At 46.1% G+C, this 1153433-nt stretch overlaps 4 protein-coding genes, 2 non-coding genes and 2 pseudogenes across 11 annotated transcripts; 4 read left to right on the top strand and 4 right to left on the bottom strand.

Moving 5' to 3' along the window:
• Positions 1–226095: 226095 nt before the first annotated feature.
• PPP1R13B (protein phosphatase 1 regulatory subunit 13B) lies at positions 226096–653280 on the top strand. 4 transcript variants are annotated; one of them, XM_086937879.1, is made up of 17 exons: positions 226096–226398; positions 370958–371105; positions 374325–374444; positions 398034–398104; positions 474789–474890; positions 480576–480750; positions 486288–486484; positions 489166–489330; positions 507525–507705; positions 543763–543914; positions 547450–547942; positions 560571–561325; positions 573536–573673; positions 573762–573895; positions 596305–596471; positions 624615–624814; positions 651158–653280. In XM_086937879.1, the coding sequence occupies exons 1-17, from the start codon at positions 226390–226392 to the stop codon at positions 651197–651199; spliced, it is 3249 nt and encodes a 1082-aa protein (XP_086794005.1). In that variant the 5' UTR covers positions 226096–226389; the 3' UTR covers positions 651200–653280. The 4 variants fall into 4 exon arrangements, with proteins under 4 accessions (XP_086794005.1, XP_086794004.1, XP_086794006.1 ...); XM_086937878.1 differs by lacking the exon at positions 226096–226398 and adding an exon at positions 315125–315307; XM_086937880.1 differs by lacking the exons at positions 226096–226398; positions 370958–371105; positions 374325–374444; positions 398034–398104 and adding an exon at positions 418379–418492.
• On the bottom strand, positions 247030–293118 carry LOC147690246 (uncharacterized). Its single transcript, XM_086937293.1, has 6 exons — positions 293096–293118; positions 267015–267106; positions 259963–260421; positions 259528–259821; positions 249044–249154; positions 247030–247133 (listed from the first exon to the last, which is right to left on the bottom strand). The coding sequence occupies exons 1-6, from the start codon at positions 293116–293118 to the stop codon at positions 247030–247032; spliced, it is 1083 nt and encodes a 360-aa protein (XP_086793419.1).
• LOC147690245 (small nucleolar RNA SNORD2) lies at positions 566324–566394 on the top strand. The gene has a single exon (XR_015300284.1). It is a non-coding gene; the product is annotated as a small nucleolar RNA SNORD2 (small nucleolar RNA).
• LOC147690244 (small nucleolar RNA SNORD2) lies at positions 566645–566716 on the top strand. The gene has a single exon (XR_015300283.1). It is a non-coding gene; the product is annotated as a small nucleolar RNA SNORD2 (small nucleolar RNA).
• Positions 653281–653344: 64 nt separating the features above from the next.
• Positions 653345–947177, bottom strand: ZFYVE21 (zinc finger FYVE-type containing 21). 2 transcript variants are annotated; one of them, XM_086937882.1, is made up of 8 exons: positions 946970–947150; positions 860241–860291; positions 850688–850856; positions 845366–845441; positions 845172–845263; positions 844615–844668; positions 762859–763001; positions 653345–654258 (listed from the first exon to the last, which is right to left on the bottom strand). In XM_086937882.1, exons 1-8 carry the CDS (start codon positions 947087–947089, stop codon positions 654223–654225), a joined length of 741 nt encoding a protein of 246 aa, XP_086794008.1. In that variant the 5' UTR covers positions 947090–947150; the 3' UTR covers positions 653345–654222. The 2 variants fall into 2 exon arrangements, with proteins under 2 accessions (XP_086794008.1, XP_086794009.1); XM_086937883.1 differs by lacking the exon at positions 844615–844668 and having other exon boundaries at positions 946970–947177.
• On the bottom strand, positions 813937–818857 carry LOC147690242 (cytochrome b-c1 complex subunit 10 pseudogene; annotated as a pseudogene).
• Positions 947178–947810: 633 nt separating the features above from the next.
• Positions 947811–1123073, top strand: XRCC3 (X-ray repair cross complementing 3). Of its 2 annotated transcripts, XM_086936656.1 has the most exons (9): positions 947811–947892; positions 973491–973617; positions 1002858–1002967; positions 1057068–1057205; positions 1057380–1057592; positions 1059268–1059422; positions 1094334–1094546; positions 1115487–1115533; positions 1122653–1123073. In XM_086936656.1, the coding sequence occupies exons 3-9, from the start codon at positions 1002913–1002915 to the stop codon at positions 1122885–1122887; spliced, it is 1056 nt and encodes a 351-aa protein (XP_086792782.1). In that variant the 5' UTR covers positions 947811–947892; positions 973491–973617; positions 1002858–1002912; the 3' UTR covers positions 1122888–1123073. The 2 variants fall into 2 exon arrangements, with proteins under 2 accessions (XP_086792782.1, XP_086792783.1); XM_086936657.1 differs by lacking the exon at positions 1002858–1002967.
• A 17174-nt stretch (positions 1123074–1140247) lies between these two features.
• LOC147690239 (18S ribosomal RNA) lies at positions 1140248–1141514 on the bottom strand (annotated as a pseudogene).
• Between the last annotated feature and the right edge of the window lie 11919 nt (positions 1141515–1153433).

Raw genomic sequence — 1153433 nt, 5'->3', positions numbered from 1 at the left:
GAGGACCGGACCGGTTTCGAGGTAACACCTCTCATCAGCCCGGCTAGCTTGACTCCAGTGGTGTGGAGGCTCTGGGACCCACGTCTGAGCTACCCCAGTACACTCAGGGAGAAAATTACAAAAAACAATTTGATGGACAGAATGTAGATCAATGTCTTACATTCACCCCAGTACAAGGATCTGGGCCTAAATCCATTGTTTTTAGCACTCCACACCACCCTGGGTCCGATAATGGCTTTATGCAAATCAGCTCTGACCCTGTGCCCCATGGGAACAGTCCAGTCCGAACTACAACAGCCATATCTTTCCCAGACCGGAATCAAGCATCCGAGGACCGGACCGGTTTCGAGGTAACACCTCTTATCAGCCCGGCTAGCTTGACTCCAGTGGTGTGGAGGCTCTGGGACCCACGTCTGAGCTACCCCAGTACACTCCGGGAGAAAATTACAAAAAACAATTTGATGGACAGAATGTAGATCAATGTCTTACATTCACCCCAGTACAAGGATCTGGGCCTAAATCCATCGTTTTTTGCACTCCACACCACCCTGGGTCCGATAATGGCTTTATGCAAATCAGCTCTGACCCTGTGCCCCATGGGAACAGTCCAATCCGAACTACAACAGCCATATCTTTCCCAGACCGGAATCAAGCATCCGAGGACCGGACCGGTTTCGAGGTAACACCTCTCATCAGCCCGGCTAGCTTGACTCCAGTGGTGTGGAGGCTCTGGGACCCACGTCTGAGCTACCCCAGTACACTCAGGGAGAAAATTACAAAAAACAATTTGATGGACAGAATGTAGATCAATGTCTTACATTCACCCCAGTACAAGGATCTGGGCCTAAATCCATCGTTTTTTGCACTCCACACCACCCTGGGTCCGATAATGGCTTTATGCAAATCAGCTCTGACCCTGTGCCCCATGGGAACAGTCCAGTCCGAACTACAACAGCCATATCTTTCCCAGACCGGAATCAAGCATCCGAGGACCGGACCGGTTTCGAGGTAACACCTCTCATCAGCCCGGCTAGCTTGACTCCAGTGGTGTGGAGGCTCTGGGACCCACGTCTGAGCTACCCCAGTACACTCAGGGAGAAAATTACAAAAAACAATTTGATGGACAGAATGTAGATCAATGTCTTACATTCACCCCAGTACAAGGATCTGGGCCTAAATCCATCGTTTTTTGCACTCCACACCACCCGGGGTCCGATAATGGCTTTATGCAAATCAGCTCTGACCCTGTGCCCCATGGGAACAGTCCAGTCCGAACTACAACAGCCATATCTTTCCCAGACCGGAATCAAGCATCCGAGGACCGGACCGGTTTCGAGGTAACACCTCTCATCAGCCCGGCTAGCTTGACTCCAGTGGTGTGGAGGCTCTGGGACCCACGTCTGAGCTACCCCAGTACACTCAGGGAGAAAATTACAAAAAACAATTTGATGGACAGAATGTAGATCAATGTCTTACATTCACCCCAGTACAAGGATCTGGGCCTAAATCCATCGTTTTTGCACTCCACACCACCCTGGGTCCGATAATGGCTTTATGCAAATCAGCTCTGACCCTGTGCCCCATGGGAACAGTCCAGTCCGAACTACAACAGCCATATCTTTCCCAGACCGGAATCAAGCATCCGAGGACCGGACCGGTTTCGAGGTACCACCTCTCATCAGCCCGGCTAGCTTGACTCCAGTGGTGTGGAGGCTCTGGGACCCACGTCTGAGCTACCCCAGTACACTCAGGGAGAAAATTACAAAAAACAATTTGATGGACAGAATGTAGATCAATGTCTTACATTCACCCCAGTACAAGGATCTGGGCCTAAATCCATCGTTTTTTGCACTCCACACCACCCGGGGTCCGATAATGGCTTTATGCAAATCAGCTCTGACCCTGTGCCCCATGGGAACAGTCCAGTCCGAACTACAACAGCCATATCTTTCCCAGACCGGAATCAAGCATCCGAGGACCGGACCGGTTTCGAGGTAACACCTCTCATCAGCCCGGCTAGCTTGACTCCAGTGGTGTGGAGGCTCTAGGACCCACGTCTGAGCTACCCCAGTACACTCAGGGAGAAAATTACAAAAAACAATTTGATGGACAGAATGTAGATCAATGTCTTACATTCACCCCAGTACAAGGATCTGGGCCTAAATCCATCGTTTTTGCACTCCACACCACCCTGGGTCCGATAATGGCTTCATGCAAATCAGCTCTGACCCTGTGCCCCATGGGAACAGTCCAGTCCGAACTACAACAGCCATATCTTTCCCAGACCGGAATCAAGCATCCGAGGACCGGACCGGTTTCGAGGTAACACCTCTCATCAGCCCGGCTAGCTTGACTCCAGTGGTGTGGAGGCTCTGGGACCCACGTCTGAGCTACCCCAGTACACTCAGGGAGAAAATTACAAAAAACTATTTGATGGACAGAATGTAGATCATTGTCTTACATTCACCCCAGTACAAGGATCTGGGCCTAAATCCATCGTTTTTTGCACTCCACACAACCCTGGGTCCGATAATGGCTTTATGCAAATCAGCTCTGACCCTGTGCCCCATGGGAACAGTCCAGTCCGAACTACAACAGCCATATCTTTCCTAGACCGGAATCAAGCATCAGAGGACCGGACCGGTTTCGAGGTAACACCTCTCATCAGCCCGGCTAGCTTGACTCCAGTGGTGTGGAGGCTCTGGGACCCACGTCTGAGCTACCCCAGTACACTCAGGGAGAAAATTACAAAAAACAATTTGATGGAGATAAGGGAAGATCAATGTCTTACATTCACCCCAGTACAAGGATCTGGGCCTAAATCCATTGTTTTTTGCACTCCACACCACCCTGGGTCCGATAATGGCTTTATGCAAATCAGCTCTGACCCTGTGCCCCATGGGAACAGTCCAGTCCGAACTACAACAGCAATATCTTTCCCAGACCGGAATCAAGCATCCGAGGACCGGACCGGTTTCGAGGTAACACCTCTCATCAGCCCAGCTAGCTTGACTCCAGTGGTGTGGAGGCTCTGGGACCCATGTCTGAGCTACCCCAGTACACTCAGGGAGAAAATTACCAAAAACAATTTGATGGACAGAATGTAGATCAATGTCTTACATTCACCCCAGTACAAGGATCTGGGCCTAAATCCATCGTTTTTTGCACTCCACACCACCCTGGGTCCGATAATGGCTTTATGCAAATCAGCTCTGACCCTGTGCACCATGGGAACAGTCCAGTCCGAACTACAACAGCCATATCTTTCCCAGACCGGAATCAAGCATCCGAGGACTGGACCGGTTTCGAGGTAACACCTCTCATCAGCCCGGCTAGCTTGACTCCAGTGGTGTGGAGGCTCTGGGACCCACGTCTGAGCTACCCCAGTACACTCAGGGAGAAAATTACAAAAAAACAATTTGATGGACAGAATGTAGATCAATGTCTTACATTCACCCCAGTACAAGGATCTGGGCCTAAATCCATCGTTTTTTGCACTCCACACCACCCTGGGTCCGATAATGGCTTCATGCAAATCAGCTCTGACCCTGTGCCCCATGGGAACAGTCCAGTCCGAACTACAACAGCCATATCTTTCCCAGACCGGAATCAAGCATCCGAGGACCGGACCGGTTTCGAGGTAACACCTCGCATCAGCCCGGCTAGCTTGACTCCAGTGGTGTGGAGGCTCTGGGACCCACGTCTGAGCTACCCCAGTACACTCAGGGAGAAAATTACAAAAAACAATTTGATGGACAGAATGTAGATCATTGTCTTACATTCACCCCAGTACAAGGATCTGGATCCATTGTTTTTTGCACTCCACACCACCCTGGGTCCGATAATGGCTTTATGCAAATCAGCTCTGACCCTGTGCCCCATGGGAACAGTCCAGTCCGAACTACAACAGCCATATCTTTCCCAGACCGGAATCAAGCATCCGAGGACCGGACCGGTTTCGAGGTAACACCTCTCATCAGCCCGGCTAGCTTGACTCCAGTGGTGTGGAGGCTCTGGGACCCACGTCTGAGCTACCCCAGTACACTCAGGGAGAAAATTACAAAAAACAATTTGATGGACAGAATGTAGATCAATGTCTTACATTCACCCCAGTACAAGGATCTGGGCCTAAATCCATCGTTTTTTGCACTCCACACCACCCTGGGTCCGATAATGGCTTTATGCAAATCAGCTCTGACCCTGTGCCCCATGGGAACAGTCCAGTCCGAACTACAACAGCCATATCTTTCCCAGACCGGAATCAAGCATCCGAGGACCGGACCGGTTTCGAGGTAACACCTCTCATCAGCCCGGCTAGCTTGACTCCAGTGGTGTGGAGGCTCTGGGACCCACATCTGAGCTACCCCAGTACACTCAGGGAGAAAATTACAAAAAACAATTTGATGGACAGAATGTAGATCATTGTCTTACATTCACCCCAGTACAAGGATCTGGGCCTAAATCCATCGTTTTTTGCACTCCACACCACCCTGGGTCCGATAATGGCTTTATGCAAATCAGCTCTGACCCTGTGCCCCATGGGAACAGTCCAGTCCGAACTACAACAGCCATATCTTTCCCAGACCGGAATCAAGCATCCGAGGACCGGACCGGTTTCGAGGTACCACCTCTCATCAGCCCGGCTAGCTTGACTCCAGTGGTGTGGAGGCTCTGGGACCCACGTCTGAGCTACCCCAGTACACTCAGGGAGAAAATTACAAAAAACAATTTGATGGACAGAATGTAGATCAATGTCTTACATTCACCCCAGTACAAGGATCTGGGCCTAAATCCATTGTTTTTTGCACTCCACACCACCCTGGGTCCGATAATGGCTTTATGCAAATCAGCTCTGACCCTGTGCCCCATGGGAACAGTCCAGTCCGACCTACAACAGCCATATCTTTCCCAGACCGGAATCAAGCATCCGAGGACTGGACCGGTTTCGAGGTAACACCTCTCATCAGCCCAGCTAGCTTGACTCCAGTGGTGTGGAGGCTCTGGGACCCACGTCTGAGCTACCCCAGTACACTCAGGGAGAAAATTACAAAAAACAATTTGATGGACAGAATGTAGATCAATGTCTTACATTCACCCCAGTACAAGGATCTGGGCCTAAATCCATCGTTTTTTGCACTCCACACCACCCTGGGTCCGATAATGGCTTTATGCAAATCAGCTCTGACCCTGTGCCCCATGGGAACAGTCCAGTCCGAACTACAACAGCCATATCTTTCCCAGACCGGAATCAAGCATCCGAGGACCGGACCGGTTTCGAGGTAACACCTCTCATCAGCCCGGCTAGCTTGACTCCAGTGGTGTGGAGGCTCTGGGACCCACGTCTGAGCTACCCCAGTACACTCAGGGAGAAAATTACAAAAAACAATTTGATGGACAGAATGTAGATCATTGTCTTACATTCACCCCAGTACAAGGATCTGGGCCTAAATCCATCGTTTTTTGCACTCCACACCACCCTGGGTCCGATAATGGCTTTATGCAAATCAGCTCTGACCCTGTGCCCCATGGGAACAGTCCAGTCCGAACTACAACAGCCATATCTTTCCCAGACCGGAATCAAGCATCAGAGGACCGGACCGGTTTCGAGGTAACACCTCTCATCAGCCCGGCTAGCTTGACTCCAGTGGTGTGGAGGTTCTGGGACCCACGTCTGAGCTACCCCAGTACACTCAGGGAGAAAATTACAAAAAACAATTTGATGGACAGAATGTAGATCAATGTCTTACATTCACCCCAGTACAAGGATCTGGGCCTAAATCCATCGTTTTTTGCACTCCACACCACCCTGGGTCCGATAATGGCTTTATGCAAATCAGCTCTGACCCTGTGCCCCATGGGAACAGTCCAGTCCGAACTACAACAGCCATATCTTTCCCAGACCGGAATCAAGCATCCGAGGACCGGACCGGTTTCGAGGTAACACCTCTCATCAGCCCGGCTAGCTTGACTCCAGTGGTGTGGAGGCTCTAGGACCCACGTCTGAGCTACCCCAGTACACTCAGGGAGAAAATTACAAAAAACAATTTGATGGACAGAATGTAGATCAATGTCTTACATTCACCCCAGTACAAGGATCTGGGCCTAAATCCATCGTTTTTTGCACTCCACACCACCCTGGGTCCCATAATGGCTTTATGCAAATCAGCTCTGACCCTGTGCCCCATGGGAACAGTCCAGTCCGAACTACAACAGCCATATCTTTCCCAGACCGGAATCAAGCATCCGAGGACCGGACCGGTTTCAAGGTAACACCTCTCATCAGCCCGGCTAGCTTGACTCCAGTGGTGTGGAGGCTCTGGGACCCACGTCTGAGCTACCCCAGTACACTCAGGGAGAAAATTACAAAAAACAATTTGATGGACAGAATGTAGATCATTGTCTTACATTCACCCCAGTACAAGGATCTGGGCCTAAATCCATCGTTTTTTGCACTCCACACCACCCTGGGTCCGATAATGGCTTTATGCAAATCAGCTCTGACCCTGTGCCCCATGGGAACAGTCCAGTCCGAACTACAACAGCCATATCTTTCCCAGACCGGAATCAAGCATCAGAGGACCGGACCGGTTTCGAGGTAACACCTCTCATCAGCCCGGCTAGCTTGACTCCAGTGGTGTGGAGGTTCTGGGACCCACGTCTGAGCTACCCCAGTACACTCAGGGAGAAAATTACAAAAAACAATTTGATGGACAGAATGTAGATCAATGTCTTACATTCACCCCAGTACAAGGATCTGGGCCTGAATCCATCGTTTTTTGCACTCCACACCACCCTGGGTCCGATAATGGCTTTATGCAAATCAGCTCTGACCCTGTGCCCCATGGGAACAGTCCAGTCCGAACTACAACAGCCATATCGTTCCCAGACCGGAATCAAGCATCCGAGGACCGGACCGGTTTCGAGGTAACACCTCTCATCAGCCCGGCTAGCTTGACTCCAGTGGTGTGGAGGTTCTGGGACCCACGTCTGAGCTACCCCAGTACACTCAGGGAGAAAATTACAAAAAACAATTTGATGGACAGAATGTAGATCAATGTCTTACATTCACCCCAGTACAAGGATCTGGGCCTAAATCCATCGTTTTTTGCACTCCACACCACCCTGGGTCCCATAATGGCTTTATGCAAATCAGCTCTGACCCTGTGCCCCATGGGAACAGTCCAGTCCGAACTACAACAGCCATATCTTTCCCAGACCGGAATCAAGCATCCGAGGACCGGACCGGTTTCAAGGTAACACCTCTCATCAGCCCGGCTAGCTTGACTCCAGTGGTGTGGAGGCTCTGGGACCCACGTCTGAGCTACCCCAGTACACTCAGGGAGAAAATTACAAAAAACAATTTGATGGACAGAATGTAGATCAATGTCTTACATTCACCCCAGTACAAGGATCTGGGCCTAAATCCATTGTTTTTTGCACTCCACACCACCCTGGGTCCGATAATGGCTTTATGCAAATCAGCTCTGACCCTGTGCCCCATGGGAACAGTCCAGTCCGAACTACAACAGCCATATCTTTCCCAGACCGGAATCAAGCATCCGAGGACCGGACCGGTTTCGAGGTAACACCTCTCATCAGCCCGGCTAGCTTGACTCCAGTGGGGTGGAGGCTCTGGGACCCACGTCTGAGCTACCCCAGTACACTCAGGGAGAAAATTACAAAAAACAATTTGATGGACAGAATGTAGATCAATGTCTTACATTCACCCCAGTACAAGGATCTGGGCCTAAATCCATCGTTTTTTGCACTCCACACCACCCTGGGTCCCATAATGGCTTTATGCAAATCAGCTCTGACCCTGTGCCCCATGGGAACAGTCCAGTCCGAACTACAACAGCCATATCTTTCCCAGACCGGAATCAAGCATCCGAGGACCGGACCGGTTTCAAGGTAACACCTCTCATCAGCCCGGCTAGCTTGACTCCAGTGGTGTGGAGGCTCTGGGACCCACGTCTGAGCTACCCCAGTACACTCAGGGAGAAAATTACAAAAAACAATTTGATGGACAGAATGTAGATCAATGTCTTACATTCACCCCAGTACAAGGATCTGGGCCTAAATCCATCGTTTTTTGCACTCCACACCACCCTGGGTCCGATAATGGCTTTATGCAAATCAGCTCTGACCCTGTGCCCCATGGGAACAGTCCAGTCCGAACTACAACAGCCATATCTATCCCAGACCGGAATCAAGCATCCGAGGACCGGACCGGTTTCGAGGTAACACCTCTCATCAGCCTGGCTAGCTTGACTCCAGTGGTGTGGAGGCTCTGGGACCCACGTCTGAGCTACCCCAGTACACTCAGGGAGAAAATTACAAAAAACAATTTGATGGACAGAATGTAGATCAATGTCTTACATTCACCCCAGTACAAGGATCTGGGCCTAAATCCATCGTTTTTTGCACTCCACACCACCCTGGGTCCGATAATGGCTTTATGCAAATCAGCTCTGAGCCTGTGCCCCATGGGAACAGTCCAGTCCGAACTACAACAGCCATATCTTTCCCAGACCGGAATCAAGCATCCGAGGACCGGACCGGTTTCGAGGTAACACCTCTCATCAGCCCGGCTAGCTTGACTCCAGTGGTGTGGAGGCTCTAGGACCCACGTCTGAGCTACCCCAGTACACTCAGGGAGAAAATTACAAAAAACTTTTTGATGGACAGAATGTAGATCAATGTCTTACATTCACCCCAGTACAAGGATCTGGGCCTAAATCGATCGTTTTTTGCACTCCACACCACCCTGGGTCCGATAATGGCTTTATGCAAATCAGCTCTGACCCTGTGCCCCATGGGAACAGTCCAGTCCGAACTACAACAGCCATATCTTTCCCAGACCGGAATCAAGCATCCGAGGACCGGACCGGTTTCGAGGTAACACCTCTCATCAGCCCGGCTAGCTTGACTCCAGTGGTGTGGAGGCTCTGGGACCCACGTCTGAGCTACCCCAGTACACTCAGGGAGATAATAAAAAAAAACAATTTGATGGACAGAATGTAGATCAATGTCTTACATTCACCCCAGTACAAGGATCTGGGCCTAAATCCATCGTTTCTTGCACTCCACACCACCCTGGGTCCGATAATGGCTTTATGCAAATCAGCTCTGACCCTGTGCCCCATGGGAACAGTCCAGTCCGAACTACAACAGCCATATCTTTCCCAGACCGGAATCAAGCATCCGAGGACCGGACCGGTTTCGAGGTAACACCTCTCATCAGCCCGGCTAGCTTGACTCCAGTGGTGTGGAGGCTCTGGGACCCACGTCTGAGCTACCCCAGTACACTCAGGGAGAAAATTACAAAAAACAATTTGATGGACAGAATGCAGATCAATGTCTTACATTCACCCCAGTACAAGGATCTGGGCCTAAATCCATCGTTTTTTGCACTCCACACCACCCTGGGTCCGATAATGGCTTTATGCAAATCAGCTCTGACCCTCTGCCCCATGGGAACAGTCCAGTCCGAACTACAACAGCCATATCTTTCCCAGACCGGAATCAAGCATCCGAGGACCGGACTGGTTTCGAGGTAACACCTCTCATCAGCCCGGCTAGCTTGACTCCAGTGGTGTGGAGGCTCTGGGACCCACGTCTGAGCTACCCCAGTACACTCAGGGAGAAAATTACAAAAAACTATTTGATGGACAGAATGTAGATCAATGTCTTACATTCACCCCAGTACAAGGATCTGGGCCTAAATCGATCGTTTTTTGCACTCCACACCACCCTGGGTCCGATAATGGCTTTATGCAAATCAGCTCTGACCCTGTGCCCCATGGGAACAGTCCAGTCCGAACTACAACAGCCATATCTTTCCCAGACCGGAATCAAGCATCCGAGGACCGGACCGGTTTCGAGGTAACACCTCTCATCAGCCCGGCTAGCTTGACTCCAGTGGTGTGGAGGCTCTGGGACCCACGTCTGAGCTACCCCAGTACACTCAGGGAGAAAATTAAAAAAAACAATTTGATGGACAGAATGTAGATCAATGTCTTACATTCACCCCAGTACAAGGATCTGGGCCTAAATCCATCGTTTTTTGCACTCCACACCACCCTGGGTCCGATAATGGCTTTATGCAAATCAGCTCTGACCCTGTGCCCCATGGGAACAGTCCAGTCCGAACTACAACAGCCATATCTTTCCCAGACCGGAATCAAGCATCCGAGGACCGGACCGGTTTCGAGGTAACACCTCTCATCAGCCCGGCTAGCTTGACTCCAGTGGTGTGGAGGCTCTGGGACCCACGTCTGAGCTACCCCAGTACACTCAGGGAGAAAATTACAAAAAACAATTTGATGGACAGAATGCAGATCAATGTCTTACATTCACCCCAGTACAAGGATCTGGGCCTAAATCCATCGTTTTTTGCACTCCACACCACCCTGGGTCCGATAATGGCTTTATGCAAATCAGCTCTGACCCTGTGCCCCATGGGAACAGTCCAGTCCGAACTACAACAGCCATATCTTTCCCAGACCGGAATCAAGCATCCAAGGACCGGACTGGTTTCGAGGTAACACCTCTCATCAGCCCGGCTAGCTTGACTCCAGTGGTGTGGAGGCTCTGGGACCCACATCTGAGCTACCCCAGTACACTCAGGGAGAAAATTACAAAAAACCATTTGATGGACAGAATGTAGATCAATGTCTTACATTCACCCCAGTACAAGGATCTGGGCCTAAATCGATCGTTTTTTGCACTCCACACCACCCTGGGTCCGATAATGGCTTTATGCAAATCAGCTCTGACCCTGTGCCCCATGGGAACAGTCCAGTCCGAACTACAACAGCCATATCTTTCCCAGACCGGAATCAAGCATCCGAGGACCGGACCGGTTTCGAGGTAACACCTCTCATCAGCCCGGCTAGCTTGACTCCAGTGGTGTGGAGGCTCTGGGACCCACGTCTGAGCTACCCCAGTACACTCAGGGAGAAAATTACAAAAAACAATTTGATGGACAGAATGTAGATCAATGTCTTACATTCACCCCAGTACAAGGATCTGGGCCTAAATCCATTTTTTTTAGCACTCCACACCACCCTGGGTCCGATAATGGCTTTATGCAAATCAGCTCTGACCCTGTGCCCCATGGGAACAGTCCAGTCCGAACTACAACAGCCATATCTTTCCCAGACCGGAATCAAGCATCCGAGGACCGGACCGGTTTCGAGGTAACACCTCTTATCAGCCCGGCTAGCTTGACTCCAGTGGTGTGGAGGCTCTGGGACCCACGTCTGAGCTACCCCAGTACACTCCGGGAGAAAATTACAAAAAACAATTTGATGGACAGAATGTAGATCAATGTCTTACATTCACCCCAGTACAAGGATCTGGGCCTAAATCCATCGTTTTTTGCACTCCACACCACCCTGGGTCCGATAATGGCTTTATGCAAATCAGCTCTGACCCTGTGCCCCATGGGAACAGTCCAATCCGAACTACAACAGCCATATCTTTCCCAGACCGGAATCAAGCATCCGAGGACCGGACCGGTTTCGAGGTAACACCTCTCATCAGCCCGGCTAGCTTGACTCCAGTGGTGTGGAGGCTCTGGGACCCACGTCTGAGCTACCCCAGTACACTCAGGGAGAAAATTACAAAAAACAATTTGATGGACAGAATGTAGATCAATGTCTTACATTCACCCCAGTACAAGGATCTGGGCCTAAATCCATCGTTTTTTGCACTCCACACCACCCTGGGTCCGATAATGGCTTTATGCAAATCAGCTCTGACCCTGTGCCCCATGGGAACAGTCCAGTCCGAACTACAACAGCCATATCTTTCCCAGACCGGAATCAAGCATCCGAGGACCGGACCGGTTTCGAGGTAACACCTCTCATCAGCCCGGCTAGCTTGACTCCAGTGGTGTGGAGGCTCTGGGACCCACGTCTGAGCTACCCCAGTACACTCAGGGAGAAAATTACAAAAAACAATTTGATGGACAGAATGTAGATCAATGTCTTACATTCACCCCAGTACAAGGATCTGGGCCTAAATCCATCGTTTTTTGCACTCCACACCACCCTGGGTCCGATAATGGCTTTATGCAAATCAGCTCTGACCCTGTGCCCCATGGTAACAGTCCAGTCCGAACTACAACAGCCATATCTTTCCCAGACCGGAATCAAGCATCCGAGGACCGGACCGGTTTCGAGGTAACACCTCTCATCAGCCCGGCTAGCTTGACTCCAGTGGTGTGGAGGCTCTGGGACCCACGTCTGAGCTACCCCAGTACACTCAGGGAGAAAATTACAAAAAACAATTTGATGGACAGAATGTAGATCAATGTCTTACATTCACCCCAGTACAAGGATCCGGGCCTAAATCGATCGTTTTTTGCACTCCACACCACCCTGGGTCCGATAATGGCTTTATGCAAATCAGCTCTGACCCTGTGCCCCATGGGAACAGTCCAGTCCGAACTACAACAGCCATATCTTTCCCAGACCGGAATCAAGCATCCGAGGACCGGACCGGTTTCGAGGTAACACCTCTCATCAGTTCGGACTGGACTGTTCCCATGGGGCACAGGGTCAGAGCTGATTTGCATATCGCCATTGTCTAACCCGGGGTGGAGTGGAGTGCAAAAAAACAATGGATTTGGGCCCATATCTTTGGACTGGGGTGAGTGTGTGACATTGATCCACATTCGGTCCATCACCTGTTGTATTTGCATATTCCGCCCTAAGTGCGCTGGGGATGCCCAGACGTGGGTCCCAGGCACTCCACACCACTGGAGTCAGGCTAGCCGGGCTGATGAGAGGTGTTACCTCGAAACCGGTCCGGTCCTCGGATGCTTGATTCCGTTCTGGGAAGGACATGGCTTTTGTAGTTCGGACTGGACTGTTCCCATGGGGCACAGGGTCAGAGCTGATTTGCATATCGCCATTGTCTAACCCGGAGTGGAGTGGAGTGGAGTGCAAAAAAACGATGGATTTGGGCCCAGATCTTTGGACTGGGGTGAGTGTGTGACATTGATCCACATTCGGTCCATCACCTGTTGTATTTGAACTTTCAATGACAAGCCTTTAATAGGCTGAGCTCAGTGGTATACACCCCTGTCTGTTGTGCTATAGCCGTTCTGGATTTGCGGATCTCTTGGAGGATCGTGTCCAATTTGTCCGTGGAGGGGACTAGAGATTGAGCGTCCCTAGTCATGGAGTGAGCAGAAGAGATCTACAAAGGCGAGTAAGGAGAGCAGATCCTTGCCATGGGTGTTCCTGTCCTGGGTTTTGTGCTTCCCATGGTGCGAGTAGACTAAGTGTACTGCGTGTACCCCACGAAGGATAGGTATAGGTGAAGCAATAAGAAAAGTGGCCCTACAAAGGACGTGCCTATGAGGAGCCACCAGTAAATCTGCACTAGGGTGTCGTGGATTGGCAGCAGCGCAAGCACACAATCGCCACTAACCTTTGCTCAGGGTGTCCGGCAGAAACGACTTCAGATGCTAAGCTCCCCTCTCCCTGCCAGCTACGGAACACACAGCGGAAAGGAAGCTCACCGTGAGAACACGTACCTAGCCGGGAAAGGGTAAGTGGATAAAATAAAAAATGGGTAGTGATGATTCCTGAGGATCCCCTGGAGTCTGGTCACAAGGAGGCGTAGAATAGATATAGACAGCCCACCTGATTGGGGAAGAGTAAGGAACACAGTTAACACTACACTCAACGTGTCTCTGAATTATACTATCCCAATTCCTAGGCACAACACTCACCAGAATCATACACAACCCAAGCCGGGAAGGAACATGCAACAGCAATCCTGCAGGACCAAAGTTCCTTTCGTTCTGAAGTTCAGGACTGTTGCAGGTAGTAGACAAAAAGAATATAACTGGTAACGGCTGTTCAATGCACAAGCCGTACACTACATTCGTCCATGGAAGAGATACAACAAATAAACAAAGGATAGGACTTAGAACAGAGTCTCTGTCTCTTATGACAAGGTAATTCCGTAAGGACAAATGAATCCGGAACGTCTCCCAGAATCCCTCTCTGGAGAGACGTGCACGGAAGAACGGCAATGCGCGTCTTTCTGGCAGAACGCTCTCGCCCACTGAGTCCTCTTTAAGAAATAAAAAGATCAGGCCAAGAGTACGGAACCAAAATCTCCCTAACTATCTAAGGTACGCACAACACTGGTGTAGCAACGAAAGCAAGCCCGCTTCCGTATCGCAGTACTTATCGGAATGTCGGCGTGCGGCGCAGGACACTGGATGATTGACAGCTTCACAATCCTCGGTAACTTCTGGCTTCTCGCTGAAATCCGGCGGGGAACACCATCCGCCACTCCTACAGCCTCCGGAATCGATTGACAAGCACCTTCTTGGAGGAAGGGAGGTGCTTATATGACCTAGGTCCCATGACTCCGCTGACTTGCCCCTGGGAATGCTGGTCAGTGTAGTTTGATCGTCCTGTCCTGCACACTTCCCCACACGCATACCACCTACGGGATTTATACAGCAGAACCGTATCTCGCCCCCTGGACCCCGCAATCGCTACAGAACCCCCTCTCGAGGACTGCCGACTCAGCGGTCGACCCGGTTTACTCGGATGTAGGGCATGGAAACGGTCAACCAACTCAGGACAGTGCAGATTCCCCATAGGCTCCCAGGACCGTTCTTCAGGGCCATAACCTTTCCACTCCACCAAATATTGAATTCTGCCCCTTACCATCCGGGAATCAAGAATGGACTGCACTTCATACTCCTCCTGTCCATCCACATCAATAGGAAGAGGCGCCACAGGGAGTTTCATACTAGGAGGGCAAGGAACAAGGAGGGAGACATGGAACACTGGATGTATCTTCCAACCCACCGGGAGCAGGAGTTTGACAGCAACAGGGTTAATCACTTCCACTATACTGTAGGGGCCCACGTATTTGGGTGTCAATTTGGTATTCCCCTTGATGTGGAGATTCTTGGTGGAGAGCCACACTTTGTCTCCCACCCCATAGGTTGGTTCGACCCCCCTCTTCCTGTCAGTGAAGCGTTTCTGCGCGGACTGGGCATCGGCCAGACTATTTCTTGCATCCAACAACACCGCCCTGAGATGTGCGTGGTGTTCGTGGATGCTAGGAACAGGGGAACGAACAGGCCATTCAAAGGGAAGGATGTTTGGATGATGCCCATGGAGACAAAAAAAAGGAGAACAACCCAGTGTTGAGTGCACAGCGTTATTGTAAGCAAATTCGGCCATCCATAGTAACACGGTCCAGTCCATATCATTCCGCAGAGAGAAACATCGAAGATATTGTTCCAGTGTCTGGTTCAGGCGTTCGGTCTTTCCATCCGTCTGAGGATGGTAACTGGAGGAAAGACGGGCATCAATGTTCAGAGTGGTACATAACGCCTTCCAGAACCGAGATGTGAACTGAGTACCCCTGTCGGTGATCAATACACAAGGAAGACCGTGGGCCCTGACTATATGTTGGAGAAACACTTTTGCTAATTCCGCAGACGTGGGTAGCTCTGCCAGGGGTATGAAATGGCCCATCTTGGTCAAGTGGTCCACAACAACCAGAATCACTGTCATCCCGTTACACGGGGGCATCTCAACAATGAAATCCATGGAGAGAGTGTGCCATGGTTGGGGAGGTATGGGCAAAGGTCTAAGCAGTCCCACAGGTCGAGCATGGACAGCTTTTCCTTGTGCACAGATGGCGCAATTCCTAACGTAAGACCGAACTTCATCTCGTAGCCGGGGCCACCAGAAGGAACGTTCCACTATAGCAATGATTTGTACATTCCCATATGTCCTCCCAGAACTGAATCGTGAGACCAAGCCAACACTTATTGCCGCAGGGCTTCCGTGGGAATAAACAAAGCTGTATCCTGGTGGGCGAGATCATCCTTTTCTGTGCGATGTTCCGGGTCTTCTTGTATCCATTCAGGTATGTTCATTTCTGTAAGGGCTACCTTCACGTCCTCAAGAAAGTTGTTTGATGACAGAAGGGCTACGGATCCTAAGTTTGTCTTTGCTTCCTGGAGAATCAAAGGTGTTTCCGATTCTTCGGTCTTTCTCTGTTCTCCCTCCTCCAAACGCGACAGTGCGTCTGCCTTTCCGTTTTGGGGTCCAGGTTTATATTTGATGATGAAATCGTAGTCTGAAAAGAACAGAGACCACCGTAACTGTCTAGGAGTAAGGGCCTTGGCTGTCTTCAAGAATAGCAGATTCCTGTGATCCGTATAGATCTCTACAGTATGTACCGCCCCTAGTAGATAATGACGCCATTCCTCACACGCCCTTTTGATGGCTAAGAGTTCCTTATCCGTAATGGCATAGTTAACCTTGCAGGGCGTGAGTTTCTTAGAGAAGAAAGCAACAGGATGTACTTGGCCGGTAATTGGGTGTCTTTGAGAAAGCACTCCTCCCACCGCATATTGTGAGGCATCGGTCTCCAGAATATATGGCAATTGCGGGTCAGGGTGACGTAGGATAGGAGCCTGGGTGAACTGCTTCTTCAGATATTGAAAGGATGTATCAGCTTCCTTACTCCACACAAAGGGCATATTTTTTCTCAACAAACAGGAAATCGGATGTATGATTTTGGAGAAGTCCTTTATAAACCTACGATAATAGTTTGCAAAACCGAGAAAGCTTTGTACAGCTTTCACGGTCTTTGGAGTGTTCCAATTGAGTATTGCTTCCACTTTACTTGAATCCATTTGAAAGCCCTGTGCATTGATTACATACCCCAGAAAAGACACCTCCTGTACGTGGAATAAACATTTCTCCAATTTTGCGTACAACGAGTTTTGTTGTAATCTGTCTAGCACGGACTTCACATGCAAGACATGTTCAGAGAGAGTGGTGGAATACACCAGGATGTCATCGATGTAAACGATGCAATATGTTTCCAGACATCCGCGTAGAACTTCATCCATGAAAAACTGAAATGCGGCGGGGGCATTACATAGCCCAAAAGGCATCACCCTGTATTCGAACAGACCCAGCTTTGTTCGAAACGCTGTTTTCCACTCGTCCCCTTTTTTAACGCACACCAGATGATAGGCTCCACGGAGATCGAGTTTGGTGAAATATCTGGCTCCTTTGAGTTGGTCCATTAGCACTGGTATCAAGGGGAGAGGGTATCGGTTTTTTATGGTCACACGGTTAATAGCTCTGTAGTCTATACAGGGTCTTAATTCAGCGCAATCTTTCTTAGGAATGAAAAACATAGGGGATGAGGCAGGAGAAGTTGAGTGTCTTATAAATCCCGATGCTAGGTTCTCTTCGATGTACGTCTTCAGATACTCTGTTTCTTTTTCGGTCATGGCATAGACCCGACTGCATGGAATGTCGGCTCCTGGTATGAGGTCGATTCTACAGTCGTAAACCCTGTGCGGTGGCAAGTGGGTAGCCTGTTGTTTGTCAAACACAGGGAGGAACGACTGATACTCCACGGGGAGTATGGTAGCACGACAATATCGCTCCTGAGAACATGCAGTTGCCAGACAGATAGAAGATGATATTTCAGGAATGCAGGTGATTGAAGAAACCTGAGTACAATGTTCCTGACAATAATCGGATGACAGAGTGATGGTGCGTGCAGCCCAACTGACCTTTGGATCATGGAGAGTTAACCAGGGCATTCCCAAGATGAGTCGGAATTGGGGTGCATCAATGAGATCGAACTGGATGTATTCCTGATGATTGTGGCCGGTTTGCATCAGCATAGGACAAGTGTGGTAAGCCACTGGACCAGATGACAAAACTGTTCCATCCACGGCTTTCACCAACTCAGGCTTTTCTTTTTTCTCACAGGCGATCCCAATCTTCAAGGCGAATTCCTGATCGATGTAGTTTCCGGTTGCTCCTGAATCTACTAGAGCGTCTATATTCAATGATTTCTGAGGGGTGACCCATAGGGTGATTTGGAGATTCATGTGCGCCACAGCAGGATGCAATGTGTTAGCAAGAGATGGGGAGATCATTAGCGGCAAACAACCCAAGGCAGAGACCTCCTCCTGGTTTGGGTTCTTCAGTTTTCCATCGGTTTATCAGACTGTACTAGAGCTTGTGCCCTTGGAACGAGGTTTCTTGCGGGGACTGCATTCCTTGCTCTACAGTCCTTAATAAAGTGACCTCCTTTCCCGCAATACAGACATTGTTTCAGACGACGTCTTTTGTCTTTCTCCTCCTGTGTCAGAGGTCCACGAATACCACCTATTTGCATGGGTTCAGGGCCTTCGGAGGGTTTGGCACGTTCTTCCATAGGTCCCCTAAAGCGAGGGTAGAATGGACGGTTGTCCCCTCTTGATCTATCCCCTCTTCTCTCAAGGAGCCTGTGATCCAACTGGACTGTTAGATCTATGAAGTCTTCACAAGTGTCAGGTAACTGTACCACTTGTGCCAGGACGTCCTTTAATTCTCCGCGAAGGCCTTGATAAAATAATGAAATGCATTTTGCAAGGGGCCAGTCGGTCTCGACCACCAGCCTATTGAATGAGGTGATGTATGATAACAAGTCCTGAGACCCTTGACGTATGGTAAGTAGTTCCCTATCCAGGGTCAGCATGTGGGATTTCCGATCAAACAGCTTACGCAACTCAACACAAAAAGCAGAAAAATCGTGCAACACTGGGTCGTTCTTCTCCAACAATGGGATGGTCCAACTGGCAGCATTACCCCCCATATAGGACATCATAAACGCTGTCTTAGCGGGGTCGTCCTGAAAAACCCCAGGTTTACATAAAAAATGTAGTCTACACTGATTTAGGAATGTTTCGAACTTTCGGGGGTCCCCGTAAAAGCGTTCGGGTGATGCTAAGGGAACGCCTACTGTCTGTACAACATGAACGGTATGAGCTGAATCAGTCGAGGGGGCTGTAGAGGTGGCAACTTGAGGGGGAACAAAGAACCCACCCCCTTCAGCTCCCAAAGGTGTTTTAGGGCTTGGAGGAGGTAATGTAGCGGGTTTAAGATAAGGACTCCCTCCTGTCCCTTTCCGGGAAAGTCCTGCGACTTCTCTCCTTAAAGTACCCACTTCCTTATATAATGTCTGGTTTTCAGCTCTGGAAGTAGCTACTTCCTGTTGTAGGGAAGCAAGGCCTTCCAACACGGAGGCCAGTACTGTTTCGACATTCATCGTTCGGGCCGGCGTGTTAACTTGGGCTTGTCAGTCTGTCGTGGATTGGCAGCAGCGCAAGCACACAATCGCCACTAACCTTTGCTCAGGGTGTCCGGCAGAAACGACTTCAGATGCTAAGCTCCCCTCTCCCTGCCAGCTACGGAACACACAGCGGAAAGGAAGCTCACCGTGAGAACACGTACCTAGCCGGGAAAGGGTAAGTGGATAAAATAAAAAATGGGTAGTGATGATTCCTGGGGATCCCCTGGAGTCTGGTCACAAGGAGGCGTAGAATAGATAGAGACAGCCCACCTGATTGGGGAAGAGTATGGAACACAGTTAACACTACACTCAACGTGTCTCTGAATTATACTATCCCAATTCCTAGGCACAACACTCACCAGAATCATACACAACCCAAGCCGGGAAGGAACATGCAACATCAATCCTGCAGGACCAAAGTTCCTTTCGTTCTGAAGTTCAGGACTGTTGCAGGTAGTAGACAAAAAGAATATAACTGGTAACGGCTGTTCAATGCACAAGCCGTACACTACATTCGTCCATGGAAGAGATACAACAAATAAACAAAGGATAGGACTTAGAACAGAGTCTCTGTCTCTTATGACAAGGTAATTCCGTAAGGACAAATGAATCCGGAACTACGTCTCCCAGAATCCCTCTTTGGAGAGACGTGCACGGAAGAACGGCAATGCGCGTCTTTCTGGCAGAACGCTCTCGCCCACTGAGTCCTCTTTAAGAAATAAAAAGATCAGGCCAAGAGTACGGAACCAAAATCTCCCTAACTATCTAAGGTACGCACAACACTGGTGTAGCAACGAAATCAAGCCCGCTTCCGTATCGCAGTACTTATCGGAATGTCGGCGTGCGGCGCAGGACACTGGATGATTGACAGCTTCACAATCCTCGGTAACTTCTGGCTTCTCACTGAAATCCGGCGGGGAACACCATCCGCCACTCCTACAGCCTCCGGAATCGATTGACAAGCACCTTCTTGGAGGAAGGGAGGTGCTTATATGACCTAGGTCCCATGACTCCTCTGACTTGCCCCTGGGAATGCTGGTCAGTGTAGTTTGATCGTCCTGTCCTGCACACTTCCCCACACGCATACCACCTACGGGATTTACACAGCAGAACCGTATCTCGCCCCCTGGACCCCGCAATCGCTACATAGGGCTATGGTTGAGGGTTATGGTCACACACCGGTACAGACCGGCATGAGGCAGGGGTGCAGTGACGGAGCAAGTGGATGAAAGGCGGCCCTAACCTCCAAGGGATACTGGCAGGCTGTACCTAGTGGGGAAGTTAAGACAAAAGACTATCTTTGTAGTCGGAACTGTAATCTAAGGGCCCAATTCCAAATCGCCTCTATGGTATGGCGCTGTACAGCCAGCCACAGTACCTAGCTCGGGACCAAAAGACAGTAGGCCTGACCAGTAGATTTAGAGCTGCAATAGGTATCACTGGTGACACGCAGCGTAATCAGAGGCAGGCCTCTGGCATGCAGTTCTTGCTAGTGTACCAGTGCAGCATAGTGCTACCATCCGCTCCCAGCCATTCCTTGCTCTGGGCCCACGAGCGCCGCTCACCAAGGTTTGCCGCAGTCTGGTGCCGTAACACAGAGCAGTCCAGACCCAGGCTTCAGCGCTCCAACCAGGTTGTCATCACCGCCCCTGCTCGGCCGTGGGCTGTACCCACCACTGGTGAGTGTGCAAGCGTTAAATGGTATAGGATAGTCAGGAATACTGTCCCGGGTATGGGAGAGAGTCGCCTATGTGACCGCCATCTTGGGCTGCTTGCCACACCGCCTCGGATGTTGTTACACTTATATCTCTGTTGGCCTGTACTTGTCGAACTGACAGAAGAGTATTACATCGACGGAGTTGGCGCAAGCTCAATCGCTGACATACTTAAGGTCCACCCACTTGTAAATCAAGTGGGTGGAGAGGGTGCTTCCTCTCAGTTGCAGCAGAGTACCTTCTGTACCAAACTTTAAATCAGGCCCTGTGTAATTTGTACCAAATGTATATTGCATTTATGATTCCAAAACTGTCTTTAGGTATGTACGTTATTTTATTTCTTTGTGAAGGAAGGGACGTATGTTTATAGTTATGCAAGTTGGTATTTATGCACATGTTGTGTGGGATCATGTATGTGTAGAAAATATATTTGAACGTTCAGCTGGAGTTTTGCAGTGAGATGCTGGAGAACGACAGCTGGTCAGCTGTGGCATACTTTGCTGATGGACATAGTTTCTATTATCATTTAAACATCTTGTTTCATAGTTAATGAGAAATCTGCCAATGTCACTCTACTCAGAGCTAAGTGGCTAGGCAAGAATTTATGTTTTTAAAACTTGCTCCCAAGTGCAGTATCGCTTCACACACCCCTGCTTGATCTACTCTGACGTGGGCAATTGCGCAAGAAGCCCAGAGGGAGGAATGATGCTGGCCCTCCACAACCGAGTGGCTTGAATGGAGCCTGTAAACGTTGTCAGCCTTTAACAATTTTAACAAAAAGGGAACACAATGGACGTTATGTAGGGGCTCGCCAGGTGTTTCAGCTGTGACCCCTGGCTTGGCTCTTGCAATCCCAGCCTCTGCTTTTGCGACCCCTGACCTCAGAGGTGGCAACATCTGTGCCAAAAACCCCGAGGACCTGCACACTCCCCGTTTTCTGTTTATTTTTCATTTTACTAATGGTGAATAATATTCTATTATTCAATATTAGTCTATTAACAAATGGGGCATAACTATCTGGAACAGGACTTTTTGTGCCACCTAAGGTAAGTAAAAAAACTGATTTTAGATTAATGTGGACATGTCCGGGTGAGTGTGTTTATGTGATCGGGATGTGTGTTTCTGAGCATGTGTTTCTATGTATGAGTAAGTTAAAGTGAGTGAGAGTCGGCACCAGGTAGTGAGTGAGAATGTGTGCGAAAGAATAAGAATAATTGTAAGAAAGGGTTAGAAAGCTTGAGTGAACACGAGTGAGTGCGAATGTGGTGTCATGCTTGTGAGTCTGTCATTGTCCCTGGCAACCTGAAAGTAATTCTTGTCTTTCAGAAACACCCATGGCAAACTGATGGCACTGGCATGCTTGAGGCATTTTTTAACATCACAGACACAAAATATTGGCAGTGGCAGTAATTCTTTTTTTTTGGGATAATTCTTTTGATAATCAACTTTATTAAATTTCCAAAATAACCAAACAAACAGCACCGTTCAGAAGTACACCGGATAGAGTCAGACCAAGACAGCCACAATCCACATCAATACATTGAATGACATAAGTGCAGAGCAGAGACCAACAAATCCAGAGGCAACCCGTAGGCCCACCCTACATCTCCATCACTTGCACCCACTTCCCCCACATTCATCGAAATTTCTCAGGGCAGCCTCTGGCCACATAAAGAGGCTGTTTCTGTGCGGCACACCAGTCCACACCTCTGCGCCAACGAACCAATGTTGGCGCGGTGTCAGTCAGCCATTGGGCAGCGATATCTCTTTTAGCTACCACCAAGGCAGTGTTGCGAAAGAGCTTCTCTGATCTATTGCCGTCCAGGCCATCAGTGACGCCCAAGAGAACCCGCGTGGGATTCAAAGGTACCTCCCAACCCAGGACCTCCATCAACTCCCTAATCAAAGACTCCCAGTATCGCTGTATTGCAGGGCAAAGCCACGCCATGTGGTAGAAGTCTGCGCAGGGGTGGGGGCAGTGAGGGCAACAGGCCTCCGGTCGGAGCCCAGCGGTATGAAGACGCAGCGGTGTAAGGTAGGCAGTGTGTAAGAAGTAGACTTGAACCATTCGGAGTTGTGCTGAGACCGTGATCGTTCTAGGGCCCATTAAGACGTTAGTCCAGTCGGCGTCATCCAGAACTCTGAGCCAACCCTTCCACCGACCTCGGAGCTGAGAAAGGGAGTCGGCGGTGTTGTTGGTAAGTGATCGATATATCCTAGAAATCCCCCCTTTCCCCAAATCCCCAGTCATGATCGGGGCTTCGGTCGGATGGCAGTAATTCTTAACATAATGGGTATCAATGGAAAAATACTGGTACTGACCTACTACAGGTAATATTGCATATGGTGCGCCCATGGAATAATGCTGGCATACTTGAGAAAAGTATTGTCCTGGGGCACTCATGACAAAAACTGGTACTATCACATTGGAGGTAATTCCAGGCAAACTGACATATGGGAGGGTGGCAACCATGGCAACATTCTGAGCCTAGCATACAGAGGTAATTGTTTTTTCTTAATAAGAGTCACCCATGAGATATGAATAGCATAAAGGGCAAACATTCTGGCACTGGAATATTGGGCGGGGGCATGGCATATGGGGTACCCATGACAAAATGCAGGCCTGGCACAATGGAGTTAATTTTCTAACATGTGGGTGCTCCTTTAGCACATTTTGAAAAAATGGGGACATGCTTCGGAGAGCAGCAGTTTTTATTGGCTTGGCACACCATGAAAGGAGTTGAATACTTAATTCATGTTCTTTCAAAGCCTATGACATTTTAAACAAGCATTTACAATGCAATGGTCTCGGCATCATTAAAGGTAGAGCTATTGGCATTGCTCATGACATTTCTTTTTTTATCTTTCAATCATAAATAAATGGCATTGTCATTTACATTGCCAATACACAGCACTTTGCACTCAACAGCACACAGCACTCTGCAATCAACAGCACACAGCACTCTGCACTCAACAGCACACAGCACTCTGCACTCAAAAGCACACAGCACTCTGCACTCAAAAGCACTCACTACTCTGCACTCACTACTCTGCACTCTGCACTCACTACTCTGCACTCTGCACTCACTACTCTGCACTCTGCACTCACTACTCGGCACTCACTACTCGGCACTCACTACTCGGCACTCACTACTCTGCACTCTGCACTCACTGTGATGGAATTGTTGGATGAGTAAAAGGGTGGCTGGATGGACTGAATGAAAGGGTGGGAGAAAGAACGTAAGAATGGATGTGTTGAAGGATTGATGGATGAGTGAAGCGGCAGATGGACAGATAGATGGATTGATGGATAGAATGAATGGGTGGATGGACTGAGTGAAAGGGTGGATGATTGAAAGTATCGATGGATGGATGATTAAAAGGATTAGTGTAAAGATAGATGAGTGAAAGAATGGCTGTAAGAATGGATGAGTGAGAGAGTCGATGGATGAATGAAAGGGAGTATGTATGGATGAAAGGCGGGATTTATTGACAAGTGAAAGAATGGATGGGTGAATGAAAGGATGAGTGAAAGGGTGTTCGGAGGAATGGAAGAGTGAAAGGATGGAAGGCTGGATAAAGGGTGGATGGATGAATGAGTGAAAGAACCAGGCAGCCCACACACACCCTCCATAGGCCACCTGAAGCAATCTAGAACCAGGCCCCCGCCACCTGAAGCGATCTAGAACCAGGCAGCACACAGGCTCCCACCCACCTGAAGCGATCCAGAACCAAGCTGACCCCCGCCCCCAAAGGCCAGCTGAAGCACACACACCCTCCATAGGCCAACTGAAGCGATCTAGAAATAGGCAGGCCACAGGCCCCCGCCCACCTGAAGCGATCTAGAACCAGGCTGTCACAGACCCCCACTTCCACCCTTGCCTATCCTTACTTATCCTCTTCTCCTTGTCTTGGCGCCACGAAGGTACCTGCTCATGGTTTTTGGTGCTTAATAATCCACTCACATAAATAAGTCCACATTTTCGATCTCGCCATTTTTATGTTTAGAAAAAACACTAATTCACAGCAACAACGTCATCCTCGTTAAGAAAGTGTCTCAACCCCCTTGTTTTGTGCGGTAACAGCTGTCTGCCGAGCCATATTACAGCCAACAAACCTTCCAGGAATTATCAGGTAACTGGGTACAAGCTAGACCGCCCTGTGTACTCTGGGTACTGATGGGGTCAGAGGTCATCTGAAGAGCGTTGGGGGTTCGTTGTTGGCACAGAAGGGCAGAGCAGGCATCCACAGAAGCTGAGAGAGCTGCCCTATTCCAAAATATCAGCCCCCCTCCCCCCACACACACTTTTCTGCAACAAAAGCAGTAAAATGAAGATATTGCCATCAGTCCGCATGCCAGGCTGTACCCGAGGGCATCGTCTGTGAGCTTGTACCGTCCTAGTATCCCCTGCACGGCCTCTGGGGGTGTGCAGGGCATCTGGGAGGCAGTGAAAGCGGCGTGTAAACAGAGGCCCCGCCGTCTGACCCTGAACCCCAGACCCTGGAGGGGCTTCAGCGGCAGAGTTTGAGGCCGATAAACCCGCTCTGAAATCCCAGCGCCCAGACTAGGCTGCATCTTGTGATAGTGGGCGTACGACTTTGTCACTACTGCATATCAGATCTAGCTCGGCTCGTGCGCCAAGAAGTGGACAGAATCCTTGAGGCGAGGACTCCAGGGCCGGACAGACGAGGTGGTACGAAGGAGGCCCGTTCCAAGCAGGGGCAATGCCAGTGTGTCCGGCGCCCCAGAGCAAGGAAGCGCCCCGGCCGCTGGTTGTATCGTGAAATGCAACAATAACCAGGGTTTGCCTCTGGGTCCCAGTGCCACTGCACCTGCCGCACCTATGGGAGCCGGGCCTGGTGGCTCAGAGAGACTAATGCGTCCACTGGAGGGGCGTTGGTTCAATCCCGGCGGGTCCACTCAGCCTTTCATCCTTCGGAGGCCGATGAAATGAGTACCATCGAGTTGGGTAACAATAAAACATCTGTTAATCAGCGTCAAGATACCCTTCTGAATGAGCATGCGATTTACAAAATACACATGTTACGTTAAAGGAAGCCGTGTCCATCCTCCCATGACGTACACGGTGCCAGCACATCCTGCTGCTTGAACCTCGCCCCGTGCACAGCTGGCCTCAGAACAGGAGGAAACAGACATGAACATATCTGGGTTTCACAACACGACTGACGCAAATAAAAGTGCTGCTTTCGATGACCTCACGGTGATGAAAGCCGGAGCCAATCTTTGACGAGATTCCACCCTACAGGTCTGGTGGTTTAGAATGTCTCAGCTCCCACCCTTTCCAGCTGTGCGGTCTCACTTCTAAGGCGTTTACCTGCCTGCCGTATTACACGGTGAACAACAAACCCCAGGGTGCACTGCGTCAAGTACGTCAGGCAGGGTTGGGCCGGTCTTAAGTCTTCAAATGTTGATCCCTTTTATTGGAATAATTGAAATAAAAGGCTTTGGAAACAGGAGGGGCTAAGTCTTTCATTCAGAGACATCTGCCACTATGTAATTACGTCACATTTAGAGTGATGGTCTTTAAATGTATGCCAGGTCACACAATCTTTATAGCCTGGTTTTCAGTCTGTCCTTCTAGTCACCTCTTGTATCACCCTTAACCCCAGTGCTCCCAGACTGGAATGTTTTGAAACGGGAACTTCTGACAGACCGGACATCTTTGTTCGCGTTGCATGCTGGTACTTGTAGTGTCACTCGACCCATTATTTCCCTATGCATAAAGGACTGCAGCTACCAGCATATGGGGACCTGAGCAGGTTTAGTAACTGTCACACCTGACAGGGGACATCTGGAGGTACCTGGGGCCACACAGACCCTCAACATGACAAAGTAAAATACAGCAGATACGACATGAAAAAAGCGAGTGTGAGGCTGGGGGTAAAGCCAGGGACAGCGGCACATCGTCACCCAACGACCCCTCTCCGAGACAGAGGAGAGCTGCGGGCGGAGGGAGGGAGGGGAGCCGGACAGAGGAGAGCTGCGGGCGGAGGGAGGGGGACGGAGGAGAGCTGCAGGCGGAGGGAGGGGAGGGAGCCAGACAGAGGAGAGCTGCCGAGGGAGGGTGGGGGAGCGGGACAGAGGAGAGCTGCGGAGGGAGGGGGGATGAGCAGAACAGCTCTGGCATTGGCAGACCTTGCTGGAATAGTAAGGGCCCCTTCCAGCTTGAGCTGCGTTGGTTGAGCTGTCTCTCGATCTCATTACTGGAAAGGCCTGGGTGTGGTAAGGAAGAGTTGGAGTGCATCGGAAGAATTGTGTGTTGGGCTTAGCTAGCACTGGGATAGTTGCAGCACAAATGGTCGGAATTTGCGGTGCATCTGATTAGTGCGCTCATCCCATTGCTGGAATACAAGGTGTGCTCGATGCCAGGGTCTAGTCTCATTGAGTGAGACGTGTGTTGGTGCCTCCAGATCACTGTAGCAGCAGGACAGTTGAGAGCTGCGGGGGTGGGGGAGCGGAACGGAACGGAGAAGAGCTGCGGAGGGAGAGGGGGTGGGAAACAGACAGGGGGAAGAAGGCACAAACAGACACGGACAGCGAAAATACACAGAGAGCGGGAGGGGGGCGGGAAACAGACAGGGGGAAGAAGGCACAAACAGACACGGACAGCGAAAATACACGGAGAGCGGGAGGGGGGACAGCGGGAGACACGAACAGCGAGACCATCCTCATAGGAAGAGAAACCAAATAATGGCCGACGGAAGGTTCCACATTTTTCGGATTTGGGGGCGTGTTCGGTGGGCGTGGCTAAAAAGTGGAAAGAAGAACACCGAACACACCTCCAAATCCGAAAAGGACGGAGCCTATTTGGAGTGATGGCTCTCTCCTCCAGTGGCTGGCCTCCATTTAGGAAGCCAGCCAATGGGAGAGAGCCAAAATTAGAGGCGGGATGAAGAGTCCCTCTAAGAAACATAAGATCTCGCTACTTACGGTTCTGACGAACTGGATAGTACCTCGACCTAAAAATTGATGTGCTTTAAAGTGCACTATTCTATCACTTTCTTTTCAAAAATTTCTAGTGGAGTGGCACTCATGGGAAACATTCCTTTTAGTGCCAAGACCCTGTAATGAAAAAATTAATTGACGAGGGTAAGCAAATTATTGTTTAGTAATAGGGTTTCCTTTCAGATTAAATTTGGAGGGCATATATCTTAAGTAGATCCATTAAGGGTGTGGGGCAGCAGTGCTAACGTTCTTCATTATGTCCTGGAACTCTGGACCAGATAGCTAATGAAAAGTAGAAAAGCCTGTTTTGTTAGTAGTAGTCGCTGGAGATCATTGCAATTTTGTATTTGTACAAGAAGACTGTACTGTAGAGGTGTCAGTACTGGTTTTAGTTATTTTAATAAATACCACCAGAGCTGCCAGTTTTGGAACTGCGGAACAAGGTTAGAGTCTCGCCATCTGCTCAACGCCCTGTAACTCTAGTCAAAAAAATTAATGTGTCCTTGTGTAATGTAACTTGTGCTCATGTAAAGCACTCCAATACCTTTATGTTGGGTTTGCGGGGTGTGTGTGTGTGTGTGTGTGTCTATATATATATATATATATATATATATATATATATATATATATATATATATATATATAAATATTTATTAATATTTAAAAAAAGGCAGGGGCGTTGTCACTTGGGCGGATGATACCGTCTTTGACGTCAAACCTGCTGAGATGTATGTAGTTCTTTAATGAATCCTTAAACACATTGCCACAGTTGGTGATTAAAAAATAATTGTGAGGTAGAACATCTTATTATCTGATTGATTTTCCAGTGCATTCTTGATTATATTTAAGGGTCTTCTTTTCTCAGTGGAATTTCTAGGCCATTTAGATAATGTGGGAAGGGTATGCCCAGACGTGGGTCCCATGCTCACTGCACCACTGGAGTCAAGCTATCCTTGCTGAAGACGTCTGATAGCCAGAAACCGGTCCTTGGATGCTTGATTCCAGTCCAGGGAAGACATGGCTTGGCAGTTCAGTCTGGACTGTTCCCATGAGGCACAGGGTCAAGACTGATTTGCATATGGCCATGTCTGAACTGGGGTGGCGTGGTGAGCAAAATAACGATGGATTAAACCCAGATCTGTGACTGGGGGTGAATGTTTTGCCAATGTGCAACATTCTGTCCATCATCTTGCGTGTTTTTCTGTTCACCCTATGTGGGAAGGGTATGCCCAGACGTGGGTCTCGTGCTCACTACGCCACTGGAGTCAAGTGCTCACTGCGCCACTGGAGTCAAGCTATCCTGGCTGAAGATGGCTGATAAATGTAAACAACAAGGACCCCCTGTTCAAATACTGAATTTGTAATGCAGGGAAATAGACAATATGCGAAAAAGGAAAACACAATGGATGGTATAATTAGGGAACAGGACAGTATGTAAAGCACAACAACCAATTAAAAATTACAAGTTCGATTTATTTATAAAAAAATACATCATCATCTTAAAAAACAAACAATATAATGTTTATACAAAAATTCACAAAATTATGTATGAGGGGAATATTTGTAACACAGTTATACACAAAAACATAAAAACATTGGTGGCGAACAATAAAAAGCATCGACGCGCGTTTCGGCGTTAACAGAACGCCTTCATCAGGAGCCACATTCAATCTAATGAACACAAGATGGATGTTCTCTATTAGTTCTCAGATAAATCCAACATCTGTTTTCCTGGCGGAACTGTGTCTCACCTGGCTAGGAGTGTTAGTCCATTAATGATGAATAACCGACCAATATGTCAAGTTACGTAGGAAGACTAGCAAGGTTCAGATGGAGCAATCTTGTTAAAAAATATATGGTATTGTCAGCATATAAGTGTTCACAACCGAGGAATCCTATTTAGTCCTGGTGCAGTACAATCGTGCGGAAATATAAGGAAGGCGGGCCGTGGCTTCAACCTGTCAAAAGCTAAGAATGCCACAGTCTGTAGTCTTTCGCAGCCGTTGGAATACGCGTGCTTTTTCCGGGAAAGATGCAATCCGGGCGGTGACTTCAACCTGCGGGCGCCGCGTTTCAAGCTTCAATTGGCGTCCCGCAGCCGTTGGGAAATGTTAACAAGATTGCTCCATCTGAACCTTGCTAGTCTTCCTACGTAACTTGACATATTGGTCGGTTATTCATCATTAATGGACTAACACTCCTAGCCAGGTGAGACACAGTTCCGCCAGGAAAACAGATGTTGGATTTATCCGAGAACTAATAGAGAACATCCATCTTGTGTTCATTAGATTGAATGTGGCTCCTGATGAAGGCGTTCTGTTAACGCCGAAACGCGCGTCGATGCTTTTTATTGTTCGCCACCAATGTTTTTATATGTTTTTGTGTATAACTGTGTTACAAATATTCCCCTCATACATAATTTTGTGAATTTTTGTATAAACATTATATTGTTTGTTTTTTAAGATGATGATGTATTTTTTTATAAATAAATCGAACTTGTAATTTTTAATTGGTTGTTGTGCTTTACATACTGTCCTGTTCCCTAATTATACCATCCATTGTGTTTTCCTTTTTCGCATATTGAAGATGGCTGATATCCAGAAACCGGTCCTAAGATGCTTTATTCCGGTTCAGGGAAGACATGGCTTGGCAGTTCGGTCTGGACTGTTCCCGTGAGGCTCAGGGTCAAGACTGATTTTCATATGACCATGTCTGACTGGGGTGGTGTGGTGTGCAAAATAACAATGGATTAAACCCAGATCTGTGACTGGGTTTTAAAACATTCCGTCCATCAATTGTTGTTTTTGCATTTGGCACAGGAGATTCCTCATATTCCCTCTCTAACTGTGTCAAATCTGCTGTGTCTCTCCCTCCAATGTATCCTGATGAGTGTGTAACGCCCTTCTCCTGTACATATGTGGTCCAAGTGGGCAAACGGTCTGAGGTCACTCCAGTACTGTGGTGTTTCAAAGAACTACAAACTACTCGAACAACTAACCCCCAACCAACCCTACTGTGTCTTGGTTTTAAAACTAACCAACCCCCCAACTCCTGGTATGTCTGGTCCCAAAACCATAACAGCTGATAACATTTTTGTGCTTTTTCTGCTGTGGTGCAACCTGAGGCTGCTGGAGCCCGGCAGTCCAGGTGTCCACATATTATCCTAGACATTCTCTATCAGGAAGTGGGCCCCCTTGCCCACTAGAACTCCTCTGCCGGAGAGTAAGTCTCTCTCGCACCAGAACGCCCATCTGACCAGGCCGCTGCTATCCTAAGTTATCCGACTTCATGGGTGTCACATTAGGCAGCAGGTCATCTTCTGTGCTCTGTTTCCATACGTTCGGGGCTGTTGCCCTCCCCCTCAGAGACAAGGGATCTCTATCTGTCGTTACTGAGGACTTCATTACTTTGTTTGATCTCCAATACTGTTTTCTCCTGTGCTGCTTTCATCTGTTCTTTGTTTGGGACAGTGGTATTTTTTCTCATTCATCCTTTTGCCTGCCGGGGGCAGCCCGGACCAAAGGCCCTGGGTCTCAAGCCAGGACCAGGCCTCTTGGGGGGTCATCATAAAGTGGGTCTACCCTCCTCGCACTACCCGTAGCTTTGCAGGGTAAAGTAGCGCATACTTAATGTCCAGCTGCTGCATCACCCTCTTTACTGGCAAGAACGCCCGTCTTTGTCTTTGAACTAAATTAGTATAGTCCAGGTAGAGATTGACTTCTTAGACATCGATTGTCCAGGGACCATGATTCTGCGTCGCCTGGAGAAGGACATCCCTGTCTCTAAAGTTCATCAAGCATGCTATAAACAGGTGGGGATTCGCACCAGGAGGTGGTGGGATTAACAGCATTCTGTGTGCCCTTTCTATGAAGAAAATATGGGAAGGTTTAACCTGTAGAACTGTCCCTTCTAGCCGTTCTTCTACAAACAATCCAATGGATGGTCCCTCCGCCCTTATCGGCACCCCTAGCAACTGGACATTGTGCTGACAGGACCTGATCTCCGCATCCTCCAATTTGTTTGCCAGCAGCCACACTTCTTTCTCCATAGCAGAGAATTTTTGAGTAAGGTGTTTTACCGGCGGGAGGGCAGTATCCAGGGATCCTCCGTCTCTTTGACAGAATCTACAAGTTTCTTATGGTCATCCCGCAGCACTTTTTTTGCCACCGCAGCAATCTGTGTTTCCAGTTCTTGTATCTTTTGAGGCTTCCAGGATGGCTGCCGTAAGTGCAGACAAGGAGGCGTTGCCATCCTTTTATCTTTACAGGCCATACCCAGCTGCAGCTTCTGTGGGGCTCCCCTTTGCGGTGCATGGCTTGACCATCATGAGCTCCTTACTTTCCCAGGCACCCTCCCACTGCATATAGAAACAGGCTCGACCTGCGAGGACCCTACAGAGATCTTGCCCATCTGAGTTTCACTGCTCCAATCCTAACGCAGGAAGAATATCTGGGCCCATCCCTAGCTCTGTCAGTTGGGGTGGCTCACAAGCTCTGCTGAAACCCTGTTGACCCCTGGGGCTGGATCTCCCCGTCCGTCATCAATTATTGCCCCCGGCATCGCAGGCTGGTGTGGCTCCCTCCCCTCTTCAAGGGGGGGGAATGGTGAGAAGTGCTCGCAGATACTTGGGTGCATCCACCTTCATCCTTTATTCTCAGCACGATTATCAAGGTACAGCCTGGTTCCCCCTGCCCAGGCCATTGCCTCTCAGAGTGAGTTCACCTGTGTAATATGGTGGCGAGCCCTGCCATCCTCTGGTTGTATTTGGAGTGAGCCCCCGTGTCATGCACTGGCCTCGGTTGTCGTCTTGGGCCAAGTGTTTATGTCCTGTGCACCACCTGATCCATTAATGGGCGGCCTGGCGACCCTCTTCGCAGCAGCCCAACACTTTAATACAGTAATGCTGGAAATGCTACCCCATCATCCCCCCTGACCCCGTCCGCTACCAGTCTTCTGTTGGGCTGATTCAGTTGAGGACGGGCCTCTGCCAGCACCAGGGACGATGAGCAGTTCCGCTCTCCCGTCGGTTTTCGCTGGCATACGCGGCCCGCGAATCTGCCGCCGGGCCGTGCTCACCTTCATGCCGCTGGATCCCTTTCCTGTGCCATTGTTGGGATTCCCGATAGTTCGTGAACTGAGGCCCATGTGAGGCATTTCCTCTGCAGTCTCAGCCTCAGGCCGGAGCTGCTTTTTGTCCCGCGCCGCTCCACCCCTTGATACAGCACGACCAGGGTCGGATTGGTAACTCAGGCACTGACAAAGGGGCCGGTGTCCAGTTCCAGCTCTGGGCTGCTTTTATTTGAGTGGTGTCTGTGTTGTTCGGATGCCGCCAGTCGCCCAGTGGGTGCCTGAGTGGCCTTTCTGGAGGCAGATGGGCCTCTATTACCTCCCTTTTATCAACGGGCTGTCACGTTTCACCCACGGTTAATATGCACAAGAGGAATGTCTGGGAATGATAGTTGAACTACATCGCCAAGAATGCTCAGGGGTGATGTCCTTTCTCTCTGTCCACTCTATTCCTTTCATATGCTCCTCTTAGCCTTAAGTCCAGTGCTTGTCACCTGAACCGAGGAGTAAGCTGTGTGGTTACAGTTTGTCCTCAGAAGACCAGCGCTATCGTGCCCGTTTGTAACCAACCCGTTTTTCGAATTACCAAGCCGTGGGGAGCCTTATTGTTGCTTTGTATTTACTCTCTTTGCTTCGTGCTGCTCCTGCCTTGATCGCGCAGTGAACGCGCTGGGATCAGAAGGAGCACGGCACGGCTTTCATCTTCAAGCCGAGACAATGATGAATTCATTAATTAGATCTCCCTGCGACACTTGAAGTAGAAAGAAGTGCAAGCCCTAGAATGAGTGGGAACAAAGTGCCTTGCCTATTATACGCAGATGACTTAGTGATCCTAGATCAAACAGAAATAGGACTTCAAAGGAAACTAAATGCTTTTAAAGGTTATTGTGATAGGAAAATTTTGACTGTAAATATGGAAAAACCAAGGTCTTATGTTTTGGAAAGAGCAAGAAGAACTTTAATTGGTTTTTGGGTAATAACAAATTAGAGGCAGTTAAGGAGTATAGATATCTAGGCCTCTGGTTTTATAGTGCGCTAAATTGGCGCACCCATTTGGAGGCGCAAAGAACCAAAGCTTTTTCATCCACATGTGGGTTGAAAAAGTTTAATAAAGAATATGGCGACATGACTCATAAACCAATGATAAAGGCATTTGGTGCAATGATCCCCCCCCCCCCCAAGTATTGTATGGCGCAGAGGTGTTATACCTGAGCGGTAAACATGAGTGGGACCAGGAAGAGGGAAGAATCTTTAAAATGTTATTGTCCTTACCAAACTGTACTATGGTTCAAGCAATAAGAATGGATCTTGGGCTAATTTCATGGACCGTACAATCTCAAATGGCCCTGGTAAGATTCTGGAAGCGCCAAGACCCAGGAGTGACACTAAAGGTCTCACAGTGGTGTAGGGATGAGATCCAAATAAGAAATCTTGCCTGGGCCAAGGATGTGAGCAAAACCCTCCAGAAAGTAACTGGGCGCCTTAATGTGAAATTCTCTCAGAACGCCTTGATAGCCGAGTTTACTAAGAAAACCCTTAGAGAACAAGGCCAGTCGCTCTCCAGGGCGCAGGACCAAGATTATATGTCAGAGAAAAAATCGGTCCAGTGGCTAAAAAAGTCATGGGTTAATGATGGCTGGTTCCCGTTTTTAGACATTCTGCCCAATCGAGTGCTGAGATATGAAATTCTTAGGACTCGGGTTGGGGTTAACCCATGGAAGATAGATGGAAAATTAAAATCTGCACTGATCGGCCCAGAAGGTAATTGTAACTGTGGGCGTGGACTAAGACATGATATGCCACATATTTTACTTGATTGCTTATTTGTACATGAGATAAGGAAACTGTTTTTACGTCTGATATTTCTATCACATAAGATAACTTCACGTGCCCAGGCGATATGTTTACTTACCGATATGCCCACGTTAGAAATTGCAATTGGATTAGGTACATTTTTGAAGAGTTTAAAAGAATTTGGAAGGGTGATTTCGAAAGAGGGGCACTGATTTAAAATTGTTTTAAAGTTTTATAAAATGAAAATTTTCTTCTTATCCTTTTAGTGATTTTAAGATTTCTGTAAAATAGGGCGTATTGTATGTAGTGTTTCTGAGGGCGTCACCCTCTTTTAATTTTCTTTTAACAAGTACTGAATTTTACCTATTTAAGATGTAGTAGAATTTTGTCTGTCCGTACTTTTTGAGCCTAATTGCGTGTGTTCTGTACTGTTTAAAAGACCAAGGTCTAAATAAACAAGTTTCTCTCTCTCTCAATGATTAATGATTAACTCCCGTACGAGGTAAGGCGCCCGTGGCGCAACCCAGTATCATTGAACTTTGCAAGAGAGCAAATGCTCAGCTTTACATCGAATCAGGAAACAAAATTTCTTTCACGTATTTTTATTCGGGTTTTTTAAGGTATCGAAGTAATTCAGTCACTGTGATGGAAGTGCCTTAGAATTCTTTTTTGTTCTTTCTACGTTTCGGCTATATGATTCAAATACAGCTGAGAAACAGAGGAAGTACTGTGCATGTACTTTGCATTTTTTTTCCTTTTGAGACACTAGCATTGGATAACAGTAATGGGCTTTCATTACATGAAACACTGTGAACAATGGTTCTAGAACTCTCGGATGCTATACCGGTGAAGGCATGTAACATTCTGCGCACTATGGAGCATTGAAAGGCAGACACACTTCCTGAGTCCGCGACTTGCCGCTACTTGATGAAATAGTGCTATTTACTTTTATGGTTTATTTTTCTCTTTTTACTGTTTTTGATGGAGCATATGTGGCAGCTTAATTGTGTAAGTTACATCACCCACATAGCATATTGATCTATGCACATTGAATACCTGTATGTGTGAATGTCTCCTTATCTCTCCTACTGCAGGGTCCCCAGCTAGATACCATTCGAATGCACCTACCAGATTATTTGAGCTGCTGCAACCTTATTGTTTCCTTTGTCCCTTTTTTCCCCTTCCCTAGTGGTGTTACATTCTGTGGAGTTCCTACATGCCCGCAGGTTGTGGCATTGCTAGAGGATATGGAGAATTAGCTTCTTTCCTCGCTCCTGCTGTACCCGGCTGAACAGGTTAGTCGTAACCTGCATGAAATCACGACACGGGCAAAGGTGTCACTCCCTTTCTCCCGCTGGGCTGGCCCATTAATATATGCATAGCATGGGGCCTGAGAAGAAGTGGCCTTTCTTGTTTTCAGGTGTGTTTCACCAGTGTAAACTAATCCATCCATTTTTTTTTCACCCCCCCCCATTTTTTTTTTTTTAATAAAATGTAACCAAAGCAGTGTTTAGCGGGAAGGCAATATGCAAATGTGGGCCACTTTTTTTTTTAGCATGCCCGGGTCGATTTTATGGCAAAGGTCCGGAGGCCAATATTATGCAATATTCCTTTATTGCTTTCTCACACAGCAGCAACAAGCAGCTAAGAATTAGAACAATAGGAACAGTCTAGAACACTGACCATGCATAAGATCCAAACTCAGTCATCCATCTTCGTTCTTTTGTTGCTGCTCACATAAGAGATAAGTACAGTATGAACTTGTGCTTATTAAAGTTTGATTGAGATAGAATAATTTTATGGATGTTTAAGTTTAAAGAGTTTGGTTGAATGAGGCTATTTTTGTGGTCATATCTCTGTAATTTGTAGTATGGTGAAAAATAGTTATTTTAAAGTTTATGTAGAATATGCGAACATTTGAATTTGATTTTAAAGGTTAATTTTGATGGAGAGAGAGCGATGGCTTTAAGGGTAAACACAAGGAGTGGAGCTATGTGTATTTAAGTTTAAAGCGGTATTTGTTTTTAAATTAAGGGATCTTACCGTTAGGCGTGAGCAATTAGATTCTGGAGTAGCGTGAGGAAGCATTGGTTTTAGCATTGTTGAAGTCACGAGCTGTGCGTGTGCATGGGCGTGCGTAGGACTCGTGAGGAGGAGTCGTTGTACGCGAGCCGGGAGAGTGTTCTGAGGAACGTGCACGGCTTGTGAGGAATGCATTTTTTATTTAGGAACAGCTGAGGGTTATTTTTTTCAGGCTGATGCCGGCCGCCGTGCGCATGACGTTGTGTGAGGCGGCCATTTTGATAAATTGGGATTGTTAGTTAGTTTATCAGAGTATAAATTGTGTGATTGTTTTTGAAAACAATTTAACTGAGGAAAGTGAGTTTTTAGTGAGAGATTTTGAGGAATTTAGAGTAAATAATTCAAATGGATCAGAATGAGGGATCAGGCTTGGATGAAAAATGCAGGCAGTACATGGACAAAATGTTTGGGAATTGGCTATGTCAATAGATAAGAAGATAGAGAGTACAGTGGAGTAAACTCTTAAAAGGAATGATCCTCGTGAGGAGGATGTTTTCTGGTCCACGGAGGAAGTGGAGGTAATGGAAAGTGGTTAAAAAAAAGGAGGCGTAAAATAGACGCAAAAGCGGAAAAATATTGAACCAAAACTTAATGAAAAAGGAAATGAACGTAAGGTTCAAGTGGAAAGTAAGGCTATAAAGGCCAAAGGAGTCCTTATAAAGGCGAGGAAAATGAGCCACAGTGTGTTGGTATGTGACTCATCATCCACTAGTGGGGATGTGGAAATCACATGTTCATCAAGTTTTGATGACACAGATGAGGAAGAAAATGTGAGAAAGAAAAAGAAATTTGAGGAAAGGAAGTGAAAATGGAATCAAAAGAATTTTTAGAACCCCTGGGGGGAGAAATGTTTGACCCTACTTTGATTCAGCATCCGTTATCGCCCAGGGGATGCCTGCTGATCATGCTGCTAAATACATCTCTTATTGGATTCGCAGAGAAATCCCAAAGGATGTAAGAATGGTCCGAGTGTCCTAAGCCTAGTTTGGATAACAAGGTCGCTTATACTCCCGAGCTAGATCAGAAAATGATGACTTTTTTAAATAAATCTGACCGCGACCCATGGAGAGGTCTCGATAAGGGCCTCAAGTTATGTCAGGACAGGCTGTTGGACATTCTCGGGGCTCTCACTAAAGTGTTTGATATGTGCGAAGAGGCACATTCGAGCAACACAAATGTGGATGTTATAGAAATGCGCCAATGGGTGCAAAGAGCAATCTGTCTTTTGGGCAATACTAATGCGGCTTTGTGCATGGATAGGAGGAAAAGTATACTGATGAAAATAGATCCAAAATTAGCGGATATGGCTTCAAAAGAGTTTGGTGAATGGAGCGCAGGAATGCTCTTTGGAGATGAGTTTGTGAGAGATTTAGGGAAATATGTTGGAACTTTTCATTCCCTTCAAAAGGCGCAAAAGGAAATAAGGAAGGTTTTTGGGACGGCCGGGAGAATACGGGGTCATTTCCCCAGCCGAGGTCATGAAATTACCCGAGGTTCTTTTACCAAAGGTTTCAGGCCCTACAACTATGGATACGGATTTAATTCAAGATCAGACCAGGAACGTTTTTTCCCTCAGAGATCGAGGTCAACAGGAATGCGATCTAATAGAAGAGGAAAGAAGAACCCAAGACCCTTTTTCTATCCATGTAAAATTGGCGGCAGACTAGCCCATTTTGTTTTGAGGTGGAAAGAGATAACTCAGGCTCCATGGGTCTTGCAAACAGTAACAGGTTATCAGATAGATTTCAAGTAATTTCCAATTCAAGAAAGGTGTCCGAACATGTTAAGGTTTGCAAGAAAGCAACGCCCATGCAAGCAGCAACGCCGGTCCCTCGCTAGATGCTGGAGCCAGGAACCGGAGCTTCGAGGCAAGTTTTTTTGGCTGAATTTCGAAGCGATTTTGAGCAGGATCTGAACGGGGTGTGTCGGAGTGTTTCTGCCGTCTTCTGGGGCTCAATGCCTGTGTTCCTGCTCGGCGCCCTGCTGATGTGCTGAAGTGACTACAACGCCGGTACCGGCGCTTACAGCGGTGAATTGCTGGGAAACCGGGGGCGCTGGACGTTGGGCGCTGGTCTCCTTTGCGAGGTAAGGCGCGCTGGGCAGGGTGCTACCCAGCTCGCGCTCGCATTTTGCTCACACTGCTCCCTCCTCTATGCCTCCTCACCTACTGCCATTACTAGCGCGCTGAACTTTGAAGCTCTGAAGCTCTGAAGGGGTAAAGCTGACTTTTACTCTCATCTCTGACCTTCTTGAAGCTGGAGCCTTGCTATCCAGTACCACCCCCTGCATTGGGAAAATTGGACGCTAGTAGGTACAGTTTGGTGAAAGAAGCTCCTCTTGTACAACTCCAGCATTTGCCCAATTGTCTCCTGTTGCCAGCGCTGACCCCCTTGACCTGCGGCCGGGTTTTGCTCCGCCATACCTCTGTCTGCAGCGACCGGCCGGGCTTGGCTCCGCCGGTCTGCCTACATCCTCCAGGATCCCACGGGAAGTGATGACACCCTGAAGCAGCGCGCCAGGCGGCGCAAAAAGCATTGCTAGGTCCCTCGTCCCTCGAGGACGCGCGCGGGACGCGCCGGATTAAGCCCGGACAAGGGGCGGACAGTCCAAGACTGGTCACGACTGGACTGGACCAGGACTCTTGCAAATTTGTGCCGTGAGGTAATTGGCCTTTTGAGTCTTTGTTACTGACTGTCTAAGGGACAAAGGGTTAATACATTGACATTTGCAAATTGCCCTAGTTTGCAATATTTCATCTGGGTTTTTCTAGCTTTGTACATGTCGAAACAAAAAACCCCCATTGTCCCCACCAACACCATGGACAACTATTTAGTTCAGGTGGTGGCAAAAATAAATAATGAACGGAGGTCCTCCTTGGGACTTAGTACCTCACCAATATGATCCCAAAGAGAGAAATCGGGTTTGACTGTAATGGATTCTGATACAACAAATGCCATAGAACTATCTACACATCACAATAATGATAGACCATTGTTAAATGTCTCCATAGTATCCACGGTTTCAAATCTAGACACAAATGTTGACACAAATGTTGACATAATAGCGGGGGATGACTTAAATATCTCCCAACATGACCAAGAGATAGTGGAGGAATGCATCTCTCCACCAACGCCTGTCCCTGTGCCAAGAGCAGTCGGAGGAGCCACTAAGATTCCCCCTAAAAGAGAAGGACTGCGGTCTAGTAGGAAAAGACCAGGAACCCCCCCAAAAAAAAGTGGCTCAGAAGGAAAAGGGGAGGAAGAGAATGGCAGTATAGGATGGGATGATGCCATTATGAATAAGCTCATGGGTATGCTGGATACTAAGTTAACTCGGATAATTAAACCTCTTCTATCTAAAATTGATCACCTTACTGATAAAATCAACAAACTGGAGACCCTCTTAAAAACAACTAATGATAGTGTGGGGGAAATACCGAATCTGGTAATAGGTAAATTCGACGAAAAACAATTGATGGGAAATATACCAGGGGGAACAGAAGACATACTAGCTCCTATTCAGCCAACTAGATTAAATCTTAGCTTGCAACCAAACAACCCTATAGTTGTGGGCCCCCCAATAATTCCAGGGAATACTATAGTTTCTGACTTTAATCTAGAAACAAGCCCTGTGGAGCTAATTGTAGAAGCCTCACCCCTGATTCTTGTTCTTGCCAACGTGCCACCACTGAATACAGTTCAAAACATAAGGTGCTACAAGGGACTTATTTCAAAAACATTGACTCTTAATCGGCGAGTGGTATCTCTATTTCACACTCTTAAGTATCCAGAGGATATCCAATTTATTTAAAACACAGCATAAATGAATGGAAGGTGTAGATAAAAATAGAGCTAGAGAAGGAAGGTTTGTTCAGAAATAAATCTTTACTCTATAAAAGTGACAAGGGATGTAAACATAAATCAATTCAAGCAAAAAAGGTTATGAACAAAGAAAGACAAAGAATTTTTTCTATAGTTCAAAACCAAATATATCAACTCCAAATAGTTCAAGCAAACAACCCAAATTAAACATTAAAGCGTGGTTGTAAGTTGGCGTTTAACGACAGCGATGCAGGAGATGATAACAAGATGTCATCTTGTTATCATCTCCTGCATCGCTGTCGTTAAACGCCAACTTACAACCACGCTTTAATGTTTAATTTGGGTTGTTTGCTTGAACTATTTGGAGTTGATATATTTGGTTTTGAACTATAGAAAAAATTCTTTGTCTTTCTTTGTTCATAACCTTTTTTGCTTGAATTGATTTATGTTTACATCCCTTGTCACTTTTATAAAGTAAAGATTTATTTCTGAACAAACCTTCCTTCTCTAGCTCTATTTTTATCTACACCTTCCATTCATTTATGCTGTGTTTTAAATAAATTGGATATCCTCTGGATACTTAAGAGTGTGAAATAGAGATACCACTCGCCGATTAAGAGTCAATGTTTTTGAAATAAGTCCCTTGTAGCACCTTATGTTTTGAACCATAAACTGCCCAAGCCTACAAGGGTTTATTGGGTTTCCCCTGTTAAAAACTTCACCACTGAATACAGGCCAGATCGAGTCACCAGATTCCCTACTAAACAAAGCACTGCAATGGTTGAGCAATAATATGCACATATCTCCCTGGGGCAAGCAAAAGCTGTCAGAAGACTTATTAACAGCAAGACGGGTGAAGTGGATAGGGAATACACCTAAGAAATTTGCAGGGGACTGTGTTGTACTAAACTTTAAGGGCCCTGAAGTACTACCGGACATCCTGCTCAACATATCCCCCCCCCAACGCAGAACGGCAGAAATAATACCACTCACGTTGGACTTCTTCTATAGTAGAAGAGGACTCGTGGCGAAGCCAAGTATATTAAGGACTAAGTGGTCAGTTGTGGGAAATAGAAGGGCTAGGGATGGTCCTATCTGTGATTGGGGGCTGAATCTGTAAAATCGTTTTTCGGCTTTATCCAATCTGAACGAATGCGATTGACTCACAAGGTGTAAATCTTTGTCTCCCAAAACACAGAGAATGCAAACTAATAGATTGGCAGATAACATGGCATGCGCACAATCTAATAAGCAGAAAATAGGATACAGGGAATTTCGAACCTCAATTTCTGGAGAGCTAGACAAAGAACCAGAGGGTATAAATAGAAATAGGGAAGCGGCAGGGAGCGAGGCAGCATTGACGGGCGGAGAAATAATAATTGCTGACCCTGATGTAAATGTAAATAATGTGGAGAAGGGCCAGACAATGCCATATCAAGAAACATTATCTCTGTCCCTTGTCTCATGGAATATAGCAGGCGTAGCAAATAAGATAGCTACACCAGAATGGGTTGATTTCATTGACCAACAGGACATTATTATGTTACAAGAAACTTGGTCACTGAACCCAGTTTTTTGCCAGGGGTATCTAAATTTCCACATACCAGCAACTAGAAATAAAATAGGACGCCCCTCTGGAGGCCTATTAATTTGGATCCGCCAGTCGTTGAATTGCTCAATAACGCAAATATCTGTACCATCTAATGACATTTTAGCACTTAACGTTAGATGGGAAAATGGCCAAGAACTTGCCCTGTTTAATGTTTATGCCAGGGGGGTGGGTGGCGGTAAATCCTCAGAGGTTGTAACTATTCTATAACAGAATATTGAAATGTTAACACTCCAATCTCACATTATTGTGGGCGGGGATTTTAACGCCACCTTTGAACCCTTGGGTGAAGAGGATAGGATTCTGTCCGAGGAGGAGGACACCAAGTGGGGAATACCCCAGCTGGAGGTGCCTGCTATTAAAAAATGGAGTGCTGTGGCAATTCAGCTAAAGAGTCTCTGCCTAGCAAGAGGACTGAGAGCGGTAAATGGGCGCTCGCCCTCTGATATAAAAGGGAGCAATACGTTTGACAACGGAAGAGCAGCTAGTAGAATTGACTACTTGTTATTAGATGTAAGGGCCTGGAACAAATTGATAGACATGGTTGTGGAAGAAAGATTGGAAAGCGATCACAATCCCCTACGCATGACCCTTTATTCCTATTATGAGACCATAGCGCATACCAATAAAAATGAACGGGTGACGCAAGATGTTGTATGTTCAAACAATCAACGCCACCTGAAATGGAGAATGCTGATAGAAGATGTAGCAAAACTAGAGGTCCTTAAAAAAATAGTGATGGATGAAGTAAACAACATCAAGTCCCATTATGGGAAGCTTAACTTCCAGGACTATATGATGGAGGCTCATAAAAACCTCTTCTGCAAACTCCAAAGCGTCTTCATTAAAACAGTAGATTCAAATAAAGTTAAAAGAGAACAACCAAGGCAAGGATGGTACGACAAGAGTTGTAGGTTGGCACGACTTAACTTAAGCACTGAATTGAAAATGGGTAATGCCATAGCAGTTAGGAAGGCGAGAGATAGCTATAGACAGACCCAAAAACAAGCCAGGAAACGTTGGGACGAGGAACGCTGGCACGAACTGAAACAGGCTTGCGCAGCTAAGGATTCTAAGCTATTCTGGGCCATAGTAAAATGGGACAGGGGAGGGACAGCCGCGCAACCACAAAACTATGTTGCTAAAAATAAATGGACTGAGTTTTTCCAACCGCAGTAAGCCCGAAATCCAGCCCATACTTCCGACCCCCCCCTCCACCTGTCTTTTTCAAACACCAAATATTTAATGAAAAAGATGTCAGCATGGCCTTGGATTGCGTAGCGGGGGGAAAAGCTCCGGGTATGGACGGAATCCCGGCAGATGTATTCCTATCTGACCGGAACTCATGGTGTACTTATTTTAAATGGTTGGCTAATGCAGTGGCTATGGGAGGGGAAGTGCCCGCTTCATGGCAGGGAGCGGAAATCATCCCTATATTTAAAAAAGGTGACAAAACCCTGGCTAAAAACTATAGACCCATCAGTCTTATTGATACAGCACAAAAACTTATGGGGCGCTTAGTCCAGAACAAACTGCAACAATGGATTGATGAAAAAAATATACTGTCACCCTATCAAGCAGGGTTTCGTCCCTTGACTAGTAGTGTTGACCAAGTCTTTTACTTCATAGCCATCTATTGGAGAAATGTTACACTAAAAAAGGGGACATTGTATGCTGTTTTTGTGGACTTAAAAGCTGCTTTCGACCTGGTCCCAAGAGAAAAACTGTGGCAGACCTTGGCTGATGTAGGCTTAAGCCAGGAACTCCTCACCCTGCTAGTGCGCCTCCATGAAAACAATTTTGCCAAAATTAGGTGGGGCAAGCAGGGAGAAGTAACTGAGCCCTTCCCGGTGGAGCGAGGGGTAAGACAAGGGTGTGTCCTGGCCCCAACACTATTTTCAATCTACATAAATGGGATTGTTGATCATTTAAAGAAATCTCCAAGCGACGCCCCAATTATAGCAGGTTCTCACGTCCCCGTCCTAATGTTTGCGGACGAAACGCTTTTACTTTCACGTACACCGAGCGGTCTCCAAAAAGTGGTTGATGCCTTTGGTGAATTTTGCGATAGCAGGGGCCTTGAATTGAATACGACCAAAACTAAATTCATGTGCCTAAATCATCAGTCCACTTTCAAAGGTGTAATAAAATACAAAGGCACTCCGCTAGAGAAAGTAGATGCTTTTTCCTATCTAGGCATTATTTTGCAGGGCAACATGAAATGGAAATCGCACATTAACACGGCAGCATTGAAGTTTAGCCAGCTTGCAGGCGTAGTTGCCCTAAAACATAGAGCCTCGCTGACAAAACCAATAAATTGTGCCCTTGAAATTTATAATATGAAAGTATTGAGCGCCTGTTTATATGGTTCTGAACTTTGGGGGTTTTCAAATCTAGGAGAGTTGGGGCGGGCAGAAAATAGATTCTTGCGAGGGCTTGTAATGGCCCCTCAAAGCACACCCATAATCCCACTAAAACTGGATCTTGGCAGAAAAAATATTGAGGACATAGCTAGGCTACGGCCACTTCTATATTGGAGACGTTTGATGGTGACCCCAGAGTTAAGCCACTTTGCTACAGCTTTGTCAGATGTTGTCAAGTGTGATCGTTTCCATTGTATTGTATGGCTAAAAGAATTACGGGGCCTACTTGAAAAGTTAAAATTGGAACACCTATGGGGTAACAAGGATGTGACTAGTTTTCCTTCGAAAACAAAATTAAAAGAATTGTATTGGGAGATGGTGTATTTAACAATGTATTGCAAAGGATCTGCACCAAATTTGTCATCCCGCTTTTTGGACATAAAAATGTTTCCGTCATGTGAACCATACTGGGATATAATTGAACACCCACATGACAGGAAACTATATTTCCAATTTCGTGTTGGAACACTACCAGTGAATGCTTTTAAGAAGCATTGGTCTCCATCGTGGGATGAACATTGTTATCATTGTAAGGATCAAATAGAGCACATCTCCCATCTGCTGTTTTGCTGCCCATTATATACCAGCCCTAGGCGCAAATGGCTAAAACCAGTTTGCCTAAACATTGGCACCCGCAGCCAATCGACAGCACTTAGAATATTAGAATCTTACTGTTCCACAACCTTTGTAGTTGCTGTAGCAAAATTTCTTGCTTGGGCCTGGGTAATCCGCACTCGCACTTTATTGTTAAATGTAACAAAATGAAATATGGTTGCCATGTCCTAATTGCTTTGCCATTTGAAATGTTTTCATAAAAATGTTTATGAATTTAGGTCAAATTTTTATTATGTATAGTATTCGACTGTCATTGTTTAATACGTGTTTTAAAAAAATAATTTTTAGCTATAGTATTTATTGTTATAGGGTTAGGATGGATGCTTTTATGACAAATGTCGAATAAAGCTTTGAAACACAAACACGCAAGGGAGCAAGGGGAGTTGGTGACTCAAGAGTTAAAATAACTGGAAGAGAAGGGTGCAATAGAGGTTGCAGGAAATGTCAAAGGTTGTTTCCTGAGCAATATTTTTCTGGTGGAGAAAAAAGACAAGAAGATGAGGCCAGTTATAAATTCGAGAGAGTTCAACGATTGGGTATGTTACAATCATTTCAAGATGGAAGGAATTCATCTGTTAAGGGATGTGTTAAGGAGATTGGATGACAGAGTTGGATCTGAAAGATCCATATCTTTCAATACCAGTATGCGTAGTACAAAGGGATTTACTCCAATTCAGGTGAAGGGGCAGGCAATGGAGATTCAGGAGTCTTCCTTTCGGCCTGACTTCAGCCCCATGGTGTTTTACAAAGGTGATGAGACCAATTGCAGCTTGGTTGAGGTGTAGGGGTATTCGGTTAATGGTATATCTGGACGACATTCTGATTATGGCAGAGGAGAAATTCTTGGCACAGGATTGACAGAGTTTGCTATAAAAGTGTTAGAGGATCTGGCTTTGTGGTGTACAGGGAGAAATCAAGTGTCATTCTTGCTCAGTAGATTCAATTTTTAGATTTTCAGATATTGACCTTGGAATGTGTGTTGAGGTTGCCTTTGGACAAGGTGAGGAAGATTCGCAAGGAAGTGAAGAGAGTGAAGGAGGCGAATTGGATAACTTTGAGGCAGCTTGCAAGCTTCAATACAGGCAATTTTATTTTATCGGCTCCCCTCCATTACAGAGCGTTTCAGAGGTTGAAAGCGTATCGTTTGAGGATGGGAGCAAGGAATTCTCAAAAGGTGAGAATGAACAAAGAGACTCAGGAGAAGTTGCAATGGTGGTTGATGAATTTGTAGGCTTGGAATGGGAGCGACATTTTTGGGGAGAGTCCGTAAATGATGATAGAGTCGGATGCAAACCAAGTAGGTTGGGGAGCGAGATGCGGCGCTGTGACAACAGGGGGTCTTTGGTCTCTGAGGAGAAGAGAATGCATATACATTGTCTAGAGCTTTTAGCGGGTTCTTTTGCAATCAGGAGTTTCGTGAAAGATCAGGCAAAATGTTGTGTTTTATTGAAAATGAACAACATATCTGCGGTCCGTTGTGTCAAAAAATTGGGAGGTCTTCGTTCGAGAAGTCTAGCAGACTTGGCAAAGGAGTTCTGGAGGTTTTGCATGGACAGACAGATTATGGGGCAAGCACAGTATATTCAGAGGAAGAGCAATGTGGAGGCAGACTGGAGTTTGATGTATCTGGTGGATGTGAGCAAGTGGAGGTTGACCAGGGATGTGTTTCTGAGGTTACAAGAGAAATTGTGTCCGCTTCAAGTGGATTTGTTTGCGGACAGGTTGAATACACAGTTGAAAGAGTTTTTCAGTTGGAAGCCAGATCCGGTGGCGAAGGGTATAGATGCATTCTTGCAGGAATGGGATTTAGGTAAGATGTATGCCTTTCCACCATTCTCTATGATTCAGAGGGTGTTGTTGAAGGTGAGAAAAGAGAGGTCAGAACTAGTATTAATAGTGCCTTTTTGGAAAACTCAGGTTTGGTTCCCAGATTTGATGAGCATGTTAAAAGAGGATCCTCTGTTGATCCCGGATTTACCGGAGGTGTTATTGGATGGTCAGGGGAATGTTCACAATCTTGTGAGGTCGGAGCAACTGAGACTTTTGGCATGCATGATTTCAGGAGAATTTGGCAGGTGTCTGGCCTATCAGCGGAGGCTTCAGAACTTATCAATAGTTCATGGGCACCAGGAACAACAAATATCTAAAGATCAGCATGGCAAACGTGGTGTGATTGGTGTATTGAAAGGGATTTGGATCCCATATCAGCCAATGTTGTGGAGGTAGTGAATTATCTATTGTTTTTATTTTCAAAAGGGCGGGTTCATAATTCTGTAAATTTAAATAGGTCAGCCATTTCAGCAGGACATGCGTTGGTGGAAGGAGTGCCAATTGGTCAGCATGGTTTGGTTAAAAGGGCACTTAAGAGTATTTGTTTCGAATTGCCCCCCAAGGCGAAATATGCTTTTCTATGGGATGTTCCGGTGGTTTTGAGAGAGTTAAATGGTTGGGTAGCTAATTGTGGTTTGAGTTTGAAGAAATTGTCATGGAAGTTAGCGGTACTGTTGTGTTTAGTATCTTTTAGAAGAATATCAGATATTAGGGCGGATGGTCACAGCTCGTCATTTCCTGTAGGAAGCCTTTTTAGGGAGGTTTCAGCGCCTACATTAGCTAGATGGATTAAGGAAGTGATGAATAAGTCAGGAATTGACATTAAGCTTTTTGGTGCTCACTCAGTTAGGGGAGCAATGGCGAGCAAAGCTTTTATGAGGGGATCTAGTTTAAGTGCAATTTTAAAGGCGGCTGACTGGTCTACTGATTCTACTTTTAAGAAATTCTACTTTAAACCTGTGGAAAATGCTGTGCAGAATGTTTTAGATGGGCTTTGAAAATGCATAATATTAGCCTCTGGGTCGTTGCCATGAAATGCAGATTTTCCACAGTTTTAGTGGATAGAACATCATGATTTTATTAAAGGCACGGAGGCTAATGTTATCTCTCCGTGTCTTTTTGCCCTACCCTTTTAATGTTCTTTGTTTTTATATTTGGTTCAGGACAGAACTGATTTGTGCACTGAAGAAAGGAGAAATAAGGATGGAGTTATGTGGATCTTCAGTTTGACATTCAAGTTCATAGGAATAAGGCTTTTTTTCTTAAATTCGCAGCTGCCAAAAGAAGGAAGATGGCTGACTGAGTTTGGATATTATGCATGTTCAGTGTTCTAGACTGTTGCTATTGTTCTAATTCTTAGCTTGTTGTTGCTGCTGTGTGAGAATGCAATAACGGAATATTGCATAATATTAGCCTCCGTCCTTTAATAAAATCATTATTTTCTACCCACTAAAACTGTGGAAAATCTGCATTTTTAATCCCAATCCAACCCTGAGCACAGCCTAGTTTCAAGCGGGTCCCGTCTTCTTGGAGGCTCGCTCACCACTTCCTGGGGGATGTAATCGTCCTTTGCGCTGTTTCGGCAGACGTCACCAGACAGCAAGGAGGGCCCCCAGCATCTCCAGAATGGGGTTGCCTCTGTTCAGGTGCTGCAGGATGTAATTAAAACATGAGAAATTGCTCCAGGGCAGCCAATGAGTGCAGGAGCTCCAGCACTTATGTCCTCTGCCATGGCCGCCCCGGCCCCCACCTCACTTACGCATAAATATTGATATGCAGCTGAAGAAGCAAGGATTCGCACGTTAAGCGACTTGCTTGTACTCATGAACCTCGAATAACGTTAATAAAATAACCAACATGTTTTACTAATTTTGCACATTTTTCATTATACGAGGCAACCAAGTGAAGCTTGCTTATGTGTTTATCAACCTTAATACGCTTGCATATTAAAAATGGCCGCTGCTACGCGGGAATTTAGACTGCGCATGCGTCGTCATAACCATGTGACGTGACGTATTCAATGTCTTGGTGGGAAAACAGTTGCACATGCGCAATGAAACTAAGATGGCTGCTCTGTGTTCTCACATGCTCAAAGCTTGCATTGCCGCTTTCGCAAATTGCAAACAAAACAGGTGATGGACCGAATGTGGATCAATGTCACACATTCAACCCAGTCCAAAGATCTGGGCCCAAATCCACTGGAGTCAAGCTAGCCGGCCTGATGAGAGGTGTTACCTCGAAACCGGTCCGGTCCTCGGATGCTTGATTCCGTTCTGGGAAGGACATGGCTTTTGTAGTTCGGACTGGACTGTTCCCATGGGGCACAGGGTCAGAACTGATTTGCATATCGCCATTGTCTAACCCAGGGTGGTGTGGAGTGCAAAAAAACGATGGATTTGGGCCCAGATCTTTGGACTGGGTTGAATGTGTGACATTGATCCACATTCGGTCCATCACCTGTTTTGTTTGCAATTGCCGCCCTAATTGCGCTGGGGATGCACAGACGTGGGTCCCAGGCACTCCACACCACTGGAGTCAAGCTAGCCGGGCTGATGAGAGGTGTTACCTCGAAACCGGTCTGGTCCTCGGATGCTTGATTCCGATCTGGGAAGGACATGGCTTTTGTAGTTCGGACTGGACTGTTCCCATGGGGCACAGGGTCAGAGCTGATTTGCATATCGCCATTGTCTAACCCAGGGTGGTGTGGAGTGCAAAAAAACGATGGATTTGGGCCCAGATCTTTGGACTGGGTTGAATGTGTGACATTGATCCACATTCGGTCCATCACCTGTTTTGTTTGCAATTGCCGCCCTAAGTGCGCTGGGGATGCCCAGACGTGGGTCCCAGGCACTCCACACCACTGGAGTCAAGCTAGCCGGGCTGATGAGAGGTGTTACCTCGAAACCGGTCCGGTCCTCGGATGCTTGATTCCGTTCTGGGAAGGACATGGCTTTTGTAGTTCGGACTGGACTGTTCCCATGGGGCACAGGGTCAGAGCTGATTTGCATATCGCCATTGTCTAACCCAGGGTGGTGTGGAGTGCAAAAAAACGACGGATTTGGGCCCAGATCTTTGGACTGGGTTGAATGTGTGACATTGATCCACATTCGGTCCATCACCTGTTTTGTTTACAATTGCCGCCCTAAGTGCGCTGGGGATGCCCAGACGTGGGTCCCAGGCACTCCACACCACTGGAGTCAAGCTAGCTGGGCTGATGAGAGGTGTTACCTCGAAACCGGTCCGGTCCTCGGATGCTTGATTCCGTTCTGGGAAGGACATGGCTTTTGTAGTTCGGACTGGACTGTTCCCATGGGGCACAGGGTCAGAGCTGATTTGCATATCGCCATTGTCTAACCCAGGGTGGTGTGGAGTGCAAAAAAACGATGGATTTGGGCCCAGATCTTTGGACTGGGTTGAATGTGTGACATTGATCCACATTCGGTCCATCACCTGTTTTGTTTGCAAAAGTTAATATAAAGTAATGGGTGAAGTATAGAAATTCATGGTATACAGTGAAATCATTTATTCTATGTTTTAAAACTGTTTCTTTTCCATTTCATTTTCATGTACACTTCGAAAACTTGGCCTTTTCTGTAACGCTGTGCTCCATTTTGAGTGAAACTGCGTCTGCGCGAAATCTGCGAGTCTCCAGAGCAGATGACCTTTGAATAGCTGCCAAGGAGCTGATTGACTGAAGAGATGCTCCTGGGAACCTGAACTGTGACCCAATTGAACGTAGTTGAACTGTACTAAAGTTGCAACAAATGTATGCAAATGTTGTATTCACCATTGTTAGCTGAACGGCATATGTCACTGGAATTTAAGGGGCGGGTACAGAAATTTAATATTAAGCCTGAGAAAGACTAAAATTTAGGTTGTTTGATGACCTGTCCTCCTCCTTTGTTGAATCAAAATTGGGGATCCTTACACTTGCAACATTGGGGGGTGGTACACTGACCCGAAAAACAGTATAACTAGCGTAGGTTTAGCTAGAGAAATTGTCCGACTTGTCCGAATAGCTGACCTGTCACTGACCCAACGCACTCAATAGGTGACTAAACAGAGAGCTGCGGAGCACTCTGTTGGCAGGTTCAAGAAACCCATTTCGGGGTTTTGATAATTGAAAGTGCTGGTGAAGCACTTTGCTGGGTGGTTCGAGAACCCAATCGGGGTTTTGGTAGATTCCTTGCAGAGAGGGAGTAGTGCAGGCGTTGCAACCGAAGCTGCGTGTGTTGGTCGTACCCTTTGGTGAACCTGGTCCTGATCCAAATTCTGGGGTTATCCTCTCCTGACTGTATATGAGCTGTACCTGCTCGTCTACTGGCACCTAAGTCCTTGAGGGTTCTTCTCGTCATTTCCAACTGACCCGTGGCCAGGGTTGGTCTTCACTCTATCCTAGGTAAATATAAAGTCTGTGAGGTGATTTGCTTATCTATATTTGCATTCCAAAATTCTCGAATATTGTAAAGCTTAATTGCACATGCTTCTTTTTCTTCTCTATCCCTTGATAAATGAGATATTTCATGTATTTCTGACCTTTGCATATTCCATTTTTTCCCTTACCTTTAGTCAATGCTAAATTGTTTCTATTTTTAGTATATGTTCCTTTTTCTTACCCTCCCTTTTAGAGATAAGCTGACTTTAATAGTATGTTCCAAAACTTACCTTCCCTATAGTATTTGAGTTAAAGATTAATATCGAATTGCAATAAATTCTTCTTTAAACTGCTGCTTTTAATTGCGAAAGTCTTTGAGATTAGCATGTTCCCTTTCTTTACCCCCCTTTAATCAAAAGTTACGAAAGATTGTTATCTGAATATAGCATGTTCCTTGTTCTTACCTTCCCTTACAGTTTAAGTTCTTAAATGCTTAGCATACTCTATCTCTTGCATAGTTTTACGTTGCTTATGATTTTAATTATAGATAGTTTAATCTGCTTCAACTTGATGCTCATGAAATATGATGATGATGATTAGATAAAGTTTTGAACTTACCCAGAGTCTGTATTTCAGATTTTACAAATGTTATAAATGTTCTTGACTACCTGATTTAAAAACTCAACTCCCTGATCCTAGGTGATTAGGTTCCTAGTATCTACATTGCTAGGTTATAGATATAGGAATCAGAAGTATAGATATCTCAAGGTATATTGATAGTAGAGCGTGAATTACCCAAGTGATGTTAAGAGGTATGAAAATTATGGGCCCAGGTGAGTATTAGTAAAAATTTCCTAGCTGGGTGACCTGCGCGCTCTAGCACAGCATTTGCCCATTAATCCATAATATGCTGCATAATTTGCAGCCATAATATGCTGCATAATTTTCAGCTTTCAACAAAAAAATGTATCTTGCTGAAATGGATCAAAGATTACTAAAAATGCTGAAATACATGTTGCCGCACTGGCCATTCGCGAAAGCAAAAGAGTTGGCTTGTCACTTTTCAGTTGATTATCTATGTTTTTAGGTGTTAACCCCTTCAGTGCTCATGACAAGGTCAACTCGTCATGGGTTTTACCTGCTCTGTGCTTATGACGAGTTGACCTTGACATGAACAATGTGTATCAAGGATCTTCAGCACCCAGCGGGAAAACCCCATAGCAGCCAAGGTGTTAAACTGGAACAAATTAGGTGAAATATTTGACCATACAGGTTAACGTGAAGAATTGACAAAATAACGAAACGAAGTAGTTCTATCACAAAATGTTTTGCATTATGCTGCACAATTTGATCTTCCCCTGCTGCTGCTTCAGTGTCTATGGCTATCATACAAGTTAAAGGGAAGAGTAAGGGCAAAGCCCTGGGGTACCCTGCACGATGGAGGCATTAGAAATTCATATTCCCACATGGAAAAAATGGTAGGTGGTGCCCTATTTGAGAATGATGGGTGCCTTAAATGACATCACCCACCAGCAAACCAAGAGAAAAAGCATACACTTCCTGCAGCCCATCCCATCACAATTTATAGAGTTCAGCAATTCGTAGGTATTAATTTGTTACTTTGCATACAATGCCCGAGTATACAGCATCAAGAAAACAGATTGTGAACAAATATATAATATATAAATATAGTAAAAGTAAAACTTAAAATACTTTAAAATACACCATTATATTAACTTAAATAACACCAACTACAACACAACAGTTAAAATAATCAGTTGGAAAACTACATTATAGATCATCTGGTGAGCTGAAAATGTGCTTTATGAATTAACTTTAAAACTCTTCAAATTTCATTACATGTCATACATACATCAAAACAAAGTTGTTTCCAATGCTGTGCGCCAGTTACATTGAACAATTTGCTTCCCACACTGTCAAGGCAACGATGATTGGCTCTTTCATGATAAAGATAACAATAGGGTCGGACAGGGACCAAAAACAGGCTCGGGCACCAGAATAAGAGTGTCCCTCATTAGTGAATCAAATAGATAAAAAAAAAGTGGCAGTTGTGGACTTGTAGAGATGCTTTATAAGTGTTTTGCAATGTATAAAGGACTGCATGCATGTGTGCTTGCTGCAGCTAATGTCTGTGGTAATATCAGGGAAATCAACAGTAAATCATTCCCACCAGACCATAAAACAGCCAAATAACCGACTCACACACTGACTTGTCAGACCAGCCCTTCTGGCACTGCCAGATTGCTCTACAGGTCAATCCACTCTGAATAATGCTCCTTCCTTTTGAAAACCCATGCTTCTGTCCACGGTTTACTAAAGTAATAATAATGGAATAATGGAATAACTTATGCCAACCCCACCTTAACTTACGGAATGGGTTCATTCATTAGTTGGACGAGATGCGGTCTGGTGGTTAGAGCTGCCAACGTTAAAACATGGGGAACCAGTTTTTAATCTGGTTTTCAGTTCAACATCCTAATCTTCTGTGCAAATCAATTAATCTATCTTTTTACCTGAACAGAAGAAAAAAGTATACCTAGGACAGTTATGTTGTAAAACGCTTTAATGCACATGTTAGCAATATAAAAAGCTACAATTCAGCAAGTAGAGGTGGATAAAAGTCTGGAATAAGATCTCTGGCTCTCCTCAAGCTTTCTTTGGACGTTTAAGCCCAAAACGATACAAGCTTTCATGTGGTTTCTGCCTGCCACCCACACTATAACCTCATGCACCAAGAATCAAAGGCAAAGTATTAAGCTTTGATGTAAAGAGAGAGATACCCATCTAGAGACTGAATTGTTCAATGTGAAACCAGAAAACCTGAAATTAATGTTGGCTTCCCTGCTTGACCCAATTGTGTCATCCTAGGCAAATATTTTATTTCACCTAGCCTCCTTTTGTTCATCGTTGTATATGAGAACATCAAATACAAGAGTTTAGGATGGCCTCTGTACAAAAACCGGTTGAGTTTAATTTAATCAATTAATAGGTTGCACCACCTAGAATAAGAATATAGGCCACATATAGGTTGCATACAGTGCTTGACTTGTAAAAGAAAAGTGATGCGCCCAAAAGCCTGTGAGCAGCGCTTTAAAAAACCTGAATGCTGAATAACAAGGTGGAAACCTCATGCCTCTTTAATGCACTACCAGAAACACTCCCTGCCCTTTAACTCACTCTTTTGGGTTCTTTTGCTTGCCTGCTTTCTTTATTTGTTAGTGTTTGCTGATGCCCCTCCGCCCCCCTTCCCCCTTTTGTGTTTTTCTCTCTTTTGGGCTGAGTCGAAGTCTGATGAAGAAAAAGTAAGTGTTGTGTCCCAAAAAGGAGTGATGGTTAGGTTCGTCCTGCAACCACCGGCTCAAATTAAATACTAGTTACACATGACAACTGACTTGCCCTTATCTTCACTAAAGGCATCGTCATCAGAGCGGGGGTCAGGAATGTCTATTTTATGTTTAAAAATTAGTACTTAGTACTTGCTCAATAAAATGATATAATCTAATGTAAGAAGGTGAAACGCTTCTGCAAGTTAAAGACAGGCGTTTTTTTATTTTGAAAACACTATATCATATTTTTACATGATGTTTGTCGCACGATTTGCAATCCTTATATTTTCATATTTTAGCTCGGGCACGGCTCGTAGAGCCAAGCCAGACACGACGCTCGACTCTGGCTGGCATTCTATTTTAATATTTTTGCTTGCCAATATTTATTAAAAAGTGAGCTTGAAAAAAGTGAGCTATGGTATGAATGACCTCAGAGGGGGTTTGTTGTCTTCTGTATTTTCATGCCTCCCCGTCATGTATTAATGTTTTTGATGCCATAGGATTTGAATGGTCTCAAAATGGTAATATATTTGTGCCGATGCATGGACATTGAAAATACTGAAAACATTAATCGAGTTGTTTCGGATATCAAAGTGATTCTTAATCGCATTCTGTATGTGGTTCTTCCAAAGCAGCTGTGCCTAACAGCTGAATACATGAAAGGAACCGGTGCAGCAAATAATCCACGGAGTTCTATTTTTTTCTTCATTGAATATGTATTTTTCCCAAAATACAAGAGTGATCTGTACAAAGCAGCTGTGCTTGCTATCAACAATGTTATTTCTACATGACCAGCAGGTGTCGCTGTAAGCATAAGATACGACTTTGCTCAACAGTACGGCATAAAAGCAGCAGTGGGCTGATCAAAGTATTCAGTGGGTAAGTCTTCAGTGTCGCCAAGAACACTGTCGCGAGGTGGCCACATATTACAGAGTATTTTTATCGTTTCTAAAATGATTTGCCTGTTCTGATTCTGCTACCTCGGAAGGCTGTCACTTCAAAGAACAGAATTTAAGAACAGGATGGCTAATTTGGATATGTGCGTTAATGCTCACGTTGCAGTTACGAGTTTTGTGCTAAATATCCATAGGTAAAACATGACGCTATTGAACCGGGGGGGGGGGGGGGGGGGGGGTGTTAATGTTTGGTAATTACCGATTCATGGTTACTATGGTCGGTTGGTTACTATGGTCGGTTGGCACCAAAATCTGAATGTTAGTGCCCCCAAAAATGTAATTGGGTGGTATTTATCACACCCGCGAAATTCAATGAGTCGGAATACATCAGGTCCTACAATTAATATCACACTTACCTCGGTCACTTGTACTGAAGGCGGCTAGCTAGGCTTTCAGCACCATCTAGGAGCGATCTAGACAGCATTACAATTCTTCTGACATGTTTTCAACTTGTATTTGTGCTTTTAGCTTATATTTCAGTGGAAAAACATACCACGTCGTGATAATTTTCCTGATTTTTTGTTTTTGTATGTCTTGGGTTGAAAATAGCAGTCAAGACTATAAAGGGTGCGTCCTATGGCCTGTGATTCAATTTTCGCTACACAAAACTTGATAAATAAATAAATACATTCTTGGCAAATAACGAATTCTCTCCGTGTCTACATAAAATGAATGTGTCCTTGTGTAATGTAACTGGTGCTCGTATAAAGCACTGCAATACCTTCGGGTCGCGTTCGCACTATTTAACAAGCATTGACATAGCCAATAGGTCTCGCCTTTGGGACCTTATAAGTGTTTAGCCATGCAACGGTTGATGTTGTTGCACCAAGGATATTGTACTGCATAACTAAATACTTATAAGGTCCCAAAAGCGAGACCTATTGGCTATGCCAATGCTTGTTTTGCAGTAGCAAACAGCCTAATTCTGCGAACTGAGCTGTTTGCTATCTCCAAAAAGCTTAGTACATCTGGCTCTAAATGTGGTGTGTTAAATGTAAAGAGGGAGCGTTGGTAGAAAGGATAATATGTAAATGCTACCGGTAAGTGTGAGGAATGACGAGAAAGAAATCGTCAGAAATAAGGAGAATGATTGTGATAGGGAAACAGGAGAATATGTCTCTTGTTTTTTACTGTAGCACTAATAGCCCTCGAGAAAGCCTGGCGCAGAGACCCGACACCAGACAACATGACCACCCTCAAGCTCGCCACTCGAAAACACCACCACCTGATCCACAACACCAAGAAAACAGCATTCAAGGAATGACTGGACAACAACGCCCACAACAGTAAGGAACTCTTCAACATCGTCAAAGAGCTCTCCAACCCCAGCGCCGGGAACAACGACATCACCCCATCGCAAGACCTCTGCAACTCACTCGCCTCGTACTTCTACAACAAGATCGCAGACATACACAACAGCTTCAGCACACAGCCGACGCACCCTACGACCGCACCAGCGCCCCCCACCACCACCCTCCGCGCCTGGACCCCGATCAACACCGAAGAGACCATATGCACGATGAACTCCATCCACTCCGGATCCCCCACCAACCCCTGCCCTCATCACGTCTTCAACAAGGCCGACTCCGTCATCGCACCCCATCTCCGAGACATCATCAACGCCTCCTTCGACACCGCAACCTTCCCGGAGAGCTGGAAGCATGCCGAACTCAGCGCCCTCCTAAAGAAACCATCAGCCGACCCCACCGACCTCAAGAACTACCGCCCCATCTCGCTGCTCCCGTTTCCTGCCAAAGTCATCGAGAAGACCATCAACAGACAGCTGGCCGCCTTCCTCGAGACGAATGGATCCCTCGACCCCTCGCAGTCCGGCTTCCGGGCGAACCACAGTACCGAGACCGCCCTCATCGCAGCCACTGACGACATCCGAGCCCTGCTCGAGAACGGCAAACCAGCGGCCCTCATCCTACTGGACCTCTCCGCGGCGTTCGACACTGTCTGCCACCGCACCCTATTGCAACGCCTGAGCAACGTTGGAATCCAAGAGAAGGCACTGGAATGGATCGTCTCCTTCCTCACCGGAAGGACACAGAGAGTCCGCCTCCCCCCATTCAGATCAGAAGCCACCGAAGTCATCTGCGGCGTACCACAAGGATCTTCACTCAGCCCCACGCTGTTCAACATCTACATGAGCCCCCTTGCAGCCATCGCACGCCAACACAACCTCAACATCATCTCCTACGCCGACGACACCCAGCTGATCCTCTCCCTCACCAACGACCCCGCCACAGCCAGAACCAACCTTCACGAAGGGATGCAAGACATAGCCGAGTGGATGAGGAACAGCCGCCTGAAACTGAATTCGGATGAATTTGGATGCGACGGAAGTCCTCATCCTGGGATCGTCGCCATCCGCCTGGGACGACTCCTGGTGGCCCCCTGCCCTGGGCAGCGCACCCAAACCAACGGACCACGCACGCAACCTGGGCTTCATCCTGGACTCCTCCCTCTCCATGACCAGACAAGTCAACGCCATCTCCTCGTCATGCTTCACCATCCCACGCATGCTACGGAAGATCTTCCGGTGGATCCCCACTGAAACCAGGAAGACGGTCACCCAGGCCCTCGTCACCAGCCAACTGGACTATGGCAACTCCCTCTACGCCGGAACCACTGCCAAACTCCAGAAAAGACTTCAGCGACTCATCCTGGACATCCCCCGACGCAGCCACATCTCCGCACACCTAAGAAACCTCCACTGGCTCCCCGTCAACAAAAGAATCACGTTCCGGCTCCTCACCCACGCACACAAAGCTCTCCACAACCAAGGACCAAGATACCTCAACGACCGCCTCAACTTCTACACTCCCACCCGCCAGCTTCGATCGACCAACCGCGCCCTAGCCGCCGTCCCCCGCTTCCGAAGAGCCACAACGGGAGGAAGATCCTTCTCCTACCTGGCCGCCAAGACGTGGAACTCCCTCCCCACCCACCTCTGCCTGACCCAAGACCACCTCGCCTTCAGGAAGCAACTCAAGACCTGGCTGTTCGAGCAGTAGCAGGCCCTCCCTCCACAAGCGCCTTGAGACCCTCCGGGTGAGTAGCGCGCTATACAAATGCTTGATTGATTGATTGTTTTTTACTATAGCAATAATACCCTTTATTTGGGCTGTTCTTGTGCATCCCTTACAAATGTTGTGAGGTACTATTGATTGCTGACACAGACTATTTGGTGGCTTCATGGGCTGGGATTCCATAGCTGGACACCTTTACTCTCTGGCCTCCAGTTTTTAAACAGGTGCATTTAAGGAACTGTTGAAGAGGCGCCTAATGACACAAGGCATATATTCTCAGGGGCTACACTCTGTCCTGTTCCTCAGCTCTACTTCCTGCCTCTTTGGTTTTACTGTAAATCCTTAAGATGCAACTCGTCGGAATTTGTGTCTGTTCTTTATCATTTTTGCTGGCACAGCTGTTAACTTCCTATAGTTATAGCTGATAATGGACCACCTTTGCTACCACCAAAAAATCAATACCTGGCTCACTCTCATGTTCATTTCAATTTTTGAGGTCCTAGTGCACAAAATCCTTTTTTGGGCAGTTTAGGATTTGTGGGCCGATCACGCTCCAACCACAGCAGACACGTACATGCATACGTGCAAAAAAAGAAAATAAGGCAACACTCTTTGCACTATGCACTAGTGGCGTAACAAAAGCGTACCACACCTCCTAGCCCCCCAGAACCCGTGCCCCTCCTTATATGGCAGGAACTTACCTCTATTATCCCCCGAGATATCAGCAGGAGTCCCACCCATTCAGTTAGGGTCCAAGGAAAAACAGATAACCATTTGTAATGGACACGTTCTGTAGTCAGGACGACAGTCTTTCACAATAAAAACGATTTCAGTTTAACTGATTTCGAAAATAGGGATTCAGAGTCTCACTTTAAAATGTTCTACTTTCACAGAAGCCAAAAAAACGTAGCTATTAAGAAAGGGATCTCTGGGAGAACCCCCAATCCAAGAATATTTGGAGAAACATCGATCCAAGTGTTTGTTTTTGTAACACACTTTTCCAAAGAAACGAAATGAAATGAAATGAAATTTGATTTGTAGAGCGCATGGCTGCCCGAAAGCGTCCCAGCGCTTGCTTAGGGAACCCATCCTGGTATTCCCCTGCGAGATAACCCATTACTGGGCATCCCCAAGGTGAAAGCCAGGCATCCCGCTGCGAGGGGCCGTTGTGGAGATTAAGCAAGCTATTGCCCAGAGTTACAGAGTGGGACTCCATGATTGGAATAGGCACCAAGGCGAGAATTGTCAGGTCCGGGGAAATTTGAGCCCAAGACCCGCCAAGGCGGGGAATTGAACCCTGGTCCGGGCCAGACCTCTGCATCAGGGTCTGCCCTTCCAACCACTTGAGCCACACTTCTCCAAACAAGCTAGTAATCGCAAGATTTTACAGGCCGTTCTGGAAGGAAGCTCAGAGAGTAGTCCAGTATGACTCAGGGTTCAAAAGCAGTAGTTCATGCAGCAGCAAATCATGCAAGTTACAATCAGGGGCACTGGATGCACAAAACAGAAGTGTCTGTGCCACAAATAGAAGAAATGCCGTAAACTGTTAGTCCACTATTGCTCGTATACCAGTAATTAGCCCATCAAAATGTTTGTCTGATAATAATATACAAAAAGATTGCCGGTATTAAAGTATAGTAGCAGCAAATTAGTTTAAAAAAAAATCTAGCAGAAAAAAATGACAGGTGAAGTTGATATCAGCATATGTCAGAGTACCTCCAATATACTTGTAAGTTGCTTTTAATATCTTAGAGCACTGGTGAGACGTTCAGGTGGGATAGTATTAACATAGTGTGCGATATGACGGATGCTGCTTGAATATTCCTGAGTGCTGGTGAGACGTTCAGGTGTGATAGTATTAACATAGTGTGCAATATGACGGATGCTGCTTGAATATTTCAGAGTGCTGGTGAGACGTTCAGGTGTGTTATTATTAACAAAGTGTGCGATATGCTGGATGCTGCTTGAATATTCCAGAGTGCTGGTGAGATGTTCAGGTGTGTTAGTCTTATAATAGTGTGCAATATGCTGGATGTCAAGCTCCACGCTGCAGGATCCGGTCGTTGTACATATAACTCCACCTCCCGACCCCACCAACACACTGGTACTGAAAACACAGTGTGTTCGAGGGATAGGGCGAGGGAAAACAAAGGAACATAACAAGGAGGGGACGGAAGGGGACAGCAGGGAAGGGATGGCTGAAAGACAAGAAAACAAGTATACTGGTTACCACTGATCACATGGAAAACCTACTCTCATTTCATTCTCACTAAGTAGACTAAAAGGTTCACCTTTTCTGAATGCAATGTACTCCACCTCCTCCCTGTGTATTGAATAGGAATAACCGAACAGCTAGTCCCTATGGAACAATAACAACAGTTACACTCATATTCCACATATAACAAGTTGCCAATTCTCTCTGCTATGGTTGTACGTACCCCGCCTTGTGATAGTTCAGTGCCCAAAATATAAACGTGTTAAACTGAGTTAACTCCACCCTTGAATCCAAAACAAAAGTCAGTTATTTGAAAGAGAAACGTTCCACGATAAAAGAACCAGTATAATCCTTATTAGACACGGCAAGACGTAGCTTCCTACTACTGTCTTCCGCTCTAAGCCTGCACATTCACCGAGTTCTCAATAAAGATAACTCCAAACACGGCAAGGTGTAGAAGACCCACGACCTTCCGCTTTGGCACTTGACTCGCTAGACACTAGTGCCTTTCTTCGTAGCGGTAGTGCGCAGAACGGCTAGCCCCACCACACTCCGCTCTCTCTGTACACCAAAAATAGAACTCTGTTACAGGTCGCAGCCGCGCCTGAATTGATCACCGAGTTGTTTATCTGGCAGGCAAAAAATGTACAATGCTTCTCAACATAAGCTACGCGTTGATTGTCACGCGGCGCGTTATATAACTCACAGTACTTGCCACGATTCTTCTTCCTTGTTCGCACTCCTTTCCTTCCAGCCTCAATATTACTTGGCTGAAAATAACCCTCGGAGCTCGAGAACAGAATGCGCCTCACACGCGCTACTCGGCAACCCCGAGTCAAATACCAAGGCGCGTTTCCGTTTTTCCACTCGCCGACTTAACGGAGTTCAATGGCATAACCGGCCTCTCTCTGCTGGGATCCAAGAGCAGACGAGCAGCCGCTCTCAGCAACTGGAAACCAAACAAACACTGTGAGAACAAAATCACGAACAACGTTGAATGGACCCACCCATCCTTTATAGGACCACGCCCCCCCATCAGGACTTCTGGGACTTGTAGTTCCTATATTTAGGCAGGCGCCTTGGCAGATCCTGACTGTATGTCCCCGTCCCTAGTGCCTCCTAGGGCCAGGCTTAGCAGGGAACCTCCTGTGGAAAGAACGCACCGCAGCAGGAGCATGCACATCCGAACTGAGCTCCCAAGAATCGTCCTCCGCGGTATACCCCTTCCATGACACCAGGTATTTAAGAACACCCCTGCACCACTTAGAGTCCCTAATGCTCTTCACCTCATATTCCATACCCCCATCACATAACACCGGAGGAGGGGTCGCTCTGCGGGATGTAAGCGCAGGCTTCAGCAACTGTACATGAAACACTGGGTGTATTCGCAAGGATCCTGGCAGTCTCAGTTTGTATGTTACAGGGTTCACCTGTTTCACAATGGGATAAGTGCCTATGTATCTTGGGTGGAACACACTGCGCAACTTAAACTTGAGGTTCTTTGTGGACAGCCATACCTTATCGCCCACCACATACTGACGGCTCTCTATCCTGCGGCGATCTTTCCACTTCTTGTACACCTCCTTTGCTTTGTTCAAATGCACCTGCACCCCCTTGTGTACCTTCCTCAACATCAGGACCCATTTCTTTAACAGAAGGCTGGTCGTGGAGATCATCGGGTATGTCAACCGGCAAGGTCTTTGCATCGAATCCAAAATTAGCCTTGAAGGGTGACATACCCGTAGAACTGTGCCAAGCGTTATTATAAGCCAGTTCCGCCATCCACAAAAGATCTACCCAGGACTCATGAGCTTCTTTCGAGAAACACCTCAAGTATTTCTTTAAAGTCTGGTTCAGTCGTTCTGTCTGCCCGTCTGTTTGAGGGTGAAAGCTGGTAGACAAATTGGACTTAATATTCAGGGCACGACACCACATGCGCCAAAATCGGGCAATAAATTGAGGGCCCCGATCTGACACTATCACCCTAGGTATTCCATGCAAATGAACCATGTTGCTGGCTAACAATTGAGCTGTCTGACTGCCGTTGGGAAGATTTTTACAAGGGATGAAGTGTCCCATTTTGGTAAGGCTATCTACGACTACCAAAACAGCCGAAAACCCTTATCCAACGGAAGACCAGACACAAAATCCAGACTAATATGCTGCCAAGGTTGACTGGGTGTAGGCATGGGGATAAGTTTTCCCGCTTTCTTAGTTGTTACTCCCTTAGCTCTAGCACAGATATCACAACGATTCACCCACATGGTGACATCCTTAATCAGGGTAGCCCACCAGAAATGCCTTTGGATGGTATCGACGGTTTTACGTATACCAGGATGTCCCACCAACTCACTCTCATGACACCAGCTAAAAGCCTTTTTCTGCAAAGGTATTGAGGGCAAGAACAACTTATCCTGAAAGAAAGGCAACCTGTCTCTCACCTTTCTATCTACTGTGCCATGAGCCCATGACATCCATCCTCCAGGATATTGATAACTTCTCACTTCATCCAAAAAAGTCTCTGCTCTCACTACACATAAGACTTTCCCTGTAGGAATGATGGCCTGTTTCTCTTCCACACTTTCTGCTGGCATATTTTGTCTAGATAAGGCATCAGTCTTTCGATTTTCGGACCCAGGGCGGAAAGTGACCACGAAGTTGTACTCCGCAAAAAAGAGCATCGATCTCATCTGCCTTTAGGTTAAATGCCTAGCAGATGACATAAATTGCAAATTTCTATGGTCAGTGTATACTGTGATGGTATGAAGGGCCCCCCATAGATATTGCCTCCACTCTTGAAAAGCTCGCTTGATGGACAACAACTCTTTTTCCGCTATCGTATAATTGAGTTCAGCCGAACTCAATTTCTTTGACAGAAAGGCCACCGGGTGTAACTGCCCTGTATCTGCATCCCTTTGGGACAACACTGCCCCTACAGCCTCATCCGAAGCATCAGCCTCGACCACAAAGGGATGTTCTAGATTGGGATGGGATAGTACCGGGGCAGTAGTGAAGGAAGTCGTAAGTGTTTGAAAAGCCTCACCTGCTTCTGTGGTCCACTCAAATGGCTTACCTTTCCTCAGAAGTCTAGTAATAGGCACTGCCAGCAGCGAGAAATGTGATATAAAGCGACAATAGTAATTCGCGAAGCCCAGAAAACTCTGGACCTCCCTCACATTTCCCGGAACTGGCCAGTCCCGAACTGCCTTCACCTTGCGCTCTGACATTCGCAACCCTGAAGGACTGATCATCACCCCTAGAAATTCTACACTGTATACTCCAAACTCACATTTACTGAGTTTCACGAATAGACTATGTTCTCTCAACTTAGCCAGTACCTTGCATACCTGTTCCACATGACTGCTTTCATCCATAGAGTACACCAGGATATCATCGGTGTACACAACTACGAACAAGTCGATATATTCTTTCAGAACGTCATTGATCAGGAACTGAAAAGCCGCAGGGGCATTACATAACCCAAACGGCATGACCAGATATTCGTATAATCCATACCGCGTCCTAAATGCCGTCTTCCACTCATCCCCCTCCCGGACCCTGACCAAGTGATAGGCTCCTCGCAAGTCCAAGCGAGTATAGATTACCGCCTCCCTCACTTGATCGATCAAAACAGTTATGAGGGGGAGAGGGTATCGGTTGCGAATGGTGTTCTTATTTAAGACGCGGTAGTCAACACAGCCCCTTAAATCGCCATTGGCTTTTGCAATGAAAAAGAGGGGAGAGGCTGCAGGTGAACGTGAAGGCCTTATAAACCCTATACTCTCATAATGATCGATGTATTCCCTCAGATGGGCTGTTTCAGGGACAGACAAGGCATATACTCGACATGTAGGAATCACTGCCCCATCTACCAAGTCAATCCTACAGTCGTATGGCCTATGAGGCGGTAACTTCTCAGCTCTGCTTTCACTAAACACATCCTGAAAGGATTCGTATTGTTCTGGTAGAACCACCTCCTTCTCGGCGGCTGTAGCCACCTTAAACTGTAAGGCTAGTACTGCTACTGGGGAAGATACATAAGGAACCAGATGTTCCTTGCAAAACCCTGATGTAAAATGCACTGTGCGTGATTTCCAGTCGATGGAAGGGTTATGGAAGGTGAACCAGGGCATCCCCAAAATAATCTCATATTGTGGAGCATCAATTATATTTAACTCCACCTTTTCCACGTGTCTCCCTTCGGACACCTCGATAGACAATTCAATCTCTGCAGTCTTTTCAGTTATGAGACCTGATTTAATAGGCTGCCCATCGACTGCCAAAACCTCCTCGGGATTGCCTCTGGGTACCCTAGGTATCAACAACCGAGACACCAATCCATTGTCTATAAAGTTACCGGTGGCCCCCGAATCCAACATTACCATTACTTGATGGGTTTTTTGCTCACACTCTAAGGTCATAGCCAACACCAGATGGGACTCTGTTTCCCCTATCCCAGAGGAAGACAATGATGTGAGTTTCCAGTCGGGAGCCTCTTCCTCTCTATGCAAAGATTCCAGCACTTCATTAGCCTCTCTGGCCGTATTGGACACCGCCACCTTTTGGTTTTTATTCCAAGTATTGGGAGTCTTTGGCTTGGAGGGGCACTCACGGACATAGTGCCCTTTCTTTCCACAATACATACAAAGTCCTTGGACTCTTCTACTTTCCCTTTCAGATTTAGACAAAGGGGGTCTAATAGCTCCTATTTCCATTGGTTCAACTCCAGCTTCCGCTGTACCTATAGCTCTCGTAGGGAAGTTCACATTACGGGCATAACCCCTGTCCCATTTCCTCCTATCCCCACTACGTTCAGTCAGCCGACCATCCAACCTGAGTACCAAATTTACCATGTCTACATACGTGGTGGGCTGGGGATCTATGTGTGCCACCGCATCCTTCAATTCGTCTCTCAAACCCTGATAAAACAAGGACATTCTTTTACCCTCTGGCCATTCCGTTTCAGCTATCAACTGATTGAATGTGGTTAGATAAGTAATCAGATCACTCCTTCCCTGACGCAGTGACAACAGCTCTTTGTCAGCACTAAAGTTGGTGGCCCTTCTGTCAAAGACTTTCTCAAATTCGTCCCTGAACGCAGTCCAGTTAGACAACATGGCATCATCTCTCTTCACCAGCGGTACCGCCCAATTGGCTGCATCCCCCACCAAATATGATATAGCAAACGCAACCCGGGAGTGGTTCGTAGGGAAAGAGGCTGGTTTACATGAGAAATGGAGCATGATTTGTGTCATAAATGCTTGCGTCTTGCGCGGATCCCCCCCATAACGTTCAGGTGTGGCCAAGGGAATAGGGGGAGGAACCGTAACTTGAATCTGAGAAGGGCCAGTTGAGAAAGGATTCTTAGATAACTGCTCAACCCTATCTTTAAGAGCAACTGCCTCAGCTTTGGATGATGCCAATTCCTGTTGGACCAAAACCAAAGCCCTCAACACATCATCCAAGGTGGCCATATGTACCCCGACCGAACCAGGCAGAATGCAATTCATGGGTTCGTGATTCTGTCAAGCTCCACGCTGCAGGATCCGGTCGTTGTACATATAACTCCACCTCCCGACCCCACCAACACACTGGTACTGAAAACACAGTGTGTTCGAGGGATAGGGCGAGGGAAAACAAAGGAACAGAACAAGGAGGGGACGGAAGGGGACAGCAGGGAAGGGATGGCTGAAAGACAAGAAAACAAGTATACTGGTTACCACTGATCACATGGAAAACCTACTCTCATTTCATTCTCACTAAGTAGACTAAAAGGTTCACCTTTTCTGAATGCAATGTACTCCACCTCCTCCCTGTGTATTGAATAGGAATAACCGAACAGCTAGTCCCTATGGAACAATAACAACAGTTACACTCATATTCCACATATAACAAGTTGCCAATTCTCTCTGCTATGGTTGTACGTACCCCGCCTTGTGATAGTTCAGTGCCCAAAATATAAACGTGTTAAACTGAGTTAACTCCACCCTTGAATCCAAAACAAAAGTCAGTTATTTGAAAGAGAAACGTTCCACGATAAAAGAACCAGTATAATCCTTATTAGACACGGCAAGACGTAGCTTCCTACTACTGTCTTCCGCTCTAAGCCTGCACATTCACCGAGTTCTCAATAATGATAACTCCAAACACGGCAAGGTGTAGAAGACCCACGACCTTCCGCTTTGGCACTTGACTCGCTAGACACTAGTGCCTTTCTTCGTAGCGGTAGTGCGCAGAACGGCTAGCCCCACCACACTCCGCTCTCTCTTTACACCAAAAATAGAAGTCTGTTACAGGTCGCAGCCACGCCTGAATTGATCACCGAGTTATTTATCTGGCAGGCAAAAAATGTACAATGCTTCTCAACATAAGCTACGCGTTGATTGTCACGCGGCGCGTTATATAACTCACAGTACTTGCCACGATTCTTCTTCCTTGTTCGCACTCCTTTCCTTCCAGCCTCGATATTACTTGGCTGAAAATAACCCTCGGAGCTCGAGAACAGAATGCGCCTCACACGCGCTACTCGGCAACCCCGAGTCAAATACCAAGGCGCGTTTCCGTTTTTCCACTCGCCGACTTAACGGAGTTCAATGGCATAACCGGCCTCTCTCTGCTGGGATCCAAGAGCAGACGAGCAGCCGCTCTCAGCAACTTGAAACCAAACAAACACTGTGAGAACAAAATCACGAACAACGTTGAATGGACCCACCCATCCTTTATAGGACCACGCCCCCCCATCAGGACTTCTGGGACTTGTAGTTCCTATATTTAGGCAGGCGCCTTGGCAGATCCTGACACTGGATGCTGCTTGAATATTCCAGAGCGCTGGTGAGATGTTCAGGTGTGTTACTATTAACAAAGTGTGCGATATGCTGGATGGTGCTTGAATATTCCAGAGCGCTGGTGAGACGTTCAGGTGTGTTACTATTAACAAAGTGTGCGATATGCTGGATGCTGCTTGAATATTCCAGAGCGCTGGTTAGATGTCCAGGTGTGTTACTATTAACAAAGTGTGCGATATGCTGCATGGTGCTTGAATGTTCCAGAGCGCTGGTGAGACGTTCAAGTGTGTTACTATTAACAAAGTGTGCGATATGCTGGATGCTGCTTGAATATTCCAGAGCGCTGGTGAGACGTTCAAGTGTGTTACTATTAACAAAGTGTGCGATATACTGGATGCTGCTTGAATATTCCAGAGTGCTGGTGAGATGTCCAGGTGTGTTAGTCTTAACATAGTGTGCGATATGCCGGATGCTGCTTGAATATTTCAGAGCGCTGGTGAGACGTACAGGTGTGTTAATGTTAATGTAGTATGCGATTTGCTGAATGCTGCTTGAATATTCCAGAGTGCTGGTGAGAGACATTCAGGTGTGTTAATGTTAACGTAGTATGCGATTTGCTGGATGCTGCTCGAATATTCCAGAGTGCTGGTGAGACGTTGAGGTGTGTTAGTCTTAACATAGTGTGCGATATGCCGGATGCTGCTTGAATATTCCAGAGTGCTGGTGAGATGTTCAGGTGTGTTAGTCTTAACATAGTGTGCAATATGCTGGATGCTGCTTGAATATTCCAGGGCGCTGGTGAGATGTTCAGTGTGTTAGTCTTAACATAGTGTGTGATATGCAGATGCTGCTTGAATATTGCATAGTGCTGATCATGCATTCAGGTGTGTTAGTATTAACATAGTGTGCAATAAGACGGATGCTGCTTGAATATTCCAGAGCCCTAGGGAGACATTCAGGTGTGTTTGTATTAACATAGTATGCGATATGCCGGATGCCGTTTGAATATTCCAGAGCGCTGGTGAGACGTTCCGGTGTCTTAGTATTAACAAAGTGTGCAATATGCTGGATGCTGCTTGAATATTCCAGAGCGCTGGTGAGACGTTCAGGTGTGTTGGTATTAACGTAGTGTGCGATATGCTGGATGCTGCTTGAATATTCCAGAGTGCTGGTGAGATGTTCAGGTGTGTTAGTCTTATAATAGTGGGCAACATGCTGGATGCTGCTTGAATATTCTAGAGTGCTGGTGAGATGTTCAGGTGTGTTAGTCTTAACATAGTGTGCGATATGCCGGATGCTGCTTGAATATTCCAGAGTGCTGGTGAGATGTTCAGGTGTGTTAGTCTTAACATAGTGTGTGATATGCTGGATGCTGCTTGAATATTCCAGAGTGCTGGTGAGATGTTCAGGTGTGTTGCTATTAACAAAGTGTGCAATATGCTGGATTCTGCTTGAATACTCCAGAGTGCTGGTGAGATGTTCAGGTGTGTTAGTCTTAACATAGTGTGCAATATGACGGATGCTGCTTGAATATTCCAGAGTGCTGGTGAGATGTTCAGGTGTGTTAGTCTTAACATAGTGTGCGATATGCTGGATGCTGCTTGAATATTCCAGAGTGCTGGTGAGATGTTGAGGTGTGTTACTATTAACAAAGTGTGCGATATGCTGGATGCTGCTTGAATATTCCAGAGTGCTGCTGAGATGTTCACGTGTGTTAGTCTTAACATAGTGTGGGATATGCTGGATGCTGCTTGAATATTCCAGAGTGCTGGTGAGATGTTCAGGTGTGTTAGTCTTAACGTAGTGTGCGATATGCTGGATGCTGCTTGAATATTCCAGAGCGCTGGTGAGACGTTCAGGTGTGTAACTATTAACAAAGTGTGCGATATGCTGGATGCTGCTTGAATATTCCAGAGCGCTGGTGAGACGTTCAGATGTGTAACTATTAACAAAGTGTGCGATATGCTGGATGCTGCTTAAATATTCCAGAGTGCTGGTGAGATGTTCAGGTGTGTTAGTCTTAACATACTGTACGATATACTGGATGCTGCTTGAATATTCCAGAGCGCTGGTGAGACGTTCAGGTGTGTTACTATTAACAAAGTGTGCAATATGCTGGAAGCTGCTTGAATATTCCAGAGCGCTGGTGAGATGTTCAGGTGTGTTACTATTAACAAAGTGTGCGATATGCTGGATGCTTCTTGAATATTCCAGAGCGCTGGTGAGATGTTCAGGTGTGTTACTATTAACAAAGTGTGTGATATGCTGGATGCTGCTTGAATATTCCAGAGCGCTGGTGAGATGTTTAGTGTGTTAGTCTTAACATAGTGTGTGATATGCAGATGCTGCTTGAATATTGCAGAGCCCTAGTGAGACATTCAGGTTTGTTTGTATTAACATAGTATGCAATATGCCGGATGCCGTTTGAATATTCCAAAGCGCTGGTGAGACGTTCAGGTGTCTTAGTATTAACAAAGTGTGCAATATGCTGGATGCTGCTTGAATATTCCAAAGCGCTGGTGAGACGTTCAGGTGTGTTGGTATTAACATAGTGTGCGATATGCTGGATGCTGCTTGAATATTCCAGAGTGCTGGTGAGATGTTCAGGTGTGTTAGTCTTAACATAGTGTGGGATATGCTGGATGCTGCTTGAATATTCCAGAGTGCTGGTGAGATGTTCAGGTGTGTTAGTCTTAACATAGTGTGGGATATGCTGGATGCTGCTTGAATATTCCAGAGCGCTGGTGAGACGTTCAGGAGTGTAACTATTAACAAAGTGTGCGATATGCTGGATGCTGCTTGAATATTCCAGAGTGCTGGTGAGATGTTCACGTGTGTTAGTCTTAACATAGTGTGGGATATACTGGATGCTGCTTGAATATTCCAGAGTGCTGGTGAGATGTTCAGGTGTGTTAGTTTTACCATATTGTGCAATATGTCGGATGCTGCTTGAATATTCCAGAGTGCTGGTGAGATGTTCAGGTGTGTTACTATTAACAAAGTGTGCAATATGCTGGAAGCTGCTTGAATATTCCAGAGTGCTGGTGAGATGTTCAGGTGTGTTAGTTTTACCATATTGTGCAATATGTCGGATGCTGCTTGAATATTCCAGAGTGCTGGTGAGATGTTCAGGTGTGTTACTATTAACAAAGTGTGCAATATGCTGGATGCTGCTTGAATATTCCAAAGCGCTGGTGAGACGTTCAGGTGTGTTGGTATTAACATAGTGTGCGATATGCTGGATGCTGCTTGAATATTCCAGAGTGCTGGTGAGATGTTCAGGTGTGTTAGTCTTATAATAGTGTGCAATATGCTGGATGCTGCTTGAATATTCCAGAGTGCTAGTGAGATGTTCAGGTGTGTTAGTCTTAACATAGTGTGCGATATGCCGGATGCTGCTTGAATATTTCAGAGCGCTGGTGAGACGTTCAAGTGTGTTAATGTTAACGTAGTATGCGATTTGCTGGATGCTGCTTGAATATTCCAGAGTGCTGGTGAGATGTTCAGGTGTGTTAGTCTTAACATAGTGTGCGATATGCCGGATGCTGCTTGAATATTTCAGAGCGCTGGTGAGACGTTCAAGTGTGTTAATGTTAACGTAGTATGCGATTTGCTGGATGCTGCTTGAATATTCCAGAGTGCTGGTGAGATGTTCAGGTGTGTTACTATTAACAAAGTGTGCGATATGCCGGATGCTGCTTGAATATTTCAGAGCGCTGGTGAGACGTTCAGGTGTGTTACTATTAACAAAGTGTACAATATGCCGGATGCTGCTTGAATATTCCATGGCTAAGGAACAACAAGGGCACCCAACGAGTCAGCACAGGACCTCGGGGAACATAGTCTATATTTAACAACAGTGGTCCTATACATACATTAATAAAACGTAATGAATATAGACACAATGGAACTATATTAGTTGACGTGATTTGTCCAGCCGGACAGTGATCACAAAAAGTTTTTACTATATAGAAATTAACAGAAAGGTTATTTTACATAAACAAAGAGTGAGACACAAGCCTGTGCCTTCACGCTTACAGATTGGCAAAGTAGAGGGATAGAGAAAGGCAAAGAAAGGGATTAATTAGGCAGAAAGTGAGCGATTTCTGAGAAAGGGAAGATAGCAGAAATTCAGTTACACCATTAGTCACACTTCTCATTTAGTATACATTTGCATATATGGCGTAACAAGAGGTCGACGACGTTTCGATTCCATAACCATAATACAAGGAATCATCATCAGGACAAAAGTTTTGTGCCTAAAAATGGTTTTACACAATAGCCTAAAGAAGAAGGGAAAATGGAATATATCAATAAAGGAAAAACATAACAGCCTGCATTTGTGACATTTTGTGAAATAGGTGAATAAAATTCCTTAAGGGAACAACTAATGGTGGCACGCGTGATGGATCTATTAAAAAATTCCGCGAGTGTTCAGATAAGTGAACTACAGTGTAAGTGAGAAGAATCGCCATGGATATGAAGGGCCTAGTACCAGTCTTGGCCAAATCAATAAGAGCTGTAGATGAGTCTTGAAAAATGGAGAGTGCCCCTAGGAATACGGTCGTAAGTGGAATCACACGTGAACAATGCGTGCATTAGTGCGAGTGGTGACACTTCAGGGGCGAGTGCATGAAGGCTTGAGAGTTAGCCGCGAACATAGGGAAAAGTTATCCCTGAAAGCCTTGTATAGGGATGGCGTATGCTAAGGAGCTGTGGAAGTACGGTTTAAAACCAAGACACGGGTCACATTAAATAATCTTAAGAACAGACTCACCAGCGGGGGATGCTGGGGGACGGAACTAACTGGGTGAGTAGTCCATCCGTTACGTAGAGTAGTAGAAGTAACCGCGGTGCTTGAAGGCCTCCTTAATAATGAAGCCTGATAGGGAGGAGAGTGGGAATAAGATTTGCAAGGGAGTAACGCTCGTGACCGCAAACGGCTTCAATGGAGCCGAACTTACCGGAAGCCAGGAATGGTAGTCACCGGTAATAGTGATGCCTGCATAGAAGGGAGGGGTCATCCAGCGTCAAGAATAAAGGCGCAAATTGATGAGCCTGTGGGCACGTAAACAGCGAGTTAGGCGTGAGTCAAGGTAAATAGGTCGTGCGCGAGGGTCTACGGAGGTCTACACTTACCCACGCGGTTTGATTTCTGGTAGCCCTTTAAAAATTGGTGATCGAGGCAATAGCCCGCAATGGGGGATTACAACTCCAAAAAATAAGGCGTGGAAGGACGAGCCTGTAAGAAGGTTGAGGAACAAATCAGTCATGGGTTACAGGGCCAGGTCGTGCAAGTAAAGCCTGTGGGAGCCTTCACTTACCTAGGGCTTCGCATCACTGGTGCTTCACGATATGGCAGTCCAGCGATGTTTCAGTATGAACAGAAGCCGGAAGGTAAAGCCGTGTTGGCTGGTTGCTGATTGGACGGGAAGGGGGCCATGAAAATAGACAAGGGACTGGCAACGGCGGCCATCTTAAGTGGGGTATAGAATCCAGTGAAAATAGAGGAAGGGGTGGGTGAAGAATACGTGGCGGCCATCTTAAGTGAGTGAATGGAAACATGCATAGTGCAGTAAGTGCAATGAAATAGCAGTACAACGTTTATCATTGACACAGTTAAGCAAACATCTGAAATGTCTCTAGATTAGGACCCATTTATAGTAAACTGGTCCAATCCTCCTGTAAATTAAGGCCTGAGTTGAGGTGGTAATATTCAATTCAATATTGCATTGAATATTGAATTGAATATTACCACCTAACTTGAAGTAGGTGGAAACTGCAAGTGTTTTACGACCGCAAATGCGCCCGTAAAATATTAGAACATAGCATGGTGACTCTCTATTAGGAAGGTATGCCCCTTGCTAATAGCGAGAGACGCAAATGCTATTTTGCAAGTGACTCGCAAAATAGAATTTGTACATGCCATTACCTTTTTTTGCGGCCGCAAACATGAGAATTTCCTGTTTGCAGCCGCAAAAACAGGTCGTACATCTGACCCAAAGTGTTCACATTTTGTCTCTCTGTCCCTCATTATTTCACCACCATTTTACCTCTCCAGTGTTTCATCTCTTATTCTTTCAGAATCTGTACTGCTCACATTCTCATCTACATCTCTGCCTCAGACCCTCTCTGACCTTCACTGTTGACTCCTAATCACCTTCCTTTCACCTCACCTTATCTTATATCTTATAACTTATTCCATCATCCAGTCCTGCTATCCAGGGTGTCCCTCTTTACTCCTTATCTGTCCTCTTCTACACGTATTTCTTCCAGTTTTCTGTTCATCTTCAAGTACTTCTCATTCTCTCACCTCTGATGCTGCCAGTGTTTCTCTCTCCTGAGTCTCTCCTCCTTGGCTTTGTACCTCCACCTTTTCATTTGTTTTCTTCACCTCTCAAAATTTTCCTCTTACCACCTTACTATTTTTATTTTTTCACAATTATCTCTGTCGTTCACTTATTTCTACCTCTGCTTCCCAATACCTCGACTTCTCTTATTCTGTATCCAGTTTTCCTCTAACCTGCACATTTTGAATTCTCTCGGCTCTCCCCCATGACGTCTGTCACTCTCATTTGCATCTTTGACCATTAAGGATCTCTCTTGTTGGTTGCCTTCCCACCTCCAGCTCCAATCTTTTCATTCATTCAGCGTCAAGGTTCAGTGTCATTAAACCACCATTACAACCGCTCTAATCTTCCCACCTTTATATCTTTCACTGTTTCCTACCTACTACATTGTGCAATATCCCGCCTTCATGATTATGTCCGTTTTTCCCTGTAAATAGAGTAACCCCCTGAACCTTTTATTCCTAGGTATTGGGTCGCTTTGCCCACAAGTGTAATTACTCACTCCAGACTGGCCACCAACCAGCACCACACCCCCATCCCTCACGTGCGCTTTACTCCACGTGCCCACGCCCTCCCTCTGCGCATAGGAGCCAGCACGTGTAAGACAACACATGCGCTAATCACCAGCGCATGCACACTCTGCCGATAGGACCCTACAGGCAGCACTCCCAATATGCGCACGCGCGGCAGACCTAATCCACCGCGCATGCGCCCGACGAGTCAGCCGCACCGCGCTTGTGCGGACCTTGCCCACTACTCCGCGCACCAGCGCGAAGCAACCGGCACACACCTGAGCGCGATCATGACTCGACAATTCGAGTCTTTCCACCATTCCTTCCATCCTCCAGGTGCCCTCGCTCAACCAATCAACCTCAGTATATAAACCTGCAGCACAGGCCATTACTTACCGGTTCTGTGAAGGAGGCACAACAGGTCCAAAGCCGGCGCTGGCCAGAAATCCTGTGAGTATGCTGAACTACCATCTCTACCATGGGTAAGCGCCACCACTCTTTTCTCCCTACAGGTCTCCTAACCCCAGTGGTCCTACCTTTGTCTTCCATATAAGGCCAACCCCTTGCCACTTCAATAACCTTGAAGAGAAAACAACTTAAAACTAGCGTAAGAAATAGACCTTACGCCTCATTTTTTCACCTCTCTCACCATTGTTGTAAATATCGTTTTTTTAACCACTTCACTTACGAAGTTCTAGTGCGATCTTTCACCATAATGGTACCACTAGTACCATTACACTTGAGCCGCTCATAGCCTGCACCCCAACGCTATTAAGCCGGCTGTCATAACCTATGATAAATATCTCCAAGTGACTCTTTTTCCTCTGTATGTTTTGTCTTTGTCTTTTTATGTTATATGTACAGGTGATCTTGAGAAGGGAATCCCCCCTTTCACACATAGATACACTTTAGGGCGTGTAGACACATAGCCTGCTCCACACACCCACAAGTTTTAATTGCACACACCTTTTTATCAGTCCTGAAGAAAGCCAGCATATTGATAAGGCACTGGCTGAAACATGTTGACACTCTAAAGGACGTGGGAGGTCGTAACTCGCCTCTAACGTCCCACAGCCTTATTTTTAACCGCTGACGGAGGCCCAGGTAATAAAGTGTCTTTACCCTCTGGGTACTGGGACCCCCGCCAAGCCATTTTAAACTCACAAACTTATCACCCTTCACCGCACACACAGTGACATACCTGCTCCGCTGTAACCAGGCGTCATAGCACACCCGGGACACGCTAGGTGTCACTGGGTGGGCCCGATGATGAAGCATGCCACCAACTAGGTTGGTGGGTGAGGGCTTTTAAAGGACACCCAGCAGGTGCCACCACCCCTTGACAAAACTGAGTCACTATGATCTTTAAAATATAAAAATCATGTCAACCCCATTCTTAGCTAGTCTCTTTTTGATTAATTGACAGTTGTATTCTTTTGACATTTCAAAATGAAAGCCTTTTCAAAGTTTTTAACATAAACAAATCATGTTATACAAATGATGTACAATGAATCATTACATCATGAAATTAAAACAGTACAACGCCCAATGCATTTCGGGACTAATGGTCCCTTCGTCAGGGGTAAAACCTGCAAATGTAAAGGGAAACAAATCAATTGATGTGGAACTCATAATGGATATTACTCATGATAAATTTTTAAACAGTCATGGTCATCAACCTGACACCCAGTGGTGGTCTTAGTCACATGGTGCCCCAGAGTGGAAACCCCTTTGTGTGTGACATGCTTGGCGAAGTGCGCTAACTGCTTGCACAGTGGCGAAACCGTAATTCCTGGACTCTCTTCCAGGTGACCTGACAATGAGAACAGAAGCATAAATACTGCTAGTGTTTTTGCTGGGAGAATTACACTCATTGATCTTTGTAGAAGAGCTAACCACATACCTTCCAAAGGCGAGAAGAAAGCCAAAGTCATCTATTCTTGCTGCAACGTAGTATGATGAATCAATTAAAAATGATGAAATCTAACGATAGAGATATGACGGAATTACTGACTATGTTATACTCCGCTATTCCAGTACAAACTCATCTGTACGAGTGAACACATACCTCAATCACAGTGAACGTCCTTGCTCGGATAATTGTGTGAAAAGTCCATTAGTGAATCTTGAACCTGAAGGAAATGTATAAAACTCCCCATCAATATTACTCAACATTCCAATGTCACAAGAGTGTATTTTCAATCTACTGGTGCTCACTGTAGGGAGAGGGAGAGAGGGAGAGAGAACTCTGTTTATTTAGACCAGTCTTTAAACTCCAAGGATCACATAAATACATAAAACCATACGCAAAATCTCATAAGCAAATAAAACCACACAATTCCTTAAGATCAGCTTAGCTTAATACATATGTAATGAGTCAGTATCCACCTTCTCCCCTAGCAGCCGCTACGTTTTCATTTTTATAAACACAGTTAAATAATTTAAAATAGCATAAAAACATGATTAAACAGTGGTACCATTAGACCCTAATTTAAAAAAGGGTACTTTATCCACGTCATTCCTCAATAGCAGCAGTAGTTTAAAACCATTGGATCTATAGCTATTCTTTGGGCTTAGATGTTTATATGCACGGAGTAGGGTGATTATAAGGGTAACTAAAATTACTAACCTTGCTTAAGTTTTTCCCTTGCAAACTGGTTTATGCCTTTCATATAGTTTCCTAGTGCAATAGCAATATCAAGGCTTGTCATTTCTATCAATAACACAATAGCTTTGGCTTGTGACCTTATTCCATAATTTAAGAAAACTGGGCGTAAAAACAGTTTCTCAAGTTTAAAACCATAAGGCAATCTAACAATATGTGCAGGGGTTCAGTCTTAGTCCCAAGCTCACATTTGCATTTTCCATCTGGATATAACATTTCTGCCTTTATTTTTCCCTCCATTAGCCATGGGTTAGTGCCAATTCGTATCTTCAGGATTTTGCACCTACGTCCATGATTTGGCAGAGTTTCTAAATATGGATACCATGCTACATTTCCCCAAGATTTTATCATACATTGGACAGATTTTTTCTTACTCAGGCATTCTAGGGCTTGATTCCTTGACTGCTCCATGCCTTGGAATCTGAGCGAGCTCTTGGTAAAATCTACATCCAGGGGGTTCTGTTTTGAACTCACATTTAAGCTCCCGGTTATAGCCTGAATTTTCCTTCTAGATTCCTTTGCCCATTTTAGGCTGCTGTGCCGGATTTCCTCACTACACCAATGTGAGACTTTCTGCCCTCCCCCTGGATTTTTACGTTTCCAGAATCTTACCAAGGCCATTTGGACTTGGCTATTCCATGCTATTGTTCCTGTCTCCATTCTAATTGCCTGTATCATTGCGGAGCTTCGTAGGGACAATGGCATTTTTAGGGCCATGCCTTCCTCCCGATCCGACCTTCCTTTACCACTTAGATGGAGGACTTCTGCCCCATACAGTACTTGGGGCGGGATCATAACTTCATACGCTTTTAACATTGGTGTATGCGACATGTCTCCATAGTCCTTATTAAATTTTTTCAGTCCACAGATGGAAGAAAAAGCTTTTGCTTTTTGGGCTTCTAGGTGGGTACACCATTTTAGGGAGCTGTCAAACCATAGGCCCAGATATTTATATTCTTTTACAATTTCTAATTTTGTTTGACCTAAATACCAGCTAAAATGTTTGTCTCTCTTACCAAAACATAAAATCTTCATTTTTTCCATATTTACAACTAAAAGTTTTGCCTCACAGTAATCTCTAAAAGCATTTAATTTCGTTTGGAGCCCAAGTTCTGTTTGATCAATTATCACTAGGTCATCAGCATATAAAAGACTTGCTACTTTCCTGCCGCTCATTCTGGGGCTTGCGCTTCTTTCTACTTCCAGTGCTGCTGGTAGATCTGCTAGAAAAATTGAAAAGAGGAGAGGGGCCAGGACGCAACCCTGTCTTAGCCCATTTCCGACGGCTATTTTCTGTGTCAATGTCCCTTGTGTGTCCTTGATTACTTGGGCCCTGTTCCCTCTATGTAGTTCCTTTAGAATGGCCAGTAGGCCTTCCGGTATATCATACTTCATCAAGCACTCCCATAAGCTCTTACGGTCCACTAAATCAAAGGCTGCCCGGAAGTCAACGTAGTAACAATACATCTTCCCCTTTTGTTCTAATGATTTCCGGGCGAGTGCCCAGAGGGCGAAACAATGGTCTACAGTGGAATGACCTTCTTTGAATCCCCCCTGTTCTACCGGTACAACTGAATTTTGGTCTGCCCAATTTTTTAGTTTATCTAAAACTATTTTTGCAAAGATCTTCTCCCCAACATCTATCAAATTAATTAATCTGTAGTTTTTTGGGGTTTGCAAATCGCCTTTCTTGTGTATGGGCCTTCATATTGCGCCCTTCCAGTTGTTAGGGAACCTCCCAGTATCTAGAATAACTCGGAATATCTTAGCAAAGAATTCGGCCCACAAGTCCATCTGAGTTTTGATTATCAGGACAGGGATGTTGTCTGGACCAGCTGCTCTTGTTAAATTCAGACATTTCATCGTGTTTTTCACTTCTGAGACCGAGAAGTCGGGTTTTAAATCTGCTACCAGACCGCTCCAATCCGGTAGCAAACCCTCTTCTGGATCTCTCCCTGGGCTAAGTCCTGCAAATATTCCTCCCAAGCTGCTTCTTCTACCACACAGTTCATTGCGGCCGCCGGGCGATCCGCTGCTAAATGAACTAGTTTCCAGAACTGGCGTATGTTCTTTGTTTCTATTGCCTCGAGCAGCTTTAACCAACAGTCTTCTTTGTATTCTCTTTTGCCCTCCTAATTAGCATATTATATTCTCTTTTTAGTTTCGTGAGAACATTACCCTTACCCTGATCATACTTTATGCCTAGGCTACGTGCTATTCTCCTCAATTCTCTCTTATTTTCCAAACATTCCTTGGTGAACCACCTTCTCTGTCTCTCCGGCTTTCTTTGGTTCATTTTATCATTTATTTTATCTTTCCTCAGTCCATCGCTGAGGGTTTGGACCACTTCTTCAATTTTATACACGTACCAATCTAAGCACTGATCACTTACTGTGCCCAGTTCTAAATTCTGTTGCAATTTTACTAGCCGGGCTACACATTCTTCTGTTGACCTAGTTGTGATCCGCCTGGGGTATCCCACCTGTTGTTCAATAACTTTGGTATGGGGTCCAGTTCTAAAAGGTTGTGATCACTCCCTTCTCTGTTAGAAATCCTAAAACCTTTAATTATTTGGAAGCTCCAGGGTGTCGAAAAAACATAATCAATTGGACAATTTTGTGAACCTAATTTAAACATTTTCTTTGCTGGGCAGTCTAGGGTTGATCTTCCGTTTAGGCAAAAGAGTCATGTAGTCCCCAAATAGTTGCCCAGCTGAATGTCCTTAAAAGTGGCTACACAGTCTGGGAAGGTTGCTTGTGTTATATCATAAGCCTCCAGCAATTCTTGGAACCAGCATTCTACTTTCTTAGGTTGTAATTTATGATTGAAATCGCCCATTAACATATTCGGATCCATACCATACTTTTCACAAAATATATCTATATCTTCTTTAAAAATCCCCATTTCGACAGCGTATTCCTCTGTAGTACCCCACTGCATATACACGTTTAAAAGCATTATCATATTCTTTTTGTCAATGTCAGATAACGTTACCCTACATGAAAGCTGCCATTTACATTTTACAGTTATTTCGGTCACCTTTTTCACTATTTTAGTTGACAGCAGTGTCATTATTCCCCCCGCTGGGTGGCCAAATCTTTGCTTCTTTGCTAAGCGATTGAACTGGTGGAAACCATCAAATGTTGGGGTCTTGCCGCATAGCCAAGTTTCCTGGATACAGATGATCCCGGTATTTTTCCTAATTCTCTTACATTTTCTTGCTTAGATTCATCTACGAGGCCATTTATGTTCCAGGAAGCTATTCTTATGCCATGCGGCGTACCCTTTACCTAATTGTCGTTGTCTAAGCAGCCTTCCTCTCCACGCCCCTCAGTATATCTGTTCTATGGACCTTCGTGGCATGTATCCTTACTCCAGTTTCCCACCAATTTTCCACGTCTGAATTATTTGCTACTATTTTAGAATTTCCCAAGGGAGCTCCGTCATCTTCTTCCAGGTCACTTTTCCTTGCCTGCCTCTTTCTTAATCCTGCATGGCACCTTAGGAAGTTTTTTCCTTGCCACTCTTTCCCTTCTACTTCTATTTGCACTTCCTCTTCGGATATTATCCGTATCCCCTCTTTCTGTATCTCACTTACTGCTTTCTCGATCATAATCTTTACCAGATCCGAGTACATCAATATTCTGGTCACATCCTTTCCTTCTTTATTTTGTCTAAATCCCACTTGTCTTAAGTCGTTTGATCCTATACCTTTCAAATTTGGGCACTACTCAAACACTTGCAGTAGATGTGACCTATTTAGTGGCAACCTCTTCCTTAACTTCTTACCCCCTTTACCTAATGTGATTTGTTCAAAATGTTGCCACTTATTCTCTTTACCCTCCTTCCTTACCCCCTTTAATGCCAGATGTTGAATCATTTGAGCCTTATTTATCTGATTGCTTGGCCTACTAAATCCTACCTACCAAGTAATCCAGGGTTATAATCTTCCTCCATAGACACAACCTGGCTGACTACCGGGCTCTTTAGGGTGTGTTGGAGTTTTTTTCCTAACTTGTTTCCCCTGCGTACAGGAGCTGCTATCTAAATGCGCACTTATGTCTTGCTTCTTTGGGGTTTTCTTCCTTGTTATACACTTAATGGGGTTGAGTGACTTTGATTTTTGTACCCTTTCCCCACCACTCACCTTATCCACCTTTGGACTTTTCACTATCTTGTCGCTCCCCTTTTTTTGTGGGTTCCTTCCTACTCGTCTCACTCTATTTATTTGCCCAAATCTGGTCGCCTCTCCTCTTATTATTACTCTCATTGGCCATTTTGAAGTATATACCTCATGTATTTCTTTAGGTAGGTCAGCTGTTTCAACCTGTTTCTCTACCAAAGGCTGTAGGTCGGGGTCTGGGACTGGTTTTACCATAGAGGGCATTTGGCATCTGATCCCCTGTAGCTCGCCCTCTATCTTAGCTAAGTACATTTTTTGAGCTTTTAAAATATCATTGTTTGTCAGTGTAACTTCTAAAAGTCCTTGTAGGGTTCTTTGTAGTATTAGCATTAGGTCCAGCATCGGCGAAGCGGGCGTTGCCTAAAGTTTCAGGTTCGACTCAGGGGTTAATTTCTGCTCCACGCTTTGTTCTTTCACAGCTTTCTGGGTCTCAAGCGGACTTTGCCTTTCACTTCTTCTCAGTCTTTTTTGTTGTTGTTTTTTTTGTAAATCTTTTTATTAGTTTCAAAACAAAGAACGTAATAGACATATTAGGTGCCATACATTCAGACATAATAAAACGGCGAACAGATGTAGATACAGAATGGATACTAGGCAGTGAGGAAACGGCTGAGACGCCTACGCCAATGTATGAGAAACAGGATGTGCCACAGTACAATATACGATTCACATTAAGCGCAAGCTCCCAGAGTCTGCCCACCCATAAAATCAGGATAATGGAGAAGCATGAGCACCAGATATTGGAATACCAACAAAGTCAGGATGTTCCACCAACTATACTTATAAAAGGAAAGTGAAAGAGAGTGCGAAGAAACAGAAACCATAAAAACAAAAAAGAAGACAAAACAATAAACCCATCCCCCTACCCTGCACCCCTGCATATGGCTATCGCCTAACCCCAACTAGCAGTGTGCCTGTCGCCCCAACTAACTAAATACTAAAAGTAGAAAATGGAGGAGGGCATCTTCATACATGCCCCCGGTCTCCGCTCCCCCCCCAAAGCCAAGAATCCCCAGACTAAGGTCTCGAAATCTATTAGGCTGCAATTACGTAGCGCAACAGGGGAAACTCCAAACACCGCCCAACCTCCCGAAAGCATCGGGGTTGCAAACCCCGTGTCCAGTAATACCCAATGGCAAACTCAATCACACAGTCTCATCCTTGACCCTTCCGATCAAACATGTGCGCCCCTTCCGGACAAACTGTCGCTTCCGCAGGATAGTCAATGCACAAAAAAGCTGCAGCAAAGTTAAAACCGAGACAAAGCAGAGAGATGAAGGTGTTGAGAACTCCGCTAAGTCCAAAGACTCCCCACACTGTCATGGATTCCCAAAGTTGTTTTGTCCGCCATCTTAGCGGTGCCGATGTATAGGGGAGTGACGCAGTTTCAAACCAACAACAGTTCCCATCAAAAGTCTCCGGAAAGGGAGCATCAGGTAGTCCTTCCATAGTCGGCAACGATCGTAGGCCTGACAATCCAATTGCGGCATCAAGCTTGCTCTCAGCACCCAACACACTGGTCAAAGGCTCCAACGTCTCCCATAGTACGGGGTCTGCTTCCTTCATCGAAGTGGCCATCTTGGGAATCTTGAGTCGTTTCGTTTCTTGTAGTGGACCAGGGTCTGGTCCCATCCGCCCAGTTCCAGACATAAACACTATCATTTTATGGATGCGGGCTTCAAAGCAAACATGAAGTGACCTTATGGCTGCCAACACCGTTTGAATTGATGGGGCACTCTCAGTCCGCTCCACAACGTCACGCTCAGTTACGGTCATATTCGCATCCCCAGAGAGCCCGGTCTCCCCGGGGGGGAATAGGTGGATGTGGAACGGACGGCTTCAGAGGGGGACTTATCGTTGGGGACAATAACAATCTGAACTCAGCCACCGCCGGCGGAGATCTCAACCCAGCGAACACCGGCGGGGCCCTAACCGGGTCACCGGGCCAGGGACCCCCGTCCGCCGCTCCAATTGTACGTCGTCAACCCTCCTTTGATATTCACCAATTCAGCCAGCCATCGTCAACTTCGATCCAAGAAAAAAGAATTCCCTCAGTAGACCAGGCCCTGTCACACAACTATAACCGATGTTGTTCAACTGAAACCCGACAGGGCCAGTATTCGAGACCCCGGCTTCCAGGCTGGTCTAGGCCGCAAACTGCCACACGACGTATCTTTGTCTACCAAACTGGTAGAAGTCTCGGGATTGCACCGTTAAGCTCCAGTCCGGTTCATACACACAGAGGCAGGGCGCAAAAACAGGATAAATAACAGGATCTTCTGGCACGAGTCGGAGGTCGGCGGAGCCGGGAGCTTACGCGGCCATCTTGTTTGCTGGCGTAGCTCCTCCCCCCACTTCTTCTCAGTCTTGACTCACTACTCTGTGTACCTTCTTCTTCTATCCTTGTGTCCTCCTTTGAGATCGGACTATCCCGGGGTCCTGTCTCTGGATCATAAGAAAAAAGACCTTGTGGTGAAGAGGACAACCATAGTGACGATAGTCCCCTGTGGTCCATTAACAGCTGTAGAGACTGATTGGCCAGGAATAGTGATTCAGTTGTATGCTCTTCAAAAGGTAGGGAGATACTCCCATTCCCATCCCTACTATCACTCTCATTCAGTGGCGCTGTCTCTATTATGTCTATGTCAAGGGCTTTTGCAGGTGAGAAGACTTTTTAAAAAAATGTCCCCACAAATTATTCTATTGACTTTGAGGCAGTGCTACCCTGTTTTTTACTAGCAGCCATGTTTCTCTTTGTTCTTTTCTTTCTTCCCTTCTCTGGGTTCAGCTCAGGACTTCCCCCGCTTTCTTCAGAAACACCCAGCTTTACTGGGATTGTTCTTGACCTCAGATTGTGTTCCGAAATATTTTAGGCTTTCTTAGGGGCCATCCCTGATGCTTGGCTCTGGGGTTACAGACACAGCGATCTCCGAGTTGGGTTTTTGCTCTTTTGAAAGCTCAGGGAGAGCACCTACCATCCAAGCAGAATCCGTCAAGCGGTCAATATCCCAGGCTCTCTCAGGGTCTCCCTTTCTTGCGGATTACTGGGTGAGGGGAGATCCAGAAATCAGAGCTACAGCTTGTACCTTTGGCTGTGCTTTTGTGACACTCCCAGCCGCTGTGAAAAGAGTCGCGGCTTGTCGCCGGAGAGACTCTGGCTGGTCCTTCCCTTCTAGTCACAGTCACTCCCTCTCAGCCTTCTCTCAGGCCACTACAGCGTTCTCCACCGCTTCCAGCTGGGTCCAAAAGGTCCAAAAACCAGCAACCACTGTGGTGACGGCAAGCGGCAAGGACCGCGAGCACCACCACCACCGCAACTGTGGGAGAGCAGGAAACTCCTCAGTAGCCCAGTGGCCCCACTGCCTCCACACCCTCCACCGCCACCTAGCAACTCCTGCTGCAGGCGGGGGACCGTAGAGGTCACACAGTTGGTCCGGGTGCAGACGTCGGCACGGGCACGGGCACAGGCGTAGGGACACGGGCTCCGGCCATGTTAGGCAAAAGTTTTGCGGCTCCTGCAGCATTCAACAAATATTATGCGGCTTCAAAAGACAAAGGCACAAAATGTTAGGCAAAAAAAAATAATTGCGCCTGCTGGTAGTTGACTCGTGCCTCCTACAAATGTTATGCGGCTCCTGCCAAGTTTGACTCGTGCCTCCTACAAATGTTATGCGGCTCCTGCCACGTTAGTAAATAGCCCGCAGCAAAGACAAAGAATGTTAGGCCCCTGCCGCGTTTGTAATTGGTAATTGACTTCCCAGTGTTGGCCAAAAAGTTTGCCGCGCTGGTAGTGGACTCCCTGCTCCTGCCTGTCGTGACTCAGTAGATATTTTGCGGCTCCAGCCACCGACGGCGAAGGCACACAGGTAACCTGACAGGCACCCGACCGGGAGGCAACTGCACGGGCAGCACACCGCGAGTCATGGCGTCTCTGCTGGACCACACTCACGGTTCACGGCTCGGAGACCTAGAGGCTGCCCCGACCACTCGGCGGCGGTGCAATGAGGTGCCGCGGCGGCTCTGTCTCTTGCCCTGCCGTACACCGCACACTGTACACCGCACTGCTCTCAGCTGCTGCTCACCGCTGCTTTCTTCGGCTTGCCTGCCTTCCTTCCAGGGAGGGACAAGGAGGAGTGGTTGTAAAATGTAAATACTTGCTCCTTCAAAATTTGCCGTTGTTTGAAGCCTCGAACATTCTTTCTCCTTCAGCTGCACCCAACTGACATAATTTGCTGAAAGATGTGACTAAGAAGGGCCTCAGTAAGCAGCTGTAAAAATAAAAGTCTCTTCCGGTAAGGTGGAATGTAGTATCAGAGTTTCTTTGCTGCGTGAAAGTAGAAAAGTCTTTGGTTAAATACCTCCAGAGGCATACGCCTCCTTTGTCATCATAAATAGTTCTGAAATACTAAAACAAAAACCATTGACTGAATGGAGGTAGAAAAAGCGTGACTCCAAAAAGATGCAACATTTGTCTAGACTCTGAGGTCTTTAGGAAAAGAAAAAGAAAAGGAGCAGCAAGCAGCTACGTTCTTCAGCTCCCTTCAGTTCCCTGCTGCAATGAAAAAATGAACATCTGCTCACTGTAGGAGAGTAGGGTCTGCTTCCTATGGTTACCCCCACTTTTTGCTGTGTTTCACTGGTTTTTCGACTTTAGTTTGGCTGTGGCCCTGCTAATCAGGACTACAGCCTAGCTGTTCTCTCTCTAAATTGATATCATGCACTTTAGGTACATACTAGATTGGTTACTGAGTTACCTTGTGAGCCCCTAGTATATGGTACCTTAGGTACCAAGGGTATAGGTACCCCAGAGGCCTACCAAGGGCTGGAGCATGTATTATGCCAACCCTGGGAAGCCTTCCAAATGGCACCACAGGTCTGCACTTGCAGCCTGAGTAAGGTGGTGTAAGCACCCCTTACTGAAATATAGTATACCTACATCTACCTATACATATAGACACATAATAACCTATAAGTCAATCCTATGGCAGGCCTTGGCAATCCTGAAGGCAGAGTGCTTAGTTTTGTGTGAGAGGGTGCCCTAGCATGAGCTGAGCCCCTCTGCAGCTTTCAGAAATCCTTCCTTATAGCTGTTCTATGATACAGCCATACCATATACTTATAAGTGCATTATAATCTCGTGGTAAATGCTAACTTTGGTTTGGCTGCATCAAAACATGTTGTGTTTGGTGTCAGACACTTTGGAATCCGACCCCCCCTCCCCCCAAGTCAGTTCCGGCGGCGGGGGTAGAATTCCACCCGTCTAGAGGGAGAAGACATGTACCCACTGGTACACCCGGTAAATGTTTTAAAGAGCCCCAGCATCACAAAATGGATGCTGCTGCCACAGACACGAGTCTGACCTCCTGTTGCTGGACGAAACTCCAGCAAAGGAGGCCTGGACAATAGGTTTCCTGTCCAGGGAGGTGCCAGCACCTCCCCAGATAGGCGGCAGTGTATTGGGGCAGGGTGGGTTGCATTCAGTAAATGCTTTACAGACACTGCCTGGGGCACACAAGGTGCTCCATGCATTTCCCAGTTCAAACCGGTTGCTGGGGCACTCAGCCCCAGCTCTGGCACGAAACTGGACAAAGGGGAAGGGGTGTAACCACCCCCTCCCCAGGTCCTCCCATAGGTGGGGCCATAGAGTTAGTCCAACCCCTAAACTTAGTACAAGTATAGGAACCCAGTCACTGAGACTTTGGATTACCCTGGGCGAAACTCTGAAGAAGAAATCTTGGACCTTCGACATTCCATATCGACTGGAAGATGGAAGGAATTTCCCTTGGGATCAAGGAGTTACCTCCCCGTTCAAACAGGCACCGAAGAAGAATCTTGCCGGTCTGCATTTTTGAAGCTCCCACCGGATCCCGAAGAATCTGCGACACAGGACATGGACTTTCAGAAATCTCCGAGGCTGACACGAGTCCCCAGCAGAGCTGAGACCTGTAGCTATCACGAGAGACTTGGGACTGGAACTCCTGGACATCCTGCAAGTTTGCGAGTGCACCTACTTCCTGAAGTTTCCCGAAGTTGTGCATTGGGGTATTTGAAGCCCTTGCCCCGAGCACCTTTTGCACCAAAGTATAGAGGCCTACACTCCACGAGTGTTCCGTGGGACCGTTTTCTTCACCGCAGCTTGAGGCTCCTTCGCAATTCCTAGTCCATTGGCTAGTGGGTCCCCACGAAGGACAATCCTTTGTTTCCTGAGCGTTCCTGGTTGCTCCAGATGTGCTCTGACTCCCTTCCAAAGGGTGAGTCCCTCAGACCTTGCTGGTCTGCACCAAAGCCAATCTTGTTATCTTACGTGGGATGCTGTTGCCAAGGCTTGTTGGGTCCAATCCGGATTCCGACACTGCAGCACTCAACATCCTTCATGGGAAAGCTCGAATCCAGCTCCTGGTTGTCTTCAACACCTCCTGGTCCTTGTGGCTGAAGAGTCAAGCTTCACCTACTTCACCTTAAAGCACCCGACATCGTCTGGCATCTTCTTGTCGCCATCCTGGTCACTGGCTAGTGACCCAGACTCTGTCCCCTCTGCTTTCAGGTTCTTCAGATCGCCGATCCACCCTTGGATCCACCCGGGCACTTTTCCTCTGGTCGCCTGCAGCACTTCTTCGCAGCTCTCCATTGGAATCTACGACGAAACCCAACACCAAAAGACACCTATGTACCCGGCTTCCCTGGGTGAGGTAACACGAGTACTCCGGTGCTCCCGTGGGTCTTGACTCTCGAAGTGTCTAAGTCTAAATGGGTTCCTTTTCCTCCATAGAAGTCAATGGTGATTCACGGCTGTGTTTAGACACTGCACGCGTCCCCCGTGGGACTCCTGCGTCCCTACCTTGGGTGGTTCCTGGTTGCCCCATCGGTTCTACAGGCCCTAGGCCTCACTTCTATCCCTCACTTGGTTCTTATACCACTTTTTTAGTATATAGTTTGTGAGGCCCCCTAGGGCAAAACAATACTGTGCTAGTTTACTGGGTGCTATTTAAGTCCTTGTATTGTACTTTTGCCTCTAGCCTCATAAAGAGACTACTGGGGTTGTGTTTAGAATAAATACATATATATTTGATATATACCTTGTGTTGTTTACTTTCATTTGATCATTGAAGAGATTATAGACTTGTAAAACAAGCTGCTTTACATTCCTTCAAGACTTAGCCTGAAGGCTGCTCTCCACAGGTACCACTAGGATAGCTTTCTATAAAGGTTGTCTTAAACCTACCATCAATACGGGTCATTTGGACTGGTGCAAGGTGCCCACTAGAAGAGTGGACATCATATGCCAGGCCAACTTCTCACACTCACCTTCCTGCGTGTTCAATTCATAACATACGCTGTGACACCGTAGTTAGAAACAGGCAGATAGACTCACTGAAAAGGATAAACAACTCACGTTACTCATTGTACATTGTCCTTAAAATGTTGTTGATCCTGCAAATCCTCTCGATAAACCACGCTTACCTCGAAGTGACAACCGGAGTCGTTTCAAATTTCAGCTGTTCAAATACGTCTCATCGCCGTGATAACATGAGAGTATAATCACATGAAAACACGCTCCATGTTGGAACAGTACTAATGTTTTATTAACTGAGGTTAGACTAATTGTGTTGACCTGAAATATCATCGCTAACAAAACCCACCAGATTAATAACGGGTTGTATGTGCAGATGATATAAATAATAAAATAATGCGTCTCCATACTCAAATAATAGTATTTCAAATGAAAGTGTCACCTTAGTCGAACTAAGAACAAACATGATCGTTGTTCGATGCAAACTAGTATAGCAGATGAGGGACCTTGTTCTCTAGAATGCTCTATTATGGTCGCCATCTTGAAGTGGTGGAGTATAAATGAAGTCTATGATTTACTTCTTGTGGGCGCACGTCTGGGACTGCTTTTAATTAAAGAAGTTTTTTTAATGCAGCCCGTTTTCCTTAAAGGAAAACGGGAGGTATTTAAAAAAAAAAAGTTTTTGTTACATTTTTTAAGGGCAGGTAGTGGTCCCTGGGACCACTGCCGCCCCTAAAAAATATTTTCCCCTGCATTTGCAAAGGGTAAGGGGTCCCCTGGAGACCCCTTCCCATTTCAAACTGCATTACCACCCTCTTAAATAGGGCGGTAAATTGTGAGTGTTTTGTGACCGCAATTGCGGTCGCAAAACATTCGTACATGGCTTGTGAGTCGATATTAGGAAAGGAACGCCCCTTCCTAATTGCGAGTAGCAAAACACTATTTTGCAAATCGCAAATTATTTGCGACTCGCAAAATAGTGTTTGTACATGGCCCTATCAGATTTAGCATGCACAAACGGGTCGCAAACCCCTATCATCCATCAAAGTATCATCTATTGATGTGACTTTTTTCTATGCTCCTAGTGGTTTGTAGTTTGATGGCAAAATAAGAACTATTAGGCTTTGTATTTAGGCTTGATTTAAGCCATCACATGTAGCATGAGGGCACTAGCAGCTAAAATAACTCAAATCTGCCATTCGCATATTCATAAATGTGACAAACTGCAAAAGTAGGTACAGTGAATCTCTCAATAGCATCAAGTGCTTTCATTTTGAGAGTGCACGTTTTAAGCCCAGCAACAGACAACATATTTACAAGTCTCTCAGTGATCTGCAGGATTGAATAATGTGTTTAGACATTATTAAGTCTGGCATTAGCCAACTTTTTGATTTTACTAACCGTGTATATTATCTAGTTACTTATAGGGGATTACAGCCAGCCATAGTCACCTATTGGTCTTTTGTTGTGTCATTCACATTTTTGCCACCAACCACAGCATACAGCATGGAGCACTTAGTCAGCCCATTTCAGTCTGTTGCTAATTTTATTGTGAGTGATGGCATTCTCCTCTTTCACAAGGAGCACATTCTCAAACAAGGTAGTTCCTTTTATGCTTTAGGCTACAATGACAGTGTGTGCTTTTTGTATCAAAAATGTTTTTCTTTTAGGCATTTTGTAGGTCAAAGCCTAGGTTTGCAAAGACTTCTTGGGGACATTCTGATATTTTCTTGGGAATGCATTGCTCCCATTGCTTACCATTGACTTTGTGTTTTGTTACTCACAGTTGCAAACTTTTTATTTGTTTTAAGCTATCCAGCTTGATTCCTAGATTCTTATTGTCATACCTGATCTACAAACCACTAGGAGCATAGAAAAAGTCACATCAATAGATGATACCCTGCTTGCAATGGACAAGCTCATTAATGGGTGCCATCTTCTCTACAAAGAGTGTTGGTGAAGCTCATGAAATAAGAGGCAACATGGAATAAAGAGGGGCATAACCCACATCTCACAATGTATGTATAGGCATTTATATAGCGCACTACTTACCCGGAGGGTCCCAAGGCGCTTCGACCGCTGCGAAACCCTTCCTGGCTTCCCTGAGAGATGGTCCCTTAATGGGTATCTCCAGGGTGAGACCAGGCATCCCCGGCGGTCTGGTGGGGCCGTTAGTGAAGATGAGGCAAGCTAATGCCCAGAGTTGCCGAGTGTGATCGCTGATCAGAGTGGGCACCGAGGCGAGAGAATTATCGAGTCCGCTGACCCTGGTCCAGAAACCTGCCGCGCCGGGAATCGAACCCTGGATTTAAAATGTTGTAGAGGATCTATGATTCACAGAGAATTCTAAATTGAGATCTTAGAAGATATGGCAAGAGCAACAAACCAGAGGTTGTTGGAGTCGATGACGCTTCAAGGCACTATGCAGATATCTTTTTGATACAGAGGTACTTCCACCTGACAGTCCCTCACACATCACAGTATGCAGAGCTCATAGACTACCCACAAAGAATCCGAGAAAAGAAGAAGAATCTATGAGGATGATGGTTTTCACAAGATAGTCATTTCTGAAACCCATTTCTGAGACGAGAGAAACAATTCTGGTGGGTCAGAAAGTTCTATTTTCCTGTGTAGCAGGTGAATGCAAAGGGGGCAGACATAATAGATCAAGCGAGAATTAAAGGCGTTGAAAGGTGGGACAATATTTTCTCATCCTGCCAAGTTAAAGGTCAAGTAAGAGGGTAGGTCACACATGTTCACTCAAGGTACAGGGGCATTCCTGTATGAAGTGAGGTTGCCTCTATGAGTGGTTGCCTTTCATCAAGTTCTGTTGCTTTTCTGCAATGATATTTCATGCTCCATATTTGTCCCAGACCAAGACTAAGGATGTAAAAGTCTTATTTACTGTTCAGAATGGGAGATTCAGTGGTTTAGACATATCTGAGTGTTATGGTGCACTTCCCTCCACATTCACTCTCCTGCTTTTCTCACAAGAGCAGAGGTGATGTTCACAATGTGATTGAGGGTAAAAACACAAATATGAGTAGTTTGTTGTTTAGTTGCTTCAACAATGCCAAAATCCAAAATAAAATCATTGAAAGCTAAGAATATAGGTGAAGGAGCAACGGAGATTGCAGCACCATCAATACCACTAAGCGCTGCCACATGAAAAGCAAACCATGCCAAATCACAAAATACCAGGGGTACCACAAGTAACATCACACACCCTTTAAATTTGTCCTGATGATATCACTGGAAGTTATTTCATATGATCCTTGATCCTAACGGCATCATAAATAGTGATTTTTGGGAGGCAAAGGAGAGCATTTTCATCCTTTCAATATAATACACTGACTTGGCCTTTATGAAGGTTGCGAAGCTATTTGCTGACTTGTATAATGTTTAAGATTATGTAATGGATTTACAGTTTTTCCTTGGTTGTGAAATATGAGGTGTTCCAATTTATATATTTACAGTTCTTACCCCTGAAATATATTTTTTATTGAAATGCAAAATAATCTAGTTAAAGTCACATGTGCAAAGTTAGCGTGCAATTTGTATTAAACTGACACAACATTAACATTTGAAAAACAAAGTATGTAGTTATACCTATTAGTGCTATTCCTCAAAATCACTAAGCAAGCTTCATTTTTCAAGCAACTGAAACAAATGTACTGAGACGTGCACATGCTTAAAAGTTGACCTTACCCTGACATGCGTTTCATAAAAGTTTTGCATCACAATGCAGAATGTTCCTGTTCAATAATAATGTTTTGAAATGTTTGCTAGAAACACTATGTAGTTAAATAAAATGAATCCTTATTTTACACACTAAATACAATGCATAAATGAAAATTTTTGATTTTTTAACATATTTTTCTCATTTTATAATGAAGCCTATTGTTTAGCTAACATGCAATTTATTTCATTATAAGGTTAAGAATATGGTCATGCCCTTGGAAAAGGAAGTCTAAGAATCGAAAGACCTCACACATAGACATACACCCACATGCATCAAGCAGAATTGCATTTGCAAACGGTGCGAATCGCAAAATTCGGCTGTTTGCGAATGCAATTTCCTTTTTTGAGATGCATCATGTAAAAATGTATTTTTCGCAATTTTAGAAATCGCAAATTGAATTGCGATTCCTTAAAAAATTGCTATTTCAAGGAATCGCAAAAGATTTCAAAAAAAGTGTATGTATTAAAATTCGCAAATAGCGATTTTCTAAGGAATCGCATTTAAGAATTCTTAAATTTAGAAGTACTGGGAGCAGGTGGTAAATTTTTTTTCTGGGAAAACACGTGAAACCAATTTGTAGGGTACTTAAGGGGTTCCACAGTTGAGCCAGACCTCTTTGAGGGTGGCAGCAGTCATTGTCCTGGCACGTAGGTGGAGGTTGAGAGCAGCAGGAAGGAGAAGGAGGATGCTTAGTGAAAGGATATTTAGATTGCGCATCACTTTGTTTGGCCAGACACAGGCTGAAATATATGATAAGTATAGGCTTAATGCTGACTCCATTTTAGATCTCATTGCTGAATTAGACCCTATTTTGGGTAGAGAAACTCGTAGGACCCTAGCCATACCCACCCATGTACAGGTGTTATGTTCTCTACACCTTCTAGCCTCTGGGTTCTTCCAGGGAGTCATAGCTGTTGCTGGTGAGGTCTCACAGAGTGCACTTTCTAGATTTTTTAATGATTTCCTAAATGCAATGTTGCAAAGGATACATCATCACATTTCTTTCCCAAAAACTCAGCAGGAATTGATGGAAACAAAGTTAGACTTCTATAACATGGCTAATTTTCCTCATGTCATAGGCTGCGTAGATGGCACACATGTTCCCATTTGTCCCCCATCTGTGAATGAGTATATTTTTCGCAACAGAAAGAATTATCACTCTTTAAACATCCAAGTCATTTGTAATTCAAAATCACTCATCACAGATTTAGTTTCAAGTTACCCTGGGAGTGCCCATGACTCTTACATTTTCAAACATAGTGCCATCCATGGTCGACTGTTGTCAGGTGAATTTGGAGATGGATATTTGCTTGGTAAATACTGTTCTTTTTCCTAATCTTCATTTACTTCACATGCAGTCACATGTGATATGTTAACTGCATTTCTACCATTTTACACCCCCATAGGTGATAGTGCATATGGTATGAGATCATATATACTTACACCATACCTTAATCCAGCAACCCGTAAAGAACAGCACTACAAACATGCCCATACATCCACCCGAAATGTCGTAGAGAGGACCTTTGGGGTCATGAAGTCTAGGTTTCGGATACTGCACAAAACTGGTGGAGCACTGCAATATCGTCCTGAGGTGTGCTGCAAAATAGTCGCAGCATGTGCCATGCTGCACAACATAGCCACAAGGAGAGGCTTGGAACTGGATTTAGATGACATGCTACCAAACATTGACAACCAGCCACAACAACCACATGCAAGACTTCATGGACCAGATGCAGCAGAAGGAAGGCGAAGGAGAGCAGAAATCACTGAACATTATTTTTAAAAGAGGTAAGAAACATGTGAACTTTCAGTTAATCTGAGTCAAATTTATTTCAAATCATAAAGGAAGTAATGATAAACAAAGGTCACATTAATGCATGAAAATTGTAAATGATATAAACATGTAGCTATGACTTTCATCAGTCTCTGGCCAGTATTTTCATGATGTCAATCCTTCAGAAGGCAGTCCATTCATGACTTTATTTTCTTCCTCTCACACCTAATGCTTTGCTTTTGCATTTCTCTGAGCTGAGGATGAGTAACATTTTGGTTCAAGATGTCTTGAACTGCGGCGTTCAACAACTGTATCAGATTTGGATTCACAACTGGGTTTAGCACTCTCATCATTTTTGCCCCCTTGTACTGATAGAGGCACACTCATGTCTTCCTGCATGACATCCTTTGAAATTTTGTTTGACACCATCCCTTCTGAAAGCTTACTACAACATTTCATTAATTCCTTTTGCATGTACAGTGTATTAGTTATCATTTTAGCATTGGTATTGCACAAGCGATGTATTGCTCTTGTGTAAGTGTGCATGCTAGACATTAATCTCAAGTGCCTATTGCAATTGGCAATGTTCTGTGCTTGTATTGCTTCACACATGGTTTCCATGGCTGTTGCCATGCGATCCAGTTTATTACTTGATGCCATATGTGCACTTTCAATCACATTTGTCAACTTCATAAGACTGTTACTCATGCTACTGATGTCTTGACTGATATAATTGAGTTTGCCCTTCATTACCCTGATATCTTTGCCTTGCAGCCTTTGGACTTTCAGGAGCTTTTTTTCAACTACACTGGCCTGGCACTCATCTTGTGAGGATGACCTCTGGTTTGCTGAACGTGCCCTTCTTCTGTAAAATTGTAACAGTCTACTACACCGACTCATCTTTTTCTGTTGAATGGCATTCATTTCAACTGCTTGCTGCATGTGTGCATGTGCATTGGGCTCTTCTTCAGTGTCTGAGTCTTGCATTTGCTGCATTCTTTTCCTTGTTTTTTTCCTGGAAACTGTGGGTGAGGATGTCATTTCATTTTGTGCTGGTGTGTTCTCCCAATCAGTATTGATAGTGTTGCCCAGATCAATTGTTTCACCCTCATTTTCTTTATCTATGAAAGAAAAATGTATGCATTCTTTATTTTTAATATATCTGTAAATTTTAATGTATTGTGAAACTATTCATTTTTGTTTCAAAAATAAACATCTACTTTGCTTACAAAGGTGTACTGACAGATGTGATGATTAACTTTGCTTTGGGAAATCATATTCATCAGAATGTTTTTTTACATATGGTGAAAAAAAGTACATCTCCCATGATGCATTGCTTCAATGTTATATTATGATTATTTCTCCAAACCTCTTTCTATGCTCTTAAAGATACATGAAGGTGATTACTTAAATCAATTACAGAAGAATTAAAAGGCAGCTACACTCTGATACATATTTAAAATAAAAAATAAAACACACTTACCTTGCGATGTGCCAGCATGCTCAGAGGTGTCTATGTCAATCACTCCAATCACTGCTTCAGTGACCAGGGTCCCCTCAACCATGTCCTCCAGTGGCGTATTTGGTTTGTCCTTTGGGGGACCACCACCAGTTCTCTTCGCACTTTTAATCCTGCAGGCAATTTTCTCCTTTGCACGGCTGCGTAAATCATTCCACCGTTTTTGGAGATTGGTAATGTCTCTGTGGGCAACCCCTACAGCATTGACTTTTGATTGAATAGCCAGCCACAGTCTTCTCTTCACTCCTTCAGGGACCTTAAGGGATTCTTTGCCAAAAAGCTGATCATGCCTCAAAGTGACCTCTTCTATTAAAATCTCAAGCTCCTGGTCACTAAACTTTCTTTTTCTTTTTCTGGCATGCAGGTCTTCCACAGCACTTTCAGTAGCCATTTCTCCTTCAAGAGCACACCAAAAGCAGTCCTCCTCTTTCAGCAAGCAGTGCTCCAACTGCCAAAAGCCACTCCTGCAGTTTGAACTAGGCTTCAGGTGTGTGTAATCAGTGTACTGGCTTCCTGGGTGTGTCCTCATTGATATGCATCAAATTGCAAATTCGCAAATTGCGAATTCGCAACATGCGAATTCGCACTTAAAAAATCGCAATTTTTCTTTGTGATTCGGTAAAAAGTGCGATTTTTACCGAATCGCGAAGAAAATGCGAAAAAATTGATGCATAGCATTTTGCGATTCTTTATTTGCGATTCGGTAATTTTCGCAAATTAAGACTCGCAAAAACTATGAATGATGCATGTGGGTGATAGTTTTAATAATGCTGCATACTTTGTGATGATTCTTTGTAAGTTCATTGTGCAGAATCGTAAGAAAGGAATTGGAGAGTCTGTTATAAGCGGAACACCGAAAGCTGATTGGAAGAGAGAAGATACATGTTGGACGGCAACATTTCTTTTTGGCTGTTCATATTTGTGTGTGTCCATAGAGTATGTGAATGCCTTGTTCCCGGACACTTGCTCCATATGCTTCCCATTTCCTATGCGCTGGATGCTAACGGCTTAAAGCTGAAGGCCGAATGCTGATTTGCTACTCCTTTCCGAAGTTGCTGCTGAAAGCAGTTTGCTACTGCATGATTATTTTGTTTCATTTGTTTGAGACTTTTCTGAGTTTCATGAACCTCACTTTATGGGAAGTTCTGCAAATAACTATTGATTGAATTTGAGATTCATGCTCTATCTCACTCTTGCCTCTCGAAATCTTCCCACTAACATTGTTTTTGCCCCATTGTTAGAGTAAGGATTCTTTCATTTATTGAACTCGCTTGATTCTTTGTTGATTATGATTTGCTCTAACCATATTTTTATTCTCAATTCTGTTAATTGACTAATATTTGAACTAACTGAGTAATGAATAATTTACTAAACATTTAAAGAAAAGAAAACCTTTAAAACTTACACCTAACTCTAATTTTTGACTGAAGTTAGAAATGGTATTGTGATTTTTGCAATGCTTAACTCCTGATCTTCTCATACACAATGGCAAGGGCCTGTTGCAGAGAAGTTAGAGACAAAAACCTGAGCAGGGATCAACCCTGTTATTGCGAGCTAGCGATGCTAAACCGTTTATATTTAAATTGAGTCCTACTCCAGCACCCTTGCTTCTGGTTCCTTTCTTTTGCTCTTCAAATCAATGCCTGAAAGATCACTGGCATTCAAATTGTGTTAAATAAAAGCAATGGGAAATAAGTAGAACAATGGTGTTCTGAGACAATGGGGCTAATTTACAAAGGTAAACTTACACTTTTCTATAAGTTTTCTATTTTGTTGGTATTCACAAACTACGAGTTTAATTTCACTAATAGACATTTTACGACTGCAAAGGCTCCACAGTCTTGGCGCAGAACTCTGCACAAGAAAGGGCCTTTTTTATACTTATAGTTAGTTGTACCAAAAAATAGCAAACTTACACAAAGGTGTAAGTTTATCTTTGCCAATCAGGCCTTCACAGTGTCTTACTGATTGCTTGATGCATCTCTTAAGCAATTTCCCTTTTATATAATGTAGATTTTTTGTACACTTTATGAACAATTAAGTGGAAGAATTTAAGAAAAAAAATATAGAGTCCTATTGATATGACAACATTACTTCTTAAGTGTACTGTCATGTTGAAGTGCTATTTGTACAGCGCTGTGTAAAACCCCATCAGCAAACAAATAAGTAATGAATCAATGAGTATGTGACTTCTTGAGTGTAAAAAAGTGTGTTTTCTGTTCAGTCGCACTAAGGTTACACTCAAATTTTCAGTGTATTTCAACACACTCTTGATTGTAGCGTATTCCTATCAAACGAGGAACTATTCAAATGATTGGCAGTAATCCAGGGGTCACAAAGAGGAAGTTAGGTGTTCCAAGCAGCAGTAAGGGGTAGTAGTTGATATCCGCAGTGACTTCAAATTGAAGAATCAATAAGGAAAGAGGTGAAATATTGTGCGCTGCTGGTTTCTGACAGCGGCCTAATCATGTATAACTGAGTAATCTGCAAAGAAAGTGAATTGATGCTATGGTTAAGGCAACAAACATTAAGAGCCTTCTCACCCACTTGGCTTACAAAAGCAGCTAGAGATATTTGGTCAATGGTGTAAGACTAAGGGTTGAACTGTGATGCTCTGTCCAAGGTATGTATGGATTGTTAATGACCTAAGTTTGATCCTGCCCAGTCGATTATCAGTAAATAGATTACACGATAGGGCCCTGTTTTGAAGAGATTACGTTATTGGAAGGATGGTGAGGGTTCAGGAGAGGCTCTTTTTTTCAAATACATCAATATTAATCAACTTCGTTAGAAAATCTTTTTTTTAAATGGTATTTCAAAAAATATACAGTCTTAGATCCGGTCATTTGGCCTCATAGGCCCTCATTAGGAGTGGCCTGGAAAATAAGTCAGATTTCCCCCCCCACCAAGTAACCAATAATGAGGGTATCAGTAACTCTGGGGGTGGGGATAATCCAGCCCATTATGAGTTGGACCCTGGGGTATCAATAAGAAATATGAATTACCGGCGGAAACAGTCATTCCTGGTTCTGATTGTCCCAGCAATTCCTCATTTGTTTCAGACTTTCACACAGACGTTATGGCAGGATTCATCTTTTGAAATCTCTGCATGGGAGTACAAAATTTACAATTCCGTGGGGTTGGGGAATTGCTGTTATTGGCTCATTCTGAAGTAGGAGGCCACTTATAATGAGAGCTGTATTGGGCACAAAAAAAAGTCATGAGATGCTATGTGTACCACCTTATCCTAACTTCTCAGTCAGGCCGGTATTCGTTATAATGAGAAAAACTAAACTACAAGTCCCAGTGGGCAGGCCTCTGTTGCTTCCACAGCATGGCATGCTGAGGGTGTTGCACATGAAGTGGGCGACTTGGCTTCTTTGACCAAAAATGCCTGGAGATGCCTCCAAGAGTGATAAGTCAGAATCACATTTGCTCTGCTTCCCTTTGAGCTGAAAGCGGTGCTTAATTTGAGCCGGTGGAGGCCACCTGCACTTAATATTGGGGACTAGCAATTATTTTGTCTCATCAGACTTTTCTCCAGACCAAGAGCAAGTAAAACAAACTGAGAAAACAGGAAGCTGCAAGAGTGAAATAAATGGGCAAGGAGCGCCTGGCAGTGGATTAAAGAGGCCTTATATGGACTCAGAACTACGCAGCCTTGGTATTCGGCGCCCTGACAATTAATGGGCACCAGCACTCATTTTTAAAAAGTAAGCATTACCTGGAAGAATACAATGAAATCATCTAATTTGTAAATAGATTTATTATTTTTTGACACAAAACTCTTTTTTGCCATTGGCTCAAACTATACAGGAATGTCAAAGGTTTGTTCATTTAATTTTAATCATTAACGGCAGGCTGGAATGAAGGCCTCCTTGTGACGGAAAGAACGTTCCTTCGACATTCCACAACGTAAGTATTAATTTTACCCGGTAATTACCATTGACCTATTACTCTCCTGTCAGCTTCGACAGACGAGCTCCGATGACTGCCTGTGGCTGAGGCTTTTTGCGAGCATTCATTCAACTCACCGCCCTGGCGTTTGCCTCGAGAATGCAGAGCGCGAGCCAGAGATGGTAATGAGCCGTGTCCTACAAGACTTTCCCGGGAGAGGCCACACGTGCGCTCTGTAATTGTCACACAGAGGCTACGCCCTTCACATGCGGATACATTTAGTCACAGGGTGACAGGGAGAAAAGTTCAGCATCCGCTCGGGTGAAGAACGTGTAACTAAATTTAGTACAAGGCTCTGCATGTGCGAACTCTGAGCGGTGATTCCTCAAGAGGGAGTCATCAAAGGTATCTTGCCGCAAACAAGTTATGTAAAGTGTGTAACACACTCTCGAGGTGCCATAATGCCCTACATTTCTTCTTGTAAATACCTCTGAACGTGCCGTGATGCCACCAACGCCCTACACCATATGGAAAACATTTATGAAAGCAGACCGACACTAATTAACGAAGTGGCCTTCAAAGAACTGGGTGAACCATCCATACAGACAGATGGGAATAGAATGGGGGACATGATGGGCTTCCTTCTGCTCCAGCAAGGGCTGCTCTCAAAACATAGGTGATTGCAGAATAGGATTTGAGTTGGACGGAGATGGTACCTGGGAGAAACCCTGCTATGCTTCCTGATAGAGGTTTGATACTCTGGAGATTAAGAGATTGGGACATGTTAGGTGGATCTAGAGACTGAGAGATAGTTGGGGAAGGAAGAGATGATGTCATTTACCCAACTATATGTAGAGTTTGATATTTCCAGGACACAATTTGTGGGTGCACAGAGCCCAGACAGGAAGGGGGGAATATGGTGCACAAGGAACTATTGCTATGGGCTACACCCAGTTGGAGAATCGTCTACTAACGGAGAAAATGGATTTCAAAGCAGCGTTCTTTATGTATAATGTATTACTAAATAATACCCAATGCTCGCTAGAAAATCTAAGGACCAAATGAAGAGGAATGTGGTACAGTTGGAGGATGGAGACTGGTAAAAGGCTCTACTGTAGCTTAGGGAGATGGCTATTAGGACACATTTTAGACTTGTCCAGCTGAAGATCTTGCAGAAGGTTTATTATTCTGGAATGTAGCTGAAGGCCTTTAGTTAAGCTGCCTTTTATACACAACTGAGGGTGATAGAGCGCGCAGTCCACCCGGGTCACCGAGATTACTAATTTCTTACACGCACTGGGCCCTGGCGTGCAAATTTAGATATAACAATGACATTTGGGTGAACCGGGTGAAGATTACCCTTTTCTCCTTCTCCTCCTGCACGCTGCTATGAGCAATTAAAGGTTGGTTTCACCTCTGCTTACCATGTACCCGACTTACCACAGGCACATTACTTATGACAGATCTGGAGCTATCAGGGAAATAGTAGACAGGGGCTTAGGAAAATACTTTTTATAAATCAGTACATACTTATCCACAATTTCTGTAAAATGACCACAGACACCTGATGATGTTAAGAGTTTTATATAGAAGTTCAAAGAAAATATGACAAGGCAATAAGTGATATGCAAAATAATACGTCAATCATCAGTATCAAAACCACTAGGTAACTATGAATTTAAACTAGAACCATTTGAGTATATGGGAACACTAAAGGTAGGAATTTAGAACAGAGCTAGTCACTGCAACTTTATACTAGGACATAGGACATGGATGGGACCTAGAACATGTACTTAACCTACGTTCTTTAGACTATTCTTGCTAAGTTCACCGCAATCATACTAAAGGAAAGGGAAAAATTGGAACATACTAATAAAATCGATAATTCAGCAAAGTTCTAAAGGAAGGGAGAGATGTGGAACAATTCTAATAAGCAAAACGTATATAATTTGGCATTTCAGAAATCAATCTCAAAGTCAAGATTATTCCCTTAAGAAAGAGAAAAAGATATGAGTCTAAGTGAGAGAAAGACTATGGAAAAGACGCAAACCCACAGTTCATATTGACCTAATTCAGAGTGAGAACTAACCCTGGCCACGGGTCAGTTTGGAAAAGACGGGGACAAGGACCCTCAAGGATTTGGACTCCCAGAATGCGAGTAGACACAGCCCAAGGACAGTCAGGACAGGATACCCCTCAGGTTTGGGTCAAGACTGGGCCTCCCAGGGTACGACCAACACCCACAGCTTTGGACAGCAACGCCTGCGTTACCCCTCTCCTGCAAGTAATCCGCCAGCAACCCCGATTGGGTTTTCGAATTTCCCAGCAAAGTGCTTCGCCAGCACTTAGGATTATTTCCACCCCTTAGGAGTTTGTGGAAAGTATGGACAGAGTGCTCCGCAGCACTTTAGATTGAGCACCTATAGAGTTCGTAGGGTCAGTGACAGGTCTGCTACTCGGACAAGTCGGACAATTTTCCTAAGCTAAACTAGGGCAGTTATACTGTTTTGGGGTCCCTCAGACCACCCACTAATGTTGCAAGTGACAGTTTCCCACATTATGATTGGTCAGGAGAGGTGGTGCGGTCATTACCACCTCCTAGAATTCGACTTTCCCATCCTAAATATTAAAATTTTCCTACCCGCCCCTTGGGTTCACGTTCCCATGCATAGGCATACAGCAGTACAGTAAAGTTCACAATAGGTAGCAACAGTATTGCTTCTTCCAAGGTGAGATTTGTTCTTCCCAGAGAGTTTCTCAGGCGCATTGTGCTTCAGGAGCCAGCTGGCTTGTTTCAGCTTCTGCGCAGTAGAGTTTTTCCCTGGTCACATGTTGGAGCCCAGCAGAGCCTCAAATATGGCTCCACTCCCGAATTTCCCAGCCCCAGAGACGCGGTACATGAAAAGTAAGCGAGAACAAATTAAAATCACATATAAAATGATCACACTGTATACCATGATGAAATTCTAAACATCCCTTACTTTATAATAACTATAGCATTACTGTTTAGTGCGAAAAGACAGATAGGCTGAAGCAGCGGTAGCAAGCAGAGAGCGTGGTGAGAGACAAGCGGCCATTTTTGCATCAGTGTGCATGTGCAATAGACTCCCTCCAGAATGCGAGTGCGTCACATCACATGGGTATGACCGACGCATGCGCAGACTGAATTTCAGCGAAGCAGCCGTTTCTTTAGTGCAAGCTTCGTTAGTATGGGAAAGACATACAAGCAAGCATCCTGGGGACACCCGCGTGTTTGGAAAAACGCTTAATAAATGACGAACAACTGAATTAATATGATTATACATTTAGGCAAGGTTCTTGTATGTGAGCAAGGCGCTTTACGTGCGAATCCTTGCTCCATCAATCCCCTCTTTGATGATATTTACTATCATCACCACATAAAGGAAACAGATGCCAACTTTTTCTCATTCATCCACATCACTCATTTGGATTTCAACAAACTTATTGTTGAGTTTTCTTTCAGCTTCTCTATGAGAGTGGTGATTTTTCACCTTTTTGTAGATTTCATTCTTTAATTCTTCTAATTCTAGTTCATCAATATTTCACTTCACTCCCCTTTTATTTACTGTATATTTCTTCTTGCATTTCTGGCATTTGCAGCAAATGAAAATGATCAATACAACTACGCCTATTACAACTATTGGCATCAGTATTTTCCACAAAAGATTTCTACCTAGGTTAGTAAACCAACTACCTATAGAGGAGAGACCTCCAGTCAGTCTCGTCCAGGCACTGTCAACCTCCAATGGTTTGAGTTCTTTTTCCAAATTAGTTATGTTCTTCACATATTGTTTTAATTCGATACTTTTATCAGGAATGTAAGTGCAACAATGTTGCGCTTTCAGCATTCTACAGACTCCGCCCTCTTTTGCTAATAGGGTGTCAAGAGCAAGACGGTTTTGCAAAACCATTGATCTGATCGCAACCATTTCAGTATTGACCATCAGGAATCCAGCAGCAGTGTCCGTTGATAGCCGGTCCACTACTGTAGACAATTTGCAGTGTTCAGGACTACCCCCATTCCAGGTATCAGTGCACTAAAAATATCACCTATAATTTCACCTACACTTTCACGTTTACTACGCACTAAGCCATTAGTCTCTTCATCGCTTCCAGCTGCATTATTCACATGGTATATTTTCGGGAAAACAATGCCAAAGTAGCAGCTTCCATACCAGTGATCCGGCAATTTGAAATAAGCCTTGTTCCCACATATATAATATATTCCGGGAAACACAGGTTCTGACCCATTTTTGAAACCCCAACCTCCAATTACCTTGTAATTATGTTCACACTCGCTGGAACCGATGAATACATTGTTATAGTACTCTGTCTTTTCCCTATGGATACAAAGTTTCCCCTTTCGTTCAAAATCCAACAACAAGGCAGGATTAGCTTCGCCTTGCGAGGTGTTGTCCATGTGCTCAGCCCACCTAGGGACTCTTTCCTTTTCGTCATTTGCTTTCTTCTGAAACTTTTCTCTCCTTCTGTCTGCCATCTTTATGAACATCTTTTCCTGCTCTTGCAGAGAACAGGTCAGATTAGCTTGTCTCGCTTCGTCTAAATCTATGTTGCCTATAGTCAGAAAATATTCTCCCATATAACGGGTCACGTCACTTTTAATATGTACAAGGTTCAGGTGTCCTCTAATAGGAAGCTCAGAAAATACTACGTCAGCATTTGAATAATAGTACTGCAAAGTGCACCTATAAAACAAGCTAGCTAATATACTACAAGAAATTCCATAGGTTAAAGGTAGATGGTGATATGTCACGCCTTCAGCCACTGAGGTGGGTAGCTTCATGCAGACATAACAGTCCTCTATTTCCATAGCTTCTACGTAATGCACTAACAAGTTAGCAAAAACATTTAAATGTGTCCTGTTTCTCATTTTGTGAAAGTGTAGTCCATCCTCATCTGATGCTTCTAAATTAGGTCGTGTGTGTGTCAGACTTACTTGTTTGTCACGTCTTTCTAAGCTTCGTGGTGTCTCTGCAGTCTGTACAGCCCCTACGTCTACTGCTTCTGGTTCAGTAGGGGACAAGTTAGGATTTTTACTTATCATAAAAGGTAGGAAAACTGTTAGTCCTATCCACATTACTATTAGCATTGCTATACTACACAAGCATATCTTACAGCAAGTTTTAAGACACCCACATCTGGATCTTCCAGAGACATTCGGATCAGACATTTTTAGCTTACAGGTGGCTTTTGCTACCCCTCTTCGTTTCTTTGTACCAGAGGCTCACTTCGGGGCTTTCTCAAGGAGGGTCTTCGTCAGAACTCCGATCAGCGATGGACTCTTCGTCACTGTTGCCACTGTGGTGGGGCTCGTCAATTTCCTCCAACACAAAGTAAGTCCATTCAGGGCTCCGATACAGTCGGTTCTGTTTCTTTACTCTGTCGCTCTTTCTTAGCGACTTCACTTGGGCTGCCTTTCTTTCACTTTCAGCCCTTTTTCGGTCTTTCAGTTTTTCTTCGACTGTCTTTAGTCTGAGCCTCAGTCTCTTGACGTATCGGGGTGCACTTCTGCCTCCGTGCCTCCCAGTAGTTGAGGAAACTTGGCCTTCTTCGTGCACTCTCTTTACTTTTTGTTGTGGCACCTCAGTTTCCCTGCCTGTCTGACTAGTTCCAGGTCTTTCATCTATTTCTTCTGCCTGGCCCCTAATCTGACCCTGCTCAGATTCAAATCGTACTTGCTTTTTATTTTTAGTTGCTTTTATTTCGGTTGTCTGAGCACGTTGTTCTATTTCTATCTGTTCCTGTTCATGCTCTTCGATCTCTTCGTTTTCTTCTGCATGAACGTCAGCTCTAATTATTATCTGTCCCTCTCCAGTCTCCGGAGTTTCAGGAGGAGTTTCGATGTCTTGATCTGACCCTACTTGGCCTACTTCCTGATCAGGTGTGATGTGATTCTTGTTGACCTGACCTTCTTCCTCTATTTCTAGCTCACCTGGACTATCCCACTCACTGTCTAAGTAGGAATATTTCCTGGTTCGTATTGGGTCATGAACCTGGTCGTCGGCGGGGAACCATTTAACGTCTCGACTTGTGCTCGGCAGTTCGATGTCAGCTAGCTCCGGACTTTCCTCCTCGGAAGCCTCTTCAGCTGTGCTGCCTTCAGCTCCAGTCGCGTTTTCTCCAGTTACCCGCTTTGTGTGGCTGGCGTGGATCCACTTCGGTACACCAGCACACTTTACAGCAGTTGTAGTGACGAGGATCACTTGTCGTGGCTTTCCCCACCTTGGTTTCAGGCAACTGCTCCGGGTGTGTTTCTTTAACGCCACCCAATCTCCTGGTTGCAGTTTATGTGCTGGAGTCTTTGGCCACTCGTCTTCTGTCTCTCCAATCTGCTGAGAGAGAGAACGCACTTGGTCACCCAGCTGCTTGCAGTATTCTAATACCATATCATCAGAAATGCTTAGCAGTTTGTGTCCGGGTACCCATGCCTGTCGCATCACTCTTCCCATCAACACTTCATGGGGACTTAGGCCAGTTTTTCTGTTCGGGATACTTCTCAAACTCATCAGCACAAGGGGTAAAGCCTCTATCCAGTTCATCTTTGTGGAATCACACATTTTGGCCAATCTGGATTTCAGGGTGCCATTTATTTGCTCCACTACCCCAGAAGCCTCTGGACGGTAGGCACAATGCAGTCTTTGCTTCATTTTGAATGCTTTACAGAGTTCTTCTAGGACATCGTTGGCAAAATGCCCACCTTGGTCCGTTTCGATTGTCTCGGGAATTCCGTACCTAGGTATCAACTCCCTGAGCAATAACTTGGCTGTAGTTAGGGCATCATTTTTCTTTGCGGGATATGCTTCCACCCACCGGGAGAATAGGCAAACTATGACTAAGATATATCTATACCCTTGACACCTAGGCATTGTTATAAAGTCTGCCTGCATTCTGACGAAGGGACCTACTGCCTTTCCGATATTACTCTGTTCTACCACAGTCCTTTTTCCTGCATTGAATTGCTGACACACTAGGCACCTCTGGCAAAGCCTTTCCGCCTGGTTCCTGAATTTTGAATTACAGAACACCTTGTCAAACACCCGACACATTGCGTCCCTTCCCATATGTGTTGGTTCATGTATCATTCTGACCATGGGGTCTATCAGGCTGTCAGGCAATACAGGCACCTCAGTCGAGTTTACCACCACACCATCATCTCTCAATTTGCATCCCTCTGCTGCCCACCTGCCTTTTTCTTGCCTGTCTGTTGCCTGTTGCAAATCCTTTAATTCTTCCCATGTTGACACATTCTCAAACAACATAAGTTGGCAGCTGGTTCCACCCCACAACGCAATTTGGAGGGACATTTGGTATCGGGCACAAAACTGGGCAATTTGGTCAGCGTACCTATTACCGGCGGTCACATCATCATTCCCAGATTTGTGAGCCGCGCACTTGACCACAGCCAATTCTTTGGGCAATTGGATAGCTTCCAGTAAGTTATGCACCACCTTTCCATTTCTGATAGGGGTGCCCGAGGAAGTCATGAATTCTCTTTGCAACCACAATTGGCCGAAGTCATGAACAACCCCGTAACAGTACTGGCTGTCGGTGTAAACAGTTATTCTCTTGTTCTTACCCCTCTTACATGCTCTGGTTAACGCGATGAGCTCTGCCACTTGTGCAGATTTCACTTCGCATAAGTAAGATGCTTCTATGGTTTCCGTCAATGTGACCACAGCATAGGCAGCACACAGACCTTTGCTCTCATGTCTCAAACATGAGCCGTCCACGAACATTGTCTTATCCCCATCAAGTAATGCTATTTCACGGATGTCCGGACGGGGCTTAGTACTGAACTCAGTTAAATCGATGCAATTATGTTCCCCTCCCTCTTCAATTTCTACATCCAGAGGAACAGGTAACAGTGTCGCAGGGTTTAAGACATTGCACCGGGAAATGGTTACATTTTCAGCACCAATCAAAATTCTCTCATACTTAGTCAGCCGACTAGGTGTGAGGTACTGGGTCTTAGTTCTAGTCAGTAGGATTACAACAGAATGAGGAACATATACAGTGACGTGATGTCCCATGACAATGTTCTCACTCTGTTCCAGACTGACGTAAGTAGCAGCCACTGCTTTCAGGCATCCAGGTAATCCAGCAGCCACCGGATCTAGGGTGGCCAAAAAATAGGCCACTGGTCGTCTAATTAATCCGTGCTCCTGGGTCAGGACTGAAAGTGCACAATTCTCTCTCGTGTCACAGAATAGCTCAAAGGGCTTACTGTAATCAGGCATACCCAATGCAGGAGCGGTACATAGACAGTTTCTCAGAGTTACCCAAGCGTTCATGCTTTCACTGTCCCAACTGACGGGGTCTTCTACTCCTTTCTTGGTCATTTTTATCAGGGGTTTTGCTAGAGCTGCAAACCCTACAATCCATTGTCTGCAGTAACCCACAACCCCTAGGAACATTCTCACCTCTTTCTGAGTTCTGGGCAGTTCCATTGCTTTAATTATTTTGATTCTTTCTGTAGTAACTTTCCTGATTCCTTTTTCTATCTGGTGCCCCAGATACTTCACTGAGTTTTTACAAAATTGTAACTTGTCAGGTGACACTTTATGTCCTCCTTTTCCTAGGTGATTCAGCAAGGCAATTGTGTCAGTGACACAGTCCGTCTGGGTTTTAGATGCCACTAACAGGTCATCTATGTACTGCACCAAAACAGACTCTCTTGGCAGCACTAGGGTTTCAAGGCACTTTTTTAGTATCTGGTTGAAAATCGATGGACTTTCGGTGTACCCCTGGGGGACACGATTCCAGACATAGATATGACTGTCAAATTCAAAACTAAAAAGGAACTTGCTTTCTGGATGCAATGGGATGGAAAAGAATGCATGGCACAGGTCGATGACAGTGAACCATTCTGCATTCCAGGGAATCTGATATAGTATCACTGCAGGGTTAGGCACCACAGGACAGCAAGGCACAACAATCTGGTTTACCTTGCGCAAACTTGCACCACCCGGTATTTCCCACTAGGCTTTTTGATCCCAATGATAGGTGAATTACAGGGACTGTTCATCACTTCCTCTATTATTTCTGCTTCGAGCAGCCGGGTAATCTCAGTCGCTACTCCTGATTTTACTTCCGCACTCATTTTGTACTGTCTCGTTTTGGGGTATACAGCATTGGTTTTTATTGCTATTTTAACTGGGTCCACATTTGCCATTAAGCCTACATCTTTTCCTGTGAAATCCCACACTTCTGGAACTACTCTTAACTGGAGCTCTTCAGGTAAATCCTCAACTGTTAAAGGTTTGATATCAGAATCTTGTCTGACCAGCATCAGCTTGTACAAACCATCTTCATCGGGGGTCTGAATTTCGACGCCCTTTGGTGTGCAATAGATGGTACAATGCATCTTGCACAACAAATCACGTCCTAGCAGGTTCACAGGACTGGAATCACAGACCACAAATCTGTGCATTTCTTTGAAATTTCCTATAGAAACTTCCATTGGTTCAGTTACTGGAGTACTTATTATTTGATTGGAGACACCCACTACTTGGATCGCTTCTCCCGAGAGGGGTAGGTTAGGAACATCCACTGTTCTTACAGTAGATCTAGTAGCACCAGTGTCCAACAGAAAGGTGACGTCTTTTCCTTCAACCTTTCCTTCAATGTATGGTCCAGTCTGGTCTACCGGTAAGGAGGCGCCAAGCACGCACTCCTCGTCCTCCCCTCTCAGGCCCCGTCAATCTTTTTATTTTTTTTTTATTTTTGAAAACCTTTATTGTGCATAAAAAGGAGGTACACATACGGGCCTACAACCATCCGGCCGGCCACAAAGAATCATTGAGCACAACAGCTTACGATGTGGCGACATAGTACTGTAGCAAAAGCATAGACATATGAAGGAGGATGACTGAAGGATATCGCAGCACCTTGTCACAAAATAAGTACAGGTTTAAATTTTAAGTTTTTCGTATGCGACTATTAAGATCAGGCCATAGTGTTCCGTACAATAAATGAAATTATAGAGCAAAAGTCCATGCAGGTGGGACGTGATGGTAGCTACTATATCAAGCAAGTCGAAGTTTGATAGTGTGGTCCCCACCAGGGGCCCCGTCAATCTTGATCTTCACGGAGGAAGGTATCATTTAACAAATACTGTGGAATGATGGCATCTCTTTCATTCTCGATTTCCCATACTTCCGCCCTCTCATTCTGCTGACCCTGATTCTTGTAATTTTGTCTAGGAGGGCGAGGTACTGGAGGTAATTTTACCTGTTGCTGGTTCTTTCTTGTCCCTTCTTTCGGCACCTGTGGATTTAAACCATTTACAGGGGCATTACCGGCCTGCAGGTGTGGACACTCGTCTCTCCAATGCCCTATCTGGCCGCACCCATGGCAAGGAAACTTCTTCATGGCCTCTTCCCGACTCATTTTAGCTCTGGGCTTTCCTCCTCCCCCAGCAGTGGCATTTTGAGCATTATTACTAGAAGTCAATTTACTTAACTGTTTTTCCTGTTGTTCAGCTAATTTCACCTGTGCCCACATTACCTTTTCTTTGAGAGCCTTCTTTTTATTTTCGATTTCATCTTCGCAGTATTTTGCATACTTCAGGACATCATCTATGGGTTTTCCCTGCCAACTGATTTTATTATCTCAAATCCATTGTGATATTTCAGGTCTTAATCCTAGCACAAATCTGTAACTGAAATGGGTCATGTCTTTCATGTCTACATTATCGATTCCACTGTAAGTCTTGAATACTTGCAGTAACCTTTCATAAAAGGAATGTACAGTTTCATCACGTTCTTGGGTGGTTCTGTCTATTCTGGTCCAATCTGTCTCCTTTGCGGGCACCTTTTTCTTCAGGTACTGTATGACCTGATCGTACTTCCTCATTACCTCAGGTGAGGGAGCTCCGGTTTTCTCATCTCTGGGATATTCATCATTGGGCCAATTAATTTCTATTTTACATTCGGTCCATAGATCTACAGGGACCACAATGTCGAAAAACCCATCCAGGTCTTTCAAGAGGCATTTCTGAACTTTTATGAAGCGTTCTACCTGCCTGTACCAATCAACTGGTTTCTCCCGTAATTTCGGGAAGTCATTAGTAAATGACACAATATCCTGTCGGGACCAGGGGACGTGTACATATTTTACTCCTGGGACCTCTCTCATGGGGTACAATTTTTCTGTCGGCTTTACTTCTTTCAACACGAATTCTGAAGCCTGAGACTTAGCCCTGCTGTCTTCCTTTTTCTTTGCCCACCTGGTTCTCCATTTCCCCACCTCTCCCCACTTCTGCAAGAGTTTCAACAATTCCTTTATCTGGATCTGTTTTCCCACCACATTCAAACTTTCTAAATCTTTGTCGGAAAAGTCTACTCGGTATGGTTTCTGAAGGATTTTGGAGCGGCTAACATCAATTCCCATTTCTGTGGCTGTATCCATTATCCTTTCATGGAGCAACCTAGCATTTCGGGTAAGATTTTTGCTGATAAACAGTAACTCTTCTTCACTGTACGAGCTTAGGCGCTCAACTCCTACATTTCCAGCCATCATTTCTTCTATTTCTATTCTCAATTTATATATCTCTAGTGCTTTCGGTTGGGGAGTGGCCTCCTTCTCCAGCTCCTTGGTCCATCTGTCTAATTCTTCTGGGGATACTACGGTGGCACTCCTAACCCCAGATGCACCTTCAATCAACACCTCTTTTGGTCTAGTCTGACTTCTTGCCCCCGACATACTAGTCCTAGGCTCTCTAATGGGCAAGTCCATCAGGACCACAGATTCACATTCACTCTCTTGATCATCATCTACGAATACTTCCTTCCTCGGGGGAGGGATGCTAGGAGTAGGCAGAATTGGGGAGATGACAGGAGGACGAGGACTAGCCAGGTCATCTCTATACAATGGAATAGCTGGACCAATAGTTACTGGAATAGTCAGGGAATCAGGATGGGGATGTATCTGGGCAATGGTTCGAACTAAATCATCTCGCTGTCTAGCCAGGGCTTCTTTCTCCTTCTCTCGTAAAGCCTTTTCTGCAGAGTGGTCATGCAATACCTGAGGTACTAAGGGAGGATAAATACTTGGAGCAGTCGGAGTGACCAGTCGGGGTGGTCCTTCTCCAAACGGCTGATAATTCGGGACCGTGGATTTAGGTCTGCAAAACCCATCCCCATTACTGGTTTTACTGTCTGTACCCGTTCCATCTGTATCACTATCCCTCCGACATCTGGGATACTTCGAAAAATGGTTTGGAGAATGCACAGGTTCTGATTCTGCAACATAGGGAGGTGGATTTTTCATTAACAGATCTTCTAGGTGCTCATCCTCTGAGTCCCCCACGGGCATTAAATGATGGGTCTTTTCTTTACTTTTTCCTTTCCCCTCTTCCAACACCCCCATCATTGGGAACAGTCCTTCAGTCATCATGGTTTGCCTCCACTGTTTCATTTTCTGCTCTTTGGTCTGTGAACCCTCGGATACCATTTACTTACTCCCTTGTCCATCCGGGGTCTATCCCGCTCTAGAGCCTCAATCTCCCATTCTTCCAGGGCTTCGTACTGGGTCAACCTAGGTCTAGGATGTAATTCATTCATGCGGGTCCTTAAGTTGAACAGAATCCGACCATTAAATGTACCTTCAACAGGGAAGGCTAGGACTCCGTCATCTGCAGTATACTTTGCCCAGTTTTCTAACCAGACACAGGTATGGTACCCTTTATCAAACATCATGAAAGAGGCAGGAGTATTCGGCAGGGGAATGAGCACGCCTTCCCTCGTTCTAATGGGCTTGTCAGTTTTGAAAAAATTCTTTATTTTATCAGTAAAAGACATTTTCCTTTTTACTCCATACATCATGTGCGGTCTACCTCGTGTAAGCTGATCCTTATGAAATCCTAGGTACTTTGGATTTGGTATGAAATCTGGATACCACATGCAACTTTCCAGACTCGCTTCTAACTCGGCCTGATTAATTTTGTTTACCTTTGTGCTTCCAATGCTAGCGCGACTTTTATTTCGTAACACCCAATCAAACTCAGAGAACACAAAAGATCCTTAACCAATGGGGGCGCGGCCTTTCCGCAAGACAGAGTCTCACGCTTCGGCACTCACCCCTCCTTCACAAATTCAGCTCCACTACACACCCGCTGTTTTGACCAGTACCAGCGCGGCACGGAGTGACGTCAGAGCAGCTTTCCGCCCGACTCCCTCCTTCACAAGGTAACGGAAACTTTTTACTCTCCCTAAAGTGCGAATGCAAATCTTAGTCAACAACACGCAACGTTTGCCACTATGTCTGAGTGTTCTAAAGAGATAAAACAATTTTCTTTCACTGCTAGTAAACCACTTCTGTCTACTTTTCATTCACTCCGGATAGACTTCTTTGCCTAACCTTTTACATACGTAAAATAGAACCTGTTATTCCCCTGACTTATCCACTTCTTCCTGGGATATATACCAAGTCAGGCTTTCACCAGCGGACTAATTTACTTACCATTTAAGCCTCGGAGACCCTACTACTTCTTCCGTATGCGACCCTTACTAGGTGATATCGCAATGGAAGTTTTATAAAGGACTCGTAGCTGTCATTTACTTCAGATGCAAACAAAGGTCCTAATTAGTGCTTCCAGTTATTCCTAACCCTGCACTAATGACTCAAAACCAGTGACTTCAACAGCTAACCGGATTCTGCTCACCGTTAGCTAAATACTTCCCCGGGGATTCGGACTACACTGAACATTTACAAACAATTTTTCTGTTAATATTACACACACACTAACAGCAGCAATGCAATATTCATGTGCATAGACATATATATCCTAAAAAATTCAAAATCTTTAAATCAGTGTAATAATAAAAATATCAGCAGCATAGAAATTTCAGCAGCACATTTTATTTTCACGGTTTGTTTAACAGTTATCCTGTCTACCTAATCTAACTAGTCCAAACCATCCTCTGGTTACCAGAAAATTACTGATAGAGCGCGCAGTCCACCCGGGTCACCGAGATTACTAATTTCTTACACGCACTGGGCCCTGGCGTGCAAATTTAGATATAACAATGACATTTGGGTGAACCGGGTGAAGATTACCCTTTTCTCCTTCTCCTCCTGCACGCTGCTATGAGCAATTAAAGTTTGGTTTCACCTCTGCTTACCATGTACCCGACTTACCACAGGCACATTACTTATGACAGATCTGGAGCTATCAGGGAAATAGTAGACAGGGGCTTAGGAAAATACTTTTTATAAATCAGTACATACTTATCCACAATTTCTGTAAAATGACCACAGACACCTGATGATGTTAAGAGTTTTATATAGAAGTTCAAAGAAAATATGACAAGGCAATAAGTGATATGCAAAATAATACGTCAATCATCAGTATCAAAACCACTAGGTAACTATGAATTAAAACTAGGACCAGTTGAGTATATGGGAACACTAAAGGTAGGAATTTAGAACAGAGCTAGTCACTGCAACTTTATACTAGGACATAGGACATGGATGGGACCTAGAACATGTACTTAACCTACGTTCTTTAGACTATTCTTGCTAAGTTCACCGCAATCATACTAAAGGAAAGGGAAAAATTGGAACATACTAATAAAATCGATAATTCAGCAAAGTTCTAAAGGAAGGGAGAGATGTGGAACAATTCTAATAAGCAAAACGTATATAATTTGGCATTTCAGAAATCAATCTCAAAGTCAAGATTATTCCCTTAAGAAAGAGAAAAAGATATGAGTCTAAGTGAGAGAAAGACTATGGAAAAGACGCAAACCCACAGTTCATATTGACCTAATTCAGAGTGAGAACTAACCCTGGCCACGGGTCAGTTTGGAAAAGACGGGGACAAGGACCCTCAAGGATTTGGACTCCCAGAATGCGAGTAGACACAGCCCAAGGACAGTCAGGACAGGATACCCCTCAGGTTTGGGTCAAGACTGGGCCTCCCAGGGTACGACCAACACCCACAGCTTCGGACAGCAACGCCTGCGTTACCCCTCTCCTGCAAGTAATCCGCCAGCAACCCCGATTGGGTTTTCGAATTTCCCAGCAAAGTGCTTCGCCAGCACTTAGGATTATTTCCACCCCTTAGGAGTTTGTGGAAAGTATGGACAGAGTGCTCCGCAGCACTTTAGATTGAGCACCTATAGAGTTCGTAGGGTCAGTGACAGGTCTGCTACTCGGACAAGTCGGACAATTTTCCTAAGCTAAACTAGGGCAGTTATACTGTTTTGGGGTCCCTCAGACCACCCACTAATGTTGCAAGTGACAGTTTCCCACATTATGATTGGTCAGGAGAGGTGGTGCGGTCATTACCACCTCCTAGAATTCGACTTTCCCATCCTAAATATTAAAATTTTCCTACCCGCCCCTTGGGTTCACGTTCCCATGCATAGGCATACAGCAGTACAGTAAAGTTCACAATAGGTAGCAACAGTATTGCTTCTTCCAAGGTGAGATTTGTTCTTCCCAGAGAGTTTCTCAGGCGCATTGTGCTTCAGGAGCCAGCTGGCTTGTTTCAGCTTCTGCGCAGTAGAGTTTTTCCCTGGTCACATGTTGGAGCCCAGCAGAGCCTCAAATATGGCTCCACTCCCGAATTTCCCAGCCCCAGAGACGTGGTACATGAAAAGTAAGCGAGAACAAATTAAAATCACATATAAAATGATCACACTGTATACCATGATGAAATTCTAAACATCCCTTACTTTATAAGAACTATAGCATTACTGTTTAGTGCGAAAAGACAGATAGGCTGAAGCAGCGGTAGCAAGCAGAGAGCGTGGTGAGAGACAAGCGGCCATTTTTGCATCAGTGCGCATGTGCAATAGACTCCCTCCAGAATGCGAGTGCGTCACATCACATGGGTATGACCGACGCATGCGCAGACTGAATTTCAGCGAAGCAGCCGTTTCTTTAGTGCAAGCTTCGTTAGTATGGGAAAGACATACAAGCAAGCATCCTGGGGACATCCGCGTGTTTGGAAAAACGCTTAATAAATGACGAACAACTGAATTAATATGATTATACATTTAGGCAAGGTTCTTGTATGTGAGCAAGGCGCTTTACGTGCGAATCCTTGCTCCATCAAGGGGAGGTGGTTGGGAGGGTTGTATGTTTCAACAACGAGTTCCGCAACCACGACTTCCCTATCAACGAGGTCACAACCACGACCTCGTCTAAACCACGATTTCTTTTACCACGCATTCCTTTACCACGATTTTTCGTGGTAATGGAATGCGTGGTAAAAAAATGCTTTACAACTAGTACCCCGATCTTCCACCCCTTAAAAACGAACCCCGTACCTAAAATACGATCTCAACTCCCTTAAATCTAATTCCCCTTTCCCTTTTATTAATCACGAACCCCCACCTCCTAATTATGTACTCAACCCCCTTAATTCTAATTCCCCTCTCCCTTTTAATAATCACGAAACCCCCACCTCCTGAATTTGATCTCAACCCCCATATATCTAATCCCCCTCTCCAATTTAATATTCACGAACCCTCCCACCTCCCAAATATGACCTCAAACCCCATAAATCTAATTCCCCTCTCCCTTTAAATAATCACGAACGCCCCCACCTCCTAAATACCAGCGACGGCTCGTGGAGGGAGTTACGGTGGGGCAGGAGGGTGGGGAGGGGGAGGAGCAGGGTGGAGGTTGCTAAAAACCGGCATATGGATAATTGCAGGTAAGTAAACAATTTAATTAATAAAACGAATTTCGTAGTGCGCCTTGCTCAGTGCGAGCTACGAAATTCGTTTTATTAATTAAATTGTTTACTTACCTGCAATTATCCATATGCCGGTTTTTAGCAACCTCCACCCTGCCCCTCCCCCTCCCCACCCTCCTGCCCCACCGTAACTCCCTCCACGAGCCGTCGCTGCTAAATACGTTCTCAACCCCTATAAAACGAACTCCCCTCTTCCTGTAAATAATCACGAAAAACCCCACTACCATAAATACATATTAAATACTCATCCCAAACCCCTTTAAACTAACCCCTAACCCCTTCCCCATAAAAATTAACCCCTCTTACCTGTTTCTCCGCGACTGCGACGCTCCTCCTAACTCCACCCTGTCCGAACACTAGACTGACTCTGCCGACAGAGTCGTTGTTCGGGCAAGTCGTTGTTCCGCTTTCGTCGTTGTTCAGGATGTTTCCCGGTTGGGAGGGTAGTCTATATCACACTATTTGGCGGTGCTGGGGTGGTGTTATAGTATAAAATCAGAGACGCGGCCAACTCCAATAAAGAACTTTTTAGAGTGGTCAATTTTCTGGCCAAACCTCAGCAGAAAAATGCTTTTAAGGCTGACCAGAAGATGTGTAACAATTTGGACCTGTTCTTTCAAAACAAGGTGCAAATGATATATGAGGACCTTTTAAATGCACAGGGATCCCAGGATGTCAACAGACATAATGAAGAGGATGATCGGCCGCTGACTCAGTGCAAGTTATCCTGTTTCCTAGAATTGGCAAAGGAGGAGGTGCAAAAGCTGCTCCTCTCTATAAAATCAGGCTCTCCCAGAGACCCTTGCCCTCCTGCCATTATGCATCTAGCCCCTGAGAAGACTTGTGAACAGCTGACTCCCCTCATTAATCAAGTACTGACAACAGGATTATACCTGGCTCAGTGGAAACAAGTGGCCATTAGGCCCTTGCTTAAAAAACCAAACCTGAATCCGGAGGTACAAAAGAACTACAGTCCGATTGCAGGACTACCCATGGTGGCGAAGGTCATTGAGAAATCACTGAACAAAGTGCTGAGTAATTATTTAAATACTTTCAAGCTGCTAGACTCAACCCAACATGGCTTTCGCACCTGTCACTCCACCGAATCGGCCTTGGTTGTTGCAAATGAGGAAATTCGGAGGGTGGTTGGTCGAAGGGGGCAGGGCGGTCCTCATACTCCTAGACCTATCGGCAGCATTTGACACCGTGAATCACACGGTGTTAGTGCAGCAGCTGAAGGATCTGGGGGTTGAGGACACCGCCCTTGCCTTGCTCGCCTCCTTTTTGGAAGACAGGGAACAAAATTTGGTTTGGGATGGACTGGAGTCTAAGAGTTTTCATCTTCCATGCGGGGTCCCACAGGGATCATCTTTATCTCCCACACTGTTCAACATATATGTCACCCCGTTAGCGAGGCTCATCAGAAGACATGGTTTCGCGTTGGTATCTTATGCTGATGACTCACAGCTTGTTATCTCCATCTGCAAGCAGCCTGAGGTCACAGCTGCTAAATTCCACGCCTGCCTATCCGAGATATTTGTCTGGATGAACCACAATTTTCTGAAGATTAATACAGACAAAACGGAGGTGATAGAATTTGGAGGGGGATCCCCCGTATGGAAATGACTCATGGTGGCCAGTCGAGACTGGGAAATGTCCGGTTCCTGTCTCTAAGGCTAGGAACCTGAGGGTCATCTTCGATGAGAAGTTACATTTCTCAGCCCAGGTTAATAGTTTGACATCGTCCTGTTTCTTTCTCCTAAAAACCTTAAGAAAAATGTTCCCATTCATCTCACGTGACCTCCAGAAGACGGTGATTGTGAGTCTGTTTCTCTCCAAATTAGATTACTGCAACGCCCTGTTCATGGGCATAGATACAACGCAGATGGGAAAGCTCCAGTCCCTTCAGAATGCAGCAGCAAGGCTGCTTTTGAACATTCCAAGGGGTTGCCCAACCTCAGCTGGCATTAAATCATTGCATTGGCTTCCAGTACAGCAGCGTGTTGATTTTAAGGTCTTGTGCCTGGTTCATAAGGCACTCTATGGAGGGGGTGCAGAGGAAGTCTCTAAATTATTCACGCCCTATGCTCCCTCACATCATCTGAGATCTACTAATCTAGGGCTTCTTAAGACTTTCAGGATTAAAAGGGCCAGATGGGGAGGTAGGACACTATCCAAAGGGGCAGCACACCTGTGGAATAGACTAACTCTGGATATGAGATTCCAACCAGATATGAGGCTGTTTAGGAAGAACCTGAAGACGCTGCTTTTTGTACCTTAGGCTGGCATAACTACGGTTTTTGGATCTGTATTCACACACACACTAGCGCCAAGACGCCATGGCAATCGAGCGCTTTACAAACCTTTTATCCTATCCTATCCTAAATATATTTAATAGTAGGAACCCTACCATTGCTTTCGCCCAAGGTGGCTCAACCGGTAAAATGGGGACGGAAAATGTGAAAACAATTAAGGAAAAGAATTTAAAAAGGAAGGAGACATAAAACCCTTTCATCAACGAGCATTGTGAGAAATTTAAACTAAAGACAACAGGCTGGCTACCTACGGCACTGTACACTGCAATAACAGATCAGCAGCCATATATTTAGACATAATCACAAAGGAAATCTTCAGCCAGCTTCCACATTTTCCTTGTCTAAATTCCATTACATTAGAATCTTCTTGTCAGGTTGGATCTGATCACCATTCATAAGAAACGTCGATCCATTCTTTTTTTTTTTTTATAACGTTTTTATTTGGAAAACCTCAGTTGTACCATTACAGGAAATTGCAAGCACAGACCAAACAACAACATAAAAGGATTTAAAGCCTCGCACGGCGAGGGGAGACAATACTGTAAAGGTTGACGTAGGCCTGTAGTCAGGATCAATGAATTAGTGTGTCCACAATGTTCCAGGAGATGAGAGGATTCCATTTTATAATAAAGGTATGAGGATCTTATAACTTGCAATATTACAAAATCAAAAACTGAACAAACCTCAGAACAGGAGAATAGTCTTTAATAGTGGAGCACAGATTGGGAAGCATACTGAACAGCAATCACGTATCGAACAACAATCTTCCACTCACGGGAAGCAAAGAGCCACAGCTAAGTCACATGAATACACATTACAAAAGACTTCCCAATAATACTGGACTCCGATCCCCAATTAAGTAAAGAAGTATATAGAAACCGGAAAGAAACGAATGAAGAAGAAGAGAAAGAAAAAGGGAGGCCATAGAAACAAAGAATTAACATAAAACACGTCCCATCCCCCAACCCCCCACCATGCATACCAGCGGAAGGCCACGCCCCCCCCCCCCCATAGGCATGACTGTCGCCCCAGTAAGAACCCCGAAAGTGGGAAAAAACGGCGGAGGGCCCTAGCTCCAGCCCCAAGCACACCCCCCTCCCCTCCACCCCCAAAAAGCATAAGCCCGCTAAGATGGAATGTGAGCATTAATTTACGTTCATCCCAGCCCCCCAAGGTCTCCATCTCAAGCAATGTTCCGTTTCGGCACCGAAGTCACATAAGAAGTGTCGTGAACAGGCAGCGTTCAGCCCTGGCCAGTCCGAGCAGAAGTCAGCAATCCTCCCAAAGCGTGTGTAAATAATCGCAATAGACCGACAGTACCAGAAGGGGCCACCCAGGCCCGTGGCGAATACCGCAGCAATGACTCAGAAGCATTCCTCCGGGATATACTGATCGTCTGCGGTAAGACATGGCGCTGATGGTCAGGAAACAAATCAGCCGGTAGGATGGCAGTTAGGGTAACAAATGTACAGTCCCAGTCATTGCGCTCACTAGTCCCACCATCCAGCACCACACACTCCTGGGAGTCCTCAGCTTCAACAACCAGAGATAGGTCGGGCATATATTCCTCTTTGCATCCGTCTGCTTCCAAATGTTCCATGGCAGGAGAGATGGCCGACTGGGAGGCATGCAAATCCATCCACCGACCTTTCAGGGCTATGTGCAAGTCATTGATAGCCAGCCAAACATCTTTCACTGTAAGCGCCACCCCCCCTCTGCCAGTATATTCGGAACCTCAGGTCTCAAGGAACAAAGGGAGATCCGTCTCAACAGCGGTCTGGCTCCGATAAACAACGTGCAGTTTGCGAAGGGGTTACGAAGAGACACACTCAAGCCCACACATAAGCACAGTGTGACGCGCCTCTTAGCGCAATGCGGCCAAAGTCCGGTCCGGGCAATTAACTCTGCCTCGCGGCTTATTGTTCTCAAAGTCACAGGTACCAGCCGGAAACCTGTGCCAGGGAGCTCGAAGGTCCGGTGCCGCGACTCGCTTGTTGGCAGCGGCAATATGCGGTTTCAGTTTCCAGCACGGGGCACCGGACCATCATGGCCGAGCGGGCCGTTGTTTATCACTTGCGAGGCGGCTGCAACGCAACCCGAGGTCCCGGCTCACCCGGAGGGAAGGCCAGAAACTTCAGGGCGACGATTCTCGGTCGTCCGGGGCGGTGCGTGGACCGGAATCACACGGTCGGGCTCCACCTCCGCTCATCTGCACGGGGCCACGGCCGGGATGCAGGATCGTGAGCAGGATGTTGCGGGAGGTGAGGGCGAGCGGCGGAGCTGGGCGTCTATGCGGCCATGTTGGCCGCCGTCTTGGCTCCTCCTCCCCGTCCATCCATTCTTACCTCGATTGGTTACTCCATAGTAATTTCATTCAACAATGTCTGCAGTGCACGCAATCAGTCTGTCATCTTCTTTGAGTATTTTTGTGGCTAGTGAGTGATAAGAAGACGAAGTATGCCTGGGACAAAGAAGCATTTGCAAAACCGGATGTACCATGTTACAACGCATACCATTACAACTACCTACTGTTACAACGCGACCATTACAACGCATACCATTACAACGCATAGCGCTTTGAGGTGCTGGATAGTGGTAAGTATAATTTACTATTCTAACTCCAGTCCCCGTGGACCCTAGGGAAGGTGTTGGATAGTAAATTATACTTATTCCCTATCCTAGAGCGCCCCCCAGCGCAATGCGTTGTAATGGTATGCGTTGTAAAAGTAGCGTTGTAACAGTATTGCGTTGTAAGAAATGCGTTGTAACAGGTGTATACCGCAAAACGGATGTACCATGTTACAACGCATACCATTACAACTACCTACTGTTACAACGCGACCATTACAACGCATACCATTACAACGCATAGCGCTTTGAGGTGCTGGATAGTGGTAAGTATAATTTACTATTCTAAATCCAGTCCCCGTGGACCCTAGGGAAGGTGTTGGATAGTAAATTATACTTATTCCCTATCCTAGAGCGCCCCCCAGCGCAATGCGTTGTAATGGTATGCGTTGTAAAAGTAGCGTTGTAACAGTATTGCGTTGTAAGAAATGCGTTGTAACAGGTGTATACCGCAAAACGGATGTACCATGTTACAACGCATACCATTACAACTACCTACTGTTACAACGCGACCATTACAACGCATACCATTACAATGCATAGCGCTTTGAGGTGCTGGATAGTGGTAAGTATAATTTACTATTCTAACTCCAGTCCCCGTGGACCCTAGGGAAGGTGTTGGATAGTAAATTATACTTATTCCCTATCCTAGAGCGCCCCCCAGCGCAATGCGTTGTAATGGTATGCGTTGTAAAAGTAGCGTTGTAACAGTATTGCGTTGTGAGAAATGCGTTGTAACAGGTGTATACCGCAAAACCAATAGGTCTCTCCTATGTGAGAGCTATTGGCTTTGCCAATGTCTCAGAGTCGTGTTGCACAGCAACATGGTTGCTGTTCAGCATGGCTAAAAGTAAGTGATGCGATGTAGAGGAGATTAGAATTGAGTATTTTGGAGTGCAGTAGTGTAGAGTGGACCGGGGTGGGGAATGGCGTACACTAAAGTGGAGTAAAGTGGGGTGGGGTAGAGTGGAGGTGCATAAGGAAGAGTGGCATAGAGTGCAGTGGAGTGGCGTAGAGTGGAGTGGCGTAGAGTAGAGTGGTGTAGAGTATAGTGGCATAGAGTGGAGTGTCGTAGAGGAGTAGAGTGGCGTACGGTGAAGTAGAACAGAATGGAGGAGCGTAGAGTAGAGTGACATAGGGTGGCGTAGAGTAGAGTGCCACAGAGTGGCATTGTGTGGAGTGGAGTGGCATAGAGTGACATAGACTGTATTGGCACAGAGTGGCATAGAGTAGAGTGGCATGGGTTAGATTGGTATAGGGTGGAGCGGCATAGAGTAGAATGCCACAGAGTGACATAGAGTGGAGTGGAGCGAAGTGCAGTAGACTAGACTAGAGTTGAGTGGAGTGGAGAGGTATAGAGTAGAGTGGTATAGAGTACAGTGGCATATAGTAGAGTGGCATAGAGAGGAGTGAAGTGGTGTAGAGTGGCATAGAGCAGAGTAAAGTAGAGTGGCATTGTGTGAAGGGGTTCAGAATAGAATGACATAGAGTAGAGTGGAATAGAGCAGAGAGACATAGAGTGCACTAGATAGGCATAGAGTGGGATGGAGTTGCGTATTGGCATAGAATAGAGTCGCGTAGAGTAGACGGGCATAAAGTGGGGGGGGGCATTATTAGTGTAGAGCCGGTAGAGTGGTGTAGAATGGTGTGTAGTGTCATTGAGTGGTGTTGCGTAGAGTAGAGTGGCATAGAGTGGAGAGATGTAGAGTAACATGGCATAGAGTAGAGTGGCGTGTATTTTTGGGGCCCTCTTCTTAATGAAGGATTCCATCAGCAAGTTAGTAGCCTTATTGATGTTCTTTCCACAGTTTTGGCTTCCAGTAATTTCGAATGGCATGTTAAAAGTACCATAGCCTATTGCAAGTGGGTAGGCAATCCCTTGAATGGACTAGCAATGTCAAATGTGAGCTTTTGCTAAGCATCTGTTGGTCACTGTACAGATGTCATACGTGACAGGGAAGCTTTAACGCTTCTATGTTTGAGGCGAAGAGTTTACGCGATTCTTGGCCGGCCACCAAAAGTAAGACCTCAGTAAAGGCTGAAGGGCAGGTATATTCATGTGGCCTTGAAGAATATTTTTGTTGATGGCTTCATATATGCCTTTGGCGGTATTCTTCAAAATTAAACCATCACCCACACTCAAATCATACAACACTTAGGAAAACACATACAGTGGCTACAATAAGCTCTTAATTGAAGGGCATCTCGCCTTACAGGCTAGAGGCATCAGGATTACAAGAAATGATGTACACCCTCCTCTGGCGTCTCAGCGCTCCTGGAGAAACACAGTTATCACCAGAGTCTTCATGGGAGAAGAGAGAGAGAGAAATCCTGGTGTGGGCTTCCACTCTCTTAGATTGGAGACCAAGGCTCTTTGTCTAAAGGGTGGGCAAAATAGAGAGTATGTGATAAGCCTGGAACAATTAAATATGTGCATACAAATGAAGGTGAAGTCCACAAGGGTGGCTGCCAGGGCATTTACCCACAGGACCAGGGCAGATCCTCAGAGACCAGAAACTGTTTTGACTAATGAGAAGGATGTTGAACAGGTTGTACAGATTACACTATGGCAGAAAATCCTAACCTGCAGTAACAAACAAAATACGAAATGTGAGGGACACTCAAAGCCAGTTATAAATTGGATAGTGACAGTGTGGAAACCTAAGCAAGTTCAACCGTTACCAGACCTAGGTGTCTGACTCATGGATACATATAGCTGCCATTACCAATATCCCAGAAGTGAAGTAGCTTACCCTGGATTGAAGCATCATAGCTCATCCAAATGCTAGACTGCTCCTAGGTATTTTCCAATGTTCCATGACCATGTCCCAGTTCTCCATAAGATTCATTTATGGCATCTGGAAAACTGTAGAGCCCTGTCCTGACCTCTCTGCCCCACGCCATACATGTTGCTTTGCCTGTTAGTGAGATGAGCAAACGACTTCTGTTCTAACATCTTTAATCCTCACAAGACGTATCTGTCTTCATCATCTGCTTTTAGTCACAGCAATACGTCATGCTCTTTTATGCTATATCTTCTCTCAGTTTTTTTGGTAATCAAGATAATTGGGTTTTTAAAACAAATCACAAAATACATTGGCAGGGAAATGTCGATTCTCCAATTAACATGAAGAGAGAATCTTGATTTCATTAAAGACATACGGAGGCTAACATTATGCAAATACTTTTATTTGCTGCCCAACATGCAGCCCTTTAAAGAATATTACTACATCACAATAAAATAGAACGTTAACACATGACAACCAGGATGAACAGGCTCCTATCTTCCTCGTGGGCTGCGATGACACAGGAGTACAGTGAAGATTTCATCGAAACAATTATTCCTTAAGATTGTTATCTGAGAAGGAACAAAAAAATATCATATAGTGAAAGAGGTAAAAAATCATGTTTTCAGATATAACAAGAAAAACATTTGACATTAATCAACCCAAACCTCTCAGGGAGAGGAGGGTGGGATAATGTTAGCCTCCGTATGTCTTTAATGAAATCAAGATTCTCTCTTCATGTTAATTGGAGAATCGACATTTCATTACAAGACCGGAGGCTACCATTATGCATGTTTAAAGCCATGCAAAGCTGCACCGCTAACATGTTCTATTGGTCTCAAGTAGAACTTCGAGAAGGTACTTGCATTAGACCAATCTGCAGCTTTAAGTATTTCGGGCAGAGAACCTCCAGCCCAAAAGACTTTGCTAGCCATTGCACCTCTAGAAGAGTGAGCACCAAACCTAGATAGATCTACACCTGCTTCATGCATAATCAGGCGTATCCACCTTGCTAAGGTTGCTGATGACACTGGCCTAAAAGGTCTAACAAAAGATAAAAGAAGTTGATTACATCCAGGAGGTCTAGAAACTGAAATCTTATTTTCATAACACTTCATGCAATTAACAACACATAATTTTTCACATTCATGAAAGAAGGGATAGAAGATAGATTCTGACATCGTTTTTGTTCTTTTCCAAATATCGAAATGAACACCTTCAGAAGAATAAAATCTGTAGGAAAGATCAAGAGCTTTAATATCAGACACCCTCCTGAAGGATATTAAACACAATAGGGTTGCTAATTTCATTGAAATTCTCTTAAGAGAAAGTAACTGATTAACAGGCCAGGACATGAAAAGGTTAAAAATCAGATTAACATCCCAAAGAGATTCATAGCGAGCTCTAGGAGGTCTCCTAAGTCTAATGCCCTTCATGACCCTTTTGATTAGTGGATTACTACCCATAGCAAGGTTATTAATCAAACAATGACCTGAAGAGATAGCTGACCTGTAACAATTGATGGTTCTAAAAGAAAGACCTGACTCAAAAAGATGAGCGAGGTAATTAGCTACATATTGTAAAGGACATTGAACGGGATCCAGATCCCTTTCAAGGCACCAACCAGACCATTTGTTCCATATTCCTCTGTATCTCTTTCTGGTCCCAGGGGCCCATGATTCTTCCAGTAAGCTTTTAGCTTCTCCCGAAAGTTCAGAATATCTCCCTGAATCCCTGATAACCTCCAAACAAGAAGGTTCATTTTCCCCTCCAAGACTAAAGGATGTTCTTCTCCGTCTGGGCCTTGTAGAAGACCCGGACAACAAGGGATTAACCATGGGAAGTCTATCGCCAGTTCCATTACACTGGGGAACCATACTTGGGATTTCCAAAAAGGAGTCACCAGAATTATATTGCATGATTCGAGTCTCACTTTCCACAACAATCTCTGAATCATTGAGAAGGGAGGGAAGGCGTAACAGCCCTTCGTCCCTTCCCAAGGTTGGAGAAAGGCATCTACTCCTGACGCGTTCGGGTCTGGCCTCCAGCTGAAGTATTTCTGAACTTGGTTCGTCAACCGGCTGGCAAATAAATCTAACAGGATTGGGCCCCAAACTTCTTGAATTAGATGAAAGAATCTGGGATTCAGCATCCAATCGCTGGAATCGTGAAGGAAACGTGAATTCCAGTCTGCTCTCAGATTCAAGGAACCGGGAATGAAATCTGCTCTGAGGGTGATTTTGTGCTCCCAACAGAAATACCAAATTTTCTTTGCGATATCCGAGAGATTTTTGGATTTCGCGCCACCCAAACGATTTATGTAAGAGACGGCTGAGAAATTGTCTAAACGGATTAAAGTATTGGAGTTCTTCAGAAGTTCTTTGAAACTCATAAGGGCATTTAAAGCTGCCAACATTTCTAAAGAGTTTATGTGGAGGGATTGTTCTGAAAAAGACCATCTCCCACCGGTTTCTAAGTTGTTCAGACGAGCACCCCAACCACGGTTGCTCGCGTCTGATTCTAGGGTAAAATCTGGTACATTTCCAAATATAGCTTTCCCATTCCAAGCTTGGAGGTTGTTTAACCACCAACGCAGGTCTTCCCGAGCATCCTCCGAAAGGGGAAGGGAATCTTCGTACCAGAGACCCTTCCTCAAGCCCTGAGCTTTCAATCTCTGCAAGCCCCTGTAATGAAGTGGGCCCGGAGAAATTGCTTGTATAGAAGACGAAAGGAGACCCAAAACCCTCGCTAGGTCTTTCAGGCGGATAATATCTTTTGAAAGAACATAGGAGACGTGTTTCCTGATCTTGGTAACCTTCTGATGGGGAAGGATCAGGTTGGATAGAATAGTATTGACTTTGAAACCCAAGAATTCTATTTCTTGAGTTGGGGTTAAAATAGATTTGTCCAGATTTATGATAAAACCCAAGTCTCGAAGTAGGGTCATAGTGATATCTAAATGTTTTAAAATTTCTGTCTTGTCCTGAGACATGATGAGGATATCGTCTAAATAGATTATAAGACGAATCCCCCTTTCTCTTAGGTAACTGACCACCGGACGAAGAACCTTGGTGAAGCACCAAGGGGCAGAAGATAGACCGAAGGGGAGGCATTCGAACTGATAGAGAGTTCCTTTCCAAGTAAATCGGAGATATTTGCGACACTCCTCGTGCATGGGAATGGTGAAATAGGCAACTTTTAGATCCAATTTCACTAGCCAGTCTTTGGTCTGAAGAATGTCCCTCAAAAGATGGATACCTTCCATCTTGAAATGTCTGTAGATTAGAAAATTGTTTAAATTTTTTAAATTTATAACAGGTCGCCAACCCTTGTCTTTCTTTTTGACTAGAAAGATAGAACTTAGAAAGCTTTTCGTTAACTCTGAAAGTGGAATTTTTATAATAGCCCCTTTCTCTAACATTTGGGAGATCTCTGTCTCTATTAACTTCGAATTTTCCTCGTCTAAAACGAGTTCTCTGGGAGCTCTTTCCTGAAAGGGTCTTTCCCAAAATTCTATTTTGAATCCCACAACAGTTTCTAAAACCCATGGATCTTGAGTGACTCGAAGCCAATTCTTTTCGAAGTGTCTCAATCTTCCTGCCACCTTTAAGGGGATGGAAGGGGTTGTGCTTACCGTAGTTTCCTTGATTGGATGATCGAGGTCTGCCACCACGGGATCTTGAGCCCCTTCCTCTTTGCGGATAGAAATTTGAGTTTCCACGGGAGCTTCTATAGGGGCGATAGCCTCTGTTGTCTTGATAAAATTGGGACCGAAATGAGGTCCGGCTGGCAGATTGTCCCCTTCTGTCAGCCCTTCCAAAAAGTGATCGAGTGCCGAAGACTCTACGCATATTTGACTGTGCCCTACTAAAGGCATTGAAAGTGGAGACATACTTCCCAAGTGTCTTAACGAAGTTATCTCCGAATAGGAGGCCTTTGGTGTTGGACATATCCTCACTAGCCGAGAGGTCAGCCAGTTTTGGGTTCATTCTAAGGAGGACAGCCTTTCTACGTTCGGAGATTAGGTTTGCGTTAGCATTGCCAATGAGGCAAATAGCACGTTGTGACCATCCTCGAAGTACTTCAAGGTCTACAGGTGAGTCATTAGCTTTGGCTTCCTCGGTGATATTCAGAATTTTTGAGAGTGGACCCATTACATCAAGAAGCTTATCTTGTGCTTGTTTGAGACACCTTTCGATTCCTTTTCTGGGATCCCTTCCTGATTTAAACAGAAAGGTGATTAGGTCAGGATCAAGGTTAGGGGTATTACAAATCTTGTCCTCGGAAGAGGGGCGAGGGCATTCATTCCTCAAAAGATTCCGAGTATTGATATCAAGGGGTTTTCTAACCCACTGTGATAGATATTTGCCAACATGGTCCATGGGCCACCATTCAGTGCTACGGGGGTGACGGATTGTAGTGGGATTAAACATTTCCTCACCAAATGGGTCTTTGACTGAGGTGGAAGTAGAAGGAGTTTGTAGATCTTCGTCAATATCTTCAAATGAATCTTGAGGGTCAAAAATAAATTCGTCAGAACCACCATAGTCTGCTTCAAAGTAATCATCAAAATCATTTGTCCCGTAGAGGGTACCGTCTTCTATTGTGCCGCTAGGGACACCTCTTCTCCCTGCCTCAAGTAATCGAGGTCTGTCTATTGTGCCGCAGGGGGCACCAATCAGTTTTGTGGCGCAAGGGCCACCAGTCTCGTGTGTAATGTTGGTTTCAATACAGTAATTTGTCTTTAGGAGTTTTTTTCCCTTTTTCTGCCCTGCAGAAGTCGAAGGAGATTCCCCATCTGAGAGTGAGAAGTAATTCTCCTCCGTGGGCGAAACTCTCTTCCTTTTGGCAAGGGCAGCGTCAACAGCTTCCTTGATGGAAGCTCTAAATTCCTCTCTAAAGAGGTCTTTAATATTGTCAGATAAAGGAGCATTCGTACCATTGATGTTATTATCCATAATAATAGTACTAGAGGGAATTCACTTATCTCAAATAAGGTTTTTTGCCGATTTTGTTGGAGGCCAGTAGGTGGCGATCTTTGCTAGGTTTTGGCCTTCTAGCGATGTTAGTATCAGCGTATTTTTTCTAAATCAATTGCCTTTGTGAGGTTCGTCTCTCCGTCTCCGTTACACTGTTAACAGGGTAACTATGGAGTTTGGGAGAGTCACTAACGAGTTTCATTCGCGCACAGAGGCGCGAGGCTGCGTGTATTAAGGCGTCACCCGCGTCCCCGGCTATGTTGCTAGGGGACGCGTGAGGTCGGAGCGGAGCGTAGGAGTGTTCTCGTCATTCGTCATTGCGTCTCCGCGTCTCCCAGCCAGTTGCTAGGGGACGCGTGAGGCTCTGAAGAAAACGAGTGGTATGCGTAGGCTTTCCTCGCGTCTCTATGTTGCTAAGAGACGCGGGAGGTCAAAAGAATATATATCGACATTAGTGTTTGTTTACTCAAATTCTCTACTTCCCCCTTTTTTTTTTTTTTTTTTAAACAAAGAAGACGTATTAAAAGATCAGGGTGTTAAAATTAAAACAAACATATTTATTGGCAAAAAAATAACCCGATACTTACCAGAAACAAAGAAATAGTTACCAGATTAAACATTTAAACCGATCGATTAAGAAGAGGAAAGTAGAGGTGGAGAAGGCTAATCCCGACCATAAATTGGACTGGGAAATATAGCAAGAAGGAAAATGTTTAAAACAATATTAATACAGATTCCTTATACAATTGAAGAAATAAATAAAGTAGTTAATCAGTAGTAGTAGGTACCATATAATTCTTCATGTAAAATACATATAAAATACATTAAAGCATCTATAATCAAGTGAAAATGGTAAGCTAGAAGAAGTTGTACTTATCTGTGTCAGAGCAGCGAACAAAAGAGGAAGATAGGAGCCTGTTCATCCTGGTTGTCATGTGTTAACGTTCTATTTTATTGTGATGTAGTAATATTCTTTAAAGGGCTGCATGTTGGGCAGCAAATAAAAGTATTTGCATAATGGTAGCCTCCGGTCTTGTAATGAAATCAAGCACATTATTTGGATAAGGTACATTTAAAAGGAGGACGACTGAGACTTGTAAGGCACTCTTGTGAATGAATAAAAACACTTGCATATGGTTACTCTTGTAACAGACGCACATGCGACACTTAGGGCTGTAGACTGAACCATTTGCCCCATATCTTGCCAAAAAGCTCGGGTGGCCCGGGCTTTAAAGAGGGGCTCCTCTTGAGTTCCACACCAATCCACTCCCCATCTCCATTTCCGTATATTAGGGAGTTTGGCCTGAGACCAGAGTACTGCTATATCGTGCTTCGCCACCGCCACCGCAGTTCCAAGGAAGCGCTTATCGTCCCGAGAGCCAGCAAGGCCATCAAACACACCCAGGATCAGGTGCAGTGGGTCGGGAGGAACCGTCCACCCTAGGGTCTGTGTGAGTTCCAGTTCCACCCTCGCCCAAAATGGCACAAGGACAGGGCATTGCCAGATCATGTGATAGAAGTCCGCAGGGGCGTGGTTGCATCGCATGCAGTTTGGGGAGAGCCACATACGAACGCTGTATAGACGTGCAGGAGTGAGGTAGGCCGTATGGAGGTAGTAGAGTTGAACTATGCACAACTTGGAGGAGGCCGTAAGGGTCTTGGGGGTCATGAGAGCGTCTCTCCAGTCTGCGTCCTCCAGGGGACCCAACCAACCCTCCCAGTGGGCACGTAACAAATCTAGGGATGCGGGGCTGTTGTACACTAGGGAGCGGTAAATCCATGACACCCCCCTCTACCCAGATTCCCTATCATCACTTGGGCATCAAGGGGGCTGAATTCCGGGAAGGAGGTGGGAGACGGAATATGTACTTGGAAGGCATGCCTAAGCTGTAGATATTTGTAAAATTGGGAGGAGTGGAGGGAGTAGCGCTGCTGCAAATCTGCAAAGGATCTGATGTGGTCCCCTACCCAGATGTCTCCTAGTAGCAAGATCCCGATATTGTCCCATCGACAGAAGTCTCGGAGAGACGAGATCTCTTTCGGCCAAACCCCACTCCACAAAGGAGTCTGCCTAGTGAGTTTCCCGTCCCATTTTGTGTGGCGGAAGGCTGAGCGCCAGGCCATGAGCACTGTCCGGGTGACTGGGGAGGGCCTACGTTATGGGGGCCCCATATAGGTAGGCCTGTAGTTGTGAGAAGTCCAATGATCGGAGTTTCACCCGGTACGCCAGGTTGGACCAGCCACTCACGAACCAGTTGTGGATCACAATGAGTCTTGTGGCCAGGTAGTATAGGTGGAGGTTGGTCACCCCCATGCCCCCATCGTAGGTAGGTATGCAGCAGTGTGCCAGGGACAGTCGTGGTCTTCTGCCTCCCCATGAAAAACGGTGAGGGTACTGTCAATTTCACGAAACCAGCTCCGTGGAAGGTGAAGGGTAATATTTCGTAAGATGGATAAAAAAAGGGGGAGAACCATCATTTTAAAAAGGGCACTTCTGCCAAGGGGGTTGAGAGGGAGGGATTGCCACTTCATGAGGTCCGCCTTAGCCTTGGTAACCAGGGGCGTAATGTTCAGGGCTCATTCGAGTTCTGGGAGGAGGGAGACCCTTACCCCCAAGTACTTGAATGGCTGCCTGCGCAGGGGAATGGTCGTTTGCCAGTCGAAGCAAGCCCGGGGCGAGTGGAGAGGAACCAGTGTGGATTTTGTCGGGTTGAGCCGGAGGCCGGAGACCCGTTCAAAGGCAGAGAGGGCATCTAAGAAACTGGGGCCGGAGCTCTCTGGGTCCGCCAGACAGAGGAGGACGTCGTCGGCATATAGGCCATCTGGTCGACCTGAATAGGGTCCCAAGCCCAACCTCGGATCAGGGTGTCCTGGCGTATGAGAGAGGCCAGGGGCTCCATCGCTAACGCGAATAAGAGAGGCCAGAGCGGACAGCCCTGGTGAGTGCCCCTTTGAATGGGGAACATCTCCGAAAGCACGCCATTAATTAGGACCCTTGCCTTAGGACTGGCATATAGGACCTGGATGAGGTGCCAAAACAGGGGGCCGAAACCCATCACCTCTAACATGTCTCCCGGTTAGCTCCAATCCACTGTATCAAATGCTTTTTCAAAGTCAATGAAGAGCAGGGCCAGATATGGGGTAAGATGGTGGCAGTGTGCAAGGGTGAGGTGGAGGCGGCGAGCCGAGTGGTCGCTCCCAGCTTCCCCTGCTGGTATTGGTATCGTAGCGCTGCTTTGCCTTTGAATCTGCCAATTATTATTGCCTGCTGCCTGGTTGACTGCCGCTTTGCTTGACTTGCATTTTGATATTTATTTACTGCTGTTTTGTCCTTGGTCGCGCGTCTGCCTGTAGCGCTACGCTGTGCTCCCCCCTCCGCCTCCATTTTGATTGTTGTTGTGGTCCTCGTGTGCCCGCCCCGCCTCCCAGCTGAGACGCCCTCCCACTGACCTGAAATAGCGCTTCCCTACCTTAGAGCGCCGTGACTCACTCCTCTCTTCGAGCCGAGTGGTCGCTCCCAGCTTCCCCTGCTGGTATTGGTATCGTAGCGCTGCTTTGCCTTTGAATCTGCCAATTATTATTGCCTGCTGCCTGGTTGACTGCCGCTTTGCTTGACTTGCATTTTGATATTTATTTACTGCTGTTTTGTCCTTGGTCGCGCGTCTGCCTGTAGCGCTACGCTGTGCTCCCCCCTCCGCCTCCATTTTGATTGTTGTTGTGGTCCTCGTGTGCCCGCCCCGCCTCCCAGCTGAGACGCCCTCCCACTGACCTGAAATAGGGCTTCCCTACCTTAGAGCGCCGTGACTCACTCCTCTCTTCGAGTCGAGTGGTCGCTCCCAGCTTCCCCTGCTGGTATTGGTATTGTAGCGCTGCTTTGCCTTTGAATCTGCCAATTATTATTGCCTGCTGCCTGGTTGACTGCCGCTTTGCTTGACTTGCATTTTGATATTTATTTACTGCTGTTTTGTCCTTGGTCGCGCGTCTGCCAGTAGCGCTACGCTGTGCTCCCCCCTCAGCCTCCATTTTGATTGTTGTTGTGGTCCTCGTGTGCCCGCCCCGCCTCCCAGCTGAGACGCCCTCGCCCCTCCCCCTCCACTATCCATATATGACAGTTCTTCCCGCGCGCAGCGTTCACGCGCAGCGACCGCACCCAATCCGCGCCGAAGGTGCGCCAAAGGTAAGCCCGTCTACGCCCGTCCGCGCCTGGACCGCGCCCAGTGCCAGTCCCCCTGCCCCTCGCGCTGCGCTGTCCTCCCGCATCACCTACGATGCCGCCACCCTCCTAGCCCTTAACCCCGGTCGCGCCCCCAACTGCATCCAAGCCGCTCCCAGACACACCCATGGACCTTTCCCTTGCTACTCCTGCAAATTCAGCGGCACCGACAACATCTCCGCTACGACCACACATCAGACTCCCGACCCCAATCACCTACAATGCATCTTGCTCAACACCCGATCGGTCCACAGGCACGCCATTGACCTATGGAATCTACTAGACACCATCTCTCCAGACGTCGCCTTCCTAACAGAAACATGGATGAACGCTTCCTCCGCCCCAGACATTACCATTGCCATCCCTGAAGATTATAAGATCACTCGCAAGGACCGTACCGGCCACACAGGAGGAGGAATCGCTATCGTCCATAAAAAATCAATCCGCATCTCAACCAGCTCTGACGCCAACCTCGCCAACTCCGAACACCTTCACTTCCAGATCCACATCGACCCCAAGACCACACTCAGAGGCACCCTCCTCTACAGACCACCAGTACCCCGCGCAAAATTCAGTGAAGACATCACGGACTTCATCACTCCACACGCGCTCCCCTCCAAAGACTACATCCTTCTGGGAGACCTCAACTTTCACCTTGAAAAGATCAACGACCGCAACACCACCACCCTCTTGGACAACCTCGCCAACCTCGGACTTAAACAACTGGTCACTTCCCCCACCCACATCGCAGGTCACACACTCGACCCCATCTTCACCTGCAGCAATCATGTCTCCTTCAGCCACACTACGGATCTCCTCTGGACTGACCACAGCTGCCTTCACTTCACCTACAACAAGCCAAAACCCATCAACCACCTCCAACCAACTCTGCAAAGAAACTGGAACAAAATCACCATCGACCAGATCTCCTCATCGCTCCTTCTAAACACCCCAGCCCACTCTTCTAACCCAGACCAAGCCGCCGCCAACCTCACCCTATGGTTATCCAACACCGCCGACACCTTAGCACCACTGAAAAAACGTCAAAGCAAACCTGGCAGCAAGAAGGCCTCATGGTTCAACGTTGATCTTAAGAAGTCCAAGAAACTCTGCCGCTCCCTTGAAAAGGCCTGGAAAAAAGACCCAACCACCAGCACCAAGGACGCCTTCAAAAATGCCACCCGCACACACCACCAACTAATCCGAAAAGCCAAGAAAACAGCATTCAAGGATCGACTTGACAACAACGCCCACAACAGCAAGGAACTTTTCAACATCGTCAAGGAATTTACCAATCCCTCGGCCAACTCCAATGACATCACCCCCTCTCAAGCCCTCTGCGACTCCCTAGCCTCATTCTTCCACAACAAAATTGCTGACATCCACAACAGCTTCGACAACCAACCCGGAGACCAACCCACCCAACCATATGATGAACATTCTCCCCCCTTGAACACCCTTAACAACCTGAACCCAATCTCCACTGAGGACACCATCCGCCTGATGAACTCCATCCACTCAGGAACTCCCACAGACCCATGTCCTCACCACATCTTCAACAAAGCAGACTCCGTCATAGCACCGCACCTCCGAGACGTCATCAACTGCTCCTTCAACTCCGCCACCTTCCCGGAAAGCTGGAAACACGCTGAACTCACCGCCCTTCTGAAAAAACCCACAGCGGACCCCACCGAACTCAAAAATTACCGCCCCATTTCGCTCCTTCCATTCCCGGGCAAAGTAATCGAGAAAGCTGTCAACAACCAGCTCGCCGCTTTCCTCGAAGCCAACAAATCCCTCGACTCCTCTCACTGGATTCCGAGCAAAACACAGCACTGAGACCGCCCTCATCGCAGCAACAGACGACATTCGAACTCTACTGGACAATGGAGACACAGTCGCCCTCATCCTCCTCGACCTCTCCGCAGCCTTTGACACAGTCTGTCATAGCACCCTTCTACAGCGCCTCAGAAACATCGGAATACAAGGAAAAGCACTTGAATGGATCACCTCGTTCCTCACCGGAAGAACACAGAGAGTCCGCCTTCCACCATTCAAGTCCGAGGCCACTGAAGTCATCTGTGGCGTACCACAAGGATCTTCACTCAGTCCCACCCTCTTCAACGTATACATGAGCCCCCTCGCGGCCATCGCCCGCCAACACAACCTCAACATCATCTCTTACGCGGATGACACTCAACTGATCCTTTCTCTCACCAATGACCCCAGCACCGCCAAAACTAACCTACACGAAGGAATGAAAGAAGTTGCCGAATGGATGAAACACAGCCGTCTGAAACTGAACTCAGATAAAACAGAAGTCCTCATCTTAGGTACATCCCCCTCTGCATGGGACGACTCTTGGTGGCCGGAAGCCCTTGGAAAAGCACCCATCCCGACAGACCACGCACGGAACCTAGGCGTTATCCTGGATTCTTCACTCTCAATGAACAGACAAGTCAGCGCCGTATCCTCATCCCGCTTCAACATTCTCCGCATGCTCAAAAAAACATTTCGCTGGATCCCCACCGAAACCAGAAAAACAGTCACCCATGCTCTGGTCACGAGCCGACTGGACTACGGAAACACCCTCTACGCAGGTACTACCGCTAAACTCCAGAAGAAACTACAACGAATCCAAAACGCCTCAGCCAGGATCATATTAGACATCCCGCGCAACGAACACATCTCTGGCCACCTGAAAGACCTCCACTGGCTACGCGTCAATAAGAGGATCACTTTCCGACTGCTAACCCACGCACACAAATCACTCTACGACATCGGACCAGAATCCCTCAACTCACGACTGTCCTTCTACACCCCCTCCCGCCAACTACGTTCTTCCAGCCAAGCCCTCGCCACTGTACCTCGCATCAACAAGACCACCATGGGAGGCAGATCCTTCTCATACCTGGCTGCTAAAACATGGAACTCACTCCTCACTTACCTTCGCCTTACCCAGAACCACCTAGCATTCAGAAAGCAACTTAAAACGTGGATATTTGACAAGTAATCCTCCTCCCCTCCCCAAGCGCCTTGAGACCCTCTGGGTATGTAGTGCGCTATATAAATTCTTTGACTTGACTTGACTTGACATGCAGTGTCGGGTCCCCCGGGCAGGCATAAAACCGCATTCGTCCGGATGAACCAAATTTTGTAAGTGGGGGTGGAATCGTTGAGCCACTGCAGTGGCAAAAATGTTTACCTCGGTATTTATGAGGGAAATGGGGCAATAATCCGCACATGCAAGGGAGGGTGGCTGTGACTTTTGGGGGGGCCACACGTCTGTCTTTGGGGGAAAGGGTGGGACCAGTGTGTCACAATAGGTCGCATAGTATTCTTGGGGGTAGCCGTCGGGCCCTGGCATCTTACCGGAGTGCAGGAGTGAAATGGATCCATGTATCTCCTCCGGTGTGAAGGGAAGATCAAGAGTCTCTGAGACCGTCTGGGAGACGAGGAGCAGCTGGGTCCCGGTCTCGGACAGCAAATCAGCCAGGAAGGTTCTGGGAGGTCGGGCTGCGTACAGGGCAGCATATTAGCCCGCAAAGGTTTTGGCAATAGCCCGAGAGGTGACGTGATGAACGCCGGTCTCATCACAGATCTCGGGAATAATGTGGTTGGTTTTGGGGTATGAAACTAGGTTGTGAAGTAATTTGCCATTTTTATCGCCCCAACCGTACATGCACACCATGGAGGAGCGCCATAGCGTTTTAGCGGACTCCAGCGAGATCTGACAGATCTATTCGCGGAGCAATGTAAGCTGCTGAGCGGAGTCGTTGCTTTCATTGTAAGCCTGGGCCCTCTCCAACTGTGCAGCGTGGGGCTCCAGCTGCACAAGGCGGGAAACATCCTTTACGACGCAACTTTTACAACGCAGTGCCTTTACAACACGGTATTTACAACAAAAGCCATTACAACGCATTGAGCTGGGGGGCGCTCTAGGATAGGGAATAAGTTTAATTTACTATCCAACACCTTCCCTAGTGTCCACGGGGACTGGAGTTGGAATAGTAAATTAAACTATTCACTATCCAGCACCCCAAATCACTATGCGTTGTAAAGGTATTCGTTGTAAATACCGTGTTGTAAAGGCATGCGTGGTAAAAGTATGCGTTGTAACGTCATACATCCGCACAAAGCGGTTGGTCTGTTCTGTGCGCTTCGCGTAGACCAAACCTCTAGCCGCCCCCCATATAGTGGCCTTGCCGGCCTCCCATAATGTTCCAGGCGAGGAGACCGAACCCGTATTAGTCAAAAAACATTGCCTCAGTTCCTGCCCGAGGGATTTAACGAATTCTGCATCCTGCAGGAACCAGGCATTCATTCGCCAAGCCATACGAGTGCCATCAGGAGAGTTCACGAGACGGAGAGAAATGGAGTGGTCTGAATTGCCTCGGGACAGGATAGCAGCCCCAGACTTCAACTGACAGTCTGGGGCTGGCAGCAGGAGCAGGTCGATACGAGAGTGAGTATGGTGAGCCGCCAAAGTGTGAGTATATTGTTCCTGGCTGAGATTCCACATCCTCCATGCATCGCAGAAACCCAGGGCAGAGGACCAATCAGATAGGCGCTTAGCAGAGGCAAGGCGGAATGCTGAGAGAGTACCTGTCCTGTCGCGGGAGGGGTGCATAACAGCCTTAAAGCCTTTGGGTGAGGGTCATGCGGTCTGGTAAGTCTCAGGTCATCGTCGATGGCATACGTGCATAGATAGCTACCAAGAGAAACAAAGAACGGCGGCCCGTAGGTGGCTAAAACAACAAACAATTGGGAGACAACGGTTGACCCACCCTCCCACACCCCCCAACACCCCCCACCCTACACTTCTGAAGAAGAAGCATCTATCGCCCTGAAAGGAAAACAACTTAAAATAACAACACACCAATAAGTCTGAGTGCTAAGCTAAAACGTGGCAGAGATGGACCTCCCTCCATGGAGTCGGATAAGAGATTCGTTAACAGCTGCAATTACATTTAGAACAAATAATCAATGAAGAAGTACAGATAAGTCTAGGAGCTGAAATAAGAAACATTTCGCAAAACGTGGTTGCAATGAAGATGGACCGCTCCTGCTGTATGGATATGGGAACGATCTTGGCTGCAGGATCAATTTGGGAAACAGATTAAGGGACCCCTGCCTAGGCCAGAGTTCAGGTTCCCTCGTCTTCTCCGGCTCCTTGAAACACGGTGCTCCTTGACAGGTCAGATATGGCAGGGCGTAATGTCTCGGAGGGATCCGGGATATGGCTCAAGTTAATCAGAGAGTTAGTCGGGCTGGGAGTGGCGGACCTCTGAGTTGAAGCATGAGAGGGAGGTCACTGGGAAGTTGCACCCGGTGAGCGGAAAGCTTCACCACAACGGTCGCCTTTCTTGCGGGACCTATCCCGGCGTCTCTGGGGTTTAGGCAGCATTGGGTGAGGCTGCGTGGGGTCTCGTCTGGTAGGGAAGGAAACTGGCTGGTGCTGGAGGGGTCGTTCTTCCGTGAGCTTGGTCCACACCACCTGGGGACTGTCGGAGAAGAGTGTCTTGTCTTGAAAAACATCTCTGAGCCGGGCCAGAAAAAGGAGACCGTAGCAAAGTTACGGAGCCCCTGCTTGACATTGTCGTAAGTTCAACGCTATGGCCTGCACCTCCCTGATGTAATCCGGGACGACCATGATCGTGTTGTTTTGGTACATCAGTGGACATTAGTGGAACCTGCGCCCTAGCTGCCCTGAGGATGGCATCCCTGTCATGGAAGTTGAGGGCCCTCAGAATAATGGGTTGGGCAGAAGCCCCAGGTGGAGGTCGATGGGCATGCTCGACAGCTAACCAGGGCGAGAGGGACTCCTTGGGCATCACGGACCACACCCAAGTCGCCACAAACGTGTCCGCATGGCCCTGTTCAACCCCTTCGGGAAATCCTATGAAATTGTTTCTCCTGGACCTGTTTTCGGCGTCATCGACCCATCGGTGGAGCTCCGAGGTCTGGGTCTGAAGGCGAGCCACCTGGGTCTTGAGTTGGCCAATGCCATCTTCGGCCAAGGAGATACGGGATTCCGCCTCCATAATTTGCACTGTGGCATTACGCAGGTCTTGGCGAATGAGGGCCTTTTCTACCCTCACCTCGCCAATCTTGTTTTCAACTGAGGCCTGTGATGCGCCTATCACCTGAAGGATGGTGGAGAGATCACCCCCGGCAGGGACATGAGTACTAGATGCCCCTCCTCCAGGATCTCAGTCTGACTTGGTGTATTGATCCATTTTGGTTTTGGTTGGAGGGTTAGGGTTCTGCAGGTTGCGAGTCCTGCTCATCGCCACCAAGGGGGGGGGGGCGGCCACCGCACAAGCAAGGGGGTGATCAGCAATCCCAGAGAGGGGGGCCCCGGACACCCAGACAATCGATACTCAGGCCCGGGCACTCAGGTCCGCCCCCTCAGGTCCACTGTGAAGAACCAGTACAGATCCACTGCCCCCGGGACGTTGGCGGGGCTTGTAGGGAGCCCTCTAGTGGGAAGCGGCCAGGCTGGGCCAGACGGGCAGCAACAGCGACGGGTCAACAGCACGTTCCCTCCGTCTGAAGGAACCAGTCCTACCTCTAAGAGTGTAGCTTGGGTCAGACGTGGGCAAGGAGGAGCCGAGTTGCATGATGGACTCCGCCGCTGACACGAACCTGCCAGAGCAGGTGAGGCCCGACTGATCCCACTCGTCCCTCAGGCCAGCATTCACAGGAAGGTACCCCCTGAGGAGAAGCGAGGCGTATGGAGGAGGGGGATAAAGACAACGAAGGAGGAAGGAGGGCGGGGATACCAATGCTACCCCTCTGCACCGCCACCCGACATGATGGCCGATCCCCAACCCCAGACCCCACTCACCGGTATGCTGATGGTAGAGGCCACAGGAGAGTCCCGGATGCCTCCAAGGCCAAACATCCTGGTGGCAGTGGCAAGGCCGCTTCACCCACGCTGGTTAAAGATGGTGGATGGGATCAGGCCTAGGGTGGCCCAGGCATCTGCACCGGAGGAAAGGTCACACCAGAGGTCGCACCGATGAGGGGGTCGCAGCTCCCCGGGCGACATCTGGAAGGCCCAGAAGCAGCGCCACCCACCAGGCCCGCCGGGTGACATCGATGGGGGCCTTAGGGAATAGGCCCAGGAATGCTCCTTCTCACAGACCCATCAGAAGAAGCAACCGGGCACCAGTCCGGGAGGGAGACATGTGGGGAGCCCGAAGAGTGCCCCGCTCCCTGCGCCGCCGCCCGACAGTGACGGCCGAGGTCAGGTGGTGGTTTCCAGGAGGTGCTCTGGGTTAGTCCTCGGGGGACAGCAGGCCGGTCTAGGAGGCCGATTGAAGACCCCGGTCCGACCGGGACGCGACAGCCGCCTCACCTTTGGCTCCGTCTGTTTGTGGCCTTTCACGGCATCTGGTACCGGTACAGCCGGGAGGGATTCTGGCACTGAGTGCCAGCCACTAAGCAGTTTTCGGTGGCGGGGGTGAGCCGAAGGGCCCCAGGCACCGCCGCCACCTCGATGCGGCCGGGGGAGCCGGGCCGTCCGGGGAAGATCAGGCCCAGGGGGCTGCGATCTTGAGGTTCCGAGGCCGCTGGCGGAAGGGAAGCACCTCTCGGCGACTGGAGCTCTGATCCACTTGTAGAAGGGATCAGAGCAGAGCTGAAGATGCAGGCAATGGAGGTAAGCGGCAGCTGCTAACGGGCGGATGCAAGGCGGATGACGGAGGGTTCCGGAGCACTCTTAGAGTGTGACCGCCATCTTGATGCCTCAGGCCACACCTCCCATCTTCTCTCAGTTTAATGATAGTACTGGAGGCGAAGGAAGACCCGTAATTGATCAATTGACTTTTCGGAGAGAATGACACCCAAACTACATGCACATTTGTCAGCACTATCAATATACACCTTATCCACACAGAAATGCTTTGAACTTAAATGCTCGCTGCTGTTCTAGTCCCAACACAAATTCCTATCCTCTATGTAAACGTTTACTCAGCCTTCAGTAAAGTTTTGATGAATTTAGTACAGTACTCTCACAGTGAAATACAACTTGTCTCTAAAGTCTAGTGCAAGACCATTTCTAGTGATTCCTTATGTACAATTGTTTTCACAGAAATACAATGACAAAGATAATTCACTTTAGATTGGAACATGGCACAATTCGCTGCACTCAAACCTAACTCTTTCAGAACTACTCAACCATACACATAATTTTGTTTATTTTACAAAAGGCATGATTGTCAATGGCGATGCTTTTAATTTTACAACTCTGGTTTGCACATTAATGCTTTACTTATTAGGCATTCAGGGGCTTATTTACAAGCCCCTTGGCCTCCAGGACGTCACGTTGTGTCACACACTGGCGGCGCAACCTGCTGCCCGATATTTACAAGGACACGTAAAGCCACCCTGCGTGGCTTTACGTGTGTTTGTAAATATCGCCCCATCTCACGCAACACTTTGCGTGTAAGGAGAAATTGTAAACCTGGAAATGCGCCAGAATGCTACGCCACCCCAGGGGTGGCGTAGGGAGGCGCAGCGAGGAGAAATGTTTACATTTTTCCTAGTTTGTTTCCTCTTTCAATGCGTGCTGCATTCTACAGCATGCATGGAAAGAGGATATCACCTCAATTGATTGTTATTGTGCAGGAAGGTGTCCTTTCCTACACAAAACAATCTCACCCACGACGCGGGCAACCTTGCACTAGGGTGCAAGGGTGCCGGCGCATGGCAGCTAATTGTGCACCAGCGCAGGGGAAAACACAGGGATGCAACACATTGCTGTAAATATGTTGCATCCATGTGCTTTGATAATGACTCAGTGCCGCGCAGCCAAATGGCTTGCAACACTCACTTAGTCACTTTCATTGTAAATATGGCCCTTAGTGATTTAGACATTTACTTATAAAACATAAAGACTCATTAAACTATTAAAAGACTGAAATAGGCTAGTGAGTAAAGAATTATGACTAAAAAGGTCTATGGTGAGTTGAAGGTCAGGAGGAAAGTGGGTTTGCCTAAAGAGGCCATGAGAGCACAGTAGGTATCTTGTTAGAGAGGAGAGAAGGTGCGACTAAAAATGATATGAGAGCACCACCAAGAAATCAAAGCATGCTAAGAGTCCTGTTTGCATTCATGTCTCAGTGCCCATTGTCCTAGGGACTGTCCAGTCTTTTCAGTTCATGGGCATTTCGTTGTGACATTGCATTGTGGTACGTTGTTGATGGAGTGGACTGTAAATGGGGGTTTAGACTATAGTCGTAAGCGAGGATGATCAATCAAACAATCAAGGATATGTAAAGCGTGGTAAATCACCCGTGAGATGACTACAGAGTAATAAGAAAAACAGAGTAGGGAAATGAGAGCAGCAGTAACCACAGCCCTGGTTAAAGGCTGTTCTTAGGCTAATTTCAGTGGCTAATCTAAAGGTGATTCGTTTAGTCCAAAAGCAAGTAAGGAAACCACCATAGTGGCTTCAGCTTGAGTCTTTTAGAGTTGCTATCAGAGCAATTAAATTTGGGCTTCTGGTTCTCCAGGCTGACTTTAGAAAAGTTGCAACTTTCTTGTGTGAATTCTGGAAAATAACCTCCTACAAGTAGTGGCTTGCAGAGATCTTTAGATTGGATTTTCCTACTCTTATAATAAGGCCCACTTATTAAAAAGTGAGGCCACGCCTGAAGAGTTCTCAGTTTTGCTAGATTAATATGCCTCGCCCTTGAGGCACATCGAGTGCAAGACATTGCGACAGTGACCTATGAGGAAGAGCTGTGGGGCTACAAACAGCCCAAGTGTTTGGTAAGGATAGACAATCGTTTTTTAAGACAACCCCTCCTGCTTGACCCCGGGACTCCAATGGATGCACACAGGTTTGAGCAGGGCCTTTATTCCCTCGAGTAGCGTGTAGCACTACGCCCCCTCCGATACTGGATAAGAATTTGGACAAAACCAGAGTTGCAGAGTTTTATGGGTAATATGCGGGAAGTCCAGTTAAGAGCCAAGCTAGTAAAGCTACCCTGGTACAATCATTTGTCCGTCACACTGAAATCCATCAGCTGCTCAGAATGCTGGTTCAAACTAGAAAGCATGGCAGCAGAAAGTGCACAGCTGGTAAAGGATCCGTTTCAGATTTACTGTCTCAACCACTTGAAAGGGAAAATGGTAGCTCAGCTCCAGATCCTCAAACCCATACCTAAATTTGTACCATAGCTGGAAATACTTTATCCAGACCTGAGAAGGTCCTTATACATTAGATTTTGATTAGGCATTCTGCCTGTGAAACACTTTACTACTACTTGGAAAAAGTAGACAGTGGCCCATCAACCTGGAGCAGAAGACACTACTTCGTCTGCAATTTATTAGTCACGGCGCAAGACAATGTAAGGACGCTTTGATCTTATGCATGCGTACACATTCCAAACTAATTTTCAGTCAGGTTGCTTAATATCTACATGAAGCGTGGAGGGCCACTACGCCATCAGTCACTGACAACTGTGAGATTTAGGATTTAGGATAAAAACCCTGCTCTGACTGATCATGCTACGGCACTGTCTAAAGGTTTTATCATGTAGTGGCTAGTATTTTATTGTTTGCATCCAGCCAGCCAGATGGTAATTCCAATGGGGCTGCTTATGATAGGCATCAGCACTTATTATAGGGCTGCATTGATAAGCATTAGCACTTTACTAACTGGCTGCATCTTTTTAAATACAAGTGTTTTTTTCACAGAGAATGGGACTGTTTTAAACTTTTGTGCATTAAGTTATTGTGATATGTTGTCTAAAGCTTAATTTTTATTTGATCATTGTATTGTATGGCCTGTTTTCCCCAAACTGAAACAATAAAGTTACAGCTACTAAATACAACGACTAACTACTACTACTACTCCTACTACTACTCTTAGAATACCATTCTCACTCCTGGATAATATGGGAGATATTTCCAACTGATTTCATATTGCAAAGGCAGTGTAGCTGAGAGATCTTGTTCCATCTATGATTCAGTCCGTGGGAGTCCAGCTATTTGAATCTTGCCGCAGCAAAGTTCTTGTAATCATCAGTACTTTGGAGAGCCAAGAGGTATAGTTGCTGAGGGAGATGCAGTTCAAAGATCTCAATCCATGGAATAAATTAACCATTTCCACTGCTCCTGCCATTCTTGCGCTTTTAGTAGTGTATATCCCTTCTGAAGTGCAGTTTTCAGTATTCTGCGGCTTGAGGGGACTCTACACAAGAGGAACATCTGTAAATTTTCTTGGTTCTTGTTCTACCTAGTCTTTCTTGGAAGCTTTATTATTTCAGTCAATTAATTATTTCCAACATAGGTAAATCAGCTTGAATGAACAAGATATGTTATTTTTGACAGCGTATCTCTTCCCTTTTATAGAACAGCTTTATTCAATCGCGATGTAAGCCGGGACAGCAGGTGTTGGTGTTGACTGTAAAATCTGCAGCAAAGATGTATATAATTTCTTCTGAATTAATACCAAACCTGAGCTTCTCACCATATCTGACTATACCACTACTCCATAGGTGGTGAAAGAGTCCAATTCTGCTTTGGATATAGGTGGTGTATAGTAAAGGATTTCAACTATGATGTGTCGTAAAAATGAAGCATTACCTTTGCAAAGGCGCCTGGCGTCTTCAACAGCTTCCAGGAGGTTGATGCAGGGAAAGTTATACCAAATAGATGAATGCCCCAACTCCTTCCAGCACATCACCTTCCAGATAAAACTGTTTCGATCTTGATTTCATTGTTTTTTGGGTCCCACGCCATGATCTTGCCTTTACCTTTATTGACTGTAATACTGTTTCCTTGCAGTAGTTTTCTACTTGAAGGAGCCGACGCAGGAGGGTATTCGGAGTGCACGCTTGGATCATGGAAAGATTGGCATAAATTAGGACAGCGACTGAGATGTTTTGGATTTTTAGTGTATCAAAGACTATTTCTATAATTTCCTCTGGGTCGTCATTAATATAGATGTTAAAGATGAAGGGGATAATCATCCTTTACCCCTGCTTTTTTAAGGAATTTTGTGATCCATACCTCATGTATCCAGTCGTGTCAATGTGAAGGTCCTGGATCAGTGAGATCAGGTAGGAGTTTAGGAATGTTTCTCTCAGCTTTGCCCAAAGTTTTCCTATGTCAGTGTGGTAAAAAGCGAACGAGGAGGCCAATGAAGTTGTGTATAAACTTTCTTATTTTGTTTCCTGTATTTTGACAGCAGGTGTTTGAAGATGAAAACCTGATCAATGGTGAAGAGACCAGGTCTGAATTTATGTAGGCACTTGGCAAAGATGCCATCTTCTTATTATCATTTGTGGGTGTGTCTGTGATTTATGCTGCTAAAACCTTTCGCTTCTATGTCTATGAAACTGATAGACCTGTATGATTCTAGTCTGTCATTTAGCCCTTCTAGTATATCGGCACTATGATACTATTTAGCCCTGATGCTGGAAGGTGCAATCTCAAGGAAAGCAGTGGAGGAGGTCCTGCAATATTTTTACCTGCCTGTCTGGGTAACATTTGAACAGTTCATTTGGAAGGAGATTTGGCTAAGGTGCTACTTCATTTTCAGCCTCTTCAATATGTTTTACCTATAGCCAGTTATTTACATTCCCATTGAGTTCTTCATGTCCAGTGGATTTTGTCAGTTCAAATGTTTTTGACACCATATCCTCATGTCTTTTAGTCAAATATTCTCTCATGACTTCGTTCTGGATAGTATTCTGGAAATGATCAACCCAGGTGGCTTGAAAGAATTTCAAATCAAGAGATGCCATTCTTCCTGAAAATCCACAGACAACCATCATTCAGAAGCATATTGTATATTTATTTATTTATTTTGTTCCCCGGATTAGGCCCCATACACAGGTCCACACTTACTCCATTCAACTATCTTGCTATTTAGTTTGAAATCTTTTTATTGAATTATCAACAAACAGATGCAATAGATAAGGAGGCCTATGACTTAGGCCGATAATTGTCATATCGCTGCACATAGCATCAAAAGAAAACAAGATGAACAAGAAGAACTCACAAACCCCCTCCCTGGACCAAAACTCTCCTCCCCCTCCCGTCTCCTCTCCCGTTGAGTGTGCAGGAAAGCGAAAAGAAGGCCCAGCCCGTGTCAGATTGAATAGTAACCTTATTCTGCACTGTGCAGACAGGCGGAGGACCTTTAAGTATCTCGGGCAAGATAGTTCCTGGAACTCAGTGCACAGCAGGGATACAAAGGGTCGCCAAATATCAGCACAAAAAGCCCTATCACTCTGCAACGAAAAGGAAATGCGCTCCATGCCAAGGATGTACCAAATATTGAAATCACAGAAAGGTGTCAGGAGAGGTTTATTTTAAATATTCACGATAAACCTAAGACCACTAATTCTGAGGTTTTTGAGCATTTATTCTGCTTAGTTTTGATACTTCAAAAAGACATTCATAAATCAATTGAACATGTCTTTTAAAAGGAAACACCAGATTAGTAAATCACACAATTGCAACACATTTGTATGCAGGATTTAGAACCATTTCTTTTGTGAGACAATATATACAACACATACATAATACAAAAACGTTATTTGTGACAAAAATATATACAGCAAACCAATGGTCACAAGACAAACATCAATAAATTATGTGTGCCAGCCTGAAATTAAACCAGTCCTGCTTGAGAAATTGTCTGCCTTGTGTTTTCAGTGCAAATGCAGGACTGGTTTAATATCAGGCTGGCAAATGGTTCTCAAAAACTAAGCAGAACTATTAAATGTACATATTATCTGGTCTGACACATTTAGGCTTTTTAAGCTACTGTCTTTTGTTTTCTCTCAGAGTGTTTATCATTCTTGATCTTGAACTCGGGTATACCTTTACTAGTAGGAAATGACTCTTTAAATACATCTACTTAACATGTTCAACTGAAAGAAAGATGATTCTCAGTTGTAAATCCTGGGCTGGTAAATGGATTTTCTTTGCAGATGCAATTATGAGCGAGCTCCTGCCTATTCCCACAGCTTTTTCTTTTGAGATATGTTAAGTCATTATGCATAACTGTCTCTGCACACAGTTTCTGTGGCAGTCAGCATATCTCCTTGTTTCTCAGAGTAGCAAATGTTTCTGGGTTAGATACTAGTGCTGCATTTTTGATGAGGAAGTTTATGCTGTTGGTTAATTTCTTCAGTCCTTATATCTGCGGAGTCCTCTTCATTTATGAGTGAAGGCTGGCTACATTGCAAAACTTTGTTTGTTTCCTTTCACCCAATCCCAGTTCAACTCTTCAAATGAGTCTAAGGTTAATATTCCTTCTCCTTCTTTGAATTATACATCAATTGGAGTTGTCAGTTTCTTGCGTTTTGCCAACTAGGATTATTTGGCAACTGATTGTAGGTGGTCTCTTGAGGGTTAGTAATCTTCTATCCCTGTTTCTCTGTAAGTGCATTATACTATAATGCCTTTCTCCTGCTGTGGATGGGGAAATTGAAGTTCTTGTTAGAATTATCTGTGGGTGTTGTTTCTTCTGTGCTATGGCCAAGGATAACCCTTTACTAGATGTGTTTAAACGTTCCTGGATCTATTTAGCCTTTTTGTTGCTTCCTGCAACGTTCATTGTTGCGATTTCATATTTTAGTTGAAGGACCTTCTTGTGGCAGGGTGAACTTGCCTGTTCTCAGCTCCAATCGAGATTGCACTTTGCTGCAATAGGCTCTGGAACGGCCTGCAGGGAAACATATAAACCAAATTTAAGAGAGAACAGAAATGGATGAAGGTGTCAATACAGGACAACTTCAGGACCGCTTGCAATTCACACAGGAAGTGGTCAATCTTGGAGAGGGGGCGGAGGAAGATGGCGGCCGTGACCAGCGGCTGAGCGGCAGCAGTGGTCACAGTGCAGGGATGAAGGGATGCTTCGAGACATGACCCCGGCATACAGGCTCCTTGTGAGACAGTGGATACGATATGAACGGTGGAGAGACTGAGAGCAGAAGGCGAGTTGGAAGCTAAGTGGAGGGCTGCAAGAATTGCGGTGCTCTATCTGACAACGGAGCACAACAGAGCAAAACGGGGTCAGCGGGACAAAACGGCGATGTCGGAATGCCGATTCCGTGTTCCCTTTGCGGGACCAGCGTGGTGCTGTTAACACTAACAAAAAGGGGCTAATAATCGAGGAAGAGACTAAGAGACTAGCAACAAGGAGCTAACCGGCTGGCTGGGAGGATAAACGTGCAAACCTCCGGTGCACTGGATTATCGGAGACAAGAAGCTCCGAAGCGCAATTCTTTTTGGAAGTACAGTAGCGCTTAAGGCTAAAGGCGCTCGAGCGGTCGGGGAAGAAATACCTCGATGTTGACAGGCAATTTCGTTGGAGGGCTGCCCCGTTTGGATCCGGCGAGGCTCCGGGTCATAGCAGTAGCTTGTCGGTAATCAGCCCAGCTGGCCCTGGCAGAGCTCACGCAGCTCGCGTAGCTTGGAGGCGGAGCCACCCAGGACCGGCGGGATCGGTGAGCCGAGGCGGAAACGGCCGCAGCTTCAGCAGGCTCAGCAAACTCGGCAGATTCAGTAGGCCTGGTACTCTGAGCAGGTTCAACGGCCCGTCACAGAGCAGTGGAGTGGCTCCGTGGTGCACTACGTTAACCGAGGTGAGGCAGGGGATCTCCCTGTTAATAGTGGCTGCACCCATGTCCCCTAAAGTTAATACTGGGGGGAAAACAAAGAAAAAGGGCATGGTGGAAGGCGCATCTGTGCCTGGCAATCTAGCTAGTAGCTCAAATATGGACAATGGGCTAGAAGGGGCAGCCTCAGAAACTGGAGCAGTACGGGCAAAGATGCAGACAGCTGTGGGTCAGAACTCACCCAAGGTCAGAACCCGTCTAGCTACAGCCACAGCAACGGTCAGCGTGGTTGAAATGCTGAATCGGAATGAAAAAAAAAGGAAACTGAAGGATATCGAGCCAGCTCTAGAAGCGGCGGACTCCGGGCTTTTGGTACAAACTGTAATACCTCCACAATCCAACCTGTCTGCAACATGTGAGTCCCTTAATCAACCGTTACTATTGCCAGCTAGCACTCTTGAGAAAAACCCAGTCATAGACCCACAGATTCTTCGATCGGATCAGTCGGAGGCTGCCAGGGACAACATTATAGTTGGTGATAATCTGATAACAACGCATCCAGAGTCTCTAGATGTCGGATTGGGGTCTGGGGACTTCGTTGTATCCAGCAATAATGAGACTACCACCGCACTACCCTCGCCAGTGCCCTCACAGGATATACTGCTCTCCTCAACACAAGGCTCAGCAGCTTTATCAACTAAAGAGGGCATACCCATAGCTGATTCATTTAAAGAAGGTACCAGTTTTGCAACAGGCTCGGAAAAAAACAAGGGACTACCTGGCAACCCTAAAACTAAAACCATCTATTCTGGGGTTATTCATGGCGAGAAGGAAATGGAAAAGGAAAAGACCCCTAGTGAATGTTTTTTCTCGGTTACAGAGGAGGCCAACTGGTCAGAAGAGGACGACGAGACACATAGTTCAGATATTGATGGCAGCAATCCGGAAACAGAGAGTGACAGTGAAGCTGGGTTACCTTCATCTATCATAAAAAATGCACCGCCACAAAGAGATCATAACGCATTGGCTTGGGACCATTCCCCTACGACATCTCTTCAAGGGAACTTTAACTCGGAATCATGCAACCTAAAGCCCAACGAGCCCACACAGCTATCATTGATGACGATGATGGAGTCAATCCATCAAGGAATAACGGCTCACAGAGAGGAAACCCGAGCAGACAGTATCAAATCCCAGGCAGCAATGAGAAAGATGAAAGCAGTGGTTAGAAAGCTCTCTAAAGCCTGGGTAAACGTCGGCGACAGGGTCTCAAATTTAGAGGAGAGGGTGGTCGCCACTGAAGCTGAGGCGGCCGCAGCCACGACCAAAGTAGAAAATCTTGGAGCCCAAGCAATTGACATCCAGTGGAAGCTTGAGGACCTTGAAAATAGGCAAAGAAGGAACAACCTCAGAGTCCTGGGTATTCCGGAAGGGGCAGAGGGGCAGGATGCCAAGTTGTTCATAGTCAAAATATTTGAGAAAGCTTTTCCTGACATCGCCGGTTGGAACTGGACAACTGAAATACAGAGAGCACATAGGACACCCTTTAGAATGAAAAAAAATACCAGAGAAGGGGACAAGCCTAGAGCAATCTTAATTTACATAGGCAATTTTCTTCTCCGTCAGTCCATCTCAGAGAAAGCCCGGCCAGATGCTAAAAGGACATTTGAAGGAGGGTCCTTCTTTGTCAGACCGGACTTTTGTCATTCCACTGTGGAACGTAGATGGAGATTAAGGCAATTGATCAAGCCTTTTCAGGACAAAAAGGTCCAGGTCTACCTTATCAATCCTGCTCAGTTGAAGATTATTCATCTTGGTAAGACCTTGTATTTCTCCTCGGAAATCAAGGCCCAGGAGTTTTTGGACTCTATTTAGCATACAGTGTCACTGAATGAAGGCTCAGGCTTAGATTAACTTAAGGTTCAGTTAGAATATCACTTAGTAAATTTTGTTATTGCAGGGAGATCCGTGGTGTGATTTGGGGGAGCTTCGTAGGTTAACTGTGGTTGTATATAAGCCGAGGTCGACTTTGGGTCTATTAAGTGCACTGTGTTCATTGCCGCACCCATCACTTGCACAGACTTCGTCTGCGCGCCTCACCAGGGGGTGAGTTATGTTCAGGGGGGGGGGGGCTGGGAGGGCTCTTTGTGGGAGGGGGGGGTAGGGGGAAGAAAAAGAAGCAAAAAGAAAGTTCATGCATTAATGTTTGTTGATACACTGGAGAAAATGAAAGTGGTTATACATGTTATTGTTAGGCATAAGTTAAAAAGTGATTGGTTAGCTTGTTGGTTGGTTTCCCTCCAGGGCTATGTCAAAGATTAAGATAATTAGTCTTAATATAGGTGGACTGAATGACTGGAAAAAAAGGGAAAAATTTGCGGAGTATATTAAAGTAGTGAACCCCGATATTGTTTGTCTACAAGAGACTCATCTGCCATGGAAAAAGAAACATTGGTTAAATATAAGGGGGTATGAAATATTCTCGTGTTCCTCGCAGACCTCAACTGTAAAGGGGGTAGCTATCATTGGTCGGGTTGGATTGGGGGGGGTTAAAAAATCAAAAGCTGACCCACTGGGAAGATGGGCTATATGTGAATTGGGATTAGGTATTACTCTCTGCTCAGTGTATGGGTCTAATTTGGATGATGCTGGGGTGATGAATCACATTGAAAGGGAGCTTACCAACTGGCCATCACCTGTGGTACTATGTGGTGACCTTAATATTTCGGCAGATTTTACAGGCAATACCCAATATAAAGGAAGAAAACCCCGGGTATTCAGGGCAATTTCTTCTATAATTCATTCTTATGGCCTGAAGGATGTCTGGGGCAATTTAAAGAAAGATGATCCTGGGTTCACATACTTTTCACACCCATTTAATAAATATACAAAATTGGATTATTTCTTGGTAACAGCAACTCTCCTCAGCACCGTAGAAATTTCTATGCTCCCAAAGCTAATCTCGGATCATAACCCTCTCGTCTTGGATCTGTCTTTCACTAATCCAAGAGGAAGAATGAGACCATGGTCCTTCGATAGGAAACTCCTATTAGATAGTAATTACATCGCACATATAAAGAGTTGGTCTCAAGCATTTTTTGATGCCAACAGATATAGTGCTTCTCGTGGTATGGTTTGGGATAGCTTCAAGGCGGGTTTAAGAGGTGAGACTATCAGCTTTTCTGCACGATTGTGGAAAAACATAAAGGAAGAAAGGAAGGGATTCTTGGATAGGTTGGCAAAGGCCGAGGAACATCATAGGAGAGATGTATATAACGGGATTCAGGGTTCCCAGAGTCTAGATAGTTTAAACATAATAAAAGCAGATATTCACCGGCAACTAGCAAGGAAAGCAGCAGCGGAATATCATACCCGCAGATTGGGAATGTATGAAACAGGTGAGAATGCTGGAAGGGCTCTAGCATTAAAAATAAGACAGGCTACCTCAAAAAATATTATTACTGAAATTAAAGAGGGGGAACATATCTATAAAAAACCAACAGAAATCCTAGAGGTCTTTAGGCGTTACTATCAGGCTCTCTATAAAGAGGATGCAGATACAACCTATCCAAGCAAGAATTGGCAGGATACGGGTAAATATTTGTTGCCCAATGAGAGGGAAATCTTAGAACAGGATATTACTATGGAGGAGCTCAGACAAGCACTAAAAGAATTATCAGCAGGAAAAGCAGCAGGACCGGATCTTATACCCCTGGAAGTTTATAAACATCTGAGTGAAGAGACGGCTCCTCTCCTATTAGATCTATTTAATGGGGTTATTAATACAGGCATTATACCAGAGTCCTGGACCAAAACTAATATAGTGGTCTTTCATAAAAAAGGCAAACCCAAGGAGAGCCCAGGTTCGTACCGGCCTATCTCATTAATTAACAGCGATAATAAACTTTACGCAAAAATATTGGCCACCCGAATGGGAAGGATTATTGCGGGCCTCGTCTCCTCCTGGCAACATGGTTTTATCCCCGGAAGGGGTACTACCGACCATATAAAAAGAGCTATAACCTTGTTTGATATGCACGCCAGGGAGGGGGAGGGGATCGCAATGATCCTCCTCGACGCCGAGAAGGCGTTTGATCGGGTTAAGTGGAGCTTTTTATGGAAAGTGTTGGAGAGCAGAGGTTTTGGCCCCCGATTCCTTCAGGCAATTAAGGCCATGTATCATACCCCAACAGCTAACATCCACCTAATGGGTGAGGGCTCTAATCCGATCCATATCTCAAGAGGGACAAGACAAGGGTGCCCATGTTCACCTATCCTATTTGCACTGTATATTGACCCCCTGATTTGCCACATTATGGGTAATATAAACATTAAACCAATTATCACGAACGGATATGTAACCAAAATTCTCGCTTACGCAGATGACCTAGCCATCACTACTGTGGATCCTGCTAGCGCTATGAGGGAACTAATTAATGTTACCTCTGATTTCGGTAGTGCATCCGGATACAGATTAAATGTGGCAAAAACACAGGTCCTATGCTCTAGCAAGACAGTCAAGTTGGATAATAGATATGTGGACTCCGCTGTCTATTTGGGAATCACAATTAATGCCCAGACACAGGAAATTATTAAGGATAATTTCTCACCATTATTGTCGAAAATGAAACAGGATCTAAAGCGGATCGATACTTTGCATTTATCAATTATAGGCAGGGCGAATGTCATTAAAATGACAATGTTCCCAAGAATTTTATATAAATTCAGATCGATCCCTTTTAAAATTGATGATACTTTGATCAGGGAAATGGAGGCAATTTTTATGAGTTTTATATGGCAATATGGCAAGGTGAGGAGATCAATCAAATATATGTCTCTTCCTCAGGAAAAGGGTGGCCTGGGTATACCAAACTTAAAATTTTATCATTGGTCTTGTCTGCTTATAGATATGGCTATACTTTTCTTCCCTGTTAACACGGTAAATTCTCAAAGTGGTATTCCCTCTTTCTATAAGCTATTATTAGGGAACAAGACCGATGGAGTACTTCTAAGACATTTTGACAAACGTTTCTTTAAGTCTCAAGGGCACAAAATGCTGGAAGATATTTATACAATTTGGGTGGGGATACAGAAGAATCAGAATATTCCGAAGTACAATAAACACACTCCACTTTGGAACTCTGGGTTATTCCCCCACTTGAGCACAGACGGGCCCTGGAGACACTGGGAAAGACAAGGAATCACCTCATTGGGTCAAGTGATGGTAAAGGATCTACTGAGGCCCCTAGATCTCCTGGTGTCTCGGTATGCACTTCAAGGCTCTCAAGAGCTCAAATACATACAACTGACTAACACAATTAAATCCAAGAGACCGACCATAGATGTATCTAAAGAATGTGCACTTTTAGACTATTTAAAGGGAGGTGGCCGTCGCATAAGGAAATTGTATGTATTATTTTTGGATACACTGTTGGATGATTTGCTCAAGACAGAAACCACTTGGGCAGGGAAACTAAATGATCCTGATATCGATTTAGACAGAGCCATTCTTATGGATAAAAGGTTTTTAAGATCTTCAAATCTAAGAGCGCAGCATTTTAAAACTTTATTCAATCTCTATTATACGCCGGCAAAATTATTTGACTGGGGCAAGAGAGTAGACCATAATTGCCCCAGATGTGGCAAGGGTCCGGCAGATCTGCTTCACATGTTTGGTGGCTGCGAGAAATTAGGACCTATTAAAACTGAAATAGGAAAGTTTTTAGAGGGGCTGCTAGATACTAGGATTGATCTATCCCCAACTGTATTAATTCTTGGGGTGGATACCAAAATGGGGTTGAGTGTAGAGATGGAGGCACTGATTTTTATAGCTACAGCAGTCTTCAGAATATTAATTGCTGCTGCTTGGAAAGACACTGAGGCCCCTACCTTTCAGATGTGGATATGTAGGTTATTAGGGATTCACAACATTGAATCAGAGCTATACGCACTGAAGGGGGTGAAATCCAGAGATATGGGACTCAGGATCTGGTCACCTGTGGCAGCATGGAGGCGGTCAAAAACCCATGGCTTTTAATCTGTCAAATAACCATAGTACTACCTCCTGCATAATCTTAATATAGTGTAAGCATATGTATCTTCCGCTATATTAATGGCTTTAATTAGCTCAAGTACTTTTTCAGAAGGCGAAAATTTGTCAGTTTTATTTATGCCTTGATATTTATAACTACTTGGTAACGTCATGCCAATTTGTATTCTCTGTTTTGTATTTGTTTTGATATCGACATGAACTTTCAATAAAAATAAATTAAAAAAAAAAAAAGAGAACAGAAATGGAAGTAAGACTAGAAGGAGAGCCAGGAAGAGAGAAAAAAGACTAACAAAGAGAGAGAAGACTACCAAGATATAAAAAGGGAAGCAAGAATAGAGACAGACAGGATGGGAGAAGAAAGAATAACAAAGAGAGAGGAGATAGAGTAACTGACTATCAGGATATAAAAAAGGAGGACTAACTATTTAGTTTTTGCAGATAGAGGAGCGAGATAGGAACTGTAGGATGCCAACTGCAATTACAGCACTGACGAAGACGTCAGCCTTACTAGCAACCCTAAGGAATTTGCAAATTCTGACTCAGTCCCAGAAATAGAAGAGAACTCCCGAAAAGAGAAAACGTAGTGAGGAATGATGGAGCGCCTTCCCCATTGGCGAGACCTGTTGAAGAGCACGGTGGCTAGGCCAGAAGGGTGTTTGGGCTTAGAGACCACCAATACTTTATAAGAGGAAAAAGGGTTGGACAGTCAAGGGTAGGACAACCTCAGGCTGCCTTTACAAATAAGAGAGTATTCTCACATCCAAATCCCCCTTCCCACCACTTACCCACCCCACACTCTAGGTAAACCCGGGAACGGAAGAATTACAGATTGAAGTTAGGAAGAGAAATATAAGAAAAGGAAAGCAGCATAGAAACAGAGAGGTGTTGAGTAGAATTTTCTTTTGTTTTTGTTAAATTAAGACTTACCTAGTGTCTTTTCCCCAAAGGTCATTGCTTGTGGGGAAAGATCCTTCATGAAGAAACAAATAAGAGTTACCTGGTCAGATCACTTGCCTACGTGTTGTGTCATGCCCAAAAGACCACTACACCAGCATGTCCTCACAGTGATAATACTGGGTTAGAAAAATTCCCATCAGCCCACCATTATTGGCGGAATATCGTCATGTGGGATGTGAACCATGAACCACAATTTCTCCCAATGCACCTAGTAATGATGCGGAGATAGGTTCTGGAAGATGTTATTCTGAACCACAGTATTTCAGAGGTAGGACCGATGGAGTGCAGTGCTCGTGCAAAAAGGAAGCAAAAAGTGAATAAAATTGGCTCCTAGGACAAAAAATATGTTTATTCAATATTGTCCAGGGTCAAGAATAAAACCAGCGCCTCATAGTCTTAACAAATAACTATGTCATGGCGTAGTGCATATAGGTCGACATGTTTCAGCTAAGAGGACAACTAGTCCAAGCTTTCTTCAGGACCACTAGATATTAAGCATCTGCACTAAGTGAAAAAATGATAATGTGTGTTAACATATTGGATTAATCCTACCAGATCTTTGAGCCCAAAGTATTCCCTGGTGTTTATCCAACTGATCGTGATTTTCCCAACAATCTGTGGGAGAACACCTCACCTCACCTCACCACTCGGACGCCGGCCATTGAGGTACCGACGGACAGAGCGGGGCCTCCTTCTTCCCGAGTGGGTGCCGGGTGAGGTGAGGTGTTCTCCCACAGATTGTTGGGAAAATCACGATCAGTTGGATAAACACCAGGGAATACTTTGGGCTCAAAGATCTGGTAGGATTAATCCAATATGTTAACACACATTATCATTTTTTCACTTAGTGCAGATGCGTAATATCTAGTGGTCCTGAAGAAAGCTTGGACTAGTTGTCCTCTTAGCTGAAACATGTCGACCTATACGCACTACGCCATGACATAGTTATTTGTTAAGACTATGAGGCGCTGGTTTTATTCTTGACCCTGGACAATATTGAATAAACATATTTTTTGTCCTAGGAGCCAATTTTATGCACTTTTTGCTTCCTTTTTGCACGAGCACTGCACTCCATCGGTCCTACCTCTGAAATACTGTGGTTCAGAATAAGAATAACATCTTCCAGAACCTATCTCCGCATCATTACTAGGTGCATTGGGAGAAATTGTGGTTCATGGTTCACATCCCACATGACGATATTCCGCCAATAATGGTGGGCTGATGGGAATTTTTCTAACCCAGTATTATCACTGTGAGGACATGCTGGTGTAGTGGTCTTTTGGGCATGACACAACACGTAGGCAAGTGATCTGACCAGGTAACTCTTTTTTTTTTTTTTAACATCATTTTTATTGCATCACCAATATAAATGTACAGACAATACAATTATCAGTTATCATACAGCATGTACAGACTCAGTACGACCCAATCGATCTCCAACCGGGGGGTCACCTCAGCCGTGTTGCGGGTGACCTCATCCCTGCTCATTTCTCGCAGCTCCTTACAGTGTCTGATCGCTTTCTTAGGCAAATAACCCTGGGTTGCTTTTGTGGTTTTCACCCCTCCCCCTCCCCAAATTTCGGTACCCCAACATCCCTCCAAAACAGCCTCCTACCCACCCCCCCCGTGGTCGCTCTGCGCTGGACTAACAGTGTAAAAGTGTCCGGTGTGATGCAGGAGGAAGTAATCTTTCACTAAGGTGTGTTCTCCTGTGTAGTGACGGGGTCCGCCCCGCCCAGTTCACTCTCGCCATCCTGCCCTTCATCGTCCACATCACGGAGCGCCTGCACCATCACTTCCCATGCAGTCGCCCTTTCCAGAGCTTTCTCGTCATTCAACCTCCAGGCCATCTGGTACCGTAAGGTACTTTCACACGCGGCCCATCTCAGGCATTCCCCATACCATCTTTTATACGTGGGCCCCACTTTGGACTTCCAGTTCCTTGTGATCTCCCGCTTGGCCAGAATGAGCCCCAAGTCTATAAATGTACTAGTCATCTTGTTCCTAGGCGTGTGCGGGAACCAATGAAGAACACCAACCGCTTTGGTAAACTGGATATCCCTATCCGTCGCGACGTTAAGGGCCCGCCCAACTTCCTGCCAATAGTCTCCCAGAGAGGGGCAATCCCACAGCATATGGCACAAATCCGCCCCAATTGCATTACATCTGGGGCAAGCAGCGTCGGTCGCCCCAAAATACTGTTGTATTTTCCCGGGGGTGAGGTATGCCCTGTGGACGATATAGAAATGAATCAATTGGAACCTGGCGTTTCTCGAGCTCTTCCGTGCCCGCCTTAGCAACTGGCCCCAGGTCGTGTCTGGAATCTCCACCTGAAGGTCCTTCTCCCACTTGGCCTTCAGGGCCGCCAGAGGCTGCAAGGCCTCCCGCTGCATCCTAGCGTACAGGCACGTGACCGCCTTAAAGGTTCCCGCCGCCATCATGGTGTACTGGCAGGCCATCGAGGTGCCCGGTTCCTGCAGCCCTTCCCCCCAGTGAGCTTGCATGGCGCCTGTGACTGCTGCGTGCAGCAAGTAGTCGCCCCTCGGAAGGTCAAATCGCTCCTGCAGGCCCTGGAACGGCAGCAACACCCCATCTTCGTAAAGGTCACCCAGCATTTGTATTCCCGCCTCCTCCCATCCTATTAAGCGCGACCAGTCGCCTCCATGTGGAAGGGCGGTGACCATCCCCAGCGGAATTTCGGGGGCATACATAAAGCGGACCCCCGCCCGCTTACGGGCCCGGTCCCAGCAAAGACGGAACGTCTGCTCCTCGACCGTCAGGTCTCCCACCCGGAGCCTCTGGTGCAGCGTAATATACGCCAGAACATGTCGCGGGGTACCTTCCATTCTCGCGTCTTCGGGGCCTCTATATACCCTCGCCACCTCCTGAGTAAAGGTTTGCAGTTGCGCGGCTAAGTAGTATCCTTCAAAATCCGGCACCGCCATCCCTCCATCATCTTTGGGGTGCAACAGGGTGTCGAGCGCTATGCGCCTCCTTCCCGTGCCCCACAAAAAGGCTATGACCAATGACCTCAGGCGTCTGAAAACAGAGCTCGGGACCCATACCGGGAGCGTCCTAAAATAGTACAAAAGCCTGGGCAGGGCTATCATCTTAAGCAGGGAGATTCTACCCGCCAGGGACAACGGCAGAGTTTCCCAGAAGTCCATGGACCCCCGCAGAGCGTTGATGCAGCGAGTAATATTGCCATCCAGTAGGTCGGACGGGGTGTGATATACATAGACCCCCAAATAATGCAGGCAGCGCGGTTCCCACCGGAGTTCCTGAGCAGTGAGTGGGCACGGTTCACCCGGCCTCAGGGGGAACAGACAGGACTTAGGCCAGTTGACCCTCAGGCCCGACAACCGGCCGAACTGCCCCAGTAGCTGCCGCGCTCCCTGAAGTTCGGGCCCGCATCGGCCAAAAACATCAGCAGGTCATCCGCGTACAGTGATATGAATTGCGGTCTCCCCCTAAAAGATAAGCCTGCGTAGTGGCGGCCCAGTCTGGCTTCCGCCGCGAAGGGTTCCATCGCCAACGCGAATAGGAGCGGGGATAGGGAACAACCCTGTCTAGTGCCACGTTTAATCGGGTATTGTCCCGAGATCAGTGTGCCCACCCGAACCCTCGCTACCGCCTCGGTGTACAGGACCCTGGTCCATTTTATATATCCGTCCCCCAGGCCGAAGCGACGCATCACCTCAAACAAGTATCCCCATTCAAGGCTGTCAAATGCCTTCTCAATATCAATGGAGAGGACAAATGGGGAGACGGCGTCAGGCCAGTCCGCTCCCATCAGTCTCGTGAGCCTACGAATGTTATGAGTGGTGTTGCGTGTCGGTATGAAACCACACTGGTCACCGTGAACCAGGCTTGTCATGTGTACCAGCAGTCTGTTGGCCAGAATTTTACTGAGGATCTTGTAGTCCGTCGTCAACATAGACAACGGACGATACGAGGACAGAGCCGCACTCTCTCTGCCTGGTTTCAGGAGCGGGATCATGAGGGCCTCGCACATGGAGCCCGGGAGTCGGCCCTTCGCCTGTGCCTCGTTGTACACCTCGCGCAGCCGTGGGGCAAGGTGCTCTAGGTATTTACCATAAAATTCAATAGGCAGTCCGTCGAGTCCCGGGGTCTTATTTCTAGCCATCTGCTTTACAGCACAACCTATTTCCCCAAGAGAGATGGGCCGACCTAGCTCCTCCGCCTCCGAGTCCTCCACTCGCGGCAACTGTAACCCGTCCAGGAACTCTTCAAGCTCGTCCGCCCCTCCCGTTCCACCACTCTCATAGAGCCCCTCATAATAAGCACGAAACTTATTCAGGATCCCGGGTTGAGTGTGGCAGGGCTCCTCCCCTGGCTCCTGGATCCCCATGATCGGCACACCCCTCCGGATGGGGTTAGCAAGCCAAGCCAGCATCGACCCCGCCTTATCACCTTCCGCATGCGCCCTCGCCATGTACTCCTTATGATCAAAGCTGCGCAGCCGCTCTAGTTCTACCGCCAGCCCCTCCCGTGCCCCGCTAAGCCCCTCCTGCAGCTCCGGGTGATTTGGGCGCCTCTTCTCCAAGTCCCTCAGCCTCGTCTCAGCCTTATCTAAGTCATCCAGCAGTGTTTTCCGAGCCCCTGCCGTGTGGCCAATGCAGTGTCCCCGCACTACCACCTTAAACGCATCCCATTCGACCGCCCTAGTGGAGGCCGAGCCACTGTTCTCCTCAAAATATCTCTCAATGCGCTCACCCAGGGCCTCCCTGAACAACAAGTCATCCAGGGTGTCAGGTTGCAGGCGCCATGTTGGCACGCAGTTAACAGTCACCATCCATTCCAGAGACATCAACAAAGGGTTGTGGTCAGATAGCGTCCTGGCCAAGTATTCCGCCCCTCCCACCGCGGGGAGCACACACGCCGAACAAAGAAACGCATCCAACCTCACATGCAGGTCATGTAGGTGCGAGTGAAAGGAATAGTCCCTAGTGGTGGGGTGCAACGCCCTCCATGCATCCGTGAGGGCCCAGCTTTCCTGCCATTCCAACCTACGCTTAGCGACCCTATGCACTGGGGACGCGCGCAGCGGGGGATGGGACCTATCTAGTAACACATCCTCAACCGAGTTGAAGTCCCCCCCCCAAGAGGACCGGCCCTGCCAAATAACCCGCCAATTTGCCCGAGATAGTAGACAAGAAGGCGGGGAGGTCTACATTAGGAGCATACACATTACAGAGAGATATCACCCTGCCTCTCAGCCTCCCCTCCACCGCCACATATCTGCCCTCCGGGTCCACCACTGACTTCGAGACCTGGAAGGGGACCCCCGCCCGTATCCAAATCAGTGCCCCCCTTGCAAAAGCTGAAAATGTTGTGTAGAATAACTGCCCCCTCCAGCGCCTCTGCAGAGCAGCCCCCTCCTGCTTGTTAAGATGCGTCTCCTGCAGGAATGCTATATGAACCCCCCTACGCTTGAGGTACGCCTGGACCTTATGTCTGCGCGTCATGGACTGCATACCCCGCACATTCCAGGTCACACATTTCAGCGCCCCGGTACTAGCCATCCCCCCCTACACAACCGGACCAAAGAGCAAAGAACATTGTCCGCAAAAGTCCCGCGACCACGGGTCCGCCCACCCACCCACTCCAAACAGGAAGCCGAACCCCTCCAACAACAACTACCCCCCGAGCAACCCCAACTGCTCGCTTCTCCCACCCCCCCAGGACAGGACCCCCCGCAACTGGAAGTACTCCCATCCAAACCAACACTCCCGACCACCCCTCAAGGAAAGGCGGTAACAATCGCAGTCCCCACTGCGGTGACCTTAGGGGCCAGTAAGGCGTGGCTCAATGCAATGTAAACCCCAAAACAAGTCAGCCCCGTGCACTCCATCCCACAATCCCCACCTTACAGCCCCCCAAAACCTCAATCAATAACGGTCCATTGCTGCGGGTCCAGTGCCCCGGTGTCCAAACAACGAGTTCACTCCACCAGTTCAGTTCAACACGCCTCCAGTATCTCCCCCGAAGTCTGCGGCGTCACGATAGGGCCCCGGGCTCCACCAAATTCCGACTGTCCCGTCTCTGAGCCCGTGCCCGGGTCTTCCGATTCCGTGCCCTTCCCGGACCGACTCCTGGCGGTCCTAGATAAGTCCACTACCGCCTGCAGTGCCGCCTGCCTCTCCGCCTCCGTCTGCGACACCGATGGTTTTCCAGTCCTTTTGCGGTTCCTCCTGATCCGTTGGGATTGCCTGACCGGTTGCGCCACCTTAGCCTCCTCCTCCCTGGCCTTAGCACCATCCGTGCCCGCTTTATAAGTGTCCCACCAGTCCCAAGCGTCTGCGGAGGTCGTGAAGAATAATGTTTTCTCATCCACCACCACTCTTAGCTTGGCAGGGAACAACAGGGAGTACTTGATGCCTTCCTGGCGGAGCTCCCGTTTGAGGGACAGAAAGTTTGCCCGGAGTCGCTGCGTCTCAAATGTATAGTCCGGGAACATGGTGACTCTATTGTTATCCACTTGAAATGGCCCCGCTTCTCTCGCCCTCTGTAGGAGCCAGTCTCTGTCCCGGTAGTGGAGCAACTTAAACACCACTGGGCGAGGAGGAAGGCCCAAGGCTGGTGGGCGCGCTGGAACTCTATGTGCCCGCTCCAGGGAGAAGAAGGGGGACAATCCTTCCGGTGCCACCTCCGTCCGCAACCAATTATCAAGGTAGCCCACCATGTCGTCGCCTTCGATTTTTTCCGGCAGGCCCACTAGGCGAACGTTGTTGCGCCTGTTTCGGTTTTCCGCATCTTCGGCCCTCCTTTCTAACACCTTCAGACGGTCCATCACGTCCGCCATCTGGGCCTTCATTGTGGCTTGGCCCGGGGCTAATTCTTTAACCGTGGTCGCCACGGACTTCACCCTGTCCTTAAGCTTGTCATGGTCGGCCTTCAGGAGGCCCAAACCCGTCGCCACCTGAGCTATATCCTGCTGCAGGGCGTCCTTTGTGGTGGCGATGGCCTCCAGGATACGATCCTGCATCCGCTGCAATGCCGCTTGGTCTCGCTCTGCTCCCTCCGCGGCCTCAGTATCGGTCGCGCCATCTCCCTTCCCTTTCGTCTTCCCCATCTGGGCCGTCTCGTTCGGTGGCCTCCGGGTACTTTCCTGGCCGTCCTCCGTGTGCCGTTGGGTATCGCCCTCCGGCAGGGCTCCCGGGCCCGAAGTTATCTCAAAAAAGCAGGAAACACTGAATGACCGCAGCCCGGCCGGCGCCAGTCGTGCCAGGGGCCCAGGGTTCTTGTTGCTGGGTCACTATCGCACTGTCGTCGCCCCTACCAGGGGGGGTCCCCAGTCTCCGCCCGAGGGCGCGTCCAAGGTCCACTCGGCACCTGGGGGGAGAGGCGCGATGCAGCCGTCAACACCCCTGAGTCGCCAGGGAGCAGTCCTTTGCAGGTCTCCAGGCAGATGTCTCCGTCGCTTCAGAGTCTCATGCCCTCGCCGCCATTTTGGGGTCCGCGACTTCTCGCCTGGGTCCAACTTTCAAAGCCGAAATATCGCTGCGGAATGGCTCGGTGTCGTCTTCCGTGGGTCCCGGGCCCTCCGCAGTGCCTTCCAGTACCGGATGATACTGGTTACACCGGGGTCCGATCAGATATTCAGGATATTTTCCGGGATCGGGCACGGAGCTCCGGGCTCACGCTGCCTACCTCCTCGGCATCCAAGCCACGCCCCTCCTGACCAGGTAACTCTTATTTGTTTCTTCAGTTGACTAAGGGGGTTCGAGCTACCGTGGTCGTTAAACTCTCCCCCTCTGACCCTCCCCATTTCTTTTTTCTAGAAAGATCCTTCATCCCAGAAGACCCAAACATTTATGAGGAAGAAAGAAGAGCTAGGATTATATGGGAGAAAATGTATAGACTTTTTCTTTTGGATTAAGACTTTGAGTCTTAGGTGTTGTATTTAAACCCACTTCTACACTGTTCCCATAGGGAGTTAGCTGTTGTCCCCCAGCCTCATGGCTTGATGTTTCTCCGAAGACGATGACATTGAACTAGGTCTATCTAAGTTCAATAAAGCACTCCTGGAAGCAATTGACCTACTTGCACCGCTGGAACTACATAAGCAATGCTCTAAAACTAAGCAGGAAATATGGTACACGGAAGATCTAAGGGCAGAGAAACAACAATGTAGGAGATTGGAGAAAATGTGGAGGAAAATACATACACCCATTAGTAAAAAACACTATCTGGAGGCACAATCTATCTATTATAAACACATAAAACAAGCCAGGAGAAATAGACTCAAGTTACAGATAACAGAGGCAGGGAATTCTACTAGAGAACTTTATAAAATTCTGCAATCTTTTGTCAAGCCTATAGCCTGCGAAAGTCCGGATGATTTAAGCCAAACTCTATGCGATGATGTCTCAGCATTTATCGAGGATAAGATTGAACTAATTTATGAAAAAATTACCAAAGCATCAAATATTACGGATACCGCTGACTCTCCCTGCCCTCAGCCAGCCAAAAATGAAAGCAGCAGGCTTACTGTGATTCCAGAAATCAGCCTGACAGAAGTCATTACTCTAGATAACCTAATCAAATCAGGCTCACCCACAGACTTATTACCTGCTAAGATGATAGTTCCATTAGGCAGCCTGTTAGCCCCGAGCTTTAAATCACTGATTAATCTATCCCTTAAGGAAGGAAAGATTCCCAGTGTCTGGAAAAAGGCAGTCGTGAACCCCATTCGCAAAAATACCGCGTTACCTTGGTCTGACCTCAACAACCTCCGTCCAATATGCCTCCTACAACACCTGAGTAAGATGACTGAGAGGCATGTCAACATTCACCTGTCTAAATACATCGAGGCAGCGGACGGTCTGGACCCTTCTCAATCTGGGTTCAGACCAAATCACAGCACAGAATCAGCTCTCCTCTCCGTGACCAATACCATCCGGATGGCACAGGATAGAGGAGGCTCTATGATTCTGGTGCTGTTAGATTTGTCCGCTGCCTTCGACACGGTGTCTCATGACACCCTCGTCAGTCGTCTGGAGGGAATAGGGGTTGACGGGATGGCCCTATCATGGCTAAAAAGCTTCATATCAGGTCGCTCACAAAGTGTTCGCTTGGGCTCCCATTCGTCCATCTTTAGGGAGCTCACAACGGGGGTTCCACAGGGCTCATGCCTAAGTCCCACATTGTTTAATGTGTATGTGGCCCCCCTGGCGAAAATCGTGAGAGAACATGGGTTCACAACTATATCTTATGCTGACGACACCCAGGTACTATTCCCTTTCCAGAATATGACACCAACAGTAAAAAGATCCTTTGCTGCAGGAATGAGAGCGATAGCCAGATGGATGACCTCCAATTGCCTTTGCCTGCAGTGTAATGTAGGCAAAACGGAGGTCATGCTCTTTGAAGATGCCCCACTCCTCTGGTCACCTGAGTGGTGGCCTCCTGAATAAGGTATGGCCCCATGCCCAAAAGAAACTGTAAAAAACCTAGGTGTTAAGCTAGATCAATCCTTGGTACTTAAAGATCATGCCACACAGGTTACAGGAACATGCCTGAGGGTGATTGGCTTATTGAGGAGAGTCTTCCCCTACCTAGCAGATCATTACAGAAAAACACTAGTGCAGACCCTAGTAATCAGCAGGTTAGACTACTGCAATGGGCTGCTCATATCTGCTAATGAGGAACAGCTAGACAGGTTACAAGTAGCCCAGAACACGGCTGCTAGACTGATTTTAAATGCCCCAGCCAGATCCCCTTCCCGTCCTCTGTTAAATAAGCTACACTGGCTACCCATTCGTCAGAGAGTGAAATTTAAGATCTGCTGCATCATTCACAAATGTTTGTTTGGATCTGGCCCCAGGTACCTAACGGAAATCTTTAAACCTTATGAGCCAGGTCGAACCCTACGCTCCAAAAATAAAGCTTTGCTCCAGATCCCTAGGATTAAAAGAGAGAGACAGGGAGGTCGAGCCCCATCATATAAAGGTCCCACCCTCTGGAACTCTCTGCCTCTCACCCTTAGGCTAAACTCTAATCTGCCTGCATTCAGGAAATGCCTGAATACGCATCTATTCTCCATCCAGTAGCCTCCCACCAATGTTATACAGATGCGCTATAAAAGAGCTTAAATAAAAATAAATAAATAAATAACTTGCAGAGCAATATGTCAGATACTAAGTTTCTACTATGCCAGTATATCTCTGTTGTTTCCATCCATGTAATGGATATAGATGTGGTTATCCTCATTCAACTTTTTATCTGGTTTGCTTGGCTTAGTTAGGTTTGGTTTCTGTTACATTGGGTCTTTCATACCCAGAAACAGGGGCTGTTCCAATAAAGGCATTGACACTTAATATATATATATATATATATATATATATATATATATATATATATATATATATATATATATATATATATATATATATATCTCTGCATTGTTCTTCAAGAGGAAGAAGGTGAGTCGCACTCCTGGAGGTATTTAAACGAAAGTCTTTTATTCTGTAGCAGTATACTGGCCAAATTGTATCCCAATGCATTTCAGTCTTATCCAAGACCTTTCTCAAGGGGGCCAGTGGCATCGGAGAAGGGAGGAGCGGTGTCATGGCCTCATGGTTCTCATATTCGTCTCTCAGGTTGGATGACTTGATTGCCCCCTGGTGGGCGCCGCAATCGGCTGGTCCGATGAGGTTGTTGGTATTTGTAGTCCGCTCCTGCTGCCTCCTTAAACCCCGTCGGGGAGCGATGCCCGCCATTGCTGCGTTATACCTTCGCCTCATATACCTATGTTAGAGGCAATGAGGGCCACATTCCACGGTCTGGTCCCTGGCGGCGTCCCCTGCCAAAAGTTGCTTGCCCAGTCGGAAGGTGTGTGGGTCCAAGGCAGGCAGTATGGGAGCTCCTTCGTGTGGCGGTGCGTTCTCTGCGGCAGGACCCAGCCGCTTTTTATGTCTGCATTGTTCTTCAAGAGGAAGAAGGTGAGTCGCACTCCTGGAGGTATTTAAACGAAAGTATTTTATTCCGTAGCAGTATACTGGCCAAATTGTATCCCAATGCATTTCGGTCTTATCCAAGACCTTTCTCAAGGGGGCCAGTGGCATCGGAGAAGGGAGGAGCGGTGTCATGGCCTCATGGTTCTCATGTTCGTCTCTCAGGTTGGATGACTTGATTGCCCCCTGGTGGGCGCCGCAATCGGCTGGTCCAATGAAGTTGTTTGTATTTGTAGTCCGCTCCTGCTGCCTCCTTAAACCCCGTCGGGGAGCGATGCCCGCCATTGCTGCGTTATACCTTCGCCTCATATACCTATGTTAGAGGCAATGAGGGCCACATTCCACGATCTGGTCCCTGGCGGCGTCCCCTGCCAAAAGTTGCTTGCGCAGTCGGAAGGTGTGTGGGTCCAAGGCAGGCAGTATGGGAGCTCCTTCGTGTGGCGGTGCGTTCTCTGCGGCAGGACCCAGACGCTTTTTATGTCTGCATTGTTCTTCAAGAGGAAGAAGGTGAGTCGCACTCCTGGAGGTATTTAAACGAAAGTCTTTTATTCCGTAGCAGTATACTGGCTAAATTGTATCCCAATACATTTCGGTCTTATCCAAGACCTTTCTCAAGGGGGCCAGTGGCATCGGAGAAGGGAGGAGCGGTGTCATGGCCTCATGGTTCTCATGTTCGTATATATATACATTTCTTTATTCCGGTGGATTGTATCCATAAAAGATACAATCAAACATTCATACAAAAACAAGTATATAAACCCACATGCTAAGAGGTCTTAACCAAGGCAGGCGGCATAGATTCAGTCAATTCTAGATAACCTAGATCTGTAGGCGGCCCGCAAAAAACGTATAATTGCGCGAGAAGGGATTAGGTAACAACTGTAAGTGCAAAAGTGCGACTTTAGCATGCCTAAACTTCAAACTTTTTAAGAATGGATGAAGGAATCTTTGCTAGGCAATGAGAAAAATTTGCACAATAATGTAAAATTTAAGGTGTCCTTAGGAGATCAAAGATCACATCCACAGGGACCACGTTGGTCTAGCTGGAGAAATAAGCCAGCGGGGGATGCTAAAAGATGGTGGAGCTGACTGAATCGGAAGCGTATGATTAAACATCTATCATGAACACTGGATAGGGCCAAAAGGTAAGGTTAAATGCCCTGAACCGATTTTAACATTTCATAGGCCCTTACTGAGGGTTTACTAAGCTCAGTATTTTCACGGTTCACAGTTGAAATTTTGTGATGTAAATCTTTTATAGTTTTAACATTCCCCAAGGTTAAAGTGTCATGTGCAAAGAAAATGTCTGGCCTGCCTAAAGCATGGAAAGACTCCTTTACGTATCGTATCCAAGGAATTTTGTTGCCATGTTCCAATGCCAGGCAATTGAATACGATCCACCGATTTAAGTTCTTATGTTCAGAAGTCCATATTTTTATCCAGCGCACTAGAGGTTTGATTGCCACTTGGTCCGTCAGGTAACCAATCCCTAGCTCTTCATGCACAGACCAGACTGGCGTGCCTTGAAGAACTCGTAGGATCCGGTGCAAGAAATTATTCTCCACCACCTGTAACCTATGCGGGGACACGTACCCCCAGACTTCACTACAGTATACAACTCTAGAGATACCTTTGCATTTATACAGTTTTAAGAAGACCTCCGGGGCCCATGAGCTCAGTCTACTTGCAAAACTGGTGATGGCTCTAAAAGAATTGTTCAGCTCACTAAGCTTCCCTTCTAAAAGAGCTTCCCGCTGTAGCTTGTCATCAAATAACACCCCCAAATAGGGAAAGGCCGGGACCTTACCAAGGGTATAGTTGCAAGCTTTAAAGCTTTTTGTCCAGAGCCCCAGGGGACCCACCACTAAGACTTAGGACTTGGTATAATTCACGGACAGGTCCAGAATGTCCATCAATGCCACAAAGCCATCTATTAAAACCTGGAGGCCCGACCCGTAAGGACCATGAGCATTGCGTCGTCGGCATAGAGTAAACCTGGCAAAGCTCTTCTACCTACTCTAGGGGACTCTGACTGGAGGGCAAGAAGGGCTGCCTCGAGGCCATTAATATAAACCAAGAATAAAAAAGGAGCTAAGATGCAGCCTTGACGCACTCCCGTATACAGTTAAAATGGTTGGACAGGTCTCCCTCATGGGAAAATCCCACTGTTGCCGTTGTGTGGGAATGGAGTGTTATCAATACATGAACAATGCAAGGTTCCACTCCTAGAGAAGTTAATATGTCCCAGAGCTTAGACCGGTTGGTTAACCTGGTCGAAAGCGGACATAAGGTCCATGAAAGCTAAATACATGGTGCCTTTTTGGGCCACTGTGTATTTAGAAATCAGAAGGTGAAGATTGAGACATTGGTCCGTGGTTGACAGACCTTCCCGGAAGCCATATTGAACCTTTGATAAAATATGGTGATCTGTAGCCCACAAATACAATCTATATATGAGTACCCGACCCAGGACCTTAACTACAGTGTCAATGAGGGAGATTGGGCGGTAAGATTGCCGGTTATCCTTGTCTCCTTTTTTCAAAATGGGGACCATGATGGTGGTGGACCAGTAGGGAAATTCCCTTCGATGCCGCCGCGTTTAGGACTTGAGTCAATAGGGGAGCCCAGACCTCGATAATATCGTGGAAAAAGTCTGGAGGTATACCTACAGGGCCTGGGGTCTTATTTGATGCCAAGAGCTCAATGCTTGAGGCTACCTCCTCCAAAGAAAAACGAATGGGAGGAGCTACCACACAGGGAGGGATATCTACACTGCCTTTGCCGTGTGACAGGTTACATCATAAACTTTTTCAAAATAATACACCCACTGATCTGGCGTAATGTGGTGGCAAACTGACGGGTTAACTGATTCTGCGAAGCAAGGGCTGTTGATAATTTTCCAGAATGAAGTTGAATCCCTCAGTTCGCCCGCTTTAATTAAATCCTCACAGGCCTGCTTTTGGAGTTGGAACCTGCTCTCTCTCAGTGACTCTTTGTAAAGGCGTCGGCACAAGGACACTCTATCTTTCTCCCATGGCACATGTTTCAAGGCTGCTTTTAGCCTCCTTAAGGTCTGTGAACCATGAGGGGGAAACCTGCACCCGCCCCGCTGCCTGTGTGGTTAAAAAACCAGTGGCTCTCTGAGCGATATAGGAGAACATACTTAGAATTTCCTCGCTCGGTGTATTAAAACTCAGACATACGTCTATCTCTTTTTGGCATAAGAGGCTGTGGTTAAAGGGATCACTGACATAATATCGAGGGACATAATATCGACTATCAAGAATATCGTTGACAAAATATCTACAGACAGAATATCGAGCTTGTATCTACAAACAGGTAAGTACAAAAATATTGAGTTAAAAATATCGTTTACTAAACTATAGTTTATAAAAATATCGACTTTATTAAAAACAATGTTAAATTAAATTATTCTTAAAAATGAATTACTAAAATATACTTAAAAATACTTAAATTAACTTATAATAATTAAATAATTAATGAAAGTTATGAAAAAAAATTACATCATATTTGTCAAAACATATATATATAGTAACATAATATAATTAAATAATATCCAATATTATTACCGTTACAATAGCGTAAGTGTAAAAAGTACTATTCTCACTCCAGAGAGTGCAACAGTAGGGAAAGCGTTGGATAGCGTAGGGATAAAAATTACTATTCCCACTCCAAAGAGTACAACAGTAGGGAAAGCGTTGGATAGCGTAGGGGTTAAAATTACTATTCCCACTCCAGTGGGTGCAACAGTAGGGAAAGCGTTGGATAGCGTTGGGGTAAAAATTACTATTCCCACTCCAGTGGGTGCAACAGTAGGGAAAGCGTTGGATAGCGTAGGGGTAAAAATTACTATTCCAACTCCAAAGAGTGCAACAGTAGGGAAAGCGTTGGATAGCGTAGGGGTAAAAATTACTATTCCCACTCCAAATAGTGCAACAGTAGGGAAAGCGTTGGATAGCGTAGGGGTTAAAATTACTATTCCCACTCCAAAGAGTGCAACAGTAGGGAAAGTGTTGGACAGCGTAGGGCTAAAAATTACTATTCCCACTCCAGTGGGTGCAACAGTAGGGAAAGCATTGGATAGCGTAGGTGTAAAAATTACTATTCCAACTCCAGTGAGTGCAACAGTAGGGAAAGCGTTGGATAGCGTAGAGGTAAAAATTACTATTCCCACTCCAGTGGGTGCAACAGTAGAGAAAGCATTGGATAGCGTAGGGGTAAAAATTACTATTCCCACTCCAGTGAGTGCAACAGTAGGGAAAGCGTTGGATAGCGTTGGGGTAAAAATTACTATTTCCACTCCAGTGAGTGAAACAGTAGGGAAAGCGTTGGATAGCGTAGGGGTAAAAATTACTATTCCCACTCCAAAGAGTGCAACAGTAAGGAAAGCATTGGATAGCGTAGGGGTTAAAATTACTATTCCCACTCCCGAGAGTGCAACAGTATGGAAAGTAAATACTTCATATATTATTTAAAAAAATATAAATTAATATCTATAAAAAATTAATTAACAGATATTACCAATTTAATGTAATATAATAATTAACCTATTAAAATGACTAATTAACATTAATTATTACAATTAGTTACCTATTAATACAAATTAATTACAAATTAACAAATAATTATTTAACAATTAAAAATCAATTAACAATTAATTCAAATTAAATACAATTAAATAAATTATTTAATTAATAAATTACTTCCCACCCTATTCCCCTACAAACCCACAACCCGCTACAGAACATAAATTAGTAAAATTAACATAATTAGCAATTATTCAATTAAATTAAATTAATTAGCAATTAAAATGTTATTAATTACACATAAAAACTTAATTAACAATTAATTCTAAATAAATACCAATAATTAATTTTACATATTTAATTAATTATAATTAAATTACTTCCCACCCAATTCCCCTATAAACCCACAACCCGCTACAGAAAATAAATTAGTACAATTAACATAATTAGCAATTATTCAATTAATTAAAATTAATTGCCAATTAAAATTTATTTAATTACCAAATATAAATTAAATAACAATTAATTAAAAATTAATACCAATAAATAAATTTACATATTTAATTAATTATAATTAAATTACTTCCCACCCTATTCCCCTATAAACCCACAACCCGCTACAGAATTAATTTACGCAAAAATTAAAAAACACAAAATTCATTATTTTAAAATTAATTATAACATAAATACACACTTTTCACACATATATTAACATAAAAAACACTATAAAAAATTCGATATTATTAAAAATTCGATAATTTTATTAATCTATATTATATACTTCGATATTTTAACTTTCTATATTTTTAACATTCGATATTACATTACTTACCTTAAAAACAATATTTTTGATGTCTATATTCTGTCCATTCGATATTTTGTCCTATCTATATTTAAAACTCGATATTATGTCCAATCGATATTTTGGACTCGATATTTTGACTGTTTACCGGTTAAAGGCCTTTATGTCTATACTTGCCCTTTGAAGGCGCCTACCCTGGTCAGTGGAAGTTAAGGAAGCCAGAGGCTTACGGGGCCTATGGTAGAATAACCCAGCTCTGTCACTATCAGCGTCAGTGGGTTATGGTCTCTAAAGGCGCTATACTCTATATTAAATGAGCCGGGGGCCACTCCCAAAAGTGCTGTCACAAATATGAAATCTATAATGGTTGCTGAGCCCCTTCCTTTATAGGTCAGGGCAATGGAGAAATAGGCCCAGGGTGCCAAAGATCTAAGGAGTTTACCAGATTATGAGTAAGCAACACATTGTTTTATGCCTTCCCTTCCGTTGTGTGTTCCATGTGGAGGTCATCTGAAAGCTAGCAGGGCTGGGCTGTCAACTGATTCTTCACAAAAGATGGACACAGATGACGGTTAAAATCACCCACTAAAAAACTATTATTATTATTATTAAAAAAATGTTTTAATGCCCACGACCCTCCTCCTTTAACGAGTTAAGGGCACCATTTAAAGCCTTAAGATAAGGAGACCCACCCTCTCCCCTCTTGGAGTTGTAAAAATTAATTATGACAAGAGTGAGTGCTCTCCCCATGTGCATTTCTATGCCCTGAAAAGCCTGGGAATCCCACTTTAAAATCTTTAGGTCTTTATATAGATCTAAGGCCACAAAGATGATAAGACCTCCACTAGCTCTACCCATGATTGAGTTTAACTCTGGACAAAAAATAGTCTTATACCAATCCGGAAACCAAATTATTCTTAGTCTTCCAGGTTTGCTGTAAACATATAATTTTATTTGATGTAACAAACAATAGCCATCTATCGTCAGTAAACTTGGGAGACAGACCTGCCACATTCCTGGATATAAGGCTAAATTCATGACCAGGAATAAGATTGATGTTACCCGGGGGGAGTGGAGCGAGAGGCTCCTGGGACCTCTCCTAGGGTATATGATTAGTCACGGGGAGCACAGAAAGGGGTGGTGCTGAAACAGTTACATTGGGGCTCAATATTAATGGGAGACAGTCTTCCTCTAAATTCTCAGGGGATCAATTTGTTGGCGGGCGAGACATCTGTCTCCTCCCCCTTCTGCAGTCAATCCAGCTCATTAAAATCTGCGAGGGGGCAATAAGAGTTTGAAAGTGGCAACGGCTGCCCCAAACCTCCTTCATCCAACCTACCCCTTGTGGGCAGTGCCTCCCGTAGAGCACACAGCGGGGGTCTATAAAAAAAAACAGCGCAAGTAGTTTGATGCATGAGGTTGGGGAGAATGATTTAGATGCCCCAGAAAGAATTTTACGTGCTAGCTCCGGGTAGCGTACCAAGATGATGATGCAGTATCCCTCAAGGATTTCCTTGATGGACCTATCCATGCCAAGCTCCACGCCATCAAAATATCCTTATGGTCCCTGACAGAAAACCCAAAGTGCAAGGCCAACCAATGGGAGACTTTATTGATTAGTTGGGCCGTATTTTCCTCTTTACGAGCAAGTATGCCAGGCACCCTTGACAAGACTACAGAATAGGGAGCACATGCTTGGGGAAGGTCAATCACGGGGAGCTGGTGCACCTTAGAAGATTGCACCCATATATGAGGGGCATCATTGCAGCCTAGTGCCTGATGGCCCGCACACCGCTGGGAGCACCGTCTCTCACCATCCCAGGAACACCCACTCCTATCGCTATATGTTGGGCCATAGCTCCCTTGGGTTTAAGAAAGATCTTAACGGGCGGGTGCCACTGTTACTCAGGGGAATAATAGAAGGGCTAGCATCAGCTAATAGGGGGCGCGTTGGCAGTTGGGAAAGTGGATGTTTTTCCACTGAAGTCCAAAAAGTATCCATCTTGCTTGCCAAGCCCTTTGCACTAATTCCAGTTTATCCAATCTTATCAGGAGCGGAGATAAACGAGCGGTTAGAGTCACTGTGATGTTGTGTAAAGCTGGCGCCAAGTGGGTAGCAGTTCCTCCACAAGCAGCACATTTGCAGCAATCGCCTGTCCCTGACGTATGATCACAGGGGCTTCCATGATCTTCTTCGCCTTCCGTTTCCGTTTGGGGACGGGGGGGCTCGCTGGGTCAGGGCATAGAGTAGAGGGGGGGAGACTCAAGCCTCGGGGCTAAGGGCTCGGTTGGGGATAAATCCCTGGGTGCCACAGTTGAAGCTGGGGGAGGGGCAGGCAAAACCTAGGCTTTGGGAGAAATTGGCAAGGTAGATGGCAAGCTTAGTCCAGCGCACCCTAAATCTAATGAGAGCCGCCTCTCCGCCCATACTATCTCTTTCTTAATGGCGCCCACTGCCTTTGCCAAGAATGTATCAATGGTACGGCACTGCTGACCCATAGGAGTCGCTAACTGAGTCTTCCTTTTTCCCATTATGGTTGATCAAGCAAAGCCTGAGGACAAATAATCCAATGTCCCAAAAGCCCATAGGAGGGGGGTGCACCAAAATGGATGACAAAGGTTAGTTGGAATTTTCTCAGAGTCCGCATAAGATTCCACAAGATGCCCAAACAAGTAAATAGAGTACGCACAGAGTACCTTTGTCCTGGATTCCTAGGGCGTCCCCCTCCGGTTGGCAGATGTTAGAGACAATGGTAAAGGCTGTCACTCCAACCCAGCCATATCTCCGGTTAAACAACCAAGAGAGCAGGCCCAGCCCAGCCTCGACCGGCCACGGACAGGCGCAGAAAGGCCTGCCCTTGGCCCGGGCACGCCCGCGCGCGTTACGCGCTGCGGTATGCCCCATCCACCTTTAAGCGCCTCCAGGCACGAAGAGCTGTCACATGCGCATCCTGGCACAAAGGAAACTGGGGAATTGAGTCCCACAAAGAAGCAAGATGAGTAGCAGGCTCCCACACTGCGGGAAGCCCCGTCCGCCTTTAAGCAACTCTGGGCGCGAAGAGCTGTCACAGGCGCCTCCTGGCGCAAAGGAACCTGGGGAATTGAGTCCTCCAACAAAGCAACGTGAGTTGTGGGAAGCCCCGTCCGCCTTTAAGCGCCTTCGGGCACGAAGACCTGTCACAGACGCCTCCTGGCGCAAAGGAACCTGCGACATTGAGTCTCCCTGCGAAGCAAGGTGATTAGCAGGAATTATTTGTTATCCTGTTTGTCCACTTGTTTCACTGTGTTGTGCTAGTCTACGGATGGATGAGTTCGATTTTCCAGCGCACATTACCCCTTCACTATGGTAGATTTCTTTTAGTAGCTGCAGGCAGCCCGAGATCTCCTTTAGCAGGGTAGTTATATCCGATTTCTATCAGAGGGATGTCCTGTGTTTGTATATGATTCCTATTAATATTTTCTATGGTGGTAGCTTCTTGTTCCTACTCCTTTTGCAGATCAAGTGCTGTCTAAGATTTCTGTTATTTTACCTGTTTCTCAGTGGACTTTTTGTTTTGGTCTTTTCTTTCAACACCAATTAAAATGGAGGGGTTGACAGTCCAGGTCCATGTAGTCCAGATAGCACTGTGGTACGAGAGAGCTTCTCCTTCCCTTCTTTATATTAGAAGATGTAGCCTCACGTGGTGGGAAGAGCAAGATCCCAGTATCCAATCAGTGGTCATCCATAGTAGGTGCTTCTGCTTTACGTATTGCCAAGTGGTCTTACCTCCTTCCCAGCTTGCCCCTTTAGGGTACCTGCCATGTGCAATCTCTAAGTCTATGAAAAGCATTTCTTGACTTGATGTGCCCTGAGTTGGGTTCCATCTGCTGTTTTAACTGTGCCTTTTGCTGCTGTTGCCCTTGGAGCTATTGCTGTTATCAGCTGGACATGTGGCTGAGTTTGTAAATGAGTCGTTTGAGTAGGAACCTGGATGAGAGAGAAAGATTTGTCTCTTCTTCTATTTCACTAGGTACTTCCAACCTTAAAACCGTCCTTACTGGTATTTGGTTGCAATGGTTGTGTAAACATTTTCATGCATTACAACCTTCCTTGTCTGAAGTAGGCTGATCCCACAGCCGTATCTAACTTTATCATTCACTGCACGAACAAAACTAAGCTTCTTAAAATTGAGAATGGGAGTCATCAACTTGTCGTGTCACTTGCCAAAATGGAAAAGAGATCATGGCCACGAACACTGTCGACTTTGTGGGAATCATAAAAAAGACATTATACACATCCTATGCCTCTGCCCAAACCTGCTGCATGAAAGACGGTCCCTCTTAAGGAAACTTTGGAATATAAACATGGTTAGATCGTGCAGAGCAGCAGTTCTGGCATGCTTTGATTCTCGGAACACCAAATGAAACTGTGCCCTAGTAAGGTTTTTGGATCAAGCAGAAAAAAAACTTTGTGATGGGATCCAAAAATGTGAACTTCCATTAGCATAACATCTCGGCAAGGTCCATCTGCTACTTTTATCTATACTGGACTGGAATTCGCATTCTCTTTTATATGTATACTTTTAAATATCTTTTATCTTTTGTAACTTGCAAAGGTTTTTTTAAATCACGCAATAAAGTCTTATTATTAAGTAGGCTGAGGCAAAATGAGATTACAGGAGAAGGGTGTGGCCTCCTGGCTGATGACTGACCTCTCTAGCCACCGAAACAGGCACTGCTCTTCTTCAGGAACCTCTGACAGGATTTGGTGTGGGTTTTGATGAAGAACTTGTGGCAGGATTCCCTCGGGCTATTGATCTGCGGTTTGTAGAATGCAGTTATGGAACACTGCCATGGGAGAAGGGCCATGTTCATGGATTTAATGTCTCTGGGGGCAAAACAGCAGATACTAGATGCATGTTTCGCCCTTTCCTTCAATGAGGTCTGCCGTTGGTCTGTTGGTGACATTTCTTCCAGCTGATCCTCCCACTGTTCGCAATGCTCACCTGAGGTAATGATTTTGGATCATGTATGATGCCCTGTCTGACAATCTGTACAGGCTCTATGGTCAGTGAGGTTATGAGGGCTGAAAAGACAGACCATGTACAGTGCTCCACTGCCTTTTGGCAAGGTTCGCACTATGGAAATGCTTCATACATACATATAGACAGAGGTAATGTGGTGTGTACCCGATGTGTTTTACTGCACATCAGACCCAGACACTCTTGGCCATTTTAGGATTCTTCTTTTATATAATTATTTTTATTGGTATTTTTCATTGTAACCATAACAACAGACATTGTGACATGGTTATTACATTTTTCAACATCTATGAGTGCTAAAGCAAGATAACAACCCAACTAAAAGTTCAGTGGTAGATATTTGACATTTGTTAATTTACCTTTACCGATTACACAGGCAGATGCATCACAGAAAATACCGGGAGCAAACGGGCAGATTCTCAGAATCTGGCCGTTTGCTCCCGGTATTTTTGCATTTGGGATGCATCATCCCAAATGCAGATATCGCAATTTAAGAAATCTCTAAATAGCGATTCCTTAAATTGCTCTTGCATTTAAGGAATCCCAAAATGAGATTCCTTAAATACAATGCATGAAACCCAAAAAAATAGCGATTTCGCTAATAGGGGGTGCAAATTAGCATGAAGTTGAACTTCGTGGTAATTTGCTAAAACTTTGTAAAATGCACTTTTGTGCATTTTTCAAAGTTACATGTTGCGCACACACATGCCCTTAGGGCATGTGTGTGTGTAACATTTGTGCGCAGGTCCATTCCAGGGGTGCAACAGGGTGTCCTTTGGACACCCTGGCACCCTTGAAATAGCGGAACATTAGCGATTCGGTAATAGCTAATCGCTAATAAGGAATGGCTGTCCCATTCATTCCTATGGGCCTTTAGGCCCATAGGAATGAATGGGACAGCCATTCCTTATTAGCGATTAGCTATCACCGAATCGCTAATAAGGAATCTGTAGGAATCACTAATAACATTGCGATTCCTACATGCATCCCGTTTTGCGAGTCTTTAATAGCGATTCCTTAAAATTCGCTATTAAGGACTTGCAAAACATAACTTTGATGCATCTGCCAGACAGTCTCTTACTCATGTAGGTCTCTAATTATGGCTCTGTGGCAGTATCTCCATTAGCCTTTGCATTGTTCGCTTCTTCTGTGTACTCCTTATTTTTGGGTGTTTTTGGGGACAATCACTGGCTTCACAGAAATCTCATTTTCCAGGACCAGACCAAGTCTGATGACTATTTCCTAAGCTTTTGTGAATTTCTCTAGTCTAATATGTTTAGTAAAGTCATTTGGGGATTCAAGTCAATTGAGTGGCCAAGGTTTAGTTGTAAAGTGTTAGCTACTGCCTCTCAGAAGGGACAGACAACACAAAATGTCCAGCTCATGCGAAGAAAGTTGCTCCCTTCAGTATGGCGTCTAAGGCATGTCAGGTCGGAGCTACATTGGATCTGCCATAGGCATTGTGGGCTATAGACTACAAGTAGCTCCGTTGGGTAGAATCAAAACAATTTCTTTTGAAACCAAAATGGTTTCAAAATATATTTAAATAGAAAACGACATATACTAACCAAATTAAACATTGTCTGGCACACCAAATATGAACAGACCTCTTTATCTATAATGTCAGAGTTGACTATCTTCATATTTATTTTATACGTTAAATTATTACGTTTTTCGAAAGGCTGACGGGCAAACAAAAATATATACAAATATAAATAGTGACTGATGTCACGATTAGTGAACTAAACCACAGTGATATCAAATTCATAAAACAACACAAACATAAATACACATGAACTCTGTCCTCTGTCTGAATTTCAACAATACCCAGCAGAGTCAATGAATATATGGTTACAGAGATTCAGGACATGAGAGAACATTACATCGAAGTTTCGACCCCGATGTCAGTGTGATTTAAGAATCATCAAGTGGGGTCTTCCTAAGGACAAGATAAAAGCTGGTGTCAGCCTCCAGTTTAGACCATGAACGGACTCCTTCAATAGTGGTAGGAGCAAACGGTCATCAGGGTACCAGAATTACACATGAATCAAAGGGCAGGTCCTTGCCTGAACGGTCCTTTGTTTCAGACCTGTGTATGTGAAGTCATGATCACGGAGGGTTTCCAACCCTGGCAGTCATGAACGATATGCAAATCTCGGTATATATATATATATATATATATATATATATATATATACAGTACGTTGTCGTCAAAACAGCGATTTGAGCCGTGAAGAAAGACGAGGCAAACCCAGATGATGGTGCGTGTATTTTTATTCAACCCAACACCACTCCGCCATGACACATTTCGTCCTGACGAGGCCTTGATCACATGACAACGTCGTGGGGGCGGACTACCCATTTTAAAGTGCAGAGTGCCATTGCAAGCATAGACATAAAGAAAATACTTTATACATGCCACCAATTATGTAGAGATCACGCACTTGGGGATTTATACAATACCACAATTTCATCGTAGGAATTGACCCCAAATCAAACTGCATGGTAAATTTGCACAATAAATAGCCTCCGCAATTTAGATTAATAATAAAACATAAATATCTTAAATGTTTTAAAATATAAATATTCTTTGTCATTGCTAAAGGCAAAAAGTAAGCTTCCTTAAAATTTATAGTAAAACTGTATAAAACAAAACAGGCTATATGCAACTTTCAGCATCACAAGCTTATTTAATTGTTTATATACACATTTACAAGGAAGCTAATAAACATTCCTGTCGCCCTACTATGATTGACAAGAAATGAATAACGTCCAAGTGGGCTAGCAATATATATTGTGCAAAATATCGCATGTGCAAGTAAATTCATATATATGTTCTGCAATGGTAAATTTTTTCAAAAATTAACTGAATCATAGTGCTCCCAGTGAAGTTTAAAATATAAGTGATCTAAAATATCAAACGTGCTCAATAAATGGTTGTGGATGACATTCATTACATTCTGTAAAAACAGTACTCTCATTATAAATTTACAAGGTTGCTGGCTAGTTCCCATTTCATAAATAAGTATGACAGTCCACTAGTTTTAAGACTGTTAGGTATTTTCGTATCGAGCAGAATAATGTGTCTTGTTTCAAGTTTGCACAATTGAGCTTCACGGTCCCCACCCCTTCTCTGGGGCGGTACAGTGTCTATAACAAAATATCTGAGCCCAGTGGCATTCTTTGCATGACTTTCCTCAAAGTGGCACGCCACAGGGTACGCTGTATCGGCATTAGATATGGCCCTTAGGTGTTGCAGGATCCGTTTGTGCACCTGTGGCCTGGTACTCCCGACATATCTCAGGCCGCAGGGGCATTCCAAGACATATACAGCGTACTCTGTCCTACAGGTCAGTTTCTATCTGATCTTAATGGGGATTGCGCTAAAAGGAGTCATGTATTCTTTTCTGCTCATCCCATTCGTGCAAGCCTTGCAGGTGGAACATTTCAAGAAGCCCCTACTGCTGTTAAGCCAAGACGTATTAGTTCTGGTTTCAGGGCTACTGGAAACAAGGCTGTCCTGCATTGATCTGGCTTTCCTGTATGTTATGCTTGGCATACCTGTGACCAAATGGCCAACAACCGGATCACTAGTTACGAGTGACCAGTTGTTTTTCACAATCCTGTGACTTGCCTGATGTTGGTTACTAAAGCCAAAAATGATACGTGCCTCGCTAGTAGCTGTTGGGTTGGGAACATGGTCAGCTGCAGGAAACAGCAATTGCTGTCTATTTTTAGAGTTAGCTCTACTGATCGCCCTAGTCAGGCTCTGCTGGCGTTGGATGCTGTGTGATTCTTGCCCAATATTGAACGTGCTGATCAGGAGTGTGCCCCGCTCTTTTGGGTAACTGTGAACGGCTGACCCGGTCGGAGGGGCTGCACCGCCGCAGACTTTAGCGGTTCCGCTGCTGGTATGCCTATCGGCGTGCGGACTAATCTGGCACTATTTGGAACGGGTGAGAACTAAGCAGACACACCCGCGATGTTTGGAATATTTTACAGGATGCCTGCCACCAGCCCACTGGGGCATTATGGATTAAGACTACCAGTTCCAGGATGCAATTGGCTTACATTGACTCACCTGAGTGTGATTGTATGCAATAATGAAATGGGAGAAGCACTGAATTCTTGTGGTTGGAGGCCGCTCAGTATGCAGAGTAGCCTCAGAAGAAGGGAGGAGTCCCGAAACTCGTCAGGCTCTGCTGGCGTTGGATGCTGTGTGCTTCTTGCCCAATATTGAACGTGCTGATCAGGAGTGTGCCCCGCTCTTTTGGGTAACTGTGAACCTTTATATATGTATATATATATATATATATATATATATATATATAGATATATATATACACGGGCATCCACACCCGCTCACAGCGGTGCCTGTAGTTCAAGTTGCTGGTGATGCACTTCGAGTCCTGGATATGTGCAACTCCTGCATCTTGATACTCCTATCCTCCTAGACTTATCTGCAGCATTCAATACCATACATCACTGCATGCTTCTTAATCTTCTTAAAACCCAGATGGTCATTGATGGAGTGGTGCTCAGATGTTTAAAGTCATATCTCACAGACAGATTGCACATGCTATGAATTGATCCATGCTTCTCAAACTGGTTGCCTGAACACAAGAGGTCCCTCAGAGATTGAGCATTAGCCCCACCTTATTTAACCTGTACATCGAACCTCTGTGAGTTACACTTAAGAACTCAGGCATCCTCTATAATCAATATGCGGATGATACTCAACTGTCCAAATGACATCTTTCATGTTGCTATTACTCTGAACGCTGCTTAAGATGAATGACTGATACCATTTAAAACGTAAGTCTCCCCAAACAAAATGTCTTCATTTCCTTTTCCCAGTCTCTTTTACCCATTCAGTCCTATATGAATTCGATCAACAAATTCAACTGAAAACCCCCTGTAGTGTTTTACTATATGCTGCCAGTTGGCATCATCCGGATCCTGTTGTGAAATGCCTGATGATGTCAAGTGGAATGTAATCACTCAGATAACAGTTACGTGCAGCTGATGGCTGAGGTGGAATAAAGTACCTGCTTGCCTGCACACAGAGAAGTCTCCTTGCTATTGATTGCCTGGACTTTACACTGGTGATAAGTTGCAGCTTGCGACCACCTCAGCATAGAGATGTAAAAGGATATGGTTAGATGAACGCTCCTGGATATGTTCTGGAGTAGCAGTGGACATCACTGGAGTCTCTGCAGGAACTACCAGAGCCTTTTGAGGTGGACGGCGCTTTGGAGAACGGGCAACGCAAGATGATAGCTGGCAAGGGGATTGATGGTTTTGTCTTGGGAATTTGTGTTAAGCGGTATCCATCACTATCTTTAGTGGTAGCCAGAGCACTGGGGGCAGTGGCATACATCGGTGCCTTCAGAGGTAGGAGACCAAGGCCTTTCTGATGGGTACATTTCTCCCATAACTAATTCTAGGCTACAATAAGTCTATTCTGAACAATATACCTCGACCAATATATATCTGTTTTATAGTAGCAATAGTATAACCATCGTAGACAGTATCTAGGATATCAGGAATTGACTTATTTTTGTTCAGAAGAATGTGTATAACATGTTTTACTTTTACCGAATGATTTCCTTATTCCTCAATACGTTAACATCTGACATACGATTGAACACGTTTTCACGCTTATATGTAAAGAAATTAATATCCTCTGATTGTAAAGGGGTGTTGATGTAAAGCGCTCTGACACTCCATTTTTTGGGTCTTGTTCGCGCTATAGAAAACACTGAATTAATAAATAAATAACATAAATAAATAGCCAGAGCCTTGGGGACAGACAGTGAAGTGGAGCATGCTCAGTCTTTGTACCCAATTTCCCATTAAAAACATGCGTTGTGGGGGGCGTGGCTAGCAGCCGAACATGGCGGTCGCATAGCCGTGAAGCTCCAAGAGTGAGGCGGCTTCCCCACTGAAATCCGTACACTTAGACGTCAATTTAAAGCCTCTACCCGGAGGAACCTGGGTCCAGGACCGAGCGAAGTCCACTCGGCGAAACCGTGGTTAAAATCGGATGCCGGGAAGTGGCGCTGTGGAACTCCGTCAGCGGAGGGCCTTCGACGGGCTGACGCACCGAGAGCCAGTACCAGCTGTGGCCGGGCGGAAGTGCGGGTAAAGCGGCAGAAGCAGACCGGAAGGCCGCGCGGGCCAAAGACTCCGGAGACACCCCGGCAAAAAAGGAAATCAGACTCCCCACTCGCTCCTCCCGAGTGCCTTCTGAAACTCAACAGCACCGAAACGGGAAACACCGAAGGGAGCGAGCAACGGAGCAGGGCCGGAAAACAGGCCTCGCGGAATGCACGATCATGTGCGCCCCCAACACACCGCAACAGAGACGGAGGGATCAAGTCATTCACCCGACCTGGTGAAAGAAAGCCGGCACCTCACTGCTCTAAAATCAGGAGAAAGAGCACAAAATAGACGGCGTTGAGTATTGACCGCCCTCCTACAGAGCAACTGGGGGTGAATGGCGATCCGTACCGCTCCAATACAGAAGTGCCGAGTGGAATTCCTGGATGACTGAGCCTCGCCCTGGCCCGCGCCTGAGGAGTTAAGAGACAAAGCAGCAATTGTAAGGGCTCGAGACAGCGTTAAACTAGACAAAGACCCCGGTGAAATGAGATACCAAAATTAGGATACCTAAAACGACAAGGCGTCAACAGCCCGCTTCTCCGCCGGCAGCCAAAGCTTCCGTGCACTGAGAGGGCAAGTAGACATTGAAACTGTGATACGGCCAGAAACTGAACTGGCAAAGGAGCCCCTGGATAACGCACCGTAGAGACAGTGGCCAGCTGGCACACCAGGAGAAGCCATGGCAGGCAGAGGCCCGAGAAGCAACATATTGCAGTCCAAGTTAGAAAAGTTCGCCTTTGACAAGCAGGCCCCCTCTCAATCAGAGCCGCGCACGTCCACGGGGAAGACACAAGAGGGTGAGGGAGCCAATAAAGTAACACTTGAGGACGTGATGAAGGCCTTAGCACAGGTACAAGCAACGGTGGGGTCCACGGCCACTGAAGTCTCCCTGCTGCGTGCTGACTTTCAAAAAATGGGCGAGAATATGAAGCAGGTCGAGGTGGTCACGAAATCCTTAGTGGAGGATGTATCAGAACTACAGATAGAGATGGAACGGGTGGCGATGGAGAATAAGGCGCTAAAAGAGAAACTGGACGACCAGGAACGACGCTCCAGAAGAAACAACGTAAGAATTCATGGGGTGTCGGAATCGGAAGGTACCCGCGCCATGGACCTGTATGTAGAGGATCTGATCAAAACGCAGCTCAAACCAAAGGGACTATCGCAATTCTTCTCAGTAGAACGAGCGCATAGAGTCCCCGGGGAAAGTCTAAACCTGGAGCCCACCCAAGACCAATACTGGCGAGACTCTTTAACTTTCGATCCTGCAAGCGGCGAGAGTAGCCACACCAATACAGATCCAAAATTCCACACTCGCCTTCTTTCCAGACTATACAGCAGAAGTATCACATCAGAGAAGGACCTTCCTTGAAATTAAGAAGGAGCTGAGAGCTAAGGAACTGCCGTACTCTATGCTATTTCCAGCATGGCTGAAAGTGGTGGCAGACAGTAAGGTTTGGTTCTTCAACACCCCGGAGTCAGCCCGGGACTGGCTGGAGGGTTGGAGACAAGTAGGATTGCCCCGCCGCTCTCATAGGAATGACCAGAACCAACGAGGAGACAGCCAACCGAGATCACAGGCATCGGGCGGAGCGGGCTCGGCACGGTCGCCAGCACAGGAACACTTTGATGCACAGGATGGAGTGGAATAATGAACTCCCGGCACATCATTAGACGACATTTTAAAAGAGATTTTACCGGTGAGACTGGGCTGGGACACTGACCCGGGTGAGACCGGAGAGGGCAGGGGCACCGTCTGCTCCGGAGCATACTTCACCCCATAAGCAAGTAACAGTTCATGGGATGGGTAAAGCACTCTGCTGAGTTGGGGGGGGCGGGCAGTTACAGGTCCATTAAGCAGGGAAGCAGGGAGGGGGGAGGTATGGGGGGGTTGTTTAGTTATCAAGTACAAACTGCAAGTTGAAACTGCACACACAGTTGGTCATAGAAGGAAGGGGCTGGTGGGGGGATTTTGGTTTTATTGGTTTTGGCTTAAACCTTGCACTCTATGATACACCGTGTCGCTCTCGGTCCAGGCGGAACCACAGACGACAGCAGGCACACGACACCACAGCTAATGCGATGATCAGACATGATCCTAAGACCACAGGATGACTCGCAGGACCCACATCATGGCCACTGCTGATATAACACACGCCAGGGCAGTGCCCCCCCCCCCTCCGAATACTCACATGGAATGTTAGAGGGTTAGGAGACAAAATAAAGAGAGGACTGGTCCTGCAGGCGATTAAGCACCAAGGCCCCGCGATATTACTACAGGAAACACACCTCACCGGGACAGCATGCCATGCACTCGACAGGCGAGGCTACAAAATGGCGCATGCCGAGTTTACAGCGGGGTCACGAGGGACTGGTATTCTGGCGAAAAACTCTTCCCCCTTCATAGTGATACAACACAAGATTGATGACCAGGACCGCTTTGCGGCGGTGCATGGGCAATGGGAGGGTAAGCTCTGGAATGTGGGCTCCGTATATATTCCTCCAGCACTCCATTCCATAACACTGCCAGCACTAGGGGAATTCCTCTTGAATCTCCCACCTGGAGATACGATTATAGGAGGGGATTTCAACGCCATCATAGACCCAGTACTAGACACGCTTCCCATCAGAACACGCACATCGGGCTCCGCTGCACTCCCGGGCTTCATGGAGGCATTGGGGCTGCAGGATGCCTGGAGTCATATCCACCTCACGGAGAAGCAATACACATATCACTCTCAGGTACATAACAGCCTGTCCCGTATAGATCATTTTTTGCTTCTTGGTGATGGGATGAGGGACGTGGACGACATAACCATATTGCCTAGAGGAATCTCAGACCACTCTCCTGTATTACTATCCCTCGCCACTAAAGAGAAAAAATGCGCGAGAATATATCCCATATATCCCAACTATCTCATGATCCCTCAGATTAAAAAAGAACTTAAAATAGCGACCAAAAACTACTTTGCAGAGAACACAACATCAGTATCCTCCCCCTCGATTCTATGAGAAGCGTATAAGACGGTTCTGCGGGGGTGCACGATCGCATCAGTGACGGGACATAAAAAAGCATACCAGCAGGAGCTCTCAGAGCTGGAGCTGGCGCTACAAGAGGCCAACACGGCACACATGACTAATCCCACAACGGAGACTGCGCACATACTGAAATTGCGCCAACAACAACACCGAACCCACCTCGAATCGAAAGTCAGGAATAGCATCAATAGCACAGCACATAGGATATATGACATCGGGGACAAGGCAGGGAAAATGCTGGCATGGCTAGACAAAAGGCGAAGTGGTAGCAGAAACATACAACACCTGCACAATCAAGAGAGGCAGCTACAAACGCACCCAGAGGATATAGTGCTTACTCTGGCGGAGCATTTTCAGAAAGTATACACCCCAGAACAGGAGCTCACGACACAGGCGGCAATGGACTCCCTTAATAATGTAGAGATTCCCACACTTCCGCCAGAGGCAGTACAAGAACTTGAGGCGGATCTGACGGGAGAGGAAGTACAAAGAGCAATTCAGGCGATCCAATCGGGGAAGGCATTGGGCCCCAACGGGATACCCGTAGAGTTGTACAAAAGTATGTCAGAAACTCTTAGTGTGCCCCTCTTGGCAATGTACAGAGACAGCCTGGAAAGGGCAGAACTTTCATTAGACCAACGCACCGCGACGATTGTAGCCATACCAAAGCCCGGAAAACCACCGGCGGAATGCTCCACATATCACCCTATATCCCTACTCAACGTAGAAGCAAAAATACTAGCAAAGCTACTGGCTAGCAGACTGTTGACCCACTTGCAATGGTTGATCCATCCGGACCAATCGGGCTTCATGCCACACCGGTGCACGGCCCTTAATCTTAGACGGGTACATGGAGTAATGGTCCGAGCCCAATCCCTGTCGGAGGCGGCAGTGATCCTATCTCTAGATGCCAAGATGGCGTTTGATCTGGTAGAATGGGAGTACCTGTTCGCTGTCTTGGCCCGTATGGGCTTTGGCCCCAAATACATTTCCTAGGTCAGGCTACACTATACCAAACCAGTTGCGCAGGTGATCGCCAATGGTCATATCTCGCAAACTTTCCCGCTGGCACGGGGAACTCGACAGGGTTGCCCCCTGTCCCCCTTGCTTTTTGCCCTAGTACTAGAACCGCTGGCGATACTTATTAGAACGACACCGTTGCTGAAGGGGATAGGATGGGCGGAAGGCTGGGAGGACCGAGTGTCCCTCTATGCCGATGACATGTTCATTTATTTAACGAAGCCCGAAAGCAGCCTCCCGGAACTTTTAGCACTATGCGACGCGCACGGAAAGACATCAGGCTATACACTGAACTGGGCAAAATCGGTGATTTACGTGCTGAAGGGACCGAGACCGGTACTGACGCCAGACTGCCCCCTTACACTGACATCGGACTCCTTTAAATACTTAGGCATCCATATCACGGATAGCACCTCAAACTTCTTCGACAAAAACCTGAAACCCCCTTGGAACGTCTACGTACAGACGTCAGGCACTGGGCGACCCTGCCATTGACCCTACTTGGACGCGCGGCTTTATATAAAATGATGGCACTACCAAGACTCCTATACGCCTTGGAGAATACACCATACCTGGTCCCGCTGCGCTACTTTCAGCAAATAAGAAGGTTGGTGTCCAACTTGCTGTGGAGTAATTGCCCAGCACGCATAGCACATGATAAATTGACTAGGAGCTGGTACGATGGGGGTATCGCCTTACCAAATATACATTTATACTACTGGGCGGCACAACTCAAAATCGTGAACCAGTGGGTACACATGCCGAGAACTGACCCTGCGTACAGAGCCGATTGGGCGCAGCTAGGAACGGACTGTAATCTATCACCGCTATATAATAAACAACAAGTCTCGCGACTGATAGGGCCCACACAACACACAATTACCTTATGGCATGCAGCGCAGGCGAAGCTGGGATGGAAGGGGAAAATTACCAAATTGACCCCTCTCTGGGACACAAAGGCCCTTGGGCAATTGAGACACAGTAAGGGATTTTTGCAGTGGGATAATATTGGTATTTCCACAGTGGGAGACTTATGGGAAAAAGACAATGTAATAACATTTGCACAGCTTCAACAGCAATATGGGCTAGGCCCAAACGAAACCTATAGGTACATTCAGATTAGGCATGCACTACTACAAGTGATACCATTGGGCACTGAAATACCAGACTCATCACCACTGGAAGATAGGTTGCTTACCGACTACATGCAGCAGAGAGCCACCTCATTTACCTATAAGAAACTGATTAACAATCTGAAGGACCCCACAGTAGCGTTACGAGAAAAATGGGTGGGAGACGTAGGAGATATGGATGACTCAGAATGGAATGAAGCGCTAGCCTCCCCAAAAGAAGTGGGCATATCGGCAAAATTCAGACTAGTGCAGCTCAAAATCCTACACCGCATGTACTACACACGATGCATGCTACACAAGATACATAGAGCTCCGCACCCATTCTTTCTGCGTGGCTGTGGGGAAGAGGGCACACTGTACCACACACTTTGGGAATGTCACCGCATAGTAGAGTTTTGGCAGCAGGTGATGCGCACCGTCTCACAGACGCGACAAATCTCCCTCGTCCCGGAACCACACAAATGCCTGCTAAACGTTTGGGAGCCAAACGATCTGAACACACATGAACTCATATGGGCCACATTGCAATCACGGTGGCAAAAAGAGACATTGCACAGAAATGGGGAGCTCCAGAAATACCCACGATAACCATATGGAGTAGAAACATGGACTTATTGATGTTCACGGAGAGAGCGGTGTATACGATTAGAGCCTGCCCCCGTAAATGGAACAAAATATGGTCCGCCTGGAACAAGTACAGAGGAGAGTTGTGTGAACCTTTGCCTGAGGGAGACGATATGAGCTCGGATGAGGATGAAGAGGATGTATGAAGGGTGTGGATGAGTGGCACAACACATGGAGGAATTGGGAGAACGGACGTGAGTGTGACCTGCTTGGTGAATGCGTCAAGATACGCGAAAGTATCAAGCACTGGAGGGAGGGAGACATGGAAATGACTGTTGAGTGCAGACAACAATTTGAGCCACAGTTCTTAGTTTTGTTCAATGAAAAAAGACAACATATGAATATAAAATTATGAGACCTACTAACTGTTGAATATGATCTAAAGGATGGCAGGGAGGAAATGACCCTTTGATACGCCGCCAGACCCCAGGGTTGTCGGCCTTACGGCTGTGTAATAGTGAACGATTGAGAGGTTAAACATGTCTGAGGCGGACAGCCCAACGGGTTGTAGGCCCTGGTAAGTAAATATTTCCTCTGTCAATACCTTAAATAAAGGTCTTTTAAAAAAAAAAACACGCGTTGTGTTTATCCAGAAGCCATTTTAGAAAGTTGGTAAGCTTCACACCCAATAAACGATAGAAAGACCCACTGTGGTTGGCAGGCGGCCATCTTGGCTCAATGGGAACCCTCACTATTTACATGCCAAATCGGCCCTCGAAAGAACGTTGCATAGTTTGTTGGTACCCATCTTGAGTTGGGCTCAATGTCACTGATTGACATTTCAGCTATGTGTCAGTTTGATTCCAACATTTAGTACAGCCTTTTTTATAAGGTAACAGGCACCCCACCTTTGAATGAGTTTTGGTTTGAACAGGGACAAGCACATCAGGATGATAATATCATTGCCTGGGCTGTGTTCTGTTCAACCGTGACAAGAACACCTGACTTGACTATCTAGACAAATACTGCTTCACTTCAAATCAAGGTACTGTATTATGGTAATCTTCAGCCTGTCCCATTTGTCTGAAACAGAACTGTCACAGTAATAGGCACATTTCCTATTTTCAGAAAATGAAAACTAAAATTATCAGCGTGACTAGGATTGCTAACTACATTCAGGATGTTTACATAGGTGTCAATAGTTCCATTGTAAACTCTTGTGTTGGTTTGGAGTTGTTCGAATTCAGAGACCGCTTAAACATCTTTACAGGTAAACAGCTAAATAGTTGCTATAAAAAAAAGTAAAACATAACTCCTCCATCATTTTTTTAAAGCAGCCATGGAGTTCCACCCATAAGATGGAGTAGAGTGGAAGAAAATGTTTGGGCATTATGCCAGGGTTTGTGGCCCAAACCATAATTTATAACAAAAATAGTCTTTGCTGATGCATTGCCTACATGGGTCAGGAAGTTCTAGAGACCCTGCCTGAGTTGAGGGCAGAAGAACAAAGGAACCTTGTGGGAGGGCAGGTCGGATATACAGACGCGGAGGCTGAATATATTTTCCAAAGGATCGGGTTTTATTAACAAGGGGTACGGTCTTAGGTTGTACTACAGTTGTTCGGTCTTCCTTCTCTTCCGGCGCTGTCTTCTCTGGTTCTTGAAAGTGGCTGGATAGTGCTTGATCCATTTCGTCCCCCTCAGGGCTGGAGCTGGGTGGTGTTCGCGTTGGGTCGTCCTTCGTGCTGGCTTCCTCATGGAGGCTCATATAAGGATATACATAAGGATACCATCAGTGACACTGTTAATAGGGAGGGCAATGAGCAAACTACCTCTCATGTGCACAAAAATCTGGTGATGTTTAGAGGTTGCCAGCTGCTCACCGTGTTCGCTGGTGGGCGATAGGCAACCTGAGCTGAAAACAATGTGAGTATTTCTTGTGTAAACAATGGCGTCTTGCTACACAAGCAAAGGACGATAGGAATCAGGGTGGGGATTTCTGAGGAAATGATGTTAGGGATGTGCGGCTCTTAGAAAAAGAAAGGATTCCGTGCCTGAATTGCTAGCAGGAGTCCTGCTCTCCCTACCCGTGCCCGTCGTCTACCCTCCTCCCGCCTCCCTCGTATCCACCCCCACCTCCCCTGGAACTACCATCACTCACCGGCCCTAGTTCCGCTCCCTAGGAAACAACTTACTGATAATTTACGAAATGGGTTTCTCTTCTCCTTGCTTTGTTACTTGAGACAGTATGGCCCCAAGTCCCTGCTCTGACGCATCGGTCTGGAGAATGAATGAAAGGGAGTAATCCGGACTGGCCGACACGGTATCAGAAGTAAGGGATATTTTTAGGATCTCAAAGGCCTGTAGTATATCAGGAGAAAGGTTTCTTAACCTAGCCCCGGTGTTTATGGTTTTCTGCAGCAGGTTTGTGAGGGGGGCCGCTAATTGAGAAAAATTGGGGATGAATCGTCGGTAGTAACCAAGCAACCCCAAAAAAGCACGGAGATCTCTCTTCGTTTGAGGTAGCAGGACTTTGGAGATTGCGGACAGTTTGGTGTCTTGTGGTTTAATGACCCCTTCCCCTAAAAGGTAGCCTAGGTACCGTACTGTTTGAGCTGCAAGATGACTTTTGGTGGGATTTATCTTGAGATCATGGTGTCCTAAGGCCTGTATCACCTGAGACAAATGTGACCTGTGTTGTTCCCAAGAGTTGCTACAGATAACTATGTCATCAATGTAGGCTCTGGCATAATTCTCGTGAGGCCGTATCTTGTTTGTGCAAGGGGATTTGCCAGTACCCTTTACAGAGGTCAAGGGTACTGATGTATTTGGCTCTGTCTATCCTTTCAACCATCTTGTCCACTCTTGGGAGGTGATATGTATCAAATTCAGAAATCGTATTCACTTCCCTGAAATCGATACAGAATCGTACTGAGCCATCCGACTTCAGTACGAGAACAATAGGCAAATTCTATTCGCTTATGGACGGTTCGATGTTGTCCAACTGTAACATCTTTTGTACTTCCTCTCAGATAGTGAGCCGGTGGGCCTCGGGTACCCGGTAAGGCCTGAGCCCTACCCTGTTTCCCGAGGGGTGTCTTGATGGAGTGTTCCAACAAGGACGTTCTCCCCGGGGACAAGGAGAAGATGTCCTGGAGGGGGAGAAGGACGTCTGAAAATCCCTGCCTCAAATCAGGAGGGAGCGCAGGGTCCATACACTGATCGAACAAGGGAATCGGTGCCTCCGCACTGTTAACGAGTGCTGGCAAGGGCCCCTCCCATTTTTTCAACAAATTAATGTGGAAGATCTGCAAGGTGCCCTGGGCCGAGTTCGTTTCGATGCGGTAAGTCATGGGCGTCACTTTTTCTATCACTGTGTATGGTCCCTGCCATTGTCCCAACAGTTTGTGGTCAGAGGAAGCCATCATGAGCAGTACGGGATCGCCTACGTTGGAATATCTCTCTTTGTTTTTTTTATTGCACTGTCCCTTTTGGGCCATTTGGGCTCCTTCCAGGTTTGTACGGACAATGGCTCGTATTTGTTCTAAGTGGGTTTTCAAGTTGGACACATAATCCACCAATGGTTTGGTGTTATTCGGTTCTGCTTCCCATTTCTCTTGTGCCATTTCCAGCAATGTCCATGGCTGATGGCCGTATAATAGCTCGAACAGGGAATAACCAGTGCTTTTCTGTACTTTACACAGCACAGCGAACAAGGCCAGGGGCAGCATATCCTCCCATTTTCTCGTTTCTAGGGCCAAGAGTTTCTTGAGAATGGTTTTAAGGGTGGCATTGTAACGCTTGACCACTCCGTCCGTTTGAGGATGGTATGCTGCGGTCTATATCTGGTTGATCCCCAACATACCTGTCTCATAACCTTGGACACAAATGGGGTCCCTTGATCCGTTAAGATCTCCCTCAGGAACCCCACTCATGAGAATACAGTTACCATGGCTTTAGCAATATTGGTAGCATCCAGACGGCGTAAGGCCATCGCTTCTGGGAACTGGGTGGCATAGTCAACAATGACAAGAACATATTGACACCCGCTCCGGTAAGGTAGCAGAGGTCCTATAATGTCCATCCCTACTCTACAGAAGGGTTCGCCTATAATGGAGAGAGGGCAAAGTGGTGCACGGGGAGGCCGGTACCTGCTGTTTTTCCGGCATATGGGACATTCCCTACAGTACCTTTTCACCTGTTGATAAATGCCAGGCAAGTAGAAGCGTTCTATAATCTGTTTTTCGGTTTTCTCATTCCCAAAATGTCCCCCTAACAGGTGTCTATGGGCCGAGAACAATACCTTTTCTCAGAAGGGTCACGGGATCAATAACTGGGGATTTTGTGTGGGGCTTCCCTTTCAGTATACCAAACTGTTTTTAATGAAGAAATAGGGACCTACATGTAGGGTTCTCTGTTCTTTAAGGCAGTGTTCCAGGCCTCCTGCAGAACTGGATCTTCCCGTTGAGTGGCATGAGAGTTACTATCTGTTTCCCAGGGATTGCCCTCCCACAAGACAGGCAACACCGTTGGGAATTTCCTTTTTTCCGCTCTTCTTTGTTTTCTGCTTTTCAGGGTGGCCACTCCTGGTCCTCCTCTCTGGAAAAGGGGGCTGTGACCCACCATTCTTCATCCTTCGTTGGGGCATTTTTTATCATTTGGGATAAGTTTGGTTAATCATTCCCAAGAATGACTTGTTCAGGCAAACTAGGGATGTGTCCCACCTTCAGAGAGGTACCTGAGTCGTTCTGGTGTTGTATCTGTACTCGGGCAGTGGGGTACTGCTTGGTATCTCCATGAACACATTGAATAGCCACACTCCCATCAATGGGTCCAATCCAGGGTTCCAGGTCCTGGGGTCTTACGACACTTTGGCGGCAACCAAGGCCATGGCTGGCTGTCCATTCACAGTCACTTTACAGTGGTACAGGGGAGGTCTCTTTTCAGAGGGGGAACAATAATAATTGCGGGCCATCCCTATCTCCATAGGTTCTTCTTTTTGTTGGCAGAACCTGGCAACGTGCTCCATCCCTCCACAGGTAAAACATTGAGGGCCCCCATGAGGTGGTCGGAACACCGGGGTCCCGGGAATAATGGTGACAGGTTTGGGTTTCTTTATAACAGGTGGACGGGGTGGTCGGTGGGTTCCAGACCCGCCAGGTTTCCACAAGAGGTCATCTCTCCCCTTCTGGATTTCTTGGGCACGGCTGTAGGCGCTGGCTATTTCTACTGCTGTTTCCAAAGTGAGGTGGCCTTCTGCTGCACCCACCGCTGGATAGGCGGATGGAGGGAGGACAGATATTGTTCCAAGTATATCTTAGCCATGATACAGTCTTAGCGGTTAGTCATATCTTTTACCCGGAAATACAGTTCTCTAGGTGTTTCTTGGGGTCCTTCTTTTATTTAATGCAGCTTTATCCGATACGACTCATCCTCCACTCCTAATCATTATATGATGCATTGTTTGATGTCGGCGTATGGGACTACTCCTTGAACGGTTGCGGCTTGATATGCCGCTTGTAGGTCACCAGAAAGGAGGGGCCCCAGATATTGCCCCCACCTATCCGCGGACCAGGCCGCCGCTATTCATTCGAAGTTGTTAAAGAAAAAATGTGGGTCTTCCTCACTTACATATCATGTAGAACCAAGGACGGAAAAGTGGTGGGTCACCTCTGATGTCCAAGGGCCTCAGTGATTATGTCCATGGCGGCCCGTGTGACTGACTCTGCCCAGTCAGTACCTGCGGTAACTTGCCTCAGCCCTCTTCCACCACTGTGAGGAATCGTTCCATCCCCTTCCCCAAGTGTTCCTGGTACTGGGCCATCTTAGCGAGAGCAGCCTCCATGTCTCTGCCGGATCCACTTCAGACACCCCCTGTGGGAGGGCAGGCCAGATATACAAAGGGCAATGAGTAAACTACTCGTCACCGGCACCAAAACCAAGTGATGTTTAGAGGTTGCCAGCTGCTCACTAGCTGGTGGGCGATAGGCAAACTGAGCTAAAAACATTGTGAGTATTTCTTGTGTAGACAATGGCGTCTTGCTCAACAAGCGAAGGCCTATAGGTGATCAGGGTGGGGATTTGTGAGGAAACTATGTCAGGGATGTGCGTTTCTTAGAAAAAGAAAGGATTACATGCCCGAAGTGCTAGCAGGAGTCCTGTTCTCCCAACCCGTGCCCGTCGTCTACTCTCCTCCTGCCTCCCTCTTATCCACCCCCATCTCCCCTGGAACTACCGTCACTGACCGGCTCCGCCGCAACTCTCCTGAGTTGCGGCCGCTCTCCAGCCTCCTCCGTTGGACACCACCACTCTTCACTCCAACGGTCATCAGTCTCCTCCTCTTCGACGCCGCTTTGGTCTCCGTCTCCTCTTCCCGCACTCAGCTCTGCATACACCTTGTCTCCTCCACTGGTCGACGACCCTCCCTCCTGGTCTTGGTCCTTTTTTAGTGGTTGCGGACCACTGCTTCCGGGGTCAGCTCCCACCCTTCCGCCGCCTCGCAGTAGGAAAACACGACAGGTGGGTGCGGCTATCCTTCTGGATGTGGTTTCCCTCATTCTGCCCCTCGTAGTTCAATCCCTGTTCAGGGATGAGGTTGATTGATGTTGTTCCCTAATAGTAGGTGAGAATGGCACCCCGGTGTCCACCCCTTCACAAACCTATATGAATACGAAATTTACTTGCTCCAACATGTTCGTCATTATACTCTGAGAGTCAGTACTGTCATGGAAAGAAACCATTTCGGCTTCAGAGAAAAAAGACAGGAGTTAGTTTGTTACAAGTCTAAGGAGTTCCTGTCAGTGTTCAAGATATAGTTGACAATGATTTACAGAAATTGATAGATCATGGGGTGATTGAACCTGTTGAGGCTATTGAATGGTTAGCTCATATAGTTGCTGCCAAAAAGAGCAATGGGAACATTTCTTTATGTGTAGACCTCAGGTCTCTCAATAAAGAGGTTATTGTAGATAGGTTACCCTCCCCACCGCTAATGAGATGCTATTCAGTTTGGCTTCAGCAAGTATTTGACCATGTTTGATCCAACTGCAGCATATTATCAGATATAATTGAATGTATGCTCACAGAATCTCACTTCTTTCATTACACCCAAGGGAGAATACAAGTTTAAGAGTATGCTTTTTGGTCTTGTTTCTGTGGCCTCTGTTCAGCAAAGAGTGATGTCCAATGTGTTGAAGGGAGTTTGTAGTGTGAGATGTTTTCAGCATGCTATTCTTTGGCAACACCAGGGAAGAGCATGATGGCCAAGTCTGTGTAATTCTGAGTGGTAACTAGTCAAAATATCGAGTTTTTAATTTCGACTGGACATAATATCGAGTTAAAAATATAGAATAGACATAATATCGACTAGACATAATATAGACTACAAAAATATTGACTAGAAAAAATGAATATCGACTAGAATAGCAATAATATCGAATCAAAAATATAGAATGGACATAATATCGACTAGACAGAATATAGACAACAAAAATATTGAATTTAAGGTAAGTTAATATTAATGTTTAATTTGTGTGTAATATAATTCTGTAGCGGGTTGTGGGTTTATAGGGGAATAGGGTGGGAAGTAATTTAATTATAAATATTTAAATATGTTATTTTATTTATTGGTATTTAGTTAGAATTAATTGTTAAATTATTTTTAATTGGTAATTAATTAAAATATAATTGCTAATTAATTTTAATTGATTAATATTTTTTTTTGTAATTTATTTTCTGTAGCGGGTTGTGGGTTTATAGGGGAATAGGGTGGGAAGTAATTTAATTATAATAAATTAAATATGTTATTTTAGTTATTGGTATTTATTTAGAATTATTTGTTAATTAATTGAAAATTGGCAATTAATTAAAAAATAATTGGTAATTAATTTTAATTGATTAATTGATAAATATGTTAATCTTATTAATTTTTTTATGTAGCGGGTTGTGGGTTTATAGGGGAATAGGGTGGGAAGTAATTTTATTATAATTAACTAAATATGTAATTTAATTTTTGGGTATTTATTTAGAATTAATTGTTAATTAATTATTAATTGTCAATTAATTAAAATATAATTGGTAATTAATTTTAATTGATTAATTGATAAATATGTTAATGTTATTAATTTTTTATGTAGCGGGTTGTGGGTTTATAGGGGAATAGGGTGGGAAGTAATTTTATTATAATTAATTAAATATGTAATTTAATTTTGGGGTATTTCTTTAGAATTAATTGGAAATTTATTATTAATTGTCAATTAATTAAAATATAATTGGTAATTAAATTTATTTGATTATTTGATAAATATGTTAATTTTAGTAATTTATTTTCTGTAGCAGGTTGTGGGTTTATAGGGGAATAGGGTGGGAAGTAATTTAATTATGATTATTTAAATATGTTATTTTAATTATTGGTATTTATTTAGAATTAATCGTAAATTAATTATTAATTTGTAATTAATTAAAATATGTTTTGTAATTTATTGTAATTGATTAATTGATAATTATGTTACTTTTATTAAATTAATTTCTGTAGTGGGTTGTGTGTTTTTAGGGGAATAGCTTGTGAAGTAATTTAATTGTAAGTAATTACATTTTTGAATAAAAAATGTATTGAGTTAATTTTTAAAAATACTTTTAAATTGTTAATTCTTTTATTTTTAATAGGTAAATAATTACTATTAGTAGGTAATTTTTATTATTAAATAATTTTCATTTGTATTTTAAATTGATTATTTAATATATTTTACACAATTGTAAAATATTTTAATTAATTTGTAATTGGTGTTACTATTTATATTATTTATATTTAAATAAGAAGTATTTACTTGCCCTACTATTGCACTCACTGTAGTTGGAATAGTAATTTTACCCCTACGCTATCCAACGCTTTCCCTACTGTTGCACTCACTGGAGTTGGGATAGTAATTTTTACCCCTATGCTATCCAACGCTTTCCCTACTGTTGCACTCACTGGAGTTGGGATAGTAATTTTTACCCCTACGCTATCCAACGGTTTCCCTACTGTTGCACTTACTGGAGAGGGAATAGTAATTTTTACCCCTACGCTATCCAACGCTTTCCCTACTGTTGCACTCACTGGAGCGGGAATAGTAATTTTTACCCCTACGCTATCCAACACTTTCCCTACTGTTGCACTCACTGGAGTGGGAATAGTAATTTTTACCCCTACGCTATCCAACGCTTTCCCTACTGTTGCACTCACTTTAGTGGGAATAGTAAATTTTACCCCTACGCTATCCAACGCTTTCCCTACTGTTGCACTCACTGGATTGGGAATAGTAATTTTTACCCCTACGCCATCCAACGCTTTCCCTACTGTTGCACTCTCTGGAGTGTTAATAGTAATTTTTACCCCTACTCTATCCAACGCTTTCCCTACTGTTGCACTCACTGGAGTGGGAATAGTAATTTTTACCTCTACGCTATCCAACGCTTTCCCTACTGTTGCACTCTCTGGAGTGGGAATAGTAATATTTACCTCTATGCTATCCAACGCTTTCCCTACTGTTGCACTCTCTGGAGTGAGAATAGTAATTTTTACCCCTACGCTATCCAACGCTTTCCCTATTGTTGCACTCTCTGGAGCTGGAATAGTAATTTTTACCCCTACGCTATCCAACGCTTTCCCTACTGTTGCACTCACTGGAGTTGGAATAGTAACTTTAACCGCTACGCTGTCCAACGCTTTCCCTACTGTTGCACTCTCTGGAGTGGGAATAGTATTTTTTACCCCTACGCTATCCAACGCTTTCCCTACTGTTGCACTCTCCTGAGTGGGAATAGTAATTTTTACCCCAACGCTATCCAATGCGTTCCCTACTGTTGCACTCACTGGAGGCATTACAGTAAATGTAACCCTTTCGCTATCCTACGGTAAAAATATTGTATATGTTTTGTACATAATATGTATATATATATATATATATATATATGTATTAAAAATATATATTTTTTTAAAGTTACATTAATTATTTCTCAATTTTACGTTTATTTAAGTATTTTAAATATGTTTAAATTAATTTAATTTATTATTATATTACTTTTAATTTACTTTTAAAATTCGATATTTTGACAGTCTATATTTTTTACACTCGATATTTTGGAGTCGATATTTTTGTACTTACCTGTTTGAAGATAGGAAATCGATATTTTTGCAGTCGATATTTTGACCTCGATATTTTGTCCTCTCGATATTTTGACTGTCGATGTTCTGTCAGTGATCCATTCTGAGTAAACAGGTGGAAGCTGATTTAACTCTCATAAGAGATAAAAGTAAGTTTGGAGTATGTGAGGTAAACTATTTGGGTCACAATATCTCAGGAAAAAAGGTTGTACCTAAGGCTGAGTTGGTGAATACTATTGTTGACTTGAAACAGCCCTTTCCAAGGAAGAGTTCATCTCTTTCTACTTAATGGTTGAATATTAAGGTAAGTTCATTGAGAATTATGCAGGCAAATCAGTGCAGTTGATAACTCTTCTTGGAAACAATGTAGAATTTAAGTGGAACCAGGCATGACAGGAGTATGAAGGGCTAAACATTGAATTAAAGGATGCACCATGATTACAGGGTTTTGTACCTGGTGAAGAGACTATTATTGTCCCTGATGCCAGCTCTAAAGGACCAGGTGTGGTCTTATTACAGAAAAGACATGGTGTTGTATGTTTGATTGCATAGGCCTCCAGATGCTTACCTGATTCCGATATGAACTACTCAATTAGTGAAAAAGAAGAATTGGACATCGGTTGGGCTTTAATGAAATTTAAAAAATAGTCTATGGAGCTAATTGTAAAATCTGCAATGATCATAAGCAGTTGATTCAATTTCATTGAGAATAAGGAGCTAGGTGATTGCCTTACAGGAGTGAATCTTAAAATTAGAATACATTCCAGGTGTCAGGAATTTTTCTACAGACTGTCTTTCTCATTTAGTTAATAGTTCTAGCAATGATGAGACTAGGAGGATTTGTTGGATGAAGAAGTTGACTTATGTGGTGGGAATTGTCACTGAGGAATCGTGGAAAGCTGAATTGGCTAAAGATCCAGGTCTCATGGCTGTGATGAGAGCTTATCAGTCGGGTAAGGTTAGTAAGTTGAACAAACTGTGGTATATGATTAAAGATGAGTTGTCTTTGGAAAAAGGTATGCTGTTCAGCGTTACAAGGTTAATTCCTCTTGAAGGTTTCAGAAGTAAATTGGTGACACAGGCACATCAAGGTCCCTTAGGTACTGTTAAGACTGTTAACTCTAAAAGAAGGCAACTAAGAGCTACAGAAAGACTCTGGCGGAACAACCCGTTCACAGTCCACCTTGATCAACTTAAATCTAAACAAACGAACTATATAAAAAACACATTAAGAATGAAAAAACTTCCTTCTTCTGTAATGCACTAAACAATGCCAAAAATTGGCCCAAATAAATCTCATTAGACAACAAACATCCAAGCTCCCCTCTTCCTCTGTGAAAGCTTCCAAAGATCTATGAGATAACTTTGCCAATTTCTTTAATGTTAAAATCAACATGATTGAGCTCTCCCTCGACGTCAACTGCCGACCAACCAACGAAAGCCCGCCCCCTTACAAAGAAGACAACAACCCACCCATGCACCCCCCTAAAAACTGGAAATCTTTTATTTCCATCTCCGAAGCAGAGATCATTAAAATGATGACTAGTGCCACACCCTTGTCACACTTCTCAGACCCCATCCCTGCCCAACTGGTTAAGAAGCTCAAACTCTCCCTAGCCCCGCTCTGGACCAAGATTATAAATAGCTCCCTGAGAACAGGGGTCATGCCAGACTGTCTCAAAATTGGCCAAGTCACGCCATTACTGAAAAAAACGTACTCTGACCCAAACGATCTCAATAACTTCAGGCCTGTCTCCAATCGACCATTCTTAGCCAAAATCCTGGAAAGATCTGTTCTCCTGCAACCTAACCAACACATTGACAGTAACAACCTTCTAGACCCTCACCAATCGGGCTTCAGAAAAGGTTGCAGCACAAAGTCAGCGATCCTGAACGTCATAGATGATATCCACAAATCACTAGACACGGACCGATGCTGTTTACTCATACTGCTAGATCTATCGGCAGCCTTCGACACGGTAGACCATCAATGTACTTCGAGAAAGGGTTGGAGCAGAAGAGGTGGTCCAGCAGTGGTTTACCTCCATTTTTCAAAACCGCACCCCAAAGAATAAAAATTCAAAACTGCACGTCTGACCTACTCCCGATAAGCAGGGGTGTCCCGCAAGGATCAGTTCTCTCTCCATCACTATTCAACATCTACATGGAGATCCTCACCACCATACTCAAAAAAGCCAACATCCCCTTCCACCTATATGCAGACGATACCGAGATCTACCTAGAAACTTCCTCCATTGGTAACTTTCAGAGACTAAACGTCACTATAAGAGAAATCCAACATTGGCTTTCCTTCAACCACCTGAAAATCAACCAAGATAACACGGAATTCCTTCTCATACCCAACGAAGAGCAGACCCCACAAATCACAGAATGGCTAAAAACCATTGATGCTCTCAACTGCAGTCTCACCCCGGCCAACTCCGTAAAATCACTGGGAATCACTCTGGACACGAACTTAGACATGGTCAAACCTATCAAGAACACCACAAAGAGCGCCTTCTTCAACCTAAAACTTCTCAACAAAATAAAACCCTTCATCCCACCCAATGACCACAGACAGGCCACTCAATCCCTGGTGTTGTCCAGATTGGATTACGGGAACGCAACCCTCATAGGTGCATCAAAATCCCACTTAGCTCCCCACAGTTCAACTGTAACTGCAGCAGCAAGGATGGTCACAGGAGTAAAGAAATACAAACACATCTCTCCCATTCTCAGAGAGCTAAAATGGCACCCAATCGAAATGTATGCCAACTTCAGAATTGCCTGTCTCACACACAAAGCTCTGCACACTGGTAAACCTGCCTACCTGGACTCCAAACTCAATAAGGCCGGTCAGACAAGGAACCTCAGGAGCACTTACGCTCTACTTCTAATTCCTCCAAAAACTCACAAACAAAAAACCTTATCACGCTCCTTCTCTGGAAATGCAGGACTAACCCCTCCATTATAAAGTTCAAAAGACAGCTCAAAGACCTCTTCCTCAACCAAACTTTTTAGAATAGATAGCTGCCGCTTTTCGTAGAACCTTGCCCAGTGCAGTATATAGTCCCTTTGATAAGAAGGGGTCTACATCACCTACCTCATGTCTCGCTCCCTTGTCCCCATCCCTGAACTCGATTCCTCATGAATCAATTTGTTAAGATTGTTATTTTTGGTGGTCCATTGACTCATGATAATTGTTGTAAAGCGCTCTGATACCTTCGGGTCTGGCTAGCGCTATATAAACTCTTAAATAAAATAATTAAGACCAAGGAGAGGTTCATGGCTTTTTAATTGCCTAAATGGGCATCTAAGTAGTGAGACCTATCAGAAGGAGTCTTATGAGTAATAATAGTGACAATATTTTAACTCCTACGCAGGTTCCGATGGTATGCAGAGTACTTTCTGAACATCCTTGGGATGAGTTTGCCATAGATGTACTTAGTCTATTTAGGAGTGAACATAAGACGCCGTATCTCATAGTATTGTGTGACCTGTATTTGAGATAAGTTGAGAAGATGTTTCTTCCTCAGAGATCATTATGTTTCTGGAATGTGTTTTTAAAGGGATAATTTTCCCAGGAGTATTCTCTCGGACAATGATCCACAATGCTTTTCGGGGGCGATGGAATAATACTTTCCTGATTGTGGCATTCTTCACAAAAATAGCTACATTTATCACCCAGAAACTAATGGGGCTATTAAGAGAGTCAATAAGACACTAAAAGAAAGTAAACAGCTGGCAAGATCTAAAAACTGTGATTGGAGAAAAGAACTACTACAAAGGATTACAACTTATTAGATGACTGCTCACTCTGCCACTAATAAAACTCCTTTTGAACTTTTCAAAGGGAGGACAACCAATAGAGTGTTATGTCCAGGGTGGAGGAATCGGGAAAAAGGGGTAAGATACAATGGTGTAGTAGCTTTGAGGAATCCTGAAGAAGGTTGCGATGTAAGAGGAAACAGTATTTGATTCTAAGAGATGTGATCCGAAGCTGAGTTGAACGTGCTGATTGGGTGAAAATAAGAGTGTAAGTTGGGTGTGTCCAATGCTCCAAGTTCACCAATGCACAAAGGGTTGTGAATATATATTTAAAAAATGCCATTTAGACAGATGATGGTACAATCTGGAACAAGAGCTGAGTACTAGTGCTCAATTCTCTTTCCCCTAAAATGAAGGTGAGTGAACATTTCCATTAATCAATCAGAGTTTTGTATAGCACGGCTACTCACCCGTGAGGGTCTCAAGGCACTCAGGGAGGGCGCTGCTGGTCAGTCTGTGTGAAGGATCATTCGAAGAGCCAGGTCTTGAGAGGATTCCTGAATTGGGTCAGCGACGTGTATTGCCTGAGGTGGAGGGGAAGGGTGTTCCAGGTCTTTGCAGTGATGTAGGAAAATGACCTTCCTCCAGTTCTGGTGTGGTGACCGTCTTTCTGGATTCTGTGGGGATTCATCTGAATGTCTTTCAAAGCAAGCAGAGCTTGTAGAAGTAAGCTGAGGAAACTGTGTAGATTTGGCGGTTCATGGTAAGCGATGAGTCCAGTAAGATGCTGACGTTGCGTGCGTGTGTGATTCGTCTGGGTCGGGGGAGGTCCCAGAGTTGCGGGCCACCAAGAGTCGTCCCAAGCTGAAGGGGTGGGTCTCAGGATGAGTTCTTTGGGCTTGTCCGAGTCAAGCTTGTGGCGGCCGTCTTGGAGGTTAGACGCTGCAAATCATTTCTGCATTTGGGCTCAGTTACTTTGAAGGCTAGCTACATATTTTAGAAGATTATTTTAACACAGCACTTTTAACTTTTTAGTACTCACATTCTCCTGCTGCTCTCTGAATTTTGGTGATTGCTGGCCCCTGTTCTCTGCCTTGCCCTCACTCCCTGTTCCACCGGGGATTTACCGTTTGCGTGGAGGGAGCCAGAGAGAGTGGGCGGAGAGACTTCCGGGCTGTGGAGGTCACGGGAGGGAGCACTCCCTTGTTTTCTATTTAATCTGCATGGAAGCGCGGAAGCGCAGAGTATGCCAGGTTAGACACTATAAATCATTTTTAGGCTCAGTTACTTTGGAGGCAAGCTTTATGTTTTAGACGCCAATTATTGGTCCAGGGAAGGCATGGCTTGGCAGTTCGAGCTGGACTGTTCCCATGAGGCACAGGGTCAGACTGATTTGCATATGACCATGTCTGAACTGGGGTGGCAGAGTGGGCTAAAGAACGGTGATGGATTAAACCCAGATCTGTTGACTGGGTGTGAGTGTTTGATTGGTTCAGATGCTCCGTCCATCACCACCCCCTTTTGTACCGCTTTGTTCGACATAAATTGGCAGGGTATGCTCAGACATGAGTCCCTTGCTCACTTTGCCACTGGATTCAAGCAAGCCTGGCTGAAGACGGCTGTAATGCCAGAAACCGGTCCTAGGAAGCTTGTTTCCATCCAGGGAAGGATTGACTTGGCAGTTTGGGCTGGACTGTTCCCATGAGGCACAGGGTCAGACTGATTTGCATATGGCCATGTCTGAACTGGGGTGGCAGAGTGGGCTAAAGAACGGTGATGTATTAAACCCAGATCTGTTGACTGGGTGTGAGTGTTTGATTGGTTCAGATGCTCCTTCCATCACCACCCCCATTTGTACTGAATTATTTTAACACATCACGTTTAACTTTTTAGTACTCAAAGTCTCCTGCTGCTCTCTGAATTTTGGTGACTGCTAGCTCCTGTGGCAGTTCTCTGCCTCATGCTTGCTCCCTGTTCCACCGCGGATTTTCCATTTGTGTGGAGGGAGCCGACAAAGTGGGGGGAGCAACTTGCAGGCTGTGGAGGTCATGGGATGGAGCACTCCCTTATTTACTATTTAATCCGCATGGCAGCGCGGATGCGCTGCTGGCGCACCAAAAGCAAGCCTGTCTGCGCCCGTCGGCGCCTGGACGTCGCCAGGACCCCTGCTCTTCTGGCCACAACTACTTTGAACAAACTAAGATATGCCTAAGATATCGGGGGGAGGAACTAATCAGTCTTGTCATAGTAAGGAATTCCGGCGCTGATTGTAGGTGCCAGATATTGTCCTTTTTAGAGGGCCCTTTCTCCTGTTCCTATTGTCACTACCAGAGCCTCGCTCAGGACCTGGAGGTGAGTTTAGCTACAACTCCCTATAAGAGTGAGTCTATCTCTGCTTTAGATACACCTTCACAGTTAGCTTCTACCTTAAGCCCGGCACTCACCCCAGAATAGAAGGGCTTCCTCTGCAATGTTAGATCCCTGCCTACACATGATATGGCAATATGGGATATATTGTTCCTAGAATTGCCTGATTTTGGCTTCCTCGTGGAGACATGGTTAAAACCCACCTCCACACATGCCATTACCTTTGCCCTCCCAGAGCAATATCAAATTCAAACTGTGGATAGGAACTGTAGGGTGGGTGGAAGTCTTGCTATATTTTACAAAGAGTCATTGAAAGGATCTTCTATTGAAGCTGGTACGGAGAACAAAATAAAGATCTGTATCTTCAAAATTGAATTATCACCACAGGAATGTTGGAAGGGTGCGTTAGTATACCGTCCTCCAGGACCATTTCAAGATTTTACCCTTAAACTGCTGGACTCAATTGCTATCCATGTGATTTCCTCGAAACACTTTATTCTACTAGGAGATTTTAACATACACAGTGCAACGGAGGAAGTGGCCCAGTTTTTGTTAATCTAGCCTCCTTAGGTCTAGAAACAATTAATGTGGGCCCTACGCAATCGGCTGGTCATACACTAGATGTAATCCTAAAAAATTCTGCTAAGTTATAGTCTATGGCTCCTCACCAGGTAGTGTGGTCTGATCACGCCATAATTGATTTCCAGATTTCTAGAATCGAGTTGGACTCTCCCAAAAATACTACCCCTTACAGCTTTAAGAGACAATGGAATAAAATTACACCAGAGGCCTTCAAGGAAAGGTTTCAGGCACCTTTGAAGGTGAGCAAGGGGACATTAACTCAAGTCTGGAGCATTATCACAGAGCTCTAAAAACTGCTTTTAATGAAATTACCCCTTTTGAAAAGTATAACACCATTCAGAAACAAATGAGACCCTGGTACTTCCTTAAGTTATGCAAAGAGAAATCGGCTTGTAAACTGCTGAAAAGATGCTGGTGCTTATTGCAGACTCAAAGGGAGAGAGGAATCTATAAAGAAGCCCTCTAACTCTATCATAAAAATCTAAAACAAAAGCGTGCAAAGCACATATTGCTTCCCAACTCAATCAAGCCAGAAATTCCTCCAAAGAGTTGTACAAAATTCTCAAATCCTTCACAAATCCGATGATAGCCAAGGACACTACCTTCCCTTCTCAAAGATTGTGCAACAACATTGCTTACCACTTGTAAGATCAAATAAATTCAATGTATGCCTCATTCTCTACTAGTACTGATAGCCCTATGGAATCCCTCTTTTGCCCTCTCATAACAACTAATACGATGTCCCTTTTAGATAGCTTTACTCCCTTACAAGTTCACGCGGTGGAGAAAATGTTAAAATCAGCCAAGTCTGGCTCCCCTAAGGACATTATACCAGCAAGGGTTGCTGCCCTTCTATCTGCACAGCTTGCTCCAGCCGTGTGCACATTACTTATTCTTTCAATGAGTGAAGATTTACTTCTCCAGGAATGGAAGGCAGTGCAGATGATCCCAATTCGCAAAAAGGCGAACATATCAGCATCGCTTCTATCGAACTATCGCCCCATCTCCCTTCTTCCACTGCTGAATAACTTATTGGAAGGACACATTAATAAAATACTCACTGAACACACAGATTCCATTGGTTGTCTAGACCCTTCGCAATCATGTTTTAGACCCATGCATAGCACAGAGTCTGCCCTGATTGCAGTATCTCATTACATCAGATGCGCCCTAGACAACAATCAAGCGGTGTTATTAGTGCTGTTGGATTTATCCGGAGCTTTTGACACTGTGTCTCACCACATCTTATTGTGAAGACTAGAAGAGATTGGAATCTGTGGCATTGCTCTCCAATGGTTTACAAGCTTTTTGATGGACCGTATGAAGGTAATCAATGTAGGCTCCTTCCGGTCCCGTGTGATGGACATTTATAAGGGAGTACCTCAAGGCTCCACGTTGATTAATATATACATGGATCCGCCTGCTGAGATACTCTGGGATTTTGGTTTCATCCCCATTTCTTATGCGGATGATACCCAACTACTGTTATCCTTCAATAATAATTCTCCAACCACGATATCCCTGTTCTCAGAGGTCATGAAAGCTATCTCATCGTGGATGATGGAAAACTACCTTCAGCTAAATGCTGATAAGATGGAGATTATGTTGTTCGGTAATGCCAAGAGATTTTGGTCTACGGATTGGTGGCCAGCGAACTTGGGAACTGCCCCCATCCCTAAGCTGGTGGCAAAAAGTTTGGGTGTTTACTTAGATCAGACACTGTCAATGCAGGACCAAGTGGGGTTGACCTTCGGGACTTGCTTCTATATGTTACGCTTGCTACACAGAGTCTTCTCCCTCCTTCCGTTGGAGGTATGCAAAACCTTAGTCCAGGCACTGGTTATTAGTCACCTGGACTACTGAAATGCGCTTTTGGACGCAGCCAACTACTCTTTTTTAAATAGACTACAGGTTGTACAAAACACTGGGGCGCGTGTAGTTACTAATATGCCTCCTAGAACTGCCTCTCTTCCCCTCCTACACCAACTCCACTGGCTGCCCAACCACCAGAGAATTATATTCAAAGTATGCTGTACGGTCCACAAAGCCTTAATCAGCAAAGGACCTAGCTATTTAGCTCAGAAACATATTCCTTCCCAGCCCAGCAGAGTATTACGCTTGGGTATGAAAAATGTGCTCACTATTGCCCACATAAAGAAATTGGGCTCTGGTGGCAAAGCCTTCTCTAATAGGGCTCCTTGGCTGTGGAACTCCTTACCCCTTACTTTGGGCAACTGCGAGGACCCCTTGTGCTTCAGGAAACTCCTGAAAACTGTACTCTTTGTGGCTTAATTGTCTGTAGCCCTAGCGCTGCCTGTCCGCAGAGTGGAGATACCCACTCGGGGGTGAGTCCTGCACTTTATAAGCTTCGAAATAAATACATCCAGGTAGCAATGGCATTCATTCCACTGTGGAAGTTGGTTCTGGTGGTTGTGGGTTCATTGATGAGGGAGAGGATCAGCTGGGTGTCTTCGGCGTATGAGACGATGTTGAGTCTGTGGCTTCTGACAATGGCTGCAAAGGCGGCCATGTAGATGTTGAAGGGGGTGAGGTGCAGGGACAAGCCCTAGGGCAATCCACAACTGATCTCTGTGGGTTCTGAGAGGAACAGCGGTAGTCTGACTCGCTAGGTCCGGTGGATCCAGTCCAGAGCCTTGTCGCAGATGCCTGCGTCGTGGAGTCTCCTGATTAGCATGCAGTGGTTGATGGTGTCGAAAGTGGCCGAGGTCTAGTAGGATGAGGGTTGCGGTCTCGCCCCAGTCGAGGAGGGAGTGGGTGTTGTCTGTGGTGGCAAGGAGTGCAGTCTCCGTGCTGTGGTTGCTTTTGACAGCAAAACACACAAGAAGATGGATGGAATGTTGCACAATGGCAAAACATTCACCCCCAGTCACAGATCTGGGTTTAATCCATTGTTATTTTGCTCACCAAACCACCCCAGTTCAGACATGGCCATATGCAAATCAGTCTTGGCCCTGTGCCTCATGGGAACAGTCAAGCCCGAACTGCCAAGCCATATCTTCCCTGGACCGGAATCAAGCATCCTAGGACCGGTTTCTGGCTATCAGCCGTCTTCAGCCAGGATAGCTTGACTCCAGTGGCGTAGTGAGCACGGGACCCACGTCTGGGCATACCCTTCCCACATAGGGTGAACAGCAAAACACACAAGATGATGGAGGAATGTTGCACAATGGCAAAACATTCACCCCCAGTCACAGATCTGGGTTTAATCCATTGTTATTTTGCGCACCAAGCCACCCCAGTTCAGACATGGCCATATGCAAATCAGTCTTGGCCCTGTGCCTCATTTATTTTTATTTTTTTAAATTGCAGAACCAAATGCACAGTACATTAATCAATATGGGATCTGTTTGTGCAGATTCATCACCCTCTTATCTCCGCACACATGCATTATACACAGCCATTCAGCCCACATCCCGAAGGCCGGGCGGCGTCATTTGTTTTCATGGTGCATCTTTACATTGTCTATCAGTTATGGTCACTGTATGAGGCAATCCGCTGTCTGCTTTTCAAGTTTTTCTCCCCATCCCCCTCTACCACTAAGCAATATTTGTCCAGTTTCGTCAATTTAGATCCGGTAAACCTTCCCTCCCCCCTCCCCCCAAGTGTCGTCGCCTACGCCTAGTGCTGAGAAACACGTTCATGTGGTGGTGGGCAGAAGCATCTTACTATTTATTGGGTGTGTGTGTCTGGCGAGGGTACCAGCACCGTGGCAATCCCAGTTAAGTCCTCTGGTTCCTCTGGCTCCTCCTCCCCTTCCTCCTTCACTGAGCTATCACGCAGTGCCCGCACTAACATCTCCCAAGCCATCGCTGCCTCCTGGGCTCGCTCATCCGATCTACGACGGGCCAGTTGGTACCTGACCGTACTCTCGCCCGCCGCCCATTTTAGAAATTCGTTCAACCATCTCCGGTGTGTCGGCCCCGTTTTTGACTTCCATCCCTTGGTCAGCTCCCTCTTAGCTAAGAGTAGGCCCATGTCAATGAATTTGCTCGATATTTTATTTTTGGGCGTGTGTGGGAACCAATGTAGTATACTGACCGCCTCATCGTACTGCAAGTCCCTATCCGCCACTTCATTTAATGTGTTGCCTATCTCTCTCCAATAATCCTGTAGGTGAGGGCAGTCCCTCAGCATATGCACTAGATCCGCTCCTATCTTATTACATCTGGGGCACGCCGCGTCCTCAACTCCAAAATATTTCGCGATTTTGCTCGGGGTGAGGTAGGCCCTGTGAATAACATAGAAGTGAATCAGTTGGAAACGCGCATTTCTAGTGCTCTTTCTAGCCCTCCGCACCAGTTGGGACCACGTGGTGTCTGGGATTTCCATCTGCAGGTCTGTTTCCCACTTGGCCTTTAGTGCCGCCAGAGGCTGTAGGGTCTCACTCAACATTCTTGAGTAGAGGCACGCCACTGCCTTAAAGGTACCCGCCGACATCATAGTATACTGGCAAGCCAGTGTTGTCGTTGGTTCGATCAGTCCTTCCCCCCAATGTGCTTGAATGGCTCTCACCACCGCCGCGTGCAGTAAGTAATCTCCCCTCAGGAGATCGTAGCGCTCCTGCAGAGTCTGATACGGGGTCAGTACACCGTCATCATATAAGTCCCCCACCATCTGCAACCCTGCTTCCTCCCGTAACTGTAGTCTCGACCAATCTCCGCCGTGTGGGAGTGCTGTCGCCATGCCCAGTGGGATTTCGGGCGCGTACGGGTGCCTGACTCCCGCTCGTTTTTGCGAGCGGTTCCAGCATAATCGGAACGTCCGTTCCTCTTGGGACAGATCTCTGAGCACTAATCTTTGCTGCAGGGCAATGTAAGCCACCACCTGACGAGGGGTGCCGTTGTCCCTCCCCTGTTCCGGCCCGCAGTAAACTCTCGCAATTTCTTGCGTAAATGTCTGCAGTTGGGCAGCTAGATAGTAGAGCTCGAAATCTGGGACCGCTAGGCCTCCCCCGTCTTTTGGGCGGATCAGCGTTGCTAATGCAATTCTGCGTCTGCCCTTTCCCCATAAAAAGGATATAATCATCGATCGCAACTGCCGAAAAATCGCCCCAGGCACCCAAATGGGAAGAGTCCTGAAGTAGTATAGCAATCGCGGCAAGGCTACCATTTTCAGAAGAGATATACGGCCCGCCACAGACAGAGGCAGGGTAGCCCAAAAGGACATACTGCTCTGCAGAGCGCGGATACAACGTCCTATATTACCGTCCAGCATGTCCGCAGTCTCGTGGTATATATGCACTCCCAGGTAGTTCAGGCAGCCAGGTTCCCATCTAAGTAGTGGACGGGTTGGGGGCTGCTCCTCTTCTTTCCGTAGGGGGAAGAGACAGGTTTTAGACCAATTAACTCGTAGGCCTGACAGGCCGCCGAAGCGCGCCAGCAGTCTCTCTGCACCTTCCACGGCTCCCTCGGCATCCTCCAAAAATAGGAGAATGTCATCTGCATATAGTGAGATATAGTGCTGGGCCCCTCTGAATTCCAATCCTTTATAATAGTCACCTTGCCTAGCCATTATTGCAAGAGGTTCCACCGCCAGCGCAAACAGCAGGGGAGAGAGTGCACATCCCTGTCTGGTACCCCGCTTCACTTCGTATTGGTGTGACACCAGAGTTCCGACCCTCACCCTTGCCCTCGCGGATGAGTATAATACTTTCGTCCAGCTTATGTATCCCTCACCTTGACCAAAACTCTGCATCACTCTATATAGGTACTCCCATTCTAAGCTGTCAAAGGCCTTCTCTATGTCAATAGCCAACACGAGGGGAGCCCCTGCTTCCGGAGGCGGGTCACCTACCAGTCTGAGCAGCCTTCGGATGTTGTGCGTCGTGTTACGGGTGGGTATAAATCCGGATTGGTCCTTATGGACCAGTTCTTGCCTGTGGGTCAATAACCTGGAAGCCAGCACTGTGCTCAGAATCTTGTAGTCTGTCGTTAACATGGACAACGGTCGATAGGATGTCGGGTCGGTACTCTCCCTTTGTGGTTTTAGTAGAGGGATCATTATGGCTTCACACATAGATTGGGGGAGTCGGCCCTTATCCTTGGCTTCATTGTACATTATTTGGAGCTTTGGGGCCAATTGTTCCAAGTATCGCCCGTAGAACTCAATAAATAGGCAGTCCATCTATACCTGGGATTTTGTTACGCGCCATCCGCTTTACCGCTCCCCTCATTTCCGCCAGCTCTATTTGGCCACCTAGGGCGTCTGCCTGTTCCTGTTCCAGCCGTGGTAACTGCAACTCACTTAAAAAAGCGTCTATCGCCTCCCCCTGGTCCCCTAACGCACTCTTATATAATTCCTCATAATACGACCTGAAGCTGTCTAAAATATCCGGTTGCGTGCTGCAGATGCGGCCCCCTTTCCCCGCTAAGGCTAAGATCGGTTGACTGTTCCTAGCGGGGTTCGCTAACCAAGCTAGGAGTGTTCCAGTTTTATCCCCCTCAGCATGTGACTTCGTTAGGTACGTCCTATAATCAAAACTACGAAGGCGCTCCACCTCCACTGCCACAGCCTCCCGTGCCTCGCAGACCCTTACCTGAAGCTCGGGCCGGTTAGGGCACGCTAGTTCTGCCGCCCTCAGCTTGCACTCAGCTTTTTCTAAGTCATCCAGCAGAGTCCTGCGTACCCCCGCATATTTCCCTATGCAGTGCCCTCTTACTACAGTTTTGAAGGCGTCCCACTCCACTGCTCTGGTAGAAGCGGAACCCTCATTCTCTGCAAAGTATTGTGATATCCTCTCTTCTAACGCCTCTCAAAAAGGTGGATCATCCAGCGTGTCCGGCCATAGCCGCCACGTCGGAATCCGCGATTTTTCAGTCATCCAGTCTAATGTCAGGAGTAGAGGATTGTGGTTGGATATTGTGCACACTAGATACTCAGTCCGGGTCACCGCAGGAAGCACCGACTGGGAGCTCAGGAAGGTGTCAAGGCGGACATGGAGATCGTGTAGGCTGGAGTAGAATGAGTAATCTCGCTCCGCTGGGTGTTGTGTGCGCCAAACGTCTACCAGTTCCCACTTTCCCTGCCATTCCGATCTGCATCTCGCTAGCCTGTGTATTGGGGATGTATGCAGTGGTGGATGCGATCTATCTAGTACAGTATCAGCTATAGAATTGAAGTCCCCCCCATCAAAACAGGACCTGTAAGATAACTAGCCAGTTCCCCGGAGAGCTTTACAAAGTAGGTTGCTTGGTCTACATTAGGTGCGTAGATACTACTGAGTACGATGTGCCGGCCTCTGAGTTTGCCCTCAACTGCCACAAATCTTCCTTCAGGGTCTACTATGTGCCTGGTTACTTGAAAAGGAGTCCCCGCCCTTATCGAGATTAGCACCCCTCTAGCAAAGGCGGAATACGTAGTGTTGAATAGGTGCCCCCTCCACCTACGCTGTAGCGCTATCCCCTCTTTCTTTGTCAGCTGGGTTTCCTGCAGAAACGCTATATGTACCCTCTTCGAACCAGATAAGCATGAATCTTGTGCCTCCTTGCCATAGTATGCAGTCCCCTCACATTCCAAGACACACATTTTATCGATCCTGCATTAGCCATTGACCCACAGTGTTCGGTTCAGTTCAATGATGCATTGTCTCCAGGCATCAGGCATGACACTGTACCCGCCCCCCCTCAAAACGTTCCCTTCCCCCCCTCCTTTTACTGCGCCTTGAGTCACCCCAACTTCTCTAGGCCCCCCCAGAACAGGACCTAACTTCAAAAGAGTTGCTCCCATCCAAACTGTGTGCAAGCAAACGTGCTCTCAAGTCTTCCTATTCCGCAGTCTGCACTGCGGAGGCCTTATTGGCCCTAAGGAGCGTGAACTAGACTCAAGAACTTCAACCACAGTCCCCATTCCCCCCGCCCCGCAATACGCAGTTTAACTCACGATAATCCAGTCTAACAGCTGCCTGCTCTGGTGTCCAAGGTGGCAGCCCCAATAGCCGCCATTCCAGTGAGAGTACCACGTCCAGCTCTCAGCTCCCGATTATTTCCTCTGATGTCTGTGGCGTGATCTCCGGCCCCCTCGTACTACCAAATTCTGATAGCTCCGTCTCCGAGCCCGTTCCCTGTTCCTCTGAGCCCGAGGCTCTCCCCGATTGGGCAAGCGCCGAGCCCGAGACGTCCATTACTGCCTGCAGCGCCGCTCTCCTCTCGTCCTCTGTCTGGGACTCCATTGGCTTCCCTGCCCTCCGTCTGCACCCTTGGAGCCTCTGCGATTTCCTCACCGGCTGCCTCCGCCGTTCCTCCTCCTCCCTGAATCAAGCCCCGACCGTGCCCGCCTTATAGGTGTCCCACCAGGCCCATGCCTCCGCCGCTGTAGGGAAGAACAGTGACTTCTCATCTACCACTATTCGGAGTCTGGCCGGGAAGAGTAGTGAGTACTGTATGCCTTCAGTTTGCAGTTCTTTTTTGATGGAAAGGAAAGAGGCACGCAACCTTTGAGTCTCGAACGTATAATCCGGGAATAGCGTGACTTTACTATTGTCCACCTGAAAGGGGCCCACTTCCCTGGCTCGCTGGAGTAGCCAGTCTCTGTCCTTGTAGTGTAGCAGTTTGATGGTTTGATGACCACTGGGCGAGGTGGTTGGCCCGGTCTTGGGGGTTTGGCCGGCTCTCGGTGCGCCCGCTCCAGAGTGAAAAAGGGCGAAAGGCCCTCCGGGGCCACCGCAGTCCTCAGCCAATCGCTCAGGTAACCCACCATGTCTGATCCCTCTTTTTTCTCCGGAAGGCCCACCAGGCGCTCGTTGTTCCGCCGACTGCGGTTTTCAGCATCCTCCGCCCGCCTCTCCAGGGTTTGTATGCGGTCCAGCACCTCTGTGAGCCGTCCCTCCATGGACTTGTGTGCTGGCACCATGTCCTTCAAGGTATCCTCCGCAGATTTGACCCTGTCCGCCAGCTTCCCGTGATCTGCCCGCAGGAGCCCCAACCCCGTCGACACCTGCACAATGTCTTGGTGTAGTGCGTCTTTCGTGGCTGCAATAGCCTCCAGGATGCGGTCTTGCATCTGTTGCAGTTCCGTTGAGGTCTGCGGAACGTCCTCGGGCGTCTCCGTGGCGGGGCTTCCATCCCCCTCGCACCCTTGGGCTTCCCCATCTTGTTCCGAGGTGGTTGGTCTGGATCCTCAATGAGGCACGCAGGCGTCAGGCACTCCCCTCAGTGGGCAATCAGATGGTGGTAGTTAGGCAGGTTCTAGTCCGAGTCTCAACTTGGGGCACTTCGCCTCTCTGGACCTATCCGCGCTCCTGCTTCCTTGCACATACAGGGCCTGGTCTGGTGTCACCGTTAAGTGCAGGCCCGCCTCAATCGGACGGACGATGCCCGCGTCCTCACTAGTGGCCCTGCTCAGTTTCCCCCCGCTGACGCAGTCCAGATAAGCCCCCAGGGTCCGGTGCCGGTGGCGGGGCCCGTGGGTGGCGGCGCGGTGTGTACTAAGTGGATATACCGCTTCCAGGGGTCCACCGCTGTCGTAATGCAATCCCGGTCCCACTGGAAGACAGCAAGTGCCGGTGCGGAGGGGGCCCGAGGCCCGTGCAGGCTGAGGGGATACGTGGTAGTCTAGGCCCGCAATGCTCAGCTAGTGCCTGAATCCAGACGGTGGGTGAGTCCCGCCTTGTGCAGTAATCCCTCCAGGCACCAAATACGCCCCAAGCCGCTGCTTCACTCCAACCCCAGGCTTTCCTCAGTGTGTGTGGGAGGGTGGCAGGTCCGCCACTTCGTGGTCCCTCTAGCGCCTGGGAGCAACAACGGTGATTAAAGGCCAATGGGCAGTCGGGCATCGAGGCGAGGTCCCGGATGTGGTCAGGAGCACCACTGGTGCCTCTCCGGTCACTGCGGGAGGTACAGCCGAGCCCGTCGGAGCCCCGTCAGCCTGCAGGGCCCGGTTCCGTCGCAGGCCCTAAGCCGGGGAGTCGCGTAGGCGGGCGTCTCAGCAGGCGGGCTCGCAGTCAGGGCAGGCCGTCACCTTCTAGCCGGCCGGTCCTCTATGATGCCTGCAGGGCGGGCTCTGCTTGCGGTAGGGCGCAGCGCGCCGAGATCCCGCTGGAGGTGCAGGGGGGGGCGGTCGCCCCTTGGAGACAGCTATCCTCACAGGCCCAGAAGCCGGGGAGTCCCGTAGATGTTTCCCCGCTGGGGAGAGGCCGCTGCAGACTCACCCGGAGCAGGGAGCCGGTCCCGTAGTTCTTGGGTCGGGGAATATGCTCTCGCAGAGTCGAGCCTCCTCAGTCAGGGGAAGGTTCCGCCGCAGCACCGCCGTTGTAGTCCCAGGCAGCGGGCACATTCGGTCGGACAGTCAGGACATCGGAGCAGTCGCCATCTTGCCCACATCCGGATCCTCGCCACTTCGTCGATTTTCTGCCGTTTCACGGCGGCCACCGGGGCTATGCTGGCCACAGAGCAAGCAATGGGGTCTTCGGCAGGGGCTCCCCCCGAGTTCCAGGGGTTATCCCCGCGTCTGAGACGGATAATTTCAGGATTAGCAGGCGGGGGTCAGGAGCCGCTTTAGGCAGCGACCATCTCCGTCGGCTGCTAGCCACGCCCCCGCCTTGGCCCTGTGCCTCATGGGAACAGTCCAGCCCGAACTGCCAAGCCATGTCTTCCCTGGACCGGAATCAAGCATCCTAGGACCGGTTTCTGGCTATCAGCCGTCTTCAGCCAGGATAGCTTGACTCCAGTGGCTGCTTTTGAAGCCAGATTGAGAGGTGTCCAGGACGTGGTTCACTTCGATTAACTCGGACAGCTGGGCGTTGATGACCTTCTCAATGACCTTGCCTGGGAAGGGGAGGAGGGAGATGGGTTTGACATTTTTGAGGTCTGACGGGTCTAGGATGGTTTCTTCAGCAGGGACTTGATCTTGGCGTGTTTCCAGTTGTTTGGGAAGGTGGCAGTTTCGATGGAGCAGTTGATGGCGGTGGCTGCTCTGTGGAAGATGTGGTACCGGCAAGGATCCGTCGGGGTTCCTGATTGGATGCTCTTCATGGTCTTCAGCGTGTCCGCTTTTGTGAGTGGGGTTCAGCAGAGTACGGTCTGTTGGGGTGTGGCTTGGTTGTGTGCGATGGTGGTGGGCGTAGTGGCTGGGTCTAGGGTGTTGAAGCTGTTGTAGATCTTGCTTATCTTGTGGTGGAAATAGGTGCTGAGTTTGTTGCAGAGATCTTTAGAGGGGGGAACGTCTTTGGTCTTGCTGTTGGGCCTGGTGAACTCTTTGACGATGGTGAAGAGTTCCTTTCTGCTGCGTGTGTTGGCATTGAGTCTGTGTTGGAGGGCTGTTTTCTTTGTGGTTTTCAGGAAGAGGTGGTGTGAGTTGATGGCGGATGTGAAGGTTGTGTGAGTTTCTGGGGTTTTGTTGTTCCCCATCTCTTCTGGAGTTGTCTGCAGGAGCGTCTGGACTCGTGAAGGGTGGGAGTGAACGAGCTGGCCTTCTTAGAGTGTAGCTGGCCTGGTCTTTTCTTGAGCAGTGCAAGGCAGTTGGTGCAGTTGGAGATCCATTAGTGGAGGTTGCGTGCTGCGTTGTTGGCATCCGTTGGTGTTTGGCAAAGTAGTTGTGCTAAGGGAGTTGATGAGAAGATCTTTGGTGGCCTTGATCCAGCTGTGACGGGGGCGATGATGATGGTGGTGTACGGTGGGCATGGCGAAGGCGAGACGCATGCAGTAATGGCCAGTCCAGGATAGTTTGGTGGTATGTCTGTAGCTGATGTTCTCACAAGAGGAGAAGACGTGGTTGAGTGTGTGTCCAGCTGTGTGGGCCGGTCTGGTGATTAGCTGCTTGAGTCCGATGTTGTCGATGTCCTCCAGGAGGAAGGCGGTGTTCTGGTCACTGGGGTTGTCCATGTGGTAATTGAGGTCTTTGAGTAGGATGTTGATGGTGGATGCGAGAGCCTGGGGTGCGATTAGGCCTATGATGGCATTGGTGAAGGGGATTCAGGGGGCCTGTAGATGAGGGTGCAGTGGGGGGTGGTGTTGGGGTTGGTCCGGATCTAAAAGTGGAGGTGTTCCATGGTCATTGTGGGAGTGCGTGGTCAGTGGGAGTGTGCTTTTGTGGAAGATGGAGATGCCTCTTCCTGGACAGTCGGCGTTCCTTGTGGGTGATTTTGTAGCCGTCGGGGATGGAGGGGGTTGGTCTAGGTTTCCATGAAGAAAGCGATGTCAGGAGAGTTGGCATCGAGAAGGTCCCAGATTTCTGTGGCATGTTTGTGGAGGGACCGCCAGTGCGTGAGGATGCTGTTGAGCTGGACAGGTGCGATGTTGGTTGGCTGGGCAGTTAGAGGAGCTGGCGCGTTGGTGTGGCTAAAGGTGCGTTGCAGTTCCAAGCGGGCGAAGGGTCCAATGGACTTCTTCAGTGATGCTAAATGGCAGGCGGCTTGGCGGCCCGGGTGGAGGGTGCTAGCGTTGTAGCGGTGGAAGGTCCGAGTAACAGGATCCCTGCCGCTAGGCGCGACCAGGAGTGGACGGGCGCAGACAGGCTTGCCTTTGGCACGCCTTTTGGAATGCCAGAAGCCGCCATTAAGAGCACTGCAGGGGAGGCTGGAAACACAGGAAGAGACACTGCAGGGGGACGCTGGGGATCACAGGGGAGAGGAAGAAGGAAGAAAAAGGCAGCGGCAGAAAAACAAAGAGAGAAGAGAAAAGCAGAAAGAGGGACAGAAACAGCAGCAAAAGAGATAGAAGGGTAGTCAAGCAGCAGAGCATGATGCTCTACCACTGGACCACCAGGGATGAGGAGCAGGCAGGAGCCTGCGGGTGGAGGAGGGCCTCAAACTTGGGTCAGCAGCAGCAGCAGACGGGGACAGCAGCAGCAGCTACCAAAAGGCACTGCGCTATGGAAAGAGCAAGTCCACTAAAGGATAGTGGATAGTTAGGATTAAGCTTAGAAGCGTCTAATACCATCATGAAAGATGGTGTCTCGTAATTAGACCAGAGAAACAGATAAAAGGAGCTGCAGCGTATGCAAACGACCTGCATACCTTAGTGAATATGTTAGTAATTATTTTACTTTTTTTGTTCACTATTTCTTCAAGATGATCATTGTTTGATACGATCACAGTGTTAATGTTAAATATTATGGGGTGTTTTGTAAAGGGAAAAGAAGGTTGTGTTTTACTATATGGTGCCTGTTGGCATCATCTAGATTCCTTTGTGAAAACCCTGATGATGTCAAGTGGAATGTTATCACTGGAATGAAAGTTACTGGCAGCTGATGGCTGAGGTGGAATAAAGTACCTACTTGTAAATGGTGAAGTTTCCTCGTTATTGATTACATGGACTCTACACCCACTATCGTTGAAAGTGCTAAATCTTATTGAAAAAAGAGCTATACATAATTTGTCCCGTATAAATAACAATGCACTTCATACCTCTGACCTTCCAAGGGTGGGTGCAGGACTTAACAAATCTGGCGGGAGTAGACCTTCATGGAATGCTCAAGCACTGCTTCTCTAACTTTAACAAGCATTTGCAATGCAATAGGTCTCGCATTCATTAAGTTTGAGCTATTGGCATTGCGAAATATTGCAACATCAATTGCAACAAAAGTCTATAAATTGTAGGCCAAAAAAAATTGTATTTATTTTTGTAGCAATGGTGGCATGCTGCGCTTTAGATGAATATGTTTAAAAGTGAAGTGCGCCATACTGCGATTGCTACAATAGTTAATTGTGGATGCGTTAACAATTGATGTGTGCACTGATGGATGGTGGTGTGTGTACCTGTAGGAATTGTGTCCTGATGGCTAGTGGTGTGTGTGCCTGGTGGAAGTGTGCACTGCAGGCTGGTGGAGTGTGTGCCTGGTGGAAGCATGCACTGACGGCTGGTGGTGTGTGTGTCTGGTGAAAGCGTGCACTATTGGCTGGTGGTGTGTGCCTGGTGAAAGCGTGCACTGACGTCTGGTATTGTGTGTGTGCCTGGTGAAAGAGTGCACTGACGTCTGGTGGAAGCGTTAACTGACGGCTGGTGGTGTTTGTGCCCGGTGAAAGCGTGCACTGACGGATGGTGGTATTTGTGCCTGGTGAAAGCGTGCACTGATGACTGATGGTGTCTGTGCCTGGTGAAAGTGTGCACTGACCGCCGGTGTTGTGTATGCCTGGTGAAAGTGTGCACTGATGGCTGGTGGTGTGGGTGTGTGCCTGTTGAAATCGTGCACTGACGGCTGGTGGTGTGTCTGCATGGTGGCAAAGAGTGCACTGACGGCTGGTGGTGTGTGTGTCTGAAAGCGTGCACTGAAGGCTGATGGTGTGTGTGCCTGGTGGAAATGTGCACTGACGGCTGGTGGTGTGTGTGCCTGGTGAAAGCGTGCACTGACGGCTGGTGGTGTGTGTCTGGAAGCGTGCACTGAAGGTTGATGGTGTATGTGCCTGGTGGAAGCGTGCACGGACGGCTGGTGGTGTGTGTGCCTGGTGAAAGCGTGCACTGACGGCTGGTCTTGTGTGTGTGCATGTTGAAAGCGTGCACTGATGGCTGGTGGTGTGTGTGCCTGGTGGTAAAGCGTGCACCGACGGCTGGTGGTATTTGTGCCCCGGTGAAAGCGTGCACTGACGGCTCGTGGTGTTTGTGCCTGGTGAAAGCGTGCACTGATGACTGATGGTGTCTGTGCCTGGTGAAAGTGTGCACTGATGGCCAGTGGTGTGTATGCCTGGTGAAAGTGTGCGCTGATGGCTGGTGGTGTGTGTGTGTGCCTGTTGAAAGTGTGCACTGACGGCTGGTGGTGTGTCTGCATGGTGGCAAAGAGTGCACTGACGGCTGGTGGTGTGTGTGTCTGGAAGCGCGCACTGATGGCTGATGGTGTGTTTGCCTGGTTGAAGTGTGCACTGACATGGTTAAAAGTAAAGTGCGCCATACTGTGATTGCTACAATAGTTAATTGTGGATGCGTTAACAATTGATGCGTGCACCTATGGCTTGTGGTGTGTGTGCCTGTTGTAATTGTGCACTGATGGCTGGTGGTGTATGTGCCTGGTGGAAGTGTGCACTGCAGGCTCGTGGTGTGTGCCTGGTGAAAGCGTGCACTGACAGCTGGTGGTGTGTGTGTATGCCTGGTGAAAGCGTGCACTGACGTCTGGTGGTGTGTGTGTGGTGGAAGCGTGCCCTGACTGCTGGTGGTGTGTGTGCCTGGTGGAAGTGTGCACTGACGGCTGGTGGTGTGTGTGCCTGGTGAAAGCATGCACTGACGGCTAGTGGTGTGTGCCTGGTGAAAGCGTGCACTGACGGCTGGTGGTGTATGTGTGTGCCTGTAGAAATTGTGCACTGATGGCTGGTGGTGTGTGTGCCTGGTGAGTGTGCACTGACGGCCGGTGGTAGGTATGCCTGGTGCCTGGTGAAAGCGTGCACTGATGGCTGGTGGTGTGTGCCTGGTGAAAGCGTGCACTGACGGCTGGTGGTATGTGTGTGTGTGCCTGTAGAAATTGTGCACTGATGGCTGGTGGTGGTGTGTGTGCCTGGTGAGTGTGCACTGACGGCCGGTGGTGTGTATGCCTGGTGAAAGCGTGCACTGACGGCTGGTGTTGTTTGTGTTCCTGTTGAAAGTGTGCACTGACGGCTGGTAGTGTGTGTGTCTGGAAGCGTGCACAGAAGGCTGGTGGTATGTTTGCCTGGTGGAAAAGTGTGCACTGACATTTGTTGGTAGGTGGATATCTAGACACAAACGATGTCCAATTGAGTCTCGAGGTAGCCGTATTTTATGAAGGAAACCGAGCTGAGGCTCCAATTAACGTCCGTTGCGATGGTGCTCTCAGTGATGTGAACTCTGGTGTGCTGGTAACTGAGCTGAGACCAGTAGCTTATTCAGCACAGGACAGTGCACAGAGGTCTGCTTGGGAATGGCTTTGGTTTATGAACAATCAGAGTTTGGCTCCTTTTTCTTTAGGAACCTTTATAAAACGTTGTAACTAAGCCATGATTTGGAACACTCTGCCTCAGAGGTCATGTGCCAAAATTCACACATGCAAAACTTCTTGTGATGTGAAGTAAAAAGAGCACCAGTTGCATAGAAATATTTTGCTGACGAAAATAAAAAACAGCATTTCCTTTGATCACAGAATGTTTTACTTAACGCCAATAGGTCTCGCTTTTGGGACTTTCTAAGTATTTAGTTATGCAGCACAATATCCTTGGTGCAACGACATCAACTGTTGCGTGGCTAAGCACTTATAACGTCTCAAAGGCGAGACCTATTGGCTATGCCAATTATGGGCGTGGTTGTTTGTGTGTGGTTGTGTGGGTGAGGTTGTGTGGGTGTGGTTGTGTGGGTGTGGTTGTGTGTGTGGTTGTGCGTGTGGTTGTGTGGGTGGGTGGTTGTGTGTGTGTGTGTGTTTGTGCATGTGTGTGGTTGTGCGTGTGGTTGTGGTTGTAAGTGTGGTTGTATATGTGGTTGTGTGTGTGTGTGGTTGTGTGTGTGTGTGTGGTTGTGGGTGTGTGTGTGGATGTGTGTTTGGGTGTGATTGTGTGTGTGGATGTGTGTGTTTTTTGGAGTGGTTGTGTGTGGTTCTGTGTGTGGTTGTGTGTGGGATTGTGTGTATGGTTGTGTGTGTGTGACAGTTTTTGTTCTCTCATAAAAAAAAAAAAATCTTTGTATTGGTGTTTCATGCTTATCAGGAATAGGCCCATAACAAACATAACAATGTAAAGAATAAACAAGAAAAAGTAGACGTCGGTTCAGAGAACTCTAAGTTGGTCCTGGTTGTTTATGGCTACTGTTTGCATATATTCCGTTTTTTTTCTTACCTATCACCGTAAATACTAGACCTTGGAAGGATGAAGGGCCAAGTTGACCTTTCATCCAGGAACGTGTGCTGTCTGCAACTAATTAGATTAGCAAACCGGAAATCAATGATTTGTAGGAAGACAGTGTCTGCGGTGTTCTGGAGTGAGGTTGTCACCTTACAGGCACCACATTTACATTGTCATTCGGAGTCAGGCAAAAGCAGTGCCCGAGCTCACAAATAAGCGAAACTACAGCACTTTCAAACTTGCTTTTGATATTGTTTTTGAGATGTGCCATTGCTGCATCGTAATCTCTGCAGTGACGTTGTCACAGTCCAGGAATGCAGAGCAAATGGTCTGCCACTGGCTGTCTGTAAACAGTAAGAGACGTATGCAGCTGATCCATAAAGTAACCAGGACTGCAGTCTCTCCCCAGTGAAACTGTTGTGCTCCTTGGCAAATTAGACAGTCAAGTGTTCCTCTTTCGCAGGGCAATCTAGGTGCCCTAGGACTAAATCTGTGAAGTGCTTCATTTGTGTAAACTAGCTTTGGGGAGGAGGGAACATAGAAAGGTGGGCGATGCAAGGAGGAGAGGGTGTAAATATTATGGCGGAAACAGCAAGGTTATGAAACTATGCCTCAGTAAACAAAGTATTTGCGCAAACAGGGCTCAGGATTACTTCAGATGATACAATTAAAGTTAATTACAGCAGCAATCAGGCGAGGCAGGGTCACCGGTCTCTGCCGCCAGCTCTTCATTCAGCTTTATTCGGAGGGCATCATAAACTTCCAGCACTGCCCTCCATCTCCGCCCTCCTGGCTTCACTGGAGCCCTCGACTAATTGGAAGGGAGGAGGAAGCAGAGAGAGTGAGGTGGAGGACCGACAGGACAGTGAAAGCAAGAACGCTGTGCGGATAGAAAGAGCTCCTAGGAAGAGCCGTGCCTGCAGTTCTTCTCGAGGCCAAATCCACAATCGGGGCAGCTGCATGGAGCAGGCACAGACAGCAGTTTGTGTGTGCATCTCTCCCCCAAACCCTGAGGCAGGCTGCATCACATCCCTCTCTCTCTCGTTGCCCTGGCTCTGTGCTGCTCTGCTGCGAGGCAGCCAGGCCAGGCTGGAGCCCATTACTAATAGGAAGGGAGGGGAGGAAGACCCGAGAGAAGGGCATGGGGGAGCTGGGAAAAGACAGGAAAATGAAAGTGAAACCTGCGCAGCATTTGTGAAACGGGCGCAGCGCTACTAAAGTATGTCCATAATTATTGAAAATCAAGGGTGGTGGAATCGAGAGGGAAGTGCACAGAACATAAAAGTCACCCTCCAAACGCCTCCGATGAGGAGCAGGAAACAAATGTTGTGTGTTAGCTGGGAAACGTAAAGTGTGCCTGCAACAGCGAGCAGAGAAACTCATTAAAATAACAAGCTCTTGGCATTGCTGTGGGGAGGAGAAATGCGAGACACGGCCTGGCGGCCGTGAAAAGTGTGAGGCAGGGGGCGGGGGAGCGGATGCCTTTGAAGTGAAGCTCTCAGAGGCAGGCTGCTCGGGGAACAAATGGTAAGCTTGTGCACGAGCACATGCACTCGTCGTAATCCGCCTGGTGGTTTCAGAGCTTGGTTTGCCCTCAATACTCTCGTCCTATTATCGCTTGCGTGATTAATAGGACGAGACCTAAAAAGTAACGATTTGCGACACAATCCTCTTCAGGGAAAGCTACTAGACTGTACCTCTTCACAAAATGCACTGTATATTTAAGATTGGTGTAACTTGTGATGGTTTAGTAATATTCTAAATCTATTTAAAGAACTCTAACATTTCTAGGTAATTTCTACGTTACATAATGCCTGAATTAATAAAACGTTTAATGTTTTTTCATTATTAAAGATAGCCTTAAAAATTTCAGAAAGTAAGCTGAAAGCCAGCGAGGACGCAATGTGACACTCGCTATGCTACTAACTCTTAGGAGCTTGGGCCTGCTTTTAGCAGTTTTACAGCTCTAACTCAACCCAAAGTTATTGGAGCACTTTACACGCGAACCAGTTGCATTTTTTATCTAATGCAGATTGATATTGCGCGAACTCAACCGGAAGGTATTGGAGCGCTTTACATGAGCACCGGTTACGTTACACAAGGACACATTCAGGCACGGTGAGATTAAGTGATTTGCCCAAAATCACAAGATGTAGACCCGACCCCGAGGAGGCTTGAAACTTGGTTTCCAGAGTCACGGGATATTGAGCCGACCACAAGACTCGAACCTGATTCTGAAATTCCAAAGTCGGCAGCTCTGGCCATAGCGCCACATCCTCTCCCCGTTCCGCTCTACAAAACTGCCAGAACAGAATGTCTGGCAGGAGCACAATAAAACTATTGTCTTCTCTGCACTCTACTGTTTGTTTACTGGCTTTGGGGTGGCACATGGCTTTTCCTGAACCAAGTTTCCTGTCATTTGTAGGAGGCAGGAAGGCAGGAAATGGAAGAGCACTCACAGGGAAAGTGGGCGTGTCCGCTCGAGCTGTATCCGCATTCCATGAGTTCCGAAACACACGCCTTGACGACGTAGCCAAGGGCACGTGCTGTGAGTGTCCCTGAAACGTCACAAGCTGGAGGCGGCAGTTAAATAGAACAAGATGGCGGTGTGTTTGACAGGGAGTGTAGGCACAGTGGCTGAAATGCCGAAAAAAGTGACGACTATAGCAGTCTTTGAAAACGGTGGATGGGTGTGTTTACAAGCATTGCCTTGTCAAATGACTCCAACTTTATGTGCATTGTTGTCATGTTCGTCGGCAGTGCCATGTGAGCACACATCCCTGCACTGACTGCCCCAATGTTCTGTGATTAAAAGGAAGGTCGGCCAAACCAATAGGGTGCCCGGTGACACGCAAAAGAGAACACATTTTTACAAGTAGCACAACAAAAAGGATGTTAACCCTTCAAGAAGAATACATCGGGACAAACTGCCCCCCGCATAAATAGAAAGCGCTTTTTTTAGGTGAAACGTGTATTATGCAGCAAGGTCTTCCACCCACTCACTTGTTAAAAGGTTGTTACACCCAAGCATCGCACAAACATACATCTTTCTCTCGAGTGTTAGTGTATTTTTATAATTAGGTAAAACGCCCCCAAAACATTCTTACTTCTTTAGCACTGCGTGTGTATTAAAAGAAGCTACAAACACGGGAGCTCGGTTTCTCCGACTGCAGAGGAGCTTTAAAGTCCGGGTTGGCTGTCTGCTCACCAGCATCACCCTCCGGTGAACCCGGTCAGTGCAGGGGGCGGTCTCTGCGGCTCCACACCTACAGTAGGGGGAGGAGCTTGTCACCGTTCGTCCTTCGGAGCTGTGGCCGGGGCCGCCTCAGCGGGGCTGCGCTGATCTTGGGATGAGATTAGGCTGAGCCGGGCTGGCGGAGGGGGAGAGCGCCTCTTTCTCGTATGTTCTTGACGCCTTCCTGCTCTTACCGCTTCGCCTGCGTCCAGGCCGCTGCTACTGAGGAAGGACAGGCGGAGCAGCAGCACGCCTCCAGTGACCGGAGAGGCCTGTGGGGGCTCACAGGTTCAGATCTCTGAGCGGCCCCAAAATGATGCCGGTAAGAGCCTGACCCTGGGTCATGATGGGGGAGGGGCTGGCGGTCAGGATTTGATTCCTCACAGTGAGGCAGTGCACATACGGTATTCGCAGTTTGTACACAACCTTGATGTTTTATTTGGAACATTGTTCGTAGAGATAGAGGGATGCTGTTAAACAGACTGTTACAGATCAGTGCTCTGTGATTTTTGTTGGTGTATTTGATGCATGTAAAGCGTACGTATTTTAATGAGGTGGTACCAACCTTTTTGTGAGTATTTCTTTCATGTTCCGACTGTGTTTAAAACGGAATTACCATGTTATGTAGCTGTCTCTCACTAGCGGCATATCACACATTCCTAATATTCCGTACATGCAGTAGCATTTTTCCATCTGGCTACAGCGCCAGAGACCTTCGATCTGAACTACATTTTCCTGGATTGCTATGACAAACATATTTTTATGTAAAGCGAGATGGTTTAAGCCACGAATACCAATTCTCATGACCTACAGCGCCGGAAATGTGTGTACTTACTAGCCAAGCAGATGTAGATCTTTTGAAGTGCCATTACTGTACAATTATAGATGTTATTTTTGAGAAATCGCCGTACTGGTCCATTAAAGACCTAATCGCCATGCCAATGTATCTGTTCTTTTAAAGGACGATTGTTAAAAGGTCGTCAAATTGGTGCATTAATGACTGACGTTATTGGTAATAAGTGCCAGCGCTGCACCATTGAGATGAATGACCTTACATTGTGCCAATGCAGGTTCATTTAAGAGTGACTCTGCTATTGAGATACGACTGCTGGTTTGCTAAATTATTGCTCAGAATAGTCTGACTTGTTGACATTTGCCAGTACACCCTTTGGAAAAGCGGGCATGCACATAATCACATCGAGTCATTTGATGTCCATTGGATACTACTCTGCGGTACAGTTACCCTCTTCTGGGACAGGGTCATGTAAATTTTTTTTAACTGGTATGCTGTCACTACGGCACGTGCGTTCATTATTGGAAGTAGATGCATGTACTTGATATCTCGTGATTCACGTTTGTCATTTGCTGAAGTGTTTACACATTACGTTTCTTTATCCTGCTACCTTTGCGGTGTCGTCATTGACGCACGTGTTATGTCTGTCCATTTGTATGTGTGAATTAGAAGAATTATGAGGATAGTTTGACAGCTGTCTTATTAGACCATTATCCGTTGTTTCTACAATTGCTATTTTGCCTCTCAGTTGCAGAGCCGAATATGAATCCAAGTTGAAAGAATAACTATATGGTTTTTGGGCTGTTTTTTGCTGCAAGTGGGTGTTTATCACCTTTGTGTCGATTTAGTGTACAAGCTGTAAGCATCGTATCAATGTGTCTCCAGTAAAATATGCTTTTTGAGCATGATTGTTTAGTCATTTGTAAATATGTTAAATATAAAATTTGCTGCAGTTCATAGGTCAAAGCTTTTACCCAGTTGCTCTGTGAATTAGTTTAAGAAAATCTAACTGTATAGAAGCATAATAGAGAAGCCAATTTAGGATTGAGAAGGGCAAGGGGCACTGGCCACATAGCTAACAGACGATTACAATTTAAAACCTGTAGAGAAAGGAAGCATGTACTCCTTTTTGAACTCACGGTTCTCCCCTTTCACATTGTTCTATTGGAGACTAAACCTTATGTAATTGCATAGTGATGTTTATCCTGTGGTATCAAGTACAACAAGATGATGGATGGAGGGCTGAAACTTTTCAAATACTCACCCCCAGTCACAGATTTGGGTTTAATCTATCTTTCTTTTGCTCACTATGCCACCCCAGTTTGGTAGCAGCCATATGCAAATCAGTCTTGACCCTGTTCCCATGGGAACAGTCCAGCCCGAACTGCCAGGCCAGGTCCTACCTGGACCAGAAACAAGCATCCTGGAACTGATTTTGGGGTTTCACCCCCGATCAGACAGGCTAGCTTGAATCAAGTTGCACAGCGAGCAAGGGACCCACATTTGGGCTTACCCTTGGGCACTTTGGGTGACCCCGAAACCTGTCCCTGGATGCTTGCTTCCGGTCCAGGGAGGGCCTGGCAGTTCGAACTGGACTTTTCCCATGGGCAAAAGGGTCAAGACTGATTTGCATATGGCTGGTTCCAAACTGGTGTGGCATATTGAGAAAAAGAACAATTGATGAAACCCAGATCTGTGACTGGGGGTGAGTGGTTGAAAAGTTTCAGCACCCCGTTCATCATCTTGTTGTGTTTGCTATATCCTGTGGTATCCTCAACTGAAGTACTATGTGTTGTTGAAACGCGTTTCCACTCACCTGCACATTTTAAATCTTTGCAACTACCAAAACAGATAAAACTTCCCTCACACATGTACATCTAACATTGGCAATAAGTCCATTAAAGTTTTCTTGTCTGCTTTTGTTATTTTTGTTTTATGTACTGTATCCTGTCATAGTTTGTTTTGTTTAGCTCATTGTTAGTTCTTGTTGGTTTTCCCTCATGTATATTTTCAAATAGGTACCCTACAATATTATTGTGCTGGGCTTTTGTCTTGTTTCATTGAATATTTGTGATGTCTCATGAATTGCATATGAAAATGAAGAAACATGCATAGAAAATCACGAAGAAAGATATATTTTGATAAAGAAATTAACTAAAAATCCTTCTATAAAAATAATTTTGGTCTGTGGGTTTCTCAAATTAATGGACTTATTGCCAGTGTTACATGTACATGTGTGGGGGAAGGTTTGTGTGTTTTGGTAGTTGCTATTTCCCTGGTTACTTCCCCCACCCATTTAACTTTTTCAGGGTCCCTTTTTCATTTATTGTTTATTTTAAATCCTTTTGTATGTTTTACCATTTCCTTCTCTTGATTTCTATATGTTGTATACCTTGTGTATGAAAAATGTACATTATTAAAGAAAAAGTAGTTGATGGGTAGGGAGAAATAGTTGATACTAATTGTATTCCACTGGAACAATTAAATGTTTCTGAAACTTTCCCGTTGAACAGTATGGATCACTGTTGTTCCCAAAACCAGTGTGGAATGAGGAGGTTAGCTGAGGACTCTCTAGTTCTTGAGCTGTGTTACATATTTCGAACCTTGGCTGTTGGTATCATGTTGGCCATCAGTAAGCATTGAATGTTAGTAGAAAAAGTTGGTGCTTTCAACTTGCATCCAAGCCTTGCATGTGGGGTATACTGTTGAAGTAGTTGGGGGTTAATGTACATTAATTAGGGGGTACTCCATGCAGTGAGTGTTAAAGCCTCTTTCAGCTGTTATTGTCATCCACTTCTCGTCAGATAGACCCCCCCCCCCCACCATTCACCCAATCAGTAATAATTACACTGTCCTTTTAGTGTCTTAAGAGGGTTTTTTGGGGGGGACTGTGTGGTGTAGTATCCTTGGTGTCACATTCCCTGTATGTCTGAGCTGGTGTCTGGAAAGCTGAGAAGGAATTATGTAATAGAATGTTGGTGTGTTTTCCCCAGTGGAAGCTAGGGGATGTGGACAGTTGGAGGTTGAGTGGAGCCCTGACTTTCCTGCTATCGCTCTAACCCAAGGGTCTAACATACACAAATAGAGCTTACCTCCTGTCTGAGTAGCTCCAGACGTGTACATGAAGACCCTGCCATCTAACTACAATATTTTGGCAGTGAGTTGTTAAGGACCTGAATGAAATGCAGCACGTCTCTGGTGCCAGTTGGGGGCCATTTCTGGCAGGGTAGGAGGCCTGTCCTGAGAAGAAAGGTGGCCTTCTGACCATGGAGGAATAGTGTTGGGTCGTCCACCCTCAAATCCACTGTCATTCTTCAAGCGGTGTGTCAGCACTTGCTGTTAGACAGGAGGTGCCCAATGAGGAGGGTGAGCCAAGCCAGGCAAGGAGAATGAGCCAGCTGAGGCAATTATAGAGTGAGGTGATTTGTCTGAGTAATTAATAGGATTTAGGACCCTACTATAGAGACAGTGTTATACCCACAGGTCTGTGGAGAGAGTGCTGTGGATTCAGTGGGAAGAGGCAGGAAATCCATTTTACAGTAACTCAGAAGTGACCTATAGAGCTTCAGGCAGTGATACATTTAATGCTGACATAAGGATCAGTGTTGGTAAGTGCGCAGTATGAGCTCTTAATTAAGTTGACTGTGTCACAGGCTAGTCCTTTCCTTTGGCGAGTCCTATGTGCATTAATATTGCAGTGACCAGATGATATGACGTAACTTCTATTAGTGCTGTGGTTAAGGCATTGGTCAAAGGTCTTGTGACCATTCGTAGCACCAGGTAAATGGGGACTTTTCTCTCCAACACGAGCCAGCCAACACTGGAAGAAGTGGGCATGGGGTTTGAGGGTATAGCAGCTCAACTTGCTCATGAGAGTGTCACAAATGTCTTGGATTCCAAACCTGGGTGTCGGAGAGGAGTCACTGGCTTTTTAGACTTCTAACATCCTTAAGGAGGGCAACAAGTTGAAGTTTGATTGAGACAAGTCTGTGTACTCTGAAGGAAGACAACCTATGCCATCCTAGTTGATTTAGAAGGAAAAGAAGGACTGTCTCCATGGACATAGGAGCTTGAAATGAGATGGGTTTTTTCAAAATTAAACTGTGCCCTTAATTCATGGGAAGTTGAAACATTGCCTGCCTGGCTTTTGTCTAACTTCAATGTCAAGATATGACATTCATTTAATTACTCAGCTGGCTTGTTCGCTATTCATGGAGTTAGTAGCATTCTGTGGGTTTCGGTAAGAAATGTATCCAGATTCACACCAACTGAGGTTAAATTTGGGTAATAGTTTAGTTGGTAATTGCTTATTGACCTGTACTGTATGAATCTTATTGGTAATGTATTTGTCGGGTTAGTACATTTCCATGTAAATTGGCCTCAATTGTTTGGGTATTGCAGTTTAAGAATTGTGGTGTGCTGAATGCTTAGTACTGCAAGACATGTTGGGGGTGGGGAGGGGAGGTTATATTATCAACCAGTTTATTATTTTGGGAGTGGATTGTGAGCATTTAGGTTGGACCCCATATTAAGTTTAGTTAGCAGTTTGGGGGAAGCATGAAGTACCTATTTGAATTTCGTTGTAAAGATACGTGGTGTTTGTGTATGTTTAAGTGTCTCTTATGTGGGGAAGAGTTGAATCCTGTTGCAAGATATAAAAGTCTAGTACTCTGTGTGTGTGTGTGTGTGTGTGTGTGTGTGTAAATGGGAACTGTGGAAGAAGCAGTACTCTGTAGATAGACTTAGTGTAGTGCTGATTGCTGCCTGGTTGTGCCGGTACCACTGCCACTTGCACCTCGTTGTTCCTGTTTGCGCCCCAATCCTGTTTGGCTTCTGGCCTGCTACCATTTTGTTTTCATTGTTGTTGTTGTGGCTCCCTACCCGGGTCTCCACCCCGCTCCCGCCTCCCAGCTGACCCTCCCCCCTCCACTCTCCACTTATGACAGACACCTTTGCGCGCAGCGTTCACGCACAGCGGTCGCACCCCATGCGCGCGAAGGTGCACCAAAGGTAAGCCCGTCTACGCCCGTCCGCGCCTGGACCGCGCCCAGCGCCAGACCCCCTGGCCCCCGCAAACCGCACTCCTCCCGCATAACTTATGACGCCGCCACCCTCTTAGCACTTAACCCCGGACGCACACCACAATGCTACGAAGCTGCCCCAGGACTTACCCACGGTCCCTTCGCCTGCCACTCCTGCAAGTTCGCCTGCATCAAGACCCACACCAAATCCACTAACTCCAAACACAGCTCCGACTCTAACCACCTGAAGTGCATCCTGCTGAACACCCGCTCGGTCCACAGACACGCCACTGAACTCTGGGACTTACTCGACACTGCCTCACCGGACATCGCCTTCCTTACAGAAACCTGGATGAACGCAGCATCAGCACCCGACATCGCCATAGCCATCCCGGACGCTTACAAGATCATCCGAAAAGACCGCACCAACCAAACAGGAGCAGGCATCTCCATCGTCCATAAGAACACCATCAGAATCACGACCAGCTTCGACGATAACCTTGCAACCGCCGAACACCTCCACTTCCAGATCCACACCGACCCCAGGACCACACTTAGAGGCACCCTCATCTACAGACCACCAGGAACCCGTAAACAATTCAACGAAGACATCACTGACTTCATCAGCCCACATGCCCTCCCCTCCGAGAACTACATTCTACTGGGAGACCTCAACTTCCACCTGGAAAAGAAAAACGACAGCAACACCACCACCCTTCTGGACAACCTGGCCAATCTCGGACTCAAACAACTTGTTGACACCCCCACCCATGTAGCCGGACATACGCTCAACTCTATCTTCACCTCCTTCAAACACATCTCCTTCGATCACACCACAGCTCTCCATTGGACGGACCACAGCTGTGTTCACTTCAGCTACAAAACTACCACGACCCACAACCTATTCCTCGAAGAAACTGGAACAAAATCACCACCGACCAACTCGTCACATCGCTCAACCAAAACCCTCCCGCCCTCTCATCGGACCCAAACCAAGCTGCCACTAAACTCAAACAATGGATCACGCACAGCGTTGACGAATTAGCACCCTTGAAAAACCACCAAACCAAACAGGGTAGCAAAAAGGCCCCCTGGTTCAACAATGACCTTAAGAAATCCAAGAAACTATGCCGTACTCTCGAGAACACATGGAGAAAAAACCCAACCACTGACAACCTGACCACCTTCAAGGCAGCCACCCGCAAACACCACAAATTGATCCGATCCACCAAGAAATCAGCATTCAAGGATCGACTCAACAACAACGCCCATAACAGCAAGGAACTATTCAACATCGTCAAAGAATTTACCAACCCCACCGCAGCCTCAAACGACATTACCCCCTTCCAAGACCTCTGCGATTCGTTATCCTCTTTCTTCTACAGCAAAATCGCCGACATACATAACAGCTTTAAGAACATTTCCAAAGAACAGTCCACTCCACCCACCTCCGAACCTAAACCGCTCTCTAACAACCTTAGCGCCTGGAACCCAATCACCACTGAAGACACCATCCGCCTAATGAACTCCATCCATTCAGGTTCACCAACCGACCCCTGTCCACACCACATCTTCAACAAAGCAGACTCCATCATCGCACCCCATCTCCGTGATGTCATCAACTGCTCCTTCAACTCCGCTACCTTCCCAGAAAGCTGGAAACACGCCGAACTCAGCGCCCTCCTGAAGAAACCCACAGCAGACCCCTCTGAACTTAAGAACTACCGCCCCATTTCCCTCCTCCCATTCCCTGCCAAAGTCATTGCGAAAGCCGTCAATAGCCAGCTCGCCGCCTTCCTTGAATCCAACAACTCCCTCGACACCACACAGTCCGGCTTTCGAGCCAAACACAGCACCGAAACCGCCCTAATTGCAGCGACAGACGACATCCGAACGCTACTGGACAACGGAGAAACAGTTGCCCTCATCCTACTCGACCTCTCCGCCGCCTTCGACACAGTCTGTCATAGCACCCTCATACAACGCCTCAGCAACATCGGCATACAAGGAAAAGCCTTGGACTGGATCATATCGTTCCTCGCCGGGAGAACCCAGAGAGTGCGACTCCCCTCATTCAAATCAGAGGCCACCGAAGTCATCTGCGGAGTACCACAAGGATCATCACTCAGTCCCACCCTCTTCAACGTTTACATGAGTCCCCTCGCATCCATCGCGCGACAACACAACCTCAACATCATCTCCTACGCTGACGACACCCAGCTGATCCTTTCCCTAACCAAAGACCCTAATACCGCCAAAACCAATCTTCACGAAGGCATGAAAGAAGTAGCCAAATGGATGAAAAACAGCCGCCTAAAACTTAACTCAGACAAAACGGAAGTCCTCATCCTAGGATCATCCCCCTCTGCCTGGGACGACTCATGGTGGCCATCGGCCCTATGCACAGCACCCATACCCACAGACCACGCACGTAACCTAGGCTTCATCCTAGACTCCTCCCTCTCGATGACCAGACAAGTCAACGCCATCTCATCTTCTTGCTTCAACGTACTTCGTATGCTCAAAAAAATCTTCTGTTGGATCCCCACCGAAACAAGAGACTGTCACCCACACACTGGTCACTAGCCGACTGGACTATGGAAACACCCTCTACGCCGGAACCACAGCCAAATTACAGAAAAAACTCCAACGCATCCAAAATGCATCAGCCAGACTCATATTGGACATCCCTCGCCAAGCTCACATTACCGGTCACCTGAAAGACCTCCACTGGCTTCCCGTCAACAAGAGAATAACGTTCCGTCTCCTCACCCACGCACACAAGGCCCTCTACAAACTAGGACCCGAATGCCTCAACACAAGACTGTCCTTCTACACACCCACCCGCCAACTAAGATCCTCCAATCAAGCCCTCGCCGCAGTTCCGCGCATCCACAGATCCACCATGGGAGGAAGATCCTTCTCCTACTTGGCGGCCAAGACCTGGAATTCCCTCCCCACTCACCTCCGCCTTACACAGAACCACATTTCCTTCAGAAAGGAACTTAAAACCTGGCTATTCGATAAATAATGCACCCCCTCCCACAAGCGCCTTGAGTCCCTCTGGGTGAGTAGTGCGCTATACAAATTCTTGAACTTGAACTTATTAGTTCCTTGTGAGATTTTGCACGGAGGAGTACCCTGTGATATGCTAAGTTGGGGAAAGTAGTAACATGAGAATTTGCGTCAGGGATCTCCAGTGGGTTACCAAGTTGGGGAAATGTAGTGTATTGTCATGAGAAGTTGTTCGGTCAAGTACTGCTTGGGTGCAATGTGGGAGAAGAGAAGTACCATATTGCAAGAGGGCGCAAGGGTAAGTACCTGTGGAGTGAAAATGTTGGAACTATAGTACATGTGATGATGTGGGTCATAGCCACAAGTTTTGTTTGAATGTTGTGAGTGAGACCTACAAGTTTTGCCAGAGTTGTCATTCGGAATGGAAGATTTGACAGTTGCGTAGTACTAGTGACATAGTAAGTTTGTGATTGTTTTTTTTCAGTTTGCATATAGTGGAGTTAGTCAATGTTTTGTTTAAAGTGTAGTGTTTTAATGTAGCTCTGTAGGGTTGTACTTGTTTAACTGTTGACGTGGCCTGGTGTTAGTGGTATTGCTGGACTGTCCTAGTATTTCATTGTTGTCAATAATTTTCCAATATGCATCTACTGGAGGGTGTCATAATTGCATAGGAAAGGTGCCAACACGCCTTTTTGTGCAGGTCCCAGAGGGAATGGTACTGGGTGCAGATTACGTGTTTTTTTTTCTGTCCTGGCACTTGGTCATGTTGGTTTGACGAACTAGTGTAGCTGGGTGTGGAGTTTGTTGGAGTGCTAGGTTGCGCACTTATGTGGTGAAGTGTTGTTCTGTGGTTGTGTGTGTTGCTTGTGGAAGATGGAAAAGTGTGATAATTGTGTCTGTTACCTGTGTAGTTTAGTAATGTGAGATGAACATCTGGGATCATTGTGTATGGAGGTCATTGTGATTGGTTCTGTATTGGAGTCTGGGCAAGGTAGTTTTAATTTAAGGGAATATACGATTACACTTTCTGTTTTGTTTCTGCTGTGATTCTATAGACTTAAGGATGACAGGGAAATCCTTTGTCAAAGGCAGCCAGCTCTGTCCTGTGTGCATAAATATTGTATGATGCCTTTGTGAGTGTGCAGACGTGGTGGTAGGGCCTCATGTCCGAGGACTTCACAATACATTCATTTCTTTGACCATAATGTAGTGGTAGTCACCATCTGTTTCTTTGTTGGACATGAGATGTGGGGAACCTCATGTTTTTACCTGTTGCAGATTTTCTGTGACTGCTGATTCTTTGTGTGTCTACATGGGTATTGGAGAGTTTACCATGTTGCTGTTGGCTGAACGTGTAAGCTAAGCATGTTGGAGACTGAGTCATTGTGAATGATTGTTCCCCCACTTTATATGCAAGTTAATGGTTGTTCTTTGTTTTGGTGTTCTTAAAGATGTTGGTTTGTGGTCCGTAGTGGAAGCTAGGAGATTGGGACTGTTGGAGGGAGGATGAGGCCCTGGACACCTGTTTTTCCTGTAGCCTAAAGGATTAACATGCAAATAAAGAACTTCACTTCTATTTGAGTATCTCCAGACTATTGTAAGAAGACCCTACCCTCCAACTTCAACAGATTGGCATGCCATCTTAAAACCCACAGAGTCTGTGGAATTTGCGTGGCTTCCAATTTCCATAAATTCTCCTAGTAGTGTAATTCCTCTGGTGCTCCAGAGCAATACTTGCTAAAACCACACCTCTGGGTGGTAGAGTGAGGCAGTGAGTCTGTTTACTGTCTGGACATTTGGTGAATAATTTGCAAAGCTCCTTTACCCATGTTTATCATCCAGGCTGAAACTTTACCACAAACCTGTTGTGCTGTAAACCCTTTGTAATAAGATCTGGTGAAGCTTGCCCTCGGGCCAGACTTCTGGCCTGCAGGTAACTTCAGTTCATGAACAGTGGTCCTTGGTCATGCTATCCATACACTGCACACATGGATTCTGCTCTTAGGATTGCCTTTGTCTCTGGGCAGGCCCTGTGAACCCTCTGCATACCTTTGGCCATGTCCTGTGCCTATTATGCCTGCCTGAATTATCAACTGGGTGTGACATGTGAACATGGTTTTTAGCTGTGACCTTGCTCTGTACCCATGGCCAGTGTACATGTAAAACGTGGTCTGTCAGTGTTCTTTGTGCACTGTCCACAGTGCATGGACTTTTGCTGTGCCCTGTAACGAGTACCACTGCTTCTTCTGTACATGTATTTTTCTGAGGAGGGGGGAGTGGAAAGAAACTATTGTGGTAGTCTTAGCAATGTGTTATTCGAAGAAATATGTATCGAAGGCGAACCCAAGAGATTTCAACCAGTTTTCTCCACAGTATATATTGTGCCTGTTTGTCAAACTGACCCAATATTTTTGGTGAACGAAAAGTTAAATTGTGATTTTCCTATGGTCTGAATCATTCAACCATAACTAAATAGTCCATCTCCGATAATAACGTTTCTTTATTACCTTTGTTAATCTGCTAAAAGTCATACACAACATAGTTTGGTATTCGGGAAATTAATAATGCTATTAGTGAATAATGATCTATAATGATGAAGGGGCAACATCCCTTGGTTTATTTATTTATCTATCTTAGACGTTTTATTTAGCTCTGGCTTGACCGGAGGAATTAGAGCGCTTTACATAAGGATCAGAGCGTTACAGGTTACAAAATTACATCTATTACAGGTTTCAAAGACATAAAAGAAAAACAAAACATGAGATGCGGGGGAGGGAAGAAAACTCAACGGGTGGTGAGTAAAACAGTATCAGATGTCCGGCTGGGTAGGTGAAGGCCTAGGGGGTGAGCCAAAGCCTGACTCCTCTATAGCTGCTTAGGACAGCTCCACCGGGTACCGGCTCCGCCTAGTATTTTGGCTGCCATTTTAAAGTCAGGCGCGGATCTCTGACCTGTAGTGTCTTAATCCGTATTATCCCTGGATTCCTGCAGCAGGGGCGATGGGGACATGGTGCAGCCCCAGAAGCTCTCGGGACCTCAGCGCCTCCGCAGTCCCCCCAGTACAGCAGTCCCGAACCAGGCCGGCAGCGCGGCCGCGTCTCACCATAGTCACACAGCTGTGAGCCGTGTGACTATGCGACTCACGCCTCCCCCGCAGCTCTGAAACTCCTGGCATAAGTTTCCACTAGGAGCCCAAGAGTCCGAGCCGCTCTCGCCTCTCTAGCGAGAAGACCGCAGATGACAGTGAGTAATTACGGGATCGCTCGTCTGCAATTCCACGGTCAGCCGCCACTCCATCCTGGCCGCCTCTTCTACAAAGTTGCCCCCCGGTTCTTCCCCTGCACTGCCTGGTTTCTCCCACTGCACCGGCGTTCTTCCTCGTGGCTACAAATCTCGCATATACCACTCGGCTGCAATCAATGGTTATTTTGCTGTTCACATTTTGATTAAGATTTCCATTCATCCGGTTTATTATTCATTGAATCAATTTATTGGTTGTAACCATAATTTCATTATAATTATGGTTACAACCAATAAATTGATTCAATGAATAATAAACCGGATGAATGGAAATCTTTTTCTCTGTCAGAAAGATAAATAAGTGAGTGTGCCCATCAAGGGATGTCCCTAGAGATCCTCTAGGTCCACAACTTTGCATGTAAATTCGACGCCATCGGACCCCTGGCGCCACCTTGTGGAGCACCTTCAAAAATCCATTAAAACTTTTCAAACCATTAAGGAACTATACATAATACACAACCTAGCTGTGCATCTATCCACCGCCAAAGCACATTTTGATTAACCCAGATTCATCAGACCTTCAGTCATTGGTTGATTCCAACTATCAATCATATTGTATGGAGTGTTTCCTCTTTACCGACATAGGCATTACATTGGGGGAGCAGTTCTATGAGCTTAAATTGGATGGGGCAAGTACTGCATAGCTAAGGATTCGTCCTCTGGAGACACTATCTCATCTCCACCCCCTCTTTTGAAGCACCTATGCATCAAGGCACATGTGGTGAAGCCAGCAACACGCCCACTGTCCCCTTCATGTGTTTTGTCCGTGGAGAGCTTACCGGATTGTGGCTACATAGTACCCTCTGTGGCATCTTTTGGTGCTAAATGCCACCGACCTCTTTTGGTGCTAAATACCACCCGACCTGGCACCCGTGCTACAAACATCTTCAACTAGTCCCTGCTTTCTTAGTTCATTTTCTGCCTGTTGACTATTGAAGAGTACTTCTAGCCTTGTTTTATTGATGATAATTCTTGGCATATTGTGGGCATCCTTAGCTTGTTTGTTCCAACGCCTTGCATTATTTTTGCCCTGGTATCCTCAACCCAGGGATCTCTAACCTTTCCTGTAATAAGAGCTACTTTTGTTCTGATCCAGCGGGTCCAAAGAAATTTAGTGTCATATATGATGTCTACACAAGGATACTCACCATTATTCACAAATCTATCACTAGGCCCATATTTAGCAGATAACTGTATTTTGACCTACTGAATCATATGACCTAATTATTTTAATTTAACACATTCATTAATTAAGTCACATATAAAAGCAATGTATTAACTAATGGTAACACCAAGAAACGATCAAGACCAGCTTGTCATTTCAAAATCTATTTTATTAATTTTATTTCATAAAGAAAGCTCAAACTTTTTTATTAGCAATTTTTATTTTCAAACATTAATTAAAGGCACGAAAAGGTCATGAATATTCAATGAACCAACATTCAGCATGAGAAAAACTCAAACAGTTATTTATTTATTTCTTCATAGTCTATTTCCCTAACTTAGCTAAAGATGAGACCTGTAAGTAAGCAAAAATAATAAAGATCTTACGTGAAAGGGAAAACTGGCAGCGTCTCTGGAGCACAGGATCGATCGAACAGTGCTCTTAGCAAGGGGGCAATTTTTATAGTATTTTCCTATCTAAAACTAACTAAAAGAATACAAATATATGTGCAGGACTGAATCCCATTGGTTGCCGGGTGTCATACGATGCGGTCATCATCCGTTGCTCACATAGCCAAAGTCACTTTTCAAGAGTACTATTGTTCAAGAGTATGACACCCGAAGAAAGCAACATTTAACGAAAGTATGAGCTTCCTTAGTCCGCTCATAGTTTTTGCCTTTCCGCTGCCGAACGACAAGAACGGCCTTGACCAAGGAACAAATTGAACCAAATGCCCTAAGCTTCCACACAGCCTTTGTTTGCAAATCACTCTCCAAGAATAAATGTAGAAATATATATTTTTTATTTTCTGCGAAGCTGTGCGAGGCTCACTCTGGTCAGGCTTCAGATATCCCTTTTAGAAGTAGGCTTCAAGCCATTTCGCATAGAATGCAATGCAATGAGGGTGTCTAGTATGCAAAGAAACACAAGACCATAATTAATTTAAGAAATGACAATTATTCTGTTACCCACCCTTTTCCCACTAAGATTAACCCATTAGCTAAGTTACCTAATGTTGCATTACAAACAAATAAACAAACACATACACGTGGGACGACAATACATAAACAAAAGCACATTTAAAGAATGCACATGCTATTATTTAAAAAACAGCTGCAAATAATAAATGACAAACAAAAGACAAAGTGAGTATATTATTAAAAGCAAAACGACAAACATAACAAGAGCACAAATGGTTATTCCCGCGTGTTCGTGGAGGTGCATATTACTCTAGGTTGAATAAGTAAACATATATATATCATGCAACACACATTAGTAAAAATAAAAATCACGAGTTTCATTTGCCACGAACTTTTTACAAATAAATCGGAAAGTCCGCTCCATCAGTTCAATGAAAATCACCCTGAGCTACTATGAAGTGTTGTACTAGGGACAACATCAGAAAAGATTGCCTTATTGGGTTCTCTATGTAAGATTACTAGCAGTGATCACCTTCGTGCAAAAGGAGTGTTGCCAGAAGTAATGTAAATAAGGCTTTGTCAAATTGGAATTCCTTGCCATGGATAATACATAACAACCAAAGCTGCACTGCCCCTCCATCAAGGTAATACTATTAGTAATGCGTCTGCCAATGCCACATAATTTATCAATCAAATATAAAATTACATTTTAACATTTCAACAATTTTTCTCCAAACACCAGCTTATGAGTACTGAAAATACACACAATTGCGTCTCAAATACACACATTTTATTTTCGGTGTACATATGTTAATTCAACCTAGCAGACGTTTCAAATGTAGTATTCTGGGATCCATACAGGAGAACTACTTGCATATAGCTGGAGAGCTACCCGTTGCTCACTAGTATCTCGTTGGAGAAACCTGCCTTAGCCTGATGGTTTTCAGTTTTGCATCACGGTAGCAATTTTTGACTAGGTGTTGGCCTCCATTCTCATGTGCTGACAGTTGTATGCAAGTAAAAGTTTATATGATGGTTTGTAATAATACTTCACAATGGAAGGAGAGAGACCGCTTGCACCTTACTATTTTGATAGCAAACCACACTCCCAGGCTACAAAGACATTTCAAACAAGTCCCATTCATCAGTCCTCTCATTTATCCATACACGCACTCACCCACCCATTCTTCCAACCGTTGATTAATTCACTCACCCAACTGCTGAACCACACGCACAAACTTTCCAGATGTTAAGGAAGCATTTTCACTTACTAAAATTCCAGTTCTCTTGACTTTGTAAATGCTTGTTAAGTGAACATTGAAGGCAACTACTTCTGCTCCTCCCCTTCTTACTTTTTAACATTCACGCCAATGAGCCATGTTTGTTTTCCAACTCAGGCCAGCTTGTGTATTGCACCCTATCTCTCTGCTGTGGCACTTTACTGATAATGGATCTGGGATATGTTTACTTGACATTTGCCGTGTTTTGTCTCTTGGTCGAGATGCGGTATTTTCCATATACTAGCTTTTAAGATGGTCGAAATCCGTATAAGGGGGTATTTAAATTTGTCACGTTTGTTTCAAATAAAATCTTTTTAAAAAACGATGTACTTGTAATATGTTATACAAAAAATAAATGCATACACGAGCAGTGTAGGCAGGCCCCCGCGTTGCCCGTGCATTCTCTGACCCCTGCAGATGCTGTAGACACGTACCCGTCTGATAAGACTACATGAAAGGGTAGCTCTCGCAGACTTTTAAAGTGCCTTATTAACATACTCGAAAACGAATGAAGGCTCTTTCAGGTGGGCTTGGCATTTTCTCCTAGGTAGCCTAGCGGTGCCAGGTTATTATTTTGGAATTCAACGTTGCCAGATGTTGTTGCATTTCAGCATGCATTGCAGTCTTTACACAAACACCAAATACAATGTCTGTGAAGAGGTTTCAGGTTTCACTACTTTTATAGCACATACCACATTGCAAAACACAATGCATAGAAACCGTCTTAAATTCGCCAGCCAGGAATGTAGACAATTATCCAATTCTTTGTGCTACAAAAACATAAATAAGTAAAACACTAATACCCAACCATAAACGAGGTTCGAACCTAGGTACTAAAAGAGCAGTGGAGTATATTATGTGGGACAGAGAGGCATGATCCTGATCTCTAGGACAATAAATTCACCATGAAGTTCAGAAACATGTTTCTGCAGTCTCAACGTCACAAATCGCATGATCACAAATAGGATCAGGCTGTATGCCTCCGGTAGGGGACGACAGATAGCGTTCAGTCAGAAACAAATCCCATTCACCTCGTAGGAAGGTCCCTATTCAACCCTGTAGGAAACTTCTTGTAACCTCAGCAAAGGAGAACACCTTCGACTCAGCAAGGAACACTTAGTAGTACTTGCACACTCTTTATAAATGCAGTCAGAACGACAGGGAAAAACTAAGGGGGTAAGGATCTTTACTTAACGATTACTCATGATGGCAAGTAGTCCGATATTCTGATGCTACTGTAATTGATTTGGTATCTACTTGTACATATTGGCTTTAATGGGTTTGCAAATATGTACAGTGCACTGACTGGCATGATTTGCACTGTATAAACCTCAGTTTAACTAAATTTCCCTTTTGGCTGCGTCCCGCCCACAGTCCACTCTGCCTGCCAGGTGGCACCTAGGATGCTTCTGTATGCCTGTACCGGTGAATCCAGCACCTACCAGAGATTATCAGAGGGGAATCAGTGCACCACTTTCTCTGTGCCTACACGTCAGGTTTTCAAAGCACTGGGTGTGCTGCAGTCACCATATGCTTACCAGGTTCAAGGCTTACTCGAACTGCACCCGCCGTGTTTATTTCAGTCTCAATGACCTAATTGATCAGGAGAACGGAAGAAACAAAATATTAACAGAGTTTGAATGTGCAGCAAGTAGGACGCGAAGGAGAGAGGAGTTCAAACATGATCAGCCACTTTGGACAACTTGATGCTCAGCACTGTACTAACGGTCAAGATTCGCTTTAGATAGGTCTCAGTGTGCGGCCCCTTTCATTTATTTAAGTCTTGCTGCTTACGGACCCTTCAGGAAGTTATGCTACTTTCTGAACTCTTATTTCAATTTTAAATAATTTACCAGGAGGTATAATATATCAGAACTGTACTGTTTAGATAACAATCTGCTGATGTATTAATGTGGTGCCCATACACTTATTGTTCGTGATATATGAAAAACTATTTTTAAAAAGGGCATCAGGTAACAGAAGTTGTAGTTTACTGTATCTTCACGTAACTTAATCAGGCTTTAGTTCAATCCCTTTCTCTTCTTTTTATGCAAGACAAATGTATTTGTTATACTAGGGACCACTGGAATTATGCAGCAGGGGAGGGTCAATTTATGCGACAAGAAAAGGTCAATCATGCAGCACATTTCTTTTTATAGTATGCGTTATTTTGTCATTTGTATGCTTGTGAAAAGTGTCTGGGCATTAGTTGTACCTCATAAGTACCAGTTTAGCACCCAAATGTAGCAATAAGATACATAAAGGTGGCCAGTCAACCTTTACAATGGGTCTTCCAGAGCGTGGAAACAGGTTGCATCATTTTTACTGACATTGAACCATTTGAGCTAGAAAGATTTTTGTTGTTCATATCTGCAGGCTACGCACCACATGATGGATTGTGTGGCAAATCTATAGTTATGCGAAAATAGCTGCACAATCGCATAATTCCAGTGGTCCCGGTTTATACTCTATCTAAAAGGTTGTCCTGGTGGTATCAGACCTGGTACCCATATTTGTTGGGGACTATGGTTGCTGTCCACTCCATGTTGAGCACCTCAGGCATGTTTGATATGTGACCTTGCGATCCCAATTGTGCAACGTGTGTTTCTGTATATAGTATGTTTTATACTGTGTTTTGCTACAGAGTTTAGGGTGGTATTACAGACGTCTTACTGTGAATGATGTACAGCGGTAACAGTATTGCAGTTGTTTCAAGGATTATCAACATCCCAGTAGACACTCCTCATGCATATCAGTGGCTACATAGTTTAAGTGAGGCAAGGACCTGAGAATTTTCGACCCAGGTGTCCCCCTTATCAACGATAGCAGGGCTGTAGGTCTACACTTAAGACAGTTGTGCTAAATACTCAGGGTTTGAATATACCCAATAAGAGACTGGGTGTTCTGTGCTTGCTTCATGCTAAAGAAATAATTATTTTTCCCCTTAAGGAATCTCATCTCCTGAGAAAAGATGCGCTAAGATTTCTTTCCTATTTGGTGCCCTTGTCGGTTCGGCTTACACGCTCCCACAATAAAGAAGGAGTTATCCATATTACTGAGAAGAGGCCTTCCGTTTGTGTTAGACCTAGTATATACAGACCTACAGTTGGAAGGGGGGTTGAGATTTTAGGAGCGATGTATGGAACACTTTTCTCGATCTTGTCTCTGTACGTGCTCAACAAGGATAAAAACTGAACTGTTACACACCACTTTTTAAAATTGTTTAACTTACAGTATGTCATCCGATGATTGGATTGCAACAAGGTGCTTGATGGACTCTTTGATAGGCCATCCGGATAGCACTTCTATGCAACTTCACCTGAGGCTGTAAAAATGGGGTTGGAATAACTGGGATTCTTCCATATATGACTTTCCCAGCATGCACGAAGTGGATTATACATTCTGTTGTCAAGTCAGAGGACAGTCTCAAGGATGGATTTGATTTTGCTAACTAGATTGCCCTTTGACATGGTACAGGACTCCTTCATTAATACTGTGGCACTCCCAAACCACTTTCCTGTAGTTCTGATATGGGAAATTCTTTCTTGCATACCTCCGCAACCTGGAGGTGTGATACTTAAATAAAATGGCTTTAAGCGATGTGGCTCTTGGAGATGCTGCATAAGATGCTATTTACCACTGTTTTTGAGGTAAACTAAACTGGAGAGGTGAACCACAAAGTCTTATTGAACACAGCAAAAGCAGGGACTGGCAGAACTGATCTCAAATACTTCACTCCTCTTGAGGAAGGCTAGGGATAAAAGCGTAGAGTTAAAGGGGCGGAGTAACAGCTTTAGAATCACTATGTTAAGCAGGCTGTTTGTCTGAAACATACGCTTTTTACACAGAGGAAGAGTCCGAACACTTGATAAATGGACAAAATGGCCCGGGCGATGTCATGTGTGGGCAACCTTTATCATGAGAAAGGGGAAAAGTTTGCATTTCATACCCTGCAAATTAAGAGTGATGCATCTTGCTTGCAAAATACTGAATGAGAGAGGCGATCCACACGTAATTACACCCGGAATACTTCAAACATTCAGAAGATTGTTTTTTTAAAATTATTTTAGGGACACTTGCTGGATTGAGCAGAACAAGATGCCTACATAGCATCCTACGAACTCTGAGCGATCCCGATGTGGTGATGGAGGTGTATGTTCCTATATCTCTCATAGAGGTTAAAATAGCAATTCAAGGATGCCTCATAATGAATCCCTAAGGCCTGATGTCTTTTCCCCTAGGTGAAGTGTTTTAATTGCTTTGGTAACTCGTGGAATGTTGAAGAAACCAAGAAGAGGTTGTCCGCTACCTTGTTGTTAAATTTGAATTAATGACCCCAGTCTATGGGGCTCTTATTGTCCAATATCACTTTTCAGTTTTGACATGGAAATATTTGGTTTCAAGATTACGCACAGGCTTGCCCTCATTGGTGTATCCATATTAGTCAGAGTTTGTAAAAGATTGGCAAGTAGACCAGAACACTACACTGATGGTATACAAGCAGATTCTTAGAATTGCTGACATGTACTTTCGAGCTGTAGCGCTAATCTTGAAGTCAGGGCTCCTTCTTCATTGGAGAATTAGAATCAAACAAATAAGCATGGAATCTGGCTAGTTTCCCCTGTCTACCTCCTCCAAGGTGTATTTGATCTGTTCAAGGATATGCCCACCTTAATTCAAAACGTTGGGCACTTATTGTCCTTGCATTTATGAAACCTAGATATTCTTAAGATATCTTCCTTATCTGACCTCACGCTGAGAACCGCCTTAGTTCGCTTTCCTCCCTTTTGGTTGGTTTTTATACTACATTTTGCCCTGAAGAAGGTGTGACAGATATCTGGGTCTTCACCGAAACGTGTGTTTGCGCATACCTAGGACGGAAGAACAAGGACCAGTACATTTAAATTCATTAATGTTTTGGACTGCATAGATTGACGGTGAAGTATAGACTATATGATAGATACTCATGACTTATGAATAGATTGGATAAGACACTGTTATCTTCGTCCTTTTAATCCTTTATGATGATTTAGTCTTGTTTTTATAGGTGTTTATTGTATAAATACATTTAGTGGTATGATAGTGAGGTGGGTAAAACGTGAGTGTGCAGGAGTGTTTCGTTGGTGGGCAATGTGTAATTTCTCCCTGAGCGAGTTTCTATATTCTCTGTATTTGTTCTTTGTGTGTTATGTATTTAACCTACACGTGTACTTAAAAAATTATATATTGAGTTTGGAATAAAAGCAATGCATTATATTTTATGAAAGAGATATTGAATTGGATTTTTTTATCATTTGATCTGTTGAATCACTTTGCTTCATTGTGACGATTCAGCGCTTTATACCGAGGTGAGATATTCCACCCTTTATACAAGTAGGCAGGTTGTTTTTGTCTGCTATGTTGGTAGTTAGGGTAACCAGAGTCCACAGATGCTCAGGGACTTGTTTGAGGGTTGGCTGTTAAGATTTATGGAACTCTACAAGACAAAGTATCACTTGAGGCCCTAGGACTAGTTTAGATTGATACAAGTGCTCAACTGGATAGAGTCGAACCATGTCTGGACCTGGAAGAGAGGGATTTAATTCAATTTAGGTAAAATTCTTCTCTCTCAGGCTCCTACTATAAAAGGATTTCACAATTGTATATAATGTGTTAGATGCCTCCACTCAGCAGAGATGCATGTTTCTGTTGGACAAGAATTTAGAGTTGGAAATTTTGGTAGACAATGGAGCGCAATTTGGTTCAGAGCATCCGAGTTCTCGATATGTACACATAAATTGTTGACCCACTGTTACCTTACCCCAGTGACCCTGAGTGTCGTGTGGTAGAGCTGGTCTTTGTTGGAGGCGCTGTCAGTCATGGGGCACGATGGTACATATTTGTGGGGGTGTTCCGCCGTGCACTCTTCGTATGTCTTATTGATGTGTCTTATTAAAAATGTAACAGCTGTGGTGTTGCCTGTGGACCCATTGGTTGTGTTGCTGGAAACCATGTACGTGGATAGTATTTATCCCTGCACATTGTATTATGGACCCGTTTCTTCACATTTATATTCGCAGGTAGGCTGATGGTAGCACAGTGGTGGAAGCAAAAACCCTCTTCTTGCACCCCCTTTGAGGTTTCGGGGCCAAAAATGTGTCAGATTTTTGCAATGGAGAAAGTAACGTCTCTGATATCCAGTATGATCCCCGTTATGAGAAAATGTGGCACATTTAACATGAGCGACAAACACGGGAGGTTGTGGAAGATGGCACATGTCCCAGAGCCAGAAAGAAGAGCTGGTTTACCTGGAATTACCCCATAGTCAGTGGGCAGCGATGACTGAGGTAATGGGGTTATGGATTGATTTGGCAATGTGTATTTTTTTCTTATATGGTCCATTAACTCAAGGATAGGGATACTTTTGAGTATTAAATGTGATTTGTAAAAACATTAAACTTATTTTCTAAGCACCTGCTTCCATCAGTTGCAACCGAGTGCTGCGTATATAGCTGTTATTCTCTCAGGCCTACACAATTGTTTGTTATGCCAGTTTGAAACTGAAATTTGCAAAACTAAAGTTGTAAAAAAAAGCACCTACCGCTCCGACTCTTTCTTACTGTCAGTTAAATAAAGAAATCAACAAGGCTTGTAATTGCAAGGCGTTTCTGATTAAAGTTGATCTCGTTGCATGGATTTAACCCGTTCTGCCCCTGTTGCACTGAAAATCTGTTTCTTAGGTCCTACTTTAAAAAAAATAAAGTATTTCGTAAACTGTAACCGTGATGTCGCAGATTCCAGCATATATTAGCAGTGAATGCTTAACTCTCTGAACCAACTTGCTGTCATTTCTTATTCCTAACAATTCACTTACTGTGTTTGCTTGTGTCATAGAGCATTAACGTTGGAAGCCCTAGTTACCAAAACATATATTTTTGCCAAGTCTCTTGTTAGTAACTGGGTGCACATGCAGTCCTTACCCTTAGCATTATCTCTAGTTGTTGATGCACATCCTGGGTTGGTAAATGTTCTAGTCTCTGGCTCACATAACTTGGTAACGGTACTCGATCACACCCTAGCGAGAGGCTCTAGGTGGTCCAGCACACACCTCTGAGGTTACCAAGTCACGGGAAATACCAATCTTGATATCACTCTAGCTAAAGCTTAGGGGTCTCCCAAGGAATTGGCAAAGGTCTTTACTGCTTTCTAGCTAAATTTGCACAATACAAATACCACATAAATACTTGCATTCATACTTAAAAGTGTGTTCCTTCAAAGACAAAATTTCGTGGCAGAGGGTCTCAAAGCACCTGCCAATCTTGAACTTATAAAGGTTAGATAGTTCCAGCCTGAAGATAGTATGACTAAGTGCGCTGCAGATGATGACGTGCCCCTTTCAGTGTTTTTTCTGAAGTTCTAACCCACACTCACTCTGGCTGGTTCTTGATTTTCCTTTCTCCGATTCCCCTTCCTTCATCTTTCATGGCTATTTACCTGGCTTACTGTCTGGGTGCAGATGTTCTAAAGCGGCCATGTGGATCATGTAGCTTACAAACATCTCTCGCTGACTTGGATACAATGTGTAGCTGTACAGGTGCATTTCACCTGCAAGTATCAAAATGCACTTTTAAAATAATTCCATGAATACTTAGTACTCTTGCAAGTTGTGCAGCTCAAGATTTTGCTAGGCTTCACTGTAATTGGTCCTAGACCCCTAGCCTCTAATGTTCATAGGAGATGTGGAACTAACTCTTAAATATGTTTTTTTTTAATGACACTCAATGATGAAGAGTTAGTTTTTTATAAACCATTTTTATTGTTTTAATTGAAATCCCAGTGCAGGTACATTCATCAACATATTCAGCACACTTTGTACACAAAATAAAATACCTTTGTCCCAGCAGGTGGCATCAAAATCAGTTACATTGCATAGGTAGACCACCATCAAAGGTACAATTAACGTGCAGAGGAGAACGCCAGCCCACACAAAATTCACGAGTTTGGAGGTCAAGGAGTGGAACCATCAATGTGGGGAAGGGTAGGGAAACTTCCAAAGGACATACAAGTAATGGGGGAGGCCTATCATTTTGAAGAGCATGATGTGCCGCCTGGGATTGAGGAGTAAGACAACCCAGTGGTGTAAGTCCCGATCAAAAGCCTGGGTCAGGCCCTGAAAATTAGGAGCCCATACCAAGTTAGGAAGATGGACAACATGAAACCCCAAATATTTAGAGGAGTTCCGCTGAATAGAGACGTCGGTGCACCAATCGTGTCCCCCAGCATTCCCCCTCACCTCCACCAAGTTAGATTTTCTAGCCTTAATTTGTAGTCCTGATGCTTCTGCATATAGACAAACAATCTCAAGACATTGCGGTGCCGTAATCTGGGGTTCTCTGAGAAATAAAAGAATGTCAGCATATAACGATATGCGGTCCCCAGTCCCACCCCCACACTGCCATCCTGGCACTCAAGCATCGCACCAAATAAGACTAGCAAAAGGCTCTCTCGCAAAGGGCAAACAGAAGGGGGGCAAGTGAGCAGCCCTGGCACGCACCCTGCCGGATGGGAAAGGATGCAGGTATTGCACCATTCACTCAAACCTGGGCGGCGGAAATGTAGCCCCCAGACCCATCTGCAGAAGTACTGCATCGAGAAAGTGCCAGGAGACCGTGTCAAAGGCCTTGGAGAAATCCACCAGGAGGGCTAATGCTGAAGATTTCAAGACTGTACAAGTCAGATTGCTCTGAATTCACATTCTTTACAAATCATTTTAAAAACCAGGTCACTCCTCTCTTTGTTTGTGGTGGACAATTCCCACCTCAGGATGGTGAGATTTTGCTCCAAGAAAAATGTCAGCAGGTCACTCTACCACAGCGATACTCAAAGTACGGCCCGGCAGACCTCTTCTTGTGGCCCACAGACTTCCTCTGGGAAAGAGCAGCAAAGAAATAAAAGCTGCCCTAGTTTCGTTTTTGTCTGTCATTTTTAATAACCAAGCAACTTTGTTTTCTGGTTCTGGGTGTTTTTTCAATAGACCCAATTCAGACATGTGAGTTCCGATTTTGGAAGCCAGATATGGCTTTATATTAGATTAGGCCCACCTAAAATTGCCTTAGTTTCAACATGAGACAATCGGGACAATAGATTTATCCGTTTTTTTTCTAAATACCCCATTTCCCAGTTTTGAAGGTGTTATTTTTAAACTGTCCCGATAATCTCCCATCCCTCCCTGGATGACCCAACATCGATGCAGCCTTTAAAAACATTCCAGACTATACTATGTTGCCCCTGAGAAGATATTTGAGTACCCATGCTCTACAGGAATTTTGCCTGGAAGGTCCACCCTAAGTGAGGTGGCTGCAGGCTAGACACCAGGCGGCCTCTCGTTGCTGGCGACCTGGAGGTTTGATTTCCTTTGATTTGAACCAGATGAAATTTGATAGTACCAGCTTTTGATCCCCTTTAGCTCTTTAAGCATGCAGTTGGTGAAATTATTTACTTAGTACCTAGTGGGACGATGCTTTAATTATTACGAATGACAGCACAAGGCAAATTGTGGCAATATGCCCTGGGCTTGCTTGAAATACCACATTTTTGTTATCATATAGGCCTTCATTAAGGGTATGATATACCTCCTTTACTAGAGTAAACAAGCTCTGTTGTGATTGGTATATCCAGGAGAGTGCAGTAAACACTAAAGTACTACATATTCAATAATGATGTATATAAGATGCTTTAAGACATTTGTTTACTGAGAGTGTGGTTCTGGTCTAACGTTCCCAATAATAGAACGAAATGGCTTTGGATTGTATATATTTTTTAAAACTTGCTTGAAGAGGATGCTTTTTTGGTATACAGCAATGCTGGACTTGAGGGTTATTGTTTGCATTTAGAGTGCCCAGATAAAGACTGAGCTATATGAAGGCTTAGCTTGGTCAAAAATGGTGTTACGAGTACGTTAAAACACCTTTTTATCAGTTGCATACTGCTCAACATGTAAAGAGACAAATGAAGATCTTTATAGTGGATGGTAAGTTTCACAATGGGGGAAAATGTGTTTACTTTTTAAGCAAGATATCTAGGATTATAGATGTCTAACTGTGAATATATGGGATAAAGTACCCCCTGTCGTATAATGTAAGGATATTGCAAAGAACTGAGGAGTGCCATGACCATATAGAGCAATGAGGCTGAGGGCAGAGTTCTTTCAAAAGGTTATGGAACTGCGAGGTGACTTACAATATCCATGTCATGTACATTATTTCTTATAATACATGTTCACACCATCACCTTTACCTCAAAGCCTTAAATCCTTGGTGCGTAGTTCTTTCATATAAAAGAGAGCACTTGTTTGAATATATAAAGAATGAAAATACAATATTCAGTACAAAATTAAACACATCAAAAAAACTGTTGCTAAAAGATGTAAAGAGCAGAGTAATCCAAGATTTCCTTTTAACCCTTTCGATGCTGATGACGAGCTCAGCTCGTCATCACCCACGGGTGTCGTGTGCTGATGACGAGCTGAGCTCGTCATGGTGCCACTAAAATGGCAATTTCCAGCAGGGGGGGGGGGAAACGCCCAGCAGCCATGGGGCAGTAGAAACTTGCAGAAAGATTCAGGTGTTTCTATAACTACGCAAAGAGAGCAAACATATGCATATTGGCTTTAATATCTCCTTTCTTATTGTTAATGTACAGCTAGAAGAACAGAGCAACGTCTTGTTTTCCATTATTTAAACAGCTCCTTTAATTTTTCTCTGTAATCCGACCTGCCTTTCTCCTTCTGCTGATGGCACCAGGCATTACTCCGTCAGACCTAAACTGAAATAAGTTATTGTAACTGAGTTCTCGCTACATTTCTTTATAATCGACGACTCTGTGTGTCTCATGTCGCAACTATAAAGAAACTAGAGACCGTTTTTTAATACAGGAAAAGAAGTTCCATGTATTATAAACGGTTATTTTTCACCTAGGGGTACTGAGTGACAAAAAGTATACAACGATAGCAAAGCACAGGTTGTCTTTAAGTTTTTATTGGTGGGTTCCTTACCATCCTGTAGAATACATTGATGCAGTGACTGAAAATACATTTCCCAACTGTTACATCAGAGCAGTGCAAAACAGATTTTGTTTTTCATTGCTGTGGTATAGTTGCTGTAGATAACATCATATAGAAAAGTCTGTTTACGAAAGTTGATGGGACCCCATGTGTAACACGAGTGCTGGGATATTACCTATGGCAGGTAATTTCCCACATTACTCTGAGGAATTGAATCTATTGAAAACCTCCGAGTACCTGTCTCAAAGAAACAAACTAGATTGTTAGGACTTGTAAATGGTGTTAAATGCCACCAGTTGTCTGTAGAGCAAATGTGGATTGCTCACTGCGATGGTGAGAACAATGTGGTGTTTGACCATACTTATTTCTGGATGAGTTCGCCTGTTACCATTATACAAGAAAATGCAGTGACTGCCCATATACATGTAAATATGCTTTCATGCATTAACGCACACTGACTGTTCATAGTCTTCCTCAAAGTTTTATCTTAACCTAATATTTTTGTGTTGAAATTGAATTTTTCCTTCCCCCCTTCTTGTGCTAGCTCTTGGCCAACCAAGGAATGTGTTGCTTTCCAGAGGCATCGTTGGGATGAATGCCGAACATAATATTTCTTTGTAGCATAATCCTCCAACGAAAAGAAATGTTTGTACTTCCTGTTGCTCTACATTCTTAGTTCAAAAAGATGACTAAGCTCTAAACTGCACTCCCCTGCTCCAGTGTCTTTCCGCCCTCGTTTAACAGAACAGTAAATGCTGCTTTAATCTGGCAGTGTGCGGGGTCCTGACCTTGGCAGGCTGCTGAAGTCATTGGATAGATTCCCGATTTCCGTTCGTAGCACGCGCGGCCGGAATACACTGACTGGATGTTTTAGTTGAAAACATCGGCTCTTGTTGTGCTTGCTCTGCACAATTGAACGTTTTTCTATGTATTGTCCTGCAGCTCCACTAACCTGGGACACACACCCGTGTTTATGAATGGTTCATTGAAGTTAACCCCAGTGACGTAACGGAACCGGAGGCCCCCCCCCCCGTGCAAAGTGCACTGAGGGACCGGACCCTTCCGGACTTACTCGTGAGCTCCCAGGCCAGGCAGCAGTCTGGTGGGGAGGTATGGGGCGGGGGGGGGGGGGGGGGGGGGGGGGGGGGGGGACTGGAGCTCGGGGTTCCCCCGGGGAACCGCCTCCATACAGGGCCAGTTAGACCCGTGTTGTTTTAGTGGGGACAAAACCCCAGGACAAAAAACAGTTCTGTCACCAGGGCCGATTTCAACTTAAATGCTGACAAGCATTGGCAATGCCAGTACGTCTGGCTCATGGATGAAAGTGCCTTTTGTGCCCCTGAAGGGTGTAGGCCCTGATAAATTATCATATTTGCGCTCTGTCACTAATCTTTACACTCAAACGTCTATTCATCTATCCACGGACTCATTGGCACAACTTCAATAAAACACACACAAACTAAACAATATATGGAAGATAAAAGAATTGAAGTGCAAAAAAGAAAACATGCTGCGTACACGTGGGCATATGCTTGGAACAAAAACAAGCCATGATATTGGGTGTATATCTTGCAGAGGTATTGTAGTCTATCATTGTTTTGAAGTTCCTGCATGGCCTCCGCATTTAGAACCAACGCGTTGTCCATATTAGAATGGTAAAACAATGATGCACTGTGGACAAAAGCATTCCATAACGGTCTCCTGCTTTAGAGAAAGTGGGCACGTGGGATACGATGTACTGCATCTGAATGAGCAGCAAGCAAACCAATCTGTTTTCGATGCCCAGAGAGCTGTAGTATCCTCTTAAAAAACATTCAAATAAAAAGAGAAGCAAAGTAGTGAAAGGTGAACTATAACAGGAGAAAATTGGTTTAACGACAGTCTTCAACTGTATGATATCTATATGGTCCTGGACCCGGTTTGCCAAAACTTAAATAAAAAGAGTTTGACAAAAAAAGAAAAATTTGAAAACTAAAGACTTGTCAACCAGCCCTGACGCTGAAGTGTGCTAATCTTCAAGTGGATGTACACATATAATGCTGTCATTCACAGGGCAAAAGACGAGAGCCAATGAGAGCCAATGACTGATTGGACTGAACCATTACCCCATGCAGTTCTCTCATGGATGGAAGCAGCATGTAAATGATGCCCAGACAGACCAATGTCAGAACAAGGGCGACCCAGAGGTCCTTTATGTAGCTATATAAATGTATATTTGAATGTGTTTTTTAAATATTTTTTTCATTGCAAGATATTGGCATATATCTAAGAAGAGATTCTAGCAACAATTATTGCTGTCCAGATTTTCTCCCTCTAGGGTTTGTCAGAGGTGATAACCAAAACCAATATTATTCCCTTCAAAAGTAATCCAACATTTCGTTCACCAAAATTCGTAGCTGTAGACTACAATACAAAGAAATAACAATCTACCCTTAAATGCCTGTTGATTTTAACCCCTTCGCTGCGGCGGCTATTCCGCCGCAGCGCTAAGGGGGAGGCAGGGCCGTGCGGCGCTCCCGTGCTCGTGACGGAACCGCTCCGTCACGGCCCGCGGGTGAGCTGTGCTTGTGACGGAATGGTTCCGTCACGGCCCGCCCGCTCTTTAAAACGTCAGCGCAGGTGCGGAATTCGCGCCGCGCAGGCGCAGCGAGCGGGACGTGACGGAACCGTTCCGTCACCAGCACAGCCCACCCGAGGCTCGCGATGGAACGGTTCCGTCTCGAGCATGGGAGGGGTTAACATATGCTTTTCACAATCAGTATGCAGGGCCTACTGTGTTTATTTTAACTTACCACAATAAACAGATCAGACCTATGGCCTTTATCATTCACTTGTCACCATAACCAACTCAAGCCTTCTATACAGAGTGTGAGCTTGCCACAAGCCACTGATCCCAATATTTGAAAAGTATTGTATTTGCCTTCGATCTGAGCTCACGGAAGCTGATGAGTATCTAGATTTAAGTGTTGCCACTTATCTGCCATCATTTTGCGTTGAAGTTCCTTTGCCCATTTTGGTCGGTGTAGATAGGACAAGATTCTCTAGATTCAAGTGACAAAGCTCTTGTGTAAAACTATATTAAAGATCTTGTATATAACCGGCTTTTACCCTCACTCATTAGAGGTACTTGGAGAAAAGTGTTCTGTTTATTCTGTATTTATCTACCATCGTTGAGGAAAAGGGAAAGCTATTTTTGTCTAACCGATGAACTAATTCCCATAATCATGTCTCCTTTCACTTATGTGTTAGCCAGGTAGCCTCCTCTGCCTTATAACAGTCCTATCTTTACGAGAAAGCAATAGACTCGGGTCTTTTGTGGTCAGGGTACTGGATGATCTAGCATTTAGGCCACATATTCTTGCTTGGTAAGGGTGCTACTCTATGCAGTATCATTAGCCAGAGTCAGTATAAATGGAGTCTTAACCTGCGTTTTCATTACAAAATGGGCTTGAAGCTTTTATCTGTACTACATATCTTTTTAGCTCTCATGAGTTCCCCTTAAGGGATACTTTCTTTAAGCGTAAGTGTGTGGAGGCTGTTGGCATGTAAGATGCCGTTGCCAGCACTGGGTTTTCTAAATAGGGTGGTAACTAGTATGTGATTGTTAAGCTCAAATGTTCATATCTACTTATATTGCTAGGGAATTTTAAGTTCAAAACGTTTTCTTACATTTATTGTTAAGATTTTTGTTCTTTTTCATTGGCAGGCTTCATTTCTTGACCAAGCCACATCGATTCTGATTTATTGTTCTGCTATATTTAATAAATCATGTCAGAGGTCTTTTCTACATCAGGATTTTTTTTTTGTCAAACCTAGTTATTGACCCTTCGGTATAGCAAGTTTCCAGCCACTACCACCTTTCACGAATTTAAAAACTTGCGTTCTTCTAGTTACTAAGAACATTACCCACAATTGAAAATCTGAAAGCCTAATTGTGGTGGCTTCCTGCACATCCCATCTCATTATTGACTTGTATACATTTGAGAATTCTTAGCCAATTAGGACTATTACTGTTTGGCTTCAGGCTCACAGCACTTAGGACCAACCCTTGGATTCCTTGCCCATTGTTACTCTACACCTGTAAGAGCACCTCGGCATCGCTCAAGAACACCACAGCATCGCTCAAGAACACCACAGCATCGCTCAAGAACACCACAGCATCGCTCAAGAACACCACAGCATCGCTCAAGAACACCACAGCATCGCTCAAGAACACCACAGCATCGCTCAAGAACACCACAGCATCGCTCAAGAACACCACAGCATCGCTCAAGAACACCACAGCATCGCTCAAGAACACCACAGCATCGCTCAGGAACACCACAGCATCGCTCAAGAATACCACAGAATCGCTCAAGAACATGCACCACAGCATCGATCAAGAGTACCACAGCATCGATCAAGAGTACCGCAGCATCACTCACCTTCACAACAGCATCACTCAGTACAACCACAGCATCACTCAGCGCCACCTCAGCATCGCTCAAGAACATCTCAGCATCGCTCAAGAACACCACAGCATCGCTCAAGAACACCACAGCATCGCTCAAGAACACCACAGCATCGCTCAAGAACACCACAGCATCGCTCAAGAACACCACAGCATCGCTCAAGAACACCACAGCATCGCTCAAGAACACCACCACAGCATCGCTCAAGAACACCACCACAGCATCGCTCAAGAACACCACCACAGCATCGCTCAAGAACACCACCACAGCATCGCTCAAGAACACCACCACAGCATCGCTCAAGAACACCACCACAGCATCGCTCAAGAACACCACCTCAGCATCGCTCAAGAACTTCACCACAGCATCACTCACCACAACCACAGCATCACTCACCACAACCACAGCATCACTCACCACAACCACAGCATCACTCACCACAACCACAGCATCACTCACCACAACCACAGGATCACTCACCACAACCACAGCATCACTGGGCACCACCACAACATCACTGGGCACCACCACATCATCACTGGGCACCACCACATCATCACTGGGCACCACCACAAGATCACAATAAAGCGCCACAGCATCATTCGGCATCACCACAATATCACTCTGGGCCACCACAGCATCCCTTGGGGCCACCACGGCATCACTCGGGGCCACCACGGCATCACTCGGGGCCACCACGGCATCACGGCATCACTCGGGGCCACCGCGGCATCACTCGGGGCCACCGCGGCATCACTCGGGGCCACCGCGGCATCACTCGGGGCCACCGCGGCATCACTCGGGGCCACCGCGGCATCACTCGGGGCCACCGCGGCATCACTCGGGGCCACCATGGCATCACTCGGGGCCACCATGGCATCACTCGGGGCCACCATGGCATCACTCGGGGCCACCAAAGCATCGCTCAAGAACACCAAAGCATCGCTCAAGAACACCAAAGCATCGCTCAAGAACACCACAGCATCGCTCAAGAGTACCACAGCATCGCTCAAGAGTACCACAGCATCGCTCACCAGCACCACAACATCACTGGGCACCACCACAAGATCACAATAAAGCGCCACAGCATCAATCGGCATCAACACAGCATCAGTCAGCACCACCACAGCATCACTCTGGGCCACCGCAGCATCACTCTGGGCCACCGCAGCATCACTCTGGGCCACAGCGGCATTACTCGGGGCCACAGCGGCATTACTCGGGGCCACAGCGGCATTACTCGGGGCCACAGCGGCATTACTCGGGGCCACAGCGGCATTACTCGGGGCCACCATGGCATCACTCGGGGCCACCATGGCATCACTCGGGGCCACCATGGCATCACTCGGGGCCACCATGGCATCACTCGGGGCCACCATGGCATCACTCGGGGCCACCATGGCATCACTCGGGGCCACCATGGCATCACTCGGGGCCACCATGGCATCACTCGGGCCACCATGGCATCGCTCAAGAGCACCTCGGCATCGCTCAAGAGCACCTCGGCATCGCTCAAGAGCACCTCGGCATCGCTCAAGAACACCACAGCATCGCTCAAGAACACCACAGCATCGCTCAAGAACACCACAGCATCGCTCAAGAACACCACAGCATCGCTCAAGAACACCACAGCATCGCTCAAGAACACCACAGCATCGCTCAAGAACACCACAGCATCGCTCAAGAACACCACAGCATCGCTCAAGAACACCACAGCATCGCTCAAGAACACCACAGCATCGCTCAAGAACACCACAGCATCGCTCAAGAACATGCACCACAGCATCGCTCAAGAGTACCGCAGCATCGCTCAAGAGTACCGCAGCATCGCTCAAGAGTACCGCAGCATCGCTCAAGAGTACCGCAGCATCGCTCAAGAGTACCGCAGCATCGCTCAAGAGTACCGCAGCATCGCTCAAGAGCACCGCAGCATTGCTCAAGAGCACCGCAGCATTGCTCAAGAGCACCACAGCATCGCTCAAGAACTCCACCACAGCATCACTCACCACAACCACAGCATCACTCACCACAACCACAGCATCACTCACCACAACCACAGCATCACTCACCACAACCACAGCATCACTGGGCACCACCACAACATCACTGGGCACCACCACAAGATCACAATAAAGCACCACAGCATCAATCGGCATCACCACAATATCACTGGGCCACCACAGCATCCCTCGGGGCCACCGCGGCATCCCTCGGGGCCACCGCGGCATCCCTCGGGGCCACCGCGGCATCCCTCGGGGCCACCGCGGCATCCCTCGGGGCCACCGCGGCATCACTCGGGGCCACCGCGGCATCACTCTGGGCCACCGCGGCATCACTATATGCTACCACAGCATCACTATATGTTACCACAGCATCACTATATGCTACCACAGCATCACCCACAGCATCACTATATGCTACCACAGCATCACCCACAGCATCACTATATGCTACCACAGCATCACCCACAGCATCACTATATGCTACCACAGCATCAGTCGGCACCGCCACCGCATCACTCGGCACCGCCACAGCATCACTCGGCACCGCCACAGCATCACTCGGCACCGCCACAGCATCACTCGGCACCGCCACAGCATCACTCGGCACCGCCACAGCATCACTCGGCACCGCCACAGCATCACTCGGCACCGCCACAGCATCACTCGGCACCGCCACAGCATCACTCGGCACAACCACAACATCACTGGGCACCACCAGAAGATCACAAAAAAGCGCCACCGCATCAATCGGCATCAACACAGCATTAGTCAGCACCACCACAATATCACTCGGGAACACCACAGCATCCCTATATGTTAACACAGCATCACTATATGTTACCACAGCATCACTATATTTTATCACAGCATCAATCCACACCAAAGCATCAATCTGCACCACAGCATCAGTCAGCACCGCCACAGCATCAGTCAGCACCGCCACAGCATCAGTCAGCACCGTCACTGCATCAGTCAGCACCGTCACTGCATCAGTCAGCACCGTCACTGCATCAGTCAGCACCGCCACTGCATCAGTCAGCACCGCCACTGCATCAGTCAGCACCGCTACAGCATCAGTCAGCACTGCCACAGCATCACTCAAGGCCAGTACAGCATCACTCAACGACACCACAGCATCACTCAAGGCCAGTACAGCAACACTCAACGAAACCACAGCATCACTCAAGGCCAGTACAGCATCACTCAAGGCCAGTACAGCATCACTCAAGGCCAGTACAGCATCACTCAAGGCCAGTACAGCATCACTCAAGGCCAGTACAACATCACTCAACGACACCACAGCATCACTCAACGACAACACAGCATCACTCAACGACACCACAGCATCACTCAGTGCTTATTACACTTTTTAATTACAACTTCTCTACTGCACAGCTTAAAAACATTGGCAAAGTCAATAGCTCTACGTAAACCCTTATAAGGCCCCCGAATGCATTGCCAATAGGTCTCGTCCTCTAGGACATTATACGTGTTTAGTTATCCAGCACAATATCCTTGATTAAACAACATCAAGTGTTGCATGGCTAAACACGTATAAGGTCCCAAAAGCGAGACCAATACTTGTTCAGAGTTGCAGCTGAACTCGGCGGGAGTGCACTGTATGAGAGTCGCCCAGGACGATAGGCCCACTAGAGCAGTACAGAATACAAAACCTGTTTGCACTAGTGAAGAAGCTCATAACACAATAGAGCCCACTCATGCCTCTTGAGGTTAAAAATGTGGAACTGAATAGCTGTTTGGAAGATGACAAGGTGTTTAGATAACAACAGTAAAATACAAGCTGTGAAGTAGCAGTAGAATGTTAGTTAATATGAAATAACTACCTTCGATTGTAAAGTAGTCCATACAAATTAGTGAATCCTGTTTGCAGCTTAGTTTCCTTTGAACCAACTTGTGTACATGACCCCTTGGTATTTGCTGTACAGGTGGAAGCAACAATCTACTACTTGGAAGCACATGGACCAATGTTGTCTGACGGAACGTTATTTTATAGCAGTAAACATTGAAAGAATTATTGCTGCAAAGACTAGTGACATTCTATTTACATCACTGTGCCAGATTTCTTCTCGTTAAGCATTTTGTAACTTCATTGCATAGCTTACTCAACTACAAATAGAATGGCGCCTCCAGGCACCCTGTAACAACATCCATTCTGTTTGTTCAGGTTGACACAAAGAGCTTTAAAAATGCATCATGTTTCAGCTTCTACAGTTCATGTAACCTGGGGGTAGAAAAGATGAAATATTGTAAATTTTAACCCCACAAAAATCTGTTCATGGGCAGCTAGCCATGGTTGTAATTTCATTGCATGAGGTGGTGCACATTATTCGAAGTTAAGGTTTGTTTATTTGTTAAAAGTATTTAATTACATGAACAGCAACATAGAGTTTACGAATATTAAAAGTTAACAATCCATGCGGAATCGAAAAAAGGACGTAGAAACGATGTAGACAAGCCAAGCAGTTTAGTGTTTAAGGTGGGCATTGGCAAAGCAAGTCTTTAAATATTTTCAAAGGGAGGTCGTGTTGGTTTAAGTCTAGTATATGTTGGCTACGTTATTCAAAGAACGTCTAGCCACATGTAGGGTGAAAGCTTGGTTAATTTTTAGGTCAAAGCCTACCAGACAGCACAGGTGTTTGTTTGCGAAAATACTCCTGGGCATTCTGAAAGCTTCCCTGGGAATGCATTCCGCCCAATGCGTAACATTCGCTTTGTGGTTTATAACTCACATTTTCTAGCTTTCTGTTTTCTGTTTTTATTTGTTTTAGGCTGTCCAGCTTGTCTTTGTCCCTCCCGTGGAGCAATTTTTATTCACCTTTGCTCCCTGTATACTGCGAGTCCTCCTTTCTGTTAACAGCCGTTTTCATTTTGTTCTTTTCTTGTCGCATTTGCTGTGCGTTCAAAGGCAGTGGTCAAATGTCGGCTCGGGCTTGCAGGGAGCTTGGTGTTTACTTTTCTTTCCCTCTGACTTCAAAGTGAGAGGATTTATGTGACAATGTTGCTAGGTGCTAGGACAGAAACGTTTTTTTTCTCGCACACAACAAAATCTAAATGCCTGTAAATGAACTTTGAAAATATTTCAGAATACATCAGAGTTAGGAAAGCACAAATAAACCATTTTTTTTTTGTAATTCGTAAATGTGGTGGTAACAAATATTTTAATACGATCCAAACAAATCAGTATACTTGGTGATGCCATTTTCACGCATTATCATTTGTGTGATGTATAGTTTTATCAGTAAAACTGTATGTGCAAAAGTAATGGTCATTTTGATTGAACATGTATTTTCTGTAATGGCAGTATGCTACCACACCATGCATACCCCACCCCACTCTACTCCCCTCCATTCGGTACCACTCCACTCTACGACACTATACCGTTTCACTCAGGACACTATACCTTATCCACTCTACAATAGTCTTTGTAGGCCACTTGACGATATTCTGCTCTATGGCACGCTATACCACTTCACTCTAGGTTACCCTACTCTATGGCACTCTATACCAATTCATTTTAGGCCACTTTACGATGGTATACTCTAGGATACGCTATACCACTACATTCTAGACCACTCTACATCACTGCTCTGATTCTCCCTGCCCCTTTACTCCGCTTTACTTCACTCTACACTACTCCACTCCCCTCTGCCACTTTACGCCACTGCACTCCAATCCAATCTGCTCCATTCCACTCTACTATGACAGTTAACTCAACTCTACGCCCTCCACTCTATGACACTCTACTACACTACACGTCATGCGTGATCATACGCAATCCACTCTGCACCACTTCCATCTCCGCGGAGTGGCGTATTGTGGGGTGGCATAGGGTCATAGAATGTAGTAAGTGTTGTAGAGTGGAGGAGCATGGAGTGTTGTAGAGTGACATGGAGTAACGTTGAGCGGTCTCGATTGAAGGGGTGTGTTGTGTGAAGCAAAGTGGCATGGAGTTTCATATAGTATAGTATAGTAGAGTGGAGTGACGTGGCCTAGAGAGTAGAGGCATGGAATAGTGTTGTAAAGTGGAGTGGCATAGAGTGGAGTAGTGACGTAGAAATCATCTCTAAGAAAATTAAGATAGCCTAACAGCTCTTCCACTAAAGAAAGTGAAATAATTTCTTGCATAAAATGACGTCTGAACTTCTGGTCAAGCATTAATACTCTCTACTCTGATGGTGGCAATTTTCTGCTATACAGCTTCTGAGACTACAAGCTGGTCTCACTTAGGAGTATCTTACTTCTTGCAGCATGCCTTAGTAAGGGCCTGAATAAATATGACCACATCACCCCCTCCCTGATGGTACTATTCTGGCTCTCCTAGCCCTTTCCACAGTCACCGTCTTAAAAAAAAATCTATCTACTACAAATCCGTCTCAACAGGTGTCCCTATGTGGCTCACAAGCTCACTATCTCTGGTGGCTATTGGCACACCACCATTCAGGCATCTGTCATGAGATGAAGAAGTGCAACAAAAAAGAGACAACAGACCTTCTCCATCTATCCACCCAAGTTTTGAAATTGCATCCTAAATCATGGGGATCCGTGATAATAGTCCCCATTTTCAAAAAAGTTGAAAGGTCAGACCGAAAATGTTATCGGCCCATCTCATTACTTGACTATACTTGTAAATTGATGGGTAGGGTCATATTAGAACGGTTGGAGGCCTGGGTAGCCGAAAGCAGGAAGTTTTCGGACGTAAAATATGGCTTCAGGATGGGCCTGGGAACCATCTAACAATGTCTTAACCTGCACCTGGTCATAAGCAAGTAAACAATAGCTAAGCCCGGATTTCTTTATCTCGGGTTAATGGATCTTACATCAGCTTTTGACTGAGTTCAGAGAGGGAGATTATGGGAAAATACTGGATATGGGCATTAAATCATCCTTAGTCCATTTTTTAGCACAAAATGCATCAAGATGTGACTGGAGGGTCCGGTACTGAGTGGGGGGTCCCATCAAAATTAATCACTGGGTTTGTCAAGGCTGTGTCCTTGCCCCCTTTTTATTATGCCTGTATATTAATGATTTAGAAAGTTACCTTAATCATGGGAATGTGGATGCCCCAAGATAGGTACCAGAAATCTCCCGGCATTACTCTATACCAATGACTGTGTCCTAATGTCTAGAAGCAGTGTGGGCCTACAGAAGTTAGTGACCAGGTTTAATAATTTTATGAACAAACTGGGTTTAAGGACTAACATAGCGAAATCTTATACCATGGTGGTGGGTAAATCCCTCACCATTTTAAAATCATATTGTATTAACAAAGAAAAGCTATCCTATGTCCCAACTCTTTCGTACCTGGGAATCCCGTTCGATCAGAAAAGCACCTGGCTCCATCTAATCGAAGCAAGGGTCAGTAGTTTTCATCAAAACCTGGAGGCGGTATTTAGGTTCACAAAGAAGTTAGGTTCAAGACTGATGAATACAATAATTGATATTTATAAGGCTTGTTCGTGCTCTGTTATTTTGTATGGGGTTGGAGTATGGGGCACTTGTAATCCGGCGCGTCTCTAAATAGCTGAGAACTTCTTTGAGACTTCTGTTGACAGTTCCCAAATAGTCCTCCCGCCACTGTTTGTCATAGTGAACTTGGTTTGACCCCTTTGTCTTTTCGCATACAAATTGCACCAAATTTACTTTGGCACTCAATTTGGGCTAAGGAAGAGCCAGCCCTTAATCGTGCAATTATTTGAGATTGTTTTAAACTTGATTATATGCTGAAGATGCCTTGGCTCAGCTACATAAAAAAACAGTTGGAGTCATTGGGGCTGGCGGATTGTTTTTATAATCCAGCTAGATCCCAAAAAATAAATTGAAAACGGATCTCTTGACCTGTCTCAAGTCCTCTAGTGAGCACTTAGAGATGGTAAAAAAGAGAGTCTCGGAACACTCGCTTCTAGTACGTTCTCCAGGTGCTTAGTATTATCTCTCCTTTTACTTCAGTCATACTAAATTGTTTTATCTGATCAGATTCAGGTTTGGCATCTCACACTTTTTGGTCTCTTATCCCCGCAAAGCCTATTGTGATGCTAAACTGAATCTGTGCCCCTGTGATTCTAAGTCTACACAGAGTACGCTTCATTTTTTCTTCTTTTGTCAACTCTATATCAAGCCATGGCATGATTTTATTATTCCTCTTTTAAAGTTTTTAAACATTAGGAAGTGCCGGATAGATTTATATTGTCTCCAGCTTTTAAATGATTAATTCACTTGTTTAATGATTTACAGATACATTTTTGCAGCCATTTGTTTGTATAATATTGTTGGGAAATGATCTTCTTTGTGCTGTTTAAATGATTCATCTTTGGATTTTATGGCCCACGGGGGGTTCCTCATGAAGTTTATCATATATTGTTTCCAGTTTATGCTGCTATTTTTTAGCAATACCAATCTATTGAATCACTCCTATTACATCTTGACTTGAATTACTACTGTTTTAAAGTATACTATCTATTGTCTGTATCATATTTTCAAGTCATGACTTTAAAAAATATTTTATGATACATTCTTTTATGGCTGCAAGTCAGCCTAGTAAAGATATTTGACTGACTGACTGAAATCACATCCACGTATTCAATAGAACTGCCTCAGACATCCTTCAGTTTAGGAAAGGATTGAAGACCCCGCTTCACAAAAACACTACATTGTGAGACAGTAGAAGTCCACCTTTGGGCATGTTAAAAACCAGCTACCGCTCCTGTTTATTACAGGCTGACTGTGTCTGCCTTTGAATGTGTACAATATTGTGCTGCGTTTTGGCTAGGTTCCCTCTAGATAGATACCAATAGCATGCATGCATGGATACAGTTCATGAGTTTAGATCCCTGTCTGTGCTGATTCGTGGGCTGAATGTCTTTTGCTTAAATCATAAATTGGCCACGGTACCAAGTAAAAGGTTTATTTGTTGTCCTACTAGTTTACATGCAGTTTTTCTTAACTGAATCAAATTTAGCAAAAAACAATATCCAGGTACCCTTGTATATTGTGTGAAAATACTTGGATTGCTCTCTTAATTTGGAAGAATTTATGTCTCAGAAAATGCCTCTGAGGCAGAGACCTCGCTGCCGTATTGTTTTCCGTGTTGGTAGAATTTGCCTTTGAACTTGTTATTACCAAATTATCCAGGTGACACAGTGAGGAAACAAAACGAATTGTACAATTCTTCAGTTTGTGCATTCCACGAGAGCTTTAGATCGAGGAAGTTTGCTGCATCATCAATCAACTGCCGCAAACCATGGGAAAGGCTATTTTACAATAATACTGTGACTCCAAGCAAAACCTTGAATATTTGCATAGTCTATTGGTGTTAAACAATCAATAGTGAGTTTTTGCATTCGTTAATCTTGTATGACCAGCGTGTTTTGCATTAACTGGAATAGATAGTCGAATCTGGATTTGTTCGACTTTTATTTCAGTTATGTGTGCTCATAAAAGAATATCTGGGCCGCCTTTCTCTTTCTCTCTCCATGTTATGAAGGACAGCGTGAAGGGTATAGAGCGTCAATTCTAGCATGACCGATCACGTTTTCAGACGAACTTTGAACCATGTCGTGATCTTGCTTAGATGCGTCTTTTATCTGCATGAGCATTACATTTGTTTTTGTGAAGATGCTTTCATGTCCAGTATTGTCAGTATTAATACACAAAACAATAGAATGGGATTATCCCGTCCCTGATTTGATTAGATTGATTAGGACCAATAGCTCTCCTGTAGAATTGAGTAATACACCCAAGAGCGGTCAGAAACAGCAGCTGCTAGAAAGGTGGGTGCAGATGGACGTACGGTGATGGGTGTGTCTTCTGGATGCGGTGCTACATCCCGAACCCTAATTCATTGCTTCCTCTGAAGATGACTGATGCGCTTGTGCACCTATAACCAAAACCGAGAGGGAGGGATTGTGCCTACAGTTACGGGATCACCTTACCTGAGGCTAGATGATGCTTCTGCATTGTAGCATCTCCTTGTGGTACGTAAACTGTGACTCCGGGAACCACCGTGCATGAGGTGACTAGCGTCCTGCAGGGAAATTGAAAGTTACACTGCTCCAAACATCATGTACCTACAGAAAGCACCTGTCAGCATAGGAGAACACTAATCAAACTAGAGGCTAGAGGCTAGACCTTCACCCCCACCCAAACCGATTTGAGTCAAACCAGTATACCCCACATGTGCATTCACAGAAGCTGAATTGGTATTGACTGAGGCAAGCCAGGAGTTCCCATAACAGAGTAATCATGTAAATGCTGTCTTGCCTCAAAGAGCATGTTGTTGAGTGAGATCCTAATGAAAACGACTCTATAAATCTAGCTATTTTGTGCACCATACTGCATATGGAAGTATGCTATTTTTGTAAGCATGCGTTGAAGAAAATATTAGCAAAAAGATTTCCAATCAAGAAGCAAACTGCCTACTCGAATCACAGCTTTATTTAATAAAGAGTAAACCCATTTGTATTCAGTACATCAAAGTGTTTTCTGCACTGCTTGCCATTGTCTCCCTAAGGTGATATTGCATTACCATTCGAAACAGGATAGGGTTTTGCATCTTCATTTGCTCGGGCTACATAAAAGGCTCTGTGAAAGGGATCCCCGTAGACCTGATGCGACAACACCTTTGAAATATTGTGATGGATTGAGAGTAGAAGCTAGTCTCTGAAACCCTTACTACTTAGTCAAGATAAGTCACTCTGAATCCTCCTTTACAGTAGTAGGCATTGTGCCATGAGTTGCAGGAAAATCAATCCGTAGAGGAAAATCAATACTCAGAGGAGAAATCGAACACCTGGGAGCATGTCCAATCTTCACACATTGTTTACAAATTATAATGTTAACTCAAGTTCTAGGACTGCGTAAAGCAAAAATCCCAAGTGATCAGGTTTTTTTTGCTTTCATATGCTTCAAGTTGTGCTTTAGTCCGAAATTTACAATGGCACAAGTACTAGAGTACAAAGAAACAACCCGGACTGGATGAGTAACTTACAGCTGGAATGACAGGAGGCCATTGGTCGGGCTGTATCGAAGCAGAATCTTGTGTGTGTGTCTGTCTGTCTCAGGCCTTATTAATGACCTTTTAGATGAAAAGAAGTTGTAACTTAGCTGGAAATGTTCATCCACTCCCAGTACCCTGAAAAGGTGTAGAGCATTAGTAGTCGGTACACGGCTCCTATTAGAAAGGCCATGCAACTGTGGTGTTGCGGATAACAGTGGCTTGAGGTGGGTGCATGAAGCTAAAGATGCGGATATACCTTGCACTATTACATGGTCTTTCAAATGTATACTTGGAGGAAATACTTAATATGTGGATCCGGAGAAGGAGCAGGCATCGAAGTGACATGCTTTTTTAGTCTTTCAGTTTATCACATTGCCTCTCTAAACTCATTTCGAAGTTATCCCACTGAGACAGGTAAGCCCGTTGCAATCAACTTACAGGAAAGGCAGATCTTTTTCCCCCCCCTAGTTATCAACAACATATGTATCCGTTTGGAGCTGTTGGAGAGTCAATTGATGGCCCAGGAGTTCAAGAGTGGGGTTTTGCGTGCTTGGTCGTTGTTCAGGTGAAGTGACTGTGGACAATTGTTTTTCTACTTGTATGAATTGAGTAGGTATTCCATATCTTTACAAATCTATGATCCCAAACAAACAATTTATTGTGGTTCCAAATTCATAATGACAAAAAGCTTACATCTGCTTTGTACAAAGGTGAGCAGATGAAGGAACTGAGCACTGGAAAAAAGCCAGGATAGCTAGCTGTCTGGAACAGGTCTGCCAGAGGGATTGAGACTGAGGCATCAAGAAATCCAGGTAGGGTAATCCTGGCTTCTTAGGTCTTCAAGATTTTAAGGAAGAATGGTCAAATGCAAAGGTTAAATGCGTAATCCACTTCTTGTGAACCTCCAAACGAGTAATGTTAGACAAACCTCAAGACGAAAATTTTCACTGTTCACCCTGCGGATCTACCCCTTTTCTGTTAAAAATAATCTATTACTACAATGTGATTTTTTTAATTTAATATAACTTTGTATTTTTTCCTCTGATTGATACGTTTTGCTACTGGTTGGGGCAGTTCTACTTTTTAGACAAAGGGTCTATTAATACATATTTTTAGGTTCACCTGGACATCATAAATATTCATTCACCCTTGTTACTGGTCTCCCCTTTTGCCTACTTTTTTTTACCCCTTTTAATACCTGTTCTTAATTTTCACTTTAGTGCATGGGTTGGGGTGGCTGTGCGTTGTCATTTACTTTGAAAGAAGGCTGTAATCTGGACACACTACCACCCCGGAGCGTAAAATACTATTTGCAGCTCCAAGGCTACCTTCTTTTCTGAAACACAGGTCCTTAGCGTTACTAGCCAGTGTCACTCTATTCACTAAAGTGGCTGCATTCTTACCTGGTCAACGGGATGCGTTGATCAGGTGAGACTGTGGCTAAATTAAACAGCAAAACGTGCAATTTCTTGCGGTCTCTGGCCTGCTTGTAAACAGATCTTATGAATTACATTGCTGTTAACAAAGGTAGAAGTAAAACAAAATTCAGGTACATTGGGAGCAAATGCAAGTGAACAGTAGAAAATTGCTCCATCGCCTAAGATTGGAACACGATTCGTGAGACCTTAGCCTAAAGCTGATCGTTCTAAGACATTGCTGTCGACCTTACTGTGCCTCGCCACTTCTAACTGCCATCAAAGGAAGCGTCAGTTCTTGCTGAGACCAAGTGCGTCACCTAGTGACGCACTGGATAGTCCTAAAAATCATATTTTTGAGTGATGCATTTTTCAGTTTCCCTGTTCTATCACCGTAGGGACAGCGATGACTAATTTTGTTTTTCAGGCTCTGCATGGGTTTTTGTGATTAGGATGGCTCCTCCACAATCCCTGTGTGTCTATTACGTTACTTAATTTGTGCTTCTTTATTTTTATCGTTCTCGCTCTTAACCCCTTTACTGCGGCGGCTATTCCGCCGCAGTGCTAAGGGGGCGAGGCGGCCGCATGCTGGTGACGGAACCGCTCCGTCATCAGCTGCGATGGCGCTGTGCTGATGACGGAGCGGTTCCGTCATGGCCCCGCCCGCTCAATAGAACGCCCAGCGCAGGCGCGGAATCCGCGCCGCGCAGGCGCGGTATCCACGCTGCGCAGGCGCGGCGGCAGGGCCATGACGGAACCGCTCCGTCATCAGCACAGCGCCATTGCAGCTGATGACGGAGCGGTTCCGTCAGCATACAAAGGGTTAAACAAATTATGTTGCTCGTGTGTGCTTGTGGATGGGATCTGTTGTTCTTTCATTTTTAGGTCTCGCACCTGCGACACAGAGAGACCCTATTGTCGTCGCCTCTTCTTACAAGGAGGCAACAGGAGACAACAGCTGTGCACGCGCAGCATGCCGGAATCGGATCAGGTCGCGCGTGTGAACACGCGCTCCGATTCCGGCATGCTGTTCCCCGTCACAATGGAGCGCGCACGCAGACAGACACACACGCGCACATACAAACACACAGGCACAACACACACGCCGCCGACCGCCCCCGACAAGCAAGTTCTGAACGCGTAGACACACACACGCATTACCTGGTATACGCGGGTCTTCCCTCACTCATGGGAGCCCGCACTTGCATTGACGGCCTCATCCGATGCCATTTCTGACCCAGGGCTTCTTCTGCAGCCACAGCGGGGCTCTCTCCTTAGGCATGGGAGCCCCGCAGTGGTATCCGCTGGTCTTCACACGGGTCCCCTCCTGTGACCCGTGACTTCCGCTTTGGCGGCGGGGCGCGCTCCTCACAATGAAAGTGGAATGGCGCGCATGCGTGGGCAGCCCCCACCCTCCCAGGTTTCCTCACAACTGTCCCGGCGCGTGTCGGTTCCTTGAAGAGCACAGTGGTGAGTAGCGTGCAACAGGCGCGATCACTTGCGATTTCTTTGTACAAATTTGTTTTGCTTTATGGCGCAGCATCATGGTCTCTCGCGCTGCTCGGGCACATCACAGTACGAAACTCTAGGAACCAAACATATCACTGGCGTTCACTAATTTCCAAGCCCACAGACGGCATGGCGAGCCTGTGCCAGCCAGCTCACGGAGCCCTGTGTTCTTTCCATTTACAGCTCCATGTGTGTAGCAGTATTTCATTACATTCAGGTCTCCATTCAACAAACCTGATATGTTTGTGTGCAATAGCACAAACAAATGCACACTGTGTTCTTAGTACAACTTCTTTAACTGTGGCATGACATCAATATCTTATTTTCGAAAACCGCTTGCAATAACAGGTTTATTGGTGGTCAGTTTTAGCACAAACCTAATATACTGATTAAACGTCATATTCAAACTGACCTGAATTTTACCTTAATCCAACGAAAGTGCCACATTTTTACTTGTTCAAAGTCACCTTTCTTAACTAAATTTTGTCTACGAGGCTGCGTGTTACCTTGAGCAGTCAAAAGCGACTATTCACCCCATTCATAAACTGTATAGAGCACACAAGGTAGCAGGGTGTGCAGATTAAAAATTCAAAAGCTTAAAAGCAAAATGTACAGTCAGAGAAAAGGAAATAAAACTGCAAATAGAATAAAATACAATTTCAAAATATTTACAAACAAAGCAAAAGGCAAGCATGCCCCACAAATGGGGTTGAAAAATATGCTGGTGGGCAGGGTTGGACTCCAAGTGATTGGTGTGCATGACCGGAAGTAGTCACGGTGGATGTTAGACTCACAGGTGGTAGGGGGGTCACTGTTCCTTGCACAGGATGAGAAAGAAGTGTGTGTAGGAGCAGGGCACAGAAGGCGTGTAGTAGAGATGATTTCCTGTGGAGCGAGAGGGTCCCTCAGGTGAGGGGGAGCGGTGAATAAGAGATTCTGTTGGAAGTGGGAAAATCCACTGAATGTGAGGTAGCTGCAGGGAGTGTGACAGAGACCAGTGAATGGGACTGGACAGGATGACTTTGAGAGGGAGTCTCTGAGAAGGATGAAGGAAACTACACTCTTGTGGGGCAAAGGATGTAGAATACCAGAAGTAGATACTGGGGCATTGGTTGGACAGAGGGCACTTCTTGGATATGGATACTGCACTAGATGAGAGAAGGAGGGTAGAGAATCTCTCTACAGATGGAACCAGGAAGAACAAGCATTGGCATAGCCAATAGGTCTCGCCTTTGGGAGCTTATAAGTGTTTAGGTATAGCTAATGACTTTGCATATGTTTTTAAGCTGTGATGTGCATAAGTTTGTAGCATGCTGAAATGGTATAATAAATTAGACATTGCAGCAATTCCTCTGCCAGCCGGCGTTTGCGATATAACAAAAAGCAGGAGCACAGACCGCAATTAAGTGCACAAAATCAGTTTATTAGATTGTGCTCAGTCAGCCATGTGCGCATGCCGGCTTTTGAAGAACCTGCCGGAGCGGAATAAGGGGGGTGATTGCTGAGCTCTGTGCCTATTCAGTCACTGGCCCCTCTGCTGAGACAGTTAAAATTTAGTCTGTTTTCCAATGGAGCTTTTTGTGAAGCGCACCTCGAGTCCACAGAGCTCCCAACTCTTTGATTTTCACGCAGACCACCAACTATGATTAAAAGGAAAATAATAACATTTCTAAAAAGTAACAACCACATTACAAGAGGCGGCATGTTTCCTATGAGGAGCAGGCCTGCTTCTGGAGATCTCAACATGAGAGCAAAGGTGGGTGAAGGAAGACTCCGTAGTGACGTTTGAAGACGTGTTGAACCGAAGGAGTTAAGAACGCAAAAAACAATGGCACAACTGAAGTTATGGATTCGAAAACCACAAGTGTATTAAAAAAAACAGAGACCGAAACATGGAGGAAAAGAAGTGAGAAAGCGTTAGTAAAGCTGGAGACATGAGAATAGAAATGCGTAGGGTGAAGGGGCATTCCTTGTAGGGTGGGCAGTGGCATAAACTGAACAACAGCTGCTTGTCGAGCCCCCCCCTGATGTAGAGAACCTGAGATCAACTGTTTGATTGTCACCTCAGTCAAAGCAAGGACGGCCACAGAACATAGGAAACAAGATTACTTTTTTCACCTGCTGGGTTTGTCTTGATAAAGCTTTCTGTTGGATTAAAAGCAGTTGAATCTAAAAGTGTTGTATGAAAGAGAAGAACGAGTTTAAGCAATTGGCATTGTTACTGACAATGCCTTTTATTTATGTTTTAAAAGCGAAAACAAAACTAAAAGGCATTGTCATTTGCAATGTCAATAGCTCAAACTCTGGTAAATGCGAGACCTTTTGCATTGCAAATGCTTTAAAAAAAAATTTTTTAGGTCGAGCAGCGTCTGCTCGAGACCTATTGTTGCCCGTATCTGGGAATGTAGACACGAGTGTGCTGCGCGCTTTTCCCTTCTCTGTTTTCACCGTGGGAGTGCGCCTCTGAGACGCGCTTGCGCAGACGCGCACACAGCCCCTGCTTTCGCTTGGCTTGCATGCAAACACGGCGGACACACACACACACAGCCAGCCCCCACCCCCTGCACACACACACACAGGCGCGCGCACACATACACACGCTGCCGCCCCCCCCGACCCCCGCTGCACACACACACATACAGACACGCACGCATACACCCGCTGCAGCCCCCAACCCCCCCTGCACACAGACACATACCCCCGCCCCCCTTACAACTAAGCCCTACTCACCGCCGCCTCTCCTGACTTCGGCAGCCACCGCGGGGCTCTCCCTCAGGCATGGGAGCCCCACCCGCGTCACCAATGCTGCTCTCTGGCACTCCGTGGATGCGGGCTTCACGTAGAAGGCGGATGTCCCACCCCACGACCGGCTTCACGCTGCCGAACTTCCAGTTGGCGTTCTGCTGTTGTGAGCGCGCTCGCTTCACAAGGGCGCACCCTCTTAAGCTTCGGCTGAAAGGCTTGTGTTTAATACCCTTTGCCTCCCATCCGCACAAACAGACCGATGCGCCAAAGGCCAATAAACTAGATGTATTAAGATGTACTTGCATTTTCTTTAATTCGACAGAATCTAGCCTATGAGCTCCTCATTTACATGAAGTACGAGTGCCGGATTTTATTCGACTGGAAAACTGTTATGGCTGCGGGTTTCAGTGGACATAAATCAAATGCAATAATGTTGTTGCAGGTTTATTCTGCTTGAGCGGACTTTGAAGCAGAGTTAAAAGTATTATGCCTCACAAACTGCACTGCCTGGCAGTAGCTGCGCCTCCTACATTTGAGTGACAGGTTTGCGAAATTACGTGATATTCCCCTTGATAAGGAGGAGTCAGGTTGGGCAAAGCACTGTGGATGAAGGAAATCAACTCATGAGTGAGGCTTTGTTATTGTTTATTGCTGAACCATAAACTTTTGAAAAAATTTCCAAAACATATCATTCTGTGACGAACTCTGGACCGGTATTAGCTACTATAGAATTTAACACAAGTTAGTGCACCCGGAACCAATCCAGTGTGACACGCCGGTTACCAGGACGTGCTGGAGGTCTTATGAACCTTGTAGATGGATCTGGAAATCTCTCTCTCTCTTTCTCTCTCTCTCTTTCTCTCTTTCTCTCTTTCTCTCTCTCTTTCTCTCTCTCTTTCTCTCTCTCTCTCTCTCTCTCTTTCTCTCTCTCTCTTTCTCTCTCTCTCTTTCTCTTTCTCTCTCTTTCTCTTTCTCTTTCTCTCTCTCTCTTTCTCTCTCTCTCTCTCTCTCTCTCTCTCTCTCTCTCTCTCTCTCTCCTTTCTCTCTCTCTCTCTCTCTCTCTCCTTTCTCTCTCTCTCTCTCTCTCTCTCTCTCTCTCTCTCTCTCTCTCTCTCTCTCCTTTCTCTCTCTCCTTTCTCTCTCTCTCTCTCTCTCTCTTTTTCTCTCTCTCTCTCTCCTTTCTCTCTCTCTCTCCCCTCTCTCTCCTTTCTCTCTCTCTCTCTCCTCTCTCTCTCCTTTCTCTCTCTCTCTCTCTCTCTCTCTCTCTCTCTCCTTTCTCTCTCCTTTCTCTCTCTCTCTCTCTCTCTCTCTCTCTCTCTCTCTCTCTCTCTCTCTCTCTCTTTCTCTCTCTCCTTCTTCTTTCTCTCTCTCTCTCTCTCTCCTTTCTCTCTCTCTCTCTCTCTCTCTCTCTCTCTCTCTCTCTCTCTCTCTCTCTCTCTCTCTCCTTCTCTCTCTCTCTCTCCTTCTCTCTCTCCTTCTCTCTCTCTCTCTCCTCTCTCTCTCTCTCCTCTCTCTCTCTCTCTCTCTCCTTTCTCTCTCTCTCTCTCTCCTTTCTCTCTCTCCTTTCTCTCTCTCCTTTCTCTCTCTCCTTTCTCTCTCTCCTTTCTCTCTCTCTCCTTTCTCTCTCTCTCTCTCTCTCTCTCTCTCTCTCTCTCTCTCTTTCTCTCTCTCTCTTTCTCTCTCTCCTTCTTCTTTCTCTCTCTCCTTCTCCCTTTCTCTCTCTCTCTCTCTCTCTCCTTTCTCTCTCTCTCTCTCTCTCCTTTCTCCTCTCTCTCTCTCTCTCTCTCTCTCTCTCTCTCTCTCTCTCTCTCCTTCTCTCTCTCCTTCTCTCTCTCCTTCTCCTTTCTCTCTCTCTCTCCTTTCTCTCTCTCTCTCTCCTCTCTCTCTCTCTCTCTCTCTCCTTTCTTCTCTCTCTCTCTCCTTTCTCTCTCTCTCTCTCTCTCTCCTTTCTCTCTCTCTCCTTCTCTCTCTCTCCTTTCTTCTCTCTCTCCTTTCTCTCTCTCTCTCCTTTCTCTCTCTCTCTCCTTTCTCTCTCTCCTTTCTCTCCCCTCCCCCCAGCACGGAATACAGTACCACTGGGATCACAAAATTCTTAAGCACCCTGCAACACTAAGGATTTACAGGAATCCAAACACCAGCGTAAAGTACTCAAACAACGATCACGTCTGTCTTATAAATGTCACAAAAAGATGTTAATATTTCACTTCCGTTCTTGGATTTTCGTGAAAATACAACACATATTGCATTACAAAAGCTATAGGGGTCACATTTGTGAAAGTTAAAACTATTGGCTTTGTAAATGACAAAGCTATTAATTTCGCTATTTTCAAAACCAACACATAAATAAAAAAAATGTCATTTACAATACCAATAGCACAAACTTTCCTAATGCGAGACCTATTGCATTGCAAATGCTTGTTAGCTTTGTTGGCTTTTAACTTAAATGCACTAATCCTAGAAACAGGAGGCTGAATAAAGGAATCTGGCCACCGGATGTTGATGGTGCTAGGGTGGTTTCCGCAGACCTACACTGGCTAATTATGATGGCTAGCCAGTAGATGCCAGATGGTCCTACCAGATGGCTGACATGCCTGTCCAGAGTATCCACCAGAAGCGACCATTCAGTGCTAGAGTTAGTCACCAAATAAATGATCAAGACATGTCAGTGCACACTTTTTCACCAGGCACCCCACCACCCGTCAGTGCACGCTTTGCCACCAGGCGCACACACCACCAGCCGTCAGCGCACACTTCCACCAGGCACACACACCACCAGCCATCCGTGCACAATTTCGACAGGCACACACACCACCACCCATCAGTGCACGCATCAATTGTTAACGCATCCACAATTAACTATTGTAGCAATCGCAGTATGGCGCACTTTACTTTTAAACCTGTCAGTGCACGCTTTTCCACCAGGCACACACACCACCAGCCTTCAGTGCACGCTTCCAGACACACACACCACCAGCCGTCGGTACACGCTTTGCCACAAGGCACACACACCACCAGCCGTCAGTGCACGCTTTCACCAGGCACACACACCACCAGCCGTCAGTGCACGCTTTGCTACAAGGCACACACACCACCAGCCGTCAGTGCACGCTTTCAACAGGCACACACACACCACCAGTGCACACTTTCAACAGGCAGCCACACAACACCAGCCGTCAGTGCACGCTTTCACCAGGCACACACACCACCTGCCGTCAGTGCACTCGTTTCCACCAGGCACACACACCACCAGCCGTCAGGGCACGCTTTCACCAGGCACACACGCCACCAGCCGTCAGTGCACGCTTTGCCTCAAGGCACACACACCACCAGCAGTCAGTGCACGCTTTCAACAGGTACACACACACCACCTGTGCACACTTTCAACAGGCACACCCACACCACCAGTGCACACTTTCAACAGGCACCCACACAACACCAGCCGTCAATGCACGCTTTCACCAGGCACACACACCACCTGCCGTCAGTGCACTCGTTTCCACCATGCACACACACCATCAGACGTCCGTGCACACTTTTACCAGGCACACACACACCACCAGCTGTCAGTGCACACTTTCACCAGGCATACACACATCACCAGCCGTCAGTGCACACTTTCACCAGGCACACAGCACCAGCCGTTTGTGCACGCTTTCACCAGGCACACACACCACCAGCTGTCAGTGCACGCTTCCACCAGGCACACACAGCAGCCTGCAGTGCACACTAACACCAGGCACACACACCACCAGCCATCAATGCACAATACCTACAGGTACACACACCACCAGCCATCAGTGCACACATCAATTGTTAACGCATCCATAATTAACTATTGTAGCAATTGCAGTATGGCACACTTTACTTTTAAACATTCATCTAAAGCACAGCATGCCACCATTGATACAAATATAAATACACTTTTTTTTGGTCTACAATTTATAGACTTTTGTTGCAATTGGTGTTGCAATATTTCACAATGCCAATAGCTAAAACTTAATTAATGCGAGCCCTATTGCATTGCAAATGCTTGTTGTGAACAGTGATAGTGGTGTGAGAAGCTCATCTGGAGCTTGGGTTCAGCATTACATGACGGGGTGATTATGAAACTAGGTTTCAAATTCACAGGGCTCGCACAATGAGACCATTTTTAAGATGTACATGCTTGTGCTTGCAGTTTGGCAACATATCGTCCCATTGGAGTGGTTTGTCGGAAGTTGTTGTAACCACGCCTTTTTTTTAACCTTCAACTTAACTTTTCGACCTGCCCAAAGAACAGAATACCCATTGTTAGTTAAGTGACTGAAGTCCCGGAGAAAATCACTCCATCTCTCAGCAGCACTTAGTGAAAATGCATTCTTTCCGTCCCTCCTTTTGTACGAGATGAATAGACTGGTTTAGGAGATTTTTTTTGCCTTTGCTTTGCGTCTTCTTCTAAATAATCCGATTGAGGTAATTCGCACCTTTTTCTACCAAGGTGATATTTTATCGGGGAGCTAGCAGTACATTCCCTTTGTCCATCACCTTAATCTTACGTTCGCTGTCGGTATTTTATCTCTGGGCCTGTAAACTGGCTTCAACAAGATTGCGGCCAAGCCCAAGTGTTTATGCTGTTGTTGATGTTAAACCCACAGCGAGAGTAAAGTTCTTGGAAGTTCCTTTTCATTTCATGTCCTAGTAAGGCCACATCACCTGAGTGTGCAGGTGGCCTCGTATGAAATGAACTGTAGTGTAGTTCCTATATTCCCAATAGGCTCTGCGCATTGGAATAATATATCCTGTAGCTTTGACGTAGGACTGAGGTCTACTAGGTCTCTACCGGCGATATTAGACTTAATTGTGAGTGCCAGCTAGCTCAGAGGTCACTAGAACCTTTCTCGAATAAACAAGAAGGGATTAGTTTCTGACAACCGCATAAAACATGACAACTTTGTTTCCCAAGAATAAGAAATCAAATCTCTAGAGTTGCGGAAACAATAGATAACTATTTCACTCAGTCAATCGTGCATGCTTAGTTTCACCAGAGGTGCAAGAGAAATAGAGAGACAGGCGTTTTCAATAAAAATTTATTTATTGAACAGTCTTCTTTCTCAAGCATTGAAAATGAACTGCTACAATAGTAAAGCTTACTATGAAGTACAATGCATATAATACGAACAGTATTATAAAGTAGTACTGTACAAGCATGATATGGTTTCTAAGCCATAAAGTGCATAAAATGTATAAAATACATAAAATACATACAGTGATAAAAAGATGACTAAAATACTCAACTGGTGCTTCTAAATACGCCTACCCCGGTGTACCTAACCTAAGTTTGGTAAAAGGGAGGGAGTATAAGAGGAGTAGCTTAAGTTTTTGGAGTTCTCTGTCAGGAATCTGATTCCAATAATTCTCTTAAGAGGTCTAATCAGCTGCGTACCTTTGCTCTAGAATGATATGTATATTCTTTATGCCAGACAGCTGCTCCCGCATTTACCAAATAGGTGTTGGTGAGGAGCAAAGGTCATATAATTTGTGTATTGTCCAGACATTTTGGACAGATGTTTGAAAGGAACATCTTACTTCATCTCGAAACAGAAATTCTACTTTTGACTGTTGACTCATTCCACGATGGCTACCCAGAGTCTGCCTCTGTGGTAACAACATAAATGATGGCTGCTGGGATGTCTTGGTTTGCAAATGTAAGCCCATTTTACGATCTGTGTGAAATGAATGGGATGTGCTAACCAAACACTTTACCAGATAAATTGCTCTACAGCCCTAGAAACGAGAGTTTTGTATGATTATATGATCATTACTCAGTCGTTGTGCTTTCTTATTTGACATTGAAGGAGTCCTATATAACCTGTCACTGGGCGGGAGAGAGTCTCAGAAAGAAAACTAGCACAGTACTGTAACACATGGTGGAGGCCAAGCAGTATAGTAGAATAAGAGATGGGAGAGCAAAACAAACCCATGGCCTCATACGGGAAACATCATTTTCAACGAAGGCTTTTCCACGCGTGACGTTTACTACGAGGCACTTACCTCGCAAACGTCTTTTCCACGCGTATGCCTTCAACGACAGTCTTTACCACGAATATAAGTTCTGGCTAGGGGGGAGGCGTGGAATTCTTTCCAGTCGTTCAGCGTGGGATTGGGTGGGGGGGGTTGGCGGGGGTTGGCTGGGAAGGGGATGGGGGGGCCTGGGGGGGTCTCCCCCCCAAAAATAAACAAAGGAGCGGGTTAATTACATTTTTAAAAAAAACGCACTTCAGTAGCACTGAGGTAAAAGGAAAGTGCCTCCCCCAAAGACGTGCCGTTACGGCAGTCCTTTTTTAATTTTGGCAGACGTGTTTTCACGCTTGTTTCGATGGTGGATGGAAGGTACGGGCTGCTGGTGAAAGACAGGAAGGTGTCAGGTAAGAAAATAATCTTTAGCATTTGTGTTTGTGTTTAGGACGTAAAAATGCGTGGTATGATCCTTCGTTGCAAATTCCAGCGTGGTAAAGCCACTTGCGAACTAAAATTCGCGTGGTATTGCCATGCGTGGAACTTGTATTCGAGGTAAAATCATATATTCGCCTCATACACGCCATAGAAAGTATAGCACTATTACAATCTGTTCAAAAGCGCAGACGCAGCAGGAAGATCTATGGAGAAGAGTGGGCACCTAGGATCGAAAAGTACAACACCACTCTGGCGTGGACGTCTGAGGTCAGAAGAGTACATTAAGACACTGAGAAATGTGGGAGCACAGCACAGTGTGAGAAGAGAAGGGAATGCAAAGGTGAGGAGAGGAAAGCTTACTAGGACGTGCAGTGGGGGAGTACTGAAGAAATGAACACCGAAGTGGTCTGAGAGGATCGTGAAAAAGGCAGAGATTACATGAGTAGAAGAAACTGCGTGGTGGGACACATGTCGTGCACCATGGGAAAGGGGCAGTGATTGACAGGCTGGGAAAATAGCTAACTGAAAGCAGTTCCCCATATATGATAGTCCCCTTAGATGGCGATTATTCTTTCTCTCCGTATGGGTTATGTTTTTTTTTTTTAATGGCATAGGACTGGTATGTCTGAGTAAAACTATGCATTTCTTCAAAGTAGTCTCTAGACACGAAAGAATCAACTATATCAGATCCGTCACTGTCCCTTAATATTTGAGGTAGGGCAGAAGGGTTCATTACTAGAAAATACTTATAATATATTTACACTATCTAGTGTAGGAAGGGTGGTTCTAGTAAGGCAGCTGTCATTTTCCAGTGAATTTCTCTTGCTTTTTTTTTTAAAGCTTATAATTTTCATAAGCCAGTCATACAAACATCCCCACCCCTCTACCGGCATCCTCAGCATGGTAAACAGGCAATACATCAACGGTTTCATATTCTGAGCGAACCTCATGAGTACATCATGCAAAGGGTACACAAAGAGTTTGGATATTTGTCCCTAGCTGAGGACGCCCAGCTGACCACAGCAAAAATTGAAGCCATGATTTAGTCAAAGGCTCAGTTGATAACGGCTGCCATCATGCTTTCCACTTAGCTTTTCCGGGACCGCAGAGACTGAATACCATCCATCTAGAGAATCACATACTTTACCTGCCTACATAACTAAATTCTGCCTTGAAAAAGCCTGCGGCAAATAGACCACTAGGTCGAAACACGTGTCTGCTGCCTTTTTCGTGTATGGAATAACAAATAAAGACCACGCACGTAAAACCATTTAGGAACGTTTGATAATCATTTTGTACTAACGTTGACAAATCGAGAGGGCACAATCCTCCATCTCTCTCTATGCTTTCCACTTAGCTTTTAGTTGAGAGTACTAGGTCGCTGAATTTTCTGAGTGGCTTATGTCTCTTATATGTCTCTCATGAGGATGATTTAGAGCCCTTCGAAGAGGTCCTCCATTGCTTTGATTTCTGCCCCCCATTAGCCTAGTGGCCACTTTACATCATTCCTGGACAGTAGGAGAATAAAGTACAGCAGCACAAAGGAGTAGCTTTAATATATGGATTAAGAGTTTAAGAGTTAGAAAAACGCTGCATCATCTCCTTCCACACTTGTAGGCAACATCAACAGTGGTAGTGTCAATAACTCAGATTTACTCCACTTGGTATGAAGGCCTGGTATTGCACAGAGTTATTCAACCAGAATATAGGTTCTTTGCACAAACACTGTGCCCCCTAGGTAGGTCACATACCACAGCCACTTTTTATATAAAAAGAGATCCGGGATTCCACGCCATGTAGTCACTCCAGACCCTACATCTGTTGCCTATTAAGCAGCTCAAAGGTCCATAGCTACTGCAAATCGGCATGGTGGCAATGCACAACATTGCCTGGTTCCATGATAAAGCAAGAGTTGTTCCCTGCTGAACTGAACTATGGCCACTGGTTCACTATACAACAACAATACCATCCCAGTAAATAATAAGCTAAAACCATCAAATTGCTGCAATAGCTGAAAGAGAGAAACCCATGATGCAGAATCAGAGGCCTTTCGGCTGCTACATTTTGCGACCACTGGATTGCCAACCCTTTCCACCCACAACCACTGATCGCAATTTATGGTCTGTGTATGTTGCATGGCACTGACCTGCCTGCAAGAAAGCCATACTGTCTTAGATGGACTATTGAGGTTGCTACTTTTCCAAGTGTTTGCTAGGCTTATTGCCAGGATTTTGGGGTCTGGTTTGAAAAGAGATAAAGGCCTATTTGAGGTTCTCCGTGTATTGGATCAGGACTGAACTTTGCAAATCGAGCCGCTGTGACAATCACTAGATTCCCCCTACTTTCTCCTAATGACTTCATAATGGCCTTCTGGATCATTAGTACATTTTCATCCAAAAGGCACAGCTGTGGCGTACAAGGGTGACCACTCTCTCTAAGTATAAAGGTAATTTGCCTGCTTTCTGCACCTATAACATCCTCTCCCCACCTGCGCTAAATCCCTAATGCTCTTGGTCAACGAGATTAGGCTATTGAAGTATCACAATACAACCTCCAAGCCTGACAGCTGCCCGGTCCCTTACATTACTTAATACTGTTGTTTAACACCCACACGTTCCAAGCCATGCTTTCCACTGTTCCAAAACTTAGAGATTACGTATAATACAACGGACTGGCAGCAAAAACATGTCCTTGTAGGATTTCTGAACCGCCCTTCTCCACCCCCCATCCTCATTAGGCACGCTCATGTGTTGAGAAGGATTACAATCCGGAGGCAAAGCCATGCTTGACTGCTACCTCCCTATCGGATTGTGGACAAATCCTGAATCCTATAATAACCAAGCTCATGTGTACACACTAGATCCTATCACATTTGAAGAACACAATGTAATACACATGTTAAAAAAGGGTTCCAAAGACAACCGGTAACCAAAGACCCTTTTATGTTGCCCGGCGGTATCGCCTCTATGACCCGCCAATATTAACCAATGAAGAAGCAGGCGCTGGAGACTGGAAGGCAGGAAACGAGGATTTTATTCTCTCCGGAGGAGAACACATCAATTCAGACAGCAAGTATCGTCACGAGGTGCTCTAACCACATCTCTGAGGCCTGGCCTCTTATACTAGGGTTTATGACCTTTATTGCACATAACACATTCTCGCAACACTTTAGTATTAGAAAGAACATCCTCGGAATCTCCCCTTCAGGCCCGTTCCCACATATATTTACAGTTGGATTCCCCACCCCGGTCACAACAGGTGATGGTTGTCGCACAGCAGGGCATTCCGCCGATTCACGGAATGCATGGGGTTGATCGGATCTCATAGAGTGGGGGCTTTGATCGGCTCGAGGGTCTTTTGATGGGGAGGGGAAGCTTCCTACTGTACGGGGTAATAAACAGTATCCGCAGGGCCAGGTGGCGGCCTGGGAACAAGGAAGACAAACGGGGACACAGGAAAAGGGGGTTTGCATCAAAAGGATCTGAGGCCATGAAAGGAATGAGGGGAGGTGTCGCGCTGGGAACGGGATGGGATTCAGTGGTGAAGCTGCGCTGAAGAGGGGTTTATGACCCAAGGCATGAGAGAGCGGGGGTTGTCAGTGTGCGGGGGGGGATGCTTGCGAGGTTAAGGGAGAGAGAGAGACGCGCTGGCTATCAGCGAGGGGCAGGGAGGCCATGGTGTTCGAAATGGCTGCCGCTTACGCGCACGAATGGGCTTGAAAAGGGGCAAGATGACGCCGATAATGTTCACCAAGTTTGAGTTAATTTTCCACAGTCCTCCCTTTAACATTTCCAAGACATCTTGCTGGCCTATTTCCTATCTATACCTATATGCAGTGATCATAAGTAAGGGAGAGGGGACTTAGGCAAAAGAGCTGTACATAAACATCACATTATAAACATCATATTGAAAAATCTCATCATCTAGTAGGCGGGTTCATCGTTAAGTTGGTTGCAGAAAAAAGTCATCGTAATGCAATATCAGACTAGAATTACGTAGCGAGGGCGTTGGATATAGATCATAGATGCTTATAGTCATTCGAAATAGGAGCTGGTAAGTTATTATATAAGTCCTCTTTGCATTCGGCGGGTGCATAGTTAGTCCAATGGTGATTGGGAGAGAAAGGAAATATCAGAGTTCTCGTTGTCTTTTGTCGTCTTCTGTTGGCACTGTTAAGCACCTGGATTACAATTCGGTCTGTCAACAGGAATGTTCATGTGGATTGAGTCGTTGGAGGTCTGCGGGCAGGGGTACATTTTGTCTTGTTTCGCCAGACCTCATAGGAGCAATGCGTTACGGTTTTGGAGCAGGTGCACTTTCTTTTGTAACGCAGAGCATAGATTTGCAATAAAAAATGCGATTGTTCCTGAATTGTGAGATCTGTTTGTTTCTTGGGTCTGTGTGGTGAGCATTTCCAGTCGTTTCCATCATCTTCGAGGCGTTCAGCAGCGGGTAGAACCACATACTTCGTTCATCTTTTCTTTAGAGGCGACCCTTGGTGGAGTTCTAGGTCACCGTTCTAAGATTAACATAGTTCGTGGTCTACTTAGTCGGAGCTCCCTCCCTTCTGACGCAGGGAGTACTCTTCTCTGGGTAGCTCAGTAGGATTTGGAGGAACTTGGGAGTTCGGGTGGAAAGGTGCGGGTGTGAACAGTCCTTATGGTAGGTCGGAGGAGGAGGGGATGGAGCAAGGCCAAGTCGGGAACAGATCAGGGGGAGGCGGAGAGTTTTCGACAGGCGAGTCCGTAACCATGTTCAGAGAGCGGGGGCTTTTGGCACACGTTGATCATATAGCAGGGGCTTCAGGTCAGCCCTTTCCTTAGCTTTGTCTGAAACAATGCCCCGTCCGGCGTCTCCTTACTGCTGTGGTCTCGCCTCGGCCTCCGTCGCTGATGTTCCACAATCCGCAGTCAGGCCGCGTGCTCCCACATCCGGTCTCTTTCTCCTCCGACAGTGATACCCTTAAATGAGTTTTGAAAAGACAGTCTTTAGAGATATTGCAGAAGAAGGTAATTACATAAATCTATTTCTCTCCCAACACCAAGCAACTGGGGTAAGCACTCGCTACATTGGAGATTCTTGCGGCTAACGTATAAACAATTGATGATGGGTTTGCTGGATTCCTTACAACTTCCTTCCGCTGGCTAGTTCTTTGGCGCTTTGATGGTTATTACGTTTATTCGTAATAGGTACGAGGTCTGGTACTCATTTATTGCATACGTCTATTATAGTAGATGTCAGTTCTTCTGGTAGAGACCTATTTCCCTAGTACGAGTCTTGCAAGGCTAGGCTGGTCTTTCAGGACCTTGTATTTTACGAAAAAGTGCAACGTGCTATTCACCATAGTCTGATAGGCATCCTTCTGAGGGGTGAACATAGGCTAAACAAGTCTGCATTACATAAAAACATCTTATTTTCGACAAGGCTTACTGCAACAAATTCTTTCGATTTTCGATCTAATTTTCAACTTTGCACACATCTTTCTAACTTTCTATATAAGTCCTCGCAACCTGGTTGCTATAAAAACTCGGGGTGGTTTGCGATAATTATTAAACTTATCCTCGGGGAAGGTGGGATCTTATGGAAAACGATTAGGAACATAGTGAATTAGAGCAGGGGGCGTTTTTCAAGCTCTCGTTCAGGGCAGCTGACACCAAACTGGGGGCATTTTGGGAAGACGGGGGTGTCTTGATCATATCTTACTGTTTGGGGTATGGGGACAATTTGGAATGGGGATGGTCGCATTACCACAGACATATTTTATCATAGAAGCCACTGACAAATAGTTCCCTGGCTGTGGGTCAAATTTAGGGAACCTCAGTCGTCTTACCTGTCCCTTTCCTAATGGCCAATTTAAATTTCATCCATATTTAGCAGAAAAGGAGAGGTAGTAACGTGGTACCGATACAACTTTATTTAGGACAAATTTGTGCAAATACTTGTGGTATTTGGGGCCAATCAGGAGGCGCACCAGGTTCGTCAATTAGGTGCCAGTCGCTAGGAAGAGGGAAAGTGTGGAGGGGTGAAAGAGTGAGAGAGAGAGAGAGAGAGAGAGAGAGAGAGAGAGAGAGATAGACAATAGGCCAAACAGTACACGTGGGACATGGAGAATGACCGTGTATTGTTTGGGCTATTCAGTGCGTTACCCAACGTTAGACGTTTCGGGTCTGTGTTAGGATGTAGAAAGCATGCAGTTTTGGGACAGAAGAGCATTAGATCTGGTACGAAAAGGTCGTGCATTGGATAGGGCGTCCTTTTTGTGTCGTCTTGCAGCGGTAGTCTGTTTTCATGCATCGGGCGTGACGTGGTTCCAGATCCCTTACGATACTCTAATCGGGATTCTAATGTAACCTGCAGAGGGAAAAAGGAGGGAAGGGGGAAGGTGGGGGGACAACATTCGAACACATCAAATGTACGGGCACGAAAGTCCTTTACTTACCGCATACTCGTACTCATCTCTTCGGGATATAATCCCTTAAGGTTTTGGTTTCTGAAAGTCAAGGGGGCGGGCAATGTGATAGGTGGTTCATGGGGAGGTTCGAGGATGGCGTTAAGGATCGTGTGTAGAAAAACGCTTAGAAAGGAATCAGAGGTGCCTAGCGTGAGGTACCCGGTTTTGTAGATGTATCCGGCCTTCGGGGTCCTTAAATCATTCCCAAAGCTGTGAGGTTCTAAGGCATATCAGTTCTTCGTCTAACCCGGTACCTTAGTACCTTCGACCACCATATCTTAATAACATTTTATCAATCACCCCGCTTTACTTTACCCATTCTTCAGAAGTCGAGGTCCTTCTTCATATGTTAGTTCCTGAGCTTAGTCGCATATTTTGGAGGCAACGTATCATACCTGGGATCCGATCATCAATCCGGGGCCGAACAACCATTTCTCGGATAACCTTAAAAAAGAGCAGAACGGTTGCGCACAGAAAAACCCTCCCACCGATACCCGCATTTACAAAAGTATGCGATGCTTATTCATAGTTGTTAAGACCTTTATTGGTATAATCCTTCAGTACGTAAAATGTGAGAGCACAATCATAATTTGGCCTGACATGTCGTCGATGGAAGCACATACAGTGGGGGGTTATTTTGTAACACAAGAACATGTAAAAAGGCCTAATCTATTATTTGCAAGTAACTGAAAACATTTCATTGCGTGACAAGGGAATCAGGGGCATTTCAGTTCATAAATGGAAACACAGTCAAGCTCATCGTAATCACATTTCCTAGATGTAAACCGCGGGTGTGCATCATAAGCGACGTTATGTATCAGTTACAACAAATATCAGAAATAAATTGTTCATTGAAATCAACATTTTACGGAACCCTTCTCAAATGTTCGCCAAGTGAGCCCTCCTCCCTTTAACATCGAGTGCGCAATGGTTCATATATATATATATATATCTTAGTACATCAAGTTTCATTAGCTAAGGAACACCACGAGGCATCCGTTAGTTCCTATTGGTACCGGCGCCATTTTTGGGCGAGGCCGGTTTAGTCCGGAAGTAGCATCAGAGGGAAAAAATGTCCCCGACGATTGGCGGTTGGACCAGAGTCCCTTTCGGCAGTTCAAAAGAAAACTGTGCTAACAGAGGGGCTGGTGGTGTGGACCGTCAATCAAGAGAGGGAGGGGGATAGAGTCTTTCTTACCGGGTCATGTTGATGCTCAGCCGGAACTTACTCAAGTTCGTTAGCCCATAATGTTCCTGGGTGGTTCAGACGGAAGCTGATGCAGACACGAGAGCACCGCCATCTTGTTGCTGTGCCGTGGTTATTTCAGTTGAGATCAATGCAGCTGTTCCTCACCGGAAGCCTGAAGGGGCCGAGGGCTCTTGGGACTCTGGTAGAATCTTCAAAGTCGAGGGGATGTTTGTCGATGGTGGGGGCTTGCGCCCAGGTGGGCAAGTGCCCGAGTTGCAATTTCGGACAAAGTTACTCCAGCGGCCTAGACCCGCCTTTCGAGGGCCCAGACGCCATTTTGAGGCCCTGTGGCAGCCACCTTTGTCGTATCCATCAGGAGTGGAAGAAACTTCTTGTGATGGCGAAGGACAGAGCATCATGCTGCTGGAGCAGGACATTTTGGTTCGGGGCGCCAGGGTGCAGCGGCGGAGCCTTCATCTGGGGAGGTGAGGGAGGCTCGTCCGTGCCGCCTTCCTCTCCCGGCGCATCCTACGCCGTCCCTTTGAATCAGGGGCGCACATGATGACCACCCTACACCCCTGATTCCGACTCTTGGGGGACCACTGTACATCCGGTGCTCCGTAAATATGCCCGTCGGACATTGTGTGTCCTGTACTATGCAAGTATACCAGTCGGGTCTTGTATGTCCTGTGTTGCGGAAATATACCAGTCGGGCATTATATTTCCTGTGCAGCGTAGGTATATGGCCGTCGTCCGGCTGGAGGACGTCGGCGCCGGACCAGGGCAGGGAAGCCTCCTACCTGTGGAGGTGGAAGAGGCTCGTCCGCGTCGCCTCTTCCTCCCTGCCCACCCTGCATCCGTTCGATGGAGAAATTCGTGATGGCTGGACCAGGAGATACAAGGGAGGGGGTCATTTTCATCCGCCCCCTCCCTACTCGCGGCCCGGGGGACGCCATCCCTGGAAGGGTAGTATGGAAAAACCATTTCATTGCCTGCTTGGTGGAGCCTCCAGGACCTTCTCGCCAGCGATCTCTTTTTGGCCCATGGTTGCTGGCAGGCCCCGCCCCACACGTGCTATGTGTTTCGGATGGGCGGGACCATCGAACTGTTACATTGGAGGACTTCCGGAGTGAGCATAATATGTTTTGTATTTTTTTGTCTATTAGTAAAGTTTGTTTTAGAGAGAGTTCTACTAGTTATTCTTTTTACCGTTGGTTGTGTGTTTTCTTTACCGTAATTAAATCCTAAGTTTATATAATAGACGCTTGGCTTCCTTGAGTCTTTTCTCTAACGGGGGGTTGTTTACACTGGTCTGTAATTGTGTTTGGTTTTTCAGAGTGGGGGAGTAACAGAGAGCAATCAGTCCCAAAACTCTAACATGTCGTTAAAATTGGTCTGATGAAATCTGTGCCATCGAGCATAATCAAACGGGGTGGTTCTATCTGTCCTGTCCGTACTAGTCTGATTGGTTTTTATTTCGTGCCTTTTCCCTTTCTGTCGGCCTGTCCTTTCTGTCGACCCTCCATTCTTACCTATGCTCTGCAAAGTCGGACATTGGGCTTTCCAGTGCCCGAGACATTTACAGAAAGCACATTGGTTTTGTTTTAAATCTGTTCGTCCTGTGCGTAATGTCGGGGGATTACCTTCGGGTCGTTGTGTTCCGGGGTTGGCTTGTCGGCACATCCCTTTACACCGTTCGCTTTTCATGTCTACTCCTCGGGACTGTGCCATCGCTGGCCCTTCCCTTTGCCTACTAGACGTTTGGGGGGTTGTCCGTCGTGTCCCTTCACCTTTTCTGAATTCGTCGCCTTCCCTTCGTCGTGTGGCTTCTTTGCGCCACATACCGAGACTATCGAGCATAATAGGTGTTGTTTCATTCCTACGAAGGGTTATTTCTACCGTTTCTATTTTGTCAAGATCAAAGGATCCTCTCAGTGGCCACTGTCTTTCTCGATCCTTTTTCGTATATTTATGCCACAGTTCACTATAGGCTATAGCGATTAATCCATGCTTCATGAACATGTCCTTATTAGGGGTGCCTTCCAGCGGAGCCGGATGGTTCATCTCTAATAAGCGGTCCGGGTTAAACAGGCTACTAACCAGTGGGGAGAAGACAGGCATGACGGATCACAATGGGATAATAGTCAGCACTACCTATCTTATCGCTGCGTGCAAAGACTAGACAGAATATTTCTATTCTACGTTGTTTGCACGTAGCGAATACCTCATGAACCAATTCTGAGCAATCAATGTTAGGTCAAAAATAAAAAATCAATATGGTCAATGGGAAGAATAAGTAGGCTCGCAAAGGTTCGCGTCACCTACCCTTTCACTATCTGCAAAGAGGGGACCTATTCTTCCCTGTTTGCAGACAGAGAATCTCCAGAAAACAATCTATAACAGTTAATCAATGGGGGGGGGGGGCAATTGTTCAGTGGGGGAGAAAGATAGGTCCGACGGGTGCGTACCTATCCTTCGCTGTTTATAAAGGGAGAGCCTGTTGTTTCTCCGTTTGTAGACAGTGAATCTCCAATAAATTAACAAAAAGTAATACTAGTATTTTCTCAACAATTATCAATCATTTTCAATTATCTATCACTCTCGCAATTCGTCGTGTTTACACGACCTTACCCGGACCGCATGGACAGTTTCTTGTCTTCCGAATCCAGCGCCCGATCGTCCTCTTCTCTTCGTACTTCTCGTGGCACTCCTGATGGTTCCCAGTCAGGACCGCAGATCACTCGAGAGAGGTCTGTTCGGAACCAGTGAAGTTCGGATGATCGGCTGTCAGACGAGGGTCTATCGGACAGGGTACCTTCCGATCGTTGCAGTCGTTCACTCTGTCGTCAGGACCTCTCCCACTGGATCCACGAGTCGCTGATGGGCCCCACAATTGGGACGCCAATTGTTAAAAAAGGGTTCCAAAGACAACCGGTAACCAAAGACCCTTTTATGTTGCCCGGCGGTATCGCCTCTATGACCCGCCAATATTAACCAATGAAGAAGCAGGCGCTGGAGACTGGAAGGCAGGAAACGACGATTTTATTCTCTCCGGAGGAGAACACATCAATTCAGACAGCAAGTATCGTCACGAGGTGCTCTAACCACATCTCTGAGGCCTGGCCTCTTATACTAGGGTTTATGACCTTTATTGCACATAACACATTCTCGCAACACTTTAGTATTAGAAAGAACATCCTCGGAATCTCCCCTTCAGGCCCGTTCCCACATATATTTACAGTTGGATTCCCCACCCCGGTCACAACAGGTGATGGTTGTCGCACAGCAGGGCATTCCGCCGATTCACGGAATGCATGGGGTTGATCGGATCTCATAGAGTGGGGGCTTTGATCGGCTCGAGGGTCTTTTGATGGGGAGGGGAAGCTTCCTACTGTACGGGGTAATAAACAGTATCCGCAGGGCCAGGTGGCGGCCTGGGAACAAGGAAGACAAACGGGGACACAGGAAAAGGGGGTTTGCATCAAAAGGATCTGAGGCCATGAAAGGAATGAGGGGAGGTGTCGCGCTGGGAACGGGATGGGATTCAGTGGTGAAGCTGCGCTGAAGAGGGGTTTATGACCCAAGGCATGAGAGAGCGGGGGTTGTCAGTGTGCGGGGGGGGGATGCTTGCGAGGTTAAGGGAGAGAGAGAGACGCGCTGGCTATCAGCGAGGGGCAGGGAGGCCATGGTGTTCGAAATGGCTGCCGCTTACGCGCACGAATGGGCTTGAAAAGGGGCAAGATGACGCCGATAATGTTCACCAAGTTTGAGTTAATTTTCCACACACATAGGTTCCATTTTGTGTTCTTTATTTTCTTTCTTTTGCCCAGCAAACACATATTTCGTTGTACAGGGAGTTCCCCACGACCTCTTCAGGGCTTAAAACTGGTTATACGTCCGTCTAGGTAAATCTTCATCAATGTCCCAGCACATGTGTTAATCCGTGTAATTTATCGCTGTATATGCTGGAATCTTCTTGGTAATGTTACACTGGATTGGATTTCTGGAATTTTATAAAGTGAATCTACATGTTAATTTCTTCTTTACAGCGAGTATGCTATCTAACCATCAATCCGTCTATGCTATTTCGGCTCGTAGACGGCGTGGGACCTTTGTTGTGCCTGTCGTAGCAGATGATTAAACCTCACTGCCTTGGTGTGTTAAGGACAGATTCACCAAAATTGAAGTTTTCAATGGTTCTTTGTCCCTAGTATGAGTAGGTCTGATTCAGTGAGTTAATCATTTGTGTCTGTTTTAGGATTGGCGGCAACTAAAACAGCACGTTTATCTAGGACGTTATCACAGGACAATTTAGTGAAAAGTGGCTGTTGGAGAGGAACCGCAACCACCTACTAGTGTTCTGAAGGTCTGTTTACGGATGTGACTGTCAGATGCTGCTGTTTATCTCCCAAGCAACAGGCCAGGATAAAGGACATGAACTTCAGAAGCTTTAGAGTGCACGGCAAAGGGGCATGGAACTTTGAATGATGAAGTCTGATCTGGTCCGCTCAATGTTCTAATTTATTACTGATTCAACAAGTGAGGGAAAACATTCCTTAATGCTCCTTTGTGCACATACTGGAATGCATATGTATGTTTAAGGTAAGCAGGACCTAATCTCTGCTACGATCAGCAGTAGAGTTTATTTTCCTTTCGGTTATAAATGTACCAATAAAGCTTTCTAGACCCAGCTCAGTAAAATATTTTTAAGTTCCAGTTTGTCAGGAGTAAAGTTGATTGCCAGCTGCCACAACACCTGATGAAGCCTACCATGGATTTATTCTGAAACGCACAGATGTTTGTTTTCCAGGAATGAGTCCAAAGATTGAATGAAATATCTTTATCCATTGAAACCCCCCCAAAAGAATACAAGCAACACTGTGGGGGCACACTTTGAAGGCAGCACGTGGGTGCTGGCGCTAGTACCAAAGGCAGAGTCCACTGCAGGTTTCAGAGTTTGAACTTTTAATTGCAGAAGTTTTAAAGGTGTACACAACTGGTGGCTGCACCTTAGAATCCCATATTTGATACTGGAGATAATCCGACTTTTGTGAATACCTCTTGATTATCCCAATGTGTCTTTCAGAATGTTATGAGCCTTTTATATGAATCTGTTTTTTGCCGTTTGCATCGTTTTGCCCCTCTATCGGTAGTCTTTGGATGTCCTTATGCTCGGTTCTGGGTTTTTCTCTTTAACCATCGACACACTGGAACAGTATTTCATTTTTGTGTGTGTATTTTTTAATAGCTCCGTGTGAGAAGGAACCCCCACTTACCCGGAACTTGCAGGGACGTACATGGTGTCACGACACCACTCGTGGACTATTACCCCTGCATGACTCTCGTGTATTTTCACAGAGAACTGGTGAACGTTCACACAACCCGGAAGTCCAACCCCCATACCCCGGAAGTGGGTGGCGAAAGCCAATAACTTGCGAGCCCAGACAGGTCAGGGAGAGAAGGAGGAGAGACGCAGAAACGGCGAGGACGAGCGAAGACGCGGGACCCGAGAGAGAAGACGCGGGACCCGAGAGAGAAGACGCGGGACCCGAGAGAGAAGACGCGGGACCCGAGAGAGAAGACGCGGGACCCGAGAGAGAAGACGCGGGACCCGAGAGAGAAGACGCGGGACCCGAGAAAGAAGACGCGGGACCCGATATAGAGAACAGCGGCCCTGACAACCCTGAAGAGGAAAGCTGGTCGGAGGACTGGTGGTGTCCGGAGGAGGCTGGAAGGCGGCCGTAACTCGGAGGAGAGTTACGTCGGGGTCGGTGAGTGAACTGACTCGGGGACACTAAGGGTAGGGCGGGTGAAAGTATAGTGAATTGGGAAAATCCACTGTATAACGTAACTGTGAAAGTCGGACCGGTACCACGCTGTTTTGCGCAGTATGCGAGTGTTGGTGCACGAGTCCATCCCAGATTATTGGTTCTCCATTGTAAGAGTGTACATATCAAAATTCCTTCCTATATGCTTTAAACTGCACACTCCGTCTCACCTTATTAGTTAAGCAAGAACCACTCGTCAATGCTATTTGATAAATCCTGACAACCAAGGGTGTGGTGGACGGTATACGTTTTTTTTTTTTTGTAAAAGGACTCCATTCTGACGGTTCCCCTTTGTCTGTTTTCCTTTTCCTATGAGCCTCCGGAATACCCAACCCGGTCCAGACGACCTAGAAGGCAAGAGAACAGCTACATCAGTTTCTGACTCATCTAACTCATCTTGGGAAACCTCAGAAGAAGAAGACATTCACAATCCCCCCTCCAATTCCTCATCCCTCCAACCTCAATAAACCCACTTTTAAACCTATATTGCAGCCTCCACGCCTGTTTATCAAGCCCTCGCTCTCACAAGTGGTGTCAGAAGTGGGATTGAAAGGCGAAATGGAGGCTGCCCTTGCAAAAATGGCCGAAAATCAGGAACACCTGAGCAAGGTTATGGAACGTTTCTTAACGGTCGTGGAAGAAGACCGAGGCAAGTTCCAACAAGCTATCACCGGTCAGGGACAGACCCATGAAGCAGCAATGGGTAAGCTTACTGAAGCTTTAGGCAATCGGAGAGGTCCTACTACCTTGCCGTCTGTAGTGTTACAGCGTTATGTTGCAGGAGAGGACCCCGATTTTTTCTTTAGTAATTTTGAAAGGATGGCGACGGCGGCATCATGGCCAGCCGATAAATGGGGTCAGTACTTGGGTCCATTATTGTCCGGTGACTTGCAAGCAGCTTACCAGGCAGCCACCTTACAAGGAACTGTATCTTATGCGGACATCAAGAAATGTATTCTAGAAAGATTAGGTGTGGATGACGAAACTTATAGACTTAAATTGAGACAGATGAAAGAGGGGCCACAAGAAACTCCCCGGGCTTTATACTTCAGAGTGAAGGACATGGCCGACCGTTGGTTAAAACCCGCACCCACCGATAAGGACGGTATCATGGCCAAAATCTATTTGGAACAATATTTAACGTCCCTTCATCCCCCTATACAACGATGGGTGAGACAGCAAGCAAACCTGACCCTAGAACTGGCTGTAGAAATAGCTAGCGCATACAACCGGGCCCAGGACTTTCAGAAAACCCGGGATGAATCAAATGTGAAAACAGGTGGGCACGTACCAACCCGTTCACCTCGACCCCCACTCATTAAGAAACCTGAGCCTTTGACTCTCATTCCCAACAACCCTTTGCCTAGCGTCCCCATCGTGAGACCGTCTGTGTCGGGACCACAATGCTTCCAGTGTGGGGGTATGGGCCATATAGCTAGATTTTGCCCTCAAAGAGAAGAGCCAATGGAGATAGGGTTGGCTCGTAACTATTTTTGTTCTTTCCCCGAGAATCAAAGACTACCCCCGTACAAGTGTAACGTATCCCTGAATGGTCGTCCTGTTACTGCCTTGGCTGACACTGGTTGTTTACATAGCGTGGTTAGGCCCCAGGATTTAGGGAATAGCATTGGACCCATTGAAGGAATGGTGGCGATTAAATGCGTTCATGGGGATGTGAAACCCTATCCCACGGCTCGAGTGTTAGTTCAGCATCCAAATGATTCAGGAACATCCCTAACTGTGGGGCTGATACCTCGACTTCCTGAACAAGCAATCCTCGGGAATGATTATGACAAATTGCCCCATTTGTTACAAGAAACTACCCTGTCTACCGAGGACTGGTTGTCCTCTGCACCATTTGCTACAGAGACTGATAAAGAATGGCCGACTCCCAAGGAACGGAAAAGCCGCAGTCAAAGAAGGGCTGAAAAACACAAAGAGCCCTTAGTGACACCTGTAATCCCGGTAGAAAATCCTTGGGAAACGGATCGTAACTTCCATGCAGCTCAAAGAGAAGACCCTGTTCTTCGGGAAGCCTGGAGCAAGGCTCTTGATGGAGAAGACCCACAACATGTAGGTTCATATTTTTTTGAGAAAAATGGCTTATTGTATAGAAAGTACTCCCCGCAACAGAAAGCTCAATTGTTAGTTCCAGGCCCCTTTCGGGAGAAAGTTCTATATCTAGCTCACAGCCATCTACTAGGGGGTCATTTCGGATCAGACAAGACAGAGAAAACTATCCTAGAAAATTTCTATTGGCCAGGTATCTATCAACAGGTGAAGAAATATTGTAGGGAATGTCCTGTGTGTCAAAAACACAGTCGTTATCAACCCCCAAGAGCCCCATTGATTCCACTCCCTGTCATAGATGAACCCTTTTCACGGGTTGGCATGGATATTATTGGTCCTTTGTTACCATCTAGAAGCGGGTGTCGATACGTATTGGTTCTGGTAGATTATGCTACTCGATTCCCAGAAGCCATACCCCTACGCAAACCTGATACCACCAATATAGCTAAAGCAATGGTTAGCGTTTTTTCCAGAGTCGGATTTCCGAAAGAAATTCTTACAGACCAGGGAACTCCCTTTACGTCTAAGATGATGAGAGACATTTGCAAGCAGTTAGGCGTGAAACAAATCCGTACCTCAGCCTACCACCCCCAAACGGATGGTCTTGTTGAGAGATATAACGCCACTATTAAAACCACTCTTAAAAAACTTCTAGAGTTAGAAGCCCGTAAATGGGAAGATATTCTTCCTCTAGCTCTCTTTGCTATCAGATGTAAAGAGCAAAAGAGTACGGGACACTCCCCCTTTGAGTTGTTATACGGGCATCAACCCCGTACACTATTAGATATGGCAAAAGAACAGTGGGAAACAGAACAGAATGATGCTAGACCTCTTCCTGAATAAGTTTCCAATCTTCAAACCCATTTGAAACAAATTCGGAGTATTGTCAGGAACAACTTAGAGAATGCACAGGTAGCTCAGAAAAACCAATATGACCGAGGGACAAAGACCCGAACCTTTCAGGTAGGCGATCTAGTATTGTTAATGATGGCCTCTTCAGACCAAAAATTACTGGGGCAATGGCAGGGTCCCTATAAAGTTATTCAACAAGTGACTCCTGTGACCTATAAGATTGAAACCGACTCCCAGAAGAAGGCGTCACAAATTTACCATGTAAATTTACTGAAGAAATGGGAGGGACCTGCTCCTGTGTCTGTAAACAGTGTAGAGCCTCAAACTCCCCTGTTTCAAACTTGTATAGATAGCGAATTGCCTGTTGAGTATACACAGGACTTGATACAAGTTCTCCAACCTTTAGCCACGGTATTTTCCACCACTCCTGGAAAAACCACACTTGTCGAACACCCGATAAAGACTCCACCAGGTAAACGAGTGAGATTACGACCATACCGTATACCAGAGTCTCCCAGACAGGTTATATGAGAAGAGGTTGAGAAAATGCTACAACTAGATGTCATAGAACCTTCTACAAGTGAGTGGAATTCACCTATAGTTTTAGTTCCAAAACCTGATGGTTCTGTAAGATTCTGTATTGATTTCAGGGAGGTGAACAAAATTTCCGAGTTTGATACATATCCCTTACCAAGGGTAGACGAGATGGTGGAAAGGATAGGGAGGGCCAAATACATCAGCACATTAGATTTGTGTAAAGGATATTGGCAAATCCCTTTGAGATCCGAGGATAAAGAGAAAACAGCATTTTCTACCCCAGATGGGTTATATCATTTCAAAATGTTGCCCTTTGGCTTACATGGAGCACCTGCCACCTTCCAGCGAGTCATGAATACAGTCCTCAGACCACACGAGGAATACGCTGGAGCATACATAGACGATATCATAATCTATAGTGACTCCTGGAAACAACATGTGAACCATCTCTCACAAGTGATTAGAACACTCGGGGTTCATGGATTAAAAATTAATCCAGCCAAAAGCCATTTGGCGGCCCAGACTGTTAAATACCTCGGATACCTCTTAGGAGAAGGGGTTATAAGACCCCAAAATTCCAAAATATCCGCGATAGCTCAAATACCATTTCCTAAAACAAAGAAGGATCTACGCGCTTTCCTGGGGTTGCTGGGATATTACAGGCGGTTCATCCCTAATTTTTCGCAAATAGCAGCTCCTTTGACGGATCTGTTACAAAAGAATATCCGAACAGAAGAAGTATTACAAGCTCCTTCCACTACAGTGGTACGATCGTTCGAGACCTTAAAAAATTCCCTAACCTCTGATTCAGTGTTGATCAGTCCAGACTATTCTCGTCCCTTTATTTTACAAACGGACGCCTCTGATTTAGGTCTGGGTGCTGTTTTGTCCCAAGAGACATCTCAAGGGGAAAAACCTATCCTGTATATAAGCCGAAAACTTTTTCCTAGGGAAAAGAATTATGCTACCATCGAAAAAGAGGCACTCGCCATCAAATGGGCGATAGAAACCCTGAGATATTACCTGGAAGGTAGGGAGTTTTTACTGTTTACCGATCACGCCCCTTTAGAGTGGCTAGCGAGGAATAAGGGACATAATGAAAGGGTTCTGAGGTGGTTTCTTTCTTTGCAACCCTACCGATTTCTCACTAAGCATAGAAAAGGGAAGGATCAAGGGAACGCTGACTATTTGTCTAGGTATCCTCAGGATAGTTCCCCTAGAAGAAGGACAGCAAGGGAAAGGGGATGTGAGAAGGAACCCCCACTTACCCGGAACTTGCAGGGACGTACATGGTGTCACGACACCACTCGTGGACTATTACCCCTGCATGACTCTCGTGTATTTTCACAGAGAACTGGTGAACGTTCACACAACCCGGAAGTCCAACCCCCATACCCCGGAAGTGGGTGGCGAAAGCCAATAACTTGCGAGCCCAGACAGGTCAGGGAGAGAAGGAGGAGAGACGCAGAAACGGCGAGGACGAGAGAAGACGCGGGACCCGAGAGAGAAGACGCGGGACCCGAGAGAGAAGACGCGGGACCCGAGAGAGAAGACGCGGGACCCGAGAGAGAAGACGCGGGACCCGAGAAAGAAGACGCAAGACCCGATATAGAGAACAGCGGCCCTGACAACCCTGAAGAGGAAAGCTGGTCGGAGGACTGGTGGTGTCCGGAGGAGGCTGGAAGGCGGCCGTAACTCGGAGGAGAGTTACGGCGGGGTCGGTGAGTGAACTGACTCGGGGACACTAAGGGTAGGGCGGGTGAAAGTATAGTGAATTGGGAAAATCCACTGTATAACGTAACTGTGAAAGTCGGACCGGTACCACGCTGTTTTGCGCAGTATGCGAGTGTTGGTGCACGAGTCCATCCCAGATTATTGGTTCTCCATTGTAAGAGTGTACATATCAAAATTCCTTCCTATATGCTTTAAACTGCACACTCCGTCTCACCTTATTAGTTAAGCAAGAACCACTCGTCAATGCTATTTGATAAATCCTGACAACCAAGGGTGTGGTGGACGGTATACGTTTTTTTTTTTGTAAAAGGACTCCATTCTGACGGTTCCCCTTTGTCTGTTTTCCTTTTCCTATGAGCCTCCGGATTACCCAACCCGGTCCAGACGACCTAGAAGGCAAGAGAACAGCTACATCAGTTTCTGACTCATCTAACTCATCTCGGGAAACCTCAGAAGAAGAAGACATTCACAATCCCCCTCCAATTCCTCATCCCTCCAACCTCAATAAACCCACTTTTAAACCTATATTGCAGCCTCCACGCCTGTTTATCAAGCCCTCGCTCTCACACTCCGTTTATAGATGTGTTAAATGGTAGTGTGCGTTGATTTAAATGAATTTTCATAGTGTGAGCCAAAATGTATTCTTGAGGTGTGTGTGTTTATACAAGACTGAGTGTGCTGTCTATTCCATTGCACGAGGGTCGTCCGTTGACCCGTGACTTGCTGGTTTGTGTTGGTTGTGTAGTTGGAGAGGTTTTCAATGCCGACGACCTGGTTTCTTAATGGCTAAACCGCTCTCTTTGAAATTAAGTACTGTGCAAGCCTTTCTTCAGCAGCACTGGGCTCTGTGCCCTGCATACGTTCTAGGCTCGTCATTTTAATACAAATACCCGTTAAGCAGGCTCGACTTCCACGGCCTTAACGTACTTGGCTTTTATAAAACCATTCAGTATTCCTTCCTCATCTTCTGCCAACACACCTGAGGCATTGTGGAAGGAGTTAGAATGCCAGTGCCAAGAAATACATGCCCAGCGAATACAACTAAGCACACAGACATCCTATGCCCCAACAACCATTCAGGGCCTGACTCATTGCATTTCTAACAAAAACTAAGGCTTGTGTCTTAAAATACCTACTCATTGCAGTTAGGGTTTTTTATAATCACAATAATGATAGTGATGAAAGTAAGTTAAACATGCTTCTTTGTTGAAGGTCGTGTCCGCATTGGTCCACTTGAATTTTTTTCTCGATTGCTATTCTACAGTTTGCGAGAAAATGTGAAGATTGGATATGTGTGATTTTTTTTCTTCATATTGCATCAACGTGGGCTTTGCAGCCATTTTTTGACAACTCTCGGTGAAGACAGTTGAGTGAGGTAAAAATATATACAATACGTTAGAATTTGGTCCACAATCAAACTACTTTTGGTATGTAATGCAGGAGCCTTGTATTTCGTTTTACATCCTTGTATAACGGTTCTGTTCACCGGTATTGGCTGTTCATATGCTCTGTAGTTTAGCAATAGTAAAGACAGTACAGGGAAGAGAAATTAAATGTCTAAATTGTTGTAAACCAACATTGACGTTGGCAGGGGACATTGCCTTTTTTACCCATTACATCTTCGAAGGTGTGTGTGTGTGTGTGTGTGTGTGTGATAGGGTCCAGTTTTTAATTATTTGTGGTAGTTATCTTGAACAGGGTATGTTCTCCGAATTTCAGCTAACAAAGGTCAGTGATTGCAATTCAAAATATTTGGGTTTATCTTTCATGATTCAAGTTTTGATAATACAATGGTGAGGGGTCAGTGCACTTATGCAATTCTGCAGCTGCAGTGTGTCCCAGATAATTATTGATTTACTGCCTTTGCTACGTTTTGCATTTGCAGAATTCACAAAAAATGGTGATTGTAGCTAAGAGGGATGAAAATAAAGTTCTCAGACAATGCTCCGTATAATTTAGTTTTTTTGCTCCATAATTAAGAAAACCTTGCAGCATAATGTGGTCCTCGTTGCAACATAATTCTAGTGGTTATGAAAACAGTATTTCACCTGACCTATTTCCAATATATAACGGTTCACTGTGAAATATGGGATTTTATGCCACTGCATTTTGTGCAGCAAAAGCAGGAAAACATAATATACCTTGGATTTTTTTGTGTGCTTTGTCCGTGATGCTGCTCTCTAAGGCAGAAGGCGAATCCAACCACTGGTCCAACTCCTTCTGATCCCCCTCAAACATTGGTAATATTGCAGAGTTATTACAATTGACAACTTCTAGGCAAGAAGACTTGTTTATAGAGATTGCATTTTATTTGAACCATTTTGAAAAGATAAACATATAATGTTGTACCCTAGAAGGAAAGCTAATAGACAGTGGACTTGTATGCTTGGAGTCCTTTAAAGGAATCGAGCTGTATCATTTCTCTGTACATGTTAAAGATATATGCAGTTGTAAAATGAACCCAAACAAAATGTCTATGTTGTATTTTACTTGACAATGTTTTATTATTAACTACTTATATAATCCTCTAGTAGTATTCATTATTTGACAATGCACTATGTATATCTGGATTTGTTCATTCCACTGACCATTGCTAATTCTGCTTTGTGGCAATGCTGGAAGCCATTGCTGTTATTTGTATTCTGCCCTGTATGTGACACTCTCCCACTGTTCATCTTTTTTGTTAATCTTGGGTACCCCTCATTTGACTGACCAATCCCGTCTTGAATAATTGCTGGGCATCAGTTTGTTTCCCCCCACATTTTTCACCCTCCCATTACTGCTGGTTTCTGCGTTCATCTCTTGATATTGGCCCTTTCCGGTCTTTGTTTTCTTTCTGCACACCACTGTTATCCTCTGTGTCGTTCCTCATGCGCTCCTCCCGAATTTGTGTTTATGTACTGCTCTCTTTTGGTCTGTATTTTTTAAACCATTAATCTCATTCTCCTGTGCACTTTAACCTCTCCTTAGTGTTTTTTTGCCACTGTGTCCTGTACTTTCATGTTCCCTTTATCAACCCCCTTTTCCATTTTTTTACGTCAATCATTTTCTCCTACTGTTCATATAATGTTATGGAATTGTGATTAGATTTCTTTGTTCAATATCCACACAAGAACTGACAGTCCATCTTAGGCCAACATTTTTAAAGAAGGCCTATTTGTGCAAATAATATTATAGATTAATCGATCTAGAAGGACCCCACCTAGAAATGAACTGATGAGCATTTACTTTTCCTGTAGTATTAGGTTCTTGGTTGTTATTATTGCACTGCATTTGTATAAAACTCTCAGATTTCTGTTACTCCAGGGGTGTGGAATTTAATGAAAAATCTACTTGTCCATGGGACAGGTTTCTTCATAAATCACTTGTCCTGTAAAAATAATCCACTTGTTCCTTTGGTGCTGCGTAGTTCAGTGACCAATTATGGAACGATCTCATATCAAAACTTTGATATTGGCTTTTCTGCTTAAGCCAGGGATCATACTATAGGCGGCTTTGAATTCTAGCAATTTCCTTATTTTGACACCTTTCCACAGATCTGCATACAAGGGTTAGAGTTAGCGTTAAGCAATGGTTCCAGGGTTGGAATGCCCTTTAGAGTCTGTGCAAACCTACTATATTGCATGTTTTAGGGCTTTTGGACAGCTATTCTCAAATTTTTTCCCATACGGAGAAAGGTTGGAAATGTACTCCTGAGATTGTCAGAAGTAAAACTTCTTCCAGGGTTGGGGAAAAAAGTGGTTGGCGGGAAAGTGAATTTGTAAACACAACAGATTTTCACATGAGCAAATCTACACCTGCAAGTTTTGCTCGTACTAACAAGCAGTTCAAAAATATTTTCTAGGAGAACGATTTCTAGGACTACTTCTGTAAATTCATGTGAATTCATGAAAGCTGTAAATCTGCACCAATACAAGGACATATACCATGGGTGCAATTTAGTGACTTTAAGAATTGGGCCCCAAATTAGGCCTGGAGTCAACCTAGAAATGTTGTTTTTATTAAGATGATATCCCTCTCTCTATCCATTGTCTGACTTCCTCTGTTTCACAAGGAGCATATCGGCACACAAAGTAGTTTTGTACAGTGACATGAACTACTGTGGTAATGTATGCTTTTTGAGTCCAAAAAATATTATAGATTTTTGTCAATATTTGTTATAATGGTGAGGGCCTGGCATCTCCCACAAAGTTTTGCAAAAACCACATCAAAACAAGACACGCATTGACAAAACCAAAAGGCTGACCACCAATATCAGACCTATTGGCTTTTCCAATGCTAGTTAATTTTCATGATTCCCATTATCTTGTTGAAACAGGTTGCACTGATTTTCCATGATGAATTTTTGGGGGAAATACTAGCATGCATCAACACATTTTATCGAATGATGTTCAAAGAAATGTTGCCTACAATTTCACAGTTGTTTAGCAATACATTTTTTTCTTTTCCAGTTGCATTTTTTTGCTAAACATTTTATTTTGAAAGCATTGAATCGTCAATCTTGCTTGCAAGCTTATGCAGATATCTGCATCCAAATACAGAGCTTTCTGGGAGCATATTATGTAGCCTCATATTGTTAACCTTGGACACCCGTGTACACATTTTTACATTGGCACCATTGCCCGTGGTGCTGTCCGAGCTTACATTTCCTTTGAACACTCCCCCTAATAAGAAATGCTTTGTAATAATGAGCCATAAATGCCTTCATTGCAGACAATGCCCTGCCTTGATCCATAATGTGGTACTGTTAACTGGCAGCCAAAGGGTTTGTGCTGCCGAGGGTTGGGCCTATGTGTCTCAAGGACAAAATAAACATGAAAACTTGTTGTCCTTGACCCCACACAATATGTTTTGGGAGTTGGAAGAACAACACCCTTCGAGCTTACTGGCCTGCTTCTGCCAGACGCTGTCTGTATGTCAGAATATTACTCCCAATCCGTAATGAAAGGAGAGGTCTAAAGAGATGGACAGAATTATGGAAGACGTTTTAAAACCACAGTCCCTTGTTGCCACCCTAATATTCCTTGCTACGCGTGCTGCCTGCAACAGGACAATCCAGGCAGGGTTCCAGCAGAGTCCCGTTCCACAATTCCGGGCTATCTCTTCAGTTTATATTTTTGCTATTAATTAGGTTCTGTTGAAATGGCTGCAACCTATGCAGTAAATACAAACTATAAAAAACCTCCTGAGAATGAAACTCATTTAGCCTTTATTTAAAGTAACTTGCCATTGGAAGCTAATTGACCAGGATAAATGAAATTGCAAATGTCTCAAAATGATGCTCAGATTTAAAGCAAAACCACTTTAGATAGGGCTGAGCTTCCTATAGCATGTGTATCGGGGTGCTAGCCAATCATTTGTGATATTAGTCAGCTCTGCGGAAGGCTGCGTGCCACTGCCATTGGTGATCTGCAAAACATCCATGTGCATGGGCCTCATGCCAGCACTTCCTTCAGTATAATTATTAAAACAGCCCCTTACTGTGTGGCTAATTACAAGAGGCAAGTTATTTTGGGGGTAGTCCTGTGATTGTTCTGCAGTGCTTAGTCACAAAAGTACTGTTACGATATTGGGTCCTTGGACTCAAGCCCAGAATGTCTCCAGTGAACAGAGTTTAGTATGAATTTAGGAATTTGTATATGTTGGCTGGATCCTTATACTTCATTGAGGCGTATGCAGAGATGTAAATCAATTCGTTTTTTAGCAGCTAACGCCTACGTATTAGTCGTAGTGTAATAAATGTAAACTGTATTGGCTTTAAAATGATGCATTTTACAATGTGCCAGTGAGCTAATTTAACCAATTCATCCCCAGAAAAATCGTTCTACATTTCGCTTATGGGTTCTGTTTGCTGTTTTAACCTTTGTGACTCCGGTAGATGTATGCCTGATAAGTCTGAATGCAGTGCTCTACAGGGAGGGCAGAAACATTTCTAGAGGTACAGATGCCATTGATAAAAAGTTAACATGAAAAATGTTAACAGTTTAAATGGTGTTAAAAACCTTTCATCCATCGCTTTAGTGTGCTTAACATGGAAAGGTTACACCTCTAATCTAGTTGGAAATCCTGTTTGAAAAGATTCCTCGAGAATAGGGTGACCACTGGAGAACGTATTTAGTGTGTTTTTTAGTCTGTTCTTTGTCAATTATTTTGAGAGGTTTTGTGTTTGGAGAGTTACTCTTCTATAATAAGATTTATAGCTGAGGCATATATTTCATGTTTTTGTACCTTGACATGTTCGTTTTGTCAGGACGCTTTTTGTACCTTAAAATCTACGTTTTGATGCTGTGGAAGTTCATGAACCTGGGCTGGGTGTGTTATGATTTGATGTTACGTATAGCAATTAACACCAGTCCCACAATTGGCTAATTTTAAAGTTTGCTGTGCGAGAAGTTCTTGAAATGGAATGTGAAGATTATGTAAGAGACGTGGGATATATTTTTTGTAATTATATTTTGGCAATGTAGATGTGTTCCACCTTGGCTTCCATTTAGCACCCTTGAACTCTTTCAGTCAGGTTCATGGTAACTGTTGGTCTAGCTTGGCTTTCCTGCGGTGAGCAACACAAGCTTGAAGATGAGGAGGCATGGTGACAGTGACTTAATCGTACAACAATAGCTTCAAGGACTGTTGTTCTGCAATAGAAATATATTTTGGGAGTTATGCCTATCTCTGTGCAGTTTTATAATATATTCTGTAGAGTTCTGCCAACGTGCACTTTTCTAAAATAAATATTAGAACACATTTGGGGGTTTCCTTGTCATTTGGGAGTGCGTCTATAATCTCAGCCTCCTCCCTTAATAAGAACTAAAATTTGTCCCTGTTGCTTCTAATATTACAGAACAATTTAGTGACAATCTCCCCCCTCCCCTCCATAGTCTGACCTCAGATGTTCATTTATTTTACTTAAATTGCGCACATTACTAAATTAACTCTCAAGTTGTAGCGGCATAAAGATGCAATGCATAGTGCCATGGAGTCCATTGCAATGAGTTAATATGAGATTATTTATTTTTTCAAGCAAATGGGTGAGTCTGACTGTAGCAATATAGTTCATGGCCATGTAAATAGTTCAGATTATGTAGATGCATAGTCGTGTTTGCATGATAATTTGTTAAATAATGGGTACATGGTTCATGGCATGTAACCTAATGGACAGACAATCAAGTTGATCATATGCTTTTTCCTTTGCACGGGACATGTGAGGAAAAATAACTTATGTTGACATTACATAGCAGCCTGGACAGTGAAGGTGGACGAACTCTCCTGTCATGTGGCCGTTGCTCCCTCACCGTCACTCCCACAGCAAATGTCTGGCTCGCCTGGCAGATCCTCATGAGAGGCAGATTGGGTGAATTGGAGAAAACCTAGAGTTGCATGGCAGGCGACATGAAGACTCCTAAAACGCCTCATATCACATACAGGGGTAGCACTCAAAGGATACTTCAGTACTTGTTGGGCTGAAATCAAAGTCCAATATAATCTAGTTTTCATTTGAAGTATGACACCTAGACCAAGCTAAAGCTGTTATGAAGTTGGTGTGATATGTTGACAAAGCATGAGAAGGGACCGTCCGCAAGAGCGAGCAAGAGACCTCCCGGCCTGGGGAATTAAGCAAGAAAGACACTTTTTCTTTCAAAAACAGTAGCCATGTGCAATCTAGGGCCTATCCTTTGTGAGCATGGCAAGATCCTAGATGGATGTAGTCCTGTCTCACAGAGGGCGCATCATGGCTGGCAGCGTCCTGCACCCCTTTGTGGACGATATTTAAACATTTGATGCTGAAAAAGGGTTGTATTTTACAACGCATTCCGTTGTGACGCATGCCTTTACCACGCATGCGTTACAACGGAATGCAGTCACCACGCACATCCTTTACCACGAAAATACCTTTTAAACACATACTTTTACAACGATTTTCGTTGTAAAAGTATGCATGTAAATGGTATTTTTCGTGTTAACAGATTTTCACCCTAAAAATGTACTTTAATTTAACTCTACGCTAGAACACCCGCTCATTCCTCCTTACCTCTCCTCTCCTTGTTTTTCCGTGGTGACGTTTTACGTCATCAAGAAGAAGTGGAAGTGTTTTTCCGTTTCCTTCTTAAAACGCCGATCTCCTTCACATCTTTTTTCACAAACAGGTGTGTTTTTTTCTTTTTAAACCCACGCTTTTATTTTGTGGGGGGGAGACCTCCCAAGCCCCCCCTTTTCTTTTTTTTTACTTTAGCACACATGCCTTTACTATGTTTTTCGTAGTAAAGGTATGCGTGGTAAAGGCTTCTCGTTGTAACCACGCATGCGTTGTAATGCATGCGTGGTTATGGTGTGAATGGAAACGGCCGCGTTGTAATTTTTTTTTAATTTTTTTTTTTTTTTAATTCAGGAAACGGCCGCGTTGTAGTAGCTGTTTCCCCTGAAAAAGTGATAAAGCCTAAGAGGTTCAAAGACTAACATGCAAAAGACACCAATTGTCAATACTAGGGAAATAAAGCAACTTGACGAGCCTGGAGCACTGACCCTACAAACAGTTGTGAATAGCTTAGCTTGAAACAAGGGGAAGCACATGGAAGAGTTCCAAATTTGTGCCCATCTAATTAAATAAAGGGCAGTGAGAATGTACGGGTCTAGCTTGTTCTCTCCTAGTTGAAACGATTGCGTGGGTGCTGATAAGGAGATACTCCCCTTGATCACTTTCCCTCTCTTCCTACTTACCTTGCTTTTAGTCCTTGAGATGGGAAGACCCATTCAGTTAATAGAGTGGATGTGATTGGACATGTAGAGTGAATTTAATAAGATTTGTCTGTCCCCGTACCTGGTCTCCAGTAACTAGACACAAGGCATTGTGAGTTGTTCTGTGATGGACTGTAAGCAATGTAGATCTGTTATGGACGAACTAATGTGATCCCTTTCCTTCAGTCTCCACAATAATCAAGTCTGCCATTTGCTAAATTACCTGGATGTCTGAATTGCTATCTTGCAGGCAGGATGGTCCTAAAGCATTGACTTGTGCTGAAAATATGGTAGACCATAACTTTTCTCCGCATCAAGGTTGACAATTATGCAACATTATTGCTAAATCAGAGGGCATGAGAAGCTAGGTGGAGGGGGCATACTAATGCATTTGAAGCAAAGCTACTCTGTAACCATTGCATCAGCTGAGGAAATATATGCCATCTTCAAAAGTTGGACAATGGTGCAACAAGCTGATGGTTGCATGCAGCAGAATTTTAGCGGTATGAGCAGTTGGTGACAATGGGACCCAGCTGGAATTTCCGTGGCGGATAAACTGCTGGACTCCCCATCTCCTGAGTAGCTCCCACGATTCAGATTCAAGACACATAAAATGCTGTGGAAGTTTTGAAACCAGAGCAGCCTTATCTTTTTTTGTGTGAGGAATAAGTTCCCATGTAACATTATTTTTCCTGGTAGGCTTTGTTTTCCCACTCAAGGTAAAAAAAAGATGACGGGATGATTAACAACACATATTTTGCTATCACAAAGAGGCAACCAGACTCATTGCCTCCTTGGAGGCAGAAGCAACTACTTGAGTACCCAAATGAATCTGTTTAAGGTTAGTACTACTTCAGGTCTGCTGCAACTTCATTTGCCAGTTTACTAGTCAAAAAGTTGAGGAATCCTGTATCCTCTACATGCCAATAAAATGTCAGCCACCAACCCAACAGCCACTGGAAAGAAAATCTGCCAGTGGACCAACAACTATAAATAGGCTGCATCTCTAAAGGGCCCTCATCTAGTAGAAGCAGTATGCAGATTACTGAGTAGCAATTAAGATCCGACACCAGCATCTCCTCCAAAGTCCACGGTTCCCACCTTCACACTTCAAAACTCTTCTAAGCCTGTCTGCTTGTTCCCATTGTTGCCTGAGCTCTGGTATTTTACCCACCGTACCAGTCTGATCTGTTCTATACTAGTTAATGCACCTGTCCAATTCACCTTTACAGTTAACATCCTTTCCTAGCTTTCGGACATTAGGGAAACCTGCCACTGCAGCACACAGTCATTGTTTGTAAGATTTAAAAAGTAAAGCCCATAAATATGTGTACCACCCTTTGCAGGTTTGTGTTGTTTGTGCAGCATGAATATAGCCGAAAGGAGTCCAGTACAAGGAAACAGTCAATTAGTGATTGAATGTGTAGCTGGGTTGTTAGAGTGGATGTGGACTGTTACTTTGACGTGATTGAGTGTTCTCTAAAGAGGTGTGTCTTGAGCTTTTTCCTCAATTGAAGCAGGATGGGCCGTCCCAATGGATACAGTGATGTTACAGATCCTGGATGTGGAGATGGAGATGAAGATGGTCTGATGCCTACCTTTTCTTAATAATAAATATCCAGTATAGTGACCGTGCACAGTAACTCCCAATACAGATAATAAAAAAATGATTGTGTAGTATATTAACATTTCTAATATTAACTACAGTGTGAAAAAGAGTACATGGAAACTCCACATAATGGATAAGCCCACTAATCACCAGATGAACAGCTTCAGGAAATGTGTGGTTAGCCCACAAAAATGATGAAAGGTCTTCTACACTGGAGAATTCTGATCACACCTCTGATTCAAACAGTGACCATCCTAGAAGAAAAAAAATATTTTTATACTTTAAGGAAAGCCAAAGCTTTCCCTCTCCTTCGTTTTAAGACATCGAGTTTTGGCTCATATCTCCCAGTGTTTTGCCCTTTTTATGTCTCTCCTAGGCAGCGTTTTCTCTGCCTCTTAGAGACATGCTGTATTCAGGATATGGGCATATAGCTCCGCCCACTTTCTGCCCGTCTTTTTCATTGACTCCTTTCCCTGTCTTTGGTAAATGGTGGCTTTTCATTGGTCAATAGGCTTAGTTAGTCCCTTCTTAGTACCGCCTTGTCTCTTCTTGTAACCTCTCACGAGGACACCCCCTGTTACAACTGTTGTTACTTCCTAGGTTTTAATTACAGCCTCAAGGCAATATTTTCTTAAAAGGCTTCAGGCAGGACACACACCTGGTCCTAAGCTAGGCTTGCAGTGGTTACTTCACTCACTAGAACATATCACTTTTATATGAGACCCTCTATAAATTTCCCTTCATCAGCTACACACAGAGTACAACCTAATCCGAAATTAATGTAATAATTATTTTGTCGCATTTCAAAGCTACTAATTGTATTTATGGACATAGATATTTGAATGTACTTGTAGTACTGTCTTGCATGCAATGCATTATGGGTAGGGTGGGTTTACCATATCGTCTGCAGGGTGCAGTACCATATGACCATAAGAGGTCCCCTTTTGGCCACATATGATACTGAACCCTGCAACCTGGCTAGGTAAAACAAATTGCCATGCATAATGCCAATAACTCCAACTTTGTAGACACACAGTGGTGGTACCTTGCTCACTAGGGATCTCTAGGAGCATTTTGCGGTACTGCACTGAGACATACAGTGCTGGTTCCTGGCTCACTGCCCAAGCATTCGCAATGCACTAGTTCTCGCATTACTGAAAGTATGAGCTATTGACGTTGCATTATTATTTGCAACGCCAATACCTCAAACTAGCAATAATGTGAGACCTATAGCATTGCAAATGCTTGTTTGGCATGCACTTTGTATCCCAGGATTTGAGCTTGCTATACAACATATAAAACGTTGCTGAATTAGACTTGTGCCAAATATTTTTCACAGAAGTGAAGAATTTGACTTATATTAAAGTGATTTCAGTGCAAGGAGAGGGCATAATTGCAGGTGTTAATAATGTGGAGGGTCATTGCCACACATATCATTATTACTTATGAAAGACATACTTGTGGGTAATTGGGTGATGGTGGTAGGAAGAGTAGTTTTTCTTCAGATTTTGACCATATTGGTAGCGGCCAGAAGTTTGTGCCACCTAGCTGTTCTTTAGAGCTCAGAACCCACCTACTTCATTCGATTTACTGTAACTTTGCTGTTGACTCTGCAAAATGCTGCATTGCCTCTTGCTACACGTATACCACATAAATACTACATGCATGTAAATTCCAGCATGCTAAGACTGTTGAAAGTAAGTCTGCAGGCCTAGGTTGTACAGCCGCCAATGAACAGGGAAACGATCTCCCGGTGTACTGTCAAAGACGGGCTATGTATGGGGGGCGGGTGTGTTTCCTCGATCATTTGCTACTTGCTGCTTGCAACACGGATGAAACACTAAGAACACTGAACTTTGTATTATTTGGTCCCACTGGCAGCTTGTTTACTCTGGCAGCCTCTCAAGTCCGTTCTTGCACAGTTGTTGACCCCGACTATAAAAGGTATTTTTTTGCATAGCTCTAAATGTTGTCTCCCTTTCTCATAAGGGAAACTCTTTGGCGCATATTGTATATATTTTTTTAAGAACGCCTTTTCTTGCGCCTCATAAATCCCTGCTAAGCCCCATTTTACATGCAACCCGTTTGTGTAAGCAATTAAATAAACCTGTCCATAATGGACTGATTTTTAATTTCTCTATGAACACATTGCTTTACAGTACTCCTACAAAACAATGCTGTTGACAATTAAATGCAGTATGATTCTCAAATTGAATGCAATATGATTCTTAAATTAAATGCAATATGATTCTCTTGTGCTATCACGTCGGTCTTTCTCTTCCCAGTGTTGTAAAATTTGCTGCAAGTTTAGTTTTTCTAAGAGCTGTGATTTTGGTGTTATGGTAAGTTTAACGTTTTTTAGGTCAGACCGCTTTTGCTGGTTGTTGTACAAGACCTTTTTATAAAGAATACAATACACAGAGTTGGCTTGCGGACAGACCTTTGCTAATGCTTAGATGACTCCCTTGTCTGTTTCTGTTCCCTGCTCTTGATTTGATGCTTTACTCCATGTTCTTGCTTTTGTCCGGCCATGAAGCATGATGGCGTTATCCTCCTCCTGACTGGATGAGTTGAGTTGTACCCTTGCTGACGTAAGGGAAGTATTTCAATATTTCCCTGTCATGTTCTCACTACCTCTTTCTTGAGACTTTCCCCTCCCTTTCGTCCATTGCTCCCGTTCCCCTACACTTCCCATATCATGTTTTTTATTTTGTTTTCTAAAGAATTGTTGCTTTGGCAGGGTACAAAAGTTGCACAGTGCTGCTGGGATGTTTTCTTCTTTTTCTTTGTGCAGCATTGTATGCATTCTTTGTTTTTAAATTTCTAATATGGTTTTTGGCTATCTTGGAATAGTAAATTAAATCTCCACAATGGCAACTGGTGCATCACCACATATATGCTAACGTCTGTTCTCATTCTAGAATTCTTTCTCTTTCGTAGAAAAACCATTCCAAAATCACTGCCCTTGTTTTTCTCCTAAGGAAAAAAACATTACAATATGACTGTCCATGCATTTTCGTGTATTGTGGCTCATCGGTGACCTTTTTGGATTTCTATGTTCTTTTTGCCAGTGCCAATGCAAAGAAAAATTGGCTGCTCAGTAGTTCTTTAGCACCAAAAAGCTAGACCTGGTGGCTTTGCTAATTCGTGTTTGACCTTACTGTTTATTTGTGTATGTCCTGTGTCTGCAGCATTCTTGAATGCCAGTAGGCGAGTCTCCTGAGCAGTGTTCTGGGTTTGTAGTGATGTTTGGAAAGCAGAAAGAATTGAACTATGACCAGCCTTATTATAAAATGATGGTTTTGAATTGTATTTTGGAAACCATGTCTTGGGTTCAGTTCTAATCTGACTAAATACTTAGCTCCCATTTTAGGCTAGGGGTAAGCAGCAGAAAGGCTCTGTACAAGATCATATCTACTCTCCCAACTCAGCCTCTCTGACAGCAAGCCTCATCTGAGCCTACGTTATGTGGACCTAGTCCAAGTTAATTGATCAAAAGTCATTATTTCACCCTGTTTCATCGGCACAAAGAGGGGTGACCAACTCTTACACAGTAGGTTCTCAAGGTACAGTGATAATTTTCTTTCTCTTTTTATGATATTCCTGTGCCACTTCTATACTCTTAAAGAATATCAACCTGTGAGGTGTCTTGCGTTTGTTTTGTATTGATTCGAGTCCTGTAGAGCTATCAAAGTATGAACTGGCAGAAAGTGTGTAGTATCTATTTTAAAGGTTTGCTTTTACTTTATTTCCCACTAGTATTAATTGAGATTGACCTTGTTTTCTTTGGTGTCTCACCCTCCGTGCTCTATCCATACAAAGTGACCTTCACTGGGTCCTCCTTCTATAAAGACAGCTTAGAAGATGGTTTCTCTTGCACCAGTATTAGCACGTTTTTTGTAATTATTCCTGAGAAGGGACTGGCATTCTACTTTAGACTTAATCTACTAGCTTGTCTAGGCAGTCTCCATACAGCACCTCAAGGTCTGCTAGCCATGATGCCATCTACGGTGTGCATTTTTTCCTGGGAGGCATCTGTCTGTAAGCATATACTGGCTCCCTTCCTTTCTGGGGGCACGGGAGATGACACTGTGGTACTTCATTTTGAATAGACAGTCTGTTAAAACCACTGTTGTGAAATTAAAAGACACAGTTTATTCTCGTCCCTGACAAAAAAAAAACATTTATAGAAAGGTGGTTTTTTTGCTAACTGTGTGCACAAATTGCATAATTTTCTTCTATGACAATTGTGTGCCGCTACTAATTTCCCTGCCTTTAAGAAAACCTAAAAAATCTGGTTGTTTTGACATATTTCCTAGTATTGGTCCCGTCAGGATGCTGTTTGGACACACTTTTTGAGAAATCCTAAAAACATGTCAGAAAACATTAATCTTGTTTTTATGCATTTTTAGGGATGAGATCTTTACTTTTTCTCTGAATTGCTAAAATTGGTTTTACTATATATAATTAATTTTGATGTACCTAAAGTAATAGAATATGAATTGAAAAAGAATTAGAAATTGTTACTGAGGCGCATTGAAATACTGTTCGAATTCTGTTTTTTTCCTTCTCTCATTTGCACATTACTCACCAAGTGTCTAATTTGAAGATAGCATAGCCTATTTTTTTTAACAATGTTAAAATGTTTCACACCTTTGACTGTTTATACAATCCATTATAACCCATACCTATACTAATCTCCCCCCAACCCTCCCCCTGTCTAAATTACTTTTTCCTATTGAGGTATTATGGAGTACGATATGGCGAAAATATTAGTCCCTGTTTCAAGACAACATCCTTCTAGGTGTTTGCCATTGTAAAAATGTAGATCTAAGATGGACAGCTTAAAAAGATTTCTGCATTGCATATTTTATTTACACCTCCTTTTTAACTTGAAGTTTGAAGTGTTTGAGATAATTTCTTTTTTCTGTGCCACTTGGGTTTTACCGATCTACTTTAATCCTTTAGTAGTTTGTAGATTTGTAGATCCTGGAAATGATAGAGGAACTGATATAAAATGTTTGTCTGACTCTCGCTTTATCCACCCTGCTGGATATGTGCTAATGTTTGCAGAATTTTTGATGTGCTAATGTTTGCAGAATTTTTGATGGGTTAGGTTTTACAGTGGGTAGTGCTAAAGAGAGATGATACCCTGGAGAGGTAAAGGATGCTGGTTTGATCTTTACAGAAAGGATCAGGCGGCGAGGATAGTGGCAGCGAGCTGATAGGAGAGGAGAGTTGTGAGTAGGTTGTTTTCAAGGGGTGAGGTTTTGATACTTTTAACAGGAGCTCCCCTTTAACTGTCTGATAGTCTCTGTTCTAGCTTCAGTTGACATCCTAGTAGAACAGAAGAATCTGAGCATATGTTAAATCCTCTGAGCAGAGCTTTACCTGACATTTGTATGATCCTAAATTGCTATCACATAATAGAGCTCATCTCTTTGGAGTAGAGACAAGTTGCATTTTTTGAATTCCATACGGAATTTTGCACGTACGCTGGCTGAAAGGTTGTTTGCATGCAATGGAAACTCAGAACTGTTAGGAATAGAAAGATGATTTGTACGGATTGAGTTTTTCTAGCATGAAACCATCGCATGTTTCTTTAACGAGGTGTCTGTCCAAAGCAGTGGTCATTAAATGTCAAGCTTTGGGTATTTGAACGTGTAAGGATTTGAGTTTGATTTGACTTGAAGTGCGTTCTAGATTAAGTGTACAAACCTGGAATGCTGTGGTGTTATGACAACATATAGCTCCCCTTCTGAGGTTTACCTAATTAGGTAAGACTTGAATCTCCGTATCTCTCAACTGCCTCCGCTGTGCCCTGGTTCGTGTCTGCAGAATACCTTATCACCTCTCCTGTCATCGTTGTCTGCTGATGGCTTGTATGCCTGTAGGCGGCCAGTACATCACTCTACATTGATTCAGGTTGCATTCTCGTGCACGCAGTAGGATACATTTCGCCTTTTTTGCTCGCTTTTTTATTTCATGTTTTCGTCCACATGAGGAACATTTTTACAATGATTCTTCAAGGCATCGTTAACAAGTCCAAAGGAAAATCTAATTTATCTGAAAAATCCTTGATCAAACTTTGCAATCGAAAAAAGGACAGGCTATTGCTGAAAAAGGTGAGCCGTATTTGTAGTTGGGCTTCGTGGTAAATGCAGTTGCTGTAGCTGCAACTTTTTCATGTTAATTAGCGATTATTGCATTTATATTTTTGTGTCATTTAAGATATTTAGTTTTATTCTCTGTAGCTGAGGCGGCTTTGATTACTGTGTTTGTGCCTGCAGTAAAAAAAAAAATATTTTGGGATTGTTATCTTGGATACTGCAGTAAAGAATTGAACAAAAACTATTCCTGTTTTGTAATGAATGTGAAGTGTATTTTTGGGCTATAACTTGACCTCCATATAAGTATATTTGTATTTTTGAACAAATGTAACGTCGGTTGTAATGGATATCAACTGGGTAAACCGGTATTCAGCCACTCAATATTGAGTTCATTTATAGAAAATATATTTTTCAGATTGTGTCTATGGCAGTAAAAAGAATGAAAAGCCAATGCATGTTTTTATCCCTCCATTCCTAAATCCACTCAAATAGGATGTGCAGTTGTCCTGCACTGTCCTAATTTAAATTGCTTCCGCATGTCCCCAAAGCTTTTCTTAGTTCTGAACTGTTTTCATGCCTTTATAATAAGAATTTATAGATGTAGCATATATGCACGTCTCAAGTGTACCATTGAGCGTGAGGGTGGGCCAGGATCACAATAGGCAGCTCCTCATTGGGTCATAATGTCCCTACCGCCCTCGACAATGGTAATAACATTGTAACAAGCATTGGAAATGCAATAGGTCTCGCATTAGGAAAGTTTGAGCAATTGGTATTGTAAAGGACACTTTTTTTATTTATGTGTTGGTTTTGAAAATAGCAAAAGTAATAGCTGTCAGTTACAATGTCAATAGTTTTAACTTTCGCAAATGTGACACCTATAGCATTTGTAATGCAATGTGTGTTGTCTTTACGTGACTTAGATGTATTGATATTGCAAATAACAATGGCTTTTAATTTTGTAAATAATTAATACTCAAATAAAATTTATTGTAATTTATAATGGCAATAGCTTAAACGTTTGTAAATTAATTTTGTGAAGATTATGTTCAGTGTATTTTATTGTGACGAAAATCCAAGAACATTGCATTTGCACCTGGTGGTGGATGTGGTGGTGGATGTGGTGGTGGATGTGGTAGTGGATGCGGTGGTGGTGCATGTGGTGGATGTGGTGGTGGTGGATGTGGTGGTGGTGGAAGTGGCGGTGGATGTCATGGTGGATGTGGAGGTGATGGTGGTGGTGGTGGTGGTGGATGTGGTGGTGGTGGATGCGGTGGAGCATGTGGTGGATGTGGTGGTGGATGTCATGGTGGATGTGGAGGTGATGGTCGATGTGGTGGTGGATGCGGTGGTGGTGGTGGATGCGGTGGTGCATGTGGTGGATGTGGTGGTGGATGTCATGGTGGATGTGGAGGTGATGGTGGATGTGGTGGTGGATGCGGTGGTGGATGTGGTGGTGGTGGATGCGGTGGAGCATGTGGTGGATGTGGTGGTGGATGTCATGGTGGATGTGGAGGTGATGGTCGATGTGGTGGATGTGGTGGTGGATGCGGTGGTGGTGGTGGATGCGGTGGTGCATGTGGTGGTGGATGTCATGGTGGTTGTGGAGGTGGTTGTGGTGGTGGATGTGGAGGTGGATGTGGAGGTGGATGTGTGTGGTGGATGTGTGTGTGTGGTGGATGTGTGTGTGGTGGATGTGGGTGTGGTGGATGTGTGTGTGGTGGATGTGGGTGTGGTGGATGTGGGTGTGGTGGATGTGGGTGTGGTGGATGTGGGTGTGGTGGATGTGGTGGTGGATGTGGTGGTGGATGTGGTGGTGGATGCGTTGGACATAGGGGGTGAGGTGAAACCCAGGGATAGGGCAGGGATGAAAGAAACATCAGTATGCACATGCGTGCACGGTCCATTCGCGCGAGCCACCTTCTGTGTGCACGTAGGTGACGTGCGCATGAACGCGCCTCAGAGAAATAGGAGGCCTCTCGGCTCCTGTAATTTGACGTCATTTATCGCATCCTTGCATATTTAGAGTGGAGGTAAGAAACCCCCTGCAGCGGCGCAGAAAGCTATTATTTCGCATATAAACGTGATCTGAAACAGGCCACACGGCGACCTGAATCAAATACGCAGTGGTTCCCACCAGGGAAGAAACCAAAGAGGGCTCCAGCTGGAAAATGTTTATTAAATGATGAGTTAACTCAGAGGGTTGAGTGTCTGCAGCAGAGAACTGTGTGCAATAGTAAACACTATGGGAGTTTGGGGAAGCATCGTGCCAGCTCGTAGCTACCGCGGCAATAAAATACAGCAGCCGAAAGGGCAACAACTTTTAGTGTCATGCCAAGCATGTCAGTTTTACATATGACTGAACACATTAAGGTCTAAGCTGGGCATATACCCTCAACAGAGGGCAGGAAAAGGTGCAGAATCGAGTAAATGGCGCATGGGGACACGGCACACAAACCTTACAACGAGCACTAACACACCACATCCATCTGCAGAGCCGAATGGGCGCGTTGTGATTTTATGCATATGTGTGTGAAGGAAGTACATAGTTGTCAAAATATTGACAAGGCGAAAGTAAAATAAAATGCAGTTTTTACACATGAGTGAGTGTGTTGTGTTAGGGTGGGGGTGAAGGGAAGGAGATGCCAGAAGGTGTATTCAGGATAGAATGAAAAGAGGGGGCTGGAGAGGAAAGGGATGAGTTGTAAGATATGCAAACGGAGGAGATATGGAGAGGAAAAGGGCATACATGTAACAGAGTGAACATAACCAGAGTGAGTGAGACACTCTGAAGTCCACACCCCCTTCCACTGGCCTCAGTAATATTGAACTCTCAATCTCACTATTTCAGAATTGAAACATTTTTGATATTAATTACTGCCAACAAAATTATTGCTGTTACTCAACAGCAAACGACCATTGAGAAAGCCAAACTCCCCACCTGGCACATACCCCCTCATTTCAGGTCATGACCCCGATTGTTACATGACACTCAGGAGAGCTACTAGGACCCTCTGTCTCAATTTTATAAATATATATTATGTAGCTGTGCAGCCTTGATCGCTCCAATTTTAATTAATATGTAATCTTGAGTGAATATGTAATTTGTTAATCTGTAACTCACGTCACGAGTAACTGCTGTACATATAAGTAGTGTTGTCTACTACCATGTCACTTTTTCCTTATGTAATTTACTTCGCTCTAGTCTAAAGCGCTCTGACAACTCTGGATAAAGTACGCGCTATGTTAAAAACACATAAATAAATAAATTGCAATAGTCCTGTTAGGTTTTTGGTGCACGTCAATTTTTGTGTTCTATAACTGGATGCAATAAAGGAAAGCTGGGAGAGGAACCAAAAGTCAGGTTGGGTGGCACATACTATGGAAATCACAGAAAATGAGTTTACATATTTAAGCCACACCCTTAATTAAATAGGCCAAACACCTTTTGGAGACCCCCTCCCCCAAACACCTTTGCATCCCACTTATAGCCCAGTGACGAACAGTATTGGGAGGGGTGATCTGTTGGAATTGGAAAGGAGGGGGAATTTGTGAGGGAGAGCGAAAAAGAGCTGTAAAGGGAAGTGATGGGAAATTAGGGGGAGAGTAATTGAGCTGGGAGAAGTTCAAAGGGAGGCGAAAGAAGTGTGCGATAACGAGAGGGGGGGGAGGAGGGTGGGGGCCGTCTGAGGCGAGGTGGCGTCGGTGCGGTGAGAGGCGGATGTGGGGCGACACAACAACAAAGAAGCAGCGTAAACAAAGCAACATATGGCTGGGGAGTTGCAAAGACGGTAAATTAATTATAAAGGGAGGTGAGATAATGAGAGCACGTGCTCAGTCCCCTTGAAGGGGAGGGGGCAATGGCGGGCGCGAGGCAGAGACTGCAGAGTGATGCGAGGCTCCGGCGGGGTGGAGTGTGCGCGAGAGAGATTGAAGGGGAGGGGGCAATTGCGGGCGCGAGGCAGAGACTGCAGAGTGATGCGAGGCTCCGGCGGGGTGGAGTGTGTGCGAGAGAGGAGGGGGGCTAAAGAGATTGATGTGTGTACATATAGGCTGGTAAGACCACCGGCCTAGAAAAGGACCAGAGATGCTCAAGCAGGTGGACAAACAGACAGGCAAGGAGCTCTTCGGCAGCCATTTTGTGACCACCGGAAAATTAGAAAGCCTTGGGAGGGGAGAAGAAGTCGCAATCGCACCACTGGCGCCCTGCTTGTTCCTTTTGATGCCTGCGGCGTTGAACTGTTATAAGAGTCCTGATAATGTTTTGCTACATCTCCGTGCACTCGTCACAGAATGCTCTGAAGCTGTGGTTGGCCGTCATCTTGGCACTATAAACACGTAAACAGGCGATACTGCGTGGACATAGGACATAGGTTAAACAAGCTTAGCGGGGAGAGGGGAGAGGTGCGACACGGCAGGCAGGGGAGGAGAGTAGGAGGAGGAGGGGGGAGGAGAGTAGGGGAGGCACGGCCTAGCGGCCGTGCAATCAAGAAGTGAGGGGGCGGAGCTGGGGGAGGCTGTGAGAGAGAGTGGGCAAGGCAGGCGGCTGGGGGCATGTGCACGTGCTTTTAAGCTCAATGCGCATGCGCATTGAGCTTAAATTTCTCGTGCACTGCAAGGAATCGCCACGATTCCTTGCAAGTTGGTTAAAGAGTGTTTAAGCCCCCATAGTCTCGCAAGCTCGATGCGCATGCGCATCGACAGGCGAGACCTAAAAAGCCACTGTGAGGCAGTGGTAATGCTGTCTCAAGTCATTTATGCAGTCCTATGCTAATAATGCGGAATCAAATGTTTGCTCCATAGTAATGTATGCATGAATGTCAGTTTATTAGTACTCTTGTTCTGTATGACATATATTGTGCTACACTTTAATTTCCGGGTCTGGCATAAAGCCACGCACCTGCCATGTATGCACCCTGATCCTTTCAATATGTGTGTGTGTGTGTGTGTGTGTGTGTATATGTATGTATGTATGTATATGTATATATATATATATATATATACACACACACACACATTCCCCAGCCCCCAACACGCACATCACTGCCCCGCACACTCCATCCTCGCACGCATCAAGTACAAAATGTGTTCTCTTTTCTTTCCCACAGTTTTCTTCACTCTAATGTATCATTTTCTCGTCCTTCCTCCTCTACTTCATTCTCTCCCGCTGTTCCGCTTTTCTCTGTGCCGGATATCCTCTGAACATTTTCCTCCCATCTATTTTCTTTGTCTGTATCTTTCTGTTCATCTTTCGCCATGTTCTTTTCCCTCGCCTGCCTTCTGCCGTCCTTCTATCTCACTCTCTCTTCTTCCTCTCACTCCCTCACTTCTTTCGTACGCTGGAAGGAACGTGAAACACAGGGCAAGATAGTCCGTTGTGCATAGGGAGCGCCTTGGAGATTTCGAGACTAAGCTGCTCGTGTGGCATTATACCAACACTTTTATCAAGCCTACTGAGTCGATAACTGATGTTTGTTGGTGAAGCGAGTCGGACATTGTGCAGCGCGCGCACCACGCGCCGCGGGGCGTGCAGAGCAGATTGCCTCTTAGAACAGGCTGGTCACGTAACGCGTGTGCGTTCACCCGTAAGACTAGACCCGGGGCTCTACCTCAGCATCCTTTCATGTGATGCATCGCTACTTCGGGACCTGGGGTTCTCCCACGTGGAGCCAGGCTGCCAGTCCTGTCAGAACAGCCTCAGCCTCTCTTCAAGGATGTCGTGCTCTGATTAACTGCCCTTCAGTAAACTGCACCTTTGCGCACTGAAATAATTGCATTTAAGCAAATGAATAACACCGCCCGAGGGCTCCCTTGTATGAGGAAGTGAGCAAACGATTAAATCAAAAGGACACCTTAGGAGTCGGATATTGTAGGTGAGCCAGGTCGCAGCGAGGTTTTCAGGGCTGGTGCGCGTGCATAAGATTAGGTCACTCACTGTATATAAAAGCGACATTATTGCAATTTGCTTCAGGGGCGTTTAGACAGAGGAGATGTAACGTGTACTCGTAATCAATCTTAAATGTCAGCAAGGAGAACATATTCTATCGTGTGTGCATTCTACAAACGTGGAGCATGGATAACCCTTAATTGTAATAGCATATTTCTTTGACTAGCATACTTCTTTGACAATAGCATACTTCTTTGACATATTTCTTTAAGCCGACACAGGCTGGTAGTTTGCAGGGGTGTTTTCCATTTTTGATCAAAAGGATAAAAACATAGATCAAAAAGTCTAAAACGTAAGAATAATGTATTTCCCTTCGTGTTCATGTAATAATCTATATATGGTTGTTTCTGTATAGCATATGATGCCAAGGTGTACTTTAAGTTATATTTAGTTAGCCTCTCGATATCTGATAAGACAGCAAGATGTTTTTTTTTGAGTTGTAGAAAAATGTTCGGAAGATAGTCATTTTACATAAGTTGGTTAATGCTGGCAAGTTATGTTTGGCCAAATCAATCTTAACGAAATCTTCGCAAGGTGTACTGCATTGGAGGGGTTTAGCAGCTCTTACTTGCTGTGGAATTGTGAAGTATCATCTTCCACCAAGTAACAGTCTGTGAGTAATGGATAAGTTGATTGTGGTCAGTGTATGAAAAGATGTCATTCCAAACTCCAGCCTTATTTCGCTTTGTGGAATCGAGTTCAGTAAGTTAAACAATTTCCTGATGCTGCTCAGAAATATTGTCTCTACTTTGCTTATTATATCTGGAGAACAACAGACTGACCAATACACAAGCGCTGGAACAAATTTAGAACTGATGACCATAAATGTTGGACAGATTGCTCCCCTACCATATGTCAATGCAGATCTTTTTATTGATCCCGTATTTGCAGGAACCGTCTAGCCCAGATGTGGTATGTGGATGTTCAAATTTATTTTGTTGTACAATATGTAATTTGACAGTCAACTTTGTTGTGGTCTATAATTCATGTGTATTTGATTTCGACATCCGAATGCCATGACATTATATAAGAAATATCTGTAGAATAATATAATTCTGACCCAGCAGAATATTTTACATTGACAAAAAAGTTATACAAATTGTACAACAAAGCAGATTGAGGGCATGTTATGTAGGTAAAACTCGTGTGATTGGTTAAAACTGTGCAAAGATCATTGGAAAAGGTTACTAGTTTCCTTTACAGAGTAAGGAAAGGAAAAGCTTGTTCCTTGCCACTCTTATAATGTCCTCATTCTCTATGGCAATTCCCCATTTTCACGTATTTAACATTCTAGTGTAGTGTAGCTGCACCAAGTGTCCTTTACAATGTAGTTGCACCTTACACAAATCGAGCCATTGGAGGCAAAATTGAGCATTATTTGATGGTACATGCATTTGGCCAACGGTATCATTGGCATTAGGATAGAACATTTAAAGAGGGACAAACCTGTGGGTAAGCCTCGGTGCATACTGAGGAGATCTGTCTTCAATACCTTGGTACGGTGCTTTGAATTCTCAGGCTATGTGGAAGAGCGTTCCATAGGTTTTATCAATCAGTGCTAAGAATTATTTTTAGGCTTGAGAAGTTCAAAATTTCAGTTTCCAGAAAATGAGACCTTGCTTCTTGGACCTATGGAAATGGAATGTTGGCCAATGGTCAAATAAAGAGAATTTTGTTTATAAGCCAGCAGCATATTTAAGTTTGATTGGTGCTTCTGATGAAAAGTAATGTAGCTCCTTCAGGGTAGGTGAATTATGATTGAATCATTGGCTCTCAAACTGGTCCTTCACCCTCCTCCATCTGTACTTCTCTTCTGCCTGCCCTCCGCACCTAACCCCAATCCTGGAATCCATTTGTTCCATCTCCGCTGTCTCTCATTGCCTATCTCCTGTTTATTCTGCCTGAACCTCCTTTTCTTTCTCTCTTCTTGGCAAGAAACGTGAGCCCAAGAGCCAAATGTTTTCTAAACCTTAAATTGTTTCTAGTGCCTCTTGCCAAATACCCCAAAAAGAAACCTAGTTGAAGGCACCCAAATGGTAGCCTTCTTTAGGCTTTTTTATCGTAGCACAATTGCACTTTCTTCCATCATGTAAAATTTCGATTATTTTTGATGACAAAAGCTAATGTCTTAGAGGACTGTCCAATGACTTCTTGCATTCCGTATTGACCATCTCAACCTCTGATTGGTGAATTTCAGACGAACATATCCTAGTCCCCTCAAGATGAGGGTCCATCATTTGTTGTAGTATGCTACGTCTCACGAATAAACACGGTTATGAATGCTTTTATAGTGATAGTGCTGGCTCTGCAAAGTTACCCACAATTGTTCATCCTTAATATGTGGTAACATTTATCATCAATTTGTGATTTTCTCACAGAAGTGCTAACAATTAGCGATAATGAAGTGTGTTTATGATTCTGGCCGTTGGGCTCATTTAAGAGTGCGTTGTTGAACTTTAGGTGTTTGTTCTTAGACTGTAAAACAACAGAAAATATCAATGATTGCATTCTGGATGTGCCCCTAAAAGCAGTAATAAGGTAGTTATTTGTTTCAGGATTAGGTTGGAGTTTACCTTTGCTCAGGGCCTCAATGACCTCCATCTTAATCGCTGTAGGGGATGACATTGCCTGGACAAGATAGTGTTGGGACTTCAAACTACTTCTGGCTTCTTGTCATTACATTTACATTTACATTTATTACACTTGTAAAGCGCGTAATTCACCCAAAGGTCTCAGAGCGCTACACCCTGCTGCTTGTTTCATCATTTTGGATGGACCTGGTATGTTTCCCAGTGTCTTGCATGATTTTTGTGTAAATTGCTCACCATCAGAGTATTTACTGCTGCTCGACCTGGAGTTCCCTCAAGCCATTAATCCTTTTAGCATGGGTGACTTCTCTTCCCATGCTCAGTTTGATGAAATGGGGTGTATAATGTTGTGTGGTTATGAGACCACCTTGCAGTACAATTTTCAACCCCTTTACACCTGTAGGTTTTGTTTGTTAAACCGTCTAGCTCAAACCTGGGCAGCTTTGGCTCTGATCATCAAGGCTTACACAAAGGAACACATGTTAAGCATTTAGACAGTGCTAAAATAATTGCAAAATAAATAATCAGAATACCGGCATTTGTAAAACACAAAGCTACCTCAGGCGAGATGTCCCGGCGCTTGGGGCCGTCGGGAAGATTAAGAGAGCTGTTGCCCAGAGTCACAAGGCGCTATGCTAACCTGTCGCCGGGGATCGCACTGTGAGCCCCTGTCTTCTGGAGTCAGCTGCCCTGGCCGATGCAACATACCTCTTCCCATACACAAGACACTCCACAAATGTCGCACCCAGTTTTAACAAGCATTTGCAATGCAATAGGTTAAGCATTTATGAGAGTTTGAGCTATTGGCATTATAAATGACAATGCCTTTTGTGTGCGTTGTTTTTGAAACATATACAAAAAGGCATTGTCATTTACAATGCCAATAGCGAGACCTATTGCATTGCAAATTCTTTCTATAATGTCAAAAAAAGCGTTAGGAGAGAGTGTGTCCGACAATGCTATTTGAGAAAATAGGGCTCAGAGGCTGCAATTAAAGACTACCAGGTAATAACACACGTAACTGGGTGTCTCCATGGGAGGTTATAAAATGAGACAAGGCGGTACTAAGGAGGGACTACTAAGCACTTTGACCAATGAACAGTCACAGTGGACAATGACACAAGCCAATTAAAAATGTGTGCAGAGAGTGGGTGGGTTCAAGTCCCTACTCAGTATAGCATGCCTCGCAGAGCAGCGCTTGTTCTGCTCAGGCTCGACCTAAAAATGGACTGTATTTTTATGTAATTTTAGACACCACAATGAAGAAGATCCACTATAGGGTTCCAGAGATAGAGAATTTACAAGTTGTAGTAAATATTAACTTTTTCACTTAACTGTGAACAAGCATTGGCAAATTCAGTGAATTTGACACTTAGAAACATTTTCAAGGAAAACATTGGGCATATGTCAATGCAGCTACTTTAGGCGACCGACTATGGCAGAGAGCCAGTGAGGGGACCAGCAAGGTCCTCGGAAACAGTTACCTTGAAGGTAGAAGTAGTCTTTAGTGAGTTCCAGGCATTTTTATCCTTTTGCTGTAGGCTCCTGTGGAGTGGTACTGATGCAAGGGATACTCAGGGATGCTGTAGATGATGTAGACTGGGGGTCTTTCAGTTGCTACTGTATGGTCCATGGCAGGGTGAAGCAATTCTGGCGATAGGGGTCGATGACCCAAAAAAGGATGCACTGTTCCCCAAGGTTGGAGAGATTTAGGAATAAGAGAACCAAGCAAAAGTGGGAAAGGAGGGGGGAAGGCCCCCTTTCAGAGCTAAAAGCCTCACACACCCAGCAAGCTAGGTGTCATGCGTCATCATCTGGGTTTTGCTCCTCGTCAGACTGGCGCTGCAATGTCTGACGGGCACCCGCGAAGGGGCTCTTTATCGGAGATCTTTTGTTCCTGCCAGTTGGTGCATGTGGGTGTGAGGGCTATAGGTGGAGTGTAGGCGTAAAAAAGGGGGTGGTGATAATTGAAAAAGGTTAGGTAATCCACAAGGAATTTTAATGGTGTGGTTAACACCTTAATAAAAAAAAAAACAGGAAGGAGAGCAAACACACCGGTGCAAAGATCCAGTGATGTGTGCTCTACCTAATGGTCGACATGTTTCATGCTTTATCAGCAATTCATCAGGACCTAGATAAGAAAAAACTGTACTACACGTGAGTGTTCGGGGCAAATACTACCTTCCACAGGAAACTAAGAGGCAGGCCAGGAGGTCCTGCTGTGTCTCAGTGGTACTCTAATGGGGACGAGATATGGCGTCAACTAACTTCTCCCATGCGTTAGCACCACGACTGTTGGCACCCTACTGTCCGCGGATCGGACTCTAACTATGGACTTACCCACGCGCGGTTGGGAGGGAAGAAGCCGGAGCGATAGGGGTCGATGCCCATCAAAGTCCTTTCGGTCCTGGCAGAATTCCAGTCTCCACTGGGCTACCAATCGCCCAGTATTACAGTCACAGCCCCTCTCTCAAGTGTTTCCCATGTGCACTTCAGAGGCGGCTTTTCCTTTGTAGCACACCTTTTGAGCCAACACCCGTGAGGCTTCCTGCGGGAGGGAGGTAACACATCTTTCCAAAGGAGGCCCCTATTGGCTCCTGTCCTGGGAGATATTTGCAGGTCTCACCAGGAGTGCAGAAAGCTGTCTGCAGGACAGACCCCATGTACAATAGTAAATGGGTGCTGGAGATCTGAGGCAACTAAAGTAACAACTAAGTTGCACTGTGCCCACCAATTACATAGAATTCGATGTAACCATTAAACCTGGCATAACAATGTAATTCTTTTGATACCTTACAATATCAACTTTAGTAGTCTCATTCAGAAGTTAGCACGGCGGGAATGTCCGCGTTTAACTCTGTATTTGCCAATGGGGCTGCCAGCCTTTCAACAGTAAAAGCCCCAGTTTAGTTTTTTTACTGCTGAATCATGTAAAAGTATATGTTCCACTTGTTCACATTAAGTAATTAAGTACCCGGCCTTACGGCTCGTTAGACCAACCTTAGGGGTGACTTACATATATTAACAAGGGAGGTTTGGGCTTTGCCATTACTTTAAATGCCAAAGTCGAGTTAGCAGTTTTAAACTGCCCTCCAGTCTGCAAAGGTTAGCCTGGGAGCCATGTTTTACATTATCATACTTGTGGTGGCACAACTTGTGCTTCAGTCCACGAGAGACGTCTTGACTTGCATACCCCAGGTACCATATACTAGGGACTTATAAGTGAGTTAGGCACTGCCAATTAAACGTGCACCATTTTAAAGATCAGAACACATGCATGCGCGCTACTGAATACAAATAGCGTTCTTCTTTTAACAACTGTATATATTTTAAACAGATAGCTTTTACGATTACAGCCCTCACCTCGGCGTGAGATTAGCGTCGCCCCGGGGTTGTACACAGGTTCTTCTGGTCCACAGCGCTTATTTCTCACGCGCTGACACAGCACTCCACCCACCTCAGCAGCCATCTTGAGCGAGGTAAGGGTGGCGGTGTAGTGGTTGGACCCCTCCCGCCTTCTTAGATTATTTAAGGGGTGGAGATTCCCTTTTAGGCAAATTCATTTGTTTTACACTCTCCCCTGAGGCAGAAAGCCGGGGGCTTATTGCAAACCTTTTGTGCTGTGATTGCGCGCTACTGAATACAAATAGCGTTCTTCTTTTAACAACTGTATATATTTTAAACAGATAGCTTTTACGATTACAGCCCTCACCTCGGCGTGAGATTAGCGTCGCCCCGAGGTTGTACACAGGTTCTTCTGGTCCACAGCGCTTATTTCTCACGCTGACACAGCACTCCACCCATCTCAGCAGCCATCTTGAGCGAGGTAAGGGTGGCGGTGTAGTGGTTGGACCCCTCCTGCTCTCCTCCCCCTTTACCATGTACAAAGGTACCAAACCAAAGGCGAGCCCATCTGCTCCCGTCCGCGCCGGGCCCAGGGCCATGACTCCTGGCTTACCGTTAATCACTCATAACCTCGCTTATCCGCGCACAACCCTACTAGAACTCAGACCTTCGTTGGACCGAAGCTGCCCAAGAATAGATTTTTCCACGACTCCACATGATCCTAGTTCGCCCTGTCCACACTGTAAAGTTTTATTCCTTTACTTACCCCTCTCGCCCACCTCAATCAGCGGAGTACTATCAAAGATGAATCTTTTTCAATGGCACTTATCAATGCCCGCTCACTATGTAAACATAGCCAGGAAGTAGCTGACCTCATTACAGACAATAAACTCGATATTCTCTTTGTTACTGAAACTTGGACAGACGAGTCGTCTGAACCAGATATGGTTACCGCTGTACCTACTGGCTATAAAGCCTATCGGCAGGATAGAGTAAGAAAAAAAGGAGGTGGCTTAGCCATTATAGCCAGGGACCGCCTCACTGTTAGAACCTCCCCCATCCCATCTACCTCCTGTGAAGCACTGCAGTTCGGAATAAAACTCAGCCCCCTTTTCAATTTTAAGGGAATATTGATTTATCGCCCCCCTGGGACTAAGACTAGTTTCCTTGCTAACATCAGCACAATGTTGGAAACTCTAGGCACAGATAATACGCTCACAGTTCTAGGTGATTTAACCTTTCACCTAGATCATGCTGACAACGTTGAAACATCCTCTCTTATATCGGAGATGGAAATACTGGGGTTAAAACAATTAGTCGCCTCTGCCACGCACTTAGCAGGCCACACTTTAGACGGCATATTTTCAAATGTAGACGGTCTTCACATAACGGACATTTTACCAATGCCGTGGACCGACCACTATGCCATATTCGGAGAAATCACAATCAAGACTTTTCAAATTAAGACACATACCACATCCAACCTAAGTTCTTTCAAAGATTGGAAGAACTTAAACCAGATAGAGCTGAAAACACAGCTGGACAAAACCTGTCCCACGGTGTCCATTGATCCCAATGAGGCAACACTACAATTTCAGAGCTGGCTTGCGGATGCAACTGCACATACAGTACCCATTAAATTTATGTCCAGGAACAGGTCTAAACCGACTGCTCCATGGTACTCTGAGGATCTAAGACGGCAAAAACAAAGTTGTAGGAACCTGGAAAGGCGTTGGAGAAAAACTTACGACCTGGCTAGCAAGAAAGTTTATAAAGAATCTTTGGCACTTTCCAAATCTATGATCATAAACGCAAAAAAATTATTCTACACAAATCAAATTGATCAAGCCAAAAACTCTAGCAAGCGTCTATTCAAAATCACCAAAACGCTGGCAGGGAACGTCCCTGACCTTACTCCCCCCTCCGTCACAAGCTTTATGTGACAACTTGGCAAAATTTCTTTTTACCAAGGTGGACGATATTTATCAAGCCTTTGCCTCCAAACCACCCACGATTAACACAGCCCCACATCCCCCTTATCAAGCCACTGTCTTGACCAGTTTCCATACACTTACAGGCGAGCTAATAAAGACCATCGTCTCAACTATTAAAACAGGCTCCGCTCTTGACCCTTGCCCTTTGTCAGTCCTAACTCCAGTCATGGAGTCCATTATACCAGTTTTGACACAAGTCTGTAACTCTATTCTGTCTTCAGGGAACTACCCGAATTCTTTAAAAAACACCTTACTGAAACCCCTATTAAAAAAACCCGGACTAGACAAAAATGAACTGAAAAATTATAGGCCAATTGCGAGCGTACCTTTCTTAGCCAAAGTGGCTGAAAAGGCCATGAACACTCAACTTTCTGACTATATTGAGAAACACCGATTGCTGGATGACTCACAATTCGGCTTTCGGAGATATCATGGGACCGAAACTGCCCTAATTAAGGCAGCTGATGATGTCAGGGCTATCCAGGATCAAAGTGGGACTGCAATTTTAGTACTGCTGGATTTATCAGCCGCTTTCGACACGGTCGACCATAACATCTTGGTCGATCGTGTCGGAAAGCTGGGCATTTGTCATTCTGCCAGACATTTGCTTGCTTCCTTTCTCGCTAACCGAACTCAAGCGGTCACTCTTGGACCGTTCCAATCTGCTCAACTCTCGCTGCCATGCGGGGTCCCCCAAGGCTCATCCCTCAGTCCGACACTATTTAATATCTATGTGTCGGACCTTGCCAATGTCATCAGAGCATACGGGATGAGCGTAACATCTTATGCGGACGATACGCAGTTGGTATTGGCCCTCAAGGGTGATGGAGGACAAGTTGCACATAACTTCAAAAACGGTCTGCTCGAAATAGGAGAATGGATGGCCACAAATTGCCTCAAGCTTAACTCAGAAAAAACTGAGGTAGTTATTTTTGGACCTCTCCTCCCAGTATGGCCTTCATGCTTGTGGCCAGCTGCTTTTGGTATACCTCCCATTCCTACATCCAAAGTTAGGAATTTGGGAATCATTTTCGACGAAGGTCTCAGCTTTATGGACCATGCAAATAAAGTGGCAACAACGGCTCATTACAAACTGAAAATGATTAGAAAGATCCACCCTTTTCTTCCGGAGGCATTAATCAAAACACTGGTCAGCTCTTTAGTTCTGTCTTCACTAGACTACTGTAACGGCCTATTTCTCAATGCTCAGGTCAGGGTCCTAAAAAAGTTACAGTCAATACAGAATGCGGCTGCACGCCTGCTTTCTGGAACGTCAAAGTTCGAATCCATATCAGACACGATAAGGCAGTATCATTGGCTCAAGATCCAAAATAGAATAAAGTTTAAGTCCTTGTGCATAGTTTACAAGACACTTAACAACCAAGGACCGCACTCTTTTAAGGACCAATTGAAACCTTATATACCCTGCAGACAGCTTCGCTCCTCTACTCTGCATCAATTAGTAATCCCACGAGCAAAGACAGTGTCTTGGGGTGACCGTTGCTTTTTAGTGGCTGTTCCCAAACTTTGGAACACGTTACCCCAAAACATTAGAATGAGCACTTCACTTTACCAATTCCGAAAACTTTTAAAAACATGGTTGTTCAATCAATGAGATCTATGGGAGGAGTTGGAAACCAGATGAATTGTCAGCGCCGAGACGCCTAAGGGTATTCGCCGCGCTCTACAAGTGTCAAAAATAAATAAATAAATAAATAAATGGAGTCCTGTTTGGGCTCAACCCATTTCAGAGCCATTACACCAGTACCTAGTGGTCAAAATGGGAGCAATATGTGGAAGTAAACCCACAAAAAAGCCTGTTTCCTTACACTCCGGTTATCCCACAGCTAAAATAGGTTGCAGCTAATTAACAATCATGAGATGCAGCCCTTTTACTGACATCCCAAGTTTAAAGACTTTCTACTAGCCCTGCTTGGTAAGTCTACTTAGTCTGTTATGACTGGGGCCTTTAATTCCTCCCTGCTTATGAGATGTGTGCAATTAGCATATAGTTGAGTGGATGAGGGGGTTGAACTACACAGACTGGTAGTCTTCCACTATTTTTGGACTCCCAAGGAGGTGGAGTGCCATACTAGGACAGTGTGAGCTTTGAGATAGTTGTCTCCCATATCGTCCTGCATGTCTATGGTCTACTTATCCCTCATTGCACACGTTTTTGTGTCTGGTTTAGATCATCAAACCCTCAACAGAGCATTAAAGGATCCATTGTATGCAGCTTAGTCGTTCAGACCATCAGCCGGTGGCATGCAATTAAACATAAACTTGACAAAACTGTTGTCAAGAGCTTGGCCACTGCTAAAGCCTGAACAAAGTTGATGCACTAAGTGACCATCTTCACTCCCTTTGGCCAGCTCTGGCAGAAGAGAGCTTAAGCAAGGCATTAATACTTGATTTGCTTGTGAACTGTCTCCCCTAGGTGACATTATGTGATAACTGCCTTCCCTATAGAAGCAGTGGCACTGAGAACATTATCCATGTATGTATGTTTGATACTAAGAGACTAAACTTTACTTTGATAAAGATCTACTTTAGAATTAAATCAGTTTTTATTAGCAGAACGTTTAATGATGGCTATACACAGCAATCCGCCTACAACCCTATTGGGCCGGCCGCAATATGTTACCAGAGAAGACCATGCAAGCAACAATTGAGAGCACAATACTAAATAGAGGTTACACAGCAAGCCGCCTACAACCCAGCATGGGCTGGCCGCTTCAATAGAGGAGCTAAGGGGGCTGATCCACAGCCCACATACATTCAATGAAAGAGAAAATCATTATACATTGTATTACATCCTCCAAATGCTACTCTCGCAAGGGATTACCTTCTGAGCCATCCAACTCGTCATGTGAAAAATGAAAACAAAAAAAGTTTCCCTAGGGAAAGAAAAGCCCCCCACCCACCCCAGCCCCCTCCGAGCGAGCCAAGAAGCTAGAAATAGTGCCTACCGAGGAAAAGCAAGGCTATATTACCGTGAGATGGTACCAGTGGCATCCCTCTCCTCTTCAGGGTCTGGGATCAAATTCAAGTAGAGACCACATCTGCTGAAGCCACTGCTTGTGGTCTGGGATTCTATCAGATTTCCAGCAGGACAAGAGCACTCGATGGACGGCATTAAGCTCCAGGGCCATCATCTGTTTACCCTTTATTGAGTGAAGCTGGAATGTTAATGCGTTAGGTAGACCCATCAGCGTTTAAGCGGGAAACCTGGGGATGGCAGTGTCAAAGTCCTGGTCGATCTCATCTAAAACCCTTTCCCAGTATCTAGTAAGTTTTGGGCATTTCCATAAGAGGTGGAGTAGTGTGCCAGGATTGCCACAGCCCCGCCAACACCGACCGTCACACTGAGAGTTCCACTTCATTATCTGGGAGGGAGTATAATACCAGTATGAAATAATTTTCTCAGACGTTTCAATGTGTCCAGTGGAATGTACTGTGTGATCAGCTCTGCAAAAAATGTCATCCCACTCCTTATCTTACCATGATCGGCCAAGCTCCCCCTCCCACCGCTTCAGACCAGAAGATCTGTTTTTGTGCAAGTGTAGAGATAAAAATTAGTAAATTTCGGAGATTAGTTTTTTTTATCGTCTCTCTTAAGGAACAGCCATTTTTCAAATGGAGACATTCGGCTGTTCACCTGTTGACGAGCCAAGCACCCAATGCAGCATTTGTGAGTGGAGAAATCGGTCGAGCTCAGATAAGTCATAATCTTCCTTAAGTTGTGTGAATGGGATTGGGCCTTTGTGATCAAAAAGACATCCCAGCCGTTCACACCCATCCTTTACCCAGCGAATGTCGACACCCTTAGCCATGCCTGGGGGAAAATCTGGATTCGAAAATAGAGGAGTCAGAGGTGAGGAGAACGTAGTGAGGCTCACAGAAGTTGCTACGTTGTCCCAAACCTGGAGAGTCGGACGTGTCACAGGAGAAGAGTAAAGCCCCCCATGCTCTGGAGGACCTAGGCATCCATACTTCCCTCCATATATGCCGTCCCGCAACAGTCTGGTCCATAAAAATCCAGTGTTTCTCCGTAAGTGGGCAATTCCATTCCACTAAGTAGCACAACAGCGCAGCTTAATAGTAGCGAGTCACGTTGGTTATTAAAATTACTTTAAACCAATTTGATCACCTTAAGAATTCAAGGGATTCTCAGTAGGTGGTTGAACTGGCCACAAATCCTGATCTTTAAGTACAAGTAGGTAATATGAGCCCAGTACTACATTTTACCTTTGATTTGGAGTGGGCTTTGTGCTTAGAAGAAGAATTCAACTATGGGAAGAATGCTTAGCTACCCTCCTAGCGTTTTACCTGATGTGAAGTACTGACGAGAAGTGTGGTTTTACTAGTATTTGAGCGAGAAGGAGGGTGACTGCCGTGTGTACTGCCTTAAATGAGCAGTAGAACCCAGGGCCAAGTTGCCCAGGTGCTTCCCTCTGGATTGATGCTTGAAATAGGAATGCTGCAAAGACCAGATGCTTAATGCCATTGCCTAACCCTAACGTAAGGTCGGCATTATTGAAAGTGGAGCTTCCACAGAGGAACAAAGATCATGCTCCAGGAGTGTGAGGACAGTGCTGACGTACCCTGGGTGAACCACTTTTGCTTTACAACTTGCACCTGCCTCTCTTCCTGCTCCCTGAGATGAGCTTCTGACTTTGGGTGCCAGCTGAAACATTAAGAACTTTTTTATGACTACCTTGTGTCAGCCCCAATATTGACCCACCTAACAGTGAAGGTTGCATCATCATTTTAAGGTGGCACATAGCCCATAATTGTGTCTTACCGAGCTGCCATGTACCCCAAGGTTGAGTCCATTGGCTGCATAGTGTCTGACTGATTGGGATACTTCTCATCCAACAATGACCATGTGTCACCATTTCTATGAAACTACAAATGATATGACTCTGCCAACTTGTTCTTGAGTCCCACGGTCTGATCAAGGAAAGATACACAGGCATGCATTCATCAAACAAACGGAAAAGGTTTGTAAAACCATGCTCAAAGCTTTCAATCTCTTTACATACGGGGTATTATACTGCCCCTATGAGGCATTGCCAATATGCCGGCAAGAAACCCTGCTGATATTATTAGTGCCCTAGGGTGTCCCTTGCTTTATTTTTAATAATATCAAAAACATTTCAACCATGTACCCCACCCAGGGCACTTGTGTGAAAACAGAATAAGTATGTCAACTAGAACAGCCATTAGTGGAGTAAGGATTGCCCCTCTTTAACCGTCCTTTCTTATACATGTGAAGTTTACAGAGGAGTACCCATGCTGAGGTGTCCATACTCTACATTTTGCTCACAGATTGGGGGTTCAGAGTGGGCATCTATGCGACTTGATGCTTGACATCTAAAATGATTTTTGCTGAGATGATAACACTCTTCAGCATAGACCATAAGAATCCCTGTCTGATGGTTTATGGAGGATGTCAAGTCCTACTTGAAAGATCCGTCATGCACTTTAAGTATTAACCAGTGACGGGAAGGCTTTCACAACAAGAACATGCGCAGTTTCAAACTTAGTAAAAAACAAGTATATGTTCTGACTTTAAAAAAACAGAGAAAGAGAAAAGTGACACATTCCGCCTTGGCTAGAAAACCATTATTTCTAATATGCGGTAGCAGTCGATTAATAACTTTGAAAATACAGGTTAAAATAGAAAAAAATTAAAAACACTGAAGTCAAGTGCACAGACCTTTTCTGTTACGCTGTATAAAAGAAGTCTCGAAGGGAAAGTATGCGAGGATGCAGTTTGTCAGGGCATCTGAGGAGTTTTAATTACTGTACTAGCAGCGGATGCAGGAAAACTTGGCCCATAATAATAATAAAAAAAAAAAGCACGCCATTGTTCACTGTCTTCTTCCTATACTTTAGAGTGGAGGCAAATGAGAATGTGTGACTCTTTAACTACTTTTTTATTTTTACAGCATATTTTTTCCGGTTGATTATGGAGTAATTAATTAAATACCTTAAGGTCCAATCATAGATCATTTATGGAAATATGAACGTGTCATTCAATCGCTCTTTTACTCGACGGTCTTCTTTTTAAAACCTAAGCCAATTGAATGGATTAGATTTGAATCCGATATCGACCAGCCAGGAGTAGCGTGCCTTGAGGGTGCAGCTGTTCTTTAATTAAGCTTTATTGCTTTGTGCTCACCAAACACAATGCATCATTCATTATGCCTTTCAGAAAGTCAACATATTAAATGCCAGTAGATGTGGAAAGTTTGTGGAAAATCCTTTTCATTTTCTAATTAGAATGAAGCTTATGAAAAATCTTTGGAATTTAAAGCGAAAAGATGCCGGAGTGTGTATTTAAAATAATAGACACTTGTCCCTCTGTCACGCTGCATTGTTTTAAATCCAGGTTTACGAGTGACTTGAAGTCCAGGATTCAGATGTCTTGTTTTCTGTCTTTTTCTCCGCTCAGTTGATTCCATATGAACGTAGAATCTTGTTGGGAAGCTGGTCTGTTTGAATGCTTGTTTTGTTGTTTAAAATGCTACTTAACTTTTTCTACAGACCAATGAGCCTAGAAGGAGCAGAATCCTGAAAACTGACTTTGCAGGAAACCAAGTATGCTTTTTGTTGATGTAGGACGACTTGCTGAGTGCCTAAACCCACCAATTACTCAAGAAGTACTTTGGTACTGCCAACCCTTATTCAGCTGTGATATGCTGAGGATTTGCTCCTTCAAGGGCTCCTATATCTTATTAACTAACCAAAAATGACTCAAGGTAAAGTCCTTCTGTAGGATTGTAAGTTGGCGTAAGACTTATTTGAGGCCCTGGAGCTCTTCTTGCTTTGGTTGTGCGACCGGAATGGCACAGGACCTATATAAGAAGAAAGCAAAAGTTAGAAAGGGGAACAAAGATACAGAGAAGTAGCCGATGGAGACAAAAAAGAGGATAAAGAGAGAAGACAGACTCTCTTGTGGCATCTTTCCAGAGGCAGATGTATTGCCAGAGGAGGAGGACCACAGAAAATGCAAAGAGGGAGAGGACAATGAATGCACCTCTGAGAAGGAAATGGCCATGAATCAGAGTTGTGACACTGGGATAGACTGGAGAAGGATGTCGAATACCATGGGAACTGGCCACAGCAGCTGGAAGCTGTGGTAGACCAGCTCTTCACAATAAGTGCCTTCAGGTCTAGGAATAGACCAGAGCTGCACTTGACTTCTGCCAGTTTCCTGGAGGAATGTAGCTTGCCCATGTGGGTTGAAGAGTGCAGGGCTGTCCACGACCTATAACCTGGGCCATTCTGAAGGGAATGCTGATGACAAACAAGAGCAATAAGGGGAATAACCAAAATCATTAAAGCCAAACCGGGATGGAGAAAAGATGCAGGACCTATCTGGAAAAAGTGTAACTGGGAGAAAGAGGGAAGGAAAACCTAAATAAGCCGAGACGGTTTTAAACCTGGAGAGAGAAAAGGGGGCAAAGAAAAACGTTGGAGAAAGGAAACAATAGCAAAGGAATCCAAAGTTCAGCAGAGCGCGAGAGAGATGGAAACAGAAAGAGAAGGAAATAAAATAAAAGTCTACTTGCCAAACAGTTCATTCTTGTTCCTCTGAAAATGCCAGCAACTGGTCTGCATGCTGAAGCCTGGAAGGGGAAAGAAACTGAAAGGTTACACTGTTCTACAAGGTAAAGCCAAATCCTCCCTATGAAACCCGGACTGTGAAAGGAAGATCCCAGACACATAGTTTTGCCAAAATGTAGCCCTAAGACTATTCCTAGTTGCAAAACAATAACAGCAAAACTACAAACTAACCTCTCCATCCCAACTCAGTTGTACATTTGTTCGTACTCGAAACAAGCACCCAAGGGACTTCCTTATTCTTCTCCTCTGGCTGCCCTCTCCTCAGTTCATAAGAGATATATTTTTTGAGCTCAGATCTCAATTGTCTTCACGATTGTCTGATTGGAGGGATGGCAATCTGAGTTTTTTAAACATGCATGGAAACTATATAGACCCAACTCCTGTCACGCTATTCAGAGAAAACATAATGTGTTGCAATGAATGTTTAACTCAAGTCTAATCAATCTAGTTGAGAAACCAGCATTCGCCTTCACCACAATAGACTCCTGTCATATACCAAGGCTGAAAAATAAAACAACATTTTTTGAAAATGTTTGTATTTGTTTACAGCAAAAAACATGAATATGTGTATGCTGTTAAATCGTTGAGGGCAGGCTAATTTCAATCACAGATCCTTTAAGTTAAATTGAAAATTGTATCTTTTATGTTTGCAGTTTTGGCAGAGTCTCCCATACTTGATTAGGAATTAAACCTGTAAGTCTACCAGTGTTGCTGAGGATAACAGGAGCAGTTTCAGTTTTATCACACTGATACAACCAGTCACTTAGAATTATGTCTCATCTTATTTTCCCCACATTTGTCAATATTTTCTTGGCACCACTGCCATGATACACTATTTTTTCGGTCATCATACACTAATCCATTTTGCACTGCTATGTGTTGAATTGCGGAGGGAATTGGCTACCCCAAATCCATGCCACACCCTTACTAGCAACCACCAAGCCTATTTTTATCGTGCAACTTTCTTTAAAATTTTGATAGAGCAGAGTCATCTAATATGCCCAGTAGTGTTATCATGGGGTGCATTCCAAAGAGCCTCCACGCATCCTTGCCATGTTATCCACTATTTCCCTCCAGAAAGTCTCTATCCAGGGACATTACCACAGAAAAAGGTTCAGCAAACCCTCTTGTGCACATCACCTTAAGCTTTGTGGTCAATAGTTTAGTTAAATGTCTGTAATTGTATTGTCCTATAATAGATAATGTGATACGTTTTAAATTGCACTACTCTAAAACTAGATTGTGCAGTAACTGCCACAAGCCTCTTTTCGCCATTTATTGGTGCCAAATCACCTTCTTAATTTTCTCTGAGTTTGCTTAGAGCGTCTGGGATATTGCGTACCAAGGTCCTATACCTCTGGGATATTGCTTTTTACCACATTGGGGCAAAGAGCACTCTATGTATTCTAGGGTTGAGCACTCCTGAATTTCTATCAGGCCTTGCATATATTTTAGAGAGGGAACTTCTTAATTGTACCCCATATTCAGTTTTGAGGGCCTAAAAGGTCTTCAGACCCTTATGATCCCATACATTTCCAAGCTTTGTGATCCTAATCCTGTCTTAGTTATTAAACCCAGTCAAGAAGTGAACTTCATGCAAAGCTGCACACACATTAAAAACAAACACTTCATCTTAAAACCTCAAACATACAACACAACACAGCACCAGAAGTATGTATTTAGCAACACGATCCTCGTCTAAAAATACGAACAAGTCATGCCAACTGGTATGAAACAGCTGTTCAGCTGTCTTGGAGTAACACAAGAAATGGCAAAGTCCTAATCCTCACTCACTCGTGCACATAACACTTATCAGAGGCTTCTTACAAACAAGGTAAAATATAACCAAACAGAGGTCCTCAATTAAAGTTTGATGGTACCCTTACTGAGCAGTACACCCGTCTGACCCATTGTTGTGCAGACCTGACAAAAGGATACAGTGGCATCAAACACTGTCAAGGCCAATATTAATTCTGGTGGAAACCCCTGGGCCACTAAGAACACTACCAGGCCCTACTAATCATCTGTTGGACTTGGCTCTTTTTGCAGGTTCACCCCTAAACCTTTTGCATTTTTCCAAGCCTTTTTCTCTGTGTAGTGTTAGTGGTTGTAGGCCGCTGGGCACTTTAGCCCTGTAGTCAAGTGTAAAGTGCGTGCGCTCTCTGTTACATTTAATGGGAGTGAGAGTGGCCTGACCTCCCATTGGAATGCATGGGGGATTCCCTGCTTTGTGTGTCCGTGGTGATTCCTGTTATGAGAGTAGCAGTATGGTCAAGTTTGGTGTGTAAGAAATTGTGAGAATAAATGCTGCACAATGGTGTGCACTGATTTATTATGACTATGTGAGAAATGTCACTTTTAGTAGTTGGCATTTCTGTGTGCTATGTGTCCACCTGCCTGATGTGAATTGCATGTCTGGTTTTGGAGAGACAGAACAGGCTGGGCCAGATGTGGGTTGAATAGAGAGATCTGCGGTTGGAGTATGGTGAGGGGTGACCCTTTGATCTGAGCAGGGCTGTGCCTGGCAAGGTGAATGATGGCTCCACCTCCCACTGTGTGGCTGATGACAGACCCCCTCTTCCTCAAAGTCAGGATGCAGCCTCCAGGACCACACCGAACTGGTTCTGGCTGGGTTAAGTGACTTCTGACTTTTGCGAATAAAGTCTTTTGGTGGTATAAGTAAAGGGGCTGTGACCCCATGAAATTGTTCAGTTCCATGGTGCTCTTCTAGGATGATGTGCTGTTTCTGATCCTGATGGGGCATGCTGCTGCTGGGGCCCAGGAGGAACTGCCATGAGGGCTTGCCTCCCTGGGCCCTGAATTGCCCCCTTGATTGCTGAGGACTTTTGCTTTTCGAGCTATGGCTCCCTGCACCCTGTGAGCGCTATATTTTAATTCTTTCCTGGAGGAAGAATGTGTTACTTCTGGGTGTCAAGACGAACCTTTGTCCGTGTAACGAGAGTGAAAGGACTTTGAAACTTTCTTCCATCTTGGTGAAGCAACTACCCAAGGGCCTGATTTGAGCTTGCCTCCTGCCGAAGTCTCAGGAACATTAGACTTCACTCATCAGCCGTCCGGATCGCTATTTGAGGGGTCTTCTACTTGCAGGTGAGGCCTCTGTTGAGAATTCCAGAGCCTCTGGTTCTACTGCGGGGTATGTGAACTGAAATTCAACATTATCGCAGCTGTTGCCGCTGAGAGCCCGCATTTGCCTTTGTTACCAAAGTCCTCGTTATCGCTATTGTGGGCCGCTGCAGCAGAGGAGCTGTTGCCGCTGAGAGCCCAAATTTGCCTTTGTTACCAAAGTCCTCGTTATCGCTATTGTGGGCCGCCGCAGCAGAGGAGCTGTTGCCGGTGAGAGCCTGCATTTGCCTTTGTTACCAAAGTCATCGTTATTGCTATTGTGGGCCGCTGCCGCTGGGGAGCTGTGGCTGCTGAGTGCCCGCATCTGTCGTACTACGAAAATCATCATTATTGCTGTTGTGGGCCGCTGCAGCTGAGGAGCTGTGCCACTCAGTACCCGCCTTTAAGCCCCGTACTTTCACAGCTGTGCAGCACTTAGTGCCAGCTGCAAAGTTGAGGTCTGCGCAATTGCGCACATGGATTCTGCTGCATTGGCAGCCGCCCTGACACTTTGGACATAGGGCATTTTGAGCCTCTTTGAGAGGCCAGTTGGCCAATGGAGCTGTTAGGTTTGTAGGGCGCCAGACCCTAATGCGATAGATGTGGTGCTAGGAAATGTGATTTATGTAGTATAATTTAGGCACCCTGTTTTATGCCTCTAAATGTGGTTTATGATTATGAGGTTTTGCATACTGTATTTATGTTTGAGCTATCCTCTACTGTAGTTTATGCTAGTGAGATTATTTCCTAAGGTGAGTTATACTTAGGAGGTTATGGTCTAATATGTTTAGGCTTATGAGGTTGGTGCAGGATATATTTCACGCCTAATGTAATACTGTGCATAATATGATTTATGTTACAGGATGATGCTGAGTCCATTCTTTGCCAGTAATTACTGGTTGTGTTCTATGCTTATATATTCTCCACTTACTATCTTTACTAAGTGATGGTTCTGACAGTGGTCCAAGTGGCAGTGTCATGTGTATATAATCCCCTGTAAATATTGCCCAGTGCCAGTTAGCACAGTGTATATTGTGTGGTTACTATTACAAGGCTCATCCCTGAGTCCGACACTATTTAATATATACGTGTCGGACCTCGCTAGTGTCATCAAAGCCTACGGGATGGGCCTTACCTCATACGCCGACGACACCCAGTTGGTTCTGGCCATAAAGGGCGATGGACAGAAGATGGCGGAGAGATTCCAAGATGGGATGACTGCTATTAGTGAGTGGATGGCAAGAAATTGCCTGAAACTCAACTCCGATAAAACGGAGGTGGTTATCTTCGGTAATCTCTCCCCAGCCTGGTCGGCAACTTGGTGGCCTGCGGCCATGGGCACTCCTCCCTGCCCCACGGCCAAAGTTAGAAACTTAGGTGTCACCTTTGACAACCAGCTCAACTTCATGGCCCATGCGAACAAGGTGGCTGCCAATGCTCATTTTAAGCTACGAATGGTAAAGAAAATCATACCTTACCTACCAGAATCAGCAGCAAAAACACTAGTTTCCTCGCTAGTGCTGTCTTCATTAGACTACTGCAACGGTCTGTTGCTCAATGCCCAGAACAGAGTCATCAAAAAATTACAGACCGTGCAGAATGCCGCCGCCCGCGTACTTTCAAAAAAACCTAGATTTGCACCCATCTCGGACACGCTTAAACAATACCATTGGCTGTCCATCCACAACAGGATTAAATTCAAATCTCTGTGTACTGTCTTTAAATCACTTCAGGATCTAGGACCCCGATTCCTCAAAAAGCAACTGATCCCTTATAACCCCCCGAGAATGCTCAGATCCACCTCTCTTAACCAACTAGTGGTTCAACGCAGCCGAACAGCTTCCTGGGGCGACCGCCGCTTCTCAATTGCGGCCCCTAGACTCTGGAACACCCTACCTATTCATATAAGAACCAGTCCCACTCTTCTTCAGTTCAGAAAAAAACTGAAGACATGGCTTTTCAATCAGTAACCCACAGGGTGAGTCTTTAATGCAATTTCAGCGCCGAGACGCCTAAGGGTAATTGTACGCGCTCTATAAATGGCATTAAATAAATAAATAAATAAATAAATGTGTTTGATGAGAATATAAAGGCTATTTTGATATAAGCATGTGTGGAGTTACTTTTGTGGTGTGCCTAGTATGTTGTTGCTGTGTGGGTTGTGCAAATGCTTTACATATGGCCTCCGGGATAAGCCTGACTGCTTGTGCCAAGCTACCAAGGGGGTGCACAGGGGTTATCTTTGGCGTGTAACTCCCTTGCCCTGACTAGAGTGGGGGTTTCTGCCTGGCTTAGCCGCAAGCCCTAGCCAACCAGAAATCCCATGTCTAACATCATCCTAATAGAATGGATGCATGTTGTTGCTCAAAACATTCATTTAAAAAAAAAAAAAACATTTTTATTGTTTTATCTTTTTCTTAGCAGCACACAGGCTTACAAAACAGCATATCTGCACATCGTACAGCATTATCCACAACATACTATCACAGTGCTCTTGATAAGTGTCACAGCCATCCATTGTCATGTGTTTCCAACTTTGGCATCATCTTCCAGTTGTACCATGACATAACCCCGTCCTAACCGGGGTAAGAGAGACAATATGCTGTGTAAACCTGGTCTATCATAGCAGAACAGTGCGTAGCTTTATATTTCTGACTTGACAGATCATATCATACTTGAGAAAAACAAAAGAAACCCAACGGAACCCATGTGACGCCCGTCCCCCACCCTCTAATCCTGCATTTATAGATATATAGAGCCTCTCCAGGTTTGGCTGCCGGTACTGGTTCAATCTTTGTCCATACATCCGTCTCGTTTCCACAGACACCCATGGCACTCTCGCTCACAGGTCTAGTCACCATCCTAGCTCAAAACATTCATACTCATTTTATCATCCACTCATGGATAATAAGCTGAGTGGAGCCACTAGGATTCGAACCTTTGACCATGGGGGTAACACGGAGCCCTCTGCACTGAAGGCATTAGTCCATGAGCCGGTTTGTGAGTCCCAGGCGTGGACACTTACATGCATGCAATGCTGTTGAGAATTAAGGTCTTTTTAAAAGCAAATTCTGCTACCACGTCTGAAAGTAGGTCATCAGAAATCCCGCATTAAGCTTCAAGTTCACAGAAGCATGACAAACCTTTTCCTTTTAGGCTTACTGAGCAAGTGGGTAAACAAATGTCAGTTTAAAAAAAAACAAGAGCCAAGAATAACAATGCCTTCTTTTCATCTTTGCAGTTACAAAATAATACTCTTATTTAAATAATTGTACCGCATATTTAGTGTTCAGTGGCACAATGCTTATTCAGGCTTTTACAAAAAACAATAAAATATGTATACATCTAGAAGAAAAAGCAATAATTACCTTGTTGGTGTTACCATTGTTTTTTATTTAGTTTTTTAAAATTTTCCTAATTGAACATTTTTAAAATAATAAATAGAAAAAGAAAAAATCAAGTAAATAGTGCATTTTCATAGTGAAAACAGGAATCACTGGACCAGGCGCTCTGATTTCTGGCAATCATAATTTGTCTCTGTCAGTCCAATGAATAAATAGTATGTTTTAGGTTAGTGGTCATATTTGATCAATTAAATTAGTGCATACAGAAGGTCCGCTCCAGGGCAGGAAGTGGGACTTAATCCTAACCAGTAGAGAACAGGCAGCCCATCCCCACAACTGGGTCTACAACATATTACCATTTGACATCTTTCCGTAGCTAAGCGGGCCTCCTGCCGTGTGATCCGGTCTTTATAAGTTAGGCAGCAGCCTCCGCTAATCAGTGCCACTGCATTTTTAAAGTTCAAAAAGGTAGTCCGGTTGGATCAAGGGCACTCTTCCCTGAGAGCCTACAGGGTAAAGCATGCTTTGACCTGCTCCCAGAAAACACCTTGGACGCTGATGGTAGCATGTCAGGTTTATGCTCCCGGGTCTACGTAGGTGGAAACCATTTTTTTTCTTCTCTCAGGCAGATCTACCAGAGGGGAATAAGGAGCTCATCAACTTGTTCCTGTTTTTTCTCTGTGGTCAACAGCCATCCTTCATCCTGCATTCCAATTCATGGACAAATTGTGCACTATCGTCCATGGATAACCCTTACGACAGGTATACTGAAGGTCGTCATAGTGAATTGGCCTCCCGTACTTAATCCATTATTTGTAAACTGTATTGCAAATGCATGCTAGAAAATATTTGCAAGCATTTCTAGAAATAAAATAAGCGCCAATGGCCCCATTTACCACCGGTCACTGAATGTAATTTTCATTCAGTAGTCCGGCATCCCTCTTGGAGCAGTTATTTCATCCCAAGAGAATATATATGCTGCCACCAGCCACAACCTTCATAAAGAGGTTGAGGGAGGTACCGCTGCAAATGTACAGTGCAGCGAGATCAGTTGGGGTCTCCCCTATCATAGTTTACACAAAAGGTGTCCCTTGGCTGTAGAGGCCCATCTATCACAGGTACAAAGGGGATAAAACGCTAGAACACCTCTAGGGCAAAGGTCAAATTGTTGGGAATGGGGACAGCTGCTCACTGAGTCTGAGACTTTCTTCCTTACGCATTATCTACCCTGAATACATTGAAAGCATGGTTACATTTGTATAGATGTATGTACTGTTTGAGATGCTTTGTGTCTAGGTTACGCATATGACTGGATGACTAGATTTACACCCTCTTCTAGCAGCCGCAGTCACTTGCTTCGTGAGCTTGTTGTTTTTTTTTTACATCTGTTTGTATTTGTTGCTGATAATCTGCAACTGTATTTTATATCCTCTCAGCTCTGCTCCAGGATATCTTTTCAGTTCTTGTCAAATGAGACTAGAGAGTAACGGTCAATGCTATGGATCATAAGGTAGTGTTGTTATGCTGGACACTAGCCAGGTGGCTGGATGAGGACCTTTCTAGTGGAATGCCTCGTTCTTGCAAAATAGAATATAGCAGAGGCTCACAACCTACTGGGTGACTCCATTTGACCTGTCTTGTGCTGGTCTTCCCTGTATTTTGTTTTGTCTCCTCTGCTGTTCACTGTGTGCATAAGGTCTTAAAGTGATGTCATCCTGAACATCCACTGCCATGCCCTCGAAACAGAGATTACTCGGATCAAGTTCTCTTTTCATACAGAGCTAAGACTTTTCACTTCTAGGTGTAAGTGAATGACGCAGATTGATTGTTTGGCTCAGTTGGAATACCCATGGCTCAATTCTGAGAAGTCATGTGACTGGTCAATGCATCAGCGGAAAATATTACAGGGTCTAACTTTCATTGCTTTTAAGAGGAACGGTCATGAAAAAAAATACCCCATAATTTCTGAGAATTTTTATTTTCGTTTTTGTGTTCTGGGCAGTAGTTATTAACCAGCAAAGCCACTAATTTACAGCTCAAATGGGCTGGTGATTGAGTATGCAGTCCCCTATTCACAGCCAGCATAATGTGACTTCCTAAAGCCAGGCTGATGCGAGCCTCATTAGAGGAAGATCTGCGCATTGATTACCTTTGTCGATGTAAGCATGATGTTTAAGCAGATCACAAAATATATTGGACCTTCAAAGCTAAAATGAAAGGTCTTGTGGAGAACACAGGGAAGAGATGTTTTATCATGAATGAGTAAAAAGTCGTTGTTACCTGTGGTGCAAGATGAGCTGTATATTTTAACTCGGTTATTCAACTGTTCCTTCAATATGAGGGCATAAGGTGGGCCTGCCAAAAAGGCTAGCTATTATCACAACATTTTGAGTTGTGTTTCTATGATCCTTTTCTCATTGATCTAGGTTCCTTCTTTGTCCACGCTTTCACATTAATTTTCCTAGAACTCTTTTCCTCTACACAGCCTCCTGAAGAGGCACATCTATATTTACGATTACCCACCTATTCTTCTCTAATCGCTGTACATCTTGAATGACTGGAGTAAATATGGCTCTCGATCCATATTCGTAGATTTGTTTTTCTTGTGCCTTTCCCTTTAATATATCCTTTCACATTCTTTTCTTGTTTTGCCGTAATGTTTTAATTGATTTTGTTTGTAGAGTGTTCTTATATCCCTGTTCCAGGGAGTGTTTTTGAAAAGCTTTAAAACATAATAATAGTAATACATGATTTTAAAGATGTATTTAGTGTATATAAACTAGTCGTCCCCTAAAGTTGCACAGTTATCAAAGAACATTTATCCTTTTGTTAAAATGTGTAAGCCGATTCAAGGACATAATTTACATCCTCCTTTCCTTTGGGGCATCCGGTTGATACAATCTCAGCCTCTTAATAATTTGTGTTAATATTTGCACATCCATACAAACTGCATGAAATACTTGGGAGCTGTATCTTCTTAAGTGTGGTGTTATAAGATCTGGATGTTCTTTCTAATGAGAACCTGAAAGCCTAAGGCAATTTGGATGTTAGCCGTCCCTCACAAAGTTTCCCAATAAGTGAGTGTAAATGTAGAAAGTGTGGGATACCAGGTACTTGAGTACACATGGTGGTCTTTTTGAGGCAGTTGACATTCCTGGGGTTAGAAGATTTGCAGTCTGAGAATCCTTGTTGGATCCTCCCGGAAGGGGTTGAATATTTTGCCAATTCTTATTTTGTAGATGCAATCCAGTACATAGACGGATGTCTTCTGCAAACATCCAATCATTCTGGAAAGAAATCTTGAACCAAATCAAGTGGGTCATGTGTTTTTCTATTCCGGAACCACCTGGGACAATTGTGTCTTTGGCAAACTAATAGGCCTGAGGAGATCCACAGGGCCCAGAGACTTAGGCATACAATGCCATAAGAAATACAAGCACAAATAACTAGGGAGCTATATTGACCGCTCAGCTCTCCTCAGGGCTTGGTCGCTCCACCCTCTGCTGCCGCTCCTGCCTGCCTTGCAGCCTCCTGCCTGCAGTTTCCCTCGAGCGCCGCCCGCAGCTCCTGGGATCCCTGCTGCCCGCAGACCCTTGGAATTCCCGCCGCTGCCTCCCTGCGGCCCCGCCCCCTGCGACTCCATTCGCCGCCCGCTCCCGCCACCCAGCTGCTCCTCCCTCCCGGCTCCTTACTTATGACGCCCCCCTGAGCAACCGCGCAGCGGACGCGCGCAGCGGGAGCACCGATTGAGCTCCGAAGGTAAGCCCGTCTGCGCCCGTCCGCGCCTGGACCGCGCCCAGTGCCAGGACCCCTGGCCTCCGCCGAAGCAAGACGACCCGACGGACTTACGATGCCGTAACACTCAACGCACTCAACACTGGCCGGAACCCTGCCTGCTACAGAGCCACCCCGAGACGCACCCACGGACCCTTCGCCTACCAAGCCTGCCGTTTCTCCTGCTACCGGACCTGCACGGCCCCCGCCAAGCCCTGCACCAGCAGCACCCACCTGAAGTGCATCCTGCTCAACACCCGCTCCATCCACAGGCACGCCGTGGAACTCTGGGACCTGCTCGACACAACAGCACCGGACGTCGCCTTCCTCACCGAAACCTGGATGAACGCCTCCTCAGCGCCCGACATCGCCATAGCCATCCCGGACGGATACAAGATCACCCGGAAGGACCGCGCCAACCAGACGGGAGGAGGCATCGCCATCATACACAAGAACACCATCCGCATCTCAACTAACTCCGATGAAACCTTCACCGCCGCTGAACACCTGCACTTCCAGATATAAACTGACCCCAAGACCACCCTCCGCGGCACCCTCATCTACAGACCACCGGGACCATGCACACAATTCAGCGAAGACATCGCAGACTTCATCAGCCCGCACGCCCTTCCCTCCGCCAACGACATCCTCCTAGGAGACCTCAACTTTCACCTGGAGAACAACAACGACAGAAACACCACCGCCCTGCTGGACAACCTCGCCAACCTTGGACTCAAGCAACTAGTGAACACCCCCACCCACTACGCCGGCCACACGCTTGACCCAGTCTTCTCATCCAGCAAGCACATCTCCTTCAGCCACGCCACCGGACTCCACTGGACCGTCCACAGCTGCGTCCACTTCAGCTTCAAAAAAACTACGACCCACCACCACCCGCAACAGGTCCCCCGCCGATGCTGGAGCAAGATCACCGCCGAGCAGCTCACCACCTCCCTCAGCCAGAACAATCCCACCAGCACAACGGACCCCAACGAAGCAGCCAGCAACCTCACCAATTGGCTGACCGCCTGTGCCGATGACCTCGCACCACTAAAGAACCCTCCCAGCAGACACGGTAGCAAGAAAACCCCCTGGTTCACCGACAAACTCAAGGAATCCAAGAAGAACTGCCGCACCCTCGAGAAAGCTTGGCGGCTCAACCACACCACAGACCACAGGACCGCCCTCAAGCATGCCATCCGCAAACACCATCAGCTGATCCGCGCCACCAAGAAGACGGCACTCAAAGAACGACTGGACAACAACACCCATGACAGCAAGGAACTCTTCAGCATCGTCAAAGAGTTCTCCAACCCCAGCGCCGGAAACGACATCACTCCCTCGCAAGACCTCTGCAACTCACTCGCCTCGTTCTTCCACCGCAAGATCGCCGACATACACAACAGCTTCGACGCACAGACCACGCACCCTACCACCGAACCAACGCCCGCCACCACCACCCTCTGCAACTGGACCCCGATCAGCACCGAAGACACCACCCGCACGATGAACTCCATCCACTCCGGATCACCAACCGACACGTGCCCACACCACGTCTTCAACAAAGCCGACGCCACCATCGCACCCCATCTCCGAGACACCATCAACTCCTTCTTCCACACAGCCACCTTCCCGGAGAGCTGGAAGCACGCCGAGCTGACCGCCCTCCTGAAGAAACCAACGGCGGACCCCACCGACCTCAAGAACTACCGTCCCATCTCGCTCCTTCCTTTTCCGGCCAAAGTCATCGAGAAGACCGTCAACAAATTACTGGCCGCCTTCCTCGAGACGAACGGATCCCTCGACCCCTCGCAGTCCGGGTTTCGGGCCAACCACAGCACCAAGACCGCCCTGATCGCAGCCACCGGCGACATCAGAACCCTGATCGACAACGGGGAAACAGCGGCCCTCATCCTCCTGGACCTCTCTGCGGCATTCGACACCGTCTGCAACCGAACTCTAGTGAAGCGCCTCAGCAACATCGGAATTCGAGAAAAAGCGCTGGAATGGATCATCTCGTTCCTCACCGGAAGAACCCAGAGAGTCCGCCTCCCTCCGTTCAGATCCGAGGCCACTGAAGTCATCTGCGGCGTACCACAAGGATCTTCACTCAGCCCAACCCTCTTCAACGTCTACATGAGCCCCCTCGCAGCCATCGCACGCCAGCACAACCTCAACATCCTCTCCTACGCCGACGACACCCAGCTCATCCTCTCCCTCACCAGCGACCCCACCACCGCCAGAGCCAACCTACACGAAGGGATGAAAAACGTCGCCGACTGGATGAGGAACAGCCGACTTAAACTGAACTCGGACAAGACGGAAGTCCTCATCCTGGGATCATCACCCTCCGCCTGGGACGACTCGTGGTGGCCCCCGGCCCTGGGCACCGCTCCCAAACCGACGGACAACGCATGCAACCTGGGTTTCATTCTGGACTCCTCCCTGTCAATGACCAGACAAGTCAACGCCGTCTCATCCTCGTGCTACAACACCTTGCGCATGCTCCGCAAGATCTTCAGATGGATCCCCACGGAAACCAGGAAGACCGTCACCCAGGCACTCGTCACCAGCCGACTGGACTACGGGAACACCCTCTACGCCGGAACCACAGCGAAACTTCAAAAAAGACTCCAACGCATCCAGAACGCCTCCGCCCAACTCATCCTCGACATCCCCCGACACAGCCACATCACCGGACACCTGAGAGACCTGCACTGGCTCCCCGTCAGCAAGAGAATCGGGTTCAGACTCCTCACCCACACACACAAGGCTCTCCACGACCTGGGCCCCAAGTACCTCAACGACCGCATGACCTTCTACACGCCCACCCGCCAGCTACGATCGACCGGCCACGCACTCGCCACCGTACCACGCATCCGCAGAGCCACCGCCGGAGGAAGATCCTTCTCCTACCTGGCAGCCAAGATGTGGAACTCCCTCCCCACCCACCTTAGGCGAACCCAAGACCATCTCGCCTTCAGGAAGCAGCTCAAGACCTGGCTGTTCGAGCAGTAACTTTCCCCTCCCCCAGCGCCTTGAGACCCTCCCGGGTGAGTAGTGCGCTATACAAATGACGTGATTGATTGATTGATATTATATGGGGCGAATTGGGGTCTCCTTCAATGTAGGAAGGAGCTGACTTCCTATTACGACCAAGTCCACTGGATGGTTTGTTGCAGAAAAAGGATATCGACCATCACCCACACTAGGTGGCAATCTTCATCATCTGGATAGCTCCTTACCAGCAACAAAGTTTGTTGCTAGTTAAGCTCACAATTAGCTCTTTTTTCGTGCGCTGTTTGTGTGAGTTCCTGGTTATCTATCAAATGGTGTTTTATATTATTTAAAGGGTGGGGTGTCACTCTATTTTTAAAACTGTATTTGGTAATGAAGAGTTTTGCTTTATTATTGCTATCTCACTAATATAAAATTAAAGGTTTGTGATTTCCTTTGGGGAAAGGATTTTTTTTAAGGAATCTCCCTCTTTCCTTCGCTACCAGTCAGCATTGTTATGTTAGTTTTAAAACCCGCCATGTTTAAGCCTTATACAGAGCTTACAACTTCGGGGAAGTAAGCTACTTCTGCCTTGTTTGGCATGTTGGTACTACAGTAGAGACAGCTAGGTAATCAGTGAGGATAGTGGTGCTTATGGTTTGGACCAACAATATAGAGGCATATTCCTACCTGTTTATTTATTATTTTGTTTGTAAATCTTTTTATTAAACAGTCTCGACATGAAGGTACAAATCACAGAATCAATTGGGGATTACAGTAAAATCAGGTTATACACAATACAGCAACACAATTCATTGAAAATCACGGGGATGGGGGGTCATCATCATCAGCTTTACGGGGAGGTGCACATATAGCTCCCCTTTATGCGTTCCAGGGGGCCCAAACCTTGAACCATTTGCGGGGACAACCCCGAGCCACATAGACTGTTTTCTCTCTCAGCATACACCAGTTTAGATCTTGTTCCCAGGCTACGACTGTGGGCGGGTGCGGGGCTCCCCAGAGCTGTGCGATTTTTCTCCTGGCAATCATGCAGCCAAGCATGACCCATTTCGTAGTATAGGCGTTGAGGTCGGTAGGTTCCCAGATGTTAAGGAGGCACCTGGGTGCTTCCGGTCTAAGTTCTACCCCCAACACTTCACTCATGACCGTATGGATTTTGTGCCAGTATTCTTGGGTTTGCTCACAGTGCCATAGTATGTGTATGAATGTGCCCAGTTGTGCGCATCCCCTCCTACAAGAGCCATCTGTCAGCCCACCCATGTGTATCAGTTGTGTACCAGTTATATAAATTCTGTGGATGATCTTTAATTGCACCAGCTTGAGTCTCGCTGGTATAGCAACCATCTTAGTAGAGGAAACCGCTTCCTGCCAGGTTTCATCATCTAATTCTATTCCGTTCTCAGTCCATTTGTCTTGCAATTTTAATAGATGGTTGTCCATATTGTTAATGAGTTTCTGATACGTTAGGGAGATGGCCTTGTCAGGCAGGTGACCATCCAATAGTCTATTCTCTAGCTGGGAGGTGTCTGGCGGAGTCGAGTCCCCGGGAATAGCTGTTTGCAGCGAGTGTCTGATTAGTAGGTTGCGATAATATTCGGAATCCGCCAGAGCATATTGAATTTGCAGAGTGTCAAAGGGCTTCACCCCTCCAGCACACCAAAGGTCTTTAACATGGGAAATCTGTATTAAGTCCCATTTGTCAAATCCTTTTGAGTTCCCCATATATCCTAGTTTTTGGGAGCCCCAAAAGGGTGTGGCCATCGTCCGTTTGTTTTGCCAATCGACCGATTTAGTAGCAGAGTGCCAGATTTTAACTGTGTGGGCAGTGGGCCCGGTGAGCGGGTATTTATTTGGTGTTTGAATATAGTGCTCTCGAATAGGTCCCTTTGGGTAAAAGCCAACGATCCATCAGGAACCCCGGGTTGTCAGGGTGTCCGTACGTGCAATGGTTGATAGCTGTTAGACGTGCTGCCCAGTACTATTTTTTTATATCAGGCAACCAGATTCCCTCATCATACCAGCCAAGTGTCAGTTTTTTCATAGCTATACGTGGCCTCCCTCCCCATAGGAGGTCTCCAAGGAGCCCCTCGAGTTCCTTAACTGCATCGCTGCGGCGGCTTTTCCCGCTGTGTGCGGCTATTTTCAAAAAGCTGCGTTACATGACGAGCTCAGCTCGTCATCGGCATACGAGCACCGTAGCTGATGACGAGCTGAGCTCGTCATCAGCATCGAAGGTGTTAAAGTACGAGTTTGGGACAAGGTCAACTGAGTTCTGTAGCGCGTATAGGAAGCGGGGCAAAGACATCATTTTAAATAATGCAGACTTGCCCAATAACGAGAGTGGGAGGGACTTCCAATGTGTTAAATCCCTCTGGAGCTGTTGCAGAGGGGGGAGTAGGCTGCGGACGTAGCGAATCGAAGGGTCTAAAGATATAAAAAATGCCCAGGTACTTGAAACCTTCTGAGACCACTGGAATCGGGCAATTTCGGCGCAGAGGGGGGAGGAGTTCCCCATTCCTACCTGTTTAGTTTGTAGCTTATTCTATTAACCAGGCTTTTTTTCCCAGCCAGTCTCGGGGAAAGAGTCAAATGTCATTGGTGGAATCTGTTTACTTTGAAAATGTATGACAAAAGCAATTGGTCTGACGTGTTTTACTTATTTTCATTTCAAGTATATCCTTGCTATGTTTAGGTGGCAGCATTTTTCCAATGTCTACCTTCATTTTGTTAAATTATCGTTCAAATGTTTTTGGAGATTTTCTGCTTGTTTTTATTGTGAGTGTGGGACTGCAGGAGAGGGTCAGTTGGTGGAATAATTGATGCATTAGAGTATATGACGAGTGCCTAAACTCAGCAGGGAATGAAGAGGCACTTTTATTTATAAGCCAGACATACTGGTATTGCTAATGCTTGTATTCTATTGTCATTCTCCAGACTGGGGGTGTTTTTCTCCTTGTGGAAGAACATGCGCTTTTCACAATACAGAATACATTCTGCCCCTCGTTAAATCCTCTGTAAAACTTGGAGATTCACAGACCGATTCCCAGTGTTTTCTCCCGGTTAGTGGATGGTGCTTGCCAAATGCGTAGCTAATCTTCTTTAACTCGATGTTAAGAATTATTTTCTCTTAAAATCCTCTCGTTCTGGCTTTAGGCTTCATTTAAACCTGGCATCCTTCAGGCTACATGCTACATAGAAATTAGGAAATATACATAGCCATTGACTGAAGCAAAAACTGTGCACGAATTATCAGTTTTCTGAAAACCCCTAAATCCTGGGACATTCCTTACCGCACACCTGGATAGGGAATCTAGGAGGCTGAATACTTTTGGGAAGAAGAGTTTTTCTTCCACCTTATCTTATCTTATCTTATCTTATCTGAAGGGAGACTTGTATAGCTAGTGTGGCTCACTGGTTAGAGGCGGCAGACCCGAGAGCAGAGGACGGCCCGGGACCAGGGTTCGATTCCCGGCGCGGCAGGTTTCAGGACCAGGGTCAGCGGACTCGATAATTCTCTCGCCTCGGTGCCCACTCTGATCAGCGATCACACTCGGCAACTCTGGGCATTAGCTTGCCTCATCTTCACTAACGGCCCCACCAGACCGCCGGGGATGCCTGGTCTCACCCTGGAGATACCCATTAAGGGACCATCTCTCAGGGAAGCCAGGAAGGGTTTCGCAGCGGTCGAAGCGCCATGGGACCCTACGGGTAAGTAGTGCGCTATATAAATGCCTATACATACATATAGCGCTCTGTCACCATAGGTTTCCTGGCGCTGGGTGGTACTGAGATGAGCAAATCTGCAACCACCATATTTTTTGAGTTTGATTGGGACTGCAGTCAGAAGTTGACGATGGGAGGACCGAACGTTACGTGCCGGACGGTAAGGAGTCACTAGGGACTTTAGAAAGACGGGGGACGTACCAGTCACAGCTTTGTAGGTCAGGCAGCCGATCTTAAATGCGGCTCTCTGTTCGACCGGCAACCAGTGGAGTTTACAGAGCAGTGGTTTTGCAGACTGCCACTTCGGGGTCTTAAAGGCTAGTCGGGCCGCCTGATTCTGCACAACTTGCAGCCTATGGAGCAGGTATTTTGGTAGGCCATGATACAAGGAGTTGGAAAAATCTAGGTGGGAGAGCACAAGGGCGATCAGAACTTGTATCAGGGCTTCAGGCGAGAGTAGGTGGGAAACTTTCCTGATTCTCCGAAGCTGAAACCTACACGAAGATACGACTGCACCAACCTGAGGCTTGAAGGAGAGCTCTGAGTCTATGATAACCCCCAGGCTCTTTGCCGACTTAGCCGGGATGGGCGGGGGCCCAGCTCTGTAGGCCAAAACTGTGGGCCCCAATGAATGGAGCAACTGCCAGGAAGAATTAGCTCAGGCTAATGGCTAATAGGCTGTGAACACTGCATGCCTTTTTGGGGCACTACTCCCACACTCTATCAGATATGGTTGCGCAGGTGCTGCCAACGCTCCCGGAGGAGGCCCTGGCCGTCCTCTCCCAAGCTGTTGCTGACGAGAGAGATGCAGCCAAGTTCCCTATCTAGTCTGGACTGGATACCACTGACTCACTGAGCAGAGCAGTTTCATAGATAGTGGACCCAATGGTGTCATGCCTGGCTGAGGATGACTGTTTTTTCTGGGGATGTTCAAGCGTTGTTGATGGACATACCCGCTGATGGCTCCCTTCTCTTTGGACACAAGGCAAATTCAGAATTGGATCGCGTTAAGGACAGCAGGGCTATGGGGAGTCCTTGGGCCTTTCCATGAACCCTCGCCACCCCCAATCCACCTTTTGCTCCAAAAGTGACTATACCCTCACAGCCACCGCAGTACACAAGCTTCCCAGCCTCTGCGTGGCTAAGGATGCGGTACCCACATACCTCGTAGGTGAGTCAGCAAGAGATCCGGCTAGTCGACTACCAGCCCCCTCGCCGGCAGGCACAGCCTCCAAACCACTATAGTCTGTCTGCCAGGAACCTTCTCTGCGACATTTCACTAAAACAGTCTTACTGCTGCTAAAAACTCTGAGTGGGAGCATCCTGAATCTTTGCCCAACAGCAAAGCACCTCTGATGGATTGACGTGCAGGTTGTCTCTAGTCTTCTGTCGGTTCTTCAGGCAAAAATCCTTGAAAAAGTTTCTAAGCCTCAGTCTTTAGGATTGGGCAGGAGGCATACACTCTGATAGTTATCCAAGAGCCCCTGGACCCTAGGAAACCACTTGGGGGTCAGGACTCACTCTTGCGGAAGCCACCTGCAGGTCCATCCCTGGGGCCTCTCTCCATGGGTTCAACAGCAGGCACAGTCATTTTTCTATCTTCCACAGGTCCCAGTGTGTTCTGTAACTGGTACTAAGGGTGTCGGGCTTAGACCCATTGCCAGCCTGTTTGTGTTAGAAACTCATGGCCACTCCCTAGCCAATGAGGTAAAAGTTTCCAGGGGTGCCTCTACCCACTTTTGCAGCACCTTCTTTGTGTTTTACTGTAAACTATTCCACAGTGCCTCTCTCTACCTAAAACCAAAATGGCAGAACATTCTTCAAATGTGCAGTGCTCTATGTATCCACCCAGAGGTGTGGCTATGATAATGGACAGGCCCCATTTGGTCACTAAAAATCGATTCTGGGTGCAGCTACTGTCCCAATGGGATTGGTACCTGTTAGCTAGAAGGAGAACAAAGGGGGTAAGCCTAGATGCACGTTAAAGCTGCTTGTGAATTGATTGGCGTCTTTTGAAGTGTAATCAAGTTCCTGGAGCACATGGCATTCCTTTTATGGGTAAAAGCATCTTCCCACACTCAAGCTCTTCATTCACTGTGCCATTTTGAAAATAGTAATTCAAATCCCGATTTGACAATTAAATTGCTTTTTAAATTGCTACTAATTTGAGTCCTTGAATTATTGTTCTAGCTATTCTCAAACTGAAGTTATGCATTATAAGGTGTTATAATAGAACCCCGTGCTTTTCTGTGGGAGAGCCAGCATTGCCACAGAGAAAAATAGACTTTGAGTATATTTTACTGCCAGGGCATGTAAAACATAAGTATCCGTGCCCTACCTTTTAAATACCATGCACCCTGTCCTATTGACATTTACAAGCATTAAAAAGGAAGGTTTAGACCTTACAAAAGGTCTATTTTGCCATGAAGTTTGGAGTTTTAAAAATGCACACTCTGGGCATAAAGACATGCTTTGTATTGTCACTTTAGTGGTGGCTCAATAGTTGCTGCGGTTCACTAGTGACATTTAACTTAGAGGCCCTGTGTACACGGAGTGTCTTATACTAGGGAAATAAAGGTATGTTAAATGTGCCAATTGGGTTTTGTAACCAATTCAACAAGGTTTTAAGGGTCAGAGTACATGCACAGTTAACAGCATTCCACAGTTCAGTCAGAAAACCAACATCATCAGTCCAAAAGATGGCTGTGATCATGCAAAAGGAATCATTTTCTTAAAGCTGTCATGCTATGATGGCCACCTGGTTTAGAGGCCATGGCCTCACAGGATGCAGACCACTGCAGAATAATTGAGTGACAAGCACGTTGTCATATAGTGCTACAGTATGCTCTAAAACATTTCAGTTAAGAGAAGGGAATACATGTAAGGGGACCTGCAAAATAAGAAAATGGACAAGTAGAAGACTTCCTCACCAGCCCAGTCACTGAAGCCCACTAATTTTCAGACGGATGTGCATATGTGTTCCGATAAATGCCATCACTCACAGGGCAACAGAGCTAATTGCTGAAATGGGCTGTCCCATTGTCCTATGCAGTATGTTGTCATGCATGGAGGCAGAATGTCAATATACTCATATAGGACAATATAGAGATGGGGGAGCGGAGCAAGAGGAAGAATATTCAATTTCACACCCACATTTAAATGCCTATTGGTGTTTAAAATGTGTGTTCCATAATTAATAAATCGGTCCCAGCGTCTGTTATAACTCTTCTTAATAAAAAAGATACTTTTGATGGATCAGACATAACTTTTCACAACAAACAGATTATGCTTATTGCCTTTATCATTGACTAGCAGCCCGTCCCGACGTCCGGGTGTGAAGAGTTGAGTGGGTTTCAGCTCGCGCTAGAGATGCTGCGCGGGTGGTAAAGTGCTGTCAGTTTCAAGTTTAGTGTGCCAGCAGGGCCGCTTAGTCGCGTCAGCCGCCGCTTGATGCCGGCTCCAGCCCTGGTTGATGTTGGGCGCTGTGTGTAAATTCGTTTATGCAGAGAGTTGAGTGACAGCGCGCAGGAGACGCTGCAGTTATTGTCCCTGCAGGCACACTCAGTGTTGTGTGCCCCCGCTTGAGGCCCGGCTCTAGCGGTGACCGTATTACGATGCAAATTATGTGACCCTTGGAAGTTTTTTCCCGGTATTATAATTTTTTTAGGACCCACATGGCGTGAAGGCAGGAACGTAACGGCAATGTAGTAAATCACCAACGGCATTCGGCCCCAGGCGATGATCTTGGGTAATTTGTAAGGCCTCTTTTAGGGCTTTCAAAGCTAGTACAGCTCTCGTTAAACCAGCCTTGTCTATTTTGAGAAGTTTGTCTGGGTGCCCTTGCCAAAAGTCTTTTTATCGCTGATGACATTTTAGTAAGTGAGTTAATAACTATCTGGTGCTCATCTTTGGTCCAAAGGCATATCTGGATGTCCTCATAAGTGTTTTTAACTAGAGTTTGTAAAAAGTCTGCAGGCACCACTTTGTCCCATTTGATGTAGTACCTATTGGTACTAGCAAGTTTTAGTGGCGGACTATGTAAAGAACTATTCTTTTTATTTAATGAGTCATTTAGTTTTAATTTTAAAATCACGGAAATGGGATAGTGGTCACTTAGGGCGATATCTAGTGTATCCCAATTAAATATTGTTCCTGAATACCTTGCCGATAGGAGTATATAATCGATGGTTGTGTGACAACCTCTCCCATTGAAGGTAGGTCAGAACGGCTTAACTGGGGAGCACAATTCATTAATATATGACAAAACAAAATGGGAGGTTTAACTATTCAAAAGGTCCCCTAGTTTAGAGTGATAGAAATGGGTGGGAGCATCTTCCTTATTTATTCCTAATCCACAAATGCTCGCCTTGCTCCGGGGACACAAAGGGCAATTAAAGTCCCCTGCCCATAAAAGGGCCATGTCTCCATCCGCCTGCTCCTCTATTTTAGATAGATTTGCCTTTAAATTATTAACAACTATTTCAATTAATGAATTTGGAATATTGTTATAGAAGTTTACCAAGGTAAGACTTTTTAGAGCTCCCCAAGAGATGACAATGATTTGGTAAAACTCTGTCGATGTAAACTTTGCATCTGTGGGTCCAAGATTAGTAGAAATATATGTACATAATCCCCCCTTGTTTATCCCATGCGAACTCGGCGTGGCTGGAGTATGAAAGGTCTTGTAACCCAAGAGGTGAATCTCGTTAATTGTCCATGTCTCTTGTATACAAACGATACTATATTGGGTCACAGTTTCCAGCCATAAAGGGTTAGCGATTTTATCAAATAGACCCGCCACATTCCATGATAATAAGTTGTCAATATGTTGGGCCTCTATGATGGAGGCGGAACTGTCCGCCCTTGCTATTGGACCCTCCGTAGTGCCCGAGGCTAAAGGGGAGCTAAGATGCAGTTCTTGCTCCTTATAATAGGTTAAGGACTTGGTTAGTGGGGTGTTAGCTGACATTTGGGTATTCGTATTAATAAGCTCACAGATTAAAGGGAAGATGTCAGTGCCCATGTCTAAAACGTTGGTATTAGCATGATCCTTTCCCTGGAGCTCATGTGTTTGTTAGTGTCGGGTTAAACCGTGTGAGTTGTTGTGCCATCTCACTTGTCCCTTTCAGATTAATTTTTCCAACAAGTTCGTCATAAGTGCCTGGAGTCGTTGCCAACTTGATGTTAGGCAGTGTGGCCTTGTCTTTATGGAGGATGTATTCTTCCCTGGCCCAGCTCCCTCGCTCTAAACAACCCCATTCAAACGATTTTGTTTCCACCTGGAATTTATTGGAATCCGTTGAATTAATCTGTTCCCCTTCAGGTCCAACATTTGGTGCCACTGGCATTTCTGGATATTTAAGTGCGTAGCGGTCCCTGGGTGCCAGGTTAAGGAGTCAATCAACTCCTCCAGTCCGGAAAGCATGGCAAAACGATTGAAAGTAGGGATGTTAAAATTGGGACCTTCCATGTTGCACATATATGGGGACCGGGATCTTAGAGGATTTGTCAATAAGGATTGGGGGTAGAAGTAACTTAGATCGTGTGACGAAATTCCTCCCCCACCTCTCTCAGTATACCAATCTTCGATGTGCATAGTTAACCTGCGATCCCTAAAGTTGATGATGATTAAATCCCCCTGTATATCCTTCGGTCTGCGCCCAACCCAGCCTAGTCTTCTTACATATAGGATTTCGCCATCGATATTGGAGGGTAATGGCCTGTTGTTTCTCAGCCAGTATACTACTTTATTTTTGAGTTCTTGATATCCTTCTGTTTTCCCGGCCGCTAGTTCCGGAACCCCGGTAAGTACTATAACATAGGGTGCCGCCTCCGGTGGCAAATCCATTTGTTGTAGATTACCCCTTTGGTTCTTAACAATGGGGAACGTCCTAACAGTATTTCCATGTGTGTTATCTGATGTGTTGGCTTGCCCTCCCACTTTTTCTCTCCTTTGAATCGTATGGCCTTTATCTATTGTCCGGTATGCCGGAATTTTTTCATTGGATACTGGTAATAAGTCCTCGTTGTTCATTGCGTCTGTTGGTATCGGCCCTTTAGGTGTAGCAGAAGTGGGCTGTTTCTGCCTGTGGAGTGTCAGTTCCCTAGTTAATTCGGTGTTAGTTGCAATTGCTTTTTCTATGGACCCCAGTTGTTATGCCATTCTGTTCACCCTCTCCACAAGGGGTAGTAATAGGGATTTAACCAGTTGCTCAATGTTTCCCATTAAATCTTGAGTGGAGTGAAAATGTGGGGGAAGATGGTCTGGCAGAGTCTTTCCTGCAACTGTTCCTGAGCTCTTTGAAGGGCTCATGAATAGTTTTGATGTTTTTGCGCATCTACCATTATGACTAGTCCCACCGCGCTTTCTTTTTTTGGTGCGATAACCTAGGCCTGTTGTTTTATAGTGTATTTTCTTTCTCGGAGAGTGCTTGAGAGGTGTTATTGATATGAGTTCCTCAGATGTGATTTCTAATGATGGTTCTGTATGTAGATAATTTGTTATGATCCCTGTTTAATTCAGTGGATACTGTTAAGTCTTGTAACTGTAAAGTCACACTGATGTCACCAACTAAATCTTTTACCGTACTATCAGCTGGTGGGGTGGTCGCTAGCTGGATAGGACCCAGGGACGAGCGTTTATTATACAGGAGTTCTGAAAACAGACTGCGCTCAGTGATAGTTATCTCACGTTCTAGCACTGAAGCGGCCCTGGTTATAAACTGATCTAATGTCCCAATGACGGACCCTCCCACCAGGGATTTCCTACCTTTACTAAGATGTGAATTCATATTTCTGTCAATTGTGTTTACAGAGCTCGGATCAGATACAAAACTAGGCAAGATGGCAAAAAACAAATCATAGCACTATGTTTTACACAGTTCGAGCTGTAATGAGTCCGGTAATTATAGGCACTAGTATAATGCTATGGTCTTACTGTAGGTGTCCCTTAAAGCAGGTATAAAGAGGGTGGCCCAGCCCAGCCTCGTCTGGGCTCGGACGGCCACAGACGGCGCACCCTTTGCCCGGGCTTAACCCGGGCTTCACCCGCGGCGATCCCGCGACGCGGGGATGTCCGTTGATTTATACACCTCCTGGTGCGGGTGTTGGCGGCTTCCGGCCGCATGGGCTTCTGGATGTTGTGGTCCTCCTCGGTTCCCCCCCCACCCCACTGCGGCCGCGCTCAGATGTTATGGGGCTGCGGCAGCAGGAAGAGACCGTATGCGGCAGTGCAGGCTTAGCGGGTAAAACAGGTGGGCTCCAAGGTGTGCCCCAGAGGTATGTGAACGGCAGCAACAAGAAAGATAGGTCCCAGTCTGTTTGACACGCACCCAGCACAAAGCACACACTGCATTCGGCCCCAGTATGTGTGACACGCCCCCAGCACAAAGTGCAGGCCCACAAGTGAGTAGAGCGAACGGTTACTTACCACGCCTCCAGCTGAACGCAGACGCCCATTAAACGCATACGCCCAGGTGCTCGATTGGCATCATAATTTCGGATTGTGGCGCGATTGTGGTGGCCGATTGCTGCGCCCATTGGCCATGGCCCTTGCTCCCGTGCAATTCTGCAATTGCCGCGCCCATTGTAGTTTGTCACGGCCCTTGCTCCCGCGCAATTGCGCAATTGGCGCGCCCATTGACGTTTGTCTTGCCCCTTGCTCTTGCACAATTGCTGCGCCCATTGTCGTTTGTCACGCCCCCAGCACACGCCCCCAGCCTTTGTCACGCCCCCAGCACACGCCCCCAGCACAACGCACACGTTTAAGGAACGCTTGTATTTTGTCATGTCGCGCCCCGCCTACGCACACGCCCACAAGGGATTACTTTGCTGGCAAGGTTCTTTTACCTTTCAAATTTATATGGTGGCCATCTGTATAGCCTATGTCCTTCTGCTGCAACTGCCCTTTCTAATGCTGTATTGGGTGTTGTGATTGGTGCTGTGGTTACTGAGAATACCCGCCTCAAAGGTTAGGGCTCTCTCTTCATAATATTAGTATGGATTTATCACGATATCCAACTCATCACTACAGTATTGAGTATAAGGATCCCCATAAGGCAACCTTCTGGTAAATAGTACACAAATCGGACATATACAAAATTCCAGTTATCAACACAAAATAAAATCGCTCTTTATAAGGATTCTCATTTTGTAAAACTTCTAACCCCCATGTTGTTGCTGGGGGTTACTAAAACCCTTGCCTAATTCAGTAATCCAGTAGATTCAATGCAACAAAATTTCTGCCTACAGGTATAATCGCAGTGTAATGGCATGCCCTTTTTAAAAGCCCATTGCCTTTAAAGCACGCTTTCCACAGTAAGTAAGTCAGGCTTACTGCCTTTGTCATATGTTTTTGTGATCTACAGGTGCGCCCTAAAGCACATACCAATTCCTGATGACTCAATCCGGTCTTTAGTGTTTGATTGTCAGCATAACCACTGCAAGCCTCCTTTATGGGGCACAAGCTTTCCACAAGGTAACCACTAGGCATATAATCATAAAATTACAGATATTTCTGTAATTACTGTTGGCAAAACAAAAATGCAACCTCTCATAACAAGGTATAACGAGGGTTATCGCAGTGCATATTTTCTGTCCCTATGGTTTGTTAGAGGGGTAATAAGCACCAAAACACTTGCCTACTGATTTGTGAGATTCCATGTAAGAAAATACATCTTCACTGGCTTTCATCCAGATTAATAACAATTCACCCTTTAATGGCGATTTAATTTAACATAGGTTTGCAAAATAAATACATCTGACCTTCGCAGTAGTATTAACATTTCATAATAAACAGATCCATCCTATAATTGTGAATATTGGCCTGCTACCCAAACTAACACAGTCCTACTGTGTTGAGCATACGCATTCCCACACAGCACAGAAATGCAAGAGAATCACCCTTTTTAGTGGAATCATACAATGTATGCAAAATCTAATTCTGTACTCAAGGGAGTCAACATGTGAGCAGAGCAAAGCTCCTCTCTTAGTGAAAGTTCTGAAAGCTCTTATTCTGTTGATCACATAAGGTCTGGGGACATCATTGAAGTCAAGCCAGACATAAATATATAACGCATAGAAACCGAAAATAAAGACAAACTACTAAAATAAATCCGGAAAAGAAAAAAAAAACCTCAAAGGTTTATCAGTTTCTAAACATAATTGTTACTATTATCATTTCAACCTTTACTTGTATTTAAATGTTGTACTTTGGGCACTGTGTAGGTAACAAAGGTAATGTAGTTAATGTTTGATCTGTTGATTTTGTGGTAATGTTGATTTACAGTTAAATATGTAGAAAGCATAAAAAGTCCAAAAGTAATCTGCAAAGAAGACATTTCAGGATATATCCTCTACAAATGGAGTAATGATCCACATCAAGATGTTTCACAAGGCAGTATTTGCAAGTGGAGCCTGGTCTATATAGTGCTGCTCTGCTCTGTTTGATCAGAGCACTATACCTCATGGTGGCAAAATGACTCCATTTCAACTGGACACTGTGCCAAACATCTAGCCTCTTGTGGTTTTCATTTATCACATCGACGTTCTGGGACTTGAGCCCTATGCACTATCACATTTGAAACGATGATTTGTAAAAGGAAAAGCCAGTACTGGAATAGCTGTGTCCTTCTGAAATGGAGTCATGTGATAACCTTACTGCACATAGCTGCCGAGATTTCAGATTGCTTGTATGACATTTTCATGGTTTCAGTGTACTTATGAATGACATGCAATGACCCAATGCGTGACACTTATAGTGACACTTTAGCACGCTCACAACCAAGCGATGAAATCCTTGGAAACCGATGAATATCAGCAATTGCACACTTTTGTGATTCGAGAAGCTCTAAAAAGATGTTGAAACTGCTGCAAAGCACCTGAATTGGAAGGTCACCAACCTACTTCCCCTTTTCAATATCCCACCCTTCTTATTCAGCTTCCTGCCATGCACAAACTCTTCAAAACACTGTTCTTCAAACGCTCGCACAATACCCTCATATCCTACATTTTATACCTGCTCCAACCACTGCACCTGCTTGTAGTAAGTGTCACAGACTTATTACATTGCTGTCTCCAAACAGTGTAACATTGTCACACCATGTTTGGCTTTGTACACCTTTCACAAATCGAAATGTTTTCCTTTCTTTGTGGTAGCACGCATTACACCTCTCCAAACAAACAGCACTAGCCAATGCTTGCCCCACCTTCTCTACTCACTTGCCAACTGTTGGGAAATGTTGGATGTGAGCTGTAGTAGTCTCCAGCTGCAGTGTGGAGCACTCACTGATAGTAGTGCTCTGCTATTGCCTGCTCAGACCGTGCTGCTGGAGTCAGACTAGTTGTGCCAGTGTTGTGCTGGCTAGCAGGCTCAGCACTCTCTGACCCTCTTCAGGGGTAGGCTCAGGCAGTTCTGCTTCAGTCGTGATAAGCTGAGCTTGGCAGGGATGGGAGAGTTTGTGACATTCTGGTCTGTCGTAGCTTTTAAAGACGTTGGCGACACAGGACTCGTGACAGTCACTGGACTAAAGCCTTTAGTCCTCACTGATCCCACCTAACACATGGATGAAGCAGGCAAATTGTTATTTATGCCGGGCCTCACCCAGGTGGCAGCTTTGTCTTTGTGGGGGCCAGGGCTTCTGAGACAGGGGCCGGCAGAACTTGTAAAACATCCTGCCTGGTGCCAGTCACTTGCCTCGATCTCACAGCGAGTGGTACTGAGTGGTCACACGTGTACCACAGAGCGAACTGGAGCGAAAAACACGGCTGCGACCTCAGTGTTTGAGCGGGCCAATCAACACATACTTTCTGATGGTGGGGTGGTGCCAGTTGGCAGAAAAACAGGCAATGTGCCGCCCCCCAGATTCATGTGGGCACTGCTAAGTCCTACTCAGGGGCCTAACTTGCTCAGTACGATTAGGGGGTAGCGGGAGGGGAGCTGCAGAGTTTCCAACAGTCACGCTGGCATATAATGTTAAAATAAATTATACAACAGGCAGGGTAGGGGCTAAAGGGGCAGTGAAAAGGGAGAGGAACGCGTGTAGGTGGGATACTAAAAGAGAAAAAACACAATAAATGCAATGTTGTACTGACTGCAGAGAAACATTAGGTCACTTTTTATTTGTATGTACTGCTTATAGTGAACCAAGATGTAAATGGTTGAAACCTGTATGTTCCAGACTTAATACCCGAGTGAGTAGCGAAGCTTTGTACATTCTGAGAACAAACACTGCTGAATGGCTATCCATTGGAATGGCTAAATTTCTTGGATGGGCTTGGCTAATCAGGATCAAGTCAGTTTGAAATTTATCGTCTTGAATAACTTTGAACAGCATGCATTTGCATCATACTATGGTCTGATCAGAATTGATGCCCAGTTTTCAATCTTATACAAATGTATATTTGTAAGTTTTTTTTTTTATATACATTTCTTATCTTAAGTCATTTTCCTTTTTGACGTCTATAAATGTATGTTTAATTGGGAATTTTTATCTATTCTTGTTATTTCTTATTTGTTTTTTGGTATTGCTCTGAAACTTTATGATCTTGTTAATTTAATCGCACCGTTTGTATTCTATGTGTGTCTTTTATGAATAACAATTCGAAATAAAGACGTTAAAAACTGAAACTGCAAAATAACCAACATTATTAGGACTTTCTAAACAGAGGGCGAGAGTGTCTGTTTTTTTCTGTGTGTATGGAAAAATTCCTGGTGAAGATTGACAGACTCCTCACAATACCCACCTATTTACCTAGAAATATATTTATTAGTAGGGTTTAACCCCCCCCCCCACCCCCCGAAGCTACGCATCTGTTCCTACTAACTGTGGATAGGATGTCTGTTTATTAGCGTCAATTGCTGTGACAAACCTTTGAGAACCGGTCTCGCCTGATTGAGTACAGCGCCAGCCTGAGGCGGTGCCAATTATTTAACTTTGAGTAGTGAACAAGTACGTTTCACACATTGGATTGGGAATAAGTAAAAGAGGCCAGTGTTAGCAGGACTAGTCTCAGGCAGCGCATGACCGTATCCACTCACTGCCAGCAGTGCACTCGCTGCTAGATGCAGCTCCTTGGTCAGCGTGACTCATTCGGGGTGGTCAGGGGCGGTGCAAAAAATGTGTGACTTATGCATTTTAGTGTGATGATGCGTACACCACACTACAATGCGTTGGCCCACCGACTGATGCGTGGTACTTGCAGGGCTGATCTGTAGGTATAACACAACTAGCTCCTCTGTGAATGAAAATATTGATTCTGATCTGTTCAGTGCAGGGTCTCTTTAAAACAGTATCTGTAGTACTGAACGGGAGGGGGTGGAATCTACAGTTTGTTTTATTATATATGTCACTCTCATCTGGTAAAGGTTTTCAACCTTACCTGTTTATGGTCACACGCCCCCAGCACCAATTTGTCTTAACTAGGCTGCAGATGGGAATTGAGCATTTTTTAGTCGCCTTCCCAGTAATGAAACAACGATCCAGCAAGGCGATCCCTTGCCTATGTGAGGGTACCTCTAAGCAAAGCCCTAATCAATTCTACTTTTCTGTAGATTTTATGGTGAGTTGAGACAATTTTACTTGAAACCACTTTTTATTGAGACTAATTTTAGGTACTACAAAGTTGCGTTAACATTTTTATGTGCTCTGCTGGATCCTTTTCTATGGCTTAGTGTTGCTTCATTTATATGGGGTGCAGTGAATATTATAAAAAGTATTCCTTTTTAGCCAACATGAAGTATTTACATTTAAGCACTTTTAATAGATATATTCCTCTGGGAATTAACAGAAAAGACGGGTCCTCTAAATCTGCCACATTTGAGCTATGTGCGATGTATGGAATTTTTGAATTGTTAAAACTTATCTAGAATGTCTGTAGGATTGAGGTCTATTTTGAAATGTTATTGTTATAATTAAGGACTGTGAATAGGATAATAGTTATTATTTAACCACATGGCTGCTGGGCGTTTCCCCCCCCCTGTGCTGGAAAATGCCATTTTAGTGGCACCATGACGAGCTCAGCTCGTCATCAGCACACGACACCCGTGGGTGATGACGAGCTGAGCTCGTCATCAGCATCGAAAGGGTTAAGATGCTTATTATAAATTTTAATTGTTGGAATTAATTACTTATTTTATCTTGTTTATATTATTAATGATATTGTATACCTGCTACTTTGTGGTCAACTTGTTTGTACTGAATAAGGAATTTTGAATCCATATCTGTAGTCTTTTTTTTTTTATTGTTTTGTTTTTGTTTAGTTCACGTGCAATGTGAAATTTCTAGGTGGTGGGTTGACATTATTGCTCATTGTGATATTCCAACAATACCGTGCTTCTTTCTACTCCACTTTAAGAATTATAGAAATGCAGGCAGATCTCTTTTTGACCACTAGAAGCATGTCACCCTCAAACTTGCATTGATTCACAAAATGCCATAACCAGCTGTAGCACTTGTGAAATGCGAAAATGTTTATACCAAGGCCTGTAGGACTGAAGTAATTAGTGCCATTATTGATAGTCACAAATCCCTGGGGGCTGCAACTTAAGCTCCACTGCCTGCTAAATTATCTCAGATACGTTCCTTCCCTTCTGGGGGTTTGCTTTCAAAACCTTAGAAGCTTAGGGTGGGCTTGTTCAAAAACCGCATTTCGTGCCTCTAGGAGTGTGATGTTAATAACATGCAGGTTCCTTGTTCACTGGTAGTGTTAAAGATATATTTTCCGGTACTATACAGTGCCGTGCCGTACCTACCAAAATGTAGTTTGAAATTATCCAACGATGATCTAGGCAAGGCATTCATTAAATAGTTGCAAAAAAATAAATCTTTTGTTTGTTGAGTCTTGAAAGTAGGTGTGCAGAGACTCAACTCCCAGAGCTTTTCATAGGACCTATACTGCATGTTTATTTCAAATTAACTTATTAAGACTTCCCCAACGTGTAAATCAACCCCATTAAAGGGAATATGGGAGAGTAATAATGTTTGTATAATTGCTTAACCGGGGTATTCAACCCAACAACACAGTGCCAATCAAAAAAAATTCATATTACTACCATCTGACCATGGGTCTATATTGCAAGCTAATGCACCACAGAACATGTGTCTTTTCAGAAATTAGCAAACATTTGTTATGTTTCTGGTGATATTTCTAATCACTGTTAAAAGACTGGGTGAAACTGGGTTCTCTCATTACTGTGTCCCTGCTAGGCTTCTTCCTTATATTACATTTTTGACTCTAATGTATTTATTTTTTTAATTTTTACCTTGCTACTAATGAAGTGTTATATTTATGGCACACATTACAGAATATGCATTATCAGCAATAATCAAATGTACAACTAACATAGCTATCACATAAGCTACTTTACGGGATACCCTCGCATCATTCCTTCAAGAGTAAAACTTAATCTATAGGCTCCCAAGTAACAAATGAAATAGGATGATCAGCTACACCTTGGATGCATGCCAAAGATCATGCCCCCCACCGGGAAGAAAAAAAAAAACCAGAGTAACAAAAAACGATTTGGATTCTCGTGGTTGATGGCAGAATATCTGCAGCTGCTGTGTGGCTCGTACACTTTCTGGCAGTATGTCTTCATGTTGTTTCTAGTTGCCTTCATGGTTCTGCTACATATGTACAAGCCGAGGTGGGATTTCCTGGTGTCTCTAAGGTCTACTGTGCGACACACTTTTCTTGCATTCCTTGTAAGTCACAATATGTCTCTGCACACTCTACAGAAATTAATTTAATAAGTTTGCATGCTAGATTGTAATGTGGACGTGGATCTAGACTAGTCTCAGTCAGTTGGTCTTGAATACAACAAGCATGCTTCCTTTTATCAAAGTGGGTTGGTGTATTTTGTTTAGGCTGCAGTTGTCCTGAAGGTGCAAATCTCAATGTTACCTCGATTTGGTATTTTATTGAGTGATGTTGCTAACATTAGTGCATCTCTCTTTGTTCGGATCAGAGGTATGAAAAAGAGCTTGAAATACACCCAGGAATTTATGATAACAACAATTAACAAAAAACCCATAGGTATCCTACATATGGTGGAAAGATGAATATCACCATAAAATGATTAGCTATTAATCTTGTAATTTTGAGAACCTGAGTTTGCCCTGACCCTCCGACACTTGTGGCCCTTATTCATCAGACACACAGCATCAACTACTGTGAGTAATCAGATCATAGAATTAATCCTTGGAACAAAGTACCACAAAGGTGCCAGAACCCGCAAAGAAGGAAGGGGTTTTTGAAACACCACACAAACCATGCAAACACGTGACTGGTAAAATCCTAGCTGTAACGGGCCAAGATCTGAGCCCTCCGTTTATGCTGTGGTGCAGAGACAAACCATCTCTACATTTACATGGGTAGATTAGCAGGTGACAACCCCTTCCCCGTAACCCTGTGTAGAGCTCCCAAGTTCTCCATACCACATCACCCACATATATCTGACTTCATAGAATCCCCTCCACCCACTACCCTTTGCTCTAGGCCGCCCATCTGCTGCAAAAACCCACCACTGCAGGCAGATGTTTGCATGCAAATCCTCAAAGTGATCAAGTAATTGATGTGCTATACAAATGACCATTAACACTAACACTGTATCTTAGTCATAGGTGGAGACTTGTGTGTCTTTGATGCAGTCAACATAGTCAAAAACATAAAGGAGAACAAAGCCTGGCCTACTATTTTAGTTGGAGCATTAGAAGTGAAGGGCAATAATCCACAAGTGACACTTTTTATTTTGCCTGCTTCCTTGTCTTGCATTAGTGAAATGCCATTCTCATCAAGTCGGGGGGAAAAAAAGCTGTGTTTGGCACATTAATTGATGTCTTGGCCATTTCCAAAGTCTTTTTGAAGGGAGCTGAACTCTGGATGAACTTCAACCAAACAGACTGCTCTTCTACACCATATGTCCTGTTTCCTTGACATCTTCCTTCCTCATCCTCAAATACTTCTCTGCAGCCCAAGATTCAGTATATTGATCCTCCCAATCACCTCACCTGCTTTTAGTACTTGCTCATGTACTATACTGTCCTTAGCTCCTTCGCTGCGGCGGCTATTCCGCCGCAGCGCTAAGGGGGTGAGGGGGCCGCGCGGCGCTCACACGCTGGTGACGGAACCGCTCCGTCACCAGCCTCGGGTGAGCTGTGCGATTCCGTCATGGCCCCGCCCGCTCAATAGAACGCGCCGTGTAGGCGCGAAATCAGCGCCGCGCAGGCGCGTCAGGCGGGCCATGACGGAACCGCTCCGTCATCAGCACAGCGACACCGCGGTTGATGACGGAGCGGTTCCGTCATCAGCATTGATGTGGTTAACACTGACTGCTGCTGTGTATTTTTTAGTGTACCAAAGTGTGTTGGCCTTGTGATGGAATGACTTTGAGCTGGATGCAGTACAAAATCTGACATTCAACCTTGTAACTGCCTTTTGCTTCAGTTGTTGATGTGCTGGCCGTAGTTCTCTTAGCGGAGATGCAGTATTCTCAAAATCCATATTAAGAAAACCAGCGGCAGATACATCTACAGTAAATCACTCATCAGTTCTGAACCTTACCCTACCCCAGAAATGTTTGGCATAGTGTTACACGTTTGGGCCAATGTCTCTTGAGTGACTAAAGTAGCGTTTCCTTAGAGAAGACTGGCTCAAACTTCTATTTTGTAACTTGATATTATGTATTTTTAATTAGATGTTTTTCAATATTTGTTGTCTCACTTATAGACTAGTATACAGCTATGTCTGTTAAAGATCTCTTAAATATTTTTGGTTCTTATTGAAATAGATTTGCTCGAGATTTTTGAGTACTTAAAGTGCTTGTCCCTGCTACTCTTCCTTTTTAATATTTTCCTTAACATTCCCTAAAAAACATTGCCACACCTATTTCTCTGAATATAGCCCTGCATATATACTCCTACAGTTTGACACTTTAACAAGACTTTTTGCATGACCATCCAAAAGCTTGAAGTTGATCCAACTCGTAGGAAAATTAGGGAAGTTTGGAGATGGTTTAAAGCCATTTCGCAAGACCTGCGTAAAAGCAAAGCTAGAAAAAAAATAATGCAAATGAAAATACCAGTTGATATAAGAGGCTAATTCTACAAAAGATGTTTTACATGTTGAGTGAAATTGAGAAGTTTTAGCCACTCTAATAATTTTCTTTTTTCATTTAGATGATAATAACTGTATTCCTGAGTAACAATGAACATATTTTGACGGAAGTTCCAGTTACACCAGAAACCACTTGTCGAGATGTTGTAGAATTTTGTAAAGAACCTGGAGAGACAGGTTGTCATCTTGCTGAAGTTTGGCGTGGAAATGGTAAGCGCTATTGTTCTCTGAATTATTGATCCAAAATTGCACTCCTATGCAGACGTATTATTTTCTTGTGGTATTTGCTTTAACGGAAGATTGTATTTATGGCAAATGATAGACTATCTGACTCTGCTTACAAGATTTGATCTAAAACATTTCAGACATCCAATATAATATTTATTTAATAATTGTAATATGTTTTTCAAATTTGTATTGTTGGAGGTCTTCTGAACGGGATCAACACTCTTCACAAATAACTTTAATATTTAATTAAAATAATTACAGTGATAAACATATTGTCAAGCATATCAACAAGGCTAGTGTGCCATAATTCTCTTACCAGTACTGCACATATTAGATTTTCAGTTATCAATGAAGGACAAAGTATTTATGAATATTCTATACTGCTGTATAAAAAGGATATCAACTAGTATTTTGGATGAGCTTTCTTTACTCGCTTTTGGCAAAAATCTGAACCTAATGAAGAAATACCTTACTGCAGTAGTGAATCATTTGTCATGTCATTTAGCTTCTGCATGTATAGTTTTTCCTCTGTCTTCGTTGCATCCTTCAAAATAAACTCTACCAACATTCTAGTCATTTAATAACTTCTCCGTAATCCATCATACTCTCATTCCATCACGTTCTTCGGGTAATTTTGCATGTATTATAAGCAGTCTCTACCACTCCAACGCAACTCCATGAAAAATAGAAAATATATGGAATAAATCACATAATATGCAGATTTCATGTAAAGATCTAAACCTTGGTTTGAACATCAAAACTTAGAAACCATAAACTTTCAGACTTTTAAATCATAAACTGTTAATCTTTTATCATATGATCATCCCATAAAACCTGCTGGAGGTACAGACTTGTGTGTCTTTGATGCAGTCAAGCGTTTCCTCTCAGAATGTATATTTGAATGCAGTTGCAAAAATTGCACAACTAATTTTGTAGTATGGTTAATAAACTTAAAGATAAAATATGTTGAGGTTTAATCACCAGATGAATCTGCTGATTTCCGAATGTCTGTTAATTTGGGTTCCTTCATTAACACTGTGAAGACATTTACCTTTCACCCCCTGCTCTTGTGGGTGGGCTCCTTACACCGAGGTGTCTGATTCTGTTTGTTGCACAGTGCTACCAACTCACCACACCAATTTGAGGGATATGGCTGTGGTGTATAGCCTGTATCACATTCACAAAAAGGAACCAGCGGGGGAGGCCCAACCAAATACGTACTACTCCCTGGCTGTCATAGAACTCATAAAAAGTACATATGGTCAGGAAAAAAAGAAGAAAGAAAAAGCAACGCAAAAGTGTGAATAAAACGATCGCCAGAGGGCCGAATTTGTTTTATTCAGTGGTCTTGTAGGACAGGGTTAAAAAGAGAACTCAGGAATTTCATCAAATATACCCTTATTGGTGGTCAACATGTTTCTGCCCATGGTTGCCCACAAACAGGGTTTAGGGGTATTCATCAGGACCTGGAAAATTAGTCACTCTGCTCAGAGAAGATGATAAATCAAGATATACTGGCCACAAAAAGGTTAGTTAAATTGGCCAAGATGTCACTGGCTCTTATGTATTCTGGGTTCACCGTCTCTCGGAAATAAATTATAATAAACAGTATTATAATGATAAAAGAACCAAAAAAAAGCTTTAACATGACATCCTATATTTAGACAATGATGCATGGTATCAATTCATGCTTATAATCAACGTGGTCATCTAGTGTGTATCACAGATCAAGGTGACGCCCAATGAATCCACTACTTGAGTCATTTTACCCATAATGAAAAGAAGAACGTCCACTCTCAAGATGACCTCTATGTACAAAACATGATGATTGACACAGTGAGCATAGGCCCCAGGTCTGGGCATATCCATCTCACAACGAAGTGGTGGAAGGAATGCTTGATTTAATCTCAGCTTCTGAAGATTGCTCGGAGGCAACATTACAGCCCATTGTTATGCGCCCACTGTAAACCTCTAGACAAAGGCCTGCCATTTGCAAATCAGTCTTGGTTTTGTACAGTGGGAACAGTCCATCCTGAAATGCCAAGGCATGTCCCCTCCTGATGGGAACACAAGCACTCCCAGACAGTTTGGCCTAATATATATATAGATACCAATGCCTTATAACTGCAGGTTTCTTTTCACCTATTTCGTTTCTGTTAGTGGTTTTTGCATTTATTTTGAATTTATTTACAACATACATGTTGTCCAGATGTCCATGATCCTGTTAAAACTTGTCATCTACTCTGTGAGGTATTAACTGGTGAATGGCTGATATAAGGTCTTTTGATGTTCTGGCGGAAGTGACATAATACCAATTTATACCTGGCGATGAGGTGACTAGATTTGTTGGTTGTAGTGGCAATCAGCCATTTCCTTGCTGAAGGCACCCTAATCAATAGCCTTGTGTTGTTTTGCCCTTTAACTTTCCCTACGTTTACACTCATGCCAGAGTGTTCAGGCTATTCCTGACCTCGTGGCTATGTACTAAGGAGAAAATCATAGCACTCTCCAGTACCAAAGTACCCTGTTTGTTGGTGACCATCATGTCAAACCTGTGTAAGTAGATGCTAGTACCCTTTTTTGCTCAGTTTCAGTTTGTAGTTTCTCTTCCATCTAGGAATAATCCTATACATGTAAAATCGCAACCACATCATCCACATGTTTGCATATTTTGTCACCTTGCTGTACTCCTCTAACTTTTCATAGTTTCAAATTCAGGATAATTGTGCCATTTTGATAACCAGTGTGTGTTGTCAAGTTATTCTGTGGCTGCTGTCTGTTAGGTGATAAGAAAGAGTCAAAGTGTACTTTTTTTTGTTTAACAGGACATCTTTTTAGCTGGGCACCCTATGACATGTCAACATTGAAATTATCCTATAATTTGCAAGATGTGGCGTCATCAAATATAGGCAGCCACAACTGTCTCCGTAAACAGAAATTTACACAGAATGTTAGTGGGTTACAGCTCACTTATAATTATAAAGCAATTATGTCACACCTGTGATTATAATATTTTAAGCTCTGTGCTTTGAGTAGGCAAGTGTATATTTATAGAGCTTTATTTGAAATGAAAAGGGGCACAGAAAGTTTATCGGGCATTCCTTGACTGTTTGTTTTAAAAACCGTGCCCAGAAAGCTTACACAGATGGTTGCTGGATCCATTTTACATTGAAAATTGACATAACTGGTTACTCATTCCAGAACGTCCCATACCTTTTGATCATATGATGTATGAGCATCTGCAGAAGTGGGGTCCTCGCAGAGAAGAGGTGAAGTTTTTTCTACGACATGAAGAATCTCCCACTGAGAACAACGAACAAGGTAATAGCCTAAAATAACCATTTCTGTTTTCGGATTATGATGAAAAATAAAATTGTCTGCACATGTATAACACTAGTACAAAACCATCAATAAAGCTCCTTGCGTAACTAAACTCTGCACTGTCGCAATTCGCCACAATATCAGTGCTTAAGGTTAACGCAGCAAAGTCCACTTTCTTCCCGTTCTTGTTGCCCAGTCTAGATCCGGGGTATACACTGGGTGGGGTTGGGGTGGCGGTGGCTACCAGTAGCCTTGTGTACAGGTACATTCCGATACTTGGGTATCCACATACACCGAACTAAAATTGACCTATTTGGCGGAAATATCACTAGAGCCACTCCTCCATTTATTCACAGATGACATTCTGGAAGACGCTCCTGCTTTCTATTTCGGGTAGGGTGGCCCTTGCAAAGATGGTGGTTCTCCTGCACCTACTTTACTATTTCGCTACCCTACCTCTCTAAATTCCGCCCTCATATTTGAATAAACTAGAGGCAAAGGTTAGGTATTTTCTTTGGGGCACATCATCTAGGCATAGTCTCCATTAGAAAGTTCTACCTTCCAGGGGGGGGAGGGAGGGCGTCGGGGTGGATTGGCAATGCCAAACTTTGAGCACTACTTCTTGGCAGCTCAGCTGCAATGGATAGCCAGATGGCTAGCCCAGGAAAGCGGATTCCTTGTTGCTCTACATAGCACTCAAATGCTATCGCAGAAGCTTATACATCACTCTCACTACTACACCGTATTCCCCTGCTATCCCTTTACTAGATTCACCAAAGTGTGGTTCATATATCACAGCGGCTGCGGACATCCATGACACAGGAGACCTTTTTAGAGACGGTGCCCTAATCCCCTATGCAGACCTTATCTCGGAAGACTGTCTCCCTCCGGGGCAATTCCTTATGCACCATACACTCAGTCTCACTTTCAGATAGGTGGGGCAATTTAGCAACAGAATCTCCCACACACCACTTGTTGCAATATCTACATGTAATGGGCACAGGGGACGCTTGATATGCTGATTCGCCTCACCACTCCGCCAACACACTGCGATATCACTGACCCCCCCAGAGGCAACACTGGGAGGAAGACCTGGGCCGAGGCCTATCAGAAGTGGAATGGCTGGCTATACTAGAAAATCCTACAAGTGTCCCTCGCAACCAGCGCTTCCGTCAGATTCAATATTTTATTCTCCATCGCCCATACCTCTCCCCTGCCCAGATAAATACGTTCTTCCATTGGGATGAATTTGAATGCTTCAGGTGTCTCCTGCCAACGCAGACCTCCTACATATGCTCTGGCATTGCCCTGCTTTAGGGCAATACTGGATAGACGTGGTGGCCACCTTGTCACGCTGTACTAAACATGTGGTTCCCTTCCACTGGGAGGCTTATATATTACATCTCTTTAAGAGGAGCAAGAAACACAAGGCTACCACACGATTCTTAGACCTGAGCTTCATTAAGGCGAAACGTCTGATCACTGAAAGATGGAAGTCCCCGGCAGCTCCTCATGCATTGGCCTGGCACTGCTCTATGCTCAATTGGCCAAGGCAGAGGGCATGACTCTGCAAAGGGAGGACTTACTGGGACTTCGCAAATTCCCTTTTACTACACATTGGGGAGCTATCGTGTTTGAGTTACAGAAGTCCACTACTCCCACAGCAGGCTCGTAGGAGAAGCAGAGGTTTCTTCCGCGCAAGAGAGCTCTCCACTCCCGTCAATGCGTCTCCATAATAAGGGCTCTCTCACACAAACCTCACATGCTCCGTCGTAACAGGTTATCTTCATGCGCCTCACAAGCAATTATTTAGCCATTGATACATTTCAGGGTCTTGGGTCACGGGCGGTTACCCCTTTCCCTTAGTCAAGTTATTTTGTCTTCATTATGTTGTATCCTCCATCCATCTGTCAATGCTACTCAACATTACGCATAGTTTAGCATCACAATACGCAGCACTTAATTACACATTCTATTATACCTCCTCTGAAGTGTTCTGACATTGTAGATAACCTTACTAACTATGTCTGACACGGTACACTCTCGGTATCAACGCTAATACTGTTCCATATGTCTTGCTGTGGTGTCCTTGCCTGGCATTTGTGGCCATTTGACTATTGTTGTACTGTACTGTTAAAATATAATACATTTAAATAAAAATATTTAAAAAAATAAAGCTCTTTGTGTTTATGGGTAGAATGCCTGATTTAGCTATTCCTCCATACAATGTGTGTCTAATTCAGGTTTCTCCAATGAGTAGCTCGGTAGCTACTGGTAGCTCTTCAGCTATATGTAAGTATTTCTCCTGTATGGATCCCAGAATACTACATTTGAAACGTTTGCTTGGTTGAATTAACATATGTACACCGAAAATAAAATGTGTGTATTTGAGATGCAAATGTGTGTATTTTCAGAATTCATAAGCTGGTGTTTGAAGAAAAATTGTTGAATTGTGAAAATGTATTTTGATATTTGAGTGATAAATTATGTGGCGTTGGCAGAAGCATTACTAATAGTTTTAACTTGATCGAGGGGGCAGGTCAGCTTTAGCTGTTATGTATTATCCATGGCAAGGAATTCCAATTTGACAAAGCCTTGTTTACATTACTTCTGGCAACACTCCTTTTGCATTGAAGTGATCACTGCTAGTAATGTTACATAGGGAAACCAATAAGGCAAACTTGTCTGATGTGCTCACTAGTACAACACTTCATAGTAGCTCAGGATGATTTTCATGAACAAAAGTAGCTCTTATTACAGAAAAGGTTAGAGACCCTGATCTAATTAATTCCCTCAGATGTTGAGGCAACATGTTTTTCTACATTTAGGGGATACCCATCTGTGTGCTTTGGCTTTGAGAAAAAAACTAGTAATTGCCTTTTCTTTGTTGACTAATGTTTCTTTTACTTATTCGTAAAGTCCATTGCAACTTAATTTTAAAGCTTCCTCATTAGTTTTTTTTTTCGTTTTCTTTTTTTTGAGAAGCCCCCATTGTTGAGATAGGCAAACTTAATTGCCTCCATACAACCATACATGTTTCCTGCCTGCAGGAACTTGTACATTAAAACAATATTGAAACAATGAATCCTTTTAATCCCTCCACTTCCTGTCTGTTTTTTGATATCACAAGCTATTTATTGTGTCCAGTTTTTCTCTGTACTGGGAGGGCGAAATACAATGTCTGTGTCATCGAAGCCTAGGACTTAGATTAATCAAGTTTACCTGTAATCAATCACAACATTGCCCATTTGTCATGCTTCCGCATCTCAGAATTTATCTAATGAGGTTGCATCAAGCTGCTTGAATTTTCTGTTAAAAATGTGTGCATCATGCTATGCTTCAACAAACAAGGTGATTTTAATAAGCTAAGTCAAACATCACTGACTTTTATAATTCATTATCCTAGAATTACAAGAATGTATTTATCATCTAATGTCCATTCTGAGAGCCCATATTTATGCTTTCAGAAGGCGAAATCTCAGTGTTAAAATTCTGAACCCCGACTTTACCACAATTGTTGTAATCTTGATGTGGCCAGAAACTCCTGTCCCTCTTTGGCCCTCCTTATGAGTGGGTGCTCATAAGGAGGGACAAAGAGGGATTGTGAATCTCGTAACAAAAATTGATAGACGGAGCTCTGCACTTATCCAGGGAAGTAATATCTAGGGCAGATGGTTTTAGAAACAGCAGTAGCACAATACCTTGTTGCAAATAAAAATGGGTCGGAATTGGATAGGGTTGTAACCTTCACACTCTTCTGGAAAAAGAACAAATGCCATAACAGTGCTCGTAGCTTATCAATCAATCTAGTAAATATGTGGCTGCTAAATTAAATTCCTTTGCTGACAACAATTGAAGGGGAGGTTCCACAATGGTATCGGGGATTGGAAAACGCCTTTTTCATTGCTAAAGTTCTTTATGAATTTAATAGCCATTACAGCTAGCTGAGAGAACTTTGAATACGTTGATTGCTGCATCTTGCGTCATGATGGTAAAACCAACAATTGGAACTGAGATCCATCCCTCAAAAAGTTGTGGAAGGGGAATGGATCTCAAGACTTTGGGTGCAAATGGCTTTCAGTATGCTATTCTGTGGAAAACTTCAAGTTCAAGTACTTAGTATGTAACTTCAAAGTTGACATCCTAATTGCTGAATTACTATTGCTATCTCCCTTGAACAGCCTCTCCTTTGCACCACACCCTCTCAAGCTGCCAGACAAAAGCCCTGGAGAGCTATCATTGAGAAACAGCACTGTGATGTTTGGAGAAGGAGGACTTAACTGGGAATACCTAATGAAGGTACACCTTCTTGTTGCATCAGGGAAGGCAACCAAGGTTAGCAACGCTGACGTGGAACTCTCAACCTGACTTTTGCACAATTTCATCACTGTTTGTTGCTCCATGCTGAAGAAAAAAAGGTGGTTATACGTAAAGGTTATCTCTTGGCCAATGGAAGAACAGGACATCTACCTTCCATACTGTTCGTACTGTCTCATGTCAAAATAGCAAGACAAGAAGATTCTCTTCATTGGAAATAGGCCCTGCTATTGGCAGACTAAAGTGATAACCAAGCTGACTGTACACTTATACATTATTGATCGCAACTGCTAAAGTTATACAACAAAACTTTCTCCAAGAAAGTCGCCCCAGCGATTGAGAGTTATAATATTAAGGCTCTGAGGGAGCCCTTTATGGTGCGGAGATTTGGGGTGAACCTAATGGTAGCATCCTTTCTCACTCTGAGAATAGGTTCATTAGGCATCTATTTGCGCACCCAAAGACAGCTCCGCTGGTCCCATTCCATCTAGATCTGGCACACAAGAACGTTTCCTGGAAAGTAGAGCTTCGATTCTTATTGTATTGGCACAGGATATGGACTTCATCCTATTGGTGGCTTATAGAGATTTTTTCAACATATACTAGCCCTAACAGGCTTCCAGTATATACCTTGGCGCATGCATATCAGGTCCTTGCTTACAAAGTTGGGGCTGGGCTGTACCAGGAGCCCTCACACCTGGTTCCAAAATGTTACTGAAACTGGCCTATTGGCAGATGGTACAACAGGAAGTTATAGGCAGTAGTACAGGTACTTTGACCTTGGATTTTCTGGAGGTTAAGCTGTTTCCTAGCTATGCATACATGATCGATGAGATCACCCCTACTCTGGCTAGGACACTGTTTCTATAATTTAGGTATCAGCCCCTACCAATTATGACCTTCCGTGACAAGTAGGCAAATGCGAACCATCAGAGAACAGAGTGCACGGCATTCAAGGAGCCTCTTGAAGATGTGTCCCACTTTTTATTTATTTTGTCCTTATAATGTTCAGAGTAGAGAAGGACTACTAACCTTGTGCAAATCGCTGGGTGTTAGGAGTTACCTGGTTGCTAACAGGATCCTTTGATCTGACACCTCTAGGTTGGTGGTATTCACAGTAACAAGATACCTCCAGGCAGCCTGGATATGGAGGGCAAAGTGCATCTGTGCTAAAAAAAGCTAGAAAGCCACAGGAGAGCCTCCAAGGGGGGGCATGGAGTTCTTCAACTGTGCAAAGAAAACCTAGCCGCGGGTTGGTTATAGTGGGTAGGCGTGTGAAATTCATTTAATAATTCTAAACGCTCCTTCTGAAGGAATGTCCTATACAGCAGAATTTTATCTTTTGAACCAAACCCATCATGTATTGTATACTATCGGTTTTAGGTATTTCAGCTATGTTGTAAGCTTTCTCAAACACTGTTTTATCGCAAAATGCTCTATAAATTTTAATCGTACTCTTTTTGTGTGAGAGATTAGATCTATTGCACTATGCACTTTATTTTTCAGTGATGGTCAGTGGATTTGAGTCTCCTTCTACCGGTACAATTTGGGTATCCTGGATGGCATAAAGGACCCACCAGGAGCCAATGTATGGCTTTTTCTTGAGTTTTTTGCCTCTCTGGCACCTTGTTTTAGTATGTAGTTATTCCTTTGAGGACACTCTATTGGATCCATCAAACTATTTGCGCTAAAAGTTGCAATTTGAATTTAGATCCGTTCAATCAATTGCATTGTAGCAAACTGAATTTTGTAATGTATTACGTTTTATGAATGTTTGTGTGCTTTTATGGTTTTTTGAACCGAAATAAAGTTGTTTGATGATAACAAATTAATAGAATATCCTTGGATAAATGTTTAAGTGAATGGAGAATGGAAATATTTGACTCAAGTTAACCACATGCAAATTATCCATGTGGGTGGGCGAGGCAGAGGGACAACTCCGGCTCACAACTTAAAATAAGTTCCATAGCAGCATTAAAAGTTTGTACAGGAGTTTAAAATAAATACATTTTTTAGGTAAAGTGATATGTTTTCAACACGAATTCAATGTAATAAATTGATTTAAATATACACATTTTTTTATATAGTTACTTTTAGAAAAGGTTTTGGTTCAGTGGATACTATTGGATTGACACTATTTTAAAATTGAAGCACAGAGAGACAACTTGTTGTGTATTACTTTCAAACTTCTGCCACAAGCTGAGTGAGCTACAAAAATGAAGGTATTGATGACTGCTTTAGTCATCAACCATCGGCACAGGCCAGTCCGAAATCTGCGTTTATTTTTCATAAGCTCCAATAAACTGCAATACACGCAACTCTGGGTGGTCTACGAAGGTTGGATAGTGCACCATTGTTATACTGGTCTTTGTATTACACACCACCTTAAAGGTAACGGTTTCTGGGGTAAAAAACCCTCTCATCGGAAACCGCTTACAGGAAACCAAGCATAAGAGCATGCCTAGCTTCTGTAAATTCCTTCCGTGAAAGCTAGGTAATTGTCCTGCCAGGATTCAAAAAAGTGCAATACCAAATTTACATCCCACAGTTGAGCATATCCATTGAGGGTGTTTAGTAATCCTAATACCTCCTAATAATTGGCACACCACTGGGTGCTCCCCCACCGGGATTCCATGCTTCATTTCCTATGGAGATCGCTGACCAGACGGAGTTGACCGGCTGGCAGAAGACTGCTCCGGCAAGAAATTCAAAACGTGGACTATATATGTTTATCCAGTATTAGGGGTGTCTTTCATAGATTCACATGCCTGAATCGTTCCCCGTCGTCTGAATGGGAGTTCCCGGTAGCGGGGACTCTCATCCCGACGGCGAGGAATGATTCAGGCATGTGAATCTATGAAAGACACCCCTAATACTGGATAACTGCAGTTACAGGTAAGTAACGCATTTCTTATCCAGTATTAGGGGTGTCTTCCATAGATTCACATGCCTGAATTATTCCCCATTGTCGGGATGGGAGTCCCGCTACCGGGGACTCCCATCCTGAGGACTGGGAATGATTCAGACTTGTGAATCTATGAAAGACACCCCATATACTGGATAACTACAGTTACAGGTAAGTAACACATTTCTTCCACAGGGATCCAAATCCTGTTTCATACAACAAAGGGGCCGTCTGCGTCAAGCTGACTATTCTGCTTAGAAGTGGAATCTGGGCATGCTCATCTGATGAGTATTGCAGCTTGTCTCGAAAGGTTTGGAAAGCCCCAGCATCTCCTGAAATCATCCATGCCATCAAATGGAGCGACACATCCAGAATCAACTGATGCAAGTTGCCCCCTGGGTCCTGCAGCATGTTCTGCCTCTGAGAAAAAAGAATGAGGAGTCCATAGAAAGTCACAGAAGAACTGGAAATCACCCATGCAACCTCCAAACCAGAGTTATCGGGATAATCAACACCTGCTGGCAACTGACTTGAGCCAGCAGCCTGGTAATCATAGACAATGGGGTAAACGCATAGCCCTGTATCCAACTCCAGTCAGTCTTGTAGGAACGCATCATTCGCCAAAGCCAGGGGGGTCCGGTCTCTAACTGAAACACTGCGGTGGTCTAGGCGAGACGCAAACAAGGCCACTTGCCAATTTCCCCTCCTGTTCATTTTCTTTGAACCATATTTTATTGATTTTTTTTAACCACAAACGTATGCCATATGCCGGTAGTACAGTGGATGAACAAGTAGGCTCCAGGATCCGCTTTCCAGCCGAGGGGGAGGGCCTAGTAAATGGAGCGGAGGGCCCCAACGATTCATGATCGAATTAGAGAATTGAATCTAGCTTCCATGCTTTAAAATACGTCAGGTATCTCGACTGTCAATCCACAATGCAGTTGAAATTTCCCTGAAGGTACTCTGCCGGTACTGATATCTTCTTGTCAAGCCAAAAATGACAACATTCTTTGGCAAGCTCTTCCAAACCATCAACATGGTCTCCCCTGAAACAATTGATGTATCAGACTGCTGATACGTTTTCCACCTTCAGCAGGATAGGACACATTACCCTGTCTCTTGTAAGCAAACGCACTGTGAAGGACCCTGCAAGCAGTTCTAAGCAGTTAATGTTAACTCTCCTCCTGCTCCGACCACAAGCCTTCAGTGGAGACTTCTCTGCAATTGGCCACCCAACCTAAGAGGCTGGTATTGGACTTGATAACCATTTCCAGGACATAACTAAAGGTGGCCCTTCCATTCTAAACCATAATGTGGTCTAGCTACCACTGCATCTCCATCTTGGCCTCTGAGGACAGTTTAACCAAGACTGTGTAGGAAACCTCTTCCTGAGATGGGCTGTCTTCAATCTCTAAAAAGCTCTGAAGTGAAGGGGCCCTGGGAAAATGGCTTGCATTGATGATGGCAAGAGGTTGACAATCCTGGACCGGTAACGCAGAGATATGCAGTTCTTCGAAAGGACACGTCTTGACTCTATTCCTATTAGAGAGCATTTCTTGTACGGAAGTTTCAGAGTTTGTTGGACAGACTCTGACCAGCCCCAGAAAACACATCGACTGAGAGGGAGTAAATTCTGACTTCTGCTTGTTGATAAACTCCAAATTTTGCAAGAGTAACTAGGATAGAACCAGATTCTGAAGGAGTACTGACTAATTTTGATGCAACAATAGAACATCGTCCAGGTGTGTAATCAGCCAGATCCCTATGGAATGCAAAACCTCTACCGTCGTCTTCTTGACCTTGGTGAAGCACTAAGGTGTGTAAGAGAGGCCGAACGGGAGTGCAATAAACTTGTACACCTAGCCATTCCATGCAAACTGCAGAAATCTGTCCAACCCACAGTCAAGTCGCCCAGTAAGCGAACCTCTCTCAAAAGGGAAAGATCTTCCACCTTGAAGTGGTGGTGAACCAGCCACTAGTTCTCTTCGATATATTACCAGTTGAAAACATTTAGGTTTTTTTTCTCTATGAGAAACTGCTTGCTGAGAACCCCTTTTGGGTGTAAGACCGAAGGAACAATTGCCCCTTTGAGACAATAGAATCTGCCTCCAGAGAAAAGAGACTTGTACTCCTCGGATAGAAATGTGGGTTTGGGTCTTCTGGCCTTAACAGGGGTGTTGTAGAACCCTATGTGAAACCCTGGTCCAATTTGTAAGATCATAGTGTCTCCTGTTGTATCCCTCCAGTTGTGGTGGAAAAGAGCCAAATGACCCCCTGCCCTTGGTGGGGAAGAATGGGCACTCATTCCCTGAGGATCCTACTGGGGCATTTGCTGCTCCTTTGAAGCCTCCTCTGCCGCGGGCCATAAAAAAAATGTTAAATCGCCGATTATCCTAAAATTGATAGTGGAACTTATGGTTACCATGCAACCTCTGGGAGGCTGGAGAAAATGGGTGCCGGAGGAGCGCCCCCTGCCTCATGTAAAGGAAAGACTCATTTTGTATTAGGAACAAACACTGTGGAAGGAAGACCATTTTTGCCACTGAACCAGGAATAATTTATTAAGTGCTGCGGTTATGTCCACCTCAAAGGACAATTTCTGTGACCATATCCCATTGCTCAAACACATCTTAGTGCATCCATATTTTTTGGGACTGAAGATTACCGTGGCTAAACACAATATTTTTCATCAACCATGCTGAGAAAGGGTTGTTGATTACTGAATGAAATTTGGATAATTCTCCAGGAGCAAGCAAGTTTCTTCTCTGGCAGGGACATAACCACTTCCGTGGAGGAGGGGTTAAAACATTTTCCAGAAACTGATTGCTTTAGGAGTCTTAAGAAACAAGGATCTCAAAATCATTTCTGCCAGTGTGTGCTTTAGTACATCTGATGGACATGAAGTGGGGTGCCTGAAGCATTATTCTTGCCCATTTCTCCAAATAGTTTGTCCGCGTAGTAAAGAGATCAAAAGCGTTTGAGGGCAGGAGGTTATGCCACATTGGGGTCTTCAACTTGGATGGAGTTTCACTTATCAGATTAGTGCCTGTGGATGCTTTTAATCTCATTGATAAAATAGACTCCGGTTTTACACAGCAACTTTGGAAGATTGTTTAAGACAGAAGCTTTATGCTAATGTGTATTAATTATTTTAAAACTACTTCTTGCGCAAATTCTCTTGCATACAGTTCTCCCATGAGTTTTCACTTGGCTGGGGTAATCTACTCTGAATACTTGAAATGCTTTTACTGTCATTTTCTCATCTTTGCAAAGAGACAGTACGACTTCTTTCTGAAAGTGTAAGCTCTGTTTTGCACAGCTTTTATTTTGATGACCTGATTTTATAGGTGAAATTAGGACTATCACGTTGTGGTAGAGTTAGTCTAACTAATCACTAAGATGTTTCTCAAGACTTTTCTAACAGAGGAACAGTTTAGCAGCAGTAGTGGATAGTGAGGTTATCATTTCACATGGCAGTAATATGCTTGGCTATAAAGTGCTTAATGTGAGGTGTTTGAACACGGGCCACAGGGAGAATATTATTGCTAGATGATCTGATGTCCTATTTGGCTGTCCAGCTTTGATTTTTAAAACCACTTTTTATAAAAAATGGTATTGCAATCGCAAATGCTGCACTGTAGATGATAAATTGCCCAGTTAATGAACGTGCTGCAAAAATGTTCCATTTTTTTTTTTAGCTCTTGTTTAAATTTGTGTTAATGATTCTAAAGTTGTATACTGTAGATCTCATTGTAAGATCTAGGTCTTTAATAAAACTTGAACCATATGATCTGACAAAAGTTGAAGGAAATAATCCGCTATAATGAGGTACATATCAATAGGTAAACATTTTTTTAAAGGGTGTCCCTCTCTGAGGGTATAGAGTAAAGCACTGCACACGATCTAAAATACTGACATTTCTGAGCAGTTTGTCTCCTGGAAGCTCTTAGTTGCTTTCTGCTTATTACTATTCCTTAGTGTGAGTTTCTTGTCAGGACACCTCTTGGTTAGCCATGAACTTTGTATACTGGTTTTCATCACTGTTAAAGACAATATCCGAGTGTGCTCTTGGGAGCAGGTAAAGCCTAAAATCACTGCACTTGATACCTCAGCATCCTGTCGCCACAACACTGCCAGACATCCCATTCTCGTGTGCCCTTGAGGTCGAAATGAGCCAGAAAAATGTAGCATTGTTACATTTCCCGAGATGTCTGCTGAACCTAACACGACCGGCTTAACAGGCCACTTGGAGTTTCCCCCCTAAGTCCTCAGATCCACCCGAAAGTAAAATACGGCCCTACCGTGGTTTGTTTGGCTTGGGGTTATTGCTGTCCCTTAGAAGCCTTTGTCTTACACAGTGTTGCTTTACTCTCCAAGTATAAACCCAAGCACTTGTGCCTTACCACAGGCTCAATTCAAAAACGTTGATCAGAGCCCCTCCATCTGTCAATGCTGCTAAGATACGATCATGCCAGACTGCAGTTTGGTTCCACTCATAGGAGTCTGATGGGCCAAATAAAAGATTTGGTGAGTGATTTGTTAATCTTACTCAAGAATAAGAGAGGATCCTAATCTCTGGGAACCGCAGGCCAGGTTGTTACTGATAAAATGCTGAGAGAGTTATTGCCCAGATTGGAATTAGAGCAGAGGTGGCTATGTTTGCAATACTGCATTTTCTCTTTTCGCCCTACACACTTTCATCTAGATGCTGCAGACCAGCTTGCCTGTCTGGGACAGGCCTTCGCTACCCTTAGTTTGTTAACAGGAGTACTGCAGCACACCAGCAGTTGCTGTTGCAGAATGCAAAGCTGTACTGATATGTTCTGCCTACAGCTCCTGTGAGTGCTGGTGTGCAGATTCTTACCTCTATTTGAAATATTGGCTGACCGACAATGACATCTTCTTTACATGAATCACTCCTTCCATTTCCAGACTGGTGAACTTAAACTGTGTATATTCCTTTACAGTCGTATTAACTGTTGCACTACCATATATCTTCCCTCATCCTCTCCCAGCTGATTTACTTAATTACTGAAAAGATGAACACCCAGGTGGGTTTAGACTTTGCTTCTTTTGAGCTGGTGGTGACACTTCCTCAGTCTACTTTGAATTTGACACATTTTGAAATTTTCAGTTGCAGCCTAGTATTTATAAAATAAATGGAGCTGGTGCTTTCCAGTGCCCAAGCTTCACGATGCAGCAAATGCACCTGAATCTTAGAGCTCACTCGTACCTGGAGTCTGATACTTACTTGTTTAGAAGGATTTGCCATGATTGAGCCTGATGACTCTGGCAAACCTAGAGGTGTCATGTACGATGTCGGCGATTTTGCTATTTTTTCACTTAGAATTTAACTGAATGAATTTATGAACAACAAACATCTGTATGAGGAACACTTATTGTAGCTTTGTTTTGATTACATAGCATATTGATTGTGACCTTTCTTGTCCATGGTATCCCTTTTTAACAGAAGCATATCCCATTCTCAATTCCCGTACTCGAACACCTTTAGCAAATCTATTTATCTAATGCCTTTACCCAGGAGAGAAAACAGTTGCATGGCAAATATAGCCACATGGGTTTGGTAATTTTGTGGTTTACTCCTCCAGGTCTAGACCTTGGTTCCTCTAAAATCTTAAATTGAAACAAGAATAGCTTCAACAATTAGAGGCTCACTTATAGATGACTGTTGATCTGCTTTAATCCATGCAGGCCACTTGTGATTTATTACTAATCTTAGCATGTGATTTTGTCATATTCAACTGCTATTGTTTTTTTCTAGTTGCATTCAAGTGTGGTCAGATGCCTAGACAGATGCATAGCTTCTGTTTTTTTATTCTGCTTTTATTTATCTACCAGCTGTGGTTGGTTTCAGACAGATCTATTATTCTTTTCTTACCTATGGGTGGAAATGTGAATTAAAAAAAAAGATTTCAGTCACGCTTTTGGCTAACCCATATAAATGTGAACCGAGAGCATTGCATATCTGAGCTGGTCACTATGTTGCCAGGCTCACCTATAATGTCTTTCCCTTCAACTGACCAGAATGGTGGACATTTATTAATGTTTATTTTTTCAGCCATTATTACTAAACTGCAGTATATAGATTAATTTTATGACTCAGTGTGGTTCCTCGGCATTAGAGTAGATAGGACAGATTGATGACCGAGTTCAGGAAATTCTCCTTGTACCCACTTCACTTCTTCAGGCGCTTCATTTTCAAATGTGGGAATGTTCGTGGTAGTTTAGTGCAGATTATTATGTTAAATACATTATTTATATAGTGCCTCAACCAGCGGTGGATTGAAGATTCCCCAAATTAGAAGACAGATGGTGGCCTAACGAGGGTGAGGACATTTCTGTGGAAGGCTTCTTTGAAGAGGTAGATTTCATGTCTAAAGAGCATTTGACTTTGTAAGTTAAACATACAGATGCATACAGTTAAGCTGCTTCTTTCAAAACTTTAAAATGTATTATGTTAGAAGGATTTGTTATATGGATGTTCTAGATTCCTTTTAGTGATTTATCTCACACATTTTTGGATTCAGTTAGTCCTGAAGCTAGTATAAACCAAGTGAGACTGTGTTAGTATCCAGAATTCAACCCTCTTCTAAGTGGGAATTCAGTAAGATCGTTGGAAGATTGCTTCAATACTATTTGAATATATAATGATGGTGATTTGTGTTTCATGATGCTGCTACGAGAGGACTAGTATTTGTTGCTGAGGCTGAGAATTGTGAAACTATCCATTTGCTCCACATCTGATTCTTTGCAAGGTGTTCTGGCTATTTTCTTCTGCTTCTAAACACATTGTCTCGACACTTTCCAAACCATTGGGAGGTGAATAGCATTTTCGGCTGACAAATGACTGTTGATAGCAAAAGCAGGCATGCTGTTTAGTGAAATCCATTTCAGGGGCATGGCTGTAGAAGACCGCTGCGTAAAGGTAATGCACACACAGGTGGTGAAGGTAAAAAAAACATTTTCACCAGTCTATATATATTGTATTGTATTGTATCGGGAATTTATAGAGCGCACTGTGACCCTACGGGTATCCTGGTGCTTGAGCACGTGGGATCAGTTTTCCTAAAGTGTAATGAAGGCTGCAGAAGAAAAGCCCAAACTACACCCTGGGAAAAAGCCAGGTCTTCAGACTCTTTCTAAATAGCAACATGTCTTCTATCAGTCTGAGTTCAGTTGGGAGTTTGTTCCACATCGAGGCTGCTGCAATGCTGAAAGCTCTCCCGCCAGACCTAACTCTTCTGAACCTAGGTACTCTTGCCAGTTTGGCTGAGGAAGAGCGAAGATTGCGCAGGGGGGCATACAATTCAAATCTGCTCTGCAAAGGCCTGGGCCCAATGCCATGCAGAGCTTTGAAAACTAAGCACATTGATTTGAAATGCACACTCTGTGCAACTGGGAGCCAATGGAGCTCAGCCAGGGGCTGGGATGATGAAGACTGGCGAGATCTCATAAGTGCCAGTTTGGCTGCCATAGACTGAATTCTCTGGAGTTTTCCCATCAAATATTTTGAGATTCCAATAGCAAAGCGTTACAGTAATCAGGTGACTGAGAATAATACTCCTTATTATCAGCGGCCTGGTCTGTTTAAGGAGCATTGGGAGAATTCTGCGAAGCACTCTCATTAGAGCAAATCAGTTCCCAACTGTCTGATTTACTTGGGACTCCAGGCTCAATTTGCAATCAAAACGGATTCCAAGGTTATGAACTACCTTTGCCGGGATCAGAGGGGCTGTCACCAGTAGTGGCCAAAACCCCGTTGGTAATGGATATGGAACCTTCCCTACTGAACAGCACAGGATCTCAGTTTTTTCCCCATTAAATTGCAAATAGTTGTTTTGGAGCCAAAGCGCCATATCTTGCATACAGTTGTGAAATTTGTCCAGTGACAGTGCTTGATGGCCTTCCAGAGATAAAATCAGCTGGTTGTCATCAGCATAGTTTACTAAACTGATATTATGTGACTTGATGACAGCCACCAGGGTCCTCGTGTAGATATTAAAGAGAATGGGACTAATCGCAGACCCCATGGTGGTCCTCCCTAAACTTAGATTGATACGGGGGGAGCAACTGCCTGTGCCCTAACTGAAAGATAGGATTGGAACCACCTCAGTGCTAGCCCACTCACACCTACTCTGGCAAGCCTGGCTAGGAGCACCGCATGGTTAACCACATCAAATGCGGCGGACAGGTCCAACAGATTCAGAATGGTAGTTTGTCCCTGTCCGCTCGCATTCGAAGGTCATCCGTTACGGTCACCAGAGTGGCCTCTGTCCCATGTCCTGGGCGAAAACCAAACTGCACATCCTCCAGTTTGTTGTTAGTTTCTAAACACAGAGAAAGTTCTGTACTAACCAGTTTTTCTAAGATGTTCACTGGGTAGGGCAGCAATGAGATAGGCCTGTAGTTCTTAGGGCAGGCTCGATGTAATGAGTCTTTTTTCAGCAGGGGTGTGACCAATGCTCTTTTCCAACATACTGGTACCAATCCACTCTCCAAGGATTGCATACAGATCAACCTGAGTGCCGGAAGAAGTTTTACTCCTAGAGTTTTCCATAATTTGTGAGGTAACTGATCCAACGAGGACCTGAAGACACACTAAGGCCTAATTTAATAAACTCCTCCACTTGTGGTGTATCAAAATGGTCAAGACTATCTGAGGTCTCTAACGCTTCCCATTCTTGTTTCTTGGAAATATGATGATTCCCAGATTTCCCCATCTAAACCTCCTGAGTGAGAACATTGCTAGATTGTAGCCCTTTAATAATTTTGCTTATTTTCTTCTCAAAAACACGGCTAACTCATCGCAGAGATTCTGTGTTGGAGGAATTTCCTTTTTTGTGCAGGTGGGATTAGTGATGTCATTTACTGTTTTGAAAATATTTGTAGCGCTATTTGAGGACTTCAAAATAACATCAGCGAAAATTTCAGCCTTTGCTATGGTTATCTCCTTTTTAGGTCGAAGCCTCCATTGCAGGGCATGGCCCTGCTGGAGGCAAAGACTTATTGTGAGGAGAAGAACTCAGTACGACGTGAAGCCACGCCCCTTTTTTCCATTGGCAAGCCTCTGGAAACGGAGGCCTGCCATTGGAAAAAGCTCCTGTTGAGCAGATTTGTCTGCTCTGGATCCCTCCTCTCGAGGACTCCATGACCTGCCTTACGGTAGCACGACAATATTTTCAGAAATATTGCCTTGGCAACCATGAGGCAGGTCACGGAGTCCTGGAGGGGAGGGATTCGGTAGCTGTTCCCGCCCCCTTTTTTTTTTTTTTTTTTGCTGCGTGCGGTTTTTCTCTCATTGTTGCCTCCTTCTCCTTGCTGGAAGGAGGCATTTGATGGACCCTCCTTGTTCTTAATAGAAATAACAATTACTGAACCAATAGCGATCTGTCCATCGTGCTCGCAGGAATGGCCGCACGCCTGGATTCTGAATTGTAAAATGCAGATTAAGCATAGACTTCTGCAGCAAATGGTTAACTCACTCAGACATATGTGTTTATTATATATTAATATCGACACCGTTAACTATTCGGTAATGACCAGTCAAGATAATACTTCTCTCCGGTAGGGGTTATGCAAACGGTTATTATTAGCAGAGAGCTGCTGCGCACTTGGAATGGAGCTGCAGCGCCGTCTGCAGACCTGCGGGGGTGTTCAGGGAGGGAGTCGCCCCGGCAGCGTTGGCATGGGTTAAGTGCAGTACAAGCACTGAACGTTACCAAGCCTGGACGCAAGATATTGCCAGGCATTTGCGACCCGTGCACTTCAGCGAAAATCCCAGCATGAGGTATCTGCAGAACACGCACTGTGTGATCTCAGCAGTTCGGTCTGCACTCCTTCTCGAGTAGTGAAAAAAGGATTTGAAAACAGTTGTTCCCTCTTGTTATGGAAGTGAGAGCACTCTTTGCGGGTTGCATTCTGTTGTGACCTGAGGAGAAGATGTACTTTATTCTATCCATAGCGCCGTCTGGTTACAATGTAGCCACAGAAATACGGAACGTTTTTTGCACTATTTCCCCTGCCAGACAGTTCAGTGTACACGGTCCGGACTCCTCCAGCTCAGCCGGCGGCGGGTGTCAGAGATGCCTAGCCCTTGTAGTCACTGTGGCTCCTCCGGCAGGTCACCGTGTGCTCCTGCATCGACCGAGCCCCGTCTGAGGTGGGTGTATGACACTTAGTGTCAGGCGTGTTGTGTACTGATTCATACATGTATCGACCCCACTGACGCCGAGGCTGCAGGCATCTACACTTGTAATATGTCTAGCATGGCCACTCGAGTGTACAGAAACCTGCTGTCATCACCGGGACCAACGAGGGTTTAAATGTGTGAATCTGTCTGCATGGAGGCTCCGTGGACGACGATCCTGCGCGGTACAGATGAGAAGCTAGCGCATAGAAGTACACTGAACGGTAACTTTCCAGCCTAGTGTGGGCCGGAGCAGGCACCACCTTGACTTTCGGACATGTGTATGTCATTGTTAAGTTGCTTTAGGCCTCCCGGCTTTTTTAGAGCAAGTGTAAATGTGTGTGCTTTATCTTGCAGTTTGTGTCTTGCGTTATTTAGTGAAGTGGAGCTTTAAAGACAAATTATTTTCAGGGAACACAATTTCCATCAAATGCAGAACATGTGCACGAGACAGACACAACTTGAAATAGAATCTCAGAAACTCAAAGTGCCATGCAAATCTTGGCCTAATGTAGACTGAAATACCATAGGGCACGTTAGCAGTTGGTGTGGGCACGGGAAGTTCAAGTGGACCACCTCTGCGTCCCCGAGGGTGTGTACTCGAAGGCTGCGAGTCCTTGCTCCTTGGACTCGCAGCAACAGTGTTTTTAGTGTCTTCTGTGAGACCTGCGGTGGCATTTTAAGGATGGGACCCATTGTAAACTCAGCAAGAGACTGAGGTTTATTTCAGACAATGTGGGAATACCTTTTTGTTCTAGAATGGCACCATATTCTCTCTAAAGTTGGCATTTGTTTTTTTCTATTCTGCACCCACAGCTCGATACTGGCTCAAGGCACACATGCCAGACCTAGTAATTCTTTGCGAATCGATGGGACAGCAATCAGTAGCTGTTCTCAGATGACCCTCCCTGGGCCTCCACCATTCCTTCTTCAATACAGTTCTGTTATTAACAACATTAGTGTTTGGAAAACTTGCCTCGCCACGAAGATGCCAATTCCCGAAGCCACTTCTTCATCGAAGTAAGCAGTATGGCCGCTCATTCATTGAAGGGCCGATTTTTGAGTCTCTGCCTTAACATTTTTGGCTAATCTTTGCCATGATCCCTTCCCAGGTCGTAATTGGTGGCAATTATATGAGCGTGGTTTACTCGTGGTTCCTGCTCCATCTTCAAATGCACGGTTGCTTGTTTGTGGATAAAGGCTTGGCAAAGTGCTGGTAACTGGCCCCATGTTTCTTCTGCTGTGGAAACCCCTTGGATCGGCTTATTAGTTTAATTTCTATATCGCGTGCATTTTGTAAATGCGAGACAATCCTCGTCGCCAGCTGGAGGTCACTGCCGGTGCTTTTTAAAATAAAACACTGCTCGCCAGATTCATGGGATCGCCCACAGATGCACCAAGGATAGAATGAGTGTTTCAAGCGTGTTATCTTATCTGTGTGCGGGAAGTTAGAAAGTGGTCACGATCTCCCCAAATTTCACTTTAGGGATCTCCATCCGTCGAAGAGACGCTGACATTTTGAAGAGGCTGTGTTGTGTAAAGAGGCTGCGTTGTGTTCTTAACACTTCTGTTTTCAGTGCCCAATTGCTAACCGTGGGATGAGTGCTTGCTTGTCTCTGCCACGGTCCCAACTTCTTGCCCGAGGGCTCATGTAAAATAACTACAGGAGGAAGCCTTCACATTCTTCTGCAGTAATGCAGATAAAGTCTTGGCTCGTCTTCTCCGTTCGCAGTACACTATTCACACTTCTTTAACAGAAATAGCCACTACAAATGACACTCTGTTCCATTATACAACTTGTTGAGGCAGTTGAGAACATTTACTGCGGGGAGGGAGATGTTTAAAAGTTAAAAAGATGCCGTAGTATTTTTGTGTCCAATATACTGCTTTAATTTTTGTCTTTAAAAAAATCTAAAGCAGTGTATCCCTGTTCTGCTCTCAGATTTATATGAGCCTAGTGTAAGTTGAGTTGTCCATATGATCAAGTTGAATGTCCCTATTGAATACAGGACCTGGAAAGTTACTAATTTAGGTATTATGTGTATGTACATTCACACATACTCTTGTGTCCACACATGTTCTGGGCGTTTATCTGGCAGGACAGACTTTTAATTGCATCAGTTTTGTAGCAGCTGAAATTGTATTTGTAATGAACTTTGTTGTTAGAAGATGTGTGGTATAAGATCAGAATGGCCAATTTGCCGGATTTCTTCAGATTTGCTCTTTTAGGTGTGCCGAGTGTAGAGGCCAGTATTTCTCATGAAATATATTGCATGATAGCAATAACGTATCTACTGCATAAGCTTACCTCTACATTGTATGAATAACAATGGGCAACAGTTTGCTCTTACTAATAGTAACGGTTACCTCTGCGGTACTGAATTTAGTTGATTTGTACATTTTCAAGCATCAGGGACCTTCTTTTTCTAATCCCAGGGCTTTAAGAGGGCTGGGTCCTGCCGGTGCTCAACACCAGCAATTCTATAAACAAGCATTAGCATATCCAATAGGTCTCGCCTTTGGGACCTTATAAGTGTTTAATTATCCAGCACAATATCCTTGAAGCAACAACATCAAGTGTTGCATGGCTAAACACTTATAAGGTCCCAAAGGCAAGACCTATTGGCTATGCCAATGCTTGTTATAGGTGGGTATAGTTTATCTCCAATTTTTTTTGTCCCCATCTGTATATGTTTTCCTCCATCCCTGTTCGGCTAGCTTTCATTCCTTTTTCAGATGTTTTAATGTATCATCGTACCAGAAGCAGAAGGCCTGCCCCTTTTTGTAATACTTTTTAGGGGTGCTAACTGGTCAAGTTGTGTGGTAATTTGGTTGCAGAAAATCGAATAATTTTCATCTACCTGTTTGCCTGTATGTACCACTAGCTCCCCCCTGGAGGCAGCAACAGCTAGAGCTTGAAGTTTAGGATCAGAAGTGTGGAATTCCTAAAGCCTGGCGCCCAGAACATATTTTTGGGGGTCAAGGACAACAGGTTTTCATGTGTATTTTTTGAGGCAAGTAGGCCGAACCCTCTGCAGCATTAACCCTTTGGCTACCAGTTTACAGTACCACATTGTTTTTGTCTGTTTTTATTTTTCATTAACAGAGTAGACAGTTACATTTCCATTTTCACAGTACATTCAACACACGTTTCTAATAATCAGCATTAACTGCACATATTTGGTTCCATCACACATGCATCGGTATACATATTAATCACGCTTTGTGTACTAGGCGCTTTGCTTGTGTCCTGGCCAGCGACATGCCTCGATCAGAAGTGGTGGTTGTGTCTAGGGTCACCCCTGTGTATTATCTGCATTGTTTAGTTGCGGAGGCAGGGAGTAATAGTTTACAGTACCACATTATGGATCAGGGACGGGCAATGTCTCCAGATAAGGTGATTTTTGTGCTCATATATTAATGCTATTAGAATTTGTATTTATGATTTGATTAATGCAAAGCCTTTATTAGGGTGAGCGTTCTAAAGAAATGTTGTAAGCTCGGACTGCACTACTGATGGATGTTCCAGTATGAACATGTCTACACACGTTTAGCAGTGTGAGGCTGTGTATAATGCTCCCAGAATGCTCTCTGATTAGATGCAAATACTTGCAGGAGCTTGAAAGCAAGATGGATGATTCTTTGCTTTCAAAATAAAAATTTTCCCCAAAAATGCAATTAGGAAATAAACATTTTTCTAAACTTCTGTAACATTTTATGTACCATTTCTTTGCAGTATTATTTATAAAATGTGTTGCATGGTAATATTTCCCCAAAATATTTCTAATCAGTGTAACCAGTTTCAACAAGCTTATGGGAAACCTAAAAATAAACAAGCATTGACAAAGTCAGGAGGTCTGAAATTGGTGGTCAGCCTTTTGGTTTTGTCAATGTATGTCTTGTTCTGCCATGTTTTTTGTAAAACCTTATTGGCGTGGGAGCTGCCGAGGCCTCACCATTATAACGAGCATTGGCAAAAACCAAAACAAATTTTGGTCTCAAAAAGCACACATTGCCACATTAGTTCCTGGCCTTGAACAAAACTTCTTTGTGTGCCAATATGCTCTTTGTGAAAGAGCAGAATGCTCTCACTCATACTGAAACTAGCCGACAGATAGAGAGATAGAATTTTTTAAAACTAAAAAGGTCATGGTTAACGCCAGCCCAAATTAGGTGTCCAATTATTAAAGAAATCTCAAAAGTGTACCCATGGTATATGTCCTTGCGTTGGTGTAGATTTATGGGTTTCATGAATTCACAAGAATCTACAGTAGTAGGTCAAGAAATTGTAGTCCTAGAAAATATTAGTGAACGGCATTTTAGCACGAGCAAACATGCATGTGTAAATTTGTACGTGTGAAAATCTGTTGTTTGCAAGTTACCTTCTCTCCAACCACTTTTTTCCCAACTTTGAAAGAAGTTTTACATCTGCCATTGTCAGGAGTAAATTTCTAACCTTTCTCGGTATGGGAAAAGATTAGAAAAGAGCTGGTAAAAACTCTTTAAACATGAAAATTAGTCGGTTCTAAAGGGCATTCCAATCCTGGAACTATTGCTTACTGCTACTTTCCGCCCCAGTATGTAGTTCTGCAAAAGGTGGCAAAATGAGGAATTGTTAGTATTCAAACCCTACTATGGTATGAGCCCTGGCATAATCAGAGAGGCTACATCAGAGCTGTTATATAATGAGATTGCTGCTATAATTTGTCACTAAACTACATTGCACGAAAGGGAGAAGTGGATTTTGTTACAGGGCAAGTAGATTTATGAAGCAATCTGTCCCATAGACAAGTAGATATTTTATTAAATTCCACACCCCTGTGGGAGACATGGTCAACATTCCAAAACAGGACCAAGTCGCGTAATAAAAAAAAGTCAGGCCATCTACCTTAAGCAATAATCAGTTCCCCTCTCTATCAAAACTCCAACCCCACAAAAGACAAGGTATGTACAATGTATACATAATTGACCTTATATAAGAAATCCTTTAGAAATATCAAAGTTTTCCGCTTGGACCCAAATCGTTTTGAGCATTGGCAGCGGTGGACAGCTCCTATGACCTCGTCGTCTTGTTGATGTTGCATATCCAGCTTCTTATTGACAATTGTATATTTACCATCAGGCACAACTAACAACTTATTCTTATTCCACATCTTAACATTACTTTGGGGCCGGAATACCTATTCTCGTATTTGCATCTCAACCCTCTTCTCTTCGCACTCACATAATTGTAATCCATATCCAATCACCACAATAACATTTCCAAACAGAACCAACCCAGCCAATATATGATGCAGCCCAGAAACCATAAATAATATAGAATTCCCAACACACTGTTCAAAGAACTGGGCTAGCCCAACAAGTGTCCAACACTTCTGTCTTAACACCTTGGCTGCTAGGTGTTTTCCCCTCCTGTGCTGCAGGCCCCCTCTTTCCCATTGTTCATGACGAGCTCAGCTCGTCATCAGCACAGCTCAACCGTGCATCATGACGAGCTGAGCTCGTCATCAGCATCGAAAGGGTTAAAGAGACAGGAAGCTTTAGAATAGGTTGGTGCTCCTTACAAAGCAGAATATTTTGCCAGGAATACTAGTGAACTGAATGTCGCAATAGCCCAACTATACCAAAGTAGTGGTATGATGGTTTGCCGTAGATCACTACTGCATTGCACTTTCATTAAATATGCAGTTATTAAAAGGTTGTCTATACAGGCAGATTGATTCTTACATTGAGCTATCTCATCACCCCTTTAGAACTTCCATACATTGTACCATATCCCTTTTATTTGGGGGTGGAGGGAGTGGGACCTGGATTGTATTACATGGTGCCTGCATTGTATTACGTAGTGCATTGTGAATTTTTCTGCCTGTCCGAAAGAAACATCAATGTTTCCATCCCGTTTAGAGGTGGGCAAAATGTTGATGGTTCTAGAACACAGTATAGTTAATAGTTGGTAGCAATATTTAATGCTGCTTGTATATTTTGGCCAATCAGAGGGCGGACGCTCATTTTGTGGATGGAAAATTATAAGGGAGATTGCAAAACCAGCATTTCTGAATAGGCATTTGGATCCTCCTTCACTTGTTTAAAATTGTAGGACATTTGCACTTATTTTGTATTTGCGTGAAATTTAATGAGCTTGTTGGAAATTTACTTGTAGGTGTCCGACCGGCTCCAAATCAGAGAAGCGGGACTAGCAGTATCCCAACGGAGAAGAGGATTGAAAATGGGGTATGTCATTAACGTGAAATAAAATAATTGTATGTATACTGACTTGATGGCAAAATGAAGACGAATGGTAGTATTGTTACAGTTACATTTTTTTAATCACAAGTTAAATACCTAAGGGAGAAAATGTATATTTGCTGAACTGCTGTCTCATTCCGTCTATTATCGCTGCAGTCATTATTCGTAATATCCTTTTGCAAATTGTAAATGGAGTGATCGGGTTACTCCGTGTCAGTGCTATGTTCACGGTCGAACTTCACTCTTTATAGTTTTTAGTGTGTGGGTTGCGTTATCGTAAACTGGGGTTATGGGCCTTTTTCCTTGGTTTTCAACCCATAAATGATAAATCGATCCTCTTGCCAACAAATGCTAGCAAGTTGGTAGTAAGTGCCAGCTCCGGAGAATGCACCGTCAATCTAGAAAATAGAAAAAGAATTGAACAAGTGATTTATTTTTTATTCTTTAGACAATAAATGTAACGAATGCTAAAGGTCAGTGTTGTGACAGATAATAATCCTAATCTTATGCGTTGGACACAAGATTTAGTATATTCAAGCAGCTACAAACATTTGTTCTGAATGTTTATTTAGTTTTGTCGTTTAAAACATAAATTTAATCCCCCTTTCTTTCCATTTCCCGCTTTGCAGAATGATTATTTGTGTTTAAGGGAACATATGATTGTTCCAAATTCGGTGCGGTATGTTCTTTAGCAGCAAACAATATCGTTTTTGTTGAAATGAAGCTTAAAAGAGCTACATAACAGCTGCAGCTTTGTTAGATGCGAAGCACAGAAACAGATACAAAAAATGCAACATCAAGGCTGATAAATTGTTGTTTTATTAAAACAGATTTTATTGGAATTTTACAGCACGTACATCGCACAAACGTTAGCGTTTCCCATGAAACAAGTGTGATGACATAGGTTCAGCAGTCATTTTTCATCATACATGGGGAGGTATCCTTTATACACAACTGAAACGTACCCCCCCCCATGATTCTTCTTAACGTCATACACATGCTATAATATAGGGTATTGCCCACTGCAGCACCAGTGAAGTGGATAGCGGTCTAGCGGTTAACGCTGATCTTGTCAGTGTAGGGCAGTGGCTGCTCGCCCCACTGCCATAAAGCAGCAAAAGAAAGGAAAAAAATAGAATTACAGCCTGCCTGGAGAAAATGCCCACCCCTACAGCCCCTGGCTGAGAGCCATGTCATGGCAATCAGACCAATCATAACGCTGCATTTCAGCATTGTGATTGGCTGCAGCGAGCATGAGAGCCCTGGTGCTTCTTGTTTTTCACAAGAAAAAGTAAGAGGACACAGGAGAGGCAGCAGCTGGCTGCCGGGAGGTGTTTATTTTTTATTTTTTAAACCGAATCTTCCCCAGTGCTGCTTTCAGGCAGCAGCTGCAACTGGTGTAGGGACTGCCAGGGGCAGGTAGTGCCGGACGCATTTCTATCAATGTGGTGAGCTTTAATGTGGGGCCGGCACAGGACATCCCACGGGTGTGCCTATTGGAGTATTGGGGTCTGGATCAGTGAAGCTATCCACCAGGGCTTCCCAAGCACAGCTGTGTCTAATGTGCCTATCCCTCGCCCAGCCTCCCTCAGGATCACTCCCTCCTCACACCCCACCCACTTCTCCATTTCTCTCCTCCATGCATGTACTCGAAGCCTCACAGGTGACTTCCAGTTCTTGGTGATTTCTAGTCACCTTGGTTTTGGAAGTGTGGGGCAACCACCCTAGGAGACAATGGCAAGGGGTCTCCTTCTCATTAACATCTACAATCGTACAGGTAATCTCCTCCCAGAAAGTGTGCAGCAAGAAACAGGACAAAAGCATGTGTAAGAGGTTAGCTCCCACAATGTGGGTAGGTTGTATCAGCCGCATGGAAATATCTACCAATTTCTCCGGAGTGAGGCATGCTCTGTGGAAGGCATAATAGTTAATCAATTTAAATCCGGCGTTCCTGGATACCTTCGGTACTCAATCCAGGATGGAGTCCCAACCCTGTTGGTGATGGGAATGTCCAGATCTCTCTCCCACTGTTCCTGCAGCTGCCCAGACGGTCAATGCACATCCTCCTGAATCGCCCTATATAAGCACAAAACGGCTTTAATAGTGCCTGGAGAAAGAGCCTCATAATAGCAGCTTTTAAGTGCCCACGATTCCGAGGAGCCAGTGCTTGCGGATCACCATTGTCATTGCTAAAGGATGACAAATTGTTGTAAAAAGTAATTGTGAAGTCATTATAAGAAGAAACAACTAAGCCTCTATGGGCATTCTGCAAGGAATGAGTGTAGTACCGAAGAGTGATGGCTACCTGCTTTAACACTCCATACTGCCATTCAATAACTAGTTCCAAAAAAGTGAATTAATGACTGGCGGCTGTACATTGAACCAGTTCATGAGTTTTTAGGTAGAGCCTGGGCTGCGAATGCGCTGCTCTGCAAGGCATGCTGTATTGTGGTATGGACTTGAAGCTCCGCCCACTGTCTGCCCTTATTTTTTATTGGCTTGTGTGATTGTCCTTTGGAAACTCTAGCTTTTCATTGGTCAAAAGGCTTAGTAGTCCCTCCTTTAAACCGCCTTGTCTCAATTTGTAACCTCCCATGACGACACTCCCTGTTACATGTGTTGTTACTCAGTAGGCTTTAATTACAGCTTCCTCGCACTATTTTGCTAAATGGATTTCTGCCCTGCTGTTGCAGGCAGGACAAGCTCACTCGCAACACTTTTTTTGAGTTTTAATTTTAAAATGACAGCTGTGCCTCTTTCTTTAGACACCGCTCGTGTGAAGAACTGGGTGCGGCCGACATTCTCTTGTATGCGCATCATGGGGCGCTTTTACAAAAAAAAGCATTTCTTTGTCAACTTGACAAACAAATGCTATTTTTGTGTGCCCTTTCAAAAAAGGGAAACGCCCTGTGAGCCTGCAAAAAGGAAAGACAATGAAAGGAAAACATTACTGGGCTCTCCCCGGCTCAGCAGGGGAGCCGATAGTATAATATTCACTATACTACGGAAACTTGCCCCACAATGCTTTGCTGGGCCCTTTAGTCAAACTAATTTTTGCCCATACCTCAGCCTGTGGTGGTCCTAGTACAATGGGACCACCACAAAATCATTCAGCACGGAATGCTTTTCCTTTCTAGGTTATCATCTGGGTCCCCATCTTAAGTTGGGGAGACCCCAAAATAATCACCATTCCCAATGTAGGATGATTTATAAATCCACTCTTCCATAGTTGGAGTGAATGCTCTGCAGCTGGCAGGATGTGTTAAATGTAGTTTCCCCCCTTTCTTTAGAGAAGCCAAGTCTAAAGAAAGGTACGCGGCCGCTAATAAAGTGAAACTGTGGCATGGGGCACTCATACAAATAAAATGCCTGTTTGTCAGCTTTCACTTTAATTGCGGCTGTGCCCGTTTCTTTAGACAAGCCAGGTCTAAAGAAAGGGGCTCTGCCGCCATTAACGTGAAAACGTGCCATGGAGCGATTTTACAGAAATTGCATTTGCAATGTATTAGGTCTCGCATTTGCGAGACTTTAAGCTATTGGCATTGTCATTTACAATGCCAATAGCTCAAACTCTCGTAAATGCAAGACTTATTGCATTGCAGATGCTTGTTTGTAATGTCATCAACCATGGGACCAAGCTTAATATCACCTGGAACCTGAGGTGAGCTTACAGGCTTGTAATACCATAAGAAAGTAGTCTTTATTTGTTGAAAACATGTTTGTCTGCTTTGGTATTGTATCTAAATAGTTATTTTGTTTTAAAGCGAAAAAGAGTTTTGGATAATAATGATATACAGCATGTATTCACAATATGTGTGCTTTGTTATTCACCAAATTCTATACATTGAACTAAAGTTTTTCTGTGATTGTTTTTTTCTCTGCAAAACATTTTTGGGAAACTGTCCACACTTGGCAGTGTTCTTCATTTCAGGAGTGGCAGTTACGTTTCTTGGCAAGATTAAACTGAGTGTTTTTGTGTCTCCAGTAATATCATGCTTGTACTTGAGTATGTTGAGGGAATCCATACATTTTGAAACTGCTGTATGCTTTCATGAGGAGTGGAAGCGAAGAAATTCTGTTATGAGTGGATTTAGTTTTAGGTTGTGGTTTCAGGTCTGAATGTCCTTTATAGCCATCGTTAGATAATACATTTTGGTGGTGTGTTCTATCTGAAAGGTTGAAGGTATTTTTTGAACAGAGAAGGAGTGAGACTGGATCCTTATAGGACTCTATTGCAAGAGGAGGCGAGGGCTGCAAAAAAAGTAACTACTTTTATTTGCTGGCATGGTTTAGATGTGTTAGAGATAAAACTGTGGAACTTTAGATCCAAGGCGTATGCATTTCTGCAGTGTTTCTAGTAATATTTTGATTGACGGTGCCTGAAACGCCTGTAAATCCAGTAGTATTGCCAGCTGGGGTCAGTGATACATTAGGAATAATAGACTATGACCTTCTCTGTATCCAGGAGATTGTTTTCATTAATATACTGTTACTTGAGTAGGAGGTCCTAGCCTTCACAGGATCAGCATTGTGTGAAGATGTCCATTTCGGATGCTAGGAAACTTGGCCAGTTTTAAGATAGTATGGGAACTTAGATGGTTTCAAGCTAGTTGGCAGAGGTCTTATCAGGTTAGTCTCAGAGATATTGTTAAAAGTTGGTGTTGGTGTGACGACCCATTTCCTAAGGTACCAGGGCAGTCGTGGGTTACGGGCCTTCAGTTGCATCAATTGGAGTTGTTCGCTGATTGTGTCCTCGGGCCACAGTACTATTCAAACTTTATAACCAAGTAATAATTTTTATTTTTTTTATACATTTCTTTATTTTGCTTTTTAAGGTTCACTTCACATGTTGGTACAGTAATATTTTACAGACAACTATGAATAATAAGCCTTGCAATCCCTGTACAGCATCATTTAGTCCACTTTGGGTTGTCTTTGAAGTGTGTACCGAACCGGCGATTAGTATAAACATTGTCATTAGCATTCGTATGAACTTGCAACTGAACACCCTCCCCCCCCCCCCCCCCGACTCCACCCCCCACCTCCCCCCCTACCGGGCCCACCCACCCAGAGGTCCATCTTACAACATCTCAATCAGTGGTATCCTCCCGTCTCTCCCACTGTCTGGGGGATGCAGTCCCCACGTGACTAACACCAGTCAACATAGTCTGTGTAGGATTCAGGGAGCTCCTCCCTATCTCCTGGAACATTAGCCCCCACGCCTGAAATACTTCCGGGAGATTGTCATCCCTCCTAGTACTACGTATGTGCCCCTCCTCTGCTAGTGCCCATTCCTTCAGGTCCGCTTTCCAGTTCGGTACCAGTGGCCCACTCTGTGTCAGCCAGTGGATTGCTATTCGTAGCCTAGCTGTCACAAGTCCCAATACCAGGAACTTCATGCTGGTTTTACGTTTAGGGTCCCGGGGGATCGGTCCAAGGAGATCAGTACGGATCTCTAGGGCAACTCTCCATCCCATTATTCTGTGTAGGTCGTCTAGGATAGCTGTCCAATATATCTGAATCATCAGACACGACCAAACCATGTGTGGGAAATCTGCCTGTGCATAGTGGCATATGGGGCACCTTGGATCTCTCAAGCGATCAATGGTGTGTAGGCGCTTAGGTGAGAGGTATGTCATGTGGATTATGTTGTTTTGTATCTACTTAAATCTATTGGAAACCGCCACTTAACGTATGCCCCCATGAATTTTTTCCAAGTCTCGTGGTGTGATCTCCTGTGGGCTCACTTCCTGCCATCTACCTTCTATTTTGAGAGGTGCGCATTTTCTGTCGTCCCGTAACGCCCTGTGCAGATGAGTGACAAGTTTCCTCCCTTCCGCCATGGCTATCATCGTGATCAGAGTATGTGTGTGCTCCGGGCCTTCCAGGAATGTAGGCCATAAGTGTTGTGCCGTTGCCGCTATTTCGGCCTATTGTAAGAATTGCCCGGTCCCATCTCAAGAGTCTACTGCTTCTTGGTATGTTATGAACCATTGTTCAGGGTAGAGGTCCGCCAGCATAAGACAGCCTCCTACCTTCCATTTGTCAGTAGACATGACCCGGTCAATGAGCACGAAAGGCGGCATCAGCCAAAAGTCTGCCTCCGGGGCAAACGGTTGCACCTGTATAAGTCGTCTGACCACCCTGGCACAGATGGCAGCCAGGTAACCAAGTAATAATCCTCTCCTGCACTTGGTGCACTCAGGGTAGTGAAACAGAACAGTCCAAGTCTTACTTAAGAAGGCGAGGTGAGATAAACATTGAGAATACAGTTTATACCATTATACAAGCTAATATGATCTGTCTACTCAGTGCTTTACTTTCTAAAACAAAGTACTGTACTACACACAAGAAAAATATACTACAAATACAACTAAAATACTCAGTGATAACCAGACGTCTCTTCAACCCTCTGGGACAGGGCTCTGACACCAAGCAGTATATTAGCTCAATATGCTCACTATAGGAACAGTGGACAATGTAATATACATACCATGTTGCACAAGGTTACTATTCAGAGCTAAAGCAATGGTACCAAATCCTGGTATTGCAGTGATATGGCCTCAGCACTTGGTATGAAGTCAAATTTTCTGAGTGCACCCTCTGTCCTATCACCTAAAGCAACAGCAGTGCCAACCCTTTCTTTTACAGGATACCGTTCAAGTGGTGTCAGGGGTCTGGTTAGAGTGTTTGGTGTCTTGGTACAGTGATTGAATTCCCACTAGGCCAGTAGCCACTGGGCTAGCTTTAGGAGTATAGTGGCTGGCCATGGTTTCAGTCCATCCTGAGACCTTTGGATGACACAAAAAGGGATTGTCCTACACTACAAAAAACAATGTTTAAATTATAGATTTTCTCGTAGCAGGCTACTCACGTAGACAGTGCTGCTTGCTACTAATGCAGGACAAGCAGACACAAAGCTAAAAACTATGCAAGTCATAGGGAAGGGACCACGGGTTCAAATGGTAAGGTCTTGAGCAGAACAGTCATCCCCGGCAACAGATGGTACCTGAAAGCACCCACAGCACAGGGGAGGGGGTCACTGGTGACCCGGTTTCATGGAGCCTCCCATATCTCCCTCGGTGTTGATGTGCAGCAAATTTCCTTATCTTGAGCAGCTGCCTGGGGTTACCTTGTGCTTAAACGCGGCAACTACCTCCACACGTCTCACAGATAGCGCAGGATGTGGCCTGATGAGCTGAAATAAGTGTCTACCTGTCCTGGGTGGAAGCTCTTACTTCGAATATGTAAGAAATTGGATGAGGTGGTTTCAGACACATAATGTGGCATGCATAATCGGCCACCTCAGCCCACCCTTGTAAGGTAATAGTACTAGTGTGGACTAAACGTCAAGTAGCGGTTTGAGGGATTTCTTTAAAATTATTTTTGTGGATAATCTTCCTGGGATTCAGTTCTAATTAGTTAAGAATACCTCAACGTAAACCTCAATGAATACTTTATTAGGTAGTATTTTGGATATGAATAAAAATACTGAAAAGTATGATAAGAGGACGTTTTTGGGTACCATAACCATTATGTACCTTTGTTCCGCCAAAATGTTTCTGCCCATAAATAGCCAAACATGGTCTCGGACATTCATCAGACTCTCACAAGGATCTCTAAGCTATCCTACATAGTGATATGTAGGGATAAGAGAGAGGACCTACCTTCCCTCAAGCATCCCAGGTACTTTTATCCAATTGGGTATATCCCTGTATCTCATAGTCTGATCGGGGCAAAGGCAACTACTGTAGTCGCACATTTGTTAAGGAGATTAACCCTCTGGATTCCTACCCTGCCGCTGGACGCATTATGGATTTGAAGATCTACTGCTGTGGTGCAACACATGATATGAGAGGCACTTTCGGGAACGTGGATGGAAGAAAGGAATTGCGCTGTGGGTGAAAGAAGGAAATTGTGTCTTCGAGGAATGAAGAAATTTGAGGAACTATACATATGAGTTGACTTAGAACGGGGTGTATGTAAACATTAATGCAAGGAAGAAATTTGGATTCTAGTTGTAGTGAACATAATAATAATCTAGCACTCTCATATACCCCACCCTGCTTGGTTTCCTGGTTGTATAAAGACAACCTATTGTTTATTAGGTCCTGATAAAAGTGGTGTGGAGAAGGTGTAAACCACTGAAACGTTTGTGGACCAAAATGATATGGAAACCTCAGACCATTAGAAGACTAAATGAAAGGTAGTCTCTGTATTGAGCAAAACTGTATAAAATAAATTCTTCTCTGGGAGTTCCGGGAGAGAGAGTGTTCTGAGTTTGGATGTATATAGTTCAGAATGAATGATATATGAATTAAGTGGGATGGTGAGTCTTTATATTCATGTTTATGTATATTAATGATCTGACTTTTGTATCATAACTTTTGGTTGGTTATTGAATTTAATGTTGACTGTGATTTATTAAGTACAGAACTATAATTGATATACAAGCCATGAAATCTAGGTTTTTAATTTTTTTATATAAAATATAAATAAGTTATATAAAAAATAAAATTGAATTCTTACACATTTGTGTCCGAGATTTGGTTGGATATATTATATTTAGCAATGTAAATAGGTCAAGCGGGAATATTTACTTGTTGTTTGATGTGAATATAGCAGTTCCATAGAGAGATCAATGTATTTAACTTTATTTTAACCACTTCCATGCTCATGACGAGCTCAGCTCGTCATGAGGCACAGTTGAGCTGTGCTGATGACGAGCTGAGCTCGTCATGAATAGAGGAGTTCACCATAAATCAGCACAGGAGGCGAAAATGCACAGCAGCCACGGTGTTAAAGAAACTGGGTAAATGCTTCACATGTGAATCACTTCGATCTTTTATGTATGTGTTCTTCATGTCAAAGATTTGTTTTTGTTAAATTTTCTGTCTGAGCACAGGTTTTTAAGATTGGATTGGAAATTGTTTTCCTGGCATTTTTGCACTGCGAGGCTGAGATATTTTGTTTATTTAACTCCTTTGAGAATCATTGTGCTAATTCAGCTCAGTTCATTAAGTCTTGATTGCAATTATTCATCATAAAAGACATAGCATCCAAGTAACAAAAAATCCTTCACATAAAATACACCACAATTATCAAAAATGTAAAACTTGATACCACACCATCATAGGTTGATACATAAATAAATAAACATAAGCATATTAAAACAGATTTTTTTTTTTTAAAGAGTATTAAATATATAAACCAGCATACAGACTTAATTCAACATCAATTAGTTTTACCAAAGGGCGAGTCATCTGAAAAACCTTACCTTGGTACTACAATACCCAACTCAAGCACCTTCTGGAATTCTGCCCAATTTAATATTTATACAACTGCTATCCCCCTCCCCCACCATTTTTATTGGTATAGCACATGCCCAGCTAAAAAACTTTGACACACCATTTACAATAAAGTTGGAGGTATCAGTTTTTAAAATTCTCCTTGCAGCATTTGCCGATCTGGAGTTCATACTCAAACATACGGGCTTGAGCCAGTTCCTCCTTGGCTGTTGATAGGCTGGGCAAACAAATAAAAAATGCTCTATAGTCTCACTATGATCTTGACAGAAAGCACATTTGTCACTACTAGCAGGGCTCCATTTGCTTGTAAAACTTCGTAAAGGTAGCATACCAGTTCTAAACTGATGATATAGCTTACGGTCATGAGGCTTGGTAATAAGATACAAATAATTTTCCAAAATGGCTTCATCCTTTGTGCCTAAAAAGTTCCTCGCTAATGACTGACTTATGTGGGAGGAGAATCTCTTGAGTTTAGCTAGCTCCCAATATGCTGCATTATAGGTCTTCTTTGGTGGAAAATCTGCAGCCTCTGGATGTTCCCATAGATTACTCATCCGCATTTCAGTCAGCGTGGTTTTAATTGATGACAGCTATAGGATCTTATACGATCCACTCAACCTCCTCATTTCCAGTAAGGCCTTAGCATACAGGGAGAGTTCCGGAGTGATCCAGAGACGCCTCCAGAATGCCAGTGGTCTAAAACGAGCTAGATCTTTGAAAGCGTGACAGCCCAAATCAAGAAGCAAGGGTAATAAAGGGGACGATTGTCAGGGTCGGATTGGGATCACAATTCGGCCCGGGCACTGACGAAAAAAGTGGCCCACATTCAAGAGGCGTGGCCCATATTTAAGGGGCGTGGCCCACATTCAAGGGGCGTGGCCCATATTTAAGGGGCGTGGCCACCATTCAAGGGGCGTGCCCTTTCATGAAACACCATTTGAACAGACAAGGAATGAAAGTGGGAGGATACTGTTCTTGCACAGGACACAGGGCCAAGGTGACAATGGCCTACATGCTGAGCAACTAAAAAAAATAGCAAGTCCCCTTTTTGTCACAAAATTATTCCAGCCCTCCAGTACAGGAGCACCTGAACAGCATAAAAGCCCCTGCTGTTACTAACCTACTTAGCCCTCCCCAGGCCTTCAGCACAGGAGCACCTGAAAAGCATCAAAGCCCCTGCTATTACTAACCTACTTAGCCCTCCCCAGACCTTCAGCTCAGGAGCACATGAACAGAGGTAAGGCCCCTGCAATTAGTAAATTAATCAACCCTCCAGGCCTTGGGAAAATGTCCTGGCAGGGGAGCACAAAACACAGCTTTCTGGGTCATCCAAGGTAGCCAGGTAGCCAGGGGGGAGGCTGGGGTGAAGCTGATGCATGGGAAGTGCCTTCCCAGTGTGTTCTGGCAGTTTGAGTATTTACCATTTACTGTAGTATTACCCTTGTACCTGTGTATGGTACCCTTTTGTAACTTGCACACATCACTTTTCTCTTGTAACACACTGTTTGATACCTCTCATTTTTGTTTGCTTTAGATACTTGCACAAGTGCCACCATTGCCTAAGTAACGTTTGTTCTGGTGCTGGAGTGTCTGCCATTAATTGCAGTATTATACCTCTACTTGTATTTTGATGGCTTTTGTAACCTGCACACATCACTTTTTCCTCCTTTAATGTATTGTTTGCTCCTCTTGTATTTTGGTTGCTCACTATTGTCACTTTTGATTCATGTAACTTAACCTTTGCTTTTGTAATTTGTCCACTTATAATTTTCTCCTCATGTATTATTGCTGTTCCTAGTGTGAAGCGCTCTGACACCTTCGGGTAAAGTCCGTGCTATATAAAATCGCATAAATAAATAAATAAAACAAAAAAATTCCAAACATCACCAGGCCCCCACAGCAAGACCCATTCTTCCTCGCCCACTATGCCCTGAATGTGAAGGGCTGTGGGCGAGGTGTTAACACTAACACCGTTTCTGGGCTGCATGGGCACCAGGGGGCCGAGGTGCAAATGGCTCAAAGGCCTGAGAAACACCTGGCCCCCAGGGAGGCCGATTATTGCAAACAATCACCCCTGCGCAGCCTCAGCTTGATTGCTTGGCAGGGCAGGGGTCAAGGAGAAGCCACAGCTGACAATTGCTGCCTGGCCGCACAGCGAGGCTGCTTTCATTTTCTGTGTCTCTGTCTCCGTGCACTCTGTGGGCCGGTTTTTTTTCTCCCCTTTCCTAGTCCACTCTCTGTGGACTGGGTCAGGGGAGAAAAAAAACGACCCACAGAGGGCACTAAGGCACCGGCCCTTCGGCCCATTCCCGAATGCCCGCCTTGCCAATCCGCCCCTGACGATTGTGGCAGACCAACTATAAATCTCATAAACTTTTGTTGAGCTATGGAAAGTGGAGATAGATTACAAAAACCCCAGATTTCAGCCCCGTATAAGATGGCTGGGCTAATTTTAGTTGTATATATCTTTATAATAGGTGCAATCGGTTTAGTTTGGAACAACCTATGTTCCTTAATTAGAGCACCGGCCAACTGAGCATGCTTTAAAGCCAGTATTTCGACTTGGGGCTTCCAGCTTCATTTATCATTAAATGGGACACCCAGGTAAGTAAACACGTCTGTTTGCTCCAATAGAACCCCGTCCATATATACATTAGCTTTAATGGGCTTGGTCTTATGGAGCACCATAAACTTTGTCTTCCCTACATTGACCACTAGCTCATGTTCGTGGCAAAACACCTCGAAACGAGACAGTGCCTCCTGAAGCCCCTGTCTCATTTTAGAAATCAGCAGGGTGTCGTCCGCGAACATGAGCAGTGGGACTTTCATGCCAGCTAACATTGGCGCATCAGTTGGGTGATAAGTACTGGACTACCCCATTTATAAATAAAGAAAACAAGGTAGGGGCCAGCACACATCCCTGTCGAACCCCTTTAGCGACCCTAAACCTTTCTGTGGTCTCAACCGGTTTGCCCCAACGAACCTGCGCATAAGTACGTTCATGAAATTTTACAAAAATTACAACCAAACATGGGGGCATCCCCATTACAAATAATGCCTTCCACAGTTTTGTCCGAGGAACAAGATCAAAAGCGGATTTTAAGTCCACAAAGGCTGCAAAGAGCATCCCCCCACTTAAGACCACCTCCTTCCAGTATATTAAAACAAACCTGAAGGCCTGATCGAGAGTGCCTGTATGTGACCGAAATCCTGCCTGTTTAGGGGTTGAAATGTTAGTTTCGGTCATCCTGCCCTGAATTCGCCCATGCACTAATCTGGCTACGATCTTCTGAACAGCGTCAATAAGACTGATGGCCAGTAATTCGCTGGTTCAGAACGATCCCCCTTCTTATAGATCGGTAAGATCTCTGCCCCAAGCCAAGATTCCAGGAGCGGGGCCCCACTTACTATAGCATTTGCTGATAATTTTGTGTATGGGACCCATAGATCTTTATCTTGTCTAAACAAGTCTTCAGGAATGCAGTCGGGCCCCAGGGCTCTGCCACTCTGAACTACTTTTAGCACAGACTCTACCTCTCTACATGTAAAATTCAATGGTTCGATGTATAAAATAGGCTGGGCGATCTCCTCACTTCTAGGAGATGCCTTAAACTGTGCTTCAAAATAAGTCACCCATAGTTCTGAGACCACATGGTTACTCGGAAACTGTGACTGTGGACTATTACCCCACTTAACTAGATGCCGAAATTGGGTCCTATTCCTCCCATCACATGCCTGTAACAGGTCCTTCCATCTTTCCTCATCCCACTCTCTCTTAGCTCTACTCTGTGCAGCTTTATAATTTGCTCTAGCCTGTTTGATATCACCTTGTGATCTTAATCTAATTGCTTCCACAAGAACATTATAGGCCTTTCTGCCCGTGGCGTTATACCATGAGCTAGCCTTCGGGGGTCTATTCTTTTTAACGGGAGCTTTCTTTAATAAAGAACTTTTTCCGTCCCTTGAAAAGTTTGTCATGAACACCCGGTAGGATGTCAATTAGCGCCTCCTGAGACTTGCAGTTGGTGAGTTTAGACAAGGAATCCGAAACCATGTCCCTCATATGCACTACCTCACTCATTTTTTACTATCCTTGACCACCGAACCCTTCGTAAGACATTGGTGTCAGTAACTGTTTTAGTAATTGGTTCAACTTCCCTCTGTATAAAACTACAGAAGCTTCTGTCATTCATTTTTAAAACCAGAGGGTTGTGGTCTCTTTCCGGCCTCTTCTGAACCTCCATATCTAAGACAGAGGGCCAGAGTTCCACATTAACAGGAATGTAATCTATACGGCTACTGGTTCTACCATTATCAAAGGTCATTGCACCCTGCCAGTCTGACTGTGTCCTCCCATTAACTGCTCTCAAACGTCTCTCCAGGCAAACCCCCTTCAGTTGTAGGGCGGCCTCCGACCACTTCCTTACGGGATGTCGGTCTAATTGGGGGACGCCCCATAGCGCGTCCACATCTTCAGTTAGCATACCATCTTCAGTGTCCAGGGGTTCAAAACAACAGTTAAAGTCACCCGCAATAATCAGGTTACTAGTGCCTACAACTTGTACCAGATGCCTTTCCAAGGCTGTAATAACACTTGAGCTCCTACCACCCGGCTGACCCCGCGAGTAGACATTAATAATTATTAAATATAGGCCTTTTTATGAGCTAACCTGTATGGTCATGATGTCAGGGCTCTCAATAGATAGCTCGTCCACCCTTACCCCTTCAAATTGTCTCACCCAACAGGTCAGCCCACCAACTGGTCTACCCCTTGGGCCCCTTACCGCAGCCTTGAAGAAATTGAGGTAGCCTGGATGGTAAAATCCCTCAATAGACCAGGTCTCCTGGACTATCCAGAAGTCAATTGACTCAATATAAGATGACCATTCTATGGAGTTTATTTTAGATGCAATTCCTGCTATGTTCCAGGAGGCTAGTGATATGCATAGCCTAGGGGGGCTTGGCCCATCGTTCTCAATGCTGGTAGGGGCCTCCTCAGTGATAAGGTTCGCTGTTAGTGGAGGGCCTGCACTAGGAGTGCTGAGAAAGTATGAGACATGGTCACCTATACTTGTTAAGATGGGAAGCACAACACCAGGAACAGGGTTGGTGACATTTGCAAGCAACTCCCCTCCCATGCGAACATGCCTTTAACCATCATAAGTTGTGATACATGGTAGAACATCCCAGCTACCCAGCAAGTTAGTATAACCAGCTTCCTGATTCCTATCGACCACCCGTTTAGCCCTACACCCTACAGGCCAAGGTGGAGTATCTCTCCTACTCAGTCAGTCGATATCTTCAAGGGATGAAAGCAGCTCAAACCGGTTACTAGTTTGGACTGGATAGTCAAACTGGTTATGAGCCCTGTTAAGGTCCCGCACTTCTTTAAATCTAGGCATCATCCCTGGATTGTAAAAAAAAACCTACGGGAAGTATTTTAATTCCCTCTACTCCTAGCGGGTAGTGACCAGCGAATTCCAGAATATGCTGTACCAAAAGCGGTGTCCTAAAACTCAATACCACACAGTCACCAGCAATAGATTTTTTTAAATGTCCTACCCAACTGATTCTTTGGACCATTTAAAATTTGTCAAATAGATTGTTCCCTATACCAGTCTTTTTACTCACTAACTGGAGAGCCTTGTTTTTAAGCGTTGACCAGTGCTCGTGATTGCCTGGGGGCAGCGGTGGCACATTAGCTAAAACAACCGTATAGGGTGTAGCTTCTGGGGCGAGGTGGAGATTAGATTGCGGAAGAATATCATCGTCAGTCCCCGACTCTACCTGCCTCCTTCTATTGCCTTCAACCCCACATTGCTGTGTTGACAATGTAAAAGAACCAGTATTTGAACTTAAAGTGGAGGGGGGACCAATATTTGTCACTGATGGTGCTGATACTAGGCCTGGGCGGGCATTTGTCAAGTTACCCTGTTGCATATTAGTTGCAGCCTCTAGGTTATTACTTGCGCCCCCACCATTGGCACAGATAGTAGGTTGGACAGAGTTCATTTGCATACTACAGGATAGGCATTGTTCGATTTTGTTTAGCCTTCCATCGACTGCATCTAGTCGTTTACATATTGGATCGATGATAGCTGCCATCTGTTCTCTTAGCAAGGAACACAAATCCTCTGAGTTAAACTGAACACTTGGGCAGACTACCCTAGAAATAGCAGCTGCTTGCTTTGGAGGATAAACGATTAGGGCGCTGTTGAGTTTACAACAGAATTAGCAGCCGAGGTGTTAGTACCTGCTATCCCAGAAATATGTGCTCTGCTAGGTTTTTTAGTGACAGCCATTGAATTTTGTTCTACAGTGCTTCGGCCTTTCCTTTTTTTATTAGGTGGTCCTACCCCTATTCCCCCCCAATGCTTTCTTCCCCCTAGTTTTTGCCATTACAGGGGTCTGTGGACTACACCCTTCTTGAGAAGTTCTTGGAGTGGGGGATGAGGTCTCCATGCTTGCTAGGCTAGGCGATAATCTATTACAAACCAGTTCTAAGTCGTTACCCGGCAATGGTTGAATTGTCTGGTCGCTGGGCAGAGAACACCCTCTAAATGATGCAGGTTCCAGCGAGAGCCTACGCTCAGTTGCCTGGATTTCATGCATCAGGATGGATTCAGCTTTATTAAGGAAAGCATCTAACGTTCCCACCACCCTATCCCCAACCTTTCTTTTACTCATGTTTATATAGCTTCTGTACCACACAATTAAAAGGGAGCACACTAGTTAACAAAAAAAAAAAGAATCTAGGCAAAAATAGTGCTTACAGTACAATGTTCATCTATGCTGTGAATGCTGCTGTGTGTTCGGACAGTTTTCGCTGGACTCTAGCCCTTCCCTCCAGACCCTTGCATCCCACCCACCCCTCCTCTATGCTGGTACTAGTTTAGTGTTTGCAGCGGTCCTTTGTACCCTCTAACACCCCTATATATCACCCTTAGAGTGCTTCTAGTCACATCCCTCCTGTCGGGATAGAAGACAATTCTAACGACTAGTATCCCATATGATTATTAGACTGTATCCTTGTGTATCCCCTCCCTGTGTTTAGAACTATAGCTCTAACGTCTAAACGCCTGTGGAACTGTTGGAATACAGCCAGGTGTTCCCCTTCCCCCATGTGAAGAGATAACCCTACTCACTAGAGCAAAAAGTAATGTGTTCCTAAAATGTGTAACGTAACTGATTCTATGTAAAGTGCCCTGTAAAGGGGCAGCTGACATTCCAGGAGCCTAGTCCCGACAGCTCGACGACTTCGGAGGGTTGGAAGAGGTCCCCCGCTACACGGCGGAGGAGGGCACTGGACATCGAATGCTGTCTTATGTAAAGCGCACTGATAACCTAATCGGTTCAAGATCTTGAAATGTGCAACGTAACTGATTCTATGTAAACTGCTGTGATATCATGTAACGGAACTGGTGCTATGTAAAGCGCTCTGATAACCTAATCGGTTCAAGTTCGCGCTATAGAAAACTCTAAAAATAAAATAAATAAAAAATAAAATGTTGAAGTTGTTAATAAAGCGGCCCAGCCTAGCCTCCTCTGGGCGCGGACTGACCCGCCCTTGGCCCGGGCTTCGCCCGGTCACGGCCGCGCACGTCCCATGCTGCGGGAGCCCTGTGCCCCTTTTGAGCACCTCCCGGTGCTCACTCTCACTATGTGTGGCAGAATGCCACGTGGGTTGCTGGGCAATGTAGTTCCCTTGCGGCGTTCGCGGTAATGGCACCGATGCGGCGTCCACGTGCAGGCACCAGCACTGTGCCCGGCACTCAGCTCCTCGTGACAGGGTCAGCAACAATCCACTGTGACCCCCAGGCAGCAGGTTAGGTGGTGGCAGTACGATTAAAAATCCACAAAAAGAAGAACGCTGCGGGAGCCCTGTGCCCCTTTTGAGCACCTCCCGGTGCTCACTCTCGCGATGTGCGGCGAGAATGCCGCGTGGGCTGCTGGGCAATGTAGCTTCCTTGCGGCGGTCCTGGTAATGTTAGCAGATGCGGCGTCCGCGTACAGCCACCAACACTGTGCCCGGCACTCAGCTCCTCGTGACAGGGTCAGCAACAATCCACTGTGACCCCCAGGCAGCAGGTAAGGTGGTTACAGTACGATTAAAAATCCACTAAAGAACGGGCTCCCGCAGCGCTGGAGCCCTGTGCCCCTTTTGAGCACCTCCCGGTGCTCACTCTTGCGATGTGCAGCGAGAATGCCGCGTGGGCTGCTGGGCAATGTAGTTCCCTTGCGGCGGTCCTGGTAATGGCAGCAGATGCGGCGTCCACGTGCAGGCACCAACACTGTACCCGGCACTCAGCTCCTCGTGACAGGGTCAGCAACAATCCACTGTGGTCCCCAGGCAGCAAGAAAGGTGGTGGCAGTATGATTAAAAATCCACTAAAGAAGAACGGGCTCCCTCACAGTGGGAGCCCTGTGCCCCTTTTGAGCACCTCCCGATGCTCACTCTCGCGATGTGCGGTGAGAATGCTGCGTGGGCTGCTGGGCAATGTAGTTCCCTTGCGGCGGTCCTGGTAATGGCAGCAGATGCGGCGTCCGCGTACAGCCACCAACACTGTGCCCGGCACTCAGCTCCTCGTGACAGGGTCAGCAACAATCCACTGTGCCCCCCAGGCAGCAGGTAAGGTGGTGGCAGTACGAATAAAAATCCACAAAAGAAGAACAGGCTAATTGTTTAGGATATATGCCTAAAGTGATTCAGATTATTTAAGATTTCGCTCAAGGTATTGTCGTATTTGGGACTGTACCTCCCTATTGAAAAATGTAACCATTTTATAGTAACTCTCTTAACTTAGTTTTTATGGTAATATAGTTGGTGTCATGGTCCCATGTCTGTGGCTTTCTGGGCTAATTGGTCATGATTTTAGTGAAAAGAAGCAAAAAGGAATCTGAAAGTGGTCTGACCAATCCATCTGGATTGGTTCTTTAATCTCGAAGATACCCCCTTCTGAGAAAATTAACTGAATGGAGTGCTGATGAATTGTCTAAGTGGAATCGTCCAGTTCTTGCCAGTGTATGGTAAGGCGACCTGCAAATATGTGGTTAGCAGGCAGAATATAACCTTTAATGGTGTGCATGACAAAAATGTAGTTGCCTTCTGTGAGGTGGTAATGATTGACAATAATTCAGGTTGGAGAAGTAGTATAGTTGATCTCCAGTACCAGACACCCCTTTGCCTGGCCTTCTCTTCATGATCAAAGTGGATGAAGGTGTACTCTCGATTCGTAGAGAAAAATCCATTCTAGATTGTGAGGTGTTTCCCTCAAGTAGGAGAAACATTTTTGTAAGCCTCTGCTCTTACTTGCTCTTTCCTGTCCATCTTAGTTTGCCCACTGATTTGCAGTTGTGCAGCAGATACTAAAAGGAAGACCGTGCCCCCTTCTGGATGGGTTTAGGGTTTGATCAAGTTGAATCTGAATGAGATTTTTTATAAGCGTTCTTCTTTAACAGTTGTTGACTATGAAAGGGTATGTGGCTTGGGACAGTGGGTATTAGGCAGACATGATTGTAATGAAGAAGTTCAACTTTAGGTGACGGATTAAGCGATTTACTGTCTTCAACGTCCTTGGAAAAGAGATCATCCGATAGTCTGAGGAATTAATCTTTCCACGTAGAAAATGTTTACGCAGTTTTAAAATGAGATACATTGGGGTTGTGTATGTTAAGATGCATCTTTTTTTAATCCACTGCATATGCTCTAGTTGAGGAAATGTGTTTCTGAAAGAGCTAGTGTTCGAAGATTTAGCAGTATTCTTTGGAAGGGAAAGAGGAACTACATGTGAGCAAGAGCTAGCTTTATCCTAGAGCAATGTACATTCATGTAATGAATATATCAGCATAGATTAGCGGAGTGTGTTTTGAAAGAGAAATAGAATGGTGAATTTCGGGGGAAGGATTAATATTAATAGGAGCAACATTAGTGGCTGATTGGGGTGGAGGAAGTGACGGTATTTGGAGGTTAGTCCAAATTCTGGAATCAGGATGGGTCTACCTTTAAAGACACTAAGGGACTGTTTCTAGACTGTAAAGAGTATGGACACTTGATAAAAGATGAAAGGGCTGGGGGAGGAGCAAGGGGAACCGGGTTTCAGGATTAGAGGGTAAAGAGGAGCTTTTCATGAACGCACCCGGCACAAGAAACTACTCAAAATGCAATAAAAAATTTACATTTCTTTTCTATAGCCTTCAATGCACTGCTTATGATGTTCCACTTTTATTTAGTCTTCCTAGAAAGAAGCCTGCACTTTCCCATGCAATCTGCATAGATTTAAATATGGATGTTAATGTATGTCAACATTATTTTTAAATGACATCTTTGGATATTTATGTTGATGACCGTTTTCCTGAAAAACAAATACAGGTAAGAAAAAGTACTGGGTTAAAATAAAAAAAAAAAGTGTCCTCTAATAGACTGTAGATTTATCTTTTAGAAACGAAACAGTTCTCCTCTTTATTAGATCCATTTTTTTTGTATTTACAATTTTGTAGTCGACGATAAATTACGTAGTCTGCTACGCGTGCTTGGCACGCCATCTAGAAACGCACAGGGCATCAAGCTGATTAGAGCTGACAGTCGGCTTGATCGCGCCGTGATTAGGTCTCTCTTGACTGCTGGCAAAATCCACTAGCCTCGTCTGTCCCCGTTATAGCTGACGGATGCAGACGGACAGCTTTCGATATTCAGCGGGCCCGGTTACCCGCTGCCCCTGCGCCCTAAAATTCGAGCCCGGCACTCTGGGGCGGCACAGGGCCGCGGCGCAGCCCCTGCTAGGTGCCCACTGGCGACCCAGGACGTGCAGTCACCAGCTCGGAATGGGATGCGTCATCCGCGCAGCATGCGCCTGTAATCTCCTGTGGCTACATTTTGTTGACCTGGTTTGCTGACTGGAGGCTGAGGGGTGGGGGCCGTTGACACTATCGTCGCGCGCCGAGAGCAGCGGCCGCCAGAAAGATGGAGTTGAGACACGTCGAAGCAGTGCAGCAGGTGACCGCTGGCGGAGAGTGCTGCAGAGTAAAGATTTCGACTTGTTCGATTACGTGGGAAAAGAGCCAAAAGGTATTGACTCGCAGCTTTACGTCGCCTTTTAAATATGTTGATATATGTTGCTCCTTTTGTCATAAAACATGAGCACAGCCAGGATTTTGGAATTGAAACTCATGACGGGCATGCTCCTTAGAATATATTATTAGCACCTAAAGCGCTTGTTGCTTAATTATGATTTTGAATGGATTCGTGTTAACCGGAAAAAGATTCCAACACACAGAATCATGAACTGCTTACTGGGTGAAGATAATTTCTTGATTACCAAGTGTGTACTGAAACTACAACGTTTAGTTTCATTTTCCTTTGTGGTCAGATTTAATGTAAGATGTACGTTTTTTAACGTGAAAACATATTTTTGCAACAAGATTTTTCACGCTGTGTTACGGTTTGTAAGTCCCTTAGTTTATTTTCAGTGATCTACTTTTGCTTTGGAAGGAGTTGAAACCTATTTATTTTTCAAGTAGCACCATTGACCGCTTTATTCAAACATACAACTGTTTTTGGCATGTGTCCCTGTTTGATATGTAGTGTGTAGGCTGACACAATTCTTGTCGTTTGTGACAAGATTTGAAAACTGAGTGAACTAGGGGAGGTACTGGAGAGTGGAAAACACTCGGAAGTCCCTGGATTGGATTATTTGTATTTATTTTTGTATTTATATTTATTAAGCGCAACATTAATCTCAAGGGACATCACAGCGCTAAATAAGAGTTATCCTGATATAAAAATGACGATTATCTGGACAATTTAAAGGAGTGGGACTCCAGCCAAGATGACACTGGGTATCTTTGGCTATGTTTTTGGGAACAGCCATGTTTTCAGTTTCTTACTGAAGGACAAATATTCGTCCGTTAGGCGAAGGTCTAAGGGTAGTTTGTTACAGTGAACGGCCGCCAGATTAGAGAAGGATCAAATGGATTGATAGTGGTTTAATATAGGTCTGGTTGGCGCCACTTAGAAGGTGTCACAATATTTTTTCTAATAAACTATACGACGGTGCTAAAAGGTGGAAGGAACCACTTCTATCCCCCAAAAAAACGGCTACTGCCTTCAAACTGCAATACTCCTTAGCACACGTAAATTACAATATTGCTGTATATGCCAGTGTTTCCACCAATTGTCACAATATAGTAAAGATGAGTTCTTGTTCTTGTAATTCAGTTTCAAATTTATTCCCGTTCACTGTAACTCTCATACAGCCAACACGTGTTTCGTCGTAAATGGGAAAGTAACCCATGACTTTTTCAAGGCTGTACAGTTTGAAAAAAGAGAAAAAAAAACATATCGCCATATGTATATGTACTGCTATTCGGTAATGGAAAACAGAAAACATAACACATCATTACTTCCTATGTTAAAGAAGTTGCCCACACCGTGATTCGATACGATATTATGGAAACCAATAGGAACGGCAGTGAACAATTATAAGTTTCAACAAAGTGGCTCATAATCTATACTACTATTATAAAGGAAGAACTTTGAACCTTTGAGACGGGTAAACTCGGGAACCACAGCGCCAATCCAAACATCCGATACATCGTTATAATTGACAGGGTCTGTAGATGGACATAGGCTATATAAAATAAAAAAATATACGTTATTTCAAATATTTACCTAAAAAAAAGTAGTCCCTTGGAAGTACGCCAGCCGGCCGCGACGTGCGTGCTGACATCAGGAGCCAGGGGGGAGCGGCGTACGCGAGGAGGAGCGGCGGACATGAGGGCGGGAAGGAGTGGTGGACAGGCGGCGAGGAGCGGCAGACAGGCGGCGAGGAGCGGTGAGCGTAGGTGAAATACAGGTGGGGAGGAGCGGTTAGCGTAGGTGAAATACAGGTGGGGAGGAGCGGTGAGCGTAGGTGAAATACAGGCGGGGAGGAGCGGTGAGCGTAGGTGAAATACAGGCGGCGAGTAGCGGTGAGCGTAGATGAAATACAGGCGGGGAGGAGCGGTGAGCGTAGGTGAAATACAGGTGGGGAGGAGCGGTGACCGTAGGTGAAATACAGGCGGGGAGGAGCGGTGAGCGTAGGTGAAATACAGGCGGGGAGGAGCGGTGAGCATTAAATGAAGCAAAAGAGGTAGCAAACGGCAAAAGTGAGTGCATTACAAAAGTGAGAATCGTGAGCCAACAACATACAAGAGGTAACCTAGTGGCAACAAAAATACACCTACGAGCATATTTATAGCACTTTCCAACGTCCGCTCTCTCGGCAAACATCGACAGGATATAGCAGACCTGATAGACGATAGGAAATTAGATATATTGTTCATGACCGAGACATGGATGGACAATACATCTGACCCAGATCTAGTCATCGTAGTCCCAAGAGGTTTTACGATCTATAGACACGATAGACAGCGTAAAAAAGGGGGCGGACTAGCGATCATCGCCCGTGATTCACTTAACGTTAGGACCACTGCTATCCCTTCATCCTCTTGCAAAGCCCTGCAATTCGCCATTAAGCTATCCCCTTCTAACAACTTTAGAGGGATTCTTGTATATAGACCACCTGGACCACGGTCAGACTTCCTCACTGACCTAAGCTCAATCCTGGAATCTCTGGCATTGGAAGATTCTCTAACAGTTTTGGGCGATTTTAACTTCCACTTAGACAAAGTAGAGGACAGGGATACCTTATCCCTTCTCTCGGACATGAAGACACTTGGTCTTCCCCTTCTGGTTAACTCCTCTACCCATGACGGCGGCCACACCCTGGATGGCATTTTCTCCAATCTGGAGGATCTTCATATAAATCAAATCCTCCCTCTCACTTAGTCGGATCATTAAGCCATCCTGGGTTCAATCACCATCTACGAAACACCTACCCCTAAAGTACTCATCACTTCCCGTCAACCGTTCAAAGCCTGGAATGACATAGACAGCTCTAGCCTGAAAATGCTACTTGATAATTCCAACCCCATTTTTTCTGCCGATCCCCAACACCGCCACCAAGCAATTCCACGACTGGCTGGGCACTGCCGCGAATTCACTGGTACTCATCAAACAGGTGACCAGAAATAGACTCGCCCCCTCTGCACCTTGGTTCACTGAAGAACTGAGAACCCAGAAACAACTTTGCCTGAACAAGGAGAGGCATTGGCGGAAGTCCTATAGCGAAGATAACAAAATCCGCTATAAGGAGACGTTGGTCAAATACAAAACCATGATCAGTGAGGCCAAGAAGAAGTACTTTAGTGAACGGATAGAGCTAGCCAAAAACTCCTCTAAAGAACTTTACGATACCACCAAGCAGCTAGCAGGTTACTCCCCTGATCTGAACCCACCCCCCTCTCAATCTCTCCGTGATGCCCTAGCTACCTTCTTCTTTACGAAGGTCAATGAGATCTTCTCGGCTTTCTCGAATAATACCAATACCCCCTCTAGTACACACACTCCGACTCACTCTGCACCTAAGTTCACTCATTTCAAAGACATTACCAACGCTCAAACTGCGGAAATCATCACCACGATTAAAACAGGTTCTGCACTTGACCCTTGCCCTTTTAAAATTCTTCCACCAATCATTGACGTTCTTATACCCGCCATCACTCAAATCTGCAATACCATGTTTAGATCAGGAATCTATCCAGACGCCCTCAAAAAAACCCTCCTTAAACCTTTATTAAAAAAGCCACATCTCGATAAGGATGAACTGAAAAACTACCGGCCAATAGCAAGCCTCCCATTCCTGGCAAAAGTCGCCGAAAAAGCAATGAATCTGCAATTATCTGCTTTCATAGAGGAACACCATCTACTCGATAATACTCAATTTGGGTTCCGCCGGTTCCACGGTACCGAGACCGCGCTGATCAAAGCTGCAGATGATATTAGATCCATCCGAGATCATGGTGGAACAGCAGTACTAATACTGCTAGACTTATCCGCTGCTTTCGACACGGTCGATCACTCGATTTTTGTCGACCGTGTCGAAAACATGGGCATTCCACATACAGCTAAAGAACTTCTGGCATCCTTTCTGTCTGAAAGAACTCAGGCTGTTACTCTGGGATCTTTCCAATCGTCCAACCTGTCTCTGCCATGCGGGGTTCCACAAGGCTCATCCCTAAGTCCGACACTCTTTAATATCTATGTGTCTGACCTAGCTAACATCATTTGAGCACACAGGATGAGCCTTACTTCCCATGCGGATGACACGCAGTTGGTCCTGGCCATCAAAAACAACGGCGATAGGGTGGCAGAGAGCTTTAAAGAAGGTATGTTGGCAATTGGGGACTGGATGGCCTCCAACTGTTTAAAACTTAATTCAAAAAAGACGGAAGTCGTCATATTCGGACAACTCACCCCAGCGCATGGTGGCCCACGGCCTTCGGAACTCCGCCTAAACCCGCAATCAAGGTGAGGAACTTGGGAGTGGTCTTTGATGACCATCTCAACTTTGTCTCGCATGCCAACCAAATCGCATCCTCAGCCTTCCATAAACTACGTCTAATAAAGAAAATCATCCCCTTCCTCCCTGAAACCGCCGGGAAAACCTTGGTGACCTCTCTAGTGCTGTCCACTCTGGACTATTGTAACGCTCTCTTTGCAAATGCTCAGGTAAGGGTCATCCAAAAAATGCAAACCGTCCAAAACTCAGCAGCAAGACTTTTGGCCAGAATTCCTAAATATAAGTCCGCGACCGACACCATCAGAAACTTACACTGGCTTCCCGTCAGAAGCAGGATCAAGTTTAAAACTCTCTGCATTGTATACAAGTCTCTGCATAATCAAGGACCCTCCTTTCTCAAAGAACAACTGATTCCCTACCGTCCATCTAGATCTCTTCGTTCCTCCACTCTAAATGACCTAGTGGTTCCCCGCACCAAAACTGTTTCCTGGGGTAATCGGAGGTTCTTGGTCTCGGCTCCGATACTATGGAACACCTTACCCCAGTCAATAAAAACCAGCCCCTCACTTTGGTCCTTCCGCAAACAGCTAAAGACTTGGCTGTTCAACCAGTAACATCAGATCATACTCTTGCAGTAGGAGAATTATTCGCAGATATCTTAGCGCCGAGACGCCCACGGGCATTTGTTCGCGCTTAATCAAATGTTATAAAATAAATAAAAATAAATAAACAAACGGTGCATTACATGAGGAAAAAGTGGTGGGGAGGAGCGGTGAGCGTAGATGAAATACAGGCGGGGAGGAGCGGTGAGCATTAAATGAAGCAAAAGAGGTAGCGAACCGTGCATTACAAAAGTGAGTGCATTACAAAAGTGAGAATCATGAGCCAACAAAATGCAAGAGCTAGCAAACGGTGCATTACATGAGGAAAAAGTGACGTATGCAGGTTACAAAAGCGTACAAACGAAACAGAGGTATAATACTGCAATAAATGAAGGAAGGCTCCGGGGGACCCACGGACATTACAAAAGTGAGTGCATTACAAAAGTGAGAATCGTGAGCCAACAAAATACAAGAGCTAGCAAACGGTGCATTACATAAGGAAAAAGTGACGTGTGCAGCCTGATTGCTCCCGGACAAGGTCGGGATGGGCTGCTAGTATAGTATAAATATAACACAGAATGTACCTCTGTTAACTTCAGAAGGTCTATGAACCTGTTATGAGATGGAGAGACCAAGTGCCGCTTATTAGTCCTATTTGGATGTGAAGTAGTAGTGAATTCTAAGAAAATTCCAACTAATATTTGACACCATACACCAAAACAGAGATAAGGGGTGGTGATTCGCTAGATTTGAAAAGAAGTTCGTGCGTGGATAAAGTTATTGTAAGTGTTCAAGATTCGTGAAATCCCTATTTCCAGATCTGTTTTCTCATTACTGTAAGGGATAATAATGGAAAGTGTACATAAGCAACTCTTATTGTCATCATTTAAATTCAGTTAGTGAGTGATATATCTAAATCACTTCCGTATAATGCGGTGATAATTCCAACCCGCATATGGGCTCTACGGGGGTCATCCGTTGTATTTACTCCTCGTAAATGATTTGCCTAATTATGGCTCCAATGTCGTCAAGGTGGCTGTAAGGATATCATTATCAATATTTTAATATCTCGAAATAAATTCAAAGGGTCTTACAGTGTGCACAGAGACATATCGATTGTTCGAGTCGCGGTGATATAGATGTGCTATTTACCCTTGGAATGAATCCGTACAATTACATCCTGTTTGGTCTTTAACGTAACCAATTATGAAGACTAGAATAGTCTCTAGGTATGTCCCAGAGCAATCTACCTTATTTATTTTATTTTAGTTATAAATTACCGTGCTCATATGTCACAATGTTCTTTATTTAAATAGAACATTACGCGTCGTTTAAGTATAGAGCCCCAAGTTCTGAGTCTTTGATCGCATGGTTTAAGTTCAGAAATACTTGTTCGCGTTTAAATTAAATAGTTAGCGTTTCTACTATGCCTAGGATAGAGTGCCCTTCTAAGTCCTTAATTGCCTACCTTTCGCCAGTCCAAGTATTCTTTAGGAGTCCCCCGTTCATTTGCAGCGTGTCCGCTCGAGTACAAGTCTGTCTGCACGCCGCGTTGTTAAATCTTAATACTTCCGTGTTTTTGCTCATCATTGATTGGGTGGGAGAACATGTGACCTGAGTCAACAAGAGTGATAAGTTTGCGGTCTGAGTGGCGGCCATCTTAATGTGTAATAAACACATCAGATAAAAATATATAGTCTGGCCGAATCGAGTGTATAACCATTAATTTATAATAAAGTCTAATTATATCAGTCTAAACTTAATATAGGTACGATATTATATATTTATTTCGCAAATTACATATTAAGATTTGTTCACTATCCCTTATGAAAAACATGTTGATACATGAGTTATATTGAAAAATGGATTATATTTGATTCTAATAATCCTTGATTCGACATGATTTTGGTTCGGAAACAGCCCGCTATTTCTCTGTTTCTGCTCCCGCCTCGTGAACAGTGTCCCACAGTATCTCATAATCTGTAGTTAAAGCGGCGGGCAATTTAAAATGTCTTATTTATAGAATTGGTATCCTAATAGCTTAATTCGCAACTTTCTAAGTTTAGTATCTATTCACTATTATTTATCAAATTAAAGTGTAACTAGCAAATATTAGGTATACGAATATTAAACCATGGGTCCATTTCTGCCCGGGAATATTACTTTTGTTAAGGGAAAATAGTGTGTCCAAAAGCACATCTCTAGCTCTAGTGAATATTGGTGAATTAATCTATTCTCTTGTTCAGCGGCCAGATCTGTAATTCGAGTTTTGTGAGAGAATTTACTTTTCAAATCAACATTCCTTCTCTGACTTTCATACCTTCCCTTCTGACTCTCCCCCTCTATCAGCTTTTCTTGTTGGGAAGTGCTGTGAAAAGAAAATGTAAACTTCACAAATAATCTCTCTTGGTCCGGTGTACTTTGTTGTTGAACATATTAATAATGGAGAGGATTAAGTTCAGACAAATGAAGTTATTGTTTGGGGTACAGTATAAGAGAATATAGTCATAAAGTTTTTATTTTAAAGGAAAACGTTTAAAAAAAGCGATAAGCTAATTTTGTTTGCCTGTGAACAGCAAGAAGCAAAAGACAGTATAGAAACACAGATGAGATAGTAAAGCAGCAAAAGAGGAGCCAATTTGCTTAACTTGGTTAAGATGTAAAGAAATCAATTAAATTCTGCCTTGAATGTATGTTTTTGTCTTCTTTGTGGAATAAAACAGGTGCACCAAAACTGCATTTGTAATTGGAGTATGGTACTTAGCTTATTTTTCTAAAAACTGGAAATTATTCATTTAGTGTTCGACTTTTGTATATAAATGCATCTTCATTATATGATACATATCAGAAAGGTGCGTTCTGGATCAGGACTACTAATATCGTTGTCAGCGGAGGCCAACACGAATAGGTACCACCTGTGTTGTTTTTACTCAATTATGCGTACCTGGACTCTTTTTTTTTCACTGGAATGCTATTTTGCAGAACACTTGTGTGTACTTGTTTTGTTAACTCAAGCTACAGGGTTTCTGTTAGACCCAGCGGGTTACTGGCTGGCTGGGACGCATTTAAGCCAGACAGAATCCACTGTCCTAGATAGGATGTGTATGATACACATGTCCGATAACCTGTGCTCACCCTTGGGTAACTTGGCACAGAGAAGTCCGGCCTATCCTCAGGGTCAAAGTGTAAAAGTATTGGCAGAACCTCCACCCTCGCAACACACTGTGTATGCCACAAAATGACTCCACATTTCATGTATAAAAAACTTGTCTTTGTATTACACACACATTGAAACCAAAACGATATGCCCATTGGATACATACTTGACAGTTATATGCAATTGTCAAACTTTTCCATTAGCAGCAGAACTGCATGAACATGTATGTACTAGTCATAGGTACTCACTTGCCCTCTATCACCTCAGCCTTATGAGCAACATAAAGCCACGTGCATACTTCCCCTGAGTCTTCACAATTCAAGCAATCCCTCCAGAATCAAAAGTAACAGAAACATATATACAGGCTGTTCAGAAGTATTCCACTTTCCCGCCAACACATTTGCATAAAACACGACATTCCCATTATCACCTTCCCCGTACAGTTGTAATGTTCGATAAATTACAGGTTTTGACTACGCCTCATGATAGAGCCCCTCAAATTACACCAACCAATGATACTCTTTTCACCCGCTGGTGACACATTGATTAGATTGTTGGGACCACCCGAAGCAGAAGGAAACAGTTTCGGGGTCTCGTCCACCCAGATTTTAGGTCCTCTGGCACCCAGCACACCTTTTCAAGTGAATCATCACTATTCCCACCCCCCATAGGTAAAAGACTGTGACACCAGAAGCTGGGGGGCTTCCAATTTGGAGAAATGTTTCCCCTTTGGCAGAGGTGCGAGCTGTAGTTGCGCCAGCCAGCCGGGGGTGCACACAAGGCACAACAAGACCTCTCGGGTCCAGTCACTGTAGTCTCAACAACTGAGTACCTTGTGGCGTAGGTCCGGGAAGAGGAAGCCAGTGATCTCAGACTGAGACTGCGATGTCAGGCATGTTGTCCTCCTGATCTAGAGGTTGGAGATATTCTATGCTTGCTGCTCGGATTCTGCAGACTCAGCAACTTTCCCCAACACCCCTCTGACACCACACGCTATGGAGTGTGAGCTCGCACAGGTTTCCGGTTGTAAGCTGTGGTTCCTTAGACTCAGCAAACTTCCGCCGCATTCCTCGAACTCTTCACGCTATGGCACCCCTAGGTAGGCCGCTGATCAACACCCTGCTCGGTCCTTACGATATCATGGAAACGGGGAGATCCTTTCTGTCCCTGGGATCTCGTGGACAGGAGGCCAGCCAACCGGATCTTGGACAGGGCTTAGGGACCCGGGCCGCGATAGTTGCCAATTACCTGCTGGCCAGCAACATCCATGTAAAATCCACCAAGTGATAGTCCCCTTCCTAGAGCACGACAAGCCCCAGGACACCACAAGTCTGTGGATAATCCATTTGCAGTCCCTCTTGCCCCAATAGTTCCTCTTGTCGATGTCCCAGAGTCGAACCAGCGTAGTATGGTTCCAATCCCCAAAAGCGTCTCTAACTCCTGAGGACAGAGCCCCAGTAGTTATACCCACAATATCCTTTGAAGATGCGATTAGTTCTAAAGGCCACCTTTGAAATGCACTGGCCCTCTCTAAATGTTGTCCTGTCTGTCATCCTGCCCAGGGAGGCTTGATCAATATCGTTAGTGGGGCCCAAGACCCTATCCCTTGGATTGCAGGTCCCATTTCCCCCCCCGCCTTATCCGTCCCAGGAAGCCCCCTTAGAGTCGGAGGTCTGCAGTTTCCCTTGAGCCCCTAGTTTGTGGCTGTCTTATCAGAAATGCACCAATGTAGCTGACCCACAGCTCCCAGATGTAGATTGGAGACAGACTGACAAGCACAGAAATGCCCAGTTTCCTAGTAGGATTTCCATATTCGTAATGTCAAATCCACTCGCACCACCGGAGAGGGTCTGCCCTTACTAACTCACCAATATGAAACACTGTACTGCCACTCTTCTGCACGTAGGAAATACAGCTCAATAGCCTTTCCTCAGATCCCTCTTGTCAATGCAAGGCGAGACACAGGCCCTACCCTACCGAACACACCACCTGGTGCCATTCACTTCCAGTGCATCTAGTGCACACATGCACATGCCCTACCTCTTCCAAAACACTGCACTCTGCCCCCAGGAAGTACTTCAATGTAGCGAGAGACATGCATAACCTTGGGGAGTAGCTTTTTAAATGCCAAGTCGAGTAATAGTAACCTGCGCACACAGGCCCTGCCATGGCAAACCTGTGGCACATTTGAAGTGTCACCTTCATGGGTGGCACAATTAGTACTGCAGACCCACGGAGGAACATTTGAGTTTCATGACCTAGGTATTTGTCTTACCCCTAGACAAGGGACTTGCAGTTAACTCAAATCAGCCAGTTATGTATACACCAATCACCAGTATGTATATGACAAGCACTGTGCTTTGGCACTGAATGGCAGAGTCAAAAATGCTCTCAAAGTCCTAACGCTAACCCATAGATCAGCGGAAAACCGGGAGGGACAAAAGTAAAAAGTCAAGGGGAAGCACACTAGAAAGGGCCATTTCCAACAGTTTCCAGTACACAAGCAGTTAATTATTTCAACAAGTATCCCAAAGGTTCTACTTCCGAAATTATGGCTTGTTTCATGATTGTATCTTCTTAATGCGAGTCTCATCTGTAGTCTTATAAAGCCTCACCTCTGTACTCAATCACCCACTGCTTTCCAGTATCTACCCTCGATATTTCAGCTTTGCGATTATTACCTTTCCAAAAGAAGATCACCCTTGAATCCTCATGGTCCAGCTATCTTCCTGGGCCACAATTTCCCTAAAATGCATTGACATCTCATGTTGAAAGCTGGATTTGTTAACTATAATTTCCACTCACAGAGTGAGCAAGCAGCAGGGGCTCTGTGCATGTTTCCCTTTAAACCTTGGTGTTAGTGGATATCTTGGAGTTAGGAGTATTGTGTATGTTTCTTCAAATGTTGATCTCAGAATTCGACTTAAATCAAAATGTTGCACTCCCATCATTCCTCCTGCCAGGTCTTTCTTGAAATGTTGAATTCTTTAGACCCACACAAGATCCATAGTTTGTATACTGACCATATGAAACCGTGCCATACAGTTTGAATTTTACTTGAGCTAAACAGGCAAAGACAGTTTCTAAGCAAATAATTGCCAGCAACTGCACATTGTTGTGGATAAATATTCTTAGTTCAGTATGTTCTTTGGTTCTATCCTCATAGGAGATGAACCTGCCGAAAGGTACCTTATCGGTGAAAAAAACATTACTCCGATTAAATCTTTTTTTCATCAACTAGGTGCTCTTTGACTCTACTAGTTGGACACCTCTCTCTCTATTCCAGTGATGTGTTTCTAAAAATATGATGGGTGTGCAGAAAAGACAACTGTTGGAGCACGATAAGAATGAAAGAATACAGGGTGACCACAGTAAGGGGTTTCAGAGAATGAGTGGTATGATGAAAGAATTAAAGAAACTGACCACTTTAATGATGTTTAGTTGGAAAGCTAACCACAGAAATGAGCAAAGATGAGGCTAGCACTGATCACCATAAGCAAAAGGTGGGTGCCTGAACGCTCTAATAATGGAGACTAGAAGACCATCCACTATTAAAATGAAGAATCGGCGAATGCTGACCTTCTTGTGAGAGTGACAAATGACAGGGGAAGGGGTAACCCTGCTAGCTTTAGTACAATTCATATTTAAGAAAAATGGAGAGGGGAGGAATGAGCATTGTAGTATTATGCTTGAATGTGAGTTGACTACATTAAAGAAGGAGATTAAATGAGGGCTGCATTGAAAATATAGTCAAGAGGAAACCTGGTCCTAATAAAAGGGAAAAGTAGTTGCTATACTAATTAGAAATGGAGGTTGACCCCATTAAGAAAGAAGAGTGAAAAGACTGATTGCAGAAAAGAGTGAAGCAGAAGGCCTGTCACTGTAAAGGAAATGTGATCAATATGTAAAGGGGAAGCTTGGCCACATTAGTAGAGTATGGAAGATGTGGCTATACGTAGTGGTGCTTGCACACTGGAAAGACAATGGCGTCTGACCACATTAGTGAGAAAGAGAACAAACAGACTGCTGAAAGGAATGTGAAACCTCACCACACTAAAGCAAGATCAGAAAATTATACCCACTGGCATGATTGAGAGAAGGAAATGGGGTATCCTTAGTCAGGGTGAAGCACAAGATTAACACTAATGCAGACTAAATGGGGTGGGGAAGGTGGATCATGTTGATGAAGACGAGGGGGAGCTAGCCATGTCAAGTGAAGAGGCCAGATGACCGTTTTGGCAACTATGAAACACCCCGACCCACATACTTTCCTGGTGATTGAGTCTACAACAGTTTCTAAGCTTTTCTGCACAGCAAGACTTCTAGATCTTCCTGCCAAGATTCTCACAACTTATTTGGTGATGTGGGCTCCTTGCATGGCTTCAAGGGCACATTGTGCAGCATTTCCAATGGTTACTTTTTGGAAATGTATAGATTGTTCTCTTTCTGTAATGTGCACCTTTGAGATGCATCTTCATCCTTGTGCACTGCAGAAAACCAGAATTTTTCAGTTTGTGCCCTAGCGGGCAGATACATACCTATACACACCTTCTAATGTCAAGCAAACATCAGTTTCCTGTTTCGTTGCCCCCTACAGTTACTATCCAAATTAGGTCTGCTTAAAATCATTTAAAAGTCCGAACATTATACAGTGGATTAGGATTGCAGGTGATTGGATTTAGACTCTCTAAAATGATCTTTAAAACCATGCACATCACAGCGTAATTATTAACGACATTAAGAACCTATACCATGTTCAGAACTGATAGGTTGTCCTTCTCTTCCAACTTTTTTTGAGCCCCTTCTGAAACCCCTTCTGTTTAATGTACCACCTTGGGTTTCCTTCTGTTGTTAAGCTCTGTTATGTACAGGCCTCATTGTGATATAAGATGAATAACTGGATTCTAAATCTGGTGTTTCACTGCTATGAGGTGCCAGTGATGTGAAAGAAACAAAAGTTGTATTCCACTTCTGCTATGTCATAAGGGGACGTGCTTGCTTCTCTGGTTATCACCCACAATGTACAGAGAAGCTAATGAAACGGTAAAAGGGGGCCTGGCAGTCTACCTTCCTTCTTCCACCACTACAGGATCTCTACACACCTGAGGAAGGCGGGAGCCAACCACCACATTCCCTGTCAGCATTAGGACTCTCTTGACCTTTGCTGATAGTGAAAAGCATGTCGCGTTGAGTAACCGCTCTCATGGTCTCATTTACGACCGGCAGGTAAAATTGGGGGCGGGGTGGCCATTATCTCCAATAAGAAACATCAACTTAGACAACTTCCCTCCTTAGATATTCCTAATGTGGAGAATATTGTTGCCAAACTGGATACTGTCAATGGGACACTCGTGGTGGTTCTACTATACCGCCCTCCCCAAACTATGACCACGTTTCCTGCTATTCTTGCGGAGCAACTGGCCATGCTAGCCACCAATAATTCTAAACTACTCCTGATTGGGGATTTAAATCTTTGGTTTGATAGCATACCATTAGACCCCCAAGCAGCTGAGACGAGGGACCTTTTGAGTGATCTGAATCTTATACAACATATAGATACTCAGACCCACCAAAAGGGCCACAGCCTCGATCAACTTTGGTCACTGAATTTGGCTATTGATGTTATTGATATGAAACCCTGCAGCTGGTCTGACCATTTTATCATTAGTTTCTCATTTTGTGTTGCGAAAGCTCCTCAATTTAAGCTGAAGGCTACCAGTCTGACTCGGAAATGGTCCTCGTTGGACATGTCAGCTTTTTTAAATTTATTAAAGTCTACTCTGCCAGAGCAGAGCTCAGATGTGGAGATTGCCGATTGTAGGCTTCAAGATTGGCTAACCCCGGCCATTAATGTCTGTGTTCCCCTCACTCGCTTTGACAACTCACGCGGCGCGGACGCGCATAAATGGTTCACGCCGGAGTTGAGGAAATTAAAACTTGAAGTGAGGCAGCAAGAGAGAACATGGCGTACCAACTACTGTCCCGAAGCAAGGATTGTATATTGTTCAGTTCGTAAAGCCTACCAAAAGACATTGCACACTCACAAAACTGCTTATTTCTCTTCTAAAATACTTAATGCGACCAACAAGTCGAAAGAAATTTTCAGGATTGTGACTGAGCTGTGCAATGATGAGAGAACTTCTCCCCCGGTTGTCCCCTCACAACTGCTCTGCAACTCATTGAACGACTATTTTAATGATAAAATAGTGTTGATTAAGGATACTCTATCCAAGTTACCAGTCTGTGTCCCGATAGATGATACCTTTTTTAACCCTCTTACTCTGCATTCCTTTCCTTTAATCACTGACCAAATCTTTCAAGATTTGCTCACTAGAGTTAAATCAGGATCTCCTCAGGATGCCTGCCCTCCCCAAGTAATGAGAGAAATAGGTCGGGCACTCCCAAGCAGCCTGATTCCACTGCTTAATAACTCCCTTATATCAGGGAATGTTCCTAATAGTTTTAAACAGGCCTTACTGATCCCTTTAAAAAAGAAACCTGGTATTGATTCCTCAGACCTTTCTAATTACAGGCCAATATCGTTACTGCCTTATCTATCTAAAATATTGGAGGCGCATGTAACCAACTGCCTATCAAGTTTTGTGGAAGCCTCTGGCTATTTACAACCCAACCAGGCAGGGTTCCGGCCTGGTCACTCGACTGAGGCAGTGATATTGGCTGTTCAGAATACCTTAAGGTCCAACGCAGACAGGGACCTGCACCAGGCATTGGTGTTATTGGATCTGTCTGCTGCGTTCGACACGGTTGACTATACCATCTTGGTCAACCGTGTCGAACAGGCCGGTCTTCGGGACTTGGCCTTGGCCTGGCTCAAGTCCTTTATTTCAGGACGTACCCAATCGGTTCGACTGGGTTCTTTCACAGCCCCCAAAAAAATTTCTTTTTGTGGGGTTCCTCAAGGATCCTCCTTGTCCCCTTTATTATTTAATTTGTATATGCGGCCTTTGCTGTTCTCTCTACGACAGTTTAAGGTTGATGTATATAATTATGCAGACGACCTGCAGTTGGTTTTTGTGCTGAACTCTCACAATGCTGCTGAGGAATTCCGAGCAACTATGTCTCTTATCCAGAGGTGGATGTCCCTAAACCACCTCAAGTTAAACCCGGGAAAAACAGAGCTTATTTTACCTGGGAAGAGTGAGATCAGTTGGAGTCCTAGCTTTTGGCCGTCGGACATGGGCTCTCCCCCAAAAAAATCCCGTACGGTAAAAAGTTTGGGAGTGACTCTTAGCGAGGATCTTACCTTGGCAAGTCAAATCGGAACTGTGGTCTCCTCGGGGTTCTTTCAGTTGAGGAAGATCAAGAAAATCGCACATCTCCTCACAGGTCTGGCCTTAATTCAAACAGTTAGTGCCCTAGTCCTGTCTCATATTGATTTTTCAAATGGCCTCTACTTGGGGGCGCCTATTGGCCAACTTAAAAGACTGCAATACTTGCAAAATCAAGCTGCAAGACTTTATTTGCAAAGTCACTAAGTGGGAATCAATTAGACATGGACTAGAGATTTTGCACTGGCTGCCTGTGGAACAGAGAGCCACATTTAAGGTGGGCTGTATTGTGTTCAAGGCTTTGGAAGGTAAGGGTCCTATGTTCCTTAGACTGCTACTGCGCAAATACAAACCCTTGCGCAGCTTGAGATCCATCCACAAAGACCTTCTTGAGGTCCCTCGTTTCAAAAAGAAACGTCAGGGAGGCAGCAGTTTTCAATTTTTAGCCGCTTCATTGTGGAACTCCCTCCCTCTGACTCTGCGACACAGTAAGGACCTTCTTGTCTTTAGGAAGGCATTTAAAACTTTTCTTTTTTCCCAGGCTTATGGTAAACAGTGATTGTATTTCTTTTATGTATTGTTATGTTGACTCTCTCACCAGCGCCAAGAAGCCCTCGGGCGTATGTGCGCTTAATAAATAATAAATAACATAACATAACAAGGTGCTGGCTCTCTTCTCTCAATTTGAGAGCAGACAGCATGGCTGTTTGGAAAGGGAGTGGGAGAGTAGGCACAGATGGTGGTGGTAATCAGAAGGCCAGGTAATGATTTGTGTATTTAAGTAGGGCAGGGTAGAATGGATAGTGGTGTGGTTGGGTGGCAGAACAGCAGGTTTTATTCCTCAAATTTGGCAAAGGTGGGCCTTAGGGCGTCAGATAATTTTTTTTATATTTGCGAGGAGAGGTTTAATGTGGAGGTTCCTGTGGGAAGGTGGCAGGATTACGAATATTCGATTTTTAATTTTCAGTTCGGAGGGATGGCTGGGTAGCTGTTAGCATCACAGGACAGGGTGCCAAGGCAGGTGAGAGACCTGGTTATATATGGCTCCCCATTAGTCTTCTACTCATGAGTTGCTATTCAAAGCATGCACAGATATTTTTGGGCGAGGACATACATAACATAAAATTATAGATTGATATTAGTGAATAACTTGAGTGTTTTTTACTTCTTGGTTTTGTGTGACATCATCTACCGACGACTCTAGCTTGCTCTCGACATCTATTTGATGTCACTCAAAATCCATCGATGTAAAACGTCCCCATTTGTTCATTGTTCCCTATTAATACATTACTGTCATTTTGAGCACTTGTTAAGAGGCAACTATCTCTGTACTGCTGGCTGAGTACAGAACAGTGATCTCATTGGGGCATGCGCGTCGGAGATTTCTTACACGTGGTTACTGTCATTAACTTCTGGTTAAAAGTAAGCTCAGTGCCTGCAAGTTGTGTTGAGAATTGGTTGTTTTTTTGTGGAACCGTTGATTATATGTGCCATTTTGAGTAAACCTTTTCTTCCTGTTTCTGCCCCCTCACAAAAAGAAAGTTTCAGGAATCAAAAACAATCTTCACCACACATCAGCAGACGGCTCAATGCTTGCTAAAATGTTTAATTTCAAATGTTCTGTGAACATCGCCACAAAGTTATTTTAGGGCAAGAGGTACTGAGGTATTTAAATGTGTAAAAGTATACCTTTAAAGTGACTTGTACTAAGGGATGTAATGCAGTTATTACATATGTAGTTTTAGTTGCTTCGGTATTCTGCCATTGTTTTCTTTTGCAGCACATTGTTTTCTGTTGCAGCAGTAATGGCAAATTCACTTCCCTAGGTGCAGTGCTTTATTTTAGTTTAGGGGTTTCATAGAATTTATGCTGGTATACAGGTAGAATGTCTAACACCAACGGTTTTGTAACAGTATCCAGGCCTAACTTTACAATTAAGCTACTGATTTATTTTCATATTACCCAAGCACCAGCCTTGGTTTTCTTATCTCTGAGCAGGCCAGATTGCATTTTGTTCTTGTATTAGGCCACATACAGTTAATTGAATATTTTGTAATTTTTGTTTTGTTATCGTGGTGACAGACTCGCACAAGTATGTGAGTTAATTATGTTTCCTTGCCGTATAAAGTAAAGGGGGAGTCAAATATAAGTATTCGTGAGCTGTCAACTCTACTTTGTAAGGATATTCCAAGTCACCAAAGAGTTGAAAGAAACATGAGACCACAAAATTCTAAGGTGTGTGATATGCAATATTCTTTTAAATGTTTCGGCGAGGTGCATAGTAAGTGGTTCTTTTCACTTCTACTTCATCCAGTCAAGTTTTTACTTTGTATTCTGGAACCTGAGTTTGCCTCTCTACGTACCTGCTTTTTAGGTCTCGCCTGAGCCAGCGTGCATGCGCTGCTCTGCGAGGCTTCTTGTAAGGACTTCCAAATCTGACCACACGCGTGTGCTTTTTTTTTTTTTTTTTGCTCACACGCTATTGGCCTTTGCGTGCGTCTTACTAAGAAAGACGGCACACAATTTGCCAAAGGCGGGTGCATGTCCCGCCTTCTCTCTCTCCCGTGGCCTAGGGAGCTCGGGAGCAGGCAGTGGCTCCGCACTGTGCCTGCTGCATTCCTTAAATTCTTTGCAGTGCGCGCGCTTTTATCACACACAGGCTTTTTTTCTTTTCTTCTAGCGTCTTTGCAGCGCTCGCACCACTCGCGGGCTCACTGACCCAACATTATCACTGGCTTGAAGCTTGACTGCACCCCAGCATTTTCTGTCCATCATGAAAATCCCAGTCTGAAGGAAAGGGGCTGTTCAAGCAAACGCCAGACAGCTGAGAACCCCAGCTCCACCACCTACTCCTTGGGTGAGAGAGGCCCAACTTTGCAAATGTGGGGGCTCAAACCTTTCAGAGTTTTTAGAGGGGGCGAAACTTTACAGTGATATTTTGAGTGTAGGGGTCTAGCTTCGTTAGCTACAGGGTGGATCATAGAAGCGAGGCTCAGCAACAACCCGAAACACTAAACTCCACCTGCCTTTGTTCTGATTCCATTTTTTCTTGCTCCTGCACACCTCGCTGCTCCCATTTACATACTCACACTTCCTATTGTTCCGTTCCTTCTCCAACGATGGCTCCACTTCGTTTTCTGTCAGCTGTCCATGTGCGCCCCCACCCACCATCTCGTGACTCCCCTTCTCTGAACCCGCAATTCATGTTATACCTGCAGTGCTCTGATGCCGCCCCCCACCAAAAGAACCCACGTTCTGAGGCTACCACATATGCCTCCCCTTTGTTCTGTTCAAATCCTCCTCGCTTCCTGGTGCTCCTCTTTGCCCTCCCCCTCACTGCTGGGCCTGGGCCTGCGCTCTTGTTCCGGTTTTTTTGTTTACGAGTCAGGCTCTAGATGGTTTGTGGGAGATCAGACCTTCTCAGGAGCGTCTAAGAATTTTGACGGCAGTTTATTATTTTACTAAACACCCTCCTCCCGATCACCTCTAACCCTCCGGCTACAGCCATGGTTGTGCGTGCACGTAGCCTGGGTCTTCATTTAGACTGCCAACAGCAATAAAATAAGCCCCAAAGTGCAGATGAATGTGCAGCTCCGTATTTTGCAAAGGTGCAAGTGTTAACAGAGTAAGCCACCCAGGTTTAGATTTATTTTTACGGGGGGGGGGGAGAGGTGTGTCACGTAGCATTTTGAAGCGCGTAGTCGGAGTAAAGGCTAAAATAAACAACTCCGAATTCCACAGTTTTTTGGCTAAAGATCCAAACCTTACGAAACGTGTCACACGTATGCCGTGTACATTTGGCAGCTGTGGTTGAGGCGACCCCTACCACAATTTTTTTCTAGCACACAACAAGCATTGACCTAGCCAATAGGTCTCGCCTTTGGGACCTTATAAGTGTTTAGCCATGCAACAGTTGATGTTGTTGCACCAAGGATATTATGCTGGATAACTAATCACTTAGAAGGTCCCAAAGTTGAGACCTATATTCTATGCCAATGCTTTTTTTTTAGGTCTCATCTGAGCCAATGCGCTTGCGCATTGCTCCTGCGAGATTATAGTAAGGAGAAAAGAACAGTCTACCAAAACGGCGGATTAGACACAGTTCGTGTGATCTATGCGCGTGCACAAACCAGCCACGTCACACGCCACCATTTGTCTGTGCCTCGCATCAGACTTCAAAGGCTGCCGCTCCCCCGCCCTGCCCCCGCATCAGACTTCAAAGGAATGAGCTCCCGCTCCCCCGCCACAGCAATGCCGAGAGCTTGTCTCCGCCTGCTCTCACGTGTGCTTGTATCTTCCTTCTTTGGCCCTGGGTGTTTTCCGTGTTCTCCCATTCAGTGCCTTCTTGACCCCGTACTTGATTGCTGTCCAAGCCCCAGTCCTCGCTGCCTCTATCATTATACACTCTCCCTGTGTTTTCCTGTTTACCCTTGCTTTTTCCCGGCTCCATCATTCTGTGCTTTGAAACTGAACGCGCTTTGTAGCACTCAACCCTGCGTGTTCTTAGCTTCAGTCTCTCTGCTGCTGCACCACATGACTCAGGGGCACCACCACATGACTCAGGGGCACCACCACATGACTCAGGGGCACCACCACATCACTCAGAGACACCACCACATCACTCAGAGACACCACCACATCACTCAGGGGCACCACCACATCACTCAGGGGCACCACCACATCACTCAGGGGCACCACCACATCACTCAGGGGCACCACCACATCACTCAGGGGCACCACTCACAGGCACCACCGCATGACTCAGGGACACCACCACATCACTCAGGGACACCACCACATAGCTCAGGGACACCACCACATAACTCGGGGACACCACCACATAACTCAGGGACACCACCACATCACTCAGGGACACCACCACATCACTCAGGGACACCACCACATCACTCAGGGACACCACCACATCACTCAGGGACACCACCACATCACTCAGGGACACCACCACATCACTCAGGGTCACCACCACATCACTCAGGGGCACCACTCACAGGCACCACCCCATGACTCGGAAACACCACCACATCACTCGGGAACACCACCACAACACTCTGGGACACCACCACATCACTCGGGGACACCACCACATCACTCGGGGACACCACCACATCACTCGGGGGGGGGGGGCGCCACTGCATCACTCGGGGGGGCGCCACCGCATCACTCGGGGGCGCCACCGCATCACTCGGGGGCGCCACCGCATCACTCGGGGACACCAGCACATCACTCGGGGGCACCACTCGGGGACACCAGCACATCACTCGGGGGCATCACTCGGGGACACCACCACATCACTCGGGGACACCACCACATCACTCAGGGGCACCATTCAGGGGCACCACCACATCACTCGGTGACACCACCACATCACTCGGGGGCACCACCACATCACTCGGGGGCACCACCGGGGACACCACCACATCACTCGGTGACACCACCACATCACTCGGGGGCACCACCACATCACTCGGGGGCACCACCACATCACTCGGGGGCACCACTCACAGGCACCACCACATCACTCGGGGGCACCACTCACAGGCACCACCACATCACTCGGGGACACCACCACATCACTCGGGGACACCACCACATCACTCGGGGACACCACCACATCACTCAGGGACACCACCACATCACTCAGGGACACCACCACATCACTCAGGGACACCACCACATCACTCAGGGACACCACCACATCACTCAGGGGCACCACCACATCACTCAGGGGCACCACCACATCACTCAGGGGCACCACCACATCACTCAGGGGCACCACCACATCACTCAGGGGCACCACTCACAGGCACCACCACATGACTCGGGGACACCACCACATGACTCGGGGACACCACCACATCACTCGGGGGCACCACCACATCACTCGGGGGCACCACCACATCACTCGGGGGCACCACCGGGGACACCACCACATCACTCGGTGACACCACCACATCACTCGGGGGCACCACCACATCACTCGGGGGCACCACCACATCACTCGGGGGCACCACTCACAGGCACCACCACATCACTCGGGGGCACCACTCACAGGCACCACCACATCACTCGGGGACACCACCACATCACTCGGGGACACCACCACATCACTCGGGGACACCACCACATCACTCGGGGGCACCACCGGGGACACCACCACATCACTCAGGGACACCACCACATCACTCAGGGGCACCACCACATCACTCAGGGGCACCACCACATCACTCAGGGGCACCACCACATCACTCAGGGGCACCACCACATCACTCAGGGGCACCACTCACAGGCACCACCACATGACTCGGGGACACCACCACATCACTCAGGGTCACCACCACATCACTCAGGGTCACCACCACATGACTCGGGGACACCACCACATGACTCGGGGACACCACCACATGACTCAGGGACACCACCACATCACTCTGGGACACCACCACATCACTCTGGGACACCACCACATCACTCGGGGGCACCACCACATCACTCGGGGGCACCACCACATCACTCGGGGGCACCACCACATCACTCGGGGGCACCACCACATCACTCGGGGACACCACCACATCACTCGGGGACACCACCACATCACTCGGGGACACCACCACATCACTCGGGGACACCACCACATCACTCGGGGACACCACCATATCACTCGGCGACACCACCACATCACTCGGGGACACCACTCCATCACTCGGGGACACCACCACATCACTCGGGGACACCACCACATCACTCGGGGACACCACCACATCACTCAGGGGCATCACTCAGGGACACCACCACATCACTCAGGGACACCGCCACATCACTTAGGGGCACCACCACATCACTCAGGGGCACAGCCACATCACTCTGGGGCACAGCCACATCACTCTGGGGCACCGCCACATCACTCTGGGGCACCGCCACATCACTCTGGGGCACAGCCACATCACTCTGGGGCACCGCCACATCACTCGGGGGCACCGCCACATCACTCGGGGGCACCGCCACATCACTCGGGGGCACCTCCACATCACTCGGGGGCACCTCCACATCACTCGGGGGCACCTCCACATCACTCGGGGACACCACCACATCACTCGGGAACACCACCACATCACTCGGGGACACCACACATCACTCTGGGACACCACCACATCACTCGGGGACACCACCACATCACGCGGGGACACCACCACATCACTCGGGGACACCACGACATCACTCGGGGACACCACCACATCACTCTGGGGCACCACCACATCACTTTTTGCCCACGTTATGCAAAACAATAGCCATCCGCAACTTGTTTTTGGTGGCAAACTGATCAAAACGAGGTTGTAGGATATTATGTTCTGTTTATTTTGTAACTAACATTCGTCTAAATGGACACTCATTGTCATCAGGACAATAAGAGCAATTGCATTAATTGTGTTTAATGACTTAAAACAAGGGGGGTGTAATGGGCTGAGAAAGGGCATAGGGTGATATGTCGAGAGAGAGTGTAAAGTGGTAATAGATTAAGGATGGCGGTGCCCAGCTGATTGAGAGGCCAGATAGAGGACAATGTATGAAAAGATGGGAAGCCAGGGAGATAAGCTGAGAACGCAGGTAGATGTGAGTGAAAGACTTAGGGTGGATGAAGTACAAGATGAGTGACCGGCTGAGGAAGGGAGAGCAGGGATTTACCGTAAGAGCTCAGGTGGGAGTGTGGCTCAGAGATCACAGGCTCAGAGGAAGAAAGGCAAGAGAAAAATGTTTATTGGCAGAGTTTGGGATTTAGCTGTCAATTGTGTGATCCTTCAACTAACCCTTTACTGGAGTTATTTGCAGAGGACATTTCACAGTTGGCTTCCTTGATGGCACTCAAAAAGACCCGGATCTAGAATATATGTTGTTTATAATTGTTAAGGGCTCTTCCTAAGTTCATAGAAATTGTTAGTCATATCACCTTTCCTAAGAAAACCTCTTCAATTTCAAGCCACTCACGTCCACACTTGACGCTGACCATAGAGTCAAACCACTGTCCGGAAGTTCCACCTATATTAATCTTAACCTTGCATATATTAATCATTATTCCCCCTATTATCACCTGCTTGGCTTAACTCCTTCCTTACTCTTGTCTTCTGTTACAAGCTTAGTCTATATGTAACCTCTATTTTGGTCATAAGTTTCCACCATGTTTTCTTGCTGTCTTAGTTGTAGGTCAAGGTGAATGTTTCTGCTGTGCTCTTTTGGGTAATTAAATCATGGCTCGCTATTGTTGTTTGTACTCTTTTGCCTAAGTTTTGCCTCAACAATTTAAAGAGCATGCTTTCCATGTACGGGCCTTTTCGAGTGCTATGATAGCAGCACATTGTGAAATGTCCTCTTAAAGAACTCCAGAAAAGGGTTGGATGAAGTATCACACAGATAACTGTTAAATCCTCTGGAGAGGCCTAGGCTGATAATATTCGATAGCTCTCCTTTATACACTTGGTCTTGGACAGCATTAAACCCAGTGTCAGTTGAGTAGCACTTCTGAAGGCAACAAAGTACAAACAATGACCGCGAGCCGTGATTTAATTTACCCAAAAGAGCCCAGCAGAAACATTCTCATTGGGCTGCAGCTAAGGCAGCTAGAAAAGATAGCCATGGTGTAACAGTAAACTAGTTGTAGAAAATACTTGGAGAGCGATGGAGGAGGGGACAGCATTTTATATTCTTTGATGTTCCTGGGAAGAGAAATAATTTTGTTGTTATTACTACTATACCACCATTACAAACTGTCTAATTGGGCAGAGTTAAAAAAAAAAAAAAACATAGACCTCTCGAAGAGATCTATAAATGCTTGTAATTGACAACTCTCCCTTCTGTTACATCCTTACCTATGATGCTGCTGGGTAACTTGGAATGTGGGCAGTTATCAGCTGGTATGTTCTGCCTGGCTACTGTTTACTTCTAAAAGCTGGTTTCGTTCCACAAATAGAACATTTTCCCATACTCTGACCAGAGGGAATGTAAGTGTGGGGGAGTTATCTGTGGATGTTACTGTGGTAACCGTGCTTGAAGCTGTAGAAAAACACTGAAAACTGATTCTAAATTAAAGTTTTAAAGGAATTCTAAAATTATTGGTTTGAAAATTAGATGTATACGTACTACTGTCAAGAATCTTATTTGAGTGTTTGACGACAGCACAGATGCACAGATAAGTCTGAATGAGGCGAGATCTGATCACCTGTGGCTCTGGACTGTAACTCGTAGAGGGGGACTTAGCCGCAGGCTATAATATTGGAAGTAGCAATCCACGAAAAAAACTCAAAGTATAGGTGGAGATTTAAATCTCCACCTGAAGTACTTTTTTTCCTCTTTCAATATACCAACATTCTCTGAAGTATTTAAAGCTGTGCCAGAGGCAGGTTTACATCATTACTACGGGGAATTTTTTGTAATATCTTCATCGATCTCCTGTGTCCATGTTCTGAAATCTACATAGCATAGATTTCAGAACAGGGGAAATGGGATCTGCAGTTCGAAAGCAAATAATTTTTGGTCTTTTTTTTTTCTCTGCAGGTAATTTTCTTTCTACATCAAGAAAGCGCTTCTCGTCACAACTGGGGAGTTACTCCAGCTAACTTTCTGACCATTTTGTGAGTTGGGAGATGTTGGATCTGATTTTGCGAACGCCTGCAAGCATACATGTTTTTGGACGTTCACAAATCCACTAGGCTAAATATGCCCTAAAACTCCTACTTAGCACCGCTTGCACAGGATTTACTCCTGTAGATTTCTCTGCATTCATGGAACCGATATCTACAGCAGTTAATACATATTATAGGTAGGGAGACCACCCCCTCCAGGTCACTATGGACCATTTTTTCAGTTCTGGAATTTTGCTTAATAACCTTATGACATCTGGATGTTGTAGTCCTGCATTGCAACACTTGAGCCGATTAGACTAACATACTTGAGGTCATTGATTAGTGGGGTGAAAAGTTCAGGACTGAACCAGTCTCTGAAGAAACCTGCAGAGAGGTGATCACTCTACATATACATCCGGTACAAACACTTTTGTCAATTCTTGACAGGCCTAAATGAATTATTTTCAGCTATAAATGTACTTTTATGACCTTCTGTATCTATATGAGTAGGGCCCACAGAGTTTACACTGCCACCAGAGCAGCCTGCCTTCATTGGCCAAGCCACCACAGAGGAATTCAATTCCTACTTAAATGTATAAAATCTATGCTCATTTGAAATGTAGCGTAGTCTGTGGATCCCACACTGTTGTACCTGTCATCTGTTTCAGGAATAATGACTACTGCTTTGACTTTGAAGGCAGTTTGTTCTGTTCACTAGCACTGTCTCCAGTCGACAGGGCAGCTGTGTGCCAGTTTAAACATGTTAAGGTGTGTGTTGATGCATACTTTGTGGCTGCGGACCACGTGCCTCTGTATTGCCTTTAAATCCCTAACCAGTCATTAAATGCTAAAACAGTGAGTAAGCAGAATGTACTAAGGCACATGTTTCGGAGCTAACCACTCCGACTTTAAGTCTCTACTCTAACCTCCTGTTCTTTAGTCATGTTATTTATATACGAATGTTTTGGTTTGATATAATTCGGCGGTGATGAGTAGTCCGCATCAACTTTTTTCTGATTAAGGCCTATAAATATGCCTGTTTTTTTTTTACTTATGTTTTTTTGAGTGGAAAACATGATAATATTAGGCCACTTTTTAAAGGTAAACCCAGTGCTCTATTCATTTTTGTCTGCCTCGATAAAACACCCTGTTCTAAACGTTTCCGCGAAAGTTGGCTTTTAGCAGTACCGTTGTGCTTAAGTATTGAGCGGTGAAGTCTCTCAAGTCCGTTCAGAGTAAGTAAAGTAAACCAAACGTGTAAGTTGGCATGGACTTCGCTTGGGCACCTGGCATTAGAATGGCAACCATGACAGTTCTCTAGACCGGGGAGAATATGCAAAAGCAGAAGTGGTGGTTCTTCAGGGTGTGTTTTCTGTTTTGAGCTGAAGTTTTGATTTACAGGCTTCAGCGATGGTCAGACTGGGTGGAACAAGAACAAGAGGGAGGTCCCCTACAAAATCCAATGAGGGACAGGGGAGAGAGATATAGAGAAACAGCCAAGCCCCTACCACAAGGTTAGATGCTTAGCTCCTATTTAACAAAGCAGTCTCATGTCCATCAAGGCTCAGAGAGGAACACTAGTGCCACAATGTCAAAAAACATTATATCAACAGAAACACATGGAGTAATTTTTACAAAATCATTAGAATACAAACTTATTACTAAGAATACATGATTTATTCAATACAATACATTGTGATCTACAATAATTTCATAAAAAACAATACCATAAAAACACATATTAAAGTAACATTTCCTTTATAGAGATTACAGAGAATCTGAGAAACAGTTGTCGACGCAGCGTTTCGGTTTTTGGGGTTAAAACACTTTCTTCAGGACAATTCTAGGTAGCAAAGAACATACAATTATTCACATCATAATTAAGAATTCCTTATACACATGTGCAAAAGACAATTTGACAGACACGGTTACACTCTTAAATCTTTTTTTTTTAAATCTTTTTTATTTCTGAGCACAAAACACTTTAAAGACATGACTACTGACTAAGGAGTGACATATGTATATGTCCTTTAGATACATGCATGTTGAATATTTACTATGTGAAAAGCTACTAGCATCATCGCTATACAGACATCCGTTTGGTTACGTACCTCAAAGTAACTTTCAAGAGGTATACAAGATAGAATTCAAAATTTCACTTTTGATTCTTTGATCATCGGATCCCAACCATGCTCTATGGGTACCAATCTTCACTTCAATAAAATCAAACTTTTAAAAAATATAATTTCAAATGTCAACCTCTGTGTCATGGCTTGAGGTGTTTTATTCCTGAATTTTTAAACATTTTTCATAAAGATTAATTACCTCGGGTCATCAATTTTCCAAGGTGTGATCACGTACACTGGAGCCACCGTTATCAGTAATTACTGTCAATTCAGACTCTGAGGAAATATATATACACAAAGGGTAATTGATAGAATATTGCACTAAACAGTTTGTTATTATACCCGAAGTTTACATTACAACGCTTACTGAATTAAAATTGGGCAAGGAGGCATGGTGCCGCATCCACAATCAGACTGGGTGGAAAACAGTGACTGTCAATTCCCAGAGGAGGTAGAATATTGTGCTGTACTGGTGATCTTTGAGTACTGCACATCTTTCCTTTTTGGAGCGTTCCACTCGTGACCCACAGCGAGTAGACTTCAGCAGACCGACGATCACATGAAGAAAGCTAAATTTGCATCTCGCTTCACCTCTTGACTGTGCTAAAACAGCAGCTGACTATTGAATATGAACGAGAATTCAGCGTACTGCACACATCTGATAACCAGACTCACCATTCATTTAGACCAGCCATCAGCCTGCAGTAAACACCTGTACCACTCATCTGTCTCCCATACTAAGTAACCTCCCACAACTGGCTTCTGAATTTAATACTATAAACCTTTGTGACCAATATGAAGAATGTAGATTGGTAACATATAATCCTTTATCAACTGCATTAAGGCACATTACTAATCCTTATGCATTATTAACTGTAATAAGAGGACCTTTTCCATCATATGAAGATGGGCGCATTGCCATTACTATCTGCTTTTTGTTGCAAATTAAACATTGGAATCTGGAGGAGTGCGATGTGCAGTCAGTTTTGTTGACAGAGGTTTTGCAAAAAAAGCACATTTCCCCCTCTTTAACCTTCAGTCAGGGAAGTAAACAAATCTAGCAGAAAAGAAAACTTCCCATGACTGCCTCCCCCAAACGGTCATCTCTACCAGGGGAAGAAAGTTGAAAAAGCTAAAAGGTTGAAATATTTGAGATTTTTGCTTCCGTTAAAATAAAAAAATAAAAAATCCCCACTTTTTAAGACAAACCTCCTGCAACTTTTTAAAATCTCTTCAGGTTCCTGTTTTTAAAGATGTGATACCTAAATCAATCAGTATGCCTCATTTTTTGTTTTGGGAGTTCTAATCTACGCTGCAAGTATAGAGAACAAATCACTTGGACAAATGGTATTTGCATAACAGGAAGTTAAGTTGAAGGTGTGTGCCTTTAAACAGACACATTTCGAAAAGAAAAAGTTATTTTAAAAATTCAGAACTTGCCCTGCTAAATCCGATTTAAATGCAAACTTTAGACTAGAGGTGAAATAACTTAATATATATATCTCAACTATTTTTAGTTTCCTCTTTTATTGGGCGGGGATAATGCATGATACACTTTCTTCACAGGTTGGCCGTAGCTATTGTCATCTCTTGTATTTTTTTTGTTCAGAGAAAGTACATTCTTTTGCTTTTTTTTTTAAAACGAGTTTACAGCTTGCAAAAAGTTGATGTATCCAAGGGCATATCCAACCCCCACTTCAGTTCCCCCACCGCAACCTCTCTATAAATATGACCACAAAAGTGCAGCACAACCACTCAAAAATGTATTAAAATCTCATTTTTAACTGATACACGTGGGGGACATCTAGTTGTACATATGCACATTGAAAGTGAGAAGATTCCATTGCCATTAATTTTCCTAGCACATACTCCATCAGGTAGGATGCAAGCCTGGCGGGAAAGAAGTATCTCCAGAAACACACTCCAGCCCTCTGCAGGCTCTGATTGTCTCCCAAAGAAATCCATTTCTAACTGTGCCCGTTTAGTGATGTGTCCATTCATATCGAACTATGTAGTTTCTGCAAAAAAAGAAAAAAAACGTGGTGAATGCCAAATTGGGAAAACCAAGCTTGCAAAAATCATTCCTTGACAGAAAATCAATTTGGATACAATTCCAAACTGACATTTTCCAAGATCTTTCAGCTATGATGAACTTGGTATTAAATACTAGGTTTTGAGGTTGACACCAACAGATTGACAGTGTAGCCAAATAACACCCATGAAATTGAAAATGTGAACTAGAATATTGTAGAAATGGAGCAGCAGACAAGGGTTTTAAGTTTGTGGTACTGTGCTTATGTTTTTCTATCATGACCCTAAACAGAAAGTTGGACGTGATGGAGTTTGGGGGGGAAGAGGAAAGGGTGTGCAAGAAGGAACAACAAGCATTGGCATAGCCAATAGGTCTCGCCTTTGGTACCTTATAAGTGCTTAGCCATGCAACAGTTGATGTTGTTGCACCAAGTATATTGTGCTGCATAACTAAATACTTATAAGGTCCCAAAAGTGACACCTATTGGCTATGCCAATGCTTGTTTTTCTTCTAGCCTGCCAAGCTTAGTTGAATGGTCCGTCAGTGACTGGCCATAACCTCCCTCTTGTTCAAGGGGCTAGGCCAGACTTAGCGGGACCAATCAGATTTCCACCTCTGCATGGACAATACACAACTAAACATTCAGTTTGAGGCGGGAAACAAGTCTAGGGCCGCTCTCAGAACCTGTTTAAACAAAATGTATCACTGGATGCAAGAAGGCATGCTTGCTGTCAGTGGAGGCGCAATAGAGATATTGTATCTAATGGTGGCCAACACTTCTCCACTGATGTTTTACTGACCGGGGGCCCCACGATAAACAGCTCTTACATACAAGTATGTGCATCAAGAATCTATTTCCCCTAAAGCAACTATGGTTGGGGTTTAAGACTATCTGCACTGCCACACGAAAGCCCTCAGCAGCCTAGAAAGATTTCCAGCAGTTACCAATGCATATGAATCTGCCTCAGGTCAGGCTAATTCACTTAAATTTCCTTAAGTCTACTCATAAGCACTTCTCTGGCTTTCCAGGGTGTTCTTCTGTTGAATTCTCTGCTTCTTCCATCCAGGTATTAAAAATCAACTTAGTTTAGAAGGGAGTGAAAACTTGGCTATTCGAGACTGCTCAAGGTTAGATACTCTGTTGTTGGAGGATCTTTGCCGCCATACCCCATGTGGTAAAGTTTTCTTTCCGCTGCATAGGTTGCAGCTTGTAGGTGAGTAATTACATAACCGGGTGCACCTGTGGGCGTATCAGAACAGATCCTTGTCGAAGGGGCCTCCACCTCCTAGTGAAAGGCCTGAGAAAGGGCGCTTTGCAACTCTCAGATTGTTTACATGATGCAGCATGGTGTTCCAAGGTAAGGCCTTTGTGTATTCTTCACTTAGGTCCACTGTGTGCTTGGAGGAGTGATCCTCTAGAAAGGGGTCAGAATATGTGGAGTTCCTCGTTTTAGGGTAGTTGGGGGCACAAAACACTGCTTGGAAGAGGTGAAGCTAATCTGAAGATTGTGTGGTGCAAGTTTATATAGTAATCTAGGTATCCATTGTGGACGTGTTGTAGAATGTGGCGTGTGTGTTTTGGATGCGAAGGGCATCGGCAGAACGTCAGACTATGGCGGAGTGGATGGTGCTCCTGCAGTAACTGCACTTGCACAGGTAAGGGACCCTGATAGCCTCTTGTGTATGAACTATCATAATGAGAACACGGTTTCCTTTTGTCCATCAGAGGTAACCGCAGAACTGGCAGTACCCCTGGTTGCACATGGTCTGTACGCACATTTTTCAGAGAGGTGACTTAGAGTGCTGGTAACCAGGACATGCCTTCCAGAGCAGTGTCTTACACATGTACCACCAGTTTGGGGACCAGTCTATGCTGCACGTTAAAAGGGTAAAATATTTGGTGGAACCACTAAACCAGGCCACTCTAGAATGTATTTGATTTTTCAAACAAAGCGGAAGTGGTCAAAGTGTCTGATGCTATCATGGTAGTCCTCCAAGGCTATCAATTCGTTCAAAAAGTGAACACTTCAACATCAGTGGAATTCTGTGAGCTGATGTATCTTGTCAGAGCTTATATAGAGGCTGACTTATAGGTTGTCCTACTAGCATCCAAGTATGATATATTCTGGACCTTGTTTCGGATATTGCCACTCCCTTACTCAAATGCATTTGCACCACCTAATTATTTTCACACAAAGATGAGCAGGTACCAATGTGCTTTGTCCCTACCTTGCCCTGTTGTACGTTTGGCTATGTTTGTACTTTATACATGCCATTTCACAATCCAAATAATTGCCAGCAAGCTCAAATAACTGATGTATCACAGAGGGCAACAAACAGTCTAACACTGTAACAAACACATTTTAGATTTGTCCACACCATGCAGTCTCAAAACCATCACAGTGCAAGGTACCCTAAATATATATAAGTGTGGCTTTCCATTAAGCCTTGGACATAGCAGGCAAGTCCTCCAGCGCGACATATCTCGCACAACTGTACACCATTAATCCGGTTTTGGTCTACCATCCACGAGCAAACCACCCAGAGTACTGCAAGGCCATAACCAAGCACTAAGACATACAGCCAATTGACATATTATTGGCTGTATGTTCCCATGAGGAATCCAGACTCCTGAAAATTCAACGAAGATGGCGCGTTTTGGGGGATAGGTCTTCATAAAAGCTGAGGATTTGTGCCAGCATCACAGAATTTAATGTTTGGAGATTTCCTGTTTAGCTAACAGTTATCTATAGGCAGGGCAAGGAAAAAGATGCAAAAGGATGCCCCTTATAAATATTGTTTAAATTCACGGTGTTACAAATTTAAAAGAAAGTGACCAAAAATTGGGAGATTGAAGGATAAAACTGTGGTGACAAAAAGAGGAACCATATAAAGAAAGAACTGTAGAGAAGTGTGTCTGATCAACAAAGAAAATGAAAACACGATTACAAGAAACCAATATTGGTAAAAGGAAAGAGAAACCTAGCGAAAGAAGAAAGATAAAGAGAGTGAGGAAAGGAAGAGTAAGAGAGAAAGAGTGAGGAACGAGAGAAAGAAAATAAAGAGAAGAAGAAAGAGAAACATGAATGATAGATAAAGAAACGAGACAGTAGTGAGACAGAGGAAAGAGAAATATGTGGTTGGACGAGAAAGGATAGTAGGAAAGACACAGAGACAGAAAACAGTCAAGAGAACTGAAAGGCAGATGAAGGAAGAGAAAAAAAGAGGAAGGAGAAATGAAGGGAAAAGAAAGGAAGGAGAAAAAGGGGAGAAGGAGGAGAGAAGACGAAAGAAAGGAAAATAAATACAAGAAATTGAGACAAATGAAAAAGACAGGAATTAAAAGAGGAAAGAGAAACGGAGGATGCAGTTGCAATGCAGCAATGCAGCTTGTATGAGATACACTCTCATAATTCACTAATTCATTGGGTCACATGAATTCACTTGGCACACTGCAGGCACCTAGAAAGCTGTGCTTGCATCTGGGCAGAGCCAGCGCAGCCTGTCATAATACACCCCCACAATGCACTAACCTGGAGAAACATTGGGTTACATCAATTCATTTGGCACACAGCAGGTGCATTGAAAGCTGTGCTTGCGTCTGGGCGGAGCCAGCACAGCCCGTCATGGTATGATCCCATATTAATGCACTAACTCGGAGAAAAATGGGGTCACATGAATTAACTTGTCACACTGCAGGTGCATTGAAAGCTGTGCTTGCATCTGGGTGGAGCCAGCACAGCCCGTCATGTTACATCCCCCCACAATACACTAACTTGGAGAAACCTTTGGTTACATCAATTCACTTGGCCACTGCAGAGGCATGGAAAGCTGCGCTTGCATCTGGGCGGAGCCAGCGCAGCCCTTCATAATACGATGCCATAATCACTAACTCGGAGACACATTGGGTCACATGAATCTCCTTGCCACACTGCAGGTGCATGGAAAGCTATGCTTGCATCTGGGCAGAGCCAGCGCAGCCCGTCATGATACACCCCCACAATGAACTAACTCGGAGAAACATTGCGTCACATGAATTCACTGGCCACACTGCAGACGCATAGAATGCTGTGCTTGCACCTGGGCGGAGTCCGTCATGATAGGATGCCATAATGCACTAACTCGTGGAAACATTAGGTCATAGGAATTTAATTAGCACATTGCAGGTCCATGGAAAGTTGTGCTTGCATCTTGGCGGTGCCAGCGGAGCCCCTCATGATAGGCCCCCGCCCTGCAGCACGCAAGCTTTCCCTTAGAGGGAAGGGAATATATTGGCAGATGGAAGGATTTGATATTTTACCAATGCTGGCTCCTGTATTCCCCGGTTAAAAACTAACGCGCCGCCAGTTACTCTCCCGTCGATATGACGGGAATTATCGGACTTACAGTTATTAGTAGGGATCAGCACGCTTGCAGACGGAAGTGTTTCTTTACGGGATATAATTAATGACTTTCTTGAAAATATTACAAACCGCTTACAAAAATGGGGCATGCTTAAAAGCGTCTGATTGGAAATAGATTTTTACTGAATTGATTTCAAACAGACTTTTAAACAGAACAACGTGTGCGGTAACACACTCATGCACAAAGCCACTGGAGCACTTTACAAATAAAATACCCTTCAAAGTTATTAAAGGAAAACGCAGCGCGTTCATGAAATAAAATGCGAGGGCAGCGCCCAGGTCAGTGTGAAGGGATTCTTTGAAAAGAAGGTGCTACTTAATATTAAATATTATTACAACTTCCATTTCTGCATTGGGGCAGTACGGTGCCCCATTTTAGTCAATAACACATCCACTTGCGAGTGAAACGCCCAAAGTTTTGCCAATATTGACCTCCGCGTTAGCCCAGACGCCGTTCGATCCATGGTATCAAGTTTGGTACCAGTCACAATAAACTCCCCGGGTGAAATTGGCATTTTCGGGGGGAACGAACAGGATCACAAAAGGGCTAGCGTGGACGGCGATCCGTCGTTATCCACAGCTGCGGTAACCCGGCGCAACACCGCAGGCCGGGGTCCCGACCCGCTGAGCCCCGGCAGGAATCTACACCGGGTCCGCGGGACGGGGATCCCCACCCACAGTCAGCAACAGCAGGCCACCTCTTTCTCGACGCTGGGAAAGGAAAACAATTGCTACCAAATTCGGGCGTAGACGAAGTCTCCACTACGATTGACCGGACCCTGATAGGGTCTCTCAGCTGATGTTGGTGCACTGCAGCCTGGCCTTGCAGATACTCGAGGCCCCGGCTTCACCGCTGGAACAGGCCACGATCTTCAACTCTGTGTAAGTTCGTTAAATCAGCCGATAAAAATGTGGGGATTTCGCCATCGGAGTGAGGAACACTTCATCCAAGCAGAGGCTGGGCCTAAGGTCAGGATATTGTACAGGATCTTGTGGCGGAATACGGAGGTCGGCGGAGCCGGGAACCTAAGCGGCCATCTTGTTTGCCGTCTTAGCTCCTCCTCCGATTGACGCTTTCTTAAATGAGGCTGGTCAGTCTTTTTGAGGGGGCATTAAGGACCCTCTTCTGTCTAACTATTTATTTCCAAGTAAACAACAAGGAGATATTTTAAATCAACCAGGCAATTTTAGGCGCACACCTGTGTGTCCGCACGGTAGAGAGCACCGTAGAGTAGTGGGTACAGGCAAAAGGGCGGGCGGTAATCTCACAGAACCGCTCAAAGTTGGATCTAGAGGATCCACACAAGTAACATAAACACAGCAATGCCCATGCGCTATACAAGTATATGAAACATTTGCAAAAGTTACATATGTAGTGAGAGAACTTCAGTTAGTATATATCCACACTTTAGGACTTGTTTTCGAGAATCAGTTACTCCAGGTTCAGGTACAAAAGTTTCACAAAAAGAAAGAGAAATATTGTGTCCTTGATGTTAAGTCATTGGTTTATTGTTCCTTTGTTAATGCCAACACGTGTTTCATCGCAGGGAACATACTGCGAATCTTCAGGGCTTTAGTGAGGAAAGTATGGCGACAAATTATAAAGGCAAGTCCATGTCAGGACCGAATTCGTGTGAGTGGGATACGGAGTATGTAGCACGCTGCCGTTCTACGAATGACCGTCATTCGTAGAACGGCACCGGGAATCTTAAGAGGGAGTTCAACACTGACAAGGTGTACCCGCCTGTCAAAGTACTTCGGGTCTCATACCGAGACACCTCGTTGACTCACAGTAACTCCTCCCGGTTTTTCGATCCATACCAAACTGAATAAGATCCCCCAATCACGCAGGCAGCGTGCTACATACTCCGTATCCCACTCACACGAATTCGGTCCTGACATGGACTTGCCTTTATAATTTGTCGCCATACTTTCCTCACTAAAGCCCTGAAGATTCGCAGTATGTTCCCTGCGATGAAACACGTGTTGGCATTAACAAAGGAACAATAAACCAATGACTTAACATCAAGGACACAATATTTCTCTTTCTTTTTGTGAAACTTTTGTACCTGAACCTGGAGTAACTGATTCTCGAAAACAAGTCCTAAAGTGTGGATATATACTAACTGAAGTTCTCTCACTACATATGTAACTTTTGCAAATGTTTCATATACTTGTATAGCGCATGGGCATTGCTGTGTTTATGTAACTATTTATTTCCAAGTACCTTTGAACGCTATAACTGGTCTCCTCCTGCCCCCCACCTACGAGTGTGAATCACTTTATCTCACATCACGTGCACAAGAAGTTGTTTCCTGGCATCACCAATTACTACTTACACCAGTGGAAAAACTATCAGGCCCCTCCTACTGGACTCTGTAGTGCTCAGAGGCACTAACCCTCTACTCTGGGACTCTGCCTCCTGCCTCACATCAGCAGCTCCACAGCAGTTTCTAGCAGCTGTCTCTGGCTGATGCTGGTCTCAGTGCATCAACTCTGAAGTCCCCTCCAGCTACCCTTCATGCTTGCACAAAGAGTGCACATATGCATTACAGTGCCCTTCATGCTCGGGGTGCAGGTGTGGTACAGTGAACAGCTAATTTGCTACAGTGCAGAATAACTTTACTGCATATGTTATGTTATGTGTATTTGTAAAGCGCACTATCCCCCACGAGGGTATCGTGGCTCTGGCATATGTGGTGAAGAGCCCATACTGGCACCAAAGAGTGTCATAGTCATGCACAAGGTAAATCAGTGTACTGCAGAGTAGCCCCACCGATCACAGGCATTGTCCACTGCACAGGGATGAAGTGGCTGCAGCTAGGGGGTCGGACCCAGCGGCAGTCAGTATAACACATAATGTGAGTACCGCTGTGGGAAGGCAGGACACACACTACTGTTGCTCAGCTGTTAATTTTCTGCAAAACACCCTGACCACCAGCTCACTAATAAGCTGCTGCGTCATTACGTTTGGATGAGGCAGCCATCTTAGAAGTTGCAATTCTGCAGCACATCGGCCATATTATACCGGCCATGCTGGTAAAAGAAGGCTTTTGCTGTGTTTACTTTTTTATTTTATTTTAACTGTAGCCGTTGAAGCTTACCATCTCACATTAGGGATCAGGGATACAGACAGCATGAGCCCAGGTGCGGCCTTAGGCATGTGCAAGCTGTGCACCTGCACAGGGCCACCAAACCCCAGGGGCCACCACGCCATTATATATCCTTAATATAATAATCCTCTGAGGATGGATACATATGTGCGTGGCGGCCCCTGGCAGGGATTTGGCGGCCTCCAGCTCTGTTCCACTTCCAAACACCCTGCCCACCCCCCCCCCCCCCTCCCTCCTCTTCACTGGCCTCCGTGTTCCACCCCGCCCAAACCCCCTCTTCAGGGGCCCCCTTCCTATGCTCCCTGCCCAGGGCCACCATGAGCCTAGAGCCGCCCCTGAAGAGCCTACTTCATTGCAGATCTTGTGGGAACTTGTTTTGAGGGGTCCCAGGGGAGTCTGGATTACTGGACTTCCTATGTGACAATTGGAGTCTTTTACTTCTGGTCTCCTTTTGATACATTATTGTTCGACCCACATGAGCATCGAGTAAACCTGGCCGGCTTGAGACTCAGGGTAGCGGGACAGAAATAAGACTGACGAAATCCAGCACGTACATTTTACTTTTAAAACCCCTTCCTGTTGTATTTGCCAAAGAGGTCAGACTGTACCCCTTTCTTACTCTACTTGGCACGGGGGTACATCATGCAGTGCCCCTTCCTACTCTACTTGATGTGTGTTAACAATGTCTCTGTTCATTATGAGAAATGTATCTTCTTCACAGGGAGGCTAACACAGGCGCTGCTAAATCTAATGCCCAATTCTTAGGCTCAACACGCGTTCTCTTTCTGGGTGAGCATGCAGGCTGGTAAACAGTTAAAGCTGCCTCTAGCCAGACCTAAAAAACAGAGCAGGAGGAAGATTGGAGCCCAAAGTGAGGAACAAAAGTTACTTACGCTGGCACCAAGATAAGTGAAGGAGTAGTAGGGAAGCGGAGGGGGAAGAAGGATATTTGGGATATCCACCCAAAGCTTTAAAGGAATGTCAGGGAAGTGCACTTGAGGGACGTGTTTTCGGAATGAATGCTCTTGGGCACGTCAATCTGGCAAGTGACAAATTCAGTCTTGGGGCGGGGGTGGCGGGCTCTCTGTGTAATGTGCAGGGTGTGTCGCCACCAGGATTGAAATGAGCAGGATATGCAGGTGCCTGTGTACCTAGTTGACGACTTCAAGGGCTTTCCCCAAAGCGATGCTTTACCCACGGTGCACTTCTTCAACTGATATTAAATATGATTTGTACTAAACACAATGTAGAGCAAAAGGTGAAAGAACCATCTGTCTTTAAAAGTGCAGTGTATCCTCACAATTAATGACGTGTAGAAGTATGCATTGTAAACATGGGATGTGTTCAAATGCAGCATTTTTGTACAATGCGATTGAAATAACAGAAACCGTAGACGTGGGTTGCTGGGAGTGCTCGACACTCATTAAATCTGGGACTCTCCTCCCCCTGTGCTGCGCAGTGATAATTGACATGCCAGGACTCCCATGTTGATTTAAGCAGCTGCTGCAGCCCTCTGCCTCGCCCTCCTTGTCGGAGCCTTCACTCTTTCACCGATCTTGCGGAGAAGCATGTGGATTGGGGCTCGCCGTGGATGGGTCCTTTTATTAGGAGCTCTTCTTTCAAGAAATATTAGCATCTTGTTTTTGGGAGGAGTGCAGCTTTTCAACGGAACTGGCACCAGGCAAGATGTGGATGAAAAGAAGGGCACAGCGGATCACCTTACAGGTTATCGTATGCCTTTTGTTAGTATTTCCACCAAGTGCAAGAAGCATTGATTGATAGAGCCCATTTGGGATCAGCAAAAAGGAACACGCCATGGCTTTGCATTCCGTAGAAGATGATTGGAATAGTTTAAATAGCAAATTGTTCTGTCGCACGAATGCCTCGTGAGCTAGCTGGTATGTTTTTTTTCTCCAACTGAGGTATCTGTTGTGCAGTGTTTTGGTGTTTTTCTTCCATGATCACTCACTGTTAGATGTTCCTTTGCGATTGTTAGGATTCATTATAGGGGAATGCCTTGATGGTACCATACAAGAGACTAGATGAAGTATTTTTTTATAACTGAATTTTATGTATCTGTACATCTATAAAAACTACTAGTATGCATTAGGCGCTGTACCACAATTAGTTCATTTGAATGCCTCTTCTTTTTTTTTTTTTTATTCCATACACTGAATCCCACAACCCTCCACATCATTCTGTGAAGTGGACTCACTCTCTACCTCCCTAGCCCCGGTATCTTTAACCTCATAATGATGCTTTATGATCAAAAAATATAAAATTATTCTTGGAAACATCCCTCCAACATTCTCTCTAGCCCCACCAACTATCACTGCAACTGCATTAACATCATTCGATCTTTAGTCACAGTTTCGCTCCTCTATTTTCCACTGTCAGCACCTTTTCTTCTGTGCCTTAATTCTTATTGACAGTTGACATTCCAGCTCCTGTCTTCCCAGATCACCATAGCCCCATGTCCAAAACATAAGTTTCTACTAACTCAATTGTCAAATCCTTTCATCTGACACACACCGACCTTTCTCCCCTTCATTTCCTATAATATCGTTGAAGAGATAGGGCTATCCACATTTGTGCCCTACTACCCCCTCTGGGTATTCGCACCCTCAGTCCCTTGTCATCAAGCCTGAATCACATCTGGGGTGTATACTTAGGTTCTGATTCCTTACTTTGTCTTCTAAGCACAATACCTATACATGTGGTACCAATTTTCTTCTTCATACACACTAGCACATGGTATCCTCTCTATTCAGTCCGCTTTATCTAAATCTCCTACCCCTCGTCCTATTTGCTTTATATTAATTTATATTCCTTCATATTTCAGACCAGTAATTGAAGAATGTTGTGAGCCCCTTATGCATGCTTTCTCAATGAGTGCACACTGGATGGCAACAGCCATAGAAATATATGTATAGACAGCGCCCTGATGAAGGTCGCACCATCTGCTTTCACTTTCTTGTAACTTCCGAAACACACGTAGGTGCACTTGTCTACATAACATTGTACTTTAGAGGATTTTTTTAATTCTGCACTGTTACTGTTCTCACTTTAGGAATCAAGATTCTATTATTTATTTGTCATGTCGGTCTCTCTCTCTCTCTCTCTCTCTCTCTCTCTCTCTCTCTCTCTCTCTCTCTCTCTCTCTCTCTCTCTCTCTCTCTCTCTCTCTCTCTCTCTCTCTCTCTCTCTCTCTCTCTCTCTCTCTCTCTCTCTCTCTCTCTCTCTCTCTCTCTCTCTCTCTCTCTCTATATATATATATATATATATATATATATATATATATATATATATATATATATATATGTATATATATATATATATTGTATGTGATTGTCTTGTCTGAACTTGTGATGTAATAAATCTGTTGTTGTCTTTGTTCTTAATGTAATGATTTGGCTCTTTTGTGACTTTTTATACTTGTGGAGCTCACATATTATACATGTATTTATCGTTGTTAAATATCACGACCATATATGTTTTTTCTAAAAAAAAGTTAAAAAAAAGGAAAATGTTTATATTAAAAAATCAATAAAAATAATAACACTGGTCTGATGTATGGTACATTTATATCATAAACGTAGTGTTTACCTATTTATATTTTGGAGAAGAGTTTGTTGGCTTTTTGTTACTAGTATTTTTCCCTGGTCTCTTCTCCATTTCTGAATTTATGCTTCAGGGACCCTCTTTGTGTGTTTGGATCACATCCACTCCCTTATGGCAAAGATGTGCACTCACCTCTGTTACTTAGTTATGTTCTTCCCCCAATCTCCTACCAACTTGCAAGCATGCCCTCAAAATTCTCGCAGCTGCCATTTGCTGAAACCTGGTCTCCAAGCAGTTATTCGGAATGCTACCCTTTGCATTTCTCTCCCCTGCCACCACTCTGAATCAGTCCATCCCAACCACCTCTCCTCTATCCTTAGCGTCCTCAACCGTTCAAGTGTATTTGACAGTGTTGCCGATTACACCATGCTTACCTGTCTAGACTCACTGATACAGTATCTAATTGCTCAATTTCTTCTTGTGATGTTATCACTCTATCTTGTATCAAGCATACATTAAACCACAATCGTTTACTCTCTGCTTTTTTTATTTTCACCTCCATTGATGTTTCGTCCTCTTTTTGATATCGTCTCCTCCTCTTTTTTGTAGGTCTGGCTTATAGACCACTGTAGTTGTCCAATCATCCTCGTTTCATGAAAAACATAAGTAAAAGAAAAAATACATACATAGAGTACCGTTGGCTCAGCCGGCTTCATCAATTGGCTTGTTTAGCTGTTACTTATATTTGAGTTCCACCCACCAAACTGTAACGAATGTGGCAATGGTTCAGCCCACTTCAGCCATTGGCTCTCTTGCACTGTGCGTGGCAGCATTTTTTCTGATCAGATGTGCACTTTCTCTTAAAAAGAAGTCCATTTCACTGCTAGGACTGGTGGGCCAGTACTTTGCCAGAGGATTTCTCTTTTCATTTTGTATCCTTTTTAACTTTAGAGTCCTCTATGTTGCCTTCAACTATGCTGGTTTTTTGTTGTTGCTTTTTTTGTTGTTTTTACAATAATTCAACACTGATAGTATCTTTTCTTTGGTCCATTAAGAATATAGTTTCCAGTAAAGTGCTTTAAACAAAAATAGCTTCTGTTCTTTACCTGTTCTAAGTACGCATGCCTTTTGGGAAACGCACATACTGTTACATATATAGATTTTTTAATACATTTTTGTTATTGCAAGCATATGACCTATATGCTTAGGCAGAGAGAGAGACATGTTTTCTTTTTTCCTATTTATGTGGAATTTGCAATAAAACAAACATTAAAAAAATTCTAATGCAAGACCTATTAGCTTTGCAGTGCTTGTTTTCTAATATCCTTTATCTCTTCATGACACACTTGTTTACGTCCCTCATCCCCCAACTCCAGTATGATATTTGACTTTCTCATCCCATCAAACAGATGGCACTCCGCTCTCTTACCCTTGACTCATATAAGGCTGACATAATCTAATTCCCAGCAACATCTGCCCTGATTACCTCATGCTTCTTCCGCCAAATCCCTCGCATCCTCTCGCTCTCTTATATTTCCCATGTGCTTTCAACCCCCATATCAGGCAGTCGCTCTTCGTCATTTCTGCTGCCATGTTCCAACTACTGAACAATCGACCAAGTGCATCACAACCTTCCCTTTTAAATTCCTCATCAACTCTCTAGTCATCATCCTCTTTGATTTGAACTGGGACTATAGAACCCCGAGACATTTTGTGCTCGAATGCTGCAAGCTCGCACTCACAGAAAATTATTTCCTGTACAACAACACCATGTACCAGCAATGCCATGGTACTTCCATGGGGAGCACGTTCGCTCCCAGCGTAGCAGGACTTTATGTAAGCAATTTTGAGGGGAAGTACATCAACAACCCCATAAATCCCTTTCACAAGCAGATCCTGTTTTGGCGCTGTTACATAGATGACGTCATCCTGATTTGGGAAGGTGATCTAGAGAGCCTGTTAGGATTCCATAACTGGATAAACACATGTGATGAATGGTTGAAGTTCACATACACAGCTAACAAAAAACAGTTAGACTTCCTAGATATCACCATCTATGCAGAAGGCTCCTCTCTGCAGACTAAGACTTTTCACAAACCAACATCAAAAAACAGTCTACTTTCGTTCCTAAGTTATCATCCCAGACCATTAAGGGAAAATCTTCCCTACAGCCAATTCTTGAGGCTGCGCAGGAACTGCAGCAATATCACTGAGTACAAACAGCAGGCGAATGAACTTGGACAAAAACTTGGAGACAGAGACTACCCAAAAAGAATTATTGAAAGATGCAAAAAGAGGGCACGTAATCAAAATAGAGATGGACTCCTAGAACCAACTCCACCACAACCAGAAACAGACATCTTGACGTGTGTAACTACTTATGGCCCAGCAAGTAATAAACTAAAAAAGAGTATCAATAAGAATTGGAAGATCCTAACCTCAGCAAACATAAAATGGCCGAAACCCAGGTTTGCCAACAAAAGAACCAGAAACTTGAAAGATATGCTTGTTCACACGAGACCTGCTCCACAAAAACAATTAGCGTTAACCATGTCACCTTGGAATGCCAACCCTGTGGTTGGACACTACCCTTGTGGCTTGTGTTCAGTCTGTCCCCTAACAAAGGTGACAAAGGAAATACAACTGTTACCGAACTTTAAGTGGAAACTGCAAAACCATACTAATTGCAACACAAGTCATGTTATTTACATGATTAAATGTCCGTGCAAAAAACTGGACATTGGCATGACCTGCAGAAAGGTAAAACAACGCCTATGTGAACATAGAAGCAATATCAAATGCAAAAAGATAACCACGAAAATGTCTACTCATTACCTTGAAGCAGGACATAAAATTAATGACCTCGACTGGGTCATTCTAGAAACCCTGCCCCACAGACTATAATGCTGAAAGAATCCTTTTCGAAAAGGAGCAAAGATGGATACATAGACTGGGCACAGACCGCGAGGGATTGAATGACAATATCCCGTGGGGAAGCATCTACAAATAATAACAGCTTACAACACTAACCTATTAGAAATTGAAAAATAATCAGAGGACCTTTTTATAAAAAACAACAAAAGAAACCAAGACAATTGTTTTTCTTATTGGTACTCTTGGATTGGTATATATATCTTTCTAATTTTTCTAATTTTCTATTTTTCAAAAAATCACGACATCTCTATAAATGAAAAAAGACTACAGATAGTCTTTCTACCCCTCCTTTTGCCCTAACTTAAACCCACGAACCAGGAAGTAGAACTGTTTCCGGGACCGCAGTGGCAGAGTCAGAACCAGTCAAATGACGGGGTAGCCGAAGGTAGCAGAATGAAGCAACGTCTACAAAACCGTAACGTATTACACCACAGAAAAGTTAACTGAAATGTAAACTGTTATCATATTAGGCACCGCTGACCCACGCGGATTCCGACGAGGTAAAATTGAACCCGAAAATAAGGTACTTGCTCAACGAACCTCTGCGCATCCCCATTGCAAAAACGTAGATGAGAATAATAGATGGCAGTTTTTCTAAACAAGCCTATTGACACGGCTGAAACAAGCTACCAATCCTTTTTGTGTGCATGACGTATGCTGTTAAAACATGAGAATGGAAGTCTGTATGTGCAGTGACGCTTAGAAGGTACATGAAATACGCCTTCGATATCTGCTTACCAAATGAATGAGCCTACATAACGTATTGGCTTTATACAATAAATAGTCACAATAAACACGAGTGTATGTGTTATACATCAATTTACACCAATTGCACATAAATATAGTAAAGCACGATAAGTGTATCACACGCGTCTTTTCCTTTACAAAATTCTGAAAACACATGTAGTTCCATTCCACTCCGTCTATATCCTGACTGAAACGGTCACTGTGAACTTATCACCACCCAATGACTGTTACCTTAATCTATATGCCGCAAGCCTCCTAACTAAGAGAATGCGTGAGAATGTTTTTGAAGGTATATGAAATACGCCTTCCAGTGAACTATCTCCCTGAATGCCTGTACGAACCCACGAATGAGCGTGCATCGAAACAACAGTTTGCCTTACAATGAGAGAGTTGACTTTGTCCATGCCATAGAGGGTCTGACCAGAAGTATCTATGAATCACCACCCTACTAAGCTTTGTGTGATTCAGGTATAGCTTATAACGTCTTTTTAAAATATTGTTTTAAAATTAATCCACTAAACCCCTCCCTTTTGTTCTAATTCTAAGAATCCCCCTTATTGTAAATATTTCTCCACAGGTACCATTGGACCTTATTGGAACCACAACCACATACGGTTCCTTAATATTGTTACACCGAGTAATACTTAGGAGTATCTTTCACCTTTCACACTTCACCCCCTGGTCCTGAAGAAAGCCCATCCGACCTCCTGGCGACTAAGGGCTGAAACATGTTGACCTATTTTTCACATATCTAGCGTGATAGTCATAATAACTCTTAATCACGTACATAGTTTTTATTGTCTCTTACAACCCAGAAAGAATAAAGAAATGGATCAGGAATCAAGAGATTTTTTAACTCACTTCACCCTTCAGGAGCACCATCTCTGGTCACTACTGTTTTAACAAAAGGGTATTGCCTCCTGGTGGAGGTTGCATAACCACAAAACCCAATGATTATGCAGACACGTGTGAGGGAAAGCGGAGAACAAAGATATACCGCTCAACGTCGCCACCAATGAACACGTGCATGAGGGTTTCATTTGGGATTGAAAAGAACCGCTCTCGCATACCCAATGTAATGCAGGACAAGTGATCCTTCCTCTTTGATTAGTTGATATTTGACCATAAGGGAATTGAACGGATCACGAATTCCTTCCCTCCCTCCGAATTTATTGTGAACATATGAGGAAGTGTCATTGTGTTATCCAGTGCTTTACCAGTGGCCTTTATGAATGACTGATGGACACATTCTGACCCAATGTACTGCTTTGATACGGCATAGAGTGTTTCAAGCAGTTTGTTTGCTTGCCATAATTTCCTACCATAGACCAGTACTGTTTGCGTTAACCCAGTTGTATACTACCAATATACTGAAGCCATGAACCGCTGCTCCAGAGGCGACAAAGGTATGGGCAAAGTGAGATATGGCGAGGGGCCCAAGCCTTTTAGGGGCCCCTTGATAGATCCGGCTCTGTTCTTCTCGCAGACCTGTCCTGATGACCTTGAATGATTCTTAAACATAGATCGTTTTAAATACCATTGGTCTTTTGGTCTACTTTTAATATGGGTGATGTGTGGGAGTCGTTTACTAAGATTATTCAGAGAAATATTGTTTGTTTTTCAACACCATGCAACATCCATAAAAAAAAGTTACTTTTCGATCGAAACAGGACCTCACATATGAGAAATGACAGCAGTTCTCAAAGATTATTTGCAGGAATATTAGCGGGCTGCTGCTATATTACAATATTGAACCAAGTATTTACAATGCAGTAGGTCTCCCAATTGCGAGATTTTGGGCTATTGGCATTGTAAATGACAATGCAGTTTATAATAGTAAAAAGCATTGTCATTTACTATACCAATAGGTAAAACGTTGGCAAAAGTAAGACCTATTTCATTGTAGAGTGCGGTGTCCGTGAATCGAGCGCCACGCTCACCAATAAAGTAAAAAGAAATACAAAACTAAAAAAAGAGTGCAGTGTCCCTGAAGCGGGCGCGCGCTCCACTTTATAGTTAAACAAAAAAAAAAATGAAATTGAGCGCGGTGTTCCTAAAGAGAGCGCTACACTAAGCATGACATTTATATTTAAAAAAAGGTGAAAGAACGTAGCCATTGTGCCGTGAGTGCTGTGGAGGTAGGGGGTAGCCATTTTGAAAGTTAGAGCGGCATAGTGCTCTATACGAAAAGCGGCCGCCATTGTCCTGTGTGGGCGTGCTACAGATACAAAAAGAAAAGCAGCCACTATTGTCCCCATTAGTGGATAACAAAATAGTGCTCACCAACTTATAAAGCAGACCGTGTAACACCACCAGTAAAAGGTCCAATCCTTATGGGAGGTAACAAATGCAGACATGGCGGTACCAAGGAGGGATCAACAAACCTAATAATGAATCGAAAGCCAGCATTTACGAAGGACAATGACACATGCCAAAGACAAATATGGGCGGAGAGTGGGAGGGGCTTGAAGTGCATACCCCAATACAGCATGCCTCGCAGAGCGAGCAGCGCATGCGCGCTGCCCTTAAGCTCGACCTAAACACACATATTATATGGAATCACATTTAGAATTTGGACTAGTGTGCCTGTGCAGTGTCGGTGATCTATAAAAAGAGACGATGAAAAGGCTGAAATTGGTTCATAAATTCAAAGTAGCTCTAAAAAGGGGCCTAAAAAATCCTTAAGGTGTTCCTGAGAGGCGAGTGGCTGCGAGCTGCTTTAGGCGGTTTGCTTACCATGCAGTGTATTTTCTAGATGGGAAAACAGAGGTTAGGACGATTTCCCCTTTTTTAAGAGCAGACTGAATTAAGTCACTTTGTCCCTTGTACTTTCAATGAAATGGTAAGCTAATAAATGTTACTCTGACAAACTGCGCTTGACAAATTAATTCTGAGGAAATGCCATAATAATACGGTTTAACCAAATTGATGATTCAACCTTCTTTTTATATCCATTCAATTGAAATTGACAAGTGCAGAGCCAAATCCTCCTTTCTTCCTTTATCCCTTCTTTTATTTTCTATTATCTCCCCTCCTGCGTAGCTTTGTTTAGTTTCTGTCTTTACCTCCTGCCCATATTCTACTTTGTAGACTATCTCATTACCTGTTCTTCTCAGTTCATTCCCAATGCACCTCGGCCTCCCCTCGCTTCTCTGCGCCACTGTTTCTTGTGTGGAAACCTTACCTTTCACCCTTCCTACTTATATTGTGCCCTTTACCCTCAATCTGGTTCCTCCTTTCTCCTTAATCCCGTGTCCATCCTCCTGTTATGTTCTTGTTTCATACTTGTTTTGTTGACAGTCATTTACAGAGACTATCCTTGTAACATTAATTGTTTCCACTTTTAACAATATTTTATATATTTTGTTTACAAAATCGTAACGTTTTTATTGTTTTATGATTGAGATGTTTTGGTACATGGGTTTCTCTTTTTTTTTCTTATTTATATTTGATGTATTTATTTGTTTTGCCTGACTGGGCTGGCAATAAAATACGCAGTTCTTATTTATGTATTGGCCTTTCTACAGCACACGGCTAGTGTGGGCAGAAGAGCGTTCTGTACATGAGCGGAGTTGTGGATGCTTGTAAAATAATTCAAGATTGATTAGTGCAAATAGTTTTTCAATATATAAGCATTTACACTACACAATCATGTAATCTCACACATCTAGATAAAGGAGATTAAGTGATATTCCTGCAATAATAGCTAAACCCAGGTCCGGAGATCAGCATCAAAGATACTGAATCATCTTGAAATGTCGTTGTTCATATATATCAGCCTGGGTGAGTCAGTGTAGGTTCGTCACCCTGGGATTCATCATCCTGAAAATGACGTGTCTCTCCCTCTTTACCCTCCCCAAGTGCTCCCAGCCGTCTCCACCCCCCCAGTCACTGAAAGTCACTGGTGGGCGATTACACTGAGAGCATTTCTTGAATAGTGTCATGTAATAACATTTTAACTTTTGCCTCTTTTTATTGGCAAGTTATGTGAAGCATATCCTAATTTTCCTAATGTATCTTGGGGTTTTATGTTGGAGTTTAGGTTTTCTTACATGCTTCCTGCAGCCTTTGTCCTTCTCCACTTTGTCGGTAAAATAGAATAACAAATCAGTGTGGTTTTCCACAGCGTCATTATTAAAACTTCAACAGCCCCAAGTCGTGTAAGTATTATTGACACGGAGTCATCTGCCATTTCATATTCACTACCAGCAACAAGCATGTGCAGTTATGTCCCGGAAGAATATTTGTTACCAGTACTACCAAATAACGGTTAATCTCTTAATCCCTTCTTGTTCTTAATTAGAGGTGTTTGTTATTTATCAATTAGCTTCAATTGCCTATTTGTAACCAGCATTTGAGTACTTTATCCATGGGCCCATGTCGGATTTGTTAATGTCTTTAAAGGTTATTCATCAAGCTTATTTGATAGCATTGAAGTTTGCGTGACGAATGGTTACAAACTCTTTAAAATACAAATGGCGTGAACTTTGGCTCCACCTAGAGGAGAATTACCCTCAACTCATTCTGTAAGCTATTATTTGGTGCCTCATTCTGCTTTCCAGGAAGTGCTTCCGTTAGAATTCACGAGGTACTATTTTACATCTGAAACGTGACCTTGGTCATCACTCCGTCACGTTCACTTCTTTATCTCCTACAGGCCTTCTACACAGATCGTACTGCTTCTTTGCTTTTTACTGAATTGTCAGACCAAATATGGCAGGCGTTCGCAGTTGTGCTTGCAGCATGTTAACAGCATTTGTGAATGCCTGTTGGCACATTAAAGCCAGAACAATTGGCTGTTTAGTAAAGGAACCTATACGTGTGTAGGTTGCACGTTTTGTTAATAGTGCATTTTTAATTATGCTGTACACAAACATAATGTTATGTAAATCATGCAAGCACAATTGCTAGTTCCCACTTTAGCACCACTCCCCAAAACACTACATTTGAAGTTCAGTATAATGTTATGTTAGGTATTTGTTGTAAACAAAGTTGAATGCGGAACACCAGCGTCGTGTAGTTCAGGATAGTTTATTTAAGATGCGAAGCAGAAAACCCAACCATCGTGTACAAGATGAAACGGGCAACTGCCAACCGTTACATAGAACACAGGACATGTCACAAAGTGGAGCAGCGCGAGTGCAGCGCGCGACATGAAACGTGACATGAAGCAAATGCAAATATAACACATCTCCTTTCCTTAAACAGAGAAGGAAAAAAGATACAATCAGCATAAGTAAATCAAAAGCTCATAGTAACCCTTTACAAAGAAAAGGTGAAACACAAGAAAAACAAAGCATCATTGAACACATCACTTGGTCTTGGGAAATGCAGAGAAATGCAGAACAAAATAAAACAAACCATTCAACCCCACATTCTCCCTTAAACAGACGAAGTTACACGTAGTCTTTCAAATAGGCAGGAGCCACCTTGCAGCGAAGAGGTCTGCAAACTCTATCAGTAATCACATCCTTAGAAATTTGAACTGAAGGAACAAACTTAGGCTTTCTTTGGTAAAGTGCTACCCTGCGGAGATTCCACGTCTGACCATTTTGTAGCTTAACATAGTTGCCAACTACGGACCTTACCTGGTAGGGTCCCCTAAATTTGTTGAACATCCTTTGATTGCCCCCAGGTTTTACTTTTACCAGGTCCCCTTCAGCTATTTTGGAAGAGACAGCTTTCCCCATGAAGTCGCCCCCCACACCCTTTTTTTTCTCATGTAGCCAAGTAGGAATGAGTTTAGTGCCTGGCACCCTCCCCCTCATGAGCTCAAAAGGTGTTACAGACATGTTGCTATGAACAGTAGTGCGGTATGCCCACAGCATTTCCTTGATCTCCTTCTGCACAGGGCGACCTGACGCTAAAGCGAGCTGCATAGTACCCTTAACAAGCCTGTTTATTCGCTCACAAAGTCCATTCCCTTGTGGGTTGTAGAGCGATGTACGCAAGTGCTTCAAACCAAGGAAAGCAAAATATTCCTCCATAATGGCAGAGGTAAGCTGCGTACCATTATCCGTTAACACCATTGAGGGAATGCCCTCACATCGAAATATTTCATCAAGGACCTTGATAGTGGACTCTGCAGTAATGCTTTTCATGAAAGCGACCTCAACCCACCTGGAAGTTGAGTCAAACAAAACAAAAGCGAATTTCTCAGCATCAGTCAGATCATGAAAAGGACCTATGAAATCAATGCAGACCTTCTGCCATACACCATCGTCTGCAATGATCCTCCCCATGCCATCTTTACTGGCACAAACTTGTAACCTCTTTTCAGACTCCCTGCATGCCTGGCACTGCTCAACCCAACCCTTCACCTGTGCATCTACACCTGGCCACCAAAAATCCGCTTTAACACGTTTGCCAGTAAGGGTTTGGCCAAGATGGCCCTCATGCGCCAGCGCAATGATGCGGGGTCTAAGGGATGTCGGAGGTACATACTTCTCTCCCCGCACAAGGATGTGCTCCCCCTGTAAAGAAATCTCGTCCTGTAACTGAACATAAGGCCTAAGAGCAGATGAGACAGTGCTCTGCCTTGACACCCCTTCTTTGCACATCTTGATTAGACCAGCCATAACGGGATCTTTCGCCATTTCCTCAATCCATTCCCTGCTAGATATGGAGCTAGGTAAATCACTTTCCAAGTCCTCTAAAAACACGACTACATTCTCAGTCACTAACTCCTTGGGCGGTTCTTTGGTGTCAAATGCAATGGTGTTCTCTTTGCCACCCCCTTTCTGTGTTAAGACCGCACCAATCCCAAAGGAACTAGCATCAACAGTTAGGAAGGTGTGATAAGACTGTACAAAACTTGACAGAATGTTAGCATCTAATATGTTCTGTTTGATCAATAGGAAGGCATTCCTCTGAACCGCACCCCAAGTGAAACCTTTCCCTTTCCGCATGATAATACGTAAAGGTTCGACTTTTTCAGCAAAGTTCTTTACAAATTTTGCATAGTACTCAACCATGCCCATAAAAGACCTTAACTTGTCTTTGTCATCAGGTTCAGACACATTACATATTGCACTTACAAGGTCTTTCTTGGGTTGTATGCCAAGGCCAGATACATGGTACCCTAAGTAGTCCACTTCTTTAACAGCAAACACACACTTTTCTCTGCGTAATGTCAGACCAGCCCTTGAAAGAGCAGAAAGAACCTTGTCCAGAATAACATTATGGTCACCCACATCCAAACCATGAATCAGGATGTCGTCCTGGAAAAATACTACCCTTTCAATGTCTTTTAATACATCAGTAATGATCCTTTGGAAAGCACTTGCTGCAGAACAGAGGCCAAAAGGGAGTCTTTTAAATTGGTAAGTACCCTCCGGTGTGATGAACGACGTAAACTGCTTTGAGTCCGGGTGGAGCTTTACCTGATGGTACGCACTGCGAAGGTCTAACTTTGAAAATACCTTTCCTCCACCCAAACTCAGGACAATCTCATTTATGTTCGGAAGCGGAAAGCTATCCATTATCACCGCTTTGTTAAGGCTCCGCAGGTCCACACAGAAGCGCAAAGATTTGTCCGGTTTCTGTGTGATCACCACTGGACTCAACCACTGTGTGGCCTCCACAGGCTCAATTATGTTATCCTCTAATAACTGCTTGATGATTTTCCTGACCTCATCTCTTGCAGAAAGGGGTATTTTCCTTGCAGTGTGTTTCACAGGTGCTATATCTCTTCTGGTTTTGATGATGTGCTGATAGCCAATGGCCTCCCCCAACTTCTCATTGAAGATACACTCATGTTTTTTAAGAATGGTTTCTAAGTTATCATGGACTGTATTACATACACTTTCAACGTCAATACACATTACAGGTGGATCAGCTCTTGGGTTCACCCTTATGTTAAGTTCATATTGGTGTAACCACCCCAAAATTGCAGGGCCATGTGGGGACACGTAAACCTTCCCCTGAGTGACCCTCCCTTTAAACTTGATACTTGCCTCAAAGTATCCAAGGACACCAATGCTCACACCCTGGTAACCCCTTAATGTGATATCAGATTTCACTAAAATTGAACCAGAGCAAGATGAATTGTATAATATCTTAGGGATGATTGTGTACAGTGATCCCGTATCCACCATTAAATTGACAATTACACCATTCAATTCAAAATCTGCTTTAGGCCGAGATAAGACAACATTCTCCATTGACTCCAGGTTGCCAGCAGACGTAATCATCATAACCTCTGCTTCATCATCAGTAACTTCAGCCTCAACCATTGCAACCTTTTTTGAGCCAACTGATCTACACATTCGTGCATAATGCCCTTTCTTCCCACATTTTAAACAATCCCTGGACAAAGCTGTACAATTCTTTGAGTCAGCTAAGTGAAATGGGCTTCCACACCTATTACAAGAACGTGTGGCTGGTTTAAACTTGCTTGTCACGCTTTTATTAAATGAGGTTGTGGGTTTCCCCCCCTTATTTGTTTGCCTCCCTTGTATTAAAGCTATGCTTTCTGAAGCATCTGCCTGTAGGCTTGCAACTTCCTGACAACTAGTGTGTCCCAGTTGTATTCTTTTAAGCTCCTTCATACACCTATCGCTTTCTTCAGCGACTTTAGCAATGGTAATTGCCTCAGAAAGGGTGGGGTTTTTAGCTGCCCACAACTTTTCCTGTGTTTTCTTGCTAAAACATTGCACAATTAACTGGTCCCGAATCATCTCATCTTGAATATTCCCAAATTGACACTTCACAGAGAGTTCCCTCAGCCTAGAAACAAATTCATCAATAGTTTCACTTTCTCTCTGAGGGGCAGTGTAAAATTTGTGCCTGCGCATTACAACATTTTCTTGTTTAGCAAATCTAGTATAAAGTCTAAACAGAGCATCTTTGTAAACATCATCAATGTCAAGAGGCGGACTTGGTAAGTATTTAAATACCCTTTGACCCTCTTTGCCTAGAGCACCCAGCAGTAAAGCTTTCTTCCTGATGGCAGAGAACTTTGTGCCATCTAAAGCAATTATGTAATTCTCAAACGCCTCACACCAGTCATCCCACTCCATTGAGGGTTCACCAGGGGCACTCAGGAAAGGAACGGGTGCTTGAATAGCATTGCTCACATTCATAGTGAATACTCTGCAGTGGTACACAATCTACAATCAAAATAACTTAAACAGGCAAAATTTTACACATACAGCAATATTCGCAATGTCTTAACTTAAAGTGTGTGTGTCACTGAAGTTTGAGTGGCACACTGTAGAGATCGATTTAAAAGTGAGTGTGTCACTGTGAATTTGCTCTTGACCAACGACGGTGGTCTTTGATTGCAAACGTCTTAAAATCAACGTGACACACACAAGCGAACTTGCATGGAAGTGAGTGTGTCACTGTAGAAAGAATAGCGGTGGTATTTTATTTAAAAACGCTTTCCCTTTGGCTGTGCGTTTCCCTTTTAATATACTCCGCCCTCTGAGCAGTGGGGCTCACTGGTAAAGCCTTTCCTTCAAGAGTAATTTCCCTTTTAAGACCACTTGCAGCAAGGGGCGCTGTTGTCTGCGTCGACGGGCCAAGGAGCAACAGTTAACGCTCCGTCGCGCTTGGGAAAATAAAGTCTTGGGCACACTTCCCTTCACGGTGAGTGATTTACGACATACCTTCCGTCGTGGCTTACTTTCAACCGCTCATTCTTCGAAGGTAAATCTTCCGGTCGGGTTTTCTTTTCCTCGCTTCGTCTTTTCTGGCAGCTATCTTCCACACGTTATCCTCCGCCCTCGTCAGTCGCCAAAAAATGTTGTAAACAAAGTTGAATGCGGAACACCAGCGTCGTGTAGTTCAGGATAGTTTATTTAAGATGCAAAGCAGAAAACCCAACCATCGTGTACAAGATGAAACGGGCAACTGCCAACCGTTACATAGAACACAGGACATGTCACAAAGTGGAGCAGCGCGAGTGCAGCGTGGACATGAAACGTGACATGAAGCAAATGCAAATATAACAGTATTTTTATATAGCACCGAGTTCGCCAGTTGCTTGTCCACTTGGTACTGCTGAGGTGTCTGTTGAACTTGTCCCCTGCAGCCGGTCGCCTCTGCTTAGACCCAACCGCACAATTTGTTAGATGTTCAGCAGTTGATAGATTGCTAACATGTGGTCAATCACTTTGTGGATGTGTTTCATGTGCTCCTAGGGGAGGTTCTTGCAGTCTTTCTTCAAACAGACATGGGCAAAGTTTGTAATGGTTGTTAACGGGGAATTTGTGTGTGTGGTCATTTGACCAAGTGAGTGAGCTTGCTGAGAGTCCTTGTTCAGGTAATTCCCATCCTCCAAACACTGTTCGATATAATGTAAAAAGAGAAAAAAGTAGTAAGGTGAGATAAAGTAGGGTAAAAGGAGAATGAGGAGATCGGAAGTGGTGGTGGTGGTGAAGGGCAAAGAGAAAAGGGGGCAGTGTGGAGAGGGAAGAGAGAAAATTAATACCAGAATATAAGGGTTGTAGGTAGGAGAGGTTTGTGGAGAGGATGAACGGTGTGGAGTGAAAGGGAAACGGGAGGTTAAACAAAGAAGCGAGGGAGAGTTCAATGTCCAGAGAGGAAAGGCTTTCAAGGAAGTGAGAGAAGAGGGGTTAGAATGCGAACCGAATGGATGTGAATTAAAGCAGATAAGAGTGGACCAGGAAAGAAAGGGAGGTCAGTGATGATGCAAACTGAAATAAGGATAGAGGAGGACTGGACTAGGCAGAACAAGATATTCAAGTCAGTGGAAAAGGGAACTTCGTGAAAGGATGAGTGAAAAGGGTTGGCTTAAGGAAATCGAAGAAGGGAGCGATACAAGTAATGAAGGGCACAGAGAGAGTGGACAGGGGTGAAAAAAGAGTTCAAGATGCTGAAAGAATGAGAAGAAAAGAACTGAGTTAGTACGGTTAGTCAAAGGAGGAAAAGATGAGGGAAAGGGGAAAGTGGTTAAAGAAGGAGTTAGAGTTGTTTGAGTGAGGTAAGGCATGGGAGAGGATATGAGAGGGAAGCAGCCTCAGTATTAACAGATTAGAGAAAGGGGGGAGACGTGAGAAATCGGTGGAAAAGAGAAAGAGGAGGGAGGGCTAAGAGCAGAGGAAGGAAATGTGGCAAAAGAGGTGTGGGAACAGATAAAGATCATAGAGGACAGTGATGGAAAACGATAACTAAGTGGGTAGAACATTTCCATACTAGCTTTGATGCAATTTGGAAGAGCGTAATAGAAACTAAAATACTTAAATGTTCGTATTCAAGTTGCCGGGTAATCGTTTTAAAGTGTACCCGTCTTTTCTAAAGTGACCTGTCTGGGCGATTTGAGTGGCTGAGTGAGTCTAGCATCCATTAGCAGTTAATGTTTGAAAATCATGGTCATGGAAGCTGGTATCGTCTTGAAGCACTATTGAAGGATTCCCTATTGTTAGTCACATTCTTCACATCTTTTACACAGAGGTTTGATGGGTTGGATTTGTTTTTTCGTTACTTGTTGTTTTTGGGAAAGTAACAATCACAATGGTTGCTGCCATCCGTCTTGTAGTTGAAGATTACTTCAAGCCTTTTTCTTACCTCCTAAATAAATGAAGGGGATGTGAATACCGGTGTAATGCAGTGGTGTGGATTGATTTTCCTTGAAGCACTTCCTTGTTGAGCATATGGAGCATAGTGATTAGAAGCAGTGCACGTTTTGTTCGGTCTGTTCTAGTGTGGGATTTTATTTTGGTGCTTTCATGGATCATAGACTACGCTCCAGCCATTCTCTTTTGCAACTCGTTTCAAGAGGTTGATGGTAGTTTACAAAATGGAATAACCCAAGTAAGAAAAATGGTGAAAAGTTTAAAAATAAGATTAATCGAAAAGGTTTCTTATTGAGAAATCCAGCCGACATTCAAACATAAATAGTGATTAGCAGAATGTCTGTTTGGGAATAGAGTATGTTCCCATTCACTGCTGCTATCGGAATGACCTAGGAATAGATCCAGTCCTGCAGTCAATTTCAATAAAAAGTACTTGGAAAAAAAAAGAAAAAAAAAAGAAACTTCCTGCTCAGAAAAGAGGAGTCTAGGCCATATTCTTTGCAAGCCAGAATTTGGCATAGATACTATCAGCATTTTTTGTGTAAGATAAATTGACATGTTCTTATCTTGGTGAAATAAATATTTAATAAATAGCGTCATCTTTTCTTTATAGAAGTGATTTTTTACTGTATTCACTTGCTTCTGATTTGTCATTCAATTAAGTATATTTGTGAAGAGTAATGCTGCTATGAATGTGTTTAGACAAAGTTAAACGCATAGCACATTTTCCTGAAAGCAAGTGTTTGTTGTCCCTGTTTTCCCATTATACAATCCTCACCGCATTTTCCTCCTCAAACCATTAACTGATACATTTTCCCACTCTACAGGTTGGGAATCCACGTGTAGAGCTCACGCTTAACGAGCTACAAGACATGGCGTCCAGACAGCAGCAGCAAATTGAGAGCCAGCAGCAGATTCTCGTGGCCAAGGTAAAGTTGTTGTAGGATAAAAACAAGCAAACAATTATGTAATGTAGTACCCTATAGGATATCCTACCTATCCAGACTTGTCTCTTCAAGTATGCGCTCAGGAATTTGTTTCCCCTGCTGTATACTGGTGACAATTTGTAATGGTGTGCCCTCAGCCCTCCAGCTTTTAAAGTGCACATATAGATGAACGATTCTCGTACAGTTCTCCATGATAGAAGATACATTGAGGTTAGAACTTAACTGCCTCTGAAGATGCTTTGCAGAGGTTATTCTGACCAAGAATATAATTATTCGTATTAGGTTGCACGCTTCACAATCATATATTTCTGGTAAATGAAATTATTACAAATAGGCAGCAAGGAGTGATAGTTCTTTCGAATTCTCTGTAACGATGAGCTCAAAGTGGAAAAAAATGTCGGAAATGTGTGGTTTGAAGAAAACACTCTCTATAACAACACATACGCCTAACAGCTTCCTACCCCTTAGTTGATCAGGCTACTTCACTTGAGACCAGGCAGAAGTTGCGTGCATTCTTGTTTTCAACCAGAAATGACCAGTGTTAGCTTTCATGATTTAGAGAATGGTACCTGGGAATTTCATGATCGTAAATCATTGAGCTCAATTTATGAATGTTGTTTGTGGGTAGTTACTTTTGACCTATTCTTGACATTCTTTTGAATTTTCAGCAGTAAGTCGCACACTTTATTGGAAGAAACCTATGGAATCGGGTCCACTGACTTTGTCAGATACCTACATCTCTCCGTAAAGTTAAAGGATCACAAATGCTTTTTACCCCTTCAACATCTCACCATTGTGATTCAGTTGACCTGTTTCAAGACTACCAAAGCTTGAGGGATTGTGATAGTAATCGGTCTCCATGATATGGGGTGTGTCAGACCATGTTCGGGGGTGGTGTGAGTTGAGTGGGGAGGGGGGGGGGGGGCAGAGTGCAGGGCAGACTACTGAGCCCCAACTATAGTTCGTTGATTTTTTTTTTTTGCCACTGATGTCTTGGTCCGTCTTTCTATGGCTGTGCAAAATGGGCCAAGTACAAATCATTCCGTACTTAACTCTCAGGGAAGAAGGTCAAACAGTCATAGGGGTCTCATGGAGGTTGTGTCGGGAGCAAGAACTCCGAATTCAACAGGCAATAACAGACACATTAACTTCAACGTCCATCCAAGTGCTTTCCTTTATATATAATGAAGTACTTTTAATCACACAGCAGAACTTACTACGACACAGTGCAATTCGATTAGCGAATACAGGATGGCACCCTTGCTTACAATAACTTGTGAAAGCTAGACCCTCCACCCCTTGCTAGTACTCTCTCCCACTGGGTGACCCTGTCAAATATAGTCCTCAGCATTCTGTGCTAGAAGCATGAATTTAGGTGCAGGTGGCCTCACAGGTGTAAGTTCACACTTCCCTCGCTCATTCTTACTCCACTATTGATGTGTGCATGAAATTCTCAAGTACCTGCTCTTGAGTCTTTGGTGCACATTACAGTCACTCTGTTCTGACTGCAGGTAGAGAACCAGCGTTACCTGCTGGTTGGTTCTGGGGCAGTTGTGGGGGGAAGGTTGGGTGCAGCCCTGGTCTTAGGTGTGCACGGCAGCCACCCTCTGCAACAGTGTTTGCCATATGAAAGCAGTGCGTTGGGTCCTGTCAAAGCCTTCATGGCATCAGGGCTGGCTTTAGCGTTGGCAATGCGCGCTTCAGCGATGTTTGTTGCCCCCGCCAATAACCACCTTTGCCCTGGATTCCCTCACTACCACCCTTTAACAGTGCCCCTCAAGTCTCCATAACCACTCTCGCAGATGCATTTAATATTTTTTATAGCGCCACTCATACCAGTGTAGGTTGTTAAGGCACTTTCCATCACACACACATTACACAGAGACAATCATGTGGGTAAATCAGTGTATAGGAAATGTTACATAAGACCGCTCTACCAGGTGTAGGAGTCACATGTGATCCATACTGGTAGGCAGTGTTGTTTAAGAGTGCGTGGTCTGGAATAGCATAAACTTCGAATTTAAAGCGTAACACAGTGGTTGGGGATCACTTTAATAAGAATTGATTTCTACCCAAATTAATCCTTTTTGAAACATTAGGATAATGAAAGACTGGGGGGAATAATCATAACACTGTGTTGCAGGTTCGAAGGAAGGGGTCTGAGACTGGACCTTGGTATATAGGGTTTTATTTTGATACAGGTTTATTTTTTTCTTAGTGTAAGTCTTTCCCGGGCTAATATGGCAGGATCCCTAGTTGCAGGTAATGTCTGAGGTTTTTCTCGGGTCCTTTAGGGCTCTCTTGTAGTCCTCTACCGTCTGTTCTTCCTTGGTTACTCCATCACAGGACATGCAGAAAATGAAATATGCACCCGTCAGGAAGTTATTTCTGTAAGGGTATGCCCAAGGGAAAACCCGGAAGTGAAGGGCCACCGCTGCACGAGTGTATATACAAAATGCCTATATACACAAGGTGGGTGAGACAATAGTGAGGGAAGGGTGAATTGGGTACGGGTAAGCAAGGGGAGGAGAGAAAGCCGGAGTATGTACAAATTAAGCCCCACAGGCAGTAGCCGGTTGGACGTGCCACTGTTAAGACGAGTCTCCTCGCCCCCCCAACCAGCCCGACACCCGCTGTCGTACCTGGCTGAGCCACACTCCTTCGTGACGTGAGTGTGGCTGGGCGAATCGTGCTGTTGTTGGCCTCCAGGCACTGCAATCTCCTTCGTTGGTGCCTCCGGTCGCACTTCTCCCGTCTTTTGTCCTCCGATATCTCCTTCTCCGCAATTCACTCGGTCTCCGCTGCATACCAAACACTCCTCGATGTCGTCACACGCCGTCGATCTGATTTCCTCCTTTTTGTCCAATGTAGGAAGGTATGCGTCATCCGGGGGCATGGTCTCTTCCTCTAGGTACACCCAATTAAAGGCACCTTCCGTTGTTTCGTCTGTTTGATGTTTCCATATCGACTGTGAGTCCGTATTCCATTCACTCTGATTTGGATGGAAAGAGGGGAGGATAGTAGAGTCAGTGACCCACCATTCCACACATGGGGATGCCTCTTCACTTTGCCTGGTCTCCCCGCTACACGCTGTAATCTATATCTTGCAGGTTGCATGCAGCTCTTTTATGACGGTTAATAGTTCACTGTTCTGTATTAGGATTTTAACTTATAAATGCAAGTAACAAAAGGATCTCTCTGACCTATTTACATTATATGCACTGTGTTGTCTGCATGGTACACGTTTTTTGCAGCAGGCATATTAACCCCTTGTATGCTCATGACGGCTCCCGGCCGTCATGCATCACGGTAGGCGTGTGCGCACGACGGCCGGGAGCCGTCTGAATCCCGCTGATCGCTTATTTCTCCCGCACAACGTGGGAATCAAACCCGCATCCAAGGGGTTAACACTCTGCGCTACTTTATCATGAGTCAAATCTTCCACTATACAACACTCTGATCCCTCTCCAAGAAGAACATCAATCACCGGAGTTGCCTGAAAATTGCTGGAGACAAGGAACGTGGCAGCAGGTGCTTTTAAAACCATAATATATTTGCTCACCGTACGCTGCCATAGAACACGCCGGGTGCGGTGTCACCGGTCGCACTGCCCTAGAGCCAGCCTTGCATGGCATTTTGGGCAGGTCTTGCGCTCAACAGGCAGAATTCAGTCAGATCCTAAGGTGAGGCATTTGTGGCCTCCACTGGGTGGATTGGTCATCAAAGGTGTGTTCCCCAGGTAGTTGCGGTCTTCCAGGTAAACTGGCTCTACTTTGGTTGCAACACTGCTTTTACTTCCTTGGGCGGCAGCAGTACCATATCGTGCCTTGTTACAGCTACCAGGCAGACTGAATGGTGGTTGAATTTGTGCAGTCTTTGGGTGCACTTTGCAGCAGGAACTACACAAAGAGACCAACTCATAGCACAGGTTGCTCTTGACATCACTCTCTCAAGTAGTCCACTTTCTCTGTATGTTCATCATGGTGGGAGCTGGGATCTCTGCCTGGACCGTCACTCCTCCTGCAGGGCCAGGCAGGAATCCTTTGTTCTCTCAGCATGAAGGCATATGTCTAGGTACTAGGCAGACCCTCATTTTTTCCAGCAGAAAGTGCATACTTCAGGTAATGTTCCATCTGGGAGACTGACACCTGCCCTGACCAGACAGCAGTGCTCTGAGAGCACTCCCTTTCTTGGCCATCATGAACGTGGGACTCGAAAAATAAGTATGGTAGATTGGATCTTACTGTAAAAATGTATAATCAGAGACGGGCAAAAGGGCAGGCCTGAATTTGAAACTTTCACACCTTTAACAACATAAACTTCAGTCACTCCTCTCAATCAAATGCCAGTCTTCGGAGAAAAAAAACAGCAACCCCTTGCTAACATAGGCTGCAAGGAAGTAAGGTAGCCCTGTCGTCCTCACTTCAGTGTCTGGAACCAACCCTCTAGCTACAAATAATGCATGTAATACACTTCTTCTGCCTGGGGAAGTTGTTGTCATTCTCCATCTTGTGTCATGCTAAACCAGGGGCATGCAACATGGATCCCACTGGCTTCAGTGCTCACTCATATAACAACATAGTCCTACTGCTATAGTGGAATCACACTCTCACTTGACTCACCTACACAAACATACAACATGCTCATGGGATGTCTGTGCAAGGTTTTAGATTTAATTTAACAGCAAAACATTTCATTTCCAGTAGAACGCACTTTGATTGACACAGAAAACAATGTCTAGTCAAACTGTAAATCCCAATATACGGCATACTGCCACCACAGCCTCATGTGATACACTAAGCACAGAGACAGTTGCTGACTCTCTCTATCAGGGCACCCTTTGTGCACCCCTCTTGGTCACATGAAAGGTCCCGGACCTCACTTTGCCCTGGATACGCCTAGGCCTCTGCACACACAATAAGTTAACAAGACACCATGGTCAAAAAACACGTCAGTGTACCTTTTCCACATGCAGTCGGGCACTTGGGGCAGGGGTACACATCTGTTCACAATGCAGGGGATATTCCTGCTCCAACAGAAAGCAACACACACAAAAAAGGAACTCACTTTACAACAGAAATACAGAGGAAAATATACATTTCAACATAAACAGATACACATGGCATAACCCTTGCAGGACTTTTCAAAAAACATTCATCAAGAAATCAAGGAGGATCATTGTTTGTTTTGAAATAATGCCCACTGTCCTAGCTTTGTTTATTTAAAAGCTACATGTACTACCTGCATCATATGTACGATTTCTCCAGTAATGTAGTGCTCTGCTGCTGTGTTTGTTTCCTTTGGGAGAAGGGATAATAGCCTGCGAGGGATGCTTTGCTCAGACAGGAAGAGTGCAGCCAGCAACAGGAAGTGAGTGTTGAGAGGAAGTGTCGCAGATGTGCTGGAATGAGTGCCTACCAGGGGTGTGGTCTTAGTATTAGTCCGAAAGAGTCCGAGATACTTCAGGGAAAAGAAGCGAGCGTATCTGTAAGGAAAGATACAAGATAAATGTTATCTGCTTGGATGAGCAAAAGCTAGCAAGAGGTACTTGTGTTACGGACAAAACAGTCTAGTAAATTTAACTGCTGCACAAAAATCCAAGGAAAAAAAATAGTCTGTATTTTTCCTCCCAAGGACATTTCATGGTGAATTTTATTTTATTGACAGGAACAACGGTTACGGTACCTGAAGCAACAGGAACGGCGGCAGCTGCAGTCGGTTTCAGAAAGCGAAAAACTTCAAAAGCTGAAGGAACGCGTTGAAGCTCAGGAAAGCAAACTGAAAAAAATCCGAGCCATGCGTGGGCAAGTGGACTACAGCAAAGTCACGAACGGCAATCTGTGTACGTAGCTTATTTATCTTTTCATAGCCATATTCTAAGTTGTCTGTCCTTTCTGTGTATGCACAACGATATTTAATACATATGGCTTTCTTATTATGATAGGTATATTCGACAATAACCTTTTTATTACTAACGGATCATGTTATATATTCATATTTTTTCATTTCGGTCTTAGAATGTTTAGTTGTTTTTATTTACCATTAACTTTCACTGTACCGTATCTTGACGCCTAATAGAGTTTAAAAAAAAATCATACATGTATATATGTATGTAAATGGTATTTCTATACACCGAACCTAGCCAGGTGGCAGCAGAGTGCTGTACATGGTCAAAGGCAAGCTTTAAGTCGGGGAGTAATGTGAGAGAATCTGAGTCTTGGACAGTTAAGGCATTGTGATATTGGGTCCTTTAAGCAGGTGTGTCTTCAACTGTCCTAAATTAGAGCAGCGTTGGGGTGGTGTTAATGGGTACAGGAACAATGTTTCAGATCATGGGTACACAGATGGAAAAGGTATGTTGTCTTGTACATGAAAACATATAAAACTATGAGTGAGTTCTGTTTTATAAAGTGCAACTCAGAGTTTGTGAGACTGTAATTTGTGTATGGCTAGTGTCACTGAAAGGTATACAAAAAGAAAAATGTTTATGTGGTATCGTAATTCTGTGTAAATATTTGAAGTGTCCAATGTGTTGCTTTGATCTGTACACACGTTTTTTTGCACATAAAACGTAGTTGGGTTTGGTACAAACTTACCTATTATCATCACAGTCCCTTTTTTCAAAACCCTTATAAATCCTGGACTTGTTTAAACTTTTTTGTTGTTTCCTTTCATTATAATTAACTCTACACATTGATTTTCGTATCCAAATGTTTATTTTCCTAATTTAGGAAAATCATTATTTCTTTACTTATGAGGTTCATTTGTACTGGAAAGAAGAGAGCTCGTCCAGAATGTCCCTTACTCATTGCACGTGCTGATTTTGCATTGTGTGTTTTTGGTTGTTAGCCTTGCCCAACAAATTAATTAGCATCTTTTATGATTTTTAGATACAATTTTAGGAAAAACACACATTGTTTCTAATTTGAAATCATTGTCTTCTTCTGACTCTGCCTGCATTTTTCAGACAGTCTAAACACAGTCTGTTATTGTTAAGTAATATGACAATGTCCTCTACTGAAAAACAACAACGTCTGAGTTTAGTGATAGCTTCTAAGTTACAAGGAGCAAGACTGTGACTTTACGGTCCTCATTCTTCAGGTTCACCCCTTATTGCTGCATACAATGGAGCACGAGTTGTGGGGCCCTGGTCCTGACAGTTTCCTTTCACGCAGGTCTTTATATGCGATGGGTGATGTAAAGTGCAATTGTTGCAACAAGACATCATGCAACCCTCTAAGAGTAGGGACAACAGTGAAAAAATGTAGCAGCAAGCCATGAATGTGACTAACTTGTCTCACCTAGGGGTCTCAATTATTTGGGCTGCTCACCATTCTTTTTTTTTCTCATCGCAAGATTGCCTCGGTCTGACATCTAGGCCGTATATTAAGTTTAACAAGTCCGCTTTATAACTTTGATCTGGTGCCCGATTGCCTTTGTTCTCCATTATTGACAAATATTTTTTTTTTTTGGTATACCTTTTGTTAACCATTGCACAATCAGTGCTTAATTTGTAAAATATGAAGTGCAGGTGCTGAAAGGTTGGTTGGAGGCCACACCTACCTTTCTCTGGCCCCACCCACTTCATCAATGGCCCCACCTGCGTACTCTATTAGCTCCACCCACACGGGCACTGCTAAAAGTCAGATGTAATACCTGATCTGAATTTCAGAAAGGGAGCTAAGTTTGCCTCACTTTTAAGCTTTGGCTTCCGGTATTACAACAAAAGCAGAGTTAGTTACACACTGTGATTGACACAAATTATTAATTAATCAACACGCAGAGCCGGACTGGGAACCCAAAGCATCCCTGGCAGTTTTGTTGAACCAGCCCCCATACGGTGCGTAGCAAGTGAGCGCAGCGAGCCTAATGACTGCTAGAGGTGTTTGAATGGTGGGGAATTCTCCCCTCAAGAACAATTTGTAAAAAGAAAAACCAATGGTGCACAATAAAGTTTCTATTATATATTGTCCCAATTGCAAGGAGACCATTCAGAGACACTGCTGGAGGCCCATTGTCCAGCATTTTAGCACCCCCACAGTTTTAACTGTTAGCCCACAAGCAAATCTCACACCGGGCTGAAGGTGTGAGAATTGCTTGTGGGCTAAAATTCATTATTCTTGTACACACTACTCCCCTCCCACCCCCATTTATCTGAAACTATGACACACCTTCAAAGATTAGATTACTATCATAACTGACATGAGACCCCATTGCAGGCGAGCCCTCTTGACATTTTGTTTCTTTTATTGCGGTTTTATAGTGCTTGAACTCGACAGAAAGGTATTTGAGCACTTATTTTGAAGGAGCACCAGATACATAACGTGAGGACACATTCATTTGTGGTAGGCATGGAGAGGTTAAGTGATATGCCAAGAAATATAGGATGTTAAGCCACTTCCGAGATTCGAACCTGATTCCCCTGTTCCAAAGTCGGCAGCTACAGTCATTACGCCATTTTAAGTCAGGAGCACTTTGCATGCTGGCTTATTAAATTTAAAACCATACTGATAAGCAGCGCTTGAAAAGGATATAACTGGAGATGCCAATGGAGGGGAGATGAGAAAGGCATTGCTGCCTAGATGTTGCCTTGCAATTAAAGACTGTTAACCACTCTTTCCCTGTTTCTATGCCCTCGCCTTTGGGCCCTTAACAGTCGTTCATGCACGCAGCAGAGGGTGTTATCATATATTAACGCCCTAAGCACGGGTCAACAACTGCATACATTCCAAGCCTTCAGATTGGCTAAATCATCCTCAGCATTTCGTAAAGTGTGCCAATGCCCATAAATTAATTGGTCCGTGAAGGAAAACTTTCAGCAAGTATAATACTAAACTGCTCTCACTAAGCACAAAGTATCTCATCAAACAGATTTCAGAAGGCAAGATACCGCAAACTCAACTGATCTCCCTCCGCCAGTCTACATCAGTGAACAGGCGGAAAAGTGACTCCTAGATTGTAAAAAAACATACTCCAATATTCTATAAACCAATTAACTGTTCAACATCCTTACATGATATGTCACTATGTTAAACGACATTCGATTAGCAGCAAGTACAGTAAAGAGGCGGCACGAACTATATACAAAACGAGCATCAGTAAAAAGTAACTTCTGTTTGCCTTTTAAAGTTCTGTTTGACTTAATCTTCAGAGTTCAAGACGTGTCTGCTGTAAAGAACCAGGAACAAAAAATATTGTACTCACTTAGAGTCTGCTATGGTGCTGTTGCTGCGGCGGTAGTACGGTCAAGTAGTGGCGCTGGCTACTACTACTCCTGCTCTGCTGCCAGTCCTGAGTTCACAGCACCTGAGCACCAACGTCGTCATCGGGTCACGCTGGTTTGGTCGTTCTGACCGGCAGTGGCGAGGAGAGACTCAGTCGGTGGAGGGTTGCGGCCTGCCCCTGCGGATATGTTGGGGGCTTGGGGAGTGACGATGCGCAAGATGAAATCTGCGCACGCCTGCTTCAGCCTGTCATACAGGCCTAAATCATTCACGCACGCACACGCACTGTGCAGGGCCAGCAACATTGAACTAAGGCCCAGGGCCGCTCCCGCACGGAACATATCACGAGAATTGATCATTAGTGCACTGGCCTGGGCCAGGCCTGAGAGCCACCTCACCTCGTGCTGCAACTGCTGCTTTGCCGCCGGTATAATGACTACTACACACACACTACGGTCTTCTACTAGTACTGCAGCGCTGCCAGCAGTTAGTAGTGCCAGTCCTCAACTAACATCGTCGTTGGATCGTGCCAGTACTGGGTCGCGCTGACTGGGGAGTTAATTGGTCGTCCGTCGTTGATTGAAGGTGAACCAGCCCGTGTGGGTATGTTGGGGCGTGGCGTTGCGCATTAAGAAATCTGCGCAGTGCGCACAGCCCCAACCCAAAATCCAGCCCAAATCAGTTAGTCCCGCCCGCCCACGCCACGCATCGGACCGGCCGCCTGCAAGCAACACTGAACTGACAAAGGGGGGCCATTAATACAGATTGATGATCATTGAACACAGATTAATCAGTTTACTACTGTATTGGGAATAATCAGAGAAGATTGGATATGATATGAATTCCGGCCGCCCCCGCAAGTTCACCTGGAGTATTGTACCGTCTGTGTGAGACAGTGGGGACCGGGAGTCGGGACTGACTCATCTGTGACCGTCACGTGACTCGGGAAACTCAACTGTCGGAACTCGGGAGTGGGACTCGGGACGAGCTCAGCAGCAGACAGCAGTTACTGCGGACGACCTTAATACAACAGTAACACTCTGTGACACACTGCAGTCCAATAATAAGGTAAATTAATAGCAAAGTCAATGACGTACAGCAATTAGTATAGACCCGGCCCTGATAATTAAGTGCGGCCCTGATAATTAAGTGCCGGTGCTAAGCACCGGAAAGCACCGGCACAAATTAAGCACTGTGCACAATAAGTGACATGACGGACTCTTCGAGAAAGACCTATTACTACTTATTTTGTTTTAAAACCAAATACATGAAGTCAAGAATGGGTAACCCCTCTCATTAAACCAGCAGAAGATACTTTGTAGTTGAGCCACTTGATCTTATCAGCCCAGAGACTGCAACTACTGAATTTTTCTTATTGCACTAGCAGTGTACATTACATTTACTACATTTTTGCTTAGCTTGGTGCAGACAGTACATTTGAAGGTGTGCTGAAATTACACTTGAAGGGCCTGAGATCTTAATACATTATTATTAATATTGTTAATATTTTTACCCCTATAGTCTTGTGGTCTCTGATTCTGCCCTTAATTGCCTCCTAAACATCATGCTAGTCGTTTCCATGTATGAGACCTAGTTATTATACATACTCATGTATGATGCTGTTACCTTAGAAACCCCTTACGGCATGTTATCCATACACCATTATATGACATAAATAGCTGCACCTACATGCAGGATAAATTTGTATATCGCAGGTATTTCCTTTCTCTGCTACGTATTATACAATTTAACAGATTCAGTCAGAACTATTCGATATCATGAGAATAAACTTAATTTTCTAATTGGTCAGTCAACCTTTAGTATGATAAAAAGGTCTGGAGTTCAAAATTGGTGGCCGTGATCACTTCAACCCCAAGTGATTACTTTAAGATTTTTAAGCATTATCTATTAATTTAGACTAAGTCTTTGGCTCGTCCTGTTAAGTTGTTTTAGCAGGACAGTCAAACTGAGACCTTCGTTTGCTTGCACGTAGGCTTTGGTCAGAACTGAACAGGTATAGTTGAATTCCTACCACAAAATACAAAACATGTCTACTCTTGTCAATGGCAATGCTAAAATAATTTATATTCTCGCTGAGTCTCTGTTTGTGTGATGCAGAATAAATAACTTGCCATTTTTTAAAATATAATTTCAGCAACTGAAATTGAGCACATCAGTGACATGTTTCAGGAAAAGCAACAAGAGTTACAGGCTGCTGTACTTAAAGTAGATCAGCTTACTCAGCAGTTAGAAGACTTGAGGAAAGGAAAATTGAATGGATTCCAGTCTTATAATGGACAGATGACTGGACCAGCGGCATTGGAGCTGAAAAAATTGTATCAAGAATTGCAGGTAAGTTATGAGAGTATAGATTTCAATCAAATGGTTGCTATTGTCATAAACCTTTTCGACATAAGATTTGTAGAACCGTAACAGCCTATTTGAGCATCCCTGTGCTATATTTTCTACAATGATTATTCTGTGCCCAGAACAGTAATTAAAAAATATATAATGTGCACCTCGCCAACATAACTGGGTGTGATTTGATGAACCTGTTTATACACTTGACATGAAATCTTCTAAGCACATTGCTTCAATCCATTTATAAAATCATTTTTTTATTGTGAAGTAGGACACTGTAGTGGTCAGGTCTGTATTTCCCTATCCTTACTAGATTGTTGTAGACAGGTGTTTGTGCTGATGCAGTATATTATTTCTAAGATCCAGTTTCATCCTGACTGCAGCATAGTTTAACTTTGCCATCAGCATGCAGTCAGGCAGTACTTTTTGTTTGTCTTGCAATTCTTGGCTACAGCACTATAGCTACAGCACTATATTTTGGCGAAAAGTGAACACATTCCCAGTTTCTGATTGTGGAAGATGGCCGGCTTTCGGATGGCGCATGAGTGTCAATGGTTTGGCTTTTATTGTAGAATGCTCTGAGACACCAGGCCTAGGGATATGACAGTGTGCAGAAGATCCATGTTGTATTGGTTTAACTCCCAGTTATGGCAACTCAGTTAATCAGGACAGCCAAAATGGGTGAAATCTGAGGAGTGCTATGGAGGATCTGCTAGTCGCTTCCTTTTCAGAGAAAATAGGTGCAAAATATTGATGCTTCTCTCCAGTCACCTTAGGTTGCCCATAGTACCCCATCTCCCTTTCTCACTTCAAGGGTGCAGGCAAAGCCAGTAACTGAAATGAGGAACTTGAATAGCAGGTTGTCATTCAAATAAAAAAAATGAATCGAGGTCACTCTGGTGAAGTTGCTGCTTCTTTGCCCATGTCTACAATTGTAATATTGTGCCAAGATCTAGCCTTTAACATCAGTGCCATCACACCACATCCGTGTTTGCCTCTCCTCGACAGCACCTGTGACAGGATCTGCCCGAGGGTTGCTGTCTCTGTTTGAGAGTGTGCTCATTCTTGTGTGTCTGCACTCTTGAGTGTCTGCATCTCCTCTCTCTCTTTGTTTTTAGGTGTAAATTGAGAGAAAATTGTTAAAAATGTAACTGGCGGACATGGGAAAGAGAGTGAAGCTTGCAGTACACACATCTCATTCCAAATCTGAACTGTTGCTGTGCAAAAAGCACTATCCATTGCATGCACATTTTGTGATGCTTCTCCATTTATCCCTCGCTAATAACCATGATGTCTGTTAATACATTTTTCCAAGGCGTCCCCTGTCTGACTTCGTAGTTGTTTATTTTGATTTGAAAAAAAGCAAATGTTTTCAACTTAAAAGTAAACGCTTCCTTGCTTTGTACAAAACACACTAATGTTCTCAGGTTACAGACTGATCAAACCGCTTTTGTTTCGTAACCAACTTACCATTCAACCACACAACCCGTCTGCCAGACAGGATTTGTTCAAAGTCCACTGTTTGGTGGTGAGACGTAGCAATGTGTGAGCTGCAGGCAAGAGCAAATGCGGATTCTGTGCACATTTTCCATCCAGGGTGCAGAAGGTGTGCAAAATATCCACTTGAGAGACGCTTACTGTGCAGATGCCCAGTTCATTGAAAACTTCGAAACTTGGAATGGAACAATTCCTGGAAAATCTCAAGACTGCACTCAATGGAAAGATTGCACACCTATTGATGAGATTTCCGCTACTTCAAGCATACTTAGTCCCTCTTCACTTTGCATTAACACATGGTTGTGTAGGACATGCCTCCTACATCAACTCCTCTGCTTGGCATGTCTCTCTGGCATCGCACTGTGATGGGATTTTGTGGTCCAGCTTATCAGATACTCCATTTTACCTCTGCATGGAGTTCTTCAGCTCCTTCTTTTCTCCTCCGAATCTCGAGCGCCAGACCAGCTGTTGCTATCTTCACACCAGTCAGCCTCCACGTGTTTCACCTCTGGTATGGCAAAGCAAATGGCTCTTGTCAGTGTCCCTCGGCATTCTATCACCCCAAAGCCTTCCTGAAGACCAACCTCACTTTACCTCGGGCTGACAAACTAGTTCCTCATACTTGAGATGTGGGAGAACCCCTGCCCTGTTAAATTCTCCTAAACCCACCCCCTACAAACTCACAAGCCACCCTAAGCCCCTATTCCCCCACTCCACTAGTAGCTCACAAAGTGGAATGTCATAACTTTGGTGGTAACACTGCAGTTGTTCGGCCACACATTAATCATTTTTTAATTAATTCGTTTTACAAAACATTAGCTCATCATTTCTTGTGTGTGTGAAAAGTCGGATAGCTTAGCTAGGAATGCTGAGTTAGGCTTGTACTGCTTTAAAAGGGGAGAATGGTCATGCAACTGCAGATCATAGGCCACTGAGCAGTTGTGTACATGTGAATATAGTATAAATATGATGAATACAAATTAAAATGAACAAAACCACAATTATTTGCTTTGAAAACTAAATGGCAAGTGATTTAGGTGTCTTTGAGGTATTTAGTTAGTGCCTGTGATAATCCTAGTTTCATTGTGTACTTAATCATAAATGCATTGTTGTACAGTTGAAAATAACTTTAATTATTATCCCAGTAATTGTTTTTTTACTATGTGGTTCATCAGATCCGTAACCGCCTAAACCAGGAGCAGAATTCAAAACTTCAACAACAGAAAGAAATTCTGAACAAGCGCAACACAGAGGTGGCAATGATGGATAAACGCATTGGTGAACTCCGTGAGCGACTGTACAAGAAAAAGATGGAGGCACGTCAAAAAGAAAACATTCCTGTAAGATGAGCTTTCTTGAGAACCCTAACTTGTGTAATAGCCATAGTACTTGTAAAATTGACTATGTACAAATTAACCCCTTAGCCCTTTCCTCATGCATTTTATATATTGCATAGAGAGGGTATGTAATGTAAATAACTGATAACATGTGAAAGTGATTTGGCCATAAACCATATTTTAAAATTGCAATACATGCTAGAGTGTCCTGGTGCATAAACAGCAGGGGGAGAATGAGTAGAGAAAAACCCAGTTAGTGATTAAAAAGCCAAGTTTTCAGATTCTTCCTGAAGGAAAGTAAGACTGTGTTAAGCCTCAAGGACTCCGGAAGACTGTTCCACAGTTTTGCGCCAAGAAAGCCGAAGCATCTGCCTCCAGTATGGGCAAGGCGTATCTTGGGCCCAGTGGCCAGGTTGGCATTGGAAGAGCATAAGAGTCTAGCAGTAGTATAGTGATTAACACGTTTGATCAAGTACCCGGCTCCTACGTTGTGGGACGTTTTAAAGAAGATGGTCAAAGCTTTAAAGTCTATCTTTTATGTCGAGCCAATGTAAAGATTTAAGAATCGGAGTCATATTAGATCTGGGTTTAGGACTCAGGATGGCTCTGGCTGCCGCGTTTTGAATTACTTGTAAACGTTGCATTAGAGATTTGGGAAGACCGAAGTACAGGCAGTTGACTTAGTCAAGCTTTGATGTCATCAAAGCCTGTACCACGACCCTTCTGCTCTCCAGCGGTAGTAGTGGTAGGATTTTTTTTTAACATTTGGAGTATGCAAAAACATGTGCCAGTGAGATTTTGGATCTGAGAGCGCATGCGAGTGTTTTGTCACAATTCCTACTTTTTTGCTATCTCCTTTTCTATGGGCAGGGCGACAGATCCTTGGACCGCCAGGAGCTCCTATCAGAAGTTTCCGGTTTTCCAAAGAAAACAACTTCCGTTTTGTCCGGATTACACTTAAGCTGATTGATCTTAAGCCAGTTGAAAACCTTCGTGAGGCAGGGCCTGATCCTTACCTTGTCAAAGTCAGAGCCTTTATCACATCTGAAGGTCATCTGAGTGTCGTCAGCATAGGAAACTATTTTGGCACCCTCATACTCTACCATAGATGCAAGGGGAGATAAATAAATATTAAAGAGGGTAGGGCTAAGAATGCAGCCCTGAGGGACCCCTACATTGATGGCCATAACCGGAGATGAGAACGGTGGGAGCCAGATGTCCTGAGATCTGTTACCCAAAAAGGAGGACATCCTTGTTAAGGCGGTCCCACCCAGGCCGATGTTTTCAAGTCTATTTAGAGCCTCTCGTGGGACTGTATCGAAGGCTGCTGACAAATCAAGCAATATCAAGACCGCCTTACTGCTGTGGTCCATCTTGCCCCTAATAAACTCTGTCACTTCCAGCAGAACGGACTCCGTACTGAAGTTTGTCCTAAAACCATATTGGGATTCATGAAGAAGCTTCCCATCTTCAATGTGGTTTTGCAGGGCCTTATTTATGTGCTTCTCTAGTACTTTAAAAAGGGCTGGAAGCAGATAAATGGGCCTGTAGTTGGAAGGATCCGTCAAATTGTCGTTAGCCTTTTTTTATTAGCGGAAAAATCTTTGCGTGCTGCCACAGTTTTGGCATAGTGCCTGTGGAGAGAGAAGCGTTAAAGAGTTGGTGTACTGAAGTGTTCATGGTGGAGGATCATAAGGTCAAGATATTTCCTAGACAAGGGTCGGTAGGAGAACCTGACTTAATGCTTTGGAGGAGGGATAATGACTCTTCCCGCTGAAGCACCGCAAAAGCATGTAAGGGTGGACGATCCAAGTTGTGAAATTTGCTGTTTACACTATGATAGAATGTCAGCTCATCCTCCGAGATGGGAGAGAAAGCTTGTTGGATCAGATAGATTTTTTTATGAAAGAATTGAGAAATCTGCTTTGACCATTCTTCTGTGCATGGCCCTTTATTTGAGCCGGCTTTTGGCGAGGTGAAGGATTTGAGTATCCTAAAGATTAGACCCCCTCTCTTTTCTTTCTTTCCCTCTCGCACACCCATTCCCTCTTCCCGTCCCTCCTTCCCTCACTCTCTCGCTCTCTTGCTTCTCTTTCTCTCCCTTGCTTCTCTCTTTCTCTCCCTCTGTTCTTCCCTCCCTCTCTCTTCTTTCCTCCCTCCCCTCTCTTTCTCCCCCTCCTTCTTACCTCCCCTCTCTCCCCCCTCGCTCACCCTTTCCTTCTCTCTCTTGCTCCGTCTCCCCTTCCCTCTTCCCTCCCTCCCCTCCCTCTCCTCCCTCCCCTCCCTCTCTTTCGGCCCTTCCCTCTCTCTCTCTCCCTCTTCCCTCTCTCTCTTCCCTCGCGCTCTCTCTCTCCCCCTTCCTTCTCTCTCTCTCTCTCACCCTCTTGCCTCCCCTCCCTACCTCACCCCCCCTCCCCCTTCCTTCTTGTTCTCTCTCTCTCTCACCCTTCTCCCTTTCCTTCTCTCTATCTCTCGTATATTCCGTGCATTTCAGGCACATTTACGAAATATACTTTTGTGACCTCTGTCACATGAAGCTAGGGTGAATTTTCCTTTGTAGTTGCATACTTGATCTAACACAGTTATTTTCTGTAGTGAGAAGATAAGAGTGCACATTCCCCGAATGTCTGAGCTGGGTTCCGGGTCTTCCTGGCTGTGATTGGTTGTAAGGTGTGACGTAAATATATAATTTACTCTCTTAATTTCTATGCAGGTAAGTACTTAATCAATAATAACTCAAATCGGAAAGAAAGAACCAGAGTCCGTGGTGTTAGAGTTCTTAGGGGTTTTATTCCTCAAAAAGGAATGGTCAGGACCATAATATCATGTTCTTCCCACCGCAGGGGTGGAAGAAGGGATAGAGCGCTACATTTTATTGACAGTACATAGCTTATATACTTAATTCATGTCATAGGAAACAGTATAGTAGGCGTAACAGCTGAGAGAAGACAAGATAACAGTATACACGTGGTACTAGTACGTAATCAGAAGGCGTGGACTAGGCGTGAACTAGAGGTGTGTGCTAGAAACGTCACAGATGGGTGTCACAAAAGGGTGGCACTAACAGAAATGTTGCAATGTCAGCAGAAATCGGAAGCTTGGATGCGCGCGCAGCTGCATGACGTGTGATAGACGTGAAACTGGAGGGGTGCAGGGGACTTGACATTTACACTGACGGAAAGAGACAGAAGTCTGGCATGTCAGATCAACTTGTACTTCTATCATATCTGATATCTGATGTTTAGGAACCATATTATCTGGACGGAAAGGTCTCTAGGGCAGAAGCCATTCTATACTAACTGTGGATGCGTGTATAAGCGCCTAAGTGTCTGCATGAGAAGCGTGGGGGCACGGGGCCTTCCATGGAAGCATGGTAACAGAAGCTATGAATTACTTGCAATGAGACAGGTCGGCCCTTTGGCTCTGCAGCTGGGGAGGATGTTTACTGAAGCTAGTAGGCAGGAATGCATTTTCGAGGAGCGGAACAGATAACTCGAAGGTTATAGTCAGTCTTGGCAGAAAGCAGGCTGAGCTGAGCGCGAGGGGCCGCGCTGGAAGTAAGTCAGAGTTCACGGGTACAGAGGCAGCCTGGGCTGAGGCTGTCAGAGTCAGAAGCCAGAAAAGAGGCTCGATGGCAGAAATTCAGGGCCTACTTTGCCAGAGCAGGAAAACATGTAAAGTACACTACAAAAAGACGGTGGCATAGCATACTTAGGAACGGACTATTTAATCCATTCAGGGTGGGTCTGAAAGAGGACAAGTTAACGTTGGACGCTAATGTATTTGGGTCTTCATAGCTGACACAGGAGGGAAGTTACATGCACTTTTAGCTGGTACATGGAGTCGGTGGGGTACGCGCTAGGGAACACAACTTGACCATAAAATGTATATTACCTCATTCCCTCCTTGTTCCCTACGGACCCTTCATGATATATCGATCCTCATGAATCGATCAGTTTGTTCTTGTAACATCATTTGTTCTTCTTTCTTTCTTTTGCGTTTTGAGAGAAAACTGGAATGTTCAATACATGACGTGGCACACAGTCCACAAATCGCTGGCCCGCACTGCAGGCACAGGCAGCAACTGAATACTAGGACTAGGCCAATGCCTAGGAAGGATAGGATCTTCCATCCCCAAGCGGTTAACGTTGTCCAGAACCAACCGGACCAAGTCCAGGTGCCTGGATTCTGATGTATCTGATTTGCAATTTTATGGAGACGTGTAATAGCTTGATATACAGATGGTGCGTTTTGTGGTATGAAAACACAGCAACTTGACCCGATGACCTTACAGGCTCCACCTCTATCTGCCAAGATGACGTCAATAACAAGACGATTCTGAAGGACAACAACCCGCATGGCGGACTGCTCTTCTGTTAAGTTACCTAGGGCGGAGGCAGTTTCATTCACTACTGCTTCAAGTGTTCTAGTTAATCTGCGTATTAATTTACTATTCTGAACAGGTCCTAAGAAGAAAAAGAATCCTTTATTAAAATCGGTGTACTGTTCCCATGCCGTTTCTGTGTAGTCGACAAGTGGGATATCTCTTCTGGGTCTATTCTTTACTAGATTTGTATTTCTGTGGTAATCAGGAGGAGCTAGGAAAACAGGTGGCAGAAGGAATGCAATGTAACAGGTACCATCCCAATCTGGAGGTAGGCGTATGTATGCGGTATGACCACAAACAAAGTAAGAGTGACGAATAGCTTTAAAGGACGATTTTCCATGATCACTGAATTCGATCACAGTAGTGCATTTACTGTGACCCAAGTGTACTGAACCTTTCTTCCTGATACATAATTCACCGGTGACGGGTAATACTGACATAATGGGCAGAACTGGTGCAGCTTCGGCTTCAACGGTGAGAATCATAAGGCTAATTGTATAATTACCTAATCCATACACTTCATTTTCTAGATCAGTTCCTATTCTAGTGGGGAGTCCCTCCTTATCAGGGTAACAGACGTCGAGCAGGACCAAGTTCAGGTTTCCCCAAACCCAGCCCCCGTCGAAAACAGCAATATCAGGATCTAAGGAATTAATTATTTTAAACCATGCACCGCAGGAGCCATTGTGAGTGAACGGGTACGGAAAGAGGGGCAGAGCTCCCTTGTAATTCTGGTAGGGAGGGAGTCGGCCACATATCCAGCAGTCTGTAGCATTGTTAGTTTGATGGGAATGGTGTAGCATACTAATGAATGTGTTGTTGCGCAGCGCAAGTCTGTAGGAGAGTTCGTGTGGAGGTAACTCACTAAAAGTGTGTTCAGCAGAGACATTGTAAACAGATTGTTCACGCCTGAAAATAGGGTAGTAGATAGGTAGAAGGATGCTAGCAACAATAATTAAAATACTCAGAATAAACATGATTAATAGTGTCACTATACAGTGACTACGCAGTGATTTACAGTATGTACGTTTCTTGAATTCTCTCTCTCTATCTCGATCTAGGGGATACATGTCAGAAACTATTTAACCGATTCACCTAGGGGAGGACTTAAACAATTAAACTGTCTGACTTGCTAGATCGGAGTTTCGATCGGTACTCCTCTTGGGGAGTTTTTTCTCGTTCAGATACTGTAAAGTCTTTTGGCTCAACACAGTCTTTGGTGGGGGTGGACGAGTCTCGGTCTGGTTTCAGTTCATGGAATTTTTTCACATGACTCGTATGGACCCACCCCTTTCTCCCTTCGATCTTCACGGCGGTCCTTGTGGTGAGAAGCACGGTCTTCTGCGATTTCCAGCGGGGCTCCAGCGGGCTCTTCCTATCAAAGTTTCGCACCAATACTAGGTCCCCAGGACGGACATCATGTGGCTTTACATCAGTGTTGTCAGGGAAGGCTGCGGCAACCTGTGAACGACATGATTGGAGTGCAGACATCAAGGAGGCAAGGTAATCTGTCAGCATGTTACAATCAACATCAGTAATTCTTTTCGGAATGGGCGTCCCCCACATATTCGGTGGTCTGCCAAAAACCACTTCGTACGGGGATAGCCCTGATCTCGAATGGGCAACCATTCTCATATAGAATAGTGCCACTGGCAGGGCGACTATCCAGTCGACCCCTTTCTCTTTACATGTTTTAGCAAGGCGGATCTTTAGTGTCTGGTTATGCCTTTCTACCAGGCCTGCGGCTTCAGGATGTCGGACACAATGGAATTTCCACTGGTATCCTAGCAATAAAGAAACTTCTTTCATTAATGCGGATGAGAATGGCTGACCGTTATCTGAGTACACGACACGAGGCAAGCCGTACCGTGGGAAGAATTCACGAACCAACTGCCTGGCAGTGGTCGGAGCAGTGTAATCTGGGACTGGGTATGCTTCGGTCCAGCGGGACAGAGCACAAACAACTACGAGAACATATTTACATCCTCGACAACGGTCCATCTGGATATAATCCATCTGGAGGACTTCAAAAGGGTGATCGGGAGGATGAAATCCACCTTGCTCTACAGGGACGCTTTTACCTGGATTGAACTGACAACAGATCATGCAAGTACGCACTTTCTGTTTCGCTGCTGCTCGTAAGTGTTTATTGTTCCAAAGATTTTGTAAACTGTCTAACATCGCTTTCTCTCCTAGATGTGCTGGACTATGTGCTGTATTAATCATGATTTGAACCATAGAGTCAGGGAGAAACCATGTAGATTTTCCCTTCGTCATCCAACCTTGATCTGTCTGGATCCCTCCTAGTTCAATCCATTTCTTTATTTCTTCAGGGGTAGCATGTGTCTGAATATCGATAACATCTAGTGTGGGATCTCTGACTGTCATACAATGTGTCGGTCCGGTTGTCTTTGTCATGTCAGTTGTCTGAGTGCGAGTCAATGCTGTATGTTTTGCTGTCTGGTCTGCCAGGTCGTTACCCTGGGAAACAGAATCTGTGACTTTAGTATGTGCTTTACACTTCATGACGGATATTCCTGAAGGCAGATGTATTGCTTCTAGCAGTGCTTGAATGAGGGGACCATGTTGGATCTTGGCACCATGAGAGGTCAGAAAACCTCGTTCTTGCCATAACATGCCGAAGTCGTGTACAACTCCGAACGCATAACGGGAATCAGTGTATATGTTGACATTTCTGTTCTTGGCTAGTATACAGGCTCGGGTCAGAGCAATAAGCTCTGCCGCTTGAGCGGACAGTGTGTCAATACGATGTGTTTCTTTTACTTCGGTTTCAGTGGTCACAGCATATGCGGCCACTAATTCTCCTGTACTTGTTCGCATGCATGAACCATCCACATAAAGTGTCAGGTCTGGATTTGTCAATGGAACATCTGTTAAGTCTCGTCGGGGCTTTGTCACTGCATTAATGATCTCTATGCAATCATGCGGGGCTGGATCTGTCATAATTGTAGGTAACAGTGTTGCGGGGTTCAGAATGCTGCAGCGTCTGATTTCTATGTGTGGCTGGAATAGTGTTAATTCGTAACCTGTCAGTCGTGCTATAGTCAAGTGCTGAGTCTGGGTTCTGTTTAAAAGAACCTCTACAGAGTGTGGAACTTGTACTGTTAACTGATGGCCTAAAACAATGGAATCGCTCTGTCTTATTGCTAACGCTGTTGCTGCTACTGACTTTAAGCATGCAGGGAGTGCCTGGGCTACTGAGTCCAATGTACTAGAAAAATAAGCGCAAGGCTTATGTGAACCTGCTTGATCTTGAGTGAGGACAGACAATGCTGTACCATCACGTTCTGTAACAAAAAGTGTAAACGGTTTGCTGTAACATGGTGTCGCTAAAACTGGTGCTTCGCATAATGCTTTCTTTAATTCCTCAAAGGCTTGTGTATGTTCCTGAGTCCAAGGGAGGACAGTCGAAGTTGCTGCCTCCTGCGTCGTTAACTGGATGAGTGGTTTAGCTAGAAATGCATATTGAGGAATCCATTGTCTGCAGTACGAGGTGAGGCCTATGAAGGCCCGCACTTCCTTTTGTGTCTGGGGTCGTGGCATATTTACAATTAACTGAATGCGATCGGGAGTGAGCTGTCTCCCCACTTTGGACAGCAAGTGACCCAAGTACACAACTTGCTGAACACAGAATTGCAGCTTCGAAGGAGACACCTTGTGTCCCTTGTCTGCCAGAAAATGTAGAACTGTCAGTGATGCTTGTTCACATTCGGGCTCACTTCTTGCGGTGATCAGCAGATCATCGACGTATTGCAGTAAAGCGGTGTTAACTGGCATTTGAATACAATCTAGTTGTCTTTTCAGTGCTTGACTATAGATGCTGGGGCTTTCTGTGAATCCTTGAGGTGCGCGGGAAAATTTGAAACTTCGTCCATTTAAACTGAATCCGAAGAGATATTGGCTCTCCGGATCAATAGGTACACTGAAGAAAGCGTTCTTGAGATCAATTACAGTAAAGAACGTTGCTTCTGAATCAATAGCTGTCAATAGGGAAGAGATATCGGGGACCACAGGGTACTGTGGTACAATACATTTATTCAGTTCTCGAAGATCAATCACCAGCCGATATACTGGCGGTGCATTGGGGTCAGTACGTTTAAGAATTGGGATGATAGGTGAGTTACAGATATTGGAGTCAGTCTCTACGACCACTCCTTGGGCTATAAGCTCTTCAATGATTTCCAGTAAAGCCACTACAGCATCGGGTGGTAACTTGTATTGTCTGATTCGTGGTAGAACAACTCCTGTCTTGAGTGTAACACGGTATGGTGTGATATGCATACAACCTACATCAGTTGGGCCTTTTGCCCATAGGTGATCTGGTACATTTTTCAATCTGATATCGAATTCTCTCAACACATAGTGACCCTTGAAATCCCGTAGAAAGAGTCTAACTCCCTCCGGGGAACAGCAGATTATAGCTCCTAGAGCCTTCAATGTTTTAATTCCTAACAGATTTTCTGGACATGAGTTCGTAAGTAACAAATCTGTAACTCGTGATAATGGACCCACAGCCAAGGGTACTGGTTCCGATACTTCATTTACAATAGGCTGTCCTGAAAAACCAAGGGAAACATTCTGTGAGCCTGAGAGGGGTGCCCCTGGGACTTCATAATGGCTGATTGTGGTGCGGCTTGCCCCTGTGTCAATTAAAAACTTTCTGTCTTTTCCCAATACATGACTGTGTACATAAGGACCCTCTTGATCTACAGGAATTTCAATAAGAGGCAAGCCACCTTCCCTCTCTAGGCTGTTTCATGTATATCGGGGGTAATCTGGATATGCAGATTGGGCATACTGGTACATCTGTTGTGAAACTTGCTGAGTCGCGGCAATGGGCTGTGGTACTGCTACTGTCTGTGCTGTATGAGATGGGGCATGCATAGGCTGTGTATTCTGCATGGGCTGTACATTTTGTGAGGTCTGTTGCTGGACCTGATCTTGTCTAGGCGGATGCGGTCTCTCTTTAGTTTTTCCTGTTGCTATGTTATGTTTCAGGACGGGGCATTCATGTACGTAATGACCTGGCTGCTTGCAGTAATTGCACGTTCCTTTAACGGGAGCTGTAGTGTGACTTGTCTGGGTCCCACCCTTCCTATGACCGTCGGCTGGGACCGTCTGAGCTACTAACATTTTCATCTTTGTGTCTTTCATGCGCTTCTGTTCTTGATCCTGTTCTTCTCTAATTCTATTCTGATGGTATTGTAACATCTGTAACATCTGGGATGGCGTATTTGCCTGCCAAGTACTTTCAACTTTGTACACTCGATTTTTAACTAATGGTAGGGAGTTCTCGACTAATTTTGATACAAAAAGGTGTGGATATGACTCGCTACTTGGTTTTAGGCCACTATTAATAATGAAACATTTCTCGAATCTTGAATAGAAGTCACTAGTATCTTCATCATGTTTCTGTTTACAGGACGAGATGGCGTCCCAATCTTCCTTTCTAGTTGTCAATAATCTTGGCAGGACCTGTACTATTAAACCGGGTAATGCTTTAGTCTTGTCCCCAAGGCCTACCCCTGGGACACGTTTGCTTTCTTCGTCTTCTATTTCTGCCCATACAATCTTTTTCTCTCCCACCTCCCATTCCTTTTCCTTTAGTTTCTCGTAGATGCCCGTGGGCAACAGTACCTTTAACATTTTCATGATATCCTCATACGTGTAATCCCCCATCAGTAACATATCTTTAAGCTCTCTGTGGAAACCTGCAGGGTCTTTATCATGACACGGGACTAGTTTCTTCATTTCTAACAGTTCTAACTTAGTCAGTGGCGTGTGTACATATACACGTTTCAAGAGGTGATCTGCACCCATAACTGGGTGTACTTCTCGTAAGGGGTTCTGGCTTTCAATGCCACTCCCGCATTGCATGTGGTACATTTTCCTTTCTGGAGGCGGGGCTGGAACATATTCAGAGCTTACGAAAGTGTTATATTTATGTCGTTGTTCCAGAATTATTTGTATTAACTTGGTACTGAAACCTCTCCATCTATCCATGAGTAGTGCTTCTAATGTTTCGTGTAAGGGACCTGGATCGGAATGTTGGTTTCTGTATTTCGTGAGGAGGTGCTGAATCATGTATACACCTGCTAACTTCTGTTCGTCTGGGGAAAGGTTCAGAAACGTCTGTGCTACGGTGTCATCATTATATATGTCTGGATTTTCAGCCCATAATATGGCTGACCGGGCTAGTTCTTGTTCATCCATCGAATTGAGTACATGGTACCCCATTCTTTCTCGTAGTCTTTTATCAGTCTCCTGGAACTGATGTTCAGAAGAATTCGGGTTTGTTAAAGCAGAGAGAAAAACTCTCTTGCTTTCTGGACGGGTACCTTTCCTAAGGTAAGTTCCCTTACCTACATACGCTATAGTATCTGTAGTTTTTTCTGGTTCTTCAAGTTCTTCTTCCTCCTCGGAGGAAGCTTTTTCTTTTTGGTGTACTGTTATCACGGCTTTTCTAATTTTCTTGTACATACTGGCTATGCAAGTCCCCTTATCATGTTTTCCTTCAGCTATATTTTGACCCCACTTGTTCAGTGCCTCTAATTCACTTTGATCTGTTCCGGGCCTGTCTCGTTCTCTTATTAGGCAATTTATGAAAAATCGTAGTATCTGTGCTTGAACGTCAACTTTCTGTTTCTCCATGGCATCCTTGATACTGTCAGGGTCTTTCCCTGTCTGAACAAACTCATATATTCTATCTAGACGGTCCTTCATTCCTACATAGCATAGCAAGATATCAGTAGCAGATCTTAACCGTAGTGATGCCAATATCATTAGATCGTCTTTTCCGGGTACTGGATCATATCTGCAAACTGAAAGGTTTTCTTTTAATGCGTCATGGCGGGGTGACCTGAACGTGAGAGGACTCTGCATATCCCTGAGATTGAATCTGTGTGTTAATGGCGGGGTCCGAAGACCCGCGGTCGCACCTCCTGAAGCGGATGCTTGGGCATTATCTCCCTGTGGAGTCTGTATCTGAACTTGAATTTGTCGTTTAGTAGGATCAGGTAGACGTGGTTTCGGTAGGTCGATTTTGGGTGCGGGAAGTGGCGGGGCTGGCGGAACGGGGGAGGTCTGTCGTGGTACCGGCGGGACATGATCTGGGAGCGGGGTGCCACGCCCGTCCCTGTCAGTAGGCAAGGCACGAACAGGCAGATTGGTGTAAGCCGGTGCTACATCCTCTAGATAAGAATTTAGGAATATGTCTTTAGTAGTCTTATGCATTACTTTAGTTGGAACTAATGGCGGCGGTAAGTTTTTCGGTATTTCTGATAGGGCTTCAGGTGTACCCTCGGCCGCGAGATACATACCGTTTACGAGATTGTTTCGGGCACGGTCTATTTGTTCTGTTTTTACTCGGATCCCTTCAGTAACTAATTCGTTTTCTTGGGCTTTTTCTGATTCTTTAAGTCTGTCTTCTCTACGGAGTGCTTTCTCAGCACGCTTATGTGATTCCTTACGCCAAAATTCTATGGCGTCTTTCTGAGATTGTCTAGCTTTCTTTTTCCATAGCACTTCTTCTACCTTCATGATGCACTCGGCATCCCATGTTCCGGTAACAGGCCATCTGCGTCTTTCGTCTAGATGCTTGGTATAGTCGGCCCATAACTCTAGATACAATATGGCATCTATGCCATGTTTATGATACATAAAGTTACCTGGAGTGTCCCTAGGGGGAATAGGAATTTCTTCCTCTAGTATCCCTTTCCTAGTTCCTATCTGCTTTAACTTGTTGAAAAACGGCATCTTGTTTACTTATTACTGAATACTCAATCCTTACTACTTAATACTGGATACAGCTAGTTTATACAAGAAACACAATAATGCACATTAAAACGGTCACATTCATACCACGACATTAATCACATGAAAAGACATTTGAGACATAGATGACTACCCTCTATACTGGATGTACTGCTAAACAGTACAGATACACTGGTGTAACAGTGCAGGAATTCAGAAATTCAGAATACTAGACATACTGCTAAACAGTACAGATACACTGCCTAAAAACAGTGCAGACCGGACTTGTGTACCCAAACCCGTCTAGATACGTCCCAGCAATGGTACTCACCGGGAAGCACGGAAACAGAAGGCCTCGGAAAACTCGGCTGGACTGGACTCGACTCGGCTCGACTTCGGAAAACTTCGGAAAAACTTCGGAAAACTGGTGGGCCTCTTGACACCTCGGACCTTGCTTCTTTCGGCTAGGCTCTGGTCGGGATCCTCCGCACTCCTCACCGCCTCGTCTGGGCACTGATCGCAGTCTTCGTCACCTCCGTGGGTCAGAGGGAGATGCAGGAAATCCTGCCGGTACGCGTAGTTTCCATCTAACTGATGGCAGGGGGCAGAGCTTGCAACGCACCAACCGGCGCATGAGGTGGGGGAGGGGTCCCTGTTCGGGCTCCAAAATGACGTAAATATATAATTTACTCTCTTAATTTCTATGCAGGTAAGTACTTAATCAATAATAACTCAAATCGGAAAGAAAGAACCAGAGTCCGTGGTGTTAGAGTTCTTAGGGGTTTTATTCCTCAAAAAGGAATGGTCAGGACCATAATATCATGTTCTTCCCACCGCAGGGGTGGAAGAAGGGATAGAGCGCTACATTTTATTGACAGTACATAGCTTATATACTTAATTCATGTCATAGGAAACAGTATAGTAGGCGTAACAGCTGAGAGAAGACAAGATAACAGTATACACGTGGTACTAGTACGTAATCAGAAGGCGTGGACTAGGCGTGAACTAGAGGTGTGTGCTAGAAACGTCACAGATGGGTGTCACAAAAGGGTGGCACTAACAGAAATGTTGCAATGTCAGCAGAAATCGGAAGCTTGGATGCGCGCGCAGCTGCATGACGTGTGATAGACGTGAAACTGGAGGGGTGCAGGGGACTTGACATTTACACTGACGGAAAGAGACAGAAGTCTGGCATGTCAGATCAACTTGTACTTCTATCATATCTGATATCTGATGTTTAGGAACCATATTATCTGGACGGAAAGGTCTCTAGGGCAGAAGCCATTCTATACTAACTGTGCCTAAGTGTCTGCATGAGAAGCGTGGGGGCACGGGGCCTTCCATGGAAGCATGGTAACAGAAGCTATGAATTACTTGCACTGAGACAGGTCGGCCCTTTGGCTCTGCAGCTGGGGAGGATGTTTACTGAAGCTAGTAGGCAGGAATGCATTTTCGAGGAGCGGAACAGATAACTCGAAGGTTATAGTCAGTCTTGGCAGAAAGCAGGCTGAGCTGAGCGCGAGGGGCCGCGCTGGAAGTAAGTCAGAGTTCACGGGTACAGAGGCAGCCTGGGCTGAGGCTGTCAGAGTCAGAAGCCAGAAAAGAGGCTCGATGGCAGAAATTCAGGGCCTACTTTGCCAGAGCAGGAAAACATGTAAAGTACACTACAAAAAGACGGTGGCATAGCATACTTAGGAACGGACTATTTAATCCATTCAGGGTGGGTCTGAAAGAGGACAAGTTAACGTTGGACGCAAATGTATTTGCGTCTTCATAGCTGACACAGGAGGGAAGTTACATGCACTTTTAGCTGGTACATGGAGTCGGTGGGGTACGCGCTAGGGAACACAACTTGACCATAAAATTTATATTACCTCAGGTGGAACACAAACAGAGGCAGAAGTTACACAGTGATTTTTCCCATATGCCGTTAAATGAGAAGGGGATGTTGATGAATAAACACGTTACAAATCTGCCCCACTCCACACAAATATTCGACAAACACATTGTTTAAATACATAGGGTAACCTTGGGGAGATACTAAAAAAATACACTATTAGGTAGAATTGAGGCGCATGAACGATTCAGTGATCAATGCTTTTCACCCTACTCCTTCTAAGGATAAAGAGGTAAGGAGGACGGAAGGAAGGTTACTCAATAGGGGAGAAATTAAGACTGCAATTAACACTTTAGAAGCCAGTGGCATAATGAGAGAGCCTTGGGAACGAATGCATGGAAAATGACCACCCTTCCTCCTGCTTGGGCAATGCAAGAAATTAGTAAACAGCCTGAAGAAGGACCCTGGTGTCACTGCATCTGTGGTACTATTGACAGCGATGCACAAAAAAGTTCTTTCGACCAGGTGTGAATTACTTCAGACTAAGATGTGAAAGAGTGACAAAGAGAACAAGCATTGGCATAGCCAATAGGTCTCGCTTTTGGGACCTTACAAGTATTTAGTTATGCAGCACAATATCCTTGGTGCAATAACATTAACTGTTCCATGGCTAAACACTTATAAGGTCCCAAAGGCGAGACCTATTGGCTATGCCAATGCTTGTTCTTATTTTGGGCATTTTTAATCTTGGTTATGAAAGTTCTTATTAGCTGTTTTCTCAAGTGGTTAGTGAGTTTTTAAATTGTCTTTGTAAGCCTTTCTATCAGGTAGGTAGAATTTACGCTATTTCCGTTCCATTTTTCCTACAATTCCTTTTGCTAGCTCTGGGGTGATCACTGAACCAGGTTGCCGGAAGGGCGGACCTCTTGAAGGAACGGGTGGCAACCGGAACCGCAGCCTCGATATTGGTGCAAATCCAAGAGTCTATTTGGGGGGTGTTCGAATCTGGGGTACCAGACAGCTATGTGAGGGAGCAGCCTAGGGCGTCGGCTAACTTTGGGATGGATAATTTGTGGAACGCCCTATAATTGGAGGCCATTGGTGTAACCAGGCGCTTTACAAATGCTCATATTATTATTATTATTATTATTATTATTATTAATAATATTATTATTATTATTGGCTCAGCGATCGCCCTAGGGGCAGTGGCAGAGTAGGGGATATCCAATTTTAAAAGGAAGTGGACGGACCAAGTGATGGGAAGAGGAGGGCCGGCCGATAAGTCAAAATTATGAACAATTTGGTCGAGGATATGACCTTTCTTATGGGTAGCCGAAGAGGCAGATGTAAGCATTACCATTTTTGGCTTTCTGAGGAAAAAACTCTTTTCAATCAGGGAATGCCTTTATATGCAGTTGGACTTTCCCTGTAGAGCAGATCATCTTCCCTAGCTCCCATACGATATTGAAGCAAATACATATTTTCCATGTCACATCTATAACCGAAGCAAAAGAAGAAGAGCATTTTCTGGAACCTTTCCCCAAATGCCACTTTGTGTAGATAGCAGAAGATGGGCCTGGGCAATGCAAACTTCTTGTGATGGATGTCTTCAAGGAAAATGGCGTTTATGACTATCTTAACACAACAGTTGCAGGTGGCTGTCCCACCTGCACTAGATAACATTAGTCTATTTAATGAAATACTCATTAAGAAGACATTAGCCTACTTAAACCCTTTAGATACGTTTTTATATATGCATCCAATTTTCTGCCACAAACATGACTTTGGGTGTCTACATACAGCACAAATACAGGAAACATTACTTACCTGGTATGACCCCAAAATATGGGTGACCTCAAGGCAATTAAAAAGCACTTAGACACCACACTCATGACTCAAGTTAATTTTACCTATTCCTTATCACGGATATTCTCGAAGTGGAACCAAGAGCTTAGTCTGTAATTCGGGGAATCTGCATTTCAATTACTCGCTCACTCCTGAACAAAAGTGATGCAGTGAATAGCTTGGCATCTGACAGGTACTGATTAAAGGCCTCATTATCTGAGGTTTTAAATACATTTTCAGCTACATAGTTGCTTGGATATTACTGCAACTAAAGATTGCCTTTCGAGCCTATGTGAATCTTGACTATATCTGAAATAGATCCCTAAAATAGATTTGTGTTGTGCGCAATCCAGCTACACAGTTGCATTTTGGCTGTGGCTGAAGTGAACAGTGCTGGCAAGGGAGAAAACGGTCCGTTACAAAAGGTGGCAGAAGTCTTAATTTTGTGTTTTTGTAAAGCTATATTTTTGCTGCTGAACTGGAGAAATATAATTAGATATCTGAGCCCTTACAGAGCACAGTGTTCAACATTTTGTATGGCAGTTGAATTATAAAGTTCAAATCTTGAGACTAAGGCATTGTTAGTTATTGTGCTGGGGTATACTCTTTTAAGTGTGAACATGCTAGGCTTTTCTTGCATTTGAGTACATGAGGCCTGTAATGACCTAATAATTCTGCCAATCAACAGGGCATACTGACCCTATTCCCTCTTGGGACCCTAAAGGACACAACACTTCACAATACTCTCCCAAGAAAGTAATAATACTAATAATTACCTAGAATATATGGCTATTGCCGGGGAGCTCGCAAACAGCAACAAAAACGCAAGAACAGTACCAGTGGCGACAACAACACAAACAACGCATCCTGGGGTACGACAACGCAAACAAGGGGCCACTCGGTATAACAGAGCAACAAAGCCCACCCAGGTGGGACTGTATAATCAACACATACTCCTCCTAACAATGCCTCGGGTGGAATACTTATTATTTTTGGCTTCCCTGGGTAGGAGCAAGACGTCCCTCGTTCTACAATTACCTGCAGGAAGGGAAACTTACTGTCCTTCAGATGCTACAGCATTTGGGTCAGAAGGACCCTGACCTCCCATCCCAAGGAACACAGACCAATAATTATATACTCTGCGGTTTCTTTATTTCACAATGATAGAAGGACAAAAGAAAGAAACTACTACTATGTCATGATAGGCCTTCTTCAAACCAGTACCTAAGCAATTGCTAAATGCAATCAATACATACATATACAGAACTTATATGTAAATGAATGTATGGAACCTGAAAATAGGAGACGATAGTTAGATAAGAACAGTTAGAATGTAAGAGTTGGTGGAATACGTCACCAAGTTTCAACACATCCTGCTTCCACTTCGCCAGAGGGGAGTCCGTTTCTCCAGCCGAATCTGGATTCTCTGCTCCACCGTCACAGCTACACGTCTGCACTGTGATGAACTACCAGTGGTCGCGACCCGAACACCTACTTTAGTACAAGTGGAAACGTTGGTCGAAGCTTCTAGCAAGCCTCGCCCCCTTTTCTCATTAGATTCCATACCACTCCGCGCCAAGGCCACAGCATCAGCTAGCTAGGCATTTGTTATGACTCCGGGCAGAGTGAGCACATTCCTCCAACAAGAACCAGTTCCTACCAGCATACGAAGTGCAGAAAACAAGTGAGAAGCAAAACATGACTCCTCACCCAGAAAAGCTCAGAAGATGGCGACTGCTTAGAAAATTGATGTCGCTTAAGCATAGGCCACTACTCCCGCAAAGAGCTCGAATTAGTATGCAAGATGGCATTAGCGTATGCCAAAGCCAATAGGTAAGCCCTGCCTTTAAGCAAAATACAGTTGGACACAGAAAAGGCATCATCGAGTCTTACTTGGCGGCTAATTCATATTATGTAGGCCTACACAGCACTATATTAGAACAAAATATACTGAGATGGTAGTGGGCAATGGTCATAATCGAGCCGTTTCCATAAAAATGGCTCAATCACTACAGGCCTCACACCACATTCAGACTTCCACTGGGAAGGTAGCAAATTGGCCATGTGGTTGTGGCGTTCTCTTATGCTTTCTTTGTAAGCAGACTTCCTGAGTCTGTAACTTGAAAAAAGTGACAGAAAAGGGCAAGCCTGTAGCCTAAATCTTAGTTTGAAAGTATGAATTTATTCAAATGAGCAATGTATGTGCAAAAGTTTCTGGTTATGTTGTGTTTGCGTGGAATTTAGTGAATATAGATGAAATGCATAATATTTCTATTTGCTTTAGGAACTCTCTCCCATGTTGAATCTATTCCCTGAGCAAGTAAAAACAAATGACTGTTTTTTTCTTCCTTTCAGCTGAATCGTATCAATGGAACACCATCACCTCAGTCTACGCTAAGTACATCCGGTAGAGTGGCAGCTGTAGGACCTTACATACAAGTTCCTAGTCCAGGCACCTATGCTGTGCCAGGGGATCCAGTGAAACCCCAGTCTCTTACTATCGCCGCAAATACGATCACTGGGAGAGCTAAACCTGGTAAGGAGCTTAGAAAAAAACATATTTTTAAGTTATTGTTTCTTTTTTGACCGAAAGAATTATTAAAATTGGAGCCCACAAATAAATTCAACTTGCATGTTTTCAAACGGGTTTTAAAAATGTTGGCGTTCATCATAAAAAGCAAGTAATTTTTGTCTTGACTATCCATTTGACGATTGGCCATGATGCTCTATTCAGTCATTGTCCTGTCCAAGTTGCCTTCTTTTCTTTATTTTTTGTGTTGAATTGGTAGCAGTCCGACATTTTGAAATGGTCCCAGTTGTACAATTACAATTTTATGACAGATTCATCACTTTACTCTAAGATTTAATATTATTCTTAGATGAGCTGATGGGTTTTATATTGAGCTTAAACCCTGGCTCATCCTTGTGCTTTAAAACCCAGATGGTCACCCACTCCATCGGAGCAGTCGTGTCCGAAACTTACAAACATTTGGAATTCCCCCGAGCGAGCCCGACCAATCCTCCATAGGAGTATACTGCAGCCAAGTGATGGGGTCGGGATTGGTGTTTTTCCTACTTACATCAAATGATATATTTTCAAAACACATTCTTCCAATGAAATTGGCTATAAAAATTTCTTTAATATGCAGTTAAGAATGGGCTTTCATGAAATTTACTAAATGAAGTCTGCCCAAAAATTATTTGAAAAGATTTTAGAGCTCAATTTCCGAGTGAAATTGGCTTATACCCCAATGTCAAACGTGTGCAGTATGTCTGGGCCTCTTGCCACTTTCCAAAAGACCTCACTTTTCACTTCAAATTCCACTCTTTGCCTTTCCCACCATTTTAATCCTTTCAGGACAGTTGTCTGACATCTTATATGCTGAATTTCTACTTATGTGCAAAGGATGGGAATATGACAATATTAACTCTCACAATCTCATATCTTGCATTGAAACAACTATCCATCAAATTAGACGCATTTTACAGGCTCAGAAAAGACGTGCATTACATTAATCTTGTGCGCTGAGCCTTCATACAGCAGTTAGTGTAAAGTAGTCATCGGGGATGGAAATGGCGATTGAAATAGAATTTAATGCCACCACATAAAACTAAAATAACAGACACATTAGCAATAAAGTAGCTTATGTGCCACCCAGGGCTCAGAGAGAGTACTAGTGGTTTGAGCCCTTTGCAAAAAAAACCCCTGTAATTTATGTTAATAAAAAACTGTTATGAATTACTAGTAACTCGGATATTATGTTGAATTATTATGTAAATCTTTAGTATTTCTGTTTTATGAAAATAAAGCTTGTTGTTCCCTTATTTCTGTTTTAAAAATATATATTTAATTAGATTTTTCAGTCAGGTAACTAATGCTGCTCAACATCACACCCATAACAGTAACACAGTTGGGGTGAATATACGTTATTTCACATTTACTGACATATTATTATGCACATAAATATTTTTTCAGTTAAGAATTTTCCAATCTTACATCATTGATGATGGTCACACAGCACAAATCATCAAGGCTGTATCGGCGAGGAGGTAGACACATTTTCTCTCTCGTCCAATCCATAATATTTAATCCAAGGACCCCATACCTTATAACATCACCTTTCCAGCTGCCATATACAGGTCCGTTTCTTTTTTCTATTCCCTTAACCTCTTGGCTGCTAGGCGTATTCCCCCTCCTGTGCTGGGATTTACCATTTTGCTGTTTGCATGACGAGCTCAGCTCGTCATCAGCACATGACACCCGTGGGTGATGACGAGCTGAGCTCGTCATCCGCATCGAAAGGGTTAAGGTTGGTGTTTCTGATGCCACCCAGTATTTGGCAACATCTCTTTTGGCCACAACTAGGCCCTGGTTGCTGAATAAAGGTTTGGTGAGTGGGAGGTCTACCTCCGTGGGTATGCCCAGTAGGACACATCTCTATTCTATTGAGACACCCCCCTCCCCCAATCCCATGCTTAATTCTCCCACTCCAGTAAGGTTGTATGTTTGGACAACCCCAATTTGTGTATAGGAATGTACCTCTGTCAGTCGTACATCTCAGCCAGTGGGGTGATTCTGCTCATCCAAATTTATGTAAGTGGACACAATCATAGTAAACCCTATGGAGGATTTTAAATCGGATCAGTCTTAGCCGCAATTCAATTGCCACCTCTCTAGGGTGCATGAGGGCCACCTTCCACTCCATATCATCTTGTTTGCCCACCTCGCTGTCCCATCTTTTTCTCAGTTGTTTAAGGAGTTGGGTATATTATCATTAATTGTTTTATACATCCATGAGCTTGCTTTTGTCTCCATTTTCTCCTGTAGCAACCTCCCCCCCAACCCCTCTATTGGCGCATACTCGGAGATGTCTGTAGTGTCCAACCTCTCCACTATCCAAACATATCTAAGCTGGATAGGTTTCAAATATTGCATGGCATTTGATTGGCATTCGCCTTGAAAGGAACTAAAGGGAGCGAGCCCCCCATTCTCCAAGAGATTGCCCATCTTGGAGATTCCGATAAGATCCCATGCTCCAAAACGTGATAGTTTTCACATTTCTTTCAACCTCTACCTATGCCAGAATGCAGGGTTGTATGTATTTTCATAGAAAAACGATTTCATGGAATACCGTTACTGAGAAACCACTTCATCTGAACTGAAATTTTCAGCCTGGAAGACATTTACCTCTTTGTAGAAACGATTTCATAGAACATCTTTTTGGTCAAAAGTATTAAGGTTTTAAAACCACATTCTGGTTGAAAAGCATTCTTACATACCAGTGCTATATGGTATTAGGAAGGGACGCTCTAAACACATCTCTTCCTAATACCGAATCGTAAAAGCAAAGTGCGATTTGGTTACAAGTTCCTGAGTCACATTTGTCTTTTGTACATGGCAAAAAGCATTCTACCGGTCGCAAGCGACCACTGGTACAATGCTTGTACATCTGGCCCATAGGGTGTCAGGGTTTAGGCCTGATGTGCACCAGCACCTTTTGAATGTCCCCGTTGCTATGATATAACATATGTTCGAGGCATATGAGCTGCAGATCGTACACTTAGCAATAGATCGCCACCTGGTGTTGGGCTCGGAGGATTGCAGGTTGTTGTCTTCTTGGAAGAAGTCTTTGTAGTCACGAGATAGGTGACTCCTTCCTTGGACAATACTGCGCATGGTCATAGACTCCATCCTCAGATTGTTTTTTCCGCCACTGGGTTCGGATGAAAGTTTTCTGCTCCGGCTAGAAAATACTTTTTTAACAACTTCGAAGCGTGAAATTTTATATAAACATTTTCGACATCGAATAGACTTTTCGACATCACCAGCTACATTCCGGTGCATCGACGCGGGCCGTTGGGCCTATCGGCGCCGTAGGGCCTACGCCTCACGGACAGAACTCCATTCAAGAGATGCCCGGTATGACGAGCAAAATTCCCTCATAGCGACCATCACGAGATCTGCAACCTCTGTCTATCGCCGGAACACGACGAGTCGACCTGCACAGCCTGTGCCTCCTTCCGATCGAAGGCCATTCGGGATCGGAGGACCCGTCGACACAAGATGAGGAGATCAGCGCCAGCACCGGAGGCCATCTTTGAGGAGGAGATCGTCGGAGAGGATGTCTCCGGGGACGAGGATCCACTCGAAGATATCTCCGAGGACGAGGCTCCACTCGTCGCCGAGGAAGACTCGCCTGATCTCCAGATCATATCGGGGCAGAGGACTCAGACGACTCGATTCCATCTCGGCAGCCCGTGAGTAGTCCTGCCCCTTGCACAACATATACTACCCAAGCCAAGGCAGCGGTCGGCACTCCGCCCATGGGGCCCAGTCGAGACCGAAATCTACCCCCAGACGCCCGCCTTCGGGCTCGGCTCAGAGGAAAAAGACTACGCCTTCCGGTGCCTCGGCACCGAAGAAACCAAATGTGTAATGTAAAGGTACTTGTATAGCGCACAACTACCCGGAGGCCCCTCGGCACTTGTACGAATACCGCTGAGGAACCCTTCCTGGCTTTTCCCCGTGAAGTGCCCACTCCTGGGCACCCCCAAGGTGAAGCCAGGCATCCTAGCGTTGTTGGGGCCGTTGTGGAGATTAAGCAAGCTATTTCCCAGAGTTGCAGAGTGGGACTCCTGATTAGAATAGGCACCGAGGCGAGAATGATCAGGTCTGAGGAAATTGAGCCCAAGACCCGCCGAGGCGGGAATTGAACCCTGGTCCCGGGCCAGACTTCTGCATCAGGGTCTGGTGCTCTAACCATTGAGCCACAATTCCACCTCCTCCATTGGCACCGAAACAACCTTCGACACCAAAGGACTCTTCGGCACCGAAGCCAAAATGCACTTCGGTGCCCAAAGACAAAGACCCTTCGGCACCCAAACCAAAAGACACATTAGTGCCGAAGCCAAAAACTTACCGGATCCGAAAGATTCGACTCCGAAACCTTCCGGTTCCAAAAATAACGATGGAAAGCCAGAGTCCGGCACCGCAGGCCCAACGAGACCTGTCTCCACGCCGAAATCTCCAACATCGGTACCAAAGACTCCAAGGCCTGATACAGAGACGCATACACCCTCTAACAAGCTTACCAAGCAGAAACCACCTTCGGCACCGAAAAGTTTGCCACGGGACTCGATAACCCCTCCTAAAGCAAAGAACACTAAACAACCCCTATCAACACCGAAAAAATCGACGCCGAAGAAGATTGTAGAGGAGGAAGAACTGTTTAGACCGGATCCTAAAAAGAAAAAGGTCTGTATCAATCCAAAAACTGGACATGTGGAAGCAATTCTTTACAAGAAAAGACCAGCAGACACACCACTTCCACCTGTGGTTCCTGCCAAAAAGAAGGATTGCGTAACTTCTCCTATGCACCCTTCCTCTCCTTCACCTTCTTCCTCTCCTATCCCTCCTTATATTGAACCTATAGCTTCTCCTGTTCCATCTCCTGCATCATCACACCACACTGACGAGGAGTATGATCTAGGTGGGGGGAATGACGTACCAGAGCCACATGCATACCCTTTAGATGAGGATGACAATCCAGAATATCCTAAGATTAACGACATATATGGGTTTCCACCACACAATGTGCCAGACATTCCTGATCCTCAGTACTACCCAACAAAACCTTCCCCTCCAGAAGATAGTATTGGGTTTCATCATCTATTAAATAGAGCTGCCATTTACCATGGAGTTCCAATGCACTCTGATGCCATTGATGAGGATTTTTTACTGGACACATTTGAGCAGTCACAAAGGTCTACACAAATACTACCCATGATCAAATGAGTCATTAAACATGCCTCAGACATATTTAAAGACCCAGTCTGATGTAGGGTGTTAAATTCGAGAATAGAAAAGGAGTATAGACCAGCACCATCTAATCCAGTCTATATTAAGGGACATCTGCCACTAGACTCTTTGGTAGTGTCTAATGCACGTAAAAGAGCCAATTCCCAGACCTCTGGTGACACGCCCCCGCCTGACAAAGAATCTAAAGTTATTGATGCGTCAGGGAAACTGATTGCTGCGCAGGCAACAAACATATGGCGTATAGCAAACACACAAGCCTTACTCTCATGTTATGACAGGGCTCACTACGACCAATTAGAAAAACTAATGGAGCACCTCCCAGATCAATGCAAAGATCAGGCAGCAGAGCTCTTACAAGAAGGCACATTAATATCCAATGCCTCAATTAAATGTGCACTAGATGTAGCTGACCCAGCATCCAGAGCAGTCAATACTAGTGTTATACTCGGACGTCATGCGTGGTTACGCATTTCAGGTTTCAAACCAGAGGTACAGACTACCATCTTGAACCAGCCCTTCAATCAGAACCAGTTGTTCGCACCGGGAGTAGACAACACACTAGAAAAGATGAAGAAAGACACGGACACAGCTAAGTCTATGGGTGCATTACAATCCAAACATACTAGAAGTTCTTTTCGCCGCTCCTTTTATAGAGTAGGCTCCAAGCAGACCGGCACAGATACAACATCATCTTTTAAGACGCACACACAGACCTCCTCTAACAAAGGCTACTTTAGAGGAGGATACAGAGGCAACAATAATAAGGGAAGAGGTAGAGGTAATAACAACAACCTCTCCTCTTCCACTCCCAAACAGTGACTTCCCTCTGCCTCCCCTACAGCATTCCACTCCTGTGGGGTGCAGATTATCACAGTTCCTACCTGTCTGGAATTCCATCACTACAGACAGGTGGGTAAGACAGACCAGTGTGTACAACACACAAAACAAACAATTCAGACATTGCACGACTTAGGGTTTACAATAAACTACACCAAGTCGCACCTAGAGCCTTCGCACGTTCATCAATATCTAGGAGCTACCATAGACACATCTACAGCTCTAGCGTATCCCAGTCAAGCCTGGATACAGAGCATTCGGACCTTAGTCTCCCTTTTTCAACACCAGCAGTCTCTCCAAGCCAGAGTGTTCATGAGACTAATAGGCATGATGGCGTCTTGCATCTTCATAGTTCCTCACGCAAGACTGCAAATGCTCCCATTACAAGAATGTCTGGCACAACAGTGGAATCAGGCTCAAGGTCAGCTCACAGACCTGGTGTTGGTAGACAGCCGTACATATCGCTCTCTGCAAGAGTTGAACACCAAAAACTTGACAAAGGGACGGCCGTTCCTAGACCCTTTTCCACAGATAGTGCTCATGACAGATGCATCCCTCACAGGATGGGGAGCCCATCTCTTGCATTATACCACACAAGGCCAATGGAACAAACAACAAAGACAGTTTTATATCAACCATCTAGAGCTGCTAGCAATTTTCCTAGCACTCAAAACGTTTCAGGTACAAGTATGAAACAAAGCTGTCCTAATCCGGACGGACAATATGACAGCCATGTATTATATACAAAAACAGGGGGGGACACACTCTCTGCACCTGTCCCAGCTTGCACAGAACATTTGGAGATGGGACATTCCTCAAAACATACACCTGACAGTAGAACACCTTCCAGGAATTCACAATCAGATAGCAGATCTGTTGAGTCGTCAGTCACAACAGATTCACAAATGGGAGATACACCCACAAGTTCTTCAACCATTCTTCCAAATGTGAGGGCATCCACAGATAGATCTGTTTGCCACCCATGAAAATGCAAAATGCCCAACCTTCGCCGCCAGATTTCCTCACCCACTGTCGGAGGGGAATGCGATATGGATGAACTGGTCATGCAGATTTGCGTACGCTTTTCCGCCTCTCCCACTCATTTCACTAGTAGTACGCAAGCTCAGACAACAGTCTCTCAAACTAATACTAGTGGCTCCCACATGGGCACTTCAGCCGTGGTTCACCACGCTACTAGATCTCTCACTGGTTCCACATCAGAAATTACGGCTCACGCCATCCCTGTCAACACAGAACCATGGAGAAATAAGACACCCAGAACCAAGCCAACTGAATTTGGCGATCTGGCTCCTGAAGTCTTAGAGTTTGGTTACTTAAACCTACCACCAGACTGTATGAACATAATTAAAGAAGCTAGGAGACCCACTACCAGAGCATGTTATGCCGCTAAGTGGAAAAGATTTGCAATATATTGTAACAATAATCACATTGATCCACTGGATGTTTCCATCCAAAATATTATTTGCTACCTTCTACACCTACAAAGGTCCAATTTGGCTTATTCTTCCATACGCCTGCATCTGGCAGCAATTGCAGCCTATTTACAACATCTATCTCTCTTTAGAGTACCTGCAATAAAAGCATTTATGGAAGGATTAAAACGAATAATCCCACCTAGGTTACCGCCTGCTCCAGTATGGAACCTAAATGTGGTCCTTACAAGACTTATGGGAACCCCTTTCGAGCCTTTACACAAGTGTGAATTGCAATTCCTAACCTGAAAAACTGCTTTCCTTGTTGCCATCACCTCTCTCAGAAGAGTTTGTGAAATACAAGCATTCATAATGCAAGAAACATTTTTTCAGATACGTCCTAACAAAGTGGTTTTTAGGCCCAATCCTAAATTCCTGCCAAAAGTTATTACTCCTTTTCACCTTAACTAATCAGTAGAGCTACCAGTGTTTTTTCAAAAACCGGACTCTGTTATAGAAAGGGCTTTACACACTTTAGATGTTAGAAGAGCTCTTTTATACTACACAGACAGGACTAAATCCTTCAGAAAGACAAAACAACTATTTGTATCTTTATCTCCCCCACACAAGGGCAATCCCATCTCTAAAGGAGGAATTGCCAGATGGATTGTAAAGGGTATACAAATATGCCATCAAAAAGCTAAACGTACCCTAACGGTTCCTCCTAGAGCCCACTCCTCTCGCAAACTAGGAGCCTCTATGGCTTTCTTAGGAAATATACCACTAGACGACATATGCAAGGCAGCAACATGGTCTACAATACACACCTTCACTAAACACTAATGTGTTGATGTGCAAGCCAAGCAGCAAGCTGCAGTAGGCCAAGCTGTCCTTAGAACACTATTTCATATGCTGCAACGGATACAAGCGACCACCGCTAGGGAAGACACTGCTGCACAATCGTTGCTAAGTGTACTGTCTGCAGCTCATATGCCTCGAACGGAAAATGCTACTTACCAGTATGCATCTGTTCTTGGTAGAGCTGCAGAGTCGTACACGCCCTCCCGCCTCCCCGGGACTTGTATCCGTTCCTGTACTCATCTTACTTTGATGCACACGCATGGACATCCTTTCTCTTTACTTCTACTAACTCCATCATTTCCCATCATGGCGAAAAACAATCTGAGGATGGAGTCGATGACCATGCACAGTATTGTCCAAGGGAGGAGTCGCCTATCTCGTGACTACAAAGACTTCTTCCAAGAAGACAACAACCTGCAATCATCCGAGCCCAACACCAGGTGGCGATCTATCGCTAAGTGTACGACTCTGCAGCTCTACATGCCAAGAACAGATGCATACTTGTAAGTAGCATTTTCCTTCTCTACAACGTTTCAGCTTCCACCTTCCTCAAACAGTAGATGTTTGGTTGCTTCAGTTTAATAAGCAAAATTCAGTGATATTAAAAAATACTTATTTTTTAGCATTTCATAAAATGCTTTCCATATATTGTGGAAATACCTTAATGACAACAGCTGTAGTGGCTACTCCTCCGCTAAGGCGGAGGAGCGTTGCCCTACTGCTTTGTGCAGTGAAAAAAAAGGAAAAATAAAATGATAGCTCTACGTTACTATAATTTTATTGTTCCTGTGTTGGCGGGCGGGGCAGATCTGCTCTGCTCTCAGAGCAGGGGGAGGAGTGGTGGGCACTATGTAAGTGCGCACATATGTTTGACCAACTCTCTGGGGCCGGCCAAACATTCATGCACACTTTGCATGTAGAACATGCCCAGTCTCCCATTCCCTGGCTGAGCACGGTGGTTCAGGTCTCAGACCAATCAAAACGCTGCATTGCAGAGTTGTGATTGATCAGGGGAGTCTGGGAGCCCGATGCTTCCTGCTTCCATTGCAGGGCAGACGCCAGGAAGAGGTCGGAGGTGAGGCGGGGTGGCCGGAAGGTGTTTTCTTTTTTTAAAACCCCGGTCCTCCCCCCTTCCCCGCTACTGCTTCCTGGGAGCAGCCGCTCCTGACCATCTGCACAGGTTCACAATTGTTCATTCTTTAATTACTAATCTCTTCATAAAAGCAAAACTTGAAGGTTCAGATTATCCCCTGTGATTGCTGAAAATTACAAGAGGCGCTTCAAAAATCTTGCAGCCTAACCAAAACTTATTGTTTAATTAGCAGGTTATTTGAGAAGGCTAATCAAAACCTTAACATTCAAAATGCAATCTTGCCACATTGCAGGAGTTAATACTTTTGTATAACTGTGCCATTTTAAATCGTAATTTGGAGAATTTTAACTCTTTTCTATCACATTTGATTTTTTTTTTACCAATTATGATTGGCTGGTCATGAAGGTCATTACTTTTTTTCCCCTTGCCAAGGCAAAATTATAAGTTCTAAGACAATTGTGATTCAACAGCCTCTATTATTTTATGCCTCAGGAAAAATATATTTATATATTTAGTAAGAGGTTAAGGAGACCCTAGGTGTTCAAGTTAGGGTTCCCCTTATGGGCAGGAATAGGGTAAGCAGCCACCACAAGTGAGATGTATCACTTGTGGGGGCTGTGCCCCCTATTCCTGCCCATAAAGGGAATCCTAACTGGAACAGCTACGGTCTCCTTAACCTCGTACTAAAAGAGGAAAGCTTTAGATTTGGTCATGCCACTTAACTACATGGCTTTACTTGACACTGGAGGAGGAGAGGATGCTCTAAGTTGACCTTGCATTCACCCTAATTGCACAAAATGCAGCATGATCCGTGTGCATACTTTTTTTCTCATGCTATCATAAGTTTGTAGCAGAAAGTAGTTGGCATTGACTGTGCAAATAAGTGTTCACTGTTCTTTGCCTTCAATTACATCTTCTGTACAATTATTTGCATATTACCTGTAGCACCGACTACTTCATTTGTATCAAGTGTTCACAAAATATATTTGGAGCCATTTACCATTTTTACTTCAGCATTGCCCACTTTAAATATATGTGGCTCTCCTAATTAAATATAAAAAAAATCTTTCTACCCCTAAACATATTCAGACTTCACTACTCAGGCCAGTCATTTACATAAGGCTGCAGAATTTGCCATTGCTTCTTTTATTGAAAAATAACTGGATTGGAGAAAGACCTATATTAAAACCATTAATGGTAAGAACCCCAAATATGGACCAAGATACATCTATCTTCCTAAACAATCTCGACATGGCCTTATTTCTGTGAAAACCCACTTGTCTTTGGTTTAATAAAGGGTCTTCTGACTTTGTCATGAATGAGAAAAGTTTGACTAAACTGCATTCCTATTATTTTCACATGTGTGCATCTCTTTGCAGACTTCCAACTGCTAGGTCCGGTTTATCTTGAGAAGTGTTTTTTCTACTCACCAACTTGCTATGATTTGTCTCACCAATTATTTAAAAAAGAACAGTTGATGGACAGAATGCAGAACAATGTCATACATTCACCCCTGTACAGAGATCTGTGCCTAAATCCATCGTTTTTTTGCTCATCATGCTCTTTCAGTTTGGACACAGCCATATGCAAATCAGTCTTGACCCTGTGCCCATTGGGAACAGTCCTGCCCGAACTGCCAGGCCAGGTCCTCCATGGACTGGAAACAAGCATCCTAGGACCGGTTTCGGGCTTTCAGCCCTCATCAGCCAGGATAGCTTGACTCCAGTGGCATGGAGAGCAAGGGACCCACGTCTGGGCATACCCGTCCCACTCAGGGTGACTAATGCAAAAAGAATAATTGATGGACAGAACGCAGAACAATGTCATACATTCACCCCAGTACAGAGATCTGTGCCTAAATCCATCCTTTTTTTGCTCAACATGCCATTCCAATTTGGACCCAGCCATATGCAAATCAGTCTTGACCCTGTGCCCAATGGGAACAGTTCAGCCCGAACTGCCAGGCCAGGTCCTCCCTGTGCTGGAAACAAGCATCCTAGGACGGGTTTCGGCCTGTCAGCCCTCATCAGCCAGGTTAGCTTGACCCAGCGCCATTGGGCGCTGAGTCAAGACCGATTTGCATATGGCTGGATTCAAACTGTAATGGCATGGTGACCAAAAAACGGTGGATTTAGGCCCAGATCTCTATACTGGGGTGAATGTATGACATTGTTCTGCATTCTATCCATCAATTGTATTTTTATTTTTTGCATTTGTCACCAATTATTTCAGCAGCATTTCTTAAGAGTACGTGTAGCTTATAAATTGGGTGTAGTTTGCATGGCTTATATAATGTTACTGATCCATAACAATATTTGATATCACTTGTTAGTAAATTGTGGAATTTCTTCAAGCAATCTAATATATGTTCAGTGTTAGTGAAGAAACACCTGCACCCGATCTGTTTTAAACAATGTACGGAGATCTTTAGAAGTGTGTGTTTTTATTAGCTTCTCTGGATTTTTTTTATATGCCCTGTCTATACTCTGTTTAGTCATCTTGCTCTTATGTTTCTCTTGCTGTGTTTGTCTTTCTCTTCTGGTGTCTGGTTCTTCCTGGGGCTCCTGTCTCCTATAGAGACGGATAAGGAGGTTTTGAGAAAACCTCCAGAAACCTGGAGGATTTCTGATTTAGACGTCATAGTGGATCCTGTACTGTCACCTCCTCCTTCCGCTCTTCATTCTGCTGATCGTAGTGTCCGTCACCGAGCACCTTCTCTTTTTGCCAGTCTGCACTGTGAGTCTCTGGATAAGGCACATCTTCGCTTGCTGTCAAGCCAATTGTAATTGCTTGGTCACTTGAGCTCTTACATCCCAACAAAAGTTACCTTTATGCATATACTGAATACAAAGAATCCATGTTTATGGAAAGTAATAGTTTTGAAGATTCTAAAAGATTTCCTAAACTGTGGGTTAAACTGCAACAGAAATTGTCTTAGTACATGTACATGTGTACACTTCTAAATAGTTATTAGAACTAAATAATCCAGAAAATCAGTATACGTTAATCGCATTAGCTGCTGTTGTGGTTGTTGAGAGCAACTTTCAGTAATGTGGCTTCCTGTCCTAAGTAGCACAGCCAACAGAATGTTATGCTCATTTCCATTTCACATAGCTATGGCTTAAGCATGGATCTATACTGTATATTTTGTTGACTGTTAATTTAATGTTTATAGTAAAAACCTAAAAATGCACACATGCTTTGCCCAGAAGAGTTGCAGGCATAGCTTGGCCCAGGAGAGTGGAGAGTAGTGCATAAGATACATTACCCTCCATCCAGCTTAACCTGCGCCTAACGGCATGGAGCAAACTTCTCTAACTCTGCAGAGAGTGCTTTTATGTGTGCTAAACTAGAGACATACCACTCTTCTTGGTACCACTGAAACATAAATAAAATGTCCCTGGAGAGAGAGGGAGTGGGATGGAGGATGGGTGTGTTGTCTTTTCTTAATATGACTTTTCCTTTAAAGTGTTTTTCTACATGCCCACAAGATGGTTCACCTACCTATAGTTATTTTTGGCAATTTGTGTGACAGGATCAAATCCCAAGAGGAACAACTCTGCTTCTAATTTTTCTGTGGCCGAGAAAACAAGAAGCATTAAATGAATACTATTAACTTATTTATAGCTCTCTGTAGCATCAATCCCACATTATTAAATGCTATACAGAGACAACTTATTATTCTTAAGATGTTTGCATCTGAAGAGTGAGCAACTAATGTAGATATTATATCCCTTAAAGCAAATTTATACCAAAAATACATATTTTTTCATTCCATTACGAAAGATCAGATGATCTGGAAAGGACGTTTCACCACTATTGTCTCAATATTTATGAATTGCATTTGTTGTATTGCGAAGGCAAGTCGTTTAAATTACTTAAATTTGCCTGCCTTTTTTATTCCACTTTAACATCCCCCCCGAGTGATTTTCTTCTTTTATGCACTTTGACGATGAAGCTTTTGCTGTATTCATAGCTGCTATAATATAAGGCCATCAACAAAGCAAAAGCATTGTAAAATGTACTTATTTAAACTATTAAAATAACATTTTATGGAAAGCACTTCAGGTCAGATGTACAACCATAGCATTTTGCGACTCGCAAATTGCGTTCAATTGCGAGTCACAAAATGCTATGTACAACAGTGTCTGAGACACTTTGCGATTCCCAATGGGGGCGCAAATTGCATTCCTCATGAATATTAATGAGGCACTTGCAATTTGCAACCATATTGGGAATGGCTGGCCGTCCCAGATATCGTGGCCTGCAGGGCTCAGCAGATCTCCATGTCTGGGACTGCTTTTAAATAAAGCAATTTTTTTTTAATGCAGCCCGTTTTCCTTGAAGGAAAATGGGATGCATTTAAAAAAAGAAACATTTTCGTTTAATTTTTTAAGGGCAGGTAGTGGTCCCTCCAACTCCAGGACTCGGTAAAGAAAATGCTTTAGAGTTGATGCACTGGGACCAGCATCAGCATTGGCATGGTATAAATACTTAAAATCAATAAACAGTTAGAGGTATACGAGGCACTCCATAGCAGTCAATTTACGAGTCAGATGGATATGTGATTCATACTAATTGTTTTAGCAGTATGGTAGTTACATTCTTTAGACCATTGTATTGGTACTCTCAGAAGAAAATAAGAAGCAGCACCAGACAACTTAATTAGTTTGAGGGCTTCTTTCAGGTCATGAGCCAACAATGTTTTGACCTTCAAATGAGTAAGCGTGAGCCAAAAATGACCCACGGAACCATGCAAGAAGGCAGTTGGCAAATTAACTATCTGAAAGAAACAGGTTAGTATTAGATTCCTTACCTTAGAATATCCCCAGGCGTCAAACTGGATCCGGAGGAAATTTTTGCGTAGCAGTACCCTGGCGCGTCGGTAGGCGTCGTCTGCGGCTCCGCGTCCGTCGTCGGCGTCGTGGGCGCCGTGATGACGTTGTCATAGTACTTAGACGCCGCCTCCGCGTGCTGACGTCAGTTCTTTTTTCCAGCGCCAGCAGCGCAGATCCGGAAAAAGTGGTACCTTAGTGTCACCTTTCGGTTACAAGAATGGAAGGAGCCAAGACTAGAGGGCGACGGTTTATCTAATTTATTGGGGTTACAGTTTGTAAAACACCAAAACAAAGTCTTTTTGTTATAGACGAGGTCAGTCGTAAGGTCGTAGTCCTCGGGGCACCTCCTGGGGCACTTCCTGGGTCAGGGTCCGGGAATCTCCAGCACATGAAAGGAAAGAAGAATATGTGGCTTTTAGTGTCGTGTTCCGATTTAATAGAATGCTCGGAAACAGGGAGGGAGTGAGGGATAAAGGAATAACCACCACCACATTCAGTGCGTTGTGTTTGTCTCGGCTAAACTAAGTGCCCCGGTGATTACCCCGTTTCCTATCCCGACCCTCCCTTCTTGAAGTTTAGTAAAGAACCCAAACGAGCACGCACCTGGGAGAGCCACGCGTCCTCCTTCGCGTGGCTGGGCGAAACACGGTGTCGTTGGCCTCCTGGCTTTACAGCTACCTCCGTCCACTCTTCCTCGGATATCGGTCCGGCACCTTCTCCGCTCCTGGTGTCGTCCACGTCCAAGGATTCCGCCTTCCCGGTACTTCCCGTCCTCCTGGTCGCGTGGTCCTCCTGGCGTCTCACTTCTTCCTCCCACGTCGGACAACCAGCGTCTTCCTGGTCTCCTCTCATATGGTGAGAGGACGTTCCTGATAGGCCCGCAAAGTCAGGTGGTCCAGATGCGAAGCCGTCATCACGAACACACAGGCTGTCCTTAAAGGGCCCGTAGTAATCCGCCTGTTGAGGAGACGGACAAGCAGTTAGCTCTGCCGGGGCTGAGCATGGGACCCCCTGACAAACCCCTCCCCCAGACTTTTCCCGTTCGGGGGAAAGTGGATAGCGAGACAAATAGTCAGCATTCGTTTGAGCCGTACCCTGTCGGTGACATACTTCAAAGTCATACGGCTGCAGAGACAAAAACCAACGTAGAATGCGCTCATTGCGTCCCTTGTTTCGCTGGAGCCACTGCAAAGGGGCATGGTCAGAGTACAGTGTAAAGCGCCGACCGTCCAGATAATAATGAAGCTTCTCAATGCTCCACTTGACAGCAAGGCACTCCTTTTCAATGGTGGGATACACTGCCTCCCTGGGGAAAAGTTTCCTGCTCAAATATAGTATCGGACGCTCCCTACCATCCTGATCTAATTGAGACAGTACAGCCCCCAGACCCACCCCAGAAGCATCTGTTTGCAAATAGAAGGGTTTGTCGAAGTCAGGAGTGATTAAGACTGGAGCCGAGGAAAGAACATCCTTCAGTGCCTGAAAAGCTGCCTGAGCCTGAGAGGAAGGTTGTTTGAACGGAACAGAAGAGGCAGTCTTCTTCAACATATCCGTCAAAGGAGCTGACAATGTGGCAAAATGAGGTATAAACCGTCTGTAGTAACCTACTAACCCAAGAAAAGCTCGGAGGTCACGTCTATTTCGAGGAAACTCCTGTTGTTGGATAGCCTTAACCTTTTCTTGTTGAGGAAACAACTGTCCGTTACCTAGCATGTACCCAAGGTACTTCACTTGGGAAAAGGCAAAACGGGACTTCTTGGCATTAATATGGAGCCCTGCCTTTTCTAAAGCCATTAGGATTTGACTCAAGTGTTGTAAATGAGTCTGCCAATCTGGACTATGGATAACGATGTCATCAATGTATGCAGCCGCAAAATGTCCATAGGGGGCCAATACTGTGTCCATAAGACGTTGGAACGTAGCAGGGGCCCCATGAAGTCCAAAGGGTAAGACAGTGAAATGAAAGAGACCATCAGGGGTGGTGAACGCTGTCTTTTCCTGATCTTTAGGAGAAAGAGGCACCTGCCAATAGCCTTTGGTGAGGTCAATGGTTGTTATGTATTGAGCCTCCCCAAGGCGCTCTATCAACTCATCTACCCTAGGCAATGGATATCCGTCTTGTTTGGACACCTTGTTCACTGCCCTAAAGTCAATGCAAAACCTCTTGCTTCCGTCAGGCTTTGGCACCAAAACCACTGGGGAAGACCAGTTACTTTTGGAGGGTACAATGATCCCGGCTTCCAACATTTTCTGTACCTCCTCTTTTATCACTGATCTCCGTGCTTCGGGGACCCGATAGGGTTTCTGTTTTACTACTACCCCCGGGGCTGTCGGAATATGGTGCTCAGCCAAAGTAGTTCTACCTGGCTGATCCGAGAATATAGCCTGGTGTTTTAACATTAACACCTGCAATCCCTTTTTTTTAGAGTCTGTAAGGTCAGGATTTACCACTGCATGCTCGATGGTATGAACAGGTGGTGTCGCTAGAGACACAGTCACATGAGATTTTGGCGGGGTACCTAACCACTTCTTCAATAGATTAATGTGGTAAATCTGAGTTCGGGAAGGAGATAGTTGCAACGTATACGTGGTCCTACCTATTTTCTTGACTATCTGAAAAGGACCTTGCCACTCCTTCCGAAGTTTGTGAGTAGAGGTAGGAAGAAGGACCAAAGCCCAATCTCCTACGTCCAACTCTCTCCACTTTTTGCCTTTATCATAAAAGGTCTTTTGTTTGTCTTGCGCTTTTTCTAGAGTTTCATAAGACAGTGTCCTCAACTTGTGCAACCGGGACTTCAGCTGTTGGGAGTAGTCCAACAACTCTTCAGCATCTTTTGAGCTAGTCTTTTCCCAACTATCCCTGGTTATTTCTAGCAACGTACGGGGTTTCCTGCCAAACAATAACTCGAAGGGTGTGGTCCCTAAACTACTTTGGAACTGGCTTCTTAACACATACAAAGCCAATGGTAGAAGTTGGTCCCACTGTTTACCGTCTCCGGTCAAAAGCTTCTTTAGAGTTGTTTTGATTAACCCATTGTAGCGTTCTACCAGACCATCGGTTTGTGGGTGGTATACCGATGTACGAAGATGTTTGATATTGAGGATAGTACAGACCTGTTTCATGAGGCGAGACACGAATGGTGTCCCTTGGTCTGTTAGAAGTTCTTTAGGAAACCCCATCCGTGTGAACAACTCTACCAGTTTTTGTGAAATGGCACTAGTGGTGGCTGCTCGTAATGGGAACGCCTCAGGATAACGAGTAGCATAATCAACTATTACCATAACATATTGGTAACCTCTGTGTGACTTCGGTAAAGGTCCTATGATGTCTAACCCTATCCTTTCAAAGGGCTTGCCAATGATTGGAAGTGGAACAAGGGGAACCTTAGGGGGAATGTACGGGTTCCTTTTCTGACAAATCTGGCATTCTTGACAATATTTCTTCACTTGTGCATACACCCCGGGCCAATAGAAATGCTCAACGATAGAATTAGTGGTCTTTTCGGCACCAGAATGACCTGCTAACAGATGTGCATGAGCATAAAACATTACTTGCTCACGGAATATAGTAGGAACTATTAGCTGTGGGGTAGCCTGACTCTGCCCTATCCTGTATAGAAGACCATTTTGTTCTATAAAACAAGGATAAGTAAGGGTGTTCTGATTCTTATTGTCCTGCGCGTTTTTCCAAGCAGTTGCCAAGGAGGCATCATTTAACTGAGCAGCCCTAAAGTTGGTGTCGGTAGACCAAGGTTCTTCTGCTAATAGACCTTCCCTAACCCCGCTTCCGCCTTGCTTCTCTAAAACTTCTGCCATCAAAGTAGAAAACCACTTATTGTCTGTGCCTATAATGAGTGGTTCGGGGAGATTAGGAAGGATTCCTACTTCACACTGTACTTGGGTTCCCTTTTCTGTGGTAATCGTGACCCTAGCTAGGGAATAAGTACGGATATCCCCATGCACACATTTTATCCGTACACTACGGTTCAATAGCAAAGAGGAACTATTCAGAGTGTCTTTCCGTATTACCGAATGTCGACACCCCGAGTCTAGCAGGGCACGGGTTTTCTTACCGTCTACCAAGACACTTACATAAAATGCGGGACCAGTCTCTTGTGCATATAAGAGAGCACGCGGAGCATACCCCACTTCCATGGGCTCTTCCTCCTTCTCTCTTTTTTTCCGACAGTACTTGGCAATATGTCCCCACTCGCCGCATTCATAACACTGAGGACTCGTAAAGACCGGTGGTTCGGGCTTCAATGGTTTAGATTTTATGGGTGGAGGCTCATTTGTCGGTTTGTACGGTTTTTTCTCAGGTTTTACAAAGTTTTTATTCACAACGGGTTTTTCGGTTTCACGAAAAACGGGTCTAGTTTGGGCTCTCGCATAGGAATTTGCCATTTCAATAGCGTGTTCCAGGGTCAAACCTGCATGTTGCCGTAGCCATCTTTGGGTTCCATAGGGCAATGCTTCAAGAAATTGTTCCAAATAAATTTTATTCATGACATTGTCGATATTTCCTTCCTGTGGCTTTAACCACCTATCGGCAGCGTCTTTCAGTTTATAAAAAAGAGTTTTGGGAGCATCAGTGGGAGTTCCTCTTTCTTGTCGAAACTTTAACCGATGAGTCTCATCATCGACTCCCAATCTATCAAGGATTATTTGTTTCACATGTCCGTAAGCTGCAGTTCCATCCTTGTTTGCTAACTGATAAGCTGCCTGGGCTTCTCCCGTAAGGAGGGGCGCTAAATAAAAGGGCCATCTCTCACCCGGCCATGCACTAGCTCGGGCTGCCCTTTCGAAATTCAAAAAGAATGAAACAGGATCGTCTCCTGGAGTATATTTCTGGAGAGGCACTACTGCCCCTGGTGGGTGTGCAGCTCTACTTTGACCCAAAACTGCTAGCAGTTGTGTTTGACCCTCTGATAGTTTAGTAAGATGATCTGCCTGTGTCTGTATAGACGCGGTGAACGTGGCTCTATCACTGTCCGCTTGCTCGTTAGACCGGTTAATTGCCCACTCTAGCTTGGACTGGCCTTCACTTAACTGAGTTAGTAAGGTCTCCATCTTGTTTGACTCAGATGGAATGTCTCCTGGCTGGCTCGCCACTTGTCACCTTTCGGTTACAAGAATGGAAGGAGCCAAGACTAGAGGGCGACGGTTTATCTAATTTATTGGGGTTACAGTTTGTAAAACACCAAAACAAAGTCTTTTTGTTATACACGAGGTCAGTCGTAAGGTCGTAGTCCTCGGGTCACCTCCTGGGGCACTTCCTGGGTCAGGGTCCGGGAATCTCCAGCACATGAAAGGAAAGAAGAATATGTGGCTTTTAGTGTCGTGTTCCGATTTAATAGAATGCTCGGAAACAGGGAGGGAGTGAGGGATAAAGGAATAACCACCACCACATTCAGTGCGTTGTGTTTGTCTCGGCTAAACTAAGTGCCCCGGTGATTACCCCGTTTCCTATCCCGACCCTCCCTTCTTGAAGTTTAGTAAAGAACCCAAACGAGCACGCACCTGGGAGAGCCACGCGTCCTCCTTCGCGTGGCTGGGCGAAACACGGTGTCGTTGGCCTCCTGGCTTTACAGCTACCTCCGTCCACTCTTCCTCGGATATCGGTCCGGCACCTTCTCCGCTCCTGGTGTCGTCCACGTCCAAGGATTCCGCCTTCCCGGTACTTCCCGTCCTCCTGGTCGCGTGGTCCTCCTGGCGTCTCACTTCTTCCTCCCACGTCGGACAACCAGCGTCTTCCTGGTCTCCTCTCATATGGTGAGAGGACGTTCCTGATAGGCCCGCAAAGTCAGGTGGTCCAGATGCGAAGCCGTCATCACGAACACACAGGCTGTCCTTAAAGGGCCCGTAGTAATCCGCCTGTTGAGGAGACGGACAAGCAGTTAGCTCTGCCGGGGCTGAGCATGGGACCCCCTGACACTTAGTCATTTTTTAACTAAACTTTTTACGATCCCTTTTGATCATTTTTTCGAGTCTTCGACTCAGAACGGTGCCGGTAGGGATGCCAGGTTTTAAACCCTGTGGGGACTGCGACTGACTAATGTCGGTCAACGACCCTCACCGCCGGTGCCTCCACTGTCTCGGCGTCGATCACGACGACAAGGCCTGCTCCGACTGCCAGGCCCTGACTTCGAAAGGTAGGCGGGAGCGGTCCCGCAAGCGTCTCGAACTCCGGCAGTCGGCCCCGCGCCGCGAGAGGTCCCGGACCCCCATGATGAAGCATGACACTATGGGATTCGTAGTGTGTGAGGGGTATTTTGAAAACACATAGTGCTTCTCCTTGTCATCAACAAGTTCTAGCAACACGTACCACCTTTTTTCACAATTTATTGAATTTAAAAAACTTATAAAAATTGATAGAATCTTGTTTATTATAAAAATATCAGCCGTCATCAGCCAGGATAGCTTGACTCCAGTGGCGTAGTGAGCACGGAACCAACGTCTGGGCGAGGTATGAGGTACTGTGTCACAGGACACCCTCAATTACTCATTTAACTATTTATAGGTTGCAAGTATCTTGCCTGTGTCTCGGTAGCCCTCATTCAAACCAATTGTGTGTTCTGATCCAACCCAATGCAGCACCAAATGTTGCATTAGTTGAACAGAAGTCAAATGTCCTGGATTTATCAGTAGAGTTCTTCACCAAAACTTCACTCCTTTTTTTCCACATGCCAAGTGTTAGCCTTACCTTAACCCTTCACAACTAACTGCAGAATTTTAGAGGAACTTCGGTCTCTCTGGGTTAATCTTTCATTTGTTATCACAGGCAACAGCTATATACACACATTCAGCTTAATTTTTTAAAATGCATTGATACCTCCTAAACCTACATTGCCCTCTGACCGTCTTTGACTGTATGAACCAGGACGACTTAAAATATAAACATCCACCTCCTCCCCCTAATGAAACCCCTAACACCCCACCTCGCCCGCCAAGCCTTCCCCTTTAAGTTGCGGCTGCCACTGGTTCCCACTTGTTACCCAGGGCAGAAGGGTACTGACTTCTTCTGCTTGAAATCTACAAACAAACCAAACCTGACTGCCTGAAAACGATTTCTTAAATAAATAGTCACATCTTGATGTAAAACAGAGGGTGTAGGTCACCTCCTCACTACCGAGCAGATGCAGTGTGCAGAAGTATATATGACTACGTAATAAATACATTTCCATTTCATTAGGATATATATCCTTAATTTATTGTGCAAATAGATAATACGCAATTATATCAGTATACATAAATTGATCAGAAATAGTCAATAAAATAGCAACAAAAGACATATATCTATAAAGAATTACAAAAACACCTCCCAACCAGACGTGTAAACCATAAATATTATGCACAATAACCCCACATCGTCATAATTTCTTTTCCGCACCGCACTTATCCTTTCACTCATTCAAACACATAAATAGGACAAATACAAGATTGGTCATGTCTACAAGAACTCAATATTCATAGGACCATAAATAGTCAGACATATAACAAAAGAGATTATGTATACAAACTATTTTCTTATACAGTGCTGTAAAATATCAGCAATTACTATTGTCATATCTTTTAAATTGTTATGTACACTTTTTAAACATTATTTTAAAATAAAAACAGAAAGATTTAATGCATCCAATCTTGTAGGAAGGTTGCACCAGTCGTGTTGGGAAAATGCGCTGACGTCAGATTCTTCTACAGTTGTTGGTTTTCACAGCTATCAAACTTCAACATTAATTGCTGTTGCAGAGTACTGCTTCAAGGCTTACCTGCAGTAAAAAACACAATTCCCCGGTAAAGCGGCTGTGGAGGATTTGCAATTTGAGTCTAATCTCCATGGCTGTAGAGTGTATTGCCTACCAAAACCAATAGCATCGTTGATCACTATAAACATCATTGCATTCTGAAATTTGCAACGTGCCCCATGAGGCTCTGCATCTGATCTATATACAAATCTACTGCAGGTTCATATCCAAGCAACCATTTGTGCCATAGCTGTGCTTTATAAATGAATTCTAGCACAAGTGACTAAATTGTATATATGTAGATACATAGAGTGTAATTTGCCATTTATTATCATTTTTGAGTGTAGGTAGGGTACATGACTAGTAAGAGGTGAAGCTTCGAGTAGAGCATGATGCCCTTTCTCAGCACCGGAAATAAATAAAATATAACTTCTGCATAAATTGTTCGTCAAATCATTTATTAATGTGTATTTTTTTTTGTAACAAAAGGTGATTAACCAAAACTCCAATAAAAAATTATGAAACAAAACTAGGACATAAGGGGAAACATTTATGCTGCAATGTAATGTCACAATGAAGAGGCTTTGTGACAATTAGGAGAGTTGTTTCCATGTATAAAGAGATTGTTACCTGCAGGCTGTGAGGCAATGCATAGTGTTTTTTCCTGGCCCTTTCATGGGCGAAGTATGGTGGTAAACAGCAATTTGAATTTTTTGTAAGGATTTTTTTAATTTTTCAAAGACCGTTATTGAAAATCGTGCACATCAGGTTACAAAGGAATAAGATAGTGCTGCAACACTTGACAGGAGAAAATGGAAACATCGCATCGGTCATAGACAGCATAGAGACAATAATGCCGTAGCAGCACATCGTAAGATGAAAGGTAAAGTAGTAGGATACGGAGCATGAAAGGACAGCGGCAAGCATCAGATGGGGCGAGTGTAGGTGTAAGCGGCGCGAGAGAACTGTAGCAAGGCAGGGGGGAGAGGAGGAGTCCTATGGACCTGCACCGGCGGCCGCCTCGGGCGGATTGCCGGCAGGGAGCGCGGGAGAGGTCGCAGGAGGAGAGGCATTCAGGGAAAGGAGGTATGAAACAAGAGGGCCCCAGAAATAGAGGGGCAGGTCAGCAACCAATGTTATTTCTCAAAATTCCAAAAGAAGTGTCTGACATTGCGCAGCATCTTTGAGCCAGGCACTTGTGATGGGCACGGGCTTCCGACCCCAACATATGGCAACTCTATGACGCGCGAGAACGAGCAGTATGGCAATGAGTCAGCGGGAGGCACAATTTGACTTTTGATCTGTAGTATTAAATCTGTGAATGGCCGTTAGTACAGTTGATTTAGATAAAATTGGCCAGATTTATAATTGACTGTCAAGGCATAAACTGTTTATTTAAAGCAGATGGCTACTGCGTCCATAGAATGTTGAGAGCCAAGATGTTTTCCCTTTCCTTGGGGATAAATCCAGGATATTTCTGGTTTCCTCTTATATTGATAATGGTGACATTGGAGCCCTTTATCATTGCTGTCTTATCAAGTGCAAGTATGAGAAGGATTACTCTGTGTAAATGAAACCTGTACTACCCTCAACTGAAACTAACTGATAACATTCAGAATACAATGAAATTCTGTCCCTTTGAGAGGCTTTCTCATAAGCTTTAGATTGCAGAGAGGTTTGAATAAATGCAGTAATGTTGAGCTTTACCTCTTAATAGATATTCTCCATCATGAGTGTTTTGATAACTCATTAGATCGTAAAGCAACACAGAGACAAAGCATATTTTGGTTTACATTCAGTAGATTCCCCTAAATGAGTTGCCTGTTTCACTGAATCGTCTCCGAGATAAAATTTTGTGTGCAAAGAAAACATCTCCCAAAAGTCAAATCTAGCCTTCAGATTGTTCTCTAACCACAGTTTGATTATATGACTACAATTGTTTCTAACACTGTGCCCAAACTATTTCTTGTGATTTTCATGCATGTGCTGGGCAAGGGGCTGTTGGATAGTGGAGTGGAGAACAGGAATGTGACATTTCTTTTAAAATCTACTTATGTGCGTTTGACCAACTGGTATTTACTTTCCCTCTTTTAAACGTAACCTTGGTGGAACAAGCCACGTTTTTGAACAAATGAAAGACTGACAGTGCTATTGTTCTGTATTGTATTCTTGTTTCCATCCCAATACAAAATTGAACGCATCCATTGATATATCTTTGCTCTCCGATGAAATGACCTAAGGATTCTTAGAGCCTCCTCAAAGACATGCCACATCAACTTCACAAAATCATGTCCAAAGAATCTGCCTGATGTCGCACAATCACAACAGGTAACATGCATGTGTCGTCACAAAAATAAGCATCACGCATTCACCTTCGAATTACCAAACGAAAATGTATTAAAAAAACTCAGAAGAACATTAATGAAGAGACATGGTTGCTCTCCTCAGGACAATCGGTAGGTCACAGCCTACAAGACAAAAAACAGATAAGAAGGTGTGTAATGCGTTCATCAAAGGACAGAGGGAGAGTGAAGGAGAGAGAGAGAGACACAAAGAGAGAGAGAAAGAGAGGGAGAGAGAGATAAACACAGAAAAAGAGGGAGAGAGAGGAAGACAGAGAGAGAGGGGAGGGAGAGAGGAAGACTGAGAGGGAGGGAGGGAGAGAGAAAGACGTAAAGAGAGGAAAAGACGTAAAGAGAGAGGGAGAGGGAAAAACGGAAAGAGAGGGAGAGGTAAATACGGAAAGAGAGGGAGGGAGAGAGAAAGACTGAAAGAGATGGGTTGAGAAACACAGAGAAAAGAAGCGAGGAACAGGGAGATAGAGTGCCGACACTGCACACCCAGGCCTCACTGCTCACCTGCTGCCACCGGTGTGTTTCCAACCATGTGCTGTTCACCAGGTCCCTCATCTGAAACAGAGTCCAGATACATGAATGGCAAAGTACACACAATTGCACACGCCATCATCGCCTGTCCGCCCCTGCGCCCCCAGGCAGCTGCACCCCAGCCCTTCCCGCCGCCAAGTGGTGCATGCCCGCCCCTGTGCATCCAGGCAGCTGCACCACAGCCCCTCCCGCCGCCCAGCAGTGCATGGCCGCCCTTCCACACCCAGACCTCGCTGCTCACCATCCGCCACCGGCGTATCGTAAAGAGGGCCCACCACGTGCCGGTGCAAGCCCCAAGCCCAGGGCCTGCAAACATGGCACCCTCCACATCATGCAGCCCCACTCCCCGGGCCACTAGGTCTCGCATTTGATTCTGGGTCTTAATTTCGCTATTGCAGAGGACATACCGGTGCACACTGCATCATCGTAGGCTGCACACCCGCTCAGCCCTTGAGGTGCCACTATGTGACCCGCGAGGCCACGCCACGTGGTGTAGGCAAGCACTGCCCGCTGGCTCAGGCCTACACTGCGGGGTTCACAACGATTGTCACCAGTCTGTACCGTCAGGAAGGGGCCTCATCGCAGGCTGAACACCCGCTTAGCACTTAAGGTGCCCCTACCTCAGTGCACCGAAGGTCACCGTCCCATGACGGTGTGCCAGTGCCGGCCGCAGTGTATCCGGTGTCACCAAGTCTGTGCCCTGCAAGTCATGGACCCTCTATGATTGAGTATTGTGGTGCGGACGACAGCCTGTCACCTCCGGCCCTGGGAGATGTGATGTTGCAGGGCCCTAGGCTCTCATGCCTACATGAACACAACATGGATGCACCCAGATAGAGAGTGGAAATGGCGTTGGGTACCTGCGCCCGGCCCTTTTTATTGGCAGGGTCACTTGTCTTGTGACGCATGTGCTGGATGGGTGTGGTGTCGGTGTAAACCAGCCGTGAGGGTGTGGCTGTGGCATGCTGACAACTAGACCTGCGAACTGCAGACCACTACAGGGGAGACCTGGCACATCTAGCATTGTCGTCCCCCCGTGTGCGTAAGCGGAGTGGGCTGGCCTGTCGTATGCAGTCCAGCATAAGGGTGTGAACAATGACCCTGGGGCTCTGGCCGTGGTTCCGTACTGGGCTTGACAAGGAAGTAACTAATGCGTGTGTCCCTGTTCTGTCTGCGCCACCTGGACCGGATTCGGCAATGTGTCACCCTGTGACACAAGTCAAACAATATGAGCAACATGGAAGTAAGGGGGAATCACTGAACCTACATTCATCCAAACTTACACACTTGAAAGATCAGAGACATGACACATCTATGTGATTATAATGTTTAATGCACATTCAGTGGAGTGTTGCAGCTGGAGCTGTACAGGGCCATGCAAACCCCACTTTACAATGTTGGCCCCTGGAGGGCCAGCCAGAGTTCTACCAGGAATGACCAGTCCAAAGGAAGAGTTCAGTCCGCGGTCTGATTGCTGTGTCATTGGTGATCAAACAGAATATGGCAGTCCACATCGAGGTCCAAGGTAAGTGTCGCAGAGTGTATCGGGGGACAGTGGAAGGTGATGATGCAGAGGGCAGAACCAAGCAGAAACAGGCCCTTTAGCGGAAATGAATGCTACTGCGTCCTTCTCACCATGATGGCAGATTCATCCGCATCTTCGTTCTCTGCTGTTTCATGTGCCTCACGTGTGGGTGTTGGTGTTCTATCTCCAGCACTGTGTGGCAGTGATACCTCAGGGGCCCGAGTTGGAATGTCTGCCGCACAGTGTGGCACTGACACTTTAGGGGGCGGAGATGTGGATGGAGTGGTAGCAGCAACATGCAATCATTGCCAGGCCTTGTGGCAGCAATGCCATGAGGATGGTCCTGAGGTCATTGAGGAACCCAGCTACCTCCCCTTGTGTGCAGCCGTGACAGCCGCTTTTTCCGCCTACGTCCACTCAAAGGTCTCCATTGAGCTCCGCATGTGTCCCAACACTTGTGTGTCATCGCTAGTGCCACTCTGGCACATGGTCTGTTGGAGAGCATGGAGCAGACTGTGGGTGTCCGTTAGGGACCGTGAGTGGTCCCTGATGGAACTTAGACACACACGTATGGCATCTAGTTTGGCTGCCATGCGGTCGAAGCCCACCCGCACCTGTTCAGCCAGATTCTCCTGGCACCCTAACACAAAGCGTTGGCAGGCCATGTGTTCTTCGTGGTGGTCCTGGGAGGCAGCCATGGTGGTGGGTGCTGCCTGCTGTGTGGTCTGTGCAGGGGGCGGGGTCTCCTCGTAGCAGCTGGACTGCCCTGCTCCTGGAGGTGGGCTGCGGAGGCTCTCAATGAGCTGTTGGAGGGCGTTGGATTCGAAGCTGTGGTGGTCCTCTTCGTCATCAGAGAAGAGAGGTTCGGGCTGATCTGCAGGAGGTGTTGATTGTCCCTCTGCAATGTGAAGGGGAGATGCAGTTTAACAATGTGTTCACATGTATGTTGTCGCATTGTACATGCTTTCATGCAGACTGCATGACTGTGTACATTGTGGCTGTTTGGGAGGAGCTGCCTATTTGATGGGGTACAGTGGACATTTCGACAACATGACGGATATGTGTTTGTACTTGTACATTATCAACTCGCATTTCCCTGCAATGCCAAATGTGATTGGCCTGTTTCCACACAAAAGCGGCACCAGTTGTGTCCTGTGTTCTTTTGTGTATGTGTTGCGGTTTGTACCACATTGTTGTCAATGTTGATGTGCTCTTCAGTTTATGTGTGTGTGTGCTGCATTTCGGGGGAGTTGCCCCAGCAGTTCTTAATTTGCTGCCCCTTAACCCTTTTATGCAGTGTATGTTGAATATTTGGGTACATTGGTCTCTTGGTGGGATTTGGGGGCTGGGGCATGGTTTGTCCGCAGATTTGCTCTACTTAATTGTACATGTGTGGCCATCTCCCCCCCCCCTGTGGTCGCTACTCACCCTGGTGCTGTTGTGTCTGGTCATGTTGAGCAGTGTCCGGTCCCCCAACTCCTGCCACCATCTCCCCACTGATGACTATGGACACCATTTCCTCCATCTCTTCCACATCCTTCTTTAGCGTAGGACTCCCACCTCCAGTCTGCATTGCTGCCTTCCGGTTGTTGGCAAGTTTCTGCTTGGTTTTGCGCTTGACGTCATTCCAGCCCCTCTTGACCTCTTCCATTGTCCTCTTCAGCACTCCGACTGCATTCACCTTGTCCACGATGGACTGCCATAGTACTTTTTTTGTTGCCAATGACACAGTGGAGGTGACGAACAGTTGTTAATGGTGTTCTACCACCTCCATTATAGGGATTTTGTTTTCCTGTGTACTGAACCGCTTCTTCCTACTCTTCTCCTTGCCCTTCCCTGACCCCGAGGTCCCTAACTGGTCCTCAGGGGGGGGGGGGGCTTGTGGGGTTCTGGGGTTGTGGTTGTCCTCCGTACTTGCTCCGGCAACATCCATTGTGCTTCGCTGTTGTTTGGCTGGTTTTTTTCTTCTGTTATGGTGATTTTTCCTGCATGACGTGTGTGAATTGCAGGCCTATTGCTGGCTTTCGCTGATTTTTGTATCGCGATTGGCCTCATCGCAACTCTTTTTTTTGCGTTCTTGTTTCGCATTTTTGCAACGTCGTGCTGACTTTATCGCGGACATTTGACGCGTTGTCATGGGCCTATCGCATGGTTCCTCCGTGTTGTGAATACTTAGTTAACACAGCATTATTTTCCCGTGATGGACTGCAATATGAAGAGTTGCGTTAAACTAATTTTGCGGTAATTATCACACGTTCTTGAGAGTATCCCCCTAGAGTATGCTATTATGCAGGGCTATATAGAACTATCACCAAGTTCCAGCCTTTGCAGTATTGCCTTCTGGCCCCATGCTTGTATTAAACTCCAAATGATTAGAAGAAATGTGGTTTTACCTCTTGCTTGGGGGCGATAGTTATTCTTTCAGTCCTTTAACCTAGTGATATAATGAGTATTAAGCTTAACCCCCCAACAAACAAAATCCCAAAATACTATAAAAATATTTAAAACGTTAGATCCCTAGATACGAAAATACGCTAGTTATATTAGTTAAAAACATGACATCAGCAAAACACTTCCAACAACACCAATAGGACAAAACGCGAAATGGTAAACAGACTGCAGTATAACAAACTTGAACACTTACTAACAAAAAACTAAAAGCCAAGTGCAGGGAATTATATTCAACTAATCAAATAGATCATCTTTTAAATAAAGTTACGCAGAATGCAGTGCTAACATAGCATGTTGCCAAAAGTTAAAGGTTATCCATGTAGGATTATGGTTATAACCTATGCTTCATTGGGGCTCTGTAGCCATTACGGAGGACAACAACTGCAAAGGAAATGCTGTGATTTATTTAATCTCTGCCTTAAAAAATATTTGTTGCATCATTTTTGTTTTGCAAACTTTTTGATTCAATTGTTAATTGCTTACTCCATTGCACTTTCCATCCTCAGAGGATTTTATTTTGGTAATTTGAAGCTGCAGCCATCTCCAAGGTTTAATTCAAACATCGGTGAGGTACGCACTGAACTTTCTGGGGAAGCCTTTAAATTACTTGAAAATTGCATTGCACCAAACTGATGGCTTTCTACATTAAAACAATTTGGAAAAGTAATTTGTATCAATACAAGAACATTATGTTCGAGGCATATGGGCTGCAGATGGTACATTATGAATAGATCGCCATCTGGTGTTGGGCTCGGATGATTGCACTTTGTTTTTCTCTTGGAGAGTCTTTTGTATGTTGGTGACTCCTCCCTTAGTTGGTAGTGCGCATGGCCATCGGCTCCATCCTTAGATTGTTTTTTTCCGCCATCGGGTTCGGATGAAGATCGAGACGCTCCAGATCAACTTCAGAAGAAAGTGATTTTTCGGCGCGTATTCCCTTTCCAATTCGACGGTATTGTTAGCGAACGCGTTCTTTTGCATTCCGACGCGTTACAAATTCAAAATAGAAGAGAAAAACTTGGATCTACGTCGAAGAACAGGAGACCTTTCTCGACGCAGTCAAGCCCGGAGTCCATGGAAAGGACTCCATTCAAGAAATGTCCATCGTGTGGTGCTAAGTTCCCACACAAGGACCTACACGAGGTGTGCAACCTCTGTCTATCGCCTGAACACGAATCCAGGGACTGCGAAGCCTGCGCAGCATTCTCCTCCAAGCTAACGATTAGAAATCGTCGAGCTCGAAGACACGAGGCTTCCAGAATGCAGGCGGAGGCAATCCCGGAGCTGTTCGGAGACGAACAAATCGAGGAAGAAGAGGACCAGTCGGGGTCGGAAGGGGACCAGTCGGAGGTTGAAGAACTCTTCGAGCAACAAACCGTGAGTGACGACGTCCCCTTACCGAAAAACCGACCCCGTGCGGTAACGACCCCGCCCTCGGGCCCGGTCAAACCGCTGAAAAAAGTTTCCGACGCCCCGCCTTCGGGCCCGGCAACGAAACCGAAACTGAAACCGAAACACTCGGAATCCCACCACGTCGGATCCGAGAAAAGGGCGTCATCTACTTCGACACCGAGGCTGCATACAAAGGAGAGCTCGGCATCGAAACACTCCATGTCGAAAAAGAAATATGATGTATCGCCCAAAAGACACTCGATACCCAAAAAGTCGGAATCGAGCAGACATTCGGTGTCGAAAGAAGATAGAAAACAAAAACAGCTCTCGGAACCAGGACCCTCGGTACCGATTCAAGAGCAACAAACAGATCCCAAACAAAAGATCTTGTTTATTGACCCACAGACTGGGAAAGTGGTCACGAAGAAGAGAAAGAGTGAACAGTCGGAAGATAAACCTCTTCCTTCAAAAAAGAGAACAATGGGGACGAACATAACTCCTCCTGCTTCTCCTCGTCCTAGAGACACACCCTCTTCTCCTATTCCTCACAATAGGCCACATATTCCTACACCCTCCACACCAAGACCATCTACACCTCAGTCAGATGTAGACAGTGATATAGGGGAGGGAGAACCTCAAGGGGATGACGAATCTATCCAAGAGGAGGAAGATCCATGGGAAAATTACGATGTAGGGTCAGATGAGGACAACGACCCAGAGCTATACCCCTCAAAGCCTTCACCACCTGATGATAACACAGGTTTTGTGCAGCTCATTAATAGGGCAGCAAAATATCACAAACTAGATATGCACACAGAACCTCAGATAGAGGATTTCTTGTTAGAGACTCTACCTAGTGCACAGAGAACATCAGGTACTCTTCCTATGCTAAAGGGTCTTCTCACTCACACAGAAGAGATATTCGAAAACCCAGTGAGAGCCAGGGTGTTAAACCCAAGAATCGATAAGAAATACAAAGCGGCTCCAAAGGACCCAATATTTATTAGGGGGCATGTACCTCTAGACTCGCTGGTGGTCTCAAACGCTCGTAAAAGAGCAAATTCATTATCTACAGGAGAGGCTCCTCCACCAGATAAAGAGTCAAAGTTAATAGATGCATCAGGAAAAAGAGTAGCATCACAGGCAGCGAATAGCTGGCGTATAGCTAATACACAAGCACTACTCGCACGTTACGACAGGGCACATTATGATGAGTTAGAAAAACTTCTCACACATCTTCCAAAAGAACATCAGAAGAAGGCAGACCAATTAATACAGGAAGGGAAAATAATAACAAATACTTCCATTAAGTGTGCATTAGACGCAGCAGACACTGCAGCAAGGTCTATTAACACTAGTGTCATGCTAAGAAGGCACGCGTGGCTTAGAATCTCAGGATTCAAACAAGAAGTTCAAACAGCCCTACTGAACAGACCATTTGATCAGAAGACATTGTTTGGTTCAAGTACAGACGAGACATTAGAAAAGATGAAGAAAGATACAGAAACGGCTAAGTCAATGGGAGCATTGCAACAGCCAACGCACAGAGGTTCCTTTCGTAGATCCACCTATAGAGGGGGCTCAAAAAACACAGGAACAAATCAGCAATCCACATCTTTCACACCAACATCACCCAGAGGTAATTCAAGAGGTAATTACAGAGGTAACAACAATAAGGGTAGAGGCCGCGGAAATAATAACAACCGCAACGCCTCAACACCAAAACAGTGACTTCATAGATCTCCCCCCAGACCACATAACACCGGTCGGGGGACGTCTATCACAGTTCCTACCTGTCTGGGAAAACATCACGTCAGACAAGTGGGTGAGACAAATTATCCAACATGGTTATTGCCTAGAACTCACAGCTACCCCACCAAACATCCCCCCCAAACAGCGTCCAATGAGTCAAGATCATCTGACATTGTTAAGAGAAGAAGTGCTAGCACTTCTACAAAAGCATGCAATAGAGAAGGTCCCAAAGGATCAACAAGGAACAGGAGTATACTCTCTATACTTCCTGATCCCCAAAAAGGACGGGTCCCTGCGACCAATATTAGACCTCAGACCTCTCAATGCTTACATAAATTCGGAACACTTCCACATGGTCACGCTCCAACAAGTACTCCCTTTACTGAAGAAATGGGACTTTCTTTCTACACTGGATCTAAAAGACGCTTACTTTCATATCCCAATTCACAAAGCCCACAGAAAATACCTAAGGTTTGTGTTAGAAGGACAACACTACCAGTTCAAGGTCCTTCCGTTCGGTGTCACAACAGCACCGAGAGTTTTCACAAAATGCCTAGCTGTGGTGGCAGCACACCTAAGAAGACAACAAATACATGTCTTCCCATACTTGGACGATTGGCTAATAAAGGCCAAATCAAAGGAGGAATGTCTTCACAACACACAGAAGACAATTCAACTGCTGCACCACCTAGGGTTTACGGTGAACTACAAAAAATCACACCTGCAACCAAACCAGATCCAGCAATACCTGGGGGCTACAGTAGACACAGAAAAGGCAATAGCATACCCCAACCCAATCAGAGTACAGACAATGGTCGGGTTAATACAAAGATTTCAACCACAACACTCACTACCAGCACGAGTGTTTATGCAACTATTAGGCATGATGTCCTCTTGCATACTGCTAATACCACATGCCAGACTACAAATGCGCCCACTACAAGAGTGTCTAGCGACACAGTGGAATCAGGCTCAAGGTCAGATTACAGATCTGGTGTTGGTAAACGACCGGACGTATCGCTCTCTGAAGTGGTGGAACACAGAAAACATTTCCAAGGGACGGTCGTTCCTAGAGCCAATTCCACAAGTAATAATAACAGCGGACGCATCGCTCTCCGGATGGGGAGCGCATATGGACAAATACACAGTACAGGGAAAGTGGAGTGCGCAGCAAAAGAAACTGCACATCAACTACCTGGAACTATTGGCAATATTTCTAGCACTAAAAGCTTTCCAAATGCAAATAACAAACAAGGCAGTCCTGATCAGAACAGACAATATGACTGCAATGTATTATATTCAAAAACAGGGGGGGACACACTCTCTCCAACTGTCCAAACTAGCACAGGACATATGGAGATGGGCCATTCCTCAAAAAATCTACCTGTTAGCGGAACATCTACCAGGAATTCAAAATCAAATAGCAGACATCCTAAGCAGACAGTCAGAACAAGTTCACGAATGGGAACTGCACGACCAAATACTACAGCCATTCTTCCAAAAATGGGGGCAACCAGAGATAGATCTGTTTGCAAATCATCAGAACGCAAAATGCAAACAATTCGCATCCAGGTACCCACACCAAAGGTCCCAGGGCAATGCACTGTGGATAAATTGGTCCAACAAATTTGCTTACGCGTTCCCTCCTCTACCACTAATTCCATTACTGGTGAGGAAACTGCAGCAACACTCAATGACAATGATACTAGTGGCACCCACGTGGGCAAGACAGCCGTGGTTCACCACGCTGCTACAACTCTCACAAGTACCACATCAAAAGCTAAGGTTATTACCCATGCATCTTACACAGAACCATGGAGAAATAATGCACCCAGATCCCAAACAACTGAACCTAGCGATCTGGCTCCTGAGGTCATAGAGTTTGGGTATTTAGATTTACCACCAGAATGCATGGAAATCATTAAACAGGCAAGACGTCCTACCACGAGAGCATGCTATGCAGCAAAATGGAAGAGGTTTGCTATACACTGTAACAGTAAGCACATCAACCCTCTGGACGCATCCACTAAACAAATCATTTGCTATTTATTACACTTACAGCAATGTAATCTAGCATATACCTCTATTAGGGTTCATCTAGCAGCCATAGCGGCATACCTACAAAACAGGCAACACCTGTCACTGTTTAAAGTACCAGCAATTAAAGCTTTCATGGAAGGACTCAAAAGAGTCATTCCACCAAGAAGACCACCTTCCCCAGTCTGGAATCTCAACATAGTGCTTACCAGACTAATGGGGCCACCCTTTGAACCTATGCATAGGTGTGAAATACAATTCCTCACATGGAAGGTGGCCTTCCTCATAGCTATCACGTCACTTAGAAGAGTAAGTGAACTGCAGGCTTTTACGATTCAAGAACCATTTATGCAGCTACACCAAAATAAAGTGGTTCTTAGAACAAACCCAAAATTCTTACCAAAGGTTATCTCAGCATTCCACATCAATCAGTCAGTGGAATTACCGGTTTTCTTTCCAAAACCACAAACAGTAGCGGAAAGAGCCCTACATACACTGGATGTTAGGAGGGCCATATTGTACTATATAGAGAGAACACAAACTTTCAGAAAGACAAAACAGCTATTTGTTGCGTTTTCTCCCACACATAAAGGCAATCCCATCTCCAAAGCGGGCATTGCCAGATGGATTGTAAAATGCATTCAAATATGCTACTTAAAGGCAAAGAGAACATTAACTGTTCCTCCTAGAGCTCACTCTACACGTAAACTAGGAGCATCTATGGCATTTCTGGGAAACATTCCACTAGATGACATATGCAAAGCGGCTACCTGGGTTACACCGCACACTTTCACAAAACACTATTGTGTTGATGTGCATGCAACACAACAAGCTAGAGTGGGACAAGCAGTATTAAAAACATTGTTTCAGACAGTTGCAACAGACACGGGCGACCACCGCTAGGGAGAGAACTGCTGTATAGTCTATTCATAATGTACCATCTGCAGCCCATATGCCTCGAACGGAATATGCTACTTACCAGTATGCATCTGTTCTTGGCATAGAGGGCTGCAGAGTGGTACATGCCCTCCCAGCCTCCCCGGAAACCTGTGTCTGTTCCAACATTATCTTATTTAGATACACTTACATGGGCACTCTTATCTGTATTCTACTATACTACTCCATCTAACCCTACTATGGCAAAACAATCTAAGGATGGAGCCGATGCCCATGCGCACTACCAACTAAGGGAGGAGTCACCAACATACAAAAGACTCTCCAAGAGAAAAACAAAGTGCAATCATCCGAGCCCAACACCAGATGGCGATCTATTCATAATGTACCACTCTGCAGCCCTCTATGCCAAGAACAGATGCATACTGGTAAGTAGCATATTCCTTTCAAACTATTTCTTTCCATTAACATTTCACAATAAATGTAGTTCGAACCGCCTGAGTTGTAGTTACAAATGGTAAAGAATCAAGCATGGGTCAATACCACCTCTTTCGGTACCTTCTTTTTTTTTTTTTAAAAGTGCTTATCTTTTCAGGAACTCAGCAATATACTAGTTCTGTAATTCAGAGATACAGACCGTTTCTTCAACTAGGACTCGATTATTGTAAATATTGATGCCTGTTCTTTTGTCTGTGTAGTTCTACTGCTTTGAATAATACTTGTGTACGGCTTCATTTCCATCAATTGTTATGTTATAAATGCAGTGCATGGGTTTAATTAACTGATCTATGAGTGAAAACAGAAATTGACTTTCAGTTTACCTGTTACAGAATATATATGCAGACGCTAACAAATGTTAATGTTTGGAAATTCCATTTAATTAAATTTAAATCTGTATTTCCCACCTAAATTTGTGTTTCTGACCCACAATGTCTACATTGTGCAGTATTGTATTTTATTCATGTGTAATATGTGCATGCTATCTCTAAATGTAATTCTAAGTAACTCTGCTTCGTATTATTTATATCAAGCTAATGATGGAAACTGGCCAACTCTCAAACAAGGCACTACCATTGCGAAAACGCCTCAACTGTCAAGTGCAGACTGGAAGGAATCCAGTATGGATACTGGTTTAAAACAAGGACCCATCTCAAGTCAACCTGTATCAATTAACGAGAAGTTGGTAAGGTTTCTGCGGATTGCTTTAAAATATCATTTTTATAAAGCCATAAGCCTTTGATTTATTTTTAATATTTTATTTTAGACATTATACATTACATTAAGACTTGTTGATGCTATTTTCAAGTGGAGGCAATTGAAATAAATGTACACCTTCAGTTTTTCAACCTTAAAAATCACCTTACCATTTAAATTGGTCCGATTGATTTATGAAAATATCCTATTAACATTTCACCTTGTTAATATTTTACATTTCCTTTTTTCTCTTTAACTGGATGATATCGAACTACATATGCTTTTTAGCCTACAGTTACGTGAGCCTATTCTTTGTTTTGAGCTTTTTGACAAATTCCCCCTTTAGATCTCAGTGGCGTTTGAATCCCCAGGCCTGGAATATATTGAACTGATTGCAAACTTTCAGTTCGTTTCTCTTCGAAGAGCGAGCAGACCACAAATTTGCTTTGGATGAGTGCAAGCTCACCTGTATTCTTATTAAAAGGTCAATATACCTTACAGATTAGTAAAGTCAGCGAGATACTTTATAAATGACAATTTGCTGACCAGAAGTTGATGACAACATCCAAAATGTGCCAAATTAATGGACTGTTCTGTTTGGAGACCCTTCTGTGACTGACATATACAAACCATACTGCTTTTGAGACAAGATCTTAAATTATGTTTTTGAATACACAATTGGCAATCACCACTACAGTGACATTGAAGCTTTTAATGACTCAATCCGGCTGTCTTGCAGACACCTTTCAAGGTAGAGCCATGTGAGTTATCTTTCCTGAACCAATATAACAGCTATGCGGATGGCGCACTTCATGCGGTCCTCATTTGCTGCGACATCCAAAGAGTCTAGTTTTGTCTTACTGGAGTCCTTACATGTCTGAGAGAACGTTTCACTTCATTCTGAATGTGCAAAACTACTGCAGTTGAATTAGTCAAAAGTGTGCCTTAAATTGGTACTTTTCAATTATTTTCACAGGGCTTGTTGAGTCAATGTTTTTGGTTGATAGTGGCCAGTAGCAATCAGTTAACAGTTAAAAATACAGGAAGAATAGTCTACATTATTTTATGTCAATGAGAGTTGTTAAAGTGAAATAAGTTCAAAGGCAATGAATAATCATAAATATACATATAGACTGTGTCTCTACCAGATGATATGTTACAGAAGGTAAGTAACTTGTTCTTTCTTTTGTTTGTTTAAAAGACTGGAGCTGTCACCTTTAGTACCCCACCCTTGTTGTCCGACAATGCAGTCTGTGATACTGGGTTCACTAGTGATTCTTTGGCTGCATTACACTTCAGATGGGGTGGTGAAACCCCTAGAACATAGTGTGCAGGAATCCACCTGCTCGAGCTAAGTGTTAATGACCGCTTCCAATTAGACCAAAGCAATATCCTCCTACGTTAGCAAGTATGAGATTTGTTCACATGTCTGCATATCTCAACATGTATTTGTGCTATTATGCTAATTTTTTTTATGTGGGTTTATTATTTTATAATTTGTATCTATGTAATGTGCTAAAACTTGACAGGCATCAAAGTATGAGTGCACGTTTGTCCGTTAAATATATCCTGAAATATACGAGTTATCACCTCATCTGTTCGCAAAATGCAAAATGAATATGTATAAATACCAATAAGATGGCCAAAAAATAAATATGGATAAATACAGACAGAAGTATTAAAAAAATAAATGCTATAAAACTGGGCTCCTAATCTGTGGTCTAGACATGAGCCTCATGAATGGCACATACCTTCAGTCATGAAACTAAAGGCCCAGGAGAAGTAATTGATCTTTGATGGGAAGACCATGTGTGAACCCCAGATGAATGAGATCTATAGCTGTAGAAGATGAACACAATCATGGTCATATTGCTCATAAATAACCGATCATTACTTGCCAGATCTTCACTTTTCCAGCTAGCTAGCCAAAGCCTGCCAGTCTTTCAAGTGAAGGATGTCATGATTGACATGAGAGTACTTGGATTTTCACCTCTAGCACACTACAGATTAATTTAGTAAAATTATTCATCTCTTCCCCCACATGCCTCGCCTCCATCCTGAACATATGAAAATAAAAGATGACAAGAACCCAGGGGAATAGGAAACAATGCAAAGAAGGTCCGAAGTCACTGCAACAAAAGCCATGTTTCTGGATCTTTTGAAGTTTCTTTGTCGTGACCCACAGTCCTAGGATGTACTACCATAGCCAAATTGAAAGAACAGCTCTATACCCACTGGGTTGTATCCAGTTTCTTTCATTGGAAAATCCCAGACCTTTTGTCATTCATTATCACTGGAAAGTCTTGATATCAGACCTTTTTTCTGTCATTGAAAAGTCATAAATGTGTTTGCCTCCGTGTTTATCTAGTGCCCCTGCCTGTGGGGCATTTAGATTCAGCTTCCTTCTTGATTCCCCTCATTCAAAGCTTAAAAAAGCATAACAAGGCAAAAAGGCTGCATGATTCACCAAATGTCCCATAAATACTTGTTGAATTTGGAAGCTCCCGTGGACTTGCATATGTTAGTGGGTTTTCTAGATTTTTGCAGATTGTTAAAAGTGTGTTTAAAAACCTCAAGTGCAACTGCAGGCCATTATGTAAGTCTGTTTTAATTGAAGAGGGAATGTTAAAGATGTGCTAATACTGCTTTTTTAGTCCATACCTGAGTCCATACATTTGTGTGTTCTGGTGATGTGTTATTGTCTTCTTTGTTAGCAGGATGAACCAGCACCCAGCTGTTTCAAGGCATGGGCAAAGTGGGCTTTGGCCCAGGGCCCTAGTCTTGCAGGGGGTTCTGCATAGAGTACTGTCCTGACGACCTTTAAACATTCCTAAAAATATATTTTTAATACAGTTTTAATTAATTTGTTTTAATGTGTATTGTGTGTGTAAGTCTATTTCAGACATTTTGCAGAGAAATGTTTTGTTTATGATTAATGCAACAGCTATAAAAGATTTTATTTTAGATCAAAACAGGACCTCACATATGACATATGGGAGCATGTCGCAGATTATGTGCAGTAACATTAGTGAGCTGCTGTTGTGTATTAATATTGGAAACCCAAGTCCGTATCCCTGAACATTCGATGTAAACATATTTAGAATTCGGATGAGTGTGCATGTGAACTGTCAGTGACCTGACCCAAGACGGCATGAAAGAGCTAAAACTGGATCATGAATTTAAAGCTGCTCCGAACAGGGGCCCTCAAAATACCTTTGGCCCAGGGCCCCCAAAATCCTTAAGAGGTCCATGCCAGAATAACTAGTCAGTTTTCAGTTGGGAGCATCTTAAGGTTTAAAAAAACAGAAATTGCCCATTTCTCTTGACAGTCCTGTATCTTCCAACTTCCCTGCATGCACCATCTGATGAACAGACTCATCCCCATTATTGAACAAATACACTTCTTGAAAAAGTAGATGTGTGGTAGTGTTGCAAGTTCAAAATGACCACTATTTTTGATAAAGAATTGTAAATTAAAATATCCGAATTGAAATTTTTGACTTAATTTCTTTGTCTTTTTCCAGGGCTCTGAAATAGGGAAAATGTCACCTCCCATAACTAAGCAACTGTCTCATAATTATGGAACGTATCCAAGCTCCATTGCTCTGGGAGCAGGTTCTACAAACTCATTGGAGAGAAGAAAGGATGGCAGCCTGCCAAGACCAGGATCCACACTACAAAACAGACAAAGACCTCTTCCTCTACCGCCGCCCAGTAACACGAATCAACCAGGCACTTCTCAGCAAATACAGCAGCGAATATCTGTACCGCCAAGTCCTACTTATCATTCTTCTTCCTCCCCCTTCTTCCCGAGTGGAGATCCTAGACCAGAGCTTCCTATAACTGTGGCAATCCGACCTTTCCTGGCTGATAAAGAATCCAGGCCACAGTCTCCCAGGAAAGGCCCTCAGACTGTGAACTCAAGTTCCATTTATTCCATGTACCTTCAGCAGTCAGCGCCACCAAAGCACTATCAGCAATCTGTGTACAATTCACTAAACAAATCTGTCAAAGCAGGTACTGTTTATCATATTTTCATTTATACATAGAGCAAACTGATAAACTATTCCTTACATTGGTGTCTTTTAAAAAAAACTCTGCAGAAATTAGTTCATTGTGTTACTGAACGATAGAGGTTTGAGAAGAGTGGTGTGTGATATATGAAAATAGTGTGGAGCTTGACACATTTAGAATCTCATGACTGATTGCTTCATAGTACACAAATGGTTTGACCGCACATTATTTCAAGTATTTGCTCAGTCTTTAGCTTCTAGAGGAACGTGTTTGCCTTTGTGACTTAATCCATTGTTTAGTTACCATTCCAAAACGGAGGGTTTTCGCATAACTCTTAAATAAGGCTAAAGTGACCGCTTCCTTCCCCCAACCCCCCCACCCACTCTCCCATTCAGATCTCTAGAGGATCTGATTGCATTATGTTTTCTTTCAACACTTTGTGTGTTAGAATCTCTGAAAACCTTTAGGCAATATTCAACCACTTTGTTTATTTTTTCAACATCCCCCCTCAATTGTTCTTTCTGTTGACCTTGTGTTTCTTCACAGGGTTCTTACACAACCGTTTTATCTTTGTTCTCACTGTAATCCTATTACATCGTTTTTTATCAAGCCATGATCATTAATTCAAAGTGTTTATGTCTCTCATACAACAAGTGTAACCATAGCTGCTTACATTTCTGTTTATACTGCCTTGGCCCTGTCTGCCCTATGGAACGCTGCACACTGCACATGGAAAAATAATTCAATGGCCGTGTGAGAGGTAACACTAACATAATGTTTTTTAGATACGAACAAGATAAAGCCTTCATGTTCTGAGGACATGATTCTCCACCAACAGTGTACTCCACCATGGTAGAATTGTGTGGATAGCCGGCTTGAACATTGCTTCCTCTACATTTGCTAGAGTTTCCTTCATACTTTCTACAGTTAAAAAGAAAAAAAATAATTTAGCTCCTTTGGCAAGGTTGAGGTTGTGCCAGATAACTTATGTGATGTTTCCTAAGGTTGATATTACCTTCCGTTAAGATTTCCTCCACATTAAATATTTCCTATTGATCTCAGCCAATGTTTGGCACTCCTCAGTGTTAATATTGGAACGCCCCATCTATGTTAAAACTACCTTTGACATTTTTTTTATTCTGATGCCAGATACATAAAGAAAAGTTATGCAGCAAGCAGTGTTACACATATACATCAATTATGCCTGTGACTCTGAGAAGGATAAACGGACAGTAAATGTAGGAGCTAGAGAAGTCCCCAAAGACGATAGCTAGACTTAATATGATCTATAACCTAATTGAAGAAAAATCATCCACACAGACCTAATCTCTGATAACATGAGTCTTTAAAGAGTTGCAGCTGCCTCAAAGGGTGTCTGAGATCTGTAACTTATTTCTTCACCATTAAATCTTGCAACAATATATATAATTATGTATGTTGCAAAAGTAATGTGTATGTATATATATATATATATATATATATATATATATTTTTTTTTTCCAAATGCTCTGACTTTTCAGCGACGCACTCCACTGCAGGTAATTTATTCAGTTCATGCTTATGAAGGTCACAACTCCTCCGTTCTTGCTGCCTTTCGCCGGCGCGTTTCAAAGCTGTGCGCTTTTTCTTCAGGGCGTGATTACCATTGCAGAGTCACTTCCCAAACGTGTATCTAATCCCTTAAATGCTTAGTAGCAGTCTCAGTGCATATTGGGATTTGTAGTTGCTTTGTAGCATCGTGACATTGTGGAAAGTTTTAATCATTGTTTGTAACCCACAGTGGGTTCTGCGTTACGTAATCATTATTGTGATAGGATTTGACAGGGAATTTTAAAACCACTGCATTGAAGGCTCTCCAGTGAGCCCCGGACGGAGTTGCTTTCTTCCATTGAAGCTACCTGCTGTGCCATGAACAAGGAGGGTTCCTGTTCACATGATCCCCTCTCCTTCGGCTTCTTCCTCATTGACTGGGCGGTGCACTCACTACGACCGAAGCTGCCGTTTAATTTGTTTTTTCCAAATGCTCTGACTTTTCAGCGACGCACTCCACTGCAGGTAATTTATTCAGTTCATGCTTATGAAGGTCACAACTCCTCCGTTCTTGCTGCCTTTCGCCGACGCGTTTCAAAGCTGTGCGCTTTTTCTACAGGGCGTGATTACCATTGCAGAGTCACTTCCCACACGTGTATCTAATCCCTTAAATGCTTAGTAGCAGTCTCAGTGCATATTGGGATTTGTAGTTGCTTTGTAGCATCGTAACATCGTGGAAAGTTTTAGTCAAAAACAAATTAAACGGCAGCTTCGGTCGTAGTGAGTGCACCGCCCAGTCAATGAGGAAGAAGCCTAAGGAGAGGGGATCATGTGAACAGGAACCCTCCTTGTTCATGGCACAGCAGGTAGCTTCAATGGAAGAAAGCAACTCAGTCCGGGGCTCACTGGAGAGCCTTCAATGCAGTGGTTTTAAAATTCCCTGTCAAATCCCATCACAATAATGATTACGTAACGCAGGACCCACTGTGGGTTACAAACAATGATTAAAACTTTCCACGATGTCACGATGCTACAAAGCAACTACAAATCCCAATATGCACTGAGACTGCTACTAAGCATTTAAGGGATTAGATACACGTGTGGGAAGTGACTCTACAATGGTAATCACGCCCTGAAGAAAAAGCGCACAGCTTTGAAACGCGTCGGCGAAAGGCAGCAAGAACGGAGGAGTTGTGACCTTCATAAGCATGAACTGAATAAATTACCTGCAGTGGAGTGCGTCGCTGAAAAGTCAGAGCATTTGGAAAAAACAAATTAAACGGCAGCTTCGGTCGTAGTGAGTGCACCGCCCAGTCAATGAGGAAGAAGCCGAAGGAGAGGGGATCATGTGAACAGGAACCCTCCTTGTTCATGGCACAGCAGGTAGCTTCAATGGAAGAAAGCAGCTCCGTCCGGGGCTCACTGGAGAGCCTTCAATGCAGTGGTTTTAAAATTCCCTGTCAAATCCTATCACAATAATGATTACGTAACGCAGGACCCACTGTGGGTTACAAACCATGATTAAAACTTTTCACGATGTCACGATGCTACAAAGCAACTACAAATCCCAATATGCACTGAGACTGCTACTAAGCATTTAAGGGATTAGATACTCGTGTGGGAAGTGACTCTGCAATGGTAATCACGCCCTGAAGAAAAAGCGCACAGCTTTGAAACGCGTCGGCGAAAGGCAGCAAGAATGGAGGAGTTGTGACCTTCATAAGCATGAACTGAATAAATTACCTGCAGTGGAGTGCGTCGCTGAAAAGTCAGAGCATTTGGAAAATATATATATATATATATATATGTGTGTGTGAATATATATATATATATTATATGTATATATATATATCAATTCCAGTTTCCCCATTAGGGAGTTTAATCCCCATGCACTCCCGGATGTTCTTTTCAAATTACAGCCATACACCAGAGTTTGTAGATCGGTTTAGATTTATTTCCATTTATCAGTAAGCCAGCAACACCCAACGCGTTTTGGTCTCTACGGAGACCTTGCTCACATATATATGTATGTATATTCTGTATCTGATAGCGTCTTCTAGTGCAGTACCTCTGCGTGCCGGTAAGTGATATAATTCAGCACCACATCAGCTTTGTCCGCACTGGAAGTGACATGCTCAATGACTATATAGGCACCGCTCCGCTTCCTGATAGCAGTTCTTTTCTTTCTGAGCCATCAGCCTAGATCCGAAGAGAGCTACCTTATTCTACTTTTTGGACACATTTTTTGACATTTTGTGGACTCATTTTGATCTTGGTCTTCTAAATGCTAGGAAGGTCACCCAAAAAGCCTGTGGGGTTTAAACCTTGTGGTTCTTGTCCGAGATAGATGTCTATAACAGACCCCCAATATGTTTGCCTTTGGTGCCTGGAGCCGGACCACGACTCCAAGGCATTTGAAGACTTTTTTGCCATGAACTCCAAGGCACTGCTTGAGTGATCACTGATCGACTCCTTGACGATTGAGGTCCCGGTTGCATGGATGGTCCTACACCCGTTCGTGTAGCCTTTCTAGGTACTCGTCATAGAGCTTGAAGGATTCGGGTAAGTCCCAGAAATAAAATCATAGAAATATTCTTCCACTTCCCAGTGCCAGTTCAAATCATCGGACGAGGCGTGGGAACGACGTAACAACTGTAGGCCTTGCACCAACAAGTCAAGTCAAGTCAGAGAATTTATATAGCGCACTACATACCCAGAGGGTCTCAAGACGCTTGGGGAAGGGTGGGGAATTATTTGTCGAAAATCCAAGTTTTAAGCTGTTTTCTGAAGGATAGGTGGTTTTGAGTGAGGCGGAGGTGAATGGGAAGGGAGTTCCATGTTTTAGCTGCTAGGTAGGAGAAGGATCTTCCCCCCATGGTGGATTTGTTGATGCGAGGAATATCAGCGAGGGCTTGGTTGGAAGAACGTAGCTGGCGGGATGGGGAGTAGAAGGATAGACGCGTGTTGAGGCATTCTGGTCCAAGTTCGTAAAGGGCTTTGTGTGCGTGGGTGAGGAGGCGGAACGTTATCCTCTTATTGATAGGGAGCCAGTGGAGGTCTTTTAGGTGACCGGAAATGTGGTCTTTACGCTGTATGTCTAGTATGAGTCTGGCTGATGCGTTTTGGATGCGTTGGAGTTTTTTCTGAAGTTTCGCGGTGGTACCGGCGTATAGGGTGTTTCCGTAGTCCAGGCGGCTTGTAACCAGTGCGTGAGTGACTGTCTTTCTGGTTTCGGTGGGGATCCAGCGAAATGTTTTTTTGAGCATGCGGAGGATGTTGAAGCAAGATGATGAAACTGTGTTGACTTGTCTGGTCATCGAAAGTGAGGAGTCCAGGATGACGCCCAGGTTCCGTGCGTGGTCAGTTGGGATGGGTGCTTTTCCTAGGGCAGCTGGCCACCAAGAGTCGTCCCAGGCGGAGGGAGAATTACCTAAGATGAGGACTTCTGTTTTGTCTGAGTTCAGTTTGAGACGGCTGAGCTGCATCCATTCGGCTACTTCTTTCATTCCTTTATGTAGGTTGGTTTTGGCGGTGTTTGGGTCTTTGGTGAGGTAGAGGATTAGTTGAGTGTCATCAGCGTAGGAGATGATGTTGAGGTTGTGTTGGCGTGCGATGGCCGCGAGGGGGCTCATGTATATGTTGTATGTAGACGCCTGCTCCACCAGCCCGCGGCTGTCCTCCTTTAGAGGAGTCTCCCTCGATGAGGTTACCACCACGCTGGCCAAAATGAGAAGTGGATCCCCCCTGGACCCGGCACCCGTCAGATTCTTAAAAACCGTTTCTCCCAGTACCTCACCTACCATTAGGGATCTGATTAACACATCTCTTGCCCAAGGCATAGTGCCCTCCTCATGGAAGGGCGCAGTTGTCAAGGCCTTGCTGAAAAAGCCCAACCTAAACCCGGACGATATGGCCAACTATAGACCCATTTCGCTCCTTCCTTGCTTCAGCAAGGTGGCTGAGAAATTAGTCAACGTGCAACTCTCCCAATTCCTCGAGACGAATAAAATGTTACGTCAGTCACAAACCGGATTCCGGCCGGGCCACGGCACAGACACCGCACTCCTCTCCGTCATCGAGGAGGCTAGGTGTATCCTGGATTCAGGAGGATCAGTGGCAGTGATCCTCCTGGACCTCAGTGCCGCATTCGACACGGTGGACCACCGTGTCCTCCTCCATCGCCTGGCCAAGGCAGGAATTGTGGGAACCGCACATGCTTGGATCAAATCCTTCCTCTCGAGTCGCTCATTTCAGGTGTGGGACGGCAACTCCCGCTCAGACCCCTTCCGCTCACATGTGGTGTGCCCCAGGGGTCCTCGCTTAGTCCCACCCTGTTTAATGTCTACATGGCCCCGTTGGAGGATGTGGTTACCCCCTACGGGATAAAAATAGTCAATTATGCCGACGACACACAACTCGTCGTCTCTTTCCCAGCTGGACAATAACCCTGAAATCCTACTTAACTGCCTGCAAGACATACATACCTGGGTGTGCGAATCCTCGCTGAAGCTGAACGGGACAAAAACAGAAATCATGCTTCTGGGCAACAAATGGTCCTCCGTCCCTCCCTCAGTCTGGCCGGATTCCTTCGGTGACATCCCTACGCCCAAGACAGAAATTAAAACACTAGGCTTCTGGTTGGAGCAGGACCTCTCCTTGAAGACCCAGGCAGTTAAGACCGCGGGGACCTGCTTTGGCCTTCTCCGCTCAATTCGCAAGATCCTCCCCCTCCTGCCCCCCCTGTCCAGGAAACTTCTAGTTCAAGGGCTCATACTAGCACGTCTGGACTACGGCAACGCCGCATACCTCGGCGCTCCTGAAACCACCCTGGCCAAACTCCAGCGCGCACAAAATGCCGCGGCGAGACTCATCCTCAACCTTCCCCCCAGAGCCCATACCACACCGGGCCTTAAATCTCTGCACTGGCTTCCGGTCCGCCAGCGAGTGGAGTTTAAGGCCATGTGCATCACGCACAAACTCATCAATGGGGCTGGACCTGCCGCCCTCAAAGATATGATTACACCTTATAAAGCCCACAGAAACCTTCGCTCGGACAACGAACATCTGGCCACAGTCCCAAGATTCAAGAAGTCGCGTACCGGTGGACGCCGCTTCTCGGTTAAGCCCGCCTCTAAATGGAACGCCCTTCCTCGCCTGCTGCGTCTGAAACCAAGCCACGCACTTTTCCGCAAAAAACTCAAAACCCTCCTCTTCCCCAAATAGTTCCTGGTTTTCGCCTGTCCTGGATTTTACAGTCTTATAGCGCGGGGATGCCCTCGGGTCACCAGGCGCTCTACAAATCTCAAAATAAATAAATAAATAAGAGGGTGGGGCTGAGTGAAGATCCTTGTGGTACGCCACAGATGACTTCGGTGGCCTCTGACTTGAACGGTGGGAGGCGGACTCTCTGGGTTCTTCCGGCAAGGAATGAGGTGATCCAATCCAGTGCTTTTCCTTGGATTCCGATGTTATTGAGGCGTTGTAGAAGGGTGCTGTGGCAGACTGTGTCGAAGGCTGCGGAGAGGTCAAGGAGGATGAGGGCGACTGTGTCTCCATTGTCCAGTAGTGTTCGAATGTCGTCTGTTGCTGCGATGAGGGCGGTTTCAGTGCTGTGTTTGGCTCGGAAGCCGGACTGTGAAGAGTCGAGGGAGTTGTTGGTTTCGAGGAAGGCGGAGAGCTGGTTGTTGACTGCTTTCTCGATGACGTTGCCCGGGAATGGTAGGAGCGAAATGGGGCGGTAGTTTTTGTGTTCGGTGGGATCAGCTGTGGGTTTTTTCAGAAGGGCGCTGAGTTCGGCGTGTTTCCAGCTTTCCGGGAAGGTGGCGGATTTGAAGGAGCAGTTGATGACGTCTCGGAGATAGGGTGCTATGATGGAGTCTGCTTTGTTGAAGATGTGGTGAGGACATGGGTCTGTGGGGGATCCTGAGTGGATGGAGTTCATCAGGCGAATGGTTTCCTCGGTGGAGATTGGGTTCCAGTCATTAAGGATGTTCAGGGGGGGTGAGGGTACGGCAGAGGGTTGGGTGGGTTGGTCTCCGGGTTGGTTGTCGAAGCTGTTGTGGATGTCTGCGATTTTATCGTGGAAGAACGAAGCTAGGGAGTCGCAGAGGGTTTGAGAGGGAGTGATGTTGGAGTTGGCAGTGGGGTTGGTAAATTCTTTTACTATGTTGAATAGTTCCTTGCTGTTGTGAGCGTTGTTGTCTAGTTGGTCTTTGAATGCGGCTTTCTTGGCAGTCCGGATCAGTTGGTGGTGTATGCGGGTGGCGTTTTTGAAGGCGTTCCTGGTGCTGGTGTTTGGGTCTTTTTTCCAGGCTTTCTCAAGGGAGCGGCTGAGTTTCTTGGATTTCTTAAGATCATCGTTGAACCAGGGTTCTTCAAAGGTGCTAGGGTGTCGGCGCTGTTGGTTAGCCATTGAGTGAGTTTAATGGCTGCTTGGTTGGCGTTCAATGAGAGGGCAGGGGGCTTTTGAAGAAGTGCTGAGGAGATCTGGTTGATGGTGATTTTGTTAGTTTCTTCGCAGAGAAGGTTGAGGATGACTATGGGTTGTGGTCTTTTTGTAGACAAAGTGGACGCAGCTGTGGTCTGTCCAATGGAGAACTGAAGTGTGACTGAAGGAGATGTGTTTGCTAGATGTGAAGATAGGGTCGAGTGTGTGTCCTGCGTTGTGGGTGGGGGTGTTTACAAGTTGTTTGAGTCCGAGGTTGGCGAGATTGTCCAGAAGGGTGATGGAGTTGTTGTCGTTGTTCTTTTCTAGATGGAAATTGAGGTCTCCCAGTAGAATGTAGTCCTCGGAGGGGAGGGCGTGAGGGGTGATGAAGTCAGTGATGTCTTCACTGAATTGTGTGCGGGGTCCTGATGGCCTGTATAGGAGGGTGCCTCTGAGTGTGGTCTTGGGGTCGGTGTGGATCTGGAAGTGAAGGTGTTCGGCACTAGCGAGGTTGTCGTCTGAGCAGGTTGAGACACGGATGGTGTTCTTATGGACGATGGTGATGCCTCCTCCTTTTTGGATTGTGCGGTCTTTTCGGATTATCTTGTAGCCGTCCGGGATGGCTATGGTGATGTCCGGAGCTGAGGAGGCGTTCATCCAGGTTTCTGTCAGGAAGGCGACGTCTGGAGAGATGGTGTCTAGTAGATTCCAAAGGTCGATGGCGTGTCTGTGGACCGAACGGGTGTTGAGCAGGAAGCATTTTAGGTGGTTGGTGTCTGATCTGTTTGGTGGTAGTGGGTGTGGCGTGGGCCTTGGTGCTGTCATACTTGCAAGAGTAGCATGCGAAGGGTCCATGGGTGTGTCCAGGTGTGGCTCGGGCGCAGGTGGGGAGTCGCCCAGGGTTTAGTGCTAGGAGGGTGGTGGAGTCGTAAGTAATGCGGGAGGGGTGGGTGGGGCGAGGAACAGGGGGTCTGGCGCTGGGCGCGGTCAGCTGCGGGGTCTGTCTCTGGGTACGTCCCACGCCTCCCCAAATATCCAGGAGCCGGACCAACCCTCGCCCAGCTGTGTGAGTTTTATGAGGCCATGCACCTCGTATTTGGGCGGGCAGGCCCATCTAGAGCGCCACAGGGCCCCATAGATTTAGCGGGTACCCCCACTAGATTTCCGCTGATGGGTCTACTCTCTGCTTCAGTTGGACCCCCTGGATTCTGTGCTGGATCTGTACTGGCTCCAGTCAAGAGACTGCTACCTTTCCTTGAGCCAGTTCCAATGACGTTCCCTGCAGCGCTGAACCCATCATCATACCCAACTCTGATACAAAGCCAGGTCTACATCACCCAATGTGGACTCCAACAGCCGGAACTCATCTTTCCGGGATTGCCTTTTTTTTACATTCCCCTGTCAGGCATATGATTGGGGAGGATCTGAGGATCTTTATGACCACCAGAACCCCTTAGAAGAGGCCAGCAACAAGTAGTATGAGGAATGTCTTAACAGTGGTATTTCAGCTGGGAGTCTCCTCCACAGAACCTCTCTGTTACTAAATAGCTCACAAATGTCCTGCTCAGGCCATGGGCCAAACCTTGCAGAAGGGCTTCTGTGCACAGGACAATTGCCCACCACCATTGCCCTGCTCATAGGGTTCTGGCTGTCCCAGCATAACACCTCGGAGAGCCTAGTTGTCCAGGCCTCCAACTCCTAAGTCAGTACTGGCCCTTTCCCGACCACATTACTGCATAGGGAATCCAACAGGCTGGATACCTTTGGCAAGGGGATGTTCTGTTCTGCCAGTTTTGCCCTGTGGTAGGTGAACACCCCGTGCCTCTTGGGCCGATATACCTACACAATTTGGGATTTGATTTAAAAAGTGCTGTCCATGTCTCGGGGGAGCCCCGAACCATACTGACCCAAGCTATCCCTGATGGTAGGGATGTAGCAAAGTTCACCATTTGCTGCGAACTGGATATGATTGACTTGTGGGCAGAGCGATTGCACCTTTAGTGGCCTGCAGATGCCATGCTTGGCTCAGATCTACTGGCTTTTTGGGGGATGTCCAGACATATCTTATGGACATGCCCTTCGGTGGCACCCCCCTCTTCCGCTTTGAGACAGACTCTGCATTGGAGCGCTTTAAGGGCAGCCAGGCCACTTCCCGGTTGCTGAGTTTCTCCATGGCCCCACGCCAACCCCATTTTGCTTTCCGTCCCTTCCGTGGCTACAGTAGAGGCTATCAGACACATTTATTCCCACCCAGCCTCCAAAGCCCAGCCCTTTCGTGTCCACGGACATGCCTCCCACAAGTTGCATGGTACATGCAGCCAGAGGTCTACCCAGTCTGTCACACTGCCTTCTTTCCATCATGGGCAAGCAGTCAGCAGCAGGACCCGACATCACCTGCCCTGCTGGCATGCCATAACATTGGTAAAGTGAGTACTTAAAATTTTTCTGTGGGTTTACTCCATCCCTTTCTTAGAAACTTCCCCGCCCATGCCACCTTTCTCAGATTGGCTAGTGGAGGACCACCTCTTCCTGCCCCATCAGGAAATGCAAGTTCTTTTTGCCAAAGAAGTCTTTGAGAGGGTGCAGGCATTAGAAATAGGTTGTGATTGCTTTTCCCGCTACTTTCTGGTGACCAAGGAGGACGGATGCTGTTGCCCTATTTTGGAGTATGCACCAGAAAAAGCATTATCAAAGGTACGTTACTTCTTGTTCTTCACTATGGCTGTTAAGTCCAAATCTATCTCCCCGCTGCCAATTGGGCGCCAAAACATCTGTTTGCAGTCTTTCTTTTTTTAACAGAGTTTTATATAGCGCAAACTTGACCCGAAGGTATCGGGTATGAGAGGGCTTTACACGAGCATCAGTTGCGTTACATGAGGACACATTCATTTTTGTTAGGCACGGGGAGATTAAGTGAAGTGCCCAGAATCACAGGATGTTCAGCGTCATTGCTGAGACTCTAACCCGGTTCCCCAGATTCGAGTTTGACCGCCTTAGCCGTTAGGCCAACCTCTCTCAACAAAAAGTCTTATAGATTCACATCTTCCCTGAGCTCCAAAAACAAACTGTAACACACACACACACTTCTGGGCTTGTTGGGATAGTGCAGTCTTCAACATTCATAAAGAGGCTGGATCAGTTTGCACTATTTTGGCGGAGCCTAACCAGGCTGCAAGATATCCGCTCATTAGAGGGCTCTGCTGGCCGATTCATTATCCTTCATGAATCCTGCTGTTGGCTGCCTCATCCCTGTACCTACTTGTTGCCATGGCCCCGCTGGCCGGGGGGCGCTGTCACCGGCTAAGTTAAGTGGCCCCAGCCTCTTTCTTCGCACTGTGGCACAAGATCCCGGGCCACGGCCTACTGGTGCTGGAGTGCAGCCCGGACCTCGCAGACCCCCCTGCGGCCTTGGTGGTCGGCAGTGATTATCAGGTCCTGCCTCTCTGCTATGGTGTGCTGTGGGAGTGTGCCACTTGTACCCCGCTGATCTACTGGCCCCTGTGATCTGCGTGCCTGGGCGAGGTGCGGCCTATGGGACTGTTTTAAAGTGGTGGCACATGATATATGTGCAGCCGGCCTGCTTGGCAGTATAGATGTGAGGGCTCTGTGAGATGTGCAACATGATCTACCAAAGTAACATCCATAGACACTGCTGCAGTTCTATGAAGACATGAAAAGTCATGCAGAACAGAACATATTACATTATGAAGTTTTTGGATGACCAATTAGTTGCAGAAGATCATTTTCTCCTTCAGCAGGGAGGCCAGGTTACAAATAACCCCATCATCGCTTTGGCTGACATATGGCACTTGTCCTGGCAAAGATTAAAAGGCCTACTCATGAAACTCAGGAAGGATAGCAGATTTGACGTTCGTTCGGAATGCACTCGTTGAAGCCATATAGACAAGGAAGCATAAGTGGTGATGGTAGAACCTTATTCAGAGATCACTACCAGTTTTTAATTTTACGCATTATCAATTCATATCCCAGGATGTTTACCAAATGCCTAGCGGTGGTAGAGGCTTTGTCTTTTCTGAAATCAGTGGCTTGTAGGTAAGATCAACAATAAGATATTAGCCCCGTCTCTGGTACCCTGGGTTTTTGTGGATGCCATTTTATAGACGTATGCGACTTCCCCTTAAACCACACCTACTTTTGAGAATAATGAGTATGGTTTCCCCACCCCATTCTCATTTTTTTGGCTTTCAGATACGGGCTCTGGATATTTTCGTGTATGGATATTGGGGCTTGCCCTCAGATGCTTTAGAAGTACTTGTTGCCTTCCAGGCTTAAACAAACTATTCCTTTTCTTTTTGAGTGAAAGTGGAATGAAGAAGATGGCTCCCGTGATGAGATCTGCTTTATTATTATTTTTTCCGAGCTCCTAGATACAGCTTTACCCCCATTTGATTTTTGGAGATTTATATGGTTTCTCTTTTAAAAGGTAGTATGTTTGATTACAATGCCACAGGGCAAGTCCATATCCTTGTCATTATATGGTGTTTCGTAGTAACTTTGCCGTATGTGTAGATCTCTTTTTTTTCCCTGTGGAAGATTGAATTTGTCTGTAACATAGGTGTTACGAGAAGCTTGCAGTCCTAATAATAAATAGAGAAGACAGTATGAAAACGTAGATATGTATACCTGATTTTTTTCCTTTTATTTCTTACTTAGTGTATGGAAAACCTGTCTTGCAGTCTGGTTCAGCCACCTCATCACCACTACCTTTCCTTCATGGATCTTTGCCGTTACATACGCCACATCTTCAGAGCGAGAGCTCTGAAAAAGATCCAGAGCCAGATTCGGTTCCACCATCTGGTGAAAACAGCAATGTTGAGAACATTCCTCGTCCCCTCAGCCCTACGAAACTTACCCCCATTGTTCATTCTCCCATGCGGTATCAAAGTGATGCCGATCTTGAAGCCCTGCGGAGAAGGCTGGCTAACGCTCCAAGACCTTTGAAAAAGCGCAGTTCTATCACAGAACCAGAAGGCCCCAGTGGCCCCAACATACAGAAATTATTATATCAGCGCTTTAATACTCTTGCAGGAGGTATTGAGGCGCCTCCTTACTGTCAGGCAGGTAACCCCGAGGACTTTATGGGCATCTTAGCAGATGTTGATAATGGAAATACAAACACAAATGGCAATCTCGAAGAGGCAGTTTCTGTGCAACCTCCTGTACCTGTTCTTCTTCCGGAACCTGAGCCTCCATCAGATGCTAATGATAATCAGTTCCATCCCTTTAAAACGGAGGAATTGGCTAGTACCGAAACCATCAACAAGGACACGGAAATAAATGAAGACAGCAACAATAACCCTCCTGCTACACAGCCTGTTGATCAGTTACCCAGCCCTATTCCAGAGGTCGTCACTCCAATTGAAGATGAAGTTCCCCCTCCACCTGCTGTCCCTCTGCCAGCCCCAACAGTAAGTGTCTACCATTAGCTAGGAGCTAGTAGCTTGCATGGAGGAATAGTGAGTGAGGGCTTCAAAACCATTTTGTTTCGTTTTACAGATGTATGTGGGAATTGATGTTTCTCTACCGTTTCCTATGTGCAAAATTTTATTTTTTTATTTTTTTTGCAGCCCACAACGATCTGCATTAAAGAGAATTTGGTGTCCCTGGATAAATGTTACTAAAGATTGCTGTTACACTTGTTAAAGTTTTCGGAATGGTAGCACAACACACATTTGAGCTTTTGTGAAACATGATAGTCTATAGCATAATCTGCATTAAAGTGCATTTTCACTGCTACACAACGTTATTGCCATAGAGCAGCAAGCTACCTTTACGCCACAAAAACACTGCACAATGTGACTCTGTGTTGAACCAGAAAGACACTTTCTGCTGGAAAGATTCTGAAGCCCACTCATTGACAAGGCCAGCGATCCCCTAATGGTATTACATGCATATTTTGTCTTCAGCCTTTTGTGTGTCTAAGTGTAAAAAGTTAGGGCCTGGGCTTACATTAACTTTAAAAGCATATGCTTTGAATCTGTATTTAAATGACTGTTCAGCTAAGAAGCTTCATGCGGAACTCCTAGTGACACGTGTTACAATTACTCACAGGGAATAGTGTTTCCTCACCTGATAATATGAAAGGGTTGCAACATGGAAATAACTAACAAAACCTTCTCTTGTCAGTGTACTATTGGTCAGCTGTTTATTTTGTCATAGGTATTTTTTCTTTGGGGTGTGAAGTAAGTGCAGTATTCTTCTAGGATCATTTATTAGTTTTTAACATTATTTCTTGTATATTTGCTCTTATTAATTTATTCTGTGCGGGGCATAATAAGCCATTTCCAGCAATGTTTGTAGAAAATACTATAAACTGTTGAAGTGGGCATGTGAGTAAATAATATTAAATTTTTCAACAAGAGCGGTAGCTAAATAATATGAAATGTAACTAGTCTACCTGATGCTTTTCTAGTGAACCTTTACTATCGTTTTGTGCAGCCAAATAGAACCTCAAAAATAGTTTGCATTTCAAATACTGGTTCTGTTTGTTCATTCTAAAGGTTTCTGAAAGAAGATGGGCGTACCACTGAAAGCACTAAAGTACATTTGCTTAGCCATAGGGGAGAAGTTTTGGGGTGAGTGGATTGATAATTAGATCACGGGTAGGCTGCCATTTCCCTCTCTTGGAAATTAGTAGGAACTTGGATTCGGTTAAAGTGCAAATTTGTGCCACGGGCTTCTGAGGTTGGACTGATTGGTTTGTTAAGAAGTAGCCTGGTTTCATTAGGTTTGCACCTTTTTTCTAAATCTGTTTTTAACATATATAAAATGACACATTTTGTTTTATACTTTTATGGGAGCGCCAGTTTAGGAATCCTGTTTAGGAATCCCAATACTTGCACAAAAGTGTGAGAATGTTCTCCGACCAGTGACCAAAGCGAATTATGCATACACTGTAGAGTTTCCACACATAGTGCATAGTAAGATTCAGAACCATTCCAGCACCTTAAAAATGCATTTAAAATTGCATTTGGGGGTTTTGTGCATAAACTGATTTATAAATGAAATGTTATGACTAAATAGGCTAGACCTGAGAATGATATTTAAGCTGAAGTCTTGTGACGATTTGACCAATCAGTTTTTGCCACACACCATTTTGGATGCTGTATATGTATCATTACATGTGTAGGATTTACGATCAGGGCAGTAACAAAGTTCTCTAGATTGAACAAGATTAAAAAATAGTTGGTGATGGGTAGGTGTTAAGGTGGATCTTTTCTGGGTGGCACTCAGGGTGACAGTGGGAGCTAAAAGATCCCTTACCAATGACCAAGGAGGTGCAGCTTGAAGAGTTGAGACTTCATTATTTCTGGAAAAGTAGGAGAAATTGAGAACGTTTGAGATTTGGGGATTTGTTATTTAAGATCCAGACCGCGTGGCTTGGAGAAGATATGCAGTTGGTTGCTTCCATTTATTTTGAATTTCTTTATATTGGATTCGGCACAGTGCTGGCTCCTGGGGATGCTCAGTTGTTCTGCTCAGAAGGGCCATGTTTGTTGATGATTTAGCTGGGCTTGAACATTAAATTGGCTTAGAGCCCTAGGCAGTATAGGTGTTTTAGAATTGAGCTCTGATTTAATTTCCTATTGATGATACAACGTAGAGTGTTGAGGGCATTCTTTGGTGGAGTCAAGAAGGCAGCTAATAATTCAATTTTTGCCTTCTAAGTGGGGACGTGGGCTTGAATTATGGTTCTGAAGTTCTCTTTGATAGGTATTACTTGACATATGTGGTAGTGAGAGTTGGCACCAGCCAGTCTTTATTTGTCAGTGTGGTGGATTTATTTATTTTTTAAACTATTTTTATTGAATTAAAGAGTCATCAATACAATACTATCACAATATTTAAGGATCACTTAATACATACAGTTGTTATTGTTACATAATATGCGCCAACCAACTAGGGGGTCCCCGAGACGGGTCCGTTCCATTGCCATATCCGCTGTTGGAGAACTGCAGATTTCACCTCTAAAGTTGTTCCACCCTCGCCATTTCTTGTTCCATTTTTTAGGGAAGCCTCTTAGTTTATAGACCTCTTTCTCTGCAATCATGCACTTGTCCTTTTCTGCCACCAATCCGATTGTCAATGGACTCATATGTTGGATCCCCACTGTATCCCAATCGCCCTCTTCACAAGCAGGTACCCCAATGCAATCCATTGCTGCTCTATGTCCGTTAAGTCGGTGGCCTCCCAAATATTCAAGAGCCCCAGCCGAGGTGATAGTGAAATCTGTTTACCTAGCGTATCTTTCATTTTGTTGGTCGCCCTCTCCCACAGGGGCTGTGTATGTGGACAGTCCCACAGGATGTGGTAGAATGTACCTATCAGACCACATCTCCTTCGGCATAATTCATCAGGACTCTACCGATCTTGGCCAGGAGTACTCCGGACATGTAGGATCCATGTAATATTTTCAGCTGTATCAGGCGAAAACTGTGATTTATTGCCGTCTCCCTGGGGGACATCAGCGCAGTCTGCCAGTCCTCATCGTCCAGTTGACCCTCGTCGGATTGTCAATGTTCTCATAGGACCTGAAAAGTGTCAGGCAGAATGTTGCATAATTTAAGATATGTGCATGATATGGCTTTCGTCAGAAGTGGCTCAGATAGCAATCTGTCCACCAGGGGGGATGAGTCGGGGACGGAGGGAAGATCTGGAACTTGTGTGAGGATAGCATGTCTGATCTGTGAATAGCAGAACATTTCCTCCTGTGCGAGAGCATACTTCTGTTGTAAGTCTAGAAAGGTGATAAGTTTCCCTTTGCTGACTAAATCCCCCAAAGTATTGATGCCCATGATGTTCCACTTATCAAATCCTGCATGGAAGCAAAGGGAGCCCAACTTCTGTGAGGACCCCATCAGCGTAGCTTTTGTGAATTTGTCAGCCCACCCCAAACGTTTATAAGCTCTGTGCCATATGGCTACTGATTGTGCCATCGGTCCCAGATAACGGATTTTACGCATCTTGCTGTAAAGTGTGCCCAAATACCATTCCCGACCCGTCTGGTAACGCTCAAGGTGGAAGGCCGGATTGGTAGGGGTACCGTGGATCCATTGGTTTATGGCCTCTAGCTGTGAAGCCCAATAGTAAAGACGTAAGTCTAGAAGAGCAATTTCCCCATCATACCACCCCTTTGTGAGCTTTTGGAGAGCTATACGGGGTGCCCATCCATCCCAAAGTAAGAAACGAAGTTCCCCTTCCAGTGTATTAAAACAGGAGTCTATCGGGAAGGGTCAATTTTGGAGTACATATAAGAATCTAGGAAACGCCAGCATCTTAAATAAGGTAGCTCTGCCGAGGAGGGACAAGGGCAATGATCTACAGTGTGTAACATCTTCTTGTAATCTTTTTAGAGGGCCCAAGAGATTGTGTTCATATAACAATTTAGGATCTGGTGTGATAAAGATGCCGAGGAATTTAAAGCCCTCAGAGGCCAGTTTAATAGAGTAGCCAAGTGGCAGGCGGGGTGGTGGACCATGTAGTACATATAAAACCGACTTGGGCCAGTTAATGGAATAGCCATCATATTTCCCGAAATTAGTAATGACGTTGAGCAAGCTGTTTATGGAGGCTCGAGGGGAAGCCAAATAAATGAGGATGTCATCGGCATATGTTCTGCTTTCAAGGAGCCAAAACTGAGACCAGAGATGGGCACGCGCAGCCTGCCGGAATCGGATCAGGTCGCGCACGCGTTCACCATCTCCTGTCTCCCTTGAAAGCCTCCCAACACACACAGCCACACTTCCCCCTGCTTTCGCGCACGCACGCACATACACACACACACACACACTGAGACACACACATGCATGCACACACACGAGCGCACACATACAGACACACGCCACCCCCCGCCGCCCACACACACACGAGCGCTCAGAGACACCCCCCACCCCCTCCCCCGCCGCCACCCCCAGTAGAACTCACCCCATCGGCGCAACTCCGGACTTCTACAGCCTCCGCGGGGCTCTCCCTCGGGCATGGGAGCCCTGCGTCACCACTGCTCCTCTGGCCAGCCACTCCGTGGGCGCGGGCTTCCAGCAGAAAATGGAAGTTCCGCCCCATGACCGGTTTCGGAAGTGCACGCGCACGTCTTGTTTTCCTTGTTTGTGTTTTCTGAAGGGAGTGTCGCAGATTGACTTGTATAGAGCATGGCTCAGCCTATCGGCATGCGCAGTCTCTGGTAAGCACTCCTTTTTGGGCAGTCTGAACTAAAGTTTATTCGACTTAGCCGTAGCGTCTCGAAACTTTCAGACGGTTGCTTTTATTTAATCAGAGATTGCTTGCTGAACTAGTAGATGCTAAAAAAAAAATCGCTTTTGAATGCAGCCTTTAATTGGGGCTTGTAAACATAGTTCTCCTTCTATTATGCGCTGAATCGAGAAATGCTGTGTTCCGCCAGGAGGGTTAAGTGACATGATTGCTTTAACATCTTTCGGGACTGCAACCAAATGATGATAAAACCTTACGCTGATCACTTAAAACTGACGTGTGTTGCTCGTCTCCGTTAAAAACACGGATTTGATTACGACTTTGTCTCCTACAGGGGTAGACTTTTGGACGAAATGAAACACAAGATCAGTGAAGGCTGAAATGCAAGTAATTCTTAGCTCTTTATTATGGAGGGTGTGAGGATTGCCCGCCCTAACATATAACCTGTCCTCTAATGCCAAATTATGGCCTGTGACCCGGGGCAGTGAAGGGTGGTACAACGCGTGTGAAGTAGGGCAAAGTGAAATGATGGTTTAAACATCTTTCGGGACAGACAACCAAATGGTGATAAAACTTAACGCTGATCACTTTGCCCCCCACCCCGGGTCCAGGTAACACATCATACTATGCATGTCGTAATTATGGGTGGTAATGAAGTAGGTATTTCTAGGGCATTTCGCGTGAGCAGTGCATACTGAGTGAATATTTTAGTGTGAACAACTGCCGTCGCTTTCCTAGTCTGTATTTTCTGAGCACGGTTAGTCTGTCACTGAATACTTCAGCGAAGAAATGAGCTGTACTCTATTGTAACTCCCCCCCTTAAAACAGGGTGGTGGGGGCAAACGGGTCTACTAAAGATAAACATATAATTCTCTGATGCTTGTCTCAGTGGTTCGTAAATTTGGTGCTGTCGGTATTTCATACTTATGGGGGCATTTAGGCTTCTCTGGCTACAACTGTTACTGTGCCCTGTGTTGACCTAAACGTGGATAGCATTGGCCTGTGGCTAGGCAAGCCTCAAAAATAAATTCATGGAAAAGTGACATTTATCCCCATTACATTATGAGGTGTTTTAGGTTTCCGAAGGTGAACTGAGCCTAATGTAACATAGTTGCTTAATGGTACCAGTGCAGAACAACTGTTGATCCCAGATCTGCAGCAGCCATAAAAGCTTGGTTTATTAAATTAAATCCCATCCGTAGGTTTTACACCTAGAGTAAATAAAGGGGCAGTGTTTAGCGTCTCGCTAGGTTGCTCCTTCATCCCGACTAGACTTTTGAGGCCAGCCCCAGAATTGGCATGTTCATACTGTGTAGCAACACCATTTATAATTGGCTATTAAGCGCATCGGAATATCCTTGGCAGATGTCCGATTGACGAGATATTTGCACTCTGTAATACTCATGGGCATTTACCCAGTTGCTAGTATTGGTCGTTAATAATTCATAAGGTATCGCAGCTCTGTGCAGCCTCATTTGAACCACGTTTTTCCTGCGTACATCCCGGATCTGCAGCAGCCATAAGCATTGTTTATTAAATTGAACCCCATCCGTAGATTTTTTTACAGCAATAAAGATGCGGTGTTTAGCGCTTAACTTTTGCTAGGTAGCTCCTTCACCTAGACAAGATTTTTAAGGCAAGCTCAAATTGGCAATTTATACTGTATATATGTTGTGTATCAACTTTAATTGGCTCTTCAGCACCTCTGAATATCCTTTAAACGAGCTTCGTGTTTATGGGGTTATGAGACGCTTTGCAAGTATAAGCGCCAGGTCTGCGAATCGCGCCTGTACTTTATATCCCTTGGGTGTGGGTAAAACCCCAGTAGACAGCTCTTTGCTGTGTTCCATGTTTGCCTGCCCACCAATTTCCCCAGTGCTTGTGCTATTTGCGTTTAGTATGAGGACAGTGCAGGACATGCCCACATCATCTGGATGAAGTCTGCATCTGCCTATACACATCGGGGACGATTATCTGCCACAGTGGGGAACATCTTGTGCAAGCGATGCGTTGTAAGGTATGCCTATTGCATGATCATATATTGAATGAATTTAAAGCGTGAATTGCGTGAGACTGCTGTTGGGTACGCAAGAAAGGCATTCCCATGCTTTATCTATTAGGGCCTCTCCTAAATCTTCATCCCTCTTCATCCGCAGCATGTTTAGGGGTGAGGGTACATTTGCCCTTATGCTTATGCAGAGCCATTTTGTTAAGTGTCTCCCTGTTCTCTTCAAGTGTAGCATGTGTACTAGTTCATGTGTTGGAGGTTTCAGTCCCTCCGGGCCCTGTTCCTCCTGATGTATCGGGTTATGCTGGCATGCGGTAGTAATAGCGTGTTGGGCAGGCCCTGAGCTTGAATAAAGTCTGCGGGAGACAGTAGGGTGCCGGTATTAAATAATGCTCTGACGGGGGTCACTCCCTCTCTCTTCCAAGCAGCCAGCTGGTGCCGTTATGTGACTCCTGCTTGGGTAGAGAGTCCCAGTAATGAGACATTAGGCGCATATGGTATCCTTGGTGCGGTGTGTTTAAGCGCTTGTTGCCAGTAATGTAGTGCCGGTTGTAGTAATGGTGATGATGTGCCCATGTTCGATCACCCAATGTGTAATAAGGAGTGCAGAGCCCCTCCTGCAATCAATCTAGGTGTGAATGCAATTTCATGTAGGTTGCGCCTCACCAACCAGTACGAAAGCCATTGCAGTTGGCTTGCTAGGCAGTAAGCCCTACCGTCTGGGACCCCAATCCCCTGGAACTGGTCGGTAACTGAAGCTTCTTTAGGCTAACCCTGCACCTCCCTGTGCCCCATACTAGTTTTCTTCTTGCCTTACTCTCCATCCTTTTCTTGTTGTCTTTTTTTCTCTTGCCTTCTATCCTCTTTCTCCATTCTGATTTCCTTATTTGTCTCTAAATGCCTTTCTCTGTCATTCTTTTTTCTTCTTTTCCTTTCATTCATTAATTTCACTGGTTAATTTTTTCTTCCTTTCATTTTCTTCTCATGTATCTTTTTCCTTCACCACCTTTCTTTTGCTCCTTTCTCTATCTATTTATCCTCATTTATTTCTTCTATTTTCATATCCTATCTTTCTCTGCCTTATTTTTCTTTCTTTCTCTTTTACATTTTTTCTGCACTCTGTCATCCTTCCCTCTTTCTCTCCTCTTCTAATTTTTCTCTCACATTCTCTATCTCTATTTATTTCTCGCTCTTTCTCACTTTTGCTGTCTTAGAGCAAAGGGGCAAAAACTGATCCTCAGGGACCTCAAATGTACACCTTTTGCAGTACAGCTCATGTGTCTTTAATGCTGTGTGCTGCTTGTAGCAGGAATAGGGGACTCTAGGGGCAGTACCCCACGCCCTCCCTCTATCTATCCATTGCCCTCCCTCTATCTATCCATCGCCCTCCCTATATCTATCGCACTCTATCTATCTATCGCATCACCACAGCATCACGCAGCACCACCATAGAATCACTCAGGGGCACCACAAAATCACTCAGGGGCACCACAACATCACTATGCGCTACCACAGCATCACTGAACGCCACAGCATCACTCGTCGCCACCACAACATCAATTTGTGCAACCATTCAACAACAACTAGTTCAAATATGTTCTCTCAATGTTTAAAGCTTTATTACAAATGTCACAAAAAGATGTTAATATTTCACTTCTGTTCTTAGATTTTCGTCACAATAAAATACACTGAACATAATCTTCACAAAAGTTATTTACAAAAGTTTAAGCTATTGCCATTATAAATCACAATAACTTTTATTTAAGTATTATTTATTTAAAAAAATTAAGACCTTGTTACTTGTAAGATCAATACATCTAAGTCACGTAAATACAACGCATATTGCATTACAAATGCTATAGGTGTCACATTTGCGAAAGTTAAAACTATTGGCATTGTAAATGACAAAACTATTAATTTCGCTATTTTCAAAACCAACACATAAATAAAATATTTGTCATTTACAATACCAATAGCTCAAACTTTCCTAATGTAGACCTATATGCATTGCAAATGCTTGTTAGTTCTGCTGGAGAAACTGTCCTCATTTAAATGTCTTTAAAGATGATTTGTGTAAGGAACGTGTTTTCCTTGAGTATTTTTATGATGGTCAGGTGAAGTATATCCTCCTCCTAGGTGAATGCATTCAAAGCTCCGAGGGTGGCCTCCAGGTCTACAGTTGAGTAGCTTGAAGGTGGACCATATGGGTATGGTACATGGTGGGATTTGTGACAGATGGTAATTTGTTTGGTGCTTTATCTAGGATGCCTTTACACAAAGCATAAGTTGATGGTGTTGCATTTTTCAGCTCAGCTGGGTGTTTGGCATTTCTGGCAAGGGTGTAATACAGTGTGGACTGGAGCTGAATAGGATTACCGATTTTTGTGAGGTAAGATTTGTAGTAGAGGGCTATGGCCTCAGTGATGAGCTTACTGCGTGTGTATCACATTTTACGACTCTGCCAGGTAATTTGTGGCTTGTACTTTGCTGCTGATGGACATTTTGCGGACAGTGATTTCTTAATGTACCAGGAATAGAAGGGTTTCAGTTTTGCGGATAGTCCTTTCATTGGGGCATGAGTGAATGAGTTGCCATTGACTCTTGGTTGCATGGTAATTGATAAAACGAGTACGTTTTGCTGAAATGTGTCAGCAGGAAAACGTTCTAAGATGCATTTATAGTGTTTCACAGGTTTTGACTGGCTGTGATGGGTAGTCAAGGACTGGAGGCCAGCGATGACCTTGCTAGTTATATGTTGATAGTGGTTGATACCCACTCAAATGTTATGAAGATAATTATGTGGAGAGCATTGAAGAAATGAGTGTTTGCCCATTGATTTACTGCAATGTGAGTGTGTTCTGAAGTGTAAAGGCACTATTTAGGAGAGGCTTCCCTTACCCTTCTAGCCCTGAGAGAATTCAGGACAATGTAGTACACCTTGGCCTACAGTTTTATTTTGTCTAAGAGGTTGATGTACTTTAGGTAGATATTGTTAATTGGTTTGTTTGTGGTGAGGTTAGTGATCTTCTAGGCAAAGATGGTGTTATTTCTTGGAGGAATCTAGATTAGGTTGAATATAGTTGTTTGGAAGGGGGTGGTTGGGGAGTAGCTTGTGAAGAGTCTGGTGGAAGTGAAGTTTCCTAGCTCGTGGTGAGTGTAGGGTCATGATTAGGGCTCCCGGTTTTATGGTATATTTTTTTTTAACATTTCCGTCTGTATTTGTCCATATCTATTTTTTGCCCACCTTTTTGGCACTTTTTCATATTTATTTTGTGTTTTGAGAATAAATGGAGAAGTAAAATTGTATATTTTCACATTTATTTAACTGATAAACATGCACTTATACTTTGATACCTGCCATGTTTTAGTTATTTAACCTGCCAAATACATCAAAACACTACCGGCCACATGCATCATTGCACCCGTTTGCGATTCCTAAATTGCGAAAATTAAGCAATCGCAATTTAGAAATCGCAAACGGCAATGCATGAACAATTCGCATTTATTTTTGCGATTCAGTATTTTTCCTTAATTGCGATTCACAATTTGTGAATCGCAATTAAGGAAAACCCTTCCCATTGATTCCCATGGGCCAAAAGGCCCATAGGAATGAATGGGAAGGCATTCATTGCGAATTTCAAATTGCGAATCTCAAAATGTGAATGCAATTTCAAGGGTGCAGGGGGGGTCCAAAGAACCCCTCCCTGCACCCCTGAAATGTAACTTTAAATGCAATTTACACACACACATGCCCCAAGGGCATGTGTGTGTGTGTGTAAATTAAAACTTTCAAAAATGCAATTTGTGCATATTTGAAAGTTTTCGGTAAATTAGCATGAAGTTCAACTTCATGCTAATTTACCACTTCCAAATTGCGAATTCGCAATTGAAAAATGATCATGCATTGCATTTAAGAAATCTGAAATTGCGATTTCTTAAATGCAATTGCAATTTTAGAAATCGCAACATTGTTGCGATTCCTAAAATTGCGAAATCCATGATGCATCCAAATTAGTCAATTGCATTTGCAAACGGACGAAAATTGCGATTCGCACCGTTTGCGAATGCAATTGACTTTGATGCATGTGGGCATTAATCCCCAGGTAAGTATTAGCATTGCATACAAATGTTTATTAACATATTCCTTTATTAAAGGAAATGTAATGTTGTTTTTTAAACTCTCCATGATGTCTAACTGTCAACTGTTAGCCTAGAATTCATGAAGGACAGCATAGAAAGTCACGAACAAAAAGCACAATTTTCTGTATTTTTCCGCTTTTACAAATAAATACAGATAGATGCAGACAGAAAACATTGCATTTCCTATCTGTAAAAATCAGTACAAATGGAAAACTGGGAGCCTTAACCATGATTGACACATTCTTCATCCTGGTTAGTGTTTGTAGTGGATGTGCTCAGTAATGTGCAGGATTTGCATGAATGTAAGCGTGAACCATGTTTCAATGATTATCAGTGCATGTAAAGTGTGGTGGTTATGTTTCTTCAGATAACAGTGTGACAAACTATAGAGTTAAGGTTGCTGAGTGTGAGGTGTTTTTTTGGTACTGGTTTGTGTGTTCAGATAAACGAGATATGAATGAGGCTGGTGAAGGTAGGATTTAGTACTGATATGGTATGTTTGAGTGTTCGTCACAAAATATTAGAGGTCTGCTGGGTATCAGTTACTTGATGATTAATTAGCTGTTATGCGAGAGGCTTAAGTTTACCTTTTGCTTTTTATTGTCCCCAACAGCATCAAGCAGATTCACTCTTATTTGTTCATTTGGTCTTTTATTGCACGAGTGAGGATTCCTTTGGCGACTGGAAGAAGGGGAATATCCAGAATTTTCAATGAGTCCTGGTTAGATTGGACTGTGGTGGTAGATGGGAGGGTATATGACTGCCCACAGTTTGCTTCGTCTGGTGGGCAGGCTCTTCTAGAACTTAACTTTTCCTTATTGGTAGAAAAGAGAAGCTCAGACTTTAGATGGTGCTTCCGGAAGGTGAAGAAATTGTATGAGCTTAGCTGCTGCTGGCTTCTGGGTGGTAGGTGGTAGGACAGTGTGGTGTTTAGTGAATTTAACCTTCTCCTCTGCAGACATCATGGGATGACGAAAAGCTAGGTTATGCCTCTAGAGAGCAGCAATTAATGCTGCGTCACAAATATGCACATACAGTTTGTGTTTACCTTGTGAAGTGTACCTTATGAGGAAACTTATTATTAATAAGAGCATTATGTCTCCCCCCCCATTGTTTAAATGTGCCCATATGTATCAAGGCCCCATAATGAAAAAAACACATCTTCTTACAAGATTAGTTTTAATCTCAAGTGGTGTTTGAGTTTAGTTGTTTGTGTGCAACTTGATCATTGTGTCACTGTGTGTTTGTATTTTTAACATAGCCTAAACGCACCAATCTGAAGAAACCGAACTCTGAACGCACTGGCCATGGGCTCAGGGTAAAGTTTAACCCTCTGGCCCTCCTCCTCGATGCTTCCTTGGAAGGTGAATTTGACTTGGTACAAAGAATCATCTACGAGGTAAATAAGGCAATGTAGCCTTAATATGTTGTTGTTGTTTTGGCATGGATTGAACCGCTAGCTGTAACTCTGGATATATTCTCATTAGGTGGATGATCCAAGCAAACCCAACGATGAAGGTATCACTCCACTCCATAATGCAGTGTGTGCTGGCCATCACCATATTGTCAAATTCTTGTTAGATTTTGGAGTCAATGTGAATGCTGCTGACAGTGATGGATGGTAAGTGTGTTGGCTTTTCGTGTTTTTAATCTACTTGAAAGCTTTTGCTTAGTAGAGCACTTGAGGCTATTGGATTCTTTTCCAGGCTAAATATCAGAACCATAGTTAAAAAAGCAAAAATCTTATCATTGTTTGTCTTCAATTCCAAGACTTTCCATATTGTTCAGTAATTTTGTTTATACGTAGAATGTAATCACATGATCCCTTCCAGGTATAGGCTTGTGAGACAAAATCAAGAAACGGAAACTACATTAGGTTTTGCTTTGTGTTGTGATAAAGGGCCTGATTTAGATCTTGGTGGACGGGTTACTCTGTCACAACGGTGATGGATATCCCGTACTCCAAAATATAAATCCCGTTATAGCCAATAGAATTTATATTTCAGCAGACAGGGTATCAGTCAGCGTTGTGACTGAGTAACCAGTCTGCCAAGATATGAATCATTCAGAAAAGGGGGTGGTGATGGACAGAGTATCTGAATTAAGCAGAATACTACTACCCAGTCAACAGATCAGGGCTTGATCCATCACCGTTTTTTAGCTCACTGCACCATCCCAGCTCAGAACCTGGCTACATGCAAATTAGTCTGTCCCTAACCCAGTGCATCATGGGAACAGGGCAGACCAAACTACCAAGCCAATTATTTTACTTGAAAGGAAACAAGCTTCCGGGGACCGGTTTCTGGCATTACAGCCGTCTTTGGCCCGGTTTGCTTGAATCCTGATGGTGCAGTGAGCAAGGGACTCACATCTGAGCATACCCTTCCACACTTGTGGTGGACAAAACGATTCAGAAAAGGGGGTGGTGATGGACAGAGTATCTGAATTAAGCAGAATACTACTACCCAGTCAACAGATCAGGGCTTGATCCATCACCGTTTTTTAGCTCACTGCACCATCCCAGCTCAGAACCTGGCTACATACAAATTGGTCTGTCCCTGGCCCAGTGCATCATGGGAACAGGGCAGACCAAACCACCAAGCCGATTCTTTTACTGGAAAGGAAACAAGCTTCCGGGGACCGGTTTCTGGCATTACAGCCGTCTTCGGCCCGGCTTGCTTGAATCCTGATGGTGCAGTGAGCAAGGGACTCACATCTGAGCATACCCTTCCACGCTTGTGGTGGACAAAACGATTCAGAAAAAGGGGTGGTGATGGACAGAGTATCTGAATTAAGCAGAATACTACTACCCAGTCAACAGATCAGGGCTTGATCCATCACCGGGTAGGAGTGTTCTGCTTAATTCAGATACTCTGTCCATCACCACCCCCTTTTCTGAATCGTTTTGTCCACCACAAGTGTGGAAGGGTATGCTCAGGCATGAGTCCCTTGCTCACTGCACCATCAGGATTCAAGCAAGCCGGGCCGAAGACGGCTGTAATGCCAGAAACCGGTCCCCGGAAGCTTGTTTCCTTTCCAGTAAAAGAATTGGCTTGGTAGTTTGGTCTGCCCTGTTCCCATGATGCACTGGGCCAGGGACAGACTAATTTGCATGCAGCCAGGTTCTGAGCTGGGATGGTGCAGTGAGCTAAAAAACGGTGATGGATCAAGCCCTGATCTGTTGACTGGGTAGGAGTGTTCTGCTTAATTCAGATACTCTGTCCATCACCACCCACTTTTCTGAAAGATCTGAATCAGGCCCAAAGTCTTGTGCATTTAGTTTGAGAATGCTTATAAGGAGCTGCTGCAGGAATAGATCAAACTATGCAGTGCTGCTTTTTCCAATGGAAGTGTTCAGTGCACACACACTCCTTTATTTGAGCTTCCTCTTATCCAGAAGACTTAATATTTATCCATGAGGTATTTGGTGAGATCAAACCGTGACACATCCTTACACAGGGCAGACATGCATTAAAGTGTTCACATGTTCCTTTTAAGACATAAAGCAACCATTTCCCAATTTTTTATTTAGATTGTTTTAAACCGGTTACATGTTGTCATATAGTCACTTCAAATATAATGGTTAATGACTTTCAATCTATGTGTCTTCTTTTTGGATGCTGCCTTCCTGGTAGGAAGTGGCCTTCATCTGCCAATGGAATTGAATTTTAAAAAATGGGAGGTCCGTTCATTTTAAAATGTTTCAGTCCCAATGGGAAATGAGGCCTCTGACTGGGGCTGTTAGGCTACGCCAGTGCCATTTATATGTGAGTGATCCTTGGCTTGTGATTCACTCTGTCTAAGCCATAGTGACATTTAAGAGGAATATCTGGTACTTGAATAAGCTCATTTCCTGACAAGTTGCTGCATCTGAAAGACTTACAGGATTTGAATGATGGGTTTTAGGGGAAGTTTTTGTCTCGGGTATGAGAACATGAGTAGTTATGAAACGTGACAGATTGAAAGTATTATGGCCGACAACTTGCATAGCAAGTAAAGCTTCTCACACTGCTCACCAGTATACATCATATATACTCAGGAAGGTGACAGGAGTTCAGACTGTGCCCTTTCGATGGGTGTTCAGGGTTTTCTGTTGAAGCTAATAAGTACTGGTGGTATGCCATTAATAGTGCATCAACTCTCCTGAAAAGTCCAATAACAGTAGCATTAAAGGTATAGGAGGCCACTTGGAAGTGTTGCTCTCTTCTCACTGCTTACCAATGTACATTATACCTATTTAGGAGGATTGAAGGAAACTCGCAACCTATGGCCAATTTATCACACCCCTGCTTCTGAGACTGCGAACAAAGAGTGATACTCTCTTCACACAGTCATACAAAACAATACTCTCACTCAACATCTCTTCATTCTCGTAACAATACTGTTTAGCTATAAACGGTCAGTCAATTTTTACCCATGAGTATCTGCGCTTAGAAGGTGCACACATTTTTATGATTGTCCTGAATTAAGGTATGTACAATTGCAAAATATATTTTGATTTATTGCAATGTAAGTGCACACATATGCACTGTAACTTCTAATGTCCTTGGCATGTGCATGTTCTAAAGAGGATTTGATCCCTTTCTTATATGAATGTTATGTTATACATATTTTATGTAGCTCATGTTTTTTGTTATTGCTCTGTAATTAGAATCCCAGAAAGTTAGCTTTTTTCTTATACATTCTCTTGTGTGAAATGTATTATATTTCCCGTTTACCCATTAAAGAATACATTTATAATTTTCTGACAGGTTGATGTTGGATGCTATGTCTTTTCTTTCCTGTTTTATCTAGGTCAGTGGAGACTCAATTTGAGAATGTTTTCTAAGTAGAAAGATTTTTTTCTGATTGTTAATTTGAACTCCAAATATCTGATAGAGACTTGTAGCTGCAGATTCCTTACCGTAGAACATTTCCAAGGCATCAGACTGCATCTGTACATTTTCCAGCAGTACCTCTTTGCGCAGGTAGATGGCACAGATTGGCTCAACCTCATCCAGATTGTTGTCGTACCACACATAATGTACCAAAGAACACTGGGTGGATGATATTTCTTCATTTGGTTGGTCAGAGCAGAGAAAGCTAAAGCTATGCAGAAATGGACCATCTACAGATGGATTTACTCTGCATGAAGGTCTACTACACTCTGGCCAGAAATCAGCCGCCTGAGCGCTTGCTTTCTCATTCCACCAGAGCCAAGGCATTAACCCCTGTGTTAGCTCGCAGATTCTCTGTCCTGCATATCTGTCACGTTGCAATGTTGATATCTTTACACACGTTTACCAAGCATTATTGCCTGGACATTCTGCCCATTTGGTCCTCCAGGGCTTCCTGGTCTGAATTGGTTCTCAGGAAGCTATTGGTTAAGTATGTATTGTATGGTAAGACATCTACATCTAGAAGTCTCTATCAGATGATCAAATTACTTAGCTTCAGTAATGCCTTATCTGGTAGAGACTATCCAGTCGCAGATTCCTTACCCACACCTACATTCTCCCTGCTTTTCTAAAATGTATTTTTCGAACTAATATGGCCCTGCAGGCCCTTGTTGCATGCACACTTGTTCATCTGCATTCTGCCATTGCTCTGTGCTACTTGCATGGAAATGCAATGAAACATAACTGATTTCAGCGTGCTGAGGTGGTGCCTATATGGCCATCCCGCATGTCACATCTGGCATGGCGATCGTGGAGCTAATCAACACCACTTACCGGTGTGCAGAGGTGCTCCTTGAAAGTTTGCGGATCCAGTCTGATGCCCGAGGAATATTCTAAGGTAAGGAATATGCTGCTAGGTAAAGTCTGTACCAGATAAGGTTAACAAAGGTAAGTAACTTGTTCTTCTCACCTTCAGAACATTTTCCTGGGCTCTGGGTCTGAATGTTTTTCATAGCAGTGCTCCAGCTCGCCACTTGGTGGTGCTAAGCGGCTGTCCGTTTGCTTTGTTCTTCCCCAGAATTGATGGAGCAGAACTGCATACAAGTACCACTCCTGCACCAACATCAGTTACTTTCTTTTCATGCATTTTGAACGTTGATCCATAGCTCCCTCCGCTCCCACTTTTGTTGTTCTTTTGGACGTTTTTCAAAACAAAAAGTAGTGCTCAAAGAAATGAGGTCCCCTCCAAAAAAGTCAGGATTCAAACTGTGCTGTGACTATACAATACAGATGTTGGTCACAAACTTGGGTGAGGTGTGTATTTGGTGTTTGGGCTCGGGGTATAACTCTGAGTCGCACATTGAGTATGCCCTCATGCACCCAAAGGGCGATCCAGTACAGCAAAGCTGTATGTTGCCTAACACAGAACGAAGTAACTGGCCTCACGCAAGTTCCACTTTCACTCCAAGGTGAGGGAGCAGATCTGCGCTGTCTCCTTAGACTGCTTTCGCGAGAAGTCTTCTCCGCAGTGGAAGTTCAAATGGAAACTTAAGATCCCATCTCACCACTCCAGACGGGGAAGAACTTTTGTCTGTTCTACCACACCATTCGAAGTGCTTCACACATGGCGACCATGACTTCTATATAATTATGCCTCGATTACATGAAACCTTACATATTAAACCTTCAATTTGGTGGAATTTAATTTCATGTCTTTGAACTTTAGTTACTTGCTTTTTGGATGAGTTATTGTGGAAAATGTCCAGCCTTTATCTAATACAATTGAATTGCTTACATTCTCATAAACATAATTGGAGGATGTTTGTGGTTGTTTAATCAGATCAATGCCCTGAAGAAGTCCATATCTTTTGGACGAAAAGCATTGGCTGTCTCTTACAGTAGTAAAAAGAAGCATGAATAAAGGAAAAATACCCTTTGGATTTATAAAAATCATTATGGCTAATGGATATTCTTTGTAAATGATTATGAATATTTTGAATGTGGTGCACACTTGGTTGTGATGATTCCCATCCCACCACTCTCAATCTAAATAGAAGTTGCAAGGACGTAAAGGTGCCAACCGATCTCGTTCCCGATTAAGGAGCTGACTTTACAGCTGATCTCAATGCGCCCCAAGTTCATCAGGCCTTTGGCGACACAGCAGCATGTTGAGGCCTTTCAAAGGGCCATGCTGATTATCTTTGGTTCTTCTTCTGTTCCCTCTGGAGTGCCTTCGGACCCCAAGAATATACAGTGTCCTTCAGTCATATTGCTGTCAGCAGATCCATCCTCGACACCATCTGAATCCCTGGGATCCGCTTTCGGTTCAGCTTTATCTCTGGTGCAGAGTTACATAATGGCTTCGACTTTGGTACTGACGACTGTGGAGGGGAATCTCATACCCATGCTGACGACCTCAAACAGACAAAGGTTATTCTCAGACTCTGCAACAGTGCCCCCAGTCCCCACACTACCTGATATTGACCCTATGCCTCTACTGCACAAGAGATGCCTGGAGGCTCAATTGTCTTTTTGGTTCTAACTCTGACAATAGCTTACCAACATTTGAAGAATATGATGATGGTGGGGATGGACATAATGTACCCCTGCCACCTTGATGATGACAGGATTCACTTGGACTCACAGGAGGCCAGTGAGCTTGATACTTATCCTGATACAGGGTTGAATTTGCCTTTTGGGCCCTGAAGTGCCTCCTTTGCTCTGGTAATTCGACGAGTGGCTGAGGTCCTGTACTTGTTGAAATCAAGAAAAATGTTCTCAAAGAAGTGTTGCAACCTGGGCCAGCCTCGTATGAGCCTCCGCTTCTGTCGAATAAAGCCACCTTAAAGACACTTGATCTAAACCCTGTTCTTGCCTACTGATGAATAGGCAGGTGGCCTGATGCTTTAGACCTGCTCCTGCCAACCCTGAGTTTCTTCCACAGCATTCCACTCCAGAAAGTCTGAGGGTCCTGGTTTCCATGGGCAAGGTTAACCCCATTTCATTCCCTACAGGGAGTTGAAGAGGATTTAGGCGTTCGGATATCAAATGTTTTCATCAGTTATCCTCGGTCTGTCAGTGCTATTTATCTATTGACAAATAACACTCCTGAGCACACGTATATCAATGATGTGTTTTCCACAAGTAACCAATATATGTGCTTTGTACAGACCTAAATATTAAGCACAATTTTCTTTTTTCTTTCTTCTTAGTTGTTCTGTTTAATTAACGCAGATCTTTCAAATTGCTCCCAACAGCCAACACGTGTTTTGTCGCACCTGGGGGGTCGCCCCACGACTTTCTCAATGCTGTGTGATTACAAACACATAGAAACCAATGAATGTTTTGGGAACACAATCCCACTAATTACATTAACCCAAAACCCAACGGTTTCAGGAACAATACAAGACAAAGTACACCTCATGCGAATGGTGAGACCATTGCAAAGAATTTTTTTTCCTCAAAAGTAAATTAATAACACAGAAGATACCACTGTTATGAAAACAGTTGGTCTATGACCCAAACGTTGGAGGGACCAAGTCAAGGTGTCATAAAAATCCATTTATCTATTGTATGCCCTCTGGTACATGGCCAGCAAGATCTTGCTAAGAGTTCCGGAAGAGCTTTGAGCCTCCTTGGTTCAGACCTTTGAAGACAGCCAAGATGCGGACAAATACGTGTTTTGTGCTGACCTAGATACTACTTATTGACTAGGGTGAGCGGTTGGCCCCAGTGTGGTGCCCCGTTGCCATGCATGGATGCGTTCCACTGGTTTTTTTCAATACGCGTACAATCCTCCCTTATGAATGTCATTTGATGGGTCACCCTATTCATCGAAGCAGCAGATTTTGCCTTAGAACGCTTTAAGGAGAGTACAGTCATACCCTGCTCTCTGGATTTTTGGCCCCTGCTAAACAGTTTCTTAACCGGTTCAGGAAATTCAGAGGCAACTCCAGTCTTCCCCCACTCCAATCACCCCAATCCTTTGTGGCTGGGGACGTGGATCTGGCAGGCATGGGGCTCAGTTCTCTTAGTCCTCTTCCCCTGCAGCAACAGCTTATAATTTGCTTTAGCTTGCTATTAGTGGTGTACAACCATCTTTGGGATCGAGCACTTCCTTCCAAGGTGGTGATTCATCACATTTGACAGATTGGTCCTCCAAATCATGCAGTTTGGCTATGCCCTATCCTTTCTGTCGCCCTGTTATAACCTTCCTCTCACATCAGAATGTGGGAGGAAGGTTATTCTAATGCAAGCGTCGCAAACTTTACTCTCCAAAAGATCCATTGAGAGAGTTCAGGACTCTGAATTAGGGATGGGTTGTTACTCTCACTATTTCCTCATGCCGAAGAAGGATGGAGCGCTTTGGCCTGGCTTAAGTCTTCTCCCTCTGAATGTCTTCCTAAGCAGGGACAAATTCCAAATGCTAAAGCTGGCTCAGTTTCAGTCTGCCCTGGACCCAGGTGACTGAATGGTGGGCTTGGACCTGCAGGACGCATATTTTCAAATATATGTCCTTCAGTCCCACACAGAAAGTACCTGCGGTTCAAGGTAAGCCAAGTCCATTTTTTAGTTTGCTCTCTTCAGCCTCACCAAAGACCCCCGGGTTTTCATGGAAGTGATGGCTGTGGTCGTCATCCATCTCGGAGGTTGGGGATAACTGTTTTCCACTACCTCGACAACTGACTGTTAAAGATGGGCTCAACTCCACATGACGGAGGACCTCCTGACATCGTTGGGATGCTTTGTCAATGAGCTGTAGTCGCACCTGACTCCTTTGCAGAGGCCTCCTTTAATAGGAACTGCCTGGATGTGGTACAGTTCAGGGCTTCCCCTCCATCACAATGAGTCCAAGACATTTTGGCTATGATCCCAATGTTCCAGCCTCAGTGTAGGATATTGGTGTGTGCAATTGCAAGGCTTCTTTGCCTCTTATCCTCCTGCACAATGTAGGGTATGTAGGCATTGCATTGGAACGTGCAGCCTCAGTGGAAACTTGTTGACCACAGATGTACTACCAGCAGATTCTCCTTCCTCACCCAGAGCTGATGATGATGACAGATATGTCACTGCTGTGTTGATGTGGTCAACTGAGAGAGGTGGAGATCAGAGAACTCTGGTCTCTTGCAGAAATCGGGCTCCTTGTCAATATGTTGGAGTTGCAGGCCATTTGTCTGGTGCTGAATGCCTTCCTGCCGTCCAACAAGACAAGGTTGGTGTATGTTTGCACAGACAACACTAGCGCCATATGGTACTGCAATAAGAAGGGCAGGGTGCTGCTTCGAGTTGTAGGCTGGAGCATTCAAATTCAAGCATCTTCCTGATAGTTAGCCACATGGCGAGATCTTTGAGTAACAGGGCAAGTAAGCTCTGTCATTGGCGCCTGGTGGATCATGAATGACACCTGCTCCCCATGGCTGCACAGGGCCATTTCAGAAAGGTGGGGTGGGGGGGGGGGGGGGGGGGAGAGACTTCTTGCCACCCCCCGAGAATTTGCAGTGTCAAAACTTTTGCATATTAGAGTTTTTATGGAACTCTCACTAAATAATGCATTTCAGCAGGATTAAAACACAAGACTCCTGTAGTCCTTCTGGCCTCTGCTCCTCCTGCCCAGAGTTCTGAAGGTCAGGAATGACCGAGCCCAAGTCATTTTAGTGCTGATCATTGAAGAGCTTAGTATTAGGACATTCTGGGCATGAGCATCTGTCCCTCGATTAGTTTTCCACTTCAGGAGGATATTCTGTTGCAACAGCAGGGCAGGGTTCTGCACCCAAGACAGTGCCGTGTTTACCGTGAAACATGGAAATTGAGTGGCAACAGTAGACTGCGTTTGATCTACCACCTGAGGTTGTGGATGTCATCCTTGCTACCAGGCAATGATCAGCCTTTTGTGGGGGTTTCTGGGCAAAGAAATCAAGGCAGTCCAGAAGTAGACTTTGTCGAGAAGGATTGCCCTCTGCATTGAAATGTGCTACACATTGACCTTCAGAAGATTTGAGAGCTCATATAATTATCCAGTATTTGGGTGTCTTTCATAGATTCACATGCCTGAATCATTCCCCGTCGTCGAGACGGGAGCCTCCGGTATATAAAAAAGTAATGTCCTATAGACATACATAGAGAAAAATAGGCCAAAGGATCCCACCTTAGTGGCCTATCCCCGTCCTTTTGTAAAAAGGACCAAACTAGAGTAGGCCCAAGGTTCCCACCTTAGTGGCCTATCTATGTCCTTTTGTAAAAAGGACCAAAGTAAAGAAACCAACCAATCATCTACCACCTCCTTCTAGAACCTTCCTGTCAGGAGCCTAGGTCTCTCAGATTTTCTACTGCACGTTGTGCTAGGGAGTCTCCACCTGAGTTCTCCTCATGATTTTCTTCTTTTTCTTCAAAAAACGAATTTACTTATCTTATCTTACTACATTGTGGCTGATGCCCAGAAAAAGGGTCTCTTCAGGGCCTGTTCCTCGTGTGGAAAGAAAAGGCTCCATGTAGAGGACCAGTATGAAACCTGCTTGTATTGCCTCTACCCTCACCATCAAGCCAAGGACTGTAAAATATTTAGGACCTTCTCAAAAAAGACCCTTAAAGACCGTGAAGGACGCCTGCTGCTCTGGCTGGACAGGCTTAAGAAGAGGACAGACGACTTGGAGTCAGAAGAAGGTGAGAGTATCTCTGGAACCTCGCAATTTTCCTTGAAGAGGCCAAGGGCTACTTCCCCTAGCCCCTCAGACACCCCTCCTAAGAAGACTCTCAAGAAGTCCTCAGAGGGCAAAACCTCAGTGTCTGGCAAGGACCGCTGACCTTGACGACCACAGCGTCGATTATCTCTTCAGCGCACAAAACTGCTTCAACGTCGACGACGACAGTGTCGACGACGACAGCATCGTCGGCCTCCTCATCGACGACGAAGACGATGCCTTCATTGACGGCGAGTAGGCCAGTGTCGTCGACCCAGCAGCACTCCACGCACTCAACCCAGGCTGCAACAACAACTGCAAGCTAGCATCACCAGCCGACACCCATGGACCCTTCAGCTGTCACCGCTGCCGGCACACCTGCAGCACCGCTAAGAACACGGATCCAGCACAACCCGCCCACAAGAACACAACCGAACCGAAGACCCTGCAATGCATCCTCCCCAACGTCCGATCCCTCCACAAACACGCAACAGAAATCTGGGACCTCCTCGACAGCACCACCCCAGACGTAGCATTCTTCACCGAAACCTGGACCAACACCACCTCGGGACCGGACATCGCCATCGCCATCCCCCAAGGATACAAGATCTCCAGGAAGGACCGCCCCATCCACCCAGGAGGAGGAATCGCCATCGTCCACAAATCCAGCCTCCGCCTGAGCACACTCCCCGACGAGTCCACAGAACTGATGGAACACCTTCACTTCAAGATACTGGCCAGCCCCACCGCCACCCTCCGAGGAACCCTCATCTACCGACCCCCTGGACCCCGCAGACCCTTCGCCAACTCCATCACGGACATTATCGCCCCGCAGGCCATCGCATCCACCAACTACACCCTGCTGGGAGACCTCAACTTCCACCTCGACAATCAACTGGACCCCAACACCACATCCCTCCTGGACAACCTCCACAACATTGGACTCCGCCAGATCGTGACCGAGCCCACGCACTCAGCAGGACACACCCTCGACCCCCTCTTCACTACAGGAAACTCCATCACCTTCAGCCACACCACCAAACTCCCATGGACCGACCATCGTTGCGTCCACTTCACCTTCAGAACACCCACCATCCACAGACACCAGCACCTGCTTCCACAAAGAAACTGGACCAAAATCACCGATGACCAGCTCACCTCCTCACTCAACAACTCCACCCCAACCATCGCGGAAAACGACGACCCCAACACCGCAGCCCGAACCCTGCATAGATGGATCTCGGACAGCACCAACACCATAGCCCCCCTCAAGAAAAACAATACCCGTGCCAAGAAAGCCAGATGGTTTACCACCGAACTTCGAGAGTCCAGGCGCACATGCCGCCGCCTTGAAAAGGCCTGAAGAAACACCAAATCCACAAAAGCCCACAACAACTTCAGAGCCGCCACCAACGCCCACCATCAACTCATCAGAGAAACGAGGAAAAAAGCGATTGAAGACAGAATCTCCACCCACGCACACAACAGCAAGGAACTCTTCAGCATCATCAAGGAGTTCGCCCAACCCACCAGCGAGTCTACCGACATCCCTCCCTCACAAGACCTCTGCGACAAACTCTGCATCTTTTTCCACCACAAAATGAAGAGCATCTACGACAACTTCGACGAAGACAACCAACACACTGAACCCTCACCAACCACCCCGACACCCGGAAACCAGCGATTGATGACTGGACAGCCCTCACCACCGAAGACACACTGAAGACAATGAAGTCCATCCACTCAGGGGCCCCCACGGACCCCTGCCCCCACCACATCTTCAACAGAGCCGCCAACACCATCACTCCCATGCTCCGCCAAACCATCAACCGCTCCCTGGCGACCGCCTCGTTCCCCGACGACTGGAAACACGCCGAGGTCAACCCCCTCCTAAAGAAACCCTCAGCCGACCTCACCGACCTCAAAAACTACAGACCCATCTCCCTGCTCCCGTTCCCAGCGAAATTCATCGAGAAAGCCATCAACAGCCAACTCGCCACATTCATTGAAGAACACAACATCCTCGACTCCTCCCAATCCGGCTTCAGAAAAAACCACAGTACGGAAACCGCCCTCCTCGCCGCAACAGACGACATCCGCACCTTACTGGACAAAGGAGAAACAGTAGCCCTCATCCTCCTCGACCTATCAGCGGCGTTCAACACAGTCTCCCACCACACCCTAATACGCAGACTCTACGATGCAGGAATCCAGGACAAGGCCCTCGACTGGATCTGCTCCTTCCTCTCCGGCAGGACGCAGCGGGTCAGACTCCCCCCCCCCCCCCCCCTCCCCCTTTCCTCTCGGACCCCACACCGATCACCTGCGGAGTCCCCCAGGGCTCCTCCCTCAGCCCGACGCTCTTCAACGTCTACATGGCTCCACTTGCCCCCATCGTCAGAACCTACGGACTCAACATCGTGTCATATGCAGACGACACCCAGCTCATCCTCTCCCTATCCAACGAGCCCAACACCGCCAGACGCAACTTTCGAGAAGGCATGGAAGCCGTCGCCAAATGGATGAAAAACAGCTGCCTTCAACTAAACACCAACAAAACAGAAGTACTCATCATGGGCCCAAACCCCGACGCCTGGAGCGACACCTGGTGGCCCACTGCCCTCGGAAACCCGCCAACCCCCACAGACCACGCACGCAACCTGGGAATCATCCTGGACTCCGAGCTCAAAATGGACCGCCAGATCAACTCTGTCTCATCTTCCTGCTTCCACACCCTCCGCCTCCTTTGTAAGACCTTCAAATGGATCCCCCTCGAACACCGAAAGACAGTCACTCACGCCCTGGTCACCAGCAGACTCGACTACGGCAACGCACTCTACGCCGGAATAAACAAAAACCTCATCCGCAAGCTACAGAACATCCAGAACGCCGCCGCAAGACTGGTCCTCAACCTGCCAAGACACTGCCACATCTCCCAGCACCTGCGCACACTCCACTGGCTCCCCGTCGAGGCGAGAATCACCTTTAAGATGCTCACCCACGCACACAAGGCCCTCCACGGCATCGGACCAGCATACCTGAACAGCCGACTCAAATTCCACGCACCCCAAAGGACCCTACGATCAACCCAGCTTTCCTACGCCGTGGTCCCCCGCACCAGAAAGACCAGATCGGGAGGCTGCTCCTTCTCCTTCCTCGCGGCCAAAGCATGGAACGCCCTTCCGCTCCACCTCAGACAGACAACATCGCTCCCCATCTTCGCAAGAAACCTCAAAACCTGGCTCTTCGACAGACCCCCTCCTTGATGGAATGGAACCTGCACCCCCCCACGCCCCCCACCCCTAGCACCTTGAGACCCTTACGGGTGAGTAGTCGCGCTTTAACAAACTCCTGATTGATTGATTGATTACATTTTCACCATCGACGACGAAGACCTTATCGTCGACGATGAAGTCGACGACGAAGTCAAAGTCATCGACGATTGTGCCGTCGACTAAGATCATCCCGTCGACAAAGGACACGTCGACGAGAATTCCTTCGACGGGGAAAACGTCGACGACGGAGAAAATACCGTCGACGAAGGTAATGTCGACGAAGGCGCCGTCGACGACCCCTGGAAATGCACCGTTGTCATCGGCACCACATCTGACAACGCCAACAGGGAAATGGAAAGAGTCTGGGCTGCTATCTCAAGCCATGGATACCTTGCTGCCACAGACAACCCATATTGGTTCCAAAAGCTCGAGGAAACCAATTACACCAGACCTGACGTCACCCAGTAAGGTGCAAGAGCTACCTCCAACCTGCCTGTTTCAAGGCGAAGAGTCGGAGGAAGAGTTGTACACACAAGCCACAAGCCCATCAGACCTTGTGGTCAAGTGCCAAAGCACGGATGAGGAAATGGAAGAGGTGCAACATGTGGAACATACGGTCCACACTCAAGTCCGCACACAAGTTACACCGATGGTGTGCCTACCAGCAGCCATTGTATCAGACCTGCAATTCTTAATACAGGACTATAAACAGCGGTTTACAGAAAAACCCACTACGCCTGTACCTACATCTGTACACGCACCCACTCCATTGGCCCGACACAAGCCGCCACCGCTGGCGATCAGTGGGGAACAAGAGCCACTGCAAGTTATTCAATCGTCTGATGACGAAGAAGTGGATCAGGAAGAGGGCGAGGTCCGTGACGACGAGTCTGACCCAGACGTAGATCAAGACTATATTGCTCCCTCTCCGGCCTCCCCAGAACCACAGTCCTCAGATTCCCCACCCGCTGATATCGGTGGATTCCATAACCTTGTAGAGCGCGCAGCTAAACGATTCCACATGACTATGGAATCTCAGGAAACCGAGTGCTTTCTATACGACTTCAAGGAACAAGCTAAAAAGACAACTAAGTCAATTCCCATCATTGACTTTATATGGAAGCAAGGGAAATTACTGATGCAAACACCAGCTTCAATCCAAGTAGTGGTACCCAGGCTTGAAAAGAAATACAAGGCGACTTCATCAGCGCCAGAATGCCTCACAGGTCACCCCAAGGCAGATTCTGTGGTAACCCAGGCGGCACAGAAAAATTCACGTAACCCGGCATCGCCTATGTCAACACCACCTGACAAGGAAGGCAGAAAACTGGATGCTATTGGCAAGCGTTTTTCCACCACTTCGGCCATGACCGTAAAGGTGGCAAATTCCATCGCACTCCTGGGCCGCTACAATCGGCAGCTCTGGGCAGATATTGCACCTTACCTATCTCACCTGCCAGAGGATGTTAAGGAGGAAGCTCAATTGCTTCTCTTAGAAGGCCAGACATCTGCCTCTGAGCTAATTGACTGTGCAATGGACGTTGCCATGACCAGTTTCAGGCAACTGGCAGGTGCTGCTGTGCTCAGAAAACAAGGCTGGCTCAAAGCCACCTCTTTCCGCCCGGAGGTGCAGACGAAGATTATTGATATGCCCTATGACGGCCAACATCTCTTCGGGGAAAAGATTGATGAGGCCTTAACTACTATCGAGAAAGACACGGACACTGCCAAAGCCCTTGGAACACTGCAATTCCGGAACCAGTCCTTTCGTGGAAACAAAACTAGAGGACAATCTTCTTATAGAGGCACTTACCAGAACAGGTCCTCCTATTCATACAGCCAAAATAAAACGCAATACTAACCGCGACAACAGCAGCAAGGGCGGCAGACTTCCTAAGGCAAGTCTAATTACAGAGGGAAGAACCAGAAAAGACCTGCTGGCAACCGCCAATGACTTGTGTCAATGGCCAGTCCATCCACCATCGAACTTATTAAAAACTGGAGGAAAGCTCACACACTTCCTCGAAAATTGGAAATTGATACCAGATCGGTGGGTGCTCCAGCTCATTCAATTCGGACATTCCCTAGAATTTGTCACGATTCCCCCAACAACACCACCTCGCAAACGGTCCCACAGGCACCTACGATTGCTTCTGCAGGAAATCTCTTCCATGCTACAGAAGGGAGCGATAGAGAGAGTAACACCAATCCACAAAGGAAAAGGTTTTTACTCCCACTTCTTCCTGATCAAAAAGAAAGGAAAAAAGTGGAGACCAATCCTGGACCTCAGGGCACTCAATGTGTTCCTAAGGAAACAATCGTTCCGTATGGTGACGCTCCAGGAGATCCTGGGACTATTGGAGGAAGGGGACTATATGACGTCCTTATTTATTTATTTATTTATTTATGGGTTTGTTACGCGCCGGCATCACACCCGAAGGTGTATCTCCGCGCGGTGCTGTGAGGTGAACAGATCAGAGACTCCTCCTAGAATAGTACCGTTTTTAGTCGTTTCCTGAAAGCTGTTTGGCTCTGGCATTCTCTGAGGGAGAGGGGGAGACTGTTCCATAGACGAGGACCCATGATAGATAGGGCACGGCCTCCCTGTCTAGTCTTGTAATGTCTAGGGACCTGAAGCAGCTGTTGATTAGAGGACCTGAGGATACGGGACGGACGGTGAAAAACAAATTTGTCTGTCAGGTAATGTGGTCCTAGATTGTATACGCATTTGTGTATCACACAGCTGATCTTGAATTCTATCCGTTTCCGGATAGGAAGCCAGTGGAGGGCCCTAAGAAGGGGGAGGGACGGTGTTCTGGGGGGGGTACTCAGATGTGAGTCCCTTGCTCATTGCACCATCTTAGACCTGCAGGACGCTTACTACCATGTTCCCATCCTCAAAGGGCACAGGAAATACCTCAGATTTGCTGTAGCGGGGCAGCACTACCAATTTTGTGTCCTCCCGTTTGGCCTCAAATCTGCCCCATATTTGGATATTTACCAAATGCCTCTCACCCGTGGCGGCTTTCCTTCGTCAACAAGGACACCAGGTCTTCCCATACCTGGACGACTGGCTGGTGAAGGCACCATCCGCGACGGGCGCAGCCAAATCCTCCAGCGCCTGTCTGGATATTTTCCAGCGTTTAGGTTTGACCCTCAACCGCGAGAAGTCTGCACTGGAGCCAAACAAGGTCATTACATTTCTTGGGGCGACACTGGACACGGAAAGTGCCAAGGCTTTTCCTTCCCAGGAAAGGAAGGCCAAACTCATCTCCCTGGCCACGTCAGTGGCATCAAGGAAGACTTTACCGGTCCGAACCTTCAAGTCCCTCCTCGGCATGATGTCCTCATGTATCATGCTCATACCCCACTGCCGCCTCAAGATGCGCCCACTCCAGGAGGAGCTGACGAACCAATGGACACAAAGTACAGGATCATTCGAGGACCGCATACGAGTCACTCGAAACATGGTCAACCACTTACAGTGGTGGAGATCGTTCAAACACCTGTCACAGGGACTGCCGTTCCTGCTTCCCGCGGAGCCACATGTGATAACAACGGACGCATCCCTAGAAGGCTGGGGAGCGGTCCTCCAAGAACTCCAGATGCAAGTGGACAGAACAGGAAACCCGGCTCCACATCAACCTATTGGAGTTAAGAGCGGTCTTCCTAGCTCTACAAGCCTTCCTGCCACGCATTCAAAACTCCCCAGTGCTCGTCAAAACAGACAACACCACGACGATGCACTACCTAAACAAGCAGGGGGGGATGCGATCGCTCTCACTATCTCGAGAATAGCAAAGGGTCTGGAACTGGCTAGTGGAACACGGGATAACGCTAAAAGCAGAGTACGTCCCGGGCAAGGACAACGTCTTGGCAGATGCTCTGAGCAGACCGGGATCTCCATCCCACGAATGGGAACTAGACATGGAAGTGCTGGAACACCTCTTTGCGGAATGGGGAACTCCGCGAATAGACCTTTGCCAAGAGAAACCGCGCCAAATGCCCAAGCTTCGCAAACAGGCATCACCAACCAGGAACCCTCGGAAATGCTTTTTCCATCGCATGGTACAACATCTTTGCGTACGCCTTTCCGCCATTCCCACTGATACCCAGGGTTCTCAGGAAGATGAAGTCGGAGCCCTGCACTCTGATTCTGATCGCCCCATTCAGGCCGAGGCAGCACTGGTTCACGGACCTTCACCGCCTCTCTGTCCAGCCACCTATTCGCCTGCGTCAACACCCAGCCCTGCTCACAATGTCCCAAGGACAGGTACACCACCCGAATCTGAGCTCTCTAAAATTGTCAGCTTGGCTCCTGAGTACCGGAAATTCAGCCACATAAACATCCTGCAGGAGTGCAGAGACATCCTTGCAAAGGCTAGAGCGGACAGCACTAATAAAACTTACTCATTAAAATGGAAACGGTATTGCTCCTGGTGTGTGGCTGAAGGCCTGCACCCTTTCCACATCACTCCACAACAGCTGCTACCATACTTACTACATCTGGCACAATCGGGCCTTGCACACGCATCCATTAAACTGCATCTGGCGGCGATCTCAAGATTCACCAGGACTCCTAAGGGTCCATCCCTGTGGGCAGACAGACTTATAAAGCAATTCCTTAAAGGCCATACAGATCCTTCCCATGACCAAGGCTGATCCCCCCAATGTGGTCCTTCACCAATTAATGAAGCACCCCTTTGAACCCATCCATAGGGCAGACATCAAATTTATCTCATGGAAAACGGCCCTCCTCCTGGCTCTGACTTCTGCTAGAAGGGTCAGCGAGTTGCAGGCTCTCTCAATTCAAGATCCATTTATTCAGTTCAGAGAGGACAGAGTGATCTTAAGAACTAATCCTCGGTTTATTCCGAAAGTCCGTTCGGACTTCCAAATCCTACCACTGTGGCAGAGAGAACTCTACATTCGTTGGATCTGAAGAGATGTCTTAAATTCTACATTGACAAGACAAAACACTTCCGAAAATCATCTCAACTCTTTGTTGCCTTTAGTAGACCACGGAAAGGCATGCCCCTGTCAAAACAAAGCATTTCAAGGTGGATTTCCTCGGCGATCACCTTTTGCCATGACAAGGCCGGACGACCTTTGGACGCAAGAGTCAAAGCTCATTCGACAAGAGCCATGTCCACGTCTGCGGCACTCTTTGCTGAAGTGCCGGTACTGGACATCTGCAGAGCCGCGACCTGGAAGTCACTGCATACCTTCACCAGGCACTACTGCCTGGATACTGAACTGATGAAGGATGCAGCAGTGGGCCAAGCAGTGCTTCGCCATCTATTCCAGTGAGGTGAGCCTTCCGACATCCCTCCATCCTTTACTGGTATGCACATTCTTTTACTAATATTTATAGGACAATGCATTTTGGTGGTTTGCAGTTGCGTGATATGTATTATCTACAGACTCATATATGATGTTCCATCAAAAATGTGCATAATATATTGCTTGCTACTCTGATTCAGGCATGTGAATCTATGAAAGACACCCAAATACTGGTTAAGAAATGCGTTACTTACCTGTAACTGCAGTTATCCAGTATTGGTGTCGTTCATAGATTCACATGCACCCTCCCGCCTCCACTGGAAGGACTCACCTATCTCTCTAACAAGTTTACGCCTACCTAGCTTGGTGCGTACGAAAATCTGAGAGACCTAGGCTCCTGACAGGAAGGTTCTAGAAGGAGGTGGTAGCTGATTGGTTGGTTTCTTTACTTTGGTCCTTTTTACAAAAGGACATAGATAGGCCACTAAGGTGGGATCCTTAGGCCTATTTTTCTCTATGTATGTCTATAGGACATTACTTTTTTATATACCGGAGGCTCCCGTCTCTCGACGGGGAATGATTCAGGCATGTGAATCTATGAAAGACACCAATACTGGATAACTGCAGTTACAGGTAAGTAACGCATTTCTTCTGCCACGCATCTGCCAGGCCGCGGCGTGGGCCTTGGGGCGCACGTTAATGAAGCACTTCTACTTTAAGAACCGGGACCAGTAGAAAGGCCATTTCACATGCTCAGTCCATCTGAATTTCTTGGTCCGAGTCCACTCTACAGACACTTCACTTTTGGGTGGTACTGGCTTGGTATATAGTCAAAAGGTGAGAAATCTGCAGTTAGAAATATCCATCAGAAGAACAAGTTTCTTACCTTGTGAGTGGATACTCTCTATCTAACCACAGATTCCTCACTGCTCTCATACCCCGGTTCTGTGGAGTGATCTCTTTCTTATCATCTAAAACAATCCAAAATTTGAAATTGGCACATTGGTCCCGACAATTGTTTTGTGCCCCACCTCCAAGGGTGTGGAATGTGTCAAGAAAGAAACTGACATTAGCACGCAGAGGTGGCACTTACATGCAGCTCAGCTCCATCACTACCAAGACGGTATGAAGCCAGTGCAAACCGCACAGCGCCACCTTGCATTGCACGAGAACTATGGTATGAAAAACATCCCGATCCAGTCTGGCGTCTCTAGAATATTGTAAAAGTAAGGATTCTGAGGTTAGGTAGAGTAACCACCAGAAATACATCACTGAAGTGTTACGTTTTTCTTCAGAAATGTGAGCATGCTGGGGAAAATGTAAACCCATGCTGTTCCCTTCCAAGTAGCTAAGTTTCAACACCACTGTTAATGGTTTGTGAATGCATGGACATTGAGATTGTACTTTGTTGTGGATGAAAGCAAAAAGAACAGATGATGGACGGAATGCTGAACAATGCAAAAATTCACCCCCAGCCAACCGATCTAGGTTTAATCCATCTCGTTATTGCCCACCACACCACCCCAGTTTGGACCCAGCCATACGATGATGTGTATAGATGCATATGATGCAGATCCAGGAATCCTAAGGAAGAATATTGCTTGCAACATGGAAAATGTACATTTCAATCATATTGGTGTTAGCCAAATAGATGACTACAACAACGAGCAAGAAATCAACTATCTTTTTCCACATATGCAGGCATAAGTGAAAGAACCATGGTAGGCAAATCTTCCCTATGTGGCATGCAGTCTTCCGAAGGAGTTACAGGGGCATGGTTGCCAGCCTATCATACAGTTTCATACCAGAAACAATGCCATATTGCAGAAGCAAAGCATAACTCCGGACAGCAGACCTCTGTGTCCCAAAATAACAGTTTCCCCTTTATGTCTATGGTTGCCAACTCAAAATTTTTAATTCCGCATAAAGATTTTCAAAAACATTGGTGGTCGAGTACTTTTATAGCAATAACCAAATAGTTCAGCGCACAATACATTTAGCCACAAAATGTGCAGATGTAGCTTACAACAAGCATAAAGCAATTCTGGAGGAGTTTCAGAACAAAGGGAATGTACGAGCTGACACCCATGTAGAGTGGGAAGGTTAAATCATCTGTCAGAAAGAATTACCTCTCATAGTATGATATTGTACCAGTCAGATTCTAGAATGGGTAATCAATATCTGCCATTCAGTCACCCTACTCTAAGTGAAACCTTTTAAGGAAATGGATAAGAGTTTTGCACTCCACCGAAAATGGGTGAAGTCAGCTCCCTGTCAAAGTAACACACGTCAACTAAAGCCATAATCCTTCCAGTTGAAGTAGAAGGAAAACAGCATGTCTTTCTACACACCTCAAAATTTGAGTTCCCTCCGCATATTCAGAATCTAGACAATACTGCTTTTTCAAACACGAGCATCCAAGTACAAACTTGCTAAAAAAAGAAGAATTTGGTTGGCTTTTTGCCTGAAGCAATAATGCACATGCACACACAAGGAGTAATAGCTTGCCTAACACCTATGGAAAGGAGAACATCGTGTATGTTCCATAATCCAAAATGAAAGCATAGTTTCACTTTGGACTTTCAACAGTATAAAGTGAAAAATAAATAAAAAGATAAGTAAATCATAAGATGTATACATCACACAACTTCGGAGTCTGAGGCAGTGGTTGGTGCCTATTTCTCCATCACAGCGGTATGCAAATTGTTATGGTTGGTATTACACAACAGACACTCAAACAGGGAAGAGAACAGTGTAATAATCTACATAACATAACCTGTATTTGTAAAGCGCACTTATCACCCGTGGGTCTCAAGGCGCTGAATAACAGATGTTTATTTATGTACAGCTTTTACCTCACATATGTGAATTGTGTACATCTATATGTTTATAACATATGTGATTTTTACATCCCCATCTATATATGCATACATACTTAAAAATATCTAACTATAATCCATAAGTTCACTCTGTGTCACTACGCGCATCCAGCGCCAGCCAACTGGGTGAACCATCCTGTTAAATTATTCCTCTTTTTTCTGATCATAAAGATATAGTGGCACTCAATAGCTATGCTCTTTATGGTACATTTGCTATTTTATTTCAAGCCTAATCATCGGTCTGTAGTTTCACCTGCAAACTCCTCCCATTTAACATGTCCTCCAACACAATGTATATCCTTCAGCTTACAGTGGGCCATGGCCTTGTTAGCCATGTTACCAAATATAGGGGCATCTCAAAGCTAAATTTATAAATTGGTTATATACAATAATTATAAAAATAATCCTACTGAAATTCTAAAAAGTGTGTATCTTAATCTTTTGACAGTGGGGCATCTTGTTATGGATTTAGGCTCCATCTGGCTCTAACCCTTAGTCTCTCTACTGTTGTTAACAGTTGTTTATGACCAGACCAACAACCTAAAACAATAACCTACTCATTTTGATCAGCATGCATCTTCAAGAGAAAAGTGTCCTGAAAACACCACGTTAGTAAATTTTTACTGTATTGCTCACCTATTTATTTTCAGTGGGTTATACGCATTGGTCCTATCTAAAGCAATTACTCTTACATGTTATTCACAGGTTGTACTTGTCTGTCAGAGCCTCCCAAATAGATCAGAGGATTTCATTCTGAAAAATGAATTTGAATAAAAAAACACAAGTGCAGTTCTCAGGCCAAATTCATATTTTCAAAAAAATGCTCGATAATCGATTTGCCCTTGACCCTTGTTGGTCATATTCTTTCATCCATGCAAAAGAAGTACTGAGTTTTCTTGTAAGTAGCTTTTCTTTCTACTGATACAATTTCAATGCTACAGAAACTCCCAGGAAAAAGTTTTCAGTGCAACACATTTTTTAATATACAAATCACAGAAATTCTTGCATTGCTATATGTTTTTATTGTTTTTTTGCTTAGGACCCCTTTGCATTGTGCAGCTTCTTGCAACAGTGTGCATCTTTGTAAAATACTTGTGGAGTCTGGAGCAGCAATATTTGCCACAACCATAAGCGACATAGAAACCGCTGCTGACAAGTGTGAAGAGATGGAAGAAGGTTACATCCAGTGTTCACAATTTCTGTATGGTAGGTTGGGAATTTTAGAATATTTTGTAGAATTTTGGGTTCTGTAAAGTATATTTCATTAACTAGCATATAAGTGATGCAGGTCTGTGAGGACATGGTGTGTATTGGGTAACATAACCACACCATATAATACACTTGGAGTGTATTATATGGTGTGGTTATGTTACCTCATTATGTAATACACCTATCAGCCCATTTAGGACCAGTAGATTTCGTTTGTCAGATCCTTAGGTCCACCCTCATTATTTGTGACTCTGAGCAGTCAGGCTTACACAAAGGAACAAGTGCAAAGCATTTAAACAGCATCACACAAATTGAAGAAAAAAAAGAAATCCAATACCAATTTATAAAAATAGACTGTATTTTTATACACCAGAACAAATAGATCCATCAGAGGGTTTTTTGGAGATACAGCATTTAAAAGGTACAGTAAATATACACTTTTTGCTTAACCTTGAATGAGTATTGGCAAATTCAACTAATTTGACACTTACCCACATTTTTTAAAATAAGTTTGTAAGTGTCAATGCAGTTACCTTTAGTTACTTAACATGCCGAAATCCGGCAGGGAGCAAGTTAGAGGCACCATCAAGGTCTTCAGAAACAGATACCACGAAGAAAGGAGCAGTCTTCATTCCATTTCAGGCAGTTTTATCTCCTTGCCATAGCTCCTTTGGAAGAGTTCCTGATGCAAGGGATTCATGATGCTCAAGGATGCTGTAGATGTGATGCAGTCGACGGGGTCTTCCTGCGACTATTCTTCGGTATAGGGGCTAAGTGAGGCGTTCCTGGCCACTGAGAAAAATGTCCCTCGAAGTCCTCCCGGTCTTGGCAGAACTGGGCTGCCAGTTACCTGGTATCGCGGTCACAGTGGAATCCTTCCTTGGACAATAACTTGCCTCTGGGTAACCAAAACTGCTATTTGACGACTCTCCTGGGTTCAGCAAACTCAAGGGCAACTTTGAGTGTCTGGTTCTGGCCCCTGGTGCTGCCCTGCGTCGAGGAGCGCCGCTCAGAAGATTCGGTCTACCAATTTGCCCTAGCAGTCTTCGGCGGCTTTTGTGGCCCTGTGCTGTGAACAGGAGTTCAGTCAACTGATCCTGAGAAATTCTTGCTTCGGCTGACCGGACACAGCATAGCAAACTCCTTTACTAACCATCAGGTTAAGTAGTGCAGCCTCTCTTTGCCGGGTCCATGGTGCAGCAAGGTAATCCTTCTCCATTCCTCTTTTCAGTCTCTCAAGATCTGAGTTCAGGGTGCCATGGGTCCCCTTTTCATACCCAGAAAATGCCCTTGGGTGGATGTGGTCAGTAGCCGAAAGGCTTCTAGGTTCCCTCCCCCTGATGACCACTTTGTGGAGTGTGGTATCTGGCTATCCCAGAATGCTCCATTCTGCCCACTGTTAACTTTGCAGAACCCCTCTAGCGGTATCTAGATTTCCCTTGCCCAACCTAGAGTTGTGGCTATCAAGGGAGTTACATGTACCTGAAAAAACGGTTTGGCAACTGTTTTCCCCTTTCCTTCCTTAGTGCCAGCCCATCTACCTAAACAGTAGAGCAGCCCCTCTCCCAAGTGTTCAGCCTGTTCCCTTCAAAGGTAGCTTCTCCTTTGAAGCCCACCTTTTGGGCCAACACTCTGGTGGATTTCCGTCTAGGAGAGGTGATAACTGTCCCCTACACAGGCTTCTATTGTATCCTTTTCTGAAAGTCTTTGGCAGAAAGCTGTCTCAGGGACTAATCCCGTGTGCAACCGTAAATGGGCAAAGGAGAGTTAGGCTAGCAAAGTGACAACTTTATAAAAGTTGCACACTGCAACAAATTACATTAATTGTGACTTGGGCATCCAGTCGGGCTTACTAACAAGTTGTTTGATACCTTAAAGTATCCCCTTTAGTAGTCCTAGTTAAAAGTTAGCAAAGCTGGGGTGTCAGCTTGTAACTCTGCACTTTCCAATGGGGCTATTAGCCTTTTCCTCAACAAAAATCAACAATTGCAGGTTTTTACTATTAGAACATGTAAAGGTACATGTTCCACTGTCTAGTGTCTAATGTACAGCAGCTTTCCTTAGGGATCGGTAGACCTGCTTTAGGGCTAGCTTACATATTTTAACATGCATTGGTGTAGCGAATATGTTGCGCCTTTGGGTCCTTATAAGTGTTTAGTCATGCAGCACATTATCCTGGGTGCTGTGCTGCCAGAAATTCAAGAGCTATATAAAATTACTACACACTGGGTCATGCAGTCTGATTCTAGAATACATGCTATAAAACAGCAACGATTTTGTGAAGTAGGCATTACACACTTCAAACTGACACCCCTATTTAAGTAGTATGTACTATAAAAAAACGATTTCACTTAAGATAGAGAAATAACATTAATAGTGTTTAATTATCGGAAATGGTAATTTTGGTTGGAAATACAAACCTGCAAAAATTAATGTAATGTGTTGTATAGCAAAAACATAACGTGTGTTTAATTGTCTCTTGAATTCCATCCTTTATAGTCATAACGCAGGTAATGGTTTTTCACTGCCGGCACACCAAACACTATTTATTTGTAAAATAAGTGTTAGTATCAGTTGGGGGTGTATCTATTCATTGTAATGTGACTGCAAGAGGGCATATTGATAGGATCGGGCCTGTACTGTTCCTAGACACTAGTGCAATGTTATACATGGGACCATGTATGCAGGATGAAGGGACTGATGAAGGCAGGGCACTAGTAGAACAAGGCATGATACAGCTGGCTCTACAGCACCATGGCTTGCACTGCCTGAAAGCCTCGGACTAAAGTATGCCAGCCCCAAACCACCAATCCTATATGCAGCACCATCACAGTGATGCTCTTATTCATAAGAGTAGGGCAGAATAGCGCATTGCCTTGTTCACAAAGGCCACATATTCCTGCTGTTCCTTGGACACGTCCATGCAAGTGATGGCACCCTGTAAACGCGTGCTACCTCAAGAGCCATGCTTGTCTGAAATAGAACCCAAAAAGGAAGAAATACTCTCATGGTTCACTCAAAGCCCCCATTCCCTGAAAATTAATTCACCAGGTTCATGGTGCAGCCGTTGGTGCTGGCCTCTGTGTCAGGCACTGCACAGCTTGAAAACAGCCTTCCTTGATGACATCCTGCCACACCATAATGAAAAACCTCAAAAAGACTTTGATAAAATAAAAAAATTGTTTAGTCAAAATGTGACTATGCAGTGACTTTTCTCTCGATCTGGGCTGACTAGTATGGAAATAAAAGAACTGGCTCCCATGTGCTGGGGTTGCAACTATATAGGCACCGCACACGTCCCCTCCGGTGCTGATACTCTCGTGGAGCCGAACAACGCCCCCTACCTACATGCAGGGGTAGTGATCACATAAAGATTTACAGATCCAGTCTGACGCCTGGGGATAGTTATAAAGTAAGGAATCTGCGGCTAGAAGTCTCTATCAGAAGTTGGTTTCAACATTCGCTTTCTTGCTGATTTCGATTAGGTCCATTTCTGCTGATAACATTGTGGGTTGCTTTACGAAGACCTTTGCCAGTTGTTTATTAAAGATATTTGCTTCCCATAGTTTGTTTGTTTCTGATTTTGGTGTGACAATTTGAAATATTTGGTCCATGTTAATGCTTCATTTTTGATTACCTGCCACAGTTGACCTTCTAAAGAGTCAGGGCTGGCCTCCTTTAGTTTAACCCAGTAGGATGTATATCTGGTATTGAGTCTCAGCTCTTGCCTTGTTAGATTAAATTCCAGGTGAATTTGTGCTGTGGAGTCCTGTAGGTAAGAGAGCTAACAATAACAGCTACACTAAGATCTCTCCAGCCAAGTACTAAGCTTATTTCTGAATGTAGTCATTCCATGCACTAAAATCTGCATTAATTTGCATCTTATTACCTTGCATAGGTCCTTTGCATCCGGGCTGACATGTTTTTTAATAGTCAGACATGACTGATTATCTCACCCCTGTGTTGCTTTGAACCTAACAATCTATTGGGGTACAGACGCCACCTGATAATCCTTTTTTGTGTTACGACGACTTAAGTATTGAACGTGCAGGCGTTTTCATGTAAAAAAATATTAAATAGTGCAAGCAATAGTATTTAAGCTCCTATGCATCATGGAAAGGGAGTGTTCTCCTGAGCTTTTTTTTGTAGCTTTTTCAGAAAGTTTGAACGGGTGCATGGGGAAGGTTTAAGACCTTTATTTCAGAGCCCAGATGGGTATTTATGTAGATGAGGACTAGAGCAATCCCCTATTAATAAAGGTCCAGTGGCTCAGTCCCTCGATGGATTGCCACAAAGGCACTGACTGAAGCCATTGAACAGGTACATGACTCCACCTCCAAAGATTTTAAAAAACAAAAGCCTTACTCCAAATCAAACCAAGTTCGACCTTGAGATATGAAAATTCCAGATCCTCAAAAAAGAGGGCCCTGAATAAAGAAACAGCCTTCAAAGGAAGATTGGTTTTATCTGAAAGGTTCCCCCTCTATTGGAAACTGAGCTTGAACCAGAGTCCAGTCATAGATCACTGGAGGTTAAGCCTGAACATCAAGCAAACACAAGAAATAAGGCAAAGAACAATTTAACATCCATTTAAAATGTAGCTACATTTTGATCCCTTTCAAACAAAGGACAGCATCAGTTTAGAAGAAACATATGAGAAAGGCATTTCTCATAAAACAGGAACATTTCCAACTACAAATGACATTCCAGGTAGATCTAGACCACCATTTTCACCAGTACAGAAGGAGGACCCTATCTCAGTTATCAATCATGGTGGTAATATAGTGACTCCAATCCATCAGACAGAGGTAGAGATGGAAAGTCTAGGGTGGGCCTAACACAGTTCATTAAGGTGGGAGGACGAACACAACCTGCTTGACCAACAAAATTAAAGGGGTTTTAGTCAGTCTCTGCTTGGAGGGATGGGTGTTCACCAGGGCCAGACTGGCCGTAGCGGGCACCAAGCGTTTCCCCGGTGGGCCGGAGGGGTGGGGGCTGACTTTCTGGTCATGTGGGCCAGTTTTGTCACTGGGGGCTGGTTTTGCAGCAGTGCTGCAATATCGGCCCAAAGTAACAAAGCAGGAGTGATGCTTTTTACTAGCATGCCACCCCTCTCAGGGCCGGTCGAGCTGCAATCTGCCAGGGCTGGTTGCTGTTCCCAGTCCGGCCATGTTGTTCACAAGGCAGACGAGTGCTACTGGGCCCCAACTGTAGTGATGGAAGTTGTTTGCCACTGGTGCCCCGTGGTCTGTCAAACCTTGTTTCTGTAAACTGGTCCAAGTGCACCCCTTTCAGCACTTGACCTTTTATGGTAGTAGGGCGGCCAGGTATATACTTCTCATGGAAGTAGTGTTGGGGGCAGGGCGCATCATGCTCAGAAATCAACACACACACAAAAACAAAATCATGCGCGTGCATTTCTTATGGAACAAAAGTACTTCGAATCACACAACACTAAGTACAACACAAGTCAATTAAGTATGCAGGTTAGTACCACTGGTAATAATTCCAGTGTACACTACTCCCTCTCCTTTCCCTCAATGCTTTGTCGCACTTGGGCAACCATATCTGAATAGGATCCCAGTGAAGCATGGCAAGAGCATGAATGAGCACCAAAATGAGAAATGTTGTCATTATTATCATGGCACATTTCTAATCGCGACTACCAGCTCATTCTTCAGAATTTAGTGCATACAAGGTGACATATCATACCAATTATGCTATTTATTTTGATGCCAAAATATTAAAATCATACATCCACTTTAATACTGCACTCACTCTGATGCTAAACATCGGAATAGCAAAAAACATGATCCCTAGTGTGTCGAAGTAAGTTGCACAGATGGTTACTAAGATAGTTTTGTTTTCTGGCAAATACATTATCAGTGGGATAGTTCTACCCATTAATGGTTTAACACTAAATTTAAAACACAACTTTCAATATACATAGCGAAAGATAATGGACTTTTTCCACCTGATTAGCTGTCCTAGTGATGAGTAACCCGTCGCAGATCTGGTTCCCCCAACAGCTTGAGCATGTCACTAAACACATGGTGAAATCATGTTATGCCAATGCAAACTAAACCAGATTTGGTTTGCTGAATAAACATACTGAATATTTAAGGAGATCACTGGTGCAGAGTACTGATTCCAGAGAGCAAAGTGACTGTGAGTAGGTCATACAATTGGGAGCTCCTCGTAGTAAGGTGAGTTTTCCCCCCATTATATATCTTGTTGATTTTACTGTTGTATGCATTCTTAAACAATAGCTTCAGAGGATTCTTGGCATGGTGCCCTGTGAACCCAAAGGGAGCCATTTTGACAAGTTGCATGTTCGAGTGCTTCAATACTACTTGCATTCTACTTGGCCACCAGGTCTTCACTATACATAAATAGTCATGGTCCCTCATATTCTTGAAGCTTCCTCCCAGTGAGTCAGTGTTCAATCACCTTTTTTGATATCATTTCTGAATCCTTTGATTTCAGTAGCTGCAGATCCTTCCAGTTGGGAGTCTGTTGTCAGCAGGGTGAAATGCATGGCCATTGGATTTAAATAGGGCAATGCTGCTGGTCAGTTTGAAGAAAAACCAAAGGTGATGATGGACGGAGCATTGACAATACAAACTCTCACCCCCAGTCAACTGATCTGGGTTTAATCCATCACCGTTCTTTAGCTCACTCCGCCACCCCAGTTCAGACATGGCCATATGCAAATCAGTCTGACCCTGTGCCTCATGGGAACAGTCCAGCCCGAACCGCCAAGCCATGTCTTCCCTGGACCGGAATCAAGCTTCCCAGGACCGGTTTCTGGCATTACAGCCGTCTTCAGCCGGGCTTGCTTGACTCCAGTGGCAAAGTGAGCAAGGGACTCACGTCTGAGCATACCCTGCTAACTTAGGGCGAACAAAGAAGAACCAAAGGTGATGATGGAAGGAGCGTTGACAATACAAACACTCACCCCCAGTCAACTGATCTGGGTTTAATCCATCACCGTTCTTTAGCTCACTCTGCCACCCCAGTTCAGACATGGCCATATGCAAATCAGTCTGACCCTGTGCCTCATGGGAACAGTCCAGCCCGAAATGCCAAGCCAAACGACAGTCTCGACGACGACGGCATCGTCGTCGTCATCATCATCGACGACGACCCCGTCGTCGACGGCGAGTAAGGCTTTATCGTTTACAGTAGTCATCAAAAGATAATCGTCAACGCCTAAGATCCCGTCGACGATAGCCTCGCCGACGACAGCGTTGACGACGAGATCATCACCGTCGACATCAACACCGTCGACAAAGTCACCGTCAACGAAGGCCTCGTCGACGAAGGCACCGTCGACAAAGGCACCGTCGACGGCAGGAACATCTATACCGTCGACGACTGCCCTGTCGACGACAGCTTCACCGGCTATGGCAACTGTCGACACTACTCTGTCGACGATCTCACCGTTGACGGTGATTGATTCTGGCTTCCAAACAGCTTCTGTGTGTCTAAAGATCTTGAGAAAGACGCTAACGCCGGAGTTAACTTCTCCTAGCCGTGTGCAACTATTGCCACCAGCATGTCTCCTTCAGGATGAGGATTCTGATGACGGGGATATGTTCCAGTTGGCAACTAGCCCCTCAGAACTGCATGTTAAATGCCAGAGCTCAGATAAGGAGGATGTTCAGGAAGAAGTTCATCCACCACCTACACCTATGGTCTGTCTACCAGCATCCCTAGTTACAGATCTGCGATACCTCATCCAAGATTGCAAGCAGAGGTTCCCAGAATCTCCGGCTCCTCCAACTTCCACGGCAGATCCATCACCAAGGCTGCGACCCCGCCCTTAACCATTCAAAAGGAACGGGTGGATTTGACAGGTCCTCAATCTTCTGATGAAGAAGAAGAAGAGGAGGAACAGCAAGAAGAAGGTGAATTGCAGGACGATCAATCTGTCCATGAGGACTGGGAGGATTACGTCATACCTTTGCCAGCATCTCCAGTGTCTGCAACCTCAGATTCTCCACTGGTTGACATTGGCGGTTTCCATAATGTGGAGGAAAGGGCCGCTAAGCGCTTCCAAATTACTATGGATTCCCAGGAGCAGGACTGTTTCCTGTACGATTTCAAGGAACCTCTCAAAAAATCAACGAGGTCAATTCCTATTATTGATTATCTTTGGACACAGGGGGTTCAGGTTATGCAGAATCCCGCCTCTGTTTCGCCAGTGATCCCTCCATTGGACAAAAAGTACAAAGCTCCAAATACAGCACCGGCCTGTCTGGCAAGTCATCCTAAACCGGATTCGGTGGAGACGCAGGCGGCCCAAAAGACCTCCAGAAATCCTTCATCTCCTTTATCGGCTCCGCCTGATAAAGATGGAAGAAAGTTGGACAACATTGGGAAACTGTTTTCCTCGATGTCGGCAATGACCGTCAAGGCAGCAAATGCCCTAGCTCTTCTTGGGCGTTATAATAGACAATTGTGGGCAGATATAGCAGCATACCTGTCCGAATTACCTGACGCTTCCAAAGAGGATGTAAAGAAAACAATACTGGAGGGTGAAACATCAGCATCGGAGATTCTAGACTGTGCAATGGACGGCGCTATGACAGGATTACGCCAACTGGCTGGAGCAGCGGTTTTGAGGCGCCAAGGATGGCTAAAAGCAACCTCATTCCGTCCTGAGGTGCAGACAAAGATTTTGGATATGCCATATGACAGCCAACTATTATTTGGCTCCAAAATTGACGAGGCTCTACAAAATATAAAAAAGGACACAGACACTGGAAGAGGTCAATCTTCCTATAAAGGAGGTTTTCAATACAGGTTCTCTTACTCTTCCAACCAGAGTAGGCCACAGTACCAGCAACGCCAGCCGCAACAAGGCCAACAGTCCTCGTATGGAAAGTCGTCCTTTCGGGGTAGAGGACAAAGGAGAAACAACGGACGCAGACTGACTTGTTTATTCAGCCAGTCCAGACCTCATCTCACTTATTAAAAATTTGAGGAAAAATTACCCATTTTCTGCAAATTTGGAAGATAATTACTACGGACCGTTGGGTCCTTCAATTAATAAATTGCGGCCATTCTATGGAATTCATACGCACCCCTCCACAAACTCCGCCTCGCCCAATGTATCACAAAAACCTACGGCTGCTTCTACGAGAAATCTCTGTTATGCTGCAGAAAGGAGCAATAGAGAAGGTACCACCATCCCAAAGGGGAAAAGGATTTTATTCCCGTTTCTTTTTAATCCAGAAAAAAGAAAGAAAATGGAGGCCAATCCTAGACCTCCGGGCCCTCAACAAATTCCTGAAGAAGCAGTCGTTTCGCATGGTAACGATCCAGGAGGTCTTACATCTTCTGGAAGAGGGAGATTTCATGGCGTCACTAGACTTACAGGACGCTTACTTCCATATACCAATTCACAAGAATCACAAAAAGTACTTGAGATTTGCAGTAGCGGGCAGGCATTTCCAGTTCTGCATCCTGCCCTTTGGACTCAAGTCTGCACCCCGCATCTTCACGAAATGTCTTTCCCCAGTGGCGGCATATCTCAGACAGCGCCGTCATCAAGTCTGTCCATATCTGGACACTGGCTGATCAAGGCACCATCCTTCAAAGATGCGTCCAGGTGTTCCAACGCCTGTCTAAGTATCTTCAATTGCCTGGGTCTCACGCTCAACTAGGAAAAATCAACCCTACGACCTTCTCAAACCATCAACTTCCTGGGTGCAACCTTGGACACACGTTCTGCAAAAGCGTTCCCATCTCAGGAGAGGAAAAACAAACTCCTAGCACTAGCGTCTGGAGTAGCCTCGAAAAGAGTGTTGGCGGTCCGCCTCTTCAAATCCCTTTTCGGGATGATGTCATCGTGCATCCTTTTGATCCCTCATTGCCGTCTACGGATGCATCCTCTGCAGGAGGCACTCTCGAGGCAGTGGGTCCAATGCACAGGGTAATTTGACGACTGCATAAAGGTGACTTCTCAGATGGTCAAAGCTTTGCGATGGTGGATGTCATCACGGAACCTGTCTCAAGGATTGACATTACTGCTTTCAGCGGCTCCTCATGTCACCACAACAGACGCATCCTTAGAAGGTTGGGGAGCCTTCCTACAGGAGCTGCAGATGAGCGGAAAATGGTCAGCTGAAGAGAAGAAACTCCATATCAATCTGCTCGAGCTGAGAGCGGTCTTCCTGGCCCTGCAGTCTTTCCTACCAAGGATCAAAAACTCCCTAGTGCTCGTCAGGACAGACAACACTACGACGATGCACTACCTCAACAAACAGGGAGGGACGCGCTCTCTGCCACTCTCTCGCGAGTCACATAAAATCTGGAACTGGCTAATAACGAACAATGTAGCTCTGCGGGCGAAATATGTTCCAGGCACGGACAATGTACTCGCCGACTCGTCGAGCAGGCAGAAAACATCATCTCACGAGTGGAAGCTAGATCAGAAGATCCTCAACCAGATCTTCTCCAGATGGGGCACGCCGCAGATCGATCTCTTCGCTACAAGGATCAACGCCAAATGCCCACACTTCGCAAGTTGGCATCCCCAGTAAGGGTCTCTAAGGAATGCATTTTCCATCGCATGGCTCAACGTCTTTACGTACGCCTTTCCGCCATTCCTGATGCTTCCCTGAGTCCTCAGGAGGATGAAAGTGGAGCCTTGTACTCTCATTCTAATACCCCCAACTTGGCCAAGACAACATTGGTTCACAGAACTCCACCGTCTATCGCTGAAACCGCTGATCCATCTGAAGCAGTGTCCGTCTCTGCTCACAATGAACAACCGGCAAGTTCAACATCCGGATCTGAAATCTCTCAAGTTAGCCGCCTGGCTCCTGAGTTCCGAGAGTTTGGAAATTTGAATATTCCGCAGGACTGTAGAGACATCCTAGCCAGAGCATGAGCGGATAGCACCACCAAAACGTATTCCCTGAAATGGAAGAGGTTTTGTGCTTGGTGTACAGATCAAGGGAGACACCCTTTCTCTTCCTCACCGGAACAAGTTTTACCTTACCTGTTACATCTGGCAAAGTCGGGCCTAGCCCACTCTTCCATTAAAGTCCACTTGGCTGCAATATCCCATTATAAGAGAACTTCCGCGGGTCCATCCCTCTGGTCAAACAGGTTGATCAAACAATTTTTGAAGGGATTGTACAGGTCTTTCCCTCCAGTAAGGATGTTGCCACCTACCTGGCATCTGAATGTCGTTCTTAATCAGCTCATGAAGCATCCATTCGAGCCAGTGCTCAGAGCTGACCTGAAATACATCTCTTAGAAGACAGCGCTCCTTCTTGCGCTCACCTCTGCAAGGAAGGTGAGTGAACTGCAGGCATTTTCAATTCAGGATCCTTTTCTGCAATTTAAAAATGACAGGGTGATCCAGAGACCAATCCGAAGTTTATCCCAAAAGTTCAGTCGGATTTCCACCTTAATGAGCCTGTGGTTTTGCGTTCCTTCTTCCCAAATCCCAGTACAGCAGCAGAGAGATCATTGCATTCCTTGGATCTCAAGCGAATTTTACATCGACAAAACAAAAGCGTTCAGGAAGTCAAACCAGCTATTTGTCGCTTACAGCAGACCTAGAAAGGGTCTCCCACTTACTAAACAGAGCATCTCACGCTGGATTTCTGCATCCATCTCTTTCTATCATGAACAAGCAGGACAGCCACTACGCTCTAAGGTGCGAGCCCACTCCACGAGAGCTATGTCCACATCTATGGCACTCTTTGCAGGGGTGCCGGTCATTGACATTTGCAAAGCAGCAACATGGAAGTCGCCACATACCTTCACTAGGCATTACTGCCTAGACACAGAGCTTATGAAAGATGCAGCGGTGGGGCAAGCAGTACTACGCCATCTATTTCACTGAGGTGAGCCTTCTTTCGTCCCTCCATCCTTCTCTTGTATGCACAGTTCTTTACTGATACTTGTTGTTGGCGTCTATTGGCTGTTACTAGTCGCTTGATATGTTATTATCTAATGACTTGTATATACTGTACCATCCGAAATGTGCTCTCTGCATTGCTTGCTACTCTGATTCAGGCATGTGAATCTATGAAAGACACCCATAATACTGGATAAGAAATGCGTTACTTACCTGTAACTGCAGTTATCCAGTATTGGTGTCTTTCATAGATTCACATGCAACCCTACCGCCTCTCCTGGAAGAACTCACCTAATTCTCTCAGTAGCACGCCTACTTAGCGCGTACGAAAATATGAGAGACTGAGGTTTCTGCCAGGAGGGTTCTAGAGGGGGGTGACAGCTGATTGGCTCTTCTCTAGAGTTTGGTCCTTTTTACAAAAGGACATGGATATGTTACGAATGTGAGGCCTTTAGGCCTACTATTCTCTATATGTCTACAGGACATTGTTATGTTATGTTATGTTAAAAAATTTGTACCGCGCACGTACACCGAGACGGTTTCTTGGCGCTCATAACAGACATGGACGAACCGGGGCAGGGAGTATTACTCAAAGGCCGCCTTAAAGAGGTAAGTTTTCAAGGTTTTCCGGAACAGTTCGTAGGAGGGACAATGGCGAAAGGAAGAAGGGAGGGAATTCCAGAAGGTGGGGCCTAAAAAAGAAAAACGAAGGCCGCCGTGTTTTTTGCGGCGGTTCGATGGAATGCATAGAAGATTGTCAGCAGGGGATCGAAGATTGCGAGATGGGAGGTATCGCTTGAGTTTAGAGGAAATGAACTCAGGGGCGTGATTGTGAAGGGATTTGAATAAGGTGCATCCGAGTTTGAAGGAGCACCGTTTAGCCACAGGGAGCCAATGAAGGCTCCTCAGGAGGGGAGAAACATGCTGGTGTTTGGGTTGGTGAAACACCAGGCGGGCAGCCTGGTTCTGGATTAGCTGAAGTTTTTGAAGCTGGTAGGCAGGGATCCCCGCATACAAAATGTTAGCAAAGTCAACCCTGGAGATGACCAAAGCCAATATAGCTAGTATGAGTGCCTCTCTGGTTAGAAATCTACAGATCTTGCGGATCCTGCGCAGCTGGAAAAAGCAGGATGATGTTACTGCTGAGATCTGAGGTTTCATAGATAGATCCTCAGAGATGATCACTCCTAGGCTTTTCACAGAGCTGACCGGGCGAGGGGGGGAGCCAAGGGAAGGGGGCCAAAAGTTGTCATCCCAAGGGTTGGAGGGGCCGCCCACCAGAACAAAATCCGTTTTAGACGGATTCAACTTGAGTTGGCTGTGAGCCATCCAATCAGAGATGAGTAGCATTGTGGTTTGGGTGTTAAGGCGAGAAGAGGGTGAAGTGTCCAGAGGGAAAATCAATTGCAAATCGTCTGCATAATTATATATTGTAGCTGGGGAGTGACGAAGGGAGGCCATGAGTGGTTGCATATATAGGTTGAAGAGAAGAGGGGAAAGAGCTGAACCCTGGGGAACACCACAAGTGAGGGGGGTAAAAAGAGCAGAGAAGGTGGAGAGGTGGACTGCCTGGGAACGACCTTGCAAGAAGGATCGAACCCACTCAAGGGCGACGCCTCGGATGCCGGCGTTGCTGACACGGTCGATCAAGATGGTATGATCGACCGTGTCAAAAGCCGCCGACAGATCTAACAGTACAAGGGCTTGGGGGATATTGTTGTCGGCACCAGTTCTAAGTGTGTACATTACTGCCGCAATCACCATCTCTGTGGAATGTAGTGGGCGAAAACCAGCCTGGTGGGGGTCAAGGAAAGAGGAAGTTTCCATAAAGGTACTCAGACACTTGGTTACGTAAGTCTCCAAGATCTTCCCTAAGAAAGGGAGGAGAGAAATAGGTCTGTAATTACTCATCACAAGAGGGTCTGCGCTGGGCTTTTTCAAGATAGGTAGCACTATGGCCTGCTTAAAAGCCTCTGGAACAACTCCTGATGTTAAGGAGGAGTTGAGAAGGGCCAGGGCGGGGTCGGGGCAGAGCCTAAAGATTTCTTTGAAGATATGTGGAGGGCAGCAGTCCCTAGGGGAGCCAGAAATGACTTTATGGAGAAGGCTGTGAAATTCAGTGATGGAAATGGGAGGGAAAGTGTGGAATTTCAGGGCGTTTTCAGAAGGGAGGAGAAATGATTTGGAAGGGGAAGGTGGAGAGATATTGTTTTTAATTGTGGAAATCTTGTCCTGAAAAAAGGCATTGAGCTCATCACACAAAGCCTGGGTGGGAACGGGCGGGAGGGTAATACGATCGGGGAGGGAGAGCTCATTGACAATTAGAAAGATGTCCTTGGCTTTTGAAGCCGACTCCAGGATTTTGCGTGAAAAGTAGGAAGTCTTTGCCTCTAGTATGGAAGATTTGTATTTATTTAGTAAGGTCGTAAATTCAGTCTTGAGTGCGGGATCGTACTTATGGCGCCAGCGACGTTCAGCCTGGCGGAGGGCTAGCTTGTCAAGTTTCAGCTGGTCAGTAAACCATCGCTGGGCCTCATGGGGGCGTGAGATTTTGATGGTCTTTAGAGGAGCTACAACGTCGGCAGCTACCTTCAACCAAAGCTCAAGAGAGGAGGCTTGGTGAGAAACAGATTCAGAAGCTGGTGGAATTGAGGCTGCCAGAAGAGAATGAAGAGTAGTCATATTGGCGTTCTTCCAGTTGCGGGCCGTGATGCCAGCAGGGCGCGAAGGGCGGTGAAAGCTGGGAAGGTCGACAGAGAGGGAGATAAGGTAGTGGTCTGACCAGGTACAAGGGGTGATCAGTGGAGGCGAAACGTCAAGGTTGGCCAACCAGACCTGGTCAAGTATATGACCCTTGCAGTGAGTGAAAGTGGAAATCAGTTGCTGACAGTTCAAGCTAGTAAGGGTTTCAGTGAACAGTTCAGACAGTCGGCTTTCTTGGGGGTCGGAGGGCCAGTAATTAAAATCGCCCAGGATGAGAATTCTGGAATGATTTATAAGAAGCTGGGAAAGAAGTTCCCCGACTGATAGAGCAAAGGAAGGCATGTAGGTGGGGGGTCTGTACATGAGAACACAGGTGAGGGAGGTAGTAGTTGAGCGGAGCTGGATGACAAGGGTTTGGGAGTTGGGGATGGGAGTGCAGTCTAAGATAGAAAAAACGTGTTCTTTGCGGATAATGGCTGCGACTCCACCGCCAACTTGCCCCCCAGGACGGTTGACATGTAGGATATAGTAGCCGTTGGGAAGAGCGGCTAGGATATCGGGTACAGAATCTTCTGTCAGCCAAGTCTCGGACGGAAAGAGAATATCTACATTGGTGTCATCTAATAGGCGGTGGATCTCAAGTTGGTGTTTCACCATGGAGCGCGTGTTAAGGTAGAGGATCTTAAGGGTACAGGTGACATTACTTTATTTATGTATCAGTTACTCCCATCCCGACGACGGGGAATGATTCAGGCATGTGAATCTATGAAAGACACCAATACTGGATAACTGCAGTTACAGGTAAGTAACGCATTTCTTCTGACCAAGGATAACCTCAAATTTCCTCAATTCGCATTGTGTCAGGTTGAAAGAGCAAATTTCGTAGGCGATGCTGTTCATCCAGAGGAGTCAGGAAAGTTTCTTTGTACCTTTCGACCCTGATTGACAAGACGAAAAATCAAGGCTGTCTACAACTTAGAGATAATTTTATATATACCTTTTATCGCTGAGACACATTTGGCTATCACATCTAAATCTTTTTAATATTAACAACTTCTTGGATCTTCTGTTTTTGAGTTTCAGTTCACCAAAGAGAAATCATTCTTCGCCCACACTCCCGTTGCTGAACTTCCAAGTCTGGTTCTTCAGAGATTACCAGCACAATTTACTGGCTTCATTAGATTCATTACATCTTTGATTTGTTGACGTATATCTGATTTGCGATTCCCTGATACCTGCAAGCATATCTCACGGTTTTCGTTGCTTATCTTAATGGGGCTGGAGACATCTAAACATTTAAAACAAACGAGGCAGTTGGATGTTTATATCTGTCAGAGATCAAACTCCTTAAGGTATAACAACTTGCTCTTTGCCTCCATAATCTGTAAATAATTTGAAAGTAGGGTGTCTTGTAACATTGGCCTTTTAACATGGAAAATAGCTCTCCTGGTATTACCTCAGCAAGGATAGGTGACATTCAAGTTCTTTATTTCAAAAATCCAGGTTTGATGTTCCTTGAGGATTAGTAGCACTGAGAATAGATGCCTCTTATATGCCTACTTTTTAGGTCTCGCCCTGGCGAAAGCGCGCTCTCACCGCGAGAGCTATAGCGGTCGGCTCAGCCGACAACGAGGGGAGACGAGAGCTGGCCACGCGCCCCGTATCTTCAATGGGAGAGGGAGAGACAAGAGCTGGTCACGCGCGCATGGGATTGGGTCGCGCGCGTGAGTCAGTCTCGGAGCTGCCGATGTGCACGCTCACGGCTACGTCTCCGCCGTGCGCCACAGCCCCATGATGAAGTTGATGTCAGTGAACGCTCGCCGTCTCCTGTGGCTGCTGCGCGCGGGCCCGGCCGGCGGCCGCTGCTTGTTCTTTTTGTTGGGAAACTTTCGCAGTAAACTTAAACGGTTTCTATGACCTGAAGGCATTTGAACTATTAGTGAGTTTGAAAGCAGTAGCGGTCTCTGCTGCCGCTTGACCCCCTATCCGGAGTCTAGTGGAACATTAGAGCAGAACTGCTGGGGTCGTCCGCTCTGAAAGGAGAAACACGCCTTCCTCCTCTAATTACCTGATCTAGGAAATTCTTGTCCCGCTTGATCCCCTGCCATGAAGCGGCTCACTCGCTGTAGCACTCACATTAGCAGCGACAATTTGATACGCGCTGTATAAAAAGAGATTTAATGGACGTTAATAACCACCCGATTTGATTCCTGATGTGTTCACTTATCCAGCTGTAGAATTTATTCACTGTACACAAAAGTAAATTGTCTTTCTTTGAATACCTTACTAGCTAGTGTTGGGTCTAAACGCTCATTGTACAGCTCTTTTGGGAACTGAACAATATGGAAAGAGGCCGTACTTTCATTTCCGATCGGGAGTGGGAGACTTGTCCCGGTCACTAACAGATATCAGGTCACAGTTCCCTATACTTAGGCTGTTCGGAATTCGGTTTAAACCGACTCTAAACGACAATACTCTACCGGATGAAAATCAGCTGACCTGGTTTAAACCGAGTGTCACTGATTTTCATCATTGTTGCAGGTTTTGTCCACTTGAGGGAGCCAACGCATAATAAACTGTGGTGCCTGGCGCGGAGGTGTCAGGCGAAAACATTGCTTCTGGGCCGGTCTGCACATGGGGAGCCGTGGTATTTATGGCCCCAGGGCAGAGCAACACCAGACCCCCTCCCCTGTCTGGCTCACTTGGGGGGAGATGAGCTGTTGTGCTTAATCGTCCTACTGCGGCCAGCAGCACTCAGCACTCACTGTATGTTGGAATGATTATCTGCCGAAATATTCAGCAATTGCCAGACCAGTGAACTTAAGACCCACCCCCCCCCATTGCATTTATACGAAAATCGAAGAAACATTTGCAAGCCAAAGGAAATGCAAGCACCTCCCCTTTAGCTCTGAGGCCTTGCATCAGTCATCGCCCTGCCTGCATTTCGCGGGTGAGCCAGCCTGTAATTGACTCATTTGGCAGGTTTAACACTTCCTGGCAGGGGGCTATTAAGGCGAAGTATTTGCGCATAACTATCAGAGGCAGGAACAAAAGCACGCCCATTTCGAAGTGTGGCACTGCTATCCGACCCGACCTTCACTCCCTTTCACGCACTCCCACCCCTTTAGGTTAAACAGCAGCAGTGTTAGGGGTCACGGAGAGCACCGAGGTGTCATAAAGCAGACCCAGAATATGTTTTTGTGAAGGCAAATTTGTGTCCGACCTGAAAACCATTGCGATTCCGAAGGAAAATGCTTATTAACAGATGTGGCCGCTTTGAGGAGACTTGAGGCTGATGTCACGTCTAGGACTGCTTTGAACTTAACAAGCACCGAGCATCGTTGTTTGCTGGTAATTTAGGTCACCTTTTCCTAATCTGTGTAAACTCTTTCTTTTATTGCGTGTCATTTCTGTTTTACTTCTTGTACATTTTCCCACCCCAGCAACTACTATTGAATCTTATCACATTGCTATAATATCTTTCTTGTCCATGGTTGCTGTGATTTTTCTGCCGCCCAATCATACACCAGAACATTTCTATTGCATTATTGACTTTATCAAAGCAGCTCCCTAAATAGAAAAAACTTTTCATTGTTGTGCCTTTTTTATTTGTTGCCATAGTGTAGCACATTTCAGCTCACCATTGCCTTTTGGGGGAGATGGAGGGGTGGTGGCAGCGTTTATGTGTATTCATAGAACAATGCATTGTCAGAAAAGATGTGTGTTCAGTACCTGTTCCTTTTCCATGGTTCAGTTCCAGAAGTACCTCAGGGCTCTGTGTAAGCTAGAATTGCACTTCTGTGAATATGCACTTAGTCAAAGCCGCTTATCTTCCCTTATGGCTCAAACCTCCAGGCATGGCCTTTTCCTTTGTCATTTTCTTGATATGGAAAAGCCAAACAGTTGATTATTTTTAATCTCATTTCACAGTTTCAGCCAATCCCTGCCTGCATTTTCTTGTCCCTAGGGGTTGAAGTGGTTTTAAGTCCACGCCTGGTTTGTGTGAAATCAAGATACTCTGTGCTCCAATGTTGAGAACTCCGTTTTCATAGAGAGGAGCTTTGGATACTGAGGGGCAGATTTATGAGTTCTGGCGCTTCTCTGCAAATCAGCAGGGATATGCCAGAACTGATGCATCACGCAATTCCCTCCTTGCGGCACCACAGATGCGCCGCATTTACAATGCGGCGCACCATGGTGCAAGGAAGGGCAGATGCGTGACGCATCTTGTGGTGTACGGGCGGCGCATTGCTGGAGTAGCGTCGCAAGTGCGACGCAACTCATGCAATGTACAGAGGCCACCCATACATAACGTGGTGCGTCACTCCTTACGCCTGCTTCAAGCAGGCGTAAGGATTTGACGCAGCAGCCTCGTAAAACTGACTCAGTGAAATCTTGTAGATTTCACTGCGTCAGTTTTACGGGGCTTTCCTACGAGGGAACGCCCACCCTGCGACAGAACGCCCACATGAAACCTGACGCAGGTTTCATGTGGTGCAGGGCTTTACAACGTGACGCATCTGCCTAGATGTGACTCTGTGCAAATCACTTAATCTCCCCATGCCTAACAAAATAATGAATATGTCCCCATGTAACGCAACTGGTGCTATGTAAAGCGCTATGATACCCGATACCAGGTTCAAGTGTTCGCGCTGTATAAAACTCTGGAAAAAAAGCACAGATCTACTTCCCTTGCTCCTTCCCGTCTTGGGATCGTGGGCAGAGGACTTAAAAATAAAGAAGGTTTGCTTTATGATTGAACAGAAATGGTCACATTTGGAATCAAATGAACAGTGCTCCTGCAACTCTAAGTGTGAGTGTTTAAATGTAACTAACATTTTAAGGGATTGTAATTGTTACTGATAGGAATGCAAACTGCCACACAGGCAATAAAGAAAGCTCAGTTAAACAGGCAATAAAGAAAGCTCAGTTAAACGCTCCCACGCGGGTTCCGGAGTTAGCCTACAGGCCACAGCAGCAACCACCACAAGGCAGATTCCACCCTTCATCCTTCTAAAGTCGATAAAATGAGCACTGTTGAGTTGGGCCGATGTGCTTACATTGGCTACTTTCCGCTTTAAAAAAATGGCTAATTACACAAACCGGTACAAAAGAGGGTGGTGATGGACGGAGCATCTGAACCAATCAAACACTCACACCCAGTCAAAAGATCTGGGTTTAATCCATCACCGTTCTTTAGCCCGCTCTGCCACCCCAGTTCAGACATGACCATATGCAAATCAGTCTGACCCTGTGCCTCATGGGAACAGTCCAGCTCGAACTGCCAAGCCATGCCTTCCCTGGACCGGAAACAAGCTTCCTAGGACTGGTTTCTGGCATTTCAGCCGTTAATTACACAAACAAGCACCACATAGATTGCAATGTGTTGTTGCTTTTTTAAAATTCAAGTCGTTTTATTTGTGAACAATTATAAATTATTTTGTTTTTTTCTTTCTTAGATTCACAAACTAATGTGCTATTGATAGATTAGTGTTGGGAGCAAATAAGGTAGGCAGCGGGATTTTATACGTATGTTGTGTTACATCCCATTAGACTTTGGCTCAAAAATAATATCTCTATGTATAACACTCAGCGTATATCGGCAGCCAGAAAACGACTGGGCAAGCAACAGTTAATGTTGTTGACCAAGGTTCAATGGAGGTGGGACTTACAGGGTTGTCCACTCACTGTTCGATCTTTCCACTAGCAGAGGTACTAGAAGCGAGGCTTGGGATCAGACCCCCTTCAGGGCCCCTGTGCTACCAATGGGTGGGTAAATATTGGATTGAGGAGCTTGGAGCAGACATGGTCATGGCAGAGCTGGCTAGGCTAGAGGGAGCGAGGTACACTGGTAGGGCTATAGGCAAGGTTAGGGGGGGTGTTGTCTTGAGGGAGTTTAGGGACTGTTGAGAAGGGCGAAAATTGAAAAACGCACAGAAAGGCGGGCAGCCGCCCACTTGTACAACCTGTATTACACAATGGACCTCGGATGTACCTATGCGTCGCCGGACCCCCGGGTTGTCGGCCACAATGCTGTGTATTGTGTGTGAAGAACTTGAGACGAATAACTGGGTTGCGGCCGGCCCTGGAGGGGTTGTCGGCCAGAAGCTGTGTAAACTGAAATCCCTTACTCTGTGCAATAAAAAAATAAAATAAAAAATAAAAAAAGTTGTTGATCAAGGATATTGTGCTGCACAACTAAATACTAATAAGATCCCAAAGGCGAGGCTTATTGTCATGGTGCACCTAACAGTACCTTATTGCATTTCAGCACTTGCTACACAATCCTGTTGGAGAGCAGTCAAAAAAGCAAAAGCTACTATCACTGTCGGACAAAAAAAATCAAGTGCAAAAAACAAAGCCCCAAATACTTATTATTTTTTTTTTGCTACAGAAAGTCTTTTTCTTAACCCCATTTTTTGACTTGAATATGCCTTTTCGGCCACACTGCAATTTCATTATAGCATTAAAAAAAATTCTCTACATATATTTATTGACAAACTCTGAATCACCAATTCAAGCTTACATTTGAAACAAGTATTTGCAATGCAATAGGTCTCGCATTTACGCAAGTTTGAGCTGTTGACATTGCAAATAACAATGCCTTTTATTTTTGTTTTTGTTTTTAAAACATAAATAAAAGGCTTTGTCATTTACAATGCCAATAGTTTCAAATCGCATAAGTGCGAGACCTATTGCATTGCAAATGCATGTTAAATCTGAGCTGCAGAATCAAAGGACAATGGAAAGTATTTCATGACTGTATTAACTTCTGAAATGTAGAGTATGATACCATTTCTGAAGAAAACGGAAAAGGCAATAATAAAAGCGAAGCGTTCCACAAACACCGGTAAAACACTGTTTCAGTTGATTTTTTTGGCGCGAAAATGAGTAACCACTGGAAAGCACTGTTTTTTTAAGGTATGGAAATCACTGGAAAACACTGAAAAAACACCACCAGAATTTACCAAAAATAGAAACTGAAAGCAGGAAAGCCTACCTATACTGGACATAGCTTCAAAGTCGATTATTGCTTCCAGTGCTTAGTTCGTAAAAGAATAACTGCTGGTGCCAAAAGGTTTGTTCAGAAGCCTGCGGCCGTCGGTGCCAAATCTGAGGATGTGGCGTAACGGCCCGATCTACCGACTTTAGCGCTGGGGAACCAGGTTCGAGCCTCGGTGTCGGATCAAGATCCTCTGATTCTGGGCACTTAATCTCCCTGTGCCTACCAAAAATAAATGTGTCCTTGTGTAACTTAACTGGTGCTCCTGTAAAGCGATTCAATATCTTCCGGTCGAGTTCGAGCTATACAAATCTGCAAAACGAAAAAAACCAAGCCTGTGTAGTTTAGCTTTCACCTCATGCCTCTTTAATCTGGCATCTGCCGCCCCCTGCCTCTTTATTTCACTCTAGCACCTTCTCGCTCATCCCTGCTTTCTCTCTGTCACTGTTTTCTTCTTTATTTCCCTCCTTTGTGTTTCTTCATCTCTTGCTGTCGATCGGCGGTGGTGAGAAAAATAATAAGTGCTAACACTGGTTCAAGTTAAGCACTGATTGCTTCTAAATTTTAGACACAGCAAATTAGGCATGCTAGTGGCACACACCGCGTACACCGAGCAGACCTTGAAGCAGGGACTACATGCTGCACACACACAACTTACGTTCTGTCTCCCCGCACCACTGAGACCAAATGTTCATTGCTACTGGCGGCACCAAGCCTGCTGGGCAGGAACAACAGTACGCATCAGTAATAGGTAAGTGTCACAGTTTTTCAAGGCCAAATGTTTTCTTTTCAATCCTATCATCAAAGGCAAAACGATGTCCTTGACTCTACCAAGTACAAAGAAGGGACTCCAATTGCTGTGTACCCAGTGCAAGTAAACTCGAAGTCATTCAGGTCTATCCACCCCTCAGTAATGTGCTTGGCCTTGGTGTAATAAGAGGGATAGCAGTTCGGTCTGACAATCAAACCGGTACAATCTGTGGAATGGCTCAGATGCTGCTATATGTAGTTAATTATACTGAGGCCAAGCACATTACGGAGGTGTGGATAGACAGGAATGACTAGCTACTCGGTCTTCTTTTTACGTTTTTTTTTTTACAGTAGGGTTATTGTATGGATCGTAAACTGTAATCTCTTTTTCACGAGCGTGATAGATGTATTTTTAAATCAACATAGAGGTTTGAATCCACGGGCTGGCATATATTTACTAGGCAGCTGTGTGAAGATATTGTTTGAGCTGTTTCCAACACCCCAAACTCGCCTTAAACAACACAACTTAGTAGCGTGTAGTGTCGGGGAAATGTTTTTGAAGATGATATTGCAAGACTAAACTAATCTACAGCAAATTTTGCATGAGGAGTAGTGAAACAGAAAATGCCTGGGTTTAAATCAAGTTGCACTCTTAAATAAATAAACATTGATAAGTTGATTGAATAAAGAACGTAATACATTCCACAGTGTTATCGTTAGAAGAAGATTATGTACCGTCTTAAAATCTGTGTCACGCTGCTCCCACGTTCTTCCATCATCTCACAGCTTTCCCTCTTCTTCGATTCTCTGTTCTTTTCTGTCAGTTCTACTGCCCCGTGCGTGAGGTGCATCATCAGAGCTGTGTGAGTTTCAAGGGAGGCTCAGAAATACAGGCACTTTCAGGAGGCGTCAGCCCTGTGCGTGAGGTGCATCATCAGAGCTGTGTGAATAATAACTGCGTCAGCCCCGTGCATGAGGTGCATCATCAGAGCTGTGTGAATAGTACCAGCTGTGAGCCTGTGCGTGAGGTGCATCATCAGAGCTGTGTGAATAATAACAGCTGTGAGCCGGTGCATCATCAGAGCTGTGTGAATAATAACTGCGTCAGCCCTGTGCGTGAGGTGCATCATCAGAGCTGTGTGAATAATAACCGCTGTGAGCCAATGCCTGAGGTGCATCATCAGAGCTGTGTGAATAATAACTGCGTCAGCTCCGTGCTGAGGTGCATCATCAGAGCTGTGTGAATAATAACAGCTGTGAGCCCGTGGCTGAGGTGCATCATCAGAGCTGTGTGAATAATAACTGCGTTAGCCCCGTGCGTGAGGTGCATCATCAGAGCTGTGTGAATAATAACAGCTGTGATTCAGAAAAGGGGGTGGTGATGAACAGAGTGTCTGAATTAAGTAGACCACTCTTACCCAGTCCAAAGATCAGGGCTTGATCCATCACCGTTATTTATCTCACTGCACCATCCCAGCTCAGAACCTGGCTATATGCAAATCAGTCTGTCACTGGCCCAGTGCATCATGGGAACAGGGCAGACTAAACTACCAAGCCAATTCTTTACCAGAAAGGAGACAAGCTACCGGGGACCGGTTTCTGGCATTTCAGCCGTCTTCGGCCCGGCTTGCTTGAATCCTGATGGTGCAGTGAGAAAGGGACTCATGTCTGAGTATACCCTGCCACACCTATAGTGGCCAAAAACGATTCAGAAAAGGGGGTGGTGATGAACAGAGTGTCTGAATTAAGCAGACCACTCTTACCCAGTCCAAAGATCAGGGCTTGATCCATCACCGTTATTTATCTCACTGCACCATCCCAGCTCAGAACCTGGCTATATGCAAATCAGTCTGTCCCTGGCCCAGTGCATCATGGGAACAGGGCAGACTAAACTACCAAGCCAATTCTTTACCAGAAAGGAGACAAGCTACCGGGGACCGGTTTCTGGCATTTCAGCCGTCTTCGGCCCGGCTTGCTTGAATCCTGATGGTGCAGTGAGAAAGGGACTCATGTCTGAGTATACCCTGCCACACCTATAGTGGCCAAAAACGATTCAGAAAAGGGGGTGGTGATGAACAGAGTGTCTGAATTAAGCAGACCACTCTTACCCAGTCCAAAGATCAGGGCTTGATCCATCACCGTTGTTTATCTCACTGCACCATCCCAGCTCAGAACCTGGCTATATGCAAATCAGTCTGTCCCTGGCCCAGTGCATCATGGGAACAGGGCAGACTAAACTACCAAGCCAATTCTTTACCAGAAAGGAGACAAGCTACCGGGGACCGGTTTCTGGCATTTCAGCCGTCTTCGGCCCGGCTTGCTTGAATCCTGATGGTGCAGTGAGAAAGGGACTCATGTCTGAGTATACCCTGCCACACCTATAGTGGCCAAAAACGATTCAGAAAAGGGGGTGGTGATGAACAGAGTGTCTGAATTAAGCAGACCACTCTTACCCAGTCCAAAGATCAGGGCTTGATCCATCACCGTTATTTATCTCACTGCCCCATCCCACCTCAGAACCTGGCTATATGCAAATCAGTCTGTCCCTGGCCCAGTGCATCATGGGAACAGGGCAGACTAAACTACCAAGCCAATTCTTCACCAGAAAGGAGACAAGCTACCGGGGAATTTGCATACAGCCAGGTTCTGAAACTGGGATGGTGCAGTGAGCTAAAAAACGGTGTTGGATCTAGCCCTGATCTCTTGACTGGGTGAGAGTTTTCTGCTTAATTCAGAGACTCTGTCCCTCACCACCCCTTGTTGTAAATATTTTTGTCCACCCTAAGCGTGGAAGGGTATACTCAGATGTGAGTCCCTTGCTCATTGCACCATCAGGATTCAAGCAAACCGGGCCGAAGACGGCTGTAATGCCAGAAACCGGTCCCCGGGAGCTTGTTTCCTTCCCAGTGTAAGAATTGGCTTTTGTAGTTTGGTTTGCCCTGTTCCCATCATGCACTGGGACAGGAACAGACTAATTTGCATACAGCCAGGTTCTGAAACTGGGATGGTGCAGTGAGCTAAAAAACGGTGTTGGATCTAGCCCTGATCTCTTGACTGGGTGAGAGTTTTCTGCTTAATTCAGAGACTCTGTCCCTCACCACCCCTTGTTGTAAATATTTTTGTCCACCCTAAGCGTGGAAGGGTATACTCAGATGTGTGTCCCTTGCTCATTGCACCATCAGGATTCAAGCAAACCGGGCCGAAGACGGCTGTAATGCCAGAAACCGGTCCCCGGGAGCTTGTTTCCTTCCCAGTGTAAGAATTGGCTTTTGTAGTTTGGTTTGCCCTGTTCCCATCATGCACTGGGACAGGAACAGACTAATTTGCATACAGCCAGGTTCTGAAACTGGGATGGTGCAGTGAGCTAAAAAACGGTGTTGGATCTAGCCCTGATCTCTTGACTCGGTGAGAGTTTTCTGCTTAATTCAGAGACTCTGTCCCTCACCACCCCTTGTTGTAAATATTTTTGTCCACCCTAAGCGTGGAAGGGTATACTCAGATGTGAGTCCCTTGCTCATTGCACCATCAGGATTCAAGCAAACCGGGCCGAAGACGGCTGTAATGCCAGAAACCGGTCCCCGGGAGCTTGTTTCCTTCCCAGTGTAAGAATTGGCTTTTGTAGTTTGGTTTGCCCTGTTCCCATCATGCACTGGGACAGGAACAGACTAATTTGCATACAGCCAGGTTCTGAAACTGGGATGGTGCAGTGAGCTAAAAAACGGTGTTGGATCTAGCCCTGATCTCTTGACTGGGTGAGAGTTTTCTGCTTAATTCAGAGACTCTGTCCCTCACCACCCCTTGTTGTAAATAATAACAGCTGTGAGCCCGTGCCTGAGGTGCATCATCAGAGTTGTGTGAATAACTGCGTCAGCCCCGTGCGTGAGGTGCATCATCAGAGCGGTGTGAATAATAACAGCTGTGAGCAAGAGCATACTCCTGCACACACTCTCACTGCTCACCAATTCAAAGCTTGCTAAAAGTTTTATGCAACGCATTGTCCTACACAATGCCAATAACTCAAACTTTAATTCTGCGAGACCTATTGCATTGTAAATGCTTGTTATCTAAGTTTTTGTGTCGGAGGGAGGTTTAACTAAACACCACGCAGATGAGGGTTACATTTGAAGACGACATGCCCAGAATATAGCAAAGCAAAATAATGCAATAGAAAAAGTATTACAGCAATTATAGACACTGCCTAGGAGGGAAGTAGGACAACAGACTTACGTAAACTAACCTTACACATGAATTTATTAAACATTTCCTGCATATTTGTAGCTCCCGGAGGACGAGACGTATCACATTAAGCTGAACATGGTGGCCAGATCTCCCTACAGTTTTGCAAAAATAGCTAGAGCAAGAGTCCTAGAACCAGCATGCATTGCTGAGTCCAAAGGCTTTCAGTGTTCAAAAGTAAATATTGTTAAATCAAAGTAAAAAAATCGAATTTACACTTGTGGCTGAAGTTGACACAAAATATATATTTTTCCCTCCACTCTGTAATTACAATAGCCATACGTAGAACCCCATGCACCCATCATTTTAAATGGCTCCTGCCACTGTCCTTCGTAAATTGTGGCTTTTCATTGATCAATAGGTTTAGTAGTCCCGCCTTAGTAGTGTCTTTTCTCTTGTAACCTCCTGTTTCATATGTTGCTACTTGGTAGGCTTCAGTTACAGTCTCTGAGCACTATTTTCTTAGATGCCATTCTCCTGCCTGCTGTTGCAGGCAGAACACGCTCTCCCTGCAACGCTTTTTAATTTTTTTATTTAACCAGCGCAGCACGCCTTGGCACTACTAATGGCGGCCGCACTTTACTTTTTTGTTTTTTATTAATTGCGATCACCAGAGTCTTTTTTTCCCCTGTTTAATTACTTTTCATACAATGGTGGCTCCTGCGCTTTAGCGTTAAACAGCTTAAGCTAAAGCACGGGTGTCGCAATTTCTTCAAAAGTTTAGAAATGGAAAAAGAAATTGCATTTGTTTCCATTTCTCTTTTTTTTTAAGCAATCGCGGCACCTACGCTGTAGCTTAAGATGTTCAAAGCCTAAGCAGGGGTGAAATCTAAAGCATGCAGCCGCCATTTTTTTCTATTTGTTTACTATTGTTACAATTGCAACACCAGCGCTTTAGGTTTAAACATCTTAAGCTAAAGCGCTGGTGCTGCGATTGCTTCAAAAGTAAAGCAATAGAATCTTTTTTTTTGGTGCTATTTCTTTACTTTTGAAGCAATCGCAGCACCAGCGCTATAGCTTAAGATTATTAAAGTGCAACTTCTGCGATCCATTTGCGCACAAGAAGCAAAGCTGGCAGTAAAAGAGGCACAGTTATTGCCAGCCTTGCTTCTCGTAAGCAATGACTATAAGTACAAATCTTATGTTTAAGCACCGCTTGCAGGTTTTTAAAACACATAAATAAAGGGCATTGTAATTTACAATGCCAATAGCTCATACAAATGCGAGACTTATTACATTGCAAATGCTTGTTAACATTTACTCGCGTCTACTAATTAATTATATTTCGTTCAGTTTTCTTTCCTTGAGCACTACATTTAAATTGGCTTTTTCCTGATCCTCTTCTCCCACCACTCTTGAATTAGACTTGTGACTTATGTGAAGATACCCTGATTTGATGTTTTAGCCATCTTTTGTGTCTCTGAGCCCTACTCGTGCAAATTTGTTCTAGATGTTGGAGGCAAATTGTTCTCTTTTAAGTCATGAAAGAATCTTGGTTGAGTATTGAAAAATAATCAGTTTTCTCAGTGTTTTCCTTATAAATATTTAATTTCTATATTTTGAACAGGTGTTCAAGAAAAGTTGGGAGTAATGAACAAAGGAGTTGTTTATTGTCTTTGGGATTATGAGGCCCAGAACAGTGATGAGCTATCCTGTCATGAAGGTGATGCCATAACCATTTTAAGGCGCAAAGATGACAATGAGACTGAATGGTGGTGGGCCCGTCTCAGTGAAAAAGAAGGCTATGTACCCAAAAACCTTTTGGGGGTAAGTTTCTTTTACATTTTATTAGGAAATGAATTTAGTTTATGAATAAGGTTAGTATGCTCTACTTATTAGAGAACTGACAATAGATTTGGGATACAAAGTTTCTATTATTTGGTATATGTAGGATCTTGAGTTGAGCTCCTATTCAGTGATCATATCCCAATAAAAATATTTGCAACTGTAGTAGCAGTTTTACTGATAGACTTTTAGCTGCAGCTCCTCACCTTTTAAATATTCCCCAAGTGTCAGACTGGATCTGCAAACCTTACCGCAGTACCTTTGTGCTCTGGCAGGTGGTGCTGTACAGCTCTTCACTGATGCTGTTCCTCTCTGAAAATGGCGTGCGCCACTCCTGAGTGCTAACATCAGTTCCTTTCTTTTCGCGCCACCAAAAATGCAGATATGGAGCTACCTCTCGTCTCTTTGAGACCCTTACCTGGCTCAAAAAATTGTTTTATAGTGTGCAAGGGACATGCCACCTCCCATACAATTGGATTTAAGTCCTGTAAGCACTGTTGCAAACACATTTCTGTGACTGATCCTCACAAAACTTGCTATGATGCCTGGGTTTAGGCCACAACTCTAAGGCCTGCAGGGACTGTGCTTTGATCAACTCGAAGGCCATACGAGATGCAAGGCGAAACTCTACATGGCCGAGCACGAGAAGTCCCTGTGATGAGACCGGTCTAAGCTGAAAGTTCAGTCCTAGTTCCATTTGAGCTCCGGAAGTCACACAAGAAATCGAAGTGGGATTCTGCCCCTTTCCCACTAATCACACTCCCCTGAGAAGCTGCAGGCGGCACCGTACTTCTCACTCTACTTCGGATCCAATCTGGCAACTTGTTTGAGCACAACTAGAGTTTCTTGGGGCCTTCTGCCACTCCTAAGCAGAGCGAAGTGTTCTATTAGGTGATGCCAACTCTTCGAATCCTTATTGACTGCCTCTACTGCACCTGTGGGCTACCAGGAGCCAAGAGGGTCTCTACCTGGGTTACCACCAACTGGTTCACCCTCCACGTCCGCTGGACCGTCTGAACCAATAACAGGGCAGTCAGTTTCTGGTCTGTCGATGCTGGAAGACCTTGCCCGAATAGTCATCTTGGGCTTCAAGTTGGTGTCAGTCGACCTTGATTAAAATCACCACCAGCTACTGCTGAGGCTCCTGTTCCTCCACAATAGCAGCACACCCTTCATTCCCTGTTCGGCCCAGATTTGGAGAACGATTCAAGCGATGAGTTTAGCCATACTTATCAGGAGGAGTATTGGTATGATGACCTGCAGGAGACTAGTGGCCTTGATACCTCCTCTGGAGCCGGTCTCCTTTCAACCACTGGCCCTGCTAGTTAGCAGAGTGCTTTCTTTCCCTTGGTGAGCATAGGGCAACCAGAGTCCTTGACCCCCAACTCTCCACCATGGAGGTGAAGACAAGTTTATTTACAGAGGTTCTTCAGCTGGTGCAGACATTTAACTGAGCCCCTCTTACCATTTAATGAGGCCCTTGGGGGTCTATGGGTCCTGCGGCAATGCTGGAATAGGGCCCTACGACTAACTAAAGCGGGCCCTGCGTATGCGCCTGAGATTCCAGTGTGGCTCTGTGAGGAGTTGCCCCATGGGGGGGATTGACGGGGACTGGAAGGAACTGGGGATCTCCTCCATTGGGGATCTATATGAGTATGGTACCCTCTTACCATTTCAAGACCTCATGGAAAGACATGAACTGCCTGCTCAGGATTTTCTTTTGCATGCGGCATTGACGGCTGACTATGAAGGGACCCTCCGGCTCCAGATAGCTCGGAGAACTGACAATGATAGATTATGGGACACGACAAGAGCATGGGTGGCGATGGTGGATCTTCTTAAAAACCCGATGATGACTGATCTCCCCAGGTGTGGGGGACTCTTTTCGCTGCATGGGAACACGACCACAGGTGGCAGGGTGGGAGAGTAGATGGGGGGACGACTGCAGTGGGTGCACCCTCCTAGAAGGGACATTGATTACTGCCTTAGGGAATCCAACAAAAGTGATAGGAATGAATTTTGTGCAACCAGTGCGCCATTAAGGAGAGCGACATGTCTGAGGGGAGGGGGGAGGTGGGGTTAAGGGGGGAGGAACCTGGGGAGGGAGGGGGGGGGGGGTTGTGCTCTTAGTTGTTTGATAAGGCGGATTGGTGCGGACAGTAAACGCGTCTCGCTGGGGCAGAATGGGCCGTGCCCGTGGGACTGTGACACAAGTTGGATGAGATGTGACTCCTGCACCTGATGTGCAATCCTCCTCGCGTAGAAGGGGATGAAGACGTGGAAGATCTAGCAGGAGGCGGGACTAGGTTTTGTTGTAGTTCCACGGGGCGGCATGATCATGCAATTATATATATATTGCCCACAGGCACATGACAATGATATACTTGTATCAAATGTGAAAACTGAATAAAATCTGTTTTTAAAAAAAATGAGGCCCTTATGGATCTTTTGTTGGGCTCTTAACTGGCACAGGTCGTTATGATTGCATTTCTCCATCACTCAGAGCCCTATACTGGTTTCCAGTTGAATCTTGGATCCAACTGAAGGTGGCATGCATAACGCACAAAGATCTACATAAACCATGTACCAGGTGGCGGAATCTGAGAATTGAAGTCTATCAGAACAAGTTACTTATCTTTGGGTAATGCTGTTTCTGGCAGGGGCTCCATCTAGCTGCAGATTCCCCACAATCCTCCCAGTTCTTTGATTGAACTCTATTCATCAAGAAGATCCCAAATCAAGTAATCTTCACACTGGTCATACCAGTTTGCTTGTTGGGCTCTGCATCATTACCTCACCTGGGTTATTAGGCTTGTTATTATTTATGCAGTCCAGGGGCGTGGCCAAGATGGCGGAGTGAGCAGATGTGCTCCGAGTTTCCTCCACTCTGACCCTGGCGATACAGCCAGCTACCTCGGCTCTCAAACCCAAATGAATGGTTAGCCGGGTTCTGGGGCGCTGAGAGGTCCTCCGGACCCGAGGGAGGTGGGGGGGGGGCAGGGGGGATATGAAGGAGCCGTTTCGTATTATTGGCACACTGCCTTTGCAGGATAAGGCCTGCTTGGTCAGGTGCCACTAGACCCTGCATAAAGGGATTGAGACGGGCCGGGCCGCCAGGACACCTTTGAACAGTTTTGCATCTACATTCAGTAGAGAGATGGGTCGATAGTTCATACAGTGCCGTCCATCTATCTCAGGCTTAGGAATGACGACGATGGTCGCCTTGTCCATTGAGGGCGGGAGTATGGCTGTGTCCGATATTGAATTGACGAGGCTCATGAGGACTGGGGCTAGTTCAGGGCAGAAGGTTTTATAAAAGCCTAATGGTAAGCCGTCAGGACCTGGTGACTTAAGAAGTTTTTGTCTGGATATAACAACTATGACCTCCTCAATGCATATCGGGCAGTCAAGCAATGCCGCCTGTGCTTCGGTCAATTGAGTAGTATTCGCATTTCGGAGGTAATGATTCCGGTTCTCGGGGGGGGGGGGAGAACTGCTCTGACTATAAGTCTCTGTAGAACTCTCTGATCCTGGATGGTATCAGGTCATCCCCTTCGACGAGTGCCCCCTTCGACAGTCTGTGTATCTGGTCTGCCTCCTCCAGGCCCTCTAGCTGCACACATACACCCAAGGGCAGAGGAGAAGACCCCCACCCAAGGCTCCCAGCTGACTTCACGGTCCTCTGGGGTCACTCACTGCGGGTCGGTGTCAGAGCAGGTCGGGGCACTCCCTTGATCACTCCATCAGGTCCGGCTGCCCTCCCCGGGCTTCCTGTTGTCTTTTCCGGCTCGCAACGCGCAACTCAGCACTGCACCTCTGTACCAGCAGCTCTCCTCACGGCCACGACTCGCCGCGGGCTGCTCAAATGCGACGTCTCCCACCAGGGTCTGCGAGCCCAGGACGCAAAGGCAGTGTGCCGATAAATCGAAACAGCTCCTCCATATCTTAGACAAATCCAACTATGTCAAGAGTAAAACAATGCTACTATCGGTCGATGCCGAGAAAGCATTCAACCGTGTGCATTGGCCCTATCTGGAAGTGACATTGGCCCACTTAGGCATGGGGGGTCGTTTTCGCTCCTGGGTCTTAAGCAACTTTGGGTTCCCGAAAGCCTTGGTGCAATTCAAAGGGCGAAACACTGGGTGCTTACTGAGAAGGGGCACAGAGCAGGGTTGCCCCTTGTCACCCCTCTTATTTGCGCTCTATATGGAGCTGTTTGCGCATAGAGTGAGGGACAATCCTCTAATCAAAGGAGTTCTCGTTGGAGTGGGAGGAACACCTGATCAATTTATATGCAGACAATGTCATGGTGATGTGAGACGACCCCTGTGAGACTCAGCCCCACTTACTGGAGGAAATTAAGTTGTTTGGAGAGGCTACGAGTTTTTGCATGAACCTCCTTAAGTCGCAGGCTCTTAACGTATCAGTCTGGCCACCTACCTTAAACCTGGCTTACCCACTTCAATGGGCAATGGCCTGCATCTCCTATTAGGGAGTGCAGTTAGCCATGACACCGGAGAAAATGAAGACCCTTAATTAACAAGATCTACTGAAGCGAGTGCGGGCTGATCTGGCCCGCAAGCAACCCTACCCATTGTCTTTGCTGTGCCGCTTGCGTTGCTTAAGATGGCGATCCTCCCGAGAATATTTTTCTTCTTTCAGACCCTCCCTTTGACACCCCCGACAGACATGATTGCCGCCTTCCAGGCGTTGTTAAATCATTTTATCTGAGCGGGGAAGCACCCCTGTATGCAGAAAGAGCTAAGCTGGCTTCCACCTGCTGAAGGGGGGCTGGGAGGGCCGAGCCTACTTCATTAATACCAGGCAGCCCTACTTCCCTACTTGGTTGAGTGGTCCAGGGCAGAGTCTGAAAATCCATGGCTCTTCATGGACCGAGCATTCGCTGGGACCTTTTTGGAGAACGACCTGTTTTTCCCTCGCACACATAGAGTCCCCAGCCTATACATATCCCCAGTCACAAGCTCCTTATTAAGGGTGTGGGACACTCAAACTCTCAGAGGGAACTTAACCACTTTACCTTCCTCCGTGGTGGATTTCACCCCGGGTCTGGGGGTCCGCATTCCAAACCTGGCGGAAGGCCATTTGCCTTCGGTACTCTTCGGGCAGACTTTTCCATTCCTGAAGATGAACGGTTCCGTTATCTCCAGATTAGACATTTGATTTGACACCCAGGTTAGAAAGGGAGCTCAGTGGCCACTAACAAAAGTTGAAAAATGGCTCTTGGAACTATACACTCTCCTTCTATCATCAAGGGCTGAGGATAAATCCCCTGCCCAATTGCGCTGAGACAGAGCTGAGGAGGCAGCTCACCAATAAAGAGTGGCAAGATATCTTTTATGGAATGTGCCACACAGCATACAACTCATCCATCGCAGAAACAGCTGTTAAAATTGCTACTTACTGGTATTTGACCCCTGTTAGGCTTCACAGGGGCAACCCTGCCCGTAGCAATGAGTGTTGGTGACAATGCAGGGCTAAGGGCACCCTTACTCATATCTCACGGGACTGTCCTAAGTTGACTTCATTCTGGGATTCTGTGTTAAACTACATTGATTCCCACTTCCACACTCAAATGCTCAGATTCCAATCATTTACCTTACTATGACTTCCCAATGCCCTTACATAACTGCTCACAACACGCAGGGGGCGACAAATTAGTATAACACTGGTGCGGCCCATCAAACCATTCTGGCACTTTGGGGCATGGCCACTACACTGATGTACCTAGGATGGCTTCAGCGCCTCTGGCACGTTCTCAGAATGGAGAGGCTGACCCTCACGTTTCTCTGCCCGAGATGACTCCTATATAACTTTGTGGCAACCTATCATAACCCTCCTGTCCCAGGAATTCAGGGAACTGGCTAGCCTCCACTGCGACTACTACGTCACCCAGCACCCACCTCTACAAATGACAAAGAGGCCTCCTCTGAGTGACACACGTTTGAGTACTCTCTTCTTGTATTGTCATATTGCCATCAGTTCTCAGGGAGGGAGGGTGAGGGTTTGGGGTGTAAGATAGGGTTTGTTTGACCATGTTGCACTTTATGGTTGCAATCTATCTGATAGATTTCACAATACGGTAAAGTTCGCTGTTTCAGAGTGCATGCAAAACTATAACAATATAACACATTTAAACCAAAACAAATGTAGTCCGACCACCCAGAAAGTGCTTTAGGCTTAAAGGGGATATGCAAAGTGCTATATAAATACAATACAATACAATACAATGCATATTACTTCAGGGAGAGCCATTAGATTCTGGAAGGTCGACTTAGTACCAGTAACTAGAAATTGCTTCAGAACTTTCTGGATTCAGAGTGATGCCTGGGAGATAGTGTTCAATTAAGGAATCATCAGGCGCCACTGCATTTATGAGAAAGAACATTACAGACGGTAAGTAACTTGTTCATTTACTACTGTTTTTGTAGTTCACACAAAACACTGGATTAAACTGTATCTCTAACTGGAGCATAATGTGCAAATGAATATGTTAAGAAGATTTATGAGGCTGTTTTTTTTAACATGGTTTTTTTCACTTATTATGATGGAATGCAGTTGTGATAAATAGCATTCCTAGAAACACATTGTTACACACATACTTGGATTGCCAGTGAATAAATGGAATAATTTTCTCCAATTGTGTGGTTTGCTCAACCTGTGGGATTAATCGGAGTCATAGTCTTTATTATTTTTTCAAAGATCATGTTCTATGGTTAGCACTTTTACAAAATGCAGTTTTATTTCAATTTGAGCTTAAGTCAGTGCCTCACAACTAGTGTATATTAATGGTCCTTTATGTGGGTGAGAGGGAGTTTTGTTATCAGTCCTGGAGACTTTAAATATTATACAAATCTTTGTAAACCATCATCAGACTTCTCTCCAATGAGAAGATCAGTTCTTGTGCCAGGATATGGTTTTATAGAATTCGAAGTAATTCTGACGTCTCTGTATACTGACGTACCCCTAGCCTTATTTAAATGTAATTCTATTGACTCTTGATCTCTCAAGCAGAATTTTGTAAGGTTTTATTAAAAGGGTCTAGCAGATCTATGATCCCAGAGAATGGTCAATATGTAAGGATTTTCCCCTCCCCGTATCCAGCATTGGCAAGTTACTGAAATCCGTTAAGTAGTGTTGCATGCAAGAAATTACTTTTCGTATGTTTTATTTTATTCTTAGTTAAGAGAAATTTGATGGATCATCTGCTAGTCCAGTGATTCTGGATCCAAAAAGAGTTGGTCCTAATCAACATATTTGGATGGGGAAAAAATCCTTTCAGGATTTTTAGGATATTCTTTCTATGGTTAACTTCCAAGGTTGTTGTTAAGCCCAAGGGGGTAGTAAAACAGACAAGTTTATATGACAAAGTTCTACAAAGGCCTCTCACTTTTTTACCCCAATGTATAGCTTATCTTCAGATGATAGTGGCCCATCTTCCAGATGTCAAGACCTTACAAGGAACAGCTTTCTAAAGTGGCTCATCATGAATCTACAATAACGTATTTAGCTCAAGTGTGCCATTTGAAGGGTTCTAACGGAGAATGTCAGTACTCTTTGCAACTAAAGACATTTGGGCTCACCATCTTCTGATCACACGTTCCTTGTATCTCTTGAGTCAAATGTTTCCAAACTGAAAAATTCAAAGTTGAGAGTGACACAATCAAGGACTTCAGGGCCGCTCTCTGTTGTGTTTCAATCATTCTTCATTTTCAACAGGATTGTCCCACAGTACCACTGCCTCATTCATATGGGTTTTCTTTTCCATCAGCAGCACCCCCACTACTTAAACCTCCCTTCTTATGCAGCTGTTTTTTCCAGATTATGAGATGGGATGGAGTCCATGATACGTTTCTTTCTCAGAGGAACTAGTGTAGGTCCCTCTCCACATTTAGTGCCATCTCTATGCTTTATAATTTGGCCACCTAGCAAGCATCTAATTGTGTTAGTCTGAATGCCCTTTCACCATTTCTTCTTCCTGCTGAATTTTCTCTTTGCTGCGGAACAAAATGGTCGGGGGACAAAATGCTTTTAAGAAGCAGCATGGCATGTTCCACTAACGGTCACTTGGGTTCTTGTTTAGTGATGGCTCTGAAGTGTTCTTGTGCCCATTTTTTGAGGGCCACAGTACTGCTCAAAATATATATTTATATAACATTACCTACTGGCATTCGCCAGTAGGGAGTTATGGTTACAACCTAGTTTTCATAAGAAAAGCGTGTTTTGATTTGACAATAACGTTGGTGCTATTTTCTGAATCTTCCCGAAAATTTCAAAACTAATGGGGCAGTCACGTCAGCTGCTGTCGTAAAACATTTGGAGTGATCCGTCAAGCGGGCGCTGAGAAAATGGGGGGGGGGGGCAAATCGCTTTTTCTCCATGTTAATTTCCTTAGGAAACTTTAGACACGGCTACAGCCCGAACTGCTGAACAGAATTACACCAGATTTGGCCAAAAGGTAGCTCTTGGTTCAGATAGCACTCTTTTTGTTAGATGGTGTAAATCCGTTCAGTAGGCCCTGAAAAATTAAGATTTCTCAGATATACAACTGTGGCCTTGGTGGATCCGCGAACCCTCCCAATCTTGTGCCTGAGATCTGATTGGCTGCCAACCCTTGATTTGATTTGACAATTTATGGAGCGCGCGAATGCCCGGGGGAGTCTTGGCGCTAGGTCAATGTTGAAAAGGACTGCTGGAGATGTGGTGATCTGACTAGGAGATAAAAAGCCAAGTTGTTACTGCTTTTCTGAGCGACAGGTGCGATGGGCTGTTTTTTTTATTGTACTTGGGAGATTTCAGGTCTTGGCTGTCTGGAACAGGAAGCTTCTCTCCCCCCCCCCCCCCCCCCCCCCCCCCCCCCACCCCACCCCCCCAGCCTGACCTGCTTGAATTTAGGGACCTGTATCAATTTTGCATGAGCAGACCTCAGGCTCCTGAGTGGCTCGTACCGTTTCAGATGTGTTTTTAAAAAGTGGGGTCCTGAACCGTGAAGGGCCTTGTAGACTAGGCAGATTGATTTAAACCTTATCCTCTTCTCCATTGGTAGCCAGTGGAGGGCTCTTAGTCTGTGAGCAACCGGCTCTGATCTAGAAATGTCCAGGACCAACCTTGCTGCTGCGTTCTAAAGACGCTGAAGTTTCGTCAGATGTTGGATTTTTATCCCAGCATATAAGGCATTGCCGTAATCCAATCTGGACAAGGCTAATGCCGTTACTACTTCTAACCATGTTCAACCGAGTCACAAGAAAAAAGGTGAAATAACAAGAAAAGGGGGCAGGGTAGAAACACCCTGGCCCCCTAGGCGTGTTCTGTAAAAGCATTTTTTTTTAAAATGTCAGCGGGATTCAGGGTGGATTCGCTAATCTGGCAGAGAAAAAAAAAAATGAAGCGCAGCGTCCCGCGCTTTGTATCCTTTAGGCCCCCGGGTGGGCCTGGCCCAGGGGGCAATAATAAAAAGAAATGCGGGGGCCTACTCGGGACCCCGCAGCCCCGGGGACCGCCACCTATCCGGAGCTATATTTACAAAAAAAAGTGTGAGGGGGCTCCAGCCCCCCACGCAGCCCTGGATACCACCACCTACCCAGGGCTAAGTATGAGAAATGCAGGGGACCCCCCCCCCCCCATAGAACCTTGGGGACTGCCACCTCCCTGGGGCTATGTTAAAGATGGGAGGGGGCCGTGGACCCACCCGCCTGGAGCCATAAATGGCCATGGGGAACGCTACCCCCCCAGGGCTGGCTCTAGCAATGTCCTGGGGTGCCCACCCCAGGGACATTGTAGTTTCCTATGGGATGGCGGCAGCAGTGCTCCCGTCATCCCATAGCAAACAAGTGTGCTCGCTTTGACCAAGCAAGCACACTTTGCTTTTTACCCCCGGTAGCTCCATGTCAGCAGCTCCCTGAGGCTGAAAAGCAGTGCTGGCTCCTGCAGGAGGCGAGAGCTGGCTGTACTGCTGGGGTCTTTAGGCTCCCCCTGCAGCCCCCCACCAGCTGGCCATGCCCCGGGGGATGGGGTCCCCGGGGCCAAAAATGGCCCTGGAAGGGAGGCGCTCTGTCTCCCTCCCTTTTTTATATTTTTAAAAGAAATGGCCGAGCCCTGGCAGATGGGGTCCCTGGGAAGGGGGGCTACCTGCCCATCTCCCTTTAAATAAAATATATATCTATACTACTAGTACAAACAGAGAACTGAAACCTTTTGGCAAGGTAAACACGGGAACCACAGCGCCAATCCACACACCCGATACATTGTTGGAATTCTCAGGGTGTGTAGATGGACATAGGCGACATAAAAGCAACAAAAAAACGTAAATTAAAAAAGTAAAATTTCTAAACAAAGTAGTCCCCTAAAACTAGCGCCGGCCGCGACGTAGCGCTGACCGCGACCTAGACGTAATGACGACATGCGGAAGGAGCGGTGACGTGCGGCGAGGAGTGGCGGTGAAGTCCGGAGCGGGCGGCTCAGGTAAGGCAAAGGCAGGCGGGAGGCGGTATGGGCAATGTTGGGGCGGGCGGCGAGGTGGGAGGCGGGAGGGATGCGGTCTGGGCAATGTCGGGGCGGGAGTGCACAGAGCCTTGAAATGGGACAATCAATGGTTCACCCTTTAGCGCGTACATACCCCCGGAGTGCCATTTAGGTGTGGTCCTGACGAATGCTGCGCGATCCCACTTTTTTGACAGCAGAAACATGTTGACCAGTTATTGTAATTAAGGACACAGGTCTCCTAACATAGAACCATTGGTTGTCCGACCTTCATGTTTTTAACCTTAATACGGGTTGGCCTGCATTAAATATTTTGTTTGGGTTCTAACCTTGTATTTTTTAACCCTGCACTCACTTATTTTGCACATACATCTGAGTTTAATCACTAGTACACTCACCAACAAACCCGCTCCGCTGTAACTCAGGCGTTGTAGCACGCTAGGGCGGCATTCGGTCACCCCAGCGGGGACCCAATGATGAAGCATGTCACCAACTAGTGGTGAGTGAGGGTCCTTCTAAACAAAAGGCTGTTTGCCTTGCCTTGTTGGATTCAGTCATCCCTGTCCACAGGGTGGTCGCCTCCTGACTATTAGGACTAGACATGCTAAAACATAGTACTACCTGACCCAGGTAGGGGTCCGGGAATAAACTGTCACTTTATTTTGCTTTAGTATTTGGATTTTAAGTTGCACATAAGCACTCCTCTGTTGTTTCTAATAAACCTTATGGGGCACAGGAGTGTTGACTCGAGCCCTACCTCTCTCGTTGATATTTAAAGGCGGACCGGACAGCACATAAAGGACGGACTTGGACCAATTAATAGTGTACATTGACACCCTACCAAATTTCTCGCACACATTCAGGAGTTCCATGATGGATTTTCTAGGGGAGGTTAAATACAACAACACATCATCTGCATATAATGATATGCGATCTTCCGAGGTGTCAGTCCATCGAAGCCCACAAATGGAGGGCTCCCATCTAATCCACGCCCCCAGCGGTTCTAGAGCCAGCGCAAATAACAAGGGGGATAGCGGGCACCCCTGTCGTGTCCCTCGGGATAGCGGGAAGTCGCTTGAGATGGCCCATTGGCCACCACATGTGCCAGCAGGTTATTATATAACAGACTAATCCAGGCACAGAACTTTCGGCCGAAGCCCAAGTGTTGCAACGCAGCAAATAAGTACCATATTGAATGCCATACTGGCGTCGAGTGAGAGAATGACTGCGGGTTCCCGAATGGAGGACCTCCGAGCCAACACCGCATGTAATCGCCGCAAGTTGAGTTCTGTGCTTCGCTAGGGCATGAACCCGGACTGGTTGGGATGTATTAGAGACGATAAATGGGGAGTCAATCGCAACGTCAGCAGATTGGCCAGTTTTTTAGATTCAGCATTGATCAAAGATATTGGGCGGTAACAACTGCAGTCCGCCGGTGGTTTGCCCGGCTTATGGATCGTTATGATTGTAGCTACCCGCTGATTGCGTGCAGTTCTCCCGCCTGGAGACTGTCTTGAAACATATTCAAGAAAAAGGGGGCAGTCAAATGCACGTTTTGCTTATAAAGTTTGATTGGGAACCCGTTTGGCCCCACTGCTTTACCGGACGCTAGAGAGCCAATAGCCGTCTGCACTTCCTCAACTGATAGGTCGTCTTCTTAAAGTAGTGCCGACTCTGGTATGAGTTTTAGCATGGCGATATCTTTAATGTACCCATGTGCTTCCTCAATTGTAAATGTTGAGCGCGAGGCGTATACCTGTTCCAGATGGTCGGCCAAAGTTGCCACTATATCGCTGGGAGAAGTTACTAGGGTGCCCTTGGACGTACGTAACTGTGCAGTCACCCTATCTGCTTTCTCCTTTTTATCTAGCAGGCTAACAATTTGCCCGCCTTGTCCCCAAGCTCATACACCCTGTGGCGCGTGGCCTGAAGTCTAGCAGTGATCATTTCTCTCTGATACGCCACAAATTCACTCTGTTTAAGGCGCACCCTCTGTGCGGTATGGGGCGTCGGGTGTACTGCATGCTGAGCTGTAGCAGTATCTGGTCCGATTCTATACCATCCAGTTCCGCCCGTTTCACCCTTTTGTACCCAGTGATAGAGGCCATAGCCTGTCCACGTGCAACCGCTTTGTGGGCCTCCCATAGAATGCTGGGTGATTCCACCAACCCTGCGTTGTCTTGAAAACATTTTTTTGTGGTTTCTTTAAGTCCCTTTAGCACCTCAGGTACATACAAATAACTTGGGTGAATGGAAAAAATGCGGCCCCTGATAGTCAGATGGCGTGAGTAGGACAGTAGTATTGGTGAGTGATCTGATATACCCCTAGGGCGAATGTCCATCTCTACACCACCACCCCCGAGGCCGTCCGCGGAGAGAAGGAAGTAATCAATGCGCTTGAGACTGTTGTGAACCCCTGAGTGAAAGGTGTATTGTTTTGTGTTTGGGGGCCTATATCTCCATGCGTCTGTGAGTCCCAAGGCCTCTATTAGCCCACTCATACGGTGACCGCTCGGTGCATTTGGTTTAATGGGTTATCTGTCTATAGTGCCGTCCACTATATCATTAAAGTCACCTCCAATTACCATCATCGCAACCGGTAGAGCAAGCAAAAATGCAGTAGGGCAGGATGTGCTATTGCGTGAAAGGATGGTGGGATGTAGACTAAGACTACATTAAACAATTTCCTTTCCCATTGGCAGGTAACAGCCGTAAAGCGGCCCTGGTAGTCTATTCTTGTCTGTTGTATTATGAGTGGGAAATGCTTCTTAATGAGTATGCCCACACCCCTAGACTCGGAGGAGAACTCTGAGCGCGCCACCATTTTGTAACCCCATCTATCCTTCGACTAGGTTAGTTAAACAATTCATTAAGAGACTGTAAGAACTTTCTCTTAAGTAAAGGCACCTCTGCCACAGTGGCATCTCAATGTGGTTCTTTCACAGCTTATCAAGTTGCCATTCGGACCCATTCACAAGGCAGATCTAAAAATTCTCACCTTAAAGGTTTCTCTGTTGTTGGCTCTCACGTCTACCAGAAGAGTCTGTGAAATTCAAACTTTTACAATTCAGGAACCTTTCTTGCGCTTCATTTCTGTGTTTGTCAGGACAAACCCAAATTTCATCCCCAAGGTTCCATCTCAATTTCATCTCAATAAACCTATTACACTGGTCACTTTCTTTCCAAATTTGCAATCTCCAGCGAAAAGGTATCATCAGGCCTTAGATATTGAGTACCAATCAATTCAGAAAATCAGATCAGCTGTGAGTCTCTTACGGACTCTCTCAAAAACGGACAGCAGTTACAAAAGCTACCATCGCCATAGGGACATCTGCCGCCATACAATTCTGTCATAGCAAAGCTGGGAAACCACACTTAACTACAGCGAAGACACACTCCACAAGGGCAGTATCTACCTTATCTGCTCCCTTTGCAGGTGCCTCACTGGAAGATATGCTGTTCTGCAACTAGAAAAAGTACCCAAATGTTCACGCAGCACTAGTTCCCAAATACAGTGCAAAAAAGCGATGTAGCCTATGGATAAGCGGTTTTGCATGATCTGTTCCAGTGAGGGGAGCCTCTGTAAAGATAAGCGATATGGATTTGTGTATCGTAACGTTGGATACTGCATTATTGTCTATTCCAATATACATTATTTACTTTAAGCTGTTCAAACATTTTATAGATACTTTTGTATGGATATGTACTAAACTGTTACACACACAAACACTTAAAAGTACCCTTGAGGATGGTGTATGTGTGTGTGTGTATAACTACAATACGGCTTGCTATTTTGATTCAAGCATGTGAATTTATGAAAGATGTAATACTAGAGAATAAAATGTGTTACTTGTAACCGCAGTTCTCCAGTATTGGGGTCGTTCATAGATTCACATGTGACCCATCCTCCTTCCCATGGAGGTTCCTCTCATAGATCGGGATTATTTATTCCCACATGTGCCGAACATCTGAGGGACTCAGCCTCTGTTTGGATTGTTTGAGAGGGTGCTGTTGTCTGAATGGTTATAATTCAGTTTTGATACTTTTTTTTTTTTTTTAAAGGACATAGATAGGCTGTTAAAATGACTTTTCATTGCTATTATAGCCTATGGTACTATTACATCCTCCTTTACTATGGTACCGTGGGACTCCCACTTCTTCTATGGGAAATGATTCAAGCATGTAAAACTGTAAAAGTACCAATACTGGAGACCTGCAGTTACAGATAAGTAACACATTTTCTTGTATGTACTCTAAGGCTCATTCTCACAAAAGTTAACTATCTTTTGGGTTAATGTTTGACTGTGTTGTGGGGTTTCCTGAAAAGGAAAATAGGTCATGGATATCCCAACTGGTCAAAAAATAAGGGTCTGTTCCTTTTAAAAAACCAAAAACATTTTATAACATCTTTTCATTTGCCATTTGGTACATCGTGTGCAGAAATATTCCAGCATATCAATACAAAGCACACCAGTTGGAATATAGCAAATCTAAAAGTTACATTTATAGATGTGTATTGTTATGTGATACATGCTACCACCCCGGTTCAGAATACACAGACTATTGGTGTGATAGTGCCAACCAGCTTAAATGTAGGTTCTCCAATGATATAACATTTTAATATATACTATTGTATGCAGTTGAAGGAGGGTCAAACCTAGTCTGCATGTATACAGATCTGAGTGGAGGGTCTACGGATATACAGCATTCAGTTTGTATAAAACAAACAAAAAAATAACCAAAACAACAATTATTCAACTGATTATGCAGCAGGCCACGACTGTTAGTCTGTATCATTGATCGTCACGTAGAATGTTGGGGAGGGTAATGTGTGAAGAGATGGGGCAAGGGGGAGCCCGCACACAGATATGTAATGTCGGACACAACCATACCATACCTCATCCGTGAGGAAGTGTATGCATGTGGGCTCTGCCTGTGCCCTAGTTTTGTGGTGACTGTGTATCATTTCTATGTTTACCCAACCATCGGATCACTGTTCAACTAATGGCTGATTTATGAACAACTTAGGTTGTTAGTCAACTGATTGGGGTGTCACTTTCCTTCACTTCGTCACTCTGTCCCTGCTCCGGGTTCTCCCAGGTCACCAGGACCTCCCTCCATAATTCAGCGATGGGACTTTTTCTGAGTTCCCTCTTCTCTTCCCGGACAAAGACTCTGCCCTCAGCTCCAGCCCAGTGGGTCACATCTCTGTTCCTCATGTCTATTACAGGCCAACCCTTTGATTTCCAGATCTGAAAGAAACAGGTTAGTATTAGATTCCTTACCTTAGAATATCCCCAGGTGTCAGGCTGGATCCGGAAAATTTTGCGTAGCAGTACCCCTGCGTGTCAGTAGGCATAGTCTGTGGCTCCTCGTCTGCGCCGGGATGACGTCGGAGTACCTAGCCGCCGCCCTCGCGCGCTGATGTCAGTTATTCTTTTTTCCACGCCAGCAAGCGCAGGTCCGGAGAAAGTAGTACCCTTTAGTCACTTTTTGACTAAACTTTTTTTTACCCTTTTTGGATCCGTTTCGAGTCTACGATTCCATCGGTGCAGGTAGGGATGCCCGGGTTCAAGCCCTGTGCCGACTTCAACCGACTGATGTCTGTTACCGACCCCCATCGCCGGTGCCTTCATTGCCTGGGGCCCCACCACGATGACAAGTCGTGCCCCAACTGTCGGGCCTTGACGTCGAAGGCTAGGCGGGAGCGGTCCCGTAAGCGCCTCGAGCTCTGGCAGTCAGCCCCGTGCCGCTCGAGGTCCCGGTCCGGAAGGAGGTCGAGGGACCAGTCGCGGGGCCGGAGTCATCACAGCTCGGTGAGTTACATCACTCGTCGGGCTCCAAGTCCTCAGGTAAGAGGCACAAGAAGTCAGAGGCGACATCGCTCTCCTGACTCCCCCCGACGCTCTTGCGATGCGGCCGGGGGTTCGGGTGACACCGCCCACACGGCTCTGCTCCATACCTGCCGGTCCCTGGGCAGAACGCAGCGCCTGAGGAGATAGACGCTGTCCTCAGTCGGGTTCCGCGGCGCCTTCGGGCCAAGCGTCCCGACTTGGAGCCCAAGCGGGCCGGGTGCTTCGGCCCCGGCACCGTCAGCAACTTTGGTCCCGATGCCGCAAGGTCCCGCTGGATCCGGTTCCGGGTCTCCGCTGGTCGACTTTACGACCCAGACGACGACGGCGTCGGTGGCGTCCCCGCACGACGCCGTCCCTGGTCTACCCCTCGGTCTGGATCCGTCGTCGGCGAATTCGGCGCCGGTCGAAGCGGAGTACTTCGAGGATCTGGGTCCATCCTTTACACCTGATTTTCAGGAGATGGACGACGGAGGGGGGGGGGGGGCTGATGACCCCCTGGCACGTGAGTGCCAGTCTTTCAGGACTGGACACAGGAACTAGGGGAAGACCTCCCCAGACACTGGTTTTGTCTCCCCTCCTACCGTGGCTACGGAGTAGGGGGCTGCTTATAGTGTGGTGCTGATGGGGGCAGCCAAGGCCTTGGCTCTTGAGCTCCCAGTCACAACAGTGAGGTCTAACATCCTCACAGAGGTCCTTAAACTGCAGGCAAGCTCCCCAGAGCCTCTACTGCCGTTTAATGAGGCTCTCACGGACGTCCTGTTTAGCACTTGGTCCAGGCCCACTACGGGTCCCACTGTAGATAGGAACGTTGCTAGGCACCATCGCCCAGCCCCGGGCTACCCCAGTTTCTTGTCCAACCACCCCACTCCGGAGAGCCTGGTTATCCAGGCCTCTACTTTCCAATCCGCATTCCCGGCGGCACCACCAGATCGGGAATCCAAGAGGTATGAACAGTTTGGAAAGCAGATGTTCTCCTCTCTTAGTTTGGGATTGCGGTCGGTCAACACCGCGTGCCTCTAGGGCCGTTACACCCACTCGTTGTGGGATACGGTTGCTGCCGTGCTGCCTGAGTGCCCGGAGGGAGCACGGGCGAAACTCGCTCAAGTCCTCAAGGAGGGAAGAGACGCAGCGCAGTACTCTATACAATGTGAACTGGATACCACGGACTCGCTAGGAAGAGCGATTTCCACGTCTGTGGCGGTTCGCCGCCACGCCTGGCTGAGGTCCGCCAACTTTCGGACTATGTCCAAAACACCCTTATGGACATGCTGTTCGATGGCAGCCACCTCTTAGGTGGCAAGGCAGATCATGCGCTGGAACGCTTCAAGGATTCCAGGGCTACGGCCAAGTCCTTGGGCCTGTCGGCCCACGTCCGCAATCTTCTGCCCAGCTCTCATTTCGTGGCCACGGAAGGGGTGCTCTCACACGTCCTGCCAGCCACGGGCCGCAGACTAACATTCAGCGCGGTGGCGGACGTGGTTACCGTCACGGCGGTAACAGGGGACAACGGCGCGGCCAGTCCACATCCACCTCCGGAGCATCCGCCTCAAAGCCTTCCTAGTCAGAGCTTTCAGGCCCATTTGATGCCAGTGGGGGGCCGGGTTCGCCATCAACTCCTCCACTGGCGCACCATCACATCGGGCAGGTGGGTGCTGCAAATTGTCCTTAGGAGCTACTCCCTCCCCTTCGAGGCGACACCTCCAGCCATGCCACCGCAGTACCACCGCGTGTCGGGGGATCACTTGCAACTTCTGCAAGAGGAAGTTTCTGCCCTCTTGGCCAAGGGGGCCATTGATCGCATTCCTGGGCCAGAAGTAGGACGTGGTTGTTACACCCACTACTTTCTGGTTCCCAAGAAGGGCAAAGGGGGCCTATGCCCTATCTTGGGCCTAAGGAACGTCAACGGCTTCCTCCGGAAGGAGAAGTTCAAGATGCTGACTTTGGCTCAGGTCTTAGCTGCCCTGAACCCGGGAGACTGGATGGTAGCGTTGGACTTGCAGGACGCATATTTTCACATCCCCGTCCTTCCGGCTCACCGGCGCTACCTGCGGTTCACGGTAGGCCACAAGCACTTTCAGTGTACCGTGCTCCCATTCGGCCTTACCAGCTCCCCACGGGTGTTCACGAAAGTGATGGCGGTGGTCGCAGCTCATCTGCGCAGGTTAGGGGTTTCAGTCCATCCCTACCTCGACGACTGGTTGAAGGCGTGCTCACCCCAGACAGTCGTCAGCCACCTCCAGACTACGGCCGACCTCCTGCACCTGCTGGCAACTCAGCCTCTCCAACCAACTCCTCAAATGTTAACAGCGCACCGTCCCTATACAGATCATCCAAAGTGTGTAAGTCAGCCGCATGCCAGGCTGTCAATACTTCCTCCGATGTGCCCAACCTTCTTCTTGGGGTCCCCAGTAACGGCAAGATCGGGGTGTTAGACCTGTCAGCTTTTGGGTGGTCTCCCCCTATTTTTTGTCTCTTTTCAGCCTCACATCTTTTTTCCCACCAATTTTTCATGTGGCCTTAGGTCTCCGGGCGCCTCCCCACTGCCAATCAGTGCTGAGGTGCAGGTGCGCCTTTCTAAAATGGTAGCCTGCCAGAAATTACCTCAGAGCTCTAGCCTATAAGATAGCATTAGGGGGTTCCAGAACCTTCCGGTTCACTCTAGTGATCTGGGCCCAGGCTATATAAGGGAGGATACTGGGCAGCCATTTTGTCACACTGCTGGGCTGGCTGGAGTGCGGACTACAGCGTCAGGGGGATTGTGTCACATGCTAATTTGACTGCTCCTAGGGGCTGCGGGTTGGTCTGAGGGTGCTGCCCTCCTTCCCGTTGATCTGGCCCTGTCTTAGAGAAGATCAGAGAGAACAACGCCCCAGTGTGTCAACGCATTAAGCGGACTACTCCTTTTGGAAAGCTGGTGAGAGTGACCTTGACCCAGCCCCTGGAACCTAGGAGGGTTGGCGCTTCATGCTGAGAGGGCAAACGCTGTGCAGGGGTCCCTTTCCACGACCACTGAAGTGAGGCTGGGACCCAACCTTTGCCCTTGCCTCCTGTCTGCCCCTTGTCATTAATGAGCTGTCATTGCCTGCGTGTCTGCTGCCCTCCTGGTGTCTGATAGGTACATCTTTCCGCCAGCGCTGCACTGATCAGCCCCCTCCCCCCCGCTCCTAAGCGCTGAAGGGCCGAGACTGCAAATACTTCACCGCCGCTGGCCAGGGTGCTGTGAGGGTACCGAGCCGTCTGTGAAAGGAACGACGCGAGGCTCTGAGGGAGATGCTGGGCAGGGTCCTCCATCAATGTGCCAAGTCACACCTGTGTCCCTCTCAGAAGCTCCTCTGCCATCCCCGCCGATTGCAACACCTCCTCCCAGAACCTATGCATAGCAGCACATCCCTAAGTCATATGTATGAAATCTGCATCCTGGTGATCACATCTCTGGCATTTACGTTCTTCCCCTCCATATAAAATCGTAAGTTTGGGGGGAGTCATATAAGTCATATGAGTATAGTTTGAGTGTACTTTAGTCTAGTGTTATGTGAAACCTTTTTGGGTATGCGAGAATCCTGCCCCTTTCCGGGACCATGATTTCCCTATCCAGAATGGTTTCCCATCTGTTTTTAATTTTGTTAAAGGTGTGCGGGCCATCTATGATAGTGATATAGAACCATTTTACCTGGTGGTGCACTCCCCAATGTAAGAACTGAGTGCAGAACTGCATGGGTCTTGCGTTCTTCACAGTACCCTCCCCATAGCTCTCTGAAGGTATGAATTACCACTTCGTCGTATAACAGGAATTGACCAGGTGGGAGGAAGAAATCTTCAACTAGTTCCTTAAAGGGTGACCGGTCTACCTGTTGATACCAGTCACCTACCATTACCAGACCATCTTCGGTCTCAGCTTTCAATTGTTCCGGAGACAGTACTGTTTGTGAGATGCTTAGTGTTGTCTGTGGGATGCCAGGTGGCAAACCGGCTAAAGGTAGGATTGGGGTAGACAAGGGGGTTCCTCCTACCCTGGCCGTGCAGCCCTTCCATCACGCTAGTTCTGGCCATTGGGCGTTCATACAGCAGTGATGCCCATTTCAACAGGCCCTTTCCCAGCCCCATCTGGCTCATTGTCTGAAGCAGGTTGTCCTATCTAACTGTATCAAAAGCCTTTTCATGGTCAATTAATAAAAGGGAGGCCTGTGGTGATTGTCTTATAGTAGGGTGGAGCATCACGGAGTACAGTCTACGTAGGTTGTATGATGTGATTCAGGTAGATATAAAACAATTCTGGTCTGCTTGGACTAAGGTAGGCATATATAGCAATAACGGAGGGCTAGGATCTTGCTTTCGATTTTGAAGTCAATGATAAGCATGGAGTGTGGTCGAAAGTCTGTAACCTGCGCCTCTATGGTTTTCTTAGGGAGTGGGACCACCAAGGCATCCGGTGTGGATAAAGGGAGATACCCAAGCCTCAGTGACTCGCCATATTGTACCTGTAGGCAGGGAACCAATGCTGTAACATAGTACAAGTAGAAATCTTCAGGGAGGCCATCTGGTCCTGGGGTTTTCCCGGTGGCCATGCTCTTAATTGTCACATGCATCTCTTATGCGGTCACCGGGCCTCCCAACACTTCCCTCGCTTGCGGGTCTAGTGGCTGAAGCAGCAACCTTTCCAGGAATCCCTCCTGTGTGCCGAGTGATATCAGGGCGGGTGTTTTATAGAGGGTTTTGTAGTAGAGGCAGAATTGGTAGTTTATTGCCTCGGTGGTGGATTGGGGTCCAAGTGTGTGATTGGATTTGCGTAATCGGGTATCAACAAAGTTCGGGCTTTATGAGCCATGCCAATAGTGTAGCAGGTTTTCCCATCCTGCCCTTGGACCTGAGTAAGGTAACCCTTATAGTCCTAGCACCGCAGTCGTTGTAGTTCCTGGTGATACAGCATACGCTTCGAGTGTTCCCTCATCACCACTTTAAACGCCTCCCATTCCATCAGCTTTGTGGATGACGTCTTGGTGTTAGTGGCAAAATAGGTGTCAATTGATGTACCTATGGTTTTCCTACTGCAAGTGTCTTCTAACATTAGCGGATTGAGGGGCCACATGGGTAATAGTGAGCATGTCCCCAAAGCTGGGAAGGTCAAAAGGTGGGGGCTATGGTCCAAAAGCATGCGTCCTAAATATTTGGTCTATGTGATAGACCTACCCAGTCCAGGTGTACACAGGAAGAGGTCAATTCTTGTGTGCAGCTGGTGAATGGAGTAGTATGAATAATCCCTTAATTTACCAATCCCCCGATCTCGCCAGTCTCTGAATCCCGCTGTTGTATGGTGCGCCTGAGCATTTGGCAACAGAGGATATGATCAATGAAGTGCAACCACACTGACACAGTCACCTCTGGCAACAGCATCTCCACCAATGTGGGGTAAAGAGCCAGGAGAAACTCTGCCAACTACCTGGTCCTGGTAAGGCACGTATATTCCATCCGCCTCATTGTGGGTGAGGTGTGTCTCCTTTAGGGGTGCAATCTGAATCCTTTGTCTGTGTAGGTATCTGTATATTGTGCTGTTTGTTGGTGAGCCCATCCACCTAATATTCCATGTTTGGATCCTTAATGTATAGAAATTGGATGCCATTCACCAACCTTAAGGTGCTCAGGCTTGTCAGCCCCCACACCATCCTGCCCTCCTCCCATAAATTTGAAAGCCTGCACAAAAAACAGGACCAGTAAACACCCTGAAAAAAACAAACTCCAATTTCCCCAGAGCAGTCTGGCAACTGCCCGAACTGCAGACAAGTAGTCAAAAGTCAACAGCAGGCACCATCCAGATTCTGGTGTGCGCCTCTTGGGGGGGGGGGGGGGGGGGGGGGGGCACGTTTAGTATGTTTTTCGTTTAGCAGGTCGGTGTTGGATAGTGCTATTTGCGTCGGCCCAATCCAGTCTCCTCCCGCCTGGATCACTGCTTTGTATCTTCTCGGCAGGTGGCCCAGGCCAGTTCTGAGATCGTCCGCCGTTCTTGTGGTGATGGTCATCAGAGCTATACTGTCTGTTTGGGAAGTCTCTTGAGTCTGTATCTCCTGTGCCCAGGTGAATGAGAATAACGTTCCAAAGCTGAGTCATTTTCATTCCAGGGGGTCTACCACCACCTGCAAGGCAGCTGCCCTCTTTCTCGGTTTGGGTTGGGCTCGGTTTATTTAGGCAGTTTCTGCTGCGGCCTGGTCCACAATCTTTTCCCGATCCGTTGATCCTCAGGGGTGGTGTTCGTGGTCGCCTTTTTTGCGAGCTCCCCAGTTTTGTAGGCTTAGTGCCATTCCCAGGCTTCTTCTGGGTTATTACAGAAGTGTATCTTCTCTTCCAGCAGGATAGAAAGCCTGGCAGGGAACATCAGGGAGTACTGTAGGTTCTCTTCTCTGGGGGCTTTTTTTGACTTCAAGGAACGATGCACCGCGCCCATTGCACTTCAGCTATGTAGTCCGGGAAGATAAAGCCATGTCGTTATCTACCTTGAAAGGACCATCTGCCCTTACTTTTTGAAGAACATCTCTGTCTTTGTAATGCAGGAGCCTTGCCACCACCGGGTGCAGGGGGCGGGCAGGCACCCTATGTGCCCTCTTGAGGGTGTTAAACATTAAGAGGCCTTCTGGTACCCCCACTGTATGCAGCCAGGGGTTCAAAAAGATCATGTCTCCGCCTTCTGGCAGTCCCAAAATTCTAATGTTGTTTCTTCTTTCATCCCTCTGCGTCTTCGCTCTCCATTCAAGGGTCTGAACACAGTTGTGAGTTCTGGGACCTGCTGAGTTACTTTGTTGTGCAGGGTGCAGCTCCACAATTGTGGCCACAGCCGCTTTCACTCTTTCCACCAGCTTGTGATTTTCGGCTCTCAACAAGCCTAGTCCCACCAACTTAGTACTGATGCCTTGGTGGAGTGTGGCTTTAGTATCTGCAATGATGCCCAGGTTGTTGGTCAGTTTCTACTTCACAGGGGTCCAGCGTCGTCAGTGGTGCCTCTGATCTTTGTTGGAGTTCGGACGGGTCCTCCCCCTTGTCCGAGAGTTCCCCCCATTGCCTTTACCCATGGTGCGTTGCGATCAAGGGTGCAAGATGGGATGAACGGGCCATGCGGAGTCTCTTGTGGACTGTGGTGTAGTTGCCAGACAAGAGTAAAGGCTAGCCGTAAATGAAGTATCCGAATTGAGACTTTGGCGCTCTCCTAATATGATGTTAAAAGGTAGATTGGATTACTGGCTGATACTTTGGACTGCAACGATCCAATACAGAATTACAAACTGTCGTCGAGGGGCCAGTTCTTCTAGACCTGGCAGACCTTATGGTGCTATGAGTGACGTGAGGGACTCAGGGTTGTCCCCAGGCCATTCAGTGATACTGGATGCATTCGGCTGCCCAGTTGGGTCTGTTGCGGTCCCTTTCTCCTTTTCTATGCTTTGCACTCTGCCTAGGAGTAGCAGCTGCCCCAGGAGTGTGCCTTTGATGTGGAGCGGAGCCCGAATGCCCAAGCAGGTATTCGACAAGCAATGGTGTGGGCTAAAGGAGTTCTATGAGACCCCAATCCAGGTCTCGATTTTTTTCATTATGACTTTCTCCGGATCAATTGGTGAGGCACCCTCCGGTATCTATGGTAGACAGCCGGAGATGGTAGATGTTCTGGATAATACAGTCACTCTGTTGCCAATGAGTAGTAATCCGCTAGCCAGGGTGTTACAGAGGGGCTGCTTATGATAGAGGGTAAATGGCTCTATAGCCCACCCATGGATAAGTGAGGAGCAGCTCATGGAATTTACAGTTTAGATGTAACCAGGTCAGATGCTGTAAGGAGTTCCACAGGAGTAATTGAGGACCAGTCCTCAGCATGCCTTGGCTCTGGGCAGCTTGGATAATTTGCCTTTAGGGTCTTCACAGGGATAGCAAAGGAGATTCCTGCAAAGTGTATTTATTACAGGTTGCCTGGGTAAGTGCTTTCTGGAACAATCCAAAGGGGCCAGGAGGCAAAAACACAGCGGGACCCTGTCCCAGGTCTCACTTTATTAAATAAGGTAGGTGTCTCAGCTTCAGATGCTGTGCTCCCCTTATAAGCACAGGATTAGGCTTGTCCATCTATGTCCTGCAGCCGGGACCTGCAGGACATCAGGATCCTGGCCTTACTGCCTGGCAAGCCCCGCCTCCTATAAAGCACCAGGGGGCTGCAGCCAATAGGTCCTGGCCTCCCCCTCCATGGTCTTGATCAGTCAGTGCAGTGAGTGTAAAAGCCCCTTACCAGTTCCAGCGATGTTTGAGACCTACCTCCCCTGGGCACAGCGATAAGGCTACTGTACATAATCAGGTCTCCGATTCCTGCACGTTGGAGCTGCCTTCTTGCCCCTGGACTCACTGCTTCGGTCGTCCTCACTGCTGTTGTCTGTGGGGTGCCACCGAGATTCAGGCCGCTTCTCTGGGTACTCCGGAATGCCACTCCAGCCAGGGCCGCATGTCAAGGGGTATTTCCCACAGGCTGTGCTGAATCAGGATTTATTACGGGTTGCTGCGGAGCAACAGGCTCACGCGTTCGCAAATGTCAGCTTACAAGCCACACCCCAGTAAGAGTTTGTTCTTAAGGTAGATTGACAATTCAAGCCGGATTTTTAGATGAGCCTGAAAGATCGGCCAGAGCAGGTGTCTCTATCAAGTCGATTGAGAGCTTACCAGTAGCTTGCAGACACCTTCAGAGTAGCTCGCAGCCTTGATTTCATTTTTAAATAAGCACAGGGTCACATTTTCTTTCTCAAGTTAAGGGAAGGCTGTGTTTATTTTACATTATCATCCTCCGGCTGGAGATAGCGGGCCTAATAATCAGCAGATGTAAGACTCAGACTGGTGGGGCACAGAGGTGAAGAACTGAAGCACTGAGGTATTTAACTCCTATATAAAAGTCCTTTTTTGTAAACTGAATACTGGAGCTGTGAACAAAATGATGTTTCTTAATGCTTTTAAACTGAAGTTGACTTAATGGTTAAGTTAACTCTTTATTTTAATGTTCTCATTTTAAAGTGTTGCATTTACAAAAAGCAGAACTCTTGCTCCCAGTGGCCAGTACACACTGCGCTAATATTTATAACTGAAAGTCATTTTTTTGAAATCTGAGAAATTTAAAATGATAAAAATTTCTATGAAACATCAAATCTTACTGTTTTTCTCCACTTTTAATTAAGCCAATTACGTTAGTTTCTCCACTTAAAATTCCTTCCATTTAAACGAATGCCTGTATTTTCTGGTTATAATTATGGCACTGTATCTACAGGCCACTTGGAGATACCGGTCTGTTAATGTGACATTTGGAAATGGGGAAAAAATGTAAATGATGAGTTTTATGGAATCCATGTAAACAAAGTTAACTCTTCAGTTTAATTTTATCCCATTTCAAAGTGTCATGTTTGCACACAGCTGGCATCTTGCTCCCAGGGGCTGGTAAACACTTTACCATAATTATAACTGAAAAATACAGCCATTATTTTAAATAGGGGAAATTTAAAGTGCAGAAAATGTTCTATATATAGACATTCTGTGCAGAACATTTTAATGAACAATTTCTCCCATAAAAAAAACTGGTTCTATGCGTTATACATTTAACTGTGCCACCTATATAGTATAGGTACGGTCTTTGGGTTTGTCCCGATATCGAATTCTTATTGAAAAATGGAGAAGCCTTTGATGAATTTAGAACTGCCCTATTCGCATGGGAACTGACACGGCCATGTTAATGATAAAGAGTTCCCTTTGACCTCTTGCAAGTGTAACAAATACAGATTCACAGACAAATTAATGTATTTTATGAAAAAACACAAAACTAAGAATTTCTTTATAGGTGTTGTATGTGGCTTAAAGTAATATGGCCTTTTCGTTAATGTTGGCATACTTAATTCCTATATGACCGATCTAAGTACTTTTACAAGTTGACAGCATGGTTTTCACACATCTTTTAACACTGTCTTTATTTTAGTTGTACCCAAGGATAAAGCCACGGCAGAGAACACTCGCTTAAATTTCAAATTCTTCTCATATTTGGAAGTGCAATATCCTGGAAGTAACTGGATAGAAAACATACACTGGACATTCCCCATACAACATTTCATCAAGAAAATTAAAGAATGGTGCTTCCCCCACGATTCTCAGGACAGCATGTGTTAAGAAGAAGGTTGGGACTGTACTACTTTAATAACACTAGTGAATTCGGGAGATGCGTGCATTTTCCTGTCTGCCAATATTTTCATATGCCAAATCTGGAAAAAACTTGTGTTCTAAAATATTAACACATGTAGATTCCTTTTATGTAAATAATTATTATTAAAATGTAAAAATATAAAACTGCAACAAATGTCCTAACACTGTCACTTTTGTGGGTGTTTTGCAGATATGCTGCAAAAACAAAATACACAACTTCTAGGACAAGAAATTCTTAGAGGCAATACTGGAATATCAGATTCCCTTTGTTAAAGTAATTTGTTGTGCTGTCCTCAAATTGCCATTAAAATTACCTTTGGGTCAAAACAAGAATGGGAGTAAACAAATCTTTTCAAAAAAGATTCTCCATTTTTTTGAAAGGTCACAATTTGTAATTTATGTTGCTATTCAAGATGCAGCACTAATGTGCTTTTACAAATATGTTTGAAACTACTGAAGGGAGTTTGTATGTCTAATTGAATGAATGTGCAATAGTTGAGAAAGTTAGCTGTCTGAAGCAAACAATTTGTTTGAAAGAAATTGTTATGCCAGAAGGACTGATGCGTTACACCTATAGTATGAATGCTCAAACTAAACTCTTGCAGATACTATGATAAACCAAAGAAAAGAAAGTAACCTACCTATATGGATTTAACAGAAAACGTACATGCAGATATACCTGGTTGCTTCTAAAATATATATACACACACCCCCAGAGATTAAAGGTGCAATGAACACACTTGAAACATTCTTAAGCAGAGTTAAAGTTATCAGTTTTCATAATTTTGTAAAACAAATTTTCATTTAAAAAAAGTAAATGAAAGTTTTATTTCCAACTGAACTGTTTTTTTTGTGTGCATTGAAACTCCACACCGTACAACTACTCTTTTAATGTTAGTGTTACTTTTGCACTTTGATAACAAACAGTTGTAACTATCAAATATATGTATTACTTTGGGGGTGTTTAAATATAGCTTAAATTCGGTGAGTAAATATTAAGTATGGACACACGAGTACTCAGTGCACTGTATTAACTGCCTGTCTAAGGTACGGACATAACTTGCTTACTGCTTTTCTAAATTTTGTCACTCTGTTTGGGGAAAAGAAAGCAGTGCAAAGATAGGAACCAAAATACTAAATTGTTCATAAGCGGCTCATTAAAATAAAATATAAGACTGCATTTACATTTTCGTAATACCCAATTTGAATTCTGAAATACTGTATACTGACATTGTGAAAACTGATAACTGCACGGATGCATCATCTCTGCTTACTACTGTGCCATCACAATTGTTTTGTGCTAAAGCATAGATGATACTATTCTAATGTTATGCAGTTAGCTGGTGTAAGTTGTAGAGAATGGGAATGTGTTCATGACTATGAAAATAAGGTGTTTTAGGGAGTAAATGATTAAGGATGATAGAAAAATTGTTGGCGGGAGATCGAGAACTAATGTACGAGGATCGTTTATAAGTATGCATCAAGCAAGGAATGCAATAATTTATTTTAATTAAGTTCACCACTACATTGTAATTTTTATTTGTAAAAAAGAAAAAAAAGCACTTCTCTGGATTTACATACATTATTTTATACACTTGCAGTATTGTTTTGTTATTCCTGCAGATATTGTGATTGTGTTTGGAACTTGGTTTTCTCCCACAGATGTAGGCCATTTGTTTTTCCATGTACAAGTTATTTGTATAATTTATATACAGTATCATTTTATGCTGTGCTGTACCTTGTACTGCAAGTTAGCATGAATTACCTATGTTTGATAATTGAAAGTAAAGATTTGTTAAATAACTTGAATGTGACTAAATGGTTACTTTTATAGAGCCTACTGTACAAGCCACAGCTAATGCAGAAGATGTAAATGTGCACAATAAAAATGTGACTACGGCATTACAGTGTGTCTTATTATTTCCATTATACCAAATCACTCAAATAAAATACCAGAACATCAAGGTATATGTCAAAGTGGTTTATTGTACCGTTATATATAAATAGGTAGCAACCCCCAATTTATGGTTAAGAAAAGATGGCATGCCATACAACATTATCAAATATCTATACAGAGGCTTGATTTAAGCTATTTGTATGCATTAACTATTAATACAATAAAAAGTAGTAAACGTAAATACTATTTTAAATTCATACTTTAAACAATCCTTTATACTTAAAAATACTGTATGTTCAAAGAATACCTTAAAGTGACAACTTGAAACATTAATACAAAGAAAAATAGTTCACAATCTCTATTTTTGAGAATGAATACATCTTTGTGTGTAGTTCGTTTAGTGTGATGCAAATCTGTTAACCCTATTGTGTGTCAATATAAGTCCAAAAACATGATTTCTATAAAAGGTGTCTAAGGCAAATAGTTTACAGGTACATCTTTGTAGCCAAACCTGAGATTGCTAACCAAAAGATAATCTGTGTGCACAAAAGATGGAACTAGAATTCTTGCTTGGTTAGCTGTATTGCAAACCCCACAAATTACAACAGCTTACATACAAAAAATAAATTGTGCTATATTTTAGCAGTAGTGCACATTATATAGGCTTTTTACAAGATTGAAAATATTAAGGTTTACAAAAACCTTAAATGAGACTAAATTTAAAGCAGTAATAAAATATATAAATATTGCACACTAAGTAGGTGAATACTAACTGTACCAAAATAACCAACTGTGTTTGCCTGGGTTACATACTTAATCGCATATGTAATATAGAGATTAGGATAAACAGCCTAATATACCAAATATGTCAAAATGACAGCACAAACAATGGCAGGTATATTGGAGCTGGTCTCGGAGGTTTTCATGTTTCATTGGAAGAGCTGTACTTACTGGTCCCGAGATTCATAAAGCAGTTTTGCTGCCTTTAAGGGAAAAAGAAAGATGCAAAATAAGTAAATACAGTAATTTCTTTAATGAGAATGCTAAATAACACATTACATTGTTTTACAGATGTGAAATTCAAATTACCATTGATTTTCTTCAAATACAGAACTGCAAGTCATCTGAGAAAATTGAAAATAACTAGTATTTAGATAGTAGCCCTAGGACTGCATAATACACTAACAATAAAGTTAGTACAAAATCGTATTTGGTATAGCATCTAATTCCTTATAATACACAACAACTGTTTGAAAAGTGAGTGCGTTAAAAAGAAGCCAATGATTTTTTAAATGAAGTATCTTCTTTTATGACTAAGTTTGTTGTTGTGATAAAAGCCGGAAGCCTTTCTTACTCAAGAACAGGATGGATAGGGAAAACAAAAATAAAACTATTAAATTTGGTTTAACAGACCTTTGCTGGAAAGTCGTACTGTATTTTTGAATCTACCATCTGCACAGTGCAATTGGAGGTAGTTACACCGGTGAGCCACATGAATTTTGTGTTTTGTTATTCAGTTGAGCCATACATTATAGTGATTGAGTTGGTTGAAATAGCAGTGATAATGGGGAAACAGTCTTAGACTAATTTCTTATTGAGGCAATATAATCCTGGCTCTATCCCCATTCTCAGACTTGTGGCTAGATTCTACAGAAATTAAGTACAGGAAATGATGAGACAAAGGGGTTGTACAAAACTTACTAGTTAAATGTAGGCTTGCTCTAGTTGTATACGCTTTGGGTAAAAATGTAGCCACCTGCCCAACATTCTACATGCCAGGAGAATGCCATCAATACTGCCACAGCAAGTTAAGCTCCATGTAGAAAGCTACTGGTGAGACAAGAATGCCTTGCATTGTTTTGTGTCCAGGTGAGCCCCCTAGGAAAAGCAGGACTCTTTTCGGAAGAGTTTGAGATTTAGTTTCGTTCACAGTGAGACCTAGGGATGCAAAGAGATTGCAACACTCTGCTATGTCGTTCTGTACTCTGCACTTTGATGGACCTTTGACTAGCCAGTCGTCCAAGTACGGGAAAACCTGGATCCCTGCAGAGCGTAGTGCCGCCGCTACCGGAGCCAGGCACTTCGTAAAAATCCTTGGAGCAGACTGGAGGTCAAATGGGAGAACTTTGAACTGATAATGGGCGCCAGCCACAGTGAAACGGAGATACTTTCGATGTTTTGGGTGAATTGGGATGTGAAAGTAAGCGTCTTCCATGTCCAAAGAAGCCATAAAATCTCCCTCGTTTAGGCAACTTAGAATTTCCAAAAGAGTAACCATGTGGAAACCCTGCTTCTTGAGATATCTGTTGAGATTGCGCAGATCCAAAATCGGTCGCCATTCCCCTGATTTCTTCTTTATGAGGAAAAAATGGGAATAGAAGCCTGTCCGCCTCTGATGAACTGGGACTTTTTCTATAGCGTTCTTGAGGAGCGAACCTCCTTGAACAATAAGTGAAGACGAGGGGGACCCCTGGGCGGAGTTATAGGTGGTTTGGTGACAAACTCCAGGATGTGTCCATGTTGAACTAAGTCCAGCACCCGCTGATCGGAAGTAATCCGCTGCCACTGTTTTAGAAAGGCAGATATCTTCGCGCCCACAGGGAGGGAGGGAAATAAGGTTGGCGCCCGGCTGATTTCACTGTTTTCTGTGAGTGTCTCGCCCTTGAATGTTTGTGCGCTTTCGTCCGCCTTGGCGAGAGAAACTAGCTGTTCCGGACTGGCGATAAGACTGATCATTTTGCCGGTATTGAGGCTGATATTGTCTGCCTTGTTGGTAGTAGCTTCCTCTAGAGGAGTATCCACATCCTCTAGCACCTCTAAAAGATCCCCTCTTATACTGTAAAGAACCTAGGGATCTTGCGGTGTCAGTGTCCGTCTTGATTGCTTGGAGAGCCTCGTTGATGTGTTTCCCAAAATGGAGACTCTGTCATAAGCCATGTCCAAGATCTTTAGTTGGACCTCGGGCCTAAAGGTGGTAGCCTTTAGCCAGCCCTGTCGTCTGAGAACTGCAGCTCCTGCCAGTTGCCTAAAGTTCATATTTGCAATATCCAAAGCGCAGTCGATGGTTTCTGCAGCTGCACGTTCCCCCTCCATTAAGATCTTGCGTGCCTCCTGCCTTTTATCTTCTGGAATTAGATTAATCATTCCAGCCATCTCGGACCACATTTGGCGATCATAGTGCCCTCTAATCGCCAAAGAATTTGCAGCTCTGATCGAGGCAGCAACCATGGTGGAATTTTTTTTTTACCGATAAGGTCCATCGACGCCCCTCCTTCTCTGGTGGTGTAGTGATGGGGGTGGCTGGGTTTTTCGATCTTTGCTGCGCGGCCTGCGAGATGACCCCGCAGGTGTCCAATGAGGGATGAAGGACTATAGAGAGGAGCGCAATATTTTTTTATCAATCCTTGGTAACATGGCTGGCACAGAAGCAGGATTTTTCATCACTTTGACGCCTTCTTTCCAGATATAATCTATATTAGGAATGGCTCTGGACACCTTCCTAGTTTCTTCTTTAAAATCATGAAGAAAACATTTCCTGTTCCTCTGTTACCGGTAGTCTAGTTGCATAAGATTATGGAACCCACCTATGTCTTCAGGTGGTGAGTCTGAAGGTTGTGGAGTTGGTGAACACGGCATGGGAATAACTTAACTATCCCCTGGATCTAACGGAGGATTATTTGGTAACTCGCCCTCCTCTACTTCTTCATCTGAAGAAGTATCCGGAGTTTGAGTAGGCAAATCAGGTTGTGGAGGTTCCGTTATTGGAGACCTAGGTGGTGGAATCTCAGGTTGTGGAACCGGAACAGCAGGTTGGGGTGGAGGCACGACCTGCTGCAGCGGAAAACGTTGCTTATAGTCTGCGACGATGGCCTGTAAATCCTGAATAAGGCTCGGAGGCAGATGGCTGGATTCCGAAGGACGAGATCGCCTTTGGTATTCTGTCTGATGAGGCACTACAATGTCCTCCTGATAGTAATGGTCAGAATAGTCATCATCCTCCTTCTCATAATCATTATCATTTTCGCACTTAATGTTCAATTCTGAAGGATGGTGAGCTATCCCAAAAGCCCCCTCATTGTCATCATCCTCAATCATTCTCCTCTTCATGAACATGTCTCTAAGAGATGGGAGGGCGTAAGTGGCGAGATTTAAGAACCTTCTTGCCGCTGGTATGATATTAATTGAAAAGTTTTAGAAGAAAGCGGCGTAGGAAAAGCCTGTATAGTGGTTGGAGGCTTTGCTGAAGCAACAGCTATTGGTTTTGCTGGAGGTGTCGAAAACAGGATCGTCGACGGACTCGACGTCGATGGAACCACCGTCGACTGGCTTGCTTCTTCGTCGACGGTACCGTAGATGACTTCGACAGGCTTCAATGGTGTTTGTCGACGAGTGCTTCTTAGATGACGAGACTGTCGTCGACAGATCGTCGACGATTGTTCTTTTAGTCACAATGGAGATCTTAGTAGACAGGATAGGAGAAGTGATGGTTGTGGTGGAAATCGTAGCCGTCGACGAAGGATCAGAAGATGAGATGGTAGTCACAGGTGAGGAGAGAGAAGAGGTCTTACTCACTGTTTTTTTGTAGATTCCTTGAGAGCTGGGGCTTCAGGGAGAGAAGAAGGAGATCTCTGTGAAGAGCCCAAAGTCGAGTGGGAGGTTTTAACATGTTTTCTCCCCTCACTTGGATAATCCTCCTGCGATCTAGCTCTCTTACTTGAGGTCGAAGCTCTGCCTTCATCATCAGTTGAAGCCTATTTGAGCCATAAGAGGACTCTGGCCTCCATATCCCTTAAGGTCTTGAGAGGGAATGTGCGGCAGATCTTACAATTTTTTGCCTCATGTTTTGGATTAAGGCAATAAATGCAGTCCTTATGTTGGTCATCAACATGGAGCCTTTTTGTCAGACATCCTAAAGTAGAGAAGAAACTGAGTAAAGACTCAGGGAGACTCCCTTCCACACGACGTGCAGTGAAAATCTGAGGAGAACTTGCTCTGCAAAGAGGGTTCTAGAGGGTGCTGTGAGCTGATTGGCTGGGACAAAGACCAACATTTTTAGCATGAGGTAGATAGGCTACGAGGGGCGTGGCTTGGACGCCGATGGGAATGGCGGCGTGAGCCCGGAGCTCCGTGCCCGATCCCTACAAACATCCTGTTAATCCCCCTACGCTGCTAACCATACCTAGCACACCGGGACTCTGAGGCATTCACATCACGCGGACTCTCGAATGTGGAGCAGCGGGGGCCTCCTGCGCGGCCCAGGGAGCGGATCGCCGTGACAGAGCCAGCCTGTTAGGGACGGCAAGATGGCGACGGGGCCCGGATGTTGTTGAGCATCCGCGGTGCGGACCTTATCGGGGACCGGCTACGGGACCAACGAGTGAGCGCAGGTGCTTTGGAGATGTGCTTCTGCCACACGAAGAGGCGGGGAGCGGTGGCGGCGAGTTCTGTGCTCTGAGCCCTGAAGTTCGTAGCAGCCTGTAGCCAAGCCCTGCAAATGGCGGCTGAGCGGCTGTTCAGCCGCAAACACGAAAGACTACTGCGGGGTGCGCTATGGAGCTGAGCGCTTGAGCCTGCATCAGTGAGCAGTCGCTGGGAATTGCCACCAACAGAGATTGACCGGAACCCAGGGTGCCCTGTGGTGGTGGTGTTGCCGGGAGCTGGTGATCGGGGGCGGCGACCTGAGGCCTCCGGAGATACCGCAACGCGGCACAGTGCGCGGCAGAACACGTGCGAGGAAGAGTGCAGCCGCTGAAGAATCCCGACAACGGTGCCCGGTTGAGTGCGGTGCGGTGTGCCCGTGCCCTGTGCTGCGGAGGTGGGGCGGGAGTCGGGCGCACAGCACGGCATGCACCTGAGTGAAGGAGTGTGGCTAAGTGCAACGGGCCCCGTGAACAATGCTGTACTGATACAGGGAAGAGGTATGAGCGGTGCGAGTGTCCTCCCCTAAACGACTAACACTGGAGAAGAGAGCAGGGCATCCTGCGACCACAGGAACTGGCCATCGGGGACAGCGCTGCAGCCCCAAGTGGGTCCCTGGGCGGGAAGGAGGCACACCGAGACCTCCATTAAATCCTCCGAGCACCTGAGGCCTCACGACTGGGCGAAATCCTCATGGGCCACGTGTATGATTGGGCAACGGCTAACGCAAGCGAAGCGCTCTATATCTGAAAGAAACACGTTAGTGTTAGATTCCTTACCTTAGAATATCCCCAGGCGTCAGTCTGGATCCGGAAACTTTTGCGTAGCAGTACCCCTGCGCGTGGGTAGGCATCGTCTGCAGGCGTCCCCTGCGGCTCCGCGTCAGTCGTTGGCGTCGTGCGCCGTGATGACGTCGCTGGAGTATATAGACGCCGCCTCCGCGCGCTGACGTCAGTTCTTCTTTTTTCCGCGCCAGCAAGCGCAGATCCGAAGAGCAGTACTCCGGTCTTTTGACCAACTTTGTTGTAACTTCTATCTCTTTTTGGTGCCTGGTAGGATGCCCGGTTTCAAGAATTGTGACGGGTGTGACCGCACGATGTCGGTCACGGACCATCACCAACTCTGTCTCCGGTGCCTGGGCCCCGACCACGACGTGGACGCCTGCGTCGACTGCCGGGCTCTCACTAACAAGGCTAGACTGGAGCGGTCCCGCAAGCTGCTTGAGCTCCGGGTGTCGGCCCCGCGTTGGGAGCGGTCTCGGTCCGGCCGGAGGTCCAGGGAGCGTTCGAGGGAGCGGTCGCGGAGCCGCGCCGAGCGCTCCGGAAGTAGTCACCATTCGTCGGGCTCATCAGGTAAGAAACACAAGAAGTCGGGGCATCGTCATCGTACCCCCGACTCCCCCCGACGCTCGCGCGACGCGGCCGGGGGTTCGGGTGAACCCGGCTCCGCGAGAGTCGCCGGCGCGGCCTGCCCCATACCCTCCGGTCCCTGGGCACGGTGCGACGCCTGAGGAGATTGAGGCGTACCTCATGGCCATGAGGGCGCTCAGTTCTCCGACTGGGCCTACGGCGCCTTCGGGCCCAGTGCTACCGTCTGGAGGCCCTGACGGGTCGGGTGTCCCTGGCTCGACGCCATCGGGTGTCCCTGGCTCGACGCCATCGGGTGCTTCGGCCCCGGTGCCGCAGACAGCTCCGACCCCGGCGCCGCAAGGGCCTTCGGGGTCGACGCCGGCTGGCCTACCGGCTGGTTCGGCGCCGATTCCATCTGGGTTACCCCCCGACGCCGCCCCCGCGCGGCGCCGGTTCTCCTGTGCCGGCTTCGGCCGGGGCTCCGGTGCCGGCTCCGGGCGGCGCCGTCCCCATTCCTCCCCCGAATCCGGACGCGGAGTCGGACCGGCGTCGATCGACGCCGGGCTCGACGCCGATGGGGCCTGTGAACCCCGAGGAGCCGGTCTACATCGTTGACTCAGAGTATGGAGATGATGAAGAGTACGGGGAAGGTTGGGAGGGGTCTGAGGACCCTCTGTCACGTGAGTGCCAGTATGACCTGGACTGGACAGGTGATTTGGGGGATGCCAGTGGTCTGGACGACTCTCCTAACCCTGGTTTTATCTCTCCTCCTTCCGTGGAGTCGGTGGAGGGTGCTGCATTTTCAGTGGTGCTGATGAGGGCTGCCAAGGCCTTACACCTTGAGCTCCCCGTCGCGGCCGTGAGGCCTAACATCCTCACTGAGGTCTTCAAACCGCAGTCATGCCCACAGGAGCCACTGCTGCTGTTTAACGAAGCCTTGTCAGACGTTCTGTTGGGCACGTGGTCCAGGCCCGCTTCAGGTTCGCCTGTTGATCGGAACGTGGCCAGGCGCCACTGTCCTTGTCCGGACGACCCCAAATTCCTGTCCGCCCATCCCACCCCTAAGAGTCTGGTGATCCAAGCCTCTACCTCCCAGACCGCATTCCCGTCGGCCCCGTCCAATCGGGAATCCAAGAGGTGTGACCAGTATGGTAAAAAGGTCTTCTTGTCCCTGAGTCTGGGACTGCGGTCTTGCAACACCGCATGCCTCTTGGGCCGCTACACCCACTCTGTGTGGGACACGGTCGCGGAAGTGCTGCCAGAATGCCCCATGGAGGTGCGGGCGAAGCTCGGCAAGGCTGTGGCTGAGGGCCGAGACGCAGCTAAGTATTCCATACGGTGTGGTCTTGATACGACCGACTCGCTGGGCAGAGCTATGTCAACGACGGTGGCGATTCGTCGCCACGCCTGGCTGAGATCCGCCAACTTTTCGGCAGACGTCCGAAATTCCTTGATGGACATGCCGTTCGATGGCTGTCGCCTCTTTGGTGACAAGGCGGACCACGCGCTGGAACGCTTCAAGGACTCCAGGGTCACGGCCAAGTCCTTGGGTCTTTCGACCCAGCGCCAGCAAACGGGTTCGTTTCGCCCCTTTCGTGGCCAAGGAAGTGGCGTCCCCACACGTGCTGCCAGCCACGCACCGCAACAATCTTTTCAACGCGGTGGCGGCCGTGGAAACCGCCGTGGAGGCGGTCGGGGTCAACGGCGGGGTCAGGCCACAACTCCCCCCGCAGCATCTGCCTCCAAATCCTCCTAGTCCGTGCTTTCGGCCCCATGTGACGCCAGTGGGTGGCAGGGTTCGCCATCACCACGCTCGCTGGCGCACAATTACGTCGGACAGGTGGGTGCTGCAACTCGTCCGAAGGGGCTACTCCCTCCCCTTCGAGACTGCTCCTCCAGCCATGCCACCGTGTCGGGGGACCACTTGACACTTCTGCAGGAGGAAGTTACGGCCCTCTTGGCCAAGGGGGCCATCGAGCGCGTTCCTGGGCCAGAAGTAGGGCGTGGTTGCTATTCCCACTACTTTCTGGTACCCAAGAAGGACAAGGGGGGCCTACGTCCTATCTTGGATCTAAGGAACGTCAACGGCTGCCTCCGGAAGGAGAAGTTCAAGATGTTGACGTTAGCTCAGGTCTTGGCTGCTCTAGACCCACAAGACTGGATGGTGGCGTTGGACTTGCAGGATGCGTATTTTCACATCCCCGTCCTGCCGGCCCATTGGCGTTACCTGCGGTTCACGGTAGACCAGGAGCACTTTCAGTTTATCGTGCTCCCCTTCGGCCTTACCAGCGCCCCACGGGTGTTCACAAAGGTGATGGCGGTGGTCGCAGCCCATCTGCGCCGGTTAGGGGTTTCAGTCTTCCCCTACCTAGACGACTGGTTGTTGAAGGCGGGCTCGCCCCAGACAGTCGTCCACCACCTTCAGATGACGGCAGACCTCTTGCACGACCTGGGGTTCTCCATCAATGTGCCGAAATCACACCTGTGTCCCTCTCAAAAGCTCCTTTTCATCGGAGCGGTTCTGGACTCGGCGCAGTTTCGGGTTTATCCTCCGGAACGGCGGGTCCGGGATATACAGGCTTTGATTCCCATCTTTCAGCCGCTATCCCGGGTTTCGGTCAGGTTGACGCTGCGGCTGCTGGGTCTGATGGCTTCCTGCATCCTTCTGGTGCATCACGCCCGGTGGCGGATGCGGGCTCTGCAGTGGGACCTGAAGTTTCAGTGGGCCCTGAAGTTTCAGTGGGCCCAGCATCAGGGCAACTTGTCCGACCACGTCTTGATCTCGGAGGGCACTGCGACACAACTGCAGTGGTGGCTTACGGACCGCGATTGGGTCAGAGGCAGATCCCTCTCCCTTCCCCAACCGGAGCACGTTGTCGTGACGGACGCGTCCCTCCAGGGCTGGGGGGGCCACTTGGGAGAGGCAGAGATCAGAGGCATCTGGTCTCCGTCGGAGTCCCGGCTCCATATCAACCTGTTGGAGCTGCGGGCGATTAGTCTAGCACTGAAGGCATTCCTCCCCTTTGTCAACGGGAGTGTAGTGCAGGTGTTCACCGACAACACCACCGCCATGTGGTACTGCAACAAACAGGGCGGAGTGGGGTCGTGGACCCTTTGCCAGGAGGCTCTGCGCCTCTGGCAGTGGCTGGAACGTCAGGGCGTGACTTTGACGGTTCAACACCTGGCAGGCTCTCTGAACGCCAGGGCGGACGAACTCAGCCGTCGGTGCTCGATGGATCACGAATGGGGTCTGAACTCGGACGTGGCGCAAGGCATCTTTCTGCAATGGGGAGAGCCTTGGTTAGATCTATTCACCACAGAAGAGAACGCGCAATGTCATCAGTTCTGCGCGTTGGAGTTTCCAAGACGGCACTCGCACGGCGACGCCTTTCGGCGCGAGTGGAGTTGCGGTCTGTTATACGCCTTTCCGCCTATACCACTTCTGCCCAGAGTGCTGAAGAAGATCAGGTGCGACCGGGCCCAAGTTATCCTTGTGGCTCCGGACTGGGCTCGAAGGTACTGGTATCCCGAGCTACTCAGCATGTCAGTCGGTCCCCCGATCCGCCTGCCCCTTCAGGAGGACCTTCTGTCGCAGCAGCAGGGGACGGTCCTCCACCCGAACCTGTCCAGTCTCCACCTCCATGCTTGGAGATTGAGCGGCGGCAGTTGAGGCTATTTGACTTGCCTCCTGAAGTCTGTGACGTAATTCTGGCAGCCAGGCGTCCCTCCACTAAGTCGTTATACGCCTGTCGGTGGAACAGATTTGTGGCATGGTGCACAGCAAAGGCTGTGGATCCTCTTTCTGCCCCTCTTTCCGAGGTTCTTCTGTTTCTGCCCAGCAGGGCTCTGCTCTGGGCACTATCAAGGGCTACCTTTCTGCCCTTTCAGCCTTTCTGAGGCTTCCTGATCAGCCTTCTTTGTTCAAGTCCCCGATTGTTAAGAGATTCTTGAAGGGCATCACACACATGTATCCACCTGTTCCGTTTGTGATGCCTCAGTGGGACTTGAACCTGGTTCTTACCTTTGTAATGTGTGCTCCCTTTGAGCCCCTTCATTCTTGTTCTCTTCGTCTCCTGACTTTGAAGACGGCTTTCCTGGTTGCCATCACCTCTGCCAGGAGAGTGAGTGAGCTCCAGGCCCTTTCTGTCCAACCTCCTTTCCTGTCCATTCATCCTGACAAGGTGGTTCTAAGGACTAGACCTTCCTTCCTGCCCAAAGTAGTTTCTGCTTTTCACATCGGGCAGTCCATCACCCTCCCTTCCTTCTTCCCGCCTCTGCATCCTTCAAAGGATGAAGAGCGGCTCCATCGTCTGGACCCAAAACGTGCGCTTTCATTTTATATGGGTCGCACGCGCCAGTTCTGGGTGGATGACCAACTGTTTGTTGGCTACGTGGGTGCGAAGAAGGGACGGGCGGTGTGTAAACGCACCATCTCTCGGTGGGTCGTTCTGTGCATCAAAGCGTGCTACTCTTTGGCTCGGAAGGAGCCTCCTGTTGGGCTGAGGGCCCATTCCACTCGGGCCACGGCTGCTACTACTGCCCTGGGACGGGGAGTCCCTTTGCAGGACATTTGCCAGGCGGCTACGTGGGCCTCGCTGCATACCTTTGCGAGGCACTACTGCCTGGACAGTCAAGTCTGGAGGGATGGCTTCTTTGGCCGTTCTGTCCTCCAGGACTTTCTGGTGTAGGAATGTATTGGTTCGCAGACCCACCACCGGGGTTGGTATTGCTGGGGTATCTATTCTAAGGTAAGGAATCTAACACTAACGTGTTTCTTTCAGATGAACAAGTTACTTACCTTCGGTAACGATATATCTGTAAGAAACATTAGTTAGTGTTAGATTCCTTACCGAACCCTCCCTTCCTCCCTCCCCGTTCTGCAAACTGATACCTAGGGTTAAGGACATCCCTTTCAGGGCCCTAGTTTCAAATGGCACCAGTGTTGGTTCTCTCATAGCTCTGCGTTTTCTGGCGCGGAAAAGCTGTGTACAAAGAACTGACGTCAGCGCGCGGAGGCGGCGTCTATATACTCCAGCGACGTCATCACGGCGCACGACGCCAACGACGGACGCGGAGCCGCAGGGGACGCCTGCAGACGACGCCTACCGACGCGCAGGGGTACTGCTACGCAAAAGTTTCCGGATCCAGACTGACGCCTGGGGATATTCTAAGGTAAGGAATCTAACACTAACTAATGTTTCTTACAGATATATCGTTACCGAAGGTAAGTAACTTGTTCGTCTGGGGATGACCGGCCATTGCAATAGGCCTATGTTGCATTGGGCTCTGATCAACCGCTAGCGCTACACTTAAGGGGCACTAAGCAACGGTATCCTCTACAGGGGCTGGTGGCACTGTGGAGGCACTGGTGCGGCGGGGCACCTTGTGATCAGTCCGGGGGGGGGGGGGGGAGATCTGCTCCACCTCACGACCTCAGATGGATCCCTGAAGGCTACTGTGCACAATCCAAGTAGAGCTCGTTATCTACTGGAGGCTTAGTGGAGGAGCGGGACTCAGTGGGGGTCTGGGAGTACTCGCCTAGCTGTGATGAAGCCTAAGGGCAAAAAGGACGAATCCGCAGACATGAATGATGCTAGTAAAACGGGGCAGGGTGCCGCTGAAGCGATTCCGGAGCAGGGACTCCAGCAGCAGTTTGAGAGGATCCTTGACGCCATAGCTGCATCGAAGGAAGCCCTTCAAGAAGACATTGCGCAGGTGGCAACTGGGCTAGGGCTTTTGCAGGCAGACCACTCTAAATTGGCAGACAGAGTGAAAACAAATGAGGTTACCCTTCGGGACTTGACGCCGGCCCACGCCACCCTGGCAGCCAAAATGGCGGATGCTATGGACCGTATAGTGGCATTAGAAAGGAAAGCAGAGGATTCCGAAAGTCTAAACAGACGCAATAATATACACGTGGTGGGTCTCCCGGAGAAAACGGAGGGGCCGATATGATCACCTATTTGGAGAACTGGCTTAAGACAGTGGTTGCGCCGGTAGGATTGTCCACCTTCTTCACCCTTGAGAGCTCATAGGGTCCCGGAGCGACCTCCACTACCGGGCGCCCCCCCCAGGCCAGTAGTGGCTGGATTACTTCAGTAAAAGGATAGGGATCTGCTGATACAGAAAGCGCGAACGGCTGGCCCCTTTGCGGTGGGGAATAGTAAAGTCACAACCTTTCCAGATTACACACAGGAAATTCAAAGGCGCCGTGCATCGTTCCTGGCAGTTAAGAAAGAGCTCCGGGAGGAGGGGATCCAGTATTCATTGATTTGCCCTGCGAAGCTGAGAGTTATTGTGGATAGCACAACACAGTTCTTTCTCACACCAGAGTAAACGTGGGCCTGGCTGGAAACCTACAGAGCGGGCACGGATCACAAAGAGAGACACCAGTCAGACCCGCCCAAAGCGCCTCGGATGCAGAGGATAAGGAGAAGAAACAGGACCCTGAGATCACAATTGATGTCACAAGTAGCGGCGGAGAGACAAGGAGCACTGGAGGCGACGTCCTCGATCACTGGCTCACAGAAAACTGAGTCGGTGGTAGGGACAGACACAGAGGAGGATAAGTTGCGTTCAGATGCTGAGCAATAGGAAACAGATCGCAATAGGGGTCCGGAAGTTACGCCCAGGACAGCGGAGGGCATGCTCGATGAATAGTCTCACTGAATGGCCACTGGAGGTTGCCACACTGACTCAGAATGGTTGGACATATGATTGCGACTGAGAATGATGTAGGAGGGGATAGATTTGGCAAATTATGTGGGGGATCGAAACACTGCGGGTGAGGGCTGGCGCGGCTGCCTGTTGGAGCCGAGCAACCCCCAATTGCCCTTAAGGCAGGCCTGTAGTGACTACTATGGGAGATCGCTGTGCGAGTTGTAACATGGTTTGGATGGGGGCTAATAGTCTTATATTAGGTCCTGTTGTGGGGGGGGGATGTTGATTGGGATGTTGTTGTTTGGGGAAGCGACCTTGGTGTGGGCATGCAAATGGTGAGAACCAGGAGGTGGAGGTATGGTTGCCATAGGGAGGTTACCTGAATTGTGTTGTATCACATGGAACGTACGAGGTCTGCACACTATGGCGCGGCGGCATAAGGTACATGCATATCTAGTGTGAAGAGGCGTTTAAATAGCTTTGCTTCAAGAGACCCATCTTACTAAGGCGGAGGGGCAGGCGCTGCAGCGTAGGTGGAGGGGTCAAGTGTTTAGCACGTCGTATTCAGCGTTTGCCAGAGGGGTGCTGATCTAGGTGCGAGCGGTTGTCCCCTTCCAGGCCACAAACCATATTTTAGACCCAGAAGGCAGATACGTGGCAGTAGAGGGGAGGCTGTACGGCAGAGATGTTGTACTTAGTAGCATTTATGCTCCAAATGTGGATCAAGCACCCTTCCTGGACCGAGTATCAGGGGCTTTAGCCCATTACCTAGCCGGCCCAGTGATAATGGGAGGGGATTTTAACTCCATAACGGACGTAGTTCTTTATACGTCACATCCCCCACTAGTTGACTCTCCAGTTCGTCGATTAGCTAGGAAATGTTCAGAATGGCAGGGGAACTGGGGCTTAGTGGATACTTGGCGCGTACACCACCTTCAAGATAGGGATTATTCCTTTTTCCTCAGCTCTGCACGAGTTACATGTCAGGATAGATACGATATTATGTTCCCAATCCATAGCCCATTTGACAACACACTCCGAGTATTTAGCTAGGACCATATCTGACCACAACCCACAGTTACTGTCTATTAACTGGCTGCGGGAGAGATCGTCGATACCTACTTGGCGGCTCCTCCCCGAAACGCTGGTGGACAAGGTTTTTCAAATAGAGGTTAAAGAGGGCATTGAGCTTTACTTTGAGGAAAACCAGGGGACAGCTTCTACTAGAGCAGGGGAATGGGACGCCTTTAAAGTGGTGATACAGGGGCTCTGTATCAGTAAATACTCGGGGGTAAGGAAAGTGATACTCAGTGATGTGGCAAGGTCGGAGAAACAACTGAGGGTGATAGAGAAGCAAAGGCCCGAACAGCCCACATTGCAAGCGAAGGAAACTGTAGCGGGTGAAATAGAGTGCTTGCGATGTTTTGATTATAGGAATTACACAGTAAAGGCTCACGCGGAGCGGGATAAAGTGGCGCAAATGGCTAACCCGGTCCAGAGAGGGTGCTCAGTCATGAGGATAGAGACAGCCGCTGGGGACATGGTTCATTCACAGAAGGAGGTGCTATCACGGTTCCTAACATTATGAATCCCTATACCAGTGTAATTTGGGAGTAGAAGGTACGGATATAGAGGAATATTTAGCAGGGACACGCTTCCGCGACTAGAGGAAGGACAGGCGGAGGAATTGGGGAAAGATATTACACTATCAGAGATCCGGTGGGTGATCAAGCACATGGCCCGAAACAAGACACCGGGAGCAGAATATTATGCACAATATGTGGATATCTTGGCTCCCCGCATGCTGGAGGTGTATGCAGAGGCCAAGGAGCTAGGTCAGTTGCCTATGTCCATGCGGGAAGCGTTGATTATTCCCCTTTTAAAGCCAGGAAGGGAAGATGCGGATGTGACCTCTTATAGACCGTTGTCTATGCTGACAGCGGACTACAAGATCCTGAGTCGGATATTAGCAACCAGGTTACTGCCGTTTATGTGCACGCTGATCAGGCGGGATTCATTCCGACTAGGAACACAGCTTTGAATATTCGGAGATTAGTGTGGATTATGGGAGACAGCCATTATGATGCGCTGTTACCGGCAGCCCTCTCAGTGGATATTGATGACCTGCTCCTGTTTTTGGACAACACGGAGGACGCATTGCTGTCACGATTTGGAGCACTTCCGGGCCTTAAGGTGAACTGGCGTAAGACATGCCTCTTCCAGTGCGGCCGTGTGCACAACCGCCGCCGCTGTGTGGGGAGATGAAATGGGAACCGACATGTCTCACATATCTGGGGGTTCGAATCTACCATGATGCCACGTTGGAAGGGAATGTGGGGCGCTGTATTAGCGCTGTATTAGTGCCCTGAAGGCAAGTATGGCATTTTGGTCCACACACCCTCTTTCAGTAGTGGGGAGAGTAGCCCTCAAAATGGTGGCGCTACCAAGACTGCTTTATTATTTCCAGACCCTGCCGGTTTGGATCCCTCCGCACATATTTAAAGAACTGCGATCATTGACCATAGGCTTTCTGTGGGGGAATGGACGGAGGAGGGTGGCGCTGACTACCTTTATGAGGCCTAAAGCCGAGGGCAGGATGGCAGTTCCAGACTTTGAGCTTTATTATTTGGCAGCCCAGCTGCAGGTACTTAAGCTTAATGTTGCAGCGAGTTTCGGGGCCCGGAACAATTGCGAGGTGCAGGTATACAGAGGCATATCCTTTCGTATATAGTCTTACAACAAAAACTTACTTTGAGGGACTTAACGATGGAAGAGAAAACCCTGAGACTGTGTTGGAACAGGAGTCAGCGTAGAGCGGGGGTAGCACAACCATATGCACCGGAAATTGCGTTGGGAATGCTAACAGCATTGCCACACGGTGGGGACTGGTCCCCTCTCATGGAGTGAGAACAGCTGGGATTCCAAATGGTGGGGGACCTGTATGAAGATGGGGGACTGTTGCCCTTCCAGGCTATACAGGAGAGGTATGGCATCCCAGATGGTAGCTTCCTGATTCATGCAGCGGTGATGGCGGCAATTCAGAAGCATTGGAAGGGGGGCAGGTGGAACCGTTGACTACCATGGCTTTGCCAGTATGTTGTAATGGCCGCAGGAACCCATAAAGCAGTCAAATGCCTTCAATCTCGGATGTTGCATGAAGGATTGCGGCCACTAGAGGCTTTGAAGCTAAAATGGGAGGCTAATATAGGCAGGCCAATACCAAACACGGCATGGGGCCATATTCTTAGAAGGACATGGAAAGGGAACAGAAACGTGCGTTTCCAGCAGGCACAATTTTTTATACTGCACCGAGCTTATTTGACCCCAGGGAAGATTAAGAAATATTTCCGGGTCCACTACACAGCGTGCCCTAGGTGCTTAGAACAGGGCATAGAATTATAACATATGCTCTGGAACTGCCCCGTTTTGGGGCAATACTGGGCAGAGGTGGGGGAGCTCTTGAACAACATAACAGATAGACAATTAGACGGACATAGCAACATGCTTGCTGCATTGGTTTCCACACACGTCTAAAACTAAAATAACCAGTAAATTAATTGACCTGGGGCTTCTATTGGCAAAGCGCGAAATTACCTGGCATTGGAAATCAAAAGAGGGGCCATCTGGCAAGAGATGGAAAACTGAACTATATGAATGGGATAGCAGTGAGAGCACCATTAGATTACGGCAGGCCAAACGCACAACTAATGAAAAAGTTCTAGAAATGGCCAAGGCTTGGGAAACATTGGTGCAGGCTCTTCAGGATTCACAAAGGGATGATGTGGATTGATGTATAAGGAATGTACATGTGATACTAAATATGCGCATTGTGTTACGAACAATATCCTTCTGACTGGTACTATGTTGTGTTATGTGTATTTGGAATGTGCCCACACTAATTGCTGTATGGAGGGGGGGATCCAGGGGTTAAGTTGGGAGGAAACATGGAGACATATTTGATGATTATAGGTGAAGTGGACTTTGGCTTGTATGATGATAAAAACTTAATAAAATGGGTTTTCAAAAAAAAAAAAAAAAAGGTAGATAAGCTACTACAATCTAGGCCTCAGGCCTTTCTCATAGGGCCTACTACTGTAATTTACTTTTGGCACTGCTTTTTTATATACCGTGGGACTCCCACCTCAGTGACGGGGAATGATTCAGGCATGTGAATCGATGCAAGATACCAATACTGGATAACCAAAGTTACAGGTAAGTAACTTGTTTTCTAGTACATCTTCAACAAAGTAAAAAAAATAAAAGGCATTGTATTTGAGAGTTGGTGTATATAAATAAGTATATGTAAGAGTCAGTGATTGTGAGAGTAACTATATGAATGAGTATAACTAATAGTGATTTTTTAACATATTAATTATGAGTTACTATGTGTTTGAATAAATGAGGTGTTGTGTGTATAATTGTGTAAGTGAGTAAATGTAAGTGATTTATTTTTTTCATGAGTGAGTAGGATGACTGCATAACCGACTAAGATGACTGCTGATGTGTCAATGTCTATATATGTGTGCATTTGATAGTGTTCTATTAATTAGGGACTGCATGTATAAGTGATTCTGTTGTTGAATGGGTAGTTGTGTGTGTAGACTTAGGAATCAGTGAGTGGGTATGTAGTAACTGGTATTGGTGTGTCAATGGTTTAAAATATGGTACTCTGAATTTTACAGTGAGTGATGAAAGGTTATACTAGTGTATGATGGGGTGTATCAAATTGTCACGTCAGATTGTCACGTGGATGATGTCATCAGTGATGTCATTTGAGATGTCATCCGTGATGTCACTGACCATGTCAGAATAATGTAATATGTGACATCATCAGCAGTGCATTGCGGGCGCGCGAGTTATAGTTAGCAGAACTAACTATAACGGAGGAATTTCTATGGCTTTGTATGAGTGAAATGTCCAGCTAACTGGAACACCCCTGAAACCTATGTTTTTTTCTGTGAATTTCTAAGGTTTTTTAAATTATTTTTTTTATTTTATAGCTCCACAGCAGCAAAGTAGCACATACAGGAAAAGAAAAAACAATACAGCACATGAATATAACTAATTTCAAGATTCAAAGTAATCACGAAAAGCCCCCCAAATGCTGAGACCAGTCTGACGTTTTTTTTTTTTTTACCCCTTTAACAGCAAATAAACTCCATTCTAACTTATACAGGTTATACATTTTAGCCCGCCATAACTCAAATGCTGGGGGTTCTCTTTGAAGCCATTCAGAAGCGATACAAAGACGAGTGACAGACAGAAAAAATATCAAATGTCAATGCTTATACATTCAATTGACTGTTAGCAGGCCACATCCCTAGTAACATAATCGTGGGAGTTATTGTCAGCGGGGCATTCATAATTATATCAACAAACAAAAGGTATCTAGGGGTCAGGGAAGTAAGAAAAAAGACTCAACTCACAAAATATCAATGACATAACCAAATATTAGTTTCTAAGAAGTGGAAAACCCAAGTGATCCATTATTTATGACTAAATACACGTGGGCAAACAAACGTGGGCAAAAAACCCCAAGGGCAGGTGAAATTCTCCCATCAGTTGTCGATCTGTTCTGCCCTTTTTAACATCTTCTGGGTTCTCCTTACCCAGGAGAGAGTGTATCCACAGTCTAATGGTATAATAGAGGCTGTGAAGACCCAGTGGCTAGTGTTTAAACAAATGGGTAGGGTAGATATTAAATAAATGTAACGTTTAACATCACATTTTTTGGAAGTCTGCCATGGTCCAAATGATTTTACATGGACAGTCCTTGAACAGCCCACCATCCCTGATAATTGTCCTGATGTGAGCACATTTCTATTTAAGAGAGAACAGAAGTGGGTCTACAAATTAAATAGCGACAAAGAAAGTTTGAATTAACCTCTACCTTGGATGTCGCTATAGGGTTCTTAGTCCTGTTAATAAACATTTCAATATCATCATACCACCTTGAAATGCATTTTGTATATATTACCTTAAATAGGACTGTTTTAAGTTATGATACAATATATACCATTTATGAGATGGATTCACTCCTCTGAATTCAGCTGGGAAATTGTTGTTCTCACAAGATACGTTTCTGTAGTAGGGGATCTATGTGTATAGTCACAATCTAGTGAATAGTCCCGCCCATGTGCGTGGACCCCGGAGCAATCAAAAATAATCTCTTAAAGTGTCGAAAAAAATTCAGAACTGCACAGACACTTAAGAGAGAATTTAAAGACATATAATGCAGCCTATAAACAGGCTACACTGTCCAGTACTTCAACTACAAATTCCACCAAAAATCCACAAACAGCAAAGCTTGTCCAGATTTCCTTTGCCCTAGCAGCAAAAACCCTCTGAAATGATAGAGAGGAAGGCATGGACAGACAAGCCCCATAGGCTGCCATTATGTGGCTCAAAACAGGATACTGTGCCTTTAAGAGAACTTTCCAGAACTTCACAGTATCCCAGAATGCACTGCAGATCCCTTTTACTTTCAGTTCCTTTTTCCGGCTCCTGCAAGCAGGACCCTGGCACATTGAGCTCTCCCTTTTTAAGGGTTTTGGGTGATTTTTCACTAGTTTTCTCATAGTGAAATGAAATGAAATGAAATTTGATTTGTAGAGCGCATGGCTGCCCGAAAGCGTCCCAGCGCTTGCTTAGGGAACCCGTCCTGGTATTCCCCTGCGAGATAACCCATTACTGGGCATCCCCAAGGTGAAAGCCAGGCATCCCGCTGCGAGGGGCCCTTGTGGAGATTAAGCAAGCTATTGCCCAGAGTTACAGAGTGGGACTCCATGATTGGACTAGGCACCGAGGCGAGAATTGTCAGGTCCGGTGAAATTTGAGCCCAAGACCCGCCGAGGCGGGGAATTGAACCCTGGTCCGGGCCAGACCTCTGCATCAGGTCTGCCGCTCCAACCACTTGAGCCACACTTCTCCACAGTTAAGTACTTTGTTGTACTTTTGTGCCTTTCTCCTTGGCTCTTTGTCGAATATGCCTGCATTATTCGATAAATGCCCGGAGTGCTCCAGGAAGAAGGCCAAATCGGATCCCCATGAGGTGTATATCCTCTGCCTTCCTTCTTCACATGTCCCAGAGGAGTGTGTGATTTGTCAAGGCTTCTCTGGCAGGACCCTGAAGGACAGGAAGAAGATCAGACTTCAGGGCCTCGAGGAAAGAAGATTGAAGGCACAAGGTGGGTCTGGAGGGGCTTCTTCTGCCCATGCTGAGGCGTCTGGGGGGCTCCCCAGGGGCAGGAAGGCCAGCAAACGTCACCATTCCCCGCCTGGGTCTATTGCGCCCACTACGGCGTCAAGAGGAATGACTACGGTCTGTTCCCCATCGTCTGAGTCTAAACGACGTAGACGTCGAGGGATGTTACTAGACCATCGAAGTCCCCGGTGACTGTTTCATCGTCGTCGATGTGGAGCGATCGACGTCGACAGGCCAGGCGTCGGCGCTCGCCGTCGAGGCGACACCGCCGTTCGCCGTCGGCAAATAGGAGGCGTTCGTCGTCGAGGAGGTCCTCGTCATCAAGGTCGCCGTCGAGGCACAGGTCGCCGTCGAGGCGCAAGTCGCAGTCGAGGCACGGGTCGCCAGTGAAGCCACCTCCAGTTCCACCGAGGTCGACTTCGTTGCCTGTTCTTCCGACGCCTCCCAAGGGTACGCCTAAACCGAAGGCCCCGTCCAAGTCCAAGTCACCCGCTCCGGTGGATCCAGTTGATCGTCCTCGGCCGAGGAGGTCACGTTCACGCTACGGACGGAGAGGAAGATCAAGGAGTCGTCATAGATCCTCCACCAGATCAAGGCGTCGCCATAGGAGGCGGGGTCTAGGTCCCGCACGGAATCTTCCAGGACCCATTCCTACTCCCCGACCTTATCGGACTCCCCTGAGACCAGGGTTTCACCAGTGGATGACATTGCCACTTTCCAGGAGGTCCTCCTGAGGGGGGCTGCGAAGTTGGGTATCGCTGTGACGGCTCCTACACCTTCGACGTCAGTGATATTCGAGACGCTTCACAAGAGGCATCTGTCTCGCCCTCTTCTTCCACTAGTACCTGGGTTGAAGGAACCTGCAGAGGAGCTGTTCCTCACACCAGCAGTGGTGAAGGCCGCTCCCTCCCGACTTCTAAAGAAGTACAGGGCCCCGGATTCGGACTCTGCCTTTCTGAGAGTAGATCCGGTACCGGATTCGGTGATAGTGACGGCGGCCAGGAAGTTACACTTTACCTCCCCGTCCTCCACCGTGCCGCCAGATAAAGAGAGTCGATGGATCAACTCGGTTGGAAGGAAAGCGCGTGGGACCGCATCCACAGCCATGAAGGCGTCCAGCGATACAGCTCTGCTGGGACGTTATGACCGGGCGCTGTGGGACTCCCTGCAACAGTTCGTGGAACTGCTACCAAGAGACAAGAGGGAGGACTTTCAAGAGATTCTCAAGGAAGGGATGCTGGTGTCCAATCAGGTCATCAGCGTGGCTGTGGATGTCTCCTTGTTGGCTGCCCATGGTTACTGCCATGGAATCAATCAGTGGCAACATGCCTGGCTCCGGCTCACGTCACTCAAGCCGGAGGCCCAGCAGCGGGTGGCCAACCTGCCCTTTTCCGGGGATACCTTGTTCGGAAAACACGCAGATGATGAGATGGCCCGCATGAAGGCGGAGGCGGAGACCCTTACGGCTGTGGGCTTGGAGAAGCCCAAAGAGAAGAAGTCCTACCGGCCGTTCCAAAGGCGCTACGGCGTGCAAGGAAGAGGACGGGGCCAGTCTTCGGGACAGCAACAGCAGCAACAGCAGCAGCAGTTCCGGAGACCCTTCTAGAAACGACAGAAGGGTAGAGGGGGACAGCAGTCCTCTACCGCGAACAAGGGCCCGGCCGGGTCTCGACCCTGAGCGTTTACTTCCCCTTCATTCGTTACCCGCTCCGGTGGGGGGAAGCGTTAAATTTTTTCTGGCAGAGTGGAGAAAAGAAAAATTACTCAGGACAAGTGGGTGCTGAATATTGTTTGCAATGGATACAGTCTTCGGTTCATTAGCCCTCCTCCAGCGATCCCTCCAGTCAGCTCTCAGTATCAACTGCGCGAGCTCCAGGCGGAGGCCGATATCCTGTTAAGGAAAAGGGCGATAGAAGGCGTACCTCTGTCTCAAAGAGGAAGAGGTCTGTACTCCTGGTTCTTCCTGGTTTCGCACGAAGAACAAGAACGAGTTCAGGCCCATTCTGGACTTGAGGCGGGCAAACAAGTGGATTCGCAGAGAAAAGTTTTGCATGCTGTCGTTGCATCAGATTTATCCTAAGTTGCAACAGGGAGACTGGCTTTGTGCCGTAGACCTACAGGATGCGTACTTCCACGTGCCCATCACGTGCAAACACAGGAAGTTTCTGCGATTTCAAGTAGGCACCAATCATTACCAGTACACAGTGCTGCCATTCAGGCTGAAGTTTGCACCCAGAACATTCTCGAAGTGCATGGCAGTGGTAGCGGCACACCTCAGGAAGAACAAGGTGTTGGTCTACCCGTACCTGGACGATTGGTTGATCAAGGCCTCCTCCTTCTCGGAAGCTCAAGCACACTTCCAGAAGACGTGCGTTCTCTTGAACAAGTTGGGGTTGCACATCAACATGTCCAAGTCTGTCCCAATCCCGGTCCAGTGCATTCAGTACTTGGGAACCACCATCAATACGCTGGCAGCAAGCGTGTCTCCTTCGGAGGAGCAACAACGATCGATCCTTCAGAAAGCTCAGGCTCTTATGACCGCTCCATCTACAACAGTGAGGACGGTGTCTTCTCTACTGGGGTCGATGGCCTCTTGTATCTTCCTCACTCATGCACGACTACACATGAGACCTCTGCAGGAGTGCTTGGAGGACTAATGGGACCAGAGGAAAGGATCTTGGGACGACAAGATACGACTGTCTCTGCATGCTTGTCAGTCTCTGAAGTGGTGGTGTTAGGCGGGGAATCTCCTCAGAGGGGTTCCCTTCCACAAGGACATTCCTACTCAGACTATCGTGACGGATGCCTCTCTCTCCACGGCTGGGGAGCGCATTCGGGAGACTTACAGATTCAAGGAACAAGCAGGGGGGCTCGAGATCGCGCACCCTGTCTCTTGAGGCGCAGACGATCTGGCACTGGCTTCTGGCCAGAGGATTGACGATAATGGCTACCCATGGGGGCGTGGCTTGGATGCCGAGGAGGTAGGCAGCGTGAGCTCGGAGCTCCGCGCCCGATCCTGAAAAATATCCTGAATACCTGATCGGACCCCAACGAAACTGATATAATCCGGTACTGGAAGGTGCCACGGAGGGTCCGACGCCGACGGCGGTCGACTCGAGGCCGTTCCCATCCCGGTATTTGAATCTGAAAGTTGGTCTCAGGCGTGAAGTCGTCGAGCTAAGATGGCGGCGGTGGCCTGAGGCACGGGGACGACGGAGTCGCAGGCCCGGAGCCTATTTATGGGCTGCTGCTCTTTTCCGATGGGAGGTGTGGGCGGATGCTTCTGACCTCCCTCGGGGATCTAGAGTGGCCCTTTCGCGCGCTGCCAGCTGTGGATGGGAGTCGAACCCTTGGTAGTGGTGGCGACAACATGGCGACAGTCCAGTGACGATGACCCCGGCTCTCTGAGCACGACCGGCACCAATCCCACGAGGCGGCTTTGACCCCAGAGTTTAGAGTGGTGCTCAAGGCGTGGAACGCAGCGAGCCCCCAGCCCAGATGGGGAAGCCGAAAGGGAAGGGGGAAGGTGCGACCGACACCGAAGCTACAGAAGGAGCGGATCGGGACCAGTCGGCGCTGCAGCGTATGCAAGACCGTATCCTGGAGGCCATCGCCACCACAAAGGACGCCTTGCAGCAGGACATAGCCCAGGTGGCGACGGGCTTGGGCCTCCTGAAAGCTGACCATGATAAGCTCAAGGACAGGGTGAAGTCCGTGGAAATCACGGTTCAGGAATTGGCCCCGAGCCATGCAGCGGTGAAGGCGCAGGTGGCGGATGTGATGGATCGATTGAAGGTGCTGGAACGGAGGGCTGAGGACGCGGAAAACCGGAATAGGCGCAACAACGTACGCCTCGTAGGCCTGCCGGAAAAAAAATCGAAGGAGACGATATGGTGGGCTATCTCGACAACTGGTTACGAACTGAGGTGGCGCCAGAGGGATTGTCCCCCTTCTTCTCCCTTGAGCGAGCACATAGGGTTCCGGCGCATCCGCCGGCCCCGGGCCTCCCGCCTCGCCCAGTGGTGTTCAAGTTGCTCCATTACAGGGACAGAGACTGGTTATTGCAGAGAGCGAGGGAAGCAGGACCTTTTCAAGTGGACAACAACAGGGTCACTATGTTCCCAGACTATACGTTTGAGACACAGAAGCTCAGGGCTAATTTCTTGTCCCTTAAGCGGGAGCTCCGTGATGAAGGCATTAAGTACTCCCTGCTCTTCCCAGCGAAGTTGAGAGTGGTGGTGGATGAACAGACACTCTTCTTTACAACCTCGGCGGACGCCTGGGCCTGGTGGGACACCTACAAAGCGGGAACAGATGGCGCCAAGGCCAGGGAGGAGGAGGCTAAGGTGACACAACCGATCAGGAAGTCTCAACGGATCAGGAAGAACCGCAGGAGGACCGGCAGGCCTTCGGTGTCGCAGACGGAGAGGCAGGCGGCCCTACAGGCTGTGGTGAACTTATCCAACAATACCAGGAGCCAGTCCGGGAAGGGCACGGAATCGGAGGACCCGGGCACGGGCTCAGAGACGGGACTCTCGGAATTTGGTGGAGCCCGAGGCCCTATTGTGACGCCGCAGACTTCGGAGGAGATCATTGAGGCGTGATGCACTGGACTAGCGGAGCGGACTTGCTGGTTGGACACCGGGGCGTTGGGCCCGTGGCAGCGGAACACTGTTACTTGAGGTTTCGGGGCGCTATGATGTGGGGATTGTGGGGTGGAGTGTGCGGGACTGATTTGCTTTCACGAACCTTTCGCATCGATCCGCGCCCTACTGGCCCTTAAGGTCATCGCAGTGGAGACTGCGAACATTACTGCCTTTCTTTGAGGGGTGGTTGGGAGTGTTGGTTTGGATGGGGGTACTTCCATTTGCGGGGGGGCCTGTCCTGGGGGGGTGGGAATTGAGAGCAGTTGGGGTTGCTCTGGGTGTTGTTGTTGGATGGGGGGGTTTGGTTTCTTGTTTGGAGAGGGTGGGGGGGACAGTCCGTGGTCGAGGAGCGTGCAAAGTCAATGATTTCTATTGTTCGGTCTGGATGGGCGAAGGGGAATGGCTAGTACCGGGGCATTGAAATGTGTGTCCTGGAATGTGCGGGGTATGCAGTCCATGACACGAAGGCATAAAGTTCAGGCGTACCTCAAGCGTAGGGGGGGTGCACATAGCGTTCCTGCAAGAAACACATCTTAATAAGCAAGAAGGGATTGCGCTGCAGAGGCGATGGAGGGGGCAGCTGTTCAACACGACGTTCTCAGCTTTTGCAAGGGGGGCGCTAATTTGGATACTAGCGGGGGTTCCCTTCCAGGTTACGAAGACATTGGTGGACCCTGAGGGCAGATATGTGGCGGTGGAGGGGAGACTGAGAGGCAGGGTAGTGTCTCTCTGCAGTGTGTACGATCCCAATGTGGATCTGCCCGCATTTTTGTCCGCACTCTCGGGTAAACTGGCGGGCTATTTGGCGGGCCGGTGCTCCTAGGGGGGGATTTCAATTCGGTGGAGGATGTGGTTTTGGATAGGTCCCATCCCCCGCTGCGCGCGTCCCCAGCACATAGGGTGGCCAAGCGTAGACTGGAATGGCAGGAGAGTTGGGCTCTTACAGATGCATGGAGGGCGTTGCACCCCACTACTAGGGATTACTCCTTTCACTCGCAGTTGCATGATCTACATGTTAGGCTGGACGCGTTTTTGTGTTCATCATATGTACTTTCTGCTGTGGGGGGGGCGGAATATTTGGCTCGGACGATGTCGGACCACAACCCTTTGCTGTTGTCCCTGAACTGGATGGTGGACGTTAACTGCGTACCAACATGGCGCCTGCAACCCGACACCCTGGATGACTTGTTGTTCAGGGAGGCCCTTGGAGACTGTATAGAGTGTTATTTTAAGGAGAACAGTGGCTCCGCCTCCACGAGGGCGGTGGAGTGGGATGCGTTTAAGGTGGTGGTGCGGGGGCACTGTATTGGGCACACGGCTGGGGCTCGCAAGACTTTGATGGATGATTTGGATAAGGCGGAGACGCGGTTGAGGGATTTGGAGAAGGGTCGCCCGAATCACCCAGAGTTACAGGAGGGGCTTAGTGGGGCCAGGGAGGGGCTGGCAGTGGAACTGGAACGACTGCGCAGCTTTGATCGTAAAGCGTACATGACGAGAGCGCATGCGGAAGGCGATAAGGCGGGGTCTATGTTGGCGTGGCTTGCCAACCCAGTCAGGAGGGGTATGCCGATCATGATGATCCAGGAGACAGGGGAGGAGCCCTGCCATACCCAAACCGGGATACTGAACAAGTTTCGGGCGTATTATGAGGGTCTATACGAGAGTGGAGAAACGGGGGGGTTGGATGAGCTGGGCGATTTCTTGGACGGTTTACAACTGCCGAGGGTGGAAGACTCAGAGGCAGAGGAGCTGGGTCGGCCCATTACGATCGGGGAGATAGGGTGTGCAGTAAAACAAATGGCCAGGAATAAGACCCCGGGTCTCGACGGCCTCCCGATCGAGTTTTATGGTAAATATCTGGAGTACCCTGCTCCCCAGCTGCAAGCAGTCTACAACGAGGCACAATCGAGGGGTCGGTTCCCGGGCTCCATGTGTGAAGCCATCATGATCCCGCTCTTAAAACCGGGCAGAGAGGGAGCGGCCTTATCCTCCTACCGTCCGTTGTCCATGTTGACAACTGACTACAAGATCCTGAGTAAAATCCTTGCCAACAGGCTGCTAGTGCACATGACTGGCCTTGTTCATAAGGACCAGTGCGGCTTTATCCCGACACGCAACACCGCCCACAATATCCGACGGCTTACGAGATTGATGGGGGCAGACTGGCCGGGCGCCGTCTCTCCATTTGTTCTCTCTATTGACATAGAGAAGGCCTTCGACAGTCTTGAATGGGGGTACTTGTATGAGGTGATGCGGCGTTTCGGGCTGGGAGACTGATACATAAACTGGACCAAGGTCCTGTACACTGGCGCGGTAGCTAGAGTCCGGGTGGGCGCTCTGGTCTCGAGGCAATACCCCGTCCGGCGAGGCACTAGGCAGGGGTGCTCCCCATCTCCTCTCTTGTTTGCCCTGGCGATGGAACCCTTCGCTGTGGAGGCCAGGTCGGGCCGCCACTACGCCGGATTATCGTATAGGGACAGGCCCCATCTCGTATCATTATACGCAGATGATCTGCTGATGTTCTTGGCAAACGCGGGCTCGGAGCTTTTGGGGGCGAGACGGCTGCTGGAGCGGTTTGGCCGGTTATCAGGCCTGAGGGTCAACTGGCCTAAGTCCTGCTTATTCCCCCTGCGCTTAGGAGAACCGTGCCCACTCACGGCGCAGGAACTCCGGTGGGAACCGCACTGTTTGCATTATCTGGGAGTTTATATCTATCACACTCCGGCGGCTCTGCTGGAAGGTAACATTACCCGTTGTATTAATGCTCTGCGAGGGAGCATGGATTTCTGGTCTACACTGCCGCTATCCCTGGCTGGTCGGATCTCCCTGCTTAAGATGGTGGCCCTGCCCAGGCTGTTGTATTATTTTAGGACGCTCCCGGTATGGATCCCGAGCTCTACTTTTCGGCGCCTGAGGTCTCTGGTCATAGCGTTCTTATGGGGCACGGGGAGGAGGCGTATAGCGCTGGACACTCTACTACGCCCCAAGGATGAAGGAGGATTGGCAGTGCCTGATTTTGAAGGGTATTATCTGGCGGCGCAGCTGCAGGTCTTCACTCAGGAGGTCGCGAGAGTGTATAGAGGCCCTGAGGAAGCGAGAGCAGAAGGTACCCCGCGACACGTGCTGGCGTACATCACATTGCACCAGAAGCTCATGGTTGGGGATCTGACGGTTGAGGAGCAGACGTTCCGACTCTGCTGGAACCGGGCACGTAAACGAGCGGGGACGGCCTTATGTACGCTCCTGAAATCCCGTTGGGGATGGTTACGGCCCTCCCTCACGGAGGAGACTGGTCGCGCTTGCTGGGGTGGGAGGAGGCGGGGATACACATGCTGGGCGACTTATACGAGGATGGGGTACTGCTGCCGTTTCAGGAGTTGCAGGAGCGGTTCGACCTACCGCGGGGCGACTACTTGTTGCACGCGGCGGTCACGGGCGCCGTACAGGCTCACTGGGGGGAAGGCTTGCAGGAACCGGGCGTCTCTATGGCGTGCCAATACACGATGATGGCAGCAGGGACCTTTAAGGCCGTCACCTGCTTGTACTCCAGGATGCTGCGGGAGACCCTACAGCCTCTAGCGGCTCTGAAGGCCAAGTGGGAGTTGGACCTCCAATTGGAGATCCCTGATACGACCTGGGGCCAGTTGCTGAGGCGAGCACGGAAAAGCTCGAGAAACGCCAGGTTTCAATTGATTCACTTTTATGTCATTCACAGGGCATACCTCACGCCGGGGAAAAGAAGGCAATATTTTGGGGTGGAACAAGCTGCTTGCCCCAGGTGCAATACAGTTGGGGCGGACTTGGGTCACATGTTATGGGATTGCCCCTCCCTGGGGGACTACTGGCAGGAGATTGGGAGGACCCTCAACAGTGCAACAGATAGGGACATTCAGTACACGAAAGCAGTAGGGGTCCTCCATTGGTTTCCACACACGCCTAGAAATAAGACTACCAGCAAATTTATAGACTTAGGGCTAATACTGGCTAAGCGGGAGATAACGAGAAATTGGAAATCGAGAACGGGGCCCACATATAAAAGATGGTATGGGGAATGCCTGCGGTGGGCGGTGTGTGAGAGCACCTTGAGGTATCAGGTAGCCTGGAGAACGAATGATGAGAAGGCTATGGAGAGGGTGACTGCGTGGGAAATGATGGTGCAGGCGCTCCGAGACGCAGCCGACGAGGAGCGGGAGGACGTGGAGGAGCTGGGTACTGCTAATCCTGTCACCTTACCGGGGGACACACCTTAGTGAATGTATGTACTTCCTACGCCACAACAGACGTTCTTTCGACAGTGATTTAGCACAGCGCGACCACGGGGGGGGGGGGGGGGGGAGACAGGTTGTTGGAATTGGCGGGCTGTTGGGGATCAAAAAATTTTGGGGTGGGGGAGGGGTGAAAATCACAAAAGCAACCCATCATTACTTTGGTACTAATAGCGTCAGGCAATGTAAGGTATCACAAGAACTATTAGTGGATGGAGGCCGAGCTGCGCCTGAGGAGGGGGCGGGCCTCCCAGAACGGGGAACAATGGAAAATGTCATCTCTTGTCTTATGTTGAATTATATTTTTAATTCTAATGTCTGTACAATTATATTGGTGATGCAATAAAAATGATGTTAAAAAAAAAAAAAAAATGGCTACCCATCTACCAGGTGTGTAGAATGTTCAGGCAGACGCACTGAGCAGGCTGATTCAGGAAAACCATGAATGGGTCATAAACAACGAAGTACTAGGAGAAGCCTTCGAAAAGTGGAGGACTCCAGACATAGATCTGTTCGCCACCGCCGAAAACAGCAAATGCCAAGACTTCGCCTCCAGGTACTACCAGCAAGGGACGCTGGGGAATGCGCTCTGGTCGAACAGCTTTGTGTACGCTTTTCCAACCATTCCCCTGATTCCAGCGGTGCTCATCAAGCTGTCCCAGTCCAGGGCACGGATGATCCCGATTGCCCCGGAATGGCCCAGGCAGTGGTGGTTCACGGACCTGCTTCACCGGTCTCTCCTTCCGCACATACGGCTGCCGTGCAGGCCGGACCTTCTCACGAAGTTTGGGGGGCAGATGTTGCACCCCAACCTCTCAAGTTCAAAATTTGTATAGCGCACTACTCACCCAGAGGGTCTCAAGGCGCTTGAGGGAGGAGGGGTGCTTTACTTATCGAATATCCAAGTTTTTAGTTGTTTTCTGAAGAGGTCGTTCTGTGTAAGGCGGAGGTGGGTGGGGAGAGTTTTTGAGTTTGGCGGCATGGCTCCTGAGATAGTGCAATATGGCCACTTGAATCTGCCCGAAGATTGCATGGACATACTAAAGGAGTCCAAGCGACCTTCCACTCGGACATCCTATGCTTACAAGTTGAAGAGGTTTTATATCTGGTGTGCGTCCAAGAACTTTGACCCAACGACGTGCAAGGAAGAGGTCATCCTTCCTTACCTTCTACATTTGGCGCGGTCTGGCCTTAATGTTCATTCCATTAAGGTTCATCTCGCTGCATTGACTGCCTACAGGAAAAGCCCTTCACAGACTTCCTTCTTCCAGATCCCTGTGATCAAAGATTTTTTGGAAGGCTTGAAGAAAGTGTTCCCTCCTGTCAGGCTTCCTTCGCGGGAATTGAATGTGGTGCTGTCCAGATTGATGAAGGAGCCTTTTGAACCTATTCATAAGGCTTTGTTGCAGCACCTGTCCTGGAAGGCGGCGTTCCTCGTGGCCATTACATCGGCCCGCAGGGTGAGTGAAATTCAGGCGTTGTGTTGCCAAGAACCTTATACTGTATTTCATGCTGCTAAGGTTATGCGTACTCACCCTAAATTTCTTCCCGAGGTCATTTCTGATTTTCATGTCAACCAGACTATAACTTTGCCTACGTTTTTTCAGAATCCTTCATCTCCAGCGGAAAGGTCCTTACATTCCCTGGATGTTAGGAGGGTGTTGAAATTTTATCTGGATAAGACCAAAGATATTAGTCGGTCAGACCAATTGTTCATCAATTATGGATCGGTCAGGACGGGTCTTGCGACCTCTAAGCAGTCCATCTCTAGGTGGATTGTGTCCTGCATACAACTGTGTTACCAGAAAGCTAATAAGACCTTAGGAGGTAAGCCTAAGGCTCATTCCACCAGGGGCATGGCTGCCACGACAGCCTTGCTCCGTAATGTGCTGATTGCGGAAATTTGCAAGGCCGCCACTTGGAAGTCAGTTCATACCTTTGCTAAGCATTACTGTCTGGACACTGATGCCAGGGCAGATGCTCAGGTTTGACAGGCTTCGCTGCGGAATTTGTTCGCACAATAGTGGTGTTGATTTCTTTCTCCACCGCCACTTTGTGTATAGTCATAATCTAGTGAATAGAATGGCAAGCCCATCCCCACACCAGAGATCCCCTACTACAGAATGAGTAGTTTCTGTCCTGTAACTCCAGTTCTGTAGTAGGGGTATCTCTGTTATAGTCATAAGCGCCCGCCCTTCTCCCCGGTGGAGAGATATTCATGTAAGGAATGCTACAGGTCTGGCGTGTTACGCCTTCAAAAAGAACTGAAAGTAAAAGGGACCTGCAGTGCATTCTGGGATACTGTGAAGTTCTGGAAAGTTCTCTTAAAGGCACAGTATCCTGTTTTGAGCCACATAATGGCAGCCTATGGAGCTTGTCTGTCCATGCCTTCCTCTCTATCATTTCAGAGGGTTTTTGCTGCTAGGGCAAAGGAAATCTGGACAGGCTTTGCTGTTTGTGGATTTTTGGTGGAATTTCTAGTTGAAGTACTGGACAGTGTAGCCTGTTTATAGGCCGCATTATATGTCTTTAAATTCTCTCTTAAGTGTCTGTGCAGTTCTGCATTTTTTTCGACACTTTAAGAGATTATTTTTGATCGCTCCGGGGTCCACGCACATGGGCGGGACTATTCACTAGATTATGACTATACACAGAGATACCCCTACTACAGAACTGGAGTTACAGGACAAACTACTCCTTATGGCTTTACATTTTACATCGCAAGCCTATTGCCTTGAGGGTACTTCTGGCATTGGACAGTAGCGACTTGTCGTATGAGCTTCACATGAGCAGTTAAACGGGCGGACCATCGGTCTATAGGTGGCATGTAGTATTGAACGATGGCTGGGATACACTTATGCTTTTTTATTGATATACCAGTCCGCATTAGAGTGCAAAGGAGGGAGCTTACATCTCAGTGGCTTGACCGCATCTCCTAGCTTTTTCTCAAATAGTCTGGTCGCAAATGGTCAATGCGTTGAGCGGGGCAGGTTGACGTTAACTCTAAAAATCCGTGAAATATACACTTTTTGGTATTAGTTATCTTGTGACATTTGTCACAATGTAATAGTAATTGCTGGTGCTAACATATACAATTAGGGCGCTAAAATATCTGTCATACGTTTTAGCCCTTACAGGCACTGATCTCTATTCATTTGTTATTGGGCATGTTTAAATTGGACTACATATCCCACGTTACGTCAGATCACGTGGTGTGAAATGACGAGTTCGGATTGAGACAGTGTTTATGCAAACATGATAATAAACATGACAAAATGCTTGGATCTAATGTAATACATGGGAGGGATTATAAAATAGATGTGGGCCAAACCAAAACGCTTTATACGGCATACATCGCTGTATTAGAGTTTGTCAAACTACAACTCCCAGTGTCCTCCGGCCGCCTCACGTGTCTGGAAGGGTTTTTCTACAAATGTGTTAGTTCTGATGTGGTCGGTGCCTCCCCAGTCAGCGCCGAGGGACGCTGGGAGACACCGACGGATAGGTAAGAAATGCAGCCGTCTTTTGACTCTCGGTGCTGAGACGGCGAGACACGCGCTTTTGAACCACTAACTGTTAATTGTTATGCGCTTGTCATAAACAGAGGGCGAACATGAAAATTCACAATACACACGCTTGATACCAATAAATGTTGAAAATAGAGGGCGAATAGGAGAATCTCGAGGTGTCTTCCAGGGGAGACATGTCAATGTGATGATTGGCGTTCTTTACGAGAGAAGGTGCACTTTGAGGTGTAACAACATTGTAGGGCGTTCCTGCCAGCTCATGCCGGTTTAAGTTTTGAGATATCATTAAGATTCATTGACTTACCTACACTCGTTAACGTGCTCATAGTGCACGAACGGCAATTAAAGTACCCGTGTTTGACTGGATGGGCCTTATTTGTGATCCAGTAAGTTCCTGTTCACGAAATATACCGAGCCTAGTCATAGACATCACGTGCATGAGTCAAATGTGTGAACTCAATGAACTATTGAATGTTTTCATGTTTCTTTAAATAGAGCGGTGCTCCTCATTACCTGAGCTGCAGCCAGGTGGGGTGAAGCGCCATCTCCACAAATATCTGGTGAGTGGCTACATAAGTTTGTAGTAATGACCATTTGACTGATTTGGGAATGGCATATTCATCACACACGAATGTATTGCGATATGTTTCTAATTTATTTTTGTTTCTCCTCACTCTTTTGTCTTTGACATGACGCTACAACAGGATTGTGGTGGATTACTTAACCTGAAATCTCAGGTGATATAAATTTTAATTCTCTTTCTCTTTTTTACTATACAGCAGTAGCAACAATCTAGGTCCTGACGAAAGCAGTGGCATAATAGCCACTCATGCAGAAACATGTCGACCCCCATTGCTGAACAGATATTATGTTAAATCTGTTTCTTTTCACATTGTTTTAGATTTGGAGGAGCTAAGAGAAAATATTAAAAATTAGACTTCTACTCAGCTTTATCCAATTTTATTCTATCACCACTTACACTACTTGCACAGCTTTTTCAGTTGCCTAATTACATCTATTTAATATCTGCACTACCCATTTGTTTAAACACTAGCCACTGGGTCTTCACAGCCTCTATTATACCATTAGACTGTGGATACACTCTCTCCTGGGTAAGGAGAACCCAGATGATGTTAAAAAGGGCGGAACAGATCAGCAACTGATGGGAGAATTTCACCTGCCCTTGGGGTTGTTTGCCCACGTGTATTTAGTCATGCATAATGGATCACTTGGGTTCTGTAGTAGGGGATCTCTGTGTATAGTCATAATCTAGTGAATAGTCCCGCCCATGTGCGTGGACCCCGGCAATCAAAAATAATCTCTTAAGTTGTCAAAATAATGCAGAAACTGCAAAGACACTTAAGAGAGAATTTAAAGACAAATAATGCAGCCTATATCCACAGGCTACACTGTCCAGTACTTCAACTAGAAATTCCACCAAAAATCACCACACACAGCACAGCCTGCCAGTTTCTACCATAGAGAAACCTGCCTCCCCCAGTAAAAAGACTCAGGAATGAAAGAGAGGAAGGTAGGGACAGACAAGCCCCATAGGCTGCCATTATGTGGCTTAAATAGGATACTGTGCCTTTAAGAGAACTTTCCAGAACTTCTCCCAGTATCCCAGAATGCATAGCAGGTCCCTCTACTTTCAGTTATTTTTTCCGGCTCCTGCTTACAGGACCCTGGCATTGAGCTCTCCCTTTTTCAAGGGTTTATTGTAATTGTTTTTGCACTTTTGAATTCTAAAAGTGTTGCAGTTTATTTCTTGGTGTTCTCTTCTTACTTTTGTGCTGTTTTAGGTGTTTTGGGGCTCCAAAATGCCTGGCCTTTTTGTGAAGTGCCCAGCATGTGAGAGGAAGAAGGCCAAGAGTGATCCCCAGGAGGTCTGCATCGTGTGCCTTCCGGAAGATCATGTCCCTGAGGATTGTGTAATCTGCCAGCAGCTTTCTGCTCGGACCTTGAGGGACAGATTGAAGATCAGGCTGGCTGGCCTGGAGGATAGGCGTCTGCGGGCTGCAGGTGGGTCTGGGCAGCCTGGGAAGGTTCCCTCTGCCTCTGCTGAGGCCCCTGGGGGGCTCCCCGGGGGCAGGAAGTCCAGCAAACGGTCCCATTCTCCGTCGACGTCGATGGCATCGGCGAACACGTCGAGAGGGATGACGACGGCGTGCTCCCCTTCTCCCCGGGGCTCCGGGACGAGACGGCTCGACGGCGAAGGAGAAGCCGACGTCGAAGCCGCCGTCGACGTCATAGTCTTCGTCGACGTCGAGATCTTCCTACCGACGCCGAAGGCACAGTGACGTGTATCGGCGCTCGCCGTCGAAGCGGCACCGACGCTCGCCGTCAAGGCGACACCGTCGGTCGTCGTCGAGGCGACACCGTCGATCGCCGTCGAGGCGACACCCCCGGTCGTCGTCGAGGGGCTCCTCGACGTCGGGAACATCCAGACGACGGCGGCGTTCGTCGTCGAGGGCGGACCGCCCGACGTCGAGAGGGCGACGTGAGAGGTCGCGGAAGAGGAGGTAGACGTCGAGGGGTCGGCGTTCGACGTCGAGGAGAAGAGGGTCGACGTCGAGGAGACGGCGTTCGACGCCGGAGTCGAGGAAGCGTCATTCGACGCCGGAGAAGCGTCGCTCTGCGTCCAGCAGACAGCGGTCAGCGTCGAGGAGTAGGTCACCCTCTCCAAAACGTCACAGAAGGGACTCTAGTCCCAGGTGTCACGCTGCTTCCAGTGGAGGACGCAAGAGGAAGCGGTCGCCTGCTGATGGGGTTGGCTCTCCGCGCCCCTCGCCTAAAGGGTCACCGGGCTCGGTGTTCTCGGAAGTGTACACGCCGTCTCGGCCCAGGACTCCGACTCCTCCCCCCCGTGCCTAAGGAGGACCCTCCGCCCAAACCACCACTGCCTTCAGGAGACCCTCCTCCACCTCCGGTCCCTCCGCATGGGCCCACACCGCAGCCGAAGGTTCCTCCGCCGAGGTCCACTTCCCTGCCGTCCCTGCCTGTTCCTCCTAAGGGGACTCCGAAACCGAAACCCCGGGAGGAACCGAAGAAACCCCATGAGGAACCACGGAAGACCCCTCCACGTAAACCAAAGGAGCGCCCATGAGCTGGCAGGTCTCGCTCTCGCTCTGGGCGGAAGGAGAGATCGCGGCGCAGGTCATCCACGAGATCGAGGCACCGCCATAGGAGGCGCGAATCTCGCTCACACACGAGGTCCTCTGGGACAAGGGATTATTCACCTACCCTGTCGGGGTCGCCGGATACCAGAGTGTCCCCGATAGATGACCTAGTTGCTTTTCAGGACGTCCTGTTGAGGGGCGCGGCGAAGCTAGGCATATCCCTGACAGTGCCTACGCCAAAGACGTCGGTCATTTTCGAGACTCTACATCAGAAGCATCTGTCTCGTCCTCTCCTGCCCCTGGTGCCGGGCCTGGAAGAACCGGCTATGGCTCTGTTTCTCACCCCGGCGGTGACGAGGGCGGCTCCGTCAAGATTATTAAAGAAGTACCGGGTTCCCGACTCGGATCCCGCCTTTTTGAGAGCGGAGACTCCGCCTGACTCCGTCATCGTCACGGCGGCCCGCAAGCAGCATGCCACCACTCCGACCTCCACGGTTCCCCCGGACAAGGAGTCAAGGTGGATGGACTCGGCGGGGAGGAAAGTCTGTGGAACTTCCGCTACCTCCATGAAAGCGGCGAGTGCCACGGCTCTGTTGGGACGATACGACCGCGCCCTCTGGGACTCCCTCGAGCGTTTTGAGGAGCATTTGCCTCGGGAGCAGCGTGAAGACTTCATGGAAGTCCTGAGTGAGGGGATGCGGGTGGCCAACCAGATAATCAGCGCGGCTGCGGACTCTTCCCTGTTGGCGGCTCACGGATTTTGCCACGGAATCAACCAACGGCGCCACGCATGGCTCCGGCTTACGTCCCTGAAACCGGACGCACAGCAGAGGGTGGCCAATCTGCCGTTCTCCGGTGAGACCCTCTTCGGGAAGCATGCGGATGATGAAATGGCCCGCATGAAGGCGGAGGCCGAAACGCTGACGGCTGTGGGCCTGGAAAAGCCCAAAGAGACTAAGAAGCAGTACCGCCCCTTCCAACGGCGGTTCGGCGGACAAGGCCGAGGAAGAGGACAGGCTTCGGGGCACTCGCAGCAGCAGCAGCCGTTCGTAAGCCGTTCCAGAAGCAGCAGAAGGGCAGGGGAGGCCAGCAGTCGGCTCCGGCGCCCAAGGGCCAGGCGGGGTCTAGGCCCTAGGAACTTACTTCCCCCGGATCCGTTACCCACTCCGGTAGGGGGAAGCATCCAATTTTTTCTGGCAGAGTGGAGAAAAATTACTCAGGACAAGTGGGTGCTGAATATTGTTTGCAATGGATACAGTCTTCGGTTCACCAGCCCTCCTCCAGCTATTCCCCCGGTCAGCTCGCGGTTTCAGCTGCGCGAGCTTCAGGCGGAAGCGGATGTCCTGTTAAGGAAAAGGGCGATAGAAGACGTACCTCTGTCTCAGAGAGGAAGAGGTCTGTACTCCCGGTTCGCAAGAAAGACAAGAACGAGTTCAGGCCCATTCCGGATTTGCGGCAAGCAAACAAATGGATTCGCAGAGAAAAGTTCCGCATGCTGTCGTTGCATCAGATTTACCCTCAGTTGCAACAGGGAGACTGGCTTTGCGCTATAGACCTACAGGATGCTTACTTCCACGTGCCCATTGCACACAAACACAGGAAGTTCCTGCGGTTCCAAGTCGGCACCAATCACTATCAATACACAGTACTCCCATTCGGACTGAAGTCTGCGCCGAGAACATTCTCGAAGTGCATGGCGGTGGTAGCAGCACACCTGAGGAAGAACAAGGTGTTCGTCTACCCTTACTTGGACGATTGGTTGATCAAGGCATCCTCCTTCTCGGAAGCGCGAGCACACTTCCAGAAGACGTGCGTTCTCCTGAACAAGCTGGGGCTGCACATCAACATGGCCAAGTCTGTCCCGACTTTGGTCCAATGCATACAGTACTTGGGAGCCTCCATCAATACGCTGTCAGCAAGCGTGTCTCCTTCGGAAGAGCGACGATTATCACTCCTTCGGAAGGCCCAGGCTCTTATGACGACTCCATCTACAACAGTGAGGACGGTGTCTTCTCTACTGGGATCGATGGCCTCTTGTATCTTCCTGACGCCACACGCACGGCTGCACATGAGACCGTTGCAGGAGTGCTTGGAGGACCAGTGGGATCAGAGGAAAGGATCTTGGGACGACAAGATTCGACTGTCGCTGCATGCTCTTCAGTCTCTGAAGTGGTGGTGTTCGGCGGAGAATCTCCTCAGAGGGGTTCCCTTTCACAAGGACATTCCCACGCAGACTGTCGTGACGGATGCGTCTCTTCTGGGATGGGGAGCGCACTCCGGGACTCTACAGATTCAAGGCACGTGGTCACCGATGGAGGCCACGTATCATATCAATTTCCTGGAACTCCGGGCCGTTCACTTGGCGCTGAAGGCCTTTCTTCCGTCCTTCCGGACCAACTCTCTGCTTGTACAGACGGACAATACCACCACGATGTATTACCTCAACAAGCAGGGGGGATCGAGATCGCGCACTCTGTCACAGGAGGCGCAGACGATCTGGCACTGGCTTCTGGCCAGAGGACTGACGATAACGGCCACCCATCTTCCAGGTGTGCAGAATGTTCAGGCAGACGCACTGAGCAGACTGCTTCAGGAAAACCACGAATGGGTCATAAACGACGAAGTACTAGGAGAAGTCTTCGCAAGGTGGGGAACTCCAGACGTAGATTTGTTCGCCACCGCCGAAAACAGCAAGTGCAGAGACTTCGCCTCCAGGTACTTCCAGCAAGGGACGCTGGGGAATGCGTTATGGATCAACTGGACGAACGGTTTTCTGTACGCCTTTCCTCCCATTCCCCTGATTCCGGCGGTACTCATCAAGCTGGCCCGGTCCAGAGCTCGGATGATACTCATCGCCCCGGAGTGGCCCAGGCAGTGGTGGTTCACGGACCTTCTTCACCGGTCTCTCCTTCCTCACATTCGGTTGCCGTGCAGGCCGGACCTTCTCACGAAGTTCAGGGGACGGATGTTACACCCCAACCTCTCGTCTTTGAGTTTGGCGGCATGGCTCCTGAGATAGTGCAATATGGCCATCTGAATCTGCCCGATGACTGCATGGACAGACCTTCCACTCGGACTTCATATGCTTACAAGTGGAAGAGGTTTTGTATCTGGTGCCAGTCTAAGAACCATGATCCTACGACCTGCAAGGAAGATGTCATCCTTCCTTACCTTTTACATTTGGCGCAGTCTGGCCTTAATGTTCATTCCATTAAGGTACATCTTGCTGCATTGACTGCCTACAGGAAATGCCCTTCACAGACTTCCTTTTTCCAGATCCCTGTGATCAAAGATTTTCTGGAAGGTTTGAAGAAAGTATTCCCTCCTGTCAGGCTTCCCTCGCCTTCATGGGAATTGAATGTGGTGCTGTCCAGATTGATGAAGGAGCCTTTTGAACCTATTCATAAGGCTTCGATGCAGCACCTGTCCTGGAAGGCGGCGTTCCTCGTGGCCATTACATCGGCCCGCAGGGTGAGTGAAATTCAGGCGTTGTGTTGTAATGAACCTTATACTGTATTTCATGCTGCTAAGGTTGTTATGCGTACTCACCCTAAATTTCTTCCTAAGGTTATTTCTGATTTTCATGTCAACCAGACTATAACTTTGCCTACGTTTTTTCAGAACCCTTCATCCCCAGCGGAGAGGTCTCTCCATTCCCTGGATGTTAGGAGGGTGTTGAAATTTTATCTGGATAAAACCAAGGATATTCGTAGGTCTGACCAATTGTTCATCAATTATGGGTCAGTCAGGATGGGTCTGGCGACCTCGAAGCAGTCCATCTCTAGGTGGATTGTGTCCTGCATACAATTGTGTTACCAAAAGGCTAATAAGACCTTAGGAGGTAAGCCTAAGGCTCATTCCACCAGGGGCAAAGCTGCCACGACTGCTCTGCTCCGTAACGTGCCGATTGCTGAAATCTGCAAGGCAGCCACTTGGAAGTCGGTTCATACCTTTGCTAAGCATTACTGCCTGGACACTGACGCCAGAGCAGACGCTCAGGTTGGGCAGGCTTCGCTGCGGAATTTGTTCGCACAGTAGTGGCATTATGTATTTATTCTCCACCGCCGCTTTGGTGTGGGGATGGGCTTGCCATTCTATTCACTAGATTATGACTATACACAGAGATCCCCCACTACAGAAGGAGTAGTTTCGGTCCTGTAACTCCAGTTCTGTAGTAGGGGTATCTCTGTTATAGTCATAAGCGCCCGCCCTCCTCCCCGGTGGAGATTTTCATTATGTAAAGAATGCGACAGGTCTGGCGTGCTTCGCCTTCAAAAAGAACTGAAAGTAGAGGGACCTGCTATGCATTCTGGGATACTGGGAGAAGTTCTGGAAAGTTCTCTTAAAGGCACAGTATCCTATTTAAGCCACATAATGGCAGCCTATGGGGTTTGTCTGTCCCTACCTTCCTCTGAGGTTCCGTGACAATTGTAAGTGGTGTTTTCGACTCGCACGAATATGGTCGAGTCTGGTATCTATGAACCGCAAATGACGAGTTTAGTAAGTGTGCGCAGTTTCGCTGTGCTAACTTAAACCGTTCGTTTGTTATGTGGGTTTTTCATCTGTACCCACGGGTTCCATCTTAGATACGGCATCCATTTTGTCTCTTGCCCTCAAGTAGCCAGCGAACGGACGCTGTCCGCTTCGCGACCCTGGGACTCCCAAGATATTTGCGGAAGACACATGTCCTTTGTAAGTGCCTTTATGACGAGGGGGATGATACTGTAAGGCAGATGGCCCCGCTCGAGGCTCATCTCGCCGTGCCGGTTTATTGTCTCAGCCGTGCATCTCATTAGGCACGTCCCTTTGATGCCTGTATCTCGTGTTTCCCGATACCTCCCCTTTTACACCCTTTCCGATCTCCCCACTGTCTCCGTCTTCCTCTGCACCGGTCCTTGTTCCTATTTCGATCCGTTTTACTGCCGATTGGAATGCACTAATGTTGGGAAGATGGGTTTTTACAGTTGGGAACCGCCAAATGTTTCCACACTTATGTTCCGGACCTTATGTGTATCAAAGTGACCAAAGCGACCCCTCTGGGGGATAATGGTGGGAACCGGGTTGTAAACCTTTGTGTACCATGTTGTCCTATGGGTAAAAACTGTATAAAAGGAGCGATCCACAGAACCAATTTGAAGCAGTCTCCCCAAGTTGCACGAGTTGTACTTGTCGTGATATCTGTGTTCCCTGCAGCAAATAAACCTTGAATCTGTGATGCCGAAGGAAGTGTCCCGTGTCTCTGTGATTCGTACGCCGGAGCAGGTTACCCACGAAGGTTTCAGGTGTTGTGCCCTGGCACCGCTGGGTCTTAAAGAACCCAGTCCTTCAGTTGGCGCCCAACGTGGGGCTGCATCAGTGGTACCGGTCCAAGCCCGACGATCGTGAGGAACTTCGTGTGAAATCTCCGAGGGAAGGTGCACTCCGCTTCATCGATCCTGTTGTCGAAATAAGTGGCCCGAAGACTTTTCCCGCGAAGATTCCCGCCTCCTGACGGCTGCGACGGACTGCTGCCCTGACTGTAGACCTGTTTTGGCGCCTGGCGTAGACCTTGGTAGAGCGAGACGATTGACGGGCCTTCCTGGAGACGCCATCGATCTTTGAGTTAAGTATTTGTGGGTCGCTCCCAGAGTTCTTGGTTGTGGTTACTTAGTGGTTGCATGGTTCCATTGCATTTGTAGTTCTTGGTACTTTGTTGTGTTGTTTGACGACTGCAGCCGCCAAAAACCGAGGGTTTTGTTCTTTGCTGGGACTTGGTAAATCCCGTAACCCTTGAAGTTTGTGAAACTCGGCTAGTGTGCAAGATGCCTGGTCGCAGTACTTTGTTTAGTTGTTTCAGACCTTGTGGTACGGATTCCCGACTGGAGGACTCGTGTCCGATACCTCCGGTTGGAACTCCCACTTATGAACTGTACAGCAAACATGGGCTAGGCCCGATTACTTTTAATGATTACTGGATCAAATACACGAAGAAAGATGGTGACCTTCGCTGGCCACCACATGGTAGCTTCGAGGCCCCGATCTTAGATAATCTAGAGGTTAAATTGTTCGCGAAAAAGTCAAGGCCGGCCATGTTTGATGCCTTTCGGTTGTGGCGCAAAGAAGCCCGACAGAAAGAAATCAGACAGACTAAGCGAAATCAGAGAGATAGTGCTGGTACCATTGTAAAGAAAGCAGAGCAGTTTCAGCATGATAAGGAGGTTAGGGAAAAGGAAGTGTTTGACAGATTACAGCGTATGACTATAGATAAATGCTATCCTGCTTTGCCTACGGAGCCGGAAAAGAAGGATGAGTCAGTTGAGGATCCTTTAATGTCCTATCTTATGAAATCGCCACCTCCGTACGTACAGGGTACCACAGCCCCTGTGATTCCCCCTGTACCTGTTCCTGCACCTATTCTTCCTTTGCCTGTTCCTCAACCTGCACCCGTTCTTCCGACTGTTCCTGCTCCTTCGTCTGTTGCTATTCCTACTGCTCCTCCGCTTCCACATACTCCTGCTCCCGCTACTGCTCCTGCTCTATTAACCCCTGCTGTTGCTTCTGTTCCTACTCCTTCACTTGTTAGTCCTGTGTCCTATACTTCTCCCTCTACTCGTAGTCGTAATTCTCCTCTTGCGGCTAGCTTCTTTCATTCGCTCGGACCTGTTCTCGGGTCCCCTGGTTCAGATGGTCCTCAGAGACGTAGTCAGCTTCCAGGTAATAGGGAGCGTGCATCGCTATATAATATGGCGATGGGTTGGATGACGCACCCCCTTAGAAATCCACCCCGTATTGTACTCGACACGTTTTGTCAGTTCAATATACCAACCCAGAGATTCGTGTTCGAGGAAATGTGCAAGGTCCTTCGTGATCAGATATCGGCCGACGCACCTGACGAGGTGCTGACCGCGTTGTCTGATTTACAGCTTCAGTTTTCGGCTGGACTGATAGTGGATACCAATGTTCGACGTGCTGTTGAACGATTGTTATCTTTTCGTCCCACTCCTATACCTCAAGCCTTGTTTGTTGAGGATGTCCAAAGACAGCCAGATGAGTCTGGTCAGTTTCCTATGCGTGAAGTTCCACCCGTGTTGATGCCAGGTGATGCTGCTCACGTTCCACCTATCCTGCCGTATTTTCAGAGAGTATGGATACATCTCCCATGGAAAAGATCAGAAGTGTTGCAGGTGAAGCAATCTTTGCCTGACCCTCGCAAAAATCCTGCAGGGTATTACAAAGAATTATCGCAGCTCGTAGATGCTACGGTAATGAATCTTGCCAATATCGATATGTTGTTTGGCAATGTTGTACCGCAACCGGTATGGGCTAAGATTCGTCAGGAAAATCACGCAAACGAATTAGGTGGTGATTGGGCGGCCATTATAGCGGCGGATGGGTTGCAAGTTGGTGGTGCTAAGCCTGAACAGTTGATTGCTGCTCTCCCTCAAAGAATAATAACGTTAATGAAAACTCTTATGCCAGCTATGAGAGTAAATTGGGACAAATTGTCAGCTTGTAAGCAAAAGAATGACGAGAGTGTTTCCGACTTCTTTACGAGGTTCGAGGAAGCATTCATCGACCATAGTGGTCAGGATATGAGCACTGAGGGTGGTCAGAGGTTGTTCGTGGATAAATTTGTTTCAAACTTACTGCCCGATTTGAGCAATAAATTAAAGAATTCGGAAAGTGCATGGGCCGTTTCTACCTCAGCTCAGATATTGGCTACGGCACAATATTATGAGAACAGAGAGAAAGAAGAGAATGACCGTGCTGATAAAAAGACGAAAGAGCTAAAAACTAAAGTGCTGCTTCAGCAAGCGTATCCTCCACGTTCGAATCAGAATAATTCGCAACAAAATAGATCGCAGCCGCAATCGAACCGATCCCAAACTCGTAATGACTCCTCTTCCCAAAGATCCTCGTTAGGGTACAATCAATGTGCTTATTGTAGAGAAGAGGGTCACATTAAATTTAATTGTCCTGTTCTAAACGAACGTAATAGTGGTAACTCATCTAGAGGAGGTCGTGGTGGTTCGCAGCAGGCATCACGTGGTAGAGGACGCGGTGCTCAGACCGATCGCTCAGATAACTCATCGAATTTCGATAATTGTTTTGATCAACGTGGATCGTCGCAAGGACGATCTGCGCAGTACAATGTAGACGATTATTATGTCGATCAGGGAACTGACGACAGTAATTACTAGGACAGCCATAGACAAGGAGAGGGAGTGGTATCAGTTCCGGTTGATCAGAGAGGGCCTTACGTCGCAGTTGCTACATCGGGCGTCATTGAGCCTTTTCTGTTGGACACTGGTGCAGCGAAAAGTTCCATTAAGCATTCGAAACTCCCTGGCGCACCTATGTCTGGCTTAACAAATGTTTCCGTTGGATTCTCTGGCGCCCCTGTTAGCAATCCAGTTTCGTGCCCATTGCCCCTTAAAATTGGGCCTCGTGAGCTCGAAGCTCCGTTGATTTTAACCACGGGTTGTGGTGAAAATCTTTTGGGCCTGGATTTGCTCAAACGTTTGTATGCGACTTTGTATTGTTCTCCTGCGGGTGTAAAGCTTACGTTGGGAGAGAGGGTTGTCTCTCCCATGTACTTGTCTCTCGATAAGCTCCCACCGGAATTGAGTTCTCTTCCTGCGTCTTTGTGGGCGACAGGTCCCAACGATGTGGGCCTACTTGATATCTCCCCATATGTTGTTCAGTTGAAATCTAATGTGCGGTTGCCACGTATTCCCCAATATCGTATCTCCCTTGATGGTGAACGAGCACTGTTAGCAATCATCTATGATTTGATCGAGAAAGATGTTATTGAAGAGACTCGGGGAAACGTGTGCAATAGTCCTGTACTGCCCATTCTTAAACGTACTGATCCTTCGAAACCACCTGTTTATCGCTTTGTTATCGATTTACGGGAGGTGAATAAAATTGTGGTTCCTCAATTCCCTGTTGTGCCTGACATCACGGCGCTACTGACTCGGATTCCAGCTTCTGCATCATGGTTTTCGGTGATTGACTTGAAAAACGCGTTTTTCCGCATCCCGATTGCCGAAGAGAGCAGAGACCTTTTCGGTTTCTCGCTCGGTGGACGCAGCTTCCGGTTCAAACGCGCTCCTCAGGGTTACTGTGAAAGTCCATCGATTTACAGTCAAGCCTTGAAGGGTCAACTGGATGCGTTTAGGTTGCCGGCCGGTGCGGCCTTGATCCAATACGTCGACGACCTATTGGTGGCTGCTGATACTCAGGACATTTGCAAAATTGCTACGGTATCGTTGCTGCAACATCTCTGTGAGTTGAATCACAAGGTGTCACCTTCTAAACTCCAATATTGTTGTCAAGAAGTAACCTATCTAGGTCACTTATTGTCAAAGGAGGGAAGGCGGTTGACCCCAGAGAGAATTGCAGCGATTGCGCGAATGGCTGTGCCAACAACCCAAAGAGATGTGCGTGCCTTTTTAGGTATTACATCGTACTGCAGGCAATGGATTCCAAATTTTTCATTGCTAGCGAAACCATTGGTGGCTCTTACGTGCAAGGATGTTTCGACTCCTTTACCATGGACGGAAGAATGTCAGAAAAGTTTTTCTGAACTGCGTGACTCATTATGTTCGGCTCCTGTGTTAGGTACTCCTGACTATAGCAAGCCGTTTACATTATATGTTCACGAGAGAGAAGGTTGTGCGTTGAGTGTCTTAACTCAACCTTTTGGTGGTAAGCAACGTCCATGTGCATATTTTTCCTCGACCTTGGACCCGGTAGCTAGAGCATTGCCGAGTTGTTTGAGAGCAACAGCGGCAGCCGCGGTCTCCATCCGACAATCAGCAGGATTGGTCATGGATAATATGCTTACGGTGATGGTTCCGCACGCAGTCGATACTCTTTTGAATCGTACGAAAACTCAGCACTTGACGAGTGCAAGGTTGTCTGGGTACGAGTTGACGCTGTTGGCAAGCCACATTCAAATAAAACGTTGTAATGTTCTGAACCCGGCAACTTTGTTACCAATTAGCACAGAGTCAGATGTAGTAGCAGAACATGATTGTTACTTGAGGACTGAAGAAGAAACAAAAGGTCGAGTGGACCTTAAAAACACCCCATTGGAAGACCCGGATGGTACATTGTATGTGGATGGGTCATGCTTTAAGTTGCCGAACGGTGATGTGACTACTGCTTATGCTGTTGTAACGTTGAATACTGTTGTTGAGACTGCAAGATTAAATCAGAATTCTGCCCAAGCTGCAGAGCTGATTGCTCTTACTAGAGCGTGTGTGTTAGCGAAAGGGAAACGTGTGAATGTGTTTACCGACAGCCAATATGCGTTTGGCGTCGCACATAGTTTTGGACGATTGTGGAGAGAGAGAGGTTTCTTGACGTCGCATGGTACGAAGATTCAGCATGGCCAGCTTGTGAATGATCTTTTGGATGCATTGACGTTACCTAAACAAGTAGCGATTGTTAAATGTAGTGCGCATCGTAAGGTGACGGATGATGTTGGTCGTGGTAATGCGTTTGCGGATGAGACTGCTAAGGAGACTGCCCGGAACCTTAGCACTCGAATGTATGTGACGAGTTCGGTTAGGTGGCCTACAGAATCGAGTATGTGTGAGGACACTATCGAGAGTGTGAAAGCAATTCAGAATGAGGCCACCGACACTGAAAAGACGAAGTGGAAAGAAAGTACGGGAAAGTTGGATGCGAATGGTTGTTGGATTGATTTGTCTGATCAGAAAAGATGGATGTTACCGGATGCGTATGTGCTGGCTGTTGTGACAATGGCGCATGGGTTAGCACATATTAGCGCGAAAGGTATTTGCAAATTGTTGTCTCCTGTATGGAAGAATGATGGTATCACGAAATGTGCTGAACGTCTGGTGAAGAATTGTATGGTGTGTATGATGTACAATCCTGGCAAAGGAACCCCAACTCCTCCTGGCAGTTTTGCTCCCCCTTCATGTCCCTTTGAGGTGATTCAATTGGACTTCATCCATATGGAGCGATGCAATAACCTGAAATACGTTTTAGTTGTGGTTTGCGCATTCTCCCGATGGATCGAGGCTTATCCTCTCAAAGACAATACTGCTTTGTCTACTGCGAAAATCCTACTGAAGGAATATTTTCCTCGGTATGGAATGCCTAGAGTCGTGTGGTCAGATAACGGAAGTGAGTTTGTGGGTAGTGTGATGAAGAGTGTGTGTAAGGGCCTTGGAATTAATCAGAAATTCCACAGCGCCAACCATCCCCAGTCAGCTGGTTTGGTTGAAGGGTATAACGGCACCCTTAAACTAAAGCTAGCGAAGATTCAGGCTACGACTGGTCTTTCGTGGCCTGACGCTTTACCTTTAGCATTACTGTCAACTAGGGCGACTGTACACTCCCGAGTAGGGCTTAGTCCCTATGAAATAGTGTTCGGTCGTCCTGCGAATGTTTGGGGGGTTCCTAGGCCAGGTATTTTCTGTGATCTTGAGTATCCAATGTTGATCGATTATCTTCATGACTTGACTGCTAAACTGAGGTTAATTCACCAACAGGTTCACGAAGCATTGCCGACGCAGACGGAGGGTCCAGGCCACCAGCTCCAGCCCGGAGATTGGGTGGTGACGCGGAACTTTTCGCGCAAGAACAACTTGGACCCGAGGTTCACCGGACCCTACCAGGTCCTCCTTGCCACGAGAACTGCAGTTCGTCTTGAGGGGCGGAAGAATTGGGTGCACGCCACCCACACAAAGAAAGTCCCCATCCCGTTGCCAGCAGACTCGTGGGTGAGGAAAGGCATTGCATCAACTGAAACCGAAGGATTGCCGGCGTTTGTACCTTTTAGCGACGCACAACCTGTCGGAGAATCCTCAGTGCAGCAGAGAGACACTGTTGAACAATTGTCAGCAAAAGACTCAAGACCAAAACATTCAGCTGATCAACAGGACGCTGTCCCTTCAACAGATCCTTTGTTTGACGAGCAGACACGTCCTGGGAAAACTCGATACTTTTTGCGATCTAGCACTAAAGACTAATAAAAGATCCTGCTTTGCTGTATTGACAACTGCATTATCCCGTTTTCCGTGATCAGTTTTGAACATTCGTACCATTGTAATTATTTTGTACATATACATTGAGCTTCGTTCCTTACACTTTTTGCTTCCACAGCTGAGAGACATTGTTTTTGCATACATATATATATATTGTGCATTAAAGGCCGTAGGGCCGCGCGCGTACTTCCTTCTGGATAGTAGGTCTTGACGCTAGGTTAAAGGCCGTCGGTTCCTGGGAACTCCTAGGGATTGACTATTGCTACACAGAACGAAGTGCGTCAAGAAACGTTGCGGACGGTCGTAGGGAATGGCATTCTCGAAGCTGAATGATTTGGAAGGAGCTCAGGCTCATAGATTCAAGCTGCAGCAACTCAGTCGTACCAAATATTTTATATTCCAAATATTTGTATTGTTTTTGACTGCTTCTGCATTATTGGCGGGTGGGGTGTATTACACGATGTCTTACTTCTTACCTTCTGCTACACCTACTCCTACCCCTGACCCTAAACTTACCTCCACCGCTTCTCCCCATTCCTTCCATATCTTACCTGAACACGAGCAGGCTAGACGTGCAGAATTCCGCAACAATTCCTTTATTCAGCTCCTTCATCAGCATCAGTTAGTGGTTAACACTACTAATTGTTGGGTGTGTGGGTTGATGCCACATACTACGGATAAGGGAATTCCATATCTGGTGTTACCGTATAGTTCCCAAGGGTCTGCTCGAGCATTTCAGACAATGTTTCGAAGCGCACTGGGTTTCCACCCCATTCGAGAACCACGTTCTCCCTACTCTGGTCCTACCTCGTATCAAAAACCTTTGTCGATAGCAATAGAGGATTTAGATAGCGATATCTATGATCCCTCGCTTATTCCCGAAGAAGAGGTACAAGCATATAGGGTCCTAAGTAGAGGCGAATATAGTGTGTTCACCAGTGAAAAGCAGCTTAAAAGCTCGCCTCCGATATGGGTCGTACCCCACATTGGTAATTTTTGTCTCATGGGTCGTGGCCGAAGATCGCAAGCCCGACTTGGAGCGAGTGCTTGCACTGAAAATTACATTCTGCCGATGTTCTCGTCCCCTGTGTTTCTGGCTGCCAAGGGTACATACTTTATCTGCCATGATCGTGCATACGCATGGTTGCCCGCTGACTTCATGGGCTCATGCTTCATTGCAAATCTGTTGCCTCCGACGTTCACTGTAGATGCCGATTATCATAAGACTAGAGTTGTGAGAGGCGTAATTAGCGAAGAGGATACTGCCGGTCAAGAGGCAGGAGACTTTTTCAAGGGTTTCCTCCCGTTTTGGGGACCTATGGTTAATAGTAGGAACCTGAGACAGTTGACTCGAGTGGTAGAATCGACTGCTAATATTACTGCCAGTGCCCTTGGTAATATCACCACTGAACTTCAGGCGGATAGGCTTATGACGTTACAAAACCGTATGGTTTTAGATGTCATCTTAGCAGATCGAGGTGGGGTATGTAAGGTGATCCATTCGAGCTGCTGCATTTTCATTCCTGATAACGCTCCAACTGTCTATCAAGCCATCTCGAAGTTGCATAAGATCTCCGAATCCATACACGTGGATGTAGGGGATTGGACGCTACTTGGGTGGTTTTGGGGCCTGATGTCGACTTGGGGTTGGAAGATTCTGATGATCATCGGAGTTGTTGTGGTGTTCCTGTTCACGTGTTGCCTTTGTGTGCAGTGCGGTCCTGCCTTATGTGGCCTCTGTGCTACAACGTGTATGAGACAGCCACCTGTTACCAAGGGGACTCGGTTGGACAGAGTTATGCTACAGCAACATCTCGATGGTCTGATGAATATCGAATATGATTCCGACTAGTGCTTGCCTACATGAGGGCAAAAGGAGCGTCTGAGGTTCCGTGACAATTGTAAGTGGTGTTTTCGACTCGCACGAATATGGTCGAGTCTGGTATCTATGAACCGCAAATGACGAGTTTAGTAAGTGTGCGCAGTTTTGCTGTGCTATCTTAAACCGTTCGTTTGTTATGTGGGTTTTTCATCTGTACCCACGGGTTCCATCTTAGATACGGCATCCATTTTGTCTCTTGCCCTCAAGTAGCCAGCGAACGGACGCTGTCCGCTTCGCGACCCTGGGACTCCCAAGATATTTGCGGAAGACACATGTCCTTTGTAAGTGCCTTTATGACGAGGGGGATGATACTGTAAGGCAGATGGCCCCGCTCGAGGCTCATCTCGCCGTGCCGGTTTATTGTCTCAGCCGTGCATCTCATTAGGCACGTCCCTTTGATGCCTGTATCTCGTGTTTCCCGATACCTCCCCTTTTACACCCTTTCCGATCTCCCCACTGTCTCCGTCTTCCTCTGCACCTGTCCTTGTTCCTATTTCGATCTGTTTTACTGCCGATTGGAATGCACTAATGTTGGGAAGATGGGTTTTTACAGTTGGGAACCGCCAAATGTTTCCGCACTTATGTTCCGGACCTTATGTGTATCAAAGTGACCAAAGCGACCCCTCTGGGGGATAATGGTGGCAACCGGGTTGTAAACCTTTGTGTACCATGTTGTCCTATGGGTAAAAACTGTATAAAAGGAGCGATCCACAGAACCAATTTGAAGCAGTTGCACGAGTTGTACTTGTCGTGATATCTGTGTTCCCTGCAGCAAATAAACCTTGAATCTGTGACGCCGAAGGAAGTGTCCCGTGTCTCTGTGATTCGTACGCCGGAGCAGGTTACCCACGAAGGTTTCAGGTGTTGTGCCCTGGCACCGCTGGGTCTTAAAGAACCCAGTCCTTCACCTCTCTATCATTCCTGAGTCTTTGACTGGGGGAGGCAGGTTTCTCTATGGTAGAAACTGGCAGGCTGTGCTGTGTGTGGTGATCTTTGGTGGAATTTCTAGTTGAAGTACTGGACAGTGTAGCCTGTGGATATAGGCTGCATTATTTGTCTTTAAATTCTCTCTTAAGTGTCTTTGCAGTTTCTGCATTATTTTGACAACTTAAGAGATTATTTTTGATTGCCGGGGTCCACGCACATGGGCGGGACTATTCACTAGATTATGACTATAACAGAGATACCCCTACTACAGAACTGGAGTTACAGGACAGAAACTACTCCTTTTCCACTTCTTAGAAACTAATATTTGGTTAGGTCATTGATATTTTGTGAGGTGAGTTTTTTTTCTTACTTCCCTGACCCCTAGATACCTTTTGTTTGTTGATGTTATTAGAAGGGGCGTGTATCTAGTTTGGGGTCATAAAACATGCCCTTGGACCCTTGTTCTAAAAATTGTGTTTTGCATTCATATTTATAGACAAGAATTTCTCTATATCAGAAATAAATCAAAATAATCTGTAACAGCTAAAGAAAATATGCAGACTATCTGCATTATCTCCCCCACATCGGAAACAATTTCCATCAAACCCAGCTCCCCATTTGGACATTCGTGCAGGGGTGTAATATAAATCAAATATAGTTTTGAAAAATTGTACCTTCACATTGGCTGACAATAATACCTCCCTAGAACTAACTATGGCCCTCTCAATGGAAATATGTTGCGTTCCCAAGATCATAGACCATTTAGCATTGTGCTTGTCAAGGTCATCTGATCTATAGGACAGTAATAGGTGATATGGCGCCCCAATTTTCTCCTGTCGTCTGACCATCTCTATCAGAGAGTGGGGTGCTGGAGTAAATTTGGTCAGCGATAAAAAGTCCCGGATCTGGAGAAATTTTAAAAACTGGAATTTGGACACGCCATATTGTTTAATTAATCAAAAGACTTGCACCCCCCCCGAAGAAAAAAATCCCCTAATTTAATGATTCCTTTCTTTCTCCAGCCATATACAATATTATCCCCAAATATAGAGGGTAAGATCTTTGCAGAATTGAGGGGTGTATAATACGATATTTTCTCAAGTGAATCAATTTTTTTTATTCTCTTCCATACTTTGTACGCACTGTCCACCACTTTAAACCGTGTGCGCTTGAAATAACTCCGATCAACTTCTCTAAATAAACACTGTCTGGCAACTGGGCCCATAAGTATTTCAAAGATCGTCGGAGCCTCAGCTATAGTCGTGGCTCCCTAACCCGTTAATTAAACCCGCATTTTCACAAAAAGCATGTGTAGAAATATAAAGTAAAATCAGGTATAGCTAGCCCCCCTCTATCGACTGGGAGCGTCATAAATTGCATTGCACGTCTGGGCCTGCCTGGAGCCCAAATAAACTTTCCACAAATCGATTGAAGATGTTGTAACTCGGCCCTTGACACTTCCAAAGGAATTGAACGAAATAAATATAAAACTTTGGGAAGGATATTTATTTTTATGATATTGCTGCGTCCGATTAACGTAAAATGTAAGTGCCCCCATTTGCCTAGTGATTCTCCAACACTGTAACAGTGAATTCCAAGTGTCATCAATCACCTCGGACATAGAAGCTTGTATTTTAATGCCCATATAAGTCACCTCTTTTACTACTCTAGCATCTGACCATACGATGCTACCTGAGCACAAAATTTGTGTTTTCGCCACATTGAGTCTGTACCCAGATATTTGACCAAACACTGTTGCTAGTCGTTCAATCTCTACTAATGCTAAAGAGGCGTCTGCAGTGTTTAGCAATATCATCCGCATATGCAAAAACTGAAAATTGATAGTCACGAACAGAAAAAGGCTGAATGCGTGGATTATTAGCTAGTTGTTCAACAAAAGGATTAATGTAAAGGGCAAATAAAAGGGGAGAGCATGGGCAGCCCTGCCTAGTACCCTGGTAATAGACACAGCATCAGATAATAAGCCTGTGACAGACATTTTAGCAGTTGGGGTCTTATAAAGTGCCTGCAAAGTAGTCATAAATCGGCTGCCAAATCCAATTCGATACATCAGTTGCCAAAGATAGTCCAATTCCACACGATCAAACGCTTTCTCCGTGTCCAATAAAATCAATCCTAAATCCCACTTTTCAATGCATGCAATACCAAATAATGTTATCACTTTGTTCACGTGACAGTTTCTCGCAGAGGTATGAATGCGTGTTGATTTAGTGAGACTAATGAACTAATTACTTTAGATAGCAGATTTGCCAAGATCTTAGAATAAATCTTACTGTCACAATTTAGTAGCGAAATCGGACGATATGATCCCACCAGGTCCGGCTTTTAAGACCACGATGGTGGCTTCTGCCCAAGATTTGGGTGGATGGCCCAGCTATGCTGCGCAAAACACATTTAGCATCTCTTCCTTTATTTGGTGAAAAAAAAGCTTATAAACCTCCGCAGGAATCCTATCAGGACCTGCTGTTTTTCCTAAGGCTAGACTAACAGCAGCACTTTCCAATTCTGCCATAGTAATAGGGCAATCAAGTTGCTCCGCAACCAAGGGGTCTAGGAGCGTAAAACCCTCCTGCAAAAACACACTATCTCCCCCCTCCCCATTCCTCCCTGCTGCGTATATAGGTCGGTGTAGAATTGCTAGAAAATGGAAAGTATCTGTTGTGGATCTTGATACATACGACCGCTCTGATCCTTTAGTGATTAAATAGATCGAGCAGGCTCTTTCATACGCAGTCGCAATGGCAAGCGTCTGCCAATAGCCTCCCCATATTTATGGTTTTGCTGTTTAAATATTAGATACTTTCTAGCATTCTCCAAGTTCCAAAAACCCAGAATATTTGCCCGATATTTAGCCACAGTATTTTCTAATTCTGAGATATCATTCTCCTGCAACGCAATCCCTTTGGTTAGGGCATCTTCCCCCTCTCTCAAGGCTTCATAGTTCCAAAGTAGTTGCAATTCAAGTTTCCTTTGTTGATGCAGTCCGAAACTAAGCACTTCTTCTTGAAAACAGGCCTTGAACGTGTCCCATATAGTAGTAATATGAGCCGACAGACTATGGTTTATAAAAAAAAATCCTTCATCCAGCGACTCATGTATTCTTTAAATTCATCATTTAAACAATGCTTCCGATCAAACAAAAAAGAATTAGGTAGGGCCTTCCGGCTAGGTAAACATAATTCTAAAACAATAGGAGGAGATCCTCGGATACAGTTGTATAGAAGCAACTAATCAAAAAGAAGAGGGTGCAAATCAAAAATGAGTATGGTACCATCAACAAATGATTTATAACCTTCTATTAACTGCAATGCTTTTTAATGAGGTGCTATCATGTATACTGGTCCCAAGATGGCTGCCAACACTTCTTGGATGAAATGCTGACAGCCAATCAGATCTCACAATGAGATGTGTTAGGCTCCGCCCAGATACATCTATATGTTTTCCTTTAATATCTAAAAAAACTACTGAACAGATTTACACCATTTAGCAAAAAGGCACGAGTCTGAACCAAGGACTACCTCTTTTCCAAATTTGGTGTATTTCCGTTCAGCAGTTCAGGCTGTAGCTGCGATTTAAGGTTCCTATGGGAAATTGCATGGGGAAAACACGTTTTGGGACCCCCCCCCCTTTTGTTCTCGGCCCCTCCTTGACGAATCATCCCCAAATTTTCAGGATAGGAGTGGACCGGAGCGGGCCACCAGTTTTGACAATTTCGCGAAGATTCGTCAAACGGCGCCAAAGTTATTCCAAATAGAATGTTGCGGATTTCCTATAGAAAATAGGTCCTAATTATAACTACCTACTGGCACAGCCAGTAGGTAATAATATATATATATATATTATAACAAATCCTATCAAATTCCCTGGAAAAAAAGTTAGTTTTGGTTTAACGGGACGGGCATAGTGGAAGACATTGTTTTGTGCAAATTTACCTGCACCACTACTGCAGTCTTTTTTCATGTTATGTAAAAAAAAAATCATTACATTTCATTATATAGAACTTTTTTTTATGGTTATGCATACATACAACACATGACATGACGCCACCATGCACAAAATATCTAGACACAAAAACAGTTAACAGGAGAACATCTTGGTGGATGGTGTAAGTATATTGTGTGCGTTCATAACCACAACTGGCGAATTTCACTGGTTTTATGTGTTTGAGTGAGCGAACCTTAACTACATTTTTTTACTGTAGTTTTTCAGTGGGAAAATAATAATTAGGATTCCCAGAGACTGAAATTCCTCAGATTTTTGCTTGCTTATAACTGTCACTGTTAGATGAATTCCCACAAATGTTTGCAGACCTATTCTGTTTTCTACATTGCATCATTAGCCAAAGTTTCGTGGTGATTAGTTAAGGGAGTGCAAAGAAAAAAAAAGGGGGCAAGAGGTGGGGCCCAACACATGCAGTTCGAGGCATCTGTGCTGTAGATACACATGCTTTGCATACTCCTGCCATCTAGTGTTGGAGCTGGATGTTTGCATGTTGTTTTTTTCAAAGAGCTCTTTCCTACTCATGCGGTAAGGCGACTCCTCCTTTTGGTGATAGTGCGCATGGCCATCAACTCCATTGTTAGATTGTTTTTCTCCGCCATCGGGTTCGGACGTGTATTGCTGCGCTACGGAACGAAACCATTCTTCGGGTTCCCTTTGACGCACACTCCTCTCTACCCTCGACAGTATTGTTTCCGTACCCATTCCCACTTCTCCGCCTATCGTTTCGAGATCAGAATCCACTTTCGATAGGAAAACTTTGTGGACGGCCTTCGAGGCCTAACCGCGCCCTGTTGGCTCTCCGTCGATGGATTGGACTCTGTTTAAATTCTGTTTTTGGTGCCATGCAAAGTATCCGCACACTGACTCACCCAAGGTGTGCATCTTGTAATTTTCTCCGGAGCACAAGGAAGAAAACTGCGATGCTTGCTGATCGTTCCGATCGCCGGGTTTGAAGTCGATAGATGCAGCGTAAAAGCATCAAAGACACACTGGACATCTTCGGCGAAGACTCAGGCCAAGAAGACATAGAGGGATCAGCGGCAGGGGAAGCCTTCTCCGGACAAGACTCACACTCAGAACTTGAGATAGACCGCAACGGTGAAGAACTGCCGCAGGGACAAGGTGATGTGAGTACCGAAGACACCTTGACCCCACAAACTCCCAAAAAACACAAGGCTATGGCACCACCTCTACTTCCTTGCCAGGGTCGGCACCGAGAGGACGATTCTGACGCCCTGCCTCCAGGCCCGGCACCAAATCTACCAGTCAAGCCTTCCGGCTCGGTACAGAGTTGACAAGTCCTCCTCTGAGCTGAAAGACTCCGGTTCCAAGCACAAGTCCAGCTCTGAGCAGAAATCCTTCGTGCCGAAAGCCAAGCAGCCTTCGGAGCCGAAACAGTGTGCATCAAAAACGTCAGCAACTAAAGTCTTTGGTGCCGAAACAGAGATCCCTTCAGATCCAAAATTGGACACGATTCCTTTACCACTCGATCCGAAGAAAAAGAGACTAGATATTAACCCTGACACTGGCCATATTCAGGTGAAGCCACCTCAGAAACACAAGCTTCAAGAAAAGGACACTTAGAAAATCCCCTTGAAGAGAAAGTTTGTGGCTACAAGTCTTTTTCATATCCTATCACCTCCAGCACCACCTGAGAATCCTTTGCAAATTACACCTCAGGATTCTCCTCAATCTCATGATGATGCAGATGATGGGGGGGGGGGGGGGGGGTGAATACTCCAACAGATCCATGGGCAGATTACACAGTATATCCCCCAGGTGATAGTGATCCAGACCTTTACCCAGCCAAACCATCTCCTCCAGAAAACAATGCATCACACCAGGAACTCATTGCCAGGGCTGCACATTACCATGGGGTAGAGCTCCACAAAGAATCACTAGAAGAAGATTTTTTTTTGAGACATTAGCAACTACACACAGGTCATCACAATCCCTTCCAATGCTTAAGGGCAGATGCAACATGCTGATGAGATTTTTAAAGATCCAGTCAGAGCCCGTTTCTTAACGCCTAGATTGGACAAAAAAAATATAAGGCCTCTCCTACAGACCCCATTTTTATCAAGGGACAAGTGTCATTAGATTCCTTAGTTGTATTGAATGCTCGTAAGAGAGCAAATTCTCAAACATCAGGAAATCATCTTCCGCCAGATAAAGAGTCCAAACGAATTGACGCTTCTGGCAAGAGAATAGCCGCTCAGGCAGCAAATTAATGGCACATTGCAACTACCCAAGGCCTTTTACCAAGATATGACAGAGCACACTGGGACGAAATGGAGCGATTGCTCCAATATCTCCCAGATGAGCAGAAGGCTAAAGCACAGGACTTACTGAATGAGGGTAAACTAATTTCTAATAACTATTCTTTGTGCTCTAGATGCCGCAGACACAGCAGCTAGAGAGATTAACACCAGTATCCTGCTCAGGAGCCACGTTTGGTGAAGGATTTCAGGTTTTAAATCGGAGATCTAACAATCCATCCTTAACACACCATTTGATAAGGAACACCTATTTGGCCCTAACATTGACCAGGCATTGGACAAGATGAAAAAGGACACTGAAGTTGCTAACTCTATGGGAGCACTTCAGACTGCATCTAACAGAGGTTTCTTTTGTCGTTCCTCGTACAGAGGAGGGTCAAAAACCACATCTCCAAATAAAAATACCTCTGCTTACAAAAGGTAACAACCGGTTCGCTCCCTCCAGAGGTTTTTTCCAAGGAGGTTATAGAGGCAACAACTTCAAGGGTTGTGGTAAGGGTAACTCTCCTTCCCCCAAACGAACTGTGACTGGCCCACGTCCGCGTCCGTCCCCCACCCCATTACACCACACCTGTTGGGGGGAAGACTTCCGCAATTCCTCTCCATTCGGCAGTCTATAACAACAGACAAATGGGTGCTTAGCATTATCGAACATGGGTATTGCCTGGAGCTTACGAGCAATTCCCCAAACATTCCACCTCAATCTCACAATTTATCTCCAGAGCACACACACTTGCTAAAACAAGAGGTTCAGTCCCTTTTACTAAAAGGCGCAATAGAGCCAGTTCAAATACAGTACCAGGGCTCAGGGGTTTACTCTCAGTACTTTCTCATCCCCAAAAAGGACAATTCCTTAAGACCTATTTTAGATCTGAGGGAGCTAAACCATTACATACTGTCGAAGCATTTTCACATGGTGACACTTCAACAGGTACTCACACTTTTACAAACAGCAGACTTTGTCTGCTCTAGATTTAAAAGACGCATATTTTCATGTTCCAATTCATCCAGCTCATCACAAATACCTGAGATTTGTAATAGCAGGCAAGCATTACCAGTTCAAGGTACTTCCTTTTGAAGTGACTACAGCACCCAGAGTTTTTACTAAATGACTGGCAGTAGTCGCTGCTTATCTCAGAAGACAACAAATTCAAGTCTTCCCCAACCTAGACGACTGGCTCATCAAAGCCAGCACTCACCAAAACTGTCTGCAGGCCCCCTATGCGTGGGTCGCAGGGGGCCTCCCTTTCGACCCCGACCCCCCACATCCGTATATTAGCACCCCTGGGTATGGTTGTTAATTGTTCTTTTTCTTTTTCCATGTTACTATATTCACCCACTAGGGTTTTGGTTGTTCTAATAACAAAAGCGTTCCACCATTCAGAAACTTTCAGAGGGGACTTGCGCCAGCTCTATGTTGTGGGTATTGGGATTCTACTCCGTAGCAGTGCAATATCCTCTTCTCAGAGTCCATAATGGACTGTGCACCTGTGAAGAAACTCCGAACACACTATGGTTTTTGTTTTTCATCAAATGTTTGTAATCTGACAAAAACTCAAAAAGAATTTGACAAAAAAAACAACAACTCTGCAGCACACACAGATCACAAAGGATCTACTTCGACTTGGCTTCACCAGCCAGGCACAAACGTTTCACCGACACCCGTCACAGATTCAGCCTCATCTAGGAGCAACTCTAGACACAGTCAAGGCTGTAGCCTCTCCAATGTAGCCAAAATACACAATATTCAGGATACCATTCAGCAGTTTCAGCCCAACCAAGCATTAACAGCAAGAGTGTTCATGCAATTACTGGGTATGATGGTGTCATGCAGAGCAATTGTACCCCATGCAAGGCTTCACATGCGCCCCCTACAAGAGTGCTTAGCACATCAGTGGACTCAATCACAGGGTCTATTAACCAATCTAGTGTTGGTAAGACTACACTCTTTCCACTAGCCATTCCAAGATGGCGGCTACCGCGGACACCCGCACCATGTGACCCGCACGCAAGAGCTGAGCATCACTCCGCCTCCCGGACGCTCACCGCTAGATATGGCGGGCGCCGCCGAGCTCTTCCATCTACTCGAGCTCGGCGGTGATGGGTAGGTCACACAGCAGGGACGCAGGCTACCAGAGGTAAGACGATCCGCGGATCGCAACGGCGGTCCCAAATGGAACCTCCACACAACCGAATCTGACCCTGCAATAGCAACAGAGGGCGCATTTTAGAACGAGGTCCCGCCCTCCCCCACAAACCTCCCCCGGTAACAGTGGCTATTCTAACCATGTACAAACTTCCTTCTCCCGCAGCAACATCTAAAGGTGCTCTCCTGATGTTCTCTTACCGCCGAACACTCATGGAGCATATAATCCTCGAACCTTAGGTGAGATGGATGTATGCTTATCATCTCACTGCGTTCATTGAGTGAGAACTCCTAATTTGCACCTTATAATGAGTAACTGGTGCTCCTTAGTACACTGCTGTATTTTAACTGTTTTTAATTGCCAGTTTGAAACCACACTTCGAGTATGGAGCACTTCTTCTAAACACAGAATGCTGGTTTGTTGTGCCCACTGCACGCTGCTACTATACAGCCATAGTTCACCTGAGCTAGTTGCACCTCCACCAACACTAGCATGACACATTGTGTGTACTTTTGGCGTCATTAAAGTTGTGTTTTTTGCTATGATTTAATGCAAATAACTTCTTATTCCCCAATCTAGGCATAGGATTTGACTTCAGAGGTATTTAGACCCTTTTTTCCCTTGCATTTCACACATGACACCAGCATGCTGTTGATTCATTGCAAATTTTAATATTTCTACACCTTAATGGTCCTGATGAATCGCGGACAGATTCCTTATGCGAGAAACATGTTGACCAATTCCCCGTCCATCCTCATCTAGTATCACAGTACCTAACTAGGTGGTACCAAGTGAGTTGGACCCACGTTTTTAACCGTAGTAGGAGACCTCCTGAATAAAGTAATACTTTTTGGTACTCCCTACTACATTTTACCCCCTTTTTCTGACTATTTGCTCCAATCCTCCACACACCCGCACTTCACCAAAAAGCTGTTGGATCAAAAGATCTCCGATAAAGAGCCCCTCTTTGAGGTGAGCCCGTCGGGGATTGCACCGCCTCCCCGACGAGGAGCAAACGCCAATGATGAAGCATGACACCCATTCGGGTGTGTGAGGCAAATACATCCAACACAATGGATGCCCTAGGGTGCCACATGTACACCCTCGGACACGCCAAATACACACAATTCTTCATTTGGGAACGGTTCAGCTACCCACTTTGTTTTCAGGTAAATGGCCATACACATCACTCTCTGTTATGCTATGTTAATTTAACTTAAAAAGACACTTGAATCTGCCCCTAAGGGCTATCTCGGCGCAAGACGAGGACAAGCTGAGGTTTACTAGAATAGGTGAGGTTTTCGCAGCGACGAAAATGCATGGGCAGATTATTCCAAATATGAGGGGCAAGGAACAAGAAAGACCTGTAGCCAGCCCTGGCCTTCTTAAACCTGAGAACTTTAAGCAGAGCTTTGTCACTGGATCTGAGGAGTCTCACTGGAATGTAAGGCAGAACCTTGGCAGCTAGAAAATAATGCCCTTGGCCTTGAAAAGCACAGTGGGTTAAACACCATAGTTTGAAAATGATCCTTTTTTCACCGGAAGCCAGTGTAGGGACCGCAGAAGAGGGTCTGAAGACTAGCGCGGAGGGAGGTTGCAGACAAGCCGTGCAGCAGTGTTTTGGACCACCTGGAGTTTGAACAGCAAATTCTCGTTGATGGACGCTAGAAGTGAGTTGCCATAATCTAGTCGAGGATCTTCCTGTGATGGAAAGGACTTCTGATTCAGTCTTATTTGTCTGGCCAAGTATCAGAGATCCGACATCGACAAAGTCTGCAACATCTGTTTGTCTACTGACCATCATGAAGACTCTTGTTCAGCCTACATTGCGTTTTGCAACAAGAAATCTCTTTGGAACCGATGCACCTGTCGTATCGCCTCTGTTGCATTGACTGGAGGTGGAAGAGACTCCAGATATCTTTGGAGAACAGGAGTCTGATATCAAAGAGGGGGATGCTCCAGGTGTCTAAACGGAGGTGGCCCTTACACCTGAAAGCGTTGGTTCTGAGGCAGATGTTGAGTCTGAAGTGCCTCTGTCAACCCAACACACTCAGAAGATTGTAGTGAGTACAGATGTTACAAGCTTCTAGCTCACAATCGCTTATGAGGCCTCTGGTGCACCACTACCTTCTGGCCATGGAACACACATACATTTGGCAATGGACCCAACAACGTACAAGCCACATTCAGAGCTAAAGTCCCACCTCGAGCCTCTGGACCCGAAGGCACATTCTCAGCCCCCCTCAGACTCAAAAGGTTGGGGCTGAAATCTTCAAAGCTGAGACAGTTTGCACCAAAACATTCGGAGCCGAGGCACAGTTCGGCGTCAAGACTTGTAAACTTAAAGCAATCGGAACCAAGATAGAGCTCAGCATACTCCACTCGGCGAACTTCTGCAGCCCTTTTCAAGGCCGCCTTCGGCATCCTGCGACGCTTCCCAGGAACTTGATCAGCCATTTCTTGAGCTGCAGCAGGAACACTTGGATGCCCAACAACAGCAAATTCATATCCAATCAAGAACAAATTGGATGCTGGCAAAACCTCCACATGTGACAAAGGACTTTGCGCCTCACTAGAGGAAGCTGACTTTTGAGGAGGCCATCAACCCACCTGAATGTCCAGTGCACAAAAAGCAAGGGAGACAAGATAGGGCAACCTCTACCTTGCCTTCTCCTCCACCTTTGTCTTGCCTCAAGGGTCACCACAGCATTCACTTAGAGATTCTTCACATTTGGAGGTCCTAGGCTTTCTTATGACCACCCTCAATGACTCGCAGGGTCTGGACCAATGGGATGATTATAATGCTGAACCCCCCGCGGACACAGACCCAGATCTGTTCCCTAATAAGCCATCAGCTACTGGCAATGTCACTTCGTACTGAGGTGTTACACAGAGCTGCCACTTTCCACAATGTAGAACTCCATGTGCTGCAAGAGGAGTATGATTTCCGTATGGAAACCCTCTCTTCCACTCAATGTTCCCTTCAATATCTTCCCATCCTTAAGGATGTCTTCAAGCCTACCACTGAGATTTGTAATAATTCCGTCAAGGCAGAGTTATCACACATAGGGTGGATAGAAAGTATAAAGCCTCTCCTAATGACCCTCCATACATCCGTGGCCAATTACCCTAACTATTGGTTCATAGAGTCAGAAAGCGTGCCAACATGCAAGGCACAGGAGATGCACCCCCTTCTTGACCAGGAGAGCAAGAAAACTGATGCAGGGATGGGAGAGTGGCGGTGCAGTCTGCGTCCCATTGGCAAATTGCTAATTCAGCTGGCTTCCACTCAGTACTACAGACCATGAGCAACACACTATGGATGAATTGGTCATGGATATTTGCCTACGCTTTTCCACCTCTCCCACTCCTATCATTTGTGGTGAGTAAACTGAGATAGACATACCTCACTCTCAATCTAGTGGTGACAACCTGGGAATGACAGCTTACACCTTAATCAGATGATTGATCTGCCAGTCTTCTTCCACAACCAGAATTTATAGCAGAACACTCTGCATACTCTTGATGTCAAAAGGCAACTCAAGTACTATATTGCAATCACAAAAACATTTCGCAAGACCAAACAACTTGGTGCTATACTACAAGCTTTCCAAGGGATGTGCTCTTTCCAAAACAGGTGTAGAATGTTGGTTAGTCAAATGCATACAAACTTGTTAAGCCAAAGCTAAAAGAGCCCTTCTCAAACTTCATTCCACTTGTAAGAAAGGGGCTTTCTTGGGGAACATACCATTAGCTAATGGGTGGGTCGCTGGCAGTCCTGCCTGTGGGAAGCAGTGGGTACCCAGGAGAGTGGTACCCCGATTTGAGGAGTTACTGACCAGGATTTTGTTAAGGCCTTCCCCTAGTGTGCAGAACTAGAATGTGCTCATTACAACAACACCGTATGTATGGGCCAGGGCCCTTATGAGGATGCGTACCTTGACCCTGAATACGCGCAAAGTCCTGCTGGGAGCAATGAGGGGGTTGGTCTGGTCTCCACTGCTGGATGACAGCCGGGGTCGCGGTGTCGGGTGATCTTTTTGTAGGTGGTGAACTGTGTTCCTTTTTGACCCTTCCGGAGTCCAATGACCTTCCAACAGGGCATTTCTTGTTGCACGTCGCGCTGATCCGCATGATTCGCGAGAAGGAGCTACCGGAGCACGATTACCGCCACCTTCTTTTTCTAATCACAGAGCGGACATAGGTGGTCACCATACTGTCTAGGTTCTCCAGCAGGTGAACTGAATAGATCTTATGGAGCTTCGCACGGGTTGGAAATGGATATTGGGTTGCCGCTGAATGATCAGGTTTGGAGGAGGCTTCTGGAGTGCACCTCAAAGGTGTCCTGAAGTGCTTGCTTCATAGTTATTCAATTGTATTATCTGAATCAGGCCTACCTTAACTCTTGGCACATACAAACCATGTTCCATGTGGCAGCATCAGCGTGACCTCTGTGCTGCTGGGGACACTAGCTTTTTGCATATAGTGTGGTCTTGTCGCCTTACTGGATGTTGGTCCTTCATGTGGTTCATGGTGCCACCAATCGGGAGTTTGAGCTTAGCCCTCAACTAAGCTCAAACTCCCTTTCATGACTGTGCAGCAACCTGGAATGCTATGCATAAGCTTCTGGATCTGGCCTGGAACCTTGCTCGTAGGCAGATAAAGATGAGCTGGAAATTGGCTCGAGACAGATATTTATAGATGGAAGTTGGGGAGATGTGCAGACTGTAAAAAGGGAGGCACTTTGCAAGGAAGAGGCCAGAGGAGTGTGGAAGGTACCAATTACGCCTGCATGGGACTCCATAATAATGGCTTGTCCTCAAGAGGGACATGAGGGTTAAATTATCTTGGAAGAATTAGTCTCAGAGGTCTTCACCTGCTGCTGCCTAATTGGTCACGGCGTAGGCCCGGGATGTCTGCTGCTGAAGGTGTGTGATTTATGTGACCGTCGTGGCACAGAGTTTCTGAGTATGCCGTAGTACTGCTGGAAATAAATGGGAGACTGTGGTGATTGGTGTATTGGTTTTGTGGTAGTTGGGTATATTATACTGGGCTTATGTTTCCTTCTTAGCAGCAGTGGCTCCAGAGCTGCTGGCCCTTCCACTTACTAACGATTTTGTCACGTGTACTGCCTGGTGATTTTGTGGTCTTATTGATTTTTTATTTTGTTTGCTTTTGTTGCAATGGAAAATGAATACAAAAACATTTAATAAAAACACGATACCATTAGCTGACATCTGTAAAGCAGCTACCTGGTTCACCCCATATACCTTCACTGGCCAGACCGAAAGATAGAATGGCCCAGGCTGTCCTACATACAATTTTCCACGCTTCTGCGACATCCTCTAGCTAAGCCACCTCTTTTAGGAGGACTGCTTTACAGTCTATGCACAGCATGCGTATCTACAGCTACACATGCCACGAACAATGCTACTTACCCTGTAAGCATCTGTTCGTGGCATGTAGTGCTGTAGATTCACATGCACACACCCTCTCTCCAGTCGCCTAAGGCAGATTCTATTTTTTCCTACAATTTTCTTAACTTTGCATGGTCATCTTTACTGTATTCGCTAAATAATGTAACAATGGAGTGAATGCCCATGCACAATATCAGTAATAGGTGGAGTCATTAGACCTCGTGACCCAGAAAAACTTCCTCCGAAGACAAACAAGTTGTACACGTCCGAGCCCAACACTAGGCGACAAAATTATGCACAGCATGTGAATTTACAGCACTACTACATGCCACGAACAAATGCTTACAGTGTAAGTAACACTTTTCTTATTATTTAAACTACACAACCTTATAAATTCAAAAGTTCTAGTTCTAATTAAAGTTATAATTTACGCCCCCCCCCCCCCAAAACGTAACTATAACTTGCACACCTCCGTGCTGAGAGTTGTCAACTCACTAGCCCGATTAAATTAACTATAACAAGCCCTCCACAGGCCCTACTTATACCTTATCATATTACTTCCCTTACAGCATACTGAATCACAACGTTCAGAACAACACTCATGACCTCATTTATGAGAACAGTGTGCATGGTTGTGGGCCAAATGAGTCTGGTTATGAAAGCCTCCGATATTAAGCACTTGCTTTTCAGGTCACCCTGGGCCGGATTCTTAAATGTATTTTGCAAACGTAAATTCAATCTAAGAGCACAAAATAATTGCCCATTCTTTGAATAAGAAATGACACTGACATTTATTATTGCAAATTGGATGTGAAAATCTGATAAGTTTGATGGACTTTCTACAATGATGAATCTATTTTAAGACCAGGGTGTATGTATGGTCCACGGTTAGGTCCCCAGGCAAAAACTGGTGAGCACCTACAAACTTTCACACCTGAAGGTATTCACCGAAGATTTGCAGATGAAATCATGCATAGATTTACACTTACTATGGGAAGGAGTAAGTGTGTTTTCAGAGTGAGGATGGGAAAAGTGGCAACCATCATAATTTATTTATTTTTAATGCAGATTCACAGAAAGCTACCAGCAATCAATCAGTTATTCCAGTTATTCACCAATATTAGTGTACCGCACAGTCGGTAGAGCAACACAGCCATTTAGCCCACAACCCGGAGGCTGGGTGGCAAATATCGTTAGAGCGCTGGAAATACAAACTCATAAACAAATGTGAGCATCCAATGAACATTCCGAGCATCTGCTTTTCTTTTTTAACCCCTCCCACCCCCCCAGTGAACCAGTAAACGCATTTTGTTATACCTCTAACAATACAGTCACGAAAATAGCAGCAGTTCCACTTCTAATTTCCCCCCCCCCCCCTCCCCCCCATCCACCTCAATGCCAGTAGAGTCTTTCGCAGTTCGGAGCCTCAGATTTCCAGAGCCTCCTGACACCCTGCACGTTCATTTTGTCTCATCTTATCCATCTCAGTGGTGTCAAGGTTGTCTCCGTGTATTAACCTATACCCAACATAAAACCCCTCACACCTCCCCATCTAGCCCATGATAGTGGCGCCACTTGGACCAAACTCTCCGGAATTTTTTGGGGCATCCCCTTGCCTTATAAGTACCCCTCTCGACTGCCATATATAGATCCAGTCCCCTCCTCCACTCCTCCAGTCCCGGCGGTTCCGGCGCCCCCCAATATTTTGTGATGTCCCTTTTTGCTACAACCAGTGCAAGGACTAGGAATGTAAGAAGTGGGCGAGTCAGGTCTACCTCATTAATCATGCCTAGCAGTGCCAGCTTGGGATCCCGTTGGATCGGAACCTCCAAGACCTCCTCTAATTCCTTGAATACCTGTGTCCAGTATGTTTGTATTGTGCCACACGCCCATATAGTATGATAGAAGTCCCCATCACACTGGTGACATCTAAGACACCGTGAGTCCTCTACTTTCCCCATTTTGCTAAGACGTAGTCTATCATAGTAGGTTCTATGGAGTACATTAAATTGAATGAGTCTCAGTCTTGATTTGATTGCCACCTCTCGGGGATGCATCAACACTATTTCCCAATCCATCTCTCCCACCTCTGCCTCCTCTGCCTCCCACGTGCCTCTGAGTTTTGCCAGGTCCCCCAACACATGATTAGTTAAGGTTTTATAGGTTAGGGAGACCGCCTTCCCCCTTATCTGCTCTTGGAGGAGCCGCCCTTCTAAAGGTGCATATTCTGGGACATCGGTGAGTGTGATGTTTTGGGCTCGCCATGCGTGCCGTAGTTGGATGTTTTTGAACTGCTGTGTATTATGTAGTCCGAACTCTGATTCAAGTACTTGAAAGGATTTTAGCTCCCCTTTGGCTATCACATCTCCTATAGTGGAGATGCCGATATCGTCCCACCTTTGGAAACCTCGCAGCTTGTTAAGTTCTGCCAACCATTGGCAGTGCCACAGCGGTGTCTGCCGTGTGGGCTTCTTATCCCAACCCATGCGTCTTGTGGCCTTTGTCCATGCATTGAGTGTTATAGACGTTGCCGGGAGGAGCAGTGCCCTTCTAGCGCCCCCGTAGAGATAACACAATAGGTTTTTGGACGACATTTTTGCTCTCTCCAGGGCGTAAGTCGGGTGGTCCGCCGGGGCGTGGAACCAATCATTAATTGGTGTTAGATGTTCCGCCCAGTAGTAGGCCTCTAGGTTAGGGAGCGAGATCCGTCCACTGTACTGGTGTCTCTGAAGCATGGACAGAGCCACCCTAGCATGTTTGCCTAGCCAAAGAAAGGATCGCAGGTCTGCATGGATCCTAGTGAAGACCGCCGTAGGTATTGGAGAATATTCGTTTTGTAGGGCGTAAAGGAATTTGGGTAGAGTAATCCTTTTGTACATGGCCGCTCACGTTTCTTTGGAACGAGAGGGTCACACTCAGGGTTATATAGATCCCGAGGTATTGGAAGCCTTCGGTAGTCGTCAGTAGTCTCTCTGGCAACCTTCCCCATCGGTCTCGTCCCCCGGGGTCATAAAGGATAGACTTGTGCCAATTTATTTTGTGTCCCGCCTGCCCGCCATAATGCTCTAATTCCCGGAATAACTCAGGGATGGTGGTCTCTGGTTTAGTTATATATAGCAAGACATTGTCCGCATATAGCGAGATCTTTTCTTGTGTCTGGTCCGTGTCGTTGCTTGTAAAGCCAGAGATGTCCTTGTTTTGCCGGATCCTGGCTGCGAGTACCTCAATAGTGAGTGTAAAGAGGAGGGGAGACAGGGGACAACCCTGTCGGGTGCCTCTCTGAATCCGGAACTCACGCGTCATTTTCCCGTTTACCCTCACCTTGGCCCTCGGGGCAGTGTAGGGAAGCTGGACCCACTTGACAAAGTTTGGTCCGAAACCAAACTTGTGAAGCACTGCAAAGAGGAATGGCCAGTGTACCGCGTCAAATGCCTTCTTGGCATCTAAGGAAAGGAACCAATGTGGATCGCTCCGCCCCGTACTTCCTGTAGCCAGTTATGGGTTCTCCTAAGGTTCAATTTAGTCGCCCTATCTGGTAAGAAACCCGATTTGTCTCGATGTATGAGGCCTGGAATAACCGCTCTCAAGCGGACCGCCAAGATGGTTGCTAACAGTTTTACTTCCGTGTTGAGTAGGGCGATGGGGCGGTAGGAGGCACAATCATCTCGTGGCTTGCCCTCCTTGTAGATCGGGACAATCGTCGCCATAGTGAGGTCCGGAGGGAGCTCCCCCTCCTGGAAGGCACCAGTAAAGAGGCCTTTAAGATGGCGTGTCAAATGGTCAATACACAAAAGAGCAGACCAGGTCTGGAGATACTGCGTGGCTATACCAGTCGCCGCGGCGACACATAGTGCATGTGTAGGTGATGGTTGCTGTCAACATATAATCATTGATAACACATTTAACAGAAATTGTTAAACAAAAACCTAAGCAATTCCCATCAGACCACCCTTTATGGTGGAATTTACGTCATGTGGGGATTGCTGAACATTCCGTCCGACCATGTAGTGCCGGTCTTGGAATGGATACCAGTGATGTAGTCATAATAAACATCCTAGTGTGGTGCTAGTGAAAAAGTGCAGTGCTAAGGTGATGGTGATAGATAAAAAATGGCTACGCAGACTCAGAGGAGGGTTTTAACAAAAGTCCATGTGCCAAGAGTTAAAAATGCGCCACGTAGTAAAAATGCCTACTGGCACAGTGCAAGGCGGTCGACATGTTTCAGCCATAGGGGCCATTACCCCGGCTTTCTTCAGGACCTTTAAACATAGAGTGGCTACTGCACTTACATTGAAAAAGATGTACTACAACACAATACATTAGTTATTCATCTACCAGGAACTTCAATACTTAGGTGTCCACTGGAGGGAGATCAGAGTGTTTTCTTCCTATCAAGAGACATGAAAACATTTGGTCAGACAACGCTCAACTCCACACACGCAACCACATATGTACACAGAGACTGATTAGCCACACTTGCAAGAACAATTTGCATTCTGCATTTTTAAACAAGCATACTAGCTTCATCACCCTGAGGCATTTCCTCACGATGATACTCACCCAGCTTTGTGTGGGTGAAGACCTCACCTCACCCGGCGACCGCTCGGGAGTATGAGGCCCCGCTTTGTAGTGTAGAAAAAGGGGTACAGTAAGCACACTCCTTCGCTATACCCAGTCCAATGACTCTACACTTATATCCCAACAGACGTGTGAGCGCAACCCAACTGCCTATCCAAAGGACTGACACCCAAGGATTCCCATCAAGGTATCCTATATACACTTATGTGCATAACTCAATAGGTTATCTTTCAGTGACAGAAAAGGGCTGTGCACTGACCTAAGGCCACAGTGCATTGACAATAGTGGAGGGTGCTGTAAGGCACCAAAGAGTGACCAGCTATGACACACATTGTCATATAGTTCCTTCATTACTCAAATGGTCCACCGCGCGCTTGAAGAGCTCGGCTGGGAAACCATTTGGGCCTGGGGTTTTGCCCGGTCTCAGCTTGGCAATGGCGTACGCATTGTCATCAGTCGTTATGTCCGCCTCCAACACCTCCAGGGCCTCAGGAGGCAGCACCGGTAGGACCGTCTGTTCCATATATTGTAATGCTTCCTCAGAGGTTACAAGATCTCGCGTTGCATAGAACTGTTCATAGTGCGAAGCAAATGCTTCAGCTATCTCGGTGTCGGCGTTAACACTAGTCCCGTCGGTGGTAGAAATACTGTCTGCCCATCTAGCCGCTCGCTCCGTTTTACTGAGCCACGCTAAAAATTTGCCTGACTTGTCACCCACGTCATGTAGGCGGTGAAGGGTGGCGAGGGATTGGGTCTTTGCCTCATTAGTTGCCAATTCTCGATATTGTCTCTGGGCATCAAGTAGCCTTCTAAGAGTCTCGCTGTTTTTATGGGTCAGATATTCCCTCTCCCATCCCAGGATAGCCTGTTCTAGGGCAGCAACCTCGGCCTGAAGTTTACGTCTTTCCTCTCCCAGTCTGCATTTACTCCTATCTCGTAGTACCGGCTTTAGGGCTTCCCAAAGGGTGACACTCTATTTCACCATACCCTCATTTTCTGCAATATAAACCTTGATGTCTGTTTGAATGCCTCTCAGTATGGCTGCGTTTTGAAGGTCCCAGGCCGCCAAGCGACAGGAACCTGTGCCCCTACCCTGGTTGTGTCCCACCCTTACAAACAGTGGCGAGTGATCCGATATGCATCTGGCCTTGTATTCTGCAATAACGTCTACCCTCAGGTACTGTCGGGACATGAAGACATAGTCCAGTCGCGAGAACACCCTGTGGGCCCCAGAATAATATGAGTAGGTTTGCTGTGTCTGGTGTAGCCACCTCCAGATATCCGTAAGTCCTATATTGGACATCTGACTGAACAGTGTGGGCTGGTGCCCTCCTCTCCCCGCGTCTCCGGATCTGTCAAGCCCGTCTGCGCCCGTCCGTGCCGGGACCGGGCCCAGGGCCATACATCCTGCTCATTTCTACTCGCACTTGGAACCTGTAAGTAATATCGACCCAGATAGTAGAACTGAGATTGTGGCCTTAGATAACAACTCTGGTCCTGTTTTTAAATATAGCTCTAATGACTTGAAAGAACTGAGAACTCCCATACATCAGGATTGCACGGGCTTACACCTTGACATTGGCTTGACCTCATGCCCGACTTGTGGTTTATCCACAACAATCACATATCGAGGGGAGGGTAAGGCAAACACAAAGAGGGCGCTACCACAAGGGAAGGATAAAAAACTTCTGTTCTTGAGCCTAAATTGTAGATCTTTACCTAACCATAAATATGAATTTTTTAATTTATTGCTGGAGGATAAACCGGACGCTCTCTTTTTGACTGAGACATGGCTCCAAGAGAGTTCAGGGCCGGATATTGCAGTGGCTGTGCCTGATAATTATGCGATTGTCAGGTTGGACCGCCTCAATCAAATAGGAGGGGGTATAGCCGTCCTCTTCAACAAGCATTGGAAATGCAATAGGTCTCGCATTAGAAAAGTAGGAGCTATTGGTCTTGTAAATGAATTTTTTTTGTGTTGATTTTTGAAATCGCTAAATTGATAGCTTTGTCATTCACAACGCCAATAGTTTTAACTTTCGTGAATGTGACACCTATAGCATTTGGAATGCAACATGTTTTGTATTTACGTGACTTTGATGGCAGCTCTTGTTGTTATGCCACATCTCTAGAGAGCAGGAGAGTGCAGCAGGGGAGAGAAGCACAGCCCTGCAAGCTGAGCGTCCTCCCATCGCACACCCATCTGTGGCTTGAGTGGTGTGAGGGTGAGGGGTGTGAGCGTGAGGGGTGTGAGCGTGAGGGGGTGTGAGCGTGAGGGGGTGTGAGCGTGAGGGGGTGTGAGCGTGAGGGGGTGTGAGGGTGGGGGGGGTGTGAGCGTGAGGGTGAGTGAGGGGGTGTGAGGCTGAGGGGGTGTGAGGCTGAGGGGGTGTGAGGCTGAGGGGGTGTGAGGCTGAGGGGGTGTGAGGCTGAGGGGGTGTGAGGCTGAGGGGGTGTGAGGCTGAGGGGGTGTGAGGCTGAGGGGGTGTGAGGCTGAGGGGGTGTGAGGCTGAGGGGGTGTGAGGCTGAGGGGGTGTGAGGCTGAGGGGGTGTGAGGCTGAGGGGGTGTGAGGCTGAGGGGGTGTGAGGCTGAGGGGGTGTGAGGCTGAGGGGGTGTGAGGCTGAGGGGGTGTGAGGCTGAGGGGGTGTGAGGCTGAGGGGGTGTGAGGGTGAGTGAGGGTGTGAGGGTGAGTGAGGGTGTGAGGGTGAGTGAGGGTGTGAGGGTGAGTGAGGGTGTGAGGGTGAGGGAGGGTGTGGGTGTGGGTGTGTGACGGTGTGAGGGTGTGTGAGGGTGTGTGAGGGTGAGTTAGGGAGTGTGTGAGTGGGTGAGTCTGAGAGTTAGGGGGTGTGAGGGTGACTGAGGGTGAATGAGGGTGAGGGGATGAGGGTGAGGGGGTAAGGGTGGGTGAGTGGTGTTGATGGTGAGAGGTTGCGAGGCTGAGGGTGGGTGAGTGTGTGTGAGGGTGAGGGTGTGAGGTGTAGTGAGGGTGAGAGTGTTGTGAGGGGTGTGAGGGTGTGAAGGGGTGTGAGGGGGTGTGAGGGTGAGGGGGTGTGAGTGGGTGAGGGTGAGTGAGGGGGTGTGAGGCTGAGAGTGTGAGGTGTAGTGAGGGTGAGAATGTTGTGAGGGGTGTGAGGGGAGCGAGGGTTGGTGAGGGGGAGTGAGGGTGTGTGTGAGGGTGAGGTTGAGTGAGGGTGTGTGAGGGTGAGTGTGAGTGTGAGTGAGTGTGAGTGAGTGTGAGTGAGTGAGTGTGAGTGAGGGTGAGTGAGGGTGAGTGAGGGTGAGTGAGGGTGAGTGAGGGTGAGTGAGGGTGAGTGAGGGTGAGTGAGGGTGAGTGAGGGTGAGTGAGGGTGAGTGAGGGTGAGTGAGGGTGAGTGAGGGTGAGTGAGGGTGAGTGAGGGTGAGTGAGGGTGAGTGAGGGTGAGTGAGGGTGAGTGAGGGTGAGTGAGGGGGTGAGTGAGGGGGTGCGAGGGGGTGCGAGGGGGTGCGAGGGGGTGCGAGGGGGTGCGAGGGGGTGCGAGGGTGAGTGAGGGTGAGTGAGGGTGAGTGAGGGTGAGTGAGGGTGAGTGAGGGTGAGTGCGGGAGTCTGAGGGTGTGTGAGTGGGTGAGGGTGAGAGTAAGGGTGATTGAGTGTGAGGGTGACTGAGGGTGTGTGAGGGTGAGGGGATGAGGGTAAGGGTGTGTGAGGGCGAGGGGTGTTGATGGTGAGAGGGTGCGAGGGTGAGGGGGTTGAGGGTGTGTGAGGATGAGGGTGTGTGAGGATGAGGGTGTGTGAGGATGAGGGTGTGTGAGGATGAGGGTGTGTGAGGATGAGGGTGTGTGAGGATGAGGGTGTGAGTGTGAGATTGTTGTGAGGGGTGTGAGGGGAGCTAGGGGGTGTGAGGGTGAGGGGGTGTGAGTGTGGGTGAGGGTGAGTGAGGCTGAGGGTGTGTGACGGTGTGTGAGGGTGTGTGAGGGTGAGTGAGGTTGAGTGAGGGCCTGTTAGGCTGAGGGAGTGTGACGGTGTGTGAGGGTGAGTGAGGGGGTGTGAGGGTGTGGGTGTGTGACAGTGGGTGAGGGTGTGTGAGTGAGGGAGTCTGAGGATGTGTGAGTTGGCATTAGGGTGAGAGTTAGGGTGTGTGAGGGTGAGTGTGTGAGGGTGAGGGGTGTTGATGGTGAGGGGGTGAGTGTGTGTGAGGGTAAGGGTGTGAGGTGTAGTGAGGGTTGTGAGGGGAGCGAGGGTGTGTGAGGGTGAGGGGGTGTGAGGGTGAGGGGGTGTGAGGGTGAGGGGGTGTGAGGGTGAGTGAGGGGGTTTGAGGCTGAGGGTGTGTGATGGTGTGCGAGGGTGAGTGAGGGGGTGTGAGGTTGTGGGTGTGTGACGGTGTGTGAGGGTGATGTTGTTTGAGGGTGATTGAGGGTATGAGGGTGTGTATATTTATAAGTAATTTAAATGTGTTTTTTTTTAATACGTGTTGTATTAAATAAATGTGATAGAGCTTCCCTTTTGACTTGTCCTGCCTTATGTGTATGTTTTTATGTAATAAAGCTGTGTGTGTGTCTTTTAATATGTGTAGTGTTTTGTGTCTGTGGACTCCCGTATTAAATGTATTAATTTTAAAATGGCCGACGCAATGCGTCACCTTGACGCTACCTACGTCAGCGTTCTAGTTTTTTTTGTGTTGTCACTGTTTATTTGTAGCCAATCGGAGCGCTACGTTTTTGACGTAGCGTTCCGATTTGCTTACGTCGACGGTGGAATTCCCCAGAAGATCGAGAATCGTGGTGCGCGGAAGGAGTGTGCTTGTTCGTGTGCTGTTGCTGCGTCGTTTGACAGGTAAGATTTAATTTCTAAGTTATTTTTTATCTAATTTGAGTTTGAGTTTGAGTTTTCAAGAATTTGTAGAGCGCTCGTGCACCAGGCGGTTTCTTGGCGCTGTGTGATTACTACTACTCAAGGGGCATGAAGGCTGAGGGATTAGGACGGTTTAAGATTGGAAGGCTTCAGTAAAGAGAAATGTTTTGAGGCCTTTACGGAATAAGGAATACTGAGAACAAGATCTCAGTTGGAGTGGGAGAGAGTTCCAAAAGGCGGGGGCCGTGGTAGAGAATTTGGAACCTCCCCACTTTTTCCGTTTGAAGCGAGGTACCACCAGGAGTTGATGGGTTGTGGAGCGTGGTTCTCTGGGTGGGATATAGTCTTGAATGGCTGGGTTGATAAATTTAATGTAGTATCTATAGTATGTAAAAATTAATTAATGTTTATGAGTGTATTTATATAAATAGTGACATTTTTTGTTAGCGATTGTACTATTTGTTACTTATTTATTTAAAGAAAATTTAAATCATTTTTTAACGTTGATATGTAATGTATATGTTAGCGACAACTCTAATTTCATGTTTTTTTAGCTGTTTGTTATTTGACGTACATGAACTGTTTTTTGAACTTCTAAGGGCTATTTCGTTTCGAGTATATTTATATATGCGGTTTATTTTCTTTATTTTTTTGAATACTTAAATGCATTGTTTAGATTTCTTTTTTTACTTTGAGTGGAATACTTTGTTGTAGTTTTGGAAGAATTGCAATTAGGCTGTGAAGTCTCGTGCTTTTGTGATTACGCACTTTGTTTGTGTTTTTGATTTTTTCTGGCATTGTTTAATGGTTTATTTTCCCTTACTTTAGTAAGTGCTTTATGTTGTGAATTTGTTTCCTTTAGCTCGCTTTGTCCACTTTTAAATTGTTGTATTATTTGCTGTGTATTCAGATGTTTGCCTATTTTGTGTGCATTTATGATCTTTGTGAAAGAAATGTTTTATTTTACAATCCCTTTCTTCATTTTTGTGTATTAATTGCTGCACTGTCCTTGCGTTGCATTAAGTTTTAATTTTTGAATAGCTACAAGTGTGTAATCCGATTTTTACGTATTAAAATAAATGTTGCCTAACGCTATTTATGTGTGGAGTTGGAGGGTGGAGTTGTAGTTGGAGGGTAGAGTTGTAGGGTGGTATTGTAGTTATAGGGTGTAGTTTGAGGGTGGACTTGGACGGTGTGAGTGTGAGGGTGAGTGGATGTGAATGTCTGGGGGTTTGAGGGTGTGTGATGGTGTGTGAGAGTGATTGAGGGTGACTGTTTTAGTATGAGTGAGGGTGTGAGTGTTGTGAGTGTGTGAGGGGGTGAGGGTGTGTGAGTTTGAAGGTTGAGTGTGAGGGTGAGGGTGGGTGAGGGTGGGTGAGGGGGTGTGAGGGTGAGGGGGTGATGAGTGATGGTGTGTGAGGGTGTGAGGGTGAGTGAGGGTGTGTGAGGGTGGGTGAGGGGGTTGAGGTTGTGAGTGAGGCTGAGCGTGTGTTGGTGAGTGATGTGTGTGAGGGTATGAGTGTGATTGAGGGTGTGAGGGTGTGTGAGGTTGTGAGAGTGTGAGGGTGTGATGTAGGGTGAGGATGAGTGAGGGTGTGTGAGGCTGAGGGTGAGGGTGTGAGTGGTTGTGATGATGCCTATAAGTGATCATTTTTTCTCCGTGAATATTGTACACTTCAAATGTATTAATGTTGTGAAGCATTGTTTGAGAAGCTAATAGAGACCTATGTAATGTTGATTGATGCTGTTAGCGCTGAATCCAAAAACAAACACATCAGTAACTTTTTTTATATTATCCATGTAAAAAGTTTTCATTTTTTTTGTAAGGTACACATCAATCCGCACTGCAAAAGCTTTGCTTGCATTAACATAGATGCGCAGTCATTTTGGAGGGTGGAGTTGTAGGGTGGTGTTGTAGGGTGGATTTGGAGGGTGGACTTGGACGGTGTGAGTGTGAGGGTGAGTGGATGTGAGGGTCAGGGGGTGTGAGGGTGTGTGATGGTGTGTGAGGGTGAGTGAGGGTGTGAGGGTGTGAGGGTGGACTTGGACGGTGTGAGGGTGAGTGGATGTGAGGTTCAGGGGGTGTGTGATGGTGTGTGAGGGTGAGTGAGGGTGACGGTGTGAGTATGAGTGTGGGGGTGAGGGTGTGTGAAGATGAGGGGAATGGGATGTGAGGGTGTGTGATGATAGGTGTGGGTTAGTGAAGGTGAGAGTTTGAGGGTGAGTGTTGTGAGGGTGTGAAGGTGAGTGAGGGTGTGTGAGTTTGAAGGTTGAGTGTGTAAGGGTGGGTGAGGGGGTGTGAGGGGATGATGTTGAGTGATGGTGTGAGGGTGATTGAGGGTGTGTGAGGGTGATTGAGGGTGTGTGAGGGTGTGTGAGGGTGTTGAGTTGTGGGTGAGGGTGTGTTGGTGAGTGATGGTGTGTGAGAGTGTGATTGAGGGTGTGAGGGTGTGTGAGGTTGTGAGAGAGTGTGTGAAGGCGTCTGGGGAGGGGGAGGAGAAATGCGAGCCTGGCTGTGTGCTTGGAGAGAGGGGAGGTGCTTGCGGCTGGGGAACAGATGGCGAAGGCTGGCGAATTGAGTTGTGCATGCTCGCTTGGAGTCGTGGAGTTTTGCAAGTTGCAGCCCGTTCCTTTCTGCTGGTACTCCGTTTGTATCGAGTGCCGAGGCTGCATAGTTAAGACCAGGGCTTCAAACTGAGCCTGCAAAGGGAAGCCGCATTGAAAGCCCCCTCAGCCCCCCACCCCATCAAGGCACACGAAACAGGTAGAGGGCTGCCATTTTATTTTGATTTTGTTGGGCTCACCAGCATTGGAACGCTGCCGTTCACTACCACACAGTGTATTTTTTGTTTTCGGTAAAAGGCTAATTAATGTGAGTTAGTTAATACAAATTCTTTTAAGAACATGATGCTTCCAACATCTTTTAGTATTCAATGCGAAGATGTCAAATGCGGGTTTAAGACGAGACACGGCCGTGAAACTGCAGGGAGTGAGAGGGGAGGTGCTGGCGGCTGGGGAGGGGGGAGGAGAAATGCGAGCCTGGCTGTGTGCAGGGAGAGAGAGGGGAGGTGCTGGAGAGGGGAGGTGCTGGCGTTTGGGGAGGGGGAGGAGAATTGCGAGCCTGGCTGTGTGCGGGTAGAGAGCGGGGAGGTGCTGGCGGCTGGGGGTGGGGATAGCCGTGGGAGGGAGCCTTGTCGCTTTCATGTGCACGCGCTTTTAATGTCAATGCGCTTGCGCATTGAGCTTCAATTTGACGGGCACTGCAAGGAATCGCCACGGAATCGCAAGTTGGTTAAAGTCTGTTTAAGCCCCCATAGTCTCGCAAGCTCAATGCGCATGCGCATTGACAGGCGAGACCTAAAAAGGAATATAGCTGTGAGCTTTTGAGACTCCCTACCATCAAAGGGGAGGCGGCGATTTTTAAACTGGCAGTTACTCCGAACTTTACCCTCTCTGGGATGTGTCCGGGGAGAGAGAGGGGAGGTGCTGGCGGCTGGGGAACAGATGGCGAAGGCTGGCGAATTTTGTTTAAAAAATAGTCCGTTGAGTTGTGCAGGTTTAAGGGTTTAAGACGAGACACGGCTGTGAAACTGCAGGGAGAGAGAGGGGAGGAGCTGGGGAGGGGGGAGGAGAAATGCCAGCCTGGCTGTGGAGAAATGCAAGCCTGGCTGTGTGCTGGGTGAGAGAGGGGAGGTGCTGGCGGCTGGGGAGGGGGAGGAGAAATGCGAGCCTGGCTGTGTGCGGGTAGAGAGCGGGGAGGTGCTGGCGGCTGGGGGTGGTATAGCCGTGGGAGGGAGCCTTGTCGCTTTCATGTGCACGCGCTTTTAATGTCAATGCGCTTGCGCATTGAGCTTCAATTTGACGGGCACTGCAAGGAATCGCCACGGAATCGCAAGTTGGTTAAAGTCTGTTTAAGCCCCCATAGTCTCGCAAGCTCAATGCGCATTGACAGGCGAGACCTAAAAAGGAATATAGCTGTGAGCTTTTGAGACTCCCTACCATCAAAGGGGAGGCGGCGATTTTTAAACTGGCAGTTACTCCGAACTTTACCCTCTCTGGGATGCTGGCCTATCGTCCACCAGGTTCAGCGACGGATTGGATGGCGGCCTTACCTGAAATTATAAGCCCCTTGGTTTTGTCTGCTGCGAATTTCTCTCTCCTCGGAGATTTTAATATTCACTTGGAGAATTTAGCTTGCACCACCATAGCAGATTTTATATCAGACTTAGCTGTACAGAACATGAGGCTGTTAAATACAGAAGCCACTCACAGTATAGGACATTTATTGGACCCAATTATTTCTAATTTAAGGGATGTCAAGGTTTTGCCTTCAGTTCCACTTAGTTGGTCAGACCACTATATGGTTGGATTTTCCCTGCAGATTGCCCCCCAGAGAGGCAGCAACCTATTGGACTATCCTGGACTGATAAGAAGTTGAAAGAATCTAGACTTTGAGATGCTGAATAATCATCTAGCGGCACACCGCCGTGTTTAAATCGGTCGGTGCAATCTCTGTCTGAAGAAGTTCATACTTGGTTAAGGGTACCTATAGATACCTGTCTGCCTCTTTCTAAAGCAAAGTGCAAGGGGAGGAGGCCACCGGCACCTTGGTTTAACGAAACATTAAAAAAGGAGAAATCGGAATGTAAGGTTCTGGAGCGAAGATGGAGAAAGTACTATCTCCTAGAAGCAAAAACACAATATAAAAACAAGCTGAAAAATTATCGGTCTCTTTGTGACAAAGCTCGAGCAAACTATGTCTTCTCCTCGATATCAGAAGCATTGAACCGCTCCCAAATGCTATTTAAAATGGTCAAAGAACTGGCTGGGTCAAAAACCACAGCTAGCCCCCCAGAATTATATAAAGATCAATGTGAAGCCCTAGCATCATTTTTCATTCAGAAAGTGGATAAAATCCATCAAGGAATAGCGACAGCTAAACAATATGCCTCACACCCCGGGGCAACTCCCCCTCCTGGAGAGGAGCAAGAGTGTGGATCGGAGGTAGAGCGGCCTTTGAATAAAGGAAATGTCCTAGATAAATGGCCTAAATTGAGCACGGAAATTTTAATCAAACTGCTCAGCTCGATTAAGTCAGGATCTCCGAAAGACCCTTTACCGTGTAAAATCCTGAAAAAACTTTCTCCTGACGTACTGAATATTATCACAAGTTTATTAAATAGGTCCCAGCATGAAAATACAGTACCATCGGAGTGGAAGCATGCCATGATTCAACCCATATGAAGAAAGCAGGAACAGACCCCAATCAGCCCTCCAACTTTCGCCCAATTTCACTATTGCCAATCTTCTCAAAAAAATTTGAAAAACACGTAAACCACATCTTAACTGAATTTGTTACCACCCATGAACTACTACCACCCGGCCAATCAGGATTCAGAGCCGGCTTCTCAACGGAGACCACGCTCTTGGGGGTGATGGAAAATATCAGGAGTAGGCTGGACAAAGGAGAAACTGTGGCCCTGGTGTTGTTGGACCTCAGTGCCGCGTTTGATTTAATATCCCATGCGGTCTTGGTTTCAACATTACAATCATTAGGTATCTGTGGTCCAGCATTGGAATGGCTTACTTCTTTTTTAAAGGAAAGGTCATTTCAGGTCTTCACAAGTTCAAGCATGGTGTTCCCCAGGGATCAATTTTAAGTCCTTTATTATTTAATTTATACATGAGCCCTCTGGCCAAGATTGTGGAGGAAACAGGATTAGTGATGTTTTCCTACGCGGACGATTCCCAACTTGTTGTTTCCCTGACTTCCGAGACAGTGGAAGATGAGTCCACCCTGAAAAGTGGCCTGAAGAAAATCGCAAGATGGATGCAGGATAATTTCCTCCAACTGAATGGGGACAAAACGGAGGTTATCATCCTAGGGAATAATAAAAATTTGTGGGGTCCCCATCACTGGCCAACTGAAATGGGCAAGATTCTTGGAGTCATTATAGACGATGCGCTTAACCCCTTCCATGCTGGTGACGAACCCCAGCCGTCATGCACTACGGTGCTCGTGTGCTGATGACGGCTGGGGTTCGTCATGGCCCGCCCCTGTTCGTTTGTTTACCGCACGGGGGCGGAAACCGGCCAGCAGGGAAGGGGTTAAGATGCATAAGCAGGTGGAAAAAACTGCAGGAACATGCTTTGCTATCTTAAAATGGCTGAAGAAAATTTGTTGGATGCTTCCTGAGCTAACCAAGAAGACTGTGGTGAATGCTTTGATTACCTCCCGTATTGATTACGGAAATGTCCTGTACCTGGGGGCAAATAAAGCATTAATTCGTAAACTACAGGTAGTTCAAAATTCTGCAGCTAGGTTAATATGCAAAATTCACAGACACACCTCAACCACAAAATATCTGCGAGATTTGCACTGGTTGAAGGTGGAAAAGCGGATCAGATTTAAGGCACTCTGCATTATGCACAAAATAAACATGGCCAGAGCCCCGAAATACCTGATGACATTGGTCCGTCCGTACCTTCCGTTGCGATCATTGCGCTCCTCTACCCAAAAGAAATTCACCATTCCCAGATTTAAGCTCTCCCGCGTAGGAGGCAGGTCGTTTTGCTATCAAGGCCCAATGCTGTGGAATTCCATGCCCCTTGCAGTTCGGATGGAAGATAATTACGGTAGATTTCGCAAAAGCCTAAAAATTTGGCTATTTAACATCTAAATTCCATACTGCGTAGTGTTGCTAACCTGTACAAATCTCCGCGCCGGGAAACCCTTTGTGGGTAGCTGTTGCGCGTAACAAATGCAATAAATAAATAAATAAACATCATTAAAATCACCTCCCACCACTTGGATAGTGTCCGCTGTGTCTAAAAGGATGTTCGCAAGCGCTGTAAGCGTACGGGTCTGTAATTTGGGTGGTGCATAAACTGAAATTAGCGTTTACGTGTGTCTATTCCAGGTACCCTGTACTCCAGCGTATGTTCCCTGTGGATCTATCCAGGTGCGTGTGGTGCAGAATGGTGAGGACTTGTTAATGATGACTGCTACCCCTCTGGAATCCGATGTGTAACCCGCCTGAGCCAGAACTCGATTTCAGCCTCTAGCAATGAAGGCACACTGTGTACCCTTGAGGTGTGTTTCCTGTAATAAGGTGACAACCGGGTCCACCTTTTTGATGTAGGCATTCACTAGGCCCCTCTTGACCTTCGAGCCTAGTCCGTTGACATTCCACGTCAGGATGCTCATTCCCCTATCTCCCCAATGTGGAGTGTCTAAGGTACTTGCCATTCAAAGATGTGATGGCTATATGTTAGACTCTGGCATGTGTACGTGGTGTGGTGGTTCAATGTGCGTTGCTGCATTATCCCAACTGTAGTCTCCCCCCCCCCAACTTTTCCCACCAGTTCCCCTACCTGAATAAACTTGAAATCCCCCTCTCCCACCCCTCTCCCACCCCTCTCCCCACCTCCCTCCCCTTCCAGTCTTATCCTAGCACAGGACATACCGTTCCGCAAGAGTAGGCCTGTCGCCCGACCACAGATCCCTCCCTTCAGAAAACCAAAAAACAGTTAAACGTGTAAAACAGAGGGGTGTCAACTTGCGTGCTTCCCTATGTCAGGCTGCCATTTCCAGTCTCCAAATGCACCATCGCTCAAAGGGCATGTCAACTTGCGTGTGTCCCAACATCGCGCTGCATGCTCAGTGGCCCGATCCACCAGTGTTCATGATTTGGAGTCTTGAGTCTCTGATTTGGGCGCATTATGCTGTCCAGACATGTCCTGTTGCAACACTCGGATCTCCTCAACCAGCGTATGAACAGATTGTCCCCCCCCTCTTCCTCCCCTCCAGACGTGCGGCTATCAAGTCCTTCCTCGTTGTCGCCCTCTGAGCGAGCAGTGGATTGCAGACCGACAAATCTCGAGCCCACCTCAGCAGCACCTTTCGGGGAGGCCGAACGTCCTATCCGCGTGTTTCCCATACCACGGCCTCGATAAGGTGTCGCCGGGGTTTGTCTCTTAGACCTCCTGGATTTCAATCTCTGTGCCTTCGGTATTTCCCATTGGGTTGCGCTTCGCAAGGACCCGTCTAGCAGATCCCGTCCGACGGTCTCTCTGCTGTTGAGAATCGGGCGTTCCTCTAGCCATTGCCAGACATTCTCCGGATGAGTGAAGAAGAGTTGACTGTTCCTTATAAAGCACCTCAAGTTTCGCTGGAAAGAGGAGCATGTACGAGATCTTTAAGTCTCTAAGTTTCGCCTTCACGGCATCATAAGATCAGCGTTGTTTCTGGACCTCCTGACTGTAGTCCAGAAAGACCATGATGTGTGCGTTTTCTAGACGGATCTCACCCAGTTTCCTCGCCTCTCGCATAATCAGGTCCCTGTCAGTGAAGTTAAGAAAACGAGCAGTGACCGGTCGAGGTCTTGCCCCCTTCGGTGGTTTTGCTAGGAGGGCCCTGTGCGCCCTCTCAATAATGAAGCAAGGTGAAAATTGTACCGCTGGGAAGGTTTCCATCAGCCAAGAGTGGAGGAAGGACACCATGTCCGCCTTCTCGATTCCTTCCCTAAATCCAACAAAGTGCAGATTATTGCGTCGCGCTCTGTTTTCGGCATCGTCAACCTTCCATAGTAGTTGGCGATGGGATGCCTTGAGCTCCGCCATGTCTTTTCGCAGGGTAGTGATTGAATCTTCGGCCTCGCCCATCCGCGTCTCAGCAGAAGTCACCCTGTCGGATAAGTTTCGGAAGTCCTGCCTCAGGAGTGTCACCTCAGAGCACACCTCGCCCATCTTGACCTCCAGGGCCGCTCGGGACTCCTGGATATCGGCTCGTGAAACCTGGATGGCCCCCCATCAGCAGTTCGGTGTCCGAGCGCACGCCTGACGCGGCAGGGAGGAGCGTCGCCATCTGTCTCGGCACGGCAAAATTGTCCATGGGCCCTTGTTTAGGCACTTTAGGTGGTATGTCCTTCTTCCCCATGGTTTGCAGAGGTGATGCGTCAAGCACGCTGGGCAAACGGTAAATCACCCTACCTCCCGGGCACTAGTCGCGGCCTGATGGATGGTCCTCCGTGTCCGTGTCCCCTCCGATGTGCTGGGGTCAAAGAGCCTCACCTCTTAGGTCCCGTGGGTCCCTGTCGTCTCCTTCCCGCCTTTCATGGTGTTCGGGTCACTGGTGAATGGTGCCAGGTCGGTCCTCCAAGCCCCCTTCTCCGATGATCACTTCCAAAAGTTGTGCACCCAGCCCCGGGCTCCTTCCACCGCCCTGGACCGCCTCTCCTTCATAGGACGCCGGAGAACAGATCCTCCACCGTCCGGGCTATCTTTAGTGATCGGTGTCTCTTGTAGCTAGGTATTTGCGGTATGTGGCAGGTGTACGAGGCGGTCCCTGAGGCGGCCCCCAGCGCCGCAGCGGTCACTGGGAGACAACGTCGTCCGGGCGCCTCACCAGGTGGCAGGCTATGCGTGGCGGTCTGGCCACAGATCATCGGGGTCGCCGCCGGGTTGGGTGCCCCTCTATCCCCGGTTCGCGGCTTCGGCCGCCTTCTTGGTGTAACCCCGGGTCCAGCGCAGTCCCACAATGGTTCCTCGGGGGCCCCCCCCACACACCCAGCCTCTGGTAAGGCCGGCACCTCCTGTTTCACCGCCTCTCACCTCACGGACCCCTCCGGCGGTGTGTCGATGATCACTCGGCCCCCCGTGTCACATCACGGGCGCTGCCGCTGCCATCTTGGTCTAGGGGTGATCTTCTCCGGAGCTCCTAGCTCCCAAACCGGAGGTGTCTAGGCCTGGCGATCGTCACACTAATAGTGCTGCCCTTCTACGCCGCTGCGGGGACCTGTCGCCGGAATCGGAGGCCGAGTTTCAGCCCCTCCGCCGATGTCCGAGCGCCACGGCCGCCATCTTGTCTCCGGCCGGGCGCGCAAAGCGGTATCAGAAAGTCAGCGTATGAGGCGTTGCGGGCAGGTACTCCTCTCGTTGCTCGCCTCTGGAGGGTCACGCTGTGTTCCTGCTTCGTCCTTCTTAATTTGGTGACAGTTTGGGTAGTTATAATGTCGGATTTCTAGGCAGCTCGACGCGAGCTACGGAGCCACACGTCCTAGCACGCCATGGTGTTGGCCACGCCCCCGGCAACTATCATAATTTAACCAGGTCTTATGGAAGAGCTTCTCCATATAGACAAAAAATTTCCAAACGGAACAACAAAAATGTGTGTGATGTTACTGCATGTTGAAATACTTGCACAATTGAGTGCTCCTGGAAATCTGCAACTGTAAACATTTCTACTGCTTCTTTTGGAATATTATGAATGGAAAAAAAGTCAATCTGATCAAAGAGTTTGAGTTACCATATAGACCAATTTTTCCTCCCTTGGAACATTTCACAAATTAAGGACAAAAGACAGCTAAAACTGCATCCCATAACCAGAATGGATGACTGTTTGCGGGAGAAGGGAAACCGTATTGTTTTCCAACGGAAACATGGTTGTTGACATTTCTGTTTTTCCTGTGGTCTGAGGAGTTCAAATGCAGTTTGAAAGACATTTGTATAGTCACGATGAGGCTCACGGGCAGTGAGCATCATGCAGGGAATACGTTTGGTGACCGAGCACCCACAAGGTATAATTTGACTGAATTTTAAACATTGCAGACAGATCTAAAATTGGTGCAGGCATGAAAGGCTTAGGTTACCCTGTAAGCATCAGTTCTTGGCATGTTGTGCTTTAGATTCACATGCTGGTCATACGTCCGCCATCTAGTGTTAGGCTTGGATGATTGCAAGTTGTTTTTCTTCCAATAAATGTTTTGAGTCACAAGGATGTGTGCATCAACTACATTATTAGATTGTTTTGTCGAAAGGCGGGTGAGAATGGAGTTGGAGTAAGTATTAGGATGTTTACGCTAGTAATATGAATAAAGGGATGCCTAAGTAAGTAAGTAAGTAAGTAAGTAACAATCTGTTCGAGGCATGTGTGACTGTAGATACACATGCTGTGCAAAGACTGTAAAGCAGTGCCTCTCTCCAAGCGGTGGCTCACCTGTAGAGGATGCAGTTGTTGGAAAGGGAGTACCTAGTACTGCTTGTCCAACATTACATCGTTCACATGCTAAGACATCCACACAATAATGTTTTGTGAAAGTGTATGGTGTGGAACCATGTTGTTGCTTTGAAAATATCAGCAATAGGAATGTTCCCTAAAAAGCCATAGAGACTCCTATTTAACGAATTGAGTGAGCCCTAGAGGGAAAAGGTAAAAATATTTTAGGATTACAAGTTTGAATGCATTTAACTATCTACCTAGAAATTCCATTCTTTGAAATTAGATTTCCAGTGTGAGGAGGCGAGGTGACAATAAATAATTGCTTAGTTTTCCTAAATGTCTTAGTTCTGTCAATAGAACACTTTAAAGCTCTTTTAGTGTCGACAGTATGTAGGGCTCTTTCTGCAACTGAATCAGGCTGAAGAAAGAAGACTGGTAATTCTATTGATTGATTATTATGGAGAGGAGACACCACTTTGGGAAGAAACTTTAGGTTTGTTCTGAGCACAACCTTGTCTACATGGAGTTAGAAAAATGTTTTCCCCAAGGTTTGTGCCTGGAGCTCACTGACACGTCTAAGTGAAGTGATCGCTATTAAGAAGACTTCTTTCCCAGATAAGTATTGGAGTTGGCATGAATCTAGTGGCTCAAATGGACGCCCACTTAGCCTTGTTAGTACAATTTTTAAATTCCATGCTGGGGCAGGTGGGAGTTTAGGGGGAATTACTCTTAAGTCCCTCCTTGAATGCTTCAGATGATTGGTATTTTGAATAAAGATAAATGTTGTCTATTTTGCAGATAGGTTGCAATGGCAGCAAGGTGTAGACGCATTTAATTTTGGGCTACATCTGATGGTTGAAGATGCAGCAGATAAAGAATTGTTTGTACCTGTGTCTGTCAAGGGGTACATTTTGCTGCTGGGGGCAATAAAGTACCAATCTTTTCCATTTAGCGGAGTAGCATTTTCTAGTTGTAGGTCTACAAGCTTTTTTAGGAATGTTCATACATTGTTGTGGAAGGTTTAGATATCCAAATTCTGTGACTTCAGAAGCCATTTGGCAAGGTTTTTAAGGACCTTGACATATCGGTGCATAGAATAATACAGAAGGTCTTTTTTCTTGAGGAGACTACAAAAGATACAGTGCATGAGTCTACTATACAGTGATTTGTACAATGCAACTGAAAATGTACTGCAAATACTTCCAAATAATAGCTACAGTTTCCGAGAACAAAGCAGCAGTGTCATGGGAGTATCCATAACATAAAGCGTATATTTTCTATTGAAATAAGCAAATCCGACAACAACCCCTCCCAACCTAACCCTCCCACCCCATGCTCCTGGTCTGTCTATGTTAATGCCAATAGTAACCGAGGGGGGTCTAACCGGGTATTTACACTTTCATAGATGCACATGCCTGAATTATTCCCAGTCGTCGAGACAGGAGTCTCCGGTACATAAAAAAGCAATGCATAGCAGTATAGCAAACTGAAAAGAGGCCTAGGCCCATTTTCCTTTTGCAACCAATAGCCTTCGTTATGTAAAAAAGGCCCAAACTTTTCCCTGAACCAATCAGCTGTCCTCACCCTCTAGAACACTCCTGAGGGAACCTCTTGCCCCTCAGATTTTCTACCGCACGTTGTGCTAGGGAGTCTCCTGTGAGCTCTGCCCGAAATCTTCAATTTATACTCTGTGTCTGGAATTTGGGAGTTCCCGTTTTTTTAGATTGAGTTTTTGGAAACGAATAGATTGTTACCCGTCGGTGTAGTTTTGCAGCTTGAAGATCTTTCTGGATTCACTATGCTGTGCATATCCAGTGGTCTTGTGGTTGGGTCTGGATTCGTAGTCTTTTCTTTGTTTTTTTTTGTAGCCCAGGTGGGCGTCGGCGTCACCCCTCCTCGGGTGCATTTCCGGTGACGTCGGCAAGCTTCCTGCGGAAGCTCCCACTCTTGGGCGCCATCTTCGGATTCTTTTTTCCGTGTTTCTTTTGTTTCCGAAGTGATGGCAATGTTCTATTTAGGTGAAGTTTTTTAACCGCTTTGTACTTAAAGTCCTTTCTACTTTTTTTTTTTTCCTCATTTTTTTGACCACCTCTTCCCTCTCCCGCCTCATCTTTCTGGCAGAGGTGGGTGGGTTCGCTAGTGAATCCAGAAAGATCTTCAAGCTGCAAAACTACACCGACAGGTAAGAAACTATTCGTTTTGCAGCATGAATCTTTCTGGATTCACTATGCTGTGCATAGATTTTGTAGCGGTTTCTCATTTCTGTGGCGGCTGGGTGGAAGATGAGCGTTGGATATTGAATATGTGCTGGAGCACCTTTTGTCCGACTTGTGCTTCCTTGTTCATCTGAATATCCACGCAGTAGTGCTTCGTGAACGTGTGCACCGAAGCCCATGTTGCCGCCAGGCATATGTCTTATATGGGTGTGTTAGCCAGGAAGGCTATTGTAGCACCCTTTTTCCTAGTGGAGTGGGCACGTGCCCCCTCTGCTAGTTCTTGCCCTGCCCTTTTGTGGCAGAGTTGAATTGTTTGTGCGATCCATCGTGCAATAGTGTTTTTTGTTACTGCCTTGCCCATGAAACTGTTGGCGAATGACACAAAGAACTGTTTTGTTTTCCTGTGTCCCTTTGTCCTCTCAATGTAGTGCATGACCGCCCTTCTGGCGTCTAGGGTGTGCAGAGCTCACTCTGCGTTAGTGGTTGGTTTTTGGAAAAAACTCTGTATCTGTATGGACTGGTTCATGTGGAAGTTGGACACCACCTGTGGCATGAAGTGTGGGTCGGTCCTCATCACAACCCTATCATTGTGTATTTGTATGTAGGGTTCCTGTAGTGTTAGTGCTTGAAGCTCGCTTACTCTGCGTAGGGACGTTATTGCAACCAGGAAAGCTGTTTTCATAGTTAACATTTTTAGTGAGGCCTTGTGAAGTGGTTCAAAGGGCTCCTTCATGAGTTCCGTTAGGACTATGTTCAAGTTCCATGCCGGTGGCGGCACACGCTTGGGTGGTGCGATCTTCTTTGCTCCTTCCAGGAACCTCTTCACAACCTGTGATGTGAAGAAACTCCTGCCCATCTCACCCCTTGTGTAGTCGACTATCGCTGCCAAGTGAACTCTCAAGGAGGACGAGCTGAGGTTCTTTTCCAGTAAGTGCGTCAGGTATTTTAGCACTGTGGAGTCCCTCTTCATTTTATTGTGAAGAACTTTCTTTCCTGCACCACATCGTGAATCTTTTCCACTTTGCAACATAGCACTTCCGTGTGCTGGGCCTTCGTGCCTCCCGAAGGACCCTAAGGGTGCTTTCTGGCAGTCTCAAATGTGCGAAATCTATGTCCTCAGGAGCCATGCCACTAGGCTCAGGCTCTCTGGCTCTGGGTGCAGTACCTCTCCGTTGTGCATGGAGAGCAGGTCTTTTCTCCTGCCGAATCTGTGGGGTGCACTCTGTGTCATCTCCATGATCTGCGAGTACCATGTCTGCCTGGCCCACTGTGGCTCGACCAGTATCAGGGTCATGCTGCTCGCTCTGCACTTGCTCAGTACTCTGTGCATCAGTGGTATCGGGGGGAAAAGCGTAAGCAAATGTCCCGGACCAATCTATCCATAGGGCATTCCCCAGGGACCCCTCTTCGGGTTGTCTGGATGCGAAGTTTTGGCATTTTGCATTCTGGCATGTTGCAAACAGGTCCACTGATGGCGTTCCCCACCTGTTGAACAACCACCTTGTCTCCTGAGCATTGAGCTCCCACTCGTGGGATGCCGATGTCGGTCTGCTGAGCCAGTCTGCTTGAATGTTCTCCTTCCCTGGTAGGTGTATGGCTAGCAGGTCTATCCTGAGGGGGTTGGCCCATCTCCATATCTCCTGCGCCAGTGTTGAAAGCGTGGTTGACTGTGTTCCACCCTGCTTGTTGATGTAGAACATCGCTGTGGTGTTGTCTGTCTGTAGTAACACCTTGTGCTTGTACAGTCTTGTTTGGAAGGCTTTCAGTGCAAGGAAGATGGTCTTCAATTCTAGGTAATTGATGTGCTTTGTCGCATCTGCTGGTGTCCACAGTCCCCTCACTTTGAGTTCCTCCATGTGAGCGCCCCATACCTTCAGGGATGCGTCTGTGGTGATGGTCACTGTTGGCGTTGGGGGCGTTAGAGGCTTTCCCCTTGTTATGTTCTCCATGGTCCACCATGTCATCTCCTTCTGCACTGCGTGCGTCACAACCACTAGATCCTCCCAACTGCCTGAAGCCTGTGACCATTGTTCCTGGAGCCATTCTTGCATGGGTCTCATGTGAAGTCGTACATTTGGTACCAGGTGGATGCATGATGCCATCATCCCCAAGATCTTGCTCGCAGTCCTCACTGTCCGAGCTTGTCCCTTCCGGTAGAGGCGAGTTTCCCTCACCAGTGCCCTTGCTCTCTTCTCACTGGGGAACACCTTGCCCTGTAAGGTGTTGATCTGTGCCCCCAGGAAGATCTTCACTTGTTCCGGCTCCATTGACGATTTCTTCCAATAGATGGAGAAACCCATGTTTATGAGCGTGCTCGTCACTGTATGTCCGGTTTGCTTGCATTTCTGGTACGAGTTTGCTTTCACCAGCCAGTCGTCCAGGTAAGGGTATACGTGTATTCCCTGCCTTCGTAGGTGCGCTGAGACTGCCGCGAGGCACTTTGTGAAGACCCTTGGGGACAGATTTTAGCCCGAAGGCTAGTGTTGTGAACTGGTAGTGGCTTTCTCCGATCGTGAACCTGAGCATATGCTTGTGCTTTACGTTCATTGGGATGTGCAGGAAGGCATCCCTGAGGTCTATCGTGACCTTGAAGTCTCCGATCTGCAATTGCGGTAGCACCTCTTGCAGGGAGGTCATTTTTAATTTTTGTGTTCTTATGAATTTGTTCAGGAACCTCAGGTCCAGAATGGGTGTCATTGTCTCGTCTACCTTTGGTACCAGGAAGTACGTTGAGTATATTCCCTTGTTTCTTTCCTTGAAGGGAACCCGTTCTATGGCCTGCTTTTGTAGGAGTTCTTTTGCTTCTTCCTGAAGCCGCTCTAGCTGTTTGTTTGCTAGTGGCTTTCTCTTTGGTTTCCTGCTTGTTGGTCTCCCTTCCAACTCTATGCAGTATCCGAATTGGATGATGTTGAGGATCCACTTGTCTGATGTGATTTCTCTCCATTCCTGGAGGTAGAATCTTAATCTTCCACCCACTGGTGTTATGTGGTGGTAGGTGTCCAGTTTGTCTTGACCCCTTTGTACGTGCTGCCCCCTGGGATCTTTTCTGTGGGCGGGCACACTGATCTTTTTGAAGTCATTTAGAGGTGGGCTGCTGGCCCCCTCTTTTATGCTGTCCTCGTCCATTTCCTCTCCCTCGAAAGGACTGGTCTCTTGACTGGTACTGCCAGGACTGCTTCTGCTGACTCTGTTGCGCCTGCGAGTCTGCCTGGTGCGTCTGTTGGAAAGCCTGGTGTGATGTACCTGGCTGGTTTCCACCCCTCTCGCCGGGCCTCCGTGACTGGGTGCCCCTTTTGTTGCCTCTGAACTGCAATGCTCCCATGGATCTTGCAGTTTCATTGTCCTTCTTTAGTTGACTGAGTTTTTCATCAACTGTTGTTCTGAACAGCGTCTCGCCGTTGAACAGTGTGTTCAAGATGCTGTGTTGCACCTCTGGTTTGAAGCCCGAAATCCTGAGCCAGGCGTGTCTTCTTTCAGTGACACCCATCATCATGAGCCTGCTGGAGGTGTCTGCTCCATCCAGGGCCATCTTGAGGCAAGAATTTGCCGCATTCTTCCTGTCTTCCACCAGTTTCTCGGCCTTCTGCCTGGCCTCCTGGGGCAGGTCTTTCACCAGCCGTCCCGGCTCCTCCATGATCTGGTACATGTGCCTGTTTATGAGGGCATTGGAATTAGCCATGCGCCATTGGGTCGCGGCATTCAGTTCGATCCTTCTGCCCACTAGGTCCATCCTCTTGCTCTCCTTATCAGGTGGTGGTCCAGAAGTAGTGGGCACGTTAGCCCTCTTCCTTGCTGTGGCTGTGATGATGGAGTCCGCTGAGACCGTGCCCTGAATGTAGGCTGGGTCCTTTGAGGAATGCTTGTACTTCTCCGTTCTGGGAGTGACTGCCTTGCATGTTGCGGGCTCCCTGAACGCTTCCATCCCCTGAGCCAAGACGCTTTCGAGCATTGGCAGATACTGGCTCCTTGTTTGCGTGGGGAGTAATGTCTTGAGAAGAAAGTCTGCTTTCTGCTTCTCTTCGTCGAGCTTGAGTCTAAAAGCTGCTGCCGCAGATCTTATCACCGAGTTGTAGGCCCCGATGTCGTCCGGCGGCGATGGCCTTGAGGGATATGTGTCGACCGCCTCCTCCGGGCTTTCGGTGTCGACATCCAGGTAATCCTCCTCCTGCGGGTCAGAGGTGGCCGACTCGGCGTCCATCCTGCTGTCCTCTTCTTCCCCATAGTTGTAACTCTCGTAGGGGTTCTCGTCATCTTCCTGGTCGTCGACCATTTCGACGCCCGGGTCATGTTCCTCGACGTTTTCGTCTTCCTCCTCGACCAGCTCCACCACGGGTGACTTGGTCTTGTGGGGAATCGTGAAGGTTTTCATCTTGGCGTCGAAATCTTTCTTCCGCTGCAAGATGTTTTCCATTTCGGCTTCGAGGCGCCTTCTTTTCTTCTCCATCTCGGCCGCGTGATCCGCGCCGGGTGGTTCGGCCGCTCTCTTCGGCATTTGGCTCGGCGCCGAGATTTTCGGTGCCGGAGACTTGGACATCGAACTGGGTTTTGGGTCCTTGGACGGCGTCGGGGCCTTAGGGTCTTTCTCCCTCGGCGTCGATCGGTCCCTTTCGGGGGCGATTTTCGACGACTTCTGCTGTTCAACAGCTCTCGGCGCCGGGGACTCCTTCTCAGAGGATCCGCTGGGCCTGTGAGTAGTCGCGGACGCCAGGTCTTCCTGCGTCGGCGCTTTCGGGGCCTTGCCCTCGTTTTTTCGAGACTCAGAGTCTCTCGGGTTCTTGGGGAACGAAGAGTCTCCTACCTTATCAGAAGTCTTCGTGTAATCGGTCTCTACGACCGTGTAGCTGTCGTCTTCGGCGGCAGCGTTGTCCTCTTCCTCTGAAGACATCCCCAGCTCGTACAGTGATGGCGTCGGGGCCTTTCCCTGCAGGGTGGCGTGCGCTACCCTCTGGCTCGCTCTCACACGAAGGGTCTTCGGGGCGAAGGCGGAGCAGGCGTTGCAGTCCTCGCTTCTGTGGTCTACCGGTAGGCAAAGGTTGCAAACCGGGTGTTGGTCCTTCTGCGCGTACTTGTGGTGGCAGTTACGGCAGAACTTGAACGGCGTGTTGTCCATCATAGAGTGTTCCGGGCCTCCCTGGCTGCGTGGACGTCGACGATCGTCTAAGTTCTCGATGATTTCTCCTTCTTCTTCGCTGGTCAGTGATCGGCGAAGTCTTCCGTAGTCTTCTGGTGAATTCCTTCTCCAATTTCAGTCTTTTCCTTGTACTTTCTCCAAAAATGTCTGGAGCCCAACGGGAACGATCCAGACCCGACCGCGGAAAAAAGAATCTGAAGATGGCGCCCAAGAGTGGGAGCTTCCGCAGGAAGCATGCCGACGTCACCGGAAATGCACCTGAGGAGGGGTGACGCCGACGCCCACCTGGGCTACGAAAAAAAAAAAAAAAAAAAGGGAAGAAAAGACTACGAATCCGGACCCAAACACAAGACCGCGGGATATGCACAGCATAGTGAATCCAGAAAGATTCACGCTGCAAAACTTCTCTATTTCTTCTACCATGGCTGACAAGGAGAAGAAAAGCTTATTTAGAGCTTGTGCCACGTGCTCTAAGAAAAGGCTTTATACAGATGATCCTCATGAAGACTGCATATATTGCCTTTACCCAGATCATCAGGCGAAGAAGTGTAAGATTTGTCGCACTTTCTCCAGTAAGACCTTGAGAGATCGTGAAGGAAGGCAAGGAAGGCCAGGAAGGAGATCCTCTCAAGTGACAGTGAGGAGGAGTCAACATCATCCAGGAGATCTCAAAAGAGGAACAGATCTCCACAGGCTCATATGAGAGACCTGAAAAAACGCCTAAAAAGACCACACCAGGGTCTTTGGGTCGCAGTCCCTCAAAATCTCATTCAGGAAAGTCTAAGGAGAAGAAGGGTCATGCTTCAGAGGAGAAACAGGCTAAAAAGACTTCATCAGAGCCGTCAAAATCTCCTCCAAAAGGTAAAAGTTACCATTAAAAAATCTTTTTCTACACTTTCTGAGGTGAAAAAATCTGTGTTGTCGACTAGGAGAACATCATCGTCTACAAAAACACCATAGTCGTCGACGAAAACTGAGATAAAGGCTGTTTTGCTGTTGACTCTTCCGCCGTCGCCGACGACCCCTTTGTCGACGAAGGCAGAGACTGTCGACATCGACCATGGGACCGTCTATGACGGTGACGACAACTTCTACGATAGCGTCGATGGATATGATTTTGTCGACAACTATCTCATCGACTGGCTCGTCGACGACGGAAAAAACACTGGAGAAAAGTTTTTTGGGCCTGGAAAACAACAATAACGCCAGAAGTTAAATCGCCAAGTAAGGTCTCACCATTGGTTCCTTCTCACCTTCTGGAGGAGGAAGATTCGGAGGAAGAGGATGATGGTGGTCTTTTCAAATACGTTAGTAGCCCATCTCTACTAAACGTTAAGTACCAGGAAGAAGACTCGCAAGATGAATATGAGGTTTTTCAGAGTCATCCCCAACATCACCACCACCAGGAACAATGAGAAGAGATGACAAGTGTGCCCTCTTCGTAGTTGAGAGATCTTCAATCTATGCTGGTAGATTATAGAAGAAGATATCCTACACCTCAAACTACTAAGGAAATCCCTGACGTTACACCTCGGCCACGCTCTGTAACAAGTATGCCGGTGCACAGACGAGAGATCTTGGTGGAGCCTTTGCCTAAGTCTCCGCCATCGAGACCCCCGCGTTATCCTGACACTACTGATGAGGAGCATGGGGAGATTATGGATCCTAGCAAGGAGTGGGACGATTACCTCATTCCTTCACCTGTGTCCCCTTCACCGAAACCTGTGGATTCCCCACCAGAGGACATTGGGGGGGTTTCATAACCTGATGGAAAGGGCCACTAAAAGATTCTCGCTTTCCATGTCGGAGGATAAGGCTGAATGCTTTTTATATGACTTTAAAAAAACTATCGCAAATCGGTTCGATCTTTGCCAATTGTGAGTTATATGTGGGAGGAAGGGCTATAGGTGATGGAATCACCAGCTACACTGACGCCAGTACTTGCGAGATTAACAAAAAGTATAAAGCGCCAGCAGATGCTCCATCCTGCCTTTTGGGTCACCCCAAACAGGATTCGGTGATTACACAGGCGGCGCAGCAGAAATCAAGAAACCCGTCAGCTCCGATAATGGCACCCCCGGACGGAGAGGAAAGAAGGCTGGACAACGCAGGGAAGAGATTTTCCTCGATGTCAGCTCTGTTAGTAAAGGCCACAAATGCTCTAGCCATCCTGGGAAGGTACAACAGGCAAACGTGGTGTGACCTGTCACCTTATATTGACCACGTACCGGATGCAGAGAAGCCAGAAAGATTCTTTTGGAGGGGGAGAGAACGTCAGCGGAAATCAGACTGCCCTATGGATATAGCGACTATAGCTTTCAGGTCTCTAGGAGGAGCAGTGGTGCTGCGCAGACAAGGGTGGTTAAGGGCTACAGCATTCAGACCAGAGGTCCAAAATAAAATCTTGGATCTTCTGTTCAACGGCGAAGACTTATTCGGCAAGCACGTGGATGATGCGCTGCAGAGTATCAAGAAAGACACTGATACTGCCAAAGCTTTGGGAACTCTGCAATACAGAAAGGTTCCTTTTCGTGGCTCTAAGGGTAGGGGCCAAACATCATACAGAGGAGGATATCAGCAAGGGAGACATTCTTCCTATACATCCACTTCTCAACCATACCGTCAGCAGTACACACAGCGACAATTGGTAGAGGATGTTGTCAGGGTAAGGACGCCCGACGACAATGACAACCTACGAATGCTGATCACACCGGATACACTGAGATCGTATGTTCCCCTGGGTGGAAAAATTTCCCGGTTTCTTAACAATTGGCAAATTATAACCACGGACCGTTGGGTACTCAACATTATTTGATTCGGCCACACTCTAGAATTTCTTCAGACACCCCCTCGGACGCCACCGATGCATCACAAGGTCAATCATTTGCATCAAATCCGGAAGGAGATTCAGACAAGGCTCTGAAAGGGAGCAAAAGAACCGGTACCAAATTCTCAAAAAGGAACAGGATTTTACTCCAGATTTTTTTCTAGTCAGGAAAAACATCCTACAATGGCGTCCTATACTGGATCTCAGATCCCTGAATACCTATCTCAAAAAACAGTAATTCCGTATGATTTCTCTACAGGACATTCTTCTACTTTTTTTTTTTTCACAACAAGTTTATTGACAAAGATGAGCACATGTAATAGGATGGACCCCCACAATCGGGATGGCACCATCAAACATTCCGGTACAATCAGAAAAATAGAATTGAGCATTTAGTCGAGAATCATTGCAACACAAGGATACAAGAAAAGATCATCTCTGTCTTTATCATCAAATTACCCGCACTCCCCCAACTCCCGGAGCCCTCCCCTGGATCCCACCCTAACCCTTTGCATGTGTGTATATACGGTGTCGATGAAAATTCTAAAAGTGGCAAGTGTATGCGTGGGGGAACGGGGCCGTCCGGCCTCAAGGAGTTAAAGATCTTCCTCTGGTTCCGCCGGGGGGTCTAGCGACAGGCCCCTGTAGTCCGCCCATCTCTTCCATATCTTATAGTGCTTACGGGGGCACCCTCGGGCTTCAAAATATGGCTGTTCCAGACCCATGCAGAAGTCTATGCCAGCCTTCCACGCACTCAGGGGGGGGGTCTCACATCCTTCCACACTCGGGATAGGTCTCTCTTGGCCACCACCAGCCCCCGGAGGAGCAGGTGTCTCTTGTAGATATTGCCACCAACCCCCTCTAGAATATGCAGCAGACCCAGACGGTGGGTACGGGGGAGGGTCCAGCCCAGCACCTCCGACAGGCAGTCCCACACACCTCTCCAGAAGCCAACCAGCCTAGGACATGACCACATTGTGTGGAGCAACGTACCCATCTTCACCCCACATCTCAGACAGTCTGGGGACTCTATCAGTCCCGCCTTCCACAGACGCTCACGAGTATAGTAGGCCCTGTGTAGAATTTTAAATTGTATGAGTAGAAATCTGATGGCGATGGCCGCGCCCCTCGGGGATTCTAAGGCCTCTCGCCAATCGTCTTCATCCAGCTGACCAATGTCTACCTCCCAGGCCGCCTTCAGTGGGAGGAGGGTGGAGGAGCAATGGATGACCATTGTCTGGTAAATGCGTGAAACTTTTTTATCTCCAAGATCGCCCATGAAAACCTTAGCTTCAATCGGGCTGAAGTCAGGGAGTACGTCAACGTTGGTAAGACTGGGCAGCAGCGCATGCCAGAATTGCAAATATCGAAAAAATTGAGATTGGCGCATATCAAACTCGGTGCGAAGGGCCTGGAAAGATTTGAGGGTTGTGCCGGACAGTACATGGCCTAATTGCGAAATACCAATTGCGTCCCAGCCATCGAAGCCCGATAGCTTAGACAGCTCTGGTAGCATCCCGTTACGCCACAAGGGCGTCTCCGCGGTCAGTCTGCCCCACCAGCCCATGCGACGCAGGGCCTGCCGCCACACCGCAAAAACGAGTTGTGTAACCCTCGGCAACGAGCGACGCAACCGGGGTGAGTAGAGGATGGTGTGGAGCGAATTGTCGCCCATCAAAGCACGTTCCAGGGCATAGGCTGGGTCTCCACCACTGCCATACCACCAGTCGTTCAGAATGAGGAGGTGTGCGGCTTGATAGTAGGACTGCAAGTCCGACGTGGCCAAGCCCCCACAGTAAGTGGACAAAAAGCACGTACGTAGCGCAACCCTGGCGGCACCTCCGGCCCACAGGAAGCGGCCCAGCAGAGAGTTGACCTGTCTAAACCATTGAGGTGGGATAGGATATGGGTGGTTCTGCAACTGGTACAATAGGCGTGGTAGCGCCACCATCTTGAAAATAGCGGAGCGGCCAAAGATTGATAGGGGCATCCGAGACCAAGTCTTAATGTCCGACTGTACCCGCTCCCAGACTGGTATAAGATTGTGGTCCCAAGCAGTGTCTGCCGAGGCCGAGAGAAAGACGCCTAGATATTTCAGCCCGGTCGTAGCCACCCGCAGCCCTGAGGCCCAGGGGTCCGCCAAGGCGCCCCCTTCCAGCACCCACAATGTGGATTTATGAAGGTTCAGATATAGGCCCGAAGCCTCCCCAAACTGTTGCATCACCTCCAGGACACGTGGGCCCGAGCGCTGCAAGTCAGTAAGGAAGAAGAGGACGTCGTCCGCATACAACGCTATTTTGTCTGACAGGGTGGCAGTCCATTGAAAGCCCCGTATCAGCGCATCTTGGCGCACTCTGGCAGCTAGGGGCTCCATGGCCAGTGCGAATAAATAGGGGGAAAGAGGGCAACCCTGTCTGGTCCCTCGGCCGATGTGGAACATTTCGGACACAGCCCCGGCGACCCGCACCGAGGCCGTGATGTCTGTATAGAGGAGCCGGACGTATGATAGAAAGACCGGGCCCAGGTTGAGACTGCGCAGTAAGGAAAACAGGTACGACCAGCTGACTGAGTCAAAAGCCTTGTTAATGTCGGCCAGCAGCAGCGCTGCCCGGTCCCCCAGGGTCCCAACAGCGTCAATCGCCGCCTGAGTGCGACAAATATTATGTCGTGTTGCCCTGTGTGGCATAAAACCTGCTTGATCAGGATGGACCAGGTCGGTGATATGAGGAGCCAGGCGGTTCGCCAGGGCCTTGGCCAAAATCTTGGCCTCAACATTAATCAAAGAGATGGGCCTATATGAGTCATGACTGTCCGGGGGTCTGCCCGGCTTCAGGAAGACCACTATTTCGGCATGCCGCCAATCCGGGGGCAGCACCCCTTGTGTACGCGCCGCCTCCAGCGCCCGGCGATAATAAGATCCAAGCTGAACATGAAATTTCTTGAAAAATTCGCTAGGGTAGCCATTTGGGCCGGGGGCATTTCCAGTATTAAGTTGCCCCAGTGCATCTCCCAACTCCTCAGCTGTAAGGGGTGTATCTAGGGCCGTCTTGGTCTCATCAGATATTGGCACAGGCGGCAGCTCCGTGAGAAATTGAGCCAAGTCGTCATCCGACAACCGGTCACGAGGGGCGTATTGGGTGGAGTAATATGTGGCAAAACTCGTCGCTAATTCATGCGGGTCGGTCATAACCTCCCCATTGCCATTCGTGAGACCAGGCAGCAGGAGAGGTTGGAAGTGTTGTTGGCACAATCTGTGCAGCATGGAGCAGGACTTGTCCCCCCATTGATATATCCTACTTCTGGTGGCCAGCCACGCCTGCTTGGCCTCATCCATCAGAAGGGACCCGTAGGTTTGCTGTGCCTGTAGAAGCAGACGTACCCCGACTCCATCACCCCCCTCACGGCTTTCCCGCTCCTCGTCACCCGTGCAGCCGCCTCTGTAATCTGCTCTTGACGCTTCCGACGGGCCGGCGAGCACCATGCAATATCTGCTCCCCGTATGGTAGGCTTCAAGGCCTCCCACACCATCCCTACATCAGCACCCTCCACTAGATTTTCCCGCCAGAAATGGTCAATAGTTTCACGCAAGTGATTAGCATATGTCGGCTGAAGGAGATGCCACGAGGACATCCTCCATCGAAACGGCTGCCTTTTCCGGAGGAGTTCCACTCCAATCGAGACGGGGGAATGGTCGGACAGGCCCCTCGGCAAGATGTCCGCGCTCTTCACCCTGTACAAACATTCCCTGGGCACAAACACACAATCAAGCCTCGAGAAGGAGCCGTGTACAGCCGAGACATAGGTAAATTCCCGGGCTGTGGGGTGCATATGTCGCCACGCATCCACCCAGCCCAATCCTTCACTCATTGCACGCAATCTGGAGGGCGAAGGGGAGGGGGGCGGGATCTCAATTTCCCCTTGGCGCCTTAGGCGATCCACGCTTACATTCATCACATCATTCCAATCACTGCTAACGATCCGGAGATGTCCTCCCATACAGCAAACAACCTCTCGGCCAAGGCCCACTGGAGGGGGGGGGGGGCGTAAACACTGCCAAACACCACCGATTCTGCACCCACCATGCCCTTAATAAACAGGTAGCGACCCTGAGGATCTACCCACTGCTTCTCGTGGATATAGGCCACCCTGCGGTGGATCAATATGGCTACTCCCCTGGATCCCCTGGAAAACCCGGCATGGAAAACCTGCTGATAACCAAATCTCTGTAGGCCCAGAGCCTTTGTGCCCATCATGTGGGTTTCTTGAAGTAAAAGGACATCTGCAGCTTCTTTTTTCCCCCAGCGTAACACAGCCCCACGTTTGATTTTATCTAAGAGCCCCCTGACATTCCACGTAATCACTCGTATAGCGTCATCTGGGAGTCTATGAGTCTGTTCAGCCATGGTCCATTAAGATCCACCACTCGAGCCCTCCACTCCTGCGCCACCCACCACACGCCATATGGAACATTATTGCAACACACACATGCATATCCCTGTCAACCCCAAGAAAAACAGTCCCCAACCCCACGGTCCCGCAATCCCAAACAGTCCCCATCCCCAACTCAGCGGCCCTAATCCCGACCGCCCACGTCCCACCACCCCCAACTCTATACCTCAATGAACCATGAAGTACCTGTCGCGGCATGGGTGGTCCCGAGACCAGAACACAGGGCCCGGGCCCACCCATACCAATGGATCCCAACATCCCCAAACGAAACAGGAAGCTCAACCCATATCCCCCCCCCCCACCCCCCCTCATCGTCTCTCTCTCTAGAGGTAGAGTGGTAGCCACCATCACGCAGTCCCCGACCCCCCACCCCACAACCCCATTCTCAATTAGAGGACAGAAGAAGTACTGCCCCAGGGCGGCAGCAGGGTCGAGCAGTCATTGAGGCCCAGACGACTCGGTGAGTCCGACCAGAAGTCACGGCAGTGACAGTAGCAAAGGAGAGGCAGGGCCCCGGAATCCTCAGTGGTCTGTCCCAGATTGTTCGGAGTCCTCGGTTCTACCACTGGTCTGCGTGCCATCGACCGAGGCCGCGCGTCTGCGCGATTTGGATCGCTTGGCACGACCCTTCTTCGACGTCTGATCTCGCTGAGCCCGTGGTGAGCCCTCTGGAGAGCCCGAATTGAGCCCCGGTTGAGAGTTCGGTCTTAGCCGCACCGTTTCATCCGTCCATTTGAAGAGGTCTTCCGGCGTATCAAAAAACAATGTCTTTGATTGAAAAATCACCCTCAGGCGTGCCGGATACAGCAGGGAATACTGGAGCTTAAGACCTCTCAATTTAGCTTTGGCGGCCATGAAGGAATGACGCTGTTGTTGCACAAGTTTGGTATAGTCAGGGAAAATCATGATCTTACGGTTTTCATATAGGAGGGCGTCCCTGATTCTGGCTTCCCTCAACACAGCATCTGTCATGATAATTTAGCAGTCTGGCGATCACCGCCCTAGGCCGCTCGCCCTCAGGCGGCCTCTGCGTTAGGGCGCGATGAGCTCTCTCAATAATGAAGCAAGCAGACAGCGTCCCTGGGGGCATCCACGATTCCAGCCACTGTGTGAGGAAGTGCTCCATGTTGCCCTTCTCACAGCGCTCCGGAAAGCCAATAAAACGGAGGTTGTTGCGGCGCGCCCGCCCTTCGGCATCCTCTACCCGGAGTGCTGTGATCCGCTGATTCCACCGCCGCCATTCTCTTTTTAAGGGTAGTTACGTCCTCCTCCACCACCGTTACCCTGGATTCAGTTTCTGTAATGCGCGCCACTGCGTTCCTCAGGTCTTGGCGTAATAAGGTCACATCTGCGCCTACCGCCCCGATCTTGGCGTCTAGCATGTCTCTCGATTGGGTGATGGCCGCCATAAGGGCTGCGTTGTCCAGCCCCCCTCCAGGCGGAGCACCCCCGGATGAGCCAGCGCCCCCACTGGGCCCGGTGAATTTGTCGATAGTTACTTGCTTGGCGGGGCCACCACCTCCTCTGGTCATGACTACTGAGGGCAAAAAGGGGGGGGCCTCAAGATGGAAGGAGGCGCGGGACCCCGACCGCTCCTGTTGAGGTCTATGGAGGGCAAGGGAAAACAGCGACCGGCCCCCGGGCAGGTCCTGGTGGGTCCGTCCCGATGCAGCCCAATGTCTCGGTCAGGATGTGGCCGGCCCCAGTGACCGCCAAGGAGCAGGGTCTCCTCTGAGCAGCAACCCCCCCCCCGGAAGGGCGAATAGTTATAATGTACGTTGCGCCAGAGCGCTGGCGTCTCCTTCGATCTGGGGGGGGGGGGGGGACTACTCACGGTTGCTGCCGATCTCCCCGCAGTCCATCCACGTCGTGGGTCTACCACCGCCGGTCGGGAATACCAGGGCGCTCGACCTCCGTCTCGTCTGCAGGCCCCGGCCAGAACTGGGCCGCGAAAACTGAGGTCCCGGCTGCGCCCGGGCCACCAGGCCGCTCCAGCCGATCCCGGCCGTCTGCCGCCCCCGCTTCTCCTCCGCGTAGGACTGGGCCCCGGCAGAGGGAGCACAGAGACTCCCCCGTGTCCCCAGCCCCTTGGATCTCCGGGCGTCACGGCCGTCACTAGGCCCGGCGATGCAGTGCACTGCTCCCCGGCCGGGGAGCGCCAAAATCGAGGCCCCGGCTGTACCTCCGCCCTCTAGGCCGCACTCTGCGCCTCGCGGTTCCGTCCCGTTTCGGGATGTCGGACCTCCGCTGGGCACACCGGAGGAGTCCTGGTGTTCTCGGCGATCTCCGCCCCGTTGTGGCTGTGGGTTCTGGGGTCGGGGACCAGGATAACAGGAAGGATTAATGGCGGGCGGCGGGAGCTCTAACAAGCTGCGACCGCCATCTCCGCTTGCGTAGCCACCCATCCTTCTACTTTTTAACCCCAATTCAAAGTACTGCCTTTTGGCCTCATATCTTCCCCAAGAGTGTTCACAAAATGCCTGGCTCCAGTGGCGGCTGTTTTAAGGAAACAAAAACATCAAGTTTTTTCTTACCTAGACTGGTTAGTCAAGGCACCAACAGAAGCACTAACCAGAGCGTCAACAGGGCGTGCATAGACTTGTTCACCCAGCTGGGATTGACTCTGCACGAGAAAAAATCATCCCTTCAACCAAAGAAACAGATAACTTTTCTGGGAGCATTCTTAGACACTGAGAAGAACAAAGCGTTCCCCTCCACAGAAAGACAACAGAAAATAGTGTCCTACTTTGAGATTTCTAAAAAGAAAGTATCTTTCAGTATGCAGGTACAAATCATTCCTGGGGATAATGTCATCTTGTATTCCCCCTCGTGCCTCACTGCAGATTATGAGTGTGGCCGATACAAGAACAGCTCGACCTCCAATGGCGTCAAGCACAAGGATCCGTCGAGGATGTGGTGCAAGTGACACCGGTCATGCTGCAAGCCGCAGCAAGGTGGACGCAACAGAAAAACGTCTCTCAAGGACTCTCATATCTCACGGCTCCAGCCTCATTGGTAGTAACTACAGATGCGTCCCTGGAAGGATGGGGGGCGTTTCTGCAGGACCTGCAGGTCAGCGGTCGATGGAAGTTAGAAGAACAACAACTGCACATAAACTTGCTGGAACTAAGGGCAGTGCGCCTCGCGTTGCTGGCTTTCCTACCACAAATCAGAGGTTCGTCCGTGTTGATAAGAACAGACAACACGACTGTGATGCACTACTTAAACAAGCAGGGAGGCACAAGATCTCTCACCCCCCTTTCTCAAGAAGCGCAGAACATATAGAAATGGGCTGTACAACAAGGAATATCCATGTCTGCAGAACACCTACCAGGGAATAAGAACACCAGAGCAGATACTCTCAGCTGGCTCAAAACTTCTTGCCACAAGTGTGAGTTGGACCAGGGAGTCCTGGACAGCATTTTTCGAGCATGGGGCAAACCAATGGTGGACCTCTTCCCCACAAGGGAGAACAAGAAATGTTGGTCCTTCGCAAGCTGGCTTCCCCAGGGGGGATCCTGGGGGAATGAGTTTTCGATGGCATGGTTCAACGTCTTTGCCTACGCTTTTCCCCCCGATTCCCCTCCTGCCAAGGGTCCTCAGAAAAATAAAGAAGGAACTGCGCAGGCTGATCCTGATAGCCCCTTGGTGGCCCAGACAGCTCTGGTTCGCGGAGCTTCTGCTGCTGTCAGAAGCACAACCTATTTGTTGCAGTTCAAAGAGGACAGAATGATTCTGAGGACTAATCCAAGATGTATTCCTAAGGTGCCTACTGATTTCCATTTGAATGAGCCATTGGTGTTGAAACAATTCTTTCCTCACCCAACAACAGCGGCGGAGAGAATCTTACATTCATTAGACGTTCAGAGATGTCTCAAGTTCTATCTTAAAGAAACCAAAGGTTTTCGAAAATCTTCACAGCTATTTGTCGCCTTCAGTGCACCCAGGAAGGGTTTTCCTTTATCAAAACGTGGAATTGCCAGATGGATTTCCAGTGCAATTGTTTGCTGTCATCAAGCTTCTGGGAAGCCTCTGAACTCATGAGTTTGTGCCCCTTCTATGAGAACAGTGTCCACGGCGTTATTTGCAGGAGTGCCTATACAGGATATCTGTAGAGCTGCGACCTGGGCATCTACGCACTCATTTACCAAGCACTACTGCTTGGAAGCCGCCGCAGAGACGGAAGCGGCGGTGGGAGAAGCGGTGCTAAGAAACATCATCCAGTGACAGTGAGCCTTTTTTTTTTACATCCCTCCATCCTATTTTTTCTTGTTTACAAAGTCACATTTATGATGCTGTACTAAGCTTTATAATACACAAGTTGTGTTGCACGAGGTTGGAATATACGGAACAAATGTGCTTTGTGATGTTACTGCTCACTATTCTAATTCAGGAATGTGAATCTATGAAAGTTCCAATACTGGAGTAAGAAAACAAGTTAATTACCTATCAAGTTTTGTTCTCCAGTATTGGAAGCTTTAATAGATTCACATGCACCCACCCTCCTCCCCTGAGAGGCTCACCTTGGATTTGGCACGGCAAGTGTTTAGTATGCACAAGTGCGTGAAAATCTGAGGGGCATGAGGTTCTCTCAGGAGTGTTCTAGAGGGTGAGGACAGCTGATTGGTTCAGGGAAAAGTTTTGGCCTTTTTTACATAACGAAGGCTATGGGTTGCAAAAGGAAAATGGGCCTAGGCCTCTTTTCAGTTTGCTATACTGCTATGCATTGCTTTTTTATGTACCGGAGACTCCCGTCTCGACGACGGGGAATAATTCAGGCATGTGAATCTTGAAAGCTTCCAATACTGGAGAACTACGGTTACAGGTAAGTAACTTGTTTTCTTCCTGGGGGTCTGTATTACTCTTAGATTACAGTATGTGGGTCAGGGGTTCGGGAGCCTCAAATCAGGTGGCCGTGGACCAGTATAGGGGTAATAAATCAAGTAGTTCGAAGTCGTGTAGCATGACATCCCATTCCATTGAAATGGGTTGTTTTCGCAGTCCTTTCTCTTCCTTCCTCCGAAGGGCTCCGCTCTCGGCTATCCCCCACTGTATCATGTCGTTGGGCCAGCTGAATAACGTTGGGCACCTGTGGGACTTCCATTTCATGGTAAGGGCTCTTATTGCCAAAATGGGGGCCAGATCTACAAATCTCAATTGTACCTTCTGTGTACTCGTACGTCTGCAAAGGCCCATGAGGCAGTCCAGGACGTCGTCCAAGACAGGAATGTGTGTGACCTCACCCAGGGACCGGCGAACGCCATTCCAGTAGTCCTGGAGGCGGGGGCAGGACCACAGCATGTGAATGAAGTCCGCCTAGTCTCTTTTACACTGAGGGCAGCAATGTTGTGCTTCAGGGAAGCCATTTGGCAAGGTTAATTTCTTTGGGATTGGGATGTCTGAGTTTGCCATGGTTCTGTGTGAGAAGGCTCGGGTTGAGAGGAAGTTACTTGTGGGGGTTCTAGTAGTGTGGTGAACCATGGTTGCTATTCCCAGGTTGGTGCTATGAGATCTAGGGTGAATGAAGTCTGCCTGAGCGTTCGGACCTCAAATGGAAGTAGTGGGAGAGGGCAAAAAGCATAGGCAAATATCTTGAGTAGTTCATCCATACGGCATTGCCTGTCGATAGTGTGTGTGGGAACATGGATGCGAAGTTTGGGCATCTTGCGTTTTCTGGGGTAGCAAGTAAGTATTTGTTGAAACTTCCACTTGTGAAAGTATGGTTGGAGTACTTGGGGTTGAGTTACCATTTGTGGATTTGATGCTGTATCCTGCTGAGGAGCCTGGCAACTTGATTGCTTGTGCCTGGAACATGTTCTGCCATGAGATGAATGTTGTGATGTACTGCTATGCGCCAGATTGTTTATGCTAGGAGCAATAACTGCAGCGAGTGAGTCCCCCAACCGTTTTTGCAGATAGTACATGGTTGTCATTTTGTCCATTTGGGTCAGTACAACCTTGTTCATTAGGTGAGTTAGGAACACTTTAATGCTAGGTTAACAGCTTGAAGCTCTAGGTGATTGATTTGATGTGCAGACCCTGGTGTATGGGATCCCAAATACCCTGAATTGTCAGAGTTTGCAGATGCACTCCCAATCATGCTGTAAGAATGGCTTGTGGAACTAGGTCTAGAAATGGCCGCCCCTAGGAAAGGTATGTTGTGATTTCCACCACTGCAGAGAGGGATGTGTGCGCTGTCTAACAAAACTAGATTGTGCATTTGACCCTGTGACTGATTCTTTTGGCGTGAAAGGCATTCTTACAGTGGTCTCATATGGAGTTGTGCATGTGGGACTAGTGCGATGCAAGATGCCATCATGCCGAAAAGGCGCAGGACTGTCCTGACTGCGAGTTGATTCTCTGAAACTGTTGGACTAGAGTTTAAATGTTTTTAATCCTGGCTGTATTTGTGTACGCTAAGCCTAATTGCGTGCTTAGACTGGCCCTAAGTATGGGTGTATTTATGACGGTTGGTGATGTCTTTTTTGCACGTTGATGGTAAACCCTAGACGATGTAGTAGGCTGACTATCTTTTGGGTATGTCGACTGAAATTTGGGCGTTGTTGGCTTTTAAGAGCCAATCACCCAAGTAAAGGAATATGTGAATGTTTTTTCTGCACAACTACTGCCAGGCATATGTGAATACTCCTGGAGCGTTTGTGACTCTGAAGGGAAGCCCTTCGAATTGATAATGGTGTCCAAGGAAGACAAATGGTAGGTATTTGCGATGGGCAGGATGAATTGGTATATGAAAGTAGGCAGCCTGGAGGTCAAATGCGGACACAAAATCACCCTTTTGTAGTAAGGGCATTACTTCCTGCAGGGTGTGTTCCGAAAGAATGTAGTGATTTATGGACCTGAGGTCTAAAATGGGTTGAAGTTAGACATCATTTTTGTGAATGAGAAGGTATAGTGAATATACTCCTGCTCGTTGAGGTTGATGTTGTACTGGCTCTGTGGCTCCTTTTAGTAAGAGAGCTGTTATTTCCTGCTTCAGCAGAAGTTGGTATTGTATGGGAAGTTTGTGTTTGCGGGGTGGAATGTTTGGAGGATTCGTATTGAGCTCCATACAGTAAACATGTCGGATAATGAACAACACCCATTGATCTGTTGTAATATTTTGCCATTATAGAAAGAATTGTTGTAGACATACCCCAACAGGTGTTAGATGATCGGAGGGGAATGGTGAGGGAGTCATGGGAAGAAGTTTGCGCTACAGTTATTTTTTCATCAGCGCCCTTTGTAATTATTTAGTACCTCGGTTGAAGCCTCTATAGGTTGATACTTGCCCTTGGTTGGAATTCATAGGTGTCTGTTGATGAGGTTTGGCAACTTGTTTAAAATTGGGGTGACAAAAGGACCCACAAAATGAGGGTTGACTGAATGGCACCCATAGGCCTTGCGACATCTGTGACCTTGTTCATTGGTTCTAGGGCTGAATTTACCTGTGGTACAAAAAGGTGCTCTTTATCAAATGGTAGATTAAGGACAGCTTGCTGAACCTTCAGTTTTGAACCCGAAACATGCAGTCAAGCATGTCTTCGCAATAGTATGTTTGTGTTAAAGCCTCTTGCTGCTGTGCCAGCAGAATCTAGAGCACAGTTAATCTAATTATTAGTAATGAGTTTGCCCTCATGAATTAGTTCATGCCCCCGCTTTTCATACTCGTCTGGGAGATGTTGGTGGAGCCCCTCCATTTTGTCCCAGTGTGCTCTGTCATACTGGCCTGGCTGTTGGCTATTCGCCATTGATTAGCAGATTGTGCAGCCACCAGTTTACCAGATGCATCAATTAATTTAAATGTTTGGTCTGGGGAGGTGTAGCTCTTATTGTCTAATAGTTCGTCCTCTTCCTTGCATTGGCACTATTAACGAGTCAGGGGGGTTAACAGGCCTCTGATGTAATTGGGGTCAGATGGTTCTGCCTTTTGTTTTTTGTCTAGCCTGGGTATTTTAATCCTTGCTCTTACAGGATCTTTGAAAACGTTATCAGCATGATGTAGAACTCCCTTAAGCATGGGCAAATATTGTGAGCCTCTTTGGTCACTGCTGAAGATCTCACAAAGGAAGTCATCCTCTACTGGGTCCTCCTGAAAGGCACCTGGTGGTATGCTGCAGCTCTAGCTATTAAATCTTGGTAAGCTGAAGTATCATCAGGGGGGGGATGGGCATGCAGGGTAGAGATCTGGGTCAGTATCCCCCCCACCCCCTTGTGGTTCTAAATCATATGCACTCTAAGTATCGGGCGGATGTGTAGCCTCTCCTATGTCCTCCATATCATCCCCGGTAGGTCACTGTGTGAGGGGTAATGTTGCCCTCTTCTGACTTGTGAGGAAGCAGGTGTAGAAGGGTGGGTATGGGAAGGTGATGGTGTTGGAGTGGTAGGAAATGGTATATGTAAGGAGCTTGTGGTCATATCCCTTTTCTCGAGGCAGTATAAAAGGATTAATAGCATCCTCTAACGCTAGTTGTCTTTGGGTATTGGAGGCATTGCGTTGCACAACTATTTTCTTTGCATCGGGCTGAATTTGTAATGTCTTTTGCCTCGGATTGGGCCATTCTTGGATTGTCTCGAATGAGGTAGCATTTCGTTGCCAATGCCTGTTCCAGTACTGGGATGGGCGGTGTCGAATAACTGTGTGCTTTTGGTTTCGGTACCGAGGATATGCTTTGGTGTGTCGGTTCTGAGGCAGATTTTGAAGTGGAGGCTCCTGCTGTCCACCAATGCTTTGTTGCTGAGGTCGGGGCATCCAAATGTAGTTCGGTGCGCGCAATGACTTTTGTGCAGTGGTGGACCGTGAACAGGTTTTTCGGCCGGAGCACATTTTGTGGGCTTTGGATTGGGGGCATTTGTATTCCCGTTCTGACGAGCTTCTGAAGACTCCATGTGGAGTGGGCCTTGTTCTCTGTTGGTCTCAGAGCTGGAGTCTTGTATGGCGATAGACTCCACCACTACTGCAGAGGCCTGTTCTTCCTCCTCTTCTGACTAGACAAAGATATCCAGTGTGTAGTCTTTGCGCTGCATTTCTAGATGCCATGCATCTCGGTCCCAAAGGATCTTCTTAGATCAAAAGAACCTGCAGTCTTCACAGGTATCTTCTCGATGATTGGGTGAGAGGCATCGGTTATAGACCAAGTGTTGGGCGGGATGGAGGTATTTAGAATGACAGTTGGAATGCACTCTGTTCTACTTTTGTTCGATCAGCAGCGCATTTCCAGTTTGAGCTGGAAGAAGGGAAAAACGCCCAGCCAGGCGTGGCCTGAAGGCTGATACGGTGACTTGAGTGATTCGACGTGGTGGATTGTTTCTGTGCTCGAGGTGGAAAAGAACTACGCAATCAAGACCATACCATTGAGTTATTTGAACTACCTGTGAACCGAAGGGAAAACAAGATAATCTCGTTGGAGCGCGAGTCAATGCCCATGTGCAGTATCACCGAGAGAAGTCTCACACCCTTATAACTCAAAACACATTCTTCGAAGAAAAACTATTTGCAATTATCAGAGCCAAACACTAGAAGGCGGAATTATATAGATCATGTGCATCTACAGCAACACATGCCCCGAACATTCGGATGTTCTGGATTAAAGTGAGAAAGAAATTCCTCTGGATTTTCTCTTCATATACACTTGTATCTAGAAAAGCAGTATAACTTGTTTGGTAGAGCAACTGAAAGGTTATGAGGAAATTACCTTGTGCATAGCTGCAAGCCATGATGCAGAGAGCTTTTTGTTACAATTTACATCTTCACATGAAGTAAATTTCATCTGTTTAAAGTCCTCTGACCCGGACACCTTGTACTGAAGCAGCATGCCATTAGCACGGGTATTTCCCCCTGGACAATAGAGAAATACAGTATTACACAGAAATACAATTCAAATGAAAGTATAGTTGGCAGAAAAATGTACATTTTAATGGACTATAGTTGAATGTTCTGTACATTAAACAGTGCAAGTGAAACCCTCTTCCCACGCCCTCGATCAGCTTCCCTTGAGACTGACAAAAGACTTGAAGCTGACACTAGCCACAATTTGGTGCAAGATCATCAACAGCTCACTGAGACTGACTAAAGACTTGAAGCTGACACTAGCCACAATTTGGTGCAAGATCATCAACAGCTCACTGAGCGAGGGTTGCATTTCAGACTGCCTCAAATTGGACAAGTCACGCCGCTATTAAAAAAACCTGGCCTTGACCCAAAGGAAATGAACAACTTTAGATCGGTTTCGAATCTTCCTCTCCTTTCCACAATTCTAGAAAGATGTGTTCTTCCACAGCTAACCCAACACCTGGAGAACATCAATCTACTAGACCCACACCAAAAAGGATTCAGAAAGGGCTGCAGCACCGAAACAGCAATCTTAAATATCTTAGACGATCTGCACATGTCACTTGACTCGGACCAATGTAGCCTTCTCATCCTCCTAGATCGGTCGGCCTCGTTCGACACGGTTGACCACACCCTGCTCCTCAAAGTCCTCCAGGAGAGAGCGGGCATTGAAAAGACAGTTCTAAAATGGTTCTCCTCCTTTTTCCACAACCGTACACAAAGAATAAAAATCAACAACTTTGAATCGGACTCCCTTCCAGTCAGCCGAGGAGTTCCCCAAGGGTCAGTCCTCTCCCCACAACTTTTTAACATTTATATGGAACCCCTCACCACACTGCTAAGAAACTCCAACATCCCCTTCCACCTCTACGCGGATGACACACAACTATCTGGAAATCTCCTCGATCGCAGACATTCATAGACTTAATGTCACGCTCATTGAGGTCCAACATTGGCTCTCAACCAACCACCTCAAATTTAACCAAGAGAAAACCGAAGTGCTCCTCATCTCTAATAGGGACGAAAACCCCCAAATCGTTGAATGGTTCAAAGCCCTAAACGCCCTCAAGGGCGCCCTTACTACAAATGACTCCGTGAAATCCTTAGGGATTACCCTTGACCCCACACTGGACTTGAAAAAACACGTCTCAAAGACCGCCAATCTAAAACTACTCTACAAAATAAAACCCTCCTGCCCCCGAAAGATCTCAAACAGGCCACTCAGGCACTGGTGCTCTCCAGAATGGACTACGGCATCGCAGCACTGACCGGGTCAGCAATATTACACCTAGGTCCTCTCTCCACTACCCTCAACGCCGCAGCAAGAATGATCACAGGAACGAAGAAATACGAGCACATCTCTCCAGCACTCAAGGAACTGAAATGGCTCCCTATCCACCAGCGAGCCAGCTTCCATACAGCTTGCCTCACGCACAAAGCCTTGCACACAGGCCGACCAGAGTACCTGGCCGCGAAACTCAAGAGGGCTTGTCAGGCCAGGAACCTCAGAAGCTCCAACACGCTTCTTCTCATCCCACTCAAATCATGGAAGCACAAAACCGCAAACAAATCCTTTACGGAAAATGTTCCCAAGATCTGAAACTCCATCCCCCACCCCCATATCAGAATGACCACCTCCTTCCCAAAATTCAAGACATTTCTCAAAGTCCTCTTCCTAGAACGTTCTCTGTCATTACGAGATTCTCGCTTCCGCCTGGGGGCAGGACAGCTTTCTCCCTCTCCTGAAACCAGGCGCTCTCGAACTATGTTTCCCGTTGCTCTCAAGTGGACAATCTGCAGACTTTTATTTCTCTTATTGTTTTCATGTTCTTATTTGCCACCCCAACATTTTTCTTGTTCATAACTGTACTGTTAGACCTGTCAGCCCTTTGGGTGGTCCCTCCTATTAATTATTTATTTTTTCCCCTTTCTGCCTCCTAACCCTTGTCATTTTATGTCCACTGGAAATTTTGGTGTTGCCCAGGAGGGGTTAGGTGCTGCTCTGTCCCTTTGAGTATTTTTTTTTTAGTTAGGCCTCATTTCCCTCATCACAATGTCGGTTACATAATCACAAAATGGTGGCTTGTAACTGCCATAATCTTTACCTCAGGAGTTGAGGACATAGGATTGCATGGGGGTGATTCTAGAACCTTCTGGTCGGTTCTGGTAGCCAGAGCCTAGGCTATATAAGGCCAGAACCAGGGCGGCCATTTTAGTGGAGTTTGGAGTGACCAGAAGGCTGGTTAGGAACTGACACTGAGTGAGGCTATAGTGTGGGGAGGTAGACGCATTGGTTGGGGATTGACTGTCCCTTGGGCCGGCTGTTCTAACCTACTGACGTGTCCCCCTGCCTGTGGACCGAACCCAGGAGTAATTTGGTCGTGGATGTCCGACGACCCAAGAAGAACTTCTGGTCAGATGACCCTGCTTTGCCCTTCGTAAGTTGTGGGCGATTGTTAGGTAGTCAAGTGGAAGGGGCGTCTAGTAACTGTCGCAAAACCTGACGCACCCTTGACCTGAGGAGAGAAGTTGTACATTGTGGAGCGGAGTAAAGTACTTAACAGAACCTAAGGCAGAACTCACCCGGAGTGTGCTGAGGTGACCGGCGGACCGCCGTTGATTCATCCTGGAGTGAGGGCCTGTGACGTGAGTACCCCGCTGCAAGAGCGAGGCGAGGGCTGGTGAGAGCGAGTCGACTGAGGTGTTTGGCGAGTTGTCGACATAGTTGCCTGGGGTGAGCCTCTGAGACGGGAGCTCTCCGCGGTGAAGGCGGAGGCTGAGGCGTCTTCTTCCTGACAAGTACGTGGTTACGTCGGAGAAGGGGAGGAGAGCCGCCGGAGGAGGTCAGGTCTGGGCGGAGACTCCGCTGAGGAAAGCAGTCGTGGGAGGAGAAGCGGAAGCACTCGCAAGCGTGTCTGGTGACCAGCTGTCGGAGGTGCCGAGAACGAGAAAGGAGACTGTCTTCTGTCTGAGAACCGAGTGGACATGCGTACGAACTGCCTGAGTCCCTGTTAGAACAAAATAAGCTGGGCACTGAATTGGTGGGCGGGGAGGATCGTCAACCAGCCTGCAGTGGTGTCAGTTTCTTGGGCCTAGATAGAGTAACGCACCGGCGGACATTACACCAAACCGGCTGAACTTACTTCAATCGGCGTGCCTCTCTGGCTGAACTGGCTGATCTAGGGTGTTCCTCTTCTGGGTGGAGACTGTCCTGGGACGGGGTGAAGAATCTACCAAGCACCTCATAGAACCCAAAAGAGGAGAAACGGAACAGTGAAGTTTGATCAGAGATAAAACCTCTCAAAAGGGAGGGGAGGCCTGTGTTTACTCTGTTCTGCCTAGGCCAGTGGAATTACTGTGGGAAACCAAACAAATAAGGGTACTATAGAGAAAGCTAACGAACCAAATGTACCGAATAACTAAACCTGCTTGTTTCTAACTAGTGATTTGGATGTATGGAGTAAATTTACCCGAGTAGAACTTATGGGGAGGTGTAACGAGTAGCCGCAACCTCTAACTATTATTATCTCTGTGACCCTGAGGGTAAGGCACTATTTAATTTCAATCCAGAAGAAACTGATCCTGTTGGTACACTGTTTACACTGTGTTAAATGTACAAAGAAGGGGCAGAAGTTCCCATTGTAACTCTTTTTGCAGGAGAAGACAAAAAGCAACAATTAATGTACTTAAGGTTGTGTGAAATCTACTAATTGCATAAACAATGTACTGTGCTGAATTTGAAAACTGCTAAAAGTGAAAGATAAATTACAGAGCTTTTATAAAAGGAACCAGTATTTTTCTAAACAGGTGTGGTGTCATTTATTTTAGTGGTTGGAACACTGAGGTACTGTGAGTGAGATGCAAACACAACACAAGATGCCTAGGAGTTAGCCTTATCTGCTCTGTGCTAAGCTACCCTATGTGGACTGGTAACCCCAGGTCCAACATTTACATACTGTGAAGCGCTCTGATACCCTCGGGTCCAGCTAGCGCTATACAAAACTTCAATAAATAAATAAAAATCTTCGATTGAAGACTGTTGTAAATTCCACTATGATGCAGTTGGTTAAGTGGTCCCAGGTTTTAATACACAACCATCTAGTCCAATTCTACAATCTTTTGGAAGAAAAGCAGTAAACTGTAGAGACTGTACTCACTGATAAGAACTTGTTGAGTTTAAAGGAACAAGTTTGAGCCAGAAGTGACTGCCACAGGCTTAAGAGCACTCAGGAACTGGTGACCTACTTCTATCTGCAATTTTTTTTCCATGTGTCCATCGAAGTATAGGACAAAGAGGATGGAACCCAACAAACAATTTAATAAAAATCAAATCTCTTTGATAAGAGCGAAAATTAAACTGTTGCAAAAAATCTGCAGGAGCTCCTGTCTCCATCTGAAAGAAAGTTGCTGAATGTACGTAACGTATTCTAATTGATATTTGATCCTTCGGCATCCTTGACTGAACGTTTAACACTGCAAAACACAGGAGGAGGCTTGAAGAGCCACACAAATATCATTGCAAAAGAAAAGAATGCAACACTGTCCCACAGGAACTAAATTGTTCTCTCCCCTCAGAATCAAGCCTACAGTAAGCTACAAGAGGCCTTTCTCGGAACTGTCCATTTGACCAGTGGAAACTGGGCATGGAATGGACCCTGCTGTTAGTCTCCGACTAACACTTGTGAGCCTCTTCGTGCCTCTCCTGAGGTCAGGCGGTTGGCGCTGGTGGTGTTCACAGGGGAGGTGGAGTCTGGCGTAGTCGGGGTGGTCGTGGTGTTGAAGCGGTCGTGGATGTCAGTGACCTTGCGGTGGAAGAAGATGGCTAGTGAGTCGCACAGTTCTTGTGAGGGCGGGATGTCGTTGGCGCTGGGGTTGGAGAGTTCCTTTACGATGCTGAAGAGCTCTTTGCTGTCGTGTGTGTTGTTATCCAAGTGGTCTTTGAAGGAGGATCTCTTGGCTAATCTGATGAGGTGTTGGTGTTTGCGGGTGGCGTCCTTGTGGGTTGCGTGGTTGTCCGGTGTGCGTTCGTGGAGCCATGTCTTCTCCAGTTTCCGGCACGCGCGTTTAGAGGTCTGGAGCTTGTCGGTAAAAAAGGTGGCTCTCTTGTTGGCGTGGCTGTTGGAGGGTTTCTTGAGCTGGGTGGGGGGGTTTGCGCAGTCGTCGATCCACTGTCTGGGTTGGTGGGTTCTTGGCGACGGATGTGATCAGCTGGTCTTCAGTGACTCTACTCAAGCAGCAGCAAGGCAGCTGTTGGGTGCAGTGGTGCGTGGTTGGTTTCTTGAAGGTGAAATGGATGCAGCGGTGGTTTGTCCAATGGAGTTCGGTGGTGTGGTCGAAGGCAACGTGAGAGCCAAGGTAGAAGACGGGATCCAGCGTGTGGCCGGCGGCGAGGGTGGGTGCGGTGACGAGTTGTCTGAGGCCCAGGTTGGCGATAAGGGTGGCGGAGTTGGCGTCGTTGTTGTTCTCGAGGTGGAAGTTCAGGTCCCTGAGGAGGATGTAGTCCAAGGAGGCGAGTGTGTGGGTGCTGGTGAGGTCGGCGATGGAGTCGCTGAACTGAGGCTAGGGTCCGGGGGGGGGTGTAGATGAGTGTTTCTCTGAGGGTGGTGTTGGGGTATGTGTGGATCCCGAAGTGCAGGTGTTCGGCGGTGTTGAGGGTGTCGTCTGTGTGGGTGGCGACCTTGAGGGTGGACTTGTGGATGATGGCATAAAAACTTACAAGTTAAGGGGTTGAGCTACGATTCATTTAGTGGCTTTGAGGGTTCAACCTGGCAAAGGTTGTATTTACTCCTGTGGAGGGGTAGTCATCCACCCAAAATAATCACATTTCTTACAGTGTTTATCAAAAGAATGCACTGAAGACCATTTTTGCCAACTTACAAATAGATGAACAGGACTCCTCTCAACAGTACTTAAGATGCTTCAGTACCCCTAATGGAACGAGCACAGAAACAGTCAGAAGCCTCCGTTCCAGTCAGTTCATAACAAAACAAGTTACTTTATTAGAGTTTTACAGGGCTCACAGCTACGCAAAAAGTGTTACCTCAACTCACATGAGCACTAATTTAACAGTCAGGTTTTTTAGCTGCTTACGAAATACAGTAGTTACCTTCAGTAACAATCTTTCAGGTGGATAATCTGTCTATCTGCAGATTCCAACCCAGAATGGATCTGGAAACGTGAAATATCTCTCCTGCACCGATAAGTGGCACCTAGACTATGGGATCCACCCTTGGCTATGACATCACATTGTCACATAAGTCACCACTTCTGCACACTGATGTCAGTTCCCGGTCCCATTTTCCACATGCTCAGAGCCCATCAAGAGGCGTACACAATTAACAGATATTATTGTGTACCAAATCTAAGTTGGGGACTCAAACTGTGCACGACGACTCCTCAGAAGGGTGGGTGCAGGGAGGCAGGGACGTGGGATCAGCGAGGAATCTGCAAGTAGACACATTATCCATCAGAAGGATCATCAAAGAAGGAAAGTCACTTGTTCTTCTAATGGATATTTCTAACTGCAGATTCCTCACCTCTTGAATCCATAACCAAGCAGGCCTCCAAGGTGGGACATCTGAACAAGTGGCATTTGTCCTGGTGGAATGAGACCTGATGGCATCAAGATTCACATTCTTGGCAAAACTGTAGCAGACTTTGATGCGCAGCACAAACCCATGGGAAATGGTCCAATTCTGAATCGCCTTGCTTTATTTGGCACCAGCGTATTGAAGGAAAATCTGATCATTCCAGTACATGTGGGCCTTGTCAATGTAAACAATTGAGGGTCCTATGAGTATCCAGGCGATGCAATCTCTCCGCCTCAGTCAGTGCAATTGGTGATGCACTGACCCACGTGAAATGGGGTGACTACAACCAGTAGGACATAATCCTTAATCCCAAAGACCAGTTTCTCCGGGAATTATTTTTTTTGTAAAAGTAGGACAAACAGACAAAGGCTTTAGCTCGCTACGAGTAGCGGTAATAGCAATCAAGAGCATAGTCTGAGGTGAACAGCAGCAAAGGACAAATGTGAATGGGCTCAAAGAGTAAGCCCATCAAGAACAAACACCAAGTTAAGGTCCCACTAAGGTATAACAAAGTGAGAAAACTGGGTGGGACCAACCAGTTCACCACTTCAGAAAACACATAATAGGAGATCTAACCACAGCTGTTCTAGTTAACAAAGAAAAGTCGAAAGGTCTGACAAATAGCCCTTAACAGTTCCGACAAAGGTTCTGCCGGGCCAAGTAAAATGTGTAGTACAACACCTTGGATTAGCACGCCTTGAGGGAATTGAAATCAGCCACAGTGCACGAGAGACAAAGCTGGCAGATCAAAGAAATTCTGATTGCTGTGTTCAATCTCTAGGCTTGGAAGTGAAGGCTCTGGAGGATCAGATGCGAGGCCTTCCCCTTCAATGTAGTGAGGTCAGCCTGGATTACAAGAGAAGGTAGCACAGTGACAGGAAGAGCTGATTTCAGTCCCATAGCCTCCGAAGCCAGTCTACTGCAAATAACTGCATGCAATCCTAATGCACCATCTTTCAAATCGGAAGGATCACATTAATGGGAAAGAATATATAGTGGAGAGGGAAATCCCACCTCAGAGGGACCAGGTCTCACCGGGTTCCCTGTAGCAAGAACTGTAAGGTGCAGAACTAGGGGCAGCAAGAGTTCTCTTACGGGGCAGAGGTCCACAAGAGGACTGCTGCAGTGCGTGAAGATGGACTGAACCATGGCTGGATGAAGACACAATTTGTGACCAGCACTGTCAACCAGCACGTTCAGTGAGCCCATCAGTTGGTTCACAATTAGCCAGTCACTAGAAGCCTAAGCCCTAGATCACAGCTTCAGAATCTCAAGAGACAACTGGCACCAGCACACATCAGCCTGCTTGTTGGTTTGCCGCAGCAGTCATATTGTCCAACAAGAGATGAACTGATTGACCAGAGATGGAAGGCAGGAGTGCCTTGAGTACAAAGTGCATCTCCCAGAGCTCAAGCAGGTTGATCTGTGATCTCTCCTCCGAAAGAAACCACAGGCCTCTGATTGCCAATGCATTAAGATGACTGCCCCTACTGAGGAAGGAGGAATCGGTCAACGCCAGGGCTTTGTGCATGCAAGATTGCCCATGCAAGATTGTCCAGCATCATCCACCACCGCAGGTCTCGAACTGCATCTAAGAAATCAGAATGCTGTCCCTCAGAAGTGCCCCATGCTGGGCCCACTGAAAATAGACACCACTGTCATGCATCCACCAGCAGGAAAGACAAGGTGCATCAGGATGGAAAAAAAACGGGCTCCTATCTTACCAAAATATTAGTATGAAGTTACCACTGGGTAGGTTGATTTGTGTCCCTACTTTGGGGCTGAAGAGCAAACACATCTAGGATCACAGAGAGACGCACCTTGATGTAAGTTTGACTACAGGGGTCTCTCCCTCACTCTCCTCCCATGGGGTGTGTAGGCAGCTTGACTAGGGTTTAAGGAAATCACCTCAGGTAGTGTGTGACACAGCACGATAGTGACCTGACCTAGATGCTAGTACAGATACAAATGGACCTAATGTCTATCTATGGCTGCCACAACTTCGGGTGCTGCATGGGCAGTTAATCATACACGGCCTTCCACTGTAGGTCGCGGTTTTATTTGTAAAGATGTTCCCTGTAAGTGCAACCCAGTGTTTAGTGTAATAAATAAATCCCACAATACACAAATTAGTGCCAATAAAGTGCAAAGAATACAAAAAAATGTGTACAAAGGTAAGGGGTGCCTCACGGAAGTAACACCATGGGAGTCCATTGGTTAGTTCTCACCAGTGGGCTCAGGTTCTCATCATTCGCACACCCATACCATAAAGAAAACAAAAAATGAATAATAATAATATTAATAGTGATGTGCGAGTGTAGTGAATATGCAGTGAAACAGTCGTGAAATTACTGGTTATAAACACTAAAGTGTTATTCTTAGTGCTAAAAAATCCTGACACCATAAAGTGGACACCAACATTTAAGGACCACTTTATTGTTACTAAAAACGAGCTACAGTCAACACTAGCTGTTCAACTTTATTCTATGCTGTGGGTTTTCTCAAATTAAAAAGACACTCTGTTGCCTCTTATCTTCATAGAGGGCCAACATGTTTTATTGCCTAGATATTTTGAGGCAATTTCTTCAGGGCACGGGTCAGTACCACCACTCTGCTTTCCTTTCACATGTGGATGTTTTCCACTTAGATGCTCTCTCTGAGCATACCGGTGACCTCTTTTTCTTGTCACTGTAGTGGTTATACCCGTTGCTACTGTTGTTAGCTAGGGAGTTTCTGTTGTCGGTCTGTAACTCATCCACCCACCGTTTAGTTTTTCGGCACCACAATGCGGAGCCATCAGACAAAACTGTGAGAGTATAGGAACAGTGTGCGAAAAAGCAGAAAAAAATGAAAAAAAGGGAATGGTGAGCAACAACACCATAAAGAGCAGTGCCAGGCACTGCAGCACCCAAAAGCAGGGAAAAGAATAAAGAACAGAGCCCAGCCCTGAGCAGCAACCCTGCCATTACGGAGATAGACCCCCCGGAGACAAACAACACAGGTAACAAGCATTTACAATGCAATGGTTTCGCCTTTGTTAAAGTTTGAGCTTTTGGTATTGCTTTTGACAAATGGTCTTTTCTAACTTCTTTGAATTATGTGTAAAACGTTGATGTGTTTTACTTTACACAGAAATATGGATTGCATTTATAATGCAATTAGTTACAGATGCACAGTGAATTAGAATACACTTTATTTCCTAAAGCATGTTAGTGAAGCCAGGAGTGTGAGAGAAGACAGGAGAGAGAGAGGGCAAGAAGGAGAGAGATGGAGACTGAGTGCAAGAGAAGAAGTGATAGATATAGAAGTTAAGGAGAGCAGGAGTAAGAAGGAAGAAGGAAGAGAGGTCAAAAGGAAGAGGGGGCAGGAAGGAAAAGAGGCAGAAAGGAGAGGGAGGGCAAGAAGGAGTGGGAGGGCAGGAGGGAAGGTAGGAGTGTGTGAGAGAGGGCAGAAAGGAGAGGGAAGGCAGGTAGGAGAAGGATGGCTAGAGGAGGAGAGGACAGGAAGGAGAGAGAACAAGAGAGAGATGGGGGACAAGAAGGTGAAAGAGCAGAAGAGAGAGGTGGAAAGGGAGGGCAGGAGGGAGTAAGAAGGCAGAAAAGAGAGGGATGGTAGAAGAGAGAGCAAGAAGGAGGGCAGAGGGAATAGAGTGAGAGAAGGCAGAAGGGATAGGGAGGACCCGAAAGAAGAAGAGAGCAGGAAGGAGGGCAGAAGCGAGAGAGTGAAAAGAAAAGCTAAGGAGTGCAGGATAGAGAGTGAGGAGAAAATGGGGAGGTAGATGGAGAGTGAAAGGCAGGAATGTGAGATGTAGAGGGAGGGCAAAAGGAAGAGAGATTGAAACAGAAAGGAGAGAGAACAAGAGAGGGATGGAGGACAAGAAGGTGACAGAGAGCAGAAGAGAGCTGGAAACAGAGGGCAGGAGAGAGTAAGAAGGCAGAAGAGAGAGAAAGCAAGAAGGAGGGCAGATGGAATAGAGTGAGAGAAGGCAGAAGGGATAGGGAAGACAGGAAAGAAGAAGAAAGCAGGAAGGAGGGCAGGAGCGAGAGAGTGTGCAAAAAGGAAAGATAAAGAGAGAAGGATAGAGAGTGAGGAGAAAATGGGGAGGTAGATGGAGAGTGAAGCCAAGAGTGTGAGAGAAGACAGGAGAGAGATGGCAAGGACCACATGTGATAGACACATTTGGAAAGGAGCAGGTGAAAAACATCAATCGAAGTGAGTGTTAACACGTTCTTTGCATCCTCAGGGAAGAGCTGTCTGAAGCAGCAGTGTCACGGCATTCATCATCATTACATCAGCAATAGGAAAGTTCATACTGATTGCTATCAGCATTCAAAGTGGCACAATCACCGGGCCAGCAAACACTGCATGCTTCGTTTTCAGGGGGAACCGTGGGCATTTTGGGCGGGTGCGCAACTTTGATCCACGCGACAGGAAGCAGCCTTTGGGGAGCAAGTAATCCTCAAGCAGGGTAGCTGTGCGAAAGTGAAAAACACAAGGGGGAGGCCCGAAGAACAAACAGGAAATTACTGTCTCTCTCTCAGCCATAAAGAACCCTTTATGAATGTTATCAAAACGTGTTTGCCAAAGTCTGGAGGGAAACCACACATATACAAGAAATCAAAATCATGTATGCAGTTATAATGGTGGATGAAGCCTGCGCCGACTAGGCCATTTCCAAGTGACATTGTTCGACATGCAGAAAAAACACATAAGGGCATTAAATGAAAGACAAATATGCTTGCTACACACATGGGCCTGGTACGGTTTAAGTAAAGATGAAAATTTTGTCTATCAAAAGGTTTGGATGAGGTCTTAAAAACAAAATAAATGTGGAAGTGCTGGAAATTGAAACAGCATGCTGGCAAACACAAGTGTGGGAATTGCTAGAGTTCTAAACATGTAATCCAAAAGTAACCTGAATGGATATTCAGAGCGTAATGCAAGAGTGAAATGTATAAACAGAAAATGGTACCTCACAATGACCAGCTACCCATGCACAATCCAGGTTTCATATATCAGCACGGCAAACAAGTATTTGAGGAAAGAGTAGAGCCACAGACTGAAATGAAGGAGAGGAGTGAGCCAGAAAAATCAGACAGAACATGTGGGTTAGACTTGCGTCGTGAATAACATGAAAGGGGGTGTTACCCTTCATACCTGTCGATTAAGTGAAGGGATCCTGAAAATTCTGTGAAAGGATAAGACAGTGCGGCACAAAATACGAAAATGCCCGTATTTATCGAGGTTCAATACTCACCGCAGGGCCGGTGGGTAATCTAAACCGATCATGGACCGTATGTAGAACAAATAGTAGGATTGAAGACTTGTGGTCATAGGACGGATAAGTCCAAAGCTATGGAGACCTAAGACAAGACGTGGGTAAAACGGAGGGAAATCAATAACTCTCCTCATGGCTGAGGTTAATCCTCGGGCGGCCATCCCACGGAACCCAACACTTACCTGGGCTCTCGTGGCTGTGTGTCTGTAGTCTAGTCTGGCGTCTCGTGTCCCGGGTAATGGACACTGAAAATGCCAGGCGGAAGTGATAAAAAACAACCCTCAGAAACCACTAGAGCGGCAACTGTTCTAAAAAGTGGGGTGTCAGTATAGGAAGTGGAGTCTCGTAGTAACGAGAGCCGGAGTCTGGAAGCAGGCAAAAGGGACGCTCTGAATGAGCGTAAACATAAACAAGCATTTACAAGGGGCCGGAGACACAGACCGCGGGAGGGGGGGCGCGAACGGGCACACCGAGAGGGGGGGGCGGGAACGGAAAGCGGAAGAGGGGGCGGGAAAGGGCACACGGGGAGAGGAGGGCGGGAAAGGGTAATCAAAAGGCAGAGCACTCACCTGGACTTCTTGGAGCAACGAGAAGTCGACGGGCCCCGGCGCAATGACAAACGGTATGAGAAAAGAACGTGCCGAAGGAGTGAGGTGAACCACTGCAGCAGGGGCGGTGTTCCCTCTGAGGAAGACGAGAAAGGTCAATGAACTCCGACAAAATAAACAAGCATTGTTTGCAACGTGCTGTCCAAAACATGAAGCACAGTGTCAGAGAAGCAAGTGCCGTACTGATATATGAAGTGAGGCGAAGCAAGACAAGTAAGCATTAAAGATAGGGAGAGTCGGTATCATCTGCCAGACTGCCTGCTGTTTTAGTGGTACTGGCAGCCGCATTCTAAGGACGGAGGGAAATCAATAACTCTCCTCACGGCTGAGGTTAATCCTCGGGCGGCCATCCCACGGAACCCAACATTTACCTGGGCTCTCGTAGCTGTGTGTCTGTAGTCTAGTCTGGCGTCTCGTGTCCCGGGTAATGGACACTGAAAATGCCAGGCGGAAGTGATAAAAAACAACCCTCAGAAACCACTAGAGCGGCAACTGTTCTAAAAAGTGGGGTGTCAGTATAGGAAGTGGAGTCTCGTAGTAACGAGAGCCGGAGTCTGGAAGCAGGCAAAAGGGACGCTCTGAATGAGCGTAAACATAAACAAGCATTTACAAGGGGCCGGAGAGACAGACCGCGGGAGGGGGCCGGGAACGGGCACACCGAGAGGGGGGGGCGGGAACGGACGGCGGGAGGAGGGACACAGAGTAAGGCAGGACAGCAGCAAGCAGGGCCCGGCCGGACCAGATTCGGGGACGTTCCCGGCTTTTGGCTGACGTATCATGACGTAGCCAAAAGCCAAAGAATCTCGGGAACGCCCCCGAGTCTCCTCCGGCCATGACGGACGCCTCTCTGTTCCAATGGCTAGCCTCCATTTATGGAGCTAGCCAATGAAACAGAGGGAGGGACTAAGAGTACACACTAAGAAACATAAGATTTCTCTGGAGGCGGAGCCTAAAGGCTCCGTTCCCCAGCGAAACCTAAAAAAGGAGGTTGAGCCCAGTACCACTCCTTCTAAAAACATTGAACAGTTGCAGTTTAGTATGCTGATAAATGCTAGGAGTGCAGCTAATGAAATTAACAACGCACGGTCTTTGTCAATTCTTGGTATGAAGACAGGGACACTACCAGCTGAGCAGAGAGTTATATAACACTATGAAGCTCATGTACCTGTCTCAGAAGTTTGGTGAATGTTTTCTGGGTCTCTTCCAACACACAGAGAGAATCCTTAGCTGAACACGGAATGCTGGAGCCCCAACAATAAGAACCAACTTCTCTTCGTATCATGGAATGTTGCAGGTGCTAACAAACTCAAAACATATTTCGATTTTTGTGCTTGTTAAATCAATTTTCCAAAATGTGCTTGCAAGAAACATGGGTCAGGGCTGACAGAGGAGTAACAGGTTTCAGTGCCTACATCAAGCCAGAAGTTGAATTCTCAGTGCATGGCAGACTGTCGAGTTAACCTAGTACTAAAAGAAGGGGGGGGCAGTAATCCCCTTAGTTAACATCTATAGTCCTCTGGCCTCATTAAGAAAGAAAATGATTCTCGATATACTGCTGAAACACCTATACAAACAACAGCAGGCAGTTGCTGATCATGAAATAATATTAACGGGTGACTCAAAGAGACACTTTCTCTGGTGTGCTTGCAAGATCCTGCCCTAATCGAATTGCAGTAATATTGTAATATGACATATACGGTGTTTTTTCTACTATGATCTGCAGCAGCAATAAACGTTTTGGCCTAAAATATATGAACGGGGGCTTTTAAATCTCAATGGCAGTTTGCAGCCTGACATGCCAGCAGGGCCACACGCATGGCTGGGCATCAACTATCTTAGACTATACTCTTGTCATTACTCGTCTCCTTGACCTGACGACCCTTTCCCAAACTGTACCCTCGGCCGAAAGTGATCACCATCTACAGGCCCTTGGTATCAATCTAGGAATCAAATTCAATGATCAAATGAAGACTACTGTATCCGCAGAAGAGGAGTCCAAACTACGTAGAGGGAAATGGAATCTCTCTGCATAAGAAGTATGTGAACTGTGGGAGTTTCTCGGAGAAAATTATTTATTGGAAGAAATTACAGAAACAAACGGGGACAAAACAGCCACCAACACCTGTGAGAATATGGTTAACCTCATTAGTAGAATTCTCAAAGGGGAATATTTTTCCTTCCTATTTACTCTATTTGCCGTAAAGTGCTCTCTTGGTATACGGAGGAACTGCAAACAGAAAAGAAAGTAATGCTAAAACAACAAAAAAAAAAGATATTAAAAAAAAGAAAATGGAACAACTTGCATAGATGAGCAGGCAACGAAGGGACCATTGGAAAACTGACGCAAGTATGCAGAGTTTGATGCTGGAAAGCAAAATCAGCCTTTGAAATTTAGAAATGGCAAATCATTTGTAAATAGTCTAGCATCAGGTACAACACTGCATTTTAGACGCTTTTCCATCGATTAGATAACTTTACACCTGGAATAAATTGCATTTATGCAGACTCTTGGGGAAAATATTTACTTAAACTTTACTGTGTCCTGGAAACAACTTGTGTGTCAGAGGACAGTTGTAGTGTAACACAAACACTCAGCAATGCCTCGAAGAATATCTTGGAGATGAAGGCCTACGAGATATTTGAGCAAAATTATTGATGGCTGACTTCCAAGTTTGGATAAACTCACTAACACTTTTACGTTTCTGCCAGACGGGGTTCAGAAAAGGCAGTGAAACCCTGGAAAATATTGGTATTACTACAAACTACAAACAAAGGGAGCGCCCAGAAATCCTCATTATCCGTGCACTTCTTAGACTAAAGCATGACTTTGACAAATGAATCTGAGAACCTTTTGGAGAAAGTTGGAGGCTTGCAGACTTCTGACCATTTGTTCACTGACAACCGACTTCAGTAAACTGACACTTAGGTCAGGGTAAAACTGGGCAATGGACCCACACTCTCTAATAAAATCTTCCCCAACTAGGGTCTGAAACAGGGCTGCGCCCTGGCTGCTGTTCTTTTTGACTTGTCCCGCTTCACTTCCTCAGCACGCGGACCGCAGAGCTGCTGACGCCCCCGGAGGGGCTTTGCATTCAGGGACTGGTGACATCCCTCACCTGTGGGGGCAAATCCGGCACGCCGCACGGGACTCCAGGGTCCAGGAGTCCGTGCGTGATTTCACCTGCACGGAGGCCCGCCCACAAGCCGGCCAGCTCCACTTAACGACTTGCCGGACCCGCGGAAGCGGGAGGGGGGCGGGAACGGGCACACCGAGAGGGGGGGGGAGGGGGGAACGGACAGCGGAAGAGGGGGCGGGAAAGGGCACACCAACAGCGGGAGAGGGGGGGGCGGGAACGGACACACGGGGAGAGGGGGGCGGGAAAGGGTAATCAAAAGGCAGAGCACTCACCTGGACTTCTTGGAGCAACGAGAAGTCGACGGGCCCCGGCGCAATGACAAACGGTATGGGAAAAGAACGTGCCGAAGGAGTGAGGTGAACCACTGCAGCAGGGGCGGTGTTCCCTCTGAGGAAGACGAGAAAGGTCAATGAACTCCGACAAAATAAACAAGCATTGTTTGCAACGTGCTGTCCAAAACATGAAGCACAGTGTCAGAGAAGCAAGTGCCGTACTGATATATGAAGTGAGGCGAAGCAAGACAAGTAAGCATTAAAGATAGGGAGAGTCGGTATCATCTGCCAGACTGCCTGCTGTTTTAGTGGTACTGGCAGCCGCATTCTAAGGAGCATATTTACCGCGGACTCAGCGCGCACCCTCCGGTTGCATTCTGGCACTTTCGGGAGGCGGGGATCTGCTGTGGGAGGGGAGGGGGAGGCGGGGATCTGCTGTGGGAGGGGAGGGGGAGGCGGGGATCTGCTGTGGGAGGGGAGGGGGAGAGCGGAGGCCGTGTTACAACGGCATCGGGACCGGCTGCGGCTCGGGAGGCGGGGATCTGCTGTGGGAGGGGAGAGGGAGGCGGGATCTGCTGTGGGAGGGGAGAGGGAGGCGGGAATCTGCTGTGGGAGGGGAGAGGGAGGCGGGGAGAGCGGGGATCAGCTGCGGCTCGGGAGGCGGGGATCTGCTGTGGGAGGGGAGGGAATGCTGCAAAGACAATGGGACATAAGAGTTGTTTTGCTTCTGTGGGAGGGGAAGGGGACACGGACGGCCGGCGGGAAACGTGCACAGGACCGCGAGGAGGGGGGAGGGGGGACGGCGGGAGGAGGGACACAGAGTAAGGCAGGACAGCAGCAAGCAGGGCCCGGCCGGACCAGATTCGGGGGCGTTCCTGGCTTTTGGCTGACGTATCATGACGTAGCCAAAAGCCAAAGAATCTCGGGAACGCCCCCGTGTCTGGTCCGGCATTGATGGACAGGCCCCTCGTCCAATGGCTAGGCTCCATTTATGGAGCTAGCCAATGGGACGGGGGGGGCGTGTTCCATAGTGCTTACTGTACTCAATAGATTTCTCTGGAGGAGGAGCCTAACGGCTCCGCCCCCCAGCGAAACCTAAAAATGTCATGATCACATGTAGCAGGACTTCAAACCCAACCAATAACAATGAAGGGGAACCAGTCCGGGACAAACAAGGAACGACAAAACTCCAAGACAGCCCCATCACCGACTGCGACAACCTCCATAAGGAACAAAGAGAAAGGCACAGCCAAAAGTCCCTAACCTAGAGGATAGTAGAGGGCCCAGAACCCTAGGAATAAAGGGGAGAGGGAGGGGGGTGGAGTGGAAGGTAGGCCGCAACCTGGATCTACCAGCATAAGGGCACAGAAGCACCCATAAACATATCCCCCAATGTGCCAAAAGGGGAGAAAAGAAACAAATAAACAGGACGAACACACTCACAGAAAGAATGTACTCATAGAAGACACAGCCACCCACAGTGAGGAGAGTGCAAAAGACCAAGCCAAAAGTCCTCGCAGAATGGGGAGGAAGGGCGGGCCTTGAAGGAATCTGTAGCTAGAATAGTCTCTACCAGATGGAAAATGCTACTTACCAGTATGCATCTGTTCTTGGCATGTAGAGCTGCAGATTCACACACTATGCATTAGATCGCCATCTGGTGTTGGGCTCAAATGCTTGCACCTTGTTGTTGTTGTCTTGGAAGAAGTCTTTGTAGTCACGAGATAGGTGACTCCTCCCTTGGACGATAGTGCGCATGGGCATCGACTCCATCCTTAGATTGCTTTTTGCCATGATGGGAAATGATGGAGTTAGTAGAAAAGAAAAAGATGTCCATGTGTGTATATCTAAATAAGATAGAACTGGAACAGATACAGGTCCCGGGAGGAGGGTGGCCGTGTTTGAATCTGCAGCTCTACATGCCAAGAACAGATGCATACTGGTAAGTTGCATTTTCCGTTCGAGGCATACAAGCTGCAGATCACACACTATACATACACTGTACAGCAGTATCTCCCTTAGCGGTGGTCCCCTGTATCAGTTGCAGTAGTTTGAAAGAGAGTTTTAAGAATAGCTTGGCCCACAGCAGCTTGTTGCTTGGCTTGCACATCAACACAATAGTGTTTAGTGAAAGTGTGTGGTATAGACTACGTTGCTGCCTTACAAATGTCTTCTAGGGGAATGTTTCCTAAGAAGGCCACAGAGGCTCGTAGTTTGCGTGTGGAATGCGCTCTAGGGTGAATTGTTTATGTACGTTTAGCCTTTTGGTAGCATATTTGAATACATTTAACAATCCACCTTGCAATCCCAGCTTTGGAGATGGGAATACCTTTGTGAGGTGGTGAGAAAGCTACAAACAATTGTTTTGTTTTATGAAAGGATTTAGTCCTATCAATGTAATAAAGCAGGGGTCTTTTGATGTGTAGCGTGTGAAGAGCTCTGTCTGCTACGGAGTCAGGGTTTTGGAAAAACACCGGTAGCTCCACTGATTGGTTAAAATGAAATTGAGAGATGACCGTAGAAAGGAATTTTGTGTTTGTCCTGAGAACCACTTTGTCATGATGTAATTGTAAGAATGGTTCCTGTATGGTTAAAGCCTGGATCTCACTTACTCTTCCAAGAGAGGTAATGGCAACAAGGAAAGCTACTTTCTATGAGAGGAACTGTAGCTCGCATTTATGTAAAGGTTCAAATGGGGGTCCCAGAGCCTGGTAAGACAATATTTAGGTTCCACTCTGGAAAGGGTGGTAACCTAGGAGGGATGATTCTTTTTAGGCCCTCCATAAAGGTTTTAATTGCAGGTACTCTAAACAGTGGCAAGTGCTGTCTGTTTTGTAAATAAGCAGCAAGTGCTGCTAGATGTAAATATATGGATGAATATGCTAAATTACATCTTTGCAAGTGCAGTAGGTAGCAAATTATATTTTGGATGGAGGCATCCAGTGGATCAATATGGTAATTGGTGCAGTAAATATCAAATCGTTTCTATTTTGCAGCATACCAAGCTCTAGTAGTAGAGCGTCTGGCTTCTTTAATGATGTTTATACAGTCCGGTGGTAGGTTAAGGTAACCAAACTCTAGGACTTCAGGAGCCAGATCACCAGATTCAGTTGACCTGGATCTGGATGTCTGATCTCTCCATGGTTCTGCATTAGCAGTGATGAGGACAGGTGCAGTTTTTGATGCGGAACTAGTTTGAGTTCCAACAGTGTTGTGAACCACAGTTGGCATGCCCATGTGGGAACTACTAAGATTAGTTTGAGAGACTGTTGTCGGAGCTTGCATACCACTAGTGGAATCAGTGAGAGTGGCGGAAAAGCATACGGAAATTTGCCTGACCAGTTCATCCATATTGTATTGACCTTGGACAACGGGTGTGGAAACCTGGCGGCAAAGGTTGGGCATTTTGCGTTGGGGAAAAATGGTAGAAGAACTTGGGGATGTAGTTCCCATTCGTGAATCTGTTGTGTCTGTCGACTTAACAGATCTGCAATCTGATTGTGAACTCCTGGAAGGTGTTCGGCAAGTAGATATATATTTTGAGGGATGGCCCATCTTCAAATGTTCTGTGCGAGCTGGGACAGTTGCAGAGAATGTGTGCCTCCTTGTTTTTCTATGTAGTACATAGCTGTCATGTTGTCCATCTGGATGAAGACAGCATTGCTTTGTACATGTACTTGGAATGCGTGTAGTGCTAGGAATATTGCTAGTAGTTCCAGGTGATTGATGTGGAGCACTTTTTGTTGAGTGGTCCACTTGCCCTAAGTGGTATGTCCGAGGAGATGGGCTCTCCATCCTGTGAGTGATGAGTCTATTGTGAGTACTATCTGTGGAACAGGTTCGAGGGACGGCCGCCCTTTGGACAAGTTTTTTGTGTTCCACCACTGCAGAGAGCGATGTGTGCGGCTGTCCATCAACACCATATCTGTAAGTTGTCCTTGAGCCTGATTCCACTGATGTGCTAGACATTCCTGTAAGGGACGCATTTGAAGTCTTGCATAAGGTACAATAAAAATGCAAGATGTCATCATGCCTATGAGCTGCATGAACACTCTTTCTGGGAGAGAGTGCTGGCTTGAAATGTTGTTACGAGGACATGTAGGCTGGCTATCCTGGCTGGACTGGGATATGCTAGAGCTGCGGAGGTGTTTATTGTGGCCCCCAGATATTGGTGTGTATAGGAGGGCTGGAGGTGCAACTTGGTGTAGTTGACCGTGAACCCCAAGTTGTGTAATGTCAGAATGGTTTGGCGAGTGTGTTAAACACATTGGTTGAATGACTTGGCTTTTATTAGCCAGTCATCCAGATATGGGAAGACATGGATCTGTAGTCTTCTGAGATGTACTGCTACTACTGAAAGACATTTTGGTGCGGTGGTGACTCCGAATGGAAGGACTTTGAATTGATAGTGTTGTCCGTCCACTACAAACCTTAGATACTTCATATGAGAGGGATGTATGGGAATGTGAAAGTAGGGGTCCTTGAGATCTAGTGTGGCAAGGAAATCGCCTTGTTGCGGGAGCACTTGTTGGAGAGTGATCATATGAAAATGATCTGAGTGTATATATAGGTTGAGGGGTCTGAGGTAGAGTATTGGTCGTAGGAGTCCCATCCTTTTTGGGTATTAGAAGTACAGCGAGTAAACCCCTGTTCCTTGATGTTGTAAGGGAACAGGCACTATTGCTTGCTTTTGAAGTAGTGAGAGAACCTCTTGTTTCAGGAGGGTGAGATGATCTGTGGATATTGGATGCTGCTTGGGTGGTATGTGTTGGGTGGGGTAGCTGTAAGTTCCAGGCAGTAACCATACTGGATAAATTGTCTCACCCACTTGTCTGTTGTGATGGAATTCCGGACAGGTAAGAACTGTGATAATCTCTCCCCGATTGGAGTGGAATGGTCAGGGGGGAGCGAAGGGAAGTCACTGTTTTGTGGCAGGGGAGGTACGAGTGTTATTACCTCGACCTCTTCCTTTATTGTTATTCCCTCTGTATCCGCCTCTAAAGTATCCTCTATTTGAGGATGTTTGTGTAGTGGCTTTAAATAAAGATGAGGTGTCTGCGCCCATGTTTTTGGAGGCCACTCTATAGAAGGAGCGACGAAAGGAGCCACATGTCTGTGGAGACTGTAAAGCGGTCTCAATGTCTTTTTTTCATTTTTTCAAGTGCAGTATCCATAGCCGGGCCAAAAAGTTGCTCTTGGTTGAACGACTGGTTGAGGATGGTGGTCTTGACTTCCTGCTTAAAGCCTGAGATGCGCAGCCAGGCAGGTCGCCTAAAGAGCACAGTTGTATTGATGGATCTAGAGGCAGTGTCTGCTGCGCCAAGTGCGCATTTTATTAACGCGTTTGAAATTAGCTTGCCCTCTTGGATAAGATAATTTGCTTGGGTTTTATATTGATGAGGAAAATGTTGTAATAGGGTTTCTAGTTGGTCATAGTGAGCCCTATCATATCTAGCCAATTGTGCCTGCGTGTTGGCTTTGCGCCAGTGATTGGCTGCTTGTGCAGCTACTCTTTTGCCAGAAGCGTCTAGCAATTTGGATTCTTTATCAGGGAGTGGCGCATCCCCGGAGGTTTGGGAGTTGGCGCGCTTTCTAGCGTTGGAAACTACTAGAGAATCCAAAGGCAGCTGTCCCTTAATGTAAGCAGGATCTCATGGGGTAGGTCTATATTTTTAATCCATTCCAGGGTTATGAATCCTGGCACGTACGGGATCTTTAAACACTTCAGGGGCATGCTTAATGACTCTGTTGTTCATTGGCAATATTTGCACTGTCTTTTGGGATTGTTCAAATGTATCCAAAAGGAAGTCCTCTGCTGTGTCTGAGTGCACTGCAACACCATGATAGATGGCAGCCCTATTAATTAACTTTCCAAAACCAATATTATTGTCTGGGGAAGTTTTGAGGGGTATGTTTGGGGGCTTGGGATGTCTGGGATGTCTGGTATATCTGTTGGGATAGGGTGCTCCCAATCATCTGGGTCATTTGGATCTGTGAACAGGTCATTTGGGTCATCATCATCATCTGGATGTGTATGTGGTAGAGAAGTTACAGGCAGAGGTGGAATAATGGGGTTAGGGAGAAGAAGTGGGTTAGAAAGAGGTATAGAAAAAGGAGACATTGGTGCTGTGGCAGAGTCTTTCTTCACAGGCACTGGGGGAGCAGGTGCTGTGTCGAACTTCCTCTTTTGGCATGGCACAGCTGTGACATGTCCCGTTTCTGGATTAATATAAATCTTCTTCTGCTTAGGATCGACAGGATCCGGATGAAAAAGTTACTCTTCCTCGGAAACTGCTTTCGGTGCCGTTTTTTTCGGTTCCTAACGGGGCTGGTGTTGAATAGTTTAGTCTTTGGCCTTAGGAGGCGTGGTAGAGTCCTTAGGCTTAGCTTTTGCTGCCGTGGTTCTTGGTTTTAGAGTCGAAGCAGAATCTTGAGGCTTGGAAAAGTTCGAAGCCAGGTTATCCACAGGCCTCAAGGTTTTTGGGGCTGATTTTTCTTAGGAGGTGGAAGGCGTCCGAACCGATTTCAGAGCAGAACGTTCCTTTGGTTTGGTGCCAAAGGTGCCGATGGGATTGGTACATGCGGTTTGCTCGGTTCCGAGCCACTGGAAGGCTTGACTTTTTTCTTCGGAGCCAGGCTTCTGAAGTGTGTTTTTGGTCGCGACTGGGGACAGCAGGCGAAGTCTTGACCAGTGCCTTCGGTTTTAGTGGTGGGTCTGGGGTAGGGGCAGTAGTACTATCTAGTTGACCAGGAATGATGGGGTCGTCTGAGTCTTCAGCCTCTGACACGATTTGGAGATCTTTGGAATCTTCTTATGGGACATCTGGGCCTTTGTCGAAGATGTCCTCTGGTTCCGGAGCTGATCTCTGCGCCATGATGTGTCTTCGATCCCTTCAATCTCAAATAGTCTTCTTCGATCGAAAGGATGCACAGACTGGACAGCTGGACTCGTCGTGTTCAGGTGATAAGCATAGGTTGCAGACCTTGTGATGGTCACTGTGCGGGAATTTTGCTCCACACTGGGGGCATTTTTTGAATGGCGTCCTTTCCATGAGCCGTAGGCCTTACGGCGTGGATAGGCCCAATGGCCCGCGTAGACTACTGGAATCGAGCTAATGAAAGTTGCGTTGAAGATAAAGATGTTCAAAGTCAATCTGAAGAGTTTGTGGAAGTTTGGTGCTTCGAAGGAGTTTGAAATAGAGATTGCTAACCGGAGCGCAAAAGTTGCATCTGAACCCAATGGCGGAAAAAAACAATCTTAAGGATGGAGTCGATGCCCATGCGCACTATCTTCCAAGGGAGGAGTCACCTATCTTGTGACTACAAAGACTTCTTCCAAGATAACAAGGTGCAAGCATCCGAGCCCAACACCAGAAGGCGATCTAATGCATAGTGTGTGATCTGCAGCTCATATGCCTCGAACACATCGTTACCGAAGGTAAGTACATCTGATAGAGACTACTAGCCGCAGATTCCTTCACGTAGAATAGATACCCTAGCCATATCCAAGGGGAAGGAGGGTCTGCGAGAGGACCCCACCCGCATGGTCATAACAGAGGGTCCCCTAGGGGCCGGGTCCCAAGAAAGGACAAGGAACCCGGTCCCCTCAGGCAAAGGAGAACCCCCGCCAGCTGAAGACCACCAACCCCAAAGGGGATGCAGGAAAAAGAAGAGAAGAGGTAGCTTGTCTTCACTCAGCAGAGGAAGCAAGGCAAGGCGAAAGGAGGCCAAGCACAAGCCAACCAAACCTCCGGCCAAGGCCAAGGCCAGGAAGAGGAACACCGAAGGAGAAGAGGAACCTAAAGACTCCAAGGAGAAGAGGCAGAGCAAAGGCAAGCCCAGACAGAACGGCACCGTCCGCAATAAGCAGGTAGAAGCTGGAAGAGCGGCCCAAGGCCACCCAGGGAGAACCAACTAACGCCCCGCAGGGACAGACTGCGTCCGCAAGAGGGACAAGAAGGCAGGGACTATCTCCTCCCACAGGGAGAAGAGGCAGAACAGAGTGCAAGGCCCACTGGAAGCAGTGGACAAGGTAAGGATGACAGTCCCAAAGAAGTCCCAGAAGGCCCAATGGGGGAGAAAAACAACAGGTCAGCACCGGCAAGTTCAGTCAGATGCCGTGGGCACCACAGAACAAAGCACTTAGAGCCAACCCAAGACAGAGAGCAGGAAGGCGGAGAACAACCGGGACACGCCCCAGGGAAGAGACTGCACACACAGCCGAAAAAGAAGGGGGGGGGGAGAACCGGACAGGTCCATGACGTCAGGCCACGGACAGCAGGCCAGACAAGGCAAACAGTGCAGCGACCCCAGAGAAGAACACTGTGGGGCGAAACTCAAGCTAGTCAAGCCATCAGCAAGATTATTGCATCAGCAACATACCATAACACCACGGAGAGCAGAAGCCCACAGGCGACCACAGCTCCCTAGCACATAACAGGGCTATATAACAGCCACCAGTACCCCACATAGGGCAGGTTACGTCCCAAGACATGGGAACCTCTTAGGAAAAAACGTCCGCAGCAGAGGACAACAGAAAAAACCTGTGGTAAAACCCTGCAGAAGGCTTACCAAGTAGCCTGAGAGGAAAAGCACAGAATGAGCAATCTCAGGGCCAAAATGGTGTAGAAAACCCAAAGCAAAAACACACAGTCAAGAAGGGCTGGCCAGCAGCCAACAAAACCACAGTCCCAACAAGGAGGACTCGAGTGGCCACGAAGCACACAGAACAGAAGAGGAGGAAGGAGGAAGGAGGAAGGAGGAAGGAGGAAGGAGGAAGGAGGAAGGAGGAAGGAGGAAGGAGGAGGAGAGAGGAGGAGGAGGATCATCCGCCAAGAACCTCTGGTTGGCAGAGTCCACAGGGGCCATGGAACAAAAGAGCACCATCGAAGGGAAGGTCCACCAACCATTCTTGAACATTCTACAGAAACACACAGTCCCGAAGCCAGGCAAGGCGACGAAGGGCAACCGAAGAAGCCATGGCACGACCCAGCACCTCCGAGATGTTCATAGCGGAGCGAAGAATAAACGCCGCCAGCTACCGGCCATCCAACACATGGTGTCTCAAATCAAAACAGACACCCTCCTGTGAAGCAGTAGACATAAGGGACTCCGCTGAGTTCCACAAACAAGAAGTGGCCCTAGCCAAAACACAGTGTGTTAAGGGCCCACAGAGCCGCACTGGTCGAGGCGAACATATTGCGCCCCCAGAAATCCAGCCAGCAGGCCTCCCGTGATGGGGGATACAACAGCCGTGGCAGGGAAGGAAAGGCAGTCTGCGAAAGGGGGCCTCTGGTAGATAGGTGAAGGGAAAGACACCAGATAACGCTGCGCTGGATGATGGCAGTGCAGAAGGTGTTGGGGCACCGGGTCCCCCGTGGCGGGGTGGCCCCAAGTCCGCAAGAGAGAAGAATGGAGTGAACCCTCGAAGGGAAGCAACAGCTCCCTGCCACCAGAGCCCTGATGGAGAACCTCCAGAAGATGATCTGCTGGGAAATGGGTGGATGGGTCACCCAAGCGCAAAATTCACACCGCCGTAGAAACAGCGCGAGCGAAAGCCGCACCCGCCTCCGTAGGCCCCGCGGAGGGGAAAGCAGCTCCTCGTTAGGAGATAGCTGCAAGCTAAGGCCACCAAGCCAACTGCAGGAGGGAAGTGCCAGGTGCTGAAAGAAGGAAGAGGGACCAAGGAGTGGGGAATATGTGGCTCCTTTGGCAAAGACCGCGGTCACAGAGATTGAGAGCCGCTCGGGAGGGGGGATTGGGGGGCCCGAGACTCAGCGGCCTCCCCCGACACCACAGGGACTCCCGCTGGAGTTTGCGGCGAAGCAGAGGTGCCGTGGTCTGAAGGAGGGAACCCCGAAGGGCCGCACCCCATCCTCCGAACCTCGATCAGAGCCAGTCGGCGCCGGAGCCGCCGGCGATACCACAGAGGGTCCTGCACACTGCAAGGGATCCGCTGACGTCTCAGGAGGGGAAGGAGGAGGGGTAGAAGCTTGCGAGGCCTGCAAAGCCACCGCATATGTCTCCGTCTGGGCTCTAGTCACCCCCACACCGGGAAACGGAGGGTAAGGGGACGAGACGCGGGGCCACACCACACGCCACCTACAGGCCGGAAACCGACCCTCGGGGACGAACTGCAACACTTACCGACAGGCGAGCGGCGCTCTTGCGACCTGGGAGAAGGACGCTGTCGACAAGTGAGGCATCGGGTCCGAGAACCCTCCACAGGGGCCGGGCGAGATGATGACGCCGACCTGGATATGCGAGCCGAGAGAAGTTTCATCCGGCGCTCCTGCCGGGACTTCGGCTTCATCTGCTGGCACGCCTCACAATCAGTGGAGTCGTGGTGTTCCCCCACACACCACATGCAGATGGGGTGAGGATCCGTCGCCGACATCAGGCGTCCACAAGACGAGCACGTCTTAAAACCCGAAGGCATTCGCACACTGTTCCCACACACACACACAATAGCGAAAGGTAAAGGCCTAAACAGGCCAAGTGCACGATCCGGATCCGCGCTGCACGCGGAAAAGGAAAAAACTTACATAGGAACGCCGGGGTGGGACATGTGACCTCGCTGACGTCACGTACGCAGACAACGCCTGAGCGGAGTCACGTGATGCCGTCCCCCCGGCGGCAGGGATGCTGTGGCAAAAAAAATTCCAGATCCAGTCTCACGCCGTGAAGGAATCTGCAGCTAGTAGTCTCTATCAGATCCTGCGAATAATGGTAATTCTGGAGCCCACTGCCATGACACTTGTGGAAGGCTATGTTGAGGTCCTACTACGGAAACTCATTTTCACCAGTATGCATCGTGGAAAGGACACACAGGACATTAGGCCCAAGACCTCTGCCGGGGACTCCTGCTAGACCGATAATTTCCGACCTGTTGAATTATAGGGACAGGGACACTGTACTCTAGCTGGCGAGGTATCAGCAAGCGGATGTCTATCTGGGGAACACGGTGTCTTTCTACCCTGACTTCACCTTGGTGGTGCAGGCGGCTAGACAAGAATTTATGCCGGTGAAGAGACTACTTCAAAAACACGACATTAAGTACTCTTTGCTATACCCATCGAAACTGCACATCTTTCACGCAGGCAAGACTTTGTGCTTTACTGATCCAAAGATGGCCACCAAGTTTGTGTGCAACCTCCACTTGGCTGGGTGGTCTCCTCGTAAGGAGAAGAACACTGAGGTCGATAGCCACATCACCGATAACGATTAAAGGGTCCTGGTAAGTCAGCCCCTCATAGACGATAGTCCGGTACTTGGCCAATGGGGCAGCTCATATCAGCCTACAGGAACGTAGCTATTCACAATCTTAATTATATGCTATTGAATTGCCTGAAGATATCTGCCTTACAAGCAGCGGGAAAGGTTTCCCTGCTGAATTCTTAAGCCATGTTAAACAATTTCTCTTAGCCATGCTACAGAGACATATGCTCTGACCCCACTTAGTCGTACTGTATAAAATTCCCCAGACCCACTGTTTTCGCATTTAGTTTGTAAACCATAAGGACCCAATGGCGACAGGGTTTGAGAGTCTTTAATTAGTGTGGATTTGCAAATGTATTGAATTATAGAGACCATGCACAGAACTACGGAAATACCTGTAAAATAACAGTATATAAAAATTGAAATACATCCTTTGTGTCTGTAGACTGATCCATGCAAAACTAGCATTACGAATAATAATAAAAAAATTTGAATGAGTGTGAGAATATGAATGAGCATCTAGGCTAAAGAAACTTATCATAGATGTGATTACAACTTGTTTTTAAAGTAAACTTACACAGCTTATTCTGGTAATGTATTTCTTGATTATATATAGATGATCTTTTTGTACTAATAAATGATTTGTATGTGAACTTCGATCTGGGGTTTGCATATTCCTTTTGTTCGTAGGCCCAGATTTCTAACAGTTACCTAAATTTTCATTTGTACGATTGTTCCCCACTGAATTAGACTGGTCCAACCACCCAGCTACCCATAGCTGGTATGAGCCGGGCACCTAGTGGATCCCCCTTAAGAATGATTCCTTTTTTTGTATAATTGTTGACCATAGATGGCTATGTTGGGACTGGGGGCAATATCCAGCCGGTTTGTGCGGCTGTAGTGGGAGTGGGGTGGGTTACACTGGGGTTCTTACGGAAGGATAACTTGTTCTCTTGATGTTCTTTACCCCTCCTTCTCCTTTCCCTTCCCACTGGCCTCCTCCTGCCTTAATAAGCCTGGGGTTAGGTCCTTAGGTGTAAGAGACTGCAATTATGTGCAATGCTCCTGCTCTTTTATCAAGGGGATTCAGTGAGCGGCAAAGAATAGTTTGCTCTCTGTATGAAGACACTGTTTATCTGGCTTAGGCCCTTAGGTGTAAGAGACTGCAATTAAACATTTGGATATGCGAAGCTCCTGCTCTCTTATCAAGGGGATTCAATGAGCGCCAAAGGATCTTTTGCTCGCTGTATGAAGACACTGTTAATCTGGCTTCAGTCTAATAAATTACAATGCAACCCAGATCCTTCTGTTTGGGTTAAATCCCTCTTTAGGGTGGACTGGAGCTTAGCCCAGTGAGGTTGCCCCTCGGCCCCAACCAATGGCAGTGGCCAGAAATCTGGGTGTGATGTTTGACTACCAACTTTCCTTTAAGGCCCAGGTTTCGGTGGTGGTTAGATCTGGTCTCTTGATCCTCCGCATGCTCTGGAAAGTTCTGTGTCTTCTCCCTCAAGAATCTCAAGTAACCTTGGTCAGGGCATTTGTTGATCTTGTCCCGATTGGATTATGTCAACATTCTGTATCTGGGTCTTCTTGACTATTCAGTCATGTGTCTACAAGTAATACAGAACATGGCAATACACCTTATTTTCAGGCTACTTAAATCTGCGTCTGTGTCTCATTACTGGGAGAAACGTTATTGACTTTGTGTGCAAGCGGATAATGTTCAAAATTATGACTCTGGCCACCAAGCCCTCTACAGAGGTCCTGCATACTTAAATGAGAGGATCAAGGAGTACAGACCAGGAAGACAGTTACGATCTAGTAGCGTTCGCCTGTTAACAATCCTCTGTTACGAAAACATCTGAGATTGGGGTCCTCCTTTATGGCCAGAGCAGCATATGTGGAACCAGCTACCTGCTCATGTTAGATTAATAATCAAGAAAGCACCCTTCAAGAAGGCCCTGAAGACACAATTTTTTTAAGCTTTGGGACTTGGTACACTTTTGGGGGCTCCACCTCGTCTCACCTTTTCTTCTATGCTGCGTGCAGGGACACACTCAGAGTAGCTGTGCACTATATAGAAGAAGTTCATTCATTCATTAAGTTCCTAATATTGTACATTTGGGCACTTTGCGTCTTTTTTTTTTTAAACAAACTTTATTGTCAAATTGCACAGTAGGCGCAGGGCTCTGAACCCCAAAGACCACTGCAGAATCCAGATATACATTTGCAAGACAGCAATTGACCTTTTTTATAGAACAATGCAACCAAAATATTTAACATTGGGTATCATTTAGGATATCTGCCCCTCTCACCCCAACTTCCCCCCCCACCCCCGAGCTTGCTAACCACCCGCTTATGGCCGAGGACCAAAGGAAAGAAAAGAGAAACGAAAAACCAGGACCGAAGAAAGACAATGCCTGTCTGTACACACACACACACACACACACACACACACCCCAAGTTACGCCTAACAACCCCCTGCGCCAGGCCTAACCACCCTGTCCCTACCCTCATTCCACTGGAATATCATCTGTTGCAGTCGGAGGCTCCAACCACAAGCCCCTATAATCCGCCCACCGCCTTCAAATTTTGTAATGCTTATGCGGACATCCCAAGGCCACAAAGAGTGGCTGCTCCAGCATGCAGAAGTCAAGGCCATTTTTCCAGGCGGCCACCAAGTGGGCCCGTGCATCCTTCCACATCTTGGCAATGTCACGTTTCACCAATGTGAGACCCAACTGCAAAAGATGCAATTCATAAATATTGCCCCGACCCCCTCCATCACATGCAGCAGGGCAAACTGTGGTGTGCCTGGGAGTTACCACCCCAGGACTTCAGATAGGTAGGAGAATAATCCTCCTCTCCAGAAACGGTCCAGCGATGAGCACTGCCAGACCGTGTGTAGGAATGTGCCCTCCACCTCACAACACCGGAGGCAATCCGGGGAGGCAATCAGGCCCTCCCGCCACAGTTGAAACGAGTAAAATAAACCAGGTGGAGGTACTTACACTGGATGAGGCGAAGACGCATGGCATTGACCGCCCGAGGAGCGGCTAGGGCCTCCCTCCAGTCTTCTTACTCTAAGGTACCTACATCTTCTTCCCACGCCCCCGTAACTTCTCCAGCTTAGACACACTATGAGTGACCAGTGTCGGATATATCCACGATATCTTTTTGGTCTCCAGGTCACCCCTGAAAACCTTCGCCTCTAACGGGCTAAACTCCGGGATAGAGTCAAGGCCCTCCAAGCTGGGGGCAAGCGCATGTCGGAGCTGGAGGTACCGGTAAAACTGACTGGGGCATCCAATCCCCGAAAGCCCTGTAGGGCCGCCAAGTCAGGCAGACTTCCATTGTGCCACAGTGGAGTTTCTCCTGTTAGTGTATTCCCCCACCCCATGCGTCTTCGAGATTGCCACCAAGTTTAGAAGACTACCTTGGTTGCCGGTGGCAGTGCACCACGCAGCGTTGCGGAGTAGAGGATTTTATGGAGAGTGTAGGTGCCGCTCCAATGCATAGGCCGGGTCTCCCCTGTCCCCATACCACCACTCGTTAAGGACCAACAGGTGCGAGGCTTGGTAATATGAAAAGATATCGGAGGTCGCTAGGCCTCCCCAGTAGGTGGAGAGAAAGCATGTACGCAATGCAACACGGACCGCTCCCCCGCGCCCCCCAGAGAAACTGTCCCAGCACCAAATTCACCAGCCCGAACCATCTGGGCGCGATCGGGTGATTCTGTAACTGGTACTGCAGGCGGGGGGAGTGCAACCATCTTGAAGATTGCCGATCTGCCATAGATAGTTAGCGGCATATGGGACCAGGTCTTAATATCAGTACGAACGCGCACCCATACCAGTGCCAAATTCCGCTCCCACGATATTGCCGGCACGACTGATAGGAACACCCCCAGATATTTGATGCCTACAACTGCCACTTGGAGCGCAGACGCCCACACACCTGCTCTCTCTCGAGCTCCCAAGACCCATAGCGAAGACTTACGAGGGTTCATGTACAGCCTGGTCGTTTCACAGAATATTTGCATGATCTCCAGGATTCGCGGCCAGACCTATCCTATGCCGTTAGAAAGAAGAGGACATCATCCGCATATAATGCAATCTTATCTGATAGACCAGGAGTTCACTCAAATCCCTTTCACTGTGCGTCGATACACAACCAGGCCGCCAGCGTCTCCATGGCTAGGCCGAATTAATAAGCCGACAGGGGGCACACCTGCCTGGTGCCACGACGGATAGGGAAGCTGGACAAGACCGCACCTGCCACATGGCCCGACGCTGTCAATTCGGTATAGAGAAGTCCCACATATGACAGAAACCGGGGGCCAAGATTAAGTCTACAAAGGAGAGCGAACAGGTAGACCCAGCTCAGGGAGTCAAATGCCCTTTCGATGTCCGTCAGTAGAAGCGCAGCCGGCACCCCTGCCTGTCGGACCTCTGCCAACGCTACGTGCGCCCGCCGCATGTTGTGTTGCGTCGCCCTCTGAGGCATGAACCCGGCCTGGTCTGGGTGGATCAAAGCCGAAATATGCGGCAGGAGGCAGTTGACCAGGGCTTTGGCCGAAACTTTTGCCTCCACATTGAGAAGGGAAATAGGGCGATAAGAAGCATGTTGCTCCAGAGGCCGACCAGGCTTATGAAACACCACCACCTCCGCGCCTTGCTAGTCCGGGGGTAGCCGGCCGGTCTACCTGGCCTCCTCTACCGCCGCCCGATGGTACAACACTAACAACCGATTGTACCGACGATGGTATTCAGCGGGGAACCCATTGGGTCCAGGTGCCTTCCCCGTATTGAGCTCTCCCAGGGCATTACCCAATTCCTCCACCGAGAGGGGGAGCTCCAGCCATGGGCGCATCTCATCGGACACCGCTTTGGGCGGGAGATCCGCAAGGAATTGGTCAACTGTAGCCTCGGGTAAACATTACCGAGGGGCACGAGAGAGGCAGACATTTTGACTTTGAGTGAGAGGAGAGCCGGGGGAAGGGCTCCTGATCACACCAGTCTGTGCTACTTCGTTAGCATTATTTTTAACATAAAATTGAGGATTGTATTCTGTACTTGATTTTATTCTTAAACGCTGCTATTGTGCTTTTAACTCAAACACTGCCTACCTACACGGAGTACCTGGTCCACCGCCGATTTTTCGGTTGTGTGGAGGGATGGTTACGTGCTAGAGGAAGGGTTTTCACTTCCGGTTCATGCTTCAATCAGCTGCTACCAGCTGATCACTCTGCACCTTTAAAAATAATGCGTCGCAGAGGGCGCGCCAGCAGTGCGTCAAAGGCAATCCAGTCTGCGCCCGTCCGTCGCCAGACGCCGGACATGCTGCCATTTTTAACAAAGCTGGGCCGACCTACACTAAGAAAGAGTTGTTAGCCTATAGGAAGGGGGTGAGTAATTGTAGACAGCCTTGTGAGGTTATGATGGAGGGGCCTTTTCGTTGCTTGAGCTGTGGATTCAGTACTATTTCTACGCTGACTCCACATGGTGACCACCTACAGTCCAAAAAGGCCATAAAGATTTTTAACCTCAATAGTCTATCATTAGCCAGCCACTATGCTGACATTTATGACTTATTGGAGGACTCCTCCCCGGATGTCCTCTTTCTTACCGAGACGTGGGTCTCGGATGATATGACTGAACCTGGCCTGGCGCTCCCAGTAGGGTATAGCATTCTCACCCTTAACAGGGTGACCAGGGGAGGGGGTATTGCGGTGATCTATAAATCAGTTTACCGCTGTACCCTTTATTAGGCAAACTATACCTGGATGTGAATGTGCTTTTTTTAAGGTTACATTCAGTCCCTTACACAATGTCAGGGTTTCTGACCTATAGGCCCCCTGGGCCATCCACTGTGTGTAAGGGTGCAGTTTTAGAGGCGGTCAGCACCCTAGCTGTTAATACTGCCAACTTTACAATCACTGGGGATTTCAATATCCACTTAGAGAAAAGTGACGGCCCGGATGTGGCTAATTTTATTGCAGATATGCAGCTTGCCAACTTATACAACTGGTGTCTGGCCCTACCCATGTAGCTGGACATCTGCTGGATACAGTTTTCACCAACGTACCCTTACTAAATGCCTTGGCCCCCATGCCCATGGGAAAGTCTGGCCCTCTTTTGGTCCCCATGTCCCTTCAGGAGATAACTCCCTTACGGAGCTTGGACCAGACATTCTCGCTTAAACGCCCTTGGCATAAGCTTGAGTGGGACACTTTCTAGGCCCGAATGGCTATTACATGTCGGAGCTTCTCTAATGAGGCTTATAGGGACTCAACAGATTGGAACAGCCAGCCACTAGATGGTTTCATCCCTGAGAAACTGTCCCTGAACTGTAAAACTCGATCTAATCCTTGGTACAATAGCAAGTTGGCTGACCTGCGCAAAGAGCGTAAAAGGCCGGAACGTATTTGAACACCAATACGAAAGACATCTATTGAGCAGCAGTTAAAGGCTACCACAAGGCCATCCAATCGGCACGCACTTCATTCTATGCCGAACTAATCCGCAACAGCGATAACCCGGCAAAGAGCGTATTCTCGATACTCTCTAGCCTTAAACAGCAGATTAATGTAGGGCAGAAAATACAGTCTAACTAGCAATGTGAGGACCTTGCCTCTTGCTTTATTAGGAAGGTAGACAACATCTATAGGTCCTTCCCTGCCACAGTTACCACCACTCTAATGCCAGGGTGTGATCAACCTGTCAACACCTTGGAGTCGCTGGCACCCATCTCCACATACCAACTGCAAGCTGTCTGCAGAAAAATTATATCTGGCTCACCGGCTGACCCTCTGAAACCAGAGCAATTTAGAAGGGTGCTGCCCATGATTTTGCCCTCCTTGAAGCAGATAATTAATATGTCGCTTTCCACTGCCATCGTGCCCAAGGTGTGGAAACATGCTAAGGTGCTACCCTTACTTAAAAAGCCCCTGTTGGATACGGCCAAGCCCGTAAATTATCTCCCCATCTCACTACTCCCGTGGGTCGCCAAGATCACAGAGGTGCATGTTAATTCACTTCTCTCAGATTTTCTGGCCAAGAATGACCTGTTGGACCCCTCCCAGAATGGTTGGTTTTCGACCTGGTCACAGCACGGAGTCTGCTCTCTTGGCTGTGACAGAACATCTCTGGTCTGCTCTGGACGCTGGGCAAACGTTGGCGCTGATCCTTTTGGATCTCAGGGCTGCGTTTGACACAGTGTCCCACGCCATCCTGCTTCAACGCTTGGAGGAGGCGGGGATTGTCGGCTTGGCCTTGAAGTGGTCACTTTATTCCTCAGTGAGAGGTCATTTATGGTTAGTGTTTCCCCTTTTGTCTCAGGCATTCACCCTATCAAACAAGGTGTTCTACAAGGTTCCTCCCCCAGTCCCCTTTAATTCAATCTCTATGTCCAACCGCTGGCCACGGTGGCTAGAAACGGGGGACTAACCATGGTCTCCTATGCAGACGACACTCAGCTGGTGGTGGCACTCTCAAGTAACACCAAGAGGGACTCCCTGAAATTTCAGGGCGATTTGGCAGAGGTCGCTGAATGGATGACTGCCAACTGCCTCCAGCTGAACGCCAATAAATCAGAGGTGTTGTTGGTGGAAAGGACCATGGTCTATGGAGTGAACATTAGTAGCCAAAAAGCCTGGGTAGCGCCCCCCTCCTAAGCTAGCCGTCATAAACTTGGGGGTGTGGTTGGACTCAATGCTCCGCTATCAAGTCCAGACGAAAAAGGACTTCTATGGGTGCTTAGACCCCTACTGGGGTTCTTTGACCCCCCCCCCCCCCCCACACACACACGCCAGACTATCATTCAGGCAGCCATAATGTTCATATTGGATTATGCCTGCTCTCTGTATCTAGGGGCAAATAAGGCCGAGATTGCTCGGCTACAACGGGTACAGAATGCAGCAGCCAGATCACTGATTGGCCTGCACAGGTCTTGCTCGGTGTCAGCCACTATCTATCGGCTACACTGGCTGCCGGTGGCTAGGAGAATTGAATTTAAGGCGCTTTGTATCACTTTTAAAGCCCTGAAGTTCAACACTCCTAGCATTCTGGCTAACCTAGTCACCCCCTAAGTCCCCACACGGCAGCTTCGTTCACTTGGTGAGGGTCCTAAGGTTTTGGAGAGTGCGGACAGGAGGCCGTTCCTTCGCAGTAGGGCATCCCTTCTTTGGAACTCACTGCCCACTCACATTCGAAGCCATACTAACTACTTGGCTTTTAGTTAGGCCATACAAACACAACTTTTCCCCACTGTGTAGTTTCTGCCTCTCTCCGTGCTTGTTGCTCTGCTGACAGCGCCGCAAGGCCCCTTTGCCGGGGCAGCTGTTGACTATACAAATGGCAGTAACATAACGTAACATAACATAACATACAGATCCGCATAATAGGTGGCAAAGCTCTCCGCTATGGTCCTGGAGTCTATTATCGGCGTCCCACTCTCATCAAGCACACCCGAAAGGACCTGGGGACGAAAAACACCCTTGCAGAGCCGATGTAGCATCTTGCTCGACTTATCGCCCCATTGGCATATTTTGCTACGTGTTGCTAGCCAAATTTGACGAGCCTCGTCCATTAGGAGAGAGGCATATGACTGCTGTGCCAGCACCAGTTGATGTACCACCGGTTCATCACCCGCCCCCGGCTCCGACGCTCAAGGGTTTCCACCTCCGCCTCAGCCCGGACCAACTCATCCCGGCACTTTCTACGGGCTGCCACGCACCATGCTATGTCCACCCCCCGCAGAGTGGGATTCAGTGCCTCCCAGAGTGTTACTGCACTAGAAACCGACCCCACATTGGCGGTAAAATAGTCCCCAACCATCTCCCTCATGTGCCTCTCATAGTCGGCATTCTGCAAGTTCCAAACAGCTCGATGCCAGCAAAAGGGTTGCCACCCCCTGCCCAGCCGTAATTCCACAAACACCGGGGAGTGGTCCGACAGCCCCCTAGGGAGGATCCCAGCCGACACTACACTCTTAACCGTCGCCCGGGGGACGAAAACAGTCTATCCTAGAGAAGGAGTTATGAACCGCTGAGAGGTAAGTAAACTCCCTCCTGCCTCAGTGTGTGTGCCGCCAGGTGTCCACTCAATCTAGGCCTGTAACCAGGGAATGCAATTTCGTGGGATGCGTGCCACACTGGCACCCTCCCGCCCTACTTCTGTCTCTGCCCATATCCATTACATCGTTCCAATCTCCACCCACCACTGAGGCCACGTCCGGCATGTCAGCCCACAGGGAGAGCAGCCGTTCCACCAAGGACCACTGTAAAGGAGGAGGGGCATACACACATCCCAACACAATAGGATCCTCCCCAATCATACCCCGGAGAAATAGGTACCGCCCCTGCAGATCCAGCCATTGTTGCGCATGTACATACGAGACCCTGCGGTGTATTAGAACCGCTACTCCCCTAGAACCTTGCATAAACCCAGCGTGAAATACCTGCTGGAAGCCATAGCGCTGCAGGCACAGGACCTTGGAACCCATCCGATGGGTTTCCTGCAAAAAGAGGATATCAGCACCGATCCTCTTGGCCGGACGCAGGACAGCTCCTCGCTTAATTTTATCCAGAACCCCGCGCACATTCCAACTAACAATACGGAGAGTGCCCGAAGGCACCAGAGCGTCTACAGCCCCACTAGCCATCGGGCAGCAAGCATTGGTGCATCATGAACATGAGGGCCCGGTAGTGTGCGCACATGTTGTGGTGAGCCCAGAGTAAAAGCGCAACCCAAACCCCTTCCCCATAACAAACCCCTCACCCCAAACCTCAAAAACACTAAGTACCTGTTGCGGCGGAGTCGGCACCACACCCCCAACAGGGGTGGGCGAGGGGGGGGCATAGTCCGCACCCGCCAATGGATCCCCAACTGGCAGCCCATGTCACCCAGGCCCAGACCCCATACGCACTAGACAGGTGGGGATTCAGCCCCCATCAGGGCCCCCTTCATATTGCTCAGCTCAAACAGTCGCTCAGTCCAATTAGAGAAGCATCTCAGCACCATCTTGTTCACAGGAATCAAGGATCTACAGTCCGGTGTTGGGAAGCAGGGTCTTCCCGGGAGGGGCCCCGCAGGACACAGAGCTCCTCTGGGACCGTGATCTTCTGTGCCCCCTCCGGCGCTGCCCACATTATTCTTTGACAGCCCCTCACTCAGGGATGAGTCAGCTTGCAGCCCAGGCGTCATAGGCACCCTCCCCCATACAGTTTCATCTGTTCACTTGAAGACCTCCTCCGGGGAGTCAAAGAAGTGGGTGCGGGATTGATCTACCACACGCAAACAAGCCGGGAATAACAAGGCATACGGGAGCTTGAGGTCTCTCGGTCTGGCTTTCGCCGCCATAATCGATTGACGTTGCTGCTGCACAAGTCGCGTATAGTCCGGGAACACCAGGATGCGATGATTGTCATACAATAAAGGTTCCTTGATGCAGGTCTGCTTCTGCACGGTGTCACGGTCAAGATAGTTCAACAGCCTCGCAATCACTGGTCGTGGACGAGCCCCCCCACTGGTGATTTCTGAGTGAGCGCCCTGTGGGCCCGCTCCACGACAAAGCACGGGACAGCTCATCGGGAGGGAGCCAGCTTTCCAGCCATTGCGTGAGGAAACGCTCCATATTACCATTCTCGCACACCTCCGAAAATCCAACAAAGCGCAGGTTGTTCTGCCGTGCCCGCCGCTCTGCATCCTCGAACCAGAGCGCCAGGCCCTTCTGGATGTTTTCCATGCTTGCCACCTTCTGCTTGAGGACTGAAACATTATCCTCCATCCCTGAGATGCGGGTCTCGGCCTCTATGGACACCGCATTCCGTAGATCATGGCGTAGTAGCTAACATCCGCGCCCCCCGCATCAATTTTAGCATTAAGCATATCCCTGGATTGGACATCAGGGCCGCGTTGTCAGGTATGGCTTCTACGGAACTCCCCACGGCACCACCCGTTGTTCCCGGCCAGTGAACTTGTCTATGGGACCATGCTTCGTGGAACCACCGCCGCCCTTATCCCTCATCATGACGGCATTCCGCGGACCCCGGCAAACCTCGGGCAAGTTGGGCTAGGCTCCGGCACAGGATCCTCCTCCGCTCAGGCACGCCGCAGGCCACTCCATCACCCGGCCCGATCCCAAGTAAAGAAAAGAAGGTAGGCCGGGAGGAGGGAAGGCACCCCCCAACCGGGGCAGGCAATCCACCAAAAATACATTTGTGGTTTTGCTTCTTGGAGGATTTATGTGAATCAACATGGACAGCATTGTTTTCGGAAGAAACCTGGGACCTGGAGATGGCCTGTCATTTGCAGGAAAATGATTTCCAGGTATAAACAAGATAGACTCCTGTGTTATAGGCATTATATTGTGCTCAGTCACTAAAATATGGTTACTTACCCAGTAAGCATCAGTTCTTGGCATGTAGAGCTGTAGATGCTGCTGTGTATAGCGCGCCATCTAGTGTTGGGTCCGGATGTTTGCACTTGTTTTTTCTTCGGAGCAGTCTTTCCAGTCACGAGGTAGGCGACTCCTCCTTTCGGTAATCGTGTGCATCGACTCCATTGTTAGATTATTTGCCGCGGAGGTTGAGAATGGAGTACTAGTAAAGAATAGAGATGTCCATGCGTATGTAAGTAAATTAAATAGAGAACTACAACAGATACAGGTAACCAGGGTGGTGGGTGGGGTCGGTCATGTGAATTTACAGCTCTGCGTGCCAGGAACGGATGCTTACTGGGTAAGTAACATTATCCGTTCGAGACATGTGAGCTGTAGCGAACTTGCTGTGCATAGACTTCATAGCAGTATCCTTCCAAAGCGGTGGCTAACCTGTAGCTGTTGAAGTTGTCTGAAATAGTGTCTTAAGTACTGCTTGACCCACATTGGCTTGTTGTCTTGCTAACACATCCACACAATAGTGTTTAGTGAATGCCTGTGGTGTAGACCATGTTGCAGCTTTGCAAATGTCAGCTATGGGAATGTTTCCCAAAAAAGTCATAGTAGCCCCTAGCTTGCGAGTGGAATGTGCCCAAGGGGGTACAGTAAGAGTTCTTTTTGCTTTTGCATAGCAGGTTGGAATGCAATTAACAATCCACCTTGCAATACCCGATTTGGAAATAGAATTGCCCTTGTGCGGTGGTGCAAAAGCAACAAAGAGTGGTTGTGTTTTACGAAAAGAGTTAGTCTTTTCAATGTAGTACAAGAGTGCTCTTCTAACATCTAAGGTGTATAGAGCTCGTTCTGCCACTGAATCAGGTTGAGGGAAGAAAACAGGTAATTCTACCGACTGATTTATGTGAAATGCAGATACTACCTTAGGTAAAAATTTAGAATTGGTACGAAGAACCACTTTCCCTATGTATAATTGGGAAAAAAGGTTCTTGTACGGTTAATGCCTGTAATTCACACACTCTCCTTAATGAAGTGATTGCAATGAGGAAATCTGTTTTCCAGGAGAGGAACTGTGGTTCACATTTGTGCATGGGCTCAAAAAGTGGGCCCATTAAACTTGTGAGGACTATGTTAAGATTCCACACTGAAGCAGGTGGAAGTTTAGGCGGCATTACTCTTAGTCCTTCCATAAACGCTTTAAATCACTGGTACTCTAAACAACAACAAATGTGGTCTATTATGTAAATATGCAGCTAGTGCCGCCAGGTGTAGTCTGATGGAGGTGTAATCCAACGCTGACTGTTGCAAGTGTACCAGATAGCCGATGATTTTTTGTGTGGAAGCATCAAGAGGTTTGATATGATTGTTGCTACAATAAACAACAAATCACTTCCACTTATCTGCGTAGCAGGCCCTTATAGCAGGTCTTCTAGTCTCCCTAATGATAGTCATACCTTCTGGTGGAATGTTCAAGTAACCAAACTAAGACTTCAAGAGCCAGATCGTGAGGTCCATCTGTTTGGGATCTGGGTGTCTGATTTCTCCATGGTTCTGTGTTTGGAGACTGGAGGTTAAATGCAGATTTTGATGCAGAATCGAAGATAGCTCCAACAGCGGTGTGAACCAAGGTTGATATGCCCATGTGGGAGCTACCTGAATTAGTGTGAGAGATGTTTGCCCGAGCTTGTGAACCACTAATGGAATGAGTAGATGTGGAAAAGCATAGGCAAATATCCCTGACCAGTTCATCCATAGTGCATTGCCCATGGATTGCGGGCGTGGGTACCTGAAGGCAAAGCCCTGGCATTTTGGTGTGTGGCGAACAAATCTATGTGAGGAATTCCCCAACTTTGAAAGTATGGGAGGAGAACCCGAGGGTGGGGTTCCCATTTGTGTATTTGCTGACTCTGCCTGCTGAGGAGATCTGCAATCTGGTTGTTCACTCCTGGGAGATGTTCCACTAGGAGATAAAGTTTGTGGTGAATGACCCACCTCCAGATGTCTTGTGCTAAGTGGGACAGTTGGAGAGTGTGAGTGTGTCCCCCTGTTTTTGTATGTAATACATAGCTGTCATGTTGTCTGTACGAACCAAGACAGCTTTGCCCTCCAGGTGAGTCTGAAACACCTTTAGTGCCAAGAAGATTGCAAGCAGCTCTAGATGATTGATGTGTAGCAATTTTTGCTGTTGACTCCACAGGCCTTGCACGGTGTGTTGTTGTGGATGAGCTCCCCAGCCAGTGAGAGACGCATCTATGAACAGCCGTCCTCTTGATACATTTTTGTGTTCCACCACTTTAGAGAGCGAATAGTACAGCCGCTTACCAACACTAGATCGGCCAATAAACTGCGTGACTGGTTCCACTGACTGGCTAAGCATCCTTGAAGTGGAAGCATGTGCAGCCTTGCAAGGGGGACTATTCTGATGCAGGATGTCATCATTCCCAGCAGTTGCATATAAACCCTAGCTGGAATCCAATGATTGGGTTGAAAGTGGAGAACTAAATAAAGCCTAAATATTTTGAATTCTGTCTGCACTGGGAAAGGCCAGAGCTTTTTCAGTATCTTGCGTGGCCCCTAGGTAGTCCTGAAGGGAAGTTGGGGTAAATTTTTGGGGTTGGTTGGGGTATTTAGAGACACCGGTGTGTTCCGTTGCAGGGAGCAGTCAGCTGGGAGGAATACGTCACAAAATGGGTACGCTACATGATTTGAAATGTGTTACCTGGAATGTACGGGGGCTCCATTCAATGCAGAGACGTCATAAGGTACATGCATATTTGGTCCGTCGGGGGACCCACATAGCTTTCCTTCAAGAAACACACATTAATCGAGTTGAGGGACTAGAAATTGAAACATAGACGGAGGGGGCAGGTATTCTACACAACCTTTTCGGATTTTGCAAGGGGTGCTGTGATATGGGTCCGAGCGGGCATTTATGGGTTAGAACGGGCGTTCCCTTCCAGCCGGTACAACAATTGGTGGACCCAGAGGGGAGATATGTGGTGGTGATGGGGCTTCTTAATGGTGTGGACGTGACGCTGTGCAGCATTTATGCTCCGAATGTGGATCAGGCCTCTTTCTTTGAGCGTATATCAGGGAGCTTAGCACCGTATTTGACCAGTTCGACATTAACAGGAGGGGATTTTAATTCGATTGTGGACGTAGAGAGGGATAGATCCCATCCGCCGCTCCCTGATGCTCCAGTGCACAGGCTCTCTAAAGCAGTGGTTCCCAAACTTTTTACTCCTGAGGACCCCCAGTAAGCTGAGGACCCCCAGTAAGTCACTACTGGAAGCCGGACCCCCAAGCAATTTGTACTATTTAAATTTCAAACATTAATACAGAAGTCTGTGAAAAATACACAAACAAGTGCATACCAAACACATACTCCAATACCTAAAGATTTGATTAATTTATATTGAGAAAATTGGCTAAAATTTAAAGATTTTAATGGGAAGGTTGGTGCTGCACCTCGGCGACTAACTTTTTAATGTTTGCTTTTATTTTGCAGTATGAGCCTCCTGCTTCTGGCAGGGCTGTACTGGAAACCCAAGGCAACCCTGGCAAATCTTCTCAGAACAGTCCCTCCACTGTGCGCACCAAGTGTAGCAAGTGAGCCTGACCACTACAAAGGGAGCTTTGTGGGGCTGTCCCCCCCCCCGCCCCAAGAAAATTTGGAAACAATTATGCATTTCACATACATTTGTCATTATATATTGAATTGTATTAGCTTTTAAAGCATAGTAAATGGTGACCTTACTGTGTAGCAGGATACAACAATCTTCTGTTGGGGCTCCTCAATGGTTCCCTCACTATCACCCTCCAACAGTGCCTCTTATCTCTCCATAGCGTCTGTCACATGTATTGCATTTGTTTCATAGCATCTCTCATACCAGTGTAGGGCAGAGACAATGAATCATACATGTGCAAATCGGTGTATAGAAAATGTTATATAAGGCAAAGGGGACTTCAAGGTGTGGGATTAATGTTATCTATACTGGTAGTGATTTTTTGTTTTAAGAGTGCTTGGGCTGGAGAAGCACAAACTCAGGATTCAGAACATAATAGTGGTTAGCATGGACGTCAATAATACAAATTTATTTCTAACCAAATACACCTTCATTAGCAGCATCCGGATAGTGAAAGACTGAGAGAAAACATAACTTACTACCTTGTACCATGCAGTCTGAATGCAGCTCTTTGATGGCAGTTCATAGCTCACTGTGCTGGTTTAAGAGTGTAACTCGTGAACTGCACAGTAACAACAGAAGCTCAGTGACAAAAGCCGTAACCCACTGAGCTATGCACATTAAAATATTATTTTTGGTAAATGCATGGTACATGTTCTTTGCAGCAGACATATTAAACCTCTGCGCTTCCTTTGATGGGTTAAATCTGTCATTAACTAAAACTACCATCTCACTCTCCACCAGGTACATTAATCACCGGAGTTATCTTGTAACCTTTATTGTTGCTTTGAAAACTGTTGCATATACAAGGATTTTTGCAGTGCTTTTAAAAAAAACTGCTGCCTGGGGACCCCCTGGGACTTCGTCACGGACCCCTAGGGGTCCAGGGACCCCAGTTTGGGAACCACTGCTCTAAAGTGAGAGGTATGGTAGAGAAAAGTGAGCAACCCAGTAAACCTTTGGGGGATTGGGTACAAATGTGATAAGATGGGTAAAGTTGCCTCCAAAGGAGTTTGTTATACTAACTCAGTTATTTGACTTATGTAACTAAATTTGAGAAAGATAACTGAATTACCCTGGGTGAAATTAATTAAACAAGTTTAAAAGAACATTCATGAACTACACTAGACAAAACAATACTTAACATTAGACAAAAACAAATAGACATGTGTATAGGCAAAAGGTGAATTTTATCAAAATTGAGTCATCAAGGGAAAAATACAAAACATAGGAAATTAACAAAACAGGAATACAGGACAAATGTAATGAAATAAATCAAAGGAATCTCTGTAAAGCCTGTAGATAACCTATCCAAAAAGTAAAGATTATGAGAAAATCTTCTTTGGATAAGGTTGAGGTCGACGTTTCGTAGTTAGTTGTTGATGTCGCATCAACTAATGTCTCTTGCTCCGAGATTGACAGCTCGCGTTACCGACTACCTTGTGATTCTGAAAGCGCTACAGATCGCATAATTCTGGCGACTTGGTGTCTAAATTGAAATCTTTGAGGATTGTTTCGCTCGCGTTCCTCCCCTGTCCAACGCATTTACAGATCGCTTGATCCGGATAACTTGAATTCTATCTGTGATTCGCTGCACATTAGTTGATGCGACATCAACAACTAACTACGTAAAAACACCAATAAGTTTAACTCCCTTGTGAATCCAAAGATTTACCTCTGTCCTGGCATATCAAATCATCTGCCTCCAACATACTGATTTAAGGGATTTACAAATACTAATTGCCCACTGTCCTGATGATGGTCTTGCAGAGTTATCCATAAAGACCGAAACGTCGACCTCAACCTTATCCAAAGAAGATTTTCTCATAATCTTTACTTTTTGGATAGGTTATCTACAGGCTTTACAGAGATTCCTTTGATTTATTTAATTACATTTGTCCTGTATTCCTGTTTTGTTAATTTCCTATGTTTTGTATTTTTCCCTTGATGACTCAATTTTGATAAAATTCACCTTTTGCCTATACACATGTCTATTTGTTTTTGTCTAATGTTAAGTATTGTTTTGTCTAGTGTAGTTCATGAATGTTCTTTTAAACTTGTTTAATTAATTTCACCCAGGGTAATTCAGTTATCTTTCTCAAATTTAGTTACATAAGTCAAATAACTGAGTTAGTATAACAAACTCCTTTGGAGGCAACTTTACCCATCTTATCACTAAAGTGAGAGGAGCATGGCAGACCAACTGGGGGCTGGTGGACACATGGCGTGCACATCATCCAGAGGTATGAGAATACTCCTATTTCTCCAGACTCCAAGAGCTGCATGTTAGGCTTGATGCGATACTGTGCACCCCCGAATTTCACGCCAAGGTAACTCATAGTGAGTACTTGGCTAGGACGAGATTAGATTATGACCTGTTGCTAGTGCAGATATGATGGGTTCAGGAGAGAGCAGTGATACCGACTTGGCGGCTCCGGCCGGAAGCGCTGGAGGACTCCGCCTTTTGTGCAGAGGTGGGAGAGGGCATTGATCAATATTTTGTGGAGAATGAGAGTACGGCGGCGTCGGTAGTGATTGAGTCGGGCGCATTTAAGGTGGTAGTGCGGGTTTATGTATTGCTAAAATGGCGGGGTGAGGAAGACACTATTGAATGACAGAGGCAGCGGAGCGTCGGCTGCGTAGCGCCGAGAGAGCCCGCCCCAAAGAAGTGGGAGCTTCTTTTTAACAGTTTCTAAAATCAAAAATTTCAATTGAGAAATGTTGTGACAAGCCTCATTGAAAAGGGTCGCAATATTGGAGGGGTACATGATGTCTGATACGAAGTCCCTTAAGTGTAATGGTTTTGCACGGGACACATATCCAGCATGAAATATACAATGTGTTATTAAGTTGTTTGGATTATCTTCACTTGTTTTAGGTTACTCCGTTAGTACATAACCTAGTCATACATACACAGGTTTACGGCGTTTTAGTTTCCCCTTCAAATATGGCTGCCACACTTAGGGTTACACTTGTACTTCTTTAATGACGATTACACACTAGTCACATACTAGACTAAGATGGCCGACAACAATAGGTAGTCCGCCTTTTATTTTTATAGAGTTGAGCGCGCTCTTTATCAAATGCCGACAACACCCGCTCACTCTCAGCGCCGTACAAGACCGTTTCCCCTAACATGCCGCAGGCTGACACTTTTATCGGTAAGTTACCATGCGGTTTCGCCGATTGAACCCGTATGAATTATCTCTTGAGCCCACACCAAAGGCGGGCATTTACAATTTCCGTGTTTTCTTTGCAAAACACACCTAAAGAATATCGACTTTTCGTAAGCCCCATACTCTCTTTTAAGATACACCGATTCTTCTTCTATTGAGTAACCCACTGGGAGACGAATATAAATTCCGTTCTATTACCGCGCATGCTGAGCACTTTTTCATGGCAGAGATGTTGAACATCTGCGCTAACACGCACATACTTAGTAAATCGATCCCCGCATGTTGACACTAGATTCCTCAGCACCTCCATCACCCACCAATATACTCCTAACATCCCCAAGATCACATCAAGTTTTTGTTGTATGGTGCCACACATGGTTTTCTGTGTATTTTTGGTTGACTGTGTTTTAATTGCTTTCTTGTATTTAAACAATGTTTTCCTTAGACGACTGACTAATGTATTGTATATTAATATGGCATGGCCATGTGGCTGACAGTTATATTTTGCATTTTAGAGCTCCCAGATGAAGGGCTAACAAGCCCGAAATGCATTGGAGCAGAATGGAACAACCATCAGCTCGATATGAGTGGAATTAACTCTATGGATAAATGATGATAAATTTACAATGAACTTTAAGAAATAAATCCTAACTTTGATGAAATCAAAAAGGAGTCTTGATTTTCAAGAAAACAAGGGTGTGCCCAAGATCAGAGATGCTATAATCATTTTGATGGTAACACTTTCTTGTTACTCTATCAATGTGGACCACTGATTACAAAATCTTTTGTAGGAACCTTGTGGCTCGGCTCCTCCCGTACATGATGCAGCTGGTCCATCGGGACCAAGCGGGCTTTATCCCCATGCGGAACACATCCACGAATGTGCGGTGATTGCTTCGGATTCTGGAGGGGGACCACGATTCGGCTCCCACTGCAGTGATCCTATCGGTCGATATAGAGAAGGAGTTCGATAGCCTGGAATGGCTGTATCTGTATCAGGTTATGCGAATTATGGGATTGGAGGAATCGTTTGTGGGGTGGACTCAGATTCTTTATAGATCAGCGACAACTGCGTAGTACGGAGGGTTTCAAAGAGGAAATTCTCTTTTAAAGACTCCTTATGTAGCTGCACCCCATGGTAGTTGGTAGCTCTACCCAGTAACTCAATGTAGCCTACACTGTCATCTGGTGGAGAGGGCTTGTTAGGATATAAATCAGGATCATTGCCCATGGGCGAATTGATATTGTAATCATCCCATGGGTCTTTCATTGGTTGAATATCATCCCCATTGTCATCCCCATCATCCTGATTATCAGGTGTATGTGGTTGTGAATGTTGGGGTGAAATAGGCTGTGACTGAGGTGAAGGAGGTGAAGGAAAAGGAGGAGGGGCAGGGTTAGTTCCAACCGTTTTCTTTAAAGGAATGTGGTATTCTTCCTCTGTATCAGTCCTTTTTAAAGTCACTTTAGTGGTGATATTTCCAGTTTGAGGATGAATATATAGCACTTTTTGTTTCAGATCCGGTTTGTCGATTGGAGCGTCGAAACGGTGTCTTTTTGGTGATTTCGGTACATCTGACTGTTTCGGCGCCAAGAGTTTCGGTGCCGAAGTCTTGGTGTTTTCGGATCCAAAGTGTGTTGGGGTGCCGAATAGTGGGGGGTCGGTCCGGACTTGTGTTTCAACCCCAAAGGTCTCGGCTCCATACTGGATTTGGAGGGAGTCTTTTCGGAGCTGGAAGGCTTTATGAGAGGCTTTGGTGCAGAGCCAGAAGGCGGGCGTCGGAAGCATGGTCTCAGTGACGACCGGAGCCAGAGGGCGCAGGTTGGACCGGAGCCGCCTTCTTTTGTAGAGTTGGGTCTTTGGATGAGGGGGAGCTGTACTCCCAGTAAGTTGTCCTCGCCAGCCTCTTCGTCCGATTTGTGTCCGAAGATGTCCGGAATGGAGCTTGTGTGCTGGCTCTGCATGTCGCTGCGTCGGGCCGGTGGTCGCAAAGTGTCTTCTTGGAGCAGAAAGCCTGGCATGCGCCGCAGTCCTGTTCTCTGTGTTCGGGGGACAAACACAGATTACAAACCTCGTGTGAGTCAGTGCGCGGGTATTTCTCGTGACACCAAGGGCAGATTTTAAAGGGAGTTTGTTCCATCGACTGCAGGTCGGCCCGACGCGGGTAGGCCAGACTGCCTTCTACAAGCTTTCCGATTGAAAGTTACGTTTCTGCAAGTAAATACGATACGCGATAAAGCGAAAACGCAATCGAAACAATACCGCTGAGGGCGAGTATCTTGCGCACCGAGGGAAACCGAAGGAACGGTGTCGAACCAGAGCACAGCCATTGATGTTCGAACCTGATGGCAGAAAAAAACTATCTAACAATGGAGTCGATGCCCATGCGCACTATCACCGAAAGGAGGAGCCACCTACCTTGTGACTGGAAAGAATTCTTTGAAGAAAAACAAAGTGCAAACATCCGGACCCAACACTAGATGGCGAGCTATGCACAGCATGTGATCAACAGCACACATGCCTCGAATATATTTTTATTCTAGGCCTGCATCTCACCAGCCTTTTGATAAATTTCACAGCAAGAAAATAAATGCATAAAACAGCTAGAATGTTTAAACCAACAGATTTTTCTACACAGATTAAACATCACCTCTAGAAGAAGCAATAAGAACCTGGCACAAATAGCTGCCATACAAAGTACTGACAGCAGATTCCTCGCCTTGCCTCAAACTCTCTCTGGAGTTTGAGACAAGGCGAGGAATCAGCTGTCAGAGAACTTTGTAGGGCAGCTATTTGTGCCAGGTTCTTATTGCTTCTTCTAGAGGCAATAAGAACCTGGCACAAATAGCTGCCCTACAAAGTACTCTGACAGCAGATTCCTCGCCTTGTCTCAAACTCCAGAGAGAGTGTGACGGTGTCAATGGGGCATCTAGTCTCACTCTCAAGCTCCATCAAAGTTGATCCCAAATCTAGTCCTCATAAACTCAAGAGTTTCTAGGTGTTCTGGGTCCTTTAGCAACGTTGCAGCAAGTAAATGCTTTTATGTAGGCTTCCTGTTTTTAGCACATTAAAGGTTCCCTCTAGTGAGCTTTCAGGCCTCAAAGAACTGCAGAGGTCTCCAGTTGGCCTTCTCAGTGTGATCTGTGCCTCTTGAACCGACCCATGTTCCAGCTCCAGTGTAGATATTGGTCCTGGCACCACCCACTGTGCCGGTTCCCTTCACAACGACGTTCGTGCCACCACTGAAGGAGGAAACGCAACCTATTGTGATCTCAGACACTGAAAGGTTGACTGAGGCTGCGCAATGATCCCACCGGAGCTCTGCCAGTTGGTAATCTTTTGGAGTCTGATACATTGCCCTTACCATGCTGTCAGGCCCAAAATTTGCACTATCTTTTTGGCGTTGATTCGGATAATGACAATTTTGATGAAAGGAATGGTTTTGATTCCCAAAATATGATGAGAATAATTGGTATAAAAAAAACTACACGCTGGTCTCGATATGTCTTTGTTTCTCCTCCCTGCCCTGCCATTATAGAAAGCACCTCCTTTGCGGTCATTAGTAGAGGGAGGCAGAAGCGCTAGATCTACAACTCCCTACTATGGAGGTGAAGACAAATGTTCTGACAGTTGTACTCCAGGTGGTCAAGCACCTACAGAGCCTATGTTGACATTCAAGGACGCCCTCACAGATAGCTTTTGGGGCACCAGGGTGAAACCATGTTAGGGACCACCAGTCATTATGCAGGTCATTTGGCACCAAACGACCAGGACTTCCTTACCCAATATCCCACACCAGAAAGTTTGGCAGTGCAGGTGTTCACCAGCAAGATTACTCCTAACCCCTTTCCTGCCATCCCACCAGAATGTGATTCTAAAATGATAGTGTCTTTTGGTAAGCGTGTCTTCTGATCCATAAGCCTTACTCTATAGTCTGTAAACACCAGCTGTCTTTTAGGCAATTACTCTCATGCCTTATGGAACATATGCAAAAGAAACAATTGATGGACGGAATGCTGGACAAAGCAAACATTCACCCACAGTCACAAGGATCTGGGTTAAATCCATAATTCTTTTGCTCACCACCCCGCCCCAATTTGGACCCAGCCATATGCAAATCAGCCTTGACCTTGTCCCTTGTGGGAACAGTCCAGTCCGAACTGCCAAGCCAGGTCCTCCCTGGACCGGAAACAAGCCTCCTGATACCGGTTTCAGGGCATCACCCTTCATCAGCCAGGCTAGCTTGAATCCAGTGGTGTAGTGAGCACGGGACCCACGTCTGGGCATACCCTTCCCACTTAGGGCGACATATGCAAAAGAAACAATTGATGGGCGCAATGCTGGACAATGCAAACATTCACCCCCAGTCACATGGATCTGGGTTAAATCCATCATTCTTTTGCTCACCACACCAGTTTGGACCCAGCCATATGCAAATCAGTCTTGACCCTGTCCAGGGAGGACATGGCCTGGAAGTTCGGGCTGGACTGTTCCCATTGGGCGCAGGGTCAAGACTGATTTGCATATGGCTGGGTCCAAACTAGAATGGCATGGTGAGCAAAAAAACTATAGATTTAGGCCCAGATCTCTGTACTGGGTGAAATGTAGGACATTGTTCTGCAGTCGGTCAATCAATTGTTTTTTTTGCATTTTGTCACCCCGAGTGGGATGGGTATTTCCAGACGTGGGTCCCGTGCTCTCCGTGCCACTGGAGTCAAGCTATCATGGCTGATGAGGGCTGGAAGCCCGAAACCGGTCCCAAGATGCTGGTTTCCAGTCCAGGAAGGACATGGCCTGGCAGTTCGAGCTGGAGTGTTCCCATTGAGCGCAGGGTCAAGACTGATTTGCATATGGCTGGGTCCAAACTGGAATGGCATGGTGAGCAACAAAACCGAATGATTTAGACCCAGATCTCTGTACTGGGGTGAATGTATGACATTGTTCTGCATTCTGTCCATCAATTGTTCTTTTTGCATTTATAGGACATGGTGGCACAAATTCTACAGGCAGTTCCAGACCTTAAGGTGTCCCTTAACCAAGCTATGCAGGACGGCCGAGACATACCTAAATTTGTAATGCGCTCTGGCTTGGACATGACTGACTGCTTAGGTCGGGTGATGGGTACAAGTGTGGCACTCTGGCACCATGCCAGGATGTGGTCCAGGCATCCTTAATGGATATGCCATTTGATGGCTCTCATACTTTTTGCCTTCCGAGGGGATTCAACCCTAGAATGGTTTAAGGAGAGGAGGGCCACAGCGTGCTTCTTGGGTCCATATGCCCAGACCAGACAGTTCCAACAGAAATTTCACTCAGTCTAATGCTATTACAAGGGCTTTTCAGTTTCACCAATGTCCAGGCCCCACGCCAGCCCAGCAGCCTTTCATGTCAGCTTCAAATAATATTAGTCAACAGGTATCCATGAAAATATTTAACGGGGAAACAAATATTTGTTTTATGCCAAGCAGTAATGAATTAAATGGGTCTTAGCATCATCGAGCTTGCCCTTCTTGTTCTGCTGTGCAGTGAACCTTGATGACTAAGTTGGCGCAAAAGGAGTCATCAAAATAGGTGAGCCTGAGCTAATCATCAGCCTTAAATTTGCCATTGATGTAAGGGACATAATCCAAAATAAGCCTCCAGTCTGTGGACCACACAAGACCCTCTGCACCAACAGCACTCCATGTTCCCAGTATGGGAGCCCAGTTCTTGGCCAGCTGTAGGTAGCACGGCCCTAGCAGTTTGCTGATAATCGTCCCTGTAAACGTCGACCTCACGGCTTAAAGTGACTCTCGCCCTTTCGTGTCTGTTGATGCAGGTCACAAAGACAATGGCCAGGGCTTCAGGGACAACATGCAACCTTGACCCCTCGTCCCACAAGCAACTGCAGCTGCAAAATCAATTCAGTGTCTTTTCAAGCACAAAATCACCCTGTTGGAGGTAGGATCCAATATTTCTTCCAGGGGTGGCAAGCCAGCACCTCCAAATTGTACATCGGGGTTACAGTCTCCCATTTCTTTCCACCCAATTGCACCTTCTTCCACTATCATCAAGGAAGCTAAGTGAGGACCAGTTGTCCATTTCGCAGCAGGAGGGACACGCTCTTTTGGTCCACAGGGCCATAGAGAGAGTTCCTGCATCAAAAGTAGGAGCTGGGTGCTACTCCTGCTACTTTCTGGTGCCAAAGAAGGACTGAGGCAGTTAACCTATTTTAGATCTCAACCCTCTCAACAACTTTCTGCAAAAGGATAAATTAAAGATGCTCACGCTAGCTGAGGTCCTTTCTGCCCTATACCTGATAGACTGGATGGTGGCGTTGGACCGGTGGTACACTTATTTTCATATCCCTGTACTGCAGGCCCACAGGCACGATATATGGCTCTCAGTGAGCCAGAAGCCATTTCCGTTCACAGTGTTTACTTTCGGCCTCACCAGTGCCCCTTAGGTGTCCACAAATGTAAGGGCAGTGGTTGCATCACACATTTGGCGGTTGGAGGTACTGGTCTTCCCCCACCTCCACAACTGGCAGTGGAAGGCTGGCTCTCCACAGGCAGATGTAAACTAGCTCCAGACGACCGCAAACCTTCTCATTTGTTGGGGTTCATTATCAATGTGCCAAAGTCACACCTGACTCGCACACAAATTGCTCCCTTTCATCTGAGCTATTCTGGAAATGGTACAGGTTCATACCTTCCCCCACAGTGAAGAGTCCAGGACATTGGGGCTATGAACTGGATGTTTCAGCCTCTGTCCTGGATCTCAGTGAGGATGACAAACGGCAAGGATTGTTGGCCTCCTGGTGAAACATGCTAGCTGGCATATGAAGGCTCTGCAGTGTGAACCAAAGCCCCAGTCAGCAAGGGAATCTGTGGGTTTGTTTATTAAGGTTTCATAGGAGAGTGTAAAGGAGCTGCTGCTGTGGCGACTGGACCATGATAGGGTCAGTGACGGGCCCCTCTCCATACCCCACCCAGTCGACAGTGGTCACAGATGCATACCTTCTGGGTTGGGGATGCAGACTGGAAGAGGGGGAGATCAGACAGGTCTCTGGTCTCAGGCAGAAGCTCGACTCCACAACAATTTGATGACGTTGAGGGTGATCCGCTTGACACTGAAGGCCTTCCTGTGTTCCATGAGAGGAAGACTGGTGCAGGAGCTCACAGACAACTAGTAAGATGGAGGGGATCTTGGGTCCTGTGCCAGGAAGCTCTAAGCCTCTGAAAGTGGACGGATCACCAAGGGATTTCTCTGGGGGTGAACCACCTGGTGGGATCTCTAAAAGGTGGGCTAACTAACTGCTACAGACGCTTAGTGGACCACGATTATCCCTTACATCCTGAGGTAGTGCAGGGCGTCTTCCATGGATGGGGAGAATCCTTAATCTTTTCGCCACTACAAGTACGAGCAATGTCAGCACTTTTGCACACTGGTGTTCCCAAGAAGGCTCTTTTTTGGAGATGCATTCCATATGGAGTTGAGCTCAGGACTGTTGTATGCCTACCACGGCCTCCTCTGCCCCAAGTTCGGAAGAAGATCAGGAACGAATGGGCCTAAGTCCACCTAGTGGTCCTGAATTGGACTATGAGAGTATAGTACCTGGAACTCTGGGGCATAAAAATCTGTCCTCTGATCAAGTTATTGCTTTGGGGGGATCTTTTGTCAAAGCAGCAGGGCTGGGTGCTGCACCCAGGCCTATACAATTTACATCTCCATGCTTAGAGATCAAGTTGCGACAGTTGAACTCATTTGACCTTCCTCCTGAAGTTGCTGATGTGTTCTTGTGGGTGAAGAGTTTCACTACAAAATCAGTGTTGACCAGTCGTCAGGACAAATTTGGGGTTTTGTGCGGTACCAACTGATCTACTGCAAGCCAAATCGTCAGAAGTTTTGTTGTTTAGCTTGGCCTTGGCCCAGCATGGACACGCTTTGGGCACTGGTAAAGGCTATTGGGCGGCTCATTCAGGGTTTTTTCAGTTGCCGGACCAGGCTTCTTTATTTAAATCACCTGCAGTGACAAGATTTTTTGAAAGGTTTGCAACATTTATTTCCACCAATTCCCTTTCTGATAGTAAAGTAGGACTTGAATTTAGTGCTCACTTTTTTGATGTGCACCCCTTCTGATTCGCTGCACAGATGTCCCTTGAAACTTTTGATGTTAAAAATAGTCTTTCTTATTGCCATAACATTAGCTAGGTGCGTGAGCGAGTTTCAGGTTCTTTCTGTTAAACCAGCCTATACAACATTCATCCTGGATAAATTGGTGTTGAGGAGACACTCTTCTTTTCTGCTGAAAGTGGCGACTCCATTTCTTGTCAGGCAGGCTATCACCCTTCCAGCATTCTTTGCTCCACCTCATCTGTCTAAAGGGTAAAGAGAGTCTCCATTGTTTTGATCACAAAAGAGCACTAAGCTTTCACTGTAGCAAAGAACATTAGGTAGAAGATCAGTTGTTTGTGTGATTCTCCAGGGTAAAGAAGTGCAAAAACAGACCATCTTCTGATGGATTGTTCGCTGCATCAAGATCTGCTACGCATTGGCTAAGAGGCAGACTCTTGAATGCTTACAAGTTCACTCTAGCGAATTCAAAGCTGCTACCACTGAACTGCCAGCCAAAGTGCCTGTCTTGTGGATATTTGTCTGAGGGCTATGTGGGTGCCAGTACACCCGTTCACGAAGCACTACTGCCTCTTTAGCCAAGTCCAGCGAGAGGGGCATTTTGCCCGTTTGGTCCTGTAGGACGTTTTGGTCTGAGAAAGTTAACAGACCCACCACCTGGGTAGGTATTGCTAAGGTATCTTTTCACAAGGTGAGGAAACTGTGGTTAAAAGTATCTATCAGAAGTAGTAGTTACTTACCTCTGGATTATACTCTAATTAACCGCAGGCTCCTTGTTGACACTACCACCTCCCCATTCTGTGAACTTGACTCTTTGTCCATCTAAAAAGGTCCCCAGTTTAGAGAGCTGCACATTGGTCATGCCAATCTGCTGGAAAGTTCAGTGTCTGAGTGTGAAGGCACCCTAAGAAAGCAACTGACATCAGCATGCACGGGGGTGGCGCCTAAATGTGGCTCCACTCGTCACAACATCAGCACGGAGCGCGCAACACCATCTGCCAGCGCAGGAGTACTTCTTTTAAATTTCAGGATCCAGTGAGACGCCTGGGAAGTATTCACAATGAGAGGACTATGCGGTTAGGTAGATTATCCACCAGAAAGAATGTTACCAAAAGTAAATAACTTGTTCTTTTAGTATGTAGCTCACTCCTGGCATCCCAATAAAATAGCAGAATGTTTGAAAACATTAAGTGCCACCTCAGCCAAGGTGAAAAGTCACAAGCAACAGCTACAGATGTTTAAGTACCATGCTGTCCTAGTGGAAAACAATACAGTTCAGCAAACCACAAGGCTCGAAGATAGTTAATGTATCTTATGGAGGGGGCGTGGCCACAGAGGCAACTAAAATGGCCACCTCCGCTTGAAGCTCTGCCGGCCGGGCTCCCATTTGCCGAGATAGGCATGTAGCTGCTGGTCCGCCATCCTATAGCCCAGCCGATTTTCCACCTGCCGATAACTGTGCGGAGCCAGAGGACGCGGTGGTGAGGAAGTGAGGCGGAGGGGAAGGTGGGCCCGGTGCCCTCGTGGTGCCCTTCCCTGACTGCGCCCAGCCGGTGAGTGGAGCCGTGGCCTTGCCGGCCTGGGTTCGGGTGCAGTGCTGTGCAGTCCGGGGGGGGGGGGGGGGGGGGGGGGGGATTTGGTGACTATAGCGGGCGTTGCGGGTGTTGGTGCCCCCCGTGTAGTGGAGGCCCCGCCCACTTTCCTGGTTGTCCCCGCTCGTAGGAGAGCCCGGGCTAGTGAGGCGGCTTGGTCACTTGACAGCATGGAGTGCAACGCACTTTGTCTCTTGTTCCTGGACAGTGGCCGTTTACCATAGGGCCCCATTACTGCACTATCAACGTGCCAGCATTTCTCAGTCCGGCCGCAGTATTGCTCCTTGCGGCCAACTTGGTGCCTTTTGCCTGTGGCACCAGACCCAGTGACCTACGTAGCCTCCTCTTCACTGCGGTGTTTGGTCTGGTGCCCGTGACCTCTGCGGCCTAGCCGTACTGGAGCTCCTCAGCCTTCCCTGCCGTCGGTTCATTCCACCTTGCGCAACCTTTGCCAGCTGCTCGCCTCTTATCTCCCGCGCCAGTGACTATCTACCTTTAAGTGCGCGCTACGAGGGTGGGTCTCCTGCACTGCCTTCGTCCTTCTCTGGACTGTCTGGTGTTCCCGCCCGTGGTGTTCCCGCCCGTAGTCTCACTGCCATCTCCTCACTGCTGGCTTCCCTGCAGATCCACCATGGTGAAGAAGGACCCCAATCAACGCAAACTTACCTTTGACAAGGCTCCTCTCAACGCCACGGACGCTCCTCCAGGCTCTGAATCGGGTGCGATGGGACCCAAGGATGGTGAGGATACCACCTCTTTGGTGATGACAATAATGACAGATGAGGGAGAGTTTCATGGCGCTTGACGGCCGTTTTGACAGCTTTGAACAAAAAATTGCAGACATGGGATCCAAGATACAAGCTCACGACCGTCGGCTCGATGTGGTGGAGTCCAGGGTTTCCGACATTGAAGACAACTCCTCCAAGGTCCTGAAGCGTCTTGAGCGTGTGGAAAAGATTCTCAAGGACGTGGCGGTGAACAATGACGACTTAGAAGCGCGCAGACGCCGAAATAACATACGCATCCTTGGCGTGGAGGAGTCTACATCGACCGGGAGAACGGATCTATTTGTGGAAAAACTACTGGTCGATCTGTTTGGCAGGGAGGTATTTACACAGGGGTTTGTAGTGGAGCGTGCCCACAGATCCTTGGGGCCTAGGCCCTGTCCGGGTATGCCTCCTCGCCCCATCATTGCCCGCCTTATGAACTTCCGTGATTGGGATGCTGCACTCAAGGCTGCACGTGATAAGGGAGAGATACAATGGCAGGGCAGCACCTTATCCTTCTTCCCGGACTTTACCTTTATAGTGCAGGAGGCCCAACAGAAATATAATCGTGTCAAGGCGGCGCTCCGGAACCTGGGTCTCAAATATGGCATGCTCTATCCAGTGCGTCTCAAGGTGGATGTGGCCAGCAGGTTCGGCATTTTCGAAACACCCACGGAAGCTCAAGAGTTCTGTCAACAATACAAGAGGCAGGGTTCCGGCTCGGGTTCCACTGCTTGCTCGCTTTCCCCAGTCCAGGGAGATTCTCAGAACAGTGTGGATCTTTTCACAGAACACAGTTCTGGCTAATAGTCCATTGTTGCATTTCTTTGATTGCTTCTCAGCGGCTGCATGCATGTTTTCATTCTTTTGCAACTTGTATGTTCTGACCTACGGCCGGCCCGGCAAGGTGTTGCTGTTTTTTTTACCCTTGGGGTTTTTTTTTTGTTTGTGAAGTTCCTTTTTCTCATCCTGTTGGAGACAAGATTGTTGGTCTTTATGTTGTTTTGCTCATTATGGGTTTGCCCCTGTGGGGTGGACTTGAGGCTGGGTGGGGGGTGGTGGAGGGGATTTTTTTTTTCTTTTCCTTGATCGCTGTTTTCATTCTCATTGTGCGTCTGAGTCCCAATATGATGGTTCACATTTTGTTTCAGTAACACAGTTGCTCACCAAATGGCCAAGTTAGGTCTCCAGACTGGCCCTACTGGGCTTGTTTTGATGTCTTGGGATGTTAGGGGTTTGAACGACAATAGGAAACGCAGACAAGTCTTTAATTATATTGCTAGGCATAAGGTCGATATGGTTTTCCTACAGGAGACTCACCTTGCCCCTACTGAGTCGACGTGTCTTGCTAGGTCTTGGGGACCCCATCGTTTTTTCTCACACTATAGTAGATATTCCAGGGATGTGGGCATCCTTATTCATAAACGAGTGCCATTTGCTTTATCTTTTGCCATGGAAGACGTGGAGGGGCGTTATCTCATTGTTTCGGGCTCCCTGCTGGGTCACAGAATCACATTGGTAGGGGTATATGGCCCCAACGTTGAAACTCCCTCCTTTTTTCAAGACCTCCAGGTGAAGCTTCTTGCACTTGATACTGGCTTGCTAGTCATTGGCGGAGACTTCAATCTCCTGATGACCCGGCCAGGGATAGTACCTCTTCCTCTCCTGGCGCTAAAACCAGGTCACGCTCCGTTTTGTTAGATCTATCCACTCCCTTCTCCCTTATCACTAGAGTCGGGCCTCCACCCATTGCTCCCAGAATACACTCACCACTCCAGATACCACAACACCTGGACCAGAATAGACCACTGGCTCATCTCACAGGGGATTGCGGGCTGGGTGGAGAACCTGATTACCCTCCCGCGTACACTCTCAGATCATTCTCCTATATTATTGAAACTGAAGATTCCCCGGCTGGGTGGGTACGAGAGACAATGGCGCTTTCATGGGAGAGCTCTGTCTGAGCTGTGTTTACGGAGGAGATACGACAAGCCATGGTGGACTACTTTGAATTGAACACGGGGTCGGTGGCCTCTTGAGCGACTCTGTGGGAGGGGTTCAAAGCCACGATTCACGGTGTGTGCATCGCCAAACACATGGGAGCGTTGAGAGAGATCAGAGCCTCCTTGTCTCGTATTGAAAGAGAAATTTCCGTTCTTGACAACGAGGCACAACGCACTTCATCAGATGATAGTGAGGCGAGGCGCCTGCCCCTCTTACTTAAATTCTGTGAGGAGGCTGACCGGGAATTGCGGTTCCTGACTACACAACACACAGCTCGGCAGTATGGCGAAGGGGATAGACCCGGTAAATTATTGGCACAATTACTTAGACCACCCGCCATATATTACCGAAATCTTGGGTCATCGGGGAGATCTGCTCCGCTCCGCTCCACTCCCGAGATATGCGACACCTTTTTATCTTGTTATAAGGAGCTGTACACGTCCACTTTATCTGGTGGGCTTGAGGGCCGGGACTTGTATTTAAGTGAGATAGCAATGGTATTCCTTGAAAAACATATGCAGGAGTTTTTGGCATCACCCATTACCCCAGACAGTATAATTGAAGCCATTGAGGCACTTAGGGGTTCTTCCGCTCCCGGCCTAGACGGCTTTTCCGCCGACTTTTACAAGCATATAAAGAAGAACTCGTTCCCCCACTAGTGGAAGTGTACGCAGAGGCGCTCGAGTCGGGATGCCTGCCGCCCACGTTCAGAGAGGCAGTCATTATTTTACTACCCAAACCAGGCAGAGATCCCACCCTATGTGGCTCCTATAGGCCCCTTTCTTTATTGAACCTTGACTACAAGATCCTGGCCAAGGTCATCGCCATTCAGTTATCTTTGTTGATGGAGTCCATAATTTCTCCAGCACAATCTGGATTTGTTCCCCATCGCTCCACCTCTTTAAATTTAAGAACTCTGTTCTCAGTCTTGCACCGCATAGACCCGTCTACCTAGGCCGCTGCCATCCTTCTTGACGCCGAGAAGGCATTTGATTAATTGGAATGGCCATTCTTTTTATCCATCATGAGGCGCATGGGTATGCCAGAATGTTTTGTTTCCACAGTGTCCTTATTGCACACTCTACCCATGGCTAGGCTACGACTGAATGGTACTCTTACGGAGCAGTTCTCCTTATCACATGGCACCCGTCAAGGGTGCCCGTTGTCCCCTCTACTTTTTATTCTGGCCATGGACCCTCTGGTTTGCCACTTCCAAGAAAAACATCGGTTCCGCGGCCTCCAATTTCGAACTGGTCCGCTTTTACTTTCGCTATATGCTGACGACACGATTCTCTATGTAAGAATGCCCCACATCAACCTTGAGCCTCTTTTGGCAAAAATTACCCGCTTTGGCAAGTTTTCTGGATTGCGTATTAATTGGCATAAATCATTAATTTTCCCGCTTACCCCTAGCACCACCGAAAGGGATTGCCTGTTCCCCCTTGAGTGGTGCGGCGATTCGGTCAAATACCTGGGGATTCATGTCCACCTGGACACTGTGTCCATCATTAGGCTGAATTATGGTAAAGCACTGGATTTCCTGGAAGACCAAATTGGTCATTGGATCCGCCTCCCGCTATCTATGATGGGACGGATTGCCATAATCAAAATGATTGTGCTCCCCGGTTTTTATATTTATTTAACAGCATACCGATACCTCTCACTAAGATCTTTTTCACACAGTTGTGCTAATTGTTGTTGCAACTGGTCTGGGGGGACCGCATCCCAGAGTTTCATGGCGGGTGCTTACTCTCCCATACGACCAGGGTGGCCTGTGCGTACCAGACTTTTATATGTATTTTTTAGTTGCCCAATGCTAGTTTGCATATTCCTGGTTCCACCCGGATGCCCGCATATTATATTTAAAGCCCGAGGCGGATCTGGTCCTACCAGGTACACTCTCCACGATCCTTCCTAGGGGGCTTCCCCGGGACCCGCAGGATATACAAATGGTGTCGTCTACATGTTGGGCTTGGGATAGGGTGCGTCGACTTCTCGGCCTGGACAGACTGTACTCTCCTGCCCTTCCACTTCCCAATGCACACTGGCTTCATATTACAGGGGAGACAGTGATCAAACACACCTTAACCAAATTTAGTATCAACACTATTGGTGACCTCTTCCCTGAGGGACATGCCTTCTCCACGACAGAAGACCCCCGGTTCTCTGATCGTTCCTTCATGGACTCTTTTGTATTAACCAGGCTGCGCTCTATGTTGCACGCTTCGTTCCCCACATTTCCAATCGCGCCTGAAGAGACCCCTCCTCTTACACTTGTGATCCAGCACCCTCTGGGGACACACTTGGTCGCTAAGTTATACAGACTGTGTAACTCGTCCCTACCTGCCTTAGACACTAGGGTTCGCGTTGCGTGGGAGGAAGACTTGGGAAAGACTAGATCAGATGAGCAATGGGTTCAGTATTGCAGGGTCACGAGGGAAGTTTCCATAAACAGTCGACATAAGCTCATTCACTTCAAGTTTTTAACGTAGGCTGTACCACACCCCTGAGCTGTCTCACAACATAGACCCTAGCCGACCCCATCGCTGCCCCAAGTGCAAGGCCCCCCCATGCCGATTTCGCCCACTTATCTTGGACTTGCCCTTAGTTACACACATTTTGGTCCCAGGTACATCGAGTTTTTGGTGAAATGCTGGGTGTTCACCTGACCCCCCACCCCTGAGGTGGCATTGTGGGGTTATGTCTCCAACTTTCCCCGTACGATTTGCAAACTTGCGGCATTGGGTTTCCTATTGGCCAAGAGAGAGGTTGCATTGCTCTGGTGCGCTGGGGGGACCCCAGTTTGAGGTTGTGGCTAAGGAGCATGGGTTTTGCAACATTAACAGCGTGGAATACGCGACATCGATTCCTGCCCCCTCCCGCCCTGTGGATATTTGGGGGCCCTACCGCTCCTACATTGCCAGGATTGCCGCCGCCCAGCTGGCCCAAGCAGAGAGTAACATTGACCCAACGGGGGTGGGCTGAGGGGATTTGTTGGACGGACCATCGCTGTGCCTTGTGATGATACTCCTGCCCGCAACTCCACTGGTTCCCTCCATGGGTTGTGAACTCCCTATGATGCCATTTGATTTGTATTCTTTTCAGGTATATTGATTTCTGTGTATATAGAATGTGTACCTTTTTCACTTTTCTGACTCACTGTTTATGCTTAATTGTGACTCTTATGATGCAATCATTTTTCTTTGTTCTTTTTGTTTATTGATTTTGAAAATGATAAATAAAACCTTCAAAAAATATATATCTTATGGATGTAATGGTAATCAGGGAGGAGGTTCTTCACAGAGACTGGATAAGATGACAGTGATTTAATCACACTGCTTGCTGTCTAACAGGGGAACAACGGCCTGTCAGGCGGCATTCAGTTACATCACTGGATATCAAAACGGATCCCCTTGTTCCAAAAGAAGACCATCAAATAGGTTTTGCAGTTTTCTACCTGAACCCTCAATTTCACACGTTATGTTCTAAAAGAAAATATAACACTGTCCACAAAAAAAGTTAGGGGTTTATGCCCTTAGGCAACAATGCCCGATAGCAATACCACACTTACAGTTCTCGCTTCTGTTTCCTTACTGGGATTTAATTAAGGTGGGGACCGATTTGTATAACGAGGCAGTCAACCAACAGCATGGCATGGAGTATGTCATCAGATGCAATACCCAGTTTTCATTCTAGTGCGTTCTGTAGGTGGCACCTGGTACAGGTTGTCCTTGAGATTTTTTCTTGCAGCCCAATAGCCCAGCACTGACAGTGAGCCAGTTTCTGTGTGTATGGGATACTATGTCAGTGAGACACATTATGTTTATGGCAAATGCTCATCTGTTTTCAGTGCAAGTTTCCTCCAGCTGCTGAAGAGGCTGCCAACCCCATCACCAAAATCTTTTTGCCTTTTTTGTAAAGTGATGGTATACTTCTCGGTAGCGGTCTATTCCTTCAACCAAGCCAAGTCATGAAGCTTACAGCCTATCTCACTTTCCAATTCAAGGCTATTCTGCCTTTGGCTAAAAGAAGATCAAAGTTTATGAATTTACGGATGGCCTCTTGTCTTTAAGGACTGAGTATATGTCCCAGCAGGTAAGTCATTGATGACTCTTCTAAGCACCCCCACTATTTCCACTACAAGGGATGGTACATATTTCTAGTACTGAAGGATTAATGTATATTCCCATGCACAATGGTAAAGGTCTGCCATTTGCCTGTCCCACCAAGGGCAGTGATCTGTAGCCAGAGGACACGCTGTTTAGTCTCTTTGGAGAGAGGCATGTCTGATGTTGGTAACAATTTTAAGTGAGGATTTCTAAATAGCTTTCTTACGTAGCCTATACTTCTCGTCCCCTCAGCGCCAGAGTTTTTCCTGCCGCTTTGTTTTCAATATCATAACGTTTGAATAATATGCAGCTGGATAGGGATTTGTAGAATGGCATGACCTGCCTGTTCTGCCCATGTGCCAACAGAATATGTAGTACTTCAGGTTAGAATAGTTTATATGTTTCTTCTTCTCAAGTCAATCTTGCAGCTATAGTCAACGTCATGCAAGTCATTAATTAGACTGGTGGCTGTCTGAATTCCAAAAAGTATCAGAGAAGAAGCCCAGGGGTCATATTGTACAGAGTACTCCAGGGGTGTAACGGGCATTTGCACCCACTTTGCGCACCCCTGGGGCACTTTGGTATTACAAAAGGAGCCGCCGACGCTGTGCGCTCCCTTCTGTTATACCATTTGCGCTGGCACAGCTAAAGCACCAGCACTTTCTTCAGGGGGCGTTCTCTCATTTGCATGGGGGCGTGTCTGATGCAAACAAGGGAATCCCTTTGCATCTGCACCCGTGCCGTATTTCAGACACGGGTGCAGAGGCAAAGAAGCTATCAGGTGGCACACTAGATTGCACACTGACAGTGTAAAATCTTGGGACTCCAACCAGCGTGTTATGAAGCATTTCTCATACATACTTGTACAACCTTGAACAGAACACATATTTTGGAGTTTGGAAGGGGGAAACAACCAAGTGTGAATGTGACATTCCCAAATTCAGAACGACCACAAAATATTTATCTTTCAGGTGGACTCAGAGATGGGTTTATGCAGTTCATAGGATCTCAAAGATTGTAAGATGCCTAGATTGCTAGCTGCCAAGGAAGGATTTCCACCACCAGAACCACAATAATCATCACAAATGCTTGTGGTGGAAGAAGTGGCTTAGAATATACTGCTCCAGTATTGAGAACACCCTCACCACTTCTGGATAATGAAATTGAGGGTTTATTAGAACTATCCTCTTCTGGCTCTCACTAGATTGCCCCTAGGAGGTATTCACACTTATTCCAGATGTTCTTTCATGAGTGAGGCAGGAGTGGCTGTGATTAAGGGCGTTATCCAAAACAGCCTCACAAACCTAGGGGCTGGTGGGGACTTAAATCCACGTGTGGTAGTGAAGGAAAAACCAATCATCTTAAGCTCACATTTTTCTGAACCATTTGTATTGATTTCAATTGATGCAAACAGTTCTACATCAATTACAGTAGTCAGTTATGAGCTAAATCACATTACAGGTTCCCAGAGGATCTAGATATAGTCCATCATCTCCTGGGGGCGAGTGTCTAAAATGTTGCAGCGCTCCGTCCATCATCTCTTTGTGTTTGCTTTGTTCGCCCTAAGTTGGCAAAGTATGCCCAGAAGTGGGCCCCTTGCTCACTTTGCCACTGGATTCAAGTTAGCCTGGCTGATGAGGGAGGTTACTCCGAACCGGTCCCAGGATGCTGGTTTCCAGTTCAGGGAAGATTTGGCTTGGCAGTTCAGTTTGTACTGTTCCCACGAAGCACAGGATCAAGACTGATTTGCATATAGCTGGGTCTGAACTGAGGTGGCGAAGTGAGCTAAAGAATGAGGATAGATTCTGGGTGAGTGTGAAAAGGTGCAGTGCTCCGTCAATCATCTCCTTGTGTGTGGTATATTCTATGAAAGCACACAGGCCTGAAGTACTCTATATGCAGAATGTTGTGCTGCATATATAAATATTTCGCTTTGTAGTGTGCATGTATAGAAGTATCATGTCCCACTCTTTCTGCTACAGGGCACTCCCAATCTTGTCTGATGTGGTACAATAAGTCTAATGGGGGTCTACTCCAATGCTTGTGTGAACCACGTGATAAGGTGACACCCACTACCCATTATGTGGAGCGCGTATACTAGGGGATGTGCGTCTGGTTCAGTGTCTATAATCTGCTAGTTATGCTGTAATTCAGCCAGCAAGGTACAATAAACCAGAAAATGGCCCACGGGCAGGTTGTGATCCGCACAAAGTTTCTCAAATGTGATAAGGGTGGAATTCTGGAATAGAGCACCCAGGATATCTACTCCCAGTGACTGCCAGAGCTTCATCCCCTCCCGCCCAAGATACTCCCTGAAGGGGCGTATGGAGTTAATGTAGATCTCAGACGTGTACAGTATTAGAGTTGTGGACAGCCTCAAGCTTCTAGTTTAACTGGCATGTCAGGAGCCTGTTCGATCGTGCAGGAAGTGTGCCCATTGGCAGCAACAGTTTGTGGATTACTCACTCGGCACAATCAAACGTGTGGAGGCACAGCTCAGCTAAGTGGCAGTCCACTAACCAATGAGCTGGCCATTGCAGTTCTGCCAAATAGTGCTAAAAGTTAGGGGCACCCAAACCTCCTCTTTCAAATCGGTAACTGGAGCTTCCGAAAGGCTACTCGCTGTCTTCCCTTATTACAAATGAAAGTCCCCAACATACCATGGAGAGTACAGACTGTGGAGCTCAGAATATGAACCCGTAGATTATGCAAATAATATACAAGATGTGGAAGAATCACCATCTTGGATAGTGAAACCAGGACCTGCATCCTTAGTGGAAGTCTGCACCAAAACGTCAGTTGTGGTAGGTGGGAGGCAATGGCCCGCATAAGGTTTCTGTCTATTAAGTCCTGAGTACCATGGTATATGAATACCAAGGTAAGAAAATGTGCGTGGCTCTCAGCGTACAAGGTGAGGTCCCAACGCTAGGTCATGTGATGGGCAATCTGGACCCAGGGGGAACTGACAGATCTTAGTCTATTTCACACCCATTCCTGAAACATCTCTGAATTCAGCAAGGGCTATCTAAAATACTTCTGAGCCCCTGCTTGATGACCTGAAAATAAATGAAGACATCTGCCCAATAGAGAGAGACGGCATGTAGTTCGTCCCCTATAAGAATGCCATACTCCTTATACGCCGCAACAGTTGGGCAAGCGGTTCCATTACCAATGCAAAGAAGAGCGGTGATAGTGGGCATCCCTGGCATGTGCCCCAGCTGATCTTTACCAGGCTGAGATTAGTTGGCCTATTTTAATGTGGGCAGTGGGGCTGAATAAAAGCAGCGGTTGAAGGGCAGGAAGCACCTGGGAATGCTGAACCTCAAGAGTGCTGCAAACCTGTAGGTCCAGTCCACTGTGTTGAAGCTCTTTCCATATCAATCAATAGGCAAGCTGCATACGACCAGTGATAGGGGGTTTACCCAATGCACTCAGATAGTCACATAAATGTTAAGTAACAAGAAAAATTATTCAATACAATAAGAACAAAGCAAACATGAACACGGCCCGGAAGGAGGATACGATCCGCTCTACACGGTCTCACGAACCCAGATGCCGGCGTCCTCAAATCCGTCTACAGTTGTACCCGACTGAAGACTCTTGAGTGTAGGATCTCAAACTCGCGTAACTGGTTCCAGATTCTTCACTTGGGACTTCCCTAACCACGATGGCATATATTAGGACGTTTGAAGCACACATATACGTCGTTCACAATACTGGTGCGGAGACCAGTGCTTAATATTATTCTTATTCATGGTCCCGGGCCCGGTTGGGTCGGAAGTATCACCAGCTGTGCGACCTACCAGTTTGTCTACAGCCCCATCAGCCCTGAGGATTCGCAATAGCGATGAAACGCGTGTCGGCTGGCTGTTTGAAACAATAAAGGTCTCCAATGGACAACTCCCCCTCTGGAGACTCCTATAAATCCTATGTTGCTTTGTTCTTATTGTATTGAATTATTTTTCTTGTGACTTAACATTTATGTGACTGAGTGCATTGGGTAAACCCCTTTTCCTGCAGTTGGTAGTTTTCTACTCACTCTGAGTGGTTCCAAGGGCTTTCCACTCACCCTTTTCACCGCCCATACTCTCACTGACTAATCATCCGGTGTGATATCTTTTGGCAGTGCACCTCTCTTGTGACTACAAGCCTTTTTTGTATCCTGCATACGACCAGTGGGCAGGTGCCCGCTCCAACTCTTAATGGAACCTACGGATGTTGAGGGTGGTTGAGCGATTAGTGATTAAATTGTTCTGGGCTGTGTATACTAGCTGGGGCATCTGTTCTGGACGTAGGCCTGCAATAACCTTACTAAGTATCTTACAATCTGTCCCTAACATGGACAAAAGGGCGGTAAGATGCCATTTCTACTGGGTCCTTGTCAGGTTGCAGCAACAAAACTATAAGAGATTTGCGAAGAGTTGGAGGGAGACTTCCTTCCTCTAGCGCCACTTGATACAACTACAGTAATTCAGGGACAAGGAGATCTTCATAGGCCTTATAGAACTCGATCGGAAGGCCATCTAATGCAGGAGTTTTACATTTAGCTGACACCTGAATGGCTGCTTTGACCTCCTGTTCCGTTATGGACAGTTGCAGATCCTCTCAGGCTAACTGATCGACAGTGGGCAGGAGGAGATCTTAAAAAAAAAGGCCTGTGTATTAGCAGCATGATCAATGCATCTTCTTATGCTCACATGAGGGATGTGCTAGCTCAGTAGCGATGTGTTTGTGGACGGCTCAGCCATGTGGTAAATAATTTGTATTCCTTCACAACTTGCTGCATACTAAGTAGTGAGTACCTCTGCTCCCCCAGCCACCCCCTCTCATGAACTGAGAGTGAGACAAACAAAGAGGAGGTTGGTCAGGTAAAGAATGTCTGAGGTCAAGTTGGTAGTGATCAATAGTCCTACTTGTAATAACATTTGGACATAAGTGGTTAAAGATATATCTGCATGACCTTGTAGTGATGCACATGGCCTCATGAGTATACACCCTATAAAACTCAATAAAACCAAGTCTGTGGAACTTACCAGCCACGTCACGCCCTCAGATTTCCACTTTCAATCCGATTCACAGACCTGATCAAAACAAAGCCTTCTAAATAACTCATCATATGAATTAGCAAGCATGACCACATTACTCCAGCACTGACAGTGCTACACTGACAGCCTCTACAGACCTTGTGGGCTTTATTATCTTCAAGATCTCCTGCATTACCTACAATAAAGAAACACACCCTCCTTTACCTGGTATCACTATCTCGAGAGGCCGTCTGAAGAGGCTATTAAACTGCACAAAAACCAGGGCTGATCAAGATTTGAAATCAAGGCGCACAAAAAAATAGCAAAGGCTAGAAGACAACCTCACTTGTGCTATGCACCCAGGATACGGGTTCACAAATGTACAAAATAATAGCCTTGATCCTTCACACCTCATCTTTAGAAGGGAGCTGAAATCTCACCCACCAAGAAGGAAATTTGCAACTTCTACTGTCACAGCGGCTATATCAAGAGGAAACCACTCCCTTTTGTATACAGACTAATTTTTCCACATATCCACTACTTTGTAGAGTGCTAACTTGCTCATTAGCTAGGAATGGGCTACAAATGTTACACTATGTTTATGTACATACACACCGACAATTTTCACCATGCAAATTCCTAGGTAGGGTAAAAGCACTATAACAAGACCCCACTGAAACAAAAAAGCTACTGTGGATCAACATATGGAATACCAGTACACAAGATAACTGGGACTATAAAAGCTGCAATCTAGATGTTTTGTTTAACATTGTATGTTAACTATACACTGTTTATGCACTCATGGGACCAGGTCTTGAAATAATATGAAAATAAAGTTAGCCGATAGACTGGCTGTTCCAAATCGAAAGTATTCTTTAGGGAGCAACTGAAACCAATTTGTATAGAGACCCAAGTACAAGACCGAGGGCCATTGATGTGAGGAGGTACTACCGTGTAACAGCGAGCGGAACAGACGGCGACAACCCAAAAATGGGAAAGCTGAAAGGGACCAAGAATACTACCCAGCCGGGCTCCGACAGTGAAGTGCCGGATAAAGGTGAGCAGACGGAGCCAGGACAGTTACGACACCCCCAGTTGCAGCTCCAGCTGGACAAAATCCTGACCGCAATAGCGGATTCCCGAACAGCGCTGCAGCAGGACATTGCGCAGGTAGCTACAGGTCTGGGTCTACTACGTGCCGATCATGGAAAATTAGCCGACAAGGTTAAAACAATGGAAGGGACACTCCACACCTTAGAACCGTCGCAGAAGGAACTGAAGGCTACTATGGCAAATGTACTTGAACGGGTCGAGGCGCTAGAACGAAGAGCGGAAGATGCAGAAGGACGCAATCAGCGGAACAACGTCAGGTTAGTGGGCCTTCCAGAGAAAACGGAGGGGGAGGACATGGTGCACTACCTCGAAACATGGCTCCAAGCAGAGGTGGCGCCGGAGGGCCTCTCCACTTTCTACACGCTGGAACGGGCACACAGGGTCCCGGCCAGACCCCCACGCCCAGTGGTAGCCCGCCTGCTACACTTTCGGGACAGGGACTTACTGCTCCAAAAAGCACGGGTGAATGGCCCCTATCAAGTAGTTAATAGCAAGGTCAACATATTCCCGGATTACACCTACGAGACGCAACGCCGGCGATCCTCTTTTCTGGCTGTCAAGAGAACTGAGGAATGAGGGATTGCAATACTCGCTCCTTTTCCCAGCTAAACTGCGGGTCATTGTGGATGGTAGGACATACAAAGCAGGCAAAGATGAAAACGAACAGAGAGAGAGAACTACCATAGAAGAGTTGCCGCCGCGGAAGTCTCGACGGATCCACAACAGACAGAAAGGACTGAGAAAGCCATCACCATCACAAACGGCGGCAGAACGTCAAGGTGCCGTAGTAGCAGTGTCTGCATTGTCAGGGACTCCGGACATCCCGTCACAAGATCTGGAATTGGAAAACGACAACGACCTATCAGACACTGAGCATTCAGAATCGGGCAGCGTGACTTTACCCACGGTTACTCCGGAAACGGCAGATGGCATGCTGGATGAGGGATAGGCGAGTCCGGTGAGCTGCACTTGATTAGCATGGAAACTGTGACGGACTCACTGTGGTGTGATCCGGGAGGGGGGGGATGATTATTGATGGGATGTGGGGTGCAGATAGGGACATCTTTTATCTTGGGGCTCGGTTGGGTTGGGAAGTGAGCGATAGTTGGGCGGCGGCCTGTTGGCGCACGACCCTCCTTCAATGCCCTTAAGGCAAACCCACGGCGGCTGCTGTTGGGATAATCTTTTGTTAATGGTTTGGATGGGAGCTAGATGGATATTGCTAGGTCCTGTTCTTGGGGGGGGAGAGGGGATGGGAATGTTTGGGGGTTCAAGGGGGAGGGTTCATCACGATGCATACACACTGTTGCGCTTACTCCACCTGAGGAATGGCTGGAAAGGGAGGCGAGGGATGCTGTGGGACAATGGGTGATTATACTAATTTACGATGTGGGACTTGGAATGTGAGGGGCCTTCACAACATGACGCGGCGTTACAAGATACATGCCTACTTGGTTCGCAAAGGGATACACATAGCACTACTCCAGGAAACGCATCTAACTAAAGCCAAAGGGGTGGCACTGCAGCGCAGATGGAGGGGCCAATTATACAACACCACATACTCAGCATTCGCTAGGGAGGCGCTAATATGGGTTAGAGCAGGGGTCCCATTCCAGGTAACTAAGCAGGTGGTAGACCCTGAGGGCAGATTCATGGCAGTTGAGGGGAGGGATATTGCTTTTTTCACTCTATACGCCCCCAACGTCGATCAGGTGAACTTTCTGGCGAAACTATCTGGCTCCTTGGCACACTTCCTTGCAGGCCCGGTAGTGATGGGGGGTGAATTTAATTCCATAATGGACGTTTCCCTGGATCGGTCCCATCCCCCCTTGCCTGACTCTCCGGTATACTGCTTGACCAAGGGCAAACTGGAGTGGCAAACGCGCTGGGGATTGGTGGATGCCTGGCGCATACAGCACCCAAATGACCGAGATTACTCCTATTTCTCGGGTATGCATGAGCTGCATGCAAGGCTGGATGCAGTGCTGTGCTCCCCAGGAGTGATGCCGGCCATTGCCCAGACCGAATACCTGACGAGGACGATTTCTGATCATAATCCCCTACTGTTCACTTTAAGATGGATGCCAGAATTGTCGAGCGTTCCCACTTGGAAACTACGTCCTGAGACGCTGGATGATCCTCTCCTCCAGACTGCGCTGGAGGAGGGTATTACGCATTACTTTGAGGAGAACGATGGCACGACGGCGACACGGGCGACTGAGTGGGACGCTTTCAAGGTGGTCATAAGAGGGATCTGCATAGGGAAACAGGCAGGAACGCGAAAAGTACTCCTAGACGATCTAAACAGAGCTGACAAGGCGCTCCGCGACATCGAAACCCTAAGGCCCGGACACCCTGAGCTGCAAGGAAAGGTTAGTGAAGCGAAGGAGAAGGTGGCGCAGGAAACAGAACGCCTGCGTAGTTATGACTATATAGCCTAGACAGCAAGAGCTCACGCAGAGGGTGATAGAGCGGGGACTTGGCTGGCCAACCCCGCAAAAAGGGGATCCCCTATTGTAGTCATACGCAACACGGAGGGCAAGGAGGTTTGCTCTCAGAGAGAGATACTGCAGTGCTTCACGGACTACTACACAGATCTCTACAAGAGCAAAATGGTAGCTGGCAACTCAGCAGTGGATGGTTTTTTGGAGAATCTCCGGTTACCTGGACTGGACCATGACCAGGCGAAAGAATTAGGGAACGATATAGAGATAGGGGAAATACGAGGTGCCATTAAACACATGGCGCGCAACAAAACACCAGGGCTGGACGGATTTCCCGTAGAATTCTATGGGAGATATGTCGACCTCTTGGCGCAGAGGCTCTAAGAAGTTTATAAAGAGGCGAAGAAGGTAGGACGGCTGCCACAAATCATGAGGGAGGCACTAGTGATACCCACTATAGCCCAGGAGGGAGAGTACTGACAGCATCTTTTAGACCGCTGTCGATGCTGACAACCGACTATAAAATAATGAGTAGCATCTTGGCATCCCGATTGTTGCGTCATATGACTATGCTGATCCATGAAGATCAGGCGGGGTTCATACCTTCGCGGAGCACGACTGTGAGTAACCAACGCCTAATTACGTCTGTTGGAGGACTATCATCCAGAGGCAGAACAGCCACTGATCTTATCAGTAGATATAGAGAAAGCCTTCTATAGCCTGGAGTGGGGATATCTGTACAAAGTGATGAGATGCTTTGGTGTGGGGGAGGACTACCTGCAGTGGACGAAAGTGCTGTACACATCAGCAGTGGCCAGAGAGACTGGGTGCGTTGATATCGTCTCAGTACCCGGTGGAAAAGGGAACGAGGCAGGGGTGCTCACTGTCCCCATTGCTCTTCGCCTTGGCGGTCGAGCCTCTACCGATCTCAGTCCGAACGGGAACCCACTACAGGGGGCTGCGGAATAGAGATGTGCAACATTACATATCGCTCTATGCAGATGACCTCCTGCTCTTCCTTGAGAATGCGAACAATGCAATGGCAGGGGCAGACAGATTACTGACGGACTTCAGTGAACTCTCAGGATTGAGAGTAAACTGGTCTAAGACATGTCTATTTCCGGTACGGCAGGGAGATGCCTGGCCTCCCATGCCACAGGAGATGAGATGGGAACCCATTTGCTTGAAATATCCGGGTGTGTATGTCCATCATACAGCAGACGCCCCGCTGAAAGGTAACATAGGTCGCGGGATTAGAGCCCTGAAAGGTAGCCTGGACTTCTGGTCCACTCTTCCGTTGTCAGTAACAGGCCGTGTAGCGCTGCTTAAAATGATAGCGTTGCCTAGATTCCTATATTATTTTCGGACATTACCAGTGTGGATACCAGGCTCTATATTTCAATCGCTAAGATCGTTAATAGTGTCTTTCCTCTGGGGCACCGGCCAGCGCAGAGTAGCGCTAGCGACGTTCATAAGACCTAAATCGGAGGGAGGACTGGCAGTCCCTGACTTTGAGTTATACTATCTGGCGGCCCAACTGCAGATTTACACGCAAGAGCTAGCGAGGGAATTCCGAGGGCCAGAACATAAAAGGGGTAGAGGTATTCCTCGCCATGTCCTTTCCTAAATAGCGCTCCAGCAGAAGCTGGATATTAGGGGTCTAATGCAGGAGGAGGCAATGATTAGACTATGCTGGAACCCAACACAGCGGCGGGCAGGAGTACTGCACCCATATGCCCCCGAAATCCCGTTGGGGATGGCGACGGCGTTACCACACGGCAGTGATTAGTCACGACTGCAGACCTGGGAAGAAGCGGGAGTTTAAATGATAGGAGACCTATACGAAGACTGGGCGTTACTGCCCTATCAAATACTCCTGGAAAAATACGATCTGCCGAGGGGGGATTTCCTACTGCACGCGGCACTGACGAGGGCGATACAAACCCATTAGCGGGAGGGTCTGACGGAACCACAGACGACGAAGGCTTGCCAATACACCATGATGGCGGCGGGGACCTTCAAGGCAGTTACATGTTTATATTCTAGGATGCTTTGTGAGGGCCTGGCACCCCTAGGCTCGCTTAGAGTGAAATGGGAAGCAGATATAGGGAAAGATATTCCAGAGCTCGCGTGGGCGCAGATAGTGCAGAGACCCTGGAAGGGCACGAGAAATGCGAGATTCCAGCTGGTCCACTTCTATATCCTTCAAAGAGCGTACCTGACACCGGGAAGATTAAGAAATACTTCAAAGTAGAAGAGGCAGCCTGCCCCAGATGCACACAGGCCGGAGTCGAGTTGAAAGATATGCTGTGGACCTGCCCGAAATTAGATATTTACTGGGAAGTGGTGGGGGCTACCCTAAATGCACTGACTGAACGGCAAATATAGTTTGACATGGCCGCGAGCATCCTACACTGGTTTCCCCATACACCAAAGACCAAGATCACAAGTAAGTTCATAGATATGGGTCTAATATTAGCGAAACGCAAAATTACAAAACACTGGAAGGTAACGATAGGACCTAACAGCGCTAGGTGGAGAAATGAGCTCCTCAGGTGGGCCAGTAGCGACAGCACAATACGATACCAACTCGCGAGTAGACAACAAAATGAGAAACTGTTAGGAGGCAGCGCAGGCTTGGGAGGCTTTAGTACAGGCTTTGCGCGATTATGAGACAGCAGACGAGGAAGCGGAGTAGGTGGTTGACAGAAGAATGGCCTCGAAACATGTCAAGTTCATCACACAGAACAATACACGGTTACTCCTATAGCCACATATTGTAGTACTCAGACACGGCTGAAAGCATCGGTGATGGAAAGTTGGGGTGGTGGGAGGGGCACCAGGGAAAATTTCGTAGCTAAGAAACAGTTGACATTAAGGCTCGATTGAACTAAGACAGAATGTATAGATTGCCATGTAGGACTGGATTGTATTAAAAACTAAGTTGCTAGGGAACCTTAGACGGGCGGTTGAAATTAGTGATAGGGGGAATTCTGTAACGATTAATGTATGTTTTGTGACAGAAAACCAATAAATTAAGTTAAAAAAAAAAAGGATTGTTAACAAGATTATAACAAAGAGGACATTGCAGCAAAACATGCTCTTTGATCTTTAAGAGAGGTGCTAAGGGGTGATCAATTCAACCAGACAGAGGGACATGCAGTGCTCCGCTTTTCAAGCGATTGTCAACCAATTAGAGATGAGCTCCATGCAGATTTCATGTAAAGTTTCAGTTGGGCATTTCTAAATACTTTTTATTTCTTACAATTTGCCACTTAATGCAGAGTGTGCCCAATGCTCCAGATAGCGTTACTCTGTCCTCTGTCACTAGATTTATAATTCCTGAGGGTTTTGTTTAGGTGGCCAGGTGCTTTAAAATCCACTTGCATTCCAATTTCAATCCACCTCTTACTTCCAAAAAGCACCTTCCTGTTGGACCATGTGTTTTCTTCATGTTTCCGCACAATCCAGCCTTTCCTTTATGGTCACTAGCTGTCCGTGACAGTCACAGGAGCCAGCTTTTCACTACCTAGTTTCTTTTTATTAGGTCATACACATAAGGAGCCGAGAAGTGTAGGGTGTTGGCCTGAGTGGAAAGGGTATGCCTTTGAACTCTGTTATCCTTCCTCTTATCCTTTCCTTGTATCATGGTATACTTGGCAATTTAACTGATTCCTTTCACAGGATTACCAATTGACACCCTCACTTCTCACCTTAATCTACAGCAGTAGGCTGTGCCATCACTGCCAAGTGGACACACAGAACTTTTGCTTGGATTCTCTTGAGTTGTGCATCAATTCTACTGACTGTGCCTCGTGGAGATTTCTATTGGGATTTTATTAGATTGAGCATTCATCTCTTTGGGGGACCCCAGTGATCCATTTACTGGTTCTGTAGATTTTCTTGTGTTGTGCCACCGCAGTTTCTGGGTAGACCGCACAGACCTTTTACAGTGTTATTTCTGAATTACCTCGGGTATGCATCTACATTACTGCTGGGTGAACCCATAGCACCATGTATTGTGGCATTCAAATACTCTTTTGTTTCATTCCACCACCCTCAACCAGGACAACTCCCCCATCCTGTGATGAATCTGCAGGAAGCTTTATGGAATAAATGCTACATGCGGCAGACTTTTCCCTCACGTTTCCATAAAAATATATATGTATCCCAGAAGCATCAAGGTTGCTGCAATAGGATCACACCCATCACTTCTCACATAGGTCATACTACAAACGCATATCACTTAAAGCAAACATACAGGTCTGTCAGCTATTGCTCCACGGTGATTCAATACCACACTAGATGAGGCTGCACCACATACAAGTTCTAGAAAACAAGACGTAAACACACAATGCTGTAAACATTTATTAGTTAACTGGTGTCAAGACAGATGTAATATTCTCTAACATTCCTTAGAAAATCGGTCTAATGTTCAAGTTATGCAAATCATAGTCTTGATTTTAATATCAGCACTATCCTTCAGAATGTAGTGAAGGTTGTACAAACCCAATCTTCTTATTGGGCATCTAGACATCAATTAATACATATGTTACAGGATCAGGCAGTAATCACTTTGATCACAATTTCTTCTGTGTCAAACCTCAAACATGTTTCCCAGGTTACAAAGATTATCTAGACTCATAGTAAAGGCAGCAGAGCTCTACGCCATGCCCCCCCCCCGAATCACCCCCTCAGAAGTGATTTTGGTGCTCCAATATAACCACTATTTCACATGTCAACTTCAGTTCCGGAGCTAGTTCCTGAGATTTCTGTCACTTGACAGAAAATGTTCTAAAATATTCCAGTGTGCAAGGGAGAAGTCTCCCTCTAATACAATGGGGTTCAAACCCTGTAAGGATTGCTACAAATAGAAGTCACTGACCTACGCACATGAGATTGATCTCTCGTGTCTCAACTCCTCCCATGACTCAAAGTTGTGTGAAAAATGTACTTGAATTAATCCAAAAAACATGTGGGACTGTAAAAACAAACTATACATCGCCCAGCTGATGTCAGCCATGACGTCAGCCATGAATATTGCAATGGTTCCCCATGCTTCAATGCTGGCATCAACAACTGACGGCGGCGGGAGAGCCCACAGTCCTTTCACACCAAACACCAGAGATCCTCATGGTTCAGGCTTCCACAGTTGGCTAAACCCACATGTGTTTCTAACCACTCCACTAGACAAAGTCAAAACATATGGAGGTATTCGGGAAGTGGATGTTCTCCTATTCTGGCCTAGCCTTAAGGTCTGTAAATTAGAGTTGCCTCCTGGGGTGTTAACACCAGGTTTTGTGGGACATGGTGAGCGATATCATGTCTGCAATCTCAGACTACCTCCAAAAAATTATTCAGGGAGGCCAAGAAGCTGATGTGGCCTGGACACTATCATCTGCCGCGGTCAGGTAGTTAGTGCCAGTGTGACACTTCAGCACAATGCACAGATAAGATCCACAGCCTTCTCAAGTGATGGCCAACAGTCCCTTGGTATATCCATTTGATGGCATAGTCTCTTTGGAGACAAAGCTGACTCTGGTTTGGAGAGCTTCAAAGAAATGCAAAGCAACAGTGCGCTCTCTTGGCCTTTTACTGCCCATACGATGTCCCCTAACATTATATACCCTTTTGAGGCTTCGAAAGAGGGATACAGCAGAGGCTACCATAGACTACGCAACGCTGAACTCCCAGTCCTTCTGAGATACAGGTCATGGATCTGGCAGACAGGGACAAGGCACATAGGGGGAGCAAATTAAAAAATATGCCCCCGCAGCTGCTAAACCTATATAGTTTGTCCTCAGCATGCACTGTCGCCCACTTGGAAGCCAGATAAATTATTACTTCCACATGTGGCAAAGCGTCACGTTAGACAGATGGGTGAAACAAATTGTCCAATAGAATTATGCCCTGCCTTTCCTGACCGCCTCTCCAGACATGCAACCTGCACCACAATGGCTTCCCAAGGGCCACTTGTACATTCTCTAACAAGAAAATCACACTTGTTTGGAAAAAGGAGATATTGAACCGGCGACGGCATCTGAAGTCGGGATGGTTGCGCCTCCTGTTACTTTCTAGTTCTAAAAAAGGACAGGGGATGTCATGCCTTATTCTAGACCTGTGCCCTCTGAATGCCTTCCTCAAAAAGGACATGTTCAAGATGATCACTTTGGCCAATGTTTTATCTGCCCTAGATTCAAGAGTGGATGTTGGCACTGAATTTTCAGGATGGCCATTTCTACATCCCTGTCCTGCGATCCCACAGATGCCAGCTGCAGTTTCAGGTAAACCACAAACAGTTCCCATTCTCTGTTTTCCCCTTAAGCCTCTACAGGGTCCCTTGGATGTTCAAGAATGTTATGGTGTTGGGGTTGCTGCCCACCTGTGGAGTTTGAGAGTGCCAGTCTTCCTGTGCATAGACAACTGGTTGCTAAAGGTGGGCTCGCCGTAGACAATCATGAACCACCTCCAGTAGACGGACAATATGTCGACATCCCTGGGATTTTATATCAACATGCCAAAGTCACATCTGACTCCTTCACAGAAACTCCCTTTCATTGGATCCATCCTGGGCCCGGTGCGGTTTCGACCTCAAGGTCTACGCCGCTAGAACTGGGCAAGTCAGGGCATCTCCCTGGCAATACAACAACCTGGCAGAAAATTTAAATGCCAGGGTGGACAAACTCAGCTGGTGCTGCTTAACGGATAAGGAATGGCGGTTACACTCAGAGGTGAGAGAGCGCATTTTCCAGCAATGGGGAGAACCCTATCTCAATCTATTTGCCACTGCTGAGAATGTGCAGTGTCCAAACATTTGTGCAAAGGTGTTTTCAAGGCAATCTACCCTCAGAGATGCCTTTCAGATGGACTGAAGTTTGGGAATCCTGTAAGCATTCCTGCCTCTATCTCTCCTGCCAAAAGTTCTGAAGAAGATCAGGAACAACAACGCCCACCCCATTCTTTTGTCTCCTGATTGGGCAAGGACAGTGTGATATCCAGAACCTCTGGCCAGGACATCTGTCCTCCCATTTGGCTTCCTCTTCCAGAGGATCATCTTTCACAGCAGCAGGGCAGAATCCTACACCAGGGCCTGCACAATTTACACCTATATGCTGCAGGATTGAGCGGCGATAGCTGCTTTTGACATTTCTCACGAGGTAGTAAATGTCATTTTGGAAGCCAGCTGTTCTTTCACCAAAACCATTTATGCAGTATGCAGGGCGAAGTCTGGTGTGCAGTGTTCTTCCAAGCACATCCAGCTCCCTACAATCCCAGTAAGGAACTTATTCATTCAGATTTAAAATCCAGTGACATCTTAGCTAACTTCAAACTTCTACATGTTTAGTCTTCACATCAGCCAAGCTATTCTGTGGGTTACTCAGATCTTGCAGGCACAAGCCTCCGACAGTAGAACAATCCACTGATTCACAAGTATCTTTAAGGCTGAAGTATCAGACAGAAGAACCATATGACCGGTTACAGAAAATTAACTACGTCACGTTTCAGACAGAAAAGCTATTCAAAGGTAGGTTTTATGCAGACACTTTAGAAAGAGGCATACTAGGATAAAGAGCAGTTTTCTTTTTAGTTAACCTATACATCCACACTTATGTCTACAAGAATAATCGTCCTTCATACAGAGCTGACAGATAATAGCGTGTCTGTGACCCTATATTACATACAACCTGTACAGCGCCAGCAGCAAAAACCTATATTAAAATGCACAACAGGAACATTATGCCAGCAGCGGTGAAGCTTCCTTGAGACAAACATAACAGACCAAGCACACCCAACATCACACAAAGAAGAGTCAAGGTGCAGGCAGCAACTGTGGAAGCCAAGGGTGTCATCATAGACCATATAAAGCATAAACACCAGCTGTGGAAACTTCCCTTCAAATCAATGACAGTATCTAAGCAAACAGAGTGACAGATATATGGTCCATGTGCATCTAGACCCCTCCCTGGCTACCACACATTGTTGTGTTCATCTGCAGCAGACATGCCAACCTTTAATAACATGTTAAAGTGGGAGAGATGATCAGGTCGAGTGAAATGGAAGGTGGGGAGGAAAAAAGCATGGTGCCATGGAAGGGTAGGACGTTATGCCAAACACAACTTTAGCATCCATTGCTAGCAGCCCCAAAAACTAAAACAACGGCTTCTGAAGCAGACTTGTATGTTCTTGTGACCCCAGAGGCTGCTTCGGAAGCTTTATTGGATCGTGTATTTGCAGAGCCTTCAGTCACTAGCTGGAACATCACTATGGGCAGGGGTGTTCGAGCTCACCCTGTGTTCAGTGTGTGATATCAGCTCTTCCCCAGGTGATTGTGACACAGTGGCACTTTGTGAGTTGGCAGGCCCGCTGCAGAAAACAGATCAGTAAATACAGTAACATGTAAAGAAATGCATGTGCTCCAAGCAGAGCGACGAGAGAGATCGCAACTTTTAACATGTCAACACACTGAAACGAAAAACTGCTGAGCAATAATAAGCACTGCAAAATAATATGTACTTCTCACCAGTGTGTGTTGTTTGTGTTGCAATACCAGTATGCAGAATGCATATCCAGTGGCCAGTTTAGTAATAAACTATAAGGAAAAAAACATTTCAGCTTTGATTGAGTAACAGACTTCCACCCCCTCACCTAACTGACACTAACTAAATAAAATGGCATTTGAAAGAAAATGGTTACTCAACACAATGTTATCAATTATGGCTACAAGGTCTCTGGAAGGCAGGTGAATATTCTCTACTCGGGGTGAAAGATGGGTGCGCCTAAAAGAAGGAAGCCATCAGGTGAAAAAAGGTAGCTCAACTTGATGCGTTCACCTGCCTAAGGGTTAGTAGCACATATTGCTGTAAGCCACTGAGGGTGGCCCTCACGTGGGAGACCAACGAACCATGGATAGGGAGATTCTACAGAATTCAGTTTGTGGCTACCTGTCCTTATGACCGATCTCGGTCTTAAAAATAAAGTCAAACATCTCATGGGTGGGGTGCCATTCTTTACATATAAGCAATTCCACTCTAGAGAAGCTGGACCAGATAGTGGCAATAAAAGCATACCATAGGTCCCCAAAAATGGTGTACAATAAGTGTGTGGATGAGCTGCAAGGTAAGGTTTGTGGATGTGTACAAATCCTTGAAAATAGAGTGTGAGGCATAGGCAGCCCAAGAGAAAGAACAGCTTGAAAGATAAAAAATACAAAAAAGTAAAGGTACAAAATAAGAGCAGGATGAGAGTAAGAATCCAGTCCACAGTTATCAGTGGTAAAAACGTGAAAAGGACAAGCTCATACCTCCATGTAGGAAGGCATAAGGGTTGAAAACAGGCTGACATACGCATGGCAATGAATGCACAAAGCTCGGAATTTAACTACCTTGGGAAGGCAGTTTTCAGTCCTGCCAAAGACAAGGTACTCACAGTGTGAGAACAGGGTGAGAATAGGGGTGCCGAAGAAGTACACTGAAGTAACTGGTACTGAATGCATTTTGCTTCTCAAAGTTTAAGACGTTCCTTTTTAAAAGTTTATGGCCTGGAGAAAAATCTAGCGAAACGCATATTAGAACAGCTATACACTCCGGACCAGTTATGGACATAACCATGCAGTTAGTTTTAAAGCTGGCAAAAGTATTGTTGCCTTAAGTTTACTCCTAAGGTTGTTTCATACATATTTTGAAATATACTTTGCCCTGCTCAGGGAATACTGGTGTACTCACCAGCTAACTGCTATTAAATGATTCCTTTTCTAACAAAACAAACCAGAGTAAATTTGTGTCCATGCTTTCGAACAAGATCAGTGGGGAAACAGGAGAGGTTGATGTCAACTTGTTTTCACGGTGTATACCCCTGTGTGCAAAGCACATCACCGTATCTTTAGTACACAAGATGATTTTTCAGAGGTCATAAATCATTTCCAACGTTCTTATGTGCATTGCCCATCCTTAAAGAATCCGGTTTTTTTTTTTACTGAAATATGGAGATCATTCAAGGTGTCATGTCATGAGCGTGATCAATTACTAATGAAAGGACCCTTAATATTTCCTGAATTCGAAAACCAGCCATGCATTATAAAACACGTAGTTAATATCTGTAAAGCACAAAAAACTGAATTGTAACCCACAAACACTGTCAACAGTAGTTCGCCACCAAAAAAAGAAAATAATAGTGGAAGGGCAGCATATATTCAACTTTAGGCTGGAACCCAAGTATGTTTGAAAGTGGTTCAGAAGAAAGAATGCACCCAAATATACATTTTGATCTAGGCTTTAGTACAAGCGATGAGGCATCAGGAAAACATAGGGTGCCGAGATCATCTGCAATTTATCATACTTCCGTTCATATACAATAATGTTTCATGTCCAACCGTATAACACCAAGACTTGTAGGAGGTAAAGACAAACAAACACAGATCAACATGCCGCAAGAAATCACAGTTTTCAGCAGTTAAAGGTTTGCCTTCTGAATACTTCATTACTTGGATTAAAAAATGTATGGACGCGCAAAACCTTGTTTGGTAGGAATAGTAAAAATATATAAATTTGTTTAGATAAAAGAACACATTTTACCGTTCGACATCGGTGAAAAGGTATTTGAAGTATTGAGAAACAGCAGAAAGATTTCCAAGTCAGTGCTAGCTGCCCAGTGAGCAGATTTTCAGCAGCTGTGAAGCTTGTTGCGAACCGCTCTAGACTGCTGTAATACAATCTAAGAGAAATTAACTTTCAGTTTGCAAATTTTAACGGTCGAATTTTCAGGTAATCAATGTGCTTAATGCCTTTTCACATGATGTCAATTAGGATCAAGGGAGTATATTAATGAAATATATTGGTTCACTTATAAAATATAAATTTTTTCTCTTGTGCATCAGACAAAAAGTCAGTCACTGTCGATTTGTTTTTCAACCAATAAATCCGCTGCGTTTTGAGAAAGTAGTTACAGTGGTGGGATGATATCCCATGTCGCTTCTACCAGTGTAAATCCACAATATTAAGAGAAGGCAAGCCACTTAAGAGCTGATTCTGTGAGGGTGACCGAAGGGTCCAGGCACAAGACTTTGATAAGCAGAGCTCACATAGGAATTTCTGACCTTCAGTAATGTACTGGCTCTCAAGCAGGCTCGTGTAAGTATGAATATCTTTTTCTACGTCAAGAAAGCGTGCATGGGGTGAAAAGGAGGATTAATTGAAAATTTTAAATCAATAATAACACTGAGACACAGTCAACACATTTCCAGGACGTGGACACAACAGTTAACAGTAGTAATGACAAGATAAAGTCAACTGCTTAGTTACCAACATTTTATTCCAATATCGAGAGAAATTGAATTTTTTTTCTGTGAGGAATTTTCTTTGCCTAATTATATTTTTACATCGTGATTTTTTTTCCTAAAGATTATCTAAACTACGGTGCAAAATAGATTAGCACACTCCGAGCAACTTTATCCAGTTGACACAAAGTCTACCACAACAATCTTACAGTGGCATGTTTCAGAAAGGAGAAAAGAGCCAAAAAGTTCATTCAATAGTTTAATTTCCCTACTTGCAAGGGGGGTGGAGAAAGAGACACTTCTGGGGCACTAGCACTGAGCTTAAATGTTAACAGGACATCTTTCACAAATGGATTAAAATTAATTGCAAGATTTACCTCCAGGAGTAAAGCCTTCTGTAAGGATCTGAACACTTGAAATCCGAGCCACTTCTATTTCGTAATGGTTGCCTCCATCCAAAAACAGATATCTGAGGAAAAGCGTTCACAGAGAGATTAAAAAGGATGTGGTGAGCACAAAAACAAAACTAGAAAAAAAGATCTGGATGTAGATATTGCCCTTTCGGTCTCACCTGTGGTTGTTGGACAGCCTACAAACCATGGTCTCAGAATCTTCGGATGGTTCCGCTGTTACAAAGAATGTGGCACCTATGCAAATGTATAGGCAAACAATTAACAATACAGAATTACACCGGTTCGTTATATTTTGGAGTGAAATTGTATTTGATGCTCTCATACACACAGACACATGCTTCCCCATCACACACAAAGGACTCTATAACAGGACGTATGAAAATTACAAATAAATAGATGTCTACAAAAGCAAGCAAACACACAAAGAATCATTAAAGATGAGAATAAAACCTAGTATTTTCGGTGCACACATACTAGCAGTTAGAGTGATAAAATCTGGTATTGAAAGATTCGGAGGGCCATTGTTCCACTGCAGATATATAATGAAGGGCGAGCAGGACACAGTGGTAGTCAAAGCACATTTTTGTCAAAAGGAAAGATCAGTACACATGGAGGTGTAAAATCTAAGGAATGCAAATAAATCAAAAACACTAGTCTTTACAAAAACTAAAAGCCAGCTTTATGCTGGGCCTAATTGCAGAGACCACTGGAATATGAGTATCTCCGTGCAGTAGAAAAAGAAATTCAACAACAAAAGTCATTGCTAGTGCAGCAAAAAATAATATTGAACACAAAATTGGAGCAAATGCAGGAGCACAAAGGCTGGGGTAGGCATGTTAAAAATTAAATAACTAGATTTCCAAAACTACAAGATGTTGGTAGGAAGGTAGTTAAATTCAATGGCAAATAAGAAATGAAAGCAGCTCAGACAGTTAAAAAGAAATAAAATAGATTAGTAACTGTAAAAGGGAAGAAGACGGGAAGAACACGCCTTTGCAAAGCGAATAGGTGTGGAATTAACAAACTTGCACATGCAGCATTAGCACATTAGTGTGAGATACACAGGAGTGAGCCAGCAGATAGGGAATAAAGGGCTATAGCATTAGAATTGTCCCTCGTGCAGCTCAATGCAGGCACTCAAATGGGAGGATGAAGGATGGACTCAAACAGTCAGTAGTGTTCAGTCAAACAGAGGCTGCCAGTGGTTGAAAGGGATAGGCACACAGTTCAATTTATGGGTCACACGTACAAAACTTTTAAATGGCTGCAAATCCTGTAATTTGCTAAATTAGTGAGATGGTAGTTAAGGTGCAAAGGAGTATGTAACCCATTCACAAATGGGAAAAGGGTTCCCTGTGTGAATTTTGAAAAAAGCTTCTGGCCGAGTAGGCGGTGGTTCAGGAGACTACTCTACTGACAACTCTCAAACGATTGTATGTGCAGTCTAGACCTCAAAAAAAGGGGGGGTGGAGGGGCGGAAAAAGCTTTCTTATGGAGTGGCTCAACAACAATTACAACAATAAGAGCAACTTAAAAATAAAAATACACACTATATATATATATATATATATATATACATATATATATATTCACTGAAAAAACAATGGGTTTCACACCCGTTATAGTTAGGAATTAGCATTTAAAAAACCTATTAAATTCACTGAAAAAACCATAGGTTTCACACCAGTTATAGTTAGCTGGAAATTTTACTGACATAAAACCATTGAAATTCCCACGTTATAGTTAGTTGGACTCACTATAACTTGCGCGCCTGCAATGCACTGCTGATGACGTCACATATTTCATCACTCATGACATGGTCAGTGACATCACTCATGACATCACTGATGACACCATCCAGTGAATGTGTGTCTTTCTGAAAAATAAATGAGTTTTATATATGTATTTGTAAAGGTCGACGGAAGAATAAATGGTTAAATAAGTGTGAAAATGGATGTTTTTAAAAAAAAAAATTGATTGGTTAATTGCCTTAAGTGTATCTTAGTGAATACATATATTAGCGAGTAACTTTTAAATATTGAAATATATGTATCAGTGTTTCACTTTGTGTATAAGTGGCTGCATGGGTTGGTGACTGACTCACTGTTTGTATGTGTTTTGAAGACCGCATATGTGCAGGACTGTATGGGTAGATGAGTGTGTATATGTGTGTGTTAGTGAGTGAATGACTGTCTCACTATTGTCTTTATTAGTAACGACATATGGTTCAATCTAGTATATGTGAGTATTGATGTATATAAGTGAGTATATGTGAGAGATTGTAAGAGTTCCTGTTTAAATAAGTATGTGTTTCTATAAGTGATTGTTTAAGAGAGTAAGTATGTGTAAGTTTCCTTAGAAGTAAGGTGGTAGTGTGTGTATAGTTGTATATGCAAATAAATGGATGTTCAATAGTTTATTTGCATGTGTGAGTAACTTTTGGATGACTGTCGGTGTGTAACAGGATGTATAGGTGTATCACTACATATGTTGAGTGCGTATATGTATGAGTGACTATATAGAACTGTTGGTGAATGAGTGGATGTGTATATAGATGGTGGAATTACTGAATTGGTTGTTGTAACTGGTATGGGTATCTCCATTTTTTTTTAAATGTTAGTTTCTATTTTTGAATATGTGTTTCAAGGGTTACATTACACTGAAAGGAGGTCTGTCACAAGGATGGTGTCATCAGTGATGTCATGAGTGATGTCACTGACCATGTCATGAGTGATGTAATATGTGACGTCATCAGCAGTGCATTGCAGGCGCGCAAGTTATAGTGAGTCCAACTAACTATAACGTGGGAATTTCAATGGTTTTATGTCAGTAAAATTTCCAGCTAACTATAACTGGTGTGAAACCTATGGTTTTTTCAGTGAATTTAATAGTTTTTTTCAATGCTAATTCCCAATTATAACGGGTGTGAAACCTATGGTTTTTTCAGTGAATTTATTTGGTTTTTTAAATGCTAATTCCTAACTATAACTGGTGTGAAACCTATGCTTTTTTCAGTGAATTTCATAGGTTTTTAAATGCTAATTCCTAACTATATATAAGGCCCCAAACCTATGTTTTTTTCAGTGAATTTCAAAATTTTGTTAATAGCTATGAAATGTAATATTTTTGAAAATGAATGAATCCTATATTATATTTGTATTTAAAACAATTTTTTTAATGTATATTTTTTGTAAAAAATGTTTTGCCCCGGAGCGCTCCCGGGGCGCACCCCGGTGAGCGCCCCGGAAAGCGTAGTCTTTTGAAGCGCCCCAGGTCGCGCACCGGGGAGCGTCCCGTTAGCGCCAATGCTGCGGCCGAAAACATCATTGTGACGTACCGTGTAGCCGCGTCCACGTGATACGCACGGCGTAAACGCACCCAGAAGCACTCGAGCGCATACGATCGCGCAACGTAAGCATCCGAAGCGCTTACGCGACGCGCCCCCGGGCGCGCGTCGCGCGTCTGGTCATGTGACCTGAAAATAACACTTTTAATTGGTGCAGAACAGTTTGGTTTCATAATGATGAAACCCCTGGTCTTGTGACCTGAAAATAACACTTCTCATTGGTTCAGGACATTTTCTTTTCCAAATGATGAAAGCCCCCACCTTTTTTCCTTATTCTGACTTTGTCCTTTGACTGAGGAAGACCTGTTTTGAAATCTTTGAGGTATATTTTGTACTTTGAAATGGCTACAGTAGCAGCATCAGCTGGAGCATCTGCACCACCACCACCACCACCACCACCAAGAGGACCACCACAACATCACATTGGTGGTCAAGAGGAGGAGGAGGAGGAGGAGGAGGAGGAGGAAGAGGAGGAGGGGAGGAGGAGGGGAGGAGGAGGTGGTGGCTGGAAGAACACAATACCCCATACCAACCCAAGCCACACATTGTATGGGAGTTTTTTTCCATCCCTGAGGGAAAAAAAAGTGAATGGGGCAATGGTGACTTGCCTGATCTGTGACATGGAACTTTCAAGGGGTAATCCAAATAAAAAATATTCATTTGGGAATAATACCATGATTAGGCACATGCAGCGCAAGCATCCGTACAACTATGCTGCCGCAGAGATGAGAGAACTGGCCAGCAACCCTCCCCAATCTACACCCAGCACCTCCAAACGAAAACAACCCACTCCATCGGGACCAGAGACAAGGGAGACAATCCCTTGCATACAAACACGGTTTGGAGAATTTAAGGTCACATGTATTTTTTGTGGTAAGACCATCTCCTATGGTGAGCAGAGCCTAAAGCTCATCCTCCTTGCTGGTGACAACCACAATTGCCCCAAAAAAACCCTAATTTTTTCCTTATTTTTTTTTTACTCCAGTTGAGCCATTTTCAATTCCCTGTTTTTTGTTTCTCCCCATAAAAATAACAAAAAAGTACAAAATGCTCAAAAAACATAAAAAAATAAAACAAGAAGAAAAAAAAACAGTTCTTTTTAGAACTACCTCCAAATTATAAAAAAAGGCTACATTTTTTTTTAAAACTATCATTCTTTATTCCCCATGGAATGCTCCCCGGTACGCTCCACGGTGCGCATACCGGGCGCTCCCCCCACGCAAATCAAAAAAAAAAAAATCAAACCTAGGGGGTCAGGGGGGGGGGGGGGGCTACTCTGCCCCATTATGGTCATTTCCCCCTTTGTTTTTGCCACCTCTTGTGTCTCGATCCTACCGAGACACAAGATGGCGGCCGCTCTGGACTGTTTCGAATGTTTACAGACACCCGAGAGCCAATCAGCTTTCCGTGCGCACCTCGCGTGGCGCGCCCGGAGCGCGCCCCGGTGTGCGTACCGGGGCGCGGCAATAGATATATATATTTTTGGAACCTAAATTACTCAAAAACCACTGGAGCACATTTCTTGAGACATAGCAAAGGCACATCGGGCTACCAGTCCCTACAATTTTGCCAAGTTTGGTGGAAATCCATTCAGCCGTTCAGGCTAAAAGTGAGGTTGACCGCCCTATGGAAATTAACATGGGGAAAACACGTTTTGGGACCCCCCTTTATCTCGGCCCCCGCTTGACGAATCCCCCCCAAACTATCAAGGAAGGACCGGAGCTTCGCGAGGCAAATTTGAGGAAATTCTCAGGCAGATTCGTCAACCGGCTTTAAAGTTATTCACAATAGAATTTTGAGATTTTGCATTGAAAAAAATCCTAACTATAACTACCTACTGGCGACCGCTAGTAGGTAATATATATATATATATATATATATATATATATATATATATACACACACACACACACACACACACACACACACACTTGCTACCACACACTTGTCATTTGTTTGTGCAGTTACTATTACCAACATTTCTGGCTCATCGTATTTACTTCATCTTATCGACTTCAGAAGGACGATAGGCTAATTAAGCCCTCCCAGGAGTTGGGCCCATTATCTGCAAGTTACACATAGATTTCAGCTGAAAGCACGGAACTCACAGAGTTATCTTACCAGTGATACATACCAGTCATGAGTACTTTTAACTGGCGGTCATAAAACTCAGTTTCCTTCTGTGACATCAGTGCACATTCTGCACACTGGCGCACTGGGTCCACAAAGCACATACGTGGCAGAGGCACTTTCTTACTGCAACACTTATCGCAGTAACACTTCCCACATCTCCGACAATGATGCTAGACAAAAACAAGGTACCCATATCATTAAAGGCTCTGGAAAGGGAGCTGTATATTTTGACGTAGTAAATCTGCTATTGTTACAAGCTTAGAGAGGAGACACAAACACTTTATTATTAAACCACGAGCCAATTTGCACCAATCTAAGCTAGGTTGTGTCAATCTTTTACCGAAATGCAAGTAACACCACTAACAAATTATTTTTAGTAGAAAATAATTGACAGAACAAGACAAGAGCAAAGTGCATTTCTGTACTTTGAGACCCGCGCACAGATAGCGGGGTTTTTTTTATCCTGGCTTCTATCCATGTAAATATCTCTGTCTTACGAATCAAGATCATGCAGCCATTCAGCTTTCGTAAGTAGAATATTATAGACACAGTTTACCTGGCACTGTTCTATGATACGCTTGAATAAACTAGAGTATGGGTTCACTCTTTAAACAAGATTTAGGCTGCATTCCTTTCGGTGGTTCACTCCAATTAAAACCAAAACTCAGTCACTTACACATACTTGCACAACACCTTTTTCAAACAATCGCAGGAAAATGTGACCGACAACATATCCTTAAATCAAATGTCACAAAAATAGGCTTGGTAGTCGACGTTTCGGTCGATGTAGTATATGCATCAGCTAGACCATCTCTCTACAGAGGTCTACTGCAGAGTCAGCGGTGTTCGCAATTGCAACAATGGGGTGTTTCTAACATCAAAATATTGGAAACTTCTTGCTGCATTGTGCTATTTTATGGACATTTTTACCTTTTTGTACCCTTTGAAATATCTTGTTAATATACATTTATCCTTTTTGAATATGTACACCCATGTTACATTTTTCTTCAGATTTGTTCATAATGAAAAAAGTAAATTTGAATTGATTAAAGTGTGAGCTGCCTGATAGAGCTTGCTAACATTGAATGCAGGATTAATACTTACAAATATGTGCTTTAATAAATCCCTTGTAGGCACACTTATTTGTTGGCATTTGAGAATAAGGCGGCCTTCTGGCAGTCTCAATGTTAACTGTTTAGGTGGTGTGTATCCATGTTGGAAAGTGTCCATATATCCCTGCCTCAAACTGGTGGATCTCCCGGTCAATGAACCATCGTACCAATCTCTGTGTCTCTATGTTCTAATGGAGTTACACTCCTGTCTTAGGGTAAATGTCTGCTCCAGTGTCAGTGTCTCCCGGTTCGTATGGCAGCATTCCCAATTACGGGTATGTGCTCCTGTCCAATGCCTCTTTCCCACCATGTCACGGTCTATGACTTTCTGGCATGGCTTTCCATCCGAATTTCTGTTGATCACTATCCTGGTGTTTATGTATAAAGATTAATTACGGGGCAGACAAATGGGCCTTGCCTTAGGAGCTGCAACCCAAAACATTCTATCGCACAGGGGCACAACACAAATGCCCAACCACCGGAGATGGTTGTATCGCCTCTGGCATATCCTGGGTATGAAGAGAATCTCCCTAACGCTCGCAGGCCAGGGTACCTCCTTTGAGAAACTATGGGGTAATTTCTTGGCGATCCTTACTCCAGAATTTCGGAAATTGACATGCCCAAAACATCTACACCTCCTGCGTTTGACGGGATGGAGGTAAGAACCAGCTCTGACACAATCTTGTAATGTGGCTCAGTAGCTTGAAACAATAACAAACCTGAAGCGTAGGTGGGTGGGAGGGGCAATTTTAGGAATGTATTACTGTCTTAGCTTTATCGTTTATTTTATTAAGGATATGTGACGTCGCACCTTGCCTTTTGTCCCTGGTGAATGTTGCAATTGTGTTATACTCAATAGTACAACATTTTAACAAAGGAGGGAGGGAGAGGGAAAGTGGATTCGGTCTCCCCTGGCAATTTACATAAACAAAATAGAATCCACTCTAGTGGTGATACTGGTCCCTAAGTTGGTAGGGAGCACACAGTGTTGTGTAAAATACCCCTCACACACCAAGAGGCCCCTTGGTGTCATGCTTCATCATTGGGGTCTTCGCACCCCTCTACGGGATGCGGCGTGCTAAGACTCACGACTACGTAGGAGCACTTGAAGTGTACTATGTGTTGGTGTGTGTGAGGGGTTAAGTGTGAGTGGTGAGGTGGTGAAAAGTGATAGTTAAAAAATACCTGGCTCGTAGGGTAAAAATAAACTTTATTAAGCCCTCGGCTGGTATCGTTAAAAGGGGTGCAGGGTGAGGTTGTTACTGTGTTTTAAGGTACATCAACCTCAGAAAGTGCGTCGACATGTTTCGGAGTGTAAAAACTCCTTCAGGACGAGGGAGTGCACAAACCTCCTCACCTTACTCACATGTAGTGTAGATGTCAAAGTGATTTTTACAACAATACTATCTACAAAAAATGAGATGTAATGTTCCTAATTGTGTTTATAATACAATAGTCTGTTGCGTCCAGTTGGCGATACTAGAACAAGACCTGTAAAGATAAAAAGCATGATAAATCATATCATCACAGTAGGACGTAGATTCTCATCAGGAAAGTAACCTGTTCAAAAATTAAGGGTAGTCTGTGACCAGGTAAGGTCTAGAACGCTGAAAAGAAAAAGACAAGGTTACATACATTACAATGAATAAGTCATATGCTTCTCCTAGGTAGTTGTATTATTAGAGAAAGATTGGTTTGTTCAATGCTTACTTACGATCTGTGGGCTTCCTGAACATTGTGGTGTTAATTCTCCCCTCCAGTAATTTTATCGTCAGGTCAAGGAAGGCAATCTCATTCGCTGAGGAAGACATAGTAAAATGTAGGTATGGGTTGAGTGTATTAACCCATTCAAAGAAAGCCTCATGCGAATTGGGTGGGCCCGTCCATAGGATGAGGATATCGTCTATGAAACGTCTCCACATTTTGATATTGTCTGCGAAGGGATTCGATTGGTGGTGTATGTATTTCTCTTCAAAGTCGGCCATGTACAGACATGCCACTGACGGGGCAAAAGTGCTGCCCATCGAAGTCCCTTGGGTCTGATGAAAGTATTTGCCCTTGAACTCAAAGAAATTTTCAGTGAGCGCCAGGGTGAAGCATTCCATGATAAATGAAGGTGGGGTGTTCGAGTTCCACTCCTCCAGTCCTAGCCGTGCCTCTATTACCTCTAGTATGGCCCTCTGAGGGATGTTGGTATAGAGGGCCTCCACATCTAGAGTAACCAGGAGATCAATGTGCCCCATGTCTTGGAGTGAGTTCAAAAGGCGCAAGACATCAGTGGTGTCCTGGATGTAGGAGGGAATGCGTTTCACAAGCGGTTGCAAAAAGTGATCGCAAAACTGCGAGAGTGGTTCCAATACAGAATCAATCCCTGAGACTACAGGTCTCCCAGGTATTGGTCTAGTTCCCTTATGAATTTTGGGCAGTATGTAGTATGTAGAAATATGGCACCCTTGGATCTTTTTTTCATAAGGAATTCTGCCTCCTTCTTGCTGATCCATTGCTCGCATTCCGCAGTCTCCACTAAGCCTGTGATGGTAGTTTGTAGGCGTGGGGTAGGATCACTGGGAATGGGAGTGTAATACCGTTGGTCATTCAGCTGCCTTGAACATTCTAGTTCATAATCTGCAGTGTTCATCAGAACTGTGGCGCCTCCCTTGTCAGCTTGTTTTATAGTGATCAGGGGGTCGTCCAACAGTGATTTCAACACCTCCATCTCTTTGCGAGAAATATTGGAGTGTTTTGTTTGTCGATCTAGTGCATCGATGTCTTTGAGTACTGCTTGCTCAAATGTTAGAACCTCATTAGGAACCATCCCATTGTGGGGTGTGAAGGTAGATGGGTTGTGTAGGCCCAAGTCTTCTGTTGGTTCACAGGGCCTACCTTCAAAGAAGGCCTGGAGTCTTACTTTTCTAAAGAAGGACTGGATTTCCCTGGTCTGGTTGAATAGGTCAATTCTGGGTGTGGGAACAAAACCAAGTCCTTTTTGAAGGACTTGTTCCTCGCTTTCTGTAAGGAGGCGGTCTGAAAGGTTGACGACAAGGCTCATTTTGGTCCTGACCTGTTCGTGCTCCTTGTGTCCATCCCCTGGGGGCGTGTGTCCTCCCATTGCACTCTCTTCTCTGAGGTGTTGCCTCGCTTTCGCCCGCGCCCTCTGCCCCAGCCTCTGCCTAAAAAAGGGGGGCGTGCAGAACCTGGAGGTGCGAAAAAGGGTGGATATTGTGGAGCAAAGGGTGGTTGAAACTGTGGAAATTGTGGGTATTGCCAAAAAGGGGGGCCCATGTGTTGCCCCTGTTGGGGGAAGTTGGGGAAGTTATGGAAGTTCTGTTGACCCCGACCTCTTTTAGCCCTCGGTGGCATGTTGGGCATTTCATTTTTGTCGCTGTTCTCGGATCCACTGTTTGAACCCCTCCTAGATGAGGTTGCACTCGAGTCCGAGTTATAATTGGTTCCTGGGGGGACATAGTCTTCTTTGAGGTAAGGATAGACCTTTTCTTTGGAAAACCTTTTTATGTCTTTTTGGAGTTTTGCCACTTTTTGGTTCATAAGGTTCTCTTTATGTTCTGCCATTTCTTTATTCAATTCGGCCAATTTGGTCTTGAAACCTGTATTCTGAGCCGCAGTCTTCAAAGCAGCCTCGGCCGCTTGAATGCGGACTAGGAGGGCATCTGCTAGTCGTTTTGCAGTATTCACGATGAGGATGAGAAGGTCATGGGTACACTTCCACGACACTTGAGACCACTCGACTTTGAACTATCCATCTTCCCAGAAGATTCTGGGGAAGTTCTTAACTATCAGGCCATTGGGAGCAATTTTGGCTTTGAAGTATTCAGCCATCATCGTCCCGTGTATTGTGATTCTTATCCATTCCCGTTTGAGATCTGCCAAGGATTGCCACTCAGTAGTATTGCTTACTGAGGCGGTCTCTACGTCTATACCGAAGAGTGATGGAGTTCTCATAATTGCCGCTACGTCTTCTTCCCCGAAACTTAATCCTTGACCTTCCATATTGGGAGAGTCAAGAGTCGTGTTCCTGGTCGAAGAGGGATCCTTCAAATGAAGGATGGTAGAGAGGACTGAAACCACCCTAAAGCTTTACGCTCTAATTTACCCTTCGGGCAATTTCTCCGTATCAGGCGGAATTGCAGTGATGTGGCAGACTACAAAAAAAGAGTCCACCATCCTGTCTAGGAATCTACTTGACAGAGGTTACCCGAAAAGAGAGGTCGCTAAAGCTAACAAACGGGCCAGAAACAATAATAGAGAAGCCCTACTGGAGAGACGGGAAAAAACACCTACCGAGAACCAGCCTATCACCTGTGTCACTACTTTTACCCCCATATCTAACAGAATCAAGAGCACAATCAAACGCCACTGGGGGATCCTTAACACAGGTGATATGAACTTTGAACAACCCAGGTTCGCATTCAAAAGGTCACAAAACGTGAAAGACATCCTCATTAACACTAGACCTAAAACGACAAAGAAATGCACCCAACAGACCCTATGGAATCTACCTCCCGTCACCGGCCATTACCCATGCGGCACTTGCGGGGTATGTAAATACACCACACCTCAAAAAACAATCCAACTTTCTGAAACCTTCAAGTGGGAAATCCGGGGCCACACTAATTGCAACACCACCAACTGCATATATATGCTAACATGCCCATGCGGTCTTCAATATATTGGGATGACAACCCGCCCAATCAAAACACGAATCATTGAACACCGCAGCAATTTTCGGTGTAAGAAAACCCACACCAAAATGTGTAAGCACTATGTGGAAAATAATCACAACGCAGACTCAATTAGGTGGGTGGTACTTGAATCCAGTCCTAACTGCCCCAAGAATGCCCTTTTCCGAAAAGAACAAAGGTGGGTCCACCGCCTCTCTACAGATAAACAAGGACTCAATGAAGATATTCCCTGGCACTCTCTATGAAGTAGCCACGGTCTGTCTCGTCCATCTACCATCTGGTTTTACGATAACCTTTTCATTGATATGCTGTATATTACAAGTTCAACTCTAAATATCACCACTTAACTATGGCCGTCACCATCCCACCAGCCAACACGTGATCCACACAGTGGGCGTCCACTGGCGCAACCCTATGACGCGGTCACCTATAAATAGTACACGCCCCCGAGCGTCTTTACCTATTCGAGCTCGGCGGTGATGGGTAGGTGATTCCGCACGCACACGGGAAGCTTGAGGTAAGACAGTCCCCTCCTTTTTAACCCCTGGCAAACTCACTGCCGGAGTCAACACATCCTTGACCTCTTTCAGGGGTTGCATTTACTTGTTCCTTCCCAAGCTAACAGTTCCTTCCTCTCCCTCAGCCAGAACTGTAGGCACAACCCTGTTGTACCGACCCGCCGACTGCTCAGGGGGTAATTAGTCCAAGACCATTAGGTGAGTTGTGAGTCAACATCATACCACCACCACTGTTGGCCCTCACTTCTCCAAAGTCATGGTATTCTCCATTAGATTGCTGTTGCGGTTTTTTAGTAACACTGGTTTTAAATTCACACCACACTACTCCCTTCACGTACATAGTGTGGAAGAGTGTTCACTATACACTACACCCGACAACAACACTGGCATGTTTTGGTCGTGTGAATATCCCCACACTGCCGCGATTTCACTGCACTATGTTGTTGTTTTGGCTGTGACCTTTTATACCTTTACAAGAGAATGTTAAAAATGTTAACCTTGTTCCTTTTTTCTCCATTGTTTAGGCATAGAATTAACCCCTGAGGTAAAACTACACGAAACACATGACACCAGCATGTTTTTCTTTCTTTCCTTTTAAACTTCACCTTCACTAGGTCCTGACGAATCGCGGGAAAGTTCCCAGGCGAGAAACATGTTGACCAACCCTCACTCTAGTCTCGTCTAGGGTTACGCTACCTAATCTGCCATCACCCAGCGAGCTAGTTCCACTTTTTTAACTGCAGTAGGGGGACCCCCAGAATAAAGTGTTTTCCGGCACCCCCTGCTACATTTTAATCACTTTTTCTTCAGGAAACTTACTGCCCTGACCCACATACCCGCACTTCACCAATAGGCTGTTGGACAAAAAGATATCCGCCAAAGAGCCCCTCTCTGAGGTGAGCCCGTCGGGGATTGCACCACCTCCCCGACGAGGAGGAACGCCTATGATGAAGCATGACACCCTTTCGGGTGTGTGAAGCAAACACGTCCAACATAATGGATGCCCAAAGGTGTAAGACACACACCTACGGTCACGCCAGTCTGTTTAATCTTCTTTAGGAACAGTTCAGCATTCTCCTTTGTTGAACGTGTGACTCGCACGGGCACAAGCTGACACTGGACCTTCCCCCCTTGTTTTGGGTGGTAATTGGTGCCAGTCTGATCGACTGATCTCTCTCCCTCCTCCTTGACGACATCCATGTTTCTGGTCATGAGGCCCTTGCATTCCAGTCCCAGAAGGCATGCCTATTTCCTAGTGTCAATGGTGTCTTGCTGCTCTCTTTTCTCCAGCGATAACTGACCAGGTCTCCCTGTCCAGGCGATCCGAACTTTGTAACCACATAAACAAGGCTTGTTTACAACAGATCCTTATTTAGTAAAATATTGACTTGCAGTAGGCAGGACATTACTTTTCTTCGGAGGTCAGTCTATGGGCTGCAGCACCTCAGGACAGTTTTGAAAACACTCTACGCACAGGGATTGATCAGAGTAGGTTTGTGGTCAGTGTACTGGATTTTCTTAATCGGGTACAATAAAAGCCAAGCATATGTTCCTATGCGAGAAACAAGTTCTATAACATGACACACCTGTCACTATTTAACCTCTAAAATCAGATCCTTGTGAAGGATCCAAATACAGTACTACTGAAAAAACAGCACATATCCAGGCTCAACTAAGTTTGAAAAGACTACACAGACACTCAGCATTCCTCAATTAAGGCATGTCCTCTCTCTGGAAGCTGCATGGAACAGAATGCCAGATAAAACAACTCTCACCGGAGAAAGCCTTTAAGTTACTTCGCTTTAACACTGGCTTTCAAGTCTAAACTAACTGCGAGATACTAAACATTATAGGAACAAAAAAAAAGCTTACAAATAGCAAATGTATAAATACATTTCGGCCCTCTTATTTTCCTAATATGTGTGAGATAGTATTTCAGCACCCAAAGGTTTTTGAGAAAACTTAAAAAAGGTCAAGACGGTTTGACTGACTAAAGATGTTGATGTTTACATCAAATAAGGACAAATATAAATATCAGAATCTATTAAAACTCAGGTTAATTTAAAGTAGCTTTCGCCTGTTGGAGGATCAAAGGCTGAAGGGTTGGGGTTAATTATGATCATAGAAGCCTAAAGACGAACATAGATTTTTTAGAACAGCTGAGCAAATCCTTGATCACCAGTGGCTATTCCACAGGGTGTTAGGGGGCTGAAACACAATTTGCCACCCATAAAAGAGCTGAAATTTGGAGCCTGCTGGAGGTGGAAGCTTCAGCTTAGGTCTCTTGGAACACTCTCCTTGCCTGCAAACAGCAGTGTACTACACCACCTACAATATACCAGAGTCAGTGGTGGCACTCTGTTGAGGGCCTGCAAATGATGGAGTGGAGCCTGGCATGCTGCTGCTTAACTGGAATGCGGGGAAACTAAGATGGTGACAGGCTGGGACAAATGATACCAAGAGGATGAACCTGAACAACCAACACTGGAATTCATCACGCACCAGAGGACAAGGCAGGGTCTTAATGAGCGCGGATGCTGCTCCATAAATGGAGTAGAATTCTGGATGCATGTGAGTGGAGCTACAAGTCCCACCATTTTTTATGCTTACAATTCCTGGGGAAGCCGATTTCTCATTTCCAGTCAACATATATTCTGGATTTCTCCATGTTTAAAGGAAGAAAATAAGGAGGATTTCTTCCTGCCTCACAGGAATGCAGGTAGCAAGTGACTGTGAGAAACGGCTGAGACTCCATTAATAAATAGAGAGTTCTGATTCACTCCATCAAAACATTGCATTCAGAACTGACAAATAATACCAAAAATGCTGTGGAAGAACGTTGGGGGGGGGGGGGGGGGGGGGGGGCTTGCAAAATTTGACCGGTTTGCAAAATTTGACCTGAAAAAGTTTGAGTACCAAAAATAGAGGGAGGCTGATTGGCAGTGCATGACTAGCGGATTTTTTAAAATGAAATCCAAGTGAGGAGTTTATCAAGATGGGTGCAAAAGTATAACGACTTAAAAAACTGCTAAAAGGGACTACAAACATTTTTAAGAGGATTCTGGAATACAAACGTACTATGTAAATAACTAAACTGTGAGAAAATTAGCTTCTTGAGGATAGGTATTTAAAGTAGGCTGTTTTGCCTTATCACAATTGTACTCAACTCTTTCCTCATTCTCTAGCTTAAACCAAGCAACCAAAGCATTATATATTTTCCTTACCTTTCTGGTTATGAAATCAAATTTGGTTTCACACTGCATACATCTTGGACACTGAAAAAGAGAAAGTCACATTCTTAATCCACTACACATTGTATACTTGATCTAGTCTTGTGCACTACAACATTTCTTTTACACTGGATTTGACCAAACGGTATGGTCCACTGATGAAACTGTCAATGAACTGAAGCACAATAAAGCAGTCTTTTTTTCTTGTCCACTTGATCATACAGGCCAAACTTTAAATTATCTGAATCAGTTCGCTTGTCCATATTATTTACTGTCATTTATAGTTAATTATACATAGTTTGTTGTTATTGGTAAGACGCACTCTGAGGTTTCGAACTATTGTTGCTCCCTCAGTGGTTATCCAAGTCAGTTTCTAATTCCAGGGTATCTAACCAACTGAACTTTGCGAGGATTACACCTTTACTAGAAACAACCCTCCCTATAACACATATGACCAAGCTAGCTACTGCCCACTTTCCAGAGTTTCTTTTCCAAACAAGAAAACAGAAGATCAAATAATTACACAAGTATGTAAAAGTCCACAACAGATTTCATGACTGCCATTCAGGCTTCCACAATCCTAAGGAACCAAGTCCATAATGAATGATAATAATGAAGGAACCATTATAGGTATAGAAGACCACCAGTTAGAAGTCAAAATATTTCTAAATCCATTCACTGCTCACAGCATGGTGTATCACCAGCTACTTATTATTTTTTTTTGTTTAAACTTTTATTATGAAGGAGCACCTTGACATGCACAGCTGTACGCCCTCAACCCTGAGGCCGGCTATGTTAACATTTAAGGCACATCTCGAGGCAGCGCTTCTCACATCCCGGAGGCCGGACAGAGCTGTACCTAAAATCCACTATGCCTGTCAATTTAGTACGCAAGTTCACTGCATGTCAATGATATCATATGCATCGCAAGTACACTTTTTTTAAAATAAAAAACACCAAAACAGTGAGGCTTCAGAACAGGCACCTGCCGTCAGGACTCCAACACTAGTACACTATCACGACTATGTGAGACTAAATCTGTCACCATTCCCCTCTAGATCCCCCCTGGTTTTCCCGCCACACCCTTCTTCTGCGCACTTCCCCTTCCGGCTCTATTGTTTATCTTAACACTGCAAGGGTTGACACCTCTATGACCCTGGGACGCTGGCACAGTCTTCTATTCCTGCCCCAGCTATCTCCATCGCGCCCCTCCCCCCACCCTTCAAATATGTGGTGTATAGTCCCCAAATGTTCTTTGGCCTGCTCCGCGGAGGGAGTAGTTCGCTAAAGTTTTTTGATTGTGTGCAGCAATAAAGGACGTCACAAGACCATTGTGATATCGTGGGTAAGGGTCCTCTCAGCCAACATATTGCTACTCTGTGTTTTGCCATCAGTAGCCCCAGATCCACCAGTCTGTGAGCAGCTTTTGGCAGTTTCCTAGAATAGCCCAGGAGCGCCACCACCGGGTCGGGGGGAATCTCCAGTTCCACAATGGTGCTAATCTCTTAAAATATGCCTTCCCAGTATTTAAAAACACCAGGGCAACCCCACGCTAAATGGATAAAGTCCGCCGTTGGGCAGCGACATCTTTCACAAGCAGCGTCCTCTCGTAGACCACACCTGTAAAATCTCTCTGGCGTATAATACACTCTGTTAATACATTTGAAATTAATCAGTCTATGTTTGCCATGCAGAGAGATGCGCTCCGTATTGGCGCAGCATTATGACCACATATCGTCATCTATTGTGATACCAAGATCTCGCTGCCAGGCTAGTCTTCCAGTGGTGTACTGGTTAGCTATCTGGGACATTGCCAATTTATATAGATTGGCGACTAGTTTGCGGGGAGATTTTGCTTGATTAGATACAATAGCTCTCGGACCTCAGGAGGCTCATCCATGTCGTCCCCAAATTGCCGCTGCATCGCGCTGTGCACTCTGTGGAACTGGAAACTTTGCAGTAGCCTAGGAGTATCTGCAGTGGTTAGGACTTCCTCCCACGTTTTAGCAACACTATCTGAAAACAGGTCTTCCACTTTGTGGATGCCCAGCGTTCGTAGCGCCCGTACCTCCCCTTAATCACCAGGGGCCAACCAGACCGCCCAGGCTATAGGCGGCATTTCCGGGGAGTAGAACAGTGCTCCCGCCGTTTGCTGCAGTATGCAGTGCCATGCATGCATGCAGAGTCGCGTTGAGGGAGTCTAGGATCCCGGTCCTTCGATCGACCGCTCGGAAATAACAGCCGGAGGTGGGGGGAGGGGGGGGGCGGGGGAGAAGGGTCTGCCGATAGCTTCTCGAGCTTGAGATATGGTATGTTATCCGTGCCGTGTATCCAGCTGTGTGCCTGCGCCCCATGTGCCACCCTATAATACAGCTCCAAATCCGGCGCTCCCAACCCCCCAAGATAATGCAGTGTGAGAACTCGCCATTGGACCCGAGCCTGCTTGCCTTCCCAGGCCAGCTTCACCATGGCTTTCTTAAGTCTGGCTAAAAAGGAGCGCGGAAGTACTATCGGGATATTTGTGAACAGAAAGAGGAACCTTGGTAGAACTACCATCTTCATGATGGAGACCCTACAGACTAGTGATAGTGGCAGTCCAATCCATGTTTCAACATCATCCTCCAGTTTGTCCATCGCTGTCCCATAATTTTCTCTAAAGACAATTTCCGAATCCGTGTGTAACCTGATGCTGAGATATCTAACTGAGCTATCAGACCAATCACCAGCTACTTATTAAATGCCTACAGAAGTGTGGATGGGCACCTGGAACTGCTGTCTGCTTGATGGAATGCTGCTGCTAACACTGAAGCTTCAACATCAAAACGAACTCCGCGCACTAAAGTTCCTGCATCCTACCTGGTGAGGCCCAACATTACCATCAAAGTCACAGCGTTTATTCAACATTTACAAGTGACCACAAATTTAACTAAAAAAGCAATACTACATACAGTTTCAGTTTTATGTAAGGAGTCTATGCCCAGAGCCACACCCATCACAGAATGTCTATCAGACCCATAACTGGTTGAAAGAAAGATTCTTATACTTGGAGTCAATTGACAATGACTCCATCAACCCCCTGTCTCTTAAATGGCTACAGGTGACCAGCATCATGGTGCAACAGCCACAAACCTGTGAAGCTTTTGACAGCACAGCTTCCTTTATACACATGAATACATTTGTCAAGTGTGTGAATTCCCTCTTAATAATCTGTGGTGAGGAAAAGGTTATATGATATGAACATGAGTGCAGACATTTTTGAAGATACTTGCTTACAATTATCATAGTGAAGTAGCAAGATTGTCAATCCTTGCAAGTCTGTACTATTTGAATATAGTGTACTCGGGTCTACCTACAATTGAAACCTAATATCTGTAAAGGATTTATTAAGAAAGCAGCAAGGAAGCAACTTTAGTCAGAAAAACATATATGCCCAGCCTTTTAGTCATTCCACTGACTCCCCAAGATGCAAAGTATAAAATGAAAACAAGCATTCCAGAAGCAAGGGCACAGAATATAAAGAAGAACTAGTACCAAGCTATGCTCTCACTGGGATACTTTGCTTTAGTCTGGCCTTCCTTGTTCTGGGACCCACACAGTGGGACATCTTGGAACAAACTCCCAAGTTTCTATGAAGTACATGCTGTTCGGTAAGAACATAAAAACACAACTGATTAGACAACCGTTTGTATGTTTTCAAGGCACATCCTAGTCTAAAAAGGAAAGGAGTCATGATGGCGACAATGTACATCTGAATCGCAGAGCTCCGTCACACCAACAATAACCAAAACGCATGAGACCAATATACAGAACTCCATTCAGAGATTAGTCACAGTATGCCAGGGAACCGTAGGTAGACTGATGTGCACCACGGGCTGCCTCTGGAGAACAGGACTCAGGAGGTGATAGAGCACTGCTGAAGAAGAAGCGGTGAGTGACTGGACTCAAAGATGAGGATTGTGGGAACCCGATCAGACAAACTCAAAAGCTTCCCAGAGGCAGGCACTGCCACAATGGGAACTCTTGTTACAGAGTGTGGTGGCAAGTTACAAAGGGCCCAGAAAATGATTGGCTAAGCAACAAGAACCGCGAGAAGCAGTAAAGACCAGATGGCAGCAGAGGGCTGAAAATACCTATGGCAGTGAAGGTAATGAGCCAGGACACTGATGAAGACTCTGTATTCAAGTGCTGCTCTACCTAACAAACGGACAAGAAGTGAATAAAGGGGGGATTTTTTTATTTTTAAACATAAGGCAACAACAGAAAAGCAGTCTCTAAGCCAGACCTAAACACATGGTGTCTTATAGCTTTACAGCAGCTGTTTTATGGAGTAAAAAGGTTCATGGTGTGGATGTAATTGTTAATATGATATAAGCACACATTTACTCACTTTAAAATTGAAAGAGCCAGGTGGTTCTTACTATGAGCAGTAAACATTTATAGATAATTAGTGAACCCCACCAATACCTTCATCTGGCAACTCAAAAGTGATAATTGCCACGCATTATTTTGGCACCAATTTAAAAATGGAAAAGATATCAGATGGGAGTTTTAAATAGGAACGGTATCAGTGAAAATTGGTTTGTTCCTGTGCCCAGGATCAAATAGCTTCAGCTTTTGAGAGATTGGCAGTGGTATCAATCGAAGAAGAGGTCTGTGTAAAGAGCAGTGAAGTGTTCGGATAAGATACTTAGGACAGATGTGGTAAGGAACCAGTTTGGAACTAGGCATGGAGGCTGTAATTTGATACATGATCAGTGGTTGTTTGAAGAAATCTTGTAGTGAAGTCAATATCATTACATGTTAAGTTCAATGATGTTCAGCTTTGTTTTCAGCTGGTTAAGGAGCGAAAGCGATAGGCAAGCCTCTGTGCTTATCAGTTGTTTACACATCAAAAGGACATTTGATGGGAGCTGTAGGCGAGCTCTTCCACCCTTTGCTTTCTGAAAGGGCGTCAGGATAAATTAAAGAATAAAATGGTGATAAGCCAGAATTTCACCTAGATGTATAGAGAAGAAAGAGTTGCGGATTAGGGGCAGAGCATTGAAATACAGTTCTGATGATTAGTAATTCAGCACATTAACAAAAAAAAGTAATGTATCCATTCAGACTCTGTGATGCTTAAAGATGTTCTGGAGTTTTATTTCTACACTAGCAGACATGAGATGGTCAGCACAGCCCGGGGCACATTTACAGCAAGGAGAGTAAACAACACAGAACAAAAGAGAAATGCTGGTGAATAAGTATACAGGGAGGGGGAATGGGGGAGGAAAAGAGACATGGGACTAGGATGAGGGGCTGGAAAGGAAAAGACACTCACTGAGCGCTTAAGCAAAAATGGAAAAAAAAGTTCTCTAAAAGTGAGCAGAGGAAGGGCTAAAGCCAACCAATAAGAGATGGAAACAAGCATTTACAATGCAACGGTCTCACCTTTGCAAAAGTTAGAGCTATTGGCATTGTAAATGACAACATTTTTATTTATGTGTTGGTTTTGAAAACAGATAAATAAATGGCATTATCATTTACATTGCCAATAGCTTAATCTCTCGCAAATGTGAGACCTATTGCATTTGCACACACACACAGCGCCACACACACACACACACACACACACACACCCAGAACCACACACACAGAGCCACAGACACAGAGCCCCCCACACACACACACAGAGCCCCCCCCACACACACACACACAGAGAGCCCCCCACACACACACACAGAGCCCCCCCCACACACACACACACAGAGAGCCCCCCCACACACACACACACACAGAGCCCCCCCTCACACACAGAGACCCCCACACACACACACAGAGACCCCCCACACACACACAGAGCCCCCCCACACACACACAGAGCCCCCCTCACACACACACACACAGAGCCCCCCCCCCCCCCCACACACACACACAGAGCCCCCCCCCACACACACACACACACACAGCTCCACACACACACACACAAATCACTGCTATGGCATAATCATATAAAAAAAACTTTAAGAGGGGGGTACAAAAAATGCACGCGTTACTTTACAGTGCTGAAAAAAAGTTAGGCCACTTCTACTCAGGCCCCCTGCCAGTATGCGCACACATTAATGGGCTAGCCAGCGAGACAAAGGGAGTGACACCTCTTGACTGTTGCTAAACGGAGGTAAGGAGCGCCCATCTGCCTCTAGAAAGGCCACTCAGACACCTACTAGGCCGCTGGCTGTATTCGAACAATGTAGACAGCGCCCAAATGGCCACCCCAGACTGCTAAAAAAAGGAGGCCCACAGCAGCACTCGGACACCGGCCCCTTAGGCATTGCCCGAATGCCCGCGTTACCAATCCGACGCTGTCCTTCGGCTATTGGGATGCACACACACATATACATCTATGAGCGCACCTCACTCCCCTCCTCTAACACTCCCTGCCATCAACTTCTGACACCAACACATATATCTTCCATCTCTATCCCAGCACTGGGCCTGACGTACAACTGTGGTCAATGCACACCACGATGACCTGCAAGGACCCTCGCCATCCAGTTATTGTAGATCTGCACCAACACACAGCTCTGCCAGGGCACCCTACCTCACCTCATGCCACGGCATTAGCACTGCAGCCATAAAAAAACACTCAAAGAGCTCATCTGTCCTGACAGCAGCGCTTTCAGTCGTTCAATTACCAAATCACGGTCTGCTGCACCCATGCTGTTCTGGTAGTGCCCCCTACACAGCCCTGTCACAGTGCACTATCAGGCCCTAGTGTCCCGGCAGCCCATGCTTTGTGCCCCAATGCCCCAGCCTTCTCTTTCAGAGCACGTACACTCTGGGTGCCGGGGGGACGTGCAAACGGAGTGCTGGAGACAGAGAGGGCCTGATTTATGAGGCTGATGGCTCGGAGGCAGTGAGTGCTGCAGAAGAACCTGCCCTGAATATTAAAACCATCTGGAGTAGTAGACATTCTCCGGTCCTCAAACCCACGGGCCCGAGTACACAGCGCGATGAGAAGGCGAGAGAGCCACAGCCGTGATGCAAGAAAGAGCCGGACACCGGGTACAGATGCCACCCAGACAAAGAGGAACAAAGGCATACACGAGGTAGCAAAAGGTACATTACAGGAGGAATATACGAACTCGAAAGTTTCAAACCGGCATCCCGGAGCGCCCACGTCCGCTGGTTAAAGACGGCACTGTGGAGCTTCGCAAGTAAGCTACTGCCCGGGCGCCATCTTCGGAGGAATGACAAACAACAAACCTTTGGGAAAAAAAAAAAAAAAAAGCTGACCGCTGCATGACGGAGAAAAGGGGCGGAGCCTTAAAAAAAACACAGAAACGCCCACGAATCTGCTCCCACAATGATTGACCCCTGTCTCTTCCAATGGCTAGCCTCCATTTATGGAGCTAGCCAATAGAAGAGAGAGGCGGGTTAAAGCCCCAGTACTGAGATCAAAAAATTTCGCCTGCGCGACACTGCTGCGCAGTGAACGCCAGGTGAAACCTAAAAAGGCCCCACCAGATCCTTCCAACATTGCCTAAGGTCAGCGGCGTCAACGTGCCATAAGCTTCAACTGGTAAACAACCCTTCATTTTGTCCTCTCCTTTTGCCTAGGCTCCCCTGAGACATGTGCCTTCGCCTCCTTTTGCTTCTCTATCGGCCACTACACTTGTGGTGCTCGTCCCTTCCCCACCACACCCTCTCTACTCTACAATAATGTTGACCAAACGATTGAAAGTTGGAGCCAAATGCTACAAAATCATTTACCCTCCCAATCTGTCCAAAGAGTCGTAAAAAAGGTTCAAACATAACAACCTTGAACAATTTTCTAATTACCTTATCGTCGACCAATACTACAGCGGCTGATATGGGAGGCTCAAAACTAACCTCATCTTCACCAACATCTCATCTTGAACCACTGTCTTCAACAACTCATTTAAAGTTACTTCCCCCTCCACAATCCCACACAGATACCAATTAAAAATGTACCCTTTGGCTTGCTTCAATAGATCACTCACTATATCCCTTTACAACAGCAGCACGGTCATGAATCAAGCTAAAGACAGGTCTCTCTCTCTCTCTCTTTGATCACCTATTTCCATCTCTGATCACTATCCTTGGCACTGCGATCCCTCCTGACTCTCCAAATAGACTCCTCACTCACTTCACACTCCCCTTTCCCAGTCCACCTGGACACCTGCAGGTATTTCCCCCAAAGAGGAACAGCATCCTCCTCTGGCCCACCCGTTATCCTTCTTCCAATTTCTCCAGCCGGGAATTATCTTCAACACCCCATCCCAGCCAATGACCAGCAATCTCTTTTGCCCTCACATGCCCTCCAGGGGACTTTAAAGAACCCCTCCCCCCAACTAGGTTATTTACCCCCGCTTATCCAGTCCATTTTTCCAACAACAGACTACCCAGCTCACATAGTGATCTCTCCACCATACGCTCTTCCTTCTTATCCACCCCACTATTCTTCCCCTGCTTCCTCTCCCCTTAACCTGAATCCTTCCCACATCCCATACATCTCTCCACACCTCGTCGTCATTCCTGCATTGCCGCTCCACCCATTACTCCCCTATGTCAAGCTCAATTTCTACTCCCCTTTTGCTTAACCAAGAAGAACCATCCACATTCTACATTTACCCTCCTGGATAATTGTCCTCATCATCCATGTCTCCGGCCTCCACACATCCACACTACCTAGCTCACGTGCCATCAGCCCTCCCTTCTCTCTTCTTTCACCTCACCCAACCCCTTGCCTTTTTTCAACTTGCATCTCTCCCCTTCTCACATACCATCATCACACCACAGACCTCACCCTTCTCCACCTCATTTAATACACAATACATCTATCTCCTTCAATGAATGACCTGAGAATGTTTTCTACACCACAGCAGCACCCACTCTTATTTCCAAACAACACCACTCGACTCTACGCCCTCCATATCTTAATCCATTACTCTACCACATCTTCATTCCTCCCCCCTCACTCTACCTCTCAAGCTGAACTGCCCTCAGAACCAGTTGACCCTATCGAGCAACAAAACTGTCTGTGCTCAGCTCTGTTCATCTTAGGAAATAAACTAGACCACCTCATCTACTCAATCTCCCAGCTTGAAGCCACCATCTCCCACCTAAGTTCTAAAATGTCTACTGTACCAGACTCCCCTGGCGAGTACACAATACCCCCAAACTCCTTATCCAGAGTGCTCTACTCCCACATCCCAAAAGAGCTGCACACAATCTGTCCCCAACAGATATTTCCAAATTACTGGTTTGTTACTATACCTCTAACTCCCCCACCTTCTCTTCTCCAGACAACACAAATCATTGCACTATACCAACCATGTCACTGGTCTGAACCAAACGCCAGCCAATTACAACCCAGGCACCAACCTTTAGAAATACCCCCCCCTATCTCTTCTAAAAGCCCGACACCCCCTTCACCAAAACAGTAATATCAGAGCTGTGGGGTTTGCTTTACAACTGTAGATCTGGACAAAAATACAAGCTGGACATTCAGACATCAATCACTACAATTGTGATGTCCTTTTCCTCAATGAGACCTGGTTCAAAGACACCTCTCACACTACTCTCGATCTTCTGCACCCCTCGGAATATTCCATTATCAGAAATTAAAGGGTGGGTGTAGTAGGGGGGAGGCGTCAAAGCTATGTTCAGAAACTCTCTTCAATTCAAGGAAATCCCAAGCAGCTCTTTCCTCACCTTCAGATAGCTTTAGATGGAACTTCATGTACAGCACAGCTCCCCTTTCAGGTTTTATTGCATTTATCACTCGCCAGTTGACTGCTCTGCCTTCGCCAAGGAATTCACTAACTTTGCAAATGACCAATACTCACCAAGTGATAAATTGATCTTTCTAGGAGATTTTAATATTCACTGGGGCATTTTGGAAGGTTCAGCTGCCAACCAGCTTGCCACATTTCTCTCAGGAAATGATCTCTTATTAGACAGCACAAAACCAACACATTCCAACTGCTCCATGCTTGACCTTATTACTTCCAAAGAAGACATGCTTATAGTCGATAGTCATATACTAATAGACTGGTCTGACCACTTCCTCAGACCCTTCTCATTACACCTATCTCGCTCTGTAATCCTTGGCCAACCTAAAAGAGCAACTACCTGGTTTCGCAAAACCAAAAACAGACCACGACACTCTCTGCAACACCGCACAACCAGTCTTCATCCCAAACTCTGACTTCAACGATTTGACCAGCCAGTGTCTCACCAGTCTTTCTGTCTTCATAGACAATATTGCTCCACTACAAAGCAAAAAGAAAAAAAGCCACACCTTCTGCCCCATGGTTCAGTAAGTCCCTCTATGATGAAAGAAAAAAACAGAGGTTCCTGGAGAAGCAATCGAGACAGTCCCCTTACACCGCTAACCTCTCTTATTTCCGCTACGCAAGATAGCGTTATCACAAATGCATCAATGGTGAAAAAGTGAATCACTTCAAAACTCTCCTCAACTCTGCCAAGAACAGATCCAAACAACTATTTAACCTCGTCAAAACCAACAGCAACTCTTCCTCAACCATTAAATTTGATGACCCCTCCCAAGAAAGCAACAGAAGTTGCACAATTCTTCTATGAAAAAGTGAAATCGCTCATTAACCATGTCACTCATACTACCCTCCTTAAGGATTGAAAATCCAAAGAATACGGGCACACCTTGGACGTCATTACCGAAGATGGCCTCCTCAAGAGCATTCTGAAAACAAACCCTCAAACCATTCTATTGACCCCATCCCTAGCGACATTGCAACGGACTTCTACGCCTACGTGCTCCCCTGCTAGACTAGTCTGTTTAACCTCTTCCTCTGCCAAGGTTCGCTAGCTGATGCCCTCAAAACAGGTCATGTTACTCCACTTCTACAGAAACCCTCTGTCGATGTGAATGACTTTAACAATTGCCGCCTTATTACAAACCCCCCTTTCCTTGCTGAATCACTGAAAGATATGCAACTCCAAAGCTGCAGCACTGAAATTTATTTATTTATTTATTTTGCGTGTTTATAGAGCGCTTGAATAGACTCCCAGGGGAGTATCTCCGCGCTTTATGACTGCCAAACCAACCGGAGAACAAGTTACATGACTGTAATCCAATTCTGAGACTTGTAAAGCTAGACCTGAAACAGAAACGTCTTCAACTTTTTCCTGAAGGCCAGATGATTTTCAAGCTGCCTAAGCTGGAGGGGGAGGCCATTCCAAATCTTCGGTCCCCTTACCGACAGAGCCTTACCCCCTTGCCTTGCCCGCTTGATCCTAGGAATCATAAGAAGCAATTGATCACTGGACCGTAGAGCGCGGGAAGGGACATACGGCACAAACTTGTCTGCGAGATAAGAGGGACCCAAACCATGAAGACCTTTATGTACCGTACAACAGATCTTAAAGGTGACTCTCTGCCGGATGGAGAGCCAATGAAGCCTGGCAAGAAGAGGTTTTGATGGTGTTCTGGGAGGAGCATTTACCACCAGCCTAGCTGCAGTGTTCTGCACAACCTGCAACCTGTCCAGATCCTCCTCATTAGCTGACAACAAGAGGCCATTACAATAGTCGAGACGACTGATAACCAGCGCCTGGACCAGGGTCTTTCTAATAGTGTCTGGAAGCAGTGGAAAAACTCGGCGTAGTAGTCCTATAGTTCGAAAACAGGACCCCACAATGTTGGTAACATGCTGCTTCAGGCTGAGTTCTTGTTCCAGACGGACCCCTAGGTTCTTGACTATCTGCTTAGGCTCAGGGACTGGGCCTAGGTCTAGAGGCCACCAGTCAGGAGCCCAGCAGATTTTCGCCTCACCAAAGAGCATAACCTCTGTCTTTGAAACGTTGCACTGCAACTTGTTCAAAGACATCCATTGGGAAACTGCTCTCATCCCCTCAGAGAAAGAGTGTAATACCTCTGGAGTTAGATGGTCAAAGGGAAAGAGCAGCTGAGTATCGTCAGCATATGACACTGGACAAAAGCCAAAGGCTCTCAGGATATTCGCCAGGGGGGCCACATAGATGTTGAATAATGTAGGGCTCAAACAAGAGCCCTGTGGCACCCCCTTAGTAATCCTGGTCTCCTTGGATCGAAAGTCTCCCATGGTGACACATTGGGTTCGATCCAGAAGAAAGCTCTTTAGCCAAGCCAGTGCCATGCCCCCTAGTCCAGTCTCAGTCAAGCGCTCAACCAAAATTCCATGAGAGATGGTATCAAAAGCTGCCGATCGATCTAGCAGCACCAGGACAGCTGATGTTCCTTTGTCCTGGAGCATGCGTAGATCATCGGTAATTGACAGCAATGCTGTTTCCGTGCTGTATTTTGGTCTAAAGCCCGACTGAGATGGATCTAGTGCACCAGTGTGTTCCAGGTGATTAGACAAGTGCTTGTTGACATACTTTTCTATGAGCTTTCCCAAGAATGGTAAGAGGGAAATGGGTCTCAAATTGGTCATGTCAGCCCACGCAGTGGCGGTATTCTTGCGGATGGGTCGCACTTGGGCTCTCTTCCACTCTAAAGGGACACAGCCTGTGTCCAAAGAGAGGTTGACCAAACTTTGGATTTCTGGTGCCAATATGCTCCTCACTGAGATCATCACTCTCGGTGGAAGCTGATCCATGGGACTCCCACTTTTTATAGTTGTAATGAGTCCCTCCACTTCATCCACAGTGATGTTAGGAAAATTAGTGAAGGTGGGGGCGAGGACCTTTTTACTCGCTGGGACCACAGTGGGAAAGATAACATGTCCAATGGATGCTATGGAGACATGAATCTTTTCATAGATTGTATCAATCTTATTCGTGAGGAAGCTGGCAGTATCGTCACAAAGTTGTTGAGATGAAGTGTCAACACTCTCACATGCTGCCGGCTTCAGGAAGGAGTTCAGTATCTGGTAGAGTGTCCTTGGCGCATTTCCTACCGCCTCTAATTGTGAGGAGATATGTTGTTTACGGGCAGTTCGGATAGCTTTATGATATGATTTTAGCGCCGTCTGATACTCCCCTTTATCTGACTCCAAATCGGATGTACGCCAGATTTTCTCTAGTTTCCTAGTCCTCCGTTTCATGGACCTTAAATCCTCAGAGAACCACACCTCCTGATTTTTCGTCGGGCGGGTCTTAAAGGTTTTCATTGGAGATATATTCTCAATGGCAATGGTTACTGCCTTTTCATAATTTTCTAACGCCACATCGATATCGTTCGTTGTGACATGATCTTGAATAGAGAAGGCATCCCTCAGAGATTCGTTAGTTATCTTGTGCCATTGTCTCCGTTTAATAGGAATCTGAGTGGATCTTTTAGGAATAGGTCCTATCTCAGGAATAGAGAATTCTAACGTAAAATGGTCAGTCCATACATTTACGATAGGGGCAGAGCACTCAATTCCAGGAAACCTGGACAAGATGAGGTCCAGAGTATGTCCGGCCCTATGGGTAGGTCCTGTATTACGGAGCAGGAATCCCAATGAAAAAAGAGCATTTAAGAAATCCTGGGTTTCTTTTTCCTCCTTTAACTCTGCATGTATATTAAAATCACCCAAAAGCAAGAAGTCTTTATCTCCATTAACATGGGGGGCCAATAACTCCAATAACATATTGGAAAAATTGTTCATGGGTCCGGGAGGGCGATAGATCAGAGCACCATTCACAAAGCATTTTGGCGAGGTACAGATTTTAAAAACCAACATCTCAATCTTTGCAGAGCAATATTGCTCGAGAATGGAGACCATAATGCTATCCTTGTGCACAATGGCTAAGCCACCTCCCTTTTTTATGGGTCTATCCTGGCAGATAATTTTATATCCCTACGGTATTCCCAAAGTAATGGAAGGTGCAGTGTGGGGCTTTAGCCAAGTTTCGGTGAAGAAACATAAGTCAGGTTGTGCCTCTGAGATAAGATCCCAGATCTGCATGTGATGTTTAGGCAGTGATCTGACATTACACAGTAGACATTTATTGCGGGAGCCTATATTAGTAAGAACCGGGGGGACAGGCACAGCAGATACCTCCATCCGAGGCGAAGCATCCATGCTCTGAAAATGACACTTCTTACAGGAAAAGGGACCTTCCAGGAACAGACCCTTGTAGCACTCAGAATCACCGAGCAAAGATGTATGTACATGGTGGAGTGCGGCAGCCGAATATGTGATATTAAGCATTCGATGGACACTTATAAGTACAGAAATAGAACGGCTACGAGTTATTGACGATGCCCTGCGAGAATTTGACTTGGGCAGCTCCTGTCTCCTGATCCTTCTTGACCCATCTGCAGCATTTAACACTGCTAACCGCAACGCTAACACACTAAAATAAAGAATGGTATTTGAAGGCACAGTGCTCAAATGGTTTGATTCATACCTCTTGGGCAGATTTCAGATGATTATATTAGCAAACTACCTCTACATTAAAGGCTATGGATCAAAGCGTCCCTCCAGGCTCGATACTCGTGCCCACCCTTTTCAATCTTTACACAGAACTAATGGAAAAGCTTCTAAAAATGTCTGATCACCTCCATTCTGACGACAACCAACTCTATCTAAAGGTTTACTCAGCACACAACATTTCAATCCTCGACTCCACTCTCAACTCCATTAAAGATTGGATGACATCATCATCTAATTCGGAATCCCTCTAAAACTGAATTCCTTCTGCTCTCAACCTCAAACTCTGCACCTCCTGTTCAATCATGGATGGATAATCTGAACATTCTTAACAACAAACCTACAATCGTTGACAGTGCCAAATCACTAGGTGTCATCCTTGACAAAAGACAACTTAAATTCTCAAATGAACACCATGGCCAAGAATACACGCTGTTAGAATCAGAGGAGAATGAATCACATATTTTGTTTTTGCCAGGGCCTTACGATTTTGTGTTCTGGAGACCCTCTTTCACATATACCTCAAGTTGCATTATATGTTAGTTCTCCGCCGTCGGTTGGGTTAGTAGCATCATTGAGTCTTTTATAACTAGAGTGTTCAGTTCTCTAAGTGATCTGCGTTTCTCCACCTGGAGGGAGACCATCTGGTTTTAAAGACAGCTGAAGTTAGATAATGAATAGTGTCAAAAAGAGGGGAGCAGAATTAAAATTACCTCCATTCCTTTGTTCAGTCTTTTATTTAACCAGGAAGGGCAATATGAAAAAGGGTGACACACGCTACCAACTGCGCCTTCAAGGGGATTTGGAGTTTCATTATTGAGCAAGACCTGAAAACTCTGGTTCAACCTTTGGTACTCTCCAGACTGGACTACTGTAATTCTCTCCTTGCTGGCCTCCCCAAACCCCACCTACCCCTCTAAACTCCATCCTCCATTCAGTGGTCCGTTTAGTCTATGGGGCTAAAAGAAATTACTATATTACACCCGAACGGATTTCTCTTCGCTGGATTCCCATTGAAGCGATGTCAATATACAAGACTGCCAGCATTACCCATAAAGCCATACACATCCATCCCTAACTACCTGGTCAAGAAACTCAAAATATCAGGCAGTTCCAGACCTTCACACAATGCTGAAACTTTACTGCTCGAACCTTCAATTTTCAAAAGGGAAAGACTTATAGCGCAACCCTTCTCATATAATAGGACTAGAATTTGGAACTAGTTACCTCCAAACCTCCGGATCACTGCTTCTTTCCGGATTTTCAAAACAGATCTTAAAACTCTTATTAAGACACTTCTATCAATAATTCGCCTCATCTCAGGTCATGACCCCAATTGTCACATGACACTCACAAGTGCCCAATTTTGTAAATATGTAATATGTACTTGTATAAACCTAACAGCTCCACCTTTTCGTATTATGTATTATGTATTATTGAATGAATCTGTAACTTGTTAATCTGTAAATCTCACCACGAGTACTCGTAAGTAGTTTTACCTACTTCCATGCTACTCTTATTCCTTATGTAATTTTCTTTGCTCTATTCTAAAGCACACGGACATCTCTGGGTAAAGTGTGCGTTATCTAAAAATGCATAAATAAATACGGAAAGCCATCGAATAGAAAGCAAGCAAATAAGATTGATAGTAAAGCCAACGGAAAGGAGTGGGCAGGTTACAAGCCCCTGTATGCTCCTAGTAATTTGTCTTTAGCAACCAGACAGCTCGCAAAAAGGCCACAGGGAGCAACATTGAGGAAACAACAACATATAGACCACATACAGACACTGCACACTTACGGTCTGATCAGCTCAACATGTAGGGATAGTTATACTGAAAAAGTATAAACCCACAGAAGGAGACTCCTGGACTATGGAATACAGGCTATATAACTATATTGCATGTACAAGATGAAAAGAGCCGACTAAATTTAACATGAAAGAAAGGCTATATAAGTAGCTGTAAGAAACTGGATTATTAATTGGAGTGGGCGACTACCCACCACAAAGAATAATCTCAGCCATTGTCAGGGTGAACTCTTAAAGTCACTAAATTAACCGGTGCTCAACTCCCTGCTAGGTATGGCACAGAGCAGACAAGGTTAACTTACGGCGATGTGTACAGTATGCAGTACCAAAACACTAACAAAGTAAAAATGCAAAAAAATTAAAATCCCAAACTGGATAAGAAAAAAGTTAAATTTAATAAAGAAAATAACATCAAAATAAACAACCAACCAATAAGAGTAACAGAATACAGGTAATTTGGAAGTTTTAAGCTGAACTAGAGCTAAAAAGTAAAAAATTGCCAATGATCATTAACGGTCATGATAGACCGAGACATACGTGCAATTTGAGGCTGGCTGCATTGGATCTTGGAAGGACACACCAACCAGGTTCATCTTGATTAAAGACTTTACCTTCCCCACTTAGTCCCAACGCACCACAGGAGTACACCCACCAGGACCTCAGGGGAGTCACTTAGAGATACATCAGATGTCAGACCGAGGCCAACTGCTGTTTCCAGTCTAAGTCCAGTTGCTGTTGTCTGCTGGGCAGTTGCAGGAAAGGCCTCTTGTTGCTTGTTTTATCCCTGTATCTTCAATAGACCAGCCTTTTGACTAGTCAACTTCTTTGTCCTGGGTACCAGGGGTAGCAGGTCCAGCAGACATACATCATGCAAAGGGCGTACCTCTTGCCAGACAAGAAAATAGATATTTTCACTTCTACATGCCCGCGCTGTCAGCAGCTAGGTGCAGACTTGCTACACATGCTCTGGGTGTGCGCATCCCTGCAGCACTACTGGCAAGAGGTAGCCACAACACTAGCTAATGGCCGGAGGAAGGTGTAAGGGAAGGTAGGGTGCTTGGCCTGGGTAATATAGAATGGTATTCTTAGTGTCCACCCACATATAATACTTAAGTCCAGTTTGAAGCAAAAACTCTAACCACAATAAACCCTTAGACAGATGTCTGATAAGACTAAGGCATAGTTCTTCAGCAAACAGACAGTGGATACACAAGAACAATTTTTGGTGTCCCGCTCAACCTTTGAAATGCGGCCCAAGTGTTATATGTAAAACCAGCAGACCAGTAAAGCAGGGTTTGATGTTCAAGCTGGATTTGACAATGCAATGTCAAAGGATGCCCACGGCCCCACTCTGCATATTTTGAGAGACATAGGACTCTCTCTGCCCATTCAGGTCAGCCTATTGTTAGCTCGGTGAAGCATTTCTCGACTTGTTCACACCTATTCAAATGCTAATTAATTGCTGGGAGATGCTGGAGAGCACATGCAAGTTAACCTACAGGAACTTAGGGCAGGGAGAAGATTGGTTTCTTAAAGTTACTTTTCCTTAATATATAATAAAAACCCAAAAGCCTTGTAACCCTATCTTGCGGGTTACAAGGCCTATATAAGGGTGGCTCACTCCTATTTAAAGGAAGGTTTGACCTGTGAAAAGGGTTTATTTTGATAGGTCGAACTGCAGATTTTACACTGCTCCAAATTACAAAGTAAAGCCTGAAGCTATGTTTGCACTGCCACTGTAGAGGATTGCACAATAGGTGCTGCAGTCCACTTGTGGCATTTAAGTTCCAGGCCTTGGGTATATCTTGCCATATACTAGGTAGGTAGGTTAAATATACCAATTAGGAATATTCCAATATAACCATGTTTAAAAGGGGAGCACATGCACTTTATTAATGTTAGCAAGGGTAAAATGCGCAGACTTCTACAGCCAGCAACATTTCAAGGGGCCAAGCAAAAGGTAAAAAATCTAGGTTGACCACTCAGTGGTAAGGCAAATGTTCTACAGTAGCGATATAGCCATCTGAAAACAATCATATTTCTATGTACTGCAGTGTTATTTTTTTTATATATATCCATATGGTGTAATGTGCAACAATATATTTTATAATCAAATATGGATGTAATTTCTTATTGAAATAAAGTATCCCTTAGCCACACATTTGATAGCTACATTACATGGGTCTAGTAGGCAAAGAAGTAATTTTATTCAGGGAGGTACATTTGCACATTTCTGTAAAGTGTAATAGCATTTCCAGTATTGGCAACTAGAAACTGGAGTTTGAGAGAATAAGGAGTTTAGTATTGAATTCAAGAAGATCCTCTACTCAAGGATGTATTGCCCTTCCTCTAGCTGAAGAGTCTACCCTTTGCTCATTAGGTCTGTTTTTACAGAGAGTAACAAGTCTCTGCCACATGATTTGGCTCCACAAACTCGAACTGAGAGAATACATATATAAACTGTCCTAAATAAAATAATGTTAGCATTAGGCTCCAACTGACCCTTTTACAGCGTGAGTGCCGATTAGTTGAAATTAAAACAGTCTTATTTGCTGTGCTGCTTGCTATTTTGCAGTAATTCACATTAGATTTTGGGCTTCCAGACAGGTTGTATTTTATTTTTAACAACCAATTCATCTCAACTGATTCGGCTATTCCCTCTGCTGGGGATATCGGCAGTGCAAATACAAATTTTCATCACTAAATTGCCTCCTGGGAGGCCTTCATATCTGTGGTGATAGCGGGCACACTTAGAAGACCAAAATATGGATAGATTTCAATATTTTGATTGTTCAGTTATTTCCCATAGTAATGCTAATGGAAGCTTTTTAGAGGGAAGGATAGAAAGGGGTAAAACACACATAGAAGACGTTTTTGTTAAGTTGCATAAGAGGGAATAAACGAGGGAACATGCATTCAAATTACCATCAATGATACTAAGAGGTCTCAGCTCACTGAATAAACACCACAGTGGCCGGCACTACTTGCAGGAGTGCAGCTTAGAATATATGTTTTTTTACATGAAACACATTTAAGATAGGATGCCCAGAACCAAATGAAATATAAGCAATAACCTATCCAGAAGCATCAGGGATGAGGAAATCCTATAGCCTAACACCAAAGACATATTATTTGGGGTCACGGGCAACAAGTTTTCATGTGTATTTTGTCCTTGGGACAAGTAGGCCCAGCCCCCTGCAGCATACACTCTTTGGCTGCCAGTTTATAGTACCACATTATGGATCAGGAAAGGGCATTATCTGCAGTTAAGGTAAAATGTGTGTCCATGCGTTAATGCTGTACACACTTGAATTCATGGTTCATTAATGCAAAGCCTTTATAATTAGGGTGAGCGCTTTAAGTAAATGCTGTAAGCTCAGACTGCACTACTGACAGTGGTTCCAGTATAAAACTGTGTGCATATGTTTTCTAAGTTTAGCAATATGAGGCTATGTATAATGCTCCCAGAATGCTATCTGGTTAGATGCAAATATTTGCAGAAGCTTGTAAGCAAGATTGATGAATCTTTGCCTTCAAAATAAAATGTTCACAAAAAAAATGCAAATAGAAACCAGCATTGGCATAGCCAATAGGTCTCACCTTTGGGACCTTATAAGTGCTTAGCCATGCACTAGCTGATGTTGTTGCAGCAAGGATATTGTGCTGCATAACTAAATACTCATAAAGACCCCTAAAGCAAAACCTATTGGCTATGCCAATGCTTGTTGACTTTAGATTTGGAGATAGGGGTGTGGCCCAGGACATCCGGCCACCAAGCCAATGTCCAAATGGAGGGTGCTCTGTCAACTATCAGTACATCTGTTTTGTTGCCATTCAATTTAAGACAATTCTTCGTCATCCAACCTGTGCATGGTAGGGGGCAGTTATATTTAACTGAGGGCACAAGTTACAGGTTCTTGAGATAACTAGAACTGCTTAATTTCTATTGTTTTGGGTGTGTAAAATCTGAATCCACCTATACCGTCCCTGTAACCTTTTTTCAGTGTGTGTGTGAGTGTGTATACGCATATATATTAAAGTCTTCCACAACTACTCATAAAATATATTCTAAGTTTCACAGCAGAGACCTGCTTGTCTCTTTCCTACTGGGAAAGCTATGTTTGCGGGATTGCTAATGGCTCTGGCCCTCTTAAATGGCCCGCATTTTGCAGGAGGCCATGGGTGCATTGTGGGCCTGAGGATGAGGTGGTGCATTCAGAGTCTGACGAAAGACATGCTCCTGACCTCATGATTGTAAAAAGCTGCCTGGCTTCCATAGGTGCACCAACAGGTGGCTGAGGCACCCAAAAACACAGTCCCAGCCCCTTGCAGGAAGAAGAGCATGCGGCAGACACATGAAACAATAGGACTCTGCTAACTCACCGGGCATACCTTTTGACAAGAACCTCAACATGCAGAAGCACATCAGTGGCTACACCAAAGGAGCAAATCAACAAATGAATTATCTAAGAAAATGAAAATCGTCCCCAATCCAGCCCCCCTCTTACAACCCCCCCCCCCCCAACGACTTCAAGCATGCAGTACAAGTGGTGCAGTGAGCACGGGACCCACTTAGGGTGTCAAAAGAAAAAGGAACAAATGATGGACGGCGTGCTGAACAATGCAAACATTCATGCCCAGCCACAAAGATCTGGGTTTAATCCATTGTTCTTTTGCTCACCACGTCACCCCAGTTTGGACCCAGCCATATGCAAATCAGTCCTGACCCTGTTCATCATGGGAATAGTCCAGCCCGAACTACCAGGCCAGGTCCTCCCAGGAACGGAAAAAAGCATCCTGGGACAGGTTTCGGGGCATCACCCCTCTTCAGCTAGGCTAATTTGAATTCAGTGGAGCAGTGATGCCCCAAAACCGTCCATCATTTGTTCGTTTTGCTTTTGCCGCCCTAAGTGGGAAGGGTACTCCCAGATGTTGGTCCTGTGCTCACTGCGCCACTGGATTTAAGCTAGCCTGGCTGATGAGGGTGATGTCCCGAAACCGGTTCCAGGATGCTTGTTTCCGGTCCAGGGAGGAACTGGCTTGGCAGTTTGGGCTGGACTGTCCCCATGAGGAACAGGGTCAAGATTGATATGCATATGGCTGGGTCCAAACTGGGGTGGCATGGTGATAAGGGCTGGACTTTAAAAACAAGATAACATGCACAACTCCTGAGCTGCAAACTTGAGGGCATACATACACGACAGTATGTATGCAGTAGGGCTATGTTCCCCTCGCAAGAAATGCAAACTCTTAACAAAGAAACACGGATAATTAATAATTACGCTGCTAGGAAAAGCCACAATGCGGGTTGACGAGGGGAATCTGAGCAGGACAGGTCGTCGAGGAAGTAAGTAGCACTGACGTTGTGGATTTTGGACTGGGAAATCCCTCTCCAATTCACACACACACACACACACACACACATTTTAGAGGGGTGATTGGAAGTTTCCCATTATGCTCCACCTATTTTTGTAATAACAAAAACGTGTATTTTATATAAGTCTTGATCCCGCAGATTTGTCATTTTAAAGCAGAGTTAATAACTGGTTTTGGGAATACTCAAGTGTATTAATGTTATCATGCGTAGAACGATGAAACGCAGAGTTGGCCTGTGGCCTTGTTGGTAATCAAACTACACAGCATTTTCGCAGGCACTGCCCCCAGCTCGGCCCCAGTTGCAGTTCGAAGCGCTCTTTTGTTCTCTGTCTCCTGTTCTGCCACATGCTCGTTTCTCGTCTATGTGAAGAGCAGCGTCAGTATGTTTTCTCGGCTATGTCGCGCAGCAACGGAGAGTGAAAACGGAGGGGGGGGCGGGAACGGGCACACGGGGAGGGGGGCGGAACGGACACACGGACAGCGGGAGGGGGGCAGGAACGGGCACCGGACAGGGGGGGGGGGGGGGAAACGGCGGACAAAATACGTAAACTTACAAAGTGAAAACACATTTATAAACAAAATGCTCCTTACCTGATTGCCTCGTGGGAACTCCAATCTTGCAGCCAACTCCAACAACAAACACTTGTAAAATGATGAAAACAGGCCAACTCAAAAAAAAAAAAAAAAATAACACACCCACCGCCGCAATGACGATCCGAAGTGGGTGAAGAGCGAAAAAATTGCGGGAACGCCCCCGAATCTGGTCCGGCCTTGACGGACAGATCCGGCTCCCAATGGCTAGCCTCCATTTATGGAGCTAGCCAATGGGAGCCGGGGGACGTTCCTGAAGTCCTTATTGAAATCAATGGATTTCGCCTGCGCCGAAAAGCTGCGCAGAGCGCAGCCTTCGGCAGGCGAAACCCAAAAACTAGTCAATGACAAAGCACCAAGCACTAATACAAAGCATTCAGCACAATACCTTAAAATAAAAATTCAATTAGCCTACTGATCATAAAATAACTACGGACAATGCATGTGATCTAGAAAAACAAAGCAAATGTTATGACATTTATGATGGTTGATTTTAGAAAAACAAAACTGCAATATGATAACCATTTCTGTCGCCTATTTTGATGATGCAGACTGCACATACTATTGTGTGTTATTAATTTTACGTCTAGAAGGGAGAGCTTTAGCTGTCTCATCCGCTTCAATTAAACAAATGCCATTCAGTGTGCTTTTCCTCACCAAAGCATACAGGATGAAGCAAACCGGTTAGTTCAGTTCAGTTCAGTTCAGTTCCACCCCGGGGTGTCATGCACTGCATCAGCACTTTGCTTGAGCACATCTGCACAGCTGCCTGAAAAGGGGTGCACTTCAATGCCAAGCTGTTGTACCAGTCCTTCATTCTTATGCAACTGTGTCAAGTATTTTGTGTTTGATTTTGTGGCCACCCGCTTGATGACAAATTTTTTAATTAGTTGTCAAGGCGAACATATGCATGCCACCTTCAGAGGACAGCATTTGCACTTTTTAGCTTTAAATTTCTATTGCATTTGCTTTAAAATAAAATAAATACCACTGCACGTTTGCCAAGGCCAGCCCTATTGGCTATTACAACGCCCGTAAACTGAAGAACGTGCGTGCGCAAAGCGTTTAGAGGTAATGTTTTAGAACACAGTCTATGTGTTCTGAGCTATAAGAGCAAGGTTCACAATTGAGAACAGTGAGCCAAGTATAAATAAACAGGATCAGTAGCACCGACACGGGTCAGTGAATACAAGCAAACAATTGTCTTAAATGCTTAGTTTTGCAAATCACCAGCTACTTGTGGAACTAATGGTGTATTGAAAGTGTTAATGTGCTCTGAGAAGACAGCACTCATGATATGCAACATAATCAGAAGAGAAAAATCCTGCTTGGCTTCTGTAGACTGGTGGTCCCTGAAAACATTACTTGTGATCTAGGTTTTTTTTATTCTGAAATATTTACTAATTTTCAAAAAAGGCAACATAGAAAGTACAAAGTATACAGTGAAATACATTTAAAGATATGGATCATCATGTCAGAGGCACAACGAAGAAAGAATCATACAATACATTCAAGTCCAAGCAAGCAACATAGGTAGTTATTGTAAGGATCATTTAATATATTAACCCCTTAGCTGCAGGGCCATTTCTTCCCCAGTGCGGAGCCCTTTTTTGTTGGCTATTTGGGGTAGTTCGTACTTGGGGCTCCATAACTTTTTTTCCACATAAGAAATCCACACCAAATGTGTGTCCTTTGTTCCCCAACATCCTGGGGATTCTAAAAGTACCCAGGGTGTGTGGAGTCCTCTGGAGGGGACAGAGTAAATAGGCAAAATATAGTTACATTTCTACTTTTCGGGGAAAAATAGGAAAAAAGTTCTCTGCATAAAAGTGGCTATTCTTTTTCCTAAAAATGGCATTATCGAATGGTTTGCTGTGCTAAAGTCACCATCTTCCCAGCTTTCAGGAACATGCATACCTGAATAAAAAAAAATGTTTTTTCTTTTTAACCACAGTTTTGGCATTTTTCCGGAGAGGTAGCCCCTTTTTTTGTGCTTTCAATATACTTCCAGTTTGTGGTGGAAACCAGTGTGAAACCCATGGGTGATTTAGAAAACCTATAGATTTCTGAAAAGTAGACAAAAGTCCGAATTCAGCAAATTGTCATATGTAGATCTCTCAAGGTTTTCCCAAAGAAAGTAACTGATGAACTAAAGAAATACTGAAAATAAGTAGGAAAAAAGTACTATTTCTGGCATTGTTTTTGTCTGTATCTTGTTGTCACAATGATTGTTTTATAAAAGCAATATACCATTCCATCCTCTTCTGGTTGCTGAGATAAACCGGGTTTGTAGGTTTTCCAAGAACCCAAGTTACCCAGAGCCAGCAACTGAGCTGCATCTTACAATAGTTTTTCATTCTGTACAAAGTATAGACCAATTCATATGGTGAAATATGTACAGTGAAAAATGGGTATAAAGGGAAGCCTATGTATTTCTGAAATGGGCACAAAATATGGAGTTTAGAAGCAGCTATTTGTACATCTCTGAATTTGTGGGTATCCGTACTAGCACATTATTTAGAGTATTTTTCATAATTTCTCTCCTACACACTAGCTTACCTTTGAAAGACACAAATGCAGGGAAATCCAATTGGTAATAACAAATATTCTACTATTCTTTGCTCCCACGTGTCTTCTGATAACAAGCACTGGCGTTGCCAATAGGCCTCGCAGTAGGAAAGTTGGAGCTATTGGTTTTGTAAATGACAAAGCCCTTTATGTTTTTAAAATGGAAAAAAATAAAAGGCATTGTTATTTGCAATTGTAATGGTTCCAACTTTCCTACTGCGAGACCTATTGGCAACGTGAGTGGTGTTGCGTTGCGTGTGTGAGTGGCGTTGCGTGTGTGAGTGGCGTGGCGTGTGTGAGTGGCGTGGCGTGGGTGAGTGGCGTGGCGTGGGTGAGTGGCGTGGCGTGGGTGAGTGGCGTGGCGTGGGTGAGTGGCGTGGCGTGGGTGAGTGGCGTGGCGTGGGTGAGTGGGGTTGCATGTGTGAGTGGGGTTGCATGTGTGAGTGGGGTTGCATGTGTGAGTGGGGTTGCGTGGATGAGTGGGGTTGCGTGGATGAGTGGGGTTGCGTGGATGAGTGGGGTTGCGTGGATGAGTGGGGTTGCGTGGATGAGTGGGTTGCGTGGGTGAGTGTGGTGTTGCGTGGGTGAGTGTGGTGTTGCGTGGGTGAGTGTGGTGTTGCGTGGGTGAGTGTGGTGTTGCGTGGGTGAGTGTGGTGTTGCGTGGGTGAGTGTGGTGTTGCGTGGGTGATAGTGGGCTTGCGTGGGTGATTTCCCTTTTAATGAATATTTATTTTTTTAATCATGGTGAGCTGGCCACAGACATGTAGCCCCTAAGCACCGACCATACCCTTGAATATAACCCCCAGCAATTAAGGTTGTTGCAGGGTTAGAAACAACTCATGCAGCATAAACACAGGCAGGGCAAAACAGTGGTTTCACAGCAGAATCGGCAGTCTGAAAACCGTAGCAAGGCACAGAGTTTGGGGGACGGGCAAGCAATGAAGAGACAGGAAACAAATTAAATGGGGGAGGGGGGACAGGAACGATTGGAAAGCTCGCAGAGGAGGAGAGATAAAAGCTGCAAATGCAGTAATAGAGTGATAGATAGCAAATACAACTTTGCTCAGGGTACTTTATCAATAAAATAAATATTCATCTAAAAAAGTTTGATTGCAAAGCGTCCTGTCCAGCTTAATGAGTGCGTGTTGCAAGCTGGTCAATGATGCCACAGAAAGGGCTTAAAAGTTTCCCCTCTTCTAGGTAAGGACATGGATGGCTGCGCACTCTATGCACGGGGAAGGGTGGGTTGAGGGAAACGTTGCATTCGTGCTCGGAGGGTGGGGGAGGGCTCAACACCAATCCGGAAGGTGAGAGCGCTCACTTTGAAGCTCTGTGGGCTCCTGTGGTGACCTCAAACCAAACAAGGAGGGAAAAAAAATGGTGTGCCTGCAGAAAAGTTGTGTGGGGTTAAAAAAATTGTAAACAACTTAAATCTCCGGTTTTAAAGTGAATTTATTAAATTAACGTGAATACCTACAAAGTGGCCTTTATTTTATTATTTGCAATCCATGCTTACTTTAAAAAAAAAATCCTGATGCAATGCGAGTTTGCTTGATATGATAAAGGTGTAATATCAAACAGATTTAAAATGCTACACAAACAAAACGACTTTATGTAGTATTCTGCAGGCCTTCACCTTCACAACAGATTACCAACGCATCGCATGCAGCTACGCCCTGCCACACAAGTGAGAAGCCGAGTCATACGTGTCCTTCCATTTACAACAGACAAATGCCGACCAAGTGCCATCTTATAAATACTTGATCATTTTTAAATAATTCAGGCTTCCATCAGGGGTCATTTTACTTGTTATTACATAAATTATTTACACGATAATTAGGAGAATGTACAATAGAAAATCTTCATCTAATTGTTCACTTTAGAGTATTGCGGGCAGAGACTGTGGCGCTGTTGAGATGGCTGTGGTAGTCGTGGGTAGGCTGTGACTAGTAGCGTTGGATGGTGAGGGGAGAACTTTGGCTTCGGTGGTGGGGAGACGCTGGGGGCAGGAGAAGACGAGAGCGGGGTTAGTGGAAAGTGGGAACGGTGGTTTTGGGGCAAGGGTTGGAGAAGTTTATTATTCTAGTTTGCTTTGATGCAAGAGCAGTAAACTTGAGGAAATACAGCGCAATGGTGATGGGAATAGATGAGAATTGGGAGTAAGGCGTCATGCTGGGGGTTATCATAAAATATGTGAAGGTTATGTACAAAATGAGTGAGCGAGGGGTGGTGCTCGCGATGTGCAGGAGTTAGCTTGCAGGAAAAACAAAACTTACTGCGGAGTGAGCTAGGTGTCGAAAACAGTAAAGGGACGTGGCTTACCGAAAAACACGGGTCTGCTGCTTAAGTTAGAAGATGCTCCGGACCGCCAAGGGTGACGCCCGGTGAAGTGGTGAATGTGGGCGGCAGAATTAGGTACGTAGATATAGAAACGGGACCAAAAGACGTTCGGATGTGAGTCGGGCTGACGTGATCAAAAGGGAAAACGGACGGTCTGCCAAGAGTGGAAGGGTTGAGAAAGGAACTACACGGAAAGACTTGCACTGGTTCCTGGGAGGCCAGAAGGATCAATATCTTGAAGACCCATGTACCCCCTGCATGACATAATGTGGCATTACCTGACTTGAACAAAATGGGTGAAGTGGTGGGGTGTGCGAGGAGAGCGAAAGTGGGGTTGGTAGGAGAGGGGGTCGGGTGGCGAGATGTATCGAGCGCCAAGAAGCAGTGGTTAGGAGAGGTGGTGGAAGAAGAGCAAAGCAGAAGCCATGTGACGGAGCTGGGTTGTGTTGTTGGGACAGGCTCGGCAGTGCGGCAAGGCTGTGATTGCGTGGAGAGAGAGGGGAGGTGCTGGTGTGGGAGTGGGGAGGTGCTGGTGTGGGAGGAGTGCTGCTAGGGAAAGGCTGTGATTGCGTGGAGAGAGAGGGGAGGTGCTGGTGTGGGAGGGGGTAGGGGGAGGTGCTGGTGTGGGAGAGGGCAAGGCTGTGTTTGCGGCGAGAGAGAGGGGAGGTGCTGGTGTGGGAGGGGGGGAGTTGCTGGTGTGGGAGGAGTGCTGCTAGGGGAGGAGAAGCCTGATGCCGGATGGGGGCGGGAGAGCCTGGGAATGCGAGAGGCTGGGCTGGGCTTGCATGCGATGCGATGCGCGTGCATGTACACGTGAACTGCATGAAAACCGCGGTGGGGCTGAAAGCCCTTAGTTTGACGATGTTTTCGCCACTTGAATTCTCGCTCCGCTCGATGCGCTTGCGCACATCGATAGGTCGTGAGACCTAAAAATAATACCTCAATTTTACGGGTAGGTCTAGTACCTGTGACAGGAAACGGCCCAAAACGCAACATGGATATATCAAATTTTTCCACTCAAAACTGACCCATTTTTTGCAGAGTGGGTAGCTGTGGATTTACGGCCCTAGCAAAGCGGGCACCTAGGGAAGCCTAGTAAACATGTAACATTTTGAAAACGAGACACCTGGGGGAATCCAAGATGGGGTGACTTATGTGTGGGGAGGGGCTCATCTACTTTTGGGGTGGGGAGCACAAGCCCTTGCCCAAGGGGCCACCCCCCAAAATCCCTGGAGCTAGTGGGTGGATCCCTGATTGGGGAATCGCTCTTCTATGGCTATGCCCAAGCAGGGATCACCTGCAGGGGAGAGATATTGGAAAGGAGAGATTCTGTTGAGGCATGCCAGCATATCAAAATATGTGATGTAGCAAATTGTTAATATGGTTTGTGTCTGGATTTATAGATAATTAGTAGGAATAAGAGAAAGGAGGGACATTAGAAGAGAGGGGGATCACGGTAGGATGTATATGATAATCATACTATAACACTGTGGTTTTTGTCAACCCTGGGTTGTTTGCTCTCATCTACGTGATGTTAAGTGTTGTTTGGCTTAGTACATTGAGTAAGCTTTTGTTGGTTCTAGTGTTTTGTTGGGCTTAAACCCCACATGTCCTAGTTATATTAGCTTGCACATTAAAGATGGGAGATCAGGGGTGTGACATTTTTCCCATTTCCTGAGGTCAACATTAAGTTTAAGAAAATTGTAGAATTTCACGTCGGGAAGGTTGTATTTGTTTTTTGATTCAGAGAAAGATTTAGGCTAATTTTGTGAGACTAGGTCCACATTAAGAACAATACCCTTTTGAGCGCCCAGCATTACCAGTAGATGGTAGTCCCCTCTATCTTGAGGTTTTCATTGTGCCTGGGAGGTTAGGTTAGATTTCGGCATCTGTAGAGTGAGCTTCTTGTCTAGTCTTTTTAAAGCCTCTGTATTGCTAACAATTAATCTATGTGAGTGATTAAGTTTGATGTGGCTGATATAGCGGATTGTTAGTGTTGTGCTTGAAAGGTAGAGGGTTTAACAAATGGGCTTCAATTAGTACTCATATTGGTTTGTTGTGTGTGTCTTAATTAAACCACCATGCCCACCTGAACAACTAGAAATGTTGTTTGATACCTTATGAATTCTGGTAAATGTATGCCTTCTTTTATTTTGTTCAATTTAAGTTTGTGTAGAGCGATTCTTGCTTTTTAACCTTGGCAGAGAAAGTCTGAAATATATGTATGTAATGTTCTGAAGAAAGATAGTGAGAACAAAACATATATAGTCTCAGTTCTTCCCCAAAATGTGATGCATTTAGGTGACCAAGCGCAATGTATATCTTTAATATTTGTTAGGGTTGTATTTTCATTTAGGGATAATGAGTCTTTTTGGTCTCCACCAAACTAGATACTTAAAACTATATGGTTTGCCATTTTACACCCGAAGAGCTTATTACTGCTGAGGAACCGTGACTATTTAGTGGAAATCCCTAGGTTTTTTTCTTTGTTTATGGAATATCCTGATACTTCTGACAATTTATTTATTTCTTCCACAGTGTTTGTGATGGCTTTGCGGACTTCTTCTGTGAAAATCAGTACATCATCTGTATATACTGCTACTGTTTATTTGCCAAAAGGGAGCTCTCCATTTATTCTTAGCGAATACATTAGTGGTTCTCTAACTAATAGGAAAAGAAATGTGGATAGAGGGCATCCTGGTCAGGTTTCCTGTGAGAGATTGAATGTGGATGAGAGGGGGCCATTAATGATTACTCTTACCTCAAGCATGGAATACAAAAACATTACCATGCAAATGAAGTTCTCCCACAAGTTGAATTTTAGAAGCACCACCCTTTAGACATTACACTTTGACAAAGGCTTTCTCCACATATAAAGCCAGACCCCCACTGGGGGTTTGAAGAAGTTTAGATCTCTCCAACACATGAAAACTAGTTTAATGTGCATGATATATTATTATACATTCTTGATATAGCGCACGGCTACCCGAAGGCGTCCCAGTGCTCGGAGCTACAACTGTACATATCCAATCTCAATGCAAGTGCCGGAAGAACCAGGTTTTAAGTTTCTTCCTGAATTCGAGGTGGTGAGTCACTGCCCGAATTTTGATGGGGAGGGAGTTCCATAGAGTGGATGCATTCAAAGAGAACAGGCAGCCGCCCCTTCTCCTCCTCCTAATCTTAGGGACTGTGGCTTGGAGTTGATTGGAAGATCCCAAGGTCCGAGATGGGCGGTAGAATGACAACAGATTTTTTTGTATTTCGGGACCGGTGCCCCACAGAGATTTATGTGCTATGCATAGCACTTTAAATTTCATTCGTTCTTTGATGGGTAGCCAGTGCAGTCCCATCAGGGCCGGTTTGGCTGATACATTTCTAGGGACATTGTATAGAAGCCTCGCAGCGCAGTTCTGTACCACCTGCAACTTACATTACATTTACTGGTGGTAGTCTTGGGGGCCCCCAAATATAGGGAATTACAGTGGTCCAGACATGTTGGCACCAGGGATTGTACCAATGTTCTGCGTGCCGTGTCTGAAAGCAGAGGCAGTATTTTCCAAAGTTGTTTAACAATGCCGTAGCAAGTAGCCAAAATTTGAACAGCTTGATGTTCAAGATTTAGGGAGGTATCAAGCCAGATTCCTAAACTTTTTATTCTATCTTTAGGTTTGAGGGGAGCCCCTAGGCGGCTGGGCCACTGTATTTGGGGGGAGCTGTGGGGTTTATCCCCAAGGATAATAAGCTCAGTTTTCTCTCCGTTCAATTTTAGGAAGGAGCGATCCATCCAAGCAGCTACTGTATTCAGACATGACTCTAAATCAATATCCGTCTTCTTAGGGTGGTTAAGGGACAGAACAAACCGTGTCATCCGCATAAGTCACAATCTGTACTCCATAAGGGATGAGGATGTCGGCAAAAGGTTTGAGATAATAAACATTAAAGAGGGTCGGGCTTAAAGAGGAACCCTGGGGAAAACCACAGGTAAGTGGGATTGATCTTGAGGAGTGAATGCCATCAAAAACCTGGAAGGGTCTCTCCTTCAGAAAAGATCTGAACCAGGCCAGGGCTTTACCTGCCACTCCTACCGCTTTAAGTCTGTCTAGTATCATGCTGGTATTTACAGTATCAAAAGCGGCACTTAAATCAAGGAGGATAATCACCACCGTCCCTCCCTGGCCAAGCATAAGATGTGCTTCCTCCATAACTGTGAGCATAGCCGTTTCCGTCCCGTGATTGGGGCGGAAACCTCTTTGGGAAGAGTGCAGGATCTCCTGTGATTCTAGGAAATTGGTGAGGATTTTATTAATGTGTTTCTCTAGAATTTTGCTAGTCATGGGGAGTAAGGAGATTGGTCCGTAATTGCTCCAAACCTCTTGGTTAAGGTTGGGCTTTTTAAGAAGTGCTTTAACCATGGCATGTTTCCATGTCTTGGGCACTTGGGAGGTGGCAATGGAGGCATTGAGAACGTTTAGGAGAACTGGTAGGATAGCCCCTCTTACTTTCTTCAACAGATGCACTGGGGCTGCGTCACAAGGGTGTTAAATATTGCAGGGATTTGTTAGCATGAGCTGAAAGCCATTTTGTATTTCTGGCAGCCATCTTGTTTGCCATGTGCTGTCACTTGCTCGCCATGTGCTCTGTCCTCTGTTGACTGCTCTTGTAATCTGCTTAGAAACAAACTATATTCAGCATCTTCGACCTTCGCACATGCTCAGTTGAACTTGCAGCTGTCCTTGCAACTGTTTCTAGTCTGCAAATGTCAGGATGCGTTTGCCAAAAACAGCCACTGTTAGCTCCTTCCACTTTGTTGAGCAAGCAGATCTTGCATGCCCATATTAGTCATTTTGCATGCTTACATGTGCCAGGACCTCCCCTTGGTCTTATGCTGACCATGTAACCCTAAGCATATATAAGGCCCCAGTTTTCTGTACTCCTTAGACTGCCTCATTCAGTTGCTAAGGCTTCTGTGAGACGTAGTCTCCCTCATCTGAGGTTTAATAAATATGTATTTTATATTTCAGCTTCTGTGCCAATTTCTTCTTTGTTGGTTTAAAACTACCAAGTATCAGTGAGACCCCTGAGAAGGTTTTCTGTTTTCTTCAAGGGGAGCCTGATTTAAATGAGTTCCATAGTTGGGTGAGCGTGGCAAGGTCCAGTAGGGGGAAATCCTCTAGAACCACTGAATTCTCCACCACTGTTTCGAGGGTCCGGAGTGGGTTCTCCAAAACTGTTGGGGGGGTTATAAATATCTAAAATCTTTCTCTTAAAAAATCCTGCCAGTTCTATACATAGTTGCGGTGAGATTTCGCTTATGAGTGAGACTGAGGGGGACTCGCGAGTGTTTTTACAATCTTTGCAATTTTCTTAGGGCATTAGCTGATCCCTTGATTTTCTCACCGTAGTAGAGTGCCTGGGCTTTCTAGATCTCTATTTGGTAAATTTTTATTGCTTCCCTATATGTCTGTTTATCAGGGATGTAGTCTGCCCTCCAAGCCCGCTCCAGCTTTTTACATTTTTGTTTAATTTCACGAATCTCAGGTGTATACCAAGTGGATCGTTTGACTCTTAGGTTCCTAGTGATCCATTTCTGCGGGATGGTGGCATCCAGAGAATCCTTAATCCATTCATTGAAGTTGTTTGAGGCTATCTGGGGGTTGAGATCCGCTGTGGGGCTGGAGTTAACGAGGATATCGGCACACTGTTCTGTGTCCAAATTCGCCCATTTACGGTCCCAACTCTTGGTGGATTGGGTGTTAATAGTTAGGGCTGATGCTGCCCATCTAATAGGAATTATACAGTGCAGACACCTCCCTGAGACGTGATGGGATACACTAAACACAACAGTTGGAGAAACAATTTATGGATTACTTTTTCTAGTCAAAAATGTTAGCGTACTTTTTTCAGTTATTGATTAACTATCTGGGTATATAGTTCTTAACCTCAAGTTGATCTTTTCCTTCCTTCAAATTAACTATTATGGTTCCATTAGTTACTGTCTGATAAGGATCTTGTGTCTGCATAGTGTTTGAACAGTGATGCAAAGGAATCAGAGCATCAGCATCCTTTAAAAGGTTTCTCTGAGAAGCCATCTGGGCCTGGGGTTTTGCAGATTTTAATGCTACGGATGGCTCTATAAATTTCTGACTGTTCTATCGATTTGTTGATGGACAATAGTCTCTTCTATTAAATAAGAGTAGAGAGGGAGATATTATCTAGGTATTCGTGCAATCTACTAGTCTGATGCCCTTTTCTAAACCGGTTAACTTCTTGTTGATATTTTATTTTTTATCGACATAAGACATTATCATTGTTTCTCCAACAGTTGTGTTTAGTGCATCCCATCATGTCTCAGGGAGGTGTCTGCACATTTATTCTCTCTCCAGGTGTTTTATTACCTCTATTTTGATTAGACTGAATGTCCCCTGTAAGATAGTCATTCAATTTCCATTGTTTAGTTGGTGGGTGGTCTCCTCTAGTTTTATATCCATAGAGATGCATGTGTGATCTGAGGCCACAATCAGTTTGATTCTTGGCCTAGAGGTGAACTTAACAATAGTATGCAGTCAATCCTTGAGGATGTATTGTGGGGTAAGAGTAAAATGTGCAATCCCTGCCTGTCAGTTTGTGCAACTGCCACTTATCAATTAAATTCAGAGGTGTAGAATCTGGGATTGTGATTTACTCCCTTTGAATTTAGTATTTGAGATGCTAGCCAGATTGCAGCCCATTGGTAGCTTAAAGTCACCACCCAATATTACTTCTGTGTTGTCTGGTTAATCTATTTCAACAAAGGGAGAGGTAGGGAGAATCAAGGACACTCTCTCAGTCCCCGGTTAAATGTACTTCAACAAAAAAAGAGAGGTCTGGTCAGTCACAGGACTGCCACAAAATTGGAGCAAATTATGGAAGGATAACACACTCACTCAATTTGAGTAGGAAGGCCCTCACACACCGACCTGGTCAGTGTCATGCTTCATCATCGGGCCCCACCAAAGAGGCCGAGTGCCTCTTTGGTGTGCTGCGACGCCAGAAAGACTGCGGAGCTGGTAGTGTGAGGAGGGCGTGATGTGAATAAAATATAATTAAAAGTGCCTAAGAGGGTATCAAAAAAAGGTTTTTAATGAGTGATCCCTAGGACACAGGTAAGTGGTATATGTGTCTGAATTTACGTGCCAAGGTTGTTAGGGTTTGGTTAAATTCAGCTAAATACCACAGAGTTAGTTAATCAGTCAACATGTTTCTGCCATACTAGTGGTATAAATTCACCAAGGCATTCTTCAGGACTATACCCCGGCGGTATGGACACTCTAATAGTCCACCCTAACCTGGGGGCGTGAAAGTGAAAAAAGAAAAGGTGAAAAAAGTCGGGGTCCGGTTTCGAGGAACTTTGAAGGTTCAAAGCGGGTTGTGAGCGCTGAGGGCGATGTGCCAGGTGCGCTCCAATCCTCCTCCCGAGACCCATGGTGCTAGTAGCGCCCTGTTTTAAAGTGCTGAGATACCCCTGATTTTGGGGTCTTTTTTCTTTAGAATGAGCCACCCGCTCTTCTAATTTTAAGCACTTTTTTTACCTTTTCTTTTTTCACTTTCACGCCCCCAGGTTAGGGTGGACTATTAGAGTGTTCATACCGCCGGGTTATAGTCCTGAAGAATGCCTTGGTGAATTTATACCACTAGTATGGCAGAAACATGTTGACTGATTAACTAACTCTGTGGTATTTAGCTGAATTTAACCAAATCCTAACAACCTTGGCACGTAAATTCAGACACATATACCACTTACCGGTGTCTTAGGGATCACTCATTAAAAACCTTTTTTTGATACCCTCTTAGGCACTTTTAATTATATTTTATTCACATCACGCCCTCCTCACACTACCAGCTCCGCAGTCTTTCTGGCGTCGCAGCACACCAAAGAGGCACTCGGCCTCTTTGGTGGGGCCCGATGATGAAGCATGACACTGACCAGGTCGGTGTGTGAGGGCCTTCCTACTCAAATTGAGTGAGTGTGTTATCCTTCCATAATTTGCTCCAATTTTGTGGCAGTCCTGTGATTGTCTGGTTAATCTGCATTTACTTTATTTAGGGATGAACAAAACTCTGCAGTCTCATTATTGGCAGTATAAATGTTCATAATGTAGAATTCCCAGTTGTCTTTTATTAGCCATCTTTCCGGATTATCATACATTTGACATAGGACTTAGATTCTTGATATTTTTGGAGATAAGAGTTATGACACCATTTTTCTTCTTATGTGCTGGGGGTGTAAAGCAGTCTTCCATCCATAGTGTTATATTTGAGAGTTTCCCTGGGGCCTATTTTGATCGCTTGTAACCAAATTATATCTACTTTTAGTCTATTACAATAGTTGGCCGCCTTTTGATAGTATGGTTTAGGCCTTTCCTGTTCAGGGACAGCTCTCTTAGTGTATGATCATTCATTTTAATAGGTGATGTGCAAAGATAACATGAAGTGAAAAAGACTAAAGTCTATCTAACCAAAAGAGTTGTAGAATATGATATGATGGATCTCTTACAACAGGGTCCCTCACCAACCCACCATCTGTCTCAACTTACCTGACTGCATTTTACCCTAACGGAATGGCTCCCTCAGCACTGGCATTGTTCCCAGCACCTTCAAAGAGGCCATCTTAGTGCCTCTTTTGAAGAAACCTGGTGCGGACCCGGCGGACCTCTCCAACTACTGTCCCATATCGCTCTTGCCATACCTTTCCAAACTAATGGAGGCCCATGTCACCCGGTGTGTCTCCAACTTCATCGAGACCTCCTGCCACCTGGAACCTAACCAGGCCGGCTTTAGACCAGCCCACTCCACCGAGGCCGTCATTTTAGCAGTCCTTGACACACTGAGGAGGAACGCGGATACAGGGACCCCCCAGGCCCTCGTACTCCTGGATTTGTCAGCCGCGTTCGACATGGTTGACCATAACATCCTTCTTCACCGTGTCGAACAGGCTGGCATCCAGGGTTCTGCCCTCAAATGGACTCAGTCCTTCCTGACCGGCAGAACACAAGCCGTCTGCCTAGGCCCCTACACAGCGCCCAAAATTCCCACAACCTATGGAGTCCCTCAGGGTTCCTCCCGGTCACCCTTACTATTCAATCTCTACCTTCGGCCCCTGATCCACTCGCTCCAAAACTGGGACATCACAGTGTACAACTACGCGGACGACCTGCAGATCATCTTTCCACTCAACTCCTCGAACGCTGTGGACAATTTCCACTCCGCCATGATACACATCCAGGAGTGGATGAACTGCAATCAACTAAAATTAAATCCCGGGAAAACTGAGCTCCTTCTCCCCGTCTCCAGCTCCTCCCACTGGGGCTCGCAGTTCTGGCTCAACAAACTAGGCCCCCCCCCCCCGATCCCCGCGAAATCTGTAAAAAGTCTCGGTGTGACCATCGATGCCGAACTCTCCCTCAGACCAAGTCGGCACCGTAATCTCATCATGTACGTTCCAACTCCGTAAAATCCACAAAGTCTGTCATCTATTACCTCCAGCCGCTCTGGTCCAGGTCATCATCTCCCTGGTACTATCCCGCCTAGACTTCTCCAACTCCCTGTATCACGGACTCCCTAAATCACTACTTCATCGCCTTCAGGTCGTGCAGAACCAAGCAGCTCGTCTCATTTATAAAATGGCAGTCGGCCAAACCGCTGCTATACATACTGCACTGGCTACCCATAGAACAAAGGGCGGCTCTCAAGCTGGGATGTCTCGCATTCAAATCCCTCCACTGTACCTGCCCCGCCTTCCTGGCATCACTCGTCAATCCACACTGCCCAACTCGCAAACTCCGCTCTGCCCACCTCAATCTGCTTGTTGTCCCCAAATCCAAAACCAACAAATTCGGGGACCGCAGGTTTGCTCTCCTGGCCCCCAAACTTTGGAATTCTCTCCCCCCGACCATCAAATCCAGTAGTTCCCTTCTTCATTTCAGGAAACTGCTCAAAACCTTCCTCTTTCCCCCACCTAGCTAAACTCTGCTTCCTCTGACCTCAGCCCCACCTCTGTTTCACAGCGCCAGGAAACCCATGGTTTCCGTGCGCTTTATAAATCCCACTTAACAGAACATAACACCCTACCTTTCCCTTCCCTTCCTCCCTCCCTCACTCACTCTCGGAGGTAGTGGAAACATCTAAATCCCAGCCAACATCTTGACTAGAGCATGGACAGCTACAAGTGGACTCACCAAAGCTCTATCTGGCCTAAGATATGACAAAGATTGTTAGTATTAGTTTTAGCATTACCAGAACATTCAATTTGAACCAAAACCTGGAAGTAAAAAAAGAAAACAACTATGCTGATCCTCAGGCAAACATTACATTTGTATGTATTGGGAGCGTTGATAGGGTTGGGATGATTTGGATGTCTACACCTTAGTGATGGTGTGTTGGTTTGGGTACCGGGGATTGACCCGATTCAGAATCAGGTAGTTGTAGTACATATTAAATATTTCTAGTTGAACATGTAGGGTGGTGTTGGTTCTGCCGGGTTGAGGGTAACAAGTAGGCTTGGCAGAAATCATGTTAGGTTAGGTCATTTGGTAGTTGAATATGGCTCTAAACGGTGTACGATTCCTAAATGAAGCTGAGCTATATAAAAGTGGGTGGTTTTCATTGAGGGAGGGTCATAGGAGATATGTTATATGTCGTAGGCATTACTTAATTTGTAAAATACGTACCAGGGCCCTTGTCAGGAGACCACAGGAGCTTGCACCACCCATTGCACTACTAATGATAACTCAGACTTTTTATACATTCAAAATGACTAATAACTGCCATCCAAGCTATGTTTGTAGCTTTGGGTGGCAGGTATTAGTCATTTCTAATCTATATAGAGTTATAAACAACTGTTGTGTTCATTACTAAATTAAAAAACAGCGACACCATGAGGCTGGCTGTCATAAGTCGCAGTTTTGACAATTAAGTGCTGGTGCCGAGCACTGGAAACCACTGGCTCAAATTAAGCACTGGCTGTAGGGTTAAAGCTACAGTTCAATGAACAAAGTAAGTTCTCATTTACACGAACTTCAATTTTATAACCATTAAACAAACAATTCGGTAGGTATCCATATGTACGCTGCATCTTAACTTCTCCTTTTCACAACGTAAAACCTCTGGGCCAGCCAACATGCTAGGAAAATTTACCGCTTACGGGCTCCATCAGGCCAGGGGGGTCATATTAATATCAAGAAGACAGTTTTTACATCATTATGGTTAGGTTCTGTCCTTTTAGACCTTGTCTGCATACGTTTGAGATTGGTACAGTGCACTTGATGATCTATAAAACATCTAAAGCCCACGGATTACATGCCTGACTGAGAAGCAGACTAGCATACTAGGTGCCCAAGTCAGATTGGAGCATATCTGAAGGGAATACTTGGAACTCGTCAGTTGTTGAAAATCATAGGTTTCCATTTGTGCACTATTTTAAATCTTGAGGTACCAATGAAATAGAAGGACATAAGAGTCTGTTAGGGTCTTCCTTAAGTTGACGAGTCCTTTCCTTTGAGACATTCCTTTCCTTGACTAACTTTGTGCAATGGCAATTTAAGCTCCATTCCTTTGGATGTGTTGGATTTTTTTCACAAGATAGAATTTCCTTTGCATGCCGATAACACAGGAGGCTGAAGATCATAGATCTTGGGGTTCTTTTGCTGCTTGTTGATACAGAGGTATGTTTGCCAGAAGAGATCCTATGCTCTTTCAATTTCAAAATGTTTACCAAATGTGATACCTAATGTCTTGGATATTCAAATCTCAAGAAAATCCGCACAGGAGTTAGCATTGTTTTCAGAGTTCTACAGTCAGCCGAATATTCTCAGGTTTCTCAACCGATTGCAGACTTCCATTTCCGTTACATCTTCCATGAATATCGCAACTTTAGAGGTTAAAGGACTTTTTTGTTTCTTTGATTGTGCTCCACCATCTTCTAGTTGACTGATTCGGGACTTTGCTTCAGATATCCTATCTGCTAAATCTCTTTCCTGAATCCATGCATTTCATTTTACATGACATCCATATTAGTTTTTAGGTATTGCCTAGGGCGTATCGCTGCTCTAGGAGTGACCTTTAGGAATCGGACAGCTCTTTTCAAGCACTTGTGCTGGCATTCACCTTGCGGGTGCGAGCAGAGGCACGCGTGCTAATTGAAAACAGATGGCCCGCGAGCCGCTGCCTGATCCCGCAAGGTGGATGCCAGCACAAGCATGAGTGCTTGAAAAAAAGCAGTTTTGCCTGCAGATAAGCCTCCGTGTGCGTGCATCCTCCGGCGGCATGTGCACTCTTTCACTGTTGCTGCCACTATTATCTCAGTGTAAAGGGAAAGGTTGTGCTGGACGGCAGAGGTGCGTTTGCATGGAGCACGCGCGGGCTCTTTCCCAGCTGCTCTGCTCACATGAAGGGCTCCTCTGTTTGTGCATTGATAAGTTTCTCGGCGGTGGCTGTTTGCAGAGTGATGGCATGCTGTTGTGAGGAGGTCTGTCCTCTTGGTCTGACCGAGAAGTCATTAGCGCAGTGTCCCGAGCAATCTCTGAAATGTACCGAAAATAGCGGCACTTCTCTGGTTTTCATCACGCGGTGTAAACAAGCCGCTAGGATTGTCACCAAATGAGGGCAAGAGAGGGGCACGCCGTAGGGTCTGCATCATTTAGAACAAAAAAACTAAGCATTTTAAAAAACATTACAGTGTATTGTAGTTTTTTCTTTTGGACATACCACAGTTCCAGTACTTGAAATATTTATTTCAGACAAAACCCATTGGCAGTGGGAAGTAAAATCAGTCAGGACTGTTGAGTTATAATGTTGGTTCCTCTTTTTCTATAACATTTTACAAGCATCACCAGGTCAGCGTATTTCCATTGCTTCAGTGCACTTGCTTGTACAAATGTGAGCACGAGAGAGAGTTAACACAGTTCAGCGCTAGATGGGAATACATTTGTGCCATTCTTTTAAGTGTAGGAGTTGGCGCAGTAAATTCAGTAAACGTGGTTACTTGGCTACAACAACTTCACCACCCACTGTATCTTCCTCCTTGGTGTTGCCTTCTCTTTTTATATTATTTTTGTGCCATTGTTAACCAAGCAAGCGCAGCCACAGTCTATCTAATATGACCATCTTCCTTGTAAACCAACATTGCCTTGAATGTTATTTCTCCTGACAGGTGACCCCACCTCGAATGAGTGAGCTCTAGGCTGAAGTTAAAGGTGGTTTGTTAAGTAACTGCCTGCTTCTAAGATCTATACTGTCAATCTTGTCACCGATTCCTTGTCTTCATTTCCTCTGTGTAGCATGTTTCCTGAGTACCTGACTCTCGGGAACCCTTTGTGCAAGTTCATCATAGCCCAAGCAGAGTTTGCTGTCCCAAGCAGCTCATGCAGCCGCTCGAGGTTTCTGTCTGAAGAAGAGCTGGAGCTGTCTCAGTGTAGTGCAGAGTACTTTTTTTCATTGTGCTGAATCTATAAAGGTAACAATGTGGGCACGTACAGCAGAGTTGTCAAGAGCGTAATGCACAAGGGCTGTGCCCATCTGCAAACTCTGCTGAGGTGCCTGTAAAACTCCTGCCGCCACCTGTAGCATAACTGCCAGCATTTCACAGGTAAGTAACTACACCAGCCCATGAAGACCAACTGAATGGAGACCCCTGCCTTTGTTTCCAGGAGCTGACATTGCATCCTTGTTTTGTATCTACTCTACTTGCCAATTCCCATACACTGTGCTAAGATAACATTATGAAACTAGTCATCGCTGCGGTTGTAGTCCTACACATTCCTTGTAAAGCCCATTACCGTTTTACTAGTAAAGATGGAAACTCGTTTTATAAGTGTGTCTGATTTATCCATCGAGTTGTGTCCAATAGAACCTCTTTGTTTCCCTACACTCAGTGGTTGTGAAAGTGTAGAATAACTAAGTTGAATGACATCGCTAATATTTCCTGAAAGTTCCAATTCAGTGTTTTCCAATTGCATATTACTAGAGTTATTGTAAATCAAACCACTTGATGAATCATATCCTGTACTTGGTTGATAGGACAAGTGGTACAGCTATTTGCCATTAATTTCCAGCAAGCAAAACCTGTATTCTATTTTGTTCACCTTCCGAGAACTCTAACTTGCTAAACATGGGAATTGCATGACTGTGGGAAAAAACCTCTTGTGAAAGTAAAAGGACACGTGTGTTGAGTCGAGCCCAGCAGTCTCCATTTCAATAATAGTTACTGCCTGCCCCTTAAACAATGATACCATTTTTCGTGTCCATAAGGCAAAAGGAGGAGTGCGTATGTTGGTAATTGCATTGTCCTTAAGAAGGAGAACTATGCTGGCCTTTGGTGACTGCAAAAGGTTGTAGAGCTTAGTTAGTGTCGAACTATGCGAACTATGTTGTACCCTCTGATTTGACCCCAATCCGCAGTTCTTGTGGGAGTATTTGACATTTACCATTGGTTCATTCAGCACATTCTGAAAGTCGGTTACCCATTTCAGCACTTTTGCTACATGTGGTTGTATAGACCTTACCCTTTTGCATAAGCTGTAAGCATTAGAATGTGCATGAAATCATCTATTTATTATCAAAGAGACCTCTGTGACTTTCTAGTCAGATCTTACTTAAACTTGAGATAACACCCCAGTAGCTTTATCACGTCTACCCATTTGTCACTTCTCTCTGTCGCAAAAAAGTTGAATTTTTTCCATGGCAACAAAGACCAGAAATGCATATACCCTTGGTCTATGTCTCTTCATTCTTGACTATATCTAAATGGCATCCATTTCCTCTCGAAATAATGTTCACTTGGCTGGGAACGTTTGCCCAGATTCCCGTCGCGGATGTAGTGACTCCACTCAACTGCAACTTGTTTAATGCTACTTATGCATTTTACCTTAACTGTTGTGGAGAAAAAGCAAACATCTGCAGCAGATAGGCACAGCATAACTCTACAGAGTGCATCTTTTCGATCCCCCACCTCAGAAATCTGCAAGCACTTCTCCTTTCATTCCTCTTTATTTTTTGCATTATGTACCGCAAATGAAGGTATCAAAGCACTTTACACACGTACTAGTTCCATTTCAGAAATCTGCCTGGTGGGTGATAATGTGCTGCATGGCTAAACACTTATAAGGTCCCCAAGGCGAGACCTATTGGCTATGCCAATGCTTGTTGTCTCTTGAGCTAGGTCGTGAAGTGCTGCAAGGCAGCTGCACTCCCAGATCTTATTGCCCCTTCATTACTGGAAGCAACAAATTTTACGATTTTAGGTGATTTTAACATACATTTAAATGAAGCCACCTGTACTATTAGCTCCACTCATTCCCGATTTAGCTGCAATGAACGTCTCTCTATACAACTCAGGCCCCACCCACAAGGCATGGCATCTATTAGACCCTATGTTTTCTAACTTAGTCAAGATCTCATGCCATGTAGCCATCCCCATTCTTTGGTCTGCCCACTTTCTGGTCGGATTTAAGGTGAAACAGGAAATGTGGCATTCTAACCCCTCTATCAAATCGGGGTCCAGGAATTGGAGAAATTTGAAAAAGCTAGATGTTGACGGTTTTAACCTCCATCTCAAAAACGCCATGCCTGTTACCACCATAACTCATTTAGATGATGCGGACACTATTCAAAACTGTCTGACATCATCTATTAATGCATGTCTTCCTCCGTCCAATAAAAAATTGAACCATCATCGCCCTCCTGCCCCCTGGTTTTCCGAAAACCTTAAGACAGAGAAAATTAAATGTAAAACCTTGGAGAGACGGAGAAAAAATTATGCGTCAGCAGCAAAACTTATGTATAAACTAGCCTTAAAAGGCTATCATACCCTGTGTAACGCTGCTCGAGCTGAGCACGCAAATGTCACTATTTTAATGTCACAAAATTTCCCTAAAGGTTTGTTTAAAGTGGTGAGAGAATTATCCAGCACTACTTGCCAACAAGAGCCACCGGGGCTAGATGTTGCGCAAGTAGATTCGTTGGAAACAAAATTCTCTGAGGCCCCCAACATTGGCCACCTCAGATGGGTGGTGATCTCTTCCCCACACAATCTGCTCACAACCTCAGCATAATCATTAACGACCAGCTGTCTATGAAACACCAAGTGATTAAGGTTGCCTCAACCAGTTTTACAATTTGAAAATGGGTCAAAAAAATTCTCTGGATGCTTCCACCTTCCATGCAAAAAAAACGTTATTCAAGCTTTGATCGTGTCCAGACTGGACTACGGCAACGTGTTGGATCTGGGCGCAAGTAAGGAGGTGCTTCGGAAGCTGCAAGTAGTCCAGAATTCTGCGGCCAGACTTTTATGCCAGCTACCCAGAATGGCCTCATTACATGTCCACTCCGTGACCTTCACTGGCTTAGGATGGAAAATCGTTCCAAATTTAAAGCCCTTTGCTACATGCATAAGATCAAAATGGGTTCAGCACCACATTATCTTGGTGCCTTGGTACATCCATACCTCCCCTCACGTCTCCTAAGAGCCTCCAATCAGTTAAAATTCCCAAACCCTAGGATCAAACGAGCATGTAAGGGCAGACGGTCCTTTGCTTACTTAGCTCCTTCCCTATGGAACTCACTCCTGTTCCAACAACGTCATGAGACGTCTTACCATAAATTTCGTAAAGACTTAAAAACATGGGTATTCAATCAGTAAAGTTTTTAGCCCTCTTTTTTCTAGTGTAAGTCCGTAGGCGCCGGGAAATCCTCGGGTAGCTGTGCGTCATATACATTTAAAAATAAATAATTAATTAATTAATTCCATGTTGACGATTAAGTTTGCTTTGGTTGGTGAATCGAGTTTAGGTGGATCAGCCCTTGATCTTTTTTTTACCTCATTCGACTTATGTGATCTCTTTTGCCCTCTTTGTCCCCGAGATCTGCAATCTTGTAATAAGGTCACTCGAGGAGACCCTATCCAACGAACCCAACACCGCCAGACACAACTTTCGAGAAGGCAAATGGATGGAAAACAGCTGCCTACAACTAAACATCAACAAAACGAAAGTACTCATCATAGGCCCAAACCCAGATGCCTGGAACGACACCTGGTGGCCCCCCGCCCTCGGAAGCCCACCCATCCCCATGGACCACGCACGCAACCTGGGAATCATCCTGGACTCAGAGCTCAAAATGGACTGCCAGATCAACTCCGTCTCGTCCTCCTGCTTTCACACCCTCCGCCTCCTACGTAAAACCTTCAAATGGATACCCCTTGAACACAGAAAGACCACCACTCACACCCTGGTCACCAGCAGGCTCGACTACGGTAACGCACTCTATGCCGGAATAAACAAAAACCTCACCCGCAAGCTACAGAACATCCAAAACGGCGCCGCAAGACTGGTCCTAAACCTGCCAAGACACTGCCACATCTCCCAGCACATGCGCACACTCCACTGGCTCCCCATCGAAGCTAGAGTCACCTTCAAGATGCTAACCCATGCGCACAAGGCCCTCCACGACACAGGACCAGCATACCTGAACAGCCAACTCAAATTCCACACACCCCAAAGGACCCTATGATCAGCCCAGCTCTCCTACACCGTGGTCCCCCGCACCAGAAAGACCAGATCAGTAGGCCGATCCGTCTCCTTCCACGCGACCAGAGCCTGGAACGACCTTACGCTACACCTCAGACAGATAACATCGCTCCCCATCTTCGCAAGAAACCTCAAAACCAGGCTCTTCGACAGACCCCCCTCACTGATGGACTGGAACCTGCAAACCCCCCATCCTCAATGCCTCGAGACCCTTACGGGTGAGTAGACACGCTTAACAAACACCTGATTTGATTTGTATATAGAGGAGTGATACTAAATAAATGGGATTTAAAGAAGTTTATCAGAGGTCAGACGTCGGTCTCAGGATTTTGCTCTTGACTGGGAGCCCCCGCCAATAAAGTCTCCTTTAATATGCAGGCAGTGAGAAATGCAAGGGGTCTTACGCATTAGTCCAAGGACACATGCACAACTGTGAGACCCCCATTTACTTTTGTTGCATTTGTCGCTACTGTGATCACTCAAAAAATCATGTTTGATAATGCTGTTACAGTAATGACAGTCAATGGAGAGGTTGATCTTTGGTAGGGAGTTAGTATGCTGCCGACTGGCATGTCAAAGCTGATAGGGGTCTGCCATGTTGTAGGAAGAATCATGTTGTGGCAGGTGTGGAGAACCGGGGGCCCCAGAACAATACAATAGCAGTGTGGGTAGCCAGTGTCTCTTCGTGAAGGCAGCCGTTATATTAATCGATCTGAAATGATGGCTTACTTACTTGCTAAGGGAATGGATACACCCTTTGGTTTGAAACGATTGTTCGTAACTCCTAGATACACGGATCCCTTCTAATGAATGGACACTTTTGGTAGCCCTTGGGAGGCACTAGAGGGAGTGTCCAGCACCAAGTGCCACACTGATGCTAGGCAGTTAGCCTAAAGTCCTTCTGGTGGAGAAAGTGATGTTCTAGCTGTAATCATCTCAGAGCTCTTTGGTAGCGAGCAGTCAGAAACAGTTGCTGAATTGCCTGATGAATTCTCCACTGGGTTCTGTCTCTCTGTGGGCAAGTTTCTCTCAGGTAGGTGATCTTGGCAACTCATACATATACTTAATGTTAGTGTATAGGCTTTCTTTGGAGGATGAATCCCAGGTCGTTGCTTATGGATAGCGGCCATTTTAGGTGAGGCTCCATATGGTTTAAAGCCCTTGCAGATTCTCCAGACTAACAAACCTGTTGTAGTGCAATATCGCTCATTGGTGCTCTGCATGTGGGCAGCAATGTGATTGTGCTTAAGCATCTTGAGATGCTTGTAGTAGAAGGCTGGCAATGCATCGGTTTGTGTGAATATGTTTGGAGAGACTACTTCAGGCAGCTGTCTTCAGGGCCGGACTGGGAACCAAAACCGGCCTTGGCAAAGTGCTCGGCAGGCAGGCAACGCTGCAAAAACCTCCCCCAGGGGCCCAAAACCGGCCTCCACCCTTGCGGCGCACCGGGGGATTGCCCGGTGCCCGCAAAGGCCAGTCCTGGCCTGGCTGTCTTGCTCGGGCGCTAGGCACACTCCCTCTGCTCGGGTGCTGGCAACACCTCCTCACTTCCTATCTAGGGTTCAACTCAAAATAGCAACCAAAAATTTCCAGGATAGTCGAGAAAAATCATCATGTTATCAAGGGAAGCTCAGTCCATAAAGAGTCAGTATTAGAAGGTAATGAGTCCTAAAAAAAAAACTGCGAAAAAATAATAGTGTTCCGTGGAAACACAGACTGCAAAACACGGAGTTTAAAAGCAAAGAAAACAAAATGAATGACACGCCATAACAGATTTTACAAACTTGTTCATCTTTTGCCACCACAGATGGTGTACATCTGGAAATGACCATTTTAAGGCTATGCTATAACCCTCTCTGTCCATACATAATCTGTTACTTGAGGTCGAACTAGAAGGTGGGAGGGGTTACATTATAAGGAGTAAAAGGTGCTCTTAGTGTAAACCTGCATTGTAGGCGAAGGAACATTCACTTATGAAGACTTCAGAAAAGTGTAGAAAATGTTACAAACCAAGAAATCTGGTTGGAAAGTGAGGTATAGGACAACTAAAAGTTTGCTAGGGTAGTAAGTATGCCATCTTCCCAACAAAAATAAAAAGCATAGAGTTGTAAGCAGAAACATTGTGGTTGGGGGAGACAAAGCAAAACAAGGAAATCAATGTTACACAACTAATATCCCGTGTCTGGAATTTTGTAACAAATGAACATATACTACTCAACTCGCTTTCATATTATGTTCAAGAGCAGTGGACGTCAAGTGTAGAAAAGCCTTCAATGGTAGTATAGATCCTCAAACTATTCTTATTTTCTTCGTCATACTCTAGGTTTACTAAAGAATAACACGTGTATGCGTACCCTGTTGTTGGGAATATAAAGTGTAACTATAAAATAGGGCTTGAGCAAAAGGAAACTTGCACCTCACCATGTGTCAAACAAAATAAATATTGGAGCAAGCACAACTTTCATTATAACCAAATGTCATGACAGGCAGGAATGAGTGATTAACAAGCACTGGCGTTGCCAATAGGTCTCGCAGTAGGAAAGTTGGAGCTATTGGTTTTGTAAATGACAAAGCCCTTTATGTTTTTAAAATGAAAATAAAAATAAAAGGCATTGTTATTTGCAATTGTAATGGCTCCAAAGTTCCTACTGCGAGACCTATTGTGCACTGCACAGTGTGTGTGCAAGTGGCACTGCGTGGGTGTGAGTGACCGTGGGTGAGTGGCGTTGCATGTGTGTGAGTAGCGTTGCGTGGGGGTGAGTAGCGTTGCGTGGGGGTGAGTAGCGTTGCGTGGGGGTGAGTAGCGTTGCGTGGGGGTGAGTGGAGCTGCGTGGGGGTGAGTGGAGCTGCGTGGGTGAGTGGAGCTGCGTGGGTGAGTGGAGCTGCGTGGGTGAGTGGAGCTGCGTGGCGCTGCGTGGGTGAGTGGCGCTGCGTGGCGCTGCGTGGGTGAGCGGCGCTGCGTGGGTGAGTGGCGCTGCGTGGGTGAGTGGCGCTGCGTGGGTGAGTGGCGCTGCGTGGGTGAGTGGCGCTGCGTGGGTGAGTGGCGCTGCGTGGGTGAGTGGGGTTGCGTAGATGAGTGGGGTTGCGTAGATGAGTGGGGTTGCGTAGATGAGTGGGGTGCGTGGATGAGTTGCGTTGCGTGGGTGAGTGTGGTGTTGCGTGGGTGATAGTGGGCTTGCATGGGTGTGAGTGGCGTTGCGTGTCTGTAAGTATTGCTGTGTGGGTGAAAGTGGCACAGAGCCTTTGATGTGGCGTGGCGCAGGAGAAATGGTGCTGCTGCTAATGAAATATAACAAGCCAGACCTCTTGGCTGTACCAAGGCTTGTTACACGTTGGATACATCTAGCTTTGCAGTATAGAAATCTGGACTCCACCGTGAAGGCTTCTCGACAGGACACCTGGAAATGTGTGCCCTCGGAGAGCTGGATTTTCCCAGCCCTCGTTATTTTCTGTTATTTTCTGATGCGCCAGCGCTGACACTTCCGGGACATTTTCACACTTTCGGGGGAGCTGAAAATAACAAATGATATGGTTTTCTTCATTTTCGAAAGTGGGTTGTGAACGCTGCTGTCTACGCCACGTCTGATTTCAGAGAGATTATTCTATTGAGTGGGTGAGTGTAAATGAACATCGCTGGGTAAAACGCATCCCCCAGGCAGGGCCCATCGATTTGCCATTGTGTGTTTTACTGTTTGTTTATGGTGGTGGCGTAGGGACACAAACGAGGGCTCCAGAGGGGATTTGTGTGCTTTTCTCCACATAACCGTAACCAAACACTGGAACACAGGCGTGAAACACTGTAATGAAGATGAAGGCGCTGCCCTTGTCTTCCGACAAAAAAGCACAAACTGGGCGCGTGAAAATACAATTATATCCTTTGATTATAGCGCATTGATAGCGCTCCTGCACAGTCTGGCACCTTTCAAATGTTCTACAAATAGGTGTTCGTCCAAGTAGCAATCACTCCAGTACAGCAAAAAATCGGATTATTAGAATCATTACAATATTAAAAACACAATGAACTCAACGTGTATTGGCAAACTCAATAGGTGTAGGTCTAGCTTTAATGTGCAAAAGTATGCAAACAGCATGTGCACATGCTCGTGTCTGTGCTTAGCAAATACTGACCTATCGGCTTTGCAATTACTGGTTTATGAGTGTATGGGAAGGTAAATTGTAAATCTGGATTAACACATTAAAATTAAAGCCTGCTGTAGTGCAAATAGAAATCAAACAAGCAATACAATAAGCCGACTGCTATGGAAGTGGTAAAGTCTGATAGGGGAGGGAAAGCTCCTGGTAACAAGACAGAGGCAAGGAGTGTGGCAAATGGCCGGATGGGGGCGGGAGAGCCTGGTGGGGGGGCGTGAATGCGCGAGGGGAGGCTGGCGGATTAGGAGGGAAGCCTGATGGGTGTGGGAGAGTCTGGTGGGGGGGCGTGCCTGTGGGAGGGTGATTGAGAAATGTTGCCGATGCGCGTGAGGGCGAGGTTGACCCTGGTTCGGAATGGAGGGAAGCCGGATGGGGGCGGGAGAGCCTGGGGCTGGAATGCGAGCGAGGGGAGGCGGATTAGGAGGGAAGCCGGATGGGGGCGGGAGACTGGTGGGGGGGCGTGCCTGTGGGAGGGTGATTGAGAAATGTTGCGGCGGATTAGGAGGGAAGCCTGATGGGGGCGGGAGAGCCTGGTGGGGGGGCGTGCCTGTGGGAGGGTGATTGAGAAATGTTGCCGATGCGCGTGCATGTTTAATCACGTGGTTCACGTGAACTGCATGAAAACCGCGGGGCTGAAAGCCCTTTGGTTTCATGATGTTTTCGCCACTTCAATTCTCGCTCCGCTCGATGTGCTTGCGCACATCGATAGGTCGCGAGACCTAAAAATGGTATCATGTACAAGGCTCAAACACTTATTGTTAGAGGTCATCGAATCAAAACACCCCAGTATAGTTCACAATGAATTCGTTCAGCCAACATACTTTACAAATAATTCTCCAACTAAAGTTTATTTGGCATAAATATATTTGAATCACATTTTAAAACAATATCCACTGTGAATTTCTGGAGATTACACAATTTCAGACAATATTCTGTGTTTCCTCTGCTACTTTCTAAAGAAGAACTAAGTGTAAAACCGACCGCACCAACTAAACCGCACAACTTTGCATATTAAGCAAACAGGGCTTTTGCGAAATCGTGCAGTGTAGAAAAGTTGGCAGAAAAGAAACACTTCAGTGCAGGACTTCTAAAACATTCGCTGAATGGTCCGATTAGAAGAATTGTTGCCTGCCTGTTAATGGTTCAGATCAGTCATTATCAAACATGAGCAACCGCTGGAAGCCAGGAGGTTTACAGAGGAAAATGCAGTAGGCATAGGCGCCAGTGCTACCCTCCACTTCTAACCAATGTTTTTAAAGCAATGCTCGTTTCAGTCACTCAAGTGGCCAGGGCATGTAGGAAACGGGCAAGGAACAGGTCTGTGCACCACTACTGCTCCCTTACTTGCTTTACAACCTCTGATACATTGGAAGGGAAAAAGGACAAGTAACTATTGTAGCTTTTCCGGTCAGGTACAAAAGGTGAAACATTAAGGGAAAATCGGATTTGGAACGAAATTCACGCAGAGGAAATACGTTTGGCATCATTCTGCATCTTTGTGGCATTCCCTTAATAGGACAACTCAAGATGGTTACAGTTTCCCCGATACAGTTACCAAGCGCGTTAGAGTTTTGCAGCAGTCTGCAGATTTACCTTTATAGTTAGAAGCAAGTCTGTGCTTTCCTCGTCGCCACTATCAAAGTAAATTGCAATTTGTTGATAAGGAATGGGCTGAGGTGTTGAGCAGTCCCACCTATATTCCCTGCAACGCTCGCTCCCGCCTCATCCAACATTACATAATCCAAAGAGCATACCTCACCCCTGCCAAAATAAACAGATTTCCACCACGCAGATGCAGCCTGCCCTACGTGCCAGGTGACTGATGCTGATCTCCTTTACATGCTATGAGTCTGCCCATCTTCGCACACTTACTGGCGCTCTGTCTGCACTGCCTTAGCCACCTGCACCCTATCATATTACACCTCTACCCTAAAGGTAAATGGCAGAAGGACACCTCCCGCTTTCTTGACATGGGTATACTGACAACCAAGCACATGATCACAAAATGATGGAAGTCACACAGCCCTCCCAACTTGATGACCTTGAGACAGTCGCTGCTGGCGTGGGCTAGGATGGAAAGTGTGGCAGTGCGCACGCAGGATACTTTAGCACTCCACAAAAACCCTATAGCAGCAAGCTGGTATACTAGTCTGCATGACTTTTAGGGCGCACAACCAGGTGATACACAAGTCTCTGTCCCCGCCTCCCCGGCAGACCCGGATACTTTAAGATCCTAATATGCTATTGCGCAACTGAGGCTGGCGAGCAGGGAGTGGTCGTAGTACTTGCCCCAACACACCACCTCCTCTCCCTAACGCTCAGAACTGCAAGCCTGCCTGATATATTTGCCACTATCACAAGCAGGGGCCAGTCAACATTCCAAATGGGCCAAGTTCTTCCTTGTTCTTATTTGTCCCTCTTATTCTTCCCTCTTCGCAAAGCCATGTAAAGAGACCACTCGCTTCACTAATGACGGCTGTGGAGGTACACTCCTAATCTATGCACGCTCAGCATAGATGTGATAACGAGCCATCCATTCGATGGAACAAAGTCAGCATCGGAATGCTCATTGCACTGTAATAGAGAAACTGTATACAATATGTTGACTGTCATGTGTATGGCAACTATGCTTGCATTGGAACACCCATTCCTTGTCGATGTGCCTGCTCATTTTCTCAAACACTTGAATGTGGGTGTGTAATAACACAAACTGTTGTAAATAAGCAAAGGAGAAGAATAAATGTGGGGTGGGTCACAGTCTAAGAAGGGCCTATTGATCTCCGGTTCAGATCTCTTGTTCCTTTTACGGAGATCAACTATTTATTGAAGGGCATGCAAATGGCCTCACCACTGATGTATATTGGACACACTCTGTCCGAACTGCAGTTGGTAATACTCATAAGTGCTCTTACCTGTACGTCCCTTTTGATAAATGAACCAAGGCTCGAGTCTGGGTACCACGCGGGTGGACGGCGTCCCCCCACTTATTTTACCAGGGGGGACGCTGTCTCCCCTGCTAAACAGCTCGACTTCACTCTTTGGCCTCTCTGTGATGAGGAGCTCGGCTCCTTTCGTGATGTCACTTCCTGTTGTGACGTCACTTCAGTGACAGCGTCCCCCCTCTTTTTTTTTTACGACCTGTGCCCTGCAATGAACTGCTCACTCCTAAGCGCTATGTACCAGACGCTCAAGTCCTGTAATGTTGCGCCAATGTATTTTATGGAAAATATGATAACAGCTGTGCAAAATGTATACGATTGTAACAAAAAAATTCAATAAACCGATTTAAAAAAATCTAAGTAAATTGCAAACAGCTTACAGTCAGTTTGCCCAGCAGAGAACACAGCAAGTACATTGTTTGTCCCAGGAAGTATTGTGACAACAGTAGAATGGGCAGTACTATTCCCTGTGAGAACCTGGAGCTCACGCCTGCAAACTTAAAAACTAAACAGGCCCTGGCAAAGCCAATAGGTCTCGCCTTTGTGACATAGGCTTTGCCTGTAGGTTTTAGTCAGACTGCACAGCATCCCCAAAGTTGTAAAGTGTGGCTAAAGAGTAATTTAAAAACATTAAAAAGCCACCTGTGTCATTTTGTAGGCATGCACGCTCCTACAAAATGATATGGATGATTTATTTTTCCTTTTTAGTTACCAGCCTAAGATGAATTGGCACCTAAATGGGGGGAAAAAAGAGCAAAAACACACATATATATTTTTTTTTAGTAATCCTGGGAGGAGGGAAATGAAGCAACACGGGGTATGGTGGGACGAAGGCAAAAGCAACATGGGGAGGGAGGTACGGGGAAGCAACCCTGGAGTTGGGGGAAAGCAACAGAAGGGCACGGGTGCAGGAAGGAACAATTGGAAGAGAGAAGAAGACCGTAGGTGATGAAAAGCAAGACAGAGGGCACACGGAGGCAGTGGAGAGAAGCATGTGGGTGAGCACAACAGGGGTGTGGAGAGAAGCACTCATGCACCCGAGAGCAACACAAGTGTAAGGGGAAAGAAGTACACCTGGGGAACAGCTCTTTTAAAAAAAATACAGGACCTCTCATGGAGTGCTAAATAGAAAATAAATATTATAGTGCTTGAAAATGAAGCAGTGGAAGCCGAGACGCTAGCCAATCAAAAAGATGCTAAATAAGCAATGTTCTATAGGAGGGGCAAACAAAACTGACAAGCTGGGTCAAGAATAAGTCGGCAAATGAGAGTGGAAGGAAAGTCAACCAGTGGTAAGCAATGGGCAGGCCCAAGCTTCAGACGTTTAGTTCACTATATCTAATGATGGTTTCGTAGAAGATGGCTAACTGTGCAAAAACAATTCTTTATCTGTATCACCAAAGAGGGTTTTTGTTTTTTTAACTATATGAACATCTGGTCAGTGGCATTCTGTACCCCTTCAATAATAAAATTATCACACCCTTAAATGATCAAAATCCAAACTGCCCCTTCAAAAACTGTATGAGGCTAGAATGGAATTGTATGGTGTTTTGTCTCACAATCGGCATCAGAACGGCGAGCACTGGCACAACCAGACTGATTTAATTGTCTATATGGTCTTGGAATACAGCAAATATTTTTGCATACTTCATTTTTAAGTATAAACTTATTTTAGTCGTTTCCAGATTATGATTTGCCCAATTTATACTATGTTACATGTGACTAGGTTAAGGCCAATTATATTTTGCATGTATTAAAAGGTTTTAAATTCCCTGCTGCACAAGCACAGCGCACCCTATACAAGTATGTTCCTATACTGTACTATTCCAATATAACATACAGGAAGAAGGTGACATGTCTAGAGACATATTAGTAAACTAGCAAGCGTATATCAACTACTAATGTTGAGTTGCGTCTCAGGCTTTCGATCAGTTGCAAGGCTTAAGAACAGGCTAATTTACAGACGTTGTGTGATCAGAAGTATGTTTAAATCTGAAACATTACCAGACTCTCTATATGTGCATAGCGGCATAAATAGTTCTGCTGCTAAATACAACCCCCATTTATACTTTCTTTGGAATGGTTATTCAAGGTTTTGGTATTCAGCCCAGTTCCTGTGACGTGATCTTCAAGTGCCACCTCTCATGGGCCTTGTATTACCAACATGAGGCTCCGTGACTAGATCCCTGCAGCTTCCAACCTACCCATTTGCTACGGTATCTGTCAGCTGGTATGGCAAGCAGAGGCCTCCAACCACACTTGAATTACCATGGCTTCTTGTTAGCCCATTTCCTCTTTCCTACAGCGGATATAAAGTTACAGGCTTAAAAAAAGGAAGTGATTGTACTCGCCGATGGCTGTGGGCTTCTTATCCTTTGGTTGTCTTAGACTGCTCACAGAAGATTGGGAGGTCTCCTAATTTATGGCTGTGAGCAATGACAACTATAATGGCAGTCTTTAGCCCTCTAGGACAACAAACCCCTCCACAACCTCTTTCCGGTGTAGAAAGGGAAAAATGGTTTCATGTCAAGTTAGCCTCTGCTCTCTGCCATTTTGTCTGTGAACATCCATTTTGTGTTTTTGCGGGGGGCTTTGTGAGGTCAGGGAGTTACGTGTTTGCCAAAAGCTGGTTGTGCTGATGAAGCTAGCGTGCAAGGATAAAGGCTCGCCCCTGATGAGCTGCCCCAAGCACACAGATGTCCCGATCTACAAACCCACCAACGCCTGTAATGTTTCCTATCTATCTTTGAGAGTTCTGTGGGTGGGGGCTTATCAGAAGGTAACAGTTTGCATTTGGGAATGACAGAGGGGTTTTAGTGAGTGTCATGCTGCACCAAAACAATATAAAAGATGTGTTTGAAACCATGCTCAAGTAGTTCCCTCTCAGACACAGTGTCTGTGAGACGGCGCCCGCTCATGAGTGTAATAAACTTTCATTTCGCTTCCACTCCAGTGTTGATCCTCATTTGTGAACCCGCAGACACAGGGTGTCCCTGCACCAGTGAGACAGATACAAATCTCACTTCTACAATTGGTGCCGCAACGTAGGGCCCCATTGAAGACCGTGGCTGGACCAGAAGGAGGTCATTTTAACGAGACAGAAACACAGAGGGGTGGCCCGCAAAAGCAGACTTGTTCCCGTGGCCGAGGTAATTTTCAGCTAATCGACCTGACCTTCGTGGCAGCTGTGGGTCTCATCTATGGCTCTTCAGTTGGCATTTGATGGTGATCTATTGCTATAAGGATTGGCAGGTGGCAGTTGAAGAGTTTCAATCCGGTAGGATTGAAATGGTTGTCTTTTTGGTTTTGTCTAGATAAAACATTTGGAAATGTTTTAGGCAGGTAATGTGAGAAATATTTCTAATTTTTAAGTTTTGGTACAAGAGTCTCTTAGCAATATTGTTAAGAAGAGATTGGTAAACATGCCTGTTTTTAGCACACTTTGTGCATTTCGTTGTTGTTGAGACAAGAATAAAATATTGGAAGAAAGACAGCCAGCACCTAAAGAGTGTAGGCCAAATTATTAAATGTACATTAAATACGGTATTTCTTCCATACGGTTTAACACATTGTGGAATGAATATACAAAGGCAGATACCAATTTACAGTGGCCACTTAACGGTACCTTTGACCTAAATAGATTACAATTTGTAGAAGAACAGCTCTTTAAGAGAAAGAGTAGACAGAGTATGTTTGACGCTTTAGGATTATGGAGAAAAATTAAACAGAAGCAGGTTAAGGAGGAAAAAGATAAGAAGAAATCTGAAGAACAGACTATTTTACAGAAATTAAGAGTTGAAATTAAAAGAACAAGAAGAGAGTATAGAAAGGGAAGAGAAACGATTTAAACTTCAAATGCAAAAAGGTATATGTGGCAAGAGATGGGAAGGTTAATCAGGGCTTAGATCAGGACGATTCAGAACTTGAAGAATTACTTTGTCGACCATCCCCGCCTCCTTATGCACCGAATTCTAATGGGAATAATGCAGCCCCAACTGCACCTTTCCTGCCACCTCAAGTACCACAAATGTATCTCTATTACCTACTACTTCTGCCGCGACCCCCGTACTTGATAGAAAGGTTACTACCCCCATATTTACCCTTAATACTCATAGACAATGTCATCAATTCGCCCTTACAGAAAATGACAAATCAATTTTAATAACTCAGGCCCATGATTGGGTTCGAGATGACTATATATGTTTGGATGAGGTACTCACATCCTTGACACAACAGCCACAAATGACTCCGCAATATATTGTAGGGGAAATGGCCAATGCTATAATAGAAGACTGGAGGACTAATATTAATGAGGAGGCCCCTAGAGTTTTAAGTAGAATATGGAAGAGATCGAATGAAAGTATGTTGACTGCTGTTTCCTTAAAACAAGAGGTAGAGGATATTTTTGCTCATAAAAGGAAGCGTAAGATCGGGCTTGAAGGCAGCTAGTGTTGGTACAGCAACAATACACTGCAATACTGATGGATGAGGCATGCCAGGCGTTGTTTGCAACGTATAGTAGGGTCTATCAATGGGGGGGAAAAGTCAAGCAAGATGCTCCACCGCCTGTGCCAGGGCACCCTGCACGCCCAGCCGCTGCCCCGGGTCTTAGACCTGGTGGGAGCACCTATTCTTGAACCCCCTGCAATTGCAGAGAGCTTTGCGACATATTATGAGGACCTATAAGTGCCCAAAGAATGTCTCGCGGCAGAGGCTATTATAAAGTTTATTGATGATCTTCCTCCTAGGACCGTCTCGGATGAAAAGGGGGAGCAACTTGATAGGCCCTTGTCGGACGAGGAGTTGGGTACGGCCCTTGGGGAGCTGAGTCCCGGGAAGGCTCCGAATGGCTTCCCCAGCGAGTTTTTTTTAAACGGTTTTTGTGCAGCTGGCCCCACATCTTCAACCGGTGGTGGAGGAAGCGCGGGAGAGCGGCTTGCTTCCCCCGGACTGGAGACACGCGGAAGTAGTAATGTTCCTCAAGCCAGGCAGACTTCCGGAGAAGCATACGTCATACCGCCCTATTTCTCTTCTCAATGTGGAAGCCAAAGTTTTGGCCAAGGCTTTGGCCAACTCTCTTAAGCCACATATTACAGAATTAGTTCACCCGGATCAGGCCGGGTTCATGCCTCAGAGAATACAGTGTTAAATAGAAGTATAATACGCGGACTCACTGCCATGACTGATCACCAATGGTTGGAATAAGAGAGGCAGGGGGAGCTATCATTGGGGTGAAAAGCATTAATTGAAAATGGGGAGAGGTAGAGAGTATGATCATGGAGGGTGCTGTGTAGGTTAAGACAAAATCGCTTCATAAAGAGATGTTATTTGTGGGTTAAAGTTAATATGAGATTGAGTGAGACAACTTGATGATGCAGTATAATGTATTCTGATGGACTGTTATTTTTATTGTTCATTTACAGTGACCCCCGAAGAAGGACACTTCATGCCCGAAATGTATTGGGTTGTATTTAATAAAGCACTGCCTTTTACGATACTTCGCATCAGTCATTACTTCGCATCAGTCATGTTCTTTCAAGAGGCACAGACTGAACATTAGAAACGTGGGAAAAAGGTGCACAACGAAAAGTGGGGACAACAAACTAAGTGAGTTAAATCAAAAAGATAAGGACAAGAATGAATGAAACGAGTCAAAGTGGTTTAAAAGGAAACAATCTTTGCTAATGTGGCACATTTCGCTGTGCGTTGGGTCTGGGTCGAAGAAAAGTCCCATTTTCATATTGTTAACTTTTTCAGTGTCTTTTGGGCAGGACACTGTTGTGAGAAGTTGGCCCGATATGCAGTGTTCACTATTCTAGTGACCACTATGTATCGTTCCAAACGACCCTTATGGTGATTGGTTGTAAGCTACGTTCCCTCTAGGGCGCGCGCGCGCGCGCACATGCCCTGATATCCCCGCGCACTGCCTCGCGTGGAGCGCGCACATAGGACGTCGCAGGAGAGAGTCGCACCGCTCGCTTCTTTATAGCGCCGCTCGCTTCTTTATAGCGCGACTCTCTCCCGCGACGTCCTGTGTGCGTGCTGAGGATTGCAGGTAAGGAGGCGGGGTGGGACTTGTAGCCTTAAGATTACTATACTAACAAAAATGTAAACAGACATATCAGTGCTGTTCTCTAACCTGTCAACCCACACATTCCCCAATCTCCCCGTACAGGGACGGCTTCAGCCGGTGTGTATTTTGGAGTTTGGCCAGCTGTGCTCGCCGACCTTGGTTTCACAGAGCAGAGCAGCAGTGCGGATAACTTTTATTTATGCGGCCGAAGCTTCACAATGCGCTGCAGATTTATTCAACATAGCATTTAGCATTTTTAAACACTCGCCTTTTCAATTAATTTCGCAGCTGAGTGCTTTTCAATTTAGGCTATTTTTCCAGACGCGCGCAATCTTTTAATTGAGGGCGAGGTTCCCCACAATCACAGTAAAGGTGCTGGTAATCATTTTATTAATGTAAAGTGGCAGTCCGATTATTTTTATACTAGACCCTCTATAAAGTCGGAAGTGGAGGGAACGGCCAGCTCGCGTACTTGATGTGGAGTGAGTCCCGCACTGTGACATGTTCAGTGCAGTGTTTACGAGCAAAAGCCAGAGTCATCATACGCAATAGTTATCAGCACTGTGAAAGCATATCCACCGTTTCTATGTTCCAAAAGTACACCCTTGGTGTCTTCTTCATGGAAATATTTCAGAAGAGACTAATTGCATTGTGCTGGCTCGTGATGCATCCATTCCATTTAAACAAAAGCAGTAGCAGCAATACAGGCGCTGAGGATTACAGGTAAGGAGGGGGCGGGGGGGCTGGTGGGGTTGTGGCAATGTGTGAGCGCGGGGCAGACTGTGGCTTTTGTTTTAGTATTGTTGTTAATCTAAGCCCCTTCACGGGCTCCGATTAACATCAATACTTAAAGGCCACAGTCTGCCCTGCGCTTTACTAACAAAAGAGTAGCCACTTTCCAAACACAGCGTGTGCTAAAGTACGCGCTGTGTTTGGAAACTGTCTACGCTTTTGTTAGTAAAGCGCGGGGCAGACTCTGGCCTTTTGTTTTAGTATGGATGTTAATCAGAGCCTGTGAAGGGGCTCCGATTAACAACAATACTAAAACAAAAGGCCACAGCAGCTGGGGAAACGAGCAGAACATCAGGCGGAAAGGCACAAAAAAACGAGTGGGACAGAGACAGAGAGCATAAAGGCACAAACATTAGTTGGACAGAGAGAGGGCATAAAGGCACAAAAAACGAGTGGGACAGAGACAGAGGGCATAAAGGCACAAACATTAGTTGGACAGAGAGAGGGCATAAAGGCACAAAAAACGAGTGGGACAGAGACAGAGGGCATAAAGGCACAAACAACGAGTGGGACAGAGGGCAGACGGGCACAAAAAACGAGTTGAACAGAAGGCAAAAGGGGCACAAAAACGAGTGGCACAGAGGGCAGACGGGCACAAAAAACTAATGGCACAGAGGCAACATACAGAAATATAGGGGCAGCTAAGAACAAAAGGCAGAATGGGCAGAGAGGCACAGGGGCAGCGAGGGGAACTGAAGGGAAAACTCGGCAGAGACACGGGCAGCGAGGAGTACAGAAGGAAAGACCGGGCAGAGAGAGCACGGGGACAGCGAGCAGAACAGAGGGAAGAAAAAGGGGCACGGTCCACGTCCAGGCAGCGGGGAAGACGGACAACAGCAGTCAGAGACACAATGAAAATACAGGCAATACAATAAATTTGCAAACTGCCCTTAAGACCCTTATTGTTGCACTGTATGTGTGAAAATGCACTATCTTTTCACTTTTTAAAGTATACGTTTTGAGTGCCATTTGGCGCCGCAAACATGCGCGGTTTAGTTCCTGGCGCACATAGCCATGGTTGCAGCGCACAGAGACCCTCCACTGCCGCACACAGAGGAAAAAAATTAGAGGGAACATTGGTTGTAAGTCAACCTTGGACCAGCTATCCTAGTAGCGTGGATACGAGCAGTCTTCGGGCTAAACTCTAGAGGGCGTGTTAAGCCAGCTGTTATACCATCACATACCCCTTGAACACCAAGTGAAAGGACACCACACAAGTGTTATGAAAATAAACAGTATATTTATTAGAATCACAACAGCCCTGTACTCTTTATGAGGACAGGGTACTAAGCACAGAACAAAACTCTTAGGAAAATACTTCAAGTGCACAATCAATACAATTGCCCGAGGGCACGAAAAGTTTAGTGGTCTCGGGCGGACCCGATAAGGCAAGTCGGAAGCGAGGGACTCAGGACCCTTAAGTAAGGAGGCTATGCGGGCACCAAAATGCCGGAGTTACCTAGCCACAAGGATTGCGGCTGCACAAGTCTTCCAGGCGTCGGGGGTCTTCGCTGACGGACCAGGAGCCGGAAGGAAGGAGTCCAGTGAAGAATAGTTCGTAGAGATCCAAGCCTGGATCAGAGATCGATGATACCTGAAAGCAGAGGGGACCAAGTTCGTACTGCTAGCCAGTAGTCAGAGGGTACCAGGAAGGCACCGGATGGCCGTCACCTCGGCTAGGTGAGTGGGCGACGCTAGGCTCTGCAGTCTCACGGACCAGGAGGCGTTGTCGGCGACCAGGATGGAGGTGCGAGCTGTCCCACGAAGGTTGATGCTGTCGGCGTCGCTGGGCCCAGGATTGGGGCAACAAGCCTTGGCAGATTTCAGGGCCACGTGGTGGGCCTAAAATGGCGTCTTAAGTGGACCAGGAGGGTCCGGGGTGCTCCTCTCGGAAAAGGGAGCAAGGGCCGGTCTGGAGCAACCAGACCAGCAGCGTTGGTTGTCGGATGTCGTCAAGGAGATCACAAGCCAGCGGCTAGTGATCGGACAACGTGTTGAGCGGCGAGCAGAAGGGCCCCACGCAGATCGTGGAGATGCTGGGAGGCTGCACTTCGGTGCTGGAGCTGCTCAGGATCGGGGCTTCTCGGACCCCAGAGCACTCACCAGAGGATTCCTTCGGTGGTCGTGCTGGATTAAGAAAGCGGGCAGGTTTTGATGATGACCGGTCCCTCGAGGTCTCGTCGCACCCACAGATCTCAGCTGAGCTGACGATGTGGGTAGAGGTCAGAGGTGCCAGGGAAGCCGGTTCTCGTCGAGCTGGGTCGTCGGATTCCTGAGGAAGGACTTGCAGCAAAACGCAGAGTTCTTAGATGGTGCCTGCGGATGCAGGGTGACTACTCCTTAGCCACAAGGGAGAAATCTTGAGAAGAGTCTCGAATGTCCTTTCGTAGAAAGTAGTTCTTGATTCAAAGATGATCTAATTTGGAAGGGTCCCCGCTCCGGCCTTTATCCTAAAGAAAGGGGTCGGTACATGACTAGGTCCTGCCCTAGGGGTGGGACCAGGAAGGGGGGTAGTTACACCCCTCTCCCCCTGCTGGACTTTCCCCAGGTCAGGGGCTGCGCGCCCCTGGAACTGGTTCTAGCCGGCAGATGCGTAGTGAGCACCGGGGTTCCACTCCGCAGTCACCTTCTTGCAAAGCCCTACCTACCCAGAATACACAAACCCTGTCTGGGACGGTGCGAACACCGCCCCTGACAGGAAACCCTTTGTCCAAGCTCTCCTCGCTGGAAGGACTCCCAGCAGCAGGAGGTCAGACTCGTGTCTGTGGTGGCAGCGTCCATTTTGTGGAGCTGAGGCTTCAGTTAACATTAACCGGGGTTCACAGTTACGTACATGTCGTGTCCCTCTAGAAGGGCGGAATGCTAACCTCGTCGCCAGAATTGGTGAGGGGGCAGCATCCCGATTCGTATGACACCTTACTCGACATGTCTTGATAACGCGATACCGAAGTTACCGATATGATACGTGTAATCATGGAACAGCCATTGGGTCTTGGTTCCCCCAGCTGCAACCGGGCTCGGCTCGTGCCAGAGCCCAATTCACACGGTTCCATGCACTCTGCGTTCAGGATTGTCAAGGCCTGCCATAGGAGTGACTGATAGGATCTCGGGTGTCCATTTTAAGGTTAGGTATAGGGATACTATACCTACAGCAACGGGCGAGTACGCCACGTTGCCCCAGCTGTCGTGCAGCCAGTTGTGTCAGATTTAGATGGCCAGCCAGGGGTGGCACAATACATGCTTCAGCCCCTGGTAGGCCCTGGGTACACCGATGCCCTGAGTGACAGGGTCTGACAGGGTGGCCCAGTTCCAATTGGGTAATGCCCCTAGGGTACACACAGCAATTTAGCGAGAGAACAGCTAGGCTGTGGGTCTGATTGGCAGGCCCACTGCCCGAGAAAGTCGTAAACCAGTGAAACAAAAGCAAAAAGTCCGGGTGATCATAGGATTGCAGACCCTACTCTCCTACAACTGTGACCAAGCTGCACGCATATTGGAGTACGTTCAGACAAACTAAAGTTGAGTAAGTGTAAACAAGTGTGCATTCCACAACCCCCTGTATGTTTACATCAGAGGGCGATCCGCCATAATATTAGAAGTGTGCATGTTGCAATATCGGCCTGTGGGTAGCTTGGGGAGCCGCCAGAACTGCTGCTGGCGGACATTGATAGGGCTTTTGATTCTCACAGCTGGGTATACCCGTTTGCTCTGCTGCGGCGGCTTAATCTCAGCCCGCGTTTTCTGGCTTATCTGCAGCTGTTGTATACTGACCTTACAGCGTTGGTGCGGGTAGGTGGGGCAATTTCTCACTCCTTTCTGATCCAGCGGGGCACGCGTCAGGGCTGCCCCCCTTCTCCCCCTACCTGTTCGCGCTCGCCATGGAGCCACTGGCGGCTTGGGTGCGCATTGAAGCCCAGCTTCGGGGATTTAGATGGGCACCGGGTCTCACAGATAAGATAGCGCTCTACGCGGGCGATGTCCTGTTCTTCCTCACTGATTTGGATAGGTTGGGGCCGCAGTTGTTGCGTATCCTTCAGATTTTCGGTGAGACCTCTGGGCTATACATGAACCCGTGTAAATCCACGCTGTGGGGGGGTGGACTGAGGGTGGGGGAATGGGCCTCAGCCCTTCAACTGGCGTCGGGGGGGGGGGGGGGAGTGAAGTATTTAGGGGTCTTTCTGTCTGATACACCGGTCATGTCCAGTGACTGTAATTTGGTCCCGGTGTGGGAGCAAACTTGGAAGATCTTAAGGTATGGTCTCGCATGCCTCTGACGATCTATGGTAGGTCGGCCATTTTCAAGATGGTAGCGATTCCCCGTCTCCCCTATCAATTGCAAAATCACCCCTACCAGATTTCTCCCCGCTGGTTCCACCAAGATAAACTCGGCGTTGGGAGGGTTCCTGTGGGAGTGGGGTTCCGTCAGGGTGGCCCTATGCATCTGTTTCTTATCCACGTATACTGGTGGGCTTGCCACTTCTGATGTCCTCTCCTATTACCAGGCGGCCCATTTGCTAGTTCTCAACGAGTGGTGGTACGGGGATAGGGGGGACCCAGCCTATGCGGTTGAGCGGCTGCTGATGGGTAACAAATCTTTGCACACACTGCTATATTCCAGCACTGCTTCAGAAGCTTCTTACCTCGGTCACGCAGGTGGTGTTTCATGTCTGGAGGTGGGCTCAGAGCAGAATGGGGTGATGGAATGTCCTCACCCGGGAGACTCCTCTCTGGAGGAACAGGTGTTTGCCCCAACTGGCAGCTTTACAGGGCTTTCAGGGTTGGGACTCTACAGGAATCTCGGCCCTTAGGAGATGTGATGACAGACCTGACGCTTAAATCTTTCCAAGATCTTCGAGACGAATATGGGATGCCGCGATCCAAGTTTTTTTTTTAGATATTTGCAGTTTCGACATGCGCTGGCGCCTAGCCTAGAGGGCATGGAGTCTCTCCCCGACTTCAGCCCAATCGAAGCGAAGGTCTATATGGGGGAACTACCTGAACGTAAGATCTCTCACATTTACCAGACGCTGGTCCTTCATTGTTCCATACATTTATGGAGGCTTAAGACGACATGGGAAGGGGATGTGGGCGAACTGGAGGAAGAGGACTGGGCGGAGGCACTGGCAAGCCCGCGGGGGCGACAATAGCTACACACCTGCGACTGGTACAGTTCAAATACTTGCATTGAGTGTATTTCACCACAGTGCGCTTGTGAGGGCAGGAATGATTGGTTCCCCTGAGTGTCTCTGCTGTGGGACAGAGGAGGGCCCTTTTCTGCACACAGTCTGGAGTTGCCTTGCGTTACATCGATTTTGGCGGGGGTGTTCTCCTGCCTCTCGGAGGTGCTGGGATGGGAGTTTCCATACACGCTGCGCCTAGCCCTGCTGCATGTAATGGAGGGGATTGGGGGCAATAAATACAAGTGGCACCTTTTGTTGTTAGGTCTCACGCTGGCGAAGAGGGACATTGCCAGGGCTTGGAAGGCACCCCGGGCTCCGTCATTGGCTGCATGGAGGAATGGAATGGACTTTTGCATGGGGCTCGAACAGCCGGTCTTTATTGCCAGCGGGTGCCCCTGTAAACATTTTAAGATATGGAAAAGATAGGCAGACTACCGGGGGCTGGACCTAGATCCGCCGCCAGAGAGGGACACTCGCTTGCCAGACTGATTTGTGCGTGGAGGTTGGGCTTTGCAGGGTGGCTGATGGGCTCAGTGTATTGTTCCAGAGATGTAATTCTTTTTCTTTGTGGCATGGACAAAATCCGCGGGTGGGAGGAAGGGTTTGTTACGTTATAAAAGTCAACAACATATTTGTTGTATAATTGATGTGTGCAGCAGTCTCCGGGTTGCGGAGCTATGCAGTATATGTGAATCGTGACGAATAAAATTGGTTTAAAAAAAGGAAGCTTAAGAGACTTATGTCAGCTGCAATGAAAGCCTTCCCTATGCTGGAAGCAGCTCCTGTATTTCAGCCAGCCGCGGGGGATGGTCAGGGTGCTAAAATGTAGCCTGGTTTCAGTTCCAATGGATCTATTCCCCTTGTAAACGATCAGACGTTTTTAACATTTAAAGCTTCTTTGCCTGATCTTCGAAAGAATCCTAGTGCATTTTATGAAGAAATGAGTGCTGCACTGACTTCTTGTGTCATGACCCTGGCAGACATTGACATGTTTTTCGGACTCACATTGCCCCCTGACCTCTGGGATATGGTGGGTAGACAGGACAATGCAGATTTTAGAGGTACCTGGGCACAGCTAGAAGCAGCTGATATTAATAGAAGAAGCCAGGGGAGAAACCACCACAGATTAGATTAGATTTACCATATCACATAATTACCTATATGAAGACAGTAGTGCCCACAAAGAAAATATAATGGGCGAAATTAGCAGCTTGAAAAACAGAGGAAAGATGAGCCAGTCCCTGATTTCTTTACCAGGTTTGAGACGACTTTCACGTTTATAGTGGGCAAGACACAGCTTTTGACACAGGCAAACACCTAGTTGTAGATTAATTTGTAGCCAACTTGTTACCTGATATTTTGCAAAAACTACGAGTGGCTGAGAGTACATGGGCAACTTCCATCCCACCTACAATTCTGGATATGGCCCAATATTATGAGAATCAAATTAATGACGAACGAGACAAGAAAGAAGGTAAAACAAGGACTTAAAAATGAAAATATTGTTTCAGCAGGCCTATGGATTACAGAGAGGTGGGGGGGGGGGGGGGGGGGCGGGTTGAGGGATTTTCAAGGTTGACCCCCCACCCCCGAGAAGGTTTATGCAAGATCCCCTGATGTCTGACCCATTAGAGCCAAACCAATGTGTGTACTGTAAAAAAGAAGGACATTGGCAATCTGACTGCCCAGTACACCGCCATAAAGTTAGAGGAATGGGAAGGGGAATGACAAGGGCTCCCCTACGATGACCTTTTGTTAGTGACAGACGGAATCACTTTGATAATACTTCCCCAAAAAAATTATTATGCAGATTACTTTAACGCATCAGACGCCACAGGCATGTATTTCAACTAGGACAGCGTAGGACAAGACGAGGGATCCATTGCTATACCGGTAGATCAGACAGTCCAATATGTTACTGCTGAAATATTGGGGAACCTGCAGCAATTTCTGGTACATACTGGGGCTACACGAAGTGCAATTTCCCAAAACTGATCCCTGGGACTCCCTCGTCTGGCTATAACAAACTGTAGCCATTAGAGATAATGGGGTATCCCAGTAACCCTCAGAACCTGGGTATTAAAGTTGAACAAAAACACTTGGTTCTGTCAGATGTGAGTCAATTTCTTTGCTATATTCGGGAATATAATTATTCTTTATATATTTCACTCAGTCAGCATTTACGGTATGATATGTAAGGACACACACAACAATTCTCATTTTGAAAAGTTCTTCTTATTATAGAAATCTTACATGTATCACTCAATTTGTAAAAATTGGCGGTCAGGGACAGAAATGACATAAAATCACATACAGGGTGAAATATTTATTGACTAATACCGACAGGTGATGACCGTGCTATACAAGAATAAGTGAAGATGACATTTAGAATTATGGAAAAACATAGATTTTCATCAGTCCATTTTAATGAAGAATTAGTCACAACAATCATATTTTCTTTTTTCTTGTGTTGTGACTTATGATGGACGGATTGACAAAAGTAGCGTCGACGTTTCGACCCTAGATGTTAGTGCAGAATTATTTGCATCTGGCGCGGGTCTTCATCAGGACAATAAGAAAACGACAGCCTGAGAACGTGAATAGCTAGAAGTATCTTCAATAGCCGTTGGAGGATTCGGTGTCAGCCGACACCCTTTTGAAGATATCCTAACACAGAAGATTCTTGAGCAATTAATGCAGGTTTTCTTCACCAGCCGGTGTAGAAATTTGAGGTATGTGCCGCCGTAGCGATCACTTTGGAAAGCTGTAGTGGGACGTCTGAATTAGTCTCAGCCTGGCTGTCACAAGTGTTATTTCAAGTTAACCGCAGAGAGGTGGAGGTGAATACTACTTCCAGAAATGATACACGCAGGGGGTTGACGGCATAGACTATGAAGGACGCTTTTGGTCTGAAAGAATGTTAGCTGCTTGGATTTCGTTATACTTCTCCCTACCACCCTCTTTGCACCTGTGAGATTATGGGAGCAGCAGTGTATTTCAATACAGACAATTCTTCTGTGATCAGCTTAATTTAAATATAAGAATGTAGTTACTCTTCAAATATGTATATTTATTGGTCCATGACATTAGCATTTGAAAAATATTTCCTCAGCCTTTATTATATCTGATGACTGTTTTCTTTAACAAATTAGTTTACAAATAAAGCACTCCACTTGGTTCCAGTTGCTTAGAACCAAATGTAAGGTTCTCTGCACTGTTTAGAAGGAATGCTGGGCAAAGGACTGAATGCCTGCTGAAAAAGAAAAGAAAAAAACTCAGCATCTGCTCATATAATTAACTAACGATCCTTTAGAGGCAAAAACACAGAGAAAGATTCTGGGTGTACATGACCCCAAACTTTGTCATGCTCAAACCCTACTTTGAGATCTGAACTCAATCAAAACAAGCATTTGCAATGCAATAGGTCTCGCATTTACGAGAGTTTGCACTATTGGAATTGTAAATGACAACGCCTTTTATTTATGGCTTGTTTTTAAAGCCAAAATAAAAAGGCATTGTCATTTACAACGCCAATAGCTTAAACTCTCGCAAATGTGAGACCTATTGCATTCTAAATGCATTTGGCGCCCGTGCTACAAAGATAAGCGTTAGGAGAGAGTGTGCAGTGGCAAGGCTATCAATAGTGCGGCAGGTGCAGTGGCGCCAAGTCCCAATCTAAGCGGCGCACTGCATCACCATTACGGCTGTTTTTATGGGGGTTTTTTTGCTACTCAACCTGGGAGCAATCAGCCTATTTTATCTTGGCTGCATTTAGGCCTGCAAGACCCTTATTATTCACATAAGGTGCACGAAGTCTCAGAAAGTGCTACGAAACCATACAATTGGCAAGAAGCGCGCTTCACTAAAAGCCGTGACATCACAACTCACTCCGACAGACTCCGTCGCCTTTAAATCGTCCCACACAGCCAGCATTTTCTTATGTAGACACACAAACATGAAAGGCTCCACCCACAAACCATCCACGGTAGTTCACAGTGCCCCTGCGTGACCTGAAAGGACTTCAAAGCCCTGTCCCTGGCAGGCCGACCTGTGCCCGCATAGTGCGCCTTCACGGGTTGCTGGCATCGCCATTGCAATAGGCGCTGCACATGCCGGCTGCATTCACAGGGTGCACCCGATTCGCGACATTCTATTGAGATACATTGGAGCTGACCTTTCATTTCATGGCACGTTAGTTCAGTCTATTTTCACTTCATCAGGGCAGCTCATTTTTATTGGGCCAAGTCCCATTTTTGAGCAATTCTGAGAGGCAAAACCCTGAGGTCAAAGATGATTGGCAGAGTGCGGTGGAGTGCGGTAACCAGCGGACACTAATAGGGACAGGGCCGATTTTAGCGGTGGAGTGCGGTAACCAGCGGACACTAATAGGGACAGGGCCGATTTTAGCGGTGGAGTGCGGTAACCAGCGGACACTAATAGGGACAGGGCCGATTTTAACATTCCTGCAGCCCAGTTTGTTAACAACTTTCACAGAACATTTTACTACTAAATGACCATTCAGATGCAATATTTTTTCATAGAACTGTGCTGCGAGCGTTTTCCCCATACTTTTTGCAGCGGTAGACTCAACATAAAACAAGCACGAATCATGTGGTGTCCAGTTAACCAATAGGGTGTATGGTCTCGAGGGTGGAGTGAAACCGTTTTTTAGTAAACTGCGCTTGGTCGGTCCAGCTGCAATCAGAGACGTCAGGAGAGTACGAGAAAGCGGAGTTTCGGTGTCTGCGAACCTTCGAGCACGGCCAGCAATGACCCGTGAGTACATAGAATGGGGGTCTTGCTGAGATTGGAGTTTGGGGTCTGGTATACGTGCACGGCTAAATTTCTTAGCTATTGTACAACAAGTGCGGGGCTCCCATGAGTGAGGGAAGCCCCGTGCATGTGCCAGGTGATACAGCGGAAATACCAGGGGAGTCACGACAAAAGAGCCAGGTGAGTGGGTGGGGGGTGGCTGTGTGCGTGCATGTGTGTGCGTGTGTGTGCGCGTGTGTGTATGCAGTGTGTGCCTGCGTGTGTGAGTGTGTGTGAATGCGTGAGTGGCTGTGTGTGTGCGCACGAGATTGCGAGAGACTGACTTGCGGTGAATGTTGAAAAGGAGATGTACACGGCACCGGGCTGGGCGTGTGCGCCCACGAGATGAAATCGCCGAGGGAAAGCGCAAACCTTCCCCTGTCCAACATTCCCGGCAAGTGCACAACATAAGGTCTTTGGCTGGATGCAGCGCTTCGTGCTGCTAACACCAGCGAGACCTAAAAATGACTAAACTTCAGGAAAATTGGATTTCAGACCGATCTGGAGCCCATCCTGAAACAGGGTTTGCAGCTGAAGAATATCAGCCATGAACTTCCACCTATTCTACTGGACTACAACTCCCCCAATGAGGCATTTATGTTATTAATTCAGCACTAAGGACTAACCTTGTGTGAACATTTTACAGGACTCAGGACTGTATGGTTAGGGGTCCGGAGGCTGATGACGGCACTACAGGTCCCCCGCAGGTCTTGAGCGACAATACCCGTCATACCTTCTGCCGGACCACTCCTGGGAGCATTCGCGGCAAAACGCTGGCGTATGCTTGGTGAGGGAATCCCCCTCGCACACTTATAGCACCTTAGTGAGTGTGACCCATAGTCTAATCACACACTCACTCAACTTATTTTAAAACTGCACTTTCACTTGTTTACGGTCCTGAGGAAAGCCAGCTTAATCTAGGGCACTGGCTGAAACATGTAGACCACACCTGGATGTAGGAGGTCTTAACTTATACCACCATGACATCCACCAGCCTTGTTTTTAAACTCTAACAGAGGCCCAGGTCTTAAAGTATAATTTACCATCGGGTACTGGGACCACTGTATAGCATTTTAATTTTAACCTTTCACGTCACCACACATTGTACACTCAGTTACATACCTGCTCCGCTGTAATCAGGCGTCGAAGCACACCTGGGACACACTCGGTGTCACTGGGTGGGCCTGATGATGAAGCATGCCACCAACTAGGTTGGTGGGTGAGGGCTTCATGATAAAACCCAATGGGTTTCCCCTAACCATACAGTTCTGAGTCCTGTAAAATGTTCACACAAGGTTAGACCTTTTTGATTACATATAAATCCTTGGGGATACAGACTAGCTACCTAGTCCTCTCTCTCTTGTTTGATACGCGATTAATTCAGCACTCCCATTTTTCAAAAACTATAAATGAATTAGGAAAATTTACGGTAGAGCATGTATTTTCTCTAAATTATGTCCATGGACTTGAAATGCTACAATTTCAGCTTCCTGAATGTGGTTTTGCACTTGCTCGATGTAACCAAGTGTAATTTAAGTATGTGCAAGTAAGTTATCATTCTGCCAGTTTATACATGTGCTGGTGGAGTTGTTCAAGAAGCCTGCCTGGATATTTATTCAGTGAAGACAGTTTGATGTTGTTAGCCTAAGCGGATTTCCCTGGAGATAGTGGTCAGGATATTTAGCTTTAGTTTTTCTGAGAAAGGAAATTGATGTGTTCTATGTTCATTGTTCAGTCCCTACTGGAAAATGCAAATGAAAGCTGCCTTTTCACTGCTTTCTTCGGCAATGTGGCAGGATCCAAAACTGGCCCATTTATGTTTGGCTAAATTCTGTCAGTCAGAAGACACACACTTTCCTTTATTTTTCAAGAGTTTATCGGGCTGCCCCTTCCAAATAGATGAATGGAAGTGTAGATAGATCTTTTTGATCTTCTTGACTGGTCAAATTGAGAGAGTGGCTGATTATCAGGTTAACAACCATGAAAAGGGTTGGTGTGAGCGCAAGTGATTCTATGTGATTGTGTGACTAAAGGTAGGGCCTGGCATGTCTGATGGTCTCACTCATTCAAGAGAATTTACAAGCAAGCGACATGCTGATAAAGAAAAATGTTCCTGGGGTTGAATGTGTGAGAAACCGCCTGGCAGGTACACCCCCCAGAGCAGAGCTCTCTGGTCCTTCAGCCACAGTTAGGCGGCAGCAGAGAAAGCTAGCTTCCGGATTGTCCCAGATAGAGAAAAGGGTTCCCTTGGACGTGGAACTGAAATACCGGGAGGCGAATGCTGAAAAAACAGGTCGGCTGGCTAAAATCACAAGTGGCAGGTTTCCCAGTATGGTCCATTCAACATCTCTGCAAATTGCCAGAATCAGCTGGAGACAGGGTAGAACCATGGGAGCCCATGTGCTTTGGGCTGCAGATCAGATAATGAAGCAGATATCATTGTATGTCCTTAGACCTAGATGGGTGAGAATAAATTAGGATGGGTTCTGCTCCTAAATCCTGCTGTGTGGGGCAGCCCCTTCAATGCTGGTAACTAGCTTGGTTGTGCTAAGGGCTTCCCATATCGATCACTAGAAAGCCCAGAGTAAATATGGGCTATTGCTTAAAGAAGACCTGCCACTGGATGGAGACAGAGCTGGGATTCTCCATGCCCTGGAACACAGAATGAGTCTTTAAGTGGAGCAAAGAAGAGCTGAGGCACAGCAAGCACTCAATTGCAAGTGCAGATGGTCAAACTGGCAGTCATTATGCAGCTCACCAAAGAATGTGCAATGGTAGTGAAAATCAAGTGTTGAATCTGGCTCCAGAGCAGGAAAGGCTACAAGCACTGCATGGCTTAGTTAACGTTTTTGTGATGGCAACTGGTCCAACAGAAAATGGTGCAAAAAATGATTAAGTGGCGTGCACCATCATTTCTCTGGTATTTAGTAAAATTGATCATTGTTTTATTTCCATTCTCATTATGAATGTACAATTTCATGAAGATGGAATGTGCTAGTTTAATGTGTGCATAGCTTACCTAGCTTTTGACTTAGGTTAACGGGGGCATCTGCATATCGCCAGAGGAATGACTCTGTGGGTGCTTGCTGGTATGAGTATGAAGTCTAGTTAAGTAGGGCGCAACCGTGACTTCTAGTTGGATTTGCACAGGATTAAAGCGTAGCTATCAGCAGAACCAGAGAATGGATTACAAATGCAGTTTACATGCCACACATGGTGTGTAGGAAGGTGGCTACCTGACTATGGTTACCCCAGATTTTTTGCCTTGTGTTTAGCTGGTTTTCGACTTAGTTGGCCTGGTTCCCTGCTAATCAGGGCCCCAGGCTATCTGCTCTCTCTGTAAAAAGGATTCCATGTACCCTAGGTGCATAACTAGATTGGCTTGGGTCACCTTATCAGCCCCTGTACAGAGCACTATAGGTGCCCAGGGCATAGGTGCATCCAAGGCCTACCAGGGGCTGCAGCATATCTTTTGCCACCCCTGGCTGGCTATCTAAAATTGACACAACTGGCTGATCACTCAGCTGGGGCAAGGTGGTGTAATCCCCCCTTGCTTAGATATAGTATGCCTATATCTAAACCTATCTGGACACATATAAACCTGTGAGCCACTCCTATGGCAGGCCTTAACAATCCTGAAGGCAGAGTGCGTGGTTTAATGTGAGATGGTGCTCTAGCATGAGCTGAGCCTGTCTGCAGCTGTCGGGACCAATTCCCTTAGCTGTTCCGGGATAATGCCAAACCATATACTATTAAGTGCATTATAATCCTCGCGGTTATATGTCAACTTTGGTTTGGCTTTATCAAAACATGTCGTGTAAGGTGTCATACGATTTGGAATACTACCCCCTCGCCAGTCCTGGCGACGGGGGTAGCATTCCACCCCTCTAGAGGGGACGACATGTTACTTTTGCTAAAACGCGGTTGATTTTTAAAAGAGCCTCAGATCCACAAAATGGATGCTTCTGCCACAGACACATGTCTGACCTCCTGCTGCTGACCGAAACTCAGCAGAGGAGGCCTGGACAAAGGATTTCCTGTCACAGGGAGGTGTGACACCACCCCAGACAGGAGATAGTGGATTGTAGCAGTGAGGTTTGAATGAAACCAGACAGTGCCTGGGGAGCACAAGGCTTCCCCTTGCATAATCCGGTCAAACCGGTTCTGGGGCAGCCCAGCCCCAGCTCCAGTGAGACCTGGACAAAGGAAAGGGGGTGTAACCACCCCCCTTCCTGGTCCCACCCATAGGGGAGGGACCTAGCAGGAGATCCACCCCTCAGATTGGAATAAGAGTGGGAGCAGTGCCAATGCAACTCATCCTGAAATCAACTTTAAACTAAGAAGACGACTGGACTTCGACTTTCTGATGAATAGAAGACTGAAGAGCATCTCCCTTGTGGCCTAGGAGGGGCCACCCTGTGAACACAGGCACCACCCAGCACCTCGACGTCTGCTTTGCCGCCGCCTCCCGCCGGAGCCCGAGTGCAGAGCCTGACAAGACCCAGCTTCCCAGACTTCTCCCAGCCCGATCCACAGTCCCTGCAAAGAAGGGACCCGTGGAGGCACCGAGAGACGTGGGAGCGGCCATCTTGAAAGACCCCCGAGACGCTGACTGCGCAGCACCCGAGGCACCCTCGACTCTGTGCTTTGGGGTTTGAGAAGCCCCACAACCGAGCAGCATTTGCACCAAAGATCAGCCCTCCAGCATCTCCACGATCTGCGTGGGGCCCTTTTGTTTTGTGCCACTCGACTCGCCATCCCGTCCGCTTGTCACGTGGTCAGCGGCCATCTTGGCGACGAAACCTACGATTTACACTGTGGGTCTGGTTGCTCCAGACCCGCCCTCGCTCCTGTAGAAAGGAGTACCCGCTCTGACCTTGCTGGTCCGAGTAATAAGCCTTTTTCACTTTCCCCATGGCTTGCATTAGCCAAGGCTTGTTTGCTTCAATCGAGTTGCCGACACAGCCATCAGCTAGAGCCTTCGAGGGACAGCTCGTGATCGACTCCTGGACGTCCTTGACCTCTTCGTGTCCACGTGGCTGCAGAGAGAAGCAACCCCTGATCACCTGTTTGCACCCGACTTTGCCTGGTTCCAATCTGGTTCCACGGTGGTCACTGGTCAGTGACTTTGAACATTGTCCCCTCTGCTTTCAGGTCTTCACCACTTTAGATCCACCCTTGGATCCACCGGACACTTTTCCTTCACATCGCCTGCAGCATCTTCAGCTTCAAGCGCCAAGAACCTGCGTGTCAAAACCCGACGCCACTTCGACCCTGTGCACCCACTTCCTGTGGGTGAGGTAACATTGCAACGCCGGTGTTCCTACACTGGTCCACACCTCTAGGGTCTGTGTCTTAAGTTTTGTTCCTCTAAGTTCAGCGGAAGTGCCTTTAAACTAACTTTGTGTAACTTTTACGCACCATTGACATTGCATTGGTGCAAGCCGCACTTTCCGTGCTGCACCCGAGTTCCGTGGGCTACTCCCGACTTCAGCATTGCTAGTCCTGACTGCTCCCAGCGAATCTCTAGGCCCTAGGCCTAACCACTGTTCGATTGGTATCTCTTATACCACTTTTTTAGTATATGGTTTAAGTGGCCACCGGCCCTTATCCAAAACTGTGCAACCTTGTATGTTATACTGTGCTTTTGATTTAACGCTTGTGCCCCTTTCCTCATAAAGAGTACTGGGGAGTAATTTAGAAATAAATACATATATTTTTAGAATATATGCTTGTGTGGTGTCCTTTCATTTGATTACAGGATTGTATGTGGTAAAACAGCTCGCTTAACACGACCTCTTAAGTTAAGCCTTTAAGGCTGCTTAGTCCATGCTACCACTAGGATAGCTTGTCTAACAAGGTTGACTTACAACCAGACATCTTTGGGGTTTGTTTGGACTGATACCAAGTGGTTCCAGAATTGGAAACACTACATATCAGGCCAACTTCTCACATGGTGTGTGAAGAATAATCTCAGATTCACTGCGGGTCTCATATGTATGATGACTGGCATGTGGCTCACGTGGACGATTCTATAGGGTGATATATAGATCCTAAAAGGTCCCATCAAAGTGTGAGCAGTAAGGTTGTTCATGGAAGGTACAAACAATGTGGAGATGCAATAAAGGAAGTCATGGTAAGACAAGAGCAGTACAAACTCATAAAGCATGGGTTTGGAAATGTTTTGGGATAATAATGCATATGCAGAGTGACTGTGACTGAAACATTAGTTGTTAGTGTACTCTGGTCTGTGTGCATTCTGTGTGGGGCCTGGTGGGATCTGTGGAGGCTCATAGCGCTGTAGATAGGATAATGGCATGATGATAGATGTCTGCATATTTGACTGCTGAGCATTATTACTGGTCTGAAGGACCTGTCCATGTGGAGAAGAGGAAGAATATAGGGATCTCTTTACTGTGGGTAAAATTGTGATGGCAACTAATCACGAGGTTTGCTATCACAGAAGAGAGAGATGGATAGACAAAGACTGGCAGGAAGTATTAGGGAGATAAGCTTTGAGGTTCAAGGGGGTGGTGGTTGGTTGGTACAGAACGTAGCATGGCAACTGGAGCAAATTAGAAGTTAACTGGAGGAGTGCCTGCCAGCGAGTGGTGGTGCATTTACAGTTTTATATAGCACGTAATAACCTGAAAGGTATATGGCACTTTACATTTCAATGTGTACAATATAATCTAAGACAATGAGACAATTATACAATAGCAAGGACGAGGACAGAAAGTCAGTGGCTTTAAACAGTGATGAATAAATCCTAGGACTGAAGGGGCTTTTAAAGTATTGCAACAATATATATTAGCAGCTCTGTTAACAGCAGATACAAAATCAGATTTGTTTTAAAGATTGGGATATACGGAGCATGTCTGCTCAGCCAGGGCAGACTAGATATAGTATCAACCAACCACTGAATACTCAAAAAGCCAGTGGAGAAGAAGAGTTAATAGTGAACCATCAGCGATGTAGATGGCTGAAACGTGGGAAACACAATATCCATAGCATGAGAGAGTAGTGAAAGTATGAAAAGATGAGTCTTCAGATGCTGTTGGAATGATAGTGTTTGCTTGTGACTCCGAGTTGTACCACTGGCAGGTAAATTTCCAGAAGCAACACTTGTCTCTGCAGCTTGTCAGAACCAAACAAAAACACACTCATGGGTCTCAAGGTTACATGGTAAATGGGTGACGCATGGCAAGCCACCTCTGTAAGGTCCTCAACCAAAATGGGTGTGGACAAATTAAGATGAGTTCTGCCTCTGCTGGGGTGGGCAGGGGATAAGGGTCCCCCTAATACTGGTAGTTTTAGAAGATGTGCCCTATTGCAATATAGATCACAGAGACTAAGGGAACAAATAAGTCTAGTTCCCTAAAGGCTCAAACAAGCTGTCCACTTCATCTACTGAAGTGTCTAGCAACAACCCAACGGAAGGCATGATAACGAATTAAATTGCACAAGGAAGTGGAATAACCCCTGAAGATTCACAAGGCATGGCACTGCCTGAGCTATCAAGTGAATCAACAGTTGTATCCCTATTCTGGTATAATATAACAAATGAAAAGCGAGTGAAGCACTGTGTGAGACATAACCTCCGTGTAAATATGTTGATTTGCCTTGCAGTTATCAAGACAGCTGGACCAGTCCCCTATCCATTAAGGACTAAGTTGATGAGAGAATGAATCCAGCTCACTGTTTATGGATCTTTATTATCACACTGTGCTATAAGGCACTGTTTCTGGACCCAAAGTGAAGGCGGAGGTACAGGTTTGAGGTCCATGAATATTGTGTGACAACTTAGATTACCCTAATGACAGCTTTTATCTCAAACAGCCACTATCAGCACCCAAGCACCACCCGCCCCAACCCTCCTGCCCTGTGTATTCTGCTGTAATGATCAGCCTTCTTTTTAGGTTGAGCCTGGGCAGCCATGTGCTGCTCTGTGGCATTGTCAGGATTCCAGTCTTCCGCGGATCGCTGTAATCAACACCTCGTCACGACGATGGTAGCAGTGCAAGCAGAGAACCACAATTCCCAGCATGCCGGGATCACGTTGCGTGCGTGACGCAAGCCACGCAAAACAAGGAAGTAAATAGTTTGCCAAAGACGCTGACTTTGCAGATTATTCATGCAAGGAGACGGAGAGGGTTGGTATGCTGCCGTTCCGGTAAGATTCTGCTCTGTTCTTCTTTGGTCTTGAGACTAACAGTACCCCGCACTGAGTCGGGTACGATGCCACGGTTGCTCCAAGCGGAGTCTCGCGGTTAGCGAGTCTTTGGGGCATTTCCTAGTCTCTTTCTCTGTTCTAAATCTCCCTGTTGGAAGAGACGAGACCTTGTCGTCTCATTGCAGGGAGAAACCTGAGCCAAGGCACTATTTGGTGCCTTACATCATTGGAGAGTGGTCGGGGCTCTGACTAATTTCCACCAATTTACTGTGATGCATAATTGCATGGTCGTCTAAGAGATATTAGACGCCCGTGGAACTCGGAAACTTTATCGGTTCAACAGAACCCATTGGGATATTTATCCGCTTGACTCACGTTGTTTTGTACTTTATTTCATCCCTACACAGGAGAAATGCGATAGGGGTTTCAAGCCAGAGGGAGTGTTGTGCCTTCAGGAATGAAAACAAACAGTGTTTGGTATGCATAAGGATTGTTTGTACGTAAGTTCAGCCCACATAGGAATGTGAATTACAAGTTATTTATTGTGTCTTCCTCAGCAGTTGGGTGCAACACCCTGGCATCGCCCCGAGTCTCTTCTCCTAGATTTCAGGTCCACCGTATTTTCCTTTGCAGGTAGGGGTGACACTGTAATAAAAAGGAAAGAAAGTGGGGGGTACTCATGAGGTGGTGCGGGGTGTATTCTAACTGGCTGTCGTTCTCGTTTCAGATCTCCCTCCCCGCTGTCCCCTTACTTTCCTTCCCCTGCGGGACTGTCCTAGTTGCCTGCGTTTATAACTTCAGGCTCTGGGGGATTTGTGTAGGGGAGGTTAAAGGTCATTCAGCACAGCCCCGAAGAGATAAGAAGACGGAGCCTGACAGGCATACTGTATTGGGGTATGGAATAGAAATCCCGCCCACACTTGTCATTGCCCTTCGTAAATACTAGCTTCTGATTCGTTAATAGGCTTGTTTCTATTGATTTGTTTTTAGAGTTTTATATAGTGTGAACTAGACCAGAGACATCGGGTATCAGAGCGCTTTACATTAGACCAGTTTCGTTACAGATGGACACATTCATTTTTTTTGTTAGGCACTGTAGTAGATTAAGTGATTTGCCCAGAACCACAGGACGTTGAGCGTCGTGGACGATACTCGAACCTGGTTCCCCAATTTGGAGGTCGACCAATTTAGCCGTAAAGGTTACCTCCTACATTGTTAGTCTCTCCTTAGTACCGCCTTGTCTTCATTTGCAACCTCCCATGAGGACTGGCCATTTCACTTAAGTTGTTACACAGTACATCTTATTTAGTCTGCAAGCACCATTTTCTTGAACGAGTTTCTCCTACTACAGGCACGACATGCTTTCCTGCAACGATTAGCGCTTTCCCTTTCTAAGCAGCCCGGGACAATGGCTGCGGCTTCTTGGAATAGGTCTTGCATTTGCAATAGTTTGACTATTGGCATTGACGGACTACTAAGGTCCAGTGTGCCCACGCGTAATCTGGTCAATCCCCGGTGGTTCGATAAAGATTGTTCCAAGGCACTGAGGGAACTGAAATGCTCCCTTAAGGCAAAACCATGTGACCCACAAGAAATTAGGGCATGCAGAGATAAATATAAAAAAGAGACCAAAAGGAGGAAACTCACCCTGCAGGCAGAAGCCTGGGCAGATCTGAGAGAGGCAGGGGAAAGAAGGGACCTAGCGGGGTTCTGGAGAATCATTAACAAACCGACCTTTCAAGAAAATGATTCTCCGGAGATAGGGGCTAACATCCTCCCTGAGCAGTGGGTTACACACTTTAGGAGTTTGTATAATCATGAACCGGGCACCCATGTAGAGCCATCAGTAACCCCAAGTCAGGCTCCCCCGGTAGTATTCTCCCTTAAGGAGATCACAGCAGGGATGGAGAGTCTAACTAAGAACAAAGCCCCGGGCCCAGATGGAATTCCCCCTGACCTTTTTCTTAGTAATATAGATCTATGGGCTCCCCTGATGACTAGGGTCCTAAATACTGCTATCACCTGCGGTCTCCCTCCATCATGGTCTAAAGCGATCATTGTGCCAATCTTTAAAAAGGGCAACAAGGACGACCCTAAGTGTTATCGGCCTATTTCCCTGATGGACGTCTCTGCTAAACTCCTGGGAAGGGCACTCCTGAACAGATTGTCCGAGTGGACCGAAGAGAACAACATCTTCTCGGACACTCAATATGGGTTCAGGTCAGGGAGGTCCACCAGTGACCAATGCCTGAACCTATATATGCTGACTGCCAAATATACTTTGGCCAGTGAGGAACCCGTTTATATGGGATTCATGGACCTGGCAGCAGCATTCGATCACGTCAACAGAGGGAAGTTGTGGGACATGATGGCAGGGATGGGGATCGAGAGTGGTCTAATCACCATACTAAGAGAGCTGCATAGTGACACTACGGCTAGAGTTAGATTTAACAGGGAGGGTGGATTGTCTGACTCTTTTCCATGTAAAAGTGGAGTCAGACAAGGTTGTATTCTTGCCCCTTTTTTGTTCTCCCTTTACATTAATAATCTGGAACAGTTTCTTTTGGGCTTAAAGGCAGATTCCCCAAGGGTTGGGACGCGGCATATCCCTGTCCTGCTCTACGCAGACGACGCGGTCTTGCTTGCGCGTACACCTCGAAGCCTACAGACTCTGATAGATGGGTTCGTCAAGTTCATGAGTGACCTGGACTTATCTGTCAACCTGGGCAAATCTTACGTGCTCCTGGCAGGCAAAAAACCTTCCTCTAAATTTTCTTAAACAATAGGCACCCATTGTTTAGAGGAGGTTAAAACGTTCTCCTATCTCGGAGTAACCTTTGACGGTGCTCTTCAATTTAACTCCTTGGTGGCAGAACGTTGTAATAAAATGATTGCCTCTAACGGGGCAATAGCCGGATATGGCAGGAGGTTGGGCAGATGGAGTCCGGAACAGGTGATGAACCTGTACGGCTCCATAACATGCGCCAAAGTAAGCTATGGGGCAGAAGTTTGGGGCTTTGTGAATACCTCTAAAATTGAACAGGAAGAGAACAGACACCTGAAATCTATCCTGAGGGCACCACCCAGTACTGCTGGATTCATAGCTCACAGGGAGCTAGGGAGGCCATACCTGGTTGATTTGTTAAAACTTAGGCCAATTGTGGCGTGGCTAAAAATCTGGGTAAATCCAGATGCGCATTTAAGCAGAAAAATCTTATTGGACTGCTTAAGTAGGAATCACTGCATGCGCATCCCATGGCTCAAATATGTGAGAAATACTCTTGAGGATCTAGGGTTTGGAAACCTCTTCAAGAACCCCACCACCATTTCAGCACAGCACAAGAAACAAGTAGGGGAAATTTTCCTAGAGCGGAAAACCCAATGCCGTGCTGCTACTGAAGGAGAGAAAAAGTCAGTAAGGGCTCATAACTTGGTGAAGAGTGTGGAGGGTATGGAGCCCTATCTGTATCTTGTACATAACACACAGGATAGATTTCTTATGTGCCGTTTCAGACTGAACCTACTTCCTTTTATGTTGGCATCGCCAGCAGGTTTCACTATGTCAATCGAGCAGAAGGGACCCTGCGGCTGCGACAATCGGTCTCCGCAGGATTCCCTTCATTTTATCTTGCTTTGCCCCTATTATTCAATGCCCAGGCGTAGATTCCTAGTAAACATCTTAAAAAAAGCCCACCTGGAACATGCCAGAGATGCATTAATTTATTTGCAAAAAGCTTCTGACCCACTAACCTTGTGTTGTGTTATGAATTTTATCAAGGTTGCGGTCCGACTAAGGATGACGAGGGGAGAGGAATGAAAGTCTTGGGATTCTCATTTTTAAATTTACGGCCTGTATGTTAGTATTTTACTGTATTATCTATGCACAAGGATCTTGACTAATATTTAATGCTTTTTTATCTATGTATATGTATGTGTGCTTTTATGGTGTTTTTTTAATCACCGAATAAAGATTCTTGAATTGAATTGACTATTGGCATTGTAAATGACAATGCCATTTATGTGTTAATTAGCCAAACATAAATAAACGGCATTGCCATTTATAATGCCATTAGCTTAAACTCTCGCAAATAGGAGACCTATTGCATTGCAAATGCTTGTTAAGATCTAGCAATAGTTCTACTATCCTCATTATTTGCTCCTCGTCTTAACCTTTTGTAACTTCGCAGGGTAAAAGGACAAATCCCTCTGTGGAAGGGCCGTTTTCCAAACAAATACATAATGTATGGGACTACTGTTACCACGTTATTCCCTACTGTAGTACTATCATCGGACTAAACCATTTATTCGCTGTCGGCCTTAAATGCCAGCATTTTATAGTTTTCCCCTTATATTAGAAATGCTCTCGATAAATGACACCCTCTTTACTATGATCACACACAGCTTGTAACCAAAATCTTGCTGCTCCTTAAAAGAGACCAAAGGGTACGTAGGAAGAGGAGATCAGGTCACTAAACGATTCTGAACTGTTCAAAACAGCAAGATATTCCTTTTCAACACTTTTGCAAGAAAGCGAAACAGCCATTAGCCCATTCTGGTTTGCCAAGATGACAAGGTAATGCAGAAATAGTGCTTCTGAAAAATGCATCAAACCTACTACTTGTATTACACGACCAAATGTGAGCTATTGTTAGAAGATAGTTAAGCTCAGATTAAACAAGCTTGTAGTGAGCGCGCTAGTACGGCGCGTCACGTGGTTACGTGACGTGCGTTGACGTAGAGGCGCGGCAGGCGGAGCGCGGCATTCAGAGCGCGAGCAGGCTGGGCGCAGGACATGCTTTGCGCTCCTTGTATGTATGTACCTGAATAAAGAGGCTGGTACCACCATCCGACTCCGAGAGTTATTGGGGGGAAGAAAGAGTAACGTTACAGTGGCGACGAGGGTGGGATCATCGACCCACGACCCCCACCACGCAGACTACGAGAAGCACGGCGGAACGGAGTGGTGGCGCAGGAGAAACGAGGAAGGCCCGAGGGTACGCACAGCGACCCCATCCTCATAGGGCACGGCAAGGAGCGCAACGCAACCATCAGCAAAGAGAACAGAGCACCGAGAGCACAAATAGCGACGGTCGAAGAACCCTGAACAACCGAGGTAGAAAGCCAGTCACGGTCGCGGCCCACCGGGATACGCACTGGCTACTCCACCCGAACAGGAAAGGGCTGAAAGGAACAGCCCTCCACCCTTGCTCAAGAAGGAAGAGCGAAACGGTGCACCAGGGAGCCCGAGAAGCTTGGAAGGTACGCTACCCGCAGCCCGGGCGGAGAAGATGAATGCACAAGCGGGCTACGCGATAGCGCCAGTCCAGTTCCTTCCCCGACCAGGAGAACCGCTCATGAAATGGGAGGACTGGAAGGAATACATAGACAATTTCATAGAAGTGATGGAAGACGAGAGCGAGGAGAAGTTTAAGCCGCCGAGAAAGAAACGCATCCTGTTGCTGAATCTGGGCCCAGAAGGCCTAAGGATATACAAAAGCTTGGTACCGAAGAAGAGAGAGACAGAGGATGACGATGTGTATGCCCATGCGCTGGAAGACCTAGAAGAACACTTCAAACCCTCAGTGTGCGTCTCAGTAGACAGGTTTAACTTCCAGCAAAGGAAGCAACTACCCGGGGAAACGGTGGAAGAGTATGTGGCGGCGTTGAAGAAACTGGCGGTATCGTGCAAATATGCCAACTGGGAAAGTGAATTCATAAAAGACCAAGTGGTGATGCACACCACGTGCACGAGCGTGCAGGACAAGCTATGGGCCGCAGGGGACACCTCTCTCAAGGACGTGTTGGTGATAGTAAAAAGGGCCGAACTGGCACGAAGGTGTGCAGCGGCTACGAAGAAAGAGATCGTGCCCAGTGGGACGGTGAACAAAGTAGACGAGGAAGAACACCATAAGGATAATCAGGCACGGAAACAGCCGGAAAAGGGTCCCGACAAATGGCGGAACAGCCCAGGCAACCCTGGCAAACAGGCCGGAAGTAACAAACGGCCTTGCTACAGATGCGGCAGTTGGACGCACGAGGCGCACGACCGGAAGTGCCCCGCGCTTCGCGCCAAGTGCACGTTCTGCGGAATAATCGGCCATTTTGAAAAGGCGTGCAGGAAGAAGGCAGCCAAGAACGCAGTGAAGTACGTAGCCCAGGCATCGGAGGAGCCAGAAGAAGCAGCAGAGGAAGAGGTGATCACAGTCCTCTGCATCTACGACGAAATATTAAGCATAAACGACCGAGGCCGTGGCACCGGCGGAGGAAGAACGATGAAACCCGTCATGGAAATGATGATCGGAGGCGTCGAAGTCCAGGTGGTGGCAGACACAGGGTCGCCGTACACCATCATCCCCCGGAGCGTGTGGGAAGAGAAGTTTGCTCCGCGACTGGGCCCCGAGCTGGACAAGCTGGACATACGTCCCGTTACCTACAATGGTGATCGAATCCCCATGGCCGGGTGCAGGAGATTGAACTTCGAGTTCAGGGGCAGAGAGGCCAGGTGCAAACTGTATGTATCCGAGAAAGGTCCCTCCGTCCTAGGATGGCTCGATCAAGGAGACATGGGCATCAAGCTGGACCCGGGAGGCAAGGAACAGATATTATTGACGGAGCTGGAGGAAGCGCTGGACACGAATAAATGGAGGAAGAAGTTCCCAACGGTCTTCGGTGGCTCAGTGGGCAAACTCGACAGATTTGCACACAAGATCGTACTCAAAAAAGGAGCTGTACCGGTAGCACACAAGGTGAGAAACATCCCGCTAGCAGTAAGGGACGACGTGAAGGAAGAACTACAACAGCTGGAGAAAAGAGGGATCATCGAGCCGATAGCCTGTGCTGAATGGCTATCGCCGTTGGTGGTGGTGAAGAAACCAAACGGGAAAGTCCGTTTATGCGTGGACCTACGCGAATTGAACAAAAATATAGTGGTGGAGAAGTTTCCCCTTCCCCGGATAGAGGAGATGCTGGCCAGCACAAGGGGTATTCAGTGGTACTCCACCATAGACTTGACTTCAGCGTATCACCAGATAGCGTTACACCCAGTGAGCCGCAGCTTAACATCCTTCATAACTCCCTTCGGATGCTATCGATTCCGCCGCATGCCGTTTGGACTAGCCTCGGCGGCTGCAGTATTTCAAAAGCTCATGCATCAGCTGTTTCAGGACCTCAAGGGAGTGCAATACTTCCAGGATGATATATTGGTGATGGGCCTGGACAGGATGGACCACGACAGGAAGCTGGAGGCGGTATTGGGCATCCTGGAAGGGAAGGGCCTCACAGCGGAATGGGCCAAATGCCGGATAGGGATGGAGAAGGTAACGTACTTGGGCCACGAAATCAGTGCTCAAGGAGTGACTCCCAAGAGTGAAAATGTAAAGGCGATCTGTGACGCACCATCACCAGCCACCAAAGAGGAAGTCAGGTCATTCCTGGGAATGGCGGAATACTATGGGAAATTCATTGAACATTTCGCCTCGAAAACTCACCACATGAGGCTGTCAACCCGAGAGAACAGTGAGTTCTGTTGGTCAGAGGAAGCTCAACAGGAATTTGAAATGATAAAGAGAGAAGTGGCAGGGGCAATCCCACTGCAAGGGTTCGACCCCCAAGGAAGCACCATACTAACCACAGATGCAAGTGATAAAGGACTGGGGGCAGTCCTCATGCAAGACCGAGGTCAAGGGAGAGTCGATACCATATGCTTCGCATCCCGCACCCTGAATGACACTGAAAAGAGATATAGTGTGGTTGAAAAAGAAATGTTGGCGGTGGTGTGGGCCATGTCCCGGTTCCGGCAGTTCCTGTGGGGCACAAGGTTCCGGTTGAGGACCGATCACAAGCCCCTGCTCAAAGTGCTCACATCTAGTGGACATGCGGAAGCAACACCGAGGATCTCGAAAATGTCGCTCAAACTAATGGAGTTTCGCTATGATGTTGAACACATTCCAGGGAACAGGAACAAAGTAGCGGACTACCTGAGTAGGGCGGCAGCGATGGAGCCCAGTACAGAATGCCCCGAGGCGGGGGAAGAGTGGGTCGCACTCACCGAGGACCTCGAAGTATCTATCAGCAAACAGGAATGGAGAACGGCATATGAAGGAGACCCGAATATGGAGAAAGTGAAGGACTACATTGTGAGAGGCTGGCCGGACAAATGCAAGTTAGAGCGTGGCCTTGTCCCATACTTCGAGGTGAGAGAGGAACTATCTATGGATGACCAGGGAACATTTATATACAGAGGGGAAAGAGTCATACCCCCGTCAACGATGATACCCAGATTGATGGACATGTTACATGAAGGCCACCTGGGAGTGGGAAAGCTGAAACTAAGGGCCAAGCAGAATTATTGGTGGCCAGGAATGGACATTAGAGCGGAAAGACATGTGAGAGAGTGCCTGAGGTGCCAAGGCGCGGACAAAACGCTTAAACCATTGCGCCCTGCCCTGGGAAAGATTGATCCTCCACAAAACCCGTGGGAGGAACTGTCCATCGACATTTTAGGGCCAGTGCTGAATGCACAGGGTATACAGAAATACCTTTGTGTAATGGTAGATCGTTATTCGAAATGGCCGGAAGTAAAGATCGAAGAAACAATGGACACTGAGAAAATAGTGAGCTTCATGGCGGAGACCTTCGTGAGAGAGGGCATCCCTAAGTGTGTCCTCAGTGACAATGGGCCCCAATTCCGCTCTGACAGATGGAACCAATTTATGCAAAGAAATGGAATAGCGTCTAAACACACATCCATATATCACCCGGCGGGGAATGGGTTGGTGGAGCGCTTCAATAGAGTGGTGATGGGCTCGATACAAGCGGCTATTGCAGACAACAAAGACTGGGAAGCGGAGATATGGCACATGGTGTGGGCGTATCGGATAACTCCTACGAACACTGGCTATAGCCCTTTCCAGATCTTAAGGGGCCGGGAGCCGTTCACCCAAGACAACAGGATATGGAAGGACAGAGTTATCAAGAGTGAGTGGTCACCGGCAGTGGGGCAAGCCAATCTGAAGAAGGCACAAGCAGTGTATACCAAACACTATGATGCGAGGAGAAATGTAAAAGACACTGCCCTCGAAAAGGGGGAATGGGTGAGAGTAAGACTGCCTACTCTACAGAAAAAAGGGGAAAGTAAGTACAGCAGGCCCCTGAGAGTTGTGGAAATCAAGGGCCGGGCGGCCTTGCTGAGCGATGGGAACGTGTGGTCACAGGATCGCATGGCCAGGTGCAATAAAATACTCAACTGGAGAAGCAGAGACGACAGGGAAGAGAGTGAGAGCAACAGTGACCACTCCAGTGACTATGGAGGTGAAGGCCCGGACTTAGGAGAAAGTAGTAACGAAGATCAAGAGGCAAGTGCAGAGTGTCAGCCAGAGGAAGACAGCAGTCGGAGTGTGCCTGGCGCGGCTGCGCTAGAGAGTGGACAGAGTGAGGAAGCAACGACTGCACATTCCCCGGTAAGACTGACGAGAAGGGGCAGGGCGGTGGTCCCACCAGTGAGGTTCAGAGACTATGATATGAGTCAGGACTTGTTCACATAACCCTTTGGAAAAAAGGGAGATATGTAGTGAGCGCGCTAGTACGGCGCGTCACGTGGTTACGTGACGTGCGTTGACGTAGAGGCGCGGCAGTCGGAGCGCGGCATTCAGAGCGCGAGCAGGCTGGGCGCAGGACATGCTTTGCGCTCCTTGTATGTATGTACCTGAATAAAGAGGCTGGTACCACCATCCGACTCCGAGAGTTATTGGGGGGAAGAAAGAGTAACGTTACAAAGCTCTCTAAACCACAATTAGCATTTTCCCGACGCCCTACACAAGAAACAATTACTTTTTACCCAAAATGTTTGACTACTTGCGCACTCACTCAATACTAGATAGACGAAAGGTTGGTCACACTGTAACTCCACCAACAGCAAGTGTCTCCACAGTGAGATGCGAGCACTCGTCTGCAAACGGCACCGCTAGGGATCTACACTAACCTCTTTGTCAGGTACCCAAGGCGGCTCTTCCAGGCAGAAGGGGCTGCGGTGCGCGCTGCTCTCAGGAACCATGCGCAGCCCGCTAGGTGAACGGACAAGCTTTTTCCCATCGGAAGACATCTTTTCACCGCCCTCTTACCATCCCCGTGGCCACCCGTCGGTCCCAGCCAATGGCGTACATGCTCGACACCATGAGGGCGGGTCTCGAACTACTATTGGCTGTGGTTTCGACAATCGCAAAACATTGTGCAGAGACTGATAACTTCTGGCTAAGCATTGAAACGGAGGGTCTGTCCCGTCAGAAATCAGCCAGTCTCCGATTTTGTTCTGCCGTGATTCAGCCAATCCGTTGATCTGTCCCGTCGAGGTTCATCCAATCATATTTTACTTCAACACCAATGTTGGGATGATCGTAACTCGTGGCAACTGGGTAAACCAATTAAACATCATGATTAAATGGGTTGCAGTGACCGTAAACATAACGCAGAAGCCAAATTCCGAGCCCCACCTCCCCTCAAATTCATTGGAGAGATGTCTCTACGAAGGATTATCTGCTGACGCAACCCCTCTCCTGGATACAAGGAAACGCGTGGTTTCTCTTTTACAATACACTTAAAGTGGATGAAATAAATGATACACAGTTACCGAATATCAATATTGGTGGCTGTATTGATTAGCTTGCCCTACCAGTGCCCGATTAATCTCGTAGACAACAAGCATGTTCCAATATGGCTGCTACATACCGACGTCCATCGTTCAATCGTATGAGATTCCTGGAAAAGGTTCATTAGGGCGGGTCTCTAGACTACCGTGTTATGTTCGTAGTCCGTTCTCTGACTAACTCTACGTCAGAAAGGCGGGAATTACAATAGAAACGAAGACGAGCCACAAGACACAAACAGCTGATGGCACGCTTGCAGGAGGTAATATTCAGTACTGCCCAGCATTCGGGTGATTGATATCTCTTAAAGAAGTAGACGTTAATGGGCAATTTAGACCTCCTTAACTCTACCCCGCGCATGTGCGGTTTCTCAAGATGTTGGCGCAAAGAACTAGAGCGCAAAGGTACTTGTTGAATACGAATTTGCCGGCATCATATTGTCTGTCTAACCAGAGTTCAACATCTTTGTTTTTCGATGGAACCGGTAAAGATGCAAATTCTGTCAACAGGGCAGCAATGATAGCATCTGACTAGGCCTGTTGTAACACAGAGCACACAAAACCTGAACATTAGATATACTTCACTTTTATACCTAAGCACAGTCCCCCAGGTACTGGTGAGTGTGCGTTATGATGGGGAGCGTTGGCTTCACAACTTAAGCAAGCATTTGCAATGCAATCGGTCTCGCATTTGTGAAAGTTAGAGTTATTGGCATTGTAAATTATATCACTAGAGGAGTCTAGACTAGAGGACTAAGAATTGAGAGAGGATGTTGTCAGTCTGCTAGGTACAGCTTGTGGGGTTTTTAGAGTTCTCAGAAAGGAAAGGCGCACTACCTAGTGTAAACGTTTTTCGTGTGTATCTTTGGCTAAGTAATGGCGTGGTGCGGAAGAGCGAGCGGAAAAGACCCCTTAACCGTTCAACAAAAGGTCTGAAGACAGACCTACGAGACAATCTAAACAGCAAAGCTCTCGCACACAACAAGCAAGGTGTAACAATAGTAGTTATGCAAAAAGAAGCATTGTAAATATATAATAAATGACAGTTGCAATTTTCATATGCTATCTTAAGACACAACCTACACTCATGTAGGTCTGGTGGGAAACATTCAAATGGATCTGATCTCGTCAATCGGAGTAACAGATGCAGAGGTTTGGTTCATGTTTTCAATGTGCATATTAAGCCTACAACCGGGAGGGGATCCACATTCGGGTTCCAGATCACACGGGTACAGCTTGAATCGTGGAATTATCACCAGCGTGGTATCCCTCCTCCTTTGGTTCCCGGTCGCCGTTTTCCAACAACGGACCGGATCCCCTCCCGGTTGTAGGCTTAATATGCACACTTATTAATCATGGCTCGTATAGCACTTTTGACCCTATGTGCTCATGATCGCTATATTTTCAATAATACTTCCACATTGAAGACATGAACCAAACCTCTGCATCTGTTACCCCGATTGACGAGATCAGATCCATTTGAATATTTCCCACCAGACCTACATGAGTGTAGGTTGTGTCTTAAGCCCTGAAGAGTCGTTGTGAGTTGTTCCCACACGACGAAACACGTGTCGGCTGGTTGTGGAATCATTAAACTACCCATCTTCTAAGATATCATATGAAAATTGCAACTGTCATTTATTTGGCTATATATTTACAATGCTTCTTTTTGCATAACTACTATTGTTACACCTTGCTTGTTGTGTGCGAGAGCTTTGCTGTTTATGTTGTCAGTCGGCTCGACTGCCGACTTTGGTGCTGGAAACCAAGGTTCGAGCCTCGGGGTCGCGTCCACATCCTGTGATTCTGGGCAAATCACTCAATCTCCCTGTGCCTGAATGTGTAATGTAAATAATGTGCTCATGTAAAGCGCTCCAATACCTTCGGGTCGAGTTCGCGCTATGTAAATATGCAAAAAAAGATTGAGGGATTACTGACGGGACCAAACCTAGCCACCAAGGTTTCAGATTGCTTATGTGTAACATTTTTATAATTTCAGTGTAACTTTCACAACGGAATGAAGGCAGTTGCTATCTGGATGCAAGACAGCTTCCTCAATCTCAACTCGGACAAGACTGAAGCACTCATCCTGGGACCCACCCTCAGGGCTGGACTGGCTACCATGCGTTTTTTACTGGGGTGGTTGGATGGGGTCCAGGTTCACAGCTGAGGGGTCTGATTTTGTTGCGGGGGAGTTGCTGGTGCTTCTAAAAGAACAATAGAAAACAAATAGCTTTAAAGCGTATTTTTTTAAACCTTTGTTTTGCATTGTTTATGAAGAAAAGCCCAGTAGCCAGTCCGTCCCTGCCCGCCCCCTCAGCCTAGGATGACTCCATGTGGCCCGCCACACTAGGAACCTCTCCCACCCCTATAGACCACGCACGCAACCATGGCATCATACTGGACTCCTGGCTCTCAATGAACCGCCAATTCAACGCAGTATCCTCATCCTGTTTCCACACGTTTCTTCTGCTTCAAAAGACATTCAGATGGCTCCCCACAATTACAGAAAGAAGGTCACCCACGCACTCATCACCAGTAGACTTGACTACTGCAACGTACTCTACGCCGGCGTCACCAAGAAACAGCTCTGGAAACTACAGAAAGTCCAAAACGCCGAAGCCAGACTGGTCCTCGACTTCCTCTGCCGCAGCCACATGACACAACACCGCTGACAACTCCACTGGTTCCCTATCAACAAGAGAATAACTTTCAAGCTCCTCACACATGCCTACAAGGCTCTCCACGACACAGGACCAGAATATCTGAAACACCGCCTCGCTTTCCACACACCTGCCATATAACTCCGCACTGCCCAACTCGCCCAGGCCCCCACACCACGGATCACCAAGACCAGAACCAAAGGAAAATCCTTCTCCTACCTTGCCGTCAAGACCTGGAACACCCTGCCCCTCCACCTCAGGCAATCCATGTTGTTGACCCAGTTCAGGAAGGACCTCAGACCTGGCTCTTTTGACTGAACATCCACAACCAGACAATTCAGCAGCTCCCCTCTCCACACCTCTCCAACGTTTTGACACCCTCACAGGTGAGTAGCCACGCTTTACAAACCCCTGGTTGATTGATGAGTGACATTCAGTGACTATGATGGAAATCTTCTCACGAGCAAAATCAAGAAATTAAGATAAGGGAAATATTTAAATATCAGAAATTACACTGATTTGAGCAACAAGGAACTCTAGCACTATTTTAAAACTGCTTTCAAGCACCAGAAATAGATGGGCACTAACCAATTAAAAAGCAGTAACTCACAGCTAAGCCTCATGTAATACTGTTTTGCGGAGTTCATGTTATTTTGTGAAAACTGTCAGTAGACAAAACCCTGATCTTGCTCCAGCACTCCATTATTCATCAGCGTTATCTTAACATTTATATTGTTGCACGAAAACTCTTGGACAGGCAAATAATTCAGCCCCAGAATTGTCACACTTGTAGGAGGAGTGTGATGGTTAAATATTTGTGTTACTATCATTAGCAGCAGCAATGTGCAGTGCCCTCCTGACCAGAGCCTGGGCCCGCGTAGTTTTTTCCCCCAAAACAACTCACTTGTACAGAATAGGGTGTTTTTACGGAAAGTTAATCGCTGCCTGTCTACTGTTTTTTGTGTTGTTCCTGGACTTGCTGTACAGCCGTTCACTTGGTTCATGTCAGAGGCAGAGATGGGTTCACACGATGTGCTAGTGGTTTGACTGCTTCTCCACAACATCTGGAGCTTGATAGGGGAGGGGGCACCTACACTATCAGGCAGAAAGTTGTTTGTGTGAGAACGGCTTATCTGCTGCTCCAGTTAAGTAAAGGCTGAGCATTTCTACCCTAGTTCCTTTGTCAATTCTAGCTCTTGCGACTGCCACACAGCGCAGATTTCAAATCAGACACTATCTGCATTCCAAATGCGGGGATGCCTATTTTTGATTACCAGTTCACTCCCGCCATAAAGGTGGGATACAACGATTGGCTAAATTCCTGATTTTGAAATCATGAGGTGTGCTGTCTGTAATCGTAGCTTGTCAGTTTACCCAGCATTTCCTGAACTAAAAAAACATTTTCCGTCTCCTATGTGTCAGCAGAGGGGGTGCTGTAAAAATGGGTCTGACTACTCACGCTCTATGCCCGGCCCCTGGCTCTTCCTCTGCAACAAGCAGCAGGTACTTCATTCTAATCCCTTCAGTGCCGCTGGTGGGGTTGGGTGAATGGTCCTTTCGCTGGATCAATCAGATAAAATGCCCACGGCACAACAACATGGTATGAGAAGCGTTGCCTGTGCCATATTAAAACTAACTAGCAAAACCTTAATCATGCAGAAACCCCACTGTGGAAAAATGGACAGCTCCCCGCACTGGCCTCGCTGACGGGGTTTGGTGGCTGGGATTCTATCGGAATTTCCTCGCTTGGACATGTTCTTACCGGGGTTACGCTCAAGTCCTTCCAAGACCTTAGCGCTGAATTCCATATGCCCAAGACCCAATTCTTTAAATACCTACAATTCCGTCATGCGCTTGCACCTAGTTTGGTTGGCTTGGATCAGCTCCCTGAATTTAGTCCAGTGGAAGCCAAGCTCTTCATGGGAGACCTTGGGGATAAAAAAGTATCCCGAATCTACCAAACATTGGTCACTCACTGCTCCTCTTCCCTACAATCGCTGAAAGAATCCTGGGAAACGGACATTGGCCCATTGGACGAAGATGATTGGAGGGAGGCCCTGGAATCCCCCCCGTGGGGCTGCCATTGCCGTGCGACTCCGCTTCATACAATTTAAATATCTGCACAGGGCCTATTACACTATGGAGAGACTATGGAAGGCTGGCCTAATTGCGACTCCGGAATGCCTGCGTTGTGGGACTGAGAGAGGCACGCTATTGCATACGGTGTGGTCCTGTGTGGGTCTGACTCGGTTCTGGAACGGTGTTTGGAGCTGTTTGTCAGAGGTGCTGGGGTGGGACCTTCCCCGTACGCCCAGGTTGGGTCTCCTGCATATCTTGGAGAATGTGGGTGGGAACATCTACAAACGCCACCTTTTGTTGTTGGGCCTGGTAGTGGCCAAGCGAGACCTGGCGAGGGCATGGAAGGGTGAGCGTGCTCCCCCACTGAGTGCCTGGAAAGCGGGCCTGGATTACTGCATGGGGTTAGAGCTACCTGTGTTTGAAGCCAGGGGATGCCCCCGGAAACATTTCAAGATATGGAAACGGTGGGCGGATTACAGGGGGTTAACTCTGGAGCCCCCAGTGGACTCGGACGATGGACTGCCTGCAGATGGGGACCTCCAGGCCTAGGGGGACACTCAACGATTGCTGTACTCTATTCATATATTGAGGTTGATTGTGATCACGTGCATTGGGTTAGGGTGGGATAAGGGGTGGGTAGTTGGGGCCCTGGGTAGTTGGGGTGGTGGAGGGGGGGCGGGCGGGGGGCGTTTTGAGTGATTGGGTTGGAATACACCTTGACATATGTCTGCCATCCGACAGCGCCCTCCTGATTGTGGAGAACTGTATTTAAGCTCTGCCTAATCATTCAATAAAACAGTTGTGAAAAAAAAAACCTTAATCATTAGCTGTAGCGGCCCGATCGGGCTGCCACAAGTGGCAGCAGGACGTCCGGTCCCGCCTACTAATGCAGGGGTGCGTGTCTAAATTCTGTTACAGTGCAGCAGCTTAGAACTGCAGACTGAGCCAGCCGGGAGCCCTAAGCCTGCCGGTAGCAGCGCGCATTGCGCCCTACCACTCCAGTTTTACTTTCACTGTATTATGCAGGATTACTAGCCCCACCTCGGCTTGACAGCTGAGGAGGAGCTATTATGCATGACTTTCCATTTCAGTGTAGTGATGCAGACCACTGAAATGCGTTAGTCTGATGCCTGGTACTTGGCAGGGCTGACTAAAGAAGCAGCTGGATCACTGCCTATAGCTCTTAAAATGTGAGAATTACCCACAGGAGCAGAGAAGCAGCTGCAGCACTTAGAGGATTTCAGAGAGGCAGCTAGCAGCACTGTCTACAGGATTTAGAATGAGGAATTACCAAGAAGACCAGAGAAACAGCTAGCAGCACTTTCTAGGCGATTAAGATTGAGGAATTACCAACGGGACCAGAGACACAGCACTCCCTAGAGGACCAATAATGAGGAACTACCACTGGTAACAGACAGACATACGCAGCACTGCCTAGAAGACTTAAAATGTGTGAATTACTGACGGGAACAGAAAAGCTGCTGCAGCACTGTCTAGAGGACTTAGAAAGAGGAATTATTGATGAGACCAGAAAGCTGCTAGCAGCACTGTCTAGAGGGCTTAGAATGTGAAATTACAGACGGGACCAGATAAGCAGCTAGCAGCACTGCCTAAAGGACTAAGAATGAGGAATTACCACTGGGAACAAAAAAACTGCTAGCAGCACTGTCTAGAGGACTTAGAATGGGGAATTATCAACGGGATCAGAGTAGCAGCATTGTCTGGAAGACTTGGAATGAGAAATTACAGACGGGACCAGAGTAGCAGCTAGCAGCACTGTCTAGAGGACTTAGAATGAGGAATTACCACTGGGACCAGAAAAGCAGCTAGCAACACTGCGTAGAGGAGTTGGAATGAGGAATTACTGATGGGACAAGAGGCACAGCTGCAGCACTGCTTAGAGGACTTCGAATGAGGAATTACCACTGGGACCAGGGAAGCATACTGCAGCACTGCTTAGAGGACGTAGAAAGAGGAATTAACCAACTGGACCAGAGAAGCAGCTAGCAGCACTGCCTAGAGGATTTAGATTGAGGAATTACCTTCAACAGAGAGACCCCTGCAGCATTGCCTAGAGGACTTAGCATGAGGAATTACCACTGGAACCAGAGGCACAGCTTCAGTACTGGCTAGAAGACTTAGAACGAGGAATTACAGATTGGACCAGAGTAGCAGCTGGCAGCACTGTCTGAAGGATTTAGAGTGAGGAATTACCACTAGGACCAGAGAAGCAGCTAGCACCACTACCTAGAGGACTTGGAAAGTGGAATTACAGATGGGACCAGAGAAGCAGCTAGCAGAACTGTCTAGAGGACTTAGAATGTCTTGATCCATGTAGGGGGGCGTTCCCTGCCCCAATATGTGCAAATCTCAGTGTTTTTGGGACAGTATACACAAGGAATATAGAATGGAGCTCATTTTGATTCTATGTGCAAAATTTGTCAAGCCTGCATATAAATAAGAGTGTACAAACAGAAAGCAAAAAATAGAAATTCACTCCGCCCCTAATTAAACTAAGTAAAATCTTGCGTCTGGAATAAGGGTATTGCATACTCCTTAAACAAACACAGAAAGAAAGGAAAATTACGAGAACAAAAATGGAGTCTGCAAGAAAAATAAGCATGACGCAACAGTGGCCACGTTTACAAAATGTGAAGAGTTAACAAATGTTTGTCATGGCTAATAGGCTTTGAATTAGCCTGTGAAAGTTGTTTTAAATAAACGGGGGAAAAAGGATTTTATGTACAAAAAGTGCATGCTATACTATGTTAGTCAAAACAGTGGCAGCGTACAATACATCGCACATATGATTATGTAACTAAAGCAACAAAAAAGGAACATTCTTTACAAAATGCTGCAGCCGGCACAAAAATAAAATAAAGCGCCAACACAAAGATAAAAAGCCTTTAAAGGAAGGATACACATAATAGGCCAATACTGCAGGGGATGAGCGAGACCTGAAAATGTGGACAAATAAAGGCCATTAACCAAATATCTGGGCTTGCGGTTCCGACATGGATCCCTTCTGGTTTCCATGTGTGCGGATGTTATATTACTATTTATCAGAGACCCAGCCGCTAACTTGGCCCCCATTATTCGCGAAATTATACGATTGGGGGCCCTCTCGGAGTATTCTCTTTCCTGGTGCGACGACAACTACTAAATACCTAGACATTATACTACAGAAGGAGATGGTGATCAACCTGAACTGTGGCCAAGCTATCCACGCAAACTGAGCTCTGGATCAAATTACCGCTATCAATGGTAGGGCGCATTGCTATTATTCCACCGCACCCTAACAGCACGCCTCCATGACGCCGGAATCCAAGAGAAGGCCCCGGCCTGGACCACATCCTTCCTCTCCGGCAGAACCCAGAGCGTCCGCCTCCCACCCTTCCGCTCCAAGACGACCAAGATCATCTGTGGCGTCCCACAGGGATCATCACTCAGCCCGACGCTGTTCAATATCTACATGGCACCACTCGCCCACGTCGCCCGAAAACATAGATTCAACATCAACTCCTACGCCGACGACACCCAGCTGATCATATCCCTCACCGAAGACCCCCACACTGCCAAAACCAACCTACACAGAGGAATGAAGGCCGTCGCCGAATGAATGAAGGACAGCAGGCTGAAGCTGAATTCTGACAAAACGGAGGTTCTCATCCTCGGCCCCACCCCCTCAGCCTGGGATGACTCCTGGTGGGCAACATCACTAGGAACAGCCCCAGAACCCACCGACCACGCACGTAACCTGGGGGTCATCCTCGACTCCTCCCTCTCCATGACCAAGCAGGTCAACGCCGTCTCTGCTTCCTGCTTCAACACCCTCCGAATGCTCCGCCGGATCTTCAAATGGATCCCCTCCGACACGAGAAAAACAGTCACCCAGGCCCTCGTCACCAGCAGACTGGATTACGGGAACGCCCTCTACGCAGGAACAACAACCAAGCTCCTGAGACAGCTGCAAGGCATCCAGAACGCCTCGGCACGACTGATCCTCGATATCCCCCGACACAGCCACATCACACCACACCTAAGAGGCCTGCACTGGCTCTCCACCAACAACAGGATCCCCTTCTAAGTCCTCATCCATGCACACAAAGCTCTACACAATGCCAGACCAGCATACCTCAACGCCGACTCTGCTTCTACACCCCCACCCGCAACCTCCGCTCGACCAACCTCGCCCTCGCCACAATCCCTCGCATTCGGAAAACCACCGCCGGTGGCGGATCCTTCTCCTACCTCACCGCCAAGACCTGGAACACCCTCCCTACAAGCCTACGACAGACCCAGGACCTGCTGGCCTTCAGAAGACTTCTCAAGACCTGGCTTTTTGATCATGTAGTTCCGTAGTTCGAGGGTCTGTGGTTCGGTGCTTCCGAACCAGTTCAATAAAGGTCGTCGGAAATAGACGATTTTGGTGTCAGCAGACTGCAAATCACGAGTGCGGTGTGTACGAGTGTTTTCGTCTTAATCGATCAATGAGAACACTACGTATTCGGGGATTTCGTTTGAACCCTCGGGTTCCATTTTGTGTACGGCAGCCATTTTGTGTGGTTGCCCTCAGATAGGCCGATGACTGCGGCCGAGCGAGTCCTTGGGACACGTACACCTTAGCTGACTTCTGAATGACCTGGCCGAACTGACTCCCTTGCCCGAGGCTGACCTCGCTGAGCCAGTTCCTTGTTAAGCAGCTGGTCAGATAAAGATCAAAGAGCAGGACATTGCTGAGTTTACAGTACACTGCACCCACCTTTCTATCTTGCTTCTCATCTGTTTCTGCTCCTTTCTTTACGACATAATCACTGATTTGGGTTGAGGTTTTATGATGGGTTTGTCCGGCCTGATCCAACAGGATATTGGAATGTGTTTGGTCATTTCTGGTGGGCTGGACAACGGAAAATGGGATTGTCGTCATGCACTACTTTTGAAATGTCACACTGTGATTGGTTAGTTTGTATGTAACCGATGCTACTTTGGAATGTGATTTTTGGCATAAAAGACCATGCTCCGCTCGTTGAAATTGTGCAGTCTCTAGCGAACCACCTGTGTTGTGCTTCGTAGACCTCTGTTCCTGGTTGCAGCCAATAAACTTTGGTCTTTGACGTCATCGAGAAGTGTCCCGTGTCTCTGTTTGCAGAGGCAGGGGAATCCGAAGACTTCAAGCGTTTTCCCTGGCGCTGCTGGGTTCTAAAACCCGGTTCTTCAGTTGGCGCCCAACGTGGGGCGACTTCAGCGGTACCGGTCCAAGCCCGAAGATCGTGAGGAGCTTCGTGTGGAAATTCTGGAGGAAGGCCTGCCACTTCATCGACCCCTGTATGTCGTCGTGGTCCGAAAGTCTTTGCTGCGAGGTTCCCCGCTTTCCGACGGTTACAAAGGACTGCTGCCCTGACTGTCGCCCTGTCTTGGAGCCATAGAGGATTTGTAGAGCGAGACGATAGACGGGTCTTCTGGTGACGCCATCGACATTTCAGTTAAGTATGAGTGGAGCGTCTCCCAGTCCTTAGTTTGTTTTGGTATCCCTTCGAGGATCGCTTTGATTTGGTACCTGCAGGCCCTAAAGCCGAGGGACTCGTGTATTCACGAGACTATCGTTTTGAGATTTCCCTTGAAGTTTGAAGCTAGACTAGTGAGCGAATATGCCTGGTCTTAGCAGACTTAGAAAGATATTTGGTTGTGGTTGTTCTAGGGATTCCCGGTTGGAGGATTCGTGTCCGGTTCCTCCGATTGGAACTCCGACCTATGAGCTCTATGTAAAACATGGTGTGGGCCCCATCGGATATAATGACATCTGGGTAAAATACACGAGAAAAGACGGTGTCCTACAGTGGCCCCATTATGATAGCTTTGAAACAGAGATTTTAGATAATCTCGAAGTTAAACTGTTCAAGAAGAAAGCCCGGCCGGCAATGTTTGACTCTTTTCGCATATGGCGCAAAGAAGCCAAACAGAAAGAAATTAAATTAGCGAAGAAGAATAAACGAGAACGAGGTTTGTCAATGGTGCAAGCTGCTATGCAGTTTAGGGATAATGAGGAAGAGCAAGAGAGCGAACAGATGCTTAGGATCAGGAAGTTAGCGGTAGATAAGTGCTACCCAGTTTTGCCGCCTAAAGAGCAGGAAGAAAAGAAAGATCTTGCAAAAGATCCTTTAATGTCGCATCTATTGAGTTCGCCACCTCCTTATGCACAGAATGCTACGGCACCACCGCCGTCAGTTGTAGCTGCGCAACCTCCGGTTGCTTTGCCACCTGCGATTCCTCCACAGCCAGCTCCTCTTCCGTTGGCTCCTATTCCTTTGGTGCAGCCTTCTCAAGGGCCACCACCTTTGCTACCTCCTTCGTCTGCTACTACTACGCCTGTTTTGTCTACTCCTCCTGTTCCGACTTTGGGTTCTTCTAATGTTGTTCCGTCTTCCCTTATTCTGTCACCTTCTCCTTCTGCTAGACAAAGAATGACTGCAGCAGTTTCTATTCTCTTTTCTCCTCTTTTGGGATCATTTGGTATGTCTCCTGTAGTCGAGCGTAGACAGTCGCGTAGTCAGTTGCCTGATGCTAATGAAAGGACAGTGTTGGATCACATGGCGCGTAAATGGGTTACACATTCTACACAGTATGACCTTGAGGGTATTATGGATGTTTTCCATCAATGGGAAGCACCAAAGCAACGGTACGTCTTTGAGATGATGTGTGTGTTCCTTCATGAACAGTGGATTAAAGAAGCGGGACAAGCTCCTTCTGAGTTGTACCGAATACGTTCCGAGTTTGCGAAAGGGACCATTGTGGGTCCTCTTGAGATTCAGAAAGCTGTTGCGACGTTATTGTCATTCCGAAATGACACTCCTTCTGAGCGACTGTTTGAGCCTGATTCGTCAGTTAGGAGAAATGCGCGTCAGTATCCGATGCGTGAGGTTCCTCCAGTTTGGAGACCTACTGATGCAACTGTTAATCCGCCTATTCCTGCACACTTTCAGCGTGTTTGGGTACATGTTCCTTGGAAGCGTCCTGAAGTCTTAGCACTTAAACAGACTTTGCCTGATCCGCGCAAAAATCCAGCAGGATACTACAAGGAGCTAACTCAGACTGTGGGTTTGTGTGTCATGAATTTGGCAGATATAGACATGTTGTTTGGGAATGTTGTTCCAGAGCCTATTTGGAGTAAGATTCGTCATACCGATCATGCGGATGAATTAGATGAGACATGGGTTAATCTTAGAGATGCCGATAATAGACAAGTAGGTGGCGCTAAGCCTGAGGATTTGATTACTGAACTTCCTGGTAAGATTATTACTTATATGAAGACTTTGTGGCTAAACTGCGTGTCTTACACCAACAGGTTCACAATAGTCTACCACAGGCTTCTGAAGATCCAGGTCACGCCATTGAACCCGGTGCCTGGATATTTGTGAAGAATTTTCAGTGGAGCAAGAATGAGCAGCCCCTCTGGACAGGACCGCACCTAGTTTTACTATCTACACGTTCTGCAGTCCGAGTGCAAGGCAAGAAAAATTGGATCCACGGCGTACATTGCAAACGGGCTCCGTTGCCCTTACCGTACGACCGGTGGGTCCAGAACGGACTTCCAGACTCTGAGACTGAAACTGTGCCTCGTTTTCTGCCATTCAGCGATGCCCGTTTGATTAGAACGAACACTGAGAAAGAAAGTGACGATCTTCTGCAAGAAGCTGTGCCTCCTTTGAATTGATTGAACACTACCGAGCCTGAACGCTTGTTTAAGGAACAGACATTGCCTGGCAAAAACCGTTATAATTTGCGACGAGAGTCATGGACAAATAAAAATAAATGAAGTTTTTATGATTTTTCTGTTTGCAGGTTAACTCTCCTCCGAGGAACTACTGATTTTTGTTTTTCGAACCGCCATCCGGGTTCAGCTGTAGGGTCGCGGTTGACAAGTCTTTGGAGTGCAAGCCTGAGACAATAGGTCAACGGTTCTGGTTGGCCTAAGGGAGTTGCCCTGGGCTTACAGAGGCATTCCTTAGCATAGAACACCCTACCACCGCGAGCAGCATATTTAGTGAGGATGGAGTTCTTCGAGTTGGAGAGACCTGTTAAGGCAATAAGTTTTAAGAGCAAGATATGCAAACTAATCACCCGAAATAGATTTTTAATACTATGTTTATTATTGCTACTGAGTTTGATGATATTTTTAGTTGGTTGTGTGACATTCTCTTTTAAAGTGACGTTCATACGCACTGTGCAACCTACACCTTCCCCTACTATTTCTTCTCATTCATTTCACCCTCTGCCCGAACATGAAGTAGTTAGAAGATTGGAATTTGCCAATAATTCCTTTATTCAACTTTTGCACCAACACCAGCTTGTTATGAACACGACAAATTGTTGGATTTGTGGCCTAATGCCCCATACGACCGGTAAAGGTATCCCGTACTTGGTTTTGCCTTTCAGCCTTAATGGTTCTATTTGGGCATATAGAACGATGTTCATTTATGCCCACTGTGTCTATCCCCTACGTTCACCGAAAGACAACCCGAAGAATAGTGCTTTGGCTAGAGGTATAGTTGACATGGTTAAAGGGACTAATGCGGTTGAGTCTATTCCGAAAGATGAGAAACAACCATATAGTGGTTGGGACGTTACTGGATATGGAGTTAGTCTGAGTGCTAACCAGCGTGCGAAAAGTTCTCCACCGATTTGGATAGTGCCCCATCAGGGTCGCTATTGTCTGCAGGGTAATGGCAAGAATCCGAAAGCTCAGTTAGGGAAGAGTATCTGCACTGAGACTTATGTATTTACGTCTCAGACTTCCCCAGCGTTTCTAGCAGCTAAGGGTACCTATTTCATTTGCTATGACAAAGCGTATACATGGTTGCCCCCTGACTTTTCGGGCACATGTTTTGTTTCTTTCCTGTTGCTTCCCACTTTTACAGCTGTGGCAGATTACCATAAGACGAGAGTTGCTAGAGGTGTCTTCAGTCAGGAAGATACCGCAGGACAAGAGTTGGGAGATTTCTTTAAGGGTTTTATGCCATTCTGGGGACCGATGGCTAACAGCAGGAACATTCGCCAGTTGACGAGAGTGGTTGAGTCCACCATAGTCGAAACTACCGGTGCCCTTAGCAACTTGACTGCTGAGCTTCAGTCGGATCGACTTATGACACTTCAGAATAGAGTTGCTCTTGACGTCATACTTGCAGACCGAGGTGGAGTGTGTAAACTGATTCAATAGAGCTGCTGTGTTTTCATTCCAGATAACGCTCCGTCAGTCTTCCAGGCCATTTCCAAGCTACATAAGATCTCCGATTCTGTACATATAGACAAAGGAGATTGGTCATTGATGGGATGGTTTTGGGGATTGATATCCACTTGGGGATGGAAGATTCGGATGGTCATTGGGATGATCTTAGCTATCCTTTTCCTGTTCTGTCTCTGTGTACAGTGTGCTCCTGCGATTTGTGGCCTCTGTGCTACTTCGTGTGCAAGGAGACCTGTCCAGAGAAAGGTACTAAGTAATAGGATGATGCTACAGCAACATATCGATGATCTGATGAAGATAGTCCTAGATTCAGATTGACATGGGTTTGGGTTTGTTGCCTATGTAAGGGCAAAAGGAGGCTCTGTAGTTCCGTAGTTCGAGGGCCTGTGGTTCGGTGCTTCCGAACCCGTTCAATAAAGGTCGTTGGAAATAGACGATTTTGGTGTCAGCGGACCGCAAATTATGAGTGCGGTGTGTACGAGTGTTTTCGTCTTAATCGATCAATGAGAACACTACGTATTCGGGGATTTCGTTTGAACCCTCGGGTTCCATTTTGTGTACGGCAGCCATTTTGTGTGGTTGCCCTCACATAGGCCGATGACTGTGGCCGAGCGAGTCCTTGTGACACGTACACCTTAGCTGACTTCTGAATGACCTGGCCGAACTGACTCCCTTGCCCGAGGCTGACCTCGCTGAGCCAGTTCCTTGTTAAGCAGCTGGTCAGATAAAGATCAAAGAGCAGGACATTGCTGAGTTTACAGTACACTGCACCCACCTTTCTATCTTGCTTCTCATCTGTTTCTGCTCCTTCCTTTACGACATAATCACTGATTTGGGTTGAGGTTTTATGATGGGTTTGTCCGGCCTGATCCAACAGGATATTGGAATGTGTTTGGTCATTTCTGGTGGGCTGGACAACGGAAAATGGGATTGTCGTCATGCGCTACTTTTGAAATGTCACACTGTGATTGGTTAGTTTGTATGTAACCGATGCTACTTTGGAATGTGATTTTTGGCATAAAAGACCATGCTCCGCTCATTGAAATTGTGCAGTCTCTAGCGAACCACCTGTTTTGTGCTTCGTAGACCTCTGCTCCTGGTTGCAGCCAATAAACTTTGGTCTTTGACGTCATCGAGAAGTGTCCCGTGTCTCTGTTTGCCGAGGCAGGGGAATCCGAAGACTTCGAGCGTTTTCCCTGGCGCTGCTGGGTTCTAAAACCCGGTTCTTCAATCAGTAGCAGCCCCCCCGCCCCCCCTCCCAGCGCCTTGAGACCCTCACGGGTAGGTAGCGCACTTTACAAATGAACTGATTGATTTATTTATTGATTGATTATTAATGTTTTAGTCCTCCCCGGTTTTTATATTTCTTTACGAACATACCAATCCAACTAATAGTTTTTTTGCCACTTTAAAAAACCTCCAGATCTGGCTTATCAGGGCCGGCTGCAGACCCAGATTCAGATGGTATCTCTTACGAATGAGATGGATTTGATGTGCCGGATCTACAGTTGTATTTTCTGGCGGCACAATGTCACTTCATGCTACTGGTTGCTCTCTTGCCTTACTCAAAGCGAGAGAGAGACCCATCTGGACAGACTCCTCTATCCTCCATTCTACCACAAGGCATACAGAGGGATCCTGCATATATTCAAATACTCTCCACTACCAGTTGAGCATGAGTGCAACTTTGCAGCTACCTGGGAGATGGGTTGCTTTACTCTCCTGCAATATCAGATAACCCATGGCTACCCCCTCACACTGGAAAAACCCATGCAACATACACTGCAGGCTCATAATCTCCACACAATGGGGGATCTATTCCTTGGAAGATGTTCTCACGCATGCTGACAATGGTGCTGGCACGCATATGGACCACTTTATACTCCGTCGCCTTCAAAATACACTACGTAACCGATTACCTTCGTATCCTAAATTACAGGAGGACTTCCCACCTTTGACATTAGTGATTACCACTACCGAGGGGTCGCGATTGGTCTCCAGGTTCTACCAAGTTTGCGTCGCCTTGAAGCCAGGAGGTGATGGGAGGACCCAGGCAGCATGGAAGTGCGACATGGGACACCCAATCTCGGATAAGTCATGGCACTACTGTTGCACACAAGCAAAACTTATACCTCCCAACCATGGGCATGAACTGCTATATTACAATTATTTACATCAAGCATTCACTACAACACAGGGGCTAGCAAAAATTTATCCCACATGGTCACACGAATGCCCGAAGTGCAGCAATGATAACGCAGACTTCATACATCTCGTCGTGACCTGCCCTATTGTCTTAATCTAATTTCTACCATAACTGGTGCTGCTATTGATCCAGGCCACCCTACTTGCTAATGTCAGACCCCTACAGCTCCGTGTTTGGCACTACACTGTGATTGCCTTGCTACTAGCTAAGCGCTGGCTGGCGCTCTACTGGGGGAGTAAGCATTGACTTATCAATAGCGGTTATCTGAAGGATATGATATACTGTGGCTCATTGCAACTTCACATTGCAATCTTTGTAAAATCTTTGTATACTGCAATACCTCATGGAGCTGGAATTGAAGCTATGGAAGAAGCAATTATATCTACGGATTACGATCAACCTATGCAAGTGTTCCTGATGGAACTCATAGTTTTTACACTCTATCATAGCTTTTTCCAAAATGGATGACACTTGGTGCCAACAATTGGTAGGGACTTTGATGGGCAACTGTGCCGCCCCAGTATATGCTAACATATATATGAAAGCATATGAAGAACAACTAATACTAAGCAACCCCACATGGACAGACAATTTAAAGATGATAGTACGCTACATCGATGATATTTTTATCCTTTGGAAAAACACTGAAGAAACTCTGCAGAATGCACTGTTGGAATTAAATACAAAAAATGAAAGAATACAACTCACTTGGGAGATATCAAAAACTTCCATCACGTTCTTGGATGTCCGAGTCAACTGGCACCAAGGGAAAATAGAAACAGAAATGTATCGCAAAGAGACAGACAGGAACAATACCCTTCATTTTAGTAGTTTTCATCCGGAGCCATTAAAATTACATCTACCCACATCTCAAATGATGAGAGCCAAAAGAATCACTTCAAACAAGGACAAGGTAGAAAGTACATTGAAAACCATGGGAGAAAGATTTTGCAACAGAGGATATCCTGATAATTTAATAAAACAATCTATAGAAAAAGTGAGTTGCATACCTAGAAGAGATCTATTGAAAACACGACCCAAAAAGAAAGAAGAAAGGATGACAATTGTGTCCAAGTACTCCACGACGAGTTACAAATTCAAAAAGATCATTCGAAATCATTGGAATATTCTACGAGCGGAACCTGACTTTGAACATGCTTTTGAACAACAACCTATTTTTGCCTTCACCAGGGGCAAAAATCTAGGGGAGCTATTGAAACAAAAGAGGTCAAAAGAGACGTGTTTTCGAGGTACTAGACCTTGCCTACAATGTGGACACTGCAATAACATTATGAGGGGTAATACAGTGAGGCATCCGATGAAAGGACACACCATTAAATTGCACGTAAATGCCACCTGTGACACAGCAAATGCAATATATATGTTAAAATGTCCCTGCGGGCAAGTATATGTGGGGAAGACCACACGTAAGATAAAAATAAGACTCAATGAACACAAGTCTAACATTAGGACCGGAAACGTTAAATCGACAGTGGCCATGCATTTCAAAGAAGAGAAACACAACGTGCCGCACTGCAATTTTTGATTCTGGAAATAATTGAAAAGATAGAAGGACGTGATAATAATCGTTTTCTCCTCCAAAGGGAAATTAATTGGATGTACCTACTGAACTCCCATAAGCCATTCGGGCTTAATGATCGCACTGAATTTACATGCTATCTTTAAAGACACATGATAATTTTGAACTGTACAGACACTCTTTTTGGAACATGATAAAACACCCAGGTGCTTCAGCCTTGCCTACGCGAATGTATGTTTGGACATCCTTCTTATTGATTATGCATATCATTCGGATTGTTTTGTTTGTTTATTTTCATTTATCTTTATATTTAATTAATCTATAAGCCAGCGTGATAACCGCTATTCTATGACTTGAAACGTAGAAAACTTTATTGTGCACAGAGCAAGTGTCTCATTGATCAGCATGAGTATAGCAGCCCTCTCATTGGCCAGTTTTCCGATCATGTGACCGGGATACTAGCCAATAAGAGTTAATCATCTTATTCGAGTTGACACTGATGCTAAGAAAAGTAATGCTATTGGTTAGACACTTTGCTAATGCCAGCAACATTTGGAATGAGGAAATGATGATTGCTAAAGGCGTTTTCCGTCTGATATGTAAGTCAATTTTACTGTGAGCATATCGTTTTCTTATAAACTATAACTAATACCTAAAAGAGTTTCATGTAAAGCGCGCCGTTTGCTCTCCTTATTTTTCAGTTGTGCATTATTGAAGAACTTTTGAACATGAGCACATGTGAGTGCCTAGTTGGCATTATTATTATCAGTTTTGTGATATTCACGTTACGTAACACCTATGCACTGGGGGAATCACGCATCAACACGAGTTTGAACACAATGTTGGCTTATAAGGTTTTTGTAAAACTGTACAGGGATTATGTTATTGAGATTTGATTGACGATTGATATGTGTACTACTATACCTTGTTTCAGCTGATTGTCCCTGATGAAGGTCGACAACGACCGAAATGCATTGGACTAATGGATTTAAAGTGATTACAATCTAATCTGATTAAAAGTGTTTTCTTTTAAGGATCACTCTGACAGCTCCCTGGCCCGCTTTCGCCACTGTCTGGTTAACATCGCCTCATGGATGTCCACCAACAATTTAAAATTAAATACTGACAAGACGGAGGTGCTATTTTTTAATCAAAAATCTGCCATTCCCTCCAACATTTGGTGGCCATCTCAACTTAATCCCCCTCCTGTGCCTGTTCAAGCTGCTCGCAATCTGGGCTTTCAATTTGACGCAGCGCTGTCCTGCAAGACTCCAATTAATAAGGTTTCATCATCTTGTTTCGGAAAACTCTGAATGATTAAAAAAATTATCCCTTTCTTGCCCTTTGAGTCCCGCAGAACAGTAGTACATGCACTAATCACATCCCATCTGGATTATTCAAACAGTCTTTATGTCAGCGCCCCTGCATATCTCATTAACCGGCTGCAAATCGTGCAGAATTCGGCGGCCCGGCTGATTTGCAACATCCCTTATCGCCACTCGATTTCACCTCACCTGGCCAAACTCCATTGGCTACCTGTGAGATATCGCATCCAGTTTAAGGCCTTGGTCTTTGCCTTCAGAGCTCTCAATGGTCGTGGCCCGGCATTCTTAAGGCACAGAATCAGGCGGTCTCTTGCAACAAGGGATCTCAGATCCAACCATCTTGGCCTTATGTTCTGCCCACGCTTTCGTCTGACTCGCACAGGTGGTAGGGCTTTTGCCGTGGCCACTTCCAGATTGTGGAACTCACTTCCAGAAGAACTCAGATTCCTCTCATCTGAGGCTGTGTTCCGCAGGAAACTCAAAACCTGGTTCTTCTCTCGGATCTAGCCTGACGGAATTCTCTGATGGACCCTCTAAGACTTCACACGTTGTCAGCGCCGGGACACCTCCGTTGGGGGTAGCTGTTTGCGCTTTACAAGTGACTAAATAATAATAATAATAAGAAGAAGAAGAAGAAGAAGAAGAAAACAATTGCAAATGAAATATGAACTCTTGAAAAATTTATGAATGAAATAAATTTATAATAAGTGAAATATTATTATTTTTGGAGTGAATTTTGGAGGAACTCTGGGATAGCCAGAAGTAGCTATGAGCTGTGCACCAGGGGATGCTCTCACGTCTTGATGGGAAGCACTACATTGTGATTTTCAGTTAAGACGCCTACGACAAGAGGCACCACTCTATTTAGCACGCTCTGAAATTGACGAAAGTGGCATATCGAAAATATAAACCACAAAAGGAACGTCAGTGCGCTCGGACCTCACACTTTTCACACATTGCAACTTCCCACATCCAGACCCAAAGACATTTGGCAGCCAGTATGTTATTATGAAGCGATGCTAAAAGGGATGATGGGCGGAGCGTTTGAGCAAATCAAACACTCATCCCCCAGTCAACCGATCTGGGTTTAATCCATCACCATTCTTTAGCTCACTCAGCCACCCCAGTTCAGACATGGCCATGCCAAGCCATGTCTTCCCTGGACCGGAATCAAGCATCCTAGGACCGGTTTCTGGCTATCAGCCGTCATCTCCCAGGATAGCTTGACTCCAGTGGCTTAGTGAGCATGGGACCCACGTCTAGGCATACCCTTCCCACTTAGGGTGAACAGCAAAACACACAAGATGATGGACGGAATGTTGCACAATGGCAAAACATTCACCCCCAGTTACAGATCTGGGTTTAATCCACGGTTATTTTGCTCATCAAGCCACCCCAGTTCAGACATGGCCATAGGTAAATCAGTCTTGACCCTGTGCCTCATGGGAACAGTCCAGCCCGAACTGCTAAGGCATGTCTTACCTGGACCGAAATCAAGCATCCTAGGACCGGTTTCTGTCTATCAGCCGTCATCAGCCAGGATAGCTTGACTCCAGTGGCTTAGTGAGCACGGGACCCATGTCTGGGCATAACCTTCCCACATAGGGTGAACAGCAAAACACACAAGATGATAGACGGAATGTTGCACAGGATGCTTGAAAACTGCCCAGGTCCAATTCTGCATTTTTTTTCTCCATATGGTCTGTTAAATGAGGAATAATTTGCTCAAATTGAATTCGGACAAGACCGGAGTCATGATTGTTTGAAGTCCCCCCAGCCCAAGTTTTGACTTCCTTGTGGTGGCCACACCACCTAACCTTCCAACTCAGTTAAAAAGAATTGGGGTATTGTCTACAAGCCTTGTCCCTGCAAATGGCTTTCACGGCTGCCTCGTGTTTTACTTTATTCGTTTAGTGCACAAAATCCTGCCTCTCCTTCATGAGAGTTGCAGGAAAACCACCATTCATTCTATCTTCATTTCTCACCTCGACTATGGAAGTTGACTTTACCTTGGCTTGCCAAAGACATCTATGATGCAACTTTGCATGATACAGAACACTGCTGCTCACGTCCTGTATAACCTTCTGAGGAATTCGTCAATCTCTCAACTTCTGCCCAAATTGGATTGGTTGCATGTTTAGAAAGACATTTTGTTTAAAGCCTTATTCATTTGTCATTAAGTTTTCTTCAAATTTGATCCTCTGTATTTTCAAAGCATGTTTCATCCTTAAATGCAAGCCCTCACCTTTTCTCTACCCACATAGACCTCCTTTGCTGGCCAAGATCAGGAAGTCCCATCACGGGGGTCATGCTTTCTATTACTTGGTGGCTAAACACTGGAATTCACTCCATCACTATTAGATCCCTGTCTTCTCATTTCCAGTTTCGAAAGTCTTTGAAAACTTGAAAAATCAGTGACTTGGATATCTTTAGTGCTCCTGTCTTTGCTCATTATTCACGTACAGAGCCATAATCCCCTTTGGAGAACCAGTTGTGCTTTACAAATACAGACATACATATTATTAGTTATAGATTTCATTTTGTAGTTGGTCGAGCCCTTGTTCAAAAATGTAGTGAAATCAAATGCCACAATAAAGAGCAGGGTTTAGCAGTTTGTAGATGATTCAGATACTTGAGGAAGGTTTGAGTGTTTACAGTGGTCATCAGCAAGAATTCCAAACTTATTAGGGTCTGGAAGGTGGTTTGTTTTCCTTGATCCAAACTGTGGGTCACTTGCCAAATACGATCTTCTATCACAAGACACCCTGAAGAAATGTTGTGTTAGTAGGAATATCCTCTGACATATGAAATCTCTACAAAATCAATTAACTGACTTCATTTGAAGTTTTCTTTAAAGTCTTTGCTGATTGTATTCGTTCTAAACTGCATTTTATCTGACAGTTCGTTCAGTGAACAGTGCTTTCATTAGTGGGATGATATTGTTGATACTTGTTCAGCCAACAGCCAAGAGAGAGCTCCCACCCGTTGAGGCAGGTGTTTTTTCCTTGTATGATTCAGAAAAATTACTATACATGCATCCTACTGCTATGGTCCGTTTGGGTGGGTGGGGAGCGGGGCCGGACTGGCCATAGCGGGCACAGGGCGTTTCCACGGTGGACCGCTAAGGTGGGGGCTGGTTTTAAACCCCAGCGGGGGGGGTGTGGGGGGGGTCGTTTTTTTTTTTTTTACCAGGGTCGGAAATATCAGCCCCCTGTTACAAAATCGTCCAAAACCGGCCCTAACAAACAGCTTGGAAGCACTCCCTAAACCCCCCAGGGAGATGCGGCCAAGCAGTTTGCCAGGGCTGGTTTCGGTACCCAGTCCGGCCTTGGTGGGGAGGAACAAAACATCCCCCCTCCATTTCATGCTGGTGATGGAGCCGTTGGCCGTATGGCTGTGGTTGGAGGAAGGTGAGTGGGAATCCCACAGGTAGACAGGATTCATGCGGTCTCGCTTTCTGCTGATGATATCCTGCTTTACCTTAAAGCTAACGGATAGCATTCTGGCATCACCCACACCCTCATTGAGTTCAGGGCATCTCCCGGCTTCCTAACTAGTTCATAGATGTCTTGTTTGCCCCATTGTCCCAGTAGAACCATCTGCTCAACTTAACCCTTGGCTGGTCCCCGATACTTGGGATGGGGCTTCATTTTGCTACCTGGGCATCCATGTTATTCACTCTGAAGGTGACCTTTTAAACTGGAACCTGCCCCAGGGCAGTGAGCGCCCTTAGAGCTCAGGAGGCCTTTTGGATGGTGCTCCCACTTGCTACCATTGGACGCTTAACCCAGTCCAAGGTGATGATGGTATTATCCCTGGTTTCCTTACCTGGAAATTCGGGATTTAGGCGCGCTCCTGGGAGATCTTCTCTGGGGCTGTGGTTGTCGGATGGTCACCCTGATCAATCTGCACCTCCCCATTGAGCGGCAGGAGTTGGGGTTCCACAATTTCGAGCACTATATGTAGCGGTGCAGTGACTGTCTCATTGGCTACCTTGCTTTTCACTAGAAGAAACCACTGTGGCTGGTCCTTCCCGGAGTATAGCGAAGGAAAAAAAGATGGCTCTTCCAAAAGTAAATCCCAGGCACGATTTCCCTTACCTGGTGCACACGGTGCAGCGCTGTTTTATCCATAGCTTTTTAATTACTAAATATATGACTCCTAACACAGTGCCAAATACCAACGGATACCTATGCCACCATAGACACCCCTCAGTAACTAAAGAGGGGACATGATCACACTGTGTCCAGACTTGGGCTGTTTGATTCAGCAATGTCGTTCCCTGATATTGTGCTTCCACCAAGATGGAATCCTCTTTGAATGAGGAGCTCACACCCATAACTTTCCTGCTTCTCTCTCTCTCTCCTTCTGACAGTAACTCTGTTGATACAGCTGATACACCCCGGTTGCACCTAATGTGCCCCGTGTCCATGCGCTCCATGGAGGGGGTGGAGTTTGGGAGTAATAGTTGATCCTCCTATGAAGCGTGATTGGTATTGTGACTACCCGGCTTCTGGCCTAGTTCCCTTTTTTTTATTATTTGCTTTGTAATCTGTATGGAATTGTTTGTGAAAGCAGACACTGTCTCACTAGGTTATGGCAGGAACATAGGATGAATCAGGCCCCTTCTCTATTCCCAGTCAGGTCATTAATAGTTTGTTACCTATACAGTGCACAATATTTTAATTTATTCCTCCATGTAATTTTTTTTCATTTATAACACAATGCCAGTAAAAGTGATTAAAAAAAATATTCAAAATGATGTCCTTGTATGGGAAATGTGGTAACGCATCTATGTCATTTTTTTGCTGTTTGGAGGCTTGCTCAGTTCCCCTGAAAAGTACTTTCCCACTTGGCTTAGGAGTGATACTAACCATTGTCGTGTCTAGCATAAAACAAAACGAATAAGTGCTAAGTGGAAAACTAATGCCCCAGTGAACCAGTGTTGGTGATTTCCCCGTTTTGAGGAGATCAAAGATCTAACTTGCATCTGGACCGAGACAAGGAGCAGCCAACCTCGTGTTGGGTTGCTTGGATGGGCAGGAGATATCACGAATATTGGCGTCTCATTGCCAGAAAGATGAGAGAAACTATCTGACATCATACCACAGACAGAAACTGAACTGGCATTATAGCATCTTGATAACTGTAGGGCCTGGCCATTTCAATGTTTGCTGATAACCCACACTAAAGGAAAGCTTGAGCATTTAAAGTTATGAGGGCCGATTCGTTCTGAGGAGGGGTGGCAGGAAAAAAAGGAAGCCAGTTGGAAGGAATTTCTTTGTGCCACACTCATCTGACAAAGAGTCTTACTACCTGGCAGAAACCACCTGGGCTAGTTGGTGGGATGATCAAAGGGAAATTGATAGTGACTGTCTTTCTAGGAGATCTGCATAAAAAGAGTGGACAGTACAAAAGGGGGTGGTGATGGACGGAGCATCTGAACCAATCAAACACTCACACCCAGTCAAAAAATCTGGGTTTAATCCATCACCGTTCTTTAGCCCACTCTGCCACCCCAGTTCAGACATGGCTATATGCAAATCAGTCTGACCCTGTGCCTCATGGGAACAGTCCAGCCCGAACTGCCAAGCCATGTCTTCCCTGGACCGGAAACAAGCTTCCGAGGACCGGTTTCTGGCATTCCAGCCGTCTTCAGCCCGGCTTGCTTGAATCCAGTGGCAAAGTGAGCAAGGGACTCACGTCTGAGCATACCCTGCCACACTTATGGCGGCCAAAAGCGGTACAAAAGGGTGGACAGCATAGATTGGACAGTTCTGTCATTTGAAGGTATGATGGGATTCTTGAACAGCAGAAGCTAAATTGAAAGAAGTCCACACAACAATTCATTCAGTGCATGCGATAATGGCTGAATGGGATAGCACCTCCGACAGACAGTATGCACTTCTGAACATTGCTTCTACCATTCACTCTAAAAAATTAGCCCAGGGGTGCATCCCTGATGACTTTTATCTTCCTGCGTACTCGCAGACACCAGCATAAGTTATGAAAAAATGTTATGCTCAATGATGTGCAGTTTCCTGGACGCCTGTGCCCACATAACATACGCAAGGGATAATGGCACCTACCAATTTCCCAGTATTCATGGTTGCTTGACGTATGTACAGGGGTTCCCCTCACACTTTTTGATTGAATAGCAGGTTCACGTCTGAAATGCATGTACTCTGTCAATCAGTAAACGTAAACCACCGATTAGATGTTGCGGACATTACCAAATGCCCTTACTGTATGTACATTCCGCACCCCTGTAATGTAACAATACTCAATAATTGGAAACAAATGTCTCCTGTATAACCACGAAAGCCAATAAAAAGATCAGACAATCTTTTTTTATTTTTTATGATCAAGCGCAGTCCTTTTCAGTCATCAATACAGTTTACCTCTGAACTGACTAAATTGTCTTTTGCATATCAAACAAATACTTTTAAGAACAATGCAATTACAATTATTAAATAGTTGTTTAACCCTTGAAGGTCCAAACATTTCTCTGAGGTTTGTTAGTTGACGGTCAGGAATGGTGCCTAGCATGTGCAGGAGATCCCATCCACAGATATGTCCTGTTGCAGCTCTTAACACAAGTGTTCAACTGAAACGCCTTCTTTCACTTTCTCTAATCCTGGTCCATCTTAACTCGCATTTATGTGTCCCACTTCCAAGTGGACAGGTGTGAAGGTAGGCTAGCTGGTCAGACTTGCCTATAGTTATGCTATGCATTGCATGTTATTTGTCATGATTGCGATATAACTCTGTGCTTTTTCATAATGAATGTTGTTCTTTCTCTCACAGTGTTTGTGCATGTGTACAGTCATATGAAAAGTCACGCGATGTATAGATTAAGCAGGGGAAATCTATAGATCGGAATGAATCGCTTAAGAACGACAAGGAAGACATCAGTATGCACTTAATCACGTTGGTGAGTGCCTTTTAGAAAATATTTAAAATTCAGTAACAGCAAATCAAGTAAATTTTTCAAACTCTTAAATTGAAGATTCTCAAAAAATTAGAAATAATCCTATATCTTTCCATTACTACTTTTTGACATTGTTTATTGTTATACAACATCCAGTACCATCGTTGGAAAATATATGGAGAATTAGGTTATTGTTTTTACTGTAAAAATAAATAGTAAAGCGATATATTAGACACACGTGTGTGAATTAGTGGAACCACTGAAGGTAAAACTACAAGGTACTTTGAACTATGTATGTGCTTAGAAACAATCACATATTATAATTAATTATACGTATCCCAGATCTACATCTATAGTGTGGACTACCAACAAGTGTTCTCCAAATATACTAGAAGTATAGACATTTTTCTGTTTATGTCAAGAATACACCCCAGGGATACGTTCCTGCAATATGTAGAGGAAAAAGTATTATGTAATATGTTTGTAAATAACATTATTAGAAGTAACTTGAACATCTTCGTGTAACACTACACTAAACATAAAGAAACAAGTTATTTTTGTTATTGGTGGACCCTTGCGTTGACGGTATTTAATCAGGACTCCAATGGACAAACTAATTGCTCACCTGCTTTTGACAACTAGACTTTCTATTGGTCTGTTCTGGAAACAACAATTAGCCCAATCTTTACAAGTGTAGTGGGCAAAAATATGGAATATATATGCAATGGGAAATTTGTGAGAAGTAATTAATGATACCGTACATAAGTTTGCAAAAACACGGTTGCCGTTTAAAACGCTTTAGAACGCGAATTTCGATCAGTGGCTGACTAGCTCCCTTGATGTCATTCTTCCTAAAAGAAGAGTGTTGAAAAGAGAGAAGAGAATGGACTCTGCCCCCTGGTACACGCCCGAGCTAAGAACATTGAGGAAGGGCTGTAAGAAGCTGGAGTGGGCCTGGAGGAGGGAATGGGGGAAAGCTGATCGAGAGGAATATCGGGCAGCGATAAGAGCGTATAAAGCTGCTCTTCGCCGCACCAAGACACAATTCTTTGAGGAGAGTATCAATACCTCCTCGAATTCCTCGAGAGAAACGTTCCGAGTGGTTAAGGAACTCCTTAGAGTTCCCGAGCCCCCAGTAACCCACGATAGCCCAGGAGACAAATGTGAGGAGCTGGCGAACTATTTTCATACTAAAATAAATAAGATTCTTAGTGCCCTGCCTCAGGCGGACCAGAGAGCAGACGCTGGTAGCCAACCTAGGGGCGCTCTTGTTCAGCTGGAAGCTTTTGGCCCAGTATCAGCAGACGAGGTCCGTAAAGTACTGGGCTCCATGAAGAGTGGTTCCCCTAGGGATACGGTTCCCATGAGGATCCTGAAACAGGCGTCAACTATTATTGTTGACCCTATCATGGATCTTATTAATGCCTCCTTGGCCCAAGGCCTGGTACCACCTAGTTGGAAGAGAGCAGTTGTGAAAGCCCTCCTGAAAAAGCTGAGTCTGGATCCTTCGGACTTGGCTAATTTCAGGCCCATCTCCCTGCTCCCGGGACTTGGTAAAATTGCTGAAAAGTTGGTAAATCGTCATCTTTCCCACTTTTTGGAGTCCAATGGGCTGTTGCGTGATTCGCAAACTGGATTTCGGCCAAGTCAGGGCACTGACACCGCCCTGCTGGCAGTCGTGGAAGAAGCTAGGAGCATTTTGGATTCAGGAGGGTCAGTGGCAGTGATCCTCCTGGACCTCAGTGCGGCTTTCGACACTGTTAACCATCAAGTGTTGATCCATCGGCTGTCAGAGTTGGGGGTTACAGGTGCGGCTTTGAAATGGCTTACGTCATTTTTTAGCGACTGGTCGTACCAGGTCTGGGAAGGAGGTGAACGGTCGACATCCATCCCCCTCCAGTGTGGTGTGCCACAGGGCTCATCCCTAAGCCCCACATTATTCAATGTGTATATGGCCCCCCTGGAGGATGTGGTGGCCCCTTTTGGTTTTAAAATCGTCAGCTATGCTGACGATACTCAGCTGGTGGTGGCTCTATCCCAGCTGACGGAAAATCCAGATGCGCTGCATTCTTGCATGTTCAAAGTCTACACCTGGATGTGTGAATCAGCTCTAAAACTGAACGGGTCAAAGACCGAAATAATGCTGCTAGGGCATAAAGGACCCTCACTCCCCGCGACTGTTTGGCCCAGTTGTCTAGGCGACCTCCCCAGTCCTAAAGAGGAGATTAAGAGTCTTGGGGTTTGGTTAGAGCAGGATCTCTCCTTTAGGACTCAGGCAAAACGAACGGCAGGAGTCTGCTTTGGGCTCCTCCGTGCAGCTCGGAAAGTTTTGCCCATTCTTCCGTTGACACCGAAGAAGCTGCTTATTCAGGGGCTTATTGTATCTAGGTTAGATTACTGTAACGCCATCTTCCTGGGCTCCCCTGAAGCAACGCTGAATAAATTTCAGCAAATCCAAAATGCAGCTACAAGGCTTCTTACGAGCTCACCTAGGATGCAGTCAGCCAAACCTGCATTGAAGGCGCAGCATTGGCTCCCGGTGCGGGAAAGGATTACATTTAAGTAGCTTTGTATAGCGCACAAAACGCGTCAGGCTAAGGGGCCTCCCATTCTGAGGAATTTAGTTGTGCCCTATAAGTCTAACAGAGCTTTGCGCTCTGATCAACAGTATTTGTTGCAAATTCCTAGAGTCAGAAGGGCACGCACGCGTGGGAGAAGGTTCTCTGTTAATATTGCCACTCTCTGGAATGCGCTTCCTCTGAATTTGCGTTCAGAGCCGTGTATTGTTAGGTTTCGTAAACTTTTGAAAACCCATCTCTTCCCTATCTGATGCCGCTGTATCTGCCTGTCTGCCATTTGCTTCCATTCTGAACAAGCGCTGGGATGCCCGAGGGTAGCTATGCGCTATATAAAATTCAAATAAAAAATAAATAAATAAAATAAAACAGTCACAGATGGGGGAGGCCCAGTTGGGATGTCAGATACAATGTGACACGTCACTTTTGCGGGATGTCTTCTAATCTGAAATTACATTGGAACAGTATGCTTTCTGGATATATATTATTGGGCAACTTGTAAGCAAATGTATAGTCAAAGATGCAAAGTGTATAAGACCAGAATGTAAAATAACACGTGAGAGGACTTGTTTATTAAAAAAACAAAATTATTGTCAATAGATCAAAGCTGGACTATATTCAATGATTCATTAATGGACAAAGATCTACCCTATTTAGGGCCTAACTATCAGTCAGACAGGATTGTCTCTCTGGGGGAAGATACTGCTAGCCCTGATCGCAAGTGCCCTAGTGAAACACAATCCATTTGACCAGGTACGGTGACATGAAACTCTTCGCTATGACTGCCCTTCTCTTTGCCACCCTTCCCATGTACTCTCCCACAACCCTCTCAGACCACCTGCTCCTATTTACCACCTGCTAAAGGTAAGCAGTAAATGGGAGAACAGTTTTCTCCGGAATGGGAAATGCTCACGTGGAAAAGACTCATAGTTCTTTGTCCACATGTTATTACCCATTCTAGAGACAAAATACATGTAATTGCATGAAGCAGGGGGTGTAATTACTTTGCCGGAATCGGCGATGCTAGACCCAGCAATTTCAACAGCCCTGCATCGTGCCACTTGTAATCTCACCTTGAAGAGCCAGGTACCGAGTCGACACCATTTTTTTAAATAACTTTTTATATTGTTATAAGTATGCAACAGCCATAAGCAGTGAAAGGACACATCGTACAAAGCATCCCAGCTTACCAGGTCTGCCTCTTCCCCACCCCAGCACCGACTGATTAATCAACTTAATCAAGTCAGTCCTTGTCTAATACCGGTAACAGTTCACTGAGTATACAGTTCGTATCAGTCGTCTCCTCCTCTAGATGGTTAAGCATGCATGCGCAGGCTATCAATACCAGAGACTTTCCGTGCCCTCTGCTCATATCCTTCCTATGATGGCCTTTTTTGCACTTCTACTGACCCTAGCTCTCACTTCCTGTGCCCCAGCATCGCCATATTTTGAGGTCTCGGCTGGACAGTGCATGCGCTATCTCGAAGAGACATGTTGTGTTTAACCTCACCCACCCAGATTGTGCCACAATGACTCTGCCACCTACACAAGCATTTTGCAATAATCTCGCATCATTCTTTATAGATAAAATCGATACCATTATCCACAATCTGAACACCTCCCCTCCGTTGGGCTGCCCCAACAACCCGGGAGCTAGTACCATCGGCTCTGATTTGACGCATTCAGGTCACCTCCCCACGGTAAGGTTGCGGGAATTCCCCCCCATTCCAGAAACCGAGTTTGAAAGACTGGCGCTCGGAATCACCTCGGGCTCCCCTCTTGATCCTCTGCCTCCAAAAATTTGGAAAAGTTTTGGAACCGAACTCTTCGGCACTCTGCGCAGAATCTGCAACCAATCCTTGCATTGCGGATATGTCCCAACTCCATGGAAGCAAGCTCTTGTCACCCTGCTGCTGAAAAAGCCCTCCTTAAGGCCTGAATGTTTGTCGAACTATCGGCCTATCTCCCTCCTGCCATTCCCAGCAAAAGTTGCCGAACGATGGGTCAGCTCCTGTCTCTCTACTCACCTGGAGCAGAACCACATCCTGGACGACTTCCAATTTGGCTTTCGTCCAGCCCATGGCACCGAAACAGCTGTCCTGACAGCCATGGAGGATCTTCGTATGCGTGCAGACAGGGGCCAGGCAGTAGCTTTGATACTGCTGGACCTGTCTGCCGCATTCGATACGGTTAACCATAGGATTCTGTTGGAGAGACTCGGTGAGGCCGGGGTGGATGGCACGGCTTTCCTATGGTTCCATTCCTACCTGCGGGACAGGAGACAGGCGGTGTCCCTCCCCCCATTCCAATCCGCATTCGCATCTGTGCCCCAGGGAGTGCCCCAGGGCTCCTCCATCAGCCCCATTCTTTTTAACGTGTATCTTAAGCCCTTGATCACGTTAATAAAGACCTACAGGTTAAAAACTATCAATTACGCGGACGACACCCAGCTCATTCTCTCATGGGAGGGAGAAGACTCTATCCCCTTAACATCATTTCACGACTGCTCAAGAGAGACGGCTGGGCGGTTGCACAAAAACTCCCTGCAATTCAACTCCTCCAAAACTGAGGTTCTGTTTTGTGCTGGTAACCGAATACCACGCCCGTTCCCGAGCGATTTCTGGCCTCCGGAAAAACCACAGCCAGTCACCTCGGTCCGCAACCTGGGGGCCATGCTTAATAACAAGCTGAGTATGGAAACCCAGGTTGCAAAAACAGTGGGGACTTGCTCCGCCCTTTTGCGATCCTTGCGCAAAATCATGCCACTCCTTCCCGCACAAGCTCGGGCGTTGATAGTCAGGTGCACTATTCTTAGTCGCCTTGACTATTGTAACGCATTGTTACTTGAGTCTCCAGCTGTGCTGCTGGATCGACTCCAAAGAATTCAGTCGGCCGCTAGCAAGCTAGCTCTCGGCTGGACCAGGAGATCCTCTGCCACAGCGGCCTTAGCCGAGCTACACTGGCTCCCTCTGAAGCAGCGTGTGGCATTCAAGGCCCTTTGCCTTGTCTTTAAGGCTCTGCATGGAGTCGGGCCCAGACCTCTGCAAGCCTTGTTCTCCTGGTACACCCCAACAGAACCCTTCGCTCTGCCTCAGCCTGTCTGGTAACAGTTCCTAGATACAACAAAGTTAGAACTGGGGGCAGATCCTTCAGAGTCGCAGCGGCTAAACTGTGGAACAGTCTGCCCTTTGACATCCGCCAAAAATCACAACTCCTCCCCTTTCGGAAACGTATCAAGACCTGGCTATTTCCCTAACTCTATTCGCCTGCTACTCGCTCTCGTTCTCCTCAGTTAAAGAGTATTCTCCAGCGCCAGGAAACCTGCAAGGTGTTAGCCGCGCTATACAAATACTTTAAATAAATAAATAAATAATTTAATCTGTGAGCTTCAGCCCACCCACAGGCTTCCCATTTGCTTGCTCAATCGTCTGTCTCATATTCTTTGTCACCATTTGTCCCTGGCATGCATGATCAGACCTCTTCTTGTGTTTAGCCCCCCTGAACATGGACCAAGTACTTGTAAACATCCACTGATCCCCTTTTTACGACCATTTTAGGACCTACTTTTTCCTTTCTTTTTCAGCATTCTACATAGTGCTCGTGCTTTTACCAGCTCGTCCACAGATCACACCCTCCTCGTCACTGCTTTTCCCTTCGTTGCTGCTTTCCATTTCCCTCACCTCCTCCCTCCCATCTCTGCGTGCTCCCTCGCGCTTCCCAGTGCTTGCCCCGTCCATAAATCACTCCCATACCCAACTTCGTCACTGCTTTAAACCCCCATTGTAGTCTGTTTCATTCTAGTGAGTGATCGTGTTCTATCTTTTAACGTCCTGTTAGTGTATAGTTGATGTGCTGATTGGAGCATGTGGGCATGGCTGCTATTACTTGGCACACATGCAGTCTGTATAAGTTTTCCACACATGTGAGTACTAGGTGTAGGTGCATGTTTATACCATATGTGGTAATTCGGCAATGGTGTTTATAGCTGGAAAATCAGACTTCAATTGAATCAATTATCACATGGCATGTCGGAGCTTCTAAAGTACCTATGTCTTCTACTGTAATTGCATAGCCACATTTGACCTGTGTGAAATGATTGAACTGTTTGTATTCACCTTTTTGCTTCTCATTTCATAGGGTGGGGCTTCATCTCTTCAGATTTCTCCTGTTGGTACACTTTCTCACTTTTTCCTTATTCACATGTGGAGTGTTTCTATGCACGATTGTTGCTTAACTTGAATTCTCTTCAAAGGAGCCATGCTAAGTCTTGATGTCATCAAGGTCTGCTTGTCCCTAGGTGTCCATGGCAAAAGTAGTCCTTTTAATGTTGGTGCCGATGCTATGTTTTCTCTCATGTTCACCACTGTAAACCAGTCTAACACTGTGATTCTTTGTTTTTTTGTGTGCCGTTTTTTTAGCGCCAACACCACTCGAAGGTATTGGAGTGCTTTACATTAGCACCAGTTCCTTTACACAAGGACACAATCATTTTTGTAGGCAGGGGGAGATTAAGTGATTTGCCCAGAATCGAGGATGCTAAGCCAAAGCCGGAACTCAAGCCCGGTTTCTCAGCTGGATAGTCTACAGCTGTGACCCTTATGCCACATCCTCTCCCAAGAGGACGTCACATCCTCTCCCTAGCCTCGGCCTCAGTGCCACATTTTGTGATTATGATAAATCACTTAACCTCCCCGTTTCTAAACACAACAAGCATTGGCAAAGCTGGTAGGTTTCACCTGTGCAAAATATATTGTTTTTAGGTTTTGACTAGGCAGCACATGAGCTTCTCGGCTAGACAGTGCATGCGCTGTCTCAAAGAGTTGTGTTGTGTTTTATCTGTGGGCTTACAGGCTGTCCATCTCCTGCTATTGGTAAACTTCAGTGTTGCTCTCATTTTCTTTGATGCCATCCATCATGGCATGTGGGTGTCATGCCCTCTTCTTGTGTTTGGCCCTTCCTTGGACCATGGACCAAGTCTGTCTTCTTACACTGCTCCCGTGCCACTAAAATGCATGTATGTGTACGTAAACTAATGCATTTCTTAAAAAGTTGTTAAAACACAAACTGCACTTTCTTATTTATTTATTTGCACGAACAGATGGCATTAGGAGCACTCATTCCATCCTCCGTCTTGCCATAGCATGAACACGGGCCAGTGGTATTGGAGCACTTTAAGTGCTCACCTGTTACATTCCACAATGATACAGTAATTTTTGTCACTCTTCGTGCTTCAATTAGTGTATTTTTTACCCCTTCATTGTTGTTTCCTCCTGCCCTCTCCCATCTTTGCTTGCTCATCTCCCCATCGCCAAGCTTCCCTGCTTGACCCATCCCCCTACTACCTCTTTCATCGCTGCTGCTTTTATTTTTTATTTTTATTGTATGATCCAATGGTATTGGAGTACTTGTTCCATCCGCATTCTTGCCATAGTCTCCCTTGTACACATACCACTAAAATGCATGTATGTGTACGTAAACTAATGCATTTCTTAAAAAGTTGTTAAAACACAAACTGCACTTTCTTATTTATTTATTTGCACGAACAGATGGCATTAGGAGCACTCATTCCATCCTCCGTCTTGCCATAGCATGAACACGGGCCAGTGGTATTGGAGCACTTTAAGTGCTCACCTGTTACATTCCACAATGATACAGTAATTTTTGTCACTCTTCGTGCTTCAATTAGTGTATTTTTTACCCCTTCATTGTTGTTTCCTCCTGCCCTCTCCCATCTTTCCTTGCTCATCTCCCCATCGCCAAGCTTCCCTGCTTGACCCATCCCCCTACTACCTCTTTCATCGCTGCTGCTTTTATTTTTTATTTTTATTGTATGATCCAATGGTATTGGAGTACTTGTTCCATCCGCATTCTTGCCATAGTCTCCCTTGTACACATACCACTAAAATGCATGCATGTGTACATAAACTAATGCATTTCTTAAAAAGCTGCAAAAAAATTAACAGAAGTTCTTTATTTAAATTATTTTGCACAATTCTATAGTATTGGAGCGCTTGCTCCATCCTCAGTCTTGCCATTGCGTGAACACGAGCCTATGCTATTGGAGCACTTTAAATGCTCACCAGTTACATTCCAGATTGACACATTCATTTTTGTCGCTGATCCTGCTTAAATTAAGGTATTTTTTTCCCACTTTGTTGTTGCTTCCTCCCACCCTCTCCTGTCATTGCTTGCCCATCTTCCCATCTTCTAGTGATTCCCTGCTTGACCCGTCTTCCCCCCTCACTACCTCCCTCATCGCTGCTGCTTTTATATTTTTTTGCACAAGCTGATGGTCTTGGAACACTTGTTCCCATTTTGCCTTAGTGGTAACACCAGCTGATGGTATTGGAGTGCTTTAAGTGCTAATCGAGTTACATTACACCAGAGGTCTCCAAACTTTTCTATTGTGAGAGCTACTTCTGATAAGTGAAAATCTTTGTGAGCTACTGAAGGCTAAACAGCTTGTGCATTGTTACCAGACACCCCCACGCGCAGCTTCATTGACTTTAAACCTTATGTCCATAGAGCCAGATCCTGTGGTTTGAACAAAATACTTTAAATAAGGTTGCGATCCATGGTCCGCCCTGTAAATCGGATCAATTACTCCCCTCCCACTGGATTTGGAGGCAGCCTCACTGTTGAAACAAAATGGAAACCAGCATGGGTGTGAGTTTCATCTGCCAGTGACAAGGTAAGCATCCTTTGAAGCTCAGGTTTGGGTTGACCACAGGCCAGAGGCCATGCTGACAAGCGAGGAAAGTCCCTTCCCACACCCTGAGCCCTATGTCCACTGTCTGAGCTCAATACACAACTCACCACAGGGGAGCTTTCAGGACTTAGGTGACAACTGGACACTGACAAAAATGTCTTTTGGTTTTAGGCATGAAAAATGCAACTTTCTATTAGGGTAATTTCCAAAATAAAAATATACAATATGATTTGACCATTATGTTGGATTTTAAATTACTTTTAGAATGAGTCCTTGAAACCTTTATCCAGCTATTCCCAAACTGAGTTTAAACCTTATTAAAAGTAATAGTGTAGACCCGTTTATGGAAGATCCAGCCTTGCCACAGTGAAAAACAACTTTGTAGGTGTTTCACTGCCAAGACATGTAAAACATTAAATATTCACAAGATTACTTATTCATTTAGCAGTTCTAATATATTTGATAACTTACAACTCTGGTAAAACGTATGTGTGTCTCGTTAGATTATTTTGTCATTTCTTTCATGGTATTTGCATTGAATAAATAAAAAGCAATAGTTAGTCATAAAAAGCATTTAAAGATATACTTTGCTTATTTTTTTCACTGAAATGTCAAATGTCATGCCCATTCATAAAACAACCCCAAATTTAAAAACAAATAAAAAACGTCTGATTTAACCCCTTCCGTGCGGCCGCGATTTTCCCCGTGTGCGGCCGCCGGACGAACAGGGGCGGGCCGTGACGAACCCCAGCCGTCATCAGCACACGAGCACCGTAGTGCATGACGGCTGGGGTTCGTCACCAGCATGGAAGAGGTTAACACTGCATCTTAACCACATCATTTGCATATGGAGCGGTGCACTACCAGAGTGCTGTAACGTTAATAATGAAGCTTGATCAGTTTCTTCGTAAGTGGAATCTTTATTTAGAAATATCCAAATGCATATAAACAAACATCAGCCAACGCGTTTCGTTCATGAAATGAACTTCGTCAGGGCAAGCATGATGTGAAGTAAACACGTCACTAGCCGAATCTTTAAAATCACAAAGCATCACTCAGTATGGTCCCCAAGCACAGACGTGGGCCTCCATGTTAAGAGCCAGCGGCAGAGTATCTGGTAAAGTAAGGTCACAGCATGTCAGCAGATCGTCCACGCTGTAATAGAGATTTTCTGGAAGGAGGTCGTTGCCAGAATGTCCACAATGTGGGCACTATGCTACAGATGAATATTAAGCATTGTTTGCTAGGTCTGCACACATGCATCTAGAAAGGCAATACATAGACAGAGGTTTGTAGCCCTCTGTATGTTGTTGGACTGGAGAAGGGTTGCCATACACTGGTTACAGGGCCTCTCATTGACGAAATGGCAGAATGATCTACAGAAATGGCCAACGGCAGAGGCACTGCATATGTTAAAGATACACATTGACCCAATGCCTGCAGATAAAGTTGAACAGTGAAGGAGATTGTTTAGAAAACATGCTAATCACTCCAGATAAGATGCCTCCTTAGCCCATGTGAAAACAATGAGAATGTTCAGAATATGTACAATTTCGTACTAAAGATACACAGGCAACTGTTTGCCATAGCTCCTCCCCTTCTGCCAAGTGCTAGTGGAGATGGAGAACTGGTGATGCTGTAATGCTAATGCAGGTGAAAAAGGGCTGCTCAAGTGGCTTTGATTTTTAGGAAAACATTCTCACAATTTGTGATCATCTGGTGACATATTTTTATAAACGAAAACTGCACACAGCTGAAGTCTGTAACTGTAGGTGCAGGGGTCAAAGTCACGTGGCTCGGGGCATGACTGAAGGTCATGCCCTTTGCCAATTGGGCTCAGCCACAGGCTTTGCCTCGTGTAGTATGGGGTATACAGGTTGGAAACAGAGCAGAGCTTAGAGACAAGCTCTGCATCTGGTGCCTGCTGTATATCAGAATACATTGCACAGTGGTTTGTGGTTCATGGAGATTTGCAGGGCCAAAGATTGTGTATGGATGGTTTGGGGGACAGAGGACTGGGTGCAGTATGTGGCCGAAGAGACTAAGGGCTAGATGTAGGTAATCCAGAAATACTGAGTCCTTAATAGCGAATTTTACCAATTCGTTATTATGGACTTGGTATTTCCGATGTACGTAAAGAATCGGTAAAAATGACCGAATCAGTATTACTCGCTAAAAAATAGCGAATCGGAATGGATCGGTAAAAAAAAATTACCGAAACCGCACTAACGAATCGTTGATACCGAATCCCCAATACCGAATCGGTAAATACCGATTTCGGTAATTTAAAAATTTGGTAATTGTGGAATCGGCCAATCCTGTGCATCTCCATTACCTCCCAAACAGGATGTGGCCACACCCAAGCAGCTGCACTGAACCTGGAGCTGACTGTGAGGCAGGGAGCAGAGCAGAGAAGCCTGGAGCAACACAGCTTTATTTTGCAACCAAAACCAAGCAAAATGGCAAACCAGGAGAGGGAGAAGGAGGGAGCTGAAAGGGAAAGAAAACAAAAATGTAGCGACAGGGAGCAGGAGGTCCTTATTGAAGATGTCACCGAGGACCATGATAAGTTGTTTGGGAAGCAGTCCCTGCACGTGCCAGTCTCAAAAAAGGCAGATCTGGCTTGCAATTCAGAACAAAATCAATGCCATCGGAGTCACCCAGCGCTCCATTGAGGATCTTAAAAAAGATGGTACGATCTGAGGAAGACTGTTAAGGCGAGGATGGCAGAGAGGCAAAAGCAGGCCAGCAAAACTGGTGGAGGGAGGAACACAGCACCTACACCAACTGCTGTGGAGCTCCTGGTTGAGTCCACCCTCCAGCCGATGAGTGTGAGTGGGGTTGGCGACGCAGACAGCTCAGCCAGAGCTGCCAACAAACAAGGTAAGATGCATGCACAGCATGCTGTGCACCCCCCTCCCTACCCCCAATCCCCAGAGAGGCATAGGGACTCCCACTCCAGTACATGGTTTACTCATAACCTGTAATGCATTATGGGAGATGTAGTCAGAAGTAACACATGTCAGAACAGTCAGTCCAGTAAACCCAAAGGCATGTGACACCAATTAGCAATTAGCAAGCAGAGACAGTCAGTGTGATTGGGAGGAATGACATTTATTACAATGCAAATGCTGCCAGATAAGTGAGCATATATAAATCCTGTCTCCAAAGGCGAGCCATCTCACAGTGCAGCAGAGGGGAGCAGAGGAAAGGCAACCAGGCCAGAGAGGAGACAAGAGGAGGAGGACCCGTCGCCTGCAGGGCACACCACCCCACCACCACCGCCATCAACGCCAACGCCGCCACCACCACCACCACCACCACCACCACCATCACCTTCACCACAGCTACCATCAACGCCACTACCATCACCACAATCAACGCCACCACCACCGTCAGGCAGGAGGCATGCAGTGGCCACCCTCCAGCAGATGGAGGTGTCCGAGGAGGACAGCTCAGGGGGCCAACAGTCTACATTGGCTGAGGATGGCAACCGGGCAGGATCGCAGTCCCCAACAGAGCACGCCCACACATCTTCCAGACGCCGCAGGACAAGGGCAGCCAGTGGTTACTTCCAGGGCGAAGATGACAGTGTGTTTGCTGGGCTGGAAGGTAACATGCTGAAGGTCCAGCGCCTGCAAGGGAGAGCAGTCAGGTCAGTGCAGCGGAAGATGGCACACATGAATGCCCACATGCATTTCATAGAGAAGGGCATCAGTGCCATGAACACCACCATGGCAGAGGGCATGAGTGACGTGGCGGAGGCTGTGAGGCTGCTCTGCAGCAAGTTAGAGGAGGACCGTCTGTCTAGTCACAGGGAGAGACAGAAACTGGATAATTACACCAAGGCGGTGAATCGCCTGTCCACTGCAACCTCTCTCATGTGCAGGCGTTCAATAGCCATGCAGGGGGAAATGGCACACTGCAGTCGGAATGTGGTTAGGGGGCTGGTCACAGTGACCACTACACTTGAAGTGCTCCAAACAGACAAGGTTGCCACTACAGCTGATGGGGGGGGGGAAAGTGAGGAGGCTACTAGCCGTAGTAGCATTACGCCCTCTCCCACACTCCCACAGAGACCAGGAGGTGCAGCGAACGCCACAGCACTGGCCCTGGACAGAGTGGCAGTGCGGACAGTGGGGCAAAGGAACGTGGCCGTGCAGCGCGTGGGCGCAAGAAGTTGAGCCAGCCATGATATGGTTTTACTGAAATGGGTGATGTAACCCATGTTTTCTATGGACACTGCTTTTGATCTTGGTGGTGTGCTCTGATCATTAAACACCATCACTCAAATACAGTAACTGGCTATGTCTCCTTACTCACTCACAAATAGTTGCGTGTTATATAGCCCGTCTGTGTCTCCCATCCGGTGCTGCTGCCACACCTGCTGCGCTGTGCTCTGGCTGTGGACAGTCCTCACCCTCGTCCTCAGAGTCAGTTAGTTCCAATGCTGTTCCTTTCTTTGTGGCAAGGTTATGCAGCATTGCACATGTTGCTAATATTTTGCAGCAGATGATGGGGCGGTACTGACTTGCACCTACACTTTTGTGGAGGCAACGGAACCTGCTTTTTAGTAGTCCAAAGGTGCGCTCCACAACGTTGCACATGCTTTTATGTGCCACATTGTATCTCCTCTCACTTGGGGTGGATGGGTTGAGGTATGGAGTTAGGATAAATGACCGCACAGCATATGCGGTGTCACCTAAATGGGAAAGAAAGTGCCATTAATTTGAGTCACCAATACATTCATCCAAGGTATACATATGGGTGTGTCAAATTGATTTACCCAGCAGGTATCCTTCTGCGAATTCACCAGCAGCCAGACATGTATAGATCCCACTGTTCCTGAATATGTATGAGTCATGGGTACTCCCTGGAAATTTGGCCCCATTGTCAGTAATGATGTAGCCTGCATCACATATCACCTGCACGTTGATGGAATGAGTGGATTTGTGGTTGCGGTATATGTATTCTGTAGCTGCAGGTGGGCAGATTGGTATGTGGGTCCCATCAATGCACCCTGTTACATGGGGGAACTGTGCCTTTTGGTAGAAATCCAGCTTTGTCTTCTGCAGTTCCGCCTTTGTGCTGGGGAAGCGTATGTAGTGATGCATTCTCTGCATCATGGCATCCAAAAAGGAGTTTAAGAAACTGGACAGGCTACTCTGTGACACACCAACTGCCGCAGCTATCACACCCTGGTAACTTCCTGATGCGAGTAGGTGCAGGCTACAGAGCACCTGCACATGTGTTGGTATGGCATGCGCCCTTGGTGTCTGATGCTCCAGGTATGGGTGCAGGTCCCGTATCAGGTCTAGGATGGTTTGTGGGTGTAGCCTGTACCTATCATGTATTTCTGCCTCAGTCAATTGGAACAGTGTGACACGCAGTCTGTACACACGCTCTTCCCGTCTCCAAACCCTCAGTCCTGCTACTTGCAAACGTAGCCGCCTTGCTATGACTTAGAGGGCCGCCATTGTGTTCACACTGTTTCATTTTGGGGCTGTGTATATGCACTGCACCTGATTACCACCTGCTCTGGGTCAGTGGTAATTACCGATTCTTAAATACCGATTTTTGACAAATTCGGTATTACCGATTTTATTTTTTTGTACATCGCATTAGCGATTTGTTACCGATTCCTTATTTACCGATTCAGTATTTTGGTGTAAATAAGGAATCGGTAACTGCTTTCCCTTAAATTTACCGATTCGTTATTACCAATGGCATTCGGTAATACCTACATCGCACATGGCTAAATACCGGTCGGTAACGCAGAAATTTACCGAATTTCGGCGTTACCAACCGTTATTAAGCCACCTACATCTAGCCCTAAGCTGGATGCTAGGTATGGCTCATAGCTGTGCCTTGACCCAATCCATTCACAAAAACAAGGACTGGGCGCAAAACACGGTTCACAGACTATCCATGCTTGCAGTGACATCTGCAGACTTGCTGCCACTTTCAGTGCTATTCATGGCTTATTACTGGAAAGGCTGGCTTCTGAGGTTGGGTTGAATTGACGGCATAGCATCTGTTTTTTGCCTCTTTTCTAGATAATAGAATAACATAGGTCAAGTATGGTGATCCTTTTGTTGCCTCACTTAAGATTTTGTATGGGGTGCCCTAGGGATCCCCACTTTCTACTCTTCCGTTTAATGTCTATGTGAAACCCATGCATGATCTTCAGGTTTTGAGTGCCGAATAATGTCATGCTAGGCAGATGATATTCATATAATTTTGCATCTCTGCAATATCATTGATCAAGACACCCATACCCTGAATGATTGCATTAACGTACTTCAGACATTAATGTCACTTAATTGTGGTGAACTGAGCAAAACAAAATAGTTGCTGATGCTGTGAGAGCAGGACTGTCCTTGTGTGCTAGTAAAACTGCAAGCTACACACACACACAAATGATGGTGGAAGGTGTGCGTATTAATGTCGCTAAGAATTTAGCTGCTACATTTGATCCCCAACATAATCTTGAAGAACACACAACTGTCTAATTATAAATTGCGGCTTTTACTTGCATATCCTACTTATGGTGCACCATTTTTTTAAGGAGAATCATATTACCACTATTTTAAGGGCTATCATCGATTCACACTTAGACTGTTTCAAATCATGTGTCTTTGGTAGAACCTAAAAAGATCATAGCAAGAGTATGAAAAAGTTTGTAATCAAGGTGAAAGAGCTATGCTGAGAACCCCACGCTACCTGTGCAGAACTCCAATTCTACAAATGCCACGCTGCCTACCCATCAATTTGCGAATTAAATTTAGAGCATTGACAGTGGTCTGTAGAACCATGGAGCAAGACTATCCTGAACACCGGAAGGCCCACTTTTTATAAGTATTCTCCTAGTAGAGAACTTATGTGAAACGGTGTATGGCTCCTGTCTGTGCCTTTAAGTGTAAGGAAGCATGTTTGGGGGTAGAGTGTTGCAGATGGTGGGTGTTCACCCCTTGAACCAACTCCCTTCCCATATTAAAAAAAAGTCCGCCAATCTTGTCAATTTTGTCAAAAGCTGAAAACCCCTAAATATTTAGCAGGTTCTCAGTTCCTTTGGGAGAGCACCACAAAGCACTTTGATATTTTTTGGTGTAGTTGTCTGCTTGGACTGCATTGGTGAAAGATCATGTGTAGTAGGTTTGGGTTTTGAGGACTGGGCACAGGAAGTGATTGATGGTCACCCTCTGCCTTGCAATGCCACAATAGTTATTATTGTTGCAAACAGAAATCTTTACAGTGCCTTTATACTATTGTAATTATTTAAGCCTGGTTGTCAGCTGCCCTGATCCTATTCCAACAATTGCTGTGAGAATAAGACCGACATGCTGATGGAATTCCTAAAACAAAACAGCAATCATGGTTTTTCCGTTTGTAAAATAAAACTCCTGGGTTTCAGAACCATCTCTGAGAAATGTATTTATTTTGAAAAAAATCCCCAATTCTGTCAAACCATAGCAGATCAACAATTGCTGCTTGCAAACCGCTATTTTAACTTGATGGTGATCATCTTGACGTAGTAGCTGCTCAGGATTTGGTGAAGACAGCTTGCAAGGCAATTAAAAATATACAGACCCCCCTGCCTGGTGCTAAAAAGGGCACGGGTCTGAAGCGGACTAGTCCAGGGCATAGTCAAAGGCCTGAGACCTTGCCTTGTGAACTAAAGCCCCCTGCTCACAACTGCATACCACCCACAGGAGGTTTTTTGAAGTACATTTCTTTGCTGTAGCTGGTTTATGGTGAGCTTGCTATTCTTGGCATATTATGTCTATTCTTGACAATATTCTGACTGTACCTTGAATAATGGTATCTACCATAGACCTGTGTGTTCTTGATTTAGTTGCGGCCATCCTTTTCATGACAGTGGGCCTGACACTTTGGTGCTCACCCTTTGACTTATTGTGGGCATTCTGGCTATCGCTGGCATTAGTTGTGGTAAAAATCCCTGGTATATGATGAGAATCCCTTGCATCTGAAGATGATGTTAATGATCATTAAAGGCAAAGTCTGCCCATATGATAATACCACTGGTGGAAATGGCAGGATACTGTGTGGTGACAAAACATGTTTTTAGGAAAAAAATGTACTAGTTTGTTTTGGGTCAAAAAATACTGTTTTTATTCTAAAAATGACGAACATCTGTTTGGTTGAAATGAGTTTATTTCTATGAGATGAATCTTATGTACTTTGGGGCAAAATGCCAGTATTTTCAGACACAGGCTTGTTGATATTTTAGAGACCATGTTTGCATTCTTTAAATATATTCAAGGATAATATTTGAAACAAAGCCTATGCTGAGTTTTGAAAACATACTTATTGTTGATTTTGGTTTCTTGGTACCAAAGGACCCTTAGCTATGGTTGTTATTTCATGACTAGGTATTTCATCATCTGCATGGATAAAGCTTATTGCTAGGACAGTCGTAAGCCTGAACAGCACACTTGGCATAACCAGTTTGATCCTATTAATTTATGTTTGACTAGGCAGCAGCATTGCTTTTTAGGTTTTGCCTGGCGAAAGCTGCGCACTGCGTAGCTTTTTCGCGCAGGCGAAAACCTAATGACTATAGTATGGGACTTGGAATCCACCCCCGTCTTCCATTGGCTAGCTCCATAAATGGAGGCTAGCCATTGGAAGACACGTTTGTCCGTCAATGCAGGACCAGATTCGGGGGCGTTCCCGAGAATTTTTGGCTTTTGGCTACGTCACGCTACGTCAGCCAAAAGCCAATTCTCGGGAACGCCCCTGAATCTGGTCCGGCATTGCCGGCACCTCCCTTCCTGCTCGGGACGCGCTGCTATTGGCGGAATGCAGTTTTCATTCACTGGAATGGGAATTCTACACCCTAACTGCATTACGAGAAACGAAAAAAACAGTTGCTTTTATGTCCTTGCGACGTTCTAAGAAGAAGAGCCCCCGAAAATGTGTTGGATTTTGTTACATCAATTTGAACTATTACAATTAATTTACAAATAAAATTAGTTAAACTATTAGAAAAACAATTGTATGAGTTTTTTCTCTCATTCTTCTCCTGGAGAAATAAACCGGGCAAAACATCAAGATGGCCGTTTGTTTCCTCGTCTTTGTCACCCCTAAGGAGTAAGACGTACAGCGTCTGCTACTGCTCAACACGGGCTAGTGTTTGATGTCCTACTTCTGTGTTTGCGGCCTAGGGCATCCCTAGAAGGGAGGAAGTCACTCCCTCTTTTATTTGTGATTGGCCAGATTTGAGCCGGGCACTCCGGCTCCTTGGCAGCCAATTGGCCGCGCGCTGGCCGTGGCTGCTGCGTGCAGAGGGAGCCGAGGCCTAGGCTGGGGCAGGAGCCTGGCTGGATTTGTTTTGTCTGCCGCCATGCCTCGGTCCCTTCGTCGGGGGCTTGCGTGACCCAGCCCCGCGCCCAAAGGGGCGTAGAATGCCACTAGCAGAAGGCCCGTGAGGGGAGCCCCCGGAAAGTGAACTGAGCAGCCCTGGGAGGTGGTGGGGACCCAGCTATGGACAACCAGGTGAGTGGACTCCTGGAAGGCGAGGTGGCCGTAAAGGCTCAGCTGAGGGGTGGGACAGTCTGCTGCTGGATGTAAAATAAGCACTCCGTGTGAGCCGGAGTTCTTAGGCTGCTGACAGTCGTGCCTGGGGCAGTTGAAATGGAAGAGGACAAGGGGCTGAGGGGTGTGTCTGTGGCCAGGGTCAAACTGTTTCATTAAATGACAGCCATGTGCATGGACAGGCGAGACGAAGGAACCATACTAGTCACGCAGGCAAGGATGCTTGTAGGAGCAGGAGGTTGGCAGGCAATACTGTGGGGGCAGCTATTGGCAAAGAAGTAAGTGTTCAAGGGACTTGTTTAGGTGTCAACTTATGGACAACCAGACATGGCAAAACTAGCAGTATTTTGCTGTTAAGGATCAGAAAAGACTCTTAATACATCTATGGAAAGTCGGATGTCCGGCAGGTAGCCCAAGAGAAGGGTTAACTAGTTACATAATACCGATCTCGAGTCTTTACCAATGCAACTTTCGGTTTGGGGACGCCCCTGTGGACTGTCAAGCAATGCAGTACCGGACCTAAAGATACTGGTCTTCAGCTGTTGTATTTCAACATGAATATAGCGCTTACCCCTGTCAACGCCTAGTCGGGGTTAGTAAGCGCTCTATAGATGCAGTTTCAATAAATCGCTTGACTACATGGGCAGCATGCTATGTCGTTCAGGGTGTGTGGCCGTCGTCTTTGTTTTGAACCTGTGTGAGACGTAATTCCATGTCCAGCGAAGGTGTATGCAGGGTGGCTTTGAAGAAGTAACCCTATATTCGTAAGCATATAGCTCGAATTTGGCGTACCTTTTGATATGACAGGGGTGATTTTAACAAGATTATCAGACAAAGTGCTGAAGCCGTAGGTGGTAGTAATTATTTGTAAACAATTATCACCGCAACTTAAGGTCGCTGCCTGTAGTGAGATGTTGGAGGCACTAGACAACAGTCTGCGAGCGATACAGTGTACAGTATGATACAACGTGTGGGCCTGTACAATAAATAGGGTAGTGGAATGCATACCAGGGTTGGAAGGGGACCGGGGCTACCATCTACAAATGGCTCTAGACGTGAAATAGTTGGGGGTGTAGAACTGCCCACTGATGCTTGGAAAATATGGAGGTATTTATTTTCAGGACTCAGTAGAAGTGTGGGAGATCATGGGGGCAGGTTTTGGAGCTGATTAGACTGGGTGAAAGATTTAGCAGGGCTCTGTGTAAACTAGGCAGATAGTGCTTGTGAATGAAAACGTGAAATAGGCCAGACACACAATGGAATCTCTTTCAGTTTTGCCCCTGACGTTAAGGGCTGTTGAATAAATTGGTTGGGTGCGCAGAAAGGGAACCACTGCTAATCATTAGAAGCCGTGTCGATAGCAAGTATGCAGTTTAATTTGGGAATAGTGAGCTCGATGCGAGTAAACATTTTTGGGGTATGGATCCTTGTTGAAAGTTTAAAGGAGAGAGTAGTTCAAGGGGTTATTTTAATTCAGTGACCAGAAGGGAAGGATAAATGCTTTTTAGGTTTTGCCTGGCGAAAGCTGCGCACTGCGCAGCTTTTTCTGCCCAGGCGAAAACCTAATGACTATAGTATGGGACTTGGAATCCGCCCCCGTCTACCATTGGCTAGCTCCATAAATGGAGGCTAGCCATTGGAAGACACGTTTGTCCGTCAATGCAGGACCAGATTCGGGGGCGTTCCCGAGAATTTTTGGCTTTTGGCTACGTCACGCTACGTCAGCCGAAAGCCAATTCTCGGGAACGCCCCTGAATCTGGTCCGGCTTTGCCGGCACCTCCCTTCCTGCTTGGGACGCGCTGCTATTGGCGGAATTTCGATCCTGCTGTGACTTATTCAGGTATTTTACGAGCACATTTTTCTGTTTTATACGCACATACAAAGCAGTAAGAATACGTATCACTTTACATTTAAATTGTGTTGCATATACATTTGGCCAATTTAACCATGTTTTTTTTTAATGCCTTTGAGTTCTTTTTTGTACATTGTCAATAGGTATATTTACGATATAAATGTTTGCACATGTCAACTTTATTCCTGGACTTTGCAAATTCTAACAAATGCTTACATTTTAAGGCCTTTCTGTTATTTATTGTAATTCGTCAATATGTACATTTTGGATGCCCTGTTTCTGTGCGATGCCAGATTTTATTTATCGTGCTGAAATCGTGGGCCTGAGAGTCAGCTGAGCACAAGCATGTGTTCGTGTCAACTCTAGATTTAGTGAGAGCATGAAGGACCGTTAGGATAAGGTCAGATCCGACGACTTTCAGTGCAAAGTTATACATCGGCAAACTGTGCATTTAAGATGTAAATGTTTGCGCATGTAAGCTTTGTTAAGGCCTTTCTGTTATTTATTGTAATTCGTCAATATGTACATTTAGGATGCCCTGTTTCTGTGCGATGCCAGATTTTTTTTATTGTGCTTTAATCGTGGGGCTGAGAGTCAGCTGAGCACAAGCATGTGTTCGTGTCAACTCTACATTTAGTGAGAGCATGAAGGTCCGTTACGATAAGGGGGCTCTCAGTGTGTGGGGGGCTCTCTGTGTGTGGGGGGGCTCTCAGTGTGTGGGGGAGGCTCGCAGTGTGTGGAGAAGGCTCGCAGTGTGTGGAGGGAGCTCGCAGTGTGTGTGGGGGGCTCGTAGTGTGTGGGGGGGCTCTGTGTGGGTATGTGTTGGGGGGCTCTCCGTAGGTGTTTGTGGGTGTCATTTGCGAAAGATAAAGCTAGTTGCATTGCAAATGACAATGCCATTTATTTGTTAAAAAAAAAACATAAATAAAAATAATGTCAAGAGCATTGCCAATAGCTCAAACTTTAACAAAGGCAAAACCATTGCATTGTAAATGCTTGTTGTGCCAGTGGGGCTTGTCCAGCTCTGTCTATGTCATGTTGAGATTTGTATTGCTTTTTTCCACCCTCCCTCTTCCTTGTAGAAACTCAGCCAAAATTAAGTGAAAACAGATGCTATATCCACTTTGAAATGTGATGGGGCATAAGACATTGCATAACTAGATATTTAAAAACATGTTTGTAATCCTGTAGTTCTTTAGCACATTTTTAAGGCAATTGCGCTACCAAATCAACTATTTGCTACTATATTTTAAAGTTTTCTTGGGTAGGGTTCACACCGGCAACCCTGGGGAGAGCAAGGCATACCACAGAAGTGTTGCAATGTGTCATTCAGAATCTCTAAATTATGCAATTTACGCCCACCTATCTATATAGGTTCTTGTAAAGCGGAGACTATCACCCTAAAATGGTATGGCGCTGTTGAAATGAGGTATGCAGAGTGAAGGCCAAAAGCATATAGCAATCAAAATGCACAGTTTTTATTTTTTTCTTGCGAAATGATATCCTCCTTTCAATTGCAAAAGAAGAGAATGTAAAGAGTTCTATGTATTGGGAAGGAAAGTTTCAAACTTCGCTGCCCAATCCTTACCTCCCGTCCTGACATAGAATTCCAGACCTTGGGAACCCAGGTGACGGAAAGACTACTGCACAAAGTGTGGTGGTATTTTAGGCCTGCCATCAACCACTTTGAAGAAGAGTGCAGAGGGCGACACTAAGAATATTTTGGGACTCTGGAGTATAAAAAAGGAGAACTCGCTAAATAAAAAAGATTTGTTGCAAATGGCATCACAGGTCCATGATTTTCAAAGTTTCCTTGGGGGATAGCTATCCAACCCTGAATCACCCTATAGAAAGACTGGCCTGGTCACTATCCCATATGGGCAGGTATTTCCTACCTAAAACGTTCAAATTTCACTAGCTGCCCTTGTTCAGAGAGCTTGAGGCCTGAGTTCAGGGTGTGGTTGTTGGCCACATTCTGTGTCCAGAGCAGACTGAGCACTGGTGAAGGCTGTATCCAGTGTGGTTGGTGGTCCAAGGACCTGGCTGCTAGTATGCATGATTTACAGACCATCTCCTTAACCCCTGCCTTCTGCGCACATCATTCACAGTGGGTGTACCGTCGGGGACTGAGTGTGTGAGCCGAGTGACCGGCCTTTGGCCTCAATGCCTCTTGTACATGGCCAAAGGTCATGCTCAGTAAGCTTAGGGCCGTGAGGGTTGATATCAGGGTTTGGTCAAAAGGGACACCCTCTGAACGCGTGCTGCAGTCCACCAGCAGTCGTGCTTGGTCTCTTTGGTGGTCATGGTGACTGGACACAAAGGCATGCTGGTGGCCATTCTTGTGCTCAGTATCCATACCACTTGCCTGAAGATAGTGCTTAGTGGATTCAGGAGTGCTAGGCCTAAGTGAATGTCGTGGCTTACAGACGATCACTGTGTCCAGTCTCTTCTGTATATGTGTATTGCGGCTTTGGGGAGTGTGCCCTTTACGCAAACTGCCTAAAGTCATGCACTGTTCATGGGAACTAAGCATAGTGCAGTGGTATTGCTCCCATGTAGAATGGCACATGGTATGAGACTAGGTGCAGGTTGCAGCTCAAATTAATTCCCTGTGTCTAAGGCCCACTGCCTCCTGCTGAAGTTTGTTTGAGTGTGTTCGGAAGCATGAGTATTGGGCACTATTGGTGCAGTGGTATGGGACTTGGTTCTACAGCATTTTCAATTGTCACAATTGCCATGCACAGTTGTGTATATACGTGGAAAAAACAGTAATCATAGTCAACAAAAACTTATTTAAGTTTCTGTTAACATTGACTTTTATGGGAATTCAGCTAAATTAGGACCAGGTGTAGATGGTCCAATACCGGTCGGTAACAGCCGAAATTACCGAATTTCGGCCATTACCGGCCGGTATTGGGCATTTGGGATGTAGGGAGCCTAAATTGCAAATTCGGTAATTTACCGATTCGGTATTTTAAGGAATCGGTAAATTACCGATTCTTTAAAATACCGAATCGGTAAATTACCGAATTTGCAATGTAGGGAGCACTCAAATGAGTGCTTTTCCCATTTTAGGATTCGTTATTTACCACCAACTATAAGTTGGTGGTAAATAACGAATACCTTTGAAAATGCCAATTAGTGCAATTTCAACTGTGCCATGTGGCAGACATACATGTACGTGTGCCACATCTGCACACAAGCACGATTCAGGGGTGCAACAGGGTGTCAAAGTGACACCCTGGCACCCTTGAATGTGTCCCCCATTTTACCGAATCAGTATTTGTGATTTTTGGAAATCCTATAACAAGGTCTCAGTCGAGACAAGGTGCAACTGTGATATTGCACAAAGGTGCTTATTTCTAATCGAAAGGTAGCAGTGCCGTTGGAGGGAGGCGTTTGTGCTAACATGGGTAATGTTGGTTGGTCTCCCAAGGGAATTCTGTTGAGGTAAACTTGAGTCCTGAAACCAGATGCCATGAAATGGTGGCTGTTTATTTACTGGCACACAAGGTCTGTATAGGAGAGTCTTATTTTTAGCTTTTGTTCAGTGGCACAGAGAATTGTAACCCTGCGGTGTAGATGACCTATTTGTAGTATGCTAGTCCACGTGTTCAGATAATAAAGTAGCCGAGGCTGATGTAGCTGAGATAAATATTAGGTTTATTAAGTCCATAGGTAGGTAACAGGAAGCAGAGGAGAGGAACAAGCAGCCCCTTCAGGAGCAGCCTACTAGCTGCTCAGCCCATCTCCCAATTGACAACACTCACACCAGGCACCCAAGCATTCCATCCATGTCAATCACACTAACATTCTTCCCGGAACACTCACACTGGCTGAGCAGCTAGGTACAGAGGAGTAAAGGGACATATGTACAAACATCAGGATACTACATTATCTTCTTCCTCGCGAAATGAAAAACAAAAGAGAAAATACAATGAAGCAAGAAAAATACAATAAATGCACAGTAAATATACAATCGTAGCAAGAAATCTATAAACCCAGGGATGAGGGTTAGACCAGATTGCGAGAGTGAAAACAGACAAACAAAGAAGGAAAGAAGGAAGAAAGTGATAGAAAACACTAACGCCATCCTCCTCCTTTAATAGTGAACAAAGAAAAGATAAAGAGTGAAGGAAGAACTCACAAACAACAAGTGAGCATGCCCTAACTTGAAGAGGAGGTCCTCATGAAAGGAGACTGTGGCGAAGGAAAAGAAAACCCTACAAGCCACCCCTCAGGAGAGGGACTGAGTGAATATGGTACTAACCCATAACTAAAATAAGTGAAGGTGTAACATGGGACAAAAACCCAAGAACACACGCAGCACCAAAAGGTGCAGCACAATGTGGCGAATGCACACATAATGTCAAGGTGAAGCACAGGGTGACTTACACACATAAGACAACATAAGAGTACAAGGTGATGCGCGGGGCGACTTAACACACAAGACAAAGTGATCCAGGGGACGACTACACACAAGAGAACGTGATGCACAGGGTGACTTACACACGACAATAAAAAGTGAAGCGCAGGGCGGCTTACACACAGGACACAAGAGAAAGTGATGCGCAGGGCGACTTACACACAAATGATGTACAACGTATTGTCCTACACACGTAGAGAAGGGATTATCACCCTAAAACCCAAGCATGTGGGTTAACAGCAGAATGAATAGTGAAATGACCATGAAATGAGGTTGACACTCATTCCAGCGTTGCAAAGGACAGACCCCTTGAACCAAATGTGTAAGAGGGGAGATGGGACTAAAATCCACTCCCATCCCTAGGCAGGGATACAATATCTGAAACGAGGGGACATGGGACTGAATCTCACTCCCATGCCAACAAAACATGTATGTGAGGAACGCAAATAGCGATGTTGGCATACTGCAATAACACACTGTAAATACATAAATGTCTATTGCCTGTGAAAAGAAGACATTGAAGCCTTACATCCTGTAGAAAAGGACAAAAAACTTGTAATTAAACATTGACAATGGTGTGCCTGTCACCACGATGAAGTGGACAGGCGCTCAAATGATTTAAAATAAGCACTATAAACCTAACACTCTAAAATGTCACTGGTGTGCCAGTCACCATATTGAAAATGGACAGGCGCTGCAAAGATGCAAACAGAACTTATGTAAAAGAAAACAGCTCCAGAAGACTTGCCACATGAAATTACTAGACAGGGGAAGTAGTGCCCACTGAAGACCAAAGGATGCCTGGGCTTGCCAGAAGCACAGTACTTTGCAGCATGTCAGATTGTAGATGGAAAAAAAACGCATGAGCTAGCGGAGAACTCACCAAACGATGTGGAAACAAAGTACAGTGTCCTTGTCTTTGATAGCTGATCCATGCACCCGATGTCATGCTCGATGTACATAACGTTGAATCACATGCGATGAACAGCCAGTCCGGTGCTGCTGGCGCTGGGGCCCGCTGCATTTACCCCCAAAATGAAGCGCTTGTCTCCTCAAACCGCAACAGTAAAAATGATCCGTTGTTGAACCAGAAAAAATAACTTTATTTTACAAACACTTGTTGGCAGGATACCACAGGGAATACAAATCACAGAGCATAAAAGGCAGCTTGAATGCCTGCTCGCGCCAATTCCAAGATGGCGGCACGGTCAGGAGACACGCGCCGAGTGGCTCACGGCACGCTCCTGTTGGATAGCGTCCACCGACAGCGTTGAGACTTCGTAAGCAAGAAGACGTCATAAGGCTCAAGAGAGGCTCCACGTGGCACAAATGGCAAGGTGAGATGCGCAAGCCCATTTTAAATTTTGAATCGCTGACAGCTGTCGTTCTATGCGGCTTCATTACAACAAAATGTGGAAAACCATGAAAAAGTACAAAACTCACCATGATGGCATATCCCTTAGCAGCCTGGGAGGCAGACAGGTCCATATAGGTGAACACCAACAGTATCACCCAAGAAGAGTCCAAGTAGAGGTCAAAACGGTAGTGCGCTAACTTGGAGAGACAATTAACCTCAAATGCCACACCAAGGGAACTGAAAAGCTCGTTCACAGTTGTTATTAAAAAAAATAAAAGAAATTAATCTTACGCCAAACAGAATCACTTCATAAAGCACAATAGGCGGAAACTGAAACAGCAAGTGATTACCCTACGTTTATAGCGGCACTGTAGACAATTGTAGTGGCCCTGTAGACTTAGTAGTAATGCTGCAGACTTTTCTTGAGGCGTAGATTCTTCTGCAAGGTGCAGGCAGGCTTTAAAGCTTAATTACCGGTGTTGTAGACACTCCTGTAGGCAGCTTTGATGATTTAATACCAGGTGTTGAGATGACTTCACAGCATGCCTGGGCTAGGGCTGTCCGATGTAGTGGACACTGGTGGGGCTACAGAGCGTGCTTGTCGAGGTTCCTTTATCGTGAGATACTTGTTGCTTGTTCCACATTTGTTACTGGTGAGTCCCAACTCCTGTTAGATGGCACGTTGAACGCAGGTAAGTCTCCTCAAGATCGTCGCCAAAAATGTGTAGTATGCTAGTCCACGTGTTCAGATAATAAAGTGGCCGAGGCAGACCTAGCTGAGATAAATAGTAGGTTTATTAAGTCCATAGGTAAGTAACAGGAAGCAGAGGAGAGGAACAATCAGCCCCACCAGGAGCAGCCTACTAGCTGCTCAGCCCATCTCCCAACTGACTACACTCACACCAGGCACCCAAGCATTCCATCCATGTCAATCACACGAACATTCTACCGGTAACACTCACACTGGCTGAGCAGCTGGATACAGAGGAGTAAAGGAACATATGTACAAACCCAAGGATATTACACTATTGCTGCTGGCTCTCTGTCTTTCCTGGTACAGCCCCGACAGATGTAAGCAAAATAATACAGGAGACTGAAGTACTGCAGTTGCAGCTTATCACAAGTATTGGCAAAGCCAATAGGTCTAGCCTTTAAGAAATATTAACGCTGCCAATGGTTTTTGCTCATGCTGTACAACATTAGCAAAATAGCAGATGCTGTACAGTATAAACAAAGGTGGGGGGGGGGGTTGATGACGCAGTTGCGGACTACTTTGTCATTTTGTAGGTGCGAGCAAGCTTCCTGACGTAGGCGCCATTTTTTTTTTATATACTGATCCAATATGGACTGTTATTTTAAAATAAAAAATGTATTTGTAGAAAGCGCTTTTATTTATAAAAGCATAAAGACCGGCAGCAATATACTGCCTGTTAAAGAAATCCGGAACATACAGAACTCAGAAACAAGGAGGATGGTGGGAAAGAGAACGTGAGGGAAAGAAGAACATGGAACGTGGAGGGACAGGAGCACGAGACGAGAGAGAGCGCAATGCACAGTATATGGGTAAGAGAAGTACACAGACAAGAGAGCAGCATGGAGAGCAGTGGGGAAGAGAAGCAAACCGAGACATATGCACTCCTATGGAGTGCTTAAGCAAAAAGAAAAATGTTATTTCCTAAAAATGAGCACTGGAAGGCCACAAGTAAAGAGGATATGCTCCAGGGGCGTGGCAAATACAATATAGACGAAGCAAGAAAATTACACTGACAATAAAGCCAACCAGTGGTAGGCAAGGGGCAGGTTTTAAGCACAAGTAAGTTGCCAATGAGTCTTTTACAACCAGACACTTTACACTGTCTACTAGGCTCGATCTCAAAAAGTTTACATAGTGCCGGCTCTTATTCTTTATCGGTTGGCAACTAGAACAAATTGAGGCCCTTCTGCTTGACTTTATACAGGCATCTTTCTGGTGGATGACTACTGTTCTTTTATCATTTGATGAGAGTTGTGTTGTGTGTGTTGTAACAGTATCCGAGAAAGCTCTTGTGTTTGTCTTCTGCAGGAAGTGTCTTTCAGCTGGATCTCGTTTGCTAAGATGCAATGATAGGTCTCAGCATCAAGCCAGCCACCTTTTATGATGAACGACCTTGTCTTCGTTTTTGCCAATTCTGTTATCTTTCCTGCGCCTCAAACCAAGCGAGACGGAATTTTTTGATTCTATGTCCAAGACAAGCCATGGACCACCATTATTGTAGTCATGGATTGATTTTGTTCTTGCCGGTGTGTTTGACAGATGAATGTTGGGTACTTTGTAACCAAGAGACTCCCACTCTAGTTATCGCTTCCACACTTGATCAAAATGGTGTAATAAAGAGAAAAATATCTTGTATATTCCATTGACTCTTTCCATGTTTACCAAAATTGGTAGCAATTAGAAACTTATTACCCACCAATCCTCACAATCATTTATATTGTATAAACCCTGTTTCTTTCTCTGCAGCCTGGAAATGCTTGGAAATAACCCCATTTGTGCATTTCTTTTATATAAAAGTATTTTCAATGCAGTAAAACACCAATGGGGTTTCATAAATTAATACTTTTGCTAAGATATTACAGATAATAGGAATTCCTTGAATTCATTTGTCTTTGAGTCATTTTCAAAGTATGGTTAAACCAACAAAGTGCTTTTTAATGTCTGCATGCCAAATAAACTTGGTTTAGACATAGCATGTATTTAATATTGTCCTTTTTTTAATTGTGTTAGAAAGTCAAATTGTCCTGTAGTCCAGTCTTCAAAAACCAATACCCTGTATGAAGAAATGGACTGGGATCAGTTGGACCTTAATCCTAAAGTGGTTGCTGCTGTTAAGAAAGGTAAATGTTATTATTCTGACCATGTCTTCTTAAACTGATTAGTCTAGTTTATATTGTTCATGGTGGTATAGCCCTGTACTAATAATTTCTGCCCTATACCTTCGGAGACATCGTTTATATCAAATGCACTACAACGCATTCAATTACAATGCAGTTGTTACAACACGAGCCATTACATCGCAAGTCGTTTCAACAACTTTGTGTAGGGGGCATGCTGGTGTTAGATTTACAATCCAACACCTTCCCTGCTGTCGCACAAACTGGAGTAGGAATAGTAAATTATACTATTCCTAAGTCCAGCGCGCTCCCTACAGCAAGTCGTTGTAACGACTTGCGATGTAATGGTTTGCGTTGTAACAACGAGGTCATTGTAACAACCGCGTTGTAATGGAATGCGTTGTAGCGCATTCTTTGTAAAGAGATATATTTTCCTTTGAACCACCTCACCTCTCTTTCCATTGCCCATCTCAACCTAGCCTTTCTTGATGAGAGAATTACACCTCTGAAAAACACAAACTTTATTTCTTATTTTCCACACACTGCTACACTCAGTCAAAAGCTAGTTGCTTGAGGGATGTGGTCGAAGCAGCCAAGATGGCAGACATGTCCTAACGAGGCTCCATGAACCTCCTACACCATTCCGGTTTATCTACCACCCTGGGTCCTGTGTCTTCATCGGCGCTCCCTACAGCATTGGACTGACGACCTTGGGCACTGAGTGTGCCCTGTCAGAGCCGCTGGAGAGGTACAAATTGTTATGGGCCTCGTTGCTCTCCTCTCCAAGATTGCGCTGGCCCACTGCTTTTGGAATGAATTGTGGCACCCTGACTCCGCTGCACCTGCCCTATTAATGCTTCCTACAGCGCTGGACCAATGATCGAGGGCCGATGTGCACCCGATCAAAGCCACTAGTGAGAGAAGGTTAGCCGTGGACCCTGCCACGTTCATTTTCCAAATAACACTGGCCCAAGGCAGTCGGGATTGTCTGCCTGGCTTGGTCAATTGTGGGGGCTCGATGGAGAGCACGTGGACCAGAGTGATTCTTGGTGGGTGCTCGCTTTTCCAGCCCAGTTGGGCTTGGGCCGGCAGTGCAGCTTAGGAACGGAAGTTACCGGCTGTGTGCCGTGCCACGAGCTGCATCGGATGCGCTACTTGTGTTCTCTCCCCATTCCCCGCTCCCCCTGCCCTCCTGAAAGTCTCAGGGGGTGGAGATACTGTGGGGGACGAAGGGACCGGAAGCAATATGACCCCCCTTTCCAGACGCTGTCTCCACCCCGCCGCGTATGCGAACCTGGCATTACTGCGAACCGGACAGCGCTGCCCCCTGCATGCATTGGCCTCCACATTCGACATCCTGTGATCCGCGATCTGTGCAGTCTATCTGAACACCTGGAGACCCTGCATCCCAAAGGGGGGACCCCAGGCCAACAGATTGCCATATCTTCCAGCTGTTCGTGCTGCCCCCGTGAGGACGTAGGATAAGCGAGCCAAAGGTCTAGCATTTATGACTCCCCTTCGAAGCCATTGACCGGCTGGATGGCGAGCCGTGTGGCAACGACTGAGGCGATACTATGGTTGTGAGACTGGTCTTCACTTCTTCTATCCATGGCAGCCAGTATTGAGACCCCCATTGTTCATCTGCCCACTGCTCGTTGCTCTGGCGTGCTGCCCCTATTGCAAGTACAGGTAAGCAGACGAGACGCGGGTACTGATAGACTTCCCTTGGTTTCACTGCAGCACCATTTGAAAACACTTTATTCAGATCTAACCAAAATTCGTCACCTAGCTCCACTACATTCTATCATCCCGCTGCAGTGTAACAGTAAGTGGCCTGGGGGCCTCCTCCTGCACAATATAATTGGGAAGGACAAGGCCCCAATAATGGGCGCCCAATTCCAAAATGGATAGGTTCACACCATGGCCCCTGACTCCGTTAAGCAGCTGATGGCTGGTGAACAAAATCCAGTGCCCTCTGCTTCTCCAGATGCAAATCAGATATTGCAAGCCATCCAGGGCGCGTGGAAGGCCCTTGCATTAAAGATTGGAAACATCTGTATCAACGTTGCCCTTCTGCGTCACGATCTCGATGGTGTGGCCGGGAGGTTTATGAAGGTGGAGAGTAAGGTGTCTGCCCACGAAGATGACTCAATAGACCTTAAATCTAAGGTGAATACGCTGCTTTCAACCGTGCGCACCCTTGAAGCTAGGGCTGAGGACACAGAGGACCGATCTTACCAGAGCAATCTTTGATTTGTGGGCTTTCCTGAAGAAGTCGAAAACACCCCTGCCCCCCTCCACCTCCCCCATCCGGGAATTTTATCAAAAATTGGCTTAAAACATGGGTTCCCAAAGGGACTGTATCACCATGGTTAGTGGTGAAGCGAGCACACCAGACCCAGACACAGCAGCTTGCCCTGTAGCCTCACCACGCCCCATCACTGCCAAGATACTGAACTCCGAGACTGTGACGTCATTCTCCAAGAAGCACGTATCAACAGTAGTTTTTATTTCCAATCATCGCATATTATGGTCTTCCTGGACTACACCAAGTTGTCGCAAAAGCAGGGCATATCCTTCGATACGGTTAAGCAGAAGCTCAGGGCGAAATCTCTTCCATGCATGCTGATCTTCCCGGCGATGTTGCTGGTCATTCATATGTCCCGCTCCCACTTCAATACTCCAGAGGCAGCTTGGAAATTGGGCAACGGAATAACAAACCCTCCAGTGATATGAGCCCCCGGATGAAACTACTCAGACGGGTTCCAAACTGTGGCGCTTGACTCTCACCTGCTCCCAGACTCGAAGACATCCTAAATCCAGAGGATAGCAGCGCAGACACTCTCCTGAATCCTCAGACACTGACCCCAGTGGGTCCCAAGTGGTGAATGAAGGAGCCCTTGTTTCTCTGATGTCAGACAGGGCCCGAAGCCTACTGAGACAATTGCCTCTGATGATGGAGACCTCCTTTACGGCGCAGTGTAACTCTTCAGTAACCCTTTTCCCGACATGTACTGGGCCTGGATCCAGGGTGTGTGTTCTTTGTTTTGACTCCTGTCTATTTATCCTGCGTAGGAGGAGGTCTACCACGATATACATATTGCTTATGTTGTTGAGGGATGTTGTGTAACAGATTCTTCAAGAGTAGAAGTGCAAAGTCGGGGGCTGTTGTTGTTGGGGGTACTAAATAGGTCTATAATTTCTAAGTTCTGTTGTCAAGATTGCTCCAGTATATGCCTCATGTCATTCACTGCGCCGTTTGCCGTAGCCACCCTTTGATCCCCTAAGCCAATCTTCTCATGAACGTTTAGTCTAATCTCTTGGAATGTCAGTGGCCTCCTGGACCGTATTAAGCGTACTGCGGTTCTCAAGTTTCTCTGCCGCCATCAACCAGAGGTTGCATTTGATGCAAGAGACGCATCTATTGGGTACCCTCTGCCCCTTCCTGCATACGTTTTGGTATGACTGTGTCTATTACTCTGGCTTCACTAGGGGCTCCAGAAGGGTGGCGATCCTCCTTCATAAAAAACTTCCTTTGGTGGCTATGCAGATCACATGACCCCAGGGCTGCTACCTGAGGTGGTGGGGACCCTGGAAGGAAAACCAAATAACCTGTTGAGCGTATATATACCTTCGAGTCTGCATGGGTACACCCTCCGTGACCTAACTGGGGTGGTTGCCATGTTACCACATGGAGTGTTACTCTTCGGGGGGGACTTTAATGCTATCTCCGATCCTAACATGGAAGTTTCTGGCCCTCCTTCGTGTTTACCGACAAGCTCTCTACAAGACTGTTAACTCCTGGGCCGATTCTCTGGAACTTTGTGATGTTTGGCGGGTGTGGCACATACGGGACAGGGCTTATTCTCACACCTCTGCATCCATCAAAACCATTTTTCGCATTGACCATATATTCAACCTGGCCGTGGAAGTATCCTCTATGTCAGGAGCTAGTGTGCTCCCCCACGGTATCTTAGACGATTACCCCCAGCAGTTTCGTCTCATGGACCTGGTGCGCCATCAAAGGCCTATGTGGCGTCTGAACATCTAGTTCCTCACAGATGACAGTCTTGTGGAACACCTGTCTGAGGAACTGAGATCCTGGTTTGAGACCAATGAGGGAACAGTTCAGAAGGCTGGTACACTATGGGCGGCAAGTAAGTCCACAATTCGGGGACTGGCCAAAGCATACCTCAAGCTTGTGGACAGCGATAGGCACCAACGTATCACAGAACATGAAGCTCACATATGCGGCAGCGGCACATGCAAACAAGTCACTGACCTGGAAATTAGAGATAGACAATGCATACCTGCATCAGTTGGCCTTCCATGAGGCCTGCCAATGTTGGCATGCCTCAATCCAAAGGGTATTTGAACATGTGAAAAGTAGTATGCTCTTGTATAGTCTGGCCACTAGAAATGTCAGCTCCTGACTTATCCCCGTCATTGACCATGCCCCGGGGTCCCCGATCATGACAGCAGAGGAAATTTCAATGGCAGATTTCTACAAGACTTTATACACCAGTCAGGCTTGGTCTGCCCCTGAGCTGGCCCAGCTGCTACTCTCTGACGTCCCCTTTTCCCATTTGGCAAAAGACCCTAGACTCACCCATTACCGTAGATAAGGTCCAGGCGGCCATCCGGGGATTGGAAATCGGTAAGACACCAGACTATTATGCTAAATTCTGAGACCGGGTCACCCTGCACCTCCTCTGATTATATACGAAGGCTGAGAAACATGGGGTCCTTCCTTCCAGAGCTTGATCTGATGACCATCGTAGACCTCTCCAAATCAGATCACCAGCAACAAACTGTGCCTTTTATCGCCCTAATTAACACAGACATCAAAAACTACTCCAAAATCCTTGCGTCTAGGCTGTAGTTCGTCCTTCACTCTTTAATCCACCCCAATCAATGTGGCTTTATGCCTAACTTCAGCACCAAAAGACACACAATTGATGGACGGAATGCAGAACAAATCAAAACATTCACCCCCAGTCAAGTGATCTGGGTTAATTCATCATTCTTTTGCTCGCCATGCCACCCCAGTTTAGACCTGGCCATATGCAAATCAGTCTTGACCCTGTGCCTCATGGGAACAGTCCAGCCCGAACTGCCAAGCCAGGTCCTCCCTGGACCGGAAACAAGCATCCTAGGACCGGTTTCAGGGTTTCACCCCTATTCACAAGTTGAGAAAGAAACTAGCAAACCAGTGATAATATTATTGCCCTTATTGCAACCTCATTTCAGATATTGTCTACATGGACAGTAATGATTCACTTAGACAGTAATGTATCAAAAATATATGATTGTTTTATTTTTCATGTTATTTATTTACTTTTTATCTTTTTTTTCCCATTTTCGACAAAAAATTCTATATTTCTTTTAGATAGTGTGTTAATCTAGTTCATAGAAAAACACTTATATTTCATAACATTGACAATAAATAACATGCAATACTCATAGTGAACAAAAACAAGACAGTTTACACATAAATACAGAAGGTGCTATACGATATGTTCGGTCGATGGAAAATTTATGAAGGCAAATGCGGTAGAATAAGACACAACGCGTTTCGGCCTGAGGCCTTCATCAGGTGACCGTCATTCGTTTTTTACACAAGGACTGGTGTACAACAAAACTTTAATTTATTTTCATGTGGAGTTGATTCCAGTTATCTCATATAGAGGAGATTGAGTTATTTTTAATATTGGAAGGACTTCGACGGGATCTATGTAGCACTGATATTTTCTGTTCCTACTTCTTATTTATTGTAGGGTTTCTCCTGAGATACGCACTTGGGTTCAAAAATCCACGTTACGAGAAGTAGAGGTTCATAGGCTTTTTTTGAAAACTTATTTTGCTCAAGATTAGATCCACATAGTAATCTTGATATAGAAAATTCGAAAGAAGGATATTTTTATAGCGCAATGATTATATCATCCTTGTTTTTCTCTTCGAGTGAAACCTTCTGATATTCCTCATATTTTTTAATAGAAAGGACATATTTCTTTTTATTCCTTGTTATTGGGTGCAGAGAAGTCTGGTCCTACTCGATAGGCTGTTCCAAAGTTTGGAATCTCGTAGCTGTGAGCGCTTCTCCGCAACGAAGGGGTCTGCTGGTATGCACTTCCGAGCGTGCCGGCGTGGGCCCACCGCCGGCCGTGGATTTTTGAACCCAAGTGCATATCTCAGGAGAAACCCTACAATAAATAAGAAGTAGGAACAGAAAATATCAGTGCTACATAGATCCCGTCGAAGTCCTTCCAATATTAAAAATAACTCAATCTGGCCCAGAACCTCCGCCATTCAGAAAGGACATTTTGCTGCAAAAATTATGCAGAGCAGATTTTCAAACATGCTGTGTTGAAACTCAATGTAATTTTAAAGTTTCCTTAAATTATTATTTTTTCTTAAAATTATTCACCAAAATGATGCTGTTCACAATATGAGCACTTTTATGGCACTTTAATTATTTTAATCTCACACCCTCCACAGCTACCTCTGGTAATTCAATTGCCCCGAATTTATGCAACTACACATCGGTCGCTTTCTCAGTATAAATTCCCAACTTCACATGAGCTCTACCCAGCTCAAAATGTCCGCCCGCCTTGAATAACGAAGCCGATATGGCTCCAGGCTTCCCCTCATCACATGACTCGCGGTTAACCAATGAAACCGTGCGAGTCACGTCCCTTCCTAGTCACGTGACCTCTGCCCCAACCAATAACCAGGGAAGTGTCCCATTACACGGAAGCGTTCCATCGAGAGCAGCTCCAGTGACCGGCGCCTGCGGAGATTTGATCACTCCAACCGGTAAGCTCGCCGAACCGCTGCCACTAGTTTCAGGAGAATGCTAAAATCTTGCACCCGGACCTTGTAACACTTTTTATCTTGTCCCACAGCGGACCAGTTATTCGTCTGGCCGCACCGCCACACTCGGCGCTATTTCAAGCCGCTGGAGGACGGCGACCCTGCCTAAAAGCACCCGGCAATATAGCGCTCAACCTCGGCGCCCCCTTGACCACCTCACCTTATTCTGAATAACTCTTTATCCTTTTTTACAGAGGTTAGCCATAGAATTGTGCGCCAACCAGATAGACTATATCGTAGTCTCATTATCTAAGACAGACTTCTGCAAACTACCGATACCTCCCACTTAACTATGGTAATACTGTCCGGCCAATATTCTATATATCCCCTGAGTTCACTAGAATGCCTCAATTAATTTAATTTTATTACTTATTTCTTAGCCAGGTAACTCATAAGAACAGATGTCCCTGGCTGACCAATTGCAAGACCCGTTATTTCGGTGGTATACTCCCTTGCAACCCAAACGGTAATACTTCAACTCCCGACCCTGGCCACATAGAAAAAGCGCTCTTTGACGCAAAAGAGTACATATAGTCATATTAATGTCTATTTCAGATTGGGCGTGACCCCACATCAATCCCGGCGCCTGCACAGAATTCCCAATTCAACCGCATCCAAAAGGAACGGTTCACCTATGAAGGTAAACAGGCCACATCCCGCATTATGTTCCCTCTCCCCTTTTGGTAAGGACGGCTTTTAATACCTTTTATTGCCAACAGAACGACTTGCGTTGGTGACACAAAACGGACCTCCCATTTGAAGATAATCCTACTTCAACCCACCAACTAGGTAGGTCCGCTTCACCAACAAGTGCTACACGCCCCCACAAGACAGCATTGACAACATTATGTCCCCCAAAAATACCATAATTGTTTCACCACCACAAGCCTCACCATCTTCACGGCTTACCTTTAGTTCCTAAAACCACTCTCACTTGCCCCAGTCAATTGAGTACTTACCACCACTACTCCACATAAGTATGTGTGACTTTTCACAAAATAAGGAATTTCAACAAAAATTGCATGAGTATTAGAGGCCTTGCACGGAATACTCACGCCTCACGGCAACACCTACCACTGCGTTTCCGAATGCGAAGACTGTAGTTACAATGTGAGCTCTGACTATACAAATAATGACTGTATATATATCTCTGTTTTCTTCCCTTTTACTTCTTCTCAAAAACAGGTGTTGTAAATAACTTTGTTCAGGCAAAACTATTTTTCTTGTCCCGTGATACCTGAGCTGGGGATCGAAACGTCGACCGTAGAGTAATTCATACATGTAACTCCTTGATACTATTGTTTGTATGAATAACTCCAGGATACACTGGTAATGTAAAACTAATATCAGTGACCTGCAAGCTCACTCTGTTTGCCTGATAATTTTCTTCACTTACCTTTACTTTCTCACCTCTCCCCTCCTTGTATGGCACAGGACTGTGCCCCAATGTAACCCTTATGTCTTGGGTTATATGATGTATTCTGAGATTATAAACTTATCGAACTAATAAATATTCCCTGGCCGGCTGGTCAAGGAATCCTGAACTATATAGAATTCCATTGTGATCTATATACATCAATTGTTTTCCACATTCTTGTATGCTCAGGACCACTTGTTGTTTTGATAAATACTTGCTACCCATGGTCCCGAGCGATTTAATGGGTTCCCCTTGTCCCTTCTTGATGAGTTTTAATGACTGTGGCCTGGGTCAGGAGGTCACTGGTTCTAAAGAGATTTGCTGTGCCTTGATTAATGTCCGGTCCATGATAAAGCAATACTTTGAAATTCATGAGCTGTTTACGACCCAGAACTTGGATTGCTTAGTTATCACAGAGACCCGGGCAAAAGATGACTCCGGCCCAAATCTTGTAGCTGCGTTCCCCCAACTTATGCTGTTACTATATTAGATAGATCCAGTGTACCTGCTTGTCGGCGGTCGCCCCCCCGGTAAAAACGCTTGTAGCCAGCGTACCTGCTTGTCGGCGGTCAGCCCACCTCTCTTTTTTCGTGATTTCGAGATACCGGGAGCGTAAAGCCATCTATCTTGTGTCCACAGATATGGAAGTGGAACATTCCTATACTACGTAGATTCTTGCTCCTGGGAAACCACTCACAGCCTATCTTTAGACTGTTGAAAATTTCTTCATACTCATCATTCGTCATCATCTTCCACTACTTGAATATGAAATCTAAATATAGAGACTGTTAACATTTTCTTCATACTCCTCAACCATCAACTTCTTCCACTATTTGAAATGAATCTCTAATGTGGAGATATCATCAAAAACCTCATCCGAGATCAGAACAAACCTTATCATCCTTTCGGGTCCATATTGTGACAAACTATCCTATAGAATCATAACCACTGATCTTTAGAAATCACCTTCGCCTCTCTACGGTTACAACTAAAGTCCTCTACATCGTTTACATCTATCAACTTTTGAAAGATTTCAAGAAGCCTATATTACCGACCGACTTATTACTCCTACGCCACTATCAGGTCTGGGGCAATCACTCAATGAATCTTTAACAATAGACGGTCACCTGAAGAAGGCTCAAGAGCCGAAACGCGCGTAGTGGTTTCTACCGCTTTGCCTTCAACAATCTATATAGTTTCATGTCTATTGACTATGTACTTTTTCTAATGTAATTTTAACTGAATGTTGTCATATCAAAAAATAATCATAAGAAAAGAAAACAAAACAGAAGAAAAAAGAAAAGAATAATAAGAAAAAACCATATGAATACTTGTACTTTCAAAGAAATAATGAATATATATACATCATATACCAATAAAATCAAATCTTAAACATCTAGTGCTTGATGGTTTTGCATACAGTTGGACCTTATATCTGGGTTATGCTAACTATACATTTTATATAATCAGAAAATCACTTGTTTATTGTGTCACTTGGCTATAGACCTTTCCCAAACGTGCTATATTAGATAGACCCTGCCATAGCAGAGAAAGGCTGGCCATGATTTTCTAAGATCATTTTAATTGTAATCTCGAGCCGGTATACCTGGTCTCCTCTGATATCTTTGAGATGGCACACTTCAGAGTTAAAATCAAATTTAACTCTATTTTTCAAGGGTTTCTGGTTACTCGCCCTAAATTCATTGAGGAATGGAGTCTAGCATTTGACCTGGCCTGGAAGTTTGGGCTGGACTGTTCTTATGCAGAACAGGGTTGTGGCTGATTTACATATGGCTGGGTCCAAACTGGAATGGCGAGCAAAATAACGATAGATTAACCCCTGATCTGTGACTGGGAGTGAATGTTTGACAATGTTAAATATTCCTGCCTTCATCTTTTTGTGGTGTCTAGCATTTGAACCCTATATAGCCAGCCCTAATGTTACTGTTGTTGTGGATTTTAATTTCTACTTGGAGGATAATGGCTGTATGGACTCCACCAGGTTTCTGGAATTTATGAAGGATTTTGGATTCAGCCAATTGGTGAATTCACCTACTCACAGGGCAGAACATACTTTGGATGGTATTTTTGTTAATCATGGGGCTCTGACTTTGGGAGATTCTTTCCTCTCTGCTGGACTGACCATAGTGCAGTACTTTTTACATTCACTATACAAAAGGTGAGTAGCCAGTCACAGAGTAAAATTACCACGCTGAGGAGGTAGAATAAGATTTCAGGCGAGAACTTAGATGCTGCACTGTGTTAATCCTTAGAAAGGTGCACCAGTTCTCTTGAATATATTGTCGAGGATTTCCACACGTAGGTCAGGACCGCTATTGATCATCTTGCTCCGCCTGCTTCTAAGACAGAGACTAGATCCAGACTCTGCCCCTGATTCTCAGAGGTTCTTAAAGAGCTTAGACGTACATGCAGGAGGCAGGAACGAAGGGGGTGACTTACTTCTTCCTACAAAGAAAGCGAGAAACATAAAGAACTTATGCAGTTATAAACATACTAGCTAAGTGCTCCTATTTCACCTTTAAAATCAAGTTGCCAGCGTGGCCAAGATGGTGGCGTGAAAGGACAGAAAACTCTGTAGCACCTGCTGACGGCCTGTATAGCACCGGCCTCCGGGCCGTTATAGCAGCCAGGGACAGCGGCAGAGGAGGCGCTTTGCCCGGAGGGGGCCTCTGAGCCTCTGTTGGCAACAGAGGTAGCCGCTGAGTTTCAGCCTGCGCCTAAGAGCTGTGAGAGCATGATCGGCGGCCTGGGAGCGGATGCCAGAGGAGGCGGTGCGGCGCGGCCTGGGCTCCCGACCATAAGTAGTGACATCTGGGCAGGTTGTGGCAGCCGCGGATATTGCCGGTGACCCGAGCCGGTTTTAGCTGTCCGGGGATTGCGGCCGGCTGTGAGGAGCTGCGCACATCTTGTGAGCAGACCTGGGCGGTAGCGGAGCCGCCATCTTGAAGCCGCCGCTACCCGCTGCCGCTGGAGCTGATAGCAAGTGTGGCTGGGACGGCCATGCGGCGACAGCTCGGGGACCGCCGGGAGCGGCAGCGGCGCCCCGGCAGCGGGGTGAGTTGGGGACCGGTTGCAGGACGAGGGTGGCCCAGGCTGGTATCGCCGCTGCTGGGGCCGCGTGTGGAGCGGCCCAGAAGGAGTGGAGATCGGGAGGCCTGCGCTGAGGAGGAGTGGCAGCGCCGGTCTGCTAGGCGACATCGACCGCGGTGGAGTGTGGTGATGGCGTGTCCCACCGCAGGTAGAAAGCGTTAGGCCGCGATCAGCTGAAGGTGGGGCCCCGCTGGGAGCAGGGCCCGGGGTAACGGCTCGAGTGTGCACAGATAACGGATTAGGCTGGTGTGGCCCCGGCGGAAGGTAGAGACGGACCTGGTGCACTGTGGACTAGATTGGGTACCCCCTGGATCCCGCGCTGTGTCTGCGACAAGGTGTTTACCAAAAAAACAAGGGAGCCCAAAAGGTATGCCGCAGGGACCTTGAGCAGTATCATATTATACAAGACAGTGGTCCCTACTTGTGGACAGAATAAAGTACAGAACCAATAATCATACACCTGATAAGTGTTATGTCTTTTGTCCAGCCGGACAAGAATTTTATTTTAGCGTTCTAGTTGGTAAAACAATATGTAAGGACAAATTAATAACAAATGGGCACAGCCGTGACCCACAACATTCAAGACAAAACAACGAAAGGAATGGCCAAAAGGGCAAAGCAAAAGTATGTCTGTGTACTTGTAGTCAGTGTTACAGACGCAAATTTTTATAGCCACACCATTGCATTTCACAATATTTCAATATCATATTGCATAAGGGTTTTTTTTAGGGTCGACGACATTTCGATGCCTTATTTACATGTGGATATTTACAACAAGGGGTGGTGAGGGACAGAGTCTCTGAATTAAGCAGAAAGCTCTCACCCAGTCAAGAGATCAGGGCTAGATCCAACACCGTTTTTTAGCTCACTGCACCATCCCAGTTTCAGAACCTGGCTGTATGCAAATTAGTCTGTTCCTGTCCCAGTGCATGATGGGAACAGGGCAAACCAAACTACAAAAGATGACATTTTCTTGCTATGGACTGAATCCTCTGACAATCTCCTGCTGTTCCAACACTGGCTGAATAACAACAGTGGAGGACTCAAATGCACTCTGTCCACTAGTACAGAATCGATACCATTTCTAGACTTAGAAATAAGACACACCGAAGGTCGCTTAACTACCTCTTTGCATCGCAAACCCACAGAGCGCAACACTCTGTTGGAATATAGTAGCCACCATCCCAGGGCTTTGCGTGACTCACTCCCCTTCTCCCAGTTTCTACACATTAGGCGTAATTGTTATTTCAAAGAGGATTACTTCACCGAAGCAAAAACCCTCAGCAAAAAACTCAGAAACAGAGGCTATCCGCGCAAATTGGTGCGCCGCTCCCTCAAAAGGGCTTGGTACTGTTCAAGAGAAGCCCTTCTGGATCCGAAACGGAAAAAAGAACAAGATAGGCTAATTTGTGTGACCACATTCTCCCCTGCTTCAAATGCTGTTAGAAAAAGTGTGCTAAAACACTGGCCAGTCCTTAACGCACGTCAACTGACATTGGATCGTCCTATGTTCGCATTTAAAAGGGCCAAAAATATTAAAGACCACCTAGTAAGAGCATCCCTGCCACAGCCACCCCTTAAAACGACAATAAATGACGCATGGAGTCTGCCTCCACTTATGGGCCATATAAAATGCGGAAACTGTGTATGCTGCGATTCTACAATTGAAGGCAAAACTTTTGAATATGACACCTTTAAATTCGATCGGAAATATTTTTCCAACTGTAATTCTGCAAATTTGGTGTATGCTATTATATGTCCCTGCATGCTTATTTATATAGGTCAGACAAGCCAAAAAGTGAAACTAAGAATCGGCCAACATCGAAGCAGGATCCGGTGTAAAACAGCCAATGCACCACTTGTAGAACATTTCTCAGAAAAAGGCCACAGTGAAAGAGACCTACTCTGGACAGTTGCAACCACCATCAAAGCCCCTCCTAGGGGAGCAGACATTTCTCAATTGCTCCATAAAGAGGAACTCCACTGGATTGTGAAAACTAACAGCATCAGAAATGGCCTTAACCGCCTTGCAAGATTGGACCTCCTTATTGTAAACTCTGTATATATGACATCGTATAAATGTAATTTTTTTAATTCACCTGCGCCGTTATTCACATTCCTGCACTCAGTACCCTAACTAATCCCTCACTACCCGAACTACCTCACTATTTTCACCACCTTAAGATGGCCACCTCACTTGTGTACATCGATCACATGACACGCAGGAGCACAGTCCTCCTTCGCTGTCCGCATCCCACGTTGCTACATACACTGCTCCCCCGGTACGTTGTCAGTAACTATCAGACTGCCGTACCCGCCACAGCGCCTCCGGCCTTGACAAGTAAGTTACCGCCGCTCCCGTTTAATCATTTTACTTTCCGCAGTCCAACTTGCACGGAGCCTGCTAACCCACCTCCACCTTCTCCTGTAGATCGAGCTATCACGCTCAGACCCGTTTTTGGATCCAGACGACATTTACTCTGGACGTGGCTTCATTGGTAATTATGTTTATCACCAGCACCCCGCAATCCCGGCCACCACCCTGGTCACCCATGACCCCTTTTTAACTTTGGATTTTTAATTAATTCTCCCCAGATATACCTATCAACCACTAGTAATCTCTTCATGAACTTCGGACCCCGCTAAGTTATGCACGCAGGTATGACTGTATTAATTGAGTGCCACTGTTAATCACTCGTGCATGATATATACATTCATTCACTGTGCGCTTTTTCCACCGAATGTTATATATTCACGTGCACCGTGCCCATCACTTCACCCACGTTCTAGGATACAGCATCAGTTGTTTTTGTTTCCACGACCACAGAATCTTTTCACCTGGTTTATTACCGACTCGTCTTCACTCCGGTTATTGACGCTCAAAGGCTCATAGAGTCACTTCACTTTGTTATTATCGACTCGTTCTCACTTTGGATATTGATGCCCAATGGTTTTAACAAACAAGCCACAATTCTACCCTGGGTCGCCCTGACCTAATAGGCACTGCGCGTTGTTTTTATTCATCCTGCCCTCACGGTCACAGACCCAAATCATCGCGCTGTTTTTATAACTAACTAGCCTTCACTGGCACTCTCCTAGAAACACCTCTTCACCCGTGGTTTTTATTAAAATATGTGAGGATGACAGCTCTTGAAACAACATGCCTAATTTTATATATCTCTTGTTCTTTCTCCCTCCTTTTTTCCCATGTAATCCTTATATGTTAAGTAATGCGATAAAAGGCATAGTGTAAATAATGAATGTATAAGACAACAATGATGATATTTCTTGTCCTGATGATGATGCCCCACATGTAAATAAGGCATCGAAACGTCGTCGACCCTAAAAAACCGCTTATGCAATATGATATTGATATATTGTGAAATGCAATGGTGTGGTTATAAAAATTTGCGTCTGTAACACTGACTACAAGTACACAGACATACTTTTGCTTTGCCCTTTTGGCCATTCCTTTCGTTGTTTTGTCTTGAATGTTGTGGGTCACGGCTGTGCCCACTTGTTATTAATTTGTCCTTAAATCTTGTTTTACCAACTAGAACGCTAAAATAAAATTCTTGTCCGGCTGGACAAAAGACATAACACTTATCAGGTGTATGATTATTGGTTCTGTACTTTATTCTGTCCACAAGTAGGGACCACTGTCTTGTATGATATGTGTCTGCGACAAGGGGCCCTGAGATTGGAAGCAAGTGTGTGGTGGAGGACGGCGGTGGGCCCTACTTGAGGAGGGGGCACATTCGGGACCTGGAACACGGAGCAGCAGCTGTGCCAAGTGTGGGTGTAGTGGATCAGTGAATGGCAGTGGGGTACCGCTGATTGAAGGAGCTGCTGTGGCCCTAGTGACGTCTCGCGAGTAGAGTGGCCCTGAAGACACTCAGCGAGTCTGTTGTAGCCTTCCGGGCGGTGCTGCAGACAGAAACTCTACGGGGGTGGGGGGGGGAGTACTGGCGGCCTCGAGGCGGCAGGAGTGCGGTGGGGGACCCGGACTGGCACCTCGGTGGCGGAAGGATACGGGCAAGTCAGGGGCCTTCGCTGTCCGGCGGGAGACAAGGGCGGCGGGCCTGCTGCCTGGATATCTGTTGACAGAGGCCTGGCCTGAGGAGAGCGGCAGCGTCGGAGGTGGGCGATGTCCACCTCCAGAGGACGCAGAGACAAAACGGGGAAAGATCTCTTTGCCAAGATCCAGGAGAGCCAGAAGTGGGACGCCATGGCATCAGCCACGAAACAGGCCTCGTCAGAGCAAGCGTCGGACTCGGAGCCTATCACTAAGGCCTTTTTGGAGTCCTTGTTCACGTCTCAGAGATGATATTCACACACTGAAAAAGGAATTTACTAGTGAACTTCTGGAGGTGTGCAAAGATGTGGACGGCATTGGAGAGAGGGTTGCCGAGCTCGAAACCAAGGGCGTTAACACGGACACTGAACTCGCAGCTTTGCAACAAGAAGTCGTCCGGCTCAATGACCAGCAGGTGGATCTCCAGACGCATCTGGAGGATCTTGAGAACCGCTTACGGTGGCACAACATAAGGATTCGCAATGTGCCGCTCAACAAGGAAACAAGAGACCTGTTTCGCTATGCAAGAGAGCTCTTCAATCATATTCTAGGGCGTCCGCTGGATTCAGAATTGTATTTGGACAGAGCTCACAGAGTCGGAGCCTTGCGTGCTGCTACGGCGCCCCCCCTGACATCCTGGTCTGTATACAGGACTTTCGCACGAAGGAGGAGATCCTACAGAGGGCCAGGCAGGTGCATCCAGTGACGTCAAGGGCAATCACCGGTCCTTTTTCAAGATCTCTCAGCGCTCACTTTACTAAAATGCAGGCTCTTTCGGCCTGTAACGGCCCATCTACAGCAGCAGAAAATGTCCTATAGTTGGGGCCACCCATTCCGCTTCATCTTTAAATTAGAGAACAAACTGTACCAGCTACCTTCGGTTCCTGAGGCCTGCCGACTGTTGGGCATTGAGCCGCCTGCAGAGGACCAGGAGGCTGCAAGTCAGGTGGCTGATACGGATGATTCCAAGCCCAGGTGGTGTATGCAAGGTCGACGGCGGCGGGTAAAGATTGAAGCACCCAGCGGCAGTAATCGCAGGGGGCCAGAGAGCCGCGGTCGAGGCGGCTGCCTCGGACACTAACCCTCCCCAGACTGGCTGATTTATGTGCATCACTTAATCTTGCTGGTCCATCTTTTTTTCTTCATGGTAGGGGTCGTCGGCGGGAGGGAAAGCAGTTGAGAGTATCATGGATTACCCCATACTATTACCTTTCCGATCATCTGAGGATGAAGGACATTGTGAAGATGATTTGCGTTTTTTGGGGGGGGGTGGGGGGGGGGGTTGTTGGAGTAGGGTGGTTGGGGAGAGGGTTTGTTTGTTCCAAGTCCACAGAGTTTCTTTGGGAGGGCCCAGGGCACTGTTCATGTCCGACGCCGAGATGCGGGGTCTGTCCCATTCACCCCACACACAGCTAGCCATATTTGAGGGGCATTTTTTTGCACCGGGTGAGTGATGCCTGCCACTGACCTGAAGGTCCTTTCGTTAAATGTCAGAGGATTAAACAACCCAGTGAAGCGCAAGGCAGCCCTTTCCTTATTAGAACATTTGCAGGCTGAAATTTGCCTCTTACAGGAGACACAATTACTGCAGAGGGATTGCCACCTCCTCAGGTCTCGTAGTTTTCCAATGCAGTTTTTCTCCTCTGCTGCCACTAAAACTGCAGGTGTCGCGATCCTGGTGGCCCATCGCTTTAGGGGTGAGGTTCTGCAGAAGAGGGCCGAGATACGGGGGAGGCTACTGACACACAGGTTCTCCTTGGGTTCTTCAGTGTTTACTATAGGCTCTGTGCGAAAAGGTGGCCTGGTATATGATGTTCACTATTCTAGTGAGCACCTTGCACCAGTCCAAACAACCCTTATGGTGATGGTTGTAAAGTCAACCTTATAGACCAGCTATCCTAGGGGTAGCATGGACAAAGCAGTCTTGGGCTAAACTCAAGAGGGCATGTGAAGCCAGCTGTTTTACCATATGTAACCTCTTAATACCAAATGAAAGGACACCACACAGGATATATATTCAAAATGTATATGTATTTATTTCTAAATCAATCCCCTGAACTCTTTATGAGCACAGAAGCACAAGCGCATAACAAGTAACTTAATATAACATACAAAAGTTGCACAAATATGGATAGGCCCAGGTGGCCCGCTAAACCATATTTTAAAATAGTGGTATAAGAACCACATCACGAACAATGGTAAGGCCTAGGGCCTTGGGAATCGCTGGGGCTACACTGGGCTAACAATAGTTAGGGAGCAAGAGGCCCACGTGATGCGGGTGCAGTGTCTAAATGCACACGCGTGCACACATAGAAGTCAATGGGTGCGTACAGTTAGAAAATTAAAGTTTTGGGAGTCTTCTGACTGGACTAGAAGCTAACCACTTGAAACTAGGACACTAGGAGAGTTACTCTTCACAGGAGCGCCACAGTACTCGCGTTACCTCACCCACAGGAAGCGGGTGCATAGATCCCAAAATGTGTTGGGTTTCGTCGTGGAGTTCTATGAAGCCTTGGAGAAAGGATGCTGCAGGCGGCCAGGAGGGAAGTGTCCGGGTGAATCCAAGGGTGGATCGAAGATGAAGAGGACCTGAAAGCAGAGGGGACAGAGTCTGGGTCACTAGCCAGTGACCAGGACGGAACCGGGCGATGTCGCGAAGCAATCAGGTGCTGATGGGTAGCTTGTCTCTGCAGCCACGTGGACCAGGAGGCGTCGACGACGACCAGGAGTCAGGCACGGACTGTCCCACGAAGGCTCTCGCTGTCGGCGGTGTCGGCTTCATGATTGGAGTCAACAAGCCTTGGCAAAGGCAACCCACGCAGGATACGAAGTAGGCTTCTTACTCAGACCAGCAAGGTCTGAGGGGCTGCTTCTTTTGAGGGAAGCAATGGCCAATCTGGAGCAACCAGACCAGTGTTGTAAATTCAAAGGATCGTTACCAAGATGGCCACTAGCCAACGGGCAAGTGACTGGGCAGACACGTCGAGCAGGAAAATGCAAAAAGGGCCCCACGCAGAACTCGTGGAGGGTGCAGGGCTGATCTTTGGTGCAGATGCTGCTCGGGGCTGGGGCTTCCCACTCCCCAATGCACAGCTTAGAGGAGGCCTCAGGGGCTGCACAGTTAGCAGGTCGCAGACTTGTCAAGATGCCCGGTCCCACGTCTCTCGTCGCCTCCACGAGTCTCAGCTTTGCAGGGACTGTGGATCGGGCTGTTGAGTGTCTGGGAGTCCGGTTCTTGTCAGGCTCTGGGCTTGGGCTCCGGCGGGAGGCGGAGACAAAGCAAGCCATTGATCGCTGGATGGTGCCTGCTTGTGCAGGGTGGTCACTCCTTGACCACAAGGGAGATTCTTCAGTCGTCTTCTTCAAGTAGATCGTCAAAGGTCCAGAGTTTCGTTTCAGAGTTTCAGTCAGGATTAATCTAAAGTCTTGGGACTCAGCTCCTACCTATATACCAAACTTAGGGGCTGGATTACCTGCTAGGTCCCTCCTATGGGTGGGACCAGGGAAGGGGGTGGTTACACCCCTTTCCCTTTGTCCAGTTTCGCACCAGAGCTGGGGCTGGAGTGCCCCAGCACCGGTTTGACTGGCCCATGCATGGGACACCTTGTGTGCCCCAGGCAGTGTCTCAATCCTTTCAGCCCTCCCTGTCCAAATACACAAAATCCTGTCTTGGGTGGTGCTAGCACCTCCCAAGGCAGGAAACCTATTGTCCAAGCCTCCCTCGCTGGAAGGACTCCCAGCAGCAGGAGGTCAGACTTGTGTCTGTGGCAGCAGCATCCATTTTATGATGCTGAGGCTCTGGTTAACTTAAACCGGGAATAGTAGGAACAACATGTCTTCTCCCTCTAGAAGGGTGGAATGCTACCCCCGGCGCCAGGACTGGCGAGGGGGTAGTATTCCAAATCGTATGACACCTTACTCGACATGTTTTGATAAAGCCAAACCAGAGTTAGCATTTAACCGCGAGGTTCATAATCCACTTAAGAGTATATAGTATGGCAATATCCTAGAACAGCTATAAGAACATGGTTCCGAAAGCTGTAGACAGGCTCAGCTCATGCTAGAGCACCATCTCACATAAAACCAAGCACTCTGCCTCCAGGATTGTTAAGGCCTGCCATAGGAGTGACTTATAGGTGTATATGTGTCTAGATATAAGGTTAGATCTAGGTATACTATATCTAAGCAAGGGGTGATTACACGCCCTTGCCCCAGCTGAGTGATCAGCCAGTTGTGTCAATGTGAATAGCCAGCCAGGGGTTGCATAATACATGCTGCAGCCCCTGGTAGGCCTTGGATGCACCAAAAAGCAAAAAGTGGGGTGACCATAGGAAAGCAGACCCTACTCTCCTACACTCAGTCTATGCTCCCAATGAGGGTCAAGAGAAGTTTTTTCACCTTGCAATTAGTGAAGCCCTCAATACGACGGACCGACATTTTCTGCTGGGCGGGTATCTCAATTTAGTTTTGAACAAAGCCCTGGATAGATCAGGTCAGCATACCTCTCAGTCAGGAGCACTTTCCCTGGACGGGTTGGCCCGTATGCGGGAGGTGGGTTTATTGGATCTCTGGCGTTGCTTTCACCATGGGGACAGGGATTATACTTTTTACTCTAATGCACACAAGACATATGCACGCCTAGATTACCTACTTGCTTCCACATCACTTCAAGCACTCACGACCGGGGTGGATATCGGTACTGCATCTCTTTTGGATCATGCGCCAGTGTCCGTTGTGTTTTCTCTCCTGCCTGTTTTGCATGCGTCGCAGAGCTGGAGGTTGAGGGAACTGATGTTACACCATAAGGAAGTGGTTGCACGTCTCAAAGGGGTCATAGCAGACTATCTCGAACACAATGGCAATACTGACACTACATTGGCGACACAATGGGCGGTGCTGAAGGCGGTGTTGAGAGGTGAGCTTATTGAGATTTCAGCGGCGGACAACGTCGAACGCGCTCGTAAAAGGGAGGAACTTACACGCAGATGAAGGAGTTAGAACGCATGACCAACGAACGGGGGCCCCCCGGGTTTGGAAACAACTTAAGGCCATGCGACATCAGTTAGCGGCGTTAGACCAGGACCGGGCGGAGTATGCGGCGTTGCGGCTGAAACATAGTATTATACTGGCGGGGACCGGTGTGGGCGCCTGCTAGGTAATAAGTTCCGCGAGGTACGACAGCGACCAGCTGTGCAGGAGATCCTCACACAGGGGGGTGGGCGGGTTACTGAGGACGCGGATATAGACCCGGCCGTTAGTGATTTTTATGCCTCCCTCTATGCTGGGTCCACCGTTTAGTCATCTGCGGGGGGGTCCTTTCTCGCTCCCATCCCTCCTCCCGCCCTCACTAAGGAACAGGCAGACCTCCTAGATCGGGACATCAGGCCAGAGGAGGTCATCTCAGCTATTTATGCGTCTTAAACTGGCGAAGGCACCAAATGGCTTTCCTGCCAGCTTTTATAAGACGTTCTACTCTCAAGTGACCCCCCTTTTGACAGCCCTCTTTAACTCATTCTCAGAGCCGGGTGCGATTCCTAGAGACCTGCTGGACGCCACTATTTCTGTCATCCCCAAGCTAGGGAAGGATTGCTCGCAGTGTGAGGCATACCGCCCCATTTCTCTTCTTAATGTCGACCTTAAGCTCTATACAGGCATTCTAGCGGCGCGTCTTGCACCCTTTATGAGTGGCTTGATTGACCCGGATCAGGCCGGGTTCATTCCAGAATTCCAAACCGCTGACAACACCAAGAGAACCTTGCACTTGATAGAAAAAGCTACTCGTACGGCCGGAGAGTTCATGATGCTGGCGATTGATGCCGAAAATGCCTTTGACCGGGTTCATTGGCCCTATCTGAAACCGGTCCTGGTGAAGGCGGGTATGGGAGAGAAGTTTCGCACTTTTGTTATGAACTGTTATAAGTTTCCAACTGCGACGGTCCGTGTTAATGGCAGTACCTCTCCTTGGTTTGCTATTGAACGGGGTACGAGACAGGGGTGCCCGCTGTCGCCCCTGCTCTTTGCTCTATACATGGAGCCGCTGGCGCAGAAGTTGAGGCTTGATGCGAAGGTGCAGGGGATTAAGTTTGGCAGCTACACGCATACTATAAGTTTGTACGCAGATGATGTGCTACTCTCTTTGTCCCATCCTAGGGAGTCGCTCTTGGCGTGTCTTGCGTCCCTCAATGCGTTTGCACAGGCGGCGGGCTTTAAGGTCAACATGAACAAATCCATGTCCCTGGACCTGTCCTTAGACGTGCCCACACGGAAATACCTGCAGGAGTCCTTTCCCTTCCATTGGTCGTCCGAGGCAATCTCGTACTTAGGGATTCAGCTGGCGTCTATACTCTATGATACGGCTCGTATTAATTATGCGGGGTGAGCAGGAAGATCAGGCGCGAGCTGGGTAGATGGAGGCCCTTCTCCCTGTCCTGGCTGGGAAAGGTGGCGGCGGTAAAGATGACGATCCTTCCCCAGATTCTCTATTTATTTTGCACTATCCCCCTGCGGCCACCGTTGGGTTGGATTCGCCAGACCCAGTCAGAACTGGCTCAGTTTATCTGGAATGGTAAAAAACCTCGGATGAGGCTTCGACTTGCGATGCTCCCCCCGAGAAGGGGGGTCTCGGCCTCCCAGATCTGCTCCTTTATTTTCAAGTGGCCCAGTTGCGCTACCTCGTAGAGTGGAGCAGGTGGGAGTCGGAGAACCATTGGCATTTTTAGGACCAGGCGGTCCCGGGCCGTCCGCTTCAGGAGATTCCCTTCCTCCGTCGGCAGCATAGACCCCCCAACTTAAACGCCTCATACATTACAAGGGTCCCTAAGGAAGTGTGGGATAGCACCAATGTCAAGCATGAGCTCACCTCCTTTCCATCGCCTCTCACACCCTTAATGGATAACCCGGATTTTACCCCGGGACAAGACTCCGTGGCTTTCGTGAAATGGCGGCCGGCAGGGTGTCGGTTCTTGTATCACTTATATGCGGAGGAAGGGGTGTTAACATTTGAGGCCTTCCGGCAGGTGTATGGTTTGCCGGAGTCGGAGAGGCTCAGATATCTACAGGCTTGACACTGGGCACTCAATGGCCGGGTACGCCCTGCGGCCGACAGAAGTTTGTGGCCGTATGAGTACTGGTTAAACACACGTAAATCTGATAAAAAGCTCATTTCCGACCTATACAGAATGCTACAAGCCAAATACACGCACATATATATTTCAGGAAAGGCGCGCTGGGAAAGGGAGTTGGGTCGGGTGCTCACTACAAAGACTGGGATGGTATTTATTACAGTGCCCGGCACTCCGCAAACCACATGGGTCTTACAGACACCCTCACTAAAGTTGCAACATATTGGTATTACATGCCGGAGAGGCTCCACGAGATTGACATCTCTAGGGAGGCGACATGTTGGCGTGGGTGCGGGGAGACAGGCACGCTGGTCCACCTGCTCTGGGATTGTGCTCAGCTTCAGGGGTATTGGAAGCAGGTCCTAGACGAGGTTGATGCACATTTCGACACGGAGATCCCACGGTTTCCTTCTTATGTACTGTTGGGGTTGCCGAATCCCATCACGTATCCGCTGCGCTCCCGTAGGGGTCGATTAATAGCGATTGCCCTGGGTTCTGCTATTCTGAATATTCTGATGCTTTGGCGCACTGCACATGCTCCCACGTTCCAGGGATTGCTCCACCGTTTGTGGCTTGTGTTGGGAATGGAGAAACTTTCCTTAGCATTGGCAGGGGAGGGCGCTAAATACTCTGAGTTGTGGCAGCCATTCTTGTCTTTGCTAGCTTCAGAGTTTCAAGAGGTTACTTGTCCTCGCTACCTGCGATTGCTGCGCCTGTCAGATATGGATCAGATGGGGACAAGTTAGTGGGATTGCACCCTTGATAAAAGGGAGTAGTGGACTTGGGGTGGCGGGGGGGTTGGGTGAGGGTTTTTTTGGTTATTGCTGTTTCTTTTTGTTCTTGATAAAGATTGTTCGCATCCACAATGCACCCGTTCCTGCCACAGGCTCTGTAGGGTGACATGGCTTTGTTCGTCTTACTACCTGAGCTTATTATTTTGCAATGTAACAAGGATTTGGGGCCATTTGGACATGTATTGTTTATATATGTGTCATATTTTTTCAATAACCAGATTTAATACTAAAATCAAGTTGGCCACAAAATTCCCTCAAGAACTCGTGAAGGTGGTTAAAAATCTCTCCATTCCACCTGCCCAGCCAGCCATCGAAAGTTCCCGGGGTTTCTCTAACAGTATGGCAGCTCACTTTAGAAACAACAATTTGAAGATTGTTGCTTGTTTTGATCTTGATGCTGATCACCCCTCTCCCCTCAGATAAAGACAAGGAGGTCACCAACAGCACCCCTTCTGTAACTTTTGTCCCTCTTTCCCCCGGTTTCTTGTACCCAAGTTAAACAGTTTCTTATTCCTTTGAATTCCGGTTCTCCGAATGACCCATGTCCACCTCGCATCTTGCAGTTAGCTTCGGATCCGATTGCTCTTTTCCTCAAAAAAGTTTACAATTGTATCCTTTTAACAGGCATCTTCCTCCATTCCTGGAAGGAGATTATGATGGTCCTCTTGTAAAAATAAACCCTACCAGGGACACTGAAGAGTTGAATCATCTTAGCCCGATATCTCTCCTTCCTGCGACATCCACGATGTTGGAAAAATATCTGAATCAAGAGTTGGTAGCATCTATAGAATCCCATAATCTCTTTGATCCCTTGTAGAATGGGTTTCTTTGGAGTCATGGCACAGAGTCTGCTCTTCTTGCTGCCACTGACACTATTCGTCATCAGGTTGACAAGGGAGGATCGGCAATTTTGATGCTATTATACCTTTCAGCGGCGTTCAATATAGTGGCCCCCCTCCTGCCTTGTACATAGACTACGCCGGGCTTAGCTGAGGGAACCACTCTACCCTGATGGAGTCCTTTCTCAACCAAAGATCTCACATCGTGAGTTGTGGGAACTGTAGGGCTGATTCCTTCCAGCTACTGTGTGGGGTGCCACAAGGCTCCTCTCTTGGCCCAACTTTGTTTAATCTTTATATTGCCCCCTTGGCTAAATTGTTTAGATCCTTTGTTTTCCAAGTATTACCTTATGCAGATGATATGCAAATGGTTGTGTCAATTGCCGACGATATTCCAGTGGTGGCAGAAAGGTTTAAAGATTGTATGGTGGACATTAACAACTGGATGAAGGAGAATTGGCTGAAATTGAATACAGACAAGACTGTGATCTTGATTTTTGGAGACAAAGATCGGTATGGTAAGAGCAGGTATGGCCTGAGCTCCTCGGCCCCTTACTTAATCCTGTTACTAAGGCTGAAAACGTAGGTGTGGTCTTTGATCCCTCCCTTTCCTTTGACATTCAGTTGAAATGGATAGTGAGCTCCTGTTTCTATACCATCAAACTCTTAAGGAAGGTATTTCCTTTCATCCCGCCAAGCTTAGAGTTGATGTGTTCATTGCACTTATTACATCACACACTGACTATTGCAATGCCCTATACCTTAATATTAATAGAGGCACGCTCAATAGATTCCAGATTATCCAGAATCCTGCTGCCTGTCTGGTCCTGACCACTGGCTGTGAAGAAAACATATATACATAGTTTCTGTGTCAGTGTGCCATTAATGTACTATAAATCCCCATTCATGTTCTGCACCTACTCTAAATTGATTATCTTAATTTCTCACAACTGCTTCTGTAATTATTTACAGTATTATTTGTGGAGATACAAGAGTGATAAAAGTCAAACAGTGAATGGCAACTTTAGATTTAACGCCTGAGATGTAGAATGATATGTTTTAGGATGATTTGATCACATTAGCTCACAGCTGCCTTGTAAAACCTGTGAGACACTATTAAAGCACAACATTATTCAGGGATCCTCTGGTCCTACGCCATGGGTTTCACCCATAGTGGTAGTGCCGAAGAAGAATAGTGGAGGAGCCATGTGCATTTGTGTTAATATGTGCTATGCGAACAAGGCGATTGAAAGAGAACAGCATCCACACATTGCTGACATGATTGTGCAGCTGAATGGAGCTAAAAAAAAATCCCTCCTTGAGCAAAAGGTATCTCCAACTCGAACTGAAAAACTGCAGGTACATTACTACCTTTTTGACTCATCTTTGTTTATATAGATATACAAGGCTATGTTGAACACCTGCTGAAACAGCTGAAATCTCTGTGCGAAAGTCTATCGACAAATAGGGTACTACAGGGGGATAGGACCCAGAGCTACCAATTTCTCAGAGAACTCTTGGGGTACAAATCGTAATGGGCCAGATTTTCCTCTCCCCACAGTAACCAGTATTCCAGTTTTGGGAAAAATATGGCCATTGTGGGTCACTTCTAATGAAGGCCAGACTGTTAAGCTTCCTCAATACAAGATAACATTTCGGCTTCAACTCCTGCCTCTTTGCTGATGACACTTAAATATGTTTCTCTTTTTTGTAATTTCCCTTCCTGTCCAGTGCAGCATCTCAGACTACCTGACCGAAATCCCTTTTATGGCTTTTCATTCATTAATGCTCTCACTGACTTACTCATGCCAGCCCCTTCCGCTAGATTTGCCTGCATTATGTTTAGCACCAGTAAATCATCAAACCCATTACAGCTGCAGCAGCAGGGAACCAGGTGCTGAAGAAACAACCAGTAGTACTGAGAAAAGTTAATTATTGTAAGAGATTACCATCTGCCTCCCCTAGTATATAGTTCTGTGCTAGACCAGGTCATTTTGCAGTGCACACCATCTCTACACTTAAACCTATCTCCAGATACCAACACCAGGCCATGTGACTAAAATGTAAAAAATAAGCTGTACAAACGCCTGGCCATAATCTTCAAGGCACTCCCAGCCACCATTTTGTGTTCACAAGCCAGTGAGACCAGCCCCCCTGCCCCCCCCACCCCCCACCAACAGGAACAGGGATTTTCTACGTCAGATCTGCCCAGCCCCCACCCCCAGGCCAGCAAACCATTGGCTATTCAGCTACCAAGCAAGTCTGAGCCCCCCTCTCACACCTGCCCAGGCCCATTAAGGCCTTGCTGGGTGCACCCCAAATCATTCTCCTCCATCCTGTGAGTTGCAGCCTACCTGTGCCCCAGATTGCAGTGAGCAGAGTCCAGGAAGCGGTAAGGAGACAGACTAGTGCTGTCTCTTCCCAAGACAAAAAGTTGTTTAAAAACGATTTTCACTTTCTGTTTTTACTGTCTTTGCTTGTGGTTGTTACAGTTAAAAATTTTGGTTTTCCCTGCTCATGATTGCCTCCATTTAGAGTGTTGAATTGTGGGATTTGCAGTCCAACCTCTGTGGTTTGTCCCTCTCCTTCCTTGGTGACAATTCTGTTTTCCCTCCAAATTTCTCCTTTGCTCTGTGCTAAGACCTGTATGTTTAAACAGTGCACTCCCAGCCACCATTTTGTGCTCACAAGCCAGTGAGACCAACCCCCTGCCCCTCCCACCCCCCCCACAGCAACAGGGGTTTTCTACATCAGAGGGTGCTTCTGTGAGCTGTTTAAACTGTATTTACTTGGGCCTGTGCACTTCGTTTTTTGGCCAGCAGAGGGAGTAAAGTTTTCTTCAAACAGTATTGTTAGATTTCAAGTTAGTGAGGCCCTTATCTGCTGAAGTCCAAAGTGTGGATTGAGCCAGTCTGTCTCCTAGGAGATTCTGAACAGGAGCAGCAGCTGCCTAACCCCCACCCCCAGGCCAGCGACCTTTGGCTATTCAGCTACCAGGCAAGTCTGAGCCCTCCTCTCACACCTGCCCAGGCCCCTTAAGGCTTTGCTGGGAGCACCCAAATCATTCTCCTCCATCGTGTGAGTTGCAGTCTACATGTGCCCCCGATTGTAGTGAGCAGGGTCCAGGAAGTGGCAAGGAGACAGACTAGCGCTGTCTCATCCCAAGACAAAAAGTTGTTTAAACTGTATTTATCAGGGCCTGTGCACTTCGTTTTTTGGCCAGCAGAGGGAGTGAAGTTTTATTCAAACAGTATTGTTAGATATCAAGTTAGTGAGGCCCTTACCTGCTGAAGTCCAAAGTGTGGATTGAGCCTGTCTGTCTCCTATGAGATTCTGAACAGGAGAAGCAGCTTCCAAATCCCTGGCCAGCAAACCTTGTCTGAGGTTGCTGGGACCTTATATGGTCTGCTAGTGGTTGGTACATGTCTACACTGATTGGTGGTTGTATCTGGTGTTTCTATTGGATTAGGGTTAATGTCCTCATTGGTTGGGTATTTGAGGGTTCTGATTGGTTTCTGGGTCTGTGATTCAATCATTGTAGGGTTGGGACTAGGGCTAGGGTTAGGATTTCTATTGGAAGTAGGGACTAGGGCTTCCTATGTTATTGGTTGTTGGTAGTAGGGTGGGACTAGGGCTAGGGTCAGACCTTTAATTGGAAGTAACGATTAGGGCTTCTGGTGTGATTCGTTGCTGGACTGGGTGTGGGACTTAGAGTAGTGTTAGGCTTTCTATTGGAAGTAGGAACTAGGGCTACCTGTGCCATTGGTTGCATGGACTTCTTTTGGGACTACTGGTAGGGCTAGGGCATTTATTGGACGTAGAGATCAGGGTTTTTTAACTGATTGGGTGCTGGGACTAGGGCTAAGATTGGCTGTAAGGTCCTAGTATGCTATTGGGTCTAGATTTTAGGGCTAGTTTTGTGATTGAATAGTGTTAGGGCTAGGGTTCCCATTGGCTGAAGGGGTCACCTGAATACTAGGGCTATAAAAAAGGCCAGGCTTAGGGCATCTCAGCCCGGGCGTCAAGGCTAAGGGCAGCGAGGACAAGGGCAATTGCCTGTTTGAGCCTGTTAAGGGCGGAGAGGACAAGGGCAGCTGCCTGTTTGAGCCTGTTAAGGGCGGAGAGGACAAGGGCAGCTGCATGTTTGAGCCTGTTCAAGACTGGTCAGGACTAGGGACAGAAATGCTGCCCTTTTTCTCATTTAGCAATACCCAGCCCACACCATCCACAGAGCAACACACTCGCACCAAATGTACACCACGCACAACACTATGCACAGATTAATGTACCAGCATGCACTACAAACCCAACCAAACCACATCTACACACCCTACTATCCCAACTACCACACATATCCACCATCACCTACAAACAGTACACAACTCTTTCCTATACTACTAACCAATACACTCATCACTAAACCAAAGCCAATCAACACCATACATAACTACATCCCATTCAGACACACTCTCCCTGCTGTAATTACACCCAACAGACCACCTTTTATCACTAACAAACATATAATCATCCTTCCATCAGTTGTCCAACAAAACCCTCCTCTCCCTTCTACCTTAATAACACTAACGCACAACACACACACACTGCACACCACCACACTTTGTAACTTTTGCAACAAACCAGTCTAAGCTAAACACTCTCACCTCTACTTCATTCCCTCCTACACACAACATACATTCTACTCATAAACACATCACCACCCCCTCTACGTCACAACCTCCTCTCACAAACAATACTACACAACCAAATCCATTGCATGAAACATATACAACAACACCCTTTTTCACTACTCCTCAAAAGCAAAACATATCACACACACCAGCACAACAAGATCTTCAAAGCGCAACACCTCATAATACTTACCATCACAAAATACAAACTATCACCTCTCCCATGCTTTTCAACATCTACATGAAGTCATTACCAGTACAGATCAATAAATTTCACCTCACGTGCTATAACTATGCAGATGATACGCAAATACTCCTTCAACTGGAATGCCCCAAAGACATTGGAAAATCGCCAATTTTCAGCTTTCTCAGAGCCGTGGATCAGTGGATGACCTGGAGCCATCTCAAATTGAATGCTTCAAAAACTGAAATACTCACATGTGGCGATTGGAAACATTACAACCCACTTGCCGCATGGCCTGATGAACTGGCATCACTGCCTAAAGTATCGAAGGAAGTAAGAAACCTCGGAATGACCATGGACTCCAAGCTGTCGATGAATGCCTAAGTGGATAAACTAGCAAGATCAAGCTTTGCTACTATAAAAACGCTGCAACGAATTTTCCCTCATTTGGGATTTCCACACAAGGTCCAAGTTACCATCTCCCTTGTTCTGTCCAAACTCGATTACGCCAATAGCCTCTAACACGGATCACCTTTAACAACCATGAAAAGACTACAACGGATTCAGAACTCGGCTGCCAGACTACTCTTGCATATTACAAACAACAATAGAGCATCCAGGGTACAAGGCAATGATGACTGCACTTATCTAAAAAAAATTTGGTCTCATGTGTTTAAGGAATCTGGGTGCCAAGAACCTGAAGCCACATACCCCTAGGCTTCCAAGGGTATATACCCCAAATTTTACAGTAAAACACAATGGTTCAGCACTCCCCACAATGAACAACAATAAGCAAATAAAGATTTTAAGAATCCGTTCATTAGGGCTTAAAAAGTTATTTTATTCTTTTTCTTCATACAAAACGTAGCCAACGCGTTTCGTCCAAATTACTTCTTCAGGGCTACAAAAAATAAGTATACAAAATACATATATTACACACTACTATTTACAAGTTAAAATGCACACATTAATATACAACAAGCACAAATATAGTTCATGATCTCTATGTACAGGTTAGAGATCACATTTGTAGTATATATACAGACTTAGTTCACCTACTAGACGAATTTTCTTACATATTTACCATATTTAATTTACAAAACATTTGCGGAAACAATTTTTAATTCTAAATGAGGGAAAAGAAAGAGCCTGGTAAACTTAAAAAGAAATTCCTATACACAGTGTTTTTGTAAATACCGAATCGGTAAAATTCGGTGTTTACGAATCGGTAAATGCATTTACCTACATCTGGCCCTATGTATCCTAATCCAGCCGCTACGTACTAACCACTGGCGTTTCAGAGTATCATCGACTGCAGTACTCTTTAAGGATGTTATTTGTCGCATAATACAGCCAGTCACAAATGCTTTGAATTAAATGATGATATTCTAATTTTTGGGGCCACACGAAAGGAGCATGATAAAGGTCTAACACAGGTCTCACTATAACTGCGCCAAAGTGTGAGTTTCATAAAACCAAACTCAAGTTTTTCGGTCATATCTTTTCTGAAGGGGGAAAGACTGGATCCAAATAAAGTACAAGCCTTGACATCCACTTCTCCCTCACAAGGTGTAACTATGCTGTGATCTTTCCTTCATATGGCCAGTTACTGTTCTAGGTATATACGTGACTTTGCCACTGTAAGTGCCCCATTGAGAGACTTAACGAAACAGAATGTTCCATTTCAGTGGTCACATGAATGTGAACAAAGCTTCAAGAAAATCAAGCATGCAGTTGAGAACAGCACTGAAATGGCATACTTTGATCCGAAATTGCAGATGAAGGTTGTCCATGCAAGTCCAATGGGGTAGGGTGCCATCCTTTCCCAGCACACTGGACAGCCCAATGCCCCAAGAGAATTGTGGCTTATGCTAGCCGAAGTTTGTCGTTGACAGAACATGCCTATTCACAACCTGAAAAAGAAAGCCTCGCTGTGATGTGGGCTTGTGAGCATCATTAAGTGTTCCTTTATGGAAAGTATTTCACAGTTGGCATGGACCACAAAGCATTGCTCACCATTTTCAGCAATCCTAAAGCCAAGATTCCTCCTCGTATTGGGAGGTGAGGGTTACGATTGCAGGAGTGTGATTATACGATTGTGCATCGTCCAGGAAAAGATCAAAACCCTGCTGACTGCTTCTCACGTGTACCAATATAGTGTCATAGCACTACTCCTAAAGCAGCTGATGTGTATGTTAACTTCATCATCAAATCTAGTATCCCTGCTGCCATATCGGTGAAACAAATCATTTCTGCCAAGAGCGCTGACAGAGATTTACTAATACTCAAAGACATTATTACACATCAATCGTGGCAAAAACTCACTTGACCTCTTCATAATGCCCTTGAATACCACAAATTCATAAATGTGCAGGAAGAACTTTCAGTTACCCCAGAAGGCATCATCTTAAGAGGGTCAAGAATTGTCATGCCTAAAGTTTGAGACAATAAGTTATTGAACTAGCTCATGAGGGATATCGTGGAGTTGTTGCTACTAAACAAGCTCTATGGGACCGAGTGTGGTTCCCTCGTCTTGATGAAAGAGTTGAAAAAAAAGTTAAGAGCTTATTTTCATCCAAAACAACCCAGCATCCGTTAAACATGTCTGTTCTTCCAAAGCATGCATGGGAGACTATTGCAATTGAATTCTTTGGACCCCTTGAAAATGTACATTATCTGCTAGAAATTGTTGATGAATATTTCCGTTTTCCCCTTGTGACAGATCTGTTGTTAACTACTCATGACAGAGTCATTAAGAGTTCAGAAAGTATTTTTGCAACATTGGGTGTTCCTTCGATTTTGAAACCTGACAATGTCCCCCTTTTCAATAGTCGAGAATTGAAAGATTTCCTCACTCATCTTAATGTCAAGTATCAGAAAAGCACACCTTTCTGGCCACAAATGAATGGTGTTGTCGAGAGATGTATGCGCATCCTCAAGAAGACCGTTCAGTGCACTGCACTGGAAAAGCTTGAACTCAAATCAGTTCATCAGTCTATGCTTCATACATGCAGGTCAACTCCACATTCTACCACAAATAAAAGCCCCGTCACCTTAATGTTTGGGAGAGCCATAGGAACCAAACTGCCACCATGGACCACTGAAAGATCTATTGACATTGATAAACTTCGTACCACTGATTTGTCTCACAAACGCAAAATGAAGACCTATGCAGACTGACGCCTTTGTGCTCTGAGCACTGTGTGCCAAAGAGATGACCAAGTTATTGTCCAGCAGATACGGAAACGCAATTCTGATGCTCCTTTTGATGGTGACCCACTGAGGATTGTGACTAGTAAAGGACATACAGGGGCTGCTCACTGTCCTGGAAAGTCCATTACGCGAGATTCTTAACATTTCAAGCACATGCCTTGACATTCGCCAACTACTAATGTCAGAAGTGAGACTTACCCATCTGAGAATTCAGAGAGCTCAACGACTGGACCAATGTCAATGTCTCCAGTGCCAGCCATGGATACCTCTCTGGTATCTCTGCAGCCTCACATGAGCAGGTCTGGGCGATTGATTAGAGCGCTAAAACGACTTATTGAAGAGTTGTGATGTATATATGTATTATTTGTACTTTTTATTTAACAACGGGAGAGACGTATGTCTTGTGATTTAGAGATGACGGGACCGTTTTGGTTTGTGACGGACTCCATAGAACAGTGACTTAAGGGTGTGGGTCATAGATTTAATGGTGTAGAATGTTCAGTTAATGGTTACATGCTGTGGAATAAAGATGTGTAACACCAAGCTCCATGTGTGGCGTAATCATTTGTATGTACACAGGATGGGGAGGATGCTACACACTGCTTTTCACCTACTAAGCCATTCTAGACTATGCAAATCAGTCCTGGACCTGCTCCAGTAAAAGCAGTCAAGCCCAGACTTCCCATAGAGGTCAGTTCAATCAATCAACCAATCAATCATAGTTTTGTGAAGCGCGCTACTCACCCGTGGGGGTCTCAAGGCGCTGGGGGAGGTGGGGTGACCAGCTCCGTTGTGGTCATTCGAAGAGCCAGGTCTTGAGGTCCTTTTTGAACAGGTGCAATGTCGGGCTTCGTCTGAGGTGAAGGGAGGGTTCATTCCAGGTTTTGGATGTGCAGTAGGAGAAGTTATCTTCCACCTGCTCTGGTCTTGTAGACACGAGGGACGGTGGCTAATGGGAGAGCGGCTGATCGGAGGTTTCGCTTGGGGGCGTGGAAGGAGATTCAGTCATTGAGGTATTGGGGTCCCGTGTTGTGGAGGGCATTGTAGGCATGTGTGAGCAGTTTGAAGGTTATTTGTCTTTCGACGGGGAGCCAGTGGAGGTCGCGGAGGTGTTGGGTGATGTGGTTGTGTCGTGGGAAATCGAGGATAAGTCTGCCTGCAGCGTTCTGGACGGTCTGTAGTTTGCGGAGGAGTTTTTTGTTGATTCCAGCATAGAGGTGGTTGCCGTATCTATTCTGCTGGTGATAAGTGCGTAGGTGACGGTTTTCCTGGAGTCGGTGGGATCCACTTAAATGTCTTGCGAAGTATGCAGAGGGTGTTGAAGCATGTGGAGTATACAGCGTTGATCTGGCTATTTGTGGTGTGTGTGAAGAGTTGAGTATGATGCAGAGGTTGCGTGCATGGTCCGTTAGGGTGGGAGGGTTTCCGAGGGTGGGAGGGTTTCTGAGGGTGGGATGCCACCAGGTGTTGTCCCTTGAGGAGGGGGTGGAGCCGAGGATGAGGACTTCTGTTTTCTTTGAGTTCAGCTTCAGGCAGCTGTTGCTCATCCAGGTCTCAACGGCTTTCATCCCTTCTTGGAAGTTGCGTTTGGTGATATCGGGTCCTTGGTGAGGGAGAGGATGAGCTGGGTGTCATCGGTGTAGTAGACGATGTTGAGCCTGTGGTTTCTGACGATAGTTGTGAGGGGGCCATGTAAACGTTGAAGTGGGTGGTGCTGAGGGAGTACCCTTGGGGTACTCCGCCTCTGATCTCTGTCTGTTCTGAAAGGAAGGTCGAGAGTCTTATTCTCTGAGTTCTGCCTGAGAGAAAAGATCATATCCAGTCTAAGGATACCTTGGATGCCGGCGTTGTGGAGACTGGTGGATAGTGCGCAGTGGGATACAGTGTCGAAGGTTCAGGAGGATGAGGGCTGCCATGTGACCTTGGTCGAGGAGGGCATGGATGCCATCCGTGGCAGCGAGGAGGGTGGTCTCGGTACTGTGGTTGCTGCAGAATCCGGATTGAGAGGTGTCTAAGATGCTGTTGGTTTCTATGAAGTGTGTTAGCTGGGTGTTGACTGCCTTTTCGATGATTTTGGCACCAAAAGGAAGCAGTGACATGGGCCTGAGGTTCTTGAGGTCTGCGGAGGGCTTCTTTAGGAGGGGGTTGACTTTGGCACGCTTCCAGGTGTTGGGTAATGTGGCAGTCTCGAGGGAGCAGTTAAACGTTTGGCATAGCTCAGGTGCGATGGCCCTGTGGAAGATGTGCGGCGGGCAGACGTCAGAAGGTGCTCGGGAGTGGATGCTCTTCATTGCCTTTAAGGTGTCTTCTGTGGTGAGAGGGGTCCAGGTGAAAAGGGTCTGTTGGGTGGCGTTGTTGCGGGTGGGAGTAGAGGCTGTGCTGTGGTCTTGGTCATCGAAGTTGTTTTAGAGCGTCTTCATCTTAAGGTGAAAGAAGGAGCTGAGTTTGTTGCAGAGGTCTTGGGAAGGAGGGACGTCCATTGTTTCGAAGTTGGGTTTGATGAATTCCTGTATGATGGCGGAGGGTTCCTTGGAGTTGTGGGCCCTGGAGAGAATTCTGTCTTGAATGAACTTTTTTCTTTGTTGCTTTGATTAGTTGGTGGTGTGCTGTGATGGCGGTTTTGTAGGTGGAGCGTGCTTTTGGGGTTTTGCTGTTTCTCAACATCATCTCCAGTCCAGGAGCGCTTGGATTCTCCGAGATCCATGGTGAATTAGTTGGCTTTCTTGTTGTGTTGTCTTGTGGTGCTCTGGAGGGGAGATGAGAGTGTTGGCGCAGTTGGTGATCCATTGGTGGAGGTTGTTTGCAGATGTGTTGGCATTAGTCGTAGTTGGGAGTGTAGTGTAGGTGAGGGCGGAGGTGAGGTTTTCTTCTGTGACTTTGTTCAAGTTTCTGCACTGGAGGCTACACATGTGCTTGTGTGCAGTGGGTATCATAAAGGAGAAGTGGATGCAGTGGTGATCTGTCCAGAGCAGTTCCGTGGTGTGACTGTAGCGAATGTTGTTTCCTCTGGCAAAGATGGGGTCGAGTGTGTGTCCTGCTTTGTGGGTGGGGGTGGAGACAAGTTGCTTTAGTCCTATGTTGGTGAGGTTCTCTAGGAGGGCAGTGGTGTTGGGATCGCTGTGGTTGTCCAGGTGGAAATTCAGGTCTCCGAGTAGCAAGTGGTCTGTAGAGGCAAGGGTGTGGGGTGCGATGTGGTCTGAGATGGCTTTGGTAAAGGGGGTGCGGGGTCCAGGAGGTCTGTAGGCGAGTGTTCTGCGGAGCGTTGTTTTGGGGTTGGGCTGGATCTGGAACTGGATGTGTTCCATGGGGGGGGGAGGGGGGAGGGGGGTGAAGTGTCGTCCGAGTGGGTGGTTGTCAGTTGGAAGGAGATTTTGTGGATGATGGAGAGGCCTCCTCCTGGATGGTTGGGGCAGTCTTTTCTCAGGATCATGTATCCGTCAGGGATGGCGTTTGTGATGTTGGGTGCAGAGCTGGCTTTGCTCCAGGTCTCTGTGAGGAAAGCGATCCAGACTGGAACACAAGCAGCGCCAGACTGGTTTTGGCACAGCTTCTCATTTTGCACTGAGACACAGTGTGTGACCATTGTCTACTCTTCAGCATGTTCTGCAAGATCTTAACCATGCTTACAGATAACTATTAGACGCAGCCCTTGCTGAGTTGACATTTACCTCCTTATGACCATCTTTGATGTTATGCCTACTATTTTTACAGATGTATTATCTATTCAACTGCCATTTATTGACCACAATTCTAAGTAGGTAATCTTTCACCATTACTCACTCTTCCTCCACGTATGGAAAGTAAATTCTTTCTGATTTGGCACAGCATTCTACCTCATATTTACTGTTCAGTAGGTAAATAGATATTGTTTGACCTCAGATTCACTTTGTTAAATTGGTTGTGCTAGATACCCAGCAGGACACAACCCATGATTGTGTCCTCAGCTGTCCAAGTAAGTGTACGTTTTCTTTTATGGCACAGACTACTGACTACTAAGGCACGTCCTTTTACTATTATTCAAAGAGCCCATCTCAGATGCACCTCTCATTCTTTTTTTCTTTTAGTTAAAAGATATTTAACATTTTTCATTAAAGGACAAAAAAGTTGATTTTAGGAGATATCTCTTCGCAAGGCCAATTAAGCATGACTGTGGCAAAATAGAATATTTTCGCCATGGAGTATGGGTAATACATGTAATTTTGTTCAGCAGTTTTTGTGGTAGCTCTGTTAAAAAAAAAAGTCTGTGTAAAATGCATGGGATTTTGCATTTTGGGACTCCCCTTTATTATTTGTGTGCCCCGCGCTTGACTGATCACTCCAAAACTTTCCATGCACTAACTAGACAAAGCAAGCATTTACAACGCAATAGGTCTCGCTGCATTAAAGTTTGAGTTACTGGCATTGTAAATGACAATGCTTTGCATTCATTTTTTTTTTTTATTTGCAATTGGTATATAAACATGGTTTGTGAATGGTTAGCTGTTGCTTATGCGAAGCAAAGTTGGCAGTAATATAGAGTGCTAGTCTTGCTTGTTATAAGCATGCTGATTTAAAGCGGTCCGATACGTGCGGGTAAAGTTTGCGCTGTATAAAAGTGAAAACTAATAAATAAATTTAAAAAAAGCCTACCTGTACCACGTCCGTTCTTATTTTGCGATGCCACATATCTTTGGGTCCCTGTATTTATTAACTGCACCCGGCTGTGGGAAACCTCCACGGCAGGAACAACGTGTTGTGGGGCAGACACGGGCAATGTAGCCACTGTCCTGTGGCTGCACTGCGGGGTAACAGTGTAGGGGCAGGAAGGCAGGCAGTTGGTAGTGCTGTGCCATAGTAGTGTAGTTCTCTGTGTATGCTGGGCATGGGTGTTGCTATTGGCTGAGAAGAAGTGGTGAGGAGGTGCCGGTTCGATATGCCTGCTTCCTGATCTTGGGCAGGCGACAGTTAAAAACAAGTTACAAACTAATGCAGCCTAAGACTTTAATCACGCTTCATAGTATCAAAGCGTGCTGGGCCTCAAAGTGGCTTATTTACATCTTATTGTATGTTGTCGCCCTACATGGCACGTGTGTGTCCTGCGCATGCGCACCGCTGCGCTCTCCTGCAGCCGAACACATGTATGATGCACACATACAAGATGCACATTTGTCTGTGCTCTAGCCTAAACAGTTGTGAACGGATATGTGCTGGTTTCTGATATAATGCTCTAAATGTTATGGTAGGTTTTTAAAGCGCTGGTATCCCGGAGTTTCTTGGCACTATAGAGGGCAGCAACATAATCAAAATGTTTACACTGCAGTGGACTTTAGTCCATACCAAATGACTTTTATTAATGGAAACCCGTTGCTAAATATTAGCGTTTGGTAGCTTTAAGCATTAGCGTTTATTTTTTAATATTTCTCTTATGAATTTAATTTTTTATGTTTATCCATGACCACGAAACAAAGAAGGAATTGTATGTTTTCTGAAACGTATTACAAACGGAAATATGTGTATTTCCAACAAGAGGCCGGAGCGCACACATTTGTGAAGCATGCATATACAGGAGGCGTGCAACGCCCATAGGGCTCAAAGGGCTTCAGCCTGACCCCCCTAAATTTGGTTCTAGTTACGCCTCTGATATACAGTACAATATCTTCAAAACCTTTACCCAAGAGTAAGCGTCTTCATTCTTTAAAAGACTATACCGCTCCCGCTAGATTATGCTGTCATGCCCCAAGTGGGAGTGTTTACCATCCCGTCACAAAATCACTTTCATACACTGAATGTCCACACTTCCCAAAAGAGGATGTCCTTTCTTCGAGAACAAGCGTATTCATAATATCCGAATGTATGCCCTTACTAGCAAGCACCCCAGCGCGGGAAGGCCATCAACTAACTACTACCTATACGCACCGTCCGTAAATAATCCACCCTAATATCTTCGTACGTTCTTAGACTTGGACTCCTAAAGGATATCATTTGTTCGTAATTCAGGCATTTCCTGGTCAAACACCAACCAATCCGATGCCTGAACATATCCTGGGCGTCTTCTGGGAGTGGACGGCATTGCTAACGTGTAAATGACATAGGAGTAGAGCATTGGGTGTCCCGTAGCCAACGTAGTGCGACATACAGAATCCTTAAGCACTTACTGGCTGTGGAGTCCGCACGTGCATTTTTCCGACCAGTCCTCTGACAGTCAGTGGCTGCTGTCTAGTTTAGAAGAGGGCAGTGCTTGGCTGGTGAGGTGAGCGGGTGGAAAGGTTTGCGGGGACATCGCGGTTCAGTTCGCATATTGGCTTCAGCAATGGTTAGATCCTATCAGTATATATTAACGGCTGAGGGCATGGGAGACCTTTTCGGTTGGTGCTCACATTTCTAGGCGGCGGGTGGGTCTCGGTGCGCTTGTGTGTGTGTGTGTGTGTGTGCGCGCGCATGTATGTGTGCGGCAGCGGGGGGTGTCTCTGTATGTGTGTGTGTCTCTGTGTGCGCATGCGTGTTTGAAAGCAGGGGGGGGTGTGGCTGTGTGTGTTGGAGCTTCCCAGGAGACAGGAGATGGCCACAGCGAGCGCGTTCGCGCGCGGCCCGCTCCGATCCGATTCTTCACGATGCGCGTGGCCAGCTCTTGTCTCCTGGAAAGCTGAGTCCCTGACAATAGGTCTCTGGCGAGACAGCGCTTCGCGCTGTAAATGCCACAAGACCTAATTATTTACAACAAGGGGTGGTGAGGGACAGAGTCTCTGAATTAAACAGAATACTCTCACCCAGTCAAGAGATCAGGGCTAGATCCAACACCGTTTTTTAGCTCACTGCACCATCCCAGTTTCAGAACCTGACTGTATGCAAATTAGTCTGTTCCTGTCCCAGTGCATGATGGGAACAGGGCAAACCAAACTACAAAAGCCAATTCTTACACTGGGAAGGAAACAAGCTACCGGGGACCGGTTTCTGGCATTTCAGCCTCTTCGGCCCGGCTTGCTTGAATCCTGATGGTGCAATGAGCAAGGGACTCACATCTGAGTATACCCTTCCACGCTTAGGGTGGACAAAAATATTTACAACAAGGGGTGGTGAGGGACAGAGTCTCTGAATTAAACAGAATACTCTCACCCAGTCAAGAGATCAGGGCTAGATCCAACACCGTTTTTTAGCTCACTGCACCATCCCAGTTTCAGAACCTGACTGTATGCAAATTAGTCTGTTCCTGTCCCAGTGCATGATGGGAACAGGGCAAACCAAACTACAAAAGCCAATTCTTACACTGGGAAGGAAACAAGCTACCGGGGACCGGTTTCTGGCATTTCAGCCTCTTCGGCCCGGCTTGCTTGAATCCTGATGGTGCAATGAGCAAGGGACTCACATCTGAGTATACCCTTCCACGCTTAGGGTGGACAAAAATATTTACAACAAGGGGTGGTGAGGGACAGAGTCTCTGAATTAAACAGAATACTCTCACCCAGTCAAGAGATCAGGGCTAGATCCAACACCGTTTTTTAGCTCACTGCACCATCCCAGTTTCAGAACCTGACTGTATGCAAATTAGTCTGTTCCTGTCCCAGTGCATGATGGGAACAGGGCAAACCAAACTACAAAAGCCAATTCTTACACTGGGAAGGAAACAAGCTACCGGGGACCGGTTTCTGGCATTTCAGCCTCTTCGGCCCGGCTTGCTTGAATCCTGATGGTGCAATGAGCAAGGGACTCACATCTGAGTATACCCTTCCACGCTTAGGGTGGACAAAAATATTTACAACAAGGGGTGGTGAGGGACAGAGTCTCTGAATTAAACAGAATACTCTCACCCAGTCAAGAGATCAGGGCTAGATCCAACACCGTTTTTTAGCTCACTGCACCATCCCAGTTTCAGAACCTGACTGTATGCAAATTAGTCTGTTCCTGTCCCAGTGCATGATGGGAACAGGGCAAACCAAACTACAAAAGCCAATTCTTACACTGGGAAGGAAACAAGCTACCGGGGACCGGTTTCTGGCATTTCAGCCTCTTCGGCCCGGCTTGCTTGAATCCTGATGGTGCAATGAGCAAGGGACTCACATCTGAGTATACCCTTCCACGCTTAGGGTGGACAAAAATATTTACAACAAGGGGTGGTGAGGGACAGAGTCTCTGAATTAAACAGAATACTCTCACCCAGTCAAGAGATCAGGGCTAGATCCAACACCGTTTTTTAGCTCACTGCACCATCCCAGTTTCAGAACCTGACTGTATGCAAATTAGTCTGTTCCTGTCCCAGTGCATGATGGGAACAGGGCAAACCAAACTACAAAAGCCAATTCTTACACTGGGAAGGAAACAAGCTACCGGGGACCGGTTTCTGGCATTTCAGCCTCTTCGGCCCGGCTTGCTTGAATCCTGATGGTGCAATGAGCAAGGGACTCACATCTGAGTATACCCTTCCACGCTTAGGGTGGACAAAAATATTTACAACAAGGGGTGGTGAGGGACAGAGTCTCTGAATTAAACAGAATACTCTCACCCAGTCAAGAGATCAGGGCTAGATCCAACACCGTTTTTTAGCTCACTGCACCATCCCAGTTTCAGAACCTGACTGTATGCAAATTAGTCTGTTCCTGTCCCAGTGCATGATGGGAACAGGGCAAACCAAACTACAAAAGCCAATTCTTACACTGGGAAGGAAACAAGCTACCGGGGACCGGTTTCTGGCATTTCAGCCTCTTCGGCCCGGCTTGCTTGAATCCTGATGGTGCAATGAGCAAGGGACTCACATCTGAGTATACCCTTCCACGCTTAGGGTGGACAAAAATATTTACAACAAGGGGTGGTGAGGGACAGAGTCTCTGAATTAAACAGAATACTCTCACCCAGTCAAGAGATCAGGGCTAGATCCAACACCGTTTTTTAGCTCACTGCACCATCCCAGTTTCAGAACCTGACTGTATGCAAATTAGTCTGTTCCTGTCCCAGTGCATGATGGGAACAGGGCAAACCAAACTACAAAAGCCAATTCTTACACTGGGAAGGAAACAAGCTACCGGGGACCGGTTTCTGGCATTTCAGCCTCTTCGGCCCGGCTTGCTTGAATCCTGATGGTGCAATGAGCAAGGGACTCACATCTGAGTATACCCTTCCACGCTTAGGGTGGACAAAAATATTTACAACAAGGGGTGGTGAGGGACAGAGTCTCTGAATTAAACAGAATACTCTCACCCAGTCAAGAGATCAGGGCTAGATCCAACACCGTTTTTTAGCTCACTGCACCATCCCAGTTTCAGAACCTGACTGTATGCAAATTAGTCTGTTCCTGTCCCAGTGCATGATGGGAACAGGGCAAACCAAACTACAAAAGCCAATTCTTACACTGGGAAGGAAACAAGCTACCGGGGACCGGTTTCTGGCATTTCAGCCTCTTCGGCCCGGCTTGCTTGAATCCTGATGGTGCAATGAGCAAGGGACTCACATCTGAGTATACCCTTCCACGCTTAGGGTGGACAAAAATATTTACAACAAGGGGTGGTGAGGGACAGAGTCTCTGAATTAAACAGAATACTCTCACCCAGTCAAGAGATCAGGGCTAGATCCAACACCGTTTTTTAGCTCACTGCACCATCCCAGTTTCAGAACCTGACTGTATGCAAATTAGTCTGTTCCTGTCCCAGTGCATGATGGGAACAGGGCAAACCAAACTACAAAAGCCAATTCTTACACTGGGAAGGAAACAAGCTACCGGGGACCGGTTTCTGGCATTTCAGCCTCTTCGGCCCGGCTTGCTTGAATCCTGATGGTGCAATGAGCAAGGGACTCACATCTGAGTATACCCTTCCACGCTTAGGGTGGACAAAAATATTTACAACAAGGGGTGGTGAGGGACAGAGTCTCTGAATTAAACAGAATACTCTCACCCAGTCAAGAGATCAGGGCTAGATCCAACACCGTTTTTTAGCTCACTGCACCATCCCAGTTTCAGAACCTGACTGTATGCAAATTAGTCTGTTCCTGTCCCAGTGCATGATGGGAACAGGGCAAACCAAACTACAAAAGCCAATTCTTACACTGGGAAGGAAACAAGCTACCGGGGACCGGTTTCTGGCATTTCAGCCTCTTCGGCCCGGCTTGCTTGAATCCTGATGGTGCAATGAGCAAGGGACTCACATCTGAGTATACCCTTCCACGCTTAGGGTGGACAAAAATATTTACAACAAGGGGTGGTGAGGGACAGAGTCTCTGAATTAAACAGAATACTCTCACCCAGTCAAGAGATCAGGGCTAGATCCAACACCGTTTTTTAGCTCACTGCACCATCCCAGTTTCAGAACCTGACTGTATGCAAATTAGTCTGTTCCTGTCCCAGTGCATGATGGGAACAGGGCAAACCAAACTACAAAAGCCAATTCTTACACTGGGAAGGAAACAAGCTACCGGGGACCGGTTTCTGGCATTTCAGCCTCTTCGGCCCGGCTTGCTTGAATCCTGATGGTGCAATGAGCAAGGGACTCACATCTGAGTATACCCTTCCACGCTTAGGGTGGACAAAAATATTTACAACAAGGGGTGGTGAGGGACAGAGTCTCTGAATTAAACAGAATACTCTCACCCAGTCAAGAGATCAGGGCTAGATCCAACACCGTTTTTTAGCTCACTGCACCATCCCAGTTTCAGAACCTGACTGTATGCAAATTAGTCTGTTCCTGTCCCAGTGCATGATGGGAACAGGGCAAACCAAACTACAAAAGCCAATTCTTACACTGGGAAGGAAACAAGCTACCGGGGACCGGTTTCTGGCATTTCAGCCTCTTCGGCCCGGCTTGCTTGAATCCTGATGGTGCAATGAGCAAGGGACTCACATCTGAGTATACCCTTCCACGCTTAGGGTGGACAAAAATATTTACAACAAGGGGTGGTGAGGGACAGAGTCTCTGAATTAAACAGAATACTCTCACCCAGTCAAGAGATCAGGGCTAGATCCAACACCGTTTTTTAGCTCACTGCACCATCCCAGTTTCAGAACCTGACTGTATGCAAATTAGTCTGTTCCTGTCCCAGTGCATGATGGGAACAGGGCAAACCAAACTACAAAAGCCAATTCTTACACTGGGAAGGAAACAAGCTACCGGGGACCGGTTTCTGGCATTTCAGCCTCTTCGGCCCGGCTTGCTTGAATCCTGATGGTGCAATGAGCAAGGGACTCACATCTGAGTATACCCTTCCACGCTTAGGGTGGACAAAAATATTTACAACAAGGGGTGGTGAGGGACAGAGTCTCTGAATTAAACAGAATACTCTCACCCAGTCAAGAGATCAGGGCTAGATCCAACACCGTTTTTTAGCTCACTGCACCATCCCAGTTTCAGAACCTGACTGTATGCAAATTAGTCTGTTCCTGTCCCAGTGCATGATGGGAACAGGGCAAACCAAACTACAAAAGCCAATTCTTACACTGGGAAGGAAACAAGCTACCGGGGACCGGTTTCTGGCATTTCAGCCTCTTCGGCCCGGCTTGCTTGAATCCTGATGGTGCAATGAGCAAGGGACTCACATCTGAGTATACCCTTCCACGCTTAGGGTGGACAAAAATATTTACAACAAGGGGTGGTGAGGGACAGAGTCTCTGAATTAAACAGAATACTCTCACCCAGTCAAGAGATCAGGGCTAGATCCAACACCGTTTTTTAGCTCACTGCACCATCCCAGTTTCAGAACCTGACTGTATGCAAATTAGTCTGTTCCTGTCCCAGTGCATGATGGGAACAGGGCAAACCAAACTACAAAAGCCAATTCTTACACTGGGAAGGAAACAAGCTACCGGGGACCGGTTTCTGGCATTTCAGCCTCTTCGGCCCGGCTTGCTTGAATCCTGATGGTGCAATGAGCAAGGGACTCACATCTGAGTATACCCTTCCACGCTTAGGGTGGACAAAAATATTTACAACAAGGGGTGGTGAGGGACAGAGTCTCTGAATTAAACAGAATACTCTCACCCAGTCAAGAGATCAGGGCTAGATCCAACACCGTTTTTTAGCTCACTGCACCATCCCAGTTTCAGAACCTGACTGTATGCAAATTAGTCTGTTCCTGTCCCAGTGCATGATGGGAACAGGGCAAACCAAACTACAAAAGCCAATTCTTACACTGGGAAGGAAACAAGCTACCGGGGACCGGTTTCTGGCATTTCAGCCTCTTCGGCCCGGCTTGCTTGAATCCTGATGGTGCAATGAGCAAGGGACTCACATCTGAGTATACCCTTCCACGCTTAGGGTGGACAAAAATATTTACAACAAGGGGTGGTGAGGGACAGAGTCTCTGAATTAAACAGAATACTCTCACCCAGTCAAGAGATCAGGGCTAGATCCAACACCGTTTTTTAGCTCACTGCACCATCCCAGTTTCAGAACCTGACTGTATGCAAATTAGTCTGTTCCTGTCCCAGTGCATGATGGGAACAGGGCAAACCAAACTACAAAAGCCAATTCTTACACTGGGAAGGAAACAAGCTACCGGGGACCGGTTTCTGGCATTTCAGCCTCTTCGGCCCGGCTTGCTTGAATCCTGATGGTGCAATGAGCAAGGGACTCACATCTGAGTATACCCTTCCACGCTTAGGGTGGACAAAAATATTTACAACAAGGGGTGGTGAGGGACAGAGTCTCTGAATTAAACAGAATACTCTCACCCAGTCAAGAGATCAGGGCTAGATCCAACACCGTTTTTTAGCTCACTGCACCATCCCAGTTTCAGAACCTGACTGTATGCAAATTAGTCTGTTCCTGTCCCAGTGCATGATGGGAACAGGGCAAACCAAACTACAAAAGCCAATTCTTACACTGGGAAGGAAACAAGCTACCGGGGACCGGTTTCTGGCATTTCAGCCTCTTCGGCCCGGCTTGCTTGAATCCTGATGGTGCAATGAGCAAGGGACTCACATCTGAGTATACCCTTCCACGCTTAGGGTGGACAAAAATATTTACAACAAGGGGTGGTGAGGGACAGAGTCTCTGAATTAAACAGAATACTCTCACCCAGTCAAGAGATCAGGGCTAGATCCAACACCGTTTTTTAGCTCACTGCACCATCCCAGTTTCAGAACCTGACTGTATGCAAATTAGTCTGTTCCTGTCCCAGTGCATGATGGGAACAGGGCAAACCAAACTACAAAAGCCAATTCTTACACTGGGAAGGAAACAAGCTACCGGGGACCGGTTTCTGGCATTTCAGCCTCTTCGGCCCGGCTTGCTTGAATCCTGATGGTGCAATGAGCAAGGGACTCACATCTGAGTATACCCTTCCACGCTTAGGGTGGACAAAAATATTTACAACAAGGGGTGGTGAGGGACAGAGTCTCTGAATTAAACAGAATACTCTCACCCAGTCAAGAGATCAGGGCTAGATCCAACACCGTTTTTTAGCTCACTGCACCATCCCAGTTTCAGAACCTGACTGTATGCAAATTAGTCTGTTCCTGTCCCAGTGCATGATGGGAACAGGGCAAACCAAACTACAAAAGCCAATTCTTACACTGGGAAGGAAACAAGCTACCGGGGACCGGTTTCTGGCATTTCAGCCTCTTCGGCCCGGCTTGCTTGAATCCTGATGGTGCAATGAGCAAGGGACTCACATCTGAGTATACCCTTCCACGCTTAGGGTGGACAAAAATATTTACAACAAGGGGTGGTGAGGGACAGAGTCTCTGAATTAAACAGAATACTCTCACCCAGTCAAGAGATCAGGGCTAGATCCAACACCGTTTTTTAGCTCACTGCACCATCCCAGTTTCAGAACCTGACTGTATGCAAATTAGTCTGTTCCTGTCCCAGTGCATGATGGGAACAGGGCAAACCAAACTACAAAAGCCAATTCTTACACTGGGAAGGAAACAAGCTACCGGGGACCGGTTTCTGGCATTTCAGCCTCTTCGGCCCGGCTTGCTTGAATCCTGATGGTGCAATGAGCAAGGGACTCACATCTGAGTATACCCTTCCACGCTTAGGGTGGACAAAAATATTTACAACAAGGGGTGGTGAGGGACAGAGTCTCTGAATTAAACAGAATACTCTCACCCAGTCAAGAGATCAGGGCTAGATCCAACACCGTTTTTTAGCTCACTGCACCATCCCAGTTTCAGAACCTGACTGTATGCAAATTAGTCTGTTCCTGTCCCAGTGCATGATGGGAACAGGGCAAACCAAACTACAAAAGCCAATTCTTACACTGGGAAGGAAACAAGCTACCGGGGACCGGTTTCTGGCATTTCAGCCTCTTCGGCCCGGCTTGCTTGAATCCTGATGGTGCAATGAGCAAGGGACTCACATCTGAGTATACCCTTCCACGCTTAGGGTGGACAAAAATATTTACAACAAGGGGTGGTGAGGGACAGAGTCTCTGAATTAAACAGAATACTCTCACCCAGTCAAGAGATCAGGGCTAGATCCAACACCGTTTTTTAGCTCACTGCACCATCCCAGTTTCAGAACCTGACTGTATGCAAATTAGTCTGTTCCTGTCCCAGTGCATGATGGGAACAGGGCAAACCAAACTACAAAAGCCAATTCTTACACTGGGAAGGAAACAAGCTACCGGGGACCGGTTTCTGGCATTTCAGCCTCTTCGGCCCGGCTTGCTTGAATCCCGATGGTGCAATGAGCAAGGGACTCACATCTGAGTATACCCTTCCACGCTTAGGGTGGACAAAAATATTTACAACAAGGGGTGGTGAGGGACAGAGTCTCTGAATTAAACAGAATACTCTCACCCAGTCAAGAGATCAGGGCTAGATCCAACACCGTTTTTTAGCTCACTGCACCATCCCAGTTTCAGAACCTGACTGTATGCAAATTAGTCTGTTCCTGTCCCAGTGCATGATGGGAACAGGGCAAACCAAACTACAAAAGCCAATTCTTACACTGGGAAGGAAACAAGCTACCGGGGACCGGTTTCTGGCATTTCAGCCTCTTCGGCCCGGCTTGCTTGAATCCTGATGGTGCAATGAGCAAGGGACTCACATCTGAGTATACCCTTCCACGCTTAGGGTGGACAAAAATATTTACAACAAGGGGTGGTGAGGGACAGAGTCTCTGAATTAAACAGAATACTCTCACCCAGTCAAGAGATCAGGGCTAGATCCAACACCGTTTTTTAGCTCACTGCACCATCCCAGTTTCAGAACCTGACTGTATGCAAATTAGTCTGTTCCTGTCCCAGTGCATGATGGGAACAGGGCAAACCAAACTACAAAAGCCAATTCTTACACTGGGAAGGAAACAAGCTACCGGGGACCGGTTTCTGGCATTTCAGCCTCTTCGGCCCGGCTTGCTTGAATCCTGATGGTGCAATGAGCAAGGGACTCACATCTGAGTATACCCTTCCACGCTTAGGGTGGACAAAAATATTTACAACAAGGGGTGGTGAGGGACAGAGTCTCTGAATTAAACAGAATACTCTCACCCAGTCAAGAGATCAGGGCTAGATCCAACACCGTTTTTTAGCTCACTGCACCATCCCAGTTTCAGAACCTGACTGTATGCAAATTAGTCTGTTCCTGTCCCAGTGCATGATGGGAACAGGGCAAACCAAACTACAAAAGCCAATTCTTACACTGGGAAGGAAACAAGCTACCGGGGACCGGTTTCTGGCATTTCAGCCTCTTCGGCCCGGCTTGCTTGAATCCTGATGGTGCAATGAGCAAGGGACTCACATCTGAGTATACCCTTCCACGCTTAGGGTGGACAAAAATATTTACAACAAGGGGTGGTGAGGGACAGAGTCTCTGAATTAAACAGAATACTCTCACCCAGTCAAGAGATCAGGGCTAGATCCAACACCGTTTTTTAGCTCACTGCACCATCCCAGTTTCAGAACCTGACTGTATGCAAATTAGTCTGTTCCTGTCCCAGTGCATGATGGGAACAGGGCAAACCAAACTACAAAAGCCAATTCTTACACTGGGAAGGAAACAAGCTACCGGGGACCGGTTTCTGGCATTTCAGCCTCTTCGGCCCGGCTTGCTTGAATCCTGATGGTGCAATGAGCAAGGGACTCACATCTGAGTATACCCTTCCACGCTTAGGGTGGACAAAAATATTTACAACAAGGGGTGGTGAGGGACAGAGTCTCTGAATTAAACAGAATACTCTCACCCAGTCAAGAGATCAGGGCTAGATCCAACACCGTTTTTTAGCTCACTGCACCATCCCAGTTTCAGAACCTGACTGTATGCAAATTAGTCTGTTCCTGTCCCAGTGCATGATGGGAACAGGGCAAACCAAACTACAAAAGCCAATTCTTACACTGGGAAGGAAACAAGCTACCGGGGACCGGTTTCTGGCATTTCAGCCTCTTCGGCCCGGCTTGCTTGAATCCTGATGGTGCAATGAGCAAGGGACTCACATCTGAGTATACCCTTCCACGCTTAGGGTGGACAAAAATATTTACAACAAGGGGTGGTGAGGGACAGAGTCTCTGAATTAAACAGAATACTCTCACCCAGTCAAGAGATCAGGGCTAGATCCAACACCGTTTTTTAGCTCACTGCACCATCCCAGTTTCAGAACCTGACTGTATGCAAATTAGTCTGTTCCTGTCCCAGTGCATGATGGGAACAGGGCAAACCAAACTACAAAAGCCAATTCTTACACTGGGAAGGAAACAAGCTACCGGGGACCGGTTTCTGGCATTTCAGCCTCTTCGGCCCGGCTTGCTTGAATCCTGATGGTGCAATGAGCAAGGGACTCACATCTGAGTATACCCTTCCACGCTTAGGGTGGACAAAAATATTTACAACAAGGGGTGGTGAGGGACAGAGTCTCTGAATTAAACAGAATACTCTCACCCAGTCAAGAGATCAGGGCTAGATCCAACACCGTTTTTTAGCTCACTGCACCATCCCAGTTTCAGAACCTGACTGTATGCAAATTAGTCTGTTCCTGTCCCAGTGCATGATGGGAACAGGGCAAACCAAACTACAAAAGCCAATTCTTACACTGGGAAGGAAACAAGCTACCGGGGACCGGTTTCTGGCATTTCAGCCTCTTCGGCCCGGCTTGCTTGAATCCTGATGGTGCAATGAGCAAGGGACTCACATCTGAGTATACCCTTCCACGCTTAGGGTGGACAAAAATATTTACAACAAGGGGTGGTGAGGGACAGAGTCTCTGAATTAAACAGAATACTCTCACCCAGTCAAGAGATCAGGGCTAGATCCAACACCGTTTTTTAGCTCACTGCACCATCCCAGTTTCAGAACCTGACTGTATGCAAATTAGTCTGTTCCTGTCCCAGTGCATGATGGGAACAGGGCAAACCAAACTACAAAAGCCAATTCTTACACTGGGAAGGAAACAAGCTACCGGGGACCGGTTTCTGGCATTTCAGCCTCTTCGGCCCGGCTTGCTTGAATCCTGATGGTGCAATGAGCAAGGGACTCACATCTGAGTATACCCTTCCACGCTTAGGGTGGACAAAAATATTTACAACAAGGGGTGGTGAGGGACAGAGTCTCTGAATTAAACAGAATACTCTCACCCAGTCAAGAGATCAGGGCTAGATCCAACACCGTTTTTTAGCTCACTGCACCATCCCAGTTTCAGAACCTGACTGTATGCAAATTAGTCTGTTCCTGTCCCAGTGCATGATGGGAACAGGGCAAACCAAACTACAAAAGCCAATTCTTACACTGGGAAGGAAACAAGCTACCGGGGACCGGTTTCTGGCATTTCAGCCTCTTCGGCCCGGCTTGCTTGAATCCTGATGGTGCAATGAGCAAGGGACTCACATCTGAGTATACCCTTCCACGCTTAGGGTGGACAAAAATATTTACAACAAGGGGTGGTGAGGGACAGAGTCTCTGAATTAAACAGAATACTCTCACCCAGTCAAGAGATCAGGGCTAGATCCAAGCCCTGATCTTTGGACTGGGTAAGAGTGGTCTGCTCAATTCAGACACTCTGTTCATCACCACCCCCTTTTGTAAATCGATTTTGGCCACTATCGGTGTGGCAGGGTATACTCAGACATGAGTCCCTTTCTCACTGCTCCATCAGGATTCAAGCAAGCCGGGCCGAAGAGGCTGAAATGCCAGAAACCGGTCCCCGGTAGCTTGTCTCCTTTCTGGTAAAGAATTGGCTTGGTAGTTTAGTCTGCCCTGTTCCCATGATGCACTGGGCCAGGGACAGACTGATTTGCATATAGCCAGGTTCTGAGCTGGGATGGGGCAGTGAGATAAATAACGGTGATGGATCAAGCCCTGATCTTTGGACTGGGTAAGAGTGGTCTGCTCAATTCAGACACTCTGTTCATCACCACCCCCTTTTGTAAATCGATTTTGGCCACTATCGGTGTGGCAGGGTATACTCAGACATGAGTCCCTTTCTCACTGCTCCATCAGGATTCAAGCAAGCCGGGCCGAAGAGGCTGAAATGCCAGAAACCGGTCCCCGGTAGCTTGTCTCCTTTCTGGTAAAGAATTGGCTTGGTAGTTTAGTCTGCCCTGTTCCCATGATGCACTGGGCCAGGGACAGACTGATTTGCATATAGCCAGGTTCTGAGCTGGGATGGGGCAGTGAGATAAATAACGGTGATGGATCAAGCCCTGATCTTTGGACTGGGTAAGAGTGGTCTGCTCAATTCAGACACTCTGTTCATCACCACCCCCTTTTGTAAATCGATTTTGGCCACTATCGGTGTGGCAGGGTATACTCAGACATGAGTCCCTTTCTCACTGCTCCATCAGGATTCAAGCAAGCCGGGCCGAAGAGGCTGAAATGCCAGAAACCGGTCCCCGGTAGCTTGTCTCCTTTCTGGTAAAGAATTGGCTTGGTAGTTTAGTCTGCCCTGTTCCCATGATGCACTGGGCCAGGGACAGACTGATTTGCATATAGCCAGGTTCTGAGCTGGGATGGGGCAGTGAGATAAATAACGGTGATGGATCAAGCCCTGATCTTTGGACTGGGTAAGAGTGGTCTGCTCAATTCAGACACTCTGTTCATCACCACCCCCTTTTGTAAATCGATTTTGGCCACTATCGGTGTGGCAGGGTATACTCAGACATGAGTCCCTTTCTCACTGCTCCATCAGGATTCAAGCAAGCCGGGCCGAAGAGGCTGAAATGCCAGAAACCGGTCCCCGGTAGCTTGTCTCCTTTCTGGTAAAGAATTGGCTTGGTAGTTTAGTCTGCCCTGTTCCCATGATGCACTGGGCCAGGGACAGACTGATTTGCATATAGCCAGGTTCTGAGCTGGGATGGGGCAGTGAGATAAATAACGGTGATGGATCAAGCCCTGATCTTTGGACTGGGTAAGAGTGGTCTGCTCAATTCAGACACTCTGTTCATCACCACCCCCTTTTGTAAATCGATTTTGGCCACTATCGGTGTGGCAGGGTATACTCAGACATGAGTCCCTTTCTCACTGCTCCATCAGGATTCAAGCAAGCCGGGCCGAAGAGGCTGAAATGCCAGAAACCGGTCCCCGGTAGCTTGTCTCCTTTCTGGTAAAGAATTGGCTTGGTAGTTTAGTCTGCCCTGTTCCCATGATGCACTGGGCCAGGGACAGACTGATTTGCATATAGCCAGGTTCTGAGCTGGGATGGGGCAGTGAGATAAATAACGGTGATGGATCAAGCCCTGATCTTTGGACTGGGTAAGAGTGGTCTGCTCAATTCAGACACTCTGTTCATCACCACCCCCTTTTGTAAATCGATTTTGGCCACTATCGGTGTGGCAGGGTATACTCAGACATGAGTCCCTTTCTCACTGCTCCATCAGGATTCAAGCAAGCCGGGCCGAAGAGGCTGAAATGCCAGAAACCGGTCCCCGGTAGCTTGTCTCCTTTCTGGTAAAGAATTGGCTTGGTAGTTTAGTCTGCCCTGTTCCCATGATGCACTGGGCCAGGGACAGACTGATTTGCATATAGCCAGGTTCTGAGCTGGGATGGGGCAGTGAGATAAATAACGGTGATGGATCAAGCCCTGATCTTTGGACTGGGTAAGAGTGGTCTGCTCAATTCAGACACTCTGTTCATCACCACCCCCTTTTGTAAATCGATTTTGGCCACTATCGGTGTGGCAGGGTATACTCAGACATGAGTCCCTTTCTCACTGCTCCATCAGGATTCAAGCAAGCCGGGCCGAAGAGGCTGAAATGCCAGAAACCGGTCCCCGGTAGCTTGTCTCCTTTCTGGTAAAGAATTGGCTTGGTAGTTTAGTCTGCCCTGTTCCCATGATGCACTGGGCCAGGGACAGACTGATTTGCATATAGCCAGGTTCTGAGCTGGGATGGGGCAGTGAGATAAATAACGGTGATGGATCAAGCCCTGATCTTTGGACTGGGTAAGAGTGGTCTGCTCAATTCAGACACTCTGTTCATCACCACCCCCTTTTGTAAAACAAGACCTAATAGCACCTTTTGGGAAAGTTTCCTGATGATTCTTCAAACAGTTCCAAAGTTATTAGCAAAACAAAAAAGGCATTTCCTATGGAAATGCTGACCTAACTGTAACTACCCAGTGGCAACTGCAAATGGGTGATATATATAAAAAATAAGAAGTAAACTCAAACGGGAGGTATCAACTACCCCAAAAGCTGTGCATGCCGTCATACCTCTCCGTACCGAACTACGAAAGAGGAGTTAAGGCGGCCGCAAGTGTAAATGCGGTCGCAAAACGTTTGCATTTTACCGCCTACTTCATGTAGGTGGTAACCCAGTCGCAAAGGGGGAGGGGGTCCCCAGGGTACCCTTACCCCTTGTGAATGCCTGCAAAAACGTTTTTTAAGAGGAGACAGTTGCCGCAGGGACCATTGCCTACTCTTAAAAAATTTAACTGAAACGTGTCCTTTTTCTTTTTGAAATGCATCCTGCTTTCATTCAAGGAAATCGGGCTGCATTTAAAAAAAAAAAAAAGAACAGTGGCTGTATTTAAAAGCAAACAGACATGGTGGTCTGCTGTCCCCAGCAGGCCTCCATCCCTGTGCTTTTAGCGAATCCCAGTGGGTGGAAAATTGCAACCTACCTCATGAATATTAATGAGGTAGGTCACTTGCGACCCCGATTAGGAATTGCTAAATGTGCAGTGGACACCTTTGTACATAGCTTTTTGCGATTTCCTATGAGCGAATCGCAAAAATTCACCATTAGGAACTTGCAAAATAAAACCTACTTTCATGTGGCCCGATACCCTTAACTTTTTCGAGCTTAGGCTTTTAGGATTGGTCCAGGGAATCACAATAGAGTTGCGTTACTTATTAACTGGAGCAGGCTTTTGGACCTCCCTCCTATGTGGGTTCTAAAAAACAGGGAACATTAAAACAGCACAGGTACACCCACAGCTTTTGCGATACTGTATGGAAATGCCTCGTCCTGCTACATATAGGTCTCGCCTGTGAATTATTACTTGCATACAAGCCAAGTGCACAATTGTTACGCCTGAATGTGCATCACACCTGTGCTCACACCTTTCTTGAATCTGTCGTGTAGTCCTATGCAAAGTTTCCCAAAACAAATTCAGTTGATTGCTTTCACGTAGAAATCGAATTTCTTATGAATATCCGTGTACACTGTTGATAAAGTTGAGTGGATGAATATTGTTTTTGATTGCTTTATATTCCATTTTTGTAATTTAAAAAACCCTCTCTCTTTTACATACAGGTGTAAATGTAATACTTGTTTTCACAATAGATGAATTGGGAAAAGCCTGTAGTTTAGTAATAAGGTCAATCTATATATTATGGATGTTAAATTACAAGCCAATAGAGAAGAATGTCTCTTGTTCTATGTATAGACAACTTTCTCTTTCATTGTTTTGCTTTTATGTTTGCAAAAAAAGTGTCATTTCAAATTTTTTCCAGCTCGAATAAAATCAGCGGAAGATATTTTGAAGTTTTCTGGACCTGATTTGCAGAGGCTGACGAAATTATCTAATGTTGATGTACAGCACTTACTTGTCGCAGTCTCTGCAGCATTGCAGAAGCCAACAGTGCTTACAGGTGAGAGCGGCTCAAGGGATAGACCCAATATATTTTGGAAAGAACATTGGGAAGCAGATTATCGATGGGAACCAAGGATGAGACACAATTTCTGTTATTCTTTGTCTTGTAATGAATGCCCACAACAGTTATATTCAAGGAAATAATTCAAGCATGTCTTGTTGTGTTACTCAGTGCTCCAGATGTACCATGAAAAGGCTTGTTTTGTAGCACAGCATCGGAGACTCAGCCTTGGATGCCCAGTGTTGGACCGCTTGCTAAGAGGAGGACTACCCATAACGGGCATCACAGAGCTCGGTGGGGAGAGCGCTGCAGGGAAGACTCAGATAGCCATACAGCTGTGCCTTTCGGTCCAGTATCCGTGCGCCTATGGAGGACTGGAAGCAGGTATGCCATGTAGAACTAGAACTGTCCATTTTATTTAGAGATGTCTTAGTTATGTTTGGAAATACATAAGAACACATGGTATGGACCATTCAGGACCGTGAGGATGGGGTCTCCAGTCATTTCTAAACATATACCTCAGTCAGCCATCCACCAGTCAGTCAGTCAGTTACTCAATTATATGTCAAGCACACTGACTTAATTTGAGTGCTTGTTCGTGTGATTCTTTTTATTATTTTTACAATAGTTGAAAATATAACCCAGGCCTGAACTCTAACCTGAGCAGGTGGGGTTTTTATAATTAGTTGTTTATTAAAGTGTTCCCCATTCTATCTGAAGTGTCCACTGAAAAGCAAGTTGAAAACATACATATTATAAACGAACACGTGAATTGTAGAAACCAAATATTTTTCAGAAACTGAACACTAGTTTTATACTTTTCTCAAAAAGTCACTCAGTGTAATGAATAAAGGGTCAGATGTACAACCCTTTTTAGCGGCCGCAAACAGGAAATTGACCTGCTTACGTTCGCAAAAAAGATGTGTGGTATGTATAAACCTTATTTTGCGAGTTGGTAACCAACTACAACTCGCAAAATAGGGTTTTCGAGTTCCTATTAGGAATGGGCGTGCCCTTCCTAATAGCGAGTCACAATGGTATGAACGATTGTTTACCGACCGCAAATGAGGTCGCAAAACAATCTCAGTTTACCACCTACTTGAAGTAGGTGGTAAGCCAGACACAAATGGGAAGGGGTCTCTAGGGGACCCCTTCCCCTTTGTCTTGGGCAGCGAAAATATTTTTTAAGAGCAGGCAGTGGTCCCACGGGCCTCTGCTTATTCTTAAAAAAATTAACAAATGTTTCATTTTTCTTTTTAAAATGCATCTTGTCTTCCTTTAAGGAAAATAGGCTGCGTTTACAAAAAAAAAAAAGACTGCTTCATTTAAAAAGTAGTCTCAGACATGGTGGTCTGCTGACCCCAGCAGGCCACCCATCCCTGTGAGTGCTGGCTATTCCCAATGGGTCCCAAATTGCGACCTGCCTCATGACTATTAATGAGGCAGGTCATTTCCGACCCATTCAGGAATCGTAATCAGTGTCTAAAATACTGTTGCACATTACATTTTACGAATCACAGAACATCACAATTTGCGACTCGCAAAATGGAACGGTTGTACATCAGGCCCAAATTCTCCAATGAAGGTGAACATGGGAAAGAATATATGGGTAGGGGATATTTGAATATCAGGGAAAGTGGCAAAACAGATAGATAGACACTGTTCCAAACCATGTTTCCAATCTCCTTGCTTTGTCTAGGCTGTCCAAGGCTAGCAAGCATCCATGGTCCATCTACGGCTGCCTTTTGGACAAAGTTGGGTTAAAGCTACCTCAGTGTAAACCCACCAAGGGACCAATATTGCTGTTCAATCTGCTTGCCTTTTTTTAACCCGAAGAGTTCATTGGGGGTTGCATATTTTATGTGATTAGATGCATCAGTTGATGCAAACATATTTGGCATCGTTTTGTCATAGGTGTTAAAAGTATGAAATTAAATTCAATAGATTAGAATAAACATATATTGGGTGTATGCCATCCGTGATGTGTTGGGAAAAATGGAATTTTGGAAACTAAATATTCACTTATTTGCTCCACAAATCTATTTCTGATTATTTCCAGGCGCTGTTTATATCTGCACAGAAGATGTTTTCCCTAATAAACGTTTGCAGCAGTTGATTAGTCTACAAAACAAACTGAGGACTTGCGTTCCTGTAGAGGTCGTCAAGCAAATTAAGTTCGGAGACAATATTTTCATTGAGCATGCAGCAGATATTGTAAGTTCCAGAGCTGATTGGTTTTTTTTTGTGGAGGGGTGGAGGTTGTTCTTTTGAATCAAATAATTTTGTGTGTGTGTGTGTGTGTATATATATATATATATATATATATATATATATATATATATATATATATAAATAATAATCTGGGTAATTCCAACAAATGCAGTTTACTTGCCATCAATAATTAACATTTCTAACAGATAACTTTTTGGTAATTAAATGGATTATTCTACCTCATGCAGCGCGCTTACATTAATCTGATAACCCGAACACCTTAAGCTTGACATCTGCTACAGTGTTAGGAGGTTGACAAAAGTCCCGAGGTGCACCATACCCAGGACTTTGTGACCCCATATTCCTCCCTATCACTCCAGATCTTGGAAGAGCAGGACCTTGCTCTGGTCTGCCTGGTGCAGCCGCGGGCCAGGTTTCCCTGGCTCTCATCACGTACTGTTGGGTCATCTCCTGAGAGCATCTACATTTCTTGATTCCCCCCCCCTATGTTGCCTCCTTCTTCTTGATGAAGAAGCCAGACTCATCTGAGCAATGGTACCAGGATCAGTTGCATCTGGAGTTGCCTTATTCCAACCTGCTCGCTTTGAACCCAAGTGCAAGCTTTGCCCTATGGAGCTTGGATAAGTGTCAGGATCTGAGAATGCAACAGTGAAATAGTTTACCTAGCAAGTGGAGAAGCCGTTTCAGGTCCCAAGTAACTAGGTAGTAGGGGCACAGGTTTGCATTTGTGTCCTCTCACTACACAGCCTCTGGATCATACACAAGGCAACCCTTTTCTGTATGTAGTGAACTGAGGAGGTTTCTGTAGTGAAATGGTGGCGCAATAGCGACCCAAGAAAAGAGACACACGCATGTATAAATGGGGGTCTTGTAACTGGCCACATCCCGTTCTTCCCGCGCTTTTATTAACTTTCCGACCTGTGCGCCGTACTGCACCAACACACACCTTATGCCCAAGGGGGATCATCCCATTTCCCCCCTCCATCGGGCATCTTACTTGGAGGGCCCCTGAGTGATACAACTCTACAGTTTCCGAGTGAGATTAAACCAATACAATGACAGGTGTGCAATGTACTTCCAACCATGCAAGAAGATTCTTATTTTTAAGATTAAGATGGGTATTGGGTCTATGTTGGAACTTGTAGCCCCTCCTCTGTTCAGTACATCAATATCTGAAATTGATTGAGTTGCTGCTCGCTTTTGTTCAGGCGTAACAAACGAAGGCCTCATTTGGAGTGGCATGTTTTTTGTGGAGGTAATACCACAGCCAGTAAAAACACATACCCCAGGGTGCAACATCTGTCGGGAATTACCTCCCCATTCCCAGTTTTGCATCACGAAGTGGGAGATAATACAGTAATGTTGCATGTTCACTATTCCGAGTTGCAAAATTAGAAAGTAGTGGAGTTTCCTCTGCCCAAGTTGTGCCAGCTGATACCAGAGAAATTTGCATGGAATTATAAAGCTTGGTATTTTCGTACTACTTCAAATCCATATTTGGGCACAAATCCCTGTTTATGTGCAAATTGGAGTTGCTTGCTAGTTTGAAACGAGGACCTAAATACGGTTGTGGTTATTTAAAAATGTAACATGCTCGGCGAAGCATAAGAAATGTAGTGGGTTTATGCCTAGAAACATAAATCGTCTCTTCAACCCATGAGGCCAGAAAAAAATGCTGGCACGTTTTTAAAACGGACATGATTTCAAAGAAAGGATGTTCAAAACATGTTGCATTGAGTTGTAGCATTTTATGTTTCATGGTTTATGTTGGAAGCTTAATTCATTTCTTGTAGATAAAAAAAAGTATTGACTTTTCTTTCAGCAGCAAGAAACTGAACATGCGTTTTTAATTTAATAAAAGGTTGTAATTCTAGAAAGAAATGTAAAAAAAAAAAAAACTACCAACGTAAAGGTTTAACTAACTCCACCTGTTATTGCTTTGGGCCTCCTCCCTTCTCTTGTTACCATTAAATGCCTGGCTTCCATCAGAGTTCCTGGCGGATTTTCCCTGGTGGTAACCATAACCATTAAGACCCATTTAATACAAAATCGCACATTTTTGTATCGGAAAGCCCAGCCCCATCTCGCCCAGACTTTCTTAAACTTCTGTTTATCTTTCAGGTTGGGTCAGTAATTGTACCCAAGTTTAATTACGGCAGAGCAATCTGTAACAAAACAGAGCCGGTGCCAGGGGTTTACTGGGCCAAACCACATAACATTCCTTTGGATTTTTTAAAATAGCTTTTATACCCAGAGCGTTTCCACTATTCTCCCCAGATTTACAACCAGACGACTTTTTTTTAAATATTCACTGCCAAGAAATATGGACGCCCTAGCAACTGTTAGCACATTCCTCAGAAAAAGATAAATGCATAACGTTGGATGTGAAGAGGGTGGAGTGGTATTTTCAGGATAACTTCTCTCATTTTGTCCCTGTTATTATTTCTGGGCTTTTATATTGCGCTTCAAGAAGTTTCAAGCCACTGGAATTGTCTTTCAGTTAATTGTTAATCCTGTCACTGCCGAGGGATTTCTGCCTGTAAAAAAGGCTGATATTTTTGTAACGATGCATGTTGAAATGCCTCGCTTCTTCCCAGGTCCCCCTTCAGACCTAAGTGTCTTCCCTTTCCTGCTGCCCCTTTACACTCTCTCATCTCACTCAGCGCTTCGAAGCAGTCCTGGGGCAGCATAAACGTTATACAAGTAACGACCATCGTGAGATCACACTGCGAACATCGCCTTCTGCATACACCTCACCCATGGCATGCCGTTGATTCCAGTCTCAGCTCAGATACACTCACTGATTTCAGTTAAATGCATACTACACCCACACATGAATCCGCTTCAACTGAAACAAACCTGTTGTACGGTTGTGAAAAATGTGTTCTGCTGAGGGTCACTTGGTTTATTTAATTAAGGACTTCCAAAGAGTAGCTTGAGAGCTCTCCAGCATACTAGAAGTAGGTCTTAGAGGGGGAGTTCAGCCAGTACATCATTCAGTGGGCCAGTGCGCACCACTGCTCAGCTGAAACCCCTTGAGTGGCAACCAGCCAAACTAATGTCAAGGCCACACGCTAACACAGCAAAACACTGTCTCGGTCTCCGGGGCTGGAAAAACACTGTTTAGGCCTCCAGGGCCTTAAAAACACTGCCTCGTCCTCCGGGGCCTGAAAAACACTGTCTCGCCCTCCGGGGCCTCAAAAACACCGTCTCTGCCTGCAGGGCCTGAAAAACACTGTCTCTGCATCCGGGGCCTGAAAAACACTGTCTCGGCATCCGGGGCCCGAAAAACACTGTCTCAGCCTCTGGGGCCTGAAAAACACTGTCTCTTGCAGAGGCCGCCGCACCCGCCCGAAGGGTGGAGGAGGCTCGAAGGCCGGCGCCATAACCCTCGTGGTGCCACCAGCGGGGAAGAACTGGTTCTGGGCGCTTTGATGCGCACAGGAACCAGCGGAAGAGGGGTGCGCACCAGCCACCTGACCGGAAGTGACCTGTTGACCTGGCGCCCCCAAAGGGCGTCCAATGGTCAACCTGGCTTTGTTTGAACCCCCCAATCAGGGGGACTCACCGGAGGCCTGCATGGAGGGCTCAGGAGGATTTAAGCGACGCCGCCCTCCCAGCAGAAGCACATCGCATTCGAGGAGCTGGGAGAACGGCGCGACAGCAACAACGACGGAAGGAAGAAGAGGCGACTCGGCGAAGGACGAAGCAGGAAGACGACGAGGCTCCGGCAGAAGATCCAGGTCATCACCACCGAGGACGCCTTACGGAGCGCGGCGCGCCGTGCCAGCTCCCCCGAAGCAACAACAGGTAAAAACCGCGACAAGCTCAGGCCACGGGATAAGCACACACAGTCAGCTGTGTCCCCAGCAGACGGCCTGACACAGACGCGAGAAACTAAGAAGCCACACACAAGTGCGCAGAGAATCACGACATGTCGGAAGGCCAGCCGGACGAGATGGCGGAGGTACTGATGAAGATCCGCGAGTTATCGGCCATCCACGGCGACGATTGGCTCCACCCTCACCTGGGCAAAGGGAAGGAGAACAGACCGGTGGAACAGGCGGACGAAGAACCAGGGCCTTCCGCACCCAAGAAACTGAAAAACACGCCGATGAAGAGAACGTCGAAGAGGAACCCTCCGAGGAAAGTGCGGCAGAAACCTCTTCCGCCGAGGCCAGAGGGCAGCGAACAGGGCGAGACGACCGGCAAAAAGAAAAAGGGTGAGCATATTAGCAACATCGTAAGAGAATGTCTAAAATCGCTGGCGCCGGGGCTACTTAATGGCACAGGGCAAGGGGTACCGGGGCCTAGGGAGCAGCGCGCGGAGGAAGCGGCAGGTCTCACGTGGCATATGGTCGACCCGGGGTGGGCCCGTCAGACAAGAGTGCAGGAGCAGGTAAGCTTGTCCGCCCAGGGGGAACAGATTTCCCCGCTACCCGGTTGGGGTTACGGCCCCGTTGCAGGGAGCCCACCTCCGAGTGGGGTAGTCAACGATCATTACATCAGGCCTTCCCCCGGCCCGGCGTCCCTGACTACGAAAGCCACCGGCTTGGCATGCCTCATCCCCCTAGCGGTAAAAGAGAGGATATGGCGCAAAGAATTCATAGACATATTTTCGCTGCTTGAAATACAGCTAGAGGGACTCGATCTAACCACGTGCGACAGGAAAGAGGAGGACAGGAGAGAAAGGCATGGGGCCAGAAAAGAGCGCACTTTCGACAATTGGTTAGACGCTTTTAGAATAATGGCGTGCATTATAGTGGAGAGGTTCCCCCATTGCGCGGCGGATCTGTGGCTGTACGAGGCCAATATCCACCTAGCACAGAGGCAGTTCCCGGGCGATGCCTGGCTAGAGTACGATAAAGGGTTTAGATTAAAAATGCAGAGGCACCCCGAAATGGAGTGGAATGAGGAGGATGTCTCCGGCTTCATCCACAAGATGCTCACAGCCAAAGACGTTAGGGCCTGGGCCGGAAAAGGCGACCAGCCCTTTCGGAGCTCATACCAAAAAGGGAAGAGTGGTTCTTATCAAAGGCGGTCGAACGGGAGATCATACTCCCCAACCGCAACTAAGGCGATCTGTTGGAGATACGAGGCGGGGGACTGCTCATGGGGCTCGTCTTGTAAGTTTCAACATGCATGCGCTAGCTGCGGGGGCAAGCATACCACCGCCGCATGCAAAGGTTCCAAACACGAAGCAAAAAGGGAGAAGAGAGAAAAGAGCAAGAAGCGTTAGCCCCAACGCAGGGGAAAAGAGGGGACTGGTGGACATTTGTAGGCGCCAGCTGGCCAGATCCCCAATTATTACTCAACAGCTGCGCAGATTAACAAACAAATACCCGAACAAAGCAGAGGCCAGGTCACTGGTAGAGGGCTTCGAGCAAGGATTTGTTATTCCATTTCATGGCCCGCTCCCCTCGGCGGGGGCGAGCAACCTGAAGTCGGCAAGCCAACACCCCGAAGTGGTTAGCGCCAAGATAGAGAAGGAGGTGAAACTGGGTAGAGTTGAGGGCCCTCTCCCAAAGGAAGTACAAGGAGGCATAGTCATCTCCCCGCTAGGCGTGGTCCCCAAGAAAGAACAAGGTCAATTCAGGCTGATACACCACCTGTCGTTTCCGGAAGGTTCCTCCGTGAACGACGGTATCGACCCCGAAGCTTGCTCAGTGGGCTATGCGTCAGTCGACGACGCAATCGAGCTGGTGAAGGCGACAGGCAGAGGGGCCCTCATGGCGAAAGCTGATATTGAATCCGCGTTCCGACTATTGCCGGTCCACCCTTCCAGTTTCCACTTACTGGGTTTCCAATGGGGTGAGGACGTGTTTATAGACAAAGCCATGCCCATGGGATGCGCCATATCATGCGCATATTTCGAGCAGTTCGCCACTTTCTTAGAATAGGCGCTGCATGACCGGCACCAGGAAGGTGGAAAACTGCACTACTTAGACGATTTTCTGTTCACGGGCCCGGCAGGTTCCGCAGTATGCGCAAACACATTGGCAGCCTTCGAGGAGCTAGCCAGGTCCCTAGGGGTCCCCCTCGCAAAAAAAAACTACAACCCCGACCACAAGTCTCACGTTCCTGGGCATAGAGTTGGACTCTATAGCGGGAACGGCCAGGCTGCCCCCAGGCAAATTAAAGGAATTCCGTGAGGAAGTATCGAAGCTACGGGGTCGGAACAAGGCCACCCTGAGGGAGATCCAAGGAATGATAGGTAGGCTCAACTTCGCGGCTCGGGTAATCCCGCCCGCCAGGGTATTTTCTAGGCGCCTAACAGGGCTAACGGCCGGCGTCACCCACAGGCACCACCACATCAGGCTGAGCGCAGGCGTGAAACAGGACCTGCGGGTGTGGGACGAGTTCCTACAAGATTTCAACGGGGTGCTGATTTGGAGAGCAAGTTGGGTAACGGCCGAACAGATAGCCCTTTACACGGACGCGGCCGGAAGCCTGGGCTTCGGCGCGGTCCTAGGAAACAGCTGGTGCGCCAGCCAGTGGCCAGACGAGTGGCATGCGCAGGGGCTCACCAGGAACATCACGTTTCTCGAGCTGTTTCCGATCATTGTGGCACTGACCATTTGGAGCGAGAAAATAAAAAACCTGAAACTCACCCTTTGGTCAGATAACATGGGAGTGGGGCAGGCCATTAACAGAGGCGCAGCGAGATGCCCGGACATGCTGAGGCTAATGCGACGGTTAATTAAATTACAGCTGGAAGGGAACCTGGAGCTGAAAGCACGCCACGTGCCAGGGGCAGAGAACGCAGCAGCAGACGCACTCTCACGGGCCCAAATGAAGCGTTTCAGAGAACTGGTGCCCGGGGCGGACAAGGAGATGACCCCCTTTCCATCGTCCCTTTGGGACCTGGGGGAGTAGACTTATCATGGCTAGTAGGGCAGTCCCTTACCGCAGAAGCTAACAAAAGATACAGGACATACGCGGGCACAGTAATGAGAGTTGGGGGCCTAAAATCGCTGGAAGACAGGGCAAAGACTCGCACAGCAGTCGAGAAATTCGTGCAATGGGCATTCGAGTCGAAAAAAACGAGATCATGGGCCCATGCGCATTTGTCCGCCATTGCCCATTTTTCGAGGCTTTACACAGGCGAGGATCCCACTACCTCGGCCTATCTAAAAACGGCATTGAAAGGCTGGAGGAGGGTCGAAGGTAAAAAGAAGGACAACAGGCGTCCCATCGATGTTGCCAAACTGGGGCAGCTCCTTGGAGCCCTCACAGGCTTAATATCGGATAAATACGAGCTGCTGCTATTTAGGGCGGCTTTCACGACGGCGTTCTTCGGAGTATTCCAGGTCAGCGAACTGGTAGCCCCCAGCAAGTCGGGCCCAGTGCAGCAATGCCTGCAGGCAAGAGACATTAAGCCAATGGAGAGGGCAGTGGAGTTAACACTGAGGCAGTCCAAAACGGACAGGGCAAAGAGAGGGACGACGATACGTCTCCATTGCATCCCAGAGTCGGGGCTCTGCGCGGTATGCTGGTTGTTCAGGTACATGGGGGCTCGACCAGCTGGGGAGGGCCCTCTCTTCATACATAAGGACGGGAGGAACCTGAGTAAGTTCCAGTTTACAGCCATAATGCGCCAAGGCCTTGGTAAAGCCGGGTATTGCGCGGCTTCGTTTGCCTCTCACTCTTTCAGGATCGGCGCTGCGACCTCGGCATCGCAGCATGGCATGCCAGAGGACAGGATCCAGGCAGTGGGCAGATGGCGCTCCAGGGCGTACAAGTCGTACATACGCCCTCACCTCGTATAAAAAAAATAAATAAAAAAAAAAGAAAACGAGGGGGAAAGAAAAAGACAAAAAAAAAAAAAAAAAAAAAGGAAGAAGACAAATGAGAGAGAAAGCCCCGAAGGGGGGAGGGGAAAAGGGGAGGGAGTTGCCTTGGGATGCCGCACGGCAGGGTGACAACACACCCCCCGCCCACTCTTAAATGCACACGGTGCGCAGTAAAAGCCACCTAACGGAATACTTTCTCTCGACAGGGGGTCGCCCGCAGCTGGTCTGGGTGGTGGGGCACTCATTCGTGTCCCGGATGAAGTCTTGGTGGCGGCAGGAGGGCTGCAGCATAAACAGGCCCAAGGCGACGTACATCCGGTGGATAGGGCAGCCAGGTATGAGATGGGAGCAGCTACTGCCGACGCTGGACGGCCTCATGGCAGATTCGGCCTGGTTGCCCGACGTCCTGATCATCCACCTCGGGGGCAATGACCTGACCCGGCTAGGGCGAAAAGCAGTCGGGCAAGCCATCCAAAGGGACCTCACCAAGACAGCTGCGTGGCTGGGACCCACGACGGTGGTCTGGTCCGAAATGATCAGCAGGAATCATTGGAGAGGTGCCGATTCCAACAAGGCCGTCGACAACGCAAGAAGGAAGCTAAACGTGGCAATGCACAAGTTCTGCCTCGCCAATGGCCTGGAATCAGTTCGGCACGGCCTCATTCACCCGGGTCGCCCAGAGCTCTATGGGCAAGACGGGGTACACCTATCCGAAAAGGGGATGAAGGTGTTTTGTTATGTTATGTTAGAACTGTATTTCTTGAGCGCACGGCTACCCAGATCGGGTGTCCCGGCGCTTTGGCAGAGAGTCCTGAACACAACCAAGAAAAACCCAGCGGCAGAAACACTGTAGGCCCACTGGTTAGGCGGAGAAAAGGAGCGTCTTGAGCTCCTTTCTAAAGGCCAGAAGATTATTAGCCTTGCGGAGTGATAGAGGAAGCTCATTCCACAACCTGGCCGCCATAAACTGGAAAGACCGGCCTCCCATCCGCACGCGTTTGATCACTGGTACCTCCACTTTAGCCAGGTCAGCAGATCTCAAACTCCTCCGGGGAACGTAGAAAACAATCCGCTTCCTGAGGTAAGCTGGGCCAATGCAGTGGAGGGCTTTAAACGCCAACGTGAGGACCTTGAAACTAATTCTGCTGGGGATAGACAGCCAATGCAGCCTGCCGCGCAGTAGAGAAGCACTGGCTCTCCGTGGGAGGCCAAAAATGGCTCTGGCCGCCGAGTTTTGGACAACTTGTAATCTGGATACCAGATATTTAGGCAGACCAGAGAAAAGTGCGTTAGCGTAATCTAAACGCGAACCCACGAGTGCTTGCACGATGTTCTTACGATATTGAAGGGAAAGCAGTGGGAGAAATTTCCTCACCATCTTCAAGATACCGAAACATTTCCCCACCAGGCCCGTGATGTGGGGACGAAAAGATAGACTGTCGTCAAATACCACACCCAGATTTTTTACTTGGGCAGATGGTTTCTCAGGGGGGAACATGTCGGAAGGCCACCACGATTTCCAGCCAGGGTCCTCAGCGCAGCCAAAAAAGAGCAACTCGGACTTATCCGAGTTACATTTCAGGTTCTGGTGCTGAAACCATGCAAAAACAGCACTCAGGCAGTCTCTGATTCTGTCGCCATTAAAAACCTCTCCCTTCCTGCAGGTAAACAGGAGCTGGGTGTCGTCAGCGTATGAAATGACTCGGGCTCCAAATGCCTACGCGACCTTCGCCAAAGGGGCCACATAAATGTTAAATATGGTGGGGCTCAGGATGGATCCTTGAGGCACCCCCACCTCTAGCGAAGGCATTTCCGCGGAGAACGGAGGAGCCCAGATCACCTGCCGACGGTCGGTTAAGAAGGATTGAAACCAGTCCAACACCGTCCCCCGCAGACCTACCTCCCGGAGTCTTCGGAGGAGGCCGGCGTGTTTTGGGATAACTTGTGGGGTGCAATGTCACTCGCAGGTTGCAACTAAAAAAAAAAAAAAAAAAAGAAAAGATATAAGATAAGAGGAAAGATGGAGAAAGGTGGGAGCCACGAACCAGGTGCAGGGGGGGAGCCGCAGTGAGACGTGGGCCTCCCTGCGGCGTGGCGGAAATCCTACACTGGTTGGCTAAGAAAACACACCGGCGGGCGGTGTGTAAGAGGATGGCCACTCACTTTTGAATGCCGCACGGCAGGGTGACGTGGCGGCATAAAGGAGGGGAGTAACAGGAGGAGACGGCACTCGCGGCCCAGACCCGGCCGGACGGCAGGGCGCAATTTGGTAGCGAGCTGGGGACCTAACTCCCGACTGGAAAGCTCCCCTCCACAACACGCAGAAGGTGTGGGCAACCAACCACTGGAGCACCAATAGACTGGCAACAAACTGGTTGTGTGCAAGCCCCATTTTCGAACTAAAGAGGGCACAAAGAGACTGACACCTGCTACTAGAAGAGGGTGTCATAATGTGTAATATGCCAATTATGATTGATGAGTAATGTTCGAAAAATGGAAGATTGCTTGATACCAGTTTGTGTTATTAATATGTCTTTGGTTATTAATAAACTGCGGCCAACAACGTCCACTACTGATACCAGGCTTTGTTGGCTGACATTATTTCCCACCTTTGGCAGCAGCAGGATGCGGGGGCCGGTAAGTATGGAGATTAGGGGTCTCCGCAGAATAGGCACATGCGAGGGTTATTGCAGAGGCCGCCGCACCCGCCAGAAGGGTGGGGGAGGCTCGAAGGCCGGCGCCATAACCCTCGTGGTGCCACCAGCGGGGAAGAACTGGTTCTGGGCGCTTTGATGCGCACAGGAACCAGCGGAAGAGGGGTGCGCACCAGCCACCCGACCGGAAGTGACCTGTTGACCTGGCGCCCCCAAAGGGCGTCCAATGGTCAACCTAGCTTTGTTTGAACCCCCCAATCAGGGGGACTCACCGGAGGCCTGCATGGAGGGCTCAGGAGGATTTAAGCGACGCCGCCCTCCCAGCAGAAGCACATCGCATTCGAGGAGCTGGGAGAACGGCGCGACAGCAACAACGACTGAAGCCCACCCACCCACACCTAAGGAACAGCAAAAGTCGCAGTGCTGGATAAGGGAAGGGGCGTTAGCGGAAATCCTACACTGGTTGGCTAAGAAAACACACCCGCGGGCGGTGTGTAAGAGGATGGCCACTCACTTTTGAATGCCGCACGGCAGGGTGACGTGGCGGCATAAAGGAGGGGAGTAACAGGAGGAGACGGCACTCGCGGCCCAGACCCGGGCGGACGGCAGGGCGCAATTTGGTAGCGAGCTGGGGACCTAACTCCCGACTGGAAAGCTCCCCTCCACAACACGCAGAAGGCGTGGGCAACCAACCACTGGAGCACCAATAGACTGGCAACAAACTGGTTGTGTGCAAGCCCCTCTAACTACATTCTCAATCTAGCAAAGTCACAAGGAAATGGGTCATGTAATAGGCTCCGCCAGTCGCAGTATGTGTGTGAACAATGGCCCAGGAAATAAAAGTGCCAGCAGTAGCCAGTATGGAAGTCCAAGTGCAGTCCCTGAAGTGTGTGACTCATGACTCGGAGAGGAACATATGCGAATTGTGTGCATTTTTAATCCAGGAGCAGAGGCTGGAACAAGAGCTGAGGCAATTAAGAGCCTCCCTCCTTTCAGAGAGATGAGCATGGTGTGTGCATGCATGTGTATGGATGTGGATGTCTATATAAGCCTGCATTTGTCTGTATGTATGTGTACAAGGTTATGTCTGCGTGTGTGTCTGGCATTGTGTCTTTCCCTTACAGCGTTGCTCCCTGCAAGCTTTGTATGGTGTCAAGTATCATCAACATGATATATAGGTTTCTTTCACACAGGGTTAATCTCTGACACAATTTTGTTCATTCCTGGCATAAATGTGGTTATCTTTGATCTGTTTTGGGAATTTGTGGTCAAGTTGTGGCATAGTAGCAGCCATCATTTTCATATTGTGAGCATGACTAACCTCATTTTGGCGATCCTTCAAATAATGATGGCTGCCCTGGCATAATAATGGTGTCATAAGTCACATATTATAGGCAACCTGGCTATTATGGCATTCAGTCTTGGCACACTGATGCTAGTATAAGGGTGGGCATGATTTGCATATCGTTGGTATATTTAGCCTTATGGTGGTCATCGGTGGCATGTGGTTGTAATGCCTGGAAATTTAAAGTAGAATCTGTCCATGTGAAACATTTGTGCATCTAATTAATTGATGAAAATGACAAACTTATGTTTGGGGACTGTTCGTTACTACATATGAGAACAGATATTTTGAAAGCAAAAGTATGTAAATTGAGTTTGTTACTGACAATCCATACCAGAATGGTAACTACTGTAATTTTAACAGATTTGATCACTATTGTGCAGTGATTTTTAGTAGCTCACGGTGATTTTCCTTGAGCGGTAGCTTTCAGTATAGGAAAAGGTTAGAAACCCCTTGGTTTCATATCATTGGAAATATCCACAATATAATTTTGCATTCCTCGAGTAACACAGTTACAGGTTTATTGCCCATTTTTGAACAACCAAATGTGAAGTTGGAAGAAAGGTTGACTTCTAGGTAAACCTTTCCTTTGACAAAAGGCGATACATTGACGCAGATGAAACCACTTTTGATCCTTGACACACCTAATTTAAAAAAAAAAAAATCGCGAGATATTTGGTAGTACCTGCATTGACAGTAACAATGCTGTTGGAAAATGGAATAGTGGTGGGGGCAATTATCTACCTGTGCAGAGGTCCACCAGCCGTCCACCAGCCGTGAGGGAAACGGCCGCACCGGGGGAGTCCACAACGCCGTGAGGGGAACAGCAGGCAGGACTACAGCCCCCAGGTGCCCCGGCGGCGCACACCTGACGCCACCAACATCGCGCCCGGAGGCGCTTGAAAAGGAAGGAGCGCCGAGCGCTCAGGGGGGCAATTATCTACCTGTGCAGAGGTCCACCAGCCGTCCACCAGCCGTGAGGGAAACGGCCGCACCGGGGGAGTCCACAACGCCGTGAGGGGAACGGCAGGCAGGACTACAGCCCCCAGGTGCCCCGGCGGCGCACACCTGACGCCACCAACATCGCGCCCGGAGGCGCTTGAAAAGGAAGGAGCGCACGAGCGCTCAGGGGGGCAATTATCTACCTGTGCAGAGGTCCACCAGCCGTCCACCAGCCGTGAGGGAAACGGCCGCACCGGGGGAGTCCACAACGCCGTGAGGGGAACGGCAGGCAGGACTACAGCCCCCAGGTGCCCCGGCGGCGCACACCTGACGCCACCAACATCGCGCCCGGAGGCGCTTGAAAAGGAAGGAGCGCCGAGCGCTCAGGGGGGCAATTATCTACCTGTGCAGAGGTCCACCAGCCGTCCACCAGCCGTGAGGGAAACGGCCGCACCGGGGGGGTCCACAACGCCGTGAGGGGAACGGCAGGCAGGACTACAGCCCCCAGGTGCCCCGGCGGCGCACACCTGACGCCACCAACATCGCGCCCGGAGGCGCTTGAAAAGGAAGGAGCGCCTCCCGCAGCCGCGGGACGCGCGCGGGACGTGCCGGGCGGAGCCCGGGCAGAGGGCAGGCCGTCTGTGGCCGTCTAGGGACGACGAGGGACGGGTCGGGCCACCCCCCTAATTTACCACTTGTGAGTACATCTAAGCGGTATATAGTGACACTTTTACTGACTCTTATTTTAAACATTCTCTGTTGACTGTCTCCTGATCTACCGCCATCATGTCCATACAATCAACCCTACCTGATAACTATCTGCTGAAGGTAGTTAACAGAATAAATTCGGACAGGAGGAAATCTCTTGGGAAAAGTAATAGTAATATGGAAGTCTCCCCTCTAATCGAGCCACAAGTCATTAATATTATGGATACCAATTCACTTACTGTAATTGATACATCAACTGTGGACACGAACAGTTCACCCGTAGTAACTAATGAGGTTATCAGTAATGGGACCATAGCGGACAACGATCTGAGCGATACTTGTGTAGGCACTCCCCAACAGTCACTGAGGGGCACAAGACTAATGAGAGCTTGTAGGAAAACAGTACCTAAAAGGGGAAACTATCATTCAGGTAGAAAACACAAAAAGGATTTAACCCATAAGGATATACCAGAAGATATAGGGACATTAATTAAAGATAGCTGTGTCTCTATCGATCCTGACCAATTAGACTTGCTAATGGGTTCTATTGATAAGAAACTTAAAATGATTATCGATCCACTGCTTGTCAAAATTGAGGGCCTGTGTGGGGAAGTTTTAAGATTAAGGGACGCAATTGACCAACAAACTGCTACTTTGGATAAAACTGTATTAAGGTCCAAAGACATAACTGTGCCAACTGCACCAATTGTGGTCTCAACTCAGGAAAGGGCCCCACCAGGAAATATAAATAGCCCCCCTGCTGTAGTTAATATTGGGATACAATCTCGCAAAGAACGACCTGCTTTGACTACCTCTGCTGTGCAGGATAAGGGCAGACCGTCTCAGCAGCAGAGAGCTGGGTCTTCAAGTCAATCAAGCCCAGGACAGGTTACCCCAATTCAGGATGTTAGAGTACTACCTTTGTCAAATGGGGAACGGTCTGGCAATAAACCAGCCGCGTTAACAATTACAGCGACAGCAGCCGCTACAGGGGGAACTAGTAAGGGTGCAGTTAGAGCAAGTAAGCGCCCTGTAGACCTCCCACCCGAATGTGTACCATTTGTTGTAGTTTTAACGAATGTCCCACCTACTACACAGGCCCTTAATTCTGAAGAGTCGGCAGATTCACTTAAAAACAAAGCTATATTTTGGCTTAGTCGACACTGTGGTTATCCAGTTGGCTACTCTGATCAGATCATTTCTGTCAGAAGAGTCAACTGGATAGGTAATACCAGTAAAACATGTAGGGGTGACTGCGTGATTATAAATTTTAAACATCCGCAACATGTTGCGACGGTCCTCCTTAGAGCGGCCTCAATCACGCAGTCTGAGACAGATGTTGTTGCAAGGCCATTGGGATATTTCTACAACCATTTAAACAGGTTACACTCAGTCAATAGTTGGGAAGGTCTTTCTAACAATAATAATTACCATACTAATGTAAACAGACCAGGACCACAAACCCTCTGTTTCCCCCATCAGGATGGTTCTTTTGTTTCGCCAATGCATATGATGAATTTGCCCCATGGCGGGAATAGATTTTTAGCACACGCATCTAATTTCCCATCAGCAAGTGATAGTTTAATGTCACCCGTTAATGGGATGTTTTATCAAGTCCCAATTCAGAATAGGTTCCAGTCATTGAGTTTCCTGGACCAAAATGATTGACATAAGAGTAACTTAGCCCGGGTGATGGAAAATGCTGGAGAGTTACAAAAGTCCTTAACTGAAGAGATTAATATTGTGAACATTGATTGTATGATAACTGGGGGCGTTGAGGAGCACTCAGAGTTTAATATAGAGCATTTTAACGTAAATAATATTGTGTCCGTATCTATTGATGAGATGCCAAATGTCACCCCAGCAAGGGTCAAGGCAACATGTCATATTGCTAGCTGGAACATTGCTGGTTTGATGGCCAAAGAGGTTATGCTGGGCTGGAAAGATTTCACTGGTTTATTTGATATTATTTGTTTACAGGAAACATGGTGTAAAGAATATAAGGGGAGCGATGGTTTTGTTTCCTATGAGTTGCCCGCATTGGCCTCACCACATGGGAGACCTAAAGGAGGTCTGCTAGTTATGATTTCAGTGAAGTTGCCTGTATTAGTTAAAAAGTATGTAAAAGTGGGGGTTCATTCTCAAATCCTCTGGCTTGCGCAAGGTGAATGTAGAAATGTTTTGCTGATTAATTTCTACAATAATATATTTGATGGCACTAGGCACACAGTGATAAATGACTTACATAAAGTAGTGTGTAACCTTGTAGAGAATTTTAATGGTGTTTACGAATTTATTTTTGTGGGGGATTTTAACGTTTCCATTTGCCCCTTATCATCCCAGAATCTATGTGGTGTATATAATCATTCAGGGGAAGCTGAAGCTCATTTTCCTCACCATCAATATGGTGAGACCCTGAATAACTTTTTGTTAGATTATAACATGGAAATCTTGGAAAATACAAAAAATGATTTGGGAGAAAGTGTCCCAACATTCACAGGGAGGGGGGCCAATACGGTTATCGATTTTATATGCATGTCTACCAACCTAACCCAAATGTGTTCTGATGTCAAGGTGGTTGACGTAATGCTGAGTGATCATAATTGCTTAACCATCGAAGTTAAGCTCTGGTATACTACCGCCTCCCCCAACACGGGTACAATTGTTAATATTGAACCACATAGAATTAATGGAGTTAGGCTGAGGTGGAAGGGAGACAAAGCAGATGAAACATCTGACTCCATTATTATTAGTTGTATAACGGAAATCTCGGCAATTCTTGAACAGGAGAAACCAGATATTGCCTGTATCGACCACTTTGACAGAATTAATTATAATATCAGGAAAAAGTTCACTAAAGAGGAGGGACACGTAAATAGACAAAATAGGGGTTGGTTTGACCATGCATGTTCAAATGCCCGGAGAGATCTTAAAAAAGCTTTATCTGCCAAACCACGAGATAAGTGTTTAGTGACCCAACTAAGGCAGGACTTTAAATTGGTCCTCAAACGGCGAAAGTCTGAGTTGCAGCAGGTAGCTTGGGACAACCTAAGCCAAGCAGCAGAACAAAGGAACTGCAACTTATTTTGGTCCACTGTACACAGCCCCTTCCTCAAAGATGAGGAAGCCCCAGTGCTAACATCTAATGTGAGCATAGACTCATGGATCCAACATTTCTCGATCATATTTGATTCTGGCAATAGTAACGCCATTGTAGGAAAAAGATGGCCCATAGTTGCTCTAGATATAACAGTAGAGGAAGTTATGGTTAGTATAAGAACTAGTAAGGGAGGTAAGGCCCAAGGACCCGATGGGGTTCCTATAGATGTCTATAGGACCGCCCCGGAGATTTGGGGCCCCCTATTAGCAAAAATTTTTAATGCAGCAGTATGCTCCAAAATACCATCTACTTGGGCAGAATCCATTATAATCCCTATATACAAGAAAGGAGACCGGGACAAAGCAAAAAATTACCGACCAATATCCCTACTGGATTCTTCAGTAAAAATTATGAGCCGTGTTCTTTTAGCCAGATTAGAGGAATGGGCAGAGTCGAATGAGATTTTAACTAATAGTCAGTTTGGGTTTAGAAAGGGGCGTGGAACTATAGAGCAGTGCTTAAATCTACAGCTTCTGGTTGGGAAGTATACCCAGGCAAAAAAAGGGTCCCTGTATTTATGCTTCGCCGACTTAAGCAGTGCCTTTGATATGGTTGACCACGCCCTACTCTGGGCTAAACTGCTTGATATGGGAGCTCCAGACAGCATAGTGTATTTTCTAGCTCGCCTGTATGAAAAACTTAGTTCCAGTGTACGATATGGGCCAAATGGGGAATGCACTAATAAGTTTAGGATAGGGAGAGGAATCAGGCAGGGGTGTGTTTTAGCACCCCTACTGTTCACCCTCTTCATTAATGAGTTGGATGCTGTCTTACAAACAGTATCGGCCGACGCCCCAAGAGTCAAAGGTCTTGACATCCCTGTGTTGCTCTATGCGGACGACGCAGTGTTGTTGTCTAGGACCCCCCTGGGCCTTCAACGGTTGATGGACAGGTTTGTCCTGTTCATCAAAGACAGGAAACTTGTGATCAATAGGTCTAAGACCTATGTGATGGAATGTTCAGGACGAGCCACGACTAAAACGAAAGTTAACTCCCGTTATTTTATAGAAGGAGAACAGGTCTTAAAAGTAGACAATTTTTGCTATCTGGGGATCAATTTATCAAAAAATGGTAGCTGGGACATTGAACACAGAGCGGTTAAAACCAAGATGATCAGAAGTGCCAATGGGGTTTTCGTTTTCGCAAAGAAATTGGGAAATAGACGTATAGCAGATATGCTAAAAATATATCAATCGAAATGCCTATCGGCGGCCCTTTACGGGGCAGGAGTCTGGGGTGTTACACATGCTGGGAGCCTTCAGATAGAGGAGAATAACTTCTTGAAAAGGCTCCTTTGTCTACCCAAATCTACATCTAATACCCTGGTCCACAAGGAAACGGGGATACACTTCTTGAACGATTTAATCATGCTAAGACCCTTATTGTTGTGGCGATCTGTTTGGTTAAATGAAGGCACCTCATTAAATAGAGCTATCATTGAGGATTGCCTCACCTTGGACCAGCACTTAAGGATCCCCTGGCTTAAATATAATATCGAAAATTTTCAAAATGTTTTTGGATATAATGTGATCATTGATCGGTGTTGTGTATCTGATAACTCCAAATCAAATATGAAAATCATGTTTCTGAATTACTGTAAAGAGAGGCGTGCCCTAGAAGATTTAAAACTCTCTTCTTGTAAATTGTACAATGGCCTGAATGAGTATAGTGGACTTCACCCTTATCTGACTCAGGTGTCTAGAGTCTCACATCAGTTTGTTCTCACTAGATTAAGGATGGGAACAGCTCATCATCTGGTCGCGTGCCCTGATGTAAAAACACGCCCGGTGGGACCATGTCCATGTGATTGTAAGACCGAACAGAGTACTACGCACTTTCTTTTTTCTTGTCCCTTGTACAGTGAATTACGGAAAATTTATTTAAAACCTATTTTGAAAAGATTTGGAGTAAGAACAATCACTGAATCCATGAAATTGCTTTTTAATATGCACCATCCAGACATTTGCTTTTTTACAGCTACTTTCCTACTCAAGGCTATTGGTGCTAGGAAAAATATGTATTTTTAAGTTTGGTTTTAACTATTTATTCCATCTCACATTGGATTATTATTGTAATATGTGTATTCTTTTCATGTTTTGTATCTTTTAATAATGAAATGTTTGTTATGTAACTGTTGTGCTTTTATGGACATGTTTTTATGCTCCGAATAAAGCTCTATGAAATGAAATGACAGTAACATAATGTATGTTTATTTAGGGACATCTTTTCTATACTGCTTAATTGCACCCTGATTTCTATTTAAGCTTCTTCATTTCACCAGCAGTGACACGTCACAAGAAATAAAGTGTTGGCTCAGGAATTGTGCCATGGGCATTGAGAATGGCCACGTACCCCCAATTTTGGTAGTAAAAGGGAACCATATTTGGAGCGTTGCAGGCCCTTAACACTTCTGGGCCTCAGCATCACTGCACCTGGTGCACTATTGGTAGCTACGCTACTAAAACGGGAAGAACTTTCTATGAGACAAGCATTTTCAAAGTCAATAGGACCGGTTTTAATGTGCTAAAACATGGTAACCGCATTTGTGCATGCCCATGTTTGCACACATTACAACTTTAGAGCTAGACCTATTACAATTTACATTGTTTGTTTACAGTACAAGCATCCTTTGTTGTCATTGGTAGGTAGCTTATAATTTACAGTATCTGTACAATGCAGATTGAAGGCTTGTGAAAAGAAAACCGTTTGGCCGAAGGAAATGGGCCATCAGTATTGAGCAATACTTAAATCTATAAACATACAGGATGGAATTTCTGTATATCCTCCTTCAAGAACACCCAAAACGCATTTCTCCCTACCTACAGCACAACAGACTTTAGGCAGCTGAAACTTTGAGTGATGACCTGAAGAAATGTGCTTGCACGTATCTGGTAGAGTATCCCACACCTGCCAAAAACGATTCCACAAAATAATTGTTAAAGGATTGGAGAAATAGAAAGAAGTGATGAAAGTGGCATTAAACGAGCTGTGGAAGACAGCTGCAGCTACGTCCCTGTATGCCTATGAATATTTCACCATTAAGGTTGGGATCATTCAGAAACACGTGACAACAGGAAACCTATAGAGTCAAGCACTGAAAATATTGCTAGCCTATTTCACTAACCAGGACAGATATGGATAATTAAACATTTACTCCAAGAATGTGAAGTTCTTGATATAAAGCCTTTGACCAAAGATTGCAGAAGAGGAAACCTGGAAGTGAGTTGACACGTAAATTCCAAACACAGGACTGACCACGCCTACACCAGTGATGTAGTTACCAGGTCACATCCAATACTTAATGCAACTTGCGTAGAGGCAGTGGCGTAAGTCTACTTGACCAAACATCTTCCACATATTTTCTGAAATGTGCTCATATATACACCTTTTAACTTCTAGTTGGACCATATTTGAATCCCAAATGATTCTTGCGCTTTAAATACTATGCAGAGTTACGTTCTATTCTAACTGAATGACAATTTCATTAATACCTTTGGAAAACTTGGCACCCACAAAAAGATGCCTGGCTGTGAGTTGGGAATGAAGAGACCTGCTCCTATTATTGGTGACAACTCAACTCTCCTTCCTTCTTGTAGTAGGAGTTGAGCCAAATGGAGCAACCTCTGACCAACCTATCACAGGTTCCTTTGGAGAAGAACCACACAAATCAAACACCCAAGATCAAAGTTTTGCTTTCAAAAAAAGATTGCTTTTAAGTTAAACTTCTCACAAAAATTCTAAACAACAAATTGCCAGCTGTTGACATTTTCTGCCACTTTTACAGACTACTCAAAAATATCCGTTCTTGTATGGCAAACGTTTTCAATTGAACAACTCTAAAGCTTTTTCTATGGTGAGAATGTTCCCGTAGGCAGTGGTTTGTAATGTTCCACAAGTTAACAGCAACACATTTGAACATGAGCTTTTGCTGTTCATTTGTCACCATGGTTTAGCTATGTGACACATCCAGTTAGCATTGTCCTTACAGCACAGCTATACCTTCCAATGACTTGTCTCCTCAAATAACTAACACAATGTGGCAGATGTGGAGTTTTGGGATTTCCCATTTCCTGTCATTGCTGCCAGTTCATGCCCAGCTGCGCTGCCAAGCTCTTGGTTTCTCCCCACTAGCACTTGCTGCAGATGCTACCAGATAATGTAATTACAATGTGTGCAATTCTGAAGTTGTAGTACAAGATATCCATTGTGATAGGTTGAATGCATAAAATGTCATCAAAGGGAACTTGTTTGCGAAGCACGAGCCTCACCCACCACATTGTGGCATGCTTCATCTTTGGGCTGAGCCCCTTTTTGAGCTGCAGCTGCAACGCCTGATAGGCCTCTCAAGAAGGCTATTTGCATGAGTTCTTATCATAATGGCCTAGGAGTCTGAAATGCCAGACTCAGTGTGTGTTTGAGGTAGATCGATGAGGAAAAGAGGATAAAATTGACTAAAGGACCCCCTAAAAAGTACTTTAAACGTCGGGAACCTGTGTCAAGATTAAAAGCAACGGCACCTTTTGGGAGCTGATGTCCCAGGATGTCAAACATTGGACAACATGTTTCTTGAAACACCCAAAAGGTGATGAGAGGAATGCTTCTAATATGTCTAACCACTGGAATTCACTTGAGGTAGCATCTCAATCCATTGTTGTTTTGATCTCATGTCACCCGTAGGGTGTTTGTTGCCCTTTATAAATGTCATATACAATACAATACCTCAGTTTGGGCCCAGCCATATGCAAATCAGCCTTGACCATTCTCCACATGGAAACAGTCCAGCCCAAAGTGTCTACCAGGTCCTTACCCAACTGGAACACAAGCAACCTAGGACTGGTTTTGCCATGATAAGGTCTTATCAGCCAGGTACAGCAGGTTTCCAGTGGTCACAGCAAGCACAGGACCCACGTCTGGACATAGTCTTGCCGTTTAGGGTGGCACATGAAACACACAAAAGGTGATGGGAAGAATGTTTGCAATTTGTCTAACCACTGGCAGTCTCTTAGGTAGCATTGCAACCCATCGTTCTTTTGCTAACCATGCCACCTCAGTTTGGGCCCAGTTATATGCAAATCACCATGACCCTGCCACTCATGGAAACAGTCCACCCCAAACTGCCAAGCCAGGTCCTCCTAGACCCAGAACACAAGCAACCCATGACTGGGTATCACCACAGTATCTCAAAGATTTCTAGATCTTAAGTTAAGTCATTTTAGTCAAGTAAGAGGACTTAATTTGATGACTTTGCAATGAAAATCCAATGTTAATAACGGAGATTGACTTGTGATTGTATATGGCTAGGCTTTTTTGCTTTCAGGGTCTATTGTTTTGAGAAGTCTGATGTTTTTCCCCCAGCTTTTCTATATTTTCAAAAAGTGTAAAAATCAGTGATTATTGGTGTGTACTCTTTTTTTGCACTGTACAAAATACAGGGATGGGGATTTCCAGTGCTTATAAAGAAATTTGCTTTTACTTCCTTCCTTTCGTCTTTATTTATATTGTCTGTTATTCCTATCTTTGTTCTTGCTATTAACCTCATGCTTTGTATCTTTTCCTCAATTCTGCTCTTTCAAGTAACTTTTCGTTATAAAACACCTCATTGTCTAATTTTTCAGTTCTCCTACCCCTTTCCAGTAATCCAGACCCACCCCATGTCAATCTTGTGCATAGATGCAGATTTGTTTGCCCTCATTATGAATTAATTGTAGTAGATAAAATAATGGTGGGCGTTTAAGACTTCTTGTTTTTTCGTTCCTTAGGCAAATGGCAGAAATCTGTTGAACTAGTATTAACTGCTTACAGCATAAATATATTGTGGTAGTACTTGGTGCACTGTTATTGCAGATCAGTATTACACCACCCTGTTCTTTGTCTTGAAGTACCAGGAAAGAGGTGGGCTAATGAATATATTTGTAGTGTTTGATCGGGACCTGTTCTCACTCTCCCTTTCCCTGGTCATAGTGGAAAAAACTGCTAAGAATTTAATAGTCATACTGTTAGCACAAGTGACTTTGGTGACAGGTAATTGTGCTGCTGTGAGAAGAAGCAGGTGAGGTAGTAAGCAAATGTATAACCTGTAGAGAGCAAGTGCACATCCCACAGGGACTGCATGAGGGCCTGTGAGGCAATCAGGAAGTCTGGAGCACCAGCGTTGCAAGTGCCCTTCAGAGGCAGTGGTGGTGAGGCGGGCCGGTTGGTGGCAGATACTCCGCTCCTGTGGGGGTCCCTGGGAAGAGAACCTGCAAAAGGGGGAAGAACAGATGCTCGGCAGCTTCCAACAAACAGCAAGCTGTGACCCCTCCTGTGGGGGGCAGAGAGAGTGCCTGGGGAAAGAGTCTGCGTAATCCCTCCGGCCCCACATTCACCGAGGTAGGATCCAGGAGGTGACGTGGATCCCGGATCAGAGGTGCACCACACAAAGATGGTGAGGGGGACAACGAAGCCTGCACAGGGGACACTCGATAAATACACTAGGCAAGCACCGCCCACGGGGGATACAGCTGAAACTCTGCCGGGACCGGTGGAGGCCACTCTAATGAGGTTATCATGTATGTAATAAAACACTCACGGTCAGCCTGTAGTTTTGTATAGACTGAGTGGACACAGAAGTCTCCCCTCTCCGCTAGGACCTACAGAAAGTTAACAACTGCATGACTGAGGTGGAGCTGCAGGTCTCCTCGGCCGAAGATAACTTACGATCCCTCAAGGATGATTTGGTGAAACTGCGATCTGTGGCACTGCGACTGTAGACACCGGCAGAGGATGTGGAAGGCCGCTCTTGGAGGAATAATATCAGGATGGTTGGGATCCCAAAGGAGCTGGAGGAAAACCGCTTGGAACAATACTTTACCTGCTTGTTTCGCTCATGGATGCCGGAGGGGTAATTTCCTCACTGCCTTGTCATTGAAAGGGCGCATTGATCCTTGGTAGCCCAGCTATCACTGGGAGATACAGCCAGGCCAATAATACTGCACTTACTTAACTATGTCGACATGTATGCTATCTTGGCAGAAGCCCATCAACAAACTGTCCTGCTAGATTCCAACAAGGTAATGCTTTTCGCAGGCTATACAATATGGGTGCAGCGGCAACCATGCACCTTCATGGAGGTGAAACAGAAACTGAGAGTGGTGCAAATAAATTACATGCTGCTGTACCCAGCTTGTCTGAAAGTTATCCACCAAGGAAAGACTCATTGCTTTGATGACCCAGAGGATGCTTGACTTTGACCCACAGAAAAACTGCTGTTAAAGAAAAGGGGTGACACAGAGGCACTAGCAGACTGATCTTTGGGATCATTCATACTCCTCCTTTTTTTGTGTGTGGGTACATATTACTGTATCTCTCAAACCCAGATGCCCCGATTTCAGAAATACTTTCAGTGTTTAGGAACTTTGAGAAGTATGCAGGATATAAATTTAACTGGGACAATTTTGTCCTATACCAACTGGGCTCGTGGAGCCCAGAGATTTTAGTCCGCCACAGATGCTGACAAGCAGAGTGGTTTTCTTATACCTATGGATGGATATTAGGCCAACCATACAGGAATTATTTGAAAGAAATGTGGAAGTGATCCACCAGTCCTTCCAGCAAGATATGGACCAATGCCAGCGATTGCCCCTCTCGATCAAGGGGATGATGTCCCTTTCTAAGATGATTACAGTGCCCAAATGTCTGTATTGCTACAAAACACTGTGTGGCCAATACCTGAAAAATTCTTTGAGAAAGACCAAAACTCACAAAAGCCACCTGCCTGAATATAAAGATTACAAAAGGCACAAGAATAGGGTCACAATATTATGTAACAGCTAGGGCTGACAATCGCATATATTTGACGAATTCAAACATTGAATAGATTTAGCAAATTTATTTTTCTTTTATTATTATTATTTCAACTATTGTTATCAAACTTCACATAGTAAATAAATAAATAAATACATAGAATATAATCAATAAATATATACAAGTCCCATATGTAGCATCCATAACCATCACACATGCTCACATTCACTCATAATCACATACACATTCATTCAGCAATAACATTCCTAGAACATCAAAGAATCAATCCAGGTGGTGAGGCTGCCACATGTCAGAGTGGAAAGTTCTCATGTGTCCTCCTGATGGTAGATGGAGCCAGGGTCCAACAACACAAGAAGAATTAAACGCCAACGCGCGTTTCGGTGTACAGCCCAGGACAGGGCAACATCTTCATCAGGCCGGGGATAGATAAACAGTGTGGTACGTACAAGCAAGCCTAAAATTACAGGAAAAATATCATCAGCATATACATATCTGAGATTTAACAAACACCATGGGTAATATACCATACAGAAAAGTTAATTGAAATATTTTTTTATAGCAAGGGTCAGCCCAAGGGGTATATCCGATTACATTTTTCATAAAATAGAAAGCACAATAGTCTAAAAACTGGAATAGGGTGCACCAAGAAAAGATTAAGATAAGATACAGGCAGTACAAAAGAAAGGAAACACGTATTTTTCTCAATACTACACTGTTAGACCTGTCTGGCTTTTTGGCGTAGTCCCTCCTATTTGTTATTTATTTTGTCCCCTTTTTGCCCCTCATACCCTTGATAATTTTTTTTTTGTCCACTGACTTTTTATAGGTGTTGGCCAGGGGGATAGGTGTTCTTTTCCCCCCCTCATAATTTTTCACCTCAGGCCCAGAGGCCTGTTCTGACAGGAAAGTTGGAACCACACAAAATGGTGGCTACCAACTGCCCTAACTGTCACACTCAGAACTTGGCCATAGCCTAGCATAGGGCATTCTAGAACCTTCTGGTCCATTCTGGACCACTGAGGGTCAGCCTATATTAGGCGGAATGCGGGGCAGCCATTTGGTCTACCTGAGAGAGTCAGCTGGAGGACAGGTTGTAGCTAAGGGTGGGAAGAGGCTAGACTTAGAGTTGACCTCCTGGATAGGGAAGCTGCCTTACTGGATCACCTCACAATCCCCCTTTTGAGTTACTTGTCCTGACCCTGCTGTTAAGAGGTTACTGGAGACCCTGGGCGCATAGCTTGCCCCTTGCCTAAGCCTTGGAGGGGAAGTCTTGAGGAGAAGGAGACTGCAGCGCTGCGGAGCTCAGTCCTCTGCCCAGTGAAAGGAATCCTGCTGTGGTTCCCTCAACCAGTGTAGGGTTAATCCTTGTGGCCCCCACCTTTTAATTTGGGCCTCAATACCAGACTGCCCTGGACTCAGTGTCTGTTCCCTTCATCCAATCATCCCACAGGAAGTCACCACTCACTTACTGAGGAGTGGAGCCAGCGCCTGGTGAGCTGTCCTAGCTCCGTGGTAGAGCGCCATCTGGAAGGGGCAGTGGGCGCTGAGCTCGCCGTGAGCGGGACCCCAGGGGCACCTTCCGCGCTTCTGCTGCGTGGCTGTGCAACTCTCGGTTGCCGAGGGAAAGCCCGGTGAGACACTAAGGATCGGTGCCTTCGCGCATGCTTGGTTGATGCGGAAATCCCCGGAAGGAGGGGCAGAAGAAGTGGGCAGGCCCAGGAGTAAAGCGTCTGCTCTGTGAGCGAGTGCAGTGGAAGGCGGCGCCAGCCGAGCGCTACAGCGCATGCCCCCCTGGAGAAGTGTTCCGTGAGATCGGCGCTGAGGAGAGGCGCCAGAGGGGTTTCCCAGAGCGCCGGTTACCGCTGCAGCCGGTGAGGTAATCTCTCCCTCGCTCGAGCGCCACACAAAAGAGCCGGCGCGAGCGTGAGGGGGGAAGTGAAGAAGTCGATTGCCTGTCAGGGGAAGCTGCCAAAATCCTTTCTCCGCTTGTGCACCGCCAGAGGAGCTGGCTTGAGCGGGAGAGAGGAGCTGAGGTGCCCTGGAGGCCGGTGAGCCTCGCCGGGGCTGGGCATCCTTAACCTGTCACGTGGTCTTCACCACTCGTTCTCTGGCAGTACCGGACCATCAAGTGCAAGTAAGGAGAGTAGCGAGAGGGCAGGGGAGCGAGTCCTGAACAGAAGGGGAATAAAGTGACCATTTAAGAGAGGGAAACGCTCTTTGGAAACCCTGGAAGGCCTGAATATAATGTGGTGCTAATTAGATTGGTCATCTTATCAGCTAACAGAAGGGAGGAGGAAGTAAAGGAAACCTCTTTGCTAGAAGAGTTCAGGCTTCATCCAAGGAATAACCGTTCTTTAATTGGGAAGGTGTCAAGCCTAGAAAGAGGAATTGTATGGTTGTCAAAACAAGGATCCCTAAAGGTCTGATCTAATGTAAAATGCTGACATTGCTTCTTTGAAAGTCATAGGAAGGCATATTAGAGAAATGTAAATAATTATAGAGCTTAATGAGATGTACTGCTAATACTGTTTAGTGTGGCAATTTGATACTTTGAATGTGCCTTTATTGATTTCCTGACAATTGTGATGCAACTTGGAATCTAAATGATAATTTGCTAGTAATCAAAAAGGTGTAACTGCTGATTCTAAAGTAACCTGAGCTGTTCTAAGCTGTGTATTTTGACAACAAAGAGAATATTATTTTTATAAAGCAGTACTTATTTTTCCACATTTTTGGTGTAGCGTTTTCTTTTTGAGTGCTATTGCGTGGTTTTACTGTTGGGTGGTCTGCAACCTTTACACTGTGCCTCTGAAATGTCTGACTTGCCCTAGGCCAGGCTACCCCAGTTCCAACATACACACACTGTGCAAATAGTTGAAGATACCAAGTGCCAGATTGGTCTAAAGATCTAATATGCATGCAAAGGTACAATAATATACAAAGGAACACAGTATACTAAGACTGCTGCATAGTCAAAATGTACCTGAAAGATAGTAGTATCCACTTAGATCCTTTTGAACAATGGCATGACGATTACCATATGGTTCAGTGGAGCGATATCTATAAAAGGAGCCGAAGGATAAGAATTCATCAGGTATCTGATATAAACGCTATCCCCTCCACGGGTATGCAGAAAAAGGAAAATCATTAACGAGAGAGTGCCTACCAGATGCCAGCAGCGCTACATAGAAATCAAGATCCTGCTACTTCCAGAATTATTCAGGCCGCAATAAGGACTAAGATGGAACGGGGCGAATGTCCTTGATCGGGGAGCATAAATCCAACATCTGTACCAAGAAGATTGAGGCCCAGTTGGTCAGCCACTGGCTAGAAAAGAACAACACTGAAATTGATCTCAAATGGTCTATCCTGGAGAAAATTTTAGTTTCTCTGGGTAATGATCCTACCACGGTCAGAAGGAAAAGAGAGGTATTTTGGATCTGCCTGAAAGAACACTGCCCCTGGAGAATGCCATCACATAATGTTGGTCTTTCTCTCTTCTCTTACCTGGGACCTTAATTGTCCCTGTGCTTAGGAGAAGATATAGACTGGACAGAGCTCCTCTTTTTTATGCTTTAGACTAGAGTAGGGGATGTCTCTCTTTGTTGTTTCCTCCAGTATCTGTTATTGTATTTTGCCTTATCTAGAAGTTTTTACCTCTGTTGGCTTCTGATATTTTGTGCATCTTTGATCTCTGCACTGTTCTTAGCTATAATGCCGCATTGGATCCAATCTCTATTTGTGACCACATGCAGAGAGGGCTTAGGCTTGATGATTTTTTCCATGATTACAAGGAAATATCTATTCTATGATCTTTCCTTTCTGATTTGAATTCTTTCGGTTTGCATTATGGCCGCCGCATTCTCCGTGGAGTCCTTCTTAACGCTAGTCCGTTCTCTCTTACTCTGACCCGGAAACCCTGCTCTCCCATTGGACGCCTGCCGCGTCAGGAAACAGTGAAATTGTCCCACCCCTTAATACTCCATATTCACGTTTGGGTATTTTCCCGTCTCGCCGCCAGAGGAAACAACATATTGGATGGATCCTTAACCCGTATCTGGTAAGTGCGTATTTATCTGTGAGGCTTTAGTGTTCGCCCTAGAGTCTAGCCACCGCTAGATTCAATCCTACGCGTGTTTTGCTTTGAAATTTTCTAGCCTGGACTTTGCGATTGCTTTATAGGACTCCATATTGGCTGGCGGATGGGAGCTCTACATATATCTGAGTCACACCGGCGTTTCTTTGAATCCCGGAATTGGCTCTATGCCCCCTTAATTCCATGTAAATGAATATGGCGTTACTGCCTTTGACTGGTTTATCCTGAATCTAATTGTCCACTGTGGCGCTTTATATTCTAGAAGTTGTGTCCTTCCTAAAATAACTCTTTAGCTGCTACCCTATGAGAGAGCATGGTTTCTTCCAGGAACATTGGTACCCCGAGTTGTGTGACTTTCAAACTACAAAAGATCACCCTGTCTGAGTTCTTATTTCTTCCCTGTTATATAGATATGCTGCTGCCCTTTGTGAATGAACCGATGCATCCACTCGGTTGAAAAGTTTGACCAGGGACATTCACCCCCTTCCATCTTAGTCCGTATTGCGGCCTGAATAATTCTGGAAGTAGCAGGATCTTGATTTCTATGTAGAGCTGCTGGCATCTGGTAGGCACTCTCTCGTTAATGATTTTCCTTTTTCTGCATACCTATGGAGGGGATAGCGTTTATATCAGATACCTGATCAATTCTTATCCTTCGGCTCCTTTTATAGATATCGCTCCACTGAACCATTCTGCATGGTATATTGCCCATGTTATTTGTTAAATCTCAGATATGTATATGCTGATGATATTTTTCCTGTAATTTTAGGCTTGCTTGTACGTCCCACACTGTTTATCTATCCCCGCCCTGATGAAGGTGTTGCCCTGTCCTGGGCTGTACAATGAAACTCGCTTTGGCGTTTAATTCTTCTTGTGTTGTTAGACCCTGCCTCCATCTACCTTCAGGAGGACACACAAGAACTTTCCACTCTGACATGTGGCAGCCTCACTACCTGGATTGATTTTTTGATGTTCTAGGAATGTTATTGCTGAATGAATGTATGTAATTATGAGTGAATGTGAGCATGTTTGATGGTTATAGGTGCTACGTGTGGACTTCTATATATTTATTGATTATATTCTATGTTTTTATTTATTTACTATGTGAAGTTAAATAACAATAATTGAAATAATAATAATAAAAGAATAATACATTTGCTAAATCTATTTAATCTTTGAATTTGTTAAATATATGCGAGTGTCAGCCCTAGCTGTTGTTACATAATATTGTGACCCTATTCTTGGGCCTTTTGTAATCTTTATATATAGGCAGGTGGCTTTTGAGAGTTTTGGTCTTTGTAACTTTCACCTGCCCCACCTGCCTATCATTCACTCTCAGGGGTCCCCTTTTGATTTGGTGAATTCTTTGATAAAGTCAATGGTTCGCTGCAGACCCCACTTGTAGACGGAGGTCCCCCAAGCATTGTCCCAGCACACTGCAGAGAAATGTATATAATGGAGGCTTCTCACTGCCAGATCTCATGGCGTATTACTGGGCGTCCTAGTCCAGGCAGTTAATGAATGGTGTTTTTGATACCGATCTGCTCCAACAACCCGGCTGAGAGGTCGGTCACGAAAGACAAATCTCACCTCCTTTATTTATACAGAAAAGGGTTTTGCGGGCACCTGCTCTGCCCAAGAAACGCCTTTAAAGCCTGGTACAAAGCAGTAGCATGTGTGGGATGGAGGAATAAACTCTCCTTCGCAACCCTGTTGTGGATAAATGACTCCTTTATAGAGCTTGGGGGAGGGTTAGGAACTACCCCATGGGACCTGATCGGGATTTCAACCCTTTGAGATTTGAGTAGGATTGACCCTGGGACTCTGGCTGTTCACGCAATAACTCCTCAAGGACTAGTTCTCTCACTCAGCGCCGAGACACCCACGGGTAATTGAGCGCTTAACAAATCGCCTAAATAAATAAATAAATAAATCAGAGGCAAACAACCTCACCACCCACGGTTGAGGCCCAGTTGCCTTTACTTGTCTTGCGCCTCCCCTTCATACTGCCACTCCACCTGAACGGGGTCTGACTCACATACTTAACTGGGCCACTCATAATGAAGGAACAGTCTAGACCGACACCTATAATTTGATGTTTGGGGAGCCTGCCAATATTTTCACCCAGGTGAATGAGGGCTATTACTCTGCCACACTTGATGCATGATCCCACATTGACACCACACAGTTTTATGAATTGGCTACTGTATTGGAACTTTTACATGAAAATCATGCTAATGGTTTTGACTGAAGACTCAGCATTGTCAAGTAAATGATTGTTGTGTTTTGAGTTTTAAATATAATTTTAAAAGAGACCGCTTTACTCATACAGTTATTTAAATTTGTATCTAATGTTTTATGCAAGGGTAGTCAGTCTCAGAAGATGACAACATAAGGCAAATCACCTGGTCTCTATCAATCAAAACCTTGTGCTCAGGCCAGTGAAAGTCTTAAAATGTTCATTAACAAAAGAAAAATATATATCTGTGACTCACAGAATCTGCTGAAAAGAGGTCTCCCTTCCACCATATTATAAAAATGACAGCTGCTAAGCAGAAACAAGACTCAAATACATTGGATTTTACTAAAAGGCATTTCATGAGAATTACATAGTTTTGGGGGGAAAGGTAGTACACAGGTACACTTGACAGATCAAGAGACAAGAAGGAAACCACCTTCAGTTGGTAAAAGAACGTAAACCTCTTCGGCTGAGCAAGCTGATCAATACTTTGTCTCTAGAGCCAAGATGTGAAAGAGAGGTTGTAAATGTCATAGACTGGCCTTTCCTTTAGGCATAGTTTGCATGAGAAAGAAAACGTGGCTTGCCATACTCCTGAACTATTTATGGGTCGGAAGTGCTTATGATATACGAACCTTTATACATGACATGCTAGAAAAATAATGACAACTTTATGTCATGGATTGTCCAAAATGTATTTAAATAAGGTGTCACTGCCATAACCAGAATCCTTCGATTTACCATGCATTGGTGGTAAGAAACCTGCACTGTTTGTGTGCTATTTCAGAGCACGTTTTCTATCATGTCCCACATAAATGTTGTCTCTAAAACAGTTTTCCACAAATTATTGTACGTTCTACGACTTCTTCACCTTTCTGAGAACACTGCTTTAATTCTCGCTGTGATTTCTCTCGTCTTTATAAAACCATCTTTATCCTAGACTCGCCAACAAATATTCAAACTTTAAGAGTCCAGAATCCTGGCACTCCTCTTCTGAAGGCCTTAAATCACAGTCTCATGACGCAGACTATGAAGTCTTTCACTACCCCAGTAAATGAAAGACCAAATTTCAAATTTTAATGCAACCTTCAGAGGCTCTTATTATGCTTTCTCTAAACTTGCTTCAGTGAGTAGCAGCAGTCAGGACCAGTGGCATCTCCTCCACTAAGGCAGAGGAGCGTCACCTCACTGCTATTTGAGCAGTGCAAAAAGAAAATGATAATAGTAAGACGTTATTATCATTTTATATCTGAAAGAAACACGTAGTGATAGATTCCTTACCTTAGAATTACCCCATGGCGTCAGACTGGATCCGGAAAGTTTCCGTCAGTGGTACCCTGCCCGTCGGTAGGCGTTGTCGTGCAGCTCCGCGTGCGCCGTTGGCGTCGTTGTCGCCGAGATAACGTTGCTGGAGCTACTTAGACACGCCCAAGCGCACTGATGTCAGTTCTGTACACGACTTTCCGTGCCAGGAACGCAGAGCCATGCAAGAAACTGACCACTGGTGCTTTGAGACTAGGGCCCTGAAATGGATGACCTTAACCTTAGAAATCAGTTCGCAGAACAGGGAGGATGGGTGGGGCGATAAGGAATCTATCACTACTAATGTTTCTTACAGATACATCGTTACCGAAGGTAAGTAACTTGTGCATCTGAAAGAAACACGTAGTGATAGATTCCTTACCTTAGAATAGTTACCCCAGCAATACCAACCCCGGTGGTGGATCTGCGAACCAAGATCACACCAGGAAGTCCTGGAGAACAGAACGGCCAAAGAAGCCGTCTCTCCGGACTTGGCTGTCCAGGTAGTAATGCTTGGTAAACGTTGGCCCCCCCGCGGCGGGATGCCTGGCTTTCACCTTGGGGATGCCCTGTAGGGGCTATCTCACAGGGAAAAGCCAGGACGGGTTCCCAAGGCAAGCGCTGAGATACCTCCCCAGGTGATCGAGCGCTATATAAGAACATACAAAAAAAAAAAAACGCGTACAACGAGGCCCACGTATCTGCCTCACAGATGTCATGCAAGGGAACTCCCCGCCCCAAAGCAGTAGTGACTGCGGTCGCCCTGGTAGAATGGGCGCGTAATCCCACTGGAGGCTCCTTTTTAGCCAAAGAATAACAAGCCTTTATGCACAGAACGACCCACCGAGAGATCTGCTTGTGCACGGCCGACCTTTCTTGGTGCCCACGTAGCCAACAAAGAGCTGGTCATCCACCCGGAACTGTTGTGTGCGGTTCAGGTAGAAGGAGAGCACATGTTTTGGGTGCAGACGGTGGAGCCTCTCCTCCTCTTTCGAGGGATGCGGTGGCGGAAAGAAGGTGGGCAAAGTGATGGTCTGCCCTATGTGAAAGGCAGTGACAACCTTTGGCAGAAAAGATGGACGAGTCCTCAGAACAACTTTGTCCGGATGGACAGAGAGAAAAAGAGGTTTAGAAGAGAGAGCCTGGAGATCACTCACCCTTCTGGCAGAGGTGATGGCAACCAGGAAAGCAGATTTCAAAGTGAGAAGATGAAGAAGACAGTTGTGAAGTGGCTCAAAGGGAGCACACATCTGATATGTTAGAACCAGGTTCAAGTCCCACTGAGGCATTAGGAACGGAACAGGAGAGAAACAATGAGTAATTCCTTTTAAGAATCTATTTACAACAGGGGATATGAAAAGGGAAGGCTGCTCTGGAAGCCGTAAACAGGCTGAAAGGGCCGAGAGGTAGCCCTTGATAGTGCCCAGAGCAGAGCCCTGCTGGGCCAAAGAAAGCAGAAATAGAAGGACCTCTGAAAGAGGGGCAGGAAGGGGATCCACAGCCTTTGCTGCGCACCATGCCACAAATTTATTCCACCTGCAGGCGTATACCGTCTTAGTGGAGGGACACCTGGCTGTCAAGATTACATCACAAACTAAGGAATCTATCACTACTAATGTTTCTTATGGATATATAGTTACGGAAGGTAAGTAACTTGTGCTTTTCTGTGCAGGACTGGAGCCAGGTCAGGCAGGGCTGGGCTGAGCAGAGGGTGGAGTGCGCATGAATGTTTAGCTGGCTGTCTTGGGCCGGACAAATATTCATGCACACTTACCATGTTCTTCACCTGGCTGTGTTGCACAGCCCAATGGAGAACATGCCATGGCTCCCAGGCACAGCTTGACCGGCCAAACAGGCCGCTCATACCAATCACGACGCTTGATTTGCTGAGAGAATCTGCTTCCGGTGCTGCCAGTGCATACGAAATTGACGGAGGAGAGGTGTGCGGCTACGGCGAAGGAAAGGTAATATGTTCCTTTTTTTTTTTAAATCCAACCCCCCCATTACCCATCCCCCGTCCACTTCACCACCCTCATTCCGAGGCAGCCACCACTGGCCAGGACTATAATAAGAACTACTAATCCTATGAGGCTTAGAAACAAGAAGCCAATGGGAAGCAATCTGTATTCCAAATACGCAACCAGTCTGAACCCTGGACCACCTCTTTTCTTGCTGCTAGCAGTCAAGATAAGTATATATTCCACTATTTTTCCAGTTTATATATAGTTATTGGTATTTACTATTTATATTGTACTGTATTATTGCCGCCTTTACTCATTTGAGCCCAAGTGTCTCCATGCATCTTTTAAAATGAAGACTTTCCTTCGTAAACACGAAGGAAATCTAGTTTCATTTGGCTGGGTCATTAAGGGTTACGTGGCCAAGTGGTGTATCTCTCGTCTAAGTTGCTAGCCCTTATGTTCCCATCAGATGCCTATACATAGCTAATCATAACTTACTGTCTGTGTCACAATCTTGTTATATGAAATTTGGGGGAAGGATCCTCCATATGCATGACCTTTCTCTGTGGAACTCTGTCACTGACTTTAAGAATGTAATCTGACGACCTCAACCTGAGCAGGTTGCCTCTACGGCTAGGTTCTCTGTCTTTTTTATTAGATGGCTAAACCCTGCTTTTGTCCCCACATCCTCTTCACTTCAGATTGTTAACTCTACTAAAAGTGTGTCTCATGAAACGGAAAAGACTCTTAAACATTAGCTCATGTGGCAGGTATCCATTATTGTCCGAAAACGATGACCTGAATATTATTGAGCTGTATACACGTATATTGCAAATATAGGGGTCCATTTCTGAATAGTCACTCAAGGCATGTGCGGTGTATTCCTGCAGGAGACTCTGAACAGCTGCATCACAAAGAGAGTGCCCATCCTGCTCCTGAGGGGCCTGGTCCGGCTGATTGTCATCGACTCCATCGCCGCCCTCTTTCGAAGTGAATTTGGAGCCAAGGACTCGATCGTCAAAGCGAAGCATCTGCAGACGCTGGGGGCGCAGCTTCACAGCCTGAGCAGCAGGTTCCTGGCTCCGGTCTTCTGCATCAATCAGGTATCCGGAACGGACATCTTTCCTGACATTTGGAACTTTTATACATGTGAGCTTTAGTCGTCTTTCCAAGATCACGTTCAAAAATAAGCATTTGCTAAACAATAGGTATGACCTGTCCGTCTAGAATCAGTCCTGGAGCGATGGTTAACTGTTCATTCACAAAAAAGGCTAGTGTGTGGCCTTGGTGAAGCACACGTCGAGGTAACAAACATATGCAACAAAAGACAGAAAGGATGCTGGTAGATATATCATAGGTTATTGGCAGCATCTCGAAAGAGCAACAGTGCAGTAGAGCCATATGAGGCAAAAACTCGTATTGTTATTATGCTGCGGGCTGATTAGATTTGTATTACATCATTGATTCTAAAAATGTGCCAATACCACCCATTTACTATTAGAGAAGCACACAGAACTTGTGCACTGATACCCTCTCTGGGGATTAGTGCGCTATTCAAAGCAATATCACACTGTTAAAGGATTAATGCTATCCACAGCGTATAGTATTTGTCATGGAAGAGTTATGTCTATATTAATACTAAACTGTTAAAAAAAACAATGAAACTTTGTGAAAACAAAAAACCAAGCAAAACATCAAACTGTTTAACTTTGACAATGGAATACTTTCACATTTAGCTATAATTCATTTTGCAAAGAATAGAATTACACTAATTACATGCGACTGCTCAGAGAAACAAAAGTTGTACAATAACTTCCTTTCCAAATGTGTCACAACCAAAGCTAAACAAAAAAATCAGATTTTGCAGAGGCATTCTCACACTCTTTCTGCTCCCTGAAATGAAAGACTCCATGCACAGGCAAAATGCCGTTACTCAGCAAAATTAATGGTGTAATTACCGCATGGTTGTCATGTGTGCTGCTGATCCAAGATAAATCTGACACCCCAATCACATTCCCCACATTGTATGTATGCTTTCCTATGGGCTGATCCACCATCTCAATAAATCAATGGCTAAAGGAAGGCTGGCCCAAAGCCCGGGCGTTTGTAAAATTACTATTAAAATTATGCATTTTTTCAGACTACATTAGCAAACAAGGCTTTCCATGTTAATTGGCAATTAGATACCTAAATGCTTGAGTATGTTACAGTCCAGTTTCAAAATATTTCTGAACAATTTCTAAAATATATCAAGTCCTTAGATAGTTAGGCTATTTGCAATTGTGTTACTGCCTGCGGGGAGCCTCTCTATTCCCTGCAGGAAGAGGAAAAGAAAGTATTGTTCTGACAGTGGCCTGTGCCACCTTCTTGTCCTTTACGGTTAGATAAAATAAGCAGTGGATGGGGTGGGTGGGATTGTGTAGGTGGGGTAACTTTAGGAGGGAATAATTAATAAAGGGTTTGGATTAATGAGAAGAAAGTAGGGGCTTCTCAGTTTTAGATCTCGCCTAAGACAATTTTTGAGCTGTTACTTGCAAGACATTTTGATTACGTTCAAGGGGCTTAGTTCAAGGGACTTGGAGCCTGCATGTTTCTTACCATTGGTTGGCTTCATAGTCACTCTTGTTTCTTTGCTTCTCATTGATCCCCTTGTACTAATTTCATTCTCTGTTCATGTGTTTGTCCCTTCCACAGAGCATGGACCAAGTACTACATCCCGTAGGCAGCCAGTGTCACACCACTTGTTGCACGCTTCCGGAAGTACTTTTTTTCTTTAGGTTGTAGCACTCTATAAAAGTGTATGCGTTTCCAGACCATCTTGCTTCCTCCCCACGCCCGATGTGTCATTCCTTGCCCGTCATGCGTTGTTGTTTGACCTGGTCCCAATGCCCCCTGTCATTGCTTGCCTGATCCGGCTCTCTCCTCATGCGTTTTTTGTCCATTGTTTTGTCCTGCGTTGTTGCTGCCCCGTCCACTCTCCTCCCTCCCACATTATTGCTTGAGCTGTGCCCCCCACTTCTGCTCATCACTGCTTCCCTCAACCCCTTCTAGTCATTGTTTGCTGTGCTTTGTCCCGTTGTTGCTCCCCCATCCCCCTTGCATCCCTCTCCGTTGTTACTTGCCCATATCCTGTTCATTCCTCCATTGTTGCTTACCCCATCCCCCTACCCACCTTCACATTGTTGCTTGCCCAATGCCCCCGCCCCAACCCCCTCACTCCATTGTTGTTTTGCCTCACCCCTTTGCCCCCTCCCGTAAGAAGAAGAAAAAAAGCACTTTGATACAGCCAGCAATGGCCGGGTCATAGTGTTTTTTACTAAGCATTGGCAAAGCCAGTAGGTCTCCCCTATGAGAGAGATCAGTTGTCTTTGTCAATTTTCTTTTGCTGTATTGTACAGCAACACCGGTGCTGTGCAGCAGGGTTGAAAGTACAGAAAACACTATGACGCAGCCAGCGTCGACCTCATCTTAGCGGTGCTCTACAACATCGCTAAACAAGCGTTTGCAATACAATAGGTCTCACATTTGTTAAAGTTAGAGCTATTGGCGTTGTAAATTATGTTTTTTTTTTTCGAGCCAAGTACTTGTCTACTACTATTGTAGTCTAAGGTTCCCAATAACAAAATATCTGCCTACCAGCTTTAAGAAAACGTAATCACAATTCATCAAAACATCATTTGCACAGTTGCCCCCACCCCCACTTTCCGAAGGGTGTGCTCTGGGAAGGTGAACTTTTTCACCACCTCACTTCTGTTTGTTTGTATACCTCATCCTTTGACATGTAAGTTAAGATTATTTGTCATCGAGGGGAATGAATAAATGTAAAATGTGTAATAAAATTAAAAGCTGTTTCAAACAAGGGCTTGAAAATATTTCTTGCCTACGATCCCCCAAATTCTTAAGATGCCACTGGTAGAAAACGTCTATGGCTTTAGATTCATAAACATCACATGGTATCATTTTAGCCTTTTACATAGTTTTGTAGAAGTCATTTTTATGTATATATTCTGTGGTCTGTGTTCTGCATTGTACCTTGGGAACTCGGTGCATAACAGAAGAAAAAACAAGAGTTTAAGCTATTGGCATTGTAAATGGCAATGCCTTTTATTTACGTGTTGCTTTTTAAAACATAAAAAGGCATTGTCATTTACAATACCAATAGCTTAAACTCTCGCAAATGCGAGACCTATTACATTGCAAACGCTTGTTCTGCTTATTTTGCCATAGTTGTGACATGCCAAGCTCAGTGTTCCATTACAACTCACCTGATCGCCAAACTTGCCAGCCGGGCAGGTTGTATTCAGTCTGAAAAACGAGACTTTTACAAAACTGCATAAATGTTTTATATTTTTAGGTCTTTCCTTTGGAGGCTCGGTGATGCAAACGATCAGGTCTTTTAATTTTGAAGTTAAAAAAAACTTGTATCTTTAAAGTCATGACTGTCGACAGAGCTGTGCAAACCACCATCACAAAAGGAGGAAACATGTTTACAATGAAAATAAAACGGCAGAAAGAAAAAAAAACTCATACTGCTCCCTTTATAAGGCCCAGATCATAGGGATGCGTAGACTCCGCATATTATCTAGAAGTGAATATCGTTTACTGCTAAGGCAATGAAGAGCGCGCTGTAGACAATTATTAATACTTTGACATTCCGTAATCTCCCAAACTCTTAACTGCTCATTTTTTGTTGTGACCCTAGCTGCTCCCTTCGCCCTAATGGAGACGCTTGATTAAGTCAGACCCCTTTTCAGGTACACTGACTGTCGAAAAGGCCTAGTCAGCTTTCCATCCTCCTGAGGTCAGTAAAATAATTACCATTACATTGGTGAACATTAACGCCTGCAATTTACAGTGATTATAAAATGCGTAAGTGCAGCAAGAGGGGCAAAATTAAAAATCAAAATTCAACAGCTTTTCTGTATGCTCAGCTTCTGAAGTTCAATGAAAAACAAGCCAGAGCCGTTCCCACCTCTTATCTCCAAAGTTGGGGGAGGGGTAGTGGACAGCACACAGACCACTGAAGGAGCATCGTTATGGTAACACTCCCGCTCAACATACACAGCACTGTTTAAACTCAACACAAGATAAAAGATATGTCTGTTGACAGAGCAGTGCAAACCACCATCACGAAAGCAGGGAACATTATTACAGTGAGCAGTGCATGGGCCCAAAGATTTTCTTACTTTCACCCTAGGGCTGCCTGGTCTTGATTCCACCTCTTCTTTCTTCCGCCACCATACTCTTCTGGTCTATCCCACTCTTGCTGGTTCATATTCACCTCGTCTTTCTCTATTTTTCACAGTTTTCTTAGCTTTCTCTTGCTCTGGGACCAAGTCTGATGAGGATACACAAGTCATGGTCCTGAAAATTGAGGACCACTTGCAAGCACCGTCACAAATAAAGCACTGAAGAGCAGCTGAGCAGACAAGCAGCAAAGCATCACAAGTAGTTCATTATTCCAGATTAGCAAGTTAACATGCAAGCAGTACAGCTCTTCAGCGCATGTGCAGATATGTGCTGTGCATGTTATTCTCTCCACAGATGGAAGAAGGAATCTGTAATGTTGTGTGTGGTGATGTAAGTGAGCGCGTGTGTGTGTGTGGGCACGCGGCGCGCTCATGCTGAGTAGAATGGAGAAATGCCAACTGACCCGATTCTGGCGGGAGACTCCCGAGGATGTGCTTTGTGTCTCTTGCCTAAAATCTCCTTTTAAATGTAAACCAGCTGAGGAATTCAATAGCCCATAATTTGTTTTCAAACTCTCATCACTTTCGAAATGTTGGCATGTATCAGAATGTTTCATCTATGCTCAGGGCCACTGGAATTATGCGATTCTGTGGCCAAGGACTTTTTTGCATAATTAAGGGTTTGCCACGTTTGCCACATAATCGGCTGCATAAGCAGCAGTTAAAAAAAATATTCTAGTTCAAACAATAGTAATGTGGCGCTATGTTCTCGCCGCGTGTTGGAAAGGCCTTTGTAAATGTTAACTAGTCATCTTTCCGTTGCTTATTTATGCCTTTGGTTGTTGAGCTGGGGTGAGATATTTGCTCAGACAGTATCACCGTGTACAAAAATGACAAGCTAACGAAGAAATGCTATAAATAAATGTGCTGCATTATCCTGCGTATTTGGCCTTTTCTTTCCCCATAATTTAGCCAAAACTGCTGTATAATTCTGTGCTGTCTTGCTGCATAATTCCAACGGCCCTGTTATACTAGACTATGGAATAGAAAGTCAGTTACGGTTAAGGGCAGATTGAAGAATACAGCGGTCGAACACATATGAGCATACATTCACCGTTTAGCTTTTATACAATGAACTCGTCAAGGAATTAGCCACTTGCCAAAAGAATTGGTCTTATCTGGAGTGGAACAGTGTTCCCCTCCCCCCCTTGTTTTTCATTAACTCGTGTGAGGCCCTATCTTTAATCTGCAATGTGAAACTACAAGTCCCAGCATGCATAGAGCTGTGGGTTCAAAACCCAGGGCTGGCTGAGTGTCGCACTCGTGACCTGGTGTCGCCTGACACCTATGAAATCTGCAGCTCCACCACACTTTGCTCCATTCACATAAACATGTTAAACACGTGCTTAAAAGGACACTTCTCCGCTTTTGTTAGTGAAACGCGGCCCACATGACATGAATCACTGGCTGTGGCCGCTCTGTGACGCGGATACAGTCAATACGAATAAAGGCGCAAGCTGGGGGAGCAGGAGGTGAGGCCGCGAGTGGTGCGCGCACCCACCACAGCGAGCCATGTGGTTTCAATTATCGCGCCCGTGTCTGGGCACGATAATTGAAAACACTTGGCAGTGGTGCGCATAACAGACACCAATAGGCCATGGGTGGAGCAATGCGCCCGCCTTTGGCCAATTGCATGCTGTCTTTGAAAAAAAGACGCACGCAAAGACCAATAGGCCCAAAAGGAAAAGCACACACACGAGCTTGTGCAATTCCTAGGTCTGTTTTCAAACCCCTTACATGAGGTCTCTCCCTGCGCGAGCACTGCTACGCACTGCAACGCTAGGCGCGAGACCTAAAAGCTCTGACAAAGCGAAACCGGTTGGCTTTGCCAATGCTTTTTCTGTTAATGGTTAGATTATATTTTTCATAGTATTTTCCGTTTGATTTGGCTCTTATTCTCACTTCAGGGATGTGTTAGGATATGTTTGTTTGAGTACTGAGTAGGGTTGAAAGGCTCGATGTGCTCATATAAATGTATGGTATACCTTTTTCCAAGACAGTTGTTTTCTTATCTGTGCTATGCCTGGCTAATTTTAGAGCTAAGAGAGCAGGCTGTGTTCCATAGGAGGCAATCCTCTTTAGAAAGTGACGTGTAGAGATATAAGTTATAGCAATGCTTATAGTGGGTCCTTCAGGGTAGGTAAGTTTGACGTTTGTAAGAGGGATAGACCTTGTTTCAAACTTAAGGAGTGCTAGTCATTCGCTCCGTTTGAATGGAAGGGGGTACTTCAAAGTGTGACTTCAGTACCTGCTTGGACTAGAGCTAAAGTACAAAAGCAAATCGGTCTATCATTTAAGAATGCTTTCTAGTAGATTTTCATTGATTGTTCCCAAGTTCTGGAACAAGTTATTATTAAATATCTGGAACGAAGAGTTTATTTTATTCTTCTGAAAAACCGTTAAGATTCACCTTTCTTGGTGAAAATGATGCACAACTGGTGATAAACATCTATCTATTTTTCATCTTTTAAATGTGCCCTTTATATATCTAAATAAATATATAAATACACAGAAGACGTGGAGGGAGACTAAGTGTAAACCTACAAGTTCTTATTAAGTACTCATTGTGTGGGCTAAAAGTGTTTTGGAACTGTTTGATCTTGGCAGCATTTAGTCAGCAGATAAGTCTACAATCACAAGACTCTTCACAAAGGTCTTGTTAATCAAGTTCTCTCTAATCAATCCAGACATTTCAGAATGGGATTGCACAAACAAGGCTCGAGCCAGAGATGGGGTTAAATTGGTATGGAAAGGCATAAATGAAGGTTGGAAGAGGAGGATAAGGGTTGTGTTGGCTCTTGATCTGTGCATTGTGTATGCTCTGATTACAAGTGGTGTCCTTTGGTACTGTTGAGGGCTATGGGATTCTGTATGCTTCACTTGTTACTTGTTTGGAAAAGTTGTGCGCCGGTTAGATTTTACTCGAATAAACACTATATTGTGTTAAATGCACTGTATAGTTTAATTTGTCCGCTGAGCACAAGTTTCTTTACAAGCAACCCCAGCACGTCCATGTGTCGGCTTTCTGCTGGAGTTGGCATTTGTTGACATTTCTCATTGTGGAAGAGTTCAGCAGAGGCTGAAGTGTGGCTTTCCCTGCTGCTGAATCCTAGTGGTCCAGTGCACGTAATCTTGTGGAGACGAAGGTCAGGCATTCAGGCCTTCAGTATGTTATCACACCTTACACTTTGCGCAATCTTGACAGATACAGGCAAGGTAGCTGGGTTGTGGGTGGTAAATGCATTCTGATGTAGCGTTTTTTAAAGAGGAGAGTCTTCAATTGTTTCCTAAATTAGAGCAGCGGTAATGCGGTCCTGATGGATATAGGGATGTTGATCCTGAATGGAAAGATAGAAAAGGCCTGATGCCTTATTTTGTCTTTTTTGCCCTTCTTAGTCATCAGCAGTATGATAATGTCGTGCCTGCGGGTGTGCCGAGAACCATCAGAGTTGGTGAGCTTGTCTGAAGATAAGTGGTGGTGTGGGTCGTGAAGGCTGATCCTTTTATTTTTGCATTTAGAAATTCATATTTACAATCCCATTCTAAGTTCTCACCAGTTACCTTGAGAGAACGTACTACATTATCCACATATAAATTTAACTTGGACAGCAATGTTGTTAGTGGTAGAAGGGCACCGTCTTCTTGAAGAATAGTCACTATAAGGGAGAGGAAGACAAACAAAGTAGGAGAAATTTGGCATCCCTGATGTGTACCATAGATGAATCAATTAATGGAAGCAACTAATAGTAAGTAGGTGCAAGAAAAACTTATCAATGGAAAATTCAAGCTTAGAGCAGACAGTGGCAATACCACTGGGTACCGGACATGCTGCACTTTACATGTGAAAACTGTCAGGATCTGACAAGAGTGTCAGTCGTCAGGAAAAGCGGTATCTAAAGATAGGGTAAAAACAGATCTTGAGAACATAATAAAAGTAAAAACAGCTAGACGACGGACTGGAAATACCATTAAGGGGCATGTTCGATATAAATCAAGTTTTATAAGAGCAGCACTAAAATATGTCCTGCATGTTTTGAAATGTGCCACAGGTGTAATAAAATTATATTTTTCCAATATGTGTTAGATGAATGAAGAAAGCGGGGATCCTTTTGCGGACTTACTTGTGGCTTAATCTGCGGGCAGAAATAAACTCACCCCGGTTCTTCGCGCCAAATCCAGGGACCAGCTGCCAGTGTGCGGGGCACGGACTCTCTGTCCCAGCGTCCCCCGCGTGGCGCTCTACAAACCCGTCGTCACCCGGCACCCGGAGGCGTCAAAACCAGCAGCGCGCATCCCGCAGCACGGGATCCTTTTGCGGACGTACTTGTGGCTTAATCTGCGGGCAGAAATAAACTCACCCCGGTTCTTAGCGCCAAATTCAGGGACCAGCTGCCGGTGTGCGGGGCACGGACTCTCTGTCCCAGCATCCCCGCGTGGTGCTCTACCAACATGTCATCACCCGGCGCCCGGAGGCGTCAAAACCAGCAGCACGCATGCCGCAGCGCGGGATCCTTTTGCGGACTTACTTGTGGCTTAATCTGCATGCAGAAATAAACTCACCCCAGTTCTTAGCGCCAAATCCAGGGACCAGCTGCCGGTGTGCGGGGCACGGACTCTCTGTCCCAGCGTCCCCCGCGTGGCTCTCTACCAACGCATCATCACCTGGCGCCCGGAGGCGTCAAAACCAGCAGCACGGGACGCGCCCGGGTGTGCAAGGGCGGGCCTGTCCGTGCCCGTCTTATACCGGAAGAGGCCAGGCTGGGCCCAGTCCCTTGGCTTTCTAACTTGGGTAATAGTATATTGTATGAGTGTTACTGTTACTGTGTGTCTATTGATTTCCCTTTGAAAGTTAGCCTAAATTACCATAAATCATGGGCAAAAGGAAATTAGCAAGCCCAAAAGGCTCAAAGAGTAATTCAGACACTCAGCAAACCATACTAGATTACCTAACAGGTGCTGTAGGGGTTTTAGATAAACAGATTCTATCTGTAGAGGAGTCAATTGAAGGAGCATCTTCTAGACTTAGTCAAGAATCGCCTCATCATGAGGTAACCTATCAATCAACCACAGGGGAAAAGAATCCAAATCCATCAAATGGCTGTATCCAACATGGCTATGATGATCTAGAACTGATTATTAATGATTCCCCCTACACAACCTCCTCCAAAAAAGCTTAAGAAACCAATTCTCAATGAAAAAGTTGATGTACAGAAAGATATCACTCCAATCATAATACATTCCTCGTCAAAACTGAAAAAACAAATTAAACACTGCACCCAAGGGAAAAAAATGGGTAGACCAGCAAAAAACCCTAGCAAAACAAAAGACCAGGTTACCAAATGCTCAGATAAATTAATATGATTGCAAGCCCGAGATTCAGAATCTGACTTCTCTAGTGGAGAGACTAGACATGTACGTTAGATTGAGGTTGGACCAGCTGACATCTAGAATGGACAACATAGAAAATCTTTTAAAAACTAAAAATAAAGTAACGGGCTTAGACCTAAATAATATTGAGCATCCTACCAACTTGCCAAACACTCATATAGAAATAATAGACCATTCTACCAGGGCCAGAATAACTAAGAATATTCCCCCTGTAGTAGGTACTATCCCACAGACTAACTTAGCATACAAAAAGCCAATAGATAAAAGGCCCCAGTTTGTACTGGAAACACAGAATAGCTTGATTAATAAAAGCATAGCAACTTCACAAGCAAACCCATGACAGATACATTCCCCACACATTTTGCCTGAGTCCAAACGAGTTTATTCTCCGAAGCTATTAAACGATGACACATTGGCTCCGGATATCCACCTTGACCTCCCTCAAGAAGCCACCCCTATATTATTGTCCTGGGTAACGTGCCCAATAATCAAGCTCCCACTGAGGAATCATGGATATCACTCAAGAACAAATCATTACATTGGTTGAGCAGCAGGGTAGGTTTACATAGACACTTATTCCAGGACTTTTTAGATGGCCAGGCGCATACAGTGGATGGGGTCGCGAGAAAAGGTCTTGTCAGGGGACTGTATAGTCCTGACATTTAGCTCACCACTGTTGGTTAATTAAATTCTGAGAATAGGGGCTAATCATACTGTAGACGCCATAGGGATAAACATATTACCATTAGGATTTTTCTATCCCCCTAGAAGAAATAATCGTCTTCATATAAAACAGAGAAACCATCTCACTGATCAATGGGTACCCCAGCCCACACCCATTTATAACAGATTCAATGCTTCTTCAGGACAAGACGATAATGAATGACTGGAACAGGAATTAGGAATTAGTATAAAAGGAGATTTATTAGGAGAGATTAACCTAGTGGTTCTTAGCCAGCCCCAAGTACAGCTCTCCGAGAATCTTTATGATTTACCTAATCTAGCAGATTACAGTTCAACTTGCTTAGATCCTTTACTAATAATAGACTCTGCAGTCCTCCATTCAAATGAAGGGCTGTTAGGGAGTGACCTCCTAATACATCCACTAAATTCAGTCATCTCTTCGGCCCATTATAACTAAGCCTGAATTAAAAGCCCTGAAACTTAACAATGTTTACTGGAACATAGAGGGTCAACTTTCAAAGTGTAAAAATGATAAGTGGGTGGAAGTGGTGAGGGAACACAATATAGCCTCCAAGAGACCTGGCTTAGTACCCCACTTCATTTAGAGGGCTATAAGACCTACTGCTGTCAGGCTATTCCATCATTTTCGGGGAGAAGGAAGGGGAGTTTAACTATATATGTGTCAAATACTCTGGCACTAAAAGAATTAGCCCCGCTGAGCCTGGAAAGTAACTATCAGATTTTAATGTTAAAAATCATTAAGCATTCTAGAATAGAGACATGTGACTGCCTTGAAAGTCCCAGCTGCCATCATGGCATATTGGCAGGCCATCGTTGTAGTTGGTTCTGTGAGTCCCTCCCGCCAGTGTGCTTGTATCGCCCTCGTCAAGGCGGCATGCAGTAAAAATCCCCCTCTCTGAAGATCAAATCTATCCTGCAGCTCCTGGTAGGGCAACATGACCCCTTAATCATATAGGTCTCCGAATACCTGGAGCCCTGCTTCTTCCCAGACCTGCAATTGCGACCAGCCTCCTCCGTGTGGCAATGCCATTACCATTCCTAGCGGGATTTCGGGGGCATAGGGGTGCAGGATTCCGCCCTACGTTGGGATCGGTTCCAACAAAGTCTCAACGTCCTTTCTTCTAGAAGAAGATCTTTGAGGTTCAGCTTTTGCTGTAGTGCTTTAAACGATAGGATATGACGCAGTATCCCTCTACCTCTCTGTTGTTCTGGTCCTCTAAATTCCTTTGCTATGGCTTGGGTCAAGAACTGCAGTTGGGCTGCCAGATAGTACAGTTCGAAGTCCGGGACCGCCAATTCCCCTTCACCCTTAGGTCGTATAAGAGTTGCCTGCGCCACTCTATGCCGTCCCGTACCCCAGAGGAAAGCTACCACTAGTGATCTCAACAATTTAAATGTGGAACTTGGTATCCATAACGGCAGTGTTCTAAAATAATACAAGAACTGCGGAAGCACTATCATTTTCAACAAGGCTACTCGGCCCGTTACTGACAGCAGCAGGGTAGCCCAAAAAGTCATGCTACTCCTTGGAGCTCGCATACCACGACCCACATTTCCTTCTAACATGTCCTCCTCACTATTGTATATGTGCACCCCTAGATATTTCAGGCAGGTGGGTTCCCATCTCATCTCCCTATCCATAGTCGGCCGGTTCTCTCCCCGCCGCACTGGAAACAAGCATGTTTTGGACCAATTCACTTTCAAGCCCGATATATTGCCAAAGTCCGAAAGCAGGGCTCCAGCTCCCTCCAGCGCCTCACTAGCATCTTCAAGAAAAAGCAGCATATCGTCCACGTACAGCGATATGTATTGCTGACCGTCTCTACCTCTCAATCCCCCATAGTAATCCCCCGTCCTGACTTTTGCCGCAAAGGGTTCCACCGCTAGGGCGAACAACAAGGGGGACAGCGAGCATCCCTGTCTCGTTCCCCGGCCAACCGAGTACTGCGAGGATATCAGCGTGCCTACTCTCACTCTGGCCACAGCTGACATATATAACACCTTTGTCCATTGCTGAAAGTCTGCTCCCAGGCCAAACTGCCCCATCACTTTGTACAGGTACCCCCATTCCAAGCTGTTGAAGGCTTTTTCAATATCTACTGACAATATCATGGGTCTTTGTGCCTCAGGTTGGGCTTCCTCTAATATCCGCACCAAGCGCCGTACGTTTGTAGTAGTATTCCTCGTTGGAATGAAGCCCGCTTGATCCTCATGAATCAACGTGGTCATGTATTGTAATAGTTGGGTCGCCAGTATGCTGCTTAATATTTTGTAGTCGGTAGTTAACATTGATAGTGGACGTCTCCCCCCCCGTCACTACCCTATTTCAACAGCAGAATCACCAACGCTTCTCACATTGATTGAGGCAACTGCCCGAGCTTCTTTGCCTCCCTATAAACCTCTTGGAGTCTTGGCGCCAGTAAGTCCACGTATTTCACGTAGAACTCGATGGGTAACCCATCTACACCTGGGGTTTTATTGTGAGCCATGTGCTTAATAACACTTCTAATTTCACTCAGTTCTATATCTTTACCCAAGCTGTCTGTCTGTTCGCGCTCCAACTCAGGCAGTTGTAGGGCCTCAAAGGCGTCAACTGCAGGGTCTCCAGTCACTATTGTGCTGCGATACAATTTCTCATAATAATCCAAGAAGCATTGTAGGATCTCGTTCTGAGTGTGGACTATATTCCTATCTTCTGTCTGCAGTGCCAAAATGGAGGAACTTCGCTTAGCGGGGTTCGCCAGCCAGGCTAGCAGCGTCCCTGCTTTGTCACCCTCCGCATGCGCCCTCACCGTGTAAGCTTTATGGTCGTAACTGCGCAAACGTTCCATTTCTGCTGCTACTGCTTCCTTTGCCTTGCTAACCTCCTCTTGCAATTCAGGATGGCCGGGCCTCGACAGTTCTGCCTCTCGTAATTTGGTTTCAGCTGCCGCCAGGTCGGTCAACAGCACCTTGCGCACTCCTGCGTACTTTCCTATACAGATTCCCCTTACTACCACCTTGAAAGCATCCCATCCCGTAGCTCTCGTGGACGTAGAACCAGCATTCTCTGCGAAATAGTGGATGATCCCTTCCATAAGTGCCTCGTTAAAAAGCGGGTCGTCCAACGTCTCAGGGCGTAGTCTCCAAGTGGGGATGCAAGAGGTTCCGGTCATCCAGTGCATAGTGATAAGCAATGGATTATGATCCGAGATCGTCCTAGCGAAATATTCAGTCTGCACGACGGTGGGCTGCACTGCGGAGGAGCACAGGACCGCGTCCAGCCTGACATGCAGTTCATGCGTCCCGGAAAAATAGGAGTAGTCTCGTACTAACGGGTGTTGCACCCGCCAGACGTTCACCAAGCCCCATCTCGTTTGCCAATCTAGTCTCCCCTTAGTCAGTCTATGGACCGGGGATTAGGCTAAGGGGGGATCCGACCTATCAAGGAAAACATCCTCGACAGAGTTAAAGTCTCCGCCCATCACCAGCGGTCTGGCAAGATAGTGCGCCAGAGACCCAGAGAGCCTCGTCAAGAACCCCAGCTGGTCAACGTTAGGTGCATTTATACTACAAAATGCTATGTCCCTACCTCTAAGCTTGCCTTGTATTGCCACATATCTGCCTTCAGGGTCGATCGCCTGGTTTGTGACCTGAAAAGGGTCTCCCGCCCTCACCCAGATCAGTGCTCCTCTAGCAAATGGCGAGTATGTGGTGTTAAATACCTGGCCCCGCCATCTACGCTGCAGGGCTACACCCTCAGCTTTAGACAAGTGCGTTTCCTGAAGCAGTGCTATGTGCACCCTCTGCGAACCAAATAGGCATGAACCCTATGCCATCTTGTCATGGTATGAAGCCCCCTTACATTCCAGGTTATGCATCGTAAGTCTGCTGTATCACCTGTTTTCCCTCAGTGCTCTGAACAACATAAAAATCAAGGTTGCGTCCGCGTCAGTGACTATCCCTCCCGAACTTCCGCCCAAACAACCCCATCCACCCACCCACCCCAGAACAAGACCTAGCAACAACCACCTAGTTCTCATCCAAACCAAAACAATGACTGCGGGCATGCCTTAAGGGCAATGAGGGGGGACCGTTTGCCAACCGGTGGCCACCTACTTCCACAGTCCTCTCTCTGCCACTGAGCCCCAATAAAGGATGCCCTCCAGCTCTCCCCCCGCCACCCCCCCGGCACTAGTCATACCACCAACCTCCCGCATTAGGTCACATCAGGGGGTCCACTTCAGCACCGAGTTCACATTCCAGGGGGCCTGACGGGCCCATCTACCCTTCATCCCTTCTGCCGTCTCGGGGGTAACCTTCGGTAAGCGCACACTGTCAGCTTCAGAGTGTTCAGAGGCAGAACAGACGTTATCCCTCTCGTATCCTGTGCCATCTACCGAGGGGTCCTTCTGTGCAGATGCCAGCGTGGGTACCGCCTCCAGCACATCGCGTCGCTCTGCCTCGGTCTGGGACAGAGAGGGCTTTCGTAGCCCCCGCTGCTTGTTTCGAAGCCGTCTCGATTTCCGCTGTGGCAAGCCCTCCGGGGCGGTCCGTAGTGGTCGCTCGCCATCATCCTTCCCTGCTCTGTAAAGTTCCAGCCGGGCGCAGGCGTCGTCCGGTGTGTCAAAGAAGCATGTTTTGCCATCCACTATGTCCCTCAGTTTATCCGGGAATAGGAGTGAATATTGTAATCCCTCGGTACGTAGCTCCCTCTCTATTGCCAAGAAGGAGGTCCGGTGGCGCTGGGTTTCATAGGTGTAGTCCGGGAAGATATTGACCTTACTGTTCTCCACTTGAAAGGGGCCTACCATGCGTGCCTTCTGAAGGATCAAATCCCGGTCGCGAAAATGCAACAGCCAGGCCACCACCGGTCTCAGAGGCCGACCCTGTTGGGGTGGTCTAGCCGGTACCCTGTGTGCTCGCTCCAATGTGTAGAAGGTAGATAAGCCCTCCGGTGCCACCACTGTCTTGAGCCAGGTTTCCAAGTATTGTACCATGTCCGATCCCTCAATTTTCTCCGGCAAACCCACTACGCAGATGTAGTTCCGGCGATTGCGACCCTCTGCGTCCTCAGCTCTTTTTTCCAAGGCATCCACTCGTTCTAGCACATTGGTCAGAGTAGCTTTGAGGTCTCTTTGCAGTGGTTCCATGATTTGAAGTGCGCCCCCCCATTGCCGTGACTCTATCGGCTAGTTTCCCATGGTCGGCCCAATCCCGTGGCCACCTGTGCTATGTCCTGTTGTAGCGCTGTGCGGGAGTCCGTTATCGCCATCAGGATTTTATCAAGCTGCTGTTGCAAGTTGGGGTCTCGCACCTGCTCAGGTTCTCCCCGTTCCTGTGCGTCGCTGTCCCCGGGCTGTTGGGCGCCGCTCCTACTTCCCTTTAGTTTCCCCAGCATCAGGCAGTGCCAAAGCGATTGGGATCAGGCTAATTGCCGCAGCTAGCACCTCGCGAGCGGGTCGCGAGGATCAACTCCGGTGGCAGGTCTCCCAACACGCCGTTTCCTCTCTCGTTCTTCCAGCAAGTCGGTGGTGCTCAGTCCCAGTCACCGAACGGTCTGTAGGGGCGACCCTTCTCTTCGAGCAGCTTCCTCCGTGGCCGCTAGCAGCGGGCCCCAATGACGTTATCAGCGAGTAGGCTCTACACCTGCCGCTCCTTATGTGCTCTCAGAGGTCCGCCTGTTGTTGTTCACTGCCTTTATCTCCTCGTGGCACAGCAGAGGCCGAATGGTCCACTTCAGGGCCAGACCCCAGGAGGTGTTCCAGTGTACGGTGGGCCGCACTCACCCACAGAGGTATTTATATTGGCCTCGGTACTACCAATGTGCCCTGCCAGTCCTGTGCCGGGTCAGGTCTCCAATCGTGCTCCACAGGTATAGTACACCCCATCCAGCTCTGCAGTGCAGCACTCCGCGCCGCCAGAAAGGGGAGCCCTCTATGCGTGCTAGCAGGCGCCCTCTGCGTCAGTCGCTGCTCCTTTGCATCCCCCGCAGTTCTGTAGGTGCTCGCTATTTAACTTCCCGGCTCCACTTCTCCAACTCCGGCAGTCAGCCTTTCCAGGGCGCAGCGGGTCTCCAGATCAGGGTTTTATGGTCCCCCCCTGACAGCATCTGCCCCTCGCCGTCCACCTCGCAGCCAAGGCATATCCCCTGAGAGCTACTGCCGTCTTGCGGTCATTTCATAGATCTCCGTGTGGCACCCCCACTGTCCTCCGCTACTCCGCCACTTAAGGCTACTTTTCAGTCCCACAGGTTCAGTCTCGAGTGTGGGCTCCCCAATTATATCCGACAGCGGAGACCAAGCTCAGCTGTTGTCACTTCTCCTTGCGGGGGACTCTCGGACCCAGAAGGAGCCGCTGCAGGTGCCAATTCCGTCCCCCAGCCTGCAGTGCACCAATCAGCCCAGGTAAGAAAAAATACCGGGAGAAGCTGCAGCCTCCCCGATCAGTCTTCCGGTCACCGCGTCCCACCATGGAGCTTTGTCCGCTCACAGGCGCTTCAGTTGCTCGGCGTCTGAGGATCCCGACCACACACTGCGGCCGTCATCTTGGTTCCTGTTCTGCCTATCGGGACTGTATCGCTGCTGTCTCCGCTGTCTGCGCGGCGGACCCCTCGGCTCAACTCGCCCAACGGCGCCGCTATTTGAGGAGCAGCGTTCGCTTCTAACTTCTCACAACTCCGTTATTGCCTAGGGGCCCGACTCCCTGTCGCCTCCGCCATCTTGGCCCCCGTCCTGCAGTCCAGGCCGATGCTGCTGTTGCTTTCACTCTTTATTCGGCAGCCCCCGCAGATCGCTGTGATCACCGCCGCCGCTGTCCGAGGAGCTGTGCTCGCTTCTAGTCTCCTGCAGCCGCGGTCGCCATCTTGGCTTTGTTCCCCGCGGGCGCCGGCCAGCCAGCAAACGCACTCCAGCTGACCCCTTCGCCGCAACAGCGCCAGATTCAGGGGCACTCACCAAACTCTGTGCAGGAGGTGGGGGGTCTCTGGCGCCTCAAGGTCAGGATGCATAGGGCTCAGCCGCGGAGCTCCGCGTTTATGCAGCCACCATTGCTGGCTGCTAGCCACGCCCCCCCCCCAACCAATCATGTTATGGCATAGGATCTGGTCTACAGATCAGTGTGAGCTAACAAGTTTCTTAGTTCGCGACTGTCTGTTACTTGATAACATGGACAAAATTAAATGGCTAGCTTACATGAAATTTTCTGGGGAAGATCTCGGCCTTGAAAGATATTTTACCAAGCCGCCACTGTTATCTGAGCTGCCTAGAATAGAATTAAAAAAGATTTCATTAGCACATCAAGGAGAGCTGCACTTTTTAAATGAAATAGGAAAAAGCTCAATCCAGCATTTATTGTCTATCCAGACTGTCTTCGCACTGCAACCGTATTTAACATACAGTATGAACTCGTACGAAAAATTTCTTTTGACCCGTTTTAGATTTAATATTTTCCATAGGTTAATTTCTTTCCCTCCGCAAAACGATTGGTCCATTCACTTACCTGTTTGTCCGTGTGATGATATCTCCTTACAATCCTCAATCCACGTATTGTTTTTTTGTAAATTTTATATTGCACCACGTAAATGGTGGATTGTACCTTTATTGAGATTGATGGGCATTCGTGGTTGTCGCCCAGCTTTTTTAGTGTTGCAGTTTTTGGAAAATGAAATATATGCTAAAGCTGTAGTTTGCTTTCTGAAATTCTGTGCTAATCACCGTCCTAATTTGGATTAACTAATGTCATAGAGGCTTTTTAATTAGACTGTATTCATTTTTTATCTTTATTAATGTATGAATATCTGATGAACTTGTAACTACATTGCTTTAATCCAATATCGAATTGAATCATAAATAATGACTGTATTTTTATATGAACTTTTGTGGTTTTTCAACAAATTATGGAAACCGAATAAAGATTTTGATGATGATGAATGAAGACAGCAATATGATTGCTAATACTTAAGTAATGAGTGGAGACGAAGGTAGAGAACTGGAAGGAGAGCATGGATATGCATGGATTATTTATGCTTAACTTGATACTTGTTAGGGAAATTTGTGGGCCAGTTAGCTTTTGCTCGAATAAACACAATTGTTTGTTTAACGGACTGTGTAATTTAATTTGTTCACTGACCAAGTTGCCCTAAAAGCAACCCCAGCATGTCCATGCAGGGGGTTTCTGCTGAAGTGGGAAGTCGTTGACATTTGGCAGTGAAGACTGAAGTGTGGCTTTACCTGCTGCTGACGCCTGGTGGTCCAGTGCCCCTTATCCTGTGGAGACCAAGATCAAGCATTTCGACATTCAGTATGTAATCACATCGGACACCTTAGGGAAAGTTGTTAACATTTGTAGGTAAATGATATGGGGTCCTTGGACAGCACACTATGGCATGGTGGATGGAATTGGATGATTAACTCCAATTTAGTTTAATACATTTTTCTTTTGTACTCCTGAATGGATAAAAGGGGCATGATATTGATGGCGGTATCTGAAGATTTACATGACCTATTTTTAAAGTAACCTACATTGATGTCCATTTATACTTCCTTTCATTATTTTCTGTATGACATGTTGAAATGCCAATTAAGTTACTTATTAAAAAAAACAATTTTAAAACGTATGCTCTGGATGGGAATTTTAAGAGTCATGGCAGATTCAGGATCGGCATATACGCTTGTTGGAGAGGTAATGTTTGACAGTTTACTAGGTGCAGAACTCAGGAAATTTAAAGTCAACTGTGTTTTCCTCATTTGCAAAACTTTGAGGTAGTGGTTGAGGTTGATGGGATGCTGGAGTTTAGGGGAAATTATATGGGAGGGATAGCATTTTTAGCAAGGGATGGAACCTGCATTCTTGGGTGGGGTGAGCAAAATAATCTTAAAGTTAGATTGGATCCCAAAAACCCAGATCAGCATTTATGTGCCAGTAAAAGTAGGTGGAGTGGCGAAGAGGTATTTAAAGTTTGAACAGTGAATGGCACCATTTGGGTGGTGAGATTCCGGGTGGGTTCAATGAGAAAGGTGGAAAGCTCAAAGGACTCCGCCATAAGATAGTACCCAGAGTTGTGTTCACAAAAATTGCAGCGTTCCAATTGGAGTTTAAGATAAGAGGTCAGAAATAAATTTAAGAAGCTTTGTGACTTATACAACTAAAGAGATGGCGATTTCAGTGTGGTGCACAAGTACACAATTACTTAAGAATGTGTTTGAACTTGCACAACCTTAGCAGAAACACCTGGCTGGACCGCGATCTCCTGCAAAACATCACAGAGATGTTGGTGACTAAGAAGGTGCCTCGGTCTTCTACATGGGACACGTGGTCAGGGTACCATTAGACAGACCCCCACAGGGAGTAAGGGAGTAACCTAGTTTGTGATCTTTGAAAGAGCTTTCAGTACAAAAGGATGCCATTTGGATCAGCATCAACATTTGCTGTTGTTGTAAATGTTTCCCATTATCCCTTTTAAAAAAAGGAGAGGGTAGCATTTTTCTGGATGATATCCTGATATTTGGATCTGATAAAAAGGCACTTGATACAACGTATGAAAAAAAGTGTTTAAAGATATTGAATTTAGGGGATAGGTGTGGCGCCGTGGCCAGGGCGACTGACGCTGGAAACTGGGGATCACGGTTCGATCCCCGGTGCCAGCGGCAGATTAGCCCAGCACCATGTGACTCTGGGCAATAGCTTGCTTAATCTTCCTGATGGCCCCCAGCGCCTGGAGACCCTTACGGGTGATTGTTTGCACTTGACAAATGTGAATTATTATTATTATTATTATGAGAGTGTAATGACCATGAGAAAGAAGACGTGCTGTTTCTCTGAGAAATGTGTGTATTTGCTGAGGCATCATGTTTCTGACAGATAGTTTGAACCCAAGGAAGATTTGACTTGAAGTATCAGGGATACATCCATTCCAGCTAACAAAGACCTGTGGCGTTCTTGCAGGGCATTAAACAGAGAAATGTGGTCCAAAAAGGTTGGTAGCCCTGACAGAACATTGGTATACACAGTGTGTGAGATAAATAATCAATGTTGTTACACTATACCCTACTGAGCTTTCACACAAGCTCCAACGAGGTAGACCTTGACATCTTATCTACACCACTCCAGAGTCAATGGTGCTTTGAAAGCTCAACTTTGTGCAGGATCATTACTGCTTATCTGTGCTAACCCCAGGCTAAAGGAGGTGTTGAAGCTCCAAGTTTGTTTCCGCCTCTGGATAACTATGTAACTTCTGGCCAGCTGGGAATATATGTGATCTCTATTTTGATACGGCTAGGTATTTTCTACATTCTAGATCACTTGATTGGTGCCTATATGTGGGGGCGATTATAAGTTGCTCATAGTGTCTGCTGTGGTCAAAGAGATCGGCATGCCTGGATTTTCAAAACATTAATCAGCATTTCCTCTAATTCATGAATCTCCACAGTGATCCCAGAGCAGCCTAAGAAATTATTCCAATATCTTTAAGAAAATGTGAGGTTTCTAACGTGGTAATGAGCATTTGATGTGCCTATTCTTACAGTGTTTACATACTGTTTGTGAGAGGTGAGCCGCTGCCCTGACCAAAGCATAAGCTGAGGGTCTGACTGGCGACTCTTTCTTCGGAGATGCCCTATTTAACTCCTAAAATGGCGGGTCAGCGCTGAAACCACATTTGTATCTGTATTGATTAATAGGTGGAATATAAAAATCAAACTGATATAATTGGATTTCTTCCAGGTCACTGATGCAGTTGGCGATACGAGTGTTGGGCAGAGTCATGTTGGGTATGTTTTTAAAGCATCCTAAACATATATATATATATATAACTATGTATTTAAAATGTAACTACATAAATGTATGTATATTAAATTCAGAGGGTTCCTTTCACAAACATTTTGAGCATCCAAGCGTTACTTAAGTACACACAAAAAAAGTTGTAATTGTAAAGCTAACAGAGTCACGCGTGATTTGTGGTATATTACAGTCAAAAAGTGCTCTTGTGATGGTGGTAAGTCAGCTAGTATGACGAATTTCTACCATTCTAAAGCTGGGACAAGAGCCGTTTTTTAGGACGGACCACCCTGCAAAAGTATATGAACGCCCACAAACTCATATTTTGTTATTTTGTTTGGAAACACTAAAATGTACTTCTGCAAAGGGATTGAGCAAGTGCAATTCCTGGACGGGAATGTAAAAGGGAATATTCCGATATTTGAAGGGGTTTTAAGAGAAGGTGTTTCCCCACTAGAATAATATTTTCCATGCCAGAGAAGAAAAGGTTTATTGTCCAAATGTTAAACAGACAAAAGTACAACACTCCCCATAAGTAAATATCAAATGTCACACGTGATCACCACCTATTTATGCAGTTTTATTGGATGATGAACCCTCGCCAACCGTTAGGGACATATGTACGAATGCACCGTTAGCCGCGATTCACTCCTCATGGCTACATTTGTGAATTGGAGTACTCGCACCCATTTATCACAGTCCCACACATTTATCACCGATCTGCCAGAGATTTACTGGAGAACTTCTCAGATTCCATGTTAAAAGTAAAAACTCCATATGAAGACTAACCCCGCAGGAGTGAATTTCCAGCTTTGAAAACCCTACCTTTGTGAATGGGACCAACAAGTTTCAAAACAATTGAGTACGAGTAATAGATTAGTGGTTAAGAGAGTTTTAGAGTAAATGCATATTGTAACTGTTTATTGTATTTGCCCTTTTCCACTTGCACCTACTGTGTATTGCTGTAAGCCATTTAGTTTGGCAGCCTAAAGTTTGTGTAATTCCTCACACTTACTGGTGTATGCTTTGCTTTAAGCCACCATCTATATTGTCACATATGTAAATCCTATCCTAGTAATTTCAGTGGTAGGGCTCCTCGTGTCTTCTGTCGTCAAGCATTTATTAAAAACATGCAAATGTGCACCAATGACTGACTTTGCATGGGGGGGGGGGTCGCTTTAGGAACAAAGCTCACAACATTTATGTGCCAAATCCTTTTAAGTATATGAGATTAAGTCAGCTGGGCGCACTATGTGGAGATGCAGGCTTTGGATTCAAACAAGAAAGATAGGCAAGTCTTGTGCTTTGAGAGTAGAGTGTAGCCCTTTCACCTAGCTAATATTGTTTTGGATGTTTTAATTGGTGCACTGTTAGAAGCAAAAAATCAGGCTTCAGGAAAACCATTCGATTCGGCCAGTACGCTCCCTGGTGGTAATACAGTTGAGCATTCAGGGGCTATGTATACAAATGTAATCACTGGCTATGAAAGGTTGGAGAGGAGCCACGTAAATGAAATTAAGTGAAGCTTTTAGCGTAGATACCCCTTTGTTCAGAATGTGGGAATTTGAAAAAACAGAACTCTTTAAAGTAGAACAAGATAATTAAGTCAACTTCTCAACATCATTAAGATGCCAGCAGAACCTTGTATCCTAGGACTTGTTGGGATGGTTTTCAGTTATAAGTTTATGCTCAAACATTCGAGCATATGAAGGGCTGTTGACAAAAAAAGACAAGATTGCCTGAAGGCATCACATTCCATGTGCCTCTGCATGCGTGTTTGTGAGTTGCGCATATCTGAATGGATGCCTGTTAAGTTCTTTGAGTAGTCTGGAGCAGGACTGGCGGCCTCTATGGAAAGGTAGAGCAACCCTTAGTGAAATGAGCGCACAGTGTTGACGTGTGGTGTTGGATGAAGCTGCAGGAATAACAATGCGAATGTATTGTTGAGGCCCAGTGCGATGACTGAGTTTGTACGGCAGGCGCTGAATTATTATTAGAACATTGGAATGTTGGGAGCTCCATTGAAAATAATGGAGTGCTCTGGGCTTATAATGGCTGGTATAAGCCTGGAGCTCCAACATTCCAATGTTTCTTTGTTCACAGCTCTGGCTGTGAACAAAGGCTTCAGGGAGCCTTAGGAGATTCCAATCCCCTCACGCTCCCATTAGGCTTTGTTCTTTTTTGGTAGAACATTCTACCTTCTAGTGGCAGAATGTTCTAATAGCCTTATAGCCCTTTGTCGCTGGGCTATACCGGCTATTGAAGTCCCTCTCCCTTGTTAAAGGCCCTTGCCTTCGGCTCGGGCCTTTAATCCTGGAGAGGGTCTTTAATAGCCGGTATAGCCCTCTACGGCGGGCTATAAGGCTATATTAGAACATTGGAACATTGGAAGCTCCATTGAAAACAATGGAGTGCTCCGGGCTTATAATGGCTGGTATAAGCCCGGAGCTCCAACATTCCAATGTTTCTTTGTTCACAGCTCTGGCTGTGAACAAAGGCTTCAGGGAGCCGGAGGGGATTTAATCCCCTCGCGTTCCCTCACGGCTCAGCTTTATTTGTTAGAACATTCTGCCCTCTAGTGGCAGAATGTTCTAATAGCCTTATAGCCCTTTGTAGCAGAGCTATACCGGCTTTTAAAGTCCTGCTGCCTTGTTAAAGTCCCTCGCCTTTGGCTCGGGCCTTTAACGCTGCAGCAGGCCTTTAATAGCCAGTATAGGCTATATTATTATTACAAGACTTGTAATGCGTGCAGCTACCCCGAGGGGTTTCCGGGTGCAGGGCTGGAGTAGGAATAGAGAGGGAGAGATCTGTATCACAGTTGAGAAAAGCCAGGTTTTAAGAGCCTTACAGAAAGAAAGAAGGGATGTTGAGTCTCTCAAGGAAGCTGGCAGGGAGTTCCATAGTAACAGCCCTATGTAGGAAAACAAACGCCTTTCATGCGAGCCAGTTTAGTTTTTGGTACAACAAACCGAGACAGCAGAATGGATCTTAAGAAATGGGAGGAATGGTAGAGGTGGACTAAGTCCAGGAGGTTTTTCGGAACAGAACCAGATTTGACCCTAAACATATAGCAAAGTGATTTGAACTTAATGCGGTTCACAGCGGTCAGCCAGTGTAGATCACAAAGAATGCAGGAGAACGAAGTGAATTTGGGAAGGTGATAGAGAAGCCTAGCGGCTGGGTTCTGCATGAGTTGTGGTCTGTGGATGGTGGATTTGTTAGCTCCCAAATACAGGACTTTGCCATAATCCAGTCTAGAAATCACAACTGCTTGGATCAGCATCCTCTGTGCTGAGAGAGGAATCAGCCATAGGATCTTTTTTAGCCACTTGAGGCCTGCAAGGCAGGTGGATGTCACCTTGGCCACTTGTTGTTTCATGGATAGTGACTCATCCCCAGGTTCTTAACACTGCTAAAAGAAGTGAGGAGAGCTTCCAGTTCAGTGGGCCAATGTTGCAGCCTCCAGAGATCACACCTTTTACATAGAATTATAAATTTGGTTTTGTCTCCTAGAGTCTAAGCAGATTGTTCTGCATCCATCCAGAGAGGGACCTTACTCAAACCCATACTAAGATCAGAGGGCCGGTGTCCATTCGTCGGAGAAAGAGAGCATAGTCTGGGTATCATTGGCATAGGAAAAAAGACAGCCCAGAATTTTCAACCACCTCAGCTAAAGGGCAAATGTATATGTTGAATAGCAGAGGGCTCAAAGCCGAGCCCGTGGGACTCCACAGGAAAAGGCATGGGAGTTTGACCTAGCAGAAGAGGAGACCTGGGAGGTTCAGTCCTTAAAAAAAAAAGCGAAGCCATTCCTGGGCCACTCCATCAAGACCCAGTGTCCGCAGTTCCCCCAGCAAAGCACCACTGTTTTTATTTAGACCCGGTATTTACTTTACAAATTGCCCAATAAATCTTCCACCTCCTCTGGTTTACGTAACCTTCACTGGCTTCGAATCCAAAGCCGCACTAAATTTAAAGCCTTGTGTTACATGCACATAATAAAATCAGGTAAAGCACCATCCTACCCGAGTACCCTTGTTCACCAATACTGTCCTTCAAGAACCCTTCGCTCCTCAAGCCAACATAAGTTTCAGGTACCCAGGATTAACCGAGCAAGAATGGGTGGTCGTTCTTTCTCATACCTTGCCCCTTCCCTTTGGAATTCCCTCCCCATCTATCTTCGCACAGACCCATGTTACCTCCAATTCCGCAGGAGTTTGAAAACATGGTTGTTTAACCAATAAACTTCCTATTAGGCCCTTCTGTCTCCCTACTGTGTTCTCTCTTAACGTGTCTTTAGCGCCAGGAAACCTCCGGGTAGCTGCGCGCTCTAGAAAAATAATAATAATAATACCCTTCCTCTATAAAAAGTCGTTTTTAGGATACCAGTGCCTATTCTAGCCACCACTCACTGACTCCACTAGTTAAACGGTTAGTTAGCTCCCTCACTTGAACTCATCTATCCGGTGTCTTCGGATCAAAAGATCTCCGACAAGGAGCCCCCAGGCCCGTCAGGCTTTGCAGCGCTGGATTGACGAGGAGCAGCCAATGATGAAGCATGACTTCCTAACAGGTGTGTGAGGGCACCAAGATCTGACCTTCAGGTCTTTCTGCGACAGGACTACCAGCCACTTGGGTCAACCTTTAGTGCCCATTTTGATGAAGGAGGAACTACCCCTGCCTTGATATGTGTAGGACCTCATTAAAATATTTTGCTCTTCCTTACCTCTTTTGATTTTGACATGTTTGGTATCAAACATGTTGGAATCCTACCCCAACACAGTTTCCAGTGTTGGATGTAGGATCTCATGTATTGGGGGCTCACCTAGGGAGCCCCCCTGTATTCCTGGTGCCAGCCTTTCAGGGTCTAACAGCAAGCTAGTGCTGCTGCCGACCACAGACACAATTCTGCCTTTCTGCTGCTGAGCCAGGCGCAATTAAGGGTAGGTAGAACAATATGTTTCCTGCCACAGGGAGGTGTAACCATCTTCCAGACAGGACTTATCGTAGTGGGCTGGGGTAAGGGTGCTTGCCAGCACAACCAGACTGCTTTGAAAGGCACATTTGGTGCCTTCCTTGCATACTCCAGTTCAAACCAGTGCCGTTGGCTCCCGCTCTGGTGCGAAACTGGACAAAGGACATGGGAGTATCCTACCCTCTGTCCAGTCCCCCTCTGGGAGTGATCCAGAAATTATCCCAACCCTTTCCCAAGGGTACGTAAGGGCTTACCTGTGGGTGGCCCTTCAGATTTGTAGTGGGACAAGATTTAGATCCGAAACCACTTCCTCTTCAACTGTTTGGGCACTTTGGACTTCGCTTTGGGAACAGCGACTGCATCTGGGAAGACTCCTGCTGTTTCTTGTCTCGTCTTCCTGCCAGTCTTCTGCATCATCTGTGCCTGTGCTTAATACAGGTTCTTCTCCAGGCCTGTGGACATCCAAGACACCAGAACGAATCTCCCTTGGAGAGGAGGAGTCACTCCCCTGCATCTTCGGGCACCCAACCAAGCTGACCAGTCTGCTGCTCCTGACGTCCCACGGACTCCGCAAGGCTCTGACACACAGGTGGTGGTTCTACAACTCCCTCAAGGCCTGCACTGTCCTCTCAGCATGTTTGAAGTCCGTATCCCTCGTCGAAACCGGAGCAGTACCCCTATGAATGCTCCGACTTGCTCTCTTCTCCAGAGATCTTCGGGCTCCAAGAAGCACCAGTGTTCAGCATTTCCTGCTACCAAGATCTCCGTCCTCACTGAATCCTCTGCACCGTGGGCCTGCACTCTTGGTGAGCTGATCAAGGTCCTCTTGCGACTCCTCTGCCTTCGTCCTGTGGGTCCTTTTGAGGGTCTTCTTTGGCTTCAGTGGGCTCCCCTGCTTGCTCGGGCCTGGTCGGACTCTCCTGCTCTTGGTGAGTCCCTTGGACCTTTCTGGTCCAGATACTGCATCTTTTACGCTTTCTTCATCTGTTGCTGCTGCTAAGGCTTGTTGGTGCTCCCGCGAGACATCAACCGCCTGGCTCTTGACGTTTGACATGGGGCAGTTCGTGAACGGCTCCTGGTCTTTCAAAGCATTGTCTGTTCCTCACAGCTGCAGTGACAAGGGCACCATCAACTCCCCTGCATCTTCCGTCATCAGTGGTCATTGGTCTTCCGTGCCTCATGGTCACTCCAGAGGGGCCAAGACTCTGTCCCCTCTACTTGCCGGTACTGTTCTTCAAGAATCCACACTTGGATTCCACTAGACTCTTTCACCTTCTTCGCCAGTGGCATCTTCACTGAGGTCCTCCATTGTGGTCTAGGCGGTTTCTGACATCACTTCACACCTATGCACCCGGCTTCCCTGGTGTAGGTATCCTGGTTCCTGGGGTATCCATGGGGGGGGTGACTATCCAACCTTCCATTTCCCACTGGGTTTCTTCAAGGTCCTCTGGGAAGGGTCCTTCTTGAAAACTGCAACAGCGACTTCCCCATGGACTTGTATTGAGCACACAGATGTGTTTCCACTCTGCACACAGCCTCCGTGGGTTTTCTGGGTACTTACCTTGGGTGGGTCTTCTTGGTCCAGTCTCGACTTTGGTTGCAGGTTCCCATTCCACTTTATTAGTATAGGGTTTGGTCTCCCCCTGGAGACAACTGTGTATTTGTGCTACATACTTGTTCTGTTGATGAAGTATTGTGTGTATTGTGATTATATCTCCGGGTAGAAGGTATTGCAACATGTTAATGAGTGTTTATAATAAATACATATTTTTATAAATGCAGTTTGATTCTTTTTCACTTAACCTACACTATATGATTATGATTAGTACTGGGAAAACAAGCTGCTTTACACTCCTTCTGGACTTAGCATGAAGGCTGCTCTCCTCAGCTACCACTTGGAGAGCTTTGTATGGTTGTCTAAGACAACTAAAATCACTAAAAGGATTGTCTGGATTAGGGCAGGGTGCTTCCCTTAAATAAGTGTGCACCATATACTAAGAAAGACTCCTACACATAGCTTTTCACTTGTCTTGTATTTGTGGCTTTTGTACAGGGAATCAGGCTTTTGATTATATTAATGCAGTTTATTCATCTTAAAAGAACTAAATGATTAATATATTTTTCTCTTTTTGGTCAGTATATTGAATAAAAAGGTATCGCCAGCTCTTGGAATCACATGGTCCAATCAACTCTTGATGCGACTGATGGTCACTCGCACCCGGAGCAGTGAACCAGAGGAGTGTGCTGGAGCGGCATCGCTGTCCTGCAGCGGAGTAGTGCGGACTCTGGAGGTTGTCTTTGCACCTCATCTCCCACAGTCATTTTGCTGTTACACTATAAATGTGGAAGGTGTGAAAGGAGTGGAAGATTAAGTGGGATTGTCATGATTTTCAATTTATTCTCACGGAAGGAATCTAACTTTAAGAGATTTCCTGGCTAAAAAGCCATTTAGGAAGGTGGCTTATTGTTAACTTTACTTTCCTATTATGGTAATAAACAATATTTCTAAGTGTATACAACATTTTTCCAGCTCTTTATAAAAAAATCTAAAGTGTCAATGGTATTGCCAATTTGAATTTTTTTTTGTCTGATATCTTTGTTTTTTTTATTTTGTACAAAAAACACTGTTATATAGACTAAGGGGCATGCTCAAGCCAAGCGAACATTGGTCAGTAGCAGTAAATGCGAATTCCTTCAACCACTTCGGCTTCAAATGAGTATCCTCTTTAAAAAGTTGCAGTGAAAAACTGCAGACTGCAGGTGTCATAATTTAAATACTTGAATATAGAAAACACAAAAAAATACGCAGGTTGGTGAACACATCTCCACATCACACTCTGTGTATATCTCTCTTTGTTACAAAAAATTGCCCCAAACAAAATACTACTTCCTTCACAAATTGTGAACACTTTAGTGGACAAGTTATTAACTCAAGGGCTTGAAAACTCTAAGGACAGCATGAAAACATATGTCCTGCATAAGGAATGTATACAAAAACATCAAGATAGTAAGCGCTCCTGTTGACTTTTTTTGCCACTGTAGTAGCACATTTTAACTATTTAGTCATCGAAAAAAACTTCAGCCCTGAAGAAGCGCCAACATAACGAATATGCTACTTACCAGTATGCATCTGTTCTTGGCATGTAGGGCTGCTGACATTCATATCTGTGCATAGATCACCGCCTAGTGTTGGGTCCGGATGATTGCACATTGTTGTCCTGGAAGAGTCTTCGAAGTATCACAAGATAGGTGGCTCCTCCCCTGGACTACAATGCGCATGGGTATCGACTACATCCTCAGATTGTTTTTAGCCATTGCGGCCAAGATGGAGTGAAACTCAGTGAAAGATGACCATGCTAGAAGTATATGTGAATTCTGCAGCTGCTACAGGCGCCGGGGAGGAGGGCGGGCGATATGAATGTCAGCAGCCCTACATGCCAAGAACCGATGCATACTGGTAAGTAGCATATTCGGTTCGAGGCATGTGGGCTGCTGAATTCATATCTGTGCATAGAATACATAGCAGTCCCTCCATTAGCGGCGGCCGCCTGTGCCAGCTGCAGTAGTCTGGAAAAGTGTTTTTAGAACAGCCTGCCCTACAGCTGCCTGCTGTTTGGATTGCACATCAACACAATAATGCTTTGTAAATGTGTGTGTGGTAGACCATGTGGCTGCTCTACATATGTCTTCCAAAGGAATGTTTCCAAGGAATGCCATAGAGGCCCCCAACTTTCTGGTGGAGTGGGCCCTTGGTGAAATGGTGATAGTACGTTTGGCTTTCAGATAGCAGATCTGGATACATTTAACGATCCACCTAGAAATACCAGCCTTGGAAATAGGGTTACCTTTGTGGTGTGGTGCAAAGGCGACAAAAAGTTGTTTAGTCTTCCTAAAATTCTTGGTCCTATCGATGTAATACATCAGGGCCCTTTTGACGTCAAGGGTGTGGAGCATTCTCTCCGCCAATGACTCTGGATTTTGGAAGAAAACAGGCAATTCAATGGTCTGGTTGATATGGAATCGAGACACAACCTTGGGAAGAAATTTAGGGTTAGTGCAAAGCACCACCCTGTTAGAATGAATTTGAATAAATGGCTCTTGGATAGTTAGGGCTTGTAGTTCACTAACTCGCCGCAGCGATGTAATCGCTATGAGGAAAGCCACTTTCCACGTCAAGAACTGAATCTCGCAGGAATGCAGTGGTTCAAAGGGAGGACCCATCAGCCGGGTGAGGACCACATTGAGGTTCCACTCCGGAGCTGGTGGAGTCCGCGGAGGAATGACTCATTTGAGCCCTTCCAGAAAAGCCTTAATGGCAGGCACCCTGAAGAGGGAGAGGTGCTGCCTATTCTGGAGATAAGCGGCCATCGCAGATAGATGTATGCAAATGGTAGCATAGGCCAGATTACATTTGTACAGATGGAAAAGGTAACGGATGATATTCTGAATAGAAGCATCTAGCGGGTTAATGTTGTGGTCTGCACAATAAATGACAAACCGCTTCCATTTTGCCGCATAGCATGCTCTGGTGGTGGGCTTCCTTGCCTCCCGAATGATGTCCATACAGTCAGAAGGCAAGTGCAGGTAGCCAAACTCTAGGACTTCAGGAGCCAGATCGCCAGGTTGAGCTGTTGCGGATCTGGATGCTGAATGTCGCCATGGCTCTGCGTCAGAAGGCTGGGAGTGAGACGTAGCCTCTGATGCGGTACCACGGACAGTTCTAGAAACGTGGTGTACCATGGTTGGCGCGCCCACGTTGGAGCAACTAGGATGAGAGTCATAGAGTGCTGCCTGCGCTTGCGTGCAACCAGTGTTATCAGAGGTGCTGGGGGAAAAGCGAACGCAAATTTGCCTGACCAGTTCATCCAGATCGCATTGCCCTGCGACTGTGGGTGTGGGAACCTGGCGGCGAAGCTTTGGCATTTTGCGTTCTCCCTTGTGGCGAACAGGTCTATCTCTGGATGACCCCACCTTCGGAAGTACGGTTGGAGTACTGATGGATGTATCTCCCACTCGTGCAGTTGGTGGCTGTGCCTGCTGAGCAGGTCCGCCATCTGATTGTCCTTGCCCGGGAGGTGTTCTGCCATGAGGAAGATGTTCCTCTGAATGACCCACTTCCACATGCTCTGAGCCAGAGGAGACAGCTGTGGAGAGTGTGTTCCTCCCTGCTTTTGAATGTAGTACATGGCCGTCATGTTGTCCGTCCGGATCAACACGACCTTGTTGCACAGATGTACTTTGAATGCTTTGAGTGCCATGAAGATCGCCATCAGTTCCAGAACATTGATGTGCATCTTCCTCAGCTGTGGCGTCCATAGTCCCTGCACAGTGTAATGGAGTACATGAGCTCCCCATCCCTGGAGAGAAGCGTCCGTCGTCGGGATGATCTGTGGCACAGGCTCTTGGAATGGTCGGCCCTTGCAAAGGTTTCGTGGATTCCACCAATGCAGAGAGTTGTATGCCCGACCGCTCACCAACAGTAGGTCTTTCAACTGCCCGTGAGCCTGAGTCTACTGACGTGCTAAGCACTCCTGAAGCGGACGCATATGCAGCCCCGCGTGCGGGACTATGGAAATGCAGGAGGCCATCATGCCTATCAACTGCATGAACACTCTTGCTGGAAGCGAGTGTTGAGGTCTGAATTTTTGTATCAGCGATTGAATGCTGCTGACCCTCACTGAATTTGGCTGTGCTGTGGCCGCCAGAGTGTTTATGGTCGCGCCCAGATACTGCCGTACTTGGGCGGGCTGGAGGTAGGATTTTGGGTAATTCAGTGAGAATCCCAGATCGTGCAGGAGGTGAATGGTGTGGGACATGTGGGCGGCACACTGCTGGGCTGACTTCGCTTGGATGAGCCAGTCGTCCAGATAAGGGTAGACTTGGATGTTCCGTCTCCTGAGATGCGCCGCCACTGTCGCCAGGCACTTTGTGAACATCCTGGGTGCCGTGGTGACACCGAAAGGCAAAACCTTGAACTGGTAGTGCTGGTTTTGGATGGTGAACCTGAGGTATTTCCTGTGTGAAGGGTGCAGTGGAATGTGAAAGTACGCATCCTTTAAGTCTAAAGTTGCGAGAAAATCCCCCTGCCTGAGCAACGGGAGCACTTGCTGTAGGGTCAGCATATGGAAGTGCTCCGACAGGATGTAGTAGTTGAGTGGCCTGAGGTCCAGGATGGGCCTGAGGGACCCATCCTTTTTTGGTATTAAGAAGTACAGGGAGTATACCCCTGTGCCTCTTTCTTGCAGTGGCACGAGCTCTATTGCTCCTTTTTGCAGCATGACAGTGACTTCCTGCTGCAATAAGTGCAAGTGCTCGTCCGACATAGGACGGTGCCTTCGGGGCATGTTAGGTGGAGTGGATGTTAACTCCAGACAATAACCGTATTGGATAAGTTTTCTGACCCACCTGTCCGTGGTGATGGACTTCCAGACGGGCAGGAACTGCTGGAGTCTCCCCCCGACCGGTGTTGTGTGGACGGGGGGCAGTGACAAGACGTCACTGTTTGCTGGTGGCAGAGGATCTGGAGCTGTTGTTGCCACGTCCTCTGCCTTTGGCGCTGTTGCCACGATATCCACCTCGACTCTTGTTGGTGTAAGTAGTCTGAGTGTTGCCCTTGTAGTATTGCGTGGACTGGGAGAGCTGACCCCTGGAGACGCCTCTAGTGCTGGAGCGACGAAAGGACCCACCCCGAAACTGCTGGGACTGTAAGGCACCCATGGATTTTGCAGTGTCAGTGTCCTTTATTTTTTTCTAGGGTGGTGTCAACCTCTGGGCCAAACAGGTGATCTGGGTTAACCGTTTGGTTCAGGATGGTGGTTTGGATTTCTGGCTTAAAGCCAGAGATTCTCAGCCAGGCATGTCTCCGAAGCATAACACTGGTGTTTATAGCTCTGGCAGCAGTATCAGCTGCGTCCAGAGCGCACTTAATGGAAGCGTTAGAGATTAGCGTCCCTTCTTGAATCAGCATCTCAGCCCCTTCTTTGTATTGATCAGGCAGGTGTTGCAACAGGGTCTCTAGTGTATCGTAGTGTGCCCTGTCATAGCGCGCAAGAAGCGCCTGTGTGTTAGAAATGCGCCAGATGTTGGCTGCCTGTGCTGCCACCCTTTTCCCCGAAGCTTCAAAGATTTTGGATTCTTTGTCTGGGGGAGGAGCATCACCCGTAGTCTGAGAATTAGCCCTCTTCCGGGCATTCGAGAAGACAAGGGAGTCCAGAGGCAACTGTCCTTTAATGTAGGTAGGATCAGTAGGCGCCGACTTGTACTTTTTGTCAATCCTAGGGTTTATCACCCTTGCCCTGGTAGGTTCTTTAAAGATCTCAGCAGCATGTTTTAAAACACCTTTCAGCATAGGCAGTGTTTTAACAGTCTTTTCTGATACTGAAAAAGTGTCAAAGAGGAAATCCACATCCACAGGGTCAGCATGCAGCTGGACATTGTGATTGTTAGCAGCCCGTTCAATGAGGGCATTGAAAGCAGCAGTGTCTTCTGTAGGTGAAGTCTTTGCAGAAAAAAGTTGAGGGTCTTGTCCTGAATGAGGATCCCCAGGGTCACCACCAGCTGCCCAGGGTTCATTTGTATCCTCAGGGTCTGTATAGACTGGATAACTGTATTCATCCTCATCATCTCCCTCACCAGCATCCACATCTGAGTAAGTGGGCGACACATCATGAGTCTGGGGGGAAAGGGGTTCCACCAAGACGGGAGAGCAAGCAGAGTCCTTCTTTTTCTTGAGAGGGATCTTGTAAGACTCCATTTGGGGTTCCGAGGTGATTTTCCGCTTCAGGAGGGAAAGCCTGCCCGTTTCGGCGTCGATAAAATGTTCCTGACGCTCATCCCTCGAAGGACGTCGAGGTCGCGGGCCGTGAACCACCGATGACGCCTTCGGCGCCGAGGAGACCTTTTCGGGCACGCCGGCCACTGCCTTAGGAGCGAAAGCCTTCGGCGCCGTCTTAGGCGGCAACGTGAAGTGGATCGGCGTGGACGCCTTAACTGGCTTCTCCACAGGTTTCGCAGGCGGAGGGTCCTTCGGATCGACCGACGCGGTGCCCTCACGGATGCGCTGCAGGGAGTCAGTCACCTTCTTGGTGAACGCTGCGGATGGGCGCGCTGGTTCAATGGAATCCTTCGAGGCCACTTTCGGAGTCGACTCTCGGGGCGCAGCGCCCTTGGCCTTGTCGTGCGGACGCGGGATAGTGAGGACCTTCGGGTCATCGAGCCGCTCCTTCAGGTCACCGAGAGTTTTCTTCGGCTCGCCGACAGCCTTCTTCGGGTCGACAAGGCCCTTGCCGGCGTCGACCGACTTCGGCGCCGACGCGCCGGTATCGACCACCTTCACTTTAGCCTTCGGCGCGGCAGACTTCATCTCAACGCCCTTGACTTGACTTTTTGGCTCGACAGCCACCTTCGGCTTCTTCGGCGCCGAAGCCTCCGAAGTTTTGAAGCCGACCAAAGCGATGCGCACTTTCGGTTTTGATGCTGGCACCTGCGCAGTATCTGGCGTCGAGACCGTAGGTTTCACTTTCGGTTTCGTTTTGCCAGGGAGTGGCTCGGTAACAATGTCCGTGGCCGGGCCCGAAGGCGGGGCCGTGGAACCCATAGCGAGATCTTGGGTAAGGCCCGAAGGCGATCCCTCGACCTGGGCCTTATAAATCGGCACGGCCCCAGTCAGATTGAGGAAGCTCCTCATTCGAGCTATCCTCCATGGCCCCGTCGTCGTTTCCTACCTCCTCTACGACTTCTTCGCCCTCAGCAGCTGCGTCGTAGTCTTCTTCGACGTCCGACGCAGGGTTTGTTTCAGAAACGTCCTGGATAGATTCGTCCTCGGCGTCCCCTGCATCGAAGATGTCCACAGGCGCCGGAGCAGATTGCTGGGCCTCCTGGTGCGCCTCTCGTCGAAGCTTAAGCGTCTTCTTAGACCTGAAGCGGGAACAAGCCATACACTTGCCCTCATCGTGGTCCGGCGACAGACACTTGTTGCACACCGGGTGGACGTCTATGTGGGGGTACTTCGAGTAACAGACCGGACATCTCTTGAATGGACTTCGGTCCATGATGGACGGTCGATAGGTCAGGAGCGTCGACTAGGCCTTCCGCGCCGAAAGCACGTGGAAGTACAGAATCCGGCTCGGAGCCGAGCTAGAAGAAGGAAAGCCAAACGCAAAACAATACCGACGTATAGACTAAAGACCTTTTGGTCTCAAGAACGTTTTTTTTATCGATTCCGACAAGAGGGAATTAAAGACATCCGAACCCAATGGCGGAAAAAAACAATCTGAGGATGGAGTCGATGCCCATGCGCACTGTAGTCCAGGGGAGGAGCCACCTATCTCGTGATACTTCGAAGACTCTTCCAGGACAAAAATGTGCAATCATCCGGACCCAACACTAGGCGGCGATCTATGCACAGATATGAATTCTGCAGCCCACATGCCTCGAACTTATACTATCACAGAACAATTGTTGACCTTTTCCATCTGCCATCTTCAGAAAGTTCATATTTTAACAGCATCAAAAATAGATGTTCTCAATTCAAAGTGGAATGAATAAAGTCGGATACAAAATCAGTTGAATGATGAGTAATTACATATTTTTCCTAGACATCTAGTCTGGCTTTCGAAGTTAAAGCTAAGCAGTGTTTAGGAAGGGAAACTTCAACCTGGGGTTTTTGCTGGTTCCCTATTTTTTTGGGCCACCCTTCCTGTTCAGCTTTCTTATAGAAGAGCGTGTCTTCCATGACAATGTTTCTTTGATCTCTGAACAGGTAATTCTGAGAAATAATAAGACGGGAAATCTCTTACTGAGTAGCAGTATTCCAAGCCAGAATGTGTTCCCTGCGCCGAAGGCCTCTCTAGCCTTGGTATCCAACTCAACCCAGTGCTCTTACCGACTAACCAATGTTTTACTTCTTAAAATTGGAAAGCACTTACTTATGTATTAAATATTTTATTGAGCATATGCAAAAAACAAATGCACCTCAGGTACTTCTGCAAGGGCCGCCACTGTTCTAGGGAGGCCGGGGTCAGTGACCCCGCGGGTACCCACCATAGGGCCAGCGGGGACAGTATTTCATTAACACAGCAAGCCGCCTACAACCCATTGGGCCGGCCGCGTCTTAAGAGGTGCTATACGGTGCAAGCTGGTCAGTGCAAGTGCATTGTGAAAAAACACGAGGAACAAAGAACTGTAAACAACCCCACCACCCACCCCACCCCAGCCCACCCTTCTCCTTGTCCATGTCCGGGATCCAGCTCTAGGTCGCGAGTCACTCTCAACAGTCAGCGGACGCCACTCGTGTGGGGTCCGTGCGCTTGCGGGTATGTGTTCTGGGATCCGGGAGAGGTGTTTCGGCTAAGCGTAGCAGACGCAGGTAGCGCGGGCAGCTCACCTCCCGAAACTCCCCGGTGAGCAAGGCGAGGAATGGGCGCCAGAGGTCCGCAAAGTCCGCCCCCCTCCCTGACGCTGCCAGCGATAGTTTCTCCATCCCCAGGATCGCCCATAGTCTATGAAGCCACCCCAGTTGTTGCGGAGCTTGGGTCGCCCTCCAGTGTGCCACAATGTTTTGGACCGCAGCCCCAAGCGCAAGTGCAATCAGGCGCCCGCGCCAGGATTTCAGAGGATACATGAGTGCGTTTGGGAGGCCTAGCAGGATGTACGCTGGGAAGCGCGGCAGTTGTGTGTCTAGGTGCGCATCTATAAGATCCAGGATAGGGTCCCAGTAGGGGCGCAGCGCCTTACAGCTCCACAGCAGGTGTTCCAGCGTCCCCAGTTCCCCACATCCCCTCCAGCATCTGTCACTGATCCGAGCATCCCAGTGGTGTAGTCTCTCAGGGGTGTGGTACCAGTATGTTGCTACCTTCGTTAAAGTCTCGGTAAGGCCGGTGTGGTGCGCCGAGTGTCTGGCTCTATGATACACCCCCTCCCATTCCTTCCTAGTGAGCTGCCTCCCCAGGTCCCTCTCCCACCGGACTTGGCCTGCATTGTAGGTGTGTGCTTGCGCGAGGAGCAGCTGCTGATAGAGGTCCGATATCAACTTCTTATCCGAGGTGCGCGTCAGCAGCCATCGTTCGTAAGGTGTGAGGGGCCGTTGGGCTCCGGGTTGGACCGAGGGGTGGAGCACCCAGTGGCGCACCTGTAGGTACTGCAAGCGTTCCGATTCGGCCACACCGTAGTCTGCTTTGACCTGCCGGAACGGCAGAATGCCCTTGGTGTCGAACATGTGTCCCGCCGCGCGGCAGGGTGTCGTCCGCCACGTCGTGAACGCGCTGGTGTCCAAGCCTGGCGTGAAGTCTGGGTTCGCAAAGATGGGGGTCATGGGCGAGGGGAAGGTGGTCAGCCCCTTGGCCACAGCTACCCTATCCCACACTCGCAGGGCGGTGCTGGTGATTTCAGAGGCGTACAGGTTAGGGGGACGGTGTCGGCGCGGAAGGAAGGGCACGCCTTGGAGCGTGCGGCCGGCCACTGCCTGGTCCAGGAAGAGCCAGTGCTTACCGGACTCCAGCTGGAACCACTCCACAAAGGTGCGTAGCTGTGTTGCCTGGAAGTACAGTGTAAGGTCCGGCACGCCGACGCCCCCGTTCGCGGGGGGTAGGGTGGCGAGAGTATGCTTGAATCTGGGTCGTCGGCCGTTCCAGATAAACCGTGACAATTCCGACTGAGTCTGTTGGAGCCAACCCGCCGGGGGGTTCAGTGGAAGCGTCTGGAACAGGTACAGAATCTGCGGTAGCAGTGTCATTTTGACCGCGGCAATTCTGCCCAACCACGATAGCGTAAGTGGCTTCCAACGCCGGAGTTGCTCCCGGAGTTTGCGGGTGAGGGCCTCATAGTTGGCTCGCGCGGTGCCACGGACAGTAGGAGCTAGGCGAACGCCCAGATAGGGGACGGTAGCGTCCGACCATTGGAATTGGAATTCCGATTTAATCTCGTCCACCACCTCCGGGCTCAGGGAGATGTTCAAGGCCTCAGATTTGGCTTCGTTGATTTTGAAGCCCGAGGCCAGGGCGAAGGTGTGTAGCTCCACAAAGAGAGCGCGCAGGGACCGCATCGGGTCAGTGAGGGACAGCAGGACGTCATCGGCGTATAGGCTGATTGTGTGCGTGTCGGCCCCAAATTTAATACCGGAGATGAGAGCATGTTGCCGCACCCTCTGAGCCATCGGCTCCATGTACAATGCGAACAGGAGCGGTGACAGCGGGCAGCCCTGGCGCGTGCCTCTGCCAATGTCGAACCTCGGGGAGGTGTGACCGTTCACGCGCACCGCGGCGTTGGGCCGGCGGTAGCAGTTGAAGATGCAGTGGCGAAGTTTCTCCCCAAAGCCGAAGTGGCGGAGGACCTGGTCAAGGTACGGCCAGTGCACTCTGTCGAAGGCTTTCTCCGCATCGATGGTGAGCAGCATGCAGCCGGGTTTAGTGCGTGATCCGGCCTCAATGAGGTGTAGCACCCGCTTAGTGTTGTCGCTGGTCTGCCGTTGGGGGATAAAGCCCGCTTGGTCGGGGTCTATCAGTTGTTGCATATAGGGGGCGATGCGGCTCGCGAGTATGCCAGTGTAAAGTTTCAGGTCTATGTTCAGTAGCGATATGGGTCTGTAGGAGCCGCAGAGTGCCGGGTCGCGACCCGGTTTGGGAATGACAGAGATAGACGCCTCCAGCAGATCCGGATGTATGGCACCAGGCGTGTCGAATGTGTTGAATAGGTCACGCAAGAGGGGGGCAAGTCGCTGGCAAAAGGTCTTGTAGAACGCCGCGGTATAGCCGTCGGGTCCCGGGGATTTCCCGACTTTTAGGCGGGCAATGGCCGAAATGACCTCTTCCAGGCCTATGGGCCGCTCCAGGAAATCTGCCTGGGCTTGGGTGAGGGCGGGGAGGTCCGCGCCTCGCAGATAGGCTGGGCTGGTGTCAGGGTCCAGGTGATCCGCGTCGTAGAGCGCCGCATAGTAATCCCCAAACGCCGTCGCAATCGCCGCGTTCTCCGTGACCAGGTCGCCACTGGGCAACCGGAGAGAGTTCACCTGCTGCCTCTGAGTCTGCGCACGAAGTCTACTCGCCAGCAGTTTCCCGCAACGGTCGCCACCGGTATAGTAAACGTGTTTGAGGCGCATCGCGGCGTATTCCGCCACATCTTGATCCAAGGCCGCCAGCATTTTCCGCTCGGCGCACAGTTGACGCCATGCCCTGGACGCCCCCGTGCGCTGGTGCATCTGTTCTAATTCCGCCACGCGCTGGGAGAGCTCGGCACGTTTCAGTTCCCTCTCCTTGTTGTTGGCCGTGGCAATGGAAATGATTTCCCCGCGCAAGACCGCCTTAAGGGCCGCCCACTGGGTCGCCTTGGAGGTATCGTCGTTTGCGTTGTGCTCCAGAAAGCGGTCGATCGCCAATGTGAGCCTGGTCTGGGTGTCAGGCAGCTGTAAGAGACCGTCCCGCAGTCTCCAGTGCCGTTGAGGTGCCGGCATGGCACCCACCCGAAGCGTCGCCACCACTGGGCAGTGGTCTGAGAGCGAGGCCGGCAGTATCTCCACGCTCTCCACATGTAGCGCTAGCTGCGAAGAGCCCAGGAAATAGTCTAGCCGCGCATACGTCTTATGAGCGGCCGAGTAGTACGTGTAGGCGGTGACCTGGGGGTGCGTGTGCCGCCAGAGGTCGATGAGGCCCAGGTCCGCCAGGTGCGCGTGACCCGCCGCTGTGAGCGCCCCTACTTGACCCGATCTCTGTCCCGAGCGATCCACCGTGTTATGAAAGACTAGGTTGAGGTCCCCCCCTAGCAGCAAGTGGGTGTGTGTGGTGGCTGTGATCGTCTCCAGGGCTGTGTGCAGGAACTTTTCTTGGCCCTCATTCGGACCATAGACTGAGCCCACAAGCAGGGTGTGACCCGCGAGTTGGAAGCTGTAGAGTAGGAGCCGCCCTCTAACTTCGGCTTCTTTCTGGAGGACTTTCCCCTCAAAGGATTTAGCCACTAGGATCGCCACCCCCGCAGACTTCTTCGGGGAAGAGGAAAAGAACTGCCACGGGAACGCGCGGGATTTGAGTCTATGCTGGTCGCTGCGCACTAGGTGTGTTTCCTGGAGGAGGCAGATGTCCGCCTTGGAGCGCTCGAGATAGGATAAGATCGCCCTGCGTTTGTTCGGGCTGTTGAGGCCCCGCACATTAAGCGTAAGCACTATGAGGTGTCGTGACATATCTGGGATCGTACGAGGGAAGCCAAGCCTGCCCGGTGGCCGTGAGTGTGGGCCCACGGGTCGTGGAAGTCGCTGCGCTAGGGGCTGCGGTAGGGCAACCCTCGGCGACCGAACGTTCTGGACAAGGAGAACCCCCCCGCCCCTCCCCCTTCACTCCCCAGGACCCCCCCAACTCAAGCTGTCCCCCCTGGTCCCCGCTCAACCGGAGCAATCGGAGCAACCCCCCCACCCGGAACCCCCCCTCACGTAGTGCAAACAGTTCCCATCCAACTCCCGGTACCCACCCCCCTACCCCGTCCATCTCCCCAACTGGTAAAGAAACATAGTCCAAGATTGTCCCAGGTCCAGACTCATGGCCACTGGACCCGTGGTAAGGTAAGTCCGTAGAGTGGGGGCCGTGGCGGCGTCGCGAGCAGGTCGGCCTGCTCGAAGCACTCCGCCACAGACGAAAAGACAAAGTCACCATCAGGGAAGACCCAGGAGCGCTCTGCACGCGCCCCCGCCGCCGGACTAGGTTAGCCCGGACCCATCATGGCTTGTGGAACCGGTGCGTCGCTCTCCCAGCGTTCAGTTGTTGTTCGACGGCGCCAGGCCTTGCGCCACCGTCTCCACCGCGGCCCTCTGGCCCTCTTCTATCTCGGTCGCCGCGGGGCGTTTCGGTCTGCGTCTGCGTCGTTGCTGCTGCCAGCGGCCCGGGCCGGACTCAGCAGGAGCCTTGTCTCCCGGTGACTCATCGTCGACCACCGGTTCCTCCAGGCCCAGCACGCGGCAAGCGTCCCTGAGGGTGCGTGGCTGGTGAAGGATATTGCCGAGCCGAAAGACTAAGCGGAAGGGGTGCCCCCAGCTGTAGGAAATGTTGCGCTGCCTCAGTTCTGCTGTCACTGGCCGAAAAATGCGCCGTTTCTCGAGGGTGAGTGCAGCCAGATCCTGGTAGAGCGCTGGTGCATGGTCGCCGAAGATAATCCTGTCCATGCGGCGTGCCTTGTTCAGGATCTCCTCTTTCGTCCTGAAGTCCTGCACGCACACCAAGATGTCTGGGGGGTGCGTTGCATCGGCTCTCGGCGGGCCCGTTCGGTGGGCTCTATCCAGTCGCAGGGGGGCATCCGCCTGTCGGCCCAAGATGTGGTTGAAGAGGCCCTGCGTGAACCGAAAGAGGTCCTCCGTGTCCGGGGCCATTTTCACTCCTCGGATCCTGATATTATGCCGCCGGGAGCGGTTCTCCAAATCTTCAGCATGAGTCTGGAGATCCACCTGCTGGTCGTGAATGCGGGCCAACTCCTGCCGTAGGGCCTCTATTTCGGCGTCCCGGGTGTCGCTCTTCGATTCCAGGTCTGCAACTCTCTCCCCTATGGCGTCGGTGTCGCGGCGGACCTCCTTGATCTCATCCTGGAGCTCCTTCTTTAGGGCGTGGATGTCTTCCCTCAGCCCCGTGAACAGGGACTCCAGAAAGGACCGCGTGACTGGAGCCTCGGGGTCTGCCCCCCCTGGGGGTGGTAGGTCCACCGTCTGCTTGTCCGTGTCTCCTCGGGGGTTTGACCCCCCGGGGCCAGTCCGCTTCCCCACGGTGGGGGGGGTGAAGAGATCCTTGATAGTGCGATCTTTCCTGGGCCTTCCGCCGGACATGTCGTCCCCGAGACCCCAGCTGCGTCCGCCGGTGACACCTTCCTCTGGCCGCAGACCGGTCTTCAATCTTGGTGGGCACCGCTCCGACCCCGGGACGACCAGTGCCGCGTGAGTGGCTCCCCCGCGATCCCCTCAATCTTCCACCACTCCGGGGGTGCAGTGTGACGCGGCCTCCCTACAAGCCCGTGGCCGGGTCAGGGGGGCCGTGGGACGCTCCACAAGGCTATAGCCAGGTATAGGGGCCGCGTGACAGGAGCAGGAGCACCGGCTGTGGAGGGCAGGACGGAGAGCGCTGGACGGGCCGGGTGGGAGGCCACCCAAGATGGCGCCCGCGGCACACCACGATGTACTGTTCTGGGGGCGAGAGCCCAGAGTGGTCGTTGAGGCCTCCTCGCGGCGAGGGGGGTCCGCTCACCTCCGTGGGGGTTGTGGCCGGGGGGGGGCTTGGCTGCTCGTGTGGGCGTCTTCAGTGCCCGGTCAGGATGAGGGCCCTCGCGCTGTCCCACCACGTGCGTAGCTCTTATGGCGCCTCTCCGCACCCCCCGCACCGACCCGTCACCACCTCCTCCGCCGAAGGCCCAGGTGCGCAGATGCAGCTAGGGACCGGGTAGTACCGCAGGCAGGGATGGGTGACTGCTGTGGACCTTGCCAACCGACCCCGTGTCGGCCGAGTGTGCTTTCCGGTGTCTCGGCCTGCCGACGTGTCTCGCTGCCAGCGGACAGGACCGTGGGGGTGTCTGCCGGTCCCTGCCGACTCCCGGCGAGCCCACGTGGGGGGGGGTCCGCCGGGCTGGGGGGTGGGGGCCTCCCTCGCCGCCTCTCCTCACCTCCGTGTCACGGGTCGTCCACCCGACCCAGGCTGAGTCCGCCACCAGGCGCCACCAGTCAGGCTGCAGTAGGTCCGCGTGGCGAGCCCGCAGAAGCCCCCGTCAGATGGTCGCGGGGGCCTCGCGCTTGGTCGCGCGGGCCGGGCTCACCGACGCAGCGGCCGGGCACAGACGTCCGTGACTCGGCCTGCAGGCTCCGCCCCTCGCGGCCTCGCTGTCGTTCCGCGCTCAGGCTGTCCGTGCCGCCAGATCACCGGGCCGGGCCCAGCCGGGGTTCTACCTCGGGAATCGCCCACACAGCTGTCCAGCAGTCCCCCGCAGCAATGCCGGCCTCAGCCCGCCGGGGAAGTGCTCGGGTCCGGGCTTTTGCTGAGAGAAGCGCTATGGATAACGGCCGGCGGCGGGAGCTCCGACAAAGCACGTCTGCTCACGCCGCCATCTTGGCCACGCCCCCGAAAGCACTTACTTAGAAGCACTACTGAACTTTTCAATGAAGTAGGTCATCCCATCCTGCTACATTGCCCATGATACAGTGATGTGAAAAAGCAAAACTTGTAGAGATATTAAGACATACATTTATTTATTTAGTTATTTTAGAGGTTTTATATAGCGCTGGCTTTCATCTACCTCACCAAGTCCTAACAGTAGATAAAACTAACGAAAACAAACAAACAAAATTTCACTTTGACATAATTGATTGAACAGAAAAAGTAGCCAATTTTCAGTAATCGTGTGAAAAAGTGCATTTTGTTAATCGGTAACATGTGGAACCTCATTTAGCATTAAAATATATGTTAAAGTAGGTTCTGTCGGGTGAAAAATAATTGCTTTAAGCTACCATAAACATGTATGCATGAAGAAGGAAAAACACACCTAGTTTGACGTAATCAAAAGGAATTGTATTAGCAACTTAATTCATTTCTCTTTTTTTACAATTTTATCTTGTTTTAACATAGTCCGGCTGTCACATTGATAAACGATGCAAGGCAAACTAATCTGTGATAAGGTGATCTAGAAGTGACAAAGTTCTTAAAGTGACTAAAGTATATACAGTGCTGTACTAGATGCATCTAAAATGTTCATTCAGTAGACCTCAATCCCTATGCACATGAAACTCCAGTCCATAAACAGTTTTGCTTTTCACGTGGAGTGGAGAGAGTACAGAATAGATTGAGCAGGTACATCGACGTTTCGACCCAGAGGACTGCATGATTCAAGAGGAGTCACAGCGGGTCTTCTTCAGTGATTATCGCATCAGGATTGGCATGAGTCAGATTCTTGCAGCAATGAGTCAACAAGCTCTGGCTGTTCACTCCAATGCTGGCCGGCTAAAGCTTTTTGACTCAAGCCATAGCTGATGTGATTCATGAACATCATTGCCCCAAGAATCTGACTCGTTCCATTCCTGATGCAATCATCATGGCACCTACAATCCAACCCTTGGTGGGTTATAATTGGTGCAATTCTTCATCATCCTGGACTAGAATCCACCATCTTGGTTGCTAGCCTCACTGGCTGTTTCCCCCCCCCCCCCTCCTCTCTACCCCCCCCTCCCCCCCCCCCCCATGTCCTGAATAATACCTGCTGTGACTCCTCTTGAATCACGCACTCCTCTGGGTCGAAACGTCGATGTGCCTGCACAATCTATTCCTCACCATTACAAAGGGATCTTGGTTAATTTTTTCCACCACTTACTAATATGCTTGATATCAGTGGATGGTTATGTCTGATCTCAGGTCTTACTTGGATGCAGGGAACGAACGGGGGACTTCCCAGCGTCAGGAGTAGGCACCCAAGATGTTGCGCACAATCATCTGTGGGATCCCAGTTATTTTTTATGCCCAGGGTGGACCGGTCACCTACCTGCCCCACTCAGGTGGGTTGAAGCCAGGTGCAGCAGTGCCATATCTCCGCAGCAGGACTAAGGGAGAGGGGGTGTCCAGTGATGGGCTATTGGAGGTCTGACTTTGGTGGTGGGGGGGGGGACAAGAGCAGAGCGCCTGTGACACCCCAGCCGTCGGCACCCTGGGAGAGCCCTAGGGCGAGTGATATTTAAGCAACCCTCAGAGAGGCATAGCCCCGGGAAGAACCTGGGCGCTAAGTGCCTGATCAATGTGCCCTGGAATTCACACTAATTCTTGCAGTTAGCTGCGTCCTCCCTTGACACATTAGCTGAGTGACCCACTGGCAACTTTTGTAACTTTCCCCCACCTGCATGATGTAGAAGAGGCAGGAGGAAGGCAGTGCTTAGCATCCACTGCCCTCGCATAGAGACCCCTTCAACTTTGGGAGTAGGCGCCTATAATTCAAAGTGTATTTCCAGGCATATACCCCGGAGTCCCACTCCATTACCGCAGCAGGCAGGCACTAAGCACTGGCCCTCCCAGACATTAGGAAGGACCACACAAGTTTTCAAATCCCAGCCTGACCACACAGGACCTTCAATGAGATACCTGGCAATGAGGGAGGGTGAACCCACTTGCATGTTGGTCATCTGCCACCTAACAGGAGTCCGGGCTCAACGCCTGTGCATTGAGAGTTCCCAGCTGAGACATGCTGGCAGACTGGGGCTCCATGCCCAGGGGGAGGCACCAGAAGAGAACAGCTAGGGTTTCTGGGGGCTGCTTCACCCCTGTTCCTCAAAGCAGTTTGCACTGGCTTTGTGGGGCATAGGGTCTCTGCCGAGGATCGAGGGTTCTCTCCTCGGTCCAGCTCCTACTTATCCACACTGCCCTGTCGCCTGAGAGAGGCTGCTCCTCAGTTATTTTTTATCACAAGCCGGGAGGGCAGGGATCAGGCATGATAGGACCCAGCCAGCACTGCCTTAGAGGGGGGGCTGTCCCAGCTCAGGGAGTCACTATGATGAAGTTTCCCTTGGGGTTTTACTGGGCTAAATTAGGTTCTGTCACATTGTGCCCCTCCTGGAGGGGTTGTGATCGCCTGCCCGCCCGCCTGCCCTGGTCCCTCACTTCTGTTGGAACTTTCAGACTAGGAGCCCGCCCTATGCCTGGTTCTTGCCCATGTGACAGGCAGGAGCAGACCACTCTGTTGGCCAGGTGTTCTGGCTGGGAGGTGAACGAGGATTCGAGCTGGTGCTGTCATTCGCTCATGTGTTAATTGTTCTTTCCACCTACGAGAACCTTTTTATGACTTTGACTTCCTCTAGATAGTCAAGATTGAGTGTCTTCTCGGCAATCCACCTAGGGCGTTGCTGATCCAAGGACCTCACCAAACTGTCCAATCAGGAGTAGAGACGAGCAGTGTGTACAAATGGCAATGACCTCATCAATGCAAGCTTATGACCAGCACTTACTGGGAGTTCATCATTTGTGGGAAAGGCTTGCAATTCCCAAACCCCATCATGAACTGGTCTCAGCAAGTTACCCGCGCCTGTTGGCTATGGGTAGACGCATGCTAATCCGTTCAGTGTCGTGAGCGTGCAGCTCTCGACATCTAAGAGCATTGTAGACCTGATTTTGCTTAATCTCATCTGGCTGAACGCCACTTGTCCCTCTAAAAAGTTGAACGCCAACCACTGAGGGTGGGGTTATAGTCAGCATGGAGATGATCGAAATTAACCAGACAAGTTGTTCCACCAACTAGTACCGGCCATGCACAACCACCCACAAAATCAAGTAAGAGCTATTAATCTGTCTATCCTTTTCGTGTCCAGGTCAAGTGAGTTTTCCCGTGTTTAGTCAAATTAAATTGCTGGCTCCCCTCCTGGTGGAGCCCTTCCATCAATTCCTTTAAAGTTTAGCTACCACCCACCTGGTACCTTAAGACTTTGATTTCCCAGAAGTTGCTCGGCGGGTCATGGAAACAATGCCATCAGAACACTAGTCTGCATTGTTTATGGTTGGAACAACAATGGTATGTGTTGGTCTTTGAACTTCCGACTTTCAGATTTTATCGATGAAAACATTCCCGGCAAATGCTTTCATTTGGCTTGTGCCAGTCCAATAATTTCACCTTTAACAACACAATAGAAATGCCCCTAGCCATCTCAATCATAGCCCTAGTTCTGAAAACCAACAACATGGTACCGCTAGCTGCAGTATTCAGGTGACCAGCCTGCTTTGGACACTAATGTTTTCAAAGTAAACACTTCAGACAATCAGGGGGTGCGCTGAGACTGAGAGAGGTGGTAGTTCACTTCTCGGTGTAATACCAGCTCGATTTCAGGATCCAACAACAAGCTTTTTAACTGAAGCAACTTTAATATACTCTATTGAAGCTGGAAATACCGCTGTTGCTGGCACAACCCTTAAAATCCAATGGATGCTCATTAAAGGATCTCTGACCTGGGCCCGGTCAGAGTTTTTTCACCTAGGCAAGCAGGGGAGTCTTCCTTGGGAGGAAGAGATGGAGCTGACCAGAGTCGTCCTGGTTAGCTTGTTCAGAATGAGGCCTAAGTTCCTAGCGTGGTCAGTGGGGATAGGAGTAAGTCTGAGAACTACCAGGATGCACCACCTTCAGGAGAAGCCATTTATAATCCACGAGGCATCTTCAGCTGAGTTTGTCCGCCCTGGTGTTGAACCGCCATGGAAATGCACTGACATTCCAGCCATGTCCAGGGACGTAGAGCTTCTTGACAAGGGGTCCACGATACCACCCGCCCCGTTTGTTGCAGTACTAAAAGATGGTGGTGTTGTCCGTGAACACCAGCACCAACATTCCTTGATCAAAGGAAGAAAGGCTTTCAAAGCCTAGCAAATTGCCCGAAGCTTTAACAGGTTGATGTGGAGTCGGACTCTGCCAGAAACCAGAGTCCTCTGGTCTCCACCTCTCCCAGGTGGCTGCCCCATCCCAGACATGACGCACCTGTCACCACAGTCAGCTCTGGTGGAGAGGGGTCTGCCAATGACCCAATTGCCGTCCACCAGCCACCACTGCAGATCTTTCGCGGTCCCCTTTAACATCTGGGCAATATCGGAGAGATTCCCCATATGCTCTCCCCACTGGAACTTTAGGTCTTACTACAGAGCCCACCTATGCCAAAAGGCACGTGTTACAAGCAGGAGGCCATGAGGTCCAACAACCTCTGGGTCATGCACACCAAAATCCAGGATAAAGGCTGAAACATCAGTATTACAGGCTGAATCTCCTGGACATGCCACTCAGGAGGATAGACCCGAAACTGTACTGTGTCCAGAACGACTCCAATGAAAGAGAGCGTCTGAGATGGAGTCAGGCGTGACTTCGACACATTGATACTGAACCTTAGCAAGTGAAGGAGGTTCGCCATAGTCTGGTGGCGGGAGACGACTGCCTGGGGCAGGCCCGCATTCAACATCCAATCATCAGGTAGTGAAAGACTGGAACCCCTGACCTCTGCAGATGAGCTGCAACCACTGCCATCACTTTTGTGAACACTCGAGGGCTGCAGGAAAGTCTGATGGGAAGCATGGCAAACTGAAAGTGCTCTTGGCCCACCATCAATGACAGCTAACATCTCTGGGCAGGCAGGAAGGGGAAATACGCATCATGCATTTCCAAAGCTACCATCCAGTCTCCAAGGTCCAGGGCAGACACAACTTGCTTGAACATCTTGGATTTCTTCTTTTCACGAAGAGCTTGAGAATGCGCAGGACTAGGATAAGATGAAGGCCTCTGTTCATCTTGGGCTCCAGAAAGTAAAATAAATAGCAACCACAAACGACTTCTGATGCTGGCACCCTCTCTATGGCTCCCTTGGCCAAGACAGCCAACACTTCCTGATGGAGCAAGGAGAGGTAGTCCTCTGTCAGACGGTTGTAAGTGGGTGGAATAAGTGGAGGGTTAGTAAGAAAGAGAAGGGTATAGCCCAGTTGGACTGTTGGATTTTGCAGATCATCCAATGTTACTTACCACCAGTAGAGCAGGTAATGGCGTATCCGGTGTACTAGCCAGACTTTTGGCTAACTACCCTACTTGGTCTATGGGACCCATGACCTCAGCCATGACAAGGCTGGGAAGCCTGATGGTTGTGGTGGTAAGGGTATACACATGGCTGTAGACCCCTTCCGTGGCTACGAATGACGTGGGCAATAGACAAGCTCAAGGACCTAGCTGTAGCTCGGCTGTGCTTAAAACACTCCAGCGCTGAGCCTGCCTTCTATCCAAAAGACGAGAGCCATCAAAGGGCATGTTCATAACAAAGGCTTGGACATCCCCTGAGAAGCCAGTGGTTCTCAGCCTGGTGTGGGTCCGCAAAGACACCAACGATTAAATCGCTCTACCCAGCAAGTCAGTCTTGCCCAGTCCACATTGTATGATTAACTCTGCTGCATCTCTCTGTCAGCAATAGTCTGGGAGAGTACGGCATAGGCCTCCTTAGACCATAGTCAGCAATTGCGCAATAGAATCCCAGATTGTAGGAGAATATTAACCCAAAAGGCAAGCGGTGTTCACTGACCGCAGTGCAAGGCTGGCGAAAGAGAACATTCTTTTGCTAAAAGTATACAGCCTCTGGGATTTCGAATCTATGCTGGGGTTGTTCACTGACCGCAAGGCTGGCGGAAGAGAACATTATTTTGACAAAGGTATCCAGCCTCTGGGATTCCCTATCCATGCTGGGGTTGTTCACTGACCGCAGGGAAAGGCTTGCAGAAGAGAACATTCTTTTGACAAAGGTATCCAGTCTCTGCGATTCCCACTTCACACTGGGGTTGATCCTAGAGGTGGAGTCTTGGACCACCAAGCTGTCTAGAGTGGGGTTTGGGTAGGGAATTTGGGGTCCCCAGGAGCGGAGCGATGGCGGCGGGCAATTGTCCTATGCACAGGAGTCCCTGTGCAGGGCTTGGACCAGTCCCAGGATAGGACGTTGGTAAGGGCTTCATTAAAGGGCAGTAAAGGTTCAGAAGGGGTGACTCCTGGCTGAATCAGCTCCGTCAAGACGCATGTCTTGACTGCCACTGTGGGTAGCTGAAGGTTCAAGACCTCAGCCGCCCTACACTCCACTACAGAGAAAGAGGCTCCTCCTCTGTAGCCATGGTAGGAGGACGGCCAGTGTCAGGTGAGGCCTCTAACCAACTGTCCTCCGCAAGTTCCCCATGCTGATTGTCCTCATTCTCATCTAGGGGCTGCTGGTATCTTTCAGGGTCCTCTGACGCCTCCATTTAGTCTCCCTCTCCAGGCCTGTGAAATGAAAGAGGCACAGGCTCAGATCGGATAGCATGGTCCCAGTTGGTGCTGGAACCGGTATTGTTCGATGCCCGTCGGCTCCGTGTCAGGGTTGGGAATTATGATGGGGATGGCGCTGCAGTGGATGCTGCACTGGAGCAGGCACCGACGATGGTCTTTGTTTTGCTACTGACTCTGCATTCAACTTGGGTTCAATGAGGCTTATGACTGGTGCTATGGGTGAACCTGCCGGCAAAGATCCAGTGGGGGTCTCTCTCAAGCCTGTGGGGCCCCGGTGGTCCTCCAGAGGGGCCTGGCCACATTCATATGAGGTTCATGAACTCATAACATTTCTAAAGCTGGGTGGGGATCGCTCCAGCTCCGGGAAAGTACAGTGAACCCTGACTCCGACATCCTGCTACACCAGGAGAGAAATTGTCTCAAAAAAAGTATTGACAAAAAGTCAAGACAAAAAAATTACTCCGGGTAGCTCTGCCTGCATCGGCGCTATCTGGCATGTAAAGGAAAGAACTGACGTCAGCGTGCCGAGGTGGAGCCTATATAGATAGTGCGTACATCCCTTCAGGCACGGATGATGCTGGTGCGGAGCCAAACGATGCACCTAGCGGTGCAGAGGGCTACTGCTAAAAAACGTACAGATCCAGTCATTCTGAGGCAAGGAATCTGTGGCTTGAAGTCTCTACCAGATAAAAATCACAGTTGCTGCATTGTGCAATGGGGAAAACCGTGCTGAGCCATATGTACAAAGATATGGCGTTGCTTCTCCACCAATGACAGTTGGATCACTGAAAAAATATGGAATACAAAAGTATAGACAAAAAAAATCGAAGTAAAAATATAGAAAGACAAAATATCGAAATCCTATCAACAAACAGGTAAGTAAAAAATATCGAAAATATATATATACTTAGTAAAAATATCAAATTTATTAAAATAACTTAAAATAATTTAAAATTAATTCAATAATAACTATCATTAATTAAAACCTACTTAAAAATACTTAACTTAAACATTATTAGATAATTTAAGTTAAAAAAATAAAAATACAACTTGATTTTTTAACACATTTATATATATTAACATAATAATAAAAAATATACAATATTTTTACTGTAGCATTGAAAGAGGTTAAAATTTACTATTACCACTCCAGCAACTGCAACAGTTGAGTAAACATTGGATAGCGTAGGGGTAAAAATTACTATTCCCACTCCAGAGAGTGCAACAGTAGGGAAAGCGTTGGATAGCGTAGGGGTAAAAATTACTATTCCCACTCTAGAGAGTGCAACAGTAGGGAAAGCGTTGGATAGAGTAGGGGTAAACATTACTATTCCCACTCCAGAGAGTGCAACAGTAGGGAAAGCGTTGGATAGCGTAGGGGTAAAAATGACTATTCCCACTCCAGAGCGTGCAACAGTAGGGAAAGCGTTGGATAGCGTAGGGGTAAAAATTACTATTTCCACTCCAATGAGTGCAACAGCGGGGAAAGCGTTGGATAGCGTAGGGGTAAAAATTACTATTCCCACTCTGGAGAGCTTAACAGTAAAGAAAGTAAATATTTAGTATATTAATAAATATAAATTAAATATAAATACCAATAAAAAGTGAATTAAAAGTAAATACCAATTTAATACAATATAATAATTAATCAATTAAAAATATTAATTATTAAAATTCATTAACTATTAATGCAAATTAATTACCAATTAACAATTAAAAAATAAAATTGAATTACCAATTAATTCAAAATAAATACCAATAAATAAATTAAAACATTTAATTAATTACAATTAAATAACTTTCCACCCTATTCCCCTATAAACCCACAACCCGCTACAAAATTAAATTACGCAAAAATTAAATAACATAAAATATTACTTAAAATAAATTACAAAAAAATATACACTTTGCACACATATACTAACATACAAAACACTTTAAAAAATTCGATATTATTAAAAATTCGATAATTTTAATAACCTATATTATATACTTCGATATTTTGACTTTCTATATTTATAAAAATCGATATTATATTACTTACCTTAAAAACGATATTTTTGATGACTATATTCTGTCCAGTCGATATTTTGTTCATTCTCTATTTTGAAATAGATATTTGTGTAATTTGATATTTTGTACTCGATATTTTGTCTGTATACCATGACAGTTACCTGACACATTGCATACAACTTTGCACCACGGTGCAAAGGTATGTGTATGTGATGTAGCATTAAGTTTTCTAAAGGAAGGATATCCTTCCAATATAAAGTACTATGCATAGAATAACTTTACATGTTTCTGTCATTGTGTGCTGTACAGCGCAGCATACATTCAATGTGAGAAATGTTTGGTGAAATTAAAAGATTTCTCCAACTTACCACCAGCTTTGAGAAGGCATTTTTTGGGCACAAAGCCCAGTCTACGACTGTTAAGAGATGGGGATTTGCATAAAAAACCATGGGTAGTAGCATCAGGATGTCCATAAACCACTCGTGCATGGGACATCTCCGCAGCATAGAGTGCTATATAACCTTTTAACCTGCTGCCACGGGCTATGCTGTTAATAAGGGAGAAAGTATTTACGAACTGTTCTAGCCGAAGGCAGAAGAGCAATGAGGCTATTAGCACATTCCACCCACTGATGGTATAAGGTTCTAAATTAAAAAGGGAGAAACACAACATTGAATATTGGAGCAGAAGGACTACCCCTCCTTTGTCTTTAATGGAGATTTCAAAGTTCTAATTAGTGTTACTTTAAGGCTAATTTGCAGCGTAGATGAAGATCTCCGCTAGAAAGTACAACCTCAACAATGTGCGCCGGTATGCGTAATTTTTTTGTGACTTCGATGATAAATCCGCCCCTAGTATGCCAAAGCGGACACCCCTCTTGGCAGGATCCCCTAAGACGTCTGAAATTTCACAAACTTTCTCAGAAGTCTCTTTGTACCTGAACAACCAAGGAATACTTGGTTCAAAGCAGAAAGCAACCAAAGGACATGAGAAAAAAAAACAAGATGGGCAAAAGAGATTATGTTTGGAGGGTAGAAATATGCATGAAAAAGATTTGGTATCCCTGTTAGTACAAAGCGTTATGACAAAATGTGAACCTGCCATCACTGTGGCTATCCCCACTGTGATTATGTTTTCATGTCTGAAATAGGAGAACTATACAGTTTAGTGGGATCTTACGGAATTCTTAACACACCCTTATACAAGTTTATCGAAAGTTAATCCGTTTGCATCAAACATCAAAGGTTGTTTTTTTGGGGGATGGAAATGTTTTCACAGGGTCAACGTTCTTTTGATGACAGATCACTTTATGGTGGAGTAGTTCAGTGTGATACAGGATTCTTGTATATGCAATGTATGCATGATTCTTAAATGTTTCAGGTAGTGGCGAATATCACTTCTTTTTGTACAGTTAAAGTTTTCTTTAAAAAGAATTGGTATAGAGTTTCCAAACGAACATATCAAGAAATCTTTCAATTCAGATGAGCCCTGTTAGGGTAACAAAAGCTGTTTTGTTCAGTATAACCTACTATCGTCTTTCTGAAGTGCAATTTTTGATTTTAAACGTTGTATTCTATACAGTATCTCCAGGGTTTTATTAATTTATTTAACACCTTTAGAAAAAGCATCTGGTCCCGTGGCTTTCAGGACTATTCACAGATAACAATTATACACGAGAAGGCAACTGAGTGATAAACATTATAGAACACTAAGCATTATTATAACCATGAAGAACGGTCTGAGGTGGGCTTGCGAATCGATGATGGTGTAGATTATTGTTTCGATCAGGCACTGACAGACTAGGTAAACTTTGAGTTGTTTCCTGAAGGCAGTCTTTAGTCTCAATTTTTCTTAGTTTGGATAGTGGAGTTCCGTATGGAGCTGGCATCTCCGGGGTAAAGATTCTTTCAGAGCACTAGCTGCCCTGAATTTAGGAACGTGCAAAAGAACAGAGCTCCGCCCCCTCGTGAGCCTCCAGAGATGGTAAGTAATTTGGAGATAAAAGGGGGACTGACTTTGGTGCACCCTCCTTCAGCCACTGGCTCGGGATCTGGTTGGTCACATATTGTAACAGTCGCAGCAACATGCACATTGGACCTTTTATTGCTTGTTTTCTTTATCCTTATCAAGGGGTTATTTTAAATCTGAAAAGCATCTTAAGAACACATAGAGAGTAAGGAGTTGCGTCCGTAGTTGCTGGACGGGGAATACTCCCGATTCCCTGGTCAAGGATTAGAAAAGAACAATTGAAGGAGTATTACCCGATGAAGGGGATGAAGGCTTTTTCCAGATGAGGAAGCACTGTTCCTTTGTTAGTAAACCCCTCATTCACCACCTAGTGGTGACTTGCTTCATCATCGGGGCCCACCCAAGTGGCCTAGCGTCACTTGGGTGTGCTTCAACACCTGAGTTGCAGTGGAGCAGGTAGTGAAGTGTGGGTTGTAAACAAAAAAAGTGTGAGTGTTAAAATTGTCCTGGTTAATGCTTTTGTATAGATTTTAATAAAAAAGTAACTGGACAATAATAAAAAGATTGGAGAGATAGTAGTAGGGGAGTTACGGCCTACGTATCTCAGCTATGTGTTGGTCAACATGTTTCTACCATTAGGGGCAATCCCCGGTATTCTTCAGGACCAAAACAAGGAAGTGGGAGGTGTGTGTCCCCTAAAAGACGCACCCTGTCCTAAATCCTTGGTCATCCAGAAGGAAAATATACTTCTGGGCAGACACTCCTAAAATGTAGGGTGCCAATAAAAACTGGAGAAGTGCTCTAGTTGAATATCATCAAGCAGGGGTTAGGTGCTTCGCTTCTAGCAACATATTAGTTGGAAGACGCGATGTAAGGCAGTTCACCTAAGTCTACCTGCCGCTGCTCGGATGCAATACAATGCAAAGTGTATTAGAATGATGATGACTGGAAGAACAACACATTGTCTTGAAAAACATCACCAATACTAGGTGGCCCACATTTTAGTTTTGAGGTCGGAGTCACAGGCGAGTGATGCCTAGGGCCACTTACTTTCGGTATTGAGGGAGGAAGACGCAAAGGCTTCTTTCAAACTATAGCTGCGAGCGACTGCTCTTGCTTGGAGGAGCAGAGCTTTCCAATAAAGACATGTGAAAGCCACTCGGACTTCTGAGCAGAGAGGGTGGCCAGGGCGCAGGTTTGAGGTGGTGTGGGTGAAGTGAGGGGTTCAATACCAAGGATACATTTAGTGCCAATGAATTTTCAGAGGACTTCATTTTGCACCGAGAGCCGTTGTGGGTAGATCTGGGGGTGGCTCTCCAGGTATTGAAGATTCGTATGAAGTCGTTCCCTTACTCAAAGAGCTTGGAGGAGTACAGTGAGTTCTAACAGCAGAACACACTAGCTGTTATTGGTGATACCTAGGAAATGAAAGAGTTGTGGATAGGTGGGAGTTGCTGGGGAGGTTGTGGCAAGCTCCGGAGGTAGTTTTGATCATAAAGGTGAGGTGCGGGTGGAGAGAGGTAGGTGTGATAATATCCATGAATAAAATATTTCTTGTGCTGAAGATGGAAAATACCCTGGCCCACTCGAATTATGTAATAGTGCAGCCGTGGCTTGTTTTTTGTTGTTGCATTATTATAGATTTCCCACATTCCATAATCTGCAGAAAAAATAGTTTTAGCTGAGATTTTCGTCACACTGGGTCCCAACCCGAATGAAACCAAAAAACGTTTCAAAAACTGCCTGATCCATGTTGAGAAATGGATGAACACCAACCACCTTCAGTTAAATGGCAGCAAATCAGAAATCATGCTTTTTGGTAAAGCCATGGAACAGTGGACCAATGACTGGTGGCCAGAAAACCTGGGAAACTGTCCAACTCCCAAGGAATATGTCCGGAATCTGGGCGTTTACATGGATAATAAACTGTCCATGAAAAACCAAATAAATCATATTTTGGGCACCTGTTTTGGACTAATGCGTAGCTTGAGGAAAGTTTTCAAGTGGATCCCTGTTGAGGCCCAGAAATCTCTAGTCCAGGGTCTCATCATAGACAGAATGGATTACGGAAATGCACTTCTCCTATCCATAAACGAACATCTTCTGAATAGACTCCAAGTCCTTCAGAATACCGCAGCCCGGCTGACTCTCAATCTCCCGCGAAGAACCCCATCGGCTCCCTGTTTAGAAAGCCTTCATTGGCTGCCGGTGAAAAAGCGAGTTCTCTTTAAAACCTTATGCTTGATCCATAAATACATGTATGGAAATGGGCCTAAATACTGGTCTCAAAAGCTAAGATGGTATTTGCCTCAAAGAGATTTGAGATCTAGTAATGAGTCTCGACTGGTGCCACGGAGAATATCGACCTCCAGAAACGGAGGGCGTGCATTCTCTTTCCTCGCTCCTGCCTCATGGAATAAAATGCCTCTCAATCTCCGCACTATCCCTGAACACACCAGCTTTCGCAAAAAGCTAAAAACCTGGCTATTTGCATATGAGACCATCTGTCCCTCTAGTCAGAGCTGTCTGCAAGCGCCATGAGACTTCTCGGATGTGATTTGTGCGCGATACAAATGTCCTTGACTTGACTTGAAACGGTTCAAACGTTATTGAAAATGCAGCACAGTGGAAGTCCCTTTGCAAAGCCTCACTGGTAACCTTTCTGTTGCTTATTGTTATATTTGGATGTTAGACTGATGCTAATGTGGTGCAACCAATGCCCAGTGTTAAATAGTGGAATAATGTCAAAATAATGAAGTAATACTATAAATAAAATGCGCTGCATTACTTCATAATTTGGCTCATCATGCTGCATAGTTTAATCAACCTTGACGCATAATTTTACACTCCACTGCCGCATAATTCCAGTGGTCCTGACAACAGAATCTTGTTTATGGATAGTTTGAGCATCGAGCAGCAAAGAGCCACCCAGTGGTATGTATTAGTGGGAGATGGTAGTGAGGCAGTCAGTGCTATTGGCCTTTTAGGATGTTTTGAGCAATGAGAGGACTTTTCAGTTGTTAATGGCAAAGAAGTGATTGAACGTGCAGAATGAGAAAAGGATACTGTCAAAGAAAGTTGCGTTATCGTACTTTGACGTTCAGTTACAGCATTATTTTATAGAAGAACTGTGAATATAGTTTAGGCAGTTGTACCATCTCTTTATTCACTGCTCAGGGAATCCTTTCTATAAGACAACCATTTCAGCACAAATTCTTGAAAGGGTATTTTGTCTAGGCAGATGATTTTGTATTTGAAGGGGACTCTTTCAGTGCAAAAACTATGTTAGACATCTATGGAGCAAAGGTGTGTGTGGGGGGGGTAGACAGCCAGTGTGTGGACCTGCGCAGCATTAGGAGAGTGACAGCAGGTAATATTTAGTAAATAAGGTATTGTAATTTACTTAGGAATGTTACTATGTAGATCTTAACTATGTCATAGAATGTGGAAGCTGTGGCCTGACTACACTGTTTCCAGACCTGTAGACCTGACTGGACAGTTGATGCTGAGTGGTTATACCTTTTCATATTAAAGATTATCTTTATTACATAAGGCTCTGCACTGCTCTCTCCCCTTTACGTAACTTTGGTCCGTGCACTGCGATGCACTGCACTGCAACTTAGTAAATCTACCCCAATGATTTGCACTGGAGGCATCAACTCTACAATGGGCATTCATACTTGTCGGATCACGATTGGCCATGGAGATGCATCAAATGATTTTCCACAATGGAACAAGGGCATAAAAAAGGCCTTTCTATGATATCCCATTTTCAATTGAATCTTCTAATTTTCCAAAGACCAAATGAGTAAATATCACTGAAGATTACATATATAGGAAAATGTTATTTACCCTGTACCTGTCAGTTCGTAGTGTGTAATGCTGTAGATTCACGTGCTCGGCATATCTGGCTTTCGGGTGTTGGGCCCAGATATTTGAAACTTGAGGTTCTTTGAAGAAGTTTGATTCAAAAGACATGCTGTGAGTCCACCAGCACACTTCATCCACCTCAGATAGTTTTCAGTTCTCCTTGTAAGTGGGGTACAGTCTCAACGTCATAGTGTGGTGTGCACAATAGAAGTACTTTAAGGACAAAGAAAATATCTTTAATCATAGCTCACTTCCGTGGAGGAAGGTGGGTGTATGTGAATCCGCAGCAGTGCACGCTATGAACTGACGGTTACAGGCTAACATTTTCCATTTGTCTCACTGCTTTGTAGTGTATGAGCTCCTTGTGCTGCCACTACTGCCTTTCCCAAGCTCGTTCCCTCTAGAAGCCCCTCTGTGGAAGGACTTTGGATGTTGGAGGTCCTGAAAGGACTGTCGGTATTGTTAAGTGGGCCCCCGGTTTGTTGCTTACAAAAAGCAGATTTGGGATTGTATGGTATCCATAGACTTGGCTACATTCTCCTTTTCAAGCATCTCAGCGACCTAAGGTTTGAAAATACATTTAGGAGGTGCCCTTGCACCTTGGGCCTGAACTCGGACACCCTAGGTCAGGCATGCCTGAGGAAGAGGACGCTATGTTGACACCCCTAGCCACTGTGCCTGCGGCAAAGGCCCACCTAATATTAGCAGTGTTAATAGTTTACCTCAGTGCCCAGCTTCTGTCCCCTCGTTCAGTGGGACTCTGGATGGTGCTTTACCAGCGCATCCTTCCCGACAGTGTTGATCTTCTTGAACTCCTTGTCAGACCGGGGACCCTCCCTTGTGGTTGTGCAGATGCTCTTTTTATATAAGTTGGCACTACCAAGAAGCCTGGAATCATTTGACCCCCAATATAAACCGGGTCACCCGTGGCAGGCTTATATTTATTTTTCTAACTCATGGGATGATCACACTGGCTTTTACTGACTCCTTGAAGTTGTCACTGGCTGACAGCAGCTGTTTAAGCATCTATAGATCATGGATATGATGTTTGGTCTTACAACAAAGTTTTGGTCAGAAAGACGTCTTACTTCTCCACTGTTTGAAGTTGTATGTGGTTGTTCTGTGCTGCACTCCGAATTACTGTATGGAATGCTGAAGTGTCATCTTGGGGTGGATAGCTTGCTAGGGTAAGGCTCTAGTCCTTGTATGTGTGTCTATGGCATAATGGTCCCAAGGGTTACCTGCCCCTGGTTGCCTAAATGGTTCATCAATTTGGACTGCATGGCTCGGAGTCAGTATCTTGTGGAACATGTGAAGGTGAGTGA

The sequence above is a fragment of the Lissotriton vulgaris genome, chromosome 9, assembly GCF_964263255.1.
Source record: "Lissotriton vulgaris chromosome 9, aLisVul1.2, whole genome shotgun sequence".
In the NCBI taxonomy this organism is placed as follows: domain Eukaryota; kingdom Metazoa; phylum Chordata; class Amphibia; order Caudata; family Salamandridae; genus Lissotriton; species Lissotriton vulgaris.
This window is presented reverse-complemented; position numbering and strand designations above follow the sequence as displayed.

Coding starts and splice junctions, on each gene's coding strand:
- LOC147690246 (XM_086937293.1), bottom strand. CDS start 293,118: ATGTACGTCCCTGCAAGTTCCGG. Junction 267,107..293,095: donor TACGTCCCTGCAAGTTCCGG/GTAAGTGGGGGT, acceptor ATTTCCCTGCAG/GACGCTAGTCACCTCATGCA. Junction 259,822..259,962: donor GGTGCTGACTGATGCTGTGG/TGCAGATTGATG, acceptor CTAATGCTGTGT/TGATGCCGATTGATGCGGTG.
- PPP1R13B (XM_086937878.1), top strand. CDS start 315,182: ATGAGGAACATTTTTACAATGATTCTTCAAGGCATCGTTAACAAGTCC. Junction 489,331..507,524: donor GTCAAAAAGAAAACATTCCT/GTAAGATGAGCT, acceptor TCTTCCTTTCAG/CTGAATCGTATCAATGGAAC. Junction 547,943..560,570: donor AAACAAATCTGTCAAAGCAG/GTACTGTTTATC, acceptor TTTCTTACTTAG/TGTATGGAAAACCTGTCTTG.
- ZFYVE21 (XM_086937882.1), bottom strand. CDS start 947,089: ATGTCTTCCGATGGGAAAAAGCTTGTCCGTTCACCTAGCGGGCTGCGC. Junction 845,264..845,365: donor AGGCTGTCCAACAACCACAG/GTGAGACCGAAA, acceptor GCTTTTCCTCAG/ATATCTGTTTTTGGATGGAG. Junction 654,259..762,858: donor GGCTTGCAGCTATGCACAAG/GTAATTTCCTCA, acceptor TTTCCCTTAAAG/GCAGCAAAACTGCTTTATGA.
- XRCC3 (XM_086936656.1), top strand. CDS start 1,002,913: ATGGACTGGGATCAGTTGGACCTTAATCCTAAAGTGGTTGCTGCTGTT. Junction 1,057,593..1,059,267: donor CTATGGAGGACTGGAAGCAG/GTATGCCATGTA, acceptor GATTATTTCCAG/GCGCTGTTTATATCTGCACA. Junction 1,115,534..1,122,652: donor GTTGGGCAGAGTCATGTTGG/GTATGTTTTTAA, acceptor CTTTTTGGTCAG/TATATTGAATAAAAAGGTAT.